The sequence below is a fragment of the Bos indicus genome, chromosome 28, assembly GCF_029378745.1.
Source record: "Bos indicus isolate NIAB-ARS_2022 breed Sahiwal x Tharparkar chromosome 28, NIAB-ARS_B.indTharparkar_mat_pri_1.0, whole genome shotgun sequence".
NCBI lineage: Eukaryota > Metazoa > Chordata > Mammalia > Artiodactyla > Bovidae > Bos > Bos indicus.
In genome coordinates this window covers 27,425,418-28,481,049 of record NC_091787.1, presented here as the reverse complement: position 1 = coordinate 28,481,049, position 1,055,632 = coordinate 27,425,418, and the positions used below count along the sequence as shown (strand labels likewise).

The 1,055,632-nt window shown below is 49.5% G+C and overlaps 13 protein-coding genes, 3 long non-coding RNA genes, 1 other non-coding gene and 1 pseudogene across 46 annotated transcripts; 9 read left to right on the top strand and 9 right to left on the bottom strand.

Moving 5' to 3' along the window:
* Nucleotides 1-10,626: 10,626 nt before the first annotated feature.
* Nucleotides 10,627-28,786, top strand: DNAJB12 (DnaJ heat shock protein family (Hsp40) member B12). Of its 4 annotated transcripts, XR_011564649.1 has the most exons (10): nt 10,627-10,845; nt 18,237-18,414; nt 19,786-19,931; nt 21,769-21,954; nt 22,076-22,155; nt 23,229-23,338; nt 25,023-25,195; nt 25,742-25,839; nt 26,968-27,408; nt 28,535-28,786. XR_011564649.1 is itself a non-coding variant. In XM_070782064.1 (9 exons), the coding sequence occupies exons 1-9, from the start codon at nt 10,713-10,715 to the stop codon at nt 26,995-26,997; spliced, it is 1,134 nt and encodes a 377-aa protein (XP_070638165.1). In that variant the 5' UTR covers nt 10,627-10,712; the 3' UTR covers nt 26,998-28,786. The 4 variants fall into 4 exon arrangements, 3 of the variants coding, with proteins under 3 accessions (XP_070638165.1, XP_070638166.1, XP_019809533.2); XM_070782064.1 differs by having other exon boundaries at nt 26,968-28,786; XM_070782065.1 differs by having other exon boundaries at nt 25,742-25,887; nt 26,968-28,786.
* Nucleotides 21,560-25,024, bottom strand: LOC139180390 (uncharacterized). Its single transcript, XR_011564650.1, has 2 exons — nt 23,347-25,024; nt 21,560-22,565 (listed from the first exon to the last, which is right to left on the bottom strand). It is a non-coding gene; the product is annotated as an uncharacterized lncRNA (long non-coding RNA).
* Nucleotides 28,787-69,589: 40,803 nt separating the features above from the next.
* On the bottom strand, nt 69,590-71,740 carry DDIT4 (DNA damage inducible transcript 4). Its single transcript, XM_019954052.2, has 3 exons — nt 71,581-71,740; nt 71,203-71,458; nt 69,590-70,929 (listed from the first exon to the last, which is right to left on the bottom strand). The coding sequence occupies exons 2-3, from the start codon at nt 71,396-71,398 to the stop codon at nt 70,436-70,438; spliced, it is 690 nt and encodes a 229-aa protein (XP_019809611.1). The 5' UTR covers nt 71,399-71,458; nt 71,581-71,740; the 3' UTR covers nt 69,590-70,435.
* Nucleotides 71,741-83,401: 11,661 nt separating this feature from the next.
* Nucleotides 83,402-105,156, top strand: LOC139180427 (uncharacterized). Its single transcript, XR_011564683.1, has 3 exons — nt 83,402-87,799; nt 88,824-88,901; nt 105,073-105,156. It is a non-coding gene; the product is annotated as an uncharacterized lncRNA (long non-coding RNA).
* On the bottom strand, nt 97,892-105,276 carry ANAPC16 (anaphase promoting complex subunit 16). Its single transcript, XM_019953701.2, has 3 exons — nt 105,114-105,276; nt 99,751-99,825; nt 97,892-98,716 (listed from the first exon to the last, which is right to left on the bottom strand). The coding sequence occupies exons 1-3, from the start codon at nt 105,253-105,255 to the stop codon at nt 98,601-98,603; spliced, it is 333 nt and encodes a 110-aa protein (XP_019809260.1). The 5' UTR covers nt 105,256-105,276; the 3' UTR covers nt 97,892-98,600.
* A 2,667-nt stretch (nt 105,277-107,943) lies between these two features.
* ASCC1 (activating signal cointegrator 1 complex subunit 1) lies at nt 107,944-223,106 on the top strand. Of its 7 annotated transcripts, XR_002180081.2 has the most exons (12): nt 108,340-109,571; nt 109,875-110,010; nt 110,910-111,009; nt 115,082-115,179; nt 120,362-120,540; nt 156,514-156,650; nt 168,489-168,608; nt 186,538-186,662; nt 191,237-191,322; nt 221,139-221,295; nt 222,344-222,554; nt 222,714-223,106. XR_002180081.2 is itself a non-coding variant. In XM_019953697.2 (11 exons), the coding sequence occupies exons 2-10, from the start codon at nt 109,899-109,901 to the stop codon at nt 221,253-221,255; spliced, it is 1,074 nt and encodes a 357-aa protein (XP_019809256.2). In that variant the 5' UTR covers nt 107,944-108,056; nt 109,875-109,898; the 3' UTR covers nt 221,256-221,295; nt 222,344-223,106. The 7 variants fall into 7 exon arrangements, 6 of the variants coding, with proteins under 6 accessions (XP_019809256.2, XP_070638364.1, XP_070638365.1 ...); XM_019953697.2 differs by lacking the exon at nt 108,340-109,571 and adding an exon at nt 107,944-108,056 and having other exon boundaries at nt 222,344-223,106; XM_070782263.1 differs by having other exon boundaries at nt 108,299-108,386; nt 222,344-223,106.
* Nucleotides 121,567-122,588, bottom strand: LOC109553679 (voltage-dependent anion-selective channel protein 3 pseudogene; annotated as a pseudogene).
* On the top strand, nt 179,796-179,902 carry LOC139180450 (U6 spliceosomal RNA). Its single transcript, XR_011564721.1, has one exon. It is a non-coding gene; the product is annotated as a U6 spliceosomal RNA (small nuclear RNA).
* A 7,402-nt stretch (nt 223,107-230,508) lies between the features above and the next one.
* SPOCK2 (SPARC (osteonectin), cwcv and kazal like domains proteoglycan 2) lies at nt 230,509-255,741 on the top strand. Its single transcript, XM_070782265.1, has 11 exons — nt 230,509-230,928; nt 231,863-231,873; nt 244,177-244,222; nt 244,482-244,596; nt 245,667-245,781; nt 247,408-247,522; nt 247,934-248,053; nt 248,557-248,775; nt 250,211-250,273; nt 251,735-251,872; nt 251,969-255,741. The coding sequence occupies exons 1-11, from the start codon at nt 230,736-230,738 to the stop codon at nt 252,112-252,114; spliced, it is 1,281 nt and encodes a 426-aa protein (XP_070638366.1). The 5' UTR covers nt 230,509-230,735; the 3' UTR covers nt 252,115-255,741.
* A 42,835-nt stretch (nt 255,742-298,576) lies between these two features.
* Nucleotides 298,577-337,136, bottom strand: CHST3 (carbohydrate sulfotransferase 3). Of its 15 annotated transcripts, none has more exons than XM_070782109.1 (7): nt 336,460-337,136; nt 318,035-318,188; nt 316,967-317,179; nt 316,570-316,641; nt 307,786-316,442; nt 306,233-306,454; nt 298,577-304,759 (listed from the first exon to the last, which is right to left on the bottom strand). In XM_070782109.1, exons 6-7 carry the CDS (start codon nt 306,370-306,372, stop codon nt 303,460-303,462), a joined length of 1,440 nt encoding a protein of 479 aa, XP_070638210.1. In that variant the 5' UTR covers nt 306,373-306,454; nt 307,786-316,442; nt 316,570-316,641; nt 316,967-317,179; nt 318,035-318,188; nt 336,460-337,136; the 3' UTR covers nt 298,577-303,459. The 15 variants fall into 15 exon arrangements, with proteins under 15 accessions (XP_070638210.1, XP_070638211.1, XP_070638214.1 ...); XM_070782110.1 differs by having other exon boundaries at nt 316,276-316,442; XM_070782113.1 differs by having other exon boundaries at nt 316,988-317,179.
* Nucleotides 304,739-345,765, top strand: LOC139180398 (uncharacterized). The gene is made up of 3 exons (XR_011564655.1): nt 304,739-304,876; nt 309,158-309,232; nt 344,728-345,765. It is a non-coding gene; the product is annotated as an uncharacterized lncRNA (long non-coding RNA).
* A 57,544-nt stretch (nt 345,766-403,309) lies between these two features.
* On the top strand, nt 403,310-436,699 carry PSAP (prosaposin). Its single transcript, XM_019953710.2, has 14 exons — nt 403,310-403,453; nt 421,455-421,588; nt 423,651-423,725; nt 424,269-424,394; nt 425,333-425,536; nt 425,921-426,064; nt 427,164-427,220; nt 431,342-431,473; nt 432,980-433,075; nt 433,402-433,588; nt 433,675-433,832; nt 434,152-434,232; nt 434,522-434,629; nt 435,599-436,699. Exons 1-14 carry the CDS (start codon nt 403,414-403,416, stop codon nt 435,632-435,634), a joined length of 1,578 nt encoding a protein of 525 aa, XP_019809269.2. The 5' UTR covers nt 403,310-403,413; the 3' UTR covers nt 435,635-436,699.
* A 253-nt stretch (nt 436,700-436,952) lies between these two features.
* LOC109553683 (cadherin-23) lies at nt 436,953-514,608 on the bottom strand. Of its 2 annotated transcripts, XM_019953706.2 has the most exons (33): nt 513,578-514,608; nt 475,512-475,733; nt 475,133-475,252; nt 474,323-474,503; nt 464,207-464,340; nt 463,438-463,647; nt 462,814-462,921; nt 461,060-461,162; nt 459,681-459,806; nt 458,787-458,990; nt 456,844-457,302; nt 453,443-453,559; nt 452,121-452,345; nt 451,059-451,228; nt 450,699-450,836; nt 449,593-449,712; nt 447,699-447,876; nt 447,351-447,562; nt 445,037-445,228; nt 444,730-444,843; nt 443,943-444,072; nt 443,593-443,844; nt 443,352-443,513; nt 441,666-441,922; nt 441,227-441,324; nt 440,697-440,817; nt 440,534-440,613; nt 440,362-440,402; nt 440,151-440,211; nt 439,542-439,671; nt 439,292-439,414; nt 438,813-438,917; nt 436,953-438,007 (listed from the first exon to the last, which is right to left on the bottom strand). In XM_019953706.2, the coding sequence occupies exons 1-33, from the start codon at nt 514,007-514,009 to the stop codon at nt 437,681-437,683; spliced, it is 5,652 nt and encodes a 1,883-aa protein (XP_019809265.2). In that variant the 5' UTR covers nt 514,010-514,608; the 3' UTR covers nt 436,953-437,680. The 2 variants fall into 2 exon arrangements, with proteins under 2 accessions (XP_019809265.2, XP_019809266.2); XM_019953707.2 differs by lacking the exon at nt 438,813-438,917.
* Nucleotides 480,097-506,786, top strand: VSIR (V-set immunoregulatory receptor). Its single transcript, XM_019953711.2, has 7 exons — nt 480,097-480,317; nt 491,296-491,721; nt 492,548-492,604; nt 498,628-498,735; nt 502,626-502,653; nt 503,963-504,159; nt 504,322-506,786. The coding sequence occupies exons 1-7, from the start codon at nt 480,236-480,238 to the stop codon at nt 504,357-504,359; spliced, it is 936 nt and encodes a 311-aa protein (XP_019809270.2). The 5' UTR covers nt 480,097-480,235; the 3' UTR covers nt 504,360-506,786.
* LOC109553682 (cadherin-23-like) lies at nt 506,362-899,181 on the bottom strand. Of its 3 annotated transcripts, none has more exons than XM_070781989.1 (36): nt 897,588-899,181; nt 876,923-897,234; nt 832,673-832,744; nt 825,303-825,380; nt 760,154-760,296; nt 759,151-759,198; nt 758,946-759,038; nt 702,508-702,702; nt 698,806-698,934; nt 690,167-690,245; nt 650,011-650,123; nt 647,028-647,216; nt 622,348-622,497; nt 621,705-621,863; nt 591,464-591,528; nt 572,661-572,898; nt 571,139-571,244; nt 569,464-569,591; nt 564,586-564,658; nt 562,550-562,666; nt 558,742-558,854; nt 557,401-557,508; nt 550,882-551,071; nt 550,427-550,572; nt 547,540-547,759; nt 545,723-545,875; nt 543,588-543,701; nt 540,707-540,855; nt 530,460-530,520; nt 529,413-529,561; nt 524,601-524,736; nt 522,709-523,097; nt 517,391-521,881; nt 516,219-516,347; nt 514,905-515,033; nt 506,362-513,805 (listed from the first exon to the last, which is right to left on the bottom strand). In XM_070781989.1, the coding sequence occupies exons 3-33, from the start codon at nt 832,737-832,739 to the stop codon at nt 521,558-521,560; spliced, it is 4,422 nt and encodes a 1,473-aa protein (XP_070638090.1). In that variant the 5' UTR covers nt 832,740-832,744; nt 876,923-897,234; nt 897,588-899,181; the 3' UTR covers nt 506,362-513,805; nt 514,905-515,033; nt 516,219-516,347; nt 517,391-521,557. The 3 variants fall into 3 exon arrangements, with proteins under 3 accessions (XP_070638090.1, XP_070638092.1, XP_070638091.1); XM_070781991.1 differs by lacking the exon at nt 897,588-899,181 and having other exon boundaries at nt 506,362-513,328; nt 513,578-513,805; nt 876,923-880,959; XM_070781990.1 differs by lacking the exons at nt 876,923-897,234; nt 897,588-899,181 and adding an exon at nt 874,490-874,881.
* On the top strand, nt 526,780-540,450 carry C28H10orf105 (chromosome 28 C10orf105 homolog). Of its 3 annotated transcripts, none has more exons than XM_019953712.2 (2): nt 526,780-527,166; nt 537,168-540,450. In XM_019953712.2, exon 2 carries the CDS (start codon nt 537,173-537,175, stop codon nt 537,542-537,544), a length of 372 nt encoding a protein of 123 aa, XP_019809271.2. In that variant the 5' UTR covers nt 526,780-527,166; nt 537,168-537,172; the 3' UTR covers nt 537,545-540,450. The 3 variants fall into 3 exon arrangements, with proteins under 3 accessions (XP_019809271.2, XP_070638095.1, XP_070638094.1); XM_070781994.1 differs by having other exon boundaries at nt 526,780-527,972; XM_070781993.1 differs by lacking the exon at nt 526,780-527,166 and adding an exon at nt 533,583-534,360.
* Nucleotides 899,182-904,698: 5,517 nt separating the features above from the next.
* Nucleotides 904,699-950,208, bottom strand: SLC29A3 (solute carrier family 29 member 3). The gene is made up of 6 exons (XM_070781992.1): nt 949,923-950,208; nt 946,528-946,826; nt 923,593-923,675; nt 915,757-915,983; nt 910,805-910,967; nt 904,699-906,473 (listed from the first exon to the last, which is right to left on the bottom strand). Exons 1-6 carry the CDS (start codon nt 950,107-950,109, stop codon nt 905,822-905,824), a joined length of 1,611 nt encoding a protein of 536 aa, XP_070638093.1. The 5' UTR covers nt 950,110-950,208; the 3' UTR covers nt 904,699-905,821.
* Nucleotides 950,209-963,757: 13,549 nt separating this feature from the next.
* Nucleotides 963,758-1,052,068, bottom strand: UNC5B (unc-5 netrin receptor B). 2 transcript variants are annotated; one of them, XM_019954086.2, is made up of 17 exons: nt 1,051,511-1,052,068; nt 984,725-984,949; nt 977,812-977,955; nt 977,271-977,374; nt 975,819-975,999; nt 974,939-975,106; nt 974,062-974,226; nt 973,814-973,846; nt 971,771-971,965; nt 971,042-971,431; nt 970,330-970,417; nt 969,325-969,493; nt 968,963-969,196; nt 966,960-967,109; nt 966,225-966,389; nt 964,963-965,144; nt 963,758-964,466 (listed from the first exon to the last, which is right to left on the bottom strand). In XM_019954086.2, the coding sequence occupies exons 1-17, from the start codon at nt 1,051,587-1,051,589 to the stop codon at nt 964,301-964,303; spliced, it is 2,838 nt and encodes a 945-aa protein (XP_019809645.2). In that variant the 5' UTR covers nt 1,051,590-1,052,068; the 3' UTR covers nt 963,758-964,300. The 2 variants fall into 2 exon arrangements, with proteins under 2 accessions (XP_019809645.2, XP_019809646.2); XM_019954087.2 differs by lacking the exon at nt 973,814-973,846.
* Nucleotides 1,052,069-1,055,632: the final 3,564 nt, after the last annotated feature.

The window sequence follows — 1,055,632 nt, the reverse complement described above, 5'->3', positions numbered from 1 at the left end:
GGGGAATGGCTGCAGAGTTGGAGAGTTGCTAACAGATTTGGAGATTTGAAAGATGTTTCAATCACGCCTGAGGTGAGGCGTGAGGATGAGGTGTTCAAATCAGAGGATGGTGAGGGAGAGGAAATAACTCAGCCTGAAACCCAGATTTGCTTGGGTAACTGCGTATGTGATAGTGCTCTTCAGGAGGGTTGGGAGGCTGAGAGAGCCAGGTTTGGGTGAAGAATGATGAGGCAATTTTTTGATATGATGAGATGCCTGAGAGAGATCCCAGTAGAAATATCTAGTAGGTAGATGGGTATGTGTGGACCCAGGAAGGGAGTCTCCGAACCACCTGGGTTCTCCCAGTTTCAAGACCAACTAACCACAAACACATGAAGTCTGAATCAGTGTCTTAACCAGCTCCATCTCTTGCCCAATAGAAGCTGGGAATAGAGGCCATCGAAAGGAGTTTGAATCAAAAGAACCCATGCTTGGTGGGATGTCCTTGAAGCAGACATGTTTGGTAGAAAGGGCTTCAAGTGCCCTTATCCTCCAGCCTCTGGCTTTCCATAGTTGTGAAGTCTCCTCCTTCTCTAGGGAGAAAGAGCAAATGACTGAAGTGGAGATCCAGAGGTGCTATAGGGAAATCTTCTGGTGTTCACCCAACAAATAGTTTGTTAAAGCTCAGATTGAAAATTCATCAGTCATTCACACTCGGGTGAATTTTACATCCTCTTCAATGCGAGGTTTAGGTTTCCCTCTCTATTTTTTTAACAGGTGAACATTCACATGTTTCCAAAATCAAACTCATATTTTAAAAGCATACATTGGAAAGCCTTATGCTCAACCATTCACACAGCTGCATTTCATCATTTATCAATAAAGGGTGGATTCTTCAGAGACATTTTGGAGCCTAGAACTCTGAAAGGGAGGCCTTGGTGGGTCACATTTGGAGGCAGCAGGGGACACTGGGGAGTCAGAGAGCAAAAGAGCAAAGGACGGGAAACGGGACATTCCACTGACTTGGCACTTCTTCCTGAAGCCTTAGGAAGGAATTTACCCTGGCTAGCTCAGGGAAACTCTGGATCAAGTGTTTGGGAACAGAAAAACCTCTCATTCTATTCATTTAACAAATACGTATTGAACCCCTATTCGGTATCAGGCTAGTGATCTGACCATGGAGAGTATGAGGGCAAGATCTCCATCCTGGTTTAGTATGAGACAGGATGTAATCAGACTCACAAGTGAAGAGCAACAACTGTGCAAGGCAGTCAAGCCAGGTTTCCAGGGAGGGGTCAGGTTTAAGTGCTATGGGAATTCAAAGCAAGGAGAGCTCTTAGAGAGTCAGCCCTTTCTCAGCCTCGGCCTCCGATGTCATCTCCCCGAGGAAGGCCATCCCCTTCTACACACACAAGTAACAACTCCCTCTTCTGTGCCTCTTCAAGTTTACACCCAACCCCACTGTCGTACTTAGCACACTGTCCTCTAATTCTTTTAACACCTCCCTTGCATATGTGCGTGATCAGCCATGTCTGACTCTTTGCAACTCCGTGGACTGTAGCCCTCCAGGCTTCTCTGTCCATGGAATTTTCCAGGCAAGAATACTGGAGTGGGTTGCCATTTGCTACTCCAGGGGATCTTTCCAATCCAGGATCAAACCCACATCTCTTGCATTGGCAGGCAGATTCTTTACTACTGTGCCACCTGGGAAATCAATACCTCCCTTACTAGACTGCAGACTCCCTGATGCCGGGTTCTGTCCTTTATTCACAGTGCATCTCTGAATCCCGGAAACTCTAGAGTGCCTGGCTTTCAGAATAAACATCTGACTTTCTGTTTGTTGATGTTGTTTTGGGAACTGCCTCGGGTCTTAGTTGCAGCGTGTGAACTCTCAGCTGTGGGATGTGGGATCTAGTTCCCCAACCAGGGATCCAACCTGGGTCCCCTACACTGAGGGCTCGGAGTCTTTTTTTTTTTTTTTTTTTTGCACATTTTTAATTTTTAATGTCAAGCTTAAAGAAAAGTTCCAAAAATAATACAAATAATATCCATATAACCTCTGCCCAGATTTTTCACTTGTTCTTATCATTTCACCCCATTTCTTTATTATTTGTCTGCTCCCCACCCAAAAAGTTTTTTTCTAAACTCTTGGAAGGCCTGCTGCAGATATCATGGTTTTTATTCCCATGAAGTATCCCACATACTTCAGTACATATTTCTGAATTTCCTAAGAATAGGGATATTCGGTTAATAACTGTAATAGTACAGTTGTCAACTTCAGTAATTTAACATGGATAAAATACTTTTATTAAATCTACTGTCTGTATTCTAATACTGTTAACTGATCCTCAGTGTCCTTTTTAGCACTTTTTCCTTCTAGTACAAGATCTAGTCCAGGATCAGATATTGCATTTCATTGTCATGTTGATAAAGTCTCTTTTAATCTGGAACACTTTTACAGCCTTTCTTTGTTTTTTATGATATTGTCATTGTTAAAAAATACTGCCTCTACTTTGTTTTTTGTTTTTTGTTTTTGACAGCTTTAATTTTTCAGCACTTTATTTTTTTTTTTATTTGATAAATTTAACGCCTTTTATTGCCATACCTCATTTTACTGTGCTTTGCTTTAGTGAGCTTTATAGATACATGGTTTTTTTTTTTTTTTTTTTTTTTACTGGACCACCAGGGAAGTCCCAAACATCTGACTTAAATTAATTCCATCTCTCCACAGAGGAGATAGAGTTTAAGCTTAGTCCTGAAGAACTAGTTAGACTTGGACAGGTGGCGTTAGTTGTAAAGAACTCTCCTGCCAGCGCAGGAGACGTAAGAGATGTGGGTTAGACCCCTGGGTCGGGAAGATCTACTGGAGAAGGAAATGGCAACCCACTCCAGTATTCATACCTGGGAGATCCCATGGATAGAGGAGCCTGGCAGGCTACGTCCATAGAGTCACAGAGAGACAGGAAGCAACTTAGGACGCACACACAAGAGATTTAAGGAGGACCGGCAGATGGATAGGGGTGGGGTGGAATGTATCTGAAGAGAGATGAGGAGGGAACCGTGGGAGACCAGAGCATGTTAAGGTCAGACTGAATTCTTGGTATCCTCCAAGAAATCTGGAGGCTGGTGGTCACCTAACACAAGGGCTGTTTCAGATCTGGGAGCAAAATGAGAAGCTGAGATTCAATGGGAGATTCATTTCCCCAGTGACTTCACCTGGTGGAGCACCTGGATATCTGTGGCAGCAATTAAGGATATTATGTCTCTTTTCAGACCTCATCCTCCCATCCATACCATGATTCAGCTAATTAGGATAAAATTTCTAATTTTTTCCTTAGATCAACATCATGACATCTTGATTTCAAGAACTATCAAGGAGAAACTAATTTCAAGTCACCCTGCATATCAGTTCCATTTTTAAAAAACATCTATAGACCAAGGGCCATAATATTTAACATAAACTGAGCAAAAATGTGGCTCTCTTCCTGGCCTTTTAACTGGGAAAGGACCGTAGAAAGTCAAATTGCTTCTGCACAAAAATCATGACACCTGGTTTGGGATTTTTAGGAAATGGAGGGAGTGATTACATAGAGGTTGGGTAGACCAGCATTCAGGCTCAATTTATAATCCCTTCTGAAACAAGCCTTTCTGAATTGAAACAGTTCTGTGAAATAAGGCAGGAAAATGTCCTACCATGCACAGACTCCCACCCAGCCTACCTCTCCAGATCCATACTACTCCAGATCCTGCCAACCAAGCCAAATTATTGACTATGAACTCAAAAATGATTTGCCTTGGAAAGAAGAGGCGGGTTTACCAGCCAATAGCTGAGCAATCTGGAGAAGGCAATGGCAACCCACTCCAGTACTCTTGCCTGGAAAACCCCATGGACGGAGGAGCCTGGTAGGCTGCTCTTAGTGACCCCTTAGTGCCTCTCTAAGAGTCAGGCACGACTGAGTGACTTCACTTTCACTTTTCACTTTCATGCATTGGGAGAAGGAAATGGCAACCCACTCCAATGTTCTTGCCTGGAGAATCCCAGGGACGGTGGAGCCTGGTGGGCTGCCGTCTATGGGGTTGCACAGAGTCGGACACGACTGAAGCGACTTAGCAGCAGCAGCAGCAGCTGAGCAATCAAAGTCCAGTTCCTTAACACAATAAATTATAGGCTGCCTTTTACACACAGCACCCTCTTCACAAAATGAAGTGCCTGTTGTCAGCCCAAGGAGGGGGAACCTCATGACACTCAGGAAATAGAAGACATACTTGGCAGGAGAGGGGACAACCTAGCAGTCCTGGGTCAACAAACCTCAGAGAGGCTATTTGATAGGTGTCGTAGTGTTTACCCTTTAACACATATGAAGGACCTAACAATTTGTGGAGACCTTCACTTTCTCTACGTGTGCATGTGTGCGTGCTAAGTCATTTAAGTTGTGTCTGACTCTTTTCAACCCTGTAAACTGTAGCCTGCCAGGCTCCTCTATCCATGGGATTCTCCAGGCAAGAATACTGGAGTGGGTTGCCATGCCCTCCTCCAGGAGATCTTCCTGACCCAGGGACTGAATCTGCTGTCTTGTGTGGTGTTGTTGTTCAGTTGTTGTTCAGTGTGGTGGTGTTGTTCAGTTGTTCAGTCGTGTTTGACTTTTTGTGACCCCATGAACTCAGTATGCCCGGCTTCCCTGTCCTTCACAATCTCCCTAAGTTTGCTCAAATTCATGTCCATTGCATCCGTGATACCATCCAATCATCTCGTCCTGTGTCGTCTCCTTCTCCTCCTGCCCTCAATCTTCCCTAGCATCAGGATCTTTTCCAATGAGTCAGCTTTTCACATCAGGTGGCCAAAGTATTGGAGCTCAAGCTTCAGCATCAGTCCTTCCAATAAATATTCAGGGTTGATTTCCCTTAGGATTGACTGGTTCGATCTCCCTGCTGTCCAAAGGACTCTAAGTGTAGGGCTGTCTTATTGAAACCCTTCACCTCAGATTGGGACTTGAACCCATGTGCCAGGATTTGAACCTAGCCAAAACCCAGCTTGGGACTAACCCATGTGGCCAGGCCAAAACCTACGGTGTTGCAATTGAGATCACACATCTGGTTTCTGGACCTAATGAAGCTCAGGTTCTCGATGTCTCATCACAGAAAGAATTCAGTGAGAGACAAAGTGATAGGTCATAAGTGGATTTACTTAGAAACACACTCTGTCTTTAGAGTGTGGACCATCTCAGAAGGCAAGCGTGGCCTTCAAATGTGGTGTGGTTAGCCTTATGGGCTGGGTAATTTCATAGGCTAGTGAGTGGGAGGATTATTCCAACTATTACGGGGAAGGGGCGGAGATTTCCAGGAATTGGGCCACCGCCCACTTTTTGGTCTTGGAACCGGCAGGGCACCTGTGGGTGTGTCATTCGTCTTGCTGGTGAGCTACAGTGAGCATACACTGAGGCTCAAGGTCTAATGGAGGTCCATTTGTCCATCATGGGCCTATCTGGTTCTAATCAGTTTATGTCACATACTCGAACTATGTTATTCTTTTAAATTTTGTGCCCTGCCCCCTTCCCTCCTGTTTCATTATTAAGGAGAGGCTGATTTCTTCACTACCAGGACACTCCCTGTTGGCCAGCTTAGAGTCTTCATGGGGAAGTAAACAATGTGAATGGAAAGGAAGGTTGGATGTGAAGAAATTTCCAAGGGTGAACATGTAGCCAAGGAGGCCACAACCTTGCTGCTTATTACATGGAGAAAATAAAAGCTATCTGAAAAGATCTGCCAGCTGGCCTGCAGCGTACCTAACCGTACTGCCTCCCTCCTGAAAATCAGTGTCGTCCATGTCACTGTAAAGCCACGCAGTCGCCATGCCCGTAGTCCACTGCCTCTGTCTATTCTTGTCATCTCCTCTCTCTCCTTTTACCAAAATGTCTTGACAGTTAAATAATTCCTATCACAAAATGCTATAATATCTGCCATCTTAAAAACCAAAACCAGGATTTCCCTAGTGGGCCAACGGTTAAGACGGCTGGGGGCCTGGGTTCAATCACTGCTCAGGGAACTGAGAGCCTTCGTGCCAAAGGTATGGCCAAGACTTCTCCATGTTCCTCCTCACAGTCCCACTCTCCATCCATTTCTTCCTCACGCTCACTCCCCAAATTCATTCCTGTCGGACTTTTACCACTACCACGCGCTGACAGCAAGCCGGTCAAGTCGCCCTCAACCTCCACCTTGTAACAGCCACTGCTCATCTCACGGTGCTTGGTCTCCCACATGGTTTCCTGAAATTTGGCCACTCCCTCCCTCTTGAAACTTTTGTTAAAGTAATTTTACCTTATGAGTTACTTTTCTTCTCTTCCAGACGTCTAAATATGGGCATGGTAAAGGGCTCTACCCTATCTACAGTCACTTTCTAGGTACATTTAGTTCCAGGCTTTAAATACTATTTATATGTCTTTGTCTACCTAGTCTTCAAACTTTAAATGTCATTTTGAAACCATTTACCTCAGATTGGGACTCGAACCCTCATGACTGGGACCTGAACCCAGCCAAAACTCACAGTACCTGGTTTCAGGTCCTAACAAAGCTCAGGTTCTTGATGTCTCATTGCAGAAATAATTCAGTGAGAGACAAAGTGATAGGTAAGAAGTGGATTTATTCAGACACAGAGAGAAGCACACTCCACAGACAGAGTGTGAGCCATCACAGAGGGTGAATCCAGTGGCTGTGAAATGTGGCATAGTCAGTTTTAATAGGCTGGGGAATTTCATATGCCAATGAGCGGGAGGACTACTCCAACTATTTAGGGGATGGGGCAGAGATTTCCTGGATTTGGTCTTAGTGACTTGGAACTGTCATGGCACCTCTGGGAGTGTCATCTCACTTGCTGATTCAGGATCAAGGTCTAGTCTTGTCCCCCATCTTTGGTCCCATTTGATTCTAATCAGTTTATTTTGTGTCCTTGGGCTGTGTCATTCTTTCAAAAGTTGTGTCCTGCTGCTTTCCCCCGTTACAATTTATGTATACTGATAATTTCCAAAATTATATTTCCAGTCCCATCTTCATCCCTAAACCCTACATATATACAAATTTCTACTCCACTTGACTCCAAAAGACATCACAAACTTAAACCACCCTAAATCAGACATCTAATATTCCTCCTACCAAATTGCTCCTCTCATGAACTTCTCCCAGTTTCAGTAAACGGAAACAGTTCTTCCACATACTCAGGGCAAAATCTTGGAATCATCCTTGACTTCTTTCTTTCTCTCACATTCTACATCCAGTCCATTAGAAAAATAATTTTGATTATCTTCAAAATATATCCAGAATTTGACTACTTCTCACCACCTCCACCATCACCTTTATCCCAGGTTACTATTAATTCTCACCTGGATTATAGTTCAGTCACTCAGCCGTGTCCGACTCTTTGCCACCCCATGGACTGCAGCATGCCAGGCCTCCCTGTCCATCACCAACTCCCAGAGCTTACTCAAACTCATGTCCATCAAGTCAGTGATTCCATCCAACCATCTCATCCTCTGTCATCCCCTTCTCCTCTCACCTTCAGTCTTTCCCAGCATCAGGGTCTTTTCAAATGAGTCAGCTCTTTGCATCAGGTGGCCAAAGTACTGGAGTTGCAGCTTCAACATCAGTCCTTCCAATGAACATTCAGAACTAATTTCCTTTAGGAAGGACTGGTTGGATCTCCTTGCAGTCCAAGGGACTCTCAAGAGTCTTCTCCAACACTGCAGTTCAAAAGCATCAATTCTTCAGTGCTCAGCTTTCTTTATAGTCCAACTCTCACATCTATACATGACTACTGGAAAAACCATAGTCTTGACTAGACAGACCTTTGTTGGCAAAGTAATGTCTCTGCTTTTTAATATGCTGTCTAGGTTGGTCATAACTTTTCTTCCAAGGAGTAAGTGTCTTTTTATTTCATGGCTGCAATCACCATCTGCAGTGATTTTGGAGCCCCGAAAAATAAAGTCAGCCACTGTTTCCACTGTTTCTCCACCTATTTGCCATGAAGTGATGGGACTGGATGCCATGATCTTCGTTTTCTGAATGTTGAGCTTTAGGCCAACTTTTTCACTCTCCTCTTTCACTTTCATAAAGAAGCGCTTTAGTTCTTCTTCACTTTCTGCCACAAGGGTGGTGTCATCTGCATATCTGAGGTTATTGATATTTCTCCCAGCAACTTGATTCCAGCTTGTGCTTCATCCAGCCCAGAATTTATGGATTATAGTTCAATTCAGTTGCTCAGTCTTGTCTGACTCTTCGCGACCCCATGAATCGCAGCACACCAGGCCTCCCTGTCCATCACCAACTCCCGGAGTTCACTCAGACTCACGTCCATCGAGTCAGTAATGCCATCCAGCCATCTCATCCTCTGTCGTCCCCTTCTCCTCCTGCCCCCAATCCCTCCCAGCATCAGAGTCTTTTCCAATGAGTCAACTCTTCGCATGAGGTGGCCAAAGTACTGGAGTTTCAGCTTCAGCATCATTCCTTCCAAAGAAATCCCAGGGCTGATCTCCTTCAGAATGGACTGGTTGGATCTCCTTGCAGTCCAAGGGACTCTCAAGAGTCTTCTCCAACACCACAGTTCAAAAGCATCAATTCTTCGGCGCTCAGCTTTCTTCACAGTCCAACTCTCACATCCATACATGACCACTGGAAAAACCATAGCCTTGATTAGACGGACCTTTGTTGGCAAAGTAATGTCTCTGCTTTTCAATATGCTATCTAGGTTGGACATAACTTTCCTTCCAAGGAGTAAGCGTCTTTTAATTTCATGGCTGCAATCACCATCCGCAGTGATTTTGGAGCCCAAAAAAATAAAATCTGACACTGTTTCCACTATTTCCCCATCTATTTCCCATGAAGTGATGGGACCAGATGCCATGATCTTCGTTTTTAGAATGTTGAGCGTTAAACCAACTTTTTCACTCTTCTCTTTCACTTTCATCAAGAGACTTTTTAGTTCCTCTTCACTTTCTGCCATAAGGGTGGTGTCATCGGCATATCTGAGGTTTTTTATATTTCTCCCGGCAATCTTGATTCTCCCAGACCAGCATTTCTCATGATGTACTCTGCATATAAGTTAAATAAGCAAGGTGACAATAAACAGCCTTGACGTATTCCTTTTCCTATTTGGAACCAGTCTGTTGTTCCATGTCCAGTTCTAACTGTTGCTTCCTGACCTGCATATAGGTTTCTCAAGAGGCAGGTCAGGTGGTCTGGTATTCCCATCTCTTTCAGAATTTTCCGCAGTTTATTGTGATCCACACAGTCAAAGGCTTTGGCAGAGTCAATAAAGCAGAAATAGACTTTTTTCTGGAACTCTCTTGCTTTTTTGATGATCCAGCGGATGTTGGTAATTTGATCTCTGGTTCCTCTGCCTTTTCTAAAACCAGCTTGAACATCAGGAAGTTCACGGTTCACATATTGCTGAAGCCTGGCTTGGAGAATTTTGAGCATTACTTTACTAGTGTGTGAGATGAGTGCAATTGTGCAGTAGTTTGAGATTATAGTAGTAGCCTCCTAACCCTTATCCGTGGTAAGACTCTTACCAAATCTCGCTGGGGAGGCCACATAATATAAGGACTGAGAAATGACTGATGGATTTGCCAGTGCAGGTCATTAGTAACTTTAGTAAGACTGCTTTACTGGATTGATAGGTAATGTGAAAATCTGACAGAACTGGATTCCACAGTACAGTGGGATTCTATATGCTCCTTGTTGATCTGTAATAACTCATCAAGAAAATTCTCCTTTCAGAGTCTTTGTATTTGCTCTTCCTTCTGCCTGGACCACCTTTCTTTCTGGACCAGGTAGTCACATCTGGATTATCTGCTCTCTCTCTCTCCTGAATTCAGTTTTCTGTTAAAATTACAGCTTCTGAGAGCTTTCTCCTATCAGGTTATTTAAAATAGCACCATCCACTCTCAATCCCTTTACTTCTTTATCTTTTTTTTTTTTTTTTCCTTCTTAGCATTTATCACTATTTGAATATATCTTTTTATCCGACATCTCCCCACCCCCACTACACACACTAGAATATAGGCTCCATGAGGGCAGGGACTTTTTTGTTTTCTATTATATATTTAACCTGGCAAATAGCGGGTACCCAAATATCTGTCGAATGACTAAATAAGAAACCTTCGTCTCAAATGCATAGAGTTACTACCAAGAACTTGCGAACATACAAAACTTTAAGATCTCGGCAAATGACCGCTTGGAATGTGGGCTTGCACCATTAGGGCCTCTCTTAGACGTCCCCCTGGGATTTCTTTGGAGAGAATGATGCTAAAGCTGAAACTCCAGTACTTTGGCCACCTCATGTGAAGAGTTGACTCATTGGAAAAGACCCTGATGCTGGGAGGGATTAGGGGCAGGAGGAGAAGGGGACGACAGAGGATGAGATGGCTGGATGCCATCACTGACTCGATGGACGTGAGTCTGAGTGAACTCCGGGAGTTGGTGATGGACAGGGAGGCCTGGCGTGCTGCGATTCATGGGGTCGCAAAGAGTCGGACACGACTGAGCGACTGATCTGATCTGATCTAGACGTCCCCCTCTTAGAAGACATACGGTAGCGCTTCCGCCCTCGCTCAAACCTCAGGGAAGGAGGGGCGGAGGGTTTATGTCATCACCCTGCGACCGCCTGCCCCTAGACGCGCCGGCTGCTGGCGCAGCCCTTCGCTCCCCCGGCCTCCCCCTCCCTGGTTCCGCGCTCTGGTTCCGCCATGGAATCCAACAAGGATGAAGCCGATCGCTGTACTAGCATCGCCCTTAAGGCCATCCAGAGCAACCAGCTGGACCGAGCGCTCCGCTTTCTGGAGAAGGCGCAGCGGCTGTACCCGACGCCGCGAGTTCACGGTGAGTGTAAGATGCCGGAGACACTGAGGGGACATAAGAACCGATGGGGGGAATACGGGAACGGACCGACGGGAGCAGTTGGAGGAGGGGGAGGGGTGGCGAGGCGCGGCTACGCATGCGCACTGAGACGCGCGGTGGCCTTCGGGAGGTGTAGTCTTTGGCGCCCACCTCTCTCCGGGATACTGGACACTTGGTGACAGGGGCAACGGTGACTTTAGCTTTCCGGGTGCTTGCTGAACCCTTTGAGATTTGGAGTTCCCAAGAATGAGAGCCTCTGACAGATGGGGCGAAAGGAACTTATATGGAAGCGAAATCGAACTACTTTTCCCAAGGGGCCATTCGGTGGCCCAGGGCCAGTTGCCGGCCTGGGAAATATTATAGTTTAGGAAAATAAACATAACTCCTCTGAAGGAAGAAATAAGTTCCAGAGAAAAAAAAAGGACTTATGACCTTCGGACGGCCTGAAAAGTCATCTCCGTATGTTCACTCCCTGGCGTGTCTCCGGGCTAGGGTCAAGGACCACCCTCACCAAACTAGAGCCTGCCTTTTTCCCTTTCCACACACCCCCTCACTCCCTCTTGGAGCCTCTTCTCCTGCTTGCGAGATTGAGAGCGATGGCCTCAACCACTCCCACCTACCCTCGCCCCCAAGAGTCCGTCAGTGGCCGGCCATATGAGCGGCAGGACAGCACCAGGCTGCTAAGCAGCCCTGGACTGTTTCCAAACCAGAGAGGGAACAGTGAGGTTGTCTGTACTACTCTATCCAGGAAGCCTTTTTTTTTTTTTCTTTAACCTAAGTCTTCTTCGGAGTTTTTCTTCACACACGCTGGAGGAGAGAAAGAGGTAGTTCATTAAAAATACAGAGTTTGTACCTGCAATTACCACTAAGTAAACTGGCCGATAGCAGGTACTTAGAAGACGGGAGTTTTCATCCTAACTGCTACGCTGTGATCTTTCTGAGCTTGGGTTTCCTCAACTGGAAAATTGGAGGGCTGGCACAGATAATGTGACAAACAATCATACCCAAAAGGGCTTTTCAGTTTAGACAGCTCTTTCAGTGCATTTTTTCTCTTGAGCCTGCCCTATCGGGGAGGCAGAGCAGATCATTATCTTTGTTCTGTAGATAAGGAAATACCTCGGAGGCTAGGGACTTGTCCAAGATTACACAGCTAGAAATTAGAAAGTTCTGTGACTCTTTACATGTTTGCTAAAGGAATAAAATGAAACTGAACGGCAGCAGTTAGCTTTCTAACCCTTCATGCCCACATTATGAAATTGAGAAAGGGGAGTAGTGGTGGAGGAGGTAGTCTAGAATGCCCGAGTTTTTCTCCCTCCTGACTGCAGGTTTGGCCTGTTTGCTTTAGAGAGAGTTTCAGTCTCTCTTTTCCACAGCTCCTGAAGTAACCTGCTCAAGGAACTTTTCTACGAAATCACAGTCTGTAAGAGGGCCCTCTGTATACGGGGGCGCGAGGGCAGCTCCCAGACTGACTCTGGTACTTCTGGAGGTTCAGAAATAGGCAGCCAAGAATGGATGGTAACAGCATGGCCTGTGGAACTCTTCTGTTACCAGGCCCCCCGGGTACACGTCAAGTGCCTGGATGGTGTCCTTCCTGGGGCACAAGTACTGGAATTTGCTCAGGCAGAGGCGTGACCTGCTGCAGATTTGTCATATTCATATTATTCTGGAAGGGGTACATGCCTCTCAGCTCTCTGTAAACTTTACCTTGTGCCATTTGCAGCCCTGCACTGAGCTGATGAGGAAGTAGGGGTGATTTAGGCTTGAGATAGGTAAACCTTGGTTAAAAAATACTAGGTAGTTGTCTACACTTGATGTTTAAAGTTTGAACTCATTCCACACACTCATTTAATGCAAAGACTTCTTTGTTTTTGTTTGCCAAGTCTCTGCTTGGTGCTAAGTGGTTGTAGAAGGATTGGTAAGATGTGATCATTCACCTTAAGTAGCTTATATCTAGTGAAGGAGACAGTTACAGAAAAGATGATATTGCAAACTGTAAAATGAGAGCTGTGATTAAACAGAAATGAAGCCCAGTGTTAGATGCTGAGAACCTCTGGGTGGATGTGAAAAATGCAGTCCCTGCCCTTTACGAGGCGGAGGGGAGTCTTGGGGGTAGGAAGCATGGAGAGTAAATGATAAGTAGTCTCGTGACAGGGATGTGAAAATAATGGTAGATCATAGTGAGGGAAGGCTTCAGGGAATAGGATAAGAGGGCGCGTTTTAACTGCACTTCAGAGGAGAGTTAGGGGGCTTGAGAAGAGCATGTGGGGGGAAAGATATGGAGGCTGCAAGTTGTAAGAGATGTGGGGGAAGAGACTGAGAGTAAGAAGATGTGGAGGCCGTGGCGGTGGTAATTGAGTATGGAGGGGCCTATGGTGAAAACAGGATGGGACCAGACTGGGGGAATCCTTTCCTGTCATACCCGGATATTTTCACTTTTTTCTGTAGTTAGTGGAAAAATGACTGAAGTTTTTGATAGCAGGTGGAAGATAGGCTACTGATCTTAAAACAACATATAGGGCTGTTGAGTGGGAAGAGAGACTCAAGGCAGAAATCAGTTGGGAAGCAGTTGTGTGGCGTGGGTTAGGTGTTACGAGGGCCTAAGGTCAGGCAGCATGGATCAGAATAAATTCACTGGAGGAGAGGTGCTGAGGCCTCTGAAAGAAGGATGCTGAGGAGAAATGGGGACTCAGAATCCAACCCTATGTGATCAGGAAGAAACCAAGCTAAAGAACAGAGTGGTGGGCAGAGATGGGCAGAGTGCAAGGTGCTGGTGGGATGTTCCAAATAAGCTGTCAGGTTGGAGCTCAGGAGAGAGCTCCCAGTTCCGGCTGAGAGTGCCGTCATCAGTTGGATGGAGCTCGCTGGCTGAGGTCACCATGGGAAGGTGTGAATGTGTAGCAGAGGTTACTGCAGGCAGTCATTGCCACATCTGCCCGTAGCCAAAGGGCAGAGACAGAGGAAGCAAGAGGTGAGATGGAGCAACAGCAGAAGAGGCGGTCCCAGGAGGGCACAGTGGCCAGGTAGCCATGGAGCCCTGTGTCGAGGAGGTGGAGAGCAGCACTGCCAGCTGCCGCAGAGGCATCGTGGGAAAAGGGCAAGTCAAGAAGTGAAAGGCGGAAAATCAAGAGCATCAGAGGAGGACTGGTCTTGGAGACGTAGAAGGACAGACAGGAAAAGTTTAGGAGTGAGAGGAGGCTCAGAGAAATCTTGAAGACTCCAAGGACCTCACAGTGAAAGAGTCCAAGAAGACTTGGAACTCTGCTGCAGGAGGTGGGATGGGGAGGCACCAGGGGCTGTACTGATGTGCTCTGGAGCAGGGGTGGGGCCCTGAGGTGAGAGTCACAGGGCCGGGGGAATGGAGCCAGTCGGTCCCTTTCTGAGAGTTTATATCCAGTCCTGCAGCCTGGTAAGCAGTGGCTTCGCCTCGGGCTTAGCGACAGTGGTGGAAGGCACTGCACTTTCCTGGGAGCTGTTAAGAACATCTGCAGGCCTGTGTGTTTCCAGCATCCGGAGTGAAGGTTAGCCATGGAGGACAGCTCGGCTGCCTCAGGTTCTGTGAGGCACCTGCCACAGAGACTGACAAGGTTCAAGATGAATAGCTGGTAATGTCATGATTTGGGCTCATGAACCGGCTAGCCCCAGGAACAGGCCAGCCAGGGAGGTGAGGGGACCCAAGGTGGGGGGCTGGGAGGCTCCAGGGCTTCAGAAGGTAAAGTCTCAACACTCAGCAGGCTGTGGACTGAGTTGTAACCAAGAGATGTCAGGAAGTCCCAGACTCCAGGTCCATGCTGACGCTGCCCAAGGTTTTGGCTGGTGCTGGCTCTGGGGTTCAGGCTCAGTCAGGGAGGCCAGCACACGGGAGAAGAGAGGACGGGCCACTGAGAGGGTTTGGCATTCAGGGTCTAGGAGTGGGGGATGTTTTAGGACTGGCAAGGTCCAGAGTGTGGAGCCTTCTGTTCAAGTTGGTCAGCCTTTGTGTACCCCATTGTGCACTCAGTCCTCCATTTATCTTGTTTTATTGAATCTTCTTTACCCCCCTGAACAACCCTGTGAGGGCAGGGACTGTGTCTTCACTGAGGAATTAGGTAACTTGACAAGGCCATGTGGCTAATTAGCAAAGGATCCAGACTGTGCAGCCCCACTCCCGGGCTCTTGCTCTAATCTGGCCTCCATCTCCCGGCCACTTTGAGCACTGCAGGTACCTAGAGAGCCTGGAGAGGAAGTGTTCCCGGTGACACAGTGTTTGCTGGAGGTGGTGCTCGGTGCTTTGCCCGCATTCACTCATTTGCTGTTTGAGCTGTCTTGAGGGAGACCCAGGTTTACATGGAGAAGCTACGTTGACTTGCCCAAGGAAACAGCGCTGTCGAGTGGCAGGGCCAAGTTTGAAGCGGGCAGTCCGACTGTCCAGTCTGGGTTTGAGGAGGGGTCTCCTCTAGTAGCTTTGTCTGTGCAGATGGTCTCACCTCCACCTCAGTGGCTCCTGCTCCCACCCCAGCTTTGGTCTCTTCCTCCAGTTTCCCTTCTTTCTAACCGTCTGCCAGCTTTTCTGAGAAGGGGCAGAGTTGGGATTTGAACCCATCCCTGTCTGTCTAACTCTATCGCCACATTAAGCTATTCTGTTGCCTACTCTTCTGTGACTTTGCTTCCCAGGCACTGTGCTGTGAGGCGTGTAGCAGTGAGACAGCATGAGGCACTCATATCCACGGGCTGGCAGAGGGGTTGTCCTGGCCACAAGAGAGTCTTAATTGTTAGCACCCATAAATCTTGAATTGCCACCTCAAACAGCAGTCTTCTGTGTGACCCAGAGCACATTCGTTCCCCTTTGCGTTGTCTTTGTGCAGTGTAGGGAAACTAGAAGGGCTGATTCCACATAACTGCCTAAAAAATCTTCCAGAATCTTCCCTGAAAGGTACCAGAGAGAGTCCATCCCACTTCCTGGCTGATGCTCCTGTGTATCTACAGTAACTGAATGGCCAGTCATATTTTCCTGAGGGCATCAGCCTGGACCCCTGGGGCTTCCAGAGAAACCAAAATAAACAACCTCTTTAAAAGCCTTAGGAAACCAGCAGACCGGCTCCTCGCTCAGTCCTGTCTTGATCAGCATCACTTTGTTGGTTTCTACTTTTGCCGTTTCCTTGGTACCCGGCGTAAAACTGGAGCCTGGGATGGCTTGACATCTCATGCTTACAGCTGAGTCCAGAGCCTACTGGGTGCTGAGATTTTGCCTCCCCAAGATGTGGCGTGCCCTGCCCACCCCGCACCTTGGTCACCTCACCTCCCTGGCCAGCCAGCTCATCAGCGCAGGTCGCAGTATTAGCAGCTCCTCATTTTGAACTTTTACTGTATGTCAGCGTCTGTGCCAGGTAGATCCACCTCTCATTTTATCCTCATCTGCTGTGTGGGGACATCCCCTGCAGGAGGACGTGCCAACCCACTCCACTCTTCTTGCCTGGAAAATTCCATGGGCAGAGGAGCCTGGCGGTGGGGTCATGTGGTCAAAAGAGTTGGACACAGCTGAGCGCGCGCGCACACACACACACACACACACACACACACACACACAGTGAGGAAACCGAAATTCAGAGAAATTTCACCAATCCGCCAGAGGTCGGAGTGTTAGGCTGGACAGCGGTTCGAAGCCTGGGTCTTTGGGAATGAACTTCTTTCTCAGAACAACATGGCTGGAAGGAGCTTCTCCTGCCAGGCTCATGTGGTCTGGGATGGCAGAGTAATCAAGAGCATGGTTTCCGGAACTGGACATCCTGGAACTCGAGTGCTGCCAGTCACCTTGTGTAGCCATGGGCAAGGTGATCAAACACAGCTCCTCCCTTGTAACAGGGATGACAGTGATGAGACCCAGCTCTGAGGCCACTGTCAAGTTTAAATGGTCAAGGACTTCCCTGGTGGCGCAGTAGATAGGAATCTGCCTGCCAGTGCAGGGAACAGAGGTTCCATCCCTGGTTGAGGCAGATTCCACATGCTGCAGAGCAGCTAAGCCCATGCACCACGACTGCTGAGCCCGCGCTCTAGAGCCGGCGCGCCACAGCTAATGAGCCCCTGTGCAGCAACTGCTGAAGCCTGTGTGTCTAGAGCCTGTGCTCCGCAACAAGAGAAGCCACCGCGATGAGAAGCCCACGCCCGCAACTGGAGTAGCCCCCGCTCTCTGCAGCTGGAGAAAGCCTGAGTGCAGCAACGAAGACCCAGCGCAGCCAGAAAATAAGTAATTAATTTTTTTAAAAAGATTAAATGAGCGAAAACATGCAGAGCACCGTGTCCAGGCCTGCTGACTCACGGTGAGCGCTCACCACTGTGGCTTCTCTCTGAGCACCCTCTTGGGCTTTGCTGCAGGAGCCCCTCCACCCCCTCGTGCAGGGCCAGCTCACCTGTCAGCCTCTGTGTATCTCCCAGCTGCTGACTCGGTGAGAACGTGCAAGTGTTCCACAAGTAGCGCAGCAGCGGCTGTGGCTCAGGATACAGTGGTCCACTCGAGCCCGAGTGCTCTGCTCCCTGGAGCCCGGCTCTGGGCCTCCTCCAGGCCCACATGCATCATAGTGCCTGGAGCCCAGCAAACACCTGGCATATTTGAAGGAAGCTGGGGACCAGCCAGGCTGCACCGCTGCCCCTCCTCTGCACGGAGGGGTCCCGGCTCCCTGCAGTGGCCCAGACGCCTGGATTCCCAGGGTGCTGTACCCCAGGCATGACTCAGGGGCTCAGAGCTGGCTTTGGGCCTGTAATGAGTGGGCACAGGGGACTCCTTCCAGAGATACGGGCCTTTCTTCATTGAATCAAAAGGCACCAAGGACTTGGGTTTAGATATCTGTGAGCCTCTCTGAGCATGACCGCTAATGCCCTGTACAGACTGTGAACCCTGACGCAGGACATTGGGCGTGGCCAGCTGTTTGAAGAAGGTAAACGGTAGCAAGCCATGAAGCAGATGTGTGTCCTGAGCCCCACACACTCCTGGCCCCTGGGGCACTGTCACTGCTCCCTGTCCTCTCCACAGCTAGCGGGAGGAGGCCTTCCTCCCAGTCCCTGCTGACTCTTATGGTCCTGCCAAGTGGAGCCCCCTGACAGAGCACTTTGCCTATCTTGGCACTCAACAGAGGGTGGCTGTTACACACATTACTTTGGGATTTTAAAAACCTAAAAGATTAATAGTTTATTTTTGTGCTGGGTTTACCCTCAGAACTGTAGCTCCTCAGAGAGCAAGCAATTATCCCCTTAGGCCCTCAGGCCCAAATCAGGAAAGAAGCAAGCTATGTTGGGAAGAAGAATGGGTGGGGTGCAGGGGTCCTGGGATCTCCCAGGGCCAGGTAGGCCCTCAGCTGCTGCTGGAGCAGGAGCCCTGAACAGTTGTCTTGCTTTCTGCACAGCCCTGATCGAGTCCCTCAACCAGAAACCACAGCCTGCCGGCGACCAACCCCAACCCACAGAGGCAACTCACACGACCCATAGGAAAGCAGCTGGGGCCAACACGCCCTCAGCCAACGGTGAGGCAGGAGGAGAGAGCACCAAAGGCTACACCGCCGAGCAAGTAGCAGCCGTGAAAAGGTAAGAGGACTGGGCGGGCGGAGGGCCAGAGCCCGGGGCTTGGGACATTTTCACATCTAGAGAAGGCTTCCTGCCGCCCGGCATCCACCTCGCCTGGGAGGACCTTGAGGCTGGAGGATGCTCAGAAGTTGGGCTCACAAGGCCCTCTCCTATTTCCCATGAGGCCCTGGAGTCTAGTGCGGGCCTTGGGGCCCCGCTGTCCCCTGATGCCCCGGCAGCCCACAGCAAAGGCTGGAAACCGCTGATGCTCCTGGCCTCCTCAGCCACAGGCCAGCAGATCCTGGGCCTCTTTACACAGCCCTGTTTGTCAGAGATGAGGTCTGGTCTCCCCTACAGATACTCCCCCAACCCACACTCCTGCCCCCAACAAAGACCCTTTCAGATCAGAGCCTGTGTGGGGTAGGGTGGAGACAGGAGGAGTTATCCCTCCAAGGCTTGGGCAGGCCCAGCACGGAGCAGCTCACACCAGGCCGAGACAACCCAGCCATGGCTGCTCAGGATTAGATACTCCTGCTCTCATTTCTCCAGAGGCCTCCTCACCAGCTAGCCTTGAGAGTCCCTCTGCGGTCACTCCCCCATGGTCCTGGCTGCTAGTGAAGATGTTGTCAAGCTTCAGGCCTGTGTGTGACCCAGTGTGACGATAGTTTCCCATGAAAGTATTTGCTGAATTTACATCTTTCTGACCAGACAGCACTTCGACCAGGCAAGCCCATGGGTTGTAGGCAGTAGGAACCAGTGACGGGACTTTTCCTGGTGGTCCTGTGGCTAAGACTCCACGCTCCCAACACTGGGGCCCAGGTTCGACCCCTGATCAGAGAACTAGATCCGACATACTGCAACTAAGACCCAGCACAGCCGAATAAAAATGAGTATTAGAAAGAAAGAAAGGAAAAAAAGAAGAAGAAAGAAAGAAACCAACTGTGGGCCAAGAGTCAGGGAGTCTCCAGGGACCCCAGGAGTAAAAATTAGAGGGAGAGAAACAGCGTCTCTTCAGGGCCCTCTGATGGGTGAACAGACACCTTCCACGTCTGGCCTGTTTGCCCCCTCAGCCTCTGATTGCCAGGAGGGCAGAGCTGCCCAACACGGGGCACACCTGCCCCTGGGCAGAGGGCCCTGGCCGACAGTCCTTCCTAGGTGCCTGCAGCGAGGGTGCTGTTGTTAGCTCAGGGAAATGGTTCCTGGCCCGGCAGAAACAGTAGCTGCCCCCTCTTAAATCCTAAATATATTTTTGCTGTCTCCGCTGGGCCTGTCCTGCTGGTCCCCCAGCCTGCTCAGAGCTGGGCGCCCACACTGCTCTTTCATCAGCCACCTCCCTTCCCAGCCTGGGCCCACGAGAGCTCCCTCGACAGGTTCTACTCCCTCCTCCTCCAGGGTCAAGCAGTGTAAAGATTACTACGAGATCCTGGGAGTGAGCAGAGGGGCCTCAGATGAGGACCTAAAGAAGGCCTACCGCAAACTAGCCCTCAAATTCCACCCCGACAAGAACCATGCGCCTGGCGCCACTGAAGCTTTCAAAGGTAAGCTGACCTAGGTTTCCTGTGTTTGGGTGTTCTGATCTCCTATCCTTGGGAGGGAAGGAGGGGCTTTTCCTGGAAGTTGCCTTGGACCCAAGTCCTCCCAGCTCAGGAGCTGCTTTTGGGAAGAAGGCCCTGCAGTCGCCTCCACCCAGCAGTCGCAGAATGCAGATGGCACCGCTCCCCTCTCTCCTTCCCCCTCCCTCCCCGGAGTTACAGCGTGGAAGCTGAGAACCAGTGCCTTTGCCAAGGTCACATGCTGATTGAGGGGCTGAAGGAGGCCTCCTGACCCACCCGTGTCACTTCCATATCCTGGGAGCTTGAAAATAGTTTCCCTGTTCTGAGAAGCTGGATGGCCTGGCTTAGAGCTTGCTGGCCGCCTCAGACCAGCAGCCACAGCCAACCCACCCATCTCTACACTCACACACCCCACACATACACACCACGCACAAGCACTCACCTCCAGTAGGGGACATGGCAGTCTCTCTGGACTCAGGGCCTGTTATTTCTGGGGAGGGGGCTTCAGTTCTGGCTGAAAACATAAGCTGCCCTTTAATCGTTTATATTTTCATTGAACACGTCAGGCACGCGTGCCGGCTCTGTGCCAGTGCTGAGTTGCTAGGCCTGAAGTTCCACAGACATCCCTTCTCTTTTCTCACACATGTCTGTCCTCCACGGGACCTTCATGGTCTTAGGCTCACCTCCCTCTGGGGTGTGGTGACTGGCCCCCTTCCCCGGCCCAGGCAGGGTGCTATGCTGTACCGGGGCTATGACCATCGCCAGGTGGGGAGCCTGCACAGAACAGACCCCCAAGATCCCATGTGCCTCTCTCGGGGCCACCCCAGGTGCTCAGGGCGCAGTCTGCAGGCATCTTCCCCTACTGCCTGTCCACCAACCCCGGGGCAGAAGGATAAAGGAATGAGGAGGCAAGGCAGTTGGAGTTAACGTTTCTGCAGCCCTGGCCTCGGGGCCCTGTCACAGTGGGAGGAGGAGAGGCATTCTCATTCTCGTCGTTGCTCGCTCTGAAGCAGATGCAGCTTTGACCTGCTGCCTTGAGGGTGTGGGCCGCTGGAGGAGGAGAGACTAAGGAGGGCTCAGAGCTGGGGCCTTCCAGGCACAGGCTTCCCCACCCCCGGGAGCTCTAATGGGGGCCAGCAGAGGAACCGCAGCTGGGACCTGGGCCCCAGGGAAGAGAGGGCTTGCCCAGGCCACACCACCAGCAGTGGAGTCCCGACTAGAGCCCGGGGACCTGGTCCCTCTTGGCAGTTCCTGCTGCTCTCCGGTTTACAATAGCACGTCACGTGTTTGTTCAGCCCCTGTGTTATGTTGTGGTGACTTGAAGATTACATACCCTCCAGAAAGGATGCCCCATCCCACCAGACACCCCAGGAGAAAGGAATGAGGAGGAGGTATTTTGGTGGTTTTCATAAAGTCAGAGAGCAGACCTGAAGCATGACTCACCTGGGTTTGATTCCTGGCTCTACAGCATCAGACCTGTGTGAGCTTGTACTTAACCTCCCTGAGCCTCAGTTTTCTCATTGGTAAAATGGAGATGAGTTCTTAGGAGTAAGTAGGGTAATACCCATAAAGGACCTGATCGATAGAAAAAATTGGACCATCATCAGGTGGTGGAGAGTGAGGACTGAGTGTTAATCCTCCACCCAGTCCAGCCAGGCTGCCCCGATTCATTCAGAGGTGTTCCAGCATCCATCCTCCCGCCCCACCCTCCGCACCTTAGGGCACCACTTGAACACCTGAAGGAAGTGAGCACTTGGCCACCATGGGCCTACACCCCCAGCATCCTCGGACCTCACCTTTCTGCCTCCTTTCTTGCTTCTAGCCATCGGCACAGCATATGCGGTACTTAGCAACCCAGAGAAAAGGAAGCAGTATGACCAGTTCGGTGATGACAAGGGCCAGGCAGCCCGGCACGGCCATGGGCATGGGGACTTCCACCGCGGCTTTGAGGCTGACATCTCCCCTGAAGACCTCTTCAACATGTTTTTTGGTGGTGGCTTCCCATCTAGTAAGTTTCCCTGCTCTCCCCCACGTCCAGGCCTCCCTGGTGGTGATGGTGGGAGATGGGATGCCAGCCTCTCTCCCCTTCCCAGCAGCCCCACTCCTGACTCAGTCCCTCTGACCCCCAGGTAACGTCCACGTCTACAGCAATGGCCGCATGCGCTACACGTACCATCAAAGGCAGGACCGCAGGGAGAACCAGGGTGATGTGAGTGAGGAAGGGGTGGGTACGGGGAGAGTGCCTAGTCCCACCCAAGGGGGGAGGCCTGGAGCGGGGAATACCTTGCTCTCCTGCGACAGCAGTACCCCCACAACTCAGCCAGGGAGCTAACTTGGTCCCCCATTGCCATTCCACGAAAGGACACCAGAGGGAGCCACACTCCACAGCACCCACAGCTGGAGTTGGGTGTGCTGGCCTCTGCTGGGAATGCAGAAAGCTCCCTACTTCCAGGCAGGTTCCAGTGTTAACGGCCTTCGTGAGGTCTATATGTTCTTAAGGTCAGAAGATGTTTTCCAAGCAATGGAAGGTTAAACTTCACAAGAGAATTGTGAAGGATGACAACATAGGGTTGGGTCTTCTTGCTTCTCTTCAGTATCCTTTAAAAATGTGTACAAGAGCTGTAACAAGACAATGCATCAAACATCCTTTGAGTGCCACAAATTATAAGAACAGGTGGCTGACTGAAATTAAAGCAGTTAGCTAAGATTAAAATACTGTGGACAGTTGCAGAATATTTAAAATTATACCAGGCAGAGGGTTCTCTTTTGCTCTGATAACGTGGCCTTCTGTTTTTGTTTATTCATTTTTTAAACTTTGATTTTGTGTGTATTTAACATACAGAAGTTTTTTAAAATCACAAATTATCACACACTGGACAAATTTATTTTATAATTTCTCAACTGGCAACTTTTAAATTGGTAATACAGTCGTAGGGTTCAGAATTCAGAAAGGTAGATATAGTGAAAGCCCCCTTCAAGCCCTGCCTCCCATTCTTCTGAAGGCAGACACTTTTGCTCGTCTTTTTTTTTTTGTATTCTCTCATAAATATGTATACCCACCTCCCACCCCAGTATTTAACCCCAGTTGCTGCTTTGTTTTTATTTGGGGAAACTGGCAGGTAGAGGGGTTTCTGTGTTTGGGAGCCCATGGGAGGGAATGGGAGAGAGAGGCATCCTGGCCTGTCTGCACAGGCTCCCACCACCTGGGCTCCATTGTGGTGTTTGCCGCCAGCGTTTCCCTCACTAGGCTCAGCCTGGGTGACCATTGGCTCTTCCCTCCAGGGTGGGCTGGGGGTGTTTGTCCAGCTGATGCCCATCCTCATCCTGATCCTCGTGTCAGCTCTAAGCCAGCTCATGGTGTCCAGTCCACCCTACAGTCTGAGCCTAAGACCGTGAGTACCTGCTGCTGGGGTGAGTCCAGGTTCATGGGTACACGGCGGGTGGGGCGGGAGCTTGGGAGTCTCAGCCCCCACCAGGGGCCTTCCTTCCCATCCTCTTCAGCAGGTTCCTGATCAAATTGCAGATGCTGCTTAGAATCAAGAAAATAGACCTTGTTAAGCTGAGGTTCTCGATCTTTTTATGGTCATAGTCCCCTAAGAAAACGCAGTGAAACCTGCAGCTCTTTTCCCTAGAACTCTGTGCATGCACACTGTTCTGCATATGGTTTCACAGGTTTCATGACACTCTCCCCATCTCATCTGCTGGCCTTGAAATAGGAACCTCTGTTCTTCCATTCCGCTTGAGGGCCCTGAGACCATGAGAAGAACAGAGGCTCTAGAGTCAGGGCAAGGGTCTCTTTGAATCCCAGCTCCTCTACTAACTAAGCAGCTCTGTGACCCTGGACTAGTTATGTAACTTCTCTTGAGCCTTTGTTTCTTCACCTACAAAATGGGAATATCTGCTTGTGATAATTAAATGAATAATACACATAAAATACCAGGCTCATTAGAAATGCTTGCTAACATTTGTCAAATGAATATACGGTCTCAACCACTGATGGTGAACTTGGGCAAGTTATTTGCCCTTTTAAGGCATCAGCTCCCCTCATTTATTTCCAGCACCTGACCAAGTATCTGATATAGAGGGACTGCTTGGCTTCTATGGCTGGAAGCCCAGTGCTCCCACCTAGCGGTCAGGCTTAGCCTGGGAGCCTGGCAGGATCCCTCTGAGCCAGCAAGGGGCAGAGTCGGTCCACTGGACCCGCACCAGCCAGCACAGGCACTCTGTGGCCTGATGCCAGCCTTTTTCTCTGTAGCTAGAGAGCTGAGAGGCAGGAATGGGCAGACAGAAGCTGTCCTCACCAAAGCACTAACTTCTATCAACATGTAGAGGCTCTTCCCTGAGCCTGCATGCATGTATGCTAAGTCACTTCAGTCATGTCTGACTCTGCAATCCCATGGACTATAGCCTGCCAGGCCCCTCTCTCCATGGGATTCTCCAAGCAAGAATACTGGAGTGGGTTGCCATTTCCTCCTCCAGGGGATCTTTCCGACCAAAGGATTGAACCTGCCTCTCTTATGTCTCCTGCGTTGGCAGGCAGATTCTTTACAACTAGGGCCGCCTGGGAAGCCCTGAGCCTGCAGTTGGAGCTCGAAGATTCCAAGAGGTGGAAGGATACAGCGCCTTAGAATCCTTCCTGTCATTTTGTTCCTAAGGCTCTTCACTCTGGACTGGGAGCCCCTGGATAGGAGGGCAGGCCTTCAGCAAGGGTTGGCTTAGGGGATGAACAAGGGAATGGAAGCACGGGGAGCTCAGGTCACACAACTCATCACAGAGGGAGCCTGCGCTCACCCTGGGTTCGCTGCTGCCCTGACCAGGCCCTCCCAGAGAGGGCTGCTCCCCAGAGGCCCCAGGCAGCAGTGTGGTAAGCAGAGCGCTGGAGGCACACCTTGCCGTGGTCCAGGCCACTCTACAGGAGGGCGCCTCATTCTTTTCTCCAGAGCAGCAGGGAGTTCCTGCTCCAGCCCTACCCCTGTGACCTGTGTGGCACCTTATGCTGGGGGCCCCAGTCATCCCTAGTGCTACCTTGGGCCTGTGGACCCCCGCCCACTTTGCGCTTGGTCTGTTTCTGGCCAGGTCGGTGGGCCACGTCCACAAGCGAGTCACTGACCACCTGAACGTCGTCTACTATGTGGCAGACACGTTCTCCCAGGAGTACACAGGCTCCAGCCTCAAAATGGTTGAACGGAATGTGGAAGATGATTATATTGCCAATCTTCGAAACAACTGTTGGAAGGAGAAACAGCAAAGTAAGTTTGTGTGTGTTTGTGTGTAGGGGTGGGGCGGTGTGTGTGCACAAAGCCTGAGAGCTTGGAAGAAGAAGGCGCTGCTCCCCCCGTGGTCTGTGGGCCAAGCACCTGGCCCTGCCCTGCGCCAGCCTTGGCCCAGCCAAAAGCCACCTACCACCCCTGTGTTTCCTGGGGCTAGGAGCCAGGGGCCACCTGGAGATTTCTTCCAGCTTCCCATAAATCACTGCAATCAGCCTGTTGTTTGGCTGCCATAGGTAACTATGTAGAGAGAAATTGGGGCAAATCTCTTGGCCACTCGCTGATTGGATATCTGGATCTATCTTGGGGCCCTGGGGCAGTCTGACCAGGATGACAGGTTCTCACCTTGGCTGGCCTCACCTGTGCTCTATCAAAAGGGGCCTCTATCCTGCTCCCCAGCAGGGGTCTACCCTAAAGGGGTTCTGCCTCTGTCCCTGGGCCCGTAATCGCCCTTCCCCTCCTGCACAGACCGTGCTGACATCATAGCAGCCTTAGAAGCACGCCCTAACCTGCCCCATTGCTTTGCAGAGGAAGGCTTGCTGTACCGGGCCCGCTACTTTGGTGACGCGGACATGTACAACAAAGCACAGAAGATGGGGACCCCAAGCTGTAACCGACTGTCAGAGGTGCAGGCCTCCCTGCATGGATAGTCCTGGGCCAGCCGTGCCACCGAGGTCCAAGTATGAGCCAGGGCCTCCTCTGCCTGGCGACTCCTGGCAGCTCTGGTCTTGGTCATGAGGCAAAGGAGGGTATGAGGAGGGAGGGTGGGAGCCCAGTGATCGTGCAGCACAGTTTCCCTGTCCTCAGCCTGACCCCAGCCTGCAGAGTTGGGAGTGCTCTGGGGTGCGTGGGGAAACTGAAGTCTGTGTCAGCCCTCCAGGATGCCTCCATGCCACCCTACCCTGCCCCCTGGCTCCAGAACTGAGGGGTGCCCAGGGCTGCTACTCATGCTCACTTGGTCTACTCCAGCCGTATGGCCCCCCAGGGCCCTTTCCCAAGTGTTACAGGCTGTTATCTGTGCCCTGGGATCTAGGCCGCCTGGTATTACTGGGCAGTCAGTAGCCCCCCACCCCCCGCCACATTCCCTAGCAGACACCAGGATAAACTATGTGGGGATGGGTGAGCGGACAGCCCTTCCTCTGCCCCTGTCCTTCCAGGCAGGAAGAAATGTGGTGCGCGTGGGAGGGAACCCATGTGCAGGGCAGGGAGCTGACAGGCTGGGAGCAGGAGAGCCCTGCCCCCAGACTGGTCCTAGTCTGGGTGGAGCAGAAGCACTCTGAGCAGCTCTACACCTGGCAGCCACAGGCATCTGACTGCCCATGCGTCTCACCTGTGGTCTGAGGAAAGGAACAAAAGGTCACAAGTTCAGGGCCCAGTGAACAGAGAGCCCTCAGCACAGAGAAATGGGAGGAAAAATTAAAGGTGGTGGTAGCAGGCTCTACCACCCTACCCTCCCACCTTTACCCCCTTACTGCAGGCTCTGTCCCCAGCATGTGCCAGAGGGGACAGCTTGGACCAGGCCCAGAGGAGTGTGGGCAGAGCTGGTCAAGGTTCCTTTTTAGTTGGTGCTCTGCCCAACACCTCTTCTGCCTGTGTCCCCTCAGCTGCAGGCTCTGCTCTGAGGCCATTTTCTGGTGCCTCTGGGAGAGAGGAACAGACTGCAGGGCCCAGGACTTGGCTTGTCGGTGGGGGCTAAGCTCCAGGCTGCGGGACACATAACTGCCAGGCTAACTGTTAACCACTCTCCTCCTCAGACTATGAAATCCCTGGAGAATTTTTGGTGACATGCACTGAGCCAAGGTGATGGACTATACACTTAAGGAAAGACAAAAAAAGAAAAAAAAAATTAAAATGGAATTGGAGGCCGAACGCTGCACAACTGCCCTCTCTCTCACCCAGTAAATGCAGAAAGCTCTTAGGACAGACAGGAAAACCTGCCACGGGGCTGCTTCCCTTCCTCCCAGGGCTGGCAAACGCTCGGGCTCCACATCAGCTCTCTCCTAGGATACAGAAACCATGGCAACGAAAGTAGAATGTAAAACTTGCAGCAAATGTCTGTGGGAAGGGCTGGGGGAGGGGGTGCCCAACTGCCTTTCTTCCCCCCTCCCAGGAGCACCACCATTCACCTCAGTGGAAGCAGTCAGATGTGTTGGCCAAGGATAAAGAGGAAGAGGAAAGAGAACTCTCCATAGAATGTAATTTATAGATACGTGTATATGTATATATCTATTTATATGTAAATAGCACATATAAAGATATATAGAGAGAGAGTCTACTTTTTGAAACTATGCAGGGATTTGGTTAGGTTGTTGAGTTGATTTCTTCCCTGATTTAGAAAATGAGACCTGTTTGGGGAAGGGAGCCTGGTCTGTAGCTGACAGCAGAAGGAAAGTTGGGTCACAGCTTCTAATGTTGCCCTCAAGCCCAGCCTGTTTTTGATGGCAGCAGTAATCATGATAGCATAAATCTGTAGAGAACTTGGAAGGCTGCCAACTTTATGATTAAACTGGAGGGGAACAGGCCATGGGGAAAAGAAGGTGCCCCTAGGGCCAGGTGCCAGGTCAGTATTGTGTCATGATAGAGGCCCCAGATGGCCTAGGGGGATGAGCCCACCCACTGTAAGTTAGGTCAGCTCAGGTGGCACTTAGTCCTGGCGTCCAGGAGCCCCCTGACCCCCCACCACCGAGAACAGCAGGATTGGAGAGGGGAATCAGGTTCTGCCTGACCACCTCCCCGTTTAGTCCCTGTGTGAGTTTTGCCTTATAGGTGCCTCCAGGCACAGCCCCGTTGTTGCTACTGGTTTTTCCTAAGTCATGGACCAAGGCTCCAGAAGGCTTTTCTTCCAAGAGTCATCCAGGTGGCACCCAGGACCCTGGGGCAGCAGCCAAATCCTGAAGAAAGTCCATGACCATGGGCACCTCTGTCTCTACCCTCCAAGGATGTGATGCCACCCGGCCTTCTCTTGCACTTTGGACAAAGGATGAACCAGAAGGTTTTCTTATCGTCACCTTCAAATGAGGATTTTTCTCAAAACAGCAGTTGCTGCCAGGGGAAGGGAGGGAGGTTTTATCTATTCCCACAGTTTATACTGGGCCTTTTGGAATTACCGTTTTCCCCAAATTTTCCTCTCGTGGTGGGTGTGTCAGCTGAGCCTGCCATCCTCCGAAGCCTTACTACCCCAAACCAAGCTGCCAGCCAGGAGGGGGTCACCACCCTCCCAGAGCTTCTCTTGGCTCTTTTTTTAAAAGTCTCCCAACAAGTAGGATTCTTGCTGGGAAAGGAAGCTTGGTTAAGAAATGTCAAATATGGTTTTTAAACAAGGTCCTGCCCTGTGATGAAGTGGCCGCCCAGCCCAGAGAGATGCTCAGACCTGGATGCGGAGGAGAGCGCCCTGCCCGCGGTGGCCCCGGTGCTCCGCCCCAGCACCCCAACCCTCTGGTCTCAGTAGATGTCCCTAGACGGGCTGAGCCATGTGCAATAAGAACACAGATCCTGACGGATCCCCTGAGAAGCTGTATTTCTTGAATTAGAATTCTGAAATTGTATATCTATAAATATATGTTTATTATGTGATTGGTGGGTCTGTGTTGAGCAAGGGGGCCAGGTTCGGAGGGTAGAAGGGGGTACGAACACCTGCTGCTGCTGACACCGTCCTGCCAAGACCACGAGGAGTTTGGTGGCTAGTCGGCACGTCCCCTCGCCCCAGCTGACAGCCACTTCAGTCACAAGTGGTGTTTCAGGGCTGACTCCCATCGCAGTGAAGAGTAAGCAGCTCACTTAGGCCAGGACCCAGGGGAATCCCTGGCACTAATCCAAGGTGGGCAACCTGGGCCTCCCCTAGGTCCTACCCCTCTGACTCCATCAGGCCTGTGGTGAACACAGCAGATTTAGAACCTCCCTTCTCCCCAGCCTGGAGCTCCAGCCCACCCTGGATCCAGAACAAGGGAAAAGTTCTCAGAGTTTCTTTCCATCTCTGGCTGCACACTCTTCCCAGCCATCCCTGCCACACCGCCCCCACAGCCTACCCTCCTCCCCCATGGAAAAGTTAAAAATGTGGCAGCCTCCGTGAATGGAGCAGCAGATCTGCCCGGGCCTCCCAGAGACAGGGCCCGGCAGCCCTGACTGGTGGCCTGAGGCCCCTCCTGCTGCAGCTCCAGCCAAAGACAGGCCGGCTGCCCGGTGGTGCCACGGCAGCCCGGGAGCTCATTGGCTGCCCCCACCCGGGTCACTGCGGCCCGCGCCCAGTCTGCGAGCCACCACTTGTTGGCTGCGGTTGGCAGGGGCGGTGCCAGCCGCCCCCATTCAACCCCCCTCAAGTCCCCCTGCCCTCAGTGTGCAGTTCTATGAGCCAAAAGGGGCGGACAGACTCCGTCTGACTGTTTGCTACAAAAAGAGCCTTTGACAAGTGTCCCACCCACTGTCGGGTGGCACAACAGGGCCCGAGTCGGTGCAAGCTCCCGGAATCAGCCGGCTTATCTCCTCATTCTAGACTTGCACCAAGGGGCAAGGAGCACACACCCCAGCCTGACTGTAGCCTCATCCCCACCTCGAGTTCCTGGGCAGAGTCGCCTGGCTGTTGAGAGGTGCACAGACTTGGATGAATAGACTGTTGACACAACGTGGGCTCAGAATCTTTACCAAATGTCACACCATGTGGTCTGAGCCAGTCAGCCCATTTCCCAGAGCAGGAGACTCAGACCCTGAGGCAGGGAAGTTCATGCCCCGAGAGCCTCTATGAAGCCGTGCGTGTATTTGGGGTTTATGTAGCAGAACAATCAGTCCTTGAAGGGTCAGACCCACTCACACCAAGTAGAGTGGCAGGAGCCCTGAGTCAGAAGGGTGGGAGTGGGGAAAGGCCATGCTAAGGGAAATGAGACTTAATCTGGGGGGGCTGGGACTGGGGGCAGGCTGCCCTCAGGAGCTATGCACACTTACTCTCTCCCGGCGATGAAAGAGGTGTCCACCTGCTGTGCGGGCAGCTTCCCTGAGCTGGCCACACACTCCAGAGGCAGGACAGCAGATCCGTCAGTGTCGGCATGGACCCCACAGCCCAGCTGTGTGGACTGATCCCTGTACTGGTTGGGTGGCCTTGGGCATGTCACTTAACCTCCCTCTGTCTCGGTGGCCTCATTTTAAAAATGCAGATAATAAAACCACCTACCTCAGTGGGTTACTGCAAGGAGTAAAAGTTTTCCCATACGTATTAAAAAAAACAAAACAGGTACACAGGAAGGTCTATGTGTTGTCTGTCCTCAGGGAAGATTCACCAAGCACCAACTGGAGTCAAATCCCACTCCAGACACGAAACCACAAAGGTGACTGAGACTTGGGCTGCCCTGGAGGCACTTGCGGCCGGGTGGGTGAGCCTGGTGTTCAGCAGACCCCAGTGAGCAGAGGACTGTGACAACAAAGCTGGGAGCTTTGGTGGTGGTGAGAGCAGCTCTCGGTAGAGAGACCCATCTATGAAGGAGTGACAGTGGGCAGGGCTTCGGGTGGGCAGGCACTCTGGCTGGAGGGGACGGTGCGGGCACCCTGGGAAGGTACGGGAGGGAACAATGCATGCACCAGGTCCCCGGCCTATAGTTGTCAGCTCACCCAGTCACACCCAGGGGCCTTGGGCAGAGAAAGAGACCTTCACCGGGAATGAAGGAACAAGAGCCCCTGCGCCTCCAGAATCCTGGCTGTTGGGTTCACTCTGTTAGGGATCCACCAAGTGTGTCTGAACCTTTGTCGGTGCTGGGCCCTGCCCTCAGGGAGGCAGCCTTGTGAGGCCAGTCGCACAGGACGGGGGACAGAGGAGTTGGGGGAGAGGTTGGCAAACTCGGAAGCCTGTGCTGTGGCATTCACACCATCGCCCTGTCCCCGCCCCCTACCCCCTACCCCACTCCTGACCCTCATGGAGGGATGTTTCACCGGGCACAGAGCCCAGGCTTCCTGTTCCTTTCAACAGCCCCACAGCTGTTTGGGCAGGAAATAAAGTTCCAGGGCCCAGACAGGACCAGGGGTGTGATGGGCATCTTCAAGACGCCCACGTCCAGGTAGCCCTCCGAGAGTCCAGGAGTCCGGACTTTGCTCTGGAGAAGAGCGGGCAGTCTGACCTTGTTTATTGCGTCCCCCCTTCCCCTTCATTAGTCTAAATAAAGCCCCAGGGGGGACCTGGCTGCCTTTCTTAGCTCCGACTTTGGCTGGGCTTTTCCCTGGGGATGATGGGGTGCACTTCCACAGTGGAGCTGGTACTGGTGAGGCCGAGAGGTCAGCTTAGGGCATTCAGGATTCTGGTCCGCAGCCCCACTACCTGACCACATGGGTGGTTGCCGTTTTTCTGATGGACACCGTGAAGGGGTCCGAGAGACAGGCACCCGAACAGCGCAGGAGGATACTGACAGACTCGATACAGAGAAGTGGAGGCCGGAAAAGTGGAGTGAGGTCCCCCTCCTGTCTCCAGGTGACCTCCTCTCTGACCTTGCAGACCTTGCAGGGGCCTGGTGCAGCCCCTTCCACCCACCCTTCCCTGACCCACCACCCAGCTCCTTCTGCCTGCAGCCTCCCTGAGCCTCTGCCATCCTCCTCCCCCAGAAGGCCTGACTATGTTCACACAGCCTGGGTCTGCCCTGCTGTCTCACTGGAGGAGCTCATGTAGTTCTTGGAAGGAGGTTTCACAGCCTGGAGAGGCGTGGGCCTGTCTGGGGCCTGTCCACTTGTTCAGTGCTGCGGCCCCAGGGCCTGGGCACAGCGGGGCATCCGTGAACACTGCCGAGGCACAGTGGGGCACCCCCAACACCACGGCACCTCTCTGATGGCCACTCATAGCTGTCCCTCTGTGATTTTCCTCCCAGGCCTGCCCAGGGTCACCCTCCAAGTAGCTTTGCAGCCATAACCCCTCTTGCAGGACCAGGGGCACTTCTGCCACACCTGACAGGGCTCCCGGGAGGGCCAACATCCAGCTGGACAGATAAGATGTGTGAACCAGTCTGTTGTGAGATGAGCACTAAGTGAGGCCTTTCGCTTTTCCCCACCTCCTGAGGGAAGCAGAGTCCTGCTCAGATGCCCACCACGTCTCCTCTCCTTGTGGGAGGGTGGCTGGACCAGGGGTTAAAGTGAGACTCATAAGCAGTGCTCTTGCTCAAGGACACCTCTGACGGCTGTCCGAAGCGTCCCCACCCCAATGGGTGGAAGAGGACATGTTCTCTGGCTCTCAGGCCTCTGCCAGGTGGCGCTACCCACTCGTGGACTCAGACCCAGTTCTGTCCCTTGCTGCCTCAACGTGGCCCTGGCCACAGGCCTCAGGGTCACCGCTGACAGGCTTTGCTACCTGCTGGCCACCAGCCCAGGGCCCTGGGTGCTGAGGATGGCACCCTGGACCCCGTGCGTCAGACCACCTCCCACGGTGCCACATGGGCAGCAACTGTTTCCATGGTATTCCGGGGAAGGGGCTTGGGGCCACTCCTCTTGGGACTGTGTGGGCCTCAGTCTCCCCCTGGTCCCTCCTCAGCAATGAACCACTGTGCACAAAGTCCAGAGATCAGGTTTCATGCCTCAGCTGTGAAGGACATTTGTATCATATTTCATTTGTATCTTTTAAAATTTTTTTGTTATAATTGTAAAATTATACATAAAGAAGCACTTTTCATTTGTATCATTTAAACATTTTTGTGACAGTTATCATCATTCCACAGACCACACCAAGTCCTTGATGTCGACCTCTGTCAACCATGGAGCCTACCGGCTGCTAGCCTGACTGGGGTGGGCTTGTACAAACAGGCCAACCCAGGGGTTCAGGTCCCTCCCAGATGCAGCCTCACCCCAGGACCTGAGCCTGGGGTTCATGCAGCAGCGCGGGATCCAGGCCACGGGACGGAGTTGTATGACCTACATGTGTTTGTGTTATTAGCTCCAGAGCTGGCAGGCGGAGGCAGTGACACAATCCGAGGAACTGTTGACTCCGCTCAGGGCCCTCCCCACGCCTGCTGCCAGAGGAGCCGGCATGAGGACTGCACGTCCCCGCAGGGCCCTGCTGATGTCAGTGCCGGCGGGGGCCTCCCATGGGCCCTTGGGTGACCCTGGTCAGCTGCCTGGTCTCTGGCATCCTCTGTACCCATTTGTGCAGTCCCAGCTTCTGAGGTCCTGGCCTCCCCCCTCCTCCCATGCTCCCTCGCCCTCCCCACCCCTCACTGGGGAAGGTGATGGGTGGGGCCGGAGTATCCCTGCCTGTTGGTAAGCTGGGAACAATGACCCCCAAGATGAGGAAGCAAGTTCCCCCTCTTTCCAGCCTTCCTCATAGATTCCTACCTCCTCTCTCTGTTGGTCCCTGTTGCTGGATGTTGCCAGCATCCGGGGATAAGCTAGGGAGAGCTGGGGCCTTGGCCAGGTGCCCCAGACTGCGGCTCCAGGGAAGGACCAGGGCTCCAGGCGAGGTGCCCAGCTCTGACCCACAGGTGGGGGGATCTTGAAGCCAGATCCCTGTCACACGGGAATCTCAGGCCTGTCCTGAGGACTGGGCACATGAGATGAGGTACGTGGAAGTTCTCTACGAGCCTGGAAGTGCCCCACAAGGTTAGCTGTGGTGTTGGTTTTGGTACTGTAACTTTCCTGAGACAGGACAAGGGGCCTGTGGCCACACAGAACTCTGCAACAAGGGCTGAGATTGACATCAGTGTCAACAGGAACCAGGAGCTAGAGAATCGAGTAGAAGGTGCCAGGTGCTGGGCTTGGGGTCTAACTCCAGGCTGCTTGGGAAGGGCAGCAAGGACACCCTTGCCCTCAAGCCACAAATAATAGTGTTGGAGAGGGCAGGCACGCCGAAGAAGGGCCTCATACTGTGTCTGCCTGAGCCCTTGGGCCCCTGTGGGGGCAGGGGACGGGGTGGAGGGGGCCACCGGGCATTTCAATTGCCCACTAAACAAAGCAGGTCCCTCTTGTTCAGTGAGTGCAGTTGGAACTTTGGAAAAGAGATTCCACTACAAAAATGAATATTGAAAAACCAGAGACCTCATCTAACCCCACAGCTTCACCAGTGAGGAAACTGAGGCCCAGAAAAGAGAAGTGGTTTGTCTAAGGCTGCCCAGCTCAGTTGCATCAGAGCTGCTGCCTAGGCTACTCACCGCTGGTCTGCGAAAAAAGAGCCAACACCCCGAGGACGAGGAGGACAAAGGCAAAGCGGGGTGCTGCCATGAAGGTCTGGGCCTCCGCCACAGCAACTGTGACATGACCCCCGAGGTGAGGCCTCAGGGCCAGGGGCCATGATGAGCAGATGCTGATCTGGGATGGAGAGGAGGGCAAGGCCTCCTCTGCCCACTTCTCTGACCAGCTGAGAGCTCTGTGGGTGGTCAGCCCCCTGCAAGCCCTTTCCAACTAATCAACCACTTCACCCCCTGCTTTCCAGCCTGCTACCCGCTTCTCCAGGCACTGTCTCACAGAACTCACTGCAAGTAACCGCGGCAGGCAGACAGGCGCCCCTCTGCCCATTTTACAGTTAAGCGCACTGAGGCACCGGCAGTAAGTGGACCTGGAACTGAGCCTCCCTGATGTCAGAGCTGTCCTCTCGACACTATTTCCTGATCTTTTCAATGTCTTTCCTCTGCTCTTCCTCCTCCCCACAACACAGGCTCTGCTCTCCCTGCACCCAACCCTGTGCTGACTGGCCCTACTTTGCCCTCACTGGCTTTAGCAAGGAGTTGCCCCAACCAGGGGCTTCCCAGGTCTCTCAGTCCACAGAGAGCTACCCGCCTTTCGCAGAGCCTGGGCCCAGTCCCTCCCCAGGAGGTGAACTTGACTGCAGAGCAGGCTCGGGCCAAGAACTTGGTCCTTCAGCCAAGACTGGGTGGGACTAGGCCGGGACATCCAAACAAGCTCCTGACACCTGCCCTTTCCCTAAGATACAGCCCACATTTCAGTGCCAGGGCAACCAACCATCTCAGCTTATCCAGAACTCTCCTGGTTGGCACTTAAAGTCCCCAGGAAGTTCCTCATACCTGGGCAAGCTGGGACACCTGGTCACCCTACTCAGCATACACATGCCTAGGGTCTCCACGCCTTCCCCGCCCTCCACTGAACAGGGTCTTTCTTCTTTCTATTCCCCTGATCCCCACTGAGGTCAGTGAGTCCACTCAATCTGTCTGGCCCCCTCAGACTCGGCTGAGGCCTAGCCCAGGCCCAGAGTAGAGTTAAAGGCCCAGAGTCTGCTAAGGTGAGCAGAGGGTCTACAACCTATTGGGGGCAGCCTACTCTAGACCCTGTGAGAGAAATAGCAGAGGGAGCCCACAAAAAGCCTAGTGGGATCCTGGGTCTTGATCTCAACCCAGCTTTATCTTCAGGCTGGGAGGTAGGTCACTCTGGGTGACCCCAGATGGGGGAGCCCTAGAGCTGGAGTCAGGCAGGGCTGCCTGGGGCTCACTGAGACAGCTTCTACCTGTCTGGGCTTGAGGTGAGTCATTTCCTCCCCCAGCTGGTATGAGGCTGGGAGGGGAAAGGAGGGGATAGTATCTAAAAATAGTAGGGCCCAGCCTTGGAGATACCCAAAGAGCTTCTCCTTGGGCAAAGGAGGAGCCAGCTTCTCACCAGAGCTGACACCAGCTGTGACCTCAGCCAGCTGCCTGCATCCGGCCGAGGAAAAGGGCGCTGCCCACCCCTTCCCAGGCTCAGTGTAGGGTGCTGAGGTGTGGAGGAGGCATCTGGAGGGCTGAGGCACAAGTAGCATTGGGGTGGAGTGGGAGATTGTACCAAGGCCTCGAGCAGACAGGGCCGGCAAAGAGGAGGGTGAGTCTGTGATTCGGAAGGCTCGGCCCTGGCAGGAACGGCAGGGACTGGATCACCAGCCTGGATTTCCCTCCACATCATCTCCGCAGAACCCGGTTCACTCCCCACCCCTACCCACACACAGAGACACACACGCAGACTCCCAGACACAGCCGCACACTCAGCTGGCCTGTGAGTCACTTCCCTCTAAGAGGACTTATCCCCCTGCTAAGTGGGACTCAATTTCCCTGGTCAGCAACACAGACTGAGGACCCACTGTGTGCTTGACCCACACCCTGGGAAACAAGGACGCGAACAGTAATCATGACTGTCCTTGGCCTTGGGGACACTTTAAGAGGCCCCCTCAGGAAAGGGCAGCAGAACAGCCAGAGCAGAAACATAAGAGGCAGGGAGGGCCCTGAGCAGTGGGACAATTGGGAGGCCTCGGCTCAAATTCTGGCCAGCCGTCTTCTACCCACAGGACCTGACACGTTACTTGACCTCTCCCTGTCTCAATTTTCTCATCTGTATAATGGATGATATATAAGGTCTTCCTCACATGTCAAATGCCATATTGCCTATAGAGTCTCCAAGCAAACAGACCTGTTTCCATTAAAGCTCATGGTGTGAGGCTATCAACTTAAAAAACCAAAAAGGCACCACAGGCTTCAGTATACATTTGTAACTTAAAGACCCAAGATGATAATATTCTGCCTGGCCCCACTCGTGACAGGTTAAGATGAGCAGTGATGTAAAACTGCATTTTACAACAACAGCAATGGCCACTAGTATGAACACATCATAGTTACCTCATTTTCTTTAAAAAAAAAAAAATGTATTTGTTTGGCTGTGCCGAGTCTTAGTTGCAGTGTATGGGCTCTTCGTTGCAGGCGCTCAGGCTTCTCTGTGTCTCCAGGCCTCCAGAGCGCGCAGGCTCAGTGGCTGTGGACGGGGGTGCTTAGTCGCCCTGCAGCATGTGGGATCTTAGTTCCCCAACCAGAGATGGAACCCACGTCCCCTGCATTGGAAGGCAGATTCTTAACCACTGGACCATGAGGGAAGTCCCCCTCATTTTCTCTTGTCCTCACAACAGCCTCATACGGCAGGCATTATTATCCCCATGTTACATGTGGAAAAATGGAGGCCCAAGGACAGTAACTTGCCTCACATCATACAGGTAGTATGGGGCAGAGACCTTGTTTGGACCCACTCTTGAGTCCAAACTTCTTGTACTTCGTGGGGTGTAAGTGGAGGTCTGTTATGTCTGGAGTTGGGTCTGTGACTCTCTGACTTTTGGAGGAAGGGGCCCTTGGAGACTAGCCTGGGGTGACTAGACTATGCCAAGCCTTTAGGGGCTGCCTTCTGTCTCAACTCCCTCACCCTGAGGCCCCACCTAGAAACACAGAATGTACTCTGCCCTCTCTCGGGGTTACCTCTTGTACTCACAACAGCCCCGTGAGGGAAATACCACAACTCCCACTTGACAGAAAAGGCAGACAGATCAAAGGGATCATGAGCCTTTGGTGGCCACAGACCTGGGGGAGGCAGAGTCTGCGTCCAGTGCTGGCCCCTCAGACTCCTAACTGAGGCTCTGTCCCCGCACCCCGGCTGTCCGATTTCAAAGGGGAAGGGGCAGGAATGCCTCTGCTCTCTCAGGCTCTTCACACTTTCCCAGAACCGTCCCTGTTCCCTCCTGCTAGGTTGCACGTAAAGCCCAAAGCTTGCATCACTCAGTGGGCCCCCGGCTCCAGTAAGAGCCTCTTTTCTGTTTCTGTGGGCTTTCCCCACCGTTATCTGAGTCATCCTCTGCCGGTCCCAGGAGAAGGGACAGAGGAGGCCTCTTATCCCTACAGTACAGATGGACAGACTGAGGCAGGAAGTGACTTAACTCCAATGCGTCAGGGGCCAGGGCTGGCAGCAGTCCAGGCCAGGAGGCCACTGGTGGAGTTGGCAGCACCCGGGGTGCCACGCCTTCAGTTTTTAATGCTGTAGAGTAGGCACAAATATCAAGAAATGTGTGTTGTGTTGCAGGCCCTGGGTGGAAGGACAAGTGATACCGCAGAAAAGATGAATCTGATAAAGGAAATAAAACAGACAAAACCCAGCACCCAGTCTTGCTCCTGTTACAGACTCCCTGAGCCCAGCCAGGTAGGGCTTGTAGCTCAGTTTTCTCCTCTATAAAAATCATCAGGGTTATCCTTTATTGGGTGACTTCTAATGACCACTGGGTCTTAACACTTTATAGGCACTGTCTTATTTAATTCTTACTACAAGCCAGTGAGGTTGGTATGTATTAATACTATCATCATCTCCATTGGACAGATGGCTTACCTGAGACTCAGAGAGGTTAAGGAACTTCCCCAAAGACACAGCGCTTGTTCCAGCAAGTATAGGACAACAAATCTAGGGGCTGGCTTAGAACAGCTCTCCAAATACAGAGGCAGAGGGGCCTCCGCGCGTGTGACGCCCACGTGGAGCTGCCCAGGTGTGTCTGCAGGTTGGTAACAGGAACTCATGTGTCTGTCAGCACAGTACGGGGGGCGTGGAAGGACCAGAGAAGAACAGAAAGCCAATCGCCCGGGGTATAAAGAGCCAGGGCACCCTGGAGGCAAGGGGGATCGGGACAAGCCTTTCCGCACCGCCCACCCGTGCTGGGCCGAGCCAGAAGCCGACGGCGCCCGCCCCGGAGCCCAGCACAGGTGGCTGGGAGAGCAGGGCGCGGGGAGAGGGCGTAACTGCTTCGGGCGGGTCCCGCCAGCACCGTCCCCTCCCCCTTCCCAGCCGCAGCCCCTGACGGGCCCAGCCGCACGTTCCCCGCGATTGCCTCATCCGACCGCGGCGGCTCGCGCCCTCCCGCACGTGTAGCACAGAGCACACCCCTGGCACCGGGAGGGCGGGGCCGCCGGGGCTGCCCCCGGCCTGTCCCTCCCCCTCCCCGGCCCAGACCACGGCCAGACTGAGTCCCCAGCGGCCCATTCACCCGGCTGCCGGAGCCTCACCCAGACACCTTTGATGGCTGCCCTTTGCTCCGTCTGGTCCGGGTGGACAAATGAGGGAAATTGAGTAAGCCAGCTTACCAAAGCAGGAAACTCCTGGCCACTTTGTTACGCATGATTTTTCAGCAACTTTTCGGGGGGAGGCGGGGCAGGGAGGACTTCTGGAGTGAGGATGACTGGGGACTCATGCCGTCTTCCGGGGCTGTGAGCACCCTCCAGGCTGGCCTCACAGCCCTGTACCTCCCAGGCCAGGCACAGTGCTTGACACTCGTGGGTGTTCCACAAATTCTGAAAATGCATTTCCTCACCCTCTTCCTGTTTTGAGTGGCTGCCAGAAAGAATGCCCAGGTGAAAGGGGGCGGGCTTTAGTGCAGGAGCTGAAAGCTGGCTGTTGGGGCTTTAGGTTTTGCCTTTGGCAGTGAGTTTGCTGTTTCTCTTGGGCAAATCCTTGATCTCTCTGGGTCACAGTTCTGGGGAACTCAGTAATAAGGTAACGTGCTTGGCCCTAAAGCTCAGGACAGACTTTGAACTTCTAGCAGGAAAACGAACCTTCCATTTAAAGCAGAGATTTCCTGTCGAACATTAATATTCTCCTGGATCTTTTAGGCAGGAGCCCACAGTATTCTGTCTAGACTCAGTGACATGTTGAGAGGCTCTGTTGAGAGAATCAAGTCCAAGTTCCTTGGCTTGGTATCAAGGCTTTCTCACGTGAGTTCCACTCAGCCTATCTAGCCTCACCCTCAACCTCACCCCTACTCTGTAGCCTTAGGGGGAATCTCAGACTTCCCCAAATATACTACACACACAAGGTGTTCATACAGTTCTGTCCTTATTCATGCTGTTCCCTCTGCCCAGAATGCTCTTCCCTACAATCCTCAAATGATTGGCTCCTGACATAGATCTCCACTGAAATGACACCACCCCAGAGAGGTCTTTCTCCAGTGTCCAGGAAAGCAGGGGCTCTGGCTCTGATATTCCCTTTAGTGCTTCCTTCCCTCCTCGGCTCTTATTGCACCTTGGGATTAGAAGTTTGTCTTTCCACTGGACTGAAAGGTCTATGATTGAGAGACCATGTTCATTTTCTTCATCTCTATATATCCAGCATTTACCAAGATGCCTGGCACATAGTTAAGAGGTTAATAAATATTTGTGTGAAGGAAGAAAGGGTGGATGATTGATTAGCAAAAACATTGAGAACAACCTACATGTCCATCAGTAGGGGATTGCTGTTGTAAATGATGGCATGGTGGGATACGAGGCAGCCATTAGATATAAACCCACATGGAAAAATGTTCCTGGTGTCTCAAGAAGTAAAGAAACAAAGTTGGTTCCTTTCTAATTAAAAATGTCAGAGCATGACATTTTTTAAATGTCAGGAGCATGTATATAGATAAAGACACAGATATGTCTGTAAACATAAGAAAAAGTTGACAGCGTACGTCAACTGAAATACCCCTGAGGAGCGGGATACAGACATTGTCACGGTTTATTTTCTATCTAGTACCTTGCTTAGACATCACCTCCTCTGAGAACCCTTCTGATGCTGCCTTTGTGTTGGAGGAGCTGCCTTGGAGCGTGCAGGCAGGTGCTCCAAAGCAAGGCCTTGGTGTTCCTTCCTCAGAGCCCATCCAGAGGCCGTAGAGTGCGTGCAGACAGCTGGGACGGGGGACAGCAGCTCCCCGGGTGCGTGAGTTTGTCCACGTGCAGGTGAAAGCAGAGCTGCTGAGGACGAAGAGCGGACTGTCTCTACCCGCCCGGTGACATTGCTGCAGGTGGTCTTGGGCTATCAGAAGAGCTCCAAAATGCGACAGGAAGCCTGGCCTCCATGCTGGTCTGCACCCAGCCGGCTCAACTGCAGATTTGAGACAGTCAGCTTCGGCTGTGGGAGGTGCACAGGGCAGCTCCTCACTGTCCACTGGGCGCCTCAGAGTTGAGAGGGGTGAGATGCAGTTCGGTGAAAACAGGCCTCCTGCAGCCAGCTCGCTTGGCTCTGTCCCACGGTGTCTGTCCCATGAGGCCTGGGACCACACAGTTCAGACCAGCGGGGCCAGGGGAGAGGAAGGAAGAGCGGCCAAGGGCTCAGGGTCAGATGTCTGCGTTTCTATTCCCACGGGTGCCTCTCATTATGCTTGTCAGGAAACGGAAAAGAGCGCAGACCTTCGCCTTCACTTTGTTTCGGATCTCAACCCAGTCTCTCTTCCCCTTGCCTGTCTCAGAAAAGGTTTCCCAGCTGGAAGTTCACGGGGTGGTGCAGGCGTGGGCCCTCCATCTGGACTCACCTAGTGTCCAGTGGTTTCCTGTTCACACCTACCAACCCTGTGACCCTGGACAAATGGCTTTGCCCCCTGTACCTTGGTTTCCCCACTAAATTAGGTAACGCCCGGGAAGCGTTTACAAACGGGCCTCATACCTGCAGGTGTATCTGTTACTATTTGTGTAAGCTGTCTTACACGAAAACAAATTGTCTATCTGTCTGTCTGGGGTAATAACCATGCCTATTTCACTGAGCTGTTGTTAGGATTAAGTTAGATAGTGCGTGTTAGATGCTTGGTGTGTTCAGTGTTTACTTGTTTTACTAAAGATAATAAGATGGAAATACAGATCCCTGTCCCGGGGATGCCGGGAGTGGGGTGGGGGGTTAGCATGGTGGCTGCTAGTGACATCCCGAGAATGGCGTGCAGGGCCTCTGGTGGCCCAGGCAGTCATGTTGGTTCAATGGTGGTGTTACTGTGCTGGGTGTTGCTGAGTTGTCTGGTTAGTCAACTGCCTGTTCCCTCAGACCCATGTAAACCAGCTCCATCTGGCCTAACTTTCCCAATGCACCATCCTGGCAGCTGTCACAGGCCCAGAGCACTGGGCAAAGTGTCAGGCCTGCTGCAAAATATGTTGGAACTTTATCTGACCCCTGGCTCCTGTCCCATCCAGAAATACATTGGCTGAAACTTGCAGCCAAGCTCAAACAAGCCTGGGGGTTGGAGGGGGAAGGCGGTTCTGAATCACAAACCAGCCATTCCCCACACCCTGCATCTTTGTTGGCCCCCTTTTTATTTGCACGGTTCTACCGATTAATGCTGTTCCTAGTTATGAAACAGTTTTGAAAACCAAAGGTTTAATCCTGAGCCCTGGATTTGCAGATAAGGGGAAGAGGACTGTGCCCCCAAACTCAGAGAAGTTCATTGCAGAATTTTCTTCTTTTTCTTCTTTCGCTGTTGATTTGCGGTCACCTTTCTGGAGGCCAGGATGATCCTCTAGGCCGCTGTCTGGAAATCCCCAGAAAGAGGCTGTGACAATGGCAGTGCTGGCAACCACGCTGGACTGGCACCTGGCCAGCTTTGGAGAGGGTGGTGCTAAGTCTGGGAGTCTCCACCCCAGTCAAGGGCTGGTGGAGTCTGCATCCCTGCACCGCCAGCCCAGTCTTTGTGACTCCCGGAAGGGGGCTCCCAGGCAAGTGTAGCAGGCCCCCAGGCCAGCAGGTCTTCCTTCAGATGCTCCTAAGGCTAAATCTTAGAATTAGTCTTAGTCTTAGAATTCTAAGTCTTAGAATAAAAGGAATTCCAGGAGCACCCCACCCCAAGCATGCATTTGGGCTTTCAGAGAGCTGGCTCACTAGAGAAAGGAAATGAGGAAAGGGAACGTCAGTGTGGTGTGGGGCAAAGAGTTCTAGATACTAGGTTAATTTTCAAGAGCTCCCAAATTTCCCATTACACGGGTCATACTGTCAAGACCCTAAACTTCACAGATTTGAAATTCATCAGATTCAGAATTTTTGAAAAATCAGCCTTGTCAAATTTGAGTATGGACTGGATATGAAATGACATTATGGAACAATTGGTTTTCTCAATGTGCTTATATAGGAAAACAGCCTGTTCCTAGGAAAAGTTAAAATCACTGTCATGTCCTGCTTGCGACCCCATGGACTGTAGCCCGCCAGGCTCCTCTGTCCATGGAATCTTCCAGGCAAGAATACTGGAGCAGGTACCTGTTCCCTTCTCCAGGGGATCCTCCCAACCCAGGGACTGAACCCAGGTCTACCCACATTGCAGATGGATTCTTTACCCTCTGAGCCACCAGGGAAGCCCAGGAATACTTGAGTGAGTAGCCTATCCCTTCTCCCCTACATCTTCCCAACCCAGGATTCGAACTGGTGTCTCCTGCATTGCAGGTGGATTCTTTACCAGCTGAGCTACCAGGGAAGCCCTCATTCCTAGGAAATTCATGCTTAAATGTTTGGGGCTAAAATATCATGATGCCAGCAACTTCTTTTCAAGTGGTTCATCAAAAAAACTTGCTACAGATAAAGCAAATCCTGCCAAAGGTTAATAATCGTTGCATTTAAGTGGAAGGTACATAGGTGTCTATTGTGCCATTCTTGCAGGATTTCTATTTGTGTGAAGACTTTCTCCCTAAAATCTTAAAGGGAAAAAATTTAAATAAAATAAGCTATCCACGTGCAAAACAAGACAATGTGTAATTCAGCCTGCTCCAGCTGAATTTTACCTCTTTTCTGAGGACAGAAATAGTAGAAACAAGATGGTGTCCAGGATTGCAGAGTTGAGCCAACCAAAGAGAACAAATTATTTTTAAAGAGTTTATTAAGTACTTGTCTGGAAACAGTACTGGTAGTTAAAAATCCTTTTAGTTCATGGCCAGTGGAGGACTCATTGTGGAATATGGGAAATTTCAGCCCTTTTAGCTTATTGGCACCAGATTTAACACAAATCAGGAAACACATTTTGAAGACTTGCTATGAGCATGGCCCTGAAACATCACCAGAGGTGTTTTTCCCCTGCCTACAGTCTGATACTGCGTGCAGGGTAGCCATAATTTTTCACTGTGGTTTTTATGGGCTGAATTGTGTCCCCCACAAAACTCCTATGTTGAAGTCTTCATCCTTAGTGCCTCAGAATGTGAACTTATTCAAGAATAGGATCATTGCAGATGTCTTTAGTTAAGATGAGGTCAACAGCGTGGACTCTATCCAATCTGACTGGTGTCCTTATAAAAAGGGGGAAATCTGGGCACACGGAGAGAGCCACATATACACAGAGAGAACAACTTGTGAAGATAAAGGCAGAGACGGGAGTGCTGCTTCTACAAGCCAAGGAACGCCAGAGCTTGCCCGCAAACCATCAGAAGTTAGGAGTGAAGCATGGACTAGATTGTTCTTCGGAGCCTTCGGGTGTCAGCGTCACTGGGACCTTTATTTCAGATTTCTAGCCTCCAAAACTGTGAGACAGTACATCTCTGTTGTTTAGGCCATCTAGTTTGCGATTATTTGTTATGGCAGCCCTAATCAACTCACACAGTAGTAAAATGAACATACCATAAAATTTGCTATACTAACCATTTGTAAAGTATCCAGTGAATTAAAGACATTCACATTATTGGGCCACCATTTTTTTAATTTTTTTATTTTTAGCTAGGGAAAAACCCAAGACTGTGGGAAAGTTGGAAACCCTAGTTGCATATCTGCTTCTGCTTAGCTGAGTGACCTATTTCATCATGTGCGCAGTAAAGAGACCGGCAGATGACTTCCTGCTCTGATACTATCATTGCACGTATGTGGAGAAATTATAATAGCAGTAATAGCTCACAGCTTAGTGAGCAATTATTACGTTCCAGGACCATGCTAAGGGCTTTAAAAGGATTATCTTCTTTTAGTAATTACAATAACTTTATCAGGGAGGTATCATTAGTCCCATTTTACAAATGGGGAAATTGAACCTCAAAAAGATTAAAGAAATTAATTGAGCCTCGATTTTGGCAGCCCTGGGATTTGAATGAAGGTAATAACCACCACTGTGCCTACTGCCTTCTAGCTCTTTTGGCCACACTGGCCTGGGAGCAAGTTAAAAACAGAAGGTACTGATTGGATTGAAACATAGTTTATGTTTTTGCCAAATCAGCCAACTGCTCTAGAGCCCCACTTGCACAGTGGTTACCAACCCACCCAGCTCTCTCGTGTCCCTCCTTGTGTTCTGGAGGGACTCTGAAGAATCCAAGAATTCTAAATTCAAACTTGACTTTCCAGGTCATTCTGAAGTTATATTTTAACAGCTTCTTAGGTTGACTTACACATTTTGGATATCGATACATGTGGTATATGGGTTTCCATTTGTGTTCTTTCCAGTGCCCCAAATGACAGAGGCAGCCTGGTTACTATGGTTCCCCTGAGCCAATGGATCTCCAGTGGCCTCCCAGTGGTGGCCAGAGCTTGAGAGTCTCTTAGAGTCAAATGGAGAAGCCACAACCTTTGAGCAGGGACCAGGCCAAGATCTGCCCTCCAGCAAGTTCACCTGTTTGCATCAGGAGGCAGGAAGGTACGTTGCTGCAGCATGGGGAGAAGCCCAGCTCACCCACCTGGCCTGAATTGCTGCTCCACCCACTGCAGAGCCTCCTTCTCCATAACGCATACCCTCCTGCTCAGCCCAGATTTATCTCAGTTCTTAAATCACATTTGTTTTCTATCCCTCTGCATACCCCTGTTCCCCAGAATAGAAAAATCTAGAGCAGGTTCTCTGGCCAAGGAGAAGGAAAGACGGAGTCCTGGAGAAGATGACAGGGTGGAGGGGAACTCGGGGAGAAGACCGGGGACCCTTAGCCTTAAGAACGGGGACCCTTAGCCTTAGGGTGAGTGAGAAAGCAGGAGGAGATGGGTAAGCTGGACGGCTCAGCGCTGCACAGTGATCCTGCTGGGAAGAGCCACTGTGCCTTATGGAAGGAGTAGGCGGGGAGGGGGGTAGCTGGGCAACTCAGCAAGGCCCGGGTGCTGCAGAGATGGGCTACCGTGGCCTCTTTGGGTGGACTGCAGCCCCACGGCAGAGCCAAAATAGAAACACTGCCTCAGCTTGAGGCTTGATGAGGAGATGAGGGGGAGATGGCAGGAGGCTGAAAATGCCCATGTGTGGCTGTTGCCCCATTCCAATCCCATTCTCCCAAACACCCTGCAACTGTGGCCAGGACTGATGGGCTTCTGAAGCACAACAGTGACCAGTTCCCTGTGCCCCTCACAGCATGTCTCTGGGCCCAGCCAGGCAGTTGTTAAACCCATTTCACCAGCGAGGGACATGAGAAGCGGAGAGGTGATATGCCTCACTTGAGGTCACACGGCCAGGAAGGTGTGACCACGAGGTGAGGCCAGCAGTCAGGCGTGGGAAAGGAAAACCAGTGGCCAGATTCCAAAAAGGACACACGACGCTCCAGCATCGGAGCTCCCACTGATGGAGCACTTCCCGGATGCCTGCTCTCTCGCCCAACCCCCCTGAGCCTTGGGAAAACACCTAGAAGGTACTTATTATCCCCATTCTGCAGATGAGGCATCAGATGCCCAGAGATGTTAAGTCCATTGCCCAAGGTCACACAGTTGCAAGTGATAAGATGGACACCCCAGGTCAGGGGGCAGAGTGTATGCTGGCCTTGTTTACAAGTGTGAGCCTTGAGTACACGGGAGAAAAACCCACAGCGAATGCGTGTGTGAGACAGAGGGCCCGATTCCAAGCAGCGGGCAACAGCTGTGCTGGCAGGAGCGGGTGGGAATGCATGTGAGAGCGCCGCTTTGACGGTGGCCAGCAGCGCGTGGGAGTGTGTTGACGGCAGGGTGTGGGGTGGCAGTGCCATTGCCGTGTGTATTTCTGCTGGCAGCGGAATGTTCTGGTCTGTGTTGATAAACAACAGTTTGGGCAGGCGCAAGGCTGGAGCAGGACAGAGGAGAAGCACCAGGGGCGGGCGAAAGCAGGAGGAGGGGGTGTGTGCCCAGGGGTGACGGTGGCCCAAGCCTGCAGCTCCTAGAATGAGGGGCAGCAGGATGGTGACTCTTGTTTTCTCAGCTGACCTCACTGGGTGCAGGTCCCTTTACAAACCACCTGCCCATAAACATGAGAAACAGGAGCGGGGAACACGCTGTGAGGAAGAGAGGGTTCTTCCTGGGTTGGTAGTTACACGGATGGAGGTTTAATCAACAGCTGAGGCCAGTGGAAACACGTCATGATTTCCATGGCCAAGCAAATTCCTCAAAAGTCAGCTTCTTGGAAAAGGGGTCACCCCTAAGACCAACCCGGGTCATGACTGTAATTGGAGCACCTGAATCTCACCCTCACCTCCTGGCAGATGCTGGTGTAAGCCTGCCAGCATCATCCTGGGAGTCACCACATGCAAGACTGCCCGGAGCTTAGCCCACACCCCATCACTCCCTGGGCAGGTCCTCCCATCAGAATGCCCTGTTCACCTGCTCCCTCTCCATTAGCTGAACTGTATGCTATCTCCGCAACCCTAGGTATTCCTCACCTCCTCCTGGATGCCTTCCAAACTTCCTGGATGGCCTTAGAACTGCCTCCTTCAGAACTCCGACCTCTCCTGTTGTCAGGGCCTCACACAAAGGCCTTGCCATGTGGATGGACCCTAACCATCTGCTCTGTGTGGGGCACTGAACTGGGCAAAACCCAGGGGCTTTGAAGACCCCTGAAGCTCCAATAGCTGCCCTCAGGGATCTTATGGCTGGCTACAGTTGGGGTGCCTGCTGGTTCATAAAGGGATTGAAGTACCCAACTGCAGGGCATGAAGTCTTGTCCAGGGCATTCATGCCACAGCCTGGGTCCTGCCACAGTCTCCCTCCTGACTTGTAGTTTCCCTGATGTGCCAGGCTCGCCCAGACCTCTTAGTCTATACAGATCCTGTTCCCTCTGCCTGGGACTCCCTTTCCTTTCTCTTCTGCCTGGCAAAGGCCACTGTTTTCTAGATGATAGAAATGTGAGTAATTTTATATTCCTTTTTATATTGTTTTCAAATCACTGGGTATATATTATTTGTCTAATTAGAGAGGAAGATAATACCCATTTTGTTTTGAGAAATAAATACTTTGACTTAAAAAAAAATGACAATTCATTACTTGGAGAGGCAACACCTTAAGTCATTACGTGTCTAATTTTTCAGATCAGGGAGTTTTGAAAAGGATCCCCGGAGAGGATGGAAGAAATGCAGGTTCCCTGGCTCAGGTGGCCCACGGGTGGCCCAGCAGCCCCAGTGGTTCCGAGGGCAGCCAGGCCTTCGACTCCAGACCTCGGAGAGGAGCCCAGGAGCTGCCAGAGCGGTGGGAAGGGAAGAGGGCAAGCTAATAATGCCTTGCCACCCTGGCCTGCTGTTCCTGACACGCCCTCATGGGGCAGGGCCAAGATGAGAGGTTCCCAGTTCCTTTAAGTGGGAGCCGCCACAGCCTCGCCGTGTCTAATAGACACTGGGGAAACGGCAAGGAAGGCTGCCTTGATGGCAGGGTGCGCCCAATCTTTGGGCTTGGATGAGGCTTGGAGAGGTCATTCAGTCCATTCTTCTGCCTCTAGGCAGCACTGACATGATCCCAATTGGGCCTTTATCTTGTTCTGAGGACTCCCAGTTTCCCTCCTCGGCCAATCATTCTCGTGCCTAAACATTTCTAGCCAGGAAGTACTTCCTCATGTCTAATCCAAACTCTCTCCGCCATGGGATGCCATCCTATGGCTCTTGTGAGTCTGGCTAGAGACAGGAAAATGCCTCTTGCTTCCCTGCCTCCTCCTAGGTCGGGAGCCCTAGAGCCTTGAATCAGGACCAAAGTCCTGTCTGTGTGACCCTAAGCAAATCGCTACTACTCTTTGAGCTTTGGTTTCCTCACCTGTAAAATGGGGCCAATGATATCCATAGTGTAGGAACCAAGAGGACTGAATGAGACTGAATGCAAATGTGTGGAAGAGGCATATAGCTTGCTGCTAACGTGAGGCTATAATTATTAATAATAATAACCACCATCCTGGCTGAACCATTGTACAAAATCGTTTCCATTGTGAAGGTACACAGGGTAGTTTTAGGTGATACAAGAACAGGTATTTTAAATGAAAATTTAATGTGTGTTAGAAAAAACTCTGGCACATCAAATCCAGGATTTCACAAATATTTAACAAGGGCAAGTTAAGACAAAAATTGAACATGGTTTTAAAGAAAACTATTAAGTAAACGATGCTCCGGGTAGCACAGGGTTAGGGCAGAAATTGTAAAGGTGGTTTGGAAAATGCCGGCTGAGTGGAGACAGACGGGATGTGGGAGGAGGAGGTTAGTTCTTCAGAGTGGGCAAGAGAGGCTGAGCCGGGGAGGGAAGTCCCCGGGGACGGGAGGAGACACCTGTTGAGCGGCTGTTGAGCATCCTGCCCACAGATGCAGCCCTCTCTGGTTCTGGAACAGTTTGTCTTCCCCAGAGCTGGGTTGTTACAAATTCCAGCAAGGCTGGTGGGCAGGCAGGGTTGGGATTTCCTGCCCACAATCATGGTCCCCAAGAGCTCAGAGCCCTCTCTGCATGCAGCTCTCCCCTCTGGGGAGAACTGAACAATACCAACTCCACCCTGGAATCCCTGCTGCAGCATCGCCCACCCATGGTTGCGAGCCTGTGGTGTGGAACTCAGCCAGTGACTGGGAAACCACAGCTTCCCAAACAGATCCCCTCTTCCACGCTCAACGTGGGGCTGGCCCAAGAGGCCCTGGCAGAGAAGGTCCTCTGAGACCCACTGTGTGCCGGGTCCCTCTCTGAGCACCAGGGACATAGAGTGAGCAAGAGAGGCCCCTGCCTTTCAGGAGCTCACAGCCAAGCCAGGGAGACCCACCTCTCCAGAGGTTTTGGGAGAAGCTCCAGGCCCCTCGTTTATCTTCCATCCCCCAAACCTAGAACTGAGCATTATTATGCTTCCTCTTGAGCTGGGGTTCCTCAAAGCCTGGGATCTGTAGACGAGTTCTCTGGAGTTTGAGAGCTCTCTGTGAAACTATACAATGTTTGTGTTTTCATTTGGAAATAATATTAAAAATGAATATAAACATATTCTATATCATCTGGATGCCTGGCTCACAGCCGATTATGGAATCACAAAGTTTTAATGTCTACATTTGCACTGATGTTTATAGAAAGCAGTTAACTTTTTTTTTTAAGCGGAAGCTACATACAGTAGAATATACAAAGCTTAAGTATAGAGCTGGATGAATTTTCACAAAGAACACATCTGTGAAATCAACACTCAGATCAAGAAACACAATATTATTACTGCCCTCTGGACACCCTCCTTAAAATCTTCCACATCCCCCCAGAGGTAACCACTATCCTGACTTCTCCGAACTTGATATAAGTGGGTCATATAGGATGACTCTTTCTTGACCCTGACCTCTTTCTCTCACCCTGTGAATTTCATCCCTGTTGTTGGCCTGTAGCCATAGTTGACAATGGTTTTAGCTTCTAATCCAACATTTCTCAAAGTGCGATTTTCAGCAGTGGTTCTAAGGGGTCTATGAATCCACCATTTGGAGCAAAGCAAATGTGGGTGCCTGCTGACTCATAGATTAAAACACCCAACTGCAGGGCATGCAGCCTTGTCCTGTGCGTTCACTCCACAGCCTAGGTCCTGCTGCAGTCTCCCTCTTGACTTGTAGTTTCCCTGATGTGCCAGGCTCGCCAGGCCTCTTGGTCTTTGCAGATGCTCTTCCCTCTGCCTGGCACTCCCTTCCTTTGCTCATCTGCCTGGCAAAGGCCAGGCATGTCTTGTGCCTCTGAAAGGCTACTTCCTCTGGGAGGTCACCCCGGCTTTGCTGGGCGGGTTCAGGCACCCCTTCTCTTGTGAGCCCTTTGTGTTCTGCCCATGTTCTCCCTGCAGCATTTATCACACTGTGCGGTCATTGCAGGTCTGTTTCCTAGTTAGGCTGTGGATTCTTCTTCTTTTTTATTGAAGTATAATTGATTTACAACGTTGCCTTAGTTTCTGACGTACAGCAAAGTGACTCAGTTACACATACCTACATGCATACACTTATTCTTTTTCATTTTCTTTCCCATTGTGGTTTATTACAGGATTTTGAATACATTCCCTGTGCTGTACAGTAGGACCTTGTTGTTTATGTATTTTAAATATAGTAGTTTTTATCTGCTAGTCCTGAATTCCTAATTTATCCCTCCCCACCCTTTCCCCTTTGGTAACCATAAATTTGTTTTCTGTTTGTTTGTGCGTGCGTGTTAAGTCACTTCAGTTGTGTCTGACTCTCTGTGACCCCATGGACTGTAGCCCACCAGGCTGCTCTGTCCTTGGATTCTCTAGGCAAGAATATTGGAGTGGGTTACCATGCCCTCCTTCAGGGGATCTTCCCAGCCCAGGGATTGAACCAGTGTCTCTCACATCTCCTGCATTGGCAGGTAGGTTCCTTACCACTAGGCACCACCTGTGAGTCTATTTCTATTTTGTAGATAAGTTCATCTGTATCATGTTTTAGATTCTACCTGTAAGTGATATCATATGATATCTGTCTTTCTCCTTCTGATTTACTTCACTTAGTATGATCGTCTCTAGGTCCGTCTATGTTGCTGCCAGTGGCATTATTTCATTCTTTTTAATGGTTGAGCAGTATTCCATTGTGTTGACGTAACATGTCTTCTTTAACCTTTCTTCTGTTGGTGGACATTGAGTTGCTTCTTTGTCTTGGCTATTGTAAATAGTGCTGCTAGGAACCCTGGGGTGCATGCATCTTTTCAAATTAGAGTTTCCTGCAGATATATGCCCAGGAGCAGAACTGCTGGATCACATAGAACTCTATTTTTAGGACTCTCCATACTATTTTCCATAGCGGCCACACCAATTTACATTCTATATTGTGGGCTTCTTGAGATGGGGAGTATGGAGTGATCTACTGGACTCACTCGTAGAAGGACTAACGAGGCTGTCTTGCTGCACCCCCACCCAGAGCCATCAAGGGCAGGGGCAGGGCTTTCTGTCCTGGTTCACCTCCCTCGTTAAATATGGGTTCAGGTGGCCCCAGCATCCCTGTATCATCAGCAAGGGTGGACAGCGTCAACCCTGTGGCATGGGGCTTCCTTAGACAAGCCACCACGCCAGGGAATTAAAGGCCTAGACAGCCCTGCTTGGGCCCAGTGCCAGGCCCTAGGGCCCAAGGGTGAGATACTTTACCAGGTAGGCATCGGTTTTCTCATCTGTAAAATGGGGACAATGAACCTGGTCACCTTCCTCTTTCCTGGGGAGAGTTCAAGGTTAATGAATGCCCAAGACCGGACATGACTATACTGACGATGGAGTACAAGCTGCCTGGAGGGAAGGGAATGGCCTTGGTGACCTTGGTTCTCTCTTCCTGCCTAGAACTGAGGGACTGTGAGACCCATAGTTCAGCTGTGGCTGCTAATCTTGGTCCCCCACCCTGCCCTGGGTGAGCCTTGGCTCAGAGGCCCTAACTGCTTGCTAGGCACCTACTACCCTTATTTCTACCTAAACTGCCCAGCCTCATGCCCTGCCCCTCCAGTGCTATGGCCACTTCCAATACAGTAAATTGGATTTCCTTGTCCCTTCTAACAGAAGCCTACTCATAGTGTTCTGCCTCCTGGCAGCCTTCTTTTTCATCTACGCTAGTAGCATTTAAGAAGGGCTTGGGCCCTACCTGCCCCTCAACTTTGACCCCATCCTTATCCTAAGGTAGAACTGGCCCCCCCCCCCCCCCCCCGAGTGTGACCTGGCCGCTCCTGGGAAGAGTAGTCTCCGCGGAATGGGGGTAGTAAGATGTAGCTCCTTGTTGCCGTGACAACTAGAAGCACTTCTGTAAGCCTCTTCATTGGCTACTGAGGTTGAGATCCCGCCTCTGCCATCAGAAAGCACCAACCAGAAGCAAGCAGAGTGAGTAGGGGCGATTAGAGCTGGTGAGCGTCTAGCTTCCTAAGAGGCAGGGAGACTCAGGGACAACTGATCGCACCTATCCTGGCTACAGTGGAGGTGTGTCCAAGAGTCTGTCGTGGGTGAGGGTGGGGGTAGGGGAGCATCTCGCTGGACGTTTCTCAGGCGGACCTGGGTGAATGGACAGGGGAGGAAACAGTTTTTCTTTTCAGCAGTTCAGGCCTGGGAGGTCTAGCTCCGTGAGGCTGAGGCTGAGGCTGAGAGTTCCCCGAGGGCTGCCAGGCGGAGGCGGGGCCGGGGAGGAGGCTGAGGAGGAAAAGTATTAGGGAAGGGGGTGGGGAGGATCTCACTAGTAAAAGAGGTAAACGTTCCTGGAGGTAGGGGTCTGGGCTTGGAGTCACCAAAGAACCGAGTTTGAATCCTCTCTCTGTCCTTGCCAGCACACACGTGTGCCTTCCTCTCTCCGTTTGGGGGAAGGATTCCAACACTCATGACTTTGTGCAGATCCTTGTGCTGAACATTACAGGACTTTTCCCTCCGTGATGCCCTCAAAACGACCCTGAAATGGGTGGGTGCCATTTACAGGTGAAACTGAGGCTCAACGAGGCTACGTGGAGAAAGCCGAAGGTGAGCTCAGTCCCCAGACGTGAGAATGACCTGGCAGTTATCTGGAGGGAAGTGGGAGGTGCCGTTCCCACCCCCACCCCCAGGCATCCTGGCCTGTCCGGAAGGAAGGGTCGTGCCAAGCCTTGAGGCTTGCGTGGTTTCCTTTAGCAAAACTGCGTCAGGCTCTCTCTGGGGGGTAAACCGCCTCTGACTGGTGACAGCCTCTCTACTACTTAAGATCAGAAAGGGGAAACCTGTAGATTTCATTGAAGTTCCTGTGCAGGAGACGTGGGTTAAAGATAAAGCCGCCCTTGGGGAAGGAGGGAGAGAGTGCTTATAACTTTTTGCCCTTTTCAAAACCGCCTAGAATTACTAATGGAAGGCTTCATTTAACAATAACAGAGCCATTTATTAATTTAGCCTAGTTGGGATTGAGACTTGGCAAGAGGTGGCCCTACTATGGGACCGCTCTGATGTGCTCCAAGGGAGGGGCTGAGCCAGCAGAGTGGGTGGTGGAATTAATCTTAGATTGGACCTAATCTGAGCCTCACATTCTTCATCTGTAAAATGGGCTTCATTGTGAGGAGTAGGAAAAATAATCATGACACCCACTAGAGCTTTTCTTGGTGCCACCTGTGATCCGGATGGAAAAGCAGTCCTCCCTGAAGAGCGTCCTCCACTCCACCCCCACTCCCCAGAATTTCCTGGGACCCCTCAGTTATAGGAAGAGGTTTTTTCCCAGATGCCCTTGCAGTTCACATCCCAGGGCCAGATTTGTTAACACTTATGCTTACTCCTTGGAAGGAAAGTTATGTCCAACCTAGATAGCATATTAAAAAGCAGAGACATTACTTTGCCAACAAAGGTCCGTCTAGTCAAGGCTATGGTTTTTCCTGTGGTCATGTATGGATGTGAGAGTTGGACAGTGAAGAAAGCTGAGCACCGAAGAATTGAACTTTTGAACTGTGGTGTTGAAGAAGACTCTTGAGAGTCCCTTGGACCGCAAGGAGATCCAACCAGTCCATCCTAAAGGAGATCAGTCCTGGGTGTTCATTGGAAGGACTGATGCTGAAGCTGAAACTCCAATAATTTGGCCACCTCATGCGAAGAGTTGACTCATTGAAAAAGACCCTGATGCTGGGAGGGATTGGAGGCAGGAGGAGAAGGGGACGACGGAGGATGAGATGGCTGGATGGCATCACCGACTCGATGGACATGAGTTTGGGTGAACTCCGGGAGTTGGTGATGGACAGGGAGGCCTGGCGTGCTGCGATTCATGGGGTCGCAAAGAGTCGGACACGACTGAGCGACTGAACTAAACGGAACACCTAGGACTTCCCAGGTGGCACTATTGGTAAAGAACCCCCACCCCTGCGAGTGCAGGAGATGTAAGAGACATGGGTTTGATCCCTTGGTTGGGAAGATACCCTGGAGGCCTGGCAACCCACTCCAGTATTCTTGCCTGAAGAATTTTATGGTCAGAGAAGTCTGGCAGGCTATAGTCCATGGGGTCGCAAAGAGCTGAACACAACTAAAGTGGCATAGTACAGCACACATGGAACACTAAAGAGTTGCTGCTGCTGCTGCTGTCACTTCAGTCATGTCCGACTCTGTGCAGCCCCATAGACGGCAGCCCACTAGGCGTTAGGTGGCTAACACTTAACAGTCTGTGTTAAGTGTTGGACTCTGATCAACCCTTTGAATCACCCTGGAACAACCCTTCCTTTCTTCTGAAAAATGCTTTTTATCATCATCCCCTTTTTGTAGATGAGGAAACTGAAATTTAAAGAGAGGTTAAGAAAGTTCACCATGTAAATTTCAGACTCTTTCTGATGCAAGTGACAGAAAAACCTGACTCAAACTTTTTTATACCAAGAAGAGAATTTACTGACTTGGGAAACAAAGTTGAGGTATGGTTTGATCTGGAAGCTCGAACGTATCATAAAGGCTGAATCTTTCCACTCTGCCATCAGTGGTCTTCTGCAGCTCCAGGTTCATATCATCCCAAATTCTAGGTCGGTAGAAAAGCATCTCTTCTTAGTAATCGTGACACAGGTCCCAGGATTTACTTCAATTAGACTACTGGTGGTCATATAACCACACAAATAAAAACCCTGCCCGGGAAGGTTCAGTGCTGTCTGATGGGTCTGGTCACAGGTCCCATGCCAGCAGCCTCACCTGTTCAATGAGCTGAAAAGGAGGAGGAAGAAGTGTTTGTCCAAAGAAGCACTGGAAGAGATGAGGGATGGATGCCCGCAGCTAATCTACCTCTGTCCCCCACACCGATGTCACAAGGTCACACAGCTGAAAAGAGGTAGACCCTGGCAGTCTGGCTCCAGAAACCATGGCCCTTAGGTGCTAGCCTGGTACTAAGGTTCTAGTAGAGATAACTTAGATATGGGAGATGAGGCTCCCCCTCACCCTGGGAGGGAGCCCACCACTTCCTCACTGGTCCCAGGTCAGTCCTCATCACACCTGGTGCGCATGCCCACCTCCGGCCCTGGCTCTGTTGCTCCCTCGCAGGTTCCAGAGCCCTTCTTATAGCTGGGCCTGGGCTGTTGCCAGCCACGCTGCCAGAGGCACTCCACGTGTTGGAGTTATGCACTGTCCTGGGGGCAAGTTGCTTTCTGTTCCTACAAGCAGAGAGGAGGTTCCTCAGCGGCTGAGACTGTTCTCCCTTGGCCCCTATGTGGTCCTCCTCTGGGACCCGGCAGAATTTGTGCAACAGGCAGCAACTGTGATTTTGAGGGACCCTAGGAAGGTCCTTCTCTAACCCCTATATTCCTCCTTTACTTTTGAAAATTCCACCACTAAATAGGATTTCACTCCTTTGATTCCTGTGAAGATTCAGATTCCTCTGAGAGGGGGGCATAGTAGGTCTTATTACTCATTCACACTTTAGTGAGATGTAGTTCACAGAATCTTTCCCGAGAGCAGGTTTTGTTATCATGGCCACCATTTATTGAGTGCCTGCCATGCATTCTCCCCTGATTCAAGAGTTTCTCGTACATTATCTCATTTAAATCTCACAACTCTGTGACATGAGTGCTGAAGTCTTCCTTGTTTTACAGATAAGAAAACTGAGGCCCACAGAGGTTAAGGATCCTGCCCAAGGTTTTCAGGCAGTGGAGCAGGAATCTGTAGGAAGTCTGGTTCCAGAGCCTTCCCTGCCTACCACGGCACCAAGACAGTCCCTAACACTCTTCAGTTTACAAATGGGTTCAGTGTATTCACTGACATCTTTTGGACCTCCCTACAATTCAATGATTTAGTTGGTAGGATCATCCTCATTTGTCAGAGGAGAATGTTGAGGAGGCTAAGTTCAGTCAACTGGCGAGAGGCAGATGCAGAATTCAGACCCAGCACACTCCCATCTCTGCTCAGCTCTCTGTGACCACATGTGGCAACACTCAATGAGAGGAGCTTTGAGGCAGCTCCGAGATGGGAGAAGGAAGATGCAGTGGGCACGAAAGCAGCTCCTTCCTCTCTTCTCCCCCTCCTCCCTCCATCTCTTCCTTCTTTTCTTCCTTCCACTCATTCATTCATCCACCTGGGCACCAAGAATGGTCAAAACAAATGGCCCTCATGCCCTCATAGGACTGACAGTCAAACAAACAGAAACACTTGCCATTTCTTAAGTGTTAAGGATGAGCTGGGCCCTGTGCTGAGAGCTGAACATGCATCATGTTTCAGAGCCCTCTTTATCAGGCAGGAGACTGGGACTTAGGAAGGGAAAAGTGCATTATGTCACTCATATTTTAAGTCCATTCAGACCTCAGGGTTCCAGCATCTCACCACTGGGCTGAACTGCCTCGCTCTTGGGGTACAGTGAGGAGCCAGTGAATATGTTCAAAGTGATAGACACACACACACAGACACAGCCCTGGCTCTGTGACCCTAGCACCTGAGTCAGCCATCTCTGCTGTCTCCAGCACCAGGAGCCGGGCCCTATCCCATACAGAAAGGTGACGGGAGAGGCTGGTACACTTCAGAACCTCTGGGTTGAAACTCCCAGGGACGCTGAATGAGAGTGATCTAACCAGAGGTGCTGGAAGGAGAAACCAGGGCCTGGGGTCCGGGGGCGGTGGGGCAGGGGTGGGACAGGGAGGCCCTCCCTGGGCAGCCTTTCAGCATGTCTTCCTCGTGCCTCAGTTCCCCCTTCTGTAGGTTGCTGTGCTCACAGCTGTGTTTGAAGTAAGAGCTATCAGACACTTCCTAGAGCTGGCAGGATGCTCCATCCTCCCCACTTTCTGACCTGGGTTTTCTAAGCTCTTCACAGGGATTTAGTTTCCTACTTTACAGATGAGGAAACATGGCTGAGAGAGGCTGACACATAGCCACATAACGAGTGTTAGAAATGTGATGAGAACCCACCAAGGTCTGAGTCTACTGCTCTGGCAAGAATGTATTAAGCACTCAGTGGGGCGTCAGAGTCTGAGCTGTGCCCAGGACACACAGCAGTGAGCAGGACGGGCTTGTCCTTCCTCCAGGAGCACCAGTTCCAGTGGAGGGTGACAGACAAGGGAGGAAATGTTGAGAATCTTAACAGGACAAAGTGGCAAGAGCCAGGAGACCTTTGGCGGGCAGAGGTAGACTCAGGGTTGTCTCAGTTCCTGTACTTGGGAGGACCCGGGCAAAGGTTTGATGACTGGGGAGTTGAAGTGGGGAAAGCTGGGATCTGGGACCAATATTCCTGGCTCAAGTGGCGTGCTGACTGGGAGAGGGAGTTGGAGCTGCCCCACCCTCAAAAATACCCAACCAAGGCCACTTTCAGCCTCTGTCGGCTGCTTCTCAAGTGTGCTCTGCCTGCAGGGAGTTTCCACCTGTTGATTTCCTTGTCTCGGGTGATTTCCAGTCCCACCTGCTCTCCTGGAACCCAGTCCACTCACCGTTCTTGCCCGGCATATACCAGGGTCACTCTGAGTAACTCTAGGGACCCGGGGTGACCTTAACTGCTTCTGATTCAGTTTGACTCATCCTCCCCATTTCTGGAAGGTGGCTCTTGGCCATTCTTATGTCATGCTTGGGCACCCGGGGCCTGTGGGAGTGGCATATCTCCCTCCCCACTCTCAACGGGTTAACCAGGTGGTTAACCAAGTCTGTGTCACACAGGGGAGGTGCGGGAGCCCTGAGGAGGGAACCCTCATCTGTCCAGATTAATTCACTCCCTCTCCAGCTCACTTTGGACATCTCCTTTCCAGTGAGCATGGACATTGTCCAGTCTACTTTCCTGTTTTTAACCGGAAAAGGACAATGTCTAGGAAGACTGTTGTTAATTGACCACTTACTATGAGCTGGGCACACTGTGCTGCTAAGTCGCTTCAGTCGTCCCCGACTCTGTGTGACCCCATAGACTGCAGCCCATCGGGCTCCCCCATCCCTGGGATTCTCCAGGCAAGAACACTGGAGTGGGTTGCCATTTCCTTCTCCAATGCATGAAAGTGAGAAGTGAAAGTGAAGACGCTCAGTCATGTCCTACTGTTAGCGACCCCATGGGATTTTCCAGGCAAGAGTACTGGAGTGGGGTGCCACTGCCTTCCATCATTAAACTCTCAAGCACTTCATTATTGGTCTTCATTTTCTAGATGTGGAAGGCAAAGTTCAGAGAGGGAGCTTGACTTGTCTGAGGTCACACTGCATGGGATTGGCTGAGCTGGAATTGGAACCCAGGTATTCTTGACTCCAGAGTTGTTTAGCCAGGGCCCCTCACCTGACCATGCCTTCTGCCGCCCACAGGAGGAGGAGGACAGAGGGAGATCACCCAACCCCCAGCCTGAGCCGGTGCAGATCCAGCCTCACACATCCTCAGGATCCCTTCATTGTGGTATTGGAGGGGATAGAAGCCCCATGAAAAGCCACCATTTGCTTAACCCAGGGGTCTGAGGGCCATCACTGTCTTGGTGGGCAGAAACCCAGACTACAGACCCATAGGAAGTGATCGCCTCGTGAGTGGGCCAGATCTATGCTGCTTGGTAGGAGTCATGGCTGGTCAAACCACCTCATTTTTATGACCAACCTAGATAGCATATTCAAAAGCAGAGACATTGCCAACAAAGGTTCGTCTAATCAAGGCTATGGTTTTTCCTGTGGTCATGTATGGACTGTGAAGAAGGCTGAGCGCCAAAGAATTGATGCTTTTGAACTGTGGTGTTGGAGAAGACTCTTGAGAGTCCCTTGGACTGCAAGGAGAGTCAACCAGTCCATTCTGAAGGAGATCAGCCCTGGGATTTCTTTGGAAGGAATGATGCTAAAGCTGAAACTCCAGTACTTTGGCCACCTCATGCGAAGAGTTGACTCATTGGAAAAGACTCTGATGCTGGGAGGGATTGGGGGCAGGAGGAGAAGGGGACGACAGAGGATGAGATGGCTGGATGGCATCACTGACTCGATGGATGTGAGTCTGGGTGAACTCTGGGAGTTGGTGATGGACGGGGAGGCCTGGCGTGCTGCAATTCATGGGGTCGCAGGGAGTCGGACACGACTGAGCGACTGAACTGAGCTGAACTAAGGCCTGCCACCTCAGCTCCCCTGCCCTTTTCTCTCCTGTCTGCTCCGAATCCCTCCCCCAGGTCCCTCCCACCCAACCTGCCTTCTCATCAGATGAGGCTGCGTACCCCACAGTGGACGCTAGTCACAGGTGGCTTTTGAGCACTTCAAATGTGCCTAGTGCAGCCAAGGAACTGAGTTATCATGTTCTTTAATCAATTTACATGTAAGCTTAAAAACTGATACTTGATGCAGTGGTTAGAAAACATTACAGTACGTTTGAAACAACCTGAATATGTGGGTCTACTTTTTCAACTGCAAATTTCCTGAAATCAAAATACAGATCATTTTCTGACAAAAATTTAACAAGTGTTTTGTATGTAAACGAGGTGCCACATCGTGAAGACAGAAGCAACAGTTAGAACTGGACATGGAACAATAGACTGGTTCCAAATAGGAAAAGGAGTTCGTCAAGGCTGTGTATTGTCACCCTGTTTGTTTAACTTATACACAGAGTACATCATGAGAAACTCTGGGCTGGAAGAAGCACAAGCTGGAATCAAGATTGCTGGGAGAAATATCAAAAACCTCAGATATGCAGATGACACCACCCTTATGGCAGAAAGTGAAGAGGAACTAAAAACCCTCTTGATGAAGGTGAAAGTGGACAGTGAAAAAGTTGGCTTAAAGCTCAACATTCAGAAAACGAAGATCATGGCATCCGGTCGCATCACTTCATAGGAAATAGATGGGGAAAACAGTGGAAAGAGTGTCAGACTTTATTTTTGGGGGCTCCAAAATCACTGCAGATGGTGACTGCAGCCATGAAATTAAAAGATGCTTACTCCTTGGAAGGAAAGTTATGACCAACCTAGATAGCATATTCAAAAGCAGAGACATTGCTTTGCCAACAAAGGTTCATCTAGTCAAGGCTATGGTTTTTCCTGTGGTCATGTATAGATGTGAGAGTTGGACTGTGAAGAAGGCTGAGCGCCGAAGAATTGATGCTTTTGAACTGTGGTGTTGGAGAAGACTCCTGAGAGTCCCTTGGACTGCAAGGAGATCCAACCAGTCCATTCTAAAGATCAGCCCTGGGATTTCTTTGGAAGGAATGATGCTAAAGCTGAAACTCCAGTACTTTGGCCATCTCATGCGAAGAGTTGACTCATTGGAAAAGATTCTGATGCTGGGAGGGATTGGGGGCAGGAGGAGAAGGGGACGATAGAGGATGAGATGGCTGGATGGCATCACTGACTCGATGGACGTGAGTCTGGGTGAACTCTGGGAGTTGGTGATGGACAGGGAGGCCTGGCGTGCTGCAATTCATGGGGTCGCAAAGAGTGGGACACGACTGAGCAACTGATCTGATTTGATCTGAAAAAGAACTCATTAATATTTTATGTTGATTGCATTGAAATGATAGTATTTTTAATATATCAAATTAAAATGTTAAATATTATTGAACATTTAAGTATTTAAACTATTATTAAGATTACTTTCACCTGATTCTATTTTTAATGTAGCTATTAGAAAAATTTTCAATTACTTATGTGGCTCATATTATATTTCTATCAAACAGTGCTAATCTAGAGGATAAATGTATGGGTTCAAATTCTGGCTCAGTGTGTCCTTGCAACTTACCCAACCTCTCTGGCCCTCAGTTTCCTTACCATTAAGATAAAGATAATAGCAGCACCTCCCTCATAGAGTTGTTCAGAGGAGTAAGTGAGATCATGTTTATAAAGCATTTAGCACACTGCCTGGCATACAGTAGTCCTCAGGAAAAAACAACAACAACATTATTATAGGCTTCCTTTTATCATCGAACCCAATTGCAGTTCAATTAAACTCAGCAATATATATGGAGGGCCAGCTATGTGCCTGACTCTGAGGAGTCAATGAGGAACAAGCTGGCCTCTGTTCTCATGCAATGTGCATCCTCCAGGAGGGAGGTGGCCACTGAAAGAAACAAAGAAGAACAGGTAGTGATGAGTGCTGGGGAGAAAATGAAGCAGGGAGGTGTTGCTAGAGACTGCTACAGCAGGAGGGGCCAGGGAAGGTTTCCCTGTTTAGCATGGCCGACTTGGAACCAACCAGGTGATGCTGTGAGGGAAAGGTGTTTCCAGCAGAGGGAACAGCCAGTGCAAAGGCCACAGCCAATCCCCTGTGACGGCTATCTGTCTCCTGGATTGCACCATCTGCTTCATCAAACTTTCCACTTCTTTCATCTACCTCTCTCCTGGCTACTGCCCAGCTCCTGTGTTCATGGCAACCTTTGTAAAGCTAGTCCACATTATTCCTCATCTGTTCTGTCTCCTGTCTGCCCCGGAAAACCTCCTCCCTCCGCTGGCCCTCCAGCTCAGGTCCGCTCTTGCAGGGTTTCCTCTGATCGTACCTGTCCCTGCTGGTCTCTCTCTGGGATTCTTCTAGATCGAACACTTTGTTCTACACCATCCCCATTCTCAGTCGGCCTATTCTTCTTTCTGTGGCAGTCGTGCCCTTTTTCCCAGGGCAGGAACCAGAATCAGGTCTTCCATTCTTCCTAGCACTCAGATGAGCTGTCCATTAACACCTATGGATTGCCAGATCCCCCGGGGAGGCATGTCTGCCCAGGCAGAGTGGAAAATCCCTGGCTGCGGGGAAAGGCCGTGGAAATTTCTTCTTAACATTCTCCTTACAGACTTGGACTTGTCCCAGGAAGCAGTGAAGCCTTTGCCCAGTGACCTGCAAGGCGGCTCTGTTCTTCCTCCCGCCCCCGCTCCCGCCCCCGCCCCCGCCCCCACCCCCACCCCCACCCCGCCCTAGGCTTGAACCCAGGGAGCAGCGATAGGGCGGGGCTCCGGGAAAGCAGCAGAGCAGCAGCTGGCCGCTGAGCTCTGCCGCAAAGATCTCTTGGTGTCATCCAGTCCAACCCCCTCAGTTCAAAGATAAAGAGACAAGGTCAGGGGCAAAAGCATGCTAGACTGCAGATTTCCTCTCTCCAGTTTAAGCTCCTTCCATTGGCCCACGTTCCTGGGTTTCCTCATCTGTAAAATGGGAATAATAATAACAGGACCTACTTCACAGGACTGGTGGTATGTTAAGTGAGCTAAAGATGTAAGGGTGAAGTGAAGTGAAGTGGTTCAATCGTGTAAGACCCTTTGCGACCCCATGGACTGTACCCTACCAGGCTCACTCCGTCTACGGCATTTTCCAGGCAAGAGTACTAGAGTAGGTTGCCATTTCCTTCTCTAGGAGATCTTCCCAACCCAGGGATTGAACCCTGGTCTCCCGTATAGGCAGATGCTTTACTGTCTGAGCCACCAGGGAAGTGAGCTAAAGATGTAAGGATAAATGTAACCCTAAGCCTGCCCTTTCTCTAGCCCTGTGGGGGAGTGTGCAGTTCCCACTCTGCCTGCTTCTGACTTCTGGGGGTGGGATGGGGAGAGCAGGAGGGCCTCAAAAGGGTTTGACGTTTATCACCGGGTGCTGGCAGATTCCAGCAAGGCTTGCCCAGTGTTGTCTGTAGGTCTACAGCACGTCTGGCCCATGTTCGTCCTGCTGCTTTTTTAAATGTCAGTAGATGCAAATTTGGTGAGTAAAGTACATATTCCCTTAACATTGTTACTGAAGTCACAGGCTTGTTAGGTATTCACCCAATGAATGCTGCTGCTGCTGCTGCTAAGTTGCTTCAGTTGTGTCTGACTCTGTGACCAGGCTCCTCCGTCCATGGGATTTTCCAGGCAAGAGTACTGGAGTGGGGTGCCATCGCCTTCTCCGAATTAATGATGGTAAAAGTCACAATTTTTGGAGGCTGAGAATTGGTTGGGGGTAGGTTCTCCAGGCCTCAAGCCTTTCTCTCCTGGGGCCCAGGTCCCTCTCCTGTCCTCCGAGATGTGCCAGCCCGAATCAACTCTACTACTCTGTCCTCATGCCTAGATTACCCTCTTCCCTCTGAGGGAATGGGAATGTGGTGATAGGAGGCCCAGGAGAGAGAATGAGGAAAGCTGCCTTCACATTTTCAGGGCTGAAATCGCGTCCTTCCTACTCCGGGACCCTGTTCTCACTCTGTCTCCAAATTCCTGCAGATTCATCACCCTCATTCAGCCCTTTACCACTTACCACCTATGGGCATGGGTGCAGTGGGCTTGACTCTCCACATTGTCCTGATGTGGAGAGGCATAAAAGTGTTTGGAAGTGTTGTGCACTGTTGGTAGGAATTTAAAATGGGGAAAATGATATAGAAAACAGTATTGTGATTCCTCAAAAAATTAGATCTAGAATTATCATATGCTCCAGCAGTTCCACTTCTGAGTATATATCCGCCCCAAAATCAAAGCAGAGTCTCAAAGAGATATTTGTATGCCAATGCTCATAGCAGCATCATTCACAATAGCCAATGGAAGCAACACAAATGTCCTTTGACAGATGAAAGGATAAGAAAAATGTGGTATATCAATATAGTGCAATATTATTCAGCCTTAAAAAGGAAGGAAATTATGACATTTGCTATAATATAATTGAACCTTGTAGCTTTGTGCTGAGTGAAGCAAGCCAGGCAGAGTAAGACAAATAGTGTATGATTCCACTTATGTGATGTATCTAGAGACTTTAAATTCATAGAGACACAGAGTAGAATGGGGTGGGAGATGAGGCATTGTTATTTAATGGGTGTAAAGTGTCTGTTCTGCAAGATGAAAAAGTTCTGGAGATGGGTCGCACAGCAGTGTGAATATATTGAACACTACTGAACTGGACACTTAAAAATGGTTAACATGGTAAATGTTATGTTATGTGTATTTTACCGTAATAAAAAAGAAAGTATTTGAAAGTGGTTCCAGTGGGCCTCTCGAGGAGCTGGTGGGTTTGTCTTTTCTTCGACATATATGCATTGAACATTTTCTAGAAGCCAGGCACTTTTTTAGGGCTGACGTTCTGTTGGCAGAGACAGACACTAAATACAATTTGCTCGTGGCTTCTCTTTACCTTCCTTAGTGAAAAATTTACTATATTTACACTGCTACTTCTAAGTCGCTTCAGTCGTGTCCAACTCTGTGCGACCCCATAGACGGCAGCCCACCAGGCTCCCCCGTCTCTGGGATTCTCTAGGCAAGAACACTGGAGTGGGTTGCCATTTCTTTCTCCAATGCATGAAAGTGAAAAGTCAAAGTGAAGTCGCTCAGTCGTGTCCAACTCTTAGCAACCCCATGGACTGCAGCCTACCAGGCTCCTCCATCCATGGGATTTTCTAGGCAAGAGTACTGGAATGGGGTGCCATTGCCTTCTAAATGGAACCCTAATTATAGCACTATAATAATTTATGCTTTAAAACTTCTAGGGGTCATTTTATGTACTTTTTCATGTGTGTTAAAATTTTTTAATCGATGTATAATTTACATACAGAAAAATGCACCCTTTTATTAGGTGTTCAATTCTATGGATTTGAAAAATGTATACTTAAAAAAAAGTTTTATTGATATAATTTACAGGTGTGCTGCCGTCCATGGGGTCGCAGTCAGACACAACTTAGCAACTGAATTGCAGATTTCCCCTGTTAAAAGTGTACAGTTAAATGGGTTTTAGTATATTCACTGAGTTGCAGAATTAAGAATGTTATCATCACCCCCAAAAGAAACTCTATATCCACTAGCATTCACCCCCATCTTCCCCTGTCGCCCAGGCCTAAGCAACTCATTTACTTTCTATTTCGATGATTAGTTTTTTCTGGACATTTCGTATAAATGTACTCATACAATATGTGGTCATGACTTGCTTCTTTCACTTACCATGACATTTTTGAGAACCATCAAATGTGGTAGCATGGATTAGTACTTCATTTTTTTAATTGACAAATAATATTTCCACTGTATGAATATACCATGTTTTATTTATCCATTCATGTGGATGGACATTTGGTTTGTTTCTACTTTGATATTATGAATAATGCTGCTATGAAGATTCATACATTCATACATTCATTCATTCATTCATTCATACATTCATACATACATTTCATTTCTTGGGTATATCTTAGAAGTGGAATTGCTGTGTCATATGGTAACTATATGTTTAACATTATAAGGCACTACCAAACTCTTTTCCAAAATGACTGTACCATTTTACAAACCATCCAGCAATGTATGACGGTTCCAGTTTCCCCACATCCTTGCCAGTACTTGGTATTGCCTGCATCTTTGATTATAGCCATTCTGGTAGTATGAAACAGTATCCTGTTTTACACTTCCCTAATGACCAATAGTTAAAACAATTTTTTTCATAAATGCTTATAGGGCATTCATATATCTTCTTCGAAGAAAGCTCTATTCAGATCTTATGTTCATTTTTTAATTAGGTTTCATGAGTTCTTTATATATTCTAGATGAAAATTGCTTATCATGTATAGGGTTTGTAAAATATTTTCTCCCAGTTTGTGGGTTGTCTTTCTACTTTCTTGATAGTGTCCTTTGAAGCACAAATATTTAAAAATTTTATAAAGTCTAACTTGTTGATCTTCTCTTTTAAAACTTGTAATTTTGGTGTCATATCTAAGAAGTCATTGCCTAATCCAAGATCATGTAGATTTACTTCTATATTTTCTTCTAAGAATTTTATAGTTAGTTCTTCCATTTAGGTCTGTGATCTACTTTGAGTTAATTTTTGTGTATACATATTTCTTAAAAAATTCAGATATTACGGTATAATTTACATTCAATAAAATTCACCATTTTAAGCATACAATTTAATTAGTTTTATGTAGGTATACTTTTAATCTTTCTTGATTGTTAGATTTTTTTTCCTGGGAAGTTAGGGATAGGGAAAATTGAATATATAGCCATTTTCTCTCTCTCATTTTTCTTTGCCTCACAGTTTTGCTTGTAAATGTATGTGTGTGATTATGTGGGAGTCTGTGTGTGTGAGAGAGAGAACTTTGACTTTACCATCAGCTTTTTAAGGGTTCCCACTTACTTTGGCTTCGTCTTGCAGGTCCACGGCCCCATTTCATTGTATGTAGGTTGAATAAATGAATGCAGTGATCAAGTGACCATCTATCTGCCAGTGTCTGCCCTCTGGAGCCATCAGTACTGCCTGGCCACAGATATTTTCATGCAGCTGCCCATTGTTGGGACTGAGATGGAGACTCCCCAGCTGGGACCCTGCATGGATGTGTCTGGGTTTAATGGACTGTTTTCTAATTTGTGATTCCTTCATAAAGAGCCCCCCTTGCAGGATAATTATAGAGTCCTGTATTCATCTATTAATTGGGCCTGATTTCTATGCCTCATGTTTCCTCAGCTTGCTGCCCCAGCAGCAAAAGCAGGATGAGGCTGACCGGGACACCTGAGCTGGGGAAGCAGCAGGGTTCAGTGAATTGAGCCAAAGGCCTAGGAGGTAGGAGACACTTTTCCCTTCTTACCCCTGCTCACTGAGCCGCTCTGAGCCTTCGAATTTCCTTCTGAAACATGAGGCAGAATTAAAGGAACCTTATATAGGGTGCTTAATATGCACTGGGTTTAGAAAACTACAGCTTAGAAGTGATGCTATCTGAGCACAGTAGCCCAATATGATGTTTTTTACAAGAACTTATTAAGATTATATGTTGACATGACTGTTGTTAAGGTGATGACTTTAGAGCATTAGAGGAAAGTCAGATCAGAAGGGAAGGCAGTCAAAGGTGGTTTCTATCACAGGGTGTCTGCTCTGCCACAGCTCAGGCCTCCCATCTCTTGCCCAACCACTGACTTCCTCTGCCAGTGCTGGACTCCAGTTATACATTTTTCCAGATGGAAACTGCAGTCTTTCAGTAATTCAGAAAGGTCTGAGTGTCAGGCTAACTACTGAAAATTCATAAACCCTGAAAATTGAGGTCCAGCGGGAAGTGGGACCTCAGGGTCCCTCCCACTCAGGGTCCGCATGCCTAGACTAGTACCTGCCCGGCTTTAAGGCCACACTCATGGCCTTCCTGCCTCAAGATCAAGGAAATCAATACAAATTTTATAGGCCAAACAGAATGATTTCAGAAAGCATTTTTCAAAGTTGGATTTTATACGGAAGTCTCATAAGCTTTATTAGCTTTCAGTCTTGGCAACAAAGAAACCTGCTTCATCTTCTCTTCAACAGCCCAATATCTAGGACAAAGCTCCCTTAGGCCTCATAAGGGGGTCTAAGAGTCCCAGCCTCGGGGGCTCTTTCTATCCTATTTGGGGGGATTTTCAAGCACCATGAGGATGAGGAAAGGGAATCTGGCCACAGGAAAGAACATCTTAGCTGAGCCTTCTTGGGAATGCAAGTTTTCCTCTGGTCTTCCAGCTAAGAGAAGGAATGACCTGAGGGTGCTTGCTGCTTCCTGGTCTAGGAGAGGGTTAATGCTTACCACTCTATCCCTCTCTTGCTTCCAAATACCAATAAGACTCTCTAGACATGATTGTTTTCCTCTTTGGGGGCCAGGGAAGCACAGCCATGAGAATTGCCCCTGATCTCAGTTCCTGGGAGAGTGCCCCCAGACACCACCGAAGTGCTAAGTCTGCCTTACTTTCCACCCTGAGGGGCTAAGAGTGGGCAAGGACAGCCAAGGTCAGAAGAAGATATGGTCATTTAGGGGTTAGGCCTCTGTTAGTAAACGTTTCTGCTCCAGCCTGGACCTCCCCCCAGCTCCAGATGCACAAATCCAATCACCTACTCCAATTGGATGTCAAATAGACATCTATAAAACTGTTTACTAATCTGTAAAACTTTACTAACCCTCACCCCACCCACCCCTCCCAGGGTGGCTATCAGGAAGATGTGCCAAGAAGTAAGGGCTCTCTTAAAACTGCTCTGGGCACCTTCTTACTTTTACCACCATTTTCAAATCTAGTTCTAACCACTTCATTCATCTTGGGGAACAAGTCATTTCATTCCACTAGAGACGTGAGTCTTCTAGACCATCCCGAAGTTCAAGACCGTGTCAGGATCCTGAATGAAAATGCAGATTCCTGCGGCCCTGCCCCAGACACATGCAGTCAGAATCTCCACCAGGGCAGGGGGCTCTGTGTTTAACTCAGGCCCCAACAGATTTGACTCTACAATCCAGTGGAAGAACTACTGTTTCACAGTTGGCCAAACAAGGTCTGTCTCAGACAAGGAAGAGAAACAAAGGAGATAACAACCCTCCAGAGGCTGGTGTGGGAGGACTGGCCGAGTCGCCGGGAGGGAGGAGTGGGAAGGGCCCTGGCCTTCATCTGGCCCAACCCCAACTTCACTGATAAGGAAATTGGGGCCCAACGAGTGTAATGAGTCCAGGTCACCAAGAACATTCACGAAATGTTCTGGAGTCCCCTGGTTCCCAAAGCCCTCGCCACGCCTCCTGTGTGTGTTGTGTGTTTTGTTCCTGCCTGGCAGGTCTTGCCCCTCTCTGAGCCCTAAGTTTCTTGTCCAGTCAGAGGCTTGAACAAAGTAAGTCTTTTTCAAACTCCATGCCTTTTGCTCCTGCTCCCTAGCCTGTTCTTGTCCGGAGATAAAATGTGTAACTTTCATGACTGTAGAACCAATAGAATGTGCCTTTTTTCACACACCCAAAATGTCTTTTGCAGTCCTTTAAGTGCCTGGAAGAACCGTGGGCTCAGCAGTCCTTTGCGCCAGGCCCTTCTAACCCCAGGCACTCAGGTGAGACTCTGACTCTGTGAGGTCTGACTCCCTCCTCAGCTTCCAGGGCTTCTCCTTGGTAGCCTCAACCAGCAGAGCAAAGGGAGCCAGGGTTCTTGACACAGAGGGCGCTCAGCCTGCATACCTCCATTACCGTGCTGGCAGGGGGCCTCAGACCTTCCTGAGGAACAGAGAAACACCGAGCTGCACCAGAGTCTGACAAAACCCACCCTCTACAGCACCCATCTCCCTCCCTTTTATTTCGTGGCACTAATGAGAGACATGTGTTTTAACAAACTTTTTTTTATTAGAAAAGTAAAAAACATTGCATAGGTCTTAATACTTGAACATCAAGTGTATTCATGAACAGCGAGTATCTTCATGTAAACAGTTCTAGATGGAAGATCCAGATGGTACTCCTCTGGGGGAGGGGTGCCAGCCCCTACCCCAATCAGCCCCATCCCCTCACAGCTCAACCCTTTAGTACACATCCAAGGATGGGCCACACACAGCTCCCAGGTGTATTTATTCTTCAAGTGTCAAAGATCCCCAAGTGATCCTAACACCCACCCCTTTCCTACTCTTACATTCATGCGTCTGTAAGATAGCTGCCTCGAACAGGTCAGTAGTGAAGCTATGATCAAAAAACAAAAACAAAGAACCAAACATTTGGGCCCTTCAGACCATGAGATACACGAATCACCTCGATGACCTCCCCCCCTCCCACCAGGGCCAGCTATGGTGAAACACACATCCCTCGAAGAGGCCAGAGCAGCCCAGCTGCTCTCCCGGCTCTGTCACACCACTGTTGCCTTAACTGTCAGTAACAGTAAAAATAACTGGGTACATGCTACATACACATCCAGTCAGAAGCCTGGTTGGCCCCTAAGCCTTTGTTCATGCTACAGTACTGAGGGGCAGTGCGTGCCTCCAACTGGGAGCCACCAGCTCACACCTCAGTGAGCTTCCTAGGGAAACACTGTGTTCCCCCCACCTTGACTTTTCTACCCTCAGGTGGCTGTTGTCAGTTTTCTAAGGGCAGGCACCAGTCCCTCAGCCTCTGCTTGCCCCCCACCCCAAAAGTTCAAAATTGTCTCTGACATGGGGGCGTTATCGGCCCCCCAGGCCCAAGTTCAACACTCCTCGATGAGAAGTTGCTCCGAGCTGTACAGTTTCTTCTTGATTACTCTGAAGCCAGTGCTCAGCGTCAGGGACTGGCTGAAGCCAGGGACGAAGGGAGAGTTGGCAGAGCTAAACAACCCCTGGATCTTGGGCCAGAGGCGTGAGTCCAGGCGCAGCACGAGGGTCAGCTGGAAGGTGGGCACCAGGCTGGGGTCGAGGGCCAGTTGCCCCACGCTGTGGCAGCTCTTGCCCTGCTCTACGCAGACGTCCAGCAGCGCCCCTCGCAGGCCGCACGGCTCGCTGTAGGCCAGGCGCAGTAGTTCTTTGCCCACCTGGCTCACCAGCTGACCCGGCATCAGCAGGCGCGCGGGGCGCCGCGAGCCCAGTCGGGCCTGGGCCAGGCTCTCCTGCAGCAGCTGCATCAGGCTGGCACACAGGTGCTCATCCTCGGGATCGCTGAGCAGCTCGAAGTCGGGCAGGGACACCCCATCCAGGTATGCAGAGTCTGCAAGGGAAAGCAATAGGGGAGGATTAGGTAAGAGAAGCTCCAAACGGGGGAAGTGCTGTTTCGCTAAGAAACCAGCACTTGTTCCCACTCCGTGCCTCAGTTTATGCCCCATGATAGTACCCTATACCTCAATTCCGCTCCTCTGCTTGCCCCCTTCCGCAATCCGGATTCTGATGGGATAGGAAGTCTAGGTGGGCTTTGACTCCTAGCGCGGTGTTTCCTCACCTCCCCGGCCCTTCTACTCGCGTCCGGCTCCTGCCTACCGCTTACCTTCCTCCGGCCCAAAGCCACTGTTGCTGCTGTCCAGGGATTCGCAGTCCGAGCTCTCCAGGCTCCCGCAGCGGCCGAGTCCTTCTTCTCGGGCCGCCGACCCCCACGCTGAGCGCGGCGGCTGATTTGGGGTGGGAGTTCGGGACAAGGACGAGGACGAAGAGGACGACGAGAAGCGATCCCAAAGGCTAGGCATAGTGAGGATGGACGCCAGGGCGTCTGCCGATGAGCTCAGGGTGCTGGAGCTCAGAAGACGCTGTAAGAGAAAAGCGGTTCAGATTGGGCGTCAGTCTGGGGGCTGGATCAGACAGAGCGCTAAGACCCCCACGGCCGAGGCCTCTCGGCTCAACGATCAGCATAAACAGAAGGGACACTCACCAGTTACTGCGGTCAGCGAGGACTGCTGGGACAAGTGCGTACTGCCGCTTGAATGAGTGCGCGAACTGGTGCCAAGCCCCGAGCTCTGCCCAGACCTGTCCCTTCTACCCACCCGCACCTCCCCCTAGGCCTGCCGCGGTCCCTAGCACCAGCGCCGAGAGACCTATAAGGGCTAGTGCAGAGAGGCCACACCCCTTCCGCGAGGCGGCCCAATCCAGACCCGGGAGTGTGGCCCACCTCGGCCAATGGGCTTCAGGCGCACGTTCGCAACGTTCTCTCCTGCCCAGTGACAGCCGCCTGGCCCCGCCCCCGTTGAGCCCCAGAACGCTCGGGGACGAACCCCCGAGCCGCGGCCACGCCCCCTTTCTGGAAGGGATCTGTGGCGGCTGCAGCTGCCAAGGTCCCCGAGGGCGCTCGCGGCAGGGGAGGATCAAGGAAAGACTTGTTTATTATACGGTCGTATTTCTGATGGAGGGGGTAGGCCGCAGCCGCGGGGGGAAGAGGCAGGGGAACTTGAGGGGGCAAGAGGCAAGGAAAACGGTTGCACCCAGCGTCTGAGAACCTGCGAGCTACAGGCACAATTGGGTGCCCGGCTGGATACTCGTGGGACGGCGGTGTGGGAGCAGACGTTAATCCAGCCGGCTCTCGCACACGTACCCCACGCTAACCTTGCCTTACGAAAGGACTGGGGGTGGGGTGCAAAGACTGGGCTGCTCCGGGCACCGTTCTCCCTCTTCCCGGCCGCCCCACCTGCCCGCCCGCCTATTACTCTCCAGCCCCAGGGGATGGACTAATGCGGGGGCCAGGGTCCGTGCCCGGAATGTGAGCCTGGTCCCCAAACAGTGTCCGCTCCTTCCAGCTGCCTACAAGAAGAGGGTTTGGGAAATGTGGTTAAAGCAGTATTGATGGGCCCGGGTTCCTAGCGCTTGGTTCTTGAGCTGGGAACTGACTCTCATCATAGAGACACACAGACCCACCCGCGTGCCCGATGGACCGACTGCGGTGCGGCTGTCTCTCCAGTCCGCAGCGGCGAGAGAACCCAAGGCGTCTGCTGGGTCCTAGCGCCCGTCCTCACCAAAACGCTTTGTGTAAAAGACCCGGAGAGTTGCATCAGGATCAAGGACCTAGATCTCCAGAAAAAGCCCCGGAGAGCAATCGCCATTCCCTGTTTCGTCATTCAGGCGGTGCCACAGAAAATGTGACCCGACGGCGGTAATATAGAAAACTAACAGAGATTGCTGACGGTGAGAAGAGGTTCTGACAGATTCGACCTTTATTTACTTAAGAGATTTATCAATCTGGGACACAGAATCCTGATGGAAGAGAAAACCAAACTTACATCAGACGCTCCCGTGCCGGGGCGGGCCAGAGCCTAACCAGATCAGACTGGCGGGCCTCGCTTCCGGGCAGACTTGTGCGACCAAAGACACTCGCCACTGGAGTAGTCAGGCCGCTGCCATCCACACACCCCGCTCCCATTAAAAAAAAAAAAAAAAAGACTGACCCGTGGGTCTTCCGGGTAAACCAAGACTTAAAACTGTAAACGATCAGAATTCAAACCCTGCACCCCATCAGCTTCCAGCAGATGAGAGAACCATCTCTGGAGACAAATTCATGGATAAAAAAGAAATCAGATGACTCAGATTAGGAGATACCTTAAAGACTGCTGCAAAATAGAATAGTCTTTTGGCTGCCAGAGCTTTCGAGGCCTCCACACTGGCCCTTTCTTCCTATTCTTCAAGCTCCAGTAACTTGCTGGGAGCCTTAAAGACACCAGGTCCTAACAGTTGGGTGAAGTGCTTGGAAGACTGAGGGGAGATGACATCCTCTTGAAATTACCCTTTACTGAGGTGAAAAGAAAAGAGTTGGGGTGACCTATATGGGTGTGTCTTTCTGTCACTCAGAGTAAAGATCAGGGAATTAGTTTATCAAGACCGTTCTCTCCTCCCAGGCTGACTGGACTGGGGAGACAGCAAGAGACAGAGTGGTTTTCTTCTCTCTCCCCCATTCCCTGCATGAAAAAATATTCTGAAAAATGTGGAACACTAATCTATGAAAAATAGAGGTTTTGTAAGCAAAAGAATCCAGAGTTATTCTAGAAAGGTCAGTTTACTAGGAATCATTCATTCATTCAATAAATAGCCATCATGGAAGTAGTGTGTTGTGGAGCCATATACTGTGTGCCAAGCACCTTTTTTCATTCACTGTCTCATTGTGTTAATAAAACAGCTTAAAACACACACACACACACACACACACACACACACACAGCTTTTTATAATTGGAAAGGGTTATGTTAAATGAGCACTGGATAATTTTGTTTCTTAAAAAAAAAAAAACTCCATTAATGTTGTCTCACTGTTTTCAAAAAGTGATGAAAAAAGGACAGGCAGTCTTAACCTTAAAGGTTTTTCCCTTGTAGGAGAGAGTAGGCTATAGGGTAAAAGACCACCCAGGAGGAGGCCTAGCTGCAGGGGGATGAGGGTGGAGGGCAAAATGGCTTCTCCACTGACATTCTTCACCCATACTGTTGTCTGTTAGGAGAACCTTTGGATCTAAAGGGGAGTTTCTTAACAACCCCTCTGAGGGGCCTGGTTGAAGGGTCTTGGTTCAGGCTGTGAGGTGAAGGGCAGGATCCCTTCCCCAAGGCAGTGGCTGGAAAGACATTGTTACCATCTCACATACTGAAACAGATGGGATGAAGGGGGACCCCAAAAGGTGGTACTTGCAGGAAGGAGACAGCTACATCTCCTAGCTTCTGAGCCAGGCCTCTTCAGAGCCTTTAAAGATCCTATGAACCCCGCATTTGGTGTGCTTCTCTCCCTCTCAGGCCTAGGCTGGCTGCTGGTCAGGCTTGCCTGGACATGTTTCCACCAGCAGATTTTGAGACCAGCTCTGGCATCCCATCCTCCAGGAAGACCTCCCCAGCTGGTGAATCCAATTCACCATCCCTTAGATGCCCCTCCTTGGGTCATCCTTGCACCTCATGCGCATCTCTGTTAATAACTGTTTCCACTTTAGTTTTCTCACTGGACTATGAGCTTCTTAAAGGTGGTGTTCTTCCCTCTCTCTCTCGTTTTTTTTTGGCCACACAGAATCTTAGTTGCCTGAACAGGGATCTAACCTGTACCCCCCTCTATGGGAGAGCAGAGCCTTAGCCACTTGGACCATCAGGGAAATCCCTGTTCTACTCAACTTTCAGTGTAAAGCACATAGTAGAGGCTCAGTGAATACTCCTTGGATGAACAAATGAATTAATGGATAAAGCAAGAAGGTGGATTCTCTGAGAACCGCAGGCCTACATTTGGATTTTCATGATCTGGTGGACTTTGGGGTAGGCCTTCAGAAGAACTGCTTGCTACCTTTCTATCCCATTTCTGACAAGTGCTGCCAAAAGTGTTGGATGTATCCGAATATTTCCCTTCTTCCTTTGCTCAGGTCTAGCAGCGGGGCTTCCAAGATAACCTAATTCTTTCAGTTGGAGTACAATCGGCAACCCCAGGAAGCTGGGGAGAGAGGTGCATTGTGGGAAACGCACACATTGTCAGAGAGGGCTGACTTGTGGGAAATCTTTTAAAGCAATTTGTACTTTCCTTTCGAGTGCCTTAAAAAAACTTAAAAAAATTTTTTTTTTATTGAGATGAAATTCAAATATAAAATGAAACTTTTTAAAGTGCACAAGTCACTGGCATTTAATGTGTGCACATGCTGTGCCCTCACCACCTCCGTCCATTCTACAATATCTTGATCATCCCAAAGGAGACCCTGAGCTCACCAAGCAGTCACTCTCTTCTACTTTTGAAGTTTATATTCCTGTGTTGGTGGTAGTACGGATGTCCCTTTGCACAACTCCAGAGGGCATTGTTAACCATTCAAGTCTGTGCATTTACATGTGTCTTCTGGGGAAAGCACGCCTAACATAGACACAGTGTGCAACATGGAATCTGCGCCAAGCGACCCTGAAAGGGAGATGGCTGAACTCCCAGCAGCAGTGGGCTAAGTGTCACGTCCCCTGTGACTCAGGCCTCTGGAGTTGGTAACCAGGTCCCAAGTCCCAGTCTCTGTGGCCAGGGCCCTGCCCATGCAGACACTCCGCATCTTCCCAGGCTCTGCTGTCTTCCCGTAGGACCCACAGCAGCCTGCAATTTAAAGTCAATGAGCACTCACCCCTTGGCCACCTGCCCCTCCCTGTTCTGGTGGTTTCTGTCCTGCGCACAGGTTCCCAGGGCCTCAGTCTGGCAAGTTGCTCCAGTCGGGTTTGGGGAGTTTAACCAGATCTTGGGGTGGGAGTGTGGTTCTTGGAACCCCAGAATTCAGGATGGGAACCCCTGAAGGCCAGCTGGCATGCCTGTGTGGCTGTGCTTGGGGCGCCTCCACAGCCCTTTGGAAGCATGTCATTGAGGGGAGTGGAGGAGGCTGGAGGAGCGTGGGGGGTAGGGAGAGGGTGGAGCGGTGGTGGGAGGTGGGGACAATGAAGCCAGCAGAAGTGTTCCCAGGACTTCTGTGGCTTTTTTACTTGAAAAACAAACAACTTGGTCAAAATAGCAAGATTATAAGTGCACCTGGTTTACTAGGAGGGCTGTGAAAAGCTGTTGACAGCTGAGGACTACCGTAGGATTTTAACTGTGCTGTTGGAGGGATAATTAAAAATTCAGTGAGGAATCTTTTTGCAAATAAAGCTACTTTTTGAAATGGAAATACTGACAATACATTGTATTATGCAGCCTTTCAAAGAAGCTTTTGAATTGTATTATCTACTTATACCCAGAGGAATGAACATAATACCATTCTACAGAGGAGCAAATTGAGGCCCAGAGTGAGTGTCCTATAATCTTTCCATCAACTAGTGGCTTTTAAGCCTGATTGATAATTAGAATCTTCTGTGGAACTTGTAAATCATAGAGTCCCACCTCCCCAGCCCCCATTCTGATTTGGTAGGTCTGAATGGGACCCTTTTGTACAAAAGCTCCTCGGGAGGTCTTGATGCTCTTGTTTAGTTGGGATGTCTGCGAACTGAGGACTGACTTCTCAGGAAGAAGGGTAGGCCCTGGAAGGAACACTGGGTTGGCTCCCCAGCCTCTCTGTGGGTGGGGGGTGGGTTCGGGGTTGGTGAAATGGCAGACAGCTATGGAGAGTAGGCCTACTTGTGGCAATGGTGAGCTCACAGGCAGCCAGTTCTGCTGGGCTCCCAGGTTTCACAGGAAGCCATTTCCTCTGGGGACAGGACAAAGGGCCGAGGGAACCCCAGGAAAGGCTGGCTTGTTAAACCACCATGACAAAGGCGGAGGATAGCCTGAGGCTCCTGCAAGAATTCAGGTTACCCGTTGCACTGATGAAAGTCCTGACGGCCTACCAGACCTCACTGCTCCCCTCCTCGTCTCCCATGCAGCCAGAATTGCCCATGGGACCCAGACTCCAGGCACTGTCTCTTTTCTCACTGACACACTGCACTGCTTCTCAGGAAGGAATCCCATCTGCGGGGTCAGCTTTTGGCCAGCTTCCCAGAATCCCTCTCCCATCCTAGCATCTGAACTCTTATGAGAAAAGAAAATAGTGAAGTGGAGGGAGGGTGAGGCAACACCCCTCTCCAGTTAGTACCCAAAACTGCTTTCTGAGGCAAGCCCAGGTCCTATGAAGGGACAAGAGTCAGCTGACCCCAATTCAGGCCATTTGGCTGCTAAGGATGAATAGGGTACTGGGCTGTGGCCTGAAGCAGCCCCTAGGAAGCATAATGTCTTTGAAACTCAGTATTTTCATTACAAAGTATCATTTTATTTTATTACTTTTATTACAAATAATATAATCTTGCATTCTATTTTATATTTTATCTGTGTAGGGGAATTTGTGTTAATTTTAGTAGCAAACTTTAAAATGACTTAATATTAAATTTCTTAATCTTCCCTGCCCCCACAAAAACCCTTTTTAACAAAAGATTCACTGCGTTTATCCTGTGGCTTCATATACTGCTGGGGATTTTCATACCCCAGTTTTGAAAACCCAGAACTAGAGAGTCTCAAAGGCCTATTCAAGCGCCACAAAGATCATAACAAAGGAAAAAAAAAGATTTAAATTCTATGGAGCTCCTTTTCTAAAACTCCCAGGCCTGACCTGTAGGGTGGTGGACCATCTGGAGGAGGCCTGCCAGAGAAGGTAGAAACAGACGTCCCAGTTCAGTCCTTTCAGTGTGCTTGCTTTTTGAGGGTTTCCAATTGCCATATATCAAAGGCGGGAGGCGGGGTCAGGTTGGGCTTTGTTCCCTCAAGCTGGGGGGTGGAGTAGGGGTGGGGGATGACCAGGGTGATCAGAAGCTGCTACCCTGGGGACAGCCTGAATCTGGGCTTGCTGCCTGCCTGGGAAGTAAAATGAGCTCACCCCCTCTACCCCCGCTGCTACACACACACACACAAGAAAAGAGAGACCAGGGGGGCTGGCCACCTTCTGGGTACCCCCTAAGGGGCTGAGGTGAGGTGAGCACGGCTAGATTAATACTCAGCAGAGAGAGAAGTCAGTCCTCCACTCTCAGGATTCTTCTTCATGGAGTGAGTGAATCTTAAAATCTTTGAATGTTAGGGCCTGCAGCCCCAGGGAAAGTGCCTCTTTTAGGAACCCCCTCCCCACTTTACGGATAAGGAACCAAGCTGGAGAGCAGGGAGCCTCATGAGTTCTCCTAGCAATTAGGCCTTATTCAATCTTCAAGAACTTTCTTTTCCCAGGCTTGTAACCCCTTCCTGGCTCCTGTCAAGTTTCTTAACTTCCCTCAGAATTGCGGCTTTTCTCTCTAGTGGCCTTAGTAGCCAAAGGCTTGAAAAACTCAGGTCTGTGCAAAAAGGCAACCACCCAGGGTCTGCATCCTGGGTCTTTGTCTGGAACTCCTTGGGTTGCTGGTGATGACAGCTGCCAGTTCCACCTGGCAACACTGCCACCTCCTCACAAAGATCTTTGACCTTTCTGGAACTCCTTATGGTTTTAAAAACATATCTTTAGCATCTTCGTAACTCTGTCAATAAAAACAACTTTTATTTGCGTAGTGTAGACAGGACAGGCCTCATCAGTGTCATTTTACAGGTGAGAAAACAGGCTTGGATAGAGGCAGGGACTTGCCTAAGGTCACATAGCCAGTCGGCAGACTGGAGCCATGACTCTAGATCTAGGCTCATTTCCTTGATTCCAAGCCCCTGACTGAATACTCTTAGTTGTGAGCCAAAGGAGACTGCATTGCTGGGAAAGGGGTCAGTACACGCTGGGGACACATGGTGTAGAACAGGTGGAGTGAACACCTGGAGTCGACATGGTGTTGTTGACAAAAAACTTTCTCTGCTGGTTTGGCTCTTATTTTATCTGATGAGGCTCTTCCTCCCCCTGCAGAATTCAGCAGGGCCCAGCAGTGCTGACTCAATGGCAAAACAGTGTCGCCCAAGGGATCACCTTCAGCTAAACAACCTCAAGCCCAGAAGTGACAGTGATTCTGTCACGTTCCCCCATCCCAGCATCCTCCCTGAGAGCTCTGGTCTCCTCTAGGAAGGCCCATCTGTGAAGTGGTGCGCTGAGGGGTCTCTCCCTGCCCCATCTGTTCCTCTTGTAACCCACAAAGGACAGAGTTTGACAGAGGAAGCTAGAAGCCATGGCTCAATCTTTTTGTACTTAAAAATCAAAGGCAGAGAAACACACACACACAAATCTAGACCTCTAGATTCTGCTCTGGGAAGAGGTGAACTTAAGAGCTGAATTGACTTCCCTAGAGCTGAACCGACTTCCCTGCTGTGATTGGTCTGCAGTGGGGGCCAGCGGGATGGGGGAAGGGAAGACCCTTCCTCCCTCTCCTTTCCCCTCCCACCCCCTACCCTCAACCGAGGTGCGCCCTCTGGGGAGTCTGGCAGTGGAGGTGACAGATGCTGAGCAGCTGACTGGCGAGGGGGTGTCCATCTCCACGGACCCCTTGGTGTGTGCTGAGGGGAACGGGGACGTGACTTGGAGAACGTGTGCGTGGGGGACGAGGAGAGGGGAGGAGGGAAAGTGAGACAGGGGAGGAGGGCCGGGCCAGTGATAGCTCCGCCCACTGCGGGGGGAAAGGAAGGGGATGACTCCTACCGTCTTACAGGAAGGCGGCCGGGCTGCGGAGATGCTGAGCTCAGCGCTACGGCCGTTGGGCTGCTGGGTGGGGGCAGGGCGAGGGGCCGGCCCCTCTCTCGGTGAGGGCAGAAGAGCGGGGAGAGAGGGAGGGCGGTGAGGCTGAGGAGGCCCTCACAACCCTGAGGCTGTAACTCTCCTCCGACCGGGTCTGCTAACAAAGCGGTCTCTGTTGGGGTAGGGGAGGCCTTCTGGGTTGCGCACAGAACCCTTATGAGGGTGGGCGGGGGAGTGTTTGTGAGTTACCACCCTACACCCCGACTTAGGTGCAAGAATTCATGGCAGAGGCCGAGCGCTTGTGCCCTCTGACCCCAGGATTTGTTCGGTGGAAGGAGCGCACGGAGAAGTGCCTGCTCCTGTAGGGCTGCAGGTCAGAACTGCCCGGGCCAACTCCAGCCCATGCAGGAAGGGACTTTTATTTAAGGTAACCTTATAAAAAAGCAGGGAAGGTCAGCTTGGGAGAGGAGCGAAGAAAACTTTGGACCCACTTGGCACAAATGGTTACCTAGGTCAAATGGGTGGGTGGCTGGCTATTTTTGAGCTGACCTACATACCTATTTGCCTTTTTATCTTTTTATTATCACACGTGGTTATTATGGGAGCTTTTCCCTAGTACTCGGTGCTGCATTTACTGAGGGCTGCACAATGAGGCTTGTTTGTCATTCTCCCAGAAAGTTTTAAGAGTCTCTGGCCCCAGGAAAGGACATCAATAGGCCAGCAGAAGCTTCACTAAGTTGCTTCTCAAAGGAGCAGGATCTGAACCCAGATGCACCAGTCCAGAGACAATGAGCCTTGGAGGCCAGGAATAACATTCAGATTTGACAGCAATGTCCCTGAGTTTTGCCCAGGCTGGTTTAAAAGCTCCCTCAGCCTGGGCCTCATTGCTTGCCAAAGTTGACGCGTGGTGCTACAGCCCCACACTGGCAGGTGAGGCTTCTTCCCTTTACAGGTGGAGAAAATGAGGCAGAGACGAGTTGTGGACAGAACTTGATTTGGGAGTTCCTGCTTTGGTTGTGGAGGTAACTTTGTTATCTTAAGGAGAAACAAGGAGAGCCTAGAACTATTTTACTATTGCTCTGCTTCCCACTACCTTTAGAGCAAGTCTGGCTCCATACCTCGGCCTCACAAACCTCCAGCTTGACTATCTCTAGCTGCATCTCCTTCCTGAAGCTAGGAGGGGAAAATCACAGATGGTTCTAATTACCTCTGAAATGCTCTTACATTTTCCATAAAGTACAGTATGCCTGGCTTTGTGTATACAGCTTTGCACAGTAATACGTATGTAGATGTGCAAAATATATACAGCCACATACAGTGGCTCACAAAGAGAACATCAGCAAAGTAAAAGCATATGATTTACAATATTTTTAATCACGCTAAAGAGAAACAGACATGTAGACTTGGAAGTGAGACTGGCAGAGGTAACATTTCTGTCTTCTCCCATCTGGTGCCCTCTCTGGGGCATGAAATCTTTGGCTCCCAGGAGGAGAATGGGGGATGCTTGCACTCCTTAAACTGCTCTTTTGTGCTTGGATTTTCTTCCAAGGCTGGTATAGTTGACTTTGCTCAGGTTCCCTGTGGGTTACTTTTCCTCTGTGAAGTCAAGTATCTTCCCTTCAGCTTGTTCCCATCTTCACACAGATTAACCTTCCCAGATCCCCTTCTAGCTCTTGTGATTCATACTCCAAGCTTGTCTCAGCTCCGGGCCCTCCAGGAGCCCTTTTTGAACACACTTGGAAAGTTCCACATTCCCTGGCTGGTGAGTGCAGGACAGCGAGTCCAGCCCAGAGCTGCCTGCCTGTGAAGCTAGTGCTCAGTTCTCAGAGCTGTGGATGAGCTGTGCTCTCTTCTCACCTGATGTATATTGAAATGATCCTCTCCTGGGCGTGATGCTCCATCAAGTTGTAAACTCCTTCAGAGGTCACCTATTTTAAATCTTTAAACACCTAACACCACAACTTGCCCCAACACACACACACATATGTCCCTACCTCTGTATGTTAGCTACATATGGTATGTGCTCAGTAAGTATTTGGCCTGGGGAACTCTGCTACCACTGAGCTCTGATAGCGTGTCTTACTGTCACAGAAAGTTAAAACTGAAAGGGGGATTTCCCTTCTCATCAGCTGAGAAGAGTAAAGGGGAAGTGGCCTAGAATGGAAACCAGATCCCACGGTCTGCCAGCTTCACAGGCCCTCGCTCCTGGTGGCCCCCTCCCATCTCCTTGGTTGTTTCCTTTCAAAGCCCTCATCCCATATGTAATTATCCATGTATTTATCTGTGTGGATGTACAATGCCTTTCTTTCCCACTGAACTGCAAGCTCTGAGAGGCGAAGGTCTGCATCTGTTTCATCTCAGAGCTCCAGTGCCCGGCACAAGCCAGGGCCCCAGAGTTCTCAGCATACAAATATGAAAAAAGAAAATGAATATCCACGTGGCCTGAGAACCTCCTTGCACTTTCCCAGGGCAGCACTGAGATTGGCTCGAAAACTGCACAGTTGATAGGCTGTCCTTGTCACGGCCTCTAAGGCTAACACCCTGTCCTGAGCTTAAGACCAAGGAGGAAAGATAAGACACCTTGTGTGTAACACTAATGCAGGGAAGACAGCTGATCCAGGTATGATAGACTGGGTGTTGCAATCCGGCGGCGGTGTGGAAGGCAGATTGGAAGTTTGAGACCAGAGGCTGAGAGTCAGTTAGATAGTGACAGAAAAAACTGAAAACCCCCTTGAGTGTCTGTGGCAAATAGTTAAATAAGCTCCAAATCATGGAGCATTATGTGGATGTTAAAAAGAGTGAGGTCAGTTTTGGAAAAATGCCCAAGATATGTCGTTAGGTAAAAAGGACAAGTTGCAGAACAGTTTGTATCCTCTCATCTCATTCTGAAAGTAAAACAGAGGACACTCCCCAGCAGACACACACTTAGATGTGCAGAGAAAACATCTAGAAGGATACTGTCCACAGAGGTTATCTCTGAGGGACGGAGGGGAGGAAGAGGCTTTTACTTTTTCACTTCATATCTTTTTTTGTTTGTTTTTCAGGTTAAAAACTAAGGTTACCTTTATTTTGCTTTGTAGAGACATTGGAAATTGGATTTTTATCATGAGCTTGTATTACTCTGAAAGATTTTGGGGTTTTTTTTTTTGCTATTGAAGGACTGTTGATGGGGTTTGGGGTTAGACAGAGGTGGGGCAGAGCTGCGGCAGTGGAGACCCAGTGGGAAGGGGCCACTGACAAGATCTGGACAGAGGGAGGGAGGGTCTGGGACAGCTCTGTGGTTCCAGATGGGGAGAAGTGAGGATGGCTGTGGAGACGATTGTGGAAGCACGGGGCAGTGTAGGAAAGGCTCGTTCAAGGTGACTGACCTCCACAGTGCCTGTGACCCTGGGTAGGTGACAAGGAGCCCAAGGCCAGGAAACTAACATTTGGGAACAAGGGCAAGGAAAGGAAGAAGGTCGACCTTTAGGACCCTACGGATTCCTTGGCTGTTTCACCATCTTTGAGTACAGACCGTTCTTGCTGCAGCTTGGAAACAAATAGAGCAAGGAGGGGCCAAACCCAAAGGCAGCAGGAGGAGTGGTCTTCCAGGGGCCGGTTGCGGGTGTGGCCTGGGTCTCTGCCCCACCCCCACCCCCACCCCCACCCCCGCCTGCTCTTGTGGGCACACGTCCAGGCTCTGGTGAAAGGTCAGGGCTTCTGGCCCCTTCTGGAGGCAAAGCAAAGGAAATCAGACTCGAATCAGGAGCAAAGGAAACCAGAACCCAGCTGTTCATGGGGAGATTGGGAAAGAGGGAGCTGAGTTGGGGCAGGAGAAGTTTCTTGGCTCAGATAAGCCCGTCAGAGCCTGGAGAAGGTCAAAGATGAGGAATGTTCTGTGATTTCTAAGACAGCAGCTCATTTATCCCGTGAACACTTGCTTGGAGCCTGAGTCCGGTGCTAGGGCTGCCACCGTGCACGCTGGGTACAGCCTCATCAGAGGGACTGTGTTTGGAGTCCCATCTCCACGTCTCCCTACAAACGTGCCTGTGAAAGGAAAGGGGCACTTTCACGGGCCTGTTCAGTCAGCACTCCAGCCCCTAAAGGAAGTGTTCTTTTACAAATCAAGAAACTGAGGCTGGGGAAGACAGTGCCTTGCCCCTGACCGCATGGTTAGGACGTGTTAAAACTGGGATTCGAACCTGGGTGTGCCTGTGTCCCACTTATAATTTGGTTGCTTGGAGCTCAGAACACATTTTCCCATCAAAATAATGCTGTAAGTGGTGGTTTGGTTGCCATAATGGCCTAGCTCACCCAGGGTATAGCTGGAATTAATTCTATGTTTCAGTGCGGTTGTGGATGAATCAGGCTTCTGTGGGCTAGCCTGGAAACCCACAGGAGAGGGAAAATGCATTTCAGGGTGTGCCCAGCTGGGAACTCTTGCCCTTACCATAGCGCCTGATTCAGGGCAGTCAGGGGATTGGTGGCTCAGGGAGCACTTGCTCATTTCCAGAGCTCTTCCAAGCCAGCCCTGGTGAGTTCTAGCTGTTCACTGGACGGGGCAGAGCACTGGGCAGGTTTGGGGTTTCTAAGACAGGGAGTGTTACGTGAGAATATGCACTGATTTTCAGACTCTGACCATCTTAGTCCTCTCCCTTCTTTCCTTACACTGCCTCTCAGCTTCCTGCAGTCATCTTTTATCTTCTTCCTCTAGGATGGATCCTGAAGACAAGATCTAGGATTTATTTTCACCACTAAATCTGATGTCTGTCTGTGAAGTATGTGGGCAATAATGACTGCACAGGGTTAGAAGTGATAGAGATCAGAGCAGCTGCTAAGAGAAGCAAGGATCCATCAAAGCTTCTAGAGTGACTTCAGGGAGAGCAATCACATATTCATTCAACAAACATTGGCTGTGGGTTTGCTGGTCAGTGTACTCTTTCCTTTCTTGGCACTTCTGTTGCCAAAAGAATCCTGGGAAGGACTGAACATGGGTCTCAAACCCAGAATCTTAGCATTGGAAGAAATCTTTTTCCAGATGGAAACTGCAGTCATTCATTAATTCAGGAAGGTCTGAGTGTCAGGCTAACTACTGAGAATACATAAATCCTGAAAATTGGGAAGTGACTTGCCCAGCATCTCAGCTCAGGGTCCCCATGCCTGGACCAATACCTGCCCTTTCAGGCCACTCTTATGGCCTTTCTGCTTCAGGATATATCCCAGTCAGCTTTTACGATTCCTCTGATTTGGAGCCTAGAGCCTAGGGGAAGGCCAAAGGGAAGTAGCAGGATTCCTTTCTCATGGACAGTAACAACAGCTGGACTCTACCCTGAAGTGAGAACTAGATTTCCCACTGGTGGGGTTCTGAAGACAGAAGACATTTCTCAGTTCTTTCAGTGAGTCACCTGCTCTCTAAATTCAGGTCTTCACAAGTACTATTACCTCTGCTGGAAGCTCCCTTTCCCAGCCTCCTTCCTCTGGCTAATTCCTAACTCCCCTTTGGGTCTCAGTTTGAAGAGCTCTTCCTCAAGGACTTTTCTGGGCCCTCAGCGTCCTTAGGTCTCCCTGCTCTGCATGCAGTCACAGCACTCCTGACTTGCTCTAGGATAACCCTGGACCCTTGGAATTGTTCTTGCTTATTGAATGCGTTTCTTTCCAGAAGACTCTGATCTCTAGGAGGGGCCAACACCATGGCTGCCTTCCCTTTGTTTGTATGTTTGTTTTTAGCAATTGTGTGCCCTTTATCAATCAGTGCCTACTTAGTACACAGTAGGTGCTCAATGTGCAGTTGGGAATGACTTTGCTCCATAGCTACAGGCTTGGCCTTCTTTCTGGTGAGAGATTTCCATTCAGGTCGTGAAGGTCGTCCAGCAACTGTTTACCAAGGACCGGCATACCCACAGGATACAAGGATGATTTGGAAAAAGAGGTTCACCGTCTGGAATTGACAATCCAGAACTCATTTTGAAAACTGTAAAAATCTCTTCTAACCAGAGTGCTTCCAGCCCCTCCTTAGGCCCCTTTCCTGCTCTACTGGCCCATTGATTCTTGGCTCCTTGGGCTGGGGCCCAGCATATTCCTCTGAGTTTCAAGACCTACCCAGGCCCAGAACAAGCCAGGCCTGCTGTGGGGCTTCACACAGGCTCCTGGTGGCAGGTCCAGGGAGCTGAGGCACAGGGCAGACAGCACTGGGCTCTCCAAGCTCCTCTGGACAGTGCTACACCACATGCCTAAGCCTTTAGTTGTTTTGGAGAATTTGTTAGGAAATCACCTTTTCATCAAATTCATCTGGAGAGAAACTTTGAGGGTAAAGGCTTACATTCATTTTAATGATTTGAAGTGCTGGTCTTAAAATAGTTATCCCTGAAGTGTCGGGTTTGCACAGCAAGTAAAAGACATTACTCTGCCAACAGAAGTCCATATAGTCAAGGCTATGGATTTCCCAGTGGTCACATATGTTTGTGAGATCTGGGCAGTAAAGAAGGCAGAGCATCAAAGAATTGATGCCTCTGAACTGTGGTGCTGGAGGAGACTCCTGAGAGTCCCTTGGACAGCAAGGGGATCAAACCTGTCAATCTTAAAGGAAATTCACCCTGCATACTCATTGGAAGGACTAATGCTGAAGCTGAAGCTCCAGTATTTTGGTCATCTGATGTGAACAGCCAACTCATTGGAAAACTCCCTGATGCTGGGAAAGATTGAGGACAGGAGAAGAGGGTGTCAGAGGATAAGATGGCTGGATGTCATCACTGATGCAGTGGACATGCACTTGGGCAAACTTTGGGAGATGGTGAGGGACAGGGAGGCCTGGCATGCTGCAGTCCATGTGGTCGCAAACAGTCTGACACGACTGGGCAACTGAAGAACAAAGTGTCAGGACATCTGGGTCCAAAAACCTTGAATTTCTGATTTTGGTTGTTCCTCCCAGTTTCCCAGAGCCTCAGCTTTGTCATCTGCAGGATGTTTTGTCGTGAGGAACATGAGATGTTACTACGTGGCAGTGCCAAGCAAGTTGAGGACGCTTCATGATGATCGGGAACATCAGTGCCCACAGTCTGGTCGTGGGGCCTCACACAGTAGGGAGGGCACAATGGAAGTGGCCTCCTGGGGTCCCACAGTGGGCTTCGTGTGGTGCAGGTGAGCGAAGGCTGAGGCTAGCGAGAGGCAGCACTAGGACCCAGGGGCCGAATCTGGAGCGGCTCAGCTGGGTAAGTTCACAGCCAGAACACAATGTTCTCAGTGTACCCACAGGAAACCCTGAAGAGGAGAGCTGCACATGGCCTTCTGCTGGGTGTGTTCTGGTCCTAGCCTTTTATTCTTTTTCCTAACCTCAGTCCCCACTTTCACATCCTGTGACCTGCAGAGCTGCAGGGCCCCACCCTGCTGGGCTGGTCCCAGGCCCTGGGAGAGCAATCAATGCAGGAAGCCCAAAACCTGGCTGGCCTTCACCATTTTCAAATAAGACCGTTTGCTTCTAACCTTGGTTTCCTGAATCAGCCCTTTGTGATGGAAACTTTTCACGGTGCGGAAGGCAGACACAGGGGACAAAGTTGGGTTTCTAGCTGAGGCGAGGGTCTTGGCTCAGAAGCAAGGGAAACAGCTGATACCTCTGAACCACCTCCTCCCTTCCTCCCTGAAGGCCAGACTCCACCTGGGATGGGGCGAGGGCCTCCACGGCTGCTGCATAAATCAGGAGGAACTGGGAGCTGCCTGGGAAACCAGGGCCAGGTTTGGAGCAGAACGTTGTATGATGTGGTTCCTAGTTTTTATTTCCACGAATGCTATAATATGTTGTCCTACCGAGCTATTTTTATTGAATGAAAAGATTTTAAAAAAGCAAACCTCTACAAAACCAATAGCCCTCTGTTACAGGGAAGGACAAGGTGAACTTTTCACTTCCTTCCCCACAGCCTATCAGCTCATCTGCGGTTTGGTGTCACCCACACTTCCGTGTTATATTCAATCTCAATTTTTGCCTCCTTGTTTTTGAAACTGCAAGAGCAAGGCTTTTAAACTCATGTTGCTCCTGCATGTTGCATGAGACTTGCAAAAGAGTCTTTTTAGTGAGTTGTCACAACTGATTGCAGAGAGGCTAGATGCCAGCCTGGAGGCAGAGGTAAGCCCAGAGAGTAAACAGTAGGGGAGTCTGTGAGCAGCCAGCACCACCCAGCTGTACTCAGCAACCTGAGCTGTTGGGGGCAGCAGATAAGCAGCAAAGCTCTTCCTTTATGACACCCACAGGTCTGCCTCCTTAATGAGGGGCCTGGTCATTGAAAATAAACCCTGGTGCTTATATTATGCTCCATTAATAAGGCTTTTTCCACTCTAGCATTTCAGAGTCTTTTCCCAAATCTTGATTTGTAAGAGAGTTTTAGTATGTCCTCCCCAGAGGCTGATAGAGATTCGACTGGGTGCTTCCCAGACTTGTCCAAGCTCAGGGATTCCCTTCTTAGAGAAGGAACTTCCCCAAAGCCAGCACTACTCCTACTCCGGGGAAGTAAGCACAAAGCTTGCAGCTCCCAAAGACCTGGGGTCTAGTCTTAATTTTGCCAATTTGCTGTGCAACCCCGTGCAAGTCACTTTCTCACTTGAGACTTCAATATCCTCATTTATAGAAGGAGAGGGTTTGGTCAGACACCATGGCTGTTACAGGTGTAATTGTGTCCCTCCTCAAAGTTTATATATTGAAGTCCTAACCCCAGTGACTTAGCGTGTGACCTTATTTGGAGATGTTATTGTCTAGTCACTAAGTCATGTCCGACTCTTCGCATGCCCATGGACTGTAGCTTACCGGGCTCCTCTGTCCATGGGAATCTCCTGGCAAGAGTACTGGAGTGGGTTGCCATTTCCTTCTCCAGAGGATCTTCCCGACCCAAGGATCGAACCCACATCTTCTGCCTTAGCAGAAGGGTTCTTTATCACTGAGCCACTTGGAGATAGAACCTGAAAAAAGGTAATCAAATTAAAATGAGGTCAGTAGGGTGAGCCCTAATCTAAGATGATGACTGGCATCCTTAAAGAAAAGGGAGATTTGGACACAGAGATGTGCATAGAGCAATGATGATGTAAAGAGACACTGAGAGGAGGTGATCATGTATAAGCCAAGGAGAGAGGCCTCAAATAGATCCTTTCCCTCACAGCCTCCGGCAGGAACCAACCACAGTGAACCAGCCATGGTGGCATCTTGATCTTGGGCTTCTGGACTTCAAAACTATGAGGTAATTAAGTTTCTGTTGTTTAAGCCACTCAGTCTGTGTACTTTGTTATGGCAGCCCTAGCCCAAAGGAATACAGTTGCCAAGGCCCTTCAGCTCTTAGACTATGGGATTCTTTCCTGCCATCCCTTGGTGGCTTCCTCTGCCCCACATAGCCTTTCTGCTACCCTCTCCCAGTAAGTAAATGGCATTATGTGTCTGAAGTGCTTAGCACAGTGCCCCACATATAGTAATTCCTCACTACATATTAACCATGATGAACGTTCTTCGAGTGCCTGGATATGACCTGTACCTACCCCGGGAGCCTATGTGCCAAATGAGAGGTGTGGGTACTGAGCCTGGGCCCTCATGGTCACTCATACCTTCATTCCCGAAGCCTTTCCTATCCCCCTTGGCAGCTTTTTTTTATTTTTGAAAACATTAATTTATTTATTTGGCTGCATTGGATCTTGTGACATGCAGGATCTTTCAGTTACAGCATGTGGAATCTCATTCTTTGACCAGAGATTGAACCAGGCCCCCTGCATTGGGAGCGCAGAGTCTTGGCCACTGGACCACCAGGGGAGTCCTCCTCCCCTCGGCAGCTTTTCAACTGAAGAGTATTAGAGTGACACCTTCTAGAAGCCGAACTCTTTTTTCATGGAAAGTTCATTCTGGCCACAGAGCCAGTAGGACTCAAAAGAGACTGCAAAAGCTCAGGCTGGATGATGGTTCCTCTGTTCTTAGATTCCCCAGGGTCATGAAGAGGTGTAGAACTCTGAGGTTGAGCCTCTGCTTTCATATTTGCTCAATGAGGATGCCCGCTGGTTGGCAGCAGAGTAAGGCTTAACTACGGGTGCAGCTGGGGCTTGCCATCCCAGGCAGCGCAATGCTGCCTTCCTGTTTGGGCATCCCTCCCCGCTTCTGCTGCTTCTCTAGCTCTGCTCTCAGAATGAATTCTCCTCTGTACTGAGAGATGGCATGGGGATGAGGTCTTGCTTTCTTCCTGGCTCCTGAGTCTATAGGTCTCTGGAGGCGATAGCACCTGGATCCTCCAGCTGCCATCTCAGGCAGGCTGGGAGACTGTGATTTTCCTTTCCATGATCGGGAGTGCTTTCAAAAAGCACTCTAGCCTTGAGCATTGAAGCAGTATCACAGAATGAGCCTCGAGTCTTCTCTGGGCAATGACACTGGTCCAGGATAGAAGGTCCTGGGTTGTCCTCTAGGCAGTATGTTGGAGAGCTAAGTTGCCCTGACTTCATAGAATATTCCAGACTTACTGTATTTTGGAGACGCTGCAGAAAGTTAAGTGGGTAGAATCTGACTTCAACAACCCCCAAGCATGAACTTTAGGTTTGCTAAACAGATGAAATGCCCGTACTTGTGTGGTTTATATGCCTGGAGATTTCTGAGAATAAGGAGAGGGAGAGAGGGTGTGGGAGTTTACTTCAGGCCTTCAGGGCCAGGCAAGGAAGGAGGAGAAACCAGTCCAGGGGGAACAACATCTCTCCGCATTGTCCATATACTTTAAATTTGATCCCTTCAGACTGCCTCTTATCCTGGTTTGGCTCAGAGCCCAGAAGGGAGGTTCCTTCGGTAATTCTGAGCTTGGAACATCTGCCTTCCCCTAAAAGTAACTAAATAAGTACAAATCTGTAAATGCTTCATTTCTCAGCCAGAGCAACAGCACCGTGAACAGTACTGCCTGGTGGCCGGTAAAGATCACTCTGGTGCCTTATGCCAGGCTAAGGGGCTTAACCTTCTGGGCCCTGAGGAGCCTGCTTCCCCAGTTATTTATTGTGAAGGGCAGGATTCTTGGCCTCTTTCTTAGGTGTACCCTGGCCCTGTCAGAGAAATGCTGTCTTGATGGAAAGTAGAGCATGGCTCAAAACAGTCTGGTTCTTGCTTCCTTCTCCTGAGAGGGCACACCCCTCCCCAGTTTACAGGCTCAGCTCCAGCCACACCAGATGACTTTCGGAGTTCCACGAATGCAGCCCTGCCTATGCGCGTGCTAGTCCCTGTACTTGGAATGCTTCTCTGGCATCTTCCCCTCTGACCCCGACTGACCAGTCCGCTCAGGCCCAGGCTCACCTTCCCTAGGAAAATGTCATCTCCCCTTCCTTCCCACCACCAAGCCCTCTTGGCTTCCACAGCACCCCGTATACACCAGAGTCATGGAGTTATGGTGCTGTACAGATTCCGTGTTTCTGTTGACTTCTCTGCTTTTTTCACTGGTCCAAGTGTTTTCTCAACTGGCTGCAGGAGAGTTACACGAGACCCCTAATTATAGACCTGTTGGATCCCAGGAATCATGCTAGCGAGTCTGTATTTTTATTAAGCTTAATTCTGAGGCACAGCTAGGTTTGGGAACTATTGCCCCTTCTTTGTATTTCTGTTGCCTTACATATTACCAGAGACATAGTTGCTGCTGCTGCTAAATCGCTTCAGTCATGTCCGACTCTGTGCGACCCCACTGACGGCAGCCCACCAGGCTCCCCCGACCCTGGGATTCTCCAGGCAAGAACACTGGAGTGGGTTGCCATGTCCTTCTCCAATGCATGAAAGTGAAAAGTGAAAGTGAAGACGCTCAGTCGTGTCCGATTCTTCGCAACCCCATGGACTACAGCCCACCAGGCTCCTCCATCCATGGGATTTTCCAGGCAAGAGTACTGGAGTGGGGTGCCATTGCCTTCCACTCAAGAAATGTCTGACCCTTCTAATCTTTCTCTGGTAACCTCTTCTTGTTTTTACTTCCTTCTCTCACTAGCCCCAGACCAACCATCTGCTTACCCTCTTGTGCTTACCGTATAACCACCAACTATGCATTTTTTTTCTATTCCTACTGCCAGGCTGCTAGGAGCTCCTGGTATACTTCTCCAGTGACTGCTGCCATGGCAAATTTAGGGACTTGAACTGCAAATGGCCCCTGAATGTGCTTGGCAGTCTGACCCTGGTCAGCTCCTTCCCATTCTTCACAGGGACCATTCCCAATCCCACTGTTCCCGCCTCCTGCCACAGGCCACAGACCAACTTGCCTCCTGCATCACAGAGAAAAAAGGAGCCTACTGATGGGAACTCCCTCAGCTTCCTGCCACCTCACCTGCATTTACCCACATCAGCACTACCCTTTCGCCCTCCTTCCCCTCTAATAATCGCCCCACCTGGGCTCTGGGTCCCATCCCTCCCACTTGTCAGGGACCTCACACCCTCAATTATGCCCTCTTTCTGGCCTCTCCCCAAAACAAATGTCTTGACTGTGTTTCTTCCTTTAACTGTCATGCTCCCTGCCCCTCATTTTTGCTTCCCCTTACCACTGAACTTCTTAAAAGTGTTGCCTAGATTTGGCCCCACATTTTCACCTTCCACTCACTCTCCCAGCCACAGCAGACTGGCTCCGCCTCCACTGTGCCACTTAGGTGGCTGCTCTCGAGACAAGGTCACCAACAAGCTCCTTGGTAAAGTCCCAAGGCCTTCTCCACCCCTGTCACTTAACGGCTTGGCTACACCAGATACTGGTGTTTGCAGCAGCCCCCTTCTTAAAATGTCCTTTCTCCTGGTTTCCCTGATGCCATATTCCTCATTTTCCAGCCATTTCTGGTGACTTCCTGCCACTTGCTTTCCTGGGCTCCTCCTCCTCCTCTGAGAAGGTTCTAATTCTCTTCTCACTCTGGGTTCTCTCCCTGGGCAGTGCCATTCGTGCCTACGTTTGGCTGCATATCTCTAGTCTGGAGAGTCCCAAATCTAACTCTAGCCCAGATCACTCTCCTGAGCTATAGACCAGAGAGTCAACTGCCAGATATCTCCTTGAATCCACATCTCTCCCTGTATCCCTGTCTCAGTGAATAGAATCCTGTCCATCAGCTATTTAGACATGAAACCCAGGTGTCTTACTTGAATTCTCCAAGTCTGACGAGTTACCAGGTCCCACATAAGGCTATTCCTTGAGTAACTCTCAGTTAAAATCTATCCTCTTGTCTCCACATTTTTAAGGTTGCAGTTAGGTCTCCCCTGGATTTCCATGACAGCTTCCAAAAGGATCTGGGTCTTATCACCACTAATTTGCACTGTGCCTTGCAGCAGCTGCTGCTGCTGCTGCTAAGTCGCTTCAGTCCTGCCCGACTCTGTGCAACCCCATAGACGGCAGCCCACCAGGCTCCCCCGTCCCTGGGATTCTCCAGGCAAGAACATGGAGTGGGTTGCCATTTCCTTCTCCAATGCATGAAAGTGAAAAGTGAAAGTGAAGCTGCTCAGTTGCGTCCGACTCTTCTCGACCCCATGGACTGCAGCCTACCAGGCTCCTCCGTCCATGGGAGTTTCCAGGCAAGAGTACTGGAGTGGGTTGCCATTGCCTTCTCCTTCCTGGCAGCTAAGATTTCTAAAGTGAAACCAGATCTTGTCATTCCCCTACTTCAACCCCTTTAATGGTTCCCCACTGTCCTCTAGTTGAAGTTCAAATTCCTTAGCAAAACCCATCAGGTCCAGTTTTGTCTCATCTCTTGTCTTTATGAATCATCCATAACAAAGCAACCACAGCCCCACAGAAGCACGATGCCCTGCCGCACTCTTGGGCCTTTGCATATTTCGTACCTTCCATCTAGAGTCCTTCCTTCTCACCCCACCTACTTGTTCTCCAGGTCTTAGCTCGAGTGGGTTGCCATTTCCTTCTTCTTCTCTAACCCTTATTCAGCTGGGTTAGCTGTCTCTGATTTTACATGGTTTCTGTTATCATACAGTTTTTAGACTGAAAATTACTTTTATCTCTTTTAATATATCTATATAAACTCAAAGCCGATGACTGTGTCTTGATTGACAGCATATCCTCAGCAGCTAGCAGATGCTAGACACAGAGTAAGTGCTCAGTAAATGTCTGTAGAGTGAATAAAAGACATTTGGAAATAAACATCCACTCTGTTGTTCCTTTGGAGTAGGAAATGGCAACCCACTCCAGTATTCTTGCCTGGAGAATCCCAGGGACAAAGGAGCCTGGTGGGCTGCTGTCTATGGGGTTGCAGAGAGTCGGACACGCCTGAAACGACTTAGCAGCAGCAGCAGCTGTTGTTCCTGGTAATAAACTGTATGTTGTTTCATTACCTTCCCTAAAGAGCTTATATTATAAAAATGAAGTAAGTGGATTCTGGAGAAGCAGCTTCTCTACAGAGACTGGTGGAGGAGGAAATGGCAACCCACTCCAGTATTCTTGCCTGGAGAATCCCATGGACAGAGGAGCCTGGAGGGCTGCCGTCTATGGGGTCGCACAGAGTTGGACAGGACTGAATCGACTTAGCATGCATGCATGCGTTGGAGAAGGAAATGGCAACCCACTCCAGTGTTCTTGCCTGGAGAATCCCAGGGACAGGAGCCTGGTGGGCTGCCGTCTACGGGGTCGCACAGAGTTGGACACGACTGAAGCGACTTAGCAGCAGCAGCAGCAGCAGGAAGACTGGACAGGCTGGAGAAATCAGAGTATCTGGAGAGGTGGAGAGCAGCTTGTGGATGCTGACGTGCGGAACCACCATCGGGCCTGTGTGCCGGAGCCTATGAGGAAGGCAGGGAGCCACCAGCATCATCTTCCCAGGCTCCTCCCATGGCTGTTTTGGACACAGCTTCCGCTTGTCAGTACAGCATTATAGAGAGCTCTAGGCTGGGCTCTGGCTTATTGTCTTGTCAATTAATTGCCTTAGGCGTTTCTCCAGTATGGATGCTGCACCATAGCTAGCCCAGCTTCCACATGAGGGTAAACATAAACATACAACAAATTCATGCTTCCATTCACTCAGTAAATACCTGCAGCATACCTACCATGTGCCGGCTAGTGTCCTAGCTACTGAATATACATACAGCAATGAATGAGACAGGTAAGGGCCTGTTAACCAGGCGGATGAACTAGATGGTCTCTAAGATCTCTTCCATTCAGCTCTAAGTTCTGAGACTCCCTCTTTGACCAGATGCGAAGTAAGAAGGCAGGCTAGTAGCACAGGGTCCCGTTCCAGCCTCCTCCTCCCATTCTTCACTCTTGGTGCCATTTCCATCGCAACTCAGCTCTGGGAAACCAGAGATCCAGCATCATTTGCCTTCTGCCTGCAACCCCAAACTTCCCCAAGTATCTGTTAGTTAAACCTTGTACCTCTTTTGTGGAGAGGATTTGTCTTGCTTGGAACTTTGGGCAATTACAAGGAGGCCAGGCGAGATACTTTAGGCAAGGTTAGGTGCTCTGACAAAACGAGAGGGAGAAGCATAACTGCCTTTTCCTCCAAGTGTACTATCTCTTGGGTTTGCCTGAAAGGGAACCATGTCCTTGGGCTGTTCCTCCTCTTCCTTGTAGATGATAGGCATCTCCTGGTCCTATCTCTTTTCTTCTACCTTTGGCTTGGCCTTAAGGTCCAAAGTTTCTACACTTCAGTATCTGGCGTTCTGATCGGAAACAAGGGATTCAAGGCCTCTCAACCATGTGGGGGAAGGGAACCTGAGGGCTTCAAGTAAGTGGACTGAGCAGAGAGATCGTAGTGTCAGGAACTTGATTTAGAGTTCCAGACCACTGTCATTCCAGGTAAGTATCACGCATAGGATGGCACTAATAAATAAAGCACTTAAGCTTATCAGTGAACACTGAGAACTTCGATGCTGATCTTAGATAATTAAAGTAAAAAAGTAAGATTTTTAACTTCATAAAAGTAAAACCAGCTTTATGTAAGTTTTGTGTATCAAACTGATGTGAACAATTCTTTATTAGCAAATTCTGCCTTCACATTTTCTAGTGTATGACAAACTAGAAGGCATAAAGGTTTGAAAGGCCTATATTGTTAACTGTACTTTGGTTAATAATCTTGGTACTTTACCTTCTCTGTACTGGTTTCCTCAACTGTCAACTACCTGCCTCATTTATCTCACAGGGTTGATGTGGGATTCAAGATGAGACATTTATGAAACTGCAAAGTGTTTTATGCACTGAAACACTCGTTACCATCAGCTTTCTTAAGATGGAGGCTGTCTGTGAAATCCTGGCTGTTGCTGCTAAGTTGCTAAGTCGCTTCAGTTGTGTCCGACTCTGTGCGACCCCATAGACGGCAGCCCGCCAGGCTCCGCCATCCCTGGGATTCTCCAGGCAAGAACACTGGAGTGGGTTGCCATTTCCTTCTCCAATGCAGGAAAGTCGCTCAGTCGTGTCCGACTCTAGCGACCCCATGGACTGCAGCCTACCAGGCTCCTCCGTCCATGGGATTTTCCAGGCAAAAGTACTGGAGTGGGGTGCCATTAGCTGCCATCTTCCCTGTCTTCCTCCTTGCACACACAAGGAGGAAGACAGGTATACACACACAAGGTATGTATCCCTTAAGCATCTAACTTCATCATGCCGAATCTTAAAAGGTTATGTAGATACTGACATAGCTACTTCCAATCAGTTCTTAAAGGAAGAGGAAGAGGCTGTTCCTTCATTGAACCTTATCACCAAGCAGTGAGAGGAAGCAGGGAGGGTGGTATTAAGGTTTATTTCCTCCAGGTAGTTAATTCATTTTATCACTAGAAAAAAAAAGATTTTAGTGTTTTTCTTTGTATGAGGCACTGGGTTGGGGTCAGTGGGATGAAGCATGATACATATATGTGTGTGTATGTATATATATATAAACCTTTCAATTTTATATATATATGTATATAAAATAATCTCAGCTTTGGAGCCTGGCACACTCAGTTCAAATCCAGACTTGGCCACTTACTTAGCTAGGCAGCCTGGGCATGTAGTAATGCCTTTTCTGAGCTTTAAGTTCATCTGTATTAGGGCTTTTTTTAAATATCTTGCAGTGTTACTGAAAGGACTATAATTAGTTCCTTTGAGTGACTGGCACATAATGAGTGCAGAAGTGATGAAAGATGAACAACAGGTCCATCTTCAAGCCCAAAGCATGGTAATAGGAGTTATAGATGAGACATAATGACCAACAGAAACGTGCAGAGAGGGAGGGGCCATCTTCAAACAGTGAGGGTCTTGTTTCTGGCAGCACTCAAGGAGAAGCTGAACGGTCTCTGGAAAAGGTGCTTCAGAAAGTATTTCCACTGAACTCTATAGATCTCTTCAATTTCTAAGGCCATGAAAAGAAATGTACAACTTAAAGAGACAAAAATTCTTTAAGTTCAATACCAGAGGGTAAAGACGAGGTAATATAGTGGGTGGGTCCTCTAGTTACATAAATCAATGAAAGTCAGTGATTGTTTCTAAACTGTCACTGAAAATATGATTGCAAGGTTTATTGCAGACTAGGTATTTAAAATTTTTCCTTTGGTAATCATGAAGATGGTTGATACCCAAAAGGACAATGTTAGGAAATTCAATGGCTTTCAATAATAGAACTGGTTTAGGTTAAGAAGTATTACATGGAAATTAGTGAGTTTGAGGGCTGGTAATTTTTGTGCTCTGATGTGCTTCAGAGACAAGGTTAGTGGGCTGAATTGTCAGTAAACTGCCATCTGTTTTAAGTTCCAAGATTTTCTTCGGAGTCTGGGCTTACGTGGCCATGTGTGGGTCTTCATCTTCCCTGTGCTCAGATTCCGTATCAACTCAATGAGGCCACCACCTCCTTGTCACGGAGTATGTATTAAAACGTTCTGAACTCCTGAGATTAAGGCCAACTGCTACTGGGATTTTATTTATTCATAATTAACTGACTCTAAGCAGGTCAGGAACAAGTTATTAATGAGGAGAAAGGCAAATTCTGTCTGGGGCAAAATTTGCATACAATCTAAATGATTCTCCTAACTATGTAGTGTGGACGTGGGGGTCCCATGAGGAAAAACAAAAGATTATCTCTTAGCTTATCAGGTTTTTCCTTATCATGGTTAAAAACCTACTTAGATGTTGATGATAAATTCATATACTTCTAAAAAAACAAATATCCCTGAGATGAAGCAAATCTACCATTTGTTTAGGAGAAATGGTTTTTAGATTCCCTTCTTATAAAAAAGTAATTTGACCTCTTCCCCCTATCCCAAATCCCTGAGGCTTTGAAAGGATAAAGAAACCAATTTGGAGTTCTTTCAAAGGATTTATTTGCTACAGAATTGCCAGAGCCCACCAACAAGATGAACTCAGGATTTCTGTGTTTAAAAGGATTTTGCTCACTGCTTTATTTTTACAAGAACTTCAACATTCAAAAAGCAATTCTTTTTGCCAGCATTGGCATGCCTAGAAGAGGTTAGAAAAAGTTAGAATCTATAGAATTAGATGTCTAAAAATAGAAAAAATCCCAAACATTAAAAAATTCCTAATTTGGACAAGTCCTGAGTCGAAATCACATTCATCTGCAAAAAGAAGGGTTTTAGGTCAGAAATGTATTTTATAACTTCAGATCCTGACCTTGGACTTGACTGGTGAGGATTCTAGGAACTGCGTGAATGACAGGAGGGATGTCTTTCATCTGGCCAATTCTGCCATGTGTCCTGGATTGTGAAGTTTTATAAATCTCTTTTAAACCCAAACTTCCTGGTTCTCTGATGTCGACCGTCTAAATCCAATTCTCAATACTTTTTTAAACAAATAAGCAAAACATTTCCCTGCAAGATCACACACTTAAGAATTTGTTGCTTGTGTATAGACACAGAGAAACCAAGTATGAATATGAATTAACAGTTCAGTGATGGAGCCGTGAATCTCTGGATGGCTATATACATTGTAAGAAAAGTTCCTTGCTAGACCTGCACTTGCCGTGCACCCGAGATGACCATCCAGGCCAGGTTAACCTGAAGAGGGTGTGAACCCCAGCAGCTGCTCGATGGGTTTAAATCGCCATTCATCTGCCTCCAGCTCTTCTACCAAACCAGCTAGTTTTTCCATCCGAGCAACCTGCTGATCTGTAAAGAACCAATGAGATAGTATTTATTAATTATACACCAAGCAGCAAGATGATGACTGATTTAAAAATAATTTCTAGAAAGATTTTTTCCCCCCTCAATATTCTAGTAATGGGGTCTTACCCTATGTTGTCAGAAGACCTAATCTTTTAATTTACATTTTATTTTTAATTGTAGGATAATTACTTAAGACAATCTTAAAAAAATAGTAGTACTTATATTCCATGCCATTTGTGTACGAAATTTGTGACTGCTACTAAGAATCTAGGGTTACAAGTAGTTAAGAATCTGTGCTTCCACTGCAGGGGGAACTGGTTCTATTCCTGGTTGGGGAACTAAGATCCTGTATGCTACAAAAAACAAACAAACCCAAAAAGCCAAAAACCTAGGGTTACAAGCAATTGCAGCTCCCCCTACCCCCACCCACCCCAACATTATGTTCTCAGGGGAGAAACAGTCTGGTTTGGTGGTGGAACAGAGTTCCCTGATGCATAATGAAGACCTGGTGAGGCATGATAGAGTAGAAAAGGTGTTACCAGGATCTTCGAATCCAGGTAGACCAAGAAGTATTACATACACACCCGAAGATGCAGACAGTGCTACCAGTGGAGGACAACAGGAAAAGAAGCTTTCAGGAAGGAGTGGAAAAAGCAATACAAGAGGAGAAGGAAATGGCAACCCACTCCAGTGTTCTTGCCTGGAGAATCCCAGGGACGGGGGAGCCTGGTGGGCTGCCGTCTATGGGGTCACACAGAGTCGGACATGACTGAAGCGACTTAGCAGCAGCAGCAGGAAGCATTAACTCCCCTAGAAAACTAACCCCTCTGACTTCAAATTTAAGCCTTAATGTAACATTATGTGTGGATTAAGAGCTGTAGAATGTTCTTGTCTGCAGGCAATTTGGGAAGTCCACTTGAGTAGCCTTGCTGAGTTTTTGTTACAGAGCACTCTGACCTTTCTAAGTGCCCCTCTCCCACCCTTCCGCTCCCTAGTAAGTTCATTTTCAGTTAAGTACACAGTACTCACGTGCTTACCATGTTTCACCTGTTTAAGCGTAGACGCCACTTGATAGCTGAAAACAGATTCACAGAGGAATCTCTCAGAGCCGTCTAGAAACAGAAGAGGACAAGTTTTAATCTGCTCCAGTCCATTTTAATCTAATGGCTTCTGATAAACGTAGTAAACACATCCATTCTCCCTGCTTTTACATTCAGGTCTGGTTTTCAGTGTTTACAAAGGGCTTCTGTTTCACTTAGAATTAACAATACTGTGTTATAAAAGCTACTTCTATACCTAGAATGTTAAAATAGTCCCTCTACTTGTTCAAGAGTTTAAAAATAGTGTTAAAATAACAAAAACAAGAAACCCCAGTCTGATGTCCTGGTCAACATTTCTCCCATCCTAACTAGACAATTTCTTAATGTTCTCCTATTTTGTATGTCAAGCAATCACTGACAACTAACGCATTTGGCCATGTGGCCCTGAACTTTGAAAATACAAAGGTACACCAAAACTCTTAATCGTTTTCATTCTACAAAGTAAAGTTGAAGAAAAACAGCTATTGTCAATATTTTGTATATCAAATTATATCACAGTGACCATCACAAACACTGCTGGGAAATTTCATTCTGTAAACGCAAATTGTAACCTTGATTTTCCAACTAAACCAGAACACTGCAATTTGGATGGTGATAAAAGTATGGTGCAATTTCAGAACCTAGCATTGTACTGATGCCAAGAACTGGATACATGAAGGTAGCTAATTCAGTCACCCCAGTACTTGGAAGATGATTGTGAAACATAAGCTAGTTCATGTTATTCCTTATCAGGCAAGGGCTGATCCAACAAAACATACCCCTAAAGACGTAGAACTCATGTAGGAAAATGTGACTTCATGGGGTAGCAGAAACCATTCAGGGAAGGGATCTTATTGCAGAAATTCTAAAACAAATGAAGGTAGAGGACATGGCTGTCTTTTTTTAGATGGCAGTTCATGCCAACACTGCTGGGTGTCAAGCACTCACCCATCAATCACGGGTTGCTGCCGTCAACCAGCTATTAAGTGACAAGGAGACAGGACTAACATATTCTGGCTTCATGCCGAGTTTCACACAAGGAAGACCTCATTTCAGAAGCTCATGATAAATAAGAAAAACCATAGATACTATATTCAAATAGCTTAAATATATGACCAAGAGGGCTTCTAATATCTTCAAAATTGGTGCAAAAATATAATTATTCCATACATAATATGTATGAAAATTATTATGTATTAATATATATGCATCGGAGAAGGCAATGGCACCCCACTCCAGTACTCTTGCCTGGAAAATCCCATGGATGGAGGAGCCTGGTGGGCTGCAGTCCATGGGGTCGCTAGGAGTCGGACATGACTGAGCAACTTCCCTTTCACTTTTCACTTTCATTCATTGGAGAAGGAAATGGCAACGCACTCCAGTGTTCTTGCCTGGAGAATCCCAGGGATGGGGGAGCCTGGTGGGCTGCCGTCTATGGGGTTGCACAGAGTCGGACATGACTGAAGCAACTTAGCAATATATATGCATATTATATATTATTTCAAAATATAATTTCATATAGTGATGTAGACTTTGAGGAGAGTGTTATTCTTTAAACTCAACTTCTTTTCTAAATATTGGAAGATGATTCTAAATATTGTGTCATATGGGGATATGATCCCATTCCCTCCTCCCACCCCATTCCTCTGGCAGAATGTAACTCATTTATAAGTATATTATCTAAACTGAGCAAAAATTTAATTTTCAATTATTGAATATTATACTGGCTGTCCAGTTTAAAGATCTATGATGTTAAGATGATATTACTGAGTTTTTCAAATAAGGGAAATGTAAGCCAATGATATTACTGAGTTTTTCAAATAAGGGAAATTGCCTGAAAATAACTATGAATCCCACAATGGGAAGAGGGACTGTGTGAACATTTGACACTAATGATGCACTTTATTATGCCTAATAAATTGTGTAAGTATGCCAGCATTCATACCCTTGCTTAAAGAATCAAATTATAACTTAAGTTTTATTTTAGGAAGAGCAAAGCATACGGAATTAGAGCTCTTCTCAGGTGGTTTGATTCTGAACTTGAGGATATCATACAAGGCAGTGGGGATTCTGGCTGTAAGGACCAGGCCAAGATTTGTTTGCAAGCTCTTCAAAGTGCTACCTCCCGCTTACATTTAATCACAGGTGTTATTAGGATAAATGCTTAAATTATAACATTTGCATATTTCCCTTGATAATGAACTTCAAAGCAAAAGGATGTAAGCTAATCTTTCAAAAAGGCACTTGCACATCACTTTGCTGCTTTGTATGTCTACGGAACACATTTTTGCTGATTTGCAGCTTTGTATTAACCACAAAGTCCACTGCTTCTTAGCTACATCCTATTAGATGTGATATCTGTAACAATCTAAAGTCTGGAATTTCTCCAGAGAGGAGTCAGCCTGGGGCAATCTGTCTTCCATTTAGAAATTGTAATCAAACTCTTTGTAACACACCAAGTAGCAATACATCAGCTTTCCTCTTAAGGGACAAGTAAAGGTTATAAATGGTGAAAAGTTCAGTAAATTGTCCAAATCTAACACTACTGTTAACTCCAATAAATAGGATGCTAACAAATTCATTTAAAAGCCTATTATCCCACAGCGGGAAAACAGGCAATGGCAGATAATTTATGCTCCAGTGGCGTACGATGCCACCAAAATCCAGCCATTTCAGACTGGAAGGCAGTCTCTAATTTGCTTACTAATATCTGGGTGAGAGAATCCTAGCCAAAGGCAGGGGAATGTTGAAAAGTCCTGTACAGTATACTGCTTATGTGAGGTGTCTGATATCAGACAGCAGATACACAAAGAAGTTAATACACAAGGTTAAGTACAGGTTATTTGGGTTTATTATCCTAGACTAGGAGGATGCAAGACCAAGTTGAACCTGTTAAGATAATAAACAGCACCTAATTGCTTTTGTTCTTGCTCTGAAGAGGCAACCCTTCCTACTCTATTTTCATGCAGGCATATCTCAGAGATGTCGTAGGCCTGGTTCCTGACCACTGCAATAAAGCAAATCACACAAATTTTTTAGTTTCCCATTGCATATAAAAGTTATGTTTATACCATGCTGTAGTTTGTTAAGTGTGCAATAGCGTTATGTCTAAAAAATACTGCTAAAAAAATACTAACCACCATCAAGCCTTCAGGGAAATGTAAACGTTTTGCTGGTGGAGGGTTTGAAATACTGTCAGCATTACCAAAATGTGACACAGAGATAGGCAATGAGTAAATGCTGTTGAAAAAATGGCGCAACATACTTGTTCAAGGCAAGGTTGCCCAGACCTTCAATCTGTAAGATACACGGTATCAGCATAGCCCAACCAAACAAGGTATGCCTGTATTCCATTAAACTACCGTAAGAAAAATGGTCAGGTACACGTGCATTAGATTACTTGCATAGTAGTATCACCCATAAACATAGCAGGATGAGGTATCCAAATCTACCATCCCTTTTAATTCAAATTTAAGGGTAGCCTTTTCAGTTTAACATTTTTCACTTGACTCAAGATAGTTCAAGGGCTGCCACCTCTAAATTTTCAGTTTGTCCTTAAATGTATAGGTGAAACTTTAAACCTAAGGAAGAAATCCAAAACTGGGCACTGCATATTTAAACTTAAATTCATTCTACAGTAGAAAGGCAACACAGTCCCCCATGAAGCATACTGGGATGGAATAAAAGTGGACAGAACTATCACTTGTTAGAACATCAACATTTAGACTAATCTCAGAAGCCTTTCTTCTTTAATGTTTCCAAGAAGTCTGGTGTACACCAACAAAGAATGCTGACAGCTCTGAGACCACATGCATTAAATTCCTCTTATAGCTAGACTTTAAATGACTTTAATCTTAAGGGTTCGTTGTTAAATAAGGATTCCTTTTCTGCTGCCATAAAACTCATTAAGCAATTTAAGTACCTCCAACTTTTGATTTGTTTTGGGAGAAACTTCCTAATACCAGGTCTCTGCAGCATATAACTTAAGTCATAATTTATTTTTAGTGCCAAATATGGCAAACAAGGCCCTAGACGTTCACTACCTCCAGACTCCGTGATGTTAGCTTGAGTATTCAGCTAATTGAAGAAAACAAAAGGGCATAGACAGAAGTATCAGTACATATACCTCATATGTATCACTAACTACAATATCTGATTGTTTACTTCACCAATCATGATTTGAACCAATTCTAAAAAGTCTTCCTATGTTTAGTCCCAGTCCTCCCTATGGTCCCAGTCTTCCTATGTTTTCCTATCACAAGTGATACTTCTGTCTTCGTTGGCTTAATCCAAACCTCTGCTTTTTATTATACCTGATATAAATGAAGACCACCCCCCAAAAGCTGACTCTTAACTACAGTCTGTGCCTTTCTCAGATATTTCCAGATTAATTTTTAAGTATATTTACTGAAATTTGCAATATTTAAAGCAAAAAGGATCAATATACAATTAAGCACAGATGTGCTAGAATCAAGATTTTTGAATCTTTAATAGGTTCTTGGCTGATTTTTTCTGAGGTAGGAAGAATAGTTTAATAGTTAAGGGCCATTTTTATGAGAATCCCCTGGATGTTAGTCAAAATGGAGATTCCTGTGCTATAGACTAATTTGGAATCTATAGGTGAGCCAGAAATGTGCATTTTAAATAAGCTCTTTAGGAGGTTTTAATGCTCTCTATTAAGAATTTATTGGTCCATCTCCTAAAGTGAAGTGTACCTGATGAATTCTAGGTGCTAAAGTTGTTTCATGCTTATAGCCTGTGCCCTGATCTTGGCCAGCCAGTTTGCAAATGTGTGCGGAATAAGATGGGGGATGATTCGATGCAGATCCAGCTCCAGTGCTTGAGAAACCACACCACACTGTCCTGCAGTGGGCCACGTAAGAACAGTAGATTGGTTTTTATTTTCTCTCAGAATCTCTTCATCTATCTATAAGTGAATTATATTAGAAAAAAAAATATATGAAACCTACTAACCATAGGGAAGCCGACTGGTGCCAGGATAAAGCAAACTGGAGCAGGAGTGTAATGGAATTCCTGGTTCAAGTGCTGACTGTCTTTTCACATGGTCAAATCACTTTATCTTTTCTGGATCTAAATAACTCTAAATGACCTCCATGATTTCCAAAGTCTTTTTCAGCTCCAAAATTCTAATTCTGGAGAAACATTTGTGTTTTAAAGATATTCTGAAATGAGGACAAGAGATGAAATGTGGAGCTGAAATCAGGACAAACTCGTAACTAATCCACTTAATAGCTTCTTTACAATTAATATTCATTGCAGGTCTGAATCCAATTATTCAGCAAAAAGCAGCATGAGATCACCTTCCAACATCTCTCCAGCTCCTTTGGGGTAGGTGAAAAGGGCTTTCCGTGGTGGGGCAAGGTCTGAGACACTGAAACCAGATCCAGCGACAGAACTTCCACTGACCCCACCAGCTGAGGAGGAGGACGAAGAGGCAGCCATTTCCTCTCCAGTAGAATTCTCACTTCACTACAGACAAAGAAAAATAGCAATTGGCAAGTTTATGGAAGTGAGACTGACAGCATTTCATTCCAGCTACCATGAAAGCCAGCATACAGTTTAGTCAAGAATTAGTTCCAAATTTTTCTACCCTCTGTACTCCCACGATCTTTTATGGCTCCTTGGGCCAAAACGTCACTCAGGATTTTAAGTGAAAATATGTTTATTCTTAGTTTTTCTACACAAAACACTGCTTCCTACCATTAGCAAACTGTTTATGTCATTTGGGATTGACTGTGGGTGATTTATGGGTTATGAAAGGGTGATATGGCAGTGCCAAGGTAGCAATTTGACTGAGGAAATAAATTATATGAGGATAAAACAACCATGCCTCATGGGACAGTTTGTCTTGGATACATCCTGACCAAGCCACACCAAGAAATTCACTTATAAAATTTTCCAAATAAAATTTCAGAATAACACTATGTTCTGTTCCCAAGGAAGGGGAATGGTTAGGAAATACATACTGGCCCTTTCATTAAATTAAAAAAATTTTTTTCATCCAAATGTAATACCCAAATTGATCACTTGGTGGTGTCCCAAAACTGGAACAAAATAGTTCAAGAATGATCTTAGAATCATGGCTTATTAGGAATTAGAGGGGCTGTGAGTGTTTAATCCTGTATCAAATTAAAAAATCAAAAGGTCCAAATGTAAATGAGAAAATCTGTATACCAAATACATGTCTCCTTTAACAAGTTCAAAACAAAATAGAAGCTTACACTACACATTTACAGAAGATTCTAAAAGGTTTATGTTTTCCATATAAAAAGAACAGTCTTCTTTCAAACTCAGAACTATCATTCAAGACATAAAACAGCCAGGGTTGAAAAGTGGAGTGCAGAATTAGCACTAATTTTAACACATATAAGCAGTTTTCTGCTGAGATGGAAAGATTACCTAAGTAATTTTTAGCTTTAAAGATTTAGGTTAAATTTTGAATGCTACCAGCAGGTGGTAACCAAAGTTAAAGTGAAACTCACAATAAACCCTAGTTTGGAACCACTCTATAAAGGCAGGCATTCTGATTACCAAGACCAAACATTATGCTTGGCTTATACCAACTAGCTGTTGATTTAAATAAATGTTTGCTAAATGAGTTAACATTTCACAGGAACCACAAGATTCCTTAAAGATCATCTAATCCAATCCCCCCATTTTGCACATAGGCATACAGACTTCAGCTTATTTGTTGTGCCATTTTTAAAGCAATGGCTTTATTGCATTGTCATGTGCTATATGGGGTTCCCAGGTGGCTCAGTGGTAAAGAATCCACTTGTCAATGCAGGAGACATGGGCTCGATCCCTGGGTTGGGAAGATCCCCTGGAGAAGGAAATGGAAGCCCACTCCTGTATTCCTGCCTGGGATCCCATGGGGACACAGGACCCCAGTGGGCTATAGTCCTGGGGCTGCAAAGAGTCAGACACGACAGAGTGACTAAACAACATGTACCCTGTGAGAGGTGAAACAGCACAGTGATTAAGAGCTCACTCTGAAGCCTCTTGGCCCAGGTTCACGTCCTGGCTTTGTTACTTGCCGTCTGATTCTGGACAAATCACTCGACCTCTCTGCTCCTCAGCTGCCTCATCTATAGAATGCAGATAATGACAGTACCTACATCAGAGGTGTCAGGAAGGTTAATATAACTAAAGCATTTGAACACTCATAGGCACAGTAAACAACAGCTATCCAAAACTACCAATGAATATTTAGTCCTGAATCTTTTTTTTTTCTTCTGCAGATTCCAGTTTTTGATACTTACTATGTTTCAACACACTCATGGGAAAAGTCTTAATTCTCTCCATTTGACACAGTGTCAATGTCACATGTCTCTTAGAATGGAAAGCATGCTCAGGAAGAGGGAAAATGCACCCCATACTTTCATTTTAAGGTTAATGATCTTAGGAAGAACCCTTTTCTTAGGAAAAGGGGAAGGAGTTGTCTTTCTACTCTCAAGGCCTAGCACAGAACCTGGATTGCAGTGTTTCCTGAATGAATAAGGAACAAATGACAGAACACAGGGCTAGCAGGGGATAGGTAAGTTTGATGTCAGGAGGGTGGGTCCATTACTGGTTTTTCTCCCTCATTCTGTAGATCTATTTGGACAACTATTTTTCCAATTAGGCTGCCAGGCCCAAGGTAGGTGCTCAGTAACATCTGTTGAATATTTAAATCCTAATGATGACATAAGCTGGGACTTGACCCAATAAGCTAGATGGGAAGTAGAGATTCTTACAGGAGAGCAGAGATATTGCATGGTTGTGTTCACAGTGACAGGATGATCAACACATTTACTTCATGCATGATAGGGATGACCTCATATTCATAAACCACTTTCCTTCCTGGCAGATACATGCTTATATTCTTGAAAAGAATCCTTTTTAAAAAGTCTCCTTATCAAAAAGACAAGCAATTATTAAACTCTATCATCAGAAATCATTCCAAATAGCTGGATTACCAATCAAAAAGGTGCTGCAGCTAAAAACAGCGTAGGTGGAAAGGGGATGAAGAGAAGATGGGTCAGAACGTCAGCTGTTCCCAAGCTAACTCCAAGCCATGACCCCACACCCACCCAGACCTCTCCAGGGGGCGACACCACTGGCGCCATCCCACTGCGCAGGCGCCACCGCTTGGCCCGCATGCGCAATTGTCTCGTGCGGCCTGAGGAAATTTCCTCTTACACGCCCTCTGCGGCAGGCTCCAGTTCCTCCTCCTCCTTTCTCCACTTCACTAGTCCCTTCAGGTAGGATCTCAGGGATCAGCTCCCTTTCCAGCAAGCTCCTGAGGGTCCCTGAGCCCTCGACCACTTACCTCGGCTGCTTTGGCACTTTACAGCCCCGCCCCCAACTGAACCGGCTGCGTTTTCCACGACGAGGGCGGCGGCGTGCTCGCGCCCGTGCGGAGGGAGCCCGCGGCGGCCGCGGCGTGCGCGTGCTGGTGCAATGGTGGGCGTGGCCGGGGGCGGAGAGCCGCGGAGACCCGGTTCTGGGAGAGACACCTTCTGGATCCTTGGTCTGCTCTCACTACAGCGGTTTTCCTACCACCGCGAAGTCCTCTCTTCACTTTCTTTGACGTACTGGGGTTGATTTTTGCTCGCTTTTATGATTCAGGGTTTCATCTTCCTTCCCGACTTTGTAGGCCTTCTGCTTTCCTTTCTGTCTCTCCAAACCACCACGGAGCAGGATTAAATTGGCTATTCCCCCATCCTTCCTCCTGAGCAGTCTTGCAGCCCAGGGCCTTATAGGAAAGGCAAATAGAGGGTTTGCTATCTCTGAGACAACCCTCTATTCCAGAGCTCAGTTTGAGGACCTACCTTGACATTGACTTCTACTTTTGTGGCGAGCGTTTTTTTTTCTTTGAAAGGTCCTGGGAAATTGAGTATTAGGGTGTAATGTCATTAAAGTATTGCTAGTTATGCCTCCTCTTTCGATGTTCAAGTCTGTTTACTTTATATATTATTGTTTCTCACAACACGAAACTAACTCATTGATTCTGTAAGCAAATTACCAATGAAAGCGATTTACTTCCTGAGGTTGGATTGAGCATTAGTGTGTTTAGTAAGGATTGATCTTTTCGGAGGGGGACTGCTTAGGTTATTTTGGGTTTCAAGACCATGTACTATATGTGGTAGGAACCTTGGTTAAACATAACCAGAGTTAACCTAAGAAGCTTTGTTTCCTAAATTGTTAATTCATTAAGTGGTGACTAGAAACTTGGTTTCTCCTGAGTGATGTACAGTTTTTGGCAGTGACCTACAGAAATTGAATTCCTTCCCTCAGCAATGTGTTAGTTTGCAGAACCATGTTGGTTAAGTTATATTTTAACTTTGTTTTAATAGGCAACTGGATCTAATTGTTGAGTATGTATTTCTAGCACTTGTAAAAGTAGTTAAGGATTTTTTTGTCCTCCCCTTGAGGATAAATGTATTAAACATCCCTAATTGTCTTAACTGTCATACTGGGTAAGAGCGTGAGACGCTTCACAAATGTTCAGATAAGCACAGAGGTTGAATTTTACTCCTTTTGCTGCTGCTGCTGCTCCTGCTAAGTCGCTTCAGTCTGTTGGACCCTGTAGATGGGAGCCCACCAGGCGCCCCCGTCCTTGGGATTCTCCAGGCAAGAACACTGGAGTGGGTTGCCATTTCCTTCTCCAGTGCATGAAAGTGAAAAGTGAAGGGGAAGTCGCTCAGTCGCGTCCGGCTCTTAGCAACCCCATGGACTGCAGCCTACCAGGCTCCTCCATCCATGGGATTTTCCAGGCAAGAGTACTGGAGTGGGGTGCCATTGTCTTCTCCTTTACTCCCTTTAGGTTAAAGTAATGAAGAACCTCTAGTCTCTCTTCCGAAGTCATGGACAGGCTCAGTATTTTGTAATCACTTTTTTTGAGGAATGCTGAATAGATTGCAAATTACTGTCTTGAGTGTGCCAGGAGTGGAATAGTGTAGTGGAAAATGCAGCAATTGACTTAATAAAACAGCTTCTAGATAGGGGAAATCTAGTGGAAACAGTAATGCTTTTGCTTAGGGTGTACTATGAACTGATGCCCAATTCTGTCCTTGTAGGCCTGTATAAAGATCCACATAATCATGGAAGTTCTGCGTCCACAGCTTATAAAAATTGGTGGACGGGTTTATAGGAAGAATCCCATCCAAGAACAGACTTATCAACATGAAGAAGAAGATGATGACTATTACCAAGGTAATCTTAGTTGCTCTTTGGTCAGATTAGAAGTACAATGTTATCCGTATTGTAGAAGCAATTCTTTGTTTCAGTGTTTCTGTGTGAGCACTGAAATTTGACTTGTTGGCCCCTCATAGCTCCCTTGTTGATTCTGAGTGGGCTGGTAATTTAGTTTGATGAGGTATTCTCAGTTCATAAGTTAAGTTGTGTCATCTTTGTGCAGAGGCTTAAATGTAATAAGGGGTAATTTTAGTTAGCTATTAATATTAACAATTAATTATCTGTGGTAAAATTAAGTTCTTTTATCTGTAAAGCTATGAACTAGTTTTTATGAATTGTTGAAATAAATGAACATATGCCCAATATTAACTGTTATTGTTGTGTCATAATTTTTCTTTTCTTCTCTGCAGTCATATACAGGCAGTTTCAAATATACAACTGACGTGGCTGTTTCCCTTTAGCCCTGGGGCCTTGAGCTCTTTTATTTCAGCCTCCTGTTTTCTCTTTGTCTCACTCCTGCCTACCTCATTCACTGAGGTGATTTTGTGTCCTAATACTAAAAACCACTGAGTTGTACATTTTAAGAGGATGAATTTTATGTGAATTATGTCTTCGTAAAATAGTACAAAAGATTTATTTCTGGGAGAAAACAATTAAATAGTGGTATGTAGATACTCCTTTTCCAAGGTTCCAGGATTGGAAGATTTAAAATAGTCATGTGTTTTTATTCTTTATTTGTTTGTCTAAGAGCAGGTGAGGAGGAATGTTGGAGCAGTGTTCTGCAGTGTAACGTGTATGGCTGTTCTTTTTGTGTGTGTGTTGCTTTTCTTTAAACCTTAAGAATAGTTGGACAGCTGAGGAGAAGAAAGACTGTTGTCCACAGAGCAACTGAGTGAGGTGTTATGGTTTCTGTGCAGGCCTCGTGGAGTGTGCAGAAGAGCCCTGTGAAACCTACGAGGTGGTGCAGACCCCACAAGGTTTCCGATGTACCGTGAAGGCCCCCAGCCTACTCTACAAGTGAGTGATGCCCCTTGGCAGCTTCATGGGGAGGCACTTCCAGGAAACTTAGAAGGAAGCTGCTGCTTCTCTTTTCCACACTTATTATAGTACTTACTAGTGACAAAATGGTTTAGTGTTTAACATCCTAGAATTTCTAAAGACTAATTGCAGATCAGTTTCATCGTTCCATATACATCACCAAAGCCTGTTGATTTTTGCCTCTTAAGTATCTTTTGAATCCACCACTTACTTTTTCTTTATAGCCATTCTGCTACCTCTTCTGTGGATTATTTCAAATAGCCTACTTACTGGTCTCTCCACACTGATTGTTGCTCTCTTCCAATCAGTTCTTCACATTGAGGGTGGAATAATCTTTTTAAAAGGAAAACCTGATTATTTTATTAACTTTGCTTGAAATCCATTAACATTCTTCCATGGAAGATGGAATTTTATTCCATTAGAGCAGTGGCCAAAATCTTGACTTAGCCAGCCCTGCATTTTTCAGTTTCAGCTCACACCACTCTTTCTCTGGCTTTGCACTTAAGTTTAACTGGTTTTCTTCAGTTCCTCAAATGTTCTGGGTTCCTTCCTACCTTCTAGCTTTGGCATATGCTGTTCCCTTTCCTTACATTACCTAGTTATTAATATATTCTCCTTCCTTAGGGAAGCTTGTTTTGACACCGGCATCCCCACCCGCCACATTGATTACCGTAGTATATGTTTTCATTAGACCACTACTTTTCCTTTATAGCATTTCTCAAGCCTCATGTTTATATTTATTTGTCAGCTAGTTGATGTTTCTTCCCCTAGACTGGAAACTACTTGAAGGCAGGAATGTGTCTGTTCTGTTGTCCTCCAGTTCTTGTCAAAGACTAAAATGCTTTTTCCGGAATCATCTTTAGTTTTAAATTGCTTGGAAGCTTTGTGATCATTTCAGTCTGTGCCTGCTTGCCTTCGTGTTGATCATATTCTGTCTCTTATTAACCACTAATATCGTTAGCTCTTGTAGCTGGCTGGCTTCTTTTGGGCTTGCACCTCTGAAGATAGGATGGTCTAGGAAGTCATAGATTGTATTTCTGTGTTGTACCAGATGAATAAAGTCTGTCTATACTTCTCTATGAGAGAAGGTCTACAAATACAGAATCATACACCTTTAAGTTCCAAGAGGCAAATAGTTGCATGTTTTTCAACTTGAGAATTTTCTGAAACACCTAATGAGGATGACATTTCTCTCCTGGAATGGGACCAAATGAGAAACCAAATGCGAATCCTGACAGCTCACTTTCCTCTCAGGTTTCAGGCACATTTTCTAATAAGAAATGTGATTTTAGAAAGCTGTGACTCAGATTCCTTGTAAAAATCAATGCAACATGTCTTCCTTAATGTATATATTTGTTACTGCTAAGGTATGTAAAGATTCCTTAAATGTCTGATTCTAACCATATGACCTTTTGAATTTTATATATTCTAAATACTCATTTTGTTCCAGATGACTTGCATGTTACATTAAGTATTGGTTCTGCTAAATCCTAATTAATAGACAATATTTACTAGGAAGACTTCTTTCTTTTTTCCTTTCTTCTTCCTTCCTTCTCTTCCTCTCTTCCTTCCTCTCAGTCTTATTGACAAATGATTGACCTACATGGAAGATTTCTTTCTTAAGAATCATTTATGTAAGCTTATTTGGTCCAAGGAAGAAATTAGTTGACCAAACTAACTTATAATCTAAGTCTAATAGTGGTGCACATGTCCACAGACGAGGTCTAATACTGTGGCTCTCAACTTCAGGTACAATTAGAATCACCTGGGGAGTTTTAAAAACTCCCAATACCTAGGTGTACCCCAGACCAGTTGAGTCTGAATCTCTGGGAGCTGAACCCAGGCATCATTAGTTTTTATAGCTACCCAGGAGAAGGCAATGGCAACCCACTCCAGTACTCTTGCCTGGAACATCCCGTGGGCGGAGGAGCCTGGTAAGCTACAGTCCATGGGGTCGTGAAGAATTGGACACAACTGAGCGACTTCACTTTCACTTTCATGCACTGGAGAAGGAAATGGCAACCCACTCCAGTGTTCTTGCCTGGAGAATCCCATGGAGAGAGGAGCCTTGTGGGCTGCCGTCTATGGGGTCGCACAGAGTCGGACATGACTGAAGCGACTTAGCAGCAGCAGCCAGGTGATTCCAGTGTGTAGCCAAGATTGAGAACTACTTGATCTGGCAAGAATTTCTACTTATACAATAAACGAGTCATCCTTTCACTGTTTATCTGTATTATTTTAGTGAATGCTTTAGACTTTCCGTGTAAACCTCTTTTGGGTCTGTCTGTACTCTTAACTGGAAGGATGCCATCATGGGTTTAATGAGGATGACATGGTCTGTACTGAGCTATGTGCCAGTCACTGGGAAGTCCTTTTATATATGATCACATTTAATCCTTACGACCAACCTTATGATACTTAGGTATTATTCACTCCATTTTTTTAAGTGAAGTAGTGGGGTACCATTGCCTTCTCTGAAGTAGTAGGCTAAGAGTGGTTAAATGACTTGGCCAAGGTTTGTTTGCTTCTAAAGCCTCTTTAACCTCAACCACTTCCCTTTCTAAGGTGCCTAGACTATTAATAACACTTTGAACCAACAACTTTATGAGAGGTTTGTCCACTAGCCATGTGCTAACAAATAGGAACCTGACTGAAAATACCCCTTTATTGATAAGACCTGGAAAGACAAAGGCTGAGGGGGTTGGTGCTACATAGTCCCTAGCTCAGCACAGAGAAAAACTACATGGAAACTGTGGAGTTCCAGTCCTCCTCTGAACATCTTGTTTTATAAAAAGCGGCTTACTACAATAAATCTTAAAGGAAATAATCAGACTTGGTTATCCCATGTAAAAACAAATACGGAATTTTAGACATAGTCACCAATGCTGTGAATGAATGTGAAGTCGCTCAGTCGTGTCCGACTCTTTGCGACCCCGTGGACTGTAGCCTACCAGGCTTCTCTGTCCATGGGATTCTCCAGGCAAGAATACTGGAATGGGTTACCATTTCCTTCTCCAGGGGATCTCCCCGACCCAGGGATTGAACCCAGGTCTCCCGCATTGGAGGCAGACGCTTTAACCTCCGAGCCACCAGGGAAGCTCACCACCAATGCTGTAGTGTACTGTAATTGAAATCATCGAAGTCAAAATACTGTTGACGAGGAAGTTTTTTCTCTTAACTTTATGGTCCTGTGATGGTCTCTTAGTGCTTTATTTAGACTCTGAAACTTTTCTCCTGGGATCCAGTAGTCTCATTTGCCTTGATACATCTAATTACTATGGGTTCCAGAAGATAGCTTTGGATGGTCAGAATTATTTATACTAGGAGGCCTAAGTAAGTAATGTGAGCCAATAGATGATTGGAGTCAATAAAAGACAGTAGGAAGTGGCAGGGATTGTGATGAATTCATATTCCATTTTCAGAAATGAGCTCATGTTCCAGCCTGTTTTTGCCATTGAGTAGACAGATCTCCTAATTTTTTGAAAGAACTTAGAAGTCTATATTTTTTAGGTGAAATTTCCCAAACAACACATGTCTATGTGTTTGAATTCAGTCTGAGGGTTACCTCTTTCTGTGCTTGAATCTTGGTTGGTGGACCCTGCTCTTTGCTAAGCTCTTTACCATTATTTAATGAATGAAGGATAATTCCCTTAGGATGAATTCAAAATGTAGTTAATTTGCTCTCTAAGAGGGCAAGATTTTCCCCCTTCAAACTGTAGACCCATTCAAGTGTCCAATGAGACTATGCTAGCTTTTCTTTCACTTAACTGCAGACCCAGATTTTGAATCTAGTTTTGAGAAGCAAACAGGCATTGGGTATAATTATTCTTTCTATGCATTGAATTGGCTGTAGGACATCGTTTTGTCAGTGAATATAATGCAACACGTTCTATAAAGCTATATGACTTGTAATTTCCTCTACGAATACTGAGTTTTTACTGAAGCACTCTTCTATGAGGGAGTATCTCTGGCCACATATGATTTAAATATGATGGAGTTCTTTATTCGGGTATATTTTGACTTACATTAATTAACTTTCTCTATATTATAGGCATATTGTTGGAAAGAGAGGGGACACTAGAAAGAAACTAGAAGTGGAGACCAAAACTTCTATTAGCATTCCTAAGCCTGGACAAGAAGGAGAAATTGGTGAGACTCTATATATGTTTGCAGTCACTTTTGTATGTGTATGGAATAATGTGACCCAACTGAGTTTGATGATTATATTTTTTGTGTGGTTCTGTAGCTATTGTCCTTTTTATATCAGTATCAGTCTCTCAGATGAGGAAAGATGTACTTACACAGCCTTATCTTGATTTGAGTACCTGGGCCTTAATTTGATACTTTACTACACACTGATGGAATAAAGCTTCCAGATTTTGTTGTGGACTAGGCGATTTCTTGTATGCTTCAGTAGCTTGAAATGGAGTTTGTGAATTATTTCAGGTTAGAATTAGAGGGAAAAAGTGAGATCAGCAAATTTGAAATGAGGTTCAGCCCTTTCCCTATTAGTTATCTTGTTTGTATCTTGCTTTGTAGACTAGGAAGGAAATTGTAAGAATAATAATTAAAACAACAACCTGATTCAAGTAAGTGTTCAGGTGAGGAAAAGTAGTTTAGCAATAGAAACCATGTCAGAAAGTTCTGTACTAAAGCATCAATGTGAACTAGGTGCACAGACTTGTGTTGTAAAGTGACTTTGAGTGAGGGGTACTGAAGGGACAATTTTTAAAACAGTAGGAATTTTTCAGCCTCAAGTAAGTGCAGCAGCCTCCAATAATCCATTTTCCATAAACATTCATGGATTGTATTAAGTCTTAGGAGAAAAGAATTATAAGTACTCTTCTTATTTTGTTCTATGTAAAAATAATCACTGTGGCAGATAAGTAGCAGTTGACTTTAGAGTGGCTGTCCAGAAGAACTTTCCATGATGGTGAGTATGTTGTATATTTGCAGTATCCAAAGAGCCACTAGCCACTCGTGTGAGTACTTGAAATGTGGCTAATGTGACTGAGGAACTGAGTTTTAAATTCTATTTAATTTTAATTCATTTATCTTTTAATTTAACTAGCTGCACGTGGGCTCCTATTTTGGACAGTGAAGTGCTGGAGTTTTCCCTAGCCCCTTGGTAACGAGTAAACTCTTTTTTGTTTTTTGGCCACGTGGCATGTGGGATCTTCATTCCCTGACCAGGGATTGAACTGGCAGCCCCTGCATTGGGAGGGTGGCGTCTTAACCACTGAACCAGGGAAGTCCCCATGAGTAAACTCTTAACTTCAGAACTTTAATGACATTTTTGAAGGACTCCCATTAAAATAGATATTTAGTTCATTAGAATTACTGTTTTAAAAAAAAAAGCTTGTGTCTTTCCCTAAGTGTTAAAGTTCAGGCTACAAATACTGAAGTAATTTTATTAATTGCATTAAAGCTTATTTCTCTTTTTCTGATTTAAAAATTAATACATGCTTTCAAAAAGAAAAGCTTGTAGAAATTATATGTAAAGTATAAAGGAAAGTCTTTTATGTTATGAACTTCAGCCATAATTGTTGCTAACAGTTGAATCTGTTCCCCATTTTTTTCTATGAGTATAGTAACAGATGGCTAATAATTTTTATTTTGGTAAAAATTATAACAGGCAATAAATGTGAAGACCTTAGCCATTTTAAGATACTGGAGTCATTCCAAAACTTATCCAGAAAAGGTTAGACAGGTTATTGACTTGAAAGCCAAAATATTTCAGTGTGAATAATAAGGGTGTTTAATTGTTAAAAGTAAGAATTTAGTGGAACTAATTTAATTGAAAAGCAAGAGGATAAACTGGCTTATTAGTCTTGTAGGGAAGTAAAGTATATAAAAAAATTGAATTTACTGGTTACAGTAAATTGGGTTCTGATGTGAAATCAAAACTGCAGTTGCATTGATATGGTATATGCTGTAATTAGTTGTTTTGCCTCTCCTAAATTAGAGAAACTAGAGAAGAAAATGATCTGGTAGGTTTCAATTTGCTTCCCTGGTGGCTCAGATGGTAAAGCGTCTGTCTGCAGTGTAGGAGACCCAGGTTCGATCCCTGGGTTGGGAAGATCCCCTGGAGAAGGAAATGGCAGCCCACTCCAGTATTCTTGCCTGGAAAATCCCATGGATGGCAGAGCCTGGTAGGCTACTGTCCATGGGGTTGCTAAGAGTCAGACACTGAACGACTTCACTAATTTGTCCTCTAGATAAGAATTTGGTCTAGTCTGTTTTGAAGCCTCAGGCAGTGGGATATAAGAATGATTTTTTTGTGCGTGTTTTAGCTGTATCCGATTCTTTGCGACCCCATGGACTGTATTTGGCCAGGCTCCTCTGTCCATGGGATTCTCCAGGCTTTTAAAATTATTTTGTCATTTTAGTTATGCAGTTGGTTTTTATAAAGTTCCACATTAGTGCCCTTGTTTTCTTCCTCTGTATCTCTTGTTGTAGTCCTTAGACCCATGTCAAGTAAATTCTGACCCGCTCAGATATTTGTAGTTTTAGAATATTTCTAAGCTCATCATATTTGCTCTGTAGTCATTGTTTGCTCAACTTTGAATCTTTTTCTGGAAATAAGTCTGAGCACCTTTGACATGCCCTTAGCAGTTTTCTGTGTTAAAAAAATGAAAACATCTTACTAGTCTTATTCTCTGCCAAACTACCTTCTTAGTGCAAAAGGATAGATGTAGTAGGAGTTTTAAGCTTCCCTCCCCTGCATACCTTTTTCTTTTAGTCTCTTACCATATTTTTTTCCTTGTACAGCGATAGTTATAGTTTCTACTTTAACATTGTTCCAGTTTACCATTGAGTCCTCCTTTGTCAGTCTTTCTATGGCACATTATTTGAATGCCTGCTTGGACACTTCCCTTCACCGGGCATTTGAATCTTTTGGATTCTCAAAGTGTTCTACTGAAAATACAATTATATCATCAAAAAAATACCGTATCTCTACTTCTTAATTTTTTTGTGCGTGCTTGCCAAGTCGCTTCAGTTACGTCTAACTCCTTGCGACCCCATGGACTGTAGCCGGCCAGGCTCCTTTCCTTTGTCCATGGGATCCTCTAGGCAAAAATAACTGGGGTGGGTTGCCATGCCCTCCTCCAGGGGTCTTCCTGACCCAGGGGTTGAACCTGAGTCTCTTACATCTCCCGCATTGACAGGTGGGTTCTTTAGCACTAGTGGCATTTGGGAAGCTCTCTTACATTTTTTGGTTATGACTTATGTCAATTTTCTATTTAGGCAAACAGGTTTTAGGCTTTCTGTTCATTCATTCACATGTGCGTGCGTGAGTGCTCAGTTGCTTAGTTGTGTTCGACTCTTTGTGACCCTATGAAACGTAGCTTGCCAGGCTCCTCTGTCCATGGGTTTCTCCGGGCAAGAATACTGGAGTGGGTAGCCATTTCCTCCTCCAGGGAATCTTCCCGACTCAGGGATGAAACCAGTGTCTCCTTAGTCTCCAGCTGTGGCAGGCAGATTGTTTTATCATTGGAATCCCAGTTCATTCATCATTTAGTTCTTTTCCCAGAAATTTCCATCTTGTTTCTTTACAACAAAATGGATATGATAATTTCATTTTCATTTAAAAAAATAGGCTGTTCTTGTAGAAAATTTCAAATGCTTTAATGGGAAGTATTAGGACAAATAAATGGAATTATTTGTTCCATTCCAAGCAACTTCTGCAGTTGCTTGGAAGGAGCAAGCTTTGTGGTTTTGAAAGCACATAGCAGATGTTGCTACTATCTAAGTTAATACTTCAGTATCTCACATCATATTCGGAAGTCTGTCCTTGCCTGTTTAATAAGTCCTCCATTGAGGTGGCAGTTTTGGTCACTGTTCCTATCTTCTGCGTCTGTCCTTAGCTTTTGTTTTGAACCAAGCACTGCCAGTTCTGGAACCTAGAGGTTTAATCTCTATTAAACAGAGGTTATGTAATCCTTAAATGATTTTTTTTTTCTTTACAGATTGTAGTGTAAGGTTTTGTGGTTTTTCCTCTTATTTTCATTTATATATAAAGACAGCCCAGATCAGAGAAGACCAAGTTACACTAAGGTGTGGAAATTTTATATCCATACATACAATGCAGATATAGATAAACATTTTTACTTAACCTTGTATTTTTCATACAGTTAGGGTAGGATCGTATATATTGTAGTAGACTCCGTTTTGCTCTTTTACTATAGCAAATTGCTAAAAATTTTGCCACAGTATTTTTTAAAATTGAGGTAAATTCACATAACAGAAAACTCCACTTTTTTTGTTCTTAATTTTTATTGTTTGAATTTCTGTGTAATACATTGTTCTTTTTTTTAAAATGGTAGAATATACACAACATAAATTTACCATTTAGACCACCTTAAAGTGTTGAATCGAGTGGCATTATTAGTACATTTACAGGCTTCCCTGGTAGCTCAGACTGTAAAGAATCTGCCTGCAATGCAGGAGACTCAAGTTCGATTCCTGGGTGGGAAAGATGCCCTGGAGTAGGAAACATTTACAGTTGCTTGACAGCCACTGTCTAGTTCCAAAACATTTGTCAGCCAAAAAGGAAACTTCATACCCATTAACCAGTCACTCGCCATTCCTCACTACTCCCCAGATCTTTGTCACCACTAATCTGCTTTCTGTCTCTGAATTTGCCTGTTTAGATAGTTCCTATACACAGAAACATGCAACATGTGGTCTTTTGTGTCTGGCATCTTTAACTTAGCATACTGTTTTCAAGATTCATCCATGTTTTTGCATGTATGATTACTTCACTCCTTTTTTGTTTTTGCCAAATAGTATTTCAGTGTATGATAATACCTAATACCACGGTTTATTTGTTCATTTATTGGTTAAAGAACATTTGTGTTTTTCCACCTGTTGGCTGTTGTGAATAAAGCTGTTATGAACATTTGTACAAGTTTTTGTTTTTTTTTTTTGAATACTTGCCTGTACTTCCTTTGAGTTTCTACCTAGGAGTGGAATTCCTGGGTCATGTGATATTTCTCTGTTTAATTTTTCATGGAACTGCCAGACTTCTACATATCAGCTGCACCATTTTACATTCATACTAGCAAGGTATGAGGGATAGCTTTGTAGCTTTTGAATTCATTTTCTTACTTCATCAGACGGTCTTAAGGTTACTCTGTTTAAACCTCATTCTGCTTAGACTGGATTCATTAACAGCTTTCTTACCCTTGATACTGTCTGCTGTTCAGAATTATGTACACATTCATGACAGTTTTGTTCCCCAGAGATGACAGTTTTAAGAGGTCACCTATTTTACAACCAACTGATGGTCCTTGAGCGTGTTAAATCTTTTTTTTTTTTTTGCTTACAGTAATCACTGGTCAGCATCGAAGTGGCGTAGTTTCAGCCCGAACTCGGATTGATGTTCTTCTGCTCACTTTTAGAAGAAAGCAGCCCTTCACTCACTTCCTTGCCTTTTTCCTCAATGAAGCTGAAGTTCAGGAGCGATTTCTGAAATTCCAGGAGGAAGTACTGGAGAAGTGCTCCATGGTAAGCAACAAATAGAACAAAATTAAAAGTTGAAAAAGTATAAGGAAGAGTACAAAAATGGCTCATAATTCAAACAGTAGAAAGATACACATCTCTTCTCCCACTGAAAAAGGGAACCATTTCTGATGGTTTCTTTTAATTCTGAACTGAAAAAAAATACCTACAGTTGTATCAGCACATAAGTTTGCATGTATTACAGAAATATCCTCTAAAGGATGACACAAAAGGATCATCCTAATGTACCTACCATTCTGCACCTTGTGGGTGTATTTTTATTCATTTTAGCACATGTATAGATTCCTGTAGCCACTTAACCACAATCAGGATACAAAACAGCTGCACTCCCCCCAAAAACTCCCTCACGTGGTCTCTTGGAGTCACCTCTTCCTCACCCCAAACCTTGGGAATCACTGATCCCTTCTTGGTTACTATTAGCATTGTCTTTCCTGAATATATACTATATGTTTTCCTGAGAATGTACTATATGTGAGATTGTGTTTTTTTTTCACTCAGTGTAATGGCTGAGTGGTCTGTTTCAGTAGATTATCCTCTTTCATTGATTTGTTTCCAGTTTTTGGTAATTATAAGTAGAACTACTATAAACATTTGTGTAAAGGTTTTTATGTGAACATAGTTTTCATTTCCTTAAGTACCCAGGAGTGGGATTGCTGGGATCTATGGTAGGTATTTTTTTTTTTTTTTTATGTTCCAAATGTGATGGGTTTATTTTATTTTACTCTGATGCAAAACCAAAGATTCTACTACCATACAGAGACCAATATATTGCAAGGTCATGAAAAAGTGGTGTGGGACATGCAGGACGTGATGGACAACTGGAGGGTCAGGTCATCTCCTTTGAACATGACACTACACTGTCGCTGAGGAACACTTTGAAAATAACACTGTGGAACTGAACTGAAACAGGGCAAGAACGTGACCACTTCTGGGCATGCCTTCAAGCACCTCCCTTAGGATGGACTCAGTATCTAAGTTTCAGTGTGGGGAGGAGTACACTTCTTTGGAAGAATAAAACGTTCACACTTTTGAATTTCACAGAAGAATTTTAAGGCCAAAATATAGTGGGTTCATTTCTCTTCACCTCCAGGGACAAAGCTGATGCTTTATTCAAAACCACATTAAGCTTCTAGTTCAAATCCCAGACCAACCTTGTGCCCTCCTGCATTGAAGTTCTTTCCATCGATTAGAGCTGACAGAGTCAGTTTCACTCCTGGTCGAAGGGTCTGAGTGTAACCTAGTCCAGTCAGGCTGGCATTGTTTACTTTAGCAGAGAGAGAAGTTCTGCAGTCCAGCTTGTACTTAGCAGCGATGCCTAGGCGGGTGTTGTTACTGCCGGCTGTCCACTCGAGGTTTATCGACATTTCAGTCTTCTCATTCACTTTCTGGTAGATCAACCCTCCAAACTCAGTGCTATCATTCACCTGAGTGTGCAGATGGAAGTCTGCGGCCTTGTAACCCATGGCGAAATTATTCTGTGACAGTTTGGATTTGGCTGTGTCAAAACTCAGGCCAGCCTTCAAAGGCCAAAACAGCCCAGCCATAGATGGTTGGTCCTGAAAAATCTATATCAACATTACTGCCAAGACTGAAACAATCCCGTTAATATGAAGCCTTCAATTCCCCATTCTTTTCCTGTGTTCAGTACAAATACGATATTGAGTCAGTTTCAACTCTTCGGCCAACTTATTCTCCCAAGAGATTTCTGTCCCAAGAGTATTGTCTGTGTTCCACTTCTGGGTGAAGGTCAGTCCATAGTTACAGATCTTGTATTTGGTCTCTAGGTTGCCTGATGCTTTCCCTGTATCAGTGTAAGCATGACCAGAAGTAGAAAATTCCATTCCACTACATGACTTGGTTCTCATATCTATTTTGACCATGCCAAATCCATATCCTTTGTTGAAGACATCTTTGGCAGCCTTTCCTAGGTCACAGTAAGTCGGCGTGTTACACATATTTCCAACCGGAGGGCCCGTCCGCTCCACCAGGAGGGGCCTGTCCACTCCGACAGGGCACCGCTGAAGGTCTTCTCCGGACCATGCTCGCAGCACCTGCACTAGGTGTATTTTTAACTTCATAAGAAACTACCAAACTGTTTTTCAGAGTGCCTTTATTACCTTACACTCCCATCAGCAGCATAAGAGAATTCCAGCTGTTCTGCATACTTACCAGTATTTGGTGGTGTTGGCAGTTTCATTTTAGCCATTCTAATGAGTGTGGTGTGTAGTGAGATGTTATGGTGGTTTTAATTTGCATTTCTTTAATGGCTAATGGTGTTGAACATCTTTTTATTGTGTGTTTTTTAACCATTCTTATATCTGCTTTGGAGAGGTGTTGACTTTTTTTTTTAAGATTTGTATTTTTATTTGTTTTTGATTGTGGTGGGTCTTCGTTGCTCATGTAGGCTTTCTCTGGTTGTGGTGAGCCGGGGCCCCCCTTCGTTGCAGTGTGTGGGCTTCTCATTGTCGTGGCTTCTCTTGTGGAGCACAAGCTCGAGGTGTGTGGGCTTCAGAAGTTGCAGCACATGGACTCAGTAGCTGTGGGATCTTCCTGGACCAGGCAAGGTGGATTCTTAATCACAAGGGAAGCCCATGTTCACTTCTTATGCACAACTTAAAACTGTTTTCTTACTGCTGAGTTTTGAGAGTTCTTTTGTAAATGTTACACATACAAGTCCTTTCAAGGATATGTGATTTCCAAATATTTTTTCCCAGGCTGTAGCTTATCTCTTCATCCTCTTATCAGTGACTTTTATAGAGCAAAAGTTTTAAATTTTGATGAAGTCCAATTTATTAATTCTTCTTTTATGGATTGAACTTTTAATGTCATGTCTAAGAACTTTTTGCATAGCCCCAAGTCACAAAGGTTTTCTCTTAGAATTTTTATGGCTTTGCTTTTTTACACTTAGATCTGTGATCTAGTTAATTTTTGTATTTGTTTAAGTTGTAAGGTTTAGGTCGAGGTTCATTTTTTTGCATATGGGTGTCCATACTGTGTTTTCTCAATCTTGTAGTAAAGAGAGGAATAAAAGCATGTGGATAAAATAGAATAGTGGTTAGGATTTTTTTTCGTTCTTGAAACAGATGGACCTACATCTGATTCTGGGTTCTTCAATCTGTATAGACTTGAACAAGTGAACCTCTCCAGATTTTTACATCCTGCTTTGGAGAGTTGTAGGAAGGATTAGATGAGATGACATATAGTACTCAGCATGGTGCTGGATACAAAAGAAACATTTGATAAAAGGTAACTGCTATTCCTGATATTTTTATGACTGGTTAGGTTAAAAGTATTACTTGGAGTATTCAGAGTAGATAAGCCCTCTATTTGATAGTTGTGGGCAAGGTCAGAGAAAATGATTTGGTGAGCATTTTTGTAAGATCCTTTCTTCTTTTTCCTTTCCTTTTTTCATCTTGTCCATATTGCTCGAGCTGGGTCTTAGGTATTAGGATAGAGTGAGATATAGGTATCCAGATATAGAAGTATTAGAATCCAAGTACTTTTGTGGGATGGGGGTGACAGTTCATCAACTTGATTATTTAATATGATAAGAAGATAGAGACTGGGCAGATGTGAGCAGACAGTACAGAACCGTATAATCTCAAAGTTTCTTAGCATTTGTGTGCTTGAACAAAGGTACATCTATAAGTTCAGTACTCAAATACTATACATATGTGTGTATCCATGCATACATATATATGATTAGAAAGCCATCAGAATATTACTAATTGTCATTAGTCAACCACCAGAGTATCTTTTTTCCTCTTAAAATTTCATAGCAAGAGGATTTATTCTCAGTGGGAGTGGAGGGTAGGGTAGGAGCAGATCAGGAATATTGAAGTTTCAGTACAGTTTGGATAAATTTTGTGGGGGTCGTGCTGGTAAGTTTTGGAATTGTTTTACCTTGTAAATACCACTTATTGAAGCTCAATGATTATTTATTTTTTGAAATATTACAAATACCTGGTATGTGACAAGCAGATTGTAATAAATTGGCCTTTTTCTTTCTCTCTCTCTCTCTATATGTGTGAATGTTTTTCACTTCTCTTTCGTTTCCTGGCATGGGCTGAAAAGGAATAAATATTGGAATGATTACTTTAACTCAGCTGGAATGAGATTGGCCACTATGTGTATCATGCTGGCCTTAATCAGTCCCAAGTACTTCCTTCCTGCTCTCAGGGAGACTCCACACTGACATGTCGTCTTTCTGCTTTTAAATCAGATCTTGATAACAGCAGGGAAGTAAGCACAGCATAAAACAGTAAATAAGAAACCATTATCTACCTATTACTGAAGAAAGTTTTACTGAATTTAGACTGATAAGCAGATGACCATAAAACCATGCAGGCATTTTCCACTGGTACTCTTTTATTTTTCCGACTGAGGAGAGTTCCTTTCTGGTGACTTTGAAGAATGTATACCTGTTCATTGAGATATCAGTGGTTTCCTGAAAGACCGTGTGGCTCTCAGTCTTATTTTGACTCCTCTGACACTTATCTGACATCTCTGATGAGAATTTCTTCATCTCTAAAATAGGAGTGGTCTTAGCATTTTCTTCCTTATAAGAAAGAGATGACCTCTCTTGGTATACAGTTGGCTCATACATTTTTAAAAATTTACATATGTATGTATTATGTATATTTATTTAAATTGTTAAACACACTGTTTTCTAATTACCTTTTTGGGTTTGTTTTTTTTTTTTGGCTGTACATGGCTTTTGGTATCTCACTTTCCTTGACCAGGGATGGAACCAGGGCCATAGCAGTGAGAGTCCGGAATCCTAGCCACTAGGCAACCATGGACCTCCCTATCTTTTTGATTTAACAACATGTTTTGGGTCAATATATATAAATCTAACTGGTGCCTTTAGGTGCTGTAAAGATCCTAGTCTGTGTATGTACCCTAACTTATTTCATCAATCCCCTGCGATGGACCACTAAAGGAAACTATTTATATTAAATAATGCTATAATGAACATTTTTGTAAATACATCTTTCTGTTTTTGGCTGACAGTTTCTTTGGGGTACATTTTCGGATAAATTCTTAGAATTGGAATACATGGGTTCAGTTCAGTTCAGTTGCTCAGTCGTGACCGACTCTTTGCGACCCCATGAATCACAGCACGCCAGGCCTCCCTGTCCATCACTAACTCCCAGGGTTCACTCAAACTCATGTCCATCGATTCGGTGATGCCATCCAGCCATCTAATCCTCTGTTGTCCCCTTCTCCTGCCCCCAATCTTTCCCAGCATCAAGGTCTTTTCCAGTGAGTCAGCTCTTCGCATGAGGTGGCCAAAGTGTTGGAGTTTCAGCTTTAGCATCATTCCTTCCAAAGAACACCCAGGACTGATCTCCTTTAGAATGGACTGGTTGGATCTCCTTGCAGTCCAAGGGAGTCTCAAGAGTCTTCTCCAACACCACCGTTCAAAAGCATCAATTCTTTGGCGCTCAGCTTTCTTCACAGTCCAACTCTCACATCCATACATGACCACTGGGAAAACCATAGCCTTGACTAGACGGACCTTTGTTGGCAAAGTAATGTCTCTGCTTTTGAATATGCTATCTAGGTTGGTCATAACTTTCCTTCCAAGGAGTAAGCGTCTTTTAATTTCATGGCTGCAGTCACCATCTGCAGTGATTTTGGAGCCCCCAAAAATAAAGTCTGACACTGTTTCCACTGTTTCTCCATCTATTTCCCATGAAGTGATGGTACCAGATGCCATGATCTTCGTTTTCTGAATGTTGAGCTTTAAGCCAACTTTTTCACTCTCCACTTTCACTTTCATCAAGAGGCTTTTTAGTTCCTCTTCACTTTCTGCCATAAGGGTGGTGTCATCTGCATATCTGAGGTTATGATATTTCTCCTGGCAATCTTGATTCCAGCTTGTGCTTCTTCCAGCCCAGCGTTTCTCATGATGTACTCTGTATATAAGTTTAATAAGCAGGGTGACAATATACAGCCTTGACATACTCCTTTTCCTATTTGGAACCAGTCTGTTGTTCCATGTCCAGTTCTGACTATTGCTTCCTGACCTGCATATAGGTTTCTCAAGAGGCAGGTCAGGTGGTCCTGTATTCCCATCTCTTTCAGAATTTTCCACAGTTTATTGTGATCCACACAGTCAAAGGCTTTGGCAGAGTCAATGAAGCAGAAATAGATGTTTTTCTGGAACTCTCTTGCTTTTTCCATGATCCAGCAGATGTTGGCAGTTTGATCTCTGGTTCCTCTGCCTTTTCTAAAACCAGTTTGAACATCTGGAAGTTCATGGTTCACATATTGCTGAAGCCTGGTTTGGAGAATTTTGAGCATTACTTTACTAGCGTGTGAGATGAGTGCAACTGTGTGGTAGTTTGAGCATTCTTTGGCATTGCCTTTCTTTGGGATTGGCATGAAAACTGCCCTTTTCCAGTCCTGTGGCCACTGCTGAGTTTTCCAAATTTGCTGGCATATTGAGTGCAGCACTTACACAGCCTCATCTTTCAGGGTTTGAAATAGCTCAACTGAAATTCCATCACCTCCACTAGCTTTGTTTGTAGTGATGCTTTCTAAGGCCCACTTGACTTCACATTCCAGGATGTCTGGCTCTAGGTGAATGATCACACCATCATGATTATGTGGGTCGTGAAGGTCTTTTTTGTACAGTTCTTCTGTGTATTCTTGCAACCTCTTCTTAATGTCTTCTGCTTCTGTTAGGTCCATACCATTTCTGTCCTTTATTGAGCCCATCTTTGCATGAAATGTTCCCTTGGTATTTCTAATTTTCTTGAAGAGATCTCTAGTCTTTCCCATTCTGTTGTTTTCCTCTATTTCTTTGCACTGATTGCTGAGGAAGGCTTTCTTATCTGTCCTTGCTATTCTTTGGAACTCTGCATTCAGATGCTTATATCTTTCCTTTTCTCATTTGCTTTTCGCTTCCCTTCTTTTCACAGCTATTCGTAAGGCTTCCTAAGACAGCCATTTTGCTTTTTCGCATTTCTTTCCCATGGAGATGGTCTTGATCCCTGTCTCCTCCATCCGTAGTTCATCAGGCACTCTATCTATCAGATCTAGTCCCTTAAATCTATTTCTCACTCCCACTGTATAATCATAAGGGATTTGATTTAGGTCATACCTGAATGGTCTAGTGGTTTTCCCTACTTTCTTCAATTTAGGTCTGAATTTGGCAATAAGGAGTTCATGATCTGAGCCACAGTCAGCTCCCGGTCTTGTTTTTGCTGACTGTATAGAGCTTCTCCATCTTTGGCTGCAAAGAATATAATCAGTCTGATTTTGGTGTTGACCATCTGGTGATGTCCATGTGTAGAGTCTTCTCTTGTGTTGTTGGAAGAGGGTGTTTGCTATGACCAGTGCTTTCTCTTGGCAATACTCTAGGTAGGTGTTGCAAGAGGGCATCAGAGGGCAGACACACTGAAACCATAATCACAGAAAACTAGCCAATCTGATCACACGGACCACAGCCTTGTCTAACTCAATGAAACTAAGCCATGCCGTGTGGGGCCACCCAAGACGGGCGGGTCATGGTGGAGAGGTCTGACAGAATGTGGTCCACTGGAGAAGGGAATGGCAAACCACTTCAGTATTCTTGCCTTGAGAACCCCATGAACAGTATGATACATGGGTTAGGCGAATGTAAACTTAAAATTTTTTGATAGATTTTTTCCATTTTATTTTAAAAATCAACTTTATTGAGTTACAACTTACAAAGTATATAATGCACATATAATATAAAGCATAATGCTTAAAATATAAAGCATATTTTAAGAATATGCTTTGAGTTTTGACAGACATAAGACATATACAGCTGTGCAACAACCATCAAAAACAAGATGTAGAACATTTCCATTAGCCGAAAAAATTCCTTTGTGCATCTTTGCAGCCACTTCCACTTCCTGCCATCTCATCTCCTACCAGTGATTCCAGCCAACCACTTATCTGCTGTTACTGTTGGATTTCCCTTTGCTAGAGTTTCATATAAATGGAGTTATGCAGCATGTAGTCTTTTTGTTGTTGTTGTTGTTTGGTTGTGCCGTGCAGCATGTGCCATCTTAGTTCCCTGACCAGTGATTGAACCCATGCCCCTGCAGTGAAAGCACGGAATCTTTACCTCTGAGAAGACCCCAGGATATAGTCTTTGTGGCTTTTATTTTTTTTTTTGTTCAGTGAAACGTTTTTGAGCTTCATTCATGTTGATGTGTGTTACAGTAGTTCATTTCTTTTTATTGTTAAGCATAGTTCTTTGCATGACTGTACCAAAATGTGTTTAGTTCAACTCTTTAAGTGGTTTCTAGTGTATTGTAAATGAACCTATTTTAATCATTTGTATAGAAATCTTTGGGTTAAGTATGTTTTTATTCCTCTTGAGCAGGTACTTAGTATAATTGTTGAATCAAGTGCAGATGTAGGTTTAATTTTATAGAAAACTGTTAAAACTATTTCAGGTGTGGTTGTGCCTCTTCCTACCACTAATGATGTGTGAAGAGTTTAGGTTTAACATTTGGTGGTCTCTCATTTTTTAAATTGTTTATTGAAGTATAGTTGATTTACAATGTTTTGTTAGTTTCTGGTATATAACAAAGTGATTCACTTACACATCCATCATACACATACTCTTTCATATTCTTTTCCCTTACGGTTTATTGTAGGATATTGAATATAGGTGTGATATAGTAGGACCTTGTTGTTTAGCTATTTTATATATAGTTTGTATCTGTTAATCCCAAGCTCCTGATTTCTCTCTCACTAATCCTTTTTACCCTTCGGTAATCATAAGTTTGTGTTCTATGTCTGTGAGTTTCTTTGTTTTGTAAATAAATGCATTTGTATCATATGTTTCCACATGTAAGTGATGTCATACGGTATTTGTCTTTCTATTGGACATATGGCCAGCACCTCGAATATAGTGTTGAGTAGAAGATGTGAGAGAGGACAATCTTTCCTTGTTGTCCATCATAGGGGAACAATATTCAGTCTTCTACTATTATTATTATTGTGTTTTTGACTACACCACAGAGCATGTGGGATCTTAGTTCTGTTGCAGTGAAAGGGCTGAATCTTCATTGCTGGATTTCCAGGGACGTCCTCAGTCTTTTATTATTAAGTTTTACAGATGCTCTTTATCTGGTTAAGGAAATTCCATTTTCTTCCTAGTTTGCTGAGAGTTAAAAAAAATCAAAACTGAGTATTAAACTTTGTTAACCTTTTTTAATATGAGATTTACATATTTTCCTTCATAGTATAAATACACTTGATTACATTTATTAATTTTTTTAATGTTAAGCCAGTCTGGCTCTTCAGATAACCTCACTTATTTTTTGATGTATTATAATTTTTATATTTTCCTGGATTTGTGCTCGCTTTAGCAACACTTATACTAAAACTTGATTTTGATGGATTTGATTTATTAGAGCCGTGTTCTTTGGAAGGAACGATGCTAAAGCTGAAACTCCAGTACTTTGGCCACCTCATGCGAAGAGTTGACTCATTGGAAAAGACTCTGATGCTGGGAGGGATTGGGGGCAGGAGGAAAAGGGGACAACAGAGGATGAGATGGCTGGATGGCATCACTGACTCGATGGATGTGAGTCTGAGTGAACTCCGGGAGTTGGTGATGGACAGGGAGGCCTGGTGTGCTGCAATTCATGGGGTCGCAAAGAGTCGGACATGACTGAGCGACTGAACTGAATTGAACTGAATTATTAAGGATTTTTATATCTGTTCATAAGAGATACTGGTTTTAGTTTTTTTTGTGATGTCTTCACCTGTATGTGTTTGTATAACTAGCTTCAGGTGTGTAGCAAAGTGATTCAGTTGTGTGTGTGTATATATGTGTCTTCTTTTTCAGATTCTTTTCCATTATAGGTTGTTACAAGACATTGAATATAGTTAGTTCCCTATGCTATATAATAGGTCCTTGTGGTTTATTTATTTTATACATAGCAGTGTGTATATGTTAATCCCAAACTCCTAAATTATCCCTAACTCTTACCCCCCACCCCTGCTGTACTTTCTGGTAAACAAATTTGTTTCCTGTGTCTGAGTCCATTTCTGTTTTGTAAATAAGTTCATTTGTATCACTTTTTTAGTCTTCATCTGGTTTTGGTGTTAGGGGTAGTACTGACCATCTGATTAAAAACCAGATTAGTCAAGTGAGTTAAGAAGTGTTCTCTTCTAACTTTCTGAGTTCATGTAAGTTTGTGTAGGTATTGTTTTTCCTTAAGTGTTTAAGAAAATTCATCATTGAAGCCATCTAGATCTGTAGGTTTCTATTGTCTGACTCTGACCACAAGGATTGTAGCACACCAGGCTTTCCTGTCCTTCACCATCTGCTGGAGTTTGCTCAAACTCATGATCTTAGTTTTTTGAATGTTGCATTTTAAGCCAGCTTTTTCACTTTCCTCTTTCACCTTCATCAAGAGGTTCTTTAGTTCCTCTTTGCTTTCTGCCATTAGAATGGTGTCATCTGCTTATCTGAGCTTGTTGATCTTGATTCCAGCTTGTGATTCATCTAGCCCAGCATTTCACATGATGTACTCTGTGTATAAGTTAAGTAAGCAGGGTGACAGTATACAGCCTTGAAATACTTCTTTCCCAATTTTGAACCAGTCCATTGTTCCTTGTCCGGTTCTAACTCTTGCTTATTGACCGGCATACAGGTTTCTCAGGAAGCAAGTAAGGTGATCTGGTACTCCTTCTTTTTAAGAATTTTCCACAGTTTGTTGTGGTCCACACTCAAAGGCTTTAGTGTAGTCAATGAAGCAGAAGTAGATGTTTTTCTGGAATTCCCTTGATTTTCCTGCGATCCAATGGATGTTGGCAATTTGATCTCTAGTTCCTCTGCCTTTTCTAAATCCAGTTTGTATGTTTAGAGGTTCTCGGTTCACATACTGCTGAAGCTGAGCTTGAAGGATTTTGAGCATTACTTTGCTAGCATGTGAGATGAGTGCAATTGTGCGGTAGTTTGAACATTCTTTGACATTGCCTTTCTTTGGGATTGGAATGAAAACAGACCTTTTCTGCCGGGGTCCAGCCCCGGCTGATCCAGGGTATTCGAAGGAGAGACGGCATAGGCAACCTGTTTATTTAAATATTTTATCAAAGATGTAAAGAGTAATAGGATGAGGATAGCTCAGTAGGAAAATTTAGTGGAGAAAAGAGGCTGAGTAGCTTGGTTTACCCGGGAGACCAATAAAACTTCAAGACAAGAAGTTTGCACCTCTTACGTAGGCCGCAGGCGTCCTTCTGTTCTCCCGAAGGAGAGGAGACACTGAGGCCTCCCCGGTCGGATCTTAGAAGCCCAGGCATAATTAGCAAGCATGGCGGGTTCCGCACTCCAGATGGAGACTTAGCCAGAATTTGAGAGAGAGAGCGACATGGGGAGACCAAGTTTCAGTGAACAAGGCCCGCACTTTATTTTCCAAAGTAGTTTTTATACCTTAAGTTGTGCATAGAGGATAATGGGGGAAGGGGTGGAGTCATGCAAGGACAGCAGTCCTAATCGAAGCCAGGCTTTCAAACTTATCATATGCAAAAGTTCAGGTGAATTACATCATCTTCTGGCCAGGAGGCCTGTTAACATTTTAAGAAACTTATCTTTCTCTAAAGGTGATTTTTCCAAAGTCAGGCACCAGCCTCCAAAAAAGCATTGGACAAAGCTGCATTCCTATAGGGCAAAGGTGAGGTGGGCTCAGTCAAGAAAAGTATTAACTCAAGGGTCCCAGGTTACAAACATTGAGGCTACTACTTAAATTTCTATACACCCATTATATCAATCAATACACTGCCAAGGACACAGTAGGTAAGGAGTATGGAGACTTAGCAGCAAACATTGGCCCAATAAGTGAAAAACCCTTCACCAATACAATTTCTAATCAATCTTTTAACTACTCAAAGGAATCTGTGTTTAGACAGTTTAGAACATCTCCTGCCTCTCACAGTTGGGAGGCTCTGAACAATCACATGTGGCCGGAAAAACCTATTCAGGCAGGCTAGAGGATTTCCAAAGGAGTTTGTAGGTTGAAAACACTGTCACACCCAGGAATTATTAACTGGAGCTGTAAGCTAACTCTCTTTTTTCAGAGAGAGGTAGTGGGGGACAGCCCCCCGTAAAGTCAGAGGTGTAGGTGAAAGCACAAAGCAGAAAGTAGGCAGACTCTGGTTTTGGGGGTAGATGCTCGAGAATTTCCAGGGGGACTCCTGAGGCTCGATCCCGCCTTTGTGTATGCCGAGCCTCCTTCCTCATGACCTTTGTCATGGGTGGAGCTCCTCACGCTGGCTCCCGGCAGTGATAGAATTCCAGTTGAGCTATTCCAGATCCTGAAAGATGATGCTGTGGAAAGTGCTGCACTCAATATGCAATATGCACTCAATATACAATATGCCGGCTCCCAGCATCTCCCCCTTTTTTATTTCTTAAAACAGCCAAATGCAGCTCAGTCGCAAGCTTCTGAATGTTCTGCCGAAGAATCCTGACAATACAAAGAAGAATGATTATGAGAAGCAAAATTAGATCTAAAGATATTAGACAGAATGTTTTTTCCAGAAATAAAGTTAGAGAAGGTGTGAAATAAGTCATTAGCTGCTCCAGCAGCGGTAAATCCAGTCTAGAGTGTTCCAGGGTCTGTATTTGATTATGAAATTTTTCTAAGTCCGGGCCAATGTCAGAGCTGTTCCAAACACCTGAGATATGATTTTTGATTTTTTCCCATTCATAATCTGTCTCGTTTACCTTTAAAGATGTCACGCATGTCCACTGGTAATCAGCGTGGCATGACAGAGCCATTTTCACTTTTAAAGCCTGTAACTCAGTCCCAATAAGCATTATTGTCTCTTCCAGGGCATCTACTCTCATCTCTAATTTCCTATCTATAAGCTTCTGTGTTGCTAGAATTAGTGAAACATTTTTAGACATGGTATCAACATATTGGGCAGTATGCACTTGTTGAGTCAATGATATTGCTGCCACAGTAGCAGAAGCAATTGCTGCTATTAAAGCTGATATTCCTAAAATAAGTAAGCCCACAAATTGTCGCGATTGCATTAAATCCTGAAGCTGTTGTAATACAGCAAGACCAATAATTATCATATAAATAAGTGGTTACATCATAACATAAGGTGGACATTGTAACACTACAAAGGAGCAAACATTATATTGAGGGTTTAAACAAGATGAGAGCATGCATTGTTCACAAGTCACTACATTGGGTCCACCAGTGAAAGTCATATGTACATTAAGTTTTCCAGAATCGTTGGTAAAGAGAAAAACATAAGGAGAGGGTAGACAAGCCAAAACAGAATAAGTAGAATTATTTTCTGGTTGGAGTTCGCGCTGCAGCAGCCCCGTCGGTCCCGCCGGGATCTCGATGTTTATCTTGCCTCCCCTTCTGGCGGGCTCCTCTTTTGTGATCGAAGCAATGGGGGAACTGGATGTCTGGGGGACTGCAACATGGCGAATCAGCCTGTTCCGGATGTAAATTGGAGAATCTGCATCCTGTGGAAAAATACAAGCACATCCTTAACCGCTAGTTAATAATGGGTCAGGACCCTTCCATTGTCCTGAGAGGAGGTCCTTCCATTTGACTAATGGTTTTGCGTTTAATTGCTCCAGGCACCAATGATGAAGCATTGCAGTAGTTCCAGCCAGATCAGTATTTAGAATATTTATTACAAAAAGAGCATGTTGCAAGATTTGATGGGGAGAGCTATACTTAAACTCCCCTTCTTTTAGTTTTTGAATGTGGATTTTTAATGTTTGAATGCGCTCTTTCAACAATGGCCTGTCCCTGGGGAGATTATAAGGGATGACCGTATTATGTTTAATTTGAAACTTTATACAAAATTCCTGAAAAGACTTAGAAGTGTAAGCAGGAGCACTGTCAGTTTTCAGAGCCTTTGGCAGGCCCAAATATGAAAAACAAGTAAAGAGATGTTGTATCACATCTTTAACTGCCTCTCCGGTACGAGCAGTTGCAATAATAATGTGAGAAAAGGTATCTACAGTTACATGAACAAAGGACAGTTTTCCAAATGAAGAGACATGAGTTACATCCATTTGCCAGAGTACGTTAGGTTTGAGACCGTGAGGATTAACTCCCATAGGTAGACTATTATAAACAGTGGGGCAGTGTAGGCAAGAACGCACAATCTCTCGAGCAGTCTCTCTGGGAATTTGGAATTGATATCTTAAAGCAGTAGCATATTGATGATGAAGTGAGTGAGAGGCTCTGGCCTCCTCAATCACAGTAGCCACTGTATTTCTGGTTAACAAGTCAGCCAAATCCAGTCCCCACTGCTGAGTTTTCCAAATTTGATGACATATTGAGTGCATTGAGTACAAAAAAGATCTTCACTACCCAGATAATCACGATGGTGTGATCACTCACCTAGAGCCAGACATACTGGAATGTGAAGTCAAGTGGGCCTTAGAAAGCATCACTACAAACAAAGCTAGTGGAGGTGATGGAATTCCAGTTGAGCTATTTCAAATCCTGAAAGATGATGCTGTGAAAGTGCTGCAGTCAATATGCCAGCAAATTTGGAAAACTCAGCAGTGGCCACAGGACTGGAAAAGGGCAGTTTTCATTCCAATCCCAAAGAAAGGCAATGTCAAAAAATGGTCAAACTACTGCACAATTGCACTCATCTCACACGCTAGTATAGTAATGCTCAAAATTCTCCAAGCCAGGCTTCAGCAATACATGAACTGTGAAATTCCAGATGTTCAAGCTGGTTTTAGAAAAGGCAGAGGAACCAGAGATCAAACTGCCAACATCTGCTGGATCATGGAAAAAGTAAGAGAGTTTCAGAAAAACATCTATTTCTGCTTTATTGACTATGCCAAAGCCTTTGACTGTGTGGATCACAATAAACTGTGGAAAATCTGAAAGAGATGGGAATACCAGACCACCTGACCTGCCTCTTGAGAAACCTATATGTAGGTCAGGAAGCAACAGTCAGAACTGGACATGGAACAACAGACTGGTTCTAAATAGGAAAAGGAGTATGTCAAGGCTGTATATTGTCACCCTGCTTATTTAACTTATATGCAGAGTACATCATGAGAAACGCTGGGCTGGAAGAAGCACAAGCTGGAATCAAGATTGCCAGGAAAAATATCAATAACCTCAGATATGCAGATGATACCACCCTTATGGTAGAAAGTGAAGAACTGAAGAGCCTCTTGATGAAAGTGAAAGAGGAGAGTGAAAAAGTTGGCTTAAAGCTCAACATTCAAAAAACTAAGACCATGGCATCCGGTCCCATCACTTCATGGCAAATAGACAAGGAAACAGTGCAAACAGTGTCAGACTTTATTTTTGGGGCCTCCAAAATCACTGCAGATGGTGACTGCAGCCATGAAATTAGAAGATGCTTACTCCTTGGAAGGAAAGTTATGACCAACCTAGATAGCATATTGAAAAGCAGAGACATTACTTTGTCCACAAAAGTCCATCTAGTCAAGGCTATGGTTTTTCCAGTGGTCATGTGTGGATGTGAGAGTTGGACAGTGAAGAAAGCTGAGCGCTGAAGCTTTTGAACTGTGGTGTTGGAGAAGACTCTTGAGAGTCCCTTGGACTGCAAGGAGATCCAGCCAGTCCATCCTAAAGGAGATCAGTCCTGGGTGTTGATTGGAAGGACTGATTTTGAAGCTGCAACTCCAAGACTTTGGCCACCGGATGTGAAGAGCTGACTCATTTGAAAAGACGCCGATACTGGGAAAGAGTGAGGGCAGGAGGAGAAGGGGACGACAGAGGATGAGATGGTTGGATGGCATCACTGACTCAGTGGACATGGGTTTGGGTGGACTCTGGGAGTTGGTGATGGACAGGGAGGCCTGGCTTGGTGCGGTTCATGGGGTCACAAAGAGTCGGACGTGACTGAATTGAACTGAGTGCATTACTTTAACAGCATCAGCTTTTAGGATTTGAAATAGCTTGGATGGAATTTCGTCACCTCCACTAACTTTGTTTATAGTAGTGCTTCCTAAGGCCCACGTGACTGCATATTCCAGGATGTCTGGCTCTAGGTATGTGACCACACCATTGTGGTTACCTCAGTCATTAAGAACTTTTTGGTATCGTTCTTCTGTGTATTCTTGCCAACTCTTCTTAATCCCTTCTGCTCCTATTAGGTCCTTGCCATTTTTGTCCTTTATTGTGCCCATCGTTGCATAAAATGTTTGTTATCTCTGATTTTCTTGAAGAGATCTCTAGTCTTTCCCATTCTATTGTTTTCCTCTATTTCTTTGCATTGTTCACTTAAGAAGACGTTGTTGTCTCTCCTGGCTGTTTGCTGGAACTCTGTGTTCAGTTAGGTATATCTTTTGTTTCTCCTTTTCCTTTCACTTCTCTTCTTTTCTCAGCTGTGTCTGGTGCTGAAAGTCAAGTCTGTTGCTGTAAAGAGCAATATTGGATAGGAACCTGGAATGTTAAGTCCATGAATCAAAGTAAATTGGAGGTGGTCAAGCAGTAGATAGCAAGAGTGAACATTGACATTTTAGGAATCATTGGACTAAAATGGACAGGAATGGGTGAATTTAATTCAGATAGCCGTTGTATCTACTACTGTGGGTAAGAAATCCCTTAGAAGAAATAGAGTAACCCTCATAGTCAGTGAAAGAGTATGAAATGCAGTACGTGGCTTCAATCCCCAAAACAACAAAATGATCTTGGTTTGTTTCCAAGGCACACTATTCAACATCACAGTAATCCAAGTCTAGGCCCCAGCCACTAATGCCCAAGAAGATGAAGTGGAACGGTTCTGTGAAAACCTACAAGACCTTGTGGAACTAACACCAAAAAGACATGTCGTTTTCACTGTAGGGTATTGGAATGCAAAAATTGGAAGTCAAGAGATAACTGGAATAACAGGCAAGTTTGGCCTTGGACTACAAAATGAAGCAGGGCAAAGGTTAAGAGTTTTGCCGAGAGAACATACTGCTTCTGCTACTGCTAAGTCACTTCAGTCATGTCCGACTCTGTGCGACTCCATAGACGGAAGCCCACCAGGCTCCCCCGTCCCTGGGATTCTCCAGGCAAGGACACTGGAGTGGGTTGCTATTTCCTTCTCCAATGCATGAAAAGTGAAAGTGAAGTCACTCAGTCATGTCCGACTCCCAGCGACCCCATGGACCACAAGCCCACCAGGCTCCTCCGTCCATGGGATTTTCCAGGCAAGAGTACTGGAGTGGGGTGCCATCCACTGTCATAGAAAATACCCTCTTCCACAACATAAGAGATAACTCTGCACGTGGACATCACCAGGTTGATTATATTCTTTGCAGCCGAAGATGGAGAACCTTTATATACTCAGCAAAAACAAGACCTGGAGCTGACTGTGTCTCAGATTATCAGCTCCTTATTGCATAATTCAGGCTTAAATTGAAGAAAGTAGGGAAAGCCACTAGGCCATTCAGATATGACCTAAATCAAATCCCTTATGATTTTACAGTGGAGATGATGAATAGATTCAAGGGATTAGATCTGGTAGACAGAGTGCCTGGAGAACTGTGAATGGAGATTCATAACATTGTAGGTTTCTGAAAAGGTTTTAAATTAGGAATTTATTTCGTTGAGTTAGAACTATCCAGATTATCTTCTTCTTGAGTATGTTTTTGTAATTTGTGTCTTTGAGAGAATTTGTTTGTTTCAGCTAAAGTTTTTGAATTTCATTAGATGGAAATGTTCATAATATTTTATTATTCTTTCATGTCTCTCGCCCTGAAGTGATGTTCCCTCTTTTCTTGCTGACATCCGTAATTTGTGTCTAGTCTTTTATTCCTGATCTCTCTGGCAAGAGGTTTATCAGTTGTATTGGTCTTATAAGAAGAACAACAAAAAGCTTTTGGTTCCACTAATTTTTCTCTATTGTTTGTTCATTTTTCTGTTTCATTGACTTCTGCTTTTATCTGTATTGTTACATTTCTTATGCCTAGCTTTGGGTTTAATTTGCTCTTTTTCTGGTTGCTTAATGTAGTAACTTAAATTACTGATTTGAGACTTTTTTTAGTATTTTAGTGTTTTAAAAGTATTTTAAGTAAACATTTTTGAGATAATTGTCAATTCATTTGCAATTATAAGTCTTGTGATTTATTTCATCTATTTAGAAGTATGTTTAGTTTTCTACATTTGGGTTTTTTTTTTTGTTACTGTTACAGATATCTCTGTTACTGATTTACAGTTTGATTCTGTTTGTCAAATAACGTTCTGTACAATATCAGTTCTTTTAAATACATTTGTACCTGTTTTCTGTTATAGAATATTATCTATCTTGGTAAATTTTCTATGTACATTTAAAAGGATGTACATTCTGATGTTTTTTTGTTTTTTAATTGATCTATAAATCTATAAATATAGCATCTAGTTGTTGGTGATCATTGTCTTGTATATCCATATTGATTTTCTGTCTACTTGTTCTGTTAATTACCGAGAGGACTGTTGAAATCTCCAACAGTACTTGGAGATTCGTCTATTCCTCCTTTCAGTTGTGTCAGTTCTTCCATATCTTCTTGGCAGGTCAGTTCCTTTATAATTACAAAGCATCCCTTTTTATCCCTGACAGTATTTCTTGTTCTGAGGTCTACTTTTTTAGATATTAATATAGCCATTCCAGCCTTCTTTGCTTTGTATTTTTCATTGTATATATTTTTTTATTCTTTTACTTTTATATATTATTTTTAAGTTAATTATTTTTGACTGTGCTGGGTCTTCGTTGATGGTTTCAGACTTTCTCTAGTTGCAGCAAGCGGAGGCTAGTCTTTGTTGCCATGCTCAGGCTTCTCATTGTGGTAGCTTATTTTCTTGCAGAGCATGGTCTCTGGAGTGCTTGGGCTTCAGTAGTTGTATTATGTGGGCTCAGTAGTTGTGGTACACAGGCTTAGTTGCTGCATGGCATGTGGGATCTTAGTTCCTAGGCCAGGAATTGCACCCATGTCCCTTGCATTGGCAGGCAGATTCTTAACCACTGAACCATGAGAAAGTCCCTAAGAAGATTTCTTAAAGATAGCATATAATTGATTTTTTAAAAATCTGGTCTGTCATCTCTTCCTTTTAAGTGGAATGACTAGATTGTTTACTTTTAATGTAGTTATAGACATAGGTGGGTTTAAGTCTACCATTTTGTGATTTTTTTTTTTTTTTTGGTCTTATCTTTCCTTTGTTCATGTTTTCCTACCGTTTTTTAGATTGAGGGTTTTTAAAACTTGCATTTTCTTGACACTGTTGGCTTATTAGCTACAACCGTTTTATTTTTCAGTAAATCTTCATAGGTTTACAATATATATTTAATTCATCACTTTCAAATAATATTACATAACTTAACATATAATTTAAGAACCTCACAATATGTCATTTTTTTTCCTTCCTTCTATCCTTTGTCTGATTGTCATTAATCTTGCTTCTGTTTATAAACAACTTTCTGTAAGATTTCTTATAGTTTGTTGGTACTGGATACACTTTCAGTTTTTTTTGTATGAAATAAGTCTTTAATTTGTCTTCTTTTTCAAAAGATAATTTTTACTGGTTACAGGATTTTTTTTCTTTTGGAATGTTTTTTAAAATTATTTATTTATTTACTCTTGATTGGAATGGATCTTGGATGCTGTATCCTGTTTCTCATTGGCATTTTCCTCAGGCTTAGCATCCACTGGTGATTCTTACCTGATGATTCTAGCACTTGCTCTACATTTAGTATTCAATTTTCTGCATTCATTTGTAAGTAGGGGACCTTCCTTCTCACCTTACTTTTAAATTTATTTGTTATGGGTGTGATTTCATAAATTTTCTTTTCCAAGGGCTTATAATTTACTGTTGTGCTTAATTATTTTGATACTTAAATTATCTCAGATTTATCTCGGAGTCCTCTGAAGCCTTTTCTGGGGATGCATTTTCTTTGGCCTGTATTTGTACTTTTGTTTCAGTTCTCCCATATATATGTATACATGTCTGCTTTAAAATGTCTTAATTTCTCTAAGGTCTCACCCGGTGCCTCCCCTTAGAGCTTTAGTTATTCTGTCGTATTCTTCTGCCAGTAATCTCTTGTCCCCGGTAAAAGATCTGTCATCCCCTGTAGTTCCTTTTCTCCCTCTGCAGGCAATTAACACTTCTTATAGTGGCCTCCAACCTGGTATCCAGACTGTGCTTCTGTCCCCAACAGCACTGCAAGTTAGGCAAGACAGAAACCAGTTCCTCAGGCAGCCTCTTAATAAGCCGGAACATTGCAAACCACTTTTACTCTTCCTTCTCCCCTGTTGGAGGAGTAGAAACTGGGTGGCTTCTTTCTGATCTCTTGTGATGTCCTAGGGCAGAGTGTAGGGCAAGGGGTAGATAGAGAACATGAGGGTTCCTACCATTTTGGGTACAGTTTTCCTTTGGTTAGGCATTTGTTTGGTTATTGCAGGTTCTTAACTCATTTCTAGCATTCTCCCAAAGCTACTTTCGTCCATATGTTGTTCATTTAGTGTTTCTGTCTGGGAATGAGAGATGAGAGCTTGATTCTTCTTGTGTGATTGCTCCCTCTTCCCAGTCCCTAACAATCACTAATCTACTTTCTGTCTTTATGAATTTGCCTATTCTGAATATCTGATAGAAGTGGACTCATACAGTATGTGGCCTTTGTCTCTGGGCATCTTTCATTTATAATGTATTTAAGATTTATCAATGTTTTATCATGTAGTGCTACTTCATTTCTTTTAATGGCCAAGTAATATTCCATTGTATGGCTATACCGCAGTTTGTTTATGCCTTCATCACTTGGTGAATATTTTGAGTTGTTTCTGCTTTGGGCTTTTATAAATAACACTGCTATTCATACATGTTTTCTTGTAATAATTTGTAATATTGTAAACAAGGCTGAGTTTACCGTTTTTATTCATTTAATTGACCTTGATCTGATAAGAGAAAATAACTCTTCCATTATGCTAGACAGTGTTCTAAGTGCCTCCTTTGCTTATTTTGTGTCATCATCAGTGTATCCCTTTGAGTTAGATACTGCTTTTCCATTTTACTTATAAAGAAACTGAAGTTTAGAGATGATAATTTTCTCAAGGTACCACAGCTAGTAGGTCCATCATGCTAAGCAGGATAGATTATGCAAAGTTGTGTAGGTCCTAATAACAGCTGCAGTTTATACAGTCCGATAGAACAGATAGATGAAATTGGTTCTTGGAGTCACTGTGGAAAATTATTTGAATGGGAAAAAAAAAAAAAAACTGTTTAGGGGCTTTCCTGGTGATCCAGTGGTTAAGACTGTGCTCCCAGTGCAAGAGGCACAGGTTCAATCCCTGGCTGGGAAACTAGGATCTCACATGCTGCACGTCATGGCTAAAAACAAAACCGTAATACCAAAAAGCCTCCAAAAGCTGTGTAAATTGAAGGTCTTTTGCTTATCTGTAACCACTGGCATCAGTCTTTCAGCAAGATTTCTTGGGCCCAACCTTGACTAGAGTTAGGTAGTAATTTGCACAGTATGGGCTTCCCTGGTGGCTCCTACGGTAAAGAATCTGCCCACAGTGCAGGAGAACTGGGTTTGATCCCTGGGTCGGGAAGATCCCCTGGAGAAGGGAATGGCTACTCACTCCAGTATTCTTGCCTGGTGAATTCATTCCATGGACAGAGGATCTTGGTGGACTACAGTCCATGAGTTCACAAAGTGTCGGACATGACTGAGCAACTGACACGTTCCCTGAGCATTCAGAAAAGCTCCCCAGGGTCTTCCCAGTTGTGCTTGGGTTTTTCAACTCCAAATCATATTCTGTTCCCTAATAGTTAAAGTTATCATGTGAATCAGATGTTAAAAAGAAGGACTTCTGTTCATTAGGGTTATTCATCTTCACTCCTGAATCGGGACTGCGGGAGGTAAGATTCTTTATCTTTTTAAAAATTCATTCATATTATTAATTTTTTTCTTCCTTTGAGAAGGCGAATTTATCCTTCTTTGTAGCTGTGCCAAGTGTGTGAAGTTCTTTTGGGATCTCTGAGGTGCAATAGGAATATAGGTAATGTTGAAAAAGGAATTTATTAGTTTACATTTAAATCTTCCTCTACTATATTAGGTTTCTACTGCTATGTAATAAATTACCACAGTCTTAGCTTAAAACCACACTCATTTATCATTTCACAATATTGTAGTAGTTTTGTAGATCAGAAGACCTGGTGGACTCTATGGCATTCTCTGCATAGAGTCTCGCAAGGCCAAAATCAAGATATTGGCCAGACTGATCTCTTATCTGGAGGCCCTGGAGGAGAATCTGCTTCCAAGGTCATTCACATTGTTGTCAGAATTCAGTTCCTTGTGCCTATAGGTCTGAAGTCCCTGTTTCCTTGACATGTGACTGTTCTTGTTTCTGTCATATCCTTTTTGTGCTTCACATCTCTGCTTGTGCCACCAGCCAGAGAATACTCTGCTTTATAAAGAGCTCATGTGTATAGATCAGGCTTACTGGGATAATCTGCCTATATTAAGGTCAGCTGTGCCATATAATATAGTATAATCATAGCAGTGATATCACATTCACAGGTTCTATCCACAGTCAAAGGGGATTCTACGAGGTTAAGGGTCTCTGAGGGTCATTCTTAAAATTCTGCCTGTCATAGCTATTAATGTTCATTTTAAAACATTGTGGTGAAGGTCACATTTTTGATTCAGCAGATAACTTTTCTACTCCCGGGTTTCATCCTTCCCTTCCCTCACCCTTCCTAGAATTCTTTTCTTCCTTAAAGTAGCGGGCCCCTTTTGTTTCTTTATTTGATAGTATGCTTGTCCTTGATCTCACCCTTGACTCTCTTAAGGAAACCCTGTATTTACCTTTTAGAATAACGTTTCCTGAAATCATTTTCTTTTCTGCTGGTCAATTATATAAGAAATGTTGTTTGACTCTAGACGTTATCACCATCATCCTTGTGCTTCAGCTCCCTAAGCCTGAGTATTTAATGTAGGATTTAGCTACTCACAGACATAAGCAAGGTATTTTTCATCTATGTGATCTGCAGATGAACTGCACTTTTACTCTTTCCTATCTTGCGTTAAGATTCAAAGATGTCTCATTGTCTGCAAGTTCAAGAAGCATAATATATTAAAACCCTGTATGTCTCTCAATCTATCTATAGCTAGTAATGCTGCTATAATTTCATTTTATCTCACAGCAGGGCCTAGTAGAAAGCACATCAGTAATGAAAAATAGTAATTCAAAACTGTGTTCGGTGGAGCATTCTGAAAGCTTATAGATATGTCTGAAGCAACAGGGGACTTTTTTGGCTGCCTGGAAAACCTAAACAGGTTATGGACCAGAAACTACATCATCCTGCTCATACTGTAGTCTGAAGGCTGACACTAGGCACAAATGGCTCTTGGATCTGGGGTTCATATTCTGTCCCCAAGTTAGGATAATTTTTTTCCATTTAGTATTATTCCCTGAAGAAGAAAATTTATATATAAAAGCTTTAGTGTATAATTTGGGATTTTTCATGTGTAAAGGGAGCTGCAGGATTTATAATTATCTTGTGAACTAATTTAGAATGAAGACAGATAACAGAGATACCTTGGAGATATTGTAAGTTTGGTTCCAGACCACTGCAATAAAGTGAATATTATAATAAAGTGAGTTACATGAATTTTTTGGTTTCCCAGTTTGGTGTCTAAAAGCGTATATATCTTGATTAAAAATGTTGTTTGAAAAATGGTGCCAGTAGTCTTGCTCCACTCAGAGTTGCTACAAAACCTCAATTTGTAAAAAAACTTATCTGTGAAGCACAGTAAAGCGAAGCACAATTAAACAAGGTGTGTCTGTAGTTGTCTTTGATTGTAATAAAAGTTGTGAATGCCTGAGGTCTTTTGTTAGGTGGGAAAGTCAGAAAGGAGGTGGTATAATAACAAGATTCATATAGTGCACCATTTGGATGGAGATGGTGGTTGTGTTTATCTTTTATTCATTCGTTAACTATTTTTTAAACATCTATTATTGGCCAGACTATATATTTTATACTAACAATGGACTTTACCTTGGATCTTTACCTTTACTTTAATATGGACCCCATATTCTAGTGGGGGAAAATAGTGTTCTTATAGAAGGAGTTACAGTACTGAGAGTTAAGTGCTATTAGAGGGAAGTACTCTGCAACCCACTCCAGTACTCTTGCCTGGAAAATCCCATGGATAGAGGAGCCTGGTAGGCTGCAGTCCATGGGGTCGCAAAGAGTCGGATACGACTGAGCGACTTCACTTTCACTTTTCACTTTCATGCATTAGAGAAGGAAATGGCAACCCACTGCAGGGTTCTTGCCTGGAGAGTCCCAGGGACAGGGGAGCCTGGTGGGCTGCCGTCTATGGGGTCGCACAGAGTTGGACACGACTGAAGTGACTTAGCAGCAGCAGCACAGTGGGTACCCAGGGAAGAGATTCTCCAGTGTTTGGAAAAGGCTTAATAAGGGAGGCGACACTTGAACAGTCTTGAAAGAAGACTTTTGCTGTTGTAATAATAGTACAGGTTACCATGTAGGAGATGAGTGTCTAACCTGAATAGGAGGTTTACCATTAACTCACCACTACTGTTTAAGTGATCGTTGTCTTTGGGAATAAATGTAGGTTGGTAGGTGAATTGCCAGCTGGTACTTACAAGTAACTTATGGAGGAACTAGTTAAACTTTTAGAAAAGTAGGTTTGAGTACTCATTGTGTTTATCTACTTAAGAGAGATGTATCCTTTAGTGAAGGGGAGATACTCTTTGCCCCTTTTTAATGGGTAAAGATATTTAAACAATAAGTGAGAACATTCATTTTTTTCTGGTCACTGTAAAAGCTGATCCTTGAATATTTGCTCTTTGTTTTTAAGAGCCTCTCTTCTTTCCTGTAATTATGTCTGAATAGAATTTATAAAATAGAATAGTCAAAACCCTGTTTTCTAAGCTTATTCAACATAACAACATAACATATAGAGACTCTCAAAGTCCACTTTTGTGAGCATTCTTAAAGAATAGATATGACTCAGCAGAGCCTGATTAACTCTTGGCTGTGCTTTAGAAGGAAGAGTAAAGATGGCATTTATTTAGAATGTTGCATAGTCACATGAAAAGCGAGAAGGGGTAAAACCTGCACTTACTATATACTACTGTGTTCCAGAGGCCTCAGCACAACCCTGTTGTCTGTTTTAAAGATGATGAAATTGAGTTTCAGAGCAGTGACTAGCTCACCTCAGGTAATATTGATAAGTGACAGAAATAGAATTTGACCCTAGGCCTACCTGGTTGCAAAACCAAATGCTCTTTTTTACCAGTCTGCCTATATGAATAACTTTCCTGTGTGAATGAGGTTTATATCATTCACCCAGGAGTGATTTTCTGGGATTTGGCCATAAAGAAAATTTAATGAGCGTAGGAGGAGAAGGCTTCCATACTAATTCCCTCTTTTTCTTTGCATAGAATATCAGGAAGTGAATAGGTGGACACCTCACAAATAACCTGTTTTGTACTTATTTATAGGTTTTGTGAGAGCATGTAAAAAATCTATATAGGACCATTGAGTTAGAAGTAAACTAGGCCATCTCCCTTATCTTACAGAGAAGGAGACCAAGGTCTAGAGAAGTGAGATGGTATGCCTGATCATAGCTGGTTTATGACTGCATTGAAATTAGAACCTGAGACCCTATATTCCAGGTTACAAGACTTGTAGCTAAATCCCAAGCCTGTGTTATACCTGGAGTTCCTGGAAGATGATACATATGTGAATATAATTGGAGGATTACTTTTTTGTCTGTGCCTCTCAGCATGTTCTGTCAAGGCAGTGTGCTGTAAATTATGTTTTGTGTTACATGTTTGGATCATATTCATAGTCATTCTTAACTCATGTAATTGAGCATGACCTTTGGGATCTGAATCTGAGAGGCTTCATTTCTGCTAGCTGAGAGCTCTGGCAGATATATCTTAAGTTATATCCCAACCTCAACAGATCAGTTTGAATTCTTATTGGGGCTTTTTGTTTTGTTTTTATTAATTTATTTTTAATTGGAGGATAATTGCTTTACAATGTTGTGTTGGTTTCTGCCTTACATCAGCATAAACCAGACAAAGGTATATATATGTCCTCTCCCTCTTGAACCTCTTTGCCACCTGCCACCCCATCCCACTCCTCTAGGTTGTCACAGAGCATCATACAGCAAATTTACTCTGGCTGTCTATTTTACATGTGATTAAGTAATGTATATATTTCAGTGCTACTCTCTCAAGTCATCCTACCCTCTCCATTCATCCCATCCCATCTCCATTGCTATCCTGCAGACTTATTAGGGCTTTAAGGGAAGAAAAAAACTGAGCTAATCCATACTTCTCTCTATTGGCCTTTTCCCCAAACGTGGCAATTGTTAGATATCACTATGCCTCCTTAATTGTTCATTCTGATAGGACTGCCAGCAGTTCTGCCCAGGAGTGGAGCCTGAGGGCTGGATTAAAAGTGAGATCAGTGAAGAGCCTGTGACCATGTGGTTGGTGATTGCTAGTAAATCATGGAGCTATGGGCTTCCCAGGTGGCACAATTGGTAAAGAATCCATCTGCCAATGCAGGAGGCATAAGAGATGTGGGTTCAATACTTGGATTGGGAAGATTCCCCTGGAGGAGGGCATTGCAACCCACTCCAGTGTTCTTGCATGGAAAATGCCATGGACAGAGGAATTTGGTGGGCTACAGTCTATAGGGTTGCAAAGAGTCGGACATGACTGAAGCCACTTAGCACGCACACACGCACGCTGAGTTACAGCTTGACGTTGAACTCTGAGCTTGGGCTTAGGCCTGCACACAAGCTTTCTGTGGAGGTAGCTTTTGCATGTATTTTTTTCCTTAGATGAGGTCTTATTTAACAAATAAAGAAACTGAGGCTCTTAGATGTGGCTTAGCCGTAAAGAATACACCCCCCACCCCCAGTCGAGATAGAACTGCCCTAGGGAATTCCTGTTACTTCACCCTTTGCTTCTGCTTGCTGGGTGGAAGGTCACCACCATTAGAATTTTCAGGCACCAGCCTGGGTGGCCAACCTAATGAAGTAAAATAGTTCCAGCTCCGAGTAATGGTGAACTTGGAGCAGGGCCCAGTGTAATTAAGCCCCTGGAGTAAAGAATTTGTTGTTGGCCTTTATTCATTTCAGTGAAGAGGGTTGCGGGTAGGAATATGATATATTCCAAGCAAAGAAAAACAGTGACTGTAGAGATTTATGCCATTGCCTTGAAGATTGTTTTGTTCCACATTAAATTTAGATAATTCAATAGGAGAAGAGCTTTTCTTGGTAGATGGCATTCCTAGGCAGGGTAAAATTTAGGGCGTTTCTTCATTTACTAAAAGATTGTACAGTAGGGTTGCATATGCATTATATAATCTCCAGTATAGTTGAAGACTGTTGGAACTCCTATGACTCAGAATTCCCCCAGACTTCAGATTATGTGGCCTTTAGGTATCCTATCTGCTCCTTTTCTTCCTCTTTTGCATTATCTATGTTTGGCTTCCCAGTATTTGGGATTTTTTGTGGCCAGTGAATTCAAATCGACTAGAGTGGTAGACTCCCAGAGAATAAGGTAAGTGAGTAACATAATACATTTGTGTTGTTTTTAAATGTCTAAGTGGGCTTCCCTGATAGCTCAGTTGGTAAAGAATCCGCCTGTGATGCAGGAGACCCTGGTTCTATTCCTGGGTTGGGAAGGTCCACTGGAGAAGGGATAGGCTATCCACTCCAGTATTCTGGCCTAGAGAATTCCATGGACTGTATAGTCCATGGGGTCGAAAAGAGTTGGACACAACTGAGTGATTTTCACTTTCAAACCTCTGAGTTTGTGGTAATTTGTTACAGTAACAATGGGATACCAGAGAAGGCAATGGCAACCCACTCCAGTACTCTTGCCTGGAAAATCCCATGGGCAGAGGAGCCTGGTAGGCTGCCGTCTATGGGGTCGCTAAGAGTCGGATCCGACTGAGTGACTTCACTTTCACTTTTCACTTTCATGCATTGGAGAAGGCAATGGCAACCCACTGCAGTGTTCTTGCCTGGAGAATCCCAGGGACGGGGGAGCCTGGTGGGTTGCCGTCTGTGGGGTCGCACAGAGTCAGACACGACTGAAGCGACTTAGTAGCAACAGCAGCATCAACGGGATACTGATAATTTTAAACTCACAGAAAAGTTGTAAGACTGAGAATAGTACCCTTTACTCAGATTTGCTTGTTGTTAATATTTTACTTTATCATTCTCTTTTTCTCTTTTTTCATTCTTTCTGAACTTCTATAAAGTGCATTGCATATGTCACGGCCCTTTACACCAATACCTCAGTATATATTTCCTGAGAATTGGAATTTTTTTGAATAACCATGTATATCTTCCCATGTTTGAGTCATTTTTATTTTTGTCAAGTGTCTTGTTTATGTCTGTTTTCCATTGCTTAATAGCAATAGTATTTTAGTCATTTTCCTTTGGAAGTTCTTTACATATTAGAGATATTACCCCTTTATCTGTGACACTATTGTAAATATTTTCTTCTAGTGTATTGTTTGTCTTTGGACTTGCTTATATATTCTGCCATATAAAAGTTTTCTCTTTTTAAATAATCAAATTTATTTGTCTTATCTCTTATTACATCTGGATTTCTAGTCTTAGTTTGAAAATCTTTTTCTGCCTTCAGGTTAAAGAAGAATTTACCCATTTTTTTTTTCTTGTATAGTTTGTTTATTTACATTTCAGTCTTTAATTTGAAGTTTATTCTTGTGTCTGGTGCAGTGAATACATATAATTTTATTCTTTTTCTAATTGACTATCCAGTTGCCCTAATACAATTTATTAACAGAAACGATACTTGCTTCAGTGATTTGAGATAACACCTTACCTTCCACAAAGATTTTTGTATGTACATGGTATTCTTAACATATGTTAAAAGACCTTTGGGAAGTCATCAAATCCAGAGGGTCAACTAAGAGTTGATCAGACGGTCAAATGAAATATTCCATGATAATTGAGTTATAGGAGAAAACTTATTTCAGGATTGCTAAGATGCTGTTAAACAGAAAAGACATATACATTTTTATATTTAACAGCTTTATTGAAGTACAGTTTACTTAAACCCCACCCCTTTCAAGTGTATGGTTCAGTCATTTTTAGTAAATTTACGGAGTTGTACAATCATTACCATAATCTAAATGTACTTTTAGAACATTTCTGTCACTCTAAAAAGATCCCTTATGCCTAATCCCAGACAACCATCTGTCTTTCAGTCTCTATAGATCTGCCTTTTCCGGATATTTCATATAAATGGAATCATATAATATGTAGTTTTCGCATCTGGCTTTTTTACTTGGCTATTGTTTTTGTGGTTTATTCATATTATTGCTGTTGCCCAATAGTATTTCATTGTATTTCTATACTAAATTTTGTTTAGCCACTCGTCAGTTAATAAACATTTGGATTATTTCCATTTTTTGGCCTTTATAGATAATATTGCTATGATGTTCACCTACAAGTCTGTATGTGGACTCAGGCTTTCGTTTCTCTCGAGTAAAGTCCTAGGAGTGAAATGTCTGGGTTGTATTGAAATTTCATGTTTAACTTTTTGCAGCTGCTAAGTCACTTCAGTCGTGTCCGACTCTGTGCGACCCCAGAGTCCGACTCTGGCAGCCCACCAGGCTCCGCTGTCTCTGGGATTCTCCAGGCAAGAACACTGGAGTGGGTTGCCATTGCCTTCTCCAATGCATGAAAGTGAAAAGTGAAAGTGAAGTCGCTCAGTTGTGTCCGACTCTTCGAGACCGCATGGACTGCAGCCCACCAGGCTCCTCCGTCCGTGGGATTTTCCAGGCAAGAGTACTGGAGTGAGGAACTGCCAAACTTTTCCAAAATGGCTGCATCATTTTACACCCTCCCAGCAACGTGCAGTTTAGTTTCTCCACATCCTCACCAACACTTGTTATTGCCTGTCGTTTTGATTATAGTCATTCTAGTGAATGTGAAGTGGTATCTCATTTTGGTTTTGATAGACTAATGATATTTAGTGTCTTCTCATATGTTTACTAGCCATTAGTATATCTTCTTTGGTGAATTATACGGATACTTTGCTCATTTTTAAGTTGGATGGTGTATCCATTTTATTACTGAATTTTTAAAAACTTAAAAAAATTGTATTTATCAGATATATGATTTGCAAATATTTTTCTCCCAAATAATTTTTTTTCTCTGTGGCTACTCTTCTTACTTTCCTAATGTGTCTTTTGAAGCACAATTTTTAACTTTGATCAAGTTCAGTTAATCCTTTTTTTTCTTCTTTTATGAATTATGCGTTTGGTGCTCATATCTCAGAAAAGGATGTATGGCAAAACCAATACAATATTGTAAAGTAAGAAAAAATAATAATAATAAAAATAAATAAATAGAAAAGGCAAGTATTAAAACTACCTTTCTTTTCATGGAATTATGAAATTTGCCTTATTTTCAGGACTAGTCTGGTGATCAGACCCATTTATTGTGTGAGTTTTATTGAAATGTGCAAGGCCTTGCTTCTGCGTGATAGCCACATTGTTCCAGCTTTTCAGGGCAACTATTACTGGAGAGGCAGTGTAATATTGATCAAAAGTGTAGGCTTTCGGACCTGCCTACCTGGGTTTGAATTGTAGCTTCATTGCTTCCTACCAGTGTTGCTTTGGGTTAGTGGCTTTATTTCTCTTTGCCTCAGTTTTCCTCATCTGTGAGCAGTGAATACTACTACTTTGCTCACAAGATATTTGTCTATATAAAGTTTGTAAGAAATGCTTAGGGCAGAGTAAAGGGCTTAGAAAATATTAGATCTTATTACTAGGGGATCAATTCTCAATTGTAGTTCGTGATAGGGTTGTGCATATTGGCATCATTTGGGGGACTTTGCTTGCCTTTCTAAAATGACAGCTTCTGCCATGAGTTACAGCAGCTAGGGTTTGATAAGCATTGTGCTTAGTCTTCCTCGACACTTTTAAAGTTGATTGTTCCTTAAAATCACTTTCATTAAATGAGGCAATTTGAGTTGATCTGTAGAATCATAAAACTCTTCATTAGATGTAAAAATAGGTCAAGCTCTGTTAACACTTAGAAAATGAATACTCTATTAACTCCTTTTGCCAAGGCAAAATTAGTCTTAGGCAAACCAAGAATTGGGATATAAGACTATCTGCATTTGATAAATACATTCTTCTGCCTTTAGGCTGATTTACTAGCATAGAGATCAGATTATGGGATAAGAACTTGAAATTCAGAGGTAGAATTCCTGTTTGTTCCTGTTGGAGGAGAAGATGCTCAACTTTTTTTTCTTGACTTCATTTGCAAAATGAGTTCAATGAAAGTTGAGACCTAATTACTTTCAAAAGGGATTCATGATTTAATAGGGGACTAGTATCAGAATATATAAAGAATCCTTATAATTCAACAATAAAAAGACAGAAAATGGGCAACGGAGATGTACAAATGTCCAACCGGGACATAAGAAGATGTTCAGCATCATTGGTCAATAGTGAAAAGCAGATCAAAACCACCTCATAGTAGATGCAATACCATTTTATACCTACTAAGATGACTATAATTTAAATTATAAATTTAAAAAGGAAAATATTAAGTATTGGTGAAGGTGTAGAGAAATAGGAACCCTCATACATTGCTACTTGGAATGTAAAATTGTTGAGTTCCTGTGGTAAACAGTTTGGTAATTCGGAGAAGGCAATGGCACCCCACTCCAGTACTTTGCCTGGAAAATCCCATGGATGGAGGAACCTTGTAGGCTGCAGTCCACGGGGTCACTAAGAGTCGGGCACGACTGAGCGATTTCCCTTTCACTTTTCACTTTCATGCATTGGAGAAGGCAATGGCAACCCACACCAGTGTTCTTGCCTGGAGAATCCCAGGGACGGGGGAGCCTGGTGGTTGCCGTCTGTGGGATCACACAGAGTCGGACACGACTGAAGTGACTTAGCAGTAGCAGCAGTAAGTTAAACATAGAGTTACCATGCTGCTGCTACTGCTGCTAAGTCGCTTCAGTCATGTCCGACTCTGTGCGACCCCATAGACGGCAGCCCACTAGGCTCCTAGTTTGCATTCCCACCAACAGTGTAAGAGGGTTCCCTTTTCTCCACACCCTCTCCAGCATTTATTGCTTGTAGACTTTTGGATAGCAGCCATTCTGACTGGCGTGAAATGGTATCTCATTGTGGTTTTGATTTGCATTTCTCTGATAATGAGTGATGTTGAACATCTTTTCATGTGTTTGTTAGCCATCTGTATGTCTTCTTTGGAGAAATGTCTGTTTAGTTCTTTGGCCCATTTTTTGATTGGGTTTTTTATTTTTCTGGAATTGAGCTGCAGGAGTTGCTTGTATATTTTTGAGATTAATTCTTTATCGGTTGCTTCATTTGCTGTTATTTTCTCCCATTCTGAAGCCTGTTTTTTCACCTTGTTTATAGTTTCCTTTGTTGTGCAGAAACTTTTAATTTTAATTATATCCCATTTGTTTATTTTTGCTTTTATTTCCAGTATTCTGGGAGGTGGGTCATAGAGGATCCTGCTGTGATTTATGTCAGAGAGTGTTTTGCCTATGTTCTCCTCTAGGAGTTTTATAGTTTCTGGTCTTATGTTTAGATCTTTAATCCATTTTGAGTTTATTTTTGTGTATGGTGTTAGAAAGTGTTCTAGTTTCATTCTTTTACAAGTGGTTAACCAGTTTTCCCAGCACCACTTGTTAAAGAGATTGTCTTTTCTCCATTGTATATTCTTGCTTCCTTTGTCAAAGATAAGGTGTCCATAGGTGCATGGATTTATCTCTGGGCTTTCTATTTTGTTCCATTGATCTATATTTCTTTGTGCCAGTACCATACTGTCTTGATGAATGTGGCTTTGTAGTAGAGCCTGAAGTCAGGCAGGTTGATTCCTCCAGTTCCATTCTTCTTTCTCAAGATTGCTTTGGCTATTTGAGGTTTTTTGTATTTCCATACAAATTGTGAAATTATTTGTTTTAGCTCTGTGAAAAATACCATTGGTAGCTTGATATAGGGATTCCATTGAATCTATAGATTGCTTTGGATAGTATACTCATTTTCACTATATTGATTCTTTTGATCCATGAACATGGTATATTTCTCCATCTATTAGTGTCCTCTTTGATTTCTTTCAGCAGTGTTTTATAGTTTTCTTTATATAGGTCTTTTGTTTCTTTAGGTAGATATATTCCTAAGTATTTTATTCTTTTCATTGCAATGGTGAATGGAATTGTTTCCTTAATTTCTTTATCTTCTCATTATTAGTGTATAGGAATGCAAGGGATTTCTGTGTGTTGATTTTATATCCTGTAACTTTACTATATTCATTGATTAACTCTAGTAATTTTCTGGTGGAGTCTTTAGGGTTTTCTATGTAGAGGATAATGTTATCTGCAAACAGTGAGAGTTTTACTTCTTTTCCAATTTGGATTCCTTTTATTTCTTTTTCTGCTCTGATTGCTGTGGCCAAAACTTCCAAAACTATGTTGAATAGTAGTGGTGAGAGTGGGCACCCTTGTCTTGTTCCTGACTTTAGGGGAAATGCTTTCAATTTTTCACCATTGAGGATAATGTTTGCTGTGGGTTTGTCATATATAGCTTTTATTATGTTGAGGTATGTTCCTTCTAGTCCTGCTTTCTGGAGGGTTTTTATCATAAATGGATGTTGGATTTTGTCAAAGGCTTTCTCTGCATCTACTGAGATAATCATATAGTATTTATTTTCAATTTATTCATATGATGTATTACATTGATTGATTTGCGGATATTGAAGAATCCTTGAATCCCTGTGATAAAGCCCACTTGGTCATGATGTATGATCTTTTTAATGTGTTGTTGGATTCTGTTTGCTAGAATTTTGTTAAGGATTTTTGCATCTATGTTCATCAGTGATCACAAATGTTTTTTAAAGCAGTGTTATTCATAATACTAGACAAAAGATGGAATCAGGCCTAATGGCCTTCAAGAGTTAAATGGATAATCAAATTGTGTTATATGCATACACTGGAATATTATTCAGCCATTAAAACAAATGAAGTACTGATATATGCTTCAGCTTGAATGAAGTTTGAAAGCATGCTAAGTGAAAGAAGCCAGACGCAAAGGTTGTATGTAGTATGATTTACTTTATTTGCCATGTCCAGAGTACCAAACTCCAAAGAGATAAAAAGCAAACTGGAGGTTACCAGAGGATAAGCAATGAGAAATAATAGAGTGATTATTTAATAAGTATGAGGTGTTTTTATGGGGTGCTGAAAAAGTTTTGAAACTAAAGAGAGCTGGCAGTTGTACAACATTGTGAATACACGAAATACAACTCAATTGTCATCCTAAAATGGTTAATTGTATGCTAAGTGAATTTTCTGTCTTTTTAAAAGTGGCAGTGGGGTTCATAAATATATTTACTTTTTCTGCTTTCAGAGACAAAAGCTTTAAGTGCAAGGAATGATGATGCCAGAAAAGGATGACCATATTTGATGTGGCAACTCCAGTGTCTAGATATTTCTCTGAATTCATTTTTCATCTGTCTTTGCTTGGGGACAGTTTGTTCTTAACACAATATTTTACCTATAAATACTGCAGTGTCTGCCAAGATAAAAACTGTCTTTTATAAATAGTATATTATCTTTGGGTAAGGCCATAAGAGGCCCAGTTGCTCTGAACTAATTAAAAGCCGACGAGGAACAAAAGGTTATTAGAATCTATAATTAGGTAGCATTCTGTTTTTCCTGGGCATACCATTTTGTCAGGCTACCAGTTCATTTTTTAAAAAATACTACTTTATTGAAGTGAAATTCATTTAACATAAAATTAACCATTTTAAAATGAATGATTCAGTGGCATTTTGTGCATTAGCAGTATTGTACAACTATGAATTCTGTAATATTTCACATGTTTTTATCACCCCTGAAAGGAATCCCATACCCTGATGCACATCCTTGCCGGCACTTGTTGCTTTCCACTCTTTCGGTTATAACCAGCATTATGGGCGTGAAATGGCACCTCATCGTGGTTTTGACTTGCATTTCCCTTAATGGCTGACGACACTGAACATCTTCTTGTAGTCGTTAGCCATTTGTATTTCTTCTTTGGAGAAATGTCTACTCAAGTCCTTTTTCTATTTTTTAAATTGAGTTTTATTTGTTGAGCTATGTAAGTGTTCTTTATATATTATGCATACTGTATGACCCTTATCAAGTATATAGTTTACAAATATTTCTTCCATTCTTTAGGTTGTCTTTTTTACTTTCTTGATAGTCCTTTGATACATAAAAGTTTTAAAATGTGAAGTTTGATGTACCTAATTTTTCTTTTGTTGCCATACTACTGGTGTCATATCTAAGAATCCGTTGCCAAATCCAAGGGGTCATGAAGATTTTCCTGTCTTCTAGGAGTTTTGTGCAAGAGAAGGCAATGGCAACCCACTCCAGTACTCTTGCCTGGCAAATCCCATGGACAGAGGAGTCTGGTAGGCTGCAGTCCATGGGGTCGCTAGGAGTCGGACACGACTGAGCGACTTCACTTCCACTTTTCAGTTTCATGCATTGGGGAAGGAAATGGCAACCCACTCCAGTGTTCTTGCCTGGAGAATCCCATGGACGGGGAAGCCTGGTGAGCTGCCGTCTCTGGGGTCGCACAGAGTCGGACACGACTGAAGCATCTTAGCAGCATCAGCAGGAATTTTGTGATTATGTAGTTTTTGGCTCCTATATCATTGATCCATTTTGATATAGGTTTTGTATATAGTATGAGGTATGGGTTCAACTTCATTCTTTTGCGTGTAGGTATTCAGATGTCCCAATATCATTTGTTGAAGAGACTCTTCTTTCCCCACTAAATTGTCCTGGCACCCTGGTTGAAAAGTCAGTTGGTCATGGATGTGTGACTTTCTTTCTGCTCAGTTCTGTGCTGCCATTTAGTTTTGTATGGGCTGAGTTTCTTGTTTTTCTCCCTTTGATAACAGGATCATGGGGTTGATAGCAGCATTTTCCAGAATCCTAAAAAGCTTCACCTAACTATTGGGATGTTGGTGCTTTTGAGTGAGCAAGAGATCCAGCAGACATGTGAGATGCTACAGCAGTGTAAAGAGGAATTCATTGAGTGAGTAATCCAGAGGAGTGGGGAGGGTGGTTGCCCTGTACTGGCCTTTTTTTCTGGTATCACAGACTTGTTTTTGGCCTAGGGAGCTGGGTGACTTGGGAACAAGATTTGTTGACTGACCCATTTGTAACACTTAACATTGGGTTTCTTGTGTGAAAGGTTTAAAGTGGATTTAAAGCATATATTTACAAATTTGTATGGAAAGGCTCTACCTTAAATTTTGCTAATTCACTAAGTAGTTTTTATTCTTTAACAGGACATCCCATTCCTTTGTCAAAAAAGAAATTCTCTTCGTTATCTGTATGAGTGTATTAGTTTTCTGTGCTGCTGTAATACATTACTGCAAGATTGGTATCTTAAAAAAACCCAAATTTATAATCCTATAGTTCTGTGGGGCAGAAGTCTGATACGGGATTCACTGAGCTATTATCAAGGTACTGTCAGGGTTGTGTTCCTTTCTGGAGGCTCCAGGGGAGAATCTGTTTGCTTGCCTTTGAAGTCCTGTTTTTAGAGGCCACCACATTCCTTGGCTAGTAGCCTTCTTCCTCCTTCTTCAACACTAACAACATTGCATCTGTTTGGCCCTCCGTCTGTTGTTACATCTCTCTCTCTGGCCATAGCAGGGACAGGTTATCTTCTTTTAAGGATGCGTGTGATTTAATTGAACCCACACAGGTAATGCAGAAAAATCTCCCCACCTCAAACTCCTTAGCCTTAATCACATCTGCAAAACCGTCTTTGCTCTCTTTGAACTAGTGTATTTACAAATCCAAAGAGTAGAACACGGGCATCTTGGGAGGGCTCTTACTATGTTTACCATGGTTACTCAGATATTATAAGATGATTCCCTAGGAGAGTCTTCATTGTATTTCAGAAAAGCAGCAGACTTTTTCTTTTTTTTTCAAATTCAGGTTATTTTGTTTGAGTCAATAAGGATACCAAAAAGTATCCAAGCAGTCTGGCCAGGGAGAACATTGCTGTGCTGATGGCTGACTTCTTATTCTTTTTTATTGTAATATTTTAACTTGTATGTACATCTGACCTAACAGCTCTGTTTCAAAGGATCATCTCTCCCCACTGACCCCTTCCTTTACTCTTTTCGCATAAGATTGATACAGAACAAGAGCAATTTGAAAATTGACTCGCTTGAATAATTTTATTTTTATGCAGTTATAAAATACAGTTCAGTTCAGTTGCTCAGTCGTGTCCAACTCTTTGTGACCCCATGAATTGCAGCACGCCAGGCCTCCCTGTCTATCACCAACTCCCCGGAGTCTACTCAAACTCATGTCCATCGAGTTGGTGATGCCATCCAGCCATCTCATCCTCTGTCGTCCCCTTCTCCTCCTGCCCCCAATCCCTCCCAGCATCAGAGTCTTTTCCAATGAGTCAACTCTTTGCGTGAGGTGGCCAAAGTACTGGAGTTTCAGCTTTAGCATCAGTCCTTCCAAAGAAATACCAGAGCTGATCTTCTTCAGAATGGACTGATTGGACCTCCTTGCAGGCCAGGGGACTCCGAAGAGTCTTCTCTAACACCACAGTTCAAAAGCATCAATTCTTCGGCGCTCAGCTTTCTTCACTGTCCAACTCTTGCATCCATGCGTGACCACAGAAAGAACCATAGTCTTGACTAGATGGACCTTTGTTGGCAAAGTAATGTCTCTGCTTTTGAATATGCTATCTAGGTTGGTCATAACTTTCCTTCCAAGGAGTAAGCGTCTTTTAATTTCATGGCTGCAGTCACCATCTGCAGTGATTCTGGAGCCCCCAAAAATAAAGTCTGACACTGTTTCCACTGTTTCCTCATCTATTTCCCATGAAGTGATGGGACCAGATGCCATGATCTTAGTTTTATGAACGTTGAGCTTTAAGCCAACTTTTTCACTCTCCTCTTTTACTTTCATCAAGAAGCTCTTCAGTTCCTCATCACTTTCTACCATAAGGGTGGTGTCATCTGCATATCTGAGGTTATTGATATTTCTCCTGACAATCTTGATTCCAGCTTGTGCTTCTTCCAGCTCAGCGTTTCTCATGATCTACCTTGCATATAAGTTAAATAAGCAAGGTGACAATATACGGCCTTGACGTACTCCTTTTCCTATTTGGAACCAGTCTGTTGTTCCATGGCCAGTTCTAACTATTGCTTCCTGACCTGCATACAGGTTTCTCAAGAGGCAGGTCAGGTGGTCTGGTACTCCCATCTCTTTCAGAATTTTCCACAGTTTATTGTGATCCACACAGTCAAAGGCTTTGGAATAGTCAATAAAGCAGAAATAGATGTTTTTCTGGAACTCTCTTGCTTTTTCAAAGATCGAGCGAATGTTGGCAGTTTGATCTCTGGTTCCTCTGCCTTTTCGAAAACCAGCTTGAACATCTGGAAGTTCACGGTTCACATATTGCCGAAGCCTGGCTTGGAGAATTCTGAGCATTACTTTACTAGCGTGTGAGATGAGTGCAATGGTGTGGTAGTTTGAGCATTCTTTGACATTGCCTTTCTTTGGGATTGGCATGAAAACTGACCTTTTCCAGTCCTGTGGCCACTGCTGAGTTTTCCAAATTTGCTGGCATATTGAGTGCAGCACTTTCACAGCATCATCTTTCAGGATTTGAAATAGCTCAACTGGAATTCCATCACCTCCACTAGCTTTGTTCGTAGTGATGCTTTCTAAGGCCCACTTGACTTCACATTCCAGGATGTCTGGCTCTAGGTGAGTGATCACACCATCATGATTATCTGGGTCGTGAAGGTCTTTTTTGTACAGTTCTGTGTATTCTTGCCACCTCTTCTCAATGTCTTCTGCTTCTGTTAGGTCCATCCCATTTCTGTCCTTTATCGAGCCCATCTTTGCATGAAATGTTCCCTTGGTATCTTTAATTTTCTTGAAGAGATCTCTAGTCTTTCCCATTCTGTTGTTTTCCTCTATTTCTTTGCATTGATTGCTGAGGAAGGCTTTCTTATCTCTCCTTGCTATTCTTTGGAACTCTGCATTCAGATGCTTATATCTTTCCTTTTTTCCTTTGCTTTTCACTTCCCTTCTTTTCATTATAGGGGAGTGGAATGCAAAAGTAGGAAGTCAAGAAACACCTGGAGTAACAGGCAAATTTGGCCTTGGAATACGAAGGCTTCCTCAGACAGCCATTTTGCTTTTTTGCATTTCTTTTCCATGGGGATGGTCTTGATTCCTGTTTCCTCCATCCATAGTTCATCAGGCACTCTATCAGATCTAGTCCCTTAAATCTATTTCTCACTTCCTCTGTATAATCATGAGGGATTTGATTTAGGTCATACCTGAGTGGTCTAGTGGTTTTACCTACTTTCTTCAATTTACGTCTGAATTTGGCAATAAGGAGTTGGTGATCTGAGCCACAGTCAGCTCCCGGTCTTGTTTTTGTTGACTGTATAGATCGTCTCCATCTTTGGCTGCAAAGAATATAATCAGTCTGATTTCCTTGTTGACCATCTTGTGATGTCCATGTGTAGAGTCTTCTCTTGTGTTGTTGGAAGAGGGTGTTTGCTCTGAGCAGTGTGTTCTCTTGGCAAAACTCTATTAGCCTTTGCCCTGCTTCATTCCGTATTCCAAAGCCAAATTTGCCTGTTACTCCAGGTGTTTCTTGACTTCCTACTTTTGCATTCCAGTCCCCTATAATGAAAAGGACATCTTTTTTGGGTGTTAGTTCTAAAAGGTCTTGCAGGTCTTTATAGAACCGTTCAACTTCAGCTTCTTCAGCTTTACTGGTTGGAGCATAGGCTTGGATTACCGTGATATTGAATAGTTTGCCTTGGAAATGAACAGAGATCATAAAACACAGGTCCCATCCTATTCTGACATGGTCTTGTAGAAATGGGCTACCTATTCACTGGGTAAAACAAGGTAAAATGTTTTAAGTTTTTTCTATAGTTATGTTGTATATATAAGGAGATCCAACCAGTCCATCCTAAAGGAAATCAGTCCTGAATATTCATTGGAAGGACTGATGCTGAAGTTGAAACTCCAATACTTTGGCCACCTGATGCAAAGAGCTGACTCATTTGAAAAGACCCTGATGCTGGGAAAGATTGAAGGCGGTAGGAGAAGGACATGACAGAGGACGAGAGAACTGGATGGCATCACTGACTCAATGGACATGAGTTTGAGTGAACTCAGGGAGTTGGCAATGGACAGGGAGGTCTTGTGTGCTGTGCAGTCCATGGGGTTGCAGAGAGTCAGACACGACTGAGCCACTGAACTGAACTGATGTTGTATATGAAACTGTAATACAGAGACTTATCTGTCAGCCAGTTCTCATTTTTTCCATTAATTATTTTGAAGACAAAATATTTTTCTTGAACAAAATCATAAGCTGATCAGGTTTGCAGCTACCTGTTCTTTCTGAATTTCAAACAGCAAGGAATACTTTGTCTTGTTGTTTGCTTAGTGATGGAAATATTTTCTGTCTTATCTTACCTAAAATTCAAAATAACTTGATGTTTGTATTTAGATATTTATAGTTTTCCTTGCATAAGATAAAACTTTATGCTTTACTTTATGAAGCAGAGCCATTTTACCTTGTTTAAGATAAAATACTTCTGATACTTTAACTTCCCAGATTACTTTTTGTTAAACAGAAATGGAAGCAGCTGCATTTTTTGGCTGCCATTAGGATAATCCCGCAAAGAAAAAAACTAAAGGCAGATAAAATATTTGTTTAAAGAAGTATTTGTTTTTTTACTTTATGAAAATCAGGTCACAGGATTTTAATCATGGAAGCTTTATCCTGAGCTATGTGAGGATTTAGCTGAGTTCTTCCCTTTTATGTCTGTTGGTGCCTTTTGTGACTAAATGCCAAATCTGAACCCTTTAAGCATGTCAGGGTTGGTGTGCATAGGGAATGAAGAGCGTCCTTAATAGTTACTAAGAATTTTTGACATGACAGGATGAAAACAGTAATTGTAGTTTTTCAAATTCAGCAAAGCTTTTGAAATAGGACACATTACCCTGCCAAAAATCTGCAGTGCAGGCAAAAATTTTTTGAAGATGCTCTTTTCAAAAAGCTGGAAAGATTTGAAACCAACAAGTAAAGCAAGCCTTTCCAGCTGCCTTCTCTCACCTTCTCTGTCACATACACTTGTTTAAAAAGTATATAGCGCAAAATTAATTTACCTGATTGGCTAGGGGGATGATAATCAGTATTGGTTGTTTGCCTCGATATGCCTGATTTTCCTAAAAGAAAGAAAAGTGAAAGTGAAGTCACTCAGTTGTGTCCAACTCTTTGCGACCCCATGGACGACTGTAGCCTACAAGGCTTTTCTGTCCATGGGATTTTCCAGGCAAGAGTACCAGAATGGGCTACCATTTTCTTCTCCAGGGGATCTTCCTGACTGAAGGATGGAACCCTGGTCTCCTGCATTGCAGACAGATGCTTTACTGTCTGAGCCTCCAGGAAAGCCCAAGTACTTCTAATAAAGCCCTGGTGGGAATTGCATCATCTACCTTCTTTTTCTTCACTATTGTTGATCTTTGATCTCAATCTTTGTACTTGGTATGCTTTGAAAAAATGTCAGTAAATAATGGCATTTCTAACCCCAGCCTTTTATGATGTAAAGATTTCAAACTAAAATATAAAAATGGAAAACATTGGGAATGAATTTGTGGTTGTTCAGTCACTCAGTCATGTCCTACTCTTTGCGACCCCATGGACTGAAGCACACCAGGCTTCCCTGTCCTTCACCATCTCCCGGAGCTTGCTCAAACTCATGTCCATTGAGTCAGTGATGCCATCTAACCATCTGATCCTCTGTTGTCCCCTTCTGCCTTCAATTTTTTGTATAACATGCTGTAGCTTAATTTGATGGCTTTTTAAATTGAGATATTAAATAAATGTGGCTGTATTGGAATCTAATTAAAACTGTGGTGATATATAAATATTCTAAAGAAATGGGTGGTTGAACATTTGTTTCAAATTTGGGGGTGATAATTAAGTTTAAGGGATGTGACTTGACCAGAAATAGAATTTTGATTCCAGTTCTTAAGCTTAAGGCTCATGCAGCTGTGTAGATTTCAGATGAATTACTCACAGTGTTCAGTAAGTCCTGACACTCAAGTGTGTCCCTTGTGACTTTTCTTTGTGAGATATGAAACACAGACAGTGCAGTGGTTCTGAGTATATAGTCTGACCAATATGCAGCTCTTCCTTAGCTCCCGTATCACTCAACTCATACCTGAGTGTTCCCAGTAGGCCTGAAGTAAAACCAAATAAGTTAAAAAGGGAGAAGAATGAGGAGAGAAGAGAAGGGAAAATACCCAAGGGCAAATGTTCCTAATTATTGCCTTGGATATGTTTCCATTGTGAAGTGTGCTCACTGGTGTCCCAGGTGGAATAGTTTGGTCACCAGGACAAAGAGCATTTATCAGCGTTTTTCTTTACTGCTCTTTAATTCTCTCTCTTGATAAATCCTAGAGATACGTTGAAAGAGTTTCTGTTCCCGCTGGTAAGGCAGACTTTGGATCCTGTTTCAGTGTTTTGTTTTTGGTGCTCCATCTAATTCCAAGGGCTTGAGGTCGTTTAGAGTGAGGGCGTATATACAAAAGAAATGTTAAGACAGATTAGAAACCATAAAGATGGAATGGGAAGAAAATTCTATCTAGAAACTGAGGTTTGATAATAATTGTGCTAGAACATTAAAATTTAGTGCTGTTTTCAAGCGTCAGTGTATTTGAACTAAATTCTAAAAAGGAACACACCAATTATTAAAGTTCTTATCTGACAAAAAGAAGCATAATAATTTTAAGGGAGAGAATCCTTTTCTGGCTCTCAGTCCAAGAAAAATTTGTGTAAATCTTAGCATAAAGAACCCAAGAATGATGATGAGCAGTGTCTTTAACGGGAGTTTTGCAGAAGATAAAAAAAACATTGTTCACGTGGGTGTGACGTGAAATTGAGGGTGTAACATTAAGTACAACCTGGTACAAGTTTTTTAGTGGGAAACTAAACCAATGGTATGGTGCCTTCTGGTGGTCTAACAATGCAGAGTTGGAGCTGAAAAAAATGTAGAGGAATGTATACTTAGTATTAAACTTTTTTTTTTTTTCCTGAAAGCAGTTTTGTTGACTGCACTTGAATGGATTGAATGGCAGTCTTTCATATTGAATTCTTTGGCTATTACTAGGACTGAAGATACCCTGTATTGCTGATTGAAGCTAAAGTCTTCAGTCAGGTGATATTTCAGAGTTCGGCTTGTGTTTTCGAATATCCCACTTACTGGAGGTGGTTATAGAGATGATTGAGGCTGTTATTTTTTCATTCAAGTGACTGTATGAAATAGCTGGGTTATTTAGTTTCTTAGAAAAATTCTGGTCTTGTGAAATAATAATGGCCTTAATGTTTTAAGAGGAAAACAACAGAATGGGAAAGATTAGAGATCTCTTCAAGAAAATTAGAGATACCAAGGGAACATTCCTGCAAAGATAGGCTCAATAAAGGACAGAAATGGTATGGACCTAACAGAAGTAGAATATATCAAGAAGAGGTGGCAAGAATACACAGAAGAACAGTACAAAAAAGATCTTCACGACCCAGATAAGCACGATGGTGTGATCACTGACCTAGAGCCAGTGACTTAAAGCTTAAAGCTTAGAGCCAGACATCCTGGACTGTGAAGTCAAGTGGGCCTTAGAAATCATCACTATGAACACAGCTAGTGGAGGTGATGGAATTCCAGTTGAGCTATTTCAAATCCTGAAAAATGATGCTGTGACTATGCCAGCAAATTTGGAAAACTCAGCAGTGGCCACAGAACTGGAAAAGGTCAGTTTTCATTCCGATCCCAAAGAAAGGCAATGCCAAAGAATGCTCAAACTACCGCACAATTGCACTCATCTCACACACTAATAAAGTAATGCTCAAAATTCTCCAAGCCAGGCTTCAGCAATATGTGAACCGTGAACTTCCAGATGTTCAAGCTGGTTTTCGAAAAGGCAGAGGAACCAGAGATCAAATTGCCAACATCCGCTGGATCATGGAAAAAGCAAGAGAGTTCCAGAAAAACATCTATTTCTGCTGTATTGACTATGCCAAAGCCTTTGACTGTGTGGATCACAATAAACTGGAAAATTCTGAAAGAGATAGGAATACCCAACCACCTGACCTGCCTCTTGAGAAACCTATATGCAGGTCAGGAAGCAACAGTTAGAACTGGACATGGAACAACAGACTGGTTCCAAATAGGAAAAGGAGTACATCAAGGCTATATATTGTCACCCTGCTTATTTAATTTTATGCAGAGTACATCATGAGAAACACTGGACTGGAAGAAACACAAGCTGAAATCAAGATTGCCGGGAGAAATATCAATAACCTCAGATATGCAGATGACACCACCCTTATGGCAGAAAGTGAAGAGGAACTAAAAAGCCTCCTGATGAAAGTGAAAGTGGAGAGTGAAAAAGTTGGCTTAAAGCTCAACATTCAGAAAACGAAGATCATGGCATCTGGTCCCATCACTTCATGGGAAATAGATGGGGAAACCGTGGAAACAGTGTCAGACTTTATTTTTGGGGGCTCCAGAATCACTGCAGATGGTGACTGCAGCCATGAAATTAAAAGACGCTTACTCCTTGGAAGGAAGGTTATGTCCAACCTAGATAGCATATTCAAAAGCAGAGACATTACTTTGCCAACAAAGGTCCGTCTAGTCAAGGCTATGGTTTTTCCTGTGGTCATGTATGGATGTGAGAGTTGGACTGTGAAGAAGGCTGAGCGCCGAAGAATTGATGCTTTTGAACTGTGTTGTTGGAGAAGACTCTTGAGAGTCCCTTGGACTGCAAGGAGATGCAGTCAGTCCATTTTGAAGGAGATCAGCCCTGGGATTTCTTTGGAAGGAATGATGCTAAAGCTGAAACTCCAGTACTTTGGCCACCTCATGCAAAGAGTTGACTCATTGGAAAAGACTCTGATGCTGGGAGGGGTTGGGGGCAGGAGGAGAAGGGGACGACAGAGGATGAGATGGCTGGATGGCATCACTGACTCGATGGACGTGAGTCTGGGTGGACTCCGGGAGTTGGTGATGGACAGGGAGGCCTGGCGTGCTGTGATTCATGGGGTTGCAAAGAGTCGGACACGACTGAGCGACTGAACTGAACTAAACTGAATGTTTTAAGGGAGTCTATCATTAGGATTCCTAAAGAATTTCCCTGAGCCTTAATTAAATATCAGTAAGACTTTTTCGTTTTTCTTTATTTGGAATTATCTTTTGATTAATCCTAACATCCTGTTGTCTCTGAGCCAGTACCACATTTTATTCAATGATAATATAGGCATATGTCCATAATCACAAAATTGTCCAGAACATCTTCTTCATTTATAGTGGAACATCATCAGAGATTTACGAAGTACTCACTGTATATAAGGCACTGTTCCAGGTGCTGGGGATATGGGAGTAGAAAATATGAATAGAGTCCTTGGCCTCATGGGACCTAGAGAAGGCTGTGTGGTGAGCTGAGTTTTAGCTGGGTTTTGGGTTGGCACAGCTATTTACTTGTTGAAGTATAAATCTGTTTAAGGGGTCTGTGAAGAAAGCAAGATGGTGGGTTTTATTTAACAGAAGAGCAATACATACTAGCTTTATAAAAGCCCAAAATTGTGGATAAACAAGATGTCCCTTGTAGTAGTATTACCTAAAGATAATTACCGTCAGCACTTTGGAGCATGTGTGCCCATACTTTTTTGTATTCATATATGTATTTTTGCTTTACGGTGTTTTACTTACAGTAAAATTTATGGATCTTAAGTGTAGTTGATGAATTTTAATAAATGTGTACACCCGTGTAACCTCACCCAAATCTCCATGTAGAATATTGCCATCACCCTAGGATGTTCCTTCATGCTCTTTACCAGTAAATTCACTTCTTCCAGAAGTAACTGCTGTTCTGATTTCTGTTATCATAGATTAAAATGTGCTTGTTCTTTAATATCGTATAAATAGGATCATTAAGCACATATACTTTTATGTTTGGCTTATTTTTCATGTATGTGCAGTATATATACATCTTGTATTTGGCTTCTTTTGCATGTATTTTTTTATTTTAACTTTTTAAAGAATAATACATTTATATGGTTCAAAAAATTTTTAAGTACAAAGGATATGTGGTGAAGAGTTTCCTTCCCACTGCTATCCCACCAAGCACTCTGATCTCTAAAGGCAACAGATTTTAGCAGTTTCTTTGTATTGTATCAGTTCAGAGATTTTACCTATGTACAAGCATATATATGTGTATGTGTGTGTGTATATGTATATAATGTATATGTTTAATTTTTCTTATCTCCATCCTTGTTGGCTTCTCTGGTAGCTTAGGTGATAAAGAATCTGCTTGCAGTGCAGGAGATTTGAGTTCGATTCCTGACTTGGGAAGATATCCTGGAGAAGGAAATGGCAACCCATTCCAGTATTCCTGACTGGAAAATCCCATGGACAGAGGGGTCTGGAGGGCTACAGTCCATGGGGTCGCAAAGAGTCGGACATGATGGAGTGACTAACACTTCCACTTTCCATCCTTTGTACAAATAATGAAACTGATTAAATATTTCATCAGGGGTTGCAAAATGGTGATATTCTGATTCTGTTTTTACTTCTGCATTTATCTGTTGGAATTCTTCTGAAAGAACTTCAATGGCTGTGGTTGGATATGTGCCTGAATTTATGATTATTTGGGCAAGGAATTGAATTGCTTGGGCAAAGGGTTTCTATTCTTGAAGACTTTTTATAAATATTGCCAACTTGCTCTTAAAGATGTGTTACCAATTTGCACCTTCACTGTTGTTACATGAATAAAGTACTGTTTGCAATTTGAATTATTAGAAATAATGAGGTAAAAACTGGTATTTTGCCGAATGTTTTGCCTTGTTTTAGGTTTGAAGGATTCATTAACAAACCACTCATTACACACAAATAAACAATTTTAACTTCTAATAGAAGATTATTTAACTTAATTCCAATATACAGTCATTGGGGGAAAAAAGAAATAGAAACAATAGAAGATGCAGAGTATACATCACCAAATTGAGCTGACACCTACACCCAGACTTGAACCCTTCTTGGAAATACCTCATTAACAGCAATCTGGAGTCTCAATTGGAAAAGGGCCCTGGGCCATTCATCTACTCCGTGGGCGAGATTTTGAATTGCAGTTTGGGGGGCTCCCGTTTATAATCCCAGGCCACAAACTGGTATCATCATCAGTTTGTGTGCAGAAATGCAGCTGTGGTTTTCTTTTACGATGCAGATTGTTTCATCTTGTGAGTCACCAAATTTCCTTAGACTCCAATAGGGTTAGCCAGGCCTCCAGGGGCTTGAAAAATTCCAAGATCCACTCCCTTTCTTAATCTAAAGTGCCACTTGACTTACTGGTAACGATTGGTGTGTTCACAAGCAGGCACGTAGTCCAGGCAGGGCCCAGACAAGGTCAGAAGTTGGTTGGAATCCTCTCCCCTACATCTAAAGCCTGAACAAGACCACCTCCATTTTAATTTCCCTAACAGCTGGAGAGGTGGGCAGTGTAGTAAATGTCTTTGTCAGTCAGAACTGTCATTACTTGGCCTTTGATTAGACATTCTTAGATATGCTATTAATAATAAACTGGTTTTGGGATAGATGTGGTGTGACTTTAGGAATACTTGTGGTTCTAGTTTGTGTTCATTAAACATGTATCAGTTTGAAATTAGAAGGACATTTAAATCATATTAGTTAAATAAAACCTCAACAACTTCATTTTTGTAATATTTGACTATATTTATCATATTTCAAAATATAATAGCCCTCTTAGCTTAAAAAATTTTGAAAATCTAATGTTTTTTCCTTTGCAGTGACATTTCAGGGGGCAAACCCCTGGAAGTAGAGATGTCAGGGATAGAATACATGAATGATGATCCTGGCATGGTGGATGTTCTTTATGCCAAAGTCCATATGAAAGATGGCTCCAACAGGTATGTTTCTGAAGTATTCCTTTGTTTTAATCAAGAGGTGCCTCAAAGCATTCCTGAAAGTTCAGGTAGTTTTGATTCCTTTTCTTTGAGATCTTATTATTGTAAGGAGTGTATTGTATTTCTTATTCTGAAATAGTAAGTTAATATTTTGCAAGAGGAATTTGTTGTTGGAAGAAGTTATCAAACTTTTAGTTTGGTAATTATTTAATTACTTGGTTGGTGGATATTGATAGTAGCAATCTAGTTTTTATGGAACTCAGTGCTTCCTTGATGTTTTCTAGGATAATAGGAGGCAGAAGAATGGCATACTAGGATGGTAGTTTCAAAAGTGACATAATGCAGATCAAATGAATAAAAGGGCAAAACAGAACTGTAACACAAATTACATAGGAATATTAAGATTGGATTAATATAAAATTCCTAGATCAGTGCTTGGCACTTGCTGACATCATACATTAAAAATGGTTGCTGCTTTTAATTTTTGTTACTACCACACCTTAATCCCTGTTAGAGATTCTCAGTCTGCAACCCATGCTATTTCTGAGGCCATTTTCAGTGTTAGTGCTATTTTTTAGCCTATGCAAGGCCTTTGGTGAGCAGAGGAGCCCATCTTGAATCGGAAGTTTGTTTTTGTGTAGCCTTTTCACTGGGACAGGATAAAACAGAGCTCACACAGAATAAAAAATCCTCTAGAGAAAATCTGTGTCTCTAGGCAGGCCTCCAAATTGCTTTCCTGGAGGGTCTCTTGTAAAGTTTCGCTTATCTCAATTTGAATTAATAATCTCAGTTGTCTCCTCTTTCAGTTCCAATGAAAGTGAATTTTGAGTTAATGGAAGAAAAAAAGGGTACAGAATCAGTTTTTTGTGTGTGATGAATATCAATTATATCTCAGGAAAACTGGAGAAAAAAGTACATTAATATCACTACTAATTTCATCAAAATCTCTTAAGTATGGGAAGCTGTCAAGCTCATGGTAGCAGATACATGTTTTCCAAAATTCTTGTTTTCACTTGAAAGCTTGAATTTTGTTATTGGAAAAAAAAAATACTGGTGATTGTTTTCCATGAAATTCTTTTTTGAGAAAATGTCTGCCAAAAAGCCAAGTCTGAATAACCATAATTTGTCTGTCAGTTGTTCTTTGAAGCAAAAATGGTATTCTATGGACAAAGAGGCTAGTTGAGCTCTAAATCTAAGAAGCTTGCAAATGCCTCCTACAGACAGCCATAGAGTCTCATACAGTCCAAGTGATTCATACATCCTGCTAATTTCTTCACACAGAGTACTGAAGACACCTACTCAAGGGCTGAGATTCAGTAAAATTGATCAATTTAATTTTAATGGGCCTGACTTTGTGCTTAGATTGTTTTATCTCTATTTTATCTTCATAACATTTATATAAAATAAATACTTTTATTATATCCATTTTATAGATGAAGGAGGTTCAGAGAGCTTAAATAACTTGGCTAAGGAACACATAGATAGCAAAACCTTGCTCTGAATTCCTGCGGGTTTTAGTGTATGTATTATGCTCGGCTGAGTAGAATAAACTGTGTTGCAATTCTTATTCCTAAAATAGAAAATTGTGACCTACGTTTCTTTGGAAAGTGGTAAAGTTCATATAATAACATTCATCATTTTAACTGTTTTAAAGGCTATAATTGAGTGGCATCAAGTATATTAATAGCATTGTGCAACCATCACCACTGTCTAGTTCTAGAACATTTTTATCACCCCAAAAGGAAATCCTAGACCCAGTAAGCAGTCACTCTCAGTTTCTCCCTTCCCCATATTTCCCTCTTCCCAGCCCCAGCCTCTGGCAGCCACTAGTCTAGTGACTCCGTGGACTTGCCTATTCTGTATATTTCCTATAAATGAACCATACCGTATGTGGCCTTTTGTGTCTGGCTTCTTTCAGTGTATGTTTTCAATATTCATCCATATTATTGCATGTATCAGTACTTATTCCTTTTTATGGCTAAATAATATTCCATTGTATGAAAGGATACCACATTTTGTTTATTCATCAGTTGGTGGGCATTTGGGTCTGTTTCCACCTTTTGGCTATTGTGAATAGAGCTATTTTCAGTTCTTTGGGGCTGACTCACTTTTAAAAATGTTTTAAAGTCATGTTTTTTATTTCCTTGATAAACCTCGTAATTTTATAGAACATCACAGCGACTCAGCCCAACCTCTGTCATTTCCTTATTCTCTGTTTCGAGTCTTAATTTTTGTCACTACCTTACTGTTGTGAGACTAAAGTCTGTGATAGCGTATAGTTAGGCAGTTAACATGAAGCTATATGGAAAATTTACATGGATTACAGTGTTTCATTAAATAAAATAGTGAATTTTTCCTAATCTAGGGCTTCAGGTCTGTTTTACCATACATATGTCATAGACTGCACAGTTTTGGTTTACCCTATTGGAGGTGGCTCCCAGGAAGAGAGGGTGGTCATTAAGTAAGGGTAATGAAATCATTACTTTGAGTGTTTCCGTTGATTATGTTTAATGGTTAGATCCTTAGTTCTATAGAAGGTCTTTCAAGTATTATGTTGTTGTTCAGTTGCTAAGTCGTGTTTGACTCTTTGTGACCCCATGGACTGCAGCACACCAGGCTTCCCTGTCCTTCAGTCTCTCCCGGAGTTTGTTCAAACTCATGTACATTGAGTCAGGGATGCCATCCAACCATCTCATTCTTTGTCATCCTCTTCTCTTCCTGCCCTCAATCTTTCCTAGGATCAGGGTCTTTTCCAGTGAGTCAGCTCTTGGCATCAGGTAGCCAAAGTATTGGAGCTTCAGCTTCAGCATCAGTCCTTCCAGTGAATATTCAGAGTTGACTGCCATGCTCTCCTTGCTGTCCATGGGACTCTCAGGAGTCTTCTCCAACACCACAGTTCAAAAGCATCAGTTCTTTGGCACTCAGCCTTCTTTATAGTCCAACTCTCACATCCCTTCATGACTACTGGAAAAACCATAGCTTTGACTATACGGACCTTTGTTGGCAAAGTGATGTCAACTTTCAAGTATAGAAAAGAATTGCTTTTTGAAATGTGAAGGAAAATAAGAGCTATAGAAGCTAGATGTCTTTTGAAGATAGTGCTCAGACATAATTTGTCCTTACATTAATGGAAAGGAAAGGTCTTAGGAGGTGAATGTACCCTTTATGTTCCCACAAATCCAACCAAAGTGGGAGGGAAGGGGGTAGGGCACAGCCTTTAAAAGAATGACATAGGCTTTGTTGCCCAGTCATGTCCAACTCTTTGCAACCCCATGGACTGCAGCATCCCAGGCCCCTCGTCCCTCACCATCTCCCAGGGTTTGCCCAAGCTCATGTCCATTGCATTGGTGATGCCATTCAATCATCTCATCCTCTGATACCCTCTTCTCCTTCTGCCCTCAATCTTTTCCATCATCAGGGACTTTTCCAATGAGTCAGCTGTTTGCACCAGATGACCAAATACTGGAGTTTCAGCTTCAGCATCAGTCCTTCCAATGAGTATTCAGACTTGATTTCCCTTAAGATTGACTGGTTTGATCTTTTTGCTGTCCAGGAGACTCTCAGGAGTCTTCTTGAGCACCATAGTTAGAAAGCATCAGTTCTTCTGTGTTCTGCCTTTTTTATGGTCCAACTCTCACAATTGTACGTGACCATTGGGAATACACAACCATGACTATGCAGATCTTTGCCCGCAGAATAATGTCTCTGCTTTTCAACACACTGTCTAGCTTTGTCATAACTTTCCTGCCAAGCCATAAACGTCTTTAGATTTCAAGGCTTCAGTCACCATCTGCAGTGATTTTAGAGCCCAAGAAGAGGAAATCTGTCACTACTTCCACCTTTTCCTTCTCTAATTGCCATGAAGTAATGGGGCTAGATGACATGATCTTAGTTTTTTGTTTTTGTTTTTTTTTAAATATTTAGTTTAAGCCAACTCTTTCACTCTCCTCCTTCACCCTCATCAAGAGCCTCTTTAGTTCCTCTTTACTCTGCCATTAGAGTGGTATCATCCACATATCTGAGGTTGTTGATATTTCTCCTGACTATCTTGATTCCAGCTTGTAACTCATCCAGCTTACATCACTGCCTTGTTCTAGTGAAGGGGCTGTGTAACTCGATAAAGCTATGAGCCATGTCGTGTAGGGCCACCCGAGATGGACGGATCATAGCAGAGAGTTCTGACAAAATGTGATCCACTGGAGGAGGGAATGGCAAACCACCCCAGGATACTTGCCGTGAGAACCTCATGAACCCTATAAAAGGATGTAGCCATAGGGCATGACAAAAGCTGGTTATAACCAACTAGGTAGAAGATGGCAGAAGATTTGACTTCCGGTGGACCTTGAGCCTTACTGTAACCTCATTGTAATACATTAGCACTAGCTAAGTGACACACCCACCAGCTCCATGACAGTTCCAGAGTGTGTGTTGGTTATTCAGTTGTGTCTGACTCTTTGCGACCCCATGGACTATAGCCAGCCAGGCTTCTCTGTCCATGGAATTCTCTAGGCAAGAATAGTGTAGTGGGTAGCCATTCCCTTCTTCGGGTATCTTCCCAACCCAGGGATCCAACCTGGGTCTCCTCCATTGCAGGCGGATTCTTTACCTTCTGAGCCACCAGTTTGAAGGCCAGCCATAATAGGTCAACATGTGGATGGTGACCCAATTCCTGGAAATACCTGCGCCTTCCCAAAATAATTGGAATAATCCTACCATTCATTAGCTAATGAAATTACCCAGCCCTGTAAAAACTGACAGCCCCATACTCTGGGGCCCCTCTTGCTTTTTGAGATGGCCCATGCTCTGTTCAGTATGTTTCTTTCTACATGAATTCACTTCTTGCCTATCACTTTGTGTCTCACTGAATTCTTTCTGTGATGAGACATCAAGAAGGTGAGCTGCGTTAAAGCCCTGAGGCCATGTGTGTGATGTGTTTCAAAACCGTGGGTTCAAGTCCCCATCTGAGCTGCATTGTTTCACAGCCCTTACAGATTTTGCACACTTGCTATTATGAGGGCTTGTAAGTTGAAAAGTCATGTGAAATGTTGACTAAATCCACTAATAGGATCAAGCAAGAACATTTTTTTAATAACTCTCATCTCTCTTGGAGAAGGCAATGGCAACCCACTCCAGTATTCTTGCTTGGAAAATCCTGTGGACGGAGGAGCCTGGTAGGCTACAGTCCATGGGGTCACAGAGAGTCAGACACGACGGAGCGACTTCACTTTCATCTCTCTTACTGCTCTGTTTTCTCTTTTTCCTTGCCCATTCCACTTCCACAAGAAGAGACACATTTGTGTTATTTCAAAAAGATTTGTAGATTTCCCCTCCCCAAATTGCAGTGTCTAAGGGACTTTATATACCTCTTATTTAACTCGACATTAAAACTGTTTGAAGGCCTCCTCTGTGCAAGGTATTTTGCAAGACTGTAAATTGATAGAGAAATGAGTAAGACATAGCTCTGTTTTTAAGGTACGTCCAATCATTTGTGTTTTTTTATGTGAAGAGACACTGTTCAATGCAGTCATGGAGGAGAGGCCTTGTTGTAATTAAAAAAACACTCAGCTTTCTCTGTATGGTTTCATATATTTTTAAATCAGAGATTCCCTTAAAATGCTTGACTGTGAAGTACCTGACCTTCAAAAGAATGGAACCACTTAGATCAGATTTTTCCTCTGAAAACAGAGCTGGGACAGTATCAGTTCAGTTCAGTTCAGTCGCTCAGTCGTGTCCGACTCTTTGCGACCCCATGAATTGCAGCACGCCAGGCCTCCCTGTCCATCATCAACTCCCGGAGTTCACCCAAACCCATGTCTGTCAAGTTGGTGATGCCATCCAGCCATCTCATCCTCTGTCGTCCCCTTCTCCTCCTGCCCCAAGTCCCTCCCAGCATCAGTCTTTTCCAATGAGTTAACTCTTCGCATGAGGTGGCTAAAGTACTGGAGTTTCAGCTTTAGCATCATTCCTTCCAAAGAAATCCCAGGGCTGATCTCCTTCAGAATGGACTGGTTGGATCTCCTTGCAGTCCAAGGGATTCGCAAGAGTCTTCTCCAACACCACAGTTCAAAAGCATCAATTCTTCGGCACTCAGCTTTCTTCACAGTCCAACTCTCACATCCATACATGACCACAGGAAAAACCATAGCCTTGACTAGACAAGCCTTTGTTGGCAAAGTAATGTCTCTGCTTTTGAATATGCTATCTAGGTTGGTCATAAGCTTATTGTTAGATCCTTACATTTTGTAAAGCCTTGACTATGTAGGGCATTCAACCATTTTACTCATTGCTTAGTAGTCAAGTATTGCTAAGACTTAAGCATTGAACACAGTGGCTATTCTGTTCTGTCTCTTACTCTCACAGGCCTTCACCCTTGCCCCTCTAGAGGAATATCTTCCTCACATTAAACTGAGCATGTGAAGCCAAGTCAACTTCCTTTTTCCCTCACAGTCTTCCTGTTTTCATCATACCCACCACATTCAGTTTCACACTCATTCTGAAGAACGGCGTGCATTCTCTCTCATGAGGCTAACCCTTTATTTACTCTGGGACCCCATTCTTTCTTATCTCCGCAAAGACCTGACCCCATCAGTTATTCCATCTTGCAGGGCGTTTCCAGTCCCCTTTTCCCTCAGGCATTTTTCAAGTGCCCAGAATGTGAGGCGCAGTAGACCCTAGGGATTCTTTGTTATGGATGAGGCAGATATCAGTAACTAGAATACGCTAGGGTGAAGAGTGTTACTGAGATTCTGGAGGTGCATGGATTGAGGCAGTAGCAAAGATAAGAGAAAAAAAGAATAAATGCACACAATAAATAAAAAGAAATCCATATCAAGATAAATCACAATGGAAGTGAAGAACACTGAAGACAGAAGAGTTTAAAAGATGCCATCTATAGAGGATTAACTATTATCAGGACTGCGGACTTCTCAGTATTAACAATGGAAGCCAGAAGACAGCGGGCTGTTTTCTAGAGAAAATGGCTGTCAACCTGGAATTATTTTTTCATTTAAAAAAGCATCTTAAAAAACAAAAGTGAAATAAAAACTTCTTGTGTCTAAGTGCTGTCTTTCCTTATTTCTATCCTTCTTTTTCCTCAAGTAGACTTTAAAATTCTTGGAGGGCAGAGGGTTTGTCATACAATTTGTAAATATACATTTACCTTTCCCCCCTCAAAAGTGGAAAGAGCGAGCAAGAGAGAAATAAACTAGTTAGTCTGAATATATAAACATCTTATCAGTGGCTATTTTTTTGATAGTAATTTTTTTTTCTTTTAGCTTATCAGTAAGTTTTTTTGTTTTTTTTTTTAAATAAAATGTTGGTAAAGCAGGCAAGTGTTACACTTGCTCAGATATACCTGGTACACTTCATCATACCGAGGTCAGTAGTAATCGGTATGTGCATGTAAGTGACAGAATTATGGTTTGACCCAAATGTGTTTGGCTGTAAAGCCTATGCTCATGGGGCAGAAAAGGGAGTTTAAAAATAATTGGAGACAGACCACTCTTTTGAAAAGTTTGGTGAAAAGATGAGAAAAGTGTAGTTAAATTCTACAACTGTGCAGCCCAGCATCCCTGTACTGTCTTCCAGTTTGCCATCTTCCTTTCATATTATTTTCTCTCAAAAAACTAAAGCCTCCCAGATTGGTAAAATGAAAATTAAATGGCTCCCTTTCCCCCTGCCCTGACTTTCCCTGTATTCTTCTGCGATAGATTGTAAGCAGAGCAGATACTGCTGAGAGTCACTGTCTGTGCATTTGTTTTATACAAACTGGACCACATTGTTCATATTATTCTATACTTCTTTTCAAGAAACATTACTTAAGACATTACTTTATGCCACTGTGCATAGGTCCTACTACTACATCAGCCTTCCCAAGCTTTAACCTATATACAGTAGGACTTACTATGACTTAAAAATCTCCCATCCTTTTACATCGTTCTTTGAGTTAGTTCATATTCTTCAGTCTAAGTAGTTAAGACTTCGGACGACTTCAGTCTAGTAGTTAAGATCTTGCAGGATGAAACCAACTTAATATTTCAACTTGATTTTCCACTGTCTTGCACTTGCCCCAGGCCCTAGCCGGCTTCACTGCTTATTGATGATCCTTTGTATCTTTCTCAGTGTCGTTTCTTATGACTAAAATTTCTGTTGCTCCTCATCTCTTTCTGTCCTTCTTGCTATCCTTCCTTCTTTTTGCTCAAGTAGACTTTAAGATTCTTGGGGGCAGGGAGTGTCTTATTTCAGCATTATGTATCCACTGGCTTTTATAATTCATGGCTTATAGTCGATGTTCAGTAAATGTTTGTTTATTTAAGTGATTTACTTATTCAGCTGATTTTCAAAGGTGAAGTGAGTCTGGTTAACTTCTTCTCACCCCATCCTCCTGGTAGCCTCTTCTGGTCTCAACCTAACAGTACTGTCTTCCACCTTTAAATTACCAAAGCACCTTGCATTGTTTGTGTCATTACCAACGTCCTCTTTATAGTTATTTTAATAGATTGTGAGTTCCTTGATGACAAGAACTGTGTGTGCTTAGTTTTTAATTCTTTCAGTGACTGGCATAATGCCTGTATACAGTGAGCACTCAGGAAATGTTAATTGGATAGAACTGAGTTAAATTGGGGGGGTGGTGGCAAACAAAAGTCTGGAATTTGTACTTTCTAGGGAGTCAGTGATCATTCTGCTGTACATTTCCAAGCCTCTGGAATGTTTGAATGCTGATAAGCCTTTAAAGTAAGCTCAGATTCAAGACATTAATAACTGGCTTCTGTTTTCAAACACAGAGTTCTGTCAAAATGATAGGCTGCTTAAAAATAATTTGTTATTTTTCTCACAGCAATTCTATGTTGTTTTTATTTCGCTTATGAGGATGCAAAGGCATAGAGAAGCTTTGTGACTCTTTCATAATCAACCAGGAAAGGATCAATGAAGTAGGAATTGAAAGACTATATTACTGTTAGAAATATACTGACATACTGTCAAATGTAGTATCTGTGACAGCAGCCTGAAATTTAGTGTGTGTTTCTAAGCACCCTCAAGTTCTTTTAATAGATCTCCAAAGATTTGTCATCTGACTTCATGCATACATACCTGCAACAGCTATTCATGGAGCACTGGTGATTTGTCAGTTAGGCGTTAACTTAGGTGCCAGTTAATCCTTGGGTGCCAGGATAAGGGAGTGAATAAGATAAAGAGCCGGCTTCATGGAGTGCACAGTTAATTGATAGCAGAGCAGCACTGGCTGCCAGGAGCCTTGGAGTCCCTTTCTCTCTGTCATGACTGAGCACCTCAACCTGTCTGCTTCATTTCCTCTTGTCTAAAATGAGCAGGTTACAGTAGAACATTTTTAAGGACTTTAGTCTCTTCAAAGTTCTGAGTGTGTAAGTTTGGCAGGAGTCTTAATTTTCCAAAAAGACAAAGCTGGAAACTGGACTCTTTCATTTGATCAATTTAATTTCCTTCCTCTAGTATTAACATGCTCGCTGTTTCTCTCTATCTGAGCTCCCTGTCCACTTCTTTAATAGACAAGAAGGAACAGGGAGGCATCATTCTGTTGTGATTTGAAATTGAGGGGAATTTTGCAGTGCTTGATTATGTTTAGACTTGTTGCAATATTTTAAAATATTTTAAAGTTTATGAGGTGTTGTTAGTTAATCAGAAACTTTAGACATGATAATGTAGGTCCTGGCTTGGAGAGCCACATGCACAGTTAAGTAAATCAAGTAACTGCAAAATCAGATTATGTGCATTGTGAATATATTTTATTTTCCCTTTAGGAATGTAGGAACAAAGTCATTTTCTTGAATCAGTCCTCTTTCTCCATCCTTATCAATGTATTATTGGTTAACCCTTTTGGTTAAAATACTGGTTTAAATACTTGAGAAAAATATTTTATATCATGGGGAAATATTCAGGGTATATTAAATAAGCAGGTTACAGAAAACTGTTTTGTCTTTTTAAAATTGATGTCTGTCTGTAGCAAAAGACTTAAAAATTATCTAACCCCCAAATAAGTGTTTCATCTGTGGATGGTAAGGTTTTTTTTTCTTTTTCTCCTTTTTTGCACTTTCCATTGTTTTTTATAACTAGCGTATTATTTTTGTAATCAGAAAAAGATTAAGACAACTGTGCAAGGAAGCACAGCATCTGTTTTAACTGGCTTCCATGCCTTTGGTTTTCCCCTCGTGTATCTTGCTTCTCACCTGGCTGTCTTAGGCCTGCCAAGACTGCAGCATCCCTGCCTGACACACAGGAGCCTTCACAGCCTGCTTCTGCCTGTCTCTGCTTCATCGCTGCCCTTCTCTCTCCACAGAATTTCTCATGATCCGGGAGTATGGTTTTTTCTTTGATATACACTCTTTCAGTTGTTCAGGACAAAAATTCTTTTAGAATCATTATCTTCAACTCCTGACTGCAGTGTATTAGAAAAGCCACCATGCTCCTCACCACCTGCATTGGTGCCATGCCCGCCACCTGGCTTGTGACAGCCTCTGGACTGCCTTCCTGCTTCCTTCCTTGCCCACCACTGTCTCCTCCATAGGGCCGTGAGAGGCTTCCTTTTAAATGTCAGTCAGATTATGTCCTTCTTTTGCTGAGAACTCTCCAAAAGCTCATTACCTCACATGGACTAAAAGACAAGTCCTTACAGAGGCCCAAGAGCCTTACAGAAGCCCCCGTGACCTGGTCCTCCCGCCTCATCACCTCTCCTCACAGCTGCATTCCACACACTGATTTCTTCCTGTTCCTCTGTCATGCCATGCTGCCTCAGATGACTGTGTCTGCTGTTCCCTTTCTCTGAAATGCTGTTCCCCTAGGTCTGTGCTCAAGTGTCACTTTATCAGGGAAGTCATCCCCGAGCACTGTGTCTAAAATAGTACACTCACCATCAGACCCTTTCTCCTCTCTCTGTCACATTTTGTTTTCTTAATGGTGCTTAGCACCACCTGATGTCAGGTACGTGTTTGTTTATTGTTTGTCTCCTTCCACCAGAATGTAAGCCACTCTAGGGCAGGGACTTGTTTGCTCATCTCTGTGTTCCTATCACCTGTGACACACCAGCCCTTCTTGTCTCATTTGAGATCTTGTTCTGTCAATCCCCTCTCTTGCTAAGGTTTCATCTTCCATCTCTGTTGGATAGTTTTCTTGTTGTCAGTGAGCATTTTCAACTCTTTCTCATTGAAAACAAATGCAGTGCTCGCTTCGGCAGCACATATACTAAAATTGGAACGATACAGAGAAGATTAGCATAGCCCCTGCGCAAGGATGACACGCAAATTCGTGAAGCGTTCCATATTTAAAAAAAAAAAAGAAAAAGAAAACAAATGCAAATAACTTGCCCTTGATTCTTTATCTAGTTACCAAGGCAATTAGTTTTTTCCCTTCCTTGTGAGTTTCTTGAGTTTATGTGCCCGTATCCCTTCCCTGTCTCACTGGCCTCTCCCTTGGTCCTCTGCAGTAAGGCTTTTATTGCCAGTATGCCAGTGAAACTGCTCTAGCAAATAATGTTATGATTTTAAGAAATAAGTAGGCATCTTTTGCTCCTTTTCTTACTTTACTTTTCTTTTTTTGTTTATTTTTTTATTATTTGTTTATTTTTTTACTTTACTTTTCTATAGCATTGTACTATACTGAGTATTCCTCCCTCCCCTCACCCCACCCACCTTTTGTAATTCTCCTTTCAGCCTTTCTGAAGTTTTCCTTTTCTTGTTCCTCATCCTTATTGTTTTAATTTAAATTTATTTTTTTAATTGACGGATAATTGCTTTATAGAATTTTGTTGTTTTCTGTCAAACCTCAACATGAATCAGCCATAGGTATACATATATCCCCTCCCTTTTGAACCTCATTCCCATCTCCCACCCCATTCCACCCTTCTAGGGAGATACAGAGCCCCTGTTTGAGTTTCCCGAGCCATACAGCAAATTCCCTTTGGCTATCTGTTTTACATATGGTAATGTAAGTTTCTGTGTTACTCTCTCCATACATCTCACCCTCTCCTCCCCTCTCCCCATGTCCATCAGTCTGTTCTGCATGTCTGTTTCTCCATTGCTGCCCTGTAAATATATTCTTAAGTACCATTTTTCTAGATTTCGTATATATACATTAGAATACGATATTTATTGTTCTCTTTCAGACTCACTTCACTCTGTATAATAGGCTCTAGGTTCATCTACCTCATTAGAACTGACTCAAAGGTTCCTTTTTGTGGCTGAGTAATATTCCACTGTGTATATGTACCACAACTTCTTTATCCAGTCGTCCGTCGATGGACATCTAGGTTGCTTCATGTTCTAGCTATTGGAAATAGTGCTGCACTCAACAGTGGGATACATGTGTCTTTTTCAGTTTTGGTTTCCTCAAGGTACATGCCTAGGAGTGGGATTGCTGGGTCATGTGGTGGCTTTATTCCTAGTTTTTTAAGGAATCTCCATACTGCCTTCCATAGTGGCTGTATCAGTTTACATTGCCACCAACAGTGCAAGAGCATTCCCTTTTCTCCACACCCTCTCCAGCGTTTATTGTTTATAGACTTTTTGATGATGGCCATTCAGACTGGTGTGAGGTGATATTTCATTGTAGTTTTGATTTACCTTTCTCTAATAATGAGCAATGTTGAGCATCTTTTCATGTGGTTGTTAGCCATCTGTATGTCTTCTTTGAATAAATGTCTGTTTAGGTCTTTTTCCCACTTTTTGATTGGATTGTTTTTCTTGCATTGAGTTTCTTGATTGTTTTTCTTGTATGAGCTGCTTGTATATTTTGGAAGTTAATCCTTTGTCAGTTGTTTCATTTGCTATTATTTTCTCCCATTCTGAGGGTTGTCTTTTCACCTTGCTTATAGTTTCCTTTGCTGTGCAAAAGCTTTTAAGTTTAATCAGGTCCCGCTTGTTTACTTTTGTTTTTATTTCCATTCCTTTAGGAGGTGGGCCATAGAGGATCTTGCTTTGATTTATGTCATCGAGTGTTCTGCCTATGTTTTCCTCTAAGAGTTTTATAGTTTCTGGTCTTACATTTAGGTTTTTAATCCATTTTGAGTTTATCTTTGTGTATGGTGTTAGAAAGTGTTCTAATTTCATTCTTTTACATGTAGCTGTCCCGTTTTCCCAGCACCATTTATTGAAGAGGCTGTCTTTGCCCCATTGTATATTCTTGCCTCCTTTGTCAAAAATAAGGTACCCATAGGTGCATTGGTTTATTTCTGGGCTTTCTATCTTGTTCCATTGGTCTATATTTCTGTTTTTTTTGCCAGTACCATACTGTCTTGATGACTGTAGCTTTGTAGTATAATCTGAAGTCAGGAAGGTTGATTGCTCCAGCTCCATTCTTCTTTCTCAAGACCACTTTGGCTATTCGGGGTCTTTTGTGTTTCCATATGAATTGTGAAATTTTTTGTTCTAGTTTTGTGAAAAATGCAATTGGTAATTTGATAGGAATCACATTGAATCTGTAGATTGCATTTGGTAGTATAGTCATTTTCACTGTATTGATTCTTCCTACCCAGGAACATGGAATATCTCTCTATCTGTTTATGTCATCTTTGATTTCTTTCATCAGTCGCTTATAATTTTCTGTGTACAGTTCTTTTTGTCTCCTTAGGTAAGTTTATTCCTAGATTTTTAATTCTTTTTGTTGCAAAGGTGAATGGGATTGATTCCTTAACTTCTCTTTCTGGTTTTTCACTGTTAGTATATAGAAATGCAGTGATTTCTGTGTATTGGTTTTGTATCTTGCAACTTTGCTAAATTCACTGATTAGCTCTAGTAATTTTCTGATCATCCTTATTGATTGTCCTTGCGGGTTCCTTTTGGCCCCTTACATAGGAGTGTCCCATAAGGTCTCTGTTCTTGGCTGTCTTCTTGCTCTGACTCCTCCTCACCCTGTGGTTGCATCTTTCCCACACTTTTAACTACTGTTTTTGCACTGATGACTCCCAAGTCTGTCTTTGGCCCAGATTTTTCTCTTGAGCCTCAGGCTTGTTATTTCGATCTGTCTCCTGGACATGTCCCACAAGATACCCAGTGCCACACATGCAGAAGTATACACACTGTTAACCCTCTCTCCACCACTTCCCACCTGGTCAGTGACACTCCTGGTCATTCAGTTAAGGTGTGCTCTTGGGAGCAGCTCTCGGCTGCCTCCTCTTCTGTGACACTGTGGTGCTTGCGGGTCCCAGCTTCTCTCTCACAAGCTCTTTTGAGTATTAATATATGACCTTGTCTCTGTTCTCCCTGTCCCTGCCATAGTTTAGATATTCCTCCCTTTCTCCTTTATAGTGTGGTCCTCTGAAGCCAGACTGCATGGGCTCTCATTTTGGATATATCACTTATTAGTTACGTCCCTTGGTCAAATTTTATAACTTCTCTGTGCCTCAGGTTCCTCACTGGTAAGATAGAGATAATTTATCATGAAGATTAAATGATTTAAGAGATACAAAGTGCTTAGAATAGTGCCTGACACATCATGTTTGTTATTATTTCTATTATTAATACCACCTAGCTGACCTCGGTACCGCTGGTCCCTTCCCTTCTGAAGCATTTTCCAGTCTTCCACAGTGTGAGATTAATGAATGGACATCTGACAACATCATTCCCTTTTAAAAAATTTCCGTGGCTTCCCATTCTCTGACCACTTGCTTACATCCAGTTCATCTCCACTTTTTTCTCTAACTTGTTACAGTTATATTAAGTAATTGGTAGTTTTCAAGGTAAGCTGTGGTCTTACATGCCTTGGCATCTTTGCACACTATTTCTCCTGCTTGATGTGTCCTTCCTTCCCTAGTTTCATCTGAAAATCTTTAATAATCCTTTAAAACCATACTTATTTTATTTTTTAACATTCACTTCTCAGTTTTTAATCAGTCAAATGCATGAGTTAACCAATCATAGCAAGTAGTTACAGAAAGTATAGTACAGTGGTGCTCTGGTAGATACAAGACAGATATGCTGTTGAGGAGCAGACAATCCAGTGGGGAAACAAGACAGACAAACGTGAAACATTAAGGGACTGTCCTTGGGAAGGTTAAGTAGAGCCTACTTAGTGGGGTAGCATTTCAGAGAAGAGCAAACTCATTGGTCATGGATACTGAGGGGTGGTTGTGTTAGGTACTTAGAAAGACTTCGTGGAAAAGTGGGATTTTAATTGGGCTTGGAAGGGTAATGAAATCTGTATAGATGGAGGGAAGGGGAAGTGGGCGTGTGGGGCCCAGGTAACAGAAGGCAAAGAGGCGGCAGTTGGAAGCTGCTCAGTGGAGGAGGCCTGCTAGGAAAGTGTGCATGTTGAGGAGTTTGAGGATGTGAGGCCGCCTCAGCAAATGCTGTGGCAGGCGGCAGGGAGTTATGGGGTCTGCAGAGCAGGAAGTACCCTTGGGTTCTGGTATGTCCTATGCCAAACTGTACTGAGGCAAAAGGAAAACTCAATAATACTGATCCTGCCTTCATTCAGAAATGTGATATTTTGTTCATCCTGAGTTTTTTTGCATTAATTTTGAGTTTTAAAATATTGCATTAAAGCCTTATTTATCTCCTTTATAAAAAAAAAAATTAGTTCTTGTGATTACTGCATTTTTTGGCACATCCTTAAATTGTGTGCCTCAGGCAAGTGTCTCACTTACCTCACCCTCGTCCCAGCCCTGTGTTCTGTTTCTGGAGGTCAGTGGTGAGGGTCTGGAGGTCAGTGGTGAGGGTATGGATATTTATTTTATTATTATTAATTATAGCTTCTTGTTGTTGTTCAGTCGCTCAGTCATATCTGACTCTTTGCGACCCCATGGACTGCAGCATGCCAGGCTCCCCTGTCCTTCACCATCTCCTGGAGCTTGCTCAAACTCATGTCCATTGAGTTGGTAATGCCATTCAACCATCTCATCCTCTGTCATCCCCTTCTCCTGCCTTCAATCTTTCCCAGCATCAGGGTGTTTTCTAATGAGTCAGCTCTTTGTGTCAGGTGGCTTACTCATGTTTAAATATTTTTGGTTAGTAGACAGCATTTAATAGAAACAATTAAGATAAAGAAGTTAGAATTACAAAAATATTAATTTGGAACTTTGAAGCCTGAAAAACATGAAAGGGAAAAGAATCCTTTGTGCTTCTGAGATAATCTCTACAGGAGGATAACCCCCTCTTGCTTCAGCGTATGAGTGCAAGCAGAAGATGGTTGTTTTGCCCACGTTCTATAACTGAGAGATAGGGGTACCAGAGGCTGCTGAACTTGTGGATATAGGCATTGGGCAACTCAGCTGTTGCAACCAGAGATTCTGCCCCATGGCCTCAGGAAAACTCCCACAAATGGGCCATCCAAGGTGAGCTTGACCCACATCTCATATAAAACAGACCCATCCAGCCTGCTCAAAGAGAAGCCGCTCACTGGGCCACAGTGTTTTACCACAGGCCATGGGCATCCCAGGTGGCACAGTGGTAAAGAACCCACCTGCCGACGTAGGAGATGCAAGAGACTCAGGTTCAATCTTTGGGTCTGGAAGATCCCCTAGAAGGAAATGGCACCCCACTCCAGTATTCTTGCCTGAGAAATCCCATGGACAGAGGAGCCTGGTGGCCTACAGTCCATGGGGTCGCAAAGAACTGGACATGAGTGAGCACACGCAAGTGGCCCAAGAAGCAGTGGAAGATTCACAAACCCTCCAAATGTCTCAGGGCCACTTGCATCTGGGAAAAGAGGTGGTGTGTGATACAAAGAGCATTCCTAGTATGTATACCTAACATGTAAAAGCTAAAAAAAGTGAAATCTGTTGTTCATTAGTACACTGGTGACGAATGAAAGATTTTGAGCCAGGAAAGTTAGAGTGCAGTACAAATCTCAAAAACAAACAAACAAGGGAAAAGTTAAAAGGAACACACTGCTCTCTGTGCTCGTCGCCAGGTGAGCTGTTCTGTCATTTGATGCAGACCTCCCTGTCAACACCTGTGTTCAGAGAGCACTTCACCAGGCCCAGGGTGGACGTTCGGGCACAATAGGTAAAAACCCCAGGCTGAACTTCACCGTCAGGTACGTGGGTGGTCACATAAGATGGCTGTTTTCTGAATACTCCAACCAAGATCTGCTCCACCACACCCTTGCTGGAATAATGACCCCTTCTCAGTGGCACAACTGGCAAAATTCTTCAGAACTGAAGGGGAGATAGAGAGTTTTTCAGACAAACAAAAAATGAAGGAGTTCATCACCACTAGATCAGCCTTATAAGAAGTGTTAAAGGGAGTCCTTTAGGCTGCTGATCAGGACACCTGAACAAAGGGAAAAATTCTTGTGCAAGAATCGTTTCTGGTGGAGGTATTGGAATGAACAGCCATCACCAAGACAGAACTCATCCACTACAGAGCCCCAGTGCTTAGAGCCAGCTGGAGTCCCTTTGGAGCATCAGTCACGGTGCCTGTGGATTTTCCTGTAGTCGTCTTCACTGGTACCGCACTTCTGCCCCTTTGATGTAGTGGCCAGGGCTGCCGGGAACTTCACAGTGCATGCTCTTTCCCAGGGAGTAAATGTCTTGAATCGAGTTGTGGCAGACCTCATTTGATCCTGGCAGAAACACATCAGTCATGGTAGCTTTTGGTTCTGTGACTGGATTGACCACTAAAGCACTTTCTTTCAGGCAGCTCTCTGTTGAACCTGGCTGCTTGCACCAGATTTCCAAGATGATAAACTTCCATGTTCCTTCAAGACCATGCTTAAGCCTCCTGTGAAAACCTGGCCCCTCCAAATACAGTTGGTCACTCCCTTAACACTCACCATGATGTTCTGCAGTTGTTTCCAGGTCTGTTATCCACATGAAGCTGTGTGTTTCATGATGGTGGGGACTGCAGCCTCTCTTCTGAGGGCCTTGTGCAGTAATCGGCTCAGAGCAGATGCTCTGTAAATGTTGAATTTGTAATCGGGGTTCAGTTTACTAAGGTTTCTGTGCTGCTTTCTTCAATTTCCGCAGGCTGCAGGAATTGGTTGATCGAGTGCTGGAACGTTTTCAGGCATCTGGACTAATAGTGAAGGAGTGGAATAGTGTGAAACTCCATGCTACAGTCATGAATACTCTGTTCAGGAAAGACCCCAATGGTAAGTGTTCCATAGAACCACAGTACAGTTTGTGACCACCAAGGTCTAATGATATCCCTGGGGTTTGAAGAGAATTGGCTATCAAAGGATCTCTGACGTATCTTTTTTATATCCATTATCTTGTTTTGATGAGTACAGTGGAAGAGGGCAGGATCATATCGTGCATGGGACTGTATAGCTTCTCAAATCTTATACTCTTCTTGCACATAAGGTTGCTAGATGTAGCAAATAAAAATGCAGGATTCCTAAGTAAATTTTAGGTGGACAGTGAATAATTGTTTTAGTGTAACTGTGTCCTAAGGAATGCATGGCAGCTTTTTTTTTTTTTTTCAGAAACAAGAGAAGATTAACTAATAAAAGTAAGTGTTAGAGCAGTGATTCTCAACTAGAGGCAGTTTTGTCCTTCCAGAGGACATTCTCTGGAGACACTTGGGTTGTCACAGTTAGGGAAGTGGGAGTGGGTTGATAGTGGCATCTAATGCATAGAGGTTAGGGGTGCTGCTTATCTCTCTCCAATGCACAGGACAAGCCCCTCATAATGAAGAATTTTTCAGCCCTGCATGTCAGTAGCACCAAGGTTGAGAAACTTTGTGTTAATGTTTTTTTTTTCCCCTCCTGAATCTAAAAGCCTTCATATAAAAATGCCTTGTTTTAACCCTTTATTTGGGATAATAATCTGCATTTTAAAAAGGATTATTTTTCTTCCCATCCCCACCTGCCAAGTGAAAGCTGTCTGGCACATTCAGCATCTATTTGAACAGGAGCTACAAATTCAAGTTATGTGCAGCTTCTTCTTTAAAGCCTGTTGTTCAAAATATACCACCACCAAAACCCCATATATAGGTTTTATTACCTTTGTTAGGACTGACCTTGGTTTTAGAAAGTCTTCATTGGAAGAGGACTTCATTAGGACTCCACTGGAACCCATGAACTATTTAAGATTTATAGTTTAGGACAGTTTTTGTATCCCTTTTTGCCAAAGTACATCTTTTAATTTCTCTCAGATACATACCAGAGATCTCAACTGTAAGGTGGTTTGGTTTGATTAGAGCCATTGTAGGACTGAGAGAGACGTAGCTATCCAATTCTTAGTTCTAGTGTTATGTTTTTTTGATGCTAGATTGTATTTTAAGACTTAAAAATAAATTGTTGTCTTTAAATCTTAGTTCAGAGCTCTTACAACTTATTTCATGCCCCATTATTACCTAACCTCTTAACATAAAAGAGTTGAATTATATAGGAATCTGTTTCTTTTAAATTGTGTGGATCCAGATGTATATTCAGTTGGCACCAGAGCATCATATAGGAAAATATTCTGTGTTGACAGTCTAGTTATCCTTTCCTATTGACAGATATTTTAAATGTAACAGCTTTATTGAGATATAATTCATATAGTATATAATTTATCCATTTAAAGTATATAATTCAGTAATTTTTAGTATAGTGAGTTATGCAGCCTTTACCACAGTACATTTTGAAACATTTTCATCACCCCAGAAAGAAACTCTCTAGTTACTGGCAGTGACTCCCCGTTTCCCCCTTGCCGTTCAGTCCTCGGCACTACCAGTCTACTTTCTGTACAATGAATTTGCCTTTTCTGCGTATTTCACATAAATACTGATAGAATCATGCAATATGGGATCTTCTGTGACTGGCTTCTTTCACTTAGCATAATGTTTATAAGGTTCAGCCATGATACAGTGTCATTCCTTTTTATTACCAAATAATAACCCATTGTATGGACATAGCACATTTTATTTATCCATTCAGCAGTTGATGGACATTTGTATTGTTTCCACTTTTGGGCTATTATGAAAAATGCTGCTGTAAACATTTATGTATGTATTTTTATGTTTTCATTTCTATTAAGTAAATACTGAAGAGTGAAATTGCAGAGTCATGATTAATGCAAAGTTGTAACTTTTTGCGTAACTGCCAGACTGTTTTCCACAGTGGTTGCACCATTTTACATTCCCACAAGCAGTACAATAGCCACCCTGCCTTATCTGCAGGAGATACATTCCAGTGTCCCCAGTGGATACCTGAAACCATATACCAGACATCCTATATTTTTCCTATGCATGAATACCTATGATAAAGTTTAATTCATAAATTAAGTACAGTAAGAGATTAACAACCAATAGTAAAGTAGAAGAATTAAACAATATACTATGATAAAAATTATGTGAATGTTATCTATCTCTCTCAAAATTTCTTCTTGTACAAATTTAATGCCTTTTTCATTTTCACCAAGTACTTACCATGCACGGTGACCATAACTCTTGCGGTTTGAGGTGTAACAGCAAAACTAGTTATGAATTTATTTTTCCTTCATCCCAATTTCATTGATAGATTTGTTCTTACTGTAGATCTTAGCAAACTTTAGCTAAGATTTTTTTTCTTTCCTTATTAAGTCACGAACTTTCACCTTTTCACTTAAAGAAAGCACTTTATGGCTTTTCTTGGGCATCTCCAAATTGCTAGCATCACTATTCTTGTATTTTGAGCCCATGATTAAATAAAATAAGGGTGATTTGAACACAAGCCAGTGCAATACCTTGGCAGTCATTATGATAACCGAGAGAAAGGGGTATGTTGGACAAAGTGATGATACTTCCTGGGTGGGATGGATCACACTGCTCAGAATGGTGCATGATTAAAAACTTAGAAATTGTTTATTTCTGGAATTTTCCATTTAATGTTTTCTGATCTTAGTTGACCATGGGTAACTGAAAAGGTGGAAAGAAGAACCATGAACAAGGAGGGATGCAGTACATCAGGGCTTCAATTTCTCTACATCTTTACCTGCACTTATTATCTGTCTTTTTTGTTATTGCCATCATCTTGAGTGTGAAGTGGTATCTCGTGGTTTTGATCTACATTCCCCTCATGGCTAATGCTATTTACTTATAGATTTTGAACCTGTTAGTAAACATTTCAATCTCCAGATTTCATTACTGCTTTTTTAAATTGACATTTACCTAGTATGAATTCTGCTTTATAAAGTTTCACGTTTTCTTTTAACAGGGGACCTATTTTTACGTTGTGAAAAACTTTGGGCTCTTTATAAGAGAATAGTTCTCATTAGAGAAGTAGTCCTATAGTTACCCAGGTGTAATTCTAATGGACTTTCTAAAATATATTATCTTCCTGGGATTAGCTGTTTGAATATATTTTATCAGTTCTGATGTGCAATCTCCATAGTTACATACAATAAAAGAGTATACTCAAAAGTAGAAATACACATACTTTTAAGTGTCTGTTGGTGGGCAGGAAAAAGTTGGTATTTCAGAAAAGATCCTGAGAGTTAAATAATTCTTGAAGATGTTTTGAATTTTATATACCTTGGATACTTCTCTATCTTGTATTTTCTTTTGAAAAGGCTGTTGAATACATTGTTTTGCTTTTTCATAATGGTTATCCTTTTCTTTGATATCCATTTTTTTCCTGCTGTATTTGAAGGACAGCTTTTGGTATAAGCAAGCTAAATTAATACAAGGATTTAGAGCACAGCTTTGATGAGGCTAAGGTCATAGATTTGCAGATTTCTGTGTAGAACGTAAGGATACCTTTGATTGGAACTGGAGAGGTTTTTCTCATTTCAGGGGAGTCCTTAAATCAACCCAAACCATGATTATCAGCATTTTTTACTAGTTAATGGGTGAACTTTTATGTATTTAAAAATCTGTACAGCTTATAAGGAATCTTGGGTTTTAGACTGCAGGGAATCTTTGGAAATCACCCACTCTTAACTTCTAACTTTGTAAATGAGGAACTGAAGAGATATAATTTGCCTAAGAATATGGTTTGTTATGTAGTTTATGTACAGTGAGTACGTGGACAATGTTGAATGAATAAATATATACCAAATGAGTTGATGACAGAGCTGAGACTAGTCTCTCGACTATAATAATACGATGTTTTCCCCTCCATGTTAAGTTACTTTCCAGGCTTCCCTCATAGCTCAGTTGGTAAAGAATCCACCTGCAATGGAGGAGAACCCTGTTTGATGCCTGGGTTGGGAAGATCCCCTGGAGAAGGGATAGGCTACCCACTCCAGTATTTTGGGGTATCCCTTGTGGCTCAACTAATAAAGAATCCGCCTGCAATGCAGGAGACTGGGGCTCGATCCCTGGGTTGGGAAGATCCCTTGGAGAAGGGAAAGGCTAGCCACTCAAGTATTCTGGCCTGGAGAATTCCATGGACAGTCCATGGGGTCGCAAAGAGTCGGACACAACTGAGTGACTTTCACTTCACTTCACTTCACTTGTGGCTCAGCTGGTAAAGAATCTTCTTGCAATGCGGGAGATCTGGGTTCGATCCCTGGGTTGGGAAGATCCCCTGGAGAAGGGAAAGGCTACCCACTCCATTAATTTGGCCTGGAGAATTCCGCAGACTGTATAGACCATGGACTTGCAGAGAGTCGGACACCCAGAGACTTTCACTTTTTCACTGTGTTACTTTCTAGGTAGTACATGAAGGTCTTGCTAGTTGTCCCTGTAGAAATCCAAGAGGAAACAGACAGCTCAATAACCCAAGCTTCTGTTCTAACACTGTCTTTGGAATATTTACAGCTGAAGGCAGGTACAATCTCTACACAGCAGATGGCAAATATATCTTCAAGGAAAGAGAATCATTTGATGGCCGAAACATTTTAAAGGTCAGTACAAATCTGAGTGAATTGGAAATCCTTTAGCATGTGTCCTAAAATAAGGGAGGACAATAAGTTTTCCTTTTAACAGTAAAGTATATTTTTCTTATACTTCCCATGAGGATTATTGACTGAAAGGACTGTTAAATTTCTTTTCATTGTCCTAAAAGAGAAATCTTTTTGACCTGTTAAGGCTGTTGGTGTCTCTTAGAGTACTTAAAGTTGATGATTTAAGAAACAACTATACTATTTGAATCCATAGGAATAAGTTGATTTTAACCTTGTGAGTCTTACTCTGTATTTTACCCTTGAAGGACTGAGTATGCATTTTTTAAGTGAAGAATTGTCTTGTTCTAGTAGATTTTTCTCTTCACCCACAGAGTCACTCTCCAAAGTTCCTGTGTAATCTATTTTTACTCAGGAACAGCCCATGTGCTAAAAAGTAGGTGGTCCATTTCTGACTGTTGAGGATTTGCTTCTGAGTGTTAAATTAACCTATGAAATTTAAATGAAAAGGGTTCTTCAGGATTGCATTATCTTTCTCCCACAGACCACATTCTATAACATCCACAGTTTAGGCCCTCTCTGTCAGGTTAACATGCCATTGTGCCTCTGGGAAAAGGGAAACATAAGTTGATATCAAAGGAAAGGTTTTTGATTCTTCATTTTACTTGTTCTATAATGGTTTGGGTCATGTATTTTCAAGGCCATGGGTATTTTTTGGAGCTGGGAGGGAGAGGATGTAAATAATAAAACTTCAGAGCAAGCTCTAGCTTTAGAAATGTTTTTTTCTTTTTCCTCCATTCCTTTATCTTGTCACTTGACAGATTTCTTGCCAAATGCCTAATGTGACCCCATTGCCTCTAATTAATGACATCACTCTTCAGCAGCTGCAAGCTTCTCATTGCAGAGCCTAGCAGAGCAATGGCAGCATTCTCTTTAGGCAGGCATTCCAGCTCCCACATTACAGAGCTTTGTTGATTCCTTCTTTTCCTTGATACCTTTCCTCTCTTTGAATAGTTTTATTTTCAGAGTAGTTCTGGTAGCTTCAGTTTGAGTGGCAGGTTGCTAATGAATTCAGTTGCAGTTAACTTTTTTCCCAGGCCACAGCTTTATTGTGATATGAATCTCTTTCCTCCTCTAGCTCATTTCCTGAGGCTTTTAAAATAATAGCATTAATTATTTTGCTTTCTTTGTTACTGCTAATTTGATAAAGAAAGAAGCTAGATGAATGGGGAAAGAAATCTGTTGGAATGACTCAAGCCAACTTGGTTTCTTTGAAATTAGAATTAAGCCCAAAAGGTATAAGGTATATTGATGCAAGTTGCGGGTGAGGTGCTTTGACATCTGTAAGAAGGAGGTAACCACAGGTAGCCTGAGAAGTGGCTGTATGAACAGTATGGGTCTCTTGTTTGGTATTTAACTTCTCTCATTCTGGAAAGTCAGTTTTCCATTTAAAGATGCTTGACTTGGAAATCTTTCTAACCCACCCCAATGATAACATGGCCATAGCTCCCTCTAGTGTTGACAAAGCTTGCTGTAATAGTTGTACCCTTACTGTTTAATGCCTGATTGGAGTTTTAGAACTGGGCCCAGCGAGGTTCTTGCAAACTATTTAGTCCAGTTCCTCATTTTACTCTCTAAGGGTGCAAGATCCAATATGGTTAAAGTGACTTGTCAAAGGTTATTGCTAGGTAGTAGCAGAGTTTGAATCAGAAAAAAAGATTTAAAACTCACAAATTAGCTTTTCTACCTTCTTCATAAAGATGCTCAGTGTTTAGGCAGAGATCAGTAGATACTTGAAATTGGGCCTCTCTGTTTGAAATGTGATAATATCTGACTGGACATAAATGTTGGGGCAGTGGATATGCCAGTTAGTCTAAAACTGGCAAATTAACAATTAGACTTTTGAGGTGAATGTAATACTAACACCAACAGAAATACTGACTGTGTGCTATCTGTCAGACCATGTGCTCTGCAGATAAAACAGTCATTATGATACAGTCCCTACCTTCCAGGAGCTTCCTATCTCTGAGAGATACAGCAGATTAATAGGCAGTATTTTAATATATAGTATAAAATGATGGGAGCAGATTATGAGATGGAGGAAGAGAAGTACCTTTGAACACAGTTCCTTTGAACACAGGTAGTTGTAACAAAATATCTTTTGATAGAATCTATAACATATTATTTTTAATCATTAGTTCCAGAAAATATAATCTTTCACTTATATTTAATCAAAGGAATTAACTTTTCTTTGAGAATAAAGATAAAATGTAGCATCCAACACTGATTCCCCAGACATATAAGAGGTAATAGCTATATTTATAAAGTAGCTATAGCAGTGCACTTTTTTGGAATTACAAGTCTTTCTCAATTAGAATATGAAAACACATGGCCCCTGAATCCCTGGCAAAAAAAAAAAGCAAGAGATTAAAAAAGCCTATGGATTATATATGTAGTTTTTGTACCACATATAATTATTATGTTCAGAAAGGAAAAAAAATCACTTTCACTAACAAGATAGGAACTGACTTGGAGTAAACAGAAAGGTTAACAGCATTGGTTGTTAAGGAGCCCAAGTATATGTGTGCAGCATATTAACAGCTACACAGGTCAAGGATCAGGAATGCTGGTGATGGGAAGCAGCCTTGGAAAAAAATCAACTTCATCTGCTATTCAAAGAGAAACAAAACGATAATGAGAGTCATTGCTCATTGCTGTAAGAATTTAATGAGTAACAGCCAATTGCTATTCTACTCCATGAAGAGAATTGGTCCTTTTGATTCAGTGCAATATTATGTGTTCTGGATGCCTTAATAAGAAAAAAAAAGATCTCCAATGACTTTTGGAGGTAGAAGCTATGTTTTTGTTTTGTATAGCTCTTTTGAGAGTTCTTGCAGCTATTATAGACTAGTATCTGATTATTCCTTGTTAAAATAAGAATTTTATTATTCTAAGAAGGACTTTGAAAGAAGAACTGACAACTAGAGAATCATTCCCTTGTGTTTTTCAAACCAGAAAAGCAATGTATTTAGTAGTGGTAGTTTTTTATGAAAGACTGACAGATGGCTCTGAAAGGAGGATGTACATGCGAGTGAAGACGACCTCGGCCTCATTAATAGGATAGTGTGCTGTCAGAGTTTCCATTTCTCATCTAAGAGATAGGAGCGAAGATGTGGTTTGGTTATCTGTAACGCAGTGATAAGCTTGTAAATGGAGAAATCATGCTGACCTAAAAACATTCTGCCAGGAAATAACTGCTCCCTCACTAGCTAGAAGTAGGATAGTCATTGACTGCCAGCTTCTGGAGGGAGAAGTGGTCTTAGTTGTTGGGGGCCAGCGTGAGGCGCTCCGCCCATGGCAAAGGTCATGAGGAAGGAGGCTCGACATACGCAAAGGCGGGATCGAGTCTCAGGAGTCCCCCTGGAAATTCTCGAGCATCTACCCCCATAACCAGAGCCTGCCTACTTTACTACTTTGTGCTCTCCCCTACACCTCTGACTTTACGGGGGGCTGTCCCCCACCACCTCTTTCGGAGAAGGAGTTAACTTAGAGCTCCAGTTAATAATAATTCCTGGGCGTGATAGGAGTGTTTCAACCTACAAACTCCTCTGAAGGTTCTCTAGCCTGCCTGACAGGCTTGTCCGGCCACATGTGATTGCTCACAGCCTCCCAATCGTGAGAGGCACGAGATGCTTTAAACCTTCTAAAAACAGGTTCTTTAGAGAAGTTAGAAAATTATTAGTATAAGTATAGTGGGCTGATTATAAATTGTGTTGGTAACGGGTTTTTCATTTGTTGAGCCAATGTTTACTGCTAAGTCTCCACTTCCCCTGCCCTTATACACATTAATGAATATATAGAAGAAATAAGTATTAACCTTTGCTATAAATCACGTTAGACCTTAGGCCAAGTAAATTCTTTCCTTAACTAAAACCCACTACACCCTCACCCTATAGGAATGTAACTTTATTTGAGTGACATCTGTTTTAAGAATAATCACCCCTGGAGAATTAAGTGTTGACTGACCGCTGTCACAAGGAGAGGGTCGTAAATTGTCAGCAGGCCCCCCTGGCCAGAAGATGATGTAACACCCCTAAGACCTCTGTATACATTTATGTGAAGCACCTGACTTTAATAAAAGTCAGGACTGCTGTCCCCACGTGACTTTTGTATAACGTCTCAGTGTATAAAAACAGACTCTGGAAAATAAAGAATTGGGATCAGTTCCTCGAAAGACTGGTCTCCCCATGTCGCTCTCTCTCTCACTCTGGCTGAGTCTCCATCTGGAGCGCGGAACCCACCAAGCTTACTAATTTTGCCTGGGCTTCTAAGATCCGACCGGGGAGGCCTCAGTGTCTCCTCTCCTTCAGGAGAACGGAAGGACGCCTGCGGCCTACGTAAGTGGTGCAAGCTTCTTGTCTTGAAGTTTTATTGGTCTCCTGCGTAAACCAAGCTACTCAGCCTCTTTTCTCCACTGAATTTTCCTACTGAGCTATCCTCATTCTATTACTCTTTACATCTCTAATTAATGTCTAATTGAAGCTATTGTATCCTGATCCTTGCCGACGCTGTCTCCCCTTCCAATACCCTGGATCAGCTGGGGCTGGACCCCGGCACTTAGTGGCAGTCTTGTTTGGGGGACCTATGAAATGCCCTTATGCAGTTGAATCAGTATTCTAAGACTATGCTCTCAGCAGATTGAATAGGGGTGCAGTTTTCACTTTCATGCATTGGAGAAGGAAATGGCAACCCACTCCAGTGTTCTTGCCTGGAGAATCCCAGGAATGGAGAGCCTGGTGGGCTGCCGTCTATAGGGTCGCACAGAGTTGGACACGACTAAAGCAACTTAGCAGCAGCAGCAGAATGTACTGTAGGTCCAAAAGCAAAGGACAAAAGTGCCATTTCTTTAGATACTTAAAAATCCTGGAGCATATAAACCAAGTAAAAAGCACATGTGTTTCCATTTTATATATAAGAATATTTAAATTTAGAGAAAGAGGGAATTGTCAGTATTTTACTATATTAATATTTAATAGTACTTTACCTGAGAATATGATTTAAATCTAGCTAGCTACATTGAGAGTTTTCTTGAAATATGTAAATAAGAGTGACTCAAGTATTTCATTCAGTTTTGCTCTTTTTCCATCTCTGGCTCTTAAAGTATTTAAGAGGACAGTAGAATGAATACATTTAAATGAGTGCTTTATTTAGTTTTTGTTACTTAGGGAAGTTTCTATAAGGAAGATGTTTAAAAATGCATGCTATTTATTCTCTTGGTAGAAGTGCACAAACATATATGTACTTTAAAACAAATAATCATAAAGTGAACAATGTAACTAACTACCAAGGTCAAAAAGCAGAATGTGCCTCACATGCCCCTCCCTGGCCAACTCTGTGGTCTGTTTGTCTTAAGGTAACAAAGGCACAATTAAGTTCCTAAACACTGTTAGTGAAGAGCTTTGTTTTCAATGATTACTTTGTTTTGGAGTATTAGAAGAATACTGAAAAAAGGAATACATTTTTATTCTTTCAAGGGAAGAGAGATTAGATTGAGAACTCAGTCATGATTTTTTTTAAGAATATATTAATGACTACAAAGGAAGACAAGCATTTAGAAAGTATATTATTTCTGAGGAAGAAAAGATTGTGTTTTTTTCTTATCCAATTCAGTACTAAGCTGTATTACATACTGTTCCTGAAAATTACTCCTTAGTCTTGTGGTTCATCTTTAGAACTTTTTCCTCAAACTTACCTTTTTCAGAAAGCCTGTCCTTGAAAATCTATCACTAAATGTTTCATTGCACTATTACATCAGTATTAATAACAGCAAATTGAATGTAGAAAGAAGTTGTTCTCTCATTACCACCACAGCTGTGGTAGTATTTTTGCTACCTGATATTTCTGTGACTTGAAATTTTAATTTTATTTAAGTAGAATCACTAAGCAGATGCCACTTTCTCTTTAAGCTGTTCATGCTTATACACCATGGACACTTACTAACTTCACTGTGCTTGGACATCCTATTATTTTGTAATAGCTTTTATCCATACATTGAAAGCAATCACATTGTTCTTGACAATCATGTAAAATAGGCATCTTGTTAGAGGAACAAGTGTACAACTTTCTGAAGAATTTCACTTGGAAAATGAAAATGAGATGCTGTGGAAAAGGTTTCTGTCAGAAGAGAGTTCATAGAAATAACATATATACCCACATATGTATATATTCAATTAAGGTTTAGAAAATAATGTCAAGGAGATTTCTGACAGTGTGGAGAGAGACAGAAAATATGAGGGAAAAAATCTGATGAAGAGGATCCTCAAGCAGTGCAAAAATTAACTGTTAGGATTCTTAAGGGGAGAACATAGACCTTGGAGTCTGGAAGTTGGATGAGAGCCCCAGGACTGGTAGTGTTTCCAGGGACTTGGCAATAGTAAAGGGAAAAAAAAAAAAAAAAACCTCTCTGGAAGAAAGTCTCATCACTCTCTGCCTAAAAATATTCTTCCAAAGAATTTTTGCCCCCCAAATGTCCAACACACAAATAACTAGGCATATGAGGAAATTACCCACCATGAGCAAACAGACATCCAGAACTCATAGACATGAAATAACTAAAATTATCATCAGACTTTGGCTAAAAATAACTTTTTTCTAATCAGGTAATTGGAAACTATTGCAAACAAAAAGTGATGTAGCAGTTTTGAAAAAGAACCAAGTAGAAATACTAGAACTGTGAAATACTAGAACTATGAAACTGTGTAAGTGAACGTAAGAGCTCAGTGGATGGATTTGGCAGCAAATTAGATACGGCTGCAGAGGGAAATAGTGACCTAGAAATTATATCAGAAAATATCCAGCATGTTACATTTGCAGAGAGGAAAAGTAAAAATTACAGATAAGAGAAAAAGAGGCATATAGGAGAGAATGAGACATCCTAACACACATTTAATTTGAATCTCAGAAGGAGAGGAGAGAGAGAATGGGCCAAAGCTGATGAAAGACATCAACCTACAGATTAAAGAAGCCAAGTGAATTCCAGTTTTGTTGAGTGAGCTTATATTGCACTTTTCTTTCCTACAACTTGTGACTGAATCATGGACAGCATTAACTAAACTACTTAGACCCCAGCACTTTTTAAGTTGAATGTCCAGAATTCATTGGCAGTATCCACATTACAAAGGACAAAAACCAGGAAATCAACAGAAGAATGCTTTGATTAAAGTTGTTATTTTAATTTTTTTTAAAAGGATAAAAGGTATCCAGGAATTCTTTTTACAGTTTTTATAACTTTCTGCAAGACTGAAACTTCATCGACATACAAAATTTTTAAACTAAAAAAACAGCAAGGAAAGAGAAGGGAAATAGGACACTGCCGTTTGTTATAGTTGTTTTTGTTTTTTTTTTTAAGAAAATTTGCTGAAGTCTTTCCTGTGTTTTGTTCAGCATTTAGGATAGATGCAACTTTTATTAATTCTTGATCTTACCACAAAATTTGGCCCATTTAATTTCAAAGGGTATTAGAATTTAATGTAAGAAACAGGTTCCTGAATAGGGTGTCTCATATTGAGCAAGCTACTAATAAGGTAGTGAAAGTGAAAGATACGACTTTCACTAAAATGTTTTTTGTTTTATTTAAGAAAATAGTGTATATCTCTATAAAGCCATTCTTCCCACCAGCATCCCTTTCAGGCTTTTCCCTACTTAATTCCATGAAACCTATCTGTCAGCTCTATCATTACACTGAAACAGCAGGATAAAAAAGTCAGCAACAGCCCCCATTTGTCCTGTGCCTTGACCTACTTTTATTTTTCCCAGTAACCACATTGAGAATTTTAAGCCCTTTTCTCTTTCAAATGTTCTCTTCTCTTGGCTTCACTGGCATTTGGTTCTTGCTGGTTTTTTCCCTTTTTCTAGATATGCCTTTTTTTTTTTTAAATTCATTGGCTTATATGGCTAGGTCCTGAAGTTTTGTCCTTATCTCTCACTTTTACTGCAGTCTTGTTCTATCCAAATCCCACTCATTCTTCAGAGTCCTATACAGATGTTACGTCCTCTCTAATGGTGAGGGCCATCCCAGTCAGTGGCAAGCTTCTAGCTCTCAGTGCCTTGCCTCCACCCCTTACTTTGTGCAGAAACTGTCAGTGCTTAGCCATGTCTCTTGTGCTGGCAGGCATTCAGGGAGCTAAAACTGTTTTCTACAAAGATCAGAAACCTGTAAATTTCTGTTGATTTTTCTTTTCAAAAAAGAAAAGAAAAAGGTTTTGTTTGACGAAGGGGGTGTTTTTTGCCCCATACTTGAAATTGTAAACTCTCAGGAGTCAGCAAGCTATGGTCTAAGGACCAAATTTGCCCTGTTACCTGTTTCGTTGTGTGGCCCTCAAACTATGAATAGTGTTTCTAGTTTTTTAATGGTTGAAAAAAATTAAAAGAAGAATAATAGTTCATGACATGTAAAAATTATATGAAATTCTAATATCAGGGTCTCTAAGTAAAATTTTATTGGAGCACAGCAATCTTCCTTTATTTATCCACTGACTGCGTTTGTGCCACAGCGCCATAGTTAAGTAGTTGTGACGACAGAGTATGGCTATTTCATTCTTTGTATGTATGTTTATACACGTATGGGACTTCCCAGGTGGATCAGTGGTAAAGAATCTGCCTACAATGCAGAGACTCAGATTTGATCCCTGAATCTGGAAGATCCCCTGGAGAAGGAAGTAGCAACCCACTGTAGTATTCTCGTCTGGGAAATCCCCATGGACAGAGGAGTCTGGGGGTGCTACATACAGTCCATGGGTTTGTAATAAGAGTCGGACATGACTTAGCAAGTAAACAACAGCAACTTGAACCTTTATGGAAAAAGTTTGTTGACCCCTGTCTTAAAGGTTAGTATTTAGTTTAATTTTTTTTTAAATTTCACCCAATGTCCTTCCTGCTTTATGATTAGATATGTGCTCATATTTAATAGGCACTCAAGATATATTTTGGAGAAGGCAATGGCACCCCACTCCAGTACTCTTGCCTGGAAAATCCCATGGATGGAGGAGCCCGGTAGGCTGCAGTCCATGGGGTTGCTAAGAGTCGGACACGACTGAGCAACTTCACTTTCACTTTTCACTTTCATGCATTGGAGAAGGAAATGGCAACCCACTCCAGTGTTCTTGCCTGGAGAATCCCAGGGACGGGGGAGCCTGATGGGCTGCCGCCTATGGGGTCGCACAGAGTCGGACACGACTAAAGTGACTTAGCAGCAGCAGCAAGATATATTGGTAGGCTGCAGTCCATGGGGTCGCTAAGGGTCGGACACGACTGAGCAACTTCACTTTCACTTTTCACTTTCATGCATTGGAGAAGGAAATGGCAACCCACTCCAGTGTTCTTGCCTAGAGAATCCCAGGGATGGGGGAACTTGGTGGGCTGCTGTCTATGGGGTCGCACAGAGTCGGACACGACTGAAGTGACTTAGCAGCAGCAGCAGCAACAGCAAGATATATTATTGCCAAATTCAGACGGAAATTGAAGAAAGTGGTGAAAACCACTAGACCATTCAGGTATGACCTACATCAAATCCCTTATGACTATACAGTGGGAGTGAGAAATAGATTTAAGGGACTAGATCTGATAGCGTACCTGATGAACTATGGATGAAGGTTCATGACATTGTACAGGAGACAGGAATCAAGACCATCCCCACGAAAAAGAAATGCAAGAAAAGTAACATGGCTGTCTGAGGAGGCCTTACAAATAGCTGTGAAAGGAAGGGAAGCGAAAAGCAAAGGAGAAAAGGAAAGATATAAGCATCTGAATGCAGAGTTCCAAAGAATAGCAAGGAGAGATAAGAAAGCCTTCCTTAGCAATCAGTGCAAAGAAATAGAGGAAAACAACATAATGGGAAAGACTAGAGATCTGTTCAAGAAAATTAGAAAAACCAAGGGAACATTTCATGCAAAGATGGACTCAATAAAGGACAGAAATGGTATGGACCTAACTGAAGCAGAAGACATTAAGAAGAAGGGCAAGAATACACAGAAGAACTGTACAAAAAAGATCTTCATGACCCAGATAATCACGATGGTGTGGTCACTCACCTAGAGCCAGACATCCTGGAATATGAAGTCAAGTGGGCCTTAGAAAGCATCACTACGAACAAAGCTAGTGGAGGTGACGGAATCACAGTTGAGCTATTTCAAATCCTGAAAGATGATGCTGTGAAAGTGCTGCACTCAGTATGCCAGCAAATTTGGGAAACTCAGCAGTGGCCAGTTTTCATTCCAATCCCAAAGAAAGGCAATGCCAAAGAATGCTCAAACTATCGCACAATTGCACTCATCTCACATGCTAGTAAAGTAATGCTCAAAATTCTCCAAGCCAGGCTTCAGCAATACGTGAACCATGAACTTCCAGAGGTTCAAGCTGGTTTTAGAAAAGGCATAGGAACAAGACATCAAACTGCCAACATCCGCTGGATCATCGAAAAAGCAAGAGAGTTCCAGAAAAACATCTATTTCTGCTTTATTGACTCTGCCAAAGCCTTTGACTGTGTGGATCACAATAAACTGTAGAAAATTCTGAAAGAGATGGGAATACCAGACCACCTGACCTGCCTCTTGAGAAACCTATATGCAGATCAGGAAGCAACAGTTAGAACTGGACATGGAACAACAGACTGGTTCCAAATAGGAAAAAGAGTACATCAAGGCTGTATATTGTCACCGTGCTTATTTAATTTCTATGCAGAGGACATCATGAGAAACGCTGGGCTGGAAGAAGCACAAGCTGGAATCAAGATTTCTGGGAGAAATATCAATAACCTCAGATATGCAGATGACACCACCCTTATGGAAGAATGTGAAGAGGAACTGAAGAGCCTCTTGATGAAAGTGAAAGAGGAGAGTGAAAAAGTTGGCTTAAAGCTCAACATTCAGAAAACGAAGATCATGGCATCCGGTCCCATCACTTCATGGGAAATAGATGGGGAAACAGTGGAAACAGTGTCAGACTTTATTTTTTGGGGCTCCAAAATCACTGCAGATAGTGACTGCAGCCATAAAATTAAAAGACGCTTACTCCTTGGAAGGAAAGTTATGACCAACCTAGACAGCATATTAAAAAGCAGAGACATTACTTTGCCAACAAAGGTCCGTCTAGTCAAGGCTTTGGTTTTTCCAGTGGTCATGTGTGGATGTGAGAGTTGGACTATAAAGAAAGCTGAGCACCGAAGAATTGATGCTTTTGAACTGTGGTGTTGGAGAAGACTCTTGAGAGTCCCTTGGACTACAAGGAGATCCAACCAGTCCATCCTAAAGGAGATCAGTCCTCGGTGTTCATTGGAAGGACTGATGTTGAAGCTGAAACTCCAGTACTTTGGCCACCTGATGCGAAGAGCTGACTCATTTGAAAAGACCCTGATGCTGGGGAAGATTGAGGGTAGGAGGAGAAGGTTGGATGAGATGGTTGGATGGCATCATTGACTCGATGGACATGGGTTTGGGTGGAATCCGGGAGTTGGTGATGGACAGGGAGGCCTGACCTGCTGTGGTTCGTGGGGTCGCAAAGAGTCGGACACGACTGAGCGACTGAACTGACTGACAAGATGTATTATTTATGTCATAAGTATTGAGTTAACAGCCGTCAATCCTATTGCATTTTTGTTAACTCTTTTCAAGCAAATATTTTTTTAAAATTAGTTTACTAAATTGCAGAAAAGAGAGCCCAGAGTCACAATCCTCTGTTGATAAGTTTATTTTCCAGTTAAATTTGACTGTAACTTTATTACTTCACATCAGCAAAGTTCAGCTGATAGGAATAATTTTGAGCTTGAATTTACACTTAAATTTCTTTTATTTCAAAATACATCCAAAATTAGTCTTGTGTTTGTCTGTGAAAGTGAAAAAGTGAATGTATTAGTCACTTTTCGTGTCCAACTCTTTGCAACCCCATGTACTATAGTCTACCAGGCTCCTCTCTCCATGGAATTTTCCAGGCAAGAATACTGGAGTGGGTAGCCATTCCCTTCTGCAGGGGATTTTTCTGACCCAGCAATTGAACCCAGGTCTCCTGCATTTCAGGCAGGTTGTTTAGTGTCTGAGCCACCAAGGAAGCCCATTGTGTACACTGATTAACTTGAAACATGAACAGTGATTTCTTTCACATTTTCATTTATGCCTTATTGCAGAATGTATTAATAAAAAATATTGAATGAAGAGTAAATGCCAGTGAACTTTTACATAAATCAGTCCCAAATATATTACTAGCATGACTATCAGAAAAATGTGACATATAGGAAGGAACCTGTGATAAGACACCTTGCCAAAATATGGCCTCTCTTGCTTTGCTGTGTTAGTGATAAAGTGTGGCTCAGCCTTCATTCTTGATGATTACAGAATGAAACTTAAGCAAATGGGAGATGTAAGAAATCATTAGGGGCTTTTCATATTTTGCTAGTAATAGAAATAATATGTTTTATGTTAAAAATCTGAAAGGCTTCTGCCAAGTGATTGGAGCATCAGATATATAAGGAAAAGTACAGTTTGAAGCGCTTCAATTTGGTTTGGTACATTTCTTGTTTTAGATTATTAGGTTGGGGGCAGGGGGACAATTTAAATCCAAGTAGGATTTCACCAAAACTTATCCTCTGAATTTGCTTCATGTGTCACTTTGCCTGGAAAGTGAAGTCTTAAAACACTAATGAGGGCACCCAAAAATATGACTGTCAGTGAGGCAAAACCGTTCTTAAAATGAAACTGGAAAACAAGCTCTTAGCTGATTTTGACAGAGCCAGCATCCATTCTAGAAAGATGCACCCTCCCTGGTCTGTTGCTGTCTGTTTATACAAGATGTTTTTTCCTCCCTTCACTCTCTTTTGAATTTCTGTTTATTGGCTGTTCGTCTTTGCCGTGGTTCTGGGATACTTCATGCCTTGTCTTGGCTCAGGCAGGGAATGACAGGTTTGGAAAGCCTAACCTATGTGATGACAAGAAATAGGAGAAGACAGTGAGAGTAGAAAGTAATTATTTGGTTAAAATTACTTTTCTTAAAATCGCTTCTGTGTTTTATCAGAATGAAAAATATTTTATTGAATCCCTCCTCAATGTAAAACACTAAGCTACTGTTTGCCGTATTTCTGGGAGATGGGGACAGATATTCAGTTGGTCTCTCTGATCCCATTGCTGTGAACTCTTTGAACAGTGTACTTGTTATTATTGTGGGAAATATTCATCTCTTTTATATATTCATTTCTAGGGGTCTAGTATATTAATTTGGGTGTACTTTACAAATGAAGGGAGTTGGGTTATGATTCACTTGGATCCATTGAGTTTTATGGGGTTTTTCAGTTGCAGTAAAATATACATAAGATTCACCATATTAACCATTTTAAGTATATAATTCAGTGGCATTAATAACCCCATCACACTGTCCTATAACCATCACTACCATCCAGCTCCAGAACTGGATCATCCCAAGTTGAAACTCTGTACCCATTAAACAGTAAGTTTATTCTCCCCTCTCCTCCGCCCTTAGCACTCATTATTCTGCTTTCTGTCTGTGAATTTGGCTCCTATATGTACCGCATATGAGTGGAATTATACAATATTTTCCTTGTTTCTGGTTTATTTTAATCCTATAACATTTCCAAGTTTCATCCACATTGTAGCATGTATCAGGATCTAGTTTTTTTTAAGACTGACTAATATTCCACTATATGTTTACATGCCCATATAATATTCCATTGTATGCGTTATATGGGCGTGAATTATATATTCCATTGTGGTTTTTTAGCTACAGTGTAAACACACTGCAAAGAATCTGATGCTGGGAAAGACTGAAGGCAAAAGGAGAAGAGGGCAGCAGAGGATGAGATGGTTAGTTATTAATAGTATCACCAACTCAATGGATATAAATTTGAGCAAATTCTGGGAGATAGTGGAGGACAGAGGAGCCTGGCAGGCTACAGTTCATGGGGTCTTAAAGAGTCGGACATGACTTGGCAACTGACCAACAACAAGCCAGCATAAATCTGTACCTAGAGATGGTGGCAGGGCACTGTCTTTTTTGAGTCAGCCTATTGTTTAGAGACCAGGCCAAATGAAACCATGTTAGATTAGGTGGCTTGGTGCCAACAAATGTCTAAGTGTTATTCCAAATGTTGGAGGACATCATGGGAAGAGATAAAGAAATGAGAGTGAAGTTCATGATGCCATGAAACTGTGATGATTTCTTAAGAAATAATGTCCTCTTTCCCATAACTCAGTGATGAAGCAATTTTAGAATTAATGCTCATAGGTGGACATTACTATTACAAAATAAAAGTAGAAAAACAAAATATAAATCATTCATAACTCTAGTTCAAAGTTTGTTCTCTCAGTTGTAAGTTAAAACATTGATACCAGTTCCTTAAATTGTAGAGGTCTTGCAACCCCTGAAGTGTGTTGGCGGGGTGGAAGTGATAACCCTACCCCTTTCCCAAGGCCTTTTGCTTATTTGGCATTTAGCCCACACCTTAGCAGAAGGGAAGGAGGCCATCTGGACTGGATTACAGATAAGAGTGTGTCATAATAGATAATGTTACATTGGTGCTACTGAAAGCAGGTCTCCTATGGTCCTGACAGAGGACAGAATATTTCATGTTTTGTTGTCTAATAAGATAAGATAATTTAGTTGAAAATCTAAGATAACATGTGGCAGCCTCTCTCCCATCTTCCAAGGAAGCATTTCAAACCCAGCTATTTTTTAGACAGCTCCTATTTATATGTCTATATACTCTTGCCAGTGCCTGATGTTGCCAAGGGGCCTCTGATTTGCTCCTTCAACTTTTCTGATTGCTGTTCTCCCATTGGAAAAGTTGGAGAGGAGGTGGCTGCACCTGATGGCCTTTTCTCCCATCTCATTGTTCTTTTTCCCAATTTGTCACTTGACACAATAGTCAGCATATTTGTGCCCTGCCAGCCTCAAGCTGCTTGCCCAGAGAACCCCCAGGCTGAGCAGAAATCATCTCTGCCCCTTTCTGCTGACTCGCACTTCCTTTCTCCTGTATGATATGTATGATACAAACATCAAACACTTACCTCCTGTTGCTATTGTTTGAGGGACAGTTATGAGTAATCCCTGAGGGAAGATGACCAAGCTGAAAGTAAGAGTTGAAACACATTTGAATGAGCATTAGGTCGCCGCCTTCAGAAGGAAAGAATTTATCTGTGGAAACAACCTAGATTCTGAAAGGGCATGTGCCCTTAGGGTTGGTGGGCACAGGCTTAGGGCATTGAAGAGTTCCTGCTCGCCAGCAGCCACCTGGGGCAGTTTTGCCCTGAAGAAGCAATAATCTCCATGCCTGAAGGCAAAGCTTTCTCCGGAAGTAATTTTGCACCAAACTGAATCCCAGCGGCCTCTCTCTGATGCTAATTCTGCATGGTGCTGTGGAAACTGGCAGAGCGTGCTGGTGTGTGCTGAGACGAGGTCGGGTTCTTCAGCCGTGTCAGCACAGCCTCTTCTCTCTTCCTGCCTCCTACCTCCACCCCACATTTTTTTTCTTGCTACTTTTAAAAACCGAAAAGGGAAGGGAGAGGAGGGGAAGTCCCTTGGCATTTTGAGTATTGAGATGCTCAGCAGAACTGCCTGGCATTCTGTTTGTATAGAACGGTTTTAATTCACTCTCTTAATAGGTCATTTGACCTTACCAGCTGAGTCTTAAACTTGATAATCCTCACGTCAGCAGGGAGGCTCAGGCCACATATCCAGAAGTGCAACCCTGCGAAATTATTTGAAGGAGGTTTTAAAGCTTTCATTCCTTGGCTGTTTTGTCTGGCTTCTGCCTGATGGCTCCTCAGGTCAGGCTCCTCATAACATTCCTCATGCTCACTGCAGCCAAGACAGGCACATGGCTTGGGAGCAGAATCAATGAGGGAAGTTCACATTCCTCTTCTGTGTGCGCAGCCTGATGACGTTCCCATGTCATTGAAGTCAGTGGAGAGGAGACTTCAGCTCTGGTGACATGCAAGCTTTTTGGTACTGATGTAATGGAGGTGCCAAAGCAGGAGTGATGTGTTAATAGGGTTGGAAAATTGCGGTTGAGTCCTCTGATTACAGAGGTAATTGACGATAAGGATTACTTCTCACACAGACTGGCCTTGACTTGTTCCTTGGCTCTGAGGTGCCCCTGGCCTCCTGGAAACACATTATGTCCCATTTTTATTGGCTATTATTAGCTGTTATTATTGGCTGTCTCACCACTGATTACTGTAGTCTCAGATTTCAGATTAGATGTGGTATCTGAGGTGGAGTTAGGGCTGTATTTGGAAAAGACTGGGAGAGTAACCACCTAACAGCCACATTGTCTTTTATTCTGAAGTAGATGTTTCTGCTCCATTCTTTAAAAATATTACAGCCCCATGAGACCAGTTGATGACTGCAGAGACTGTAAGCTATCAGAGTTCCTACTTGACTTTTCTTACTTTCTTTTAAGGAAGCTGCTTTTTGTCCTGTGATGATGCATTGGAGGTTTTAGTTGGTGAGTGACAATAATAGAGCTCAAAATACATTGATAATTTATCTTCCTGTAACTACAGAATATCCTTGTAAGGTGTTGTCCATGTGTAAAGATGGAAAAATTGAGGGATAGAGTAGCTGTGTGATTATTGACAGGAAAGCACTGAAGTCTCGTTTGCCCTAAGAACTGTTTTGATTTCTCTCTTCAGTAAAAAAGAAGTTTCTGTCTTTGGTTTCCAGGTGAAGTTGTATGTGTTTGTGTGTGTTTGGAGGGACATGGCTTACCTCAGTGTGAATAGACTCCATTGTATTCTTCCATGAAGATTTAGAAAGAATCCATGTGAGTGCAGCCTATATGAATATTTTTTTCGTGGATGGAAGGTGTTTTGGACCTGAGATGTCAGATCATCATTTTCCTTCTTGTGTCTTTGCATCTCTCATATTTGCTCTCTTTGAAGTAATGTCACACATAGCCAGAAGGAAAATGCAAGGTCCAGGAAGGCTTGAAGGTTGGAATTGCTGGGTTCCTTGACAGAACTCAGAATCATTTTTTAAGGTTTGGGGGATTTTAACAAATAAGACTTTGAAACAAAACTTACTTGTGGGAAAAGAAACTTATTTGTGATCCCAACTCTTAAGTGAGATTAGCAATATAGCATATGAAAAGCTGTGTGGTATTTTTCAAATTTTTATCTTCTTAGTCAGTCTGATGTCCACATCTTTCTGTTTACTGTCTGAGTCTTTTTATTATTGTACCTAGAGGCCAATTGGGTGAAGAATACTTCTGAAGTATACCAGTATTTATTTTGTTGTTTTCAATTAGGATCCTCCAAGGGCTATGATTAAAGTTTTTTCACATTACTTATTTCTCTTTCATGGCCACAAATCCAAGTGACCACTTCCTTTGCTGTCAGATTGCATACCCATAGCCCACAAATGGAACTTCTTCCCCACTTATTGTTCTTCCGTACAGATTTGTTACTCAGATTGTGAGAGAAATGCACACTGCCATGTAGACATGGCCTGCTGCTGGCCTATGTTCTAGGCCTGCTCCCAGAAACTGTTAAATTTATATCACAGTGTTTGTGGTCCTAGCCTGTCTCTGTTTCTTATCTTATTTAAATGAGGATAGTATCGCTGAGCTCTGGTTTATGTCACAGTGATTTTTGGAAGGGTTAATGATCTGGGCTTTGTGAGATTCTTTTTTTTTTTTTTTTTAATTTTATTTTATTTTTAAACTTTACATAATTGTATTAGTTTTGCCAAATATCAAAATGAATCCGCCACAGGCATACATGTGTTCCCCATCCTGAACCCTCCTCCCTCCTCCCTCCCCACACCATCCCTCTGGGTCGTCCCAGTGCTCCAGCCCCAAGCATCCAGTATCCCGCATCGAACCTGGACTGGCAACTCGTTTCTTGCATGATATTCTACATGTTTCAATGTCACTCTCCCAAATCTTCCCACCCTCTCCCTCTCCCACAGAGTCCATAAGACTGTTCTATACATCAGTGTCTCTTTTGCTGTCTCGTACACCAGGTTATTGTTACCATCTTTCTAAATTCCATATATATGCGTTAGTATACTGTATTTCTGTTTTTCCTTCTGGCTTACTTCACTCTGTATAATAGGCTCCAGTTTCATCCACCTCATTAGAACTGATTCAAATGTATTCTTTTTAATGGCTGAGTAATACTCCATTGTGTATATGTACCACAGCTTTCTTATCCATTCATCTGCTGATGGACATCTAGGTTGCTTCCATGTCCTGGCTATTATAAACAGTGCTGCGATGAACATTGGGGTACACGTGTCTCTTTCCCTTCTGGTTTCCTCAGTGTGTATGCCCAGCAGTGGGATTGCTGGATCATAAGGCAGTTCTATTTCCAGTTGTATGGAAAAACAAAAAACCTCGAATAGCCAAAGCGATCTTGAGAAAGAAGAATGGAACTGGAGGAATCAACCTACCTGACTTCAGGCTCTACTACAAAGCCACAGTTATCAAGACAGTATGGTACTGGCATAAAGACAGATATATAGATCAATGGAATAAAATAGAAAGCCCAGAGATAAATCCACGCACATATGGACACCTTATCTTTGACAAAGGAGGCAAGAATATACAATGGATTAAAGACAATCTCTTTAACAAGTGGTGCTGGGAAATCTGGTCAACCACGTGTAAAAGAATGAAACTAGACCACTTTCTAACACCATACACAAAAATAAACTCAAAATGGATTAAAGATCTAAATGTAAGACCAGAAACTATAAAACTCCTAGAGGAGAACATAGGCAAAACACTCTCTGACATACATCACAGCAGGATCCTCTATGACCCACCTCCCAGAATATTGGAAATAAAAGCAAAAATAAACAAATGGGACCTAATTAACCTTAAAAGCTTCTGCACATCAAAGGAAACTATTAGCAAGGTGAAAAGACAGCCTTCAGAATGGGAGAAAATAATAGCAAATGAAGCAACTGACAAACAACTAATCTCAAAAATATACAAGCAACTCCTACAGCTCAACTCCAGAAAAATAAATGACCCAATTAAAAAATGGGCCAAAGAACTAAATAGACATTTCTCCAAAGAAGACATACAGATGGCTAACAAACACATGAAAAGATGCTCAACAGCACTCATTATCAGAGAAATGCAAATCAAAACCACTATGAGATACCATTTCACACCAGTCAGAATGGCTGCGATCCAAAAGTCTACAAATAATAAGTGCTGGAGAGGGTGTGGAGAAAAGGGAACCCTCTTACACTGTTGGTGGGAATGCAAACTAGTACAGCCACTATGGAGAACAGTGTGGAGATTCCTTAAAAAACTGGAAATAGAACTTTGTGAGATTCTTATAGATCCTTAGATGAAAGGTGTTATTTAGCCTCAGCAAGGCTTCCTGCAGGAGTGCCTTCCAAAGAGCTCAAAGTGTTTGTCAGACTGTCTTCCATTCATCCTCATACCATCCCTGGTAAGGAGGGAAGTGGGTGAGCATTACAATTAAGTACAAAATGGTGTTATTACTGTTACTTTTATCTGTAAACAGGAGGTAATTGTGAGAAATAGAAGTTGGTAAAACAGATTATAGAAGAAAAACACTGGGAAAACTTCAAAGTAGTGTGCATTTGCTATCCCTGTGTACTTTAGGCTTCAAAAGTCTAATTGCCATACATGGAAACAATAAAGATCATCCTTTGTTGGGGGAGAAACAGGACCCACTCTGTCCTTCTAAATACTTGCATTAATTGAATACTAGTATTATTTTCAATTGCACCAGATTATGTTCTAAGAGTTAGTTTAACTCGCATATATCAAGAATGACTATAAATTTCATAGGACTTACATTTTAAAACTATATATATAGTTGGTTTACAATATTATGTTAGTTTCAGGTGTACAGCAGAGTGATTCAGTATTTTTATAGATTATACTCCCTTTAAAGTTATTTCAAAGTAATGGCTATGATTCCCTATAGTATATGATATATCTTTGTTGTTTATCTACTTTATACATAGTATTTTGTGTCTTTTAATCTTATATCCCTATCTTGCCCCTTCCCTCTTCCTCGCCACACTGGTATCCACTAATCTGTTTTCTATATCTGTGAGTCTGTTTCTATTTTGCTGTGTATATTTGTTTTATTTTTTAGATTTTATATATAAGTGATAGCATACAAATTTGTCTTTTTCTGCCTGACATATATAAGTTAAGTATAGTACTCTCTAGGTTTATGCATGTTGTTGCAAATGACATAATTTCATTCTTTTTATGGCAGAGTAATATTCCTGTATATACACACACACACACATTTATGTGTATATGTATGATGTGTGTGTGTATGTGTGTGTGTATATATATATATGTATATTAGATACACCACATCTTCTTTATTTATTCATCTACTGGTGGATACTCACTTTGCTTTCATTTCTTGGCTATTATGTAACAGTGCTGCCATGAATATTAATGTGCATGTATTTTTTTGAATTGGTGTTTAAAAATTTTTTTAAATATATACCCAGAAGTTGAATGCCTGGGTCATACTCTGTTTCAGTTTTATAAGGAACCCGCATGCCTGATGTGCCAGTTTACATAGTGGCTGGACCAGTTTACATTCCCACCAACAGTATAGGAGGTTCCCTTTTCTCCACATCCTCATCAGCATTTGTTACTGACTTTTTGATGGCAGCCATTCTAACAAGTGTGAGGTGTTATCTTATTGTTGTTTCCATCTGCATTTCATTTGTCTAATAACGAATGAAGTTGAACATCTTTTCATGTGCCTTTTAATCATCTGTATGTCTTTTTTGGGAAGATGTCTATTCAGGTCTTCTGCCCATTGTTTAATTTTTTTTTTTTTTTTTTTTGGTTGTTACTGAGTTGTATGAGCTGTTTACTTATTTTGGATATTAACCCCTTATCAGCCATATCATTTGCAAATACTTTGTCCCATTCATTAGGTTGTCTTTTCATTTTGTCATTGATTTCCTTTGTTACGCAAAGCTTTTAAGTTTAATTAGATGTCATTTGTTTATTTTGGCTTTTATTTCTTTTGCCAGGAATTACGTATTTTGAATCTTCATTTTAGACTTCAAAACTAAATTTCCTCTTTTTGAAGTCATATTAGACAGCAAATAGCTCGCTGAGTCTACCTAGCACAAGAAATAGATTTTCTTAAAGGAGAAATCTTTGAAGAGAGTGGCCACTACTTTGTCTAAGATTGAAGAAAGAGAGTGGGCCTTATTTGGGAAGTCCAATAGACAGGGATCTCCAACATGTCTGTCATTATGCTGTTGAAGATTGGCCATTCATTCAGTTCTGTAGCTTGAGATTGTAGACATGAGAAGGTTCCTCTCCACCCTCCTCCCCACTTCTCACTGAGATTTTCAGACTCATCTTTTCAGCCTTGTCACATGTGGAATTATTTCTGGTATTTTATGGTTGTGTCACGGAGCCTGAGAGGAAGGAGTAGAAGGTCTGAAATGAGAGCAAGGAAAAATGACCACAATTAGCCCTGAAGTCTTGCTCTTTGCTTTCTTTCAGTGTATACCACTATACTACCAGAAATAATAATTCCTTCTGTGTTCTCCCTAGGAAACAACCATGTACAAACTAAAACATGGTAGGCTTCACAGATCATGTGAGCAGGGCACACCAAGATGGTTAGATCTTGGTCTTGAGATTCTGTCAAGGAAGCTTTGGTTTTGACCAAAAACCTTTTCATCTTGGTGGTCCACATTTCTCTCTTTACTCGGTAATAGGAAAACTTTGTTTAATTTTCTGAAGATAACTGTGAGTAGTAGTGTAGTCAATAAAGGGTAGCAACCGTGTGGTTGACATTTTTCAAATGTCATACTTAAGTTTTAAATTTTCTTCTTAAATTGTCCAAATTAGTACATATTACTTACAAGTGATGTTGCAAATATTGGCGGTCTTAAACTCTGTTTTTATTTTCTCATCAAATATTTATAGTTTTGTGCAGCTGTTCATTGTTTTATTCCTTTATGGCAGACTTCAAAAAATACTGGCTTCCAGCACAGCAGGGCTCTATGTGTGTGCGCATCAGAAAGAAATGTTTTCAGAAAGAAAAAGGTTTAGGTTTCAAAATCCCCAAGGAATTGTTATAAAACAACAGTCAGGAGAAAAAACTCAACATGATTTAAATACCTTGCTGTAATTCTTTTTGAATTTAAAATTTTCCTGTTCTATCTTTTATTTTCTAAACAATAGACCACTTTGCTCTTCTTGGGCTATGTTAGCCTAAAAGGAGCAACCAAGTTTCTCTTTTCTAAACTTGTAGTTTAAGCTTTTTCTTCTTCTCCATTCAGGTACCTAATTAAATGGAGCCATTTAGTTGATTTGTGCTTATTTTCAACCAGAATTCAATTAAAATTCTTATAGCTGAACTAGAGCCACTGATTCTTAAACCAGGTCCAAAATAAGAGATTACAGTGAAAGTAGAAATGACAAGGAGAGAATATGTTCATCTCAGCTTTTGGGAGTTTTGTGAGTCAAGCTTCCTCTCTTGTTTAACAGGGCCAGGTTTTAAGGGATCTCATCTACTAGGAAAGAGTGCAGAGGTTAAAGAGCTTAGACTCTAGAGTTAGGCTGCCTGAGTTTGAGTCTTTTTTTTTTTTTAATTTATTTATTTTGGTTGGAGGCTAATAATTACTTTACAGCATTGTAGTGGTTTTTGCCATACATTGACATGAATCAGCCACGGGAGTTTATGTGTCCCCCATCCTGAACTCCCCTCCCACCTCCCTCCCCATCCCATCCCTCAGGGTTGTCTCAGTGCACTGGCTTTGAGTGCTGTGTTTCATGCATCGAACTTGGACTGGTGATCTATTTCACATATGGTAATATGCATGTTTCAATGCTATTCTCTTAAATCATCCCACTCTTGCCTTCTCCCACAGAGTCCAAAAGTCTGTTCTTTATATCTGTGTCTCTTTTGCTGTCTCGCATATAGGGTCATTGTTACCATCTTTCTAAATTCTATATATATGCATTAATATACTGTATTGGTGTTTTTCTTTCTGACTTACTTCACTCTGTATAACAGGCTCCAGTTTCATCCACCTCATTAGAACTGATTCAAATGCATTCTTTTTAATAGCTGAGTAATATTCCATTGTGTATATGTACCACAGCTTTCTTATCCATTTGTCTGCCGATGGACATCTAGGTTGGTTCCATGTCCTAGCTATTGTAAGCAGTGCTGCAGTGAACATTGGGGTACACGTGTCTCTTTCAATTCCGGTTTCTTGGGTGTGTATGCCCAGCAGTGGGATTGCTGGGTCATGGATCATATGGCAGTTCTATTTCCAGTTTTTTAAGGAATCTCCACACTGTTCTCCATAGTGACTATACTAGTTTGCATTCCCACCAACAGTGTAAGAGAGTTCCCTTTTCTCCACACCCTCTCCAGCATTTATTGCTTGTAGGCTTTTTGATAGCAGCCATTCTGACCGTTGTGAGATGTTACCTCATTGTGGTTTTGATTTGCATTTCTCTGATGATGAGTGATATTGAGCATCTTTTCATGTGTTTGTTAGTCATCTGTGTGTCTTCTTTGGAGAAATGTCTGTTTCGTTCTTTGGCCTATATTTTGATTGGGTCATTTATTTTTCTGGTATTAAGCTGCATGAGCTGCTTATATATTTTTGAGATTAATTCTTTGTCAGTTGCTTCATTTGCTATTATTTTCTCCCATTCTGAAGGCTGTCTTTTCACCTTGCTTATAGTTCCCTTCCTTGTGCAAAAGCTTTTAAGTTTAATTAGGTCCGATTTGTTTACTTTTGCTTTTATTTCTCTTACTTTGAGAGGTGGGTCATAGAGGATCCTGCTGTGATTTATGTCCGGGAGTGTTTTGCCTTTGTTTTCCTCTAGGAGTTTTATAGTTTCTGGTCTTACATTTAGATCGTTAATCCATTTTGAGTTTATTTTTGTGTATGGTGTTAGAAAGTGCTCTAGTTTCATTCTTTTACAGGTAGTTGACCAGTTTCCCCAGCACCACTTGTTAAAGAGATTGTCTTTTCTCCATTGTATATTCTTGCCTCCTTTGTCAAAGATAAGGTGTCCACAGGTGTGTGGATTTATCTCTGGGTTTTCTATTTTGTTCCATTGATCTATATTTCTGTCTTTGTGCAAGTACCATACTGTCTTGATGACTGTAGCTTTGTAGTATAGTCTGAAGTCAGGCAGATTGATTCCTCCGGTTCCATTCTTCTTTCTCAAGATTGCTTTGGCTATTTGAGGTTTTTTGTATTTCTATACAAATTGTGAAATTATTTGTTCTAGTTCTGTGAAAAATACCATTGGTAGCTTGATAGGGATTGCATTGAATCTATAGATTGCTTTGGGTAATATACTCATTTTCACTATATTGATTCTTCCAATCCATGAACATGGAGTCTTTTTTTTTTTTTTTTTAATCGAAGTGTTGTTGTTCAGTCACTCGGTCGTGCCCAACTCTTTGCACCCCGATGAATTGCAGCACTCTAGGCTTCCCTTTCCGTCACTATCTCCTGGAGTTTGCTCAAACTCATGTCCATTGAATTGGTGATGCCATCCAACCACCTCCTCCTCTATCACCCCCTTCTCCTCCAGCCTTCAATCTTTCCCAGCATCAGGGTCTTTTCCAGTGAGTTGGTTCTTTGCATCAGGTGGCCAAAGTATTGGAGCTTCAACTTCAGCATCAGTCCTTCCAGTGAATATTCAGAGTTGATTTCCTTTAGGACTGATTGGTTTGATCTCCTTGCTGTCCAAGGGACTCTCAAGAGTCTTCTCCAGCACCACAGTTTGAAAGCATCAGTTCTTCTATGCTCAGCCTTCTATATGGTCCAACTCTCACATTTGTACATGACTACTGGAATTGAAGTATAGTTGATTTACAATGTTGTGTTTGTTTCAGGTATACAGTAAAGTGATTCACTTGTGCATACATGTGTATCTTTTTTTTTTTCCAGATTATTTCCTCATGTAGATTGTCACCCAATATTGAGTATAGTTCCTGGTGTTATACAGTAGGTCCTTGTTGGTTATCTATTTTATATATAATAGTGTGTATAGGTTCGGAGAAGGCAATGGCAACCCACTCCAGTACTCTTGCCTGGAAAATCCCATGGACAGAGGAGCCTGGTAGGCTGCAGTCCATGGGGTTGCTAAGAGTAGGACATGACTAAGCAACTTCACTTTCATGCATTGGAGAAGGAAATGGCAACCCACCGCAGTGTTCTAGCCTGGAGAATCCTAGGGACGAGGGAGCCTGGTGGGCTGCTGTCTATGGGGTTGCACAGAGTCAGACACAACTGATGTGACTTAGCAGCACCACCAGCAGCAGTGTGTATAGATTAATCCCAAATTCCTAACTTATCTCTCCCCCACTTTCCTCTTTGGTAACCAGACATTTGTTTTCTATGTCTATGGGTCTGTTTCTGGTTTGTATATAAGTTCTGAGTTTTAATCTTAGTTTCCTTTTTTTCCCCTTTTTCAAACTTTATGAATGTCAGTTTTCTACTGTTTACTTGCTGTGTATTCTTAGGCAAGTTACTTTAGCCTTTTAAACTTCACATTCAACTCCAAAATGAGGAGGCCATTAGATAATCACATACAGCCCAAAGTGTAATGCCTGACATGCATGGTTACTCAGTAAACTCTGGCTGTTATGATCTTCATTTCATTAGTGTTATTGTCAACACTTATATGTTTGTTGTTCACCTTGATGTTTTAATATATAACAGTATTTGCATTAGGTAACTTTGTTTTAAAAATCTCCTGTTATGATATATTTGAGTTTATAAAAGTTTAAATTGACATGGCAAAAATCACCATAAGTAAAGTCAAAAGACAAATGACAAACTGGGGGGAAAATATATTTGTGATTCATCACACAAGTAGTTCATTTCCCTAATATATAGAGAACTACTACTCAATTTAAAAAAATGGACAGTTGTAAAGTTTTTTATGGGATGTGCTTCCACTTAACTGTGCTATAGATTTCATGCCTTTCATTTATATTCTCAGAGGATACCAGGCAAACCCTTGGTTGGAGAAGGGCTTGAGATACACAGCTAAAGATACGGACCTGAATTGTCTGTTTTTCCTATAAAATCGCTCCACTCAGAATTATTCTGCTACTATCTCTGATGCCCTCACATACCCTGTCATCCATGACTTTTCTCATCTCCTGTATCCTCCTTCATATCCAGAAAATCACAGAGTCTGTTCTGTGTTTCATTCATAGTATTTCACATCTGCTCCAATCTTTCTAGGCCCACTACTAACTATTTTTAGTCAAGAGACACTCAGTATGTCACAACTTAACTACTACCCTGGTCTCCTTTTCTTTATTTGCTTGTTCCTTTCTCTAGTTAGCGTGATATATATCACACCCAGATTAAGTTCCTTTGGTTTTCATCTTGGGCCCCAAGCTTACTCAGAAGCCTTCAGTGGTTCCCACCATCTAGAATGAAGTCTCACTTCTGAATCCCACCCTCAGGCCCCCTGCCTCCCTTAATCTGATTCACCTTCCTTATGTCTCTAGCCTTAGTGCTTCTCACTGCCTCTCTTTAGGAACCCTGCATACATCTAAACCGATCTCCTTGGCCCTCCAGACCCATTTCTGCTTTCACGCTGCCCTCCCTCCTCCTCTTCTCTAAGTCTTGGACTTGCTACGAGGCCCAACTCAGTGTCTATCTCTTCTAAAGGGCTTGTCTAGAAAGCAAGCCCTCTCCATCGTTTTCTTACCTCCCATTGCATTTACTGATTGCCTGTGCCTCTCCTCCCACACTTAACCTTTACTGTCTATATTGTGTTAGGTAAACTTTTTACTTGAATACATAACACAATAACTTGTCACAGGGTGAACACAGCCGTGTCATCAACATGCCTCTCTTCTGACACATACCCCGTCTTCCTAACCAGATGGCCTGGGATACAGCACCACGTTATATGCCTCTTTACAGGAAAATGCACATCATCAGGTGCCCAGTGACATTCCAGATCAAAAGTTTGAGTCAAGACTAGGCTTTGACAAATAAGAAACATAGAAATTTAAAGGAATATATGAAATTTCTGTTACTAATAAAATTTTTCTTCACTAATAAAAATTTTCTTCATATTCAACTGAAATATACCTTCAGTTGAGGTATAATTAGAAGTAATACCATTGAGTAAGTCCTCAAGGATTCCTAGGCAGTGATCTGTAAATAAAATCTTTATGCCCATCTAAACAGGGCCATGTTTTCTCTTTTCCAACACAAAGTACACAGATATTTTCAACATTTGTTTTTGTTGTCATTTTATCCAGCAAATATTTATTGATCATATACAGTCTCCTGGCTACAGTTACAGCATATAGTGGAATTCAGCTTTGATGAACATAAAATACCCTTCTTCCAGAGTGCTTATATTTTAATGAATCACTAGAAATAATTGGTAGAACTAAAATAAAAGCTTAAAACTGAAGATATAACAAGACTAAACATAAAATAACTATGAAAGATTGTTACTAAATCATCATAAATAACACAGAATAAGGACATGGGGACAGAAAAGGCCAAGATGAAGCTTGACAGTGCAGTAGGACTTTGGATAAGAAATTCATTCGATTATGATCTTACCACAGGTGTGGAAGAAGATGGCAACCTATGAAGGTAGAATAAGGACAGGTTAAAAAAGCGCCTGCAATGGGGGACACCTGGGTTCAGTCCCTGGATTGGGAAGATCCCCTGGAGGAGGGAAAGGCTAGCCACTCCAGTATTCTGGCCTGGAGAATTCCATGAACTGTACAGTCCATAGGGTTGCAGAGTCGGACATGACTGAGCGACTTTCACTTCACTTCATCACTTCAGAAAGAGCAGAGAGATGTTGTAAACATCATAGGCAATATTTACTTTTCAATAGTGCTTTGCAGTTTATAAGGAAGGTACTTTGACTTATTCATCTTTTTGAGTCCTTGCCCTTTATGGTCTTGTATTGTGGGTGGTGGTGTCTGTCCACAGCTCCCACATGGCCTGTTGAAAGTTTAGACTGACTTCACTCTTCCCACCCACTGCTCTTGCTTTAGAGAAGCAAGAGAATTTGTGTTCAGTCTTCAGTTTTGTAATTACTGCATTGAAATCACATCCCAGCTAACTTCATTATAGTTGTATGTACTCTTTGCTTCAAACCTAAAGCATGAGAAATCTCCCTGTCAAATCATGCCAAAGTGAAGTCAGAGATAAGTACCTCCCAGCTCCTAGCTGTGGTGTCTCCATCTCATGGAAACATAGGCACAAAGAGGAGAACCATGGGCTGCTAATCCCTAAAAAGTAACTCTTTAAAAGTATTATGAGTTCCCTTTTAGTTTTGTTTTTGGCTTGTTTTTTATTGCCCATTTGGTTATGTCTTTTTTGTACCTAGAAGGCTTCAGTTTGTAAAGCTACAAATCTGTCGGTCTTGTTGACGTGGTTTTCACTTCAAATTAATGTTCAGCAAAGGGGATTAGCCAATAAACCTTTCAGGCAGTATTTTCTTACACAAAAGTGTGGATATGGTTTGAACATGCTGCCAAAGGCAGGAAGAGAAGTTAATTGTGTAAATCAATGTAGGCAGGAGCTGATCACCTTTCTGAAAGACAAGACAATGCAGCACATAAGCTCTAAATAGATCTTTGGGGTCAAGTTGATGTCATGTTGAAGAATCAATATTTACTGGGCTTTATAAAGTTAGCCTTTAATGAACCCCAGGCACTTTGCTAGGCGATTAACTGCAGGAAGAGAAAAGGTGACAACGGCTAAAGTCCATGGCTGTAGAGAGTATAAAAATGAAGAGACAAGACAGTCACTTGCTAGTGTGCAAAGGTCTCAGCCTTAGGTTCTACTCAAGCATTGTTGGTTCACGTACTGAAAGGCTTTCTTGGGATCATGCTGACATTTAAGAAAGAGCAACTCTTGCATCCTAACAGGAAAAGGGCAGCCCTTTGCTCTTTGATGCTCCTTCTCTAAGCATTGTAGCTTAATTTTCTTGGGATGAATTCTGATGTCATTTTGCATTCTGCCTTGTAAATGTGCTCATCATGGGAGTAGGTCTTTCTCATAACGTGGCTCATCCCTTCCTCTGACAAAGCTGAAAGCTTTTAAAATAAAGAATTGTAGTAAAGAGCATTTACTTTAAGATGCTGGCTTGAATCCAAAGTCTAATGAAAGGTTTTTGATAAACATTATCATTTGTACTTGTTATTATCATTGAATAGAAGTGTTTCCCTGGCTGTTTTTTGTGTGAGAGTGTTCTGAACTCCTCGCTAGGTTATCAAAATCATTTGTAGGGCAGGAACCTTATCTTCTGTTTATTTTAGTCACTGTTTCTAATAAATGTTGTTGACGAGGTAGAGGAATGTATTATATCAAATTTTATCCTGGCTGTAACAAAACTAACATTCCCCATGGTCAGTAACTGAAAGTCCATAGAAGCAGCTTTGTTAGGCCATGTGAATCAGGGTATGGCCCCAGGATGTTTGTTACAAGTTCTTGGTGGTATCTCCTCAATAGATACATTTTGGAGTTGATTTCTCAGACCTCTTTCTCTAGTGCATTTTGTCAGAGGAGTCTTTTCAATCAGTCCACGAAGAGTTGCTGTTTTTTCCTCAATCCCACTCCTATCCCTGCTCTCTAGGATCATTTTTCAGATGAGAATACTGAGAAACAAAGCATAAGAGGTTTATTAGGATTGTTGGGGACACACACAGCAAGAGATTTTTACAAGAGAATCTGGTGTTTACTATTTTTGTCTGTGACATTCTTTGGATATTCATTCTGGGTTTTTTATTTTTCCTTTTCAGCTATTTGAGAACTTCTCCTTTGGTACCCTAAAGCTCAATTCAATTCACATCTCTCAGAGGTTCACAGTGGACAGCTTTGGAAACTATGCCTCCTGTGGACAGATTGACTTCTCCTGAGGTGGATCTTGGGAAGCACTGAAGTTAAAATCCTCACAAGGTGCTGAGGGAGAAGTCTCATCACTTTAAGCGCCAAGGAGGGATGTGGGAAACTGGGGATAACTTCCCTGGGCGGCTCCCCGAGGATGCCACAGTGCCTTGTGGTTGTCCACAGTCACCGCAGTCAGCCGGGATGGTTTTGGGCATGGGGAGAACATGTGCCTGTAACATATGCCTCGTCATCTTTCTCATAATCTACCTCTCTTTCCAAAGCTCTTCTCTGGAAATGTACCTCTGAAGCCCATTGGAGCTCAGACTCATAGTATTTCTTACATACCTACTGATTTTGCCCCAGCCTTTAAACTTTTTTGTATTAATATTAATATTTTAAGAGAATTACAGATGTGTGATCTTATTAATCTCTCCACCTAGATCAAATATCAACAAATTCTAGAAGGTTTGTATTTTTCCCTTCCTCTTACACTCTAATTTTTAATCAGTACCCAGAATTTCTTTTTCATTGTGGTAAAAAAACACAGAACATAAACTTTAGTCTTAAACCACTTAAAAGTGTACAGTTCAGTAATGTTAATTATATTCATCTTGTGAAATATCTCCAGAACCTTTTCGTCTTGCAAATCTGAAACTTTGGACTCATTAAAAAACTCTTCTTTTCCCCCTGCCCCCCAGCAACCACCATTTTACTTTCTACTCCTATGCATTTGACTACCTCGTATAAGTGGAATCATACACTGTTCATCTTTTTGTGACTGGCTTATTCTCCTTAACATAATGCCCTCAGGGTTTATCAACGTGTAGCATGTTACAGGACTTCCTTCCTTGGTAAGAATGAGTAATATTCCACTGGATGATACAGTCATCCCTCAGTTTCTTTGGTTCCAGGACCTCCCTCTGTATCTGTGGATTCTCAAGTCCCTTATATAAAATGGTATAGTATTTGCATATAACTTATACATACCATCCTGGATACTTTAAATCATTTCTAGATTACTTATAATGACCAAATACAATGCCATGTAAATAGTTGCCAGCACACAGTAAGTTCAAGTTTTCCTTTCTGTAACTTTCTGAATATTTTTGGTCCACAGTTGACTGACTCCACAGATGTGGGATCCATGGATGTGTTGAGGGCCGATTGTACTGCATTTTGTTTATCCAGTCTTTCATCGATGGACACTTGGGTTCCTTCCACCTTTTGGCTGTTGTGAATAATGCCCTATGAACGTCGGTGTACCAATATCTGAGACCCTGCTTTCAGTTCCTTTACTACTTAGAACTTTAACTTAAGCAAAATAACTGGTAAAGGTTTCAATCTCTTACTTTGATCTGTCCTTTTTCTTCTGCAGTTGGTCCCTTTTGTGCTCTCTCAGTACCTGTCTCTTCACCCTACCCCAGCCCTTGCCTTCCCATACCACTGACGGAGCTGCAGTATTTGACTCTTTTCTGTTTACTTCCCAGGGCAGCAGCAATTGAAATGGTGATATCAGCAGGACTGTGCAGTTTCCCAGGAGAATGTCAGCCACAGAAGGCACTCCTTTGCTGCAGACCGGCAGAGGGTGGGGGCTCCTCTGCTCGGCCCCACCCGTCAGCCCTGCCACTTTCTCTGCTAGGGAGCCCCAGCCTCACTGTCACCTCTCATCCCTGCCCCCCTACAGCTTTCCTCCCTCCGTGGCCTCTGTCTTTCCTTCACCGCTTAGTCTCATCCTGATTATTATTTTCTGTTTGAGAAGTCTGATTCTGAACCCCATGTGTTAATAAGGCCACTAACTGGTTAAGACTGTATGTAACACTCAGATTTGTTATCCTTGTAACAGCACAAATCATTTGTGAATAAATGGATTTCTAAAGTGACTGTGTTTTTCTTCTGGTATTCCTGTTTAGTTTGTTTGACCCCCTTGGTGTACATTGGGATACGATGCTGCCATCACTTACTCGCTGGCATAGCTATTTTATTCTTCCAGGACTTAATATTGGTGCCTGCCGGGTTGGTTGTTTTCCCAAAAAAGCTTTCTACAGGTAATATTCAGTTTTTATTTAAGTGGAGCTTTTACTTCGCTCACCTCTGATTGTTCAGTGGCATATGGGAATAAGCGCTCCCAGGGGTAGTACTGAATAGCAGAATCGAGTGTGGAGTTGAGTGCCCTCATGTCATCTTGGTTTTGCTTCTAACTGGCTTCTTTCTGACAGCTACCATTGAGCGACCTTGGCCAGAAAATAAAGATGTCTTCTTTTGAGTATCAGAGGTATGATTTCAGTTTTTAGAAATAAAATTTTTGTCTTTGGAAAATGTAACTTTATATGTTCTTGTTGTTTAGTTGCTAAGTTATGTCTGACTCTTACGACCCCATGGACTGTAGCCTACCAGGCTTCTCTGTCCATGGGATTTCCCAGGCAAGAATCCTGGAGTGGGTTGCCAGTTCCTTCTCCAGGGGGTCTTCCCAATTGAGGGATTGCACCCATGTCTCCTGCATTGGCAGGCAGATTCTTTACCCAAAGTCATAAATTCTTAACAGAAATTCTGTTATTTAGTATTTAGAGGTAACCGAGCATGTAAGGACTTAGCATTACTGTTAAGTGGAGTTTTCCAGCAGCTACATGAATAGGTGACATCATCAATCTGATGGTTAATAGTGTATGCACCTGTGTATTTTTGTGTTTTGTAGAATTTTGTAGCTTAGTAGTTATCAGTAGAACTGGCGGGGGGGAATGTGTTTATGTTTTAAGTTGGTTTTTTTTTCCCTGGATGCCAGTAGACAAATTTTTGAGACACCATAGCTCTAAAGAAAGTACACTTTTAACTGCTTATTATGGAGAGGGAGTAGCAGGTAGTTTTGATGTATAACAGAAATTTTATGAAGAGCAACAGTGTAAGCAAATAATTTTTGATGGCACTAACAGAATTGTTTAAGATTCCAGGTCCCCTTTCACCAAACTATAATGAGGTCAAGGTTGGAGGATTTGATCTCTACTTATCATCCAGTCTCCCTTAGTGTTACCAATTTGCAGTTCATTCTGCACTGAAATAGAGTTAAGTTGTAGCTAACATCACTCCGGTTGACTTTTTTTTTTTTTTTTTGACTTTTAAGGCACCACTGGCTTCACCCTTAACTCTTTTTAAGAAGAGGAGGGGGAAAAGAATCTCTCACCACGATTGTTACACGAGATCTGTATTGTTATAAAAAGAACTTTGTTGTGAGAATAGTTTTGTGGGGTTTTTTTTGGATGGGGCATAAGAAGTTACCCCCAAATAAACTCCATATCCTTGGTAGAGACATGATAAATATTACTTATAATGGTTATTTTTTAAGTGAACTTCAGAGTTTACTAAATTGGACACTGATGAGACTCCAGCTTCATAATGATGAAAAGCTTAGTTCGGGTTTGCTCTTGCACTCTGCCATTTTCCTGGCGCTAAAGGGAGCCAGAGGGGTATGAGTTAAGGAACACCTCTCAGATTCTGTCTTTATACCTGCAGGGAGATGGATAGCCAAGCCCAAGGATGTTATAGGTAAGAAAAGGGGCAGCTGTTGTGGTTGTTTATCAATAACTTTGTTGTTAATAAAATGATCTCTTAAAGGTAAAATAAGCTTACTGTGTGAAAAAGCATCAAGCTATATATACTTTTATGTCTTAAACTTTTTCCAGTCTGTGTGTTATGCTTCAATTTAAATATTCGTTTAAAAAATAAATTTCTTCATCCACAAGCTACTACTTCTTATGCATTTAAGCACATATATCATATTGCTAAGTAATTTTTCACAAATGATAACAGCCAATATTAACAGAGTATTCACATTTGTCATTTATTTGTAAATGTGTATTTATTCATTAAATCTTCACAAGCCCACTTAAGTTGGTGTTGAAGTAAAGTGAAGTGAAAGTTGATCAATCATGTCGAACTCTTTGCAGCCCCATGGACTATACAGTTCATGGGATTCTCTAGGCCAGAATACTGGAGTGGGTCACCTTTCCCTTCTCCAGGGGATCTTCCCAACTCAGGGATCGAACCCAGGTCTCCCACATTGCAGATGGATTCTTTACCAACTGAGCTATCAGGGAAGCCTTGATAAGTTGATAAGTTGGTGTTATCGTACCTCATTTTAGAAACTGAGATTTAATAAGGTTAAGAAATTTGCCTGAGGTCATAAAGCTTGTATCTGTGGTTCTCAAAATGTAATTTTTGGACCCCTCGGAGTCCCTGATTCCTTTAGAGGGGTGAGAAGGTCCTATTATTCTCATGAAAATACTAAGATATAATTGGCCTTTTCCACTCTAATTCTCTCCTGAGTGTACATTGGAGTCTCCAGAAGCTATGTGATATGGTAACATCACCACACTGATGGTTAATAGAATTGTATGTGTGTATATTCTTATGTCCTCTAGAATTTTATAAGGTGGTAGTTTTAGGTTTTAGATACGTGTTTTTTAGAGATAACTTAGTTTGCTCTCAGTACTTCTGCTGGGCTATTACTGGCTACTTCCCGTTTTACCTGCTGTTAGGGGCTGAATCGTGTCCCCTGAGAATTCATGTTAACACTCTCACCCCCTAGCACCTCAGAATGTGTCTATTTTGAGATAGGGCCTTTAAAGAGGTCGTTAAGTTAAAATGAGGCTGAGGCTATTACTGTGGGCCCTAAGCCAGTCTGACTGATGTCCTTATAAGGAGAGGAAATTTGGACACATGAAGAAACATTGGACCCCAGACTACCAAGATCATCAGTCCCTGGGTCTGTCTGCAAAAATGTTTGGTTGATGATATTGCCTAGTAACTGGTGATTAGAAGAGTCTGAGAATGACATTGAAACTGACCAATACAGAACAGACAGGGCCAGACTGAGGACGTTCCTTTTGCCTCTTCCCTGATCATCCACACCCTCAAGGAATGGCCAAGAGACAGAAAGAGGCAGAACATTAAGCACAATGAGATTGTCAGCATTGCCCAGCAGATGTGGCACTTACTTTTAGTTCAAGAACTGTCTGGAATCATTAAAGAGATCCCAGGGACTGCCCAGGCTGTGGACTGCAGTGTTGGTGGCTGCCGCCCTCAGTGACATCATGGATGACATCAACAGTGGTCCAGTGGAATGCCCAGCTAGTTAAGGACAACAAAGGACAATACCTCAATAAAGTATCATTTGACAACCAAAAAAGAAAGAAGCATCAGCTATGTGCATGTATAGAGCAAAGACCATGTGTGACAATAAGAAGGCAGACATCTGCAAGCCAAGAGGAGACAAGAGAAGCCAAGTCTCCCAGCAGCTTTTTCCTTTTTTTTGGCTGTGCCCAGGGATCAAACCCGGGCCCAGCAGTGAAAGCAGAGTCTTAACCACTGAAGTACCAGGGAATTCCCAAGTCTGCCAACACCTTAATTGTGAACTTCTAGCCTCCAGAATTTATTGAAAACATAAATGCTGTTTAAGCCACCCAGTCTGTGATATTTTGTTATGGCAGCTCTAACAAACTAACAACACTCGCTATAATGCAGAAGCTAATCTACCTTTCTTTCTTTGGGCCAGACATTAAAGAGATTTGCCAGAGTATAAAACAGTACTACATTTTGTGGGGAGTAGGGTGGGGAATATAATTTTTTTCCTTAAAATACATTATTTTGTTAATAGGAGTCAGTGTTGTTATTTTTAAATAAACTTTTTGGATGTGAGAGTTGGACTATAAAGAAAGCTGAGCGCTGAAGAATTGATGCTTTTGAACTGTGGTGTTGGAGAAGACTCTTGAGAGTCCCTTGGACTGCAAGGAGGTCCAACCAGTCCATCCTAAAGGAGATCAGTCCTGGGTGTTCATTGGAAGGACTGATTTTGAAGCTGCAACTCCAATACTTTGGCCACCTCATGCAAAGAGCTGACTCATTGGAAAAGACCCTGATGCTGGGAGGGTTTGGGGGCAGGAGGAGAAGGGGATGACAGAGGATTAGATGGCTGGATGGCATCACTGACTCAATGGACATGGGTTTGGGTAGACTCCAGGAGTTGGTGATGGACAGGGAGGCCTGGCGTGCTGCGGTTCATGGGGTCGCAAAGAGTTGGACACGACTGAGCGACTGAACTGAACTGAATATTAATTTTTCCTTGAAAGATCTTTTAGAGCAGTTTTAGGTTCACAGAAAAATTGAGAGGCCGGGTTTTTTTTCAAGTACAGTATATCAGTGTCTATACTGTATATCTCATTTAAACAAAAATAGAAGTTCTTTGGACTCCTCTATAATCTTTCAGTGGACAGGAATCCTGAGACCAGAAATCTGAGAACTGCTGCACTATACTATGTGCATGCATGCTCAGTCGTTCAGTGGTGTCCAGCTCTGTGACCCTTTGGACTGTAGCCCACCAGGCTCCTCTGTCCATGGGATTTTTCAAACAAGAATACTGGAGTGGACTGCATTTACTCCTTCAGGTGATTGTCCCAACCCAGGGATCAAACCTGCAGGCAGATTCTTAGTGCTGAGCCATCGGGGAAGTCCAACCTGTTATATATGGTCTTCTATAATGAGCTTGCGTTACCCAGTAATACACAGTGGATCCAAGTAGTATGCAGTGGATCACATTAGTTGTCAATAGATACAGAGTTACATTATTTTTAGTGTCTGCAGAATAGCCTTTTGTATGTTGTTATAATTTAACTCATTGATCCCTAGCTAATGGACATTGATTGGGTTTCCAGGTTTGGCTATTTTAAATAATTCTGGATTGAACACCTTTGTTTGTATTTTTATGTCTGTGAGGTCCTCTAGAAATGAGGTTAAATGGTTTTAAAGAGGTGGTTAAATTTAAGTTTCTTATTTGAAAACTAAGGCCTTCTTCCATTTTGTATTGCTAAATATTAAAAAAAAAAAAAAAAAAAGTACCATTTATCAAATATACCCAGCAACTTTGAGACCCCTTTGGTTTGAAAAGGCTGACCTGCCAGTAAGTCTCTCAAAATTTAGGAGAACATTTTCTTCTTTATAGTTAATGTCCGTTTTCTACAACTTTTTTCTTATCTGGAAATTTGAATTTTCTCTAAGTAGCTTTACAGTAGAATTAACAGTTCTGGATTGTTGTTGATTTGCCCATGGCTAATATTGACCCGCCCATGGCTAATATTGACCCATCTTGAAGGTGCTACAGAAGGCAAGTCCTATTGGAGGCATTACCCAGAAATATGGGAAACATTTTGACCTTCAAGGGTCTGGAAACAGCTATTGTCTTATTGATGGGCATCTTGTTAAAGCCTTTCCAAACTCTTTATTGGGCAACCATAGTCATTCCTGAAGATCAGGGACTTCATAAGATAGCATTGACATGGGAGGTGTATGGTATCTAGGTTCTGCCTCCTTAATGACTGGGAGGCACATAACTAGCTTTGCTAAAAGACTAGGATTGAAATGGAAAAAGATGGCAAATGTTAGTATGTATTCAGAACTATGGGACATCAAAGCTACCTCTTCCCAGCCTGCTGCTAAGTCACTTCAGTTGTGTCCGACTCTATGCGACCTCATAGACGGCAGCCCACCAGGCTCCCCCGTCCCTGGGATTCTCCAGGCAAGAACATTGGAGTGGGTTGCCATTTCCTTCTCCAATGCATGAAAGTGAAAAGCGAAAGTGAAGTTGTTCAGTCGAGTCCAACCCTCAGCGACCCCATGGACTGCAGCCTACAGGCTCCTCCATCCATGGGATTTTCCAGGCAAGAGTACTGGAGTGGGGTGCCATTTCCTTCTCCGTTCCCAACCTGAGGGAAGAAGAAATAGCATTTTAGAAATGTTCACTATGCCCAGGCACTTAGTATTTAATTTTGCATGGGTTCCACAGCAGTCTTCTGAGGTGAGTGGCATCATTATTAATTTATAGATAGAAAATAGATATTTTGCCCAAGAACCCAGCTAGTAAGAGGGGGTCCGCCCTCAGTCTATATGACAACAAATTGCTCTTCCATTATACATTGCGGCTGCGTACAAGTGGGCAGGGCAAGGCTGCTTTATTTACTGTGAGATGAAAACATTAATGGCCCGGGCCTCATTGCATCAGCACCTCTAAGTCCAGCTGCAAAGAAAAAAGAAAACACGGAATGGGAGCTGTTGTTTTCTCTTTTCCCAAGGGACCCCAGCCCAAGCCACTGATGCATTCAGAATTCCCAGGCAAGCCAGACTCAGGGCAACTATGAACCTTGTAACCTGTATTTTTTCTCCCTATCGATTAAGATCATGTTTTTCATTGCCTTTGATTTCTTTCTTTTTTTAAAATTTGTTTGTTTTTTCAATAAAAACAATCCAGGGCTTGGGTCCCAAAAGTTTAATATGTTTTGTCCTGTCAGATTATCTGTTTCCTCTTCAATTTATTTGTGATATAAACCTTGCCCCATTTCTGCTCCGATCCTGGGACTGTGCCCAGAAATGTTTAAGTCAACACATTTCTAAAGGCAGTGATAAAGATCACAATTTTAACAAAAACACCTCAAAAAAAACCAGCCTCCCCACACCCTCTTCCCCAGTGACTTATTAAAATCAACTTGAAGTCAGAACCGTAGCAAATGTGCCTATTTCAGATGTGAAGCCTCAAGGCAGATGAAATGGCCAGACATTTGCCTTTTAGGGTTGCCCTCAGAAGAGCTAACAAAAAGGGTGACAGCCTTTAAACAGCTGCCTGGGGAGGAGGACATCTGCCTCTGTTTTACCAGCTATTCAGTGCTCAGGCCTTGCCTTGAAAAGCGCATGTGGGGCTTGGCAGCAATAGTTCTGAGGCAGCCAGTTGTTATATGGCTTTTGTCTTAACGAAGCCACCCATTATTGTAGAGCCATAACTCGCAGGAAGCCAGCTGTCAGGGCTATGGCGCAGGCCCATCTGGGTGGGAGGCAAGGGGAGAGAAAAGAGTGTCTCTGGCCAAATTCCCTTTTAGACACCTGAGCCTGGTTGGCTTTGTAACTGGAGAGTTTTGTCTTTTCCTAACTCCCATCTTCCCTGAGGAGGCCCAGCACCGATTTTGATCTCTACCCTTGGAGAGACAGCAGGGACATCTTGGGATTTGGATTCCTTGGTTTGCAACTCCCTAAGTGCTGGGCTGGGCTGGGCTGGGCTGGGCTGGGCTGGGCTCTGCAGCGGCTGACTGGCATTTGGCGCTCCGATTAAGCGCTTCCCTTTGAAATCTACCCCCTCCTTTTTTTTTTTTTTTTAAACCAGGTATGATGATGTCAAACGTGATGCTGATGCTACAGTTACAGACACGGCCCCTACTGGCGCAGCCTCTCTGATTCTCTGTTCCTCTCCACGTCCAGCGCTGGGTTTTTTTTTTTTTTTTTTTTTCAGACAAGTGCATCTCCTAACCAGGTCACATTTCAGCAGCGACCCACTATCCGTCTGTCATCGGAGTCAGACCGCAGGAGGAAGGCTGAGGAAGACGAGGACGTTTGCCTCGCCAGCTGCGGGGTGGGAAAAGGACATTAAAATACTGCAGAAGTCAAGACTCCCCCACCCTCCAGGTCGAATTCAGACCACGATGCGCGCTCGGGGCTGCGGGCGGCTGGCGCTGCCGCTGCTGCTGCTCTCGGCAGCTGCCCTGGCCGAAGGCGACGCCAAAGGGCTCAAGGAGGGCGAGACCCCCGGCAATTTCATGGAGGACGAGCAATGGCTGTCGTCCATCTCGCAGTACAGCGGCAAGATCAAGCACTGGAACCGCTTCCGAGATGTGAGTCTGCAGGGCCGAGGGTCCGCGCGGGGGGTTAGGGAGGGAGCTTCGGAGCAGAGACCCTGGGGCCAGGAGTGGCGGTGCCCATGGCAGCCACGGGCTCCCGCAGCCCAACCGGATAATTGCACTGAGAGTAAACAGCGCGCACCCACCGGGCTCCTGAACCCCTTCCTCATATTCCCCTCAGCCCCGGAGCTGGCGACCCCCAGTCCCATACATACATGCCCCGAGTGAGGAGCTGCTCTGGGGGCGTGCGTTAGCGATCAGCTCTCCTCTGCAGGCTGGATGCGGAGAGGGGTGCGAGATGTGGAGGGCAGGGGGAGGAGGCAGGGAGGGAGGGACGGGAGCCCCGGCTTTGGCTGGGTCCCTGACCTACTCTTTTTTTTTTGGCGAGCCACCCCCAGGTGTCCCCAAGGTGGGTGGATGCTGCAGGTTCCACATACGGGCCACTGCGGAAGGAGCAGGTCTGGGTGGGGCCGACGGGGAAGGCAGCATCTTCCTGTGCTTGCCCTCTATTTCCATCTTGGGCTTTGGGCTGGGGGCAACAGAAAGGACCGGCCCACGGTTGGCGCTTTGAGTTAGGGTCAGGGGGGCGCTCTGAGCAATCCTCCTAAAGGTGAGATGGTGAAAGGCGTGTCCGTCCGTCCGTAATGGGGGGCGGGTGACGGCAGTGAAAATACCATAGGCCACCTCTGGGTGGCCGCCAGAGCCAGGTCTGGGGTTCCCATTGAGGGACGCGAGCACTAATGGAGGATAATTTTCCAGGACCAATCTTTCATGGGGTAGAACGACCCAGAAGTTGAACCTCCAACCTGGAGGGAAGACTCCCTAGCCCAGTACACTTGAAAAGAGTAGACAGCTCAGTAGCTGGGTCGGGGGACCCTTTGCATACGCCCGCTGGAACCCAGCTTAACCTTGTGCGGAACTTTGCCGTGTAGTGGATGTGGAGGTGGCTGCGGAGGAGCAGGCAACACTGCAGCACTTTGTTTACAGGCACCTGTAGATCAGAGGGGAAACTGAAGGCTGCCTCGTTCCCAGAAGGGGAAGTAGGAGTGAGGAGGGGCGCGCAGAGGGCGTGGCTGGGACCCAGAGCAGGGTGGGGGCGGGGTGTGAGGTGGAGGATGGGCCCGGATGCTCCAGAGAAGAGGAACGCAAAGTCCACCACCCGGTGCTCTCCAGCGCCCTAACCCCAGGAAGCCTCTTCTACGGCCCCATTCTTGCTTCTCCAGTTCAGTTCCCCAGATTCCCACAGCAGACCCACGTAGTATAACACCGTGACCTTTCTCATCGTATATTGTATGCATCCAAAAGTTCCTTGGCAATGCGTTTAGAACACACATGCTTCATGTGATAACCAGCCGAAGGATGGGAGCAGGCAGATACGCATCTTTCTGTTCCTGTGAAACAAACGACTGTTTATCTCCAAAGTCAAACTGGTGGGTTGTAATTCATCAGAAGGACTCGCTGGCTGCCTGGTCCTCAGGGCTGAGTGGCCTGGGCCCCAGCCTGCGGTTTTCCCCACCCATGGCTGGTCCAGCGACGAGCCTGGCACTCCAGCAAGGCCTCTTCCGAGTCCCCTGCAGGCCCAGCTCAGATTAGCTGCAGTCTCCTGCCGCTGCCTGGGAAGCAGCCCCGCCACAGCAGTAAGAGGGTGGCAGCAGGCTGGCCCGTCCTGAATCCATGTGTCACTGGTCCAGGCCTCCCTCTGACTCTCTGGCAGTTTGCTTTTCCAAAATGGAACTGGTGAAGGTCAGAGAGAAAAGAAATGCTTAATCAGAGCAGTACAAGTTTAAAAATAAAAGATTCCTCCCCACCTTCCTTCTTCCTCTGACTTCCAATAGCCAACTCTGTGGGTGAGGATAAATGACTGACTCCATGACCCCCTGGCACAGGGCTGCCCACCTGTCTCCCTGTACTGGTGCCAGTCACTTCCCACTTCCTCCCATGCTTATCAGAAGAAAGGCACCAGAGTGAAATTCTGCAAGATCTGCCTCCATAGGATTCATGGAAAGCTTCAAGGCATGTAATGGTTTGGAGGGTCTCAGGCACTTTATAGGGTAGATTTCCTCTAAAACCCCATTTAAGGTAGCCCTGGCTATAGGAGAATGGGGTCAGGGAGAGAAGGAGGACAAGGAAGGCTTGGCAGGAGGGCCTGGCTGAAGGGATTCTTTGGCAGCCTCTGCAGAAATGCAGGAGGCTGCTAGCTCAGAGCCGCTGTGCTGCATAACTCTAGGGGTGCCATCATGTGAATGATGCCCCTGGAGTGAGTTGTGCAGTGCACAGACCATACACAGGGGCCATGCCAGGACTGCAGACCATTGTCATCCCTCCTCTGTTAGTAGAGGCCCCACTTCCCACCCTAAGGACTGAAGGCCTTCTAGTTGGGCACAGTAGCATTGGGCTTTATGTACCTTTCATCAGGCAGGCTTTCTTGAAACTATACTCCTTGGCTCCTCAAAAGAGAGGTAGGAGTTTCTCTTGAACCTCTAAGGCATTGCCAGGTTGAGCAATCTTGTTGACTATCAGTCACAAAATGGTGCAGGGCCCCCACTCTGCCTTGGTGCAAGGGAAGCACACAAGCAGGGGGAGTGGAATATCCTTGGGGAAGAGGATCAAGGAGTCGAGTGTGGGTGGGGGCAGTGTCTCATTAAATGGTTGGACCGAATTGAGGGCAGGGAGATTGAGGGAATCACGTCGAAGCGGTCAGGAAAACCAAGAAGAGAAGGAAAGCGTGGCCATGGTTCCAGTGTGGAATTGGTCTGAGCTGGTCAGCCGGGAATTCAGCTTAGCATTCTTCCTCTGAGCAGTAGGATTATTGATGGGGGGTGGGGGGTGGTAGGGGGTGTTGTGAAGGGTTTACTGACAGAGTAATCCTCCTCTCCAGTGGGCTTGGGGCTCTCACATGTGTCTGGATAGATCACTTTTAATGCCTCGTGTCCTGTTTCCAGGGAGGAGGGAATTTCAAGTCAGAGGAGCTGGGATCTGGCTGCGCCCCAATCTGTGCAGGCCTGGGCTTTTCGGAGCCCTGCTCCCCGGTGCTCCCATCTCTCGATTTAACTCCCTGCAGAAGTGGGTGGATTTTACTGCAGTCTTTGGAACAAAGCATCCAGGGCCTCATAGATAGAGATGGACACTTGAGAGGAGACAGGCCATTACGCAGCATTCTTCCAGGCAGGCTCCAAGAGCTGGCTGGACAGTGCTGACTCCTCTTTATCTTCTTGGCTCCTCTGCTTTGTACTCCACTTCGGTTACATTTTAATGATATTTATGAGTGTCCAGCACAGCGCTGGGCACCCGGGAGGCACACATCGCTGGCTGTAGGGGGTGTTTACCTCTGCCAGTCCCTGCAGTCAGCACTTTGTCCCTGTTCTCTCTGCCCCCGCCAGCACCCTGTGAGATACTTACCATTACTCTGTCGTCCAGCCATTTTCCGGCTCAAGAAAAGGAGGCACTGAGAAGCTGAGTAACGTATCCACTATCAAATCGCTAGCAAGCGGCAGAGCTGGGGTTTGAACCCAGCTCCTCTAACTCAACTTTGCTTTTTAAGAACTTTGCGCCTAACACTTAGTGGAGATGGAAGAGAAGAGCCTACCCTGGCTCGTGTCCTATGGGCTCAAGGATGCCTGGCCAGGAGCACCGCCTCCTTGGAAGGAGGGCTAGGGTGCTCAGTGTCTTCAGCAGCCTGCCACCAGCCTGGCCTAGTGACCCTCCAGAGGCAGCTCTCCACCCAGGAGAGGCGTGAGGCCTGGGGTCAGGTTCTGACTCTTCCGCTGCCTGGCCACACAATACCAGGTACATCACATAACCTCTCTGAACTTCAGTTTCAGTCTGGGAGACTGAGCATGAAGACATCTTGTCTGAGGGCTGGAGGGCATCCATTTCAGGCAATAGAGAAAGAAACTTCAGCCCCATAGAAAAACCACCAGATGGATCAGTGTTTCTGGGGCTGGTTCACACCAACCTCCATCTCCATGAGAACAACACCGGTGTATGTGCACTAATTCACTCACTCACTGCAGATCTTAGCACCTCCCTGGAGCCCAGGACTTCACCATGAACCTAGGGTCTGGCCCAGAGAAATACCACCTGCTAGCTACTTAGTGATTCTCATATATGAGAATTCTCATATATTCTCATATGTTTATATGAGCACCAAGTAGGCCAGTAGCAAGTTTCAGCCACAAAGAGGCTCCCCTCTCTCCACCTCACACAGCTGAACCAGGGCAAGTGTGGGATTGAGCTGCACAGGTGTTTGTGGATAAGTGTGGGTGTGTGAGAAGAACCCCAAATTGGGTCAGGATGGATTCCATCTTTGGGGTTTCAGGCTGGGCCCCACTCTGGCCTCCACCTCCTCCAGCCTAGTTTCAAATCCTCTCCCACCCTGGAGGAGCTGGCATCACCCAGAGCAATGTAGCATGGTGAGGGGCTCTTGAACACCCAGCAGGGCTCCAGGCCTTCAGCAGAGAGGGACAGGAGAGGGCGAGAAGAGCACTCTGCCTGGAGAGGCTGTCTTAGTCTCCTCTTGACTTCCAGGCAATCTGAAGAGGATGGCCAGCCCACACCACCCCTCCATTCTCCAGAAGGTCAGCGGGCTCTCTGGAGGAGTGGGAGAACTCTAGCCTACCCTGAGCCCCAGGGGCCCCAGGAGGGCTCTCGGCTTGTCTTCCTCCCTGGCAGAGCCACTTCCCTTTGCCAGCCCTTGATTTTCCTCTGGGTTTAATGGGCAGCCCTTGTCATCCTGTGACTCCGGAAGATGGCACTAGAGCCCACCTACCGCCCCTTCACCTGCATGAATCTCTCACCCCCCCACCCCCACCCTTGCCACAAGCTGAGCAGCAAGACTTTGGGTTTAGGAAAAGGATTTTCTTATTTGCTCTTTAGGTAGCATTTATGACCAGATCAGCATTGAGTGCGTACTAACCAGAGACAAAGGAACCTGAGAAATGAAGCCTAATGGCATCCCAGGGCAAACACCAGTCTGGGGATGGCCATGTCGCCACTGTGTAAGGTTCCCGTGCAGGTATCACGTGAGTCTTTTTAGTGCTGTAGATGGGGAAAATGTGTCTGTGCTTCGTGGGCAGACCCAGGCCCAGCTTCAAGCCAGGGTGATATCTTGAAATGTCCCAGCCTCTGATCCCCTGAGGGCTCAGCCAGTGTTCAGTTGTCGATATAGCCCCTTCCTCGGGATTCCTGCCACGTTTATTGGCCATAAACTCACTTGGCACGTGTTGGTACTGCCTCCCTGCATCCTTTACACTGTGGGCTTATAAAGAGTCCTCCTGCTGGTATGTATCACGTTCCTCCCAAGGCAAGTCCCTGAGGGCAGGGTTTAGAGATAGACTGCTTTGTGACCTTACACCCCATCCTCAGAGCATTGCATGTGGCTGTGCACATAGTCGGTGCTCCATATAAATGTATGCACCATGGAATGTGAGAGCCAGGAAGGATCTCAACTAATCTGTCCTCTGAGCCCCTCCCTCTTCCCTCCAGGTAGCAGCGTCATGGGTTCAGGTGGGGCTTTGGGCTGAGCCATGCTGACTCTTTGGGGTGCTCTCTTCCCCTTTCTGGGCCCTGAATGGTTGGGATAGTCAAAGCTAGAACCCCAGCACTGACTCCAGTGATTCATTTGTACGATAAGGGAATGAAAGATGCCAGGAAGGAAGATTGCCCTCAGGCCTCCCTGTTTTCCCCATGTTTACCAGCCTGGACCTGGGTGCAGGCAGCCTCCTTTCTCCTCGGTGAGAGGGTGCATAGGCGACTCAGAATTTCCCCCCACCTCAGTGGGCCCAGAGAGCAGGTCACCCTCCATCAGACCTGTGTGTGGGTGAGCACAGGGCTACCTCAGGTGGCAACCAGGTTCCCTGAGACAGGGCATCCTGCCCTTCCAAGTCTCTTCCCCGACATCTGAGAACAGGTCAAAGCTGCACACAGCAGGAAGGACAAGCCAGGCCCAGCCGGTGTCTTACCCCTGCTTGGATGCAAGCTGCTGACTCCTTCCCTGATCCCTGGCTCCTTTGCACAGGTTAGAGGACATGGAAGAGTCTAAACTTGTTCAGGCTCCTTTTCCGCTCTTCAGTTTAGGAGGTTTGGGCAGCAGAATCATGGAGCTTGGCAGCATTAAGCACTGGGCACTTGCAGGTAAAGAAAAGGACCAGACACAATGCCACATGCTCTTTCACGACCCCATTCCTGTGCTTCCTCAGCTCCAGTGTCTGGGCCTCCTCAGAGAATCCTGGATTGCAATCCTGCCCCCCACTCATGTTCTAGAAAGGAAACAGAGGTCCTGAGGCAGCTCAGAACAGAGCTCCAGGTCTGCTCTCCCCTGTTTCTCTCTCCTATTCTCTGTCTTCTGTGGACCCCTGGGACCACTGCCTGAACTGGAAACCCAAGGACTGGGGTCTGAGATGCCCCTGGAGCAGTGGAGAGCTCAGGCCCCATGGAGTCTGGGGGTGGGTGGGGGCTGGTACAGGCATACCTGAGGCCAGGTAGAGATCCTGGCATGCAGGGAGCAATAAGCACATTTTTGTCCTCCAAGGAAATTCCTCCGAGGGGAGAGGTGGGAGGCAGGGAGTCTGCCAGATGCCTGTCTCCGTCTGTTTGTCCAGGCCTCACACAGCCTCCACCACTCCCTCTGAGAGAGGGGCAAATATTTAATGACTGCCCCCCTCCCTTCTCAGTCTCCTCCGTGTGGAGGGCGCTGCCTCCTCAAGATGCCTTCTGCCTGGGCATGCGATGGGGGTGTCAGCCTCAGCTGAGGAGGAGCCAGACGGCCCCCACTTCACCCCTGCTCGTTCCTTTCTGGGCCCCTCCCTCTGTGCTCCCTGCTGGTTTGCAGGGAGTCACAGCAGGAGCCCCCAGCCACAAGTTCCCCACTCCTGGGCGTTCTCAGGGGACTGGGTTCTGTCAGAGGTTCCCTCACCTGAGGAATGAGGCAGAAATAATGCCAGCTACAAGGCTTTTCAGAGGTTGAGAGAGGCCTGGCGCACTTCCATTTTTAGAGGTTCTTGATCTATTAAAAAATTAAAAAATGCCATAATAGGGTTACAGAAGTTGTGGTTTCTTTAAAGTCTCATGATGCACCTCTTTCCGTCCTGTCAGCGCATCTTAGAGCCTCAGCTGGAGACAACATCAGAAGTCTGCATTTGAGGCTCCTTGTGACTATGAGACCGGGAAGTACCTCTCATCTACCTTGTCCCCCAGACTCCCCGTATGTGCCGAAGAACCCAGCTTAAGTGCTCCTATTTTGTGGGTTTTGAAAGTGTATGGCTTTACAGTTTGCAAAGTGCTCTCACAGCCACACTGAGTCCCTCCACACCTCAGGGAGGAAAACAAGAAAGTCATCCTCACTTTGTAGACCAAAGGCCTCTCCAGCCCACATCTTGTTGGCAGTCAGAGGCCAGGCCAAGTGGATACCCACATTCTATGCCAGGGCGGGGGTAGGCGGTGTCTGTCTCCCCATCACGCTGTGCTGCAAAGAGGCAGGTGGAGATTCGCCCAGGTGGTTTTCAGCCCTGGGGCGCTGCTCTTCTGCTTGATTCACTGCCGCGTCTCGTCCTCCCCACCAGATGGAGAGGTTGGGAGAGATTGGGTTAATTCAAGCTGTGAAGTGAGCGGGTGATTCGGGTGCTAATTAAAATGACAGGAAGTAAACAGCACTTGGAAACACCCAGCATGTGCCCCCCTAAGCCCAGCTAGGCCTGCGCACTCACCACTGTTTCTCCCCCAGCTTGGCACAGTGGGCCCCGTCTCCATGGCAACCGGGCTGAGCTGCCGAGATCAAAGCAGGAGATGGGTTAGCTCCAAACCAGCCCAACCAGGGGTGTGTGAAGGGATTCTGGAAAATGCCTGAAGAAGGGGGGCCCCCAGGTGTCTTCCTCCACCACTCTCAATCCCTCCATTCTGCTACAAGACTTCCAGCCTAGGGGTTGGAACAGAGCTGGTGTGGAGGGAGAAGTCACTCATGGGCTGGGGTTAGGCCTCCTGGGTTCGATTCTGAGACTTTTTTTTTTTCTTCTAACATTTAAGGAACAGTGAGAGTCCTGATTAGGGGCACAAAGTCTGGAATCCCAGTTCTTGGAGTTCTAATACTTTTCTGCTGTTCAATTTGATGTGTGATCCTGCATAAGTCACTTAACCTCTCCAAGCCTCAATTTTACCACCTGAGAAATAGGATAATAGTAGTAATTTTCCCTTAAATTTTTATGAAGAGCAAAATGAGCCAATGAGTGTGAAATGTTTAGTACAATGCCTCCCACATGGTAATTTGTGAGAAACTATTAGCTGTTCTTGGGTATTTTTAGGTGAACTTCATATGGTCTCTGCCCTCAAGAAACTGGCCATCTAAAGAGGTCAGAAGCTATGGCATTGCTTCATGTAGCCAGAGTAATAATAAACTTCTGCTAGGTACAGTCGGCCTGAAGGAAAACTAGATATGGGGCAAAGTTAGGGAGGATAAAGTTTGAAAGCTGAGTTTTGAAATATGAATTGAAGTTCTGGGGGCTGGATGCAAACACATTCCAGAGCGGGAAGAAGGCTCTGCTGAGGCCTGGCCAGACTGAAACATCTGTTGGAAGGACATGGGGACAGGAACAGACTGAGAGAAGATGGACTTTCTTCTGTTGGTGACTGGGAACCTGTGAGGGTATTTAAATATGATATTTATTGTGGTTATTTTTTTCACCTTCATTACAAAACTAATACATGTTCATTGTAGAAATTTTGGAAACTTATGAAAAAAGGCAGAAAGATGCTGAAATTCTCTATTCCTCTCCCCAGGGGAAGTCACTGTTAATATTTTGATTTTCATCCTTTTTAACCTAATCATCTTTTAAACAGTTTTTTCCAAAATGAGAGAAAGTTGCATATTCAGTGAAGGGTTTAAAGATAGGAGAAATATGATCAGAATTATGTCCTAGAAAGATCCCTGTGCCTGCAGGGGTGTGGGAGTTGGGTGGGGCCAAGGACAGCCCAGAGGAGACCCTGAAGTACTTGAGGCCAGGGCTGCTAGGGTGGCACCAGTGGGTGTGGGGAGGGGAGGGCAGGCTGGAGAGAGAGCAGCGGGTGGAGTGGGCTTGGTGTCATGAGATTTGAGAGAATAAATTAATCTGCACTTCAGCCACAGCATCCCTTTGGACTTCCCTGGTTGCTCAGACAGTAAAGAGTCTGCCTGCAATGCGGGAGACTGGGTTCAATCCCCGGGTCAGGAAGGTTCCCTGGAGAAGGAAATGGCAACCCACTCCAGTATTCTTGCCTGGAAAATCCCATGGACAGAAGAGCCTGACAGGCTACAGTCCATGGGGTTGCAAAGAGTCAGACAGGACTGAGCAACTAACACTTTCTTCACTTTCCAAAGGAAAAGGCTTCAAGCTGGAGGTTGAGAGTCAGGAGACCCGGGGTTAGTGAGTTGGCCTGAGTGTCTGCTTTGTGTGAGGTGTCCTCAGAAGGAAGTGAATGACTGCTCTTTTTCCTCCCTGAGGCCCGCTGTGAGAGCAAATGAGAGCATTAGACCAAGAGACAGAGCTGGAAGGACCTGACACCTGAGGGCTGTTGCCATGGGCTCACTCAGCTGCCTGCTGAGCACCAGGGGAGCCCAGGGCTGCCTGCCCTGTGGGCTTGGGTGGCGCCAGCAATGGAGGGCTGAAAAAGTTCCTCAGGTTGTTCCGATGTTCAGCTGTTGCTGAGAGACACCCCAAGAGGGCAAGTGACTTGCTGAGGACGCACAGCGAACCAAGTTTAGAGCAAACTGAGGGTCCAAAGTCCTTGCTACCCATTCCCCTTGTCCCCCTAAGAGCAAAACTTTCCTGTATAGGGTTAGGGTCATAGGGTCAGGCCCAGATGGGAAGTCCTGGCCCAGCTCTTCATCTGTCTTGGGACCCTTGGCCTATTGCCCTGCCTCTCTGAGCCTCCATTTTCTCTTTTTTTTTTTTTGTTGTGTAGCTGATCCTATCCATTCTGCCCTATTCACAGGAATCTGAGAATAAAAGGAAGACAGACATAAAAATACATGGAGAGGATTTAATTTAAAAACACCATGACATATAAGCCACTTATATATCCCAGCCTTTCCCCATGTGCCTGCCCTGTGCTGAGCACCCCTGGGTGCAGCGGTGGTCATGGCTGGTTCTACTACCAGATAAAATAGATGGGCTTTCCCTTTGCCTAGAGCTTTGGGTCTCAGCCTATGACCTATCTGCCCTCTACCCTGGCCCTGGCCCCAGAGTACTGAAGGTGGGCGCTTCCAAATCCCCATTTCTCAGGAGAGGACAGGGTTGATTGGCAGCAGAGCCGGGATGGAAACAGGCCTGTTTGCTGAGAAGTCTCCGGTGCCCTTATCAGACCGTTTCTCATAATTGCTAGTGAGCCCATTTGGGTGCCGTAAACAGACACCACTGCTTTGAAAGGCATTGTTCACACTTGCCAACAGATGCCTCCTTTGCACCTTACAGATGGACCAGCCCACACCTGACCTTAGGAGCTCCTAAGTGTGCCCCTGGTCTCTGCCTCAGAGCAGCCATTCCCATGTCACCCACTGGACTTCCTCATCGCCCCTCTCACTGAGGCCCCTTGGGGTGACCCTGCTCACACTCCTGTGTCTTTGCTGTCCCAGTGGTGGCCGCTTTCTTCTCCACTTGCAGGGGCCCCTCGTGTAGCCTCTCCCTGCTCATTTCCTGCCCCTGCACTATTCTTCCATCTGAATTCTCTGGTCTCTTCCGCTATAACAGCTTTTATTTGTTGAGTATTCTGTGAACACCAGGCACTTTTCAGACCCTATCTCCTTTTATCTCCAAGTGGTCCCAGGAGATAGATGCTAAGCTCCAACAGGCCAAGGTGCTTGCCCAGGGTGTGCTGGTGGGGAAACGTGGGCTTCTGTGTGACTCCAGGGCCCTCTCCTCATCACTCTTTTCTGACTAGCTTCTCCCATTTTCCTGGGAGTAAGGGCCCTGGGATCTAGAACCACTTAGGCCTCCCCCTACCTCATCCACAGCAGTGGAGACAAGGAGCTCAGCTAGAACCCAGAACAACACTTGTATATGAAAGGGGCTCAAACCTTGTATCCTGAATGAGAGGAGGGAGTCCTACCTTTGCTCAGGTTGGGGTGGGTGGGGATGGCTCCCCACCAGGGCTCTTACACAGCAACTGGACAGGGAAAGTCCCTTTCTTAGAACTCTGTCTTCCACCAGCCCACTTCCCCATGGATTTCTAATCAGAAATTCTTGGTATTGACCTTTGAGGACCTACTCGGTTCTGAGTCTCAAAGGCTTCTGCTCACAGCCTGGTTAGAGGTTAAAGCAGCAGGGTAGGGCCAGAGTGAAGGGGGAGTGAGCAGGCATCGAGGCCCTCGGCTGACACCCCTCCCTGGTCCAGTTCAGGTGTGGGTAGGTTCTGTGGTACACACACCTCGTTGGTTGAGAGCGGGTGACTCACACCAGCTACTTCCCCTGTCCTCTTCATAACCTCATGCCCACTCCCCTCCCAAAGAATACCGGGTTGGTGAGAAGACCCCAGTTCAGTGGAGGCCAGCCTCTGCCTTTGCCCCAACTTGTAACTCTAGCCTCAACCACTTGGCCACGCTCAGCCTCATTTCCCATCCATGGTGGAGTAGACACCGCGGGAGGGACCCCTCACCCTGATGAGTTCCTGGAGAAGAAGGGCTGGGTCTGGGCTGGCTTCCTTTGGTTCTGACAAACAGGGAATTATGCTGTAGTTCCCTGAGGGCTGCCCTGCAGTCTCTGTAGAAGCTTGCCCAGGGCAGGGCACAAGAGGACTCCAGCCGCCCTGTGGAGTCAGTTGGCTTCCTGAGCCAGGAGTGTGGGCTGGCCTGTCCAGTGCCCAGGGGGCCGCCCAGGCCAGGTTCCCTGGAAGCCCCTCCTGTGGCCTTCCTCCTGCTGCTCCTGGATCCAAGGGCTGGGGACACTTGGCTGCTTGGACACATATGTGGGTTATTACTTCATTTTCAGATAAAAGATATCTAGCATTGGGTGAACTTTATTGAAGCATCCTTTTTACCTGTGAACACCCAGCACACACTGTTGCCTTGGGTCCCTAATGGTGTGTTGTATCCAGCAGAGAGTTCTATGCTGGGCACCAGGAGACCTGGGCTTTGAGATGGTGGGACCTGGATGAGGTCCTCTCTTGTCTCTGGGCTTCCTGGCTTCTCCTGCACACAGCGGGGGCTGGGACAGATGACCTCAGAGGGGCTTTTCAGGATTTTCTGAGTCAGGATTTGCAGCTGGATGGTGGAACTGAGAAAGCCATCAGGGGGGGCCACGACCCCTCTTTCTCTCAGTGCACCACTTGAGTTCCTCAGGAAAGGTAGATGTTGACTGAAAAACAGTCCCTAGGCAGCCCAGAGGAGAGGCCCGTTCTGCCTCACTTGCATGGTGGGCAGGTGTCAGTTGAGGCGACTGCCCAGGAAAGGACCCTGGCAGAAGGAGAGAAGGCGTTTCTGAAACAGCCAGGGCCGAGGCATGAGAATCCCTTCCCAGGCAGTACGGGCCCCTCAGACATCCGTCCTGGTGGTGGGACCAGGGCTGGGCCTTTGGGACCATCTTCAGGGCCTGGAGTGGAAGGATGGGACCTCGTTCTCAAAGCCCTGATCCTCACCTCTACCGCTCCTAAGGCCAGCCTTGAGTGTGCCCAGGCCTTAAGCTCTCTATTGTAAAGACATAGGAATACCATCCTCCAATTGGAGGTCATAGAGATCAGAGGACCGTAGCAGTCAAAGATTGTTGCCCAGCACCCACAGTCACATGATGAAGGCCTGGGGAGCCCTGAGACCTTGTGGTCTGAGGATAGGCCGCACACTAAAATCACCGTCTCTCCCTCTCTCCTCCTGCTCCATTTCCCGTGGCCTGCTGATGCTGCCTGATCCCTAGGAGGTAGAGGTGAGTTCTGCCTGGGGCCCCCTGCATAGGTATCTGTAGCTCTACACCCCACTCTTCTCCCTTGCACCCTCACCCCAATTTCTCCTTCCCTGCAGCATTCAGTGTGGGATGGGGGGGTCGGAAATAAGGAACTTAGGGATAAGGCCAGAAGGGATTCTGGACATGGGTTTAGGGGCTAAAGGTCTGGGGCAGGCAGCTGGCAGGGCCTGGGTAGACAGGGTCACCTGGGAAGCCACCAGAATGGTGGCAGTTGGCATGAGGAAGCAGTGGCCCGGGCCCTTGCTCTGTTGGCCCTGGAGTTGAACTTTGGCTCTAGGTTGTAAATCTTAGCCCTTTTCTACCCCCTCACCCACTCTGTCCTTCCCTAGGATGACTACATCAAGAGCTGGGAGGACAATCAGCAAGGAGATGAAGGTAACATGCCCCTCTTACAGGGGAAGGTGACTGATACCCATGAGGACTTGTGACCAGAGGGCAAGTCCTGATTGTGGCCTTGGAGGCTCCTTGGGGAGCCAGGCCCAGATCGAGATGAGACTTCCAAGTTGAGGAGCTGTGGTTATCAAGGGCTGCTAGTGAGGGGGGGCTTCCCAGCTTAGAAGTGGGGCTGTGGGCTCCTGGGCTCTCTGACACTGAATCCCAGATGACCTGTGTTCTAACTCTACATCCTCTGCAGCCCTGGATACCACCAAGGACCCCTGCCAGAAGGTGAAGTGCAGCCGTCATAAAGTGTGCATCGCCCAGGGCTACCAGCGGGCCATGTGCATCAGCCGCAAGAAGCTGGAGCATAGGTGAGGGCCTTGGGGAGGTGGAAGGGCTGGAGGGGGTTTGCTTAAAGAGCAAGGGCTGAACTGATCCTCTCTTAGGTAACAATTATCTTTTGCTGCAGATCAAACTATCCCCAAACTTAGTGGCTTGAAGGGACAAATGTGCGTTATCATACAGTTTCTGAGGGTCAGGAGCGAGACGTGGTTTTATTGGGTGGTTCTGGCTCAGGGACTGTCAGGGGGTTCCAGTCAAGATGTGCGCTGAGGCTCCCTCATCTGAAGGCTGGACTCAGGCTTGAGGATCCACTTCCAAGCTCACTCACTTGGCTGTTGGCCCTAGTCAAGTGGACCTCGCAGAGGAGGGAAGCAGTGAGGAGCATTTGAGGCTTTAGCTCCAGTCCAAGGGCAAGACCCTACCTGACTCGAAGACCCTTGGAGAAGGTCTCATCTTCCTCCCCTCTCTGCTTAATCATATAATCAGTGACCAGGGACTTGGGATTGCAATCTTAGATGCCTTTAGGGGCCTGGCAGGTGTGAAGAGAGAGCTTGCATTGGTGATGAGCCAGTCTGGTAGGCCCAGGCCTTATGGAAATGCGGGACCAGGACTCCCATATCTTCCATTTTACCTAGGCCAGAAATCCAGGATTCTTTATGTGAACTCTTCCATTTTGCAAATGTTGGTACATAACCCAATTGAAAACAAAAATCCTTGGTGGTGCAATAAAATTCGGGTCTACAGACCACAAGTGGCCCTCGGGCCATCAGTTTGCAACCTCTGATTTGACCTGACCCCTTATGCCAGTACAACTCCCATTTACATCTTACAGTTGAACCTGGAGTTGAACCTGAGGGCCCTGCTGGAAAGGGGAAGCAGGGAGTGTCTATACTCTGCCTGATTGGTTCCACTTTTGTGAGCGAGAGGAGGGTCTGACTGGGGGTGACTGGAGGGGGGGGGGTGGGGCAGGGAGGCAGCTGCAAATGCTGTAGATCACCAAGAGCAGCTTCTTGTTGGAACCAGTCTCCTGCACCCTCCCTTCCTCTGTCTCTCATGTTTGCTTCCATCCCTGTGCCCTCCTATCCCACTCCTCCTGTAGGATCAAGCAGCCCGCTGTGAAACTCCATGGAAACAAAGACACCGTTTGTAAGCCCTGTCACATGGCTCACCTTGCCTCTGTCTGCGGCTCTGATGGCCACACTTACAGCTCAGTGGTGAGCAGCCATGGTCCCAGGTGGGGTGGAGGGAAGGTGCACTTGGGGCCACAGGGAGCAGACAGAACAACTCAGCCAGGCCTTCTGCGTGGCTCCCAGTAATGATGCGGGGCCAGGCACACTTGTCAGCACATCAGTGTGGCCAGCCACAGTGCGGACACCAAGCCCAGGAGCCTGAGACAGATCCTGCACCTGACCTTGGGCAGGTGAGGGGTGGGGCCTGGAGGAGGCCGGTAACTACAAGTCCGAGCAGGTGAGGGAAGGGCTTCAGGAAAACATAGAAGGCAACAGAAGAAAGGAGTTCTGTCATCCAGGTGTTGGGGGTTGACATCTTTCCATGGTTGGGTATCCATATGGACAGGATGGTTCACCTGCAAGCAGCAGGCATTCTGGGACAAGAGGAAGTAATCCTTCATGAGATGACAGTGTGGGAGGGAATGGTGGTCGGGGGAATGAAGACCAACTTTGTAGGGTTTTTGTAAGGGTTAAATGAGACAATATTTGTGAAAGCATAAACTTTAAGTACCATAGAAATGCAGGTGCTAATTGTGAATGCTCCTACTAGCAGTGAGGACTTGTTTGGTATTTGGGGGGCATGGACTGTTAGCTGGAGTTGGGTTCTAGGCTTAGGAACCCATTTGGGGTGTGAGGCACATTTAAGAGTCATCTGCTGTGGGTGATGATTGAAGTTGGGGAGAGGATGAGGTCACCAGGGAGAAGAGGAAGGAGAGAAAGAATAAGCCAGAGGGCAGAAGCTGCCTGGAGGAGGCAGAGGGTTACAGAGGAGGCAGGCAGAGCCAGTCGGGGTGGGGAGGAGAGCACCAAGTCACACCACCTGAGGGCAAAGCGAGGTGTGGGCAGGAGGCTGTGGTGTGAGGGTCCCTGCTCTGCCCAGGGAGGAGGTGGAGGTCATTAGAAGGTCTGGATTCCAGCTCAGCCCTATGGCCTTAGCTGAGTCACTGGGCCTCTCTGAATGTCTGTGTTCTCTGCTGAGCACAAGAAACACAATTTCTCCCTCATGGAGCTGAGGGGGACCAGGTGGGATCATGTTATAAGATGCTACCAGGACCTGAGTTTCATGAGCGGTCATCCCATGGGGAGAAACCAGACACCACCACAGAAAAATGCTTTAAAAGCAAGGAATAAATTAACCTCTCAGAAGCTCTAAAGGCCAGGGAATTAGCAGCAGCAGCAGTAGGTAGTAGCTGTTTGTTATCAAGAGAGCCCATGGAAGTGACTGTGGGAAGGCCGTGAGGGAGGGGCCCATAGCTGGTTGCCCAGGGGCCAAGGGACTGTGGGGAGGGGGAGGAGAGGCCAAGAGGGCAAGGAGGGGGTGGGTGCATGAGGTGAGGGTATGCAGGTACCCTGGGAAGGACAAATGTGCCGAGAGGGCAGGCTGGTGCAGAGTGGGGATCCCGGGAGCATTTCATTTCCCGCTTTCCTGGGTCTGCTTCCTCTGACCAGTGTGCACCTGTGGCCTGCAGAGGGAGTGGGAGGGCCTTTCTGCGCTATTTGCAGGTCTGGCCCTCCCATCTCCAAGGGGGAAGGCAAATGTGGCTGCCATGGTAGGCTGGAGGGTGCCCCCAGCAGTGCCCCCGACACCCAGCAGACTTTCTTGTCCTGCAGTGTAAACTGGAGCAGCAGGCGTGCCTGAGCAGCAAGCAGCTGACAGTGAGATGCGAGGGCCCCTGCCCCTGCCCCACAGAGCAGGCCGCCACCTCTACCTCCGACAGCAAACCAGGTAACGAGCGCTGGGCCACGGCAGGTTTGGGGTGGGGGGCGGCTCACTGCCAGGGCTCCTGGGGTCCTCCTTCAGAGCTCTGAAAGGGCAAGGGAGGTTTGCAATGGGAAGGGAGAAGTGACCAAAACCAGGAACAGGCCTGAGGGACCTGTGGAGCTGGAGGGTCTGGTTTGCATGGAGCAGGAGGGCTTGGCCTCATCACAGGGAGCTTTTGGTCCTAGGGAGTGAGGAGGAGGGGAAGATGGGAGAGGAGGAGAGAGAGCCTCTGGTTTCTAGCTCCCTTTTCCCCTGGCGCTCCTCGCCACTGCCCAGCCTCCAGGCCTGTAGGGCACCACCCCCAGTCGAGACCATGCTTGCTGCTTCACCCCAACTTCACCCTCTACTCCTTTCTCCCTGTTCTGCCAACTGCAGAGACGTGCACCGGTCAGGACCTGGCCGACCTGGGGGATCGGCTGCGGGACTGGTTCCAGCTCCTTCATGAGAACTCCAAGCAGAACGGCTCAGCCAGCAGCGGAGCCAGCCTGGCCAGCGGTATGGGAGCTGCTTGCTGTGCCGGGGAGGAGGGCGGGAAAGTGGAGAGATGGGTGTGCACTGGGGCCAGTTGGCTCCACTGGGGGGCACCCACATTTTTCCCCCTCCTGCCAGACACTGAGCGCCTCAAAGAGCCTAAACTTCAGAACAAGGGGAGGTAGGCTTCAACTGGACTGGAGGGGTTTGAGTTAGCTAAAAGGAAGAACTCCTTAAAATGGGTGGAAAGAAACTAAACCCTGAAATGAGCAGCCAAGGGAAGGTAAGGAATTACTTTCCCTGAAGGTCTTTCTAAACAGGATTTTGACTGGTTTGGGTGGTCCTGTGAAGAGGCTGAGGGGTGGGCTTTCAGCTGTTCTTGAGTTTCTCACCCCAGTGGTCGGATTGATTCTGAGCTGTCCTGACCCTGAACAGAGAGCTGGGGCTGACAGAGAGTTGGAGGGATGGACAGACAGACGGATGGAGTGATTACCTCAAGCAGGTCTGAACTGTGGCTTTCTCCTCAGGGCTGGACAAGAGCCTGGGGGCCAGCTGCAAGGACTCCATCGGCTGGATGTTCTCCAAGCTGGACACCAGTGCCGACCTCTTCCTGGACCAGACAGAGCTGGCTGCCATCAACCTGGACAAGTACGAAGTCTGCATCCGCCCCTTCTTCAACTCCTGTGACACCTACAAGGACGGCCGGGTCTCCACCGCTGAGTGGTGCTTCTGCTTCTGGAGGGAGAGTGAGTGGGCCCCTCCCCAGGCCCCTGCCTGCCATGCGGGCTCTGCCCCCCACTCCAGGCTCCCTCTGGGAGTCAGGTGGCTACCTCTTGGCCACCTCCCACCACCCAGAACCTTGCCAGCTCCCCAGCTTCCTGCACTCTTTAGCAGCTCATCTCTTGGAGCCCAGGGGAACCAGCATGTGGACCCCCTTCCTCAGCAGGCCCTGAGTGGATATTATGGGTCCTGAAGCTTGTGCACTTTTGGAGGCCTACTTTGAGGAAGAGTATTAAAAACTACAAATGTAAAATTTCTAGGGCCCTTCAGAGGGCTTGGAAGAGACTAAGGGGTCCTGAAGCTGAAGCTTCATTGGCTTCTCAGTGATTCCACTTTTCAACCCATCTCATAGTATACGCCCCAAATATGGGTGTGCATGTGATCATTAGAGATGTGGTGTCATTTGCCAGCTTTTTATATCCTGAACCAAAGCGGGACACACACCTAGAGACCACCTAGGTCAAGGGGTAACCATCATCGATGGGGAAATTGAGGTTCCCAGGGGTCAGCTGACCAGCCAGAGGTGGGGCAGCCCCTGCTCTGCCTCTGGTGTTTGGCCTGGTCCCCACTGTGGTCGTGTGGTGGGAGGGTTACAGCATCTGTGGCCTGAGGCTGAGGCTTCCGCTAGGGCTCCACCGTTAGCTGGTTTGGGACCCTGGGCGACTGAATGGGGAGATAACAATACCTCAGAGACTGTTGTGAAGATGAAGTGAGAAAAATCTGGGTGCAGAGCACCATGTAAATCACAGCTCCCCCTGCCAGTGTCTCATGTTTTGATCAGTCTCATTGTCCCTAACTGTCCAGGCTTCCACTCTCTCCGCATGGCTCCAGCAGCACTTATTACTTCCCAGGCCTTTGGAGCTCATGCTCTCTGTTCTGTACAGCAGCCGTCTAGCTGGGAGCTGATCTCATTTTACAGCCAGTCGGGCCTCATGCTGGGAAGGGCTAGGGGACTTCTCAAGGTCACAGACAAGTTAGATTTGGCTGCCAGTTATTTTCAGGCCTCCATTGAATGTTCCCTCCAGCCTTATGTTGCCCTGGAGGCCTCTCACCCTGGGGAATCTGTGCATTCACCCCCACCTCCTCTTCTGAATCCTGTTTATTTATCCCATGAGTCCCCAATACCCTCCCCAAGGCCCTGGGGAGCCTCAACCCATCCCACAGCCTTGGAATAGCCTCTCTCAACTGGAACCTGGGTGTTTTCACCTGGCAGAGCCCCTCTGTCGTTTCAGGGGACCTTAGAGGGATCAGTGCATCCCGCAGTCGGCAGTGTGTCAGAGCCCGGGTATTTTAATTTTGCAAAGCCCCCTGCCTGGTTTCTAAGCCTTGGGTAGGGGGGCTCAGTGAGTCCCGTCAGCACCACGGGCTGGCCCCCATCAGAGGCTGCTTCTCTCCCCACAGAGCCTCCCTGCCTGGCAGAGCTGGAGCGCATCCAGATCCAGGAGGCTGCCAAGAAGAAGCCAGGTGAGGAGGAGGGTGCCCCAGGGTACCTCTGAGGCCCAGAGGCTCTAGCCTGTGGGTGTCATGGAAAATGCTGAGTTCAGAGGAGGCCCTGGCTTAGGAAGACAGGAGAGGGAAATTCCTCTCCTGTTTATCCTCGTGGTGAGGCAAGGTCTCCCAACCAGCCCCTCAGTGTGTTTTAAGCACTAATTTTGTGCCCATTCCTGCTGGGACTGTAGGTAGAAATACGGAAAGTTCCTTGAACCCTCCTTTCAATTCAGTTCAGTCAGTCAGTTCAGTTCAGTCGCTCAGTCGTGTCCAACTCTTTGCAACCCTGTGGACTGCAGGGTGTGCAAAGCTGAAGGGAGGACCCCCCCCCACAGCAGATGCTCATGTTCTCAGCAAATACTTGAGTGCCAACTCTGGAGAGACAGCAGTGAACCCTCGCAGATCAGAACTGATGGGCAAGACAGACATGGTCCCTGGACTCAGAAAGCACACAGGCTACTTGGGGAAACACAACCCACAAATTGACACAACAGAAAGAGCTCCTGTGTGTGTGGTGCCGAGGGAGAGCACAGCGGACAGAAGTCAGCAAAGGCCTCCCTGGGGTGCTGGTGTCCAAGAGGAGAGCTGAGGGGATGAGAGTGAGCCAGCCAGGAGCAAAGCCGAGGGCAGGGAAACGTTCTTGGGAAACAGAAAGCTCATGCTCTTGGCTGAGCCTGGTGGGTGAGCGGACAGATGTCCACGAGGCAGGTCCCATGGGGCCTCCCAGTTCCTGAGTGCAGCCTGGCATTTAACTGAGCAGTGACACCAGCGTACATGGAGCCCCCTAGAACCTCCCACAAGGCCGTATCGACTGAGAGCCCAGTGGCCCTCGGGCTGGGTGTAGCACCACTTCTGTCAGGAAGCCAGTCTCTGCCTCCTGGGAGCAGTCCTCTCTGGTCTGTGCTCCTGGAGCGTGTGCACTGAGCAGCTGTCCTTTTACGCAGGTCACCCCACAGAGTGGGCAGTCTGTCTATCCCCAGGGCCCCGGGGTGGGGGTCTCACTGAGTGAACTAAGGAGCAATCTGAAGGAAAGTGGGGGGCCCCGAGGGCAGGTCAGAATCAGAGGGCTGGGAGGAAAAAGCTGGGCATTAGCAGGCCTAGGCGCAGCCCAGGATCCAGGGCGTCTGGCACAATGAGGTCAGATTGGCCATCCTACAGGACTGGGGGGCCGTGGAGGCAGATGGGACCCATAGCAGGGGCTGAGCAGGTGGCTTAGAAAGGAAGGCTTTTTTGTTTGTTTGTTTCTGGTCAGTTGAACTGGAAGAAACGTTGGCGTCCAGCCCTGGGTGTCCGAGCTTGTTAAGTGGTTGGTAGCTGGTCTGGCTGGGCTCTGGTGGGGCCCACGTGCTTGTGAGTCCGAGGTTCCAGGAGCCACCTCTCAAAGGAGCCCACACCCTGAGGCCCCTGCTCTGACCCTATGGGGCCTGCCCCACGCAGGGATCTTCATCCCGAGCTGTGACGAGGATGGTTACTACCGGAAGATGCAGTGTGACCAGAGCAGCGGAGACTGCTGGTGTGTAGACCAGCTGGGCCTGGAGCTGACCGGCACCCGCACACACGGGAGCCCTGACTGTGGTAAGCCAGGGGCCGGCAGCCGGGGGCCCCGCTTGCTGGGCTGGGCTTCCCTGCCGGCAGGGTCCTAACCTGCCCCTTGGCTGGTTCCCCTCACAGACGACATCGTGGGCTTCTCAGGGGACTTCGGGAGCGGTGTCGGCTGGGAGGACGAGGAGGAGAAGGAGACGGAGGAAGCAGGCGAGGAGACAGAGGAGGAGGAGGGCGAGGCAGGCGAGGCGGACGATGGAGGCTACATCTGGTAGACGGCCCACGGGGAACCGGGGCAGGCCAGGGTGCTGACGGCCGGGGAGACACGGCAGCAGAGACCTGGACAGAAGCAGGCAGATTACAAATGGATCCAGAAAATACAGCCTAAAGGACCCTGGCTCCAATGGGGAGGACCAGACGTGTGAGTGCGCATGGCACGTGTGTGGATGCACGGCCAGGATGTATGACTGCGTATGCAAGAGTGTGTGTGTGTGTGTGTGTGTGTGTGTGGCATGCACTGACAAATGTGTCCTTGGTCCACACTGCTAGTGGCAGAGGGTCACCCAAAGGCCCCTAAGGCCTCTTGTGGTTGTTTTCTTCCGTTTGTTACTTTTGAAATACGCACATTCACACATATTAACACCCTGCAAAGTGAAAATTGATTCAGAATGGCTTCTGTGCCCCCTTGCCAGCCCCCCAGCCCCATCCAAGCCGCCCTGTCACCCTGGGGTTCCTGGTCCTGGCTTTCTGTCCTTGCCTCAACCAGCCCCCTCCTCCTGCCTGTGCCCTTCCCTGCTCCCCGCGCCCACCCCCACCCCGCCCCCCGGCCCTGTCCCTTCTGGAGTCAGGCCCTGGCCTGGTGGGATGGGTCCCAAAGGGGAGGGAGGGCAGGGAGCTGTCTGCTGGCCGGTTTGGCTCTGACATTCCCCCTCCTCAGACTCAGATGAGGTGAGTCGGGCACCCACCTTAGGGAGCCCTTTCCCTCTGCTGGACTCTCCTCCTAACCCAGGCCAGGGCGAGCCGTGGTGGCTGAGAAGCTGGGGGCAGAGGCTGAGAGGTGGGGGAGGAGAAGGACTCGCCAGGCTGCTGGGATGGTGAGGGGGCCACGTGAGCGGGGGCGGGGGGTGGGGGGGGCGCCAGCGGGAGCTGCTTTTGCAGGTCTCTTAGAGCTCTTAGGAGGAGAGGCGGGGTCGCCCTGATGTCAAAACAGCTCGGGCCTTCCCTGCAGCTCTCGGTGGGGCCTGGTCTGTGCTGCTCTGTGGAGGCAGTGGGTGGCAGTTGTGCAGCTGAGCTCCCTCTGCTCCTGTTGGGGTGGGGGTGCACACCTTCCCTGTCTCCCTGGTTGGGGCCCCCACTCCAGGAGCCTAAAGATCAGGCAGCAGATAAAGAGCCTGGGTCTCGCCAGTGTGTGTGCCACCTCCTCCCTGACCCCTTAATAAATGCTCCCCTCCCATCCAGACCCATAAAGGCATTGTCCCTGAGGTCCTGTGACGGAGGGGACAGCTGCAGCCTTCTGCCCTCAGAGACCACGACATTTCCCGTCCCTCCTCCGAGAGAGGCACCCCTGGGCTGTTTCCAGCCCCAGTCCTCTCAGCTCCTGGGCTTTTCCCTCCTCCCCTATGAGGGATCCTAGGGCCGCTGTAGTGGAGGGCCTCTCAAGCGCTGGGGTGTTTAGGGCTGCGAAAAGTCAGAGGGGACGGGTCTGGGGTAGCCAGAATCTGAGGCGCTGTCTCAGTGCTTCCCCAAATCTGCTTACCAGGTGGCAGCTGGGGTGGATGAGCAGGTACCCCCTGGTTTGTTTTGTTTTTTTTCCTACTCTGTCCAGTTCTCCCTGTTGAAGCAAATTTCCTAACACTTTGGTAAAGAATTTCTTTCCTGGGTTTGGGCCTCTGATGCCCTATGGTGTATGGCAAGTGCTGTGTGTATGTGTGAGTGTGTGTGTGTGTGTGTGTGTGAGCCAAGGGGGCCTGGCGTGTGAGGAGGAGCACCCTGTGTGCTGGGTGGTGGCAGGTGTGGGGTCCATGTGGTGAAGTTCCCTGGGCAAGCCTCCCAGCCTGGCTCCCTGGCTTCTTTACTTCCACCCTGGGATTCATATCTTCTAGGTCCTCCCTTGAGGGGAAATAACGAAACTCCAGTTAGCCCCATGAACCGCTTCTCATTCTCCAGCACAGTTCCGGCTGTTAAGGTGTCCCGCGCTGCCCCAGATCCCCCTTGCCCGTCTCCCGCCCCGCTTCCCAGCCTCCCAGCCCGCCCTCTGCTCCCCTGCTCGGTTCAGGGAAACACCGGTCCAGTCAGCCCTCTGCTCTCTGAGCGCAGCCCCTCTCAGAGCTACTTGAAACTTTGTGCTCTCACAGGATTGGAGTCTGTCTGTTTCCTCCCTCTGCCCTGGCTCAGACTTCTGGAACCATCTCCTGGGCGCAGCTGTTGAGGATGTTGGGGCGTCCTGGGGTGGAGGAGGGGCGCCCCTCTCCTCTCACAATGGCCCTCCCCTCCTGGGGGCACGCATCCTCTCCGTGTCTCTGGGTCTTCTGGCTGTGCACATTTTTATGACCTTGTATATATGTTGTAGAAAGAAAGCAAAAGACACTGAACTAGACGCTGGTGGGACTCAGGGGTCCAGCCTTGCCCTGTCTGAAGCCCCTATGCTGCTTCACCCCACTTTCTGGGACCGAGGCCCCCCAAAGTTAGACCAAGCAGCTTGAGCCCAGTGGGCTGAAGGCCTTCAGGTTACTTCCTGTCAGACAAGGTGCAGGTTTCCTTGTGAGCAAGACTGCAGGGCTGTCCCTCCTCACTCCTTGGATGTGTGCCCTCGACCAAGCTGTCTGCCACCCGGCCTCTTCTGCATCCCTCTTCTCTGTGTCCTCTCTCTGTCCTGTCCCCACTCCCCTGGTTTAGGCAGGCAGTGGAATTTGAGTTGTGTTGAAAAGAGCGTGACCAGATTTTCAAAGAAATTTCTGGCCTGGCTCTAGAGCTGCCCTTGGCCACCCCAGTCTCCTTTCCCCTGGGCGCTGGGAGAGACAGTCACGTCTAAATGGGACAGGTTGGAGTCAGAACAAACAAATGTGCCTTGAGAGACCACTCAGAGAGGATTCAGGGCAATGGGGAAGGAGGTGTGAGAGCTCAGGAAGGAGGAGGAGGGAAGCACAGCCGATGAGAGCGTGAGGGGGCGTGACTGCGCCCCAGTACCCCCTGGGGCTGTGACCACACGTGGCCATGGCCACACTTCCGTCCTCATGCCACCCCATCTGGGCAGGCCACCCACTCACCCCTCATGAGCTCCATGTGCTTTCAGCTTCACCAGAGTGGGTGGGGGGTCCATGGGCATCAACCTGGGGACCCTCCATTTCACCAAAGCCTCCCCCTCAGCCCTTGGGGAGAATGAATGGCTAATCCACTGACCCCCAGCATCATCATGAGGCTGTGGACTGGCAGGGGTCAAAGGGAAGAGACACTGGGGGTGCAAAAGGAGACTCGAGACATCCAAGGAAGTCCCAAGCAGAGCTTATAGCCTGAAGCCTACTTAAACTGTGTTATGTGCAATAACTGAGCTTAGAGTTAAGAATTGTGTTCAAGTGCTTGGATTTCCGTCTGTATATTTAAGTGCTGAAACTGTATCTCTCAGTAATTTTAGATGTCTTTAAAAAAAATCGAAAAACAAAGTGTTAGACCGTGTCTGTGCATTGATGGGCACTCAAGCGTCCCGTGGGTCACCCACCCTCTCCCCTGTGCCCCGCCTCCCTTTCACATGCCCCGTCCCCCCACTTCTACTTGGGGACCCTGCCTCGTGTTGTCTTTATCTGCCTATTAACTCAGCCTAAGAAAGCAAGTACACTTCACACATGCATAAAGGAAATCAAATGTTATTTTTAAGAAAACTGAAAATAAAAACTTTATAAACACCACCTACTGGCACTACTCTGATTATTCTCTCCCTCGGTGTCATTTTTCACAAAACAAGTTCCCAGAGTCCAGGCTTCTGGTCAGCAGGCTTCTCTTATTCAGTTTCATATGTTAGACCTCCATGAGGGTGGGGCTGCGAGGAGGGGCCTGATTTACTGGGGGAGGACCAGAAACAACTTAGAAACATTTTTGGTATTATTGTAAATATACGCGCTATATATACTTGTAGCTGCTAAGCTGCTAAGTCACTTCAGTCGTGTCTGACTCTGTGCCACCCCATAGACGGAAGCCCACCAGGGTCTCCCATCCCTGGGATTCTCCAGGCAAGAACACTGGAGTGGGTTGCCATTTCCTTCTCCAACGCATGAAAGTGAAAAGTGAAAGTGAAGCCACTCAGTCGTGTCCGACTCTTAGCGACCGCATGGACTGCAGCCCACCAGGCTCCTCTGTCCTTGGGACTTTCCAGGCAAGAGTACTAGAGTGGGGTGCCATTGCCTTCTCTGATATATATTTGTAGATAGGCCAATAAATATATCTATATCACAAAGCAGAGATCAAACTCTATATTCTGCTTTTTAAAATTCAGCCTGTTATGAATCTTTTCCTATGTCATTAAAATTATCTGAAGACATGCCTTTAAAAATTTTTTTTTTAATTTTATTGAAATATAGTTGATTTACAATGTCGGTTATTTTCAGATATACAGCAAAGTGATTCAGTAAAGAATATATATATTCTTTTTGGATTCTTTTCCATTTTAGGTTATTACAAGATATTGAGTGTAGTTCCCTGTGCTATACATAGGTCCTTGTTAGTTATCTATTTTATTTATAGTAGTATGTATATTTTAATCTGAAACTGCTAATTTATCCCTCTCCCCCACCCCAATATGACTGTAGTAGTTGATGTAGTATTCCACAATATGGATGTACTCTAATGAATTTAATCATTTCTCTGTTTTTTAATATTTCTATTGTTCCTAGTTTCTTGATACTCTCAGCTCTAGCCCTAGAACTTGATAACCATGACCTTGGTCAAGTCATCTGCAGAGGTGGAGAAGTCATCTCACAAGGATCACATAGAAGTGGTTTCTCAACAGTGAAGACCCTGCATAAATGTCTAGCTCTGCCCCTCGTGCCAGCCCATAGAGCAGACTTTGCCCGTCTGGCTGGAATAGATCCTAAGGAAAAGGAGCTACCTTCTGGGTGGGGGGAGTCTGTGTGCACTGGTTTTCTGCTCTTTGACACTTCTCACTGTCACCTGCAAGGTCAGAGGTCACCTGACCTTATCACCTGGAGGCCCAGAAGTCTTCCTGGAAGGAAGTGTAAAGATGGATATGACTTGCCCAGAAGCTGCTCCCAGCATGCAGGTTGCAGGAGAAAGTAGGTTGGAGATGGAGATGGAGATCCCTGGAAACTGGTTCATTCTCTAGGTTTGTGGGGACCTATAGTTTTGGAAGTAGGGGTGCCATGGGGAGGTGTGGGGTCCTTGAGGTTGGATTGGTCAGTGGAAGCATCTTATACCAGTTTGTGAAGTAGGTACTATTATTAATGCCCATTTTGCCAGTGAGGAAACAGTCTCAGAGAAGTTTGGTAACCTGACCAAGGATATGCAGCTAGTGTGAAGCCTTGATTCTGCTTCCTAATTACTACCTCACACAAAGCAGGCTGTTATCAGTGTCCAGTGACTGCTCCTTGTATGGCCCCCAGGCTCCCAGAGGAGGATGGTCACCCTCACAGGGGTAAGCCAGGAAAGCTTCCTGGAGGAATGGGACTTCAGCTAGGCCCGCTACACGGGGAGGAGCTACCTAGTGGCTCAACCCTGGTCGCATATTGGGATCACCTGAGGGAGTCCAGGCCCCAAGCCCTACCCACAGATTCTGATTTCATTGTTCTGCGTTGGAGCCATCACTAGATAATGCTGATGTGCAGCCAGATGTGGCATCCAGACTAAGCAGATGGGAGCAGGGCATGTCCCTTAGGTGAGGGCAGGATGTGCAAGAGGCCAGGGCAGGAAGAAGCCCGTGAGGAGCCAGGACTGGGCCCCTGTCTCTGGGTGGGGGCAGTGTGAGGTCTGCAGGCCAGGTCACGGGCAGGAGCCAGGAGGTCCTGCGGTCCCCTGGCAGTAGGTCTTCCTTTTATTGTTTCATCTAATGTCAGTCACCAAGCCAGGCCTGGGTACTGGATCATCGAGGAGCCTGTAGTCTGCCGTATGTGCCTGCGTCCACCCGTTAGGAAGCGTGAATATCTTCAGCTTGCAGGGAAATGTTGGTGTTTGCACTTCATGATCAGCATTTGTTCAGGCAATGGGGAGGCAGAGGCTAGGCAGGGCCCAGGCTTCTGGAAAAGTTCATCCCTTGTCATCATAGCCCGGCATCCTGGGTTCCCAGGGCGGTGGACAGAGGGCATCTCCCAGGGCAGGCCCAGGAGCTGACGCAGAAAGCGAGTGACTGGGATGCCCGCTGCCACTGCTCCTCCTGGACATGGTCCCTCAGCCCTGGTCGTCCCACCCGCTCCCTGCACTGTGGGTGCCACCCTGGTCTGGTACCTCGATTTTCCACCGGATTGAGCCTCCTGGAGACAAGGACTGTGTATTTACTGCTCTCAGGTGAGTAGCCAGGACCTGAGAACAAATCTAAAAGAAAAAAGAAAGTCACACATAAACCCATAGAGAACCAGCCTCCCCACCACCTACCCTGTGGGCCCCATGCCTGTGGCTGGTCTCATCCTCTTTGGGTGGAGTGAGCTTAAAGAGGGGGTAGTTTTGACCAAGAACAAATAAGACACCAAACACAAAACAACAGCAACAAAACACCCCCTAGCTTAAAAAATAATTAAAAAAAATTTATTTTTGAGCAACACAGGTGAGGGAAAGGAGGAAAACACAAAAGTTTCTCTCTTTCCATCAGCACCCCACGTGCTTATTGCATTATGTTGCTTAATATTCCCAACAACCCCAAGAGACAGGTATTATTACCCATCCACTCCCGTTCATGCAGGCAACAACTTCGCCTCCAGGGGGTGACCTTGATTCATTCCTGTATCCATGACCTGAACCTGGCCGGGCCGACTCCAGTGTGAGCCTCCGCGTTCTGCTGCCACTGCTGGGTGATCCCGCAGTGAGACAGTAAGAACCGCAGAAAACAAGCCATGGCAAACGTGGACAGAAGTGTGAGTGTCGGGGAAGAGCTCGGAAGCGAGGCCACCTGGGATTTGCCTGGTCCGGTCTCCGAACGTGGGTCAGCACCTCCCCACGAGCCCCAGTTTCTCCAGCTGTGAGAGGACGGGGTGGGACTAGACTACCCGGTTTTGTGATTCTGTGCCAGAGTGCAAAGGCAGGAGTCCTGACAGGCTCAGAGTTTTCTTGCTTTCCCTCTCACATTCCACATTTCCTCTAATTAACCCCAAGGGCTCACACATTTGCAGAGCAAAATTAACTGTGCTTTAAAAAGAATGCTGGAGAAGGGCTGTGAGCTGTGGGAGCCATCTTTTGGAAGGCTCAAAAGACCAAAGGATGGAGTGACGACTGGAGGTCGAGAGGCTGGGGCCAGACGGACCGGGGTGCTTCCTACAGTTGAGGGGACAGGAGGAGAGAGCCATGCACTCTCCCTTCAGCCTGAGCACACTGCCACATGGCAGGGAGGGGCCGAGGAGGTCACCTCGCTGACACAGTTCCCCAGCGGGCGGCTGGGGCAGACAGTGGCCTCAGGCCCAGCCAGGTCAGAGCCTTCACGTGCATGATTTCATCCAAGCGTTACACGGACGAGGACATTGTTACACAACTGTCTGTGACGAGTCCTCTCACTGCTGCTGCTGCTGCTGCTGCTGCTAAGTCGCTTCAGTCGTGTCCGACTCTGTGCGGCCCCAGAGATGGCAGCCTACCAGGCTCCCCCGTAGTCCCGCTTTATAGAGGCGAGGCAGAGGCACTGGTAACAAAGCGCACGAGGCTGAGTGCCAGATGAAGAGGGCACGTGGGCGGCTGGGTGCTGGGCCCCTGGGGACTGTGACAGTCAATCCAGCTAAGTGAGGAGAAGGGTGGGTGGAGGGCAACGCTTGCAGATGGCTTGGTTCCCAGAGGACTTGCTCCGCACCAGGCCCTGTGCTGTGGATGCGCTGACCCGGGCCATCTCCTTCACTCCTTGAGTCCAAAGAGCGTGGGGAGCTCTGAGGGCCGTGGAGTCCCGAGACAAGAGGTGTGGGGTGGGAGGAGGCCTCCCCTGCCCCCCAGGGGAGGAGGGCCTGTGCCCAGGCAACAACAGGTCCCAAAGCCCACGGGATCCCTAGCAGTTCCTCAAACACAGGCCAGGGCAGAGGCTGCAGGACGAGCCCACATCCATGCTCCTCTCCTAGAGTTACAGAACCCCCCGTTAATGGCGGGGCCCCTGGCCACCTAGACAAAGGCCACACCTCCCAGCCTCCCTTGCAGCTCCCCATGAGCAGAAGTGACAGGCACCACTTCCTGGTGGTGGTCTTCAGGAGAAGCTGCCATACGCCCACCCCCCAGCCCAACTCCTTACTTGGGAACACAGACACAGCTGCTCCATCTAAGGTGATACAACCGGAGAAGCAGCCAGGGCCCCACTCACCCCAGAGTCACCATTCCAGCCAGTAGAGAGACACGTAAGTGTTTATTTTGTTTAAATCATTGTTATTTTTAGCCTCTGATACAAGCGCCAAGTTGCTTCAGTCATACCTGGCTCTTGGCGACCCCATGGACTGTAGCCAGTCAGGCTCTTGTGTCCATGGGATTCCCCAGGCAAGAATTCTGGAGTGGGTTGCCATGTCATCCTCCAGAGGATCTTCCTGACCCAGGGATTGAACCCACATCTTTTATGCCTCCTGCATTGGTAGGTGGGTTCTTCCCCACTAGCACCACCTGGAAAGCCCTCTGATATAAGAGCCAAATCTATATCTGAATTACGAGGGTCTCGAACTCTTTTTCCCTGACCACAGGAAGAAGTAGATTTTACACTGGGCTGTGAGCATGTAATCAGAATAGGCCTTCATGAAGCAATACCACCCCTTCCCACACTCTGCATTCAATATTTTAACTTTAGTTTTTTAAATAAAATGCTTATCGTGTGCTCACTAAATTTTGTCACGACCTGAAGTCTGAAAAACACTGTTGAGGCTATTACCCAGGTTGACGTTCCTCCCCTCAGGCCACCAGCTTTCCCACTTTTCTGTGACCACCCACTGCCCCTCACTATCTCTCTCACACCACTCTTTTTTCCCCCTATTTCTAATAGTCATTTGTTCAAAAGACTATGAATTACTTACTCTGGGGCAGAAACTGCTCCAGTGATCATCCTGTTAACAGTAGCTGGGAGCTACTCTACCCTAATCAGTGTTCAGGGGAGGCTTCCTGGTGGAGGTAGCATATACATTGGTCCTTGAAGGGCAGAGATAAATGCAGATGAGCAACACATCGCAAGACTGGCCTCAGTATTAGCCTCTCCCAGCCTCCCAGTCTTGAGGCTCTAGCCACATGGTTCTTGCTTCCCTGCCTGAAAAGAATCCAAATCTTTCCCACCATAGGGCCCCCACACTCTGTTCTCTGTGGCTGGAATGCTTTCCTCCCCTTTGATCACCCGGCTTCTACGCACTGCTGAATCCCCAGCACTGATCACCTGATCTGTGCCTGTCTCTAAGCAGGTGGTGATCGATAAGTGTATGTTGAATGAATAAATTCTAACTTAGCCCGATTCATCTGTTGCTTGGACAACTACAGCAGCCTTCAAACTGGCCTTCTAGCCCCTTCCTTTCTAGGAGTCTTGGTCCATCTTGGTCACAGCTGCCATGGAGGCAGGATTTGTTTCCTCTACATAATACCCTCAGTGACTCCCTATTACCCACAGAGTGAAAGTCAAATTCATTTTGACTGACCTCTTAGGGGCCTGATGATCTGACCCCCGCAGTCCTTTTGCTCCTCCTCTTCCTCTTCTTCCTCTCCACCTCCTGTACCTCAGAGTCTTAGTTTAGTCTGTACTTCCTGCCTTGCCGGGAGCCGGCATATTGTATATTGAGTGCATATTGCATATTGAGTGCAGCACTTTCCACAGCATCATCTTTCAGGATCTGGAATAGCTCAACTGGAATTCTATCACTGCCGGGAGCCAGCGTGAGGAGCTCCGCCCATGACAAAGGTCATGAGGAAGGAGGCTCGGCATACGAAAAGGCGGATCGAGCCTCAGGAGTCCCCCTGGAAATTCTCAGGCATCTCTGCCTACTTTCTGCTTTGTGCTTTCACCTACACCTCTGACTTTACGGGGGGCTGTCCCCCACTACCTCTCTCTGAAAAAAGAGAGTTAGCTTACAGCTCCAGTTAATAGTTCCTGGGTGTGACAGTGTTTTCAACCTACAAACTCCTTTGGAAATCCTCTAGCCTGCCTGAATAGGTTTTTCCGGCCACATGTGATTGTTCAGAGCCTCGCAACTGTGAGAGGCAGGAGATGTTCTAAACTGTCTAAACACAGATTCCTTTGAGTAGTTAAAAGATTGATTAGAAATTGTATTGGTGAAGGGTTTTTCACTTATTGGGCCAATGTTTGCTGCTAAGTCTCCATACTCCTTACCTACTGTGTCCTTGGCAGTGTATTGATTGATATAATGGGTGTATAGAAATGTAAGTAGTAGCCTCAATGTTTGTAACCTTGGACCCTTGAGTTAATTCTTTTCTTGATTGAGCCCACCTCACCTTTGCCCTATAGGAATGCAGCTTTGTCCAATGCTTTTTTGGAGGCTGGTGCCTGACTTTGGAATAGTCACTTTTAGAGAAAAATAAGTTTCTTAAAATGTTAACAGGCCTCCTGGCCAGAAGATGATGTAATTCACCTGAATTTTTGCATATGATAAGTTTGAAAGCCTGGCTTCGATTAGGACCAGGAACTGCTGTCCTTGCATGACTCCACCCCTTCCCCCATTATCCTCTATGCACAACTTAAGGTATAAAAACTACTTTGGAAAATAAAGTGCGGGCCTTGTTCACCGAAACTTGGTCTCCCCATGTCGCTCTCTCTCTCAAATTCTGGCTAAGTCTCCATCTGGACTGCGGAACCCGCCATGCTTGCTAATTATGCCTGGGCTTCTAAGAACCGACCGGGGAGGCCTCAGTGTCTCCTCTCCTTCTGGAGAACAGAAGGACACCTGCGGCCTACGTAAGAGGTGCAAACTTCTTGTCTTGAAGTTTTATTGGTCTCCCGGGTAAACCAAGCTACTCAGCCTCTTTTCTTCACTGAATTTTCCTACTGAGCTATCCTCATTCTATTACTCTTTGTATCTTTGATAAATATTTAAATAAATAGGTCGCCTATGCCGTCTCTCCTTCGAATACCCTGGATCAGCTGGGGCTGGACCCCGGCACTGCCTGAAAAACTTTCTCCATTCTCTTCCTTTACATGGTAAACTCCTACACATTCTTCAAAACCCAGCTCAAACATCATGTCTCCTTCCCACCTCCACTCTGCTTCTGTCCCTGCCTGGCCTATATTCTGTCCTAAGATCCCTGGGCTGCATTTCCTTGATTCCCTGGGTTTTCCCTGCTGGAGGTCCTTGAGGGCATGGATCATGTCTTGTCACGTGTGTTTCCTTGAGTCCTGGGCCTGGCACAGGGCAGATAACCAGGATGTATATGTTAAATAAACGAGTGGCTAGATGAATTATCTTGTCTCAGTTCAGCCTGACATCTTCCTTTAAAAATCATCACTCCTGGTGCAGTTTATCACCACTAACTTCTCTTCAGGTACGTGAACAATTTTACCCTTTCCTGTAGAAACTTTCTTCAAATTGCTGCCAAGCTAAAGTATCACAATCATTTCATGTTGAAAACCAAAGTGTCAACATTTTATAGAAAGTGCTGAAAAATTTATATTTAGTTAAAAGAAACAAGCTTCTATAATTTTTTTTTAAATCTAGTGAATTTGGTGCATTCAGGTATATGAAATTTTTGCCAAATTGGCTGCCTTACTGCCTCCTGAGCTACCCTCCCAGCTTATATTTCAAAAGAAACACTAGCCCAAAGGAATGACTCTCTAAGAATGGAAATGGGTGTCCTTTTGGGTAGAAAACAGAGAGGCTTTCATGCATTGTCTTATTTACATTGTGCTTGGGTTTTTCTTGCAGTCACACTCCTGTGCTTTTTTAGCGTCACCCCAATAGCACCAAGTACTCACGTGCTCATCAGAAAGTGTTCGGGTGACCTCTCTCAACTGGAGAGAGGGCCACCAGCCTGGATGGGAACCATGCTCCTTTCTCTCATTGGCTGCTTGGCCACTGGGGATGGGAGAGTGTGGAAACAGGACGGTATCAGCCAGGACCCTTTGGTGCAAGCAACAGAAACTCAACTCAAGACTAGCCTAGGCAGAGAAATAATTTACTGGCCCTCATAAAATAGGAAGATATTGGGGCCGTTCTTGGAAGTGAAGGATAAAGTCTAGGAACCAGGGCCTCTGTGATGGCAACTGTGAGGTCAGTGCCCCGAAGGCTGTCCCCGGTGCTGCCTGATTCACATCAACACTTTATTGTTTCTTTTCACCTGTTGGCCTCATTCACTCTGACTCCTGTTGTGTTCTCCATGTGGCAGAGAACTTGGCGGCTCAAGCAGAGAGAGAGCTGCTTGCTCCCAGAGTCTACACATCAGTCACAGGAAAGAACGACTGGACCCATCACTGCTGCCAGGTGGCTGGGGTGCTGTGAATGGCCAGCCTGGATCATATATCCACCCCTGTGGCCAGGACATGGGCTGTGACCAGGGGAAGGGACACAGGCAAGCATCTTGGAAAGATACAAACTAACAGTCCTCTATACAAATGGTGATTAGAATAGTTTCAGATCAGATCAGATCAGTCACTCAGTCGTGTCCGACTCTTTGCGACCCCATGAATCGAAGCACGCCAGGCCTCCCTGTCCATCACCAACTCCCGGAGTTCACTGAGACTCACATCCATTGAGTCAGTGATGCCATCCAGCCATCTCATCCTCTGTCGTCCCCTTCTCCTCTTGCCCCCAATCCCTCCCAGCATCAGAGTCTTCTCCAATGAGTCAACTCTTCGCATGAGGTGGCCAAAGTACTGGAGTTTCAGCTTCAGCATCATTCCGTCCAAAGAAATCCCAGGGCTGATCTCCTTCAGAATGGACTGGTTGGATCTCCTTGCAGTCCAAGGGACTCTCAAGAGTCTTCTCCAACACCACAGTTCAAAAGCACCAATTCTTTGGCACTCAGCCTTCTTCACAGTCCAACTCTCACATCCATACATGACCACAGGAAAAACCATAGCCTTGACTAGATGAACCTTTGTTGGCAAAGTAATGTCTCTGCTTTTGAATATGCTATCTAGGTTGGTCATAACTTTCCTTCCAAGGAGTAAGTGTCTTTTAATTTCATGGCTGCAGTCACCATCTGCAGTGATTTTGGAGCCCAGAAAAATAAAGCCTGACACTGTTTCCATTGTTTCCCCATCTATTTCCCATGAAGTGATGGGACCAGATGCCATGATCTTCGTTTTCTGAATGTTGAGCTTTAAGCCAACTTTTTCACTCTCCATTTTCACTTTCATCAAGAGGCTTTTTCGTTCCTCTTCACTTTCTGCCATAAAGGTGGTGTCATCTGCATATCTGAGTTTATTGGTATTTCTCCCGGCAATCTTGATTCCAGCTTGTGTTTCTTCCAGTCCAGCGTTTCTCATGATGTACTCTGCATATAAGTTAAATAAGCAGGGTGACAATATACAGCCTTGACGAACTCCTTTTCCTATTTGGAACCAGTCTGTTGTTCCATGTCCAGTTCTAAGTGTTGCTTCCTGACCTGCATACAAATTTCTCAAGAGGCAGATCAGATGGTCTGGTATTCCCATCTCTTTCAAAATTTTCCACAGTTTATTGTGATCCACACAGTCAAAGGCTTTGGAATAGTCAATAAAGCAGAAATAGATGCTTTTCTGGAATTCTCTTGCTTTTTCCATGATCCAGCGGATGTTGGCAATTTGATCTCTAGTTCCTCTGCCTTTTTAGCCTGAAGAAAAACCCAGGGATGTGGGTAAATATCACATATTTTACTTAGCTTGCTCGGGAGACCAGGACTTTTAGAAATTTAGACGCTTCACACTTAATTCCAACCGACTGACCCCACCCACCCCACACACATCCCTTCCAACTAAGCTCACTGCCCACTGCTCAGAGAATAAATATTCCTAGAATGAATGGATGAATGAATCAGTCAATCAGTCTATATATGCATAGCCCACACTTTCCTGCTTCTGGGCCATCCACTGCTCGGTTTCATCTGGAACATAGGTCACCACTCCTGTTTCCGCTTGTTTTGATCATGCCCATCATTTAAGGCCCACTTCAAGTGCTGCCTCCTCCATGAAACCCCTGAGCCATAACCAGTAGGGATTTGTTTCTTTTTAAGAGTGGTTTCCCTCACTCTTTATAGACTCCATAAAGATTTTGTGTTGTTTTATAGACTTTTATAGACTCCATATGATTTTATGTAGTTTGTATTATGTATTGGTTTAGCAGGAAGAGTTTCCAACAATTAGTCCATTGCAATTACTTCATCACACAAGTGGGAGGTAGTAAGTTCCTTGTCCCTGTAGGCTTTATTTATCTATTGATCGATCGATCAATATGTATTTATGTGGCTGCACCAGATCTTAGTTGCGGCATAAAGGTTCTTTTTTTTTTAACCTGTGGCATGTGAACTCTTAGTTGCGGCATGTGAGATCTAGTTCCCCGACCAGGGATTGAACCTAGACCTCTTGTATTGGGAGTGCAGCATCTTAGCCACTGGGCCACCGGGGAAGTCCATCCTACAGACTTTAGAGCAGAGGCCTGTTTGGGGGTTGTTGTAAAAAGGTGAGGACCTCTTAGGTACTGTAGATTAGTTTACTAGGACCACTGTAACAAATTACCACAAACTGAGTAGCTTTAAGCAACAGAGATTTATTCCCCCACAGTTCTGGAGGCCAAAACCCCGAAATTACATCAGTGGGGTTGTTGCTTCTGGAGGCTGTGAGGGAGATGCATTTCCACGCCTCTCTCCTGGCTTCTGGTGGTTGCCAGCCATCCTTGCTGCTGCTGCTAAGTCGCTTTAGCCGTGTCCAACTGTGCAACCCCATAGACGGCAGTCCACCAGGCTCCACCGTCCCTGGGATTCTCCAGGCAAGAACACTGGAATGGATTGCCATTTCCTTCTCCAATGCATGAAAGTGAAAAGTGAAAGTGAAGTCGCTCAGTTGTGTCCGACTCTTCGCAGCCCCATGGACTGCAGCCCTTCAGGCTCCTCCGTCCATGGGAGTCTCCAGGCAAGAGTATTGGAGTGGGCTGCCATTGCCTTCTCCGCCAGCCATCCTTGGCACTCCCCAACTTGTAGACACATCACTCCAGTATCTATTTCACATGAAAGATGTCTCTGTGTCCTCTCTACTTGTTATAAAGACACCAGTGGTTGGAATTTAGAGTAATCTCAAGATCCTTAACTCATTCCATCCACAAAGACCCTGTTTTTCAAATAAGATCACATTCTGAAGTTCCTGGTGGACATGTATCTTTGGGAGACACTATTCAACACACTCTGGGGAATCCTGTGTAGGACAAACTAACACAAATCAAAGTGGCCACAGTAGAGGCCAGACAGGTACCTGGAGAGCACAGACCTCAGCCCCAGGCATCCTCAGGTCTGGTTTTCAAAAGAAGCCAGAGGTCAGACTTTGTAGGGAAAATATCTGGATGTTTAAATGTGAACAAAATATTCAAAACCTGAGAAAGTATTATGATCTATACAACTGTACATTTATAGACAGTACATCTGTATATCAGATTTGGCCTGCGGAGCGTCAGTTTATGACCCACCAGTGGAAGCTACAACTTGGCTTATAATGAGTTCAGAAAAGAACACGGCCCATGCACTTCTGCGAGAAGCCACCAGATGGCGCGCTGGCCATTGCATTAGCCAGGATTGGGAGACGTCCAGGGGCTGAAATCCAACAAGTGATTTTTTTTCAAGTCAGAGGTGGTGGGTGGAGGCGGGGTGGGGGTGGGGGTAAAGTAGAGAAGTGGGATTAAGTTGATGATCAGAGTTCATTCCATTTAAAACTTTGCATCCTTTTCTCTTTATCTTTGATGCCTGCTGTTTCTTGTCTGCTAGTGATACCCACTCCCTTGGCAGACAACACAAGTTAAAAAAGTAGTAAAGATATTACTATAGGAAAAAGAAAGGAAGAGCCAATTCAACAGCTTTTTCTTATTATAAATACATCAATTAAGTTTAAAAAATTGACACATACACACAGCAAACCATACAGGATGTTCCTGCCTCCCACTGCTAACACCAGCTATGTATGTCTCCCTCATTGCTTTGAGAGTTCTGAATTCAGGGACTGGGACTATTTTTGTTGTTATTGCACATATATAATACACTTCTCTTGAAAGGAAAATTCTGCATTGTTTGTACAATTGAATTAAGTACATCAGAATAGATAATTGCTAACTTCTATATTTATGAAAGTGAAAGTGTTAGTCACTCAGTCGTCTCCTACTCTTTGCAACCCCATGGACTGTAGCCAGCCAGGTTCCTCTGTCCATGGGATTTTCCAGGCAAGAATACCTCAGTGGGTTGCCATTTCCTTCTTTCTGTATACATGACCCTGGTAACTGTAAACTTGGAAAATTCTGAAGATGGGAATACCAGACCACCTGACCTACCTCCTGAGAAATTTGTATGCAGGTCAGGAAGCAACACTTAGAACTGGACATGGAACAACAGACTGGTTCCAAATAGGAAAAGGAGTACATCAAGGCTGTATATTGTCACCCTGCTTATTTAACTTCTATGCAGATTACATCATGAGAAACGCTGGACTGGAAGAAACACAAGCTGGAATCAAGATTGCCAGGAGAAATATCAATAACCTCAGATATGCAGATGATACCACCCTTATGGCAGAAAGTGAAGAACTAAAGAGCCTCTTGATGAAAGTGAAAAAAGAGAATGAAAAAGTTGGCTTAAAGCTCAAAACTCAGAAAGCAAAGATCATGGCATCCGGTCCCATCACTTCATGGCAAATAGATGGAGAACCAGTGGAAACAGTGCAAACTTTATTTTGGGGGGGCTCCAAAATCACTGCAGATGGTGACTGTAGCCATGAAATTAAAAGACCCTTACTCCTTGGCAGGAAGGTTATGACCAACCTAGACAGCATATTAAAAAGCAGAGACATTACTTTGTCAACAAAGGTCGGTCTAGTCAAGGCTATGGTTTTTCCAGTAGTCATGTATGGTTGTGAGAGTTCGACTATAAAGAAAGCTGAGCACTGAAGAATTGATGGTTTTGAACTGTGGTGTTGGAGAAGACTCTTGAGAGTCCCTTGGACTGTAAGGAGATCCAACCAGTCCATCCTAAAGGAGATCAGTCCTGAATATTCATTGGAAGGACTGATGTTAAAGCTGAAACTCCAGTACTCTGGCCACCTGATGCAAAGAGCTGACTCATTTGAAAAGACCCTGATGCTGGGAAAGATTGAAGGCGGGAGAAGGGGACGACAGATGATGAGATGGTTGGATGGCATCACTGACTCCATGGACATGAGTTTGAGTAAACTCTGGGAGTTGGTGACGGATAGGGAGGCCTGGCGTGCTGCAGCCCATAGGGTCGCAAAGAGTCAGACTCAGACTGAACGACTGAACTGAACTGAATTATGGGGAGGGGACATTTCCAGGAACTTAATTACACCTAATCAGTTTCAATTTTAGATGCAATGCTTAATGATGTGTTCTTAATTTGTAATATAAATGTATATTTTTTATAATGGAAGTGTTAAACATTCACGAAAAAAGGACGGCATAGTATAACGAACCTGGGATATTGGTGTTGGCTCTGTGTGATACTCATCATGCTGTTAGGAAGCCCAAACTATCACACATGAAGCAATCACATGGAGAAGCCCTGAGACTACATGAAAAGAGAGAGAGATGCTTGGTCATCCCCCCAGCCACCACAGTCCTATGCAGTTCCAATGCCAGCTTCCCACTGACTACAACCTCATGGGATCGTGAGCTGGAACCACCCAACTGAGCCCAGCCTTGACTTCCCGGCCCACAAATACCATGAAAGATAATAAGATGGTTGTTGTTGCTTCAGGCCACTAAGTTTTGGGGTGATCTGTTAGTAGGTAAACAGAGTGTTTGGGAATTTCCCCCTGGGGATAGGTAGATAAGCCTTGGGTGGAGTGAATAACTTTCTGTGTGATCTGATTTCAGTCACCCCCAAACATTCTGTTGTTTGTGCCAGAAAGACCACCATTAGAGGCTGGCTCTTTGAGATGTGTCTTTGACTCTCCTGTGAGAAGTGAACAGAGTTTCAGACCCCATCTCACCCTACACCTCTTTGATGGAACGAGTCAACTCTTTTCCTCAATGGGGTCAGCAGAGGGGAGCTGCAAGGCGTACCCCTGGACAGACTACCTGTATTAGCAGACCCCTCAGCCACACATCAGATTTGTCCTGCACCCTAAGGCTAGACAGCAGGAGGCTTTGTAACACATACGTTTTATATACAACTTAAATACCTAGTCATGGCATTATATGACAGTGACTTCTACAAGACAGTGACTCTTAATTTCTTGGGAGCTGCAGTCATTTCAAGAAACTCATGAGACTTTTCATCTTTTTCCCATAAAAATACCCTTAGGCATATAGACATACAAATGTAGTTTTAGATTCTATAAATAAATACACTCTTTATCAATATAAATAAATTTGATTATCTAGCTATAATTTTAATTGTTATGACTGCATAACATTCAATTGTGTGGCGTTATTGTAATTTATTTAACCAGTCTCCTATGGTTGGACATTGGGCGGCTTCCAAGTTTTCTGTGTTTTCAACTGTACTAAAAACCTCTGCCCCAAGATTTTTGTAAGCATCTTCTCCTGGTTCTTAGTTTTTGCTGGTTGCATCTTATGTGTCCTTGTGGCTGTTTTGTGTTTTTGGAACAAGACAGGGCATGTTTAATAAATGCATACAATGTTTTAGAAGTGAGAAATACACGAGTTGGAGCCTCCTCTTGCTGTAGCCTTGGGGTGCAGCCAGGGGCTCCTGGCTTGGCCTCACCCAGGCCTGGGAGAAGGGAGGGTACTGCATGGAGGGGAGGCGCTGGGAATGTTTTCCAGCCAGCAGGGTGTCAAGGATGCCTGTGATGCAGGCTGGGGGGGAACCTGGTCTTGCTACCTAGCTGGAGGAGCAGTAATTTATGTCGTGGGATGAGGAAAAACAGGAGCTGTGTGTTCCGTCCTGGAGCCAGGGGTCCCGGGGAGTGGGGTGGGAATGTGGCAGGAAGGTGGAAACAGCTGCCTTCCAAGAGCCTGGGTGCACCGGCCGACAAATCTTTATGTCCATAAAGTGAGCCTTCAGCAGTGGGCAAGGGCTTTTCCTGGTGCCACCAGCAGCAGCCAGAGCCTGCCCTTGGAAGTGGGCAAGGCCCAATGAAAACAGGCGGCAGAGAAAGGGGCCTTTGTGGAGAGCGGAGGGTGGTCGGGGGGCTGCAGGGAGGTTGCCAGTGCTGTGTGGCCAGGGAGGTGGCCGGCAGGTGCTGCCACCGGGTCACCCCTGTTTACTGGAGGAAAAAGCCCAACCCAAACTGAAAGTTAAAAATTCGGTTTTATTTGGAGATCTTACTGAGGACTATAGCATGCACAGACAGCCTCTCAGATGGCTCTGAGGAGCTGCTCTGAAGAGATAAGGGAGGAGTCAGGAAGAAACCACAATTGAACATCAAAAGATTACAGCTAATCACAAAAAAACTGTTATCTTCCGTTAATTATTGTGGGAAGATGCAAGAATCTGGGTTCATTGAAATTGTTCTCCAGACTATCCCCTACATAGTCTTAACTATCTAGGGCCAGTATCCAAAGCACAGAATTTTTCCTGCTTTTCTCCATCCTGAACTCCCCTCAGCGTGCACGGTCAGTGGGAAACTGCTGTGGCTAATGGCTCGATCCTTGTAGAACTGGGGCAGTGGCAGCGGTCCCTGTCCACACTCCGATGCTGCTGCCCTGGTGGGGGTGAGGGTCGCTAGCTGTGAAAGGGACCGTATGGAGTGTATATTGTGCTAGGGGGTGGGGACTTTGGTCTCCAAAGCGGCCTGCCTTCCTGCCTCCCTTCCTTCTTCCCTCCTTCCCTCCCTTTCTCCCTTCCTGCTTTCCTTCCATTTTATTTTTGTTCTTGTTATTCTTTCATTATTTTTCTTTTAAAAGGTCTTTCTCCTACTTAATTTTGGTAATTACAAGAGTGACATGGACTCATTTGCTTGGTGAATCCATACAAAGATGGAACCAGGCATAGAGATCCTCTCCCTCCCCATTCCCGTATTAGCCCTGGGGACCCTTTCACCCTCCACATGTCTGTACAAGCACGTGGAAAGTTCTGTACAACTAGGATCTTACTAATATTTGCTAAAAAAAAAACCAAAACCCAAAACCCACCTCAGGCCTCGCTGTCCCAGTGGTTTTTAGCATGGAATATTTAGAAACATGCTAAGGTTTTTTTGTTGTTCCTTTTTTTTTTTTTTTTGACAATGAGGAGGCAGAGTTGGTGTGACCTGAAGGGAAAAGGGATGCTGAATGTCCTGTAACGTGTGTGGCAGTTCTGCACCTGAGGTTCCCGGAGTGGCCCAACTTGGCAACACACTTTCTAAATTTCACAGGATGTGCACAGTCCTCCAGACAGTGGAGCTGTGTCTAATCTACCTTAAAAAAAAAAAAAAAAAAAAAATGCAGACTATGCAACAGGAGGAATCTACCGTGTCCATTCAATCATTTCTCTTATAGAGAAATGGCTCTTCAGATACTTACGTTGTTTCGAGTTTTTTTTTTCCCCCCTATTTCAAATTGTATCACAAAACCACTTCTTTTTATATATCCTTTTGGTGGGTGCTTCTATTCCTCTAGGAAACCTGTCAGTGTTGGGCTGTGAGGCTATAGTATATGTATTTTGTGTTTTAGAAGAAAGCGTCAGGTTATTTTTCCAAAGAGTGATGCAGTGTGCTCACAGCAGAGCACAGCTGGCTTCCCAGGCACTCTCAGTGCCCCTGGCTGTTGCTGTTTGATGTTTGAAATTCTTGCCTATTTGCACAGTGAAAACCAGTATTTCATTGTGGCTTTCATTTATATTTTTCTGATCTCTGAGCATCTTTTAACACTTTTTTTGGCCACTGCTCCATAGATGCCTCTGGGGAGGCAGTCCCTCTGGGAGTCAGGGGATCCCTCGGCAGTAAAGTGCCTTTCTCATCACATCATATCAAAGTGTATGGTCAACATGACTTACCACTGTTGATGATAACCTTGCTTAGTAATCTTTGCACAAAGGCCCTGCATTTTCCTGTAGGACCAGGCCCTGACTCTAATATATATATCCTTCAGCACCCGCTGGGGCAGCTGCCCAGGCTCCTGCCTTCCCAAACCTGCTTGTCTGCTCTCCAGGATCCCTAACTCTTGGAGACACAGGGCAAGCTCTCCTGAAAACTCTGCCTATGCTTCTGGGTCACTAGATGGCAGCCCCTCCTCCTTGCAGGAACCCCAAGTATCCATGCAGAATTCTGAGGGTCCCCCCTACTGGCGACAGGGTGAGCCACCTTCCCACCGTGGGGCCAGGTGAAGAGTTATTTGTCATCTGAATTTTTTCCCCTCAAGGAATATCATCCTCCACACCGACTGAGTGAGGGTGGAGGCTACTGGGGTAGGGTCAGTTTGGCTGGCATTGAGGGCTCTGGGGAAAGGGGTTAAGCCCCAGATGGGCGGCTCTCTAAAGCCTGGGCCCCATTCTGCCTTAGAGATCTGCTTTGCTTTTCTGCGACTTTTTGAAACCATGGGACAAGTCTCTCACCTCCTGTTATGCAGCTGAATGAACAAGTGCATCCCAGTGCTGATTCTGGGCCCTCTTCATAGAGACCAAGCATCTGCTGTACCTCAGCCAGAGTCGGGCACAGGGCCACAGCGGTGAAACAGAACCAGGCAAGGCATGGACTCTGAGGGGCTCTCACATGACAATGAATCTGAAATAAAGTGGATAGCCAGCAGTCCTGGGCATGAACACCCAGCAAGCTGGAGAGGAGACTGCTCCTCTCAAGCAGATTTGCAGTGGGGGTGGGGTGGGGGTGGGCAGCGGGCAGCGTTCCTAAGAAAGAGTTTAAACCGAGACCTGAAGGGTGAAGGGGCAGAAAGTGTTCCAGGCAGAGCTAAGTATGCACAATGTGAGAGCTGCGAGTTTCAGTTTTATTGAATAACTTACTGAGGACTACTCAGTAGAGGGAGGAACTGCTCCGAACAGGGAGGCGAGGTCAGCATAAACCTGATTTTGATGAAGGGGGTACATGCAACCAAGCACATATCTCAGTAGAAGTTGCTGCTGGTCACGCGGAGCAGAGGTGTCAGTGCTTTTAGCGCTTTTCTAAGTGTGGGAAGATACAAGAATCCGCATTTGAAAAAAAATTTCTCATGGAAATACTTACCTGTCTGAAGGCCTGTTTTGTCGGTTTTCCCAGAGCACAGAGTGCCTTGTCCTGATCTCTGTTCTGAACTCCTGGGCGTGTTGAAGGTCAGCAACTGCAGTGACTAATGACTTAATTTTGTGGAACTGGGTGGCGAGCGACATTTTTTAGTTAGCAGGTCAGCAGGACAATAGATCTCACCCTGCCGTGAAGAGGGGAGGGATAGCTCCTGCGTCATCCCCACTGCTTGCCTGCCAGCCTCAGTTCTGGTGGCATTTTCCTGGGGTGGGCGTCCCCAGACACAGCTGGTTGCAGGTGTCCGTCTCCACGGCTGCCAGCCACCTCTGGGCAGGAAAGTGTGGGCATCAGGCCTGCTCTTCCCTGTTCTTCTGTCCTCCAGCCCCACCCTGGCCTTGCCACCACCACCTCACCCTGTAATTTCCCTGTCTGCCATGGGAGCTTCTTTAGGATTTAACTGGAACTGCTCCCTCAACCCCCTCCCTGAGACAGGCCTCGGCCCACCCGCCACCATCGCCTCCCTGCAGAGGCCTAGGTCATGTGGTGTGGAAGACAGGGGGCTCAGGCCTTGTCTGGCCCTACTGTGGCTCCCTTCTGGCGTGTCATGGATCTCTCTGCCTCTTTCCAAACTCTTAGCACAGAGTTCATCTGCAGGGAATGTAGAAAACTCCTTAGGATCTCAGATGGTAAGGAACCAGAGGTAGAAACTGTCCCCATGCTGCAGAGGGAAAAACTGAGGCCGTATCATAACCTGCTGGCTCAGGGGCTTCACAGTGTGGGGACAAGAAGTCAGGCCTACAGAGTGGGGCTCTGTCCTGGTCTCCACCAACCACGAGGTCTGGCCGTGGAAGACTCTCAGAACCTCGGTTTCCCCGCCTGCAAGTGGAGATAAAGCTCTTTCTGTCAGGGCTGCCATGAGGTGTAAACAAAGTTAAAAGGCTGCAAAGAGACTAGCTCCTGGGGAAAACTTGTTGTTTGTAAGACAAGCCCCTCGCCTCAGCCCTGCCCAAGCCTCTGAGTACGTAAACCTTGAGCAGCTTCAGACAGAGCTCAAAGGAACAGATGTTGGAGCTGCATCTTCCTGAGTAGCCAGGAGGAATGTGGGAGGGGCAAGGGGGCAGGAGGCAGACATTCTTTAAGGGTGTCTATGTGACAGTGGCCAATTTTGCCCTGTCCCTGACCCCAGTTCCCTATCTGTAGAGAAGAATCCTAAAACCTCACCGATGCATGTGTTTATTAGCAACTCATCAAATTAGAAGCTGTTATTATTACTGTTACTATTACTATTAGTTGCTTTGCATCGATGAGGGAGATGTGGGGCAGACGTGTGTCCCTATTTTACAGATGAGGACAGTACGCAATAGGGGAACCCCAATGACAGACTTGCCTCCTCTCTGTGCATCCTCGCAGAGAGAGAGGAGTGGCTCTGGAGATGAGGTGGGTCAGGGCGGGCCTGAGAAGCAGGGCTAGGATCCAGATTAGGTCACTGGGGGACAGGGTGCTGGAGGAGACGAAAACAAGCCCAGACCATTTCCTGGTTGGGCGCTGAAAGCCAACACCACCTCTTTCTGCTCCATAAATAAATTTCACATTTAAATAAATATGGAACGGCATGACATTATTTTCCTTCTGCAAAAGAAAAGAGCATTTATCCGGTCTCCAGAAGCTGGTTCCTTATTTCCAGCTCCTCTCTGACCTCACCCAGGGGCAGCTGGAGAAAAATTTTCTCATCCCCTGGGGGGAGTCCGGTCAGGAACAATGTGTGGGCAGCTCTAGGTCCCAAGCCGCAGACAGACTCTGTTCCTGAAATTCTTCTATAGGTAGTTGTTGGGAACTCCAAGTGGATTTTCCCTCTGAAGTAATGTTGTCAGGGCTTCTTTCGTTCCCAGGCTGGCCCAGAAGCCTGTTTTGGAGGAAGGGAGGAAAAAGCAGGGGTGCAGGAGTCAGATTACCTGGGGTAACCCCAGCTCTGCTGTGTGACCCTGGGGAAGGGACTCAGCCTCTCGGGGCCTCATCTCAGGCTGTCAGGGTCAGGAGATAGTTCTCCAGAGGCCTCTGGAATTTCTGGAGTCTTGTGACACCTTTTGTTCTGGACTATCTTTCCAAGGGTGTTTGTTTAGCAAACAGCCTTGGCAGATAAAGACAGTGTCTCCCTTGGGCAGAGGGCAGATTTGTTTGCTTTCCAGGACAATAAAAACAATGTCTCCTCCAAGGCAAAGATCCAGCAGGTTTGCTAGAAGCCGCTTTTATAAGGCTGCTGCTGCTGCTGCTAAGTCGCTTCAGTCATGTCCGACTCTGTGCGACCCCATAGATGGCAGCCCACCAGGTTGCTCTGTCCCTGGGATTCTCCAGGCAAGAACACTGGAGCGGGTTGCTGTTTCCTTCTCCAGTGGAAATATAAGGCTTTATAAGGCTAGGGGTTTTCTAGTCTCAGGATTCCTTGGCTGTGACACCAGCCCTTTGTGGGCACAGAGTTCCCCTGGGCCTGCCTCCCCCTTGGCCCATGAGACAAGGGGGCAAAGGGAACCGACATGAACATGGAGCTCGTGTCCCCTCTTCTACCTGCGGGTCTGTTGTCTCTGTCCCAGAAGTCTTCTGCCTTTATTCATGGCACTGGCAGGCTGGCTGCTGGCTTATGAGCAAGAGGGAAATCTCAGGCCTGCCGCCGTTCTTGGCAGTCCATGCCTGACTCTAATACCCACCCTGCTGTGGGAGGGTAGGAGGCCTGGCCCTTGGTGGGGAGTTAATAAATGATGTTTGGAACAATTTTACTATCAGCGTATGGGAGGCCAGTTATTCACAAAGAGCCAGTGAGAATTCCCACCCAAGACGCCAGCAGTACAGCACGGCCTTGGCCCTGGGGTTAGGAATTCCATCCCGGCAGGATCTGACACAGGCTTTCTGGGGCAAGGGCTTTCTAGGTAGACTTCAAGTCCCTTTTGACAACCCCCTCAGCCTCCTCCCCTCTCAGAGGCAGCCTCTATGATCAACTTGAAATACATCTTTCCAGGCCTTTCCCTGTGCGTAGATATGCTTAGAGAATGTATACTTGACTTTTACAGAAATTATTTATACTATATTATCTTGCACTTTTCATTTTTCTCTTAAAAATACATCCTAGACACCTTTCTGTGTCAGCCCACTTGGCTCTTAAGAACCGCTGGACAGCGCTTCTAGAACGATAGTTTTGACCGATAACAAAATTCACAAGCTAGAAGTCAGGCGGTCTATTTTACTTGGCGGGCTTTTTGAGGACTTCAAGTCCAGGAGACAGCATCTCAGATAACTCTGAGGAAGCTGTTCTGAACAGGCAAGTGGAGGGGGTGGTGGTGAGGGGGTGGAGGGAGGCAGGATATTTAGGAGTTTTTACCAAAGAAGACCAGGTAGGTGGAATATCAAAAGATTACAGTTAATAAAGGAAAACCAGTTATCTCAAGGAATTTGGTGCTTTTCTATGTTTCTGTATATGGGAAGGTGTAAAAGTCTGGGCTCACTGAAGTCATTCCCTGGCCATGAACCTCAGCTCTCTGGGCCTGGTGTCCTGGGTTTTCTCATCCTGAGTTTCCTCAGGTGTACCCCTGGGGGTGACTGCTACACGGGCTTGGCAGTGGGCACCCCCTTTGTCTCCATCCTGAGTTCTCTCAGGGCTCACCATCCAGGCGGCCATAATGTAATGGCTTGGTGGCTGCAGTATCCATTGTTTACTGAGAGTTTACTGATAGTTTTAGTTCTCAGCTGCCATTTATTTACTACTCCCTTCTGGATGGACATTTAGTTGCCTCCACTTTTCATCAGCACAAAGATGCACACCGCACATATTGAAACACCTCCTTTGGATATGGGTGAGGGCTTCTCCAGGGCAGAAAAGAAGGTGACACTGCGTCCCCCGCCCCCCGTCCCACCACCCCGCAGATTAGAAATATGGCAGTGGGGACCCTGAAGGGCTGCAGACTTCCACAGATCCCCTGGTGGGTCGGAGGATGCAGTGATCTTAGCCCCGGGGCTCCCTCTTCCTTTCCACTAGGAGTCTCCACCCTGAGGGAGTGAGAGGGCCAGGGCACCAGGCTGAGGGGGAAGGAGGTAACGGGGGCTGGGCCGCAGCAGCTCTCCCCGAGATGCTGGCAGGCCCAGAGGAGACAATTGCTGAGGCACCAGAGAGGCCCCTGAGGAGCCATCATGGGGGTACCCAGAGGGGAAATACATGCTTGCCAAGGGCTGCTGGGCCCCACGTTTCCTAAGAACCCTCTCCTGGGTGCCCCAGTTTGGAGAGAGGCTCTGTCAAGGATGATACTGGACTTAAAAGCTAGGAGGTCCTCTTGAGGGGCCCAGTCCTCTCAAGCTCAACCCAGAGACCGTCCACCAGTCCTAAGTCCTCTAGGTTGTAGCTACCTGTCACATATCCCTGTGGCCCAGGCACTCAGACCAAACCAGTCAGGCAGCCCACAGGGCAAGATCTGAGGGAGAGGCCAGCAAAGACCCCAAGCCAGGCCTCAGAAACGCCAGCGCGTGTCCACAAGAGCCCCTGCCAGGCGCTGTGCTGGGCTTGCCGAGGGCAGCTACGGAAGGCACTGCTTGCTGAGGTCAAGCTAGCACAAGAATATGACATCCAGCGTAACAAGTAAAAGAGAATGAACTCACTGTTCAGTAACTAACAACTCTCAGTACTTCCTGGGAACTGACATGCCAGGCTCTGTGCTAAGTTCTTTATCCTATTGCCCCTATCATCACATTAACCCTGTGCGGTGGGCTTTATTATAACCCTGTTTTGTTTTTTTCACAGATGAGAAAATAGCTCAGAGAGGTTAAGGAACTTGGTCCAGGTCCTGCAGCTAGTAAACCAGATGCCTGGGACTCAGACCCATGCTTCTGACTCTGGCCTTCTGCTACCAAAGGGTTCTTAACCTTGAGACTCATGGACCCCCTTGAGACTCTAATGACAGCTCTGAACCTTCTAATCAGAAAAAGTGCCTGCAAGATAAACATCCAACCCACTCACAGGCGTGAGGCCCCCTTCCTGAGCAGGCGGCTATGCTCAGAAGGGCCCCAGGCCTGTTGTTGGCATCATGAAATTTTTAATACTTTCTGAACAATGGGTTCCACATTTCGTTTTGCCCTGGGCCCTGCAGATTATGCCCTGCATAAGCCTGCATTTCTTATGCACAAGCCACACACACCACAATTTGCAAACGACTTCAGATGTGCAGGAATCCCATGAGACCATTCAGAGACTCAAGAAAGACACGTCTTGCTTTCCCCTGCTTCCTGGAAGGCCGTGTATGTGTACACACTGCATGTGTGTGTTTGCAGGTGTGTGTGTGTGTGTGTGAGTGTGCTGTGCGTGTGTGTAGCACACTGCCAGGTAGAACTGTGTTCCCTGGGGAAGGGAGCAGAGGAAGAGGTGGTGGGCTTGGCATCGCCCTCCACACAGTTCGTGGAGCAACTTCTTCACCTCTGAGAGAGTAAACCCAGTCCTGATGATAAACAGCCCGGTACTAAACCCATGTCCTTAAACACCTGCCACCTCCTGAGACAGGACAGGAGGCTTTGTCCAGATGGCGGCCTCAGGGTAAACACAGAAAGGTGGCCAGAGGCAGATGCTCAGGACTCTCTGTGCGCACCCCTGAAAGCAGAGACTCTGGTGAGGGTTGGGCACTGGGGTGTCACATGTGTCCCTAAGGACATAGAGGGCAGAGAGAGCCTTTACAGTCAGGAGCGGGCTGCAGGGGGCCTTTATGCAGTTTTCGCTCTGATCTGTGTCACCTTGGGCAAGTGGTTTAAGTCACCGTGACTCAGTTTTCCCACCTGTTTAATGGTTGTTGCTGTTGTTCAGTCGCTCAGTTGTATCTGACTTTTTGCAACCCCATGGACTGCAGCATGCCAGGCTTCCCTGTCCTTCACTATCTCCCGGAGTTTGCTCAAACTCATGTCCATTGAATCAGTAGTGCAATCCAAGCATCTCATCCTTTTTCACCCCTTTCTCCTCCTGCCCTCAGTCTTTCCCAGCATCAGGGTCCTTGCCAATGAGTCGGTTCTTCACATCAGATGGCTAAAGTATTGGCGCTTCAGCTTCAGCATTAGTCCTTCCAATGAATTTTCAGGGTTGATTTCCTTTAGGATTGACTGGTTTGATCTTCTTGCTGTCCAAGGGACTCTCAAGAGTCTTCTCTAGCACCACAGTTCAAAAGGCATCAGTGCTTCAGCACTCAGCCTTCTTAATGTCCAACTCTCACATCCTTACTGTTTAACAGGGATAACAGTAATAGCACCCATGAGGTTATTGTGACTGTTGAATTTAGTCAAATGTCCTTCCAACATAGCATAATAAATGATAGCTATTGTTGCATTCCTGGAGAAGGAAATGGCAACCCACTCCAGTATTCTTGCCTGAAAAATTCCATGGAGAGAGGAGCCTGGTGGGCTACAGTCCATGGGGTCGCAAAGAGTCAGGCACAACTGAGTAACAGAGCACATTGTTGTATTATTATTAAAAAACTGGATAGGAGGACAGGGCTTCAAGCATAACAGCTGTGGTTTTAGTTCAGGGCTTTATTCTTCTTGTTTTTAACCATCCCCATGTGAGATACCACTGTGGGGGCAGGATTCTGTGGCTAACAACTAGGGAACCAATGCTGGGATGGGAAGTGCCCTGAGGGGAGGTGAGAATCTGGGGGGAGGCTCATCCCTCAGGACAGGGGTCCCAAGATCCCAGGAGGGACCTGGATTGACCGAGTCTGAGCCTGGGGCTCTCTGCAGCAGTTGGGTTTGAACAGGAAAATTTCTTTTCAATAACAATAGCAAAGGGCTGTTTCTTTGTCTTCAAGGGTGACAGATTCCTGGCTTCCCATCCTTACTCCCCACCCCCGCCAGCCTCCCTGTGAGCCAGGTCACAGGGAGGAGCTGTTCCTGGTGCGCCAGTGAACCACCTCCTGCCTCAGAGCACAGCAGGGTATCCAGGGGCTGAAGGAGGCCAGCAGCAGGGCTGGAATGATGTCCTACACCGGGGCTCCCAGCAGGTCAGAGCTCCACCTGCGCTGGGGGTCTGCCCCGGGGCTCTACGGGACCGACTGAGGGGGTGGCCTTTAGTTACCACTGTCCACCCTCCACATCTCCCAGAGTAGATGTGATTTTGAAGTTCATCCCTGCCATGCATGTGTGCTAAGACATTTCGCTCGTGTACAACTCTTTATGACCCTATGAATTGTAGCCCGCCAGGCTCCTCTGTCCATGGCAGAATACTGGAGTGGGTTGCCATGCTCTCCTGCAAGGGATCTTCCCTACCCAGGGATCGACTCCATGTCTCTTATGTCTCCTGCATTGGCAGGTGGGTTCTTTACCACTAGTGTCAGCTGGGAAGCCATAAGTGCAGTTAACATTTTTTTTATTTAAGATTTTTTTTTTTAATTTGGCTGCGCCAGGTCTTAGATCCCGTGGCATGTGGGATCTTTGATCTTCATCATAACATGCATGCAGGATCTGCAATTGTGGCATGTGAATTCTTAGTTGCAGCATGTGGGGTCTAGTTTCCTGATCACAAAGCAAACCCAGGCCCCCTACATTGGGAACAGAGTCTTAGCCACTGGACCACCAGGGAAGTCCCTAGGCTAACATTTTGAGGCTCTCTACCTGCTGAGTTCTCTCCTAAGCTCTTTGTCTGCTTTATGTCATTAAACTCCACAGCATTCATTAACTCCAAGAGTTATCACAGATGAGGAAGATGAGACTAGAAAGGGACAATAAGCAGGTAACAAACTGCAGTTCCGTTCAGGGGATGTCAGACCTACATCCTCAACCATGGGCCACTCAGACCCTGGGCCCCAAAACCACAGTGTCACGCTGACTTCTCTCCACGGGACAGAGGCCCAAGGAGGCCGGCAGGGTCTGAAGGCTGAGAGGGAGTGGTCCTGTGTGCCCTCTTCCTCCTCTGGCCAAGACGACTGATGACTCACTCTAAATAACCCTCACACCTTGGTGGCAGAGGAAACTCTGAGCCTTACTTTCAGGTAAAAAAAAAATCAGGTTGGGTAAAGTACTTGATACATCATAAGTGTTGCATAACCATCTGCTGTTATCGTTAGCTTTTGAATGGAGTCACTGGCCTCCCCAGCCTGCTTCGAGGATGTTCTATAATCCTCCACTGGAAGGGTGAGGACTCAGCCTGAGGGTGAGTAACTTGCTCGGGCCACTCACACGCCTCATTCCTGGCACCTTGACCCTCATAGACACATCATCCCCCTGCTGGAGCGCTGAGTAATAGGGGCGGGGGCAGGTTGTGAGTGGACGCACCCAGGGAGAGAGAGGTAAGCCAGAAACCAGAGGCACGTAGCGAGGAACTCAGGAGGCCAGGTATGGCTTGACCATTCCCCAGGTGTGTGGCCTTGGGTGGGACGCTGACCCGCTTTCATGGGATTCGTGGCAGAGAATGGTAGGCGTGACACCTTGACCACACCCCAGCCAGGCTACTTTGAGTCCTCTTGTGGAATAGGCCTTAACCTTGAACTAGAAAGAGCTGAACAGGACTTCCCTGGTGGCACAGTGAATAAGAACCTGCCTGTCAATGCAGGGGACACAGGCTCCATCCCTGGCCCAGGGAAGATGCCACATGCTGCGGGGCAGCTAAGGCCAAGTGCCTCAACTACTGAGCCCATGCTCTGCAACAAGAGAAGCCACCGCAGTGAGAAGCCCATGCACCACAGTGAACAGTAGCTCCTCACTGCAACTGGAGAAGGCCCGTGCAACGCAATGAAGACCCAGCATAGTCAGAAATAAATTAAAAAAAAAATTTTTTTTAAAGAGACCTGAACAGACAGTAACAGTTTCTAACAGCTCAGGGCCATATTCCTAGGATGGATGCTGGTCCCTTTTAAAGTGCCCACTTGGGAGAACTCATGGCTGCTGATAGAACTGACTGTCCCAGCTGTTACCTGACCTCCCAGCCTCCATGGGAGGGGAGGGGCACAACCTCTACAAGGCCAGTTAGCCAACATTCAGGGGTTTCATTTGGACCAACGCCTTGGTCTTCACTACCCTGACTCTCCTGAGCCCCTGCTTACCCACCCCCCTCTTCCCTCATTCTCCCTTTAAAACGCCCAGGCACCTCTGCACAAGTCCAAGTTGAGTTTAGCTCACATCTGACTCTTCTCCCTACTACAGTGGTTATTACTGATTAAAATCTGTCCAGACCACTCTAAGTAGTGCCAGGCTCTTTCGTCTTCCTCAGAAGCATCTCAGGCCCGCTGTGAGAGTTTAGATGAGATGCTCAGCCCGTTGCTGGGCATGGCCTTGCTCATCGGGCATCTCCACTGGGTGTGTTATACTTCTGTGGGTGGAAGGTGTTAGAAAATGACATGCAAGAACATTAACACCAAGACTTTAAAACTTTTGGATTGTTTTCTTCCTCTCTGGGCTAAGCAGAGAGGAATCCTGCACCAATCCAACAGAGACTTACTGGGCGTGGTGTTGGGCAAAGATGAAAACTTAGGAAGATAAAGATGGGATCTGTGTCCTGTGGGGCTGGGAGAAGTAAAGGGTAGGAACCTGGGGTAGAGGGCAAAAAGGTATGTGAATCAACACACGAGCACACACACCCTTTCCCGTGTCCAGTTTGTTTACTGTCAGACCCTAGGAGGCGCAGTAGGTCAGCTGTCACACCTCCAGATCTATGCTGGGGCCAGACCGCCATCCTAGTTCGTAAAGATGGGAAAGACAGAGGCATCTTCCTTCTAGATCAGGCCTATGGTTGGGACCTGAGAGAAGAGAGCCCCACAGCTGTCTGTTCTAAGGAGAACACTGCATCCTATTTGGGTGGAGCTGGTAGAGATGAAGAGGGGTTTTAATTTATAGGAAGTTTTCAACATCCTAGATGAAGATTTTATTTATAAGAATCCTAGTTTAAATGGATATCATATTTTTTAACGACAAGTGTAAGAGTGGTTTTGTGAAGTATGATCCTTGCTTTTGGAGACTGACAAGAATAACATGATTAATTCTCATCATCAACATGGCTCCAAATGCTTTATAAACCTCCCATTTCAGAGGAAGTAATTATCACCTTGGATGGAGAGTTAAAATTAGTCAGACAGACTAAGGTACAAGTTATTCATCTTATTGGCTCTGTGTGACCTTGAACAAGAATTACAGGCTGAATTATGTCCTCCAAAATTCATGTTGAACTCCTAACTCTCAGAACCTCGGAATGTGACCTTATTTAGAAATAGGATTGTTAAAGATGGAATGACTTAAAATGAGGTCATATTGGAGAAAGGAGGGCCCCTAATCCAATATGACTGATGTCCTTATAAAACGGGAGAACTTGGAGGCAGACACGCATAAGGAGAACACCATGTGGAGATAAAGGCAGAGACTGGGGTGAAGGTTCTACCAGCCAAGAACCACCAAGGATGCCAGCAGACTACCAGGAGCTAGGAGATGGGCCTGGGACAGACTTTCCTTCACTCCTCATGGAAGAGACCGGCCCTGTCAGACTTCTAGCCTCCGGAGCTCTGAGACAATCAATTTCTGTTGTCTAAGCCACCCAGTCTGTGGTACCCTGCTATGGCAGCCCTAGCATGGCACCTCACCACTCAGTCTCAGTTTTCTTGTCTGTAAAATGGGGATAATAATAGTACCTACTGGGAGGAGCAGTATAGAGGTAGGGGGGAAATAAAAGCGTCATTACGGGATTATATGAAATCGTGTGCGTGAAATTTTGTAAAGCATTATGGGATTTTCCAGGCAGGAGTACTGGAGTGGGGTGCCATTGCCTTCTCTGTATAGAATTTAAAGAATCTTTTTATTTCATTCAATTTTTAAAAAATGGTAAAAAAAAAAAAAATACAGTACTTACTGTAGCAGAGATAGTGACAGTCACCAAATGTTCTGTTTGTTCCCTCATATTTCCCACCCCCCTGAAATTGGGTAGGTGTCACGTGATTAGCACTGGCCAATGGCCTGTGGGCTGAATGACATGAGTCAATTCTGGGAGAAAGGATAAAAGAGATGGTGTACAACCCTCCAGTTTTTTTCTCTGCCTCAGCACCAAGGCCTCCTGTTCAGTTGGTTGAGCGATAAGATCAAAGCTACCCGGCTTGCTGAGTCCCTGTATGAAGGAAAGACGCCCCAGAGAGGTTCATGGACCCACAGCAGACTTCGTGTAGATAAGAAGTAAATCCTTGTTATGTTAGGCCCTGAGACTTTGGGAACTGTTTGTTACCACGGTACACTATCCTACTCAGACTAAAACACTACCTCTAGGACCGTTGTGAGGATTAAATGGGTCAATACATATAAAGCAAATGGCATATAGTAAGATGTTAGTTACAACAGTAAAGGTTAGCTACAGCTGTGTGACTGTAGGTAGGCTATGTGACCTCTCTGAGCCTATTTCCCCTTGAAAATATTAGAAGCAATGACAGCATCTAATATGGAGTTGTTGTAGGGATTAAATAAGGTTCTACTTATAAGTGCCTGGCCTAGGGGTGGTAAAGTGTGTTCATTCTTCTCTCTCTGCTTCTCATTATGGCGGCCTGGTCAATGTGCTTGCCTGCCTGTCTCTCTGAGGCTCCTCTGAGCAGGACTTGGCCGGCAGCCACTGACCTTTCCCTCCCTGATGAAAATGCACTGGGCCCCATTCTGCGGTGAAGTCATTACCGAAGCATCTGCTCTTTGTTTTGTAAATCTTCCCACAGTGGGGCTGGAGGCCCACCCTGACACTGCTGCCAGGTCTTGGAGGCGGCTTTGTGCCCATGCAGACTGAGGATCGGCTGTGTGCTAGGCAGACTGCACTTCCCAGGGCTGGCCAAAGTCTTGTGCTCAGTGGACCTCGGCTTTTCCATGGATCAAGATGAGTCAGCTTTCCTTGGGCTGCGTCATAAGGAAGGCGTGCCATAGGGGCTTTCTGTGCCATGTGCAAGGAAAGGGAACATTTCTCTTGAACAAAGGGAAGAGGGAGGACGTTAAGACACCAACGGACCTGCAAACTGAGAGCTGAGAGCTGTGACCAAGTGCTGAGGCCCCAAAGATCAGCCAGAACTAGGGGCAGAGCAGGGATGTGCAGAAATGACCTCTGTGAAGTTACAGACCTGCTAAATCAGAGAGAGATGTCAAGATTTTCCTTTAATGTAAAAAAGGAATAGATATTAGGTAAGGCCATGGTTGAGAACAGCTGGATTCTACTAAGTACTTCACTGTTAACAGCTGTTTGTGCTGAATGTGCTCTTGTAGTTGATCTCACTTCAATTGGCCATTGCGGTGTTAGCGGTGGTTCTGACCAGGATCTCCTGGGCCCTGGTGCCGAATCCAGCCTCTGTACCTTGACAACAAATTAAATCTCAGAGACAGAGTTTTGGGTGAAGTAGAGAATAGCTTCGGAGAAGGCAATGGCACCCCACTCCAGTACTCTTGCCTGGAAAATCCCGTGGACGGAGGAGCCTGGTAGGCTGCAGTCCATGGGGTCGCTAGGAGTTGGACACGACTGAGCGACTTCACTTTATTTTTTTCACTTTCATGCATTGGAGAAGGAAATGGCAACCCACTCCAGTGTTCTTGCCTGGAGAATCCCAGGGACGGGGGAGCCTGGTGGGCTGCTGTCTCTGGGGTCACACAGAGTCGGACATGACTGAAGTGACTCAGCAGCAGCAGCAGCAGCAGCAGAGAATAGCTTTATCGCTTTGCCAGGCAAAGGAGGCCACAGAGGTCTAATGTTCTCAGAACTGCGTGTCCCAACCTGGAGGTGGGTAATGAGTTTTATAGTAATGGTTCAAGGAGGAGGGTGTGATCAACTCATGGACATTCTTCTGACTGGTTGGTGGTGAGGTCAGCGGGCGTCAGCATCATCAGCTTTCTTCTGGTTTCAGCGTTCTGGGGTCTCAGAGCTTGTGAGCAGCATACAGTAAACTTTCCCCCCTGGTGGGGATTTCAGCATCTGTAATACAGCTGATATTACTCAGCAGTATTGTCATGTATATTCCCTGAGGGGAACCAGGACCCTGCCCCATGCTGCCCTATTGTTTCTTGACTGTTCCACCCTGTCTCTAAATCCATTTCCTTCCCTAATTAGTGACCGGTTGAATCTGTGGCTAGGAACTCAGGGAAGGTCATGGAGGCTAAATGAAGCCCATTTCCCGTAATCAAGAAATGGGGGACACAGAAAGGCTTTTGTGCCCAGGAGCCCCATGGGGTCTTGTTTGGCTTCAGCCTCTTTAAATAGCAGTTGTCCAGATCCCACTTCAGATCACTTGGGTCAGTCTCTGAGGACAGCAGGAGGCAGTGGCTCTCAGTGTGCGCCAGGGACCTGCAACACCAGGGCACTAATCTGGTTAAAATGCAAGTCCCCTAGCCCCATCCCAGACCAATTGAATCAGGAACTCTGGGGTGGGGTCCCCAGATCTGCAATTTAACAAGTCCTCCAGGAGAGTCCTATGCACAGGAAAAGTTTAAGAAACAGTAGATTTTTGTATATAATTGTATTTATTTTCTTGTCTCTTTTTGGCTGTGTTGGGTCTCTGCTGCTGCATGTGGGTTTTCTCTAGTTGCAGCGAGCAGGGGCTGCTCTCTAGTTGCGGTGCACGGGCTCCTCATTGCAGTGGCTTCTTTTATTGCAGAGCGTGGTCTCTAGAGCACAGGCTCAAGAGTCATGGTACACTGGCTCAGTTGTTCCATGGTGTGTGGGATCTTCCCGGATCAGGGATCAAACCCATGTCTCCTGCATCTGCAGGTAGATTCTTTACCACTGAGCCATCAGGGAAGCCCAGTTGGTAGTTTTACTGTGTGTCCAGAGTTGAAAACTCCTGGGTTAGTTTAGGACCTTTGTGTTTTTAAAATGAGTGAGTGGGTGAGGATTGAGTTTAGCGGCCTCTTCAGTGGTGACTTATTTCCTCCCTGCTGAGGTTCAGAGTTCAGGATGAGAGGAGCTGGCCTCTACTCCCTGTAAGGTGAAAGGGGACAGTGACCTCCCCATTCTTTGAAAATCTGCATACGTGAGTGAGAACGAGGCCGCACGGTGAGCACTGCTGCCCCTCTGCTCTCTCACCAACACCCGTAACAGAGGGGGCTGACAGGCTGAGGGCATCCTTGACGAACTGTATTTTGAGACAGTATTGAAAAATGCAAAGAGGTGGAGCCCAGGCTCCCTTAGCTGCAGCTTAGTGCGTCCCAGCTAAGCCAAGTTCACACCCTGAAAACATAAAGCCTTTTTCTTGGGTTTTGGCACATTCTTCACAATCCTAATCCTGGAGGAATTAATTTCTCATTTTGGAGTAATAGAATAGTTGTGGGAAGTGGGTGGAGTGGGAATTTCTAGGAATCACAGCTTTTTTTTTTTTTTTTTCATTCACTTTTTTATTTTCAATTTAATGTCCCTGACTGCTTGTTCCTGATGCTCCACCCAGCAACAGTTACTCTGCTTTGTCTTGGGATCATGTATTGGTATTTCCAAGCAGAAGGGACTAAAGTATGCGTCTGGGTTAAAGCAACTGGAGGATGAGATTTGGCTAGAACTCCATACCCTCTGCTTTCCCAGCCTGGAAGGTGTGTGCGTGTGTGTTCACCTGGGTATGTCTATGCAGGGGACAGAACATGTCCCCTGATCTGGTTCTTCCACACCTGAAGAAATCTGTGACCCATATGAGCCAGCTCTTGTCTAGTGAGGGGCCACAGGAGAGGAAAGAAATCGAGGGTGGGTGGACACCTGCTGGAGGCTTCTGTGGGTTCCAGGGGCATCTCTTTCTCTCCCTGGCTCATCCCTCTGGATTCTGAACACATCAGCTTCCCGTACATGCCTTGCGCCCTGGGCACACCTTGGTCCTCACTTGGTTATTAACCACCCTCCTCTTTCCTGTCTGTCTCTGCCTTTCAGGGCTTCTGCTGGCAACACTGTAGGGTTTCTCCTTGGCTTCTTCCAAGTCTGCTGGGCTAAGGGAGATGTCTTGGATTTATGAAAATCAGCCCCATATTGGGACCAGATGCTTCAGAGAAAATGAGGTGGTCAGGACGAAGTCAAGAACAAACAGGGGAAAGAAGGAGGCCCAGCTGTGAAGGGCAGTCTCCTCCAGGGGCTTCTGAAAAGTCTCCTTTCTCCGCGCAGCCTCTGCTCCTTCTCCCAAACCAAACATTTGCTTATGGTTTTTGTAAACTTCCATGTCTCACTCTGGGGCCAGCACACCAGTGTTTGCTGGGCTGTTTCTTCCTCTCTGTGGACAGGGGCGAGGAGGACGGAACACGGGAGTCCTGGCAAGTGTGAATTGAATGCCTTGCAGGAAGTTGAGGGCAAATGCCAGCCCTGAGTGGGGACAGCTAGCAGACATGGCTTTCCGAGGTGGGTGAGGAAGCAGGCAAATGTTCAGGCTCTTCTCCTTCCTAACTGCATGACTTGTATTATCAGAAACATACTTAGTTATAGAAATCATAGCAATGGTGATGATAAATCACCCTGGGGCACTGTACTGAGAATGTCACACATACCTTCTCATTTAGAGCCTCCAACACCCCCTGAGCAGGCGCTTTGGTGTTGTTATTACCTCCATTTGTACTTTGAAACTCAGAGAGGTTTCCATGAATCAGGGATGGAAGTGAGATTTGAACTCAGGCAGCCTGATTCCAAAGGCTACACTCATTTTTCTCTTTTTTTATAGAAATCATGTATTTGACCGGGCCCGGTCTTAGTTGCAGCCCACGGGATCTTTGATCGTCATTGTGGCATGCAGGTTCTTATAGCTGCTGCATTCCATCTCTTAGTTGCAGCACGGGGAATCTAATTTCCTGACCAGGGCTCGGACCCAGGTCGCCTGCATTGGGAGCATGGAATCTTAGCTACTAGACCACCAGGGAAGCCCCCAGACTCTATGTTCTTAAACACTATGTGATGAATGTAAGGAATCCATGTTTGTTAAAGAAATTGCTTAAAATTCAGATAAGTAATTTACTGTCAACAGTTTGGTTTATGTCTTTCCAATCATTTCTCTGTGCAAAATATTTCACATTATAAAAAATATTTTATGTAAATGGAATTTTATAGACTACTTTTGTTTAATATATCCTGCTGCTGCTGCTACTAAGTCACTTCAGTCGTGTCTGACTCTATGCGACCCCATAGACGGCAGCCCACCAGGCTTGCCCGTCCCTGGGGTTCTCCAGGCAAGAACACTGGAGTGGGTTGCCATTTCCTTCTCCAATGCATCAAAGTGAAAAGTGAAAGTGAAGTTGCTCAGTCGTGTCTGATCCTCAGTGACCCCATGGACTGCAGCCTTCCAGGCTCCTCCGTCCATGGGATTTTCCAGGCAGGAGTACTGAAGTGGGGTGCCACTGCCTTCTCCTATATATTCCTATAATATATTCTAGATATCTTTAATGTCATAAAAGGCCTTCTGCATGATTATTTGAATAGTTGCAAAGTATTCCATCATATGTGTAACCATAATTTATTTGACCAATTCCTTATTATTCAATAGTTGAGGTTTTTTCTGTTTGTTTTTCACTGTTAGAAATGTTTAATGATTTAAACATTAAATCTTAGCATTCAGCCACAGTTATTTCCTTAGAATAAACTCCTGTACTGGATTTGCTGGATGAAAGGGTATGAAAAATGTTAAGGTATTTGATGCATATTACCAAACTTTCCTCCCAGCAGATGAATGGGTGTTTCTCTATGCCTCCACCAGCACTAGGTTTTAGTATTTTAAAACTGTTGCCAACTTAAGAGGTCCTTGTTTTAGTTTGCATTTCTTGGCTGTCTGCTGAGTTCGAGCTTTATGCCTGTGTTACTGTGGGCCTGTATCTGGAGGGCAACAGGAGAATTTCCTCTAGCAGCTCTGCGTGTGATATTTCTGTCTCAGCTCCACTCTTCTGGCACTGAAAGCCAAGTCCTAAAGAGAATCTCTGGTCCCACTGCTTCTTTCTTGGCCAGGATCCTATGAGCGCTGTTCGCAGAGGCAGATGACATCTGCAGGGATTGCCTAAGACCCCAGACAACTGGACTAACAAGCGCCTTTTATATGCCCCTGTCGCCAAGAACAGGATTGAGGGTGCCAAAGGCCTGAGCACAGTTCCCCACGGTGATGTGGCACAGCTGTCCTGAAGTCCAGTCCAGAGCAGAAAGACCTGGGTTTGCAACCTGGTCCACCCAGGGTCTGCCTCTCCAAGGCTTAGTTTCCTTACCAGTAAAATGGAGGGATAATGAGTAAAATGATCAAATCAAGAGCCAGTTTCACAGGGATGGAAGGATCATCCAAGGAGATAATGCTTGGAAGGTACTGGGCGTGTGCCAAACTCAATAAATCATCATCATTATGATTTTTTAAATTGTTCTTTATGACCTTATATATGAGATTACTCATCTTTACCTTCCTCCCCCCACCCCCACCTCCTCACCCCCCCACCGCCACCCCCTTTCCCCCCACCCCCCGCACACACAGCAACTGCAAATCAGTTTTCTTCCTTTTTTTTTGGCTACCGTGGATGGCATGAGATCTTAGTTCCCCAACCAGGGTTCAAACCCATGCCCCCTGCAGTGGACACATGGAGTCTTAACCACTGGGCCACTGGGGAAGTTCCTCATTATGATTACTGATCAGTTGTGAGTATCTGGAGGGTTTTGAGAGAGGTATTTTGAGTGAATAGAGGTCTTAGTCCTCTGAGGAGACTGATAAAGCTCAGGGAGCTGTTGCTACAGGTAGAGACTGAGTGACGTTGCATTGCCAAGGTCAGAAAGGAGCTGGTGACTTACACTTGAACCAGTGAGGTCTAAACCACTTGAAATTGGACAGTGCCATCTGTCATATGCAGGGAGGGACGGACGCAATCGTTGGGTCTGATGGTAGGTTTTATTTTTCCCTTATTGGGAATGTATTGGGACAGATGATTACAAATTAAGCCATATCAGAATTGTTGTTGAGTTTCCAATGAAATGGAAAGTATAGAAGTAAGTGATACTGAGTCTGCCTGGCAAGTCTGACACAGGCTGTCTGTTGTCACACAGACAGGGACAGTGCTCTTCGCTTCCATGCCCTGCAGCCTGATGTGGGGGCTGCATGTTGTGAGCACAGAGCCAGTGTTTGTTGGGCTGAACTACTTCTGCTACTTTTCATCACAGCAAATTCCTTAAATCTTGCAGACGTTCCGTTCCTTTATCTATAAAATGGGGAAGTCATTTCCACCTCAGTTGAGAGTGGTACTGAGGATTCAATAATAGACAATGAGTGAGTCCCCAGTACAGTGCTAGGGTCATTGTAGGAGCTCAGGAAATATTCATTAAATGAAAGTGGTGCCAAAAAACGGAAACAACCCAAGTACCCATCAGCTTACAGATTCATAAACAAAATGTGGTTTATCCACACAATGGATTATTATTTAGCCTTAAAAAGGAATGAAGTTCTAATACATTCTACAACATGGATGAACTTTGAAAATTTTATGCTAAGTGAAAGAAGCCAGAAACAGGTGGTCATGTGTCGTATGATTCCATTTAGAATTTGTCCAGAATAGACAAATCCATCGAGACAGAAAGCAGACTTGCAGTTGCAGGGCATACGGGGTTTCCTTTTAGGGTGATGGCTACATATTGCTTGCCTGTGTGCCTGCTCAGTCACTTCAGTCATGTCTGACTCTCTGTGACCCTATGGACTCTAGTCCACCAGGCTCCTCAGTCCATGGGATTCACCAGGCAAGAATACTGGAGTGGGTTGCCATTTCCCTCTGCAGGTTACACATTATGAATGTCCTAATTTCACTAACAGTAAATTTTAGGTCATGTGTGTATTACTACAATTGGAAAAAAATGTTTATTCCAATTGCCTCTTAAACTTCCTCTCCATTCATTCATTCATCCACCCAGCATTTGTGCTGTGCCAGGAGACACGATGTGAAGGCTTTCACCGAGACTTAACCACCCGTGAAAGAGAATATGAAGGGCATGTATCAAGAAGTAAGTTGTCAGGAGCATTTCCCTGTTGTGAGCTCCTTGGATTCCTACTTCCAAGGGCAAGTCTCAACATGTCTTCTCAGCTGTTCCTCTGCTCCCAGCCAAGCGAGACTTGCTTCAAAGTGGTAGGCTTCAGACCAAGTCTGAACACACTTCCATTTGGGCCAGCCAGACCCCTCAGGGGCCAGGTCATCAGGGAGAAGTGCTGCCCATTGGGCAATGTTTTGAATGAATTGACTTAAACCCAAATCTTCTTGGTTCTCAAGGGTCAGCCTTTCCACTCATACAGACAGAAGGTAGAGGGCAGTTTTTTCCTGGAAAGGGAACTGCTTAAAGAAATCAACATCAAGTCAGAGGAAAGAGACTGCTGAAACACAGAAGTGGATTAATGAAAGCTTCCAAAAGGAAAGGGAAGACTAGCTCCTACTCACTCAACCAAACTCTGGAAGTTGCTCTGTGGGCCGTCTGAGGGTCGTTCCTGGAAGCTCAGCACTGCTTTCTATGATTTGTCCTGCTGGGGCAGATACTGAGGGACCTATTCTATTTGGTCCCAGCTTCCACTGTGAGCTCTATTTAGGATTCCCTATAACCTTAAAAGGGCTTCCCTGATGACTCAGTGGTAAAGAATCCACCTGCCAATGCAGGAAATGTGGGTTCAACCCCTGGGTTGGAAAGATCCCCTGGAGAAGGAAACAGCAACCCACACCAGTATTCTCACCATGGGGAATTCCCTGGACAGAGGAGCCTGGAGGGTGATAGTCCATGCGGTCCCAAAAGACTTAGCAACTAAACAACACTAGCCTTCAAAATATTTGTTGATGCATTGATTAACTGAGGCATCCAAAAGCGTGTGAACATTGGGCGAAGGACCTCTGTCTTCAAGTAATAGCAGCCACTGTCTACTCAGGGCTTACCATGAACCAGACATGCTACACTCACCCTTCACATCCTTCACAAATATTATCCCTGTTTTAATACATGAGCAACCCAAGGCTCAGAGAGGGCAGTGTACTGTCCAAGGTCACACAGCTGGGACACCTTGCTGGAGAAGAGCAGACTCAGGATGACTTTAGAAAGTTGGCACATAGGGAAGAGGTTAGGCTTGTTCTGTATGATCCCAAAGGGAACCCTTTGGTTCTGGATCTCCACAGCATTTTCATGGCCTGTGGGGTCCTAAAAGATGGAAGTGGGAGACTTGAGGCAAAAGATGGGACAGAAGGGTCTTCGAGGATTAGGGATGTAGATTCACGTGCTGACACTGCTGGTCATGCCAGCTCTCTGTGCCTCTCTCTTCTCATCTGTAAAATGGGACGTAACTGGTCAGGCCAGCCCACACTGCTTCACTCTATCTATCATTCAGCAGCTCCCTACAGTTCTTGGGATCAAGTCCAATCTCTTCTTAGCATGGCTTGGAGGCTCCTTCATACTCAGGTCCTAGCTTTCCTCTCCAGCCTCCTGCTTCGTCACCACCTCAACCAGAGCAAACCGTTTCTCGGTCCCCAAACCCTTCAAGTCCTCTTCATCCTCCAGGTCTTTTTGCACGCTGTCTTTTTGGTCACCCTGTTGAACTTTCCTGGGTGGGCAAGAATGGGGTGGCATTTGAACCCAGGCACTGAGGATTGCCCTTGTGAGCATCACAAGAGCACACCCAGGGGCCTGTTAGGCCCCGCAAGTGAGCATCACCTACTATGTGCATCAGAGCAGAACGACATGGAGGACTTTCCAGGGAGGGCAGCACTGGTATGGATCAGATGCTGCTTGGCGCGTCCCCTCTGCGCGGGAAAAGCACCTGTGCTCCGCCTCACTGTGTATTCTGGCCTCCTGCTCTGGTGGGCAGCAGCTGTTTTGGGGTAGGGGTGAGCAGGTGAAATTCAGGTGTGTGTGTGGAGAGATGGTGAAGGGAAGGGGGAAGGTTAAATTCCACGGTGTTCTGACCAGACAGACCTAGGCAGAGTCCTTGGTATCCAGAACTAACCACGTTATGCCCAAGGTCTAAGCATTAAGGGTCCCTCAGTGGGCCCTGTTGGGGAAAGCCAACTCAGACCTCAGCATTCCACCAGGACTTCAAGCGGGGTTTGAAAACTCAAATGCTCCAGGGTCTGGGGTGCTGTCCTAATGAATGGGGTCGTACTGTGGCCTTCCTGGCCCGTTGCTTTCTCCCTTTGGATGGCCATGGATTTACAGAGAGAAATCCATGTGGCCAATGTGTCCGTTGGAAGTAAAGCATCAATACTGATGCCGTGATCAGTGCTGCCTTGTATTGGAGAGACCAGAGGGAGCCCAGGCCCTGCCCTTCTCCGCAGCTGCAGCCAGCTGTTCTGCCAGGGTGAGAGCCTTGGGTGACTTACCACCCCAGGGAGCAGGTGCTGTCAGGCCCCTCCCCTCTCACATACCTTACTTTGGAAACTTGCCCGGTGCTCTGGAAACTTCCAACCACTTGTATCTTCCTTCCTTTCTGGGCCTGACAGCTTTTTTCAGAATTCCAGAATGTTGTTCTGCCAGCAGGGCAAGTGCTAAGGGAATTAATACATCCCAAGAATGGCCTTCAGCCCAAGACTGACGGGTCTTTGATGTAGATATACTCTCAGTGTCTTTGCCTTGCCCCTCAGCTCGGGTCATCCTGAGGTTCAAGCTTTATGCACCCCCTGGACGCATTCAGCTCCAGCTGTCCATGGTGGCCGCTGGCTCAGCACTGCCCCCTTTGCTGCCTGTCTCCTCCCCTCTTCCCCTGCTGGGCCGTCTGCAGCTCCATCATAAACCATTTGTTCTCAAACCTTTGTCTCAGCATCAGCTTCTTGCGTGAGTCAAAGCAAGAGGCCTGATTGTCAACATGAAGCAGAAATCTGCTTTTTATATAAAATCCCTTAATTTTTAAGTGTTGGTCAGTTGTTATAAACAAAAGCAGCCCACTCATGGACCACGCATCCACAGGGTAGATTTGGTCCATGGCCAGTGGTGTGTGGGGCTAGGTGTGCACTGGGCCTGGCCTGACCCTGGCATCCCTTAAATGCTTGGCATCATGGCTGTGGCTATGCTCATGGGTGTTCTTTCCAGCAACGTGGCTGTCTTCCTTCCCTGCATCTCTGAGAATGTCTCTTCCTTGTTGTCACTCTCCTTTCCCCCCTCCCTCCCTTCCTTGTCTCCCTCATTCTGATTTTCTTGGGCAAGCTTCTCCAGCTGAGTCTTTACTGCTTGCTTGCTCTTCTAATAAACTGCACAGCAGCATTTAGCAAGGGCTTTACAAGCTAAGGGGTTGCATCTCCAGGGAACCTGTTTACTGTTGGTAACCTTTGTCCAGATATTTTAGAAATGGTTCCTTTAAGAACTACCCAAGCTCGAGTTTCTCAAATCAGTAGTGTCCTGTGATGTTTATGCCTGGCCTGGCTCTCCAGGGTCCCCACTCTCCATAGGGGTCACTACATCTTTTGGGTAATGCCACAGAGGCCCCACAGGTGTGGGTCGATTTGAAGATGCCAAGGGTTTCAAGTCACCCCGGCAGGTTTTATGACAGCAGCATGGATGCCTTGGAGCTGTGAACTCTGACCTCCAGTGACCCCAAGGCTGACTCTTGCTCCTGGCCTGCAGCTCAGTTAAGGGGATGGGAAAGCGGGAAGGGGCCCTGAAACCCTGGGCTATTTCTCCCTTGAAGTAGACAGCTACATCACCTACCCCCTTACTGTCTGCTTACCATGGCTTTTAGTCCTAAACACTTACCCTTGCAGGTTTCTGGTAAGTACAAATTGTTCTGTAGAATGCCAAAGTCTTGAATATCTTATTCAGGAAAAAAAAAAAAGTTTACGTGATAAAAATTCCACCCATAAAGTTGGTTTTGAGGGAATCCTGGTAGACTGGATCAGTCAGAGGAAAGCAGGGCTTCTCGGAGCCTTTGATACACTAATGTGAACTGTACCTCCTTACAAGAGGTTAGGTGACCACAGGTCCTCCAAAGAGATTTGGGGACATTGCTGTGGACTCCAGGACCTGGCAGGGCTCTGTGTACAAGTGCACAGGCCCAAGGCCTCTCTCTGCGCGTGATCAAGCTGCCCGCTAGGATCGAGCCAGCTGACTGGCTGTCTCAGCGACCCCAGGAGGGTGTTCGGCTCCTTCCCAGGGTGGATAACTTGCAGTGCAGTACAGGAACATACAGGAGCCCTCAGAGGTCTGGGAGTGGAAAGAGGCCTGGCCTAGGCTGGTGGCTGAGAGTGGGAGGGTGGGGAGGTCTCCAGGCTTCTCAGCTCTATGATTAGGGCAATTTGTTTCTCCAGGGGGCCATTTGTGGTAGGAAACACAGCCTAGAAATTAAACTAAATATATCCAGTGCCCAGAAGATTGGAAACAGCAGTGGCACCTGGCTGGGGGCCGCATGGCCAAGATTTCACCCAGGCTGGGGTGTCATTGTGCTGCTTCTGTATTTTAAGGGTTGGGAGGGGAATGGTCTGAGTTTCCAAGGCTTGGCCTGGGTGAAATGACAGATACAGGTTTGAATTTGGGGGGAAGAGGCCTCCTGCCCTCATATCATGCTTTCCTCTGTCACCCCCTCACTCCCGGGACTACTGTCCCGTTTTCAGCTGTTCTCTGCCTCTTCGTGGCTGCTGCTGTTTCCGCTTTTCCTGTGTCCCCAAACCCACAAAGCTCCACAGGCTCTGTCTTCTTGGGTTCTAAAATGAACCGTTCTTCCTGGGGGAAAAACTGTTCCCTCCAGGTGGCTGTTAGGAAACAAAAGCGTGGAAATTTAATTTGGACTAAGTTGATATGACTGATACAGCATGTAACGGCACTGCATTTCTTAGCTGCAAGGGTTCTTGGAAATCTCAGGTGATTCTTGAAATTTATTTGAAGGCCAAATGAATGCACAGCTGCTGAGTGGGAAAGCGTTGCCTGCCCTTACAGCTGACTTCAGTCCATCCCTAAAGGGGTATTTTTGGAACAATGGTTGTCAACTATTAATTACACCTTTCATTGTAAAGGCACCTGGGGTACAAATTAAGGGAACTGACTTACCCAAAATCACAGGACCAGAAAGTGGCAAAGCTGGGACTTGTCACCAGGTCCCCTGGCCTCTAACTAATGTCCCTGTCTGACAGTGCCTGGGTATTTCTCTCTCAGACGCTGTCCTTGCAGCCAACTCCAAACTGTTATTGCCAGCTCTGCCATTCTGGTAACATAAAGAACATTCACCTTCACCACAGGCCCTGCACGTATCCCTACTTTCCGTGCCTTTCACCTCTCAGGAACAGGGAGCAGTTTCTGTGACTTGCTTCATGCTGGAAGCTACCCCTTTCCTACGGCTGCTAATTTTTTTTTGTTAATTTTTTTTTTAATTTGCCCCAACACCGCTTTATTGAGATATAATTGATGTATAAGTTTTCCTGTTAATTTTCACAACCTAATTGCTGCTGAGAATAAATACAAAGAGGACAGAGACACATTTCAGATTCTGCTTGTTGCATGTTTTCATTTTTAATTAAATAATTCACATTCTGTTCTGCAAAGCAGATCCTGACTGGCAGTAGCCACCAGCTTTCTGAAGGCAACTCCTGTATTTTCAGGAGACTGTAGCCACGGCAAGAACATTGATGGCAAGGGGGCTGGGAGCAACAGGGCCAAGCAGGCTGAGCTACATGCTACATATACAGATGTGTGGACACATATGTACATACCAGGCCACCTATGGCCAGGAAAGGGGTATCCTGTACTACGTGGCCGTGAAATATGACATAAGGCCAAGGTCTTGGCAAAAAGAGTTTGCAGGATCCAGGAGGGAGCAGGTGAATCAGGCAGATTTGGCCTAGAAAGTATAGATGAAATGGAGACTTTAGGGGGTGCCCTGTTCAAGCCCAACATTAGAAGAAGCAAGATACATAGGTCATTTTATTTGACAAATAAATACAAATAAAATACCTGGTCCACAATATGGGCTAGGCCCTGAAGACGGCACCACGTAATCTTGGAAACGCATAACTAATTAGTCCCCCATGCACAGTATGGAATGACAAAGGTCACAAGATCCTAGGATCTTGAAGTTCTTAAGGCATCTGTAGTTGCTAATTCTGCTTCATCCTTTTGAGGTAAAGAGCAGCTTCCACTCTTCCTGAAACCATGGTAGTTGAAAGACCACGTGGCTGCATTCAGGAAACCCTGGGCCTCCTCCCTCCCTTTCTAACTGGACCGTGTCCTAGGACTCTTTCAGGCAAACCCATCAACTTTGGATTTCAGAGGATGCCTCTTCTTTAAATGTGAGCAGACTGACAAGACCCGCTTCTTCTTGGATCTCATCAGTCTGCACAAATTTAAAGGAGTATCCTCTGCAGGCATCTGTTCCCCCCATCCCCTCCCTGCCTCGGGGACACAGCCATCCAGTCTTCTGCTTCCATCCTTCATAATCCAGGGCCTCTTAAGGGACAGGCCCCACAGTCAATTAACACAGGCCCAGGGCTGGAAGAGACCTTCAGGGTTAGGACTAGAGTGTTGGATGCTTACACCTCGTGTCTGCTGCTTGGCCAAGCATACCTCTTCTGGGACACGGATTGCCTGGAGCTCATCTGGAGAGCACAGGTGGAAAGATGTCATTGCAACGGGTTCGGTGGGACTTTTGCTCTTAAGGGTTTGGTCAGCAGCTGTCCCATCAGACCAGATTCTGGCACAGCTCCCAGGCTGAGGGTGCTGGCAGACAAACATTTTGTTTTTCCGTTTTTATTTTCAAGTGAGTACATCACATAAACAGACAAAGGGCTAGAATTTGCCTGTTTCTCTCCACCTTAGTGATAACTTGGTGATAACCCACAGGAGCTGTGCTACAGAGCCCTGCACATCTGCACTTCTTACCTCTCTATGGGACTCAGGAATCCTGCCCCCTCCCAAATCCTGCTCCCATAGCCCTTTCCTCATGTCCTCATCCACTCCAAGATTTATAAACAAGGTCCAGAGGAAACGCCAGGAATGGGTAGCAGGGGTGACGCCCTGAGGGTGCTGGACACTGCCCTGTCTCACCAAGGCCTGGAATGTTCTGGGCTATTTTTATAGGCTGGGCTAAAGAGGTCTTCATGAAGAAGAAGAAAATGAGTAAACGCTCATTGCTGAATGAGCCTCTTGTTCTGAGGGAGCTGGTGGCTGGCAGAGGTGAGGCCTCAACGCTCCCTGTCTCCAGGCAGGTGGGTGTTGCAGAGGGGAAGGCTCCGGTGTGAGGGGGGAGCACAGCGGGAACAGAAAAACAAACCAGGGCTGGCCTTGCTGGAAAACGAGGCACTGCCTCTCAGCCGGACCACTCTCCCTAACACAGCTCCCTGCTGGTAACACCTCAGGTGGGTCTCCAATCAGGTCCCAAGGAGTATAAAGTCAGTAATCACCCCACCCTGTCCTCCCTAAAACCCCAAGGGTTCCCAGAGCATTGCTGAGCCCAAGGCAACACTCAGGTTAGTTGTGTCTTATTTCAGACACGTGGGCAAAGGTAGTAATGCAGAAAGGGTCTTACTGTCATATCTTCAAATCAACAAGAGGGAAAAACCCAAGCTAAAAAAATACCCGGCAGCTGTCATGACTCCCATGCTCTCAGCTTTGTCCTCTGGTGTACTTTGAATTGTCTTGGAGTGTCCTTGTATACATGAAGTGAATGGCTTCTATTACTGTTGTCTTTCTTGATTTGGGTACAGCTTTGAGTCCCTGCAAACAATAAAATATTTTTCCATCTCTTCTTTGTCACAAAATAAATAAATTAAGTCAACCTGCAGTGTACAAATTGTCAATGTCCTGAGAAGTCCCAAAGGTCCATTCTCCACACAGTCCTCAGGACTCAGGGGTAGAGGCCTTAGCCCCAAAGGCATAGGAAGGAAAGAAGGAAGGAAGGAAGGAAGTCTGCTATCCACACTAGGAGAGCCCCAGGACCCAGGAAGGGTGCTGGATAGAGGTGTCTGACCTCCACCACCCCAAGTAAGGGACAGTGGAGGGAGCAGGGCAGGGGCTGGGGAAGAACGGCCAGCACTCTGGGCCTGCCAGAACCATCCTGGCACCACTCTGCCCTAGGATCAAGTTTTCAGAGCTAGAGTACCTTTGGACCCCAAATTAGAGCCAGTTCCCTGCACAGTTTATGCTTGGACTATAAAACCTAGAGATTTCCTTGATCAGTTGAATCCATGGTGATGGAGACCCAGGGCACTGATTGTAATGGATCCCACAAGATGGCCACTGTCCTCACCTTTTCAAAGCCTGGCTTTCCACCAGGACACACCCCTCTCTTCCCTAGAGCAACCCCAGCTGGACTCAGATCTTGTATTTCCCTGCTGTCCATAATACTCAAAACAAAACTCAGCCCTCCAGGCTTGATAATGGGATGGATCTGATACAGAGGTTGTCCAGGAAATCAGAAACAGCCCTTAGTGAACTTCTGTTTCTTCCTGCAAGTTCTCAGGGGGTACTGAGTTCTGCTCCCTGGTTTTGGGTGAGAGTGGGGAAAGGCTTCCGCTTTGGGGACATTTGGTGCTTGATCATAGGCTCCTGATCCCCCAGGAAATATGTTAGGGCTTGGGAGAGATTTTCAAATCTGGCCTCTTCTTGAGGAGGGGTGAGAACTGCTAATTTATGCTGCCTCGGACACTCAGCAAAGAACACTGGTGATTTCTGAGATCTGTTCCACATGGGTTCAAACAGAAAAGCCCGTGGGGCACTGTGGGCTGCCATGTGGCCAGCTAGGCTCTGATCCTTCTGGAGGAAGTTTCCTTCTCCTAATCCTCTGGCTCCAGCAGGATCTAAAATGCTCCCCACTGATCCTCCCAGCCCCACTCAAGGCCACAATGCTTCCAAGCAGCACTCCTGCAGAAACAAACCTGAAAATATAGCCACAAGAGACCAAACCATAAATAACTTAAAACACTCAGATCATCCCATGTTGAGCAACACTCTTCCCAGAGCCCTAAAGGAGGAATTCCAGACACCAACCACACAACCATGACAACCAACCATGTGGCTGACCTCGGTCCACTGTCTTCTCAGGGGAGGGGCTATCCTGATGTGACTTTTCCCCCAAGAGCGCTCTATACTTCCATTTGGGCCCTGCTCCACAGAGGCCTGGCTGAAAATGACAGGACTCCTGAGCTGCCTTTTGTCTCCAGGGACCACAAATGCTCCTGTCACTCAGGCCTGAAGCAGCTTTCAAACATGGACATGCTCTTGGGGAGTCAACCAAGCTGGGACGGGGCCTTCAGGCTGCCATCACACGGGGGTCAGACACGCCAATTTAAAACATGCTGCCTACTAGCAGCAAGGACAGGAGGGAAGTAGCCATGAGAATCTAAGGGGGGCAGAGGCCATGTACTTAGCAGTTCTGTACCCATCATCCAGCCTCAGACTTACATGGGGAATAGGGTCATGGTTCACTCCCCCATCCTCCTGCATGCTACAAGCTAATTCATTTGTCCTGTCCGACTCTTTGCAACCCATGGACTTTGGCCCGCCAGGGCCCTTTGTCCATGGGATTTTCCAGGCAAGAACACTGGAGTGGGTTGTCATGCCCTCTTCCAGGGGATCTTCCAGACCCAGGGATCCAACCGAAATCTCTTATGTCTCCTGCATTGACAGGCGGGTTCTTTACCACTAGCGCCACGTGGGAAGTCCCTCCCTCATGCTCTAAGAACTCTGAAAAGCTTTTTTTCTGTATGTATGTGTGCATGTATTTCTGTTTTTCTGTGTGGGGTGTGAATGTAGGTATGTGTCTTTATACGTATATTTTGTCGCTCTATATAGAGCTGATTTCACCTCTCCCAGTGACCCACTCAAATGCTACACTGGATCATGAAGAAATTCAGAAACCGAAAGGTTCACACTGAGTAAAGCAGGGGGTCTGACTGTGGCTAGTTCATGCCGGAACCCCTTCCGGTTGTTAAATAGTTGTAGACCCTTGCCCACTAGGTCTACAGGCCATCTATGTGTTTCATGTATGTTTGTGTGTGTGTGTGTGTGTGTGTGAGAGAGAGAGAGAGAGAGACAGAGAGAAAGAGGGAGAGAGAGGGAGAGGAGAGAAAGAATTGTGAACAGGCCCGGGCCTGCCTGGGTCTGCTCAGGAGACGACAGTCCCTTAAGTCTGGGTTTGACAGCCCTCAAAAGGGCCGGCCACCGTCCTGTTCTCAGCGGGAAGCCCCGGGCCCACAGCTGCAGGGGAAGCGAGCTGGCTGGGGGCCTACTTCTACAGCGCAGGCGCGGCTTACGCCCGATGCGTCTTCCAGCCCACGCCCTGCGGCGGCGCCGCAGACTCCCCGCGGGCCTGGGTGAGGCAGGCAGAGCGGGACTTTCAACAGCAGGGGTGCTGGCACCCCGGGCCCCCTACGTGACCCAGAAGGTGCCGCGCTCCTCCAGCAGGCTGACGGAGCGGTTGGAGAGCGAGGCGGCATCCTGCACCGGCTTGTAGCCGAAGAGGCGCATGGCCGGGCCGCAGGCGGCCTGCACCACCTGCGCCAGCTTGAAGGGCATGCTGAAGCGCCACTTCTCAAACTGTTCCGAGGAGTTCTTCTGCGTGGAGTAGATGCCATCGTGGGCCGCTTGGGTGTTCTTCTGGATCCAGTCCTCCACCTGCGGGGTTAGGGGGATGCCTGCAAAGCGATACATCTCCTGGGCCTTCTGCAGCGGCCGGAGGGCCACGTCCTCGTAGCGCACCAGCATGTAGCGGCCCCGCAGCCAAGCCGGCTGCCTCAGGCCCAACTCGGCGGATAGGCGGATGCTCTCACAGTTGCCCTTCAGCCGCAGCACCTCCTCCTCCCTCAGCTGGTCCTGTCCCTTGGCCAGCCACTTCTTCCAGGTCTCGTACTTGTCCGCGAAGGCCACCATGCGGGAGGCCAGCACAGCGCGGGGGTCGCGCACCAGCTGGATGACGCGCAGGTCGAGACGGGGGTCCTCGGCCAGCGGCTGGAGGAACTCCAGTTGCCTGATGCGGACGGCCTTGATGGCCATATGCTCCTTGCGGCGGCAGGCTTCAGCGGCCAGTGTCATGTTGAGAGGGCCACAGCGGCGGTTCTTGCAGGGATACTTCTCGAAGACCTTCTTGACGAGGGGCGTGCAGACGGGGTCCTCGCACAGGGAGCGGCTGGAGCCCCGGCGGAACACGAACTGGGTCAGGTGGTCCTCGGGCGCCGGGATGATGAAATGCTCCAGGATGTACAGGTCGCACAGGAAAAGCTGCTTGAGCACGTCGCGGTAGACCAGGGCTGAGCCCGCGGCGTTGGCGCCACCCTGCTCGAAGGACACCGTACGCTCGATGTGCCACAGCGGCTCGAAGAGGTAGAAGATATTGCCCTGCTGATTGAAGAACTCACCCACAAACGAGGAACCGGTGCGAGTCGTGGCCATGAGGAGCACGTGGCGCCGGGGCGGGGCCTCGGCGGGTGGGCGGGGTTCCAGCTGCTCCCACTCCTCTTCCGCCTCCAGCATCTGCTCCTCCTCGGCCTCCTCTGCTGGCTCCATGCCCAGTTGCAGACTGAGGTTTCGCAGGCGGCTCTGCAGCTGCAGGAAGGCCGAATCCAGCTCACTCAGGGACAAGAGGGATGCGTTCTCGGCCAAGACCAGGGCTGGGTCGGTGCTATTGGCATCTACCAGGGATTGGGGGATCTGCTTCAGCTTGTCTGAGACCCTGTGAGAGCAAAGGGATACCGGGATCAGTGATTGACTGGGGACTCTATCCCCTGTGCCACCCTAAGGAGCGTCCCAGGATGACCACCCAGAAGCTGACGTTGAGGCAAGGATTTGAGTAAGTAGTTTATCTGGGACATGATCACAGGGGGAACGGGTAGCGACTTGAGAAGGAAAATAGCTGTGGCCAAATTGCTCTGCCAGGGGAACCCCAGGTGACAGTGTAGACAGAGCACACCTCAGGATTCCCTTACCCAGGGGATGTGAAACTGCCAGGTGGCCTTGGCTGAAGGCTTCTCCCAGAGGTATTTACTCCCCAGGACTTCTGGCTTGCCAGTGTGCAGGTGGAGAGTTGCAGGGGCTTGCAGCAGGACCCAGTAGGCACAGACTGGAATAGTCCATGCTGAGGAACCCAGGGAGGGCACCAGCATAATGCCTACTAGCCAGCTGAATTCCTAATCTGCCGATTTTGGTTGATGCTTCTGTGCAAGGGTTGTGCCTGAGGGAGAAGGTCTATAAATCTTTCCATGTATAGCAGGCTCACTAACAGGGCCACTGCACACAGTGGTACACTCCCAATCTATGCATCCTACGTGTAGCCTATGAGAGTGCACACCCCTGGAGTTGAGCAGTACACAACCTGGGCGGCTGAACATGGTAGCCCTGCTGACAAGAGTATCTGTACCAGAACCCTGCCTCATAGTCATCCATGACTTTATTTGGTTACACCAGATCTTAGTTAAGGCATGTGGATCTTTAGTTGCAGCACGACGGATCTAGTTTCCTGACCAGGAGTGGAACCCCAGAGCCCCTGCACTGGGAGAACAGAGTCTTAATCACTGGACCAGCAGGGAAATCTCTCATCCATGACTTTGGATTAGTATAGGAAATATGCTGTTAGTGTGAGGTATCATCCTAGGCCAGGAAGTTAACTAATCATAATAGCAACAGCCAGTAAGCACAGGATACCAACTGTGTGTTAGACATTGGGCTAAATGCTTTTACATTTTATTTAATCTTTACAACAAAGCAGGCCCCATTGTTAGCCACATTTTAGAAGAGGAACTTAAGGCAGAAAAGTGAAATGATTTATCTAAGCTGTCACAGCTAGAAAGGGCCAGAATCATGGGAATTCCCTGGCAATCCAGCAGTTAGGACTCTGTGCTTCCACTGCAAGGGGCATGGGTTCCATCCCTGGTCAGGAAACTGAGATCCTGAAAGCTGCATGCTGTGGCCAAAAAAAAAAAGGGCGGTCAGAATCAGGATTCCAACTCAGGATGCTTGAGTCCAGAGTCCAAGTCTTACTGCTGTGCGGTCATGAGGACGTGGATATGACCTGCCTGGGCACAGGAGGGGCTTGGTGATGGCTGGCTGAAGGATTGCCTTTCTTGGTCCACAGAGAGAGCCCTGCAGCCACCTCTCTGCCCCCACCCATCCCACCTGGATAAGGAAGACTTGTGTTTGCATCCCTCACCTTGATATGATTTTATTTTCCTTTTCAATGAAGACAAAAACCACCACCACAAAAGCCAGGAAAAGGGCATATTTGCTCCTCATTCTCAGGCTGTGCAGAAAATGTCGGCAGTCCTGGGGCAAAGACAATCCTTTCTCCATGGGGCAGGGTGGGGCCGTGGGCACTCAGCTCAGGGGCACCACTCAGGACGTGGCTCGTCCTTCCCGTGGGGGACACCTGGTCCTGTGGAGAGATGGGCAGTCAGGACACCCTTGTCTATAGTTGAGAACAAATAGCTTTTCCACCAGATGTTTGGGGACCCCAGCCCTGTTTAGCAGCCAGAACTCCAGACCCACTCTCCCAATGGACTGTGCCCCCAGAAACTTGAAATCAGGTCATTTAAAATGTTAACGAACCTTCTGATTCATCCATGTAACTTCCATCAAATTTATGCTTTGACCTGATGAGTCAAAGGCAAAAGTACAAACAGAATACTCCTTGCAGTATGTATTTGCAATAGCAAAAAAGTACAAACATCTAAATAAAAAAATGATGGATTATTATGCAGCCACAAAGAATGAGATGGATCTACTAATGCTGATATGAATAATCTACTATATATAGTTATATATAATGTGTAGATGTTATAGATAAGCGAGCTGCAGACATAGTCTGCATATAGGATAGAGTTTCTTAGCACTATTGACATTTTTCGAAATTCGCTTTTACTGGGGTACAGTTGACTTAGAATGTTAATTTCTGCTGTACAGCAAAGTGAATCAGTCATACGTATATCCGCTTTTTTAAAGATTTTGTTCCCATATGCTCTCCTTGTTAGTTATCTGTTTTATAGATGGTAGTGTGTGTATGTCAATCCCAATCTCTGAATTTATCCCTCCCCCTCTTTCACCCTTGGTCATAAGTTTGTTTTCCACATCTGTGACCCTGTGCTTTGTAAGTTCCTTTGTACCATTTTTTAGATTGCACGTAGAAGCTGTATTAGCTGACATTTGTCATTCTCTGTCTGACTTCCTCAGTATGATAACCTCCAGGTTCATCTATGTTGCTGCAAATGGCATTATTTTGTTCTTTTTTATGTCAGCACTGTTGACATTTTGGATCAGATAATTCTTCGTTGTGGGGGCTGTCCTGTACATTGTAGGATGTTTAGTGGCATCCTTGGCCTCTACTCATTAGATACCAGTAGAGTGTCCTCTGCTCAGCTGTGACAATCAGAAATGTCTCCAGACATTGACAGATGTCCTCTGGGTGAGGGGGAGTGGGTAGGGAGGGGTGGGGCGGTGCAAAATCATCCCAGGTTGAGAACTTCTGATGCAGGATGAAAAAAAATTAAGGGAGAGAAAAATATAAATGCTAGATACAAGTGGACTGTGACGGCAGGGAGACACGAGGCCAGTAACAGGAACGGGTAGGTCAGGAGAGAAGGGTGAGGTGAGTCTCAGCATTTACTGTGTAGCATTGCGCACTATTAGAAATTTTACCATGTGGATGTATAAATTTTACCATGTGGATGCATAAATGTTTTAAAATTAACTAAAGGTTTTCCACCATACCATGTGAATTTTAGCAAAATCCTTCATACGGCTTGGCCTTCAGGTCTCAGCTTCGTGGGGCAGCTTCCTCCTGGATAGGTTAGGGCCCCCTTGGCCCCACCGCATTATGACCTGAGACTCTGTCATAAAGCACACCCACTTGAAATGACTTGTTCAGTGCTGACCATCTCTTTGTGGAGGGCAGGCAGTTGTCTGGGCCCCTCACTATCCCTTAGTACTGGGCCAGGCACACAGGAGGCACTCATGCATGGCTGCTAAATGACAGAATGGTTAAAGGAATAAATGACTCCTAACTGAAACTGTATATATTTTTAAAAGCCAGAGCAAATACACCGTTGCCCAGTGCAGCCTGAATCACCATTGCTTTCATTTATCCTCACCATCAAACACATACCTGTACCCCAAGCCCCCAGATTCCAGCACAACCCCCTCTTCCAAAAGTCTCTCTGTTTCTCCACAAGGACTCTCATCCATGGGAGACAGTCTGCTATAAGTTTAGAAAAGTGTTATTGTGACCTTGTGCATCCGGGAGCATCCTTCTTTCTGGGAAAGATGAATTTTTTCCAAGCTGATATTGACGCTGAGGAGTGGGAGGGCTGAAAGGAGGGTCCCCAGGCTGCAGCTTCATCATACAATGGAAGTGGTTTTAGGGACAACCAGAAAATCTACCCTCTGGGGAAAGCAGTGAGACTCGGGTTCTGCTTATGAGAAGACAGATGTGTACCCTGGCAGCCAAAGCGGAGGGCCTCAGCTGTGCAGGGCAGAGCGGTGGGGGGGCCGGGGGGGCGCAGCAGGCAGCTCACCCTGGCCAAAGGACAGGGTGCTTTGGGAGTAAAGGTGGGTGGACATGAGCCAGGAGGGAAGAGGGCTGCAAGGCCAGTTCAAGGGTAACTGAATATTCTTGCCTCTTCCTAATTCTTCTGGGCCATTTCCATGCACTTATTAAATATCTCCTGAGCACCTACTATGTGCCAGTCTAGGCACTGCATCCCACAGCAGGGAACAGGCAGACCCCACCCATGCCCTCATGGGACTTATACTCTGGTTGAAAGAGCCAACTAGAAGGATGTGAGTTGATGAAATTTGTTGACATTTATAAAGTTACTACTCTGTGCCTAGTAGCATGCCAAAGACTTGATTTGTATTTCCTCATCCCACAAAAGCCCTGTTAGATAGTGACCCATTTTACAGATGAGGAAACTGAGGTTGAGAGAGATTAAATAATTTGCCCAAGTTTCCTCCAGCAACAGCCTGATTGCCGCTCCCAAATCTAAGTCATTCCAGCCTCTCGAGGTTCCACAGTGACACCCCCGCTCCACAGCACATATGATTGGACTTTGCAGTTGATGGCGTGTCTGTCTCTCATTCCTAGGCTACAAGTTCTCTGAAGTCCAGACCAGCATCTAGAACAGCACCTGCCATGTACCCACTGCCCAGCAAGTTCCTGGTAAGTCAGCTCACTGAAGCTGCTGACTGGCAGGCGGTCAGCATGTGTTTGCAGAACTCTGGGCAGGGCTGTGTTCCTCACTCACCCAGTTTAGCCTGTGGTGTGTGAGGCCGCCTGTCCTGCTAGGAGGGTGAGAGCCAGTACTGAGTGCAGAGCACAGAGGATTGAAATATTGGCTTTCTTCCCTCTAGGCTCTCAGCAGAAAGGGCCCGGATCTGATGATGTGAGGGAAGCAAAGGAGCTAGGACCAGAAGTCCTGGGTTCTTGTTCTTCCTGCTTGTCTAACATGCTGTGTGACATTGTATAAGTGACTTAACCTCTCTGGGCCTCAGTTTCTTTACTGGTAGCATGAAAAGGGTGGTTCCTGCTGTATAATGTTGCTCTAAGGAGCAGTATCTGGTGCATGGAGAGGGAGAAAAAGCAGGCATAGGGCACAGGGAGTTGTGTTGGCTGTCCTCTCTCTTCTGGGTCTAACATTTTTGGTACAGTTTACAAAGTTGACTGTGTTGATGACAAAGATCCTGAACCTTCTCCTCCCTTCCCTTCCAGGAAGTGTTTCTATTTTTGACTTGCTGTCCCAGCCCCCTTAGCCCCTGAATAATACAGGGTTCCTGAGAACCTTGCTGACATTGCCCTAAAAGGAAGACACGAGGGTGAAAACTCCCTCCAGATGAAATCCCAGGCAGGCTGTTGGCTCCTCGGCCCTGGTCCAGGCAGGCTGCCCCTAGGGTTAGCTTTGGAAGGCCAGCAGGCAAATGGGCAGTCAGGAGAGGGTGGTTTAGAGATCCCCAGACCCAGGAGGTAGCAGAGGGTCACAGATGCCAGGTCACAGGGTCATGGGGGATGGCCGAGATGGGGGTCACGCACGTGGCCTGCAGGAGGCCCTTTGCAAGAAGTGTGTCTGTGATATCTGCGACACTGGACAAACCCTCCCTAGAGCTGTGGTATCCGCCTTGCTTAGCTCATGGGAAGAATGAAAAATTCTTCCTTTTCTTGGCAGATGCCATCTCTGGGGGAGTACTCGATACCTTTCTTCCCCTCAACACCCAGCAGTAACGCAATAGCCAAAGGAAAAGGTGGTATCCCCCTGCTGGGATGCCAGCAGAGGTCACACTGCCAGGGCAGCAGGGCCAGTGGTGGAGAAGGCCAGGGGCACATGCCGGCTCAGCCTTGCCTGAATGCAGGGGAGCAGGGCAGCTGTCCTGGGCCCAGTTAAACTCAGGGCTCAGCTCAGAGTCCCTCCCTGCCCGCTGACCTAATGTGGACCGTCTCCCTTCTCCCTGTCCATTTTAGCACCTTGCTTGCTCCCTTCTTGGATGGAAATGTGCTTGTTCACTGCCTGTCAGCCACTGGCGTGTGAGCTCCCTCTGTATCCCTGCTCCGTGTGCTCCAGGCACAGTAAGTGCCTCTGTAGAATGAATAGTTGAATGCTTTTTCCGAAGAATTTAGCCCACTGTGAGATGCTCAGTCATTCTAAGTTGATGGAAAATACAAAGAGAAAGAAGAAAAAGCCACTGTTCCCTATCTGAGCGAAGCAGGTCTATGCTGTGGCCTGTGCTGCATGTGTGCACTGAGTATTGCTGATGTTTAGTCGCTCAGGCGCGTGCTACTCTTTGTAACCCTATGGACTATAGACTGCCAAGCTCCACTGTCCATGGGGTTTCCCAGGCAAGGATACTAGTGGGCTGTGCGCTGAGTGCCCCCCAAACAGGGACCGAGTGGATACTACATGCGTACACTACGGGAGTGTGCTACAAGCGTGTACTGCGGGCCAGCCTTTGTGCTTGGGGCTTCACATATGTTAGTCTTGAATTGTCATGACAATCTGGGATACCCTTTTGAGGATAAAGAACCTCGGCCTGTGGCTTTCAGTTCTGTCTCCCCAGCTACGTGGTAGTAGCAGGGAGGGCAGAAAACAGCAGAGGCAGCCCAGGCAACCCCAGTGAGGGAGCCCTGGAAAGAAAGCAGGCGGTGATCTGAGGCCCTACACTCCAGGCACTGGCTTCCCTACCCTGCTCTCCCCTCGGGGCCCTTTCTGCTCAGGCCTCCCTCGTGACCTGGCAAAGGGCCCTCAGCAGAGAACAGTTTTGTACTTGGATGGCTTCCTCCCGTGGAGGAGGTGGGATCCCAGACTCTGCTGTGAATGCTGCTCTGATAAGGGACGGGCCCTGCCAGACATTGCATCAGGCAGCAAAGCTCCACTCCCCTCGCTTGGCTCGCTCCGGGCCAAGAGCACAGTGGGGATCAGGGCCTCTGCTGTGGCAGGCTCTGCTTACAGCCTTTCCGCCGGCAGGAGGAGGAGCTGCCTGGGCTGAGGAAGGCCAGGGGCTGAGACGGAGGAGGGTCCTGGGCAGAGACAGGAGCAGTGAAGCCCATTGTGGGGAAACTCTGAACCTACTCATGAGCTGCAGCCCTGGGGGCCAGGAGGTACCCTGACCATGCCAGGTGCCCAGACACCTAGGAGGGGAGACCTTGGAAGGGCTTCCATGAGTGGCTCTAGATCCCCTTGAGTGGAGGCAGGGGGCAGGGCCAGGAGAAGGAGCACGCATGCTCAGAGGCGATCTCTGCTGGGAGGATGCAGGAGTCCATCCAGTGGCCTGTCCAGATGAGGTTCTGTTTCATGTAAGGATATCCAGAGATGGATATCCAACTTAGTGGGCTGTCCAACTTAGTGTCTGACAGGAGAGTAAATGCCCAAGTGCCATTACATGAACCAGGGATGGAAGGAAGAAGAGAAGGCATGAGAGAACGAGGAAGTAGATGGGGACCTGGCTGAGGGATGCTCCCCTGCACAGCCTGGGGGTGTCATTCCTTCCCAAATCCCTCCTGTTCCGGGACTCCAGCTTCCTCTCCTAAAAACAAACCATCTAAAACTTTGTTATGGGCACATGTCCAGCCTCAGCCAAGACAGAGCCAGAGCAGACACTCCCAAGTTGGAGGTGTGTATCATATGAGCAACAGTGGACATCTAAGAGCTTATGAGAAGCCGTGGGCCAGAGCCATGGGATGGACCAGAGGGCTGAGGGCTAGCCTGGTGTGGTGGTGGGCGTGGGGGTTGCCACAGACTCTCAGGGAGCCATCTCTGGAAGGACAGACCCCCGCGGCCCCTCAGCCCTGTTTTCCTGCGTGAGGATGTGGGGGAGAGTGCTCTCTACCCTCCTTTGACACAGTCACTTCATCAGGGCCTGCTCAGCTGTGTGAGAAACACATTTTGTGCAAAACGCTGACAGCTGCATGGATACAGGGCCCCAGAGAATAGTCCCCACCCCCCTATCAGCAAAGGTACTTCCCGTGTCTCTCACGCTGGCCCTGGGCCAGGTCAGTGCCGAACCACTGCTCTAGGCTTTCTAGCCCTTGCCTAGTCAAGGGTTGCAGCAGAGGCTGGTGTCCAGGATGCCCACAGCTGTGCAGCCGGGCAGCCAGGTGAAGAGTCAGTTGGCTTGTTTGGAACTGACCTCTATGTGAGCTGAGACTCATGGCCCAGGATGTGCACCCAGCCTTGGGAGTCCAACGTGTGAGAAGCGCCTTGAGTGTCTCAACAGACGGGGCTGGTTGAGGCAGTGCACTGGCCCAATGAAAGCAAGCCATGCGGGGGTTAAAAACGCTGATGCACAGCTGCAAAGATGGAATATTGAGTGATGATTCTTTACACTTTCTACCTTTTTGTATTTGACTTTTTGACAACCATACCTAAACCACTTTAATTAAAAAATTTAAAAATCTAATCTAAGCTTAAAAAGAGAAATGTAAAGTTACTTTGGAAATGGTGTGGGAAATACACTGAGGAAGGAAGGACTGGAGGCTGGGAGACCAGGCTGTCCCTTTTGCGCAGGTCCAGGAGAGGGGAGGTGGTCTGAGCAAGTGGGGAGAGCGTGAAGGAGAGGAGGGAGGGACACACGGGACCTTAAGGAAGTCAGTGTGGGGCCTGTGACGTGCACAGCGTACATGAGCCTGAAGGACGGCATGCTTAGGAGGAGAAATACGCCAGCCATGAAAGGACACATCCCATATGCTTCTGGTGGTAAAGAACCCGCCTGCCAATGAAGGAGATGCAGGTTCAATCCCTGGGTAGGGAAGATCCCCTGGAGGAGAGCATGGCAACCCACTCCAGGATTTATGCCTAATCTCATGGACAGAGGGGCCTGGCAGGCTATGGTCCCAGGGTCACAAAGAGTCAGACACGACTGAAGCAACTTAGCCCGCACGCATGCACTTGAGGTGCCTAGAGGAGCCAAATCAGAGAGACAGAAAGGAGAAAGGTGGTTGCCTGACCCTGGGAGTTAGTATTCAATGAGGACACGGTGTCAATTTGGGCAAATGAAAAAGTTCTGGAGATAGACTGTGGTGAAGGCTGCACAACAGTGTGAATGCACTTAATGCCTTGGAACTGTGCACTTAAAAACGGTTAAATAATACATTTTATGGTATGTCTGTTTTCCATAGGGGAAAAAAGTGAATTTATAAACAATAGGCAGGGGAAGGAGGGCAGCGGAGGACTCTGGGAGGGTCTGTTGTTCATTCCTTGGACAGCAGCCCCGTATTGTGCTGTGCCCACAGCACCTGGCATGAGGCAGGGCTCGTAATGTTTGTGAGGCGAATGAATTGATTCATAACTGTCTCTAAGAGTTGGCTGTGGTTTCTCGTAGTTTTTCTTCGCCCATGCTACATGCCAATGCAGGAGACGTGAGACTCAGGTTCAATTGATGGGTTGGGAAGATCCCCTGGAGGAGGGCATGGCAACCCACTCCAATATTCATGCCTGGAGAATGCCATGGACAGAGTAGCCTGGTGGGCTACAGTCCATAGGGTCGTACAGAGTTGGACAGACAGAAGCAACTTAGTGTGTGCGTGCACACACACACTCATACACACACACACACACACACACACACACACACACATATATAGAAAGGGAGAGAGAGAGACAGACAGACAAGACAGCCTGGAAAAGCCTGAACAAATCATACAGGGACTCTCTCCACAACTGTGGCTTCTCTTGACTTCTTTGCTTTTACACGTTGACCTTGATGCCCTGTGACCTTAGGAAAGGAACTTAAACTCGATGGTCTCACTATTTGTCAGTGGGACACTTACAGCATCTATTGTACACTCAGTGGTCATGAGGAACCCAATGAGAAGATGCTAGTGCAGTGCCTAACCCAAGCCCAAGTCATGATAAATGGTCCTACTTAGGAACCGCTCACCCTGTCTTTAAAGGTACAGCAGATTCTGTGGCTTGTGATTGGTGGTGAGTACTGGATTGGTTGCAGTCGGGTGGGGTCTCAGTCTCCTACAAATACCAGGGTGAAGGAAGGTGATGACCTGACCACAGCTAGAAGTGTCCCTCAGGCAGAGCCAATATCCTCTCATTTATGGACAGCATTTGGCCCTGGGCATCTTATCCTCACTATCAGCCTCATCTGGGGATAAACGTGCTGACTTTCCCTGTCCCAGGTACTATAGTCAGCCCCGAAGCAGCAGAGAAGCTGGAGAGAGACCCAGAAAGACAACAGGCAGAACCCTTAAGGATGCTCCCTCCCCAGCTTCCCTGTAGATCAGCGCTGCTCACAAATTCCACACGCCCCGCCTGGCCAGGAAGCTCTGAGTGTGCTGATCAGAGTGTGGTTGCAGAATGACAGGAGCCTGGGGTACAGGGGATCCCTGTGGAGGAGCCGGCTCCACTCTGGCTGCAGTGAACAGAGGCAGGAGGCCTCAGAGCTGTCAGGCTGGGGTCAAGTTGAATGCCAGTGGATTTTGCCCCCAGGACATAAATCATGCTGTCGGCAGCAGCTCAGGCCAGAGCCTTATACAAAGCAGCTTGACTTTCCAGCTCTCGTTGTACTTGCCTTCAGCAGTGCAAGTCTGAGAGGGTGTTTCTTTTGGAAAGGTCCAAGGGAAATCTGTCCTGTACCCTACCCCACCAATCAAGAAAAACATGGCTCTTGCCCTAAAAGTGCAGAATGTCAGAACTGGAAAGGGCTTGGAGATTTTCTTACCTACCCTTCCTCATTTTTCATCTGTAGCCATTCAGGCTCAGAGAGGGGAAGTGCTTCACGAAGGCATGACTGGATAGTGACGATACTTGAACCACTACAAGGTCTCCTGCCTCCCAGGTTAGTGATGGCCCTGCCCAACTTTATCACCCTGACTCTCATAGCTTCGCCCATCAAGAACCTCCAGCACAGGGTTGTCAGATAAACAGTACACATTCCACTCCGCAGTCCTATGCCCGGGGCAGACATCACTGATCAGTCATTGTCTTCTTTTCAGCTGAGACTAGATGTGGCCTCACACGCCTTCTCAGTGCAGTGCCAATCCATTAGAGCTGGCGTGTGAGATCAAATCAGCTTGCCTTTCCAACTTTATGGGATCCTTCCTGGCTACCAAACGCAGTTCCTTACCACCCTTTGGTTTGCCATTCTGCCATCTGACATCACCCCCCAGTGCCAGCCAAGTTGCAAGCCTCCTCTTACACAAACCCTCCATCTGAACATGCCTTGTAGATCTATCCTCCAAACCTTTGATCTAGCACATAAAACCCTTTCGGGTTTCCCTGGTGGCTCAGTGGTAAAGAATCCACCCACCAATGCAGGAGATGCAGGTTAGATCCCTGGGTTGGGAAGATCCCCTGGAGAAGGAATACTAACTCCAGTATTCTTGCCTGAGAAATCCAATGGACAGAGGAGCCTGGTGGGCAACAGTCAACGGGGTCGCAAAGAGTGAGACATGACACAGCAGCTAAACAACAGTAACAATAAAACCCTTTACTGAACAAAAGCACATATTATAATTAATGGTGAGGTCACTAAGAATAGTTAAAGCATCAAATGGGGGAGCAAAAAGTACTTTTGAAAAGAACTGCAATGGATACAAGGTTCTTATGATTCCACCTTCCTCCCTCGCTTGGCTTTTGCTTTCATGAACGAGAGTTGAGGTGGAGTTACAGAGAGCCTAGGACACTGCACAGAACTGCTGCCAATCCATCCCACACCATGGCTGGCAAAGCTCTTCACACGGCTAATTTTATATTCTTACTCACATACCTTTATATGTTTTCATGAATAAGAGCCAAAACTTTAAAAGTCTTAGGGCTTTCCTACAAAATGTTTCTTGGGTTTTGGGAAAACTTGGGCAAGTCCATAGGAGTGTGCCTTGAGTGTGAACATAATCTGCCATGGGTATTACAGCAGGGAAGGTTGAGGTCAGCTGCCTAAAGAAAGCATATAAAGGGCAAATCAAAATGGGGCGTGGTCCATTAGATTGAAGAACAAAATGTTCTTTAATATTCTGTGTGGGTGAAATTCTGGGCAAACAACTGGCAGAGACTTGGTACTCACCAGGTACCCACATGCTCTTTGCCTTCCCCAGCCCCTCTTGCAATTAGGTTGGGCCAGTGACCAGGTTTTGACCTGTGGGGATGGAGATAGGTTAAAGTGATGTCAGTCATTTGAAGTCCTGGTCCTTAAATTGATCCCAGACACCCCCCGGGTCCTGTCTTCTCTTGCTATGGCAAGACTGGAGGCCACATGTTCCAACTGGCTTACTGCAAGGTGGAAGCGGCCCAGATCCTGAGCTGCTGCTCAGGAGCCACCCTGCCTGCATCAGATGGGATGCAAAATGAGCCTTTTTGTACGGCTGAGCCACCATGACAGGATTTCTGAGATGACTGGAAGAGAAAAAAACTCTCAGTACCTAGGCCCAGGATCCCCTTCCTGCTTTCTCCCACTGACTGACCTTCCTAAGGAGACTTCGAACCTTTCTGCACCTGGAGACTGTCCATGCAAGGGACAGATGGAGAGAGGGGAATTTCTTTTGCTGCCTGGTTTTTTCCCCCAGTCCTGCTGTCTTCAATGCAGAGGACACAGAATTTGGATCCTCCAGGGTAGTCCTCAGTCCCACAGTTTCCTCCAAGCTCCTTGCTGTTAACAGCAGGAAGGGACTTTATTCCTAGCAAAAACAACAACAGAAAAATCAGAAACCCAGCCTCTTCTCTTTTTCACCAGGGAGTTCTGCCTGCCCTCCCAGCACCAGCTCTGTGGGGGAGGAAGGGGCAGGAGAGAGGGCAGCCCCGGGGTCTTAGCCCACACTGACTACTGCTATTGTCTGGGCTGCTCCATGGCTGCCAAGGAGCCCATCTGTATCCAGCCCCTCCTGGAAAGGAGAGGCGGAGGCTGAGGGTGGGGAGAGAGGTCCAGGCTATCGATAGCTAACTGCTCCGAGGACTAAACACAGGCCCCATACTTGCAATCAGTCTTGGCTTGAGTGCCAGCTCTCCCATTTGACGATGATTTAGTCGCTAAGTCATATCCAACTCTTGCGACCCCATGGACTGTAGCCCGCCAGGCTCCTCTGTCCATGGGATTCTCCAGGCAAGAATACTAGAGTGGGTTGCCATTTCCGTCTCCATTTATTTAAGCTCTCCCATTTATTCTCTAGTAATTTTAGGGAAGGTATTTAATCACTCTGAGCCTGGGTCATCCCCACAGGGTTGTCATGAACATCAGCTAAGCTGGTGTGAGGCTCTGAAAATAGAGAGGATGGCACACAGGCTGGTTGTTATTACAGGCTTGCACCAGTGTGTGCCTGAGCCTGTCTGTGCTGACTGCACCGCTGGTTCACCCTCTGCGTGTACATCTCCCCCACAGCTGGGCTGTAGGCTGCTGCAGGGGATGGACACTGGCTGATTCCCTTCGCCTTTCCCTACAGAACCAGCCCAGAAAACCCTGGCCTGCTCTAGCTTTGCGGCTGCTGTTACTACTGGCCAAGCCTCTCCTTTGTAGCATGATTTGGAGGGACGCTTACCTAATGCATCAGGCCCCAGGCCTAGACACACCTGGACAGGACGGTTGCCAGTTTCAGGCTTCTCAGCTGGGAGGGCAAGTCAGTTGCAGTTCCTGGGCCAAGTCGATCAGTTGGAAGTGACTGCGTGGAGCGCCGCGTTTGCAGAGGTCGATCTCTGCAGGAAGAGAGTATGGTGACTGCTTGGTGATATCTGCCGTGTCTAGAGGGGTAGCGTGCTGCTATGCATTTGCTGACTCTGCCTGAGCACTGCATTTCGGCCCTGACAGCACGTGAGAGTTATCTGGAGTTTCAGAAATTACTGAGGCCGGGGTCCCACCTCTAGAGATTACAATTGAGTTGGTCTGGGTATGGCTTGGGCATCAGTTGTTTAAAGCTCCCTAGGTGATGGAAGATTGAGAGCCACACCTTAGAGCACCCAGCTTCCTCTTAGAGAGCACCATCTCAGGGCATCTCAGCGGAGCCACTGCCCGGCGTGCACACTAGCTCAGCTTCAAGGCCAGACTGGCAGGGGAGTTGCTGACCGGGGCTCGATACTGGGTGAACATGCCAGTATTCTTGTTTTACTCAGGATACAGTGCTTGGGAAGCTTCTAGGTTAGTGTTTGAGTGTTCTGTATAAAACCAGCCACCCGATACCACGGCATACTGCTCAGCTGTAAAATGGCACAACTTAAATGAATTTGGGAGTATTGAGTGAACAAAGCCAGTTTTAAAAGGTGACATACTGCATGATTTCTTTTCTATAACATTCTTGAAATGACATTATAAGAGAGAAAAACAGATTGTTATTTTTAGGAGTTTAAGAGGGGGTGGGGGTGGAAAGGAAGTGGGCACAACTGTAATACAGCAACATGAGGGGTCCTTGTGGTGACGGAAATGTTCTGAACTTTGGCTGTATCAGCATCAGTATCCTGGTTGTGATATTGCAGGAGTTTTTCACCATTGGGGGAAACCAGGTAAAGGGTTCAAGGGATCTCTGTGTTATTTCTTAAAACTGCATGTGTGTCTGTAATTATCTTGAAACAAAAGTGCAATTAAATAGAAAAAAAGAAAACTAGGTTTTGAGGAGATCTTTGTAAAATGCAGCGAGAGGTGAGAGATAAGAATGAGCAGAAATGCATTTCCGGGGGCAGGAGCAGCATAGGAGTTGAGTCCAGTCGGGAACTCCAAGTTTGGCTTTTTGGAATAGCAGGAACTGGCTACTCTCCTGGGGTCTATTCATGTGCAGGGACAAGCTTGGGGGAGGAAGCCCATCCTTAAAATAAGGGAAAAAGAAAGAGGGGGACAGGTCTCTGGAGGGATGACAGGACATCTGAGCCCCCGTCAGCTGGAAGAGCTGGTGTGGATGAGGTGCTCAAACTGGGCTGCCGCATGGCTCAGGGGTCCCAGGGAGGCCTGAGTAGGAGGGTCAGGCGTGGTCCTGAAGCGAGGAGGTCTGGGCAGCATGTGAACTGTGCAGCACTGTCCTCAAGGGTTGGTGATACCTGGCGATCCTGGGTTATCTCTGAACTGCTCATGGGCCTACCATGGGGCAGGGCAAGCGTCAGGATGTTTTGTGGCAATTCTGTAGCTTGCAAGCAAGGAGGAGGAGGAGAAGGGTTTGAGTAACTAAGGTGGAGTGTTTGAAAAGTGAATACATTTGGGAAAGTCCTTAGGGAGCCTCTGGCTGATAAATGCTGATAGTCAACCAGTAAATTCATTTCCTGAGTTCTTGCTTTGGGCCAAGCAAGGGAAGAGACACTGGGAATAGAGGGGAGGAAGACAGTCTCTGCCCTAGGGGAGCTGAATCGTAACAGAAGTTAATACTTCTAATGAAGCAGCTACTGTTCCAAGTACTTTACACACATGTATAAATGGAGTCCTCAGAACCATCCTGTGAGGAAGGTGCCCCAGTGCCTTCGCAGAGAACAGTCACAGCTCCCCCCTCCCCCCCATCAAAGCACTCAGCTTGCACTCTGTTGTAAGGTAAAGCTGGGATTTGAACCCAGGAAGTCTGTCTCCGTAGTCCATGGACTCATCCACTGTCTTTAGCACTGAGTGGGCAGATTTGGCCAAAAGGCAGCAGCTGTGTGGCAGGGGGCAGATCAGAGTCCTGGCCAGGGACCGGTCTTCCAAGACCAATACCAACTTGTGCAACTCTGAACAACTCTGGGACCTCTTTATGTCTCACACGCCTTCTCTAAGACACGCATGGCCCTAAACACAAGGCTGCTGGAGGGCCTTCGAGGAAATGTGCTTTGGAGGCACCAGGCCATTGCTGGCCTCCCATGAAATGGGAGCTTAGCGGCCACCCCAGACTGGCTGCAGGTGACAGTGAGTAGAATGCTGCTCCTGGCCCCAGCCCTGTAGTTCCGCACTGCAGCTGGGCTGCTACAGGAGGGCCGGATTCCAGAGACTGAGTGGGCTTGAAAGTCTGAGGCAGCATCATGAAATGCAGAAGGAAGAAGAGGATGGCACCTTGTGGGCACCATTCCTTCAGAATCAAGTTCAAGCTCTTCCACGTGGTGTTCCACCTGGAGATAACCTGGCCCACACTAGCTTTCCAGTTGGTCTCCACACCTACCTCGCTGCAGCCTCCACCCTGGCCAAATGTACCCACGACTAGCAAAGGACGCAAAGACAGAACGTGGCAGAACTGAGATTTGAATCCATGTCTGGTTGGCTGCAAAGCAGGGGCTGTGTGGTGAGGTGGAGGGAGCATGGATTAAGGGGTCAGATGCACCTGAGTTCTTCCTATTCCAGCTCTGCCTTTGTGACCCCAAGTGAGTGCCTCACATTTCTGTGCCTTGTCTATAAAATACGGTTAGTAATATCCCTGTATTAACACCTTATCACAAACTTTGTAGCTTAAAAGCACATATTTATTATCTTGCAGTTCTGAATGTCAAGTCTAAGATCAGTTTTACTGGCCTAAAATCAACAGGCCTGTGCTCCTTCTGGAGTCTTGGGGAGACCTTCTTCCTTGCCTTTTCCCGCTCTCGTGGCTGCCTGTTTTCCATGGCTTGTGGGCCCCTTCATCTGCCTTCAAAGCCAGCAGTGACTGGTTGAGCTTTTCTTAATGCATTACTCAGGCCTCTTCTATAGTTAAATCTCCCTCTTATAAAGACCCTGCTGATTTTACTGGGCCCACTTGGATAATCCAGGATAATCTTCTTATCTCAAAATCCTTAATCACACTGTAAAGTTCCTTTTACTATGTGGAATAACATGTCCGCAGATGTGGGGATTCATATGTGGAGATCTTGGGTGGGAGGCACATTATTCAGCCTCCCACAAGCAGGTGCTACATGAAACGGGTCGCATCAAGTTAAATTCTCAGCGTGGTGTTTAACCAGTAGAAGACTGGTGATGTTTAATGTCAGCTGGGCACGAGAAGCACTTAGCTTTTACAAAATAGTGCCGGGGTTCACTCCGAAAATTTGGGGTTGGGGAAAGTGTCTATGCATTGGAATTTTTATAAGCTCCCTAGTGACTCTGTTGGGCAGCCAGGGTAGGGCTGATTATAGTAAGCGCTGAATTCATGTCAGCAGTTATTCTTATTCCCACAGCTACTTAGCTCCGAGCCTCAGTGCCCAGGAGCTGTTCAATAGACGTTTGTTGAATTAGACTGAAGTGAATCACTCCTGGGGCCCCAAGCTATCCCTGGGATAGCATGGGAGGGGTGAGAGGGCTTCTCACTGCTGCATCACAGGGCCTGAAGAATGAGGTTCTGTGGGCAGACAGATGCCTCGGCCTCTGAATCAACCTCACACCCAGAAGTAGCTGCCTGGGGGGCTGGAGTCTCTCCTCCTCTCCGAAGTCCAGTCAAGGGGCCCAACCAGGCAGAATCCAGTCATCAACGGGCCATTGTTAATGGAACAGAGGGGGCTCTGTGCCCATTTAACACTTCTCTCCCTCACGAAGCTGCTCCCAGCTGAGGGCTGGCTTCTGGAGGACTGCGGAGCTGGGGAGGGGCCCCAAGGCTACGAAGGGAACGAGGGAGGATTCCGGGTGGGGGCTGAGCCCTCTGGTTGGAGGAGCAGAGGCAGCTTGGGACACAGGCCAGTCTCGTAAGTCAGCAGGGTGGAAAGTCTGGGCACTGAAGCGGCCACTCAGGCCAGGAAGAGTTTCCCATTAAAGCTGGGGATCCAGGGACAATGAAACCCACCAGACCCCAATGGGAGCCAGGGGACAGCTTTCTCTGTGGGGTGGTCACACTTGACCTACCTCCTTCCCTTTGCAAAAACAGAAAAGTGAAATCCACACGGTAAATGGTGCCTTTCATTGCCTATAGAACAGTGTTTTCAGAAGGGCTGGGAGGGTTTTATGTTCTGTGGGCTTGGGATTAATAGGCAGGCAATTCAACCAGGGCTGGGTATAAACGTCCTTTTGCTTAGCAGACCTTTTCTGTATTCAGGAGGGTGGATTTCAGGAGGATGGTGTTTAAGATCCCAAAGATAGTGCCTGATCAGTCTCCTCAAAAATGCCAGAGACCTACAGTTCTTGGGCTAAGGCACCAGCAATTCTCATCTGCTGAATACAGCAAATTCTCTGATCGTTTCTGCCAAGAGAGTACATTGCTTTAAAACATATTCTAGGAGGGTGGGATCTCAAAGATGGGGGCCTGGATCAGCAGCAGCACCTGGGAACTTGATAGAAATGCACATTCTTGCCGCGCCAACCCCCATTCCCAGCCCAAACCATCTCAGTCAGAATCTCTCGGGGGTGGGCAGAGGACTGTGTTTATCAAGCTCTGCAGGTGATTCTGATGCACGCTCAAATTTGAAAATCACAGTTACAGAGCCATACGAAACTTCAGGTTGTGGAGTCAGTTTGGTAGGTTGGACAAGCTTTTTTTTTTAAAGAACAGAACCATGAAGGCAGAAAATACCAGAGTGTATTACGGATCTCTAATAAGGATAAGCATGGGTCTCATAAGACTTTTGTTTCAGTGACGTGGATGTGTCTCTGTCTGAGGTTTTGGTCCCAAAAGATCGAAAGCTATTGTTCTAGAGCCAGAATGTACTACAGATAGTCCCAGACTTAAGACGGTTGACTTTTAAGATGGTGTGAAAGTGATACACATTTGGTAGAAACCATAATTGAATTGGGGCTAGGCTGTACAATCAGCTGGGGCTTCCAGTCAGCCACATGGTCAGGAGGGTAAACAACCGATACACTTAACAACCATTTACACCCACACAACCATTCTGTTTTAAACTTTCGGTAGAGCTCAATAAACTACAAGAGAAGTTCAACACTTTCTTATAAAACAAGCTTTGTGCTAGATGACACTGCCCAATTGTAGCATTCGAGCCACACTAATGTCAGGGTTCTGGACACGTTTAAGGCAGGCTAAGGTAAGCTATGATGTGTGGGAGATTAGGTGTATTAAATACATTTTCAATTTATGATGGATTTATTGGGATGCAACCTCATCATAAATCAAGGAGGATCTGTAATTCAGCCAACTCATTTTTTTGTCTAATTTGTCTGAATTGGGAGGTTTTAAAGATTCCAGCATGAGAGTTCCCTTGCCCCGCACCAGACCCTCAAGTAGATTACTGAACAGATGAGGGGGCCTGCTTTGGGGGCAGACAGCCTCTTTACAACACCGGCCTAAAGCTGAGTTAAACTGTGTGTTTCCCCCATGTTTATAAAACCTTCTGTCCCTCCACTGCTCCCCTTTCTTTATATATATATATATGCCTGAGACATATGTGGACCATAGGTAGTCAGTTACATCTGGGTAGTAGATTGAGGGGTGATTTGTTGCTTTCTTCTCAGTGTTTGTCCATTTTACTTGAATTCTGCATGCTGAACATCTTTCATTATTACAAAAATAAAACATATAAAGCCGAGGGTCCATCTCTGTGTGGAAATACAGAAAAGGAAAGCCACTGCCCAAGGCAGAGATAGTGCTGCCCGAAGGGTGCCCAGAGCCCATTCCCGTAGAAGAACCGCACTGCCCTCTCCCACGCCACCCCTCCCCCATCCATGCTCTAGGGCTGAGCTCAGACCTCACAGGTGCCCAGAGCCCATTCCCGTAGAAGAAGCGCACTGCCCCCTCCCACGCTTCAAACTTGTCACCCTCTTAGAAAGCCCTTTGGCGGCTCCAGGTTCTCCAGGCAGCCCTTTGGACCCTGGTTGCCGCCCTTTCTTTCCTTAGCAGCTGAGAAAGGGAGGTTCCAAGAAGCTAAGTGGTCACCCACTTAGCTAAGCCCAAGGTCACCCAGCAGGAGGTACAAGGCTGTGAAGGGATGTGAAGGGCAGGTCTGCTGAAGGCCCTTCTCAGGGACTGGGCTCTCCTAGCGGCACTCATCTCTGCCTTGTGCCATTCTTGGCACTTTCAGATTCATTTTACTGTTTGCTGAACAGCACGGACTGAAGAAGAAAGGAGGGGAGGAGCAGGGAGGAAGGGAAGGGAGTAGAGGCGGGGAGAGGAAAGCGGGTGGGGAGAGGAGCACGCAGGTCTCTGGTTATACTCAGAATAGGAGTGAAGGATGCGCCCTATCTGTGTGCCCCTAGCGGACTCGGAACACTCAGTCTGGCCAAGAGGCGGCATGGTCTGGTCAGATCCCCATCGCCAGGCCCTGACCCCACAGGCCCCGGCTGCGGGCCCCCGCCCAGCCAGACCAGAGGGGAGAATGGACAAGGGGCAGCCTGGAGCCTGGAGGAGCCACTCACTGTAGATGGGGACAACCTCGGGCTGGCTCCCTGGGGCTGCCGGGATGAGGGATGTGAGGGCCTCCGGCTATGCTGCGTGGGTGAATCCCAGGTGACCACTGAGGAGTGGGGGCTAGGACGTGGGCAGCCAGCGCAGCTCGTAAGGGACAGCTTATTTTACATTGGTGTGTAGCTGATTAAGTGTTGTGATAGTTTAAGGTGGACAGCAAAGGGACTCAGCCATACATATACACACATGTATCCACTCTCTCCCAAACTCCTCTCCCATCCAGGCGGCCACATAACACTGAGCAGAGATCCCTGTGCTATACGGTAGCTCCTTGCTGGTTAGCCATCTTATTTGCTTTACAGTGTTGTGTTGGTTTCTGCCATACAATGACATGAATCAGCCATAAATATACGTATATCCCCTCCCGCCCTGCCACCCCTATAGGTTATCGCAGAGCACCAGGCTGAGCTCCCTGTGGGTTGCCATTTTAAATATAGCAGTGTGTACATGTCGATCCCAAACTCCCTAACTATCTCTTCCCCCCAAGGCAAACCATAAGTTCTAAAACTGGACAATTTAAAAGCAGCTTATACACAAGAAACTGATAATGCTGGTTGCTTTCGAGGAAAGACCTGGGTGTCTGAGTCAGTCCTGGGAAAGAGGTTTCACCACCATGCATCCTTTTGTACCTTTCCAATTTTATACCGTGGGCCTAGATTAGTTAGTTTGATAAAATTAATAAAACTAAAAATAAAATAAAAGCAGGTGCCAGTTTTCTACCTGTAGAAGGAAAGGCAAAGTTCCTTTGAGGTGAGACTCTCATTTTGGAAGAGTCATCTGAACAGGTTTTCGAATTTAAGCAGAGGCAAAGCCAGAATCCCATCCCAGAAGGAAAACTTGGGGGCGGTGAGAAGCAAAACTACCCCTACAGCCGAACTTAACAGTCTGCTTTCTCTGTGAGAAAAGTGACAGCTGTCCAGAAATTATTTCTTTAGTGGCTGGGCCTGAGACTGACAAGATGGGAGGAGCTGGCTTGGGTCCCCTCCCTCCTGTGCGGAAAGGAAGTGCCAGGAGGAGCCGCCCTGCAGACAGTGGAGTCCTGGGGGATTCCCAGACATGCCTTGGGGAGGGGGGACAAGTGGACTTGTGCTCACCACGTGGGCCTCGGGTATTAAAGGGGACAAGGGACCCCTCAAGGCTGCAGACCCCATAGACCTCTGGGAATGTGGCACCTGTCTGCTGAGAGTAAGGAGGGGGTAACATGTTGGGTAATCACTGAGGCAGGGCCTCTGGTGGAGGCCTCTTGTTTCCTGGCCCTTCCCCAAGCAGGCAGTGTCAGGGCCAGGGTGGGGCTGGCACTCAAGCAGAGAAGGAACCTGCTCCCCTCCAAAGCCTGGGGAGAAGCTCAATGGCTTCAAAAGTGCTCCCAGAGAAATAGTGACTCATGGCCCAAGGGAATCAAAGCTTTTCTCACCCCAGAGGTTATTCATCCTGCAACACAGGGATCTAGTGATGACAGATGAATCAGAAATACTAGTCTGAGAGCAGCCAGCCTGTGTGGCTCAGTGTCAGAGGGCAGGCTAACCCCTCCCTCTTCCCGTTGGTCTCTTAGCAAAAGGGAGACTTAGGAGTCTCAGTCCCTCCGTTTTCCTGCCAAAGGAGTTCCAGTGCACCAGAAAACTTCTCTAAGCTTCAGCGTCCTAACCTGTGAATTGGGAAGAACTGTGCCCCTCTAGCTAGGTTGTGGTGTGGGTGAGAGGGTGCCACTCAGCACAGGGCCGGCCACCAGCCCCTCCTGCTGGCTGGGAGGGCGTGGGGAGTGGCAGCAGCAGCTGCAGCAGCCTGGCATCCTGTGCCGTGGACTGGGTTGAGGAAGCTGGCACTCGCCCCTCGCTTGACTCATACTCCTTTTCCAGGTCAGGCCCACCAAAACCAGGACAGACACACCGCCCACCCCACCCCCCACCCCGCTCCGAGCCCCGGTGCTCCTTCCAGTGGGAAGAGTCTCACCCCAAATGGCCACGTCAGCAGGGTTTGCTCAGCCAAGGAACCTGGGAGCTCTCTGTTACTTCTTATATATATTCACAACCTCCAACAAGCTCTGGGGAGTGACCCACACTCTTGAGATGAAAATTCTCCTGGAATTTCCTGTCTGCACTGCATCATTCGGCAGACATAGGTTCGGTACACCCCACCTTCTATGATTGTCCAGTGGCTTTACTTGAGCCCGGAGTGGCTAAGTACACCTGGAATAGGAGAGCCAAGGGTTTGAATTGTGGCTGTGTGACCTTGGACAAGTCACCTAGCCTTCTGGGCCTCAGGGATGGCATCTATAAAATGGGGCTACTTCATGCAATCAGATTGACACCAATAAATCACTTAACCTGAGGACGCCTAGTACATAAAGAGCTCGCAGATTCTCAGCTGTACCTTCCAAGAAGGCGGAGGCTGCTGGCACCTGGCATAGTGCTGGGCACACTTTTACTTTTAAGAAGTGATTCCAGTGGAATAGCAGCACCATTCTTAAGGGAAAAGCAGCTCTAAAACTTCAACCCAGCAGTCTCTTCTCACCCAAGATTCCAGTCGCAGGCTTGGCATGGAGGTCCTTTTGGAAGCTCTTTATGCCCATCATCACTTCCAGAAGCTCCTGCCGCATCCAGGTGGGGCTGGAGTGGGAGGGGGGCAGTGGGAAGATGGGAGACAGAGGTTGGGGAGAGCTCAGGGCAGGAAGCCGGGGAGCTGACCTGGTCCTGCTACCTGGGTGTGCAGGTGCCCTTGCAAGGCTCTGGGCACGAGAACTGGCAGGTGGGCAGCACACAGCAAAACTCAGTGATGCCATGTTTTCCCAGAGTGACTCAACAGCTTGTCCCTGGGCTCTGAACAGTGAGCGGTGTGCTGTGGCCCCGGGGCATCCTCATCTCCTTGCCTGAACCTTTCCTTCCCTGTTACCACCCTCTCCAGCCTAGGGACCCATGGCTCTTCCACCCATGCTCTGCTTCTGGCCGTGAGCCCCGGCCCAGGGGAGGTCCCCAGGCTGCCTCCATCATGTCTCTCTAATCTCCGTGTTGAAGAAAGACCTAAGCGCCAGACAGACCTGCGTTTCACTACTGCCTCTGCTTCTACCTGGCCGAGTGACCTTGGGCAGGCTACCCTACCTCTCTGAGCCTCAGTTGCCTCATCTATAAAATGGAGGCAGTGCTAATAATTTTGTTTTATTAGTTGTAGGTTGCTTAGTGAGAAGGTTTGTAAAGTGATTGGCATACAGCGGGTGTTTAGCAAACAGAAAGCTTGACCTCCAAAGGCCTCTATGATCTGACCTCAATTTACTTTGCTAGTTGCCTTAAAAAAAAAAAGGATGATAGGTCACTCTTCATTTTATTCTCCTATCACCGCCATGTTCAGTTCAGTTCAGTTGCTCCGTCGTGTCCGACTCTTTGTGACCCCATGAATCGCAGCACGCCAGGCCTCCCTGTCCATCACCAACTCCTGGAGCTCACCGCCATGTAGTGGATACTATTAGTATCTCCATTTTACAGGTGATAAAAGTGAGGCATAGAGAGGCTAAGCAGCTTGGCCATGGTCACACAGCAGTGACTGCGGACGGAGGCTCCTCATGCAGACAGCCTGGCTCCAGAGCTTGCACGTGTAACCACCTCCTCCCTGTCTCTTCTCTCTCTCTCTCTTCTTCGTCCATCCCACACACTGCAGTTCAGTGCAGCTAGACTCCTCACCCACCTCTGCACTCGATCTGAACCTGCCCATACCTGTGCTTGCTGCCCGGGCTCGCCTCTTTGCGCTGGAAGCCCACCTGCTCCGTGAAACCATCCCCAGATCCTCCCTCATGTGCACCTGTGTGGGCTCATTACCGTTGGACTCCAAGGTGGTTATTCGTGCCCAGGTGTCCTGCCCTCTTCTAGCCTGGAGGCACCTTCTGCCCGGCGTGGTGTCAGGCATGAGCAGGCACCCAAGGCCAGAGCACCCTGGTCAGAGCATCACACGTGTGCTCCCTGGGTGGCGTGGAGGGGAGCCAAGCACTAAGGGCCCTCCTACTTCTGCGAGGACAGCTCAGAGGCTGCAGCTGGAACCACTCCCAGGAGGCATCTTGCCAGCTGGGCTTCTGTGACTCTGCTCGGGGAAAAGGGCTCACTCATGGGGGCTTCTGCAGCCGAGAGGGTTGGGTTTGAGACCCAGAAGAAGATGAATGGACGTCTGTCCAGTGAGGGGAAAGGACTGAGAACTGCGTGCTGTTAGGGCCCATACTGCACAGTCTGCTTAACTCCAAAGGATCTCTTGGAGGGTTTCAGGCCCATCCTCGGGATCCCAGCCCAGAGCCCACAGGGTAGTGACCACAAGAGGCCATCCACCCAGGGTCCCACTCTCCCATTCCTTCCTGGTCCCATACAGGGCCTCTGGTCCACATCAGCTGCCCTCTCCCACTCACTATGACTCCACCACCTCTGCCTAGACTCAGATCCCTCCCTAACAGCAGCATCCTCTCCTGGGAGACTGGGCACTGTCCCATGCCTCCTTCCTCCTGGGGCCCAGTGTCACACCCATCATTTGTGCTCCCCAGTCAGGCATGGGTGCTCAGTGCTTGCCGGGGGCTGCACGGGACACTGGAGACACGTGAGAACAAGGCAGACTCTGTCCTGCTCACAGAGCTCACTGCCCGGTGGAGACCACAGAGCACGAAAGCAGCTGGCGCAACAGAGCAAGGCAGAGTGTGAGGATGGGGACGTGCAGGCAGCCACAGAGAGGGCCACTGACGGAGGCTTCTAGAAGGAGACATCTAAGCTGAGGCCTGAGGGTGAAGGCAGCTGGCCATGAGAAAAGAAGGAAGGAGAGAGTGTTTTGAGTAGGGTGTACCCTGGTCACAGTAACGAGAGGACTGTCCTGCTGAGCCGTTCCGCCCCTCCAGTCGAGGCTCCAGCAAGGTGGATACACCCAGGGTCAGGAGCACTGACTCTGGAGTGAGGCAGCAGGGCTCAGACCCAGCTCTGCGCTCACCAGCAGCAGGGTCCCAGCAACTTCCCCGTCTGTCTGGTTCTGTCTGCCGGTCTGTACAACGGTGATCACACGGTACCTGCTGCCAGAGCTTCCAGTGAAGACTCTGAGTGTGGGCCCAGACAGCACTAATTAAGCACAGGGTGTGCAGCCAACTGTTAGCACCAGCTATCTCCTGTGTCCCCAGCCCCAAGGCCCCTGCGCCAGATGCAGAAGGAGGTGGAAAAGTGAAAGGGCAGTGGCATCTGTCAAAGGCAGAAGAGGACGGGTCCTGACCTCTGTGGTCACAGAGGCTTTTATTTCTTTATCCTGTGAGGATAACCTCCCCTTCCTGGTTCTAGGTTTGCAATAATCTTGGGCCTCTTCAGGCCTGTCTGTCCTAACCCTGCAGATTCAGGGCCCCAGCCTCTTTCAGACGGCCCCGCCCACCCACCTCAGAAGTTGTGAAATGCTTTGCTGAAAATCATGCAGTCTCAGCCAGGGGGGTGGCCCAGTTTGTTTTCAAAATATTTCCTCTGATAGTGCTATTTTGGCTCAGACATGTTAGCACTTTGCAGAATCCTGCAGATGGCGAGGCAGCTGGAGCGGAGAGGAGGAGGGAAGCAGGGAAGGGAGTGGGAGAGGCCCCGGGCCAGGGCTCAGGTAGCTGTAGGGGCCCGCCTGGGCACGGGTGTCACGTGGCATGCTGGGACAGGCGCACACAGGATGGGATCGGGCCAGCCTGTAGTGGGGAGCTTTCAACTGTCTAAGCTGTGGAGCCTTCTTATGAACCAGAACTTTCCTAGGAAACCCAATATGTAGAACAGATAAATGGGGGAGAGGCCTGGAACCCCCCTCCATCAGGCTTCTGAGGGGTCCTTGTTGAACTCCGGGGCGCCATGAAACCCAGTGTGAAAACTGATGCTGCTAAAGGAATCATAACCTTCTCTGGGGGAGTCAGTGCCCACATTGTTCTAAAATAAAGATCTTCCTAAGGGAAAGTGGAATGATCTTCCTAATAAGTTCTAATTCAAGCCTAGTACAGAGAATGCCATGCATCCTGAGAACCAGGACTCAGAAAGTGCAAAGTGACTGATCCTCTTTGCTGACAAGTTTGTGAGCACCTCTCTGGGAAGCCTTGCGTACTTGGGCCTGAGTGTGTGGGGCAAAGAGTATGTGGTGAGCAATAGTTAGGGCACATTTCTAAACTCCTCACAAATACAAATTCATTTATAGCCTTATTACTTATAACCTATTACCATCCCCCCTTTTCTAGGAAACTAAGGCCCAGAGAGGTTAAGTAACTTGTCCACGGTCACACAGCTACTAAGTCGTACAGAGGGCACTATCTCATAATTTGTCTTTTGGGATGAGTGTATTGCTGTGCTTATCTTTCTCTCTCTCTGTGTATGTGTGAGTGTACTCTGGCCCATAGTGATTTGTGTTAATCTGTGAGTATGTGGGCGTGCAGTCTCTTTTCCAAGACTGCAAGCCACAGGGCTTACCCCTTAACTTGCCTCTCAGAAGCCTGGCAACCACAGGACAAAGGGCTCCGGCATGGGGGCAGGACCAGTCTAGGGCTGGTGCCCATTCCCGGGATCCCAGGGGGTTCAGTTTGCTGACCTGGTAGGCACAGCCACAACAGTGGGAAGCCCCCCCTCCCCCGGCCACTCCCTGTGACTGAAGCGGAGTCCTGAACTGGCAGTCCCACCGGGGAGCTACCCCCATCCTGGCAACCTGGTTCGTCCCTTCTTACCGGACGCTGGGTTTGGAGTGGGTCAGCTGAATCAAAGGAAGGTATTAACGTATCACGAGTTTACTTCCTACCCCCCCAGACAGAGAACTTATAAGAGTGCTTGAGCCTCTTGAAAACACTGTTGTGAACTCACACCACCAGCACCCTAAACAGGGCCTAAGCTGATAGAACTCTGCTCAAAAGCAAAGACCCCTGACCCCTGACCTGCTGGTTAGTCCAGGAAGCCCCACAATGTAAACGGGGTTTTGAGGGTTTCTTCACATGTGAGCCCACCTTGGAGAAAATCAGCTTTGCTCCGTCCACTCTAAACTGATGATTAAGATGCAAATCTTTCTTAGATGCCACAAAATTGGAAAAAGCCCCACCATCCTTCATCATCAAAGTCAAACTCACCACGAGAGACCACCCTGCCTTGCTGAGCAGGGCGGAAGCGGGGAGACTTGCTCAGATGGAGCAGGGCTGTGCCGGAGCCTCAGGCGGTCTCCTCTCCCACAAGCTCCTGTTTCCCCAGCCACCAGTGTGCCAGCATCCCGCAGCACAAGGCCAGGCCGGAGGTGGGGGTGTTCCCTGACTTTTGAGGCTCCCAAAGGCAAGGAGGAGGGGCTGGACGGGCAGAGGCAGGAAGGAGGGACCTGGTGAGGCCCCCAGTGAGCCAGGTCAAAGCACGGAGGCCAAGACAGAGCTTCCCAGGCCAGCTGTTTACTTGCGGCATTCAGGAGAGGCTGAGCTGGGGACTAACTGGCTTATTTATTTTCCACACTTTTCCCTTCAAGTCCTTTTCAGAGAGCCTTCTGGAATTCCACTGATAAATTTCCCAGAGTGCAAACAACCATGGTCCCTCAGCACACAGCCATCTTTGTGGGGCAGGAGGGTAAGGGGAGGCATGGAGGTAGGGAGAGGCATAGAGAAGGAGAGATGGGCTGTAAAGACCTGAAGTTACTGATGCTCAGGGGCTCCCATGGCCTGCATGCCCCTCCTTCCAAGCTTGCAGAAGCAGGGATGTGCTGGGGTATGCAGGAGCAACTGCCAGATTTAGGTCGATGAAGACAAAGGCGGAGACCTTCAAGCACAGAACAGGCTGTCCAGCCTGCCAGGGGCACAAGCCGTGGAATCTGCAAGCTCAGAGCAGGACAGGCAGCGTAGCTACCACCTGTTTAAGCATCAGACAAGAAAAGGGGACAAATATTTCTGTTTAAAGAATGAAAAGGAGAGCTGTTTTCCTTTCTTCCTGCGTGACTTCGTGAAGGGCAGAGGCCCGTCTGAGCATTTCCACACGACTGATACTTGGCTCCCTGCTTTATCACTTTCCAGCAGAGGCACTCACAGCTGCTCCCTGGTCTTCACCCATCCTCTGAAAAAGTCCCTAAGTACCGCCGTGTGTCACACACTGGAATGGAGCCAGGGGACAAAGATGAATAACCCCACCCTTTGGATGGGGCAGCTTCTCCCCATGCCCAGTCTCCCAGCTTCCATCCTGGACAGTGAGTCCACGCCACAGTGAAGCAGGGAGAGGGCTCCAGTATCTATGCAGCTCAGCACTGTAAAGGCTCTGGCACTCACCCAGGTGGTCTTACTGTGGAAGGTGGGCAAGGCCGGCTGGGCTGTGCTTATCCTCTGCCCCTTGTTTAAGGTTGCCAGCTTTCCCCATACCATGAACATCTGTATCAGAGGCACTGGGGGTAGAGATGGGGGTAGGCAGTGCTGTGGCGACTCTGCTCCAGCAGGGGTACCCCCCTCTCAGCCCTGGGGCTAGGGAGATAGAGTACCAACCTGGCAGAGAACACAGCTGTCGCTAAGTGCCTGGAAGGGAGTCCTGAAGGTAGCATAATTCACATTTGCTGTTGTTCAGTTGCTAAGTCATGTCCGACTCTTTGTGACCCCATGAACTGCAGCATGCCAGGCTTCCCTGTCCTTCACTGTCTCCTGGAGTTTGTTCAGATTCATGTTCATTGAGTTAGTGATGCTATCTAACCACCTCATCCCCTGCAGCCCTCTTCTCCTTTTGCCTTCAATCTGTCCCAGCATCAGGGTCTTTTCAGTGAGTTTTTTCTTCGTATCAGTTGGCCAAAGTATTGGAGCTTCAGCATCAGTCCTTCCAATGAATATTTAGGACCGATTTCCTTTAAGATGGATTGGTTTGATCTCCTTGCTGTCCAAGGGACTCTCAACTTGCACTTCCTTCTTAGCTTTGTGACCTTGGGCAGCCACTGCACCCCTCTGAGCCTCATTTCCTCATCTGCAAAGTGGAACGGTAACTGCTGTCCCTCTGTGGGGGTTGTGTGAGAAAGCATAAGCTGGGGACCAGACAGCCATGTGGTTATCACAGCCCCGGCTGTCTCAGCTCTGCCTGTCCATCTCTCCTGAGGACCAGACAGTGCCACGGAGTGTAGCTCTCGTGGGGGTGTGTGGGGTTGAGGGGAAGGACCTGCCCATGGATATTCAGGGAGGGCTGATTTTCCTGTGTAATAGGAAAAGACCAGAAGGGGAAAAGAACATAGTAATCCATTTGATGATGTTTACCTGGCAGTTTCTGCCAAACTTGTGACTTGTATGGTCACAGTGGTAGCTTTGTCCCCATTTCTCAGATAAGCAATGAATCATCTCTCACTGGAATTACCCTCATATCTGCCCCACAATCACTCCCAGACCCCCTCTGTTTCCCGACTCCAGATACATATGGAAGGCTGTAGCAGCCTGATGGCACCTATCCTTTGATTTCCATGATCCATGGTATAAGCCAGGTTGGGCAGAGTGAATATAAAAAGAGGACTGCAGTCAGGGGCCCCAGGACCCAGTAAGTGCTTCAGTGTTGCTTCCTTGTTGCTATGGAGAACCAGTTAGGGACCTTAGAGGCAGCTGGGCGTGGTGGAAGCAGCATGGGTTCCTGAGTCAGACTGTCCAGTTTCAAATCCTGGCTTTGTTCCCTCACCAGCTGTGTGACCCCCAAAACGTTACTTAACTTTTCTGAACCTCAGTTTCCTAATCTGTAAAATGGTGATAAGATGCTATTTATCGGGAGGTAATGTAGAGCTCGTGATTCACAGAAGACATAATTAAGGTGGAAAGGTGATATGGGAAGGGACTGGCTGCAGCGCTCCCCCTGAGACTGGGGGTGGCCAAGCCCAGATCGCACTCTCGTCTGGGACCACATTCCTGGGTGCTGCCTACAAACTTTGCTAATTTCAGCATTAAGACCATTTAGATACTTGAAATGCACACCAAACCTAGTGACAAAGGGGTGAGGGTGGGGGTGGGGAACGACACATTTCTTTCTGATTACACGGCCAAGTCGCCACCGCATCGTTGCATGTTCCCAATTCCATGCCAGTAGGGAATCAGTCCCAAGATTGCTTGCAATCCCAGTTCCGGGAACATGAGATGTTTCCACTCCTCTGGGAAGCTCATGCCAGCTGGTGCAGAGGAACCCACCCAGTATTCGGTACAGGGACTGTGACCACTCTTCCACCTGCTGCCACCAAAGAACCAGGCCACTGATGCAGGACACAGCTCCTGGATCCTTCATGAGAATTCATCTCCTTCCAGGGCAGTAGGAGCCAGGAAGAAGATCCCACGACACTCCCAGCTTAGCCAGATGCAGACATGGAGCCTTTCTTACTGCCCCTCTTAGGGAAGCAGAGGCCAGTGTTGAAACTCAGGCCCCCAGTGCCAGCCCACAGGGCACAATGGAATGTGCTACTTGGGCTAAACGGATCAAGCAGGGCTCCCTGGAACCACTCAGGGCCCCGTCCTCTGCCGAAAAACCACTTCCAACCCATCTGAGGCCACCTGGCTTGGCTCATAGAATGTCCCTAACACATATAAATTATGGGTGTCATTGTTCGACAACTATTTATTGAGTACCAGCGACATGCTTGGCACTGTACTAGATCCAGGACAACCTTTGAAACGTCCTGGAGTCCCAGGACACCAGGGTATCCAAAATCAGATACAACTTCAGTTGCAGTGAAAATAAGACTTCAGGACCGCCATGCTTTCTCCACGAACTCAGTCTTAAACATCCCCTACCACGTTTTACGGGCTTCCCTGGTGGCTCAGACGGTAAATCGTCTACCTACAATGCGGTAGACCCGGGTTCAGTCCCTGGGTCGGGAAGATCTCCTGGAGAAGGCAATGGCACCCCACTCCAGTATTCTTGCCTGGAAAATCCCATGGACTAAGGCTACAGTCCATGGGGTTGCAAAGAGTCGGACTTCCCTTTCCCTTTCACCACGTTTTACACACACACGGCCGGAATCTCCTCAGCCCATCCCCTGGAAGTCCCTGTGAGGAAGCACATCCGCTCGGGGGAAGGGTCTGTGCTTCCCTCTCAGGCCCTGTCACTGCCACCACCCAGCTGTCCAGGGCATCACTGCCTGCCAGTCTTCTCTGCTCACAGACCCTAACACTGGCGGATCTGAGTTTATGAATCACTCCCTCCTTTCTCCTGGCCTCGCCTCCGGAAGGACGGCGCACACCCAGACACATCAACCAGACACTGAGTTTCCACACCAAACTCAATCCTGACGAACCCGGAGAGCCGACTGCAATGTCTGATTTCTCCTCCCCACTCCTCAGTCAGCCTCGAGGTGCTGGCCACGACTTTTCAAAGCCAAGGCAGCCCCTCTCCTGGCCAGTCTCGCTTTGGGGACGCCTCACTGTGGGGCAGCAGACAAAGACAGTGGATTTACTTGAGGGCTGGAGGACATGCTTGGTGTAAAAGATCCAAACACTCCCAGAATTGTACAGTCGGGCTGAAGCGGTCGGTGTGGCGTGCATGCGTTGCCTGTGGCTCGATGGGTGATGAGCTGTGCGTATCAGGCAGTTGTGAATCTGGCTGCAGTGGATCTGGAGGTGTGGGTGCCTGCGTGGAACTTGCCCCGAGCCGAGAACTCCCTCTCCCACCTTCGGTTTCTTCCCCTCTTCTTCCAAAGTTTGGCGCGCGCGCCCGATCAGGGATGGTCGGGGTGTGCACCATTGGGCCACCTCCCCCTACCCCCGGTGGCAGCTCCGGGGATGCGGTCGCCCTACTTACCCCGCCACGGAGCCTCCTCCAGCGGGGGTGGATCCGACTCTCCGAGGCTAGGGTCCGGCGCCGGCAGCATCCGCCCGCAACTTTGCCCTCCTCCCGGCAGGACCAGGCAGAAGCAGCTCTGGGACTCCAGTGCCCTCGTGGCCCCGGCTCTGCGCGCCGCCCCCGGGGGGACAGCGGCGGGGCGGAAAGGAGGCGCGGCCCCTCCGGTTCGCACGCCGGGCGGAAAGCGGCGCCAGGCGGGCGCCGTCCTGCGCAGCGAGCAAGCGGTCCTGCCTGGCTCCCTCCCTGCTCGGCCGGAGTCCGCGAGCGGCCGGCAGCGGCGGCAGATTCCTGAACCGCGTCCAAGGCGCCCGGGGAGCCTCCTCCTCCTCCTCTTCTTCTTCCTCACCCCACCCAGCTCCCACCCCTGCGCCCCAGCAACTTGGGAAACGTTGGCGAAGTTGGCGCAGCTCTGGCTGCGCGATGGGCCTCTGGGTGGAAGCAAGGGAGGAGAGGGAGGAGCTGAGGGGGTGTGGGCGGCCCTCGCCCCAGCCCCCGGGGAGCTGCGCTCAGCAGGACCCTTCCGTGGGTCTTTGTTCCCAGTGCTGCCTCAGCCCGCCTCTCCCCTGGGACTCTCTTAAAGACGCTGGGATCCCTACTCGCTCTCAGAGAAGCTGGGAAGAGCTCGCCTCCCGGGTTGGGAGGGGAGGGGGAGGGGGCCTGGAGTTCCTCGTGGCTTCACCCTGCCAGAGCCCCTCAAGCCCTTCCGGCCGCCCATCCTATTGAATCAGAGTCTTTCTAAACCCACGTTCCCTTTTGAATTAATGATTAAAGTGTCTATCCCAAACTTTATTCCCTTTCTTTCCCCCTCGGAATTCAGCCCTGTGCTAACCGAACACTCATCAACCAGGGTCAGATGACTAAAATTGCTTCTGTTGAGAACATTGTTAATGTACTGCGGTTGCTGTTGTGAATAACATTGTTAACGTACTGGAATTGCTGTTATTGATGTCGTTAATGTATAAACTCAGGTGGTTTCTCCAGGGCAAGGTAAGTTAACAAACCCCTGAGGCCTGGACCACCTGGCCAGAGGTGGTCGTGACCCTCAGAGACATCCTGACTCTCAGAACCTGAATGTCACAGAAAGTACAGGGAACTATATTCAATATCTTGTAATAACCTATAATGGAAAAGAATCTGAAAAAGAATATATATATATATATATATACATACATACATATATATATGTATAAACACACACATACATATACACATACATGTATAACTGAATCACCTTTATACGGAAACTGATACAACATTGTAAATTGACTACACTTCAACTTAAAGAAGGTATTGTGGCTCGGCCTGTAAAGCATCTACACGCAACGTGGGAGACCTGGGTTCAATCCCTGGGTCAGGAAGATCCCCTGGAGACAGAAATGGCAACCCACTCCAGTACTCTTGCCTGGAAAATCCCATGGACAGAGGAGCCTGGTAGGCTACAGTCCATGGGGTCGCAAAGAGTCGGACACGACTGAGCGACTTCACTTCTTCACTTCAACTTAAAGAAAGGTTAAAAAATGCCACAGAAAAGTCCCAAGATGATGATTAATCCCAGCCTCTTTGTTGTTCTGCTTTATAACCACCCCCGCCCCTGCCTCCGGGAAAGACCAAGTGGAATTGATCTGAGGCCTGTCCCCCACCCCCTTGCTGAGTGCCCTGCAGATAAACCCTGTACTTTCTTTCTCCACAACCTGGCCTAGGTATATTGGCCTTGCTACTTGTTGAGTGAGCATACCTGAGTTTGATTCAGGAACAGTTTTGACCACCAGGAAGGGACCACCAACTGGAACTGTTTTGTAAAAGGGAAGGCAAATGGCTTGAGTTTCTTTGTGTATAGGCTTTTATGCTGTTGTGTCAAAGTGAGCCTTTTGGAGCTGATTGGGCTTTGGGCCTTTTGGAATTGGTTTGTTGTTATCTTTGTGTGTGTGTGTGCGTGTTTGTGTTAGAGAAGGTGCACTATTTTAATTGTGGACATGGCAAACACAAATTCAGTACCTAAAAACAGCCCTTTAGGATGCATCCTGCAAAACTGGACCGGCTTTTAGTTCTGATTCCATGACTAACGCCAAAATTATTATTATTATTATTGGTAACAATGTGTGACCATGATATTCTTTAGACTCTGGAGAAAAATGCCCGAGGTTGGGCTCATTTGACAATCCAAAACTAATTCTGCCAGCTTGATAAGACATCTTTTCAGAATTCTGACCCTAAGGGAACAAGTTCTAGGAGAAACTTGCTTTTCTCTCCCTGTGCCTTGAGATGTGAATATTCTACCAAGGCTCTCAGGAACTCCTGTCTTATCTAGACATCTCCAATTCCTGAAACTGACAGGAAAAATGGGGGGTAGGGGAATGCCTTTTTAAACTTAACTTACTCCAACTGTTAGTTATAAACTAAACTGTTAGTTATAAACTAGTGAGTTTTATATTGTAACCCCGATTCACAATTAAGTTAAAATGAAGCTCTGAGATCTCTAGTTGTGTCTGTCTGTATGTCTGTGTGTACCTTATACATACGATGTATCTCTATTTACAGACCTTATTAACAAGATTAATGAGCTCTATTTAATTGGCTTAAAAGGAATTAAGCATTACATAAATTCTCAGAAATATAAAAGAAACCAAAGAAATTTCAGGTTTATGTGAGCTGGGAAATATTCAATATTAAATTAACTTTGGCATTTAGGTCAATTTTTGCTGGTTTAATCAGACATGTCCTTGGAGCCATCGACATAAATTTTTTATAGTATCTAGGCTTACTGGAAGTCAAATAAGATCTGCTGCAAAATTTGTCAGCAAGAAAAATAACTTGGTATGATGAAATTTTTTTAAAGTAAATTAAATGTAAATGAGATGAGTTTTTTTAAGGAGAACTCTTTAGGAATAGTTATGTTTTATGGCTGTCTACTTAAAAACAGTTTCTTCAGATATTTGGTACCTTGAAACTTTAGAATTTTGTTAAGTTAAACAATATATTTATTGACTAATGTACAAGTTTGCCAGTCAACAGAGTGTTAATGTAAAAGACAATTCATAATTGCTTATTTCTTAGTTTTCACTAGAAATTAAGTTTTTTAAGAGTTGAGAATTCTAATATATGAAATTAAAACTAAAATTTAATAAGGAAAACATCTTTGTATGCAAGGAAAAGAAGGTATAAGAAATGAAAAGGCATTTTTTTAAGAGAAAGAAGGAAATTTAGTCCTAAAGCTGGTTATTTCTAAATGGGAAAGAAAATAAGGGACAGATTAATATGGGTATAGAAAATTGTGGAAGCTTTGCAAGAGGGAAAAGTTCTTAAAAAGAAATTCTATGTGTAGTCAAGACTAAGATTAGAATTAGTTTAATTGAGTCAATGAATTTTAACATTAAAGGTAAGATGGTGCAAAACCTCAGTTAGGTTTTTCTATTAAGAGAACACTTTTTTTTTTTTGACTGTTGAGCTGCTGTTGATAACAGATTGTTAAGTTTCTTTCCAAGCTTTTAAGTTATTAATTTTTTTTATCTGCTTTTGAAATCTTTTATTGTCATTTGGTTAAATGATTATTATTTCAGTGACCTGTAATCGTATTTAACCAAGTGTGGTACCTCCTGAGCGTGGTGCAGCGCCCCCTGGAGTCCAAGGCTAGCGTAGTAATGGGCTTGGAGTTGGAACACAAACAAAAAACCAAAAACCTCAATCTGCACTTGGCATCTGTCATTCTCAATGTGTGTAGATGAGAAACCCAAAGAGGACTGAGAATGACCCAGGCCTTCCCGGGAACAGGTCCTCACCGGTGCAAGAAGTCAGAGGTCCCTGTTCATTACCTGGGTCCAGACCATCCAAAGTCTCAACCAACTGGCAGCTGGAGGGGTCCTGGGCAGTGTTCCAGGCTATGAGATGAGACCTTGGTATCTCTAATAGCAGAAAAATCCGACTGGGCGCTTCCCTTATGTTATTAACCCGCGTGCGTGCTCAGTCGTATCTGACTCTTTGTGACTCTATGGACTGTAGGCTGCCAGGCTCCTCTGCTCTTTCCTCCTCCAGGGGGCTCTTCCCCACCCAGGGATCGAAACTGCGTCTCCTGCATTGGCAGGTGGATTCTTTACCACTGAGTCACCTGGGAAGCCCTGTGTTACTAACAGTGACCTTCGAGAGGGGATCAGACCCCAGCTCACTTCCTGGTTTAGCTCCTGGAACCCCTCCCTCTGCAGCTCCCTCTGTTGCTCTCACCTCACATCACAGAGGCTGGGCCTCTGCCCCTGAGTCAGTCTGCAGACTCTCCAGCTTGTTTCGGAGTAGGTATCATGGCATATAGGTTTCTCCAGACCCTATCTCTTTTCTCAGAGGTGAGAGTCTCCATTTCAACCCCACAAATCTGTCAAAAAGCTATGTTTAACTGCACCTGCTGTTCTTATAAAGGAAGGCCTTCCTGTGGGACCTGCAGAGTCTGGAATTTTATTGCCAGAACGTTGTGATGGCCCCAGTGGATACAGAGGTGGAAACGTAGGCTGTGTTACTACCAGATTATAGATAATGAAATTCTTTGCTACCGATGTTCGATGTTCGTCAGGGGTGAAGAGGGTGCGCCCGAGTGGTCACTGAGCAATTGCTGTTGAGCACATACTGGATATGGGGCCCAGAGAGGTGAACAAGCCTAGGCTCGCCTTCTGATTAGAGGAGACAGACCTACATGTAAACAAGCACTGATCAGTCCACATGCTGTGTGAGCTGAGGCTGGGGGTGGGGACAGAGGTCTCCAGAACAAGAGCACAGGCTCGCACAGCTCCGGGGGGATCAGGCTCGTCGTGGAACATGGTGTGACTTGGCCCCTGGGACTCTGCAGGGTGACGGCCTAATTCCTGGAGCTGAAGACTGCAGGCCTGGGCTTAAGAGATGAGTGGAAGTTCTGCAGGTGGGAAAGAAGGTAGCGATGAGCTAGGGCTTCCTAGGTAAAGGGACCAGCAATTGAAAGAAACATAGGTGTGAACGAGTATTCACTCCTCAAGCACGCCAGCCACCACTTGGGCCTTCAGTGAGGGTGTCTTGGGTGCAAAAGGCAGAGGTAAAGAATGAGGATCTGATCCAGGACACTGAGAATTTTCATCCTAAAATCATTTCCAGGCTTAATGTCTCCCCACAGTTGCTCTGCTAAGAGAGTTAGTCTCTCTCTCTCTCTTTTTAATGATGTTTGAAAAATTGAAAGAACTTTCCAGGCCAGAGGCAGAATTGCAGGGTAGTTAAGATTGTGGGAGCCTGAGCACCATTTTAACCAAGTGATCTGATGGATGAAATAAAAATTCACACTTAAAAAACAAGTGAAATAAAAAATTCTAAAAATTCACACTTTAAAAGACAAGAAAAATTTAAACAAAGTTTTCTCTGCTCTTTCACTTCCTCTCTTCCCTCTAGCACACTTTGTACATCTGCATTGCATGTTAACTAGACCTTGACAGTGGCAGAAATACCTGCTTAACCAGAAAGATCCATTTTTCTCCTTGTGACACTAGTCACGTAACTCCTTAACAGGCATCTTTCTTTTCTCAATCCTGTAAAGGGTCACGGTGATCCACCACTCGCTTTGTATGTGCAGATATCTTTGGTGAACTTGTTATTAAAATGTCAATATATCATTTCCTTTAAAGATGTTGAGTTGTGCAGAACAGACTGGTCAGATGACCTGGGGAGATACCAGCCACATCTAAGGGAAGTTCTTAGCTAAAATACTTATTTCTGACCTTATTAATATTACTAGCTGTATTACTTGTATTCTGCCTATTTTACAAGATTCTTTTACAAGATTATTGTTTCTTGCATTTCCAAATGTGTGACTGAGCCTCTGATAAAGATAATGGTGACTAGGCAATTTGAAACAGTTGACCAAATATATAGGAGAAGGCAATGGCACCCCACTCCAGTACTCTTGCCTGGAAAATCCCATGGACAGAGGAGCCTGATGGGCTGCAGCCTGTGGGGTTGCTGAGAGTTGGACACGACTGAGCGACTTCACTTTGACTTTTCACTTTCATGCATTGGAGAAGGAAATGGCAACCCACTCCAGTGTTCTTGCCTGGAGAATCCCAGGGATGGGGGAGCCTGGTGGGCTGCTGTCTATGGGGTCGCACAGAGTCGGACACGACTAAAGCGACTTAGCAGCAGCAGCAGCAGCAGCAGCAGCCTAGTCCTATAAGATCATGATGGTAATAGTGTTAACTCTAGATATGGGAGGAAGCAATAAAAGGGAACTGTTTCCTGAACCATAGCAGATTAGTAAGAAAGGCAGTCCAGAGGCTTTTGGTTGCTCTTAACAGGGTGATAGCACAGAGAGTGGCTTATCAATGAAATCTTCATCTGACTTGAGAAAGAGCATCCTTAAGGCTATGGGACACATTGGTCATGAAATGCCTCCCAAACTTTGGTCGAAATTAAGACTGAAAGAGAGGGGATTAAGAATGTTATAAAAAATGTTATCCACCACCCAGTTCTACAGGAATCAAGCTGTTATTGACTGCAGTTGTTGACCTACAGTACGTGTTGAAATGGGTTCAGGGATCCGGATGAGGCACTTTGTGCCTCTAGGGAAACTGATAGAACTGGTCCTCAGATAACTGGATATGTTCAGGAAAAATTTTATAAACTCAGATTCTTGCATCTTCCCATACTTGGAAAAGCACTAAAGCCATGAACTAAGATCTCTGTTCCTCCGAATAATAGTAACCTTCTACCACAACGTGGGCTTGGTTGCTGTGGACCCCCTTGCCAAACTCACATATATACTGGCCTCCCCAGAGAGTCCCAAAGAGTTCCAAACAGTTCTCAGAGCTCTTAGAAAGACTGTCTCCCAGATTATAATTCTCAGGTTAGCTCACATAAAATGTTCCACTTCTTTCTTAGATTGACTGCTGATTAATTTTTTCATCAACATTGACACAAGCTGAGGTCACTAATAATGGGACCCAGCGACATCATGTGTCTCCTGATATGATGGACGGGAGGGAAGGACAACGTGTACAGTATTCCTGCCCCCAGAACCACACACCTCACTCGAGTCTCATCGTGAGGAACCAGCAAACAAATCCAGACTGAGAGACATTTGCAAAAAACAATTAGCCTGCAATATTTAAAATGTCAGTGACATGAAAGATAAAGGAAAAGGCTGCGAAACCATTCCAGGTTGGCTTCTAAGCCAGCAGGCAGGCTTCTAAGGTGGTCTCCAGTTATAACCCCCTCTTTTGTGTCTTATGTATCATCACCTCGCCTTGAATGTGCCTGGGTCTGGTGACTTGCTTCTTTTTTCTTTTTTTATTGAAATATAGTTGATTTACAATATTGTGTTCATTTCAGGTATACAGCAAAGTGATTCAGTTTTTTTTTTCCCAGATTCTTTTCCATTATAGGTTGTTATAAGACACTGAATATAGTTCCCTGAACTATACAGTAAATCCTTGCTGTTTATCTATTTTATGTATAGTGGGGTGAATCTGTTAATCCCTAAGTTATCTATCCCTGCCACCCCACCATCTTTCCCCTTTGGTAACCATAAATTTGTTTTCTGTGCCTGTGAGTTTGTTTCTGCTTGTCAATCATTTCATTTTTTAGATATATATATTTTTAGATTCCACATGTAAATGATATAATATTTGTCTTTCTGACTTCACTTAGTGTGGTACTCTCTAGGTTCATCCATGTTACTGCAAATGGCAATATTTCATTCTTTTTAAGGCTAATATTACATTGTATAAATACATCATGTCTTTTTATCCGTTCATCTGTTTTATTTTTTTAATTTTATTTATTTATTTTTGGCTGTGCTGGGTCTTTGTTGCTGAATGCAGGCTTTCTCTAGTTGGGACAGGCTGGAGCTACCCTCGAGTATGCAGGCTTCTCATTGCAGTGGCTTTTCTTGTTGTAGAGCATGGGCTCTAGGGTGCACGGGTTTCAGTAGTTTGGGCTCAGTAGTTGTGGCACACAGGCTTGGTTGCCCCATGGCCTGGGGAGTCTTCCCAGACCAGGGATGGAACCCATGTCCCCTGCTTTGGCAGGTGGATTCTTAACCGCTGGACCACCTGGGAAGTCCTATCCATTCACCTGTTGATGGACACTTAGGTTGCTTACATGTTATGACTTGCTTCTAATGAACAGAGTACAGCAAAGGTGATGGAATATCATGTCTGAGAATCTGGAAGAATGTGTTTAGATTACAAAAGGCTATGACTTCTGCATTCTTTCTCTCGTTCTTCTCAGCTTCCTTGGTGTGATGAAGCAAATCGCCAAATTGTGAGATTACCCAGTGGAGAGGCCAGTGTTTTAAGAGACTGAGGCCCTCAGGCCAGTAGACTGAATCCTGCCAGCAATCCCTGAGTGAGCCTGGAAGCAGATCCTGTCCCAGTTGTATCTTAGGATCACTGCAGCCTTGGATAACACCTCAGCTGAAGCCTTGAGCCAAATAGCCCAGTAAGGCCACATCCAGATTCTTGACCGACAGAAACGGTGAGATGTTAAGTTTTGGGGTGACTTGTTATGCACCTACTTACAGGTAATACAGCTACTAAATGTAATGTCTAATCTTGAACTGGATTCTGGAACTGAAAAAAAAATCAACATGAAAGACATTATTTTGACCATTGACCCAATATGAATAGGGACTGAGTGAATAATAATAATGTGTCAATATTTGATAACTGTACTGTTTTGTAAAATGATACTTGATTCATTAGAGATACACACAGAAATATTCAAGGTCATTCTACCACTTCCTCTCAAAGGTTCAGGAATAATAATAAAAATGTGCATTGTATGTAATTATATATAGCATATATATTATATAGAGAGAGTTTCATTTATTTATTAATTTATCTGTTGTGTAACAAACCACCTCAAAACTTAATGACTTAAAACAACAGAAACGTTCTCCCCGTCTTGTGGGAAACTGGGCTCTCGCTCCACCTGGCATCGGCCGAGGCGGCTCACTCTGCTGTGTTCAGCTGACAGGTGAGCTGCGCTGGGCTGGAAAGTCCAAGAGGCTTCACTCCTACGTGTGGCGCTTTAGTGCTCCTCGGTGTGGCCTTTCTCTCCCCACATGGCTGGCCTGGCTTCCTCCCAGCATGGTGCTTTCAGAGTAGTCAGGCCTCTTATGTAGCAGCTGCCGTCCAAGAGAGAGGAAGTGTAAGCTTCTCAACCTCTTAAGGGAGCCCAGCCACATGCTGCCAAGGAATTGCCGAGCCACTCTTGGGATCTGAGACATCTCCTCTTCTCTGGGCCAGGAAGAGGTGATTGGCAGTGACTCAGGGGAGAACCCTGTGGGCAAAGGAAGAGAGGAAGGGGAAGGATAAGAAGAGGCTTCCCCCACTGGAGTTAAAGGGCCCGAGGCCCATGCGCCTAGAGTAAGTTTTTCCCTCTCCCCGCTCAGCTCCCTGGGCCCCCATCGTTTTACCTTAAGAGCTCATTTAAAGATGTCAAGGAGTGAAGAAGGAGGAAGAAAAATGGCACTTATTGGGCAAAAAGTGCCAGGAGCTGTACCTAGGTTATTTTATTGAATCCTCACAGCAGTCCTACAAAGAAACCGTCATTATCCCCTTTGCAAAGAAGAGATACAAGAGGTCTCAGCAGGGGAGGTGACTAGAACCAACTCACTGCAAAGGTATTGGATCAAAGGATGTATTTGCGTCTTTACTCAGCAAACATCTTTTGGTCCATGATTGTGCCGGGCTTGGAACACTAGGATGAATGTTGTTTTTGTCAGCTGTTGCTGCAGTAATGCTGCAAAACAAACATCCTCCAAATCCCAACAAGAGGTATTATCTTTCTCTTTCCTAGGTGCACTGGGGTAGGGGGAGTCAGCAGGGGTTTCTGTTTCAGACCACAGGTTGGCTGGGCTTGGTCTGCTCTTCATATCCCCATATTCCACATGGACCAGTGGCCAGCCTGGGGCACGTTTTTCTCAAGGAGATCACAGGAACACAGGCGACAAAACAAACCGCCTGAGCACATTTAAAGCTTCTGCCAACATCACTCGCCAGAACAAATCCCATGCCCAACCCCAGAGTATAAAGGTAGAGAAGTCTGTGTATCCACCATGAAGCCATGGTGATGGCATAGAGAGTGAATTCTGTGATGAGGGGAATGCATTGAGACCAGGGATCCAGTCTGCTGTAGGTGACAAGACACAGGCCTTGCCCTCAGGAGGCTTAACAGTCTAGTGGTGGAGGTGCTCATAAAGACACAATTACACTGCAGTGAGGGAAGTGCATCGAGGAGCGGTATGTGTGTGCACGTGTGTGTGCATGCAGGCGCAGTCTGGGACCATGGAGACGGTGGGTCCCTGCAGCCAGCTAGACATCTGGGCAGACTTTCTGGAGAAGGAGGTGCTCAAGATAAATTCTAAAGGATAAGATAAAATAGGAGCTCTTGGTTGAACTGGAGAGAAGTGACAGGGAAGCGAGGAAAGGCATTGCAGGCAGTCACGACTGTGAGCACAAAGGCACGGAGACTCAGGAGCAGAACGGTGTGTGTAAGAAAACCAAGGAGCTGCTCAATGGAGGCAGGAGCCCAGCCGTGGGGGGCCTTTGTCAAGTGCTTGATGGCATCTTCCCTTCACCCCCAGAGCACTCCCCACCCTTCTCCGCTGCACTCCCTGCCCTGGGTCACTGGCCTGTACGGATTGCATCCAGAACCTCTCTCGTTCTGGGAAGACAGCAGAATGCGGTGCTAGCCTCTCTCCAAGTGCTCCCTGTTACCGACTGAACCCTGTCCCCCTGAAATCCACATGTTGAAGCTCTCACCCCCAAAGCGGCTGTACTTGGAGATAGGGCCTTAAAGTATATAATTAAGGTTCAATGAGTTCATAAGGGGCCTAATCCAGCAGGAGTGGTGTCTTTGGAAGAGGAGGAGACACGCGAGATCACTCTCCGTCTCTCCATGTGCTCACAGAGGACAGGCCATGTGAAGACAGAGAGAAGGTGGCTGTGTATAAGCCAGGAGGAAAGGTGTCACTGAAACCAACCCTGACAGCACCCGGATCTCGTACTTCTAGCCTCCAAAACTGTGGGAAATACATTTCTGTTGATTGAACCACCCAGCCTGTGGTATTTTGTTATGACGGACCTAACAGACTCATATGCCACCCTTCCTGTCCCCCACCTGTAGAAAAGCAACTAGAATAAAGAAAGCAGAAGAGTCACAGACAACTTCTACAGCAAAGCTAGGTGACATAACCCATAAGCTCAAAATACTGATTGTGTGGGGACAAACCACTGTTAACTAGACTTACATGATACTGGTTTCTGTGAAGGCGAAAGCAGAAGGAAGACACCTGGGCTTCTGATGGTCCTGAGAACAGTTGAATTCTCACATCACCAACTTGTATTCAATCGCAGGCCAATTCAAAAGCAGCTGAAACTAGAAAATACTTCTCATATGCAATACTTCCAGTTTGCATATGAGTGCCAGGGGACTGCTGTGCAGCGATATCTGATGATGCTGAGAACCATCTGGGTCCCATAAACTCATTTTTGCCTCCCCTTTACACTCTTAAAACTAATAGGCTGAAGCCCTCTTTAATGACAAAGTCCCACACTGGGACTTGGAGAGTAGAATCCAAACTAATCAGGACAGGAACACTAGGGACAAAGAAAGAAAAACTCCAGACAAAAGGGTTGGAGGATGGAGGATCAGGGGGTCTCAAGAAGTACAAACGTGTGTGTATGTGTGTGTGCATGCATATGTGTTATACACACATTTATGTATGTAATTACTGAGGCAGATTTTATTTTCCAAAGATGACTGCAAAAATCATCTCATCCCACATGCCCTTCTTACAATGTGGCCTTGACTTTTGTCCCTTTAAATGGTGGGACCTATGTACCTGACTGGAACTTTGTGACTGACTTGACCAACAGAGGTAGAGGCCGTGTGGCTTCCAAGACTGCTCAAACGCCATGCATGTCCACTTCTTTCTTAAAATGTTCACTCTTGGAAATCAGCCACCAGGTTGTGAGGAAGCCCAACGAGCCACATGAGGAGATCACAGGTAGGTATTCTAGCAGACAGCTGGCAGACAGCACCAGGTAGGTGAATGAAGAGATGTCTTCCAGCCGGGGCCCCAGGCATCATGATGTCAGACGTGCCTTCTTCACTGCTCTCTTTGTGAATGTCTGACCCACAGAATCCATGAACACAGGAAAGGGGTTATGTTCTACACTAAGTTTGGGGCGATTTGTTTTGCAGTACTCGTCGGAACAGTCACTTTGTAAACTCAACAGAATGAGGAGCTAAAGATCCATGAAGCTAGAAAAATAACCTTACTCACTGCATGTCTCCTAAAAGTACTAGAAAATTCCTTTTACTTTAAAAAGGAGCATCAGGAAGCCATTAAGGTTGGATCCTGGGTAAAATTATGAGAAAAAGAACAATGAATTGTAAAATAACATATTCTACAATTAGTAAAGGCACATGTCAGAAAAACATGTCCACGAAGGAGGGGAAAACTTCATATTTCCAAAAAATTAGAGAAAAAATTTAAATGATAGAAATTATGAAATTAAAACATAAAGTAACAATAGATGAGCTCAGAAGTCAGGTGATTAGGGAAAGATGTTTTGAAAAGGATGATGATAAAGTCAGAAAATAAATATAAAAGAACAAGAATCCATTTCATAAATGAAGATGAAAAGAATAGGAATAGAAGAGAAAATAACCATAATAGAGAATATTTTTCAAAGAAAACTAAGATAGAAGGAAGGCGTTTCAAAAGAGAGATAAAGAGATAAAAAAAGATTTGAGAGTGATAGAGCAGAGAAAATACAGAAAAGGAAGAGTCAGCATTCATGCAATAGGAATTAATGAAGATCCCTGAAGGAAAGCAAAGCAATGGGACAGAACAAATACAGAAATCTATAACTCAAGGAAATGTTCCTTGCAGAGAGCCTGGCCTGAAATTTCATACAGAAGAAGCATACCATATGCCTGGGCAAATCAACCCTGAGACTTATATCTAGGGCTTTAAAGGGGAAAAAAAAAAAAAATTAGAATACAGGCAAAAAGACCAAATCACTTAAAAAGGAAAGAAAAACAAATTGTCATCTGACTTTTCAACAGCAATACTTTATGTTACAGGACAATATAATGACATATTTCAGGAAATATGAACAAAAGATTTTTATACTGAGTGAAATTGACCTTCAATATAAAAGCTGAACTGTTATGAACATGGAAGAACCCAAGAAATTTTGTTCCCTTGAGCTCTTTCTGGATAATCCAGGCTTCAAAAAACCAAAAACACTAGAGAATCATTGATATTGTCTTGCCAGTTAATAATCAAATAAGGAATCATGGAGTTAAATATCACCATTTTGCATCCCTAATGAGTTAATGGGCTTCCCTGGTAGCTCAGCTGGTAAAAAACGGTTGCTCATCTGGCTGCCGGCAATGCAGGAGGCCCCATTTTGATCCCTGGATTGGGAAGATCCCCTTGAGAAGGGATAAGCTACCCATTCCAGTATTCTTGGGCTTCCCTGGTGGCTCAGACAGAAAAGAATCTGCCTGCAATGCGGGAGACCTGGGTTCAGTCCCTGGGTTTGGAAGATCCCCTGTAGAATGGCAACCCACTCTAGTATTCTTGCCTGAAGAATCCCCATGGACAGAGGAGCCCGGCAGGTTATAGTCCATGGGGTCGCAAAGAGTCAGATACGTCTGAGTGACTTTCATTTTCACTTTCAATGAGTTAATGGATCCAGGCATTGATCATCTGTGACTGGTAATAACGCAAAAAGAAATATCATCAGACATTGTGCATGCCCTGATGGAAGAATGAAATATCAAATATTAAATAGAATTGTCCAGAAAAAGAAGCAGAAGAGGGAGCAAGAGGAGAGGGAGGGGAAGGAGAAATGAACATGGATCTGATAAAGCCTATAATCTAACTACCAATTTAAGGAAATACAGTGACAAAGAAACAGGATTAGAATGATGCCCTCAAGACCGACACAATCCAGACTGTGGGAAATTCTGCAGATAAAAGACACAAGTCTTCCAACAACAACTAAGTGAAAATTGTAAAGAGAAAAATAAGAGATGGATAGGAAACTTATAAATTAAAATAAATTGAAGGAAAAAAGCAACCTAAATCCATATGAATCAAACAGTGTATGGGATTCATTTGGATCCTGATTCAGTCTTCCTAAGAAATGCATAAAATAATTGGTAAAATGTAAACTCTGACGGCATCTTTGGTGATTTCAGGAACTATTGTTAAATTGTGAAGATGGGATAGTAGTATTGTGGTACTATTTTTGTAAAAAAGAGTTCTTATAGAGTTACATAGTGAAATAGTAACAGATGAAATTTCCTCCCAAATATCTAGGGTTTCCCTGGTGGCTCAGAGGTTAAAGCATCTGCCTGCAATGTGGGAGACCTGGGTTTGATCCCTGGGTTGGGAAGATCCCCTGGAGAAGGAAATGGCAGCCCACTCCAGTATTCTTGGCTGGAGAATCCCATGGATGGAGGAGCTTGGTGGGCTACAGTCCATGGGTCGCAAAGAGTCGAATATCTGAAGAGGAGGAAGGAGTGGATGGGAGCAGAGATGAAACATGATTGGCCATGTGTTGACAACTGTTGAAGCTGCTTCCTTACAATAGTCGCTTTATTTTATATGTGTTTGAAAACTTCTTCAATAAAAAGTTCAACAGAAGTCTCCCTGTGTCTCCTGGTACTTGATATCAGGCAGATGAGGAGGGGAATGGGATACACAGTCTTCCAGGCAGAGACCAAGCAAGGGAAGAGCTGAGAGGGGAAGGGAAAGTGTCCAGGAGCCCAGATGGGGTGGGCATGGTCAGTGGGGAGAGTCTCGAGTCTCCCCACACAATGGAGTTTGCACCTTCTTTTTTTTTTTTTAATTGAAGTATAGTTGATTAACAATGTTGTGTTAGAGTCTGGTGTACAGCCAAGTGATTCAGTGATATATATATATATATACACACACACACACACATGTTCTTTTTCATATCCTTTTCCATTATAGTTCACTGCAAGATATTGAATATAGTTCCCTCTGCCAGTAAATCCTTACAACTTACCTGTTGTATTTAGAGTAGTATCTGTTAATTTCAGACGACTACCTCATCCCTCCCGCCAGCCCTTGCTCTCCCCTTTGGGAACTGTAAGTTTGTTTTGTAAGTCTCTGAGTCTGTTTCTGCTTTGTAAATGAGTTCACTTGGATCATATTTTGGATTCTACAGAGAAGTGATACATGGTATTTGTCTCTGATTTACGTCTTAGTATGAGCCTCTCTGGGTCCATCCCTGTTGTTGTGAATGGCATTATTTCATTGTTTGGTGTGGCCGATAGTACCCCTTGTATGTGCCGCATCTTCCTTACCATTCCCCGTCGATGGAGTTGTTTCCACGTCTTGGCTACCGTGACTAGTGCTGCTGTGAGCGTAGGAGTGCGTGTTCCCTTTTTGAATTAGAGTTTGGAGCTTGCATCTTCTTTAAGGAGTTATGGGGAGAAATGGCAAGCTTTCAAGTAGAACAGCGGCAGATTTGTCCCTTGGGAAGGTCACCATGGCTGCAGTGACAAGCGTTTGGCGGGGGAAAGCCGCTCGGCATCCAGGCAAGGAGCAGGCGGTGGCCTGGACAGCTAGTGGCCGCGGGGATGGGGCTGGTGGGCCTAGTCAGGATTTGATGAGCAGATGGACTGAGAGGGCCTCCTGCCTGATTGGCTGTGGAGGAAGAGGGAGAAGGAGGGTGGTGGTAAGACAGAAGCCCACTGGTGCCGGACTCTGGTCTAAGCACCTGACTCAATGAGCTTATTTCACCTTCACACAGACCGTCTGTAAGGCTGTTAGCGTAACTGACGCCGTCTTGGGCCTGTTGAGTTCCTCCTGTCCTTCCACTGACCCTACCCCAGCCTGTACTGCGCAGTAAATCACTTCTCTGTCTGCAAGGACTTGGTAGTTAATAAATGCTGTTTAATAATCATCTGGACCAGGTGACCGCTATGCCCTATTAGTCCCCAAACAATGATAAAGACCTGCCCCCACGAGACAAGTTACCCATTCCTGAATCTTGAGAGTAAGTTATCCTGTGATAACAGATCCGTTGATGAGATGGAGCTGCCTGCCTCGTTTTTCTGTCTCAAGACACCTTTCTTCTCAGTTCAGTGGCCATTTCTGTTCCCTCCATCCTCTAACACCCTTTGAAGAAGATGACTGTTGTCGTGTCTGGGTTCCTAGAAAGCAAAGCCTGAGGCCAAGAGCTGATGCCCATTGCTGTGTTAGGAAGAGTGACCCCAGGGAGCAGGAGGGAGGAAGGGATGGAAGTTAAGCAGGGAAGGAGGCAGAGTTGAAGCCAAGGTGTGTGATCCACCTGGCTGCCTCTGGGTGCACTTGAACGATTGCCCTATCCCCAGGGGGTATCCTTTAAGATGGCATATAAAATGCAACTCAGGACAGCTGGACCACGAGGCATAGGAGGGAGAATTTATCCACAAGCTCCTGTTTCTTACTGGCCAGTGTCCACCCCAAAGGGCTGTACACACACACACACACACACACACAAAAGCAGAGCCATAGGCATCCTGCGCTTTGATGGCCTCAGAGAAGCCCCAGGACAAGAGGCCAGATGCGTGCAGCATGGTCACGAGGCCAGGCGCCGTCAGGCTCCACCCTGGCGAAGCTGATCACAGCGCGTGCAGAGCTCATTGCCACTTCAGTGGTTAGAGTAGCAGTAGAGGCCAGGAGCTGCTCAGGTGTGGCTGAGAGCACACCCCATCATCGTTCACAGCACACACCAACATTATGCCCATTTTAAAGGTGAGAAAACTGATGCTCACCGAGGTCACTCAACTAGTCAGCAGCACAGCCAGGATTCAACCCCCCATGGTTCGGCTCTACAGATTGCATGCCTTTTTTTTTTGAGGGGGGGTGGCTCTGTGTCAGGCCTCAGCTGTGGCACGAGGGAGCTTCCTTGCATTGTATAAGACCTCTTCTTTATGGCTCACAGACTCTCTAGTTGTGCTGTGTGCAAGCTCAGCAGTTGCGTCACACGGGCTCCAGAGTGTGTGGGCTTCAGCAGTTGTGGCGTGGCGGCTTAGTTGCTCTGAGGCACGTGAGATATTAGTTCCCTGACCAAGGATCCATCAAACCCGAGTCCTCTGCATTGCAAGGCGGATTCTTAACCATTGGACCACTGGGGAAGTCCCTAAAGATTGCATTCTTATCCATTATATTAAGCTGAATCTCAGAGGCAGTGGCCCCACACCTCCAGTTTTAGTGGGCCTAGGGATTCCAAAGCCTTCTGGCGGTGTGAAGGGAAATAGAGCCACCAAAATAGACTTAATTATTGGGGAAGAAGGGCTGTAATGTGATAAATATAATTAACACTGCTGGATATGATATATGAACGTTGTTAAAAGAGTAAATCCTGAGTTCCAGTTTAAGAAAACATTTTTTTTTCTTTAATTGTGTATCTATATAAGATGATGGATGTTCACCAAACTTGTGGTAATCACTTCAGGATGCTGGTAAATCAAATCATTATGCTGTACACACTATATTTATATAGTGCTGTGTGTCAACTACATCTCAATAAAACCAGAAGAAAAAAAAATGTTAACATGATTGGGGGGAGTTTTCTAGTGATCCAGTGGTTAGGACTCCATGCTCTTACTGCCGAGGGCCTGGGTTCAAACCCTGCTTGGGGAACGAAAATCGTACAAGCTGCACTGCATGGTCAAAAAAATTTTTTTTAATTAAAAAAAAAAAAAAGAGAAGTCAAGAGTAAGGGGAAAAGGTGAGCAAAGAAATATATATTGGAAAATAGCTTTGCAATTTATAATTAACCACTAGTTTATTTAACAAATATTTACCATCACATGTCCAGCCCTGTGCTTGATGCTGGCGAGGCGGAGGTAAAACCAATGCACTCTCTCTGCTGGTGAGCTTGCACACTGGTGATGAGACAGACATGCTTTAAACATTCCACAGCAAGGAAATCAGTTCTGCCACCTGCTGGCCATGAGAGCTTTCTAAGCCTCAGTTTCCTCATCTTTAAAATGGGCCAGTAGCAAACTCTGCAGCATAGGTGCTCAGCATGGTGGCTGACACGGAGTGTGGTAGTGCTTGTTACTGCTGTCATTGTGTGGGAGATACAGAGGGAACATCCCTTTATCATCAGGCCCCTTGTGTTCCAGATCAGCAGCTCCCATGTCCTCCGTTTCCCAGCCTTGAGCACAGTGTTCCTTCCAGCTACCCCACCTCCCTGCCAAACAATCTGATTCCTGGCATTCTCTCTTTTTTGTGATCTTGATCAGAAACTAGGTCAGTAGATCAACCCTGAAGCCCTGGAGGCCTCAACCCACTTGGAGTCTCTCTCCAGGGCTGGCTTAGGCAATGAGGGCTTGTGGGCCGGTGGGATGCTATGCTATTCAGAGATGCCTACAGAAGGGAAGGCAAGAGGCCAGTTTTCTGGGTGATGAGAATGCTCATGGGGGTGGGGAGTCAGTTGAAGAGCACAAAAGACTGTGTGACTCTTATTACAGGCCTGGCAATGGGACACCCACCTTGGGTCCAGGCTGGCCAAGTGTATGCCTCCTTAGCTGTGGTGGGAGGTGTTTTATGCAGGGATTGGCCAGCTTAGTAACTCCCACCCTGTGGGAGTACTTGGAATCGGCTCTGCTGCCAGACTCAGAAATACTGAAGTTTCCTGCCATCCACTCAGATCCCTTTGCTTGAAACCTCCCAGGTCGGAGGTGAGGGAGCAGCAGAGGCGGATGGCAGATCCTTTTGTAGCCCCTCCTTCTAGGGCCTCTACCAGGAAAGCCTGGGACTGGAGGCATGCTCAGTCTCTCAATCACGTCTGACTCTGCAACCTCATTGTCTGTAGCCCACCAGTCTCCTCTGTCCATGGGGTTTTTCAGGCAAGAATACTGGAGCAGTTTGCCATTTCCTCCTCCAGGGGATATTCCTGATCCAGGAATCCAACCTGCGTCTTTGCTGTCCTGCATTGGCAGGCAGATTCTTTACCGCTGTGCCACCTGGGAATCCCGGGAGTGGAGGACCTGGGTGCAAATCCTGAGCCCAGCCTCTAGCTGGCTTCATCTGTCACATAGCCTGTCTGAGCCTGTGTCTTGGGCAGGATAGCAGGATGGAAAAAGTACCTGTTTTGGAATCAGGCAGATCTGGGTCTGAATGTAGACTTCACCCAAGAATTTATTCAACAAAGCTTGCTGATTTTCCCGAGTGGGCCCTTCCTGTTCTAGGTTCGGGGATTCAGCTGTGATCAAAGCCACCCAGATCCCTGTTTTCAAGGGGCTTCCAGTATGCAGGCCACGGACAGTCAAACAGTGTGGTGGAACAAAGTGGAGTGTGGTGTGATGTACCATTTAGGGGTAGCACGTAGAGGTGTGTGCTGTGAAGAACTGTAACTCAGGGCAAGGGACAGAGAAGGGTTCTCCCGAGGCAGGTTACTTTAGGTAACGTGCTCAGAGAAGGAGCTCTGGCCCTGGTAAAGCTCCTGGCCCAAATCTGAGCCTCAGTTTCCTCATCTGTGACCTGGAATGAAGCATGCCCACCTCCCGAGGGTCAAATATCATCACAAAAACCTTTGCCACCCAGAGTAAGTGATGCCAGAAAAAAATGGCGTGTTTTTAAGCCAAAGACTCACCTCCAGTGACGTGTGTCAGGGAAAGACAGTGTAGCAAACGAACTCATCCATTTTCTGATTTTATTTCCTTTCTTTTTCATTAAGGTTTCTGTGTATGTTGATGTATTAATACTCATTAAATAAATGAAAATCTGCCCCTGAGAAACCCCAGATGAAACAATCTCAACCATTTTGGGTTCTCTGTAAGTCCTCAATAGCACCTGAGCTTCTTATGAGCAGTTGGAGGAGGCGCACGATGGAAGCTGCGTTGTAGTGAAATAACGCGACAAGCACACGAAGGGTTCCTAGAGTCATCTTTGAGGCAGAAGAGCAGCCACGTCACGACTGCCAGGCCAGGTCAGTGGGGAGCCAGAGGTTACTCTACGTCTGAGCTGGGTATGGGGCTGCTCCTGCCAGTCTCACACTCAGCACCAGTCCTTCCCCTGTGAGAAGAGATGTCACACTCAAGATGGCCAAGCCCAGTTTAAGGGTGAAGAAGAGGTGGATGCAGAAACTCCAGAGGCCCAACCTCCTCCTACCCCAGTTTTGACACCACAGCACCAAGTCCCGACCCTCATTTGCAGAAGAGGCTCTGGCCACAGAGCATCACCAGAGTGTGCGTCGAGGGGCCATTTTAGGGTCTAAGTTGTCTGCTGGGAAATTATAGTACAGAGGTGGCTAGGCTCCCAAATGACAGGGCTGCCAGGCTAACTGGTAATTGGGACGGATAAAAATAATCTATGGCTGAGGGCAGGAGGTGAGGAGTGGGATCTCCCCCTTGGAGAACTGGGGCAACAATAGACGTGGCCTCTCAGACACTGGTGGAAGGGCCACGACCCCTTCTGCATGGAGCTTTGCTGCCACATTGGCTGCCAGGAAGCCATTCCTTTGCCCCAAGTCTGTGCCAGAGGCCCTGCCCCCAGGGTAGTCTCTGTCACCCAGCCTTACAGCAGCTGATGGTCACCTCAGTGCCACCAGCTGACTGTCACTTACACATAATCTTGGTAAGAAACAGAATTGAAAATTATAATTCTGGGTTATTTTGCTTTTGTCCAATCTTAGGTATCTGATATTAAAAAAAAAAAATACTTGAGTTATTTTAAGTCCAGTTTATATGACTTGTAGTGTCTTTTGTTTTATTTAGGAATGACTGGGAAGGAAAGGGGGCTCCCAAGTGGTGCTAGTGATAAATAACCCACCTGCCAATGCAGCAGACATGAGCTGTGGGTTCGATCTCTAGGTTGGAAAGATCCCTTGGAGAAGGAAATGGCAACCCACTCCAGTATTCTTGCCTAGAGAATCCCATGGACAGAGAAGCCTTCTGGGGTCGCAGAGTCGGACACTACTGAAGTGACTTAGCACGCACACAGGAAGGAAAAGTTTCTATGCATTAAATTCTCTGGGAGTCAGGTGCAGTGGTGACCAGTAACTTGTTTTACTGGTGCCCAATTCTGCCTCCTCCTCAGCTGTATGTGAGTTTTGGGGCTCTGGGGTGCCCCTTCTTAGGGCTTCAATGGAAGCCAGAGGAGATGGTTAGGCTGTTCATGAAGGCAGTTTGGACATCATTACTGTGGACGGTTGTATAAAGCTCTTCATCATCACCTGTTCCAGCCCCTTGTGAATCTGTCAGGGTGTGCGTGGGGCTGCAGAACGCTGGGGCCAGCTTCCCAGGCTTGAGTGCGGTAAATGTTGCCTGGTGCTGCCGCCTGGTGGCCGTTTCTAGGAGAGAATTTCCTTTCCTTGACTCTTGGGTGCTATGCTAGAATTGGCCACCAGAGGGCAGGATTCTCCACACTAGGCATCTGGCTGAGGTTCCCTTGTGGAATTCCAGCTTCATAAAAGTCGATTAAAAAAAAAAAGCATTGAACTGTAATTCTTTTAATTGAAGTACAATCTACTTTATGTGAGTTTTCAGGTGTATAATTCAGTGATTTCATACATTGCAATACCATCACCAGGATAAGACTATTTGCCCTCTGTCACCATTCAAAGTCATTACAATATTTTGAATGTATTTTTTGTGTTGTACATGATATTCTGTGACATAATTATAAGTGGAAGTTTATATTTTTAGTCCCACTTAAGGTATTCCCCTCATTGCCCCTGTCAGACCACCACCAGTTTTTCTCTGTATTTCTGAGCCTTTTTCCATTTTGTTACCTTCACTTTTTTAAACAATTCCACATATGAGTAAAATCAGAGTGTTTTTATCTTTCTCTGTCAGGTTACTTCACAAAGCATAATACCATCTAGATGAATCCATGTAGTTGCAAATAACAAGATTTCTTGCTTTCTACATTAAGTAAGATTTGAATGTCTGTGTGTGTCTCTATGGACTTCCCAGGTGGTACTTCAGTAAAGATCTGCCTGCCAATGTCACAGATGCAGAAGACCGAAGAGAGGCATGTTCAATCCCTGGGTCAGAAAGATCCCCTGGAGGAGGAAATGGCAATGCACTCCAGTATTCTTGGCTGGAAAATTCCATGATCAGAGGAGCCAGGCTGGCTGCACTCATGGAGTCGAAAAGAAGAGGACACGACTGAGCAACTGAGCACACACACGTGTGTCAGTGTGTTGCTGTGTTCAGTCGCTCAGTCGTGTCTGACTCTTTGAAACCCCACGGACTGCAGCACACCAGGCTTCCCTGTCCTTCACCATCTCCTGGAGCCTGCTCAAACTCATGTCCATTGAGTCAATAATGCCATCCAACCACCCCATCCTCTGTCGTCCCCTTCTCCTCCTCCCCTCAATCTTCCCCAGCATCAGGGTCTTTTCCAATGAGCCGGCTCTTTGCATCAGGTGGTCAAAGTATTGGAGCTTCAGCTTCAACATCAGTCCTTCCAATGAATATTCAAGATTGGTTTCCTTTAGGACTGACTGCTTTGATTTCCTTACTGTCAAGGGACTCTCAAGAGTCTTTTCCAACACCACAGTTCAAAGGCATCAGTTCTTTGGCACTCGGCTTTCTTTATGGTCCAACTCTCACATTCATACACGACTACTGGAAAAACCATAGGTTTGACTGTACAGACCTTTGTTGGTAAAGTGATGTCTCTGCTTTTTAATACACTGTCTAGGTCTGTCATGGATTTTCTTCCAAGGAGCAAGTGCCTTTTAATTTTGTGGCTGCAGTCACCGTCCTCAGTGATTTAGTAGCCCACATCTCCATTTTCTGTACCTGTATGGATGACACACAGGTTGCTCACACAGTGCATTTATCTTTTCAAATTAGTGGGAGTGTGTGTGTGTGTGTGTGTGTGTGTGTGTGTGTGGAGAAAGACACAGGATTGGGTCACACGGTAATTCTACTTTTAATTTTTGTTGGAATTCCCACACTGTTCCCTCAGTGACTGCAGGAATTTGCATTCCTACCAACAGTCCAGGACGGCTTCCTTTGCTCCATGTAATCACATGCTTGTTACTCCTCGTGTCTCCTAGTCTTTCCTGTCCTGCTGCAGCCCTGGGCCACCAACTCTACCTAGACTCTGCTTCCTCTTATTTCCTCTCGCCCACTTGTCAGTGCGGTCACTGTGAGCATGTCCCAATTCAGTGTCCCGTGCTTCAGGATTCCTACCAGCTTCTCCCTGGTTTCCCGGGCAGGTAAAGCCTGCCAGTGCCCCCCGAACCCTGCGCTCCGTGCCTGCCTCCCCCTCCCTCAGTGAGCCACACACACTGGGCTGTGGCTCTTCTGGAGCTGACTTTCCAGGGAGAGCAGATCATTCTTGTTCAGAGCATTTGCTTCGTCAGCGTTTGGGGCCCTGTCACGTCTACATTGTCCCAGAACGTTGTCATCACGCCGAAAGGAAAGCCTGCACCCTGACGCAGCCACTCCCCGTCCCGCTCCTCCAGCCCCTGACAGGTCTCCTCCCTGTGGGTTTGCTATTCCTGGATGGTTTATAGAATCGGAAACGTGTCGGCGGTGACTCTGGGACCCAGCTTCCTTGCACTTCTCAGAGCGTTTTGGAGGTTCATCCACACTGGGGCCCGTCTGAGAGCTTCGTTCTGCTCCGTGGCTGTTATCATCGCAGCCTAACTAGCCTCCTTCTGCTCCTGGAGGGCCCCGAGCCTTTCTTGCCTCCAGGACCCCCACTTCTGGCTCCTCCCTCAGCCTGAAACTCCCCTTCCCTGAGCAGCACCTGAGAAACTCCGATGCCTTCTCCAGTTTCTGTCTTGCCTGTGAGGATGAACAAGACCTTCCCTCACGTGCTCTTAGGGCACCTGTCCTCCTTCAGAGCCTCTGAGTTTTTTCTTTTTTTTTATTCTTTTGGCCACTCCACGGGCCAATGGAATCTTAATTCCCTGACCAGAAATCAAGCCCCCGCCCCCAGCAGTGGAAGTGGAGATTCTGAACCGTTGGCCCGTCGGGAACTTTGCGTGAGTGAGCTTTGATTTGGGTGCCTGTGAAGTCTTTCTCAGGCCTGCCTCCTCCAGTAGGTGCCGCGGCCCGTCTCGGCAGGCCCCGGGGCCCCTGGGTCCTCAGTGGCTGCTGGGCAGTCCCTGACTGGCACTCTGGAGGTGCTCCAGCGTCTTTTCTGGATGGAATGAACAGTGGATGGTGTTTTAAATCCCCTACAGGGATGAACTGTTTTATATGTGTCCAGTTCTTTGCACTTCAGATGCAGTGGTGATCAGAACTGGCATCCAAGAACTTGTGGGTCTCTGGTGCCCAGTTCTATATCCTCCTCAGCCCTGTGTGAGTTTTGGGGTCTGGGGTGCCCCTCACTAGGGCTGTAGTGGGAGCCAGAGGAGATAGGCTGCTAATGGGAGCACTTTGGGCATCATTACTGTAGACAGTTGTATCAGGTCACTCCTGCCCTGGGTCTTTCTTGTCACCTGTTTCAATCTCTTGGGCATCTGGCTGGGTGTGAGGCTTCCAAAGACTGGGAACATTTTCCCAGGGGTGAATGCAGCTAATGTTGCCTTTTGCTGCCCTCTTGTGGTCATTTCTAGGATAGCAAGTGCCAGTTTCTTTGTCTCTCGGATGCTATTCTAGAATTGGCCACAAGAGGGAAGGATTCCTCACATTCAGTTCAGTTCAGTCTGTGTCCGACTCTTTGCGACCCCATGAATCGCAGCACACCAGGCCTCCCTGTCCATCACCAACTCCCGGAGTTCACTCAGACTCACGTCCATCGAGTCGGTGACGCCATCCAGCCATCTCATCCTCTGTCGTCCCCTTCTCCTCCTGCCCCCAATCCCTCCCAGCATCAGAGTCTTTTCCAATGAGTCAACTCTTCGCATGAGGTGGCCAAAGTACTGGAGTTTCAGCTTTAGCATCAGTCCTTCCAAAGAAATCCCAGGGCTGGTCTCCTTCAGAATGGACTGGTTGGATCTCCTTGCAGTCCAGGGGACTCTCAAGAGTCTTCTCCAACACCACAGTTCAAAAGAATCAATTCTTCAGCGCTCAGCTTTCTTCACAGTCCAACTCTCACATCCATACATGACCACTGGAAAAACCATAGCCTTGACTAGATGGACATTAGTCCTCTGGCTAAGATTCTCTGTGGAACCCCAGCTTTGTGAAAGTTTTGAAAACAACAGCAACAACATTGAACTGTAATTATTTATTTTTGTAACTGAAGTACAAGAGACTTGCTGTAAGAGTTTCAAGTGTATATTACAGTGATTTGATACACTGCATAATGATCACCAGGAGAAACCTTATTGCTTTCTGTCACCATGCAAAGTTGTTGCAAGATTTTGAGTATGTTCCCTACTCTGTACATTATATCCCATGACATAATTGTTTTGTAATTGGAAACATATTTTTTAGTCTCTATCAGTAATTCTATGCATCTCCCCAGCCACTGCCCCTAAGGAAACCAAGTTTTTTCTCTGTATCTCAGAACCTGTTTCCATTTTCTTATGTTCATTTGTTTTTGTTTTTTTGATTCCACATATGAGAGAAATCAGAGGTTATTTTATCTTCTCTATCAGACTTAACTTCATTTAGCATAATACCTCCTAAGTATATCCAGGTGGTTGCAAATGGCAAGATATCTTGCTTTTTACAGCTGAGTAATATTAAATAGGTGGTAATAATACATGTGTATGTTTATTTATAAGTATGTATGTACATTGGAGAAGGAAATGGCAACCCACTCCAGTATTCTTGACTGGAAAATCCCATGGATGGAGGAGCCTGGGGGGCTACAGTCCACAGGGTTGCAAAGACTCGGACATGACTGAGTGACTTCACTCACTCATGTATATACATACATTTATTAGTATGTGTATATATTTAGAAATATGTGCATCACATCTCCATTCTCCATACCTGTGTGGATGAGCACATAGAGGACTTCTGTGTTTTGGCTATTAATGAATAATGCTGAATTGAACATAGGAGTGCATTTATAGGCCTGCATTTCAATTACTGGCTTACTGGTTTTTTCTCCTGTGGATAAATGCATAGGCTGGGAATCGCTGGGTCACATAGTAGCTCTAGTCTTAGTTTTCTCATGACTCCGACACTGCTTCCCACAGTGGCTGCACGAATTTGCACTCCCACCAACAGTCCATGATGGCTCTGTAACACTGGTTATTCCTTGTATTTCCTTGTCTTGCCTGTCCTGCCACAACCGTGGGTTATTAGGTCTGGCTTATCCTCTCTCTCTTGTCTGCTTTTGCCCACCGGTCAGCGTGGTCACTGGGAGCCTCTCCCCACTCAGTGCTCCATGCTTCAGGACCCCTAAACACGGAGGCCAGACCCCTCCCTGCCTTCCCGCCAGTGCCCCGCCCTGGGCTTCCCTGCCTGCCTCCTCCTCCGTCACTGAACTCCACGCACTGGGCTGTGGCTTCTTTGGAGGTGAAGTCACAGGACATCAGCTCAGTCTTGTGCACAGCACTTAGTCCATTCAGCATGTTGCGCCCCCATCACCTCTGCCTCATTCCAGAACGTTGTCGTCACCCCAAAAGGAAGCCTGCACCCCTGACGCAGTCACTCCCCAGCCCCGACAACCTCTCGATGCTTTCCCTCCCTGTGGATTTCCGGAGTGTGAATCCTTCACAGACACACAGTCATGCCGGAGGTGACTCTGGGACCCGGGCTCCTTTCACTTCTCAGAGTGTTTTGGAGGTTCATGCACACCGTGCCCTGTCTGAGAGCTTCATTCTGCTCTGTGGTTGATACCATTGCAGCCTAACTGGCCTCCTTCTGCTCCTGGAAGGTTTTCTTGCCCCAGGTTTTGCACTTCGGGCTCTTCCCTCAGCCTGAAACTCCCTTCCCCAGCATCACCTCAGAAACTCCTACACCTTCTCCAGTATCTTTTTCTTGCCTTTAAGGATCAACGAGCCCCTCCCTCAGATGCCCCTAAAGCACCTGACCCCCTCAGAGTCCCCAAGGGAGCTTATTTTTGTTTTTGCCACTCCAGAAGTCCTGTGGGATCTTAGTTCCCCACCTGGGATCAGACTCGTGCCCCTGCAGTGGAAGCTTGAATTCTGAATCCCTGGACTGCTGGTAAAGTCCCCTTAAGTGAGTTTTTGTGTGCTGGTGAAGTTTATCTTCAAATCTGTCTCCCCCACTAGATGCCAAGACCCAGCTAGGCAGGATCTAGGCTTTCTTGCTCATCCTGGGTCCTCGGTGACTTCTGTCCAGTCCCTGGCACTCTGGAGGTGCTCCAGCATCTTTTCTAGATGGAATGGACTAGTGAATGGTGTTTTACATCCCTTATAGGAAGGAGCTGTTTTATGTGTCAAGTTCTCTGCGAATCAGGTGCAGTGGTGTGAAGATGGGTCAGGCTGCTGTTGGGGGCAGCTGGGCATCGTTACTGTGGACAGTTGTATAAGGTCACTCCTGCCCTGGCCTGGCTCTTGCTCTTCACCTGTTTCAGTCCCTGAAACATCTGACTGGATGTGGGGCTTCCAAAGATTGGGAGCAGTCTCCCAGCGGTGAGGCAGCTACTGTTGCCTTGCGGTGCCCTCCTGTGGCCATTTCTAGGATAGCAGCTGCCAGTTTCCTTTCCTCTGGGAGGCTGTCCTAGGGTCGTCACCAGAGGGCAGGATTCTCCACGCTAGCCTTCTGGCTAAGGTTCCCGGATGCAATCCCGGTTCCAGAAAAGTCAATTTTGAGAAAGAAAAACAACATCATTGAACTGTAGTTTTTTTTCTTTTCTTTTAATGTAAGTACAGTGGACATACTATAAGAGGGTGTAATACACTGAGGTTTCAATACATTGCAGATTGGTCACCTCTATAGGTTAGTTGCCTTATTGTTCTTCAGGCACTCAGTCGTGTCCTACTCTTTGTGACCCCATGGACTGCAGCACTCCAGGCTTCCCTGTCCTTCACCATCTCCCAGAGCTTGCTCAAACTCATGTCCATTGGGTCGGTGATGCCATCCAACCATCGCATCCTCTGTCATCCCCTTCTCCTGTTTTCAATCTTTCCCAGAATCAGGGTCTTTACTAATGAGTCGAATCTTTGCATCAGGTGGCCCAAGTATTGGAGCTTCAGCATCAGTCCTTCCGATGAATATTTAGGATTGATTTCCTTTCGAATTGACTGGTTTGATTTCTTGCAGTCCAAGGGACTCTCAAGGGTCTTCTCTAACACCGCAGTTGGAAAGCATCAATTCTTTGGTGCTCAGCCTTCTTTATGGTCCAACTCTCACATCCATACATGACTGCTGGAAAAACCATAGCTTTGACTATTCGGGCCTTTGTTGGCAAAGTAATGTCTCTGCTTTTTAATACAGTGTCTAGGTATGTCATAGCTTTTCTTCCAAGAAGCAAGCATCTTTTAATATTATGGCTACAGTCACCATCTACAGTGATTTTTGGAGCTCAAGAGAATAAAGTCTGTCAATGTTTCCATTGCTTCCCCATCTATTTTTCATGAAGTGATGGGACTGGATGCCATGATCTTCGTTTTCTGAATGTTGAGCTTTAAGCCAACTTTTTCACTCTCCTCTTTCACTTTCATCAAGAGGCTTTTTAGTTCCTCTTTACTTTCTGTAATCAGGGTGGTATCATCTGCATATCTGAGGTTGTTGATATTTCTCCTGGCAATCTTGATTCCAGCTTGTGCTTAATCCAGCCCAGCATTTTGCATGATGTACTCTGCATATAAGTTAAATAAGCAGGGTGACAATATACAGCCTTGACGTACTCCTTTTCCTATTTGGAACCAGTCCATTGTTCCATGTCCGGTTCTAACTGTTGCTCCTTGACCTGCATACAGGTTTCACAGGAGGCAGGTAAGGTGGTCTGGTATTCCCATCTCTTTAAGAATTTTCCACAGTTTGTTGCAATCCAGGTAGTCAATGGCTTTAGCGAAGTCAATGCAGCAGAAGTAGATGTTTTTCTAAAATTTTCTTGCTTTTCATATGATGTTGGCAATTTGATCTCTGGTTCTTCTGCCTTTTCTAAATCCAGCTTGTACATATGGAAGTTCTTGGTTCACGTACTATTGAAGCCTGGCTTGGAGAATTTTGAGTATTATTTTTCAAGGGCATGAAATGTGTGCAATTGTGCAGTAGTTTGAATTTTTTTTTTGCCATTGCCCTTCTTTGGGATTGGAATGAAAACTGAACTTTTCCAGTCCTGTGGCCACTGCTGAGTGTTCCAAATTTGCTGACATACTGAGTGCAGCACATTAGCAGCAGCATCGTTTAAGATTTGAAATAACTCAGCTGGAATTCTATCACCTCCACTAGCTTTGTCATAGTGACGCTTCCTAAGGCCCACTTGACTTCACACTCCAGCATGTCTGGATGCTCTAGGTGAGTGATCACACCATTGTGGTTATCTGGGTCATTAAGATCTCTTTTGTATAGTTTTTCTGTGTATTCTTGCCACCTCTTCTTTATATCTTCTGCTTCTGTTAGGTCCATACTGCTTCTGTCCTTTATTGTGCCCATCTTTGCATGAAATGTTCCCTTGGTATCTCTAATTTTCTTGGAGAGATAGCTAGTCTTTCCCATTCTATTGTTTTCCTCTTTTTCTTTGCATTGGTTACTGAGGAAGGCTTTCTTCTCTCTCCTTGCTATTCTTTGGAACTCTGCATTCAGATGCTTATATTTTTCCTTTTCTCCTTTGCCTTTAGCTTTTCTTCTTTTCACAGCTATTTGTAAGGCCTCCCCAGACAGCCATGTTGCTTTTTTTCATTTCTTCTTTTGGGGGATGATTTTGATCACCACCTCCTGTACAGTGTTACAAACCTCTGTCCATAGCTCTTCAGGCGCTCTGTCTATTAGATCTAATCCCTTGAATCCATTTGTCCCTTCCAGTGTATAATTGTGAGGCATTTGATTTAGATCATACCTGAATGGCTTAGTGGTTTTCCTTACTTTCTTCAATTTAAGTCTAAAGTTGGCAATAAGGAGTTCATGATCTGAGCCACAGTCAGCTCCTGGTCTTGTTTTGCTGACTGTATAGAGCTTCTCCATCTTTGGCTGCAAAGAATGTAATCAATCTGATTTTGGTGTTGACCATCTGGTGACGTCCATGTGTAGAGTTGCCTTATGTCACCATACAAAACTGTTACAATATTTTGAATGTATTCTCTATGCTGTACACTGTATCCTGTGATGTAATTGTTCCATTGGTGTAAGTGTTTATTTTTTAGTTTCTCTCATTTATCCTCCTTACCCCTTCACTCACCTCGTTTCTGGCAACCACCAGAGTTTTCTCTGCATCTCTGAGCCTGTTTCTGTTTTCTTCTGTTTATTTATTTTTGTTTTTTAGATTCCACATATTAGTCATTGCAGAGGGTGTTTATGTTTTCTTTCTTTTTTTTTTTTTATTTATTTATTTTTTTTTTTTTTTATGTTTTCTTTCTTACTTACTTCACTTTTCTCAGTATAGATGAGTTGGTTTTATTTCCGTATGTTCAGTTGTGTTTTTTTGTTAGTTTTTTTTTTCCAGATTTCATACCTGGGTTCAATTGGATTTTTTGTTTCTTTGTCTTATTTTAGTTAGATTATACCTTCTATTGGAGAAGGCAGTGGCAACCCACTGCAGTACTCTTGCCTGGCAAATCCCATGGACATAGGAGCCTGGTAGGCTGCAGTCCATGGGGTCGCTAGGAGTCGGACACGACTGAACGTTTTTACTTTTCATTTTCATGCATTGGAGAAGGAAATGGCAACCCACTCTAGTGTTCTTGCCTGGAGAATCCCAGGGACGGGGGAGTCTGGTGGGATGCCGTCTCAGGGGTCGCACAGAGTCGGACACAACTGAAGCGACTTAGCAGCAGCAACAGCAGCAACATACCTTATATATTTATCCATGTTGTTGCAAATGACAATATAGCCTTTACATGAGATGAGCTATATTCTATAGTGTATATACATCCCATCTTCTTTATCTATACACCTATTGCTTGCCACTTAGGTTTCTTGCATACTTGGACTATTTTGAATGATGCAGCAGTGAATATAAGGATGCACATATGTTTGAAATTACGGTTTCATCAATTTGGTAGGTGGCGCTTTCCACTAGCCCAGTGCCTGCCAGGCCCTTGTATTGAGGCCCTTCTTTTAGGTGGGGATTCTGCATTTTTTGGCTCCTCATATGGCCTGGGGTTCAGGATCTGTTGCTCACCTCCTTGTCTGTGGGTATGTTCCTGGAACTACCGGGGTGGGGGAGTATTTCTAAATGGCACTTGCCAGTACAGTGTCCTTGGGATAGAAGGAGTGACCAAAACGTCTTTTTCAGTTTCACTGTCCCCAGTGTGGGTCTCCGTTGCCTCCTTCCTCTCTGGAGGTTTGCCAAGGTTAGCAGTGACCTGATCCAGCCTCCTTTAAAATGACTGTCTCTGGGCTGAAACCAGAGCCCATGAGATTTTGTTTCTGCCCCTTTTTCCTCTTGCCGGATGAGGAATCTTAGTTCCCTGGCCTGGGACCAGGGCTTGAACCCATGCCCCTGCAGCGTGCAGTGTGAGCTCGGTCTTAACCACTGGATCACCAGGGAGTCCCTTGCACATGCCTTTTAAGAGGAGAGGCTATGTCCTACCACCCTCTGGCTCTTCAGTACCCATACCCCTGAGGGCCTTCAAAGCCAGACATCCTGGGGGCTTGTCTTCCAAGTGCAGGGTCCCAGGTCTTGAGGAGCCTGATGTGGGGCTCAGACTCCTTGCTCGTTGGGCAGAACGTTCGCAATTGTGATGGTCCTCCTGTTTGTGACCACCTACCCAGGGATGTGCGTCTCGCCTAGACTGTGTCTCTGCCCTTCCTGCCTGTCTCGATATGTTTCCGTGTGTCTATCTTTAGCTGTGGAAAATCTTTTCTTCTCCTCTTCGGGTCTTTTTCTTAGGAAGTTGCTCTGTAATGAGTTGTAATTTTGGTGTACCCGTTGAAGGAATTGAGCTCCGGGTCTTCCTACTCCACCATCTTGGTTGGCCAATCCTTGAACTATAATTCTTATATTGTACACTCACCCACTCAAAGTGTACCATTCTGTATTTTTTAGTGTATTCATAAGAGTTGTGCAACCATCACCACAATCTAATTTTAGAACATTTCGTGACTGCAAAAAGAAAGTACCCTCCATTAACTATTACCCCCCAGCCCTGGGAAACCACTAATCTGCTTTCCATCTCTATAGATTTGTTTGTTCTGGACATTTTGCAGCAATGGGGTCAGACAGTATACACTCCTTTGTGACTGGCTTCTGTTTTTTATCACAATGTTTTCAAGGTTCATCCAGGCTGTAATATGAACTGGTACTTTATTTCTTTTTATTACAAAATCATATTATATGGATTTATCTCATTTTGTTTATGCATTCAGGAGCTGATGGATAGTTGGGCAGGTTCTACTTTTGTCTGTTGTGAATAATATGGCTATGAACATTTGTGTACATATTTTGTGTTAGATATATATCTTCATTGCTCTTGGGTGTGTACACGTCAGAATGAAATTGCTTAACTCTTAGGTTTAACAGTTCAAGAATTGCCAGATTTTTCCCCCATTGCTGCTGCACCATTTTATACTCACTCATTTATTTTCTAGATTCCACATATAAATGATGACATATTATTTGTTTTTCCCTACCTGACTTATTTTACTAAACATAACGCTCTCCAAATCCATCCGTGTTGTCGAAATGGCAGATTTTCATTCTTTTCAATGACAGGGTAGTATTGCATTGTCTGTCTCACGTCTTCTCCATTCACTTATCTCCTGGTGGACACGGAGCTTGCTTTCATGACTTGGCTGTTGTAAATACTGCTGCTGTGAACGTGAAAGGCATGTATACTTGTAAGTTAGTGCTTTAATTTTCTGTGAATCTATAGCCAGGAATGGAATTTCTGGACTGTGTGGTAGTTCTGTTTTTGGCTTTTTGCAAACCTCCATCCTGTTTTCCACAGTGGCTGTACCAATTTACATTCTCACTAACAGAGAGTAGGCATCGCTGTTCTTCACGCCTTTACCAGAGTTTGTTATTTGTGGTCTTTTTGATGATAGCCATTCTGACGGGTGTGAGATGTGAAACATTTTGGCTGAAGAAAATCTAGCCTCACACAGTATGTATTTCGAAAAGAGGAGGGTTTTAATAGCCTTTGCAGATAATTGTGGATTTTCTTCCTTGTTGCTACACAGAAATCAACAAGTGGTAGTTTCTTTTTTTTTTTTAATTTAATTTTTTAACTTTACAATATTGTATTGGTTTTGCCATATATCAAAATGAATCTGCCACAGGTACACATGTGTTCCCCATCCTGACCCCTCCTCCCTCCTCCCTCCCCGTACCCTCCCTCTGGGTCGTCCCAGTGCACCAGCCCCAAGCATCCAGTATCGTGCATCAAACCTGGACTGGCGACTCGTTTCGTATATGATATTATACATATTTCAATGCCATTCTCCCAAATCATCCCACCCTCTCCCTCTCTCTTTAAGGTTAGTACAGTGTGGAGTCTGAAACCGTATCAATGAACATTTCATACTCTCTTACTTTAAAATGTTTGGGTCTTTCTTGTGCTCTGTTGTTGAGTCACTCAGTCGTGTCCGACTCTTTTGCAACCCCATGGACTGTGGCCTGCCAGGCTCCTCTGTCCATGGGATTTCCCAGGCAAGAGTGCTGGAGTGGGGTGCCATTGCCTTCTCCGACCTTGTACCCTAGGTGGACCTTTCCCTCGGGTGTGGTTTTTATTGTGCACCCACATTGGTCATTTGGAAAGTTTTGTTAACCCAGTGGTTCAGATCTTCCAAAAGACGACACACATCATTCAGATCAGATCAGTCGCTCAGTCGTGTCCGACTCTCTGCGACCCCATGAATCGCAGCACGCCAGGCCTCCCTGTCCATCACCAACTCCCGGAGTTCACTCAGACTCATGTCCATTGAGTCAGTGATGCCATCCAGCCATCTCATCCTCTGTCGTCCCCTTCTCCTCTTGCCCCCAATCCCTCCCAGCATCAGAGTCTTTTCCAATGAGTCAACTCTTCGCATGAGGTGGCCAAAGTACTGGAGTTTCAGCTTTAGCATCATTCCTTCCAAAGAAATCCCAGGGCTGATCTCCTTCAGAATGGACTGGTTGGATCTCCTTACGGTCCAAGGGACTCTCAAGAGTCTTCTCCAACACCACGTTTCAAAAGCATCAATTCTTCGGCACTCAGCCTTCTTCACAGTCCAACTCTCACATCCATACATGACCACAGGAAAAATCATAGCCTTGACCAGACAGACCTTTGTTGGCAAAGTAATGTCTCTGCTTTTGAATATGCTATCTAGGCTGGTCATAACTTTCCTTCCAAGGAGTAAGTGTCTTTTAATTTCATGGCTACAGTCACCATCTGTAGTGATTTTGGAGCCCAGAAAAATAAAGTCTGACACTGTTTCCACTGTTTCCCCATCTATTTCCCATGAAGTGATGGGACCAGATGCCATGATCTTCGTTTTCTGAATGTTGAGCTTTAAGCCAACTTTTTCACTCTCCACTTTCACTTTCATCAAGAGGCTTTTGAGTTCGTCTTCACTTTCTGCCATAAGGGTGGTGTCATCTGCATATCTGAGGTTACTGATATTTCTCCCGGCAATCTTGATTCCAGCTTGTGTTTCTTCCAGTCCAGCGTTTCTCATGATGTACTCTGCATAGAAGTTAAATAAACAGGGTGACAATATACAGCCTTGACGAACTCCTTTTCCTATTTGGAACCAGGCTGTTGTTCCATGTCCAGTTCTAACTGTTGTTTCCTGACCTGCATATAGGTTTCTCAAGAGGCAGGCCGGGTGGTCTGGTATTCCCATCTCTTTCAGAATTTTCCACAGTTTATTGTGATACAAACAGTCAAAGGCTTTGGCATAGTCAATAAAGCAGAAATAGATGCTTTTCTGGAACTCTCTTGCTTTTTCCATGATCCAGCGGATGTTGGCAATTTGATCTCTGGTTCCTCTGCCTTTTCTAAAACCAGCTTGAACATCAGGAAGTTCACGGTTCGCATATTGCTGAAGCCTAGCTTGGAGAATTTTGAGCATTACTTTACTAGCGTGTGAGATGAGTGCAATTGTGCGGTAGTTTGAGCATTCTTTGGCATTGCCTTTCTTTGGGATTGGAATGAAAAACTTACCTTTTCCAGTCCCGTGGCCACTGCTGAGTTTTCCAAATTTGCTGGCATATTGAGTGCAGCACTTTCACAGCATCATCTTTCAGGATTTGGAATAGCTCAACTGGAATTCCATCACCTCCACTAGCTTTGTTCGTAGTGATGCTTTCTAAGGCCCACTTGACTTCACATTCCAGGATGTCTGGCTCTAGGTCAGTGATCACACCATCGTGATTATCTGGGTCGTGAAGATCTTTTTTGTATAGTTCTTCTATGTATTCTTGCCATCTCTTCTTAATATCTTCTGCTTCTGTTAGGTCCATACAATTTCTGTCCTTTATCGAGTCCATCTTTGCATGAAATGTTCCTTTGGTATCTCTGATTTTCTTGAAGAGATCTCTAGTCTGTCCCATTCTGTTGTTTTCCTCTATTGCTTTGCATTGATCGCTGAGGAAGGCTTTCTTATCTCTTCTTGCTATTCTTTGGAACTCTGCATTCAGTTGTTTATATCTTTCCTTTTCTCCTTTGCTTTTCACGTCTCTTCTTTTCACAGCTATTTGTAAGGCCTCCCCAGACAGCCATTTTGCTTTTTTGCATTTCTTTTCCATGGGAACGGTCTTGATCCCTGTCTCCCATACAGTGTCACGAACCTCATTCCATAGTTCATCAGGCACTCTATCTATCACATTTAGGCCCTTAAATCTATTTCTCATTTCCACTGTATAATCATAAGGGATTTTATTTAGGTCATACCTGAATGGTCTAGTGGTTTTCCCTACTTTCTTCAATTTAAGTCTGAATTTGGCAATAAGGAGCTCATGGTCTGAGCCACAGTCAGCTCCTGGTCTTGTTTTTGCTGACTGTATAGAGCTTCTCCATCTTTGGCTGCAAAGAATATAATCAATCTGATTTCGGTGTTGACCATCTGGTGATGTCCATGTATAGAGTCTTCTCTTGTGTTGTTGGAAGAGGGTGTTTGTTATGACCAGTGCATTTTCTTGGCAAAACTCTATTAGTCTTTGCTCTGCTTCATTCCATATTCCAAGGCCAAATTTGCCTGTTACTCCAGGTGTTTCTTGACTTCCTACGTTTGCATTCCAGTCCCCTATAATGAAAAGGACATCTTTTTTGGGTGTTAGTTCTAAAAGGTCTTGTAGGTCTTCATAGAACTGTTCAACTTCAGCTTCTTCAGCGTTAACAGTATGAAAAGGCAAAATGGTAGGATACTGAAAAAGAAACTCCCCAGGTCAGTAGGTCCCCAATATGCTACTGGAGATCAGTGGAGAAATAACTCCAGAAAGAATGAAGGGATGGCGCCAAAGCAAAAAGAATACCCAGCTGTGGATGTGACTGTGATAGAAGCAAGGTCCAATTCTGTAAAGAGCAATATCGCATAGGAACCTGGAATGTCAGGTCCATGAATCAAGGCAAATTGGAAGTGGTCAAACAAGAGATGGCAAGAGTGAATGTCGACATTCTAGGAATCAGCGAACTGAAATGGACTGGAATGGGTGAATTTAACTCAGATGACCATTATATCTACTACTGCGGGCAGGAATCCCTCAGAAGAAATGGAGTGGCCATCGTGGTCAACAAAAGAGTCCGAAATGCAGTACTTGGATGCAATCTCAAAAACGACAGAATGATCTCTGTTCGTTTCCAAGGCAAACCATTCAATATCATGCATCGTTAAACAGTGGCAAAAATAGCAGGCATGGATTTCCCTGGTGGCACAGTAGATAAGAATTCACCTGCCAGTGTGGGGCACGTGGGCTGTATTCCTGATCTGGGAAGACTTCACATACTATGGAGCAACTAAGTCTGTGCCACAGCCACTAAGCCTGCACGCCGGGAGCCTGTGCTCTACAACGAGGGAGGCCACTGCAACGAGAAGCCCAAGCGCCTTGATAAAGAGTGGCCCCGCCCAGCTCGCTGCAACTAGAGAAAGCCTGCGTGCAGCAGGGAAGACCCAGCACAGCCAAAAATATATAAATTAATTTTTAAAAATAGCATTCGTTAACACTGCCACTCATCTCAGTAAAGTCTTTAAATATTGGGAAGCTGTCAAGCTCATAGTGGTGGATACAAGTTTTCCAAAATTTTGACTTCTGCTCGAAAGCTTAAACTTCATCATTGATGACAAACATGATCAACTATTTTGCCTTGAAAGGACAGGCTCATTCTGCTCATTTTATAAAGACTGCCAAATAGCCAAGTCTGAATACCCAAGGTGTCTGTTGGCTGTTCTTTCCAGTAAAAACAGTGTTCCGTGGACAAAGAGGAGAATCAGCGCCAACGCTAACGAGCTCTCTCATGCTTTTCCTCCACAGTTGTCTACCCAGGCTTCCAGCCAAAGTGCTTTATACAGCCTGCCAATCTCATGACACGGAGTATTAAAGGTCATATACTCAAGGGCTAAGAGTCAATGGAATTTATTATTTTTACTGCTTCATCAAGGGTCCTCTTCAGTAATACTGACTATTTTTTCACTGTGACTGTGCGTCTATATAGGACACAGCCCAGTTTCGGGCTACTTCCTCGCTTCCTGCTGGAGTGCCAGCAGTTTCACCCACTGTGGCTTTTTAATCATCAAATGTTATCATAGTGATATCAGCACTGCCCTGGAAGAGTCTCAGGGACTCCGGGGGGGTCCATGGACCTCACTAAAAATCAACAGATAATAAAACTTACTATACATATAATTTTTAAGAAGCTATAATGAGGCTTCCCTGGTAAAGAAGCCGCCTGCCAATGCAGGAGACACAGGTTCAATTCCTGGTCTGGGAAGATCCCCCCATGCCGCAGAGTGATTAAACCCCTGAGCCACAGCTGTTGAGCCTGTGCTCCAGAGCCTGGGAGCCGCAACGACATGCTACAACCTCAGAAGCCTGTGTGCCCTAGAACCCCTCCCGCTCAACAAGAGAAGCTACCGCCGTGAGAAGCCCGCACGACACAGCTAGGGAAAAGCCCAAGCAGCAGCTAAGACCCAGAACAGCCAAAAATAAATAAATACATAAACACATAAATTAAAAACAGTATGATGTCCCAACTGGTATATAAAGGAAAAAGAAGGTCATAATAGCCTATGTGCATCTCAGCTGGTACATGCCCACCGATTCCACCAGCAGGCCCAAGGTGGCACAAGGGGAAAGAGGCTGATGGCACATTAGAGCATCACACGCACCTGGCTGCAAACGCAGGGGCCGCAAGGCTGCTGTTTTGGGGACTTGAATTCCGGGAGAGATGTGGCTGTTCCACTGTGATTTTCTGAAATGGGTAAAACTCTTGGTAGAATTTCATACAAAACAAACTATATTTTCCATTAATTTGCCTCCTCAGAGTGTGTTTTAAAATCTGTAAACCCTCTTGTGCTAAAGTGTGACATGCAGTCTGGTGTTCTTCACTGATGCGAATATCTGAAGGCACATACGAGAATCAGGAGCGGGCACGGACGATGTTTCTGTCCTGAGAGGCAGCCTCGAGCACTGTGGAATCGGCGTCCTCAGCCTCTGCCACAGATGCCAGGGGCTCCCCTCCCTCATCACTGCAGTGAGCCAGGGTGCCTCCACGGGCACTGTCAACAGGGAAAGTAATCAGTAGTCAGTCTAAGAAAGGAATGGAAAATTGTCTTCAAGATAACCTGAGGATTATAACCCAGGAGATGGTCTCTCAGAGAGCGCTTAATTTGCTCTCTGAGGGGAGAGGCCAGTATATGTTATTTTTAAAAAAGTTTTGCATGTCTTTTTTTTATATAATTAATGAGTTTATGGCTGCACCGTGCTTCTCTTGGACTTTCTCTGGGGGAGGGAGCAGGGGCTACTCTTCGTCGTGGTGCACAGGCCTTCTCATTGTGGTGGTTTCTCTCGTTGCAGAGCACAGGCTCTAGGAACACGGGCTTCAGTAGCTGTGGCATGCCGGCTCAGAAGCTGTGGCTCCCGGGCTCTGGACTGTGGGCTCCAGTAACTGGCACACGGCTTGGTTGCTCCGCAGCATGTGGAATCTTCCCAGACCAGGGATTGAACCAGCGTCCCCTGCATTGCTTATCCACTGTACCACCAGCGGAATCCAGTGCATATGTGATTTTGAGGAAGGGGTGTGTGCAATCCAGCATACCCCTTGGTAGAAGGTTCCTGCTGTTCATAAGCAGCAGCTATCATAGTTAATGTTTTTAGTGCTTTTCTAAGCATGAGAAGATGTAATTAACTGAGTTAAAACTTTTCTCTTGAAAATGTTTGATTATCTGAGGATCAATTCTGTCGGGATGAGCACAGTGTCTGAAGAAGCACACTCCCATCGGGGGTACTGCAGGTCAGCAGCTGCTGCGGACAGTGGCTGGCGGGGCAGCTGTGGGAACTCAGGCCCCTCCCAGGGAGGGACGCGGCCCAGCGTCCCCACGCCCCACTCCCGGCTAGTGTCCAGAAAGAGGAGCAGCAACCTCCAAGCAAGGATGGAACAAGAAATGGTCACACAGGAAGTGCACAGGCCCTGAAATGTCTAACGTGCTGGGTCCACGGGGATGTTTAAACTCGCCTGCTCCGCCATAGTGAGGATGGAAAACGGAGGCCTGGGGCCCAGTGTGCCATTTCCTGGGGCACAGTCAGCCTTTGGAATTTCTCATCTGTAGAAGATGAGAGTGCCTAACTCCAGAAACCCTTCCTCTGTTGTGTTCTGCTGTGGAACCACTGCCATGCACTTCCTTAGCTTCAAGTGGAAATCTTGGTTTCAAAGGCCCAGAGGAACTCGGTGGGGCTGGGTGTGGGTGCATCACAGGGCTCAGCTGAGTGACTGTGAGCCTGCAGGAAAGCGGCCTGAATTCTACGTAGAATCTCTGTATCTTAATTGTTGGCAACAAAATGAAATTTTTATAAACCAAACATGATTCCTTGAAGACTGCAGTTCAAACACATCCTTCAGGGGATGGACTCAGTGGTCACCGGTTTGCTTTCTCCTTGATTGGAAATCCCCCCTCTCCCTTCCCAGTGATGTGGATGACTGGACCCCAGGGACTGTGCTCAGAGGCTGGCTCTGGGGAGCAAACCTGCTTCCTTCAGATGTGGTCAGAGCAGCTGCACAAGCTTCCTCATTGTCGTTACCTCATGATATGCAGTCCCGGAGCTTCTCCAGCTCCATTTTAGAACTCAGGAGGCGAGAGCCTCTGAAGGGATAGACCAACAGCAAGCTGGTGGCAGGGCCTGGGCCAGGGGAACGTGGGTGGAGGTGGAGCTCAGGCCTCCAGGCTCTTTCCTCTCCCAAGTGGAGGGTGATGCCCATGTGTTCTCAGCACTTCAGCACTGCCCACTCACGACCACCCAGTCCCCTCTGGACAGGCCAGGAGGCTCCGGGTGCAGGGACAGGGAGCACTTTCCCAAAATTCTGACTCTTCCTAGTTGGACTCCCACCTCTGCCCTCAAGGGCCCACTTACAGTGCTTCCCGCCCGTTTCCTCTAGGACCAGTTTGCCCTGCTGTGTGAAAGGATGAATGGATGGATGCCCGCAGGCAGGCACTGAGATACTCCCAGGCCGCCCGCGCACTGCCGCGCCTCGTCTTGGCCAGCACCGACCTGCTGCGCCTGGCGCCCGCCGGGTCTGCACCGACTGCCCCGCCGGCCCGGCGCTGCCCCTTCGTCGCCGTGTGCGTCCTTGCCTCCTTCCTGATGGACCACCTTGAACTTGAAATCACTGGGCGCGGTTTCTGATCCTCTTTCGCTTCCCTTTCTCCGTAGACCAGAAGCTCAATCCATTAGGGTTGCTTAAAATTGTGTTTTGAAAGCGGATGAGGATTGCAGAGCCCACACCATCCGTCCGCAGGGTCAGGCGAGTCTTGTGCAAGTTTGGGGAGGAGAAGGGTATCTGCAGAGGGAACAGAACCTCGGTGGCCCCAGGAGCTTTAAAACCCCCACCCCACCCTGCTCCCCGATAGCTGGTTTGCAGTCACTGTACTGGAAAAAAGTCAGGATAAAGGTTACTGCTCCTGGAGGAGGTGGAGCAGTGCTTGGGAACTGGCTCGTGGAGGGCATTGCGGGAGGCTGGCCAGGTTCTTTTTCTTGGTCTCGGTGGCATTCACCTTGTAGTTATTATTAGTTAAGCCATACATTGGGACCGTAGGAGTTTCTGTTTCTGTGTTTTATTTTCCAGTGAAAACACTTAAAAGATATTCAGCCAATTAAAAGCAGACACATCACTTGCCAACAAAGGTCCATATAGTCAAAGCTATGGTTTTTCCAGTAGCCATGCATGGATGTGAGAGTTGGACAATAAAGAATGCTGGGTGCCAAAGAAATCAACCCTGAATATTCATTGGAAGGACTGATGCTGAAGCCAAAGCTCCAAAACTTGGGCCAGCTGATGGGAACAGCCGGCTCATTGGAAAAGCCCCTGATGCTGGGAAATAAGGCTTCAATAAGGCAGGAGAAGGAGGAGGTGGCAGAGGACGAGATGGTTAGACAGCATCACGGACTCAGTGGACGTGAAATTGAGCAAACTCTGGGAGATAGCGGAGGAACAGAGGAGCCTGGTGTGCTGCAGTCCATGGGGTTGCAGAGTCGGATGTGGCTTAGGGATTGCACAATAACAACCAATTAAAGTTGTAAAAGTAAAATTCCAGTTCTGATTTTCTCCTCCCTCCTTCCCTCTCTCTCTCCATCTCTTTCTCCCCCTCTCTTTCTCTTTGCCTCCCTGCCTTTTCTTTTCTTTCTTTTTCTTCCCTTCCTTTCTTTGAACAAGTTTTCTTTTTTCTTTCACTCCTTTTCCCCTTTCTTTATCTTTCTCGGTCCACCTTTAACAAATACTTCCTGAGGACCCACCATGTTCCAGGGAATGATCTGGACTCTAGAGCTCCACTGGTGAGCAGATACGGTTCCTGTCTCCTAAGAGCTTACCGTCTAGTGAAGGGAGGTTGACAGATGAATGGGAAAACAAATACTGCATCACTGCACATTGTGATACAGATTCTGCAGGAATGGCATATATCAGATTTTTTATATGCATGCTCAAGATGCAGAAAATTTTGTATAATATGTATATGTAGACTTGTAACAATATAAGGATCATATACAATACCTACTGTTCAGTAAATTGTCTTTCTCACTATAAAGCAAGGAGTGTTGCCCACCATCCAGTTTTACAAGGATTAAGTCATTAACCACTGCAGTCACTGACGGACAGTACCCTGTAAAGAATTCTGGGTGAGAAACAGGATTAGGAGCTCTGTGCTTTGGAAAAGCAGGCCCCTTAGATAGTTGGTGATATCTCAGAAAAAAATCTAATGGATCTAGATTTTTTGCATCTTCCCATACACAGAAGAGCACTAAAATCAACGGAGACATCTGAGCTATGACTAGTAATAATCTTCATGCTTGGCTGCATTTATTATTCTCTCCCTGAGATCATATATATACTGACTTCTCCTCCTCCCTCTTCAGAGCAGTCCCCTCAGAGCTTCTGAGAGGCTGTTTCCTGAGCTGTAGTCCCCAGCAGGGTCCCCGAGTAAAACTGAAACCCACAGGGACTTCCTTGGCTGTCCAGTAGTTAAGACTCTGAGCTTCCAATTCAAGGAGCATGGGTTCGATCCCTGGTTGGGGAACTAAGAGCCCACGTGCCATCTGATGTGGCCAAAAAAACAAAGAGAAAACTGAAACTCACAGTGTTACACTGTGGATTTTTCTTTCAGTCCACATCACTTAAAAATGCATCATGGGAAATTTTCCCCTGGGACACGCAGGCTGCCTTGTTACTTTTGATGGCAGCCTAGCGTTCCTACAGTTGTGGGGTTGCTGCATCAGTGCCTCTCCGCAGATCACTGGAGCCGACGTGGTCCTGGAAGCAGCCTCCAGGACCTCACAAGAAGGGGATTTTGTGAGGTTTGTGACTCTGCCTCTTTTTAGCCAGAGCAGTCCTGCTTTCTTGTGGGTCTTCCACTCTGGCTGCACACGGAGCCACTTGAAGCTTTTTAAAACGCTGAATTCGGATCTCTAGGAATATACATTCTTTTCCACTATGGTTTATCTGAGAATACTGAATATAGTTCCCCGTGCTATACAGTGGGTCCTTGTTTATCCATTCTGCATGTAACAGTCTGTGTGTGTGTTTCTGCTCCGTAGATTGGTTCATTTCTGTCACATATTAGATTCCACATGTAGGTGATGTCATACGATATTGGTCTTTGTCTCGATGACTTCCCTCGGTATGATAGTCTCTAGTTGCATCCTGCTGCAAATGGCACTATTTCCTTCATTTTTCATGACCGAGTAGTGCTCCATTGTATGTATGCATCACATCTTCTCTATCCATCCCTCTCTCAGTGGACATTTAGGTGGTTTCCGTGTCTTGGATATCATAAAGAGTGCTTCTGTGAACGTCAGGGTGCAGGTATCTTTTTGAATTACGGTTTTCTCTGGGAATGTGCTCAGGAGTGGGATTGCTGTATCATATGGTAGTTCTATTTTTAGTTTTCTGAGGCACCTCCATCCTGTTTTCCATGGTGGAGAGCCTGACGTTTTGCTGCATCCACAGTGGCGCATTAAGCAATCATGGGGGTAAAAACACAGAGGCTAATCGTGTGCATGCACGTACATGCACATGGAGAAACGAATGCATTATATTGCATGAAAAAAGCAAGTTCCAAAACAGGGCTTATATATTGTGTTAAAGGAAATAATATGTATGTGTATTTGTGTATATATCAGATGTTCAAGCTGGTTTTAGAAAAGGCAGAGGAACCAGAGATCAAATTGCCAACATCCGATGGATCATCAAAAAAGCAAGAGAGTTCCAGAAAAGCATCTATTTCTGCTTTATTGACTATGCCAAAGCATATGACTGTGTGGATCACAAGAAACTGTGGAAAATTCTGAAAGAGATGGGAATACCAGGCCACCTGACCTGCCTCTTGAGAAACCTATATGCAGGTCAGGAAGCAACAGTTAGAACTGGACATGGAACAACAGACTGGTTCCAAATAGGAAAAGGAGTAAGTCAAGGCTGTATATTGTCACCCTGCTTATTTAACTTATATGCAGTGTACATCATGAGAAACGCTGGGCTGGAGAAAGCACAAGCTGGAATCAAGACTGCCAGGAGAAATATCAATAACCTCAGATATGCAGATGAAACCACCCTTATGGCAGAAAACGAAGAAGAACTAAAGAGCCTGTTGATGAAAGTGAAAGAGGAGAGTGAAAATGTTGGCTTAAAACTCAACATTCAGAAAACGAAGATCATGGCAATCCAGTCCCATCACTTCATGGGAAATAGATGGGGAAACAGTGGAAACAGTGTCAGACTTTATTTTTCTGGGCTCCAAAATCACTGCAAATGGTGACTGCAGCCATGAAATTAAAAGACGCTTACTCCTTGGAAGGAAAGTTATGACCAACCTAGACAGCATATTCAAAAGCAGAGACATTACTTTGCCAACAAAGGTCCATCTAGTCAAGGCTATGGTTTTTCCAGTGGTCATGTATGGATGTGAAAGTTGGACTGTGAAGAAAGCTGAGCACTGAAGAATTGATTCTTTTGAACTGTGATGTTGGAGAAGACTCTTGAGAGTCCCTTGGACTGCAAGGAGATCCAACCGGTTCATCCTAAAGGAGATCAGTCCTGGGTGTTCATTGGAAGGACTGATGCTAAAGCTGAAACTCCAATACTTTGGCCACCTCATGCGAAGAGCTGACTCATTTGAAAAGACCCTGATGCTGGGAAAGATTGGGGGCAGGAGGAGAAGGGGACGACAGAGGATGAGATGGCTGGATGGCATCACTGACTCGATGGACGTGAGTCTGAGTGAATTCAGGGAGTTGGTGATGGACAGGGAGGCCTGGCGTGCTGTGGTTCATGGGGTCGCAGAGAGTCGGACACGACTGTGCGACTGAACTGAACTGAACACGTACATCTGTGTATGCTTGTAGATAAGTGTGTATGTGACTAAGAGGACAGTGACTCAGGCTTTAGATATTTAATTAGTTGGCAGTGCCAGCTCTTAGTTGTGGCACGCAGGATCTTTAGCTGTGGCGTGTGAACCCTGTTGTGGCGTATGGGATCTAGTTGCCTGACCAGGGATTGAACCCGGGGGCCCCTTGCACTGGGAGCTTGGAGTCTTAGCCAGACATCCTGTGGAATTACAAAGGTTCTTTCACTTTTTACTTTCTATTTTTTCTGACCATGCCGTGTGGCTTGCTCTATCTTAGTTGCCTCACCAGGGAGTGAACCTGGCCCTTGGCAGTGAGAGCATGGAATCCTAACCACTGGAATGCCAGGAAATTGCCCACTTTTACTTTCACACACATCTATATTAATTTTTTTTTTTACCAACAGAAGGTATTAATTTATAATCAGGAAAGTGTTTAAAATATTTTCCATTTTTTTAAAGAAGAGAGCTCCAACAAGCAGAATAAACAACCCAAGTTCCCTTGCTCTTATCCCACAAAGGCCACTGCAGTACCACTTTGGCCTGTGTGCTTCCGATTTTTCTCCTGTGCCTGGTTTAGATATCAGTTGTCATTCGGCATGCGTAATTTCACATCCTGTTTTTTCTCCGCCTGCACGTTAGTGTCAGCGTTCCCCCCCACCATGAGAAAGCCCTCTCAAAGAACACTGTAACTGGCTGTGTAATAGTGTATGACTGTCTCAATTGTATTCATAATTTTCTTATTGTCAGCTATTTGGATCATGTCCAGCCTCTTACTCTTATGACTAATGCTGTGTAAACATCTTTGTCCGTAATGCTTCCCTGCATTTGGGCTTTAGAATCCATTCCCAGTAGTTACATTCCTGGGCTAAGTGGAAAGAATGCCTTTAAGTCCCTGGCACTTCTTGCTGAATTGCCCACGAAGGAGAGGAGACTGTAGCCACTGCCCTGTACCTCTCGGAGCCTGCCCTCAGGAGGTAGCTTTCTACTTCATTTTCTAAGAAGGCCAGTTTCTTTTCTGAATCTTCCCCCTGCAAACAGACTCCGTTTTCCCTACTTCTGTCCCCCTCTCCCCATAGTTTCGTTGACTGAGCAGGGAACTGAAATCATGTCTGGCCCCGTGACCGACTATGACTTAACGAAAATCACTTGACCTCCCTGGACTTTTATTTTCCTCTTTTAGTTCCTCCTTCCTTCCCACTTGGCTTGAAAGATGATGCACCTGCCCTTGCTTTCCGGTGATCAGGTGGGGCTGGAGAGTATTCTCTGGAACTGCTCACACCTTCTCCCCAGGTGTCCTCCGGGCATCTGGCCGGGAAGGCTGTCTTGCTTGCGAGGGGCACGTCCTTGTGTCTTTCTGGCACGCTGGCAATGACCTCGTACTGAGAGGAAGTTGCTCTGTTTCCCTTTTCCAGGCCCTTCTGCCCAAGGCCATTCTCTCCCAGGTAGGAGAGCAGGGGCTTGTTGGCTCACAGTTCTGTTTTTCACTTTCTTGCAAACCAATATAGAGACGCTGTAAGTGGCGTGAAATATGATGGGCCCAGCTAAAGACCCGGGACCAAATCAGCCTGGAGATCTGGGTTCAAATCCTGTCGCTGCCACTTCCTGATCGGGCAAAAGGTGTTGAGTGAGCACCTCGTCACGCCAGACACTTCTGAGCCCTGGGAATTCAGTGACCATCACAGTGGACCCAGGCCCTGTTCTCACGGATTCTTCCAAGTTTTCACAACAGTATTGTCTGCAATGAAGACTATGCCATGAATATGGATTATGACTCAAAATTCTCTTACCTGATGTTTGTTTTTTTCTTAAAAAAAAGGTGACTTAAAAAACATGAATCAAAGAAAAAGTGATTAAAAAATTTAGGCTGTATGGTCTTTGTCAAGACCATCAGAAGGGATGGCCTATGTAAAATTGTTTGTGGTGGCGGTGGAGGGGACGATGAAGATGACAGTGATGTCTGAGATTTAGGAGGTCCCGGAGATGGGCACTTGGGGAGGTAGGACATCTCTTGGTCTGCATGGAGCCTTGGTGGCCCCCTTCAGAATCTCTTGAGGCCAGGGCTCCACTGTAGCCTCCTCTTTGTCTGTACCCAGCATCCAGCCAGCCTGCCATGTGTATCAGGGTGAGCCAGGTGGACGAAAGGACTATGTGTAATCCCTTCAACTCACAGCTGATTCCTTTTCCAGGGAGAAGGCCTGTCTTTAAAAGATAATAATTAAAAAAGTTATTTATTTACTTACTTGGCTCTGCTGGGTCTTAGCTAAAGCATGTGGGATCTAGTTTCCTGACCAGGGAGTGAGCCTAACCCTGACCCTGCACTGGGAGAAAGCAGTCTCAGCCACTGCACCACCAGGGAAGTCCCAAGAAGACCTGTCTAGTCTCCCAGGGAGTCCTGTGTCTCTAAGCTCAGATGAAGCGGCCTCGAGATCGTGAGAGAACAGTGAGGGCTGTTGCAGGCTGAAGCACAGCCCTGGGCCGGGCTTGGCCTCTTTCTGGCCTCCGGTCCCACGCCTGAGGCCCCTTCCAGAACGTCACTGGACGGAGGCTTCCGGTTTTCTCTGGGAGGCAGCCAGCCCAAGGCCTCTCAGGAACTGATAACACTTATCTGCTGCTGCCCAGGCTGCCAGTGCTGTGTCATCAGGGACCCCTTTGAGGTCAGTCCACATATCTTGGGATGTGCTCCCCCGTGGAACCGAAGAAGACTGCAACAAATTGGATAACCCTGGAGCTGGATCAGAAGGACGCATTAGGCATTTGTCCGACTGGGCAGAGTGTGGGATTCCAGGCGCTCACATCCGAATTCCTCTGCTCCTTCATTTATTCACTCAGTCATTCCCCAGTGCAGTCGTCCCTCGGCAGCCACAGGGTTTGGTTCCGGGACCTCCACGGACACCAGGATCCGAGGATGGACACCTCCCTTATGTAGGATGGCGTAGTGCACTTGACCCCAGAGCAGCACAGGTTACAGCTGCGTGAGTCCACTTATACGCAGATTTTTTTTTTCAATAATAAATACTGTAGGACTGCATGATCCAGGGTTGCTTGAATCTTCGGATGCAGAAACACAAATACGGAGGAACTGCACACGTGGAGAGCTGACTAAAAGTTGTATGCAGATTTTCAGCTGTGCAGAGGGTTGGTGCCTCCAACCCCTTCCTTCACCAAGGGTCAACTGTATTTGTATATAACCGTATGCACATCCTGCCCTATACTTCATATCATCTCTGCTTATAAAACCTAATGTTAATGCAATATAATGCTATATGTATAGTTGCCGGTGTGCAGAACATTCAAGTTTTTGCTTTTTGGAACTTTCTAGAATTTTTTTTTTTTTCCTCCTCTTTCAGAAAACATTTGATCCTCAGTTCAATTGGTTGAATCTGTGGATTTGAAAACTGCGGACATGAAGGGCCAACTACAGTGATTATCTGTGGCCCAGACTGGATCTGAACTGTGCCCACTTCATCTAGAGAATGTCTGGAGCATGTTTCCAGAGCACTTAGTGTGTGCCAGGCCCTGACCCAGAGGCTGGAGATGCAGCAGGATTGAAAGGGGCCTCCCCGCTCTCCATGCTTGTCTCCTGTTGTCGTTTTCTCCCGCCACCATCCTTGGCTCTTACTTACTGTGCAGCGTACTTGAATGTAAGTGCCTTCCTTACACTTATGACAGCAGGGTGGCAGGTATGGCGAGTGTGGAGGCTCTGTTGGTTGCGGTGACCGGAGAGCGGACATGAGAGCGAAGGTCTGGGGAGAGACGTTCTAGGGAAGGGAAGGACGAAGGGTCATAACCCCCACCTTGTGGGAAGGAGCTGGGTGCATTTGAGGAGGAACAGGGGACATCTCTGAGCAGGTAAAAATGATGGGCATTGGAAAAGACAGCTTGAACAAGGCAGTGGTCTTCACAGTTTTTCTTCACAAGCACCCTTTAAAACACATTTGAAGTCTTTTTAATCATACATTTAAACTTGCAAAATGATGCTTTTTGTGGCTTGCTGTATGCTGTCAACGTTTTAAAACTATTTTTTTTCACCCAAACTTGGGGCTGCAGCTTCAGTTCCTTTGATTTGAGAAGCTTATCTGTCACATCAAGCTGTGTCACCGCAGTCAGCCAAGCAGACTTGCCTTGGTGTCAGAAAACATCTGCCTTCAGTTTTTAAATTCAAGTAAGTATGCATCCCCATGGCAACCTTTTTGCTTCAGAGTTCTAACTGCTGGGAGGCGGCAGGAAGTAGAGCCTTGTTGGGACCTGCCCTCATCGCTGTGCTCTGGGGCCTGGGTCTGCCTCATGGTTCTCTGTCTCAAACTGCCCCTTCCCTGGGTGCCAGGAGGTTGTCATGGGGCTGCTCCCCAGAGAACTGGGGTTAGAGACAGAGAAGGACACCCAGGAATGGGTACATGGGAAAGCTAGATGGGTGGCCTTGGCCATGCTGATGTCTTGGTGTATCCCAGGAGCCTCCGTGGGCATGGATGGCTTTTAGGGAGGGTTCTGTCAAGGGCTTCCCTGGTGGCTCGGATGGTAAAGAATCCTCCTGCAATGCAGGTGACCCGGCTTTGATTCCTGGGTCAGGAAGATCCCCTGGAGAAGGAAATGGCTGCCCACCCCAGAATTCTTGCCTGAAGAATCCCATGGACAGAGGAGCCTGGCGGGCTGCAGTCCACGGGGTCACCAGAGTTGGACTCGACTTAGCGACTAACACTTTCACGCTTTCACTTTCGTCATCTCTGCACTGATTCGCCACACCCACATTCCTGGCATGCATGCTGGAAAACAGGCGGTCAAGGGGGAAACAGGAGACCCCCAGAGGCCTCTGAGACCACCCTGGGAGGGTGGGATGTGGTCCGGACTAGGGCAAAGGTGGTGAGAGGTGTTTTCATTCAGTAGATATCTGGCTGCCCCCGTGCCGTGTTCTGGAGCCTGACACACTTCTCTGGAGGGGTGACTGATCCTGGGCTTTGTATAAACAAAGGGACTCAAAGCCTAACCCTGCCACTAAGCAGCTGTGTGACCTTGACAAGGCCGTTTCTCTGGGGCTCTTTTGTCACACGGGAAAGGTTAATCTGACGTTGCCTAACTCTCAGGGAGTGGTAATGGTGAGCTGGTGAGGGGGTGGGCTTTGGGAGGGCTCACCCCACTTTGTGCGTCCAGGGGTTAGGGTCCCAGAGGCCCAAGGTTTCCAGGACCAGCACCAAGGAACCCAGCTTGGCTCTTCCTCCTGGCACCGTCTTGAACTTTCTCGGCCCAAGCTCACCCCTCAGAGGCGTTTCCCTAATGAGTAACCTCCCTGGTTGTGATCTGAATGGCCCAATTCATAGGTCAGAGGAGAGGCAGAAAGGAAGGATTTACCAGCAGGCCCCAGGATCCCTGGCCCAGCCTGGCTCCACCTGTTCCCCCTTCACGGTAGCACCTCTGGCATCAGTTTCCCTTCTCGAGGCCCTGCTGTGTGCCAGGCTGACCTCTGAAGGCACAGCACGGAGGTTCTAATGGAGAGAGTTTAGACCTGTGCTGGGTGCTATGTCGCTTCAGTCGTGTCTAACTCTTTGTGACCCTATGGACCGAGCCTGCCAGGCTCCTCTTGTCCATGGAATTCTCCAGGCAATAATACTGGAGTGGGTTGCCAAGACCTACTGGGTACCTAAACATCTATTTCTGCTTTATTGACTATGCCAAAGCCCTCCTGTGTGCAGAACCTGCCTGCCTATGAAGACCGCAGGTCTGGGAGGCCACACACACCAAGGCACATAGCAACCCAGAGTAAGAAACACTTGGCGAAACCCAGTGCTGGTCAGCGTCCAGGCTGTGCTGGGGGTGGGGTGCAGGTATCAGAGCTCCGACTGGCTGGAGCTGGACATTTGAATTTGAATTCTCCTGATCTCCTGGGGAGAAATCTGGAGCCAGGCCCTTGGCCTCGTCGAGCCGCTGGTGTCCCGGGCCTACATTACAGGGATATACCAGACGGGTCTAGAGCTCTCAAGGGGCACTTTCAGCTCTGAATGATTTCAGTCCACTGTCCTGGGCCGTGTGCTACTGTCCCCTGGGACTGAGGCTTGGCAGGACAGGAGCTTCAGTTTCATTTCCCATTGGGTGCACTTCCTGTGCCCAGGGAAACCTTATCCCCTGTGTCGATTGACGCTCTAACCCACTGCGAAGCTCAGGACACTAGGTGGGTGGCGTGACCGATGACTGATCACTCACGAAAGTGTCCTAGTCAGGATGAGAACCTCAGTGGTGCTTTGACTGTGGGCTGTGGGATCCACCCACACCTCACCTTTGAAGCCTCCCAGAAGTCCTAAATGGGGAAGGGAAATTGAGGGAGCAGCATCAGATCCCCTGACTCATGGGGCACCCCAGCGCCTAACAAGCCTGTGGGCCCTGCCCTCCTGCAGAGAAAGCCTTTTCCATAAATACCAGCTGCTCCTGGCCAAGGGGCAAGGGCAGCTCATGTCCTTCTCAACCCTGTCACTTCCAGAATCGTGTTTGATAATTCGTCCTCTTCTTTCCTTACGCAGGCTTCCTTATGCCTTAGAGATTAAGTGAACTTGCAGGTTGGTGTTCTTAGCAGTGTTTCCAGGACAAAAAGGCCAAAACTGCAGAGGAAGTGCCGTCCAGGGTGTCTGGAGACTTGGGCTTAGCCTCAGCTCTTGCTTTTCTTTGCGTGGTCTTGGAAGAATTCCCTGTTTCTGGGTCTCAGTTTCTCTTTCTGTAGAAAGAAGATCTTGACCTTGGGGGCTCTTGGGGGGACTGAAAATTCTGTCTTAACTGGTCTTGGTGCCTTAGGATCAGGGTCTCCGCCGAGCAGAGGAGAGCCCACGGGCCCCAGCCAGGGCTCCACTGCAGGCTTCGCTCAGAGCCCAAGGGAGGAACCAAGGAGGAAGGGAGTACAGGTTGTCTGAAAGTGCTGACATTTGGTTTGGAGACTTTGGTCCCATATTTGCAGCTCTGCACGTGACCCCAGGCCTTCTCAGCCACCCAGTAGGTCCAGGAAGGGTGAGCCTGTGGCCGGGCTTCCTACCAGAGCATGTGACCGGGTGGCCGCAGGGTGTGACTAGCATTGAACTTCCTCAAGGCTGTGATTCCAGGCGGGGGTGGAGAGGGCCTCTGAGAGTGGGTGCTGGTCACAGCTCCTTCTGGGCCCCTCTAAGTAAGGCCTTGCTCCAGGTGAACGAAGCTCCTCTCCCTTTTTACAGTCCTCAGGAGGTATGATTGGGAAATGACATTTACCTCCTTCTTTGTGCTTTCCAGAACTTTCTTAATTATAGGCAGTGAACATACCTGCTTTGATAATCAGGGGAGAAGCCGGTTATTATTTTAAATGCCAGTCCTCAAACTGTCAGCAGACATTCCCCTAATTCCTCCCAAGGTCAGAGAGGGCAGGTGTAAATGCCCAGTGACGTCAGAACACACACACCCCCGAGACCCCTGGGCTTCTGGGTCACCGGGGGCCTGAGAACAGGATGGGGCCTGGCAGCCTGCCCCAGTCTCTCCCGGCCCATTGGTGATGGCGACAGCACACCCGGGGAGGCATATGTGTCACCCAAGGTCCTGCAGCTCTTACAACGAGTGGGAAACAGGAACCACGTCTCCCGGCTCCTCAGGGCCCCTTCTGCGGGCGACAAGCCCCTGGACCAGGAGAAGCTCTTTTGGGAGGCAGAAGGCAGGCTCCTACATTCCTGAACCCAAATGTTGTCAGACATTCTCCGAGCACCTGCTGGGTGTGCTGGGGTTGGGGTGTGGGGGGATCTGCGGGAGCACCTGAGGGTGTGGGCAGACCAGAGGAAGCAAGGGCCCCTGCCCACAGCCAGCAAGCAAGCTCACAGGCAGCTGGGCTTGGGGGGGGCTGGTGGCGGGGGGGCCAGGGGATCTCTCTCCTTCCCCAGCATTGACGTCACCACCCCTCCAGTTCCTGCAGGCCCCCAGGGTGAGATGCCCACGGTGATGTGGCTGTAGGGTGCTCGGGCTTAGGGGGACTTAAGTCTTGGGATGATACAGAATTGTGGAGCAGAAACAGAGCCATAGCAGGGGTGTGGAATGGAGAACAACTGCCCCCTGGGATGCACAGGCTTTGGGGCAGTTCCCTACTTTCTTTGTCCACCTGAGGAGACCTTCTTCTCTTGCTCTTAATAAATAAGAGAGAAGCAACGCCCATCCCCCAACGCCTATACCATCTTCTTGCTTAGGGTTCCCTTATGCAGTGCTAAGAAATTGTCATCACAGAGTCGGACATGACTGAAGCGACTTAGCAGCAGCAGCAGCAGCAGCAGCAGGCCTGTGCTGGGCTCTTTGAATACCTTGATCTCATCCAGTCCTTACAGCAGTCCTATGACCGTGGTGCCGCGTTCTCCCCATTTTCTGGATGGGGACACTGAGGCTTGGTAACTTGCCCAGGATTTCACAGTTGGTACAGCAGGTGATAGAGTTAATCAGTTAATAGTTTTAACCTTCTTTATCTTTTTTGAAAATGGGTAGTGCCTTTACATGATTTCTAAATTAATTCTAAAGGAAGTTTCGTAAAAAGGTTCCCTTCCACCTCCCCTAAATTCTTCTGGAGATATTCTATGCAAATATGATAAAATATGTGCTGTCCCTTTTTAAACACAGATGGAGCATAATAGACAACTTCTCTCTGCTTTGACTTTCCACTTGCTATCATTACATAGTTCAGCATTGCTTTCGTGCTATAGGAGCCACTGGAGGTCCCAGTGTGACTTCAGGGTCATGACCCTTTAATATGTCTCAGGAGAGGCAGAATCGGTCAGAATCTGGGAAGGCCTTAGGTCTGGTTTCTGTGACAGGGTGTTTTTGTTTGTCTGCTGTGTGTGTGTGTCTTTTAGTTAATAGACTTTATTTTTTTTAAGTAGTTGTAGGTTTGTGGAAAATTGAGCAACTAATAGAGTTTTCCGGAGAAGGCAATGGCACCCCACTGCAGTACTCTTGCCTGGAAAATCCCATGGATGGAGGAGCCTGGTAGGCTGCAGTCCATGGGGTCACTAAGAGTCAAACACAACTGAGCGACTTCACTTTCACTTTTCACTTTCATGCATTGGAGAAGGAAATGGCAACCCACTCCAGTGTTCTTGCCTGGAGAACCCCAGGGACGGGGGAGCCTGGTGGGCTGCCGTCTATGGGGTCGCACAGAGTTGGACACGACTGAAGAGACTTAGCAGCAGCAATAGAGGTTGCATACGCCCCTTCTCTCCCTCCCGTTTCCCCTATTACAGCCGTATTGCATTTGTGTTGTATGTTTGTTACAATTAGTGAACCAGTTGATGCACTGTTTTTATGTTTTTTAAATTTCATTTCTTCGGCTGCACTGGGTCTTAGCCTTGGCACGCAGGATGTTCTAGCTGCGGCATGTGGGATCTAGTTCCCTGACCAGTGATGGAACCTGGGCCTACGGCACTGGGTGTGCAGAGTCTCAGCCACTGGTCCACCAGGGAAGTCCCTTGATGCACTGTCATTATCTAAAGTCCATACTTTATATCGGCTCCCTCTTTGTGTTATAGTTTTGACAATCGCATAACGTCCTGTACCCACCATTTCAGGATCACACAGAACAGTTTCAAATCCACCTACTCACATCCCTCCCGCTTTCCCCACCCCAGGCCACCACTTATCTTTTTACTGATTCTCTAGTTCTGTGTGCCAGGGTTTTGAAGGGCACGCCTGCCCTCTTCATGGCTGATGCTCCCAGCTCCAGGGAAGGACTGGAGGCCACTCAAGGGCTCAGATCAGGGGGTCTGTTGAAAGCTGTCAATTGATAAACCTAAAACAATTTAGTCATGTTTGAGGTCCTTTATTCAAGGGAGAAACAGCCCACAGCTTAGGGGGACACAATACCCGACAAGCAGGGGCGCACTCTTGCTGAGGAATTTGAGGCAGGAGCACATTTTCACAGCATTAGAAGAGGCAGTTTGGAAACAGGACAAGATTGGCTAAAGCTGATGGGTTCTGTTTTCTAGGGTCCAGTGAGCTGGCTAAGCTGCCGCTTGGAGGACTGTGATGGTGTACGGCAAGTTTCCTAGCCAGGGGTTTCCCATCAGTAAATTAAGTAAGGCTGACCTCAGCATGTTGATTTGTGACTTGACGAGGGCAGTCCCCATTTTGTGAGTCCTGATACACGCGTGAACTTTCTCAGAACTGACCTCGCTGTACCCCAGAGGAGCCCACGAAGGAGTCAGGCGCTGCATGGGTCTCCTGGGCAAAGGATCTGGATCATGAAGGGCATACCTTCCTAATCCTCCATGGAGAGAGGGGAGAAGAGTTGCTTAGAAATTGTCTCCTCTCAGACAGGGTGGGTGTTCATTTATCCATCTGCATTCCCACCGGGACTGCCACCTCCTGAGGACAGGAAGACATCTCCGCCATGAGGTGCCCAGCGCTGGCCAGGACTGCACATCAGTTGAACTCGTGGCTGAGTGGGCAGATCTGAACTTGAAACAGACATATGCCTCCCAGGGTTACAGTGATCCCTTTCCGTGGGCTCTGCTGTCTTCAGCTGATTTCATAGGGTGTAACAACTGTGATGAAATGACTGTGGTCCAAGGATCTTAGTCTACCTGGCCCAGTGAGAACTTTAATGTCTTCAGAGCCCAGAGTTAATGAGGCTCACACACCAATTGGCAGCAGTCTCCCCACTGTGATCAGGCTGGCCAGACAAGTTACAGAGTCTGCTCTGGGCACGTGGAACCTGAAACGGGAAAGGTGTTGTCTGATGGCATCAGGCGCTGCTGGCCCCTGTGCCTTGAGTATTAAGATGAGTATCCCAGCTCTGTCACTCCAGGGCAATTCTGGGCATTCTCTTTCTTTTTTAAAAAATATTTCTTTGGCTCTGCCAGTCGTCTGCGGGATCTAGTTCCCTGACCAGAGATTCAACCTGGGGACCCTGCATTGGGAGCATGGAGTCTTAGCCACTGGACCACCAGGGAAGTCCCTGGGCATTCTCAGTGGAGTCTGTGTGGCATTGGCCTTGGCCCCAGACTCTCTTGGGGTTGAATCTTGGTTTTGCCACGATCAGGGATATCCTAGGTAAGTCAGCCTCCTGAGACTCAGTTTCTCTGTCTGTAAAATGGGCATGATCCTTGATTTAAAGATTTGAGCCCATGTATGTAGAGCGATCAGGAGGGAGCCTGGCGGGTAACAGCCTGTCGGTTAATGCCAGTTGTGGTTGTGGTTGCTGTTGGATAATGCCAGATTGCCTTTTTGGTTCTTCTCTCCTGCCTCCTCTAAAATCCAAGTTCATTAGGAAGCTTCGCTTGTTAAAGATATGCTAATGTACTCAATGTGATTATTGAACAGTTCTTGCTTTCCTTTCAGGCTCAGGAACTAACTCTTCAGTCTAATCTTATCTTTGTTATTGTTCACCCTCCAAAACTGACCTGGAGCAAGGGCTTGTGTGTATTCTAGAAGTCAGAGAAAGAGAATGATGCCTGAGGCTGGAGGGAACTGGAACACTTTCCAGGAGGTGAAAGGCAGGTGCTTGGGACTGAGATTAAAGTGTTAAACCAGGAGGACTGGAATGGTCTGGTCCCAGCTCTGTTCCCTACTGGCCTTGTGACTTGTTCTGTCACATTCCTCTTTGGGTTTACTATAGTTCTCATTCTGACATTCACAGATGGACAGTGGAGGTCTGAGAATCTCCTGAAACTAGTGTAAAATGTTGTGTCTGAGCATTTTTTTGGCAGAGTGCTCCCAGCTTTCAGCAGATTCTCAAAAGGGTTCCAGCCTCTTGGGCTGGCAGACATTATTGCAGTGACTCAGCTGTCTCTCATGGGCTCCAATGCCCACAGCTGACTCACCAATGCGAGCTCTTAGCAGCCCCCAGACCAGCTCCCCACAGAGCACCCAACTGGCTTAGCCAGGCGTGGTCCACTAGACTATACCTGGGAGCAGAGCTCTGGGGCCAGGCCGCATCCTGGCGGTGGTCAGCCTCCAGAGCAGACTGGCTGCATGGGACTAGGCTCATCTCCAGCCCAGAAGGTGGCAGAGCCCCAAGGTGCCAAATGGAAATTGGGCACCAGGAACCTTGACAGAGCCGTGCACCCAGTGGGCACTCTGGCTTCCCTGGAGAGCGTAAGATAACACCAGGCCCTAAGTGTGGCTTTTCCATTCAGCCTGTGTCTTTCAGTTCAGCATCCACAGCCTCTGGTATATACTAGATGCTCAGTAAAAGTACTGCTGAAAATAACAAGACAGCTACTTGAGAAGTGAGTCAAGTGCAGAAGGGGCAGGAGGGAGCCTTGACCACCTCCTACAGCATACAAAAGGCTTTCCTCTAGGAGTATCATTTTAACTGAGTTTTGAAGGTTAAATAAAAGTTCCCCAGGGAAAGAAGTAGAAAAGGGAATTTAAGGTGAGGAAGTAGGTATTACTGGGCACAAAGATGTGAAACCACACAGGTTATTCAGGCAACCCTCAGTGGGGGTGGGGGGCAGAGTGGCTGGGACCATGCGAGGGAGGGGCAAGGCTGGGACTTCGAGGGAGCAGATTGCAGAACTGGGTTAGGGCCAAGGTTTGTGTCCTTTATCGAGCCCATCTTTGCATGAAATGTTCCCTTGGTATCTCTAATTTTCTTGAAGAGATCTCTAGTCTTTCCCGTTCTGTTGTTTTCCTCTATTTCTTTGCATTGATCGCTGAGGAAGGCTTTCTTATCTCTTCTTGCTATTCTTTGGAACTCTGCATTCAGATGCTTATATCTTTCCTTTTCTCCTTTGCTTTTCGCTTCTCTTCTTTTCACAGCTATTTGTAAGGCCTCCCCAGACAGCCATTTTGCTTTTTTGCATTTCTTTTCCATGGGAATGGTCTTGATGCCATGATCTTCATTTTCTGAATGTTGAGCTTTAAGCCAACTTTTTCACTCTCCACTTTCACTTTCATCAAGAGCTTTTGAGTTCCTCTTCACTTTCTGCCATAAGGGTTGTGTCATCTGCATATCTGAGGTTATTGATATTTTTCCTGGCAATCTTGATTCCAGCTTGTGTTTCTTCCAGTCCAGCGTTTCTCATGATGTACTTAGCATATAGGTTAAATAAGCAGGAGCCTTGACGAACTCCTTTTCCTATTTGGAACCAGTCTGTTGTTCCATGTGCAGTTCTAACTGTTGCTTCCTGACCTGCATACAGATTTCTCAAGAGGCAGGTCAGGTGGTCTGGTATTCCCATCTCTTGAAGAATTTTCCACAGTTTATTGTGATCCAAACAGTCAAAGGCTTTGGCAGAGTCAATAAAGCAGAAATAGATGTTTTTCTGGAACTCTCTTGCTTTTTCCATGATCCAGCGGATGTTGGCAATTTGATCTCTGGTTCCTCTGCCTTTTCTAAAACCAGCTTGAACATCAGGAAGTTCACGGTTCACATATTGCTGAAGCCTGGCTTGGAGAATTTTGAGCATTACTTTACTAGCGTGTGAGATGAGTGCAATTGTGCGGTAGTTTGAGCATTCTTTGGCATTGCCTTCTTTGGGATTGGAATGAAAATTGACCTTTTCCAGTCCTGTGGCCACTGCTGAGTTTTCCAAATTTGCTGGCATATTGAGTGCAGCACTTTCATAGCATCATCTTTCAGGATTTGGAATAGCTCAACTGGAATTCCATCACCTCCACTAGCTTTGATTGTGGTGATGCTTTCTAAGGACCACTTGACTTCACATTCCAGGATGTCTGGCTGTAGGTGAATGATCACACCATCGTGATTATCTGGGTCGTGAAGATCTTTTTTGTACAGTTCTTCTGTGTATTCTTGGGAAATGGATGGGGAAACAGTGGAAACAGTGTCAGACTTTATTTTTGGGGGCTCCAAAATCACTGCAGATGGTGACTGCAGCCATGAAATTAAAAGACGCTTACTCCTTGGAAGGAAAGTTATGACCAGCCTAGATAGCATATTCAAAAGCAGAGACATTACTTTGCCAACAAAGGTTCGTCTAGTCAAGGCTATGATTTTTCCTGTGGTCATGTATGGATGTGAGAGTTGGACTGTGAAGAAGGCTGAGCGCCGAAGAATTGATGGTTTTGAACTGTGGTGTTGGAGAAGACTCTTGAGAGTCCCTTGGACTGCAAGGAGATCCAACCAGTCCATTCTGAAGGAGATCAGCCCTGGGATTTCTTTGGAGGGAATGATGCTGAAGCTGAAACTCTAGTACTTTGGCCACCTCATGCGAAGAGCTGACTCATTGGAAAAGACTCTGATGCTGGGAGGGATTGGGGGCAGGAGGAGAAGGGGACGACAGAGGATGAGATGGCTGGACGGCATCACTGACTCGATGGATGTGAGTCTGAGTGAACTCCGGGGGTTGGTGATGGACAGGGAGGCCTGGTGTGCTGTGATTCATGGGGTCGCAAAGAGTCGGACACGACTGTGCGACTGAACTGAACTGAACAAGGCTTGTGTTCTGAGAAGAGATGTCAGAGAAGAAGGAGGACAGCTCAGAGCAGGGGTGTGAGAGTGGTGCTGTGCACCCCTAGATCTCCCGTCAGGACCAAGGGACTGTTAAACAAGACAGCAGGCCCCAAATGGAGTCACTTATGTTAATCCTGGTGGCTCCAAACTGAGACTTCATTACAGTATTGGATTTTCCAGAAATGGAATCTTTAACCAGTCATTCGGGAATCACCTAGTGAGCAGTCAGCATTAAATGGTCAGGTCATCTGGCTGATAGACTCCTGACATCCCCTAAAGGAAAGTGACCAAGCCAAGCTGCTTGTCTTGACCTAGTCAAACTTGACCTAGTATAACGTCTTTGTTCCTACTCCCTTCTGTCCATTACAAGTGTTTCATTTTGTACAGCTCCTCCAAGCTCCTTCTTATCTCCCAGATTGCATGCTGCAACAATTCATGAATTGTTGAATAAAACCAATTAAATCTTAAAAATCTACTCAATTGAATTTTGGTTTTTAACAGAACTCATTTCCCTTTTGCCTAGAGTGCAGCCTGCTAAGGACTTACATTTGCACACTGGTCCTCATCAGCTTGGGCTGCCACAGTGAAATACCACAGAGCAGGGGGCTTAAACAACAGACATTTATTTTCTCACAGTCGTGGAGGCCAGAAGTCTAAGATCAAGGTTTCTGCTGATTTGGTTTCTGGTGAAGACTCTCTTTCTGGCTTGCAGATGACTGCCTTCTTGGCATGTGCTCACATGGCCTTTCCTAAGTGTGTGCAGTTGGGGTTGGGGGTTGGGGTGCAGGGGGAGAGCAAGATCTCTGGTGTATCTTCTGATAAGGATGCTAATCCTGTGAGATCAGAGGCCCACCCTTATGACTTCATTGAACCTTCATTACTTCCTTAGGGGCCCCATCTCCAAATATAGTCACTGCATGGGGATTGAGCTTCAATGTTTGAATTTTGGAGCAGGATACAAGTATTCAGTCCATACTGATGGATGAAGTGAAAGTCGCTCAGTCGTGTCTAACTCTTTGCAACCCCTGGGCCAGAACACTGGAGTGGGTAACCTTTCTGTTTTCCAAGGGATCGTCCCAACCCAGGCCTCCTTCATTGCAGGCGGATTCTTTACCAGTTGAGTCACAAGGGAGGCCCATACTGATGGATAGCCCCTGTTCAGGAATTGCCCTCAGCCAAAGGGAGCCCCTGGCCCAAAGTTCTGCCCCTCCCCTGGGACACTGTTATACTGAGGTGCAAGGGCCATTCCTCTTGCCTCAATTGAGGACAATTCTGCAGGGCCATCCCTACAACACGGGGGTGGGCTGAGGCCTCAGTGGCAACTTCACTGGAGTGCAGTTTCCCCCTCTGCCCTGTCTTGCTGCCCTCATTGCCTCACAGGTGATTCTGGGAGCATGTGCTGAAAACTCCTGCCCACACATCTCAGTCTCAGAGCGTGTTTCCCAGACATGTGAAAGATGGCAAGTACATGTCAATCCAAGATCCAACTTTGATCAGCTGGTCCTAGCAGCTGGAGTACTGAGTTGAAGAGGCTTCAAAGTCAAGTTCTTCTAGTGATGTCTATCATGGGTGAGGGAGCAGGCACGGGGACGTGTGTGCTGGATGTCCAGCATTCCGCAGAGAGCTGTGGTGTTATAGATGCCAAGTTAGGAGAGCTGTAGGAAGGAGGAACAGGCCAACAGGGTCAGAGGCTAAAGGGAATGAGAAGCTGCTGTTGGACTTTCCAAGTAGATTTACTATTTTACTTTCAAAAAGCCATTCCATGGAGCAGTGGGCAGGGTTATGGTTAGTCTGGAGGGTAAACAATTTAGGTGACTGTTTCAAGGAGCAAGGAAGTGAAGGGATGGTATGAGAAAGTAGCTGAAGTGAAAGTCAGGGGTGATATTTCTTTTAGGCTAGGAGAGCCTTGTGTATATTTATAAGCTGAGGGAGAAGAGTCAGTGGTGAGGGGGAAGACTGAAGATATTAAAAAGAAAAGGACAGTTGATGGAGCAAAGCACTCGAGGGATGAATAATAAAAATATTTGACAACTGGGAAAGTATGAGGAGCAAAGAGAATGAACACACCTAAAACTTGTAATATTGTAAATCAACTATACTCTAATTTTTAAAAAGGAAAACATATATTAAATATAAAAAAGAATGGACAGGGTATCAATTCTGTCCTCATAGGGATCAGTCATAGGAGCTGATCAGCAAACGCACAGGAGGGTTTAGCAGCTACAGTCTGGCCTCACAAAAAGAAGAAAAGGCATTTCCTTTTCAGAGATGGAAGGAAAGAGGTAAAAATAGGAATTGAGGATGAAGAAGACAAAGATGCGGTTGGGACTTGAGCATTGTTGAAAAGATCTGGAAGATAATAAAAACTTGAGATAATGAAACCTTAAATGAGGTATGGATGTGTTTCCATAAGTAGTAAAGGTGTATAGTACTTTAGTGGAGGTGGTAAATAGTGGGGGATAGTAAATAGTGGAGGTGGATAATATAAAGCAAATGTAATTATCAGGGATCCAGGTTCTTGTTGCTTTGTCATCCATAGCAAGGCTTCTACTTCATGGCCCAGAATGGATGCTTGAGCTCCTGCCATTGTGTCTGCAATCCAACATAAGAAAGGAATTTGCAGCCACAGCTGATGTTTAGCTGGTGCAAATCAACAGCATTGTTTAGGAGTAAAATTACTGAAATACTTCTGTTGTTGTTTAGTCACTAAGTCATGTCAGACTCTTTTGTGACCACATGGACTGTAGCCCACCAGGCTCCTCTGTCCATAGGATTTCTCAGGCAAAAATACCAGAGTGGGTTGCCATTTCCTTCTCCAGGGGATCCTCCCAACCTAGGGATCAAATCTGTCTCCTGCATTGGTGGGTGGATTCTTTACCACTGAGTACTAGGGAAGCCCCAAATACTTCTGTTTTGTTGTTCAGTTGCTAAGTCTTGTCTGACTCTGTGACACCACGGACAGCAGCATGCCAGGCTTCCTTGTCCTTCACTATCTCCCAGAGTTTGCTCAAATTCATGTCCACTAAGTTGGTGATGCCATCTAACCATCTCAACTATCTCATCGCTGCCCCCTTCTCCTTTTACCATCAATCTTTCCCAGCATCAGGGTCTTTTCCAATGATTTGGCTCTTCATATCAGGTGGCCAAAATATTGTAGCTTCAGCTTCAGCATCAGTCCTTCCAATGAATATTCAGGGTTGATTCCTTTAGGCTTGACTGGTTTGATCTCCTTGCTGTGCAAGGGACTCTCAAGAGTTCCCCAGCACCACAATTCGAAAGCATCAATTCTTCGGCACGCAGCCTTTTTTTATGGCCCAACTCTCACCGACTTCTGTACCAGCTGGTAAATAACTGCTGACTCCCTGATGCCCATTCCTCTGCTTACTCATCCTCTGGGACCACCCGATCCTCCAGGACAACACCTTGGCTCAGCTGGGATCTTCCAAGACATTCCCCCAACATAATGGTCAGTGTCCTGGCAGTGAAAGTGAAAGTTTTAGTCGCTCAGATTTGTCAAATATTTGCACTGGCTGTTTCTCTTCCTTTTAAGAACCGGACCTTAAAGTCACAAAATTGGCACGTGTTCTTTTATTTCATTGGCCAGAATGAAGTCCTTTGGCTGCAAGGGAGGTTATGAAATCTCTTTTTTCTGCATGGCCATATGTGCAGACAGAAGTAGGGAGTTTGATTACTAATTATCAAGATCAAGGGAAAAAGCGGTGAAGGATATTAGGAGACAGTAGCAGACTCGGCCACATGGGAGAGCCAGAAAGGTGCCAAGTATTAATAGCACAGAGGGATTTGTGAGCCTAGTTGACACAGTTGATTTCCCCAGAAGTCCGGGGTTGGTGGGAAGAGAGGAAAAGACATCAGAGGCTAGGAATTGGCCGGGGAGAGTTAGGGGTGCTTCCAGGATGAGGGGGAGCCAGGGTGCAGCTTTAGCGCCAGACAGCTGAGCTGGGCCTTCCCAGTGGATGCCTCTGTTCTTTCAGCTGTCTTGGCCAAGGGCTGTTTCCATTGTAGAAACAGTGACAGATGGATGCTGTCCAGGGCCAGAAGGGGAATTATTCATCTTATAGCTGGCAGTCTCACAGATCTCAGGTCCCAGAAGTGGGGCCTTATGAGGAACTGGGACCCAGAACTGGAAAGCCGTCAAGAACCCCACCAGGATCTCCAGCATGGCTCACATTTCTGAGGAAAAATATCTTTACAGTTCCTGAAAACTTGAGCTCATAGTAGGGAGGAAAAGAAGGGGGTTTTCTTTTACCTTTTAAAATTTTTTCCCATAATTTTTTTTAAAGTATAAAATAAAACATGGACATGGCAATGAGTGAAATAATGTAAGGAGGGTACAACCCGAAGTCAAGACTCTTCCCACCTCTGATTCTCTGTTCCTCTCCTGAAAATCCTGCCACTTCTGAGAGAGAAGGGCATGCTGCTGCTACTGCCCCACGCTTCAAAGCTGCTTCAAGTAACATTGTTTCGTCCAGGCCTATTTCCTTAGCTAGCCCATCATCTTTCAGCATTTGAAATCTTTCCAGTTTCCACTGTTACAAAGGGCCCTTCTGTGAACACTTTGGATAAAATACTTCTTAGCTCTGGATTACTTCTTTGAGGGGGGTACAAAGCTAGGAATGGTATTATAGGGTCAAGGGGTCCAAATAGCTTCATAGCTCTTGTTGCCTACGCACAGATGGTTAGGAAGGTATTTTAAGAGGATTTAAGCATCTACTGATTTGGTAAAAAATGATCATAACCCACTTACTGCTTTTATATTCTTTATTAAAATCCTATCCTTACATGGAAGAGGGTGGATTAAGGAACATATTACTCTTGTGTTCCAGGTGTGCAAAGAAAAGGCATGAAAAGTTAATCACAAAAACGCTGACATATCCCTGTGGTTATGAGGGAGGTGGGGTATTAAAAAAGAGTCATGGTTGGTTCAGGCTCTGTCAATAAGTAACTCTGTGAGCGCAGTAACTCCAGCAAAGTGAGAGCCTGTGACCTGAAGGTCTCCAGGTTTCCTCTTGGCTTGGGGTCTTGTAACCTCTGCATGGGATGCTTTGCCTCCTTCACTGATGAGAAGCTGGGGATCAGGCTGTGTCCTGGGACCCCACGTCCCTTGCCCTTATCTGGCTGTTTGGGTGATGTGCCCCATGCTGTGCCTGGACTTAGGAAGCCTGTGGATGGGGGCAGCCGTGCAGCCTCCATCTTGCCACTGAGGCCAGTCAATGAGGCATCCAGTTTAGACCGAATCTCGTCCCAACTTTACTCAGCTCTTTCACATCACCCACTGCAGGGCACACTTCCCCATCCTGCTCCACAGTGGGAAGTAAGAGCCGTGGTGTGGAGGAGGTGAGGTGGAGGAGGTGAGGCCAAAGGTGCCGAGACCTCTGTCTGTGGCCTGTTCCTAAGATTGTCACAGATGGATGGGACCCTGGGTCTGCCCCTCCCTGGTCAAATGTAACCTTGGATAAATGCCCTTCCCATTCCAGGTCTGAATGTCTCATTCGGTACAATGATGGAATGAGACTAAATGACCTTTTAGGGTCTGCCCTAAAATTAGGCTGAGATTTCCTTCCCTTCCTGCCTTTGAACTTTTAGGTACTTGTCCTTTGGGAGATGGTGAGGTGAGGATCATCATCTCTGTGCTCAGAACCAGAGGGTCAATCATGGATAGAAGGCGAGTGGCTTTGTGGGCCGCCCGGGCCTTTCTCATTCTGGAGTAAGGAGACAGTTGAGCACCAGACAGGGGGGCGGGGGCTGCTTCCTTCTCCAACAAGGCCACTGGCTGATTTTTAGCCTGATTCTCAATTCCCGCTTCACTTCTTGTTCCCTTCTCCAATGACTCATGCACTTCCTATCCTCCCCCATCTTGCTCCTCAGTCCCTTTCCTCCTCCAGGACAGACCTTAGTAGGGCCTTGGGATGGAGTGTGTTTGTTGGGAAGGGGAAATTTTCCCTTCCCTTCTTTGGTTCTTTTTGATTGGTCAGATAATTAAAATGATGTGAGGCAGATTAACAGAAAGTAAAATTTAATTTCATATGTTCAGGAATCCCACAAACAGGAGCAAGTCAGAGACAGAGAGGTAAAATGAGATATATACCCCATTTTGAGATAAGGAATAGAGTAGGGACCTGGGGCTTCCAAAGACAGGAGGGTCTCCCATAGGCGGATAAGAGCAGATTTTTAGGTAATTAGGGATCTGCCCTGCCATATAGATGGAGGTCATGTAGATAAAATGTGTCCCTGGTAATAACTCTCTGGGAAAAAATTCCCAATTTATTTTTTTTAATTTCCAATTTAAATTCTTCTAGGTAGTTAAGGGAGAAGCAGTAATTTCTCTTAAGTCCACAGGGTCTCCACTGCCTTTGATGCGAAAGACAAGTGTGTGCGTGCTCAGTCGTGTCTGACTCTTTGCAACCCCATGGACTGTAGCCCACCAGGCTCCTCTGTCCATGGAATTCTCCTGGCAAGAATACTGGAGTCGGTTGCCATTTCCTACTCCAGGGGATCTTCCCAACCCAGGGATAGAACCTGCATCTCTTGCATCTCCTGCATTGGCAGGCAGATTCTTTACCACTGTGCCACCTGGGAAGCCCCTTATTACCCATTGTATGTGCGTGTGCTAAATCGTTTCAGTCCAGTCCGACTCTTTGCTACCCCATGGACTGTAGCCCACCAGGCTCCTCTGTCCATGGAATTCTCCAGGCCAGAATACTGGAGTCAGTTGTCATGTCCTCCTCCAGGGGATCTTCCACCCAATATCAATTCTCAATCAGCCAACCATGTTTTACTTTGTTGACATGATGACAGTCGCTAGTCAAAGATAGTTTAAGACCTAAGAGGGGAAAAATGAAATAGAAAACCACTGTATGGCATTTCTTAAACTAACACGTTGGATGGGCGAAAGACTCACATGCCAAAGTGGCACATCTGAGACCTGCCGTGAAACCCTACATATCTAATATTGGAAAAACCGGTCTGTGAGTCATAGGGAGAAGGGATGGTGGATGTGAAATGTGAAGAGGGAAAATCAGGGACCAGAATGAAGCTACGCGCTAGCCCAGCCACTTAAATACCATGAATGTCAATTTAGCTTTGGGTCAGGTGGTGAGTTTGAGTTCTGACTGTGAAAGCTTAGAAAAAATAGATAACCTTTTCAATTCTCGGCTGAAAAATGGCCCTAATAACAGAAAATGGCACGTCAGAGAAAACAGGTGAGGCTTGAAAGATATTTTATATAAATAATCCGTCACGTCTTCAATTATGTATTCTTTTCTGATGACCCCTCCCTCTTTCCGCCCCGCCCCGCCTCGCCTCCCCTCCGCGCAGGCGCCCTGTGTGGCGCTGAGTCAGGCTGCGGCGGGGGGCGGGGCGGGGAATTCGGACCCGCCCGGCGGGGATTGATTTTGCGCTTGCGCAGTGGGCGGCTCTGGGGCGGAGCAGGTTTATATTCGCCGAGAATCAGCTGACGCTCTGCATTGCAGACTGCGGACTCCGGTGGCGCCATGTACTCGTTCTTCGTCCTGGCCAGCCTCCTAGGCGGGGGTAAGCCCTGAGAACACCTCCCCCCGCCCAGCCTGGGGTAGGGGTCCCCCGCAGAACGCGGCCCGCTCGTCCTGGAGCCCGCTGTACTGGGCCTCACTCCTCCGCTCTCCGTAGGGATTGGCGGGGGGCGCGCACTGCGCAGGCGCGTGCGCAGCGCCTGGTAGCTGCTGGGCGGCGGAAGGGCTGCGGGAGGCCGTTGGAAACCTGGTTGCTAAGGGTCTGGGGTCCGGCGGGTGGGGCAGAGGAAGTAGCGTCTCCCTCAGGGCTTAAGTGGGCGTGGCCGGGGCTCACCGGGGCCTTCCCTTAAACTCTGTCCTTCTCTCGGGGTGGGCTAGTAGGATGACCCCTTCCAGCAGCTGTGTTCTGCTTCTGCTGGACGCACGTGATCGAGATGGACTGGAGCCTCAACTTCTGGACAGACTTCGGCCCTTGGCCTCTCTTGCCCCAGTTTTTAAAAATATTAAAGTTGCAGGAAGCACAGAAGTATTCTGTATCTTCTGAGTTGATGCTTATCTTTGTATCCATGTTTACTCTTCACCTTATATCTCGAAGATGATATGAGGGTTTTGTTGTTTGCAATGGAGCTCTCCTTTCATCTTGCATGGCTATTGGCCGGCTTTCGCAGTGGCCTTTATGTTGGTGAAAATGTAGGTACCTGAGAAGTTGGCGCTACACAGCAGTATTCTTACACCCACTAATTGTCCTGAAGTAGTACTAATGGTTGTTAAAATCTCTACAGGGCCGGGCTTGAGGACTAGCTGCACTGCCTTCCTGGAATTAGAAAGGGTCCTATGCCCTCCCCACACCCTCAGCCTTTATCTTCACATCTTAACCTCATTTAAATCATCATGGCAAAGGGCACGGAGTGAGATAAATAGAGCCAGAGTTTAAATACAGAGAGGTGCTTTCAGATAATAGCCCAATGAGGGAAATAAATCGGGTCTTTACAGCCATTCTCAGTCTGTTTCTGGTGAACTGTAATTTAAGGGCTGGCTTCCATTTTAACTCATGCAGCAATCCAAATTTAAATTAAACCATAACAGAACGGATGACAGTTGATGGAAAAATCAAAGAAATAAGTTATTTGTAGGTGAGATAGATTTAAGGTGTTTTTCCTCATGTTAGCTTTCAGCAACTGCCAGGAATGTGTCTTAACCTTAAACCAAGCTCCTAACCTTGTATTACTTGTGGATTATGAAAGGCGATCAGTTTATATAAAGATTTTTGGTTTATAATCACTGAAGAAACTTTTTCTTGCTGGGGTTGATACTTCTTGTTATTCCATGGTCTGTAGTCCCTAATTTATCTATCCTGATTGAGTACAATTATTTTGTTTTTCAGTATCCAGTTTTTCTTACTGGCAGTGAGTCACTCCTCACAAGACCCTGAGGGGTTCTGAATCACACCACACAAAGAGGAAATGTCCTCCTCTGGTACAATAGACATGGGAGTGTGGCTAACCAGACAGTTAACCTAGACACCTTCTTCCCAGAGCACTTGGGAGATAGGAGTGTGTAATAATGTGCTCTAACCTTGCTGCCCAGCCTTCAGGATTTCGGCAAGGTCATGCTCTGAACTGGAGAAGGAAATGGCAACCCACTCCAGTAGTCTTGCCTGGAAAATTCCATGGATGGAGGAGCCTGGTAGGCTATAGTCCATGCGGTCACAAAGAGTCGGACACGACTGAGCAACTTCACTGATTCATACTCTGAACACAATGTGTGAATGCCTGCTTGCTTTGACAGTTCTGGCCTCAGTGTTGGTTTTTGAAAAGATAAAAAATGTTTAGGGTTGATGTTGAGCTTGTTAATGGAGGTGCCTGGTGATGGCAGCCATCATTTGCTTCCTGAGAGCGTGTCATTCTGGATCTGCAGAGGCTTTCTGCCTTGTGTTTCAGTGATGTCCTGGTGGTAGAGACGTTTGCTTTTGAGTTACTTTTCCAATCATCCTGTTGCTTGTCCTTTTTCCCCACCTGGAAAAGAAATGGCTCTGACTGCTCAGGAATGAAGATACCGAGACCCTCAGAAATGACTCCCCCAAACCGTAGGCCATTTACTGGGGAAGTCAGAATCAGAACCCAGGACTCCTGACAGTGCTTGCTCTTTGTCTGTCCTTCCATCGACATGAACTGCTTAATTCTTTACAAATTTATTGGGCTGTAATTTACACACAGAAAACACGCACATTTTAAGTGTACAAATTGAGTTATTACTGCTGTGAACAAGCCCTCTCCAGAAGCCCCTGTGCCTCCCCGTCTCTCTCTAACTTGTCCCAAAGGAGACCACTTGGTTAGCTTCTAGCACTGTCGATGTAAAAACCCAACTGCTGTTTTTGAGCTTTTTATACATGGGATCATATAGTGAGGATATACTATTGGGTGATTCTTCTAGTGGAGAAAGGCAGGCCCAGTGTTAATGAGGTGAAAAGTATAAGACCTGTGGCTTGGTGTCTGGGAGGTGGTACATATTCCCTAAAGCTTAGCTGCCTATTACTGGCACTTGTGTAGAGGCTAGCCAGCTGAACAGTTTGCCCAGCTGAGGCAGGTAGCTCTCTAGGGATGCTGCTGCTGCTAAGTCACTTCAGTCATGTCCGACTCTGTGCGACCCCATAGACGGCAGCCCACCAGGCTCCCCCGTCCCTGGGATTCTCCAGGCAAGAACACTGGAGTGGGTTGCCATTTCCTTCTCCAATGCATGAAAATGAAAAGTGAAAGTGAAGTCGCTCAGTCATGTCCAACTCTTAGCGACCCCATGGACTGCAGCCTTCCAGGCTCCTCCGTCCATGGGAGTTTCCAGGCAAGAGTACTGGAGTGGGCTGCCATTTCCTCCTCCAGGGGATCTTCCCGACGCAGGGATTGAACTCGAATCTCCTGCATTTTAGTAGGCAGATTACCACTGAACCACCTGGGAACCCATTTATAAGATGCAAGACATGATTATGGCATGCCTGCTGAATATCACCAGTTTCAGTTCTCACCTGTCAGAAAGTGAAAGTGTTAGTCGCTCAGTTGTGTCCAACTCTTTGGGACCTCGCTGCGGGTTTCTTCTGCCTATGGGATTCTCCAGGCAAGAATACTGGATTGGGTAGCTATTCTCTTCTCCAAGGGATCTTCCTGGCCCAGGGATTGAACCTGGGTCTCCTGCTTTGTAGGCAGATTCTTTACCAGTCTGAGCCACCAGGGAAGCCAATTCCAGTTTTCACCTGTCAGGAATTTGGACAGTTTCCCTGTTTATCAGTTTTTAGTCAAAATCAACATTCATAGTAATATGAATATAATCGTGAAGGGGTTATTTGTATTAGCCAATCAAGGATTTATTAAGTGCTGTTTAATTGCATTTGACAAGGTGTATCCAGTGCCACCTACAATAGCTGAAGTGTATTGGATCAGGTGGTCTGAGTTTTTCTAGATGAGGAAGGGGAACTTGCTCCTGCATTTTCTTGAGATGTGAAACCGTGGAATGGCAGGCTGTGGCTTGACTGGATTGGGAAGAGGAAGGGTGAACAGGGAACTGCTGGCTGGGGAAAGCACCTAATAAGGCATGGGACGTTCTCAAGACCAAGACCTTGCCTCGTTGGGCTGGTGAGCGCTGCGGCTTCTGGACGCGGTCTTCCAGCATGGGCATTCTGAGCCGTGGTCCTGACACCCATGATTTGGTCTTCCTCCTGGATGGAGGGTCTGGATTTTTCTTGCCTTGTTGTTATTATTATTTTTTAATCATTTAAAAACTGATAGTAAATACTGTAGTGATTGGCATGAAGAATTTGACTGTTGGCAAAAGCACTCATTCCTTTACTTCTGTTTCTTGAAGTTCCAGAAAATAACCCCTGAATTGTGACCTTGGGTAATGGCCTGTACGTTGAAGAATAATCTGTCCAAATTTCATGTTTTCTTGTGGAATTTGTAATTCTTTAATATAGGAGTGAGATGATACTGTGGAATTGAAGTTTTAACTAATCACGCCACTGACTGTATGACCCTGGGCAGTTTTCTTAAACTGCTTCCTCATCTGTAAAGTAGGATTGATAGTCATTCCTATGTAACTGGGCTGTAGTGGTGCTTTCATAGCTTACTGAATGACAGGGCACAGGTAAGCTTTGTTGTCACACCATATATAGAAGCAGTGTGTGTTTGGTAATGTCCTTGTTCTGCCGGCACAGCAAACCCTCTCAACCCTTGATTTTGTGATGTCTCGTGCTTTCTTTCATTTCAAAAGATGTAAATTTAACAACAAACAAAATTACATTGACTTGTAAATGTGTGTGTTGGTCATAATTACTGGGTCAGAAAACAAACCAGCGTAGGTAGTCAGCCATTAGGAGGGAGGTGGGTAGGAGTTTGGCTGGGCAGCCAGACTCTCAGTTTATACATCAGTCTTTAACAGAGCAGCCCAGCAGATCACGTTGGCTCCCGGTAACCTGACTGCTCAGATTCTAGGCCCATCGTCACTAACCATGGTCCCAGAGCCTGTTCCACACCCCTTCTGCGACCTCTCACCCCCAAGTCTGGTTCCCTATCCATCAGTGGAGGTGAACTAACTGGGTAAAAACTGCACATCACAAACAAGTTACATTATGGTAATAGGGCAGAGAGGAAAAAGTCTGTCTCCCTCCTTCCACCTTCCCCCACCCCTACCCCGACCCTCGTGCCCTTCCCAGAGGCAGCCTGGTACCAGCTTCTTTAGGAACCTCCCTGGTCACCTACAGGTGACTGGGTGTATAATTCCCCTTCTGTTTTTCTTTTTAACACAAACACATATTACACTGTTTGCTCCTTGCTCTTTTTTTTTTCCCCCCAATCATGGAGCATCCTGGACATCCAGAAAAGTAGAAGAGTGATTATAATGAAGACCCATGTGTATTTGTTGTTGTTGAGTCACTAAGTTGTGTCCGACTGTTTGTGACCCACGGACTTCTGCACTCCTGTCCTTCACTGCACTCCTGTCCTTCACCATCTCTCAGTTTGCTCAAACTCATGTCCATTGAGTCAGTGACGTCGTCCAACCATCTCATCCTCTGTCATCCCTTTCTCCTCCTGCCTTCAGTCTTCCCTGGCGTCAGGATCTTTTCCAGTGAGTCAGCTTTTTGCATCAGGTGGCCCAAGTACTGGAGCTTCAGCATTCAGTCCTTGCAATGAACATTCAAGGTTAATTTCCTTTAGGATTGACTGGTTTCCTTTAGGATCTCCTTGCAGTCCAAGGGACTCTCAAGAGTCTTCTCCAGCACCACAGTTCTAATCCCCTAGTTAGGATACGGAGAAGGCGATGGCACCCCACTCCAGTACTCTTGCCTGGAAAATCCCATGGATGGAGGAGCCTGGTAGGCTGCAGTCCATGGGGTTGCTAGATCGGACACGACTGAGCGACTTCACTTTCACTTTTCACTTTCATGCACTGGAGAAGGAAATGGCAACCCACTCCAGTGTTCTTGCTTGGAGAATCCCAGGGACGGGGGAGCCTGGTGGGCTGCCGTCTATGGGGTCGCACAGAGTCGGACACGACTGAAGTGACTTAGCAGCAGCAGTTAAGATACAGAAAAACCCACCTCCTTCCATAGATAACTGCCTTCCTGGGCTTGGTGTTTATCATCCCCCTGCAGGTCTATCTTTATACTTTCATGCATATAAGTGTGATCTTCAGCAGGTATGAGTAGTATTGTTCAGGATATTTTAAACATTTTATAAATAATATGTATTCTTGGGTTTCTTTTTTTTTTTTTTTTTGCTAATGAGGTTCATTTTGAAAATTTAGGTCTGTTTAATTCATTTTCACTACAGTACAGTATTTCATTTATATGATACTTATTATCCATTCTGTTGCTAGACATTCAGATTATTCCAGTTTTATTTTTCTGCTGTAAATAACTGCTGTGCACATGAATAGACACTTCCCTACAGGATATACCTAGAAACAGAATTGCTGAGTTGTAGAGTATATCTGGGCTTCCCTGGTGGCTCCAGATGGTAAAGAATCTGCCTGCAGTGCAGGAGAACGGGACTCCATGCCTGGGTCAGGAAGATCCCCTGGAGAAGGGAATGGCAATCCACTCCAGTATTCTTGCCCGGAGAATTTCATGGACAGAGGCGCCTGGCAGGCTAGAGTCTATGGGGTCATAAAGAGTTGGACAGTATCTATTTTCATCTTAATTAGAAATTGCTGAATTACTTTCTAAAATGATTTTAGGAATTTCTGTTCCCACAGAATATGTAGTTTTTAATTATTAACATTTGATGTCAAACTTGAAATTCTGCCATGGTAAGAGAAAAAAAATGAGGTGGGTTTTTCATTTGCATTTCTCTATTTATATCTTTAGAGGTTATTCATGCTAATTACAAATCTATACTACTTAACCTTTCTAAAATTTTTTTTCAAATTTTTGAATAATCTTAGATTTACAGAAAAGTTGCAAAGCCAGACAGTAAGTTTCTGTGCACCCTTCACCCTGTGTGCCCTGCTGTCACCATCTTGTGTGATCACTGTGCACTTGTTAGAAGTGAGAAATTCAACTGTTAACTGGACTGCATGGGTGTCCCAGGTGGCTCAGTGGTACAGAATCTGCCTGCCAATGCCGGAGTCTCGGTTTCAATCCCTGGGTCAGGAAGAGCTCCCAGGGGAGGAAATGGCAGCCCCCTCCAGTCTTCTTGTCTGGAAAATCTCATGGACAGAGGAGCCTGGTGGGCTATGGTCCATGCGGCCGCAGAGTCGGAGACAGTTGAGCACGCATGCAGACTGCACACTTTATTTGGATTTTACGAGTTTTCCCACTAAGCTCGTGTTTTTGTTCCAAGAGTGGATCCAGAGTACCACATTGCACTTCAGTTATCCTGTCTTCTTAATCACTTTCTGTCTCCCAGCTGTTTAAAAAAGTAGCTGCAGCGTATTTTATTGTATAGGTGTTTCTATTTAGTTAAACCTGTTGATGGACATCTGTGTCCCAGAAAAAGTGAGATGGATTCTAATGACACTTCTAAATTTTAAAATTGAATTATCCATAATTCATATTTTGGATAGATACTGCTTTTGAAAGGTAATTCTTTACATGACAGGAGATGTTATAGAAAGTTCTTTTGGCCAGTCATAGTGATGTCACTTATTACAGTAAAAAAAAAAGTAAAAGATAAAAGCCAAAACAAAACTCCCTTGACAGCCATGCTGGGCTGCTGTCCTACCTGTGCAGGCGCTGACACCGGAGGGCCATGTAGGAGGAAAACCTGCAGTTTATTCTGCATGGTCACGTCTTCTGGTCCTCGCATACTTTGAAGGCTTCTTCTCCCTCTCCTGTCCGGTCAGGGCTGCTGAGCTACTGTTGCTCAGAATTTTGCGTTTGTGTTCTACCAGTCTGGGACATCTCCCTTTTTAGATAATCGTGTGGTTCCTCTCTGCTTAGCTGTCGTCCACTGCTCTGTCTGAAATGGCTGTGCCATCCCGCCCCCGTCTTCCTTTTCCTTGGCTTCATGTTTCTTCATAACACTCAGCTCTGCCTGGCGTCACGTGAGGTGTTTTTATTTGTTGTCACGGTCACTTACTGGGTCTGCAGCATGCATAACAGTGTTGAGCACCTAATAGGTGCTCAGCACTGCTGGACTGCGGTGTGAGGCATAGAAAGTAGACGTCAGCTCAGTAAACCTGAGTGCTGGTAGCACCAAGTCTTTGCCACGATTAAAGAAGGCATTTTCTTTTATTAACTGAAACTAATTTTGAGACGTCGTGTTTAGGAGCTGCCAAACCAAGAGTGGCTTTGGATTGAGGTGAACTGTTGGCTTTTAATACCAGCTTGTGTCCAGACTAGAAACTGCCCGTCCCTTGTCCCCCAAGCCTGCTGGAGAGGGTTTTGTGTAGGGAGTAGGGACACCAGAGCCTAACATGACTTAGATACCCCTGGTGGCCCTGATAATTTCTGGAAGTTATTTCCCCTCCTTTTGGTTCCAGAACTTGATTGTTCATACATGTTTTAATGCAGTGGTTCTCCAACTTTTTGGTCTCAGGATTCTTGTGTATTCAGGAGACATTGAGAGACCCCCAAAGAACTTTTCTTCATGTGGATTATATCTGTTGATATTTACCATCTTATAAATCGACAAAATTTTAAAAATAATGCTTAAGAAAATAAGTCCATTGCATGTTAAAATACTGTGATTTTAATGAAAAATAGCTCTTTTCCTAAACATAAACATACTTAGGGAAAGGAACAGTTTCTTTTCCAGTTTTGCAGTCTTTTTAACATCTGGCTGGACTTTCAGTTGCTTCTGCATTCATTCTTTGCACTGTCACATGTCACATATTTCCGGAAAAATTCCTCTGCTCCTGTGTGGGTGAATGAGTGAAAAAAGCAACTAGCATCTTCATATTACTCTTATTATGAGAATTTTGACCTCACGGACCCTCTGAAAGAATCTTTAAGAAGACCCTCAGGGTCCATAGACCATACTTGGAGTGTGAACCACTGGTGTAGCTGATTTGCAGGAACTGCAGGTGTCAGAGTAGGTGACCCTTCCCGAGAGTTCACCGTGTGTCCTGCTCTCTTCTAGGAGCTTTTTGCTTAAAATCGATTTTATCCTCACAAGAGCCCTCACGGGTGAGAACAACTAAATCAGAATGCTGGGGGCATTGTAGTATCCTGCCCTCATCCATGCTGTGGTCTGAATTTTAGATTTCGGCATTTTCAGTGAAGGTGGTATTCTTTTTAAGTGTTAAGTGAAACTTGTTGTAGACACACACGTGCCTGAAACTTCTGTTTTATTTTACATTTAATTTAATTTATTTGGCTGCGCCAGGTCCTAGTTGCAGCCCGCAGGGTCTTTAGTGGAGGCAAGCGAACTCTCAGTTGCAGCGGGTGGAATCTAGTTTCCTGACCAGGGATCAGACCCAGGCCCCCTGCATTTGGTAGCATGGAGTCTTAGCCACTGGACCACCAGGGAAGTCCCTGGAACTTTTTAGTTAATAAATAATCAGTGTGGGGTAAGCCCAGAACACTCCTTATTAGTGGAGTTTGCATGAAAATCTTTTTTTTTTTTTTAAAGAATATTTTCTTCTTCAGGGGTGCTGAGACCACCTGGCTGATTAGCAGGGATGGGGTAGAGCCTGGACTGGCTGCTGGCTGAATTGACTCCTGGGCTGTACCTTGGGCCACGCAGACGTGCATTTTTGACTTCTGCCTATACCCATCCACGTGGATGTTAGGCAGTCCTGTCTGGCCCTGTGGCATAATCTTACCTAAGGTGATTTAAGTCCATCTCTGATCATTAACCTAATAGGTTGGCATGTTGGCAGAGCTTTTGCTGATAGTTTATATTGGACTAGAGTGTGCTCGTTTTTTTTTCTTTTTTCTTTTTTTCAGTGTCTTTATTGGAGTATCGTTGATTGACAGTGTTGTGTTAGGACTGGATGCTCTTGAATGAAGGAGATAGGAATTTCTTTCCCCCAAATTAATTATGCCAAGTTGAATCGTTCTCTTACAGTCTTAAGATCACTTTGCCCCTCAGTGTGTGTGACCACACAGGGCCGTGTGCCTGAGCTTTCTTCACGTGGATTAATTTCTTCCTAGAATGATCGGGCTTATGAGGAAAATTTAGAAACATGGTGGCAGCGGGAGAGGAGAAACGGAAGAAAGAACCTTTGTCTTAAGAAACAGTTGATGTACGGCAAAACCAATACAATATTGTAAAGTAAAAAAAAAATAAGTAATAATAAAAAATAAACTATGTAGAGGAAAAAAAAAAAAAAGAAATAATAGCTTATCTGGGCCAGAGGTAATGGGATGTCAGCCTAGGGAGCTTGAAGGCTTTATTGCCACAGATTTCTTTTGTGATAAGAGGAATATTTGGACCTTACTTCCTCCAGATCAAGGCAGGCTGCCTCTTAGCTAATGCCATTCTGAATGATTAAATGGGCAGTGTTTTTATTCAGCTCTGTGGAATGTTCTCCAAAAGCAAGATCCTGTAAAGAAGAGACAAATGTTCTTTGCCGTCGAAGGTATTTGTGACACCAGCTGTTTCACCGAGTAGTCAGTGTTGACTGCATTGTATTATCTCCTTGCTCTTAGGGAATCTAAGTGCACAAATTCTCCTGAGAAATGTCTGAATGCGGGAGACCCGAGGTAGATGCTGCCCCTCCTGGGGTTCATCTCTCTTGGTTTCCTAGCAACCTGCTTGTTGCCATGGCAGTGCATTACCCAGGCATCAGATCCACTGCCCTGTGGAATGTGTGCTGAGTGTTCTGATTATTGATAACAGGGATGCTGCTTGCATTTTCTGTAACACCCTCCCCCCCCTCTTTTTTTTATAATCTCATTTGAACAGTATTTAGCTTATGTTACCGGAAATATTTAAAAAGAAAAGGTTTTATATGGCTAAAATAATAAGACTGATTGTTGTAACCAATAGGGCATAAAATACACATTCTAGGAATAATTACCCCCTTCATTCTCAGGTTGTTTTCAAAAATCTTTGTCAATTATGTTGTGTACATAGATATTTAAATATCCTTAATGAAGTTAAGCCTTAGTAAAAGACTTGTCATTTGGAGACTATTTTGTTGAGTGAGGTAGATGATTAAGCTGCTATTAAAGTTAGCCGCCAGTTGACTGCAGGCAACAGAGACCTAGAATAATGATGGCTTAAATGTTATTGAACTGTTCTTATCTATCATAGTAAGTTCAGGAGCCAGGCAGTCTAGGGCTGGTATAGTGTTTCTATTTCCAAAAGAATTCAGAGACCCACATTCTTCTGGGTTAATGTTCAGCATCGGAGAAGGCAATGGCACCCCACTCCAGTGTTCTTGCCTGGAGAATCCCAGGGATAGGGGAGCCTGGTGGGCTGCCGTCTATGGGGTCACGCAGTGTCGGACATGACTGAAGCGACTTAGCAGCAGCAGCAGCAGCAGCAGCAGCAGTAGTGTTCAGCATCCTTGAAGTTTAGCCCCTTTCTCTGTGGCCCATCCTGGCTGCCAGAGTTCCTGCTATCACATTTGTCTTTAAAAGTTCAGTAATCTCTGCTAACATCCACCCCATCAGCCAGAATGTGGTTTCATGGCCAGATCTTGCTAAAAGGGGAACTGGGAAATGTGGCTTTTAATTTTGGCAGCCTTATATGTAGCTAAGAATTTGTAGTTCTGTCCCTTTGAAACGGGTGGAGAATAGATACAGGGAGCAACTTGTGGTCTTTGCCACACTGGGCGATAATTGTTCCCTATGACAGGTTGTAAGATTTAACAGATTTTCCCCTGATTTTAAAGGTAACATGAAAAAAAGGTTAATTTATGCCAAAACATAAAATTAGGATGTGCCCACCTCCCTTTGTCATCCCCCCAGGTTCACCGTTAATAACAAGCTGGTTTGTCATCAGCTGAGCTTCTTAGGTACTAGGCACTGTCAGTGCTGTCTCTGCTTTCTCATTAGTCTTCCCAGAATTCCTGAGAAGAGGGCACTCTTACTTTCCATATTTTGCAGGTATTGTGGCATTAGTGAGTTGTCCGAGGCTTGGCTGTCATAGGCAGCAGAGCAGGGGTTTCCTCAGGTCTGTCTACCCCTGATCACCAGGGCAGTGATCATGGTGCCACACTGCTTCCTGCCCTTCCAGAAAAGGAGAGGTTTTGAAAGGGTTTTTAAAAAGGTGGGTTCCAGAAATATTTTGAACAGTGGCAGCTTTCTTGGGATTGGAGGGCAATCGGCCTGTAGCTGCAGTTACATGAATTGCGGAAAGCATTTCGCTGGTGCTCTTACTGGTATCTTGCTGGGCACCTCTTGTTTTCGTTCATGCAGGGCTTGTTGTTTAATTCCTAGATACGCAGTGTCTGCTCCTGGACTCATTAACGGTACAGCCTGTGCTTCACTCTCCTGATTTCTGGGTCTTAATTTAGCAACCAGCAACTTCTGAGGTTGTTGGGGTGCAGCTCTCCAGGTCATTGAGGTGCCATTTAATGACCTGATTAAATGTAGAGAAAGCAAATTGAACAGCCTTGATTCAGCTATTTGTGGAATGCTTGTTCTGGGCAGGGTAGTGGACCTGAGAAAGATCTGGTTACTGCTGTGGATAGTAATAGTAATGGTGCTCATTGGACTTTCATAGCTTGCCAGCACTGCACTAACTTTGTTTTACAAATAGATTAATTTTTACAAATCCCTTGAAGTAGGCACTCGTAAAAGGCCCATTTTGCAGATTGGAAGACTAAAGTTCTGACAAGTCATGTGACTGGAAGTAATAGAGCCATGATCTGAACCTTCACTGATTTCAGAGCCAGTCTGGTAGGGGATAATGTAGATAAATTAAGATTCCGGAGATGGTAAGGAATGATGGTTGAGAGAGTAGTACTCTGGCAGTTGAAAGTGCATAGTTTTGTCATCATGTTTCTCAAAACAACCCAGTAAAATCCTCACTTAACAGATGAAAAACAAACTCAGAAGGATAATGGTTTGCTTGAGGTCATTTGGACAGGTCTTGCAGGCAGATCTTATTTTCTTTTCAGTAAACCACGTTTTAACTTAGACAGTGGATACGTCGCTTTAGAAGCTTCACTCTAAACTCGGGATTTAGTTCCTTCTCACTTAAGAAGTCGTCATGAGAGCACCTGAAGCGTACATGGTTATGGTCAGCTCTCCCCCCTCCCCTCTCCCAGGCTTACTGAGGATTTTTGGTCAGAGTCTGGAGCTGCTGCAAGCAAAGCCCATGGCTGATCGGCTCATGGCAACTGTTCTCAAGACAGTAGAATTCCATTGCAGCCCATCTTTGATGACTTACATGTGGAGTGGTTTAGAACACATCTGCTTATTTTCTTCTAAGCCTGGGGAGTAAAAAGGGAATAGAGCACCCACCCCTTTCCTAAGGGAATAACAATTGAAGTCTTTAAAAACAAAACCAAAACCCTGTTCTAATAAAATGGAACTTGCCTGTGGTGTGTAGTGACTCTGAGGCCATTGTTTGTCTGACTTCAGCCCACCAGTGCTTGTCACCGAGGGCTCGAATGCCAGGCCCTTGAACTAAGAAGCATGGTGCTTGCCTCACCCTGAGCAGTGATCCTACTTACTATGACTGACTTAAATCAGAAATCTCCAGGGGGTCAGGCAGACGTTCTAAGAACTTTCTTCGAGTTCAGCCTGTTGCCTCAGAGAAGGAAGTTGGTATTTGGGGGCAGTGTGGGAAGATCAAAATAGAGATGAAAGCTTTGCTGGGAACATGTTTTGAGAAATAACACCTAAGAAAGTAGTTTAGGGTAATTTCAACATTGGTTATGTGTAAATACTGAATGTCATTTGCCTCGTTATTATGAGAGTGAAGACTTGAAGCCCCTAGAGGTCCCCCCCGCTCACCACTCAGGATCCCTCTTACACAGAATCCCTCACAGGTTGGGCATTTCCTTTGCTTGGTTGCTCCTGCTCTTGGCAAGGTCATCATGTAATGAGCCAACCCACTGCCTTTTTACGTCCTGTGGATGTTAGTGTTTCTTACCTTGAGCTGCGGTCTGCTTCCCTTCACCTCTCCCCACTGCGCTGAGGTCTGAGGTCTGGGGTCTGCCCCCGTGTCCGAGGTGGAAGGTGTCCTTGGCCTGTGATGGTAACTGTGCATGTCCTGGAAACCTTTCGTTTCCCAGCAGAACGTCTCTAGTCTCCCGGGGGCCTCACCTTCCCACCTGTGTGCCCCTCACTGTCCCAGGAAGTAGGCACACACCCGTCTGTGCTCTGCCTGCCTGTGCCCCTGGGTCCTCCCCCACCTCCGTCCTCGTGCTGTTGGCTCTTGCTGCCCTGTTCTCTCTTCCGGCTGCACAGACTTCAGATTGAAACCTAACCCAGAGGGTTTTATTTGTCCAGCTGTCCCCTTCTCTCCTTGCTGCCCCGCTCCCTGCTTGGTCTTTCTGGGTGGAGCCTTGCGCTCCATTAGGTGCCCGTCATCCGGATCTCCCGCCTCCCTCTTGCTTCTCCCACATCCCACCTGGAGACACTAGCGTGTGCTGTCACCCAAAGGACCCATCACAAGGGCGGAGTGCCAGCTGGGGCCCTCCCCAGTGGGCCTGAGGTCTGCTGCAGCCCGGCTCCTGAGAAGAGAAAGCCTGGTGCTGTGCCTTTATAAAGAGCACTGCTCCCCACTCCGCGCCCCCTGCACCACCACCACCTCCCGCCACCCCCGACCCGCCATCTCTCCTTAGATAGTCTTTCAGGTGCCACTTCATTTTCAGTTTGGAAGAAGCCGCCCCTGGCAGTTTGGCATCCTCCTTGCTGCTCCCAGGCCGGCACTGCAGTGTCTGTCCCTTCTGCTCTGGGGTCCAGGAGTCTGTCTGTCTTCACCTTGATCTCGCACCCAAGGGCCCTGTGCTTGTCTCAGTGGGGCTGATGATTACATCTTCATCTTAGTTGTTCTCCCACTTCTGTGGAGAAAAACCACGCTTACCGCTAGAGCTTGCTCTGTGCACAGCTGTTGAGAGCCCCTTGAAAGGGGTGTGAGGGTTTTGTGTACAAGAGCATTTTCTGGGGAAAGGATCTGTGTCTGAAACTTGTTCTGACCCACTGTTTGGTTCCAGGAGACCAGCTCCTGGAATAAGCTCTGAACCTCAGCAGGTAGCTCGCTGGCATCACCAGGCTTGTTTGAGCCTCGTTACCAACCTGAGAAAACGCAGTTGTTTCCGGTCATCTTAGGAAATCCCGCCACAGGCCATCTTAATAATATGCACCTTTGTAAATTTGGCTTTAGGTTGGAGGTAAATGGGGATGTCTAGCTGAGAACTGAATTTCTAGGAGCTGGGACTTCATTTTCATTTCTCAGTGCCCATGAAGTCTCTTAGGTGTGGATCAGGTGACCTCCTAGGTCTACCAGATGGGCTACCTTGCATCTTTTATCTCTAATTCTGAGGTGCAGGCTTGTTACTACTCAGTAACTGTTGGAATTGGGAAATGACCTTGGGTTCTTGCTAGCTTGACCGATATCAGATAAAAGGGGCTACTTTTTAAATTTAGAATGGCTTGGCCAAAACAAGTAGCAAAGTCTTTAGAGCAGGGGGTTACTGCTTCAGGTTCCTAAGGGAGTAAACAAGTACAAAGCATTCTTGCTGCCTGGGCCTCTGATGGTGCATCCTCTTCCTGAAACCTGATAGATTTCGGTCAGTTCCTAGCTGGGAGAGTCGGGTGAAGGTTGTCCGGGACTGTGTATTTGTAAGGATGGAGAATGGTGGTCGGGCCCTGTGCAGGCAGTGCTGTTCACTGGCCCTGCTTTTGTCTGCTGAGGTCCGTCCTGCTTCTCTGTCCCACTCTGTGTTCCTGTGTGCAGAGACTCGTTTTGCAGGCTCCTGTTGGTAGTTTGCGTTCCCTGTGTGGAGATGGAAGCAGGCAGTGTGTTTTCATGGGTACCGTTCAGGAGAACCCCGAGACCAGTGCCTGGGAGGAGCGTGGGAGGTGCTAGTGGTAGCCCCGGGTCTGGGGCTGTCTCTGTGGCCCCCTCACGGCTCAGAGCCCTTACCCTCGTGACTCCGCCCGCTCCGCCGTCCCTGCCTGCAGCTGAGGGCCCAGCCCCGCGCGGCTCTGTTAGGGTTCACTATCTGGGGAGTGTGGTGCTGTTGTGAACCTGGCACGTGTCTTCCCACAGAGACCAAACCAGACCAACAGCTTTTGGCATGCGGCCAGTTCTGTTGAGCTCATGAACCGGTTGTGGGTTGTGATGTTTTTGCTCCGAAAGGTCAGAGAGGGCTGTAATCTGGGCAGCAGGTTGGGAATTTGTTTGTTGGTGTCTGAAGGGGCGCACGTCATCTGACTTGAGCTTTCTGGTAATGTGCGACTCCCATCTTTGCATGAATAGTTTGTGGAACTATAACTAGACTTGAATGCTAGTAAAGTGTTACAGCAATGGCATTTCCTTCCTTACGGAGGGAGAGCGCCTGCCACCCTCATTGTGTGTAGCCCATGGTGGGAGGGTGGGTGTGAGAGAGAGAGGTGTCTGTAGCATTTGCCGTGTCCTCTCGGTTTACTGGGTGAAGCAGCATGATGCCTGAGGTGCTAAATCTGTTTCACGGCTCTGGGGTTTTCTTCCCAGACCCCCACCAAATGTTTTCTGTTTGCAATAGAAGTTCAGCCCTGTCATGATATATTCTGGAATTTGACCCCTGGGCGGTCGTCCATCTACGTGCAGCCTGATATAATCTGTAGTTTCCTAGTGAGGTGTGAATGTGAGAGTTTTCTTGCTGTTTTTCAGTTACAGAATTAAGGAATACCATAGCAATGGCAGCCCACTCCAGTACTCTTGCCTGGAAAATCCCATGGACGGAGGAGCCTGGTGGGCTGCAGTCCATGGGGTCGCTAGGAGTCGGACACGACTGAGCGACTTCACTTTCACTTTTCACTTTCATGCATTGGAGAAGGAAATGGCAACCCACTCCAGTGTTCTTGCCTGGAGAATTCCAGGGACGGGGGAGCCTGGTGGGCTGCCGTCTATGGGGTCGCACAGAGTCGGACACGACTGAAGTGACTTAGCAGCAGCAGCATAGACCTGTTCTAAGAAACACACAAGCGCTCTCAGGCAGTTTATAAAGTATTGTTTAAAAATTACACAGACACAACATGCCGTTGGGAATTAAATAATTTAGCCAACCACATTGTTTTATTTTCTGATTTTTGTAAAACCCCAATTTCGTATTCTTTTTGAAATTTTTTGGTTTGACATACGTCATCTTTATAAGTATACTTAGCAGCTGCATATTTTGGTGAGAATATCACTAGTTTCCCCTGATTTTTTGAGTTTCCCCTGATTTTTTGACCATTTGGCTTACATCTGCCTTTTTTTAATATCGTAAATTTTACTTAATATATATACTTATGTGTGTCGATTTTACCTGTTAAATTACTGTATTTCCTGACAGTGTTTTATTAGAAGTGGACTTTTGAAGAGGAATTTCTCTCTCCAGTTCTTAAAATATATTAATACATTTTGAGAAATGCTTACCAGTCACACTGCTGTCAGCCTTATAATAATGCATTTTTACCACAAATTTGTCACTGTTTTGTGACAAGGTTTTTGTCTCCCCTTGGCTATTCAGACATATGGCGCCTTCTCACTTTAACCTGCGTTTCTTTGGTCCCAGGTGACTCTCTTTATTTTTTGCTAATCCCGTTTCTGTGGCTGTGACGTCTATGCGAGTACTTGCCTTGTTACACCATAGATGAAACTCCATGCGTGCAACTGGTTTCAAGTGGGCACACATATACTTTGTGATATCTCAGTAGCTATGTAGTCTTGTTTTTTGCTAGTTGATTTGTTTATATGCAGAAACTCACCCAATTGATTTATAAAGGGTCTTGTCTACTACAACAATATTCAGTTCATTCGCTTAATCGTGTCTGACTCTCTGCGACCCCATGGGCTGCAGCACGCCAGGCTTCCCTGTCCATCACCAACTCCTGGAGCTTGCTCAAACTCCTGTCCATTGAGTCGGTGACGCCATCCAGCCATCGCATCCTCGGTCGTCCCCTTCTCCTGCCTTCAGTCTTTCCCAGCATCAGAGTCTCTTCCAATGAGTCAGTTCTTCATATCAGGTGGCCAAAAATATCAGCATCAGTCCTTCCAATGAATATTCAGGGCTAATTTCCTTTAGGATTTACTGAGAATGCAAGAGCCATTGTTTTTTAGGCTATGAATCTTGGTGGTCTCATTACAGTTTTTTAAGCTTTGGCTAGTTTTCATTCTGTAGAAGTTTGAATCTTGTTTTTAAACCTGCCAGTCTTTTATTTTTTGATTTCTTTCTTTACTTCGTGGAAGTTTCTAATGATTAAAATGACTGGTCTGTTGCCTGATACTGTTCTAAAAATAGTGGTCGAGGAAAACCGTTACTGAAACCAGTGAACCAGATGGGTAGTCCCTCCCCACGCGGGACACAGGAGGCAGTGCAGCTCCTCGGCTGTGTGACTCGCGTCTCCTGTAGCTGGGCAGGGGCGGCCGAGTGTTCCCACAGAATGCCAGGGCCCCATCCCGGGGCAGCGAGGGAGGCGGGCCTCGTGGGAGTGGGCCACGTGCTCATGCTGGTTCTGCTTGCAGCTCTCGCCAGCCCCGTCCTGGGCCTGAGGGAATGTACCAGAGGCTCGGCCGTGTGGTGCCAGAATGTGAAGACGGCGGCCGACTGCGGGGCCGTGCAGCACTGCCTGCAGACCGTCTGGAGCAAACCGACTGTGGTGAGTGTCGTCTGGAACGGCTGCCCGCAGTGCAGCGCTCTCTCCTGCCTCCTCTTGTTTGCTCCTCCGCATGACCCTGGGGAGGCAGGACCTGTTTGTCAGGGGCGCTGGGCGGGGTACCCACAGGGAGTGATGGAGGGCTGGCGTGGGGAGGCCCCCCTCCCCCAGTCACTCATGTCTTCATGCGCAGACGGGCAGGAGGCCTCCGCATGTGCCCCGCTCTGTGCTCTCTGTCCCAGATAAGGTGTGGCTGCCATTCCCGGGGCTGCACCCATGGGTACAGCTCTGCCCTTGTCACTCATCAAAGTAGATGCTAAGCTTTTGAAAATCTTTTCCCCCTCTTTTGCTATTTTCTCTCTCTGCCTCTCAAACAGGCACATCATTGATTCAGACCCTAGAGCTTGGTAGCTATCGAAATTTTATTTCCAGTTACAGCCAACCTGGAAAAGATGCCACTGATTTTTCATCTGAGCAGTGATAAATATATAGCACATTAATGTGGGAAAACTCTTGAGATGACAGACCTCAAGTGCGCACTGCACGCAGTCTGAACCTTCTCAGGAGACACCCAAGCTCTGCTGCTGAGTCAGCCGACTCTGGGAAGTGCTTCCACCCATGGTACAAGCCAGCTTTGACTGGAGCCTGAAGTCTTAACACTTGTCTGTGGCTCCTAGTACTTCACTAAGAGAAGAAGAGTTAATTAAATAACACTGCTCTTTAAGTTTCTGAATTCACTCTTGACCTGCTATCTGTGGCCAGAATTTCAGATTTTGTTTCTCATTTGCTTCTGGTCTTGTTTTTAATACTGCTTCCTCTTTTGAAGTTTAGTGTGTCATGAGGGGAGCTTTTTAGATCTCTCTCTCTCGACAGGGCAGTCTTAATGGACATCTGAACCTCACCGGCACTCATTCAGGATGGCCGAGTGGCCCCATGCATGGGATTAGCCTGATTAGGTCCGAAGGTTCAAGGCAGTTTCTCTAAATGCAGCTGAATTCACAGGTGTTCCTTTATCTCACCTGTGTCAGTTGAGACGTGTCAGTTCCTTCTTCATGGGTCGAGAATCAGTTGACGTACGGAAGGGAACACCCCACAAGCTTTGAGGACTGGCTAGACTTTGCATGGTCCTGGGTCACGGAGGGGTGCCAGGTTTTCTGTCTCTGAGCTCTGCAGTGGTGACGTGTGGCCCCCACTGGCGTGCAGCACGGCCCAGGAGGTGGAAAGCAGATGAAGGGCTGGCAGTGGCGTCAGTGTGAGTGTGCAGAGGGTCTGGCTGGGCCTGTTTCCCTGCCTTCCCCTCCTTTCTCTGCACCACAGTACCAATTTTCTCTGATTTTTGCTACTCTGATTTCCAGCTGGTTTTTAAAAATAGTTATTTACTTAGGCTTCCCTTGTGGTTCAGCTGGTAAAAGAATCTGCCTGCAGTGCAGGAGACTGGGTTCGATCCCTGGGTTGGGAAGATCCGCTGGAGAAGGGAAAGGCTACCCACTGCAGTATTCTGGCCTGAAGAATTCCAGGGGCTGTATAGTCCATGCAGTCACAAAGCGTCGGATATGACAGAGTGACTTTCACGTCACTTAGCCAGGTCTTGGTTGCAGCAAGCAGGATCTTCAGTGGACGTGAGCAAATTCTTGGTTGTGGCATGTGGGATGTGGTGCCCTGACCAGGGGTCAAGCCCAGGCCCCCCTGCATTGGGAGCATGGAGTCTTAGCCACTGGACCACCGTGGAAGTCCCTCCAGCTGATAGATTTCGAGCCTCAGTTTCCTCACAGGTGTGCTGTGAGCAGGTATATGAAGTGTGGCTGGCGCCAGGCGCACTGAGCGCGGCGCCGAGGGGTGGGGGGCACTCTGTGCCTCCCATAGGAGCGCGGAGTAGTGATCGGCACACCCGATCCTCCCCTGTGGTGTCCGTGCTTCTCACCTGGGTTGGGGACTGGCCTGTGCCGTGTGTCGGAGGTGGCCCTGGCTGGATGGAGTGAGAAAGAAGGCCGCGGTGATCTTCAGCCACGTGCAGTGTGAGTTTTGTCTTACAAATACAGACCTCTCTTGTGTTCTTTCCTCTTAGAAATCTCTTCCCTGCGACATATGCAAAGATGTCATCACTGCAGCTGGTAACCTGTTGAAGGACAACGCCACCGAGGTGGGCCGCCACAGTGTGTGTGGCCGTGTGTGAGTGGCGGCTGTGTGGCTGTGCATCGGTTCCTCACAGAGCTGTGATTCTGGGGTCCAACTGGGAATGGTCCAGGCCCAGGTGGGAAATAACTGTCCCATGGGCCACAGACTGTTTCTGTCACATGATCCCCCCACCCCCGTCCTTTATAAACGTAAGAACCTTTCTCAGCCGCCGGCTGTACAAAAACAAGCTGTGGGCACTAGTTTGCTGACTCCTGAGCTCAGCATTAAATGCCCTTGGTTGACAGGGAGTTTGTATCACATGCTGTTAACCTTTAGGTTCATTTTTTGGCGATTTCTGCTCAGAGTTCCCTCTGTCTGAGCATCTCTGTTTTGAATAGTGCTCGCGTCTGCTTTCTGCCTCATTGGTCTAACAGAGCCATGGCTCCTCACTAGCCCTCTCCCATGTCCTTTTCCCTGAGGGCCGCTGGAGCTGGAGGGCCTCTTGCATTCTGTCCGTTGGCGGAGAAGAGGTCCATTCTGGTCTGACTCTTGCCTCTGTCCTCTCTAGCAAGAGATCCTCATGTACTTGGAGAGGACCTGTGACTGGCTCCCTAAGCCGAACATGTCTGCCTCCTGCAAGGAGATCGTCGACTCATACCTCCCAGTCATCCTGGACATGATTAAAGGACAGATGGTATGTGATGGAGAAGAGCCTCTTTTTTTAGGGCACCTCTGAAGCCAGGGGAGGTTCCAGATCAGGTTACAGTGACCACGATGGAGAGTTCATTGGTAGATTAGGATTTTGTCAACAGATCTTTTCTACAGTTTTAATATCCAGAATGGCTTTGGCACAGCAGGCCACTCAGCTTGTAATGGTCAAGGGTTGGGGAGGGCATAGGAAATACGGGAAGTCATAGAATTATTGAGGGAATGTAAACTGGTGTAACAGTTATAGGTGTTGGTTTGATAACTCATGTCAGCCATAAGGATGCTTGACTTTCATTTAGTAAGTATCTGTTATGCATAAACCGCATGTCATAGGTTGGGTTTTCAGCAAGGAACAAGGAGCCAAGTTCGTGAATTTGGAAGAACTCTAAAAACCTCTAGTGGGGCGGGGGTGTCCTGGGCGGGGACCACAGTTTTGGTGCGGAAAGCAGGGCTCACCACAAGACCTCAGGCCATGTTCCAGCATTGCCGGTGCAGTGGGGAGTCCTGGGAGGGGTTCACGGGAGAAGCGACAGGATCCTTGTTCAGAGGGGTTGATCTGGGTCCCACCAATGGGGAGCCCCGAGAGGGGAAGCTGGCGGGACGGTCAGGTATGAGATGTGAGGCGGGTGGGGGAGGCGGAGAGCCGCACGTTGTCTTAGAGGATAAATGGACTAGACCTGCTGGTGGACGGGGCTGCAGGCAAGGGGAGAGTTAGTCGTGCCTTCCAGGTTTGTGGCCCGTGCCTCTGGGAGGACGGTGGTAGCACCATTTGTTAAAATGGAGCTGCGGAGGGTTGAGTGGTTCAGTTTGAGGTGCCTGTGAGCTGGGCATGGGCACGTGAGTCAAGCAGGGAGAATTCTGAGGCACCAGGTGGCCTGTTTGCTTCTGGGGCAAGGGTTTCCATTTGGGCCTCTTTCCCCCCAGAGCCATCCCGGGGAGGTGTGCTCCGCTCTCAACCTGTGTGAGTCTCTTCAGAAGCACCTGGCGGAGCTGAATCACCAGAAACAACTCGAGTCCAATCAGATCCCGGAGCTGGATATGGCTGAGGTGGTGGCTCCCTTCATGGCCAACATCCCCTTCCTCCTGTACCCTCAGGACGGCTCCCACAGCAAGCCCCAGCCCAAGAAGGTGAGGCGCTGGGCCAGGCTGCTCAGGGCCCCATTTGGGGTTGGGGGTGGAACCAGAGCTGAGACACAGAAGGGGCAATGTGTACAGTTCTGAACCCGGGGCCTCATTCCTTCACCTGACTCCACAGTTACCCCAGCCACCCTTCAAATGGTTGAGCCACGGAGATTCTGAAGAACTGGGATGTTTAACATGCCCCCTTTCCTGTTAAGTTTCACTGTGATAAATGCCTGCATGATTTTAAACTTCAGTCACTTTAGAGCCTATAAAAGCACGTTAGGAACTGTTTAGGGACTCACTTCTAGTGCTATAGTATGAGCATGTAGGAGTCTGAATACCCTGAGCTGTTTAAGGAGGGTGTAGAGCCTAACCACCCCGTCTGTCTAGGCTAATGGGAACGTCTGCCAGGACTGCATTCAGCTGGTAACCGACGTCCAGGAAGCTCTGAGGACCAACTCCACCTTCGTCGAGGCCTTGGTGGACCACGCTAAGGAGGAGTGCGACCGCCTGGGGCCTGGCATGTCCGACATGGTGAGCCTTGCCTCCTGCATCGCAGGGTGCTCTGGGCCAGGGAGCTGGGCTCTGGAGATAGGAGTGGGACAGCCAAGAAAGCTCACTTCTGGGGTACCACTTCAGGTTCCACCTAAGGGCCCTGAGGAAGAGATCGTTCTTCTTTTCTCTCAGTTGCCACGTGTGTGAGGAACAAGAATAGAACCACGTAGAACCCTGGTTTGAAAGGTTGGGCTGTCGTATGTTCATAACTGTGCTGTCCCTGCCACCCGCAGGGCGGTTCCCTGGGGGAAGCTCAGGCCCCTGGATGGCAGGAGGCTCGCCCAGCACCCCTTCTTTAACTCTGGAGGATGTTGGTCCTGTGGACTCAGAAATTCTGTTAGCTCCACGAAGGTTTTATTTCTTGGACCCTCATGAGATTGACATCTAAAACCAAATGCTGTTTAATGCCCGACAACTTGGAAGCTAAACCTCTGTTAGACCTGGACTCCTGGGTCTGGGTTCTAGAGCCACCTTTCCAGGTGGAGCTCTGGAAGCTAAGGGTCCCTTTCTGTCCACGTAAACCTGGGACACTCTTAGCCTCATTGAAGAGTCTTTGTATGTTTGCTATGTCAGTTGGCTTCCCCAGACTAACCTCTCTGAGGGCTGTTATATCACCCTCCGTTTTCTTGCTTATAGACACTTCACAGTCATGACCAGAGGATCTGCAAGAAATACCTAGATATTTATGAAAATCATTATAACTTAACTGGATTATACTAGATTTAAACTTTATAATCCTGTCTAAGAACATGTTAAATGAATTTGGGAAGTAATCTCAAATTGATCAGTGTATCTCACAGTTACCCTAAATTGCCCCTGAGTAGTTGCTGTGTGACCTTGGGGAAAGCAAGGGCCATAAAAGGAGATTGGAGGACCTCATCTCTAAGGGCCTTTGGAAAACATTTTCAAAACACTTTGCCATTTTTTGTCTTATTGAGGCTGCCCAGAATAGACATTGATAGGATTCTGCTCTTGGAAACCTGCCTTGATATTTGCATATTGACACTGTTGGAAAGGCTGGCGTGTTGGTATATTGTTGTAGCAGTGTTTTACTAAAAGTGTGTTTCTGTCTCTCCAGTGCAAGAACTACATCAACCAGTATTCAGAAGTTGCTATCCAAATGGTGATGCATATGGTAGGTAGCATTTCTCTTTGTCTCAGGCTGTGATTTCTAGGATTTTGAAAGTTGTACAGTTTATTTTTCCTTTTTTACCTTTGAGTACTGAATTAAACCAAAAGGAGCCCTCTTTGACCACCTACAGTTTAGTACCGCCCCCTCGCGTTCCCCGGGCCGGGGAAGGGCGGGAGCAGCCTGACCTCGGGACTGCCGTGGTGGCTTCCTGGCGGCCTGTTTGCCTCTGTGTCTGTGAGCCGGCCATCAGATTTCCGGTATCTGGCCTCATTCTGGGACCCGTGGGAAAAGCTGCTCTGTAGCTTGGCCAGACCTGAGGATTGCTCTGTTGTAGCCTGAGTTCTGAACGAGGAGAATCCGCCTCCCACGGTTGGTCCTCGCTCTGCAGCAGTGTCGGCTGCGGCTGCTGCTTGAGCCCGTAACCGCTGCCCTTGCTTCTGATACATCCAGGTGGTTGGGGGTGGTCCTCCACTATTAGAGGCAGAAAACATCCATCGCGTGGAGGGAAGCCAGCTAGCTCCATGCAGGGAACGGTACAGAGCAGGGTGGTCTGAAGGCATCCTCACACAGGGAAGATGCCCTGGCCTCGTAGGATCTATCTGATCCGCAGCGGGTGAGGGGTGGGTTGTATTTAATACTGCTTTATCTCTGTCGTGCTGACTTCCTAACTGCGTTGAGATTGGCCTACAGTTCTTAAGTTTGTTCTCTAACCAGGGATCAGAAAGCCATGGCCTGGTAGTTTTATTGGAGTATAGTGATACCCATATTTGCACTGTAATAGTAGGATTGAGCAGTTAAGACCTTAGGGCTGTAACGCCTAAGTGAGTTAGTCTCTGGCCCTGATCTGACCACTCAGGGGTTCCATCAGGCATAATAAAATTTTTGTGGAAATATTACTCACACCCTGCCTTGTTCTAAAAATAGTTTAAAGGCAAAGGGCTTTTGCATACAAAGACATGCTGCTAAAGCAGGAAAAAATAAGCCTTTGATGTGGGATGGTCTAGTTAAGCGCTTCGTCACAGCTAACAAAATATTTTTATTATTTTTAAAAATCATGCTGTATAGACATATTTGGAAATAGGGATAATTACCCGTATTTTTGCATTTTTGTCTAAACTCGTCTTGGTCATTAAATATACTGCATGTACAATTGCTAAATGGCTGCATAATATTTCCACTGTACAGATAAAATTCCTTATGGCTGGTGTTGAGGTTGTTTTCAGGTTTGCTCTTAGGATAAACCGTATGATGAACATCCGTAGAGCCAAAGAGATAGACATGCACATCCCTGTTTTTTCCCCTCAAGATAGGTGAATGGTAAGTAAGACTGGATTGCTGAGTAAAGGGCAAGGCTTTGGCGCGCGGGCTTGCCTCGAAGACGCCACAGGTTTAGTTTCGGACCACTGCAGTACAGCGAATCAGATCAGGATAAAGTGAGTCAAACAGATATTTTGGCTTTCAAAAAAATTTCATATGAAAGTTACGTTTGTACCACACTCTGTGAAATATGCAGTAGCATTAGGTTTAAAGAAACAATGTATATACCTTAAATAAAAATACTTTATTGCTAAAAAATACTACCACGGAAGCCTTTAATAGTAGTAACATTAGAGATTATTGATCACACAGATCACCTTAACTAGTAAGATAAAAAATTTGAAGTACTGCAAGAATTACCAAAATATGACACAGAGACATGCAGTGAGCAAATGTAACAGAGGGGGTCAGTAGACTTGCTTGAAGCAAGGTTGCCCCAAACCTTCAATTTGTGTAACCTGTGACGCTCACCAAACTGAGGCATGCCTGCATTGTCAGACCAGCCTTCCAGGCTGGCATTTGGCCACCTGGGGGCAGTCTGCCCTGAGACCTGGGCCAGGGCTCCATGGCCTCTCTGGGTGTATTTGATGTTCTAAGACGGTGCTCTGATTTGAGCAGCCCCGTGTCTTGTTCCCGGCTGCTCATCACCAGCCTGAGGCGAGAGCCTTGCAGGCGAGGTGGGCTTGGCTTCTGAGCTAGGAGAGCCCTTCATAACGTGCTTTCCGGGGACTTGCTGCTCAGGGTTCCGATTCGTTGTCAGGGACAAGGGGACGGTGCACAGACAGGCTGGACAGTGTGGTCTGACCCTTGAAGGGAGAGCAGCTTTCAGGCCCCCATGTGCAGGCAGTAGTAGGCTCAAGGAAGGTTGCTGATAGATGCCTGAAAGGGCATTTCCCCTAAACTTCCGGTGACAGACGTTTTTACACCTAGTTAACTGCTTGATTATTGTTGTTTTAATTTTTTCTTAACTGTTGTGTCCTTTCCTTTCTCTTATTTTCATCTCCAATTTCCTGTTTTTTTTTTTTTTTTGTTCAACAGCAGGATCAGGTATGTGATGGGGATTTGCTTGTAGTAGTGGTTTGCTGCTGCTTGTAGTTATTTTGTTCATCTTTTTTTGTATCAGCTCTGACAGATACAAGGAATGATTGTGACAGGTGGGCTCCCTCTCTCTGTTAACGAATCGGCTGGCAGGGGGAGAGTCTACATCTCTCCTGTGTGATTCAGCACTGGAGGGGTCAGGGGTTTCGTTTCCCCTGCAGGGGGACCCGAAAATGAAGCCTGCAGAGCCTTATGCTCTGGTCAGATGGGGGAGTGGCCGGCCACGTGCAGGCCACCAGTGGGTGGGGAACCGTGGGTGGCCTCTGGCCACTGCTTTCTGCAGTGCAGGCCTGAGTCCAGGGGGACGCCTTGTTTCTGTCAGGCCTCGGGAGAGCATTGCATGTCACAGTCATGTTTCTCATCAGCCCGGAAATGCTTCTGCTGCATGAGTGAGTCATTTGCAAATAGCGAGCAGACTGTTCCCCTGTCTGTTGGATCCAGAGAATTGGAAACAATCTCTTGATTATAGCTTCTCCTCCTCTGGGTTATGGGGTCCTTTGGGTTCTGGAGCCACATGAGACAGCTTGAGAGCAAGGCCATTGGTGGCAAAACCTGGGGACTGAGCCCCCCGACTGGACTTACTGAACCAGTGCCCTTTCAGGGTTGTACTGAGCACTGCCCTCCTCTAGTTCTAGAATTCAAGATTTTCAGAGGTATTATGAAGTCTAATAGGAGAACACCTTGGTTGAAATACCTGAATTTTCACATAGGCGTCCTCGAGGAGTTAGTATAGCAAAACTGGTCAGAAACAAAGCATCCATACCTCCTGATCTTGGTCTTTTTTCTAAAAAGCTTGCTCTGTCTCCAACCCTTCTCTGATTTTTTTTCCCCATTCTTAAAGCCTGTCAGAGATAGGATACCATGAGCCATGGCAGTGGGCTCGCTCTCTCCCATTAATAGGGCTTGTTTCTACAATCCTCTCCTCGCTGCTTTATGGTTTGGTGGTGGGAGGCAGATGCCATCAGGCCAGAGCAAGTTGCTGAGCGCGTTTGTTTACAAAGTATACCCAGCATGTATACTTCACTTGCTCTTGGCCACCTTCATAGTGAAATGGTTAAGGTGTTGTCCAGACTCTAGTTCTCTGTGGTTTGGTGTCTGGAGGGGAAGGGGATCAATCTGTGGATCTTCTGACTTGAACAGCTTCATCACTTGGGGAGACTGGGCTTTGGTGTGTGCTGTGTGTGTGCCATTATGAACACAGGCTGTGATTTTATAAAAAGTCAGCGTTTCCCCGTAATGCATCATTTTTAATGGTCCTGCCACCGAAAGATCCGGTATGGTTTTATTTATAACACCTGGGGCTTAGTTAGGTCATGGGCATGCTTGGTTCTTCCTCCAGAAAGAACATATAGCTTACTTCCTCCTGAGAGCAAGCCAGCTTAACAGGAAAACAGGTTCTAGAACAGGCCAGGTGGCCTTGGAGAGGATTCGCTTGCCGGTGAAAGGTGTCAGGGGTCGTGCTTCTCTGGGTGCTCCCTGGCTGGAGCGACCTTGGTTGCTGATCTCCCTTCAAAGCTTTGCATGGCCTCCTCGGTACATGTGTATTTGCACAAGCCCCTTAGATTTAACATGAGTCTTCGCCTGACCAAGCTTTGACACTGGGTCTAGGATGTTCCTCCGGCACCGTGACCTTTGTGTGTAGCGCGTGGGACGGTGTGTGGGGGGAATGCGTGCCTGCTTCTTAACAGCTGCTTCTGTGCTCTTTTCAGCAACCCAAGGAGATCTGTGTGCTGGCCGGCTTCTGTGACGAGGTGAAGGAGATGCCCATGAAGACCCTGGTGCCTGCTGAGGTGGTCTCAGAGAACGTCATCCCCGCCCTGGAGCTGGTGGAGCCCATCAAGGTAGCCGGTGCCACTGGTTTATGATGGCCCGCCCTGCACAGCACACACGCCTGTGGCTCCCTGCTTGGTTTCTAAGGTTACTTGAGTTGGGGACCATTAGTTTACAGCATTCCCCTAAACTAAGCAGCACCCTCATTGTCCTATGTTTCTTTCCCGAGTTACGTTCCCTAGTGCTCATGGGATCAAGTCTGCGTTTTTAACACACCTTTCAAGGCCACTTTCCAGTGCCTGGCTCCAGCCAGATCTTCCTGATGCGCTTTCTGTGGCCGCTCCCGCATCCTTCGTCACACTGTAGCCAGGGTCCCAGCTCGATGTTCCCAGAACACTCCCAGGGTTTGTGCAGGAGCGTCTCTGGGTGCTGCTGCTTGTGTTGTGTTGTTTCCTGAGCACCCTCCACTTGGTAAAGATCTCCTTCCTTCGATAATTGACTTCTGTTCAGTGTTCTTGCCTGGAGAATCCCAGGGACGGGGGAGCCTGGTGGGCTGCCGTCTCTGGGGTCGCAGAGTCGGACACGACTGAAGCGACTTAGCAGCAGCAGCAGCACTTCTTATGGGTGAGGTAGTGTTCTAGAGATTGAGGCCTACAGTAGTTCGTCAGCAGTGAACAGAATCACCCTTGTGTTCAAGGAGCACCCAGGCGTGCGGTGTCTCACCACCTGGCACGCATGTGCACTTCTTGTTCTGGAACTTTCCATGTTAGTGTTGCTTGACCTTTAGTGGTCTTGTTTCTTCCTGCAGGCTTCTCAGCATATGCCCTGTGTGGACCACGCATGGGTTAGGTGTCTGACTGCCCTTCCCGCTCCTGCCCAGTCCATATGCTCAGAGGCTGTGGCCCATCTCGCTGACTGCATTAGTGGCCAAAGTGGAGAAGTATAGCTTGTACCCTTAGACGTGTGTGGTACTTAAAATTAAAAACAAAATTCAGTTCCTTGGTTACGCTGGCCACATTTCAGGTGCTCTGTAGACACACATGGCCAGTGGCTGCTGTACTGGATGGTACAACTAGAGAAGGTTGTCATGGAAAGTTCTGTTCAGCATTGTTTTATCAAAGATAGGCTCTAGAAAAGCAATCTCAGGTGCTGAGACTTGAAAGTCAGGAGACGATCTCAGATGGGTTTAAAACTGTCTTCTAAATAGTAAAATACTGGGTCCTCTGTTCTACTGCCTCCTTCATCTCCCCAGAATGAATGCTGAATGATGAGGTGACTGGAACCAAACAGATGTTGAATGGACAGCTCTCTAGGGTTGGGGGACAGTTACTGCTTCTCGTCCTAGTTTTGGGTGGGAGGTGGAGCATTAGGGAAAGGGCCAGGTTTCCCACTGTACAGGAATCGCAGGGCCCAGGGCTCAGACACGAGGAAGAAGCCCCGCCCTGTTTGGAAAGCAGCAGAAAGTGGCTTCTGGGTGACACTAGCCCATCCTGGCCTCGGCCCCCTTTTAGAGGAGCAGGACCAGGGGGCGAGGCGAGGCTCTTGGTGGCAGTGTTCTTCTCCTGCCCTTTTAACAGAAGGACCCAGCCCCTGCAAAGGCTGACATTTACTGCGAGGTGTGCGAGTTTGTGGTGAAGGAGGTGGCCAAGCTGATTGACAACAACAGGACGGAGGTACGTGGATCTGGGGGCGTCTGCCGTGGCAGAGGGACAGCTCTCCTGGCCCTGGAGCCAGAACGGCCTCGTGGGAGGACCAGCAGAAGACCTGGGCGTGGCCCTGGCGGGTGAGGGACAGCAGCCTGGAGGTTGGAACACCCACTCCCCACCAGCAGGTCTCTCTGGGCTGGGGCTGGAGGAGGCACCTGCCCTGCTCTGAGCTCTAACCTTTGGGGGACAGCACCTTGCTTGTTGGCTGGTTTCCTGGTCCCATCAGCATTTTCAGAGTCTCTTCACCCCCATGCGGCCTCCCACCTTCTCACTGAGCCTCTCTCGTGTCTCAGGAAGAAATACTTCACGCGCTGGACAAAGTGTGCTCGAAGCTGCCCACATCCTTAGCTGAGCAGTGCCAGGAGGTGGTGGACACCTACGGCAGCTCCATCCTGTCTATCCTTCTGGACGAGGCGAGCCCCGAGCTGGTGTGCAGCATGCTCCACCTCTGCTCCAGCCGGGGGCTGCCGGCAGCGACGGGTGAGCTCCGGGGTGGTTGGGGCTGGCTGGCCCCTCCTGGGTGAGGCGGGGCCTCGCCGCCTCTGAGCCTGGGCTCTCTCGTGTAGTCCGTGTGATGCCAAGGAAGGACGGTGGCTTCTGCGAGGTGTGCAAGAAGCTGGTGGGCTATTTGGACCGGAACCTGGAGAAGAACAGCACCAAGGAGCAGATCCTGGCTGCCCTCGAGAAAGGCTGCAGCTTCCTGCCGGACCAGTACCGGAAGCAGGTATGCCGTGGGCTGCTTTCGGCCCAAATGTCAGCACCTGCTCGGGGAGTGTAGGCGCTGGGCACTCATCGACTGTGCCTCTGGGTGAAGTTTGCCATTTCTGCCTCTGGCGTGGAGTCCACTGGAATTTTCTTAGAGGTGCGCTGTTGGCCCCAGTGGAGCCACCGGGAGGAAAATGAGCAGGTGTGGGTCGGTAGTTCACCTGGGCAGGGAGGCTGGCAGGGCCAGGAGTTCTGGCAGAAGAGCCTGTCGAGCACCCGCCTTGTCTGCCCGCGCTCTGCTTGCACTCACCCAGACCGCGCTGCTGTTTCTCTGACAGTGTGACCAGTTTGTGACGGAGTATGAGCCAGTGCTGATAGAAATCCTGGTGGAGGTGATGGACCCTTCCTTCGTGTGCTTGGTAAGCCGTGTGCTAGGCTGGTAGTTTCCTGGGTCGTGCCGCCTGGCAGGGGAGTGCTGTGTGGACCCTGGAAGGGTTCCTCTCAGATCTGGGGCTGGAGGCAGAGTCTGGGGACAGTGTGTGAGAGAACCAGGCTTCCAGGCCCCACCACTTTACCGAGCAACCTTGCCTTTTTGGGAAAGTGCTTATTAGAGCTCTGATTCTAGCTGCTTCTAGCAGCTGATAATCTCAGTTTTGAAAAGGGTTAGGTGAGCAGACCTAATACTTTCTGCTCCTCTTGACCATATAGAAGATTGGAGCCTGCCCAGCAGCCCACAAGCCGCTTTTGGGAGCTGAGAAGTGTGTCTGGGGCCCGAGCTACTGGTGCCAGAACATGGAGTCGGCAGCCCTGTGCAACGTGAGTGACTGCTCTGTGGGCCCGCCTGCCAGGCCCATGCCTGTGCTCTGGCGGAGTGTGTGACGCCGAGGAGAGGGAGGCTCAGCTCTCTTTGTCTTCGGGTTAGGATGGGGGCGTGTGGTCACCAGCAAAAGCAGGGCTCCCTGCGCTCTCGTCTCAGGGGTGCTGGGTGGCAGGGGATGTTCTCCAGTGTACTTTGCTCCTGCTTTCTTGCTTCTGCCTTTGGTTCCCTTGTGACAGGGTCAGGTTCATAGGAAGTCAGTCACCCGAGGGATTGCACAAGGCCTGTTGGATTCTTGCACAAGGCCTCTTGTCCCTTGGCTCCCTCTTGCCCTGACTGGAGCCTGGCCTGGTTCTTCACCAGGGCCTGGCAGAGCTCTCCTCGAGCCACCCTGGGCGCTGGCTCCCAGCTGGGCGGCCACTCCTGGGTGACCTGTGCTGCTTTCCTGGGTGGAGACGTGTGTCTCAACTTCTGTTACCTGGTGTTTCTTTGCGCAACTTTCTCTTCCTTGTGGGGATTCTTTCAGTGAGCCAGTGTTGAGGGTGTGAGGCCCCCCCACCTCAAGCCCTTTGCCCCAGTACCCTGCCCTGCAGCACAGTCCATGGTGGAGTGGGATCCCCCGCTTTCCTGGGTACTTGGGCCAGTTCTGAGCTGGTATGAGCAGCTGAGTGTTAGCTGAGGAGTTTTGCCTTGGGGCCCTCTCTACAATCAGAGGGAGGGGTCCTGGCCCTACCTGCAGGGGCGCTGTTCACCCACTGCTCTGGACTCTTGCCTTACGAGTCTTAGAACCCCACCACATACTATGCCTGGGTTTAAGGGAGATAATGGCCTGGGTTTGCAGCATGTGTGCCCTCCGGCTGAGCTGGGCCAGGGTGTCGGGTCCTCTTTCTGGGTGCAGGCTCATGTGCTAAGGGGCGAGCGGTGGAGCGTGTCACCTGCAGACTAAACTGTCCCCTCTCTCCTGTCAGGCCGTCGAGCACTGCAGGCGTCACGTGTGGAACTAGGGGCACGCTCCACCCTGGAGAAGCTGCAGCATCTTTTCCTGCTCGTGTGTCTGGGGGAACGAACACAGATCTGTTGACTTTGTTATAGAAATAGGACCCCCTCTCCCTCAGTCCCTTTCTTCTCCCCCTCTTTGTGGCGTTGCTGTCAGTGGCATGCTGACGTCGTTGCTTTGGTGTCCCTTTCTCTGCTAGACATGCCGACACGCGTACACTGGAGGTCTTCTGAGTCTGTCCCGAGTCTGTCCCTGCGTGTGGTTATGTGGAGGAGAGGGGGCTCTGGCTGGGACGTGAGCCGGAGCCTCCGGACGGAGGTGGCCCGTCCTCCTGGCTGGGCTTTGGGTGCTGGGGCCTCTGCCTGCTCTAACGAAGGAGTCGAGTCACCACCCCCTTTTGCGGGCCTGCTGACTGCAAAACAAAGGCAGTTTTATATGACAGATGGGAGACTTAGAATAATGAGGCTTTTTAAACAATGCGGTTCTCACTGTAACAGAGCTGGGGGGGTGGGGGGACAGGGCTCGCTACCCCTGGGTCAACCTTCAGTTCGGCTTTCTTGTCTTTCCTGATGGATGTGGTTTTGGAGTTCTGTGGTTCTGGGTGGGAGGGGAAAAAACCAGTTCAGCTGAACACGCCCTGCTAGCTCTCTGTGGAGGGCCTGTGGCTGCCTGTGTGTGTGTGTGTGTGTGTGTGTGTGTGTGTGTGTGTGGGCCCTCGTGGCGCCTCCTGCCTGCTCGTGCCCACCCTGGTGCCCAGCGCCAGCACCGCTCTGGGCAGGACGGCCCCTCCCCTCCGACCTCCCTCTTGTAGATGTTCTTTTTGACCTGCCAGTAAATGTGGATGGCAAGCTCCTAAGCCTCTGGCTTCCAGGTAGAAAAGGTCTGCTGGGTGTGCCATCCCAGGGCCTCGGCTGCCGCCCTGCCTTCTTCTCTCCCGTTTGGCTGCTTCTGTTCCACTTCCGGTTGCCAGGAGAGAGCAAGACATGCGGTTGCTATTAAATGAACTTAATGATTTTTTGGTTTGTTTTGCACTAGAATTTCTGTGATTTAACAATAAAGTCTGTCAACCACAGCCTGAGTGTGTGTGATACCTCAGCCAGAAGAGTTTGGCTTCTGAAGGGCTCTTGAGGCTGTGAGCTGTAAGTGCCCAGCAGTCCTCAGGCCCCGTTTGGCCACAGGAATGAAGTCCCATCTCTCGTTCTCCGTGGCAGCCAGTGGTCAGGGAGTGCCCCCGAAGATGGGTCCAGCTCTGGCCCATGCTCACCCCCACCGCCCCCCTGCCCCAGCCCAGCCCCACAGGTATGTTTACCAGAGTGACATGCTGGTTCCTTATGAGTTGCTTTTCTTTTTAAAATTCAGACCATTCCAGAGACGTTCAGTGCGTACCAAGTGAACAAAACCAAGGGTAAAATATTGAGGGAATAACTTAGTTTAAAAGGGGGATACACACGAACATTCTACATTCAGAACCCAAGGGAACATCAGTCGTTTTCTCTCTCTGAGCCGGGAACGTCTGGGAAGCCAGTGAAATGGAGCGGGTGCTCTTTGCTGACATTGACTGTGTCCGTGTGGCGAGACAGGAAGGACTCACTGCCCCACCTGCATGTCCAGTCAGGGCTGTGGCAGAAATGTGCTGGGGCTTGAGCTGGAGTCCAAGAGTCAAGGCCAGGCCGGGCATGCCTGCCCTGGGCTCCCGTGCAGTGGGCTAGGGTTGGGGGGACAGGGCCGGCTTGGCCTCTTTCAGCTCAGCCTGGGCTGAGTTGGACCTCAGACTCCTGGAGTCTCAGTGACCCTCCTTACCTCGTCCCTAGATGCTTACCATTTGTTTGGTTTTCTTAGAAAAATAACATTTTATGAAGGTAGAGATCAGATGCTGAATGAGCGTCTGGCAGAAGTGGAATCTGGGCAGCTGAGGCAGGCCCTGTTGCTGGGCCAGCCCCAGGTTGTGTGCCCAGAGCTGCCCCCGGAGGGGCCCGCACCCCGGAGGTCCTGCCCCTGCTCTGGCGCCTGGAGGGGCTGGGCTGCTCATACCAGGTGGGCTCCCCCCATCGAGTCACAGCTCCGTGATCTCCAGGGGGCTCTCCATGATCACGTCGCGAAGCTTATGCAGGGGTGTGGATTTGGCAGACTCTGTGCGGGCGTTGCGCTCAAAGGCGCTGGCCTCGGCCGTTGTCAGCGTCTCCAGCGAGTGGCCCAGGCCCTTCTGGTCATCCTCGGGCAGGCTGTTGAGGTCAGTGGCCAGCAGCGTGCCCGTGCTCCCGTGCATCACATGGATCCCGTCTGGCCCTCTGAGCTCGGTAGGCGGCTTGTGGCAGAAACGCAGGCTGCCCTGGCCGGGGCTGCGCTCCCCTGGCTCCTCTTCCAGCTCGGTCTGGATCAGCTGCAAGAGGCCAGGACCCCCACATGCTCAGGGCCTGCCCCTGCGCAGGTCAATGGCCCCAGAGTCCCACCTGCTACGGGCTTGTTTTCTCCTTACTGCACACAAGGAACCCCGGGCTTGGGTCTCAGAAGCCTGCGCAGCCTATGACCGTGTTGCTCAAACTGGGTACAAAGGAGAACCATAGATACGTCTGGTGCTACAGGTGTGTTTCTGCAGAGCATGGGGTTCCTATGAGAATCTGTGTAAGTTCCTGTATTCACTCAGATCTACGAAGATCCCGTGACTGCAACTGTGGAACCTGGACTTGCTACTGGGCTGGCCTCAAGCAGGATCAGCTCTCACTGTGGCAGGTGGGAAGTGTCCACAGTGGAAGCTGGAGGGGACTGATACGGTCGAGCAGAGTCTCAAGAATGGTGCTTCTGTCCTGTGTGGAGCTTTTCAGTTTTCATCTATGGCAGTGGGGAATATTGGCCCAGCTGGAGATCTGAATTTTTTAGATAAAGTCTGACTGTTTAAAGTGATTGACGCGGCACTGCAGTCAGTTTCTAAAAATGACATGATCTGTCAAAGATACCTTCTTGGGGGTTTCTCAGTTCTGAGAAACACTGCCTCAGCACCCACCCATCCCTGAGAAAGCCCACTGCAGAGTCCAGAGAGCAGAGCCCAACTGACTCTCTGGACCTCCACCCACTGCAGTCCTGGGTCCCGGCTGCATCTCAGAGACTCGGAGGAGGATGAGAGAGGGAGAGGGAGAGAGCACCCCCAGGGCTGGGGCACAGCACACAGCTCCCGGCCCACCCGCTACCTCGGAGATGGAGGAGTGGCTGGAGGAGGCTTTTTGCACCATCCGCTGTGCAAAGAGCTTTTTGAGCCGCAGGTAATCCTCCAGGACCACCTTCAGCAGCGAGCCCTGGGGGAGGGAGAGGGTTAACCCCCACCAAGGCCCTCCCCTTCCTGCCCCACCCCCCACTCTCCCCTAACAGGTGAGGGTAATGGAAGGTGACTCTGGGCATCTGATCCTAGGGTAGAGGGTGGGAGCAGAGCCTGCTGACAGCGGCCAGCCAGACCCATGTCGCTGGAGTCCTGGCCTTGAGGCCACTCAGGCTGAAGCAGCTCATCAGCCCAGGGCCACTCTCTGTTCTGGCCCCCCAGAGGGCAGGTCTAGCTGAGGCCCTAGAGGTGGAGGAAGCTGTTTCCCAGGACCCTCCCCTGTCCCTGCATCCTCTGGAGTAAGTCCAAGCCCAGCCAGGGGTCTGGGTGCAGGAGCCTGCCAGGACAACTCACCTTGATGGGCCCCTCCCGGATGATCTGGCCCAGCTTGGCAATGTTATCATACTCCTGGATAGCAGCCCGCAGGTACCGGTCATCGTCAGGCTTGACCGCTGCTGGTTCATGCCCGAAAGTTCCCTGGGGAGAGGAGGTGTTGGCTGGAGCAGAGGTAGACGGCGCGCACACACGTGTACACACAGGCACACACGTGTACACACGTGCATGTCCCGCATGGCTGTCCCCGCCCGCTCTGGCCCAGGCTCACATGGGTGCGGGTGGGGCTGTTCCACAGGTCAGCGACCTCACTCAGGTTCTCCGGCAGGTCATCCTCGTGCTCAGCCTGGGCGGCCAGCTCCAGGTTTCGGCAGAAAGGATCCAGCCACACAGGGTTGGCCCTGCAGATGGAGTGGGGTTGGGGGAAGGCTGAGAAAGGAAGGCTGGAGTGGACAGACACTTCTGATGCCTTTGAGGGAAACGGGCCCCCACTGTTTCTTTGGCCGTACCTGGCACAGGACTGGGGGTTGAGGGTGGTAAAAAACGCCCCTTGCCTGTGGCACCTGTGGGTGATCCTCCCCTCAAAGATCCCACAAGAACCAGGACAAGTCCCCATCTGGATCAGCTTTGGTGCGGAGGCCGCCCCTTGCACCTGGTGCCCAAAACCGATGTCTCCCTGGAACTTGCAGCCCAATCAGGTTGGGGAGCCCAAGTCAGGGTGGAGAGAGGGTGTTTGGGCCAGCAGGGGGCACCCACACCCCAGGTTTCAGCCAGTCCATGATGCCCTCAGGGCCTGAGAGGCAGTAGGGACTTTACCCCAGCTTGGTCCAGGGTGTGTCTCCCTACAGTGCACCCAGCAGGGTTCAGGGACCCCACTCACCCATCGAAGGAATACTTGTTGGTGTTGGGCATGTCCATGATGTCAATGAAGCCACGATTCCCTGTAGGAGAAGGGTTGGGGTGTGGGGTAGAGGGGTACACCCTGCTGGGGCTGGGGAGCTGGGCCTGAGCCAGCCCTGTGAGGCCCTGGCGGTCACTCTAGGGCCTCAGGGGCCCCTCCCATCTCCCCACCCATCACAGCCCTGTCTTACCTGCGGAGCCAGCCACGATGGCTTTGAGCTTCCTCTTGTGTCTAGAAAGAAGCAGAGGGGCTGGTGAAGGAGGCTGGGGCTGGACTGGCACCTTAGGGCCTAATGGCCCTGCCTGCCTCCGTGACTGTCCGCAGTCAGCCTGTCTCAGGGCAGGGCAGTAGGGGTCACTCACACGGTCCTGTAGTACCAGTTCATGAGGATGAAGAGCATGGCAGCCAGGAAGAGGAGAATGGCCAGGACAATGATCGCCATCTAGGGGAGCAGGGCCGGGCCTGAGTGGGTGGGAGCACCCAGGGCAGCACGGGGCCTGGGGGGGTGGGTGTCACCAGGGGTACCTGCAGGGCAGACATGTCATCGGGCGGGCGGACAGAGATGGCGGGCTGCACGTCCAGGACATTGTAGTTCCGGAACAGATTCCTCAGTTGCTCCTTGTTTTCGTCGATCATCTGGATCACCCTGGGCGAGGAGGCAGAGGCCTCAGCCATTCCTCAAGAGCTCGTCCCACTCAGGCCAGTCTGCCCCCAAATTCACCCCCCCACCAAGCCTTGGGAGGTTCAGGCCCCCTCAGCTCAGATAACCTTGTATCTTACAGCTTCACCATCCCTTCACATAAGATCCTATTTGATCCTCACAATTGCTGTAATAGTCCCATTTCACGCATGGGAAGAGTAAGGCTCAGGGTAGATCTCTCTGTTCACACACCTTCTCTCTACCTGCCCTGCCCACCCCTGGGTGAGAGCCCCCCATTACAGCAGCCATGATGGTGTTACCCTGCTCCCCAACTCCAGGGTCAGGGAAGGCTGACAGACCCAACTCCAGGGCAGGGGGCAGACAGACAGACAGCTGAGCACAGATGCACACCCACCGGTCCACATCCAGGATGCGGTTGGTGTCGCGGTTCACCACGTGGATGAGCAGCTCCGTCTGTGCGAAGTTCACCCGGCCCTTCTTGTCCACGTGGAACTGGGTGAGAAGGGCATCATGGGAGGCGTGGCAGGACAAGGCGTGGGAGGGGCAGGCCTCTTCCAGCAGCCCCTCCTGCCCTGCCAAAACCCCAGCACTACTGAATGCCCCCCAAGGGTCAACTTCAAGGCTGACCACTGAACTGCACTGGGCCAGACAGTTATCAGCCCCATTTTATAGAGGAGGAAACTGACGCCCAGAGACATGGAAGGACCATGCTCAGGCAGCTAAGAAGTGACTGATCCCTTTCATGCACCCCGATCTCTGCACTGCTCTGTCCCTGTCCTGGCCCCTCTTCTTGCTCCAGTGCCCCTAGACCCAGGGCAGGTTCCTCAGGGTACCTGAACGTCATCGGTGTTGACGATAGCACCGGTGATGTTGGACAGCAGGCGGATGAACTCCTCCTCAAAGCCACGCACGCGGTCGGGGATCTCGTTAATGACAATCTTGACCCGCTGGTCGTCCCTCAGGATGTAGATGCCGATGACAGCTGTGTCATTGTGGCCAGCCAGGTCCCGGGCCATGATGTCCACCACAAAGTAACCAGGGCTGTAGGCCATGAAGAGGTCGAAGGTGCGCAGGATGCCATCCACACTCCCTGCAGGGAGAGCCCATGGCTGGTGCACTTTCTCTAGAGAATTCTGCTGCTGCTGCTGCTGCTAAGTCGCTTCAGTCGTGTCCGACTCTGTGCGACCCCAAAGATGGCAGCCCACCAGGCTCCCCCATCCCTGGCATTCTCCAGGCAAGAACACTGGAGCGGGTTGCCATTTCCTTCTCCAATGCATGAAAGTGAAAAAATAAAGTGAAGTCGCTCAGTCGTGTCCGACTCCTAGTGACCCCATGGACTGCAGCCCACCAAGCCCCTCTGTCCATGGGATTTTCCAGGCAAGAGTACTGGAGTGGGGTGCCTTCGCCTTCTCCACTAGAGAATTCTAAGTTTTATTTAAACACGTGGCATACTAAAAATACAACTTGGGCTGCACTGGCCCAAGGATGACAAGCTGGACCCTGCCATCCCATGCTGGGAGGCTGCGGAGCACTTCTGAGCACCCCCCGTGTCTGTTTCTCACATGTAACACATGCGCCTTGGAATTTCACAACCACAGCAGAGAGATGACCGGCGGTGGTATGGCACAGTCTTCTCTTAAAAGACTGGATTCAGAGACTTAGATCTGGGTTCAACATCCGCCACTTTGTAGCTTTGTGACCTGTAGCAAGCTGCTTATTAGTTTAAGAGCAGTGGGAATTTGGAGGACAAAGCGATGGTTGTCTGGTGGTGTGGCTGGAGGTGGCGGCACGTGAACCAGACTTTAGAGGGTGGTGAGGGGAGCATTCTGAAGGCGGAGATGAAGGTTACAGGAAGTGAACACAAAGGGATCCAAGGCCTGGGGAGGATGGTGTGAAGCAGGCTGAAGGAATAGTGAGTAGTTCAGCCTGAGTGGGACCCGTGCCTGTAAGGGTAAAATAAGGGCTGTGGAACCAGCAAGCGGGATTAGAAGGAAGAGCTGATGGGTCTAGAAAGCCAGGCCAAAGAACCTGAATTGATTGCTGTGGGCAGTGAAGGACAGGGAAGTGGCTGGAGGTTAGATTGGGACACCCACTGGGACACCTTCTAGAACCTAACCCAGAGATGCTCAGCTCTCCACACAGGCAGATGCACAAGCAACCATGCATACTTTTAGGGTGAAGTGTGCTTTTTGAATTCTGGCTCCCCAGTGCCTACCTAGTACAATGCCTGACGCAGGGGAGGGTGAGGTGCACAAGTGGAAAGAGGAGGATATATGGAAAGGAGAATGGGGAGATGGATGGGCAGACGAATGAATGGACGCATGGGTGGACGGATGGATGGATGAGGAGATGGGAAGAAGAGAAGAAAGTGGGTGGGTAGATACAGAGATGGATAGATGGATGGCCGGATGGGTCAACAGAAGGACTGATGTGGCTGACTGGCCACCTATACCTTGTGGGACCCCCATAGACCCTATTTCGTCCAGACCTATACTCCATGAAGTGGCTGGAGCCCCTACCCATTGTGAAGACCTGGCCCACGTCCTCAGAGTCATTGGCCAGGGCCTGGAAGTAGTGGATGGCCAGGATGCTATAGAAGACAAGGCTGTTGTTGCCAATGTCTGCGTCCAGGGCCAGCACCTGGATCAACTCTGAGCCCACTTTGGCGTCGGTGGCCACTCCTGCAGGAATAGGCAGACGAGTGTAAGCGGCAGAGGAGAGGCCACCCCACACCCCAGGCCCAGGCTCTGGTCCCTGCACCTGCAGTGTACTCAGCCTTGGTGAAGCGTGGCGGCTGATCGTTGATGTCCTCCAGCATGACACGCACTTCCTGCAGAGTGAGGTCAGTGACCAGGTCAAGGGCTGGGGAGGGCCTGCGGGGAGGTGTCCAGCTTCGATTGCTAGAGGCCTTGACGATGAAGGAGAAGACGGCCTCGCGCTCCCTGTCCAGGTCCCTCAGCACCAGCAGACGCCCGTCGGGCTGCAGCTGGAAGTTCTTCTCTTCATTGCCGACTGAAGGGGACCGTGGCACAGCATGAGGGGCCGGGAGGGGGCACATGTGGGTCATTTCCAGCCCCAGCGTAGGGAGGCACCACCCTGCCAGGCCCCACCTGCGATGAAGTAGTACACAATGGCGTTGGAGCCCTCGTCTGCATCCACAGCGCCTGTCACATTGCCCACAAGGGTGCCACGTGGTGAGTGCTCGGGCACCGTCAGCAACTGGTACTGGGGGCTGCCTTTCTGTAGAGGGAGAGGGAGGTCATGGGATGCCAAGGGAAGGCCTGAGCCTCTGCTCCTGCCAGAGGGCACTGGGCAGTGCCTTCGTGGGTGCTGAGGGAATTTCCTGCCCAGGCCTAGAGAAACTGCTGTAACCTTAAGGGAGCAAGCAGTTGGGCTGGAGAGACCCCTGCTCTGCCCTGAGGGAGTGTCACCCACGACTTCCTCCAGGAGGGCAGGGCTGGCTGGGCACATTCTCCAAGGTCTCCTAGGACCTGATGGGTGTTTGAACAAGGGGGGCTGCATGTGCACACATACACACTCTCACACACACACATACATGGAGTCTCCAGGAAACATCACGCCCTGTGTGCACACAAGATGAGAAAACTGCCAAGTTAGAGAGTCTGAGTCCACACGAAGAGGCTCAGCCCCAGCTCACTAGAGCAGAACTGACTTTCAGGCTCCTTTTGTGAGCGTGTATGCAGACACGGGAACGTCAGCTCCAGGAGTCAGGCATTTCTGTCTGCATTTTGACTGCTGGGTAGTGCCTTGACATAGTAGCTGTTCAGACAATATTTGTTCTGTGAAGTGCCGGGCAGTTTCCAAGTGTCCACGTGTGTCTACAGCACAGTGTGGACAGTGTGTGGTGTGACCGGCACAGGGGAGGGGTAGGCTCACTGGCGGCCTCACGAAGAGGGGTTCGTTGTCGTCGATGTCCTCCAGAGCCACCTGCAGCGGCTGCATGGTCTCATAAGGCACCGGCTGGCCCAAGTCACTGGCCACCAGGATGAGCTGGGGGAGGAGAAGTGCCGTCAGAGCGGACGAAGGGCCCCAGGCAGGCATCCCCGGAGGACAAGTCACTACCCTCGCAGACATTCTAGGTGGGGACTAGCGGTCCTGCGCCCATAAGAAAGTCTCTTTCTCGGCCGGCCCCGGCCCCGCCCCCGCCCCGGGCCCCGCCCCCGCCCGGGCCCCGCCCCCTTACGCTGTACACTGCCTGCTTCTCCCGGTCCAGGCGCTGCGCGGTCTGGATGAGGCCGCTGATTGGGTCGATGGTGAAGTACTCCCAGTCCCGGTTGCCTGTCGTCTTCAGGAAGCTGTAGCGCACGGCCCCATTGAGGCCCTCATCCTTGTCCGTGGCGTAGACCTCGTACACGTTGGAACGCAGTGGGATCTCCTGCAGGGGGTACAGAAAGAGGCATCCTGAGAGAATCCCAGCTCCCAGAGCAGAACATCCTTGCCACCTTTCAGCATTCCTAGGAAATGCCTGTCTGCTTAGCTGGACTCTCCTGGAGTCTGAGCACTTGCTAGAATGTTCCTTCACCCCCAACCCCAGCCAAGGCCACTGCCTACGGACAGTCCAGCCTTGGATCCACCATGTTCCAGACTTGGGGTGACTGCCCTTCCAGGGCTATCCCATCCCTCCATCCCACTGCATGCTGAGGTTTAGAAGACCCTGAGAACCACCCTCTGTTTCTAGGCCTACTACCCCAATCACAGGAGCTCTAGGTATCCCCAAAGAACACATCCATCCAATGGGGTCCCTGAAAATGGGGAGGGCATGCAGGGAGGGTGATTTGGTGGCTAGAGATTAGACATTTGGGTTCAAGTCTGTTACTAATTCACTCTGTGACCTGGCCACTTCTCTTCTCCGACCCTCAGGCTCCCAAGTCCCTTAAGTCTGAGCTATCAAAAAACCTAACAGACATCAACATTGGCCCATGAAAAGGTTGCCAAGGGCACAAGAAAAAGAACAAGATTTTGGCTTTCAGTTAAAAAAGCATCAGCTCAGCATGATTTCACTGTTTTATCTCATTGATCACGACAATCAGAAACTCCAACTGGCAGTTACCTCTAATAGATTGAAAGTGGGATGACAGAGGTAATTACTTAACAAATGCTGGTTGTTCGAGAAACATGAATCTTTCAAATACGGACCCCTTGAAGGGAAAAAAAACCAAACTTAGTAAAAGGGGCCCTTTGGTGTGGAAAAGAACCATGCTTAGTCGCTCAGTTGTGTCTGACTCTTCGTGAGTCCATGAACTGTAGTCCACCAGGCTCCTCTGTCCATGGGATTTTCTAGGCAAGAATACTGGAGTGGGTTGCCATTTCCTTCTCCAGGGGATCTTCTGCACTCAGGGATCGAACCTGGGTCTTCTGCATTGCAGGCGGATTCTTTACCGTCCGAGCCACCAGGGAAGTTACAAAGAACTAGATTATTATTATTAATTTATACGCTGCCTCGTTCTGTAAAGAAGATTTGAGGCAGTGGACAAGAATGTATAAACTATAATAAGGGTGAATGGGTTAAAAAAATCAGAATAGAGAAAAAAATGATTGGCAGGAAGATGGAAACAGAGGGATAGGAGGGAAGGTGTGTACACGAACATGTACATCAATCAAGGTGGGCTGACCACTCTGAGCTCTCTAGTGAACAAAGAAAAGAGGGTCACTGTATCACTGCAGTAGACACAGGTTAAAAAAAAAATCACAAGGTAAAGGTGTAGTGTTTCCTAGAGCTCAGCCCTGGGAGAAATTCATCGTGTGGGGCCTCAAATGAAACAGAGTGACAGCGAGGACTTAACACTAACATTCTGAGATGTGGAGAGATGCTGAGCCCACTGGCTCATTTTCATTTCGGGAGAAAAGAACAAGTGGGAGACACCCCAAGTATTCTTTCAAGCAGCATTTTGGGCTTTGGTCCTGAGAGGAAGGAGGGGAAGGGCAGGAGTCCTTCCCTATCTTTATAAGACATTTGAGAATAAGGCATGAAAGAAGAATTGGAAACAGACACTCAGCCACTTCCCCTTGTTTCTTATTTTGATGATCATCCTCAGGTCCCAGGCTGTCTCAAACACTGGTATCAGCAGGAACAAGAGACAGACAGGAGGGGCTGCGTGTTTATTTTGAGACAAGTATGGGGGAAGTGGCCTGTGGGGAAACTGTCCTTGGCAGACATTTAGGAGCGAGAGATGGGACACCTACTATTATTAGTCCCACTTTGCAGACGGAAAAAAAAAAGACTCAGAGAAGTCACTTGCTCAAGGTCATCTGGCTGGTAAGTGAGAGAGTCAGATGTGGGTCCAAGAGCTTTGGCTGGCACAGCCCTTCTTACTAACCGCTGTTCAGCTCTGCCCTGTGTGGCACTGAGCTGGCTGGCTCCCTACTCTGGCCTCAGTTTCCCTGCTTTTGCAGTGGGGGCCCCTTCGGCCTCAGGCTGCAGAATGACTGCAGAATACAGAAGTAGACTGGATCCAGGAAGGGGTGCAGGTGGCAGGAGGCCCCGGGGACAGCAGTACCTCTCTGATGTGGAGGACAGTGCCATTGGGTGGGCGCACAAAGACAGGGCGGTTGTCATTGACGTCGATGACCTCCACCAGGAGCATGGTGGTGCCCCAGAGCGGGGGCTGCCCGCCGTCTGTGGCCACTACGGTCAGGCTGAACCTCTCGTAGGACTGCAGTGGCCGCTTTGTGGTCACCAGGCCCGAGTCTATGTCCACGTGGAAGGCCTCTGGCAGGTAGGGTAGGAGAGCAGGGCATGGGTCTGGCTGAGATACCCTTCCCATCCCTCCTCCACCCCCGACCTTCTACCTGGCCTGGGGCTGCAGCCCCTAAAGCATCCTGGGAGCGGGGAGCAGGCTACATACCCACGCCAGGGCCCTCAAGTGAGTAGGCCAACTCCGCATTGGAGCCCTCGTCCTGGTCGGTGGCCATCATGGTGATGACAGAGGTGCCTGCTGGCTCATTCTCGTACACGCTCGTGCTGAACTGGAGCTTGGAGAACTGTGGCCGGCAGTCGTTGACGTCTAGCACCTGGATCACCACCTGGAGGGGGGTTGTGGTCAAAGGTCAGGAGCGTAGTGGGGTCTGCTTCAGGTAACCCGGTGAGACAAGAATAAGCTGGGGTGGACAGTGCCCACTGTTCAGTCTGACCTCAAAGTATTTCCTTAAGCCCTTGAGCCTTGGTTTTCTTACGTGTATATTGGGGACAAGAAGATCTTACCTCTCAGGGCTTGTGAGGCGCACCTGTGACGGTGCATGCGCAGTGCCTGGCCTGAATAAATGCTCAGCAGCTGGCACTGTGGTTACCAGGTGGTCTGGTGTCTGGGTCCTGCAGCGGGGACCCCTGCCCACCCACCTTCTACTCTGTCCTTCGTCCCTTCCTACAGTGGCCCCACACATCTGCCTCTGATCTCTGGACCTTAATGCGGGACTGTGCCGCCTACACTCCTGAGGGCCCCTCTTGCCTGGTGTTTGTGTCTGGCCTGGGACTTGGCTCTGTCTGCTGACCCCACAGCCCAGGGAAGGTCCTCTAGCTACACCAGGAGGCCTTTTTTTTCCCCCTGGCTGCTGTGGCCCTGCCTGACTGCACTTGTATCAGAGCTCTTCACAGCCTTGACACCAAGAACCTCTTTCAGTGCACAGAGTACTTTTCTACCTCCCGTCTCCTTGACTCAGCGCCCCTCTGGGAGGGAGGCCTCCCCAGGGCTGTCCCTGCCTCCCTTTCCCTGCACTGCTGACAGCAGAGGCTCAGAGAGGTTACACGCAGTGCGCTCAGCTACTGTAGACTCCTGACTGCACATACTGTGTTCTCCCCACCACAGCGCCTGCCTAAGTGACAGGCGAGAACGACGGGATGTGTGAGTGCTCCCAGCCCTGCCCCCTATCTGCTAAGGAGAATTTTTCTTTGCCAACCCAGCTTCTTATCTCCCCACCTTTCAGGAGACTTTTCTTTGGATGGTTAGGTTACTACTGAGAAGTGGAAGAACTGAATACAGAAAGACAGGACTGGAAAGGCCAGAAAGAACAGAGAGAAAGAAAAGAAAGCAGAGTCTTGAGGAGGACTCTGGATCGAAATGGGGACAGAGCGAAGGTGGGATGCTGGCCTCCCCAGAGCAACTGTGTGGACGATAGACCTGGCCTGGGAATGGGGTTATGAATTCGATTCCTCATTCATGTTCTCTGAGACATTAAATAAATATAAATGCTTTATAATTATGTTTGGTTGCTGGACTGTGTTTCTTTCAATGGGACACCATGGAGACACTGGGCCATGTAGAGCCCAGGCTTTATCTGGTTTACACCCAGGTATGTGTGGGCTTTCCTAATGGCTCAGATGGTAACGAATTTGTCTGCAATGCAGGAGACCTGGGTTTGATTTCTGGGTCAGAAGATCCCCTGGAGGAGGAAATGGCAACCCACTCCAGTATTGTTGCCTGGAGAATCCCATGGATAGAGGAGCTTGGCAGGCTACAGTCCATGGGATCACAGAATTGGAAATGACTGAGAAACTGACTCTTACTTGCATGTATGTTTAGCTGCCTTAGTAGGGCTCTGACACAGCAGTTTCTCCTGCAGAGCCCCTGTCTCCCTAAGCCACAGCCACTGTGAACCCCGGCGATGCTCCTGCTTCTCCCTCCCGCCACCACAGCTCTCAGGGGCCAAGGCGGCCCTGCTTCTGCCCTGCAGCACCCATCCTGTAAAGGCTTTGCCTGCTGCCTCCACAACCACATCCTTAGTGTCCACACCAAGGTCCCTCACCTGCACCGAATTTTCTCGACGGTTGCTGGCCACATCCCCAGGGTTGTCTTTGGCCAAGGCAGTCAGGATATAGTGGTCCTTCTTCTCCCGGTCCAGAGAGGACAGCACGTAGATGTCACCCTAGGAGGGGGAGGGTGGAGTCAGGTCCTTCATCAGTTCGGCAGATATTTATTGAGCATCTGCTAAGTGCCGACACTGTTCAGGGCTCTGGAGATACAGCACTGAAGAGACACCAGCCCCGGCCCCGTGGAGCTCTTGTCCTAGTGGCTCTTCTTGCCTTCACCACTCCAGAGTCTACCTGGAGGTGGGATAAACAGCCCAGGCTGGAGCTCACTACCTGGCCAGGTACCAGGTAATGCCCCACAAGTATTCACAGTCATAGCGCCAGGCTGGGAGTATGTCTTATTGTTCACACCGAGAGGAGGGAGAGAAACCCGGCTGAAAGGGCAGAGCGCAGGGGGATGTGGGCGGGCAGCGGGAGGGAAAGTCCAGCTTCAGCCTCACAAGTGGGGAAGGCTCTGCCTGGCCAGCCAGCCCCAGGCCACAGGGCTCTCTCCCTCCCTCCTTGTACTGAAACGGCACATTTGAACCAATTTGCCGACATTCAAAATCTTGAGCTTCTGCATTCCCACAAGTCTGAGACTCATGGGAACACGAGGGCTGAGTGGTGGGCACTTCTTCCCTCTCCCAGCACTGAGAGTAGGGCCATGTATACAGTAGGTGCTCAGCTACTGTGCTCACTGTCTACAGAGCTTCCTATGCCTCTCTTGGGCAGTTTCGAAAAGCAGACTCATGGACTTGAATCAAGTCTTCTAGTCTGGTGAAGACAAATCTCAGATTCTGTCCCACAAGAGGCAACTTCCAAAAGACTGCCCTACTTCCTTCCAGGTCTACTGGGACAGAAAGGCTGCAGTCTAAGGATATCTGGGACTCTGAGAACAGTGCTTGCCAACTTGACTGGAAGACCTCTGAGGCTACAGATGCCCAGGTGGCAGGACCCAGAAACAGAGGGGTGACTGCAATACTTTTGGTGGCTTCTCAGCCTATGACCCTGGGCCCTTCCCACTTCCCATTCCCCAAACCCAGGCCCTCCATTGCCCACTTACTGTGGTGGGGCTGATGGCAAACTTGCCCTCACCATCCACAAGGCTATACTCAATGAGGGCGAAGTTGCCTGAGTCAGCATCAGTAGCAGTGACCGTCAGGATGACTGTGCCCACAGGAACATCCTCAAAGACAGCTTCCTGGAGCCCAGTGGGCAGAGAGAAAGCATGGGCCATGGTCAGTCTAGAGTCTCTGCCCTTGCCCAAGAAACTCACTGATGCAGACAGCCCAGAGCATCAAGCTACTCATGGATGGTCATTCCCACGGGACTTGAAGGCCGCCAGGGTGGGAATAGAAGATGCCCAAAGGTCCCAAGGAATGGGCATGGGTCCCAGACCCAGTGTGCAGGCCTGGTCACCCACCTGGTAGGACAGCTGGTCAAAGATGGGGTTGTTGTCATTGATGTCCACAATCTCCAGGTAGACAGGGATCTCAGCTGCCCGGGGTGGGGACCCATTGTCTGAGGCCCTCACGGTGAAGTTGAGCCAGTGCACTTCCTCATAGTCCACTGTCCGGTTGGCAATGACCTTCCCTAAGACACAGAGACTCTCACCGCCATCCTGGCCACCCCTCACTCGTGGAAGCTCTCTGAAGTGGGAAGAGAAGGATCTGGGGCTCTGAGGATGAGCACAAGGGGTCCACTGAGGGAGAAGGGTGGCTAGGCGTCACTGCCCAGCGGCTGGCCAGAGGGCCGAGAAGAACTGGTGTCTAGCTCTTCTCCTCACTGGAAGGGCAAGAAAGCTTTTCACAAGGTAGAAAGGGACTTCCCTGATGGTCCAGTGGTTAAGAAATCGCCTGCCTATGCAGGGGATATGGGTTGAATCCCTGCCGAAGGCAGGGGATATGGGTCTGTTAAGATTCCATATGCTGTGGAGCAACTGAGCCTATGCACCACAGCTACTGAGGCATACTTAGGGCCTGTGCCCTAAAGAAAGCCACTGCAATGAGAAGCCTTAGCACTGCAACTACTGAGCCCATGCCCTGCAACTGGAGAAAGCCCATGTACACCAACCAAGACCCAGTGCAGTCAAAAAAAGAAAAAGGGAATCGTTAAAAAAAGTTGGGGGGGGATGTACAAAAACAAGTCGAGGACCTCCTCTGGGACACTTCTCTCGGCCTACTTGTCCCCTGAGTGATACGAATTGTGGAGCTTGAGTGGTAGAGAGGGTGAGGGATTATTCCAGGTTCCAGCAGATGCTGAAGGGGCTTCCGTTCTAAGCGGGAGCGAGGCACCCCATCCACGCTTCCAGACCAGGCGTGTAGGAGTGACTAGAATGTTAACCATGTCGGCCCTGGTCCCGCCCGCTGAGGGGTCATGGTGGGACCTCAACTGGAGGGTGAGAAGTGATCCTGGCCCCTCTGGGAGGCTAAGCAGACACAGACAGATATTCCCCAGACTTCCTCTGGCAGACCTTCCCACCTACCTGCCGAGGAGTCTTCCAGCTGGACATAGCCCGGGGGCATCAGGTTCAGCAGGGAATAGGTGATCAGCCCATTGAGACCCTTGTCGGGATCCACAGCTGCCACAGCGATGAGCGTGGTGCCTGGGGTGGCCCCCTCCAGGATCCGCTCTGTGTAGTAGGTGATCCCGAAGGGCTTGAACTGGGGTGTGTTGTCATTGACGTCCAGGATGTTGACCGTCAGTTTGGCTGGGGTGGAGGTAGCAGGTGAGAGTGGCATGAGAGGCCTGGTGTGGCTGGGTCAGGCCTTCCTAAGTCTCAGCCGAGCCCGGAGAGGACGGCAGCATCTTACAGACCTCCCGGGGCTCCCTGAAGCTCGGCCCTAGACTTGGGTAGTGGTCTGTGCCCGCTGACTCTGGTCAGGTCGCTCACTCTTCCATAGGGAGAGGGGCTTGGGTTCTGCCAACTGACTGGTAACCTTGGTGGAAGCCCTGGCCATCACTGTTGTGCAGTTTCCTAACTTGTCCCAGGAGACAGAACTCGGATGATCTGTAAGACCCTTTTCCATGATTCGACCTTTTGTTTCCCTCTGACTTGTTCCCTCTGTATAACCAGCCTGGGCCCTTTGTTCTCTGAGCCTGGGACAAGTAGCAGATGACTAGGTCCACCCTTCCTGAAAACTAGGGCCTCTGGGCTATAAAGATAAGCAGCCAGTATCTGCCAAGCCCCAGCCAGTATCTCCCCGACTCCAGCTGTCTCTGCCTCATGGCAGAGGCCACGCCATCCATAAATCCCCCTCCACGCTCCCTGCTTGGCAAGATTCAGTGCCTCTAGCAGCCCCTCCTGGCTCATGCCGCAGGCAGGACAGCCTGTGCCCAGCCACAGAAGGCAGCCTGCATGCCCTTCTCTTCTCCGCTGTGGTATCTGTGGCTTCACAGACTTGCCTTGCTCTTTGCTGCCTCTGGCCTGACCATGTGGCTTCTTAGCAGATCTGAAGGTCCCGTCTCACATCCCAGCTATACCCTGGTTACCAGTTCTGACAATGGGATTCCGACCTAAGTCTCTATCAACCCATCCTTTCCTCAGTCCCCTTCCAGCGTCTACCATGCCTCCTTCCTACTCTGAGGCTTAGAGTTCAAGACACACATCTCTGGGCTTCTGGATCCGCCACTGCTGAGCTCTGCCTAACAGCAGGGACACAGGGCCACTCCCAGCCTCGCTGTAGCTGCCACCTTCCCCAGCCGCCACCCCTCCTCATGAAGCCTGACTGCTGGCAACAAGCTGGTCCGCTGCTTGCCCCAGGACCAGGCCTGCCTCTCTATGGGACCATGTGGGAGAGGCCTTACCATTTGGCACACTGACGGAGCGCTCTGGTAGGTCGCTGGCATTGTCAATCACAGAGAGAGTGACCTCATAGGTGGCAACCAGCTCCCGGTTCAGAGGGGATTTCACCATTACAGACCCTGTAGACCAGACCAAGTCAGGTTCAGCCCCAGGGGAACCCCCTAAAATCTGGGCCTCCCAGGGGTGCTCCTGGCCAACCCTCCCAATCCCCACCATGGGCAGTGGGCCCCAGTGGACCTGGGACTTGCCATCTCCTCTGGCTGGATGAGACCACAGCTCCTGCAAGCTGGGGCATGTCGCTCTGCCCCTCACTCAGCGCTCGCCAGCCCGGCAGTTATCTAACCTCTCTGTACCCCTTTGTCCTCATTTGTGAGATGAGGACGATTACTGTACCTACCGCAGAGGGCTATTTGGCAGATTATAACAATTAAATGAATTTAATGTACTTGTAAAGGGCTTAGAACAGGGCTTGGCACATAGAAAGCGCTATGTAATTGCTTGTTTAAAAAAATGCTTGTTGGAATTTCCTGGTGGTCCAGTGGTTAGGACTCCATGTGTTCACTGCCGAAGGCCTGGGTTCGATCCCTGCTTTGGGAACTAAGAGCCCACAAGCCACACTGCATGGCCGAAAAAAAAAAGCACCTTGTATTCCACAACACATGAATATACTGAACCATTAAACTTATGGTTAAAAATGGTTACGATGGTAAATTTTATATGTATTTTATAACTTAAAAAACACTTGTATTCTAGGGAGATCAAGCATAAAGGAAGGTCAATGCATTGAAAATCCCTGATGGGGGTCCCTGGAAGGGACAGCAAGCAGTGGCACAGCTGGACAGTAAGGCCCACCCCCTTGTCATGATAATGGGGTTGCGGGGCGTGGCATGGCCGCCTGACAAAGGAGCTGTACAACAAAGAGCTGTTTCCTTCCCTCCTACCCACTGCCCCCGAGCCCTAGCCTGCTCCTGATTCACAGAGGAGCCCTCCAGAAGTTTGGGCTTGAACTGGACAGACAGTTTTGCCGATCTCAGGCCTGGCTCTGTTCTTCCTGCCAGTGTGAGGGCCTGGTGGCTCTTCCTCCCATTGGCCTCATCCTAGGGTGAAACCTCCTCTCTTTCCCAGCTCCCTCTCAGGTACTGGGGTGTCTGGGACTCCCTTCCCCCTTGGCAGACTCCCCCTGCTGAACTCCTGTCCTCCTCGGGTCCCCCATGGTGGGGCAGTCACTTACCCTGGGCCGCTGCCTCCTCCTCCTCCTCCTCTTCCTACTCTCGCTCCCCGTCCCCGAGGCTGGGGAGCGAGGATGGGGAGAGGGTGGCTGCATTCAGTCTGCAAAGGCTGGGCCACGGCCTTGGCCCAGGTCCCACAGGATGGGAAGGGTGGTGGGGGTGCGGTGGGTATGGAGGAAGGCGATGGGGTGAAGCAGAGAAGAGATGAGGTGGGAAGTGACAGAGAAACAGAGCTCAAACCTGTGGGCCTGCCAGCCATGAGGAAGAGAGAAGAGGGTTAACACCAGTTAGTTCAGGGTGCAGAGGGGATGGAGCAGAGCAGGGCATAGGGGACTGAAGGGCTCAGAGCTGATCAGGGCAGGAGATTTGGGAGGGATGGGGTGGATGGGAAGAGGCAGAGGGGTGGGAAGCTAGGGGAGAAAGGGGGAGCCTAGTAGAGAGGAGCACCCAGCGGGCTGAGGCTCTAGAAAGAGAGAGGCGAGCAAGGGAGGAGGAAAGCATGAGAAAGAGGGGCAGAGAAGACACTGGAAAGGAAAACAGAGAGAAGAGAGTCAGTTGGAGAGAGAACAGGAAAAAATGGTAGAGGCAACAGTATGCATAAAGCTGGCAGGGGCATGGGGCAGCTCTCCATGGTCCTGAGAAACCACTGCAGTGGGAACGTTGCTAACCTGACTCAGGACTAAGTCATCTAATTCCTCCTAGTGGCTCCTGGTTTTCCTGTCTTCTTTTTCCCTTTGGGCCTCAGAGGCATATTGATTTAATCTACTCTTTAGTTGTTTGCACATGATGGTCATTGGCATTACTCTTGTTTTATGTATGTATCTCTTCCCTTCTGTTCTCACACTCCTCTCCCCTTCTCTCCTCCCCTTGGGCAATGTATTCAAGTGTATTTATTGAAAGTGTTCCTGAAAATCATGTATTGTTTTTGTGTATGTATTTTATATTTATGCAATGGGATTTGAGTATACACACACACACACGTATATATATACGTATATAACCCATTCTGTTTCTTATCATTTTCAGTAAGTACTTGATTTTAAGGCTCCCTGCCCCCACCTCACGTTTCTCTGTGTGAGCCTAGTCTATTGCTTCTAAGCTGCCTGGTGTCCCATGACGTGCACCCACCACATTTTACTCTCCAGTATCCCAGGGATGGATGCCTTGGTTGCCCTCAAGCTCCTGTCACCAATAACACTGCAGTGAACATCCTCAAACAGTCTCATTATCAACCTGAGAACCTCCTTGGGACATATATCTAGGAGCAGAATTGCTGGGTCATTGGGTATTGCTGGATTGCTGTCTAGATAGGAAATTAGTCAAAATTCCTACAGTAGTATATGATGTTCCCACATTGTTACCAATACTCAGTGCTGTCCAGCGTCCTAATGTCTGCTGGTCACATATGGAAAACCAATATCTCATTGCTGTTTTACTATGCATTTCTCTGAGTAACAATGATTTTTAGCATTTTGCCATAGCCATGTTAGTTTTTCTGTCACTTCTCTGGGCCATCCAAGAAGTATATCTATAAGTTAGTCCCATGTCTCCCCCTTAACTCCCCTCGGAGGCAAAAATGCTGAACTTTTAGAAAAATAATAAAATTAAAGTCAAAGTTATAAGCTGCAAAAATTGTGAAAGATAAGCCACAGTTTCCCTTTGGTTTGTGATAGTGTAAGAAAATCATTAAGGGTATACATATACACACATATAACATAGAAATATATATGTGTGTGTACATATATATGTGTGTGTGTGTGTGTGTGAAACTTAGAAAGAAGTTAAATGGCCTGGATACATATGAAGAAAGTGTTCAGCCACTCAGTTATTAAAGAAATACATATTAAAAAATGCAATTTTCCTATAATATTTAACGCTATCACAAGTGTGGTGAGATGGGCACACTCATACAATACTGGTAGAGTAAGATAATTAGGGAGCTGGTCAAGGGGGAAGGAAGAAGAGAAGGGAGAGAGGGAAAGAGTCAGGGGAGAGATGGCAAAGAGAGGGAAGGATGTGGTGTCAGTAGGAGGGAGAGGAGAGGAGGAAGGAGCAGCTGATGGGTAGGGAGGGTCAGAGAGAGGGAGCAGCAAGTGGGGTAAGGGAGAAAGCAGAGAACCAGGAGACTGGGCAGGGAGTCCGGAGGAGGGCCGGAGGGGAGCAGGCCTTTGTACCTGTGTTGATATTCACGGCAAAGGCATCCTCCTGGTCAGGCACCAGGCGGTCAGTGTCGTCCTTGGCCACAATGTCGATGATGTGGTACTCCAGCTCAGGATTGAGGTCACGGTCAATAGCGGTGACGTTGGCAATGACAGTGCCTGGCTCAGCTGACTCCAGCACGCTCACCGTCTGGATGGGGTTGAGGAACTCGGGGCGGGAGTCATTGATGTCATCGATAAGGACAGTGATGATGGCTGTGCCCGAGAGAGGGACGGCGCCCCGGTCGGTGGCCACTACTGTCAGCCTATACGACTCCTGCTCCTCCCTGTCGATGGTGGCATTGCCGACGCGGACGATGCCGCTGACTGGGTGGATGAGGAAGCGGTCCTGAGCCCCAGCTTCTATTCGGTAGATCAGCTCCCCATTGAGGCCACTGTCCTCATCCGTGGCTGTGATCTGAAGGACTGAGAATCCTGTGGGGGTGGGAATGGGGAGCAGCTGACAGTTACCTTTTATATAAAAACATCCCACCAAGATACTTTCCTTGGGGGTCACAAGGGCCTCTTCCCACAATAGTCTTGCTAGCACCTACCTTTGTTATTTTGTTATATATTTTTAAATGTATTTATTTTTAATTGAAGTATAGTTGATTTACAATGTTGTACTAGTTTCAGATGTACAGCGAAGTGATCCAGTTATATGTATATAATATATATTCTTTTATATTATAGGTTATTGCAGGAACATTAAATATAGTTCCCAGTGCTATATAGTAGGTCCTTATTGTTTATGTGTTTTATACATAGTCGTGTGTATCTGTTAATCCAAAGCTCCTAATTTATCCCTCCACCCCCAGCTTCTTTTGGTAACCATAAATTTGTTTTCAAAGTCTGTGAGTCTAATTCTATTTTGCAAATAAGCATCCATCTTTTATGCATTTTTTTCATCTGCAATTTTCTACAAAAATGGTGTCCTATTTTATTTTCCTTATTTATTTTGATTTTGTCCTATTTATTTTGATTATTTGAGACTGAACAATTTTTTAATAATTCAATGATTAGTTGTATCTTCTCTTCTGCAAAGTGTCAGTTTTTGTCCTTTGCCTATTTTTGGTCAATTTATACAAACTATATAATTATAATAACTTGTGATAAATATCTTTTCTTCTCAGTTTTTAGTTCACCTTTTGATACTGGTTATATGATGTAAAGAAGTTGAAATGGTTCATATGTACCAGAACTTAATATTTTTCCCTTTTTTATGTTTTCCTGTTTCTTAAATGCTTAGAACCTTATCTTTAAAGCAGACAAATATTCACCTGAAGTGTCTTCTCTTATTTTTTAATGTTTTATACTCTTTTATATTTTCTTTAGGGTGTCTTTGGGTTTCTTTCTGGTGTCTGACATGGGATGAGAATCTACACTAAATATGAACAAATATTTTGCACACTGAACAGTTTTCACTACTGGTTTTATCATTTCCTTTATGACATAATGTTACATTTCTTAATTTACCCATCACTGTTGCTGGGCTACTTTGTCTCAGAGTCTTGTGTTCATATCATGTGGTTTTAAATACTGGTAATATGTTGTAAAACCTGGTAAGACAAATCTAGCTTTATTACACTTATTTTTCAAAATGTTCTTTAGAATCAAACTTATCTCCCAAATCATATTTGATTTTGATGGAAATCATGTTAATCCTATTTTGACTTTGAAACAGTCTTTCCATACAGGAACACGGAGGGAACATATCTTAACAATTTTGTTTTGTTCACAAGACACTGTAGGTCTGAGAAAGGAAGGGAGGGGGACGTGGGTCTCCTGACCCCCTCTCCGCCCACCCTGCTGCCCATCCTTCTCCCCACTGGAGGCGACTTCTGCCTCCAAACTGTGAGGCTGCAATCCCCACACACGACCAGCTCCCGTCTGGAGGCTGGGGCCTGACCCCCGCCTACCTGGTGGGCAGTTCTCCAGCAGGTGGACGGTGACAGCGGCAGGGCTAAAGGTGGGCCAGTTGTCATTGTCATCCAGGATGGTGACGAGCAGGTCAGCGGTGCCATTGAGCAGCCCGATGTCCTCAGCCAGCAGCAGCAGCTTCAGGACGGGGGGTGAGAAGGCCTCCCGGTCAATGACGATACCTGACCTCACTGTCACCACACCTGGTACCCAGCACCACCGGCCAGGGAGATACAAAGGATAAGAGATGTGGTGGAGAAACCGGGCAAGAGCCAACCCAGGGGGGACAGAAAAAGGTAAGGCGTGATGGGGACAGAGATGAAAGAGGAGCAGAGAAAGCAACACAATGACTTTCCTCCTCCAAGGTTCAACGACCAATGTTTAGGGAGGTCCCCTCCCCAGGTGTCCTTGGCAATTCTCCAGAGTTCTGCCTGAGATGAGTGCCTCAGGCTGGAGGGTTGAGCAGCTCTGCTGAGAGAGGTGCCAGCACATCCCTCCTTGTCTCCTGTCACCAAATTGGCTCGGCCTAGACTGACGCAACAGAGCAGTTTTGAGTCTGGTTCGAGGGTGGTTGCTTCCTCTGGGAGACTAGGGGCCCCATCCTCCAGCGGGGGAGGAGACAAGGAGGAGTGGGTTTTGGGGGCTCTCTACTGAGGCTGAGTTTATGCGTCAGCAGGTCACTTCTGTTGACCCCAAGCCTCTTCCTGGTTCTTCCTCGCTGGCCCCTGGGTGGCCTAATCCAGCTGTAAGATGGGGGCTGTGAGGAACAGGGTCCCTCTGGAGAGCCTGGACCCAGCACTGAGAAAGGAGACCCCAGATCTAGTGGTGGAGGCCGTTACAAGGAAGACTTGGAGCTGGGCTGGGAGAGCTGGGGGCGTGTGCAGAGGCCTCACCGGTGCTGTTGTCAATATCAAAAAGCCCGCTCTGGGCGCCCAGCAGCTGGTAGGTCACCACAGCGTAGACGTCCAGGTCTGCATCCAGGGCCAGGACGGGCCCGTTGAGCACCGTCAGGGAGGTCCCTGGGCCGGGGGAGAGGGGTCACTGCAGGGTCAACTTGAGCCCCCGCCCGCCCTCCCCCGCCCCGCCCCGCCCCGCCCCGGTGAGCCATGGCTGACAATGGATGAGAGGAGGGGAGGTGAGGCGGACAGGTTGGGGGGCCCTGGGCCGGGCTGCGGCAGCCTTGGCAGACTGACGCAGATGCTTGGGGAGCAGCCTCAAAGCCCTGCTGGGGAGAAAACACAACAGCGGTGAGCAAGCCCCTCCGGCCCGCCCGGAGCACGCCGGCCTTCCCAGCAGCCTTTGAGGCTGGCCACCACAGGAGGGTCTGGGGGCTCCCTGACGTCCCCTCCCCGTGTGGGGCCCTGTCTAGGTATGCACCTCCGGCCCAGTCTGCCCACGTGTGTGTGTACACGATGCTCCAACGGCTGTCTGACCACTCAAGGCTAGGACCCACATGTGTGCACCGGACTCCGTGTTTACACAGCCACAGCACTCACTCTGTAATGCTCGCAGGCCTGGGAGGCCCACGCTGTGCATTCTTTCTCCGCAGGCGGTTATATCTGCACATGGAGTGCATCGTGCAGGCACCTCTGTGTATCTCTGCACACGTGTAAGCTGCACATATGCCTCACATGGATGTGCACTGGCACATGTGTGAGCATATACACAGGCAGGTTTAAGATTCATATTCCTACAGGGGAGACAGCCAGCCAGAGACAGGGAGTATCCCAGCTCACCTCTTCCTAACGTAAGACTCCAAGCTCTAGGGGCTGGGGAGGAGTGAGAGGACGTCCTCGGGGAGGCAGTGAAGAGGAGACGCAGTGCACGTGTGCGGGGGAGAGCCACACTGATCTGTGAGGGGCCTGCCCCGCTTCTGATCTCACATTCTCCCTGAGCTCTCAGAAGCCTCCAGGATGCCCTATGCTCCTGGAGCTGGGGGAGCATGAAGAGTGGGCTTACTTCCCTCCTGGGTAGCCTTGTGGCTAAGTGGCCCTTGAGGAGGGGAAGTGGGGCTCTTCTCAGTCTTGGGGACCAATGACTGCCTCCAACCAGACCTGTGGCCTCCTTGGTGGCCTCTAGGAGCCTGGCAGCCCTGGTCCTCCAGCCCTTCAGAGCTGCACTCCCTTCTCCCCACCACACCCTTCTGCACTTGCCAGCTCTGTGTTCAGCCAGGCCTCAGCTGGGGCCAGAGCAGGCACAAGGAGGTCCTCGGCATCTGAGCTCAGGGGGTGCCTGGTAGCAGCAGGGGTTCCCAGGTGGGCCCAGCACCTACCAGCAGGAGAGTTCTCCATCACCTCCGCCAGGTAGGTGCTCTCAGTAAAGACGGGGTGGTTGTCATTCTCATCCGCAAGAAAGATGAGCAGCAAGTCAAAATCCTGTGGGAGGCACAATGCGGGACAGGCTGAAGGCCATGTTCTGGTCTGGCAAAGTGCTCCAGGGGAGGAAGACTGGGAAGTGGGGTGGGAGGAAGGTCCAGGAAGAGAGGTAGATGATTAAAGAGCCCACACCATGGGTCCAGAGACCTGGGTTCAAGCCCCAGCTATGCCAGCAGCTCACAGGGTGGCCTTGGGCAAATCTTTTCCCTTCCCTGGGACTCAGTTTTCCAATCTGATGAATGGGGATCTTAACTCCTTTTCACAGAGATGTGTGAAGTTCACAGGAGAATGGATGTAAATGGTATTGAGTCATGTTCCATCTCATGATAAGGAAGGACTTCAGCCAGGAAGATGAACCTTAGTTTCCAGATCCTCTTAGCTGGCCTCATGCCCTGGTCAGAGTTCAGTCCGGTACTGCACTTCACACCTTTCAAAAACCACAGGTACAATCCTTATCTCTTGGAACCTCCCCAGTACCCTGGAAGCTTCTTCACTGCAGACATGGGGGAACCAGAGAAGGCGGTGATTACTCAAAGATGCCTGGCAACTTAGCAGCAGGATGGGGCCCAGCAGCCTCCAAGCTTCCTTCCCATCACTCCATGCTGTTCCTTTCGGGATGCCCCAGGCCCTCCTAAGAGGGCAGGTGTCCGTGGGGGAGGGCGTGACAGCAGGAGGAAAAGGTAGGAGTGAGAGAAGGAAGGAAGGAAGGGAAGGCACAGGGGATGAGAATACTGGCGGTCAGCAAGGACCTCTGGCCTTAAGGCTCCTCAGCCTGTACAGACACGAAAACCAAGGCCCAGAAAGGGCTGAGACATCAACTGGTCAGAAGGAGAGCTGAGATGAGCCAGACCCTAGGACTCCTGCCCAGGACCCAGACCTCGTGGACAGGGAAGAGGGCTGACCCGACCCCTGAATGCACTGTTTGCTTTGCAATACCCATCTCCTCTTAGTAAAGAGAGACAACTTTTTGGCTTTTGAGGGAAAGTGAAGTGAAAGTTGCTTAGTCATGTCCGACTCTTTGCGACCCCATGGACTGTAGCCTGCCAGGCTCCTCTGTCCATGGAGTTTTCCAGGCCAGAATACTGGAGTAGGTAGCTATTCCCTTCTTCAGGCTCAGGGAATCAAACCCAGGTCTCTCAACTCAGGAATTGAACCCAGGTCTCCCACATTGCAGGCAGATTCTTTACCGTCTGAGCCACCAGGGAAGCCCTTTGAGGGAAAAGCCACCTGGAAAATGTAACCCTTTTGGAATCCCAGAGTACATGCTGTGAGTACAGGTACCCCTGCCCTGCTCGCACCCTCCCCCTCCCCCCAGTCCTGTATGCCCAGATATCAGTGGTTTGAGGAGAAAAGATGCTAGCTGGTGTTTACTGAGTGTTTGCCATGTGCCAGGCTCTGGGCCAAGGACTTTACAGGTATTGGCTCCTTCGAGGCCTCGCCATGACTTTGGTGTGTGTCCACTTAGCAGAAGAGAAAGTAGACGCTAAGGAAAACTGACTTGCCAAAGCCACACACCCACTGACAGGCGGAAATGGGATTTGAACTGAGCCGTTGCTTACTGTAAATGCAATGCATCTAAGCCCAGGCCATGCCACCTGGATAAATCCAGTGGAGCCGTGCCCCTCCCCCACCCCACCCCCTGCAGTCTCACCCTCCTGGCTATGCGTGGGTTCTCTGGGTTGTCCTTCACGGAGATGGTCAGCCTGTATTCTGGGATCCGCTCGCGGTCCAGGGGCCGGTTCACTGTGATGATCCCTGTCTGGGATGTAGAGACTGGTGAGTTGAGGGGTGACTTGTCCCCCACTTTGGGCTCTGGCTCACCAAGGCCCAACTGCCCTGCCTGCAGGAGTGTCTGTGGATGACCTCCCTAAATCGCTAAAGATACAACAACCACAGTGGGTTAGCAGGCCAAGAGTGCCCCCCTTCCTGAGAGGGATGGTCCTTCGGAGGACTCCAGGGGGTCAGCAGCTAGTAACACTCCAAGAGGCCATGTGAGGACTTCTTGGTGCACCTTGATGCAAACAAGGGGCACCAAAGCTCTGGTCTCATCCCTGCACATGACAAGCCATGGGGTGACAGGGGTCCCAGAAGTGGCTCACTTAGGAATCCAAGACTCCAAGCTTTCCAGACCCCCAAATGCCAATCGAGGGCAGAGACTTGAGGAGGAAGTGGAACCAGCAGAAACCCAGACAGTAGAGTAGCAAAGCCCCTAGGGCAGGGTCCTCTCTTTTAGCAAAAATCCTGGGGGCTTCCCTGGGGTCAGACTTGGCCCTACCGTGGCATTGATGGAGAAGGCCCGCTCTCGATTGCCTGCAGTGATGTTGAAGGTGAGGAGGGCGTTGCACCCGCTGTCAGCATCGCTGGCCAGGATACGAGCGACGAAGCTGGAGATGGGGCTGTTCTCACTGATGGTGACGTTCATGGGCAGGTTGAGCAGCACAGGGTCGTTGTCGTTAATGTCCAGCACCCGGATCCCCACCAGCATCTGAGGCAGGTCAAGGGGGAGGAGGAGGTGAAGGAGGAGGACCAGGAGAGAAGGGGGTCTGGGGGAGATGGAGGGAGGGAGAGGAGGAAGAGAAAGGGATGGTGGACATGGTGGCCAAGGAGACAGTGGAGGTGGGGGCAGATGGAGCAAGATGGCAAAGAGGTGGCACCTGAAGAGGGAGAGGCGCCTCTGGTCATGGGGAAGAAAGAGGAAGAAAGGAAAATGATAAAGGCGGCAAGAGGATGAAAGTGAGGATAAGAGGGAGGCAGAAAAGGTAAAGAGGCAGAGGCAGGGTGCAAACAGCAGTGACAGGTGCAGAGGCCTGGCTGACAGCGAAGTCTCCCCTGGGAGCGCCGAGCGGCCATGGCCGCCAGGCCCAGCCTCCACGGGTGAGCCCCACAAGGACTCGCAGGTCTGTTAGGGGCCCCGAGGGCCTGGACTGGCTCTAGAGCAGCCTGAGGCCGCTCTGGGCGTGAGGGTGGCAGTGTTTAGAGGCGTCTCTGTGGAGAATTCCGGGGGTGGGGAGGTGAAGCCAATGGTACAGGGCCCCCAGACTCACCGTGGAGCTGAGCGGGGGCACCCCTCTGTCTCGGGCACAGATGGTCAGGTTGTAGAAAGCAATGGCCTCCCGGTCCAGCTCCACATCCTTCCGGACCCGCAGCACCCCCTCCACGGGAGAGATCAGAAACTCCCCTGGGTGTTGCCCAGGAGAGGCTAGAGTCAGCGGAGAATGGCCAGGAGTGGTGGGGAGCCCAGGCCTCTTTCCGCTTCCTCCAGTGAGCCTTACAGTCGAGGCAGGGGGTCTCCAGCACCCCCAGCTTCAGGACCTGCCAAAGGCTGGGACACGCAGGCGGAGGGGAACAGGTAACTGCTAGGGTACAGCTAGGGTACTGACAGGGGCCACTCAGGCCCTGGCAGCCCTGACCACCTGGGTATGATGGTTATGTTGAAAAGTGGGGGCTCCCTTTCTACACAGGCATTCGTTTTCTCTCCACCCTTGATCAGAAATCAATGAATGAAGGTATCGGAAACTTCGTAATATGCTATTCTTTCCAGATAGCTCATCTTGCAAAACAGGATACTGGGGAAGGGCAAAGCTTACCACAGAGGAGCACCCTGACAGTGGTGAGGCACTAGGGAGGATGGAGTGGGAGGGACTGAGGACGGGGAGCCCCCACCTGCCCTCCATTCAGCCCTGGTACTGAGCCAGGTGGCGGGCAGCCAGGGATCTCCCGGGCCTGTGGCCACCCCTCAGCCCCTGGTCGGCCCTGACTTCCTTTCTCTGAGGTTTCTGAGGCCCCTCAGCTGGCCCTGTGGCCTCAGTCCTTGTCTTGGCCTGGCTGAGGGGCCAGATGTCTGGGAATGCCTAGAGTAAGAGCCTCAGATTCTCAGGCTCTGAACGGGAAGAGACCTCAGACACCATCCCGTGTCCTTTGGAAAATGAAATGGGAAAGAAGGCTGATGGTTCAAGCTCCCACTGCAAGTTAACAGCAGCAACTGGACTCAAACCCAGTGCTCTGCGTCTCAGCTCAGTGCACAAGGGCCTGAGCACTCAGAGCTGGCCAGGGTGGGAGGGGTAAGGTCAGGGAGGGAATGGAGGAGAAGAGCAGGGGCGGGGGAATGCCAGGGGAGTGAGTGGGGTCCCAGCTGGATGGGAGCGCTCAGGGGGCTGACAGTGAAAGATGAACAAGGGAGGAGCAGCAGAGACCCTGAGGAAGAGGGGCTCCTCTCCAGGCACTCCCCCAGGAAATGCGGACAGGGAGAAAGTTACTTCCTTCGCTTTCCCTTTTGACATTTAGGGGCAGAGGCTCAGGGTGGCGCACTGACTTGCTGAGACACATAGCCTCAGGGTGCGGTAAGGACAGAGGCCCAAGCTCCCCAACACTTTGCTCTGCCTGCTCCTCCACATCCTACCTCATAACTCTCTGCCCCCAGCTCCCACTGCTCTGATTCACCAAAACAGCCTGTCTGAGGCCCACCTGCAGCTGGGAGTTCCCACCAGCCCTTCCTGCTCCCAGTGGCCCTATGGGCTACACCCTGCTTAGTGGGGGGCGGAAGCTGCTTGAAACAGGATTTCCTGAGCCCGATAGTCCAAGGTCTCCAGAGGACTGGGGATTCCCTTTGTAGGGGTTTCCCAGCCCTGTCTCAGAACCTGGCCATGTGTGAGCAGATGGCCAGCTGCCTTCTTTCCAAAGACAGCCACCTCCTGGAAGAAAGGGAAGAGGTTCTGAAGCTCAGGGGAGCAGGCTTGAGGTGATGGGGGCTGGGCCCAAGCTAGAGCCGCATGAGGTCAGATCAGTGAGGCAGTGGGCAGGTCAAAGGCCCCCCACACTGCAAGTTATCCTCCTCAGAGCTTGCCCTGGGGCCTGAACTCCCCATCACTCCACTGCTTCTGGAGACAGAGGTTTAAAATCAGAGGCTTTCCAACAGTCATATCCAGGTATGCATGCTGACTCACTCCTATGTGCCCTTGGGCATGCGATTAAATCTCGCCTTCATGTTCTCATCTGAAAAATGGGCTAATAAGGACAGGCCATTGCAGGGTGGTGCTGGTACTGGACAAGGCCCCGTTCATCCTGTGTGTGCTGGACCCACCGCAGCTCTTTATATCATTAGGGGAACCCTGAAAGGGAGCCCAGGCAGCCCTGTGAAGAAGCTGGGGGCTTACACAGAAGATGAAGATGTACGAAAGGGGTCCCAGGAGTGGACCTACCACAAGGGGTAGGATGTAGGTTCTGAGAAGGCTGGGGCTGGTGGCAGAGGCACAAGCGATATGGCCTGTTTCCCAAGTGCTCTTTGACCACGTGTCTCCTTGCAGCTTAGTGGGGCTCCAGTCTCCCCCCAGCAGGAGCCCCCTCCATGCTCAGACTGCAGTGGTGGGAAGGTGACCTTGAGGCTTGGTGGCCTGGAGAGCATCCCTTTACCCACAGTGTCGCTAAACCAGCTTTCTGCGGAAAATAGCACCCCACCCCCTGATTTACCAACATGGTGTCAGTGAACCCAGAGCTGAGGAGAGAGATGGGGAGGGGATGTTGTGACCTGTGCCAGCTGCTCCAGCAGGGCACTGTCAGCCTCCCCACCCCTCCCAGCCTCTGCTCATCTCCTCTGGAGTGGGGGCTCTGTTCAGTGACCAGCCCCCCCCACCCCCGCCAGGTTATCCTTGGGCTCTGAATGTCTACTCTTGGCCTGCCTCCATGAGGCCCCAAGTTCCTGGGCTGGCCCCAGTCACGTGTACATCTAACCCAGCAGGCTCTGCACAGGACTGCAAAGGCCGGTGCCAGGGAACAGTTTGCTGGCCATGTGTGTGAGTCCTGCACCCTAGAGGCAGGTGCAGAGAGGGCCCCTGTCTGGGAGGGGGCACAGCTGCCCACCCAACACCCACCTGTCAAGCAGGCTCTGGCAGCCTCCTGAACAGGAGCAGGACTCCTGTTAAGTGACAGCACCTCTGTGTGTGACAATAGCAGAGAAAGGCCCAGGCTCTGCTGGCTGCAAAGCAGGAAGGCACAGAGTGCTTGGCCAGAGAAAGGACTTTTTGGGACATGACAGAGTGACATATCAGAACAGAGTGACCCATCCCAAGCTCTGGACAGCAGGGGCTCCAAGTCTGGCCTTACAGAAGTAGATTTGCTTTTATAGTCTCTTAATTGAAAATTCATCCCAGGCTCTATTCTCCTCTGTCAGCCAGCTCAATGCACTCCTCTCATCTCATGCCTTCATATATCTCTGGGGTGACTACTCCCAAATACCTCTCTCAACAGCAGACTTCTCTCCTGAACTCCTGGTTTGTATACCCAAGCCCTATCTGACATTATATCTGCTACTGTGGGCAAGAATCCTTTAGAAGAAATGGAGTAGCCCTCAGAGTCAACAAGAGTCTGAAATTTAGTACTTGTAGGCAATCTCAAAAACAACAGAATGATCTCAGTTTGTTTCCAAAGCAAACCATTCAGTATCACAGAAATCCAAGTCTATGCCCTAACCACTAACACCAAAGAAGATGAAGTTGAACTGTTCTGTGAAGACCTACAAGACCTTCTAGAACTAACACCAAAAAAGGATGCCCTTTTCATCATAGGGGACTGGAATGCAAAAGTAGGAAGTCAAGACATACCTGGAGTAACAGGCAAGTTTGGCCTTAGAGTACAAAACGAAGCAGGGCAAAGGTTAACAGAGTTTTGCCAAAAGAACACACTGGTTATAGCAAAAAAACCCTCTTCCAACAACATAAGAGAAGACTCTACACATGGACATCACCAGATGGTCAATACCGAAATCAGATTGATTGTATTCTTTGCAGCCAAAGATGGAGAAGCTCTACAGAGTTAGCAAAAAAAAGACCTGGAGCTGACTGTGGCTCAGATCATCAGCTCCTTATTGCGAAATTCAGGTTCAATTTGAAAAAAATAGGGAAAACCTCGAGGCCATTCAGGTATGATCTAAATCAAATCCCTCATGATTTTACAGTGGAGGTGACAAATAGATTCAAGGGATTAGATCTGGTAGACAGAGTGCCTGAAGAACTATGGATGGAGGTTCATGACACTGTACGGGGGTGGTAGCCAAATCCATCCCCAAGAACAAGAAATGCAAGAAGGCAAAGAGGTTGTGTGAGGAGGCCTTACAAATAGCTGAGAAAAGAAGAGAAGTGAAAGGCAAAGGAGAAAGGGAAAGATACACCCAACTGAAGGCAGATTCCCAGAGAATATCAAGGAGAGATAGAAAGCCTTCTTAAGTGAATAATGAAGAGAAATGGAGGAAAACAACAGAACAGGAAAGACTAGAGATTTCTTCAAGAAAACTGGAGATACTAAGGGAACACTTCATGCAAAGATGCGCACAATAAAGGACAGAAATGGCAAGGACCTAACAGAAGCAGAAGAGATTAAGAAGAGATGGCAAGAATACACAAAAAACTGAACCAGTTCAGTTCAGTTGCTCAGTCATGCCTGACTCTTTGCAACTGCATGAACCGCAGCACACCAGGCCTCCCTGTCCATCACAGACTCCCGGAATTTACCCAAATACATGTCCACTGAGTTGGTGATGCCATCCAGCCATCTCATCCTCTGTCATTCCCTTTTCCTCCTGCCCTCAATCTTTCCCAGATTCAGGGTCTTTTCAAATGAGTTCATGGAATATGACTTTTGGCATAGTCAATAAAGGAGAAATAGATGTTTTTCTGGAACTCTCTTGCTTTTTCCATGATCCAGCAAATGTTGGCAGTTTGATCTCTGGTTCCTCTGCCTTTTCTAAAACCAGCTTGAACATCTGGAAGTTCACGGTTCACGTATTGTGGAAGCCTGGCTTGGAGAATTTTGAGCATTACTTTACTAGCGTGTGAGATGAGTGCAATTGTGTGGTAGTTTGAGCATTCTTTGGCATTGCCTTTCTTTGGGATTAGAATGAAAACTGACCTCTTCCAGTCCTGGGGCCACTGCTGAGTTTTCCAAATTTGCTGACATATTGTGGGCAGCATTTTCACAGCATCATCTTTTAGGATTGGAAATAGCTCAGCTGGAATTCCATTTGCACGTAAAGGTAAGAGAAACCCAAGTAAGACGGTGGGCGCTGAGAGGGCGTCAGAGGCAGACACACTGAAACCACAATCACAACTAGCCAATCTGATCACACGGACCGCAGCCTTGTCTAACTCAATGAAACCAAGCCATGCTGTGTGGGGCCACCCACGATGGACGGGTCATGGTGGAGAGGTCTGACAGAATGTGGTCCACTGGAGAAGGGAATGGCAAACCACTTCAGCATTCTTGCCTGGAGAACCCCATGAACAGTATGAAAAGGCAAAAAGATAGGACACTGAGAGATGAACTCCCCAGGTTGGTAGGTGCCAATTATGCTACTGGAGCTCAGTGGAGAAATAACTCGAGAAAGAATGAAGGGATGGAGCCAAAGCAAAAACAACACCCAGTTGTGGATGTGACTGGTGATAGAAGCAAGGTCCGATGCTGTAAAGAACAATATTGCATAGGAACCTGGAATGTTAGGTCCATGAATCAAGGCAAATTGGAAGAGGTCAAACAGGAGATGGCAAGAGTGAAAGTTGACATTCTAGGAATCAGTGAACTAAGATGGACTGGAATGGGTGAATTTAACTCAGATGACCATTATATCTACTATTGTGGGCAGGAATCCCTTAGAAGAAATGGAGTAGCCATCATGGTCAACAAAAGAGTCTGAAATGCAGTACTTGGATGCAGTCTCAAAAACGACAGAATGATCTCTGTTCGTTTCCAAGGCAAATCATACAATATTATGGTAACTGAAGTCTATGCCCTGACCAGTAATGCTGAAGAAGCTGAAGTGGAACAGTTCTATGAAGACTTATAAGACCTTTTAGAACTAACACCCAAAAAAGATATCCTTTTCATTATAGGGGACTAGAATGCAAAAGTAGGAAGTCAAGAAACACCTGGAGTAAAACCAAGGCAAATTTGGCCTTGGAGTACAGAATGAAGCAGGGCAAAGGCTAATAGAGTTCTGCCAAGAGAACGCACCGGTCATAGCAAACACCCTCTTCCAACAACACAAGAGAAGACTCTACACATGGACATCACCAGATGGTCAACACTGAAATCAGACTGATTATATTCTATGCAGCCAAAGATGGAGAAGCTCTATACAGTCAGCAAAAACAAGACCGGGAGCTGACTATGGCTCAGATCATGAACTCCTTATTGCCAAATTCAGACTTAAATTGAAGAAAGTGGGGAAACCACTAGACCATTCAGGTATGACCTAAATCAAATCCCTTATGATTATACAGTGGAAGTGAGAAATAGATTTAAGGGACTAGATCTGATAGACAGAGTGCCTGATGAACTATGGACGGAGGTTCATGACATTGTACAGGAGACAGGGATCAAGACCATCCCCAAGAAAGAGAAATGCAAAAAAGCAAAATGGCTGTCTGAAGAGGCCTTACAAATAGCTGTGAAAAGAAGAGAAGCGAAAAGCAAAGGAGACAAGGAAAGATATAAGCATCTGAATGCAGAGTTCCAAAGAACAGCAAGGAGAGATAAGAAAGCCTTCCTCAGCCATTAATACAAAAAAAGAGAGGAAAACAATAGAATGGGAAAGACAAGACATCTCTTCAAGAAAATTAGAGATACCAAGGGAACATTTCATCCAAAGATGGGCTCATCAGAAATGGTATGGACCTAACAGAAGCAGAAGATATTAAGAAGAGGTTGCAAGAATACACAGAAGAACTGTACAAAAAAGATCTTCACGACCCAGATAATCACGATGGTGTGATCACTCACCTAGAGCCAGACATCCTGGAATGTGAAGTCAAGTGGGCCTTAGGAAGCATCACTATGAGCAAAGCTAGTGGAGGTGATGGAATTCCAGTGGAGCTATTTCAAATCCTGAAAGATGATGCTGTGAAAGTGCTGTACTCAATGTGCCAGCAAATTTGGAAAGCTCATTAGTGGCCACAGGACTGGAAAAGATCAGTTTTCATTGTAATCCCAAAGAAATGCAATGCCAAAGAATGTTCCAATTATTGTACAATTGTACTTATTTCACATGCTAGGAAGATTATGCTCAAAATCTTTCAAGCTAGGCTTCAGCAGTATGTGATCTGAGAACTTCCAGATATACAGGCTGGATTTAGAAAGGCAGAGGAACCAGGTATCAAATTGACAACATCCACTGGATCATAGAAAAAGCAAGAAAATTCCAGAAAAAGGCTAAAGCCTTTGATTGTCTGGACCACAACAAACTATGAAAAATTCTTAAAGAGATGGGAATACCAGACCACCTTACCTGTCTCCTGAGAAACCTGTATGCAGGACAAGAAGCAACAGTTAGAACTGGACATGGAACAGTGGACTGATTCAAAATTGGGAAAGGAGTATGTCAAGGCTGTATACTGTCACCCTGCTTATATGCAGACTTATATGCAGACTACATCATGCGAAATGCCAGCCTGGATGGATCACAAGCTGTAATTAAGATTGCTGGAGGAAATATCGACAACCTCAGATATGCAGATGATACTACTTTAATGGAAGAAGGTGAAGAGGAACTAAAGAACTTCTTGATGAAGGTGAAAGAAGAGAGTGAAAAAGCTGACTTAAAACTCAGCATTCAGAAAACTAAGATCATGGTATCCAGGCCCATCACTTCATGGCAAACAGGTGGGGAAACAATAGAAACAGTGAGAAACTTTATTTTCTTGGGCTCCAAGATCACTGTGGACAGTGACTGCAGACATGAAATTAAAAGACGCTTGCTCCTTGGAAGAAAGGGCAAGGAAATGAGAAACCTAGACAGCGTATTCAGAAGCATAGATACCACTTTGCTGACAAAGGTCCGAATACTCAAAGCTGTGGTTTTTCCAGTAGTTACGTGCAGGTGTGAGAGTTGGACCATAAAGAAGGCTGAGCAACAAAGAAATGACGCTTTCAAACTGTGGTGCTGGAGAAGACTCTTGAGAGTCCCTTGGACAGCAAGGAGATCAAACCAGTCAATCCTAAAGGAAATTAACCCTGAATATTCATTGGAAGGACTAATGCTGAAGCTCCAATACTTTGGCCACTTGATGCAAAGAGCCAACTCAGTGGAAAACGCCCTCATACTGGGAAAGACTGAGGGTAGGAGGAGAAGGGGGCGACAGAGGATGAGATGGTTGGATGGCATCACTGACTCGATAGACATGAGTTTTAGCAAACTCCAGGAGATGGTGAAGGACAGGGAAGCCTGTTGTGGTGCAGTCCATGGGGTCACAAAGTCAGACATGACTTAGCAACCGAATGACAATCTGACATCTCAAACCTAACCTCACCTTTCCCATTCCCCCAACCCACTTTTCCTACTCCTCCTGCAGTCTTCCCATCTGCTAATAGCACAGTTGCTCAGGCCCCAATCTTAGTGTCAACTGTGAGTTACATCTCACATCCTGTTGGCTGTCTGAAATACACTAGAGTTCTCACCATCTCCAAAGCCGCCTCCCTGGTTTTAGCTTCGCATCTCTAGCCCGAGTGACTGCAAGGGGCTCGTATCAGTCATTCCTTAACCTCTATTCTCTGTTCTGAGCTCAGGAACTGGAGTGCTCCTGTTGAAATTCAGGTCAAATCATATCCCTCTGGTGCTCAAAGCTCTCTTATGCTTCCCACGTCACTTGGAGAAGGCGACATGTCTTCACAATGGCCTGCAGGACCCAACAACATCTGGCTCTGTTACCTCTCTGATCTCATCTCTTCCTACTCTTTCCCTTGTTGGCTTCATGCCCGTCACTGGGCCTTTTTGCTCCTCTGTGAATAAGCCAGGCACACTCCAACCTGAGAGCCTTTACACTTGCTGCTCTCTCTGTCTACCATGCTCTTCCCTGGATATCCACATGACCCATTCATCACCTCCTTCAGGTCTTTGCTCACATGTCACCTCCTTGCACAGGTCTTCCTTGAGCGTTCTAAAACTGCAGCCGTTACCCTGGCACTCCCCATTCTCCTGGCTTTATGTTTCTCCATAGCACTTCCCTCTGCTGCTGCTAAGTCGCTTCAGTCGTATCTGACTCTGTGTGACCCCACAGACGGCAGCCCACCAGGCTTCCCTGTCCCTGGGATTCTCCAGGCAAGAACACTGGAGTGGGTTGCCATTTCCTTCTCCAATGCATGAAAGTGAAAAGTGAAAGTGAAGTCGCACAGTCGTGCCCGACTCTCAGCGACTCCATGGACTGCAGCCCACCAGGCTCCTCCATCCATGGACCTTCCAGGCAAGAGTACTGGAGTGGGGTGCCATTGCCTTCTTAGCACCTCCCAATAGACAAAGTCATCTACTTAATCAGTTATGTTCATGGCCTGTATCTTCCAACCAGAACACATGTTCTATAAAGGTAGGGATTTGTGTCTGATTTTTTTTTTTTTAACCATTCTGTATACTCAGCGTCTGGAATGTGATCAGCAAATATGGTCAATAATATTTACTGAGCAATCAATTAAAAATTAGGATGTTTCACAATGATTTGGATTTCCATCATTTCTTTATAAAAACGGGAAGTCCTCACCCCTGGGTCTGCATCAGTCTGACCCCATTGGCTGCCACAGCCCCCTGGCGCCCTATTCTCTAGCCCAGACCTTTCCCCCCATGTATGCTCCCTGCACTGCCCCAGTAGGCCTTGAGTTTGGGATTCCTACTCCACAAGCGTGAGTAAAAACTATCTTGAGAAACTGCTCTGGCCAGGCAAACACTGCTCTTCAACTGAGGGGATCAGCCAAGGCAGCTGTGCAGGCCATTAAGGGAGGACGATGAGGTGTGCAGAGAAGTCTGGGTGCTCCCTCAGGTGTGCATTTGGGGGGTCCTGAAGGTCTGGGGCAAGCATGCTTGTCTTTCCTTCTTTCCTCTTCCCTGGAGCCTTTACTCTGGGGATGACCCAGGGTGTTTTCTATCAGATTCTCAAAGGAGACTGTGACCTTCCAAGGCTACCAGCCTCTACTCCCAGATTTCAGGGTGTTCTCACCATATTCCTGGGATGAGTTTATTTTCATTATCTTATGGATGGGGAAACTGAGGCCCAGAGAGTGCAAGATCACACAATTCCGGGGTAAACTACCATTAGCACTTAGAAAGACCTTTCTCATCCAATTCCTGAGTGGGGTCAGGGAGAGGCCCACTGGGTCATGCCACCCTCATCACCAAGCTCAGGCCCACTCACCCAGGGGGTCTCCATCCACGATGCTGTACTCCACCTGCCCATTGGGGCCTGAGTCCTGGTCATGGGCTAGGAAGGTCCACACTCTGGGTCCTGGCTGGCCCTCAGTGACATCAAACGGCCCCTCGTAGTCTCTGGGGAAGGTGGGCGCGTTGTCGTTGATGTCATTCACATTCACAAGCACCTGAGACGATGGGCGAGCTTAGTCAGGACGGATCCCAGCCAGCCCTGTTATCTGTAAACTGGACCTGACAATTCCGCTTCCCAGGCTTATGTGAGGATCATACTGCTTGATGGGTGTGGGAGGGTCTTTGAAGCTATACATGTAGATAAATTATTGTTATTCTCAAAGTCTTTCTATGGGCAGAATAATATTATGAATAATAATGCTATGAACTTCTACTTATTGCTGTACTATGGTCATTTTATCTGGTCTTATTTTCTGCTCCCATACTCTGAAACAATGTGTATTATCCCCCATTTACAGAGGAGGAAAGTGAAGCTCAGAGAGGTTAAGTGACTTGCCCAGAGTCACAGAGGAGATAGAAGACCAGGAACATGAACCCCTGCTGGCTTGACCAGAGTCTGTGCTCTCCCCATGAAGGGGAGAAAGGCAGGCATACTCATCTGTCTCACAGCTGCAGCCACATGGAGGTGCAGTAATCTCAAAGTCATAGTGCAAATTTGGGTGAGTTGCAGAGACCAGGACAGGGCTTGTGGATTGAGGTGTTTCTCCTGAATAGTCTTTCCCTACCCTGTTTCCCCATGGAGCTGTCCGAGCTGGGGCCGTGTGCCACCCACCCATCCACCCACCGTGGTGGTAGAAGTGAGGCGATGTGACAGGAGTGGGCACTGGTCCGTTGCGGTGACAATCAGGGTGTAGCGGCCGTGGCTGATCTCATAGTCCAGCTCCTTGGCAGCACGGATGATGCCCTGTGGGATGTGCAGAAGGACAATGGTGGTCAATGGGTCATGGGTCTGGGGTACCCTCTGACCACTCTGGGAGGTAGGCCCTGACACCCTGGCCGTGATAAGGAGCCCGTTATCCCAGCCTTTTCATCTTCCCGCACATGCTGCCATCCTGTTCTCCTCCTGGACTCCATCTTTGCTCTGCCCCCACAATGTCGCTAACTTCCCTCCAGTCCCTTTAGCCAGCTGACCCTCTTCTCGGGCCCCTCCACCAGCTGCTGACCGTGTGTCTGTTGATACGAAAGGTGCTGATGATGTTGCCTGCCACGATGGCATAGGTCACTGTGCCGTTGGGTCCTTCATCTAGATCCAGGGCCCGGATGGTGATGAGGCTGGTGTTGATTGTGTCCGGGCCCTCATCCAGTAAGATCTCGTAGTGGGGCTGCTGGAACACGGGCGCATTATCGTTCTCATCCACGATGGTCACATACACGTGGGTGGTGGCCTGTGGAGAAGAGCGTGATTAGCTTCCTCGGTCAGCTGGCTGGGGGGTTTGAGGTGGAGCTAGCTGGACGTGTTCCTAGGGTGAACTTACTCAATGTGATCCAACATGGTGAGGTAGAGAGAGAAGGATGAGAGTGAGTGAAGTCACGGGCTGATAGAGGAAATCACAGAGGCTCCACTGAGAGCCAAGCTAGGTAACTCCTTTGGTCCAAGATGGCGCTTGCACCATCACCTTTATGTCCATGTCAGTGGCAGACATCACTAATCAACCATTGCACTGCTGAGGCCAGATGCAGCCTCAGGATCCTTGTCAGAACACTGATCTAGTGATTAACACTGGCACATGAGATGAACCCCAATAAGTGCCTCCAGCCCATAGCTTTGACTGGGCCAGGGCCTTACTTACCCTGGACCTCCTTCTAGATCACAAAAGGCAAGAAAGTAATGTGCACAGCCCATGCATTTTAAACTTCACCCACTGTTCAGGTCAGTGGAAGAAATACCTATTTTCAGCACTTTTGAGAGGCCGGACCTTGGGTTTGGGGCAGTTCCATGGACAGAATTTGTAGAGTTGTGAAAAATAAAGCTAACAGCATATGACTTCAGTGCAAGAACAATTTCACACTGTACTCTCCAGTGACTGGCCATTTTTGATGGATGTTTGGTCCAATCAGACCACAGGTAATACTTAGCCAATCAAAACTCAGCAAGCAGCACCCAAGAACCATTGAGAAGTGGTTGATGTGGCACTTCACAAGCAGAAGCGATTAGTGGAAGAAAGAAATTAGCCACGTGCTGGTATTCTCTGTCCCTCGGCTTCCCTCCTCCCTTTTCTGCTTCTCCACCTGGGAGCAGGTCCTCTGCGGACCGCCTTCCCTGGGCTCCCTTGCCATTTGGCTTCCACATGGTTTGGCCCATGGCAGGTCCAGGCAGAAGATGGAGAGGGGGTGGGGTGTTTCTACTCCCTTTTCTTTGCTGCCCTCTTCTGCCAGAGGCAGTGGTTCTGCTGGGTGGCCCCTCTTTCATGGCTCTGGCCCTCACTGGGCTCTAATTACCTCATCCCCCTCTTGCCTTCTGCACCCATGGGTGGAAATGGCTTCCTGCAGTTTTTAGTCTACGGGTGCTTTACCAGCCCTCTGTAAACAATCACAATCCCTCCATTAAGTTCTCTTCAGTTGAGCCCTTTCTGAGTGTGCCATCTGTTTCCTTCCAGTACCCTGACTCATACAAACTACAAGTAGTGACTAATAAAATACAATAATAAGGTTATAACCACTTTCAAAACATCTGGGTAGAGAGAATGTGACCAGGCAATTGTCAAGGGAAAGGAACCAAAAGCAGGTAGTGCAAAAAGCTGGATATAGACAACTCATGTGCACCTTTATTGGGGGTTGAGTTGGTTCTGGAATCACCTGTGGAAGGACAGACAGATGGACAGGAGACCGGCACCCAGGAAGACTTCACTGCCCCTGGGGCAGCAGGGACAGCTACAGCTCTGGATCTTGGCAGGGGTTGGGTGGGGTATGTTAGGTGGTTGCTAGAACTGTTTTCAAAGCAGGTAGTGTTGGAAACCTGGAGATGGGGCTCAGTGACCTTGGACATGTCACAGAGATCCTTTCTGGACTTTTTTGTCAGTGAAGGACCCGACTTGTTCTTTAACATCCCTTCTGGTTCAGACATTCTGAGGAGCTGATCTGCCACCATCAGTCTGAACCCCTGCTCCATCAGGGAGATACTCTTTTGGGTCTTAGAGTCTCAATGACTCTTCATAAAAATTACAATCACACAGTGAAGGAAAATGCATTGTTTTTACATTTCTCAGACTTTCCCACCAGAGTGGAGAGGGGACTTGCACTGAATTGGGGAACACCCCTGAAACATTTATCCCAAGAATGAAATATCTTTGAAATCTCTCCTATTGAAAGCTCATGTAAGTTTCACACTTTTTTCCCCATAAGGTGTTTGTTAGTTTCCATTAAAAATGGTGGTGGAGGGCCCAAATCTTTGAGTAAAGATGTCAAGGAAGGACACTGTGTTCATCTGTGGCTCTGCACACAGATGCAGCTGTGAGCGCTTACCACCAGCGAGGAGCCCAGCACTGTATCCTTCTGAGCCCCTTCTGCCAGCAAGACATGCCAGCGCCACTCTCAGCCTCACCAAAAGGGTGGTGGTACTGACATTTCCCATTTTCCCAGACTCCTGGAAGTGGGTCTAACCAGTGCAGGACTGAGTGAGAGGGGGCTCTAATAGAGCTCCTCTATGGTACCCCTTCTCTCTAAGACCAGGTCGGAGCTTGGGATGGGGAGGTGGGTCTGACTTCCCCTGGCCTCTAGTGTGAGGAGGAAGTTGGTGCCCCGATGGCCCTCTCAGCCCTGATACTGCAGAAACAGTGCTTGAGGTTTCTGGACCATGCCCACACCTTGGGCAATGCCTCTGTGTCTCACCCTGATGCAAACCTAGGAGGCTCACGGGGGTGGGGGGAGTATGGTGGGGAGGAAGTAAGTGGAGGGCAGAGGGACTGGGCCCAGCTCAGGTGTTCTCGCCTTCTGGGTAAGGGGTTGGCAGAGCAGTTGCTCCTCTCCCCCAATCCCAGCCTCCTCACACCCACCTTCTAGGCCCTGGGGCAGAGGGAGTCTGGTTTCAAGGGTGGTCAGGGCCAGGCCAAGCCAGGAAGGGATGAGGGGAGGGAGAGCAGGTGCTCTAGGGTCTCACCCTACAGTGACCCCACCTCACTTCCACCGGACGATGGCCAGGGTGGGAAGAGTACCTGGTACACACCTGGTTTCAGTTGGCTTTGTAACTTCTCTGGGTGGAAGAACTCACACTCTGCCAGGAAGAAGGGCCCAGGCTGTCCCCTAAAGCAGGGTCACAAGATCAGGACTGTGACCAAGAACTTGGATTATGTCCTGGAAATCACTGGGACTCCCATCCCAGGGGGAGTCCCTGGCTTCAGGAAGACTAGGCCTATGCCAGTTCACATAGTAATAGCATGATGCCCACCCTTCCTCTGTTGCAGCTTTCCCTACCCTGTGAGTGAGGGCTGGAAGCATTCAGAGAATCTCTGACTTGGATCAGTCCACCCATGGGACACCCAGAGTTCTTGGCTTTCCTTGAGTCTCACCACCCTGACTCCTGACCCACACGGACTCCGGCTGTACTTTGTCTTTCAGCCTGGGTGTTGCTTGTGAGCTCAAGACCCTTAACGGGTCAGCAAAGCCTTTGGAAGCTTCACTTAGGCTGGGGTAAACAGAGTACAGTGCTGGGCTCTCCCTCTCCCCTGATCCCTGGCCCTTACCATTGTCATCTCCACTTCTATTTGGGAAATCACTACTCACTTACACATCAACTTACCCATTCAGAGAAGTGTGTATCAAACATCTCCCCTATGCCCAGTTTTGTGCCAGGGACTCGGAAACATCAGAGACAGACCCTGGTTCCCAAAAGCTCATAGTCTAGCCCAGGAGGGCAAATGAGCCTGGGGGGAAGACCAGCTGTTTGGTAACCCCAGGCTTGGTGTGGTAGACAAAGGGGGTGTAGACTGGACAGAAACCTTCAGGGGAGATTCAGGGGGCTTTGTAAAGGGAAAGAGCCTGAGTCGAGCCCTGAGCGATAAGAAGAACTTGGAAGAAAGGAGAGAGACATTGCCAGGAGTGCCAGTACTGGGTGTGGTGCAAGAGGAGAGGGCTAGAGGTGGGCATGTGTGAGAGCGTCCTGCAGACATCTGGGTACAGGGAGTAAGAGAGGCTGCAAGGTGATGCTGGGGCCTGGGCCAGAGGAGTGGTGGTGATTTTCTATGGGACACACTACCCAATGTTGTGTGCGTGTGCACACACACACCTCACACACGTGTCCCAGTGTACGGGTGTGCCAAGCCTGCACCTGTGTGCATGTGTACATGTTCACAAGAGTGTTGCAGGCTCTGGAATCTACAGTTGAGCCTGCTCCAACTCACCCAGCTCTTTACAAAAGTTAGATTCCATCCATCCATTCCACTACTGGGAGTGCCTACTACATATCAGGACCTGGGCTGGGTTGGAGGGTGATCGGTACAAGCCCCTGCTGGTGGGTGAGGGCTGATACAATCTGTGATGATGATGCTAAGTTAGACGTAGATGTACTTCTCAGGCTTTGCACCAATACTTATCCTCTGCAAACAGGAATAGAGGAGAGAAGAAAAGGCGTGAAACCAGCGATCAAGCTGCGCTGCTGACTCTCTGGGATACTGCCTGGCTCCCCCACCTTACAGGGCCAGGCCGTGCGGGACAGTGGGAAGTCCCTCCCATGGAGCCTTGGAGAGGCAGTGCCCTCCATGGCCGCCCGGGGGTGCTGTGGGGCCCCTGGAGCGGGCGGCCGTCTGCGCTCACTTGCTCGACACTCACTCGCCAGGAGGTTTCCCCGCCGGCCGCGTCCCGTCCGCTCGCTGCGAACCAGGAGTACCCTCTGCGTGCCCCTGGGCTCCGCTCTGGCCCGGCTGCGCCAGACGCAGCTCTGCCCGACGGCGACATGGGTTTTCCCCCAGTCCCGGAGGCTGGCAGCCGGCGCTGGAGGCCTGTGCTCCTCGCCTTCTTCCTGGCTGCCTCCCGAGGTAAGGTCGGCGAGCCTGGGTGCGGGGGAGGAGCACCGGGAGAACACAGCGGGCAGGGTAGGGATCACAGGTCAGACGGGGGTGCCCTGGGAGTCCCCTTCAGCCCCCTGTGACCTACCCCCCACCCCACGGCAGAGAGACTGCTAGGACTACTTGGCAGCGGGCAGCAGCTCTCTGCCAAGTGTCCTGGCTGGGTGATAGGCACATCTGTTTGCTGACAGCTGCCTAAGCGGCTGCCTGTCCAAGCCTTCCCAGCCCAGAGAGCCCAGGGCAGGAGCACCTTCTGCCGAACAGGAGGTGGACGCAGTGGAGACAACCCAGTGTGTTCTAGTGAATGCCCCTGGCATTTGACACCTGCAGCATCTCCCTGCCCCGCCTTAGGGCTCCAGGATCTCACACGGTAGGGGAGTTGTATACTCACACCACTGTCCTACACCCTGGGGACACTCACAGTTGAGCCTTGGTGGGCACTGGCCAGTGTGGACACTGGTCTACTGCTGGACATGCACACCCCTCTGAGGGTACGAGTGCTGAGTGGCGGGCTGATTCCCGGCATCCTAGCAAAGCTGCCCCCAGGGGGGACTGATGTAGGGCATGCGCTGGGGAGAACATGGGGGCATTTCCCAGCTCAGTTATGAGCCCCTTCTAGGTCCTTAGATAACTTATAGCATCTTTCGGGTCTCAGTTTCCTTAGCTCAAACACAGAAGCCATACACGGGGAGGTGTCACTTTCCTCTTCCGAAGTGCAGACTTTCACAGTTCTAAGTGGTATCCTGGTCAGGACACAGGGGCTCCTTGAGTTGGGGGGGCAAAGGAGGTCCTGGCACCCACAGTCTGGGCGACACTTCTTGTCTGTCTAGGATTGGGGCAGTTGGATCGTGAGGGAGGAGGGGACCGGCAGGCAGCCTATGGAACTCAACTTTTAAACTTTTTCCCTGGGAAGGAGGAGGGAAAGTGTGAGTCATGCAGGGAGTCAGAGGGATGCAGGAGGGAGGTGGGGAGCTTGGCACCGGACCCAGTGGGCGAGTCGGAAGAAGGGGAGGGAGCGGACGAGAGGGTAAGAGCAAGAGGAGGAGCCTGAGAGAACCTGGAAAACACCTCAGAAACTGGGGAGCCTGCAGGCAGCTCATGTCATCTCAGCACTGGGAGGCTGGCCTGGCCTCCTATGAGGAGGAGGGAGCCCACCCCGCAGACACGGCTGCCTAAGCCCTGGGTGCTCCCCAGGAAGAGTCAAAGCGGGCGGGGGAGCAGTCTCGGCACCAAGGCCATGGCTTGTGGCAGACATGGTTTCCCAGAGGAGCAGGGGATGGTGGCAGGCAGGAAGGCCGGCAGCCCGCTGGCTACAGAGCCCTGCCCTGTCCTAGCCTCTCCAAGTGTCCCTGAGAGGCACTTCAGTTCTCTTACCCCTACCCTGGGTCCTCCTCTGGCTGGGCTGCTCTCTTTCAGCAGCCCCAGTTTGGGAAACTGAGTTCCAGAGGAATAGGGCACAGGGCACTGGCTCGCAGAGCAGCCAGCAGCACGGAGGCTTGGAGCCCCTCGCTTCGTGTTGTCTACACAGCCCGGAGACTTCCCAGAGAGAGCTTGGTACTCCATCTCTTCCTGGGCCCAGCTCAGGGGGATAATTAGGGTTTGAAGCAGTTTTCCACTGAAAGGAGTCACGAGAATTCTCTTAGTTTTGAACTAGTCTGGGACTCAGTATTCCTAACTGTAATATGGGTGTGCTAATGAGTATTCATGCTGCTGCCTAGTAGAGTGCGCAACAAGGGGGCTAAGAGATGGGCAGGCCTAATTGCAGGCATGGTCCAGAGGGTCTGTGAACTGAAAAGACCTGCTTACCAGCCCGCTGAGGGGCTGGGTTGCACTGGGTAGGATTGATGCTTCGGGAAGGTGAGATGGGGTGGCTGGTGCAGACCTGTTCTCTAGCTCTTGGGGCTGGGCCAGCACCGTGGGGAATGGTGGTGGTGAGCCTGATGCTCAGGAGCCTACTCCTGGGGCTGGGCCAGCACCGTGGGGAATGGTGGAGGTGAGCCTGATGCATAGGAGCCCACTCCCCAGCACCATGGGGAATGGTGGTGGTGAGCCTGATGCTCAGGAGCCCACTCCTGGGGCTGGGCCAGCACCGTGGGGAATGGTGGTGGTGAGCCTGATGCTCAGGAGCACAGGGAGAGTTGCAGATACCCCTTTCCTGGACCTGACTCAGGGTGCGATGGGTGGAGGGAGGTACCTAGGAGGCCAGAACCCAGAAGACTCCAAGGATGGCAGAGCCGCTTCTTCCCCTTTGGCATGCCTATGGAAGTTATTGACCTTGCCATGACCTCACAGGCTGACCCAGGAGTCTCCAACTCTGGGACTAGTCCATGGAGGTGCACTGGGGAGGGAGGAGCCCATCCTCCCCTGTAAGCAGTGTTGCAGGCCCTTGTTGAGTAACCCAATGGTGCAAGCCTCTGACACAGCAAGGACTAGTCTTAGGAAATCCACGATCCTCTGCCCAGAAGCCCTGGGGTGGAGAGAAGCAGCCTTGAGGTCAGCCCATGGGTACAAGGGAGCCTCTACCTAATGGCAGGGGTCCCCAGCTATACTGGGGAGTCCCTGGCTGGGCTGGTTGCTCTCTTTTTCTCCCAAAGGTTCCCTGCTTGGGTCTGACCTCCAGGGTCAGGGTGACCCCAGTGGGAGGTACACTGCTGAGGGGTCACCTCCCTATATGCAACACACACAGAGGGGCTTAGGGCCAAGCAGACTGAGAGAAAGAAGAGAGGAAGGAAGGGGTCCTCAGTGCCCATCGAGTATACTGGCAGTGACCCCTCAACCAGCACTGACCAAGTCCCAAAGACTGAGTTTGAGGCTCCAGGTTTTAAGCCAGCTGTTCATCCAGGAGCAGTCTGGCCTTACCAGGGGAGGGGGACCAGGGAGCACCGGGACAGCTTCTGATAGACCCTGGGGACCCTCAGTAGCAGTGCTGGGGGCCTTCCTGATGCCACCGTGTGTGAGAATGGCGAAGCTAGGGACTTGGGAGTCGTGTGCCCTGCCTGCCAGGGTTTCCTGTACAACCCGTTAATTAACAGTCCAGCTCGGGGAGGCAATGAGCCCTCCATTCGCCTCTCAAGATGACCCTGTACTGCTCTGTGATTTTACGCGCTGCTCAGCATGGCTGAGCAGGTTCTATCATCTCTCCAAGAGGCACGATGGCAGTGCCTGCCCCAGAGGCTGTGGCGAAGGGTACACACACAATATAGCACCTGGCACTTGCTTCTGGTTATGTGGTATGATTCTGTCTCCTGGCTTTTGACGACCACATGCCACTGGCTTACTGTCTTAGCTCCTTGCTGCCTTGGCTCTTAGCTAAGCTCCTTAGCTCTCTTGCTGTCCAACGGAGTGCCCAGAGCATGGGAAGGCACTGACTGGCTTCCCTGGGGCAGGGCTCTCTAGAATCCTGGAGGTGTGGGGTGCTGAGCCCAGCCCTTTGTGCCACCTCTATGCACTTTGAGTCTGAAATGCCCATGCAGGTGCCTGTAGAGGCTCCTCTTAAGGTTCCCTGGAAATGGGGACTCTGCAATTTCAAGGCAAGCCAGGGTTTGCTTGTCTTCTTAGGGTCTTTTCTTATAACTGAGCTTAATATTCAGCCTATTTTACTTTGGCTGACCACCCCCAGAGAGAAAAACAATGGCCACCTTTGTGCACACCAATAATTCAGTAATGAAGCTGCTCTGCTCCTTGGCAAGCCAGCCTAGTCTCTTAGCCCTTCTATGTAGGATCTTACTTCTCATGGGGACCAGGGGGTCAAGTCCTGCCTCTGCTGTTCACTTACTATGGGACCACAAACACACACTCCCTCTTTATCTGAGCCCTGAGCAGGCTGGGTAACAGGGTCTCAGCAAGGCTGAAGACATGCTTCTGAAGGGTAATTCCATGATGGTGTTTCCTGACCTTCAGTCCATTTCTTCACCACCTTGGGGATTTCTACAGTGTCTGCCTATTACCATATGTACTTTAAAAAATCTACTCATTTCTTTTACTTAGGTAAATAGATTTTAAAAGGAAACTGTATATCACTTGCCATAAATGGAAAGCCAGTGTCACTTGCCATAAATAGAACAAAATCATAAAAGTGCATAATAGGAAAACCAAATATGGTAAATTCTGATTGGAAACTATAGCCTGGAGAAGGCTCCAAGCCTGCTGTACCTTGCAAGAAAAAAAAAAGATGACGAGTTTAGCATATAATAGAGATGTTTTGAAGATACACTGGCATCAAACTAGGACTTTCTCTTTGATGTAATCAGGACTGAAAGAGAATTGAAAAGGGAATAGCCTTCTCTCTATGTGATTCAATGTTATTTAATGACATCAAACTGAAAGTAAAACTACTTATGCTACAGATGCCATCAGCTCCTCTCCACTGTGCAGAGTGGCAGCTGGTGACAGGGGGCACTTTAGCTCTCCTGGAAGAAGGGAAGGAGGGCAGTTTCCCATCCTAAGAGGACAGAACAGGGTCAGCAGGGCTATCTGGGCTTCTTCCAGACCCCAATTCTCCCACCCCCCCATTGCCTTCTCCAGATAAATACAGTGGCTCTAGCTGGGTCCTCTCCTCATGCTGGGACTGGCTGGCTGTCCCAACAACCAGTGGGGGAGAATGGGAGAGGGAGCTGGCAGCCCCATTGGCCAGGTCACACTGTACATCTGTAGGAAGGAGGCGGGGACCCTGGTTAATCCTTGGCTACTTCTACACTGCAGACCTCAGGAGCCAGATGACCTGGCCTCAAATCCTGGCACCACCAAGTACTATTTGTGAAACTCTGTACAAGTTACTTAGCCTCTCTGTGCTTCAGTTTCCTCGTCGGTAAAGTGGAGATGGTCACAGTCCTGCCTCACAGGGAGTGGGGACTCAATAAGGGAATCAATGTAGAAGTGATTAGAATGATGCCTGGTACAGAGTAAGCACCTGCGGCTGCCATTACCACCAAGCCTCCTGCACTGAGGGGCGGGCACAAAGAGATATCAATCTGAACCTTAGGACGTCCTCAAGCCACAGGATCTTGAGGGGAGCTGGCTGGAGCTGGCAATCTGGGCTACACAGAGCCGTCCTCAGGGAAGGCCTGGGAGAGCTGAGGAAGGAGCCATCCAGAGGAGTGGTCACTGGCGCAGCTCTGGCCAGCCCCAGCCTCTCCCCGGGGAGGTGTGCTGGCCAGCAGCCTCCAGCCCCAGAGGCACGATGCTTTCCCAAGGTGCTGGAAGTGCCACTTCCTCCCATAGAGCCTGGCTTCCCCTTCCTAGACTCCTTGGTCTGATGTGAATGGACATTTCCTGCAGGAGGAGGTATCAATAAACACATCTGAGATGCCCTTTGTCCTCACCAGCTACAGAGGCCCACGGGCGGACCTGCCAGCTTTGGGGCCTCAGCCCCTTGCCCTGGAGCTACTTCCTGGAGCTTAGCGCTGGAATCAGGACCAGTCCTGATTGGTCCTTACCTCTGTTGCCCTCTGTGCTCTGCATCTTGATAAAGACAGAGCCTGGCCTTTCCTTACACCCTCATGGACTGCCCTGGCAGGGTCCATGTGGGGTCCGCTGTGAGGGTGAGGACCTGGCCTTTTGCATCTAGCACAGGGCCAGCAATAGCAGGCCACGAGTAACTGTTTACTTACAACCCCTAGCAGCGAGACAGAGTCTAGCTGTTTGGGTGGGGCCTTCTAGGCCTGACTAATTGAACCAGGGACCCACCTCCAAAGGCCGGGGTGTTGCCTTGGTGACTGTGGGCTAAGTTCATGCCTGGTCAGAGAAAATACACAGGCCTGTTTACATGCCCTCCCCCCACCCCCACGCCCATCCCATGCACACCCCCAGGATTTCACGAGGTGCCTGCTTGCGGGGGAAAGGGGTCACACAAACTAGCATCTTGAGATGAAGCCAAACAAGAACTTTCCCTTAGACTAAAAGAGAAGCTTTTACAAGAGGCTCAGCCCCTCTGTGGCTGAGGGTCCCATTGCTAGAAAGTGGCAGAAGCAGGACTGAATTCTGAGTGGAAGTCCCTTAAGGAACTCTGCACCCCCACGGCCTCTCTGCATTGGGCCTGGCTCAAGTTTGGACCTTAGTAAATATTTGTGGAATGAAAGAATGATGTTTTTGCTTTGGGTCTGAGGCAGAGCAAGGATGATTACGTGGAGAGCGCAGAAGTCAACTGGAGGTCAGTCAGTTCACTCTGAGTAGCTAGAGGATGAAGTGTTAGCCCCACCCGCTGGAGGGGTGGAGGGCTCTTCCTGTCTGCAGCATTGTCTTGTCCAAGGTGTGGGCCTCTGCTCAGCCACGTAGGGCTGTGTGGCCTTGGGCAAATCGCTTCACCTCTCTGGTTCTATTTCTTCTTCTTTAAAATGGGCATAATAAGACCTACATCAGAGGTTATGAGAATTAAATGAGTGTGAAGTGCTCAGCAAGTCCTAACATGTAAGAAGTGCTCATAAATGCCTGTGATCATCTTCATATTGTTGCCCATTCTTGTCACCCTTCTCTGCCCTGAAGAAAGACAGCCTTGCTCACCTGTCACAGGGTTTCAGAATTGGAAGGTGGCTAGGAATGTGGAGAGTCTCTCAAGATAGGATAAAGAAAGGGAGGCCCAGAGAAGGATGGGACCTGCCCAAGGCACACAGTAAGGGCATGGCTAAGTGGGGACTGGGGCCCAGGGATCTGCCCACCCAGGCTAGTGTTTTAATCCTAGACCTAAAATTACCCCAGAGTCACAGCATTCTTCCTGCAGGTGCTTCTGAAAACTCACCCAGCAGCAGGGTGGGGGTGGGGCTGGGCCCTAAAAACAGCACAATGATGGATGGTTCCCACCCAGGCACAGGTTCAGCCTTGGGCCTGGGGCCTTTTCCTGTTCCACATGCTCTCGGCCACCCTGGAGCCAGGGGCCTTCCTCCCTAGTCTCCGACAATGCCCCAGGTGTCCAAAAGGATCTGCTCCTTACAATAAGCAACATCCTCTGGCCAAATAATTATAATTCCAGCTGGGCTATTTATAGCCCCTGATAACACACATGTGTATGTGCAGTCGTGGAAGGCAGGGGGCACGTGTGTAGTTTTCCCTAACACCGTGCCCTTGAGAGTCCACCTAAGGACAGGCTGCCCCTGGCCTTATCCTGGTTGGAGTCTCAAACACAACAAACAAGATGTTTTCTCTCCCCCAGGACAAGTCCTGTGAACATCTGGCCCACCGATCCAGTGCGTTTGCTGGAACTGAATACTCTCTCCCACACCCAAACCTAAAGCCCAGTGTAGCTTCTCCTTTTTCTAAAAGGGGAAGAGGGCCTTCTGGGGTGCTTGGGGTGTTAGGAATTGAGCAATGACCCTCCCCAGCTCTGTCTCTGAACCCCAGTTCTGTGTTCCCCTGTGAGTCTGCAAAGAAACTGCCTCTTGGGCTGAAAAGCCCTTCCCCACTGCTTTTCTGGGGAATTCTGTGGTCCCTAACACCATTGCTTGGACCAGGGAAGCTGTGGGCTGGTGCCCCATTGGAGGCCCTGCTGCTTGCTCCCACCCTGCCCCATCACCCTGTGCTCACGGACACCTATCCTGTTCACAAGCTAGCCTCATCTTGCCTACATACTCGCCCCACCCCATCCACACCTCTGTCCACTTGATAGTCCCCACCCTGCTCGGCTCTGTGCTCACTTCTTGCTTCTGCTTCCACTCACCCAGACCTGTGGCCCTGGCCTCCACTCACCCCATCCACTGAGCCAGCCTCCCCCTAGCCCCCAAGGTGTGCATGCTTCTGCCAGTACTGCTGGATCTGGATTCGGCTCACACCCTTGGGGGTAGTTTTAGGGCTAAAGATAATGTTGGGGAAAGGGAAAATGGGGTATCAGTTGGGAGAAGTGCTGGTGGGAGCTGTCACATGGCCAGCTGGGGAAAAGGGGGAGCACAGGGCAGAGCTAATCCAGGCCCACTCTCTGGGCGGGTCTATATTCTTCCTCAGAGGGCCCTTTCTGTGACTACTTCCCACTTTCATTTATTGGCACAGCCATAATTCAGTAGCTTGGTTTCCGCTGGGGGCCTTGGGTGGATCACTTTCTCTCTGAGCCTGACTGTTATATCTGTAGGACAGTGGCTTGGGGAGTGGAATGCCTCCCTGGTTAGACACCAAGGAGCCCACTCACGGACCAGAAACTCAAATGTCCATGGGACACTGATGGCAAGAGAGTGAAGCAGACTGGGGGGAAACATTGGGGAGAGGTGGAGACTGCGGCCAGCTAGAACACCAATGCCCCGTGGGAAGAGGAGGCTGCTACTCTCAGTTCCAGTTGACAAGTGCCTCATAGGAAAGCTGTGTGTGCTTGCGCTCAGCTGTGTCCAGCTCTTTGCGACCCCCATGGACTGTAGCCCACTATGCTCCTCTGTTTGTGGAATTTTCCGGGCAAGAGTACTAAAGCGGGTTGCCATTTCCTACTCCAGGGGATCTTCCTGACCCAGGGATCAAGCCCAGGTCTCTTGTGTCTCCTGCATTAGCGGACAGATTCTTTACCACCATCTGGAAAGCTGGGTTTAGTGTTAATGTTCTGATTTTCAAAGAGAAGCTGGAAGTCAGAATTTTCGTATCAAATTCTTGGTCTGTAAAATTTGGCAATCTCAAAAAAAAAAAAAAGTAAAATACTTTGAGGTTCAAGTAAAATATATTTGAAGGCTGAATATGGCCTGTGGGCTGCCAAATTCTGAAGTTTTTTCTTTTAGTACAGGGTCTAAGTGCTTGGGTTTAATTCTGACTCTGGTATTTTCTCTGTGAACTTCAGTGAGTTATTTCACATCTCTGTGCCTCAGTTTCCTCATTGGTGAGACAGGAATAAAAATAACACCTGCCTTACTGGGTTGTTGGCCATGCCCATCCTATTTATTATTCTTCTAGTCCTAACTAGATCCTTCTTTACCTGAAGAACCCATGCTTCAGGTTTTGAGTTTATACCCTCCAGAACTTCAGGCAAACCACTTTCCCTTTCTTGACATCTATATTTCTCCCTGAAAAGGAGATGAGCATCTTGACTAAAGTTCTGAACTAAAGCTCTGAAGTCTTTGCTCACCTCGGCAATGACTTTCCAAAAATCTGGGATTCCTAGAAATGGCTCCCTCTCACACGCAGGTGCCGGGACTGGGAGGCTCTGGTGCGTATCTGTCCTTTTTACCCTCTGGGGCTTAAAACTCCACCCTTGCAGCCATATTCTTTGGGGGAAATGTCTTTGCTGCCTCCTCACACTCTGCTTGAAATATGCAAGCATGCCAAGATTGGGCCACAGCTGTTACCAGTCATTCACACTTTGGTGAGAAAGAATTCAAAGCAGGCTTCTCTGTTCTATTTTCACTCCTAAGAAATGTCTTTTGAATTGCAGAAATGACTTAGAGACCTATCTAGCTCCCAGGAATCAAGCTCCAACTTTCAGAGCATTTCACGTAAATTATCTGTAGTTTTGCCTCAACTCTGGCAGGGAGCTGTTCCACTTCTGTGTTTTACAGCGAGGCATCTGAGGCTCAGAGTCCATGTAACTCTTAGCTATTGGACTCCTTTGCAGGCTGAGCCAATTCCAAAGCTCCAGCGGCTGCCTCTCTCCTGACTGGGCCAGGCTTTCAGCTCCTCTGGGTAGGGGTAGGGAGACAGGCTGTAAAACAGGGAAGGGGCGTCTGGAAAGAAGCGGCATTATTATCTCGGGTTCAGGCAATGGCAATGGAAGGGGCATATCCATTTGGATCCTGTACATATTTCCAAACCCTCCTTCCCTGTCGGCCCACAACCACCCCGAGATGCAAAATGAAATGAAAACATCGCTAATGTCTAGTAACTACAGCTATCGCTCCAATGTCTGCAGAGGGCACGAGAGCTCACGTAGTGTGTTCTCCTCTTTCTGTCCTCTCACAACCCCACTGTAGCTAATATTTTCCTCACTGCACACACGAGGAAACTGTGGCTCACAGCTAGACAGAATTTTCTGTTAAAGGGCCAGTGCTTTGGGAGGTCAACATGGTTACATGCTGGGAGATGGGGGCAGGGTCTAAAGAGGACCAGGGGATGGCTTCATTTGCTTATTGAAGCAAAATGAATGAGAAAAACGTGTCTAAGAAGACCGGGTGGCAGGCAGGCGCCTGGATGAGATGACCTTCTCTTCACACCTGTCCTTGCCCCTGAGACACCTTGGGTATTCCTGCTTTACCGCCTTCCATGTGCTGGGCTCCTGTCTGTCCATCAACCCCAAAGACTCTCCTTCCTTTAAGAAGTCTCCTGACTATCCCCAGGAAGGTCACATCCTCTTTCCTTCAAGTGCCCCGAGGCTGGCGCGGCTTTGCCCTTTGTCCTGTGGGGTTACTTTGTCAGGATGTAGGACTTGTCTACCCAGCTAGGCCATAAGCTCCCAAGGGAGGCTCTGTCTTCAGCATCCAGGTGAGATAGAGCCCCTGGCACAGGCCTCACACGGGCAGATGCTGCGTCAGTGCTCGCTGATGAGGGGGGTGCGGGGCAGGCTGGCCCCAGGAGTGGCAATAGATGCCGATGGCCCCCAGAGGGGTGGTCCAGGGTAAGGGGCTGCTGTTCCCAAACTGCCTTCTGCTTCTCCCACCTGATGTGCTGAGCACAGGAACTGCAAGTGCCAGGGGCCAGGTCTGGGCAGAGCCATGGTGCCTGCAGTGAAGGGACAGGAGCTGGGGTGAGCGCACATGTCCCTGGGATAGGGACACCGCAGGCCCGGCCCGCCCTGCTGCCTGCCTGGTGTCTCGCCTATGCCTCATCCAGCTTTACCTGGGGAGGCTCCTGTGGCTCCTCCCACACAGCCTGGAGGGAGCCGGGTTCATGAGCAAAAGAAGAAGCTGAGGCTTGGGGAGGTCAGCTGACTGGCCCTGAGCTTGTGGCTGGGGAACCCATATCTTTGAAGCCCCAGGCCAAGGTTCTTCCCTACTCGGGTGGGTACTGGGAGTGTTGCCGGCTCAGGTGGGTGACAGGCTCTCGTCTCTCTGAGCAGACCTGGTGACAGCGTTCAAGATTGCCACGCCCTACTCCCTGTACGTGTGTCCCGAGGGGCAGAACGTCACCCTCACCTGCAGGCTCTTGGGCCCCCTGGCCAAAGGGCACGACGTGACCTTCTACAAGACCTGGTACCGCAGCTCACGGGGCGAGGTGCAGGTCTGCTCAGAGCGCCGGCCCATCCGCAACCTCACGTTCCAGGACCTCCACCTGCACCACAGTAGCCACCAGGCCAACACCAGCCAGGATCTGGCCCAGCGCTACGGGCTGGAGTCGGCCTCCGACCACCACGGCAACTTCACCATCACCATGCGCAACCTGACGCTGCTGGACGGCGGCCTCTACTGCTGCCTGGTGGTGGAGATCAGGCACCACCACTCGGAGCAGCGGCTCTTCGGAGCCATGGAGCTGCAGGTGCAGAGAGGTGAGCCCCTCCTCTGTGGGGCGGCCAGGGGCGGCTGTCACTGTGGGGATGGTGTCTGAGCTTGTCTGGGAGGATGAGCAGAGGACTGAGTGACTGGTGGGGGGTGGCGCTGTGTGCCTGGTGGTGTGACACTGTGCTGGGGGCTGTTTGATTCTGTATGGCTGGCACTCCAGGGGTGGTGGATGGGATGTGAGGATGTGGAGCTGTGAACACCTCTTTCTGGGTCGCTGGGTGTGATGGAGAGGAAGGGCATACAGGGCTCTGTTTATGACAGTGGGGTTTTTTAATGGGAGAGAGTATAGGGACTAGTGGAGAAGGAAATGGGAACCCACTGCAGTATTCTTGCCTGGGAGATCCTATGGATAGAGGAGCCTGGCGGGCTACAGTCCATGGGGTTGCAAAGTGTAGGACACGACTGAGTGACTAAGCATATGAACCTGGGCTGGGAGTGTGTCTGCTCACGACAATTCCAGGGCTATGATATATGACCTGCACTGTGAGTTAGGAGTGTGTGTGTGTGTGTGTGTGTGTGTAGATGAGATGACAAGGGGCAGTAGACTAGATAGAGGTGTGGGCAGGTAGCCACACACCCATGGGGGTGTCATGGCGATGGGCAGGGCTTGCCTGGCTGTGCAGTGAAAATATGCCTCCGTGTGAGTGTGTGTGTATGTGTGTGTGTGTGTGTGTGTGTGTAGCTGGGCCAGCATTGCCAAGGGGACATGAGCAAAGGTATCTGTGATAGGAGCAGGGCATACCAGCCTGAACAAGTCTTCCTGGCCGCCAGGGTCTGAAACCCACTTAATGACCCTTCTCTCTGCTCCCACAGGCAAAGAAACACTATCTAAGTGCATCGCGTACCCACCCTCTTCCAACGAGAGTGAAAGTAAGGAACCACCTCTTGGCTCCTCTGGATTCTCTGTTCTTCTCTGTCCTCACCCTGGACCCAGACCTCATTCTGAACTCTGACCTCATCACCCCAAGCCCACAGAACCCCATTCCTCCTCTTTTGCTGCTGCTCCTCTCTTTTGCTTCCTCCTTCACCTGAGCCATTGGGCTGCAGGCCCCAGAAGCCCATGCCCCTTCTAAGGCCTGAAGCTTGAGGAAGCTGGCTTCTGAGTCCTACCCCTGACTCTTGGGTGAGGCTGTGCCCTGGCAGTGACCTTGGGCCAAGTGCCCCCATGACAGATACTGGGTGCCACAGGCTGCCGAGCTTGTTTTCAGTGGGGACCACTCCCCTGCCACATGGGAAGGAGGGCGGTGTGTGTGTGGGTCCTCCTGGCTTGGACTCAACCTTGTTCTATGTGTGTGGAGAGCGCTGAGGGAGAGGCTGAGGCAGGGGAACAGAATGACCTTTCCTAAAGCTCCTGCTATATCTCAGGCACTGTGCTAAGTCCTTCTAAGCATTGGTATCTCAATGGCTTCTTACAAGAACCCTGCAAAGTAGGTGTCACCAACTTCGTGGCACACTCGTGGAAACAGAGGCCCAGAGAGGTGACATTACTGGCCTCAATTCACACATCCGACAAGGGAAGTCAGCTGGCACTGTACTCACCCCACCTTCTGGAGGTGAAGTGCGCACAGCTGGGGAAGGAGATTGGATGCACAGGGTGGTGGGTGGCAGTCAGCCCCCAGGTGTTTGCCCAGAGGTGCCCATGGAGGGCAGGGGCATTGCTCCGAGGGATGCCTGGGCACTAGCAGTCCAGGTGAGAATACCCAGCAGCTTGGAGACAGCAAAGGGGAGATGTCTTAGGGGTGCCCCCTCTTCTGACAGGAGGCGTTCTTGGCTTCCTCAGCCTTCTATTAGTATTTGTTGGGCATCCAGTCCGGACCAGTTCCTGCCTAGGTCCTGGAGACACGAAAGTGCAGGCCTTCTCCCTGCCCTCCAGGACATCCATCACAGCTGAAGCCAGGAAGCTCAGCCACAGCCAAGCCCCCACTCAAAGGCCATGGTGACTTTCTATTCAAACTACTCTTTTTTTTTTTGAAACAACAAACAGACTAGCCAGGAATAAAATTAGAACACACTTTTGGTCTGAGCCAGACCCACATGGAACTAAGAAACGAAGAACAAGCCTCTTCGCCTGCACACCACAGAGCTCATGTGTGGCCTCGCACCAAGCTGCTGCCTTCCTCACTTCCTCCACTGGTGGCTCCCTGGGGAGGGTGGAGAGCCCCCTCCCCCCACACCCCGGCAGCCCCTTCCTGCCCATGCAGCAGCCTCACGACTGTGTGCGCACACACGTGCTGTGCACAGGACAGGGAAAGCCTCACCGGGTGGGTCCATGAGTGTTCACTTCCCCATCACCCCTTCCACTATGAGCAACCTCCCAGTCCCACTTCTGCCTCCAGGGGCTCCTGCAGAACAACTCTGCCACTGCCCCCATTTCACAGATGGAGAAACTGAGGTTCAGATGGATGGAGTGAGTGGTTCTTAGTCTCCCAGAGCCAAGAGGAGAAGCCAGAGCAACCTGGTTCTCAGTGTGCAAACCCGGCCTGAGTACTGGAGCCCTCCCCTCTGAAAGTCATTCATTTTCAGAAAAGCACTCACGTTCTGAAAGTCAGCTATCTTGGAGACAGTGACAAGAGATGCCAGAGGGGACAGTGTCAGAGAAACCAGGTGTGAAATGGAGAGGGAGTGGCGACCTGGGTCATTTTTCTTGCTCTAGACTCGAGAGCCGCAGCTGCTGGAGTTAAGGGAACAGAAGTCGCCTGGGAAGTTCCAGGAGTCTGACTGATAAGAGCCCAAGGGTGAGGCAGAACTTGACTGCTAAGAGTAGGTCAGGCTTCCTTTGCTGGGCACCTCGACTCTCAGGTTTTGACATAGTCCTTCCTCTCCAGTTCACGGGATGTGCAGCCTCACTCTGCTCCCTGCTTCCCTGAACTACTGTCTGCAGGGAATTGGCTTCTTAATGGCCACAGGCACATGTTCGCTTCTGTCCCAGTTGTCAAGGGCAGGGGTAAAGCATCAATCTGAAAGCCTCTTAAAGGCTGGAGTCCCCTTTCAGAATCTGGGTTCTGGAGGTCTGGAGACGACAGCCGTGAGGAGTCTTGGCACTAAGGTGGAAGGGGTCTCAGATGAAAAGAAACCCAGCTGTACTTTGGGGTGGGATGTGAGTGCTTTGACAGTGCTTCTGTTCTCTGGGTACCATGTCCACTGAGCAATGGGAGCACGCGTGTCCCTTTCCAACTCACAGGGAGGCACCCCGTGTTATCAAAGGTGCTGAGTCAGGGATCAAAGACTGAATGCCCACAGGGCCAGGGAGCTGGTGGGGGAGACGGTACGGAGAAGCAGAGACTGGTGAAAACCCAGCTGCCAGTTTGTACATGCAGTTCCAACTGGCATACACCAGGAGAGGGGCCCAGGGTTGCCAGAATCACTAAATTTTCAATCAAAGTCAGAAGTCCAGATTTTACTTGAGCTCTCAATTTTAAACTGTTGGCAACTAATAAAAAAAAAAAAGCTAAATACTAAGCTGGCCATATATGCAACTTGAGTCTATTCTAATGAAAGGCAGTGTGGTGAAGTGGTTAAGAGCACAGATCCTGAAATCAGTCAAGTTGCTGAACCTCCCTGTGCCTTGGTCATTTCATCTGTAAAATGGAGATATGGTTTATGTATACTTTTAAGGTTGTTCTGAGGCTAAAATTGGAGAAGGCAATGGCACCCCACTCCAGTACTCTTGCCTGGAAAATCCCATGGAAGGAGGAGCCTAGTAGGCTGCAGTCCATGGGGTCGCTAGAGTCGCACACGACTGAGCGACTTCACTTTCACTTTTCACTTTCATGCATTGGAGAAGGAAATGGCAACCCACTCCAGTGTTCTTGCCTGGAGAATCCCAGGGACGGGGGAGCCTGGTGGGCTGCCGTCTCTGGGGTCGCACAGATTTGGACACGACTGAAGCGACTTAGCAGCAGCAGCAGCAGAGGCTACAATGAGGTACTCTGTGTAAAGAAAGCACTAAGAACCATGACTGGCACAGAGTAAGTGCTGTGTATGTGTTGGCTATTATTACTTCTAATGTGCAGTTCTAGGCCTGGCTTCCCAAATCATCTCACCCATTCCCCTGTACCAAGGCAGGATGGCAAGTAGGTGGCAGTGGACGGTGGGCGCACATCCTGTTTTCTAACAGTCTGAAACATTCGCCTGGTGATCCATGTGCGTAGGGGGTCCCAGGGCTGACTGCTGGGTCCTGCCCTCTGCTGCCACTTACCTTTGGAAAGACCCCAGTCCCTGCTATAAGACTGGGGCTCCACAGCCAGCCTTGGTACCAGATCAGTTAATGATGCTTCCAGCCAAGAAGCTCTGTGAGTTTTCCTTCTCTAACTGCAGTCCATGGGGTTGCAAAGAGTTGGACATGACTTAGCGACTGAACAGTAACAATAGCAGCAAACTGCAGCCCCAGTCTCCTAATGTCTTGGGGGAGTAGGAAGGTAGGTGTATGAAATCCTCTGAAGGCCCACATCAGCTTGAGGCGGCTGGGGAGGTGATGAGAGAGGAGTGTGATGAGGAAGCTGGTACCGAAGGAGCCCGGGAGCCCCGAGCTGCTGAGGGGCTGTGGTTTTTCACCGAACCTGCACCAGGAGGCTGGACAGCTCATCTCCCTGAGAAGCAACCTCTCCACCCCGCAGCACAGCAGGATGTATGGTTTCATCCAGCCCCCTCCCTGGAACCAGACAGTCCTAGCGAACTCCCTCCTCCATAAACACCCTCGGGGTACTGACAGGCCCTGGACAAAGCCTTGCTGAGCAGGCTGAGCCCCTTCTATCCCACCCCCCTCTGTAAGGGCCTGGCACACTGCTTGGTGCTGGCTGGGCAGCTGCCTCTGCCAATGCCTGATCACCTTCTCAGCATGAGCCTGCCTCTGGATGGCTACAGGACCAGACCCCTCCCCAACTCTGCCCCAGGTACTGGCCACACATGGGGGGTGGGGTGGGGAGCTGTGGCGAGGCTGCGCTCTGCAGAGGAGCCCATGGTCTCCGAGGGCAGCTGGTCCACAAAGCTCTGCCCAAACCCTGCTCCCTGGGCCTAGCCTCAACTCCCAGCCTAGGCTGTAAAGAAACCAAGACCTGATCCCCTAGAGGGGCCAAAGAGAGGGAGTCTTTGCTTGGGGACCGGAGTCAGGAGAGAGGTTGGGCCAAGATGCTCAGTGGTCAGTGACTGACTACACCATACGCTGCTTAGTGCCAGTCTGGAGGAAACCTGCTTTGATGACCAGAAAAGGGTGCTTTGTAGCCGGCTTCTCAGTGCCCACAATAAGGTCCTGTGATGGGGTTCAGAGATACTCAGATGTCTGAATTAGAAAATGTTTTACTTTCAGTACTCTGCATCAAAGCGCAGCCTCGCTAAGGTACGTGGGGAGCCTGCTTTAATGTGGAGCCGCACTCGCTTTGTAACAGCACAGCAACTGTCCCTGTACCAGCGGGTACTTCTAACGCACCCGAAAACAGCTTTTTCTCTTCCGAGGTCTGAACAAACCCTCTGAAGGCTTGTTTACACTGTCGGGTTGTTCAGTAATACAAAGAGATAAAAAACAAGCTTTTATACCCAAGTAAGTAGTGCAAAGGCAACAAGGAGCCCGTTCACCTTCCCAAAGCTGGGGCCAAGCTGACACTGTGACAAGGTATACTACCCCATTGATTTTTTGTCAGAGGGAAGGGCTAAAATTGGGAAGGAAAACCATTTATGCTGGTTGTGGTTCTGAGGGCACGACTGTTCCCAGCTAAACTCCTGGAGTCAGCAGATGGACTCAAATAAAACCTCCCATGCCATGGATGGGACCATGAAGTGGTACAACTGTTTTGTTTTTTTTTTTTTTTTTTCAGGACAATTTAGCAATAGCCTAAAAAAAAATACACATACTCTTTGGCTCAGCACTTTCACTACTAGGTTTTATGTACTGATGTATTTGCCTGAGTGAGCAAAGATGCCTACACAAGTTCATTGCTACATTATTAGTTCTGCTGAAAAATGGAAGCAACCTACATACCCACCAGTAGGGGAATGTTTCAATAAACTTAGGTGAGACCCGTGATAAGCCCTAGGCAGAATGAGCTAGATCTCTGTGCCAATACAGAGAGGTGTCCAAGCTGTGCTCAGTGGGAAAAGCAGTTGTCACATGATCCCATATATGCTGTACATGTGGAGAATGTATCTAGATTATGTCTCGGGAGGGGGCCCAGGTACAGGTGGAGGAAGAAAATGTTGAATTAAAAAAAAAAAAACTTGTAAATTTGTGTGCGTGTAATTTCGAAAGCTTAAAAAATTTAAATTGGACAAGGACTCACATTTCCCTAGGTCTTGCCCCAAGATGTCTCCCTGTGAACTGTACATGTGAGATGACTTTCAGAGGCCCTGTCCTGGAGCCAAGGGGTCTCTCAGGGGATAAAGAGGGCTTTTCATTCATTTATTTTTCACTGTGATAGAACATACATAACATAAAATTGCCAGTGTAACCTTTTTTAAGAGTACAACTCAGTGGCATTCATTATATTCTCAGTGTTGTGTAGTTATTACCACTCATCTGTTTTCACACGTTTTTTTATCTCTCGGGCTTCTTTCAACCTTGAACTCTGTGACATGGGGTCTGTGAAGGGCCTGCTCTCCTCTTCAGGGAGCAACCAGTGGCCCAGGTGGTTGAGATGTTTCCTGCAGGCTGTGATAAGGCCCCTTCTCTTTCTCCCCTGTAGCTGCCTCAGCTGTAAGCGCCTGGCCTGATTTCTGGGTGCTCTGGCCCTCTTGGGGTTCCCAGACCTTCCACGCCTCTGCAGGGCACTTCGGGTCTAGCTGTGGGGCCTGGGTAAAGATGGGTCCCCGTGTTGCTGGGCCTTCCCTCTCTGGGCTTCAGTTTCCCTCAGGAGGAGTAATGGGAGTGGGGCCTCACCTTGGCTGCCTCTCTGTCCATTCAGGCATCACGGCTGCTGCTCTGGCTACGAGCGCCTGCATCGTGGGTATTCTCTGCCTCCCCCTCATCCTGCTCCTGGTCTACAAGCAAAGGCAGGTGGCCTCCAACCGCCGTGAGTATCCCCCTCTGCCTGGGCTAGGTGGGGTGTGAGTGACCTGCCCCAGCGTCCCACTCAGCCACAGGGAAGAGCCAAGGCAAAAGGCTGATCCAGTTCTGCACTTTAAGAGATAAGAGCTGGGCTCTGTGGTGGAGAGGAGGGGACCCATTGGCCCCTGGCAGTGCTGGCTTGATACTCAACAGGGATCTGTTGAATGAATGAGTAGTCATATGGAGTAGCTGAAACTGGTTTATGAAAGTGCTGCCACCCAGAGATTGTTGGGGGACCTGCTTTAACATATAGGTGGGTTCGTCTTTGTAGCAACAGTTGGGACAAAATGACCTTTGGATTATCAGAACTGGGAGGGATCTTCGAGATAACTCGATTCAACTCTTTCCTTCTACAGGTCACAAACCTAAGATCAGCAGGGTTAAATAACTAACTAAATGTTATAAAACTTAGTGAGTAAGACTCAGACTCAACGCTTTTCAACTCAGTGGTTTTCAGGGAGCATAGTTCCACCGCACAATAAAAACACTCCGCATGAGCATCGTAGCTGAGGACCCCTAACTAGCAGGATTGCTGGGCCAGGTACCATGCCCAGACTGCTATGTACATTCTCTCATGTGCTCCTCCTAACAGAGTCTAGTCCTACTATTGGCTCCGTTTTAAAGCTGGGCAAACTGAGGCACAGAGCAGCTAAGGAGCTCCCTCAAGGAACCACTTATGAGCACGGAGTGGAGCCAGGTTTCCAGTTGTGAGGCCTTTTCACTTGTCTCTTCGGGTGACAGTGCCCCTTTCCCTTCCTTCGACTCCACCCACGAGCCTCGGCCAGCCTCAGTCCTCCTGGAGCAGGAGGGCGGGGGCCCTTGCCTGGCCTCCCCCACCTCTTCCCGCACCGCCCCCCAACCCTGCTGTCTGCAGCAGGAGGTAACTGAGGGGGGCTTTGGCTGGACTGGAACAACTGGACACCCCTCTGCCCCTCTTCAGTGGGTCACTCTCCCCCGCTGCTCAGGAGGCCCTTATACCTCTCACAAAGGCTACCACAGTTTACACAAACACCCCAGGGTTGGGGCTGGGGCTGGGGCTGGGGTGGGGGAAGGTGAAGGGATCTGGAGCAGAAAGAGGAACCCAGGAGATGAACCAGGGAGAGGCATGGCTGCAGAGCCACCCTCAGCTCCTGCTCATCTGTGGAGTGCTTCCACGGAGGTGGGGAAGGGACGAGGAGGGGCCGTGCTCAGGCAGGCTTGGCTCCCAGCAAAAGAGGGGCTTTCTGTCCCCTCTTACTCCAGACCATAGGTCTGCCTCCATCAGGGAACAGGAAACTGAAAGTGAAGTCGCTCAGTCATGTCTGACTCTTTGTGACCCCACAGACTGTAGCCTATCAGGCTTCTCTGTCCATGGGGTTTTCCAGGCAAGAATACTGGAGTGGGTTGCCATTTCTTTCCCCAGAGGATCTTCTTGACCCAGGAACTGAACCCAGGTCTCCTGCATTGCTTTACCCTCTGAGCCACCAGGGAAGCCCCCAGGAACTGGGAAAACAAATTCCCGGCAGAGGCGGGCACGGGGCGGGGGAGGGGCCCTGCTGATCCTCACGGGGCCCCCAGGGTTGGGCCAGGGCTCCACCTGTGTCCCAGGCTGGAGGAAGGAAAACCAGGGAGGGGACACCCCCAGGCCGGAACGCTGTGGCCATGTCCTGAGGACACGGGCAGCCTGGGGTCAGCCCCCAGTACCTCCTGCTGCAGGTGCTGGGAGACCTGCAGACTGAGGGCTTCACAGTGAAAGGGACAGATGAGCTGGGTGCTGAAAAACTGCAGTGAAAGAAAGCTCGAGGGGTGCGGTGGGGCAGCCAGGGCTATGCCATGACCAAAGACGAGCACGCCTTCTGAGACTCTAAACAAATTCCGTTTTCACGATGGACAACCACTTCATAGCATCTTATCCCCAGATTTAACACATGCAGTAACATGAAGGTATCAGTCATTTATCTCCTAATAAAAGTATTTTTGAGGCTAGTCCTCTGTCCTCTCCAAAAAAAGACTTATACAGTTGAAGGTTTAGAGACAGACACACAAGATGCCAGAGGGACAATTCTAGAGAAACCAGGTATGAGATGGAGAGTGAGTCATTTTTCTTGATCCAAATTCCAGAGAAGCAGCTGATGGGATTATAGCAACAGAAGTCACTTGGGACATGGCAGGAGTGTGGCCCCAGGGTAGAGGCTGAGTGGCCTGGAGCAGGGGTGGCAGGTCAGAGATGGAATGGATAGGACTGTGTGTGGTGTGCTCCGGGCAGGGTGCTGCCACGAGAGCTGGGCACGGAGGGAGTGCTCGGGAGTAAGCCACACTCAGGAAGAAGAGAAAGAGCAAGGCTTGGGAAATTAAATTAAATTAAATTAAAAGATGCTTGCTCCTTGGAAGAAAAGCTATGACAAACCTAGACAGCGTATTAAAAAGCAGAGATTAAAAAGGTATTAAAAAGGTATTAAAAAGGTCTGTCTAGTCAAAGCTATGGTTTTTCCAGTAGTCATGTATGGATGTGAGAGTTGGACCATAAAGAGGGCTGAACGTCGAAAAACTGATGCTTTTGAACTGTGGTGCTGGAGAAGACTCTTGAGAGTCCCTTGGACAGCAAGGAGATCAAACCAGTCAATCCTAAAGGAAATCAGTCCTGAATATTCATTGCAAGGACTGATGCTGAAGCTGAAGCTCCAATACTTTGGCCACCTGATGTAAAGAACTGACTCACTGGAAAAGGCCCTGATGCTGGGAAAGAATGAAGGCAGGAGAAGGATGACAGACGATGAGACAGTTGGATGGCATCACTGACTCAATGGACATGAGTTTGAGCAAGCTCTGGGAGATAGTGAAGGACAGGGAAGCCTGGCGTGCTGCAGTCCATGGGGTCGCAGAGTCGGATACGACTGAGGACTGAGCAACAGCAACAGGTGTTTCGAGCACTGAGGAAGGCAGTGTGCTACAGAGGCCAACGGGCATGGTGGCCTCCCTAGTATCAGGCAGACTCGGTTTCTTCAAGGGCAGAGGAGAGGATGAGCTGAGGGAAGGCCGAGGCCTGCAGGAAGCCCCACACAGAGTCGCCCTGGTAAACAAGAAGCCATGATTCCGATACCGCGGAGATTTCAGGAACTTGTATGCAACTTCCCGTGGGTATTCTGTTGCAGTGCCCCTCCCCCACCACTTGTTTCCCCATCGTAATGTGCAGCAAAACTCTTAAAAAAACAAGATGGATCTGTGGGAGTACGTGGGGAGCTGCAAGAAAGAGGGAAGTTGGGGTAGCTGCATCTGGTTGGTGGCTGGTTTGTGGGATGGGGAACCTCCACAGTGGGGCAGGGTGGCAGCAGCTTGACTGCAGGGTAGAGAGTGGTAGTGTGGCTGAGAACTGATGAAGTCTCAGGCCCTCTAGGGTTCCTCTGAGAGATGTTGACCCTATTAGGCAATGCAGAAGACAGAACAGAGGGGATCAGGAACTCTAATTAGGAACTGACCTTGCAACACTCCTGCCCAGTAAATCATGGCTGACGACCAGAACGTGACAAATGGCCACACAGGAAGCAACAGTTCAGGAGCCAGGCCTCTGGTTGATCCTGAATGCCTAACATCACCACCGCTGCCTTTGGTTTCGTAGCTGCCCCACACGCTTGTCAAATGCATCCCGAGTTTAATTTATCATGGGTCAACACGGGCCGCTGAGCAAGGCCCCACCTGCTGGGTAGACACACAGCACTGCCCTCCGGCTTCTTGAGGGAGCAGAAGCGGGATCCGGGGCCGAGCACAGCCCTGCCCAGGTTCACTCCCATTCCCGAGGGGTGTCTGCCAGCGAGGGCCAGGATGCTGTCTGGGAAAGCCTTCCCTCTGTGACCAGCTGCTCTGTCTGTCTGTCCCTAGGTGCCCAGGAACTGGTGCGGATGGACAGGTAAGGCCCACGGAGACCTTCCTGAGGACACTTGCCACAACTGTGCCGTCCCACTCAAAGTCTGGCAGGCTCTCTCCGTGCCTTCCCTGGGCTGTGGTCTCTGCTGGGCAGTATCTATCTACACCCAGCTTCTTATACAGCAGTTAATGTGGAAAGGGTTGGGGGAACTTTATAGCCAGGCCAGACTGATTCTCCTGACTCCACTCCACTAGGTTCTTTCCCCCTCTCCTCTCTGGTCACTGCTTATATCACAGTGGGGCTGAGAACACAGACATGGGCTTCCTGGTCCTCCCTGTGCTCTGGGCCAGCTGTCAGGAAGGAGGTATGTCTGTGCAGTAGGGCCCCGGTTTAGCTGCCTGACACAGCTGGTTAGAAGAGCATTTGCCATCTGCCATCTGTGCCGACTGGCTGTTTGCCTTGCCACCCCGCACCCAGCTGACTGGCTCCAATGCTGCTTGGATGAACAATGCACCCACCCTTGGGCCTCAGTGGTCAGCTGGGGTGGGGAAGGGGAGGAAGCAGCTGAACCCGTGCAGACCCTGAAACATGCAAAAGAGGTCAGCACACGTGGGGCTGAGGCCCCAAGGAGTGCAGGGCACCCCAAGGAGAAAGCAGTCAGGCCACAAGGGCAGAGGCTGACCTAGCTCAGACGTGGTGGTGGTGGGGAGGGCAGCTTGGGGATGGAGTGGATGGGGAGTGTGTGTGGTGTGCCCTGGGCAGGAAGCTGGCATGGGGCCTGGCACGGAGGGCGTGCTTGGGAACACGCCATGCTCAAGAACTTGCCCCCAGTACATGTAACACCAAATTCAGAGCTTCTCCCTGGTGTCTGAAAGGGATAATATTTAAGACAGGTCACAGGAAGTCCTAGCTAGATCCTGCTAGAATCTCAAAATTAGAGCGGTCCTCAGAGGTTGTCCCACTCTGAGGGAGGAAGAAGGTCTCCCTTTAGCTCAAGACAAGCTGTGGGGACAGTCAGTCCTAAGGCCATTAATTCTACTGACCAAAGAGAGACTTGTGCCCTGATTCCTGAGGCCAGTGTCCTGGAGCCACTCTTACCTGGGGCTTCCTTCCTGGGCCTGGGGGCAGATGGTCAGATGCCCTCAGCTCAGAGCAGGTGGAGAGTGCAGCCCAGCTTTTCCTCCCTGGCCCTGGAGCCTCCCCTCCTGCTAGGAGGTGCTGCTGAGGCCTGGGTGGGAAGGCAGGTGAGGGGAAGGATGGGGAGATGAGGGGAAAGAAGTGAGGCAGGCCAGGCGGGAGGTCAGAGGCCTAGCCCAGGCAGCACGCATGACCTTCTATCCTGCTTCTCCAGCAACAACATTCAAGGAATTGAAAACCCTGGCTTTGAGACCTCTCCACCTTCCCATGGGATGCTGGAGGCCAAGCCCAGGCAGGCCCTGTCCTACATGGCCCAGCGGCAGCCTTCTGAGTCTGGGCGGCACCTGCTCTCTGAGCCCAACACTCCTCTGTCTCCACCGGGCCCCGGGGAGGTCTTCTTTCCCTCCCTAGGTGAGTGCTTCTCTTCCCTCACAGCGCTGTGACCGGCAGTATACCAGCCTCACTCCCCACCTCCCTGGGAATCCTCACAGCCTCAGGGTGTGGGGTTGTGTGTTGGGGGGGATGACGGATAGAGGAGCCCCGCCTTCACTCTGCTTCTCCTTTATTTTGCAGACCCTGTCCCTGACTCCCCAAATTCTGAGGCCGTCTAAACCAGCTGGGGGCCCATGGGAAGTTGTGGCTGGGCCTGGGGCAGGGGCATTTGAGCCAGGGCTGGCCTTCTGACTGGTCCCTTTGGCCCTGGTTTCTTCCCTCCAAGCTGTCAAGTCAGACTCTTTGAAATACCCCTGATGACCAGACCTTCCACCTCTCTGGATGGCAGAAGGGAGAAGGTGTTGGACAGTCCAGCCCCTCTCTCAAGGACGGTGAGAGGCTGGGATTCCACCCTAGGGACCTGAAATTCACCAGCTATCGATACCAGATGACCTCCGTTCTCGAAGTCCCAGGACTGCCAGCTCCCGTGGCAGCCTCTCTCTCTGGGACATAAGCCCTGGGACCTGAGACCCATGCGCCCTGGGCAGACCTCCCAGTGCCACCCTCCAGGCCTGAGACACAGGATAAGATGTGGAGAGACTTCCCACTGCGGTGGGCCTGGCTCCCCACTCCCGCCTGAGACTGCTCATCCATCAGACTCACTCTTTGTAATCATGAATCTCTGGGGCTAGGCCTGCCTGACCTGGCTGCCTTCTAACCAGCAGACTCTCTGAGGGGCTATCAATTGGTTAAATAAATCTGGGGTTCCCACGGCCTGTACTCTGGGTCCCCAGAATGCACTGGCCGGAAGCCCCAAAACGGGAAGTACGCCCTGGGGCACGGTGACCACTGTGAGCCAACTGGCATCTTGGGCAATGGGAGCCAGGTCAGAGGTTGTATTGCAGCCTGCCATAGGTGGGAGTGGAGGGAGAGTGGGCTGGCGGGGGGTGGGGGCCTGCTGGGAAGGTTCAGAGGAGAGGGCTCCTCCCCCCTCTCCCTGTGGTCAAGAGAGCTGGTGACCACATAATGTACTGCCCGAACTATGACTACTTTTCAGTGTGAAGAGGGGGTGCTATTAAAAACTACGTGGGTGACAGTGTAAAAACCCCATGGATAGATTCTAAGAGCTGGGTTGAAATCCCTACTCTGCTTCCGAGGTGCCTGAGGCCCAGGGAGCCCTCCACCCCTACCCCCAGTCTTCGAGGACCTCTGTTCCAGTCACTCTGCACTGAGCCATCAGGGCAGCAGGACCCTGTTGGGTGGGAGGAGCGGCGTGTCCACAGCAAGTCTGGGCCTGCTCTGCCCTAGACCCTCTGCTCCCATCTCCTGCTTTAGGCATGAACGGGTTTGTCTTTATATACAAATAGGAGGGAATTCTTTGTGGAATTTCAATTAAAGAGCTTTAAAGCGCGGAGAGGAGTGGGGAGGGATCTCTGTGCCCTGCGGGGTGAATATGGGTGGTGGGGCCATTTGAGCTAGACAGGCACCGCGGGCACTGCACTGTGGAGGGTGTCATTTCAAGTGGGCATTCATCTGCCAGCAGCCTATGCTGGCTCTGCTGAGCCAGGCCTGGGTGCTGAGAGCCCGGGCTTCTGGCCAGGATAAGGGCCCAGCAGGCAGGGAGACGCCCCTCTCCTGCACCTGGAGCCAGGGAGCTCCCTTCTCAGGTCCAAGGCTGTAGGCCAGCGTGGGCCCTGAGCTGTACAGGGGGCTTGCAGGAGAGCGTGAGTGTGTGGGCCTTGGGCCTCAAGACTGCACTGACACCTCCAGTGGCCAGAACACTGAACCCTGGCTCCTGCTTTGTCCCTGGGGGTCTACTCCTGTTTTCTTTGCTGCTGTGGACACTTAGTGCCAGCTGCCACAAAAAGAGGGTCTGTCTTCACAGCTTGTGGGGTCCAAGGGGCAAGGATGGGCAAGGTGATACCTGCTGAAGGCAGGGCCAGGCTGCCCCTGGGGCTGAAGGACAAGCCCACAGACTAGATTCCTCATCCCCCAGCTCAGAAAGAATGTTCCCGCCTGTTGGGAAGGCTGGCCTGGCCCAAACCTCAGCTCTGACCTCAAGGCAGAGACAACTTCTAAGAATTTGGCTGCCAGACCCCAGGCCCACCTGCCGCTGTGTGAAGGGAGGAGGCCCCGGAGTAGAAAGACACCACACTTCCTCCCCAGCTTCCTCCTGCGTGGCCTCAAGCTCGTCTCTGGACACTTACTACTGAAGGTATAGCTTCGTGGTTTCCTGTTTTCAGCGAAATTTACTCTGAGCTCCAGTCTCCATCTTCATCCACGACAACACACCCTGTCCCTAGCAACCCTAAAGGCACTCCCCTGCCATCCCGATGCTGTGGGAGAAGGCAGGGTACCCAGGTTGTGTCTCTGTGCTCGCCTCGGGTGGCAGTACCTCTGGATGTGCCTGTGGGCTGGGGGTGTGGAACAGAGTCGGGGAGCGAGAGCATGGTGCCTGCCTTTAGGGAGCTGGGAGGAGCCCTGGGAGGGAAATTTGTGTTTTTAGGCACTAAGTCATTGTTAAGAGAGGTATCAGGAATTATGGGGCCTGTAATATCTCTTGATGTTCACATTTAATAAAGATCTCCTGCCTTTGTTTCCTGCAAGTGAGAGGCTAAGGGAATGAGATTGACACTGTCTGAAAACACACTGCAGAGACCACTGGAGATGCTGCTGTTGGGTCAGGTGGGCCCTGCCTGGGAGTCTGTGGTGTTAGACTAGGGTGGGTATGCAGGAACCCCCAGGGGCCCTTCTCAGAAGACCATCCCTGGGGACACTCTGGCTCCTGCCTGGCCAGCGCTCCCTCCTACACGTAGCAACCTGGGACAGAGGAGCTAACGCATCGCCTTCTTCAGGGAGTGCTCTGTGGTGCAGGAATCGGGGGCTGCAGAGGCCTTGTCACCCTCCACCCTGGCTGGGGCACTTCCCTGCCTCCTGGAAGAGGCCTTCCGGGTGTCAGCTAGAGCTGACAGGCCTGGCCTAATTGTGCTGGGGGCTGGGCTAAGATTTGCTCAGGGAACTCGAAGGGAATAACAGTGGCGGAAAGAGGAACTGGAGACGGCAGCCAGAATGCTAGGTGCAAAGTGTGCTTGAGAAGCTGACACTCACAGCTCAGATGAACTGTCCCAGCCCATCAAAAGCTCTGCCCATCCAGTCCTCCACTGGGACTGTACCCGCTGCACGGCTGCCTCTCCTGCATGGCCCCTGTGTCTCCCTAACTGTTTTGGAGGTTAGGGAACTGTTCTGGAGTTCTAGGGCAGGGGTCCCATAACAGCCTGCCCTTTGGACCCTGTTGCAGAGCTGATGACCAAAACGTAGCCACTGGGTGATGGGCTGAAGCACCATGCCAGGGTTCCGTTCTCCGGACCATCAGAGTCGGCAGGGCAACCTCTGACTTTCGACTGGGCCTCGTGGAATCTCCTCAACAGCAATGGTGCCCTGAGCTTTTGCAGGCCAAGGGACATGGGTTTACTTTGTTTTGCAGTTCTGATCTCTTGGTATGGCTTCCTGGGATTCCCAAGTATCAATATAGTTCAATGGGAAAGTGCTGACATCTGCTACCAATGCCTGCCTTGGGCACAGGATAGGGAAGGGCAGTACGTGTTCTGTATCTTTGCGCTTCTGTGATAATGCTCTGGGCTTTCCAAAACACTTTCTCAGCTGTTATGACTTCTTTGGTTCCTACTCACTCTCTCCCCCCACAGAAAACCCTGGAAGGTTTTATTGTTCCATTTAATGCACAGGAAAACTGAGGTTCCAAAAGGTTTGTGTCTTGTCACAATTGAATGTGGAACTGGGACTGAAGCCTGTGTCTCCTGCTTCCCAGCCCTGTGCTCCTTTCTCTGCACTGAGCAAGTCGCCTTACAGGCCAGGACTTGGACTTGCTTACTGTGCATACCGGGCCCGGGGGATGAGCCTGTGCCCACAAGCCCATGGCTCTACTCCTTCCACATCAGTCTTTTCTCTCCCCTTCCGGCCTGGCAGCCCTGAAGCCACAGGACTCCCGGGGGGCATGGCAGCCTGTGCACCCACTTGCTCGTGGGCGGGGAATGGGGAAGGTAGGAACTTGTCTATCCACAGAGCCTCAGGGTCTCCGGGAGGAACTGAGCCAGTTGGATGTGTAGCATTTGAGCAATTGCAGAACATTCTCCAGAAGCAGGGCTACAGGAAGGGCCTGACTTGAATCAGGCTGGGCCAGAGAAGGCCGGCTTACTTGGCGTGCAGCACGGGGAAGGGGCTGGGTTAGCGTTTTCCTGAGCTTGAGCAAGGGGAAGCAGGCTTCATAAACAGCAGCAGGGTCCAAGTTTAATAAACAGAGGCGCCCTTGGCCTTAAAAATACGAGGTGAGCTACAAGAGCTGCATTCCCCACTCACAGACTTTTATGGGGCCATTACTGGCAGCTCTCGTACTAGAAGTGGTGGGAGATGTCCTGTCTTTCTGCAGGTGTCTTCTGCAGGTCCTCACCAGCCCAAGAAGCCAGGGCTGGTTATCTGGGACTGTCTGACCTCTGGCTGTGATTCGTACAGCAGGAAGGTTCCTTCGGGAACCTCCCTCTCCCTATCCCCCTGCCAAGGTGCCTTTGTGGCTGGGGCTCAGCTTCTGACCTCCCAGTTGCCTCCCGTCCTTCCTCCCCGGCCCAGCCCTTCCTCTCGCAGGGGCCTCCTGACGGCCGCTCAGACCCCTCCCCCAAGCCTGGCCGCCCTGCCTGTGGCCTGGAGCGAGGCTGGGGACTGAGGCTGTACGACTTCCCTTGCTGGGTGGTACACCATTGTGTGACCGGCCTGGGCTGGCCCGGATGCCCCGTGCAGCCCAGCTGTTCTGAGCTCTGGGTGATACAGGGCTGAGAGCGGGGTGGGGATGGCCTTGGCTGTTTGTAGGAATGCTCTGCTCTCAGGAAACTAGGGTGGAGGAGAGCCCAGGGAGAAAAGAAGAGACAGAAGGGCTTGCATATAGGATTTCTCTTGGTTTTAGGGAGACTTTGTAGCCAAATCCCACTTTCCTGCTTAGGAAGCCTTATCCTTTAAGACATGGAGGCAAATGCCTTGTCCAGCGCCTTCCCATGGCTCCTGTCTCTGAACTTCTAGCACTCTGTCACATCTGAGGGTTGTCAGGTCTCTGTTACGTGTCTATTTCCCCCCACTAACTGTAGGCTCTGTGAGGGCAGAGCTGTGTCCAACCCATCTCTGACTTACAGGCCTGGCACACATTTAGTGTTGAATGAACGAATGAAATAATGAATTAATAACTCTTACTTGCTCTTGTCCAACAGGAAGGTTGGTCCTGTGCTACCTCAGAGGGCTGGCTTGAACCAGGCAGATAATTGTAGGTGGGAACAAGGGGACTGCATGTGGGTCTGATGGGTGTGTTTAGACAGATGTATCGGAGAAGGCAATGGCACCCCACTCCAGTACTCTTGCCTGGAAAATCCCATGGACGGAGGAGACTGGTGGGCCGCACGCAGTCCATGGGGTCGCTAAGAGTCGGACAAGACTCAGCGACTTCACTTTCACTATTCACTTTCTTGCATTGGAGAAGGAAATGGCAACCCACTCCAGTGTTCTTGCCTGGAGAATCCCGGGGATGGGGGAGCCTCGTGGGCTGCCGTCTATGGGGTCGCACAGAGTCGGACACGACTGAAGCAACTTAGCAGCAGTAGCGGCAGCAGCATGTACCCTGTTAAACCATGGTGGCCTTTCCTGGAACTTTGAGATGGCTGGTCTGAGGCTTCTTGGGGCTCTGGTTGGCCTAGGAGAGGCTGGAATGATGCTACTTCTTCAAACACTCCTCCAGAGGAATCTGCCCAATAGTAGAGAAGGTCCCTTCTCTGGTCACCTTTGGCTTGGGGGCACTCATGACCCTGGAAGGTTCATAGTCCAGATGTGACAGTCTGGTCACTGGCAGCAAATCTTCAAGGGTCCAGCACTCCTTGGAGACAAATGCCAATTCTGGGGAGCTGGGGGCAGTGGCTGTAAGGTTCTAACTTAGCTGGGGCAGGAGGGAGTGAAGGGGATGCCCGAGAAAGCATTGGCACCAGCCTTTGGGGCCTGCTGCAGACAGACATCATGGGGAGGATATGTAGACAGAGAGCCCTGCTCTGGGCTCTGAATGCTGCCCTGGGTCTAGACCACCTGCGGCTCCCTGGACCCGCCCTGGATTATCACTTGCTCTGAGGTCTTTGTTCAGGTTGATGCCCAGATCCAGAATATGCTTCCCCCCTTTGTCGTGCTAACTGTGACCAACCGACTGACAAGACAGCCCAGGGGTCCCCTACCCCCAGGAAGCCTTTCCCAAGGCCCCATCTACACCTGGGCCTCACTGCCTCCCTTACGCGGCTGCGCTTCACTGTGGCACACTGGCTTCACCTCTGTGTCTCTGGGGCCTGGCACAGAGTGGGTATTCAGGGACTGCCGGCTGACTGAATAACTGCGCAAACGCGGTCCAGTGCTAAGTTCTCAGCAGTGCTCCTGCGGTCCCTGCAGTTCCTTACTGTGGTGTTGCCAACAAAATATCAAATCAAAGTGATCTTTTCCCAACATGAAGAAGCAGGAAAAAACTTGAAGGGATGGATTCATTTTGACTTAAAAGTTTTCTCCTAGAAATGCTTCCCCAGCTGGTACTTGATGCTGTTTGTCTATTATGATATTACAGCCCAGGAGCCATAGGCACACATGTACCTACACCCCATCCCTGATCTTGGTTGTCCCGAAGTTATTTTCTGGGAGCAGAGTTAGTGATGACCAGGATGAGGAAGGCAGACAAAAGGAGACTGCGTTTCTCACCACCCAAATCCCCACACTCCTACCAGGGAGCCGGAACAGGCTGAGACCTGCTTCAAGGAGGGCTAGGATGCTCTCCCTGTGTGTATGAAGAGGCAGTGCTTGTGGGTCTCCACTGGGCTCGGGTGGATCTCTACAGAGGGTATGGTCAACAGATGAAACTTCTGACCATGGGGACCAGCCCCAAGTTCTGTGGAGACTGCTTGGGGAGTAGCCCACTCATTTTGGGTGGTTAAATGTGGCTAGGGTGATTTCACATTTCTCTAATTCTCATTTCTTCCTGGGACCACAAGGAAACCAGACGTTGCCTCCCCAACTCAGGGTCTTAGAATATTATGGGTCTCACCTACTGCCTCCTTGGGGAACTCTAGGACTGCGGGGTGTGGGGAAGCATGGGGAGTGGGCATGAGAATGGTGTGTGCACTGGCCTAGGTCAGGATGCAGAAGAGCAGCATGGCAAATGCTGAGCTGCCCATCTCTTTCTCACTAACAGAGCCCTACTTTTATTTGAGGCAGTGCTATATGTGGCCTCTGAGTAATAAGCCAATCCCAACAATCCTGTCCCTCATTTTTTCCAACCTCCTTACAGCTAGGGTGCCCCTGGGAACCTCTTCTGGCCAATGAGTCACAAGAGAACTCTGGAGAATAATTCCAGAGAATTTTGTGCTTTCCTGATAAAAAGGCAGAAATTGTTGCATGGCTTTTTTTTTTTTTTTTTTTTTTGTCATTTTATGCCTTGAATGCTGACATGATGGCTGGAGCTATAGCAACCATGTTGCAACCATAAGGGAAAGGACAAGAAACATCAGCTCTGACATCAGTGAGCACAAAATCAAAGTTTGTAATTCTCTGCGGAATTGCTGTTATGTGATAAAAATGTATTCTCATTTATTTATGAATCCCTATTTGCATTTCTGTGACTTGTAATCAACACATCTTTAAATGCTATTGGAGAGATGACCAAGATGATGATTCACTCTGAAGCTAGGTGCAGGTACAAAGGGGTTGCCACATAAAAAAACTGAGTCCCTCCATGTCTCCACAATAAATGATACCCTACCTGTCCTCCCCTCAGTTAGTTATGTGTGTTCTGTAAATATGTTTCTGTTTGGCTTACTGGGTGTGATTGGTTGAAGTGATTACTATCACCCTGGGGTCTTCAGGATGTGGTTTCCTTGGATTGGCCCAATTCCACCATCCTCCCCAGAGAAACCCCACATAAAAAGCCCAGCCCAGACCTGCTCTGACCCCACAGTCCATAGTGCTACTGCCAAGGAGAGGGGTCTAACAGAGTCACCTTTGGGGGGCAGAAGGATGGAGCTGAGGTCTCATTTACAATCAGGGTGCCTAGGATAAACAGATTACACAAATGTCTCGATGCCTACCCCTCCCTGTATCTACGCTCTGTGCAGTGTGCCTTTGCAGCTCACTCCTTCAAGAGATCAAGTTTATTTCCCCACATCTTGACTCTGGGCTGGTCTTCTGGCTTGCTTTGGCAAACAGAAATGTGGCAGAAGCAGTCATGTTCAGTTCCAAGCCTGGGCCTTATGAGGCCTCGCATGCTTCTGCTCTTTTCCCTGGACTTTTTCTGGCTCCACATGAACCAGCATGGACTAGCCTTCTGGAAGGAGAGAGAGAGGTGGCCCAGTTGCCCTGTTATCCCGGCTGATTGGCAACCAACCCCCAAAAGAACAGCTATCCAACTGACACACACAGCTGCCCACACACACATGTGGGAGCCCAGCTGACAGCAGAAGCACCCTCCAGCTAAGCCAGGTCTCAAATGCCAGCCTGAAGAACTGGGGCTAAGTTGATGGTTGTTAATGCCTCTTTGGTTTGGATTTGAATGCAGGAATATTGTGGTGATAAGATAGCTGATACACTCCTCTTCCTCATGGCTTACCAAGCACTTCCACAGACAAGAACTAACTCAATTCCCCACAACCATCTATGAAGCATATATTATCTCTCTTTTATAGATGACAAAACCAAAATTCAGAGAGGTCCTGACTTGCTCACGATCATGCAGCCAGCTCACAGTAGAAATCACACCCAGGCCCATCACCCCACATGGCATCACCATCCAGCCCTGCCGGTCCCACCTCGTTCTCCAACTCTGCAGACTTTGCACACTGCCTTGGGCAGTGGCCCCACCCATTCACGCACCAGGCTGGATCACAGACATGAGCCCCGTGACCCAGAAACGTTGCCACAGCATGTTACACCAACACGACGCACGGGAAGAGGCCAGAGGGCACCTTTCCGCATTTGGCACAGAGGCCCACAGATATGCAGCACACTTGGCCGGCGGAGTGCAGGCTGGCCAGACTCCGAGGTACAGGTTCCCTCCGTATGGTCTCCTGGCACTGCCCTGGGTGAGCAAACACGGCTAAATCAAGGCTGAGAGTGGTGCAGAGGCAAGTGAACCGGCCCCCTAGCTTGGCACACACAGGCCCTCCATAAAATACTCACAGGCTGAGGGATTCAAGGCATGATAAAGCAGTTGTTGCGTACTCAGCGGCACGTGGCATTCCATTCCTACCCATCTCGTCCCGTGGCACAGACAGCGGAGCCACCCTCCCCCAGCCTCCTCTCCCAGCGGCCGCCCCCAATCACTCACCGACAGGGTAGGGGTGCCCTCGTCCTCCACGGTGACCACCAGGTGGTAGAAGCTCTGACGCTCGCGGTCGGGTGGGGCGGGGCGAGTGGCGATCTCGCCACTGACGCGGTCCATGCGGAAGGTCATGTCCTCATTGCCCCCGGTGATATAGTAGGACAGGACGCTGTTGATCCCAATGTCACGGTCGGTGGCTCTCACCTGGACCACAGCAGTGCCCCCGCCCACGTTCTGGGGGGGAAGCAATAAAGCGGTCATTCCAGGTTCAAGGCCTTTGGGGCACAGTCTAGCTCCTGCTCCTGCTCCGGAGCCCAAGACTTGGACCTCTAGCAAGCTCTGCTCTGATGACCCTGCGACAACGATGAGGCAGATAAAGATGATGGTGGCGAACATCCTGCAGGTACCTACGACATGCCTCGGCCTTCGTGAACACATCCAATCCTCTTACAATGCTATAGATTAGGTTACCCTATTTACAGATGCAAAGACTGAGGTTCAGGGAAGGGATGTGTGCAAATCACACAGCCAGTCAGTGGCAGAGCCAGGATCTGAATCGAGGGAGGTCTTCATGAACGTCCAACCTGACATACCCACTAGTGCCTGGGCAAAAATTTTCCTGGAGTGGCTTAATCTTACGACTGAATAATAAATGAATTGTTTATACAGATATCAAAAACAAACTTAAGGTTACCAAAGGAGAAACTGGGAGCAGGGGGTGGGCATACATCAGGAGTTTAGGATGAACATACACACCCTACTATATATAAAATAGATAATCAGCAGGGACCTACGTATAGCACCATGAGTTTACGTAAACTCCGGGAGTTGGTGATGGACAGGGAGGCCTGGCGTGCTGCAGTCCATGGGGAGCAAAGAGTCGGACACGACTGAGCGACTGAACTGAACTGTATAGCCCAGGGAACTCTACTCAATATTCTGTGAAAACCTATATGAGAAAAGAATCTGAAAAAGAATGAATATATGTATAACTGAATCACTTTATTGTATACCTGAAACTATCACAATATTGTAAATCAACTATACTCCAATAAATATATTTTTAAATGACTAGTTTTATTTAAAGGCAGCTCTCCCAGGTAAACCTCAGTCTCCTGTTGGTGGTGAAATGCCACTTTCTTCTTTCCCTTTTTTTTTCCCCCCAGGACCTGGCCCAGGTGTTAGGGATTGAACCGTGAAACAGTAAGCCAGGTCCCCATCCCCGTGATCTGAGAGACTAGTGGGCCAGGCAGATATTTAAACAGGTGCTTCACAGTTGGCTATACCCACTCTTCATTCTGGACAGCTGTATGGGCCCCAGGGCCACCCTCACCTCATTGACACTGACGTTGTATCCAAAGGGGCTCTCGATCACTGGAGGGTTGTCATTGATGTCCAGGATGGTCACCTGCAGGATGTGGTCCTTCTTCCGTGGAGGGGTGCCACGGTCGGATGCCACAACCTGCAAGGAGGGGGAAGACTGGAGTCAGGGTTAAAAGGTGGGGGCTGGATGAGGAACATGGAGTCCAGATGGGCTGTCTGCTCAGTGGGGAGGACTGCGAGGTCAGAGAGACTTGCTGGCCCATCCCGGCCCCCTGGCCCTTCGACTCTCCCCAAGGTTTTCACCTTCTGCCCCATGCTGCAAACAATTGTTGCCCAATTCTTGTCTGTTTAGAGACCTGTCTTTGCAATCTGACACTGATGTGTCTAGTCTTTACCTCCCTATTCTGCCCCCAACTGTAACCTTGGGCCTGCAACCAGACCCAGGGCTCCTGTGTTTAGCTTCTATTCCTCTGTTCCATGCCCTCAGATCTGTTGTGAGGGCATGGAACTCATGCAAATAGAGAAAGAGCTTCAAATAATCTTTTCAGGAATGAGCGGGAATCCTCAGGCTCATAGACTGAGCCTCTCCCTAGCAGCCTTGATATTTTCTGGAGGCCTACAGTGTGCTAGAGCTCAGACTGCTGCAGAAACATGGCTCTGGGGTCCCCAGAGACCCCTCAGGAAACACAGTGCATAGTGTGTGCTACGTCACTTCAGTCTCGTCTGACTCTTTGTGACTCTATGGACTGTAGCCTGCCAGGCTCCTCTGTCCATGGGGATTTTCCAGGCAAGAATACTGGAGTGGGTTTCCATGCCCTCCTCCAGGGGATCCTCCCGACCCAGGGACTGAACCCACATCTCCTGTGACTCCTGCATTGGTAGGCGAGGTGTTTACCACTAGAGCCACCTGGTAGCCAGAGCAGTTCAGCAATAATGGAGGCCTTTGTGATTCCTCACCTGCATTTATGTCTCACCTCAGCAGAGGAAGTCAGGTTTTTCTGCCTATTGCATAAGAAGGGAAACTGAGGCCCCGACAGAGCAGACCACTTGCCCCGCTCACAGTGTGCTTGTGGGGGAGCCAGTGCTCTGTCAGCTGCCAGGCTTTCTCTCTTGGCTCTTACAGCAGGGACGACCACCCCTGCTGCTTCCTACTCTGGGTCCAGGGACCCCTTCCAGCACACCTTTTTTCCCCAGGTCAGTCTTGCTCATGCTCTTGGCCCTAAGGGGTGCTGCCTGCCCCACGGTACTTGGTGATGTGGGAAGCTGACCACCAGGGCGTGCTGATGGGCTGAGTGCTCTTGGGATGGAAGGGGTTGCTGCCCACCTTGAGGATGTAGTGGTCCAGCTCTTCTCTGTCCAGGGGTCTGGCCACAAATATTTCACCAATGGAGTCGTTGGTGGTGACGATCTCAAAGGCCCCGGCGATGTTACCAGCAGCCAGAGAAAAGACCACCTGTCAGGGAAGAGAGAGGGTGAGGGGTGAGGGTGAAGAAGTGGAGAGGACGAGAGGCTGGCAGGCAAGCCAAGGCACGCTCCCCTGTCCACTGGGGCCCTCTGCTCAGCCTGGGCAATTGAGAAGAATGTATTTTATGATGCAGAAGTGATTATATCCCTCAAAATGGGGTCCACTGAGAGGGCTTCAGGGGATGGGGAATGATGTGAGCATACTGGCCTGGGGCCAGAAAGGCAGGTGTGAGTCCCACTACAGGCGATTTCCTCAGGTGGGGGGCAGGGAAGCACTGAGTCCCCTGCAAGGAGAGGCCCAGCCCTGGTGTCACATGGGCTCTGTTCGGTTCTCACAACAGCCCTAATAAAGGAGCCGTGCTCTTCAGCTCAGAGAGGAGGCTCAGGAACAAGAAGCTGCTGGCAAGGTCACACAGCTCGCAAGTGTCCAAGAGAACAAGGATTTGAACCCAGAGGCTTCTGACTCTAGAGCCCCCTAGAGGTGTCCAAGCACTTAAAAAATGGTGGAAACCTCCTCCAACACGGCTCAATTTGTAGGATAGATCAAAGTGGTGTAAAGACTGGCATGCTCTGCTACCCCTCTTCCTTGTGCTCTGGGGGTGCCCCAAACTGTAGCGGTGGGGAGGAGGGGCCCAAGAAGCAGGGGGAGGAGGAGTGTGTCCTCTTGGGGCCCTGGGGCTGTGTGCGGAGGGCTGGCCCCTGGGGTGAGATGCTGGGTGGTTTGTGGATGAGGTGACCAAGGGGTCATGGAAAGGTTAAAACCCTCTGTGTTCAGCTCGCTGCGGGGGCTGAGCCATGGCCAGCCGTGGCTGCCATGTCCCTAGGACCCAGGCAGGGCTGACAGCTTGCATAGCTATGTCTCCAGCCCTGGCATGGACTGTGGTGAGGGCAGGGTCGTCTGCTCAGGGCCTTGCAGAGCCTGGACGACCTGCTCCCGCTCAGGATGGGGACGGCTCCAGTGACCCCTCTGGCTGAAGGGCTGTGGGAGCCCTCGCTCACAGCGCGGCTCTGGACTGTTTCACTGGTACCCACCTGCCCGTTGCTGCCAGCGTCTGGATCCTGGGCCTTGACAGTGGCCACGCGCTGGCCCACGGTGCAGTCCTCAGGCACACTGATCGCTGAGTCGGAGGTGAAGTCGAACCGGGGGCTGTTGTCATTCTCGTCCAGCACAGTGATGTAGACCTGGGAGGGAACATGGCCAGAGACCTCCACCTCCTTCCCTTCTTGGGCCCCAAAGATGGGGTCCCACTATGGGCCCAGTGGGGACCACACCTCCAGTCAGTTCCAGCAGTCAGCAAGCGTTCAGAGCTTGCCTAGGCCAACCTGACTTTATACAGAGGCCCTGAGTGCGTTTCTTCTGAGAGTCTGGTGCCTGGGAGCAGGGGTTGCTGCAGACAAATGCTGGGAGCCTGGAGGGCACTCAGAAGTGGTGAGGCCTGGGAGAACTGGAAGGCATAGCCCTGGCTAAAGGAAATGGAAGCTACTTAGCTCCAAATTTGTGAGGGTGTGTCAGCTTGGCATTGGCATAGCTTCCTGTTTTTCAAAAGGAACTAAGGAATCCAGATTTTTATGTGGAATTAGGTGGTGATTAATAAAAATTAAAAAAAAAAAATTTTTGTGCAGCCCAGCTAAAACACATCTGGTAACCAGGTATTGCCCAAAGGCCTCTTCATTTGCACCTTTGGAGGGAAGGAAACAGGGCTCAGGAGCAGGAGAGGGGACACAGGGGGCTTGGTGGTCCCAATGTGGAGAGGAGAGGGAGGGAATTTTCCAACTACCAGATAAAAACAGGAGACATGTAAGTTGCATGCGAAGAGCACACTGTTTTGTGCCTGCAGCTCAGGCTTCTCCTGCAGGGTCTGAAGAGCAAGTCTGGAGAGGAGGCCCAGCTGGGGATGCAGCTTCCAGCCCATGGATGGCCACGGGCCATGCAGCCAGAGTCATAGGTGCCCCTCAGGTTCACTGATGAGGGGACTGAAGTTGGGGTGGGAGGGAAGCAGGCTCAGGGTTTAGCAATCCCAAGCCAGGCCTCCCCACCACCTCACTCTCCTTCCTCAGGCCTGGGGCTCCAGGGCTCCCAGGTCTACTTCTTCCCTGGTGTGCACAGGACTCCATGGGGAACCTATGGAAGCTCACCGCCATGCAGAGAAGGTTCCATTTCATGCCCCCTCCTTCCTAATCAGGATTTCCCCCTTCTCAGTTTTAACCACACTTCCAAATTTTAGGCAGTTGTCAGCAATGTAGGGAACAAACTCAGGCTTCACAGCAGGGCCAATTCTACCTCTTACTAGCTGTGTGATATGGCAAAAATTATTCAACTTCTCTGATTTTCCATTTCCTCAGATGAGAGGAGGAACAAGAACACCTACAGCATCAGGATGCTAGAAGGAATAAATGAGCCAACAAAAAGTGATGGTGTAGCAAAAAGTGGTCCCTGTTCTGCTTCTGGTCTGACAAGATGCTGCCTGTCCATCATGAATGTTCGTCAGGGAGTTCTGTGAAATCCTAGAGCCCCAGTCTGCTCACCTGCGAAATGGGCATAATAATGTCTATCACGCTGTTCTCAGAGGGAAAACAAACAAGGCCCCACAATCTGCATATCTTAGTTGCTCAGTTGTGTCCAACTCTGCGACCTCGTGGGCTGTAGTCTGCCAGGCTCCGCTGTCCATGGGATTTTTCCAGGCAAGAATACTGGAGTGGGTTGCCATTTCCTCCTCCAGGGGATCTTCCTGACCCAGGGATTGGACTCACGTCTCCTGTGTCTCCTGCACCGCAGACAGATTCTTTACCCTCTGGGCCATCCGGGAAGCACTCTCCCAAACTCTTCTCTCTCTGGTCAAGGTCTTGTGGGGAATCCCCGTGTTTTCTCTCATGTCAGGGGCTCTGCACATGCCATTTCCTCCACCTGAAATGGTCTTCCTTCTCTATGCTTTCTGAGGAATCTCAGCTTGAATCACTTCCTCCAGGAAGCCTTCCTCGATTTCCCTGATATCTTATTATCCATTCTGTTGTGGCATATATTTCTCGGTGTGATAATTTGATCAGTGTCTTTCCCCTCCTCTATTTTCTGTCTGTGAAGGCAGAGGCTGCGTCTGATTTTGGTTTCCTGTTGCATATACCCTAAGCCAGCCCAGAGGCTGGCACACAGTAGGTATTCCTTCTGTGATGGAATCAGAGCACTACTCTGATGATGTGCTCCGGCAATGGGGAATCTGCATCAGTGAGTGAGGAGGGAGGGCAGGTACCAAGATCTACCGGAAGGAGCCATGGGTCTGTGCCCTCACCCAGGGTCTCATGGTCCAAATATCCCCGCCCCCATCCCTCAAAAGCCTGAGAATATTACTCAGAGCTCCTACGGCAGGGCTGTCCCCGCCCAGCGTGCCCCTTCCGGCTGCCTCCCCACCCGTCTCAGGGCCACGGGCTGCTGGGACTGGGGAGGAGTCAGGTGTAGGTGAGCTGTGGTTTGGGGGTTCCGGCCTCACAGAGGAAATGGTGGTGCCTTTAAAAGGCCCCTCAGCCTGCCTCCACCCCGACACCTCCAAGTCTGGGGCTGACAGGGCTGCTGTATCTGGGCCAGTGGCTCTGGGAGCCTCTGAGAGGAAGCCAGGGCAGAACAAAGCAGGGTGGGTCCTGCTTCCTGGAAGACGGCGAAGGGACTAGAAATACAGGGGCCCACGCAGGAGTGTGTGCTCTGAAACACCCTTGCTGGCCCGAGCACAGGAAGTGGCCGCCTGGCCCCCCGAGGGCCTTTGGCACCCTGCGGGGAATGTCCCTTGACAACAGGGAGGAGGAACGACTGGGCCCGCTTTATGGGTGAAGCTGCTGGGGCTCGGTGAGGGGCCCTAAGGAACCCTCCTGGAAGACCAGGGGCCTCGCTGGGAGCTGCAGGACACAGAGCACCTGCCCCCTGTCTGCTGCCTGTGGGCTCTGCTCACTGGCTGCCTTCAGGGACCAGGGGTCAGGGGAGCTGTGTGAGCTCCCAGTTGCTTGTAGCCTCACTCACCCCAGGCTGGCCCCGTGGATGATGGGGTCTTTTGGGTGCGGCCTAGCCGCAACCAGGGCCCCTGGAGTCAGCACCTCGAGGGAGCTGTGCACGGGTCACAGCAGCTGCATTTGGCTCTTAGCCTTGACATCAGGTTGGTTTCCTCCTTGAGGTTAAGGTGAAAGGGACTCAGCAGGGGTGAAAACATGGCTGTAATCAAGGCTAATGACCAGCTGGACACCCCACACAGTCTACAGATGGCCTCAGACCTGTCTGGCTGGAGCCCAGGCCGAATCCATAATGTTCTCCTTAACATGGCAGGAGGCCACCTCATAACCCGCCCTTGGGTCTCACCTCCTTATCCATGCCTAGCCTGAGGTCATCACCTCTCCCATCCTTCTAGGAATCTTGCCTAACATCTTCAACCTCAGCTGTCATCCTCCTCCCAGTCTAAAAGGTCTCTGTATCTTTTCTGCGAGTCCTCAGGGGCAGTGACTCACACCATATGCCAACCACTGCCCCTCTCAGCGCTCCCCAGGCCCTGGGACTAGTGCCCTACCTCACAGGACTACTCTAAAACACTCCTTCCACCAGCCCCGAGAGAGGGAAGGGCCCCCTTTACAGGCGCTGCTCCCGTCAACCCTAGTTTACAGAGGCCTCCTCTCCGCTATCTCCATCACATGCTCTGAGGAAGGCAGGGCAGCTAGCACGGTCCCCACTTTAGATCCGACGAGAGGAAGCAGAGAGAGGATGCGCAGCTAGTGCACGTCACACAGCCACCGAGGAGCAGAGCCAGGGTGAGGCTGCAGCATTCCTTCCACGGTGTGTTTCACCCACCCGACGTTAGTGCAACACCCACCCGGCCGCCACGGGAGGTGCAACAGGACACAGAGGGCAGAGAGGATGGAGCCGGATGTGGAGTTCGTGCTTGACAGGGGCCTGGGCTCAGGTGTGAGTGGATGGGCTGGGGAGGTTGGGAGGGGTCTGAGCAGGGACCAGCGGCAGGCCTGTCCACATGCCCTCTCCCCAGGAGAGGCAGGAAGGCCCAGCACCTCACAGGGCCCAAGCCAGTCCTGGCCACAGACAGCCCACAAGGGAGAGCCCAGTCCACAGGTTACTCACCTTCTGGAGATGGCAGAGGTGGCAGGAGGCGGCCGAGGGAGAGAAAGAAGAAAGATGCAGATGGTTATCAGTCCCAGCTCTTCCAGCCCCCGCTCCTAGAGCAGTGGTCTGTCGAGGACACCACCCCTCTCCCACTGGTCTGAGGTTTCAGCCAGGAAGGTGTGGCACGGCCGGCTGCAGCGCCGTCCCCAGGCGACTGAAACCCTCATCCACTGCCTTCCTGCAGGTTGGGTGGCTGGCAAAGATGTGGGTTTGGGGGGCCTTGGAGCGGTGATGGGCTGTACCCGTCGGGGACTCGCACCCGGGGATCCACTCACCACGGTGGAGTCCACCTTGGGGCCGCCGTCATCCGCCACGACCGTCAAAGTGTAGAAGTCACCTTTCTCCCGATCCACCAGGCCCTTGACCGTGATCACACCCTGCAGGGAGGGGGCCAGATGGACAGTGACATCGTATTCCAAGCTGTCCTGTGCCATCCCTGGACGGTCGGCCCACCTTCCCACCTCCACAACACTCCCTCTGCTGGTGTACTTCTCCGTGAAGCTCTGTCCACTGATATCCTACTTCTCTCTCAATCCCACTCGGATACCACCTCTTCCACGCAGGCTTCCCGCTTCCCCAGCCAGGCACGGGCGTTCTCTTATTTGGGCCCCAGAGGTGCTCCATTACCCCTTTACCAAAGTTCTTTTCATACCTTTCCTTGTGGTGCTCTGATCTGCATATTAGATTATTCCTGCTTCTGCTGCTCCTAGCCTGAGAGCTCTGTGAGGGCTGGGAAAGGTCTTGTTCATCTCTGAGCCCCCAGCATGCCCTGTGACAAGGCCCGGCACACTGCAGCAATTACTATCTTGCCTAATTTCAGAGAAGGGATTCTGACAGAAGACCCACTAAAGCAAAGCTGGAAGAGTAAGGTCTAGGCAGTAGGTAAGACATAGCTGCACTAGACACCTAGCTAAGACAAGCTATTGCAGTGATGCCCTAAATTTATATCTGAGCTTCCTAACAGCCAAGGTAAAAAGGGAAATGTGATGACTTGCACAACTTTCATTGTCTAGTTAATAGGAAGACACCAGATTGCCTATGTATAAACTTCATCTTATCACTACATGTTAAAGGGATGTTTATGACAAAGAAGAGAGTGCTGGTCATATAGAAGGAGCTCAATTAATGCTGGTTAGCTTTAAAGGAATTGCGCTCCCTGCCCTCAGAGGGAGCCCTGGCTGTGCTTGTCCCCAGCCTCCCTCACCGTGATGGCATCTATCTTGAAGAGGGCTTTGGCCTGGGCGCTGGTGTAGGCATCAAAGCGGTAGGTGATCTGGTTGAGGTTGTCGATGGAGTAGGCCTGGACACGCACAATCTCGGTGCCCAGTGCCAGATTCTCCAAGATGGCAGCCTCGTAAGAGGCATTGGAGAACTGCACAGCCTCGTCCAGCTCGTTGAGCAGAGTGATATAGACGCTGCAGAAGCCCTGATTGAAGGGGAGTGCCTGGTCAGTGGCGGACACGTTCATCAGGTAGCTGGTCTTGGTCTCGTAGTCCAGGTAATCCACAGTGATAATAAGCCCCGTGCTCTCATCAATCTCAAACTTCCCCTCAGCGCCCGACAGGATGCGGTAGTTCACCAGGCCTCCGTCCCCTGCAGGAGGACGCAAGAGGCTGTGCAGTCCAGGCGGGGGTGGGTTGCCTTGTGGCTTTACAAGCTGCCCCAGCACACCCACTGCTGTCCCAGAGGGACAGGGCGATGGGCTTGGCCTGCCTCCCCAGCGTGCACCACCCTCGACCTCTGTGTGTCAGATTTTCCCAAGAGAAACACAGAGGATGCGGTCAAGGTCAAGGATGGCAAGGCCCAGCATGCACTGTTGACTCCCCTGGGGTCTGGCCTTGAGATGAGAGGTATGCCAGTGGAGGACTCAGCTCTTGGAGTCCTAAAATTCAGATTCCAAGTACCTCCACTGGGTATTTGGACAAGGAGACGGTGGGGTAATTAGGGGTCTCTTCTATAGTGGAGGCTTTGATTTAGAAAGTGTTAGATGGGGCAACATCCTCAGAGGTGGCTAAGCCTTCATTTGGTCCCTCCAAAGGGCTCCAGTGCCAGAGTCACCTTTCTCTGTTCTGCCCACTCCCCCCACCCCCAGTCCCTGTGGCCTTGGAGTACATGCTTCATCCAGGAGCCAAAGTCGGGATTCCTTAGCTGAAGTCCACATACTTCAGAGAAGATGGCTATAAAATCACTCAGGAAGTCCCAGACTTCCTTGAGATTATTTGTAAAATTCTAGGTGCATTCTTTCTGGGAAGGGATCCATAGCTTTCATTAGTCTCTCAAGCAGATTCCTGACCCAGAAAAGGACTTGGACCATTATCCCCCAGCAATGTCCGTGTGACCTGCATGGTATAAACCTGCCATTTAAGGGATAGCAACCACCCAGGAGTCTTCAGGCCCAGTTCTCCACCTACTCCACCCCATGCTCCAGGAATGAGCTGGGGATGCTGACAGGGGCTGGGTGGGAAGCCACCAGAGCAGCTGACATGAAAGAAGGGCAGGATCTGGGAAACTAGAAGGATAGGAAGGGGTCTCCTCTGGCTGTATCCCTGGCCTGGGGCAGAGGCCTAGATAACCAGGCCCTGTAAAGAGGGCCAGAGTGACCTGACTGCCTTTCTGCTTCACTTTGCACTGCTAACGATGGCCACCTCTGGGGCTCCAGGGATGTCCACTGCCCTATAGAACAGGACACTGGCTTCTGTTAAATGTGTGTGCCAGGCCCTGGGCTGTGTTGGCTGGAGGAGCAGGCCTCAGCCAGCTTTTGGACAAGAACTTCACACCTCCTGGCCCTGCCCAGCTCCTAGCCAAAGGTTAGCTCGGAGCTGCCAGGTCCTGGGATGACTAACCTGGACTTCCCCAGCTGCTGACCTCTCCTCTCTCTGAAACCAGGACCACTTCCCAGACTCCTTTCCTCTTGGGACTGGGAATCTGGTGGGGACCCCACCAAGACTGTCCCAGGAGTCCCTGCCCACTTGGGAGCCACTGAATGGGGGAGCGCAAGGCCAACCAGAGGATGCCAGGCCCTTTGGGAGAGGGGGCCTGAGCCGGGGCGGGTCACTCTGGGGAAAGGACTCCCTGCCTTCCTCCCGCCGGCCTCACCCGTGTCTCGGTCCGTGGCTCGGACCACGATGACTGACGTGCCAATGCCCGCTGTCTCGCGAAGCCCCAGGCGGCTGTACTGCTGCTGCGTGAACACCGGGGCCTCGTCATTGACATCCTCCACGTACACAATCACCTGCGGGAGCCGGCCGGGGACGAAAGGTCAGGGTAGGGGTCGGGGGAGCCCAGGGCTGGGCCCAGCAGAGCCTGCATATGTGGTTACTGTGCTCCTAGGCCAGCTATGAGCTCTGCAGAGGGCCTGGGCTTGTCTGGCTGGTCACTGTGTCCCCACACCTCACACAGTACCTGGCACGTGGCACCTGTTTAAATATCATTTTGTAGAGAACAAATCTTGTCTGGCTCTTGACTCTGCTATGAAGCCTGTGGGAACCTGTGGCTAATCAGTGAAACTTGGGCTGTTCAGCTTCTCAGCTATGAGACAGTAACATCAGTTCAACAATTCACACCCTGTGCCTCTCCTAGGATGGTTATGAAGACAAAATGAGCCAGGGCTTTGCAAAAGTGCTTGAAAAGTTTAAAGAGACCCCATTCAAATACCAAGATACCTCTGGGAGAAAAGACATGAAGACATTTTTAAGTACAGTCATAGCAGAGGCTGTTGGTGCTCAGACTCCTCCAGATTCTCACGCGCTCTCTCTGGTGCTCTCACCACCAGTGGGCAACACTGCAGCTCTTTGCGGGGGACTAACACCACCCCACCAGCCCCACTCCTGCTGCCGGAGCCAGAAGACGCCCAGGGAGCTGGAGCCGCCTGGGAATTACGCCCACTCAGGCTGAGGCAGTCCTCAGCTGCCGACAGGCGGGCAGCAGAGATGACCACCTCCAGAGCTCCCTGGGGGACTGAGTCAGTTTCCTGTGTTCCACTTTGCTGGCTGCCTTTCCTTCCTGGTCCATGCCCCTTCCGGCTTTTCCCGGGCACACTTCCGATACTTCCTACTAATCACGTTCATACTAGCCCTTGTCTCAGGATTGGCTTCTGCGACCCAGCCCAAGACAGCGGTTATCTCCGAGTTGTGGAATTATGCAGTTATCATCACTGCTTATTTACATTTTCTAATTTCTCCCTATTGAACATGTATGTCTTACATAACAACAATGGCAAAAAAAAACCAAAAAAAACAATGTGAAAGATGGAGAGAGATGTGACAGCCAGAGATCAGCACCTCACTCTTCTTTCTGTGCACCCCTCTCCTCTCAACACACACAGGAGCATGTGAACATGCACAGAAGGTCTGGCCCAGGCAGGGGCAAGGCCAGGGCTGTGTCCAGAAGGACCAGCGTGGCGGGGAGGGGAGTTATAGTCAGAGGGTGGTGGTGCTCGAGGAACCACAGGGAGGCCCAGGGCTCCTGCCTCTTTTCCCAGATGAGGGAACAGAGGCCCAGAGATGGGGAGGGGCTTGCCCGAGGCCTCAAGGTCACTGACAGTTGAGAAGAGAGTGATGGTTCTCCTGGTTCCCAGTCCAGCAGCCCTAACACTCTTTGCTCCATGCTGGGGATGAGCTGGCCTCAGAACAGGAGAGAGACCCTCCTTCCAGACTAACAGAGCCTGGGCCAGCAGGAGCTTGCAAACAGAGGAGGCAGGGAGCCAATGGGGCTGGGGCAATGACGCGCAGCATGGGGTTCGCATGTGGTCCCCAGTGCTGATGGCGGAGCGAGGTCCCATCTGAGAACATGCATATTTGGCTTCTGATCGATCACTGCCACTCAGATCAGCCTCAGCTTCTCCCTGGGTTAGTGGGGAATTAGCTAGATGGAAACAAAGGGGCTTCTGTTGATATAAGCAGAAATGGTGGCCTGAGTGGCAGAGAACTATGAGGTGAGTGGGGTGGCAGAGTAGTGGGGAGGATATGTCTCTGGGGGTGAAGTTTTCTCTACTTCCCTGCTCTTGGGGCCCCTGTAGTTCTGCTAGGTTATCAAATTTTCATGTCCAGACACCCAGAACCCAATATGCAAACTAGCATGCCTACTCCAGGGCACAGCTGCTCACAAGCCAGAACCTTCTAAGTCTGGCTTCACCAAGAACTTGGCTGGGGAGATCCTGGGTGGGGTGGGGTGGGGTGGGTAGGTGTGAGGGGGAATTTGCATGGATGAATTTCAGGAACTCTCTTGCTATAAACAGAAACTACCCATCCATCTTTTGAAACTGTGAGCCTTCCCCTTCCCGAGTAGGCTTGGCCAAATGACCTTGACTCCAAGAGTCATGGGGAGAAAAAAACAGGGCTAGTTTGACAGTGTAATAAACAGAGGAGTGAGGTAGCATGGAGCCTGGGTGTGGCCCTCCCTAAGACTGGCTGCATGCCACTCTCCTCTTGCTGGTTTCAGCCTTGTTTATAGCAGCAGAGACAGGAGGCAAAATGGTGTGTGGTTTGCGAACCTGAGAGACACAGATGTACAGGAAACAGGTCTGCCAAGTTCCTGCTGAGCAGGAGGGCTCAGTGACTTAGCTGCTGGGCTCCCTGGAGAACTAGCCCCATTTTCTGTCTAGTGCTGTGCCCTCCACAGGGGACGAGTCAGGAGACTGCCTGTGCACATGCGCAGTATGCAGGTAAGGCCCCCAGTCTCTATCGTTTCACTCCAAACTCGCTGGCCCCTCGTAGGTGCTGTCCTGGTCTCTGACCTGAAGACTGTGGATGGCCCCTCAAGTTGCCCCTCGCTCAGAGCGGCAACTCTGCTGCTGCTGGGGAAATGAGTCCAGGGCAAAGCTGGAGTCCCCATACTGTCTTCAGGAAGGTCCTGGATTTTCTTGGGCTCAGGGGTATGGGAGCTATGTACGATAAGGGCCATCAAGTTCTGACCCTGTGGGCAAGCAACCAAATCCCCACCTTAAAAATGACTCCTGGGCATTAGGCAGTGGTGGTTTCTGTGCTCTGGAACCTTATGTGAGGCAGTGGAGTACAGCGGTTAAGAGAAGAGATCTGAGCTGTCTGCCTGGGTGTGAAGCCTGGCTCTGTCTACCCTTACTGCTGTGTGACCCTAAACACATTGCCTAGCCCTCCTTGCCTCAATCTCCTCATCTATAAAATGGGTATAATAACAGTGCCTACATCAGAGGGCTGTTATGAGGCTTAAATGAGCTCAAGCACAGGAGGCACTTAGAAAAGTACCTGGCCCAGAGTGAGGGTGCTTAATGTTCCTCAGGGCTCATGGGCAGAGGCACAAACAGAGTGTGGCTGAGCAGCTGTGGCCCTGGTGTCTCACCCTGCACCGATGGGCGTAGCTTGGCTTTGTTCTGTTTTACACTGTACCTGGGGTGCTGCATACTATTTTGTTAGAAAGGTTTGCAGCTGCAATGCTGAGGCAGTGACAGGAGCAGACGCTGGAGAGAGGTGCCCACCTGCTCCTGGGAGGGAGGTGAGTAGGGGTGGGGCAGAAGGGCTGTGGTTACGCAGCTCAAGGTCCAGGGTGCCAAGCCAAGCCACGCCGACATCGGTCACCCTGTGGCCTGAAGCTCGCCCCACCGAGGGCATGCTCTGAAATGGGTGGGTCACTTATTCACGTGCTGATTCAGTATCTCCTAGTCATGAAGGTGAGTGTGGCTGTGTGGGGCTGATTCGGTGCACATTTAGGTCGATGTCTGACCCTCAGTCACCAGAGCCCTGGAATCGTTCTAAACAGCCCCAGGGTATGAAACACCGAGGGATCTAACCCCCTCGGCCACCTCCATCAGGGCAGACCTCGCTCAGGGCAGCAGCCGTAAGCACCCAGGTTTCCCTCACCATCTCTTCCTGGGGCAGAGCTGCGGGGCAACAGCAGAGGATGGGCCAGGGCTGAGTCACCCGCTCCCCAGCACCCTCCTTTGTGATGGGGACCCGAGGCAGGCTTCTGTTCATTGTTTCCAGCCTGAGGGAAACAGCGGGGTGGAGAGATGGGGCCGATAAGAGGAGCTGATTCTGCCCCACTCAGTTCTGGGTAAAAGTCCCTGCTTGCTCCCCACCCCAACTTTTCCCATCTTCCTCCCACTCTTCACCTTTAAGGTCTGACTCACTTTCCACCTGGTTAAGGGGAAGGGGCTATGAGTTGCTGAGTGTGCAGTGGGGTAGGGTGGGGGTGACCTTGTAAGTCATCTCATTATCTCTGTCATCCCCTTGTTACTGGGCAGGAGAGTACACCTAGCCCAGCCAATGGAATATCTGGGTGCATGTTCTGACCATTCAGGAAGATTAGAGTTGATCTGATTTTAGCTGCAGAGGGGAGAGGCCTGAGGGGAGTGAGGTGGGCAGAGAAGATGACATCTGATAGAGCAGCTGGGAGTGCTGACTGGAATGTTTGGCAGACACTTTCAATGGAAAGAACACTGAACTTGGACTCAGAAGACGTGGGCTCAAGTCCTAGATTGATCACAAGTGGCTCCTCTGTGCCTCAGTTTCCTCATTTGTAAAATGAAGTTGGTAACATCTATAGCTCCAAGATCCCATATGTGAGATTCCCTTGGCCTACACTAGAGAGCTATTTGGATACAGGGATTGGTGTAGTAAGGATACCTCATCCTTTAGGACAGACATCAGCATCACTGACCCCTTTCCACATTTGGAAAAACTCGGGCTAGGAGCAAAATGACACATCCAAGATCCCAGGCGGGTCTGAGCCCAAGGCACCCCTACTGAGCCCAGGTGTCATTGAGCACCCAGATGAGTGGTGCCCCCCACCCCGCCCCGGGCCCCAGCTGCTGGCCATCTCTGGTCCACCTGAGGCTCTGGCTCAGCCTGATAGCAGTGCTGAACACAACACAGGGCTTCACGACATGCTGCCCCACGTGCAAGCCCCCTGGCCCCAGAGCGCCCTTGGCCTCACCCTGACGGAGCTCCGCATGGGGCCCAGGTCATGGTTGTAGGCCTCCACTATCAGAACGTGTGACGAGTTCCGCTCCCGGTCCAGGGGCCGGGGCCCTCGCATGAGGAGCCCATTGCTGACGTGGATCCGGAAGTTGTTGCCATGATTACCTGTGTGGAGGGACAGAGGATATGCATGGGCTCTGCCCTGGAGTAGGATGCTTGTGGGATCATGGTTATGGAGGGGAAGATGGGGAGACCAGACCCCCAGAGGGCAGACCCTTCCCAGAGGTCTCAGGCACTTGGCCGAAGCCTGAAGTGGTATAGAAGCCTCGCCTCAGACTCCCCTAGCCTAGCAGGATTTGAGGGAGGGGGTAGACGCTCATTCTGTGCCCCCCTTATGGAAAGCCTAGAGGTCCCGAGACCTCCACACCTGGAGGTGTCAGCAGATTCACTATTCCAGAGGACACTGGGGCATTACAAAGAATGGAACACAAAAATTCTCTGTGAGAGGTTTAGTGAGGAAGCACCCACTCCCTCCCCTTGCGGACTCCCATTTTCCTTTGGGATCCAGCCACTTCTACTCATAGGGGTGAGCTCACCCCTGATTCCAGAAGCGAGATCAGCATATTGCAGTCTCGGGTCATAGTGACTGGTTCAGGCATGGTCCCGGGATTCTAGCTGGCCCAGTGAGACTCAGCCTTGGGAGGGTGCTGGGGTGGGGTGGGGGGCTGTCCCAGTGTCCAAGGCCACAGTGACTGGTTCAGGCAGGGGCACATGATACACACTGGGCCAGTGACCTCAGTGTCTTGGGAGCTCACTGCTAGGGGCTGCTCTGGTCTTCGAGGTCCCCTCTGTCAGGGGGATATCCCGCTATGGGGCTTGAAGAACTTAGTACAGCAGTCAAATGCATCCTCACCGAAAACACGACCAACTTGGTGCGAATGATTTGAGAACATCCCTGGTTCCTCCCTCTGACCTGTCTCCCAGACCCTTGGCAGCCTAGAGGAGCTCTGCTACCCCGGGGCAGGAACCACCTCCCCCTGCCATCCTAGGGCAGCCTACTCACCGTGAACGATGCGGTACCACACACGCCCAAACTCGCCCTCATCTGCATCTGTGGCTTTTAGCTGAGGGAGAATGAGACACGTGGTTACTCCTCGAATTCCACCCATAGGCAGAGAAGGTGTTTGTGGAGCCCCTCCCCTTTCCTTACGCCACCCCACGCCTGTCCTGCCCAAACCCAGCTTCCCATGAAGCTGGGGGTGTAGGAGAGGAGAGGGACATGTCTTTCTCGTCCCCTATGAGGACACCTGTCTGTTGATGGCCCCAGGCTGCCCTGTCCATGGCGGGAGACCTGCCAGCTCTTTCTCCTGACACTCCTCCAGGCTCCTGGTGAGCACGGGCAAGACGGTCGGTGGCAACACCATGGCTCTCTGGATCCAGGCTTGGCTAGTGCAGCTTGGCCCTCCACAGTTCCCCGATTCAGCCCTCTGAGAGTCCAGGAGACTCACCTGGGGTAGGTGGGGTGCACAACTGCTCCTTGCCCACACTTCCTTGGTCTGAAGCTATTCTGGCTCCCAGCCTGGCACTGTATACACTACAACTCCCGGAAAGTATACTGTACACTATAACAGCCACATTGTGGAAACCTAGAAACCCCATTTGCCAAAGGAATGGCTCCATGTCCATTCACATACACGATCATTCCAGTGTAGTTCCAGCCCACCCTGGCTTGCTAGGTTGCACCTCAGGCTTATACCGTTTCCAGTGGGACTTGGGGGTGCTCTTCTCACTCTGAGAATGCCCAGTGTTTAGCCCTTCTGACAACGCATGTGACCTTGAGGCTGCTGGCAGAGCCACAGACGGCCCTGAGGTCTGTCCCATCAAACCAAGAGCTGAATACCTCCTCAACCCACTACACACTGGAAAGAAGCAGAGAACACCCCTGCAAAGTGATGCAGAGAGAGGCCTGGGCTTGCATGGCTGGGCAGGCTCCCACGGGGCCACCTTATGTGTGACTTGCTGGGTAATGCCCGGGACTTTCGCCCTTTCCCTGGATCTGCCCTCTTGTCCTCAGCAATCACGTCAACCCTGTGCTGTGTGTCTAAGGGTTTCGAAGAGCATGCTGATGGTGCAGAGAAGGCAGTCTGTTGGTATGAAAGGAACAGCGGGTTTGGGTCAGGCAGACCCAAGCACAAGCCCTGGCTTTGCCACTTCCTGGCTATGTGGCCATGGATACAATAACCCCACTGAGCCTCAGTAGGTACGGTGATAATTAACTTTGTGAGGTTGATGGGCAAATTAGATATAATTGCTGCAAAGCGTCTGGTCTGGTGCCAAGATAGATGCTGAAGGCTGATGTTATGAGACATGCCACCTTTTCCTGAAAGGTCCTCTTGATTTACACTGGGGTGGGGATGGCTGCGTTGCCCCTTGCTGTGGAGTTCTTCCCTCCCCTGAGAGGACTTAAGAGCTAGAAGGTGGAGGTGAGAGAGTCATTTCCTAGGCAGGTTGATAAGGAGTCTGCTGCTGCTGCTAAGTCGTTTCAGTCGTGTCCGACTCTGTGTGACCCCAGAGACGGCAGCCCACCAGGCTTCCAGTCCCTGGGATTCTCCAGGCGAGAACACTGGAGTGGGTTGCCATTTCCTTCTCCAATGCATGAAAGTGAAAAGTGAAAGTGAACTTGCTCAGTCGTGTCCGACACCAGCGACCCCGTGGACTGCAGCCTACCAGGCTCCTCCGTCCATGGGATTTTCCAGGCAAAAATACTGGAGTGGGGTGCCTTCAGATAAGGAGTCTAGGGGTCCCCAAAGAGACAGGGGTCTGGAATTCTCAAGAAGGAAGAAAGGACAAACTTTTTTTTTCCTTCTCTACATTCCTTAGGATTATATAACAATAATGCATCCTGCCTGAGGGCAGTCTCTGGATTAAGGACAGTCTCTGGATTAAACCTTCTGTTATCATAAAATGTAAATTATGGGAGTAGGTCTGGTAAGGTCTTTACAACCTCCAGACATTCTTTGGATTCACTGGAGAGTATATAACTTCATTGCTAACACTAGCAAGTGGGTACTCTTTCTGCCCCCTTCTGATGCCTATGTCAGAAGCTTTCTCTATCTCCTTTATACTTTAATAAAACTTTATTATACAAAAGCTCTGAGCGATCAAACCTCGTCTCTGGGCCTGGATTGAATTCTTCTCCTCCAGGGGCCAAGAATCCCGGTGTCTTCAACAACAACCTTTCAGAGGGATGTAGCGGGGCACTTTGACAGCCTGGCTCTGAAAGGGATCAGGACAGGAAGAGGGCTGAGCTGTCCAGTGGACACCCTTGGGTGTTGCTGTCCGTGGTGCGACTTCCCAGATGCCTCCCTTTCCTGGCAGCCTGTGCCACCTGGGGAGTTTTGCCTCCGGCCATGTAAGAAAAACGGAGGTCACAGGTGAGGTGTGCTGTCAGCGTGGGAAGAGAAAGTGAATGAGGTTCACCAAAGGGCGAGGTGTAAGATACAGGCATCCAGCAGGTCCATGGAGAACTGGGGACATCTTTAGGCTGATGTGGCTCAGGGTGCCAGATGCCGGTGCCACGCCTGCCCAGCCTTTTCAGGAAAAGCACCAAGTCCCCACCACTAGCTAGGCGGGGGACCCTGGCCAGGCTGCACCTCTTCAGATCTCAGTTTCATTATCTGGAAGACAGGGCTGGATAAGACGACCCCTCAGTCACCTAACGGACTCTCCTAATCCTACCCACTTGGGACTATGCAGAGGATGCTTCTCTTGTTGTCAAGGGCTAAGGGCAGGAAGTGAAAATGTTAGTCGCTGAGTCATGTTCGACTTTTTGTGACCCCATGGACTGCAGCCCACCAGGCTCCTCTGACCATGGGATTCCCAGGCAAGAATACTGGAGTGGGTAGCCATTCCCTTCTCCAGGGGATCTTCCCGACCCAGGGACCAAACTCAGGTCTCCTTCATTGGCAGGCACATTCTTTACCATCTGAGCTACTTGTCGAAAAAACAGGCTCCCCAAAAAGCAGGTGGACTCCAGGCTCAGGTCTTGGTCAGAGCCACAACTCCCCCTATCTGGGAGCTTGGGGGTCCTTGATGGGAAAGCTGCTGAAGACTTAGGCTTCTAAGCAGACTGGTTGCCAGGGAAGTGCTGGCTTCCAGGAGGAAAGGAGGCGGGGGTGGGGGGGGGTGGGACTGTGTGTGCGCGCGTGTGTGCATGCGTGCGTGCGTGTAGCCGCCGCCTGGGGGTCTCCAAGGGCTCACTCAAACTACAAGGAGTGCAGCCCTAGCAGGCTTTCAATCCTCTATGTTCTGCCCTGTGATTTCTCTGACTTTTGAAAATGCCTCTCCCCCTCACTTCTACAGCCAGATACCCTCAAAGGGAAGGTGCTCTTCTGGGAAGCTAAGGGGAGGGGGGCCTGGGGGCTGCCAGGGCCCATCACTCTGCCCGGTCCCCTCCCGCCGCGTGGCTTGTAGCCCCTCTCCCCGGTAACCTGGAGGCTGGCAGGCACTGAATAGCAACCCGCTGGCTGCCCCCGACCATACCATTCAAACGTCCAGCAGGGGAAGGTGAGAGCCTCGGGTACAGAGTCAGAGAGACCCTCCCCCCTGCGTTCCCCCCAAGGCCCCCCGCCCCTCCAGAGGGCTCCAAGGAGACCGGCCAGTGAAGGCCGTGGGAAGGCTCAGGAGCGCCCAACTCCTCCACGAGGCTCCCTCTTCCCAGCCCAGTTGCCATCCCGACCTTCCTGGCTTTCCCCTCCCCCCAGGGAGGGCCCAGACTCTTCCAGACAAAGCCAGGTCTAACTGGAGAGTGAGGGGCGAGGGCCACTCTGCCTGGCTGGCTGAGGGACACAGGCGGAGCCCAGGGCAGGTGGGGGTCACAGAGACAACCAGTGCTTCCGGGACCTCCCTCGAACAGCTGAGAAGACCTCTCACCCAGCTGGAGACCGCTGAGGGCTGGCTCTGAGGTCAGTGCTGGGGCCTGCAGGGAAGTAGGGGAGCACGCTGCCTGGGGTTCTGCGGGGAAGATGTGCGCATGTGCTCAGACGTGGGGAATCCCTCTGCTTTTGTAGTGAGTGGAACCTAGGCCCAGGTTAGTCTCAGGCCACCCAGAAAGATGTGCTGAGGTCAGTCCCCTCTGATCACAGCAGGCCCTGCTCTTGGAGCTCTGAATGAAGAAAAAAGGTTCTAGACTGAGCTTGCAGAGATATGTCCAAAGTGAGGCCTGCAGGCATGCCTGGGGCTCCAGTGGGCAGGGAGAGGCTTCAGCTGCTCTTTGGATCATTCCTAGCCTTGGTCTGACAGAGGCCTCCTTTCCCCAGAACCGCTGGCCCTGGCTGGCTGCTCAGACAGGGCAGCCGGGGGCCTGCAGTCAGTCTTGCCGCACCTCCCTGGAAGGATGGCCTGATATTTTCAACCACTTGGGAATCTCCTGCTCCCAGAGAAAATACTCCAATGCCAATTTAGCCTCACATGTTTTTTCAAAGCACTGCCCCAAGGACTGAAGCCTGGACCTGCTTTGCTAGTCTGATAGGGTCTCCAGGTCCATGTGGAGGTCTCGAAATAGCATTAGGACTAGCAGGGTTGTGACTTCTCTCACTTCAGACTGCCCTTTTCTTACTCCCAGCCAAGCGCTTCCCTGGGGAGGATGGCGGGATGGGTAGTTCTCTCCCCAGGGGACATGGCAGTGGGCACACCCCATCCCTCTTCCCTTCCAGATTCAAGGAAGGGCCAACCCACATATGGCCTGGCCAGTGCACTCTCTAGGCCTGATGCTAAGAGGCGGAGGCCCCAGGCAGCTAGATGGGCATCAACATTTCCATCTGGGAGCTGGGAGGGGTCATTCTCTGGAAATGCTGGGAAGGAGTGGTGGTGGGGACTGGGTGGGGGTGGGGGGTGGGGTGCACTGGATGCCCTTAGTCCCTGGGCACAGGGCAGGCTGCAGGCAGACGAGGCTGGGCACAGAGAGCCAGGAGTTAGGTCCTGCGGCTGTTGGTGAGTGCCTGGGGTGGCAATGGCGGCTCGGGAGGGTGTGGGCTGGGGGGGCCCCCTCTCCATTTCCCACTTCCTGCGAACCTGGTGGGCTCTGCAGCCCACAGGCAGAGTCTCGGTTTAACCTAAAGCCCTTCCTCCTCCCTAGTGTTGGTGCTAGAACTTGACTAAGTTAGACTAGGCTGTGACTTAGGAAAAGGAGAGAACTTTGTTATCCTCTAGGTCATGAAGGTCTCAAAGGTCAAAGAGAAACAAACGATTATTTCTTATTAAACCCCCTTCTGGATTTCCTGTCCTGTGTTTGTAGAAATCAAAGATCACAAATGTTGGCCTGCAAGCTGTATGTAGCCTCCTTATGTATTTTGTTTGGCCCATTTGTAGTATTTTTAAATATTTGAAAATTCATTTGGATTAAAAAAAAAATCAAGTTTGTTTGGCCTTTGCAGTGTCTTTTTTGCCACACCACTCCCCCCGCCCCCCCCGCCATCTCTTCAGAGGGGATTCAACCAGATTTGAATTAGTTGGCAACACTTCAACATCAGGAAAGTTTGCCTAAAAAAAAGTGCAGATTTCTGGCTTCTCTTGGGAATCTGGAAGAGGGACCACAGTGGCCTGCCTTCTGGGGTTCTGTCAGCTTGGCCGAGGCCCCTCTGTCCCCACTCTTCAGGTAGACCTGCCCACCTGTCCTGCTGGGAATATGCTATCTACTAGCTGGTCTCTAACCATGTTAATTTGCAACCAAGAGCTCAGTTTGATTTGCCAGCTATAAGGAATCTGCCGCCCCACCCCCCACCAGTGGGATGATCCTAAGTGGTAATGGATGACTATGTCTGGGGGGTTTCAAGCCCCACCTTGTCAAGTAGGCTGCTCTCTGGGGGTTCTTTCCCACGTGTTCTCAGGAAGTCCTGGGAGAGGGCTGGGAGCCAGCAGGGTGGCAATGCCACCAGTCCAGGGGTCGGGAACTTGTTCCTGGTTCTGGCTTTAGCTTGGCCATTGGCTCACAGTGTGGCCTTGGGCCTGGCTACCCCTTATTTGGGCTTCAGTTTCCTCACTTGTCTCTGGAGCAGGCTGGACTTCTTTGGGAAGCACCAACAGGAACTCTCCTGGGGGTCAGGTGGGTGACATAGCTGTGTGGGGGGCCAGAAGGCAGGGAGTGCAGTGAACTGGGGGCCAGCACCCCGTCTAAATCGGGCAGCTGCTGCTCAGCCCCAGCCCCTGGGGGCCGGCAGCAATGGACCCCATGTTGCTATTGCTAAAATTCTGGAATTTCAAGAGAAGCCAGGTGTTCAGATATTTATGTGAAACCTCGTTTTTTGTTTTTTAAAAAAATTCACAATTAAGTTTATAAAAGCACTGTAAGAACTCGACCAGTTTGTAGCCTTGGTGGCAGTTAACTGCTAGGGTCCTTGCCCTCTGCAGCTATAACTCATGGTTTGTTCCTGGTCACAGAGCAAGTTAGGGACGGGATTGGTCTTAGATCCCAAGACTCTGTTGTGATTCATGAGAATTGACTTTAAAATGCCAGAAGGCATTACCCTTCCTGCCTCCTCTGCGACAGGTAGGCAGGGACTGTAGCAGATGGAGGAACTGAGTTCAGGCCCAGTTCTGTCACTCTCCCACTGCATGACTTTAGACTTGTTACCTCTCCCAGGCTCACTGTTCTAACCTGGAAAATGACTGCAATCTTATCTGCAGCTAGTTTGGCAGTGCTCAGCACCCAAAGTCCCCCTCCCCCTCCAGTCCTGAGTCCAGCTCATTTGCTCCTGTCCCATTCCTGTTGCAGGAGCCATGAACACAGAGGGCCCCAGCCCCCTCGCCTTCCTCACAGCTCCAGCCACTCCAGGGAGGCTCTCAGAGGCTGTTGACCCCATCCCCGTGCTCATTGCCCTGGCCTGCATCTTCCTTCTGCTGGCCACCTGTCTGCTGTTCATGACCCTCTGCAAGCCCCGGGCACTGGACCCGAGCCGCCGCCGGGCCCACGAGTGCATGCCCCACCACCCGGGGAGCCCCAGCGAGCCCCAGCTCCGCCTCTGGAAGCGCCTGGGCTCGCTGCGCCGCTCCCTGCACAGCTTCCGCCGCGGCCGGCCTGCCCCCCGGCGCCCCCTGCCGGCCAGAGAGGACAACCACGACTACGACTGCACGGAATCTACCAAGATGTGACAGGGGTGTCCTCCTATCTCATCCACAGACCCTCTTGCCTTGGGCAGAACCAGGCACCTCCGGCTGCAAGAGGACAGTGGCCCAAACAACCTGGGCCACATGCCCACTGCCATTGGTACCCTGTGCACTCAGGCCCGTGGCCTTTCCCAGGGATCGTCCCCGAAGAATGCCTTCCTTCCTGCCGCCACTTTACCGCTGCGGGTTGGAAGGCTCCTGAACCAGTGACTGGGCACCTGCAACCATCTGGACCCTTGGCCCAAAGCTTTCAACGGTACAAACGTGGGGCCCCCAAGGCCCCTCTCTGACCACCAGGCACCAGCATCTCCAGGAAGCAGTCCCCCTTCTTCCCAAGAGAAGCCCTGCCCACCCTCCAGGTGCCAAAGCCCAGCTCAGATTCCAGTGCGAGTTGCTGAATGGCCAAAGGTTCCCTCCAGCCAAGTGAAATACTCAGCCACGCTGGGGGCAAGGGAGTGTCCTGCCCTCTGTGCCAACTCAGTGCCCGAGGCAAAGGGGAACCCAGGGAATCCTCTCCCCCGACTTCCTGGACGCTGCCTGCATTTGCCTGTAATGCATGGGAGCAGCCAGCACCCCTGTGGTGAATCAGATGCTGGGTGCCTGCTAGGAGGAGGGGCATTCTGGGGGCTCTCAACACACCTAGCCAATCACAATCTTGGCTGTCACCTTGGAACCGCCCCCCCGCCCCAATGCACCTGAGCCAGGATGGATGAGGAAGGGGCTGGGAATGACTTAAGCAGCTCCTTGCAGAGGCCAGGACTGCCGCTGTGTCAGAGCGGGAGGAGGCACTGTCAGCAACTGGAGGTGATATTATCCGGGCTCTGAGAGCATCGTAGAGGCTCCATGCCTCACCCAGGGAGGGAGGCAGGCTTCCTCCAGCTGACAGGGTCCAGGCCTCTCCAGGACAGCTGTGGAACCTCAGGCCTTGACCACATGAGGTGTGCTATCATATTTTTGGTGATTGCTTCAATGACTGGCTACTGTCAAAGCAATCCCACCCCAGGCTGGGCTTCTCAGAATCCCAAACCTTCAACCTCTCCTCGTAAGGCTGGGGCTAACCACTTTGGTTGGTCCCCAATTTGGGGGGCTGGGCAGAGGGGTCTGAACTGCCCAGCTCCTGCCCCAGAGTCACCCGGCTAGGGTCACCTGTACCCCATTAGGGACTGCTCTACATAACCCTGCTACAATCCACAGAGCAGCCAGGCACGTCTTCTCACAGAGTGAGCTCTGGTTCTGCCACTCCCCAGCTCCAGAACCGTTGCTGGTTCCCTACTGCTGGATCAAGCCAGAGCTTCTTTGTCTGGTGCTCGGTGCCCACTGGGAGCTGACTGCGAATGATGTTTCTAGCCTCATCCTGACCCAAGACTCCAGGCAAACTGAAATATCTGTCCACCCTGGGCTACAGCTCACTCAGCATGCACGCCCTCCATGAAGTCCTCTGTCTCCACCTGAAGCCTCCTCCTGCTGAAATCAAGGGAGGAAAGGGACCAGTTCCTTTGGGCAGTGCGGGTCATCCCCATCATGGCTGCTCCTTTCTGCAAGCCTGGGATGCCCCCAGAGAGCAAGACCAAGTCTAGCCCCTCATCTGCCTCACCAGCAACAGGCTCAGAGGCATGGGGCCTCTGTTTACTTAGTGAAGGGTGGCCCTGTCTAGCCCTGGGGGCACCCCCTTCTTCCCTTGGATGCCCCTGCAGGGAAGCTGTCTCTCCCAGCAGGCCCACTGTGCCTTCCTCTCAGGTCAGTCTGACATCTGAGAGCAAGTCCACTTTGGCCAGAAACTTACTTCCAGGGCCTTGAGAAATCACCAGAGCCTGATTTTCTCCCTGAGAAATGGGGAGAATCGGTGACTGCCTTATATTACTCACAGGCTCTAGGATCTCACTCTGAGTAGTCTATATAAATAGAAACCAAGTCTTGGGGTTTAGAAAGCGGGGCAGGCCTCCTCCCACAGCGCAGTAACCTCTTCCTGCACAGGTTTCCCCCCGTCACGTCTACCTGAGACACCCCAGGCTGAATTCTGCCTGGAGTTGGTCACCGTATCACCCCCCAGGCCAGCATGCTCTGCCTGGCATGTGGTGTCACAGGGGTGGGCAGTAAGGTTACCCTTGACCTGAAGGACAAAAAGCTAGGGGTGGGGAGGAGAGGGCTCTCAAAGGTCTGCTGTACCCCCATCTGTGTTCCCAGGTTGATCCTTGGAGACCTGTGTGAGTTAGGGGTGGCAGGTGCTAAGTTTTAGGCTAGGGGAGAGTGGGGCCCCATGGCTTGGTGTGGTGGGTGTCTTTAAGGCCCTAGGAGCCGAGGCTCAGAGGGAGAAAACTTTTTCTGGAACCAGCCCCCAGACCCTGCCAACCCATGGCTTCCTGGACTCTTGGTGCCTCTGGGAGTCAGCACCCTGCTCCCGGCTCCCCTCCTGCCCCACGCCTGGCCCTGATGCAGGGAGGTGGGCACACTGCCAACCTCCCACTCTTCGGCCCCTCCCAAGCCTGGGAGCCTGTCCCAGCGGGCAGGCCCAGATTTGCTCTGTTTGGCTCAGCCTCCAACTTGGAAACCCCACAGCTGGTTAGGAGGGTACTTTATGCCCGGCCTCCCTCCCCACCCAGCAACTGAGGCCTCCAGGGAGGGTTCAGGAGGGCACCCAGCCTCCTTTTTCAGGTCCCTGCCTTCCTCCCCCGAGGCTCAAAGCTGTAGCTCCTGCTCCTTGGGCAAAGGAGCCCTTTCTTTTTGTGCCTGTTTATTTCCCGAGAGGGGAGTTTCAGCCAAGAGCCCTGTGAAAGCAGCTCTGTTCTGGGCTGTGCTGGGCCGTGGCTCTCTCCTTTCTGGGAAATGTGACGTTTCCAGCTCCCTCCTGCTCTGAAAGGGCCTTCTGGGTGCAGTAGGGGGTGGGGAGAGGCCTGTGGGGGATGGAGGGAGGGGGGAAGAGGAGGGCCAAGGCCTTCTGTTTTGGGCCCATCCATCCTGGGTTACATAACCTGGGGGCTTACTCTTCCCAGGAGGGAGGGAGCCTGGGTCCCTCTTTGGTTCCAGCACTGGCTACTTGGGAGCAGCAGCTGGACTGACCCCGGTTTCCATCCTGCCGCAAGGCCACTGAGCGCATGCTCTGAACTGAATGTGGCCCTGCCTCCCCCGCCCCCACCTGCCGTCACCTGCCTGCATGATGCTGTGGCCCTCAGGGATGTCCTCGGAGACGCTGGCCTCGTAGCTACTCTGCAGAAAGATGGGCCGGTTGTCATTCACATCCAGGACGGTGACAAACACGGTAGCTGTGCCCGTGCGCCGCTTGCCCACGGGGCCGTTGTCTGTGGGGGGCCAAGGACGGTGGTGTTAGCAGCTGCCTGAGGGGCGCGCTCCCGGGTGCCAGCCAGACTCTGTTCCCCCACCTCTGCAAGGGAGTGGCTCTTTTTCTCTAGGTTAGGAACAACACTAACAGTATCTAACATGTCCCAAGAACTCATTCAGTCCTCACAGCAAGCCTGCCAAGCGGGTGCATTATCAGAGGAGGTGACTGAGGCTTGAAGTAGATTGAATGGTGACCCCCGAAAGACACACCTATTGCAACTTCCGGGGAGCCTGTACATGTAACCTGACAGGGAGAAAGTGACTTTGAAGATGTAATTAAGGATCCTGAGAGGAGGTATCCTGGGTTATCTGGGTGGGCTGTAAATCCCATGACAAGGGTCCTTACAAGAGAAAGGCATGGGGGTGGGAGGGCGCGGATTTGACACAGAGAGGAGAAGGCCATGTGAAGTTGGAGGTGGAGACCAGAGTCCTGCAGCCACAAGCCAAGGGACACTTGGAGCCACCAGAAACCGGAAGAGGTGGGGAAGGACCCTCCCCTAGAACCTTCAGAGGGAATGCAGTCCTGCTGACACCTTAATTTTGAACTTCTGGCCCCTAGAACCGTGAGAAAATAAATTTGTTCCTTAAGCTACCAACAGTGTGATCATGTGTTTCAACAGCCCTAGGAAGCAGCTACAGGGACTGAGATGACAAACCCCACTGCTGTTGGGGCCAGGAGGGTGAGGTCCATGGCACACACCCGCGCGTGTCTGCCTCCGGGGCAGCCGTCCTCTGCTCCCGTCCACACTGGACAGGCGGAATGGGGCCCAGGGACACTAGATGTTCTGATTCTTCAAGAGAAAGCAAACATCTGAGCTTTTGACTAAAATCGCCTGACTTTTAAATGTTCAAAACTAACTATCATTTCTTATGAAACATGAGATGGGTCAAACATGCCTGCCAGACGGACTGGGCCTCTGCATTCAGTGATGTGGGCTCTGCCTGATTTCTTTTTTTTTTTCCTGCCTGATTTCTAAGCCTTAAGTATTCAGGGATTCTGCCCCCTCAGTTCCTGGAAGGACCCTCCCAGGGCTGGGTCATCCTTCTTGTGCCCAATGCTGCGTGTCCAGGCAAGGGCGGTCACCCCAGGGAGGAGTACGGGCAGCTGGTATTGGCTGAGGACCAGGGATGACTCTGTCCTTCTTCCCAAGCCAGCTGCCGAACTGCTGGGGTCAGTGAGTTATCCTGAGGTAGGTCACTTTGTCCTCCTGAGCTCCTCTCCAGGACCAACCTCTCACTGTCCGGGGCTACTGCTTACTTGCCCCGTCTGGGGACAATGTAAGTTGCCAGGCTCCATAGACGGCCCCAGCCTCTCCTCCTCGCCAGTGCTTCGTGCAAAGGCTGAACCCAGGGCGGGTGATGGGCCTCCAGAGGGTGGTGTGGCCACTCCAGGATGGGGGAAGGACAGGGCAGGGGGAAGATGCACGGGGGAGATGCTGGGGAGCGACTGCAGGCTGGCTAGAGTGAGGCACAGAGAGCTCACTGCCTCTCACCCTGAGATCACTGCAAACACTGAAGAGGGCGTTCCTGTGAGCACCAGGGGCGTCTGGGGGACACAGGCCTCATCACACCCTTCTTGCCATCTGGTGTCCTCAAGGGCTCCCTGCTGCCTGGAAACCAAAGACCAAACTTCCAGCTCAACATTTAGCCTCCACAAGGGGCCCTACCTGATCACAGCCCCCACACCAAGGGACACCCAGACACAGAGCTCTCTCCCATCTTCCAATCCAGGCCTGAAATGCCCTCCCTGCTTCTCCACATATGGAAACCCAATGTGGTCCCCAAGGTGGTGGGCAGCATGTCTTGTTTCTATCAGCACTATCCTGCTCTCTTAGGCAAGTCTGTGCCCCGAAGGTCCCTCTGAGAAACTTCCCATTCCGACTCTGAAGCCTGGGGTTCCAGGTGGGTCTGACAGCTCCCCCAGCGACAGGGACAGACCCAACTAATTAGCACATTACACCCCCTTTTGGTCGTAATGACGGGTTCAGAGACAGGTGCTGGGACAGATGGAACTAATCAGAGCTCATCTGAGGGTTTCTGCTGGGAAAGCTGGGAAAGATACAAGTGCAGTTCCCTGCCGCTCAGGGAACTCAGACTAAGGCTGGGACTGCAGCGAGAATCTGTCACCATGTGAGCCAGAGGATGGGGCTCACACACAGGGGGCAGAGGCAGCCAACGCAGAGAGACTGAGGCCTGTGGCATCGTCTGAGCCCCAACACCAGTCAACAGTTAAAGCTCCATCTCGCTGTGGACCAGTGCGGTTTTGTGAGCCTATCCTGCTGAAACTAGTTTATTTTAAGAATTGCCACTAACAGTCCTAATTAATCCAAAGGCACTCCCAGAGGCAACTTCCTTCAAGCAGCCTGTCTTGATCACCGTCCTCTGCATGTTTCTACCACCCTTGCTGCTTGTACTCTTGGGCCATCCCTTCACCCTTTCCTGCTCTGTTCTAGTTTTGCAGTGATTTGTCTACATGCTGGTCTCCTGTCTGGCCCCCATGTAACCCCCACCACACCACCTTAGCATCTTGCATGTAGCAGCACGCGCCGAGCCTCATGGCTGGCAAGGCGATGCTGCTATGCTGAGGGTCTGGATGCCCTTTTCCCACTGTCACCAGGGCACACAGCCTTTGCCTCAAGGCCAGCTCCTGGAAGGGCACCCACGCAAGCTCGGTGGGTGGGCTGGTGCTCACCGATGGCCTCCAGGACGAGCGTGTATGTGGCTGTGGTCTCCCGGTCCAGGTTCACCACTGTTCTCACTGTGGCATCGCGGTAGCCAACACTGAACTTCCCGTCCACATTTCCACCTGCGGGGGAGAGAGAATGAAGCACTGGTCAGGAGCCAGGGAAAGGGTGGTGGCACCCAGCTCGGCTTCTGAGCCAGGACACCACAGGGCTGGCCCAGGGGTGAAAGGCTGTGTTGTCCACTCAGCACTACCAGGTCCTAGGGGGCTCTGATGAGGGCGTGGGCCTGCCTACGTGGGCTTGGGTGAAGGGTCGAATGCCTGAAATCCTGAGTCTAACACTGGTAGAACACCTACTGTGTACCAGGCGCTGCATCTCATTTGCGCTGTCGCTACGTCACAGAGCAGGAAAGTGGTCCTTTAGTGAGGCTCTGGTGTACTGTCACCTACTCGGGGTGTAGGACTCCAACTGGAAAGTCTGGTTCCTGAACCCAGGTCCTTCTCCACTCTGCCCCCTGCCTGTCTGTTAGAAAGGTCAGGGCTTTTATATGTGGTTGAGGACTTTGGGGTCAGCCGAGTGGTCTTGGGCTCTCTGACTGGGGACTCCCGGAGACTACACGGAGTAAAGAGTGGAGGCAAGTGGACAGGAGACAAGCGTTACTGAGTCTTCCTGAGTTCTGGGCCAGGTGGGAAGGGGGATGGTCTCCCCTCTGAGGAGAGGAGAGGAAAGGACAAACGTGGAAATGACTCCATCAGAACAGTGTGGAGACCCTTCCCGGCCAGCTGGGAGGCAGCGTGGCCCTCTGGGCAGCAGAGGGCGTCACTGAACTGGGATTGTGCTAGCTTGGATTGAGATGCTGTGCAGCGCCTGGCAGAATGTGCAAAATTAAGATCTGAGAAGCCTAGGGCTGGGGGGCTCTCAGGTCAGCAGGGACTGGCCACTCTGAGGCGCCGGGAAGTCACCCTGGAGGCTGCCACCAGCTGCTCCCTTGCCCTCACATGGTTGGCCCCTGGAGAAAGCACTCTGTCCCCCGAGTCTCTAATACCTGCTTCCCAGTGTCTGAAGCACCATCTACAAGGGGCACAATCCGGCTTCAAGGGGCAGGGGAGGAACTAAGACACGAGCAATGCCGGAGGCTGAACCATGGCTGGTGCCACGTCGGGTCTTGATAACAGCCTTTTCCAGAGCAGTCTTGAGAACAACCTGCAAGGAGCTGGTCTGAAGGTGTGGGGCCTCTTTCAGGGAGGGGAAGGAGGGAAAGGATCTGGAAAGGAGAGGTGGAGGCCTGGGAGGTCACCTGGGCAGCAGCAAGCTGGGGGTGGGTTGTAGCCTGGGATTCTTTACTCAGGGGAGAGGCGTCAGGGAGGCTGGTGTGTGTGTAATGTGGTTGCAGGCATGCCAGGGGTGGGGCGAAGACTGAGCCAGTAAAATGGCTGAAGGGAGGGCTGAGGAATGTGAAAGAACTGCCCTGCTCTCTTCCATGCACCCTGGCACCTCTCAGGTGGGCCATGGACTGAAGAATGCTGGTAGACTGTTCTAATCCAGGAATGGCTAATACATAGCATGTCTGCCACCACCTACCAAGACTACTGCCGTTGCAGACATCACTAATCGGTCACAGCTCACTTTCTCCTGTGGAGCCAGGACGTGGCCTCATAACATTTCTCCACAGCTCTCTAGGTGGTAGCCACTCGACACTTTTAAGCTAAAATCATTTCACTCAGAGATATCTAAACTATTTGTCTCTAAACAGATGAAAAGTCTCATCATGAGTGAAAGGCGCCCTGGGAAGGGCTAGGCCACATTCCTTTAGCCACTGCTTTGTTACCCTGATGTGGGGTGGAGTTGGGGGCAGGCTTCTCCCCAGGAGTCACTGGCTCCACCACCCTCTAGAATACACCTCAGGAAGACCCCCCCATCATCCAATAGGTACAGAAGGCATGTCCCTGCCCTCCCCCCACCAAGAGAGCCAGACCAGAGGGACCCAGGTGCAAAGCCTTTGGGAAAAGTCAAGAGCAAATCTTTGAGGCCCCAGCAGGGGCAAAAGGCTGATGGCCAGTGGAGGTCCTATCCCTTCCTCCCCGCTTCCCGAGCCCACTCCGGGCTGGCTGCTCATCTGAGGGGCGGGGAGGCAGGGCCGCACCTGTTATGAAGTAGCTGAGCTCGGCATTGAGGCCCACGTCGCTGTCGGTGCAGTTCAGCCAGACCACCCGGAACTCCCGCGGCACGTCCTCCGACACGGAGACATTGTACACGGCAGGGAAGAAGGTGGGCGTCTCGTCATTCACATCCAGCACTGGGGGCAGAGTCGGCACTCAGGGCTAGGCCTGGCTTCCACCCTAAACTGCCAGCTCCAAAGGCAGCAGTTCATGCCACAGACCAACAGGAAACACATTTCCTAGGAGTCAACACCTGCTGGTCATGGGCCAAGGGCCCCCATGGCTGCTGGGACCAGGACAGAGCTGAACAGAGATTCTGCCCCCTCCTGTAGCTCATGCCACCGAAACCCCAGAGTCTCCAGTATGTGCCTAACAACGACAATGACGACTGTGATGACAGTCATCACATTCCTCCGCTCTCCCCAGGTGCCAGGCCCAGGCTAAGTGCTTCCTGTAAAGGACCACAGGGGCCCCTCATGTCATCCTCACTAGGCACCCATCATTCGGCACACTATATAGATGAGGAAGCTCAGAGGAACTGAATGACCTGTCCAAAGTCACACAGCGAGAGAATGGTGGGTGGGGGTCTTGGGGAGGCCTGTCCCCAGTTTATCCCAGGGAAAGTAGCTGGCTTTGAGAACTAGCCCCCAAAGTCTAATTTCCCTTACAGATTTGTTTTGCAGCTCTGCACGTCAGGCCCCCATTCCTTTGGCAGATGACCTAGGATGACCTTCATAGTGAAATGAGCTCCACCCTGCTTCGGCTCCTCTTTGCGGTAACACCGGGAGAAATGATCAGCTCATGGGATGACATGGTTTCTGCTGTGTCTTGGAAAACGAAAATCTGGGGTCCTCTTTGAGAGGGCTGGACATCTGCCTTGTCAATCACGGGCACAGACATGGGTCATCAAACTGGCACGAGGAACCCCCAAGCCTTGGATCAATAAGAGAGTGGATGTTCAGCTCTCTCTAGCCTCCATCATCTTGGGTCATGATTAAGGAAGGTGAACGTTTGTGCCAGGCCAACTACTACCCACTCCCCATCCCACGGAGGCCAGCAGGAGCCAGGACAGGACCAGGCCTATCCGAGATAACAGCCCATCTCCTGCCTGTTGCATTCTGAACTAATTTCCCTGGGATTACTCCTGGCCCCCTGGCAAGAGTTCATGTCCACGTCCAAGTTTTGTCCCAGAAATTAAACATACAGTCCGAGTAGGTGAGCAATAGTAACCCTCCTCAGCCTGGCCCTGCCTTGCTGGAGGGTGGAGACAGTGGGAGTTATCGAGAGGGCCCCAGGGGGTGAGAAATCTTAGGGAGTCTGGGAATCCCAGCTGCCCTCTTCCCAGGTGCTGCCCTTCCACAGCAATTTCAGGCGTTCCCTGAATACAGGAAGGGAAGCTTCCCTTTACATTGCAAACAGGAATTCTTCCAAAGACAAAGAGCTCTGAACCTCCCTGCCTGCTCGTAACCCCGAGGGTGCCACCACCTGTTCAAACCCTCTCTGATGCTGCTGGGATCAAATTGGGGGACCTGAGCAGTGTGGCCAGGTCACTGCTCCTGGGCTCTGGGACCCTGCAGTCAGTGACCAGGTAAAGAGAAGGCCCTGCTGGCATTTTTGAACTGGTGGAGACATGAAGGGCTATGTCGAATGGCTCCAACTGAAGAGGATGCCCATCTGCAAGGCAGTCTTTGCTGCTCGGACAGTGGACAGCAGTGACGGGCATGGGCTCCCAGCCAGCTTGGCATTGACCTCGGGCCCACGCCCTGCACTCAGCACAGCAGGAGGCACGCCGCCCCCTCACCTCGAATGGTGAGCGTGCTGGTGGAGCTCTTGGTGGGCGTGCCTGCATCACTGGCCACCACGCGTAGCTGGTACTCGGCGATGCGCTCGCGGTCCAGCTCAGCGGTGGTGACCACCACGCCGCTGCTGCTGTTGATGACGAAGTCCATGCGGGGCATGCCCACCTGCATGCGATAGGACACCAGCCCGTTCAGGCCCTCGTCCAGGTCGATGGCCACCACCTGGGGGAGAGGCGGCGCTGGAGTGAGGTGTGGGGACACCGGTACTGATGCGCACCCCCCGAGAAGTGCCCCCTCCTTCCCAATGACACAGCTGCTACCCCAGAGCCTCAGGCCAGGCCACTATCCACAATGCGGCCTCCCAGATGCTCTTACGGGGGTCAGCCTGTCCGAGCTGAAAGGTATACAGATGCGACAAGTGGGGCTGGGGGTGGGAGAGGTGGGAAAGGGGCTTTCCCGAACCAGTGGCCAGGTCTACAGCCTTCTCCCTTCAAAACCCTGCTCTCCTCAGAAGGAAGCTCTTCCAGACTCGCTCCAGCTGGCCCAGGACCCTCTCCAAACTCAGGGGTCTCCTTCACCCCTGACTCTCACACTGCTGGCTAGGAGCAGTTGTTAACAGCTCAGACCCCTTCAACTATGTGGAACTCAACGACACAAAATGCTTGATAAAAAGGATTCCCTCCCATGGTCTCTTCTATTTGTAAGACAACAAAAATAAGATGATACAGCTGGTTGTTAAAAGTCATTTGAGGACACACGTAGGCCAGCTTTCTCTCAGTCCTGAGGCTGCTCCCAGCTCTTACCGTTTGCACCTCCAGTGCCGATGAGAGAGGTCCTGACTCAGGACTCTGATATGTTGAAAGTTTTACAGAAGAAGATTCAAGACATTTGAGGAAAAATGTGCAAAAACAGTTAAAATGAGAGCTTTGGATCTAACCAAGACTCTCAGGATTGAGGGGATTTCCCAGGTGGTGCTAGTGGTAAAGAACTCATCTGCCAATGCAGGAGACTTAAGAAACGTGGGTTCAATCCCTGGGTCAGGAAGATCCCCTGGAGAAGGAAATGGCAACCCACTCCAGTATTCCTGCCTGAGAAATCCCGTGGACAGAGTAGCCTGTGGGCTACAGCCTATAGCGTTGCAGAGCTGGACACGACTGAAGGGACTCAGCACAGCACGGCATGGCTCAAGATGGAAAGTCAATGTTAGTGTCACCTGGTCTAATTTACATCCAATAAGCCGGACAAGAAGAGAGTATCCAGACTCAGATTGAACGGTTTCCTCACTGGGGGACTTGCTACTTCTAATTTATCTGCACAGCTCTAATCCCTGGGGAAAGTTCTTCTGCACATTCAGCAGAAATCATTATTATCTGAGGTTGTAGAGGGGATCTGGGGAACTGCACAGCTTAAGTTAGAGCCCTCTTTCTGGAGAAGGAAATGGCAACCCACTCCAGTACTCTTGCCGGGAAAATCCCATGGACAGAGGACCCTGGTAGGCTGCAGTCCATGGGGTCGCAGGGAGTCGGACAGGACTGAGTGACTTCCATTTCCCTTTCTGTATCTAAAGACAGTTTCCCAGTTAAACACTCCCAGTTCCTCCAACCATCTTCACATGACTCTGAGCCAGTTCCTCCATAAACTCAGAAGCTGTGCTGTTGGGTGTTTCCTCCCTCTCTTGTCTGTGAGTCTAGAGGAGAACCTGTCTGGAGGCTCCACCCTCCTATTTGGGAGGGACTCCTCCTCAGGGAGTGGCTGCAGTTTCCTGGATTGCAGCTCCCCCTGCTGGGGGTTTGGGGAGAAGGTTCTGTTAGAGAGAGAGAATGCTCCCTGGAACCTTAATCTCCTTTTATAGATGAAGAAACTGAAGCACAGCGGGGCTTCAGGGCATGGCCAAGGTGAACCGTTCTGGAGTCTTGACAAATAGCCCTGTCTTCTTTGATGGGATCAGGCTAACCCCTTGCTATGGGATCCCACTGTCTCTCATGTAGAAACCCTTGTGACAGACACACACGTCATGAGTACATCACTTGCTGTGTATTTCCTGCAGTCCGAGTGCCAGCTTGCTTATACATATGTCTGATTGGATCCCCACAACATGGCCAGCCAGGTACTGTTCTGATCCCCATTTCACGGGCCCAGAGTGGTTAAACAGGGTGCTTCAAGTCACCCAGCACATCGGTGGTAGATTTGGGAAGCCTACTCCAAAGCCCAGCTCTTAACTTCAAGGGCCTTTCAGTGTTTCTAAACAGCCCTATTAGGGCATCATCTCCCCTGAACCTGAACCTTCGCCCCCTCCGCCGAACAGAAGGGTGGTGAAGCGGGAGGCAGAAGGCCCAGGCCCATCTCTTCTCGGCCACAGGGACTTGGGCAAGTCTCTTTATGTCTCCTGAAAAGTGGAGGGATCCCACCCACCATGTGGGGCTGCCTTGGGGCTTACAGGAGAGGGGGCTGCCCACAGAGACAGAATGTCTGGGCTACACTCGTCTGACCTTCTTTGTGTCCTAAAACCACCTACAGAACCACCTACAGGTGTGAAGTGTTGAGAGTCTCGGGCCAGACCATCACAGTCAGGCTCTGAGAAAGCCATTTGGCTTCCCAGGATTCTGTCTCTGCCTCCCTCCCTCTGCCTTTATCCATCTCCTTGGGCGCTTTCCTGCGAGACCCAACTCAAGCCTCTCCTCCTCCAGGGAGCCTTCCATTTCCATCTCTCAGAGCACTGGCTCTCCAAGCCTGGAGTGGATTGTGTCCTGTCTCAGCTGCCCCTCACCCATGCAAAGTGCCCATCGCAACCTGGGCACACACAGCACCCACTGCTCCCTGGCTGGCAGGTTGGTATGAAGTGAGGAGATGACAGAGAGCAGGATCTCAGGCCACGAAAGGGAAACTCACCTGGTAGACAGAGACTCCTGCAGGGGTACCTTCAAGCACCTCAGCCACAAAAGGCAGGTTCTGAAAGGTGGGGTCATTGTCATTGAGGTCCAAGAGGTTCACAAACACGGTGGCACTGCTGGTGGCTTTCAGAGGGGGTGTGCCACCTAGGGTGCCACAGAGAGGAGGGGGGAAGAGGGGTGCAGGAGAAAAAGGGAGAGGGAGAAAGACGATTCAGAGGCCTTCCATCCCAGCGGCCCCTCCAGGAGGCAGCCTGGGTCCTACACCCCCAGCCCCGCTCTGCTTCCTAAGGGTGCTCTGGCGGTCACAACTGGGAGGTGGGTGTCACTCCGCTCTTGATGATGAAGTTACCGCCCTCCTGGGCAGGCCCCGGGATGGCCAGAGGACATGCACTGGGGGAGGTCCCCAGGTCACTGAGGGTCAGGGGCCACAGCCCAGGAGTGAGGGGAACGTACAGTCCGTGACAGAGACGATGATTTTGCGCATCAGCTCCGCCTCGTGGGGGTCGGGATTCTCCCGGTCCAGCATGACGTGGGTGGTGCGGATCTTGCCTGTGCTGCTGTTGAGGCTGTAGAACTTGTTGGGTGGCTGGATGCTATACACCAGGGTGCCGTTCTCCCCCACGTCTGGGTCCACAGCCACCACCTGCCGGGGAGAACTGGCCCTTCAACTGAGCCCAGCCCAAGAAGGTTTCTCTGTGGCCTGCGCTGCCTGCCCTGGTTGTCTGAGCTCCCATGCTGGGCACCCCACTGCCTGGGCACTGGAGGCATTCTGGCTCAGACTCAGGCATTGGGTCTTCCTCCTGGCTTCAGCAGGGGGTGTCTCTAGGGGTTGGGAGGCAGGAGGTTCAGAAGATGAACCACAGTGGGAATTCAGGGCTCCTTGGCTTCTCTACCCACTCAGCTTCGGTCTTAGGTAGTAAGTTCCTTTCCCCACCTAAGCCGCGGTTTCTGAACTGTAACAGCGATACCTAGCACCCACCAGCCTGAAGGGGCTCCCTGAACCTCACAGGCCTTCTCCACCTACTGTGTCAGCAGTCTGAGGAGGAGGGCACCTAGAAGAAAGCCCTCTTTATAGACGAGGCACGACGAGTCTCCCTAAATCTCCCAGCCAGGAAGTGGCTCTAGATCCCTCTAGCAGGCAACACTGGCGGTGCCCCTCCTTCCAGACAAGTGGGGTTAATGTGTTCATGGGCTCCTGGGGCAGCAGGGAGGCCCTGTAGCCTACGACCATGGAATTCTTCAGGGTGGGGGCTAGGGAGTGCTGTGGAGTCCAAATCCTTGGCTGATCTTTTGAAAGTATCTGAAACTCCAGATTTGGGGATCTGGCTCCTTCATCATTGAACCCTTTCTTCCTTCCTTTGGGGCTTTAGATTGTGAGGACTCTGTGACACCAAGAATGACAGGGCATGGGAAAGGAGCCATGGACAAGCCCCCCGGTTTGAAGAGTGGGTCCCAGTAAATTGGGGCCAGTCATGGGGCTGGGGTGGGGCTGGGGGACAGAGAGGGGTGACTTTCCCTGGAGTGAGGGATGCCATATCCGAGAAGGGGGAGGTCTTAGGACAGGGGCCCCAGACACCACGGCCCGTTAAACCTTTCAGCCCCACTGTGGTATCCCACTTGTAAGCCCCACTCCATGAAGGGATCAACCTCAATGCTGACCTAGTCCAGGGCAACAAACCCTGTAGCCCATTCTCTCCCAGGTCCCTACGCCCACCGATCTCTGCTCATAGGGAACTCCTCTACCATCATACCTCCCACAGGGGAAAGCAGAGCTCAGAGAGGCCTGGACCAGACTCAGTATCACACAGCACCACCCGTGGAGCTGACCCAGCTGCCACCCTGGAGGCCTCGTAGGGTCCCAGGACAGCAGTGGCACCCATCCGTCAGCTCACCCCAACCCTGTACTGTGGGGTCTACAGCAGCCCCCAGGATGGACAAGATCAACGGGGTGTGACTGCAGCCCCAGGGGCTGCATCAGGACGGTGTCATTCTTAACTCCAGGACACTCGGGGATGACAGCCTGGCCTTGTCAGCTCCTTCATCTTACTTGATGTGGGGCCTTTTGTGCTTTGGCAGCAGAATCTGTCCCTCCTCTGGCTTAAACCCCAGACAGAGGCATCTCAGGGGCCATTAGACCAGAACAGACAGATGGATTGTCCTGCCGAGGGCGTCTGTCTGCCCCTAGGCCCCGGGGAGGCAGGGAGAGGGACCAGTGTTGGCTCTGACTCCAAACCATCCAGGTCTTTTTTCACTTCAGAGAGTGGGACATGGTGCTACTCCCACCCCACCTGCTCAGCCCATCTCCTCCCTTCCCAGCCTTGGTGTATCCAGGGGGCAGGGAGGTGGCCTCAGCCTTCCAGGCCTGAGGAGCCCTCACTGTGCTGTGGGCATGGGGCTAAGTTTCCCCAGGCTCTATAATGGGGGCCCAATCACCTCTGTATTGACAACAAGAGCTCTGTCCCCTAGGCTTTCCTGTTATCATTTTGGCCAGGTAGTCAGCCCACTGATAGAGGCGACCAGAAAGCCTTGTGCTTCTACAATGCTTCTCTCAAGGTAGAGGATGGAGATAGCTTTTATTCCCATTTTCTGGATTGGTAAACTGAGGCACAGAGTAGCTGAACCACCCTTTCTAGGACAGGCACACTAGCCTGTTGCTGAGTGTGCTGATACACCTTCTCCTATCCCCGAGTGCTAGAGAAGGGGAATCTTGGGCAGCTGCTTCCAAAGGACCATGGTTGGGGGTGGGTCCCGACTTCTAGCCCTGTGGCCCACTCCTGGGTGGTAGGATGGTGGAGGGGCACAGCAGAAGGGGGTGGGCTGGGACCCCTCCTGTGAGCTCCCTGCTGGGCGATTGTGTAGAATCTCACCACTTTCCCCTCATTTATTTCCCATTTCACGCCCGTCATTTTTCTCCTGGCCTGACGGGGAATAATTCTCTCGCTCTCCCCTCTCCTTTATTTTGCTGGAGGGCTTTGAAAGGCTCTAAATCAATGCCCATCAGCCAGGTCCTTGAAGGAGGCTGCAGGAGCGGGAGGGAGAGTTGGGCCAAAATCTTACTTGCAAACAGAGAACAGCCACTCTGCAAGCTCATGCCCACGCAGGTGCGGCGCACATGGGCACACAGACACGCACCTGGCCAGCTCCCAGTGCAAGGGAACACAGCACACACTCGTCTGCACACCACTCTGAAGAAAGAAAACACTGGAATCACCCTGCACTTCAGGCTTTAGAAGCTGTGCCCAGGGCCCCCTCTAGAGGAGCCCTTGGGAAAGTCCCAGGACACACACCCTCATCTCCCTCTGACAAGGAAGACTTGACCCCACCTGTTGGAGGGGGTGCTAGGTAGGATGCGGAAGAAAGTTGAACAAGTCCATCAACAGCTCTCATTCACAAATACTGAACCCTTATAATGTGCCAGGCCCTGTGCCAGGTGCTGGGACTCAACTGTGAACGAGACAGTTTGATTCCAGCAGGGGAGGCAGCTGATGGAGACAGAAGCTCTCATTTGCTGACCAGTCACTGTGGGCCAGGGTACTTTGTGTATTTGGACTCATTAAATATGACCACAGTCTTATGAAGTGGAGACTTTATCCCCATTTTCTACTTAGGAAGGTTGGAGCACAGAGAGGTTAAGTAACTTGCCCAAGGTCACACAGCTGGTGAGTGGTATGGCTGGGGTTAGAGCCCAGACATTTTGGTAGCAGAAAAGGCTTCTCACTTAATCACTGAGCTACACTGCCTCTTAATAAGCAAGCAACCTAAACACAGATCGTGGAGTCAGCTCTGAAAGAAATGGAGCGTAGAGAGGTGGCATTTTAAGCTGGGACAGAGGGAGGAGAATGAGCCAGCCATGGGAAGAGTCGGGATGTGGGGGACGGGTGGAATAGAGGAAGGAGAGGGCATCCTGTGGGGCTGGAAGAGCTGTGCAGAGGCTCCAAGGCGGGAAGGAATTCAGCAGGCTCAGGAAACTGAAAGTCCTGCGTGTGTTGGAGGTGTGTGGTGGGTGTGCGAAGGCGGGTGGGAGATGAGTCAGAAGATGGGCTAGTTTCTTTTCCATTGAAATATCACCTCCTCCTGATGTCACCTCTGGGTGAGCTGTTCCCTCCTTAAAGACCACTTTTCTCGAACCCCAGCCACAGATCCTACCTCACTCAGGGCCATTATGAGACCTTAGAAGTTCCCAGGGGGCCCCCTAAAGGTCTTACAATATACCCACTTATACACACATACACATATTTCACGGCTATAAAATCTGAAAGAATTTTTATGACTATTCCTTTTGAAATTATTTTACTATAACAAGCTCAATTAATGTATGGGCTTCTTGATTTCTGGCGTCCTGACAAATTATCACATTAAAAAATTCTCCAGAATTCTAGAAAATCAAGCCCACAACTTGTCCTTAAATGCAATGAAATTTTTATACACCTTAAATATTGTAATTTCTAAAGTTGTCACAACATATGTGGCAGATGTTTAATATAACAAGCTTTAATTCTGTCTCTGTTCTTTTTGAAATTCTGAGTAACTTTTTTTTTTTTTTTCCAGCTCTCAAACACTACCACGAGTCACGGAAAAGCTGAGGTGCCCCAAACCCGTGGCTGTGGACAGCCGTGTCTACTCAGTACTGAGGGGTGGACTCACATGTCCTTCTCCCCAGAGTTAAAGTGGGGCAGATCTTGTGGGCCAGGTAGGCCCAGTAAGGAAGGACCCTGGCTTTTATACAGGGTGAGATGGGAACCAGGGGTGAGTTTCAGCCTCAGAGTGACACGCAGCTCCCTGAAGGCAGAGAGGAAACTTGCTGCATCCCGAACTCCTGAGCCTGCCAAGTCTGGCATACAGTAGGTGCTCACTGAAGGCTTGTGGGGGTTTCCTGGAGAGTGAGACAGCGCTGGGCAGCAGGCCCCTGGCCCACTGTCCGTACCTGCCCACAGCACGGAGGATGTGAGGAAAGGCTGGAGACCCTTTCCTGGATGTGTGGAGAAGGCTACGGGGGCTGATCTGGGAACGCCTAGAGCCGACAAAGTACACTCCCGGCCCAGCAGACCTACTCTTTGGCCAGCAGGCAGACTCTTTACTAACGGCGCCCCCAAATGCTGCCCCACGCAGCCACTCTCTCCCCTCAGTTTCCTCTGGGAGGGATTTCCCAGACACGTAAAGCCAAGGTAAGAGTTGACCAGACAGGTGTTCAGAGGTGGGCATTCTGCCCCAGCTTTTTGGAGTCTCTGGCTGGGGTTATCCTGGTCTAGAGCCCTAGTGTCCATGAGGTGGCAGCAGAGAGTGCCCATTGGAACTGGGAGTGGTTGCCAAGTCTGGCTTTGAGCTGGAAGGATTCCCCAACCTGGGACTTTGAGAAAACAGATTCCAGATCCTGCACCCTACTGGAATCCCTTAGAGGGGATCCCGCCCGGAGTTGAGAGCCATTCGTATCATTAACATGTAGAAAGGAAGACAGGACAGGTGTGATGGCCAACCCCTCTCCCTCTTTCTCTCTCTGTCCTTCCTTCCAGGTTGACATCTTCCTCCATCGAGACCTGGCAGATCTTGTCACTACTGCCTGTGGTTGATGAGGGTAGGGGTGGGGAGGTTAGGCATCACCAGTCTGAGGCTGCCTGCCCTCAGGGTGGGGCAGCCTTCCTGAAGAACTGGATGTGAAAGTTTACCATCCCTTCTCCCATCCCACCCGAGTTCTCCAGTTTTTCAGGACCTGGGCCACCTGTCAGAGCACCCCTGAGCCAGCGGAGGGGCAGAGGTCAGGTAGTTTCAAAGTCAGCCAGACCCTGGTTTGAGTCCTGACATGATCTCTTACTATCTCATTAGCTCTGTGATCTTCGGCAAGTCCCGCAAACACTAAGTCTCCATTTCCTCCATTGTACAGTGGAAGCAAGGAATCCCCATCCATAAAGATCCCCATAAAGGTGAGAGAATCTGTGAGATGTACCCAGCACAGCAGCTGGCATGTCCCCGGCACTCAATAAATGGGGACTTTCACAGTGGTTCAGTTGGTAAAGAACCTGCCTGCAATGCAGGAGACCCAGGTTCGATCCCTGGGTGAGGAAGATCTCCTGGAGAAGGAAATGGCAACCCACTCCACTATTCTTGCCTGGAGAATCTCATGGACAGAGGAGCTTGGTGGGCTACAGTCCACAGGGTTGCAAAGAGACAGACACGACTGAGTGTCTGAGCATATGATCTGTCAGGATCGTGTCCATCACAGGGCTGGCTGGTGTCTGTGGGGCTGGACACTGGGGCAGGAGGCTCTCTGAATGAGGCCAAATGGGGTACAAGCGTGAGGGGGAAAGAAAGCCTCATAAATGTGAATCCCAGCACATAGACAGTGCGATGCTTTAGTCCAGCTTTCCTCAGCTTCCCCAGGACACTGCTCTCCTTTCTGGACGCCCTGAGGTTTTTTGGTTGTGTCTCTCACGCCCTATCCTGAGCCATATCCCCACACGCAGCACACCTAAGAGCCTGTGCAAACCAGAAAGTCCCTGGGTGAGCTTTGAGCCCCCTGCTGGGGCAGCCCTGGGCTTGCTGATCCAGATTGAAGGCTGCAGTGACAGAAGTGAGGAAGGAGGAAGGTGATGGGGGAAGGGCTGAAGCGTGCGTGATTTGAAGGGGGGTTCCTGTGCCTTGCCAAGTGAGGCTGGGGGCTCTCCCGAGGGGGTGGCCAGAGTCCTGGCGTCCCAGGGTAAGGGTGACCCGGATCTGAACCAGCCCTAGCCCCTCTGGCACTGTCCTTGGGCTGTCACTGCTCCTTTTGACAAAGTCTGGAGCCTGCTGTCTCCAAGCACTGTGTGAGGGCTTTCCCCCAACTCTGGCTATCTTTCACCACGCAAGAGAGCATCCGGAACTCTGCTCCGAGAGCTGCCTCGGAAACAGCTCCACACTGGCTGGCCCACAGGGCTCACGTGGGAGAGGCAGACACTCCTTGAACAGCCACCTGGACGCTCGGCTCCCCCCACCACTTACCGTGGTCACGTCAGAGTCTGGAGGGGTCATCTCCACCAGGTTGATGTAGTAGGGAGCGTCCTTCCAGGTGGGGTGGTTGTCGTTGATGTCCAGGAGGGTGATGTTCACCTATGAAGCCACAAGGGGCACTGTAGGCTGTGTCAGGACAGTGCCCACACTGGGGACTCACTCAGACGCCTATGGGCACCTTGGCACTAATTCCACCAGCTCTACCCACTCTGGGGGCCTCAGGAGAGATCCTGGGCTTTCAAGAACAGGAGGGGGCCTAGACCTTTCGGGGAGCTTAGGTGCTGTCCCATTAGGAGACAGAGGAATGGATGAAATGACCCCTGAAATGGTCCCTGCGACCCGGGATGCATTCTGTCCACCCCGGGTCTTGGCTGAAGGTGACTGACAGGGTGTGGGAGGTTGTGGTGGGACATCTGATAGGATCCACAGAGCTTCATCCCCTTTTGGTCTCAGCTACAAGCCAAGCAATTTCTCTGCTCACCTGCCACCCAGGTAAATTATTTATAGAATTCTGAGTCCTATTAGCAGGGGCCTCTCAGGACTGAATAGAGCACTGGGGATTTTTCTGCCAAGTGGCTGGCCAAGTGACAGCACCCCCAGCCCCTCTGGCTGGGTAAGAATGGGGGCAGCTGCTGTGGATCGGGTGAGGGCTGAGGAGAGAGGGCTCCAGATGGATTGCGAGAGCGCAAAGGAGGATAAGGAGGGGAGTGGCCGGAGGGGCCTGTCAGCTGCTCTTCCTGCCCCACAGCATGAATGTCACACCCCACCCTCCTCTGCAGCGATTGCAGCAAAGACCTCAGTTGGGACCCTCTAAGGGCTCTCCTCTAGCTTCTACTCTCAGAGGCAGGAAGGCCTTGGGTGGGGCTGTGGGCTTCACGGGTCCTACCTGCTCATGGGAGGGAAACCGGGGCATCATTTCTCAGCACGGCAAGGTAGGGGTGGGTGGTGACAGCCCCCAGGAACCCTCAGGGCCCTGCCTCCTGTTCTGAGCTGCTCTTCCTGGCAGTCCTTTCTCCTGTATCTTGGCAGGTGCCACGGCAGGGAGGGAGTTATGGGGCTCATGCCTTCTGCCCAGCTGGTCTTTGGGGGCAGGAGAGAGTATTTGTTCTTCCCAAGCACCCCCATGTCTTTCTTCCCCTAGCTGCGAAGGCCCCAGGGCTGACCTTGGCTGACAACGAAATGGTACCTGCCACCCTCCACGCCCACAAGGCCTCACACTGCTTCGGGACACAAGTGTCCAGGGGCCTAAGTGGTACAAGCTGAAGATGAGCTGGAGCTGGCAGCCTGGCTGGCAAGTGGGGAGCTAGGGGCAGGGGCTGGCTGGATGCTCACAGTGGCGATGCCGGTTTTTTGGTTGTGGCCCACGCCCCCGTCCACGGCCCGGACGATGAGGATGTACTCAGACTTGGTCTCACGGTCAAGCAGGGAGGTGGTGGTAATTTCACCTGCAATAAGAGAAGGGTGCGTGAGAGACGGTTTGGGTGGGCCAGGGAGGGAATGGGGAAGGAGGGAGAGTGCAGTGAGAGAGATGCTTGCAGGATCAAGTGACCTGTGTGAATAGGGGGTGGTGAGACGGTGCTCACTGGGCACAGCAGCCATGACTGGGAACCTGAATCCCAGAGCTGGGCAGTATAACCCCAGGAGGAGGCGGCATTTTCAGATGTGGGAGATCGAGACAGATTATGGGATTAGGGGCTAGAAAACAGGGCAGGAGCGTCACTTGGCTTCAAGCTCAGTCACAAAGTACCTCTCAGTTAGGCTGCAGACATTACCTAACTGGCTTTATCACCTGGAACTAGTTACCTAAATCCCCCGTGCCTCAGTTTCTCCATCTGGTTAAAAAGGAACAATAATAGGGCCCATCTCATAGGGTTGATATGGGATTAATTTGGTTCTAAACTTAGAGAGGCATCTGGCACTGTTTATTCATTTGGTTATAGAAATACAACAACAGGACTGAAACACGCTGAGTGCTTCAGGCATGTTCCAACGCGTGGCTCTTTTGAGACAGCTCAACCTATAGTGGGTTGAGATTTAATATTAATAGCTATAAAATAGTTTCCTTAATTACCTTGTAACAATGCTTTGGATTTTTTAGTGTATAAACATGTTATTTTAGTAAATATAAACATTTAAAATAGACCATAATCTTTGTTGGGTCAGAAGGATCCCCCAGAGAAGGAAACAGCAACCCACTCCAGTATTCTTGCCTGGGAAATCCCATGGACAGAGGAGCCTGGCGGGCTACAGTCCATGGGGTCGCAAAAGAGTCGGACACGACTGAGTGATTAAAGCACCACCACATAATCTTTGTCGGTCTGTTTTTGGCTTTTCTCTGTGTTTTGGTGTAACTAAGATATGGAAGTCGTTTGGTAGTGGTGTTACAGTAAATGCTTGACAGCTGGATCCCCAAAGGGAAAAAAAGGGCATTTGCTGATTTCCCTGGTTATAAATATTCCCACCAGGGCCCATTTGAAGCTACCCACTCGGTAGCACTGAACTTGGAGTTGGGAAGAGATGTACATAACTCACGAGCAGGTTCTCACCAGCAGGCAGGAGGCAGCTCAAGCCAGCTTCAGTGCGGTCTGGCAACCGGCCACCTATCGTCTCACAAGGGCCACTGGACAGAGCCGGCGCTCTGAGGACAGTGAAGTCCAGGTGTGACTTCTGATGACTGTTCTTTCCAGGAGCTTAGCCTGGGAAAGTTAGTTAATTTCTTCGAGCCTCAGTTTTTCATCTAAAACAGATTAGTATGCTTTCAAATCAGAGCTTTGTGAGGATTAAATAACTATAGGTGAAGTTTCCAACCTTCAGAAAATGCTCGTTTCTTTCCAAGGGACTGTGAGGGCCCTCCAAGCGCAAGGACTGGGTGCCATCCCCGTCGGTCGAGCTGTGTGACCTGGGGCAGGTTACTTAGTTTCTCTGTGCTTGGTTTATTCTACCATAATGTAAGGGAGCTGGGCCAGTGGCCCCTAGGACTCTTCCACTCCCGTATTTCCCCTTCCTGCCATGATAAGGAAGCTGGGGTTGGGGGCCGGGGCTCTGAAGGTGCTAAGGTCAGGAACAAAAGCCTGGCAATCGTCTGCCTGCCAAGCCACACTCCGTGCTGGGGTGGTGTCAAGTAATTGGCAGGGCGAGGAAGAAATTAATCTCTAAAAAGTTTTAAACATGAACTTGTCGGCATGATAGATGGCTCCTCCTGTCTGGGAAATTAGGTCCAATTAAGGCCACCTTTGAGGAGTGGGCCTGGCTAATTTGACCAAGGCGCTCAGAGGAAAACGCTTACACCTTTGGAGCTGAAGGAGCCGTGTTAAGGCAGCAAGAAAATGTCCAAGTCATTATTAAAGGCCCCAGGGTAGAGATGGAGTCCCTGACTGGGGAGGCAGGGTAAGTGCTGAAAGGTCAGTGTGCCCGCCACTGTATCTGGGGGCGGCACACAGCTCTACATGGCTTAGAGAACAGAGCGCTGAGAGTTTGGGCTCTGGAGTCAGAAGTTCAGGCTCTGTGAATCCTGAGTCCAGTGATTTAACCTCTCTGCCTCAATTTCCTTGCAAGGAAAACAGGGATGACGTGAAGGTAAGACCTACCTCAGAGTGGTGGTGATGTTGGTCAGAGCACTTAGAACAGTGCTGAGTGCCTGCTTAATGACATTACTCTGAGCTCCCCAGAAACATGGACTTCCTGAGGGTGGAGGCTCCTGAGAGGTCAGAGGGATGCGCCGGCTTTGTCAGAGGCGGAACAGGAGGCGCAAGCTGGCCCTGGACGTGTTAAGTCTTTGTACACCAGCCATCTGCTCCCCGAGCTTCCAGGAAAGTGGGGTGAAAGAGACTGAAGGCAGACTTGGAGCACGGAGGCACAGATAACAGGAAGACTAGATGCCCTGCTGGGCCACTGACCACCCATGGCAAGGATGGCCAGTGTCCATCAGAGATTCCTGTTCCCTTCCCAGGCCAGAATGATTGCTGGAGAGGAGCTGCCAGGCCAGGGACTATGATGTTCCCCAAGCCTTCCTTGCATTTGGCAGGGCCATTGCCTGGCTCTGGCCAATGGGATGTGGGCACAAGTGATGTCTGTTACCTCCAGGTCTGACCCATAAACATCTCCTTGCACAATGTCCCACATTCCCTCTTCCCTTCTGCAGTGACCCTGGAGCGACAACATGGAAGGAGTCTGGGTCCCTGAATCACCATGTGGAAGACTCTCCACCAAACACAGCACTGGATTGCTGTGTGAGTTAGAAGTTCTATTGTGTTAAGCCACCGAGGTTTCACGCTTGGCCTGTTCAGCATCTACAAGTTCCCTTACCTAATACAAAGGAGAACTTGGAAGTGGGGAGCCTTGCACATTCACTGAGCTGACTTAGAGCCCCGTGAGGGTGAGGCCATGTCTATTCCATTCCCTTTCCCCAGCACCCAGCGCCGCACCTGGTGGAGAGCAGGCCCCCACTGACAGCTGAGCAAAGGTATGAATGAATGTCCAAAGGCCTCTCATTCCTTTCCAGCTTCTGACTTAGAAGTCTGGGGTATCTTGCTGCTTTTTTATGCCCTGCTTTCCTCCCGGCCTCAAGGAGGACAGAAAGCTGGAGGGAGGCATATGGAGAAATGAAGAAGAAAGGAGAGTTATACGGACTGAGCAGGGAGCTGAGGATGGGGGCCCCAGGGTGAAAAGACCAAGAAAATAATGCTAACAACCTAACATAGTCAGTACTTACTGCGTGCCAGGGACAACTCCAAGTTCTCTATAATGACTCCTGTTTTCACACAACAGCCCTAGTATGTATATCCTCTGTCGGTGGGGAAACTGAGGCACATTTCATGTTAGGAAGAGACATTGAGAATGAGGTCAGCCACTGAGACACTTAGGCTTGAAGAAAGGTGTCCTTGAAGAGCAGTGGTTTAGCCAGATAATTGTGAAATGGAACATATTTAAACCATGACTCTTCACCACCAGAAAGACATTCTTTGGTGAATGAATTCACATTGTGATCTTTTTTTTTTTTTAATATCAGTAATCTCACTCGGATATTTTAGGAATAAGGCCAAGTGCTCCAAGCTGGTGTGCTCAGGAGATTCTGGCCCAGAGGACGGTCCCCAGGCTGGGTATGGAGCATCAGCTGAAGATGCAGAGGATCAGGGCTCACCTGAGCGGGCATTGATCCGGAACTGGGAAGAGCCCTCCAAGGAGTAGATGATGGACTCCTGGCCGTATTCCCGGGAGCGGTCCAGGTCTGTGGCATTCAGGAACAGCACTGTGGCTCCTTCCGGGAGACAAAAGGAGTGGGGTCTGCTCACCCTGGGCTCATAGCCCCAGGCTCTGGGAGCAGGACAGGGCACAGGAAGTGGAGGAGACCTCAGAGGGTAAGAGGCCTGCCCCAGGGGCCATCTAGGGATGAGAGTGGGCTCCACCACCTGCTCCTGTGGCCCAGATTCCTGGACTGTGTGGGAACAAGGCTCCATGGGAGGGAGTGGAGCCTGGGAGGGGTCAGGCCCACCCCCTTCCTCCCGCAACTCAGTCCTGGTCCAGCCCCAGAGCACACCATGCCCCACCCCATCCTTCCCTGACTGGCCCCCGCAATAAATGAGCTCAGAATGGCCAGCTCTGACTTTGACTCAAAAAGAAATGAAGCTCCATATTAAATTATTCTACATTTATTGTATTCAATTTTGGTCTTATTTTATCTTGCTCACAAGGAGAATTTGTAAAGGGTTTTTATTTTCTCTTTACTGCTCAGTTAAGGCCCTCACTTTCATCTCTGTGAAACCCTGGGTCAGGGGTTCAGCCTTTCCAGCAGCCTGTCCAGACTCTGAGGGCAGTCTTTCCTACAGCCATGCCCCCCAGGGCTTCCGGATCCCTCCTTCCAGTTCTGGCAGGGTGGTGAGAAGGGTCGGTGTGTGGCCTTCTAGAGTCACCATGCCTTGGCTGGAATCTGGTGGGACCTCTGGCAAATGCCTTACTTTGTCTTAGCCTTAGCTTCTTCCTCTGTAAAATGGGTATAACTATAAAGCCTGAATTGTGGGGTGGCTGGTGAGGATCCTGCGGGATAAAACAGGTAAGGCACAGGTCTGACCCATGTCAGACCACGGGATCTATCATGCCGGTGAATCAACCGTTCCTGGGGGGTGTGAGGGCCAGGCAGCGGCTGTGGACAGTCAGGTCTTTCTGGGTCCCTCTGGGGAGCCATGGGGCCTCTGATCTGACTCCTAGTCCTGTCCTGACAGGAGGACAGGCACCTTTGCCCTGATACACTCCTTTATCCCGGCACACTCAACGTGGAAGAGGATTAAGTGCAGGATGAAGGCCTCTCCTTGTCAGTCTCTAGGGACAGAGGGGAGTGCAAGGGGCTGCTTCAATAGTGGTGTTCTCCAGGGGGTGCCTGAGACTGGCATGCGGCAGGGTGGGCTGGGTCCAGCTTGGGCCCTGTCCAGCAAATCATCCGACGCCAGGTGGGTACTTTTAGAAGGTCTCTTCAGAAGGCCCGGCAGTGCTAGGGAAGGTTACCTCTGGTTCCAGCTGCTCCCTGACCCCTCTGCTATCTCTGACTCAACGTGTCCCTGACTCCTACAACTGTCCCTACTCTAGCTGTCAGATTCCAGCTGTCCCCTGGCTCCTCTGGGTGACCCTAACCCCTCCAGCTGCTGTAGCAATTCCTGACCTGAGTCTCCCCCACGGAACATCCACTCGGGGTGTAAGGGTAAAGCTTCTGGCCTGCTCTGAGGACAACTCAGGTGTGGAGCTGGTGGCTCTGGGTCTGCAAGGTGGGCCCTGGCACTTGAGATGCAGCCCAGGGAGGAGCCTCCCATTCTCTCCTCACCTAGGAACACACGCTATCCTCCAGGGCGACCCCCTCAGCCATCATGGGCCCTGGGACTGGCCTCATGCCCCATAAACCCGGAACTTTCAGGGCACTCTTGTTTACCTGAGGTTGCTGAATTAATCCTCAGCCATTGTTCTCTTCCCTGAAGGAAAACTAGCTACAGGGGGTGTAGGGACCAAGCGTCCAGCAGTGTCTGCACACAGTCGGTGCTCTGGAGGAAACTGCCGGCTGGTGGACAACCGCACACCTCCAGAGGTCCCACTTGTGGAAACACAGGGAGGGCAGGGGCCTCTGGCATGCATGCAAGGTCAGGCCTGCACCCTGAATGCTGTGCCTGCCGGCCTCCCCGACCCGGGCCGTACCTGCCATGATGTTCTCCACCACAGATACAAAGTAGGCAGGCTTGCTGAAGGTGGGGGGGTTGTCGTTCTCATCCTGGAAAGAAAACGGACAGGCTTCAGGAACCAGGAGGCAGTCTGGATCGGTCACTGCAGGGAGGCTGGACACGGTTGGCACCAAGGAGCTCTGCTGACCTCAGCGTGTCATGGAGCCAGGTGGGGTGTCACAAGGCAATCAGGTGACCCTCCAGCTGGGCTCCAGTTCACAGTGGCAGGACAGGCCCTGGAGAAACGTGTGGGAGTCGAGAACGGATGGTGATGGCCAGAGTGATGGAGAATGAGGCGCCAGTTGGGACTGCCCGTAACTCCCAGTTCACCTGGCTCCAGCCCCACACTTGGGCCTTCCCATCCAGCTCCACCAAGATGCTAGTAGAAGGTTCCAGGAACCCTCCTATCAATGTTCGCCCTCTTAGAAATAAAGGGAGAGAGGAGTATCTCAACCCATAAGATACTGAAGTATGCAATGGCAGGCAGGGGGCTCCCAGAGCTGGAATTCCAGACCCTTCTGCACACACGTAAGAACAGCAGCACCTCCACCTGCTTGAGCAAACCCGGTCCAGAACCCCCAGCTCCGGTTCTAGAGCAATCCCTCCCCAGGCCCAGCCTGCATGAGTGGCCAGAAGATGGTGCTAAGTCAATGGGTTGCCTCAGCAGTGCGGGGCCCGGGCTCCAGCCTCTGCCTCCTCCTGTTCCCACAGCTCCTCCACAATCGGGCAGACTTCCCTACCCTCAAAGACTCTGGTCCTCAGTGCTCATCAACCACCTTTGCAATCACCCAGTGAGAGTTCCTCCCCGTTTCTTCTTGGAGGAAGCCTCGCTGGCCCACATGGCTCGGTGCCTTCTCCCCCTCCCCAAGAGCCCAGTGTGGGGCTCAGGGGGCAGATGGGTGGTAGCCCCCTGGGGAGGCTGTAGGCTTCGGCCCTCAGTGATGCAGACTCCCAGGGGCCCACTTCTCCCCTGGACTGGGAGTCCTCTGGGGGAGAGGCTCCTGTATGAGTCACTCTGCTGGAGTCACTCACTTCTGGCTGAGCAAACAGGAAGGAGGAGGTGGCCTGGACACAACATTAGCAATCAACTATTTGATAAGACAAATTTTAAAAATAAATTAGAAAGGAAGGAGACAGCCTGATATGTGGCTGTCCACCCCTTGGGACTTCAGAGGCTCCCATCGTGCTGGGACTGTGGTGCCCAGAGTGTAGTGCTCTTGTTCCCCAATCTGGCCCCTGGCTCTGGACCACACACCAGTTCCCGCTGACCTGTCCCTCTCCCCGGCCTCAGAGAACTGGCAGTGAGAGGCCCCACCTGATGTTTGATGCCCAGCAGCACGCCTGGTCATCCCTGGTGTGGGCACGTGTGCCCCATATACGTACATATTTAAGCCTTTTGCTTGGCTGCACAGAACGGCGCAGAGAATGTCAGTGACAGAGCATGAGGCAGAAACTTATTAGCGCTGATATTTCCCCGGATCCTGGCGCTATATTCACTATTAGTTCTAATTCAGCGGCTCCCTCTACAAAAGCTTATTGTCCCCTAATGGGAAATCTACAAACCAAGTTTGACTTCTTTATTAAAAACCAACAAGCAGTGGATGAAAAGGAATCACCTGGCCCCCACGCATGCCCCCTCCTTGCACAGCCCTGTCGCCTTGATCTGCCTCTCCCCACCCCCAACCTGAGCAGTAAATGCTGCCATCAACTCCTTCATCTCTGCTGGGGCTTTTTTTTTTTTTCTCCCTTTTCTGTTGAGAGAAAATCCCTTTGGAAGAGGGAGGAGGCAGCTCAGCCAAGTGACAGCTACTTAAAAATCACCCACATGAAAAACCAACCCGGAGGCGGTGACCTTTTCAAGTGTGGTCCTTAGACATAAGTGACTGCACTGTCCCAAAGCTCTGCTCAAGAGACGATGCTCACTCACAGTCAAGGTGGTACCTGCCTTTGTTACCAGATCTGCCCTGCTGCCACAGGCCAGGGCAGACCCAGAAGGGAAGTACAGGGTCCCTGCTGACCTGCATGATGGTTGTGAGGAAATCTGAAAATAGCACCCCTTCTGCTGGACTGAGGTGGCTCCAGGCCAGGGCACGTGTTGGCTTGCTGAGAGGACAGCAGCCAGGTAGACTCCTGCCCTCACTTGCCTCTGGACATGGAGACCCCCGCTCCCTGGTATCAGGGAGGGAGATGGAGGCTGCTGGTCACTCTTCTATTCACAGTAGATAAAAGGTCAGTTCTGACTCTGGGCCATTCACTTCCTGTTCCAGCTCCATGTGAAGGGTTGAGGCAAAAAGAGAGAGAGGCCCTCCCCAGGTCCTTTCTTAGTGAACCACAGGTTGGGAAGCGGGCTGGGATTTGGGGCAGTCCCTGGGATTCAAGATCCCATGAGGGCAGATTTTTGAAGGCCTCACTACTCGTGGTTCCCTGGCCAGAAGGATCAGCGTCTCATGGGAGCATGTAGAAACGCAGAGCCTCAGCCCTTCCCCAGATGTGCTAAGTGAGAATTTGCATTTTACGAAGACGCCTGGGGAATCCACATGAACTCTGAGGCACACTAGTCTCAGTCACATGAAGACTGGGATGTCTAAGCCTCCAAACCTAGGAGTGTGGTGGGTAGAACGTGAGCTCAGGAGTCAGACTGGTCAGAGTTCAAATCTTGGCTAACTAGGACTGGAGGTAAATTCAAATGCCACTTACCGGCCAGAAAGCGAGGAAGGCACTGGTGACCCTGCACCAGCTATGCTCCCTCCCTGAGCCTCAGCTGCCTCGTCTGCAGAATGGGATCGAGAGAGCCTATGTAACGTGAAAGCCGCTGGCACAGCACGAGGCTCCAGAAGTTTGAATTTCCACTTGGTCAATGCTACGTGCCCATACCTGGGTAGCATGGAACACCTCAACTTATTTCCCTAAACCTCCCCTACTCTCACCCTATTTCACATCCGTTTGCAAAAAGTCTAGAGCAGGTCCTTCTCTGCCCAGCTGAATTCCCTGGAACTCCCTGTGCATTAGAGAGCCTGGAGTATGGATGCTGCCATTGGAACATATCTGTCTTACCAGCAGTAAGATGGCCCATGTTACTGGAGCCAAGTACCACCCACAGGATCAAGCTTAATCTTCATGACAGTACCATGAGGATCCCCACTCTTTAGATGAGGAAACTGAGGTTCAGAGAGGAAAAGAATCCCAGGTCACATGGCTAGACGGTGGCAGAGCTGAGTGTCAAAGCCATACGCCTCCCAAGCCATGCTCTTCTCTCTCTTCAGTGTCCCTTTGTGGGGGAGCAGGATTCATAGTCACCTTCATATCCCTCCCCAGTCTCTACTGCACAGCACACACGGGAAGAATTCACTGCTTGCCTGAGCAGAGCAGGATTCTGGTTGAAAGTGGTGGTGGTGGTGAGGGGACTGGTCAGGGTTATGAGTGTGGCCAAGATTAAGGGGGCACTGGAGGCTGTGGTCAGGGTCAGGGCCACGCAGGCAAGAATACCAGGATGTGGTCAGGGCTGGTAGCAAGCGTACTGTGCTTCTCCGCTCTTAGCCTTGGGTTTCAGGTGGGTGATCTCAGGTTAAAGGCAGGCATGCTTTTGGGTTTTTGAGGATCTCCTTCTGGCCTCCCCGTGGAGCCTGAAGTGTCAGATGAGGGTCCTAGACTCTGCCCTTCCATTTCCTGGACCTGGTTCTATAGAGCCTCTCTGTCCCCTGTTCCCCCTAAATGTTGCTCCCACATGCCCAGATGCAAGGTTCCTCCAGGCATCACCCTAGACTTTTCCATCACTGCCCACCCCAACATATTCTGTAAGCAAGTGGGGTCCCCTGCCCAGGGCTGGCCCTGGAGGCTCAGTCTTGGGTTGAGAGGATGAGGCTCGATAAAGGCAGGTGTGAGGCAACACCAGGGGATGTTGGCAAAGCCGGCTGGGATAGGAAAGTCATCCGGCAACCTGCTCTGGGCAAGTTTCTGCTGCTGCTACTGCTGCTGCTGCTAAGGCGCTTCAGTCATGCCCGACTCTGTGCGACCCCAAAGACGGCAGCCCACCAGGCTCCCCCGTCCCTGGGATTCTCCAGGCAAGAACACTGGAGTGGGTGCCTTTATCAAATCACAGCGAATCTCCTAACCTGACAATCTGATCAAATCCTCCAGGAGCCGGTAATGCACTAACTCTTCCATCAGCACGTGTTCACCGTCTCCACAGGCAGTAGCCTTTAATGGGATGGAGGTGGGTGTCTGGGCCGGGGGGCGGGAAGGCCCACTGGCCTGGTGTCAGACCATGATCTGCATCCCTGGGATTGCTGTGGGAGCTGTGTGGGGCCAATGAACCAGTGTGGAGATGGATTCAGTGACTGATAATTTCAGACACGGAAAGCACTAAGGTGTGCTTGATATTCGTGTCAGACAAGCTGTGGTTTGGTTTCAGGCCCCTTTAGATCTTCAGAGGAATGGAAAAAGGAAGTGAAGAAGAAAGAGGGGCCCAGAGAGAGATAGAAGAGAGAAGATGACCTTCCAGGAATTCCCTTGAACTTCACGGAATGTGGCTATAAATGAAGGAACACAGGACATTACCTCCCTGCATGAGCCCCAGCTCCTGCTCCACCCCAGAGGGAGTCCCGAGGCTCTGAAATGAAATTAGAGCAGGACTATCAGGCTATCCTTGGGTCCCAGTGCCCCGTGCCTTCCCTGGCCAAGCGAGGAGGCAGTTTGCTAGGGGACAGCCTTTGGGACAGTCTGAGTAATGCTCTGAGCTGTGGGGACAGCCAAGGATGTGGGGACACAGGGTTTTAGCAGGGCTCCAACACTCTGGGAGCACAGTCACCACCTCAGTTCCCAGAATAGCAAGGCCAGTGCACCCCTGGGTACTTACAAACACCTCAATGGTGACAGAGACAGTGCTGTTCAGAGGAGGGTTGCCAGCGTCCTTCGCCATGACGGTCAGATAAATCAGCCCATTGGGTATCTGTTCATAATCCAGGGGGCGGCTCACGCTGATCACTGAAATGACAGGACAGGCCCCAGGCCCTCTGTAAGCAGACTTTACATGCCCATCTGGCCAGGGCTCCCCTTTGGACAGACAGGGTGTGGCTGGCTTGGCCTGGTTTTTCCCTTCTGCCTGTGAACTCCCAGAGCCTCATGGACTTGACTGAGGTTTACTGACTACTTGATCTGTGCCAGGCCCACTCTTGAGTCCAGCAGCTGGCAACTATTTTGGTGGTAAGGTAAGCCCCACTTTACAGATGAGGAAAGCAGGCTCAGAGAGGTTCAGTGTCTTCCCCAGAGACACACTGCACATGCCTGGACTTTCACCTTTTCCTTTCATGCTAAGCCATTCATTTTCAGTTTTGGGAAGGAAGACATACTGGCTTGGGAGTGGGGGCATAGGCAGTCTGCAAAGGCATTACCCACAATATTAAACTGCCACTTTCTATTTGGGAAACAAACACAATTACCACTTTAGTAATATAAAGCCCAAGGGTGGTTCTTCTTGCTGAGAAGGTGGTGAGGTGTGAGGGTGGCAGAGGTGTGGGACTGCTCAGCTTTTAAAAGCGGGCACAGATCTTACAGAGGCCCTTAGGCTGTAGCATCCTGAGCCAGGATGCAGCGTCTGCAGGTCCATGTCTCTGACACAACTGTGGGGTAGGAGGAGGAGTGAGTCCCACACTCAGAGTCACCCAGTGCCCATCTGCTCTGTCTTGGGGACACTGAGCTCATCTTCCAGCATTAGGGAAGCTTTGCGGAGGAGAGGACATCCAAATGATCTTAAAGCTAGCCAGAGGTAAAAGGGAAGCAGGGCAAAGGGGTGGGGAGGAAGGGCTTTCCCAGTGGAAGGAGCAGACTCTGCAAATCACAGAAATGGCCCCGTCAGGTGCGAGTGCAAGTGGTTCTCAGCAGCTGGACTCTGGTGGGGAGGCAGGTGCTGAAGGCAGCCAAGAGCCCGATCACAAGGGCCTGCCCGGACAGTTCTGCTGTGTGACTTTGGCAAATCGCCCTCTGTCTCTGGGGCTCGGAAGAAAAACAAGTGGTCTCTTGGGATCTTGGAGCTTGAGGTTGTTGCTGCTATTTCCTTCCTGGGCTCCTGGGATCAGGACCCACAGTGGGGCAGGTAGGGCAAGTTCCAGAGTATGGCAGGGAAAGGGAAAGGCCACTTCCAGGAAGGGCTGGGCAGTAGCCACAGCATACCCAAATGATGGGGAAGCTTGGCTAATAAGCCTCCCCCAACCCGCGCCCCCCACACACCACAGATCTGCCCAGACACCTTTTCTTAACAAAGACCTCACACACGGTGGTAACTTAAGAAGCCCAGCTGGCCACAAAACTAAGATCCAAAGATCTGGCTGATCAGAGACACAGATCTTGAGCCTATGAAAAGGTGACCCCATACCACATGCTGCTCCAGCCGACAGGAGCTGTGGGGCAGCTCCCCAAGTGGCCCAGGGTGTCTGGGAGGCAGAAGGGCCCCCTCCTGAGACAGGTGTGAAGTGCAGCCCTGTTCCCACCTGTCGACCCTCCTCCCCAGGCCGAGCCCTCACTCCCGCACGTACCACCATAGCCTTCATACACACTGATGTCGAAGTAGCTGCCGAAGGCAGAGGCATTGACGATGCTGTAGGTGATCTGGTTGTTGGGAGGCGAGTCTTCATCTGTTGCCTGGAAGGAAGACGGTGAACAGAGCCCATGAGCTTTCAGTGATGCTGGGGCCAGAAGAGGGTGGAAGGAAAGAAGGGCTGGACTCTCTCTGAGCACCCTTCTCTGGGTAATCCAGGCTCTCCTTGTCCCCAAGTTGAAGGCTACCCTCTGGCTCCCAGCAGACACACATGATGTAGGGGTGTGGAGGTATCCTGGAGAACCTAGAGGGCAGGCTGAAGGCCTAGAGGGAACAGAGGAAGTCTAGGCCTTATCCAGAGGATGAAAAGGGTCTCTACCACACCTGGCATGACCATCACCTAGACCCCTAGTCCCAACTGGACCTTCCTATGTACGGAGGCCTTCCCTGACCACTGGACTGGGTTAGGTCCTGTGCTGGACACCCCATTCGTCTCCTTCCTGATTATAGCCTGTCTACTTTCTGCCTTCCTTGTTCAGACTGTCAGCTCCATGTGAGAAGGAACTTCATTTCTTGACTGCAACTGATACTTAGAGTTCAGCCCAGTGTTTGGCACCCAGCAGATGTCTAATAAATGCAGGTTGAGATGGATGGATGCAAGGAGAGAAGATACTTGGAATGGGGTCAGGTATCCTCCTCCTCCTTGACTGTCTCTGGTGTGGCTGCATTAATTAGCTCTTCCCAAATGTCTCTGACCCTAGGAGCCTCCAGGGGCCTCCCTCCGGTCTGTGTGTAAGAGGAGCTGGGCAGGGAGGTGGGCAGGGTCCACTGCGGAGCCATGGCCATACTGGGTGGGCACGTGGTTGTGCCTTCTGTGTGTCCCCCATGCCCACCTCTTCCACCTTGCCCTTATCCCTGCCTCCTTCAGAAGTAAGTTCTTATTGGAGGCTCTGGGTCCTGTCACTCTGGGTTGGCAGAGTGAGGAAGGGGCATGAGATGTTAAGAAGTTTCTGATTACAGGTCACTGGCGTATGGTGGAGGGACTCACTGCAGGAGGAGGCCTGAAGCATGGAGCCCCAAGTTCTGGTCCTGGCTCTCTACTAATTCACTGGGCCTGCCTCTCCCTTCCTATTTCCCCTTCCGTGAACTGGGTTGTGTCCATGGTCTCTGGCTCCTTCCAGCCACAGCGGTACCTGACTGTAGGCTATCACTAAAGGGTTTGGATGGGGGGCTTTACACAAAGAACTGCTTGGCACTCACCAAGGGAGGTGCAGGGTGGTGACTGGAGACCTAAAGTCTAAGCCAAAGCAGACACTAGTCTTACCCAGTAACCAGGGATGCAAAGTGATGCTCAGAGGTGGGCCTGACACAGATGGAGAATGTGACCCCTGATCTGAGCAGAATCCCTCGTGGGTGGGTGTCAGCACTTCTTGCAGTGGCTCTACAAAGGGGTAGTCAAGGAGACGGCAGAGAGAGAGAAGGACAAGGGAAACAGATCAAATGGCACCCCGGTATCTTACCCGGAGTCGCACCAGCTGTGTGACGGAAGGCTCGTTCTCTCTCAGGGCGCCCACATAGGCATCCTTCTGGAAGGTGGGCACGTTGTCATTGACATCCAACACGTTGATCCTGACCCGGCCTGTGGTCTCCTCACCGCCCCCGTCCCGGGCAATGACCGTCAAGGTGAAGCGCTGGATGAGCTCGTAGTCCAGTCTGGCAATCAGCACAATGAGTCCTGTGTCCTTGTCCAGAGAGAACCTGTGTCAGGCCGGGAGGAGGAAGGGAAAGGACACCCTGGTTTAAAGCGGTTTGTGGATAAGGGCCTGCGTTTACCAGCCTGTCCTTGCCCAAGGTGATTAACAGAGAGACATTAACAAAGTCTGAAATTTGCCTTGTCATTTTCCCTAAATAAGAAGAGCAGCTATGTTTAACAGGAGGTGGTGGGCAGGGATCAGGACCACATGAGAGATGAATGATGGTCAGGTACTGAAAGGGCAGGAGTATGTTGATTTAATCAATAAGGAAACTTGGGCAGAATTATGCTCCTCTTGCTGTGGACAAGAGTTTCTGCCTACTGGAGATATTTAGATGTTAAGGAACTGCAGTGGTCAGAAATTCTTAAAACTGATACCACAGAAGTACAAAAGATTATTAGTGACTACTAAGAAAAATCACGGAGAAGGCAATGGCACCCCACTTCAGTACTCTCGCCTGGAAAATCCCATGGGCAGAGGAGCCTGGTAGGCTGCAGTCCATGGGGTTGCAAAGAGTCGGACACGACTGAGCGACTTCCCTTTCACTTTTCACTTTCATGCACTGGAGAAGGAAATGGCAACCCACTCCAGTGTTCTTGCCTGGAGAATCCCAGGGACGGAGGAGCCTGGTGGGCTGCCATCTATGGGGTCGCAGAGTCAGACACGACTGAAGTGACTTAGCAGCAGCAGCAAAAAAAATCATATGCCAACAAACCAAACAATCTAGAAGAAATGGATAAATTCCTAGAAACACACAGACTATCAAGATTAAATCATGAAGAAATAGAAAGTCTGAACACACTGGTTACTGATAAGGAGATAAACCCAATAGTCAAGAATATCTCCCAAACAAAAGTCCAAGACCAGGTGGATTCACTAGTGAACTCCATCAAAAATTTGAAGAACAATCAATTCCAATCCTTCTCAAACTCTCTCCCAAGAGAGAAGAGTAAGGAATACTTCCAAACTCATTTTATGAGTCCAGCTTTACCCTGACACCAAAACCAGATAAGGACAAGACAAGAAAATGACAGGCCACTATCCCGATGAACAAAGACGCAAAAACCTCAGAAAACATTACAGATCAAACCCAACAGAACGTTAAGAGGACCATACACCACGATCAAGTGGGATTTATTCCAGGGATGCAAAGATGGGTCAGCATCTGCAAATCAACGTGACGTGTGACACTAACACAGCAAAAGATTGTATCATATGATCATCTCACTAAACACAGAGTAAGGGCTTCCCTGGTGGCCTAGTGGTTAACAATCCACCTGTCAATGTAGGAGACGTAGGTCCAATCCCTGCTCTGGGAATATCCCACATGCTGTGTAGCAACTGAGCCCATGTGCCACAACTACCAAGCCAGTGCTTTAGAGGCGGTGAAGCACAACTACTGAGCCCACACTCTGTAACTACTGCAGCCTGTGCCCCTAGAGCCCACGCTCTGCAACAAGAGAAGCCACTGCAACAAGAAGCCCACACACCACAATGAAGAGCAGCTCCTGCTCACAACGAGAGAAAGCCTGTGTGCAGCAATGAAGACCCAGACTAGCTGAAAATAATGAATAAACCATCTTAAAAAACACAGAATAAGCATGTGGCAAAATCTGGTATACATTTATGATAACAACTGTCAACAAAATGGATATAGAGGAAAAGTACCTCAAGATAATAAAAGCCATATGTGACAAGCTCACAGCGAACATTATACTCAATGCTGAAAATCTGAAAGTTTTTTCTCTAAGATCAGGGACAAGATAATGATGCCCATTCTTGTCACTTTCATTCAACATAGAACTAGAAGTCCTAGCTACAACAATTAAGCAAGAAAAAAGAGGGCATTCAAATCAGAAGAGAAGTAAAACTTTCACTATTGACAGATGACATCATGTTATATGTAGAAAACCCAAATCACTCCACCAAAAAAAAAAAAAAGGTTAAAATCAAAGGAATGTGGTAAAGCTGCAGGATACAAAATCAATATACAAAAGTCTGTTCTGTTTCTTCATACTAATAATGAACTATCAGGAAGAAAAATTAGGAAAAAAGTCCCGCTTACAATTGCACACACATACACACACAAAAAAACCACAGTAAAATACTACCTAGGAATACATTTAACCAAAGAGGTGAAAACCTATACACTGAAAAATATGACATTGATGAGAGAGACTAAAAAAGACAAATAAAAAGATATTCCATGCTCATGGATTGAAAGAATTAATATGGCTAAAATGTCCATAGTACTTAAAGCAATCTGCAGATTCAACGCAATCTCTATCAAAATTCCAATGGCACTTTCCACAGAAATGGAACAATAATCCTAAAATTTGTGTGGAACCATAACAGAGCCAACCTAATCTTGAGAAAATAAAACAAAGCTAGAGCCATCACACTCCCTGATTTCAAACTATATTACAAAGTTACAGGAACCAAAACAGTATGGTATTGGCATAAAAGCAGACACACAGATCAGACGAACTCTGGTCTGAAGTGCTGGGTGGAGGCCTCTGTCTGAGGTACCCTATACATAGCAAGTGAAGCTAGATGAAGCACAAGGAAAAAAAAAGTTCTTTTTGGAAGATATGATGATGGAGTAGAAGGATGTGACCTTACCTCTTCTTACAAAAACACTAAAATCACAATTAACTGATGAACAACCATCAACAACAAGAATCTGGAACCTATCAAAAAGGATATCCTAGATCCAAACACAAAGAAGAAGTCACGACAAGATAGTAGGAGGGATGCACTGTGATAAAATCACATCCTATGCCTGCTGGGTGGAAAACAATTATATCATAGCAGTTCTCCCCTAGGAGTGAACGTTCTGAGCCCCGTGTCAGGCTCTCCAGCCTAGGAGCTTGGTGATGGGAAGAGAGGCCCCAGAGAATTTGGTTTTGAAGGCCATCAGGGTTTGACTGCAGAAATCCAAAGGACTGGGGGAAACAGAAACTCCACTCATGAAGTATGTCCACCAGGACCCAGGAAAAGAGTAGTACTCACATAAGAGCCTGGGCCACAACTGCCCGCTGGTACTGGAGGGCCTACTGTGAAGGTGGAGCGACTATGGCTTAACGCACAAAGACACTGGAGGCAGCAGTTCCGGGGAGCACTCACTGGGAGCCCTCTTGGAGGCAGCCATTTTCTCATTAAGGCCTGGCCCCAACAAAAGCCTGCAGGCTCCAGGGCTGGGACACCCCAAACCAAACAGGCAACAGTGTGGGGACACAGCCCCGCCTGTTAGCATACAGGCTGCCGGAAGTCTTCTTGACTCTCAGCAGTGTTAAAGAAGCGTGCAGCTATTATCTGTTTAAATATTTTCTCAGGTCCCGCACAGCTGCTCACTGAACACACCCCCTGACACGTCTCTGTCCACCAGAAGGACAAGATCCAGCCCCACCTGCCAGTAGGCAGGAACCACTTGCTCCCGTCAGCGAGTCTGCACAAGCCTCTCAGCCAGCCTCGTCCAACGGGAGGGCAGAAAGCAGAAGAAGAACTACAACCCTGCAGTCTGTAGAATAGAAACCACAATTACAGAAAGTTAGACAAAACGAGCCAGCAGAAGAATGTGTCCCAGATGAAGGTAACAGATAAAATCCTAGAAAAACAACTAAGTAAACAGGAGATAGGCAATCTACCCAAAAAAGAACTCAGAGTAATGATAGCAAAGATGTTCCTAGCTCTCAGGAAAATAATGGAGCCACAAATCAAGAAGACATAGGAAATATTTAACAAAGACCTAGGAGGACTAAAGAACGAACAAAGAGATGAACAATAAAGTATCTGAAATGAAAAACACACTAGAAGGGATCAATGGCAGAACAAATGAGGCAGAATGCAGATAATATGGAAGACAGAATGGCAGGAATCACTGCCACAGAACAGAAGAAAGGAAAAAGATGAAAAAGAAATTAAGACAGTCTAAGAGACCTCTGGGACAACATTAAATGCATCAACATTTGCATGATAGGGGTCCCAGAGGAGAAGAGAGAGAGAGAAAGGACCTGAGAAATATTTGAAGAGACAGTAGCTGCAAGTTTCTTTAACATGGGGAAAGAAACAGGCACCCAAGTCTAGGAAGCACAAAGAGTTCCGAAGAGGGGCTCTTTGGGAGTCTTTAAACCCAAAGAGAAAGATGCTGTGACATTAGTAATTAAATTGACAAAAAAATATTTAAAGTAACAAGAGAAAAGCAACAAATAACATAAAAGGGACTCTCATGAGTTTATCAGCTGATTGCTCAGGAGCAATTCTACGGGCCAGGGGGGAGTGGCACAATACACTTAAAGTTGAAAGAGAAGCACCCACAACCAAGAATACTTTACCCAGCAAGGCTCTCCTTCAGATTTAAGGCAGAAACCAGAAGCTTCACAGACAAGTAAAAGCTCAGAGAATTCAGCACCAACATTTTACAACAAATTCTAAAGGAATTCTCTAGGCAGAAAAGGTCTAAACTAGAAACAAAAAATTCATGAATGTGAAAACTCACCGGTAAAGACAAATATACAGAAACAGGTAAGAAATCATCCACACACAAATATGGTATCAAAACTAAGCAAGTGTGAGAATGCAGGATATGGGAAAAATATTTGCAAACAATGTAACTGACAAGGGATTAATCTCCAACATCTATCAGGTTGGCCAAAAAAGTTTGTTTGGGTTTTTCCATAAGACCCATTCAATATCACAGTAATCCAAGTCTATGCCCCAACCAGTAATGCTTAAGAAGCTGAACGGTTCTATGAAGACCTACAAGACCTTTTAGAACTAACACCCAAAAAAGATGTCCTTTTCATTAGAGGGGACTGGAATGCAAAAGTAGGAGGTCAAGAAACACCTGGAGTAACAGGCAAATTTGGCCTTGGTATACGGAATGAAGCAGGACCAAGACTAATAGAGTTTTGCCAAGAAAACGCATTGGTCATAGCAAACACCCTCTTCCAACAACACAAGAGAAGACTCTACACATGGACATCACCAGATGGTCAACACTGAAATCAGACTGATTATGTTCTTTGCAGCCAAAGATGGAGAAGCTCTATACAGTCAACAAAAACAAGACCGGGGGCTGACTGTGGCTCAGATCATGAACTCCTTATTACCAAATTCAGACTTAAATTGAAGAAAGTAGGGAAAATCACTATACCATTCAGATATGACCTAAATCAAATCCCTTATGATTATACAGTGGAAGTAAGAAATAGATTTAAGGGCCTAGATCTGACAGATAAGAGTGCCTGATGAACTATGGAATGGAAGGTTCATGACATTGTACAGGAGACAGGGATCAAGACCATCCCCATGGAAAAGAAATGCAGAAAAGCAAAATGGCTGTCTGGGGAGGCCTTACAAATAGCTGTGAAAAGAAGAGAAGCGAAAAGCAAAGGAGAAAAGGAAAAATATAAGCATCTGAATGCAGAGTTCCAAAGAAGAGCAAGAAGAGATAAGAAAGCCTTCCTTAGCGATCAATGCAAAGAAATAGAAGAAAACAACAGAATGGGAAAGACTAGGGATCTCTTCAAGAAAATTAGAGATACCAAGGGAACATTTCATGCAAAGACGGGCTCGATAAAGGACAGAAATGATATGGACCTAACAGAAACAGAAGATATTAAGAAGAGGTGGCAAGAATACACAGAAGAACCTTACAAAAAAGATCGTCACGACCCAGATAATCACGATGGTGTGATCACTCACCTAGAGCCAGACATCCTGGAATGTGAAGTCAAGTGGGCCTTAGAAAGCATCACTATGAGCAAAGCTAGTGGAGGTGATGGAATTCCAGGTTGAGCTATTCCAAATCTTGAAAGATGATGCTGTGAAAGTGCTGCACTCAATATGCCAGCAAATTTGGAAAACTCAGCAGTGGCCACAGGACTGGAAAAGGTCAGTTTTCATTCCAATCTCAAAGAAAGGCAATGCCAAAGAATGCTCAAACTACCACACAATTGCACTCATCTCACATGCTAGTAAAGTAATGCTCAAAATTCTCCAAGCCAGGCTTCAGCAATATGTGAACCGTGAGCTTCCTGATGTTCAAGCTGGTTTTAGAAAAGGCAGAGGAACCAGAGATCAAATTGCCAACATCTGCTGGATCATGAAAAAAGCAAGAGTTCCAGAAAAACATCTATTTCTGCTTTATTGACTATGCCAGAGCCTTTGACTGTGTGGATCACAATAAACTGTGAAAAATTCTGAAAGAGATGGGACTATCAGACCACCTGACCTGCCTCTTAAGAAATCTGTATGCAGGTCAGGAAGCAACAGTTAGAACTGGACATGGAATAACAGACTGGTTCCAAATAGGAAAAGGAGTACGTCAAGGTTGTATATTGTCACCCTGCTTATTTAATTTATATGCAGAGTACATCATGAGAAACGCTGGACTGGAGGAAACACAAGCTGGAATCAAGATTGCCGGGAGAAATATCAATAACCTCAGATATGCAGATGACACCAGCCTTATGGCAGAAAATGAAGAGGAACTAAAAAGCCTCTTGATGAAAGTGAAAGTGGAGAGTGAAAAAGTTGGCTTAAAGCTCAACATTCAGAAAACGAAGATCATGGCATCCGGTTCCATCATTTCATGGGAAATAGATGGGGAAACAGTGGAAACAGTGTCAGAATTTATTTTTTTGGGCTCCAAAATCACTGCAGATGGTGACTGCAGCCACGAAATCAAAAGATGTCTACTCCTTGGAAGGCAAGTTATGACCAACCTAGATAGCATATTCAAAAGCATTACTTTGCCAACAAAGGTCCGTCTAGTCAAGGCTATGGTTTTTCCTGTGGTCATGTATGGATGTGAGAGTTGGACTGTGAAGAAGGCTGAGCGCCAAAGAATTGATGCTTTTGAACTGTGGTGTTGGAGAAGACTCTTGAGAGTTCCTTGGACTGCAAGGAGATCCAACCAGTCCATTCTGAAGGAGATCAGCCCTGGGATTTCTTTGGAGGGAATGATGCTGAAGCTGAAACTCCAGTACTTTGGCCACCTCATGCGAAGAGCTGACTCATTGGAAAAGACTCTGATGCTGGGAGGGATTGGGGGCAGGAGGAGAAGGGGACGACAGAGGATGAGATGGCTGGATGGCATCGCTGACTCGATGGACATGAGTGTGAGTGAACTCCGAGAGTTGGTGATGGACAGGGAGGCCTGGCGTGCTGCATGCAGTTCATGGGGTCGCAAAGAGTCGGACACGACTGAGAGACTGAACTGAACTGAACTGATAAGATCCAAATAAACATTTCTCCAAGGAAGACATACAGATGGCCAAGAGGCACATGAATAAACGCTTAACACTGATAATTATCAGAGAAATGCAAACCAAAACTACAATGAGATATCACCTCACACCAGTCAGAATGGCTATCCTCAAAAAGTCTACAAACAATAAATGCTGGAGAAGGTGTGGAGAAAAGGGAACATTTTTACACTGTTGGTGGGAATCTAAATTGGTACAATTACTATGGAGAACTCTATGGAGTTTCCTTAAAAAACTAAAAATAGAGCTGCCATATGATCCAGCAATTCCACTCTTGGATATATACATGGAGAAAACCATAATTTGAGAACATACATGCACCGCAGTGTTCACTGCAGCACTATTTATAGTAGCCAAGGAATGGAAGCAACTTAAATGTCCTTTGATAGAGGAATGGATAAAGAAGATGTGGTACATATGTATGATGGGATATTATTCAGCTGTTAAAAAGAAAGCAATCATGCCATTTGCAGCAACATGGATGGGCCTAGAGATTATCACACAAATGAACAAATCAAACAGAGAAAGACAAATATCATATGATATCACGTACTTGGAATCTAAAAAAATTACAAATGAATTTATTTACAAAACAGAAGCAGACTCACAGACTTAGAAAAGAAACTTATAGTTACTAAAGGGGAAAGGCAGGGGGTGAGGGAAGGGATAAATTGGAGTTGGGGGTTAACATATATACACTACTATATATGAAACACAAAATCAACAAGAACCTACTGTTTAGCCCAGGGAAGTCTACTCAATATTCTGTAATAAACTATATGAGAAAAGAATCTGAAAAGGAATGGATATATATATATATATATATTTTTTTTTTCTTTTTGTATAATGGAATCACTTTGCTGTACATCTGAAACTAACAGAATATTATAAGCAACTATACTACAGTATAAAATAAAAATTAAATTAAAAAAGAAACACAGGAAGAATTAAACCAGGCTACTATTTTACACCATGTACAAAATCAATTCAAAATAGGTTAAAACCTTCTATGAGAGACTCAAAACCACAAAACTAGAAGGAAAGGTAAGGATGACTTTTTGGACTTGACACAGACAGCAAAGGCAACAAAATAATAAACAAACAAGTGGGACTACATTAAACTAAAATGCTTGTGAGAGCAAAAGAGGCCACCAACAAAATCAAAAGACAACATACAAACTAGAAGATTTTTGCAAATCATGTATTTGGCAAAGCATTCATATCCAAAATATGCATGTAAAGATCTCATATAACTCAACAGCAAAAAAAGAAAAAAAACCACAACAGAAAACCAAACTAATTTAAAAATGGGCAGAGGCTTTGTGTAGTTATTTTTCCAAAGGAGGTATACAAATGGCCAACAGGCACACAAAAAGACGCTCAAATCACTAATCATCAGGGAACTGCAAATCAAAACACAGTCAGATATTACCTCACACCTCTCAGAATGGCAATCACCAAAAAAAAACCCCAAGATGTAACAAGTGTTGGCAAAAATGTGAAAAAAAGGGAACCCTTGTGAACTGTTGGTGGGAATATAAATTAGGGAAGCCACTATAGAAAACAGTATGGAGGTTCCTAAAAAACTAAAAACAGAGCTACCATATGATTCAGCAATCCCACCACTGGGCATTTATCTAAAAAAAACAAAAACACTAACTTGAAAAGATATCTGCAACCCACGTTCACTGCAGCATTATTCACAACTGTCAAGGTATGGGAACAATGTAAGTGTCCATCAAAGAATGACGGATAAAGAAAATGTGGTGTGTGTATAACACACACAATATTATTCAGCCATAAAAGAAGGAAATCCTGCCATCTGTGACATGAAGAGGGCTCCTAAGGGCAGTATGCTAAGTAAGGGCAGTATGAAATAAAAAAGTGAAAGACAAATATCATATTATCTCACTTATACATGCAATCTAAAACAAAGAGTCGCTCAGTCGTGTCCGACTCTTGTGACTCGATGGACTGTAGCCCGCCAGGCTCCTCTGTCCATGGGATTTCTCAGGCAAGAATACTGGAGTGGGTTGCCATTTCCTTCTCCAGGGAATCTTCCTGACTCAGGGATCAAACTCACCTATGAGTATGTTGCCTGCATTGGCAGGGGGATTCTTTACTGTCTTAGCTACCAGGGAAGCCAACAATAAACACAGAGTTCCTAAACACAGAAAACATTGGTGGTTGCTAGAGGTAGGGTATATTGCAGGGGTGGATGGGAATAACAAGTAGGGGGTCACCAAGTACAAACCTCTAAATGTCACGAGGATGTAATACACAGCATGGTCACAATCCTTAATAATACTGTATTACACATGTGAAAGTTGCTGAGAGTAGACGCCTTATCACAGGAAAAAATTGTAACTATGTACAGTGATGGATGTTAACTAGACTTACTGCAGTGATCATTTTGCAACATATATTGAATGACTAGGTTGAACACCTGAATGTAATATTACATGTAATTGTACCTCAAAAAAAAAATAACATATATTGGGGAAATTAAAAAAGAAATCCTTCCATCCAGGCAGTTTTGCACCAAAATGTTTTGAAAAGGCAGCAGAGCCTCCAGCAAGGGGAGGGGTGGCTGGTCCTCTCTTGGGAGCATGTCTTCCACTCGAGGGACCGAGCCTTGAGTAAGTGGCTGGCTAATGTCTCCCAGGGAGCAGTAAGGTCCAGTGACACCATCCTTCCATCTTCCTCCTCTAAACATTTCCTCAGGAACCTCCTCTGAGCTTGTCCACAGTTGCCAGCCACCAAGCCTGTGAGGTCCTGGCTCTGAGACCAGGAAAGTCCTAAGCCCAGAAGATGGGAAAAGATGAGACAAATCCAAGATGATTAGAACAAGGCCACATGAACCTGGGTGTCCCAAGGGACAGGGGCATCCTGTGCACTGGCCCTACTCTTGGTTCCTTCCTTTCATCTGGAGAGTAGCTGAGGATTGTTAGGTACACCTAACAGTCTCTGTCTCCTGGTCATTTATATGGAACTGGGACCAGTAATCCAAGCTGACAGCAACTGTCTTACTCATTATGTTGGGCTTCCAGATGTATCAGACACTTCGTTTTCAGAAACAGACATGCTTTCTGAATTCAACCTGGCTTTCGATCATGTAGAAAATAAGAGGGCTTCACCTTGGCTCAGTTTAACTGAAGACAAGGGGAAAAGATGGCTCAGAACCTTGGTGGGTGACAGAGCAAAGCTGGCACAGGTCAGGGGTGAGCTCACCCACCCACCTAATGGTCGAGGCACTTTGAGAGCAACTTCCTGCTGTAGGCTGTGTACCCTGGTGATGAAGACCAAATGCTGAGTCCTGGCTCTGGCACTTATCAGCCAAGTGCCTCTGGGCAAGTAACACAGCCTCTCTGGGCTATAGTTTCCCATCTGTAAAGTGGGGATAATAAGAGAGCTTAGCACCAAGTTCCTGCAGCATTTAGTTGTGAGGATTACATCACATCACACTGGCAAAGCACTTGAAAAAGAGCCTGACGAATAGTGAGGGCTTCCTAGATACAGCCACTGCTGTTGCTGCTGGTGTAATGTCAGCAGTGTTTCCGAAGTGACAGTGAAAGTCGCTCAGTTGTGTCCGACTCTTTGCAATCCCATGGACTGTAGTTCCTCCAGGCTCTTCTATCCAAGGAATTCTCCAGACCAGAACACTTGAGAGGGTAATCATTCCCTTCACCAGAGGATCTTCCCAAACCAGGGACTGAACGCAGGACTCCCAAATTGCAGGCAGATTCTTTACCATCTGAGCCACCAGGGAAGCTCAAGAATACTGGAGTGGGTAGCCTATCACTTCCCCAAAGGATTCTTGACCCAGGAATCGAACCGTGGTCTCCTGCATTGCAGGTAGATTCTTTACCATCTGAGGTCCCAAGGAATTTATTCCCAAAGATGGTGGAGTAGAAGAAATGAGTTCACATCCTTTCAGGAAAACACCAAAAATCATAACTAACTGCTGAACAATCACCATCAAAAAAAAAGACTCAACCTACTAAAAAAAAAAAAAAAAAAAGAGGGCTTCCATGGTGGCTCAGTGATAAAGAATCTGCCTGCAATGCAGGAGACCTGGGTTTAATCCCTGGGTTGGGAAGATCCCCTGGAGAATGGCATGGCAACCCACTCCAGTATTCTTGCCTGGAGAATTCCCATGGATGGAGGAGCCTGGCTGGCTATAGTCCATAGGGTTGCAAAGAGTCAGACATGATTGAAGCGACTTTAGCAGCATTAAAAAAGATACTTTACATCCAAAGTAATGTAGAAGCCACAACACACTGGTAGTAGGGGTGCTTTCATGATGTAACTAAATCCCATACCTACTGGGCAGGTGACTCACAAACTGGAAAACAATTATATTGCATAAAATAATTATACTCCCACAAGAGTGAGAGTCCTGAGCACCACACCAGGCTTCCCAACCTGGAGGTATGGCATCAGGAGGAGCTCTCAGAGCAGTTGGCTTTGAAGGCCATTGGGCTTGAGTACAGGAGTTCCATGGGACAAGGGGAAACAGAGACTCCACTCTCGGAGGATGCACACAAAGTTTCCTGTGCACTGGGACCCTGGACAAAGAAGCCGGGGCCGGACCTACTTGGAGGTCTTGGAGGATCTCCTGGAGAGGTGGAGGTCGGCTCTGGCTCACAGTGGAGGCAAGGACACCAGAGGTAGAAGCCTCAGGGAATATTCATTGGCATGAACTCTCCTGAAAGTCACCATTTTGGCACGAAGACCTAGCCCTACCTATCTAACAGCCTACAGGCTCCAGTGCTGGGACACCTCAGGTCAAACAACCAACACGATGGGAACACAGCCCAATTCATCAGCAGACAGGCTGCCTAAAGCTATCCTGATCCCACAGCCACCTCTAAACACAGTCTTTCACATGGTCCTGCCCATCAGAGGGATGAGACTCAGCTGTACCAACCAGTGGGCAAGCACCAGTCTTTCCCACCAGGAAGTCTCCACAAGCCTCTGGATCAACCTCACCCACAAGGGGCAGACACCAGCAGCAAAAGAAGCTTACAATCCTGCAGCCTGAAGAAAAAGGTCACAAACAGAGAAAGTTAGACAAAATGAGATGGCAGAGGAACATGTTACATATGAAAGAACAAGACAAAACTCCGGAAGACCAACTAAGTAAAGTAGAGATAGGCAATCTTTCTGAAACAGAATTCAGAATAATGATACCAAAGATGATCCCCAAGACCTTGGAAAAAGAATGGAAGCAAAGAGCCAGAAGACACAAGATATGCTTAAGAAAGACCTAGAAGTACTAAAGAACAGAGTTGAACAATACAGTAACTGGAATGAAAAATACACTAGAAAGAATCAATAGGAAAATAAATGAGGCAGAAGAACAGTAAGAGAGGTGTAAGATAGAGTGATGGAAATCACTGCAGTAGAAGAGAATAAAGAAAAAAGAATGAAAAGAAATGAGGACAGTTTCAGAGACCTCAGGGACAACATTAAACACACCAACATTTGGATTTTAGGGGTCCCAGACGAAGAGAGAGAAAGGGCTGAGAAAATATTTGAAGAGATTAGAGCCAAAAACTTCCCTAACGTGGGAAAGGAAACACTCACATTCAGGACATGCAGAGTTCCATATAGGATAAGACCAAGGAGGAACACGTCAAGACACATAGTAATTAAACTGACAAAAAGTAAAGACAGAGAAAAAATACTAAAAGTAGCAAGAGAAAAAAAAATTATAAGGGAATACCCATTAGATTATCAGCTGATTTTTCAGCAGAAACTCTGCAGGCCAGAAGGGAGTGGCATGATATAGTTAAAATGATGAGAGGGATAAATCTACAACTAAGAATACTCTACCCAGTAAGGCTTTCATTCATATTCAATGGATAAATCAAAAGCTTTACAGATAAGCAAAAGCTAAAAGAATTCAGCACCACCAAACCAGCTATATGACAAATTCTAACGGAACCTCTCTGGGTGGAGAAGAAAAGGCCATAATTAGAGACAAGAAAATTATAAATGTGAAAGCTCAGCAGTAGAGACAAACACAGAGCAAAAGTAGGAAATCACCCACAGACAAACACGGTATCGAAACCAGCGAGCTCGAGAAGACAAGAGGACAAATGCAGGACACTGGGAACGCATTTGACATTAAGAGACCAGAAACTTTAAACACTCTTGTTTATACATAGATTGCTGCATCAAAACCTCACAGTAACCACAAACCAAAAATCCACAATAGAAAGATCTACAACACACAAAAGAAAGTAATCCAAACACGAAACTAAGGATAGTCATCAAATCACAAAAGAGAACAAATGAGGAAGGGAACAAAAAAACCTACAGAAACAAATCCCAATCAACCAACAAAATGGCAATGAGAACGTAATTATCAAAGATTACCTTAAATGTAAATTGACTAAATGTTCCAACCCAAAGACATAGACTGGTTGAATGGATACTAAAAAGAGACCCATATATATGCTATCTTGGAGGAGGAAATGGCAACCCACTCCAGAATTCTGGCCTGGAGAATCCCATGGACACATTAGCCTGGTGGGCTACGGTCCATGGGGTCACAACAGCTGGAAATGACTGAAGCAACTCGGCATGCACACATGCTCTCTAAAAGAGGCCCACTTCAGATCTAGGAACAGAGACAGACTGAAACTGGAAGGATGGAGAAAGGTATTCCATGCAAATGAAAATCAAAAGACAGCTGGAGTAGCAATACTGACATCAGACAAAAGAGACTTTAAAACGAAGACTGCTATAACAGACAAAGAAGGACACTACATAACGATCAAGGGATTAATTCAAGAAGAAGATATAACAATGATAAATATATAGGCACCCAGCATAGGAGAACCTCAGTATATAAGCCAAATGCTAACGGCCATAAGAGAGGAAATCGACAGAAACACAATAATAGTGGGGGACTTTAACACTCCACTTACATCAGTGGACAGGTCAACCAGACAGAAAATCAATAAGGGGACAAACACAGACCTTAAATGACACAGTTGACTACATGGATTTATTTGATATTTATAGAAAATTCCATCAAAGTGAGCAGAATACATTTTCTTCTCAAGTGCACATTGGAACATTCTCTAGGATAGATCTCATGCTGGGCCACAAAGAAAGCCTCACTAAATTTAAGAAAGGTAAAAACATATCAAGCATCTTTTTAGACCACAATGCTATGAGATTAGTAATCAACTACAGAAAAAAAAAAAAAACCCTGTAAAAACACAAACACGTGGAGGCTAAACAATATGTTAGTAAACAACTGATGGATCACTGAATAAATTAAAGTGAAAATTTTCAAAAATCCCTAGAGACTGACAACAAAAACACAATTCAAAACCAATGGGATGCAGCAAAAACAGTTCTAAGAGACAAGTTTGTGGCAATACACTCTCACCTCAAGAACCAAGACAAATCTCAAATAAACAACCCAACCTTACACCTAAAGCAACTAGAGAGAGAACAAACAAAACCCAAAGTGAGAAGGAAAGAAATCATAAAGATCAGAGCAGAAATATAAAAAATATAGAGACAAAGAAAATAATAGAAAAGAACAATGAAACTAAAATCTGGTTTTCTGGAAAGATAAACAAAACAAAACTGGTAAACCTTTAGCCAGACTCGTCAAAAAAAAAGGGAGAGAGCTCAAATCAATAAAATCAGAAATGAAAAGAAGTTACAACTGACACCACAGAAATGCAAAGGATCATAACAGAGCACATCAAGCAACTACATGCCAATAAAATGGACAACCCAGAAGACATGGACAAATTCTTAGAAAGGTACTATCTCCCAAAACTGAACCAGGAAGAAACAGAAAATACGAACAGATGAATCACAAGTATTGAAATTGAAACTGATTTAAAAACGTCCAGCAAACAAAAGTCCAGGACCAGATGTCTTCACAGGCAAATTCTATCAAGCATTTAGAGAAGAGTTAACCACTTATCCTTCTGAAACTCTCCTGAAAAATTGCAGAGGAAGGACAACTCCCAAGCTCATTCCATGAAGCCACCATCACCCTGATCCCAAAGCCACAAAAAGATATCAAAAAAGGGAAAATTACAGCCAGATATAACTGAAGAACAACACGGATTCAAAAATCTTCAAGAAAATACTAGCAAACTGAATCCAACACTACATTAAAAGGATTATACACCATGATCAAATGGGAGTTATGTCTACAGATGCTAGGACTTTTCAGTATCTGCAAATCAATCAGTGTGATACGCCACATTAACAAACTGAAGAATAAAAATCTTACAATCATCTCAATATACACAGAAAAAGCTTTTAATAAAATTCAACAATCATCTATGATAAAACTCTCCAGAAAGTGGGCTGAGAGGGCACCGACCGCAACATAATAAAGGCCATATATGACAAACCCACAGCTAACATCGTACTCACTGGTGAAAAGCTGAAAGCATTTCCTCTAAGATTAGGAAAAGACAAGGACGTCCACTCTCCTAACTCTTATTCAACAGTTTTTGAAGTCCTAGCCACAGCAATCAGAGAACAAGAAATAAAAGGAATCCAAACTGGAAAAGAAGCAAAACTGTCACTCTTTGCAGATGATGTGATAATAAAAGATTCCACCAGAAAACTTTTAGAGCTCATCAATGAATTTGGCAAAGTTGCAGGACATAAAATTAATACAGAGAAATCTATATACTAGATTAATACAGAGAAATCTATACACTAGTACATTTCTATACACTAACAACAAAAGATCAGAAAGAAAAACTAAGGAAACAATCTCATTTACTATCAGATCAAAATGGATAAAATAGGAATAAACCTACTAAAGAAGCAAAAGATCTGTACTCTAAAAACTATAAGATGTTGATGAAAAAAATCAAAGATGACACAAACAGAGGGAAAGATATATCACATTCTTGGATTTGGAGAATTAATTTTGACTATCCTATACAAGGCAATCTACAAATTCAATGCAATCCCTATCAAATTACCAATGCTTCCCTCCCCCCACAAAACTAGAACAAAAATGTTTTAAAGTTGTATGGTGACACAAAAGACCCCGAATAACCAAAGTAATCCTGAGAAAGTAAAATGGAGCTGCAGGAATCAGCTTCCTTGACTTCAGACTCTTCTACAAAACTACAGTAATCAAAAGAGTATGGTATTGGCACAAAATCAGAAATATAGATCAATGGAACAGGCTAGAAAGTCTGGAAATAAATCCATGCACCAATGGTCAATTAATCTGTGACAAAGTATGCAAAAATATACAACAGAGAAAAGACAGTCTCTTCAACAATGGTTCTTGGAAAACTGGATATTAATTGTAAAAGAATGAATTTAGAACATTCTCTAATATTGCATGCAAAAATAAATTCAAAATGGATTAAAGACCTAAATGTAAGGTTGGACACTATAAAACTCTAAGAAGAGAATGTAGGCAGAATACTCTTTGATACATAGCATAGCAACGTTTTTGGATCCACATTACAGTAATGAAAATAAAAACAGAAATAAACAAATGGAATCTAATTAAACTTAAGAGCTTTTGCACAGTAAAGGAAACCGTAAACAAAACGAAAAGACAACCCACAGAACGGGGGAAAATATTTGCAAAGGAAGTGACTGACAAGGGATCAATTGCCAAAATCTACAAACAGCTCATGTAGCTCAATTAAAAAAAAACAACAAAACCTCAAACCACCCAATTAAAAAATGGGCAGATCTAAATAGACCTTTCTCCAAAGAGGACATACAGACGGCCAAACAGCACATGAAAAGATGCTCAACACCACTAATTATTAGAGAAATGCAAATCAAAACCACAGTGAGGTATCACCTCACAGCAGTCAGCATGGCTATCATCGAAAAGTCTATAAACAGTGCTGGAGAGGGTGTGGAGAAAATAAAACCTTTGTTGGTGGGAAGGTAAGTTGGTACAACTATTATGGAGAATAGAATGCATGTTCCTTAAAAAACTAAAAATTGAGCTAACATATGATCCGGCAATCCTACTTCTGGCTACATATCCAGAGAAACCATAATTCAAAAGATACACGCACCTCAGTGTTCACTGCAGAACTATTTACAATAGCCAAGACATAGAAGCAACCTCAAAGTCCTCTGATAGAGGAATGGATAAAGAAGATGCGGTACACATATACAATGGAATGCTATTCAGCCATTACAGAGACTGCAATAATGCCATTTGCGGCAGGACTTAAAGATTATCTACGTAAAGTAAGTCAGAGAAAGACAAATATCATGTGATATCACTTATATATGGAATGTAAAGATGATACAAATAAACTTCTTTACAAAATAGAAACAGACTCACTGGCTTCAAAAACATACTCGTGGTAACCAAAGGGGAAAGGTAGAGGAAAGGATAAATTAGGTGTTTGGGATTAACACATACAAACCACTGTAGGTAAAATCAACAAGGACCTATTGCGTAGCACAAGGAACTCTACTCAATATTCTATGATAACCTATACGGGAAAGGAATCTGACAAAGAATGGGTATATGTATTTGTATAACTGAATCACTCCACTGTACATCTGAATCTAACACATTGTAAATCAGCTATGTATGTGTTAGTTGCTCAGTCATGTCCGACTCTTTGTGACCCCACGGACTGTAACCTGCCAGGTTCTTCTGTCCGTGGGATTCTCCAGGCAAGAATACTGGAGTGGGTTGCCATTTCCTTCTCCAGGAGATCTTCCCAACCAAGGGACTGGGTCTCCAGCATTGCAGGCACTCTTTACCATCTGAACCAACAGGGAAGCTCATCAACTATACCCCAATATAAGATGAAAATTAAATTAAAACAAAGTATTGAAGACTTAAAAAAAAAATGTGTGTACAATTGCACTCTAAGATTTTTAGAAACTAAAGCAAAAGGGAAAATCTGTTATTTGATTTTCATTTTTCAACAACAGAAGGAAAGGAGAGGAAAAAGTTTGTTAAAATGGTTATTTTTCTCCATTGGCTTAAATGTCCTCCTTGCAAAATAAAGATATTAGGCAAATTATTAAAAAAAAGAAAGTAAAAGAAAAAAAAAAGCTTCTTCATTCCCCAAACTAAAATCTATTTTTGGGGGTCAGAGAAACTATGCCCCAGAGAGTTTTAGGGACGTGAGGAACACTGTATCACAACCAGGGTCAAACCAGCATCAGTGCCCATGAGTTCTGACTCCCAGCCCAGTTCCCTGGCCACAGGGGCACAGCTCTTCTTCTGGGTACAAGTGTCCTGGGCCAGGTGAGTGGCAGCGGGCCACTGTGGGGGGTTGGGGGGGTGCTCACCGGTCAGGGTCATCGCTGAAGAAGTAGTTGACCTCCCCAAAGGTGCCCACATCATTGTCTGTTGCCTGAAACGGTAAGAACAAGAAGTCATTACTGCCTGAGCCAGCTGAGGCTCCAGTGTCACCAGGAAATGTCCACAGTGAATCCACGCTTCCCCTATATGGTTCCCCAGGCTCAGGCAGAATTTTCTAGAGCCATGTGGTTTAATAAGGTTTTCAGCATCACAAATGGAGATTTAATACTGGAGTGCACAGTTCCAAAGGACTGGTCTTCTCCCTAGATTCGTAACTTTGGGAAACCACCCTTCTGGACTCATGTCAGACATTCTCTGCAGATGCTCACAGGGCTTGGACCTGTGGAGAGAGACCCTGGACCAGAGGCATGGGGTCACAACTTGTAGGTTAGCAAAATATCTCAGAAGTGATGGTGGGTTCAACCATCTGGTGGCTTCCTTCAGTGACTCTCCTCCAGCCACCCAAACCTCCAAGGCAGATGTGCTACCCAGAGAGGGAGGCCCTGTGGGGAGATTTCTGGTGTTCCCCCTTCTTTAACCCTGGGAATTAATCCACTACACGCATGGGGCAGACTGTTATCTGGTTGGCAACCTCTTCTGCTGGAAGCAGTCTGCTGCCCAACCCCCCAGCCATCTTCTTTGGCATCTGTCTCTGCTCGAACAAGTGGTCTGAGTAGGGGCTGCTCTGCCCATGACCTCAGGGAGTGGTCCTTGACCACAGCTGGGGCCTGTGGTCAAAATCCTTCCCTGGGATTCTTATTGCTGCTGGGGATAAGAACTGTCCTCTGGGGTAGTGAAGCTGGAACGATGGTGAACTGGGAGCTGCTGGATGTGAGAGAGGATGAAAAGAAGGGCTGGTCCTGGTAATTCTAGAGTCCTGAACCTGACACCCCTTCCCACCTCAGTTTGGTTTGTGAGCCCAAGAAGATCTGTCTTATCCAGGCTGGTCCAAGTTGATTTCTGTCGCTGACAGTCAAAAGAGATTCGAGGGAGAGTGACATGCCTTATGCCTAATGATGATGGCAATAATGGTGACCACTGCCAGCCTACACTGCTATCAAACACTTTATATTGTCAAGGGCCACCCATGTTTATTATTACTCATTTTATCCTCACAACTGTCACAGCATGAGGAAAAAGATACACATTTCTACCCATCACACAGATTATAAAACAGGCCCAGACCACAGTGAGGTCCAGTGTAACCTTGCCACCACTCTAGGTCATCAGGAGGTTCAAGCATAGCTGGGCAGTAGCTGGGATTCCCTACTCTGAGTCCAGGGTTCCTCTCTTTAGGCCACCCGACCCTCACCATCCCCTCCCTTCTCAGGACGATGGTAGTTACAATGGAGGTCTGGCTTTTGTGGTTGGGATTTCTGGGCTTCTGCATCGCCCCTGGTGTGGTTACATCCACAGTACAGACGAAGTGACACCATTCAAGTGTTTATTCAGCAGTTCCTTAGTAAACATGTGCTCCATACCAGGCACTGTGGCCTCTGCTCCCTCCCAGGCCACGGCCCTAGAGCCGGGCAAACTGCTTCCCGACACCAACACCAGGAGAGAAAGGCCTTGGGCTGACCTTGGGGTCATCTGTTTTTCACTCGTAGCGTCTTGATAAGATCACAGTTGGATAAAGGTTCTGTTGCTAAAAATTTGTTTCAATATATTTTATTGAATATATCAACTGAATATATTCAGTACATTTATTTTTTAGTTCTGAGGTGTAATTAATGAAAATTATTTTATAACTTCATTACACATAAGTTATGATAATATGTGATAGTGTGAAAGTGTTAGTCACTCAATCATGTCTGACTCTTTGCGATCCCATGGATTATAGCCTTCCAGGCTCCTCTGCCCATGGAATTCTTCAGGCAAGAATACTGGAGTGGGTAGCCATTCCCTTCTCCAGGGGATCTTCCTGACCCAGGGATCAAACCCAAGTTTCCTGCATTGCAGGCAGATCCTTTACCATCTGAGCCATCAGGGAAGCCCTGATATTACATTGAGGTATAACCAACAATGGAAAGGATTCCCATTATTGAGTTAATTAACTACCTATAACCTTACAGATTTCCCTTTTTTCCCCCCGTTTGGTGAGAACACTTAAATTCTACTCTCTCAGCAAATTTCAATTGTACAACACACTGTTATCTACTACAGCCACCACGTTATGCATTAGATCCCCAGACCTTACTCATCTTAAAACTGAACGTTTGTATCCATTTATCAGTATCTCCCTATTTCTCTCTCACTCAATACCTTGGTACTAAATACTTTTTTGAGATTCCTTTTACAATTCTTAGGTTCTGTGAAATCTGTTACTTCTGTGTGCTTTATGATAAACCTGAATTTTCAAAAAAAATGCTCATTTGTGTTCAGTATGTTCAGTTCAGGAAGGCAGAGAAATAAATGATATATTTCTATTCCAAATGATTTAAATGGAAAAAAATGTGTTTATACTCAAAGGGTTAAAATCTTAGTTTTCCAGAAGGCTTGGTTACCCAGAAGGAAGCCATCTCCAGGGGCTGTGGGCAGCCTGCTTTGTAGGACGGCCTTCTGTATCCAATTTCCACGTAATATCGCCACTGTGCTCAGCAGACTCTGGGCCTCTGTCCTCCCGCTGCCCTGGCCAGGCTCTGAGCACATCCCAGGTTCCCAGGGCACGCAGGGCAAATAAGTGGAAACATCAATGCCAAGCCACGCAACCCATCCTCCAACCCAAGACTGACTCCCCGGCAGACCCTCCCCTGTGCCTGAGACACTCGACAATTCCTTTACCAGCTCCTCGAGCTTGTCATGCGTTTCATCTTCATAACGACTCTGTGTTGCTGCTGTTCAGTCGCTCGGTCCTGTCTGACTCTTTGCAGCCCCACTGGCTGCAGCATGCTTGGTAGGTGCTGTTATTAGTACTACCCCCAGTTTACAGATGGGGAAACTGAGGCACAGAAAGGGTAAACAGCTTATTCGAGGCTTCTCAGCTCAAAAAGTGGCAGAGTTAGGATCTGAACCCAGAATCAGCTTGCCACACCCTTCACCTCAATGTGTTCTTGCTTCTAAACCAAGAAGAGAACCTGTTCTCAGACGGAGAGGTGCCTGGTTATTCCAGGAGAGAGAAGAACACAACCCCTCATCATAAGCCCACCTATCATCTCACCTTTCAGGGGCCAGAGAAGTGGGGGAGGTGCCCATAAGCCCCTCCGGTTCCACCAGCAATCAACCACATGTATGGTATTACAGGCTACAATAACTGTAGCCTGGTCTGGGGAGGAGACGATCAGATGCCATCAAGCCCTTTGGCGAGCGGTCAGTGCAATGTAGAGACCCCACTTCCAGGTCAGCGTTAATAGCTGAGGTCATTATGTGACCAAAGAGCAATCCCCTGGGGCCTCAGCATTCTCATTTATCAAAGAAAAGGGTCTTGGGAAGCAAGAGGGGCAGAGCCGCGTCTGCCGGGCTCACCTCCTAGCCTAGATGGTGCCAGCACCCAGCAAGTGCTTCACAAATGCTTGGAAAATGAGTGAATCAATTCTAGCAAGAAGGGAGAAGTGAAGAGATGGGGGCAAAGGCGAGAAGAGAGGATTCTAAGGAAAATGGAGGGGCAAAGAGGACAGGGAAAAGGAGGGGCGAGGCCCAGAGGCGCAGAGGGGGTCAGCAGAGTGGGCGTTTCCTGCCCCTGAAGGTCACATCAGGACCCTGGGGGAAGCCCTTCACATGGGTGTGTCCTATGGAACTGCACTTGGCCTGCTAGAGTGGGGAGGGCCCCTGAGGTCCCCCATCCAGTCCCCTTCACGGTGAGGCTCAGGGAAATTAGGTGATGAGCCCCTGGGGATAAGACGGGACTGTCTTCTGTCTCTAGGCTGACACTGGCCTCTACCACCCCTCCGAGTCCCCACTCCCTCCCCGAGTGGGCTGAGCACAGCCTGGTTCCCACGGTGACCTCCTTCCCGGGGGGCCTCTTGCTGCCTGCCCAGGCCGCCGATGCTGACCAGGGAAGATTTGTGAGTCCTTTACTGCCACCGTCTAATGACCGTATGAAATATGTATGCCTGGTGAAGAGGAGAGGGAGAACTTTCATTTTTCAAGTGCATGAAGCAGAATAATATGAAGACGAAAAACTGCTTCTGTGCGCCTGCCAGGGTGGGGGCAGCCGGGACTGACACAGAGGGAGGGCCTGGCTGGGGTGCTCGGGCCAGGGCCAGGCTGTAGTGCGGCCAGTCAGGGGCCCTGTGCCCAGGACAAGGCAGCCAACTGGACCCACTAGGCAGCCCTGCGGGAGACCCTCCTTTACAGTCATCCTTAGCCGTGCAGTCCGGCCTCATCTCAGCTGGACCACGTGCAGCTCTGGGACCTGACATGTCCTCCGGCTCCCCAAGGTTGGGTCAGGCCTCCATCCTGCCAGAGACAGCCTGACTGCACAGAGGGATGAAGCTGTGCCAGGGTGGGGTTGTGGCTCAGGAAAGCTCGGATCTCCGTCATCTGTAGCTACACCTGCATTCACATACACACCACACAGGTTAAGGTGTACTATACACTTAACTCAAAAAAGATTTTGAGCCCTGTGCCAGGCAGGCACACCAGGGGATACAGAAATAAGGTACAGACTTGTCTGTCAAGGGGAGGGAACAGGGCACACACAGGCAGATTTCAGGAATGGCAGACTGTTCCCAACGGCACATGTTTCAATGTGCCAAAGTCCAAAGTCCCAACGGCAGATTGTTTCATTCTGACCACATCTATAAATGGTAGGTGCTTAAATAGCCCTCGGATCTTGTCTTTAACAGACAAGGAAAGAGACAGGATGATAAGGAACTTGCCCGAGATGTCACACCTGCTAAGCAACAGAGCTCGCTTCCGAATCCCTGTGCTGAAAACCATTTAGCACCTTGTGGGACAGGCCCTGGGAGCTCCATCCTGTGGAGGCCAGGGAGCAGCTCGGTTCTACCTGCTCTGCTACCGGCCTGCAACCTGGCCCATGCAGGCAGGGCTCTGTCCCACCCACTTACTGCTGGTTACCGTACTTTTCACAACAATCTCCTTCCCAGACCTTGCTTTGTGCTTGAGCAACGGAAAGATCAACAGATGAATTAGGTGCCAGACAGTGACCACTGGCTCCCCTTTAAGAAGGTGGGTTTGAGGAGTGACCAGGGGACAGTGCAGAGAGAACAAATGTCCTCCTCAGGCCATGAACACCCCCCTCCCTCCTGCCATGTTCTGAGAACGCTCTGTCTCCCTAAAGGGTCACCCCCAGGATCTTTCAGGCCAGTCAGAGGGCTGCAAGGATGGGGGAAGGGGATGGCCAGGATGGGTGGCTCTCACACTGTACCTGGTGACTCTAAGAAATGCAGAACCAGGGTTCCAGGTGGGCCCCTGAGCTGTGCTCCTGGCCCTCCCTCTGACGCCTGTGTGACCCCGCTGCTATCCCACCTGGGCTAGAGTCTCACCCACAGGTACATACTAGCACATTCTGCCACTTGCCAAGATGCTCACAAGAGGCCCAGGGATAAGGTGGCAAAACCTGGGGACCACGGCATCAAGGCTCTGCACAGTCCAGCTGGCCTTGGTGATTCTGCATCCAGGTCTCCCTGATGAACCCAAAGCGTCCTCCTGCCTGGTCAACCACAGCTGCTGTCCACACTCTGGCCCCGCCCTCAGAGCCCACCCCTAGAGCCCCCTCCCTTAGGGAGCTCCCTGGCTGCTCACTGTTCTTGGCCTGAGAGCCCCTAGCTGGACCGGTTTGGGAACAGTCTGCCATTCCTGAAATCTGCCTGTGTGAGTCCCGTTCCCTCCTCTTGACAGACAAGTCTGTACCTTATTTCTATATCCCCTGGTGTGCCTGGCACAGGGCTCAAAATCTGCCAAATTTAGTAAAGTCTGGGATTTTCATTGCCAGACACTGAGGGCTAGCTTGGCCTTCCTTCTGCTGGGGGGCTAATGCTCCCTATCAGCAGGGCAGGGGCTTCTTGGGTGGCTCAGGAGGCAGGGCTGGGGTTCATAAAGCATCCCCAGTGAGTCTCCCAAGCTCAGATCTCTTGTCCAAGCTCTGTACTGACCAAACCCCAGAGGCAAGTGGGGTGGGGGCGAGCACTCAGTGAAGGGCCCTCACAGTCAGCCTGTGGCACGTGCAGGGCAGGTGAGGAGGGCACAGTGGGTCTGGAGGGGCCGATGGGGGGGCACCTGGCATACCTCAGAAACAACCTCTACCAAGATGATGACCAGACTTGCGCTCAGTCATGTACTCAGTAAACACTTTCTGACATTTCCAATGTGCCAGCTACCATCCCAGGCCTTATGCTACAGTCATAAGCATGACAACACCCTTGCTGGAATGTGACTTACAATCAGAAAGCAGAGACAGACAATAACGGAGAAGAGAAATAGCTAAATAACAGACAGTCACAAGAATGTTGGGGAAATACAGAAGATGGGCTAGCAGGTGACTGGGGTTGCCGGTTTAGATCGATTTGTCTGTGAGAGGCTCCTTGGCAAAGTGTACTTGGGTCCACAGGACAGTCATGGCTAGACACCGAGAAGCCCGGTAGGTCCTGGTGAGAACTGCTCTCACTGAGGCCTGGAGGTGGCTCAGACTGTCTCTGCCTCCCCAGCAGAAGCGTCTGCAGCCCAGGAAGACCACCGGCAGGTCAGCATCTGTCCCTGTGGTCAGTTCGAGGGAGACGGTTCGGCTGGGACTGGCTGCTGCCCAGGGCCTGATTTATAAGGCATCTCCTCTGATTCTCCCCAACACTGGCATTACTAGCAAAACTAATTCCCTCATTTGGGCCTTTATAATTGCATCCAAGAGTGCTTATTTCCGTGATGGACAATGCTGGCAGAAGTGTAATTTTCTTCTGCTGACAAAAAGGAGAAAAAATAAATACACGGGGGGGGAAAATTCCAAAGGTTAAGACAAGGTGAACCTGCAGTGGGGGAACAGCCATCCCTAGACGGGCCAGGCTGTGTCAGAAACATCCAACTCTCCCCTGGCTCTAGGGTGGGGCGGGGGGCAGAGGACCCCCTGCCATTTCCCTTTGAGCACTTACTGTGTGTCAGGAGCTGTGCCGGGCATTTCCCATGCTCTATTTCATCCTGTCTCCCCCAGAGTCCTATGGGACCAGCACCAATATTATTTCTGTCTCAGAGATGGAAGGAACTGAGGCTCAGAAAGGTTGGTCAACTTGCCCAAGGTCAAACAGTACCAGAACATGAACCCAATACAGTCAACTGCAAGACAGATGCTCTCAGCCACTCCCCTCCCCTCCAGCCGGTCCCCCGTCGGCAGGGCCAGGGAGAGGCGTCCTCCTGCAGTTTGAGAGCTCAGCCACAGGGTCCAGCTGCTCCCACCAGGCCACTGTCCCCACCCTGGAGATGAGGCCCCCACAGGCAGTCTTTTCCTTCAGAGGCTCTGCCTCCAGCCTCTGCCTGGAGTGGGTGGGCTCCAGCAATTCTGGTTGTACCCATCACAGAGGACACAGGGGCTTCTGGCGTGGTGTCCTCAGCCAAGACACCTGGCCCTCAAAGCAAGTCCCCCGCTCCATCTCGTCCCACCCAAGCTTAGTCTTGGTGTGTGCAGGTGGCTCAGGGCCTAGACTGGGGGAGGCTGCCATCTGCTAAAGACGGGGGCAGCCTGGTGGCTGTGGGCACCCTACTGACTTGCGCAGGGCTTTTCCCTAGCACCTTGGGGATATAACTCTCCCTTCAACTTCAATGGCAGGGCTCTATACTCAGACCAGCTCCCTGCCCTCTGATGCTCATCACAGCGTTTCACCCCGACTCCCAAGGACCTGTCATGTCAACAGCGGTCAGGTCCTCCTGTCTCTTCCCCAAAGCTCCCTCCTGACCCAGCCTTTTTGACAGTGAGCAGACGCCATCTCTCACCCTCTTCCATTCACTTGCCCTGGGCCAGGGGCCTCCCTTGCAGGCTCTCTGCCTTGCCGATACCATTTCCATGGGTTCCCAAACCGTCCTGTCATCCCTCGTCATGGCGCTGCAGACGCCCATCCATTGATGCTGGGCCTTAAGCCCCAACCTGACTCCCACCTGCTCGGGCCCCCTGGGTCTACCTCTGGCTCAGCAGAAGCTGCTGCACTCTGATACCCTGATCCCCCACCTCGGGCAGACGCCCTTCTCACTCCTGTTTCTAAACACCACCCCTCTGCCCTTCTTTATGGCTAGAAAGTCCTGCTCTTGTGTCTTCTCTCATCCATCCTATGCCGTCTCAGTTTCCTCGACCTCACTCTCTCTTCTCTACACACACATGTACACACTCCTTGCCACTCACCCTCTCTCTCTCCCTCCCTGTGTCTCGGGCAGCTCCCCATACCTCCCTGTCCTCACATACTCTCACCCTCACATACTCTCACATAAACCTGTCTGGCTCAGATGGACCACATCCTGCCACATACTCACATATACCAGCACATGAGCATCTGCACCCGCCCTCAGTCTTGAGCCACCCCTACCCTGATCCCAGCCTCAGCCCCTGTGGCCCCTCCACACCCCTTCCCCAGCCACCTATGCGCCTCTTCCTGGGGCCGGCAGCTGGCAGGCACACACTCAATCACTCCCCACCAGCGTCCGCACTCCCGTCACGCACGCTTGCCCGGATGCCCCGCATGGGCTTCTGCTCTGAAGCAAGGCGGGCCCAGCTGCCTTCCCCAGCAGCCCCAGGTCCCGGCAGCCGTGGCAGGCAGTGGGCACCGGCGAGCAGTTCTGCTCCTGTGCACAAATCTGCAGAGAAGGGCACACAGTACAATTTGTTCAGGAAACAATAGCAATGTTTGACATGTCATAAGGATTGATGGAGCAGAAATTTACATGGGAGAATGCATTTTTAAACAGCTCCACAGAGCCCCGGTGCTTCACTGGTAATGCTTTCCACATTTATCTTTCACTGAGCCCCTCTGAATAACTCTTTAAACTATGTAAGATTAACTGCACTCTTGCAAGCTTGCGGTGGGGTGGTAGTGGTTGGGGGTTGTTGCTGTGTGAGGCAGGGAAGGACTCCTCTGGAGGAACCCAGTATCCCAGAGGCTGGGGTGGCCTCCACTTGGCCTGAGTAGGCCCTCTCCCCTATTGCCACACTCCCTCCCATGTGGCTGTGGACGAGGATTTCAGCTTCTCTCTAGGACACAAAGCCTATGACCAGGAAATAGCATCTGGTCTGCGCCCACTTCCAGGGAAATGCTTGTTGTGTCATTTCTGTCGTCATCTCAGAAGGAAGCTATCTGACCCAAGAAGGAAGCCAGGGCTCACGGGTGAGGGCATGGTGAGGGGTGGGCAAATGAGGTTTGGCTGGAAGTTGTTGCTGTGAGTACCTTCCTGGGGGTTCTTGGCCTGGGGGTGGGGTGCCACACTCCTGGGAGGAAAAGAAATGGCAGCAGTAAAGAAATGACAGTAAGGAAAGGCCTCCCACTGGACGTCATGTAGGGTAAGAAGGTGAGTGCTCTGGGTGGGCAGTGGGACCAGGGAGTGAGCAAGAGGGTGCAGGAGAGATCCCGGGGAGGCTGTGGGCCATGGGAAGAAAGATACATTCAGGAAAGTCCCCGGGGCCTGCTCTCGGCCTTCTGAGTGTGAGGAGGCTTCAGGACAAAGGCTGGGGACAGAGGCTCAGAGCCCACGATCAGCTGAGTCGCCGAGTGGGAGGGCAGTTAGGAAAGCGTGGGGACCCGGTGGGTGGTGGACCTGGGGTGGATGGCCACCACTCCATGGCGCATGCCCACGCCGCGCTACCTGCGGTCCTAGCACTGAGCGCAGAGGAGGCCTCAGGATGTCTCAGTCCACCTTCCCTACGGGAGTCAACAGCCAGTGGGACGTGGGGAGAGCCCCTCTGCTCTGCCTGCTGGAGGGTGAGAAATGTCCTTCTCCCTGGGAGGCCAGCACCAAGGCCCTCAAAAGGACCTGTGGCTCTGTGCAGGGTCGTGAAAATCCCTCCAAAAGGGGAGGGCGAGATCTGGGGTCTGGTCCAGCTTCTGCCCAAACATCAGCTGTGGGACTCTGAGGAAGACCCTGGCTTCTCGGCCCACATGCTGCAGAGCCTCCTGACCATCTGCCTGCTTCTCCTCTGATGCTAGCAGCCCGTCCTCCACCAGAGCCAGACGGAGCATCTGGCCACATGGGACACCATTCTCCAGCTTAGAAGACTCCCAGGGCGCTGAAGACAGTCCCAACTGCTTGTGGCATCCCTGAGGCCTGATGTGGGCCAGCCTCTGTGGCCTCTGACTTCCTTTCCTGGCCTATTTGCCAACAACCACGGTCACATGCTCTCTAATCCTGTTTCTCATCTGTAAAATGGGGATAATGACAGCAGCTGCCTCATGGGATTGGTGTGGGGAGACCCGTGCCTGGCACATAGGAACCTGCTGTCCAAGTGGAGCCAGTATTCATCGTTCCACGCACAGTTCTAACTATTCACTCTTTCTGGCCCTCAGCAGACCTGCTCCTGCTGAGCCCTCTCTCAGCCTGGCCCTCCTGCCTGCAGCGGGCTGGTGGAGGAGGAGGGGAGTGGCCCTGAGCCCTGTGGGAGGGGGAGCTCCAGCAGGGGCCAGACCCAAGCCCCGCCTATTGCTGTGTCCATCTGCAGCAGGGGGAGGAGGAATGAAAGCTAAGAATGGGCTGACAAGCACACTTAAGGCGTGGGGTCCTCAGCTTGCTTGTTACTGAAGACATGGTGTTGTTCTTGGGCTCCTCCACCCCTTCCTTATTTCTCTCTATTTTAAAACCTGGAAATAAAAACTGATGGGGAGCAAATTGCTCTGGCCAGAGGCTCTGTGCTTAAAGAAGTTGTCACAGGAAAGCAATTACGGGATGTCAAGGGCTGTCAGGGTGACCATGGCTGCCTGCACCTCATGCCTGACGCTGCCTGGTGGTCCCCGGGCCTCCTGCTGGGGAGATGCCACATTGGTCTAGGGGGCCCCACGGAGGCAGGGGGATAACTGCCATCACTGTCCTCTGAGTGTCAGCTCTGGGCCTGGCAGAGCTGTGAGAAACGTGGCATGATTTGGCCCTAGTCCTTAAAGCGACCAGCAAGATGGGACCACAATCCCATTTTACAGGTGAAGCAATTCCAGCTGATATGACTGCAAAAACAGAAACAGCAGCTCACTCTTGCTTAGTCCTTACTGGGCTCTAGGATTTACTCCAAGAAATCTACAAATATTAGCACATTTCATCTCCACTCCTACTCTGTGAGATAAGTACTAATTCTACCCTCATTGTAGGGAAAGTGCTCGGCTGCAGCAGAAGCTTCCGGCACCACACACGACCCCCTGTGCCCACTTCCAGGCGCCAGGCTGCTTTAGGGGAAGCGCCTGTGCCTCTCCTGTCCTGTGGACTTGCTTCTTAAGGGAGCAGTTGGAATGATGGGGTGGCCACATTCCCCAGAAGCTGCCCCCACTCAAATGGGGCTAGGACTCATTGGACCCATATCCTAGCCTCCTTGTCCTGAGCTCGGATAGCTCAGGCACAACCTTCCCACTGATTTCCCAGCGGATGGCACTCCAGGAGCCCCCCGTGGAAACAAGCTTCACGGTGCCATCTTGAGTGACCTCGTCTCACTTCCTACTCCCATCTGAGTTTCCTGGGGTCACCTCCCAAGTAAACTGCCTGTCTTCATGTCCCTGTCTCAGAGTCGGCTTCTGGGGAGCCAGGCCTCAGACACGAGCCTCAGGCTGGATGCTGGGCACCCATGGTGTGTCTGACAGTATGCGCCCAGTCCTCTTGGTACTCACAGTGGCCACGGCTCAGGGACAGCTGCTACTTAGCTCAGGGTCCTGCAGTTGGTCACTGAGAGGTGGGACTCAAACCTTCAATCTGTCTGACACTTGCACACGGAAATCAAAGAGCAAAGAAATGCCACTCCTAACTCTTCTATAATGCTGTCCACTTCTTTATGCCCTTGGGCTTGAGCAAGACTCAACCGAGTGCCTTTAAAAAAAAAAAAAAAATCACATCAGACCCCTTCAAACAAAGAAGACTGGAATGCAGAAAGTCATTTTCCCAGGGATATGGGAGGGTGACTGGGGGTGAACGTGATCCTCACAATCAGAAGGGACTCGAGGCCAGTTATCAAGATGGGATTATGTGGTAGAGGATGAGAAGGGGAGAGTGCCAGAGAAATATGGAGACAGACGTCGTGGCTGAGGCTCAGTCAAGTGGGGCCTGATGTGCAGAGGAGATGGAAGGAGGAGGAAAAGACAGTCCAATCAACCCCCTGGGATGCAGCCAAGCTGTGGTTGGGAACGCCTCCCCTCACTGCTGGATCTCACCACTCAATCCTTGCCTGGAGTCCGAGCCCCTCCCTCCTCTCCTTGCTTGCTCCCATGGGATGCAACAGGCGGTTCCAGGCCTAGTGGGAAGGTGGGCAGAGGGACCTGGATGGGACTCATGTGCCAGGACACATTCCCACTCAAGGTGACCTGGAGCTGGGTGGCACAGCTCCCATGCCTGCTGCCATCGGTGGGCTCTGACTGGGCCAGCACGTGTGTCTCACTAATGAACCGCATTGATTCCACATCCTCCTGTTGTCTCCCTAAATGGCAAGTCACACATCTGATAGATTAAATACTCACACGATTGCCCACCTGACATCTCCATCACTCCACCTACAGGTCCCTAATGAATTTTACAGCCCCACAACGACAGAAGAAATTAAGGTCAAAGTCTGATGCAGGAACTATAAATCACCCGTGATCATGAGCCCAGCAGAGGGCTGCAGTCCCAGCCCCTCTCACACCTGAGCCAGTCCAGCCCAGGGACTGGTGGTGAGACAGCCAGACTGTGTGTATCAGTGTGGGCTTGGAGCAGGGGGTGTGCTGGGCGCCTTCGTGCCTGAGAAGCAGCCCCCATCCATAGACATTTGGGTTTCCTCACTCCTCTGCCCATTCCACAAGTAGTTAGAATGCTCTACCTAAGACTGAGAAATGAGCCAACAGGAGAGCAGCGCATCTCATTTATACAGACTTGCTTCCCGAGGAGTTCAGAACAGTTTAGCCACACTGCTCTAAAAATGCCTCAGAACAGGCAGAGGATTCAACAGCCTTCTGTCCATTTTGTAGACAGAGAAACTGAGGCTCATGGAGAAAACGGGTTTTCCCAGGGTCCTTCAGCAAACTGAATCATTGACCTTCTGACTTCAAGGCTGCAGGTCTTATGACAATGGGAGCCTAAAGGGATTTTTGATCCTGGTCCTGTTTCTCCTTCATTGGGTATCCTGGGTAGAGAGAGGGAGCTCTGGGCCTTGGGTTCAGCCTGGACATCAGCCAGCCCAGTTTCCATTCTGTCACACCTCTCTGCCCCATAGTTTCACCAGGTGAGCCTTGGAGGGGTTCAGTCTCTAAGGGAAGGCTGTGGTGCCTCATGGTGAAGGCAAGGGCTCACCCTCAGCTCTGCCTGTTCCACAGGTGTGTCCTCTAGCAAGTGGTTAACTACTCTGAACCTCAGTGCTCTCATCGATAAAGTAAGGACACTAATTTCTGCCTCACCAGGTTGTCGTGGTGATTCAATGAGATAACACACAGAAGCTGCTTTGTTTGGCACCAGGCACTTAGCGTTAGTGCCTGTCATCTGTTTAGCATGCACTCTGTGGCAGGCGCTGCACAAAGTTTACATTATCTCACCGACCCCCCACAACAAATCCATAAGGAACTATCGTCATGGTCATTTTCCAGGAGAGAAAACTGAGGCCACACAGAGGTTATCTGGCAGAGACTTAAACACCCACGCCACCTTTCTCAAGTGAACCAGGCTTTTTAGGCGGCACAACACTACCTGGCTGAAATAGTACATTTCCCATCTTCTTTTGCGGATAAGCACATTCACACAACTAAATTAGAGTTAACACCTATCCTTCTGAAACTCTTCCAAAAACTTTCAGAGGAAGGACCACTCCCATACTCAATTATATGTGGCAACCATCACCCTGATCCCAAGATGAGAAAAAGATACCAAAAAAAAAAGAAAATAACAGGCCAATAACATTGATGAACAGAGACGCAAAAATCTTCAACAAAACACTAGCAAAAAGAATTCAACAGTAAGTTTAAAGGATCATGCATCATGATCAAGTGGGAATTCTCCCATGGTTATTAGGACTTTTCAATATCTGCAAATCAAACAGTGTAATACACCACTTTAAAAAACTGAAGAATAAAAACCTTATGACCATCTCAATAGATGCAGAAAAAGCTTGTGATAAAATTCAACACTCATTTATGATATAAATTTTCTAGAAAGTGGGCAGAGAGGGAACCTATCTCAACATAATAAAGGCCATATATAGCAAACTCACAGCTAACATCGTACTCACAGGTGAAAAGCTGAAAGCACTTCCTCTAAGATCAGGAAAAAGAGAAGGATGTCCACTTTGTCACATTTATTCAACATAGGTTTGGAAGTCCTAGCCACAGCAATCAGAGAACAAGAAGAAATAAAAAGGAATCCAAACTGGAAAAGAAGTAAAACTGTCGTATTCTGCAGATGACAAGATACTATATAGAGAAAATCCTAAAGATGCTACCAGAAAACTACTAGAGCTCATCAATGGATTTGGTAAAACTGCAGGATACAAAATTAATACAAAGGAATCAGTTACATTCCTATACACTAACAATGAAAGATCAGTAAGAAAAATTAAGGAAACAGTCTTATTTACTATCACATCAAAATGAATAAAATACTTAGGAACAAACCTATCTAAAGAAGCAAAAGACCTGTACTCTAAAAATTGTAAGATACTGATGAAAAAAACTGAAGATGACGCACACAGATGGAAAGATATACCACAGTCTTGGATTTGGAGAATCAGTTTTGACTATCTAAGGCTATCTACAAATTACCAATGGCATTTTTTTTAAACAGAACTACAACAAAAATTTTAAAAGCTGTATGGGGACACAAAAGGCTCCAAATAGCCAAAGCAATCCTGAAAAAGAAAAACAAAGCTGGAGGAATCAGGCTCTCTGACCTCAGACTATACTACAAAGCTACAGTAATCAAGAGAGTATGGTACTGGCACAAGGCCAGAAAGACAGATCAACAGAACAGGACAGAAAGCCCAGAACTAAACCCAGGCACCTATGGTCAATTAATCTGTGATAAAGGAGGGAAGACAACAAAATGGATAAAAGACAATCTATTCAGTAAATGTTGCTGGGAAACCTGGACAGCTACATGTAAAAGAACATTCCCCAACACCATACACAGAACTAAACTCAAAATGGATCAAAGACCTAAATATAAGATTAGACACTATAAAACCCTTAGAGCAAAACAGAAGCAGAACACTCTGACATAAATCACAGAAGTATCTTCTTTGATCCATCTCTTAGAATAATGAAAATAAAAACAAAAATAAACAAATGGGTCCTAGTTAAACTTGAAAGCTTCTGCACAGCAAATGAAACCATAAGCCAAACAAAAATATAATCCACATGATGGGAGAAAATATTTGCACATGAAACAACTGACAAAGGATAAATCTCCAACAATATAAACAAAATATATGCAGCTCTATTAAAAAAAAAAAAACCCAATCAGACAATGGGCACATCTAAATGGACATTTCTCCAAAAATGACATACAGATGGCCAAAAAGAGCATGAAAAGATGATCAACATCACTAATGATCAGAGAAATGCAAATCAAAACCACAATGAGGTATCACCTCATACCAGGCAGAAAGGCCATCATCAGAAAGTCTACAAATAAATACTGGAGAGGGTGTGGAGAAAAGAGAAACCTCCTAGGCTGTTAGTGGGAATGTAAACCGATACATTTGGAGAAGGAAATGGCAACCCACTCCAGCGTTCTTGCCTGGAGAATCCCAGGGACAGAGGAGCCTGGTGGGCTGCCGTCTCTGGGGTCGCACAGAGTCGGACATGACTGAAGCGACTTAGCAGCAGCAGCAAACTGATACAACCACTATGAAGAATAGTATGGATACTTCTTTAAAAGTAGAACTAGAACTATCATATGATCCAGCAATCCCACTCCATATATCCAGAGAAAATCATAGTGTGAAAGGATATACAGGCCCCCCAGTGTTCACTGCAGCCCTATTCACAATAGTCAAGACATGGAAGCAATCTAAATATCCCTCAACAGAGAACTGGGTAAAGAAGATGTGGTACATATATACAATGGACTATTAGTCATAAAAAAGAAGAAAATGCCATTTGAAGCAATATGGACAGACCTAGAGATTTTCATACTAAGTGAAGTAAGTCTGACAGAGAAAGCCACATATCATAGGCTATCACTCATATGGAGAGTCTAAAAAATGATACAAATGAACTTGTTTACAAAACAGAAGCAGACTTACAGACATTGAAAACAAATTTATGGTTACCAAAGGGGAAATGTGGTGGGAAGGGATTAATCAGGAGTTTGGGATTAATGTACACACACTACTATATATAAAGTAGATAACCAACAAGTACCTACTGTACAGCACAGGGAATTCTATTCAATATTCTGGTAATCTGTACAAGAAGAAAAATCTTGGACTTCCCTGGTGCTACAGTGGATAAAAATCTGCCTGCTAATGCAGGGGCACAGGTTCAATCCCTGGTCCAGGAAGACTGAACGTGCTGTGCAGCAACTAAGCCCGTGTCCGACAACTATCGAGGCCTTGCTCTAGAGCCTGTGAGTTGCAACTGCTGAAGCCCACGTGCCCTAGAGCCTCTGCTCCACGACAAGAGGAGCCACCACAATGAAGAGCCCACGTGCTGCAACAAAGAGCAGCCCCTGCGCACTGCAACCAGAGAAAGCCCGCACGCAGCACATGGTCCAGTGCAGCCAAAAAGAATCTGAGAAAGAATTAATACATGTATATGTGTAACTGAATCACTCAGCTATATACCTGAAACTAATATTGTAGACTAACTGTACTCCAATAAAATTTTTAAAAAATTAACTCAAAATGGAAGAAAGATGTAAATATAAGACCTCAAACCATAAAACCTGAAAAGAAAACACAGGTGGGGAGCTCCTTGACATTAGTCTTAGTGATGATTTTTTTCTGGCTTTGATGCTTAAAGCAAAAGTAATGAACTAAAAAAATAAACAAGTGGGACTACATCAAATTAAAAAGCTTCCAAACTTCAAAAGAAACCAACAAAATAAAAAGATAACCTACTGAATGGGAGAATATATTTGCAAATCACATATCTGGTAAGGGGTTCATACCCACACCTATGGAATGCATACAGCTCACTAGCAAAAACCCAAACAATCTGATTAAAAAATGGGCAGAGGATCCGAATAGGAGTTTTTCCAATGATGATGTGCAGATGGCCAACAGGTACTTGAAGAGGTACTCAACATCGCTCGTCATCAGGGAAATGAAATTCCAACCACGGAGAGCTATCACCTCATACCCATTAGAATAACTACCATCATGAAGATAACAAACAACAAGTGTTGATGAGAAGGTGGATAGAGAACCCTTGTGCACTGCCGCTGGGAATATAAACTGGTGCAGCCACTGTGGAAAACAGTATGGAGATTCCTCAAAAAAATTAAAAACAGAGCTACCAAACGATTCAGCAATTCTAGTTCTGGATATTTACCTGAAGAAAAGGAAACACTAATTTGAAAAGATATCTGAACTCCTATGCTGACATCAACTCTTTTTTAAACAATAGCCACGATACAGAAACAAACTAAGTGTTCACTGAGAGAATGAATGCTAAGTCGCTTCAGTCGTGTCCGACTCTGTGCAACCCCAGAGATGGCAGCCCACCAGGCTCCCCCGTCCCTGGGATTCTCCAGGCAAGAACACTGGAGTGGGTTGCCATTTCCTTCTCCAAGGCATGAAAGTGGAAAGTCAAAGTGAAGTCGCTCAGTCGTGTCCGACTCTTCAAGACCCCATGGACTGCAGCCCACCAGGCTCCTCCATCCATAGGACTTTCCAGGCAAGAGTACTGGAGTGGGTTGCCATTGCCTTCTCCGAGAGAATGAATAAAGAAGATGTATACATGCAGTGGAATATTATTCAGCCATAAAAAGATGGAAATTTCGCCATTGTTGACAATATGGATGAACCTCCTTGAGGGCAGAAAGCTAACTGGAATAAATCAGACATAGAAAGACAAATACTATATACTGTTACTTATAAGTAGAATTTAAACAACCACCACCACCACACCCAGCTCACAGCTACAGAGAACACATTGCTGGTTGCCAAAGGCTGGGATGGAGATGGGTGAAATGAATAAAGGAGGTCAAAAGGTACAAACATTATAAAATAAGTTCTGAGGATGTATGTAGAGTATGGTGACTATCGTCAATGATACTTTACTGTATATTTGAAAGTTGCTAAGACAGTAGATCTTAAAAGTTCTCATTAAAAAAATGAAATCTAGTAGAATAAAACAGAAAGAACTAGGGTGTATTATCACACTCAGTAGGGAAGTATTGCTATGTCCTACACATGGATGTGTGTGAGTGTGTCTTCTGGGTTATGAAGTTAAATGTAATTTTTATTACGGATCATGATTAAAAAAGAAAGAAAAGTTTAAAAAACATTAAGCAAGCCAATGGGCATATGGTACGTTGAGCCACTCCAGGAACAAGGTGAAAGGAACTGTAGCTGTCTTCCCCCCAACAAGGATGATGCAGTAAGATTAGGCTACTCCAGACGCACGAGCTCAGCTCAACAGAACCCTAAACCTCTGCGGGCCCCCTCCATGCTCCCGCAGCCTTTCTGCCTCCCGCTTCCAGGGTCAGCTTTCAGGCCTGTGCCCCTCTCCTGCTGACCGGTTCCAGGGCTCCTGACCCACCCAATATAGGTGGACTTTGTCGGACATTTGCTTTACTGCGCTGATGAACTCATTCCAGCCCCGGCTGCAGTTACTGCTGCCCACTATCCCCTCACTCGCGGGGTCCATTCCATCTTCTTTGCTCTGGTGTCTTCTGAGAAACTGCCTGAGAGGAGCAATCGGCAGCAACCCTACTGCAGGGGGTCTGACAGGAGCAGAGGGAAGGGAGTCACAGCTCCTGATGTAGGAGGGGAGTGTCAGGGGCAGGCGGTCGCATGCTGTCGGGACAGACAGACAGCCTGCGGGCATCCAGCAGAATCCCTTAATTTTACAGAAGAGGACACCAAGACCCTGGGAGCAGGGACCTGCACAAGGTCACCCAGCGACGACGTAGCTCCAGCTTCTGGAGGGCAGGCTGGGCTCATCTCTCTGGACTCTGGAAACAGCTGATTTCAACAATAGGCTGGAGCTCAGCATGGGAATGGACACCTCATAGTGACAAGCAGCAAGTGGGAGGTAGACCCCAGGGCTTTGGAATCAGGCAGATCCAGGTATGAATCCTGGCTTGGTCACTTGCTCTGCTGGCTGACCCTAGACAGGTTACTAAACCTCTCTGGGCTTCCGTTTCTTTCTTCTGGACAATGGGTCCAGGAAGAGGCACATAGCATGCTGTAAAGTGCTTGCCATTTATACACTAAGCTTACAGCATGGGCTCACCAGGTCTGTGATGATGAACAATAGTGTCCTTTTTTTTTTGGACAAAGGGGCAAAGGTCAGCAGCAGACATAGCTGTTCCTGTCAAGGATGGGAATTCTGGAGGCACCAGTGAGAGAGGCGTGAGAGGCCTGATGGAAAACGAGGCTTTAGATCAATTTGCCAAAAATCAAGCAGTCGAGCGACTAAATGGCAGGAAACTGCTGGACCTTGAACAAGGTCTGGGACAATCCACTTAAGGGCCGAGCTGGGGGAGCCCTGGCTCTCCATCCAGACCCAGGCTCTAGGCAGTCAGAGGCAGCAGCCCCTGGCCTCCAACCACAAGTCCTGTCAAGGCTCCTTCCAGAAGCCCAGGGTGGCAGTGGGCAGCCAGCTGTGTTCTCTCTCTCTCTCCTTAGCGCCTGTCCTACCTCTCATTCCATCCCATTCCGGGTTTCACGGATTGATATTTAGATTAAAGAGATAAACACATCCAGAGGAGCACTGAGGCCTGACAGACAGAGGAACTTGGAGCCGTCAATCACCATCAACCAGCTCAGCTTCCTCCCAGCGCCTGGCCCTGCTGACTGGAGATGAACGAAGAGCAGATTAAAGGGGCCCAGAAGTACAGTTTAGACACCCCCGCCCCGAATGGGGGATGGTGTGCCTATGAAGACCTTCCACGACAGCTTGGGAGCCGGACTAGGGTGACTACTGTTTATGTGTGCCTGTGCTTGTGTGTGTGTGTGCCTGTGTGTGTCTAACCTCTCTTCCCCTCCCCAGGCTGCAGATAAAGAATTCAATTTTCTTTTAAACGGTGGGGAAATTGGAAGAGATTTTGTTCTCTTTAAGCACAGCTGGAGTCTCAGGTCTCTAGGGACTGGAGAACAATGAGATCAATTAAGATGCCTGCCGTGAGGGGGTGTCAGGAGGAGATGGGGAGAGAGCGCAGGGGGGGGGTGCACAGGAAGAAGAGGAAGGGCAGCTGAGGGGACCCACCTGCCAGGAAGTCCTGCCTCCGCTCTTCCCTGTGTTGACCTGCTCACCTCTGTTGGGTTTTGCTAAGGAACTTGGATGAGGTCTAACCTTTGGGTGGTGTTATCGCCCAGACTTGCTGATAATTCATGTTGCCAATTTCTGTCACCAACTCTATGCAATGATAGAATCGACCTGAAACACTGCTATCAGAAACAGGGAGAGGCCAACTATCCTAGAGGGGCACGGATAACCCGGGACGCCTGGCCTGCAGCAGAGGCTGGTACCAACAACTTGTTATGCATAGGCACCTTTACACGCATCATCCTACAACATTCCTGAGACGGGAATTATTCTCCCTGTTTCAAAGAGGAGGAAACCCAAACTCAACGACAGTAAGTAATCTGCCCGAAGCCAACCTGCTGGTGAGAAACTGAGGCAGGACTCCAGCCCAGGGCTGTCTGTCCATTTCAGTGTTCATGAAGGTGGCACCTGGCAGTCAGGTGGGATGAAGATGGGCGTGCCTTGCTGGGTCTGGGGAAGAGCATGGTGGGGCCTCTGTCCAGACCCGAGCAGGGACTGTGAGAGAAGGGAGCACGGAGGAAGGGCTCCCGAATCTTCCACCTCTCTCCGTTTCCACTGCCACCTGAGTTGTTGGAGCTGCCGTCTCTCACCTGGTCACCCCACTTGCGCCCTGGGAGACTCCCTCTCCTGCTGGCCTGCGCTCCACACAGCAGCCTCCGTGATTCATCTGGCTCCCCTTCAGCGCAGTCACCCATCCTAGGGTGACTTCCTGACCTCCTCTGGTCTTCCCTCCTCACGGAGTATTCACCTACACCAGGCTCTTGTCTCAAGACTCACCTGTGGCTCCCTCAGCCTAGGGCAGCTCTTTGCAGAATTCTCAACTCAGACTCCCCCTGCCATCCTTCAGAGCTCCATCCATTGTCACCTTCTGTGAGAGACCCGTCTTCCTTGACCACCTGGTGCAACAGGTAACAATGCCACTGCTGGGACTCCCCACTTTCTGCCCCTGGCTATACCCTCCCCATGGCACGTGTCCCTCTCTGACACACTCTGGATTTCCTTATTCTCTCGCCCCTGCACATACAGGGAGGTTGGTCTGTCTCATTCACTGCTATCATTTCAGGCCACTGATCAACAGTCATTGAATGAAAGAGTATGGTGGATGCATCTGGGGGTGTGAAGGAGTATAGTAGAGGTCCCTTTTCCCCCAGAGAGAGCAGAGTTCTGCTCTAGAGGGGGTGGTGGGGAGGCTTCTGCAGGGGGGAAACAGGCTCACGGCGCACCCAGCGCCATCAGCTGCAGCCCAGGCAGCAAGATCAGCTGGAGCAGACCTGTCTGCAGGGGGAGGCTGAAGGGCGGGGCACATTTCAGCCTTGACCTTGTAATCACATGCCCTGATTAGGACAAGGAGGCCTAAGCGACCCTCAAATCTGGTGGCCATTGCACCCCCTGCACCCCAGACCCTGCCTGATGTAGGAGGGATAATCAGAGGGCATCCAGCTTACCCCCTCCTTGGAGTGAGCAGGAAGCCAAGGCCCAGAGAAGGAATGAGACTGGCACAGGGTCACAGGGCAAGTCGGGGTCTAAGAGCCCAGGCCTCGGGGCTCCCTGTCCAGCAGTGTTCCCCCAGTGCCTATCGCCAGAGCGGGTGTTTGGGAGCCTGGCACAAGTAGGGAAACAGAAGTTACAAGGCTTCGGATTCAGACAGACACCTCTGCCCCTGACTTGCTGGGTGAACGCGGGTGTATAATCTACCCTTTCCCTGCCTCAGTTTCCCTCGTGAGACTGCTGCCTCCATTCCTCCTTTGAGGAAGCTGCCCTAGACACTCCAGACCACAGGAGTCCAACCTACTCTGTGCCACACACCCCAGGCAGGGGGGCACCCGGGCAGAGAGAACCTGTCTTCAGGAAGTTCTCTGTGGAGTGGGCAGGAGAGGACATTAACCATGTTGCCCCACAGAAACGGTGAGAACAGCCAGGGAGAGCGAGGTGCAGGCGCAAGGCATGCAGGGAGCTGGCGAGGAGAGGGATGGCCTCGGGGGAGGTGGGCCTGTGCCCATCACAGAGGGAGACGGCCTCTTATGGGGAGGCCGCCGTTAGAAGAGCTGCCTCTTAGGGTGGGCAGGCTTCTGATGGTCTCAGACAGGAGGGAGGGAAAGCCAGGTCAGGAGCCATGTGAGGACCTGCAGGGATATGCAGGGAGGCTAGAGACTCCGGGCAGGAGGAGAGAAGGGGTGTGAGGGATGTAGTGGGGCCGAGGGTTGGAAAGCGGCTCAGGGCTGGGGTGTGGGGGCCTTGAATGCTGACCCGGGCCTAGAGCGCTGGAACTTTATGAGCCGGGGAGTACCAGGGGTTACTCTCTTTCCTCTCCCTTTCCCTGTTGGTGGAGAGCTCTTCCAGGCTGAAGACGATATTGGAAGGGTTCCTATTTGCGCTCTTCTGCTTGTGTTTGCGCAGGGCTTCCCTTCCCTGGAGGCTCAGGTGGTAAAGAACTGTCCTGCAATGTGGTAGACCTGGGTTCAATCCCTGGGCCAGGAAGATACCCTGGAAGAGGGCATGGCAACCCACTCCAGTATTCTTGCCTGGAGAATCCCCATGGACAGAGGAGCCTGGTGGCTACAGGCCACGGGGTCCCAAAGAATCAGGTATGACTGAGCAACCTACCTACCTTCCTTCGTCCTTTCTGGAGGAGGAGGGGGAACTGGCTCTCTCCTGGCACCAGGCTCACCTGCAGTATTTCAGGAAAGGGGTGCTGACTTGGAGTGAGCTCTGAGGGGGTCTAAGGCACCTTCACTTGTGCAAATTCTATGACATTCTTCCCACTGACGGCTGGGGAGGGACTATAGCTCCTCTGCTTAGGTGTGAACCTGCCTTGGTGACTCACTATAACCAACATTCAGCAGAAATGATGTGGGGTCACCTCTAGGCCAGGTCACAAAAAGCCACGCGGCTTCCGCCCGATTCTCTTGAGACACTCATTCCCTGGAGGCCTCTTCTGGGAGGCTCCCACTACAGACCGTGTCTGAGATGCCTGGGCCATGTGGAGAGACCACAGCCAGGAGCTCGGGACACACTGTCCAGTTGAGCCAGTACTTCAGCCAGAGCAGCCCAGGCACTGGACAGAGAGGGGAGTCACCCCCAGACCTGGAGGGGCAGAGAAGGGTTCCCCTGCTGCCCTGTCCACATTCCTGACCCACCCGATCCACGAAAGTAAGAAAACGGTCATTGCTTTTTGCAGCCAAGTGTGGGACGGTTTCTTACTCAGCCCTTGGAACCGAAACAAGCTTGGTGGGCCCCTGCTTGGAGCACGGCGCATGGCAAGTGATTACTGAGGCAGTGCTGCTGGAACGTGGGGGCAGACAGAAACAGCGGACCACCATGGAGCTCCTTTGGGCACAGAGCTGTGGACTTCCCGTAGCCAGGACAGGCTACATAATCTGCATAACTTCCCAATGCAAAATGAAAATACAAGGCCCCCTGTTCAGAATGGAACAATTTCCAGATGGTGACAGCAGAGCATCAAACCTAGGGTGGGGCTCTCCTAATTCCAGCTTCCCAAGCGAATGCCCAGTCTGCACTCACAAGGAGCCCATCCTCCTGTCTCACCTGCTGTGGGCTCCTCTGAGTCTCAGCCCTCCTGCATCCTCATTTAACATCTGTCTTCTGTTACCTGACACTGCGGTCTGAGTGCCAGAGTGGACACAGGCAAGAACTAGCCAGAGTGTCCACTGAGAGGACCCACTGTCCAGTGGAGTCGGAGCCAAGGACAGAGGACCCAGGACCCAGGTTTAAGCACGGCAAGGGATTCACGGCAGGGATTCCTCAGTGTTCCCTGAAGCTCCACTGAGCCCCCAATTCTGTGGTGGATAAGAACACAAATAACAGTCCTAGCTGTTACAGCTGCCAGCCACTCAAGCTTTCTGGGGGTAAGCGATCCAAATGGACCTCTTTTCATCCTGGGACAGATACTACTCCTATCATCCCCACAGCAAATTCTGGGGACTGGAGATTGGACACAGCCAGGCATCTGACTAGGGTCACAGAGATGGCAAGGTGGGGGCACGATTTCAACCTGGGTCTCTCTGGTTTCCAGGTTTTGCTCCTAAGGTTCCCTCCTGAAGGTACTGATGCAGCTGGGAGGCATCTCCCCCACTTGCAGAGTAGCAAGTCCTTCTGCGAGGGGCCAGGGGCACTAGGGAGCATCACTTAAGCCGAGGCAGGGGACTGGCCTTTCCAGACCACCTTGCAGGGCCATTGAGTTCCCAGCACCCGGGGTGAGGCCCATGTTAAATTCCTTGGATTTAGCAACATGGGAGGGGGTGTGCCCTGAGCCTGCAGGCATCACAGAGCTAGGGAAGAGGCTGATGAAGAGGCACGCTGCATTTCAATTCTTCCAGGACCGAGGCTGGCCTTTACCAGGGTCCGCCTGGGGCAGTGACATCACGTCACCTTTCCCTTTTGGTGCCAGTGGCGCTCACTATGGGCAGGGGAGGAGGAGCAGGGGCCCACAGCAGCAGGGCTGCCTCTGTTGGTGCTGCTGGGGAAGGAGGCCAGGCTGGATGACAAGGGAAAACTGGTGAGCTCCAGGAGTGGGGAAGTGACCACCCTGGAATCATCACCAAACTTCCAGATGGGGGCTGAGAGGGAGGCAAGGGAGGGGCAGGCAAGGGGGCTCTAGAGAACAGTGGGTGGGTGAGGGACCCCCGAAGGCCAGGAGCAGGTCTGTGTTGCCAGGAGTGAAACTGGACAGCAAAAATCAACCCTTCCTCTCAGGCACAGTGAGCTGGAGTGAAGCCTCATGGAACCAGAAGGCCCTGAAGCAGCACTGGCCCCACCATCTTGCTTTATAACGAGGACACTGGGGCCCCAGGGGCTCAGGGACATGCCAAGGTCACATGGCTTCTCTGGGGGCAGAGCCTTGACTCTGAGTCCTGGTGCCATCAGCTCAGCCAGGAGGCCAGCATGACTTGCTGACATTTTCTGAGTGTTCCTGGCCAGGCTCAGCGCCGAGCATCTTCACCCACCATTCTACCGAACTGTCACAACACTCCCAGGTAGGATCCTGTCAGGGTACCTCTCCAGGTGGCAGGGGAGGAAACAGGCCCATCTTGGCAGAGTTGGGCTTAGACACAGGCTGAAGGGCGCCCAGATGGGGCTCTTTAAAGGCCAGTGACAGTAAGAACCGCAATTTAGGTCTGTAAACCCTTAACTATTTCATCCATCCCACTCCGCTGAAGCCTCCCAGCAACCCAGGCCATAGAGGCAGGCCGACTTTCTTGACCACATCCCAGAGAAGCAGTGACTGGCCCACAACAACAGGACTCAAGGGCCTGCCTGAGACGGTGCCAGCCTCCCAGGGGCGCTGGAAGAGGAGCCAGGAGCACTTGGCACCCCACCCCTGGGTAGCAGACTGAGCTGGTTCTGGGCCCCGCACCTGCCCCATCAGGGCCCTTATGCACCTCTCCTTCTTGCATTGTTTCCTGCCCAGGGAAGAATCCTGTCTTGTCCAACAGTCCATCCTCTGCCCATCTCTGCTGAGCACTGCCTATCCCCGGAGCAGGGAAGAAAGTGAGATGAGACCTGCCCTTCCGGCTGCTGCTCCTCCTCAGTGTCTTCCTCTCATTGCCCTGGGGACACGGAGCTAGTAAATCTGGGGGCACGAGCTCCATGCTACAGGAGGCCAGACTGGTTCCTTTCTGCCAGCTGTTTCCCAAATGCCAGCCACAGGCCTCCAGGATGGAAGGAGTAAGAGAATGTGAATGGGTGAACACAAGACTTCTCCACTATCAGGAAAGCAGCCCAGTGGCTGCGTCCGGAGTAGGCACAACTCAGGAGGAAGACAGACTGCTGAACGGCCCCCCCACCCCTCACGCCCACCTCAGAGGGGCAGCACTCCACCTCCTTATACACCACACGCCCCTCACTGCATTCTAGCCTCAGGGCCTTTGCACATGCTACTCCCTTTTTCTCCAATGTGCTTCCTTCCGTTTGCTGACCTGTTAACGCCTACTCAATTGCTACATCCTCAGGGAAGCCTTCCCCAGGCCCAGCCAAGGCCAAGTGCCCTGTTACAGGTTTTCACAGCCCCCTGATCTCTCCACACAGCCAGTAATGCTTAATGTAAAGATTCACTTCTCAGTACTAACATCAGGCCTTCCCAAGAGACTGTAAACTTCATGACAGCAAGACTCACATCACCATTGCATCCTCAGGGCCATGTGCCTGACACAGTAGTAGGGATTCAGAAAACATTTGTTCCATGCATGTTTAGATTTCTCTCTTACTGTCCAGCAGCACCCACATACCCCACCAGCACCCAAGTACCCATCAGCAAGGCTACAGGGCTGCCTGAAGCCCAGAAGAATCCTAGGTAGAAACCCCACAGTCTTTCTACTCAAGTCCTATTATTATTAGGTCAGGAGGCGGGATTGGAAGGTGAGAATCAGAGCAGGCTGGGGATATGAGAGAAGAAACCACACCACCCAGAGGATGGGGAGCCATCAGCACCGTACACACACGTGCTATATACAGGTATCTGAGTGCATGTAGTTGCAAACACAAATAAAGATACAGACACAAGGACATGTCTGTGCACATGCACACACATGCCCACAAGCAAACACAGGTGGTGAGTGTGCCCCTACACAGCCTTCCCCTCTATGGTCACCCTTCAGAGTGGGGCTCAAGGTCAAGCCTGTGACCGCTACATTCCTGCCCTCTCCCCTCCACCAGTAGAAGCTCATTTTTCTAGAGCTGGGGGCTGTAAGGGTCTCAAAACCTGGGGTGAGGGAGGTTCAGGGAGCAGGGAGGTAAGAAGAGATGCCATCCCAGCTGGGATGCCTGCTGCAGTGAGGGTCAGAGAGGCCCCTTGCAGCAGGCTCTGCCCTGGCCTTCAGTGCAAATTAAAACATTTTCCCTTTCTTCATAGTTTTTTTTTTTTTTTTTTCCCTGACATATCTGCCCAAGAAACATTTTAATAACATCCCAGAAAAGGTCAAGGAGAAGGAATTTCACAGTCTCTGAGCAGGTGGCTGTAACTTCAGCCCCTCCTGGAGCAAAGCAGGTGGAGAGACTGGGCTGACACTGGATCCGAGGGCAGAAGGGCAGGGTGGGAGAAGCCAGGGCAGTGGGTGTGGCGGGTGTGACCGCGGAACTTGCCACCTGCTAGCAGCTCTGGAAGGACCTTGGGGGGAGATGGGGTGACAGTGAGTGGGGGTCACCAGGGGGTGCTTTCACGCCTGTCATTCACACCCACTGATGGCAGCCTTGGTGGGGGGAATCATGCCCATTTTGCAGATGGGAAATGAAGGCTCTTAGACGTGATAAGGGTAGAGGAGTACGCAGTGAAGGCAGGGCCCATGGTTTCACTCTGGGACCTGAGCTCCTTCAGACACAGAGTCCTGCTGCTAGAGCTTATTGTGGGGTGAAACGACCCCCTCACAGCTGCACAATTCCACAGACCCTGGGGCTGGGGCTGGGGCTGTGACAGGAAGGTGCAAAGGGCTTGACAGACACACTCAGGAACTAGAGGCAGCCCAGATGAGCCAGTCCTGAGTGGAGACCCTCAGGCAGCCGCAGAGGCTGAACACATCTGCTAAACATCCAGAGGGGCTGGAAAAGGGGTCATAGGCAGTGGGCAGGGGGTCCGTGCAGGCCCAGGAACTGCTCCAGTGCCTGAGGACACCCAGTGTGAGAACCTACTCTCCAGTGCCAACCCTGGATGGAACTGGGCTTCACACATAGTTCTCGGCACCCGCAGCTGTGCATCAGCCAAGAGGTGTGCCACCCTACACCTCACACCCCACCCCTGCCCCCTAGGCTCCCTCAGCCCTCGCCAGGGCCACGGGAGATGGGGACTGCAAAGCAAGACCCTTCTTCTCCAGCAAGAGTGACAGGAAGGAATCCCTCGTCACCTGCTAAGCCTGGGCCTTATATATGAATTTTTGTATAAGCTTTTTATTGAAGTATAATATGCAGAAAAGTACACAAGTCACAGGTGTAGTCTTATGAATTTTCAAAGAGCACACCCCATGTGACCAGCGCCCAGATGAAGAATCAAAACATTCTATGACATCAGAACTTTCCCCTGAACATCCTATGACATCAGAACTGCCCCATATGACCACTATGCTGATCCCTTTTTCTACAGATCCATTTTGCATCTATTTTACACTTAGGGAATCATACAAAAAGTATTCTTTCATGTAGAGCCCCCCCCTGAAGTATTATATTTTTGTGAGATATATCCATGTTCAGTGTGGCTACAGTTTGTTCATTCTCCTTGCGGTACAGTACATCCATATGGCTGCAGGCCCTGTGAGAGACAGGCTGCCTGGGTGTCCTTCACCCTGACATTGGAAGGTGGCTGGGGGGATGAAGAGGATTTCTTCGGGTCCAGAAGGCCAGAGCCCCTGGCCTTGCTCTCTGTGGGGCCCTTAGAGGCTGCAGGAGGGCCCATGGGGCCTCAAGCACCAGGTGACTGATTGCAAGGAGCAACTCTGTGAAAGCCGGCGGAGCCACGGGCTGGGGAAGCATCCGGGAAGAAAACAGCCGCAGCAGACTTACTGTTTATGTCTGACAGCCTGCCTAGCTAAACATCTGTTTGAAAAATTAATAACTGTCAGATGGGAAGGACCTGGGGGCTGAAAACAGTTTCATACCATCTGTCTGTAGAGTAAACACACTTTGGAGTAGGGGGTCTGGGATCGACAGGCAATGTCTGTGCCTGGAGTCAGAATTCAGCGAGAAGGGCAAGAATTTTGGGGGCCTCAGTGGGCAGGGAGGGGCAGCAGCAGGTTAAACTAAGTTTTATTGAGCACCTACTATGGGCAAGCCCCTGAGCCTGTGTAGCACACATCTGCCACTGACCTGCTCAGCAACCCTCTTTGTTCTGATAACAGAGGCTGCTGTAGAATGGCCCCTGTCCCATTCTCAGCCCATGTAATTTGAATGGGGCTGATCCACGCCCTGACTCTACTAGGGGGAGCATGACCCATCTCTGGTGTATCAGAATTATGGTGGCCCAGTAAGCTGAGTCAATGAGAATCAGCTCTGGGAGTTTTGCTGGAACTATTGAAAAAGAACATTTCTTTTCCCCCACTGGGGTTGATAAATTGGTAAGAAGTGAGCCTAGGGGTGCTGGTGTGCCTCTCTGCCAATACAAAGAAGCAGAGGCCAGTGCTGAAGTCAGATTCCTGCTCATGGAATACAGGATACAGCCATGCCTGAAATCACGTACACTCTTGAGTTACAAGAGCCAATCCTTTTTTTTGTTTGTTTGTTTGAGCCAGTTAAAGGTTTCTATCCCTTGTGATTACAAGTCCTGACTGATACAAATGGACACCAGGAGGGTCCCCTGTCAAGGTCCCAGCAAGACAGCTGGGGAGGTCCAGGAGCCCATTCTTCTGTGGTGCCCACGCTCAGAGGGACAGGACTGCCCTCCTGAGAGATGGCTGGCACCTGTCCCCATTAGAAGGTAGGTCTAGGGCTCCCGGCCCACTCAAGCTCACCATCTCTCAGGGACAAGGCAGAAAACTAACCCTGGGCCCAACTTCATTTTTTCCCAGGTGGGTGCCTTTTCCACATTGCTTCCCTGGCCAAGGAAGCCTCATCATGAAGAAACCGGATGCTCTAATACACCATCACCACAACCTCTGAGGGCTTGGGGGTACCCCCTCCCCCTCTCCCCTAACTGCCCACACTCCTTGGGCAAAATCCCTCTGGACGCCTCCTGATGGTTGACCCCAGAGCTCAGTTGCCCTGTAAGGGAGAGAGGACTCACCAGGACTGTTAGCACTGAGGTCCCCACGGTGACATTCTCATACAAGCTGACATTGTACAGTGGCTGGCTGAAGATGGGCCGGTTGTCATTCTCATTGATGAGGGTGATCTTCACCTTGGCATAGCCCACGTGGTCAGGCACACTCTCATTGGCAAAGAGCTGGGTATGCAGAGCAAGGAACCAGTGAGCACTTGTATGCTCCTGGAGCCCTCGTTCCCATAAGTTCCCCTGGGGCCTCCACCCATCCCAACCCAGAGCACCTGTCTGAGTCACTGCCCATCCCAGATGTGTGCTCCTGGGAATCCCTTTATCAGTGCTCACAGGGCCAGGGTGGCTACAGAATTTGCTGGGGAGGCAGGGGCTAACGGGGGCTGGACTGGCTGAGGCTGGGCAGCAGAGGCTCTCGATGGGCTTCTGAGACTGTGATGGGACCTAATAAAATTCCACTCAATGCTTGGACATTTCCTCATCCTCCTTGAGAAGGGGAGGCCCAGGCCAGCCCCTGCCACAGCTCGGTGGGCTTCTCTAGGTCAGACCCACAGGGAAGAATGGGGAGAGGAGTAGGGGACATTTAAGGGGACGGTGTTGCCCCGTGCCTCACCTGAAATCCCCCTCCCAGCCAAGGAGAGGTGAGGGGACTTACGTCAAAGTCGTAGCGGTCCACAGTCTCATAGTCCAGGGGGATTGCCACTCGGATGCGAATGTCTGCTTTCCCTTGGACGGACGTCGGGGAGATGATGAAGTGGTGGGAGTTATTCCCCACCAGGTACACCTCGAACATGCTGTTCAGGCCCTGGGTCAGAAGAGAGAAGAAACCAGTCAGAGCGTGGGAAGCCAAGGCTCGGAGCGCGGCTGGAGGAGCAGGGCGGCAGGGGAGGCAGATGAGGTGCTGGGACCAGAGTAGGACTTGTCAACTCCCCACCCCAAAGTGGTCTGGCTTCCCCTGTGTGATTCCGGCTTGGCTCCCTGGCCCTCCGGCCCATGTCCAGGCCTTCTGGAAATTTCCCCCAATTCTTTTTGCCTTTATCAGCCCATCAGATGCCCACCATATCTCTTTTGGGTGGTTTGATTCATTTTCCATCTCCCACTCCCTCTTCTGTTCCAGTGACACTAACTGGGGGAAGTATCTGCAAGACCCAGCAGGGAGATGGTAGAAAGAAAAGGAAGAGGGCCAGAAGGGAGTGGACGGGGATGAAGCAAGTAAGCATTCAGGGTCAGCTTGGACCAGAGAGGGCATGAGGGCTGCAGCTGGCAACTGCTTTTCCTACATCCCCTCTCTGGATTGTGTCAATCAGGGGGAATACTGCCTTCCTTACATGTGCAGTAGGAACCACCCAGATGGCTGAGTGGCAAAGTGAACCCCTGTATTCCCCTCTCTGTGGCCAGCCATGGTGGCCGGGAGGACACAGGATCCCAAATAGTGTAGAGTTGCCGTGCCCTTCACTGGTTCTGCCAGAACCCAGCAGCCAGAGGCCATGGTTTCAGGCAAGGAGGCCTCACTCTAGGTCAGGTGTTTCTGATCACTCCAATCAGGGCCAGAGCCCAGGGAGCCCTCAGACGCCACCTGGCTTGTCCTCACACAGGAGGTGTGATATCTCCATGCTACCCACGCCCAGATCAGTGGGAGGAGCCACTACTGAAGGCGGGAGACAGGGCTTACTGACCCCAGAGACTGGCTTCCTCTGAAAGTGATCCAGGCTACTGCATGGGGGGAACTAACCCCCAGACTAGCACCCCCCACCTCAAACCTCAGCACGGGGCCTGTGGTTTGGAAGTAGTCAAGAGCCCCTCTCCACTTGTGAGGAGAAGCCCAATGGGTTCCTGAGCTAGGCTCTCAGCACCAGAAGGATGCCTCCTCCTCCTCAGCCTGCGTGACCCTCCCCCGGCCCAGTGTCCAGCACAGCCCCTCTGTGCAACTGGGGGCTGGCAGGGAGGCACACCCCTTTCCTGGGCTGCCCAGGGATATGTCTGTCGAGGGGCTTCCTTCCAGAACTTGTTTCTGTTGAGAGGGGCATCCAGGCAACCTGGAAGCCTTTACACAGCCAGAGAGGGAAGGATGGTCCCAGCAAGGATAGAAAGGACCCCCTCAGGGAAGCCTGATGCCCCCAGAGCTGTCCATTAGGTGCTCAGATACACTTGTGCAATGAGTACATTTTAACATTTACCCCTAGGTCTCTTGAGTTTTTTCTATTTACAACTACAAATTGGTGAAATAAAGGCACTGCCAATTTTGGGGTCCAGGCAAGCAGTGGGCCCTCCAGGGCCCCCAGGACAGAAGGGATCCCGCAAATTGTGCAGGCAATGCTCTTCTGGCCATGTTGGGCTGTGGAGTTTCCTAGACTCCTTGGCGTAGAATCTATCCGTCAGATGGAGGGGACCAATTAAATGCCCGAAGGGGCACTAATAGCCAAAGCCAGCAGACTGTGACAGCTCCGAGCAGCTGACATCAATACCTCTTCCTCCCATGGACCTTGGCCCTGAGAGGGTGGGGTTTTCTGAACTGTTCCTGCAGCAGGTGGAGCAACACCCCGCCCCCCTGCCCACCATGCCTCCCAGCCTCTGCCCTTCCCAGGCTCACTTACCAGGTTCTATCAGAGGGAGTCGGTCAGTCAAAGGGTATGGAGACAGAGAAGAAGCCGGAAAGGTACCGAGAGGAGGAAGGAATCAGAGAGAACGTGGTGAGGTCCGAGGTCAGGGTAAGGGAGAGGGGCCGAGATGGACCTCGGGAGCACACTTGCTCCAGAGGAATGGCCCCCTCTGCAACTGATGGGCCATGGCCTCTGGGGGCGCCAAGGAGGGATGGGTGTGTGGGGGGCGTGCACTCAGGTGCTGGGGTGTGGGGAGGTCTGTGCAGCCCCACACCTGGGGAGGGGGGACACAGAGGAAGCTGGCACAAAGTTGGGAGGGGGCTGGGCTGTCTACCTGAGCTCCCTCCCTCCTGACCGAGAGCGAGGCTGGGAGAGGAGGGGCCATGCCCCTCTGTCCTACTCCCAGGAGCCTGGACAGAACCCCTGGAGGAAACAATCCCAAGCATTGTCACGTTTTAATCTTTCTAACACAGAAAATGTCCACAGCATAACAGACGTGGGGAGCCTTCACATAGTTCAAAAGTGTAAAGGGCACACGACAGACACACTTTCCCCACTGTCCCCACCACTGGAGAGTCTTCCCCAGAGACGACCACACCCTGATCTTTAGTATCTTTCCCCAGGAAATCCATGCATATATAAGCACTGTGATCTCTGGCTTGCCTCTTCCACACACACAGTAGCGTGCTTCCACTTAAAACCATGTTGTGAAGCCTGATTCACAATTGTACAAAGAGCTGACAATACGAACAGCAGCCACACAGCACACGCTCACCGCACACCAGTGAACTCTGCCAGAATGACCAAAGAACAACACTCTGTAGTCCTGGTGGGACGCCGGAGCCGAGGCGCCGCCCATCCCTGGGGCAGTGCAAAGCCACAGCAGAGCAGGCAGGCCGCACCGCAGGTGCTCAGATGCCAGGGGGCTTCCGAAGCTTTTCCTCACCCATTACCCTGTGCGAGCTTCTTCCCGAGGGCCACATGATGGATGTGAAGGAACACTGGAGCTTCGGAACGCCTCCAGAAAAAATGGAACTCACAGAGGTGGGCAGCAGAGTGAGGATAAGAAGAGCCCGGTGCGCAGGCCCGGGTGCCTTCCAGACCAAGGGAAGCAGAGTTGGGGCCTGACGTGGGCGTCCCCCAAATGCAGCTCCTGGGTGTAGAGGGGCATGTACTGGCATTTCAGCCAGCAGTATGAGTCGACTGAGCAAACCGAGATGGCATTGCTGAGCACTCCAGGGCCGAATCTAAGAGAACACCAGCGGAAGTGGGCTGCCCCGAGAGAGGTTGTCTTAGGAATGAAGGGAAAATGGATTCCAGGTGGAGAAAGTGGCTTTAAACTCGAAGTCCTTGGGCCTCAGTGTGTATTAGAATCACCTGGAGGCTTGGTAAAGTACAGACTGCTGCCCTCCCTCCTCCAGGAACATCTGATTCAGTAGGTCTGGGGCGGGGGGTGGGGGCAGGGGGAGGGTCGTGAATTTGCATTTCTTACGAGTTCCAGGTGATGCTCCTACTGCTGCTGCTGGTCTGAGCTCACCATTTGAGAACGACTGGTCTAAACAAAGGCGTGGAGAGGGGAATGAATACTTAATAATGAGGCAGACAAGCGAGTTGACTGCAAAAGGTTCGCGTACAGAAACTGGAGAGCCTGCTGGGGTATCAGGGGGTTGTGTCTCTCCTGGAGGCCCACCGCAGGCACCATCTGGAGGGCTCTGGCCTTGTGTCCATGTGCAGTGGGGACATCAGGGTTTAAAAAGGAAGATGAACTTGGCGGCCAAGTGCAAATCACATCCGCACAGCCCTCCTTACCTGGCTGCACATCAGAACTGCCAGTGGAGCTAGAGAAGAAACACAGATGTCCGGGGCCACTGAGTCAGACTCTCTCAGGGGTGGGGCCCAGGAAGCTGCATTTTCTGACGGTCTTTCGCGAACCATGCTGCACAGTCAGGAAGACCTCAGGCAGGACAGGGAGGGCAGCCTGGAGCACCCGCAGGGATCCAGAAGGGCGAGCAGGGCAGCGTGGAGTGGCGGTTACCCACCAGCCACACATCAAAACCGCTGGGGGAGCTTTAAAGTACCCCCATGGCTAGGCTGCGCTCCAGACCAAAGAAATCAGGGTGAAGGAGATGAGACATCAGGATCTTGTACTGCTCTCGGGTTACTCGCTCTAACGTGCACCCAGGGATGAGGACTACTCAGAGAGAGCAGCGGTTCTCCTGGCGCGCTGTGGGAACCAGCGGCATTATCCAGAAGCTTGTCAGAAATGCACAATCTGCGGTCACACTCAGAAACTCTGGGGGTGGGGCCCAGCACTGTTTTAGCAGACTCTCCAGGGGTTCTGATACACGCTGACGTTTGAGAATCAGCTGGACACAGCAAGGCTGCTGGCGGGGTGCAGAGCAAGTCAGAACAGTGAGAAAACTGACCAGCGACATGTGGTGGATGAGAGGCTGGAGAGAGGATGGAGTGGGGCTGAGACCATGGCGCACAGAGGGACTGAGGGGACACCTGGGAAGGTGGTGCTGAGCTCAGTGCAGATGCAGAGCGAGCACCTGGCCAGGTATGAGCACTGGGTTTCCTGCCCCTATCCCCCATAGCTTCCTGGCCCCTTTAGGTGAGATCTCTGGGTCTCAAGGCATGAGATCTCTCCCCTGCCCTTGATCTGCCACCAGGGGCTGGGAGTGCACTAGGCTTGATCCTGCAGCTGGCAGGACCCCTCATGTGGCTGTCCTGAGACCCCAGGACCCCTCTGGCTAAATTCTCTCAAATGCTCAGCCTGCTCCTTTCAGAATCTGCCAAGAGGTACTTGGCTTGTGACTCTCAGTCCCTTGGGATGTGTGTATGGGATTCTTAGCTGGTTCACTAAGTGGGTGCAAACCCCCTGTGAATTACAGCCTTTGGCCCAGAGCCTTCAAGAACAGCCACTTCCATACACCAAGCCCCACCCCCCCCCCATGTGCTTCCCATCCTTAACCAGAATCTTCAAGACATCCCACTGACATCGGCATCGGTCCACCCCTTTTTACAGAGAGGGAAACTGAAGCCAGAAAGGGTAACTTGTTCAAGATGCACAGCTTGGGTCAGTACTGACTCATAGAGCCTAAGCCCCTCACCACCCTGCTCTCCTGGTCTCCTGCATATCACTCCCTCTCCAGAACACTGTCCTCATGGGTGCAAAGAACTGGCATTAGATGGCACTGGAGAACCCTTCCTATATTCACTAAATGTCAGAAGTGTGGCCCAAGGGGCAAAGCGTGCCTCTCCCAAGATCAGGGAGAAGGTGGAGGGGAGGGCAGTCAGATGGCAGAGGGTACGCCCGCTCCTCCCAGTCCTGGCTGGGTCTCCTCCACGCCCTTGCTCCTTGCTTGCTGCCAGGCTACTTGGTGAGGCAGGGAAGGAGGGAGGTGGGGAGAGGCAAGAGGCCCTCTTGGAGCTGTCGAGGGGCAATTTTGTTGGGAGGGAAGATAAAGAGAAACATCAAAAGGAGTCCCAGTGTGTGTGGAGAGGAGCCCGGTGGATTAAATTCTTTTCCAGCTGGGAGAGGCGATGAGAAGGCTGATAGCCAGCAGCCGCGGGTCCCAGAGCCGAGCAGCAGCGCCTGCCCTCCCCGCACCAGGCTGGGGAGCCGCCTGGCTGCCCGTGGGGCTGCGACAGTTCGGCTTTATTTATTTATTGGAGGGAGAAGGACGCATGAAATCACTCCTCGCTCCCCCAGCCCCGTGCAGCCAGCTATGATTTGCTTTGCTCCTGGTGACTGAAGTCTTGCCACCCCCCGTGGAGGGCAGCACGCCAGCCCCTGGCCCAAGTTATCAGCTGCTGCCAGAAGGGGCTGCCTCCCCCTGCCTCCTGGAAGTGGAGGGCTGGCCTTGAAAGCGGTCAGAGCAGACACTGCCCGGCAGGGACGCTCTCGCCTCACCTCTTTGCAGGTCCCACAGCTACCACTGGCTCCATGATGGACCCAATGTCATTTTCAACTACGTATTAAGAGTTTATTGCAACTATTAGCTCACTGAGTGTTCACAACAACCCTGGCAGAGGCTGGGGTGGGATTCACACTGGCTGACAGCTGCCATATGCAGGGCCCTTCCCTCCTCCTGGGGAGCGGGTTCTGCCCTGTCAGGCCACTATGCCTGCTTGGGGCTGTCCTGTGTCCTGAAGCTGCACCTGACTTCTCTCTGGATGTGGCTTCCCGCAGTCATCCCCGGTACCTCCCTCTGCAGATGACCCTGTGCCCCAAAGGAGGAAGGCCTGACCCAGCCCCCAGGCTCCTTCCTCCCTCCGACTCCTACTGGGTTCTCCCCATCCTGAGGCACTTCCCTGCTGATGGTGGCACCAGTTTGCCCCTTGGGGATGCTCATCTCCCTCTGCTGTTGGTCAGGGTTATGGCCGGGTTGGTGATCCATGGTGTAATGTAGTGGGGACAAGGTTTCAGAGTTGGGAAAACAGGCTCTGTTGCTTCCTAGCGGTGTGACCTTCTACTACTGGAGCCTCAGTTTCTTCATCTGTGAAGTGGGGAGAATAAAGCATAACCCATAGGATTAAGCAGCAGTGTCGTCTCTCTGCCTTACCAGGTTTTGGTGGGTGACTTGTGGATTATGTTTTCTTGCTTAAGAAAGGAGTCTCCCTAATGGCAGGAGCCTGTGTGTATTTTTCCTTTGTACCCAAATGCCAGGGGGCCCTCATCCATCCTATGAACCACAAGGTGTCCTGGGAGGGGACCTTAGTTCCTTCCAGAAGCAGAGGAAGGACTAGGGTCACATGTATGCAGGGGGGACTGGTGACTTCGAAGTGTTGTGAGTCACAATGAAGAAGGGCCAGGGACCACTCCAAAGGCACAGAGAGAGCTCTGTGAGCTGGCGGGACACCCTGAGGTGGGAAGGGGGCCGGAGATCTGGAGTGTGGAGATGGGCCCACGGAGTCAGTGCCACCCTCTCAGAAGCCCTGTCCAAAACTTGTGCCAGCCAGGGAAGAGCCCTCTGACCAGTGATTCCAGGGTATGAGACCCTAAACTTCAATGGTGGCTTTGGAGTTAGACCTAAGCCCAGATACAGGTAATACCCTTTCCAGTTGTGTGACTTCTTTTTTTTTTTTTTTTTTTGCACAATTTTATCTCCTTGAGCCTCAACTTTCTCATCTGCAAAGTGGGAAGAATGAAGCCTACCTGATAGGGCTATTGTGGGTGAGCTGCAAAATCTTAGTCAAGTGCTTGGGATGGAGTAAATGCTCAACAAAGGAGACTGGTTATTACTGTTCTAGAAGGGAAGTGGGGGTACTCCTGGGTGGGGCTGATTTCTAGACCTTGGTTTGGCCAGGAGTGAAGGTAGCAGGCAGAGGACAAAGGCTTGGCTGTAAGCAAGGGGCCCTAGGTCTCCTTCCCTCCCCCACTGTTCCCTGTTGTCTAATCCATGCTATTGAGCGACAGAAAATCAAAGTCCACAGAAGATGTATTCTTTATCACTCCTTTGTCCATCCTTTCACTTAATTAACTCCAATCAGACATGCCAGAGTAAACTTGGCAGGGAGCTGGCCTCTCCTCGCCCCTTCACCTCAGAATTTGCTGCTTCTCCCTCTAGCCCCCACATTTAGGGGGTCACCCAGTTGCTCTGGCCCCACCTGCCCGCGGGGGGCAGCTACCCCAGGTCCACCGCAGTGGGAGCCCGCTGTGAAGTCAGAGTCCAGGGGACAGTGGGGAGAAGCCGTGTGCTGCCACTGCCTCCACCCCCGGGGACCTTCCGGGTCTCCGTCCAGGAGAGCTGACGCTGGCGCCTCCTTGGTAATTTCTGGGCGAACAGCCACCTTGTTTCCTTGTGTCCCTCCCACTCAGGGGCCCAGCAAAGCCCACACACGCCACACGGGGGGAGCTCAGCTCTGCTGTGTTTTTCTCTTCCGCATTCCAGGCTTGCCTGGCTCAGAACCTCAGCTTTTCCTGCCTGGGAGTGGGCCACCACTTAGGCCTGAATCGAGGTGCTGAGTCCTGTCCCTAGTTGACCAGCTGTCCCAGTCGGCCTTGGCCTGAGAGTCCCCAGGGTGCAGCAGAGTGGAGGCCAGGCCTCGTTTCAGGCTCTCCGTCCACCTGTACCCCTGTCCCAAATTTCTGTGTGCTTTGGACCCTTGAGCATCGTGAGCCTGAGGTCAGGAAAACCAGGGATCTGAGGTTTTCTCTGGATCTGCTGTTCCTCTCTGGGGCAGGCCCTTTTGTCTCTCTGGACCTAAGTTTTCTGACCTGCGAAATGGGGAGCATGGACCGGGTGATTCTCCAAGGCCCTATTATTATCGCCTTCTGTGCTCTTTCCAATTGCTCTTGCTCCTCTCGTGCTCACTCTGTCCACTCCTTCCCTCTCTCCCCTCCCCTCCCTCTCCATCGTTTCTTTCTTCTTTTTCTATCCCTCTTCTTCCTGCTTTCCTCCCCTCCCCTCTCGCCTTCTCCTTTTCATTTTCTCCCTCTCTGCTTTACCATCTACCTCCAGCTCTTCTTCCTTCCCTCCTCCTCCTCCTCCTCCTTGGTTCCTCTCTCCAGCAGATCCCACCCTCTTCTCCCCAGGTTATCTGTTGAATTCCACACACGCCTGCACAGACGGGATCAATCTGAGACTGCCTTGCCTTCAGCTTATCTCTGCTCCAAATGATTGATTTTCCCTCTTTAAGAGTAATTTGCTGGTGAATTCCATGTATTGCAAAAACCCCTGTGAAATCTAATTCAATTCGATTGGCAGCTGGCACTTTGGAGAAAGAATACTGGAGAGCTGTCAGTTCCATTGCTAGCAGAGGTGTGTATTATTCGTCTACAGGAGAGGGTGCGAGGCGGGCAGGTGCTCCTCACCTGCTCGTGCACACCTCTCTCCCTCTCTCCAGAGGGATCTGCTCTGTCAGTCCCACAGCCAGTCCCAGCACTTCTGGGAGATGAATTATATACAGTGTGCACCGGGTCCTTGCGTTAAAGTAAATGAGGGACAGACACTTTCAAATTCTGTTTTCCTAATTTGCAGCCCATTACCCTAGTACACTATGGGGATCTCACACTTCCGAAGCCCAGCTACACCTGATGGCCTCTTTCTTTGCGCCTGTCCCCACCCCTCCTGTCCCTGGGCACTGAGTCCCAACTCCAGTGGCTCAGCAAAACCCATGTCACGTAGTGGGAGCTCAGCTCTGTTGTTTCTTTCTCTTCTGTGTTCCAGGCTTGTCTGGCTCAGAGCCTTGGGGTGGGTCCCCTCTCAAGCCTCTATCAGAGATGATGGGCAGTGCTCCTCATTGACCAGCTGTTCCAGTCTGTCTGGGACTAAGAGGGTTCCCAGGATGCTGGTTTAAAGTGCCAAAACCTTGGCAATCTTAGAAAAATTAGGACAATAAAGGTTCCCCTCTCTATAAGGAGAGTCTGAGAGCCCGCAGGGGCCAGCTGGCACCACTGCTCAGGTGGCGGCATCCACTGGGTGTGGAAATCAAGGAGTCTAAGCATCTAGTTCTAACCACACTAGCCCTTGAGTCCCACAGGTGGTCCACAAAGTCTGGGCTCACTTCAGAGGCTCAAGCCCCCAAGCAGCTCACACCAGCTGGGCCTTATCAATGAGGATGCGTGCACGGCTGACCAGCAGCTCAGCCCTGGTGTCTGTGCATCACAGGTGCCACTGGTGTCCATTGGATACAGCAAAGCTAACTGTGCCATCATCCCCAGAGACGGAACCAGACACTCTGACCTCATTCCTATGTCCCAGGCAAATAGTCATTTCTGGTGGGATCCAAATCTTTATTTAGGCTGCCCTGGACCTCTAGGGGCCTGAGCAATCAGCCCAGTGGGCACTTACTGAAACAAAGTGGCTTCAGGGGGTACTGGTCGGGAAGACTGCTAAGTCACTTCAGTCGTGTCCGACTCTGTGTGACCCCAGAGAGGGCAGCCCACCAGGCTCCCCCGTCCCTGGGATTCTCCAGGCAGGAACACTGGAGACTAGGCTCCCCCTGACAGTGCCTGTGGGTGTGGCCGAACAGCAAGCTTTATATGGAAGGGACCTTTCCAGGCCCATACATGCAGGGGACTGCTGCCCAGGCCAGAGGTACTGGATTGGTATCTTGAATGTAAAGGGCAGAGGGACCAAGTGAGATTCATGAGACCTGAGCTCTTAATTCTGGAACAATATGCTCCACCCCACAAGATCCCAAGGAATCCAGGCCATGCCCCCTCCCCCATCCTTTCCTCCCTCCCTCCCTCCTGCATGGGACCTTGTTTGAAGGAACCTGCCCTCAGTGGAAAGCTTGAAGAGTCCTCGTGGCCCTGCCTGCCAGCATGCGGCCACTTTTCTAATAATAAGGTCTGCTGTTCTGATCAGAATCTGCCAACTTGGATCTCACTTGCATGCCTGGCTTTAATTCCCTTTCTCGCTCCACCAGCGAACTCTGCACCAGAGTTTTGGCTGGGGTTGGGGCAGTGCGCTAAAGGGTAAGTGTACTCAGAGGTGCAGGGCGAACAGGCCAAAATGCAGGATAAAAGGGTGTGTATCCCAGTCTGCCCCAAGGCCAGAATCATCCTGCCCCTCCTCGGGGCACCTTCTGCAGAAGGCCATGTGGCCTCCTGGGCAGAGGGCAGCAGGAGGAGGATGAGCCTCGCTGGCGCTGGCGGAGGGGGGCTGTCCTCAGCTTCAGAGCAGGGAGGGGCAGGGTGTAGAGCTGGCCACGGACCTTGCACTGAGCAGCTGCCTGGCTCTGTCGATTTACCATGCTAAAACTATTTCCCTGTTCCCACAGAGAGAGAAATGTGGCAAGGCAAAGAAATCTAAACGCCTTATGGAAATCAGGAGGGGGACTCTGCCTGCTGCTAATCACACCACTTTATATTCCTCTGCCTCTCCAATAGTCAGTCCACCTTCAGCGTGCCTCTGGGTGGCAGGGGGGATGCTGAGAGGGATCCCATTGCATCAAGAGGCTTGGGGTGGTGTAGGGTGGGTAGAACTCAAGACTGTTTAGAGGCCATGACCCTGGGTGTCTTGGGAGCCGGAAGGGAGTGGGTGAATTCATTTTCCTGCTCCCAGCCCTCTGCCCAAGTGGACTGCCCAGCCTTGGCGCCCCTTCCCTCAGAACACAGGCACCATAAGTGCCCTATGGAAAGCATCCTGGGCTGGAACAGGGCACTGGGCTCCTGGCAGATGGGTGACCATGCCTGATAACAGTGTCACTCAACTGCCCCGGGGCATCCTGAAGTCAAACCCAGGCACAGCTCAGGTTTGCAAAGAGCACTGTCTATATGACCCATGCCACGCCTTTCCAGGCACACAGGTATTGGACACATAGTAATTGTGGTTAAACAGACAAAGCAATACAGGCCTGAGTGAATGAGCTGCGCGGTGTATCTGTGAATATACGGGTGTGAGGAAAAATGTCTGAAAATCGAGTCTCTAACACAGAGACTCAGAGAGAGAGCAGGTGAGAATGGTGGAGGAAATGCAGATAAAGAACTAAGTTCAGGAGCCTGGCCATGGTGGCAGATGGTGGCAGCTGCCACCCTGTCTTCCATCTAGGCTCTGCCCTGGCCTGCCCTCTGAGCTTCTGCCACTTCCTTCCCTGGGACTCTAAACGCGAGCCTCGCTCCAGCCCTCAGCTTTTGCACAAACCCCACATCTAGCCCTCATCCATTAGTGCCATCTGCCATCACCCTCGTCTCTGTCCCGTTTCTCCTTCTGTCCAGATTAACCAACCTAAAGATGAATCAGCTCTGAGGGTACCACTTGCACTCAAGAACTGTCGAAGGCTCCCAAGTGCCGACTGAACTGGGTTCAGACTCACTGTGTACTCATGGCCCTCCAGCCTACGTTTCTCGCTTTATAGGAGGGTGTATCACATACGTGTTGAATTAAATGCCAGGGAGGGAAGGGCAGTGCTGAGTGTAAAATCCACCAGTAGTGTTATTTATGTTATTTATGTTGGTGCTTTTCACATCATCTTTTTGGGGAGGATGACGGTGGAGAAGTCTTCAGTAATATACATTTTTATAAATTTTATAACGAACATGCAGTGGAATTGACATCTGGGGGCATACAGTTCTATAAACCTTAGAACGTATAGCTTGGCTTCCCCCATCACAACCAGGCTACAGATGTCCACCCCAACCCCAAACTCCCTTTTGCTCTTTCTTTCCAGTCATCCTCTCCTACCCTGAAACCCCTAGGAACCATCGATGGGTTCTCTGTCACTAGAGTTTTGTCTTGCGAGAATGTCACAGAATCACTCGGAAGCAGCCTTTGAGGCGGCTGCTTTTGCTCAGCAGAATGCCTTGGGAGATCCATCCGACTCTCACTTCACCTCGGAGGCCTGTGTATTTCAGCACACTCCCGTTCCTGTAGGATGAGTTCGCATATCTGCCAGGACTGCGGAGCTGGGGGAGGAAGCCCTGCATCCCTCTAAGAGGCGGGCCATGCTGGTGCACTGGGGAGAGCTTTGAAGGTGGACTCAAGAAGACGGTTAACTGGATTAAAAAGAAAAAAACAAAGCCTGGTGGGCTTGCTCGGTAAATGTTAGTGGATCTGGGCATTCCCTAACGAGGGTAATTAAGAGTCCTTGTGCTGAAAAGAGAAAAGTAAACACAGACACGTATGCTAATTGGGGACTACTGGTGGATGCTCAGGCAGCGCCTGCTCCCTCTGTGCTCCACTGCCTCAATCGTTCTCCTGTCCTTCAGTGCTCCCTCCTGGTCCTCCTCCTCCCTCAGGGGCGCTTCCTTCTCAGTGTCTCTGCCGTTTCATCCTCATCTCCCCTAACTGTGAGGTGCCCTCCGGCTGCTTGGCCCCCAGCCCTGCTCTCTAGTCTACCTGTACCCCTTTCCTAGGTAAGCCCAGTTAGACCCGTGACTTTACGATTCAGACGCTAGCAACGATCCTGTTTCCTACTTGGCTTCCTGGCACTTCTATCTGAATGTCTAACAAGCAGGTCAAACCTAACGTGTTGAAGGCTAACGTACAGCTTCTGCCTTCTCCTTACCAAAGCTACTGCTTCACTGTCTCAGGAAGTAAGACTCCAGGTTCCTAACTGCTCAAAGAGCTCCTGCAGCCATTCTCAGTTCAGCTCAGTCATGTCTGATTCTTTGCAATCCCATGGAGTGCAGCACGCCAGGCCTCTCTGTCCATTACCAACTCCCAGAGCTTATTCAAACTCATGTCCATTGAGTCAGTGATGCCATCCCACCATCTCATCCTCTGTCGTCCCCTTCTCCTCCCGCCTTCAATCTTCCCCAGCATCAGGGTCTTTTCAAATGAGTCAGTTCTTTGCATCAGGTGGCCAAAGTATTGGAGTTTCAGCTTCAGCATCAGTCCTTCCAATGAATATTCAGGATTGATTTGCTTTAGGATGGACTGGTTGGATCTCCTTGCAGTCCAAGGGACTCTCAAGAGTCTTCTTCAACACCACAGTTCAAAAGCATCAATTCTTCAGTGCTCAGCTTTCTTTATAGTCCAGTGACCCTCATCCCCCTCTCCACCCCAGCAAATCCTCTCCCTTCAAAACAGGCCCTGGAGCTGTACACTCCCTACCCCTGCACACATCTTACTGCCCTTCCCTCCTAGGAATGGCCCTGTTCTGCTTTGTCTATGAACCCAGGCAGCCAGCACATTCTTTCAGTTTTTGAATTGAGATACAGTTGATCACTTTAGCTGTTTTAATGTGTGCAGTTCAGTGGTTTTGAGTATATTCGCGATACTGTACAACGACCACCTATATCTAGTTCTAAAATATTTTTATCACCCTGAAAGGAAATCCTGTTCTATAAGCAATCCCTCTTCATTTCCTTTCCCTCGGCCCCTGTGACCACTGGTGTGCCTTCTGCCCCTACGGATTTGCCTGTTCTAGACACTTCACAGAAATGGAATCACCCACAAGGGGACTGTTTGCACCTGGCTTCTCTCACCTAAGCATCCTGTTTTCTAGGCTCTGTGTTACATCGTGGCTCAGAACTTGAGTACTGTAACAGCTCTACGATATTTCACTGTATGCCACACTTGTTCGTTTGTCCACTCATCAGGTGCTGAGTATTTGCATTGTTTTCAGAGTCTGTCCTCTTGAAAAACTTTAGTCAGATCAAGTCTCTCATTCGCTGCTCACTGCCTTCCTGCTGAGCCCTGACAGCAGCCAGGCCTGTCCGCCTCCTCCGCTACCCACGCGCTCCGCAACCTGCAGCCACACTCCTGCTCCACAGCCACCACCCCAGCTGCTCCCTCTGCTGGGAACGCTCTTCCTCCAAATATCCACAAAGCTCACCCCCACTTCACTGAGGTCTCTCCACAGACATCATCTTATTGGGAGACTTCCTCTGACCCCTTCTCCTCCCCAGCACTCCCTCAGGCCCCTCACTGTGCTGTCTTTTTTTCCATGGCTCCTCTCACCACTTGACATATAATAATATATATCGATTTGTTTCTTTAGTCTTTTACTGCCCAAGGGCTGTGCTCACTTATGAACAGGGCCTAAAAAGCACGTGGGACGCAGTAGTTGTTCAACAAATACTCGCTGAATAAGTGAACAAATGATCCATTCCTGCCTTCCACTCAACGTGGGAGCTGCTCTAGGGCAGCCCTCTCCTGCCCTTGGCCTGGGCGCTCACTGCACAGCAAGCTTCACTAGCCGCTGTGTGCGTTGGCCCTGCTCTGTGACCTCAGGTGGAAGGTTCCTCTCCGAGCCCGTGTAAGAAGAGCAGAGGTGACATGTGCCTGCTGACGCCAGGCTCTGGGCCCTCATCAGGATGAAAGAGAGGAAACGTGCTCTGCTCTGTGCTAGAGTATCTTTCCAACCTGGGATGTGTGCATTCGGCAATACTCATCTCAAAAACTTCTCTCACTTCCAATTCTTTTTTCAAATTCACTGGGGAAATTAAGGCCTAGAGAGGAAGGAGGAAAGCTTCCCCCAGGCCTTCACGGACAGTGACGATACAGCCACGAAACCCTGCCTGGCATGGAAGGCCTCCCACCCTCTCGCACCCCGCTCCTGCACCATTCTCCCCTCTCCGGGGACAGAGGAAAGCAGGGGAGGAGGCTCCCTGCCCTCCGTGGCGGCCGGCCTCACCGCAGCAGCCCTGTGGGGCCCTGCGCTCCCTGTGCCTGCTGACAAGGAGGTTTCCCAGCCCATGATCACGGTGATGGGGAGGGACACCAGCCATAGCGCCCAGCCACACTGTGCTTACCCTTACACTTCAAGTCGGGGATGAACAAGGCAACCACCAATTGCTACTGGGGCCATGATGGGGGGTGGCGAATGGGGCAGGCGGGGGAGGGTGGGAGTCAGAAACCACCATTTGGAGTGAGGCTGGGCTCAGCAGGGCCCATGGTGAAGGGGCACCAGAGTGGGCATGACCCAGCCAAGTAGCGATGCAGACAGGGTGAAAGTTGTTAGTTCTGCTTCTGATCTGGGTGGGGGTCTTCAGGGAGGCCAGCTGCTGCTTTTAGGCAGCACGACTCTGAGGATAAAACGATACATTCCAAGGGGAGGTGTGGGTGTGGGGAAGGGAGCTGAGTGAGAGGGGAGCAGTCCCCCAGATACAACATGGACGATGACCTCCAGCGGCTGGTGGGGACTTCAGAGCCACAGGTACTGGGGTGGGGAGGAGTGAAGTATGGGTGCTGACCCTGCTTCACACCGCCCGCCAAGGCTAAGGGGCCTGGTGTAAATAGCACGCTAATTAGATTTACGGTGAGACTAAATTAGGAGGTGTCTGAATCACGCTGAGGATACCCTCTGGTCCTGGGAGAGGCTAGGGCTTAGCATGCTGGGAGGAATCACACCACAGGATGCAGCCACGCACAGAAAAATCCTAATAATCATCGTCGTCATAATAAGAACCTCAGCCAAGGCAACTGGGGAGAAATTAATGGGAAAAAGCACTAATGGGGCCACCCTGCTCCCCCTGGCTTCCCTTTCAGAGTGGCTTTGCTTTGAAGCCAACAGATGTTTTCCTGGAGAGCCTAAATCTTGAGACAGGAACCTTAGGAATGTGCACTGAAGCCAGGACAGGGCCAAGGTCGCGCAGACAGACCCCTGCCCGCTGCAGAGGCAGTGTTCACCCAGGTCCCAGCCGTGTTGACTGTGCTTTGTGGGGGTGCTTAACCCCTGCTCTGCAACAGAACCCGAAGGAGCAGTGGGATGGCCACCTGGCCGGGGGAAGATGGGTTAGGCTGGCCTCCTCTTCTCTGTGTGCCTGGTCTTGGTCGTTTCCTGGGCCAGATCACCCAACCCCTCCCTCCTGGCTGCTTTGCTTCAGTGATGAAGTCATGAGCTGGATGAGGCACCCAGAATGTTGGAGGCACTCCATCTACTGCCTTTATATCCCCTGGGGGATTCGGTGGGAGGTGGGAGATTTCCCAGATCCCAGTTATCTCCCTAATGGAGCGGAAAGAAGGGCCTGGATGACTGGATAATTGCACATCCACAGGGAGCAAAGACCTACATGTGCCTCCATGGATGCTGGCAGTCTGCCCCTCCCTTCCCTTCCCTCCACCCCCTCTCCCCCACCGCCAACCCCACCCCCCCACCCCTTCAGTGCTTCTATAGTTTGGTTTTCAGCTCAAATTGCTTTGGAAAATAGGGAAGCAGAGGTCTGTGCCTTGGGTCATACTGGCAGGCAGGGAGAGCTCAGGACAGCGGGCATCACTCCCTGGGGTGCCAGGGACATATATTTCCTGTGCCTCTACTGCAAAGTAGATGCTGGTGGGTGGATTTATGGGGCCTGGGTGAATAGTGGCCTGGAAGCTCCACAGCCAGAAAACGGACCCTCAGCTGCATGTGTGACATGGAGAAAATGGCCTCCCTGTTCTCACCCACCTCACCCTAAACGGATATTCAGTTCAGGATGGCAACTCTGAGAACCAGTGGAAGGTTGGCCTTACAGCCAATGCCTGAGGAGGAAGCTGGGCTGAAGGGTGGCAGCTACTGAGGACGGGAATTAAGGAGGGGTCTTCCATCTTTTTTGTGCCATGGACCCTCTGGAGGTCTGGTAAAGCCCACGGACCCCTTTCAAGAGAATAACATTTTATTTGCATAAAATAAAATACAAAGGACCGCAATGTCGATTAATTATCTTGAAACACAGTTATCAAAGTACTTTAAAAGGGTATTATAGTACCGTTACGTGCTTCTTAATGCATGAAACAATAAGATTTGGCAGCGGGTCTAATATATGCTGTAATTTCAAAGTAGTGATGAGTGTAAATGGTGTTTTGAGATCCCTGTGACACATGTAATGTGATATGAAAATATCTGAGATTTCTCTTGGGCTCAGAGTCACAGGTACTCCTAAGGCTGCTGTGATTTGTTTCTATTTCATGATCAAAGAGATCTCAGAAGTTCAGGTAGAGGTGAGCAAAAATAAAGATGCAGATTTTTCTTCACCCAGGGTCAAGGATGCCTTGGAGAGTCAGTGGGCTCCCACTCCTGGATTCAGAACCCCTGGACTGAAAGGAAGTCTGGGAGGGACTTGAGGGGCCAGCACTGCAACCCTGCAGGGCTGTGTGGGGAGAAGGGCCAGAGGAATCGCAGGCCGGACAGGCCAACTAACGGGAGCGAATGAGAAAATGAATTTAAGTAAATACGAGGTTATGGACTGGGCTCCCTGACAGGCCTGGAACACATGTGGAATGGAAAATGAGGGTGATAGATAAAAATGAAGCCAAGACGGACAGGAGAGCGAGAGCAATCTCTCCTTCTCACTGCCGCCTCAGCCCCGCCTCATCCCTACAAATAAACCCAGCATTCTGGAATACGGTCTTTTCTCCTCATCATTTGCCTTCTTTTACTTGTTTGTTCTGTGATGTTTTCTCCTTGGGGAGGTGGGTAATGCTGGTTTTTTTCTCCTGTGCCCCTCAAACAAATGAACTGTGTCATCTTCTGCCTGAAACAGGAATTAGCTCCTGCCAGATGTGTCCCTGTTCACCCCTGCAGGGCAGCCACCCCCGCCTTCTCACCTCCCCCTCACCTTCCTACCAGCCAGGCTGGAGGTGTGGGACCCACCTGCTCTGGTGGGACCAGATCTCTGAGCATGGGGAGCCCTGGCTGTAAACGGGGAGACCGGCAGCACAAGCAAGAAGCCCAGGGATGTTTAGGGCCAAGCTCTGAGGCCCATTGGCTGTGCCACCTTAGGGAAGCCCCTTAACTTCTCCGAACCTCAGCTTCCTTTTCCCTAGAAATGACACAATAATACACATATCTTCCAGGGCTGGGAGTAAGGATTTTTAGGATTTTAAGAGTATTTTTTATGGGCCAGGCACATCTAAATACACATATGCTGCTGCTGCTGCTGCTAAGTCGCTTCAGTTGTGTCTGACTCTGTGCGACCCCATAGACGGCAGCCCACCAGGCTCTCCCGTCCCTGGGATTCTCCAGGCAAGAGTACTGGAGTGGGGTGCCATTGCTTTCTCTGAAATACACATATAGGCCCACTTAATCCTCATAATGGTTCTATGAGGTAGATATTATTACCACCTCCATTTTTTCCCAACAGTTTCAATTTTTATAGATTATTTGATTTAATTTCCATCTACAGTCATTAAGAGAAAAGAAGTAAAAATAATAGGGAAATGTAAAAGCGTATATATCCCCAAATTGGGGTGACAACTACATCTAGACTTGAACAGCGCTGGGAAGTCTCACGCTGACAGCAATCTGGAGTCCCAATTGGGAAAGGGTCCTGGGCGGTGCATCTACCCCACTGGTGAGACTTCAAATTGTGCTGCCTCCATTTTTCAGGTAATAAAACTGAATCCATGAGGGTAAACAAGTCTCCTAAGGTTACACAGAAGAAAAATGGCAGCGTTAGGGTTTGAACCCAGGTAGTCTGGCTTTGAAGCCCTTATTTTTTAACAACTCTAATTGGCTCTTTCTTCCTAACCCGTAAAGTGATACTCCAGATAGTATCAAATAAAGAAGCACGTTGGTGGGGGGAAGAGGCTGGGGGCGGGGGATGAGGCCCACAGAGGTACCGGGCCTATGCACCCAAAGTGGGGAGCAGAGGCGACTGGGGCAAGAACAGGGGAGAGACGATGGGCCGACATTGGGAAGCAGTGTGGGGTGGTTAGGGAAGCTTCGGGAGGCGCCCTCCCTCTTCCCACCCAGGTCCTCTTGGACAAAAAGAATGTTAGGGTTTATAGTCTTAAGGCTCACTGGTCCAACCCATGGTTTCCCAGAGGTGGTCACAGAGAGAGGACAAAGCTTGCCTGGAATCCCTCTGTGAGGAGGCTGGGACCTGGCTTCCCTGCTCTCTCTACCACCATCTTTCCTGGGCAGTCCAGGCAGGTCTGGTAGCAGAGGGCTATGGCCAGAGTTCAAAACCCTGGGTCAACTTGAACATGGGAGAGCCTCTGTCACAAAGACTGAAGACGGCCACTCAGTGTCCTGAGAAGTGTTCTGGAGGCATTTCTTCTAGATTTTTTAGGTTTCATTATAAAGGGTCTGGGGTTCTCTGGCTTCTTGCAAACACTTAAGAGGAAACTGGCTAAAGGGCAGGAGAGCCTCAAGTCAAACACCAGGATGCACCTGCCAGCTGGAACAGTGGGCAATGGAGATGGGGGTGTTTCTCTGTTTCCGCCCATGGCCCCTGTCAGCCCCTCATTTTCAACACAGCCATCAGGGAGCTCCTTAACAAAGATGACTCAGAGCATGTCAGCTGGTTCCCCTCCATGCTCACAGTCATGGAAGAACACCTTCCTGAGGCTGGCAGGCCTGGCCTGGCCCCTGATGATAGCACCAGCCTTACCTCCTGCTGCTCACTCAAGCTCCCTGGACCACCCCACCAGCTTCTCCTCTGCTCCTTGGAAATACCTACAAGGTTGGATCCCTTGTAGGGGACCTCTGCCCTTGCAGGGGAGCACACTCCACAACTCTGTATGGCTGACCCCTCCACATCACTGAACTGCAGCCCCAAGAGCACCTTTTGGGAAAGGCTTCTAGGACTCCTGAATCAAAAGTAGTCCCTCTACCCACTACCTATCACTCAGCTTGTTTCCTGACTTCCTGATGTTGGCACCTACTCCTCTAGCTTCCCCCCTAGAATGAAATAGAAGCTCTTGGAGGGCAGGGACCACATCTTCAGCACCATTTCCCCAGTGGTGAGAACACAGTAGGTACAAAATAACGTTTGTTGACTGAATGAATGCATCATCCCCCACCTGTGTATATTTCAATATATTTCCTTAGAAATGCCAGGGGCAGAGGGTGGCCAACAAATTAATGAGGTCTGAAGGCCATTCTTTAATGACTATAATTCCCAGGGCCGGGCAGTAGAGACCTCTCTGGGCAGGAATACTGGCACCCCACCCTACACCCCAACCCTCTCTCCTGCAAACATATTCTTAAGCACAGTAGCAATTCTGTTCCAAGAAGCTGTGGGTCAGAAGTAAAGTGCATCAAATGCCCCCAGCTCCTGAGAAGAAAGGCAGGAAGTAACACGGACGGTATTTCTACTGACGACCATGCAAGAAGAATTCTCCGTTTGTTTTTTTTTTTTTTTTTTGAATTCTCCGTTTTTATCCCTGTCAACTGGGTAGGGTCGTGCATAGGGCAGAAACAATATTTTTTAAGAACCCCTTTGCTGGAATTTGTAAAGCAGCAAGCCGCATGGATGGGCTTCCACACTCCCTGCCTTCAGTCCCCAACCCTTCAGGGTCAGAATGCAGATTAGAAGAGTGGCTTTTTAGGACAAGTGAACGGAAACTTCCAACCCTCCCAATCAATGCAGATGGGAACACGCGACAGCCTGTGTCTAGCTCAGCTGTAGGCAGGACCTGGGGAGGGCTGCAGGCACGATTAGGAGAGGAAAAGTTGACCAAAGTGGAGAAACAGCAGAGATCATGTCGAGGGCAAGGGAGCGGGTAACAATGTGGTAGGAATCCAAGTAGGTAAGTGTGTAGTTATTTCCTGTGGCTTCCAAGAGAAGAGCAAGGAGGAGACAAGAGAACGCCCAGCTAGCAGAATGAGGCTGTCGCAGCCTTTAATTTGGAGCTCAGAAATGAGCTCCTGTACCAAGGCTGACTCCTGGGGCCTTTACCTAGAGACTTTTTGTGTGATTTGCATTACAACCATCTATTTGCATCTCAACTGTCACAAGGTGTAAATGGGTGGTTGTTGGTCTCAGCCCACCCCAGCCCTTTCTCCTCTGGCTTTTATGTGTTTTCTATAGCTGGACAAAGGGGAGGAAATTACTCAGACTTGACAATGGAGATGGAGTCCTTGGGGCAGAGAAAGGGTCTCTTTCAAGCACCTTTAGGTGCATTTAAGGGTCTGGCAGAGCCCAAGATTCAGCAAGAGGCTGAGCAGAGTCTGGAGGTGATGGCAGGTATTATCTAGTCTTTGTGAATTAGGTCAGCATCCTTATTAGGAACGGCTGCCACAAAGGCCTGACTGAGACATTAAACTGCTTCCTCCTTCCCTTTCAGTCTTGCGTCAGCAGCCTCTACTGCCCCACAGTGGACCTCTCAGCTCACCTTCCTACACAAACTCAGTCGAATTTGGGCTTCAGCATATGGGTACTGACGATGACTCAGTTTGGATAAAGCTCTGGGCTACTTCATTGCTTCTTTTATCATTCAATCGTGCTTTCTACTCAACCAAAATATATTTTTGCAGTGCCTCCCAAGTGCCAGGCAGAGTGTGAGGCACTGGGTGGTTACACGGGTGAGCAAACAGACGTGCTCCTACCCCTGGGTCATTCAGTCTAACGGGGAGACAGACACTCTTGAGATCACCACACCAGTAACTGCAAAATCACAAGCATGGTGAGTGCAAGGGAGAATCGTGTCTTGGAGAATCTATGACAAAGGGACGTGAGCTCTCCTCATGTCCCTTCTCCAGGTCTGCTCGATAAACATTCTCCTGCCATACCTAGCAAATCCAGAGTCACTTTCAACCCAGAAACAAATCCCAACAGATGGAGTCTCCCCTCAGCAAGAGAAGTCAGAGGAATGACAAATCTTTGGCAACAGGTCTTGTCTCCTCCTTGAGGTTCTTTGATTTTCTCCAGACTTGGGACACTTGGGCCATGCTGTGCGTGCCAATGCCCTCTGTCTTGTGTTCCCGCTGGCCCTGTGGCTGAATACTCCACACTGGGAACCTGAGGTCTGACCATCAGCACCCAAGACCAGGCTTTGGGAGCATTCACCTGGGCAGATCTGACCCTCATCCCCCCGAGGTTTGGAGAGTGGAGAAGAAATGGGAGCTACAAAAGAGCAGGGCAACTGAGACAGCAATTTCTCTCTCCTTCTTATTTAGGAACCAGCCCAGGACCACATCTGGGGGGTCTGGGTACAGCCCTACTGGGAAACTGGAGGAGGGCCCAGTGTCCTCTACTTAAGGTCAACTGGAGGTGACCTTAGGGTGGGATGGTCTGGGCTGCTTCTCCTCCTCTCTCCCTGCACCTTGCTGTGCCCTGGACAAGTGTGACCCTGTGGGAAGGAGGCCAGTCCTGTACTGTTAGAGACACTGGCCAAACCCCAGCGGATCAGGGTCCCTGCCATCAGCATTCCTACAAGTGCTTTAGACAGGATTCCCGGGAAGGGAGCCTGAGGTAAAACCCAAGGGCACAGGCTAACCTTGAAATCCCACAAGTCGAGGTGAGCGGGCCCTGCCGGGGGTGGTGCCCCTGCACCCATATGGTGAACACCTGTGTGTGGCCGGCACATGCCAAGTCCTGCACACTCTCAGCTGATCTCCTCCTCTCCCCACACCTTGCTGCTGTCCTTTGTGGCAGACACAAATATTTAGCCGCTTACCTCCATCCCCCGGCCTTCGGGTAGCGAGGTAGGGGCACATACCTAGTGCTGGGTGATGGGCCTTCAGCAGAAGTCACACTTCTGAGATGAAGCAAAGAAGAGCCGGAGCTTAACCTTGTGGCTGCCTCCTGCCGCAGCCACAATCCTGCAGAGTGTGCACCTAAGTGGCCACACCGAGGGGCTCTCCCTGCCTACCCTGGCTGGACAAGCAGTCCGAGGGAGAATAAACTGCTCTTGCAGGGTTAATTTGTTCCTGTGATAGAAATTGACTATTTTTTACTACACAGGTGAGCAAAGTGAGGCTTAGAAAGGGTCAATGAGTCATCCAAGGTTACGGAGCTGATAAATGGCAGGTTTGGCCTTGAACACAGGCCCCGGCTGATTCCTTGGCTTGGCACTCAAGGCTCCCCAAGGTCTGTGTCCCAGCCCACCTTCCCAGCAGGCTACTCCACAATCCCTGATCAGTTGCACAGGTTACTGCCTGTTCCCTTGATCCACGTACAGCTTTCTCCCTCCGGTCCTCTCTGGGGGCCACAGCCTGGTCCCCCGTCGTCCTGAGCACTCTTTTACCACCTGACTTTTACCCCAAGGCTTAGCCCTAGTCCCCCTCCTAGGGCAGAGTCTTTCCTGACCCTCCCGGTCCCTGCTTGCCTCCTCCTCAGCTGAGCTCTGGAGCCTCACTGCCTACAGTCACTGGACCCTGGACCACACTGTTTCTGGTGTCTCTCTTCCCTTGGGCATTATCATCAGCCTGAAACCAAAGATGGGACTTTCTCCTGAGGTTCTCATTCACACAGCAGTCTCTAAAGGGGGTCTGGTCTTCTGGGGAATACAACGTGATCCATGGGGAGTGAGAACATGTCAGAACCTGTTTTTACACCTGTTTATCTCCACCGTTTAAACTTTCTACATTATTGCATATGTTTTAAAATTACATATTATATTTGCATAAACACATTTGGCCCCATGGGGCAGGGACCAAAGATCCCACTTCCTGGATTTCCTTAAGTCATCAAATATAGCTCCTTGTAAACAATAGGTGCTCAGTACATACTTCAGTTATCTCAAAGAGGTAGGTTTCAAAAGACTCAGCGGGACAAGAAGGCATATCATATGTGTACACATGTAAGAAATGTGACTGGGCATATACGCGTGCGCGTGTGCACACACACACACACACACACACACAGAGGCACTGACTTGCCCTTGTGAACCTGAGTCCTTGGGGGGATTGGGTACAGTTGAGAGAAGCTGACAGGAGAGGGGCCCCAGGCCTGGAGTAAGGCCAGTGAGAGCGCCTCACGTGAGGAGTAATTGCAGAGAAGCACCTCTGGCGGGAAAACCTAATGGAATTCCTGAGCAGAGTAGGCCGGGAGAGCAGCGGTAATAAATAGAAGTCCTATTAAGGTTGTGACTGCTGACGGGCAAGGGAGGTAGGGCAAGGGGAGGCATCCAGGCCAGCAGCATGACACGGGGTGGAGCTGGAGCCCCCGCCTCCTGGAGCTCCCTCTAGAGCTGTCTCTCTCACTCAGGACCCACGCCTTCCCTCACTGGCCTCAACCCCCAAGTTCCAGGGCAAGGGGGTGCAGGCATCCTTGTGGCCTGGGATCACCTGGAAGGTACTTGCACTACTTGCAAGGAAAAGGTGGGGTTGTTATCACCCCCAAAGCAGGAATATTCCAAATTTCCAAAGTCACCATTTATATAAGAGCCTCTCCCTTTTAAAATGTCTATTTTCTGCATGTATGTTTCATAATACACATACTAGGTTAGTACGATGATCACACATATAAATTTCTAAAATAGAACTATACGTTGGAGGTGTGTGCTCAAACACTTTGTGCGGGATTTGTGCAGCCTTATTTATCCTCAGCACGTAGCAGGGGAGGGCGAGGCAAAGTTTTTTTCTATTTTATAGATGGCGACCTGAGAGCCCAGAGATCCCTGGTGTCCCCCCCAGGGTTGCACAGCCCAGACTGGGTGCAGGACTGGACACCACATTTTAAGGGACTCACCTCGTCCTTGTCTACCACCTGGATGAAGAGGGGGAGAGCAAAGCCGACCTGTGCCAGCTCAGTGATGGCCACGCTGTACTCAGAGCTGTTAAACTCTGGGGCGTTGTCATTGATGTCAATCACCAGGATGTTGAAGGTTGTGGTCACTGTCGCGTCAGATGGGGTGCGGTCATCATTCAGCTCTGTGCCCTGCAGACAGAATAAACATGCCAGGGATAAAGGTAGCCATGATCACAATAAGAGATGTCATTCATTCGGGCTTTTTCAATGCTGGGCACTGCACTTTATGTGAATTATCCCATCTCATCTTCACCATAACCCCAGGAAAAAGATTCTACCACTCAGTTCAGTTCAGTTCAGTTCAGTCGCTCAGTCGTGTCCGACTCTTTGCGACCCCATGAATTGCAGCACGCCAGGCCTCCCTGTCCATCACAAACTTCCGGAGTTCATTCAGACTCACGTCCATCGAGTCGGTGATGCCGTCCAGCCATCTCATCTTCTGTCGTCCCCTTCTCCTCCTGCCTCCAATCCCTCCTAGCATCAGAGTCTTTTCCAATGACTCAACTCTTTGCATGAGGTGGCCAAAGTACTGGAGTTTCAGCTTCAGCATCATTCCCTCCAAAGAAATCCCAGGGCTGATCTCCTTCAGAATGGACTGGTTGGATCTCCTTACGGTCCAAGGGACTCTCAAGAGTCTTCTCCAACACCACAGTTCAAAAGCATCAATTCTTCGGTGCTCAGCCTTCTTCACAGTCCAACTCTCACATCCATACATGACCACAGGAAAAACCATAGCCTTGACTAGATGAACCTTTGTTGGCAAAGTAATGTCTCTGCTTTTGAATATGCTATCTAGGTTGGTCATAACTTTCCTTCCAAGGAGTAAGCGTCTTTTAATTTCATGGCTGCAGTCACCATCTGCAGTGATTTTGGAGCCCCCCAAAAATAACTGACACTGTTTCCACGGTTTCCCCATCTATTTCCCATGAAGTGATGGGACCGGATGCCATGATCTTCATTTTCTGAATGTTGAGCTTTAAGCCAACTTTTTCACTCTCCACTTTCACTTTCAAGAGGCTTTTGAGTTCCTCTTCACTTTCTGCCATAAGGGTGGTGTCATCTGCATATCTGAGGTTATTGATATTTCTCCCGGCAATCTTGATTCCAGCTTGTGTTTCTTCCAGTCCAGCATTTCTCATGATGTACTCTGCATATAAGTTAAATAAGCAGGGTGACAATATACAGCCTTGACGTACTCCTTTTCCTATTTGGAACCAGTCTGTTGTTCCGTGTCCAGTTCTAACTGTTGCTTCCTGACCTGCATACAGATTTCTTAAGAGGCAGGTCAGGTGGTCTGGTATTCCCATCTCTTTCAGAATTTTCCACAGTTTATTGTGATCCACACAGTCAAAGGCTCTGGCATAGTCAATAAAGCAGAAATAGATGTTTTTCTGGAACTCTCTTGCTTTTTCCATGATTCTGCCATTAGCATCTCTATTTTACTGATTCCTGTTACTGATGGGGAAACTGAAACTCAGAGAGGTTAAGTGACTTATACAAGGACACACAGCCAGAGTAGGTGTTAAACTCAGGCAGTGGGTTGAAGTGGGGTGAAGAGGACAAGACAGATTTCAGGGTTCATCTGGAGGTAAAGGGATGAAAATGATGCCAAATTATTCATTTGGCAAATGATGAAATTGAGGCTGAGAACATTTGTGCTAGCAGATAATCAAGACTTAATTCAGCACCTGCTATAGACTGAACACTGTGCGGGCCCTGTGGGGGTCCTAGCTGGACTCAGACACCTGGGCACCCAGTCTCTGGACCAGATTCGCTGGGCCACCAAGTAGCCATTCCCAGACCTTCTGAACCAGAATCTCTGGGTGAGAAGCTCAGGACTAGGTATCTTTTACTAGCTTCCCAGAGGACTGGGATTCACAGCCAAGTGGGGACACTCTACATTATATTTTACAGAAAGATGGAAAAGCTGAGCTCAGGGTCCCACAGTGAGTTGGTGGTGTTGCTGGGACTGTGGAGTGGCTCTCTCACACTGGAGCTGCCTGCCTCTGGAGGAAGGGAACAGACAGGAGAGGAGGCTGAGAGGCACCCTGGGGCTTGGAATTGGATGGGGAAAGGCTGTGTTAGCTCGCCCTCCCCCACTGGCCCACGTGTGGACAGCAGGTAGATAGGACAGAGCCAGTGGGAGAGTCAGAGCTAATCAATCCATCGCTGCCACAGGCCTTCTCAAAGTCAAGGAGAACAGTGCAAGGCCAGGCTGGGGGCACTATCTTTCCCATGCCAGAGAAGGGCCTTCTTCCCAGAGCCCCCCTCCCTGGTCCTTGTATTAGCCCCTCTCTAAATCGAAGTCTGGGGCTGGGGAGGACGCCTGTGGCCCAGGCAGCATCCACACCCTAAATGGGTTTCCCAGGGAATGCCTCAGCAAGTCATTGATTTTAATTAAAACCAGCCATGAGTAGCAGGGGGCTGCAGGAGGTGGGGGGCTGTGGCTCTGTCATACCTTCTGGGGTGGGGACCACTGCCGCTTTGGCCTCTCCCTTCTGCATTGCTCTTTCCTAACCAGCTAATATCCCCCAGGAAAGCCATGAAAATTAGATACAGGGGAAAACCCCAGAAATGGGGTAACTCTAAGAATCCAAGTTGGCTATAAGAGAACTTGAAATCATGGGGTAACAGAAAGGACAAGAGGATGCCCACCCACTCCGGGCCTCCTCATCCCCTGAGATGCGGAAGAAAGCCACAGTTCTCTGTGGTCATCAGTAAGGGCTCTGAGATGGCCAGCAGGGTCCCTGACAAGGCCCACGTGTGACAAGCGCTGGTCCTTCCTGGCAGGGGCCTGGGCACAAGCCCCGGTATGGGAACAGCAGTGATGTGCCTCCTGGAGCCTCCACCTTGGGCACCACTGGAGGCTGGCACCAAGGCATGGGCATCCCCTATACCCAGGATGGAGGTGTCCGGCTCTCACCTTCACGGTCAGGATGAAGCCATGGCTATACAGGGGGTTCTCCCGGTCCAGCAGGCCATTCAAGGTCAGTGCCCCACTGATGTAGTCCAGGGCAAAGATGCTGTTGGTATTCCCTGTGAGAGAGAAGAATTCAGGGTGTGACTGGGGCCCAGGGCAGGTGGACAGGGGGCTGGCGCTGGGATTCCTTTCTGGGGCTCAAGGACTAATCAGTAACTTAAAGTCGATGCTGGTTCCAGGAGCAATGAAAAGAACCCTGGGATACAACAGAGCACACAGCCCAGGCAGCAGACGACACTGAATCACAAGCTGAGAACATTCTGCCTGTTCCGTCTTCCTCGAGGCTCTCTGACTGAGTTAAGGAGAAAGTCTTGACTTGGTGTATATATGTCTTTAACACCCTCTCTAACATTTGCTTCTTTTCCTCTTTAACACAGAGAGAACAGGCTTCAGGATCTGTAATGAGTCATTACTGCTACGTCTAAATACCTGTGTACCCCAAGACTCTGTATGGTGAAATCCCAGTCTCCAAAGATGGTAGTAGGTGCAGTGAGCAGGTGGGGCTTCTGGGCTTAGGTCATGAGGGTAAAACCATCCTGCACGGGATTCATGCTTTATAAGAGACCCCGGAGAGCTCCCCTGTCCCTTCCTAGATGAGGATTTAGCAGAGAGGCGCCATGTGAACCAGGAGGCGGGTGCTCACCCTGCTGTGCTGGCACCCTGAACTCAGGCTTCTAGCCTCCAGAACGGTGAGAAATAAATTCCTACAGTTGCCAAGCTACCTGGGCGATGGCATTTGTTACAGCAGCCCCTGTGAACTAAGGCAGTAGCCTTGTTTTGTTTCCTTGTGTTCATTTTTATGGTCATTCCCTGTTCTATTCTGTCCTTTCTAATCTATTCTATTTTACTCTAATTTTCTATAAGGCAGTGATATAAAGTTTCCCTTTATGATAAATATAAGTTAAAAACAAAATTCAATTTTAAGTTTTAAGTATTTATTAAAATTTAAAATACACCTTGAACGTACTGGCAAAAATCACACATAAATGGCACCGGCTCAAGCATACCCTTACCCTACTCCTTCCCACCAACTTTCTTTTGTGCTCCCCTACAGGCACCCCAGCCCTCACAGTGGTTTCTGCAGGGTCCTCAAATCCAGTCCTGCCTCTTGTCTTTCATTATCTACCTTATCTCTCGGCCTTACCTCCTGTGCTCCCACCCAGTGCCAGCCCCTCCTCCCCCTCCTCCAGGAAGACGGTCCTAATCTCTCTTACTGACCCTCCAGCCCCACAGGCTGCAGCCACTGCTCTGTTTGTTCCCCAGTTGCTTCCTGGGTGTAACTGGGCACTTTCCACCCAGCCTAAAAGCCCCCTGAAGGTGGGAGGCTTTCAAGACTGTTCTTCAAGGTACCCAGCCAGTGCTGGGTGCACAGATGTAAGCAAGTTTCTGAAGGACGGCTGCCCCCAGTTCACCTGAGCCCCCACCTGCCCTTGTGCCCTTCCCATCAGCCTGTGAGTTCACTGGAAACTCCCAATTCCACTACTTTCTCTTCTTCATTAACCAGTGTGTTGGTTCATTCAAATATTCACTGCCATTCATTCACATTTTCAGCAGTCCCCTGGACAGGCCATCCCATGGCCAGGCCCAGTGCTTGGCACTGTGGGGGACACAGAGGTCACTCTGCCAGGAATTCTGATGCTGAAGCGATTATAGCCTCGTCAGAGAGTGTTGACATCCATAAGAATCAGTATCTCCTTTCTATAAATCATGCACAAACCAGTAGCCTTTGTTGAATGATGTTCCTGCTGCAGGAAGAGGCTGTTCACACAGGGAAAGGCTTAAAGAAGGAAAGCTGCATGGAGGAGGTCCCATTAATTCCCTGCACCACACCATTGGCTAGCTGTGTGACCTTGGGCCACTTATCTAACCACTCTGTATCTTGGTCTCATTTGTAAAATTAGGATAATAATGGATCTATCTCATAGGGTTGTGAGAACTAAATGAATGTGAAAAAAAAAAAAATACACGTGTACAGACTTGGAACTGTTCCTGGCACAAAATAAGTACTTAATAAATGTTGTTTGAGCTGGAACTGGAAAGACAGGCAGGACTGGGGAAGGGGTGGATGGACTCTGATTCCATAGGTAGGAACTAACATCCAAGCCCCCGATACACAAGGTAGACGCCAGGATGGCCCATGGAGGCTGCTGTATCTCCCCACTGGGTCCCTTCCCCAGCTCCAAGGGATCTATACACAGTAGGACCTCAGATCCTCTCTTGGATTAACTAGGGGGAAAGAAGAGGGGAGACGACATCCCTCTCTAACTTTAGACTGAGGCAGGGGCTGTTCTCGGCTGGCCCATGCTGGTCAGCAAGGTGGCCCACTCCCAGCCCATCCTCCTGGGCTCCTGCAGCGGCTGCCCAAGGCAGGGGAGAGGCTGCTGGTGGAGGACCCCATTTGGGTCTCATCATTCTCAGACTGTGGGCTCTGAAGACTCTGACCTGGGCCAGGCCAGGGAGGGGACATCCCCCTAGCCTTCACCTTGCCTAAGGCTTTGTCCTGCAGCCTGGGTACCCTCCTGAGAGCTTTTGTATGACTGCCTTCATGGAGCAGGAAGGACAGGGTTGCAAGGAGGCATATAAATGCATGGATACAAAGGAGTTTTTTAAGCTAGGAATTCTGCTGTTGGGGAAACAAGAGGACGTGTGCTTTCATCTGCTCATCATTAGCTAATCCACTCGGCAAACAATTACTGAGCTCCTACAATGTACCAGGGACAGCTTCCAATGGGGAATGCATAGCCCTCAACCAGACATTCCCATGACAGGGTGATCAGTGCTGAGGTGGCTGGAATGTGGACAGCGCAAGGTGCTTCAGGGGCTGGGTTTTCAGAGCCCGTATATGCCGAGCTGGAGGGCTGCCCTGAAGCAAGACCTCCAGGCTCCTGCCTCCCACACCCACTTCCCCACCACACACATATTCATGGACCCCGCCTCCCCAGGCTCTCTGTTCTAGCATCCCATCATTCCAGATTTTCATATACATTTATTCTCCTCAATAAAGGAAGCTATCAACATTTAAATGTGATTCAACTTTTATCTTTGCAAGATTTTTTCTATAAATCATTTACAAACCAGAAGCCCCTTGTTGAATGACGCGCTCTGCCTTTCCGTTTGGTTCTCTCTTCTGGCTCACTTAGTTGGGCCCACCACTCAGAACCTTTGTCCTACTCATGGCCACGCTGCCCATCCCCAGCTCAGAGTCTGTCCTCAGCACATAAAATAACCCCTTCTCCAGCCTAGGCACTTTGTCCAACCAACCTGCAGGCAAATATCCCTCAACTGGTACAAATTCAAACTCAAGGACCCTTCCCCAACACACACACACACACACACACACACACCCATTATTTTTCACACATCTATCTGTGTAGGACTCACCTATCAAAGTATGAGTGACTAACTGCCAGGACCAACAATCAGAAAGGGTTATACCCTGGGAGCTGACAAGACCACCTAAGTGAGTCACCGGCTCTGATGATCCTCCTGTCACCATGGTAACATCAGCACTCACTGGGAAGCTGGGCTTGGGCTGGAACAGGAGGTGAGTCCCATATCCCAAGCAGGGCAGGTCTCATTCGAAGACTGATGGACCAATCAGCTCACTCATTCATCCAAGTTCATATCGAGCACCTACTGTGTGTGAAATGCTAGAGAATCAGCAGAGAAAAGCAGGCAAGGTTCATACCTTCAGTCTCACACAAAAGATTCACAATCAGGACACAACCACACTGCTACTGCTACTGCTGCTAAGTCACTTCAGTGGTGTCCGACTCTGTGTGACCCCATAGACAGCAGCCCACCAGGCTCCCCCGTCCCTGGGATTCTCCAGGCAAGAACACTGGAGTGGGTTGCCATTTCCTTTTCCAATGCATGAAAGTGAAAAGTGAAAGTGAAATCGCTCAAGTCGTGTCCGACCCTCAGTGACCCCATGGACTGCAGCCTACCAGGCTTCTCCATCCATGGGATTTTCCAGGCAGGAGTACTGGAGTGGGGTGCCATTGCCTTCTCCGACAACCACACTACTGAGTGTATAAGCACTTTCGAAGCTAAGGTACCTGAATGAAAGCCAGGTGGAGCAGAGAGACAGCTGTGCCCTGTGGAGGCAAAGTGTCTGGGTTCCCATCATGTTCTGCTGCGTGCTAAATGGGTGACCCTGATCAAGTTATTTAACATATCTGGCCCTCAGTTTCCTAGTCTGTAAAATGGAGGTAATGGGGTAATAGTCCCAACTCCAGAGTGTTGCTGTGAGGATTAAATGAGTTAATACAGTGTCTGGCACATAGGAAGCTCTCAATAAATGCTGGTCACCTGTCCTGTACCAAGATACCACCATGAACCATCTCCTTCACCCACCCCACCCAGGAGCCTTTGCCTAGAGTTTGTGCCCAGCGGTAGCACTGAAGCCAACACATTCTCTTACCAGCAGAGTCTCACAACCCAGGGCTCAGATGTATTAATATGAGGTGGCAGCCTTGAGGCTAAGTCTGAGAACAAAACCCTCAGGTCCAGAGCGTATTGCCTTCAGGGTTCCAGCCTTGAGGTGGGTCCTCACTTCCTTGCTTCCCTCCCTTACTGCTCTTCTCCCATAATCTTTCCTCCCTGGGCGGGAGGGAGGGTGGCATGGGCTTGGCAACTATATACATGAGTTTCTTTGTTATTCTGGAAACTGACACTACCCTGTCAGTGCTCTGGTCTCCCAGACATTTTTCACCCAAGTCCCATGGGGACCAGGGGCCTGGGGGGGCAGCTCATGGGGGATGCCTTTCACCTGTTCAGCCCCCACTGCTGAGCAGAAGGGCAGCTGGTTCCCCTGGGTTGACAGGTGCTGTCCTAGGCATGTGGGGATGTACCTGGTAGGGGAGGGGAACCTGTGGGGGGTGGGGCTGCACCTTGAGAACCCTAAGACTTCAGGAACAGGTTGCTTAAAGCATTCACACAAGAGAAGAAGCAGGTCATTGCTGGCCCTGCTGGCTCTCCTGGAACCCTCCAGGAGCTTCAGGCATTAAGACCTCTTCTGATTTGCAAGAGAGGGGTTGAGAAGATGTGAATCAAGTTCACAAAAGCACATAAGGCTGCTGAAGGCGAGTCACAGCCCTCTTTCCCCTATTTATTAAAAAAAAAAATAGTGGCCACAATTTATTGAGCCCTTCCCTGTGCCAGGCACTGAGCTAAGCTGTCGGCACAATTATATGACTCAATCTTCACAATAACTTTAGAAGAAGATATCCCACGTGCGTATGAGGAAGCAGGCTCAGAGACGTTAAATAACTTGTCCAAGGTCACATGGCTGGTGCGTGGCTGGCCTGGACTGAGATTTATGTCTCTCTTTTTCTCTTTGCAGCCATTCATCCCACATCCACGCTGCACCTGGCCCTGGGCTGAGGCACAAGAAACAGGGTGAGACAAGTCAGATACCATCCTCCTTCACAGAATGAGGGGTCAAAGAAGTTGCTTTTTTTCTCAAGAGGGAGTTCCAGTTAAAAAAAAAAAAAACCAACTCCATACATTCTGGAAAGTTCTAGATAAATTCCTCATAAAATGACAGAGTTTTACGCAGCAGCAGAATGTCCATGTGGTGATGGCCTCCAGGACAGGGGTTCCCAACCTCCAGGATCTAATGCCTGATGACCTGAGGTGGAATTGATGTAATAATAATAGAAGTAAAGTGCATAATAAATGTGATGCACTCGAACCATCATGAAACCACCACTCTGGTCCCTGGAAAAGCTGTCTTCCATGAAACCAGTCCCTGGTGCCCCAAAAAAAGGTTGGGGTCTGCTGCTCCAGGAAGTGGAAGGGAGGGCTATCTGGGGACTGGAGTGGGAAAGCTGGGGTTGCCAGCACACCGGTGATAACGTACATAGGGCACTGGCAAGCCTGCCTTTAGGGAGACCTATGGCTCCAGTGAGAATGCGCGGGAAAATGGAAATAAGCAATGCAATGGTCAGGGAAGCAAATGAGAAAGCAGTATAGAGCCAGATGCCCAGAGGGAGAAGAAAGGAAGTTCTGAGAAAGAGATGGTTATCAGGGTCAAACAGTCTGAGAGACAGGCTCAGGAGAAGAAAGATCCAGTGAAGGTCTCCTGTTTGGATCCTCAGATGCACCCGGAGGTCAGACTGTGAGATACTGTGGCTGAGTGGGGCACAGACTTGGGGACCGTGAGTACAGATGCTGCTGCCTGGAGCTCGGTGTGAAAAACAAGGAGGTGGACTGACGGCTAGAGGGCGCAGCAGAGTTAAGCAAAGGCTTCTGTTTCTAGATGGTCAAAGGCAGAGGGAGAGGGAAACTGGATTGGAGGGAGTACAAGTTGGGGTACAGGGTCAGGCTTGGAGAGCAGGAGGGCAGCTCTCTTTGGGTTGTCGGAAGCTCACCCTGTACCTCCTTGCTCCTTCAAGGCTGGCAAGCTCTCCCCTTCCCCGGCACCCCTACTTCTGGCCCTTGCCAAATCTCATCACTCCCACATCTTGTCCCCTTGTTATCTCGCTGGCAGCGTCTTGACCCATGGCGGAGCTAGGTCTGGGCGAGAAGCAGTTTAGTGAGTGGCTGATGGTGCGTGTGGGAACACAGGCTGATGACTTTCAATTGCTTTGTCTGCTCTGCTGGGCTGATAGCAAGCACTCTTGCTGCCCTCTGAGTTATAAGGAAAACCAACAGCTCCCACCTTGGTCCTGTCTGTTCTTAAGATCCACTACCAATGTCACCGACTTCAGGGAGCCAGTCCTGAAGGCTGTGTCCTCTCTCACCCCACTGAGTCCCAGGGCTGGGCTGGCACCCTCAGAACAGCCCTGTGCCGTGGGGCCTCCCTGGTCCTCACATCCAGAGACTCAGTGTGGCCTTGAGGGTGAAGGGTGGGGTTTCATGCTCCTGTCCATGGTACCCAGAACGGTGCTCATTACCTATCTGTTGGATGGCCTAAAGTTTCTTGTCCCCTCTGCAGGGCTTAGGAAGGGTCAGTGAGCACACACCAGGTGGGGTATGCTCTGGGTCTGGCCCGTGCTGGGCCATGAAGTTGGAAAAAAAAAAAGAAAAAAGCCATGCATATGAGGCACTCATGATCTAGCTGGTCTTCTGGGTCCAGTGGTCTTCTATCAGTCCACTCAAACACTAGTCCCTAAATGGATGAGGGGACCAGTGGGAGCCTGATCCCTCACCTGGCCTCTGACTCTGTCACCCGGCCCTCCCAGGGAAGTGAGCAGAACGGGGATGTGCGCCCCCTACCCCCGGTGGCCCCTCCTTCAGCTGTGGTCTCTGCCTGGAGTCTGTTAGGTCAACACCTGAGTGAAGACTGCCTACTGTGTGTGAGCTCGCAGGATGCAAAAGAGACCTAGGTGCCAACAACAGATCTGCCAGTTACTAGCTGTGAGACCCCCTGCAAATTGTGAATTCCCTTGAGCCAAATCCCTTATCTATAAAGTGTGCTTAACAGCTCCCACCTCACAGGGTTGTGTAAGGATCAGGTGTGATCATGTATGTACAGGACCTATTGTGGTGCCTGTCTTGGTTCCTGTTCCTTCTTCCCCTACTATGACTGTTTTCTGAATAGACCAAGTTAGCCCCAACCATGCCCGTCTTACGCAGAATGTGCCAGGAGAGGCTCTCTCCATAAAAGCCAACATATACTGTGCCTGGCACTGTGCAAAGTATATTGTATGTGTATGTATATATATATATATATATATATATATATATATATTTTAATATTCACAAAACTCCCACGACATAGGTCCCCCTTTTCCCAACAAAAAATTAAGGCATAGGGAATAACTGGTCCTAGATCACAGTGAGGGGTGGAACAAACAATTAACCTCAGCTCTCACTAAGCTAGAGTTCATGTCCCACCCAGAGGCCCCTGGATTTCTCTTCCCCCCTTGTCCCCAGCCAAGGATACCCTACTAAACAGCTGCCTGTGTGCTGCCTATGTCGCCTGGGCCAGCGGGACAAGCTGGCCGGCAGGCCCATCACTGTCAAGTGGAGCTGTACATTTCTGACTGGTACAGAATGGTATCACTGCATAATGAAAACTGGGAGTCAGTCTGAGATATGGGCTTTGGGCAAGATATCTTATGAATTAAAAGTTGTTACTTAGCTGCCTGCTGACAAAAGGGGCCGAGTCGAGTCCCAGGTGGCACCTGGGCTGGGCTGCATTCAACAGCTCTGTGTCCAACATATGGCAACCAGAGGTGTGGGTTACCTTAGCTTTCAATCACAGGAGATGCAAGTGAGAGCTTGCGGCATGCCCCTGCCCCAAGGACCGTGACGGTAGATGAGGCCTACCCCCTTCTCCAGAGCTTCCCCTGAAGCTGCCTGGAATGCTCTCCCTGCATCTTCGCAGGTGCCTTGTCTGCAGTCCAGCCTCAGTCCACAGGTTCACCTTTGAGGGGCCTCGAGAAACGCTCTCTAGTCACCCCGCCATCCTGCTCTCGCCTTCATCACCCTCTTCTCCATTATCCTGTTTGGTCTCTTTCAAAGTGCTTCTACCTTCTGAACTTCTCTTTTCATCTGTTTATGTGTTTGGTTACTGTCTGTCTCCCACACTGGAATATAAGCCCCAGGAGGGCAGGGACCCACTTCTGCAAGTGCCCGGGTGACACACATAGGTGCTCAACAAAGGCTTCTGAATGATGTGTGGGCTACAGCGGGGGTGTTGGGGTGCCATTCTGAGGCTGGTGTAAAGGGCTGCAGGACAGAATGATACAGGGGTGACTTACAGTGTCACACTCACAGAGATCATAACTGCAGTAGGGTCATGGGGAGGGGGCAGCCAATTAGCATTTCCAACTGGGGCGATCACACTCTCCCGATGCACCCACAGTGACATGTCTGAGCTGAGTGCGTCTTGTTAATTACAGTTATTAGCGGCCAGTTGGGGAAAGACGACCTCCGAGCTCCACAAGCAGGTGGGAATTACAGTCTGCTCGTCTTGTCGGCGTTTCACAGAACGACGGTTCTCATCAAGCTCAACTACACCAACAAACGGTCACCTCTCCTAATAAGACCACAGACTGGACTCACTAATCTGCTCATAACTGGCTCCAAAGTATGAAGCATTCACCTGATCAGCCAAGGACAGCAAAGCCTATTATGTCAGGGTTGCAAAGGGTCACACCAGACCCTTCTCACGGATGGCAGTACCCGGCTCCCTGTCTACAGGGACAGGCGACCCTGGTCCTCTGAGGACACTTTAATGGGGATTGACAAGATGTCGCCAGGAGCCAGGGCTGCCATCAGAACCTTCTGATTTCCTGAAAAACCTCTACTCTGCGACCAGGTAAACTTCTCCAGAGGGAATAACAAGGGACGTGCCCACTGGTGCAGCTCCCAGGACTTTCACCATGGTTGTTCACTAAAGGAAACACGCAACAACCCAGATGTCTAACAACAGGGATTAATTACGCTACGATATTAAATTTGGTCAGCCACTAAATAATGTTGTAGAAAAGAAGTTTGTTACTTAAAAAGATAGATGTTTAAGACATTTCACCCCTGCAAAGGAGGTACAAAATAGCACAGTTCACAGTACACACTTTTGTTGTTGTTTAAATATATATATATAGGTACATATAAAGAGAGAGAGAGAGAGAGAGAGAAAGGAATGAAATGAAATGTTGACAAAATGTTAACAAAAATGATCTCGGAGTAGTAATATGAGAACAGTGTTTTTCAACCTTAGCGCCCATGATGTCGGGCTGGATGATTCTCTACTGTGGGAGACTGCTCTGTGCGTTGTGGGGTGGTTAGAAGCACCCTTACCCTTGAGCCACTAGAAACCGGTAGCACTCCTTCTCCCAGTAGTGACAACCAATAAATCTTCAGACCATTGCCAAACATTCCCCGGGATGGGGGCCGAAGGGGCTAAAATTGGTCCTGCTTGAGAACCATTGCTCTAGAGCCGTTTCAGCTTTTCCTTGTTGATTTATGTGAATTATATTTGTAAAAAAGAATTAATACAAGTACCTTTAAAGAAAACTCCCCGAAGTTCTGGAACTAGACAGTGGTGATGGTTGCACAACATTGTGAATGTATGCAATGCCACTTAAAAGTGATAAATTTTATGTTATGCATATTTGCATTACCCAAATCCCCCCATGTCTGATGATGTGTGTCTAAGTTGGTGCTCAACATGGGATGATCTGGAAATTGATTCACTTTAATGAGTAACCCTTCCTCTGCCTAGGTTACCACCATGACTGATGATAACTTGCTGAATTTAACCTCCCAGGGACTTTTCCCACCATGGTTACTGCTACCTCGGCCAAATGAAATAAGGGCTTTACTTAAAGAGGAGTTTGCAAGACACTGGAGGGGCTGAGCAGCAAAAGATAAGGTCTCTGTGCCCAAGTGGCACCCGATCTAGACAAGAAAGCTCATGGGGCCTGGTGCAGGGGGGCTCCTCTGCCAGGCCTTGAAGGGCTGGGTTAGGGTCAGTGTGGAGAGGAAGAGGGCATTCTGAGCAAAGGGCTGGAGGGGACAACCACTTCCCAAGGCGGGAGCCAGTGGGAGGAGCTGAGCTCACACAAAACAGTGTCAGGAGTGGCTGATGTCAGGAGGCAGGAGCCTCAAATGCCGGGTAAGTAGCTTGGATTTTTGTCCACAGCAGTGGGGAGGCTCTGGAGGCAGAAAGGCCTGTTGGTGATGCATGGACTGGGTGATAGTGAGAGAAGGAGCAATAGCCAGGGCCATTCATTCTGAGCACTTCCCATGTATTGGTCAATTACTTGTCATAGAAATTCCATCTGCCAGGTTGTGGTGGCATCATCATCATCATTATTCCCATTTTACAGGTGAGAAAATCCAGGCACAGAGAAATTAGGTGATTTCCTGAAGTCACACCTCTGGTAAGTGGCAGAACCGGGATTCAAGTCTGTCTGACTCTGGAGCCTGGAGGCTTAGTTCACATACCAGGCTACCCCCTACAGGGAAGATGCCTGCTTCTGCCCCCTGGCAGAGCACTTCTGAGTTTACTGGATTCTCCCACAAGGCCAGCACTGCTTTCAGATGAGTTAACTGAGGCTCAGTTAGGGAAGTGATATGTTTAAGGACACCTGATTATTTAAAGACAATGTTGGCATTAGAACTTGGGTCTTTTGGATCTCAAATGGCTTTCCTAACTGTCATAGTTTCTCCAAGGTGGGGCTCACACTCCCTAGGCTCTGGGGGCCAGAGACTGGCCAGGAGATGAACAAGGTGAAGAGAAGGGGAAAAGCGGCTGAGAGTCCCTCAAGGACTCACCTGCTCACTTGCCTGGAGGTTTTACCTCCAGGATCTGGGGCAAGTGGCCCCAGAATACCCAAGCCCACCCTCAGTTGGAGCCCCTCCTTGGGCCAAGGGTGGGCACTGAGCTGTGCTGGGTCCTTCAGCTGTGTGCTGCCTGCCGCTGGACCAGCCCACATAATTCACCTGAGGCCTGGCACTCCAGAGAGCGTCAGGGCTCTGGGAGATTTACGGGCTCCGATAAAGCCATCTCAGCCCTCGCATAAGAAGCGTTTGATATTTGATGATCTGAAAGGCCTTGTCCCAGAGGGGGAGTGTGAGGGGGGAAGGAGGAGGGGAGACACTTAAGAAAACAAAGAGGACAGTGATCAGATGCCCAAGGAGAAGGAGGCAGGGAGCGGGGTGTGTGCTGTCTGTCATCCTGATGAAGCCGGCACCCCCTCCTCCAGCACCTCTGCACGGATCCAGCACTGAGACAAGGGAAAGGTGGGCCGAGGGGACTGGGCCAGTGTGCCGCACTACAAGGCCTCCCTGCCCGAGGCACAGGGCGAGGGGGTGATGCGCAATGTCCCTGGGGAGCCCACCAGCTAAGGGGGAGGACTGGTCACCCCCAGGGGAAGGACAAAGTTTATGTATAACAAAGCTGATGGAAGAACTCATAAAGGACCTGACTGGATGCACACTTATGGGCTTGTGGCCTCTCTGAGCCTCAGTTTCCCCATTGGGGGTAAGAATACCTATCCTACTCACTTGGCTATTTGGAGGTTCAGTGGAATTAGGGACCAGAAAATGCTTTACAAACTGTAAAGTGCTAAGCCTATATCGGGTATGTGTGAAGGATAGTGAACCCAGTGCCTGGGGCAGATGGAAGTCAGCAGTGCCTGGAACTGGAAGAAGACATTAGATGGGAAAGACCGTGGCGAAGAAGGGCAGGGTGGGGGGCAACGCCAGCTGTCGGTACATACTGAACTTGATCGGAAGAGGAGGCTTGACACTCCTGAAGTCCCCTTTTGATCCTGTTTCCCAGGCTCTAACCTCTTCCTCTAAACGCCGCTGGTTCAGTTCCTTGTCTTGTCATCATCCTGACAGTAAAAAACTTCAGCATCAGAAAGCCCTGAGTTCGAATCTAAACTCTGCTACTTCCAGCCACGGGACTTTGGGCAGGCAAGTGACCTCACCTCCATGAGCTTGTTTCCTCATCTGCCAAACAGGGATGATGATAATGGAAGGTGCCTCTTGGGGTTGGGGGGAGGACTCAACGAGATGGAGAACAAGGAGTAAGGCTCCCTGATTCCCACCCACCTCCCCGCCCCCGGCTCTCCTGCCGCTTTCCCTCCTTGAGTGCTGTTCCCACCGCTGCCCGCCCCCTCCACCCCAAGTACTGCACGTTCCGGAGTGAATGACTTTCAAATCTGGGAAGGAGAGCCCATCACACACACACACCTTGAGCTGGGTAATTTATGAATCAAATTGTGCTCCGTCAGGGCTCCGCGGCCCAGAAATAGATGTGGTCAGACGAGGTTCAGGGAGCCAGCCTCAGACACAGTTATCTTCATAGAAACTGGCCACCAGCTGGCAGAACTGGCCCAGACTACTGACCTTGAGGAGCTCCCTGAGGGCTGAGAAGTCCCCCTCAATCTGATCCCCGCTGAGTCCTGAAGAGAGGACAGAGGTCTCTCTGGGGCTCAGGAGGAAGGCTGGAGAGCCTGGGCAAGTTACTACACCTCTCTGGGCTTCAGAGTCCTCCCCTGTTTAAAAAAGAGGGGGCTTTTCTATGGTGTGTTAGTCACTCAGTTGTGTCCGACTCTTTGAGACCCCATGGACTGTAGCCCACTGGGCTCCTCCATCCATGGGATTCTCCAGGCAATAATTCTGGAGTGGGTCGCCATTTCCTTCTCCTTTCTATGGTAGTGGTTTTCAAATTTCCTTGTTTTAGTAGAATATCCTTTTTATCAGAGACAATCTTGCACAGAATCCCAGTGTATAAAGCAACCAAACCCAGGGCTAGCTGCTCTGGCTAGAGCAGATGAGGGGGGCTGTGCTGGAGTTCAGCACAATCAGTACCCCCTACCCCCAGAGGGGGCCCTGAGGATGGGTTTGGGGGCCTGGAAACTCAGGGAGCCTGGAAGTCACCGTGGCCTCTTTCAGTATTAGGATTCCATGGCTGTCTATGAGCATTCAGCCAAGTTTGCACAGGGCCTGTCATCATACCACCTGGGTTACTTGAGAACCAATAAATGCCAGCCAGGTAGGTAAGGTAAGAGGTTCATAAGATCAGCATTGCTTCATCTGGATCAGATGTGAAAAGGGCAGATGTTATAGTGTCTAGGACCAGGGCTAAAATCTTAGCATAACTCCTCTTAAGCTGTGTGTCTGTGGGCATGTTACCTACCCTCTCTGGGCTTTGGTCTCCTTGGCTGTAAAAGAGGAGAGGTAATACTTGTCTCTGGCTTCCCTGGTGGCTCAGTGGTAAAGAATCTGCCTGCCAATGCACTGGGTTGGGAAGATCCCCTGGAGAAGGAAATGGCAACCCACTCCAATATTCTTGCCTGGGGAATCCCATGGACAGAGGAGCCTGGTAGGCTACAGTCCATGGGTTGTACAAGAGTTGGACACAGCTGAGCGACAAACAACAATACTTGTCTCATGGAGCTGATGGGAAGATGAAAGCATGAAATGCATCTGTTTAGTTCAGCACATAGTAAGTGCTAGTAAATATTAGTTGTTACAAATTTTTTTGAAGAAGGAAGGAAACTTGGCACTCAACACATTCTTTGCAGCTTAGTCCTCACCCATTACTAAATAGAGGTGAGAGGTAAAAAAAAATTGGTCCCAAGTCATATGGCTGGTAGGTGGTTGAGCTAAAATTTGCACCTACAGTTTTTGATAGCAAAGCCTGAGTTCTCTGTATTACACCACCCTAGAAACATTGCTTCTAGAAAGCCCCATCAGGAAAGCTCTAGATGGTGCCAGGCCCAGTTTCCTGATGTCAGAGGGTTTTCCAACATCTTGTCAGTGACTCAGTGTGTGACATCAAAGCAGATGTTTCTGATCAGGGAATGACTGGGGGGAAAAAACCAGAGATTTAGTTAAGGACAAAATCCACTCGACAATGTGGAAAACAAATCTTGTGTTCTACTGAAAATAAGTCAGAATCATCATGAAAAAAAATGGCAAATTTATCTTTCACGGAAGAAGCCCCCATGAAAACTGAAAGGCTGGGGTTTCCCAGAGGTTGTCCGTAGTAACTCTGATGCCTGGGGTACAGGAAAGGCCAACTTTTTAAAGTTCTACAGTCAAATAAATTTTGGAAATGCTGAACAGGCATCTCTGCTACAGGACTTGTCAGAGCCTTTAATGTGCTAATGTGGCTTGTGATTTGCCAGGACAAGGATGATGTTGTGATGAGGTGTCTTTCCAACTTATTTGGCCACAGAACCCTTTCTGCAAAGGCTGTTTTGAGGAATGGTGTGGAAACCCACTGCCCTCCAGTGGGGACCCTGAGCACGCAAGGTAGATGTGCCCAGTGTCAGAGATGGAAAATGGAAGATGGTTAGAGCCCATCACATTCAAACTTCTCCTTCTCTCCTGGAGAACTGAGGCCCAGAGATGGTGAGTAACTTGACCAACATCACATAGCAAGTTAAGAGTTAGAGCTGGCACCAGACGGGTCAACCTCAAGTCTGGCTCAAGTCTGGGTGCATGTCCAAGACACATTTGGACATGGATTCCAGACCAGGGGTGGGTGCGCTGCCAACTTTGGGATCATACTGGGGAAAAAAGAAACTTTCTACTATGAAAAATTTCAAAGATAAACAATGCAGAGAGAAGAACACAATGAAGCCCTGTGTACCCATCACCCAGACTCAATAATCATCAGCATTTTGCCAATTTTCCTTCTTTTGAACTCACTCCCTCACCCCTGACACCACTGGAGTTATCAGAGCAAAGTCCAGTTCATCCTTAAATACTATTTACTTAAGTAAATACTTAAATCACTGATACGGATTTCATAAATGTGGCCAGACACGCATTATCACACAGAACAAAGCTGATGAGTCCTTAATATCACCTAAGACAGACCACAGGCAAGCTGGGGGCCATTTTTGAGGCTGACATTAGGGTTAGATGCCTTAACCTTTCCTACTCAGTCCTCAGAGACCAAGCTTCTGGGATCACCAAAAATGAAAGAAGGGGTTTCTATAACAATATCTGTCAAGTTCCACTTCTGAAACAAGAACAAAATGAAGAGCAAAATGATCAGGAGTAAACATGGTCAAATGTCAACAAATGTTATCTAGGTGGTGGATACACTGGGGGTATCTTATGTCAGTTTCTGTACTTTCCTAAATATTTAATATTTCACATTTGCCGGTGATCCTGGCCCTGCCCCTCTCCCCAGGGGTCGTGGCCTAGTGTGTGTGTGTGTGTGTGTGTGTGTGTGTGTGTGTGTGTGTGTGTGAGTGTGTGAGTGTGTGTGTGTGTGTGTGTGTGAGTGTGTGAGTGTGTGTGTGTGTGTGTGTGTGAGTGTGTGAGTGTGTGTGTGTGTGTGTGCGTGTGCACACGTGCGCATGCATGGTGGGTGGGGGTGGGTGCACACACACACACACACACACACACACACACACACACACACTAGGCCAGGACATCTGGGGCTGATACTCAAGCTGGAAAGATGAGGGCATTCTGGAAGCCAGGCTACCCTCATCTTTCCAGCTTGAGTATCAGCCCCAGATGTCTCATCATGTCCCTGGGCCCTGGCCCGGTGCCCCACACCAAGTGGGTGTTCAGAATGCTTGCTGAGTGAGCCCAGCCAGACAGGGAGGGGTGTCCCGAGACATTTCCGTCCCCTTGGCTCAGACAGGCAGGAACTTCTGCTGAGCAAGCAAGAAATAGGAAAAAGAGAGATGTCCTTGCCTTTTTGTTCAGGCAGGACGGTCAGTCACCAAAATCTCTGCAAGACCTCTGACCACTTTGTTGAAAGAGAAAGGTCAGAGTTCAAGGTGTTTCCCACTGGACCACCCTCAGGACATGTGGCCTGGGATCCTTCTCAATTACAGGAGCTGGCCTGGGCTACAGACCCCTACTCCCTCGGCAGGAGGGCTGTTTCTCTGGGATACTCCCAACACAGCTGAAGGGACAGGCGGACACCCTATGGTCCCCCTACTCCAAGCTCTGTGAATGTATGCTTCTGCAGGGGAGGGGAAGCAAAGGATCCAGCTGGAAACAGATGGCATCTGCGGGGATGTTTCACAAGCCTGAGACTCTCAGCGCCCATGGAAAAGAGGAAGGAAACCCTTTGTTTGTGGAGGAAGCTCCTGGCACCACCGATGGCACTGATCGATTCCTCAGACCCCAAACACCCTTTCACCCAGGCCAGACTGAGGGCAGTCTTTGATTTTTTGCCCCCTCCAACTTCTGCCCAGATGTGCCCACTCTCCCTCCAGCACTAAGCCCCAAGCATTGCCAGCTGCAGCAGCCCCAGCCTGCAGCTCCCCTGTCCGAAGATGACTTATGGCTTTAATTACCGAGAGCCGGGTGTGAGCCTCAGGAAGGAGCCAGCCCCACCAGGCTCAGTTCCTGTTGACAAGGGACTGCCAAGTTGGCGAGGGCGGTCCTGCACGCTTGCCACACTGTCCCCCGTCGTCTGGGTGGTGACCAGACTCTTCCTTCCCTTCCAGGGTGCCTCCATATGTGCTCTGACAGTGGGGTGAAGGAATGTGGATGCAGTGGGGAATGTGCGCAGAGTGGCTCTGAGGCTGGCCCATGAGACAGCTTTGTCTTGAGAGGTGTGGGGAGATGCAGGAGGGAGGAGCTGGGGCAGGGAACCGTAGGCGAGGCCCAGCGGTGCCCAGGACAATGACCAGGCTCTCCTGAAAGAGAAAGGCTGCCAAAGAAGCTAGGGTAGCATGAGGAAAGCTGTGAGCAGCTGGACAGACAGATGGATACAACTGAGACGGTTCGCATGATGACCCTTACAGGTTATCTCTCACCTGGATACCCCAGAGGCCTTCCAGCTGGTGGCCCTGCTTCTCCTCTAGCCCTCTTGCCAGCTCACTCTCCGCCCAGATCTTTCAAAAGCCTGATGCAGATCCAGTTACTCCACTGCAGTGTCTTCCCAGTGCAAATGGAACAACCCTGAATCCTCACCCTAGTGTGAAAGCCCCTAAATGATCAGTCTCTGTTCGGCTCTCTCGCCTCACTTCCTACTCCCAATTCTCTACTCCCCACCACACCTGAGTCTCAGGAAACCTCTTTTCCCAATTTTCTCTTTCTTAAATATACCCAGCTATTTGCTGTCTCGGGGCATTTATACACACTGTTTCCTCTGCCAAGAACTCTTTTATCCCCAAACCTCCGCACAGCTGTCTCCTCTACCTTTGTTCAGTGTCCTCGCAAATGTCACCATATCAAAGCGGTCACTACCCCAGCTAAGTGGCTGAAGCTCACTCTCCATCATACCTCACACCCTGTTTTATTTTCTTGTAAGTCCCTGTCACTCTCTAAAATTACCTTATTCATTCATCTGTTCAATAGTTATATTCCGAATTTCTCACCAGACTATAAGATCCATGAGGACAGCAGCATTCTCTCTCTTGTTCATGGCTGTGTCCCCAGAGCTGATATAAGAGAGGTATTCGATATTCACATAATAATAAACATTCATGAATAATCATCAAACTAGCCCCAATTCTTTGTGTTACAAAAAGGGACGAGGACCTCTGCACTGCCCAGCAACTAGAAGCAGAGCCAACAGACCAGAGGTGGCCCCTGCCCTCCACGACCAGGCCACCTTTCCCTGCTCAGCTGACCAGCTCTGTGTAGGGGATGAGCTGCCTGGTCTGCCAAGCTCTGCTCCCTGCCTTACCATGAGAGCCTCCTAGGGGGGCAGGCTCCAAGGACTGTTGTGAGGTTTTGAGGAGTCCTCCCAGTGATGGACCTTGACAGCTTCCTGTACCTGAGGCAGCTTCAGGGCAGAGCAGGAGGGGACTTGGGAGGGGGCAGAAGTAACAAGGATGAAGAGTAGGTCAGAGTAGCTGAAAGAGTGAGCCTGGGAATCAGGTCCCTCCCTCACTGCTGTGGCCTTGGTTTTCTCATCTGTGACTTGGGACGGTTGGACTGGTTGACATATGGGTCCCTGGGGTGTGTGACAGGTGAGCCCCCTGAAGCCAGGCCCCTGGCATTGGGAGAAAGTTGGAGATTGGCAAGGGAACAGGTGAAGGCACGAAGGTGCCTATCCTGCGCCCTCCCTCCCTGACCCCAGCACCGCTACAGGCTCTTGCCCAGGCCTGCGTTATCAATCTCCCTCCACCTGGAGAACACCCCTAAATGAAATTCCTATTGGCGTGAGGCCTGTGATATAACAAGTCACTCGCTTTGCCTGGGAAATGAAAGATGATAAGGCAGAGTTCCTGGGACAGAGGCGATCTCCATAAATCTGCCAGGGAGTGCTGGGATTACTTTGTGGGATTAATTATCCGTCCTTCAAACAAAGACCTGACCTCAGCAGCCGAATGTCCCCAACCTGTGAGGGAGGGAGCCTTGGGCAGTGGCAGGGGTGGGGGGTGGGAGGGGGTGGCCTGGGCTGAGGGGCAGGCCATGGCGCGGGCTGAACAAGCACTGTAAGATACCAAGTCGGCATTTCACTTCTAGAAGACCCTACATAGTTCCCCCCTGCCCAACACACCATGTTTACCTGCTTCTAACACTTTCTGTGGCCTGACTCTTCTTAGTTTCCAACAACCCAGCCACCGCTCCCAGCTGTTTCTCATGCCAGTTCAGGCAGTACTGTCTCCTGTCCTCTCCTAGCTACACTCCTACTTCCCAGAATTGGAGGTGTCCTGATATGGATAAGAAACTTCTATGTGCAATAGAGTAAGCACTGGACCAGGAGCCAGCTCGATGTCTACCTTGAGTTTCCTGAGCTCTCAGCCTCAGTTTACCCATCCATAAAATGGGAACAGCAAAGACAAAGTCTGTACATGAAGAGGTTGTCAGGAAGATCCACTGGGACAGAGTGGCCTGTGGAAAGCACACGGACTTCAGACTCATGTAGACATGCCATTTCTTGGTCTAGAATGACCCTATCTGTTCCATAACCTTTTGGGGTTTGTTTCCTCCCCTGTGAAATGGGGACACTGATAGAGTTTGTTTTCAGCACAACATGCAACGTCTGTAGATGGCCTGGCATGACCTCCTTGGGAGGGAGTCTACTGACATCCTAATTGCACTGCAAGAGGAGTGCGGTCATGGTGGCTTTCCGTCTGCCCTCCCCTCGGGCCAGTCCCTTCTCACTGCTGAGCGCAGACTGTGTGCAAACTCTCTAGACTCCCAAGTGGAGCCGAGCGGAAGGCACCGCTCTCGGAGCCAAGGAGCATCAGCGCTAATCACAGAGAGGCTTCCCAGGGCCAGCCTGCATGCCAGCCAAGCCCTGGGTATCTGCTTTGAGTCACAAGGCCACAGAGGAAAGGCAGTTGGTATAGCCTTCAGCTCCATGAAAAATGCGGAGGTGGATGGATTCATGGTAGAAACGTAGATGTTAGAGGGTCACCTCTGGGTGGAGGTGGTTGGGGTGTCACAAAAAGGTCCTGGATGTGAGATGAGGGTGGCTCGGTAGCAACTGCTGGCCAGGCCACACAGGACCTGGGCAATCCCAGGCAGACCTCACCCAGTTGACTTCCAAGTTCTCATGGGGTGAAATAGGAAGGCCAGCCCTCCCTTGCAGTGTCACACAGAGGATGGATAACTTAGGTGACGGCCCCTGGCAGCTGCTCAGGCACACATGAGCCCCTTAGGAAAGAACGGCTGCTTTATAGGCTCCCAGGGAAGTGTGGATGTGGCCCAAGTAGCCCTCCAGGGTTCAGAGGCTCAAGTCCCAGGGGCCTGGTGGACATGTGGATTCCAGAGGATTCCACAGTCACCACGATGGGGAGGAAGAGAACAGGATAAGAAGGCAGATGCTTGTGGACCCTGAGCCAACAAGGCAGCCATCGGCCAGAGGGGACATGGTTCTGGCATAGGGTAGGGAACAGCAGGTGAGAGCGAACACGGAAGCTGAGCTGGCTGGTGAGCATGACTTCCCATCAGAAAATGAAAGCGAAAACCAACCTTCCCCCATCAACTCAGCATAAAGGGAAGTTGGGTGGTCAGGGAAGGCTTCTGGAGGTGGTGAGTGGGAAAATAAGGCTTAAAGGAAGGGAGGAGTATAGAAAGATGGATAAATAATGGCAGCAGGCTCCTCTCTACTCTTCCCAAGTTCCCTTCTTTCAAGAAGGTGCAGTGAAAAGCAGTCACTTCCCCTAGGTGATGTCAATGAACTTAGGAATGATAGCAATTTATTGAACACTTACCATGTATATCAGTCACTGTGCTAAATAGGCCCTGCCTTCTCTTTGGGGGTGGGGGTTTGAATGTCAATTTACAAAAGAGACTGTTGAGGTCCCACTTGGGACCAGATGAACTTGGAGTCAGGATCTGAACTCAGATCTAACAGACCCAAAGCCCTAAGTTGCTACCTCAGCATACAAAGCACTTCCCAGGGGGCAGCCAGTTGGTTATTTTGTCCTGTGGGTGGCACAACCCAGCACTCCAGCTGGAGTCAAGTTAGGGACACGGTCCATACGTCCTAACTCTGTGCCTGTTGGATGGCCAGTGGCTGAGGCAGGTTCCAGAGAAGCAAGATGAGAAAGAAACAGAGATGGGTGTCATCTTGGAAAAGGAATGGGTGTTGGGTTTAGGTAAATGGGGGTGTTTGCCTCTTCAGATCTGTGGGGTCCATCTACATCCCTTCGAACAATACCCATCTTACTGGACTCCAGATTTGATCTCCAAAACTGCAGTCCAAACTGCTTGGGTCCAAATCCTGGCTCTGATGTTTACAAGCTGAGTGGCTTTGAGAAAGTTACTTAACCTCTCTGAGCTTAGTTTCAGTTCAGTTCAGTTCAGTCGCTCAGTTGTGTCCGACTCTTTGCGACCCCATGAATTGCAGCACACCAGGCCTCCCTGTCTATCACCAACTCCTGGAGTTCACCCAAACTCATGTCCATCAAGTCAGTGATACCATCCAGCCATCTCATCCTCTGTCGTCCCCTTCTCCTCCTGCCCCCAATCCCTCCCAGCATCAGAGTCTTTTCCAATGAGTCAACTCTTCACGTCAGGTGGCCAAAGTATTGGAGTTTCAGCTTTAGCATCAGTCCCTCCAATGAACACCCAGGCAAAATGATAGGATACTGAGGAACTCCCCAGGTCGGTAGGTGCCCAATATGCTACTGGAGCTCAGTGGAGAAATAACTCCAGAAAGAATGAAGGGATGAAGCCAAAGCAAACACAATACCCAGTTGTGGATGTGACTGGTGATAGAAGCAAGGTCTGATGCTGTAAAAAGCAATATTGTATAGGAACCTGGAATGTCAGGTCCATGAATCAAGGCAAATTGGAAGTTGTCAAACAGGAGAGGCAAGAGTGAACGTTGACATTCTAAGAATCAGCTAACTAAAATGGACTGGAATGGGTGAATTTAACTCAGATGACCATTATATCTACTACTGTGGGCAGGAATCCCTTAGAAGAAATGGAGTAGCCATCATGGTCAACAAGAGTCCGAAATGCAGTACTTGGATGCAATCTCAAAAATGACAGAATGATCTCTGTTCGTTTCCAAGGCAAACCATTCAATATCACGGTGATCCAAGCCTATGCCCCAACCAGTAATGCTGAAGAAGCTGAACGGTTCTATGAAGACCTACAAGACCTTTTAGAGCTAACACCAAAAAAAGATATCCTTTTCCATATAAGGGACTGGAATGCAAAAGTAGGAAGTCGAGAAACACCTGGAGCAATAGGCAAAGTTGGCCTTGGAGTATGGAATGAAGCAGGGCAAAGGCTAATAGAGTTTTGCCAAAAGAATGCACTGGTCATAGCAAACACCCTCTTCCAACAACACAAGAGAAGACTCTATACATGGACATCACCAGATGGTCAACACTGAAATCAGATTGATTATATTCTTTGTAGCCAAAGATGGAGAAGCTCTATACAGTCAGAAAAAACAAGACCGGGAGCTGACTGTGGCTCAGATCATGAACTCCTTATTGCCAAATTCAGACTGAAATTGAAGAAAGTAGGGAAAACCACTAGACCATTCAGGTATGACTTAAATCAAATCCCTTATGATTATACAGTGGAAGTGAGAAATAGATTTAAGGGCCTAGATCTGATAGATAGAGTGCCTGATGAACTATGGAATGAGGTTCGTGACATTGTACAGGAGACAGGGATCAAGACCATCCCTATGGAAAAGAAATGCAAAATAGCAAAATGGCTGTCTGGGGAGGCCTTACAAATAGCTGTGAAAAGAAGAGAAGCAAAAAGCAAACAAGAAAAGGAAAGATATAAACATCTGAATGCAGAGTTCCAAAGAATAGCAAGGAGAGATAAGAAAGCCTTCCTCAGCGATCAATGCAAAAAAATAGAGGAAAACAACAGAATGGGAAAGACGAGATCTCTTCAAGAAAATTAGAGATACCAAGGGAACATTTCATGCAAAGATGGGCTCAATAAAGGGTAGAAATGGTAGGGACCTAACAGAAGCAGAAGATATTAAGAGGTGGCAAGAATACACAGGAGAACTGTACAAAAAAGAGCTTCACGACCCAGATAATCACGATGGTGTGGTCACTGACCTAGAGCTTAGTTTCCTCACTGGCAAAGTGACAACAATGACAGCACCTTCCTCATCAGGGCGCTGTGAGGGGCAAATGAGCTAATGCATGGGCTGCTTAAAGCAGTGCTAGGCACATGCTGCTGCTGCTGCTAAGTCGCTTCAGTCGTGTCCGACTCTGTGTGACCCCATAGACGGCAGCCCACCAGGCTCCCCCGTCCCTGGGATTCTCCAGGCAAGAACACTGGAGTGGGTTGCCATTTCCTTCTCCAGTGCATGAAAGTGAAAAGTGAAAGTGAAGGCGCTCAGTCGTGTCTGACTCTTCGCGACCCCATGGACTGCAGCCCACCAGGCTCCTCCATCCATGAGACTCTCCAGGCAAGAGTACTGGAGTGGGGTGCCATGGTGATTACCAAGTAAATGCTGGCCAATGTTGTTATTAGTTAGGTGGGGTTTCCCCTTTTACCTCCCATTCTACTACTCTTTTCCCAAAGAAGTACCAGTCCCACGCTCTGCTAAATGTCTCTGCACATGTATGTATTATTGCTAAATATCTACTGTTGCTAATGTGTTTTTCAACTACAGACACGGTATTATGCTATTCCATTCTGTTTCTTTTATCACTCAACACTAAGTTTCAAAGATTTATCTATTTTGCTGCCTGTACATCTATTAAGTTGAATCCTATGAAACTGTTCACATTCGACCATTTTTGACCTACAAAAATGGTGATTTCATGTGATTAAACCTAATAGTATCTGGCTTCTTATTGATACAGAGCTTTAGTGTAGAGGTTGTAAAAGGCCATAGTAAGTATTTTAGACTTTGCTGGTTAAGAGGGAAAATCGAGGACATGATGTTAGTAGTTACTGAAGAGAAGAGAAAAAAAATCTCCACAAAACTTTTGATGAAATTTGATATATAACAATAATTGAGCACATTTTTATAATATTGGTCTACTAGTAAGAAGAATGAAATTTGGGGAGCAAAACATTTCACTTAAGTGGAATTCAAAGACAGTGCTTACTATCATCAAATCAACTGCAAAAATACTCATCTTTAAAATCCATTCATAACTTGTAGATATGACAAAACAGGCAGGAGATATGAAGCAGTTGGCCATTGTAATTGCCATTTGCATTTCTCTGATTTCCAGTCAGTGTTGGTACCTCTACATACATTCAGTAATCTCTGGGGCATCCCATTCTGTGAATATATCTTGTCTTTTTTCTATTGAATTTCCCAACTTTTCCTATTGATTTGTAGAAATTTCTTATATATTCTAAATATTATTCCTGTGCTGGTTTTCTAATTGTCGCAAAAATCTTTTCCACACATGTCATCTATTGTTAACTTTGTCTATATATTTCAACGGAACTGGAAATCGTTTGATGATCAATTTTTCACTTATGGCATATGCTCTTTGGGTGGTAAGAAGTCCTTTTCAACTACAAGGTCACAAAGATATACCCTCACATTTCCTTTTATGAGCTTTGTATTTCACCTTTCACCTTGAAGTCTTTAATCCATCTGGAGTCTACCTTGGTGTACGGGAGGGATCTTGTTTTATATTTCTCCATAGAGCGAGCTAGTTTTCCCAACACCAGCTACTATACAAGTCATCTTTTCCCCCACTGATTTGTGGTGCCACCTTTATCATATATCAAGTTCCCATATTTATATGCGGGTCTGGTTCTATTCTGTCCCACTGGGCTATCCACCTATCTTTTTAAATGTACTAGATAAATTTGGGGCTGGTCCCCCTCCTGGCCCTGCTGCCCTCTTCTGTGCCAGGTGCTTGGGGTGACACCATCTCGGGCTGCCAGCTCCCTATGGCTTTGGACATCGGTTGTGATGATGAGCCGGCCAATCTGACCCCTTCTAGGAAGTCTGGAACTGGAAAACTAGAATATGGAGATGACTGACAGCTGAGACAGAAGCCAAAAGGACATTTCAAGGGTAGCCATGATGAGAGAGGTCAATATGGCCATCATGGACTAGGTAGATGCACGGATCCATCCTGGGAGACCATGAGGGAGCCAGTGCGGAAGAGAGATATGAGTCGGGTAAATTATCAACAGGGGCAAAGATGCTGTGGTAGGCTAAATAAAGGCCATGATATATCCAAGTCCTAACTCCTGGAACCCCTGAATGTTACCTTGCATAGCTAAAAGGAAGTTACAAGTGTGACTCAGTTAAGCATCCTGATATTGGGAGATTATTGGCTGGACCCTACAAATAATCACAAGAGTCCTGAAAGACTGAAGCACAGGGAGATCTGACTGTAGAAGAGAAGGCAACGTGACCACGGTAAAAAGACTGGAGTGATCTGGGCACAATGCAGTGAATGCTGGCAGCCACCAGCCCCTGGAGGAGGCAAGGGGTCGATTCCTCCCCGGAACCTCCAGATGGAACCAGCCTGGCTGACACCGTGACTTTAGCCCCATGGAGCTAAATCACTGCAGACTCTGGCCTGCCAGAATCAGAAGAGAGAACATTTCCATTGTTTTAAGCCCCTGAGTCTCTGGTAATTTGTTGTTGAAGCCATAGGAGGCAAACTCAGATGCTGTAAGAAAGGAGAGAGGGTGCAAGCTCTGCCCCAATTCCTCATCCCTGGAGGTCCGACTCTGAGGAAGGTTTGCCCCGGATTCCTATAGGAACCCCACAGCTTCACCGAGGCCCCTTTCCCTGAGCTTCCGAGTGTTCTCAAATTCTTGGGGCCATAGGTGCCCTGAAAGGAACAACCAAACACTCCTTAGTTTGACCCTTGAAATCACCTTCCTCTTCTGCAGCCTAGTGGCCTTGTATGTTGCCCCTCAGACATCTCATGAAGAGTCCTTCCTCAAAGATTTTGCTCCAGTTGGTCTCTCCTGCTTGGGATGCCCTCCTCCCTACCTAACTCACCCATCCTTCAGTCCCAGTAATAGCTTCTCCCCCATCTCTAAGGTGATATCATTTACAGGATCCTATCCAATAGAGGGCTGGTATCTCCGAAGTTCTTACCCGGTGTTGGACACTGTTTGGAACACTTGACATGCGTAGATACAACTGTCAGATCCTGCAGCAGCTCCACCATCCCTCCCACAGTACAGACAAGGAAAGGCTCAGGACAAGTTACTCCAGTGTTAGGACTGCCCAATCCAGTCATCTGGACGTCCAACTATTTCCATATCTGCATGTCACACCTATTATTATTATTTGCCTCTTTTCTTTCATTTGATTCAGTTTCTCCTTTAAAAAATCATTCTAATAGAGTCTATTTAAGAATATTATCAATGGAGAACCAGTTCATTGGCCATAAATAGTGATTATAAAATAGATAAAATTAGCCTATGTGGTGAGATTTTAGTTACATGAGCTTGGCACCTGAAGGCTCTAGCCTGCTTTCTGTTTGTTAAATAGAGAGATGAGCTAAATGGTGAAGAGGTGTTCAAGATGTGAGTACCCAACTGGACTTTCTCCTGGACAGGGCTGACAGAAATAGAAAATAGAAAAGAGAATTGAGAAGGGAATAGCCGTCTCACTGTGTGATTCAGTGTTATTTCACGCCCCACCCGTGCGGCACTTAAAATCATCTCTCTGGGGAATCAGCTGGGGTGAAGCTGCTGCCCTCACCCCATCCCCCTGACCCCTGACACACTCAGCCTCCTCTGATCTCCCAGAGGACTTACTGATGGCATGAGTCCCTCAGCAAATGCTGTATGGGTAGACAACCAACTTTTCATATGCCTACTCCCCAGCAAGTCCTTAAGCTTCTCACAGAATGGTTTTCCACTTCCAATTTCCATTCTAGTTCCTGTCTCCCCAAGACCACCAAGAAGGGAGGCTGGCTCATCAGGACCTCCTCACTAAGCATCTGCTGAGTTGTGAAGAGCTGACTCTCCTGTCCCCACAAACTTCTAAAGGACCCACAGCATCCCAGGACCGCAACTCCTCCTTTCCAAAGTGTTCCTTAAGTCCAAACTAAATCATTCTCAGACATTTAAGACTCCCCCTGTCATTAAGGAGCTTCCCAGGTGGTGGAGGATAAAGAATCCACCTGCTAATGCATAAGACATAAGAGACGCAAGTTGGATCGCTGGAGGAGGAAATGGCAACCCACTCCAGTATTCTTGCCTGGAGAATCCCATGGACAGAGGAGCCTGGTGGGCTATAGTCTATGGGGTCACAAAGAGTACACACGCACACACTGTCATTAAGAAGAAAAATCAGTCACTGGCTCCTTTAAAATAACCCTTGCTATGCTGGACATTGTGGTAAAGTGCCCTTCAGCCTCTGCTTTCACTGATTCAAAAGCGTTTCACTGATATGGTCCTTCAGGATGGTGCTTCTACCTGCACTGGCAGCAGGAGGGTGTGGGAGGGGCAGTGAGCTGGAAAACAGAGGCAGCCTGATTCCACCCCACGGGCCCCCACAAAAGAAAGGCCTTCTGAAGGTGCTGGAATGGAGTACAGCCCAGCAGAAGGAAAATGTGAGCAATAAATCCCTTCTGTGTCAGAATGTTTGTTCAGTTCAATCAATGTCTGAAAATATCTGCCCTGAAATCTCTGTTTCCAGGATATTGGTCAAATATTTGAATGGGGCAGCCAGTTAATTGACTCAGGAGGAGCACTTGACACAGGGGCAGAGGGAGGGCTGTGGGGGCACAGGAAGACAGCCGAGCCCACAGGCAGATCCAGTGGCCCCCAGCCTCTGGCAGCACCGCCAGGTGTTCAGGGCAGGGGGAGGGGAGGCCAGCGGCCCTGGAGAAGTGCCAGTTCTAGAGCTAATGTGCTCTTCCCTCCTGCCAGCCATGTGACTCTGGGCAGCTGGGCCTCAGTTTCTTGATCTGCAAAATGGGCTGACAATGACAGTACCTACCTCATGGGGTTAGTTGGGAGAATTTAAAGAGTTGATGCAGGAGAAGCATTTAGATCTAGTTCTAAGCATCCACAAAAGTGTTCGTTACTATTCCTAGGCTATCGTGACCCCTTACTCCAGCACTGAAAGCTCTCCCATGTGAATCCCTTGCTGTAAGAGGGTGTTAGGGCTGATGGGGAGGTCCCCTGAATGTGTGGTCACACCCTGCCTTGTGACTGGTGACTTCACCTTCCTTGTGGTCTCTCCAAATCATCCCTCAAGTACTGCCCTTCTCAAGATCCAGCACCTTCCTGACCTCCTGGAGCATCCGTCATACATGCCACGCTTCAGGCTCCTGTGACGCATTACCTGTGCAGTCAGGTCCTCTCTGAGGCTGACACTGGACCTGTCTGGTGAACCTGTGGGTGGGCCTGCATCTGCTGACATGTGGGCTTAAAAGAGAGATCCCTTCCTTTCCTTCCTCCCATATTTTAAATTTGCATTAAAACATGGGTTCTGTAGGAGAGATAGGGGTGGGGAGGGTGGCACGGTGTCCTCGTGGTCTGTCTGGGCCCCATCCAGAGAATAGCTGAAGGCCGAGTGGGAGAAGCTGTTTAAATGGTGGGGGAGGAGATGGAGCATAAAGGGGCCCAGCAGGGATGCTGAGGGGCCCAAGCCCAAGTACAGCTGCAGGGGGGCGACGAGCAGCCTGTGTCCACCCACGAGCCACTTTGGCTGCAAGGTCATGGGGTGTCTGGGGGATGCTGGGCCATTTCAGCGGCTAGGGAGGGTGCTGACAGCAGCGGCCCAGGTGACTTACTGACTTGGCTTTGTGCAAGGGACACCCACAAGGGATCAGGGGCAAAAGAACAGGTCAGTTGGATAGCATATGCCTTCCTTCCTGCCCATAGGGGCCCTGCAATGCTTGGGGATTTGCTAAGAACTATAGTCTTTGATTTTTGCAGGCAGAGAGGAGGAGCAAGAGCCAGTGACATTTACTTTTCTAGAATCTCCATTACCACCTATGTGCTGAGGAATCCTAGTATCTTTTTGTGTATGCATTCGTCATCAATCAGATGATAATGTTTTGATAAACTCTATTAATATTCCCATTGTACAGATGAGGAGACTGAGGCACGGACAGAAGTAACCTGCTCAAGGTCAGCTGAGACCTGAACCAGGCTGGCTGTGAGACTGTGACTAAGATTTCTCCCTCTCTTTCTCCAGAGTGCCTGGCCCATAGCAGGCACACAATAAATACTGATGACATGGAGATGCTGACAGGAACATAGGTGCAGATGTTAACATTTTTGTTCCCCCAGGAAATCATGAATCAGAGCCCTACAGGGACGGGAGGTGGCTGATGGGCTGAGCCAGTAGAACTCCATCTGCTTTGTTCACCCTCTCTGCAGGGCACCCCAGGCTGTCTCCCTCTTTTGGAACCCACCCCATCACTGAGCCTAGAAAGGGGAGGGTACAGCCGTGTGAGGCTGTGGGTGACTTCGGGCTTAATATCTTTGTAACCATATTGCAAAGGGGCATGCCTAAGATGGCGCCTTACACTTAATCTTTCTCTTATTGCTTTTTCTCTTGTATGATTTAACCTTGCACCAGGTATCAAGCTAGATAAATAAAAACTTTTATTTCAGATTAGCCCCGGCTGGGGGCTGCCTTGAAAGCGGAGCAGTCATCCAGGGAGTGAGATGAAAAAGGGAGCGGGGAATGTGAGCTGCTGAGAGGGGCTCATTGTATCTTCCCAAAGATATTTGAGACCTTTTTTGAGGAGGGAGGGATGAGATCTCCTGCCAAGCCCACAGCCTGGGGAGGCTGAGACGGGCGGCTGACATCCCCCTAGTCCAGCCTTCCTGACCCCCTCTTCCTGAGTGGCTCTTCACCCCAGTTACCTTCTCACACTAGTATTTCCTGCTCAGTGCTTAATATGGCCAGGAGACACTGCCTTTGCTGATATTTAGTTACGTCTTCCCCACTAGAATGTGAGCTCTGTGGACTCAGTGACAGCAACTTCCCTTCACAATTGGTCCCCAGGGTCTGGCATGGAGCCTGGCACACAGTAGGAACTCAATTAATATTGGCTGGTTAACCGAATGAATGAATCCTGGGGTTCTAGTTCGGTACATAGACCGGGGGTTGACATGAATCATTTGGTTTCCCAGGCAGAATAGTAAAAGATGGTAAAAAGGATGTGGGTTTTGGAAGCAAGAAAAGCTGGGTTTGAATCCTGTGCCCCCAACTTATGTGCTGTGTGGGCCTAAGTGTTTCATGAGCTCTGTGGGTCTAGTTTCCTTACCTGTAAAATGCTCTGGCCGGCTGCGTTCTGGGGTGAGAGTGAGGGTGAGGATGACAGAGAGTATCTGTAGCCCAGAGCAAACCCTCTCTCACATGTGTAGAGAGAGAGAGATGCACAAGATGTTAGAGCAGCATGGTTTGCAACAGCAAAAATCAGTGCACACACCATTCAACAAGAAAATGGATTACCTGTAATATTTTCACATGATGTAATACAGAGTAATAAAAATGAACAAATAATGACACCCCACCCAGAAAAATGTAGATGGATCTTGTATGTAACATAGAAGAGAAAACACAAGTCCAGGAGACTACGTGTAACATACTATTAAAATAAGGTTCAAAGACAACTGAAATATGCACGTGTGACAAAACATTTTTTGAAACCAAAGAAACAAAAAAGAAAAAAAAAAAACCAACGCAAGGTGCAAAGAGATGGCTGTGGGATGGGGAGTCAGGATGGACTGGATGGGAACACAGGGAGATGTGTGGGATGAGTAACGGTCTGGCTCTTGGGTTGGTTGGTGGGTTCACAGGTGTCCACAAAATTATTAAAAACTAATAATGAAACTAAAGAGGGCCATACAAGGACCAGTGCTGACTCTGAGCCAAAGATGATGTCTAAATCAGTTCTGTGCACTTGAAGTGTGCCAAGATAAGAAAGAAAGAGAAAGCGAAACAAATGCTGGCTAATTTCACAATCCTCCAAGGACCTCAGTGCAATAAAAAGCAGTTACTTAGAGATGAGGAAAAACTAGAAACGAGTCAATTTTTTTAATAAGACAAATGCCTGTTGACATCAGACTAGAACTTCTCTCCAAAGCAATCTCTAGGCATGAACTAGAAGGAGCCCTAGCCCCTGAAAGTAGCCTTCAGCCATGACTGGTCTGCCAGATCCCAGGCCTGGAGAGAACTGCTTCTTGAGCTGAGCAAGGGCCACCCCTGCCCAGCTGTGGAGGTGGAAGCCAGGTGCTGCTTGGACCCGAGTGGGAGGTCCTGGGTAAGCTCCCACAGTACACGGGTCCCATAGGAGGCTCTAGAGTGTCTTGAGCAAGAGTCAGAGACTTCTGCCCATGAGGAGGGTAAGGGAAAGAGGAGAGGCAGAAAGGGAGCGTCTCAGACCATGGCGGTGAAACCTCTTCAAAACCCACTGGCCAATTCGATTCATGAGAAGGATGCCAGAGGCAAGGTACAGCTACTGACAAAGAGCGCGCAGGGCCTCAGGAAAGGCTCAAAGACAGGGCACAGAAGACTGTGGGGAGTGGAAGTGAAGAAGCAGTGTAATCCCGAAGAGAGCAGGGAAAACGAACAGGGAGAATGAAGTGACGGCTCCCCCGAGGTTTACCAGGAGGAATTCAGTGTTAGTGTGACCTCTTGTTGTTGGTTTGGTATGGTGGTGGGAGAGCACTGTGAATAATATTTTTTAATTAAAATTTTTAAAAGTCAGAGGAACTGCCCCTTAAATACTGTTGAAAGAAGAGAGCCACAGGATGCAAACTGGATAAACCTTGGGTGGCATATTCATTCCGGCTCTCTGCTACTGCTGCTAAGTCACTTCAGTCGTGTCTGACTCTGTGCGACCCCATAGACGGCAGCCCACCAGGCTCCCCCGTCCCTGGGATTCTCCAGGCAAGAACACTGGAGTGGGTTGCCATTTCCTTCTCCAATGCATGAAAGTGAAAAGTGAAAGTGAAGTCACTCAGTCGTGTCTGACACTCAGCGACTCCATGGACTGCTGCCCTCCAGGCTCCTCCGTCCATGGGATTTTCCAGGCAAGAGTACTGGAGTGGGGTGCCATTGCCTTCTCCATTCCAGCTCTCTAGAGAATGCCTATCAACTACCAGCGGCTGATGGAGGCTCGGAGGCCCACTCAGGCTCAGTGGGAAAGTGTGCTAGGATCAATTAGTGATCTCTGCCTTGACACGGGATACGGGTGCTCTGGTATATGTGCTGACATGTGTCTAACATGGCAGTCACAGGTGTAAGCAGATCAGCTTTCCTTATGAATATGCCCCCTTCTGCCTAGGTCACTACAGAGACCCTAGATACCGAGACTTAGAGCTTAGATGCTTCTTTGTCTCCCTCTTTGCCTTCACTGTCCATTCTCACTATATTGCCTTGATGAATCTCCTCCTTTACATCTCCACAACAAACCCTAGTCCTCCCCTAGTTTGGTGCAGCAGCCTGTTAGAAGACCATCCTCATTCCAGTGCTTCCCATTCTGACTGTCCAGACCTTCCATGAGATAAATCTTCTGATGACCCTCTCACCCCCAGACATGCTCAAGAACCCACATCTTTTGCCTTGTATGCCCTCCTCCACCTGGCCCCAGCACTTGTCTCCCATCAGCCCCGACTCCTCCCTGGCTCCCTCTTGGCTCCAGCTGTTCCCCACTGTGCCTGGCCAGATGCCCTGAGGTTTCTGGGGCTTTCAGGTGCCCGATATGTACTCCAAGCCAGGGGCTTTGATGTGCAATTCTGATTTCCAAAGCAGATCTGCTTTTCATAAGTTTTTACTTCTTGGGGGGAGAAAAATGCCAAGCAGCTTAATCACAAGGGCTTTGAAGTGATTCAAATGATGGTCTTCTGTGATAGCTGTCCCCTACCAGGCCATGGCCAGGGGCCCGATTTAGTTATTGGCATATGTGGAGGTGTATGTACTGGCATATGTGGATTTGTGCAAATTTGACTGCTTATTCTCTGTCTCTACACACACACACACACACACACACACACACACACACAGCTTTCCTTTCAGTGTTCAATGTGTTTTCAAGGAACTGCCTCACTTGGTAACATTAAAAGTAAAATTCAGCAAGTGATGAGTGAAGACTTTGTCTTTCACTAACATACCTGGGCAGGTCCCCCAGCATGACCCAGTGGTAAGGCCACTGCCTTTTAAGCTGGGACTGAGGGGTTTCAACCTTGATACTGCACACCTATTCTTCATTCGAGGCCATTGTTTCTCAACCCTTTATTTTCATTATCACACGCCCCTCCAACCTCCCTAGCCATTTAAGACATTTTTTTCTAACTGCTCCCCTAACCTGCATGAAATTTTAATATCACAAATATAGCATATGTATATCTGTGCTTTATACATATAAGGGGTAAGGTATTTTTTTACCTCTCAGAACAAATCTTTGCCCCCTTGGGGACGATACTGACCTGTTGATGACACGTTTTCTTCAAGACCAGAGCTTCTCAAAGGGTGGTCCCCAGGCCATCAGAACAGTATCATGCAGGCCCCACCCTCTAGAGTTTCTGATTCAGGTTTAGGGTAGGGTACACAATTTTTCATTTCTAATAATACCCAGGTGGAGACATCTGGAGACATTACTTTGAGAACAGCTGCTGTCACGCAAATTCTGGCTATATTCTAGAGCCCAAGAGACCTGGGTTCAAATCCCTATTCTTCCGCCTGGTGGCTGTGACCCTTGGTCAATATATAAAAGTCCCCGAGCCTTGCCGTACATGCCAACAAAGTGCAGTAATACTGTCTCCTTCATACACTATTGTGAGGGATTAAATGGCCAGTGGCTCACACACAGCAGGCACCTAACAAATGGGGTATATGGCAGAATTGTAGGAGACCCAGAGAAGCAGGACTCAGACAAGAAAGCGGATGATGGGAGATGGTAGGCTTCTTCAGCCTGAAAGTGGAGTCTGGGCCGAGGCGGGGGCTGTAATGCAGGTTGGAGTGGGAAGCACTAGCTTGGGCTCCTTCACCAAATCATCATACCCCAGGGTGGCGGGGGGCCCTTCGGGTGCTGGGGAAGGGTCTGTTTAGCGGCAGTTATGGGAAGGAGAGAGTCAAACGACAGAACTCAGCAGTCCAGTACTTCTGGAAAATCAAAATGCTTCTAAAGTGGAGGAAAGGATTCAGACAGTGTTGGAATCACCTGGAGGACCTCATAAATAGTCTCCTGGGCCCCATCCCCGAGTCTGACTCTAGTTCTGGGGTGGCCTGAGAATTCACATGTCTAACAGGTCCCCAGGTGACGCTGCGGCTGCTGGTCCGAGGCCCCACCTTGAGGACCACTGCTTCACAGCCTCTCCTGGATGGGCTTCCTGTGACGAGCGCTTAAGGAGAGAAGAGTCTGGGAACTTGTGGGAAGGTGATAGCAGGACAAAATGCCAGGCCTTAGAGCCCTTGGGACTGAGAGGAGCCTCCAATCTAAGTCCCCTGACCACCCAGGCGGCCTGCTCGTTGACACATATGAGTGGTCGCAGCTGGTAAGATGGGCTCCTGACAGCATGGTGTGCGCTCGTCCCCACTGCATCCTGACCAGTGGTAGGCAGGAGGCACATGTGAGGCCTGCTGTGTGCTGACCTATGGTGGACAGGCACCAAATGCCACTTGCTTTATATAATGGTCTCATTTCCGTGTCACAACTCTGTGAGAAAGACACCATCACCTTCAGATTAAAGATGGGGGAACTGATGCTTCAAGAGTTTTAGTGACTCCCTCCAGGTCACTTAACTGGGAAGAGAGGATGCCTCTCTGGAACAAATAGTGGTTGAAAATTAAATAATTTCTCTGCCTGAGGGGACTCTAAAGGCATCTCAGGCCATGGTCCAGTCCTGGGCTCCTCCTGGTGCCTACAACAACTGCCCTGCCAGCCACCTCCTGACAGCATGACCTCCTCATCGTCCTTGGCTATGTCTCTGTGCCCCCTCTGTGATGTCCACCACTTGGGGACACTAGGGCAGCCTCCCTGCTGATCTGCTTGCTCCCACCTGCCCTGCCCCCAACCCACTGTGAGCTTTGTACAACACACCCCTGACCGTGTCCCTCCCCTGCCGAACTGGTGGCCCACTGCCCCGAGGACCAGGGCCTCGTGTTCTCCTGGGCAGAGCATTCCACACCCTGCGTGTCAGCCTCGTCTCCCCTCTGTGGCCTCCCTCACGCGCTATGCTCAGCCACGCGCATGACTGCAGCTCCGTGATCGGGTACATTCTCTCTGCTCTGGGATCTTGGTATGTGCTGCTCCTCTGCCTACGACAGACCCTCCCTCTACCCTTCCCAGCTGCTCATCTGTCAGGGCTGGCTTAGAAGATCTCTCCTTGGTGAGCCTCCCCTCCTGGTGATGGCTGGGAGGTACCCCCTCCCACGGATTCTTGCTCACTTCCTATGATGGATATTTTTGAATATATACAAGAGTAGAAAGAACAGTCTAGTGACCCCCCTGGGAGCCACTGCTCTACATCAACAATGATCAGCACAGCCCATGCCTGTCTCCACAGCATTCCACCAGGGCGCTGCAGCCCATCCCCCAGACTGCCTGCAGGTTCCTGCGGCTGAGATGGCGACTCGGGCCTTACCAGCTCTCAGGACTTTAGAACAGAGAAGACCCTCAGTCCACTGTAGGTGGATATTAAAGTCCCTGTGTGTTGAGCACTGACTACACATTTAGGTGCTCCGCTAAGTGCAAACATGCCATAGCATCCCTGTGAGACCTGGGTTATAACTACCTCCACTTCAGAGTGGAAAACTGATGCCCGGAAGGTTACACACGCAGTGGAAGGCAAGCTAAGGCGGTCTACCCCTGGAATAGAGCTGCCCATAGAAACAGAATGCAAGCCACACCTGCTATTTGAAATTCTCTAGTAGCCACATTAAAAGAAAAAATAGGTAAAATTACTTTTAATAATGTTATCTTTAACCCAGTATATTGAATATACCATTTCAACATGTCATCTGTATAAGGCATTATTGAGATATTCTACAATCTATTTTTCGTACTACATCTTCAAAACCCTGTGTGTTTACAGCACATCTCAAATCAGACCAGCTACATTTCAAGAGCTCTGTACATTTCAAGGCAACCGTACTGACTAGCTCAGCTAGCGGTCACCACCCTGAACATGGCCCTAAAGCCTGCACGCTCAACCACTTAAGTCTCTATACTTAAATGAATGAAGGAAGAAATGAGTAAGAGTCCCAAGAACCCCTGGTCCTGAACTTTCTTCAACAATTCATAATGTTTAATATTTTATGGTCCTTTAGGGTCTCTCTGGCATCGTCTTATCTGCCATGGGAGTTGTCATCTCTGTTCCACAGATGAGGAGATGGGGCTAAGACGGCCAAATGCCTTGCTTGAACACCCTGCTGCAGGGGCACTGCTGGGCCTCAAACTGACAGTTCTGGACTCCTAGTCCTGTGCTCTGCTGGGCACGGGGGCAGCCACCCCTTGAAGCAGGACTATGTCCATCTGGCAGGGGAGGGTGTCTGCTCAGACCACAGGTGAGGCTGACCACTGGGGACAGGAGCCCGCAGAGCTCTGGAGGTCAGACGCTGGAGGAAGTGATGCCCTTGGTGAGTGGCAGGGCAGGCGCAGGCTGAGGGAGCATGGGGCCCGTGCCAGAGCCTCTGTGGGAAACGGCCTTGTCGTTCTTCGGTCGTAGTTTGGCCACAAGAGGCTGAGAACAAATTGACGGCAATGGAGCCATAACTTACCTCTGAAGGCCTCTTTGTTCTTGGCAAAACAGAGGGGTCATTAGTAATGGGGAAAGCACTGGTGTGTGGACATAAATCCCCCCAGCTGCAGGGCTGATAAACAGTCTGGAGGGGACAGGGCCTCAGGGAGCTGGGCAGGTTAACCGTGTGCCATGCGTCACTGTGGGCTCGGGCCTGCGTCTGAGACAGACCACCTGCCCAGGCTCCTAAGGTGCCCAGAGACTGGGTAGCCCACGGTGCCCTCAGGACTTGCACCTGGCTCTGGGAGCCCCTGAGGCCCTCAGTCCTTTCTTTCAAATGCAAATGATTCCAGAGCACCTGAGCTAGAGCAGGCTCCCAACAGGCACTCAGGGTCAGTGTGGGGCAGTCAGTGTGAAGGGACACTGGCAGGGCATCCCTTCTTCCATTTCGAGCCAAACAGGCACTGGCCAAGCCACCCAGACCTTAACACCACTGGAGAGGAGGGCACGAGAGGCCAAACCCTCAGCAGACAACGTTCTTTGCAGTACTGTCTACACTGACTAGCTGAGGGAAGTAGAAGAGTCAAGTCTTAGCCTCTGCCCACTGCTCCCCTGGGCAGTGTGCCCTGTTGCCTGCCTGACTGCCTGCCTAGACTTGGGCTGAGGCTGGCTCGCAGGGGTCCATGCCAGCCCAGGCCTGGGGAGAAGGGCAGGGAGGGAAACCAGGTGCTCAAGATAGGAAGGAAGAAAGAGGACTGCCCTTTCCTCAAACTGTCTGAAAAGGATCTGGGGTTGCTGGTGACAAATACCCATTACAGTGAGGACCGTCATGGCCACCCTGTGAACATGGTCCAAGTGCTATCCCACCAAGGATGGCAGACAGCTGACCCAGTGCGGTCCCCTCCATTTCCACACCCACTGCAGTCTCTGCCAATTGAAGACCGCGCTGAACCTGTTTGACTTCCTGGTCCCCTTTAGGCAGCCATTACCAGTCAATCAAAGCTGGCAGGTAAGAGAAAACCCGTTTGTCATCCTTTCTAAAAGCCGTCAAGGCACATCTGTTCTGGGAATCCTATAAAGCTATGCTAAGTGCTTGAGGTTTTCCAGAAACTTCTGCCTCTGCACCCACCTTCGCAGGCATCCCCTACCTCTACTTCCACATCCTGGGTTTCCCTTCTTATCCTGTTTTTTGCACTTAGAAATTTCACAGGATGCTGCCATTTCATGCAATGCTGCTGCAGGCAATTGTCCCAGACTCTAAGCTCCAGAGCACCATCCTCCTGCTCCAGGGGAAAGGGGTGGCTGGGGCCATCTCTGTTATAGAGGGCCTGAGGTTCTGGGGCTGGTGGCTTGGCACCCAGCGCAGACTGGAAATAGACCAATGCCTTGGAGGATGGCCATCTGGTATCAGAGAGGAATTTCTAGCTGTCCATGATCTCAGGTCAGGTCCTGACTCTCTACTCCCCACTCCTGTCTGGGAGTATGTCTAGAACTAACCCAGAGATAATGAGAAAAGGAGACAATCCCCTACCCAGCCAGGTGCCCCCTTCTTGCTGGAGCTTATACTAGGTCCCCAACTCCATCCGCCTTGGGGCTCACTGGTGTTCACTCAGATCTCCAGCACAAGCCCCGTGTTACTGGGGGGCACTTGTTTCGCTTCCCAATTTGACAAACTCATGAAGGAGACCAGCACCAGCATGGGCCTCCCTTCTCTGCCCACCAGGAGCGAGTCCACTAATTCCCAAGAGGACGCTGCCTTCCTATAGAATGGCTTCCTCCCTAGGACCTCCTTTCCCATATCCTGGCCTGAGGACAAGCTGCTTCTGGGGCTCAAGGAGAAAGGACCTTTCCTGGGCTGCACCCTAGTCCTATAGAATGAGAACCTTCATGGATGCCAAGGACTCTGCGTTTTTGGTAGGAGCTCCCAGGTGATTCTTGGGCAAAATGGAATTTGAAAACCCATTCCCTTAGAGTAACATACATTAATTCATGTATCCATCCATCCATTCATTCACTCTACAAGTACAGATTGGACTTTACTCTTGTGGAGCCCTGTGCTGGGCATGAGAATGGGGAGGAAGAGGGGTGGGGGAAGCAGAGACCCAAACCCACTCTGCTGTTGCTGCCGCTCACCACATGAGCTGGTCTGACATTCACCCTGGGTCTCAGGGTCCTGTGGGCTTAGAAGCACAGTTAACAGTTGTGCTAGAAGCTGCAGGTCACAGAGAGCCCACAGTTCCCCTGATTTCCTGCATTCCCAAGGATGTGGCTGGTCTCCCTCCCACCACCTAACCCTCAGCACCCTGAAGGTATTATTAGACGGCCCTGGTGGCTCAGGTGGTAAAGAATCTGCCTGCAAGGCAGGAGACCTGGGTTTGATCCCTGGGTCAGGAAGATCCCCTGGAGAAGGGAATGGCTACCCACTCCAGCATTCGTGCCTAGAGAATCCCATGGACAGAGGAGCCTGGGGGGTGACAGTCCATGGGGTCACAAAGAGTCAGACACAACTGAGCAACTAAGCATGCACACATGCACATTATCAGTTAACACTTACAAAGTGTCAACACCTTACATACATTTATTATGGTCTTTACATATAATAAGCCTTCTGATTTTTGAACCACCTGAGGCAGGTATTCTTACTGCTCCCATATTATGGATGAGAAACTGAGGTATGGAGATCCACCCCTAGACAGTATGCTCAAGAGACTCCATCCATGTTCTTGATCACCGCGCATTGGTGTCTTGAGCTTTAGGGAGAAAACGCCCCTACACGCCAAGTCTACTCTCTTGGCAGTGTGGTAGGGGGAGCAATGGGGGGGACACTGGCCTAGCAGCCTGCCACCCTTTTGGCCTTCAGACAGCGCCCCCACCCCCGCAGATGCACCAGGCTCGCATTTCACTCACCAGCAGGCTGGGCAGGGAGGCCAGGGTGGGGTGGGAGAACAGGGACAGATTTGATCCAGCCTGTGAACGAGTGAGCAGTTTCTCCTGCACCTCTCATCAGCCCCCTTGCTCCAAAGCCACCCAGACCCAAGACGGCCAAGGAGCTGCTGCTTTGTTAGTCTCTAGGCGGGGATGTGGAGTCAGGAGTCCCACCAAGCAAAACTTTCTCTGCACTCAGTCACTGCTCTGCTCAACCAAGAGCCTAGGCGGGAAAGGAGGGCTTACGTGACTCCCTGCAACATTCCAGATAAACGTGACTGTCTGATGGTCAGAAATGTGAAGAGAGCATGAAATCAGCCACAGTTGCAGCTGAATTAGTTCTAAAATGATGTAAAAACTGCCATCTTTTCACCAAGTAAGTAATGACAAACAAAGAAAAATGCAGTGTACTGAAGCAGGTTAGACAAGAATCACCAGTAACCTGGGCTCAGAGCCCTAACGTGCGCAGACAGCGGAGACCTCGGAGAACAATGCACACTCCTGTCCCCACCATCACCCGAGCGCCCCACACACCCGAGCTTCTGTCTCGAACTCCTCTTCTCCTCCCTGGCTCCTCCCTCCTTCATCTAGGCAGCTCCTTCCTGAGTCCTTTGGCCTGGGTTGTCCCTGGGGACGGGTGCCCTCATGCCACTGTCCCACACACCCACAGAGCCTGACACTCCTAGAGTGGCTCTTCTTGAGTAGGGGTGGGGCACTAGGGCACCCCAGGCCTTACCTGAGACGATAGTGTAGCCGATTCCCCGGGGACGTCCTTTATCCTGGTCAATGGCAGTGATAATTCGCACTGTCGTGCCCTGGGTGGGAAAGAGAAAGGACTTGAGTTTGGTAGGCCAGGCCCCAGGGTGCTGTTCTTCTTGTAGCTGTCCTGACACCCACAGCTTCCCTCCCCCTGGGGACCTCAGATCAGTCTAGGAAGTAGGGGCCAAATACAGAGACCTTAGCTGCCCCTATCATTCCTGGGATACACACTGAGGCCCCAGGCAAACACCTCAGTGTCCGCTGGAGAGGCCCAACCTTGCTGAGGCGCTCACTCCCTCTTCCGTTCCCCATCTCCCTTCATTCGGATGAACTACCCATGGAAGAACTGACAGAGGAGCAACCAGCAGCAGGACAAGAGATCTGGTCTCTATCTTGAACTCATCAGGTTGCTGTGTGACCTCAGAAGTTTGCTGCACTCCTCTGGTCTCAGATTACCCCAATCTTAAAATGAATAACACAAAATCCCGGGACATTGTTTTCACTAGGACCTGAGTAAAGAAGAACATCAAGGATGAATTATTCTGTGAATGAAAGCATCATAAATCCTGAAAGTGGGTATCTCTAGGGATGACCGTGACAACTGTGGTGGCCACCACGGTCCTCTGAACCATGCCCCATCCAGCATTGCAACCAGCAGCTCCTACCTCCCATGGCTCCATCCTCCACCCCATTCATTCTCCCTACAGCACCTGGGGAGAAGCTCCCAGGGTTGGCATACCCACGATGGGATTCAGGGGCCCCTGATTTTGAGGAGCACACAATCTGTAGTAAGGGGTCAAGGACATATGGACAGACACTGCTATACAGATACGGGGTTTCTTGGAGGCATAAATGTACCCCAAAGTATAGAAGTCCACCAGGAGGAAAGAGTTGTACAAACGGCGACATTTAGGATGGGTCACGAGGAGTGGGGTTTCCCTGGTAGCTCAGCTGGTAAAGAATCCGCCTGTGATGCAGGAGACCCCCAGTTCGATTCCTGGGTCAGGAGGAACCCCTGGAGAAGAGATAGGCTACCTACTCCAGTATTCCTGGGCTTCCCTGATGGCTCAGACAGTAAAGTATCCACCTGCAATGCAGGAGACCTGGGTTCAATCCCTGGGTTGGGAAAATCCCCTGAAGGAGGGCATGGCAACCCACTCCAGTATTCTTCCGGGAGAAGCCCCATGGACAGAGGAGCCTGGCGGTCTGTAGTCCATGGGGTCACAAAGAGTTGGACACAACTGAGCGATTAAGCACACACGCAAGCATGAAGTGAGTAGCTTGCCAGAGAGAGAAAACAAAAAGGAACGTGCTTCAGGCAAAAGACACAGCCCTGCAGGGATGTGGAGGTATAAGACTCTCTAGGAAGAGATGCTGGCATATAATGGACACATTCAAATACCAATGGGCTTCCCACATGGTGCTAGTGGTATAGAAGCCACCTGCCAACGCAGGAGACATAAGAGACACGGGTTTGATCCCTGGGTAGAGAAGATCCTCTGGAGGAGGGCATGGCAACCCACTCCAGCATGCTTGCCTGGAGAATCCCTTGGACAGAAGAGCCTGGCAGACTACAGTTTATAGGGTTGCAAAGAGTTGGACATGAGTAAAGCGACTTAGCCCGCACAAATATCAACTGGCTGGCTGATTCACTGAATAAATGAACATGTGAACAACTGGATCCTAACTTCACCACCACCACTTGCTGAGTCGCCCCTCACCTGGGGAAACCTTCAGTCTGCTCTGCAGGCCCTATCACACCAGCCCTGTCTGCCCAGCTTCTGGCTCAGGCTGTAGGTCCCACGGCTGATGGAGGGAAAGTAGGACAGCTCTGTACCCAGTGCCTAGGGAGATACCAACCCTGGCATTGGCATGTCTGATGAAGGTCTCTAATAGCCATGGCGCCTCTTAAGCATTAGCCATTCATCACCTAGAGACTGAAGCCTGCAGGCTGCACCCTCTACCCCGATCTGAGCACCTTGTCCTACGGAGAGAGGCTGGCTCCTGACATGCAAGACTCTGCCCCGGAGGGAGTGCCCTGGGGGGCACGATGCCTCTCCGACTCCTCCTGGTCTCGCTGTCAGGACACAGGAGGGGCATCTGCCACCTCACCCTCCTGGGGCAGCGCTACCCACACACAGCTGTTGCCCCGGCCTCTCCTGAGCCCAGGTACACTGCAATCCGGAACACCCCCAGGTTCGGTTGAAGGAAGGTGAGAATGTTGCAGAGGAAACGTCTGCAGCAGAGAAACAGTCACAACACAGAGGCTGCAGCTGCGTAGAGAGCAGGCCTGACTCCTTCCGTTCATAGCTTTCCCCTCAACCCACCCCTCACAGGAGCTCTGTCTAGATTCCCCTGGGTGGGGGGGGAGGGCGGGGAACAGACTGTTACAAAGTCAGAGAAAGACGCCATTAAAGGTGTATCTCCTCAAGTGGGTTCTGAGAACCTGAGCTGTACCAGAGAGTGTGAGGCACCCACGGCAGCAGGGGTCCCTCCCCAGCGCTGCGCCTGGTACCGCTGCAGGCACTTTTTATGCCTGAACTCATTTCACCCTCACAACTACTCCAGGACACAGCTCCATTCTATCGATGAGGAAACTGAGGGCCACGAGGTAAGTGGCCTTTACAAGGTCCCACCGCAAGGAGTGAATGGTGAAGCCAGCATTCGATTTCAGGTACTTTAGCTCCAAAATGCTCTTGCTCGCCAGACAATGCTGCCTCTGTAACAGGTTATATGATAAATATAATAATGATAACTGTAATTTATGAAGGTTTTGGCTATGTGCCACAAGTATTAATATAAGTATTAGTTCAAGTCAAATGTGGGGAAACATATACCCCTCATCCCTCCCTTGGAGATGCACAACCTGCTTTAATGTGGTAAAGGCTACCGAAAGTAGCAAAGTGATAAAGAGATGCATCGACCTTTGCTCTCCCAGGCTTTCTAAGCTGAAGACAGGCTCTTTTCATGTAACATCTTGATAGCCCTGGACCTAGCAGTCCACGGAAGGTCATTTGGGAAGCATTGCATCACATCTGAAGGGTTTACACAAAGGGCTCCCCTGTCACTCCAGGGGAATCCTTTTGGGGGGATGCTTTTCCTGGTGTCACCTCTTAAACCTCCTGGATATGTCCCCAGGAGGAGGTCCTGAGAGCATGGGACTTTGATCTGAGGCTCTAGCTGCCAGAAAGGGCTTCATAGCCCATCTGACCACAGCCCATGGCTTCACACCCGCGCTGGGTGCTCCAGCATGGAGGGTCTCTGGCTGCCCTGGGCCTGCTGAGGGCAGGGTTGGACTGCCAGGTCATCTGGGCCCAGTGCCTACCAAAGCACTATTCCAGACAGTCATTAAACAATAAACCTTGGTCTTCCCTGGTGGTCCAGCTGTTAAGACTCCATGCTTTCACTGCAGGGGGTTTGGGTTCAACCCCTGGTCAGGGAACTAAGACCCTGCATGCCACTCTACGCAGCCCCAAATCACATAATAACAAACAAGCAAATAGTAAACCTTGAGGGAACAGCTGCACGCCCATAGGCGAACGATCAGAGCCTGGTGTGGCTGGTTGAGTCCAGCACCGTGAGCCTCAGCACCACTTAGTAAAGGGGGCCAGTGCTGGCCTGTGCAGATAGCGGAGCTGGCGGCCAGGGAGCCCTCAGTTTTCAGAGCCTTGTGAGCATCTCCCCATGGGCAGCCCCGAGCTGGGTGGCCTGGAGTCCCCCTGGGTGGACTGGGGCTCAGTGTGTCCAGCGGCCAGCCCAGGACCAGAGATCAGGGAGGTCGGCTCACCCCTGGAAGAGCCATGCCTGAGTGTCTACAACATGAGCTCTGAAAGGCTCCTGATAAGTTTGGGTTTCATCTCTTTTTGGATAAATAAATCCATTTTTAATAAAACCCTGAGCTTTTAATACAAGTGCAGCCACAAAGACGGGAAATGTTATGAGAAGGAATTAAAAGGGAGGAATGGGGGCTCCTGGGAGCCCACAGCTCTTGTTTCAGAGTTTCAGTGATTATATTTTCAATATACTGAAACTTACTTCCTAAGATGAGGAGATGGAGACATGTCCGCCCTGGGCCCCTGTACAGGGGGGCACTCTGGCTGGCTGGCTCTCCAGAGAGGGACCCCAGTCCAAGGAGCACCAGAGTATGACCAGGAGAACAGATGGCCCCAAAGACTAGAGATGGGCCCACCTGGCTATGGAGCTTCTTCCCTTCATAAGAACTCCTACTGCAAAGACGAAGCCCCGACATTCCCACAGAGAGGCTAAAGGTACACAGGCCTGTGGGGTCCCAACTCCGTATTGTGGGAAGATCAGTACAGCAAGGGGGTTAAGGGTCTGACTCTGTGGTTACACTGCCAGGGTGTGAACCCTTTGATTGAGTTACTTAACCTTTCACCGCCTGGTTTTCCCAATGTATGAAATGGGTATAAAACAGTCCCCACACCTCAGCAAGTTGATGCATGAGCACTTGGAACAGCACTGGGTGCATAGAAAAAGCTGTAAAAGTGCTGTCACTATTCTCTGGGGCCTGGAACCTCCACGTGCTTCTGGTGAAAGCTAAGACACCTCTTCCCAGACAATGCACACAATGCGATGTTCCAAACGATTTCAACAAATGCAGACTTCCCAGGACCCAGGTTCATCAATCCTATGCTGGAGGTAAGGAGCTTTCTGGCCATTCGATAGAGAGAACAGCTAGGATCTCACAGGGAGACCTAGCATTAGTTGAGGACCTACTGTGCGCCAAGCACTGTGTTGGGCCCCTGCATGGGTCCTCCGTTTTGTCCTCATAGTGAGGGTACATGTGGAGAGATTGTGGCTTAAGGGTTCAGGGATTTGCTTAAAGTCCCAAGCTCTGGTGAGTGGGGGTGGGTTGCCAGGCAGCCCCCACCTCTGAGGCTTGGGTACCAGTAGTGAAGTTGGGACAGACTCAAGAGGAGCTGGGATTCCTCTAGAAGGAACACAAGCCTCTCTTCTGTGGCTGCCTCTTTCCAAAGTAGCTGGCCAGGAGAGTGGCTGAAGCTGGAGCCTTGGCGGTGGGGGCTGTCCACCTCTTTCTCTGCTGGCCCAGCCCCTCCTTTCCATGACAGGATTAAGGACTTGAAAGGCCAACCTGCAGTTTGCTTTGGGAGTGGGAGGCGCCCTTGGTGGGGAGGAGGCCGGAGGGGGCTGAAGGGGACTTCCGACAAGAGCTGCCACAGCAGATTCTGAGGCAGAAAATCCTATTTCTCAGTCCTTAATTCCAGTCAATTCCAGTCAAAGGGCTGATAGGCATCGGCTGGCAGTAATTTGTGCAGTTTATCCGCTCTTTTCACCTTCTATCGGTCCTTCACTGACGGGCAGGCCGACATGCTGCTGCTCGAGTGAGGAAATTAAAATTTGATGCAATAATCCCAAATAAGAAGGATTTTATTAGGTAATATATACACTTTAGATGAGGCATGCTGGCCTGATACACTGATAGAGAGAGGCATACATGCTGGGAGCCGCAGATAAAGAGGGGGAGTGGGGGGAGTGGGCGAGGGTCTGGACGCAGGCCCCCGGGCCAGCAGAGGCAGCGCTGGGGATGGGGGACGCCTGGGGCCTCTGGCCCCAGGGGACTAATCAGGCCTTGGTGCTCCTCAACCCTGGCCCAGCCTGCGAAGTGCTGCGTTAAATCAGGCTTCCACACTGTAAAGGGACATGGAAGGCCTGGATCAAGGCACGGAAACCGATTAGAAGCAGGGAAAAATCAGGCTCAGCGTGTATGGGAAACTGCGCAAGAGGCGAGGTAAACTTTCAAATCTGGAGGCAGGGAGGAAGAGCAGAGGTGTGCGGACATGGAGGTGATTCTGTGGGTGCTGGGAGAGACCGAACCCCCCAACTCACTTCCTTGTCTGGCTTGCCCAAGCCTGGTCACCACACAAAAGGCAGGATTCAGACCTGCTCTTTGGGAGGTCCCCAGACATGGACTTTAGTGGCCTCGTGGAGCCAAAGGGACAACCGTCAAGGCAAAGAGATATCAAGGTCCCTCACTCTGAGAAAGAACCACATCAGATGCCAAGAAACTGGGCATAAGGAGGGTGGAGGCCACGGGGAGCAATGGCCTATTTGCCTGTCCTGAGGAGTCATCCTAGCAGGGGCCTGTAGAATCATCTGGGAAGGAGAGGGGCTGGCTTAGCACAGGACCCTGCACAGCACAGGGACTTCATAAATGTCTAGAGGATGAGTAAACGAATGAAAAATAGAATGGCCAGGCAGACTCAGAAACCTGCAGATCTGATAGTTTGATTTAGTATTACTCTGCTACAATACAGGGATGCTGGGAAAGGCGAGACAAACTGAAGGGTCTAAGAGGACACTCACCCCAACACCCTTCTTGTTGACCACTGAGACTCTGAGATGAGGCTGAAGCTAGGACCTCCCAACCCAATCCAAACACAAAACCCCCGCATTCTAACATCTGCTGACGCTAGACTACTAGGTGCTCAAGTCTCTAAAACCACCAGGCCAAGGAGGCACTACTGAGACAAGGAGGAAGAGGTCTGGATGTTGCGTGATCTGGCCAGGCAAGCGCACGGTAGTACAGGGACCTGTTCTGAGATCCTCCAGCTGCTGGGCCACCATCACATCTTCACTTCAATCTACAAGTTGGCACTGCCTGTCTTTCCTGCATTCAACCCTGGGCACAAAGCCCTGGGAGGCCCTGGTTTGAGACCCAAAGACTCAAGCACCCTGATGACCAGGAGCCCCAAAGTAACCCACTTACATATCAGTGAATGTTACAGATGTGGCTACAATTCAGAGGGGAATCGTGCAGCCTAAGGACCAGGGAACTCCAGCAGAGATGAGGAGAGAGAGATGGCTCTGCCTGGTGGGCCGGTGAGGATGAAGCCAGGAAAAGAATTCTAAGAAAGGTCGTCAGTGATGGGAACCAACAGATGGGTGGATTTCGGATTGGTGAGTAGAGCAGTCACACGGTGTGATGAGGATGACAGGATAGTAAGAGAGCTGGCCTGAGTAGTGAGCACTTGTTCGTTCGTTTATTCATGCATTCATTCATTCCACAATTACCTCCTGAAGCACCCATGGTGAGCTATGCCCACAGCAGAGCCCATTCCCGCTGCACTATTCTCGCAGGCCAGGAGAGAAGCCAAGGGTGAGCGTACCGTGCAGGAGCACTGAGCACTAGGAAGGGATGGCCAGAGGCTGAGGACAGGTGGAAGGACCCACCTCACCTAAAAGGTCAGAGTTGAGCATGCGTGGGCTTATTGGCAAAGAGGTTTGGGGACAGGCGGAGTTCAGTCTCAGAAGTCTAAACTCCTGCTTCCATGGACCACTCAGAAAGAAAGGGTTGGAGTGGGGACATTTAGATGTCCCCCTCTACTCTCAAAGCAGCTTCTGACACCGGCAACAGGAGGCCACCTTGCTCGTCAGACCCTCCAGTCCGCAAGTAGCCCCAGGAAGGAAGTGGCTACCCTCTCACACCTGGAGCCTGCAGCATGGTGCTTGGAAGAGGCCAACAGTCAGGAGAGACCACAGTGCCAAACTTGGGACCACGCTACCTAGTCTGTGGTGGTCCAGGAGCCCAGCCTGCAATCTGGTCAGGGAAGCCTGCCTCTCACTTGCACCCAAACCTGTGAGCTGTGCAGACATGCAGGTGGGGTCCTGAATAGCCACATGATCAGGTGGGCACCCCGCTTTGCTCTCAAAGCTGTTTCCTTCTCCTAAGCACATTGAGTGCCTATAGAAGGAGAGGCACAGTTTTCTTTCCATAGAGCTGCTCCCCTGCACGTTCAGGGGTTGTGTCTGCCCAGAGGAGCTGCCTTTTCTAATTCATCAGCCCAGCGCGGGTATTCTGTTCTAGTCCACACATAAGCACGGATGGCTACCGGAAGTGGGGTGCAGGGCACTGCCTGCTTGGCCCACAACTGAGCAAAGCCGCCCACCCAGAGCCCCTGCCTAGGGGCAGCAGTATGCTTTGTCTCATAGTCGACTGGACCACAGTGGACACAGGGCCCATGGCCAGTCAATCTACAGGCTGGCTGGCAACTTGTGACCTTGTGACATGGCACAAAATCAGACCACAGCCAATCAGGTACCTCTCTTGAACACATGGCTTTGAGAAACCCAAAGTCTGGGCAGTTAGAAGGGGCAGCAGGAGCTGTGAGTTCTCAGGGAGGAGCCAACCCTGAGAGGGTCTGTGGGGCAGATAGTAAGTGGCCACCATCTTGGCTGGCCAAGAGAGGTGGATTGACCAGCTGACCCGTGGCGGGTGTGGCTGAGCCCCACTGATGTTTTGGTGAGCCTGGCTGAGTCCAAATTCACTCTCCAGTTCAGGCTGGATTTTCCACGGGCATCCCCATTTCCCATCACCCCACATGAAGCTTTCTGAACTGCTGCCCTTCACTTGCACTAGCCAGTCTCTTCTCTCTGTCCCTTGGAGAGCTCTGGGGATGAAGTGAGACAGCGAGGAGGTAGGGTGGAAGAGGAGGTTGGGTTTTCAATGCGCTGGGACACTCATCACTGCCAGGCACGTGGGAGCCAGAAACACCAAGGAGCCCATCCCACCAAACAGGGCCTCCATGCCCACCGGAAGTGCAGAGGGACGTCTCACAAGGGCGGGGAGAGTCTTACCGGGGGAGAATGCTCGTAGATGTTGGTGCTGTAAGGCAGGTTGATGAAGATGGGGTCCATGTCCTGGACGTCTGTGATGATGATGGCCAAGTTGGCCAGGGTAGACAGAGGCCTGGTCTTATCTTGATCCTTATAAGGACAAAGAACACATCAGCTTAGGCCAAGTGATATGGACAAGGACACACACGGACACACACGCACAACACCCATGTGCACAAACGTGTGCACAGACGTACACACGTACTCCTACACTCCCACAGGGAAGGACATTAGCACACAGAGCTCAGGAACTCTAAGAACCCTCAGTGATCTCTGACCTGTGCAGGAAAACACACAGAGGGCCCCCCAAGGCCCAGTGGAAGGCGGTGTATCCACAGTCACAAAGCAGGGCTGGGGCGGAGCCACCCCCGCCCCCCGCCCCCAGGCTTGACCAGTGTGACCTCTGGTGGGCGGGGTGACTGCCTTGGGATAAAGGAATGGTGCGGCCCTTAGCTCCTTCTCTGGATTCAGCCTGGGGGCCACTGCTCCCTCCATGCCTACTTCCTGCACCCTCTCTTTCAGGGACAGCAAAGGAATTGACTAGGATGGGAGAGTTCCTCAGAAGAAAAGCCCTTTGACCGCAGAGGGAGCTAGTCTGGGCCCTGCACCCCTGCCCTGCACTCTGGGTTGACTGGTCAAGCAATTTTGCTGGTAGAACCAGTAGGGGGAGCTCCGGGGCCTGTGACATTTGGGGGACTCTGGGAAGGAAGCTTGAGAAGCCATGTGGCCAAGCAGGCAATGTTTAAACCCTCACAGTTGGAAATGCAGGCCTATAAAAGCTCACCAAGAAAGAAAAGCCAAACCCATTTTCTATTACCCTAAATGTGAAATAGTTGCTGCTACTGAATAACAATAGCCAAGAAGAATAGAAACTACATGCTGAATAGATTATACATCAGGCACTGTACTAGACACCTCACTCGCTTTGGTGGGGTGCCCGTTATTTCAGTTCAACAGACTCAGACAGGTTAAGTAACTTGCTGTGAGTCACACAGCTGGTAAGAGTGTAGCCAGGATTCAACTCAAGTCGTTTTGACTTGATCTGTCTTGATTTGAGGCCCTAACCTCAGCCCAGTTGCTGACTTGCTAAGTCACCTCAAATAAGTTATCTCCTATTTTGGAGTCTTGAATTCTTCTTCTGTGAGATGAAGGGACTCGTGGGAATGACCTCTATGGACTCTAGGCCTTGTAAATTCTCTGCTCTGGGACTGGAGAAGTGACTGTCCTTAAGTTAGATCTCCCTTGGTCTGTTTGGGATAATGTGAACAATGCAAGGCAGTCCCCACATTACAAGCCCAGTGCCTGCTCCTGCCCTCCAGAGACAGATGCTGAGCCTTCAAGGAGAAGGAAGGGCTGGCTGTCCTAAAGAGTCCTTGGGGGCAGCCAGGGAGACAGAGGAGAGGCTTTGAGGATGGGTCATGGCTGCAGCAAGGTAGGGGAGAGTCTGGAGGCAGGAGGAGCTGTATCCCTCCAAACCACAGTAGAGACAGTCTCCCAGCCTCCAAGATGATGGGGCCCACAGCCCAGGCTCGGGGACCACCCTAGAGAGTGGTGAGAGCTCTCACCTAGGGACTGGAATGGGCATCAGGCAGACAGAGCCAGAGTGGGAGGCCCATCAGGAAGGCCCTTGACCTCTGGGGCTGGAGATGCCAATGGTTATGATCTGCTCTTACAGGCTTCTGTGGGCAGCTGGCTTTGTCCAGTCTGGCACCTGCCCTTCCTGTCCCACACCTGTGGCTGCAGCCCTGCCTCTGCCATAGATGCCCCCATACAGCCCACCCTGGACTCCATGGCTGGGGAAAGGGGACGGCAGTGGGCACATCTGGCAGGCAGGCACCTGGCCAGGCTTCCAGCTGTCACTCTGGCGCCTACAGGTCTCAGCAACTTGTTCCCAGAGGAGTTGCATGTTTTCCCAACCACCACCCACCCAGCGGAGGCTGGAGACCCAGATGTTCCCTGCGATGCCACATGGGGGAATCTCCTTGGGGAGATGCCCAGCGGCCAAGGGCACAGTGTCAGCCCTCAGAGGGACTTGTGCATCAGATGGGGGAACCACCAAGACCTAAGGGAGTTAGTTCCAGGGCCCCTCCTGTTCCACTGCTTCAAGGCCTGGTCGCTGGAAGATTGATGGCAATTTAACCACATTCACCATCCCAGCTTGAGCCCAGGCCTCTCAACAGGCCCAGCCACCCAGATTCGTGCCGATGCCCAGCTCTGCTCTCTTTGCCACTGGCCCAGCCCGAAGCCATTTTCACTGCAGATGGAAAATATCCCACAAGGACAAGTTCACAGTGAAAAAGAGAACAAGCATCTGTGCATTTCTGGGCCCCAGTGTAAGGAAATGGAGAGTGGTGGGAGGGGCACCACCTTAAGTGAGTGTGCAAGGGTGTGCGGAAGGATATAGATGTGCCCCAAAAGTGGATTCCGGTCTTATAAGTCCCTTTGATCCCAGAAGTCAGTTTCACAAATAGCAGCACACATGTCCTCCCAGGCAACCAACACTTAACCAGGGGAGAAGGCAAGAACATGAGTATCATCTGCAGTGGCCTCCCCAGGGTCCCTGGACCAAGTTTGCATTTCCTGGTCTGGGAGGCCTCTCTGGATCTTGTCCAATCCTGGGGAACCTCATGTTTCCAACTGGTCCCTAGCCCCAATGCAGTGTGTTTTCCCCTGGGATCTGAGCTCTGTGATCTGCCAAGTAGAGCCCACAGAGCTACGGGCAGCCCCCCTGCAGTGACACAGGGCCAGGTGGTAGATGCTGTGGGTCAGGCTAATGAGTCCCAGAGGCTCAAGAGGGACTCCTGTGATTTGTTTAACTGTTGGCCTAAGCTTTGTAAACAGAAGTCTAAGAACCAACAGGCCAGCTCTCGCCCTGCTGCCAGCTAAAGGCTCCAGCTGCGCTTGGAGGCCATGGCCAGGAGCAGGAAGCAGGGCGAGCAAGGAGAGAACCCTACTGAGGCCGTGGCCTGCCTGTCCTCCAGCCCCTCCGCAACCGCTGGTGATAGAGGCCACGCAGCTATGACGTTCTGGAGATCTGGAGACTCCTGGCCGTGGGGCCCTGGACAACCCAGGCTTGGGTTCTTGCTGCCCACCCTCATCGGTTTGTGTCTCAATAGTGTCAGCTATAAAATAGGATAATTATTCCTCTTCAACTTCCCTCTCCTGACTAATTCATCTTGGAATTCCCAGGACCCAAGCACAGTGCTTGGCACTGATGGATGTTCCCTTCTGTGTAAGTATCACTGCTCCAGCGCAGTGGCCAGGATGCTGGACTCTGACTCCTGCATGCTGGGTGGTGTCAGGACACAGCTGGGCTGACACCTGTCTTGGGTCTCAGAGTGAGAGGACATCCTGCACTAAGAATGACCCATAGTGCAGGTGCTGGAGGTCACTGAATTGCTCCTGTGCCTCTGTTTCCTCATCTGTAAAATGGGCCATAGCACTGTTGTGAGGTTTAAAGGAGACAATCCACTCGAGTGCTCCCCACAGCACCAGGGACATAGCACGAACCCTCAGGAACATCAGCTGTTGTTATCATTATTATGATCATCAGCAACACCATTATAAGCCTTGCCCAGCAGGGAAGGAGGCTGACATCCTGTGCCTTCTCTGAGGGCAGGAGGCTGGCATCTGGCCGCCTGGGCCCCTGGCACAGGGACTCACCGTGGCGTTGACGGTGAGCTGGTAGGCCTGCGTGGTCTCGTAGTCCAGCTCCCGGATCACCGTGACGATGCCGCGTGCGCTGTCGACGGCAAAGAACTGGGAGGGGGGCTGGAAGGAGTAGAGGACGCTGCCGCCTGCGCCCAGGTCAGGGTCCGTGGCGTTCACAATGAAAATGGGCGTCCCCACCGGTGTGTTCTGGGGGTGAAACAGAGCAAATAAAAGGGTGAGCTGGAGCTCAGAGCAGCTGCCTCCATCAGTGACTATTCCCCCAAAGCCCATTAACCACGTCCCTCCAGCCAACCAGACCTGCGGCTTCATCATTTTTATTCTAAAAGGGTTCACAGGAATTTAAAATGCTATATCTATTTTTTTTTGCTCCATTTTTTGATGGCCTCCTGGTGGCTATAACAGCAGCAGTTCCAAAGATGATCTACTTATCCTGAAGTTCCGGATGAGGGCCTTTTGGTCCCCAAACCCCTGTTTCTTGGCAGTTCTGCTTTCTCTGTTAGGTGCCCCTTGGCTGCCCAAGCCTCAGGCATGGGCTGCTCTGGAGGGCAGCCAGGAGTCTATGTGTTGGGAGGTTCCAAGGACAGGGAGCTGGAAGATGTGTAATATGGGGAGGTGGCATAGAGTCTGTGGTGGGGCTGGCCCACAGAGATTTCTTGACTTGCCTAGGGGTGGGGCATCCACATAACATCCCTGGGCCATGGCAGCCTGTAACCAGAGAGGCCCACAAAGCCTGCTCAAATGTCACCACCTCCTGGGAGCCTTCCATGATTCCCTTTGCTACACACTGTGTTTGTAGATAGACCCCCTGCCCCTTTCTGACTTGGGGTTTCTGGTTAAATGTAACTTCCTCATGGAAGCCTTCCAGACCCTTCAGGCGGGTCAGCCCCTACCATGCTCCCAACCCCTGCCACTATTATATTCAGGGTCCCATAGCACCCTGGAATGTTTGATCACCCACAGTTCCTCTGTAATTCCCCAGCCAGTGCCTGTCTCTCATTGCACATGTGCTCCATAGAAACCATAGAGCTCTATCTGCCTGGCCCAGCAGGTGCCTGCCACATGGCAGGTGTCCAGTAAGCATCCTTTATGAAGACATGAACGAATCTCTATGGCAGCATCTTAGCACATTGTATTCTAAGTATCTGTTTGCATCCTCTGCCCAACTGTCAGCTCTCATCACGATCGTGCCCACCACAATGCTTGGCAGGTAAGCCACATCGGCAAAATTCTGCGTGAGTAAATTTACTCTTGACTCAGTGAGCTCTGGACACATCAGAAGACAGGCTACCTAAGGAGGCTCTGCCCAGAGGCAGGAAGAAACAATTCCTGCTCCCGCTCACTGACGGTGCTGTGCCACATCTAGGCTGTGAGCTGCACCCATCAGCTCCGTGACAAGTAGCTTTCTAGGTGCTTGCTATGATCCCTCTTTCAAAAAGGAAGCCAAGGCTCAGACAGGTTAAGGAACTCATCCAAGTCACCCAGCTAGGCAATGGCAAAGACCCTAAATTCAGGTATAGTTCATTCTAAGCCTATCTCTTAGCTCTAAACACTTCTGTAAACCTTGAGGGCAGTTTTTTCCCCTAAGTCTTCCACACAGTGCTGAGGTCACCTGCCAGCATGGGTGGTACCCTCTAGCCCAGAGTGTGGGACTGGCCTGAAAGTTCCCTGAGGGCAGAGACAACATTCCTGTGTGATCTTTTTACACTGGGACAATGACTGAGTACCTTTGGACACCTGCAGGGCTCCTATCAAGGAAGACATCACACAGCTGCCCATCTCTGTGCTGCTGCCCAAGACCTGGGTCACTACCTCGAGAAGCTTCTCTCTTTGAAGACCAGTCTCAGGCATACTGGAAGCCCTTCCCCAGGGCTGTCTGCTGGAGGTTCTCTGTAAGACCTCTAATTGGGCTGGAAAGGGCCTCCAGAGGACAAAGCCATCGAATTGCCACTGTTTCTCTCTGAGTGTGCTGCCCCTCCCCCATCACCAGGCAAGTGTCCACCTGAATGGACAGGCTTACATCCTATCCTTTTCCAAACCACGCTGAAGATAGGGGCAGACAGGTAAGACCCCTCTCCTCCATCCCATCCTTGATGCTCCATGCCCCTCTGCATAGGATACAAGCCTCATAGTCTGGTCTTGTCTCCCCCTTCTCGCTTTATTTCCTGGCAGGTATCATATCCTAGCCTTTTGGCTAAGATCATGTGCAATATCTTTTCTTACCAGTTTACTATTTCCTGGCACATAGAGCTATTTGTACTTCTCCAAACCAGCACACTCCCTTACACTTCTGAGTTCCTGCACCTGCTTTGCCTTTGCGAGGTCTGCCCTACCCAGCTCAGTGGCTTGGAAAACAGATGCTCTCTTTCTCTCCAAAAGAGGGAAAATGTTCAAGTGTACAAGGGGGCAGAGGGGACAGGTGCTAGATTTCAGGGATGGACAGACTTCTGTTGGAACCTAAGTCTTATTGTGTGTCTTTGGGCTAGTTACTTCATCTCTCTGATCCTTAATCCCCTTTCTGTGCATCAAAGTTAATATTTCATACAGTTAATGTGAAGAGTACACGAGCTCCTGAGTATAAACTTCCCAGAATATATTAAGTGCTCAGAAGATGGCAGTTGTGATTTTATTGTCTGAATGCCTTCTAGAGGGTGGCAGACAAGAACATCTCCAAGGGAAGGGCAGGGAGGCATAAAGAAGCACCATGACTACTAATGATGCTGTGCTGGGCATTCCCTGTCTGCAGTCCCCAGATCCACCGAGCACCCTTCTCTGCCATGACCCACCCCCTGCCCGCCTCCCAAGCCAGGGTGGCCTCAGTGCACTGCATTCCCAGGCTGCCAATGGGAGGGGCTGGTAGGAGCCCAGAGTTTGGGGAGGAGGCAGGAGGAGAAAGGGTTTGAAGTGTTACTTTCCCAGTCCCTCCAGCTCCAACCCAGCAGCCCCTCCTCTCCAGCCCCAGGTTTCAGTGGCTCCAGCCCTTCCCCTTGCCCCTCCAGTCCTAAGAGTAGAAAGAACTTGCCCGTGTTGCTAGTCCTTGGAGCCTCAATATCCCTCAGTGTCGCTCTAGCCCTGCACCCCCTCTGGAAGTTGTCTCTTCACGGAAATGCCTTTATTGGAACTATCCGAGATGAACTGTTTCCTGGGGAACCCTGACAGATGCAGGCACTCTGCAAAGGACCTACCCCAAGCCACACGTTCAAAGCCCCAGAAACTGAACTCCCCAGGTGCTGGGGTGAGCAATGCCAGCCTCCATCCCAACATGCCAACCACAGGAGACTGGTCTGGAGGAGATCTTCATGAGGTTCTCAGCTAACCTACAGCTCTCTCTCTTCCCTCCTCCCCGTCTCTACATCCAACACACACATCTCAGGAGTGCCAGTGTCAGGCCCAAGCTCCAGAGCACAGCATGCCATTGCAGCCTGTAGCTCTTGCCACAAGAGGGATAGACATGTTCTGATTTCAGGGTGGCCAATCCCCAGTGAGGCAGCTGGACAGCACTTCAGAGCACACCCCACATGGAGTCAGTGCCCAGAGGAGAGAGACGGCTCCCACGAGAATGTCAGCTCTCCAGCTGCCTGCCTCAGGGAGGAAAGGACATTTCATTCATCCATACTGCATAGTCTGGGGCGAAGGCTCTCTGAGCATCTAGTCAGAGGATTTAAGAGCAAGCTCCAAGAAGACAGGAAAAGGGGGAAAGGAAGGGATGGTCCTGTGTCTGACCTTCTTGGATTATGTTTCATGCCCTGCAGTGAAAACCCATTTAACTTCTGCGTAACTTAGAAAAGGTTTTAAATAGGCCTGACAAGGAGCCATTCCCTTAGAAGGGACAGGCCATTGGAGAGGAAAGAATGCTGACCTCCTGCATTTCCAATCCTGGGCACCATGCTTTTCTGGGAAATGGGGGGAGGGGACTCTCACCAGCACATACACTGGGGGATTCTTGGAGCACCCAGCTACTGGTTCACAGAAACATCAGATACGTTCACAGGTTGACACTCAACGCAAGCAGATTTCCTCCATGGGGCCAGGCACATCTGGATTTTCAAGTACATCGTAGGCAGTTAACACCTGGTGCTCGGAGTGTGGGCTCTGAGTCAGACCTCCTAAGTTTGAGCTCCAGCCTTTTCCCTTGTTGGGTGGAGACCCTGGACATGTGCTGTTAAATTTATTATTTTGGTCTCAGTTTCCCTATGTAAAGGAAAATGTAAAGGTGGAGCTGTTAACACTACCTATATATCCTGGGGTAGTGGGAAACTTTTACATGAGCTAAGGTGTGGGGAGAAAACCTCTCACTGAGCCGGGCACACGGCAATACTGAGTGACACTCATAAATGGTCACTACCATTATTATGGTGGTAATAAAATACCATCACAGGCGGCATGAGATGAGCCTATTTAAAGTGCTGTGGGGGGATTAGAAGCAGGGTAAATGGCTGATCTCTTCATCACGAATTTAGACAAATGGGTAGATCAGAATTCAGGAAGAGAACACCTCTGTTGAATGGTTCATGGCTGTTGCAGACAGGATGGGAGAACCTCTGAAGACCCTCCAGAGTGGGTTTGGAGAATGTGAAACGAGGGGTGGGATCTGATGGAAGGGTGAGAGGAGTTCCTGGAGGAGCACAGAGGCCAGGCCTGACCATGCACCACTCAGCGAGAAGATGGCTTGAATGTGGAAGCTGGAAGGCACCTTGGAGATTATCCAGCCTAGTCTCCCCAGTTTTTAGATGGGAAAAGTAAGAGGGTGCACTTCCAGGCTTTCTGTCTCACATGTGCTTAATGGCAGAGCTGTGCCTGGAAATCAGGTGTCTTAACTCAAGTGCTTTACTTACGCTACCCAGAGACACTACCCACTGTGTCCTGGCCCACCCTCCTTCCAAGCAGAGATGCTCTTTTTACCAAAGGGATGGATCTAGGCAGCCGTGTTTGTACCAAGTGACTTCAGACCCAGGCCACATGCAATTGGTCCAGGGGTAAACACATGACTCAAGCAGGCCAATCAGATGGGGTCTTGTAAATTAAAGCAACTTTCCATGGGAACTTGAAAGAAAGATTCCTGCTACCTGGTTGGGGTAGAGTGGGTCCCACGACAGGCTGAAAGTCACACAGAAGCTACAGAAACAGAGGTGTAGAGGAAGCCCATCTGCAGTGAGCATAGGGCATGGTAAAGCAGAAAGCAGAGACGAGGGCTCTGAGGGCCTCCCCTGCCCCAGCCTTCACAGAACCTGTCTGGCCCTCCCCTCCTGTCCTTGGCTGTGGTCCTGAGACACAGTCCATGCTGTTCTTTCTGTGGGTACCACCTGCTCATTCCAGCCTGCATGGGTCTCAGCTCCTTGCCAACCTGGTCTGCTCAGGACGCATCCAGCCACGGCAAGGCCTCCTCACTGCATACCTCGCCCCAGGTTCATCCTGCCCCTCGCCTGCTGGGATCTGGCCTTTCACGCTCACAGCTGGGCCATAAAATGCAAAGCTCATAACTGCTGAAGGCACAAGAGGTAACATGGGGAGAGGAGAGAGGCCTGGACGAATGAATGTCGGCTCTGTCTTCTTTTCAAGTGTCCCCAGACACTCCTCCTAACATGAAGGTCAGCGAGCATGTGGGGTGGGAGGGTAGGTCTGGGAGAGCTTGACCATGGGGCTGACACAATCATCCAGGACAGACCTGGAGAAGAGATGCCCCAGAGAGTCAGCTTCTGCCCGCCTGGAGTCAGGGGACCAGTGGGACAGTGCCTCTATAGTGTCTGGTCTTAGAGTTCGGGGTCTACAGAACCATCTGCAGGTGGGCCAGGGCCAGGAAAAAGTAGCCCAAATGGCCCGTTTTGGCTGGGGGTGGGGAAGCCCCATTCTAGGGCAACTTCTCCCCACATATTCACTGTGGAAAGTGGCTCCGGGTCCACCTCTGTGCTGGAAAGGAGCAGCTGGTCTCCGGAGGAAAGGCTGCACAGGACGTGATTACCCCCGTTCCTGAGACAGGCCTCTTAGCCCATGTCTCTGTCTCAGCTCGGCTTCCAGAGCTCCTTCCTCCACGGCACCCCCTGTCCAGCCCCGTCCTCTCCTTCACAGCTTCTGGGACATCTCCTCAAGTGCACTGCCCGTGCCTCCTGGGGGCCGGGCAGTGTGGTGAGGCATAGTCCCCAGCAAATCTCCTGCCCTACCAGACCATCCCTCTCGGTGAGAGGCCCGCTCCATGCAGGTCACAGACCGGGCAGGCCCCGCACTCTTTCCACTCCCCATTTAAGCTCCGCATCACTCCTGACGGACCTGCTGTAAACGGGCCACCCTGTGCAATTCAGAGACAAATAAATCTTTCTGCTACTCCTGGGGTGACAAGGGAATAGACTCTGGCAAAGTTCTACCATTTCAGGGATCTTGTTCGTTAATAATAATGATAAATAGCTCACTTCTCACATGCAGTGTGAGCCGCGTTACTCTGGGTTTCTACAGAGGTGGCCGGGGGTGCTCACTGGAACGGGTGAGGGGTGCAGGGGCAGCGAGGGAGGAAGAGGGCCAGACAGGCAGCACAGAGGGTGGAAGAAACAGGTGGAGAGAGTGCAAACAAAGAGGAAGGGAGAGAAGGGGGAAGGCGGAAGGAAGACCAAGGGGGATGTGAAAGGGGCAGAACTGGGGGCCAAAGCAGACTGGGGATGTGGGGGAGAGAGTTTGTGAGAGCAGACAGAGGGAAGACAGTTGGGAAGAAAGGAAAGGAAAACTTTAAGGAGCAAAAGAGAGATTCTAGAGGGAAAGTTGTGAACAAAAGACAAGAAGTAAAAAAAAATTCAGAGCAGCATGAGAAAGATCAGAAAGAGACATAAGCCTGCCATACCCTTTCATCTTCATAGTGCACCCACCTCCCCGCCTGTGAGATTTATTCTCAGTCCTGGACCAAACCTCGAAACAAGCCCAACCGTTTCCATTGTAGGTGCCATCTCTAAAGGCGTTATTAATATTTATGGAATGCTTGCTAGATGCTGCCACAGTCTTTAATATCTTATTATAAAGCCTGTTATAAAATGCATTAGTAATAAATTCTTGACAGATGGACTTCTGACAAGGTGCCACTGCCTTGGTGAACAGACCCTCCTGGACTGAGCTTGTGGCTCAGAGGCTGGCTGCTGGTCCCTGCGGAGGGGACTCAACCCTTCACCTGTCAGCATTGTTACAAATTTTATCTCATTACCTCCTTTTCCCAGATGGGGAAATGGAACCTCAGAGAAATGAAGCTACTGGTCCAAAGTCACACAGCTTTAAGTGATGAGTAGGATTTAAAACCAGGTCACCTCTGTGTTCCCAGACCTTGGGAACCCTGGAGATGAGGGTAGAGAGTGAGCTCAGGGCTCCTGCTCAAGCAGAACTGGTTCATTTCCTCTATAGAAGGGCTGGGGATGACACGCCCAAAGATGGTAGATTCAAGTTGTCTGGGTTAGGGAAGAGAGCGTTGGTAGAGAGTTTTAGCCCAAAAAGAATTTCAGAAGGGAGAAGGGTCTCAAAATTTGCACACTTTCACTGGGGAGAAGGAAATGGGCTCCCACTGTGACTAGAATAATTAAAGTTATAAGTAAAGACGTTTCTGATGGGGGTGGAGGGGTAGGTGGTGCCAGGCAAAGTGGAGGTGCCCATGTCTTGGTCTCCACTGATGCCAAAGAGGTTCTTTTTTTCACTTATGACTCTGGAGCCGGGGCCTACTGGGGAGCTTGGGGATGGTATGAAGTTTGGGAGGCTTTTGGCATTCTAGCTTATAGAGGAGAAGAAATGAGGTCTATGGCAGATATGGGCTGTATTTCTTCTCAAACAAGAAGAAGGCCTGTGTGGGCACCAGATGAGAGCAAGGTCTAAGAAGAGAACTGGTGCAAGGAGGAGAACCAGGAGAGGCGGGTGCCCACTGGGCCTCCGTGGATGTTTCAGGTGCCCTCATTCTGGTCAGGGAGAGGGCACATGGTATGTACAAACACCCACACATGTACCATACCCACACACGTGCACACACGCTCCAGCACCTCCCTCTGCAGAGGAGGCTGGAAGAGATCAGTTGCAACATCTCTTCTGTCGACCAGTGTCTGTTCTCTCTCAGACACTGTGCACTGGACTCTAAAAGGTGTTAGATCTTCCCTGAGGGCCAGGATTACTGTCAGGTGGACGTGCCAGCTCTGTGGGCAGAATGAGCCTCAAAGGGCTGGGCCCCAAGCCCCGCATACCCTAATGTGGCTCAAGCACTTTCTCTGGACTGAGCTGGACTCCTCAGCTGTTCCATTCTCCATGGAGCAAGCTCAGTGCTCTCCTATCTCCAAGAGCCTGCTCCTTTCTCAGCCTCTGGCTCCATACTGTCTATTCTGAATCCTGGAAAGACCTGCATCAAAGTGCTTACCTAACTTCCATCCCCAGTGGATGAATCTAACATGAATCCCCGAGTTCTGCCAGTGTCTTCACCTGCCGGATGTGCCCCTCTCTCTGGCCTCCCACTCCTCACCAATCACCAGGCTCTATCAAGCCTTCCTTCCACATTCCTCAAATCCTCCCCCTCTCTCTGTGATTTACCTTAGCACCTCTGAAGTCCTAGCACTGTCACTGGCACATAGAAGGCATTCAATAAATGTTTTAACAAAATCAGGCCTTGCTGTTAAACACAGCAGATTGAACATACCCACTGATTTCTGTTTCTGTCCCAACCCCTCACCAAAATGACAGTATGGAAGTCTAAAATGCATACATCCATAAGCGCAAAAAGAACAGGAAAGGAGGTGACAACGGATGATTGGTGTCAACAAAATCCTGGAAACAGACGCAACTGGAAACTGCCTTAGGAGAGAAGGGAAAGCTGAAACTCTGGCTAGCATCTTAGAATCTCAGGAAAGCTCAGGAAGTGGAGACACAAAGTGATACTCAAAACAGGAAGACTGGCTGCAAATCTTTAAGAAGAGTGGTAAGACTCCCAGATGCCTTCCCCAGCTCTTGCAGAAGATATGAGGTTTGCGTTCTGGAGGGGCTGAGGTAGTCAGGTTCTGGACTCAGACTGGGAGCTGGAAGAGGCACTGAAAACTGGGAGGTTAAGTGAAAAGCGGCATCTCCCCTCACTACCATCTCCAGTCAGGCCTCTTATAATCATTCAGCCTTGTGAAGGCTGACAGCCAGGCAGGAGATAGGGAAAACTGGCCCAAGAGAAAAAATATTTACATGTTGAATACCCCCAACACATACAAATCCAAGTCCTCACCTAATTATCAAGTCCACTGGTTAATACGCAGCACCCTCCTTCTTCTGCTGTGCTTAGTCACTCAGTCATGTCTGATTCTTTGCAATCCCATGGACTGTAACCTGCCAGGTTCCTCTGTCCATGGGATTTCTCAGGAAAGAATACTGGAGTGGGTAGCCATTCCCTTCTCCAGGGGATCTTCCCAACCCAGTGATGGAACCCAGGTCTCCCGCATTGCAGGCAGATTCTTGACCATCTGAGCCACCAGGGAAGCCCAAGAATACTGGAGTGGGTAGCCTATCCTTTCTCCAGAGAATCTTCCTGACCCAGGAAACAAACTGGGGTCTCTGCATTACAGGCGGATTCTTTACCTGCTGAGCTTCCAGGGAAGCCCACCCTCCTTCCTACCCTGTCCTAATAAGCCTAGTGAGCTTCCAGGCAGGTAAATGTGAACTCACTCTTAAATATGAACAGACAACTAAAGGTCACTAAACATTTGAGAAGAGCTTCTAATGTGAAAGACAGGAAAATAGTAAAAAAGGAGTAACAACAATACATATCTTTAACATGTTTAAGGAGACAAGTCAATCCTAAAGGAAATCAGTCCTGAATATTCATTGGAAGGACTGATGCTGAAACTCCAATACTTTGGCCACCTGATGTGAAGAACTGACTCACTGGAAAAAGACTACGATGCTGGGAAAGACTGAAGGCAGGAGAAGGGGACGACAGAGGACAAGATGGTTAGATGGCATCACCAACTCGAAGGACATGAGTCTGAGCAAGCTCTGGTAGTCAGTGATGGATAGAGAAGCCTGGAGTGCTGCAGTCCACAGGGTCACAATAAGTTGGACACGACTGAGTGACTGAACAGAACTGAGAGAGATAACATAAGACAGCATCTTTGAAATAACCTTTCAAGAAGAAGAAAGAGCTAGTAGATAGTAAAAGCTCAACAGAAGAGTTGGAAGATAAAGAAATTTCTCCAAAACTAGGACAAAACTTAAAGAGACTTAAACAGGGGAGGAAAGTAAGAAAATTAGAGTAGTTTAGAAAATTCAACTCCCAACTAACAGGGATTCCAGAGAGAAAACAGAGCAAATCAAGGGGAGGAAATTATCCAAGAAGTAAAATAAGAAAACTCCCCAAACTGAAGAACATGCTTCCAAATGGAAAGAGACACTATCTGTTCAGAAGAAAGTTCCACACTGAAGCATAAAACGATGACATTTCAAACACTGAGGATTTAGACAAAAAAATCCTAGAGACTTTCAAAGAGAAAACAGAACAATCAAAGGGTCAAGAATCAAAATGGCACCAAAGTTCTTAACAGCCAGAACACAAAGGAAAAATGACTTCACAATATGAGGAAAACTAGTTTTATTCTAGAGTTCTATACCCAGCCAAACTATCAACACACATGCATGCAAAATAAACACATTTTTCAAAACAGAATTTTAAGAGATTCCCCATGAATTCTTGTTCATGAAATTAATGGAGGGTGTGTTCTACGAAAATGAAGGCAGAAACTGAGATAGAAGATATTAGGGAACCCATGTAACAGGAGATGTAATGCAGGAGAAAGAAAAATGGACTTTGAGTGACTTCCTTACCTCCCTTATGCATACCCTACATCAGGCCCCTTTAGCCATTCAGCCTCCAGAATAGCAAGCAAGCCAGAGCATACCCAGTCCAGATTGGAGCAGGAGGATCAATGCTCCAGGGAGACTGTTGCCAAGAAAAACATAAACTGCATTTAAAAATCAATATACTTTTAATACATGGAGAGGTGGTATTCAATTATGTCAGAATATTTAGGGGTGAACAAATGATAGGTTTATAGATCACTAAGCAAGCAAACAAAATGAGGTAATTATTAATTCTACAGAAAGCAAAAGAAGGGATATAATTACACTGGAAATATAATGACAGTACGGTACACTATGTGGCTCAGCCGTGAATAATATTTACATAATTACAATGCTGCATACACTAAATGTTGTGTGAGCTAAAAGGAGGAATATAATTATGTTGGGAGGATGGGCAGAGCACATTAAGAGTGGTGTGTGTATGTGTGTGTAGCAAAGATGAGGTAAAGGGTGGTGTAGAAGTTCAATTCTCATCCTTCACAGCTGAAAGTCGATAGATAATGTCTAAAACTAAAAAAATGTATAAGCATGCAATTTGGAAATAAGGTAACTATCAGTAGCCATCAGAAATTGAATGAGGTTATCTCAGAGTGGGAATCGGGAATGGGAAAGAATGAGGCAGGGCACTGCTATTTTAATTATAAGCCTAGCTTTACTATTTGACTTTTAAACTCATGCATATATGACTGATAACATTAATATAAAAATTGAGAAAACCTCCCTATGGCTGAACCACTGCAGTGGCCTCCCCTCTTTCAGCTCTGCTCCTGTAACTAATCTTGGAGAGTTACTGCCCTAAAGCACTGACCCTTCATCTTATTTTTCTCCTCAAACACCATCACTGGCTCCTCTTTCCTGTCCAAGGCAAGTTCCTGCTGCACTTGAATGTCACCATAGTCTGGTCAAACTTCCCTTTCCAAACTCATCTTTCGTTTTTGTCCTACTGAGACCCTCTGCTTCAGTCAGACTGGTGTACACAGCAGCCCCCAGAATGCTGGCCCACTCTGCTCCAGGTACTTGTGCCCTCTCCACATCTCCACACACATTCCTGCTGATAGTCCTCCTACGGAACAGACATCACCAACCAGCACGGGGGACCAAGGCTCTCTCCCTTCCCTGAAGTGGCCTGGCTGCCTGGGCTTCCTAGGTACACAAGCCCAGGCTGGGATTGAGACACTGTCTTCTGCCCACACTCCTAGGCCCTGCTTTACAGAGATGCTGGACGTGCCTGACTGGAAGAAGCTCATCAGAGGAACATCTGAGGTCTCCCTTCTTTCTTCTCAGAAATTTGGTTTTCAAAGCCAGGGAGGATACCCAAATATGAAATGGCCCCAGCTATCTCTTTATTCAGAGATTAAGGAGATCCAGGTAGTTTTTCTCACTCCCCGTGCTACTGAGCACCCCGGCCCAGGGACCTTCCAGCAGAATGAATAACAGAAGAGTTTCAAGATCCACTCCATCCCTGTGTGCCACTTCCATGCAGCACCCACACTCCAGGGCTGTCCCTGTACCTGCCTTCCTACAGCCACTCTCTCCCTGCTCTCACCTGCAGACCTGCAGGAGCTGAGGGAGGGGGCATGCTGCAGTACAGGGCGTGATGCCTCATGGACAGTGCATGGCTGGCAGAGTGACCCAGCAGCTGGCTGCAGGACCCATGCAGGGAGAAGGGGACAGGAAGGGCTGTGGCAGCAAGACAGCCCCTGTGCCCATGCTGGCTCCAGTCTCCATGACATGCTGCTTTCAACACCAGCAGTTCAACACCCCCTCCCTCAGGACTGTGATCCCACCTCCCTCTCTATGGCATGGCAGGAGTAACATGAATCAGAGTGGAGGCAGGAATCCAGACCTTGGCTGTTCACTTTTACCATCTCATCCTTCCCCAACCTGAGAGTGTCACCCAATGGACTCCTGGGAGCTTTCCCTGCTCCCTCCCACAACAGGAACTTGGAAACTGGCTTCTGGAGGCAGGAAAGGATCCATTCAATGACGATTACCCGCCCCCACCCCCACTCCTCATGCACATTGGCCTGACTGGGAAAAAAGAAATCAGAAACAACTGTCCTGAAACTCTGGGTCAAATTCCAGCTTTCCAAAAACAATCTATATGACTTCCTTCTCTGTTGCTACAGGGCATCAACGCAAACATCAAATGCCTCAGTTTTCCCATACAGGAAATGGGTACAACAGTCCCTGCCCTGCCCTTCCACACAGAGCTGTGAAGGCAATACAATGATTCACTTTGAAAAGTCAAAGGTCAAAATAAAATCTTTATAACTTTCTGCAGAAGGAGAAAATTCTAAGGCAAAAAATTAGGGAAAGCTACAATGAGACATATAGAAGAGTCCTCTCTAGAAAGCTACCTTGGAGTCCCAGAACCAGGGTCATCTGGGTTCCAGGACACTGTCCCCGAGCCTACGACTGCAGCAGGCTGAGTTCAGGACAGAAAGAGGCTATGCCTAAGGCATGAGGTGGCTGGTCATGAGACTTGGTAGATTCTGGAAAGTGGCAACTGATAAAGAATGGAGTCTCCTGGGATTTTTTAAAAACAAGAAAGGCCTTCCAGGGGTCTAGGGTAATAACTCACACCTACTGAGGACTTCCTATGGTGAGGCCCTGTTGTAAGTACTTCCCATGCACTATCTTGTATAATCCTCTTGGCAGCTTGTGAGACAGACATCATTACTATCCCCATTTTCCAGATGTCCAAGGCCATGTATACTAAGCAGGTACTCTGGGACTTGCACTCAGGCAGGCTGCGCCAGAGCCCAGGCTCTTCAGCACCATGCTATACTATTCTCAGTGCTGAGTAAGCAAATGTATTAGGTCCAGGAGGCAGGGGGATGGCCAAGATGACCTTGAGAAACTTGGATCCTCTCATTCATGTTAAATGCCAGGGCCTACTAAGGATGTTTAAAGGGGTTGCCACAGAATGACTTAGGCCATGCAGAGGTTCCAGGCTCAGGACTTTACAGGTGCCAGGTGCCACCAGGAAGATGGTGGAAGGGGAGGAGTCAGTTACCAGGAGCTGTCAGGTTCTTTCATCCATCAATCCCAAAAACTGAACAGAGCAACACAGTACAAGACTGCACTGCCTGTATGCACATTCCTTATCTTTCCACAGGAAAATGGTTACAAGCAATTACAAGTGGTTATTTGTGGGCAAGAACGATATGATAAAGGAGGCTTTGAGGAGCAAGAGCAAAAGGTAATGTGCTCTATGACTCACAGCTCTAGCCTTTATTTGCTGTGTGACTTTACAGAAGTTAGGCAACCTCTCTGAGCCTCAGTTTCCTTATAGATGGGCATAATAAGAAAACCCGCCCCATGGGATTATTGTGAGGCTTATGGGAGATAACACACAATACATGCTTAGTGCATAACGGATGCTCCACCAATCTTAGGCTGTATCATAATGTTATTATCTCATGGGGCAGATGTAAGGGTCTATAAGCTGTAAAGCACTTAGTGAATGTTACTTCTCGGGGAAAGTTCTGAAAGGGCAGGGGATGCCTCTAAAGGCTGAGGTCCTTGCTCTGCTTTCAGCAGAGGTAATAGTCCAGGATGAGAGTCGGGGTGGGGGTCCTCCCTATGGCACACACCCACATCTCTGTACTAATGGAGCCCACTCTGGGTTGTGCGAGGCTTCCAATGCTGCCCTGAGCTCTCTGTGCACAGCTCCATGGCTCACAAATGGGGTTCCATCTTCCAGCCCCAAATTCCTTCCCTGCATGATGATGAATCATGTTAAACAAAATGAATATGCAAATCTCCTTGGGGCGGGCCCTACATCTATGGAAGCCGAGGCTAATAAATGGATTCTGAATAAGAAGACAGCTCAAGCAATGCAACTTCTGCTCATCTCTCCACCCCCGCCCCTTGGGCTCCACCCTCCAGTTGGGGGTGCACTCTGAAGGGCTGGGTGAAGGAGGCAGCAGAGGCCCCGGCAGGCAGCAGGTGTGGTCTAGGTCTGGTGAGGGTTTTGCCTCTCTGATCTCCTCCCTGTGGCCACTGCTGCTGGCCCTTCAGGCGGTGTGATGTGATAAGTGGAACCTGTCACTTGGTGCCTGGGGGCTTAAAGGCTGACAGGCTGAGGGAGGCTGCATACCTGGCTGCAGGGGCGCTAGGATGGTGAGGGCTGGAGAGAGGAGGCTTGAGGGCCCGGGGCGCAGGACCCAGGTGGGGAGAGTGCAGCTACAGGAACTCACCGGGTCATGGGACCTTGGGAAAAGGTTTAAGCTTTGTTAAGTGGAGAGAGACTGGGGATATCATGGCTGCAGAGGACTTTAGAAAGCACCTCATCCAGCAGTTTACTCCCCCGGCTGTGTATTAGAAAACGTGGGGAGCTTTTAAACTATATCAATGCTGCAGCCCACCCTAGCCTCTGTGTCTTTTAAGTTCCCAGAGGAACGCCCACATACAGCCTAGGGTGAAAAGCACTGCCGTAACCAGTCACCCTGCTCTGTAGATGAGAAAGCCGAGATGCAGAGTGAAGGGACTGACCAAGGTCACACAGATAGCGGTGGTGGCAGACCCCTACCACTTTGCTTCCTCCCCAGTCTTCCGCTCCCATGTCCGGGCAAGGGTGAGGGTGACTCCCTCAACATCCATCACTCTTTTTTTAAATTAATTTATTTTAATTGGAAGCTAATTACTTTACAAGATTGTGGTGGTTTCTGCCATACATCGACATGAATCAGTCACGGGTGTACATGTGTCCCCCCATCCTGAATCCCCTCTCACCTTCTTCCCCACCCCATCCCTCTGGGTTGTCCCAGAGCACCAACTGTGAGTACCCTGCTTCATGCATCGAACTTGTACTGGTCACCTATTTTACATATGGTAATATACATGTTTCAATGCTATTCTCTCAAATCATCCTACATTCGCCTTCTCTCACATAGTCCAAAAGTCTGTACTTTACATCTGTGTCTCTTTTGCTGTCTTGCATATAGGGTCATTGTTACTGTCTTTCTAAATTCCATATATATGCATTAATATACTGTATTGATGCTTCTCTTTCTGACTTACTTCACTCTGTATAATAGGCTCCAGTTTCATCCACCTCATTAGAACTGACTCAAATGCGTTCCTTTTTATAGCTGACTAATACTCCATTGTGTATATGTACCACAGCTTCCTTATCCATTCATCTGCTAATGGACATCTAGGTTGCTTCCATGTCCTGGCTATTATAAACAGTGCTGTGATGAACATTGGGGTACACGTGTCCCTTTCAATTCTGGTTTCCTCGGTGTGTATGCCCAGCAGTGGGACTGCTGGGTTGTATGGCAGTTCTATTTCCAGTTTTTTAAGGAATCTCCACACTGTGCTCCCTAGAGGCTGTACTAGTTTGCATTCCCACCAACAGTGTAAGAGGGTTCCCTTTTCTCCGCACGCTCTCCAGCATTTATTGTTTGTAGACTTTTTGATGGCAGCCATTCTGACTGGTGTGAGAAGGTACCTCATTGTGGTTTTGATTTGCATTTCTCTGATAATGAGTGTGAACATCCATCATTCTTACCCTTCAAGTACAAGGAGCACTGGGCCAGGGGGCAGAAGACCTAAAATCAATGTGGTTCCGTGGGACCCTGGGCAAGTTACAAGCCTCTTTGGCCTTCAAGTCCTCATTCGTCAAGTGAGGGAGTTGAAGCCCATTCTCTCCACATTCCCTTCCTGCTCTACAAGGGTATGACTGTAAGTCCTTCCTGAAATCTAATCCAAGGCTCTCCTGCTACAAAGCCAGTCTCTTCATTTGAGGCTATCTTCAGAAGATATAAAGGCAGCATGCACTGAGCCAAAAGTAATAAAGGCATGTGCCTCTCCCTGTCCTTCTTTTTCAGTGTGTTGCTCTCTACTGAGACATATTACACTCTCACGTGCACAGAACACAGGTTGAAAAGCCACGCCGCTGGTGGTAGGTGTTTGCTCGGCACTAGTATTGCAGAGCACAGACCCTGAGTGTGGGCAACAAGCTGAGGAAGAACATTCATTCCGGGAAGAGCAAAGGGCACCTTGGGGGCTCTCTCTCTCACTAGCTCTCAAACGGTCCCAAAAGGACAGGAAGATACTAAGACACTGCAACCAACCCAGATGTCTGTCCTGCCCCCTCTTCCACTTCTGCGTGATGTTGGGAAAGTACTAAGACTCTTGGAGCCTCAGTTTCCTCATCTAGAAAATGGAGATAAAAATACCTGCCTCTGGGATTTGTGAGTCCTAGATGAAGGACTTCATAAATGATGAAGATGATTATGAAACACTCAGCCCAGTGCCTGGCCCATCGTAACAGTGGCAGCAACAGCTCCCATCAATGTGACGAATCTCTTTACAACCAGGTAATGGCAGTCTCCCATTCTCCTGCTTTGGTGGGGGTGACTCAGTGAGACCCACTCATCCAAGCAACACACCTGGGCAGGAGGAGGGCGCCCTGCTCTGTTGTCCTTGAGAACTTTCCCATGATAGGGGTCCTGAGGCTTTAAAGGCCGGGGTGGCGTGAAGCGTCTGTTCCTAAGGCTCTGGGGAGAGGGTCCCTTCAAGGGGATTGTGGGAAAAACAAGGCAAGGAGCCCAACTCTGTGGTCTACTGTGCCTGGTAGACTGAGGACCACCACACTGGCCTCAGGGACAGGCGAGAGTCTTGGCTCACACAGACCACCAGACTGACCCCAAGACAAGATAGAGACCCAGAGTCCCAGATGCACCCTGCTCGAAGGTGTTTCTAGGACAGCATGGTCTCATCTGTTAAGACCAGACTCGACAAGAAACAAACCAGCCTCCCCTTTCTTAACAGAACCCAGAGAAGGTGCTTCCACGTGTCCTGGACGATTCAACTCAATGACCAATTGGGTCAGCAAGTTCCCAGGGTCTCCCCATGCCACTCCTGGAGTTAAGAACTGCGGAGGCCAGTTTCTACCAAGAAACCGACTCTCCCCCAGCCCTCCTCCTCCTGGCCCCAGGGTGCCCAGTGAAGCCAGCTCTGAGGGCCACTGGCCTTCCCCTAGGACGTGGGAGAGACCATGGGTAGGAATTGCAAATGACTTTCATTAAGCAGGGTGCTAATACCATGAATTACAAATGAAACCCAGATGAAGAGGACCCTGGCAGCCTTACCTCCGTTTGATATTAATTGGGCGACACTTTGTTTTAATGGTACATTAATTAATGCAGAATTTCGACGGAAGTCCGCGTGACACTCACATTAATACAAATGAATTCATTACCATCGGTGTTATTACAAGAAATGACAAATAAATCTGTAACAGTGGGACCCTTCAAATAATAATCACGAATCATTAGGTTTGCCGCTCGTTTGTACTGTAGCTTGCAAATATGCGAGTATGTTTGCTGCTGCGAATGTGCCTCTGCCTTTTGGTGGGGGAGGCAGCCCGTGGCCAAGGAAGGGGAAGCCTCTTCTAGACTTTGCTACATCTGCTTTTGCTCCCTTTTCCCCTCACCTCGACCCCTAGAGAATTCCACATTCTCTCCCCAGAGCCCTTCCCCAGGCTCAGGACCCACATGTCAGGAGAGTGGGGTTGGCCCCCAAATCCAGCACACCCAGTGTGTGCTCTCTGGCCCTGAGGATGGGATGATGGGGAAGAAACAACAGCAAGAGAACCCTGGAGGGGGAGCCGGGCTTAATGAGGGTTGAAGGGGTGCAGCTATGGCCACCATTTGTTCTGCAGAGGTTCCCCCAGTCCGACTGGTCTTAATGTTTCAGGGAGAGAGTTCAGGTGTTCATTGACCAGCACTGTACTAGGAGTTGTATCCACTTTCTCCTTTTCAGTGCTCACCATGGTCCTGGAGGCTGCATCCCATTGTAAAGGGCAGGAAACAGGTTTAGACAGTTTGAGCAAGGAGGGGCCAAGCTTGGGACTCAGCTCTGCCCTACTGCAAAGCGCCCAGTGCACCAGCTCTTTCCGGCAAGAAGATGCCATCTGCCTAGTCAGGGTTGGCATCCAGACAAAGGCAAAGTACAGCCTGGATGAACCTGACAGGCTGGACCAGACTCTGCAGCCCGCTGCTCAGGGCTTCATGTTGTAATCTCCCCGGTCTTCCAGGAGTAAGAGAGAGGCCTTCAACAAGTCGGGTCTATAGCCATCACTCGCTTTGTCTCCCACAACCTCTCAGTCCCCTAAAGGCGAGACAAAGACCATTTTTGCTCCTAAACGGCAGTAATTGAGGCCCCAGGAAACCACACTGGAGCAAAGTGTCAGATCAGCCTGGGTGACTCAGGCAGGTTCTAAAGATCTGCCAGAGGCTGGCACTCAGGCTGCCTCTTCTCCTCTCTGGACTCAGGGCAGACAATGCCAAACGATCACAGAGCTCTTCCTCAGTTTTGGCTGCAGGATTCCCAACCCAGTGCTCTAAGCAGCTTCTATCATTGGATTGAAGTTGATGCATGACTTGAAAGCTGTGTGCTATCCCTGTTTTAGAACATCTTTCCTTGGAGAATTTAAAAATATAATCCAGTCTCCTCTGACAGGGATGCCCAAGAGCAGTTCAGCTCAGTGGCCAAGAGACTGGTTATGTGGGCTCCTGCGGTCCCTCTAACCCAGGGAGCCTAGAGCTCGATGAATCAGTTGCTTCCTCCCCTCCTACATGAATCAATCGATCTGTTTTATTTCCACAAACAACAGCTTTCTGACCTTTGGCTATCATGAAACAGCATGGAAGTCAAATCCAATTCCTTCTTCCCTCGAGTCTTCACTGATGTGGCCACACTCAGTGAGCTCTTGCTCTATGACCTGCCCTCTGCCCTGGCCCCTGGAGTCCCAGTTCTCAGAGGTTAATGCCACCTGACTATCAGATGCTGTTTCAGAGGCTAGATCCTGGCTGACGAGCAATGGACCATGGCTGGGAGTTTGGGGAGCCTCCAAGCCCCCCTCTCCCACTCATGTTCTCCCCCATTCACACTGGTACTGAATGAACCAATTAATCACCTAAGATTGTTAACGGTACTAATTACGCTTGCTCTTGAAACTTGTGGAACAATTATTTACTGTCTCTGCCTCACAAGCTATCAATTATGGTGATTGCAGGCAGGCTGTCACTTCTTTCAAGCTAACTTAGAGCTGGTTTCTCAAGGAGAACTCTCACAGGACTTTGTCTGAGCTTAGGCTACATCCAATAGATATGGCAAAGCCTGTGGCCTCGTCAGGCCTTGCAATCTAACAAGAGGCAGCTCAATATGGATCTTAAATGAAGTATTTATTTTATGAAAGTAGTTCCCTTGTTCCCCTAAAGGACAAAATGACAACCACTAAGTACTACCTTGGGAATTGTACTACTTCCTTCTTCCTTGTGCCTCTGTGAGTGAATACAGATTGTGCTCCTGGGTCAGAGCTGGCATCATCACACCCCTAGAAATCGACAAAGAAGTTGCACATACATATTAATTAAATTTCCCTCTGGTTCCCCAAGTCAAGGGCTTTATGTTGAGTCTCCCCAGCCGACCTCAATACCTGTCCCAGATTCTGACTCCCCTGTTTCCCAGCATCATCGCTTGGAGAAGAGTTGGTGTTTCTGGCAAAGATCTTAGCTAAATGAAGGAAGAAAAACAAGGGAGGCATTTTCAGACTCTGTCCTTCCTACCTGGACTTTGAAATATTCCTGTCCTCTGAGGCCACTGGACTTCAGAGCACAAACCCACAGGCCATCACCTCCCTTACACACAGACATACTCTCCCCTTCCTGCCCTCGAACACCCCAATCCCCACCCCACCAGGGTGACAGGGTGTGACGTGAGGTATATGTGTGGCTGTCGGGTAAACATGTATTTATTCAGACAAGCAGCAGGCCCCAGCAGGCTGTGGCTCCCGTCCCCTGGGCTCCCTCCCCCATCCCAGCCCTCCTGCAGCCCACGGTGCTTGTCTCCAAACGTCAGGGCCAGAAGCACTTAGAGCCAACTGCTGAGCCCAAATCTACTATGGTACCGAGAAATGCACTCCATCACCGTGCAGATAACAGGCTCCAGGCAGGCTGGAGCACGTGGCCAGCCTCCAACTGACCCCACCCCACTGGGCCTCTCTTCTGGCTTCTGTTACCAGCAGGAGTCAGACAAGCAGAGCTGCTCCTTAACTCTGGCTGCTGCAGTCAAGGGACCCCCAACCTCCGTGGAGGCCCCTCTGGGATCTGAACAGGCCACTGCCCACTTGACACCTCCGCATGATGTCATCAAGATACTTTTAGAAGCCACTCGTTCAAGAGCAGGCTCTCAGTCTCCCCTGGAAACTGCATCCCTTACTCTGATGGCTTTACACCCCCTCTGCGTCCAGGTGCTAAGCCAGAAACCAGAGTCCTCTTTGCAATTTCTTCCCCAAACATCAGTGGACAGCTCTCCCTCACTCTCACTGCCAGCTCACCACTGGCACATGGCCGTGGCCGCCCAACTGGGTGCCTGCAATGTGCACTCCCCTAGAAACACACATCTGAGTGTGTTCCCACAACCCTGTCTCCTGTGCTTCAATAACTCCCCAGTGGCCTCTTGCTGACCTTAAGATAAATATCAGAGAATCCCTTCCATGGCCCTGGACAGCCTGGCCCTGTCTAGCTCTGCTTCCCTCTGCTCACCTCCTCCTCCTCCACGCTCTAGCCACTTTGACCCTCTTCCACCTCCTCAAATGAACTAGGTGCTGTTCTGCCTCTGAGCCTTAGCCCATGCTGTCCATCTGCCATTTCTCATTCTCATCCCCAACAAATGCCCACTTAGCCTTTCTATCTCAACCAAGTCCTATTTCCTCCAGAACATTCTCTGACCCCCTCAGCTTGGGTCAGATCTTTGTCTCTACTTGCTTAGAGCCTCTTGGGCTTTTTCTCAGGGGCCCTGATCTCACTGGGTAGTTCTGTGATCCACCAATTACCATCTGTCCCCCCACTAGAGGGTAAGCCCTTGGAGGGAAGGGGCCATGTCTGGTTCTACTCATCACTGTGCCCCTAGGGCCCAGCGTGCAGCTGGTACTGGATAAATATTTGTGGAATGAATGCCATCTTGGGCACACCTCTCTGGGCACTCTTCCCATTCTCCTATTGAGAGAGATGGTTGGGAAACACCAGCTCCAAAATTTCTCCCTTTCACGCATTCAACAAATATAAACTGAACGCCTCTGATAATGCAGACTCTGCGGGGTGGTGAAGCAACACTGACGAGTACCCTTGTGGGGCACGCTGTCTAGGAAATCTGAAGGCATCAGAGACAGAAGGGCAGATGCTGAGCCTGAGTTCTGGCTCCCAGCTCCACCGCCACCACCTGGATCTGTACCTGCTGGCCTTTGCTCAAGCTGTTCTCCTGCCGGGAACATTCTTACTCATTCATCTGACAAATAATTACTGAGCACCTAATACATATCAAGCAGTGCTGGAGATGCAGGAGACACACTGGCAAACTCCTATGGACTTTCAGTCTCAGTTTGGTTATCACCTCCTCCAGGAAGCCTTCCCTAACTCCTGAACCTAGGTTCAGTGCCCAATCCTCTGGGCTCCCACAGCTCCCTGCATGCACTGCCACCATCAGAGCATTTATTGCACTGCATTCAAACTGCCTGCACAGCATTAAAATCCCGTGACTGTCCTGCTCTCCACAGTACCCTCAGTACCACTGCCTGTGCAGTGGTACCTGACCTCTGCCGGGTGCACAGCAGTCATTTGAGATATTTTCAGTATGAGCAAACCCCTCCCTTTCTTTCTCATGTGTCTCCCCAAGCTCTAAAGGTAGGGATACTTTGGACTGAGGTACAGCTGGCTGAAATAAACATGGAGAAGAGATTTGTGAGAACACCGTGGGCAATGATGAAGAGGAAGAGAGGATGGCTTTGAGATAAGACACTGAGTGGGGATATAAGTTGAAGAACTGGGATTTCCCTGCCCTGAGTCTGAGGCCAGCAGGTCACAGGGGAAAGCTCAGACAGGCCAGCTCAGACACCTTTGTTCCACAGGACTCACACCCCTCTGCTCTGACCTCACCCAGGGTTGGGCCCCACTGCTTCCCTCTGTGTCTGTAGCCCCCAGATGCCCTCCTGGCACTGCCCTTACTGTGGGCTGGGAGGCAGCCTCTGCAATCACTTTGCCCTCTGCCTGGAGAGGTGCCATCCCCAAGGAAGAGCATGCTTCCCTCCCTCAAGGTATCTCCCCCAGCATCCGTGGAGAGGCCTTCCCTGGCCATGAATCCTGTTCGAGCCCCTGGCCTGCTTTATTTTCTTCAGGGCCCTTATCACCAACAGACATAGATTTATGTGCTATTCGTCTGTCCCCCCAACTAGATGAAGATGCCAACAGCAGCGACTTCGTCACTTTTGTTCAGCTGAGCGCCCAGCTCTGAGAACAGGGCCTGACACAGAATAGGCCCTCAAGAACTATTTCTTGAACAAATGAATGAACAAAAAGGAAGATGGTCCGTGGGCTAAAGTGTAAAGAGACTAAGAGCCAGGTTCCTCTGTGGCACAAACAGAAACTGTCCACTTGCAGCCCCACCTGGAAGATGCAAAGAGCGCTCGCTGAGAGTGGAAGATGTCAACCACCTCGAGATGCTCCTATTGAAACACCAGGAGGATGAGAACAGCCTAGTGGGTACCTCTCCAGGCCTGACCTCTGAGTCCAGGACAGGCGCCTCGTCGTCCCCTCCCAGTCACGTCCCCCAACCCCGGTGGCTGTTTCCCCTTGGGATATGAGAATACAGCATGGGAGCACCTATGCCTCTCTGGGCCACCACGTTCTGCTGCCCTCAGCCCTCCTTCTGGCCAGAACTAGAGAGGTTAAACCATCAACTGCTGGGAAAGTCTGGGTGAGAAATGCTGTCTCAGACTATCACATCCGGGGCTTTTGGGCTGAAGGCTCTGTTGAGTAGCCATGAGTACCTCCTGTGACAGTGACTTACAGGGCGGTTGTGGCTCCTTCTCTTCCACTGCCATAGTGAGAGGGAGCAGCCTTGACCCAGACCCCAGGCTGACCTCAGGCTCCACACCGCAGCGGTCATGAGTGGATACCAGACCGCAGCTGTGGACTACCACTTAATGCTTCAATCTAGCCACAAAATGACTCCCAAACTATGAAGAAATTGGAACATCACTTGATAGGCTGGCTGAGAAGTCAACTGAAAATGATATGACTCCCCACGTAGGTGTGATAAAAAAAAGCACCGTCTTCTTCCCCCAGGCAGCTGTGCCCAACATTCTCTGCCTGTGGGCTTGTCTACGGCACTGGTGACCCCGACTTCACACCGGAGGGTGGGAGAGGGGTTCGGGGTCAGGGCAGCACTCCCCAGGACAGTGAGCCCGTGCCCCTGGGTCTGGGGTGGGTGTGTGGCTCCTCTCCCTCATCTGGTCACTAACCAGTTGACCCCCGCCGCCAGGTCATGGGGCAGGCTCTGCTGCAGCGCCCTGATGGCCCACTGGCCAGCCCCCAGCCTGCCCATCTCCCAGCCTGTCTGCTCCGCCCTCCCCTTGGTGGAGTGGGGGTGATTGGAACCCCTTCTGCTAGGGCTGATTAGGCCTGATTTCACCAGCCTGCCACCACCCCTGTTATTAAAGTTGTTTTCCTCCTGTTCGCTTGGTCTGCTGGATAAGGTGAGTTTATTTGACTTGATTTCTGCCCCCACCTTCCTTTTTTCCTCTACACTCATCCACTCTGCCTGGGTCTACCGCAGCCATGCAGACTGGAGTTCAGTAAAAACCAGGAAAATTACCTTCTAACCTTAGAGTAAAAATAGCTATAATGAAGCCAGGTGAATAATAAAGGCTTCATCTAATGTAACTTTGATTAAAAGCAGAGACCAGTCTCCTCACCTCCCGCCACAAGGATGCAGCTGGCCCTTTACAGGAGGATAGGATTGCAGGGACAAAAGAGGCAGCCTGCTCTCACCTCCAGTTTGCTTTTTTTCCACTCTTTTCCCACCTTCTCAGCCCTCTAAGAAGCCCGAGGATAACACACACCAGTCTTCTCTCTACCCTCTGTACTCGGCAAGTTTAGCAGGACTGAGTCCCTTGGAAGCAGCGGCTCCCAGCAGTTCTGGCCTCTCCCTGCCCCCCCACCACGGGGAGGGGGTGGGCGGGGTGGTGGCTGAGAACATGATGTTGGGAGATTCAGTTTTACCTTGGTCCCTAAACTCCTACAGGGCATGAGATTAATCAGAGTACCCCTCTGTGCTCCTATTTTCCCATCTGTCAAATGAGATGAGAGAACCATTTTCCTTACTAGAGCGGTCCAGAGAAGTACAAGGATTTGGCATAATTGAGGTTACTGATTAGAAAAACGATGGTGGTCTTCCCATTCTTTGCTCACAACTGTTATAACCAGAATCATCTATGAGGAACCGGGTGCTTCCACAGGAAATCATCTGACACGTAATCGCCTGGCATGGACAGCATGCAGTAAGCCAGTCCCCTAGGGCTGGACCCTGGAGAGGTCATCGCCAATGTGTATGCTCCCTTGATGGTGCTCTGACAGTGAGGAGGGGTGGTGAGGAGCTTGTCCACTGCCCATCCTCAAGCCTGCCTTAGCTACGTTTCTTCCAGGTCTCTCTGGATGACAGAGTTCCATGGAGAAGGAGGCCTGGAGCAAAGTTCTAAACTGAAGAGGTGAGAGCCCCCACCAGGAACCAGGGCCTGGGCCCCCACCTGACTCCCTGTGTACCTGGTGCTTAGCCCTCTGGGCCTTGGTGCCCCAGCCTGTTGAATGGGACTGTGGAGGGGCATTCCTACAGTCCGCATCAGGTGGTTCTGAGAGGGTCTGGATGGGCGTAATTCCACAAGGCAGAGTCCACACACTCCCCCAAACCCCTTTGCCAAGACTTCCCCTTCCCCTCCAAAACCAAGGGTTCACAAAGCCCACTAAAAATCCCACACAGGCCCCTCCCAGCCTCCCTGGATAAGGGCTATCTGCTCAGAGCCACTGGCATCCTTAAAGAAGCTGGATGTATGAGAACCTGCTCTTCTTGCACTTCTGCAGGAGGAGGGGCGAGGAGCTGATGTGTGGCAGCTTGGAGCCCAGCCCAGCCAGCAGGCTGGGAGGTTCGGTTTCGTACACCATCCCAGTCCTCTCTCACTCAGGCACCGAGCTGTGGAGGCAAGAGTCTGCTGCTTTTCAATTTCACGCCAGGTGTCCGTGGCCAGGCCTTGGCTGGCCTTATCTCCTCGGCCTCCTGCCCAGGTGGGTACCTGCTGAACTCAGCCTCCCTGCAAAGCCCAGAGCAAGGCTGCTCCAGGGACAAGACCTGGGGACAGAGAGCTGACATCTGCTGTGCAGGTAGGGAGGCCAGGTTGAGTCCTCCTATAGGAGATGGGGCCTTCTGATTCCAAAGACAGAGCAACAGGAGTGGTAAATCAAAGCCATGAATGAATCATCTCAGAGCTGGAAGACCCCTGTGACTGCTGCCTCCTCAGTCTTACCTCTCCCCACTTTCCATAAGGAGAAACTGAGGCTCTGGAGAAATTTTATAACTTTCCCAAAGCCACATGGAGTTGATGGAACTGAGGTCCAACTGCAGACCAAGTTGCCCAGAATCCCCCCGTGAATCACTGAGCCCACCTCTCTGTCCTCAAGAAAACTACATGGAAACTCCCAAGAGGGTCTTCATATACTGAGAGATCCCTCAAGGGAGTTCTCCTCGTTCATGTGGCCAAGATCCGTCCTCTCAGAGCCTGGGTTTCCTCTCTGGCAAACAGGGAGAGGAATGGAGAGTGGAAAATCCTTGCAGCCCTTTGTAGATCCAAATCAAAAGTCAGCAAACCACGGCCTATGGGCCAAAACTGGCTTACTGCCTGTTTTTGTACAGCTCATCAAGAATGGTTTTTTGCATTTTTAAGTGGTACAGATAATGAAATATTACTCTACCATAAAAAGAAGAAAATAATGCCATTTGTAGCAACTTGGATGGACCTAGAGATTATCATACTAAGTGAAGTAAGTCAGATTAAGACTAACACCATATGATAAGGCTTATATGTGGAATCTTTTTAAAAAGAACAAATGAACTTATGTACAAAACAGAAAGAGTCACAGATGCAGAAAACAAACTTATGATTACCAAGGGGGAAAGGAAGAAGGGATAAACTGGGAGATTGGGATTGACATATACACACCACTATATATAAAATAGATAACAAATAAGGACCTACTGTATAGCATACAGCACAATATGCTACTCAATACTCTGCAATGACCTACATGGAAAGTGAGTGGATATGCAGGTACAACTGATTCACTCTGCTGTATAGCACAGAGACACAGTCTTGTAAATAAACTATACTCCAATAAAACTTTTTTAAAATGAAAAAATTAAGTATTTGGGAAGAAACTAAAAAAAGACGGTAATAGTTCATAGCATATATAAATTACATGACGTTCACATTTCCACATCCACGGCCATGTTCATTCATTTGTATGTTATCTGTGGCTGCTTTTGTGCTACAACAAAGGTGAGACCATGTGGTCTGCAAAGCCTGAAATATTTTCCAAGATCCTTTACAAGAACACATTTCCCAAGCCCTGATTTGGCTGAGCTGGATTTGGACTCCAAAGCCCCCAAGTAAACAGGGCTGGGAAAGCTCAGAGAGAAAGCTGGGTGTAACAACTCTTGCTGGAATCACTCTGCTCACAGGCATACAGGAGTCTCCTGAAAGGCTGGGCCACACCCCCTGCACACTCCCAGGGGCACACCCTCCTCCATGTCTAGGATGCAGAGGTTTCCTCCCAGGAGCTGTAGCTCGGGGGCCCTGCCTCCTACCTGCCCTCCAGCCCAGAGCGGGCCCCAGACCTGCCTTCCCAAAGTTTCTTCTCCTGCCAACTTCCCGTGGCTCACAGGTCCACAGACTCCCTGACGGGCTGGTCTGGCCTTGAGTGTGTTGTCAATAAGCAGGTGGTCCCGCTGGCTGGTGTGGGCGTCCGGGAGGCGAGGAATCAAAGCGGGTAATTGCTGCGTGAGAACGGCAGCACAGCGACATATCCACCCCAAGATGGGCCTCGGCATGCCAAGAAGCTGCCGGCAGCGAGGAATCAGTACTGCCCCGAGGAGGGATTATTAGGGAGAAAAGGGGGTTTGAAAGATCCATAAGAGCCTGATGACTGTCTATTTCCAAGGGGACCATCAGCTGCATGAGAACTGTGTGCAGAAGGAGCAGAGCTCTGGCTGGACTTGGCTGAGGAGGGGGGCCCTAACCTTATTCTGCTCACCACCAGGAGGACCAGGTTGGGCTGCGCATCCTTGGGAGGAAACTGAGGCTCCAAGAGCCAGTCTGATGTGGAAACAGTTGGGTACACGAGGGAGGCCAGCCACCCCACGTGTGTACCTGGCCAAAGGATATCCTGTTGCAGGCCCAGAAGCAGCCCCGTCTGCTGTGTCATCCTGAGCAGGCCCTTCTGGTTGGACCCTGCAAACCCCAGCCCCAGTGAGGCCCAAGCCATTAGAAGATACCTGCAAACTTGAGATGAGCACTGAGCTGGGCTGGAGGGGATTCCTGAGCTGGGGCCCCAGTCAGCACAACTTGGAGAAGGTAGGAGGAGGCATGCCTCTCTGAAAGGGTCTTCTCCAGCCCATCTCAGGTCCTGTCTCTGTTCAAGTGGGCAGGGAAGGGTGAACTGAACTCATCCCTGCTCCCTGATTTCTTGGGGGAATACACAAGGGATCCTCTTAGGGTAGGGGAGACCATACCAAGTCATCTCAGAGCATGTGTGTGGTTGTGCAGGGGATCAGAGCAGTCCCCACTCCTCTGTCAATCCCTGGGGGTCTGTAGCTATAAGCCTGGGAGGCTGGGGTAGGCAGGACGTTCTAAGACCACGTCGAGTACATGGTCCACACAGGCGCCACCTGCAGGGTCCTGGTTGCTCGGTGCCAGCACTGAATAACCCGTCATGCTGAACTTGCCAAGCGAGGTGCAGGGAGGGAGCTGCTTTCTCCTCCAGGGTCTGGGCTGATAAAGGGCCGGTTAAGAGGACCCCCGTGCAGACCCAGGAGGGCTGTGAACTGCTGGTTGGTGAAGGAGGCTCAGCCCCCTGGACCCATGACTTTGGAGGTAGGGAGACAGGAAGGTCAACCCCATCTGATCATTTAATATCCCAGAGGGTGGGGTGGGTACTGAGGATAGCAGCCCTAAGGAACAGAAAGTCCTAGTCAGCTTTGGGGGAGGGGTGGGCCCCCTAGAACCATAGGGGTTCCAGTTAAAAGAGATGTCCTGAAACTCCCCAGCCAGGACCAGGCAGCAAAGAAAGGACTGAAGCCAACCTGCTTCCCGCCAGCTGCGCCCCTAGCAAGCATACGGCTTCTTCTGCCATTTAACAGAAAGAAGGCAAACACAGGCAGCCTGTCTCCAGTGAGAGAGAACAGGAAAGATGGGTGGCGGGGGGTGGGGCGAGCAGCAGAGGAAGAAAGAAGCAAAGAAAGAGAGAGAGAGGGAGACAGAGGGACAGACAGAGATCAAAGAGTCAGAGCAAGGGATAAATGGGGGAAAGAGACAGAAAGGGGGAGAGGCCAGGAGAGACACAGACTTGGAGAGGTAGGCAAGAGAAGAGGGGAAAGAAGGGAAGGAGACCGCCAGCCTGGAGGAAGGGCCTTGAATATGCAAGTTCTTGAAGGAGGGAGGCTGGGTTTGCCGAGCAGCCCTCAGGAGACAGCAGGAACAAATTGGGTTTTGAAATGAGAGATAAAAGGAGCTGTTATATCTCCAGCTCTGCATCATTTAGTTCATCAGGCTTGACATGTGTCTAACAAGCAAAGCCACAAGCAGGGAACGACAGACACCATAGAAAGAAAAAGGCAAAGGAAGGGAGACAGCCAAGGAGAGCAGTCTTCCCGGGCTCTGAGCACTGAGCAGTGCTTCTAATTTTTATTCTGAGGAGCAGATGCCCTGCTCAAAGAAGCTGGGAGCCGGGAAGCACTCGGCTGCAGGTGGGAAAGCATAAGGGGAGTCGGTCCCGGCTTGGCGAGCACCGTCCACCAAGGTGCTCCCTCTTGGCTCCCAGCTGCAGTACTCAGGGGAGGGGACAGAGGGTGTGGGGTGGACAGGTCCAGGCTGCTCCCCTAGGGAGGGCATGCTCACCAGCTGAAGAGGCAATCAGGGGGACACAGTGAGGAGAGCCCCTCACCACTTTTCTGGGGCTCATGCCTGGACTTGGTGGGGTTGCACTGGAAACTCTTCAGAGGCCCAGGAGACAGGCAGAATCAACCTCATGGGATGGAAATCAGAGAGCCCAGGGCTCTTGTCCTCTCCTCCTACTTTGTCTCCCAATTTCTGATCCTCTCCCTTTACTGTGTGAACTCAGCAAATCACTGCCTCGAGCCTCAAACCTCGTCTGTACTGTGGGGATAAGAACTCCTGCCCAGCAACCTTGCAAGGTTCTGGTGACGCCTTACTAGAATGGGGCAGGCAAACGCCCCCGGTACACTTTCACAACCCAAGTGTGCTCATTTGAAGAAAAGAAAATACACACAGTTATGATGGATTGCTAACCCCTGGGAGTTCATCGCTCACTGTATCCACTGAGAAGACAGCACTTGTAGCTGCCTGTCATTTGCCAGAATGTATTCACCTCAGCATCAGTCCTGATACACTTTCCTCTTTTCTGTTTTGCTAAATCAGATTAATCTGAGGAACAGGAGAAAAATGGGTTGGACATGACAAGGGAGTGGGAAGAGAAATGGTTTGGGGTGGGGCCAATGGCTCTGCCCATCATGTGCCAGAGAACAAGTCTCTTCTCTTTCCTAGACTTCAGTTTCCCCAAATGTCAAGTGAGGGTAGGCCACACAGGCTCCAGAATTCTGTAGGGCGCCAGGACGACTAGGCATCAGACCATCAGGTTCCCTCATGGTGGAAGGACTGGGGCAGGTTATTAGCACGTGCTGAAGATGTGGGAAGCTGATGGCTTCAGGGTAACCCTTGGTGTATTTTAACTACTTTCTCAGTTGCTCTTCCATGAGCAATAGGATCACTGGAGACCTCACGGGGCAGTGCAGGCCAGAGGAAGACAGGCCTGTTTCTCCCTTCTCCTGCCTGCCAGCCTCAGTTACTCCTATCTGTAAGAAGGATGCAGTGATATGGACAATGCTGACTGCCAGATCACATCCCGGAGAGCTGTGGCAGAAATTAACAAACCCGCTTATTGGGCACCTACAGTTGACCCTGGAACAACCCAAGTTTGACCTGCTTGGGTCCACTTACATGAGGACTTTTTTCAACAGTGAGTGCTAAGTTGTGTCTGACTCTGCGACCCCATGGACCTGTAGCCCCCCAGGTTCCTCTGTCCATGGAATTCTCCAGGCAAGAATACTGGAGTGGGTTGCCATTTCCTTCTCCATTTTCCAACAGTAAAGACTACAAAACTACATGGTTCGAGGTTGGATGAATCCACGAGCATGCATGGATATGGAAGGCCGACTCAAAATTATACTCAGATTTCTGACTGCAGGGAGGGCTGGCATTCCTAATCCCCACACTGTTCTAGGGTCAACTGTACTTTTCCAAGAGGGAGGAGGGGAAACCACATGTTGGAATTTCAGCTCTGCTCTCCACCAACCGAGTGAACCTGAGTAGTTGATTTGTTCTCCTCGGTCTTGGTCTCTTCATTTGTGAAATAAGATAATGACACCGTGATCTCAAAAGAGGCAGGAGGAGGAAATGAAGTGAGGTTTGAAATCAACTGACACAGTGCTGCCCAAAATAAGGACACAGTCGCTGTCACGATGTGAGCCCTGGGATGAAACTGGATCAATGGCTGAGAGCCTGGATCTTTTGGCAGGTGGGCTGGTGGAAGACTGAAAGCCAGACTGAGAGGATGGGCAGGAAGCAGAGACAAGCCAGGAGATGCACACCCACTGAGTTCATTCCGTATCATTTTCCTGGGGCATGCAAAGGAAGAAGGGATGAGATGTGGAAATTACCTTTATAACACTCAGTTTTTAAGGAAACATAAAGAGCCACTTGGAAGAGACAAAGCTATTACTGGCTGCACTGTCCTTGGCATCACAACACCAGAGAAAAATCCTTCAGATTAATTTACTTTTGTGAATCTTGACTTCTTCTGGCGGGAGGAGCAGGGGGATATTGGTGACATTCTGTTAGCCAACAAAAATGCAAATGGGATGACTCCCCCCGGCTCCCCCGTGTCCTCCCTCTGTCAGGTCCCTGACAGATCCTTTCGGCTGTGTTTATTACTACTAATGACTTTCTCGGTATGATTTGGCTCTGAAACATAACCGATGATTCTGGAGAAATCCTATTATTTCCCCACATTTTTCAATTAGAGATCCGAGCCACTCTTCTGCCTGGGGAGTCAGTGTTGCCGGCCACAAAGCGTGGCCACATGCCTCTTGCTTCCACGCCTAGGCCCTCAGCTGTGGACCCGTGGAAGCTGGGATGATGGGGCTGGAGGGCAGGCACTGTTGCGTGGCCCATGCTCTCCTGTGATGGTTCTGTCACATTGCAGGTGTCAGGGGAACATGGAACCTTCAAGAGCAGCCTTGCAAATAAACATCCAAATCGTCCCAACCCTTGTCCTAATTATAGGCCAGACTGTCCTCCTTCCAGGACACCAGGGGCCTCCTGTGTGATGAGGGGCGTGGCTGAGACCCTCACCCTTTAAGTCTGACGGTCTCCCCACCCTCCAGTCACACCACTGAGCGCTGCTGTGACAGGTCCTTTGCATCGCCCCAGCCTCTTTGCCTTGTGGGGACATTCTTACCTTATCTCCTGTCACACTTCATGCTCCAGCTGACCCCACTGACCTCTTCTGGGTCTGGATGGAACAGGAGGGGTCTAGATTGACCATGGGTGGTGGGTTTCCATCCCTCACTGTCTGTAGTTCTACCTGCCCACAGGGTGAGTCTCTAGACCCACTGCAACCACTCATTTCCTGTTTCAGGACAGTCTTCCTCCCACTCTCATCCAGTCATGCCATCACTCCAAAATCTTTAGAGACTATTTCCACTGTATGGAAAGCAAACGCTCCCCACACGTTTCAGAGCCCTGGGAGTTTCTTCCTTCCCACTGGCTCCAGCCCACTCCTTCCTCTTCCCTGAATGCCTTGTGTGATTCAGCCAGGCCAGCCCCCTCCTCATCGGCCCCAATCACACCACACTCTCCCCACCTCTGCTCCCCTGTCCTCTTCCTAGAACATGCCCCCTTCATCACCCTGGGTCCAGGGGCCTCAAGTCCTCTTTCCACAGAAGCCCTTCTGTCCCCGCAGGCCCTCAAAGGTCTCTCCACTGTCTCTCCATCAGCAGCCCCCCAGCTTGTACCCCACAGAGTGATACTTCCCCCCAGTCTCCCTGTCCCCATGAATTCCTTTTGTTTTAGGTTCTCCATCCTTTGATGAGAATGTGGGCTGTCTGAGGGCAGGGAACACACCAAGGCTGAAGGAACTTGACCCTCCAGCTTACCCTCTGACACCCAGCCAGGGTGGGGCTCAGGGCAGCTAATCCCTCAACATGCAGACTGGGTGCTTCGGCTGAGAGAATGTGGCCTTTCCTTGGCAATTTCCCTGTCCTGGGCTGGCGATGTCTGTGTCAGGTACAGGCACTCTCCTCGGTGTCCAAACTCATGCCACAAGCAGAGAGCTACCAGCTCAGCACTTCTGGATGACAACGGAATGGAGATGTGATGCCAGTTGACTGGCATAAATCTTCATGTTTCCAGTGCACAAGGGCGAAGGTGGGCCCCAGCCATGCCCTGGTCTGACTAACCAAGTCCCTGCCCTGGGTGGGGATCGGGGAGGGTCACGTCAGGGGCCCTTGCCAGCCTCAGGGCAGATGCCACTGGGCGTGAGCAACACACAAAATTCTGCTACTGGGCAGACACAGGTCAAATACCCTGCACAGCCCCACGCAGTCACAGTCCATTATGATGGATGTCTTCCCATCAATGAAGCTTTCTTCCTGTTCCTTAAGACACACTGAATGGTCTCAACGCATGGCAGTTTTCCAGGGCTACCAGGATGTGAAGCAACACCAGGATGTGGCACAAAGCCTCCTATGATGCCCCAAACCCCAAGACGTTTGAGAGTCAGGATCAACTTGAAAAATGAGCAGACGCCTGGTGTCTGTGGCTGTGAAGACCCCTTTCCCCCTGGAACAAGATCCAGGAATCAGGAAGGGCCTGGGCCCTGTATACAGAGGATCTCTCTCCCAGCAGAAAGTGACGATCTGATCAGGAATGCAAAGTAGGGATGAAGGAAGACACGGGCCATAATTTACACAGTGTCTTTGGGCTTAACCAGAGGTTATAAGTACCATCCACCCCGCCCCCAGCCAGTCTGCCCTTCCTTCAGTTCTACTGCTGTCTTTCTCCTGCTCCATAAACCACCATCTCCAAGCCATAAAAAGTGCAATGAGCAGTCTGGATGGAAGAGATTGGGCATGGAGAGGGCAGTCAGCCGTGCTTCCCTGAAGAGCCTCAGAGGACGCAAGCCGGCAGCAGAGTGAGCCTGGCCCCCAGGGACCCTGCCCTGGTCACCCGTGCAGGGAGGGGACGATGGGGGCTCTTGGCAACAGGCTAGGAACTATTGGTTTTCTCAGCTAAAAGGACCTCTTCCCTCTGCCTGCCCAAGCTGATGGGCAGCCTCCAGGCTCCTGGAGCTTAAAGTGAAAGTGAACCCTATAGATCTCCAAGCCTCAGTCTTTGGTTCCAAGCAAAGTTGTCTGTGCCAGCGTCTATACCTGTCTTACCCGTGGCGTCCAGCATGCATGGCAGTCTTTGCCCTCAGAACAGAGCCAATGGACCTGGAAGTCAGGGCAGAGGAATGACCCTTAAAAGACCCCTGGAGCCTACCACTTCCGGTAACCTGGTCTGACCATCCAATGAGTTTAACTGGTGGTTTTGATGTGGATGGTGGTGGTGGCAACACTTTGGGAGAAATGGAGATGGGCATGCTTGTCAGGTTGGCAAGACTTCTGAACACCAGGAATAGGAGACGATTCAAGAAAGTACCCAGCTCAAAGAGGTTTAAATAAACTTACTTCTATATCAGCGACCAAAGACTGAAAGCGGGTGGAGCTGCTGGCAAGTGGGGCTGGGAGACCCCAGGACAATAGGGAGTTGTGCCGGGCAGACTGAAGGTACTAGAGTGGTTGGTCGCAGCAGCCAGTTCTTCCAGGTGTGGAAGTGGCAGGAAAAGTGTGAGAAATCAGGACAGATGTCCCTTGGTTGAGTTGAGGGGGACCGTTCCACAGGCTAGTTTATGAGCCAGTGTGACCCAGATTCAGCCTGAGATGATGGACACTTGCCCCCAAATTTTATGGATCTGGGGTGGCCGGAGGTGTGCTGGCCACTTAGAAGGAACCAGTGGTAAGTGGGGATAATCACACAGCCGGGTGGGGATGAGACTGGGCATCTCAGTGAAGGGACGCAGCAGCGCCTCGAGGGACAGCCTGACACACTTAGGAAAGGCATCAGAAAACACGGGCTGTTTATCATAAAATCGGTAGAGAAAATAGAATGGTTAAAATTCAGAGCCTGGCTGGGCATGGGGCGCGGGGGCCGGGGGGAGCCTCAAAGGAGACGCTTTCTGAAACCTCAGGAAAAAACAATGCAGGGAAACGAGAAGTGGGACAAGATGCCTTTTCTGGAACAGGGAGTTATAGGTTTAGACAGTCTGTGGTGGTAATGGGTGGGCGGGGGGGCTCAGAGAAAGAATACTTGCACAGTGCGCTCTGCCTCACCCATCCATCCTTTCTGCAGCCATGACAGACCCTTCCCAAAAGCTCAGCTATGACTGCATCCTTCCCTGGCCTCCACCCCTCTTCACTGTCTAAGAGAAGAAAATCTACTTACTGGGATACCTGGGGTCCTTTATATTGAGGCTGTAATCAACATACGTTTTTATCTTATGTCCATGGGGCCTATTCCAGCATTTCTTCTCACAGCTCCCCAAGCAACCCTGGCCTTTTTCTGACTCCACACCTTTCTTCATGTGGACCCTGCCCCACACCCGCAGGCTGCCCTGCCCTCCATCTCAGCCCATTCAGCGCTGAGCAAGGCTGCCTCCCCCATCAAGTGCCTTCCAGCCTCCACCTCCAGCGAGTGTTTGCAGGTGTCCAGTTTAGCCAATCTCCGCTCACAATTATGTGCATCTCCCTCATTAGACTAGAAGTTCCCAGAGGCCAGTGCTGAGGGGCACATGTGGTTTCTCATCTCCCCAGAGCCAGTAAGTATTTGTGGAACTTATTACCCATAAAGTTGAAGGCTAAATACAGCCTGGCAGGGCTAACTCTGTGAGGTGGGCAGGGTGGCTGTCACATCCTTACTGTGTCAGTGAGGAAGCCAAAGTCCAGTAGGAAATGACACCCCAAGTCCCCTGCCAGTGGCAGAAACAGGACTAGAATGAGGGGGGCTTGCGGTTCTGAAGCCCGTCACACTGGGTCTCTCCTCAAGTGCCGGCTAAGCCAGGCAGTACCAGAGACCCGTGCTGTACACGGAGGTGGACCCCAGCCAGGAGACGCCGGAACCACAGGGCACTGTTATGCCCGGCAGTGCTAACTCTAGTGCTGCGTACATACCGACAATTAGAAACACTTGCCAGTGGTCAAACTTAATGCTGTTAATCTGAGACCTCCAGAGCTTAGCATCAGGAAAACTCAAGGGTAGGGATTCAAAAGACCCAGCTAGCCTCAGTCTAGTCCAGAGTGGCCCAGGTGGGCTTCAGGGAGGGTTCCATGGAGAGTGGAAGAAGGTGCTGGCAGTGGTCTCAGCCTCCAGAATCAGAAGGCTAAGGGTTAACCTGCCTCCTTGAGTTTCACCCCCTCTACCACCCTGTCCAGACACTCAGTTCCCCTGAAGAAGGACCTACCATTACCCTGATTGGACGCTCCAAGATAATCGCGGGGCCTCTGAGCCCAGCTGCTCTTGTGTGCACTCTCTTCCCCAGCCACAGCCGGGAGGCGGGCCGAGCAGCCTCAGTGAGAGGCAGATGGGGCTGTAATGAACTGAAGACATGTGACAGCTACGGGGAACAAGTTCATCAATTAGAGCCTTCCTGCCTGAGGACTTCTGGGAAGAGCTGCAGTGGGGGAGGGGGGGGGCCGACTGGTTTCCCTGCCGACTGGTTTCCCTGCAGAAGGTCCTGATGCCTCAAGCCACCCAAGCCTCTGAAGGGGCCTCAAACCCAGCTCCCAAGCAGCTGCTTCTGCCTTTTGCTGTGGATATCAGGGGACTCGGAGGGACTCCCTCTTTCCGGGAGGGGCTAACCATCAGTTTCCCTGAGGTAGGACTAACTGTTTTCTGAACAGGAGGAAAAAATCTTCATTCCAGTTCCAAACTCTTCAGCTTCTGAGAAAAACTGAACTTGGGAGCTCGGTGTAAAAATGAACACTGCTATTCCCCTCTTTGCTTCTGACCTGCACACTCAGAGGCCAAGAGATGAGGAGTATCTTGGTCCCAAAGGGGCCAGGGCTGAGGTACCACACTAATGTTGAAGTGGACCAGGTAGGATCTTAAAAATGTCAGCACTTCCTGTCTGCACAGTAAGTGCCAAATGTGGGTGTTGGCTATGGCTGGAAGGATCAGGCAGTGATGGCCTTTGGAGGCTCCCTATTCCTCAGGACTCCAACCCAACTCAACCTGGCTTTGCCCGTAGGGCTGGGAAGGGTGAGTCATGCCCACATTCCTAAGGATGGGGCCCTGAGCTATTTCCTAGGAAGCAAGGCTGAGGAGCAGAGAGCAGTCACACACTGGTGAGGTGAGTGTGGTCACCATTTATGCAGGTGAAGACTGGAGATGAATCCCAATTTTATGTATTTTAAAATCAGGGGCAAATGGGCATCTTAGAATGGAAGAAATAGAATATTTCAGGAGGTATGTTAGTGCCAGTGGAGTCTGAGAACCCCCAACCAAGAGGGTTCAGAATCCTGAATGGAGACACTGGGCTTATTACCTCCAGGTCTTGGGAGAACTAACTATTTGCCCTGACCAAAAGCTAGAGGAGATGAAGCCCTGGGGTTCAGAGCTGGAGGAAATCCTGGAAGAAAGGATTACTCTGAGGCCCTCCCTGGTCCTTGCAAGTCCTTACATGCTGGAGCTAATGGGGTCAAGGTGGTGAGTTCAACCACATGGCAGCCTCCTGTGGCTACACTATCACACACTGACCATAATAACGGCCAGCAAACCTGGATCGATGCAGCAGAAGTGGCATGCCAGCATATTCCGGCTCGACATACGAAGCATTTTCTTACAATTCAGAGATGCCTGAACTTGTCCTGGATGATCCCAGGGGAGCTGGGAGCTCCACACCATAGGAAAATGTCCAAATAGAGGCATTTCTTTGCCATGCATATTGTGGTGCCTGCTTACTGGAAGACTGTCTGCAAGCTGCGTGACTTTGAACAGTCACTTAACACCTCTGGGCCTCTGCTTCTTCATCTGCATAATGGAAAGGGTGAACACACCTTTCTCCAAGGTGGTCTAAGAATGAAATAATGCCGAGAAAATGCTGAGCACTGTTTCTGGCACACAGGATGTGTTTGATAAGCATTAGCTGTCCATTAAGTATTAACCCTATGTATTACTCTATTCACTGGTGGGACATAGAGGTGGAAAAAATAAGCACCCAGACTCCTCCCTCTTGTGATGGTTACAGGGGCCGTGAATGCAAAGCTAGGAGGGTTGATAGATGAGAGGCTGTCAGAAAGGTAGGTGTTAAGAAAAGAAGGCAAGAGGAGGTAACCCACCTGCAAGAGAGACCCTGCCTTGCACACCTGCCCACCTAGCACACCAACCAGGCAAGAAGAATGCCACGGCGATCCATCACAGTCCTTGGCATAGCAGCACTGAAGGATGAGGGAAGTCAGGTCTGAAGCAGAAAGGGTGGATGGGGGGGCGGGTGGGTGGGGAGGCTTCAGGCGCAGTGTGGGGTGGGAAGTGGGCGTGACAGCCGTGGAGACTGTCCTCGGCTCCACCCAGGCTGCAGGCATCAGCAGGGTAAGAGGAAGCGCTGTACTTGGTTGGGACCTAGCAGAGCAGAGCCAAGGAGGGCTGGGCCACTCTGCCCTTGCTGGGCCTGGCACACAGGCCCAGAAGTCCCAGAGGAGGGCTCGCTAGATGCCAGTGGAGTCCTGTGCAGGGAAAGCCTGGCTGAGAGAGATAAGCTGCAGCATGCCAGCACAAGCCCCGGCTCCTCGGAGCTGCCAGAGCACATATTAATGGGACCCATTCAGCTCAGCCTTCGTGGCAATTAATAATGGGCCAGGCAGAAAGACTGAGTTCGGTGTGTGTGTGTGTGTACATGCTGGGGTGGGGAGTGTAGGCTGTGTGTGTGTACACACGCTGGGGTAGGGACTGTAGGGTGGTTTGCTGGGGTGGCTCAGTTTCTTTCCTCAGGGATAACCCCTCCCTGCAGCAGACTCTGTCCCCATTCCCAGCTAGGGGAGAGGGGCTGGTTCAGCCTAACCCCTCCAGCTGAACTCTCTGGGCAGGGAAGAGGCAGGAGGCAGGAGAGGGCCTGTTCCTTGGGCTTCTGGGGCTCAGGAAGCCCCATGCCCACTCTTTACACCCAGGTGGGGCTGGAGTGACTGAAGAGAGAGACTCTGGGTCTGAAGGTACAGGTGTGACACACTCGAGTTCTCTTCTCCCTGGACTTCCATACTCTGCAGGAGAAACTGCGAGACTGGGCTGAGGGAGGAGGAACACGGGGATGCAGAAGTAGCACAGAGCGACCGCCTGGAGTTTGGGGGCAAGCCGGTGCAGTGCCTGTGTGCAAAATCAGGAAAAGATGGCCCTTCAGAGTGGACCCTTCCCGCAAGTACATAGCTTGGTGAGCACACTGACCTATGGAGCCAAGAAAAATGTGCTCCTTTCTCCAGGCAATGCCTCCAGCTCTGACGTACGCGGCTTCATGAGCAGTGCTGGGCTGGACTTTATCAGGGCACTCCTGCTTGCTCGGTGCGCCACGTGCACAGCCACAGGGGGCAGCCTTGCTCGGGAGCAGCCTACGGTCCCTCTGGGTGTCTCTTACATCTGGGCCCTACACTGAGAATCTGGGTCCCTCCTGCTTGGCCCTGGCTGCTTCCTGTACCTTTCCTCCTCAAAGTGAGGCTGTGGACCACTGGCATAGTCATCCTATGGGAGCTTGGTAGAAACAGGGTCTCAGGCCCCACCCCAGACCTACTGAATCAGAATCTGCATTTTAACAGGATCCTCAGGTGATTCCGCTGTGCAGTAAAATGGCTTAGAAAACACTGGGGCTGTCCAAACACTGGCAGAGAAAGGGCAGAATATAGACGGAGGGGCAGAGACTGAGGAGTGGGCGGAGAGAAAGGAGAGCTAGGTAAGGAGAGATGCAGAAAGCAGAGAAAGAGACCCTCTACAGGTAGGGGCGGGAGAAGACAAAGCAGGGAGAAGGGCGCAGAGGACGCAGTGCGAGCCTGTTCCGCTTGTTTCAGTCCAGCGTCCAGGCCCCTCCTCCTAGCCCCAACATAGCGGGGACCTGGCTATCTGCTCCAGGTGGGTGGAGGCCCGGCCTGGCAGCTCAGAGTCCCAGGGGAGCACAGTTCAGGGCAGGAGGCCTGTGCCCCTCGGGTGGGGAACAAGGGTTTGGGGGGCCTGGATCCACTTCATCTATCACCCCCCATCTCTGCACAGGCCTGATTTCATCAGGGTTCCCAGGCTGGTACACAGGCCTGTGAGCCTCAATCACTCCTTTCGCACTGTTCGCAGGAAGAGAATAGCTTTCAGCTCAATTACCCTTCACATTCCAATATCATAACGCTCCGATGAGGCTTTTTAACCAAAAACAAAAAAGCCGTGTCTGCCACAGGCCGGCTGCAAGGCCAGCCGTGCAGAAGGGACGGCCCTGCCTGCCTAACGGCCCCCAGGTGAGACTATGGGAAGGGAATGGTCCCAAGGTACCAGCTACCCAGAGAGGACCTTGAAGTCCAGGGCCCCAATTTACCGACAACACATGCCCGGCTTCTGCTCGTCAACCACTGGGCCTAAACAACAACGAGGCCTGGGACAGAATGCTGAGGCCCACGTCCAGAGGGGCAGCAGGCAGTGCCGTGCCCCAGCGTGGTCTGCACGTCACAACACTCGTCCTACTTCCTCCTTTTGGGGCAGGGATGCTACCCAGACCCCTCTGAGTGCCACGACACAATGGCCTAATTCAGCCGGGCCACAACCTGGGGACCTGGGGTCTAGTCTTCAAGTCATGCCATACCCATTGGCTCATGTGCTTTACAACAATGATGACTAGTTAGGAAGCTAGCTAGAGCTAAGGTTAAATATTAACGCCACTGCATTGGTGTGTAAACTGAGGCCCGAGGAGATGAAAGAGGTCCAAAGGCATGAAGTAGAATCTGTCTGGTGTTTCTTTAAGATACACTGCTGCCACGGGAGGTGAGGGGTGGGGGGTGGAGGTGGGGCGCAGGGGGGAAGTCTCCTCCAGTCCAAAGAATCTAGGCAGGAATGAGCTTCTCTCTACTCCCCTATGTACGCAGTGAGTGTCCCCACCTGAAACTGTTCTCACGGGGGAGGCATAACCCAGGGTCTACACCACGAGTCCTGCATGCTCAGTGAATTCCCGGTGAGCACACACGTTCCACACCTTGGAGGGCTCCAGAACAGTGCCCAGAGAAGAAGGCTGGTCCCCGCTCCCAAACAGCTGTGCTTTATCTCCCTGGCCAGCTCAGTGCTAATGGCCTTGATGGCCACGTCCCTCCCAATGTCCTCCTGGCCTCCTGTTGGCTGTGGCCAATTTGCTCGTGATTTACCACTCCGGGGCGCTGACCCGTGAGGGAGACACACGGGACAGAAGGAGGCAGAGCGGACGTCATGCCTGATGCGTGTGCACGCGTGCGTGTCCGGGCGCAAGGGTGGGGAGGCGTCTCTCCAGGAACGCGCTACCCAGCCAGGCTCTCTAGGACTGGGAGCAGGGTCTGGCACCCCCACCCTTTAGCTATCCCATGCTGATTATGGCACTAGGCACTGTGCTAGAGAGAGGAAGGCCAAGGGAGACCTTGAGGGCTGCCAGGAGCCACAGGCTGGAAGTCAGGCCCAGGAGCAGCCCTCTCACAATGGTCTGGAGCCTTCTGGGTCCTCTGAGAATCCAGGCATGCGCACAGGACACACCTCCCAGCCGTGAACACGTCCACGGCCCTGCCCCTGACCACAGTCAACAGAGGCAGCACAAGCGTGGTGGGGCCCTGGAGGTGCACCCGCTGGGTTCACATCCCAGCTCAGCAACTGACAACCTTTGTGAGCCTTAAAATAATGAGGATAATCCCAACACCTACACCAGAGATGGGCAATGAAAAGTACCAGGTGAATGCATGTACAGTCTCAATTATTGTTATGGATGTGGTTATTCAGTGCTTTCCTCATGCCAGTACCCATGGCCCTTACGGGTCAAGGAATTATAAGACACAGATTCCATCTTTAATCAGCTCACACACCTTGGAACTTGGGACCAGGAGGACCCATGCTTCAGACAAGTGGTATTGTCAGAAGCTGGAACAGGAGGTGGGAGGGAGGGCATGGCCACCAAGCCCATACCAAGTCCCCTACGTGTCTGGCATCATGTCCCTTCCTCAGCAATGCCCCTGAATCCAGAGGGCCTTTTCTATTCCTGTGGGGTCTGCACCCATCTCAGATATAAGGAAGCAGATGGGGAGTCCAGACACAGAGGAGGCCTCTCTTGGTCTCAGACCCAAGCTGGTCCCTGCTCCTCCCTCCTAGGCCAGACTGAGAACACCCTGCAAGTGGCCCAGGCTGCTGAAGGGTAGGGTGGCGAAGGGACAGGACAGACCAGAGAGAACAAATCTGCCAAGCTCATTTAGAGCTTCCGTGTCCAATCCTGCTGCCCAGAGGGAGGGAGTGGTGCTCGATTTCCACTCATGTCACATGTCACAAGGGACTTGGGAGTTAGGATGGGGTGGGAGGGTAGGTGGCAAGGCCGAGGACTCCTGTAGCACTAAAGCTGGGATGGGTGAACTGTCCTATTTCACCCATCAGCAATCCAGAAGGGGCCAAGCTTTGGGTGGTAGCTGCCCAAGTCCTCAAGCACTGGCCTCCCTGCCTGCTTTAAAGGTGCCACCGTGGGTGAGCAGGGCCCAGCTGGGACCTCCAGAGGCCAGGGACCATATCTCACTCCTCTTCTGTCCCCAGAACCCACAGTGGACTTGGCATCCAGGAGGAGTCCAGGAGATACTTGATGAACGAGTGATCAAATGAAAGAGGGTGGGGTCAAGTGCGTGGGATTAATAACACTTCTGCCTCCCATCACTACTCCCGCAGTAGTCAAGCAGAGACCCCTCTCTGTCTCTGAGCCTGTTGGTGTGTGGCTAGAAGTCCAACATGGGTCTTACTGGACTAAAATTAAGCGGTTACGAGGCTTGCATTCCTTCTAGGGGCTCCAAAGGAGACTCTGTGTCCCTGCTTTTTCCAGCTTCTAGAAGTCATGCTCATTCCTTGGTTGGTAGCCTCTTTTTCCATGCTCAGACCATAAGTATAGCACCTTCTAATCTCTCTCTCTGACCGCTGCTTCCATTCATACCCTCTCTGATTCTCCTACCTCCCTCTTAAAAGGACCCTTGTGATTACAATGGGGCCACACAGATCAGCCAGTTATCTCCCCAGGAAGGCCCATAACTTAATCATATCTGCAAAGTCCCTCTTGCCACAGGAGGCAGCACAGTCCCAGTTTCCTGTGATTAGGATATGGACACTTTTGGGGTTATTGTCTGCCTACCATACCCCACCCCACTAGATGACACCCTTTCCTCCAGCATTCCTGAGTAAGGCATCCTCATTTCCCAGTGCTGTCTACAAACTCTGGCGAGGCCAGGCTCAACCCTGCTGCAAAGGCCTTGGAGGGGGGTTCACAAGAACTGAGCTGCCTTCAGCATCTAGCTTTGGGAACAGGGCACACCAGGAATGGCTCATGAATGGCTCATGAACAGAGCGGGAGGGAGCAGCCGTGCAAAGATCCTGTGGCACAAGCCCCCAGGCACCAGGAAGAAGGTAGAGGCATAAGAAAGCACAGGTCAAGGGAGGTGAAGAAGGGACTGGGGCCAGGTCTTGCCAGCCCAGCAGGATTCTGGTCACTGCCCTCAGAACACCATGAAAGGTTTTAGCGACATCCCTTACACATCAGAGGAGCTTGGTACAACCGAATGAACGGATGGATGGACGAATGAATGAATGAGCCTGTCTACCTTGCTTCTGCCCCTCATCGGTGACCTGCCCCAAAACTGCCTTCTGCACAGCAACAGTTAATGGGGTCTCCCGGACTTGCTCACTTATTTATTTCCCCATGGCTGCTGCTACCGACCCATGCAGCCCGAGCGTGGCTCCGTGGAAATGTCTGTAATCGCCAGCACACTTTAGGCATTACTTCCACACCATTTAGGGCTTTCCGCCCCAGTAGCTGCTGCTGCATGTCCCTCTGCCTCTATCGTTTGGGCTGGATTGGGTTGATTTTTTTTTTGTTTGTTTTTTTAAAGGTCTGGTGGCCCCTGAGTTTGGGGAACCTGACGATGTGGAGAGCTGAGGAGAAAGACAATGCTTTGGAAGAATTTATTCTTCTTCTCCCACTGTCCTGGCCCTGCCCCAGCCCTGAACAGAGAAGGGGGAAAAAAAACCAACAACAATCACTTCAAGCTGCTAAGAAGCCTTTAAAGATTTTTGTGTTTTCTCATGCAGGCCTGAGATTGGTTTGCTGATAGGAGCTGCAGCTCTGGAGAAGACTGAAGGAGCCAGACGCAATAAAGGTCACTTCAAGAAGCCGTCTCCTAAGCACACACCTCCCCCCTCTCAGAAGCAGACAGACTTACAGTAAACCCCAAATCCCAAGCAGATACACTGAGGGTAAATGCATCTGGACTCACTCTGTGGGGGCAGAACAGAGGAAGCCATCTAGGACAAGCTGTGTAGCCCTGGGCAAGTTACTTAACCTCTCTGGGCCCATTTCTCCAGCTATAACATGAGGAAAATCACATCTTTCTTACCAAGGGGATGACTTCTATGAGGATTAAAGAAGGGTGCAAGAAGGAAGGGGCCCACCTTCTTTTTTCCTTTCCCCTTCCTCTCAACCCAAGTTTCAGCCATTCCATTTCGTTCCCCGTGTAGCCTCCTGTCTCAGCTCCCAGGCAGTTCCACATCCACCTGCAGGGATGACCCACGGCCAGGGAGGGGCTGCCTAGAGGGGATGCCCACAGGGGATAGTCCATCCGGCCTTGCTGTGTGTGGGCTGAAGGCTGAGCCCTGCACATCCATCGTCTCAAGTCACCTGCATGGTGGCGACCCCATATCAGCACCACAGTCATTTAACCAGAGACAGGAAGTTTCCTAGAGACTCACAGGTGTAAGCTGGGAGCCCAATATTCAAACCACTAACCTAACCACTGTGGTTCTATTCACTGTGGGAAGTGACCTCCGAGAAGAAGCTGGCTGCCTGTACCCTGAATCTTAGGTGATTAAGAAAACCTTCCCCGGTGGCTCAGTGGTAAAGAATCCACCTGCAATGCAGGGGATGCAGGGAGATGGGGGTTGGATCCCTGGGTCAGGAAGATCCCCTGGAGGAGGGCATGGCAACCCACTCCAAGATTCTTGCCTGGAGAATCCCATGGACAGAGGAGCCTGGTGGGCTACAGTTCATGGGGTCTCAAAGTGTCAGACAAGACTGAAGTGACTGATTATGCACACACGCAATAGAATGTACATAATAAAATGAAAATGGGCAGAAGTAACCCATGAGGTTAGAAGCCAGGATACTGTTTACTTTCTGGAGGGAGGAGGAAGGACTAGAAAGGTCACAAGGGGGCTTCTAGACACTGGAGAGGTTCTGTTTCTTGATCCAGATGTAACACAAATGTATTCACTTTGCAACTAATTCATAAACTTATGAACAGTTATGGTTGCTCACTTCTCTATATATACACTTAGGTAATACACAGACTCAAAAAATGGAAGGAAGAGGGAGCAGGGAGGGAGTGGGGGAAGGAAAGAAGGAAGAAAGGAAAAGAAAACTCATGAAGCCTGCAGGGCCATTGGAGAAAACACAGGGGTTAATCCATCAAACCTGAATGAGGCTTCAAGTTCAGGGCCTTCTTATCTGTCCTGTAGTTTTACTCACACTGTGGAGTGGACAAGACTAACAGTCCTATCTGACAGAGGGGCAAACTGAGCCCTGGAAGGGGGAAGACACTCACCCAGCCACAGGTGGTGGGGCCCCTGACCTCGCTGGGCTAGAGCTCATCCTGCTTGAACTTGCTGAGTCGTATGGACAGGTGACAAGCTGGAGGGGCTGTTCACTGGCTGAGCCAGCCTGAGGAAGGCCCAGTACCCAGACCTGGGACTGGCTGACCTCTCTTGCCTGAGGCGAGGCCTGGTGCCATCCCAAGAAGGAAAGGCCAGGCCAAGGTAAGGACACAGAGGGTTCACCAAGGAGGAGGTTTAGAAGCCAGGGTCAGTGGAATAGGTGTAGGAGCAGCTCGAAGGGCAGGGACTAAGAGAGGCCTGTGCCTTCAAGTCCAGTGGAGAAGACCAAGTGAAGAGCCTGGGTCTGATCCCAGTGGGTCACTTCCAAAGGCAATAACCTTGGCAAGTCTTCCAACTCCTCTAATACTTGACTTGGGTATCTGTAAATATGGACACAGAAGACCTCCCCTGCCCTCCCCACTCTGTTCCGAGAAAGGAAGAGTAGGGCTTGGCTAAATGATAGGAAGGAAGATGGCACAGGGGGTTTGGGTGAGAACAGTTCAGGGGAGGGCACGACATGAACACAGGTAGGGCGGCAGCAAAGTGAACAGACTGCAGGGAGGCTCTGAGACAGAAAGGACGGGAAAGCTGGGAGACCAAAGCCTCATGCAAACAGGATGGATTTCTACCATGCAGGGTTTGTGCTGGGAATGGTGGAGGCACAGCTGAGCTCACACTGGAAGATACCAACAGGGGAGGGGTTGGAGGGAGAGGCTTCCAAGCCTTTTCCCTCTCTCGGGGGCAGAGCTAGGAAAGGGGAGCAGGAGTGTGACCCTCCTGGACAAGGACGTGACCAAGCATTCAGCTCCTCACAGCTGGCAAGTCCCCATGCCATGGAGGTGGGCTGGCCGATGGATGGCAAAGACGGTGAACAACTGCACTGAACCTAGTGATCACGCCCAGGTGAAATCTCCCAGCTGCATCATCGCATCTGGAGAGAAGAGCTGGCTTTTTAACAGATGGACAGGAGGCTTCCACTTAAGGTTATTATAAAGAGGGAGAGTTCAGCCCCTCCCAGCTTCCAGCCAGCACCACAAAGTTGCAAAGTAACTAAAGGATGCTAAGGAATCACAGAAATTGTAATAGTTTCATCACCCGAGACCTCTCCTCTTTCTCTCATTTCCTGGTAGAAAACAAGGTGGGTCAAGCCGCCAGTGAACGCATTAAATCAAGCTTATTGAGTGGGGGCCTCAATATTATTATGGGGGGTTGACAGGCCCGCCGCCAAGCCATTCTGACAATATTCAAACTTGTCAGGGGAACTAGAGGGGCTGAGGCAAAATCCCAGAGCCCCTGAGAAGAGGCAAGGCAGAAGTGCAAGCTGGTGTCTGGGCCACACCCTCATGCGGGCTTTGCATCGAGAAGGCAGCCTGCGGCCACTGCCCCTGGGGTATACGGGGTCTGTGGGAGACCAGGAGGCACCCCTCATGCCGCTAGCCCAGCTCTGGACATCCACCTGGGAAATCAGTGCTGCGCAGCCCACCCAGGCACGCCCTCAGTCTCATCACAGGCTCTGGAAACTGCATCTGAGAATCTTGCCCAGTCCCCTGAGGTCTTCAGCGGTTTGCCACTGGTTTAGCAGGTGGCCTTGGGCTCATCCTTGGCCCTCTCTGGCTTCCGATCGCTACAGAAGGTGTGATGGGAGGAAGTCAACTTGCCTGCCCGGGGTGCTGGTTTCCAGGAGCCTATCTGAAATGCTCTCTGCCTGTTGCCAGTAATTTCTAGGTGACTCTGTTTCCATCTGTCCCTTCTCATGTCTTTGCTTCATGCTTCCCAGACGTTTCCTGTCTCCCACTGGACTGCGAGTTCTTGACCACTGACACCCCAGTACCAACCATTCAGTGCATAGCAACAGAGCCTATCTGTCCAGCTGCAACTTGGACTTCAAGCAACTTTCCTGAAGTTCTTGGGGAACTTCTCAGAACAATAGGAACGTCGATCAACTATCCTGCGTGGGTGCTGCTTCATACACATGCTCTCACTGAACTTTCACAACAACCCCAATGTACCCCGATTTTATAGATGAAGAAATGGAGGCTCCAGGAGGCTGAGCCCCTTGCTCCCAGTCTCCCGCTGTGGAGTAAGAGTCCCTGTGTGCCTGGCTCCCCCACAGTGCTGCTGCAGGGACCCCATGCCACAGATCGGGCTCAGGTTCTTATACAGTGAAGCCACGGCTGCCCTTGCCTGCACGAGGGACCTTCTTCAACCCTGTTTCCTAAACCTGTCCTCCCACTCAAGGTCTAAAGAAGCCCCTCTGCCTAGAGGGAAAGGGGTGCAGGCAGGAGTTCTGCGCCCTTCCTCCAACAGGCCCCACCAGCAGAAGAGGAGAACGCTAAGGAGAAAAGGAGATGAAAAATGCCAGATGGACTCTGGCACACGAGGCTGACAGCTCGTGTCATCTATCAGCTATCATCTCCTTCCATTTAGAGGTTCTTTATTTAAAGGGCGGAGGGCACAATAAAAGGTAACCCAGCACGTGCCAGAGAATCCCTAATGCACACAAGCTGGGTTCCACAGACAGCCCCCTGCTTCGTATGCATGGTAGAGGGTCCTGCAGTCATTGCAACAGAATTATATGGGCCCCCAAAGACCTCCAGTGAGAATCAGTGAGGAAACTGATGTAATTAAGAACATTATTACCATTCAAACAAAATAATAATTTAAATTACATCTGGGCTCCTTTCACCTCCTGCTCCTGCACTGTCCTCCCTTCCTCATGCTGAGGATGGTGGCGAGTGTCCACAGCCCTGGCCATGAACCCCAGGCAGGGAAGGAGGTGCCACAGGGGTCTCGGGGGATGGAGGGGGAGTCCTGGGCTTCACTCCACAGTGGGCATGAGGGAGCAAGGAGCTTCGAACTATGTGGCTGGGCTGAGCTCTCTAGGCCTGGATTCTGTGGGACTCTGTTTATTCCCTCCTGGACACCTAAGACTCAAGGAAGAGACGGCAGAAAGTTGTCGAATCATCCCTGCAGGCAGGTGGAGCAGGCTGGCATCTACCCATGTGTGTCGGTCTCTTACTTCTCACAAGTAATGCTGCATGTAGATGCGGAGTCGGAAATCTTGGAGGCTGCTTTGGGGGGCTGACCCAGCAGGTCATGCAGAAGGTGCATCACTATGACCAGGGCTGGGTCCTGACCATTGGGATGGTCCTCACTGCAGACCGCCGGCAGAGGGCTCTGAGTGAAGCTTCTCCACCGGACCCCCACAGCCTGTGCACAGGGCTCATGGGCCAGCCCCAGCCTTGCATGGGGGGAAGCCTGTGCTCAGAGCCCAGAGTCCCCAGCTCGCCTCCCTGCATCCTGTCTAAATCAGGGCAACTGTTGGCAAACCACAGCAGGTAATGGCAGAGTGGCAAAAAGACCCATGCAAAGGTGCTGAAAGATGAGAGACAGCAAGACTATGGCTCTAGTTTCAAGACTATCTGACACCAGGGAACTTAGGGAAGGCAGTGACCTTGTACTGGTCTCAATTTCTCTCATCCTGAAAATGGGAAGAAAAATTGTCCCCTAACTTACAGAGCTGTTATAAGGACAAATGAAAGACAGTGAAAACACCAGGACACAGAGAAGACATCACTTAAGTGCACACACACTCACACACCACCACCACCACACACACACCTCCAGACTGTTGCAACAGCCAGCGCTGTTGCGTTGCTGTGTGCATAACTTCATGCTACAAGCCCAGAGCCTGCTGTCCTTGCTCTGCAGGCTGTGACACCCACTCAAGAGGGGAGGAGTTCTAGGGACCGGTCACTGTGCTGACAGGAGGGGACCAGAAAAGACACAGGCACCTCGGGATGCTCACCGCAGGGCACAGAGGCGTGACCCAGGGCCGCCACCCACTCTGCCTCTGACCAGCAGGATCCAGGGCCCCTGAGATGACCAATTGGTCTCCCTCTCCCAGATCAATAGGCGGGTAGTTATAGATGCAGAGGGGGCCGCTGAGCACCGTGGCCCCAGGGTATAAATTAATATGGCCTGTCAAGGGGCTGCCTCTCCTGGCATGGGAGATGATACTCTTGTGAGCAGAGCTGATACCTTAGGGGGATGGCAGGCACAAGCCAGTGGGAGTCCCTCTCATCCCCACTTCTTTCTGCAGCCTGAGGATGCAGTTTATAAATCATTCATCGTCTGATGGGCATACCTTGAGGAGGGCAGCTGGGGGCACTGCCATAGGGCCCAGTGGGGCTAATAAGTTTGGCAAGTCCACCTCCGAATGCTCTGGGCCACTCTGGGCTCCCCACATGCCCAGGGCACATGGGATGGCACGGCTGAGGTTCAAGGATTGGCAGGCAACAGTGGGCATCAGTGAGCGCCAGCAGTGAGTTCTTGGCATAAATCCTTCTGTCCTTCCAACCACCCAAGAGGCAGAGGAAGCAGCAGGGCTCTGCCCATTTGTGAACTTCACATCCAAGGGCCAGATCTTGGGCTGGGTACTGGGGACGCACAGGTACTTGAGCTCTGTCCCTGCTCTGTCTGGCAGGAGAGATGGACATACAATGACTATAACTATGACCATTTATTGGGCATTTACACTGGGCTCTAGGCTAAGCAATTCTCATACATGGTCCCTTATACTTCAATCTCACAATAATTTTGCAAGGCATGCGTACTTACCTCCATTTTGTAGGTAGAATTGAAGTTACCTGCTGAAGGTCACATAATCAGACCTGTGCCTGAATCTGGCCCCATCCTTGCCTAGCTTTGGACAACTTATATAACCTCTCTACTTTCATATCCGCATCTGTAGAACGGGGACAAGAGTGGCTGCCCCACGAAGTGAGGGCTCAGTCAGTGCCCATACCAGAACAATAGTATTAGGCACACAGGAAGCTCTCAATAACAAGAGCCCAACTTATTATTATCATCATAGAAATGAACTCTTTATTTTGTTTCACTGACAAATGATTATCAAGGATACTTTCCTCCCTGTTTTCCCATCCCTAGGAAGGACATGCAAGGAGTGACTTTGATCTGTCCTTATTAAGTGATATGGAGAGATGGTGTGGCCTGGTTGGACCCAGGGCCAGGAACCCTGGGTTCTGACTCCAATCACGTCCCGAGCCATCTTTGAAGATCTGAGAAGAGCTCCCAGTCTCTCCGGTCCCTTGTGACTCATCTCAGCCCCACTCCTCCCCACCTCCAACCGCATCCCCATCTTGTTACATGAAGCCAGGGGTGACAAAGATCTACACAGGACCTGTCTGTCACAGAAAGCTGGGCCGGGAGCCAGAAGGCCCACTTGCAGCCCAATTTGTTTCTACAAGGCAGCAGGGGGCGCTTGCAAGGGACACACATACCTGTACAGTCACTGTCCGACCTCAATAGGATCTCTGGTCAGGAGTTAAGGGTTTACCTCCTTCCTGGGGAAACTCCAACATATAGAAAAAAACTAGAGGATCTCAGAAAGTATATGATATTCAGAGACAACATAACTACTTCTCTGCATAACAAACTCCCGCTGCTAAGTCACGTCAGTCGTGTCCGACTCTGTGTGACCCCATAGACAGTGGCCCACCAGGCTCCCGTCCCTGGGATTCTCCAGGCAAGAATACTGGAGTGGGTTGCCATTTCCTTCTCCAGTGCAGGAAAGTGAAAAGTGAAAGTGAAGTCGCTCAGTCGTGTCCGACTCTTAGCGACCCCGTGGACTGCAGCGTACCAGGCCCTCCATCCATGGGATTCTCCAGGCAAGAGCACCGGAGTGGGTTGCCATTGCCTCTACTCATCCTCTAAGGTCCCATAAAAATAGCCCCCATATATAGACCAGTTCACTCCTTCCACAGTTCACTCCATAGGTCTACTCCTTCCATCCCACTTTGCACATTCTAAGCTGCCATAGCATTTAATACATTTAGAGGTAGTTAGAGATCTACTTACTTGCTTTTCTCCCTGTAACATTACCTTCCCTGAGCACAAAGACCCTGGTCTCAATCACTAATATTTCACCAAATATATTATGAGCCACAAACTGGACTAAGGGCTTTTCCTACCAGCATTATTATAGTTCTCACAACAACCCCACAAGGGAAATACCGTCGTCCATCTTATAGATAAAAAAACTGAGGTCCAGAAAGATTAAGTTCCTTCCAAAGTTATACAGCCGACAAACAGCAGAATCTGTTTTTTCTACCCTGAACTGCCAAGCCAACTGAAAATCCCTGGGCCCCGCTCCATAGCTTTCAACAAATGTTTGTGTTCATTTCAAACAATTTGAGGGAATCAAAGCACGGTGGATCAGATTTGGGCTTTGAAGGACAGGCAGAATAGAGTTGGGCTGCAAGAATAAAGAAAACACTCCAGAACTAGTTAGAACAATACAACATGTGTTTTACAAAGAAAAGAGACACATGCTCAGAGGCACTGGCTTAGCCCCTTGGCTGACAGGAGGACTCATGTGGAGGAATACCAGAAGATAAGCTGAGAAAGGTAGGTGGAGGCCAGATGGCTAAAAGCCCAGCTAAGGAGGCTGAACTTCTCGGAACGTCAATGACATGGCCAACCCTGACACTCCAGAGGCCCTCCTGAGCCCAGGGAGCCTCCTGGCACCATCTGTCCTCTGACCCAAACATCTAGGCCCTAGAGCCACCTCCCTGGGGCACAGCTGAAGGGCTGAGGGGCGGGGGCAGGAGGAGGAGCACGAGGCAGTGCTGAAGGTCAGCGAGGTGGGCACGCACCCCTGACGGAGGTGCTGGAGCAGCGCTGCTGGGCAGAGACACAGGCAAACACGTTTGAGCAAATTGGAACGCCATAAAAGTCTATTACAGCAAATCAAACAGCAGTCAGCATGACAGCCATTAGCCTGAAATGAATACACGGGGACTTAATGAGGTCTGTCGAGGCTGGCTTGGTGAATTAAGTTGCCAATTCTAGCAGGATTTCCCTTTTCTTTACAGACTTGAAAGCATCCACGCTGCCTCGTTAGGGCTTCGACAAGTGAATTGCAGGGCCTTTCACCCTGATAAAATGGATAATTACATGTAGAACAGCTTAGTGAGGGGAGAGGGGTGGGTAGGAGGGGAACTGATAACAAACAAACCCAAACACACCTGCCCGGCTTAGGCACGGGCTTTCGGAGGGAGACAGGGCAGGTCTGAGAGGGCAGGGGGCCAGTGAACTTCTCTAGGAAAGGGGCAGTGCCTGGTCTTGACCCGCCTCCCACCTGCTCAGGTGCTAGGCCTGAGGACGTGATTCCCCACGGGTTGATGTCTCTAGGCAGCTGTGGACAGGCTGAGAGCTCTGAGAAACCCTCTGGTGGGGACGGCCACAGATGTTATCCCCCAGGGCGTGCTGTCACCATGGAGTTAAAAATGCAGCTTCCTGGGCCAGCTCTCCCCACTGATTCAGAATTGCAGGGGCCCAGGAATATGCAGCCTAACTAGTTCCCCAGGAAATTCTGATGGGGTATGTTTGGGAGCCTCTGATTCATCACCTTTCCAATACTCAGCACTAGATGGCTTCTGAAACACGGGCTTCTGCTTCTGTTTGCATAACTTTAGGGATGCGGAGCTCATTACATCCCTCAGCAGGGCTGGGGAGGAGACTGTGAAAGTTTCAATCAGCAAATTCTTCCTTCTGTAGACCTAGAATTTACCTCCCTGTAACTTTTTCCTCCTGCCTATCCCAGGGTTCTGGGCACAACAGACCCCAATATTATCAAGACCCCTAGGGCTCAGGGGAGTGGAGGTCAGGAAGGTTAGGGATGACATGCAGGTGGCTGGGACTGCCAAGAGAGGAGCTAAGTGGATGGAGGGAGCCACTGGAGGTCTTTGCCAGCCCTTCAGGGAATAATGAAGTACCGGAGGATAAGAAGGAGCCGCTCATTTTGGATTCCTACTCAGACCATGGAACGTCAGTCTTGGAAGGGACTTGGCCAAGTGCCTCAGCTTAACAGCTGTTGGAGTTGAAGCCATCAGAGGGGCAGCAACAGGCCTAAAGTCTTAGTTGTTAGCACTAGAACCCAGGTGTCTTGACCTCCAGGCTACCTCTTCCCACCATATAACACAGGAACTCTGCTGCTCACCTTGGCGAGCTTCTCCTGGAAACCCACCTCTTCCAGGAAGCCTATCGAGATTGCTCTGGTAACCCCTGAGGACTGATGCCTTGTGGTGTCTGTAGTGCCCCCTCCCCATTCCTCTGGTTTGTGTTCTCACCCTGTTCACACCCACAGGGGCTCTGCCACTGAATCATGCTTCTCAAGGGTGAGGGCCTGGGGTTTCCAGGGTGGCCTCCACGTAAGCAGGAGATCCCTGGCTGAAGCCTGGGCCAGGACCAGCAGAATTTTAACTGGTACTCCTGCTGGGACCTGAGTCCAGCAGTTAAGCTCTAGCTCAGATGACCACCCCAGGGCAGGGCTGGTCAGTGCCAAACCACCTTGGGTCAGGAGTGGCCAGGCCTCTATCCAGCTGACACCGCATCCCCACTGGCTGCATGGAGCTGCGCTGAGCAGGGCATCGAATATCAGGCCACTGAAGTGGCCCAGGGAGGTTTACACGCAGCTGAGTAAAGCACATGGGCCTGCCTCCAAGGACTGTGTGTCCTTCGAGCTAGCCCCTCTTGGCCCACCCTCTCCTCATCAGATGGGCAGGAGGCAGGCCACTTTATCTCACCTGTCCTCTGCTTTTATTAAAGAAGGAGGACTATGGCCCAGAGAGGTTGAATGACGCACCCTAATGGACCCAGAAATCTGGGGGCAGAGCAGGGGCTAAGCCTGGGGTCTCTGGCTCTGGCTCTGGCTCCTGTCATTACATACTCCTCTGGCCTCCCAGGCCTTTATGCAGTGAGAGCCTGGCACGGCGCCACGCTCACAGAACAGACACTCAATAAATATTTGTTAAATAAATGAACGACTGAAGAGGCTCTCTCCTTGGAGGCAGAGGCCTTTGGAGAATCCCGGGGGATTCCAACGGGGCAGTGTTGGAGGTCACATTTTCTCCTGGCAAGGGAGATAGGAAAGGCTGGCCCCAGCCCAAAGGCTGAGAGCAGGGATGCGACCCCTCATCCCCTTGCCACTGCTGCTGTCTGCTGCTCCTATGAGGGAAGGCAGAGGGCAGACATGCCTGTCAGGATGGCAGCTGAGCAATGGGTCCAAGGCTCATTAACTCCGAGCCATGCCCTTGGTTTCTAAGCCTGGGCCCGGAGTGCAGGCACGTAGAGACCCTTAATTAAATTATGGAGACTTCCAAATGAGCAGGGGCCCAGAGCCAAGCTGCAATCCTGGGCATGCCGGCCACAGCTCAGGGCACTGTGCCCCTGTGCTTGGGACTGCAGGGTCTCTCTCCCTGTGTCCCACTCCATCAGGGAGGGCATGAGTGCCTCCGGTGTACCCCACCCGCACATTGGTCCTCTTTCTGGCACAAGCATAGGACCCTTGACTCACAGCTGAGTAAGGAGGGCCAGCAACAGGAACATGGGAGCATGATACCAGGTTTCTTCATCCTTCAGGCATCTGAGGCTGCCCTGGGAGTCAGGAAGCTGGAAGTCAAGGCTGTGTGACCTTAGACAAGTCACTCTCCCACGCTGAGCCTCACTTTTCTCATCTATAAACTAAATAGGTATTTTCTAGAGCTCTTTCAGTTTCCTTATCCAATAACATAAAGGGGGAGAACTCCAATGCCACAGTGGCAGCCTGCCTCTCCCTAGTGGATACCATCTCCCATCCTCACCCTTTACTGCTGCTGTCCAACCCAGAGCCCCTAGGGCAGGCCTGAGGGACACCCAGTTAGCAGCTCTTTATCCGCCACCTTCAAGGTCTTTGAATCACTAACTGCCAGCCCAAAAGCCTGCCATCAGCCACCAGGGAGAGGGACAGCAAGCAATGAGAACCCAGGGGCCAGCAGCCAGCTTATAATCGAACCGTTCGTAATGCAATAATTTGTACTTCTCAATTACCAGCAATGGCTCGGTTTTACACTCATGCACTCATGCAAATACACTCAGAGTACACAAACAACCCAGAGGAGCCAACGGCCAGCAAGCCAGCGGGGCGAGCGTGGGGTTCGAGAAAGAAAGCCCCTTCCAGTCACTGCACGTGCCCTGCATCCTGGGGGGACTGTTCTGGCCAAAGCTGGGAGGCCTGGGGTTTTAAGTCTGCCACCCCACCTGTCCAAGGCCCACACGCTGTGAATGGAAAAAATGAGGTACAACCTGCCTCTCCCAACCTCTGTCCTGTCCCTGACTCTGGCCAGAGTTTGGGGATTTATCCAGGACCCTCTCTCAGGCATGAGGCTGCCACCAACCTGCTCTCTGCAACCAGCAGACAAGCCCCCTCAGAGGTACTGGCTTGGTCTCCAGTGTGCCCAGAGCAGATGCCCGGGCTGACGAGAGGGCAGGAGAGAAGGAGCTGGAGCTGTGCTTCCCCCAGCATCAGTCTACACCCAGGTGGCCCCAGAGCAGCAGACCCCAAATGTCCCTCGAGTGTGATCCCAGGGGCACCTACCTCAGGGATGCGGACACTGTAGGGCTGATTATGAAACGTGGGCGCGTTGTCATTCACGTCCCCGACCTGGATGTTCACCTTCCTTGTAATCACCTGGCAAGACAAGCGTGGGGAGTTAATGTCGGCCTCAGCCTCTGGCCTCTTTCCACCCGAAGGCCCAGGGACCCTGCCTCCCTGGGCAGCAGGGGTCTCGGGGGACACTCACCCCCTGGTGGTCGCTGACAGAGAACTCCACTGTGAACTCTGACTTGGTCTGAAAGAAAATGTAGGGAGGGAGAGAACAGAATTAGAGAGGCGAGCTGAGGCCCTGAGTCCAGAGCCCTACATGGGGGTGGAGACCCTCCAGCATTGCCCTAAGAGCAGGTCTGGCACTGGATAGCTAAAGGCTTCCTACAAATAAGCATTGTCTTTTGGATTGGAGAAGTAGGTTCAGAATATGGATCTTTCCCATAAATTAAAAGTCAAGAAAGATTAAAAGTCAAGAATCTTGGGTTCTAATCTGGGCTCTGTCTCTAATCTGCTGTGTGATCTCAAGCAAAGTGTGGCCACTTCAATGTGAGGAGAAAGGAGGGGGTGGGTTTGCTCAAACTCTTACTTTAATTTGCTAAAGGCTACTGTCATCAGTTCCCGTGTCTCTGGAAAATATCCTTTGGGGGAGCATTTGTTGTGGGGAGGGGGCGGTGCAGAATGTGGGAGACCTGGGTTTGATCCCTGGATTGAGAAGAGCCCCTGGAGAAGGGAGGGGCTACCCACTCCAATATTCTTTTTTAATTAATTAGTTTTTTAGTTGCTTTACAGCATTGTGTTGGTTTATGCCAACCCCCTCCAGTATTCTTGCCTGGAAAATACCACGGACGAGGAGCCTGGCAGGCTACAGTCTAATGGGTTCCAAAAAGTCAGATACAACTGAGCCACTGTCTTTCACATACATGGAAACAAGTGTGGCTCCCATGGAGCCTCTATCCTACAGGGGATGTCCCCAAGGTCACTGTCCCTCTTGCCTAGCCAATGTTGCCCCCTACTTGGAGACACTCCCAACCGCCCCATTCTAAAGCCAAATGCAGACATCAGCACTGGCCCTGGAAGAGGGACACCATTCAGGCAGGAAGATTCTGCTTAAGGGTGAGAAGACGATATACCATTTTCCTCTAGCCTGTGCCCCTGCCTCCCCAGGGAAGGACTGGGGCGGAGGTCGAGGCGGGTCATACCTCTCTGTCCAGCGGCTGCCGGAGCCACACCACGCCTGTGTCAGGCTCCACAGCAAAGAAGCGGGAGGCCTCCTCCCCAGACACGCCAAACACCAGGGGGTCATTGTCCATGTCTCGAGCCAGCAACTGGGTCACAGAGGAACCTGAAGTACCCACAGGGGACAGCAGAGGACAAAAACAGGAGGTTAGTCCATTCTTGAGCACTTACTCAGGTAGCTGAGTTCCTGGGGGGAGCAGTCGCCCAATAGACCACCAGCAGGTCACTGACTGCTGCAGGACCCCTTTGCATCTTTGGCTCCACCCCAGGCTCCCTGCCTCTGCCCTGGTCACTTGTCACAGTGTTTAACAGGGAACTATCATTCACCTTGTTCTGTGACTTCCACCTATCCTCTTTTAACTTAGAGAAAGTGTTCTCCATGTGGCTCAGATGAACACAAGTCCACAGCCCTTCAATTCTTATGTTCCAAGATGGACACACTATTTCAGTTCAGTTCAGTTCAGTCGCTCAGTCATGTCCGACTCTTTGCGACCCCATGAATCGCAGCACGCCAGGCCTCCCTGTCCATCAGCAACTCCCGGAGTTCACCTAGACTCACGTCCATTGAGTCAGTGATGCCATCCAGCCATCTCATCCTCTGTCATCCCCTTCTCCTCTCGCCCCCAATCCCTACCAGCATTAGAGTCTTCTCTAATGAGTCAACTCTTCGCATGAAGTGGCCAAAGTACTGGAGTTTCAGCTTTAACATCATTCCTTCCAAAGAAATCCCAGGGCTGATCTCCTTCAGAATGGACTGGTTGGATCTCCTTGCAGTCTAAGGGACTCTCAAGAGTCTTCTCCAACACCACAGATCAGAAGCATCAATTCTTCAGTGCTCAGCCTTCTTCACAGTCCAACTCTCACATCCATACATGACCACAGGAAAAACCACAGCCTTAACTAGACGGACCTTTGTTGGCAAAGTAATGTTTCTGCTTTTGAATATGCTATCTAGGTTGATCATAACTTTCCTTCCAAGGAGTAAGCGTCTTTTAATTTCATGGCTGCAGTCACCATCTGCAGTGATTTTGGAGCCCCAAAAAATAAAGTCTGACACTGTTTCCACTGTCTCCCCGTCTATTTCCCATGAAGTGATGGGACCGGACACACTACTTAGCCCTAGCCAATCAGAGCACAGCATCTCCCTGATCACAGTGATTGGTTCAGGGATGAGCATGTGACCCAAGCTGGCCAATCAAAGCCAAACCTGGCACTTCTACTGAAACAAATAGGAGAGAGGTGCTTTTCTTCCCCTGGGGTTGGTTCTGCTGGCAGCCATCTTTGACACCACAGGAAGAGCCTGGCTGAAGATGAGGCCAACAAGGGGGAAAACAGAGCCAAATGGTACATGGAGAGAGATTCCTAATGGTTTGAGGGTTTGCAGTCAACTATACGTGATATTAGCTCTATCCCCTGGACTGCTCAGCTGTGTGAGCTAATAAATCAACCCCTCCTTTTTTTTTTTTTTTTTTGCCTAAGTAGAGTTGGATTTCTGTCTTTTACAAATGGAAGCAATATGTTCTAATTCAGAAAATTTTACAAACCTGGCACTCATTCAACAGTGATTAGGTGCTGGCTGTGTGGTGTACACTGGAGTACACAGAGGTTAGGAAGATATGCAGCAGCATCAGGGGGACTCCAGCCTAAAACCAGGTGACAAAGTCTAGCTCCTGTCCACAATTAGAGGACTCAGGTGCTGCCTTCACCAAGAAACAAACCAGGCATCAGAATGCCTGGCCTAACCCTACCTAAGAAGTCTTAGAGTAGGTCACCTTCCCCTGGGGTTCACAGCAGCCCCCTCAGGTAGCCTTCAGGTAGGTGACCAACCACCGAAGTTTGTCTAGGACTGAGGCATTCATTATTTCTAGGATGAAGCACAAGCTGGAATCAAGATTGCCGGGAGAAATAGCAATAACCTCAGATATGCAGATAACACCACCCTTATGGCAGAAAGTGAAGAAGAACTAAAGATCCTTTTGATAAAAGTGAAAGAGGAGAGTGAAAAAGTAGGCTTAAAACTCAGCATTCAGAAAACTAAATCATGGCATCCAGTCCCATCACTTCATGGCAAATAGATGGGGAAACAGTGGAAACAATGATAGACTTTATTTTGGAGGGCTACAAAATCACTACAGATGGTGACTGCAGCCATGAAATTAAAAGACACTTTCTCCTTGGAAGAAAACTATGACAAACCTAGATAGCATATTAAAAAGCAGAGACATTTGCCAACAAAGGTCTGTATAGTCAAAGCTATGGTTTTTCCAGTAGTCATGTATGGAGAGAGGCGGATTATAAAGAAAGCTGAGCACCAAAGAATTGATGCTTTTGAACTGTAGTGCTGGAGAAGACTCTTGAGAGTCCCTTGGACTGTAAGGAGATCCAACCAGTCAATCCTAAAGGAAATCAACTCTGAACATTCATTGGAAGGACTGATGCTGAAGCTGAAACTCCAATACTTTGGCCACCTGATGCAAAGAACAGACTCATTGAAAAAGACCCTGATGCTGGAAAGATTGAAGGCAGGAGGAGAAGGGGATGACAGAGGATGAAATGGTTGGACGGCATCACTGACTTGATGGACATGAGTTTGAGCAAGCTCTGGGATTTGGTGATGGACAGGGAAGCCTAGCATGTTTCAGTCCATGGGGTTGCAAAGAGTCGGACATGACTGAGCGACTGAACTCACCTGAACTGAGGCGTTTCCCAGGAGATGTGCCAAAACCAGGAGGTCCCAGGCATTGGATTAGGTGGTGACTCTAGCTTCAAGAGGTCCTTAAACCCCCAAGAACTGTGCAAAATGTTTTGAGTGTACAGTCTCTCATTCTCTGCAGGGAGGGTCTGCAGTTTCCATCTGATTCTCGAAGTAGTTAGGTTAGAACCATGGCCTTCAGCAAACCACTTCTTTCAAAGCCTCAGTTTACCCTATAAAATGGGATGGGCACTCTTTTTTGCCCCATATACTGACTCTTATATTTACTGAATAGCTCTGATGATCTAGCTAAGGAAGGAAGGATTCAAAACTTGGGATTTTATTTAGAAAAGAATGCTGATGAGCTTTTCTAAGTCAACTTGGGAAAGAATTTCTAACATGACTATGAGAACCAGTATTCTGGAGCACTAACCACATTCCAGATACCTGGCTAAGGATTTCTGTGTAATATCTAATTTAATCTTTCCTGTTATTGTCCTCACTTAACAATAAGGTAACAGAATGATTAAGTAATTTACCATGGCCACACAGTTAGCAAATGGCAGAGTAGGACTTCAAAGCCCAGGCATTCTGCCCCAGTACCCCCATTTGTTTCCACAGTCTTACAAATCTCAACACTTGATATGTGAACTCAAGATTCAGGACTTCCATGGACATGACTCTATCAGGCCCTAAGTGACTCAGAAAAAGAAGATACTGGGCAAGCATTGGGCTCTTATGAAATGCCAGGCATGAAATGTGAGCCCATTCAAATCGGTTCTTTCACTAAATCCTCTCAACAACTCTGTTTGGTAGTCGTTTTTCTTCCCATTATACAGATTAGGAAGTTGAGGCCCAGAAAGGCAAAATAGCCTCTCCAAGATCACACAACAGAGTAGGACATGGCAGCATCCAAGGTGATGAGAAGAGGTAAGAAGCAGAAGGAGGAGTGGAATCATGGAGCAAAAAAGTCAGAGATCTTTTGGGGAGTTCCCTTCCCATTTTAAAAGTGGAGAAACTGAAAGCATTTAGCAACTTGCCCAAAGTACAACAGTGAGCAACAGAGTCAGGGCTTAAGCCCAAGTTTCCAGACTCCCAGTACAGTGCTCCTTCCTAGGAGGGGAAGGAGGAGATATGTGAAGTCATAGAAAAACCAAGCACATCTCCCCAAAGCATCTGTGTCACTTGGTGACAAGCAACTGTTTTATACCAAGACAAATGGGAATATAATGCAAGTATAATATTTAATTCATTTTTAAAGATATAATCTAAAACCATAAAAGAATTTCCAGCCTCCTGCTGACTTCCAGGGATACCTTTCTGATACCCTTAGGGGTCCTTTAGTGGCAAAGTTTGAGGAATACAGCTACTTCCCAAGGCCTTGGGGAGATTCAACACGAGGAAACTGAGGCCCACGGGGGCCCTGCTTGTCTACAATACATCAGCAAGTCCACGGTAGCCCCCTGGACTGGAAATCTCACTTCTCAACCTCCTTCAGGGCCCAGCCTAGGTGGAGAATATGGGCCCAAGCTCTCAGCCGGTCCATGGGGTTCCAGAAAGGCCACACTGGCCCCCCAACCCAAGGTCACACAACTTGGCCCAGTATCCCAAATGGCTCTCCCAGGCCTGATGCTCAGGCTCTCCCAAGAAGCGGGGTGCTGGGCAGGACAGGGATGGGGCCATCAGCTGCTGTCACCCACCCTGTAATTTTCTGGACTTTTATCCATTTTCCCCTCAATTATGTGCTGCTCAAAATGGTCCTTTTCGGCTTCCTCACGGGCTCTTGCCTGCTCACGCCTTCTGTGTATCCCAGGTAATTGCTAGTGACCTTTTCTAAGTGTACTAATTAAAGGTGCCAATTTAATATTATATTTAAGACAAGACGCCCCGCAATTTTCCTGCTAGGCACATACTCCCCCGCCAGCTAGCCTGCCATTCTGTAGAAGCCAGGCCTGGCTTTGGCTCTCCAGGACACAGGACTCATTTCCCAATTAGGGAGGCTTCCAGCAACCTCTGTTTGCACCGTTCAGACAGGAAAGAGGCCAAGCTGTGGGGCCCAACTCCCACTCAGTGCCCCCAGAAGCAGCCCCTCAGGAGAGCCATTCCGGCTGTGGGACCCTGGCACACACCATGCACTGTTTCCCACCTGGGAAATGGTAGACCCTGCAACTCAGGCTATGCAATACCTGGAGCTCTTGTTTTTAATTGTAGTAAAATCAATATAATATAAAGTGTATCCTTTTAATTAATTCTGTGGCATGCAGTACATTCACAATGTGGTGTAAACATCACCACTATCTGTTTCCAGAACATTTTAATCACCCCAAAAGGAAACCCATCCCCATTAGCATTCCTCCCCATTCCCTCCTCCCCCAGCCTCTGACAACTTTTAATCCACACTGTCTGTCTCTACAAATTTTCCTGTTCTGGAGAGTTCATATAAATAGAACCATACAGTAAGTGCTGGTTTTTTTTCACTCAGAATAATGTTTTCAAGGTTCATCCGTTTGTAACATGTATTAGTATTTTTAACTTTTTATTTTTCATTGGAGTACAGGTGATTAACAATGTTGTGAGAGTTTCAGGTGGACAGCAAAAGGACTCAGACGTGCATACATACACATGTATCAATTCTCTCCAAACTCCCTCTCCTAACCAGGCTGCCACATGACATTGAGCAGAGTTCCCTGTGCTAATATATTAGTACTTAATTCCTTATTGTGACGACTCCTCCACTGTATGGTGTGCTATGTTTTGTTTACCCATACCATCAGCGGATGGACATTTGAGTTGTTTCCCCCTTTTGGCTACTCTGAATAATTTCTGCTATGAACACCTGTGGACAAGTTTTTGTTTGAACATCTGTTTTCAATTCTGGGGTGGGGTGGGGGGGTGGTGGGTATATATCTAGAAGTGGAATTGCTGGGTCCTGTAGAAACTCTTAACTCTTTGAGGAACCACCAAACTGTTTTCCATAGTAGCCACACCATTTACATTTCTGCCAACAATGGATGAGCCTTGAAGTTCTCTTCAGTGGTCAGGCAGTTCAGTGGCTCAGTCGTGTCCAGCTCTTTGCAACCCCATAAGACTGCAGCAATGCCAGGCCTCCCTGTCCATCACCAACTCCTGGAACTTGCTCAAGCTCTCCTCAGTGGTAAGGATAATCATTGTTTGACAGGGGCTTACCACTCCTTGTATGTGGAGTGATGGGAACTCGGCAGCCCTCCATAGCCGATGCCGTTGGTACCCTGCCCACTATGCCTTACATACCACTGCCACACATACCAGCCTCACCGCCAATTGCCAGTCCTGAAGGGTTCTGACCACCGGAGACTGCTTCAACCATACACAGGACAGGCCTGCTTATGCCAGGAAACTAATGCCTCTGCTAGAGCACTCAATGAATGACTGGTAAAAGATGGCAGATAAAGAGTTGGTAGACAAATGCCCTAGATCCCTCATCTCTCAGGGGGTAACTCAGAGGCTTTTTTCCAAACCAGCTCTTGAAGTTCCCCCATGGGATTCATGTCCACTTGCCCACTGAGGTGACTTGGTTGATGAAGAATCTTTATGTCTTCCTTCTCTTCCCAGTCTCATATTCTTACTCCCTGACCTGTGTTTCCTGGACTCTCCTCCCTGACAAACTATTTGCACTTGAACTCTCATCACAAGACCTGCTTCTGCTTCATAAGACCCCCTAAGACTATGCCATCAGGATCGCCCAGTGTGCTTGTTACAATACAGATTCCCAAGCCTTGCTCCTTGATAGGCTGCGGAGGGAGCCTAGAGTGTGAACGTTTAAACAGCAGCTTCCATTCTCCCTGCAAGAGATTCTGACACACAGCCAGGTTTAGAAGTTCTGAGATTGGTTTATAGCAGAGTGATATTCAAATATTTAACAACAGGCCCAGTACAGGCATCAACCAATCAGAAAGGATGCTGGCCATAAACAACCAGACCAGTGAGTACTGCCTGTAAGTCAGTCTGGTTTATGGCTCACATTCTGGATGCAGAGAAAAGCTCCTCTGGCCCCAGGATGATTTAAAGGCTCAGTCTTAGGGCTCTCAGCTCAATCGGTGCTTCTGGAGGATACTCTGTTCTTGGCCTCCCCTACCTCACGGGGAAGGGTAACCCAGAGAGGCTGGCCCCCTCCACCCTGAAGCAACCCAACCCAGGTGAGGGCTCAGCCTACCTCATGGGTGGAAAGTGGAACCCTGAGGAACTTAAATCACTATATACCCATGTTCAGAGCAGCATTTTAGTTACAATGGTCAAAAGGTGGAAGCGACCCAAGTGTCCACTGATGGAAGAATGAATAAACAAAATGGAATTAAACCTCTGTCTTTAGATTTACGGTCTAATGCTTACTCAGCCATTCTACCCATGTTCATTAACTGCTGACTACAGAGGATGAGATGGCTGGATGGCATCATTGACTCGATGGACGTGAGTCTCAGTGAACTCCGGGAGTTGGTGATGGACAGGGAGGCCTGGCGTGCTGCGATTCATGGGGTCGCAAAGAGTCGGACACGACTGAGCGACTGATCTGATCTGATCTGATTCTCAACCAACCATAAAGATATTGGTACCCTATACTTACTATTTGGTGCCTAAGCCGGCATAGTAGCAACAGCCCTAAGCCTGCTAATTCACGCTGAATTAGGTCAACCCGGGACCCTACTCGGAGATGACCAGATCTATAATGTAGTTGTAACCACACACACATTTGTAATAATTTTCTTTATAGTGATACCAATCATAATTGGAGGGTTTGGTAACTGACTTGTCCCTCTGATAATTGGTGCCCCCAATATAGAATTTCCCTGAATAAATAATGAGCTCCTGACTCCTCCCTCTCTCTTTCCTACTACTTCTGGCATCATCCACAGTCGAAGCTGGGGCGGGAACAGGTTGAACCACGTACCCTCCTCTAGCAGGCAACCTAGCCCACGCAGGAGCTTCAGTAGACCTAACCATTTTCTCTCTACACTTGGCAGGTGTTTCCTCAATTTTAGGAGCTATTAATTTTATCACAACAATTATTAATATAAAACCCCCTGCAATGTCACAATACCAAACCCCCCTATTCGTGTGATCCGTACTCATCACCGCCATACTACTGCTCCTCTCACTTCCTGTATTAGCAGCTGGCATTACAATACTATTAACAGATTGAAATCTAAATACAACTTTCTTCGACCCAGCAGGAGGAGGGGACCCTATCCTATATCAACACTTATTCTGATTCTTCGGACATCCCGAAGTATATATTCTTATTCTACCCGGATTTGGAATGATTTCTCACCTACATCCAATGAAAATTATTAAGCCTTAAAAAGGAAGGGAATTCTGACACATGCTACAACGTGGATGAAACCCAAGGACCTTATGCTGTCTATGCTGATAAGCCAGTCACAAAAAGGCCAACAGTGGTATTATTCTCCTTACATGATATACTTAAAGGAGTCACACTCACAGAGCCAGAATCTAGAAGGGTGGTTGCCAGGGGCTGGGGACAGTGAGGGATGGGGGTTGTTGTTTACGGGGTTCAGTATTAGTTCTATAAGATGAAACTAATTCTGGAGATTGACTGCAGAACACTGTGAACATACCTAACACTCTGTATACTTTAAAATGGCTAAGATGGTGAATTTTATGTTATGTGTCTTTTACCTCAATTAAAAAAATTTTTTTTAAAAACCCAAACTTAAACCAGATCACATCTAAGGCCCCGGTGACCTGACCCGAGAATCCTGCCACTGCATCTCACAAAGTGACTCACCCTGGACTCACCCCCACCTCTGCCGTGGTCTTGCCTCTGCTCCTGAACACTCTGTAGCTGCCTCAGGACATCTGCCCTGGTTGTATACTCTGCCAGGAATGTTCCAACCTGAGGTCACTATATGCTACTCATTACTCACCTCTCAGGTCATGAGTTCCCTTCTCGGAGAAGGTAAACTCACATACCCCATCATATAGATACAGTCTGTCTAAAGAGATGTCATTCTGTGTCCTCACACCCCATGTCACTGTCTTCACAGCCCCTACCTCATCTCAAATGATCTTGTTTATTCACTTGTCTTGCTGACTACCTGCCCCAGCCCATCTGCCTCCCTCCCCGCACACACATTCATGTTAGCTCTATGGGGGCAGCAGCCTAGCCTGCCATGTTCCCTGTTGTATCCCTAAGTCTAACACGGGGCTGGCATCATGGAGGCACTCAGTAAATAGTCATTGGGTTAATAAATGGATGCTGCCAACTGCTGAGAGGTGTTGGAGAAAGACAGCCCCCCAAAGTCACGTAGATCTCTGAGCCACGACAAGAGGAGAGAATATAGCAAACCAACTCTTAATTATGTACACTAATGGACCTGGAGAAGCACGGCTAATCAAAACTACTAATGCCCAAACCAGAGGCACTTGGCTTTGGATGCAGGTGGAATCATACTGGGGCATCACTGGCTGATGGTCCATCCATTCTCTCAGGGACAGCCTTGTACCCTATCCTGAGGCCACGTACTCTCTCCTGGGGGTCATCTGGGGCAATGTACCTTATTCTTGGGGCCAAAGACTCTATCCTGGCCGCCAGGTACCCCATCCTGGGACCATGTACCCCACCTTGGCTTCAAGTACCCTATCTTGGGGCCATGCATCACATACTGGGCAGTGTATCCCACCTTGGGTGCCATGTACCCCATCACGGGCAATGTAGCCTATCCCAGGGCCCAAGTACCCCATCCTCGGGCAGTGAGCCCTGTCCTGGAGGCCAGGAACCCCAGTCAGGGCAAGGATCTGTCCAGCAGACTGCAAATGCCCCTCCCTGGGAGGCACAGGGCTGGTGACACATCCCCACAGTGGCCTCAGCCCCTTAGCAGCAGGCCACATCCATCTTCCACAGAGGCCTCAGCCCCTTAGCAGCAGGCCATATCCATCTTCCTGGCAAGGGGTGGACAATCACGGCTTCCTCTGCAGCCCTGCTGGGCCCATGCTGCTCGCTGAGATGACTGTTATTGTTATTATTGTTATTTGCACGAGGGGTGAGGCCTGGGATTGGCATGTCATGCACTCCTGGGGAGCTGTGAGTCTTTACCTGCTGGACCAGGGGTGGGCCAGAAACTCAGGCAGGGAAGTGTCAGGCTGCAAGGCCTTTTTATATTATTTTTATGTTTTGGATGGGGGAAGGATGAAGGCTAAGTTCCCCAAACACGGCGAGGGCACTACAGAATGAATTAAGGGTAAGGAGAGTATACCGTGCTTTGTCCTCATAGTAGCATCTGCTGAAGGCAAGCCTCTGACTGTGCCACGCCTGTCTCAGACACCTGCCACGGTTCACACGGAATTCAAATTCCTTCCTGGAAAGCCAATGCTCCTCCTAACCTGTCCTCAACTCCCTGGCCGGTCACGTTCCCACCATAGCCCTGGGCTCAGACCGATGCACTGCTGTCACCTCTCAAGCACACCAGGACCTCGTCTGCCCTACGCACACTGGGGCTGTTCCTTCAGCTTGGAAGGCCCTTCCTCCTCTCATGGACTCTCAACTCTCGGTCACCCTTAAATACCTGCCTCAAATGCCCCCTCTGTCATGAAGCTCTCCCTCCTCTGTGCTGCCTGATTTGGCGTCTGTAACTCTGCACAACAGTGAGCAGGCACCCTTGACGGTGGAGGCTGATGTTCTGGGGTACACTTGGCAACTCTCCCCACCCCTCCGTGACAATCAGTCTGCTTTTGGGGTTGAGGAGCTGGCCCATTCCTTCCCCTACCCAAGCAGACATTACTAATCAATCACAGTTCCCTTTTCTGTTGAGTCTATATTCAACTTTAGGATCCTTCACAACACTGGGTTCCATACAGCCACTGCTAATCAATCCTCCAAGGTATGGGGGAGCAAACCTTCTGCAACCTGTGACTTATGACGACTTCACATCAGCCCTGATCTACAGTCACTTCCCAATCAGAGGCCAAGTATCTATTAACAGCAGTCTGTGCCTATCAGGTTCAGGGCAGTTAGGAGGGAGAGAATCAGACAGGTAAGCTCAGAAACAAAGACTAATAACAGCAGAAATGAGAACCAAAAAAGCCCCTTCTCACTTTACAGAGAGAGGAGCAGGGGTCCTGGCTGGAAGATGGCTGCTTGAGATGGGGCTGTGTATGGGTGAGTAAGGAGCAGCAGATAGCAGGCCTCCAACCCCAGGTCATAAGCCCTGGGTTATACCCAGGTGTTTCTGAGAACAACCACTGCCCCCCTCCCCATGGCCATGAGCCTGCTACACAGGGCCGCCCCATTCAGGAGGGACCCTCACCCCTCCAACCCAGGTCATAAGCCCTGGGTTATACCCAGGTGTTTCTGAGAATAACCACTGCCCCCCTCCCCATGGCCATGAGCCTGCTACATAGGGCTGCCCCATTCAGGAGGGACCCTCACCCCCACCCCAGGTCTGGAGGGACCTAGCTGCTCTGGCCTTGATATCTGCAGAGCCAGGGGCTCCTGCCCTCTCTGTCTCCCATGGAATGAGCACCCCCCTCCCCGAGACTGGGCTGGCCTTGGAGCCTGTAATCTCATTTGTCTCCGCTCTGGGATCAGACAGGCCAGTTAAGTGCCTTGATTCCTGGGGATAATCTCATTTGTCTTAGGTTTTCCCCTCCCCGCTCTCCTGCGTCTATCAGGCTCCTTCCCTCTAACTCGCAGGGGTCCTGAACTCGGTTTGACCTCAGGGGAGCCAACTTCGTTTGGGGGTTATCTTGTGGTCCTGGGCCCCACCTTACACCAGCGTGAGATGTGAGGCGGGCCTGCTCTCAAGCCAGCCCTGCACTGGCCAATGTCCTTACACTCATCAGAACACGTTTGTCTGGTAAAGGAAGTACCTCGGACACCAAAGCCCACAGGCCCTCTTCACGTCCTTTCTTTCCTACAGCTCAGTCTACTTGGCACAGATGATATGAACTGCCTGGGAGAAGGAAATGAGCATTAATTTAGCACCTACTATTTTCCAGGCACTATGCTCAGTGGTTTCCATTCATTCTCTGTCATCCATTTCTCACAAACCCCACAGAGAGGGGTTAGCATCTCCACTACACAGATACGAATACTGAGGCTCCTAGGGGTAAAATAACCTACCCAAGGTGGCAGAGCAAGGATTTGAACCCAAGTCTGTCTGACTCAGAATTCACCTTCCCTCCACCATCCTCATAGCTTTAATCACAAAGCCTTTTGGGGGGATCTGAGGCTTCCCTCTCCTCACTCCACAGAGACTAACCCCCAGGCTCCCTCCGTGTTTCAGGCTGCTCTGGACTCCTGGGTTACTTGGCTGGCCTGAAGGTGAGTACCCTTGAGGTAGGAAATGTGGACCCCCTCCATCACCTAGGCTTTCCATGACTCACTTATCATTGGCCAGGAAGATGGTGAGTCCCTCCTGAGAGTCAGCGAAGGGGTGGCCAGCTCACCTGGGCACACAGGTGTCTGATGCCCAAGGGGATAGGCTAATTCAGCAGAACAGGAGACATTTAACAGAGCAGGATGATGTAAGCTCAGAGGCTTCGGAGGTGGGGAAGAGCCAGAGCTACACGTGGCTGTTATTTTAAAGTAATAAAGCAGAAGAGGAAAGATAAGACATTAAATATTTGAGGGGTCTGACGCTAAGTCTCAGAATCCCAGAGTTATTCTGCTTCTGGCACAACCACGATAGAGTCATCACGGCCAAGGGCTGCCTGGCCTGGTCACAGACACAGCGTACTCGAATCCCCTAGGACCTTATGAGCCACAGAGAGGTTGATACTCGCCCAAAGTCACATAGCTTACACAAGGCGGAGCTGGGGCTGTTTGGTGACTTTCTAATCCCCACAAGGCAATTACAGTTCTTCAGTCATTCACTCAGCAAACCATGCCTGAGCACCCACTCTGTGCAGGGCACTACTCTTGGCAACAGTGAACAAAACAGACCGAAGTCCCTGCCCTCCCAGAGCAGACAGTCCAGCGGACAGGCCTACACACACATCCCTCACGCCACATGCTTCTCCTGGCCTTTCACACGCACATCTGGGAATGAAAGCACGGCTTTGGGATCTAGTCAGAGCCAGGCTGGAGGAGGAACTTTCCCTTCTGAAGGAAAGTGTTCTTTCCCTTCCCCCTGGTGCACAGGCTGTGACCCCCATGATGAGCGCTTGGCAGTGGGGGCACTTGGGACCTAGAACCAAAGGACACAGCCGTTTCGAGGAAGGCAGCCTCAGTGAAATCCCTTCATTGAGGCAGAAGCAGTGGGGCTCAGAACTAGCAAGGCTGGCAGCGGGCAGCATTCAGCCTCCACTCTCCTGTGACTGAGCATGAGCCACTCACCTCTCTGAGCCTCCCTTTCCCCACTGACACTATGATGGGGCTGATGTTAATGGCCAGAGCACAGAGGTCCTTGGGGAGAATCGAATCCAACATGCTGAGTGGCCAAGGTGCTAGGCTGGTCCCCAGGTCATGGGCATTGTGTGGCGAAGAATTTCAAAGCTATACCTAGGTTTAGGAGGATGCTCTGATCCATTAAAGACGTGTGACATGAGTAGGGAAAGGGGTAGCTGTACACGTGCCACATGTTCACCTTATTGATGAGGCCAACAAGCCAAAGGAGATGTGGGGCTGGGCGGCGCAGTGAAGCGTCCACCGTCACCCAGCGAACCCCTACGGGTGGCAGAGCTGACTCACTCAGGTGAGTCCTGGGCTCCCCAGCCTTCTTTCCACTACACCACATGAAGGTCCCATCCAGCTGTGATGCTGCAATTCTGTTTGCCACACACTATGTCCAAGGCAATGTGGAGGACAGAAGGGCATGGACGACCCAGCCCCACTGGCAAGGATTTCCAAGCTGGCTGAAACACTCCCAGAAGAACCTGACTCATCAGGGCGGACAGCCTGGGTCCAGGGTAGACTAGGTATTCTTTTCTGCTCAAGAACAGCAACCTGAGCATGAAATAGCCATGAATAAAGGGCCTTCAGAATACTCTGTTTGACCTTCCGGAGTCCTTGCTGCAGATCCCTGGCTCACAGGGGTTGAAGTCCTGTCACAGAGGCCAGGAAAGCCAAGTTGTAGTTACCAGATTTAATAACAATGATAATAGTGGGGTGGGTATTTTTTTCCTTTCTCCTGAAACTTTTCAATTCATTGAACTGTTCAATTAACTTTACAAAAGGAAATGTGGAAAAATGACAGCAAATTGAACTTGACATTATCACTAAAATAAACAGAGCACTGCCAGCCCTTAAAGGCTCAGAAGAGATTATCCAGCAGCTGCAGGCACATGCTGATTCCTTCCTGCTCAGAGGACCCTGGTGCTCTCCTCCTGCCTCTCATGCATCGTGCCAACACTCACTCTTCCTGGCTCGGAAGGATCCCGGCTACTGTCGTCTATCAGCACGGCCCCCCGGTGAGAGCAGCCACCTCAAGGTGAGGCTCTGCTAACAGGCTGCATCGTCAGGGTGCCCCATCCCTCTCCTGCAGATGACGGGGCAGTTCAGTCCTGTGGGTCTTAGGCCAGGAGACATGTCTGAATCACCTGTGGCGTTTCTGCAACTCCAGAGGCCCAGCCATACCCCCCAGATCAAGTACATCTGAGTTTCTGTGGAAGGGACTCAAGTATCAGAATGCTGGAAAAACAAACAAACAAACAAAAAAAGCCCAGATGATTCCAAAGGGCAGCCAAGGTTGGTAACTAAGCCCTGAGATCTTTCAATTGCCAGGTCTAATCCAATTCCCTACATCATCGGAAAACTCACAGGTAGTGGCCCCTGAACTTGTCAGCACACTGAAATGTCTTGGAGCTTTCAAATAACCCCCATGCCTATGTCCCACACCCTAAGGCTGTTGTTAACTGTGCTGGGGTACAGCCACGCTTTGGAAAGTTCTAAATCCTCAGGTGATTCTAACGTGCTGGTAAGACTGGGAATCACGGCCAAGGTGGTGCTTTCACTTGGTGAATGGGGAAGCTAGTTTCCCAATGACCCCCGCTCCAGGGGACTCCACAGTGTCAACATGTGGGCCCCTAGCTACATCATTCCACTCAAACCAATTCCACAGGTGGGGCAGAAAAGGAAAAACTTATTTGCTCTGTTGCCCCTTCCCGTATTCAAAATTTCCAAGTCCCAATATTTTTTTTAAAAAAAGAAGTAAATTTATGCCTTTAAAGCAGTGAACCCTTACCTGATTTCATATTAGCATCACCTAGGTAGCTTCTAAAAATAAGGATGCCCAGGCTCTACTCCCAAAGGGTTCTGTTTTAATTAATTGGTTTAGTCCAGGGCCCAGATATCAGTATTTTGCTATAATTCCCCTCGTGATTCCAGTGTGCAGCCGAGTAGAGAATCACTGGGTTAGAGTACAGGTTCTCAAACTTGAGTCTTCAGCAGTGGCACCAGGAGGGCTTGTTTAAAACACAGATTCACGGGCCCCTGGCAGAGTTTCTGGTTCAGAATGTGCATTTTTAACAAGGTCTCAGGCGATGCTAAGCCCACTGGTCCGGAACCACAACTCTGAGAACCACAGGTTGGACCTTCCAAGGGCCTGGGCCCCAGTCATTTAGAATTCTTTTCAAAGGGAATTTGGACCTTAGGGCCTGGTTTCAGAATCTCCTGTGCCCCCTTCCTGTGCCCCAAAACCCAAGGGGCTGCTTCTTTTCACCTCTCAATAGCAGGAAAGGAGACTAGGAAACTAAGAAAGGTACAATCAGAAAGCAGGTGAGAAAGACACCTTTCCCCTCACCCCTGCTCCCCCTTCCTGCCTCCCACTGTGAAGGAGGCCAGAAAAGTCCCTCTAGAAATCACTTCCTCTTTGAGGAGACTCATAATTACCCACAATGATCACAGCACCATTCATTTTGCCCTAAAATTAATACATCACGTTGAGAATGATATCGTGCTAATTTATCACAAGATTTATGAAACTTGCACTTTTTCTAATGAGATTTATGCAAATGCTGCTCTTGCCACTGTTTGTGTTTTTAAAAGTTTTGGCAGGGAAGTGGGGTCCAGCCCAGCTGGCAGAGGCCCTGCTGCTACTCAAGGGTTGGTGGGGTGGGGCTCTGTGGGGGTTCCTGACCTGGGAGAGCACACGTGAGCAAGCCTTCCCATTCAGCTCATTCCTCTGTCCCACCTTGTCCCAGGGATGCCTTTTTACTCGTCTGGGGCCAGTCCTCTTATGGTTCGCCTGCCGCCACAGCGGGGGAGGCAGTTACAGGTGGTGGGCTGATTCTCTAGGTGAGCATGGGTCGATTCATCCAGTCAGAGGCCTCCCGGGCCCTTAGTCTCTGAGAACTGTGAGCCACGGCTTCCCACTAGCAAGGGTGTGAGACCAGAGAGGCGCCGGGATGCAGAGCCTAAGGCGGCACTCCCCCAGCGCCGACCCTGTGCTCGCACAGGTCAGGGCGTCTCCCCAGGCGGCACTCCCCCAGCACGACCCTGTGCTCGCACAGGTCAGGGCGTCTCCCCAGGCGGCACTCCCCCAGCACGACCCTGTGCTCGCACAGGTTAGGGCGTCTCCCCAGGCGGCACTCCCCCAGCGCCGGCCCTGTGCTCGCACAGGTCAGGGCGTCTCCCCAGGCGGCACTCCCCCAGCGCCGGCCCTGTGCTCGCACAGGTCAGGGCGTCTCCCCAGGCGGCACTCCCCCAGCGCCGACCCTGTGCTCGCACAGGTCAGGGCGTCTCCCCAGGCGGCACTCCCCCAGCGCCGGCCCTGTGCTCGCACAGGTCAGGGCGTCTCCCCAGGCGGCACTCCCCCAGCACGACCCTGTGCTCGCACAGGTCAGGGCGTCTCCCCAGGCGGCACTCCCCCAGTGCCGACCCTGTGCTCGCACAGGTCAGGGCGTCTCCCCAGTTTCCGCGCCCTGGACATCCCACTTGTCTCCCCCAGCCCTGCCTTGCCACGAGGTCCCATTCACTGAGCACCTGCTGTCTGAGAGGCACTCTGTTACGCACTGCACAGGCATAATCTCTTTTAATATCTACCACAAACCTGTGAGACAGGTATTCCCACACTCAAATGAGGTGACTGGGTCTCAGAGGTTTAGCAACTTGCCCAAGATCACACAGCTAAAACAGGTGGAGTCAGAATTCAAATTCAGGACAAGCTGACCTTGATGACAGTGTTCCTATTCAGTAGTGGCCCCAAATGACAGGCCCCAAAGGCCTGTCCTCTGCTGGGGCTTTAGTAACACTCCACATATTCAAGAGTCACATCCCACGTATTCACTTACCCAGAACATAGATGAAAAGCAGGAAATTCGTCCCAAAGGTCTTTGAACAGCTAAGAGTCGTGGTATAAAACCCATGCACCAAACTTTAAGCCCGTTATAAAAAGAGAGATGTGGTCGGGTTCTCACTCAGAGCCTGTTTACTCTTACTTTACATACAATTATAATCAGACTGGTTCTTTGTATTTTCAATTCATGGGTATTTCAAGCAGGTATATGAACAATGCATGCATGGAAGAAGAAATTATCAACAGCTTCTGCTACTCACAAAAGGGAAAGATCAAAACTTTCTGTAAAGTAAAAACTTAAAATATTCTAAGTGCCTTCACTAGCTCCTATCAATGACAACGCATTGTCCCAGAGTGCCATTCACAGTGATATGCTCAATGATGTGCCAAGAATGTGCTGAATGTTGAGTCATCCCTATGTAAGGAGGCAGATGCATATAAAATAGATCTTATGAATATTCCATGCAAGTCATTATAATTAAAAAAAGATTTTGTGCTTAAAGGAATGCTTCCCAAAGTGTATTTCACGAATCATTAACTCCCTAGGAGGCTAATGGATACTCCACGGAAAAGCACTGCTCGGACGCAAAGGTCTAGGGAACACTGCGTTAAAAAAAAAAAAAGGCAAATCAGTTTCTTTCCTGCAGGACATCTCAGAGCCTTTATTACATTAATGTGCATTGTGAAGAGCTCCACGAGGTGATGGAAAAGATACAGCTTCCCCCAAATTTATTTGGCCAAGAAACTCTTTCTTCCAAGAGCCTATCAAAGGACATCAGTGGTTCAGGAAATAATAACTGGAGAAACAGTGGGCCAGGAAGATTTCTGGCTGGTTTTACTTCAGGCATATATTTTCTTGGAGGGGGTGGGTGGATGAATGGATAAGCAAACGAGTAAAGGAACAAAAAAACAAGTAAGCTGTTCTCATCCAAAGAGCCTATCGGAGTGTCTGTCACAGAGGGGAACAGAGGAGGCAGAGTCTGAGACAGCTCCCCCAGATGGTACTGCCCACCTGCCAGCCAGGTTAGGAATCACTGCTTCATGATTAGGGAACCTAAGTTGCCTGAACTGGGTGGCAGGCGAGCTGCTTTTCGCTCAGGCCAAATTCTGATCACCCGACACCTGAGATAATAACAATAAGTCTAAACATATACAGGATACCCAACACTTAGAAAGTGCTTTCCTGGATTCATTCCAGGTCCACACCACCATACCTCCAGTCAGGCCTATCCAGGGGCTATATGCTCTCTTAATAGTGAAGAAGCTGTGGTTCAGTGCAGTTGAGTGATGAGCCCAGACTTGTACAGTGTGGGGCTCCAGGTCCCATTCCTGGCCCCATCTGTGTCATCTAAGCAACTCTTGCCACCTCACTGGCCTTGTTCCTGCCTTAGAAGGCTGGGGCAAAGGCCGGGCCAGACAACAGAAGAGGAACACGTCATAAATCCCAGACATCCCAGAGAAGCTCTGAGGCCCCCACAGCAGAACCCAACCAAAGCAGTCTGTACCCTGTATCTTAATGAGGGGATGATCTTCTGGTCTGACTCTTCCACCTGATGGTGAGCAGCCTGAGGGGGCAGGGACTGTGGCCCTGTTCCTTCCTGGATCCCCACATCCTGGCCCAGTGCCTGGCATAGGACAGGCCCTCAGTCACTGTCCACTGAGCAAGTGAGTGAATGAATGAATCAATGCATTGCTGCGTAAACATGAGGTGATATGGTTCTAGGGTTTGCGGGAGTGTGGTTACTGTATTAAAAGCCATGCCAAGGACTTCATCCTGTCTCTAATAGGCATCCCAAGGAGTGTCTTGTTGCTTTTCTTTGAGGAGCAGAGAAAAGAGAGTAAGAGCCAGACAGCTTTCCCAGTGCCCACCTGCCTAGTGACTATGTAGCTGGGAAGATATTCTTCAACTGGGTATGTTTATCTTCTAATAAGGCAGAGGGCAAACTCCTGGAGTCCTTGGAGATCCTCTTCCTATTGGAACCAAGATTCTTCCTTCTAGTCCCCTGTGGACAGAGCTGGAAGCTCTCAGCCCCACGTGGTGGAAATGGTGGGCGAGAGGTGGGAACAAGTAAGTGAAGAGTTGCAGGTGGGCTGCAGAGGGGTCCCCTTGCCATTCAGCCAAGGCACTGCCCAGAGACAAGGTATCCACACACCTCTGCATTCATACTTATCCCCCCATGGCTCTCAGTGCCCCCATTCTCTGAATATTGGGGTGTAATTCCCTTCAGGAATCTTGGGGGCAAGACTCTGGCCTCTTTCCTTTTTCTCTCTCTGGCAGGGTCTTGCCTCTTAAATTAGTTGTGAAACTGGCTGGTGCTTCAAGAAACCTAGAAAGGGAGGCAGAGGACATGCATTTCATGCCCCCTAAGTCCCTCTGCCCTTCACTGCAACAGGGCCTGAGGCTGGGTGGCCAGGGCACAGAGGACCACTTCCCCACCAGAGCAGGTCAGAGAGCATGGCGGGATGCCAGTGAGAGTCTCCCACCACCTGCCAGGCAGATGCAGGAGGCACTGGCTGCATTCCCATCCCCACCTCACCAAGGCTGATGAGACACTGTGGGAACCTACGGTGGGGCACAGAGCCCCTGAGCATGGCCCCAGACCTCTGTGCTCCCATGAAGAGGGGCCTTTGGCTCCAGTGGGAATCACAGAATGTCAGAGCTGGACAGAGCCTTAGACACCATGAAATGCCTTCGGGCTACTTACAGGGACTTGAAACAGAGGGGTGGGCGGGGGCTAGTCAAGGTCCCCTATACAGGCGTGGAGTCAGGACTAAACTCCTGCTCCTTCGGTCACAATTATGTGCTCTTTTACCTCAACTTCGCTGTATCCCTTCCTCCCACAAGTTGTACAGAACACATAAGACAACCTCAGAGAACAAAATGTAATGTTTCTAGTTGTATCACAAATGAAGGGCTTAGACTGTGACCCTAGTTTAGGTTATTAAAAAATAAATGACTGATTCCTCCAAGGGCCACTCAGGCAAATTAACCACCAAAACTATAGTTCAAAGCCCTTTTGTGGTAAACAGGTGCTGAGGCTCGGTTCAAGTCTGGAGGATGGTACTTTGTTGGCTTCAACTATGCGCCCACTGGGGACCTCAGTGTGACTGATGTTTCCTGGGGGTGCGTATAGGCAGGGAGTTGATGCATAAGATGTTTTGGGTGAAGGTACCATTGAGGGAGAAGTTGTGCTCAAAGTGAGCCACAGCCAGGCCATGTGGCACACAATGGTGCTCCCTCAGAGCCCCAGCCAGGACCAGAAATACTAAGTGAAGGGAGAAACACAGAGAGGCTGCCTAATGCCTCGCGGGCATTTACTGAACCAGGTAAAACCGAGTTTTCATTCTCAGAGCCCCCAGGGCTCAGAGAAGAGGAGAAAAATGATAGGGTCCACCAGGCCCCATTCAGGGTAGGGAGTCTAGAAGAAAACCATCCACACCAAAGCAGGGACCTCAGGAACCACACCCTTAGTGTAAGAGTGAACTGGAAATAAATCTGTTCAGTTCAGTTCAGTCACTCAGTCGTGTCCGACTCTTTGCGACCCCTGAATTGCAGCACGCCAGGCCTCCCTGTCCATCACCAACTCCCGGAGTTCACTCAGACTCACGCCCATTGAGTCAGTGATGCCATCCAGCCATCTCCTCCTCTGTCATCCCCTTCTCCTCCTGCCCCCAATCCCTCCCAGCATCAGGGTCTTTTCCAATGAGTCAACTCTTCACATGAGGTGGCCAAAGTACTGGAGTTTCAGCTTTACCATCATTCCTTCCAAAGAAATCCCAGGGTTGATCTCCTTCAGAATGGACTGGTTGGATCTCCTTGCAGTCCAAGGGACTCTCAAGAGTCTTCTCCAACACCACAGATCAGAAGCATCAATTCTTCAGTGCTCAGCCTTCTTCACAGTCCAACTCTCACATCCATACATGACCACAGGAAAAACCATAGCCTTGACTAGACGGAACTTTGTTGGCAAAGTAATGTCTCTGCTTTTCAATATGCTATCTAGGTTGGTCATAACTTTCCTTCCAAGGAGTAAGTGTCTTTTAATTTCATGGCTGTAGTCACCATCTGCAGTGATTTTGGAGCCCCAAAAAATAAAGTCTGACACTCTTTCCACTGTTTCCTCATCTATTTCCCATGAAGTGATGGGACCAGATGCCATAATCTTCGTTTTCTCCCGGCAATCTTGATTCCAGCTTGTGCTTCTTCAAGCCCAGTGTTTCTCATGATGTACTCTGCATATAAGTTAAATAAATCTGTACTCCCACACAAACTTGGAGTGTTTGAAAAGAATAAAATGCCTATCTGAAACCATGGTGCTGACTGGAAAGGGGAACACAGTCCACAAGGATTCATGACCACAGACGCTCCCAGATGCATCTGCAGTCCAAGTCCACCTTGTCTGTGTGTCCAAAACTCCTTAAGCAAAAAATTGCATTTAAAGTGGTCCCAGACAAATAGCAAGCCCAGCTGTTTAATAAGACAAATACAAATCCTCTCTGGAGTGACTGACCTAAAGGTCTCAGGTCTCAAAGAATCCCTCCTTCACACTGCCAACTAAATGAGGATTTTGCAGTCAAAATCCACAGACACTCTAAATATCATGACTGAAAACCTGAAGAAAAAAATAGTAATCAGACCTCAACCACTTTAAATATTGGAATGATCAGGCATGAAACATAAAATGTTCACTATGCTTCAAGAAACAGACGAGGGGCTTGCCAATAGAAACAAAGAGCGAGTACCTGTAAGGAAGGGATCAAATAGAGCTCCTAGAAAGCACTGTGATCATTAAAGTTTCAAAAGCATTGATTTTACCAAAAATTAGACACTGCTGAAAAAAACTGGTGAAGTGAAAGATAAAATTGATGAAATTATCCAGAATGTGGCACAGAGCATCAGAGATAGAAGACAGAACAAGAAGGTAAGCACGGGGATGAAATTGAAAGGTCTAAACTATATTTAACTGAGATTCCAGAAGCCAAGAATGGACAGAAGCAATATTTGAAGAGCTAATGTTCTAGAATTGACCAAAGACTCCAATCTATAGATTCAGGAAACCCAATGAAACTCAAGCAGGATAAATACATAGCAATTATTTGGTCACAGCAAAACCACAGAAACAGCAAAGAAAAACAGAGCATCTTAAATGCAACCAGAGAAGAAATACAGACTACCACCAAGGAACCAACATTTTAAACTGGAATTAATTTCCCAAATACAACAATGGATGCCCAAGTCAATAGGTTGATATCTTTAATGTGCTGAGGGGAAGTACATGCCAACCTAGAATTTCTCTGTGAAGCAAACACACCTTTTAAGAACAATAGTGAAACAAAGACATACTCAGGTTATTTAATTAGTCATAGTTAAATGTCACTAGGAGTCAGGCTGGAGACGGAGATGAACAAAGAAGTTAAGGTGGGGATTATGCTGAATTGCAGGGCACTCATCTCAAGGGGGCAGCTATCGGATCGTCGCCAGATCCAATCAATGAAACTGGAAATCCATGTTTTGATATAAAATCTCCCAGTGTTTAGGTGTCGGCAACCAATCAGAGGTTTAAAGAATCCCCGGGTGGGCCAAATAAAGCCAGTGTGGGAACAAAATGCAAGTGGTAAATCACTGCTGTACACTATTAGCTGGCGGAGGCAAATGACCAACCAAGTGACAGAGTAAGGGATGTTAAAGTAGCCAGGGCAGCATGAGAAAAAGGCTCTGTGGCCGACTGCAGTAACACCGGGAAGCCCAGGACTGGTGGGCAGCCTTCATTCCTGGGTGAAAGTTTCCCATCTTTTTGTCTGAGCACTATACCCAAACTCATAGCACCCTATGTGCAGGAAGGTACAAGGCCAAAGCTCCTGTTTGGAGAGCCTTCACTTCCTTTCTCCCGGTATATGCCTTCTCCATATTTCAGTTCAAACACCTCCTGGGGTGGGGTGGGAGGAGTCAGGAGGCATCCCTGACCCACCCGCAAAGATGCTCATGCTGGCTGCTATCGGAGCATGCACTCAGCACATGCAAGAACAAGTCCATGCACGGCACTCGAGAGCCTGACTCTGAGTCTCGTGCAGGGCGTGGGGTAGCTACCCAGTGGACAGTAGTTGAGATTCGCAGGAAGGTACAGACAAGGGCGGGGACCATGGCCCAGGGAATGCAGATGCCTGCACATTATGTATGCAATGACTCTCCACCCTGTGCACAGGATGGATATATTATGCAAAGGGCCTCTAGGCTGGTTGCATAAGTGATCATAAAGAGCATTAATAAGCAAAAATGGAAAGAAAGCAGGCCGTTTTTATGCATAAGGAAGGGAAGGAGAGAGGTGAAGGAGAAGCAGCAGCCAGCCTGAGGACGTGGACTGGATCTCCTCCATTGCTCATTAGGTGTGCAGCACACTGGGTGACTGTGGTGGACAAGACGGCCTTCACCAAGCTTACAGTCTGCGGGTGGAGACGGACTCTAAATAGTTACACCGGGAATTATTTAATTACAGTGGTGAGAGGCCATATAGAGAAGAGTAAGCAGCTAGGCCCTACCCCAGCAAATGATTTAACCATCCTTTTCCTTCTTTGTGTTCTTAATAATTATTTATTTTACTTTTATTAAATTTACTACTTATTTACTAAACTTACTAAATTTATTTACTAAGTTTACTATTTATTAAATAATTGGCCTAATTTAGAGTCGTTAGAGTAATTTACGTCACTCTAACTTCGTAAGGCACAAAAAAGCCCCCACCCACTTGGACCTTACCTTGCAAGCACCCGCTGTTTGCAGTTTCTTATGTATCTTTCCAGAGATATGTTTATATTATGTATACATAAGCAAGTATGTGTGTATACATATATACAGATATATCTGTATATATATTTTTGTTTCTCTCTCTTTTTTTTGGTAAAGAAGTGGGCATCTACTGTCCTGTACTTTGTTCTATTTCAAACAGATTTTAGAGCTAAAGGAAATGGCCTGTGAACCTGGAGGATAAGCTGGAGTTCGTCTCTATGAAGGAAAGGACCATTCAGGCAGAGGGAGCAATGTGTTACAGATATACTTTGAGGCATGAGGGAGAGCAGCAGCATCTGCCAAGAGGGGGAGGCTATGAAGCACACATCTGTGCCCAGTGAGTGACTGATGGAGGGGACAAAGGCCTGGCCCCCTGCCTCATCCAGCCCCAGAACTCCCCAGAGGATTAGCTGAGGTGGCTGTTGCAATGGCAGCACAGCTCAGACTCTCCCTCTGCCCAGTCCTGCTCCCTTCACTCCTGTATACCCCAGTAACCTCAGCACACACATCTTCATCTCAGTCTTTTTCTAGAGAACCTGGCCTGAGGCAGTGAGATATGATCCAAGAGCAGCAGAGTTGGTGTTCGCCATGCCACGTTCAAGTTGAGTCTCCCCCTTACTGACTATGTAACTGCAGCTATGTCCTAAGCCTCCGTTTCTTACCTATAACATGAGGACTACAATACTAAGCCTACTCTGTTGGAAGCCTGGTGTGAGATGATACGTGGGGAAACCTTGGTAGACAGTGTGGCCACCTTAAGCCATATCACCGCAGTCAAGTCCAGCCCATTTATCCCATCTCAGCCCTCCCCTCCTATAGTCTGCTCTAGGCTGGTCCTGTGGCTACAGAAGCATACTCTTCCTCCTCTTTTCCAGCTCAAGGTCCACCTCCTCCAGGAAGCCTTCTCTGATATTCCTGCATTCTCTGCCTCCCTCTCCTCTGTATTCCCAGAGTGCTGGAGTCTCCGACAAATAATAAGTTAATTCAATGCTTCACACCAAAATAACCCTAGAGACAAGAGGAGACGTGAACTTGTATCTTGGGAGATTTTGAAGATGTGCAACCTAAAGAAGCAGATCCCAAAGATGAAATTAACTCACAGTCTGTTTGATATTTCATTTATTTGCATCTTAGTTCACTCATTTATTCACTCAATAAAGCTGCACTTGAGAGCCTACATAACACTGAACAGGACAGATATGGCTCCTGTCTTCAAGGAGCTTAGAGTCCACTGGGCCTATCTTAAAAATCTATAAATTCTGCATTCTACTCCATAATGTAATGAAGCTTATTTTTATATGAAAATTTTCTCTCTCTGTTCCACTGTCAAGTAAAATTAGCACTCCAGGAAGATAAGTCAGATTTATCTGTGGCTTTTTGTGTGGCTCAGCGGGTAAAGAATCCGAATGCAGGAGACCTGGGTTTGATCCCTGCATTATTGGTAAGATCCCCTGGAAAAAGGAAAGGCTACCCACACTAGTATTCTGGCCTGGAGAATTCCATGGACTGTATAGTCCATGGGGTTGCAAAGAGTCGGATACGACTGAGCGACTTTCACTTTTGTGTGCTGCTGCTGCTAAGTCACTTGAGTCGTGTCCGACTCTGTGTGACCCCATAGACGGCAGCCCACTAGGCTCTGCCATCCCTGGGATTCTCCAGGCAAGAACACTGGAGTGGGTTGCCATTTCCTTCTCCTTTTGTGTGCTACTTCTCAGATATGCAGATGACACTACTCTTACGGCAGAAAGTGAAGAGGAACTAAAAAGCCTCTTGATGAAAGTGAAAGTAGAGAGTGAAAAAGTTGGCTTAAAGCTCAACATTCAGAAAACGAAGATCATGGCATCTGGTCCCATCACTTCATGGGAAATAGATGGGGAAACAGTGTCAGACTTTATTTTTTGGGGCTCCAAAATCACTGCAGATGGTGATTGCAGCCATGAAATTAAAAGACGCTTACTCCTTGGAAGGAAAGTTATGACCAACCTAGATAGCATATTGAAAAGCAGAGACATTACTTTGCCAACAAAGGTTCGTCTAGTCAAGGCTATGGTTTTTCCAGTGGTCATGTATGGATGTGAGAGTTAGACTGTGAAGAAAGCTGAGTGCCGAAGAATTGATGCTTTTGAACTGTGGTGTTGGAGAAGATTCTTGTGAGTCCCTTGGACTGCAAGGAGATCCAACCAGTCCATCCGAAAGGAGATCAGTCCTGGGTGTTCATTGGAAGGACTGACGCTGAAGCTGAAACTCCAATACTTTGGCCACCTCCTGTGAAGAGTTGTCTCACTGAAAAGACCCTGTTGCTGGGGGGGATTGGGGGCAGGAGGAGGAGGGGACGACAGAGGATGAGATGGCTGCATGGCATCACCAACTCGATGGATGTGGGTTTGGGTGAACTCCGGGAGTTGGTGATGGACAGGGAGGCCTGGCGTGCTGTGATTCACGGGTTGCAAAGAGTTGGACACGACTGAGCGACTGAACTGAACTGAACTGGGTCCATGTATCCCAGCATTAGAAGTCCAGACCATGCCTCCAGCTTACTCCTGGCTTTGTCACAGAATCTGAGCATCCTGGGCAAGCAAGACACAGGGTCACCTGGAGATCACCTAGAGCAGTGGGTTCCAAACCAGTCCTCGCCACCTAAGTGACAACTGGCAATGTGCCTGCCCAGATACCATGCCCGCTCCACATACACAACCTTCTCTGTCCACACAACTTCATTCTTTTCAGGCGGCCAGTGCAGTACACGTGACTCCAGAGAGGTAGAACCATTCCTGGCCTCAGCATCAGGACCAAGCTAAAGCAGTCAAACAGGCTCACTTTCCTGGACAGACTCTGGCCAGTGAGACTTAAGGGGAGGTCTTCGTGGGAGCAAGTGGGAAGGTTTTCTCAAAGACACGCCAAAGGAAAAGGCTTTGGCTCCTTCCTGGAATAAAGAGGCAGAGGTGATGTCTGAGGATGGGGCAGCTCAGGACAAAAGGTCACTGCAGGAAGGACGATGAAAGAAAGAGCCTGGGTTTCTGATGGTGTTGCTCATCCACTAGCGAACCAGTTCCAGCAGCCACCCACCTTCAGGCCTCCTTCTAAGGAGGACACAAGCCCCATTGGTTTATACCATGGTCAGCCAACTTTCTGTAACTTGTAGCCAGATAAATTCCTAAGTAACAGAGCTCTGGTGAGTGTACAAGAAATTTTGTGTCAATTATTCATTCAATCCCCATGATAGCTACAAGGTGTCCATTTTACAGAAGGAGAGTCTATCAATGCATATGATTGAAAGCAACACCTATTTGTAATAAAACTCCAGCAAACAAGGAATAAAAGGCAATTTCCTCAATGCTGTAGAATCTGGATACCAAAAATCTACAGCAGGCATTATACTTAATGGACTTTTTAAGCTTTTTAAGACCAGAAATGAGACAGGGATGCTCACCATCACTGCTGAGGTTTAGAGATGACAGGCTCGGCAGTTAAATGGTGTCCCCAAGGTCATCATCTGGAAGCGGCAGAGCAGGGCTCTGACCCCCTGACTCTCAGCCCAGGGGCAGTCAGACAGACAGGCATGTGTCTCTAGGACAGAGGACTCCCTGTGAGTGCCACACAAGCTCTGGGGCCCAGAGGAAACAGAATCCTGCCAGCAGCCATGCTCATCCCATACCGGTCAAGTCCTCTGTGTTTAGAAAAATAGGCGAGTCTGTGAGCCTTTCTCCAGGCTGGAACATTCGTTTCACTGAGTTTCCTATCGCCTCCTCTTCCTCCCACTGTTCTGGAGATGGAGGAGGAGAGAGGAAGATACTTGGCAGGTGTCTTGCAAGCACCTCGGCCCCGTCTGCTTATCTGCGTCCCTGCCACCTCGCCACGGCAAATTGCTTGTTGATAAATGAGGCTATTTAAGAGCGAGTGATGCTGGCATTACAGTTATTAATGAGGACGACGTGGAGAGACGTTTAAGAGTGGCCCGACTGTTCTCACATCCTCCCACCTGTGAGTAATGGGACCGCTGTGCCGCAGGCCCTCTCCCCCCACTTCCAGGCACAGGCCCCAGGAGAACCACAGCCACGCCCCATGGTCGTGGGAGGTGTGCGGGAAAAGAGGATCCCAGAACCGTGAGTTTGACAGAAGCATGTGGGTTGCAGGACAGGAGCCAGCGACTCTGGGAGCTCAAACAGCAAAGATGCAAGAGTGTGCACATCAGAGGGTGTGTGCATGCATGTGCACATGTGTATGTGTGCACACATGTGTGCAGCAGTGTGCATGTGGAGACACAGATGATATGTGTAAGTTAGCAAATACACCAACAGTAATTTTTGTTTCACCCAGTACCATGACTACAACGTAAACACTCTAGGCCTGTGTCCTTGCCTGGAGAATGGGAGTGATAACCACAGCACCACACAGCCTGCCAGGAGGACCAAATCAGCTAATCACACAGAAGGCTGAGCCCCTGAGGACAGAGGAGGCCCAGGAAAGGGTGGGGAGTTCTCCTTCCACGGCTGTAATTATTATGGCAAGCCTGCATGTGAGAGCAGGTGCCAGGATGAAGGTGCCATATGAAGGAGGGGGACGATGGGTACTCAAGTCTGTGAAGGATGCTGGGGATGGAGCACAGAAGGGCATGAGAGGAGGGCCAGGGCTGAGCGCCCACTGGGGTGCTCCCAGACAGGCACACCAGTTGTTAAAACACTGAAACCCCAAGAGAGTGAGGCTGCCCCAGACCCTCGCCACCTCCCTGCCCTGGCCCCCTCCCACAACAGCTCAATCCTACCCACCAGAGAATCTGTAGGACCTGCTCTTGCCCCATGGCAGGATAGTGTCTGCTCTTCTTGGTGTGTCCCACTCTGGAAAGGTTAGGAAGCATCTTGAAATTCACCTGTGGCAGGTGTGAGGGTGTGATTTCACAGCCTGAGCAGTGGACGGTTATACCAGATGGGTGGCCAATTCCTAAGGACTAGACCCTATCAAGGGAACTTCACAGAAAGCAAGGCCCCAGCCCAGCCCCACAAGGAGTCTGAATCTCTGCCGTGTTGTGATTTATCATTAGGCCCCTGCCTTCCTCCACGGTCAACGTCAGGACAGGTGAGCAGCATTTCAGATCTGCTGCAAAACCTTCCTGGAAGACACTAGGGACTGTCCCCCTCGATGTCCTTTAGTACTAAGACCCACATGATCAATTCCTGCTAGAGATTTGCTTCCAGGGAGAACTGCCTCTCTAGATTAATGGGCACGCGCTCTGTTGCCTGGAAACACTTCAGCAAGGCTCCCTTTTGGATTTAACTGTCAGGACACTTAGGGCCAAATGCCAGTGCCCCAAATGCTGTAATCTGCTCAACTCGGGCACCTGAAACCACCTAATCCCCTGGCTTCCCCTAGATCGCTGAGATGCTTTATTCCCCTGAGTCTCCAGTCACACTGGGCTTTTCCTGTTGAGTCCCCAGGTCTTTCTGGAAGTCAGAAATCTGAAGTAAACCACCAGGCATCAGCGACAACCTGGCCCTTCAGCTGCCAGCAGTGTAGCCTGGCCTGTGTACTCTGAGCACTGGAGCCCCCGTCCCACCAGCGTTCTCCTGGGGTTGGGGAGGCAGCCTCTTCCTTCCCCACTGGGTGTTTCCACCTCCCCTGGCCTGCGTTGTCTGCCTTGGCCTAGAGGAAAGAAGCTTTCCAAGGGGCCAGAAACTTCCGGCATCAACTATAAAGCAGCTCTGTGACTGAGAGAGGACAGAGATGCTTCTCTCCTGGGATAGGGACTGAGGTGGGTGGGCAGGAGGTAGATCCACAAGGGATTCTGGGTCTGAGGTCCTTAATGCCTGTGAACTGTACTTTGGAGGTTCAATACTAGAGGAGGTAAAGAAATGCAAAGGGAAAGGAGAGGAGGGACAATGGAGAGAGATGGGGAGGGGGCCTCCCACCTGGAAGCTGCTGGGAATGAGGCCTTGCGGGCAGGGAGTGCACAGAATAGGGCAACCAGGCAACCACCCTGGTGGCTCAGTCAGTAAAGAAATCTGACTGCAATGCAGGAGATGCAGGTTCAATCGTTGGGTCGCGAAGATCCCCTGGAGAAGGAAATGGCAACCTGCTCCAGTGTTCATGCCTGGGAAATCCCATAGACAGAGAAGCCTGGTGGACCCCAGTCCATGGGGTCGCAAGAGTCGGACACGACTGAGTGACTAAACTACCACCACTACCACCACCACTGCAAAGAACCTCCATCGAGCTCCCACTTCTCTGGGGAGAGTGGGTGGGTGGGCAGTGACTCAGGCCAGCCGCAACTCCCCTGTCCCTTGTAGGGAAGGGTGGCCCAGGCTCTCCCGGCACCACTGAGCTGCCCTGAAACAGCGAGATGCAGGCCAGGCCCACAGCATCCAACTCCCCCTGTCTTGGGAGAGAATCGTCAGCCTGCTGTGGACTGGTGGGAGCTCGTTCACCCCACACGGGCAAGAGGAACCCTCTGAGAGCCAGATCCTGGGCTGCCCAGATGTTCCCGCCACAGCCACCTCCCAAGACTCAGCTTGAAGAGAGAGAGGAAAGCTTTGTTCTCTGGAGTTCAGCTCAGGATGGCATTCCAGAGGAAGAACTGACCCAAGAAGTCCTTCCCTCCTTCTGGCCCTCTTCAGTGGTTCCCCAGCTTTCAGTTTCATCAAGTTTTCCTCCCGGGCCCTGATTGTCCATTTTCAGACAGAGGCTGCTACCGACCAAACTCTTTGCTAACTGGCACCCAAGCTGGCGGACGTGGCAGGTCAGGGCCTGGCCCAGGGCATCTGGGCACCCAGTGACCCCAGCGACTCTGAGAAGAGGTGCCACTCCTATGCTCTCACAATACTTGCTCCCTTCCCTGGGGCTGTGATTCTCCCCGACACCCCTTCCTTCTCTGTCTCATGACTTCCAAGGGTGTGGCGGTCAGTGGACAGCTGCCCACCTGCCACAGCTGTTTCATGTAAGCCCCGAGTTTTTCACAAAACCATCTTGACATGCCCACTTGGATGACCAAAGGCTAAAACTGAACCCCTCTCTTCCTCTAAGGGGGCAGTCCCCGGAAGTCATTAACTATCTAGTTCCAAAAGCCAGAACCGGAAGGTTAGTCCTGATAGCACAAACTCCCGTACATGTCACCCCACAGCCAGCATGCTGGCAGGAGCTGCTGTCTAAAGCCCAAATGTCCCCCCATCCATGTCCTTCTCCTTGTGTGAGAAGGAACCATGACTTCCTCCCTGGTCTCCCTGCACTTATTCCAGCTCCTGCAACCTCATCTCCACTCAGCACGCCAACTGCAATCTTTCCCTCATCAAACACAACAGTGGCTTCCCGCAGGCACGCCTGGTGCGGGCGAAAGCTCTCTCCTGGCCCTGCACCCTTGCTCCTGTTGCCCTCCCCACCCATGCACCCCCACCCATGACAGCCCCCTGGCACTGGGTGGGCCATGTATCAGGTCTGCCAACAGGACAGAGAGGCGGTGCCGTGGGTCACCTCGCCACATGGAGGAGCAGGGTGAGTCCTCACCCTTCCTTCCTTGCCGTGGAGGACTGTAGAAGCCACATGAGGAGACAGCGGCGGAGCCATGAGATTGAAGCAGGCTGCATCACTGAATCACCATGTGGGGGCCAGGTACCTGGTCACCCAATTTGCATTTTGTGTGAACAAGAAGGAAATGTATTAAGTCCCTGAAATATATAAGTACGTGATCTCAGCCATGTGTGTGTCCAGAGACTCTCCAGCCCTCGTGGATACACACACACGGCCACATGCACATGTGCGTGCATGCACACACACACCTCTGAACCTGTTGCACTGCCCTTACAGTATTTGGTGCCCTCCCCTTCCTGCACCTCTGTCCAGGCCCCTCTTCCCCCTCCCTGATCATCAGCTCTGATCCTCATCTGAGTCCCCATTCTCGAACATCTGGCAGCTGCAGGCTGTCACCTGAATCATGACCAGTTAACTATTGAACATGATATGCTTCTCAGAAGCGCTTTATTTTTAAAGAATCAGAATTTTAAAGACCCAATGGAATGACACCCTAATGGTGGAGCTTCTGGTACTGACAGGAACAGGGAGTTTCCTGGCTCAAGAGAGCCCTCTGCCCCCTTTCAAAGTCCCCTGGCAGAGGACAGACCTACCCTTGACCTTGTCCTCTTCCCACTACTCCTGCTCTCTCCGGGGATTCAACTCACCCCAACCCTCAACTCTTCAGACAAACCTCCTGGAGGTTTCACCCTGCAGACTCCCGAAGGAACCTGGAGGAACCAGTCCTTGGAAAGGAGAGAGAGGATGAAAGAAATGAGCATAGGAGACCCCAACATCAGGGGGTGTCTTCCACTTCCTTTCACATGGGTGGTTTGGAGATCAGTTTTAACCTAAAGAAAGACAAAAGCATAAGGATTTGGGACACAGCTATGCCTGGGTTTGAATCCTGCCCCCGTTACTTGCCTGCTGTATGACCCCAGGCAATGCACTTAACTTCTCTGAGCTTCGTCTATATAATCAGGACAATTATTCCTGCTTCTTAAGAGTTTTTCTGAGAATTAAGAAAAGAAACACATCTAAAAGTTTCTGCCTTAAAGGGGATTCTCAGTAAATGGCCAATCCCTTCCCTTCCCTAAACCAAAACCATTAAATTTCCAAGTACCAATGAACAGACATAAGAACCAAGGGGACAGATAAGCCAGCCTACTGCCTTCCAGCCTCTCCATTCTTACAAAGGGAGGAGGAGGGAAAAAGACTTCTTTTTTGGTCAAGTCTCTTGATGAAAGTGAAAGAGGAGAGTGAAAAAGTTGGCTTAAAGCTCAACATTCAGAAAACTAAGATCATGGCATCCGATCCCATCACTTCATGGCAATTAGATGGGGAAACAGTGGAAACAGTGGCTGACTTTATTTTTGGGGGCTCCAAAATCACCGCAGATGGTGATGCAGCCATGAAATTAAAAGATGCTTACTCTTTGGAGGGAAAGGTATGAGCAACCTAGACAGCATATTAAAAAGCAGAGACATTACTTTGTCAACAAAGGTCCATCTAGTCAAGGCTGTGGTTTTTCCAGTAGTCATGTATAGATGTGAGAGTTCGACTATAAAGAAAGCTGAGCGCAGAAGAATTGATGCTTTTGAATTGTGGTATTGGAGAAGACTCTTGAGAGTCCCTTGGACTGCAAGGAGATCCAACCAGTCCGTCCTAAAGTCCATCCTAAAGTCCTAAAATCCATCCTAAATCAGTCCTGTATGTTCATTGGAAGGACTGATGTTGAAGCTGAAATTCCTATATTTTGGCCACCTGATGTGAAGAGCTGACTCATTTGAAAAGACCCTGATGTTGGGAAAGATTGAGGGTGGGAGGAGAAGGGGATGACAGAGGATGAGACGGTTAGATGGCATCACTGACTCAATGGACATGAGTTTGGGTAAACTCCAGGAGTTGCTGATGGACGGGGAGACCTGGCGTGCTGCAGTTGATGAGGTCGCAAAGAATTGGACACAACTGAGCAACTGAACTGAACTGAACTTAGGAATAGGCTCTTGGATTTCTCCACAGCCACTGGAGTTATTGATGTACTGCTGAATGTGGGGTGCCCCTAACCAGTAGACAGCAGTACCAGAGACCAGTGAGAAATATGGAGAAGAGGGAGGCATGGCACCCCAAACTCTGCCCCAGTAACATCCAATGGACGACCTAAGGATTACATATACTCAGTACAGCATCAGATCCAGCAGATGTCAAGATGAGTCAAGTGCAGTCAAGTGGCAAAGGGAACCTAAGATAAGATCTATCAGGCAGGATACTCCAAGAGGTCAGGGAGGAGCAACTCACTTTGATGGGGTAAGGAGACCATGAAATCCGAGAAGATAAGAGTCTTGAAGGTAAAAAGGAAGTAGCCAGGTAGGGGGCAGGGTAGGGGTTCCTAGCAAAGAGAAATGCAGGTGCAAAGGCCCAGAGGCATGAGGTCACATGATGTGTCTAAAGAACTGCAAATCTCCAGGTGCGGCAGGAGTGAAGGGACAGTGAAGCAGCAGGTAGGAGATGAGATTAAGAAGCTGAGAGAGGTGAGCAGGGCCTGGATCAGGAGGAGCCATATATCTAGGGCTGAGAAGCTCTTATTTTATCCTGTTGGCCATGGAGGGCTATAAAAGGATTTCATATATTTCTGTTCATATACATACATGTATGAAAATAGCAAAAGTGTTAGTTACTCAGTCATGTCCGGACTATAGCTGACCTGGCTCCTCTGTCCATGGGATTCTCTAGGCAAGAATAAATACTGGAGTGGGTTGCCATTCCCTTCTTCAGGGGATCTTCCTGACCCAAGGATCGAACCTGGGTCTCCTGTATATATGTTCAGGCACATGTATGTGCCTATATAATTTTAAAATATAATTTATAAAATCATAAAAATATATATTTAAATTTCAGTAAAATATACATGACATAAAATTTACCATTTTGACCATGTTTAAACGTACAGTCCAGTGGCATGAAGTACATTCACAGTGTTCTGCAATCATCACCACCATTAACAGTAAGGTCCACAATCCCCCTCCTCCCAGGCCCTGTGATCATTCTTCTGCCTTGTCTCTATGAAATGCACTCTCCTAAGTACCTTATATAACTGGAGTCAAACAATATTTTTCCTTTTGTGGCTGGCTTATTTACTTAGTATATGTCTTCAAGGTTCATGTCTACAGTAGCCTGGGTCAGAATTCATTTTTTTTCTCCAATGTTTTTGTAGAAAAATGAACATTATATAAAATTTACCATCTTAATCATATCTGAGTGTACAGTTCAGCACTATTAAGTACATTCACATTGTTCTGCAATCATCATCACCATCCATCTCCAGATTTCTTTTCATCTTGCAACACTGAAGCTGTATATCCAATAACAATAGCTACAGAAGAATTTTAAAGTAGAAGAGTAACCTAGCTTCATTTGTACTTTTAAAAAGACTCTTTTACGGGGGGGAAAAAACTGCAAAAAAACCCACAAATGTGTGAAGGCTAAACAATATAACGGATACTAATGGATACTAATGGATCACTGAAGAAATCAAAGAAGAAATTTTAAAATACCTGAAGACAAATCGAAGCATAAACACAATGATGCAAAGTCTACGAGATTCAACAAAAGCAGTTTAAAGAGGGAATTTTATAGTGATAGAAGTCTATCTCAGGAAATAAGAAAATCTCAAACAACCAAACTTTACACCTAAAGGAATTAGAAAACAGAGAACAAACAGAAGCCAAACTTGGTAGAAGGAAAGCTATCATAACAATCAGAGCAGAAATAAATTAAATAGAGACTTAAAAAAAATAGAAAAGGTCAGTAAAACTAAAAGTTAGTTCTTTATAAAGGTATATAAAATTGATAAACCTTTAGCCACACTAATCAACAAAAAAAAAAGGGCCCAAATTAAGAAATGAAAAAGGAGAAGTTATAATCAACATCACAGAAGTACAAAGAATGAGATTACTAGAAACAATTGTACACCAATAAAATGGACAACCCAAGCAATGAACACATTTCTAGAAAAGTATAATCTCCCAATATTGAATCAGGAAGAAATAGAAAATATAAACAAATCAATTATCAGTGATGAAATTAAATTGGTAATTACAAAAACAAAACAAAACAAAAAAACTCTCGACAAAAAAAGTCCAGGACCAGATGGTGAATTTTACCAAACACTCACAGAATAGTTCAGTACAGTCAAAGCTATGATTTTTTCCAGTAGTCATGTACGGATGTGAGAGTTGGACCATAAAGAAGGCTGAGCACTGAAGAACTGATGCTTTTGAACTATGGTGCTGGAGAAGACTCTTGAGAGTCCCTTGGATAGCAAAGAGATCCACTCAGTCAATCCTAAAGGAAATCAACCCTGAGTATTCATTGGAAGAACTGGTGCTGAAACTGAAGCTCCAATACTTTGGCCACCTGATGCGAAGAGCAGACTCATTGGAAAAGACCCTGATGCTGGAAAAGATTGAGGACAGGAAGAGAAGGGGGCGACAGAGGATAAGATGGTTGGATGGCATCACTGACTCAATGGATATGAATTTGAAAAAAACTCTGTGAGATAGTGAAGGACACAGAAGCCTGGTGTGCTGCAGTCCACGGGCATGCAAAGAGTCAAACATGACTTGGTGACTGAACAACATCTTTTTCAAACTACTCCAAAAAAGTTCAGAGGAAGGAATGCTACCAAACTCATTATATAAAACCAGCATCACCCTGATGCCACCACACACAGACACCACAAAAAAAGAAAATTACAGGCCAATATCACTGATGAATATAGATGTGAAAATCCTCAACAAAATATTAGCAAACTAAATTCAAAAATACATTAAAAGGATCACACATCATGATCAAGTGAGATTTATCCCAGATAAAAGGATTTTTTGATATCCACAAATCAATCAATGTAATATACCACATCAACAAACTGAAGAATAAAAGCCATATATCATTTCAAAAGATGCAAAAAAAAAAAAGCTTTTGACAAAATTCAACATCCATTTATGATAAAAACTCTCCATAAAGTGGACATAGAGGGAATATACCTCAACATAATAAAGGCCATATATGATAACCCCATAGCTAACATCATACTCAATGATGAAAGCTGAAAGCATTCCCTCTGAGATCAGGAACAAAATAAGGATGCCCATTTTCACCATTTTTATTCAATATAGTATTGGAAGTCTGAGCCACAACAATCAGACAAGAAAAAGAAATAAAAAAGAATCCAACTTGGAAAGAAAGAAGTGAAACTGTCACTGTTTGCAGATGGCATGATACAATATGTAGAAAATTCTAAAGATGCTACCAAAAAACTACTAGAGACCATCAATGAATTTGGTAGTTTCAGGATACAAAATTAATATACAGAAATCTATTGCATTTCTATACATTAACAATGAACTATCAGAGAGAGAAATTAAGAAAATAATCTCATTTACCATTGCATCAAAAAGAATAAAATACCTCAGAATAAATCTAACTAAGGAGTTAAAAGACCTGTACTCAGAAAACCATAAGACACCAATAAAAGAAACAGAAGACAACATACACAGATAGAAAGATATGCTGTGTTCAGGACTGGAAGAATTAACATTGTTAAAATGACCATACTACCCAAGACAATCTACAGATTCAGTGCAAACCCTATCAAAATACCAATGGCATTTTCCATAGAACTAGAACAAATAAATCTAAAATTTGTATGGAAACACAAAAGACCTTGAATAACCACAGCAAGCTTGAGAAAGAAGAACAAAGCTGGAGGTATCACTCTCTGATTTCAACTATACTACAAAGCTATAGTAATCAAAACAGCACAGTACTGACACCAAAACAGACACACAGATCAACAGAAGAGAATAGAAAGCCCAGAAATAAACTCACACAATTAGGGTCAGATAATCTACAACAAAGGAGGTAAGAGCATACAGTGGGGAAAAGACAGTCTCTTCAACAATTGTTCCTAAAAGCTACCCGTAAAAGAATGAAATTAGAACATTTTCTCACACCATAAACAAAAATAAACTCAAGATGGATTGAGGACCTAAATGTAAGACACAAAACAATAAAACTCCTGAAAGGAAATATAGGCAGAACACTCTTTGACATAAATCATAGCAATTTTTTGGGGGATCTGTCTCCTAAGACAAAAGAAACTAAACCAAACAAAGACAAATGAGACTGAATTAAAATTAAAAGCTTCTGCACAGCGAGGGAAACTATGGACAAAATGAATGAAAAGACAACTGCTGAATGGGAGAAAATATTTGCAAATGATATATGACTGATAAGGGGTTAATATCCAAAATATATAAATAGCTCATACAATTTATTATCAGGAAAAAAGCAATTATAAAATGGGCAGAAGACCTTAACAGGCACTTTAAGAAGATGTACAGCCAATCAACAGGAACATGAAATGATGCTCAAAGTCACTAATCATCATAGAAATGCACATCCAAACCACAATGAGAGATAATCTTACCCCTGTCATAATGGCTATAATCAAAAATACCACAAATAACAAATGTTGGTGAGGAAGTGGAGAAAAGAGGACTCTTGTACATGGTTGATAGGAATGTAAACTGGCGCAGCCACTACAGAAAACAATACGGTTGTTCCTTAAAAAACTAAAAACAGAACCCCCACAGGATCTAGCGATTCTACTCCTGGGAATCTGTCCAAAGAAGATGAAAATGGGAATTCAAAAAGACACCTGCAACCCAACCTTTATAATAGCTAATAGCTTAATTTACAATAGCCAAGATACGGAAACAGCCTAAGTGTCCTTCAACAGATGAATGGATAAGGAAGAGGTCACACACACACACACACACACAGTAGACTACCAGTCGGTCACAAATAAGAGTGAAATTTTTCCATTTGCAACCATTTGTATGGACCAAATTTTGCCATTTGTAGGGACCCAGAGGGTATATTATGCTTATTGAAATGTCAGAGAAAGAAAAATACTGTATGTTAATCCTTAACAAGTGGATTCTAAAAAACATAATGAATGAATGAATATAACAAAACAGAAACAGACTCAGATATTGAGAACAAACTAGTGGTTTCCAGTGGGGAGAGGGCAGGGGGAAGAGGCAAGATAAGGGTGGGAGATTAAGAGTTACAAACTAGTATGTATAAAATAAATAAACTGCAAGTATATGTTGTATAGCACAGGAAATATAATCAATATCTTAGAATAATTTTAAATTAAAAAATCTGAATTGCTATGCTGTATATTTGAAACAGATAAAATTGTAAATCAACTATACCTCAATAAAAATAAACAAAAGATCTTTTGGCAGTAGTATAGAAGATTTGTGTGGGCAGACCCCGAAAGCAAGGAGACCAGTTGGGAAGTTATTTTGAAAGCCAGGCCATGGATAGCAAATCAGTTTCATCTCATGCACCAATTCTGACAGATTGATACAAGTGGCTGCTAGGGCACTGCACGGAAGGGGGAAAAGTCTAACGATTGACTAATGATGTCTGGCATTGACATGGGACAAGAGAAACGTGGTGAGTGCTAGGGATTTCCTGCGCTAAGTAGAGATGATAAAAGCCCAGCACAGAAGGAAAGGGACACGTGAGAGAGACATCAGAAGTAAAAACAGGAAGACCTAGTGATTTAGTAAATCAGCTTAGGGATAGGAAGGCTGATGTTGTAGACTTCTGGCTTAGGCAACTGGTCCCACTAACTGAATTTGGGAAGATAACAAGAGACAAATTCTGGCTTAGGCTTGTGTTGGAGGTGCCTGTGGAATACATCACGTACAGTCCAGGAGACAGGTGGACATACATGTGTATCACTCTGGAGGTGGTTTGTAACGCTGGACCCTGCTTGTGGCACCTGAAGCCATGGCGGGTGGGGATGAGGGCCAGGGAAAGAGCTGTAGAGGGTGTGGGGAAGCCGCTTGAAGTCAGGGCCTGAGGAACGCCAGCATTCAAAGAGGAGCAGTGATGTGCTGTGCTTCTGCTCAGTCTCGTCCAACTGTCTGTGACCCTGTGGACTGTAACCCGCCAGGCTCTTCTGTTCATGGCATTTTTCAGGCAAGAATACTGGAGTGGGTTGCCTCTTCCTCCTCCAGGGGATCTTCCCACCTAGGGATCAAACCCCCATCACCCTGCATCTCCTGCATTGCAGGCGGATTCTTTACCTGCTGAGCCATTGTTTAGCCTGCTGAAAGAGGAGCAGGGAGGAAGGCAAAAAGGAATGTTTAGAGAGGTAGAAGGTGGGCCTTGGAAGAGCAGATGGAGAAGTGGGAAGGCTGGCTATGCAGGATGCTGCACAGAGGCTGTCATTCAAAGTCAAGCATAAACTAGCCCTGATGCTCCCAGGGCCCCTCTCTTAAAGTTCTTCTCAGACTCTTCTGGAGAATGTTCTCACTTTGAAACAGTCCTGAAGGAGGGGTGGCCCCACTCCTGATGAAGAGGGAACAAGCCAAGCAGGCACAGGAAGGGGTTGCTTTAAAGGTCCTGGCAATGCTCATGGTGAGATCACACAGGTGTCTGCTTTATAACACCTCTTTAATGTGCATTCAGGTTCTATGCACTCCTCTTTCTGTGTGTTATATTTTCACAAAAGTGAAAACAAGTTGTCCCATGTCCCCTCCCAACACCACCTTTGTCCCTTCAGCCAGGTCAGTGGTTTTCCATTTGGCTATGAAGTGTCTGTTTCAGCTCCGAATCTCTGCAGAGAACCCAGAAGAGCAAATTGGAGACACATCATCCCCGCTTCCCGGCCTCTCACACAGCTACCTGCTGTGTGTGCTGCTGTCCATGTACAGCTCTACCCAGCTCCCATCAAACGAATCACCAAAGGTCTGTGTGCCCTTAGGGAGTCAGAGCTGTGTAAACACAACCCGAGGGCAGAGGACCTCAGAAATCATCTCAACCACTGCAGATGCTAAATCAGGCTCGAACCCACAGGCTGCTGTTCCTCCCACCCACCTCCAGGCTTCTGGAGCCCAGACAGGGAATTAGGGCCAGTTCTCACCCGGAGCTTCTGGCCTCCACCCCTCAAGTCCTGTGCTCCAGGCTGCTGGAGCCTCATCCCCCACCACCAGATCCTGGACCAATCATCCCTACCTTTTCCCTCTCCTTCATACCCCTACCCCCAGCCACCACCCTCCCCAGGCTAAGCCAGCAAAAGGCAGGGACCCCTCAGGTGACAGATGGGGCATGCGGTGTTTTTGCTTGTCACGCGGGCATACAGAATGACAGACCTTGGGAACCAGGCATTAATACTAAAGATTTATAGTCAAATCTGTCACGGCTGAAGGCACTTCCCCCAAAGTTGGCTCGGCCTGAAGGTCGCTTTTCTGAGGTGATAAGTGCAAAAAAGATGTCCTCACCCACCCTCCTGGGCCCTCCCCTATCCTAAGCAAGAGCGCAGGCTGCACAGAAGGAATCCAAGGGAAAGAGACAGGAATGGAATTTCTCCAAGAGAGTCTGGGCTCATTGCCCCCATTTTCCCTCCATTCCCGCCCTCCCCTCCCCCTGCCATGATCCTCAAATGTGTTCACACGTGGCTGTGAAGCGCCAGGGAGGCCAGGGGAAGACAGAGAGGCAGAGGACACTCTTGGGCAGCTCCTGAGGATTGTACCGTGCGCCCAAGGGCCAAGCCGGGTAAAGCACCTCTCTGGCTTCCCAGAAGTGATGGCTTGGGGATGGTGAGGGGAAGAGAGAGCTATGTCTGATTCAGGTAAAGTGGCCCCACTCCAAGGGTGCACAGCTCAGACCAGCCTCTGATCTTGAGCCCCATTTGAGAAATGGGAGCTGCCCTGAGAGGGGCCTGGAGGGGAAATAAATCCCTGCTCCAGTCTTCCTAGTGAGAGCCAGAGGTCAACATCTATCCACTCAGCAAGTATTTACCCAGAACCTCTGAGGATTGGAGGTTGTCTGTCAAACAGACATGCTGAGAGGGCACTAAGAGACTGACCAGGCTGATGGACCCATTTTACAGATAGGAAAACTGAGGCTCACACATGTGATATAAGTATCCAAGTCCATTCATTCATTCATTTGACAATTACTGGCACCACGCTGGGAGCTTAGCCTGTCAGTCAGGGTTCTTGCCCCACTGGCTGCCCAGAGGAAAATCCAGCACTGGGCACAGAGTGGGGCTCAAGGATGCATAAAGAAGAGGCAAGATGTAAGCATACGGATCCTTGAACTACACTGGGAGTGTCAACAGCAATGATTCACAGCTGATGCAATGATTCATCTCACCTCTACAATGACCCTAGGAGTAATGGACTAGTGCCCACTGCCCTGAAGAGGAAGCTGAGGCACAGGCCTCAGGGCTGCTATTTGTCAGAACCTGTGGCCCACTCTCTGATGACCAGGCTCTACTATCTCCCAGGAATAGGCAATCTGATAATCACTGTCATAGACAAATTTTTAATTCACTACCAACATTTTTCCAGTGAGGACAAGGCTCTCTAAGAGAGGAAAGGGTTCCGTGGGCTAAGGCAGTCTCTGAAGGCTTCCCAGAGGAGGTGGCAAAGGTATGAGAATGAAGCCAGAGCCTTCCTAATAGGAAGTCTCCCAGACTGGGGGCCAGCAGGCACACACTCTGATCTATCCCTGAAGGACTTGCCTACGAGTCCCACCGGAGGACTCCCTGGAGATGGGGACCACTGGGCCTTCATCAGCAGAACAGGATGGCTGGGTCGGCCAGGCAGTGCAGGCTGTACTGGCAGCTGGTGCCTCTGTGCTGCGGTGAAAGGGTGGGGGAGGCAACGGGTGCCAGCATCCTGAACCTGGCACGTGAGCGGCGCCGTTCCCGGGTTATAGATGAGCTAAATTAGCTGTGACGCTCATTAGCGGCAGCTCCTAATTAGTGAAAATTAATATTGGCTTTGATAAAGACATTGGCGCCAGCTCTCCAAGGCGCAAGCATTATCGACCTTGTCGGCAGGGCTAACGAGTGGGTAAGTGGAGGCGACATGGTGTCTGGGAGTGGGCAACAGGTCACTGGGGAGGAAGTACAGGGCTCTCTGGTGCACTGACCCTCAGCAGCTCTCAGCCCTAGGGGCAGGGGCATGAATCTTCCCTCCCAGGGAAGGGACCTGACCTCCTAGCAGTCCTTCTGCAAGAACCTATCCCCATACCACAGACGCTGTGGGATCCCAAAGCAGACCAGTCCCAGTGATGGCTAGCACCTATAATAACTTCCTTCAATACTGTTTGGCTATTATGTGCTCCAGGCTGTACATTAAATGTCTTCACATGTATTTAATGCTCCCCAAATCCCTGGAAATAAATACTTTCATTAGCTCCATTTTACAGAATAGGAAAACTGAGGCTCAGGGAAGCTGAGTATCCTACCCTGGGATAAATGGGTAGCAGGGCTAGACCCAGGCAGCCTGACTCCAGAGCCACGCTCATGGTCTCTGTATTATGCTACCCCTCCCCTTGACCCCATCACTGAAAAAACCTCCTGAAGGCCGCATAGCTTGCCCAGCATTTAACACTGAATCTGGCGGGTGATCAACACTTAACTTTCAAATGAACAAATGAACAAGCAAAGGGAGCTCTTAGTTCTTCCAGATGGTTTACATTTAATTACACTTTACATCTTCTTTCTCAATCTATTTGGTACTACAGAGAACCTGAATTTCAATTTGAGGCTACTTCTCCTGAAACTGCCCAGGACAGAATCCACACTCTGTATCCCAGAACACTGCCTCTGGCAGGGGTGACCCAGAAGCACCCCTTCTTCTCAGGGAGGGACTGGAAACCTGGAGGCCTGGGCTCATCCAGGTCCTAGCTATGTTATTGCCAAGTGACCAGTCCTGGGCCTTGTCCCTCGGGAGGTGACTAGGCAGATGTGACTTCCCTTCACCCAGACCCTGCTCCCAGCTGTGGTAATGAGGGGAAGTAACAGATACATCTATTTTTAATCCAAATAAAGGGAAAAATGTTTGCCACCATGGAGTTTATAAAAATAACAATACATTACTCGGGCATTAATAACAATAAAGATGTCAAACTGTCAGATAAGAAGTTAATCTCATTTGAGCACAATTAAAGATGCTATTATCCCACCACCTGGGGCTACTTTGGCTTTTACCACTCAGCAGGCTTCATGGATAAAGGGGCCAGGCCAAGAGCGCGGGAGGTGCTGGAGCTGCCTGCCTGCTCAACCCATCACTCAGCTGCTCCCTCAGTGACCCCAGCACAAAGGATACAGGCCCAGCTTAGCTGTGGAGTACCGGGCAGGACTTTTAGGGCCAAAGACTTTAGACAGAGCCTGCTGGGCCTGGCCTCCATGCCTGCCATTTACTGTGCCTTCCCAGGATCAGTGATACCAGGTGGGTCTTCGGTATCAGCAGAAGGGCCCCTGGCCATCTGAAAGGGTCCAGCCAAGAAGAAAGAAGCACTATCAGTGTTGAGCAGACATGGGGTCCAGTGCAGGGAATCAGTCATATGGACGGCAAAAGGAGAGCTGAGAGACCAAGAAGGGGATGGTGCAGTGACCCAGGGATCAGCAGCAGCAAGAAGCCACCACTGCCAGCTCTGCAGAGCAGGGTCAAGGGAGAAAGCGGCATTTCCAAGCCTAGGGGCTATGGCTCCTGATGGGAGGTGGAGCCACCACCCAAGTAGTGGACAGCCTTCCCCTCACTGTCCAGTCTCCTGCCAGGCCCCTCATTGGCTAAATCCAGGTAGAAGCCAGCAGACCCAGGAAAAGACAGCCCATGGGGTCAGCTCCCTGTGATTGAGGGAAGAGCTGAAGAGGCCAAGAATGGATCTGAGGAACAAGCTTAGGACTGACCCAGGGTCCTGTCCTGAAATTTAATCACCCACCATTTTCCCAGCACTGAATCCATTCCAGGCACACCTGCAGATGTGGGGCATACGAACACATATGTGGGGCATATGACATGGGTTAGAAGTCATATGGGCCCTCTAAGCAATTACTGCCTAGTGAGGGAAATAAACACATGTGCTAGCTCACTTCAGTCATGTCTGACTCTGTGTGACCCTACAGACTGCAGCCCACCAGGCTCCTCTGTCCATGGGGATTCTCCAGGCAAGAGTACTGGAGTGGGTTGCCATGCCCTTCTCCAGGGGATCTTCCCAATCCGGAGACCAAACCTGTGTCTCTTAAGTCTCCTGCATGGGCAGGCAGGTTCTTTACCACTAGTGCTACCTGGAAAGCCCAGTAAACATTTAAACAGTTCATTTCCACATAAAGTGACAGGTGCAAGGCTGTATCACCGGCCAGGAGAGGCCAGAGGACAGACCCCCCGAGGCAGGAATTCCAGGAAGGCTTCCTGGAAGAGAGACGTGTGAGGTAAATGAAGACAAAGAAAGAGGAAAGGAAACTCAAGAAGCACATCTTAGGCAGCAGAAGTGTGCAAACCAGGCACCGAAGCAGGAAGCAGCAGAGTGTTCCGTGCATGACAATGGAGGTGCCTCTGGGCTTTTTAGAGCAGCTGCAGGGCACAGCTGGGACTGTGTGTTCTGAGTTGGTGAGGCAGCTGGGCTGCAGACAGCGACCTAGGTGTCACTGGCTCTAAGTGGTCATGGGACAAGTGGAGGGGGAGATCCCATCGTGGGGAGCATGTATAAGGGGTCAGAGGACATTTCCTGGGAAGCACTGCTCAGTGGAAGGAGACCAAGAAGGAGTGGTCACAAAGGCAGGAGAGGGGCAGGAGGGTGCCTGGGGAACAGTGAGGCAGGTCCCAGGAGCCGCAAGGTCAGAGAGGTGAGGTCTGAAAACTGCCCCATCGGCTGGCTCTAGGGTGAGGTGTGTAAGTGCAACGTGGGGAGGAGCCATGCAGGAGGGTCAGGAGCAAACGGCAGACCAACCCAGGTCAAGAGGGAGCGAGTGAGTGCAGACCACCCAGCAAGAAGCCTGGCTGCATATATTTAAAACCTTGTTCTTCAAAAGACACTGCTTAAAAGGATGTACAGAGAGATACAGACTGAGTGAAAGTCTTGGCAAATCATCCATCTGATAAAAGACTCTGATCCAAAATATATAAAGAACTCTCAAAATTCAATAATAAGAAAACAACTTGTTTTCAACAATGGTCAAATGATTTGACTAGCCGCTTCAGAGTAGATATATGGTTGGCAAATCAGCACATGAGAAGCTGCTCAACACTGTTAGGAAAATGCAAATTAAAACCACAATGAGATACCACACATACCTACTAGAATGTCCAAAATTAAAACTACCTCCCATCATGGAGTTACCAGAGTCTGGAGGTGGGTGGAAAGAATGGAGTTATTGTTTAATGGGTAGAGTTTCTGTGAGGGACAATGAAAATGTTCTGGAAAGAGTGAGATGCTTCCACAGCATTGGAAATATACTTAATGCCAGTGAATTGTACACTTAAAAATAGTTGAAATGGTAAATTTTAGGTATTATATACATATATATTTCCATAATTAAAAAAAAAGATCCCGTGCCAAGTGCTGGCAAGTATAGTGAGTGGAACAGCTGAATAGGACTGTGACTGGTACAACCATTCTGAAAAACAGTTTAGCAGCTTCTTAAGAAGTTAAATGTACACTTAAGACTCAGCCATTCCACTCCTAGATATCCCCCCCCCCCAAATAAAAGCATATGTCCATATAACGTACCTGAGTTTTATGGCAGTCTTATTTGGAATAGCCAAACACTGGAAACAACCCCAATGTTCATCAACAGGTGAATGAATAAACAAAGTGTGGTCTCTCTCTGTTTGGAATACAACTTGACAACAAAGATGGATATGCTATGACATAGCAACAATATGAATGGGTCTCAAAATAATGGTGCTGAGTGAAAGCAGATAGACAAAAAAAGTACATACAGTATTAGTCTATTTGCATAAAGTTCTGGAAAAAGCAAACTAATCCACAGAGACAGAAGGTAGGTCAGTGGTTATCTGGGGAGGGAGGGTAGGAGGGGTAGAAGGAAGGATTACAAAGAGGCACAAGAAGACTTTTGGAAGATGATGGATAAGCTTAGTATCCTGACTGTGGTAACGGTTTTCAGGGTGTACATATATCTCAAAAAGAATCAATTACACACTTTGAATGTATATAACAACACAACATTTTTCATATGTTGATTATGTCTCAATAATGCTGTAGGTAAGGCAATGGCAGCCCACTCCAGTACTCTTGCCTGGAAAATCCCATGGGGGAGCCTGGTAGGCTGTAGTCCATGGGGTTGCTAAGAGTCGGACACGACTGAGCGACTTCACTTTTACTTTTCACTTTCATGCATTGGAGGAGGAAATGGCAACCCACTCCAGTGTTCCTGCCTGGAGAATCCCAGGGATGGGGGAGCCTGGGGGGCTGCCGTCTACGGGGTTGCACAGAGCTGGACACGACTGAAGCGACTTAGCAGCAAGTTCTTTTTTTAAAGGAGCTTGAATGGGAAAGGAAGGAAAGTTGGTGGAGGGAGCTTCAGGGTCCAGAAGGGCTGTGTTTTGGGATGGAAGGGATGTGAGCCCTGCTTTGGAGCTCTTGTGGAGCAAGGGAACTGCTGAGCCTTCCTGAGGTCCACAGAGAGGAAGCCTAGGAGAAAGACAAGCCCTGAGAGCCAGCATGAGGAGGACACCGTCTAGAAGGCAGAGGGGGAAGCAGGCGAAGGCTGTCGGGGGAGGAGTTCTGGGAGGGGCGAGGAGCGGAGGAGGAGTGGCTCATGTCTGTCCCATCCCTTTGCACCTGCGGTTTCCTCTGTCTGAGAGCTGACCCAAGTGCCTGTGCTGCACACTGAACCCCTGATATATATTTGCTCCTTGAATCCTTAGGAAAGACCAGGGAGGACCCTGGTTCTAGAGAATCAGGGGCAATCACAGAGATGACCTGGAGACTTGGGGTCTGTCTGACTGCAATCCCAGGACCCCTCCTGAGGGTGAGACTCTCTCCTGTGCCCACCCCATCCTCTCAGCTTGCCCCTCGTTACTACCATGTCCAGCCTGGGTGGCCATGGTCAGCTGAGAAGCATCTGACCCTCCTACCCCAGCAGAATCCCCAGGAAGACGGGGTTGTTGGACCTGCTGAGCTGCTCCAGCACCCGTGGGTGCTCAGGAGACATGGTGGAGCAGGGTAGAGGGGACTCATGAAAGGACTCTTGAAGGCGTGCATCAGCGGTTCTCAGAGTGTGCGCCCCAGAGCAGCAGCAGCAGCAGCATCACCTGGAAGCGGTGAGAAATGCAAATTCCTGGCCCTACCCCCGACCTCTGAATCAGAAACTAAGGGGTCAGGACCCAGCAATTTGTTCTAGCAAGCCTTCTAGAGGATTCTGAGGCTCACCAAAGTCCAAGAACCAGTGGTGTACATTATCCACCCACAGAATGCTCTAATTCAAGTTCACACTTAGGTTTGTCAGCTGCAACTCGCTGAAATTAGATGGCGGATCCCATCCCAGCAACCGTGATCCTGGGGATCCTCTCCTTGGTCTCCAAAGGGGCTCGCTCAGCCATCCTGCCCTATGGCAGCCCCTCCTCACCCTCCTCCCACCATCCCCCACAAAGGAAAAAGAGCCAACGTGCTTCAAATAATCACAACCTCAGAGAGCGTGCAGTCCCACAAGGGCGACCCTTGTTGCTCTTCCCCAGATTCTGACTTCAAAATAAACAGCAGCCACCAAGGTGGACCGTGACCCCGTGGGTGTGTGAGCACAAACACACGCACACACACACCACACTCTGTCTCGTCCGTGGCCAAAGGCCAGGGTGCCGAGCCGGCTCTTCTGAGACATTACCTTCTGAACATCCTATTCCTCCCACACTCAGGAGGAAAATTATGACTTTCTCAGGGAGCAGTTTTTTTTTTTTTTTTTCCCCTGTGTTTTTTCCTCTCCCCTCGTTCGGCGCACGGCACTAATTTATGACTATTTTCCCAAGTCACTGAAGTAAGAGGGTAATGGCTTTCAGCTGCTTGCTTTCTCTCACCTGTCACTCACCGCTGGCTACCTGACAGGACTGCAGACAGTGTTCCAATCACAGGGGCTGTTTTCCTTCCCCAGGAAGCAAAGAATTCATAGTGGCCGTGGGGAGAGTTATTTCATTCCTGGACGGAGCAACGTCAGGTAAACAGCTGTAAAAATTCATAACCAGCAGGGCTGCCTCTGGTCTCCAGGGCCCCAGCTCTGAGCTGGCCTGGCTGGGATTGGGGAGCTGGGTGGCACTCGATGACTCAGACCCCCTGGTTTCTATCACCCCATCAACTCCAGCCTCCTGACCTTGAGTAGGTCACATTGTCTCTCTGTCCCTGAAGCTTTCCAGCTATCACCTGGAGAGAAAGTTCTTTGTCCTCAGGGCCAGGCATGGAGAACGGGGGTGAAGAGACCAGGCATGCCCTCAGAGGGCCATCTGTCCCCAGCTGAGTGGCCAGGGGCAGGATGCTGAGGCTTAGTTGCTCATTTGAAGATCAGAGAGACTTTGTGCCAGCGTCGTCCAACCAAACGTGCAGGGCAAACGGAAACATGATCTGTGTTGCCCCAGACATAGCCACTCCACAGGTGTGGCGGCTGAACACTTGAAACATGGGGAAAGAGAGACTGAGTTCTGCATTTTCATCTCATTGGAATTAATGTGCACTTAAGTAGTCACGTGTGGCCAGCAGCCAGTGCATTTCAGACAATGCAGCATTATGCTTTTCCACGGGCTTCAAGTGTCTCGCACTGACAGGAACGGAGATATGAGTATAGTGCCCTCATCCTCGGTGGCTGTGAGGATTGAATGAGATGATGCACAGAAAGCCTCGTCACCTAGTTGGCTCTCCGTAAATGGCAGCTCTGGTTAACTCTCTGGGACAGGGTCGGACGGACGGGGGAAGTGTCTAGTTATAACAGCTCTTTAAGTGACTTGCTTTTCAGCCATTTGTTTCCAGTTGACCTAGTAGGGAGGTCTAGCTGCCGCCAGTGAGGGGGCACATGGGGCACGAGGCCAGGGTCAGCAGTCAGGGAGACGGAAAGGGTCCACGAGAGGCCCTGCTCTCTGGCACGACCACCCGCTCTGCGCCCTCCATTCCCAACCCCGATTCCTCATTCAGCAGCACCAGAAATGTAAAGGTGCGCCATTCACCCAGGCTCTGGACAGTGAGGCTGCGTGGAATTGCTTCTGGGTGAGACAAGTCCTCGTCACAGATAACTGGCGGGTTTTAGAAGATTCTCTTCCCTGGAGCCAGAGCAACAGGAGATACAGCAGGACTGGCTGGGGAAATGACTATTTGACAGTCTTCTAAAACCAGGCAGTCAGGGATTCACAGTCTGCCCTGGATTTCAGTCTGGACTCCACTGTTTACTAGTTCAGGGAGCAGGGCATCTTGTTTTTTCCCTCTGAGCTTCAGTTTCCTCATCTGTCACACAGAGACTTAAAGACCCTCCTGACAAGTTATCATAAAGATTTGATGCAACAATGTGTACAAAGTGCTTCCTAGGTGCTCAGTAAATAAAAGCTGTTATTACTATTGTCATTACTATTATTGGGAGGTAGCAGAACACACTGGTTAACAAGCCAGTTGTTGGAGCAGGACCACCCAAGTTCAAATCCTGGCTCCACCCCCACTCACCAGCTATATGATCTTGGGCAAGTCACTAAAACCATTTGCCTCAGTTTCTCCATCTATAAAATGGAAAAGATAGTAACCCTTCCTCACTTTAAAGGAGCTTACAGCAGCTACTGACACAGAAAAAGTACTACACGTGTTGCTGAAACTAGATATTCTAATGAGGCCTCCAAAGATAGAGTGGTGGGTGGACAACATCTGTATGTTCCTCATAAGGAAGCAGCCAATGTAAGAAATTCCAGCAGGCCTGGGAATTGACATGTTGATGGCAGGACACTGCCCTGGGTGAAGCAAAAGGGCAGAGAATGAGAAACAGCAGAACTTCAATAAAACAGATCAGTTCCAACAAGAAGATGTTTTGACCTCAAGGGGCCTGGCTCTCAGACACCCTGAGGTCTTTACACCCACTGATACTTTGTCACGAGAGAGTCAACGTCCTGATTTATGGATGAGAAAACTCTGGCCAGAGAGCCAGCCAGTAAGAGAATGCTAATCCCCTCCACCATCCGTCCAGCCTCCCCTGTCACTCACTCACCTCTTCTAAAGCCCAGACGGGAGACCGAGGGATAGAGGAGGGGGAGGGTGACCCTGTCCTCAGCCCTCATTATTCTTTTAATGGCATCGATGGCACAGAAAGTAACTGGGAAGGAAAAGACAACACTTCCTGCCAACCGGGTGTGCGCAGGCTGGGATTAATGAGCCTTGATGGTGTGCCAGGCGTGGTGCTGGGCATTTGTCACAAGTCCTATGTCACAACTCATATGTCATCTCACCAAATGAGGGTTCCAGGCTGGAGCAGGGACAAGCACCCAGGCTCCCAGGCAGCCTGTCTTCTCAATGTGGCCCCTGGTCTAATTTCAGAATGCAGTTTCATAACTGCCACTTCTCAAATAAACTCAGATTTATTTATATATTTGGAGCTAAAAGGCAGTGCAACTTTTCTCATTGACATGTTTCTAGTCAGTAAAGTAGGTAATTTAAGCTGTAAAAATATTCATTCTCCTCCCCTACCTTCAACCATGGCACTCAATGAAGCTATTTTTATTTTGAAAGTGTTAGTCATTCAGTTGCGTCCGACTCTTTGTGACCACATGGATTGTAGCCCACCAGGCTTCTCTGTCCATGGAATTTTCCAGGCAAGAATACTGGAGTGAGTTGCCATTTTCTTCTCCAGGGGAATCTTCCCCACCCAGGGATCAAACTTGGGTCTCCTGTATTGCAAGCAGACTCTTCACCAACTGAGCCAAAGAAATGCAGCTGGGGAACATTTTAATTTTCCTAAGTTGACCTTCAGGCAAAAGAGGAAGCATTCTCCCTTGGATCTGAGGCCTGCTAAGTTTGAAGGTCCCACCCAGAGGAGCAGGCACCATAAGCCCACTCCCCACACATGTCTTCTGGTTTCCTGTCTGGAGAGTGAGGGCAGGCACTGAACCAGGCTCAGGGACACCTCAGAATGTCAGCATCTGATCAGCTTTTTTTTTTTTTTGCTTTTTGAAAGCATCTGTACAGGCAGGGGCAGATCCCCAGGTGGGACAGGAATGACCATCCCTGCCACTGCACACCCAGTGGGGGCCAGACCCTGTGCCCACCGCATTCATTATTTCATTCAAGAGTCAAAATAGCTCTGCGAAGTGCATGGGATCAACCCCATTTTATAGATGAGAAAAACTGAGGCTCCCAGGGCTGGAAGGATCTGCCTGAGGCCTCAGCACGGGCAGGGGCGAAGTCCGGCCTCAGAGCTCCCTCCATACCTCACAGACTATCACACCACCTTGGGAGTGCATAGCTAGGAGTTGGTGATGGACGGCCAGGCTGCTGACGGCGAGGCCGGCAGGTTCATCACTTCAGAAGCCACCCCACCCTCCCTGACAGACCCTCAAACACACCCTGCCCCCAAGCCAGCTCCACATTTTCTTGGGCAGGACTCATTCCCAAGCAGGTGGGAGCACCTGAGAAGGAAGCAGTTTCCTGCTCCTTAATTGACTGTAAATTGCTCCAGAGCTTTTAATGAAGGCCGTCAGGAGTAATTATGCCCACTGCTGCGCGGCTACTCTGTGTAAACACAAAAGGCGGGGGCTGAGGGCATCTCACTATCTCATCTCGGCTCTTCTGTGCCTCCCCTCCCTTGCAGACCCCCTCCTGTTTCACACATCTGTCACCTGATGAGGAGCCACAGCTGAGGTGTAGAAAACACTGGTGATGTCCCAGCCAAGGGACCTGCAAGATGGCCAGGCAGGCAAGAGACGGGTCCAGAGAGCCCAACACGAGGCCCACCAGGCAACCGCCACCAGGGCTGCCTGCCTGAGCAGGCCTGGATGACAGAGGACTCATGCTGGACCCCAGAGCCAATTCCAGAGGCTGGGAAGCAGCGGGGCAAGGGGAGAGGCCTCAAAGTGTGGTCCCCAGACCGGCAGCAGCAGCAGCATCTAAGAACTTGTGGGAAAGGCGAATTATTGGGCCCCAAGCCAGACCCACTGAATCGAAAACATAGAGGGTGTGGCCGGCAATCTGAGTTGTAACAAGTCCCCCAGGGGGTTCAGAACTATGAGAGGGAGGGAAAGATCACAAATAGCATGAGCCTGTTAGCCTCAGTTTACAAGACGGGGAAGCTGAAGTCTAAAGAGCCATGGCTTACTTGTGGGCATGGAGTGGGCACGCAACCGGGCACTGCAGCCACAAGTCCAGGCTGGGGTCAGACCAACCAGTTCAAACCCTGATACAAATATTTAAGGCACCCTTTCACTTTGGACAGGTCACTGACTTTTCCTCATCTCTAAAGTGGGAGCAGTTCAGTTCAGTGGCTCAGTCGTGTCTGACTCTTTGCGACCCCATGGACTGCAGCACACCAGGCTTCCCTGTCCATCATCAACTCCCAGAGCTTGCTCAAACTAATGTCCATCGAGTCAGTGATGCCATCCAACCATCTCATCCTCTGTCAGGCAGAAGTGGAGGCAGAAGTGGCCCTTGTCAGCTGTCCTGAGGGTCTCGTGTATGGGAAACTGGCACAGGGTCTGTAAATTGCTTTCATCCCAAGACACTGCCATCAGACTTTGAATCCCACGATGTGGCCAGGAACTGAGAAGAGGCAGGACTGAGGAAGTCATGAGGACTGTTTTAAAAGAGTCAGAATGCTGGTGCCACCCCCCACCCAGGGCACTGACTGTCATCACTCTGACCCCTGTCCCTGGGAAGCCCCCGTCCCTGCACCCTCCTGTCCCCAAGCTGCTCCTCATGTGTGGGGCGTGTCTCCCTGTTCACTTCCTCTCCTGGACGCCTGCCTCTTCCTCAGAAAAAGCATTCTGACATTTGCAGCCCAGGGAAGAATGAGCTTTCAGGCTGGGACAGACACTTAAGGCAAGAGATGGGTCACTTTGTCATTACATGGGACACTTAAGTCATCCCATGGGACGAGTGCCACTCCCTGTGCCAGGCTCCACAAGGGACATTGAAGAAGGAGGAGGCCACTGCTAGCCTCCAGTACATCCCAGTGACCCCACCAAACAGGCTTTAAGACTGGGTTCCTACTCTCAAAGAGCTCACAACGTGGTCTATTCCCTGGCTCCCCTCTGGCCAGTCCTCTACCATTGAGGGGCAGCCATGGTAGCCGATTAGGACAAACACCTGGGTGACCCGGGTGAGGTGAGCTGCCAGAGCCCCACAGGGAGCTCTGCGCCCTGGACCTTGTGCCCCTGTGTGTCAACACCAAGCAAGATGATCCCCTGAGGACATCTCCCCAACAGTTCACTGAGTCCCCAGCTACGGATCCGCTCTGATCTGCTGGGACGTCTGTCAGCCTGAAGAGGCAGTGTCCCCAGCAATGGGACTGGGGTGCCCCTAGGGGTGATAGGCTGCCAGAAATCAGTGAGATTTACCCACAGGCTCTGGGCCACTCACCTACACCCTACCTGCAATGTCTGAGGCAGTCTGGAGCCAGGGTCCCCAGGGGGACCGGCAGGTGGGCACCACTGCTCGCACCGCATTCTGGGGTGACACAGGATGGATAAGGGGGGAGGGACAGTGACCTGTACCGTAACAAGGCTGGAAGCCACTTCTGGCACCCAGGTGAGCCGAGTAGGGTGCCTGGGCCCCGTCAGCCCTGCTCACCCACAAGCTGCCTCCCTGCCTGAAAGAGCTGAGTTATCCCCGGCATAGGGTTTTCTGAAGAGCTCATAAAGCAGCTGATGCGGTGAAGCAGGTTCAACATTCAATAACCCCTCCATCTCACTCGGGTCGGACGCCAGCATATTCATCTTGAATTATCCTTTTCAAAGACCAAATCAATCCTAGGAGGTGCTAGGCTGCTGTAACACACATTCCTACTGCCAAGATAGCCCAGGAACAGAGGGTCCATGGGGACACCACGGTGTGGGGATAGAAAGAGGCGGCCGAGGAACACCCTCTCCCTCACCCAAGGGCAAGAGGCAGAGGGGGAACCAGAGTTTGATGCTCTCCTCCCCTCCATCCACTGTAGTATGAGGGCAGGGTGAAGAAGCTGAAGAGAGGCCACAGATGGTGGGTGAGGACCCTGTTCTACCCCAGGGCTGGAAGGTTCTCCTCTTTGCTTACTCTGATCTGCTCAACTGCAAAGAGGGTAGAGTGTTGGTTACGGAAGGAAAAAGACCTGGGCTTGAATACAGCACACTCAATAACTTGGGTGGGTGATAATCTCTCTAAGCCTCAGTTTCCTCATCTGTAAAATGGACTGAATAACCACCTCCTTCATAGGGAGCTGTGATGATTAAATGAGCAAGGCATGAAAAGCCACTGGGCATGGCACCTGGCACATAGAAGGGTGACCACGACGGAGTAGGTGGGAAAGCCTGTCCTGAGTCTGGGGGCTGGCTACATGAACGGGGACCTCTAGAGTAAAACAGAGAAGATTCAGGGGCAGGTCTTGGTCTTCAGACCCCAAGCAACATCATGTGCAGAGGAATAGGCTGACTGCGGGGAGCTCTGGGCAAAGCAGGAATGATAAAGCATGGGGAAGAGGCAGAAGGTCCATGAGCAAGAGGGTGTGCCCACTATCCAGTGAGATGGGGCATCGCCCGCTGCTGCAAGGGTCCACCCTGTGCTTGCACTACCTGCTGGCTGACAGCTATATACCAAGAGCATTCCTGGCCAGGCTGGGAGGTGGGACCAGGCACCTCTGGGCCTTTCCCACCTACAAAGTGAAAATATCCTTGGAAGAGCAACACATAAATCACACCAAATCTTTTATGTGTTGAGCACAGTAGGGTTGGGCCACTTAGCGTATCATTCTCATCCTCAAGTTGCTTCTATCCTAGTTGGGAAAAGCGCGAGTCAATGACAACAATATAGTTAGCATATATTAGTGCCAAGTACAGTTCTCAAGGTCTGAAGTTGACTTATTTAACCCTATGAGTACATACTATGTGATCATCGTCCCTGTTTTCCAACCAGGTAAACTGAGGCATAGAAAGTTTTTTGGTTTTTTTTAAGTAGCTAGTTCATACAGTCCATACTTGCTCAAGATTCAGTGGAGGGCTTCTTGGAAGAGGAGGCACTTCACGACAAATATCTCAATAAAAACAAAGCCTGCTATGTTTGTGGCAATTTAGTTTTCAAAGCTCTTTCATAAAGATCCCTGTGAAGTCAGCTGGGCAAGTTGATCGGCCTCATTTTCAGACGAGGAAAAAGAGACTCAGAGAGGCTAAGGGACTTGCATACGGTTACAGAGATAATAGGTGGTACAGTTGAAATTAGAACCCAGGCCTTGTGCCACCTCCCAGTGCTTGGTGCCCTGTGCCCAGATTGGGGAGAGGAGGAGGGAGATGGCACCCAGGCAAGGGGACCTTCAGGGAGATCCTTGCATCAAAGGACAACTTTCCTGAGTGTCCAAACACAGGTCCAGGGCTGACACGGAGACTTGATCTATTCCGGGCCAAGCTGTAGTTGGACAGTCAGGCTCACAGGTCCCCTGAGCCATGTAAAGAATAGTCAGGGTGAGGGGAGTGATGACAAGTTCAAAGTCGGCTCTGCCTGCCACCGTCTCCCCAACCAGCTGGAGGCTTTTCAGCTCCTGTAAATCATACCTTCAGCTGGTTCCCAGAGAGCCCAAGTGTTCCTGGCTGGCTGCAAGCTCAGCACAATCTCACCCAATGACACAGCTGAGCCAGGCTCATCTGCCAGCCCCCCCACCCCCCTAAAGCGGGTGCCTGCTGCCTGGCCACCAGCACAGCTGTTCGAAGCCCCCACCTCCTTCACTGCTGATCATGGGAAAGGCCGTGGGCCCGGGAGCTAGCAACCTGGTTAATCTAACACTCTCATCTGTTTCCCCAGTTGTTTTTCAGCAATATTTCCAACTCTGCACAGTAGGTCCAGCAAGCACTAGCATAGTCCAAGTAGCTGGCAAAGTGAGGCCCAGACAGGGAAATCGACTTGCCCAAGCTCACACAGCTGCACGGGAGCAGAGCCCAGCCGGGAACCCAGGCTTCTGCCCCAGTCCTGGGCCTGCACTTGAAGGCAGAGCTGTGCTGGCCACTTTCCCCTCTCTGGGAGCAACTAACTGCCCCTCCTCCCAGCTCCTTCCCGTGTGCAATCATTGAGCACCGAGACCCTTTCCTGGGTGACAAACTGAGCAAAGACCCTCAAAACTCCTGAGAGGTAGCAGAGGAGGGTAGTAAGAGTGTGGATGTTGAGGACTCAACTCTTGGGATTCAAATCCCGAGGGAGCTTGGGCAGCTTGACTGATTCGAGTCTGTAACAGGGGATCACGATAGAGCAGACTTCCCATCATTGCTGTAAGGATTCGGTGAGATCATACAAGTAATCTAACTATTAAAATGCAGGTACTAGTTGGTCACTACTATTATGTTTATTTTTAACCACAGCAACCTACTTCTGCCACCCAGGACACAAGACAAGTTGCTTGCCCCATGGTGGGCTGACCTGGTCCGTGGCCTTCTGAAATGCCACTCCTGGGGCTTCTGCCTGTACACCCAGTCACTCAATGCTGCCTCCACTATGAATCTCCCCGTCTCCAAGCCCAGAATGAAGTCCTTCCTCCCCTCAAGCATTAGCAGCACCCTGGAGCTCACAGTTCCCACTTGCCTGGGGTGGACTGGACATTTACCACAACATCCTCTTCTCAGCTCCAAACGGGGGCTCCTTAAAAGCAATGACCCACACACAGAGTCCCCAAGTTGTAGTTAAGCACACAGACTTTGGGGTCAGGCAGCACTGGGTTCAAGCTCAATTTCCGCCCTATATAAGCTGTGTGACCCAGTGCAAATTACTAACCCTCTCTGAGCCCTCTGCCTTCTCATCTGTAAAGTAGGGATTATAAGGCCCACTTTCTTGGTCTGCTACAAGGATTCAATGAAGCAATGCGTATGAAGAGCTTACCTAGACATAGAGTAAGTGTGTAATTAAAGATAGTTGCCATTTTCCCGGTTATCCTTCATGTGTGTCCCACACTGCCACCAAGCACAGCTGGCACAGGTGCGCAGTGCAGACCATTAACGCCGGCCTGCACGACAGGTGGCACATCATCGTTACCATTAGTGATATTACGGCTGCACCCAAAACACTCACCCCATCCCCACTCGTGCCAAGAGGGAGTCCACGGCTGGGTGTGCCACGGGCTCCAGATGTGCCCGGGCAGGGGCCTCTAAGGAGTGGCTACAGTCTAGAACCCCCAAAGGACACCATTCTGCCCTATAACCCCTTTGAGGGCCGATGCTGACCTGGGGAGTGGCAGAAAGGAAGCAGGGCCACAGCGGCATCCAGGCCCTTCCGGATCCTGTGAGTCATCCACACCTCCCAGAAGGAAGCATGAAAGTCCTGCTCTGTGAGGGCACCACTGAGCCCCGGACTGGCTTGTTCAGCACCTGCTCACCTGGACAGATACTAGATCACCTCTTTCCTCCAGAACCTCACCTAGTGCCAACAGCCTTAGGGAGCAGCTGGGCTCCCCTCCCTAAGCACTCCAGCTTCGGACTGTGGCAGCTTTGAGGCACCTGGACTCCTTTTCTCTAAAATCAAGTCCCAAGCTCACAGCCCACCAACCCAGGCCTCTTCTTCCCTAGGCCCAGATGTACCCCATGCCTGCATGGGCAGAGGCCCCTTAAATCCTTTGCAGCTGGTATAAGAAGTTAGGGCAGGAATTCAATAGTAACTCTCTGAGGCCCTTGGGCAAGCTCCCTACTTGGGCCTCAGTTTCCCTATCTGTAAAGTGGGAGTGATTGACTAGTGATTATCAAATTGTCCCACAAGAGGCCCTAGTTGTTCATTGCTGATCCTCTGAGGATTCTCAGGTGAGGGATAAAATCGAAGGTTAGGAATACAGGCTGTTAGTGCTGTCTACCTCTGACCTTAACTTCAACCACAGATTGTGATTTCTCCTTAACACATTACTGTCTCAGCCATTCTAATTTTTTTTTTTTTGTATTGTTCTTAGCTACTGAGCTACATTGCCTCTGTGCAAGTGGCCAGCAGAAAAGCACAAACCATGCTCGGAGCACACACCTCGCTGATGCCTTGGACCGCCCCCCACCCACTGGATTCCTCATATCCACGTCCCTCTAACCCTTCAATTCCTGTAGCTTTGCCACCATCCCCTGCCAAGGAACTGCTTTGGGAGACAATGACCTCCTCTTCTCTGTGTCCTAAGGAACACTCTGGTTAAGGAAACAATCATTCTCAACTTGTGGCTCTCCATCCTCTCCCGAGAGATGACTTCTTCCCTTTACTTAGACAGAGGGAGAGGGGCACAGAGAGGGATAAAGCCCCTCCCGGGATACCAGGTACAAAGAGAGTTGCAGAAAAGCCCCTCCCAGAGCCCCCTCTTGCCCGCCCACTTTGCGTCTGCTCCAACCTCATGCCTGATGTCCTGCCATTCCCACCCCACATCTCCCACTCCGAGCCAGTGTGGGCTGCCCCCGCAGGGAGCTGTCTGCGTGCATGCAGGCACACAGCTCCTCCATCTACTGAGACCGCGGACGCGGGTCAGCCCACCTGAAAATTGCTCTCGCTGGGTCCAGACGAAACAGCTGGGCATTGATGGAGTTTGCAGAGAAATTAATCAGCACCGACTGGCAGCAGTGCCAGGCGCTGCCTGGGCCCAATCCATCCTAATGAATCCCGAGCTCCTGCCTTAATGGCTCCTGACAAGACTAATTTAGTCGTGTAGGTGATTAGCGTGGGCATTATCACCTGAATTGTGGCTCAGGACACTCTGGAGGTCTGAGAGGTGGGGGGGAGGTCTGCCTGGGGAAGTTGGCTCCGTGTGCGCCAACCTTGGCAACACATGGAGGGACTGAAGCCAACAGGAGGGGAATCGGCAAGACATTCACATCCACTCACCCTTCCATCCTTCCTTCATCCCTCTACTCATCCGACCAGCATCTGTTAAGGCCCACTTTACACAAAGCACTGTGCTTGGCACCGAGGACATGTGCCAAGACGCTCAGCTTGCTCTCGGCTGTACAGTGGACACAATGCCACCTCTCTGAGACTCACTGTGAGGTCGACAGGAGCCCACGTTTCAAATGCTCAACAGAGGCCGTGGCTGGAGGCTGGCAGTCAATAAACGCTAGCTAATAGTATTGTTCTACAATCTTACATTATACATAAATACCAAAATGATAATGAATTGCAAAGTCGATATTAATTAAGGTCATAAGCAAAAACGAACCACCAATGGGGAGTTACCACAAATAACCCTGACAGGACGTTGCTAAGAGCTTTCATAGAGTCAAATTCAAAGCAAACAGAGGGCGAGGGGTGGGGGAGCTACGGCCCCTCCCAGGCAGGTGACATCTGAGCTATATCTCAAAAGATAGCAGGAATCCATCAGGCAGGGAAGGGGAAAAGGTGCTCCCTGCTGAAGGAACAGCATGGGCGAGGGTGTAGTGATGAGACGGAGGTGAGAGGTCTGGGTGCTGAGCAGGTTCCCATGACTGGGGAGCAGGTATAGAGCGGTATGTGACGGGCTATGATAAAGAGTTCTCACTCCTTTCTCTGGGCACTTGGGAGGCTTTAAGCTGGGACTATTTAGAATTGGGATAGGATGAGTGACCCTGGGACCCAGCCCTGAGGAACACTGCCCCCTCCAGGACCTGAAGAATGAGGATTGGGTGCCAGCCAAAGTAGATGGACTAGATGCCCTCCATCCCCCTCAGAATCCTAAATCAGCTTGGTGCCTCCAAGCCAGGTGTCACGGGCTGCTTCTGTGTCCATCCCTGGAGGCCAGCCAGAGCTCAGTGCCCTGAGGGTCCCTAGAAAATATGTCACATACAGGCCCGGCAGGCAGCTGGGGTAATAAACACACGACCCCTGGCACAGTGTGGGCTTTGCCATTCACATGTGCAGGCACAGACAGCACCTGTGCCATCTGGGGAGCACGCTCTCCTGGGCCCTCTCACTGGCAGCCATCCTTGTCATCACCCACACCTCGTTCCCAACACCTTTGGGGGTGCAGGGTTGCCTGGCCTGAGACTTTAGGTGGATAGCAAGCAGGCATGGAGCCAGCCCTAGTCCCTGCCTTGGAAGGTCCCCCCACCCCTACCACTCACAAACTCCAGACTTCACTCCTGCCCCAAGGCACCTGGAGCCCTGGGCATGAGCCAGGCACAGGGGTGGGCTCAGGGGACACGGAGATGCCAGGCACCTGGAAGGATTCACAGGGCAACACGGGAGACAGAGGAGGAGCTGAGTAACAGCTCTGCAACTAGACTAGCAGAGGAGAAAGCAAAGGAAGCGGCACTTGAACCCTGCCTGGGGAAATCCAGGAAGGCCCCACAGAGGCAGCGGCATCTGAATCAACTCGACTGACCAACAGAGGTCCATCACGTTCCAGGCAAAAAGGAGCAGCAACTGCAAAGGGTAAAAGGTGGGAACTCACCTTTCGTGCTCAAGGAACTGCAAGGAAACTGATGTGGTTGGAGTGGATGAGGCACTCCATTGGGGTGGGGGTGGGGAATAGACTGAGAAGGCACAGCTAGAGGTCATGCCCTGGAAGAGATAAACTTCGCTGCGGAAAGGCCACAAGGCCTGAGGATTAGGTCGGCTTTAGCCACGGGGAGGTGGTTGGTGATTTCAACACAAGCAAAACTGGTGGAGTGGATTGGGGAGGGCAATCAGAGACAGCAAGCAACCTTGCACCCTGTCCCTCATTCTAAAGGTGCCACACAGCCATTGCTGCTGCCAGCCAGGGCCAAGGTGTGGGCAATGCCAAGCAGCCCTACCATTACGTGCTTGCTGTGCCCTTGCTCTGCCCCGCCCAGGCCAGGCTCTGCTGTCAGTGACTGAGGTTCACGTCTGGAGAGGACATGCAAGGATAAGGGAACCCTGGATGTTAACAGGCCGGGGGAAGGCAGAGCTGCTTGATGACTTTATCTGGCTGCTGTCTTTTTCTGCTGGGAGATGGTCTACAAAAGAAGATCACACAGAGGGAATTGGAAGCTAAGATAGGAGGAGACAGAGACGGAACGAGCAGCCGGTGCACGGGATTTCAGACGGCCAGGCTGTGCCCTCCCATTCCACTCCCGAGTACAGGGCCGCTCGCCTGTGGTCGGAAATTGAGGCAAGAGCATAAAGAATAGAAATGCTCAGAAGGTTTGAGGTGAATGAAAGTCCTAATCTCTAGCCCAGGAGATTACAGAAACTACATCCTGACAGAGCCTGTAACCAAACTCTACCTTCCTTCCATTCTTAAAAGGAATTTAAAAACAAAACGCTCAGGACACTGCCTGGAACACTCAATAAACACTGTCATTATAATAATATATATTATACATGTATCTTTTATATCATAGTTATCATTATTATTCTGTAAATTTCCAGTGGTCAGAATTAGGCTCAGTGGGTAGGAGTTCCAGGGACAGGTTTCATAGTAATATTACAAAGACTTTTGCATTCCCAGAACTGTCTCCAAGAACAGAAATGAGCAGCCTGATAAGACCCTGAGTTCCCCATCACTGGGGGTCCAGGCAGAAGCCAGATATTCTGTCCCAGATTACCTTCCCAGCTGGAAGTTTGGTCTGCCCACAGCTCTGACCACCTCCTCTGGTAAGCTGACTAATTTGGGCTCTGGTTCTAGCCACTGGCACTAGCCACCCCACCGGACCCAGCTCATTTGCATGCTTGTCTGTCCCCGCTACAAACTGGTGGCTGGTGGGACAGTAAACCAGTCATCCTTGGGCCATACGTTAAGTCCTCCTTTCTGTAAGAACAAAGCATTCCAGGCACGGAGGCTTTCGAGTTAACAACAGGGTATGTACACATGCCAATGATCCAGAGGGGAAACTATTCCATCCCATTTTACAGTTCGGAGCACCAAGATTCAGAGAGCAAAGGGTAGTGAGAGCCAAGGCCCAAAGTCAAGTCTCTAGGCCGCCTCATTCCACACAGCAGGCAAAGGGCCAGTCCCCTGACAAGCTGTTTCAACCCTTACCCTCACTCTGGCCTCTGCTGGTTGGAGGCCCGCATCCTGGCACGTTCACATGACTTCACACCCACTGAGTGGCCCAGGGCAAGTAGGTGACAGCACTCATTGGAGGTTTCCAGGGCTGTGCTATCGGAGGGCCCAGAGATACAATACCCTGGGCTGGCAGGATTGCCCAGGCCAAAGCTCACTGGGGCCCACCTGCCCAGTGCCTTCTCATTGGTGAGATGGGGAGACAGAGGCTGAGAGAGGGATGGCACTGTGCCCAATGCCACACTGCAAGGAATAGAAACTGGGTGCCTGACTTTCAGGGTAGAACTGGGCTGTGCCATCCTCATGTAAAAAGAAGCAAGGAGGCCAGGACAGTGCAGGCCAGCTCAGCACTGGCCCCTGTCCAGAGAGAGGAGCAGAACTGTCTTCCAGCTCACTGAGTCCTCTCTCACTCCTGCAGGCTCCCAGAGCCGGGGATCAATCCCCACTGCATCAGATGGACACCCCTGCTGTGACTGCCACAATGGGCTGCGTCCTAGGAGTTATTCCTGGAGGCTAACCAATGTCAGCATCTCCAGAAGACAGTCAAGAGCTGGGGCTAAAGGTAACTGGAGCAGGGCCTGCTGGTGTGTTCACTGGGGGCACCCCACCCGCCTCCCTGCAGCACAGGCCTCAGAGAACCCCCCACTCTGGGCTGAGCGGGGCAGTGCAGGCCACAAGCACTCCTCACCCGAGGGGGCTTTCCTCTGCGTCAGCAGCCCCAACTAGTGAGTGGCTGGCCACAGCTCTGCCTCAGGGACCTCACCTGTCCCAGATATATTTCTTCCACCCTGAAGGACTCTCCAGGAGGATAAGGTTGAAACAGACACTTAAAAAACCAGCCACAGGAAACAGCATGTGAAGAAATGGAAAGGACACTTTCGGGACTTGGCTCAAGCGCCATCACCTCCCCCAAACTTCTCCTGCTTCTCCCTGCCCCCAGGGGGCATGACCCTCCCCCATCAATCCCCACTGGGGCTTAACCAGACAACCAGCTCAGCTGCTACCACCCAAGACTCTGGTTTCTTTATCCCTCTGTCAAATTCCTCTCTGAATTCACAGCACTCGGCCCGGCACAGGGGGCACCCCGTCTGTATCTGATGAATTGATGAATGAACTGAAAAAAGTAGAGCCCCTAATGGTGATAAACACTGCCAACATTCATCATTCACAGATCCACGTGCAATGGGTCTCTGCACTGCTGGCTCCACGCCAGCCCCGCACCAGGTCTGGGGAGGAGCCATGAAGAGTCCAGGAGCCCTCAAACAACACCCCTGACCCAACTCAGCACGGTCCCCAAAAGACTGCCAGCCATGCTTTCCACCCCGCAGAAGGTGCTCTAAGCCTCTGGGAGAACATTCCAGAGAAGCAATCTGCCTCACTCTGGGATAACACTTCAAACACCACATCCCCGATCACCAACCCCCAAATCCAGCCTCACAACACTGCTGTGTGGGCCTGCTAACCATCAAAAGAGAGGCTACTTTCTACACAATGGCCCCCATAGCCCTAGAAACAGAGCATCACCGGGCCATGGGGACAAGCCCCACAATAGTCAGAAGCACACCCGCCGTGCCCGGCACCCATCCACAAAAAAAGGAAGACTGGAAGGGAAGGCCTCTGCAGCGGGCTGCTTGTGTATCCCTGCACACAGCAGGGTGAGGCTGGGTCCCACTAAGGCTGAGATTTTCTTTGGAGAATTTTGCATTTAGTTTGGTTTTATATATATGAAAGAGTGCTTTAAATGACCTATTAGTTAAATATCTTCAGAGCCCTTCCCTCTCCAAGCCATCCTGCTTCACTTTCAAGTACAAGTGATGCTCCTGAAAGACGCACCATGCTGGCCCTCTATGTACACTGCTCCTGGTACACAGCTCCACTCTGATACCCACAAAGCAGGCAGATTTGACGGTAAGAAGCCCCAGGGTACAAGCGCTTTCTCTAAAACAGACAAGAATGAAGGGACGCAAGAGGGAGTGTTGGTGAATGTGACGTGGAGTGGTTTTCCTCTGTGCTCGCAGGCTTCCTTGGTGGCTCAGATGGTAAAGAATCTGCCTCAGTACAGGAGACCTGGATTCAATCCCTGGATGGGGAGGATCCCCTGGAGAAGGGAGTGGCGACCCACTCCAGTATTCTTGCCTGAAGAATTCCATGGACAGAGGAACCTGGCTGGCTACAGTCCATGCGGTCACAAAGAGTCAAACATGACTGAGTGACTAACACACACACACACACACACACACACACACACAACCAGTGCTGTCCCATCAGCTCAGCTTCAAGATGGGTTTGATCAATTCAACCCCATTTATTGAGAAGCTTTGGGATCCCTAGAGCTGAGCTAAGGCCATGGGGCTACATCTGCCGACCTCCAGCTGCAGGTAAAGGAGCCTGGCCCTCAGGAAGGGCTCATGAGGACAGACCTGGGTGATGAGGTGAGTCAAGCTGGGGCAGGTGGGAGGTGGTGAGGGGCACGGACCAAGATGCTCATGATCACTTCCTAAACAGTTTTTTTTTTTTTTTAAATGACAAAAAAAACAGGCATATCCAGTACAGAGAAAACTCAGTAATCACAGAAAAGTACAAAAGGCTGCAAATCAAATTATAAGAGCTTCCATCTTCAAATTTTCATGAGGAAGAGGAACAAGCCATTTTGTAGGACAAAATTAACGTAGAAGTGAAAGTCAAGCAACTTGGGCTCAATGTGATAAAATCTTTGATACTGAGACCTCCTCTCTTTTTGGAATGGGCCAACACAAGAAGTAGTGAGTGCCCCGTCCCTGGAGGCAACCAAGAAGAGACCACATGAACACCCATCGTCACCATGGCAGAGGTTCCAATCACAGGGGGATGATCATCTCCATGTCTAATATCTCTTTCACTTGTGGGAAAGGAGCCCACCCCACACCACCCAGCATGCCCACCAGCCCTTGTGCCAACTCACCCACAGGCGTATCTTCACTGATCAGCAGGTATGTGTCAAAGAAGTGGTTGGTGAAGAAGGGCAGTCGGTTCACCTGGCCTGGAAGTTAGAGAAGAGCATCAGTCAAGTACCCTCATGCCAATTCTATACGTTCTGCAAGGGGTACAGAGTGGGGGCTACAGTCGGCACTGAGCCTGCATCCAATGCCATGGCCCCTGGTAGCTCACTGCTCTGCCCCAAGGCAAACCAGGAGCAACTACGAGGCAGGCAGAAGGCTGTGAGGTCATTTGGTCAGCCAGGCCACCAGCCACGTGTAGCTATTGAGCCCGGGTACATATTGGGATGTGGTGAAATGTAAAATACATACAGGTTTTTGAAGACCTTGTATGGAAACTGAAAGTCACTCAGTCGTGTCCGACTCTTTGACACCCCATGGACTATACAGTCCATGGAATTCTCCAGGCCAGAATACTGGAGTGGGTAGCCTTTCCCTTCTCCAGGGGATCTTCCCAACCCAGGGATCAAACCCAGGTCTCCCACATTGCAGGCAGATTCTTTACCAGCTGAGCCAGAAGGGAAGCCCAAGAATACTGGAGTGGGTAGCCTATTCCTTCTCCAGAGGATCATCCTGACCCAGGAATTGAACTGGGGTCTCCTTCATTGCAGGCAGATTCTTTACCAACTGAGCTATCAGGGAAGCCCTGTATGGAAAAGTGAGTATAAAATATCTCATTTGTCTTTTATATTGATTATGTGTGGAAATGATAATACTGTAGTTATACTGGATTATGTAAAATACATTATTAAAATGAGTTGCACCTGTTTCTTTTCTAATGCAATTCCTGGGAAATTTAAGACCACACTTGTGGCTCACATTGTATTTGTACTGGGCAGCCCAGCTATACACAGAATGGGAGCTAGGTAAAGAAAAGAGCTGTCTACTTTGTTAACCACTGCAACTCTGGTGCCCAGAATTTGGCTTGGCACAGAGCTTCAAAACTCCTTGGAATTTTTCAGAGCAACAGGAATGTCTTTCGTTATTCATAAGGAGTTCCTTTGACCACATCTAAGTTTATGCAATACTTTGGCCACCTGATATGAAGAAATGACTCATTAGAAAAGACTCTGATGCTGGGAAAGATTCAAGACAGGAGGAGAAATGGACGACAGAGGATGAGAAGGTTGAATGGCATCACCGACTCGATGGACATGAGTTTATACAAGCTCCGGGAGCTGGTGATGGAGAGGGAAGCCTGGTGTGCTGCAGTCCATGGGGTCGCAGAGTTGGACACAGCTGAGCAACTGAACTGAAAGTTTATGCAAATGAGGTGACTTTTTAAATTAAAAAATGCTGTGTTAATTTCTGGTGAAAGAAAAGTGATTTGGTTCTTTTCATGTTCTTTTCCACTGTATAGTTTATTATAAGATATTGAATATAGTTCCCTGTGATGTATGGTAGAACCTTCTTGTCTATTTATTTTATATATAGTGGTTTGGATCTGCTAATTCCAAATTCCTAATTTATCCCTCCCCCTACCTTTCCCCTCTGGTAACCATGAGCTTGTCTTTTGTGTCTGTGGGTCTGTTTCTGTTTTGTAAATAAGTTCAGCTGTGTCATATTTTAGATTCCATGTATAAGTAGTATCGCTGGTAATTTGTCTTTGTCTGACTTACTTCACTTAGTATGATAAACTCAGATTGTATCCATGTAACTGCAAATGGCATTATTGCATTCACTTTACGGCTGAGTAGTATTCCACTGTATATATGTACCACATCTTCTTTATCCAGTCCTCTGTTGATGGACATTTAGGTTGCTTCCATGTCTTGGCTATTGTAAATAATGCTGCTGTAAACACTGGGATGCATGTATCTTTTTGAATTAGAGTTTTCTCCAGATATATGCCCAGGAGTGGGAATGCCGGATCATATGGTAACTATTTTTAGTTTTTTAAGGAACCTCCATTCTGTTCTCCATAGAGGTTGCACCAATTTACATTTCCACCAATAAGATAGGAGGGTTCCCTTTTCCCAGTGAGGTGATTTAGAATGGAGCCTCTACAGAAAACCTCAGGATGGGGCCAATCACTAAAGACCAAGTGATTTGATGGGAACTTTCAGTCCATCCCCAACCTTAGGGAGGGAAGGATAGGAGGCTGGAGATTTCCAAGATTTGATGAGCTTCCAGGTTGGTGAACACACCCATGTGCTGAAGGATGATGCTCCTAGAGAAACACGGAAGCTCCAGCTGACCCCAGGCCCTGCCGCCCCACACATAGATCTCATCCCATGCACCTCTTCCATCTGGCTGTTCCTGAGCTGGATGCTTTATGCTTTATGTTCAACCAGTAAATGTAATAAGTGAACTATTTTCCTGAGTTCTGTGAGTCATTCTAGCTAACTGAACCTGAGAAGGGCTAGTGGGAAGCCCTGATTTATAGCTGGTTGGTCAGAAGTACCGGTGGCCTGGGACTCACCACTAGCATCTAAAGTGCAGCTGAACCCCTAAATCTGTGGACTCGGACCCTAATTCCAGGTAGTTAGCATCAGGATTGAACTGAATTGTTGGACACACGGTCGGTGTCTGGAGAGTGAGAGAACTGGTTGTTGGTATTGAAAAACACCCCAGTAGGCAAGTGAGGGCACTTCCCCCTCTGACCCCGTCAGCTGGGGTTGGGGGGTTGGCCCGTCTCAATGGGGCCGGCATTGTATAGCGCACACATTAGCGGCTTGTGCTGGGTCTTCCAGGGGCCCTGAATGTGGATGGGCTGCAGCCCTCTTCTCCCTCATTTCCGTGGACCTGGCTGCCTCAGAGTTTAGGCCAGGGCCAAGAACACAGAGGCCAGCATTTCCACCATTGCCTGAGATCTCCTAGTGGGGAACAGGCAGGACTAGCGGCATTTCCACCCCCACCTGCCTTCACTCACTTGACCAGAAGCTGTGTCACTTCTGGTTCTGCAAGCGTTGTAGCCTCTTTCTCCCCTCCTGGCCTGGACTGCTGGCCCTTCTGCCTTCTCTTGCCAAATTCCTAGTCATTCTTCAAGTTTTTGTCTTAGATGTCTCTTCTTCTAAGAAGCCCTCCCTGACCACTGCATTTCATCCACACCCTTATACCCTCTCGTATGAGGAATCTGGGGCTCCTCACATACACAACAGCCTCAGAAACAGGCCAGTGGTCAAGAGCTGCACTTTTGTTTGGAACTTCCCCGCACCTCTTTCTAGTCATGCGACCTTCCCAAACCTCAGTTTACTCAGGTGTAAAACAGCGATAACAACAAGACTTAACTTCTTTGCTGTGCTGGGGATTAAATGAGATTACATACATAAAGCGCTTAGCACCATGCTCTCGAACACAGCAAGCACTCGATAAGTGGTAGCTATAATTAACACCAAGATGGTTAGACATCATCGCTGACTCAATGGACATGAATTTGAGCAAACTCTGGGAGACAGTAGAGGACACAAGAGCCTGGCATGCATGTTCACGGGGTCGCAAAGAGTCAGACACGACTCGGCGACTGAACAGCAACAAAAATTAATGGCAGTGCTTCCCATGCAGCCAGAGGGGGATGGATCCCTGCTGGGGGCCTCGAGCTCCCTGACGGAAAGCGGCTGAGCCAGGGGAGAAGGCTCAGGGTGCCCAGAGAATCGAGGGTGGGCTCAGGCTGGTGGGAGAGGGAAGTCAGCCGGGAAAAACATCACCCGCAGCAGCATCATTCTTTTTCAAGTATTGTTTCACACAACCTGCCAATAATCAGCCACTGAGAGTCCTGCACGGGCAGCTGGGCAGAGCCTGGGGGACGTGTGTCGCCTGCCATACACCGAGCACAACTGAGCTCTGGGAACAGGCTGCTACCCCAGGAAGCCCAGTGGCCTTGGGCTGCCAGTGGGGGCTGGAAGGGTCCTGGGAGAAGTGCGAAAGGGGAGGGCCCACAGGTCACTTGTTCACTTAAAGACACTTTTAAAGCACGGAGGCTGTGTCCTCCCGCCTCAGGAGCCTCAAGGCCTCTGGCCAAGTGGGAATGTGAGTGAGTGCGGCAAGGGGAGGGGACCGTGGTGACTTCTGCGAGGAAGGGGAGTCCAGTTGCCTGCAACCATGATGCACCCCTCTGTCTCTGCCCCACACAGCTCATTCCCTGCTCTGGCATCTACTGTTCACTCAGCCCTGGACGCCTTCTCCTCACATTCCGGGCCCACTCGCACTGATCCTTCCCTACAAAGTCCACCAGCTTTAAATGTTTCAAACACACAAACAAGATTCAAGCTTTAAACCATCACAGGCCTGAGGGGAGAAGGGAGAAGGCGAATTTGGGCTGCAGGTCCTGGACGACAGGCCTTCCCCACAAAGGCGAGGAAGGGAAAGATTTGAGAAGGAAGCAAAGCTGGGAGCGGTCAAGACACTCAGTGTGGGAAGGATCAGGTGTCCAGCAGGCCAGGAAGCACAACCTCACTCAGAGCTGTGGGATGGGACAGGGAATTCTTACAGCTTGAAGAACACTGAGAGTGGCAGAGCCTGGACTGGGACCAGGAAGGCCCGACTTCAGCCCAAGTCCGCCTCCCCAGGCCTCTGAAGGTACCAAGCTTCTCACTGAGGTCCACACGGGGTACAGCCCTATGCCCCACCCCCAAACTCAAGACTAGAAGGTGCGCAGGACAAGGAGCACGGAGCAGCAACCGGGAGTGAGGCCTGGTAAGCCCTGCCACTTGCTGCTGCGTGACCTGGGCAAATCGCTCTACCTCTCTGGCCACCATTGCCCAGCCTCAAGATAAGGACAAAAAGCCCTCACTGCCCTCCCACCCTACAACTCCCTGTCAAGGTATCCCGTGCACCCCATCACTGTTACGGTGACTGCAGGGTGGCCCAGGGGAGCGCAGCAGTAAGGGGCCTGACATGGCGAAGTCTGGGGGCTCCACCATCACATCCCTCACACCCGGTGCCTGTGGGATCCGGCAGGAGGCTCACTGCCCAGGCTAGACAAGGGTCAGGGCAGGTCTCCTCAGGCCTTCACCTCCTGCCTTCCCAATAAGCCCACAGGCCCACAGTGAGAAATGCCAGGGAGCACAAGGATGCAGGAGGGATGCTGGGAGGGGGTGTAGAAATCTTCGGCAGAGAGGACAGGCTGACAAAGAGATATGACATCGAGGGGGAGTCTGTCCCTAGGCCTGACCTATCACTGACTGCCAGGAACGGGAGGAGAGATCAGCTGGGGCTACATGGCCCCATCGTGCCAGAGGAACCACACTGGCTGCCCCCCACAGGGCCCAGGAAAGGGGACTGTGCCAGCAATGACATAGACACATAAATACATACATACACACACATGCAAAGCAGGCTAGCTCACAGCCAGGCTAGAGAATGGCTGGGTGGCCTAGGGAAAGGCCTCAACTCCTCTGTTTTCCACACCCCATTTTTCTCCTCTTAGAGAGAGATGCAGATAATAATAAAAGAGCTAACACTTAAGGATGAGATGGTTGGATGGCATCACCGACTCGATGGACATGAGTTTGAGTAAGCTCTGGGAATTGGTGATGGACAAAGAAGCCTGGTACGCTGTAGTCCATGGGGTCGCAAAGAGTCGGACGTGACTGAGCAACTGAACTGAACACTTATTTTAGCACTTAGTATGTGCTAGGCACTATTCTAAGTGCTTGATATACATATTAACTCATCTAGTCATTCTGACAATGTAAGAAGCAGAGTCCTATTGTGCTTCCTAGTTTAGAGAGAAGGAAGCTGAAACATGGAGAAGCTAAGAAACCTGCCCAGGAGAACCCCTTGGAGAAGCGGGGCTGGAATGCAGCAGTCCAACCGCATGCTGCTGCCTTATGCCCACTCAGGATGCACGAACCATCTCCAACTTAGAGAGCCCAAGGGGAGACTGCCACCTCTTCCAGGAAGGCGGCCGAGCTCTTAGCACCTGCTTTACTTTTACATGTATATTTCTTTTTAATGGGGTGGGGAGGGCATGAATGTCAAGATCACAGAGTCCCTGAGGAGGCTGAGGACATCGTCCAGCAAAGTCAGAGGGTCAGAGCTGGTCTCTTGGGCCCCTCACTGAGGTCTCTGTGAATGGGGCAGAGAGGGGCAGGGGCCTGGATTTTTTGACCAAAGCCCCAGGGGAGGACAGAGATCTGGATGGAGACCCAGTTGGGCCCTGCTCTGTACGACCCTGGGCCAGCTGCTTCTGCGGGCACCAGTTTTCTCCTTTGTGAAGTGGGCCAGGAGTGGAGAGAGGGTCTGAGACCCCTTCCGGATCTGCCCCAAGAGTCTCTGAGGCTGTGCTGTCATCCTGGGCTGCCTGGGTGGGAGTGAGCTCCCCACTGCAGGGGCATTCCAGCAGAGAGCACTCCCAGCCTGGAAGCCAGGACCAGCAACTTTCACGGGACTCTCGGGCAGCAGGACGCCAGCAGCAACCCACCAAGCATGAAGCTCTGGCCTCCTCCAGAGGCTCCCGGCTCCCTGGAGTGGGAGAAGGAGCCGGCCCCCCTCAGGAATGTGCTTGCCTGTGTCGCCTGGCACGCCGTTCCCATAGCTCTTCCCTGAGGGCGCCCTGGCCCCGGGGGACACCCAGCCAGCTGTGCCTGCTGGCCTTCCTTCCTGCAGACCAGAGCTGCTTTTCTCTCACTGTCCAGGAGAAGGCAAATGCCCAGGCCTTCCCTGACCTCCTCCGTGGGCACTAGAGCTGGCACTGACCTGGCTGCTGCAGGGGAAGGAGGGCTGGTCCTCCCTGCAGGGAGGAGAGACTCCTGGCGGCCACACCCTCGCTCAGGTTGTTCCCTCCTCCAGGATGCCCCCCGTCTCTCCCTCTTAAACAACTTCTCAGTCTTCAAGACCCAGATGAAACATCTCCCTTCTGTCGGGCTCTCCTGTGCCCACAGGCTCAATGGAGCGTTTCTTCTGATGGGCTTCTCTGGAGCTCTATGTAGCCTTTATTACCACTTTATTCTGCTCATAGCAGTTCCACCCGTGTCTTTCTCCCCGATGAGACTTGACTCCCGAGAATGTCATTTCTTCCATACCCCCACAGTTGGACAAACAGGAGATCCACAGTAGGTGCTCAGAAGACAACCATGGAACTGAAGAGAACCAGGGCCTGTCCCCGCATCCCAGAAGAAGGACAGTTCATCGTCACAGATGCCTCCCTTAGAGCACAAGTATTTCTCAAGGCTCCTCCCCTTCTCTCCTGGGTCCCAGGCCCTGGAGATGGCTGGTATTTTCAGCCCTGTGAATCCTACAGAAGCAACTGAGGCCCAGAGAGGGACGTGCGTGCCCAGTCTCACACACGGCAAGGCTGGTCTCTGGAGTCCCAGAGCACAAACCCCAACCACATGTCGTCTAGCCCAGCCACCCATGCCTGCTGTGGGGGGAGAAGGCAGAGGGTTGGACTTACCCCAGCATCCAGAGATCAGCACAGAAAGCCAGACCACGAGGCAGCTGGAGGCTACGTGGCACCTCATGGCTCCTGAGGACAAAAGGGGGAGAGGGTTAGGAGCTGCCTGTTGGAGCTGCCCTGCTCTTCCAGAGCCTCCAGCACTGCCCACCCCTGCTGCTCCCAGGAGAATTGGGTCTGAGACAGGAGGAGAGGGAATTGAGGCAAATGGGGGTCGGGGGCGGGGAGAGGACATGGGGAAGAAGAGAGGGTCTGCAGCCTGTGGTTTTGTCATCGTCAATGCTGGGTATAGCACAGCGGCCTGAGAGTGACGGAGATGAGGGCAGGGGCAACAGTCTCCTCTTTGCCCTCATGGGGGCGGGTTGCATGGCTGTGGGCAGAACTCGGGGGCTCAGGGACAGGTCTGTGACATACACTAGGCTCCATGGGTGGAGGAAAGGGCTGCTGCCCGCCACTCTAGGATAGCATCCCTCAAGAGTGATGGAACCTGGTAAGGGAGGGACAGACTTAGGACCCAGGTGCTGAGCGGGAAGGCGGGTATCTCAGTGTGCTTGGCAGACCCACCGCTCCGACCACCCCCCCAGCCAAAGTGGCCAACAAACACGTCCTTTCCTGTTTTTATATCTGTATATCATCTCATAACCTTGGCTATGAAGGAAGCACCAGGCCACAGTGTCCAAAGAGGCACAGAGAAGGGAGGTAACTTGCCCCCAGCAAGTCTGTGGGAAGTTGGATCTGGATTTTTCTGTCTAGCTAAGCTCTAGAGAGATTTGGGATCCATCAGCCAGAAGCTCAGCAAGGCGGGCTCCCATCTCTAAGCCTTCAGATGTGGGGCTTCACCCCACCCTTCAAGCCCAGCCCCATGACAGCAGGGCCATGGTTCTCTGGTTCCTTCTTTCGCCTGCAGGCCTCCTTGGAGCCCAGCAGTGACACCGAGAGGCCTGCACTCCTCAGCCGGGAGTCCCTGCCTCCCACTGAACAGTCTGTTAGTGCGGTCTCACCTCCGTGTCTCAAGTCAAGCCCATTCACTTCCCCATCCCCACGGTCTAGCCAAGGGCCCACACACCCTCCTTCAGGCAGCACTTACTATGCCCCTCGCCTGGGAGGCATTACACTTCCCAGTTCGTAAGGGTCTGGAGGCTGAGAGCTGTTAACAATTTGCTCAGAGACCCTCAACCAGTGAGTGGTGAGGTCAGCATCTGGACCCAAGGTGATATGTCCCCTCCCTCATCAATACATGATCAGGAAAGCCCTGGGGAGGCTGGGGGAGCTGAAGAAAAGGGTTTTGTGGAGAGACTTCTACATCTCTGCAAGATCTGGGCTGGGGGCTTCAGAAAGGGCCCAGAGTACAGTCCCTTGGTTCCGGACGTGGAGTCAGCTCCCTCTCCCAGCCTCTTGCTGAGTGCAGGATGGAGCCTGCCCCACACCACACACAGTGGCCCATGGTACCCCGTGTTTCCCTGGAATACTGTACTTAAGATGTTCTAATTATCAGGTATGAAACAGAAATGTGGGAAAGAAAAGATTCTAAGATGTTTTCACATCATAAAAGACAAATGCCCCCATCATAGCCCTATACTGCCACCCCTTTGTGTTTTCAAGGGTCAAGAACCTATCCCAGGGGCCAGGCAGGGCACAGAAATGAGGTGACCCAGTGGTGGGGAAGACGGCCATTCAGAGGCCACGAGCTCTGTACAAAAGCAACCGCTGCTGATGCGTTTCAGCCAAGAGGGAATGTGGGCCCAGTGTGCCCAAGCTTCTGAGTTTTCTCAACGAAAAGCTGGAAATTTGGCTTTTACTATGAATTCAATTTTTACATGTTGGCAAATAATTCCATTTTATGAGCCAAACATGACCCATCTGATGGCCAGAGCAGGCAGCTTGGGCCTGGTATGCGTCCTGCAAGGCCTTTCTCCCAACCCAGGCAGATCCGTTCGTACTACAGACGTACGCCAGCGATGTGGCTGCTGTTTCTCTTTAGGATGACGGAGACACCCTCTACACAAAAGAAATTCACTTTTCTCGTGTCACGATAATTCACACATAACTCTCCAGGTCGACACTGCCATATCCACCTCCTCCATTTTCAGAGCTGGGTAATAGCTCATGGTCTGGATGTTTTGTCATGGAGACAAACAGCCCTATCGTTGGGCATCTGGGTATTTCCAGGTTCCTGCCACACAGGCAACGTCGCAGTGGACATCTCTCCACACGTAACTGGGTTGGGACTTTGCTCTTAATCTTGGTTCTCCAACAGTAGCATTAATGGGCCAATTAAATACAACACAGGGCACGTATGTAAACTTCTCTTAGACATTGTCATATTATCTTCTGAAAGGCTGTGGCAATTCCCACTCTCTCCAGCAGTGTAGGAGAGGGCCTCTGTGCCCACCTGGAAGTCATCCCTCTTTTAAATGGCTGCCAATCGGATGCATGAAAAATGGTATGGCCTTGTTGCTTTAATTTGTATTTCCCTAACTGCCAACAAGGTTGAACACGATGCCTTTTTCTAAATGTTCAAACCACTTTCCATCTGTTATCTTGTGTTAGCCTATCATATCCTGAGAAGAAGCTAGCCAGCACTGCTAGCATTATCCCTGATTTACAAGTGGAGAAACCGAGGCACAGAGCAATTAAGTGACAATCTGACATCTCACAGTGAGTGAGTGTCTTTTAAAAACAGATCTCCAGCTCTCTGCCTTTGGAAACCAGCTGTTATGAGAATTAAACAACATCTGCTAAGAAGATCATCCACAAATAGCTGGGAGTGCACACGTTCTGCTGGGTGTTGCAGGAAGTTCACAGTGGAAGGAAGGAAGGAAGAAAATGAATGAACACTTACTGGGATTTTCACAGGTATGACTTTATTCAGTCCTCCCAAATGTCTCTAAAATGTAGATATTATAGTCCCCATTTTACAGATGAGGAAATTAAGGCTCAGAGAGGTTACCTAGGATTGGACCTGAGTCTCACACTATTTTCATCACACTTTGCTGGAATTCCCAGGTGGTAATGGTAAAGAACCCACCTGCCAATGCAGGAGAAATAAGAGACACAGGTTCAATCCCTGGGTTGGGAAGTTCCCCTGCAGGAGGGCATGGCAACCCACTCCAGTATTCTTACATAGAGAATCCCCATGGACAAAGGAGCCTGGCGGGCTACAGTCCATAGGGTCACAAAGAGTCAGATATGACTAAAGCGACTTAGCGTGCACACACACACACATGCACACACTCACACAGACATGCTGCCCACCCCCACCCCGTCCACTCTGTTTCCTAATCTATAAAAGAGGAAGCCGTGGCCCCTCCCTCAAGGAGGACAATACAGACAATACAACAGACACAGGATGAATGTGACACAAAGAGGTGAGTGCATGCGCACAGCACACAGGCGTGTGTAACGCAACTCCCTTTCCGCATGCTGACTTAGGCTCTGGCGCTGCTGGGCAGGCACCCTGCCCCATCCTCTCTCCTTAAACATCTGTCTCCCCTTCAGAGGCACTCACACTGCCTCAGTGTCCCCCTTCTGTCGGTCAATGGCAACCAGATAATGTTCTCACTCGGCAGGATTGGCAGAGGCCACCTCGCGAGTATCCAAACACCGGGACAACCTGAGCTGCATCCTGACTCTCCCTCCTCACCTCGGGGCCAGGTGGCATGAACACTATGTCGGGGAGCACAGGCTTCAAAGGGTAAAGCAGAGTAGCCAGGACAACGTGGGTCCGTCCCGCCACTGGGTTTTCCCAGAGATCCCAGGTCTTACTCTTCCTTTGGTTCCTTTGGCCACGAGGAGGAAAGCAGAGAACAGAGGTTGGTGGCTGTGAGAAGCAGCACCTGGGCCCCCACCTCCAGGTCAGGTGTCACAATGGATGCTGCCTTTGCCTGCCAGCATTTCCTCAGTGCTGAGGCTGCAGTGAGTGGCATGGGTCCCCTGGGAGAGCCTGACCTCGTTCCACCCTATGCAACAGCTGTTCCCCAGCCTCCTGGCCCTCTGCCCTACCCTCCAGCAGAGCTACATGGCCTCCTCCACCCTGGGAGGCTGTGCCACCCTGAGCTCCCAGCAACCCTCACGTGTCCCTGCTGGACCAGGAAACCCAGACACACACCCTTCTGTGCTGGGCTTCTTGTCTTGCCTGGGATAGGTGCCAGAGACCTGCCCCAGAGGTAAGAGCAGGGTTAGAGCTGTCTGCCCCAAAATCCACTCTGGCAGGAAGCTTTCCAAAATCTCTGAAACATACCCACTGCCAAGAAGATCCAAAGCCCTCAGGCTGCCGATTTCCAGCATCTTTTTTCATGCCAAGCCCAGTACCAGGCACTGTGGGAGGATTAAGGAGCCATGAGATGGGCTGCAAATGTGGGTGAGGTACCAAATAAGCAATGGCGCCTGTCGCTGTCCGAGGCCATGTGAACAGAGAGCTCTCGAGCCTTCCCGAAGAGCTGAGACGTGAGCTGCACAGAGTTCAGGAGGCAGAATGTCAGCGTCTACTGAGTGCCTATAATGTGCCAGCCACTGTGGCGTACAGTGTGTTCTGCATTCTGGGGCTCAGAGAGGTAAAGCTTGAGGTCACACAGCTAGTATGTGGCCAAGCCCAAGGTCCCCTAGCCTCAGCCCCAACCCTTGCTGAGCTCAGACATGTGTCCTAGGGCAGGCCCAGGGTGAGGGCCTGGTGGGAAGGGCCTGAGCAGGATCCTGCATCTACTCAGAGGCCAGGAAGTCAAGCCATGGTCCACAGCCACAGTTTACAGGAGCCAGCAGCAAGGCCAAGTGCATGTGCCAGGAAGAGGAGGCACAGCTAGGGCTGGCGAGCAGGATCCTGTTTCCTCTGTCCTTCTGTGTTGTTGGTATCTGACAGACATTGCTCTGGAACCCGTACCAAGAAGACAATGCATGAACCACCAGGGTTGACCAAGTCCCCTCCCCTGCACCCTCATCCCTGAGAAGTTAACACCTTTGTCCCTGGAGGGAGTGGACAAAAAACTGTCCCAGATTCAAGGCAGCACCCCTGCCCACCCTGGCCTTCACCTTGTCCTGACTTCAGCCCACAAAGTCCTGCTACTCATAGAGGCCTGGGCTGAGGGCCAGCAAGGGAGGGTCTGGCAGGTGGCACAGTTACAACATCCAGGGAACTGCCCCACAGAGGAATGAACCCCCAAAATCAAATCAAAGCCTCATGTACACCTGAGAGAGCTTGTGAGCTGCAGGGAAAAGCTTCCAAGCCAAGAGTGGCCACAAGGCAATGTCTACCCCAACATTACCTGCTGTGGGCCAGGCGTGAGCATGGTGCAAAACACTGCCATACAAACTGAAGACCTGGCCAAGAGGGAGCTGGCATCCTCCCTGGGAGACCAGCACAAACAGCATCGGTGAGCAAGTTCTACAGCGTGCTGGGGCTGATACACGCCAAGGAAAAAGGAAAGCAGCGGGGCGAGAGGTCTGAGTACCACTGAAGATAATGTATGAACACATGCTTGAAGAAACAGGAGAGCAAGCCACGCTACCTGGGTAAAATGCCTTCTGGGCAGACACAACAACCTGTGCAAAGGCCCCGAGGCAAGATGCACTAGCACCCCTGAGGATCAGTGGGGAGGCCAGTATAGCTAGCGGGGTGTACTGTGGGGAAAATCACAAGAGATGAGGGCAGGGGGCGATGGGCCCACCGTGGGCACCTCGTACACCAGGGACATAAGTCAACTGGGAGTCATGGTCTTCAGACAGCCAAGAGGGATAAGAACGACTCAGGGGTTAAAAAGCACACTGGCTGCGGAGCTGAGGACTCACTATGAGGGGTAAGAGCAGATACAGGCAGACAGGTGTGGAGGCTATCACAGTGACACAGGCTACAGGGGACAGGGGCTCCGACAGGGACTCAGGCAGGGAGTCTGAGATCTGGCAGATGGGGACATTTTCAAAGTAGAACTCAGGGGGTTTCCTGCTGGAGTGGATAGAGCTGTGCCAGAAAGAGCTGAGCCAAGGGTTCTGGCCCAGGACAGGGGAAAGCTGCTGCTGGGACCGATCAGGGAGCAAGATGTGAAGCTCAGGCTGGGACGCAGTGAGTCTGGAATGGCCAGTGACCACAAGGCAGCAATGCGAGACAGGCAGGAGGACACCCTCAACTGGAGCTCAGGCCCCAAGCGGGGCTACAGATGCAGACGTGGGTGTCACCAGCACTTGAAGCCACCAGAGGGACAAGATCTCTGTGCCCCATACCTTTGAGCTGAGGCAGCTCGGCTGAGATCAAAGGAATACTTGGAATCTGTGTGCAGAGCCTAAAGACGCGTCTGCCCTCGTGGCCCAACAGTCCAGAACTTTAGCTGAGGAAACCATCGTGGCTGAGCACAGACACTCAGCCACAGGATGTCCATGGCTGTGTTACTTATGACAGTGGCACAGCCCAGACACCCTCGGGGACTGGTTCAGTGGTGGGATGTCCACAGAAAGCACACAGGATTGTGTATGGCTTCAAACATGTGTGCACGTGTGTCTGTGTGGGATGCATATACAGGACAGTTATGTGGAACAGTGGTTTTAGCTGACTGGTAAGGTTATGACTGATTTTATATTCTTCCATTTACAATTTTCATTTTCCTCATTTTCGATAATACATACTCAATGTTTTGACAATCAGAGCCCTAACTTGTGTCCACCCTACCAAAACACTGATTAGGAAGCTTCTTCCTATGCTCCGCTGAGCCCTGCCCCAACCCCTCCACCCCAGGCCCGCAGTCCTCTGAATGCCAGAGGAGACCCTTAGAGCTGGGTGGGTCCTCTATGGTCTTCAGGTTAACCACACCCCTCAGCAGCTGCTCAGACCCTTCTAGGGACAGGAATTCCCTCCCTCCAGGGCAGAAGGTCCCAGCTCAGATGCCCTGCCTCTCGGCCTTCAGCCCCATGCTGCACTGCGGAGAGGAGGCCTAAGGAGGCCCATCATCAAGAGGACTCTGCCTGCTCCGCCCATGGAGACCCAAGAGCAGAAGAGTGGGCTAAAGCTGAGGCTTTGGAGACCAGGCCCAGGTCTGAAGCTTGGGCCTGTTCTGAGGGCTCTTCTTTCCCAGGGTAGGGAGCTGGGGTGGAGCAGGGGGACACTAATAATTTAAAAGTAAAACGAGTGCTCTAATGTTTTTCATTCGCTCTCACACACATGCAAACTCTGTGAACTGCTGCAGGGGATGTCCCATCACCCAGTGGGGCCCCTGGCCCAACCCTGGAGGGTCCCTCCTTCCCATCCCCCCTTCCGCCGGGTAGGAGGATTCCAGATTACTCCCAACCTGCAGGGGTTTCACCAAAAGCCTCTGAACCAAACCTGAGATGAAGCCCAGGCAGCCTGGCTTCTCGGACAGACTGGAAAGCCTGCCTCTGCTTGGTGTGGAGCAAAGTCCTCTCCCCTCTTCCCAGAAACCCGCCCACTCTCGGCTCAGCTCCTGGGTGGGAGCTTCCTGTCCCCTTCTCCCACCGCTCCCCACAGCAGCCCAGTCAGGAGACACAGGGGCAGAGCATGCGCTCAGTGCACGGAGAGGCACTTTCCGTCCCCGCAAGCAAGGGGACAAGAAGGAGCCGAGCAGAGGGAGGGAAAGGGCAGGAGGGGACATCTGAGCAGCATTTCAGCTTCTCAGGAAGGAGAGATTTTCACTGCAGGGTGCCACGATGTCGTTTGAACTGTTATGAATTCCCATAAAATCAGACGCACTCAACTTTGAATAGAAATACAGAAATACACTGCAGAAATCAAAGACAATTTGGGGATTATTCACCACCACTACACACAGAGATGTTCGTGCATGCGAGGAGGCACCTGCAGACACACCATTAGGGCCACTGATGGAAAAGCCACGGTCGGTCACCGACCGCCATGCTTCAGAGTCCACACCATCCAGGCCAGGCCGCTGGCTGGGGAGGCTGCTGGGATGGGAGGACACTTACGGGGACCCCACCCAGAAAGAGGGAAAAGCCCACCTGGTGGCCATTCTGTTGTGTCCTCCCCAGAGTTCCCACTGAGTGAACCAGGGTCCAGGATAGGGGGAGGCAGGTGAGCGAGGCAGGTCTGGGAGGGGCATAGCCTGAGACCCCCATGGTGGCACGGCAGGCGGCCCAGCATCCTCCATGGGAGGCCTGGTATCCCGAGTACCCTCAACCTATACTTCAGAAAAAAATCATCCAGCAGGAACTATATTTTATTCTGTCCTTTTTGGAAGTTACACACGGGCATGGGACACAAGTGCACAGGAGGGTGCTGGGCAGGAAGGGAGTCTCCCCTCCACCCAAGCCCACACCTTTCCAGAGGCAACCAACAATTCCTGAAGTACCGCAGGTACACGTAAGGACATAGCACATGGGTCTCTCCTCTTAAAAAAAAATCTAGGGGCTATTCATGCTATCCATTCCTAGCTGCTTCACATGAAACGTATCCTGAAGGCTGTTCTAGCGCAGTACACACAGAACTGCCTTGCTATTTTTAGCAGCTGCAGAGGGTTCTATATGAAGGGACCATAATTAACCCCTGCTGACGGACATGCTGGGCATAACAAATACTCTTTTCTAACAACTTTAGAGACGACTCTGCACGACTCTGGTGGGCATCACCAGATGGTCAATAACGAAATCAGATTATGTTCTTTGGAGCCAAAGATGGAGAAACTCTATACAGTCAGCAAAAACAAGACTGTGACCATGAGCTCCTTATTGAAAAATTCAGGCTTAAATTGAACAAAGTAGGGGAAACCACTAGGTCATCCAGGTATGACCTAAATCAAATCACTTATGATTATAGAGTGGAGGTGATGAACAGATTCAAGGGATTAGATCTTGCAGACAGAGTGCCTAAAGAACTATGGATGGAGGTTCATAACACTGTACAGGAGGCAGTAACCAAAACCATCCCAAAGAAAAAGAAATGCAAGAAGGCAAAGAGGTTGTCTGAGGAGGCTTTACAATAGCTGAGGAAAGAAAAGAAGCAGAAGGCAAGAGAGAAGGGGAAAGATATACCCAAATGGAGAAGGCCTTCTTAAATGAACAATGCAAAGAAATAGAGGAAAACAATAGAATGGGAAAGACTACAGAGATCTCTTCAAGAAAATTGGAGATATCAAGGGAACATTTCATGCAAGGATGGTCATGATAAAGGACAGAAGTAAATGGTAAGGATCTAACAGAAGCAGAAGAGATTAAGAAGAGGTGGCAAGAACACACAAACCTATACAAAAAATCTCTTAATGACCCAGATAACCACAATGGTGTGGTCACTCACCTAGAGCCAGACATCCTGGAGTCTGAAGTGGGCCATTACTTAAGGAAGCATTACTATGAACAAAGTTACTAGAGGTGATGGAATTCCAACTGAGCTATTTCCTAAAAGAAGATGCTGTGAAAGTGCTGTACTCAATATGTCAACAAATTCAGAAAACTTGGCAGTAGCCACGGGACTGGAAAAGGTCAGTTTTCATCCCAATCCCACAGGAAGGGCAAGGCCAAAGAATATTCAAACTACCGTACAATTGTGCTCATTTCACATGCTAGCAAGGTTATGCTCAAAATCAAAACGTTATTCCAGCGCGGCTTCAGCATTACGTGAATCAAGAACTTTCAGATATACAAGTTGGGTTTAGAAAAGGCAGAAGAACTAGAGATCAAATCGGCAACATTTGTTGGATCATGGAGAAAACAAGGAAGTTCCAGAAAAACATCTACTTCTGCTTCATTAACTATGCTAAAGCCTTTAACTGTGTGGATCACAACAAACTGGAAAATTCTTAAAGAGACAGGAGTATCAGACCACCTTACCTGTCTCCTAAGAAACCTGTATGTGTTCAAGAAGCAGCAGTTAGGACTAGACATGGGACAGCTGACTGGTTCAGATATAGGAGTACAAACACTGGTTCAAAGGAGTACAAGGCTGTATACTGTCACCCGGCTTATTTAACTTATATTCAGAGTACATCATGTGAAATTCTGGGCTGAATGAATCACAAGCTGGAATCAAGATTGCTGGGAGAAACAGTCACAACCTCAGATATGCAGATGATACCACTCTAATGGCAGAAAGTGAAAAGGAACTAAAAAGCTTCTTGAGGGTCAAAGAGGAGAGTGAAAAAGCTGGCTTGAAACTCAACATTCAAATAACTAAGAAAAAAAAACAAACAAAACACCAAGATCCAGTCCCATCACTTCATGGCAAACAGAAGGGGAAAAAGTGAAAACAGTGGCAGATTTTATTTTCTTAGGCTCCAAAATCACTGCAGAGGATGACTGCAGCCATGAAATTAAAAGACACTTGCTCCTTGGAAGAAAAGCTATGACCAACCTGCTGCTACTACTGCTGCTAAGTCGCTTCAGTCGTGTGCGACCCCATAGACAGCAGCCCACCAGGCTCCCCGGTCCCTGGGATTCTCCAGGCAAGAACACTGGAGTGGGTTGCCATTCCCTTCTCCAATGCATGAAAGTGAAAAGTCAAAGCGAAGTCGCTCAGTCGTGCCCGACTCTTAGCGACCCCATGGACTGCAGCTTACCAGGCTCCTCCGTCCATGGGATTTTCCAGGCAAGAGTACTGGAGTGGGGTGTCACTGCCTTCTCCGATGACCAACCTAGACAGCATATTAAAAAGAAGAGACATCACTTTGCCAACAAAGGTCCATATAGTCAAAGCTATGGTTTTCCCAGGAATCATGTATGGATATGAGAGTTGGACCATAAAGAAGACTGAGTGCTGAAGAACTGATGCTTTCGAATTGCGGTGCTGGAAAAGACTCTTGAGAGTCCCTTGGAGAGCAAGAAAATCAGACCAGTCAATCCTAAAGGAAATCAATCCTGAATATTCACTGAAAGGACTGATGCTGAAGCTGAAGTTCCTATACTTCGGCCACCTGATGCAAAGAGCTGACTCTGGAAAAGACCTCGATGCTGGGAAAGACTGAAGGTAGAAGGAGAAGCGGCAGCAGAGGAAGAGATAGTTAGACCGCATCACTGACTCAATGGACATGCATCTGAGCAAACTCCAGGAGAGAGTGGAGGACAGAGGAGCCTGGAGTGTTGCAATCCATAAAATCACAAAGAGCTGGACACAACTTAGAGACTGAACAACAATGGTGATGTACATTTAGTTTGTTTTAAACCTTTGCATTAATGAATGAAACCACAATGAATATCCTTATTTCCATGTCTACATACATATGTGAAGTAAGAGATTTTCATATTTTTATAGGTGTTGACAAACTGTTCTCCAAAAAGGGTGCACTAAATAGCACTCCCTCCAACAATTAAGAAAGGGCATTTCCCCATACCGTCACCAGCACCAGGGACTCATTCTTTTTTTATTTCAGAAAAGGCAGCTGAAAAGTCATGATCCTCAGATCCCCAGTCCCACTAGGGCTGGGAGGAAGAACAGAGTTGATCAAAGTCAGCTTTCTCCTAGCTCCCAACTGACCATCAGAGAACAGGCAACAGACACTGGCCCAGCTCTGGCATGTTGCTAAAATCTGCACCCTCTACCCCAAGGGGCACTGCCAGTCACCACACCCTGTGCTCTCCCTCTGTGCCTGGGTCAGGCTGTTTTCTCCATCCAGAGCACCACCTAGCCGCACCCAGCATAACCAGCCTCTCTTCAATGTCCAGCTCTAATGCCGTATCTTCCAGGAAGGCTTCCCAGACCTCTGCTGGAAGTGAGATCCTCAGCTCCCCTCATCCTTCATACGTTTTTGGAGACAGCTATCCCAGCCGCCAGGGTTAGTTAGACTTTCACACATCCTCCTTCTGCAAGAAGACCCTCAGTTCCTTGCAAGCAGAGTCTACCACATACAGCCATCTGCCAACTTAACATCTCCTCTTGGTGTGTCTCTAACATTTAACTCATCCGACAGTAAGCCGATTTCTTTTCCAAAGGTTCCCCTCCTTGTCTTTCCTATCTCAGTAAATCCACTTCCATTGATACATTCTTTTAATTTTTTGATTAATTCAGTTAACCGATATCTTTCATGCATCCAGTAAGCGGCACTTTCCTTCCTATACCCTTCGTCACCATATTTCAGGCACACTACCTACTTATCAGTCTCAACTCTGCCAGGTTCATCCCTGTCCCCGGTCATCACTGTGGATGACCAAATTACTGGTCCCAACCCTTCACTCTGCATAGGATTGAGCATCTGCACCCATGCTGGGATCTCACAGTAGGCAGAGGATGCTGTTCCACCCTCGATGCTGGGCTTGACCACGTGACTCGCTTTGACAAACAGATGCTTTGGCTAACCTCCCTATGAGCAGAAGCACAGTTTTTATGCAGAGGGCTTGCCTCCTGAGCACCTGCCTTTCAATTTGAGAAGAACATCCCTCAGGCAAAGTGAGCAGACTGAACCCACAGAGGGCCCAGAATCAGGCTCAGTCCCGTCAGGCCTCGGTTTGCTGACCCTCCCCAGTTGGCCCATAGACACATGAGTAAAAGTACATGATTGTTGTGATGGTTTGTTATGCAGCTTTACTGAGGCGGTAAATGCCTGATACCAGCACTACGAAATGTATATAACCACAGGAGAAAACACAGAGGGAAATCCTCTTGCCATTGGATTTGACCAGCACTACGAAATGTATATAACCACAGGAGAAAACACAGAGGGAAATCCTCTTGCCATTGGATTTGACCAGCACTACGAAATGTATATAACCACAGGAGAAAACACAGAGGGAAATCCTCTTACCATTGGATTTGACCAGCACTACGAAATGCATATAACCACAGGAGAAAACACAGAGGGAAATCCTCTTACCATTGGATTTGACCAGCACTACGAAATGTATACAACCACAGGAGAAAACACAGAGGGAAATCCTCTTACCATTGGATTTGACCAGCACTACGAAATGTATACAACCACAGGAGAAAACACAGAGGGAAATCCTCTTGCCATTGGATTTGACCAGCACTACGAAATGTATATAACCACAGGAGAAAACACAGAGGGAAATCCTCTTGCCATTGGATTTGACCAGCACTACGAAATGTATACAACCACAGGAGAAAACACAGAGGGAAATCCTCTTGCCATTGGATTTGACCAGCACTACGAAATGTATACAACCACAGGAGAAAACACAGAGGGAAATCCTCTTGCCATTGGATTTGACCAGCACTACGAAATGCATACAACCACAGGAGAAAACACAGAGGGAAATCCTCTTACCATTGGATTTGACCAGCACTACGAAATGTATACAACCACAGGAGAAAACACAGAGGGAAATCCTCTTACCATTGGATTTGACCAGCACTACGAAATGTATACAACCACAGGAGAAAACACAGAGGGAATTGACCAGCACTACGAAATGCATACAACCACAGGAGAAAACACAGAGGGAAATCCTCTTACCATTGGATTTGACCAGCACTACGAAATGTATACAACCACAGGAGAAAACACAGAGGGAAATCCTCTTGCCATTGGATTTGACCAGCACTACGAAATGTATACAACCACAGGAGAAAACACAGAGGGAAATCCTCTTGCCATTGGATTTGCTATAACATCAAAAGCACAGGCAATAAAAGGATAGATAAATTGGACTTTATCAAAATGAAAAACTTGTGTGCATCAAAGGACGCTATCTGCAAAGTAAAATGGCCAACCTGCAAAAGATATTTGCAAATCACATATCTGATAAGGGATTAATACCTGAAGTATATAAACAATTCCGAAACAGCTTTTGAGTCAGGCTATATTCCACACTGTGTTTTTTATGAAAGTCCCCTCTAGTATGAATGGTACAGCTTTCTGGGAGGCCATTTGGCACCATAAAACTCTAACCTTAAAAACACTCACACACCTTTTGACTTTGCAGTTCCACAAGCAGGAATTCCGCTAAGGAAACTGTCAGAATCGTGGCACAAAGGTTGGTTTTGAGGATGTTTGTGGCAGCACTGTTTATGCTCATAAAAACAGGCAAGTCAATGATCAATGACAGAGGTTTTACATGAGCAAGTTAGGGCGGTTTCATATAGGCACCGATGAGGCAGCCACGGAAAACCACGTCTTCAGAGAATGTATATCGACAAGGAAAAATGTTCACTGCAAACTGTTAAACAGAAAACACAATCTACAAGACTATGCAAAGCGTGTTACCGTGTTGGAAAAAAATGATAGATATATATATCTGTAGAGAAAACAAACAGCAGCAATACAGTAAACACAATAAAAGCAGTACCTTTATCTTATTTTTGTGTAGTGAGATAACACGTGGTTTTTCTGTCCTTAATGTTTTTCTGTATTTTCTTAGCTATCTGCATTGAGGTACTAATAGTATTTAAACAAAGCAGCAAATACTCCATCTAAAAACAAGCTAGTAATCAAGACCGTAAGGTTCTGGCATTGAGAGAGACTTACAGATCAGAACAGAACTGATGCTCCAGAAAGAAAACTATATGTCTATGGTCAACTGATTTTCAACAAAGGGGCCAAGTCCATCTAACTGTCTTTTCAACAAATGGTACCGGGGCAACTAGATAGCAAGGTGCAAAAGAATAAAGTTGGGCCCTGACTCACTCCATCTACAAAAATCAACTCAAAATGGATCAAAAACCTAAATGAAAGAGCTAAACTCATCAAAGAAAAACAGGTGTAAACCTTCATGACCTTAAATTAGGCAACGGTTTCTTAACCATGACACCAGAAGCATAAGCAACATAAGAACAGTAGATAAGTTGGGCTTCATAAACATTAAAAATATGTATACTTCAAAGGACACTATCAAGAGAGTGGAAAGACAACGCAGAATGGAAGAAAATATGTGTAAATCATACATCTAACAAGGGACTTATCTAGAGTATATAAAGAATTCTTACAACCTAATAGTGAAAAGATGAATCACTCAATTAAAAAATGGCCAAAGGATCTGAACAGACATTTCTCCAAGGAAGATGTATAAATGGCCAATAAGCTCATGAAAAGATGCTCAGTGTCATTGGTCATGAGGGAAATGCAAATCAAAACCATGATGAGCTACCCTTTCACACTCACGAGTACAGCTGTAATCAAAAAGACAGATAACAGCAGTGTTGGAGAGGATGTGGAGAAATTGAACCCTCCTACATTGCTGATAGGAATGTAAAATGGTGCAGCCACTTTAAAATAGTCTGGCTATTCCTCAAACTACTACAGAGTTATCATAAGACCCAGCAATACCCCTTCTAGGTATACAGCTAAGAGACATTAAGACCTATGTCCACATAAGTCCACACAGAAACTTGAACATTCAAGCATTATTCTTCTTAACAGTCAAAAAGTGAAACAACCCAAATGTCCATTAATGGACAAATAGATAAACGAAACATGGTCTATCCAAGCAATGGGATATTATTCAGGCACAAAAATTAACAGAGTACTGATACAACATAGATGAACCTTAAAATCATCATGTTAAGTCAAAGAAGCCAGTCATAAAAGACCATGTGTTATATGAGTCTACCTATATGAAATGTCTGGCCAGAAAAGATAAATCTGTACAGACAGGACATAGATTAGTGGTTGCTTAGGGTTGAAATGATGGAAGGATGCAGGGGTGATAGCTAAAAGGTATGGAGTTTCTTTTGAAACGGATGAAAATGTTCCAAAACACACTGTAGCAAAGGTTGTACTTTTCTGTGAATGTACTAATAACCACTGAATTGTGGACTCCAAGTGGGTAAATAGTATCATATGTGAACACCATCTCAATAAAGCTGTTTAAAATGCAAAAACTAAATTTAGAAAGAAAGCAAACTAGTGTAGAAACTGAAGCGTGTCAGAAGGTAAGCCAGTTAACTTGCCAAGTTCGACCGCCATGCAGACCCTTCTGCTTGCCTCCCTGGGCCCTGCCTCCCGCCTCCAATCCAGGAGGTGGCTTGGCCTCACCTAGCCCCATCTTGCCACCCCTGAGGTCCATGCCCCGTGATGAGCCAAGCTGGGCCAGGCAACCCATGTTGCAGACACAGACACTGAGTGCCATAGGGCTGCCTTGTCTTCAGCCTGAGAGCCAGGGATGGAAACGGAGAGTTCTGAGCATAGCCTTTGGAAAATCCGGACCAGCCTCTGTGAAGGGCGAAGTGGACTTGGTTTTCCCAGCTCGGCCTTTTTCTGCCTCTCAGATGCTGACCAGCGCCCTGCCCCCAGACAAGTCAAGACCATTTGCTCGGGGACCAGGGGGCAGTCAGGGGACTGTGGGTGGGACCGTGTTCAATCTCTGTTGCGTAGTTCACTGCCGTCCCCGATGCAGGGGGGTGATCATTCTCATCAGACAGATGGAGGGGTCCACATCTGTTCCAAGTCTCCACCTCCTTCTGCCCTTTAACCCTTTCCACTCTTGCCTCTTATACCCCAAAACCTACCCCAAAGAGTCTGGAATGCTGGGCAGCCATCACCCAGCAATTTCCATGCTGCATCCTGAGGCACGACCCCCAACTCTAGGCAGCTGCCAGGAGGACATCTCTGCAGATTTTAACTCTGCAAAGGCTTTCTGTGAACGTGACTGCAAATCTAGACAGGCAGAGGTTAGGGCCATTTTACCAAGGAGGAGGCTGAGCGCTGAGAGGATCAACTGTATGCTGAAAACTGGCCAAGGGGTCAGATGGCCAAGTCGAGGCCTCTTCCTTGGCACTGGACCCCAGAGAGCTGCAGAGAGTGAAGGTGAGAGAGAGAGCATGAAGGTGCCCACTTCCTGCTGTGGTCTCACTCACAGGAAGCATGAGAGTCCAGGCCAGGGTGGGCGCAGTCTTAGGAGATGGGTAGGGAAGGCTCCAAGCCAGCCTCACTCCTAGGAAAGGCCCCTGCCAGGCTCTTCATCTCCATGTTCACAGCTTAACAACTGGGAGCCCATTCACATTCTTTCTCTCTCTCCATCTCCCGCTGTGAGTTAGCCACACTGGTTCCCTCACCTGCCCTCCACCCTACCCGCTCCAAGACGCCCTCCATGACAGTCTCCCGTCTCTCACGGACACCAGTTCAGCACTGAGCCTCTCCTCCTCATCCTTAGGCGCAAATAGGAGTTTTCAATCACAGGGCAGACATAAATCACAGGGTGACCCCCGGGCAAGGCTGCGGGTCTCTCCAGGCTTCAGTGTCCTTGCCTGCAGAATGCCACTTAGGACGTCACAGCTCGTGCCCTTGCTGGGGCATCTCCATGCCCAGAGCTCCTCCCTCCCACCTGGCCACACGGGGACTCCACTGCCAGGAAGAGGCTGAGATGCCACCTCCCCCGAGGAGTCTCCCTTGACCCCAAGCCTCCCAGGCAGAAGGGCCCCCATCCTCTATCTGGGATTCCTGTTGTGTGACTCACTTTGTTTTAAAGCACTTGACAAGGGCATGCGAGTTCTTGTTTCTGTGCTAACCATGCTGAGCGCCCCTTCCCAGCCAGCCCGAGCCTGTGCATAGTACGAGCACAGCCAACATTCCAGGAAGAAATGGATGTAGATGCAGTCCCTTCAGCTTGAGCAGCCTGAGGCTGTGATGCAGGGAAGACCCAGGCCCGAGCACCACCAGCCAGCAGGAAAGTGACTCTCAGTCAAGTCCACGTGGTGGAAATGGGGCCCCCAAACAGGGCTGGGATCCCCACCTTAAGGAACGGGAGGAGGGAAGGTAAGACCTGGGCTCTCTAATAGTAAGCTGATAGTTTTCCTTGTAAGTTAAGTGATTAATCTTTTCCAGATTGTTTGTGACAGCTACTTACCACCCCCCCAGATAATTCTGTGAGACGCTGTTCAGTTGCCTTTATGCTTATTAATATCACAACTTCTGAAGAGAGAAAGGGGAGCCCAGTGCAGGCTTCGTGGGGAAGGAGTTTTGGACCCTCGACCAAGAGCTCAATGAGGAACTCAGGTAACGCAAAACTGTCTCACTACGGGGTAGGGAGAAAGGGACCATTCCACACAGGGACCTTCAGGAGACTGGAAGGAGACACCTGTACTCAAATCCCTGCTCAGCCTCAGTTTCCCCTCTGCATAAACCGAGAGAATAGCACCACCACATTGGCAGCCATCGTGAAGATTAAATGCACGCCTTCGAGCGTGCCTCACCCATGGTGAGCACCCACTAGATTCAAATGTGCTCTGCCTTGCTCCACCCTCAGTCCCCGTCTCTTCTGCCTGATTCACAGAACACTGACGACAGGAGCAGTAACGCCCGTCACACGTGTAGGACACGCCACTGTCATGCGCATCGCAGCCCGGTTCCAGCCCGCCAGGATTGCGGGTCCCGAGGGATCAGGCACCGGGTGGTCTCAGAGGACAGAGAGCACCATCCATCCTGGCTGCCCCGCTCAGTGCTGCCTTTTAGGTCACCTGGCTCTCCCAGCACCTTGCAGGTGTCAACGGCACCCACTCTTCCAGATGGTGAGACTGAATCTCAGGAATGATAAGAGGCATGGCCCCAAAACCCCTGAAGCGCTTGAACCTCAGTTCAACCGACTCAACTAGGATTTGTTTAGGTGAGCCCGGAATCTGTCACCTCCTGCCACAGCTTTCCCTACCTCCCCCATCCCACTCCCCAGCAAACAGACCCTGCCAGAGAGGCTGAATCACCCTGCCAGAGCTGCTAGCTGGCTGTCCCTCTGTCATCCATTGCTAACCTCTGCTCAGATGTGCCCATCACCAAGACCCAGCCAAGGACAGCTTTCCTACTTCACCTTCCTCCTCCAGGGATGAAGGACTTGCCCCGAGCCTGGGGCAGGTAGTGATTTCAAACCCAGCCCCAGCTGCAATGCATGGTCAGCCATTGGTTGTCACTGAGTCCCAGCTCTATAGGGGCACAAAATCCACAGCCAGTTCCTTTTTCTCTGTTTACAGGTAGCTTAGCCATCACCTCCTCTGGGCAGTCTTGTCTGATTCCACCAGCTAGGCTGCAGCATGAAGCTGTGCCCCTCACTGTTACAGCACACCACACACTGTGTGTGTGTACACACATCTGTCTCCTCCACTGGTCTCTGGAATCCCCTAGAATCAGGGCCCTGCCTTATTCACTTTGGTTGCTCTGGAGCCTAACATGGGGTTGTCATAGCACAGGAAGAGTTCAATATTAGGTATTGAAAATATGCAAGAATAGAGGGAGGGAGGAAGCAAAGGAGAGAAAGTAGAGGAGCAGAGCACAGCTGCTTGTCCCAAAGAGAGACTACAATTTGGCAGAAAGATGGAAAAAAGAGAGCAGAGACTACAGTGGGTGTGTTCCATGCCAAACACTCCCGGAAATTCTGAAGGCAGTCCCCTCTGCTCCCCACAACCCACAGAGCTGCTCAGGAAAGGAAGTTAAGAACAGGGGGCCCGGGGCTGTGGTAGGGAGGGGCAGATGAGCATACTCTCCTCTCCTCTCTGGGCTTCCACTTTCCCATCTATGAAATGGGGATCCAATTTCCCAAAGGCAGGACGAAAACATGGAGAACTGACAGCAGATCCTTTGAGCAGGAAAACCACCTATGTCAGGGCAGGAGGCCATCAAGGAGGTTCAAGGTGCTGGGAGCTGCTGGGGCCCCCCTCACGCCAAGCACTTTCCTTCCTCACACAAAGAACACTGGACACCTGGGGCGGAAAACTAGAACCAGAAGAAACCCAGAGATTCCCGGCAGACGTTCCACTTTGCAGATAAGGAAACGGGCCCAGGAGGGAGGCAGGAAGGTATTAACACATGCTGAGTGTGCCTGCCGTGTGCTAGACTTTCTGTAAAATGTCATAGATCCTTCCCACTGCCTATGAAGGGGCCTTACTGACCCATCCTACTGAGGAAGAGACTGGGGCTGAGGAAGAATCCACCACTGGACTGACGTCTCGCAGCAGAAAGTGAGGACAGCTGGATTGGAACCCAGGGGGCTCTGGCAGTGGGAACAGAGCTCTTTCCATAGTACTGCACAGTGAGGGCTGGCCGGAACCAGGAGCACCGGAGCCGGTGAATTCAAGGTGGGAGGATTTGTCCCCCAGTCCAATACTCTATTCTATATGATGCAAGGCTGCCCCACACTGTCCTACCCCCAGACCTGGTGTGTGAGATTCACAGAGTCACTGAACATCAGGACTGGAAACAACTACAGGCGGCTCTTCACCCAACTGCGGGCCTCTACAGCGTCCTCCTTTCTAGACTTTGAACCTGAACTTGTATGCCTCCAGTGACAGAAAGCTCACTACCTACACAGGACACATTCCCTCTCTGGACAGCTTGGTTAATTAGGAAGTCCTTCCTCTTAATGAATAAAACACTTCTTTTAAAGACCCAGAGGTTTTATGTGGTTTCTGGTTCACTCTGTCCACACTTGCTTCCATCTAGCTCTTCACACACCCTCTTTCTCACCATCCCCCACCCCAACCTCTTAATTTATCTCCTGACCCTCCCCAATTCCTTGTCCCCAGTACCCACTTTCTAACCTTTACTAAGGACATCTTTTTTAAAACACTCAATTTAAGAAAAAATTTTTCACATCTGTATGAGCAATACACAAATAATAATTCTTAAAAATAACAAATTGCAGGCCAGAGTAATCATAAGTAAATTGATATTGATAAATAAGCTTTTCTCTAGAGCAGTAGGTGGTTTATTTTAATCTAATGAGTTTTGTATTTTCCCAGCTTTCAGATTCCATGATGAAGGGCTGTCTGCAATAGAATTACGACGCTCTCCGAAATATTGTAATTTAATGCCTCATTTTGTCAAGACTTTCTTGAAAATGAGATTTGTTCCTAGTGAAGAATTTTACTCAGCTCTTTCCCATATGCCCCCACTCTCCTCTCTGGGCATACGGGTTCTCCTTAGGCCGGGCCTGGGATGGGGGATGGAAAGAGGGAGAGAAGCCAGGTTAAACACAGGGGTCAGAAAAGGAGTGGGGAGGACCATTCCTGGCAGACACAGTCTTGTTTGCAGCTAAATAGCTCTCATTGCCCGCTCTGTGCCTCCGTACTGCCTCCTGCAAACAGGGCGAGGCCACCCTGCCCAGACCTCATCCTTCCTTATGAGATGCTCAAAGGGCTCTTCTCTGGGGGTTGATAGAATAGGGTACAGACCTGAGACCCCTACAGAGAGGACAGAAAACCGATCCCACGGGCAGGAGAGAAGCAGAATCTAAAGCTACGAGGAAAACTAACAAGGCTATTTGTAGAGAAGCCTTTGGGCTCATTTAGTTGAGTGCCCTCCAGGGACAGGGAGCTCACCACCATATCAACCAGGCTGGTGCACTGTTAAATGCACAGTTGCCAGGTCACTGGAGGGAACTTTTGATAGAGCTGGTTCCAAGAAACACTGAAAGGAACAGAACAAGAGGTCAAAAGAGCAGCCAGACCAGCTGGACTCACATCCCAACTGCCCATGTGGGTATGTGAGCTTGCCTGAGCTGCTTAACTCCTATGGGCTCAGTTTCCTACATCTCTGAAATGGAGATAATAATAGTACATATTCATAGGGTTGCTACAAAGATCAAATGAAGTAATACATGTCACATACTCAGAATACAAGCTCACATACAATAAGCTCTCAATAAGTGGTATTAATAGTGTTACTATCCCTGGTGACTCAAATTGTAAAGAATCCACCTGCAATTCAGAAGACCTGGGTTTGATCCCTTCATTGGGTATATTCCTTGGAGTAGGGAATGGCAACCCACTCGGGTGCCTGAAGAATTCCATGGACAGAGGAGCCTGGCGGGCTACAGTCCATGGGGTTGCAGACAGTCGGACACAACTGAGCAACTAGCTCTTTCACTATCACCGTCAACACGTGTGTACACAGACTACTTGAGAGGACACCCAGAAACTGGAAACTGACCACCTCTGGGAGCAGAACCTGGGTGGCTGGAGGAGAGAGGGAAAAGAGAGAGATCTCACTGCATTCCATTCGGGGCCTTTTGAAGTTTCTGCATGCTGAAACATCCCATGGACAAAGGAGCCTGGCAGGCTACAGTCCACAGCGTCACAATAGAGTCAGACCCAACTTAGCGACTCAACAGCAACAACATGCCTATATTACCTACCTGAAAATAAAGTTGTAGAAACAAAAGTTACTCTGGTACTTCAAAAAAGAAAGACAAATTTTCTCTTTTAATGGACCCCAAGCTGCCTTCCAGGAGCTTTCACTCTCTGAGCTTAGAGCCTCCAGAATCACACAGTCAACTTCTGCCCTGTGAAGCACACCACTCATTTGCACAACAGACCTGTCCTGAACACCAGCCCCAAACTGCTAGAGGCAAAGAACTCAAAGGCCAGACCCCATCCCTGTTGCCTGGAAGGTGAGAGGGACACTCAGCCTCACCATCACCACCCTAGGTCTCCCAGGCGAAACTCTTGTGTGACACGTCTTCTCTCCTACTTGGCTCACGTTCTCTGAAGAGCTGCCCTTTGTACCTGAACTGTTTCAGGTCCCTACTTTTGATTTTAAAATTAGGCAAGATGACTACTTAATGATACACGTGATGGAGGGTTTAGGGGTGAAGTGAGCCAGTTACACAACTAACTTTGAATACAGCCCTAAAGAAATGGTTTGATGGATACATACATGATAAATGAAATGCAACAAAATGTACACTGTAAAATCCCCAGTGGTGGGTACATGGGTGTTCACGGTACAGGTCTTTCAAACTTTCTGCATTTGAAAATCTGTATGATAAAACTGGGTGAAAAGGAAGAGAATTTAAAACCACATGAAACTTTTGACATCTAGGTGACTCTCCAATGGCCTTGTCCTATGGATTGGGGACTTTCAGAGAAAACTAGAAAGAGAGACAAATCTACAATTGTAATAGAAGATGTCAACACATGTTTCTCAAAAACGGATAGAAAAAGTATAAAACAAATCAGAAGGATACCAGCATCTAATCAGCCTGACTTACGTATCTGACCTCACTGAGAAAATGAAAACTGCGTACAACTACAGAATAAACACTCTTCTTATGAAGCAATGGAGAATTTACCAAAATCCTACATTCTGGGCCATAAAGTAACTTTCAAAACATTTCAAGGAACTGAAATCATTCAAAGTATGTTCTCTAATCATAGCATATTAAGCTCAAAAACAAGCATAAAAAAATGAGGAAATCCCCAAATGTTTGGAAATAAAGCAATGTCTTTCTAAGAAATCATAAATCAAAGAAGAAACTGCAACAGAAATTAGAAAATATTTTGAGCCTTAAAATAATTAAAATATAACATTAAAATTTGTGACATATAACTTTTTTGCTTTGAGGAAATTTTATAGCCTTAAATTCAGATTTTCAAAAAGAAGAAAATCCAAAACATAATAATCCATGTATCTATCTTGAAACATGTTTTAAGAAGTAAATTAAACTCAAAGAAAGTTAAAAAAACATTTTAATTTACTAAAGAAAGGAAATGAAATATAAAACAAAAATCAGTAAATTAAAGGTTGATTAAAAAATCAGTAAAAGATCAAATTGCCAACATTTATTGGATCATAAAACAAGAGAATTCCAGAAAAACATCTACTTCTGCTTTGTTGACTATGCTAAAGCCTTTGACTGTGTGGATCACAACAAACTGTGGAAAATTCTTAAAGAGATGGGAATACCAGACCACCTTACCTGCCTCCTGAGAAACCGCGGTCAGGAAGCAACAGTTAGAACCATACAAGAAACAACAGACTGGTTCCAAACTGGGAAAGGAGTATGTCAAGGCTGTATATTGTCACCCTGCTTATTTAACATAAATGCAGAGTACATCGTGTGAAATGCCAGGCTGGATGAAGCACAAGCTGGAATCAAGATTGCCAGGAGAAATATCAATAACCTCAGATATGCAGATGACACCACCCTGATGGCAGAAAGTGAAGAGGAACTAAAGAGCCTCTTGATGAAGGTGAAAGAGGAGAGTGGAAAAGCTGGTTTAAAATTCAACATTCAAAAAACGAAGATCATGGCATCCGGTCCACTCATTTCAGGGCAAATAGATGGGCAAAAAGTGGAAACAGTGAGAGACTTTATTTTCTTGGGCTCCAAAATCACTGCAGATGGTGACTGCAGCCATGAAGTTATAAGATGCTTCTTGGAAGAAAAGCTATGACCAATCTGGACAGCATATTAAAAAGCAGAGACATTACTTTGCCAACAAAGGTCCGTATAGTCAAAGCTATGGTTTTTCCAGTAGTCATGTAAGGATGTGGGAGTTGGACCATAAAGAAGACTGAGTGCCAAAGAACCGATGTTTTTGAACTGTGGTGTTGGAGAATACTCTTGAGAGTCCCTTGGACTACAAGGAGATCCAACCAGTCCATCCTAAAGGAAATCAGTCCTGAATATTCATTGGAAGGACTGATGCTGAAGCTCCAATACTTGAGGTAATAATAATTTCTAATGAGAGTCAGCTCATTAGAAAAGATCCTGATTCTGGAGAAGATTGAAGGCAGGAGAAGAAGGGGATGACAGAGGACGAGATGGTTGGATGGCATCACTGACTGAACATCATCACTGAACATGAGTTTGAGCAAGTTCTGAGAGATGGTGAAGGACAGGGAAGCCTGGTGTGCTGCAGTCCACGGGGTCGCAAAGAGTCAGACATGACTGAGTGACTGCACAACAACAAAAAAAGGTGATTCTCTGAAAAGACTAACAAGACTAACAAATCCAGTGATCAGCATGACAATGAAAAAAATGAGAGAGAAGGCATATATTACCAGTATCATGAATAAGAAAGTCTCACTGCAGATTCTACAAAGTATAGAGACTACAATACAATAACGCAGGAGATACTATGAATACTTTGTCAATTCATATAAAAATTTATACAAAGTAGGTAAAGTCCTAAAAAGTACAACTTACCAAAACGGACACATGAAAACACAGAAATATAAATAGTTCTATTTCTCTAGACATACTGAAATTGTAATCAAAAACCTTCCCACTAGGCCTTCCTTGGTAGCTCAGTGGTAAAGAATCTGCCTGCCAATGCAGGAGACATGGCTTCAATCCCTGATCTGGGAAGATCCTACATGCTGCAGAGTAACTGAGCCTGCGCGTCACAACTGCTGAGCCTGTGCTCTAGAGCCCGGGAGCCACAGGTACTAAGGCCCATGTGCGTCAGAGCCCATGCTCCACAACAGGAGAGGCCATCACAGTGAGAGCCTGAGCACCACAGCCAGAGAAGAGCCCCCACTCGCCAGGACTAGAGGAAAAGCCTGTGCAGCAGTGAAGACCCAACGCAGCCAAACATAAATAAATTCTATTTTTAAAAAATAGCCTTTCCTTTAAGAAACATAAGCTCATGTGGCTTCTCTGCTTAATTTTCCTAAATTTGAGGAAAAACATAATACAAATTTTATCCAAACTCCTACAGAGAAACAGAAAAAGAAGAAACAGCTCCCAATTTATACCACAAAGCCAGCACAACTTGATACTATAATCTGATAAAGATATCAGAAGAAAGGCAAATCATAGGTCAATCTCTTTTATGAACACAGATGAAAAAAATATTTTAAGGAATACTAATAATTCACATGCAAAATATGGTCAAGAGAAACCATTAAATCTAGTCCAATAGCTTCCAAGGGATTATGAAGAGAATATCAAGACAAAGTTGGATTTATTCCAGGAATGCAAAGTTGGTTAACTTTTGAAAATCAATTCATGTAATTCAGCATATTAACAGGAGAAAGAAGAAAAATTAAATGATCACTTCAAATAGATGCAAAAATACATTTGATAAAACTCCATACACACTTATAATTTTTAAAAAACTCTCTGCAAAGCAGAAGAGGCCAGATACGAAAAACCCAGAGCTAACATCACACTAAATAGCTAAAGACATCCTTGAGATCAGGAACAAAACAAGGATACCCACTATACCACTTCCATTCAACATAATATTGAAAGCTCTAGCCAGAGTAACTGAGCAATAAATTCCCAATTCCAAACTGGAAAGAAAGAAGTAAAATTATCTCCATGCACAGATGACATGACCATATATAAAGAAAACTCTAAAGATCCCATTTAAAAACTGTTGGAGCTAATAAATAAATTCAGCAGTTGTAAGATACAAAATCAACTCATGAAAATAAGTTGCTTTTCTACACACCAGCGATGAATAACCTGAAGACAAAATTAAGAAAACAATTCCATTTACAACAGCATCAAAAAGAATAAAATGCTTAAGAATAAACTTAACCGAGGAAGCAAATGACCTGTGCACTGAAAACTGTAAAACATGCTGATAGAAATCAAAGACACAAATTAAGGGGGAGACATCCCATGTTCATGGATGGGAAGACTTAATATTGTTAAAATACTATCCTTAATATTAAGATAAAATATTACCCATAGCAATCTACAGATTTAATGCAATCTCTATCAAAATGCCAATGATGTTTTCTGCACAAATAGAAAAACCCATCCTAAGATTTGTGTGGAATTTCAAATAGCCAAAACAATCTTGAAAAAGAACAATGTTGGAGAATTCATACTTCTTGATTTCAAAACTTGCTACAAAGTTACATTAATCACAACAGTGAGGTAAGGACATTAATACAGACCAGTGGAATAGAACAGAGAATACAGAAATAAATCATCGCATATACTGTAAACACATTTTTGACAAGGGTGCCAAGATCATTCAATGGGGAAAGGGCAGTCTTTTTCAACAAACGATCCTGGGAAAACTGAATGACCACAAGCAAAAGCTGGACTCTTATAACATACACAAAACTTAAAAAAAAAAATAGATCAAAGACCGAAATATAAGAACTAAAACTATAAACTTCTTAGGTGAAAATCTTTATGATATTGGATAGGCAATGATTTCTTGGCTATGACACCAAAAACATAGGCAACAACAATAACAAAAAAGATAGACTGGATTTCATAAAAATTAAAAACTTATGTATATCAAAGGATACTATCAACAGAATGGATACCTATAGAATGGGGGGAAAATTTATATTCTAATAAGGGATTATATCCAGAACATATAAAGAATTCTTACAACTCAACAACAAAAATATAAGCAGCCCAATTCAAAAATAGCTTTGCAAAGTACTTGAATATATATTTCTCCATAGAAGATATTAAAATGGCCAATTAAGAGATACTCATCACTAGCCATTGCTGCTGCTGCTGCTGCTAAGTCACTTCAGTCGTGTCCGACTCTGTGTGACCCCATAGACGGAAGCCCGCCAGGCTCCCCCATCCCTGGGATTCTCCAGGCAAGAACACTGGAGTGGGTTGCCATTTCCTTCTCCAATGCATGAAAGTGAAAAGTGAAAGGGAAGTCGCTTAGTCATGTCCAACTCTTAGCGACCCCATGGACTGCAGCCCACCAGGCTCCTCCGTCCATGGGATTTTCCAGGCCAGAGTGCTGGAGTGGGGTGCCATTGCCTTCTCCGTCACTAGCCATTAGGAAAATGCAAGTCAAAATCTCAGTGGGATACCACTTCATACCCATTAGAATGGCTATTATAAAAAATATTAATAATAAAAATAACAAGCATTTGTGAATATATGGAAAAAATTGTAGCACATTGCTGTGGGCACATACAATCAAGCAACTTCTGTGGAAAACAGTGTGATGATTCCTCAAAAAACTAAATGTAGAATTATTTATGATAATTTCACTCCTAAATATATACTCAAACAGACTGAAGGCATGGACTCAAACAGATATTTGTACACTGATGTTCTTAGTAGCACTATTCACAATAGCTAGAAAGTAGAAACAATCCAAATGACATCAATGGATGAATAGATAAATGAAATATGGTATATGCATACAATTTAGCTACTATTCCACCTTAAAAAAAGGAATTCTGAGACATGCTAAACATGAATGAACCCTGAAAGCATGCTAACCAAGCCAGACACAAATTACAATTATTATATGACTCCACTTACATAAGATACCTAGAAACAGGCACATTTACAGAGACAGAGAACAGGTTGCCAGGGCCTGGAAGGAGAGAAAATGGGGAGGTACTGTCCAATGGTTACAGAGTTTACAGAGCTTTTGTTTGAGATGATTAAAAGTTTAGAAATGGACAGTGATGGTGCGTACAACACTGTGAATTTTATTAATGCCAATGAAACGTATACTTAAAATGGTAAATTTTATATTATATGTATTTCCCCACAGTTTTTAAAAAATAATAGAAAAATTTTCCTAATATGATAAACTAGATCTGCAAAAAACTTACAACAAACATCATACTTAATGGTGAAACATTGAAAGTTTTCACGATACCAGAATCAAAATAAGGATGCCCACTATTACCACGTCTATGCAATATTATTTTGGAAGACTTAGCCATTGCAATAAGGCAAGAAAAAATACATAAATATTGGAAAGGAAGATATAAAATTGTTATTATTAATTGAAAACATGATTGTGCAGGTTAAAAAAAATCAAAGATTCTATAGATAAACTATTGGGTATAATAAGTAAATTTAACAAAGATTGTTGGATACAGGTCAATATTTTAAAAATCAATGGTACTTGTATATGTCAGAAACAAATAATTAGAAATGAAAAAAACCTTTAAATATCACTTATAATAGTAGCAAAAGCATAAAACATATAGAAATCAATCTAATAAAAGAAATATAAGACTTCTACGTGCTCAGTCACTTCACTCATGTCTGACTCTTTGTGACCCCATGGACTGTAACCCACTAGGCTTCTTTGTCCATAGGATTTTCCTGGCCAGAATACTGGAGTGGGTTGCATGCCTTCCTCCAGGGGATCTTCCCGACCCAGAGATCGAAACTGCGTCTCCTGCACTGCTGCTGCTGCTGCTGCTGCTGCTGCTGCTAAGTCGAATCAGTCGTGTCCAACTCTGTGCGACCCCATAGACGGCAGCCCACCAGGCTCCCCCGTCCCTGGGTTTCTCCAGGCAAGAACACTGGAGTGGGTTGCCATTTCCTTCTCCAATGCATGAAAGTGAAAAGTGAAAGTGAAGTCGCTCAGTCGTGTCTGACTCTTAGGGACCCCATGGACTGTAGCCTACCAGGCTCCTCTGTCCATGGGATTTCCCAGGCAAGAGTACTGGAGTGGGGTGCCATTGCCTTCTCCCTCCTGTACTGCAGGCAGGTTCTTTACCACTGAGCCACCAGAGAAGCCATAAGACTTCTACACAGACAACTAAGAAACATTCTTGACAGAAACTTATTAAGACCTGGGAAAAATGGAGGAGTATATTTTACTCATGGATCAGAAATTCAGCATTATAAAGATGTCAATTTTCCTCAAACTGATCTACATATTGTTGATACAGTCTCAATCAAATCTCAGCAGAGTCTTTGTGGAATTTCAAAAGTGGATTCTAAATTCATACGGAAATGCAAAGAGCCAAAATGAAGAATAAAGCTACAAAATGTATACTACTAGATACATCAAGCTAGTAATTATATTATAGTATTTGTATTGCTAAAAGGACAGTCAAATATACCCAAAAGAATTGCATATATATATATATATATACACACCAAAAGACACATACCAAATAATCTGAACAGACTTTTCCATAATAGCCAAAAACTAGAAGTAACCCCATTGTCCATCAACAATAGAATGGGTAAACGGTGGTATATTCACACAATGGAAACTTATATAGTAATGAGAACAAACAAATGTAACTATTCACAGCTTGATGACCCTCTCAAATAAGTTGAGTAGAAGAAAACATCGCCAAGAGAAAATATTGTATGAATAAATTTCTATGAAGTTCAATATAGACAAAAATGAATGCATGCTATTAGAAGCCAGGATTAGAAGTTACCTTTGGCTCATGACAGAAATGCTTCTGTTAATTTCTTTTTTCTAGGTTTGCATGGCAGTCACAGGGGAGGGGCCACTTTGTGATAATTCAAGCTGTATGTGTATTATTTGTACCCTCTTTCGTAAGTGTTATGCTTCAATTAAAAAGCTGACTAAAAATATTCCAGTTGACGTGGGAGCAACATTGATGCTACTAACCCCTGAACTGCCTGCCTCTCGTCTTGCCCTGCTACTGTGGCAGTACAGTGCCAGTGGGCACAGAGAAAAGCCACAGCCTCTCAGCAAGGGCACCTCTTCCTCCATGAAGCCTTCCAAGACTGTCCTCTCATCCCCACCCAGATGCCGCCCCCACCTCCTCTGAACCTACAAAGCTTTTCTCATAGGTATAATAGCCACTCCTGGCACCCTCAGGTAGTCTGCAAGACTGTGAGTTTCCAAAAGGCAGGAGCTAAGAGTAAGAGCGGCATAAAAGTTTAACAGTAACCTACAAGTAACTAACAGCATTTCTTGAGCATTTCCTATATGGCAGGCATATTTTCTAAGCATTTTACAGGCAATAACTCATTTAATTCTCCCAATAACCCTTTTAGGTAGGTTCTATTACTATCCTGATTTTCTAGATGAGAAAACTAAAGAACAGAATGATTTAAGTGCCGAAGGTTACACAACTAATCATTGGAAGAGCTAGGATTTGAACCTGGATGGTCTGGCTCAGAGATAGAAATACTCTCCTGGTTTAAGCAATGGGCCCGAAGATGAAGCCTGGTGCTTGTAGCTCTGGCCACACACACCCAGACCATACACAGAGGAGGAGGTGCTCCCCATACTGTCCAGGCAGGCAAATGTGTCTACAAGTCTGTGCAGAGAGGTGTGTGTGTATACGGAGGTGCACCCACTTTTTTTTTTTTTTTTTTTGGTCCCCTTCCTTGCAGTACCACATCTTAAAGGCCTAGTTTTCAGAGGGCAGCTGGAAGGCCTAAGTCACTGGGCCCGGGCTCCTAAGTCTGAGGAAGCAGGCTAAGGCCAGCGTGTGGCTTTGGAGGAAAGTCCCTTTCCAGTCCTGGGGAGGAGGGCCTGACCCCCTCCTCAGGGGTCAGGTCCTTGCTGACAGCACTCAGGACCCAGGAGGAGGTGCAGGCTGGGGCTCCTGCCCTGGTCCCAGGTATGGCCAGGGGCCCTCTGCTTCCCACCCCTAGGCCAGGGGTCTGGAAACAGCTCCTCGGAAGGTAAAGCCAAGTAAAGTCAGTCTCCTCTGGGAATGGACTACAGCATCTCACGTCCTCCTCTGCCCTTCACCCCACACTCTGTTCAACCAGCTTCTCCTCGGGTCTGCCCTTCTACTCTCCTGCTGAAGTTCAAGCTCATTTCCTTCTGCTTGGTCCTAAAACGGCCCCCATATCTGCCCAGACATCTTCTTTGTTTCACGGGGAGCTATGGGAGCTAGGGAGGCTCTTCTGCGCCACATCTGGGTGGCTGTAAATGGGCTCCGGTGACATACACTTAAAAATGACAGACCCCCCAGCATTAGAAGAGAAAGTCAGGGCTGCCGACCCCCAACTTAGATCAAACGGTGCTTCCCTTGTCAGAGGCTGTTAAACCTTGGGATGCCATACCGTCCTGGCCCAGGAGCCTGTATTGTCCATGGTGGCCAGAAATGGCCCAGAGAGGGGGCCACCTTGGCAAAGGTGACGCAGCACATCAGGCCCAGAGGCCAGGAGCAGGGCCGCCCAGTTCAGCAAGCAGACCTGGAAAGCAGGCCTGAGAGGCAGGGCACCGGAGAAGGCCTAGCCTCACGTTCCGCCTCTTCTCAGGAACACGCTGGTGACCAGCACACCTGCCTGAGTGCTCGCGTGCGTCCACGTGCACGCCCGTGCGCCTACGCTCGCTCCCGAGCACGCATGTGCCCGCGCGCATGGCCAAGGCCAGCTGGGTCAAAAGCAGAAGGAGAAGGAGCTGCTAGTACAAAGAACTTCTGAGCTGGAGAGCTGAAAGGAGAGCGGGAAGGAAAAGAAGGCCCTGCTTCTCCACTCGGCCTTCCCCTCTCCCCTCTGCCCTCGCCCGACACCCTGGCCTCCCGTGGCGGCTCCCCAGGAAGCTGTGAAACACACAGGTGCAACGAGGTCACCTAGTTAACAGCCTCCCTCCTGCTGTATTATTCATGGGCTCCCTTCTTCCGGCCCGAGCTCCAGTTTCCAACAGCCCTCAGGCTCGGCTTGGCAGGTCAGCCAGCCTGGCAGGTCCAGACTGCTACAACCCCCACTCTTTACACCCCATGCCCTTCCTGTCTCCTTCCCAGGACAGCAGCCATCCCGTGCTACCTCGGTCCCCAGCTGTCACACACCGCACTTCGGTGAAGGGGAGAGCTTCGGTGAGGAAGACCAGAGAAAGAAAACTTTAGCTGAGGCAGACATGAGATGCTGAAGTTCCCAAAGGGGGCTATAGAGCGCTCTGTCTCTCTCTCTCTCTCTCTCTCTCTCTCTCTCACACACACACACACACACACACATCAGATTGACCGGCCCAAATATGGTACTCTGAATAGTTGTGAAAGCTCTTGTACTTTCTGTGCCTTGCACAGTGCCCGCAAACAGTAGTCCTTTGATTCGTTGACTTACACACTTTCCCCAAAGAGGGGTGTCAAGTTGCTGTAGTGGACATAAGCCATCAAGCCATTCAAAGACACTGCTGTTGGAATTTAGAAGTGTTTGTGATATTTACATAGCTATCTGCATATCTCTTGTAAATCCTGCATAGTTCAAGTCATTAATGCATAATGACAACTCAAAAATATTTATTTACTGAGCTGTCTATATATCACAATTCATGTATATCTCACAAGAGTCCCTTCCTCCCCGAAGCAAGGGTCAGAAGGGTTTTTCCTTCTGCTGAGAACACTGTGGCTCAGAGGATGAAAGCACTTGAGCCGACCTAAGAACTGTCACACAGTCTTCCCAAGCCTGCCAGGGGCATCTTTCTTCACCGTTCACACATATTCCTCTGCCTTATGGTTACCATAGGTACAGCAACACAAGGAAACTACAAGATGAATCCATGGTCCTCTAGTCACTCAGGTCAGGACCCAGAGTCCAGGCCAGGATTAAAGTTCGGCCAGAAATACTGAGGGCAGTTCACCAGCAAGCCTGGCCAACAGCAGTGGGAAGGTGTGCGGCAGAGATTAAACCACAGGAGTCATTGCATTCGACCCCCCTGGTTTTACAGCTGAAGTTAGGCTGGGGTCTCCAGTCTAGGCAGGAGCAGAGAGCACTGACATGGCTGGCCGTCCCACATGGGGCAACCTGATCCAAGCAGAGGACCTGTAGTCCAAGCTGGTGAACTGTCCCCCTCATTTACTCCCATGGATGTTAAGTCACTGCCCAGCCCTGCTCTTAAATGCCTGGGTGCTGTAGGCACCTGAATGTCCAACCCCAGGGCAGAGTCAATCACAGGTAAAGTCCACAGGGCAGTAAACACACCTGACGGGCCTGGACCGAAAGTCCACCCCGCCACTGCCTCTGTGCAGACCCAGCGGGGCTCACGGGTCTTTTCCGGACAGTTTCCATCTGCCGAAGCAGGGATCTGGCTCTAGCCCTCTCTAAGAACAGTACAATGAGAAGAACATAGTAAGGATTAAGGACTCAGCCTGCCTTGGGCAAATGACACCCCACTGCCTGCTAACTCTGTGACTCTGGGTACATTGCTTCACCTCTCCGTGCCTGACTTCTCACCTGTAAACTACACCCAGCAGAAGTCCCTGTCTCATTTGGTTGTTGTCAGGACTAAGCAAGGGGTTTTGTATGAAGTGCCAAGCCCAGGGGCTGTCACACAGTAAGTGTTTAATAAATGCTTCCTGATGTTATTTTCATCCCCGAAACTCTACGTTTATGACAAAGATCATATATCAACTGGCCATCTGTAGCCTACATGCAGCTTACATGAGGGCCTTTCCCAACAATATATATTACACAGGGTGGAGCATCACCAACTCAATGGACACAAGTTTGAGTAAACTCCGGGACTTGGTGATAGACAGGGAGGCCTGGCTTGCTGCAGTCCATGGGGTCGCAAAGAGTCAGACACGACTGAGCGACTGAAATGAACTGAACTGGGAGCCACTGACAGACCCCAGAGGCCTAAGACAGTGCCTGGCACACAGTAGGGGCTCAATAAAAATTTGACCAATGAATGAATGGCTTCATGGTGTTTTTAAATACTTGAATGGGTTGCTAACATTTGAAATACAATTTTGTAGTTTTTAAATCTAGATTTCCAGAGAATTTTGAGAAGTCGAAGTGTCTAACCACACTTATCCTGCATGCTGCTTTACAACCACAGGCGAAAACCGTAGCAGCGGTGCCCCCTTTTATATGGGGCGAGCGTGTGCGATTTGCCCAGTGTCCGCATAGCCAGCCTGACTCTCTTACACCCGCTGCCCAGACAGACTGGACGTTCTGGGCACCTGAATGTTCACCCTGGCCCAGGTCAATCAGGTAAAGGCCAGACAGCAAGGAAGGTCTGCATTTACCCAGCCCCAGAGCACTCTGTCCATGGCATTTCTTGCAAGCCCCAAGATCCCCTCCCAGTCTTCCTCCCATCCCAGTCCAGCAGGAAAAAAATGGGCCTTCAGGTCTGCTAAGCACCAGAAGCCCCCTGGCATCCAAGCCCCACTACTTTGGACAGGCCAGACCCTCTCCTCCAGAGGACATAACCCCAACTGCTCTGGGTTGCCCCAACTTCCTCAGCTGTCCAAGCCAATGTCCTTCTTGCTTGGAAAACTCCCAAGTGTAAAAAGCAGCAGAAAGATGAACTTAATCCTTATCTTTCTTTTAGAAAGTATGCATAGACAATGAGATACACACACACACACACACACACACACAGACACAGATAAGGTGCTTTTCTAAAACACTGCTAGCAGTTCCAGGCTCCCTCTATTTCAGTCTTCTAAGGAGAGGGGATATTTAATCCCATGCTTGGTAACCAAGATGCTGTGGAATACTGGGGGGCTGCCTGAGAACACATGGGCCCCTCCCCACCTTCCACCCCCCTCCCCAGCCCTGCCAGGGCTCAGGCCCATGGAGCTAGACCACATCTTCCCATTCTCCAAGAAGCCTTCCCCAACTCCTCTGTCTTCTGCCTTTAGCATTTCAATGATCCTCTGTTTTCTCTGTAGCTCTCCTGACCATCTGTAATTGTCTTGAGTGTGTATTTATTATCTATCTCCGCCAGTTCAGTACAGTAGCCACCAGCCACACATGGCCAATGCTGAGTCCAGCTGAGAAGTGCTATAAATGCGAAACACACAAAAAATTCCAAAGTCTTAATTAAAAAAAAAAAAAGAATGTAAAAGATCTCATTAATAGTTTGTTATATCGATTATTGCTAAATGGTAATATTTTGGATACAATGGGTTAAATAAAATAGATTATCAAAAATAATTTCATCTATTTCTTTCAATTCTTTAAAATAGCTACCAGAAAATTTAAAACCATGTATGTGGCTTGCATTGTATTTCTATTGAATAGCACTGCTGTAGATGATGCTCAGCATAAATCCCCAGTCACTAGATAAGCCTGGTACACAGGTGATGCTCAGTATTGGTTAACCGAATGGCTAAATGAAAGGTCTCCCCAACAGTGGATGTAGGACCCTAAAACACAAAGGAAGGACCTCCTGCCCCACTGTCCAACACACGCTGGTTTTCCTGTGACAATCTACCCATGCCTCTCCTAAGACAAAGCCTCGGGCCTCTGTAGAAGGGACAGAGAGAGGCTTGGCTTAGAGTTCTGTCACCACCTGTCCCTGAAGATAGCAGCTCTTCTGGCCCCAGGAGAAAAGGTCAAAATCAGTCTCCTCCCAGGGCACGGGCAGGCGACAGCCAGAGAAGGGATGCAGAGGACTGGAGAATGAAGCCCTGGGTAAGTCCGGGGCAGGATGACAAGTCTTTTATCTCTGTAGCAAAGAACAGAAGAGGGGCAGAGCTAAAGGGAAGCCCTTTGAGGGACCCGGCCCACCCTGACCGAGCCCCAAGGAAGCCAGGAAAAACCAGCACTTCTTGGGGACAGGACCAGCACTGCAAATGAAGACCCAGACACAGTCCCAGCCACCCCTTCTGTTTTCTCTCCCTTCCCTCCCTTTCTCTCTCTCTTTTGCTCTCCTCTATTTCCCTCCCTTGATTTCACTGGCTCCCAAATTACAGCCTTCCTTTCAGAAACAGACACAATCAAGGTGGTACACAGGGCCCTTGTCAGAAATGGCATTGCAGGTCCTCTCCAAATGGAGCATGGCCTTTAAAGAGGGAGGCAGCACTGCTAACAGCCTGTCCTGGGGAAGATACATCTTCAGGAAGGACTCCCTCCCTGCTAGGTTGATCAGCTTGCGGGAGGCTCTGGGTGAGTGTGATTGCAGGGTCAGGCCCTGGCTGCCAGGGACCAAGAGACGACGGTCTGCCTGGCCTCATGCTGGGGTGGAAGTAGCTGGGCTCTGCCCTTGATTAGCCACCGCCCAGGCCCACCGCACCCCAGGAGAGGGTCTAGAAGCAGCCCACTCCCTGACTGTGAGCCTCAGTTTCTGCACCTGTAACGTGGTACATGGTACATCCAGCTAGTTTCTAGGGACTCTTCTAGCCCTTGGCATAGATGTCACAAACTCAAATGGCTAAAGGGGCCAGGATATAGTGTAAATAAATAGGGTCAGATGTGAGGTGACAGGGAATGTGGAGACTGAGGAGAACTGAAGGCTATAAGCGCACCTGTAAAACTCACGTGCTGGCAAAAGCCAGGGCAAAATCATAATAGTGGTTACTTCAATGAATATAATGAAAAACTAAACAGTCTCTAAAAATAATGCTATAGAAAACTCTGTAGTTACATTATTTGATTATAATATGCTATTACGTAAAATAGGAGTATCACACACACACACACACCCACAAAAAGAACAGGAGATGGCCTGAGGGAGCCTCGTCAAGCCACCAAGGATGCATCAGATCCAGCTGGGGTTACACACATGCACACATATGCAAAAACCCATCACTTTCATTTAAGATCTGTTTACTTTATTGTATGTATATAACCCTCAAAGCATGTTCTAAATAAAAATACAAATAAATAAAAAGGGGTGGCTGCAACTCAGCCCCAACCAATTACTGTCAATTGGAAACACAGACCCAATGTTTCCTGTTCTAGCCAGATATGCCAGAAATCTAGCTCTTTATTACAAAAATGCAGTTTTTTAATGTTGCTAATAATTAATGCAAAATGAAAAACCACAACCACACATGCATACATCCTCAGGCAGAACTCGATTTGAGAACTTATAGATTGTCCAACTCTCAAAATAAGGGGAGGTTTCACCTCTTTGCTGGAATACAATGTGCCTAACACATGACTGAATCGAAAAGGGATAGTAAAAAAGCTACCACATTCTGCATGTGTACCATGTGCCAGGCCCTGCACAAAAGGCTTTCTGTAGAGTTTCCTTCTTATTAATGCTGACAGCAAGCTTGCAGTATAATTGGAAATTATTCCCATTCAACCACTGAGAAAACTAAGGCCTGGGCAAGGCCTTAGCCTTAGCTCAGGAATGGAAGCTCTACCTGCCTCCAAGCAGCCTCACAAAAATCAGAAAGGGAATAGGTTTATGATCATAATAATAACCAACTCTTGCATGAGCTGTTAGACTCTGCAAAGGAAAGATCAAAACTACAAACGCTAAGCCTGAGCCTGCTGTGTCACTCTCGGTGTCACTGCCTGAGGCCCCTGGGGCTGGGAACAGACGTCTGATAGCCCCGAGCCCCCAGCAATACACGGAGCCTCTCAGACTGTCACTGTTGAAGGGAGACAGAGCCCCAGGAGCATGATCTCTGAGGCCCAAATACACAGCCAGAAAGAAGCAGCAGCAGCAGCCCGTACCACTCCCCGGGACAGAACCAGATTACATTTCACAATGAAAGACTAGAAAGCTATCTCCATGTGGCTACTTCTTAAATATGCCAAGTTTCTCACTGACACCCTTCTAGTCAATAGTGTTGGTAAGAGTATGCGTTTTCTGCCTTATGGAATTCAATAAAGCTATTTTCATATTGAACCAAAATAAATATGCTTCTATTTATCTCCATAAATGCTCTAATTCTTCTGAATTGACTCTTCCGCACAAATGATCACTCACCACTCTTGTAGATAGTTAGATCAAGATATGGAAATTTCCAGCACTCCAAAAGCAACCCTTAAGCCGTAGTCATCACACCCTGGAGCAACCATGATTCTGACTCTGTCATATAGGTGGGTTTTGCCTACAGGTGTGCCTTTTACTTGGGACCTGTGCTTTTCTATTCTCCACAGTCCCCACCACGCCCTATCGTCTTACACTTGATGCTGCTTTACTCTCTGGTCAGATTCCCAGCCCCTCTAGGCACATGAGTTTCTGCCTCTACTCCAAAGGCATTTGCCCAGAGCCCAGGATACAGCAAGATGGGCGCTAGCTGCCTAGTCTGAATGGAATCAATGTGAATAGTTAAAACCGGTTATAAGCATACTAGATGCCAATGTAATAGACACTGAGTCAATGGACAGTGATTAAGCATCAGTCCCTGCGGATACAAGAAGGAATAAGATACAGCTCATGCTGAAGGAGCTCACGGTCTAGTGAGACACCGGACCGCTGCAGAGTAGGGCAAAGTGCGACGTTAGGGCCTAGAGTGAGGAAGACACAGCTAGGGAGTTAACCGCCCCTCCCACCCACCTGACTCATGGTACTGTCCACACTGGTGCAGGGGGCTGGAGCCCAGAAGAGCCTGTTCCCCTCCCCACTTCTCTTCCACTGGAGGCAGAATAACCCCATTCTGAAATAACCCATCTGGCAGGGTCCAACTCACAAATAACTTTGCACACCAATTAAATGGACAAATAGGACTACCTGGGGCCAAGAAAAACGCAAATCAAGGCTCAAAAATAATTTTCTAAAAAATGAACAAAGGCAGTTAAATTAATTTGCTAAAAAAAAATCACCATCACGTTTTAAAACAATGAATTTTGTTTAAAACCTGAGGGTTCTAGGAAACAGTAAGACTTCTATTGACCACGTTGTTTTTGAACTCACGGATGAAGGTATCTTTCACTTGAATGTCACTGTCTGTTAATTCCATGACCATGCCAACCCACGTTCTCCCACAGCTCCCCCCGGCCACTCTGCCTCCTGGCAAAAAGGCCAGCACAGAGGAAGGACAGTCGTCTTTTAGTAGGTCTAGGGTGCACAAGTCATGCCATAATCTTTCGCCTGTGATACCGCTAGCCCCACCAAGGCTCTGAAGTCCTCAGATCCCCAGTCTCAGGCCAGCCTTGTCGGTGTCAGGGTCACCATTATTCCTCCAGAGGACCATGAGTGGTGACTTGCACCATGTCTTGGCATCATCCTGTTTCTTGGGCCTAGGGGCCTCCAAGGGCACCAGGTGGCAGAAATGGGGTGTCCAGCCTGGGGTGGTGGCAGGGGTAATTAAGAGTGGAGCTTGGCTGGTATCCTCTCCTCTGCTGACTGCCCCAAATTAGCATTTCTGCAGCTCCCTCTGCATAAATCCTGAAGACCGTGGAGAGGTGTGATTGATGGGTCATTCCATTCATTTGGGAGGGACAGATGAAGTGGAGGACAGTTCCTTAATTCTTTCTCCTTAAGGGACAGCATCTACCCAACCCGAGGCCTCCTAGAGGCAGAGCAGTTTATCCAGCTTCCAAAAACCCTGCCCCTTCCGCCCACTTCCGACTGGCCCATATGCAGCACACATGGCAGTGTTTTCATTACACAGAAAACTGAACTGCTACTTGAATCTGTATTAAGATGCCCAAAACACAGTTACCCTCCTGGCACTAGCAGGGAATACCCTCAAGGAGCCAGCCGTCGACAATTAATCCAACCCTACCATAAATGTCCAGGAAAAGAAGTTCCAGTCTCAATCTCATTCTCAAACCTACATTCTTATCCAGTGACCTTTTTGACACTCTTTCACCAAGGGCTGTGAAATGCTCATTCCTGAGAAGGTACTGTGGAGCAGGGCTTCTCAAACTTTACTGATAAAACAAACCTCTCAAGGATCTTGTCAAATACAGATTCTGATTCAAGAGGTCAGGGGTGGGGTGCAAGAGTCTGCTTTCTAACAAGTTCCTAGGTGATGCTGATGCTGCAGGTCCACAGGCCACACTCAGAGTAGCAAGGCTCTACTAGACCTTCACCTCCCAGAAGTATGTCCGTTTTAAATTAGGGCTTCAGAAAGGCGCCCTTCAAAATATTAAGCTCAAAGAAACGAACCTCAAATGGTGAGTTTGCAGGTAAGGTTGCTTGTTGGGCAGAAGAAATATCTGGGAGGCATCCAGGACCATCCACCATCATAACCCTCAAATTAACTTCTTTGGTAAGCAGATGTGAGAAGCCCAGCTTTTTGAGGGGTCAGGAAGGTGGAGACAGACATGTATATTGCGGCTCAGCCCAGAGGAGGCCAGGATGTCAGTCAGCTCTGGGCCTCTCACACACTCTCGAAGCTCTCCACCACCCAGAGCAGAGCCACCTGGTTCACACCTGTCACTTCTGTAGTGTCACCTTTCCAGCCCACAGGGTACTCTCCCTCTCTGCCGTTCAGCCACTCTGCATCCCACTCTCCACTCTTCCCACAGCACCAAGCATCCCAGTTCCCCCAGTTAAGGGGCCTCCTCCAAGCCCCTCCACCGCAGTGACATCTGTTAACCCAGACTCATAGGTGCTGACCACCCTCACAGGTGCTGACCACAGTGCACTTATCCCGCACCATGAACCAAACATTAACTCCAAGCCTGGTCTCCCCCATAAATGGGCTGACTCATCAGCACCTCTCTTCCTGGCCCCCAGCCAGGCTTTTCCAGCCCACCCAACCCTGGGTAGCTTAATTGTCCCCTGGGCAACTCTCTGACTCCACCCAACACACACACACCCACACCCACACACCCCACCCCCACCCCCACTACCCGGCCCCCCCCCCCCCCCCCCCCCCGCCCGTGCCTCTCCAGCTTATTTTAAAATCCAATCCAAATTGGGGCGGGGGTACTTGCTAAGCGGCTGAAAGGTAAGGGTCAATGCTTTCTCTGGTATGAAGGCAAGGTATGAAAAAAGAGGCAGGCGCTGCTCTCTGAATTACTGGGGAGGGTGGGGCGTGCTACTACCCAGGAAAGGCTAATTTGTCCCTAGTGGACTGCTGACTGCACAAGGGCTGCGGGTTGGGGTCGCAGGGGGCGGTGGCCGGCGGCAAGGGCACAGGATCTCGGCCGGAGGCACGGAGGTAGCGGCTCTAGGTGCTGGCTCCGCGGGAAAGCAAGGCACTGAGTGCCCTCCGGCTGGTGCCGCCACCACCTTGGCACGCACAGGTTCTGCAGGCGTCCCGGGCTGACCTGCAGGGGAGACAGGGGCTGCGTTCCTGAGTGCAAGCCCCTGGGGACAACCAGCACTGCCGGTGGCCGGGGAAGGCAAAGCGCGAGCCGCACAGGCTCCCTGCTCCTCGAGGGGTGCGTCTTCCCATAGCCGGCCCAGAGCCCGGAGGATGCAGGGGTCTTTTGGGGTCTCTGATGGGCACAGAGATGTGATGAGGGGAGGGGAGAGCTACGTGACTTTAGGTCCCTCCAGTGCCGACACCAACCACCCGGTGGGGTTGTGCCCCACCCCATCTCCACTGTCCAAAGGGGGATCCAGAGCGCAGAAGGAGACGAGATCGGACCCCAACGCCCTCTTTGCCCTCGAAATTCTCCCCACCCCAGACCCAAACCCTCTCTCAGGCTCAGAAAGCAAAGCGCACGAACGTTCCCGGGTCCAGGAAGCGAGGTGGGAAGTGGAGTGCCTTTCCTCCCAAGGCCAACGCGGAGGGAATTCGAGTTGCCAGGAATCAAAGTTGCCGCGCGTCCAGCCGCGGGCTGGGAGTGGGACCCAGGATGCAGGCTGGGAGCCGGGGATGGAAGGAGGCCCCGGGCGCCAGCCGAGGGCGATGGCCGTGCCGAGAACAAGTGGTTCGGCGGCTACGGTCGCGACCCCACAGCTCCAACTTTCCCACCGCGTGGCGGGTGAACGGCTCGGAGAAGGCGAGGGAAGCGGGGAAGGAAGGGGCGGTGCGTGGCTCTTGGTACCGTGTGCATGTGCGGAGCGGCGCCGCGCCTTGGGCTCTGCTCTCCGCTGGATCGGCCCCGGAAGGCCGCCTGCTCGAGTGCTGACCACCGCCGCGTCTCGCCGCCGGTGCGAAGGCTCATCCGCGGCGCGCTGGCCGCTCCTGGGTCCCCTTCGGCCGTCCGCTCGCTGTTGGCCGCTTGCCGGCCGCAACTTCAGGCGCGCCGCGGGCTCAGACGAGGCGCGCCCCAATCGTCCCGAAGCCCGGCACCTCGACGCCCCATGCCCGGGGCCGGACCGCCCCGCCCCGCCGGGATCAGCGCCCAGCAGCCGTCGGACGCGTCTTCTCACCAAGCATCGCGCTCGCAGCCCGCGCCCCTCTTTCTGGAGCCGCCGCCGCGGCTCAAGTCCGCGATCAACTTTCCCTCGCTTCCTCCGCCCTGCTCGGCCCCCGCCACCCAGACCCCGCCTCCTGACGCTCCCTCCCTCACCTCCCGCCTCGCCCAGCCCCTGCCCGCCTCGCCGCGCCCCACTGCCCACCCTCCCACCACGGTGGGCGCCAGGATCCCTGAGCCCCCTACCCCTGACCCCGCTCGGACCCCCGGGAGCAGCGCGAAGCCGGGGCCAGGCGCTTAGGGCATGAATATTTCAGTGCTGGCGAAACTGCCCTCTGCCGATGTCATGGCACCGGCTGCTGTGGCAACTCGACGAATCCCCCAAAGGGGCAAGGAGGAAGCCAGAGAAAGCGGCCCCAGGTGCATGCGGGAGCCGTGCTCCGCAGGGCCGCCCACTGTCCCGCAGAGGGGTGGGGGCCAGGCTGGCCTCGGGCGGAACGGGGAAACACTCCCGGGAAGCCAGAACGAGCGGGTGCCCAGGTCTAGGTAAGCCTGCGCCATCTGTTGGCTTTAAGCGCCCCCTCTCTGCTCCCAAAGTCGCTCTGAGCCCGAACGGGGCTGTCCCTCCAGTCACTGGGACCACTTAGCTGTGTTGGCTCAACCAGCTGGCTTCGCCTACTCCACTCATACTCTCCCATCTGTGCCCTCTCCATCAATCAAAGCTGACAATATCCCCAGGTGCTTACAAATGAGGGCCCCGAATTAGAAGAAACCTGCGCTGTCACCTGAGGACCCTCACCCATGCAGGGTGCACACCTGAATAAGGGTCTACAAATTTCTTTTTGCACATGTATAAGGTTGGAGACTTCATGACTTTTCCAGACAGCTGGAAACAGGAAGAGTCTATACTGGCATCCTTGAAGATGGTCATTCCCTGACCTTGATCTTTACCTCCCAGGGCTAAACATTCTGAATTCTTTTAACCATTTATCATATGACTGGATGTCTGGACCTGTATCAGCATATTGACAATAGCTGCCTGGAGTCAGGCACTGGGCTGAGACTTTTGGCCTGACTTCATTCTAATCGCAACACAGCTTTTCTGGTAGGTGTGTCATTAGCGTGGCTACATGAATAAAACGGGCTTTAGGGAGGTGCATGTGGAGAAGGCAATGGCACCCCACTCGAGTACTCTTGCCTGGAAAATCCCATAGATGGAGAAACCTGGTAGGCTGCAGTCCATGGGGTCTCCAAGAGTCGGACACGGCTGAGCGACTTCACTTTCACTTTTCACTTTCATGCATTGGAGAAGGAAATGGCAACCCACTCCAGTGTTCTTGCCTGGAGAATCCCAGGGATGGCAGAGCCTGGTGGGCTGCCGTCTATGGGGTCGCACAGAATCGGACACGACTGAAGTGACTTAGCAGTAGCAGGGAGGTGCATGAGTTACCCATGTGGTGGAGTCAGGTACTGAACCTAGAATCTACCTGCTTCCAAAGCTCCTGTTCTTTACCATTTACTCATTATTGCTAATATACGCTAGCTAACTGAAATAGGTTTTGGAGATGTGACAGAGGAAGAAATAGGCTTGGTCCTTGTACCTTGCAGAGCTTCTCTAACGGGAAAAACAGTCAATGAAACACAAAATCAGGTAAAATTACAGTCAGAATTGGTGCTAGGAAGAGGAATATTTTAATGGTACCTGGCCTAGGGGACCAGGGAAGACTTCTTGGAGGAGATAACACTGAGCTGAGATCTGAGGGCTGTACGATGGGGAGAGAGAGAGTGGGTTTTAGGCAGAAGAAACAGTATGTGCAAAGGCCTCATGGTGGGAAGGAACTGGTATACATAAGGAAGGGAAGGAAGTCTAGAAGGGCTGGGGCGCTGCAAAGGGTGAGGAGGTCAGTGAGTGTAAAGCCACAGTGGGAGCAGGGCCTGGACGCACAGAGCATGTTGGCTTAATCAGGGTTTGATCTCTATCCTAGGAGTGCAGGCTTTGAAGCAGATGGTTGGGGTGGAGGTTGAGGGGTGGGAGTGTCATGAAAATAGGAAAAACAGGGAATTGATTGGGAGGTGATAGATGATAAGAGCATCTTTCTTCAGTTAGAAATATTTACTTACCATCTACTGTGTGCCAGGAAGTTCTCAACCAGGAACAAACCGCACATTTCAGACTAAATCCATCTTGCCCCCCATTTTTGTACAGAGAGTTTTAGCAGAACGTAGACATGCCCATCGGGTTATGACTCCTTTCATAGTAAAACTGCAGAGATAAGGAGTTGCAACAGAGATTCTTCAGTCCACAAAGCATAAGATATTTACTATCTGGCCCTTTACAAAAAAGTTGCTAACCCCTGGGAATCTTGACACTGGGATACATCAGTGGATAAAACACACACAGAAATGTATGCACACAAATCCCCCCCACCCCCCACCCCAGAGCTCACATCTCTGTAAGCTATCTCAGCTGTCCAGGTATCAGAGTCCTGGCCTGGGGTGGTGATGTAGAAATGGAGGGAAGGGATACTCAGGAGGTAAAAAATCTACAGACTTGGGAGATGGAGTGATGCTGGGGGTAGAGAGGGAAATGTCATGGAGACCCCAGGTTACTGGCTTGTGGAAATCAATGGACAGGGTGCTATTCTCTGAGATAGGGAGCGAGGGAAGAGGATCAAGAGGGAAGAGAAGCGAGCCGCACCCCCTCCCCCACTCCCTGCCAGGGTGTGTAGAGTGTGAGAGGCCAGTGCAGTGACTGAGTGCAGAGTCAGGGAGGCCACTGGACACACGCGTCTGGGGCCTGAGGACAAAGGGCAGGGCTGGAGATGTGGTCTGACAGGTCTCAGGGAGTCACAGTTTCAGATGGCGATGGAGCCAGGAGTTGGGAGATCTGGTTTCTAAATTTCAGACAGCTCTCTAACTGGTTTTGACCTAGACATGACTTCTCTTAAGACTCCTGTTCCTCATTCATAAAATGAAACTACTGGAAGAGGTGCTCTTCAAAGTTTCTCCAATCTTAAATCCTTCTTTCTTTCTGCTTTGCCACCTCTTCTCAAACTATGACTCCCCAGGCTTTCTGCAGTCATTTTACAAGTGAACAAAACAGCACTGAATTCAGCTGAATTCACCTCCTCCAATGTGGGCATCATACTTCTGTTCATAGAAATTCTTGGGCAGCCACTGTTATTCCACAAGCGTTTGTCAAGTGCCCGCTCTGTGCCAAGAACCGTGCTAGACCTAGGGTGTCTGTCTGAGTGCAGCCCACCCACAGAACTGCTTTGAGTGTGTAATAGGGGATTCAAAGCAACTGTGGTCATGTAGTGATGGAAGAGCTGAGAATTCAAATAGGGGAAGATGAGGTGACTCAGTTCAGCAACAGCAGAAAGCTGCTACCCACCCTAGGCTGGAGGGACGAAGAGAGGAAGCAGTCACCAGGATCAGGGCACACAGCACAAGATGGGAGCACAGTGGAGCTGGCAGGTGGGAGCCAGAGACACAGTTCTACCAGAGACACTGCTTGAGGTCAAGGATGAAGAAGAGACACCCTGGCTTCTCTCCCCCAGCTCTGGCCTCCCCCAGCACCTCTCTTTGGCTGACCCCAGCCAGAAGCTGCAGACCCAAGTGGGATTTGGGGTCAGTCCTGCTGTGATTTGAAGCAAAGCAGAGGAGCCGGGAGTGGATCTGCCAGGAGCAAGCCCACACTGCACACTGGGGACACAGCTATGAATAACAGGCTGTCTTTGAGGCACTCCCAGTCCAAGAGGGGACAGATATATAAATCAGGTACAGGCTGACAAGGTAGGTGTCACAAAGCGGAGAGGTAGTCCAAGGAGAGTGGGGTGATGGATTCTCAGGAAAGTTGAGTCCAGAAAAGCTGTCTGGACCAAGAGACTTAGGGCTGAGTTTTGCTACGATGAACAGGAATTCCACTGGGAGCAAAAGCACAGGGGCATCTCGGGTGGAGGGAAGAGTGTGAGCAAGGTCCGGGGACATGTATGTGGACTCTCCCCGCAGGAGCCGTGGAAGCTTTCTGACCCTGTAGGCGAGTGGCAGCCCTGCCATCCACACACCAAGCAGCCAAATGCAAGATGGCAGCATCTGCAGGAGACTCTGAGCTGGTCAAGGGAACTCAGTCTCTATGCCCTGAGCCAGCGCCTTCTCCTCTCCAGGGGATTATTCCCTGGAATGCTAGCCTTTCTTCCTGACTGGAGTTTCCATCTCTCAAACCATTTCAGGGTTGTCCACCAAGAGCTCAGAGTTCTCCCCATCTGCCTCTCCGTAGGAAACCTTTGCCTCTCCCCCAAACCTGTGACTCCCCCAAAATGTGACTTTGGACAAGTCTCTTGGCCTCTCTGAGCTCTGGTTTCCACTTCTGCAATTACGATCATGATGCCCGCTCAGCCTTCCTCCTGGGGCAGTGAGAGAGCGCTTTGACAATCGTAAAGAACCATGGAGATGCTGCCAGCCCAGGGCCCAGCATCATGCAGACCTCCCTCCTCCTGGGCGGAGCTCCCTGCTGAGGAAGGACCAGGCCCTGCTCTAACAACTGAAAGGGAAGGCCCTCTACCACCGTCTCCTGGCCACAGGGCACAGCACGTGGCCCAGGCCAGCCAATCAGAAGCTCCCCTCTCAACTTTGAACCTTGAAGAGAATCACAAAGTTTAGAACTAGTTTAGAGTAGTTCAGAAGTTATGGAAAGTACCAAACCCTGCCTGACAGCACTTGAGGCCTGACCTGGGCTTCATTCTCAGCTGTGTTCTTGGCGACCCGCTTTCTTTGGTCCCTCTCTGTTTTCTGGGCCTATCCTCCAGCCTCTGTTTGGTTCTATAAGAACTCTCCCTTATCTAACTAGCAAACTCATTTTCTGCATCAGCTAGCCAGAGGCTATTTCTGTTGCTAGCAACTATGAGAACCCTGCCAGGTACGGACCATATGAAGATTCTCCTGTCAGTTGTAAGGGATTACAGAGCAACATGGGGTCAGATTTGCCAAGGTACCTCCATCCCTTCTTTTCCAAAATTTAAGAAAGAAGGAAAGAAAGGGAAAAAAGGAAGGAAGGAAGAAATCGAGAGTAAGAAAGAGGGAGGGAAGTAAGGGAGGGAGGGAAAGGGAGGAAGGAAAGACGGAAAAGAAAGAATTGATATATTGGCTCTTCCTATATCAGAATGACCTTGTCCATGTTTCTCCAGAAGTGGCCACATCTCTGAGTGGGTTCATCTTTAGCTCAGAGATACATTTGACTTTAGGATCCTCAAAGGCAGAGACAATGTCTTTGTTCATTCATCTAGCAAGCATTCCTGGAAGGTCCATAGTGTGCCAGGCTCTGGACTGGGGGCTGAGAACACAGAGAAGCATATGACCTCTTCTGGCCCTCAGAGAAGCTGTAGTCCAGTTGGAATGACAGCTACAGAAATATGTAGCTGGGAGGCGTAAGACAATGCTATTCGAAGCCAGGACCAGGTGCAGCAGTGACAGAGGGGCTCCAAATAGGTTACAGTTTCCTAACCAAGAAAACTGGGCAAGACTTCCAAGAGGCGAGACCCCTGAAGCAGAGCCTTGTAAGATGAGTGTGCTTGGCCAGATAAGGTCAGCAAGCGCGTCTGTGGTAGAGGGGCTGTGTGTGTGCCAAGTCACGGGGGCATCACATGGGTTAGAGACTTCAGGTAGTGGAGCAGTAGGGCTGGGCCCAGTTGTGCTGGGAGGGGTGAGAGAGGAGTCTCAGGAGAGGGGCATGGGCTGGATCATGAAAGGCCTGGTCTGGCACACCTGGGCCTGGCGGTCACTCAGCAAATGATGCTGGAGGCAGAGGGGGCTGGGCTTGGAGGCAAAGATGCCCCGTATGATGCCTGACGATACTAAAGAGTATGATGGGCTAAAGGATGGAGAGGAAGAGACTGCATGGCCCCGCAGTGGCCCTGGGCTGGCATCTTGGAGGAACGGGCACCTCTGCTTCACTGTCTCTATATCCTTAAAATGCCAAATACTCCGGTGGCCCTCTGGCACTCTTCGTGAGAAAGAACGGGAGGAAAGGGGCCAAGGGAATCCAAGTCTGCTCTTTTAAATCTGTCCTGCGTATTAAACCACCTGGGACTGAACTGGCTTCCCCCTGGGTCCCCCAGCCCCGACTGGGGTGCTTTCCTCCCCTCCTTCCTTCCCCAAGAATGGAGGTGAGGCAGGGGGTATAATGGGTCTTAGCCAAATTCTCTGAGCCTCAGCCTCCTCGGTTGTAAGTGAGCCCCCAGCCTCCCCGAGGGCCTCCCAAGGTTGCCATTCAGGACGAAAGAGAAAAACACACGCTCAAGTGCTTTATAAACCGTGAAAACAAAACAACACTCACAAACAAGCCTCATCCCTGTGAGGGCCGATTATTATTTTTAACGGACATAAACGCCTCTCCTCTGGGCGCCCTCCATAACAGCCTCCCTCTCCCACTTCACGTTCCCTGCCCGCCCCCTCGGTTCCCAGCCCTGAGCTGTGGCAGAGCCCCTTTGTCGCTTCCTGTCTGCATCCCGCCCGCTCCCCTCTCCCGGGGCAGCGCCTGCCACCATAAACCAAGCATGTGTGCTCCTGAGTTTAGTTTGTGGGCCCTCGGAGCCTGGCACAGCTGTGGCGGCTGGATGCTGCTTGTGAAAGAGCAAGGCTGGAAGGCGAATGGGGTGGGCTGGGGCCACCCATCTGCATAGCCGGGGCCTGTCCCCGGGGGTGGAGGGGGTGGGGGGGTGTGCCCTGAGGGCATGGCTTCCCTAGCCTCTCCATGGAAGCTTATCCCTCCCCCACGAGGCCTAAGGAGCCAGGCTCCTCCCCTCACATTTCTGCCCCGCTCCCTGCTCCCCTCTCCCATCATTTATTTATAAGGTATTCACAGCAAAATGAATGACAAAAAGTTAGGAGCTAATTAAAGCTGGCACAGATTGGCACATGGGGGCATGAATTATGCATTGGTGCAGAATGGCAGTTGGTGGCAAGACCGGCACCATGTGCCCTGGGCACTAGTAGGAAGTGGGCATGGGGTCCCCTGCTCTGCCAGGGTCCCCTGCCCTGCCTCTTGGAGGGGGCCCCCATCCAGGCCCCTCTGTATTTCTCTGGGGGCAGCTGGAGCTGCATCCACCACCCCCAACCATGGGCAATTTCTCTTCCTACAGCCCAGCATGTCATGGCTGTGAGCGGCATCAACACCACGATCAGAGGCTGGACTCAACCCACAGAAGCAGGTCCCTGGTTCTCCTGGCATGTGCTTGCTGCAGCCTCCAGGCAAAATGGGCAGGGCTGGGCTTCTCAAAGAGTGGGGGAGGCAGCAAAGGCTTGAGACCAGCCAACTAACATTGATATGAGCACATTGGAGCTGGAAGACGCCTTTAAGACCAGGCAGTCCACACCTCGAGGTGCCTTCACAGATGGAAAACCTGAAGGGAGAAGGGTAAGCTTTCTACGAAGCTACACAGAGAATAATAGTAATAATACCATTAATTTAAAACAGATTTTGTGCCAGACACTGTTCCAAGTACTTTGCATGGATTATCTCATTCAATCCTCACATGAAAAAGTGAACCAATCTGACAGATGAAAAAACTGAGGCAGCACAGAAATGAAAAGGCAGGTTGCCCAAGGTCACGGGGAGCAAGGTCTGAATTAGATGAAATCCAAGCAGTCAGATCCCAAGCTCTGCCCATGTGTGGGCCCAGACAGTGGTTCTCAACCCTAACTGCACTTCAGAAGCTCCTGGAAGGAGGGCTAAGAGTGTAAAATCAGGATCAGAGATTTGGATTTGATTGATCTGGCTGAGAACTGCACAGGGCATTTTTGAAAGCTCCCTGGGTGATTGTAATGCGCATATGAAAACCACTAGTCTCAGGGGGAGGGGGATGGATATTGACCCCAAAAGTCACAGATGCAAGTTCTTGCTCTGCTGCTCCTGACTGTGAAGCAGAGCGCATGGCTCGCCCTTCTGGGGCCTCTGTTTCCTCATCTGTAAAATGGAGTTAGTAACTGCTTGGGCTCTGAAGCTGGGCTGTTTGAATTTAGCCTGAATCCTGCCTCTGCCTTGTGAAGTTCTCAGTTTGCTCATCTGTAAAATGGTGACAGTACTGGTATAGCTGCGAGGAGGGAACGAGCTGATGAGTATGAATTGGTGCCTGGAAGCCATGGTCGTTAGCTGTCCTGGGAATGGGAACCTTGCCCCTCCTGGCCCACAGGGCTGGGGCCAGGATCTAAAGAGGACCTAGACAAGGCCGCGAGGCTGTGCGCGTTGGCGGGCACAGCGAGAGGCTGTCGGTCAGCAAAGACCGGGTCTCCCAGCTGCCGGTCCCAGACCCTGACTTTTCCTTGCACACTGGAGACGGGAATATATTATCAAGGCAGGTGCTTCAGACCACAGACAAGCTACCCCTCTCGATGTGGTGTGTTATCCTGCCAAGTAATGTTCTGTGGACACGTGGAAATATATAGTTTGGGGCTGGGGTTAGGCAGGGGTGGGAGAGAGAGACATTGATTATAGAACACTTCTCTTCTTTTGAATTTTGAACCATCTGAATGGTTCAAATACAAAAATAAATATAAGGGGAAGCTTCAGGCAGAAGGAAAGTGGTCCCAGATGGGAGCTTGGATATTCAGGAAGGAAAGGGGGTGACAGAAAGGGAAATACAGAGAAGTACACATGAATCTTGGTTGTATAAAACAATACAACCAATGTTCAAAATACAGAGAGAAAATTAAAATACATGGCCCAACAGCACATGAATCAGGGAGGGGGTAAAGAGAATGAGAATGTTCTACAGGCCTTGCATCGTCCGGGAAATGGGTTAAAATGTGATGTGTGGGAAACATTAATACATCAAGGATGGCTGCTCTGCCTCTCGGCTAACCCTAAAAGAACCATAAATGGATGGATAGAACCAGTCAATAGAGGGGAAAATTGAATAATAAGGTTGCATGTGTGTGTATAATTTTAAGAATTATTTGTTGTTTATAAACAGAGTCATACTTCACATATTGTTCTATAACTTGATTTTTTGCTCTTAAAATATATCCTGGAGCTCTTTCCACATGGGTACACAGAGGGGCTGCCTGCCTCTTGTTAATCTGCCAGTGTGCATTCCATAGAAGGATGGTAACAGAGCTTGAAACGGGCTTGGGCCTTCCAAAATGGGGCCCTGTGTGCCGCCCACAGAGCCCATTCCGGCTGCAGACTGTGGAACCAAGGAATGCAATACCCCTGGGCCCATCCACAGCCTGGACTGGGGGGGCGGGCAGCAATGAGCAAGAGCTGCTCTCTCCAGGCTCTGAGCCCCACTCCAGCCCCATCAGTCACACAGCAGAAAACCCAGTGTCCAGTAAAGAGAGGCACACACCCCCGGCCCCACATCCCACCTCTGGGCCCTATTGCAGTCAAACTACCCCAGAAAAGAGCTTGTTCCCATTTTCAAGACTCCTAAAAAAAAAAAAAAAAAAGACTCCTGATGCGAAGAATTAAGAGGAAGCCTCAGAGTGGTGTTCAAAGCCCCCAAACCTAAGAAATTAGGCCCGATATATCTTTGGGCTTCACCCCAACCTCTCTTCCCCACAAAGCCTCTATCTCAGCTGGCAAAACACACAGATACACAGAGATGGGTACAGAGATGTTTAGTGCAGTGCTGTTAATAACGGGGGGAGGTGGGGAGGGAGGCTACATGACCCCTCACCAGGGACTGGTTCAGCAGACCATGCCTTGACTCATCTATTCTGTGGGCCACTCGGCTCTTCAGACTTCCCCATCCCCGGTCCTCTCTCCTGCCACTGCTCACTGCCCTCCTTGCTCTCTGCTGAAGCCCATTTTCCAAGCCCCACCATCTCCTGGAAGTCTTCCTTTCCCACCCTGCAGACCCCCAGGTCCTCCTCTGACTCTCAGAGTCTTCACTCTCTGGACAACTCCCACATGGAATCTTCAGGGATGGTTTTGTTGTATGTCTGTCTGTCCTGTTTCCAATCAAATCATAAGCTCCCAGAAAGCAGGGACCAAGGTGTGTCCAGAGGAGCTCTAGACAGATGTCAGAAGACTCATGATTCAGCCCTGTGTCTGCCCTTTTCTCCCTGAATGACTTTGAACAAGGTATTTCTCCCCCTGAGCCTGTCTCAGGGCTCTGTCTTATGTAACCACGAGGAGTGAATTCAAGGTCCTTCCAGGGTCCTTCCTGCTCTCAGAGTCTAAAGACATTTTGTGCTTTTCTGTACCTTCCTAAAAGGTAATAAAAACTAAAATTTTACATCTTAAGAGGGTTACACCCACCGTCTTCCTTAATCCTTACAATGATTCTATGAGAATGGCACTTTGTTGTCCCCATTTCACTGATGAGAAAACTGAGGCACAGGAAGGCTGTATCAGTGAAGTTAAACAGGGTTATGGTCAGTACAAACAAACTCTGAAGTCTCTGTGGCAATAAAAGTTTACTTCTTGCTCACACACAGTGTAAGGCTAGGGGTATGGTTCTCCTCCGAGGGTGATTTGGGGACTCAGAGAACTTCCATCTCAGAGCTATACTCTTACATGATAACCCTGTGGCATACTGCAACACAAACCCATAACCCTGTGGTCCCACACAGGCCACAGTGACAGGGCAAGACAGGGATAGAGGATGTCCACATAGGCTCTTAGCCACCTTTCCTAGAGCAGCACACACATCACTCCTGCTCCCATTTCTCTGGCCAAAACTAGTCAGTCACATGGTTCCAACCTAACTGCCAGGAGACTGGAATGTTTAGTGGGTAAGCACCAAGAATCTGCAGCAGGGAAGTGAAGGAACTTGACCAAGGCCACTCAGGGAGTCCTGGAGTGAAGGATTTGAACCTAGACAACAAGACTCCAGGGCTTTCTGCTTTAATCACTATTGTGCATCATCTCCAAAGAGGTATTAGGTCCACAAGAGCTGGGTAAGAGGCTGATGGTGATGGATAAGGTGTGGTATGATGGACCAAGGTGAGAAAGGTGAAGAAGAAATAGCAGCCAGGCAAAAGTAACAACAGGCAGCCACCAACCACGGAACAATCCTAGTAGTTTCCCTCCAGTGAGCATGTGCAAGGGGCTAGGCATTTTATAAAATGTTCATCTGATCCTCTCAACATCCTGGCAAAAGAAACCTCACTTCCATTCTACAGATGAGGAAAGTGAGGCTCAAGGAGACTGAGCAAACTCCCCAAGGTTGAGCAGACGGGCAGCATCTGGGTGACTCTGAAGGTTCTCACCCATGGAGCTGCAGAGGGCTTCTAAGGGAGGACCAAGTTGAGGCATGAGCTCCCAGTGTGGGCTCTGACAACCCTTCGCTGCCAAAGCCAGAGCAGAAGAAGCCTGGAGGAGGGAAAGGGGAGCTGTTGCCCGGGGTGTACTGAAAACTCTGGGGACAGAGCAGCCCCCAGGGTACAGACCAGTTCCCCAGGCCCGGGCTGCCCAAGGGAGTCCAGATCTGCAGTACGGGCGCCACCTAGAGGCCAAGTGCGGCGCAGCACCTCTCACCCTACGGAACCCCACCCGTCATCTGGAAATGGAGGGAACAGGGGCTTTCCTTTTAGAGAGACCAGAGCCAAAAATGCGGAGGCTTGGTGCCTGCCCTTCACCATCTGCTCCACACATGCCCCATCCCCAGATCTCCTGTCCCAGCCATCCTGGGTCTCTCTCTAGACTTATTTTTATTAAAAATACTAATTGATGGGCCAGGCACTCTTACAGGCTCACTTTGGGACTGACAGTCTAGATTCTTGGGTTCAGTATTTACTGAGTGATTAGCTGGCTGTGTGACTCTGGGTAAGTCACTGCCCTTCTCTGGGCCTCAGCTACTTTCCTTGTAAAATGCAGGTTACATCCAGAGGTAACACAGGGGGCCTAGAGTTTGAATTCCAGCTCTGCCACTTCCTTGCTGTGTGGCCCTTTGGACAAGTTAATTAACTTCCATGTGTCCAGTTAAGTCATCTGTAAAATGGGTGGATGATGCTTATTCAAAGAGCTTTATTATCAAGGTTAAATGATTACTTATATATGTAATAAAGTCTATAATATACTGGGTTCTGAGTCTTGCTCCCTTTCCTTAACTACCTCAAGTTTTAAAGCTGAGGTTAAATGTCCAGGACTTTCCTACCTTTATCCCTAAGAAGGGTGAAGATCAGCCCCTGGATGTCCACACTCCAAACGTGGACCCTGCCAGGGAGACCGGAGACTGTCCAGGAGCCTTGGTTCCTGCAGAGTTCTTTACTCCAGCCAGTGCATGAGGAAGCTTTCCATCTCCTCCTTGGGTCACCTCCAGCTTCAGAGTGAGACTTACCTCTTCACTGCTGTCCTGGTGAATGGCATCTGTCCCCTGGAGTTGCACAGTGTGTAACCTTTGTGGCTGTTCATGGCAGCCCTGAAGTTGAAACTGTCAGTAATTAAAAGTGCACTTGGATGTCAATTACAGCTCAATTAAAAGAAAAAAAGAGAGGAAAAAACTTATCTAAAAAAACAAATGCAATGGGATACAGCCCATACCAGGCACAGCAGGAGCAGAGCGGGCAGAGTCTCTGCAGCTTTGGAAAATCTCAGAAAGACTTGTAACTCCACCCATGACACAGGCCGGATTCTTCATGAGCCCAGTACTCCGCTCACTCTTCCTGGCAGAGCCGAATTGGCATGAGATTAGCTACCACTGTTAACACTTACAGACCACTGTTGATCTCCCTGAGCCTCAGTTTCTTCAACTGTAACATGTGGGTCTAACCCTTGACCTGCTTACCTTCTCTGGTTGTGCAATAAAGATCTTGAGTCTTCTATAAACTATCCAGCCCTGTTCAGATGTATTAATCTCCTCCGCACCTCAGCAAATTCATTCACTTATTCGTGACTGAGAACTCAGCAAGGCAAAGGGCTGGGGATATGATGGTGAGTGCAATAGGCATCCTCCTCTGACTACACACCTTAGGGAACAGAAGAGAAAAGATATAATCGGCACCTTCCCAAGGGCACCCCTGCCTCCTTCTCCTTCCCCTGTCTCTGCCTCCTTCTGGGAAAAGCAGGAACCACCAGGACTTCCTTAGCACTTTCTAGGTGCCCAGCACTCTGCTCAGTGCCTCACAGACAGATCACAGCTTTTATTCCATTTAGCAGACTTTGAAAGGGTGGCACTGCTCACCCCATTTTAAGGATGAGAAAGCTGAGACTCAGAAAATGTTTCCTTTAAGCGGAAAAAGCCAGATTGAAATCCAGACCTGTTTGGCTCTTCAGTGAGAGTTATCCCCTGAAATTACAAAGGGAAACAATCACCATTCCTGAGGGCTTCTGATGTGTCAGGGGACGGGCACTTGATGTACTTCATTTTACTTAATCTCCAACCAATAATGCCAGTTAGGCCCACTCACCCAGCTTTACAGATGAGGAAACCGAGGATCCAGGAGGGTAACAGAAGCCCTGTGCTGGCTGACGCCATGGGAGTCGGACAGATTACAGTAATCAGCTAATGCCTGAGCGGCTCTGAAGATGCAAAGCCCTGTATTGAAAGCCTAAGGATGATGATTAAGTCAGAAGGTGGAATTAGCTGCAGTAGAGGGAGCAGGCTGCCGCCACGAGGAGAAGATTAGTGACTTGCTGCCCGATTAAGCTGAAGGCGGGTTGGGAGGGAAAGAAACTGAGAGGTTTACGGTGTCGTTCATGTCAGAGAGAGTTTGTAACTGTTGACCTCCAAGGCAGCGATCACAACGATCACACCGCAGTGCTGAAAGGATGGAGCAGCATCCATAGAAAGCAGGCTGGGTCCCCAGCACCTCTTGCCTTTCTCCCTTTCATCCATCCATCCATCCATCCGTGAAACAAATACCAAGAGTGTGCTAGCTCTCAGGCACTACGGATACAGCCAGGAACAAGGTTCTCGTGAAGCCCCCCGCCGGGTGACAGACATTTAACAATAATCACAGAGCAAGGAATTCTCATTTTTAAGTGTAATCATGGCACTGTGGTTATATTTCATAAAAGAGCCCTAATCATTCAGAGACACACACCAAGATATTTACAGATGAAATGATGTGATGCCTCAGATTAGTACAGGAGGGGGTAGTGAGTCCAGATAGAAGTGAAAAAAGACTGACCCTGAGCTGGCAATTGTTGAAGCTGGGTGATGGGTACATGAGGGCAATGTATTACTCTGTTTTCTTCTGTAATTGTTCTCAAATTTCCATTTAAAAAACATCTAAAAAAAAGGCAAGTAAGTAATTACAATTCTTGATAACTGCCACAAAGGAAAAACAAATATATGGTGGGGAATTATTATAGAGAGGCCTGATTTCTACTGGAGATCGGGAGTCATTTTTTGGCAGGGTGAGGCAATGGAACATCCTTAAGCTAGTGATTGCTCAAGTGAGCTTGTCTCTTCCCACCCTGAAGGAAGGGCTGGCAGAGCTCTCCCTTTTGGGCATCACCAGCAGCTTTCTGGCAGACCAGAGGGCCTGGAGGACCCAAGACCATGCCCCAGGTCCCTCGTCATTGTGATGGAGGGAACAGGAGACCCCAGGTGCAGACTGCACCCCTCATGGTTCATGACTGTGTCGTGTGCATACATTGCTGTCTCCCATGAGCATCATTAGAAAAACCTTGAGGAAGAGGAGGTGCACTCTCCACTTTACAGATGAGAAAAACAAGGCTCTGAAGAGTTTTTTTTTTTCTTAAGTCCTGCTCAAAGTCAACAGCAGAGCTGAAGATTGAGGCCTGTGCTCTTGTCTGTTTCCTCCACTCACCCCAAACTGTTAACACAGCCATCGTTCCTGGATCACAGGTAGGGGACTAGGGAGAAACTGTTAACAAGAAAGACAGCTGGGACCTCAAGCCCCAGGTGCTGTGAGCCCAGAGAAGGCAAGGGTATCCCTCGGGAGCATACAAGCCTAGAGGGCAGGTGACAAGGCAGAGAGAGCTGGAGTTTCCTGGAAACATGCAGAACCAAGTGACTAGGGCCTCTAACATCAGGGGAAACAGAGTTCAGGGGTCAGCACTCACCCCTGCTCACCCCACCCCCAAGTAGCTCTCTCAGCTGCAGAGCTGGCCAGATTTCAACATCTGCAGAAGAGGCTACAGTTCTGGATTAAGGGCACATGCTTGGGCACAGAAGCGGCCTGAAGGGCGGGCATAGGGGCCAGCCTTGGACCCAAGGGAACTCAGCACTGGAGTGAGGGTGCCTCTCCAGCTGCAGCCTCTGTGAGGCCAATGCACTCACCATTTCAGTATCCCTTAGTGAGTGCTCCAGCTGTGTTCAAAGGGAATAGGACAACACTGAATTCCTGCCTGCGCAGAGAGAAGCAGCAACGACAAACGGACATAATGTAGGCTGGCCCTCTGCCCTTGCATGTAAGGAGCCTACCCCTGGGACTCAAGCAGTCTTGGGTTCAAATCTTTGAGTTCAAAGCCACTTAGTAACCCTCCAACCCCAATTTCCTCATGGATGGGTGGGGTTGGGAATGAAACAATGAAAACAAAGCCTTTAGCAGAACATTCAGCCTCCATTCAGTGGGTGCCAGTCATCACCCTCCTCCTCACTGTGCAGTGACATCTCCTCCTGCTCTCACCCGCGCTGGTGTTCCTCTAGAAGCAGCCTGAGACAGGGGCTCAAGCGCAGGTAGTTTATTGGAGATGATCCTAGGAAGCCCCAGTTGAAGACTGAGAAAGTGAGACAAGTAAAGGAGGGAGACAAAAAAAAAAAAAGGTGTGTTATTGAGCATGTTACCAGTGTAGACACGGGAGGTCCAGGCCACGGTGAACTGTGGGAAGCACTGTGGCGTAACAGTGGTTCTCACACTTGAGTGTGCATCAGTCTCTCCAGGGGTCTTGTTAAAATACCAGTTGCTGGACCCCACCACCCAGTGTCAAGTTCAGTAGGTTTAGGGTGAAATCTGAGAGTGTGCATTTCTAACAGGTTCCCAAGTGCTGAAGGACCACACCCTCAGAGTCCCTGATATAAAAGACGTCTTGGTGTGATCCTTCTTGACTGCCAAAGGTTAGCATCTCTGGGTCTCTCAGTGTTTGAAGCCTGCTTCCAACCAAGTGTATTAACTCTCTGACTCTTCAGCTTGCTCACTGGGCAGGCCAAGCTTGCTGTCACAGCCAGAAAAGCCCTACTAAAGGCATTGCTAGGGCCCAGCCAGGAGACGGCCTGTGGCTGGGATGCAGGGCGGTCAAGGGGAGGCGAGAGAAGCCTGCAAAGCAATTTGATGTCTGACTCAAGGACTTCAGTGGGAGCTAAGGGCCAAGGATGCCTTTGGGTAGGGCCCTAGCAATGTGTTCACATGGTCAGATAGTTTTGTAAAATTAGCAAAAGTGTTTTGTAATGTTTTTTCATTCTAAACAAGTTTTCTTTTTTGCACCTAATTTTATATTGCAATTTGTTTTTTCCTAAAAAGGGCCCCCAAATTGTCTACCCTTCAGACCTCATAAAGCCTGGATTGGTGCCTGCAGGTACGAACTCAGACTTCTTTTCCTGAATTGAAATAGGAGCCCACTACTTGACTCAGTAAGAACACAGACCACATGGGTTCAAGACCATCCAGGTTCAAATTCCTGGGTAGCTTTCTACTCTCTAGCTGAGTTACTTCGGTCAAGGTGCCTACTCTGTGGAAACCTCCGGTTATTCATTTACAAACTGAGGCCAGCAACCATGCAAAATCAAATGAAATAATCCCTGTCAAGATCAAATGAAATCAAATCAAATGAAGATCAAATGAAATAATCCCTGTCAAGAGGAGGCCCACGGTACGTGCTCAATAAACATGAATATCTTTATTACTTCTCATGGTTTATTCTTGTCATTTTTCTCAGCAATCTCTTTCCTTAAAGCCCAGGTAGGAGTAAAGGAAATGGGGACTGGAAAAGCAACCTCCTCCGGGATTGGCAGGTCGCCTACCTCTCAGGGCTTGCACACCTGTTCCCCCTGCCTTACTGGCCTCTTTTGGGCGCCCGCCCCGTTGCCAAGCAACTGCTGCCCGCCCCCGCGCGGGGATTGGCTGTATGGCCTGCTCCCGGCATGCCCCGCGGCTCCCGGAAGTCGCATTTGGGAGCCTCCTGTCCAGAAGGCAGGTGTGGGATCAGTTCCCAGATCAGTTGAGCGTGGCCGGCTAGTCATCGGTACCTGTCATTAGGCTGGACGGCCTCGCAGAGCTGAGGATTCGCCGTATCCCGCCTGGGAGGTCACTGCAGTGTGAGTCTCCGGTCAGTTCGATCCCCAGGAGAACGGGGCTGGGGCCTGGAGGCAGCTTGGAGCACCAGCCAGTCGGCCTGGGTCCCTGTCCAGGAGCCCCTGTCGCGCCACCTCAGCCCTGGTCCCCGAAGCCCAGAGGCCCAAGCACTCCTGGACCTATGCCACCAATTTAGGCATCCTGGTTCAGCTCTGTGACCTTGGGTAGAATGACTATCAGAAGCTTAGCCTTCCTGGTGCTGATATCAATATTGACTGATAATGAGTGACGTCATTGTTGATTGCTTACTTTCTACCCTTGATAAGTTTATGATTATAGAAACATTCTGATCCTGAAAAATAAATATATTGGCTACCCACTGCAGTATTCTGGCCAGGAGAATTCCAGGGACTGTATGATCCATGGGGTCGCAAAGAGTCGGACAAAACTGAATGACTTTCACTTTCACAGAGAAGCATTCTGATCCTGAGAAATAAATATATTATTATGTTTATTTTAGAGAGATGAGGAAAATGAGGCTCAGGAAGGGATTTAATTTGCCCGACCAAAGTCAAAGTCAGAACCACTCAAAGAGGCCAGTTTTCCAACCCCATGTAGTGCAACTCCAAAGGCCAAGATTTTAACTTAGAGGTTTCTTGTGAGGATGAATGAGAGGATGTCAAAAGTTAGCCAAGTGCCAGACACCCACCAAGTGCTCAGGCAAGGTTAGTGGGCGAATCATCACAGCTGTGGTAACAAGGAATAGTTCTATCAGCATTAAAGGGTGACTTTGGCCAGAACTTTGTCAGAGGCATATTGCTTTGTCTACTTGGAACAGGTACAGTCTGGGAGACTTAGCTGCCCCCCTCCAGAGTTTCAGGTCCTTAAAAATGTTGAAGCTGCTGTGTCTTCTACTTCCTCCTTAAACTTCTTTCCACTTCTATTTTTACCTCATTCCTCTTCTCCCTACCAGTCACTCCTAGCTTCAGTGATGAAGCCCTTTGTCTCCGAAAATGGCCCAGTTTGTGCCCTGAGTTTAAGTGGGATAATCAGTAACTTCAAAAGTTCTCACTTTTATTGGTTAAACTGGACATAGTGAAAACACCAGCCCTGAAACAAGTTAATGAGAGCCTGAACTTAGAAGGGGGGACATCACTTAGCCTGTGACATTCAAGCAGAAAACCGACTATGGTTTTCAGGGAAGAGAAATATCTGTCCTTCCTAAATGTTAGAGATACTCACCCATTCTGGGTTCTGGGGACTCCTGTCTGGGTCTCAGTTTCCCTGCCTCTAAAATAGTAAGATTGAATGATATTAGCCATATCCAAATACTGTCTGTATCTTTTAAATTTGATATTCATTAACTCAGATGGTTTACTTAAATTTACTATGAAAACATACTGTATATCATTACTGGAAAACCAGTATCACTTGCCATAAGTAGAAGATAAGCTATAAAAAGAAATAAAAACAAAATCAAACCATTGTTCTCAATTTAGTGGGCAAGATCGTGAAGTGAGGTCTGATGGCATTTTGTTAAAAGTGGAGAAGAGCAAGTTTTTAGCAAGGTGTTGAAGACACTCACGAATTAAACCAAAATTTCCTCCAACGGGTAATTAGGATCAAAAGAACTGAAAAGAGAAGAACTTCCACATGCTGAGATTCTGTGTTCAATGCTCTGCTGGATGGCATGTAGATTCACCCAGCACAATACCAAAACAGTTCACTCTCAACACTTGGAAAAAATAGTGGCCAGACAGTCCATGGAGTTGTCTAATAGCCAGATTTTGGTCTGATTCTTTTAAGGTCTGTGGGGCAGGTGGGGAGCAGGAGACACCTCCTAGTGGGCCCACTGGAAGCCTTTTCTCCCCATGTCCTTCCTCCTCTACATATAAACATCCCAGGCACAGGTGAGATGAACAGAATGTGCACAAAAAGCTGTTTGACCACTGTCTGCATCTTCCCAGGATCTCAGAAGGTAAGGGGAAGGAGCAGCTCTTCCTGTCTTACTGTCTGGGCAGGGGAGACTTAACTCAGAGGCAAGCAGCCCTACCTCCGAATCAGAGTCTGCATTGTCAAACGGTGTCTGAATAGGAAAGGAGTCATTGGGAAAGGGTTTTATACGGAGCAAAATGTGGATCACGATACCAGCAACACCAGGCCACGGAAGAGGTAGGGGAACCTGATGGGGCGTGAAGTTGAGGTCTGCTTCCTCTCACCAGCCAGATCCTCCCCTGCTTCTGCCACTGAGGACCTGCATCCTTCCAAAATAGAGATGGGGGAGGACAAGGCAGCACCATTCTTCCTATGGTTGCTCTTTGTACAAAATTCTAGGCTTCTTGGGCCTCCCCCACAGCCCAGGATGGAGCCCATGACTTATTTTTAGCGTCATTTAGTCCCCATCATTTAAACCCCATGGTGGCAGCAGCATGGAGCTCTATCTTCATACTCCAAAGTAGTACAGACACCCACTGTCTGGATACTGCTTAGAAGACCCTGCCCACAGTCTGCCCTGTGTGTCTCTAGGGGGTGAGAGATGGTTTAAAGGAGAGAAGAAAGAGGGCCTCTGGAATCTCAATGAATTTCCACTAGTCCTGGCTACCTTTCCAAGTAAGGCACAGCTTTGAATATTTAGGAAGACAGAAAAAAGGAAATAGGAGGACAGACTCAAAGAGGAAAATAAGAGGTTGACCTGACTCAAAGAAAGTGGAATTCAAACTTCTAGTAATAAAAAGGAACATCTGTGGGCCCCCAGGCAAGACTACAAATGGAGGCTCATATATCTTGTATCTCAATGTTAGTTATAATCAGGTAGCAATGTATTCTCTTGCCTACCTTGACACATACACCTTTATGGAACCTGGGATGCCATAAAGGTTGGCAGGTTTGAACCTGGGATTCTCTGACTCTGAAATGTGGTGGCTCAATCCCACACCTGGAGAGGTCTTCTATGCACAATTGTGGATACCCCAACTCATATGTCCCAACTCAGCACCACTTGCACACAGCCAGCCCTTGAGTCTAGAAGGTCCTCAAGCAGTCTGCCCTTGAGGGATGGACTGAGTAAAGAGCCTGCCCAGGTTGCACTTTGAGCCCAGAGGATGGTCCAGAGGTGTGACCTTTCTGCTGTCAGGTCCCCTTAGATCTGCAGATACCTTGCCCCACGGGATGCGGTACAAATGAACCTCCAGTAGTTTTAGAATAATAATGAGAGCAAATAGCTATGGATACCTTTTGCAGTTTATAGGGTACTCTGACCTGATCAGGATTTTAAGATATGCAAATTAATATCCCCATTTTGCAGGTAAGCACACTAAGGCTCGGAGAGGTTAGCGACTTGCTCAAAGTCCCCTGAATGTGAGGTCAGCACCCTGGCTCTCTGTTTCAAGAATTGAGCTGGCTAGTCCTTACCCATCATGGCAGAGCCTGAGGTTCTGGAGCAGCAAAAAGCAAGGAGAGGGAAATTTCCTGATATCCTCACAACAGGCTTGCTCTAACAGGCTGGCACAATTTGGCAGATGATCCTCCACATCCCTCTTCACAGAACTGTGTGAGCAGAAGGCGAGCCAGGGACAACTTCTGAAAGGCAACTTTAATAAAGGAAGGCCAGATTTCTGCATTTGGAGCTCATAAGATGTTATTAGAAAACGCAGTCAGTTCAGTTTCTGTTTCAAAAAGGACTGCTGTTTGGTAATGGCTCATTTCCCTTTTTGAGTCTCAGCAAAGACTCAGCAAAATGAGAACCAGTATTAACACCACCTCAGCAGCTAATGAGCACCCGAGAACAGGCAGGAGGTGTGACCCCATCCCTGGCAGGAGGTGGTCAGCACCCCCACCCCACCACTCCCCAGGGTGCCCCAGAGGGAGTGAGACCACAGCTCCTTCCAACCTGCCAACTGCAAGCGGTGGGCTGGGCCCTCAGGCCCTACCTATTCTCACTCCCTCCTTCTTCTTGAATATTGATGCAGAAGGGAGCAGGGGGGAAAGATGCAGCCATGAGTAAAGACACAGAGTGCCAACCTTGGGGTTTGGTGAAGATGAAAGTGTTAAGTCACTCAGTCATGTTCAACTCTTTGCGACCCCATGGATAGTAGCTCACCAGGTTCCTCTGACCGTGCAATTCTCCAGGCAAGAATACAGCAGTGGGTTGCCATTCCCTTCTCCAGGGGATCTTCCCAAAACAGGAATCAAACCCCAGTCTCGAGCACTGCAGGTAGATTCTTTACCTTCTGAACCACAGATGAGCTTGGCACTTAAATGGTCTCTGCCCCAGATCTGTGATCGTTTTAAGGAATGATGTAGAGTGTCCACAGTGCTTCTTGAAAGACTTTTCAGTCCTGAGCCTTCACTTGACTGGAACTGGAGCAGATGGAGCCCTTGCCTTCTCTCTGTTCGGGGCACGTGTGAGCTCCTAACAGCCCCTCATCCGTCTCTGGAGGTCTAGCACCTTGCTTCTCCAGGTGGGACTCCCTGACCAGCAGCCTCAGCACCACTGGGAACTTGTTAAAAAATGCGCATGCTCATGTCCCACCCTAGACCTGAAAAATCAGAATCCCTGCGGGTAGGTACAGAGGTCTGCACTTGGTCAAGTGCTCCGGTGACTCTGATGCGAACTGCTGCTGTCATAATCGTTAGGAGCCGGAGTCCTGGAGTCAGACAGACCTGGCTTTGAGTCACAGCTCTGCCACTTAGCAGCTATGTCTGAATCTTAGTTTTGGCCCCAATAAAATGGGGATAATACTACTTCCTTATAGTGTGATTGAATGGATTAAGATTATGTGTTAACATGCTTGGCTCATTAACGCTTGATAAATGGTAGCTCTTCTATTTCTCTGGAAATCAGACTAGACAGGGGGACCTCAAGGAGGCCATTGTGAAGATGTTCACAGGTCGGGATGTCAGGCAAGCCCATTCGGGTATATAGCTTCTGACTCAGACCTAAAGCCACCTCCAGCCTCCTGTGTCCTGTGACTGAAACTGTTGGCAGATCCGGTTTATTCCCCAGCTTCTCTGAAGGGAACCCTCCCACCTCCGAGGGCATTGTCCTAACTTCCTCTCTGCAGGGATCTCAAGGGCTGGCCGGTGGGACCTGCTGCATCTGTAGGCAGAGGCTCTGTCCCTGAGTTACAGTCTCCACCATTCCCTCCTCATCAGAAGAGGTGAGGATCACCCCTGACTTGCCAACTTCACAGGGCGATGGGCAGAATTAACAGTTTTAACACAGATGAAGAGCTTTGTGTGGATTAATCTTCACAACAACCATCTGAGGATAGGTAGTCTGTCAACTCGACCTGTTTTACAGATAAGAAAGCAGAGAGGTTAAGAAACCTGCCCCAAATCACTAATAAGATAGAGAGTCATGATTCAGAATCAGGCACCCTGGCTCCAGAGTCCCACCCTTCAGCACTGCGCCCATCTAGGGACACCATCTGTTAGGACAGGTCATTGTAGCCTGGTCCCAGGGCCTCTGAAGCCTTATGACACAGCCCCTTTGACAATCTGATGGAAGCTATGGCCCCTTGGTCCACAGGAAGCATCCCAACTTCTGACTATGATCTCAGGGTTCCATGAGCCTCTCATTCCATCTGGGGATCCCCAGTCGAGACCTGTGTAAGAGTCTTAGAAGGAAGTAAGAAGGACTTACAAGTTTAGGGGTGTCAGACATTATGCCCTCAGTGAACTCCAGGGAGCAGGACTGGGGCCAGAGCAGCAGAGATGGAGGCTGTCGGGTGAGGCTGCTGGGGAAGAGGTCCCATGTCTTCTGTCCAGAGTGAGCTGTGTGGGAGGCGCCCTGGGACACATGGCTGTTTCCAGAAGAAGAGCAGGGCTGAGGTGCCTCAGTCTCCCTGGGGCTCTGGGACTCAGTCTGGAAGAATCTTCAGGGTGGCACAGGCCTGGTGCCAGCTGGTCTAGAGCACCCCAAGTACTGCCCTGCCAAGAGGCAGAGGGCAGCCTTGGTGACCACAGGTTCCCTCCCAACTCTGGGCGTGTGTTTAGTCAGGGACAGGCAGTGTGGTCATCCCAGAATGTTACACTTTACTCTGTTCCTTGCCTGGGAAGGTGGGCCCTGGAGCAGATACATGCAAGGCGTCGGACATGTAAGGTCCACACAGGGACACTCCTGCCTCTGTCACATCTCTGTAAACCTTGCCTTTGACTTGGTGAGCTTGTGCTTCAAGTTCCTGTAAAGACTGTAGCCTTGGCCACTGAAGATCCGTGACCTCCACACCAAAGGGCAGACTGGGTGGCCGCTGTCACTCACACTGGACAGGTTACTCCAGCCTCCTGGAGCCTCATCCCACTTACCGAGCATGTGGCCTGGGGCTCCTCAGACCTGCAAACCATTTAAATTGACAGCACCTCCTCAATCCTCTAGGGCTTCCCTGGTGGCTCAGATGGTAAAGAATCTGCCTGCAACATAGGAGACCTGGGTTCAAGCACCCCTTCAATTCTCTAGGGCTTCCCTGGTGGCTCAGATGGTAAAGAATCTGCCTGCAACATAGGAGACCTGGGTTCCATCCCTGGGTTGGGAAGATCCCTGGAGAAGGGAATGGCAACCCACTCCAGTATTCTTGCCTGGAGAATCCCATGGACAGAGGAGCCTGGTGGACTAGTCCACGGGGTTCCAAAGAGTTAGGACTGAGTGACTAACACACACACACACAATCCTCTAAAAGAGCTGGATGGACAGGAGATAAGACAGGCTTTGGGGCCTTACAGCCCTGGTCTGTATTCCAATTCAGCCTCTTGCCCACTTAACCCCTCTGAGTGCCAGTTTCCCCCTCTGTGAAATGGGATGCGAGCCCTACCTGGCAGGGTTCTTGTACGGGCACAGCCTGGCCACCACAGGCGCTCATTCATCAGCCCCTCCTTTACTGTGATGCAGACCATACCCTTGCCAGGCTACAGCATCTGGGCCTGCTCCTTAGAATCGTGGTCTCCGACACCCACCACCCAGCAGAGAAACAGCTCACCCAATGAGTGCTCTTCCAAGGTTAGAGGCACCAAAACCCACTTGGGGATAACAAAGCAGAGTGTTGCTCCATGGGCCAGAAATGCCTTCCCAGCTGCCTCCACCGAAAGGTAGACTGGTGAAGCAGGTAGGTGAGGAGAACAGGAAAGGAAAGCATCTGTACTTTCCAGACAGACCCAGTGGACACAGCTGGCATCTTTCTAGAACTCTGCACTTAACAGATTTAAGTGATACCCTCTCACTCCCATTCACAAACCCACCTGCATCCTAGAGCAGACCCCAGACTCCCAGCCCACCCTCATCTCTTTTCTCTTCCTTCCTCCCTTCCCTTCCTTTCTTCTTCTCTTTCCCTTTTTTAAAAAATATCACTGGATGAGCAGCACCATAAAGCCATATTCCTGGGAAGCTCCTGCAAATAGACTCTGTTGGCACCAACTATGGGCAGCCCTTGGCACATGGGAGGGGCCAGGAAATGGGATGCAGGGCCATGCCCAGCATCCAGTGAGGAAAAGAAATGAGGGTAATGGGTTAGTGCTGATGGTTTAGCGTCAGGTAAACAGGAAAGGTCTGAAGACATAACCTTCTGCTGCTGCTGCTGCTGCTAAGTCACGTCAGTTGTGTCCGACTCTGTGTGGCCCCATAGATGGCAGCCCACCAGGCTCCCCCGTCCCTGGGATTCTCCAGGCAAGAACACTGGAGTAGGGTGCCATTTCCTTCTCCAATGCATGAAAATGAAAAGTGAAAGAAGTCGCTCAGTCGTGTCCGACGCTTAGCAACCCCATGGACTGCAGCCCACCAGGCTCCCCCGTCTCTGAGATTTTCCAGGCAAGCGTACTGGAGTCAGGTGCCAAGTGCCTTCTCCAGACACAACCTTCTAGGAGGAGGTAATTAGCACTGATTACACACCAGAGTCAACCCTAAATGTTCTGTATGCATTACCAGTTACCATTCGGCCTACACAACCACCAGACGCGAGGCCGGGACTACAGTCGCCCCCAAGGTCAGTTGAGAGCATGGAGTCAGATGAGACTGCCAGTGGTCACACAGCTAGCAAGTGGTGAGGGCTCAGACCCAGACAGTCCTGGCTCCAGAGCACAGACCTGCAGAACCACTTTGGACAAAACCAAGTTTTTAAGGGCATCTGGGTACCTGGCCACATGTCCATGATGAAGGCAGGATAAGTGCTGGAGTGTCCATTTTTTCCAGCTGAGGTTTAGAAACAAAGTCTTGGCCAGAAGTTCAAGTCGGGGGCAGAGCTTGGCCTGGGGTCGTTTGGTGCACCCGGCCCACCCCAGGTCACGCATGACCCAGGCAGGGGCCTGGGCATCAAAGACTGGGCATCAGAATTAGAGGTGCTGGTGCAGATAAGTGCTGAGCCTGGGGGCCAGACAAGGGGGGAATGAGCACTGGGTACAGGGTGCCCGCCGCAGGGAACGCATTGGGCATTACCACAGACTGTCCAGGAACCACTAAAAAATGCGCAGAAAACACATGCACCGAGGACCTGCCATATGCCAGGCACTTTGACTTACAATACAGGGGCATATTTAACCCTCCAACAGCCCTAAAAGGCTTCTCACTTTAGATATGAAAAGTATCTGCAAGACCGGGCCAAAGCAACCCAGCTAGCAGGTGGCAGAACCAGGATTCCAGCATCTGCTGGGCACCAGAAGCCTACGAGTCACCCCTCCATCCCGAGCTGCAGACCCTGGGTACCCCCTAACTTGAAGTTGAAGGCAGGAGCTGCTCTCAGTGGAGTGTGAAGAGTCAGCTGGCTGGAGTCTCATGGGGCAGAGGGCACAGCCGTCTTCATTGCTCTCCTTTGAGGTCAAGTCCACAGCAGCCTGAAGTTGAGTTCGCCCTCCGAGGCTGATGCTGCCTGTGTTCTTCCTGTGTGGCCAGATCCTGGGTGGGAGCGGAGGGTGTGAGTTGTGCCCTCTGGGTCGCCCTGCTTGTGTGGGCTGGGGAGTGGGCATGCCCGGGTGTGCGTGGAGGTTCACTGGCACAGCAGGTAGTCTCACCTCCTGGACTTGTCAACCCCCTTTACAGATGAGGAAACTGACTCGGTGGCTTCGTGACTCCCACAGCCAGTGCCTGGGGGAGCAGGGTGCAAGCTTCCCGACCCCCAGCTGCCCTGTGTCCTACCACCCTGGGTCCAAAGACGGGTCCAGCAGCAGCCATGCTGGGGTGACCTCAGCAGCTGGGGCTGGTGTGGGGAAGGTGGGGGCATGGGACCAGGAGGGCAGGGGCTGAGGATTGAAATGGACTGGACAGAGCAGACCTGGAAGCAGCCCAAGAGCCCATGCCCGGCACAGCTTGGTCAGAGTGGTGAGCCTGATGTGGCCTCGGGCCTGGATCCACAAGTGATCAGTCCAGCAGGGATTCTGGTCAGCTGTACTAGTCAGATCAACTAGGCCAGGGTTCTGGGCAACAGAGCTACTCGGAACAACACTTCAGTAATCTAAGACAAAGAAACAGGGGCAACAGAACCAAGGAGAAAGTGGAGGTTCAATATGGAAGCATGAGGGCAGGCTGGGTGAGGACCTCTGAGTTTAGGAAGAACTGGGTTTCTTGTCTTGGGCACTTAGTAGCTGAGTGATCTTGGGTAAGTTACTTAACCTCTCTGAGCCTCACTGTCTTCATCTACAGATGGGGGAATAATGTAGGTAAAGCTTTGGCACAGGGAGCAATGAGCCAGAAGTCTGGGCAGCTGATAGAAAGGCTGACCAAGACCCTGGGTCTCCTTTGAGTTTCAAGGAGAGGTCTGTGACCAGATGGCTAGTCCCTGTCTCCACCAGCTAGTGGGCTGAAATTCCTAGTGGATCCTGCTGAGGTCAAAGCTGGATTGGAAACTGGGCTGACCCCGGCTGACAGGTAGAGGGTAGCAGTTGACTTGAGCCCCAGGCATGACCAGCACTGACCAAGTTGCCACCAAGGAAGTGATGCTGGTAAAGTAGAAACTACATACTTTCACTCAGAACGCAACATGGGATTAAGATGAGCATGGGCTTAATGGGCACATGAAAAGATGCTCAACATCACTAATAGAGAAATGAAAATGAAAACTACAGTGCCTCACACCAGTCAGGATGGCCGTCGTTACACAGTCTACAAGAGTAAACGCTGGAGAGGGTGTGGAGAAAGAATGCGCCTACACTGCTGGTAGGAATGTAAGCTGGTGCAGCCACTGTGGAAAACAGTATAGAAGTTCCTCAGAAAACTAAAAATAGAATTACCATATGATCCAGCATCCCACTCCTGGGCATACACCCAGGCAAAACTATAAGCCGAAAAGAAACACACACCCTTATGCTCCCAGCAGCGCTAGTCACAAGAGCCAAGATACGGAAACAACCTAAGCGTCCGCGTAAAGAGCATGTGGCATACATGTATGATGGAACACTACTCGGCCATAAAAAGAATGAAATAATGCCATTTGTAGCAACATGAATGCAACTCGAGATAATCACACAAAGTGAGGTAAGTCAGAAAGAGAAAGAGATAGTTATATGTGGATTAGTTATATGTGGAATCTAAAATGTGACACAAATGAGCCCATCTACGAAACAGAAACACAGACAGAGAACAGATCTGTGGTTGCCAAGGGGGAAGCAGTTGGGGAAGAACGGAGTGGGAAGTTGGGGTTAGCAGACCTAAGCTTTTGTAAGAATGCGTAAACAACAAAGTCCGACTGTGCAGTACAGAGAACTATATTCAATACCCTAGATAGTCGAGGGTATCAGGCTTCAAACCAAGCTCATGGGCCACAACTATCGAGTCTGTGCCCTGGAGCCCGGGAACGACAACAACTGAGCCTACGTGCCCCAATCACTGAAGCCCCCGCCCTAGAGCCCATGTTCCACAACAGAAGCCACTGCAGTGAGAAGCTTGGCACTACAGCTAGAGAGTAGCCCCCTGCTCACCGCAACTAGAGAAACCCTGCACAGCAACAGAGACCCAGCATGGCCAAAAATAAATAAATAATTAATTTAAAAATATTCGATGATAAACCATAATGGAAAAGAATATTCTAAATATGTGTACGTACACCCGAATCACTTTGCTGTACAGCAGCAGTTAACACAACATTGTAAAACAACTGTGATACAGTTTTTTTTTTAAAGATAAACATCTTTTATTTAAATGTAACCTCCAGTGGAATAAAATCTTCTTTCAACTGACTTTTGGCCTTCCCTCTTTTAGTTGGTGTTCTCTGTTAAAGCATTCCACAGTCTCAGAAGCTGAGGTCCTGAAGTGACCCCTCCATCCCAACTCATGTCACGTCCAAGCTAATTAGAAGGCCCCAAATCTCCTTGGCAGTACTGGGCTGAAGACAGCAGAATGAGGGTCTTTGTTAATAAAATCTACCCCTGATTCAAGCCTTCTCATGGCCTCATGGGTGCAGGAACTGGTCACCCACTAGTTAAACAGTCAGTCGTTTGGCTGCCTTTGGCTTTCTGTTTTGAATGAAAGGAGGAAAATGACAATGTCTGGAAATACGCAAGGGCATGCACTAAAAACTGCCACTTGGGATTGAATGAGAGAACTATTAGACAAAGGCAATGTCTCGGGGATCCCTCTCCACCTCTTTCACGGAAAAATCCTTCTCTTTAGCAAGTTTTGTTCACACCCAGAACATGTGAGCTAGTTCCACAAGCCTGCTAGGGTCACACGAGACTTGAGACCCAGAGCAGCCAAGCCCCACGAGCAGCTGTTACAGTAACTCGGGGACAAGAGTGCCTGAACTCCATGGTCTGCCCCTCTACTTGGAGATGTGTTTTTATTCTCCTTCCTCCCTCCCTGAGAAGAAATGATCCTTTGCAAAATCCCCACTAAAGTGAGCAACAAAGAAGAGTGGGAAAAAGCCTGAATACTCTTCCCACCAGCCGAGCAGCCGGCCCTTCCTCTAGCAGCAGAGCTGGCGCTGGCGCTGGCACTGAGAGTCCATCATCTCAGTTCCCACAGCGCTGCACCGACATGGCTGGCCACCCTCCTCCCCCTCTCACTTCACGCTAATTTCAAATCATCTTACTACCAGAGGAAAGCTACCCCTCTTCAACAGAGCATGAGAGACCCCCACTCCTCCTCTGTTAGCTCCAGGTAGTCCCCACCCCCGAGCTCAGAGACTGCAGTTTTACCTTCACACAGACATGCTGCCCATTTATAAGATACCTGAGGTTGAGATGAGCCACCTGCCAGACAGATGCCCCAAATGATCAACAGCACCGAAGGCAGTGAAAAAAACCAAGGGGGAGATTTCAGCTTCCTGCAAGACGAGGGGAGATGGGATAATTTATTTTTTTAATTAAAAAAAATTTTTTTTTCAAGTGTCAGGTTTCAGAAAACCTTTCAAGGGTGTCCTTTTCAATCTCTGGTGAAAGAAAAGGAGTGTGCACTAGCCTGAGTCGGTAGGGAACATAATCTGCTGCCATTGGGTGGATTACTGGCTGCTTCCCGGTTTAATCAGCTGTCTGCAGGACATCTCAGATCTGGCACTCTTCAGAGCAGGGGCTCCTTGCTTTATGTCTCTCAGGGTTGCCACTTCTTGGGGGTAAGCTCTGTGTTTCCAGGATGATTCTTGAGAAAGAACTCCTGCTTGATCTAGTCCCTTTCTCTAATTCCCACGTCAGCCTGCTCCCCCAAGGAACAGCCTTGTGGGAGCCTTCAAGGAACCTGAAAAAATACAAATTATTACTCATGTCAGGGGAGCATGTGGGGGCCTCAGAACACGAGCATTGCCTTTGGAAACAACAGCTTCAAAACACACAAGTACTCAGAACAAGCCAGGACAAAGGAACATCTAATTCTGTTGACAAAGCTTCAGAGCTCTACGGATGCTCATAATAAACCACTTATGCAAGTGAAGGGGCCTGTGGCTCCCCCTGGACACCTGCCCCTCCATCCACACTCTGTTCTCCGCCTGATTCTCGGCTGTAGAGGGATGGCAGGGAGGGGACACACATCCTGTGGGCTACAGCAGGCTGGACGTGCCCCTCTCCTCAGGCCTGGAAAAGACCACCTTACTACTTCTGGGATATAATGCACATAACCCCTTAGGGTTCCTATATTCACTCTTCAAATATTCTTAAATTACTCAATTTGAGTATGCTGTTTCCTGCCAAGACCCTAAAACAGCCATCAATAAGGCTTTCATTAAATACCCAGGTATTTATTAGGCCGTTGAACCAATGGCCTTGACATTCTGTAAACAGGGACGTAACCCTGTCCTGACCCAGGCCACAGACCACTTGAAGGATCCCTGTTTGAAATCCAGGCCTGACATGCTTGGTCCCGTGTACACAGGGAGGCCCTCTGGAGCCCACGTCCAGGGAATGAAGGGCTCCTGGAAGGCCTGCCTTCCCAGGGTTGCGGTCTGGTTAGTGGAAAGTGGGGTTTGCACAGGCTCGGGTCCTGGGCCTGAGGACTGGCCATCCCAGGGGGACTTCCCCTGGGTAGGAGAGCTAAGGAGTCTCACATCTTGCCATCAGCTGGAAGGAGCAAGGCTGGGAGAAGGCAAAGTGACTGGAGACAGCCTTGGCACTCGCCCTCTAACAACTCAGAGCCAAATACTGGCAACACAGTTCCCAGGAGGGAATAATGACAGGCAGAACGCGCCCACTGGCAAGGAGTTTTCTGACTGTGTAACTGGTAACTGTGTCTTATTCAGGTGTCTTTGGTCCTGAAACGTCTCAGGACGTCTGTTGAAGTGTCTGGAATGTCTGCCTGGCCTGGGAATGGCACCGGTCCCAGATCCCTGGGAGCAACCAGGCCCGGGTGTGTGCTGGGCTCTGCAGAGACCAACTCCAGCCTTTCCTGCTCACCACCTGGGCCCTTCTGGCACTTTCTGCCCATCCTGCTGAAGCTCCCAGGCGCCATGCAGCACTGAAGTCCGGTCATCGCCCTTCCTAGATGAGGTGCACAAGCAGGGCAGAGCAGGCGGAGCCAAGCACCAGGCCCAGGCCCATGTAAAAGGTCATCACCACCCCGGTGGCCTCGGCCAGCTCCCGGGGCACGATCTTGGGCCCGTAGATGAGAGCCAGAGTGCTGAGGTAGCCGTTGCTGAGCCCCAGCAGCGAGGTGAAAAGCACCGGGTACACATCAGACTGGAAGAGCACTGTGTGCAGGTGGCCGCGGGGCTGGTAGTTGCAGAACACGAAGAGGGGGACAAAGCAGGTCCGGAGGAGCGCGAGCCCGGGCAGCGCCTTGCTTCTGGGCCCGGGCACCTGGATCCAGGCCGTGACCTGCCGGCCACACAGGTCGGCAAAGTTGTACAGGAGGAAGGTGGTGAGGGGGACGAAGAACTTGGTGCTCCACGGCGAGCCCGAGCCCTTGCTGAGGGATTCAATGTTAGTGCAGATGGCGGGGAAGATGAGGCTGGTGATAAAGAAGAGATAGATGATGCAGAAGCCCAGGCCAGTGGTCTTCTTCAGGATGGGGCCAAGGGGTGGCGTCTGGGGGTCGCTGGATCCTGGGGCCACCGAAGTGGGACTGGGGGAGTCCTGAGGCAGCTGCTCTTCACCAGAAAACACGGTTGGCCAGACAGGTTTCATGTAGTACCTGCAGGGGAGAAGCTGGTGGTCAGAGGGCCTAGAAAGAAGGGTCACTTGGGATTCCCAGGGACAAGGTGGTCCAGCACGTAGAGCCCAAGCCCCAGGATGCCCTCAGATGACACATGTGCTGCGGGATGGCTGGAGGGAGGCCTGCAGAGTCCCCAGGCTTCCTGCCCTGGTGCTGCCTGAAAGGCTGGGCTCCAGTCCGTTGTTCTGTGGTGCTGGTCATGTCATGAGTGGGGACAAAGGAAGCCAGTACTGACCCTTCACGATGAGCCTGGGCTCTAGTCTTCACTCACTCATTTTTGCTTGGTTATAGGGTGGGGAGAGGTGGAGCTGAAGTAGTATTTATTTTTCAAATATAAAATAGCTTAAAATCTTAAATTATAGAAGTCACACATGCTTGATGAAATGAACCCAAATAATACAGAGTGAAGTTTCTTAAGCAAAAGTGGGACTAAAGTTTTATGTATTGTAAAACTTTCTGCAATAGTATAAATGACATAATATAAATATATTATATAATTGCCTAAATAGATGCATAACTATTACACATAAATGCATGCACACTATTGCTAAAGGACAGTATCCTGTGGCCATCCTTTCACAAGGGACAGGCGGTTCTGCCTCCATGCTGTGTTGCCACTGAGTATTCACTGCGTGTATAAACAGTTTAACTGTTCCCCTAATGCTGGACATGTTGGTTAGCTCTAGTTTTCTCTACTATAAACAATAGTACAATGAATATCCCTATACATAAATCTTTGTATAGAATTTCAGTAGAGCAGATTTCTAGAAGAATTGCTGGATCACAAGCAATTTTTAAAATTGCTTTAAAATCTTTAAAAATTTGATAGATATTGATAACCTGCTCTCTGGATAGGTAGAACCAATTTATCTCCACTTTGTGCCACCTACCCATCCAAACTAGCATAACCTACCCTTCAATCTCCATGAGAGCACCCGTTTCTTTAGAAAAAACTGACCACAGTTTATAATCATTGTGTTGGTTTACTGGTTTATCATCTGTCTCCTTGAAGTGAAGACAGTTCCCTGGGGCAAGAACATGTATGGCTGTTCCCAGCTAAATCTCCAGGCAGAGAATAACCCTTCAAAACAAAATTGTTGAAAGAACTGATAAGCCTATAAAAGTATATTTTCCCCCCTATTCTCAACACTGAACATGAACATTTTTTTCAATTTCTTCTACTCTGACCAGAGTAGAAAAGGCTAAGTTCTCTTTGCGTTGCTGTCCCTTTGCCCTGCTGCATTGCCTGAGTCACTCAACCTCTCTGGGCCTCAGGTGCCTAAAAACCAGGAGATACAAGCTGATTGTATTACCACGTGCTGTGCTGTGCTTAGTTGCTCATTTGTGTCCAACTCTTTGTGAGCCCAAGGACTGTAGGCGGCCAGGTTCTTCTGTCCATGGGGATCTTCCAGGCAAGAATACTGGAGTGGGTCGCCATGCCCTCCTCCAGGGGATCTTCCCAACCCAGGGATCGAACCCAGGTCTCCTGAATTGCAGGTGGATACTCTACCATCTGAGTCACCAGGGAAGCCCCAATATGTATTAACATATCTCAAACAGAAGACTTGGGTGAGGCTGGGGAGAACAGAAGGTTGGTGATAGTTGGGTTCTGGTTTCAGCCCTACTTCTGCCTCCCTGTGTGACCTGAGGCCAAGTCTGTGACTGAGGTGTCTTGGGGCCTCAGTTTCCTCCTCTATAAAATGGAGGGTTCTGTGGCTATAAGCTTCTGAGATCCCTGCCAGCCCTCCTATCCTAAGGGCTACATATTGTCAACAAGCAAGTCAGTGGGCGGGTTCCTCTCCAGAATCACTCTTCCATGTGATATTGAGCTGGGCACTTTGGCCTTGAATCCTGTCTTGTTTCCCAATCACTATTTAGGGAAAGGGCTATTCTTACTTCCCCTTCTACTCAGTGTCAAGTCCTTGCCTTGGTTGACTCTGAGGAAGCTCCCCACCAAGTTCCTCTGGTTGAAGCTCTTCCCCATAAGTTCTTCCAGATCTAACTGCCCCCGAGGCGGTCAGCAGACTCCAACACTGTGTGAGGCTCAGTTCCTCCTGAGTGTGATGGGGCAGTGTGGCCCAGCCCCACTGGGTGCAGCAACCTGTAGCAACCTAAGACTCCTTTCAAGTAAAATTTAGTCTGAGCAGCCCTGGGGCACTGCTCTAAAGCTCCATCCTCAGATGAGTTTCTGTAACCCAAAAGTCTTGACCGAAGTGTTAATCAGCAAAGAAATAGAAGCTTCACGGCTGGCAGAGTCCTGAGTATGCTGTCTCATGTGCTCAGCTGGAAGGCATTTTGGCTTGCTTAAGTGACTCTGAAAACAAGGGTGACCACCTGTCTTGTTTTGCCCGAGACTGTCCTGGTTTTAGCACTGAAAGTCCCTGGTCCTTAGGACCCCTTCAGTCCCAGGCAAACAAAGAAGGCTGGCCACCCCAGTGGAAACAGCACATTCGAGGTTCCCTGAAACAGGACACAGGAAATAGCAGAAGGAGAGGGGGAGCCTCCTGCCTTCTGTTCACTGACTCAAATAACTTAATTAGGACCAACAAGGTGCAAGGCAGTATTAATATATGGGGTGCTGGGGGACAGTAAGCCAGCCGGACCCCAGGAATCACAGGGATATCATCATGGAATACAACTGGGTAATTTTTTATGACAACCCTGAAGGGTCAGAGAGGGGAGGGGCAGACTCATGGATTTGAAGTCACCTATGGTACATGGTGTCATGACTCCATCCCCTTTTATCCTGCGGCCACTGGGCCAGCTGAAGTTCTAACAATCCTCTAACTGGAGGGAGAAACCGGCCCCTGGCAGAGTCAGGGTTCTAATGAAGGCAGGTGAGTCTCACAGGGGCAGGAGGAATGAGTGGGGAGGAAGGACCTTGCAGTCACAAGCCAGGGATGCAGCATGAAGCAGTGGAAAGAATGCAGCCCAGAAATAGCTCCAGGTTCCAATCCCTGCCTACAGCTCACAAGGTGAGCCACCTGGGGATGTTGGTTGATTCTCTAAAGCCTCAGTTCCTCATTGGAAACATGGGAAAATATGAAAACAACTGTGCTAGGTGGTCATACAGCCTGAGTGAAAAAATGAACTGCTTAGCTCAGTGCCCCGATACCAAATAGGTTCCTGTGGACCCGGCAGAGCCAGGACCTGTGTGCTCCCCAGCTCCGCTGGCTTGTGTGCCATGGGACCACAGGCCAATCGCCTGGTCTTCTCTGTCTCCATCTCATCACCTCTGAAATGGGGAAAATAACTCCTGCCATTCCTATATCAAATATGACAATGGATGTGAAAATGCACTGAAAAGAATAAAAAGCCATGGGTTGTTTTTTTAAAGAGATGTAAGAAGCAAGAAAGAAAAAGGAGGAAGGAGAGAGAGAAAGCAAGAGAGACTAAGGCAAGAAAAGTGGTCTTGCAGAGCAGAGAGGGGCCTCAAGAGATAGGGACTAAAATCAGTTTTGGAGTTGGGCTCAAATCCTAATTCTGCTGCCAAAGGGCTGCAGGACTCAGGCAAGTAATTTAACCTCTTTGAGCCTGGTTTTCTCATGTGAGAGTGGGAATGACTGGGGTAAGTCACAGCCCTACCTCAAGGAGGAGTAGATGTATGAGCTTCAAATGAGAGGCCCCAGCAGGCTGGGCTGAGTGCAGAGAGGAACAACAGAAGGGCTGAGCCCAAGGAGCCACTGTTGGCCATCAGCCTTCCTCAGGCCCCACTTTCACTGCCTGCCCTCTAACAGAAAATATGCAGACTCCAGCTGCCTGGGGTTGTGATGCAAAGCCAGCTTCTTACATCCAAGGATGTACTTACATCCAAGTACAGCCAATGTACTGAGCAACTACTGTGAGCCTGGCTCAGCCTGAGGCATGGCATACAGCAACGAACAAAACCCACATGACTTCTGCCCTCAGAGGGATCACACGCCAATGGGGAGATGTGCAGTAAACCAGGAACCAAACACGAGCTCTACCTAGAGGAGAGAAGAGTGCAGGTAGACAGGATAAAGGTCGAAGGACGCCACACAGGATCATATGCTACCACTTATTATGTGGAGTCTAAGAAAAGGCTACCAACGGACTTCCTACACAACTGAAATAGAGTTACATATGTAGAAAATAGCAGTTACTGAGGGGCAAGGTGAGGGGAGGGAGAAATTGTGAGACTGACAAGCACACACTACCATATGTGAATAGATAACTAACAAAGACCTACTGTACAGCACAGGGAACTCAACTCAATACTCTGTAATGGCTTACAAGGAGGCGAATCCAGAAGAAGCCGACTCACTGCCAGGAGCGCGTGTGGGCCTCACCTGGCATAGTCCAGCCGCGGCAGCAGCAGGTAGAGCCCAATGCAGAGCGCCAGGAAGATGTCTGCCGTCAGGAAGAAGGCCAGGGTGCTGTCTGTCACGTCACTGGCCACCGCGAGGTCCACCAGCGAGGCCACGGCGCTGAGGGTGCCCCCCATGGCTCCTCCTGCGGAGAGCGCGGGACATCATGGGGAAGGTCAGGGCGGGCGCATCCTCCCTGCCTCTCAGGCCTGCCCGTTCTCTGCTCCGGCTTAACGTTCTCCCTGGTGAGAGAGATGCTTCAGTTCTCACAGGACCCTGAGGCCTTGGCAGACAAGGAGGGCCCTGTGGCCATGAGCTTTCTGACTCTAGGAGGTGTCCCTAGCCCAACTCCTCTCCCATGGGCATGAAGGGGCTGCTGCCTGAGGAGGCAAATGGCCTTCAAGGTCTCACCTGCTTCCTGGTTTCAGCTCTGACCCTCGATCCTCCTTCCCTCTTTACTGTCCTTCTGATGGGGTCAGAAACTTTAGATTCAGGGGTGGGATGTGTCAGAGAGCTCGGCTCCTGCCCTGGACCCAACCACCATGAATCACCCTGGGGGAAAAGCTCTGGCCTGTCCGAGCACAGGTTCCCCACTGCCCCGAGTGAGGCTGGCCAACTGGGACGCCTTAAGGGTTGGAAAACCAGCCAGGAGCCCACAGAGCTCACCCTGTGCCCTACAGTAGCTGTGTACCATACACGTATGAACATGCATGCACACTCACCCACATATCACTGTCACATACACACATACCCTATCACAAGCTATCTCACACACACACACACACACACACTCACACCCTATTACACACACTCATAGTCATACGCTCCCATACAGTCACACACAATGCTTCACACACTCGTGTGTGTGCAACTGCCCCACCACCTGGAACGTGCTGTGCTGCCAAGGGCTCTGACAGTGGCCCAGGTGACCGCGTGGCACCACCCCTTTCTGTGCTACGTCACATCCTAGCCCAGGGGACCCACGGGTCCAGGAGTCAAACAGGTGTACATCTGACACTTGACTCCACCACTTACTCGCTGTGACCTGGGGGCTCACATGGCTTCTTGGGACCAGAGTCTGCTCATCTGTAAAGTGAGAACAATGACACCCGCCTTGCAGAGCTGTTTTAAGGGCTGGATGAGATGATGTTTAGAAAGGGCCCAGCACAAAGCAGGCTTTCTACAAATGCCAGGCCCTTTCTTTGCCACAATCACACAGTCACTTCTGGGAGGCGGGGCAAGCATCTTGTTTCTCTGTTGAGCCATCACAGCTGTGGGTGGCCACGAGTCAGAGCTTATGCATGGTCATGTGTGAGCAGATCATTACTCCTCTGTTTATTTGCCAGAAAGGTGGGGCTCATACTTACCCTATCCCTCCCTTGAGACTATAGTGGGATGGAATCAATGAATGGGAAAAAAACATTGAACAAATGGACATGTCCAATAGGGTTAACACAGTAAGGGCCTATGAATACAGGATTGCCTGGCTGCGAGGATGGATTTGCTGGCCTTAGAGGACCACGACACTGATTCTCAAGGAGGCAAGCAGGCCACTGACTGCAAACAGCCACCTGGTCCAAGTGGGCTCCAGCTGCGTTGTCATTACTTGGTGGGTCTGACCAGATACCACCTTTCTGCCCATTGCTGCGTTAGCGTGGTGGAAGAGTGATGGTCAGGCCCTCATCCACCTTGATGACCGCCCACTGCCTCACCCACACCACAGCCCAGCACTCTGTGGCCCTGCAGGGAAGACCCCATGACCCTTTTCTCCCCAACCTTCTCTATGATCTCTGCTAGCCTGGGTGGGGCCAGAGGTTGGAACTTGAGGGAAGGGCAAAGAAATGAAAGTTAGCATAGTGATTAAGAGCACAGACTAAGAACATCTCAGTCCAGTCTTGGCTCTGCCACTTCTAGCTGTGTGACATTCAGCAAATCACTTAACCTCTCTATGCCTCCATTTTCTCATCTGTAAAATGGGAATGTTAAAGCTCACCTCTTAGGAAAGTTACAAAGATTAAAAGGATCATTACATGTAAAGCAGGACAGTGTCTGGTGCTGAGAAATGCCATATAAATCCTCTCTGATCCCCAAATAGGTGTTTGGCTATTTCTGTCCTTCCTACATCAAAGCAGCAACAACAGGGTAAACCTTTTGCCAAGAGGGTGCCAACTTCTGAGAAGCTGTAATCCCCACCTGGGTGTTTTGTAAGAACCGGAGTTAAACTTGGTAAGACATTCCCCGGCTGCCCCGAGGAAGAGATTTTAACATCACTGCCTATTGATTTTCCTCTCTCTCTTCCCAACTTGTAGAGAATTTACAATATTATCATCAACAACAAACCAGGCCTCTGGGAGCTCATCCTTCTTGACTCCCCACTTTTATCTCATCAGTTATGGAAATACATGCAAATGAGGAGCTTAAAAAAACACCAGTACAAAACAAATGAGTTGTTCCTCAGATGCCAACACACCGAGAATTCACAGATAAACTCCTCTGGATGGAAGACAACGGGGGCTGGACAGGGGTGCTGGGGCCCCTGGGAGATCTGGACACCCCAAATCCTCCCGGGTGAAGGGCGTGCACTGGGGGCTGCGCACAGTGACAAGGCTCAGGGCCCGGGGTAATGAACACCGAAGTGCGAGCGCCAGACCACTCCCCTTTTCCAAAAATGGACTTCCTTCAAAATGCACAGGAGTCTCCTTCTCCGGAAGATCTGCAGGTGGTCAGATGAACCTGAAAGGCCTCTCGCCAACATATTGGTGTGTTTGGTCACTGGTTCCTGCAGAGATAGCCAGCAAGACTGTTATATTGAAAAATATATCCTCTAGCAGGATGGAGGGAGATGAGGGGACAAGAAACCGGGGTGACATAAGGGATTAAATCCAAAGTTCAATGGTCACTTCCCTCAGCCTAGGCAGGCCCTACTTGAAGCACTGCAAGGGGTGTATTGATTGTACTCAGGAAACTTAGCAATGGGCCCACTTTTACTTTATTTTAGGCCCGAGAGCATCTCTGAGGATACAGCCAGAAGCCCGGTCTTTTATCAAAAATGGCAAACACATCTGAGCTCATGTTTGATCTCTAATCTGTTGACGGTAAGTGTCTCCAGTGCTATGCTGAGAAGGATTTAGAAGTTTAGGAGAAAAGATACAGATCAATCAGTGATGTCTGGCCCTGGTGTGGGGATGGGGTGGAGTTATACACTTGTCGAGGTATTTGTCATCACATACTGCTCGGCATTATCAATTAATGGGCACAGAGAAGATTCTTTGCAAAATTCTTCTCAAATGTTCCCTGGTGGCTCAGACGGTAAAGTGTCTGTCTACAATGCGGGAGACCCAGGTTCAATCCCTGGTTTGGGAAGATCCCCTGGAGAAGGAAATGGCAATCCACTCCAGTACTATTGCCTGGAAAATCCCATGGACAGAGGAGCCTGGTAGGCTACAGTCTATGGGGTCGCAAAGAGTCGGACATGACTGAGCAACTTCACTTTCAATTTCACTTTCTCAAATGTTTACAGCACTCCCTTCACAAAAGACAGACATGCAGGGACACTGAACAGAGCAGCTGAGCCCCTAGTCTTGCTTTAAGGGACAGTGGTCTCCTGGAAAAGCACTGATTCTGACCCAGCTCCTTTTTACCTTGTCAAGACATTTGGGTGAGAGAACAGAACTGCTAAGCTCTAGGCAACAGGCTCAGGTTAGCATCAACATTCAGTTAAAGGAGTCGGTCCATCTGTGGGAGAGGGAGAGGGTGGGAAGATTTGGGAGAATGGCATTAAAACATGTAGAATATCATGTATGAAACGAGATGCCAGTCCAGGTTCGATGCACGATACTGGATGCTTGGGGCTAGAGCACTGGGACGACCCAGAGGGATGGTATAGGGAGGGAGGAGGGAGGAGGGTTCAGGATGGTGAACACATGTATACCTGTGGCAGATTCATTTTGATATTTGGCAAAACTAATACAATTATGTAAAGTTTAAAAATAAAATTAAAAAAAAAAAAAAAAGGAGTTGGTCCAAATCACATCAGCACCCCCCAGAAAATGCTAAAGTTCAGGGAAACAGCAGAGTTTATTACTAGGCTATTAGCTCCCGGGAGGCTGAGTCTGGTTCATCCTTGAATCCTTGGTGCACAGTAAGCCTTCTACAAAATTAGAGAGGAAGAAAAGACAAATAGAAGGGAGGAAAGGAGAGAAAAACAGGGAAAGGATAAGGGAAAGGAAAAGAAACAAGAAGGAAAGGGGACACAAGGGAAAGGGGGAGAGGAGGGAAGGAAAGAAAGGAACGCTGTTCAGGAAACCCACCGGGCAGGCAGACTGTATTTTCCTAAAGTAGCAGCAACTATGTCTCCCCTCACAACTGTCCTTCTACAGTATAAGTTTCACACTCATCCACTGAGGTGTGGGTCTGTGCTTTCTCCCCTTGAATCCAGGTAGGCTTATGGTAATACTGGAAGTGCCTCTAAATGTCTTTATGGCTAAGTCATAAAAGGACACAGTGCTTCTGCCTGGGTCTCTTGGGATACTTGCACTTGCAATCCAGATGCCATGCCCTGGGGAAGCTCAAGTGGCCGTGGGTAGGTCCATGTGGAGAGGAACCCTGGCCCCAGCCCCAACCCCACCTGAGCTTCCAGCTAACAGCCAGCATCAACATGCCGGACAGGTGAGTGTGCCACCTTGAGAGTGGATCCTCCAGCCCCAGGCAAGCTATCCTGGCTGCTGCCACATGGCTGCTGCCTGCCAAAGAAATGATTCTTATTGTTCTAAGTCACTGGGCTTGGGGGTGCTTTGTTCTGTAATAACAGATCATGGAAACACACCTAACACTCATTTCTTTTTCTGGAAGGGCTACCACATGCTCACCTCTGGCTCCTTCAAATGATCTCCAGGTAGACCAACCTGGTCAGCTGTCTGGACCCTAGTTCTCACCTGATATCAGAGCCTGGGAATTCCTCATGGGGAAGGAGCCAGTCATGCCAAAGACGCTGCTGTTGAAGATGGTGGAGGTGCCGCTGAGGATCGCCATGCAGGTGATGGTGATGGTGAAGAAGCTGTGGGTCCAGGAGGAGGTGTCCACCTTCACCAGCACAGTCATCACTATGAAGATGGCCAGCATGACCGTCAGCGAGGCTAGCACGCGGACACGAATCGGAACCCTGAGGCAAGGACACCAGAAGTGGTTAGAGACACCCCGCCCCCAGGCCTCCCAAGCCGGGTGGGGGTTAGTGACCATTGAGGAAGCAGGTGTGCTCAGTGGCTGAGACCATGCACTCTGCATCAGGAGGCCTGGGTCTGAATCCTGCCTTCCTGGCTCACAGGCTGTGTGGCCTTAGATAAGTGACTCTACCACAATGGATTCAGCCTCTGCGTCCGCAACACAGAAGGAAGATCAATCTATCTGAAGGCACGGTGAGGGTCTCTGGAGAGGAGTACATAGAGAAAGGAGGCAGGGTCAGCTCGGGGCACGTGCTCTTGGATGCTGCTTCTTTTCATCTTGCTGTGATGCTCAAGGACAGGAGATGAGAGCTCTCGAGGCAAGACCCCTACTCCTCCCACGGGCTTTGTCTAGTATTTAAACAGAACCGCCATTCACTGGCTTCCTTCCCCCCAAAACTTAGCAGCAGCAGAGGGAGGAGGCAGCAGGGAAGAAAATCATCGCTGTCATCATCATCACGGCACAGTGCTGCATTCGTGCCAGGTACTCTTCCAAGAGTTTTCTAAATGCTAATGTGTTGAATTCTTCCACCAGTTCTACAAAATAGGTATTCTTACCTATTCCACAGACACAGATAAGGAAACTGAGGTCAGAGAGGCTAAGCAACTTGCTCAAGGTCACTCAGCTGTGAACCCAGGAGGTCGATGCTTTCAGAATGCCACTTTACTGCCTCCCTCGACATGAACGAACTATGCTGCTCCAGAACAGGTGGTGAGGACAGGAGGCGGCTCCTGTGATGGTCTCCGCTGTCGTGGGGAGCAGCTGAGGCCAAGCAAGAGCCAGCTCCCTCTAACTCTATTTCTGCATCTTAGCTGTATACTCCTCCCAGCCCCCAACCTGCCTAGACACCACCCTGCAGGGAGAAGCAGGGAAGCTGGGATCTCTGAGAAACTGCATTTTTATTCCAGGGAGAGAACATCATCTGAAGAGGCTGTTTAAATCATCAGATTACACTAAGCTTTAAACCAGATTGGATGTTTAGTTAATTTTCCCGCTAACCAATTGGGAGGGGGCTGAGCGAAAAGGCAGATTAGTTAAACACAAATTTCTTTTGGATAAAAATAAGAAAGACACGAAAGGTAGGAAAGATCTGTATATATGTAAATAGGTGTGAAATGATGAGCATAAAAAGCAAGAAAGGATTTTTTTCAAAGTGCTTTTGTGGCCCCAAGGCTAATCTGAGCTTCCTTCCAATCCTCGGCTGAAGGGAGACCAGGTGCCGCCTCCACTGGGTCAGGGGCAGAAGGAAGCCCGCGGAAGTGAAGGGAGAGTTCAAGGTTGTGGTGTGAGGAGCTGGGATGAGACCCAGGTCTGCTGAGCCCCAGCCCCTGGCTCTCTGCTGAGACGCATCCGCTCTGGTGTGTTCATTCCACAAACACACAGGCAAACCACAGTGTGTCCAACCCTGGGCTGGATGCCCGGGACACAGGGCAGATGAGGGACGGGCATTTTGTTCCAGGACAAAGTGTTCCATCAGCAGGGCCATGGGGCTTCCTGGGCACTTCTGAGAGGCACAAGACCCACCCTGGGCTTCTCACAGGCTTTTTGGAGGCGATCCCTAGGCTTGAGTGTAAGGTATATCTTGGATGGGAGTGCACGTATCTTGTGAGACAGAGTGTGGCACATTCAGGGAATTGAAGTGAACTCTGGCTGCAGGTGACACTGGGAGCAGAGCACGCCGAACAGATACAGGGACCCCTCCGTGGAGGGCCTTGTCCCATGGATAAGTGCCAAGACTCGATCCTCCTGGTGGAGCAGAGAGTGGACGTGCAGGCTTTGTCTCCAGCATCCCTCCCACCAGAAGCGCTCCTTCCATGCCAAGTCGTCCTGCAGAGGTGGCCGCTCATGGGGTCTCCACCAACCCAGCTACAAATGAGTGCACACAGGCCAGTCTCGGGTGGTCAGTGTTCCATACTTCCAGCCACTGGACTGGGCTAGGTGTCAGCATGTGACCAAGGCAGGGCCAGTCAGTGAACCCCAGGATCCAAAGGTGGAGAGAAGCTGACTGTCTGCCAAGACTGTGTTGGGGGCTGCTGGTCACTATCTGGCCAGCTGCATGGAGAGAGGCCACATTTGAGATGAAGCCAAGCAGACACACACAGAGCCCAAGGTTGGTGGATGAGGACATTGGTACTCTCCTAGATCCAGCAGTGGAGGCAGGCCTGACTTTAATTTTCCAGGGAAAGAATGAGAAAATCCTCCTTGTGTCTCTTCCGTTTGTCTCCAAGAGTACCAACTGGGCTTCCCTGGTGGCTCAGGGATAAAGAATTGGCCTGCCAACACAGGAGACATGGGTTCAATCCCTGGTTTGGGAAGATACCACATGCCACAGAGTAACTAAGCCCCTACACCACAACTATTGAGCCCCTGCTCTGCAACAAGAGAAGCCACCACAATGGGAAGCCAGTGCACCACAATGACAGAACAGCCCCTACTCACTGTACCTAGAGAAAAGCCTGAGCAGCAATGAAGATCCAGCATAGCCATAAATAAATAGATAAATCTTAAAAAAAAAAAAAAAAAGAGTGTCAAAAAACACAAAGAGGCACATGTAGCTGGGGAGCAACATGGTTGGAACTCCACCTCTGTCCTGTGGGTGCCCTGCCCCTCTGCCCTCTCCTCTCACCAGGAGGCAGGCTGCACGTGACAGGTAATTCAGTTCAGTTCAGTTCAGTTGTGTCTGACTCTTTGCAACCCCATGGACTGCAACACGCCAGGCTTCCTTGTCCATCACCAACTCTCTGAGCTTGCTCAACTCATGTCCATCAAGTTGGTAATGCCATCCAACCATCTCATCCTCTGTCGTCCCCTTCTCCTCCTGCCTTCAATCTTTCCCAGCATCAGGGCCTTTTCCAATGAGTCAGTTCTTTACATCAGGTGGCCAGAGTACTATAGTTTCAGCTTCAGCATCAATCCTTCCAATGAATATTCAGGACTGATTTCCTTTAGAATGGACTGGTTTGATCTCCTTGCTGACCAAGGGACCCTCAAGAGTCTTCTCCAACACCACAGTTCAAAAGCATCAATTCTTTGGCGCTCAGCTTTCTCTATGGTCCAACTCTCACATCCATACATGACTACTGGAAAAACCATAGCTTTGACTAGATGGACCTTTGTTGGCAAAGTAATGTCTCTGCTTTTTAATATGCTGTCTAGGTTTTTAACACCTTCCAAGAGCTGCCTTCACCAATGATGGGAAAGTGGGTGGATAAATCCGCTGCCCCCACTCCCCGCTGCCTCGAGTGTGTGCTCCCCACTGACTGTCAGCATTCTGGGGCAGGTCAAGCTCGGTCACCCATGGTTGGAGCTGGCTCGACAAGGCATCCTTTATTGGCTGCCACGCCTTCCTGGTCTCCCCCTTTCTCCTACCATGGTCTCCCGGATGAACTACCTACACTTGAATCCTTGTTCTAAGGTCTGTTTCTGAGAAACTCCGCATTAAGACATATCTTCCTAGCATCTGCAGGGCCCTCCACCTGGGTGGGAGTTGGTGGGCAATCGGGTGAGCACCTGGACTCCAGGGGACCTAGAACGTCCATTTTAAATGCACACCTGATACCCTGAAGACTGGGAGTCAGGCCTTACTCCCGATGTTCGGGGTGATGCTACACATGCGGCCCCTGTCACACGATGTCCCCCACCTTATCCCAGCAGCGGGAGCTTCCCTGCACACTCAAAGATAAGAGCCACAGGGGCACAGAGCCTGAGTCCAGAGACAGGAGCCCTGAAACTCTGCCACCAGTTCACAGTGTGACCCCAGGGAAACACTCAACCTCGCAGGGCCTTAGTCTCCTCATCCTGAAAAAGAAGAGGTGGGACAAGATAACATTCGTGTCTCTTCCAGTTTATGCTTCTAAATCTGAAAAAATTCAAGTGGAAAGAGAGACTGAGGGCAAAAGCCCCAAAGTTTAGCAGTTCCTTGGGGCAAGAAGCAGGCACAGAAGTGGGAAGCCCCACAGGGACAGGACCCTGCCCTGTTCTCACCCGTGGGGCTGGCACAGGGCCTGGCACCCACAGATTGACCAGCAAGGAGCCTAGCAGAGCACACTGGACCTCAAGCTTTTTCAGTCCCTGCTTTTTGACCCCCTCAGTGTGGCGGGGAGACAGCTAGAAACAGCAGCAGCGATCTCAGCCAGCCTTCGGAATGGCCTCAGCCTCTTGCCACCTCCTCATGGAAGCAACACAGAAAAAGTCCACCCCAGGAATGATGTGGCCATCTCGGAAACTTTCCTGTGTCTTCACAACGAGGTAGATGACTGCTTGAACAGGACAGCGGCTTTGGAGAGAGCTGGGGGACTTCCAAGCCAGGCAGGGGCGGTGCAGAGGGGGAGGTGAGCAGGTAAACACTAAATGCATAGCAAAAGCAACGCAGCTCCCAGCTCTCCCTTACGCATCCTGCCCCTCACCTACACAGGCTCCCCCTTCTCATTATCAGCTGCAGGGCCCATTCTCAGCAGGAGCATCCCTGCAGGGGCTCCAAGCCCTCAGGGATCTTGCCCAGGGCTGTTTTCAATGCTAGTAAGCTTTCTGAAATATGCCCTGTGCAAGCCCACCCCACATCCACTAACAAGGGCATGCTGCCTGACTCTCTGCTCCTTCCACCTGGACGGTGGCCCAGGGGCTGGGGACACTGTGGGGGCTGAGGCAAAGTCTAGACAAGCGCAGCCTGGGGTTGGTGGCTCTGCTCTGGGACAGGGGCTGTCTGAGGTGAGAGCTCCAGTCCCGGGACTGTGTGGCAGGCACACTGATGTGACATTCTTGGAGAGGATCACCAGCTGTACCCAGGCTGCCAGCTCCACCCCCCCTCCCTTGCTTGTGAGGGCTCAGGACCCCAGGGGACTGATTTCTTCATAAGTCTCCAGAATGTAAATCCTCCTCATAAGTATTTATGATGCTACAGATTTTACATAATAAAACACTTGGCGATTATGGATGAGCCAGTTAAAGAAAGCCAGGGTTCTCCAGGAGGGAAGAAAAGGGGACATTTCAATCTCACACATTAAATAAAAAACAGCTTAGCTCCAAACCATCTTCCCACAGTCCAGAAACAGACAAGAGGCTGGAGCGTTCCCCACAGTGCTCTCACCCCCTCCTGCAGCTGGGAAAGGGCCAGGGCAGGCCCTGGGGTGGACCAGACCCTTCTGGAGGATGCCCTGTAATGCTGAGCTCCCAGAGCCAGCTCCCAGCCATACTCAGCAGGGCAGCTACCCGGGCGACCCACAGTCCACATTGCAGACAGATCCAGACCTTCTCCACCACTTCTTTCCCTCCAGCACCTCGAAGCCAGGGCAGAAATGGGCTCTCACTTACAAGGTCTGAGATGTGTCTCTCGGTGCAGGGAGGGGGCAGGCAAAGCTAGACAGCTAGGAGACAGGAGGCCCAGAGGTTCCAAGTCCAGATGTGGAGGGAGAAGGGTCCCAGTTCCAGTCCTGCCTCAACCTCTTAATGGTTGCATGACCTTGGGCAGGTCACCCTGTCAGCCTGTTTTCCCATCAATAAAACAGGGGAATAGGTCTGCTGCTCTAGGCCACTGCCAGGATTAAAGGAGAGAATGCTGCCAAGGACTGAGTGCTCAGACTGCTAACTGTGAGGATTAGAGACGATTCGCCCTGGGCCCTGAGGCTGAACCTGCCCTGCCACTGCTGACCCCAGGTCCTAGCCAGCTGCTGCCTGCTGGGCCTCACGACCTCAGAGCGGGCAGTGCTGGGTAAGATGTCAGCTCAGGCTACCCACTCCTGGCCCTGTGGGCCTGGGCACACATCTCCTGACTTCCACTTTGCACAGAGAATCATGAGAGGGGCCTGGAAAGCGGAGAGGGCAGTGAGAGGCCAAGGGACTACCCACCGCCATGGCTCGGTCACCTCTTCCTCATCATCCTGCTCTTACATGCCATCCTTTTCTCATGCCTTCTCTTCTGAGTTGCTGTCAGGAACCCAGCTCTCCCCTTAGGGTCCCCGCTCAGCCTTACTCCTGACGAGGGTCCCTGGAGGCTGTGTTAACCCCTGCTGGGACACTGATCATAGCCCTGTGTGCTGGGCAGGTGCAAGGAGGCAGGCGGGGTGGGGGTCAGCTGGCATTCAGCCCCTAGGCTGCCTGAGACCATCCTCCCTCTAGCTTGTCCAGCCTGCACTTTGGTTTTAAGAGGCGCGCAAATTCATTGACATTCCTTCTGTTGAAAGATGGAGTCTATGTCCCCTTGAAACTGAGTAAGCTTGGTGACTGCCTTGGCAGAAGGGACAGTATGTCACTGCAGAGAGCAGGGTACCAAAACCGAGCAGCTTCTGCCTGCTTGACTGCTGGAGCGGTCTAGGAGCAGCTGCTCTTCAGTTACAATATGAAAAGTCCTACTACCTGAGGCCAACCTACAAGAGACCAAGGGGAGGGACAGAGAAAGAGCTGTCCCGCATGAGAGACGGCCAGCCAGAGCTGCCAGCTGAGCCTGCGGACTCCCAGGACCGCGAGAGACACCGATTACTGTCAGTGTTTTTAGCCTCTCTGTTTTGGGGTCATTTTTATGCAACAACACATCATTGGAATAACCTCATAACATGTTTGCAGAGACTGATCTGCTCAGGCTTAGCACATCTGAGGCACTTGTGCTGCCCTCTCTCCTCATGGACTCAGAACAGACATCACTAATCAATCACAGCACACTCCCTGAGGCCAAACCTGCTTTAGAATCCTGTTTGAGCAGAGATCCAAGGAGTCACTTACAAACTGAGCAGAGTTGGGTAAAACAAGTTTGCCACCAGGGACCGAAGGTTTCAGTAGGCTGTGCCTGAGAGATCCCCAGGTTTCTGAACCATCACATAGCCACCATTATCAGACAATGATTGCTTAGGAGAAATGGGGGCAAAGTAACTCAGGCTGTTACCCCTGTAAACCTAAATGGAGAAGGGATGGCACCAGTCACACAGTGGGTTTCAAGGGTTGTCTTCTAAACCATTCTTCCTTCCACAGTGCATCCCACCCTTCACGGATGCAGTGTGAAGTCACCCCGTGATCCCCTTGTGAGTGCTCGACTCATGAATTGCTGTTACCAGCTCCACAGTGAGCACAGGTGGCCCTTTTCCATATAGAAGTGCCAGGCTGGTGAGCTGACAGGCTAACTTCCAGCTCGGATTTTTTTTTTTTTGGCCACTCCATGGCATGTAGGATCTCAGTTCCCCAGACCAGGGATGGAACCTGTGCCCCCTGCTGTGGAACTGTGGAGTCCCAACTACTGGACTGCCAGGGAAGTCCCCAGGCTCCTAACTTCCTTCTGCTCTCAGAAAGGCTTAGAAGACCAGCCTCCACAAGCCTCGCTCCCTGGGCCCCGACAACCATCCATGGTGTCCCTGCAGCCCAGGCAGCTGACCCCACTGTCCCAGGACCGGGCATTCTGTGGGCAGGGCCCCAGGTAACCCATCTGCCTCTCAGTCTTTGTGAAGGAGTCTGAACTGCTTGCCTCCTGCTTTGGTGGCCACAGTTCAGGCAGCTGTGGACCACGGGAGAGAGGATAAGCTGCAGGAGAAGGTCGGGGGCCTGGGAGAGAGAGGAGAGCGGCCTACCTGTTAACAAGCAGGAAGTTCAGCGCGAGGCACAGCACGGAAGGCACAGTGGAGGCGACGGCCAGGTAGCTCTCAAAGTAGTTCTGCAAGCAGAGAAGAGAGGGGGTCGCTGAGGGCACTTGGGATGCAGGGGAGGGGCCCCACCTGAGAGCAGCGTCGGGGATCCTCTTGGTGGTGCTCCTCCCTATAATCTTCAGACATCTTCAAGTGATGGCTAAGTCCCCCCTGAGACACCATGGCCTCTTCCATCTCTCACCTAAGACCACTCACTCAGTCACTTGACAGACACCAGCTTGAGCTGTGCTAGGGGACATAAGGAAGGGTAGGACATTGTCCTTGCCCAAATGTTCTGCAGTCCATGCTCCCATCCATCCCACCTATTCCCACCCCTCATGGATGAGGCGATGGAGACAGGACTCAATGTATGTTTACAAAAAAAATAATAAAAAATTTTGTCCTCTCAGTCATCTTTTCTCATTGTCAAATTTTGGAGTTATCCAAGTGGGTTAGTTATGGTTCATTCACGGTCTCACATTCTTGCAACCAAGTGAGTACTCTTAGCAATACACGGGGCCCTGATCCCTGCAGAGAAACTCTGTTTTGACTGTGGATTTGCTCCTTCAATAGAGCTGTACCCCAAGATCACAGTCATTTTGGGAAGTGGCTTCTAAACTGGCCACGATGAGCAAAAGGGGCATTTTCCTGGAAGTGGCTCAAAAGTAGTGCAGACAAAGAGTGCATGAGACCACAGACAGGATGAGGAATTTCTGAGTATGATGTGCTGGAACTTTGCAACTGAAGAAGCTAAGTAGCAACTGTATGCATTTTTCAAAACTCAGGGGACTGTCCACTCATTAGGGTGGCTTTAACTGAGTATACCTTATCCTTCAATATACCCGTTGAACAAAAAACCAAAACATTGGAATGGGATGATATATATTGGCTTTGGTGCTTTTATGTCAAATCATGAACCCCAGATCAGTAATGACGATGGGTTCTGTCAATTACAAATTGGCAGTTGCCATTGGCACTTGCCATCTACCTCTATAAGAATTAAATCATGTGCTGCTGCAGCTGCTGATTTTCAAGACCCCCTGAAAGGTGTTCAGGGTGGAGAGAAAAAAATGAGGAACTCTGTGCTCAGGGGACTGGCAGAACAGGTTTTATGAGCCCAATTCTTGTATCTCCTCATATGTGGAAAAGCACTAAAATCCTTCATGGTGATGACTGCTCCTCGTGACTAGCAGAAATCTGCAAAAAATATGTTGACTGCATGTACTCTCCCTTTACCACAATCACATATGTACTGACCTTCCCTGCCTCTTTGGAGCAGTTTCTCAGAGCTATCTGAGGTGCTGTCTCCTGAACTATAGTCCTCACTTTGTCCCCACATAAAATTTAACTTGCAACTCCCACGCTGTGCATTTTTTAAGCTGACAGTTCTAAGCCATGAAAACCGCTTACATGAATGAAGCATACTGTGTGCAAGCACAAGGGCTTTATACAAATGATATTCTTTACCCGCAAAAATAAAAATGTGAGGACTCTGGAAAGCTTACAACACTGAACTTAACTGGGGAAATATTTTGAGTACAAATGTGCCAAGTGCAAAGAACAATGTGTGCAAAAATCTTGCCAATGCACAAAGAGCCCCAGTAACAGGGATCTCTACAGAATTTAAGACAGCTTCTTCCCTGTTAAGAACAGGGTGTCCCATGGAGAGTGTAAGATAGAGTGTGAGGTTTTTTAATGTCTCAAAACACCATAGGAAGAGCTGTCAGAATTCTATGGGGGTTTTTTTTGTGATTGTTGTCATTGTCAAATCTGTGGTAGGGGCCATGCGTTCTAAGGGAGTTCCAGGTAGGGGAGTGGGATGAGGGGCCTGAGTCCTGGAGAGAACAGGAATGAATAAGGGTTTGGGGAAAAGATCCCAGAGGAGGTGGGATTTATGTCAGATCTTAAAACGGAGGGGGAGCTCTTTCCTTTCTGGGAGATTCTGGTTGCAATGTGGAGGCCAAGAAAGAAAGATGTCATAATGGGTCCCTTTTAGTTTGAAGCACAGACCGTTGCCATGGTCCCTTTTTAAGCCTGCGGAGTGCTTTGTGGTCTTTGAAATCTGCACCCTGAATATAAGGTGGTGGTGGCCTTGCAATTAAAATGATAATCACAGCTAGTGCAGTCCATCAACCATGAACCTCAGAAATAGCCTTCCTTCTTTGAGGAGCTACCTCATTGTTCCTGCCCTGATGGGCTCAGTAGAGCCTGGACTGGTCCGAGGCACTCAGTCAATTACATCTTGACACAGTGGCTGGGTGTACGTGAGGTCAGGCAGGCGCTGGGCGGGCAGAAGCAATGGAAAAAGGCCTCAAGGAAAAGATGGCTGCAGGTGGGGGCCAGGATGGCCCCAGATCTGAGCTCCAGATGACAGCATTCCATCAGTGGCTGTTCATTCTGTGACAAGTCTATGAAGCCATTACGTGGAATGCAGAAGCTCTTTGTTTTTTCAAGCAGGCTCAGGTTCCCTGAACATTTTAGGAATGGGGATTTTCTAGGTTATTGTTCTGGCTTGTTGATATTTAAGCAGAAAAAATTCCTTTTAGTGTTGGAAAGCTTTTAAAATACTGACAAGGGGATAAGGCTAGGACTCCCTTTCTGCTGATTGAGCCCATTTCTCTGCCTTACAAACAGCATGTTGGGGGTGTGGGGTGGGGGGTAGGCGATGAGGCAGGGAAAGAATGGACTTGATCATGTGCCATCTTTCTACTGGATCAGATCAGGAAGCTGTGGTTGGTGATATAAGTGGACTCAGCACATCCCAAAGAGCTTTGTTTTTTTCTTGTTTTCCCACACTTAATTCCTGATATAAACATGTGGTGGTTTTTACTTAATTAATTGTTGCTTTTGCCTCTAAGTGGAGTTCTAACAAAATGAAGTGTGGTGGGCAGGTTCTTAGGATGTCCCCCATGATCTCAGCCTCCTGTGTTCATGCCCTTGAATCCTCCCCTCTTCTGAGTGTGGCTGGGACCTGTCTGGACTTGCTCCTAACCAAGAGGTCATGGCAATGGTGAAGGGTATGCATGAGTGTGTGGACAGGATTATATTGCATGAGACGGTGGCACCCATCTTGCTGGGCTCCTTTATTCCTCCCGTGATGGCCTGGGGTAGGCCAGTGGCCAGGCTGAGGAATCCCAAGTGGCAAAGACTGCAGGTGACCCCTAGTCGCTGACAGTGGTTTCTGACCAACGCCCAGCAAGAAACTGAAGCTCTCAATCCAATGAATGCAAGGAACTGAGTTCTGCTAACAACCCAAGTAAGCCGAAACGGATCCTTCTCCAGTCTAGTCTCCAGTAAGACTGCAGCCCTGGCCAACCCCTTACTGTAGCCGTGTGAGACCTTGAGAGGAGGACTGGGACAGGTTATGCCCAGACCCCTGGTCTACAGATACTGTGAAATAATAAACATGTCTGTCGTAAGCCACGAAGTTTGTAGTATTTTGTTCCATAGCGATAGATTCCTAATTAGTGAGGGTGTGGGATAGCCAAGTTCCGAGTAACTGGGGTTTTTCTGAATGCTGCAGCCTTCCTATAGCTATTTAAATTCAGTTCCTGATGAAAGCAGAGACAGCTGACCATGATTTCATTCCACTTCTTGCCAGACATGAGGACTGATGTGCCCGCGCACGAGGGGAACAAAGGTTATGCTGGCTGACCACATCAGTCCCCCAAGCCTTTCCTCTCCAAATGCTTTGCTGAAATTAGGATCATTTTTGCAAGCAGCATGCACTGATTTCAAGAAACGACTTGGCTTATGTGCCACCCCAGGTCTGCTCGTCTTACCTCCTCCTCAGGCCATTTGCTTCTCTGTTTGGTCCCACACAGTCATGAAGCCACCTGCCAAGGAGAGACCCCTGCACCTGTGCACTGCCCAGTCTGCGCCTGCAGAGGCTCTTGCTCCCTGGGTGGCTGTGGGAGGGGCCAGGTGACCCTCTCAGAAGGGTGGAGGAAGCCCCACCCACAAGGTAGGTTTCAACCGATGAGAGGCGGGAGACGGGAAGGAGACTAGAGACACACTGCTGGCCATTCCTCCTCCGGCCTAACATCTGTTCTGAAATGTGGTGGCTCCACGTGGCTCCTCAGGAGACACCCCATGTGCCTGAGCAAGCAGCTGTGTTTTAGTCGCAAAGCTGTGGCCTGTATCTGCTCCCCTCCATCCCTGCCTCACTTCCCTTTTCCTCACTCTTACTTCCCTAGGACAGCACTCCCCAACAGAGTATGGCACATAAGATGCAGCCTCAGGCTCCTTTCTAAGAAACATCCAACCGCGAAGGCCCTATGTTCAATTCTGGATTCTACACACTGCAGACTCGCAGCTGGTGCTCCCTTCCTGGGTTCGTCTCATTTGTTTCCAAGGCCTGTTGAGGTTACCTTCCCCTATTTTACTCAAGGAAATATGAAGACAGCTGAACACTGGTTCAAACACACTGCAGTCAGAATGGTAACAGCACTGCCCCCTCCAAAGCAATCTGAAATCTCCATTCTATAGGGTGATTTTTGAGTAATGCAATGCTTGGAGATAATTTGTGTCATATAGGTCACCTCCACTTGGGACCGATTCCTTAGAGCTCCCTCAATAGGCTCTGTTGTTATTTGTCCCACCAGGTGCCTGGCAACAAGGTTGCAGCCTCCACCTCCAGAGATGAGCCCAAAGGCCCCATGGACTCCGGTGACAGAGGAGTGGGGCAATGAGAAGACCACCCCTCCAGGGCAATGGCACTGGGCCCCCTCCTATGACAGTGGAGGCTGTGCGCTGCACAACCCCAGGGGGCAACAGTCATGTGGGCGGTGATATGAACGGAGCTCCTCAGAGTTGTGCAACATGGCAGCCCTGTTTACACAGCTCATGGAAAACCAGGGGGTCAGTTTGGGCCTGATGTAATTGCAGGTGGGAGACCCAGAGGCTGGTAACCCATAGCCCCAAGCCCAGCTGAGTGACCACTTCCATCTGGATCAGCATCCCTTCATGTTCTACCCACTCCCTGGTTCATTGAAGATGCAGCAAGCCCCTGTATACCCAACACTAGGCTGGTGGTCTGGCATATAAAATAGAAGAGATAGGGTGGCTGATGCCCTTAGGAAGCATGTAGTTGGGTACAATCCCACAGCTGTAGGACAATGGATCCAAGGGGTGGGGAGGGAAGGAGGGAGTTTAGGGGGACTTCCCATAGGAGGCCATCTTGGACTGCAGCCTGAAAGATGGGGGGAAGTTTGCCAGACAGATATGGGAACGGGGTGGGTGTGGTAGAAAGAGAAATGGCATTCCAAGAGGCAGAAGAACACATGCCAAGACAGGAATGGACACTTCTTCGCCACTTAGGACTCTAACCCCGGCTCATTTGTCGGAACAGACTACCCTGAGGCTTCCCTCAGTATCCACAGGAATCTACCAAGCTGAGGCAGGAAGGCACAAGTGGTCCGTTCAATCCACAGGGCAGAGAGGCAGGAGTGCAGCCAGGGCACCCGCCCCTCCCCCCGGGGGTGCTAAGGAGAGAGGGCTGCCCCACCACTCTGAATTCTCCAACCCAACGTGAGGTAAGTCCAGCTCTTACGAACAGGAAGAAAACTTCTGCTCCTTGAAGGTCTAATTGAATACCCCCCGCCCTCCAGTATCTTCCCTGCACTCTGCAATTACCTCGGGCCTGGCCTCTGGCAAAGGTAACATCAAAAGTCCTCTTTGGCACCTGCCAGGTAACCCAATGGGCTTCCCTCATGGCTCAGTTGGCAAAGAATCCGCCTGTAATGAAGGAGACTGCTGGTTCGATTACTGGGTCAGGAAGACCCCCTGGAGAAGGCAAAGGCTGCCTACTCCAGTATTCTGGCCTGGAGAATTCCATGGACCGTATAGTCCATGGGGTCACAGAGTCGGACACGACTTTCACTTTCAGGTGACCCAGTGGACACGGAGGCCCTGCAGAGCACCAGGTTATTGACATTTGAACAAAACTGCTTTCATGTGACCTGCACAGGTGCCAGTCCATCTGCTCTTAATTCAGCCTGTAAGAGCAAGTCAGAGCTGGGACTGCTCCCATTTTACAGATTAAGAAGCTTGAGGCTAACAGGTGGACGAACTGCACAGAGGTGCACACTTGGGGAGTGAGGCGGCAGGACGCAGGGAGGGGGATGGGAGATCATCACTATCACTCCTCAAAACCAAGAGCCATGTAGCCGGGGCTGCCTGCCTCACAGTTGCACCAACCCAAAGACCATCGCTGGGATTGCAGCATGCCACTGGATGCCCCAGAGGCCGGGACTGGCAGTGCACATGGCTTCCCAGCAGTGAGCAGGGCCCAGCCCACGGGTCAAAGATGTCATCAGGGTGACATCTTCCCTCTGCCCCAGCCAGCAAATGACAGGCTTGATTTTTCCCCTCTGCTTACTAACTATCTCTTTTCCTTAAACCCCACCATCCATTCCCTTGGGCATTTCCTCAGGCCTGTGGATCTGAATAGCATCAAAAAGGAAAAAAAAAAAAAAGATTAAGAGAAAAGCCCTCACTTCTGTCAGCCACCAAAATGGATGGTCACGGTCTGCTGATAAGAACAGACCATGTGAAGGAGGACATTATAGTTGGGAAGCACCGGGCAGGCTTCCAGCTTCTCTCCTGACCATGCAAACCCCAGCAGAACGCCCCAGGACAGGTGGGGGTGGGGATCAAAAGCCAGACTGTGGACAGAGCCACCAGGGGCACACCAGGGGGTCAGAGACTTCCAGGTGCCAGGGTGGTGTGGAGCCGCCCTGTGGTCAGGGTGCGGGGCATCGATCCACTTGTGATGGAGATGAGGAAACCCGTTTTTATCTGTGACACTCTGGCCCAGCTTGTGAACACCAGGAATGGGGAGAGATGCTCTAAAAACACAATCTAAAACTCCACCTGAGCCAGCTGGCCAGATGTGAGGCCCATTTTACGATGGGAACATTTCCTCTCCTCCGCCATGCTGAGAGGCTCCGTGCTAAGCATCTCTTCTGGAAGAATTTAATTCTGAGCTTGGAGTCCAGGTAAAGAGGTTTCTTCGGGCAGGGAGGCCCCAAAATGAGCCTGTTTATCTCTGGCAGGCTCCGGGTAAGCCTCCTCTCCCCCGAAAGCCATTAGGGCACTTTGAAATAAGTGCGGCAAATTAGTCACGAGCCGCGGCCGACTAGTTTGGGCCAGCCGCCCAGTGGCTTCCGAGAGGCAGCTTTGCGTGGCCCCCACCTCAACAGCGTGGCAGAGGCAGCTGGGCTCCTGCGGGGCGAGAAAAAGCGATTCAAGCCTGGGGGTGGCAGCTTGGGGCAGCAAAGCATTACCTGGATCACGGGGGCATGAAATTAGCAGCAGTGAGCAGGCTAGAGCCAAGAATAGCTGCCGTTGCAAACTTGCTGCCTTTGGACAGTGCAGAGCCGAGCTCTGTGTCCGGGATGTTGCTGGAGAGGCAATCCCATCCCGGCATTGGGTGGGGCTCCTTGGCAGGCCAAGAATGGAGCAGAGGGCTGGTATCCCCACGAAGATTCTGGTGGTGTTCTGTCTGTGGGTTCTAAGGCCCCTGTTTGGGGCAGTGTCCTCGGAAAGCTAAGGGGTTTGTGGCCCAAGGCCTGGATGAACAGGGAAGGCTGGCTGGGCAGGGCGGGAGGGGCAGTGACTGTTTCTAAGGTCAGACAGGTGAGGGAAACAGAAGCCCAAATCCATCTAGGTGTGATGGGGTACCAGGGACCCAAAGGCACAGCAAAGCTGGGGTCAAGACAGGTGAGGTCCGGAAAGATGACCCAGCCGCTCAGAGGAAAGAAGTCCCCATGAGACCTTGCACCCTGTTCTCACATCGGCCCTGATGCTTGGCCTGAGGTGGCCTCAAGGCTGACAGTCTCCAGGCCCAGACTCCCTGGGGTTACTATGGCTCTTGCTCTTTCACAGCTTAGAAGGCCTTCCCAGACTGCAATCTTTTTTCACAGCTCCTTTGGAATTCCTGCCAGCGGATAATAAGCAAAGTTCCTGAGGTTTTCTGGAAGGAGCCTCTCCACCCTTCCTCCCCTCTGTGTAAAGCTCTCTGGGGCAAGAAGGTACCCCTCCCCCACCAGAGCCTGCGTCTGGGAGACTCCTCAGCGAAGCCTCAGCATCCTAGTCTGCATTTTCTCTCTCCTGCACTGCTGCTCCCTCCTCCTCTTCTGCCTAACATGCCCACTCAGGTCTCCTTTGGGCTAAGAAAAAAAAAACACCTCTTTGACTTCACTGTCCCCAGCTACCAGGCCCCTCCTTCCTTTCACTCCAAGCTCCCTAAAAGAGCGGCCTCTGCCCTCAGTCTGAACTGCTTATCACTCCTGGATGGTTCTACAGAAAGACTCTTTCGAAGGGTCCCTTTGTAGTCCACCCACATCCAAGGCCTGTTCTCAGCCCTCGGGCTCCTGACACACATGCCACCCCTATAATGGGCTGAAAAGTGTCCCCCCGCCAAATTCACAGCAACCCAGAACCTCAGGGTTTCCTTTGTGGGTCAGCTGGTAAAGAATCCACCTACAATGCAGGAGACCTGGGTTCAATCCCTGGGTTGGGAAGATCCCCTAGAGAAAGGAAAGGCTACCCACTCCAGTATCCTGGTCTGGAGAATTCCATGGACTGTATAGTCCATGGGGCCAGTAAGACAGAGCGATTTTCACTTTCACAGAACCTCAGAGGTGACCTGATTTAGAAACAGGGTCTTATAGAAATATAATTAGTTAGGATGAGGTTATACTGGATAAGAGTGAGCCCTAAATCCAAGGACCAGCGTCCTTCCAAGAAGGAGAGGGCACCTGGAGGGCGCCCAGGGAATGCACAGGCCGAGACCAGAGTAGTGCTGCCATAGGCCAAGGAAGTTCAAGGCTGACTGGGAGTCCTGAAACCTGGAAGAGGCAAGATTCTCCCTAGAGTCTTTGTCGGGGGGAGGAGGCAGGCAGAGGGGCAGCATGGTTCTAGCCTCTAGAACCCTGAGGATGAAACTCCTGCTGTTCCACGCCGCCTGGGTCGTGAGGCAGCCACAGGAACAGGAACCCCCAACCTGGACTCGTGGGCCACCTCCCTGCCCTCCTGACCTGCTCTCTCTGCCACTGGAGGGGCCTTGTTAGTTTCCTCCCTCCTGCGCTACAGCCCTGCCCGGGAGTTCCCCGGCCGCGACAGCCCCACACGTGCATCAGTTTCTGCCTCCAGAACACTTTCCACTGCCAGCCAGCCATGCTACCTGAGCCCAAGCTCCACCCTCCCCAACCAAAGACTCTCAAGGCAAGCCCCCCTCCAAAGGCCCAGGGTTCCTCCTCCTTTTCTGTGTCTTCCTGTCAAAGTTTGCTTGGTTTCCCTTTCACTCTCACCCCAGCTCCATCATTTGCTGGTCCCCATATCCCCAGCAGCTGACTGGGGCTCATGCTCACTCCACCAGATCCCAGCTCCACCCATGTCTCTGCTCAGCTCCTTCTTCTGCCCACACCTCCTCACCCCCAATCCAAGCCCACCTGTCCTATGTTTATCTGCCTTGCAGGGTCCAGCAGCTGTGGACTCTTCCCCATGCAGCCTGGCCTCCTGGCCCCTCCTTGGACCTCCTCACGCACTGTTGCCTCCCTTTTGACCCTTTTTAAGCTGCAGTTTGGTTATATGATGGCACATGGGGGTGAAGAAGGATAATGGGTGGTCTCATGTAGCAGGCTGAAGAGGGGTGTTTATTTCAGATAGTACTAGGGAGCTATGGATGGAGAAGACAATGGCAACCCATTCCAGTACTCTTGCCTGGAAAATCCCATGGACGGAGGAGCCTGGTAGGCTGCAGTCCATGGGGTCACAAAGAGTCGGACACGACTGAGCGACTTCACTTTCACTTTTCACTTTCATGCACTGGAGAAGGAAATGGCAACCCACTCCAGTGTTCTTGCCTGGAGAATCCCAGGGATGCGGGAGCCTGGTGGGCTGCCGTCTATGGGGTCGCACAGAGTCGGACACGACTGAAGTGACTTAGCAGCAGCAGCAGCAGGAAGCTATGGAAGGCCTCTGAACAGCAAAACCACATGGTCAGTGCTAGGTCTAGAGGGTCACCTGGCAGGAGGTGGTGGAATGAATGGAGGGACAGAAGCTGGTGGCAGGGGCTATGCATGTATCCACTCATTCATTCACTCAAGAAATGGTAAAAGGCAGTCAATCTTTCAGAGCCCACTCAGTTATGCAACAGGTAATGGCCGAGCACCTTCTATTTGCCCAGCATGTGCTGGAGGCTGGGGTACTCTAGTGAGGGAGAAAAAAAACATGAGTAAACAACCTTTTTAAAAGACAGGAAACTGTAATAAATGCAATGAAAAGAAAAAGACAGGAAACTGTAACAAATGCAATGAAAAGAAAAACCAAGGAAGGGGATAAAACAGGGCCTAATGCGGGGACTTATATTGGCGAGAGTAGTGAGATGGTAACATGTGAACAGAGACCCAAGGATAAGCTCGTGAAAGGTAAGGGGATGAATGAGGTTGGTGTGTTCAAACAACTGAAAAACCAGGGTGATTCTGGAATCCAGGGAGTGAGGGAGAGAAGAGGGGACCAAGCTGGCTGAGGCCAGAGTTTGGATGTGAGGTTCTAAACCCTTGAGAAATTGGGTACCAGCACCCACTCACCAAGCCCCCACCATGCAGAGCTATTTCAAGTGTTCTTCATGTATTTAATGCCTCAACATTGCAGACAAGGACACTAAGGCTCAGAGAGGTCAGGTACTTGTCCAAAGCCACACAGCTCAGACCCAGTCCTTTGTCCTCTTATCTGGCCTCTCTATTTTGTCTTAAAGAAACCACTTCTGCAGCCTCCATGGAGAATTGATGGCAGGGGACACCCTGGGAGCAGTGAGGCTGAGGCTGTGGAGGGAAGAACTGGAGGGATTAAGACGTTTCAGAGGTAGACTTGACAGGACTTGCTGAAAGGCTGACTGTGGGGGTAGAAGGACAGAGGAAGACAAAGGGTAACCCCTCAGTTTCAGGCTTGAGCAACTCGACTGGGCAGGGAAGGACGTCTGCTCCAGTGTATTCTGTGCAAAACTGACCCCACGGTGAGAGTCCTGAATGCGGGACCCCGGCATCTAATCCTGCGAGGGTCTTCCACCCGTGCCCTCTCCCCATGAGTCCAGCACAGACAGGCCCTCTACAAACACTTATCCATCAACTCCTCACTCTGCTCGTCTTTCTGAGCCCAGTAGTGATTCAGGGGGAATTTAGTTCAAGTTCCTGCTTTCATGGAACTGATGTTCTGGTCAAGGAGAAAGTCGGCAAACGCATAAGAAAATAAACAGACAATATGTCAGGCAGTGGTAAGTATTATAAAGAGAAATCAAGTCAGTTAGGCACCTCTATAACAGATCTCAGAACACTTGTAGGGGGAGAACCACAGGGAGCAGCCAGTCCTGGGGTTGGCAAGAGATTGGCCTCGGGTCAAATCTGTCCAGCTTCCTTTTTTTGGGAAATACTGAAAAAGTCATGCTTGTTTGTTTATGAATTATCCACAGTGGCTTTCACTCTACAAGGGCAGAGCCAAGTAGCTGCCACAGAGATCCCGTGGCCCAAAAAGCCTAAAACATTTACCATCTGACCCTTTGCAAAAAAAAGTTTGCCAGCCTCAATCTAGTTTCTTAAGGAAACAAGAGCCCTAAGTCACCCAGCAAATTCGACAGAGTCAGAAACAACCCAGCCTTCCCGAACCCCAGGTCCTTCCACCAGGCAGGGTGAGCAGGGTAAATGGCATCATCACTCCTGCCAACCTTCCACTCTGCTCCCCGCCCCCCTTCACCTTCACCTGGTCCCTGACCAGGGGCAAGCAGGCCTTGGATCTTCACCCTTTACGTGCTACCTACACACCCTCATTCCTGCCTGGAAGATCCCATGGACGGAGGAGCCTGGCAGGCTACAGTCCATGGGGTGGCAAGAGTCGGCCATGACTTAGTGACTAATCCACCACCACCAAACACCCTCAGGCTAGAACCTTAGTCAGCAGGGAAATGGCTCAGAAACAGACAGGACAAAAAGTCAGAGAAACTGGAAGCCTACAAGTCCATGCACAACGTCCACGGGCTGAGAGCTGATTCGGGGCTCGGCCCCTGATGTTGCTTGGCCAGCCTGTCCTTCCTCTTCTGCTGCTTGACCATGTGGCCAGGGCAAGGAGGAAGAGGCCTTCCCAGGAAACTCCCCACCTACCCTGTTTCTGCAGCTCCCAGAGGGCTGACGTGCATTGGTCCCCAGGGCTGACCACTGAGGGCAGGGACCAGGCCCTGTGGCATGTCTGTAACGTGGGGTGGTGTGGCAGTGCTCTAGACTCTCTGTAGAAGGAAACCCAGGAGAACCACCAGGAGGAGGGAGTCCTGAGCAGCCTAGGCTGCCATTCCTCACCCAACATGACCTCTCCTCTACAGGGAGGCTGTTTGTTTTTGAGGCCCATGTAGGCAGAATCCATAGGCTGCTACACACCTCAGATGTGTGTACACACAAGTGCACACACAGACAGGACTCCCAAGAGGACCACCCCCCAGTCCTTGACACCACCACATGCCCCTCCCGGATCACGGCCCTATAACAAAGGCGCCCACGAAGACTACGGTCTGTTTCCGCTCTCTGGACCCTCGGGATGATCAATCACATTAAGGAGACTCGAAGCCCTTGAATTTGTCAAGGAAATCGCCTCTGGATTCTAAGGACGAGAGAGGGAAGGAATAAAACCGAAGGCAGAGGGGGAGTGATCAATAGCTTGGGAGGGCCAGGGTGCAGGGTGCCGGTATAGAGAGGGGCCCTGAGCACACAGGGAGAAGACAAAAAGAGAAGTCGAGGCCATCGAAGGCATGACTGACGGCGTCTCAGGCTGGGCTTTTTCTTTCCCTCTGCAGGACACAGCAAGAGCTAAAAACAGAAGAAAAAGCCATCACAGTGTATTTATTGGGAATGGCATGCTGGCTGGGTCTGCAGTTAGAATCAGAGGGTGGACAAGGGAATTAAAAAAAAAAAAAAATGACTCACTTTGGTTCTAATTTTAAAAAATGGTTTAGAGCAGCCATCCATGTTTGCCCAGGCTGTTGGACAGTGCAGGGGGAGGGACCTGCCCTCTGCCTGGCAACCACTCGCCCATGCCCTGTGCAGGAAGCCTGGAGCCCCCTCCCATTCTGCCTGACCCCCAGACTGCCCCCACTGTCTCCTTTTCTGGGATGACAGGGCTCAGGCAAAATCCTGCCTTAATATTCTTTCAAAGGGTGAGGAAGGGTGTTTCACTCACTTGGCATCATTCTTCAGCATTCATTCAGCATTAAAAAATAGACTCCCAGATGGAATTGGGGCATCTTTTCCATTCAAAGAGATGTGAGTTGCACTAGGAGTGGACTGCAGGAGGGCCACGATCTATCTACATCCAGAAAGGCGCAAGCTTCTCAAGGAACAGCATGTGGCACAGAGGAGACCTGGATGCCCACTCCCCTGCCAGCTGGCTATGTCAGGAGCACCTGGCCCGCCCGGGAGAGGCAGCCAGCAGGGTGGAGCCTGAGAATCTGAGTGTCTGCTGAAGTGCCCCAGGAAATCTAAGGCAACCTCAGGTACCCCTGGGTTATAGTCCCTACCCTTGTCTTCACAGCCCTATGGCATCAGCTCATCATTTACCGCTTCACTTTCCTTCCCTCTGAGCAAAATGCATCCTTATGGCTGACTGTGAGGTCACAGGCAAACAGGTGAGGGCTTTTCAAATAACGGGTTGCAACCCACTAATGGATATGAAATCCACTTAATAGATCAGGACCAAAATTTTACTTCATTTTCTCTTTGGCTGCCTTCTCTCCTGTTCCTGAGGATGAATCATCTGTGGGCTTGCCTGGGACCCCTCCACTGCTCTGAGCCCAGGCCTTGTCTGCTTGCGGACCTCACCCAGCTCTGCTTCCTCATGTTCCTCAGCACACATGGTCCCCTCTCCACTGGCCCACTCACAGACGCATACAAACTGCCTGCCATTTCCCCTGTATGAAAAACAAAACGAACCCAGAGAGATCCATACCCTCCTGACCACACGTCCCCCTGTAACTCCCGCTCCAAACCTCCAGGAGACAGGTGCAGAGTAGAACACCCAGAGGTGCTTCCCAGGTGTGCAGTCTCCCGGTCCAGCTTCTGCGCCTCCCCCACGACACTGCTCCCCCAGGCCATCATGGGCTCGTACCAAAGGTTAAATCCCAAAGCAAACTCTCCATCTTCAGCCTGGGTGGCTCATAAGCCATTTATAAAATCAGCCCTATGATCACTTGCTCCTCTTTGAAAACTACAATCAGAGATCTTCTTTTAAAAGTGTAGATGCTGCTTCATGAAATGCTGTTTCCATTACAGACACGTAGGTTCTGCCAGGTGAAATGTGCACCGGGGTCAAAAGCAGTCTGAAAACATCTGGAAACGAGGCCGGAGGTGGAGGGGCCCTCCCCTCCCCCCACCCCTGCCACCGGGGTAAAGTGACAGGGGATTCATTCCCTGAGGACTGAAGCCAAGACAGGGCAGGACAATCAAGGGAGGAGGCTGGGCCCGACCCAGACCACATACTTCTTATTCTTGAAGTCAGGGTACCTTCCTGACCACACAGGCACAGAAAGGCTCCTTGGAGGTCTAAAGGGGAGTGATATCTACTGATGCTAAGCTACCCACAACCTTTTCGATAGAGTCCATCTTGGCTAAGAGCTGAGGGCACACACATGTGATGATCCTGAGATATACCAAATATGGACTGAAAGTGAAAGTGAAGTCGCTCAGTTGTGTCTGATTTTTTGCGACTCTTTGCATGGACAGTAGCCTGCACCAGGCTCCTCCATCCATGGGATTTTCTAGGCAAGAGTACTGGAGTGAGTTGCCATTTCCTTCTCCAGGGAATCTTCCGAACCTAGGGATTGAACCCAGGTCTCCCGCATTGTAGACAGACGCTTTGCTGTCTGAGCCACCAGAGAAGCCCAAATATGGACTGTGAACCAGGCAAACCAAAATGACTGGCCAAAGGAAACCCAGAAGAAATGCCCCATAAAATTCAAACTGCCACCAGGGTGCGACTCTGGGACTCTCTCTCTCTCTCTCTGAGTCTGCCCATGTGTCTATCCACATGTACTGTGTACTCTTTCTTCCTCTAATAAACACTTCACTTCCTTCACTACTTTCCAACTTTGTGGAAATTCTTTTCTGCAAAGCGGAAGGGCCCGGGCCCTTGTCACTGACCACTGGTCTAGTGGCTAGGATCTGGTGTTCTCACTGCCATGACCCAGCCTCAATCTCTACCTGGGAACCCAAGCCCTGCTTCAAGCCACTGTAGGCCAAGGCGACCCGAGATCAGAAAGGCAGCTTTGGGGCACAGGAACTAAGGGCATGGACAATAGGTTCAGATGGCCTGGCTTGAGTAACAGTTGTCACTGACTTTGTGCTTGGGAACAAATTACTTGTATTTTTCGAGCCTTGGTTTCCTTCTCTGTAAAATGGGCATAATAATACCCTGAGGGCTATAAGGACCAAGAGAGATAAAGAAAAGAAAACCTCTGGCACACAGTAGGTTGTTTAATAAATCTCATGGAATTAATAAACAAACCAGGGCTCTTAGTGCAGTGGCTGGCACAGGGCCAGAGTTTGGTAAAGGTGGTGAATATTATAAGGATTCGGCCCAGCCCGCACACTGCAGATGCCTCACAGGAGATGCTCAGTAAATACCAGACTTCCCTCCCAGCAATAATATCCTGAGCACTTTGTACATACTGCAGGTGGGTCTGCGTGCAAAAGACCCAGAAGCCATGGAGCCCGCCCCCAGGCCACATGGTAAGGGAGGGCACTACTAAACTGGAGCTGAATAAAGTCCTGTCACCCCCTGGGCTCCTCCCAACTCCCCCGCAGTCCCATGGGACAGACAGACCCAGCTTCCTCCCAGGTACTGAGCACTTACAGAATAAACGACCCGCGGCTCTGAAACTCCAGGAGCAGGTCACAGCCCACTGGTGGGCCCTCACAGAGGCAGCAGCGCAGGAGAGGGGAGACCAGGACCACCTCCACTTCCCTGTCCCCCATTCTCATGGCTCCCCTGCTCTTGCCCATGTCACCCCAGGTGCTAGGACATCCACCTTGGGGCCCAGTCAGCTCTACTGCTCCTCTTCCAGGAGGCTGGCAAGTGAGCAGTAAGAGAAGGGTGGCAATGAGCCCCCCAGCTCACACTAAGCGTGTGATCAGAGGAAAGGCTGAAGTCTCTTTCCCAGGCTGTCAGGCCCTGGGGGAACAGCAGAGGCACACTGAGGAATTAACGAAGCCCAAAGTGTTTAGGTCAAAGGAATACCAGAGCCCGCGTTCAGTGAGACTGAGCAGGACCCTGGAGGGCTTCTGGGCACGGGAGACTTTCTGTCCCTTTTTCTTGTAGGGAACAGACTCCAGCCTCCAAAGGGCAGATTCCTCCAAAGGGCTCATCTGGGAAGGTATAGAGATAAGGGAAAGCAGCTAAGAAAAAATAGCGCAGCCTTGGGGCTGGGTTCTGGTTCCACCTCATGGGATACACAACATCTCTGAGATCTTTACAGAATCAAAACCCCCAACAAACGGAATTAGCATTCTTCACTGCAGAGAAGACAGAAGACCGGAGGCAGATTAAAGGCCTGCAGGCCCCACACACACACTCCTCTTATCAGCAACCCCACCCTTGAACTATTGCTATAACTCCTCACCAAATCCTCCCATGTAGGGATGCATAGTTTTTTGGGGCAGGAGCCTGCTGTGTCTCCCTTTGCCTGGCAAAGCAATAAAGCTATTCTCTACTTCACCCAACACTCTGTCTCCAAGATTTGATTCAGCACTGGTGCATAGAAGCTGAGCTTTCAGCTCCACCATTTCTGTTTGGAAGGGTCCCAGTGAGGACCCCTCTCTCTCTGAAGAAGCCCAGGCCAAGGAAAGCCATTCCTTGAACTTCCAGCAGGGAGCCTACTTTCATCCTCCCCTCCACTGCCAGCTTTGACAACCTGCACTGTAGGAAGTCCTTCCAGAGGGCTCACTTACATCTCTCATGAGGTCCCTAAGCCTGTTTGATGGATGCTCTGGTAGAGGCTGCTCCTTACCCCCACCTGGTAACCCTTCTCTTAGATCATGTGGCTGCACATTTAGCCTCACCCAGAGAGCTTTACCGGAGAAAGCAATGGCATGCCACTCCAGTACTCCTGCCTGGAAAATCCCATGGACGGAGGAGCCTGGAAGGCTGCAGTCCATGGGGTCACTGAGGGTTGGACATGACTGAGCGACTTCACTTTCACTTTTCACTTTCATGCATTGGAGAAGGAAATGGCAACCCACTCCAGTGTTCTTGCCTGGAGAATCCCAGGGACAGGGGAGCCTGGTGGGCTGCTGTCTATGGGGTCACACAGAGTCAGACACGACTGAAGTGACTTAGCAGCAGCAGCAGATAGCTTTTCAATACTTGTGTCCAGGCCCCTCCTTCAATGTTGCCAGAATCGGGTGGGTGGGGCAGGCGGGCAGGCTTCGCAGCTCACTGGGTGATTCTAGTGTGTAGCCAGAACCGAGGACTCTAGGGGAGATGGAGAGTCCAGAGAATGTTGCTTACCAGCACAGGTTCTTGCTAAACTCCAGACTGGTCCACAGCCCACTTCTGTCACTTGGGAGTCAGTGACCTTGGGTCACTAGCTCCAAATCTGTGAGCCTCAGCTTCTCCATCTGAAAACTGGGCACAGCACCTAATTCACCAGGTCATCCTACAGACGAAATATTAGTAAGATGGTGGGTCCATTGGTGGTGGGCACAGGCTGCGTGGTGGGGACTCTGTAAAACCAACAACTCATAACCAAGGCATCTGATGATCTGTCCTTCTCTAAACTAGTTCATCCTGGTTGCTTTGAACCCTCCTCCTTGGACTGGGATGTCTGCTCTTAGTTGTAAGAATAGCTCCCCAGTCATGCTATCCTGCTCCTTTGGGTGGGGCTGAAGGGTGAGATAAGGACAAAGCTACCATAAATGAGAAGATGCTCAAGATCCCCACCTGCTAAATCAGATCAACCTGGGTCCCTTCCCTAGGCAGGAACCCCACTTCATGTCTCTGCCCACCACCTGAAACATCAGAACTCCTTTGGTGGTGACCACTGTGACCCCCAGACCTTCTGCTCCCTTGCAAAGCCCTCTTTTGGATTGGGGTCATGAGGCTTTCCTCCCCTGTCATATAATAAGTAATGCAACAAATATTTATCACGTGCAACTCTTTGCTGGGAACACAGGGACATATAGTAAGAGGCCTGTATTCACAGCGAATGGTCTGTGAAAAGGGTGCTGTCACCATGGATGACAACAGTTCCCACCTCACAGGGGGCAGTGGGGTTAAACGAGTGAATGCAAAGTGCTGAGAGCATGGCTCCCCAGAACAAGCGGTCAAGACCAAGGGCTGTGGGGTGAGGGCCTGATGGGGAAGTGCACTGGGCGCTGGGAATGCGGATGAGGAGCCCATAGCTCAGACGGCTGGCAGCAGGGGAGGTTCCCAAGAGTCAGAGATGCACCTGCCTCCTGCCCCACTCCTTAGGACTGGGCCACTGGGGCCCCCTCTGGTCAGCAGATAGATGGGACAGCTGTAGATTGCCAGGCCTGGGTTCTGGCCCTGCTGACACCAACTCAGACTGTGGGTCCCACCCATGACCTGGCCATGTCCACAGCCCCCTCATAAAGGAGCCCTGGGTGTGTGGGGGGTGGGGGGGGGCCATGGAAGCCTCATGACAGAGAATGACCAGGAGAAAACGTCACCACTGTCCTCTCTGGGTCAGAAAGGGGGTGTGTGGCTGACAGACGGTCCCTGGCCAAGCAGCAGTCCTACAGGCTTGCAGGAAAGGCCGAGGGGAGGGCAAGGAGGCCCCATAGGATCAGGGATGGTTTAAAAACCCCAGAGCCAAGGGAGGACTGGGGCCGGGGTGGAGGAAGTGGGGGGTTGGGGAGGGATCAGCTGACACCTTGGAAGCTGGGTCCAGAATCCAGGAGTAGAGCTAAGGCCCCTGGGCTTCCTGGGTAGAAAGGAGACCAGACCAAGGTCAGGCTCTCCCTAGGAAGAAAGACAGGGTTTGGCCAAATCCAGGTGTGGGTTGGCCCCTGTCTCCACAGCAGTCCCCTTTGCACCACCCTCTGAACACGACAAATGTTGCAGTCATCTATCCTCCTAAGTTCTCCATAAAACTGTTTATAGCCCTTTGAGCTGTCTGATTAGGGGCAGGCTATTGAACCTCTTTGAGCCTTTAGCCTTTTTGTCTGGAAAAAAAGAAAAAAACAGGGTTAACAAGAGACACTGTGTATAACACCCTTGCCAGCATGGTGGGCCTACAGTCGGGCTCAGAATATGGCAGTCGTCGTGGTTCCCCCCGCATCAGATTCTCCTGCCAATTCTTCCTTGTTTATGCTCTAATTTTTTTTGGCTCTGGGCCCACAGTCTTGTGGTGAGTTTATTCAAAGTTCTTATTCCAGAGAATGGAGACAAGGGGGCAGGTGAGCAGAAAGCTTTCTAAACCATCCCAAGGCTGCTCCAGGCAGAAGGAAATGAGCCTGAGAAGGGAGGTGACCTTGAAAGTACATAATTTGGGCGGTAGGGGTGGGGGGTGGGGTGGGGTAGGGAAGCAGTCTGTGCAAAATTCCTATAGCGTCAAACTCCCCACCCAAAGGTATCCATCCCTGGGAAATACAAAGGAAAGTACAGAGAAAACACAACAGCCAGACCCACAGCTAATTGAGTTGCAGGTGGCGGCTGGAGACAGACCCGTCCGACTCTTCCGGCTTCCTCCTCCAGAGTAGCCCTCAGGTGACAGCACAGACCAACCACCTCTCACAGGGAAATCAGGAAGAGAGGGGAAAAGAACTGGGGAGGTGGGTGGCAGAAATGAGGAATTAGGCAAAGAAAAATGGTCCACAAAATGCAGAAACACCCCAGCATGCTTGCTTCCCAAACCCGGCCCATGAATCGAAGGGTGACAGGTCTCTCATCTCTGATGCCAAGAGCCAGGAGCTCCGGGCAACCGCAGGTACTACATCTGCACCTGCCAGCACTTGGAAAGAGGCAATAAAGCATAGTAGCAGGGCCTGGAATGCTAAGTGCCTGCAGCTGGGAAAGGACTGCCTCGCAGCCAGAGCGGCTCACGGCTCACGGCACACAGCCACCGGGCAAGGGCAGGCTCCCAGAGACGGGACTGCACGTCCTCCCCACCCGGGGCAGCAGGCAGAGGGGCAGCAGGCAGAGGGGGAGGCAGGACAGGTGCACACAGAACCAGCCCTGGGGGCTGCCCGAGGCCAGGTGCTGGCCCAGGCAGACGGGGATCTCCTGGATGAAGCCCAAGAGGGCTGGCTGATTTACCGAGGCTGGCAGAAAGCTGGGACGCTTGAGTCACTGGTAAATAAAAGTGGATCATAAAGCACCCTGGCTAAGCCAGCCGTCTGGAAATACACCAGGGCCACATGCAGCTCAGAGTGTGGGCCCCATCGCTCGAATGATAGTAATAATAATGTTTATACGGCACTCACAGCAGTGGTACCAGACTCTGTTCTAAGTGCTGTGTGTGCATGTTAATTTACTTAATCCTCATAACAACCCTAAGAAGCTGGTGGGGGTATAATTCTCCTGTTACATACTGCAAGATGAGCACTGAGAGGCCAGGGAGCTAAGAACAGAGGTAGGGTTTGAACCCACACAGTCTGTTTCTAGAGGCCCTGCCCTAGCTCCACGGTGCCTGCCAGTCACCAGGGTGGCATGTTAGCAACTCCTGACTCAGCCAGCCCGGGGGCTTGAGACTGCATCACTAACACGCTCCCAGTGAAGCCTGGTTCCGAGGCCACACCTAGAGTAGGACGCTCTAAATTACTACATTACATTCCTGTGACAGCCCTTCAGCGGCGAAATGAGTTTATACTGGCTGTTCTGGTCCCTAGAGGCATCTATGAATTCCTCAGTTAACAGAGAGAGGCACTCGCAGGGTGTCAGAATCTAGGGGTTGGGGCTGGAGGAGGAGACGTGAAGTCTTAAAATTCCCATGTCTACTTCATCTAGGCCTGATTCAATCAGAATGTCAGGGGAGGAGCCCAGGTTGGAATTTTTGAAAAAGCTCTCTGGGTGACCATGTAACTGGAAGAGCCCTTCCAGTCAGACATGAGGGAAGCCTCAGTTAACGTTAGATTCATCGAAAGTTCCAAGGGGCCAGGTCAGGGATCTCAAAGGTATTTTCAGAAGAGGGTTGGTGAGCCAACTCCCAGGCCAGTTGAGGGGTATGGCTGGGTCAGCTAGGGTATCCTGTTCCTGTTCCCTGTGGCAGCCCTAGGGGCAACAGGTGGCAGCTGGCAACCCCCAGTCTGGCTTGCCTTCAGAGACACCCTGCTTCCCCATCCACGAGCTTTCAAGAGAGAATAGACACTGCTCTGGATCAGTTGTGGAAACCGAGGCTCTTTCAACTATACTTCAGTAAAATAAAATTTAAAAAGAATTCTCAAATGCTCTGGCTATTTCCCAAGTAAGGTTACTGACAATTTTTGTACTAAACCAAAGTATAATAAAACATTAATTTATGAGGAAAAAAAAAAACCTATCCTTGACAGCTCCTGTTAGTAATTTGCCATCCACTGACCTCTCAGCTCGCTCCCTCGCCATAAATCCCCTTGTCCTTGCAGGAGGTGAGCCCAGTCTCTCTCCCTTACTGCAACAGTCTTGAGTAAAGGCTTCCTTACCGCTTTAACAAGTGGCAGAATTATTTTTTCTTTAACACTCTCCCTGCTTGAGGGAAAAGTCACCCCACAAAGTGAGCAGCCCTGGGTGGCAAGGGGAGACCTGATGCCACTGCCAACCAGACAGAGACTCCTCACCTTGACATTCAAGTCCCGGGCAATGACTTCAAGGCCGAGGCAATAAAATCAAGCCTTATTTGTCTCTTACGTGTGCGGGTGCCCCACATTCAGGAAAACTAGATGGTTCACTGTTCCTCATAGACATCTGAACTTTCCTCCCATCCTACCATAGCTCAGACTTTGCCTTCCACCTGGAATGTCTGTCTCCTCCCCATTCTTCTAAGTTGCAGAGATCTCTCCCTTTATGACAAGACTACTTATCCCCATTCTTCGATTCCCCTGTCTTCCACAACTATACAAACTCATCTGAGCTGGGTACATGGTTCTCTGGGATAAAGACTATGCTTAAAGACTATATTTCCTAGCCTCCTTCGAGGTGCATGTGGTCATATGACTGCATTACAGCCAATACAATATGAGCAGAAACCATGTGCTTAATTTCCAGAGTGCTTATGTTCTTATGCCTCTCCTCCTCTTCCTATGTGATGTAATGGCAAGAACTCCTAGTTCTTGGACTATGAAGTGATCTTGAACATGGAAGCTACAGATGGTGGAGCAGCTAGGTTCCTGACAACATGGAATATCATGCCAGCACTGGGCTGGCCCCTCCAGACTTGCACATGAGAGAAAAATGACCTTCCTTCCATCTTGTAGTAGCCACTGCTCTTTTGGAATTTTCTGCAACTCATAGCTGAACTTGATGCTATTAGAGTCACCCTTTCAAACCCATGGAGGCATAGACTCAGGATTTTGGGGTTAATTACTATACCACACTACACAGACCCATCATTTGCATCTCCTCCCCAAGTTAAATACTAAGCAATGTGAAGGCTGGGACTGTGTCTTATCCAATTCCATATTATCCTGCCATGTGAAACAAAAGGCCTCATACGTAACACAGAGCATGTCTTAGGGCTGAAATGAATTCCATCTACGTACAACACTCCACACAGCCTCCCAACTTGCATCCATACTCGCAACATGCGACAAGCCTTCCTGGAAGGGTGGACCCAAGTGAACTCACCCTTTGTCCCTTCCAGGAAGCTTGTTCCCCACTGACCCCCAACCCCCTGGGAGAAGCTCGCCTTACCAGGATGTCCGAGTCCTTAGGCTCCTCCCCAGCGGCTGGGCTGGAGCAGTTGCTGAGTTTGAATATCCAGTACTCCTGGGCCGTGACAAAGAAGTTCCATGGCAGCAGGCCGCCAATGCCCAAGCTGAAGAAGATGATGTAGGTACCATTGAAGCGGTCCTCAGGCCTCTGCAAGCTGGGTGGCGGGCGGTCCAGCAGCTTCTCAAGCAGTGCTTCTTGGTCAGCTCGGAGGGAGCTGCTTGCAGTTCTGTAGGTGGAATTGGAGGTATGACGAAAGTCGTCTTCTGAGATGATGGCCACTGTTGGAGTGGAGAGACAGGGCAGGTGATCAGAAGCTGAGGCCAGGTACAGCTGGAGACTCACCCATCTTACAGAGCTGATTCTGCCCCTACCTGGGGATCTGTGGAGTCACCAAAGTGTGATTAGAGAGCTTCAGGTTTAATTATTAGGGGCAAAGACGTCAGAATTGTAAGTGACCTCAGGATGCCCCCAAACTATACAGAGGCCACATGGTGGCAGGTTGGTTGAGAGTAAGGCAATGCAGCATAGTGGAGCCTGTAGCAGTCAGTCCAGAGGGGCAAACCTGGTCTCAAGGCATTCAAATTTCTAAGCAGCCATAACAAAAAGAATTAGGCCCCTGGGTGAGCCAAGAATGCTCTCTAAATTCCTTTCAACTTTATGGGAGAAAATTAAGGATGAGGTAAGTGTGTAGAATATGGTACTATCTGTACATAAGCAGCACAGATCGGGTAGGCGGGGAGGGGAAGATGTAAGTATACCCTCTGGAAGGATACACAAGAAATTTCAAACAGTGGTTGCCTCTGAGGAGTGAGGCTGGGGACTTCACTGCATGTTCTTTTGTGCCTCTTGAATTTTGAACTTTGTGAGTGTATTATCTGTTCAAAACTAAAAATTATAAATAAAAATAAAGGCATTCAAATAACATTTAAAAAATAAACCTCATAGTGTCTAGAGCTGCCCCCAGAAGCTGGTTTGAAATAGGCCACTCCCTCATGTCATTGTGGGAAAACTGAGGTCTGAAGAACAGGTCACAGACCAGGCAAAGGGCCAAGCCTGGGTTTGCAGCTCCTGCCTGGGCCCCCCCCTCTGTTCATTACATCCCACCACAAGAGAGCAACTCCCCATCTGCAGCAGCAGCTAAAACAAACTAAAGATTCTGGGTTGCCAGTAACGATTGTGTACACGGCCTCGGGCAAGTCACCAAGTTCTGAGCCTCACTTTCCCCATCTGCAAACCCGGGGAAGCCTTTTTACAATGGTTATTGTAAATTGCAACTGGCTGGCAATGCTGATAAATGTCAGCATCTTCCCTGCCATCCTGGGCTTGTCAGCTGGCTGGCTGGCTGTGGAGTTTGGCTGTAAGGTAGCATGCCTACTTCTATGCTCTATACAGCACCTAGGCTGTGGCAGCAGCTTGATAAATGGGAAATATTTCCATAAAACTGAGGATGGGACGCTCTGTAGTCCCTTCTGCAATAAATAAATCAGTGCATCTAGGCTCGCATAGGAGGCTGAGCCTTAACTCAGCATTAAGCCAGACCAGGAGAAATGCGAACACTGTTACAGAGGTACAGTATAGGGCCTTATCTGCTATTTCAGGAGAGCCTCACAATATTCTCAGAATTAGGCAGGACAGGAATTACCGCTTCCTTTTTATCAGATGCAAAGAACGAGGATGTAAAGTTGCTTGATTTGTCCCGCATTCAAACACTGAGAATTCCCAATAGTTAAATCCAGCACTGGGGCATGTCCAGGTCTGCACCTGGCACTTGAGGCTGACAACAGCCCAATGTGGTAGGTGCTACTCTAAGACCCATTTCACAGGTGAAGAGTGAGGCTCAGAGAGGCTGAGTAATTTGCCCAAAGTCATGCAGCTAACAAACGGGAAAAGTGAGGTTACTCAGCCAGTCAGTCTGAGGGCCATGTGGATTCCTTGGCCTCCCTGGGAGGAAGGTGGTTGGCAATGTGCATCCTTGTCTACTGGCTCCAAGTACAGACCTTCTGGAAGAATTCCTGGTCAGTGAGCTGTGAACAGAGGCGAAGGCAGCACTGCAGGGCACCTTTATCAATATCTGCTGAATGAATGGATTCTGAACAGCCAGGATATGTACCCCTACTGGGGCAGCATGTACCCTGCAGCAGGCAGGCAGGAGGCAGCCAGAAGCCCAGAGCATCTGTGTCAGCAAGTCTATTTTAAACTCCCTTGGTTGAGCAGAGCCTTTTCCCAGCTTGGATTCACAGGGAGCTCAGCACTAACAAACTAACCAGTGTGGCCATGCACGCACATGTGTGCACACACACATAGAGTTTCTATATTAGTGTTTAAAAATGTAAAAATTATGACCCATGTAGGACAACAGACAATGGGCAAGTGGTTCTTTCCAGATGCTCCAACTCCAGGGGTAGCTGCCGGGGCTAAAGTTCAGTCACTCAGGCCACACTCGGCTGGAGTCCATTCTCAGCTCCAGGGGCCTATTTGTTCAGGACCGTTCGGCCTTGACCAAGCTTCTGAAAGAGCCAGGAATTTTCTCTCACTCAGGTCACAGGCTGGGGCACTGGAGTGAGCAAAGTCTTATTACTCTTTATGAAAGCTAGCTGCTGGCTTTGGATTAAAAAAGAAGAAAGGCAAGGAAGAGTCCTGCCATCCCCGGGGAGGGGCTGGCGATGCCCTGGGGTGTGTTCCTCAGTCACCTGTAGGAATCGGCAAGGCTCAGCCCTGCTCCTGTCCTGGTTGACTTGGGGCAAGGGGTAGACCTGCTCAACGCAGCAGAAACTCGTGGGGCCTGGGGCCACTGCAACCATCCTCCAGGTCTGGGCGCTGGTTCCCAGGAAGTTTTTGACTGACCCTTAAGTCAATCTTGCCTCTGTGCCTCGATTTCCTCACCTGTGAAATGGGGGCAAGGGGCTGGGGAGGCTACCCTATGGGAAAGCACTGTGGGAAGCACAGGGCGGGGACACCCCCAGACTCAGGCGCCCCAATTTGGGCTCTCAGCCACCTTCTGGATACTTTGGGCTAACTTGTCCATACCCAGGCCCCCCACATCCATAAGGTGATGTCTGATCTCAGGAAATTCATGAGGGGGCGGGAAGAGAATCTGGAGAACGCAGACCCAGGAGGAGGGAACGTGAGAGGAAAGTGAGAGGAGAGAGCAAGGGAGGAAGAGAATGGACGCCGGGGAGGGGGGGTCACAGCGAGAGGCGTCGCGCCGAGCCGGAGGCCGGGTCCGGGTTTTGAGGCTCCAGTGGAGCGCCCCCAGGAGGGCCGCGGGGTTGGGGAGGGGGTAGGCCGCCCCCAGCGGGAGCCCGGGGAGCGACCAGGAGCCTGAAGAGCTGGGCGGGGGCCAGGCCCGCGCCCGACCGCCGGCCCGCACTTACTGTCGCCGTCGCTCGCCGCCACCGCCGCTGCCTCCCCGGCTGCCGCGGCCACTGCGACTCCGGGCTCGGCCGGCCCTGAGGCCGGGCTCCGCCTCCAGGCCCCGCCCCCTGCCCCACCCCCTCCGGCGCTTCCGGGTTTGCAAACGGGTCTCCTTTCGCGGGCGGCAGGCTGTGGACACGCGCCCATTTCACAGGTGGAGGGAGTGAGGCGCCAGCCGCCAGGTGCACCGCCCAGGCTAGCGCGCGAGTGCGCAGTGAGTCGGCTCTCGTTGCTGCCGCCGCTGCTTCCCCACCGTGGAGCCCGAGCACCCCGTCAGCTCCCAGAGCCCTGCGCCCCAGGACCCGGAAGAGCTCTCCACCCGCTCCCCACAGGCAGCTGCGGAGTCTCACCTGCACCTCCCTGATCCCCTACTGTTCCCCGCACCCGCGGGGACCCTCCCGGGAGGCAGCACCTTCCAGAAGCTCACTAGTCGAGGCAGAGGAGTAGCTAGTCCTCAGGACCACTCCGACCCCATCAGGCCCTCCCACCGGCCGCCAGAACTTCCTGTCTAAATGACCGCCCCAGGCAGTCACCGTCTCTCTGCTTAGACCTGACGTCCGCGCTCATTATTGTCACATGCCCGGAGGGGCCGGAGTTGCCCTGTGCCCCTCTCACGGACCTGAGAAAGCTGGGCTTGTGGGAAGCCCCGACGGAAGTGTGATGTAACGCTGCTGCTGCTGCTGCTAAGTCACTTCAGTCGTGTTCGACTCTTGGCGACCCCATGGACTGCAGCCTACCAGGCTCCTCTGTCCGTGGAATTTTCCAGGCAAGAGTACTGGAGTGGGGTACCATTGCCTAGGTCTGTCTGATTCTAAAACTGTTGAGTCCCCTGACCCCACAGCGGTGGGTCAGCGCTGGGTGCTCTCAGGGCCACGGGGAGGTGGCAGCCTTGTTTCATGGTGAGACCATGTTTCATTAAGCAGACCTACCATGTGCCAGGCTCTGCAGTGGGGCCTGTGATGTGTTAGGATCAGAAATATATTTGATCTGGTCCCTGGTTCCTGATAGGGCTTCCCTGGTGGCTCAGATGGTAAAGCATCTGCCTGCAGTGCGGGAGACCCAGGTTCGATCCCTGGGTTGGGAAGATCCCCTGGAGAAGGAAATGGCAACCCATTCCAGTACTGTTGCCTGGAAAATTCCATGGACTGAGAGGCTCCTCAGAGCCTGGTAGGCTACAGTCCATGGGGTCGCAAAGAGTCAGACACGACTGAGCGACTTCACTTACTGGTTCACTTACTGTTCCTGAGGTGGTGATGGACAGGGAGGCCTGGCGTGCTGCGATTCACGGGGTCGCAGAGTCTGACACGACTGAGCGACTGATCTGATCTGATCTGATAGACTGTTTCTAAAACCCATAGAATTTCCTGAGTGATGGGTGTGATAGGAAGGTTTTTTGTTATTCAAGCCTATTTAAGCCACACCTGAATTTATGCTAATGAGGTGGGTTTGGTGGGCCCCAGATAGCTTCTGGTTGAGGGCTGGTGGAACCCACCCAGGGGATTAGAAGGTTATAACTTTCAGCTCCATGCCCTGCCTCCAGGGAGGGCGGAGGAGCTGGTGATGACCTAACCACCCATGACCAATGAGTTAATTAACCATGCCTACATAATGAACCTCCATAAAACCCCTAAATGATGGGGTTCAGAGAGCATCTGGGTTGACAAACATATCCACCTTCAGGGAGGGCGGCACACCCCAACTCCATGGGGGCAGAAACTTGGGACCTGGTACCTTGGTCATTTTGTACCCTTTATATAAAATAAACCAGTGATAGTAAGTTTTCCCTGAATTCTGTAGGCCGTCCTAGCAAATTATTCAAACTGGAGGGAGTGTGTGGGAACCCCTGATTTTGTCACCAAGTTGGACAAAAGTCTGGGCACCCTGTACTCTATACCTATGACCGGAGTCTGAAGTTGAAGTAGGGGCAGCCTTGTGGGACCCTTCAGTGTGTAGGACCTGTGGCTCCAGAGAGTGTCAGAATTGAATTGTTGGGTCCCCAGCTGGTGTCCAGAGAGTTGGAGAATTTGTTGGAGTATACATGTGAAAAAGAAACCCACTGCATCTGTTGTCAGAAGTGTTGAGAGAGTAAAAACAGTGCGAAGACCCAAAGGTGGAAAGGGCTGGGGTCTTGTTTTAGAGGAGCTTGCACTCTCCCCGGGGGACAGGCCAGAAGGGGCAGAGGACATAAGAAGCCCTGCAATCTACAGCCGACTTGAGAGCAGACCGATTTCAGGACCAAGGAGGGGATGGGAACAAGTGGGCAGGTCATGGTGATTGGTCTGGCTGGATGTTGTGGACTGGCTGTGGAGGCCCCTTTTGATAGGTGGTGCTAGAGGTAAAGAACCCGCCTGCCAATGCAGGAGACTCGGGTTCGATCCCTGGGTCGGGAAGATCCCCTGGAGGAGGGCGTGGCAACTCATTCCAGTATTCTTGCCTAGAGAATTGCATGGACAGAGGAGCCTGGTGGACTACAGTCCATAGGGTCGAAAAGAGTCGGACATGACTGACGTGACTGAGCAGGCATGCACGGGAATGGAAGCAACACTTTCCTGCCTGAGGGCCATCTACTCTGTGTCCGGGGTGGAGATGAATTGAGGCTTTTCAACTGGGCGGAGTTGATGCCTGTTTGCAGGCAGTCAGAGAATGTCAGGGAAATATTTGTAAATGGTACAGTGCTGCACAGCTACCGGGCATCACCATTGTTCTGAAATGCACATGAAGAAGAAAGAGAAGCGAGGAGAGAAAGGAGGAAGAGAGGGAGAATACGAAAGAGAAGGAGGAGAGCAAGGGAAGAGAAGGGAGAGAGAGAGGAAGAAAGAGGAAAGAACAAATGAAAATTCAAAACATCCCAAGCACTCTTCACTGGGTTGATATTTTGTAATTCTCCGAGTAAAGCATCCTGCCACACCTTGGCTTGGAAATACTCTGAAAGTTCTGACAATTGAACAGAAGCTATCTCAGTATTACAAAGGGACTTGCTCCTGGCCCCGGGGAGCTGCAACGGTAGGACAAGGACTGGCTGGGGAGGCCTCCTGGTGTGGTGGACGAACTGGAGCCTTATGAACCTGGGCTTAGGCTTAGACGCTGTCTAGGTATGCCTAGGAAGTCAAGCCTACTTCCCTACTCATATCAGCCCAAGCTAATAGCCTTCTATGAGGCCTGGGGCAGGGGATTGGGGGGTTCAAAAGTAATATTGATAGCTCTCAAGGACGCTCTGGCTGCCTTCCCCCACCCCCAACAACCATCTCCTTTGAGGCTGGTACTCTAGTTAGCTTCTTTTACATATGAGGACCAACTCCAATATTCTTGGGCTTCCTTTGTGGCTCAGCTGGTAAAAGAATCCGCCTGCAATGCAGGAGACCTGGGTTTGATCCCTGGGTTGGGAAGATCCCCTGGAGAAGGGAAAGGCTACCCACTCCAGTATTCTGGCTTGGAGAATTCCATGGACTTATAGTCCATGGGGTTGAAAAGAGTCAGACACGACTGAGTGACTTTCACCTTCAGGTGTGAGGAACCTGGGGTGTTGAGAGAGACCTTTTCAGAGACACATAGCTGATAAACCACAGAGCCAAGATTCAAATTGTCGCCCTTCTGCCTCCTGAGCTCAGTCAGGGGTTCCATCCAAGGTGGTTGGGAGTGGGGGCGGGGGAGGCTCACATAAACTCCTCCCTGCTCCAAAGCCTGCAAACCTGTAGGCAATTAAGCAATAAGAGCCTGCCTGCCGGAAGGCGGGCCACCACTGGAGGCGGAAGCCTCATCGGGCTGATGCTGCCATCTTGTGGCCCTTCCCTGTCACGGCTGTTCTCACGAGCTGGGCTGCCTCAGCGCATTTTCTGCTTTCTAGGATTTCCTGGGCCCCCAAGCAGGGCATGTGGCTCCTGGGAGATAAAGAATTATCCATAATTGCTGACCATAACTCTGTGCGCCCACATCACTAGTTCAAGTTCTAACCGTCTCTCTGACTCGAGCCACCCCTCCTTTGCTTTGCCTAACTGCTCCCACTGAGGAATGTTCTGGACCTGCTGGGGACTCCAGCCCTGACCCATCTATCTTCCCTCCATGCATTGGGCATCTTCCTTCCTCTTGGAGCCAGCTTAGATTACATGGCTCATCATCTCAGTAACATCTTGACAATACTCTCAATTCTCACACCCCTCGACTCCCAGTGGCACTCCCTACGCCCAAGTGGATGAGCCTTCCTGCAGAAAGTCCCCAGCAGGCCAGTGGCTCCACTCTGAATTCAAGTTACAATCTGGGCTGGGCATCCAGGATTCTGGTAGTCCCACGGCAGTCCTAGCTCCTCCTGTCCATAGAAACGGCTGCCATCTTCCTTCTCCATTCATCTCAAACATCTGAACACATCCCACCCTGAGACGGCCTTGCCTCCTGCCACCTACCTGGCAGAGAAAACAGAAACCAACAGGGAGGAACTTCCTCATTTCTCAGTACCAAATATGCCCCCCTTCTGCTCCTATTTTTCTTTTTCCAGTTACAACAGGAAAGTTCTCTCTGTCCTAGGTCTGCCCTCTATGGCCCCAGATCCTAAACCCTCCCCTCCCACCAGCTCAGGAGCCTTTCAGGATCCATCAACCCTTCTTTTTCTTACACCTTTAGTCTAACACTCCTTAATGCATTCTTACCACTGCTTAGTTTCCTTGTTTGATGTTTTCTGATGGAAGTATAACCTACAAATTGTAAGTGTAGGGTTTATGAATGACCACACAATGGATGTATTTATGCCATCAGCACCTGGATCAAGAAATTTCAGAACATTAGTAAGTGACACAGGCTGAAACCTGGGATCCTTTGCTGCAGTGCTTGCACCTGGACAAATGTCTTCTTGTATCCTCGAGCAACAGAATACCAAGAAACTACAAGGGGCTAAAAAGGTAACTGCATGCATGCACAATTGGGGCAAATTAAGAGCAACAAGACACAAAAAGGCCAAAACCCAATTGCCGCTTCTGAGGTGCCCAGAGCAAAAGCAGGGTACTGAGCATGATCCCTGCACACAGCAGCTCCAAGGAGCTGGGCAGAACACCTAAGCCACCCCTCGGGCCCCACATATTGATAAACCCCTGCCCTCATCCCATTGAAGGAACCAGCCTGCCCTCCATGGAGAATGAGCAAGGGTGCCTGTTACTTGTTCTCACTCCTTGATGCTCGCATGAGACCCAGTAAAGCCTCACTGGAATTCCTCACCTGGTCTCATCAATTGCTATTGTTTAAAGAGTCTGGCTTCCCTGGTAACTCAGCTGGTAAAGAATCCACCTGCAATGCAGGAGACCCCAGTTCGATTCCTGCATTGGGAAGATCCCCTAGAGAAGGGATAGGCTACCCACTCCATTATTCTTGGGCTTCCCTTGTGGCTCAGCTGGTAAAGAATCTGCCTGCAATGCAGGAGACCTGGGTTTGACCCCTAGGTTGGGAAGATCCCCTGGAGGAGGGCATGGCAACCCACTCCAGTATTCTTCCTTGGAGAATCCCCATGACAGAGGAGCCTGGTGGGCTGCAGCCCATGGGACCGCAAAGAGTCGGACACAACTGAGTGACTAAGCAGCTGTGCACAGAGTCCAAAGGTCTCAAAGAGTAGACACAGCTTAGCGACTAAACACCACCACCAACGAAGAGTCTAAGAACACAGGTCAGGAACACTGGCACCCCAGAAGCTCCTGTGTTCCAGTTACTATGGCTGCAAAATGAATGACCCCAAAATGTAGTTATAAAACAACTATTTATTATATTACAGATTCTGGGGGTCAGGAATTTGGTTTAAGCAATTGGCTCAAGATCACTTGGAAAGCAGATGATGGAGTCTGGTTTCAGACCTAGGACAGGCAGACCCCTGAACTTGTCCCCTTAAAGCCACAGCTGAGATGGGGCTATGGGTAAAATTAACTTCTATTTCCTGAGCCTCCTCAGTGCCACCCCTGATCCTTGGCACCTCCCAGTTGGTGGCTTTTATGCCTCCCACACCCTAGATGCGGGCAGCACTGTCACTCCCTTATGGGAGTCAAAGTAGCAGAGGCAGGTGAGCAGGAACCTAGGGAGCACAGACCACATGGGGACACGGAGCCACATCACGTGAGGGCCTGGGAGCATTTGGTTGGGGAGAAGTGGTTCCAGGGTGGACCATGAGGGCTGTTTTCAAATGTTTGAGAAGTTTTTAGGGACTAGAAGACTTCAGACTTATTCTTCTTAGTTCCTGAGGATAAGATCAGCACCTTACAGTGAAAGTGAGTCAGCACTCAAATGCCAGCCTTTATTACTGTTAGTAAGTGATGAGTTCCCCAACTCTGAAAGTATTCAAGCAGAAACTGGTCAAGCCCATGTGTAGGCCATTGTGAAGGGAATGCTGGCATCGGGTGAGGGTAGATTATCGAATGGTCAAGAACCCCAGCTCTGCCATCCTAGATGTCTGTGAAATGGATCCCAATGCAATGCACCCCTGCAGTCCACAGGGACTGCCTCTGCCCAGTGTAACCCCCTTGGGTAGTCACGGTATTTACTGGTGTGAGTGCAGGGCATCGGTGCCTGAGTTCCTGGTCATGGGGCATTGCTGGGACCTGAGGGCTGGCAGCTTAGCCCTGCCCTTCCTGGGGAGAGGAGCAGCTGAGGCCGCCATCCAGTGGAGGGATGCAGGAGGGGGGCTGGGACAGGGGCCACTGTCCCTCTGACACAACCTGAGGAAAACAGCGCCCAGGCAGGGCCTCTGGCAGTCTGCAGAGAGGACCAGGGGCTCAGGAGCATGTCCTGGGTGCCCCCTCAGCCTGGCTTCTGCCCGGTCCTGGTGTACCCACTATACGAATTTGCTTTTCATTCTGTTGAGCTGTTTGAGGGCTGAGTCCAGGTCTGATTCACCGCTGTGTACTCCCTGTGCTGTGTCAGTCTACGGATCAGATCAATAAACATTGATTGAATTTCCAAATATCCAGACCTTCTCCTTGAGGAGGCTTCTTGGGCTGAAGAACTGGGATGGGCAGATTCAAATCCCCTGCAGTGTGGCCTGGGCTAGGCTGGCCCTTCACCACTGCAGGAATAGCAGACTCGCTGGTTCCCCCTCCCACAGACTCTCCCCTGCCTCCCTCTCCCAGGTTAGGATCCTTAAGGGGACACCAGCCCACCCACACCCCTCACACTCATACACACACACACACACATACAGGGCCCTGAGGCCACCCCAGCACCTCTGGCAGACAGCAGCCTTCACATCTGGCCCATCACCTGCTAAAAGGACATCAGCACCTTCTCTTTGTAAGAAGTTTCATTAAAAAAAAAAAAAAAGTTGCTGCCGACTTTTGCCTAAAAGCATCTTCCACAAAATGCATAATTGAGAAACTGATTCAGAGACACCAACCCTAGCGTTCTAAAACATAAAGTCTTTGTAGAACCTCCAGGCTGAGTTGGAGCTTCTGTGGTCCCCTTGCCCATCTGTCTCCCCTCGGCATGGCTCTGGGGGCAGTGTGTGCTGCCCGGACCTGGTACCCAGCGGTGATGGCCCCCGTGCCCAGTGAGATGTGCAGCAGCATGGGGCCACTCCCTGCCCCACCACTTGTGTTTTGAAATATCAGGTCCTGGCGGTTCCTAATCTCGAGCGCCTCCTGTCCTTGTAACGATGGTCGAGGGCAGGGATCATGGTTAGAAACGGCAACCTGTCGGGAACGGTCACTAGACCACTCCCGCATCCATTTGGAGAAGGCTGGGGTTTTGGTGTGAGATTCGTGTACCTGGTGCAGGAGGAGGCAACTGGTTTGATGGCAGCTTTTTGGATGAAGTGACAAGCGTGGAGGTTGAGAGGAAAGAAGATATCCGCAAGTCGGAAGCTGGGAGTGGTTGGCAGAGGCAGTAGAGAGGGGAGGGCAAGGGGGAGGTGCAGAGAGCTGGCGGCACAGCCCCCAGTGGCCTGTAGAGGGCGCTCCCAAGGACTTAGTTAAACGTGGTTGGAGTTCCAAGATGGATGGGTTGAGCCTTAGCAACCAAAATGAATATGTCTTAATAACTGCAAGGGAGAGAAAAGTTAGGGACCTCCGTGGAGACATCGTTAAGGGAGTTTGCTATCCAGCGGGAAAGATGGTGTCAACAAAATGAATATCTGAGCAGTTATTGGAAAAATAAAACTAGTTCATGTTTATACCTTGAGGGGTTGAGATTCTTGGATCAAACCCATTATATTTAAATATTTACATGTACAAATATATGTGTGCATATGCATAGATCTTCCTGAGGGGATATATAAGAAAAGTAACAATTGCCTCTATGGGGGGAGGACTGAGAATGGGGAGGGTGGCAGGGGAGGGGTGAGGCAGGAGGAGGTGGGGTATCTACTTTTCACCTATTATTTTGTACCTTAATTTTTAAACCATAGGCATTACAGCGTTTTGAATTAAAATGGGCAAAGTTTCAAAAATTTGCCAAACAGAAATGGATGGAGGCTTCCCGAGTCTGATCTTAAGCTGTCAGCTGGGGTTGGAATGGACTTTCTCTCCTTCTGGCCCCCAGTGAAGGAAGGGGCAACTGGTGAAAGCTGAACCCAGAAACCCTTCCAGGGCAACAGCAGGTGGCCTGAAGATCGTGCCTGTGCCAGGTTGGCTGGCATGTGCCTTGTCACCTTGCCACTCTGCTCTAGAGCATCTCACTGGGGCCACTCGGTTACTAGGGCAGAACTGGCCCATCTTCTGCCTGCTCCTGGTTTTCCATCATCCCCCCGGGACAGTGATAGAGGAGGGCCCAGGGGGTGGGGCTGTCACCTCTCTTCCCCCAATTACAGAACCACACCAGCCAGAGAAAACTTAGAGAGCAGCAGGTCTAAGGCTGCCATTTCACGGATGGGGAGACTGAGGCTTGGGAAGGAAAAGTGACCCCACAACATCAGGACCAGAATCCAGGTCCCCTGCCTCCCAGGCTGGAACTCTTTGCACCCCACCAAAGGGCAGGTGGCCATCAAGGCCTTCCTGCTTAGATGATGGGATACACTTAGGGGTTTTAAATGGGTGACTCCTGGGGGGACTGCAGATAACCTACCTGCCTATGGGGGCTACTTCCCACCCTCTCCCTGGGCTGCTACCCACCTCAGGCTATACCCTCTTTCCCCTTGTACACACTCACAGACACACACACAAATATGATGGCTCTAAGTACTCCTGGACGTCAGGAGAGGATGACAGTCTAGTCGTAGGTCTATGCGTGTGTATGTGTATGTGCCTTGTTTATCCCGCCTTCCCTACTAGGCCATAAGCCCCTGGAGGACCCAGCCCACAGGTGCTCCCAACCCCCAGGGGGACAGCCAGGCCATCCTTGGCACACACCTCAGAGCCACAGGTCCCTGCAAGTCAGAGCTGTCAGGACCCTTCAGGGCATGAAAGGTTTAGAAAAGGGTCCCATAATAGATAATAAATAAAGACCTACTGTATAGCACAGGGAACTCCACTCAATACTCTATAAGGGCCTGTACAGGACAAGATTCTGAAAAAGAATGGATATATGTATAACTTATTCACTTTGCTGTATGCCTGAAACTAACACAACATTGTAAATCAACTATGCTGCAATAAAAACTTTAAATATAAACATAAAAAGTATCCCATGGCCAAATACATGTAGTACACCCTATATTTTGAGACCAGCATCTTCACACAGGCCTTCTCAGAGCCTTTAATGTGCTATGACTCTCTACCACGAAGCCAGAGGGTGCTCTCATCCCAGAATTCAGAGATCACAGAATTCATCTGCAGAATAGGCAATGAGTGCTGGAAAATGCTGGGACCAGACTCAACTCACACAGGGAGACCTGAAGTCTACAGGGCAGAGGGGTTCAGGGCTGCTGTGGTTGTATGGCACCTTTGGGCAAATTAGAAAAAAAAATCCCTTGAGACATTTTCATCTATGAGTGAGTCAGTGAGTGAAGTTGCTCAGTCGTGTCCGACTCTTTGCGACCCCATGGACTGTAGCCCACAAGGCTCCTCCATCCATGGAATCCTCCAGACAAGAATTCTGGAGTGGACTGCCATTTCCTTCTCCAGGGGATCTTCCCAACCCAGGGATCGAACCCAGGTCTCCCGCATTGCAGGCAGGCGCTTTAACCTCTGAGCCACCAGGGAAGCCCATTTTTTTTTTCATCTATAGGAAAACTAATACCAACATATTGATGTTATTAGAACAATGCCCTTTACTGCCCTCTGCTGGAAATATCTCATAGTATAATAAATACATAAATCTTCAATCTGAGTGGGAAAGGCACCACCTTCCCCCTTAGATATGGCTTTCTTGTTCAGTATGTAAGCTGCCCAACCATCATGGCAGCCATGGGTCCAAAGTCACATAAGCCCAGCCTGCCCATCATTCCCTTTCTGCTGGCAGGATTTTGTCTCAGGTGAGTGCTCTCAACTGACCTCGGCCCAGTTGGAAAACACGCGTCTGAATGCCTCACAGGCAGACAAGGACACTGAGGGCTTCACCTCTGTTATTCCTCCCACTCATCACCTAGCCCACGACAGGCTCACAAGACTGACCCTGAGCACATCCCACAAATGCTTACACACTGAGAGCACTGGCTGGGGAGCAGGGGCTGCGATCAGAGTCAGCATGGCCTCCAGCTTGCTGCGTGACCACGGGGAAGCTCTCAGTCCTCTCTGGGCCGCTTTTCCCTTGTATAAAATTAGGCAGTTGCACTTGATCATTTCCAGGAGCTCAGAGAGCTCTGGCAATGACCCCTTGACCCCAAACTCATGGAATTTTGAGAAAAGCAGGAAGATCATTCCCAACTGCTGACAGAAAGGCAGTCAAAAAGACAGCAGACTACAACCTGAATTTTTTATTAGACTAGGAAATATAATTTATTTCATAAAAATTAATTTTGTTACAATAGGAATGCTAAATGTTATTTACAGGTTGTAGTACAGAATAAACAGAGGTGGGACTGGGGCCAGCCCGGCAGCCCTCGGGCATATAACCATGTCCACTGCCCAGGCGGGTGGTACAGCCCTTGGCCCGCAGGAGAGCTGCTCCCTGCATCCAGGCTCCTGGTCACCTCTCCCCAGAGGGCCTGTTACGGGAACTGGCTCAGCTGCCTGGTTGCTGGGGGAAGGAGACCAGAGGGCCCTGGAGCATCCAGGAGAGGGGAGGGCCCCTCTGGAGCCCAGAACCCTGCGAGAGAAGGCAGAGGAGAGGCACGTAGAAGAGACACCGACTGACCCTGTGTACTCAGAGGGCAACCTCCAGGCGGCCCAGTGGACTCGAGTAGGGCACACACGCACACACGGGTGGGGACACGTTCCCGGAGAGGCACGCTGATGTGCCCACAGATAGAAGCACATGCATACACGCACAGATGTGCCAGCACACCCCAGAGACAAGAGACGTCAACACAGCACGTAGGCCCTGCAGCGGCACTTAATCTGTGGCTCTCAAGGTACTCGGGCTGCGTGGGGCTGCCTCTCAGGCCTGAATAAGCCGAGAGACCTCCATGCCACCCCAAGGCGGGCAGTCTGCAGACACAGTCACAGTAGCCCAAGCAGATTGATGGTGCCAGCAAATACTTTCCAGGCTTTTCTTACAAAGCTGGACAGTTTGAGCCCTCCCAGGAGGCTTTAGCCAATTGGTTCTGTGCTCCAGGCCCTGGTACACAATTTCTGGAAATCAGGTCAGAAATGGCACCTGGGTGGCTGGCCTGGCCTCATCCAACAAGAGCTCCGGTCCTGGGGCTAAGGAAGCAGGTTTCTCAGGGTAGGGCAGGGAGGAGGGGCAGGGAGAGAGGAGAGGAAGGGAGGAGAGGAGGGAAGGGAGGGAGGAGGGGCAGGGAGGAGGTACAGGCAAGAGAGGAGGGAAGGGAGGGAAGAGGGGCAGGGAGGAGAGGAGGGAAGGGAGGGAGGAGGGGCAGGGAGGAGGGCCATGGCAGACCACAGTCAACTTCAACCCACCAGGATTCACCTCAGAAGCCTAGAATGATGTATCAGAGACCAGAGGGCCTCAGACAGCAGTTGTGGAGCCTTCTGGGTCTAAAAAGGAAAAGAGGCCTTGAGAAGGCAGTCAGATGCCTTAAGTCACAGAGAGGCCTCATAGCAAAGCTGGAGCTTGAATGCTGGTCCTTGGACTCCAGACTGCCCTCACGTGACCACACAGGCCCACACGGCTCAGACTAGGAGTGGGCAGGGAGACTGAGCCTGAGGCGGACAGCCCCTTCGGCAGGGAAGGCTCGCTGCTTTTGTTGAGGCAACGTCCACACAGGCACTGGGATAAAAGTAAAAGGCTGTGGTCTCAGCCTCAGGGGCTTGAGCCTGATGCAGGCCTGGCCCCTTGAGCAGCCTTGATAAAAAGGAACCTCTCTCAAACCCAGCAGGCCCTCGATGGCCGGCCGGCAGCCTGATCCCCAGGGCGCTGGGGGGTGGTAAAAATCTCACTGTCCCCACATGCCCCCGAGTACATGGCTGGGACGCCAGGCTTAGGACACTGGCTGGGACTACAGCCCCCTAACCTGCTTTTCTCCCAGGAGATCAGACTTTCAAAGGCCAGGATATGCCCAGGCTGGTGCCAGCAGCTGCTCCTGGACCTGCTGGGGCAAGCCCTGGGGTGAGTGCCCAGAGCTGGCACTTGCTTTGGCCTGGGTGCCAAGGAGGAGAGGCCTTTGATGTGGCCTCTGTGCCAGCTCAAGAGTCTGGTTCCACCTATCACCAAGACGGCTGGAAAGGGACCTTGATGGCCCCTCGGAACCTCCTGCAACAGGCAGGCTGGAGAGGGGGTGCCACACCCCGCCCCCCACCCTGCTGGTCAAAGCTTCTTTCAGACTTTCCCAGACAGCAGAAGGTGTGAGAAGAGGGTTGCAGGGAAGTGCCTGGGGAGATCAGAGCTGGGAAAATGGCCCTCCACCCCTCCTCCTCCACTCCGGGCAGGTGTGCAAAGTACAGCCAGACCAGCCGCCTCCCTGCCTCCCACGCCACCCACAGGGCTGGCTGCTCACATGTTCCTCAAAGCCACACCAACCCCAGGAGCTCAGGCTTCTGAAGCAGGAGAGCCTGTCCTATCCTCCCCTTCTGTTTTACAGAAGGGGAAATGGAAGGGAATCTGCTAGGGAAGGGCAGATCCTGGATTCCTGGGCATTAAGAGAAGGCCCACCTGCTCCAGCCCACCTGGTCTAGAGGCTGGGGTGTCCCAGCTGGCCCCGCCCTGGGGTAGGGGAAGAGAGGTGTCCACAGGGGATTCTCATCCCTGACTCCTTTCTCTGTGAGGACCCTCTCTGGGCCATGCCCCCTCTCCAGGAGCCCCCAGATCATAGTACTCCCTGGCTGGGCTGGCCCACCCACATTTTCCATCCCAGGTCCTTTTAATCTGGATTCCTGGGAACCTGGAGGAGCCATGGGGGCACCTGCCTGGGGCTGTGAGAGGGAGGCAGGACCCCACCCCACACCAGACCTCAGGCCTCCTTGGCTTTACTGATTCAGCATCTGTTTAAGATTTCAGAAACACGGGACCACGGCTCAGACCTCATCTGACCCTGTAGAAGTGCGGAAGCTGAGGGCTTGTTAGAATTTAGTCTAAGATGGAATCATTAGCAGCAAAGGGTTTCCTATTCAGTCTCTCTCTCCCTGATTCTCTCTCTCTCTTACACACATACACACGCACAGGCTGCTGGCCAGAATCACGAGCACGCCCACACCCACACTCAAGAAAAGCGTTTTCTATTTTTGTGTGTTATTTTTTCATTTTCTTTTTTTTCTTAAAAAGAACTTATCCAAATATCTGGATAATAAATCATTTGCGTTTCCTAAGAAACTGGGTTTTCTTTTCCCTTGTGGTTTTGGTGTTTTTCTTTTTTTTTTTTTTTGAGCCTTACTAGTGGTTGGAAGCTTTCTTTCTTTCCTTTTCCTTTTCACGTATGGACAGGAGAAAGCAGTTTCTCTGAATTGTACTTGACTCTTCAAAGAGGAAAACGGTGTGAATGGAGATGGAGGAGGGAGAATCAATGACTGAGGAAGAGAATAAAGAACACAACTAAAACAGATGCCCCGAGACTTCCCGGGGCTGAGGCTGGGAGGGCCACCTCCTTGCTCCCCTAGCTGCCTCCAGAGGGCCTGGCCCCTCCCGCTTCCTGCACAGAGGTCTGAGGTCAGGAGAGACAGCATGGGGTGGAGAAGGACCGCTGAGTCCTCCCAACAACGAAGTCCATGGATCTCCTAAGGCTGGTTGTGGTCTGCAGGTGGGGCAAGGAGCGGGGGAGGAGGAGGAGAGGCGACTCTGGCTGTGAGCTCGGGGGCAGAGGAGGCCCAATGGCCCCCCAGGAGGCTTCCCCGGGCCTGCCTGTGCCCGCCTCCTGCTGGTCCCTCCCAGCCCGCAGGTGCAGGTCAGCTCAGCACTCCCCGTCGGTGGCCATGGCCACCAGCATCTCGCTCTTGCCCATCTCCTCCAAGGCACTCGCCAGGCTGTTGAGGTCCCCGTCGTCCTGCTGCAGAGCTTCCCAAAGGTCCAGGATCACACCCGTGGGGCTTGCTTTGGTGGCAAAGTAGTTCAGGTACCTGACGGAGGGAAGGAGAAGAACCCTGGGCTCCCCAGACGCTCAGCCCCTCCCAGGGCCGGTGGGTTGAGGGGCTCCTGGGAGGACCTCCCCAGAGCACCGGGACTGTGGGCTCTGGACCCCGACAATCCTGGGTCTGAGTCCCAGCCCCTCTGCTTGCAGGCTGTATGGCCCCAGGCCATACACTGCTCCTCTTTGAGCCCCAGTGAGGATGATTATTGCCATTATATTTATCCAGCATTTTAAGCTCTCCAGAAGAGTTCTGACACCAGGATGGATTCTGTCACCCAGCAAGCATTTCCAGAACACCTGATGTCCTGGGCACAAGGCTGCTGCTGCTGATCACACCTGGCTGGTATCCTGGCTCCACCTGTTCTCACGGGCTGGCATCTGAGCATGATGCTCTTCAAGGAACTACTATCAGGCTGCCTGCCCCGTGGGGACACCGGGAGGGGGGCGGCTGTGGTCCCAGCCTGATAGACCATCCCCACACTCACCGGTCCATGGAGAGCTTCTGTGCCAACAGCCGCCAGTCATTGCCACGTGAGTTGGGGGCATCCAGGCTGTTGCATATCTTCTGGCGGATGGACAGGGGGATCTTGAAGGCGTAGGGTCCCATTTGGGTGGTGACCACACTGCTGGGGGCGGAGCAGAGGGCGTCTAGGGAGCCAGCAGGCGTCTGGAAGGACAGGGAGCAAGGGTGAGATGGGGAGAGGGCTCCCTGTGTGCGATGCCACTGGGCATCTGTCCCTCCAGCCTCCCTGCCCAGGGACTGTGAGCTCGGGTAGACTCTGGCATCTCTCTGTGCTCTGGGTGGGCTCCAGCTGCTCAAAGGCCCCTGGAAGGTGAGCTCTCCAGGACCGGGGTGGCACACCCTTCCCCAGCCTCAGGGCACATGCTAATGCATGGCCCCAGCCAATGCTCATGCTGTCTCGTGATTACAAAGCCACAAGGGCCTCAGCCACAGTCTCACCCACGTGGACCCATTTTTACACAAGCAAAAATGAAGTCTAGAAAGGGGAAGTGACTATCCATGGTCACGTGGTGAGTCAGTGACAGGGCTGGGTCTAGACTGCATCCAGCATCCTCTCCACTGCATTGCAGGGAGGCCCGGCACTGTCCCCCGGGTGCCTCGGGTTTTATAAACCTCAGTCTGGGTTATAGTGCTGGAGAACTGCAATCTGGGTTATCATGGAGATACAAGAGCCACGATCCCTGCCCGCCATTAAATCTTTTTTCTCATCTCCCAGGTGGGGATCCTCGTATCTGTCTCCCTGGTGGTTGTGAAGATCTGGTGAGATTTGGTACAGGTCAGGCCCAGGCTTGCACTCAGTAAGTCACAGCTGTTGGCCAAGAGTGAGCACATTCCAGCTCAGACATGGGAGGTGAGGGGTTTCCCAGGTGGTGCCAGTGGTAAAGAACCCACCTGCCAATGCAGGAGACGTAAGAGATGCGGGTTCAATCCCTGGGCTGGGAAGATCCCCTGGAGGAGGGCATGACAACCCACTCCAGTATTCTTGCCTGGAGAATCCCATAGACCAAGGAGCCTGGCAGGCTACAGTCCATGGGGTCACAAAGAGTCAGACACGACTGAAGCGACTGAGCACGCACGTTGGCCAAAAGTGAGCACGTCCCAGCTCAGACATGGGAGGTGAGGGCACAGTTCTGTGGGAGGTGGCCCTTCCCCAGATGAGGGGGAGCCTCGGGTCTGCGCCCTGCAGCGCCCAGCCCCACGGGGTGTCCGCGCTCTGGCCCTCACCTCTGCCAGCGTGGTATGAAGCTGGAATATCTGGCCCTCCCCCTCCACCTGCCGCACGCAGATCTTGCAGGTGAGCTCCGTGGAGGCCAGGCTGTGCCTCTCCAGCGTGAAGGTGCAGTGCAGGGCCTTCTGGCTGCCACTCCAAATGTGACAGAAGGGGATCTCCTGGGGGAGGCAGCCAGGGTTAAGGAGGTGAGGCCAGCTGGCCCTGCCCTCAGGGAATGGAGGCGTGGGCAGGGAAGGGGGCCAGCTCAGGGAAGGCTAGGACCTTCCCATCCAGGTAGGCAGAGAAGAGGAGCTGGGCAAGGGCCCTCCAACTGAGAAAGGGAGCATACAGGCAAGAAGGCACGAGTCTGAGTATATGACTCTGTGTGTGTGTGTGTGTGTGTGTGTACTTATGTGTGTATGACTCTGTGGGACTGGGAAGCCTTGTGGACTCAAAAGTTTCACACAGATGGGCATGGGCAGAGGGATGTGACCATCAGAGATTAGTCTGGACAATCTGGCAGGCATGAATGCTCTTAGAGATGGTAAGACCTCTTTAAAGATAATGTATACAGATAGTGTGTGTGGAGTGTATGACCGGGGTACCAGGAGAGAAAGAGAGAGACACAAGGGTGGGTGTGGGGACCAAGGCTGCAGGACAGAGAGGGAAGGTGGGGAGATGGGATAGGTCATCTCTGGGCAGCCCCTGCCCCAGCTCCACCCCTCCCCCTCCTTTGGCCCAGCCCTCACCTGGTACTTGGCCAGCAGCTTGCTCCTCCAGTGGGCATGGGGGATGTCGTGGAGGGAGAGGCGCAGGTTATGGTAACTGTCCTTAAACAGCAAGGGTTTTGGCTCCTCCACTAGGTAGCCACCCAGGGTCCGTTCCAGCTCGAGTACCTCCTGTGGGCCAGGGAGCAATGAGAAAGGGGAGCCCATCACATTGGGCCAACAGGCTCTTTCTCGCTGCAGGTTTGAGACTTGGGGACACATGCGGACAGAGGGAACCAGGCTGTAACATTGAGAGCAGGGTCCATCTGAGGCACAGGACTGGACATTTGGTAAGTGCTCAAAGAAAACTTACTGAGTGGGTGGATGCATGGGTGGATAGACAGAAAAATGGATTAATAAATGGACAGATAGTGGGACAAGTGGATGGATGAATGGATTTATAGGTAACCAAATAGACACATGGATGGCTCAATAGACGGACTGACAAATGGATGGGTGGATAGATACAGACAGACAAAATGATGTTTAGATGAAAATACAAATGGATGGGTGTGTAAACAGAAGGTCAGATGGAAGAAAAGATAAATGGATGGGTGAGTGATGGCTGGATGACTGCATGGATGGACAGAGACTGAATAAACAAAGAATGACATCAAACCAACATGGGCCACTTCCCTCTTGATCTCCATCCTATTCTCTGACCATAACTGGATGTTAGCCAGTGCCCTAGTACCAAGACATCCAGGCCCTCTAACCCATTATGGGCCTCCTGGAATTTCAGGTCAGCCTGGTCTCAGGAGGACACTCTCTCCCACGAGGCCTTTGCACCTGTGTTGCATCAGTCCGCAACTTGGAGTCTGAGACAAGTCACATGAGACCGGGAAGCTAAGGAGCTGGAAGAGCCCACAGACCAGGGGTGGAAGAAAGCCACAGGAAGGGAGGAGGCTTCACAGAGCCGGGAGACGGAAAGATGGAAAAGGAAGAGGGGTTGAAACAGGGCCAAGCGTCTGTGCTCTCCCACTGTTTGTCAGGATGAGACAGAAGTCCTGGGAGCCGGCGGGAGCGTGAGCAGAGAATGGACAGGGTCTTAGAGGCTCAGGAGACAGGGAGGTACCAACACCTGCTGTTATCAGGTTGCAGGTGCTAAAATCCTTCTCTCTCTACCTGCCCTGAACCCCTCCTCATCTGCCATGGCCCCCCCTCACTCAGGGGCACTATCCACAGTTCTGCACACACTAGGAGCTTGGTTGTCAGTCCTGACCCTTCCTTACTTCCCCTTACTCTTTCCATTGGTCACTGCTTCTGTCCATTCTACTAAAAACTAAACAGAGTTTAGCCCCCTTGCCTGCCTGTTGTCCGGGGTCCAGCTCAAGGTCTGGCTGCAGCCTCCCAGTCGTTTGTCTATCCATCCCCACAGCGTAGCTTTCAAGAGAGCCCCTGTGAATAGGTGTCCACCAGGTCTCCGCCCCCACCCACTGGCTGGCTTCCAAATTCCTTGGCATGACCCCAAGGCTGTCGGGAGGCCGAGCCCTGCCATCTCTCGAGCCCCGCCTCTCACACCCCAGCACGCTTTGGCACACAGACCACCACACTTGCCTCTGCATAAACATCTCCGTCTCCCGGAATGCCCTTCTCCCTTCTCTACCTGGAGCTCCCACCTGTCCTTGGGAGCTTAGGGCTAAGGTCAGCTCTGAGAAGGCCCCAACGACCAAGCCCCGCCAGCCCGCATCCCCAGGCTGATGCTCCCGCAGCCCTGCATCAGTGATCCTCAGGTCTGGCTCCACCTCTAGCCCACAGCTTGGTGAGGGCAGAACTGTGCCCGACTCATCTCTGTATCGCCAGTTTTGCCATTTCAATGTTTGAGGAATGAAGGAATGACTGGATGAGGCTGAGGGTGGTGGAGGGTGCCTGGCAGGTGCCATGATCCCGGGGAGGGAGTACTGGAAGGTACCATGCATGGGCTGGCTGTGGGTGAGGCACCCGCAGTGTGTGGGCCTGTGCGGGCGTCCATGGTCTGGCCTTACCTTCAGTGCTACAGGCGTGTCCTCTAGGCAGTAGACTCTGAGGTTGTACTCCAGGGAGGTGCAGAGGGCCGGGGCAAAGATGGCCAGCTGGAGCCGCTTGACTGCCGAGCGGGAGTAAGACTCACCCGTGAACACGTAGGTGCCCAGCTGGTCCAGCAGGATGTGGCAGGACCTGGCCTCCAGCTGGCAGTAGCAAGGGGTATTCAGGGTCTCCTCATCCAGGGTCACCACTTCCTGTAGGGTCACGGAGAGGGGGGGGTGAAGTGGCCAGGTCAGCCAAGGCCCTGGAGGGGGTCCATCCAGGTTGGGCCAGGATGAAAGGGGCTTTCAGATCCCAAGGTCCCCCAGCCTTGCCTCCTCACCTCCCAGTGGCCCTGGTGGGCCTGGGTCTTGAGCTGGAAAATCCAGTTGCCGGCACTGACTTCTGCGCAGTGGGGCACCGTGAGGATGACGGGGCGGCATAGCAGGAGGCCCGTGGGCCCGCAGGTCACTGCGGGGCTCAATACTGTCTGGGTCCCTTCTGAAAGCGGGCTGGGGCAAGGTGGAGGGGAGAGGGAGGCAGTGAGGAAGTGGGGCTGGGCTCCCCCCGCCCTGGCTGCTGGGGTGAGAGAAGGCAGTTCTGTACCCCTGGGGCTCCCAGAGTTAAGGAAAAATGGCACAGGCCTTGAAATCGTTTCTATATTTTTGCTATTACATCACAACATTCTCGTAGCCAAATCTTTGCTCCCATTTTCAAAGGTTCTGCACTCTGCAGATGCTGTGCATAGGTACTGCTAAAAAGCCCTCTGGAAAACTGGTACCCATCCACACTCCCACCAACGCGCCATGGGAAGGCTGTGTTCCCACACTCTTGCCAGCATGAAGGTACTATGGCATTTGAAAATATCTTTGCAAATTCATGAGCAGGGAAACTTCCGGCGCCTCATAGCTCTTTCTTTTACTATTTCTTTGATTTCAAATTAAGTCAAACATTTTCTTATAACCTACTGGCCACTGTGTGACTGCGTGCATGGATCTGTATGTATGACAGTGTGTGTGTGAATCACTCGTTCATATCCTTTGCCCATTTTTGTACTGAGATATTCAGTTTTTCTTACTGGTCTCCCAAACCTCTTCATATAGTTAGGATATTAGCTCTCTGTCATATTGTAGCCAGCTGGTCATCTGGCTTTCAGCTTTATGATTTGTTGAGCTGGTTTTGCATGACTTAAATGGGAACAAATATCGAGCAATGTCTTCCTTGGAGAACTCTCTCTGGTCTTGGCACTGGGCTTAGAAGGGGATATACTTGAGCCCAAGGTGGGCAAGCAGCAGGGAGACAGGCCAAGCAGGGGGCAGCCAGGCTGGGGCTGGGTCTCTCTACTCACAGGGTGTTTTCTGCCTTGTTGATGAGGAGGTACATCTCGTAGAACTTGCCCTGGGGGATGGCTCCATTGGGCACCAGCAGGCTGACCCCTAGCGGGAGAGAGAGGTCAGTAGGGAGGGGCTAGGAGTCCAGGAGCTTAGCACAGGGGATGGGGGGTTGGCCTCCCGCTTGGAATAGGGAAAAAAAGACATCTTCTGAGATCCTGGTGGTCACCAGCAGGGCAGGGGGAGAGCGGTTGGGTGCCAGGAAAGGCCAGGTCACTGGCCGCAGCGGGGCTGTCCAGAGGGACCGCACAGGGGAGGCATTGCAATGGGATATAGAGATAGGCCAAAGTCCTGGAGGCTGAAAGGGTGGTTCCAGCCCCAGCCTAGCTCAGGGTATGACACGGGGAAACTCATCTGCTGGCTGTGCAACCTGAGCTGGGCGGCCCTGTCTTTTCAACAGCACCCTTTGGTTTCTTGACTACATGGCAGTATTCTTTCCCACTTACTCGAGAGTGAAATTGAGGTTTAGAGAGTTCCCCTCCCCTAGCGAGGCAGAGGCAGGCCTGGACCCCAGGTCTTCATTTTATCATCACTTTATCCCTTTGGGCCTCACTTCCCATGTCTGTGAAATGGGACCAGGAAGTCCTATTTTCGGCTGGGTGAGTGTTGGACTACCTAGAGGGGAACATGCCGAGGCCAGGCTGACAGGCAAGCAGAGCAGGGACCCACCTGTGCCGGGGATGCTGAGCCTCCCGCCCAGGCAGCCAAAGGTGCCGCTGACACTGCTCCCCGGGTCACGGGGCAGGCCCAGGAGCTGCTGGGAGCCGAGGCTGGCACTGCGCAGGTGCAGGAAGTGGGTGTCCCGGGCAAAGTCACCAGGGTACGTGCCGGGAGGCAGGACTCCCAGCAGGTCAGCCCCGTCTGCCAGGCCTGGCCCAGAGCCAGTGGTGCCGGAGCTGTAGACCTTGATCTTGAGGTTGGGCAGTGGGTCCAGCAGTGGCGAGTTGGTCATGGGGATCTTGTCGGCTGAGTCCTGCAGGGCGTACTTTGGCCCGCGGTAGATGCTGGCGCTGGCAGTGAGGTCAGGAGGCACGGATGGGTGCAGGAGCTGTGGGTTGTCTGCAGGGCGGGGCTGCAGTCAGACTCAGCCTGCGGTGCCTCCCTGGCCCCATCCCACCCTCTGCTACTGTTGGGGGCCCTTCTTTTACAAAATCCCACCCAAATTCCAGCTCTGAAAGGTTCCACTGCCAACTAAGGCAGGAAGCTTAGGGACTTGCCACCCGAGTTATTTCTTCTCTTTCCTGCATCGCTCTCATCCATACTTGTCCAATGTTCCTTATTAAAAAAAACTCTAGAGAAACCTCAGGAGGGAATCAGGCACCTCTGCTCTGGTCTGGCTGCCAAGCCCCCTGGGGACCCTGCCCGCACCCACCACCCCAGGTGTCCCCAGGTCCTTACTGGGCCTTGCAGTCTTGAAGTTGACTGGGTGGAAGCCGCCGGTGAGGGCGGCGGATGAGTCGGTGATGTCGGTGTCAAAGTCCCGGCAGTTGCGGCGGTACACCACCACCGCCACCACTATGAGGACGGCCACCACCACGAAGATGGACACCACGAGGCCCGCATACAGCGCCATGTCCCCCGAGGTCTCCAGGACTGTGGGGACAGGAGGGCTGAGTGAGGGGCAGGGGGCAGAGACCCAGGCCTTGGGGGTGCCAGAGACTCCCTTGGTCCCCGGGGAGAGGCAGGGCCTGGGATAGACTGGCGCTGTCCTGGGTTTAAATCTTAGCTCTGCCAGACAGGCTGGCGACCTCAGGCAAGCCTTGAACCTCTCTGAGCATCAGTCTCTATAAGTTTACCGATCTAAATGCCCCTGTCCCCATGCTCTGCTTCCTTCCCAGTGTAGTAAGGAGAGGCACAGGCACTCTTGAGGTGGACACTTCCAAGAGTGAAGTCACTGCTCTCTGCTCAGGAGGTGACAGGGCCTGTGGCTCAAAATCAGGAGGCCACAGAGTGTCCTGTCCAAGGTGGGAGTAAACCCAGGGCCTCACTTGCAGCCTGCAGCAATCTCCGTAGGACCCAAGGTCCTGGTTCCCAGAAATCTCTGCAAGTAGCCACTCTGAGCTCATTTCCATTCTGGGCTGAGGGCGGGAGGGGGAGGGAAAGCAGGAGGAGGAGAATGAGATGCATGGTAATGGATGGAGAGGAGGGAAGGGAAGGGAGAGCTAGAAGGGAAGGAAGGGGCTCAGGGAGGCAACCCCAGGTTACACTCCCCACCCCAGACAGGCTGCTAGGCTGGAGGACACCCCGCCCTGGACAGTGGGCAGGGCAGGCTGCTGCACAGCTCGAATCAGCTCCACACGGCCAGGCAGAGAGGTGTTCTGTCCAGCAGAACTTTCTAGGAAGATGGTGAATCCCATGTCTATGCTGTTTTCCATGACAGCTGCCAGCCACGTGCGGTTATTAAACAACTAAAATGTGGCTGGCTGGGCTGAGGAAAAGTTTTTGGACATATTTATTTTCAGCTAAGATAAATAGAATTTTCAAGCCACACACGTCTAGCGGCTACTATGCTGGACAGCGCAGTAGAGCCAAGACGGCTGCCCCCACCCCACCCCATTTCCTCTGGGAGCTCGGGGAAGGCCCTGTCTACTCTCCCCCAACCCCCAGGGGCCCTCAGAGAGGGAGGCCAGCTTTCCTGCCTGAACTGGGGGGAGGCCTGAGCTTCAGCAAGGTCAGGCAGGGCCCTCAGCCCTGAGGTTTGGCTGATTCCATCACCTGCTAGACCTCCATCTCTCCTCATTCTTGGGCTCCCATCTCTCTGGGGACTCTGCCTCATCACGTCATCACTATCATGGGGGGTGGTCACTTGCCTGGTGATTTACAATATCTAATCAGTCACCAGTCTGCCCCCGCTGTGAGCTGCATTCAGGGCCTCACTACTGATTTTATAATTCTGGAATTATTTGGAAATTGTGGCTTAATTACCACAGGCCAATCTGCCCAAGCTGCAGCACAGCCCCGGGGGGCTGACGCAGGGCAGCGGGTGTCCCAGGGACCCAGGAGGTGTCCGTTGGCTGCTGGGGGGAACAGTGAGAGGCACTGGGAGGGGTAGGTGTGGGCTTGCCTGCTGGCCCCACCCCGCAGAGGAAAACCGAGGGGTGGGGCTAGGAGCAGAAGCTCTAGCCAAATATTTAGGTTCCAATCCTAACTGGATCCTTGGGTAAGTCCCTTCTCTCTGAGACTCAGTTTCTTCTCCTAAATGCGAAGGTCAAGACAGTCCCTGGGGGCCCTTCTTTCAGCTTAGGGTCTGCCTGTCTGACGGTGATGGAGACCATGCCACATGCAGGGTTGGGCGCCAGGAACCCCACAGAGCTTGTAGGGGGGCACCTTCAACTCTCCCTGCCCCTTGCCCTGCCCTGCACTCCACCCCTTGAAAAAACCGGTCAAGGAAAACCAGGGGTCCCCCCAGAGGAAAGAGGACAGCCATGAAATGGGACTTACGGTGGCTTTTGGGGTCACTTAGAGTTTTCTTATCTGTCGAGGGAAATAAAGGGAAAGAAAGACAATGACACAGATGACGGAGAGGGTGGTAGAGAGGGTGCTGGGGAGATGCGTGGGTGAGATGAGAGCCTGACGGGCGGGCAGGGCCCCAAGGGACTGCTTCACTGCAGGCCAGGCGGTAGGGGCTGGGCGGGGGGCTTCTCTGGCTCCAGAGCCACCACCCTGGGCCCCACCCTCTGAAGACTCACTTTGCACGCACAGCCCATCAGTGCAGTTCTTGGAGTCGAGCAGGGTCCCGCTGCAGTCCCGGCCTCCATTCTGGGGTGGGGGTGCCATGCACTCGCGGCTGCGCCAGTGCGCACACTCGGTGCTACAGGCTGACCACTTGCTCCACTCCGTCCACCCGCCGTCGACTGTGGGGACACAGCGTGTGGTCCATGGGGACGTGGGCACGCACGGGCGCCTGCACACACGATTACATGTGCACAACACAGCAGAGCACGCACACACAGAGTACAGCAGGGGAAGAGGAGTCCAAGACATACACAGGCCGTCCGGAGAAATCACACCACGGGCCAGATGAGAGTCAGGGAGCTCAGGTGGGCAAAGGTAGCTCCAGACACACACATAAGATCACCGGCGCAGACTCGCACAGGGTTCAGCAGAGGCACAAACCCAGGCGAAAAACACCACACATTCACATAAACATGCCACCAGAGAGAGAGAGAGCACAGACCCACTGATGGGGATACAGAGCGAGACACAAGGAAAAGAGGACTGCAGCAAGACGGCGGTCAGCGGCCAGGTGTGCCGAGCAGTCAAGGGCAGGAGCACAGGCACTCTGACGCCGGGTGCCTCTGGGACCCTGGCCTGGGGGCTGACACGGAGAACCCTCAGCCCAGAGGGCAGGGAGCCTACCCCCAAGAGCCTCTGCCTCCGTCTCTCCCACAGCACAGGGCAGAACAAGAGGTCAGAGGTCACAGCACCTAGTCCAGCAGGGTCAGCCAGCCGTGGGTCCCAGGACAAGCCCAGAAGGGGAGAAGTCAGTGGTCCTGACTCTGTGACCCCACAGCACAGAAGGCAGGGCTGGGCGCGAGTGCGGTGCCACCTGGCTTGTGGCCTTACCTGGGCACACGGTGGTGCAGGCAGTCTTCTGGAAGGCCTGGCCCTCGCAGAAGGCACCTCCGTTGAGCGGGGCAGGGTTGGTGCAGGTCCGCGTGCGCTTCTGCCAGCCGCGGCCACAGCGGTTAGAGCAGGGCGACCACTCTGCCCAGCTGGACCAGCCACCATTCACTGCGAGGGTAGTAGGTGTCACCCAGCTGGCCTGGCTCTTCACCCTGTGGGGCCCCCAGGCCCCATCCCACAGCCCTGAGGAGGCCCCTCTGCTGGGGACTGGCCCTCTGGAGTTGGACCCCCTCTGCCATCAAGGCTGGGGACTCAGACACCGGAGGGCAGACCTGGGTTGCATTCAGCACCAGACGGCAACCAATGACTCCCTGCCTTTCTGTACAATGGCAAGTAGAGGTTCAGAGAGGGCTGGCACCCTGGGTCTCCCCGTGAGGAATAGGGGGAGGTCTATAACTGGAGCTACAACACTCATCTCAGCCATGGCTCCGCCCTCCCACCCACGGGGACAGCAAGGAATTGCTGAGCGGCCCGAGCAGCAGTCCCGAACTCTGCTAGAATAATACGCTTGGGGATGGGGATCCCAAGTGGGCCCTGCCTCAGTCCCGACTCCCAGAGAACTGGGTCTTCTTCAGGGACAAGCAAAGGGCTTGAGAAGGGGCGAGTGCTCCTGGCTGGGGGCCCAGGAGTGCCTGGCCTCACCACTAAATTTGCTGTGTGACCTTGGAGAAGCTACCTCTCCTCTCTTGGGCCTCCTCCTCCCCACCTGTTCACCAGGTGCTGGCTTTTGGGTAGAACAGGGTCAGGTGGGCTATACCGCCCCAGGTCCCCGCCCACCTCCACCAAGTGTCCCCTCCCCACCGCCCACTCTGGGCCACACCGTAGACAATGACGGTGGCCGTGGTGCTGCGGCGCTTTGCCACGATGTTCTTGGCCACGCAGGTGTAGTTGGCCGTGTCCGACAGGCGGGCCTGGCGGATGATGAGGTTGTGGTCGATGGTGAGCAGGAAGTTGGTGTCCTGGGTGGGGTCGATGACGTCCTCATTCTTGAGCCATTCCACCTGCAGGGGAGGGGTTGGGGATGTGAGGGCCCAGTGCGTGATCCCTGCACCCCAGAGTGTGGGCCCTCTGCAGGGGGTTGGTGGGGAAGGCCGAGCTAAACAGGACAGTTCTGTCCCTGTCCAAGCTTGGTGGTGACCCAGGATGCAGGGCCTCTACAGGCCAGGCACTGTGCTGGGCACTGCAGAACACAGTGGTTAAGATGACCACCCACCAGCTGGCAGCCTTGGGAAGGGACTTCCACTCAGCCCCAGTTTCATCAACTATAAGTTGATATTCAGTAGCACTATCCAAAGGGCTACTGTGAGGATGAAATGAATCCGTATGTAGAAAGTGTGGAGCACATGCCTGGCTCACAGTAAGTACTAAATAAATGCATGTCTTCATCATTAACTCTGTAAACCGACTGCCTTAGTCAGGGTAAGAGATCTGGCAGGTGATTAAAAACAGGGTCCCCATTTTAGCAGCTCTGGGTGTGCAAATCCCAGCTCCGCCACTCACTAGCTGGGTGACCCTGGTTGACCGCTTCCCTTGGCCCAGTGCTGTGCTCCCAGCCATAAGATGGGATGACGTGGTTGCCATGAGGACTATTCTGCCAGGTGCTGGGCACATGTGGGAGCCCCACGAGGCTACCTGTCATGAAGGGAGTCTGAGCTCATTTCCAGATGGAGGCCTGGGCTGGGGGCAGTGACTAGAGCCAAGATTCTGATGTCTGATTCTGAGCTGGAAGTCCAGGGGACCATCTTCCCCAACCCTGTGCTACTAAGGTCCCTGGCGGCAAAGCTGAGATGTTTCCCCATGCCCTGCTCTGACTCCAGGACCACCAGTACGGCCAGTGGGAGAGAGGAAGCAGGTCTGGGATACAAGCAGGGCAGTGAGGGGACAGGAGGGCATCACCCAGGGACGCACATGTGGTACCAGAAGGTGTGATGAGCTCAGACACACGCATTGTGAGACTCTTTGGTCTCCATAAAGCTGGGTTCTTGGGTTCTGGGAGACGGTGTGTGCAGCCACTTCCCTTGCAGGAGACCGAGCCTGGGGTCAGCCCAAGGAGTCCTGGGGGTTCCTTCCCCAGTTCTGCCCCATCCATGAGGTTAGATGATGCCTGGGGAGGGCCCAGCTGGGATCTGGGATGTGCCGAGTTCTAAAGAGATGGCAGTTCTTTCCTCTGTAAAATGGGAGGGCTCTGGGAGGCTGAGTTACCGTGGCTGGTGGTAAATACCACACCTGGGTGGCCTCTGCCATGCCCAGTGTTCCCCATGTCCTCACTCACCTCAGCCACAGGCACCCCCTCTGGTGGGCGGCACTGCAGGAGAACTTCATGGTCCAGGGGCACTTCCTTGCCCAGAGGCTCCTGATCAAAGTTCTTGCGCAGGTCTGGGAGAAGGGAAAGGGTTCCAAGGCACCGTCAGGCCAGGGCCGGGAGGAGGCCAGTCAGGCAGAGCTGGATCCTGAAGTGTTCCCTTCTAGCCACGAGGTGGCAGTGCACACCAAGGAAATTTTACCAGGACTCCTGGCCTTTACCAGGGGAATCTCTTCTCCAAGACAGGGGCCTTACCAGGTGGACTGAGGGGAACAAAGTTCCCTCCCTAGCTCTGGGATCCTATGCACATGATGACTAGGGCAGCTGATGGGTTTGTTATATAAATAAGTAGGTAAAAAGGGGCCATTAGAAATTCTGGCACCAAAGGTGGCACAGGCTCTGGGTCTTGGAGCCTTGCCCTCATGTCTGTGTGTAGAACTCTCCCTCCAGGATCCATGGGGAAAGGGGAAAGGGCCCAAGGGAACAGGGTTGGGGCGTCCGGGCAGCGTACATGCGATGCGGACGTAGGCCCGGCGACTCTTGGTGGTGCCTGCAGAGCTCCAGGCTACACACTGGCACCAGTAATCCTCCAGCCCGAACAGCTCCTCTACCTGCTGCCGCGACACCTCGATCTGCACCTCTCGCACCTGCAGGCCTGGGAGGAGGAGAGAGATGCCGTTGGGGGGGGGCAGGAGACACAGGATATGGGACCATGATATCCTGTGTCCTTTTCACCCCTCCCCACCCTCCAGTCCTGGGGGCTCCTCTCCCACTGCCTCCCGTTTCCCTTTTTCTCATCTCTTCTGCTTCGAGCCTGGCCCAAGCCACCACCACAGCTCACCTGGAAACAATAATGGCTAACCCAAGCCCTCTGCCCTCATTCAATCCACTTGCCACCCTGCAGACAATGTGTGCTCTTTGAAAGGTCTAAGTGGCATCCATCCCCCTGCTATGTCCCTGTCATCCTGGTGTAAAGACCCCGACCCTCCACGTGGCCTCCAGGCCCTGTAAGATCTATCCACTGCAGCCTCACTGGGCGTCTCTGAGGGCCTCATGCTCCCCCAGCCTCTCTAGTCACAGGGCCTTTGCACATGCAGTCCTTTCCCTGGGACTCTTCTTCTGTCCTTTCTGCGTCCAGTGAACTCCCAGTGACCATCCGCTTTGCGCTAGGTCTCGCTTCGGAGGGCAGCCCCTCAATGCTGGCCCACCCCCACCAGCTCTCAGAGAGCCACTCAGCACTCCCATAGGTGCACTGGACACTGGTCTGCAGAGTTATCACTCCCCACCCAGCCCGATTCCCTCATGGCACTACCATGGTCTGAAACTGCATTATTTATTGCCATGTTCATGTAGGAACTGTATCTCCTGCAGGAGAATGAGGCGGGGCTTTGCCCTGTTCACTGCTGTGGCCCAGGGTCTGAGACAGTCAGCGAGCTCAACCAATACGAGGTAAGCATGTGATCTCTGGCCATTGCTCAGGAGACCGTAGGGCTGAAGCTAAGAGGAGGCCCCTTTTCCTGGGAACACTCCAACCTCTCAATGGCTCCTTGTTGGGGCCCGAGGGGTTCCCTGGATAACTGGGTGCACTAGCACACACAAAAGGAATCATTTACTCTTTTGCCTTCACTCCCTCAATGACAAAAAGCTCTATGTTCAAGTAAGGGATGAAGCCTCCTGGATGAGGGTGTCCATCTGAAGCTCCTCCTAAAGCCTGTGAAAGAACTGAGACTGCCTCCTCCAGGAAGCCCTCCCTGACTGCCCTGTCTCTCCTCCTTGACATCTGGTATCTCAGTTCATCCTCTCCTGGTTGCACGTGGGTTCTGATAAGCCCCTCAAGGGCAGGAATGTTGAGTGTACACCTCGTGGTACCATGGCATGCTGGTTAGGTGGAGGACTGGACAGGTTCTTGACAGGTTTGAATCCTAGCCCCACCCTCACTCCCCATCTGTGTGACCTTAGCTAAGTTATGGATACTTAGCCTCTCCAAACCTTGGTTCCCTCATCAGAGTAAAACACTCAAGGTAAATTCTAAATGAGTCATGGCAATTACAGCACCCAGACCAGGCTGGACACACATCTACTCTGGCAGCTCATATGGATCTCATTCAATTCTAGGGAGAAATTGAAACGCAGAGATGGTAGGTGGCAGGCCCAAAGTCCCACAGCAAGTTGCCAGCAAAGCTGAGATCAGCTACTAGGCATCTTGCCCCAGTTAGAGCTCTGCCTGGTAATAAATGATACCTCTCTGGACCTCTCCCGGTGAAATCATTGCCTTAACTCTCCTGCATCCTAAGCGAGGGGGGCCCTTACACTGGGAGTTGAGGCAGTAAGGAATCCCCTCCTGATGGCAGGGGATCTAAGTTGGGGGTGGGGGCTGGGAGTTTGCTAGCAGGGAGCACCAGGAGGGAAGAGGATTCTTGCAGAAGGTTTTGTGGGGGGTGTGGGGGGTGCGGTGCCTGGCCCACAAGCAGCAGGGGCTGCCTGGAGTGCTTGCTCCCGAGAGATGCTGCACGGTCTGGGGTAGGAGTGGGCTCTGCCCTTTACTTGCCAGGCTGTGAGCCTGGAGGAAAGGCCTCTCTCAAGGGGGCCATCCATCCAGAAGGTTTCAGGAGCACCACCTTGGCAGTGGTCACCAGCAGGCAGACAGGAGGCTAGGGCCTTCAGTCTTTCCGGACTTGGGCCCAGATGAGGTGTCCCCCAGCACGACAGACAGTGCCTGACCAGGACACCCAGGGTTGGGCTGCCTGCCTCGATCTGGAGTGAGCTAATGGGTGGGCTTGCCCTGCCTCTGTCGGCCCCCTCTGTCATCCTCTGTGTTTCCAGGGCTTCAGAGAGGGCCAGGGAGGGCCAGGGGTGGGAGCAGGAGGAACCAGCTGCAGTGCTGCCAAGGGTGTGGCCTGCTGGACCATTGTCCATTCTTTGTAGCTAACGGGGACAACGGTGCCTTGATTTCTAGGATGGGCAGGGCTTGTGTGTCTGGCAGCCGGGGACTAAGAGCCACCCTGTTACCAGCAGTCACAGGGTCTGAGAGGGGCCCCAGCAGGATACGCTGTCTCCTTGCTCTTCAGGGCCAGAGCGGGTCGGGGGACAGAGAAGTAACAACAAGTTTCCAGAGGAAAGAGGCCAACAAAAACCCAGAAGGAAGATGGAGGGAATGGGCATTTATTAAGCACCCGCCGAGCCCCGGCAGCGTGCTCAATGCTGTGCAGGCACCACCTTGCTCCAGCCTCACTAGGACCTTCTGTTAATATCCCAGTTTATCAGGAGAGGAACTGAGGCACAGAGAGGTTGAATGACTTCCTCACGGTCACACAGCCAGAGCATGGAGGCAGCTGGGACACAGGTTATTTTTGCTTTTTAAAAATTCTTCTTTTAACTTTAAGATTTTGGGTGAGAATGGGATTCCAAATCTAACTTTTTAAATTCTTGAGATTCTTTAAAAAATTTTGGTAAAATATACATAACCTACAACTTACCATTTTAACCAATTTTTAGGATATAGTGTTGAGTGGCATGAAGTACATTCTGGGGTATGATTTTAAGCCTGAATGGTTCTGAAATGTCAGCTTTTCATAGAAAAATAGAAGTTGAAAAAGGAGAGAGAATGAAAGAGAGTATGTCAGGGGAGAGACACAAGAATGAAAAAAGAGAGAGACACAAAAAAAGCGAGAGACATAAAGAAAAAAGACAATGTGTAAAATATAGAACTAACGAGAATCTGTAGTACAGCTCAGGGAGCTCTACTCAGTGCTCTGTGGTGACCTAAATGGGAAGGAAATCCAAAAAAGAGGGGATATATGTATACATATAACTGATTCACTTTGCTATACAGTAGAAACTAACACATTATAAAGCAACTATACTCCAATAAAAGTTAATTAAAGAAGAAAAGGCAGACACAAAAGGAGACAGGGATGAGAAGGGAGAGGCAGAAGAGACAGAAGGAAGGAGGGAAGGGATGAATAAGAAGGAGAAAGAAAAGGTCAGGGAAGAGAGGTTAAAAATGAAATCAAAGACAAGGCAGGATCTGGGGTGAAGGAACCACCTGGAGGCTGGGGTTGGCTGGGATTGCACAAAGCTGGCTGCCCACAGGTGACCAGAGTGGACGGCCCCCATTGCTGGCCTGAGTCTGGGAAAGGCTTTCCACCCCCAAGGGTCCTGTACTGTAAACAGAGGCTGGACTCGTGAGATGAGAGGAGCCCGGGGCGCTGCCTCCTGCCTGGAGTTGGGGGTTGCCCGGGGAACCGCACACACCTCACTCTTCCTCCTTGTTTCCCACGCTTCTGTCACCCTCCCTTCCTGCAGGACTCGGGTGAGTCCTAGCACCACCTCTATGCTTATTTACTTAGTATTATTAACCTGTTTTTTTGTTTGTTTGTTTATTGAAGGATAATTGCTTTACAGAATTTTGTTCTTTTCTGTTGAACCTCAGCATGAATCAGCCATAGGTATACATATACCCCCTCTTTTTTGAAGCTCCCTCCCATCTCCCGCCCCATCCCACCCCTCTAGGTTGATACACAGCCCCCATTTGAGTTTGCTGAGTCATACAGCAAATTCCCGTGGCCATCTACTTTACATATGGTAATGCAAGTTTCCATGTTACTCTTTCCATACATCTCACCCTCTCCTCCCCTCTCCACATGACCATAAGTCTATTCTCTACGTCTGCTTCTCCATTGCTGCCCTGTAAATAAGTTCTTCAGTACCATTTTTCTAGATTCCGTTTATATGCATTAGAATACGATATTTATCTTTCTCTTTCTGACTCACTTCACTCTGTATAACAGATTCTAGGTTCATCCACCTCATCAGAACTGACTCAACTGTGTTCCTTTGTATGACTGAGCAATATTCCACCGTGTGTATGTACCACAACTTCTTTATCCACTTATCTGTTGATGAACATCTAGGTTGCCTCCATGTTCTGGCTATTGTAACTAGTGCTTCAGTGAACAATGGGATACATGTGTCTTTTTCAATTTTGGTTTCCTCAGGTACATGCCTGGGAGTGGGATTGCTGGGTCATATGGTGGTTTTATTCCTAGTTTTTTAAGGAATCTCCATACCGTCTTCCATAGTGGCTGTATCGATCTACATTCCCACCAACAGTGCAGGAGCGTTCCCTTTTCTCCAGCATGTATTGTTTGTAGACTTTTTGATCATGGCCATTCTGACCAGTGTGAGGTGATAGCTCATTGTAGTTTTGATTTGCATTTCTCTAATAATGAGGGATGTTGAGCATCTTTTCATGTGTTTGTTAGCCATCTGTATGTCTTCTTTGGAGAAATGTCTGTTTAGGTCTTTTTCCCACTTTTTGATTGGGTTGTTTTGAATGGGCAATATACAATTGCCCCATTGTATATTCTTGCCTCCTTTGTCAAAAATAAGGTACCCATAGGTGCATGGGTTCATTTCTGGGCTTTCTATCTTGTTCCATTGGTCTCTATTTCTGTTTTTGTGCCAGGACCATACTGTCTTGATGACTGTAGTTTTGCCTATTTCCTCATTGAGTTGTACGAGCTGCTTGTATATTTTGGAAATTAATCCTTTGTCAGTAGCTTCATTTGCTCTTATTTTCTCCCATTCGGAGGGTTGTCTTTTCACCTTGCTTACAGTTTCCTTTGCTGTGCAAAAGCTTTTAATCAGGTCCCACTTGTTTACTTTTGTTTTTATTTCCCTTACCCTAGGAGGTGGGTCATAGAGGATCTTGCTTTATGTCATTGAGTGTTCTGTCTATGTTTTCCTCTAAGAGTTTTATAGTTTCTGGTCTTCCATTTAGGTCTTTAGTCCATTTTGAGTTTATCTTTGTGTGTGGTGTTTGGAAGTGTTCTAACTTCATTCTTTTACATGTAGCTGTCCAGATTTCCCAGCACCATTTATTGAAGAGGCTGTCTTTGTCCCATTGTATATTCTTGCCTCCTTTGTCGAAAATAAGGTACCCATAGGAGCATGGGTTCATTTCTGGGCTTTCTATCTTGTTCCATTGGTCTCTATTCCTGTTTTTTTGCCAGTACCATGCTGTCTTGATGACTGTAGTTTTGCCTATTTCCTCTTCATTTATTTGGATTCTCTGTTTCTAGTTTGTTCCTTCATTTGTGTAGTATTTCTCTGCCTTTTCATTATTTTTTTTAACTTATTGTGTTTGAGGTCTCCTTTTCCCAGGCTTCAAGGTTGAATTCTTTCTTCCTTTTGGTTTCTGCCCTCCTAAGGTTGGTCCGGTGGTTTGTGTGAGCTTAGGGTGAGATTTGTGCTGAGTGTTTGTTTGTTTTTCCTCTGATGGGCAGGGCTGAGTGAGGTGGTGATCCTGTCTGCTGATGACTGGGTTTGTATTTTTGTTTTGTTTGTGGTTTAGCACCCTGGCATCCTGCACAGGGAGCTACTGGTGGTTGGGTGATCCCTGGTCTTGTATTCAAGTGGTTTCCACTGTGTGAGTTCTCATTATCTGATACTCCCTAGGGTTAGTTCTCCGGAGAAGGCAATGGCACCCCACTCCAGTACTCTCGCCTGGAGAATCCCATGGACGGAGGAGCCTGGTGGGCTGCAGTCCATGGGGTCGCTAAGAGTCGGGCACGACTGAGCGACTTCACTTTCACTTTTCACATTTCATGCATTGGAGAAGGAAATGGCAACCCACTCCAATGTTCTTGCCTGGAGAATCCCAGGGACGGGGGAGCCTGGTGGGCTGCCGCCTATGGGGTCGCACAGAGTCGGACACGACTGAAACGATTTAGCAGTAGCAGTAGTAGGGTTAGTTCTCTGGTAGTCTAGGGTCTTGGAGTCAGTGCTCCCACTCTAGAGGCTCAGGGCTTCATCTCCTTAATTTTCCCTTCTCCTCCTCTTTCACTTCCTGCTACCCTTTTACCTAAGGACACCTGCAGCACTGCACTTGCCAGGCCTCTCTGCGCCTAACCTGTTTTTTTTTTTTTTTTAAAAAAACCTAAACCAATTAATTTCTATGAATGAAGTACTGTATCATTATCATGAAAAGAAAACACTATCACTTCTCACAGACCCAGAGGACCTGGTGGAGAATTTTGGTTGGGGCTGGGGGCAGGGCTGTGAGATAGGACCAGCTCCTCTCTCTCGACAGGGAGCAGAGCAGGTGCCGGGGAGAGGGGGGAAGAGCCCTGTGCTGGACTGGACCTGCCCTCTGATGCAAGCAGAGGATGGAAAGAAACTGGGAAAGGGAACAAGCACGCAGAAAGCGATGTGGTGCTGTTTCACCCGGTCACCCAAAGTCAGACGGGGCAAGAGGCCAAGTCTTGGGAAGACACTGATCCAGGGTGAACCCGAGGGGAAACTGAGGCCCTGGGGGGACCATGGCTGTGTGAGGGCTCACACAGAGCCAGTGTGGAGCCAGGCCCAGAACGCTCTGGGCTCGGAGTGACCTGGGGGTGCCGGTGGGGGTGGCGTGGGCTCACCGGTGGCCTCGTCCAGGCCCTCTTGGGTGACGTGGTCACTCTGGCTGACCCACTCGCCGTTGCACTTGAAGTAGATCTGTGTGGCAGGGAAGGCACGGCAGCCCAGCTCCACGGGCTTGTTCTTCACGATGTAGGCGTCCTGTGGCTCCTGCAGGAAGTGGGGCAGCGTCTCTGCTGGAGCCGATGGGAAGGAGTCGGGGAGCTCTTCCCTGCCCGAGTCAGTGCCTGTGGAGAGTGGAGGGCTCTGTGAGGCCACGGGTGGGAGGTCCCAGGTCCCTTCCATCCCCTGGGGGCTGTGACAAAGAGAGGAGGTCGGGGGAGGCAGAGGGGTGGGCAGCTGGAGCAGACCTGCCAGGACACTTGCTGTGACCTAGGCAAGGCCTGGCACTTCTGGGGCCTCAGTTTCCCCACTGTGCCCTGCTTTTAGGATTTTGTATTTTGGAGCCAGTCCCAGCTCTATGATGCTATGCGAGTCTACTTCTTTACAGATGGAGGAGGCAGGGGAGCCCAGGGAGGTGAGGCAATCCAGCAGGGCAAGGACACTCCTCTCCAGTCCTCTCCAGGATCCCCTGCACTGGCCTTCCAGGGCCTCCCTCCAGTTTCCCGTGGTGATGCCACAGCATGTGAAGAGCTGGAAATGGGCCTGAGGCTGGAGCACAAACTCGGCCAGCTCTGCCCTGAAGCCACAGTTGCCCTTTGCAGCCCCAGCCTGGCAGGCTGATGGACATGGGAAGACGAGCCAGGTCCCACAGAGGTGAGGTGAGGTGGCAACGCCAGGCTGGGCTCCCCAAAGCTCGCTCCCAGAGGGCCTCCTCTTCCCGGAAGTCCAAGGCAGGCAGCAACGTGGAAGGGCAGACCACGTTCGCTGCAGCCTCCCCCCCAGCCCCTCCCCTCCCCTGGTCTGTGGCTCTGATCCACCCACTTCAGCCAAATCCACACCCTTGGCCTATGGATGAGGACACGGGGAGGCTGGGAAGTCAGTGAGGCTGTGCTGGCAGCCATCTCCTCCCCCAAAGGGGCCAAATGGAAACCCGGGCCCTGCCCGCGTCCCTGGAAAGAACAGCACCTCAGGAGGCGAGACAAACAGGAAGAGAGAGGGGCCTGGCCACCACCAGCATGGGGAGGGAGGGAAACCAGGCCGGGCCAGGCTACTGGTTTACAATCCACTTAGGAAAATTGACTTTCCAGTGCCAAGCGCCAAACAATCAGTTGGCTGGGGACAAGCGGTGGGGGGGCTTGTCCTCCTCTGCTAACTGCTCCCGAGGAAACAGCAAATTAAGCTGCAAGGGTGTGTGTCTGCCTAGCCCCTTGCCAGCCTTCCGCACGCTTGTCCCTGTCCCAGCGCTCCAGTCCCTCAAGTGCAGCTGGGGTCCCAGGAGGCCAAGGGTGGGACACACTCTAGGGAGTCCCCCTACGGGTAGAGGTGCCAAAGGGACACCTAGTTCTTCAAGAGCAGAATGAACAACATATGTCCGCCATGTCATCTCCTGGGGGACCATGAGCTCCTGCTAAGATGTGGGCTCTGAGAAAACGCACAGGTTGTCACTGGCTCTCAGCTCTGGGCCCTGGGCAGGGTGTGTGTGCATGGCCTGGGGGAGCGAAGGGGAAGCCAGCAAGGAGGAGGAGGACTCCAGCTCCATCTGGCATGTTCTGTGTGACCCAAGGAGAGACTGTATTACTCTGTCTCTGAAGTGAACGGACAAATGGACACACTTCCTCTCTCTGGGCTCTTTTGAGGATCACGGGAGATAAATGAGCATGAGAGCCTCGGAGAGGTCTAGCACCATACAAGTTGCTGCATCAAAATAGCAACGAATGCTTCTCTGGAATTAGCTGCTATGTTTTCAGTTACACAGTTAACTTACCGAATTCTTGCAACAACTTTTTAAGGTATGATATATTGGTCCCCAGTTTACTGATGGGGGAAGCTGAGGTTCAGAGCACTTAAGCAACCTGCCCAAGGTCACACAGTTAGTGAGAGGCAGAGCCAAGGTCTGAACCCAGGAAATCAGACTTCAATGTTTGGGATGCTGCCTATCCCAAACAGGGATAGGCAAAACAGGACTCCACACTGCCTATCCCTGGAGTAGCTTCATAACACTGTAAGTGTCCCCACACCTGAGAATCCTAATAGACCCTGACACTGGCCAGGTCTCTACAATTATGGGACTCTCTCACAAAAAGACTGGGCTTCTCCAGCGGCTCAGCGGTAAAGAATCCACCTGCAATGCAGGAGACACAGGTTTGATGTCTGGGTCAGGAAGATCCCCTGGAGGAAGGCATGGCAACCCACTCCAGTATTCTCGCCTGGAGAAATCCATGGACAGAGGAGCCTCGTGGGCTACTGTCCATAACATTGCACAGAGTCGGATGCAACTGGGCATGCACACATGCACACCAAAGGGCTAGTAAGGCTAGGACTTGTTTTTCTTGTTTCAAAGCTGGGGAAATTGAAGTCCATCCAAACTAATGTATGGTCACTTGGTTAGTGGGCATCTAAGCTGTGGATTCCGAAGGCCAGGCCAGGACTCCCCCACACCTGCTTCCCTCTGCCAGACAGGGAGACACCTTCTTTGTAGGTAAACTGGCAGTCTAGGGTCTAGGAGTGTGAACATCTGATGGTGAGATGACACAGTGCCCAGGGAGCTGGACACTGTGGCCCTTCCGCCAGGCCAGGCAGTTTTAGGGAGAGCAGGGTGGAGCCAAGAGGACTCCACACCCACCTCAGGCCACAGCATTCTGCATCAGTCTTGGGACTGAGGAGTGTAGGACAGGGCTCAGGCTTCAGACCCAGACACCCCTTGGTCTCAACCAGTCCTTACTGGCCTCAGGCACCTCATCTGTGAAATGGGGGGAATGGGCCTCCCTCTGGGGATGGTGGCCACAAGGGCAGCTCATGGGTGCAGTTACAGACTTGCCCTACCTTCTAACCAGGCAGCCCCCAGCCTCCAGGTGACAGAGCCCTGACTCTAGGTGGCACTGTGGGGTGCATTTATGACTTTGTTTTATAACCCTAATGCAGCTCATTTATAAAGCAGGTGCAGACTCGACTGAGGAAGTAAACATAAGCGATCCATTAGGGCAGCAGGCCTGAGTCTGGTGGCCCTGGGCCCCCGCCCTGCCTGCCCCACCCCTCCTGTCAACCCTGGCTCCAAGACTCCGCTCTAGTCTCGGCAGGAGGATGCCTGGGTTTTCTCGTTACTGCCTCCCAGTCATTCAGGGCAGTGCCAGCGACGTAGCCGCTGCCCACTTGTCAAGGTCCCTAGCCCCCAGGCGTCCTGCAGGAGACAAAGAAGAACCAAGGGCAACCTGAGATTCCTACCCCCAGGGCCCCATCAGCAGACTAGGTGCTGGCCGGCACACAGCAGGTGCTCAGTGAACACAAATGAAAGGGGTGTGTGTGGGGGGTGCTGCCAGCCCCGGGTAGTGGCTGAGTTGGGCCCCAGTCCCGACCAGTGGACACATCACCTCCTCCTTGGCCCTGGCTTGGGCCAAGGGCTTGTTGGCCCTTAGTGGCTGAGGAAGGCTCCTTAGGGGTCCTCGGGAGGGCCACCTGAGCCTGCCCTCTCCAGCTTAGAGGGAAAAGAAGAATAAAGTCTTGGAGCTCCTGGGTGCTTCCTCTACCAGAGGCTTTTAGAAGGTATTTTCAATTAACTTACCGAGCCCCTCAACAATCCTAGACAGCACTTCCCAAACTTTTTTGGGAAGTTCTGTGTTTTGATCATTTTTCAGTGTTTTGGTCATTTTTACCCAGTAATTTTATCCCAAAGCCAAAAGAAATTCCTAATGGTTCTGTTTATTAAGTAGTTAAATCCAACCAGCTTACGTGTCTGTGTGAGGGTGTGATCTCCTAATAACTCAGTAGCATTGGCAGGCGGATTCTTTACCACTAATGCCACCTGGGAAGCCTATTAGAAAAAATAATACTCATAAATTAAAAGCAAAAATAATATTAGTATTCCATTTCTAAATGGCCACACTGACTTATAATGAGGATGTATGTGTGCCTGTTGGACGTGGCACAATACCTCAAATCTTAGAATCACAGCGGACACTGCTACCCTCATAATTTGCCTTGGGGTACTCCCAAATGCCAAAATTCCCAGCTTTGCAAAGGCATGGTGCCATGGAAAGGAAAGAAGTGTGATGTGGTGCTAAAATTGTAAGCTATCTTGAGCTAGTAGTCGTTGCAGTACCTGGCAGCTGTCCAGCATCGCTGTGTTTCTTTGAAGATTAAAAATAGCCCACAGTACCCCTGTGAATTTGCTGTACCATCCTAAGGTGCCTAAGCACACGATTTGAGAACCACATCCCTATGGTAATTACATCTCTATCAGATAGGTACTATTATTATCCCCATACTACAGATGAGGAAACTGAGACCAAGAGAGTTTATAAGTAACTGGCACAGGGCTGTAAAACTATATAGCTGAGTTGGGAAGCACATTCAGGCAGCTGGATACCTGAATCTGACTTCTACACTGGGAACTGGCATTTATGTCCACTATTTGGGGGATGTTGCAAATAGTTTTGGAGAAGGCAATGGCATCCCACTCCAATACTCTTGCCTGGAAAATCCCATGGATGGAGGAGCCTGGTAGGCTGCAGTCCATGGGGTCTCGAAGAATTGGACATGACTGAGCGACTTCACTTTCACTTTTCACTTTTATGCATTGGAGAAGGAAATGGCAACCCACTCCAATGTTCTTGCCTGGAGAATCCCAGGGATGGGAAAGCCTGGTGGGCTGCCGCCTGTGGGGTTGCACAGAGTCGGACACGACTGAAGCGACTTAGCAGCAGCAGCAAATAGTTTGCCTAGGTGAGCATTATCTTCCCGTGTTACAGATGAAGACATGGGGCATCAGGGACTTGCCTGAGTCACCTGGTCAGTGGGAGGAAGCCACTGCTGCAGGCTCAGAGCCGTGGCCTTTGGTCACCATCTCCCTGGCTTCACTACCTCTCTCCCCACTGCCCCATCTTCACAGGGGAGAATAAAACACCTTTAAGAGGAGGCCCCTGAGGAGGAGGCTTTGCCACTGCCAGGCCAGATCTGAATTTCCTCCTGGTGGGAAAATGACTCACATAAAGTGTAGTTTTCCGATAGCAGAACGCATTTGAACCTACAGTTGCAGAAGTGCAACCTGCCTGTACAGCTGCATCCACAAATGGCCCAGCCGATCCAAAACGAAGGTATGCAAGAGGAAGCATCCTTACACAGATGTAACCAGAGACAGCCAGACACAGGACAAGAAAAACCACTGAAGTCAGGAGCCCTGGGTTTGCAGCCCAGCTGGGGACTGGCACTGCCACGTGGCCTTCCTCTCAGGCCTCAGGAGCCCCGTCTGTAAAATCAGGAAGTTGGTTGAGTCCACTTCCTGAGTTGCACTCTGGTTCCCACATTTTGATATTTGAAGATGGCCTGATGGGGAATCTGTTAATGGAGGACACGGCCCTGTTGGGTAAAGTTTTTCTCATGAAGCAAATTTGCTTAAAGTGGGGTCAACTTTCTTGCCGTTGTTATTCCGGCTCAAAGACCCAGCACCTACTGGGGCCCTAAGGCACAATGTTGTGGGGAGGCCAGGGAGGGAGGAGGAGGTACTATTTGTTGGTGGTGGGTACCGTTCAAACCCCCACTTCTCATTTACCTGTTCCTGCCTACATGGGATCTCCTGTCAGTTAGTCTCACTTGGATGTACTGATTCACAGGGATAGAGGTTACTCCAAGGGCTGTCTTATACAACACCCACCCCACCCCCATCAATTCTGTATCCAACCTTGACTCACATACCTCCAGGGACGGAGACCTCAGCACTGCCTTTCTCAGCCAGGTTCTCCTTTAGACAGATCTAACAGAAAAGTCTTCCTTACTTTCACCTGAAATTTGCTGGTGGAGGTTCCAGCCATCGCTATAATTTCAACCTCTGAGGTCACGTAAAACAGTGCACTTCCTCTTCCCCATGATGGCATCCCAGCCTCTGCCTACTTGCCCTAGCCTTCTTGTCTTTCTCTCAAATATTCACAAGGCACCATTCTGCATGCCCTCGTTACCAATCTGGCTTCCTCATGGGCAAGTTCCATTTTGCTCACAATCTGCTTAAAACATAGGAAGAGGAGGTGACGAGGATGGGGGTCTGGTGGCACCTTGCTCTGGGCAGCTCGAAAGTTCCTTGGTAGAGGTGGATGGCTGCTTCTAGGAAGCAGGGAGCACGTCACACTGTTCTTGGTGTCCCCCATGATGTTCAGGACAGGGTACCTATGCCCTGGGAGGGGAGTGGAGCTTGCAGGACACAGGAGTCTAAGCTTGGTCTCTGCCTGCCAGCAGGATCCATGCCAGGCTGCATGCTCCTTCCCAGGGCTGGGCTTGGGCAGTGCCCAGTGTGGAGACACACCTGGCAAGTGGGAGGTTTGATGGGGTGGAAGTCAAGGCCCTGGGCTTATTTAAGAGGTATCAGAATCTAAGCCATTAGAATAAACAGAGTCTGGGGGCCTTAAAGATGAAGGAAGGTACTTTAGGACAAAGGTAAATTAAAGACCCTGATGGCAGGAGGAGGAGAAGGTGACAGAGGATGAGATGGTTGGATGGCATCCAACCAATGGACCAACTCAATGGACATGAGTTTGCACAAACTCCAGGAGATAGTGAAGGACAGGGAGGCCTGGCGTGCTGCAGTCCATGGGGTTGCAAAGTGTCAGACATGACTTAGTGACTGAACAATAACAAAGAAACCATATTTACCAGAGCTACACCTGGGAGGAAGGGGGAAGGGACTAAAACTACAGTGTTCAGACATCCCTGGAGGGGAGACTGCCACCAGTTGCTAGGGGAGACCAGAGGGGTTGCGCTTCCCTTATGGTGACCCTGAGCAGGGGGTCCAGCTTGGATGGGCACACGGTGGAATGGCTTGGCCTGACAGCCAGCAAACCAGCTCACTCACCCTGCCACTGAGACCTTGGGAAGGCCTCAGTTTCTCCATCTATGAGAAAGGGACTAACAAGTACTGCCCTGTCAGTTCTGAGGTGTGGTGGTGAAGGTCAGCTGAGCATACAGATGCAAATGTGCTGTAGCAACTGGGAAGAGCTCATGCCAGCCACATGGAGAAGTGCCAGGCAGGAAGGATTCTCCAGCTGAGCCCTGTACGGGGAGTCCTGAAACCTGTTCTACCAGCTCAGAGAAGGGAAGTGACCAATGCCACATCACACAGCAAATTAACAGCCAAGCTGGACCAGAGCCCCATTTCTGATTCAGGGCTGAGGGAGATAGCACAGCATGGCATGGCTATGGGTAGAAGTTTGGGTTCCGTATGGCCCATGCCTGGGATGGAAACTCACTGTGTCCGTCTTAGCCAGGTCCATCCTGCCCAATAGGACTGAGACCTCAGAGGCTGCAATGATTTAGTATAGGGGGCCCTGATGCCTTCGCCCCCTGGTTTCTGTCCCCATTTGGGTGACAAGGTCTGGCCTGGGTCCTTCAGGCTCAACTGCAGGGGACAGGCATCTGTAGCTGAGCAGGGCTGGCTGGTGCGGGATGGTGCCCACAATGGGGGGCAGGACTGGGAATGGAGAATGGGGGGCAGGCGGGAGGTGAAGGAGAAAGAAACACTCCATGCTGGGCACATTTATCATCAGCAATCACAGTCTTTCTCTAGCCCCTGGACACCGGCTAATTCTCACCAGACTTGACCTCCCACTGCATGGAAAATCTCTTCCATTCAGTGCGAGGTGGATGTGCTCAGTGGGGTGTGGGGAGAGTTGTTGGGGGAGAGGAGCCCGCTTATTATTATGTTTTAAAACACACAAACCCCATATGCAAGGACCCCTCCCTGGACACAAAGCCCTTTTTCCATCTGGCTCTGGCCTCTGGCGGCTGTGGGGTTCAGGCCGGGGCTCCCCTCAGAGGTGGCTACAATGGCTGTTACTGATGACGGATGGGGGCTGATGGGCTTGGGGGGCGCCAAGTTCTTCCTAACAAAGGAGGCCGCTTGCACAGTTCTTTTCCCATACCCTCTGCAGACCTGCCTGTGCCCATGACATCATTTCCTCTGCTGGCTACAGGAAATAGCCTCACCAAGATGGCCAGCTGGGGCAGGAGCCTGCATCCTAAAGGGGTGTCTGGCTGATCCTGAGAAATCTTTCCCCTGGAAGGACTTGGGGCAAGTAAAGAATCTCATGGGAGGCTGGGGACAAGCCCCAGGGCAGGCAGAGTCCTGGCATGAAGCCTAGGGTCACACAGCTTCCAAAACAGAGAGAGGACACTTCAACTCCCCGGTCACTGGTCTGCCCTAGGCTCTCAGTGGTACCGAGGAAGCTGTACTCCACACCCATGGGCCCAGAACACCTCCTCTCCCCCAGACCCTTCCTTTGGCTCCTGGGCTTCCTGGCCTGGGCCTTGGCCCCTCTGGGGCTAATTTTCAGTTCCCCTTCCAAGTACTGGACTTCCCTGGTGGCTCAGACAGTAAATTGTCTGTCTACAATGCGAGAGACCTGGGTTCGATCCCTGGGTTGGGAAGATTCCCTGGAGAAGGAAATGGCAACCCACTCCAGTACTCTTGCCTGGAAAATCCCATGGACAGAGGAGCTTGGTGCAGGCTACTGTCCATGGGGTCGAGAAGAGTCAAGCATGACTGAGCGACTTCACTTTCACTTCCAAGTCCTAGTCACTGTGCCTAGAAGTCTGGGCCTGGAGCAGGGGGCATTCTGCTTCCACTTCCTCTCTTAGACAAGGAACGCAAAACCCTCTCATCCTTCACCCTCCAGATAATAACCACTTACCCAGTACACAATGGGATAATAAACATCATCAATATAATAATCCTGTGAAGCAGGCATTCCATTTCACAGAGAAAACTGAGGCTCATCACTTCTCATCACTGAGAAGTGAAAAGGCAAGCTCAGGCTCTCAGCTACCAAGAAACAAAGTTCTTCCCATTAAATCACAGGCCTCCTCTGGCTGACAATACCCGCTGAAGGATCCTTGGGCAGCAGCTGAGTCCACGAGCTTGCTGGAAGGGAAGAGGGCCTCAACTTCCTAACTCCAGCACTTGGCCCCCTTTCCTGTCTGGGCCTGACAAGTTTGGGACTTGTATGGGGTCCCCCAACCAGAGATTTAGCCTAGCCTGGGAAGGGCCCGCTGATAGCCTGCTGCCAGCCCCCAGGATGTCACACTCAGACACATATGCAGCACACCAGCAGAACCGCCCACGCCTCGCCCAGGGTCACAAGCCTCAACCATCTCCCCTGGACACCCAGAGAGCCTCAGCCAGGCTGGGACCGTGGCTCCTTTCTCAGGGCTGCTGACATCTACTTTAAGGCAATGGCAGTGACTTTGGCCTGTGAGGAACCTCCTATTTTATTTGGTCATCTCTCCCCCATCCAGAGTTAGATGGAGTGAGTTTGAGTTGCAATACCAGATTCCATCAAACACCTAATAGCTTGGGTCCCACATAGGGAGTCCCCTCCTTCTCTGGGTTGGATATGTACGCACTGCTATATTTTAAATGGGCAACCAACAAGGACCTACTGTATAGCACAGGGAGTTCTGCTCAGTGTTATCCAGCAGCCTGGATGGGAAGGGGGTTTAGGGGAGAATGGATACATGTAAATGTATGGCTAAGTCCCTTCACCGCTCACTTGAAACCATCACATTGTTAATCGGCTATATCCCAACATAAAATAAAGTTTGTTTGTTTGTTTTTAAAAAGAAAAAGATTTGCTTCAAACTGCATGACAAGCCTCCTACAGTCTCCAAGCCCACATCTTCCAGCCCAGATCCTGCCTCACTGTGTTCCCCTTTTTCCCCTCTTGCTCCCTCAAATCCACTCTCCTCACAACAGCTAGGGCAATCTTACAAAATGCAAATAGATCACTCCCCAGCTCACACCCTCCAATGGCTTCCATTTGCACCTGGAATGAAGTCTGAACCCCTACCAAACCCCCAGACTTCAAAGGTTCCAGGCCACCCAAGGGTGCTTCCTGCCATTGAACGTGCTTGGTTTACTATCATGTAAGGACCTCCACTGCTCTCTCCTTCTGAAAACACCCCTCCTCTCCTGTCTCCCGATATTCCTATGGCTGCCTCCTGTCACGGACATCTCAGTTCAAGTGCTACCTGCCACCTCCCCAGCGAGGCCTTCCCTGATCACCCAATGGAAATTCATTCACTCTCCCTGATGCTATCTCCACACCGTCCTGTTTGTTTTTCTTGACAGTATTCATCTCTCTCTGGAATCACCTTCTCTGTGTATTTGATTGATTGATGTCTGTCTGGACAGGTCTACTCTCTGAAAGGCAAGCTTCTTGAGAGCCTGGAAATCCTGTTTGCTTGTTTAGCTGGGTTCACTGAGGATACAAGATTTTCTCCAGCTACGCTGCCCAGCCTCTCCAGAGATACCTAAGGTGGAAGGTGGGGGTGGGAGGGAGCAGCCAGAGGTGGTGGACACAGGCTGGGCTAACCTGGGCCGTGGGAGCCAGTCCCTCTGGAAACTCCATCCTGTAGGATGCCACCAACTGATAGAACCTCAGAGACCATCTGATTACTGTTCTCTAGGACAGAAACCAGAGGGGGCATGTGCTAGTCTTAGATCACACAGCATCTGAGCAGCTGGTGCTGCTGCTGCTAAGTCGCTTCAGTCGTGTCTGACTCTGTGCGACCCCATGGACGGCAGCCCACCAGGCTTCCCCGTCCCTGGGATTCTCCAGGCAAGAACACTGGAGTGGGTTGCCATTTCCTTCTCCAGTGCATGAAAGTGAAAAGTGAAAGTCAAGTCTCTCAGTCGTGTCCGACTCTTAGCGACCCCATGGACTGCAGCCCACCAGGCTCCTCCGTCCATGGGATTTTCCAGGCAAGAGTACTGGAGTGGGGTGCCATTGCCTGAGCAGCAGAATCAGTCAAAGAAACTGGGCTCTAGATTCCTGAGGGAGTAGGACTCTATTTTAAAAATGCTTTTTTTTTCCCTGATGAAAGTACTTTTCTTGGCCTTTTCTGTCTACAATTTAGGAAAAAATGATGATGAAGATAAAAATCACCCATTCGCAGCTCCAGCTGAGCAGAATTAACACTGGACATTGGTCTTAACATGTTTTCTTAGATGTGCACATGTTTTGTGACCTGCAAGGTCTCACCATACACAGCCTGTATCCTACTTTCTTTCAAGGCTGTTAACTGAAGACTTTTAAACCTTTTAACCAAGCAAAGTGCACCAGGCATCCCTCTCTCCCTCTCCCAGTCACACACATCACACGGGGTGCTTGCCAGCTCGGCTGACTGCCCCTGCGTGGCATTCCAGGTAGTTGGAGGAGCTGCAGGATGCAGAGCTGGTGCAGGCAGCCGCTGGACAGCTGACATCAGGATCTCTCTGCATGCTTGGGCGCTGGGGAAAAAGACGCCAGTATCCTGTACCCATGTTCCAGAAAAGTCAAAACGCCCAGGCGTACAGACTCTGGCCCTGGGGCTGCCTGATGGGTTATGTCCACGCTGCCCTTCCAGGCAAAGTGTCCCCATGCCACCCTGGAAAGCTCAGAGTCGGGACTGTTCTTGGAGTGCCCCAAGGCACAAAGTTCCCCTGCCTTCCCAGCATCTTGTTCTAGGCTGCCAAAACATTGCAAAGTGGAAAAACTGTGAACTGTTGCCCGCTGCCATCAGCACCGTCACCACGCCTGGCCAGACCCCACCCCAGGGCTGGCTGTGGGCACCCAGGCGGTACTAGGAGGTGGCTCAGACCCCTGGGCTGTGGGGCCCTTACAAATTCCAAGGGCTTGGAAGTCCAAGCCCTTCACTTCCAGAGGGGGGCCTGAGGCCAGAGGGGAGCTATGGCTTGTCCAGTGCAAAAGGCCAGTCAGTGGCTGTAGCACCACTGGTACCTCGGCATCACACTGGCACAAAGAGAACTGCAACCAGGAGAGACAAAGAGGGTTGCCTGGATTCTGGCCTTTGTCAATCTGTGCGATGGGGTGTTGGATAAGCTGGGTGAGGTGAAGAGAGAGGTAGAGACGGAGTCACAGTGAGAGGGACAGAGAGAGAGAAGTTTGAGAGCACCCAGCAGTTGGGGATGGGGGTAGGAGAGGCTGTGTGGGGGCTTCTTGTACTTTTCTGAACCTGGAATCCACTTGGGCTCCTACTTGGGCCCCAGGGGCAGGGGAGGAAGGTGGCTACCGATCTCCAACCTTCCACCACACTCTGCTCTGCCTCTTCCACAAGGCTGGCACTGAGCTAAGGCTCCACGGGCCCCAGGGAAGGCACCCCTTACACACTTGGCTCCCGGGAATTCCCTGTGGACCAGAGGTGGGGAGCTTCTGGTCTCAGGTCACACAGAGGGTTGAAAGCAAAGTTAGGACTGGAATGTGGGTATCCGGGCACTCAGCCAAAAGCTACTGCCCTGGCCTCCCTCTGGTTCCAACACTCTAGCCCTGAGCTCGGGTGAGCAGCTGAGCTGTCAGGGGTGGAGACATGGGAAGATGGGTGGCACTGGCCCAGAGGAAGGCCTAGATGGCCGGGCAGGTGCACTTTGAGGCAGGCAAGGGAGGGCCTCACCTCCATTCTTCCATTCATTCATCAAATATTTCCTGAGTGCTTCCCCTCCATCATGCCTATAGCAGGGTGTGGAGAGCAATGATCAAGCTTCACCTCCATCATCAACAGGGAGCTCACAACAAAGGGTCAAAGTTAGGACCCAGACACCCTGACTCTCAGGCTCATGTTCAGTCACTTCCAGCCTAGCCCCACAGTCATGTGACGGTCCTTCTGCCTGCTGACCCACCATCAGTGTAGAAGCAAATCTACAGCTTTGTCTGTAGCTCTCTCCTTCTATAAAGGAGTCAGTCCACCTCCACCAGGAAGTAGGCTTTGACTACTTCTGTCTTGATGACTATAGGGACTTCTCATCCTTCAGGCTCCTAAAATCCTTCGTATTTCTTGGGCTGAAGCACACAGGTGTTTCCACTGGCTCATGAGGTGATATTGGGTAAACCACTTCCCTCTGGACCATAATCTCTCCTTCTGGGAAACGGAGCCACTTTGACTTGCTTTACCTTCAGGGTTGTTGGGAACATCAAGGTCAGAAGTGTGACACTGTTTTGCCAGCTGGGCTGCCTTGTGTGTTTGCTAATTTTTATGATTTCTCTGTGTAGTGAGAAATAACAGGCATACCTTCTCAGGGCTGGCAGGGGCACTGGCTGGCATCTTGAACAACAGCTCCAGGGTCTTCCTTTACCTTCCAGGGCTGGCCAGGTGTCCCACTCCCCACCCCCTACCTGGCTTGCTCTCCCAGCTGCTGCCCAGCCCACTCAGCGATGACACGGAGCTGCAAAAGGCTGATGCAAGCTGGAAGGACGGGATGAAACAGACTTGAGTGGGGCGGATAGAGCTCCACCCCCAGCCCCGTGGGATGCTGGGCCCGGCCCCTGCCTGCTTGTTTGCACCTGCTGATGTAATTGCTGGGCCTCCTTGGCTCAGGGCTCAGCCTGCTCACCTCGGCTTTCGGAGCCAGAGAAAGGGTGTGAGGTTACAGCTGCATGCACCACGAAAGGGCCCTTCTCTAGGGAGGGGCGCCTCTGGGTGCCCTCTGTGCCCCAGAGAGGGAAGGAGGAGGAAAAGCTAGAAGAACAGCATGGAAAAGAGCATGGTTCAGAGGTAAACAGGATCTGGGTCAACCCAACTTTGTTACTGTGTCACTTCAAGGGAGGGAGGGGTCCCGTGTCTCTGAGTCTGGACAGGCACTCAACTTGTCACTGTTTTCCAGGGATGTCTCAAGGGGGATGAAGTAGTCTGAGAGGGGAAAAGAGAAAGGATGGAAGCATGGCTCTGTTGAATGAAAACACTAGGACAGACCAGGGCTGGCCACCAGCTCATTTCCTGGGGCCACACGCTTGTTGATCTGTAAAATGGGCACATCTCTGTGGGCCACCTCACAGAGACAGCTGGGGGCAAAGGTATGAAAGTGTGACATGACACTAAAGTCTGTGGATAGCTCGGGTGGTGGCAGGGGGCTGGGGATAGTCGAGAGAGGTTCTTGCCAGGAGCCTGGGGCTCCCAGAGGCTGGGAGGGAGGTGGGACTGTCAGCTGTGTACTCTGCCTGGCCTGGCCCCAGGAGCCTCCCCTTGGGGAGAAAAGCATGGAGGGCAGCACACGTCACCCCAGAGGCCTCTAAGGAACCATCAAAAGCGCACGGGTGATGAGGACAAGAGCCAGGACCTACGCCTGGAAGATGCAAGGCCACTGGCATGGAGCTGCGGGTGTCCCCGATCTCGGGAGTCCAGGGTCTGAGGATTACCCTGTCTCTAGACTGTAATTCTCCAAGCTGGCTTCCCTGGAGATGACTTTGCTCTTTCCCTGAGAAAGTGGGGGGCAGGGAGGAAGGAAAGAGCCGCACAGAGTTCACGTGTCTTTTTGGTTGACACTGAAGGCAAAAAGACAGGGACCAGCCAGGCGGGGAGGAGACGTCCATCTCAGCCATGCCCACCTCCTCAGTCTGGGAGAGGGCTACCTTTCCTAACTGGGCCCTCAGTTCTGCCTGACTGCGCTGGACAGGGGAGCTGCACTCCAGCTGGAACTCACGCACTTCCCTGGCCACAGAGACCCACCTTCCCTTTGACCAGCGACAGCTACTGTTTTCAGACTAACCCACTCCCAGGCACTGCACAAATCACTCAGTGTGCGTACATCACCTACCTGAATCCTTCCAAGAACCATCAAGGCAGGTACTCTAAATCTGATCCCCAGATTGTGGGTAAGGAAACTGCGAAAGAGAGGTTAAGTAACTTGCCCAAGGTCACAGAACAGGGTTGTCAGCACTTCAACCTGGATCTCCCTGACCCTAAGACCATACTTGTTAACCTCTGTGCCAGCGGTTCTGAAACTGCAGCATGTCCCAGGATTAGCTGGAGGCTTGGTAAAAACCTCTTAGCAGGTCTTGAGAATGTATCCCGTCTAACGAGTTCCTAGGTGCTGCCGCTGGTCCGCTGCTCGTTGCTCCCGTGCCTCCTGACAGAAACATAAAACACTCAGCACACATAATGGTGCTTAATGCAGGTCAGCTCCTTCCCCTGAGCACGTCTACGATTCAGCTGGAGACCTTTCAAGAGGAATAGTGGAATTACATGGCAGCACGGTGCCGGCTGCTTTTGCTTGAATCAGGCCCCAGCGTGTGGTAATCAAGATTACGATAGCCATCACCTGCACCTCTGTTCTTGCAAATTACTTAGCCTCTCTGGGCCTCAGCTTCTTTATCTGCAAAATGGGAGTAATAACACTTCTAGGAAATACACTATCCATGCAAGTTGCTTAGAGCAGTGCCTGGCACATCCAAAGGGTTTATTGAGTATAAGCTGTATTATAGTTTTTCTTTTTAATTACCATTGTTACTATCTACTTCATCTATGTTATATTTCCAACAACCCTATCCACCTCCACTGTTTACATACAGTCGGTCAGGGGATAAGTAACTGGCCCAACTCACACAGTCACTAAGTGGCAGAGGGAAGATTCTAAGCCAGGTTTGGGACTTCGGTGGTAGAAACCGTCTACCACGAGCAAAGACAGAAGCCTACTCTGGCTGCTTTTCTTCCGGAAAGGATGAAAAGTTATTTTCTTATGTTTCCTGTGCTTTCTTCTAGACCCCTGAGCTTAGCTCAGGGTTCCATCAGGTCATCAGCAGGGAAGCAGAGGCTGTGTCAGCCACCCACACTTGGTGACCATGAATGGCCAGACTCCTGCCCCCTATGTCTGCCCAACTACCCCCTGCCTGCTCCTCCTTACTGGGCACCCTCAAGGTATGAGGGCTGGCCGGGCCTTGGCTAGTCCAGATCCTGGGAGAGGAGACACTTACTGCTTATCCGGAGACTCCCTGCCCCCACACCCCCTGGGATCCCCAGTTCAAAACAATGGAGGCTTCAGGGTTCCCTTGATGTAAAGGTTCAGTAGGTGGCTAATTTTAGCTGAAAAATACTCGGCATTTTCCCAGCCGCCGTCACTGCCGCACTCTGTGCTGGACAAATGGCCTAGGTTTTCCTCCCCAATTGTTCTCGGCTGGGGGGCTAGGGGCTGACTCCAGCTCAGGACAATGCCCTTTGTGTCTGCTTCCGGGTGGCTCTTAATAACTCGTGGGGACAGCCTGGAGCTCTCAGGCCCCCACCCCCACCCAGGCTGCAGGGCCCCTGGCTTCACCATCAGGGCATCTCAAAACAGAGCACTGAAATAGGACTGGCTGCTCAGTCTCCTCACCTCCTCAGGGGTGGAGGCAGAGAGGACTTGTGGTCTGATTCAGGGGCCTCGTGTGGACAGATGGGCAAGCCAAGGCGCAAAGAGGGTGTGACTGGCCTGAGGTCACACGACACTGGCAGATAGAGGCCTGGACTGCAAGTCTAGAGACACAAAGTCCAGCACTCTCGGCACCACATGCAGGGGAAATCCCTGCTCTGTCCAGGCTGCCCCCCAGCATGGGCGCACCTCAGAGGAGGAGGTCCCAGACTGCAGGCCTCCATGCTCCTGGCCTCCAGTGGACACACCTACCCTCTCCTCCACCCCCAATGGCTGAATCCCTCCATCCTCAGGTCTTACACTGAAGGTCACCTCCTCAGAGAGCCCGGCCCTGTCTGCACCCTCCCAACCACAATGGGGCCCTGGCTCTTCGTCTGGTATTTCTTTTCCTTATTACCCTCATCACCTTTTTAAGTTATATACTCATTTTTAAGTTATATTTCCTTATTTAACGCCAGGTCCCCACCAGACTCTGGGGTCTCAGGGGCAGACATATGTAATCACCTTTGTGGGCCCTGGGCCAGGGTCCCAGAGCTCCTGCTGTACTAAGGGAGGCTGGGGGTCCCAGGAGAGTGACTAGGGGCATTCAAGGCTCAGGATAGGTAGTGTATTCAGCTGTTCTCAGCAGCAGGACAGCACTTTCTGCCTGGATGCCATCCCTGGCTGGATGGCACCTGTGCACCCACTGATGACCCCCAGTGCCAGCCTGGCATGCAGCAGATGGTCAATAAATGCTTCTTACATCAATGAATGAACCTTCTGGGCTCCTTTGGTTCCTCTTCTCCCTGAAAGAGGACCCCAGATTCAACCTATGCCCTACCCTTCCCATGGACGGCTCTGGAAGCAAGAGAAATGAGGAGACTTAGGGAAGGCACCTAGGGCCCAGGGTGGCTCCATCCACAAGGGCTGTTTGTTGGTCACGCAGCCCCCAGCTCTGCATAGCCCCCCACCGCCCCAGCCGAGACCCAGCATGCTATAATTAGAGTCCTCCTTCCAGGCTCCAGTAATGAGGGGTGTTGGGTGCCAGCTGTAATTACAGCCTGGTTAAAACGAACAGGAGCCGCCCCCAAGCCAAATTACAAAGTCTGCAGCCGGACTCCCTCCTGCCCCGCTCCCTTTTTATGGGGCTGGTTACAGGGAGGGACTGGGAGTTTACAGAGAAGCCAGCTCAGGCTGGAGCTGCGGTTTCAGAAGAGTGGAGAGCCGAGGAGAGCCGAAAGTCTGGCCTGTGCTGCTTTGAAACTGTCCTCAAACTTCCCCTGGCCCCACCCTCATCAGAAATGCCCGTCCAAAGCCGAGGTCAGGAATGGGCAAAGAAACCAGCTGAGGTTGCTCCTGCAGTCCTTTCATCAGCAACCCCATCTCGGCGCTGAGCTCTCTGCCAGGCCCGGCTAATGGCTGTGCACAGTCGTATTTCATGGGCATAGCCAACATCAACCCTGTGTTACTGAGGTTTGGTGCTCAACTAACTGCCCCAGATCACACAGCCAGTTAAGAGGCAGACCCCAGGCTTGAGCCAGGCCCACACAGGGAGAAGGTTCTGGAGTGTGGGTACATTCCATCTTGTGCCCCTCACTGCACTGGGCACAGGGTGGAGGACAAGGAAGGGCTCAGCGAGTCCCGAGAACAATGTGTTTTTCAGATCAAGGCATGAGAGGTCTAGCTGAGTCCTCTTCTCCCTTTTAGAGATGGAGAAATCAGGATCCTGATTTCCACTGGCATCTCAGGATCCAGAGGCAGAGCCAGGATGTGGGTGGCCTTATTAGTCTCAGAATCTCAGATGTTAGCCGGTGAGACCTCTAAAGAAAATCTCGTTCAGGGGCAATCACACAGCAGCCTGGCCCACCTCAAGGCTGTGCAGACATCACTAACTGATCATCGATCATGGCAGGTCTGGGCGAGGCCTCAGAGTCCTTCTCAGCCCAGGACCACACAGCCATTACCAATCAAGCAATGAAGACGATTCCATCGTCCCTGATCTGATTAATTCCCACTCACTCTCACTTACCCAAGGGGAATATGAAGCCCAGAGAGTTGGGGTGACTTGCCCCAGTAATGGAGTGGCTCTTAATCCTTAATGGCCCAGCCTTTGTGGATGCCAACACACCACTCCCACTGTGCCCTCAGCCCAGCCCTGTTAACTCGGGGCTTCCTGTGTGGAAAAGACTTCCTTAAGGCTCCCTGCGGGCCCTGCAGTATTGACCCAGCTGGCTGATCTGCAGCCCTGACCAGAAGGAGGGTTTCATAAGGGGCTGTGGGGAAGCAGGCTTGCTCACCGGAGGAGGGGCCCCAGCAGCAGCAACCTCCTCACACGACCCCCAGCTGCCCACATGCCCCTTCCTGGGCCTCTTGACTGGGCTCACCTCCCAGCCCAAAAAGCTGGCTCCAGCCACCCGCTGCCCACTCACCACAATTGGCCTGCGGTGACTCAGTCTCCTCATTACCCGCCCCCCCACTTCTCCTCCCCACGTCTTCTGCCCTCGGTGGCCCCGCTCTGACAAGCCTCTTCAATAGCGCCTTTGATCCAGGCTCTCCAGCCTCTTACACAAGGATGGCCCGCAGCCTTCAGCAAGGGGTGTTGGAAAGAGGTGGTTCTGGGAGGACAGGACCATGACAGGACAGGCACCACCCGGAGGTCCTCGCTTTCCACGTGACCCCGCCCCCTAACCCCCATCCCGATCCTCACTAGGATGACCAGAGGCCCTGAGCTCAGAGGCCCTCCAGGGAAGGTGTGAAAGCCGCTGAGCTTTCTGGGAGGTGCCTCTGCCTCACCCAGCAGTTCCAGGCCTGGACCGGAGGGCATTTTCAAAAGGACACTTTAATTAGGGAACAGGGCGGCCAGCCAGCGGGATTACAGGCCACACCCAGAGCCATCCGAGGCCTCTAAACTCCCAGGCCCAGCCTTCAGCTCCAGCCTCCACCTATATATTGCCACCTCCTCCCCAGGACTGTGGGGAGGGGAGAGCCCTGAGAACCCCCGTGTGCTGCCGCCATGGTGGGGCCCTGAGAAAGGAACACTGGCTGTGTCAGGGGTGGCTTCTTGAGCTGAGGTTTGGGTCTCAGGCATGAAAACAAGGGCAATGAAGACTAGCATGACGGGAGAAGCCATCCTCAGGCAGGAAAAGGGAGCAGTGGCCGCCCCTATGCTGGGTCACAAAAAGGACTGGGCTCGGGAGAGCCCACCCCTGGCCCTCCGTGCCCTCACCTCTCCCCACAAGTACAGACAGTGACAAAGGTCTGTCTGTCTCCTAGCAGCCCTGGCTTAAACCCAAACCAAGCTGTTCCAGGCGTCCTCCCCAGCAGACAGTGTTCTCCCACATCAAAGGTGGGCAGCCTCAGAGGTGCCCAGGGCTGTCTGCCCCTAAAGGTCAGGAGTGGGACAGAGGGCCCAGGCCCACTGCCCTGGCTGAATCAGGCTGTGGCTGAGGCCCTGTGTCCACAGGTTTTTCTACATGCCCTAAGTTCTTTCTCTATAAAATCGGGAGAGCCACAGGAAACTCCTAGGCCCATCGTTCAGGGTAAACAGTCATGAATGCGAAAGAAATCAGCACAGGACCTGGCTGGGCTGCTCAGAAAACTCATGCCCAACTTGGTTTATGTTGAAGTCCTGTCCATATACTAAATTCACCTCTCTGGGCCTCGGTTTCTTAGTCTTCAGATGGGGTGAACAGTGCATTCTTCTTAGAGATATGAAAAGTGCTTTATAACCTATAAAAGGCTGTCCACGGCTAAGATTACTCATTATGATTTTTCTAACAAACAGCTATACTTACCCTCCCTCCACCCTGCCCACAAGGTGAGGCTAGCCCGTTTCTAACCCAGCTCGCCTGTGCGAATGTGGTGACATCTGGCTCACCTGGCCCCATGCAGCCACCTGCCCTGAGGCTCGGGCTATTTTTCTTATCTGCCAGGAGCCTCTTGGACAGGGAGGTGACTGGGGGGTCCTGGGCAGGGAGGATGGATAGAGGCTTTGGATGCTCGGTTCTCAGGGGAAAAAGTCTTTAACCATCAGGTGAATCCTCTGCCCAGCTGGGCGTCAACTCCGAGAGAAAAGGCAATGTTGGGCCAGGACTGGGGTGGGGACCCTGGGGGCAGACGGGCATGGGTGGGAGCCTGCTGGGCAAAGCCCATGCTTGGTTCCTCCTGCCCTTTCTCTGAGGGAGCTTCAGAAAGATTCCCTGGAATGCCCCTGCTGTGTAACCTTGGACAAGTTCCTCCTCTTTCTGGAAGTACTTCTTCTTCTGAAAGGAGACCTGTCAAGTACACGGCTCGTCCTGCTGCTCTTGGGTTGGCAGGAGTGGGGGGTCCTGGGAAAGGCACGAGGGAAGCCAGCCCTTCCTCACAGCTCAGTGAGGGGCCAGGTGTCCTGGAGGGGCCTGGTCTGGAGGGACATGGGGTGGCCTCTGGACACTCTGGAAGCAAGAGTGGTTGAGACCACGAGGGCTGCACCCCCGCCCTGCTGGTGTTCAGAGACCAGCATGAGGTAGTGCACAGGTTCCTCCAGCCTAGATGGAGAAGTGGGGAGCCCTGGCTGGAGCTGAGGCGTGGGGAAGGTGAGGCCCTTGCTCTGGGTGGGAAGAGCCAGACACACTCAGGAGAGACGCAGCATCAGCAGCCGTGGGATTTTAGGCACGAGACTTTGCCTCTCTGGGCCTTGATTTCTTCCCCTGTGTCAGCCCCAGCCTAGAGTATAACTGGGAGGAATGAGTGGGACCACGTGTGGAATACTTAGTACAACAACAGTTCCCCAGTGAAGCAGTGCTGGCCTTGGACGTGTCACTTCAAGTCCCCGGGCCTCTGATTTTTGGTCTGTAAATTGGGTATCAGGATCTCGCCAACCTTCCATGGATCACACGTATGAGAGGCTCTAGCAAAGGCCTGGTGCACAGTAGGCTTGCTAGGTGTCTGGTGAAAGCTGCCATAGGCAGGTGATCTGGCAGACTCTCCCAGACACCTGGCCACAGCCCATCCTAGTTCCAGGGAGGGGACCGAGCCTCATCCCAGCCCTGCAACAGGCGTGGGTTGTTTTCTCAGCCTTGGTTGTCAAGTCCCAGATGGCTGCTGGGCCCCCAGCCAGGGGCAACACCTTCCAAACCCACGCACCCCTCTGTGAAGCACCTGGCATGAGGAGGCAGGAGCTCACCTCTCAGCCGGGGATGCTTTCCTGCCAGGGACTGGAGGGGAGCCGGGAGCCCAGGTAGATGGCTTGATTCTGCCCATTTCACATATTGGACCCATTTCACAGAGTCACTCGCCACTAGGAGACTGGTCTGGGTGAGCCTGGAAGGGGATGGGGTCCAAGGGGGCACTGAGGGTCCTTAGACCCCTGACATGAGGCCAGCACTTCCTTGTCACTTAGACTTCCTCTTAGCCCAAACTGCCCAATTCACTCTCTCCTTGGGCAAAATGGTCCCATTTAACAGATAAGGAAACAGAGGGTCAAGAGAGGTGAATGGTGGGCCTGGCTCACAGGCTGAGCTGGGGCTCAGGTGGCAAAGCTGGGGCTCAACCTCAGGGCTTTTCTCTGCCAACTAGGAGGGCAAGCACATTGGCTGGCAGATTCCAGCAGAAACAAGGCAAGATCTAGAGGTACCATTGCCTCTTGCCCCTCAGTGCTAGGCAAAGAACCTCTGGGACACTTGCTAATTAACAGAGGGGTCCATCAGGGTGTGGCTTTCCAGGGTCCCTCCTTAGACTTGCCCCTGCCAGGATGGAGGACACTAGCCCCCCTTCCCCTCCTACTCATGCGGCTGTCCCAGTCATCCTTCTTAGTAAACTTGCTCAATCCACATGTCCCTCCTTCTCCCTGGACCCTGACTGCACCCTACCAACTCCACAATCTCTGCTTCGCCTCACCCTGTCTGCCTTCTTCATGGTCTTCCTTTCTACCCTACTAGGCTCCACACTGGCTGGAGTGTTCTTGTGACATCCCAAGGAGGCAGGGAGCCTGGGTTCTTGTCTCAGCTCAGGAATCGACTGCTGTGTGACCTTGGACAAGTCCCTGACCCTCTCTGGGTCCCTGCTTGTCCCTCTGCCATTGAGAGTTTAGGTGAGAAGTTCTGATGCTCTATGAATATCCAAACCCACTGAATGTTCAGACTGATGTGCTGGTGGGCATCTGGGACCTTGGGCTCCTGGATCACCTCTTGGCTCCCCCCTTGGGGCCTTGGAGAAGCTGGTCCAGGAACTGGGCTGCCAGACAGTACCGCCCTCTGCACCTCCGAGTCCCTGTCTGGCTCCATCTGTTTTCTCCGAGCCTTCAATGTGCCTCTGTCTCTGGCCTCTGCCTGAGTTCCCTCTGTTCCCTGTCCAGTCCTCACCCCATGGCAATGGTGGTTGCCCCTGTCACTGGACTCAGCTCCGGGCAGAATTATTTCCTTCTGGGCTGGGCTTCCATTAGTCAGTCAGTACACCGGCCCGAGCAGGGCACTGGGGGAGGAGGTGGCCATAAATTACCATGGCTCCCTCTCTCCCAGCCTGGCTGCTGACAGCCTGGAAGCTCTGCTGGCTCAGCTGAGTCTCCCTTCCTAGAGGAGCTGGGGCCAGGCCTGGAGGGGCTGTGTGAGGGGCAGTGGTATGGGGCGTGGCCATCACCCAGCCGTTCATGCTGTCACCTCTGAGGTATGACACTGTGAGCAGGAACCACAGGTGCCTGCACAGAGTGTCATCCAGTGATCACTCAAGGAAAGGGACATGGTAGGGACCTTGGCAAGTCACTGTGACCCTGAGCCTCAGTTTCTTGGTCTGTAAAATGGGGTGATAATACACCAACCCCACAGAGTTCATGGGAGGATTACCTGAGACCCATCCACACAGAACGCAAAAATGCCACAGAGTATGACTCAGTAATTAATCACCTGCCTTCCCTCTATGGGGGCTCAGAGTTGGGAGTGCTTGCCCACCTTTAGAGCCAACATCTTTTTTGTTTTAATTAACTTATTTTATAAAGCCAACATCTGTAACACTGTACTCTTCCCTCTTGTAGCTGGACAGGGACAGAGCTTTTGCTTGAACTCTAGTCTGCCAGAGGCAAAACAACGTTCTGCAGAGCTGCTGGAATCAGACCCACTGTTTGGAGAGGGTGAGAACTCAGCCCAGGAGCCTCTGGCATCCGGTGAACAAAGTTTGGTTGAGAAAATTAAATGAGATCACAGGGGTGATATTAAAAGAGCAAATTGCTTTAAAGGGCTTCCGCTTACTGCAGATCTGACTGCAGATGGATGGCGCTAATTACCAACAAGGAGTGGCCCGCTCTGTAAGACAGGTCCCTGGAGGCCCTGTTTTTCTAAGTTAGGGACTCTGGACGCGGGAGCCCTGAACTTCTTGTGTCTCCGATTCACATTCCCTGCCCCTATAACTAGGAGCACCTGGTGAAGTCTGGGAGTCTGCACTGTCTGGGAAACACCTGTTACCACCTCCTGTGCCCATACACACCTGCCAGGACTTAGGTCAAACTGAGGATAACATTGCTCCACATCTACTGACCAATACAGACAAATTCCACTTCTGGGATGCATAGAGATGTTCACTGCGGTGTTATTTCCCAGGCTAAAATATTCAACAGAGGGGGAGGGATGTGAATAAATTAAAGATGGGAGGGGGCGAACAAAGTACATCGGCAGTGTGAATGATTCTCAGGTATCACGGTGCTATGTGTGAAGTCTATTGACGGCACAAGATCCATGAAACCACGTGAAGTAAGGAGGCCAGGGTGTGAAGGGAAGCATTAACTTGTATTATACCATGAAACAAACCTGGACAAACCTGGGCCTGAGCCTAAAAGGAGACATACTAATGTGCAAATAGCAATTGAGTCTGGGTGGCAGTATTATGTCAGATTATCTTTCAGACCTTTGTTTCCCATTATCTGGGGCAATAGGCAACACTATTTGGACTTATAAACAAACAAATGCCTCTCAGAACCACAGGTACTGGAGAGAGGGCCAGAGAGCCCCTGGTGTTCTTTCAAAGGGCCCCAGGGATTCTAGCAAGTGACCTTCAGGCTGCATTCTGGAAGCAGAACTAGGATCCTCAAATGCCTAAAAGCCGAGGGGCTGGGAGCTTGTGGAGGCCAGTGGCCATTCTCCCTACCCTCTGCACCTGTCGCCCCAGGAAGGCCGCTTAGGGATGCCCCATTGTTCCCTGGCCAGGAAGAAGGTGGGGGCAGGGAGAATGGCTGGTTCCAAAGCCAGGAAATAAATCTTCTCCCGCAACCCAGCCTCTCCATTCAGGCTGGCTTATTGATGGGGACCCAGGGGGCCTGGGGAGAACGAGCTCCCTTCCCAGGATGCGTGAGAAAACTTCCCTGTGCTGAGCCCACGGCGTCTTGCAGACTCTGGGGGCCCATCCTGGAGGCTTCCTCTGGCTGTTTCCTGGCGTCGTCGGACTCACAGCCGGAGAACGCCAGGTACTCACAGTCCCAGAGCCAGAGCCGACTTGCACTCCTCTCCTATCACCATAGTCCGCTGGGACCCTGGCCTTGGGGTGGGTAGGATGATCCACTTGCCTTATCAGATCTGACAGTCTATGAAGGGAGAAGATCCCCATCACCCCCTAGGAAGTGCACCCCCCACTCCGGCTCCTAGGTGTAGAGAGCCACATCTATTTACATATAATTTACATTGATTTGCATAACCACCTGCTATAGTGGAAAGAGCATTGAACTGAAGAGTCAGAAACCCTGGAGTCTAGTCCCAACACCACTGCTTACTCAATGTGACCTTGAGCAAATCCTGTCCTCTCTTGGCACCAGTCTCCCATCTGCTGAACGGCAGATGGCACTGTACGGTGGGCAGGAAAGACCCACATGGTGCAGGGAGGAGGTCCCAGGGACCGCCCCCTCCCAGCCAGAGACCCCTACCTAGGACAGGTGCTCCCTGAACACCTCCTGAAAGACATCCCTGAGCCATCACTCTGACCACCTGGGCCGCCCCTGGAGAATCCCCAAGCTGAGATGTCCCTGGGGAGGGAGAGTGCTCATGGCCCTGCCCAGCTCTCCTGCCCCTCCTCCCCTTGGCAGCCTTTGGGAACCCAACAGCTCTGACATCCTAGAAATGCTTTGAGCCAGGTGCCAGGGAGATTGGCAGGGCCCCAGCAAGAAGGAGGCAAGCCCCAGGCTGTCCAGGGAAAGACCCAAACAGTGCCACTCCTGACATGTGCCACCTTGGCCTTCCCCACAAGCCTGCCCACCTGTTGCAGGGAAAATGGAAAAGGAGGTGGTGGAAGGAAAACCTCATTCCTGGGAAGCTCAGCCATTGCTTCTCCTTGCATCAGGATCTCTGGGGCATGGTGTTGGAGAAAGGACAGGCAGCATGCCAAAACTCAGGGAACTGTCTATTCTGCACTTGTGCCTTGCTGATGGGGTGCCTAGGATGGCCGCATTGGGGGTGTGGCCCTTCTGATACTCAATGCTGGGAAGGGCTGGGCCTTTGGTGGGGTCCGTTGAGGCTGGAGGAGATGTAAGAGCTGCAGGTTCGGTCCCTGGGTTGGGAAGATCTTCTGGAGGAGGGCATGGCATCCCACTCCAGTATTCTTGCCTGGAGAATCCCATGGACTGAGGAGCCTGAAAGGCTACAGTCCACAGGGTCACACAGAGTCGGACACAACTAAAGTGACATAGCATTTAGCACAAGGCTGGAGTCTACAGTGAGCAAGTGTTGGGGACAGGGGGCACAGGTTCAGAGCCCACAGTTGATGAGAGATTGGGGGCAGCGGGTCAGGAGGAGGAGTTAAAGGTCTGAGCCTCCAAGAGGCAAAGAACTAAGAGGGACAGGGTGGGCTGAGCTTAGACTCTGGGGCCCTGGCGCTTATGCCTTGCTATCCTCCTACTCTTTAACTTCTCCAGGAAAGCCTTCTCTGCTCTCTTGACCTCAACTGCCTTCCCCGCCACTTCCTCCCCCATCTCTGGGTGTTACTTTAATGCCTCAAGCCCCACAGGTGCTGTCTACTGAGGCAAGTCCCATGAAATGGTCTGGCCTTGGGCAAATCACTTCACCACTCTGAACCCATTTCCTCCACTGCAAAATGGGAAAGATGACGCCTACTTCTTGCATTGTTCTGAGGACTAAATGGAGGTAATATAATACAAGCTTAGCACAGTGCCATGCACATAATAAAAGCTGGAAAACTGCTAGTGGCTTTTATTATTAGCAACCTCTTGGAGCCTTGGTTTCCTCTTTACTATAATGTGACACAAGTCCCACCTTCACAGGGTGACCGTGAGATTAGAAAGAGATGAGAGAGGTGAACGGTTATCAGTGCTCTGGGACTGATGCTGGGCCCCTTATAGCAGCAGGTCAAACCCTGTGCTGCCCTGAAACTTGGCCACAGAAGGGAGCTGCCTGCTGTAGCCTGTTCTGTCATTGATGGCCCAAAGTCATCCCATCTGATGGATGAAAAACTGAGGACCAGAGAAGACTCTGGAGAGTCCCTTGGACAACAAGGGGATCAAACCAGTTAATCCTAAAGGAAATCAACCCTAAATACTAATTGGAAGGACTGATGTTGAAGCTGAAGCTCCAATACTCTGGCTACCTGATGTGAACAGCTGACTCACTGGAAAAGACCCTGATGCTGGGAAAGATTGAGGGCAGAAGAGGGTGACAGAGGATGAAATGGCTGGATGGCATCACTGATTCAATGGACATGAACTTGAAACTCTGAACTTGAAACTTTCTCCCATGAAACTCTGGGAGGTGGTGGGGAACAGGGAGGCCTGGTGTGCTGCAGTCCATGGCATCTCAAAGAGTCGGACATGACTCAGCAACAACAGAGAGGGCAACAGAGCAGCCGACAGTCACATAGCACAGCGAGTAAGCAACTCTGAAGGAACTAGACCCAGAGAGATGGAACTCAAGATTCAGACCCGCTGGAGACAGCATTGGACAGAGAGTACAGACACTAGGGAAATATTGTAATATACATGGTAATTATTTTAACCCAGATCTCAAGTCACTTTTTTGTCGTTGAGGGAGAAAAAAAAAAGCACTATATCTCACTTCCTTTACTTATAAAAACTGGCATACCTGATATACCTGAAGATGCAAAGTCCCAGAAAAGTAAGGTCAATACGAGAGCAAATGAAATGACTGGCTTGAAATATCCATTCCCAGCCTATGGATTTTTTTTTTAAAGAAATGAAAAAACTTGAAGAAATATAAATAATCCCCACCTCTTCCCCACCTGTGAACCACTCTGCAACCGTGAGATTCTCCCAGGACAGGAGTTATTCCTTGGTTCGTTCATTCCTTTTTTTGCCCAGGACTGACAGTGGGGCAGGAGGTTCAGAGAGGGATGGAGCTGATGTAAGGACCATGCAACTTCCATCACTTGGTGGGCACAAGCGAAAGGATCTGGAGAGACGGTATTTAAAAGCAAACTTATTGAAGTGCAGGCCACCCTTACTATGCACCAGCACATGCTGGATTCTCCTTTCCCATTGAAGGGCAAATGGAAAATCACTCTTGCACACAAGGAGGGGCTCTGCGGCCTGCGAGTCTGAAGTCCAGGACAGTGGCCAGAAGAAAAATTCAATTCATCTTTAAATGCCATTTACAGAGTGTTTCTATCATACCAACCACCCACAATATCAAAGGGAAAAAGGGAAAAGTGTAAAAACTGCAGGAAGTCTTATGAAGACTGGGGACCAGCCTCAGATAGACACATTGTCGTCAATGTGTCTGTCCTGGCTTCCTTGGGCTGTTGCTGTGTCCTGCTCACCAGCTGAGAAAGGATGAGGTTTGCCAGGTGATAAGGCAGAATGTGTGTGTGTTTGTATGTATTAATGTATATGTGTATGTTATATGTATATGTGTATGTAAGGTATATGTTAATGTATGTGGATACATTTGGGAGTACTGCATACATGAGTATACATGAGTGCATGTGTTTCTGGGACAAGGTGAGTATGTAAGCACAGTGGAAATTTATGAGCATGTGCTGGAAAAGTTCCTTTCCTTACCTTGACTCCCTTAGCAGGAGCCAGGATTCTCTAATCACACAACCAAGCAAAGGGATGACCTCTGACAGGTAACCCGTTCCTGGGTCCTAGTTTCCTCATCAGTCTATTTGGAAGACTGAAATAAAACAGAGACAGCAATGCTGTGGGCTTCCCTGGTAGCTCAGCTGGTAAAGAATCTGCCTGCAATGCAGGAGGCCCCAGTTCGATTCCTGGGTCAGGAGGATCCCCTGGAGAAGGGAGAGGCTGCCCGCTCCAATATTCTTGGGTTCCCTGGTGGCTCAGAAGGTAAAGAATCCACCTGCCATCCAGAAGCCCTGGGTTCAATCCCTGGGCTAGGAAGATCCCCTGGAGGAGGGCATGGCTATCCACTGCAGTATTCTTGCCGGGAGAAGCCTATGGACAGAGGAGCGTGGTGGGCTACAGTCCATGGGGCTGCAAAGAGTCAGACATGACTGAGCGACTAAGCACAGCACAGCAATACTGTAGTACTACTGCCTTCATGGCTGAGCCCGTGGCAGACATCACTAATCAACTGTGACACTTTCTGATGGAGCCTGATCTTAGCCTTGGAACAAGCCCAGCTCCTGAAAATCATTATTGCTTGTTCACAGTTGGTAGGCAAGAGGAAACCTATTTGACATCCCTGAACTCGATCGTCTCTGGAGGTCCTTCCACCTCTAGAATGCTATAGGTATTGCTCTCTTCAATTTCTTCGTATACCTGGACCTATGTTAGAATCTGTGGGAAACAGAGATGTATGCTCTGCACACATGAAAAGTTATCCTCTATATTGGGTCCTGGGAGTCAGGAGGGAGATAGGATGACCCTTCATGAAACCACTAGAGTAATAACGAGACTTTGGGGTTTAGCCCTGATCTGTGATGGCAAACACGTGGCATTAGTACCACCACAGTCCAATCCTGGGCCCACAGCAGACATGACCAACTGATGATGACCTTTACAAATGAGTTTGGATGCGATCCTGGAATTCGCCTCAGCATAACACACCACATAGTCACCCTCAGGTTTTCAAAACAGCCATCTGAGATGCACCATTTTTGGGGGGGCCACTGCTGCCCTAGATTTTGAGAAACGGGCTAAACAGTTTCGGGGAAGCTGGGGTTATCAAGAAAGACTTCTTGGGAGAGGCAGGAATTAAACTGGGACTTGTGGAAGCATCCAGACACCCAAGCAAGACTAGAGGGATGTGTGAGAGGGAGGCTGGGACTGGGGAGGTGCCGTGGCAGGGATTCCCAGGAAGACCTGCTGCTGCTGCTGCTAAGTCACTTCAGTCATGTCCGACTCTGTGCGACCCCTGAGACGGCAGCCCACCAGGCTCCCCCATCCCTGGGATTCTCCAGGTAAGAATACTGGAGTGGGTTGCCATTTCCTTCTCCAATGCATGAAAGTGAAAAGTAAAAGTGAAGTCGCTCAGTCGTGTCCGACTCTGAGCAACCCCATAGGCTGCAGCTACCGGGGTCTTCCGTCCATGGGATTTTCCAGGCAAGAGTACTGGAGTGGGGTGCCATTGCCTGCTCTGCAGGAAGACCTGAGGGCATGCCAACCAAGGAAGGGCATCCTGTTTGGATCCAATAGAACCGCTGGAGGGTCCGGATCATTCCTGGGGACCAGGTAAAATGGGCTCTGAAGTCTGCCCCACTGGCACTGCCCCCTGACTAAAGACATTCTGGGGAGTAGGGCCTGGGGTCCCCACAGGGTGAAAGGCCTTCAGCAGCCAGGAAGCCCAGGTCCAGCAGGCCCACAGATTCCCAGTGGCCCTTCCCTGCTCAGAAGTGCCAGGTGCTTATGCCTTGATAGACCTGGAGGGGGGCAAGGAGACGGGCACCTGTGGCCCACACATTTTTCCACCTGGCTCCCCTGGGCTGCTCTCCTGGGCCTGGACAGGTGCTTGGGAAGGAACTACATCCATACCCCATCCCAAGCAGCAGGGCCACAGCCTGAGTACCAGTATGAGAAGAAAGAAACCTGGGCTCCAAAAGGCCCCACTGACACTGGGACATGTGGCCAGAATCCTTTAAAAGGGACCTTTTGAGGGGCCTCTCTAAGTACTCTGTCCTGTGGCATCACCTCCTATAGCCTTGGTTTTTGCCTCTGTATAATGGGTCATCTCATCAATTGTATGTGTGAAATGCCCACTGGGCTACCTGGCTCCTTGCCATCTTGTGCTTTGGGGACCATGGGGGAGGCATGGGGGATGATGTGAGGGAGGGGCGAGGAGCCACACTGGGGGCTTTCCTGAAGTTAGGGATGAGAGCTGGGAAGCCAACCTCAAGGACAGCTCTGAATCCTAAGAGCCTGGCCTGGAGAGCATGGTCTCAGCAGAGGTACAAGGTGCCCTCCCACAGGGCTCAGGGCCCACCTCAGCTGCCACCGAGCTGGGAAACACACACACACACACACACATACATAAAGGATGTTACTCTCTGTCACTGCTGCATTCACTCCCTGAGGAGCCCCCAGCCCTTGCACGCTGGCACTGGGGCAGCCAGACCGGGACTCAAGGGCAGTCGGGAGCTGGCAATCCTGAAAGCACTCCTCTTGGCAGCTTGGCTGTGTCAGGGCAAGAGCTCAGGCTGCCGGAGCCCAGGCTGCAAGGCTCTGCTGCCAAGGCCAGGTGGGCAGCATGCCTCAGATGCCCAGGAGGAGTTTGGAGCTGGTGCCAGCCCATGACATGTGAGCGGGCTGGAGACATGGCTATGCTCATGTTCTCACCTGTGCATCCTGCCCTGGGGTCACTCAAGGAGGGATGGAAAACCAGCACACAGAATGGCCCACCTGAACACCATCTGGGGACCACTGCCGCCCCCCTCCCCCTGCCCCCAGCCTCTTTGCCAGAAGGAGCTATGTTTGGGACCACCTGGCCAACTCAACTGATGGATATCCAGGCCTATGTGTACATCACTGCCTGGAGGAGAAAGTAAGAATGTACAGGTGGAGTGGAGACGGCAGGGCATTGGGTTCTGTGTTTTATTTCTTTGCGTGTGTGTGTGGGGGTGTGTATAAAACCTGCTTCCTCTGCCTCAGTGTGTGTGTGTGTGCAAGAGGGTGTATGTTCATACTGGCTGTGAGTTCAGGCCTCCTCCTGTGTGCACCTGTGAACACGTGCACAGGCCTGTATAAACATGCATGTATAGGAGCGCTTTTAAAACAAAAACCCTGGGCTGCAAAGGAAAATGATGAGATTCTTAAGAACAGCAAGTACAGCAGATACTAGCCGGTCTACTGGGGGCTGTTAGACTAACCGCGTGTCCATTCTGCCTAATACATAAATTACTAATGTAAAGGATAATTGAAGCCCTTTAGGCCCAAATATTTAACAGGCAGTCAGGAATGGGAGGAAAAAGGGAGGAAGAGCCTGAGTTTAACACCCAGAGGAAAAACTGCCAACTCAGGGGGGGAAGGGGAGGGTGGGCCTCCCCACTGGTTCATTTCTCTGGGATGGGGTGAGGATGTGCCGGCTCCCAGTGGAGCCCAGGGAGGGGAGGGTCCCTCCTGCTCCAGGACTCCTCTCCCTGGGCTCTGTCTGTATTGTCTGCCTCCCTCTGTTCCTTCCTCCCCTTTGGCTGTAGCCTCCCAGGGCATTCCTGCTTGGGTAAGCACTGCTGAGGCCAGAGGCAAGGCTGCCCATTCAGGGCGGTGGTTGAGGAAACCTAACGGTCTTCTGCTTCTCAAAGTCTCTGTCACGAGGAGCTGTGAGCTTGTCCAGGGGCCCAGGACCCACAGAGAAGTCCTCCGGGTGGAGCCGGATCTTTATCCCTGAGACATCACACATGCGGCAAGCCAATCCTGGAAGAGGGGTTCAGGGGCCGCTGAGTCCACCTCTCATCTCACAGAGGAGGAAGACAAAGGCATGCAGGAGGAAGGTGATCCCAGCAAGCTAATGGCATGTGTCGTATTCCCCATCTCTTATCCTATTCTTGGAGGTCTCAAAAGAGGTCTCCCAGAAGCAAGCTGGTCTCCAAATCACTAAGGGCAGCCTTACGTCCTCTGGCATCAGACCCCAGGGCAAACCAAAGGAAGCATGTCTTTCTTCAGGCCCTCTGTCTAACGCCTATGGAACTTGCTGCCTGGCTTCTCATAGACCCCGGTGGCACAAAACTCCCAAGCTTGCACGGGTTCCAGTTTGGGGAATATAGGTACTGCTCACAATTGCCAGGGCAGGGGAGTGGGGGATGCAGAGAGAGGCCTGGACTTGGGTCTCTGAAACACTTATGCTGGACTGGGGAGTGAGTATCACATTAGACATGCAAAGGTCAGGGATAGGAAGCTCACAGAGGGCAAGGTCCCCAGCTGACAGTATCTGCAAGGTATGGGAGCTCATCCAAGAGTAGAGCCCTCAGTGGGCACGACAGAAACAAGACAGGCCTGCTGACTGACCTCTTCTCTCTTCTCCGGCACGATACCCAGCCAGGGCGGTGGGGAACTGTTGGCCAAGCTGGCCAGATGGGACAGCACCTTCTCCAGATCCTCCCCAGGCTCAGCTCCAATGGCATCTGCCCCCAAAGCCTTTCCTACGTGCCAGGGACCTTCACGCCACAGCCCAAGCTGCTGTGTGCACACCTCTGTGTGACGTCTCTGTTCCCAGATACCATATGCACCTTTGCCGCAGGAACAGACCTTTACTGTCCTTCCTGTCTCAAGGAACCAGCACCAAACAGCTGGTGCTCAATAAATGCTCAGTGATGAGCTTCCTGGATAGCCCTGCTGGACCCTGACCTGCCTCAGGTGGACAGTCCGGGCCATGGACTTTCTCACTGGGTTTGCGCTGGCATCTGGGGAAAGGCTGGTGTCGGCACACTCCAAGCAGCAGGAACAGGACCAGACAGACGGGTTGTGGATGGCCTGCAGGCTGGGTCCCTGGTCGTACAGGGAACAGGCAAGGGAGCGTGGACGAGTCAGTGCCAAGCCCGCCTTGCAGCGGGGAGCACAAGGAAACTCTTCACGGGGGGCTGCTGCTGGTCAGGTGGCTGCCGGCTTCCCCTTCCTGGGCCTGGGTCTTAGTCTTATTGATCCTGTCTATGGAGAAATACTGTGGCTTTTTCCCCCTCAGAGGGCAAGTATGGGGTCAAAAGGATGGCGGATGTGAAAGGGTTGTGACAAATGCAGAAGGTTGGGATGGCTAACCTTCTCTTCCCTCCCTTCCTTCCTGCCTTCCCCCCCTCCCTCCCACCCATTCGTCCATCCATTCCTCCCTCTCTCCCTCCTGTCACTCACGTACTCATTTATCTTCCAATTATCAATGAAGAAATATTTACTGTGTACCTACTCTGTCATGTGACTTGGTCACCTTCTGTAGTGAAGGATCTCAGAGTGCACACAAGGGCATTCCCTGTCTGGACTCCACTTCTGTCAAGCAAGGACTCCTCTACCATCCTGACCCCCACCCCAAGAGGACCTCACCTTCCTGGGCTTGGAGAACCACAAAGCCATCCCTCTGGAAGAAGCTCTCTGGGATCCTCTCCCTCTGGGGTCTCCACCTTGCCGGGAGCTCACCACATCCCTCGCTCCCCTCAGAATCTCACCCCTCCCAGCTTGCAGCAACCCCTTCCCACCTTATCCATGAAGGAACTCCTGTCAGCTCTATCCTTGCTTGAGGGCGCAGCCTTTGCTCTCTGGGAGTCTCCTGCACTGGGGTTCTGATTTTTCCTTAACCTTCCAAAGGTCAGAGTCTTGTTTCCCTGGTTAAGCTACCAGCTTAACCAGCTGAGGTCAAGCCCAAGCCTGGGTCTCAGGCCTCTCTGAACATCTCCTGTGTCCATCCTGAGCCAGTCATGCCATGGCTCTGCAAACCCTTACTGAAAGATGGAGAGGAGGGGAGACAGAAACACAGGGCAGGTGTCAGGTCTGACAGTTGATGGGGCAGTCACAGACACAAGTTCCTCAGGTCCCCATGAGGCAAGTGGAGTCCACCGTGCATGCTCAGTCACTCAGTCATGTCCAACTCTTTGTGATCCTATGGACTGTAACCTGCCAGGCTCCTCTGTCCATGGAATTTTCTAGGCAAGAATAGGTTGCCATTTCCTCCTCCAGGGTAACCCAGAGATGGAACCACACAGATGGAACACAGAGATGTGTTCCATCTCTGGGTTGGGAACCTTCCCAACCCAGAGATGGAACCTGTGTATCCTGCATCTCTTACATTGGCAGATGCGTTCTTAAACATGCGCCCCCTGGAAAGCTCAGAGCTGACCTTACTCTCTCTGTTTTCACAGGACCACAAACCAGGCCACACAGGGACAGGAGAATACCTGAGATGGCAGAGTGATCCCACAGGTCACTTGGGGACAGAGCAGGGACAAACAGAGCCCAATAAACAGAGGGCAGGGCTGGCCGGAAACCACTCTTCCATGCTGCGTGGCCAGAGAGCACTTAGCCTGCTGCCCTCCTGGCTGCCAGGGCTGGGATGACATTTGGGAGAAGAATCTGCCTGCCTGGCTCCCCCGACCAGGGGCTCCCTGGGCTGCCTCTGCCCTTGGCCCACCCAGGCTCCAACTGCTGGGAGCTCAGAGCCTATTAGTCTATACCACCAGACCCTAAGTGGGTTGTGCTAAGGAAGGTCTGATGTCAGGGCCCTCCACCCCAGAGTCAGCCCCCATTCCTCATCAACAAGGCCTGGGCCCAGATCACCTCTTCTTGAATTTGAAGTAGGTATGAATCAGCTGAGACTTTGTGGAAATGTAGACTCTGATGCAGGAGATCTGGGGTAGGGCTGAGACTTTACTTTTCTAACAAGCTCCCAGGGGATGCGGGTCCAGGGACCACACTTTGAATAGCAGAGCTCTAACAGGTTCCCTCTCTGCTCCAGCTTCCCCCTACTCTTCACCCAGCCCCAGCTTCCCAGAGAATCAGCATCACAGAGAGGAGATACGTCATGTAGAATAAAAAGAAATCTTTTCAAAAGTGGTCCCAGGGGGTGGGGAGGTGGGGAGTAGAGGTCAAAAAGAAGAGAGCCTGGGGACAATAGTGAATAGAGTTGGGATTATTTCCTGAACTCTGACTCCTCGTGGGAACGGGGTTATGAAAAGCTTTTCTTAAAATGGTTATTATTTAGTGGGCTGTCCAAAATAAACACACACATGCACTGCACGGAGCCAGGCAGGAAGTGAGAAACATCTGGGAGACATCTGTCTCCCGGAGCACAGGGAGGAGGGTTGGGGAGGGCAAGAGGGAGGGAGACAGTCTATGTGCCGTGGTCACCCACAGGCACACGCTGCCACGGCAGCAAGCCCCGGGTCGGCTGGCCAACGTGGAGCGTCACACACACGCGCACACGGGGCAGTCCCAGTGACCCGCAGGATCCTGAGTCACAGTGGGACTGAGAACACAGGCTCTCGGAAGCGGACATCCTTGCTCTCAACATCCAGCTGCCCTCCTCCCCACTCTGGGATGTTATTATATTGATGACTTGCCCCTCTGAGTACGTAAGCTGAGTGTTTTCCTTCCACCTGCTCCCTGGTTATCCTAGAAAAGCAGCCGCAGAAGTCAGACAGAGCCTGGAGAGGGCGTCAGGAGAGTGGGAGGCCACCCTGCTCTGCTTTGAGCAGGGGTATGAACAGGGGTGACTCTTGAGGCTCCTCCAGGTCTCAGTTTCCTCTGGAAAATGAGAGATGTGATTCTCCCGCCTGGCTCACTGGAGGGAGAACATTAGAGAACATCCATCCAGCTATTTACTTTGAGCCAGAAAACTGCCCGGTGCTGGGTATCATTTTAAGAGATTAAGATTCAAAGTTCAGCATCCAGGTTTAGGGTGTAGCCATAATGCCTGAGTGGTCCCAGGGCAGGAAGCCAGGCTACAGGGACAGACCCGCCACACTCTGTGAAGGCTGGGCTCAGACACTCCTGCTGATGGGGCACTGGGCCCCCCTTTACTGTTTCTGTACAGGGAGTGATGTGTGAAGGAGACTTGGAGGGCAGGGACCTTGCCTGTGCAATTCTTGTCCCCAAAGATGCCTGGCCTAGTGCTGGCCACAGCAGAATAGCAGAGGGTAAACAAACATGGAATTGTGAAAAGAACACAGACTCTGGAGACAGACACACCCAAGGGCAGATCCTGATCACACTAGCTGTGTGACCTTGGGCAAGCTGCTTCACCTCTCTGGGCCTCCGTGTCCTCAACTACAAATTGGGAAGAGCAATGCTTAGCTCCAAGGGCTAAGCAGCATGACATGTCCAGCAATTGACACAGTATCTGGTGCTTGATTTGCACCCAACAAATGTTATTATTACAAGGCACAGGAGAAGTTGCCCCACATGATCAGCATTGCCATGGTTATTATTTCCCTCTCTGTTGCAGAAAGCCCTGAGATAAACAGGGAGCCTTCCAGTCCACCCCAGACTCTCTGGTCCTCTTGGCTTGGCCATTCAGGTGAGGTGGTCTGGGAGGAGCCCCTTGGGGGAGGAGGGAAGGGGACCAGCCCTGACTGAGTGCCTACTGGACAAATGGATCTTCCCAGAACCTTCAGAGCTGTGCTATCCAACACGGCTGCCTCATGTGGCTATTGAATCTTGAATTAATTAAAATGAAAAATCCAGTTCCTAAGTTGCACAGCCATAATTCCAGTGCTCAACAGCCACCTGCAGCTGTGCTACCGTCCTGGAGAGTAGAGAACATTCCCACCCTGCAGGAAGGTCCGCTGGACAGCGCTGCTCTAGAGGAGGGTGTGAGGGTGCCCTGCACAGACAGGGAAACCCAGCCTGAAGCCCAGGCCCTTCCTGCTCGGCCGAGGGCTGTCTCCCCAGGCTCCTCAGTGGAAGGGCTGTATCCTCATGAGGTGCTCCACAGTCCCATCTGCTGCTCTGCTGCTGGTAGGGCCAAGCCCAGGGCAGAGCGGGTAGCACACTTGGCCAGCTCTCCCTCCCCCAGGCCTCCCTGAGGTGCTATGTGTGTGTAAAGGGGGGCGGGGGTTCCGGGAGCCCCTAAGAGCTCAGATCCAGGGGTCTGCAGGGAACAGACGTGGCAGGAGGGGGCCGTGGGCACTCGTGACCTGTAGGCTAAAGCCCCAGCCCTCTTCCCGGGGCAGAGGTCTCATGGGAGGCAATGGATATACAAGGGCCCGAGAGGCATTCTCGCCATGCCCCAGCAGCAAAGCTGGTACCCGCACATTTCATCTGTCACTCTCAGGGGGTGGGCAGGGCAGATAGCAGGCCCTCTGCACTCACCCCTTGCACCCCAGGCAGAAGAGGGGGTGTCCCGACCGGATGATACAGGAACCAGATGAAGATACTATCGCCCCTCAGAAGCCCAGGGTGGTCTCCCCTCTCCCTCATCAGGCTTCCTCTTGTGGCGGCAGTAACTCGGGGACCTCGCAGCACCTCTGCATCAATTTCACTTGTCTCTGGCCTTGTCACGTGGGGCACCCTGAGCCTCATCGGCACCAAGGTGATCATCTCGCCTGTAGCAGGATCAGATGAACTCCTGTGTGTGAGCACCAAGCACAGGGCCTGGCACATGGTCAGGGAGGCCACATGGGAAGGGAGACAGGGAGGGACAAGACCAAACTGGCCCCCTGAACTGGGCCCTCCCCACTCTATTCTATGGCACTGGCTGTGGTTAGTCCAGGAAGAAGGTGCTTGAGACCTCAGCGAAGCAGATAAGCGTGATGGGCTTCTCTGCAGCCTCCTGGAGCACCAGACCCCCTGTGAGCATTCCACTAGTGCCAGGGACTCCCGGGCACTCCTCTCTGGGCTGTAACCCAGGCCAGCCCCACATTCTCTCTGGGCTGTAATCTCACTGGAGGTGAGGTACAGGATAACACAGCAGTGGCCTGGGCTCTGATTATGCCCATTGTTAGAAGTTTGCTATTAAGACTAACCTGGCTTTAACCCACTCCAACGGCCCAGGAGCACCATGATGATGTTGTGTCCTTGGTCGGCACTTGAAGACTCTGGGCCTGGATTTGGGCAATGGTAATGGGAGGTTCCTTCCAGCTCTGACAGCCTGTGATTTAAAGATAGAGATCTCCTGGGGAGGTGCCAGGCTAAGAAGAAGATGGGCCTCTGGCTTGGTGCCAGTTACTACTGTTACCTTTCAAGTCCAGCCCATGTTCAAGGGACAAAGCCAGATATACCCAATAAGCACACTTCCCCTCTTTCCCGGCCTTCCCCCACTCAGATAATATGGGGTTCCCTGCAAGGTGCTCAGCAGGAAGCGGTCAGGATGGGGAAGGACAGCAAGGCCACCCTCAAGGGCATCTCTAGGGCTCACATGCTCTCTGTGGCCTCTGGCTCATTTCCTGCACAGATCAGGTCACTGGGGCCAGCACGAACCTTGGTCGTGGTTAGCCACCAGGTTCCATGACAGAGCTGGTTCTCTGACTCCAGAGGGCTGAGCTGCAGTACAGATGTGGAATGTCTGAGGAAGGCTTTGAGCAAGGCTTCAAAAGCCTTTGCAACGAGCCAAGGCAACGTGAAGGATATGTGGCGGGACCTCTCACTGCTGCCATGCGGTTGGTAAGTCTCTCTAGGGAGTCCCTTGGGCATCTGTGACCCCTCAGGCTTCTTGGGGAGGCCTGGGAAACCTCTCCCCAGAGTTCCAAGACATAGGCTTTGAGAGCTGTAGAAGGCAGCCAGGCAGAGTGGAGGCAACGGCGGGAGTGTGGTGATTATGGGGGTGGGGTCTGCAGGTGTGCTGCCGAAGTATGAGATGCTCTGCTTCTCTGAAGATGGAGACAGAGTTCCCACCTAAGGAGGCCTTCAGAAGCAATGGGGTCATTGTACACAGAGAGCACAGAACTGTTACTGCCACACATGGAAGCTACCAAGATGATGGACTCTTAGAAACATCAAGGCTTGAAGCAAAAAAAAAAAAAATCATAGAATCCCAGACTCCCAGGCTGCTAAGTGAAAAGAAGCCAAGCAGGCCATCCTGAACTCCGCTCCCGGCAGGAATTCCCGCCAAAGGCTTCCCTGACCCTTGGGGCCTGGTTCCAAGGAGCTGCTCCTCTTACTTCTAAGGGCTGTCCAAGGACCCTGCTTCCATTTCCTCAGCCACAGGTGTCCTCAGGATGGAAGAGCAGCCAGAAATATCAAATATGCCTTCTGCTTTCTCCTGCCGCTAGAGGGGCACTGGGGGACGTACGGGGCAGGCAGGGGCACAGAGGGTGGGTCTTTGTCTTGGTCAGAGAGGAGACAGCCGTCCACCAGGCAGGGAGGAAATCATTGCTGCTGGTCTCTGCTTGGCCGTGACCCTAACAGGAAGCGATGGTGTGGGCCCCTCGGAAGGCTGGAGTCTGAGGACACAAAATGCAGGACAAGGAATGGAGGCTGGAAGATCCCTGCTCCCATGTTGGAGCCTAGCAGAGGAGGACCACAGGTATTACCATCACCTCCACGGCTGGCTCTTGTGGGCACTGCCCATGCCCTGAGAGCCTTCATTCCTTTCTAGGGTTATTGGGGTCCTGGGGGAAGGTAAGACTCAGGGACTCAGGAGGTTACATTAGCAGAGGAACTATTGCTTCCTTAGTGGCAAGTGGCTGGCCCAGGGCCAGAGAGTGGAAGCCAAAGGAGGCAGATTTAGGCTTGATATCAACAGCTGTTCAAGCCATCCCCAAACCGTAGGAGGGCACCGGCAGAAGAGTGATGGTGTCACTCGGGGAGAGAAACAGAGGTTGGCACAAAGCTCTGGGGCTCTTTGCAGGGGGTGGGGAGTGGGGCGGGGGCAGAGCCTCTGGCAGGGAGGAGAGATGAAGGGGTAGGAACGCAGGCTCAGAAGGGACAGAATCTCATGTGCCACCCTCTAGCCCTGTCTGAAGTCCCTGGAACCCAGCTGCTCCAAGCAGCTCTCATGGGACAGCTGTTCATTTCTCTAGGAGTCCAAGGTCGGTCTCCCCCCTCGAAGCAGGCAACCCCTGGAGGGCAACTCTATGTACAGGGTGCACCTGTGAAAACAGGGCAGAACCCTGTGAAGCTGACCTGAGAAATCTGGGCTTTGGGCTCACCCAGGAACTGTCTGGTACTCACGACCACTCATAGCCCAGAAGCCTGCTGCCCACCACCTACCTGAGGAGCCCTGCTCTTGTGCTGCTGAACAGAGAATGGGGTGGGATGGGGTGGAATCCAGCTTAGCACCAAATACTAGTATTAGCACCGGGAGAGGCATGGCGTACACTTCTGAGCACTAACAATTAATTTACCAGCCCTGAGCTGGACACTTCTCAGGAATCCTCAGTCACCCTCAGGCTCCGATGTGGTAGCAACAAGGACAGTGGGGGTGCAAGTGTAGTGATCAGGCAGCCTGGTGACTCACAGTGGATGGAGGGAGGAGGTCCTCACTGCTCAGCAGGATGGGGACTCTCAGTCTGCTGTCCCTTGTCCCAATGCCCTGCTGACAAGACGGCTACAGTCCGCCTCATTCAAGCTGCTGTTGCTTCAGCACCCCTCCCCCATGACTAGGCTCAACCGGGGGGGCGGGGCGGGAGGGTCTCTGTTGACCCTACATTATGGAACATGGTTTCCCTTCCCAAGCTGCAGCTAAAACCCACCCTGGTGGTAGTGGTTTAGTTGCTCAGTCATGTATGCCTCTTTGCAACCCCAAGGACTCACCAGTTCCTCTGTCCATGGGACTTCCAAGGCAAGAATACTGGAGTGGGTTGCCATTCCCTTCTCCAGGGGATCTTCCCAACCCAGGGATCAAACCCAGGTCTCCTGCATTGCAGGCAGATTCTTTACTGACTGAGCCACCAGGGAAGCCCAAAACCTACTCTACTACCCCTGAAGTCATCACTGCCCTGTGAACCCCGGTCTGCTAGGTGTCTGCAAGGTGAGAGGAAGCTCCTCCTGGATTATAGCCACCCTGGGAACAGAGAGTGGGGTTTGGGGTGCCTGGCGGACAGGCCACTCAAATTTGAACCCACCCTCTCCCCTACTAGTGACCATCCAGGGCAGCTCAAGGGCAGGGAAATAAGTTATCAGGTCTCAGTTTCTAAGTCTGAGCTGGAGGAGTCCCAGTTGGAGACTGAAGATGCATGGGGAGGGGAGAGGTGGAGCTGGCAAGGTCAAGGTGGGTAGAGCAGGGGTAGTGAAAAAGTGGAGATGCAAAGCCTGGGGTCACTGGAAGCCCAGGGAAGACAAAAGCAGCTGTGGAAGTGACCCACCGACAGTTTTGCCCCGCTGCTCCCCGGGCAGGGACGAGGAGGGTGTCCGCACCTTTCCGTAGCAGTCAGAACTCTCCACAACAGTCTATCCCTCAGCTTCCTGAGCAGTCCCTTCCCAGGAATCCAAATGGCCCCAAGACTGGGGTTTCCAGCAGGAAGCAGATTTTCCACCGGGGTGGGGGCCACCAGTGCCGTCTTGTTTTTAATGATCACTCCCCTATTTATTTAGTTTCTGAACAGCCCCTGATTTCTGCCTGAGGGAGTTACAGGGCAGTTGGGCTATTTGTGGTGAAGTTAATGAGGCGACGAAGCAGTGGAAGCCAGGTCTCTCCCAGCCCCCTGTGGGAAAAGACAGGAGGCCCCTCCGTCCTCAATTACCTGCCCGACAGGGGCCTCTCCCCACCTTCCCCAGCCTAACCAGCTCAGGTTACCAACCCTCCTCCCCCAGCCCCCTTGCCACAAACCAGGGAAATGGACTGGCTGGCATTTTACAGTTTTCAACTTGCCTTAGGGTAAGCATTAAATGTTTCTTAAGAAAGAAAAAAGGACTTAAGAAGCCCTGGTAAAGATCATTCCTGCTCCCAATAAAGCTGTCCCTTCCTGAACCTATAGGCTGAGTAAGGCTGGAGGCAGGGGCTCCCAACACACTTGACCCTGTGTCTACTCTGCACCAGCTGCTGCGGACACACCGTGCCTGTTAACAGCTAACATCAAATCTTCACTACTCTCACCCCCCTTTCACAAATAGGAGAACTGGGGCCTCGAGAGGGGAACTAACCACCAAGGTGACATGGCTGGTAAGAGGCAGAACTGAGTTTGTGATCCAGTCTACCAGACTCCAAAGACCCCTGGCCACTGAGACAAGATTCCTCTTCTATAAGCTCTCATTTAAACGTTATGACGATGGTTTGGGTCGTCATTATGGAGTGGATCACTCTTAATTCCATTTCAAGGTTGAAGATGCATCTCAGATAAGCTAACTTGTTCCAGGGCACGTGGCTAAGGAGTGGAGAAGGTGGCAGTGGAGCCTAGTCTGTTGCCGGAACCTGTCCACACAGGCACAAGTTGTCAGGGCATCCTCAGCGGATGCGTTCACAAAGCTCCCCGGAGCCCCAAGTCCAGATGTTGGCTCTTTGGCCTCTGCCTCGACTCTGAGCTGTGCTTCACCGCATTTGCCCCCACACACCTGCTTCCTCAAGGAAGCCTTCCTGCATCCCGGCCTTGGAGACACTCTTCCTCTGAGCTACAGAAAATGTGAGCTCTCTCTTTCCAGGCATCCATCTTCTTTCCCTAACTGCAATTTTGAGAGCTCCTTGGGGCAGGTTCTGGGTCCACTTAGGCTAGGCACAGAGAAGGGAATTAGAAATAATGGGGGTTTCCCTGTTCTCAGGAGGAGAAATGCAGACCTCTTGAAATCTCCACTGACCTGCAAAGAGCCCCAGGGACCCCTGAGCCTGGGCCTCGCCATCCATCTCCCCAGACTTCCTGTGCACAGAGGAAAAACCAAGACACAGCTACTGGTGGGAGTGACTGGTGAGTTTAAATGGGGACTTGGGCAGAGGGAGCCCAGCACACTCAGAAGAGGAGACCACTGCCCATCAGGGCGAGGTGGGAGAGACCTGGGCCAGCTCCGAGTAGCTCTGAGAAATGCTTTACGACTTTCTAAGTGGGCAATCCGCTGACAGCTTAACAGCCAGCTCCTCCCAGCCCTGGGCTTCATATTTATGAGCTGAAGGCTCCAAGAGGGGAGGCTCAGGAATCCAGCCCACACCACCCAATCCTCAGCCCTCTGGCTCTGGGGCCAGGAAGCCATAAAAAATGATCTTGCATCGCTTCCCCTCCCCCAGATGGTTTTAGGGGTGTGGGGGAGGGGATGGCAAGTGGAGGCTGGGGGCAGGGAAGGTGTGGGGCCTTTTCCAAAGCCTGCACAAGCAAATACTCATGAAGAGAGAGAGCTGGCCCCTCAGCCTCCTGACACTCCACAGCCCAGGCTCCTGCAGCAGCTGTGCCAGTCCTGGGTTTCCCAGCCTGTGCTACTAACAGCTGGCCATCCTTGTATTTAGGGAGCACCTACTCCAAGCCAGGGTATTACCTCCTACATCTCATTCAGTCTTCACAAGAACCCTTGGAGGTCTGACAAGGCTTAGAGAGGCGATGTCTGTGAACCCAGGCCTCTGCTGTCCTCTCCCGTTCCCACTGAGAGAAGGCTGTGTGTCCTCATTCCACATAGGCTGCCTCCTCGGTTTATAGTGGAAGAATGTTAAGGCCCAGAAAGGGAAAGGAACTTGCCCAAGTTCACACAGTATGTTAGCAGTAAAGTGTAGGCTCCCAAATCCCAGTAAGTGGGGCCCACAATGCAGACTCCTGATGCCTGGAAGATGGAATCGCATCTGACTTGCTAGAGGGTGAGATGAGCCCAATCCCTTCTCTTTCTGAATGGTCTCCTTGTCTGGACACTGCTTGATATAACCGGATGTTCTCCAGGGAAGCCCTGGCCAGAGAAGGCTGGGCTTCTGTGATGGTGCTCAGTCATGTCCAGCTCTTTGCGACCCCATGGTCTATAGCTGGACAGGCTCCTCTGTCCACAGAATCCTCTACGTAAGAATACTGGAGTGGGTTGCCATTTCCAGGGGATCTTCCTGACCCAGGGATCGAACCTGGATCTCCTGCACTATAGGCAGATTCTTCACCATCTGAGCCACCAGGGAAGCGAGATGCCTCTCCTCTTCAGGCTGAGGCCAGGGGGCCATCTAGCCTGGCTGTTCTCTGACACCAGTCCCCGGAGCTGGAGGCTGGGCTCTGGGAGCCCTCCAGCACCCTCCCTCTCCTGTCCCTAAGTGTCCTCAGACCCTGTCTGGCCTGGGAAGGGCCAGCGTCTCCCACAGGATGTGGCCGTCTGGCTGGCTGCAGCCTCCACCACATCCCCTCTGGGTATTGTCCAGGCCCAATGCTGAGGAACGCTGACCACTGCAGTGACCCCACCCTCGGTCCCCATCCTGGGCCCTAGCTCGCATACCCCTTCTTTCCACTCAAGTGGGTCACTCCACCCAGAAAAAGCAGTCCTCAGCTCTCCGCTGAGCTGGGTGCTCAGGTTGCAGTGGGGGGTTAGTCAATGGCTGCCACGACCCCAGATGGGTGGCTGCGGGCCTCCTGGTTCCCTCGACCCCCATGCCTTTCTCTCTGCTCTGAGCCCCCTCCCAGGTGGCCCCCCTAGTGAGGGGCTGTCTGCAGATAATCAGGGAACAGATTCGGAAAGCAGGAGAAAAAAAGCACTCAGGCGCCAGACAGGATCCTTATCTTCTGGGGCGGAATGTCAGAGGCAGCAGCAGCAGCAGGGCAGGAGTCCTGCAGCAGAGGGGCCCTGAAGCTGCAGCAGGAGGGGAGGGGCGGGCGCCCTGGGCACTGGGGAGGGAAGGGGCCGTGCGGGTCTGGTCTGGGCCAGCAGAGACTGAATCAATGGGAATCTGGCCTTGCCTGGGAGCAGGTCTAGAACCAAGTCTTCCCCCATCTAGCCTGGCTCTTAAGCCCTACTTGTTCAGACTGGCCCTGGGACCTCCCCGAGAGAACAGGGAAGGGGCATTGAGGTGAGTCCCTAGACCCTGCAGCCCAGAACTGGCTGGATCGTAAGACTCCCACCAAGTTCCTGACTGGCTGTGCCTCGGTGCTCTCCCCTGTAGAATGGGGATGAAAAGCCCCACCGCCTCTTGCACGGCACTACTGGCATCCTCCGTAGACATGTCTGTGGAAACCTGCAAGGGCCATGCGAAAGGGGGCTGTGTTCTGTCTGGTCTCTCCACCCAGGAGGCTTCCCTACTGGTTCTCACACAGCTTGGAAGCCCAAAGAAACCCCATGCAAGAGGTTTTGCTTCTTAGCACTGGCTCCCCACATGCAGCAGTCCCTCTGCTAGAGTGGAAAGCAGGTTTTCTGATGGTGCAATGTTTTCCCAGAGTAGGCCATAAACCAAGTATATAGTACCAAGAAGCCCTGATGGCCTGGCCTGGACTTTCTCCCCTGGGGCTGGGCTAAATCCCAAAGATGAGATGTCATCTTTGTGGGGCCCCAACGAAGGCCCCTGGAGAAGGGCAATCAGTGGGGTTAAGGGCAGAGACCCTAGCTGTGGGTTCAAATCCAGGCTCTGTCACGTGTCTGGGTAGGTGTGACCCTGGGTAGGTGTCCTCACCATCCAGTCACTACCTTGAGACCTCAGTTTCCTTCTCTATAAAAAGAGGGAGACGTCTTTTTTGCTTTAATATGCTGTAACTTGACACTTGACCCAAGAGGTGGGAGTCAGGAAACACTCATACACACATCAGAGAAACATCAAACCAAGTGTGAGCCATCTATCTGGAAACACCCTGGGGCCACCTATGTGCGCTCTGGTCCTAATATCCTGGTGGCCTCAGCCAGAAGTAGTGAGTGGACCAGCCTCCTATTGGGTTCTGGCTAGTCCATCTCCCAGGGTGGGGGCCAGACATGCCAGGGAGTATCCACAAAGAAAGGCTTCTGGCTGGCACTGGGGATTAAAGGCACGCTCCCCTGTGTACTCCTGACCCCAGCCCCAGGAGGGCCTGGCTGGCCTGTCCCCCAGCTGTCATCTTCAGGACCTGGTCCTCATTAGCCGCTGCGGCAGCTGGGGGTGGGGTGGGGTAGGGGGCAGGCCAAGAGCTAAAGCCAGTTTGGGACAATGCCCGCCTTTGGGGCTGGAGTGAGTGATGGACAAGGGAGGGGGAAGGGGAGGCACAAAGGCACAGCCAGTGGGAGGGGCGAAGGTGAGAGCTGGCTGGAGCCCCAGCATTTTCCGGGCTGTTATTCTGGGCAACTTTTTATTTATTCAGAGGCTGGGGATGCGGCTTAGCATCTGTCAACTCAATATTTATTGCCAGCACATTGGCCTTGTACCACGGACCCCATGACAGGGCCACCGCAGGACCTTCTCCCCACATCTCCCCCTGCCAGGGCGCATGAACACCTGCAAGGAAAAGCTGAAGGGCAGCACCTTCCCAAGAGACCACCTTTTCCAATTCTTTTGGTTCACTTTTGGGGAAACTGAGGCCCAGAGGGAAAAGCAGCCTTGCTCAAGGGCACAGGGCACTCTGGTACCTGATCCTTGGTCTGTCAGCTTTCACGCCACCAGAACAAGCAAACACCACTGGATTAAAAACACCACGGACCACTGAGATGCGACAGCACCCTGTCCTGCTCTCCAGCCCCCCTCCAGGTGCAGGCAGAGCAGAGAAGTATCTATGGCACAAGGTCACAGCTTTGCTTTTTTGAGGTACTCAAACTCCCCACCCTCGCCTCAGTTTCTTCCCCTGCGTAAGCAAGGTGATCACACCCACCTCACAGAGCAGCTGGGAAGACTGCATGGAAAAAACCCCGGAAATGTTTAAGTGCTGTGCAACTGGAATTTGTTTATTGATTTAGATGCTGCATAGTCTGGGCTGAGAAGAAGGGAGGCAGGATGGCCATGGGGGAGGGGTGGTATCTGACAGTGGCCACCAAACCCCTTCCTTATCCCAGTCTTTGAGGCAAGAAGGGAGGCGGCTGACACGTCAACAGCAAGAGCAACCAATGGAAGACACATAAATGACCCCGAGCAGACCTGTGGGCACCAGTTGGCAGAGCGGGTGTGGACATGACATTCCCTCCCCATCCCCCGGCAGCCATGAGGTCAGCTTGCAGAGTGGTGGCACCTCCCCCACCCATCGTGCGGAGCCCAGAGGAGCATGGCACTGCCAGGGCTGGGGCGGGCGCCAGCTCGGATTCCCTGGGTTCCTCCTTCCTCCTGCACCCCTCTGCAGTAGCTTCTCCTCCTCCAGCCCCGCTTGATTGCGTCCCAGAGCATTTCCCCCACGAACACAAGATTGCTGCTTCTCATATAACACATAAGCTGTGGTGTGAACTTCTGGTAAATGAAGATCTTATTTAAAACTGTGTGCTATCAGGGGAGAGGAAGAGACAGGTTCCAACACAGCTCAGCCGAAATCTTGCCAGGAAAAGGAGGTGGGACAGTGCAGAGAGCCACCAGTCGCTCCCGGGAAGTCACTGGAGAGGGGCTGTGGGACCCGCCGCAGTGCTCCCAACTCATCCACGAGGGTCAAGCAGGGTTATCACTTTCTTTATCTGTGCAGGAGGGTAGGACAAGGAGCTGACCCCACTGGAGGTTTGGAAGAAAGTGCGGCTTAACCTTGCAGGGCTTTCCAAGAATCGCGGACCTTTGGCTCCGGAAGGCCTCGGAGAAAATAGGGTTCTGAGACCTTTACATTACCAATACAACAGAACCAATGGGATCGCTTTTAAAGCACAAAATGGCCAGGCCAGATTCTAAGTCCAGTTAAGTCAGAATCTCTGGGTGAGAACCAGGCAGCAGTGATCCCACTGATCAGCCAAGGCTAAGAACCAGCAGGTTCTTCTCTTTTTAACAAGAGGTGTGCATCTGAATCACCTGGGGTGCTCTGTCTAAATTCATGTGCCCAGACTTCCTGAGCCAGCGCCGCTAGGGGCAAAGGCCACACGTGTAAATTTTGAAAAAAACCTCTAGGCGATTCTTAGGTACAACCCCAGTTATTCGTTCACTGGGCACCTGGACATCAAGGGTGCAGTCTGTGCCAGGCACTGTCCCGGATCTGGAGGGCACAGTACCAAGAGAGTGGCACAGCCCTTCCCTCATGGAGTTGACATGCTGGGGGATGCCAGACGATGAACCAGCAAGCACGTAAGTGCATACACAAAACCTAATTCCCAGTGGTAACAAGCGCTAAGAAAAAGTAAACGAGGCAGAGAGCGGCAGTACGGAGGGACGCTCTGAGCAAGGGACATCCCAGCTGGGACCCAGACGACGGGAAGGAGCACGCCACATGGCTGTCAGTGGCGAGAGCACTCTGTACAAAGGCACGTTTACTGACGTGGGAGCTGCGTCTCCCGTCAGCTGCAGACCCACGCTCTCATCAAAACCCCTGTTTACATGACCTGTTTAGACAGGAAATGCTGAGGGGAGGCTAGTGGTGTCACAACTGCCTTCTTTGGGTCCTCAGGAAATTCAGCAGGTGGCTGGAGTGGACAGATTTTAGAAAACGTATGCCTGAAAGCTGACAGGGTCCTCTGAGTTCCCTGGTCCAGCCCCCTTAGTTGACAGATGGGGAAACTGTGGCTTAGCGAGAGGTAGCAACTGGTGTGGTATCTCAGTTCACAAAGGGTTAAACGGGACCATGACTCCAACATGAGTCACTGTCAGGCTTAGAGTCCACCCTTCCCCCCCAGTTCCCTGCTGCTCTTTTTCTCTGTTATCAACAACCTGTGTGTTCCAGCCACAGTACAAGGTCATGACACACTGTGGGGTCAGGGGGAGAGGGTCAGGTAGGTGGGGTGGGCTTGGGTGGTAGGAAAGTGGACCCCCCCATTGTCTCTCTGAGGGTAGGGAGGTCCTTCCTCCCACACCAGGAAGCCCATCAAAAGGTCAGAAAGAATGGTGCCAGATAAGGTGGTGGAATTTAGAATTTAGTGGGATCTGGAATTTCCCCTATGTGGAAGGCTGATCTCTGCTGTCCACCCTTGGTGAACATACAAGGGAAGATACAGTATGTCCTGGGCAGTGGGTGGGTAGCCCAGGCACTCAGGATCAGAGGCGGGATGTCAAGGGAAGGGCAATGTGGGCAGAGAGAAGGTGGCTGGCTGTTTCTGGAACATCCCTGCCCTGGAGAGGCAAGCTGGGTCACCGAGTCACTCTGTGGACACAGCACTGAAAGCAGCCACTGCCTGTTCTTGCTCAGGCCTCATTCCCACCTTTGAAAGGCCAGGGCCTGTGTCAGCAGCTTCCCTCCCAGCCCATGCAGTGAGGAGTGAGGAGAGTTCCTGTTTCCTGAACAGCTTGTACCCACTACCCTCTTGGGCCAACTAGAGCTAAAGCACTGATATTGTTATTTAGTTGCTAAGTCATGTCCGACTCTTTGCGACTCCATAGACTGCAATGGTTAGATAGCATCACCGACTCAATGGACATGAGCAAACTCCAGGAGATAGTGAAGGACCAGGGAAGCCTGGCATGCTGCTAAAGCCCTGATAGCTCCTCTTGATCTCCTGCTGAATTTCCTGGGCTAAAACCTGGAGGTAAGACAGGTTTTTGCCCTGGAAGGACAATCTAGAAGAATCTAGAATGCCTGTTAATCTTTCTCAGCCACGTTAAGAGTGGAGAAGGGCTGGTAAGGGTGGAAAATCAGGCAGCAACCAAGCCAGTCCAGAGATGACATGGGCATGTTAACCCCCTCCCTCTGCCTCAGATCCCCCAGCTGTAAGCCAGGAGTGCAAGCACTCAGCCTGATGACATCCTGGGGTTGTTGAGGAGCTCAGCTTCGTTTGTGAAGGTGCTTTTTGCATGCAGTGCTCCACACCTGTGGGCAATGGACACCATATTGACATGTGGTGGGCTGGAGAGCCGAAAATAGCACACGACTGATTCATACCACCAGCTCCTGCTCAAGCTAAGGGGACACTGGGCCCTCATGAGACCCTTTCTAAGGTCTACCAGGCTGTGGTTCCTAAGACTGTACCCTCCCTGAAAGCACTACAATTCCTGTAAAGGAGCCTTGGAAAGGAAGTCCAGGGCAGTGAGATGGAGATGCCCAAGTACCTGGAAACTTTCAGCCAGCTTTCTTCAGCAGTGATCAGGGTGCCTGAGGGCTTGGGCAGCCGCTCTGGTCCAGTGGCTGTGATGAGGAGACGGGAGTATGGTTTAATTCTGGCTCCCAGCAGCCCCTTTTCCTGGAGAGGCCAGACTCTCTGCTGGCCTTGCCCTTCCCTCTGCAAGCACCCAGGGTGGGGCAGAGGAACATGCTGTCAAGGGCATAATAAACGACTTATTGATTGGCAAGCAGAGTTCTCAGGGCTCGGACCATGACCTTCCGGCAATTACGCCCTCCACTGCTTGCCCAAAGCCCCTCCTGCTCTGCAGAGACTGATGTCTGGCTTGGCCCCTTCCCCCCAGACCACTGGACCTGCAGGGGCCCAAGGAGCACAGACAACCCCCTGCAGGCTCCTCCCCATGCTACCATATGAACATATGACTACATGCTGCATGGGGAGGAACATGTAAGAAAAGCCCTTTTAGTGAGGCCAGAATCACATGGCTGGAAGGTTCTGCATTTCACAAAGCAGCTCCAAGTTCTGTCCACTCACCAATCACTCCACAAATTATCATCAAGCAGCCAGCACTCACTGGGACATCCAGGGAAGTACACAGAGGATAAAACCTGGACCCAGCCCTGGAAAGTGGATGCAGAGAGGGATCCTGGAAGAAGCACTAGACTTTGAGTCCAGAGGCTAAGGTTAGATCTAGACTAGGCTCTGACTCCAAAGCTGGGAGATTAGCAGGGATCACTTCACTTCTCCAAGCCCCATTTTGCTCCTTTGCTAGGGTCTTCCTCCCAGAGACGTTCAGTTCAGTTACTCAGTCGTGTCCAACTCTTTGCAACCCCATTGACTGCAGCACACCAGGCTTCCCTGTCCATCACCATCTCCTGGAGCTTGCTCAAACTCAGGTCCATCGAGTCGGTGATGCCATCCAACTATCTCAGCCTCTGTCATCCCCTTTTCCTCCTGCCTTCAATCTTTAAGAACTAAATAGCCCATTGGGTTCAAATTGGCCAATATGGGCACAAGAGCAGGCCCAAGAGCAGGAGGGAGGCCGGGGGCCCAGAGGGCCTGAAACACACGTGATGGGCAGTGGAGAGTATGTGGATGGGACCCTCACAGGTAAAGGAAACAACAAATTAAGCAACCACCTCCGCATCTTCCACAGCTCTGAATGGAGGTGTACAGTACAGAATGGAGTGTGTGTGCGTGCACAGGTATGTCACAAGGGACTGGAAAGGAGGATCTAATACCCACCTGAGCCCCAAGGAGCAAAGTACAGAGCCTTATGTAAGTAGATAATAAATAACATATTCCACATTATGCAAAGCCCTTTGCATACATGAATAATTATGATGTTGGTCCCACCTCCTGCCTGTGTAGCCAATGGTGTAGGATTCATTATCCCCCATTCAGTAGAAGAGGAAAGTGAGTCCCAGGAGGCTGCAGGACCACATGGATCCAGGAGTTACAATTCAGGTGACTTCTGGGTCCTGCCCCTCTCCTCTCTATCTTCCTCGAGAACAGCACAGGAAATCTGTCTCCCCACGCAGGGATCACTGCCCAGACCTTTAAGCAGACCAGAACTGGTCATTTGATGAGCAAACAGAACGTTGTCAAGAAGCCATGAAAAAAGGAGGAGAAAAGAGGTCTGGGGAAAAGAGGTCTGGGTCCAGCCTGGTCTTATACCTACTTCTTTCTTACATGAAAGGTAGCGGCCTTTAGATACTATTTTGTGGTTTGCTTCTTTTACTTGTCAGTATGTCCTAGGAATCTCACCATTTCAGTTCTTAGAGAGTTTTAGGGTCACTTTTCACAGCTGCATAGTACTCCAACGTGTGGTTGTATCATAGTTTATTCAGCTCCTCTACCAGCGTGTTCAGGTTACTTCCAATATTTTGGAATTACAAATAATGTTGTAATCATTCACCACGAGCATAAGTATTTTTATATTGATAAAAGTGTACTTTAACGGTAGATTTCTAGAAGTAGGACTGTTCGGCCAAATAATAAAGCATATATGAAGTTTGTCAAGTATTGCTATATTAGCTCTCCAAAGGACTGTACCAATTTGCATTTCCAACAGCAGTGTCTGAAAGTGCCTGTTCCCCACTGCCTCCCCAGTGGAATGTTTGGTCACAATTTTTAATTTTTTCTAGTCTTGTAAGAAGTGGTATCTCAGAGTTGTTTTAATTTGCTTCTAAATATGAATGAGTTGTAACATCTTTTTTCATGTTTGAGTGTCACTGTTAATATCTTATTTTGTGAATTATTTGTTCATGGCTTTTCCCACTTCTAAAAAAAAATTATTTTTATTTATTTTTATTGCCCCTGGTCTTAGTTGTGGGATCTTTAGTTGTAGAATGTGGGATCTAGTTCCCTGACCATGGATCAAACCTGCGCCCCCAATGTTGGGAGTCAGCCACTGCAATACCAGGGAAGTCCCCTTTTCCTACTTTATAATCAAGTTTTTTGGTCCTCAATATTTAAGAGTGTTTTAATGTATTAGGGATATTAGTCTTTTGTCTGTGGCATATATTATGGACATTTCCTCCTCGTTTGTCAAATATTTGTATTTGACTTTCCTTAGTGCTCTTGCCTGGAAAATCCCATGGGCGGAGGAGCCTGGTGGGCTGCAGTCCATGGGGTTGCGAAGAGTCGGACACGACTGAGCGACTTGACTTTCACTTTTCACTTTCATGCATTGGAGAAGGAAATGGCAACCCACTCCAGTGTTCTTGCCTGGAGAATCCCAGGGACGGGAAGCCTGGTGGGCTGCCATCTATGGGGTCACACAGAGTCAGACACGACTGAAGCGACTTAGCAGCAGCAGCAGCAGGGTGCTTTATTGTAAATTTTTTAAAATTTTTATATAATAAAAATTAGCAAGTTTTAATTTTATTGTCTCTGGATTTTGAGTCATAGAAAGCCTTCCCCTACCCCAACACTGGGCTTCCCGGGTGGCTCAGTGGTAAAGAATCTGCCTGCCAACACAGGATATGCAGTTTCAACCCCTGGGTGGGGAAAATCCCTGGAGGAGAGCGTGGCAACCCATTCCAGTATTCTTGCCTGGAGAATCCCCATGGGCAGAGGAGCCTGGCAGGCTACAGTCCATAGGGTCAAAAAGAGTCAGACACAACTGAGCATGCACACATCCATACACCCCAACATTAAAGAGAATTCACCTGAGTTTCCATCTAGTACTACCTGTATGATACCTCTGTTTACATTTAGATTCCTAATCCATTTAAAGTTTGTTTTTCTGTTTGGTGTAAAATATGAATCAAAGATTATCATTTTCTAAATGGCAACTCAGTTGTCCAAGCAGCATTTATTTAAAAGTCTGTCTTTAGCCCAGTGATCTGGGATGTCACCTCTGTATATACTATATTTTCATATGCATACGGGTCTAATTTTGGGCTTTCTCTTATTTTCGACTGGTTTATCTGCCAATTCAGGCAACCAGTTTCACATTATTTTAATTATACAGGGATTATAGTATGTTTTAATATCAGTAGGGATAGTTTTACTTCTTTATCCATTCTTGGGCCTCTAATTGATCTCTCTTGTTTAATTACATTGGCTAATACTTATAGCAGTGTTGGATGTAAGAAAAATGGTGGGTGTCCATGTTTTATACTGATCTTAATCGAAATGGTTTTAGTGTTTTCTCATTAAACAAGATACTGGCTTTAGGATCAGGATATATATATATGGGTCTTCCCTGGTGGCTCAGTGGTAAAGAATCCACCCGCAATGCAGGAGACATGGGTTCGATCCCTGGGTGGGGAAGATCCCCTAGAGAAGGGAATAGCAACCTACTCCAGTATTCTTGCCTGGGAAATCCCATGGACAGAAGCCTGGCAGGCCACAGTACATGAGGCTACAAAAGAGTAGGACACAACTTAGCTAAACAACAGCAACATATCAGTATATATTATACTAAAAACTATTCTTTCTTTCATTCCGATTTTCTTGAATGTTTATATCATGAATAAGTGTTGAATTTTGTCCAAGGCATTTTCAGCATTTATAGATATAATCACATGATTTTGTTTCCTTAGATTCATTAATATGGTATACGATACTAATTTGGCACATGTTATTAATATTAATGGATTAGTCTTGAATCAACTTTGCTCTTCTAGAATAAAAAAGATTTAGTCATTATATATCATTTTCTTCAAAAAGGCTGGAATTGGATACCAATGACGACAGCTACCACTTATTGAACGCTTTCTCTGTCCTCTACATGCATTATTGTCTGATTTGATCCTCAGGATATTGATGTGAACCCATTTATCATTCAGTGATGAGTGAACAAATTGGTTTATCATTCCCATTTCATAGATGAGGAAACTGGGCCAACATTGGTGAAGCTGCCTTACCGACATCACACAGCTAGCAAATAAGAGAGACAGGATTGAATTTTGGGTCTCAGTGATTACAAAGGCCATAGCAATACATGGGTAGCATTATTTAGCTGTTATTTAGATACAATTAAAATGCTTAATATTTGATAAGGTGTTAGAAGAGGAACACCTCTGTAGGAACTGGGGGGAGGGTCTGCCCCTACTTTCCTGAACCCTGAGCTGCCCTCCTCAGTCTATTCTGCCTGAGCTCAGCAGAGGAAAGATGTGAGAGGCTGTGAGGACCGCTCCCGCAGGCTGCCCCCAGGCCAGGCAGCAGCCCTCAAGGACTGCCTCGTCCCCTTCCAATCTCAGCCTGGCTCAGTCCCAGCATTTATGTCTCAGGCTCTGGACAGTGTGGAAACAACTCGGAGAATGAAGACGGGTCCAGGAAGGTGGTGGGCTATGAGGGAACAAAGTGTAGGGAAGAAAACTAACCTCCACTCTCTGCTGGTCCTGCCTGCCCTGTTTTCTAAGAACAGGCAGTCAGCCGAGGGATTATGTAACTTCTGGTGGGCATGGCAGATGGCGTGCTGGCTCGGACACATCAAACCCAGCACTGACACTAACCTTCCCTGACGTGGAACCCCAGCCTCCCCTTCTCTGGGGTGTGGAGCAGAGAGGGATGGGAAGCGACCCAAACTCTTGTCATCCAGCTCAATAGCCAGGGCCAGCCAGGCCACAGGGAGAAGCCAGGGCCCACCCGCAGCGGGAGGTTCCAGCCAGGGAAGTGGAAACACGGGCCCTCTCCTACCTGCCCCACAGTGAGCAGCTCCCGGGACGTACTGCACAGCCCCTGGGGATAGACCTTGCTGTGTGGGCCTCCTTCCTACTCAGATCAGCAACCCCTGGGGTTTGGAGAAGTTTCCAAAGCACCTGTCCAAGCATTTTCTCCCTGAGCCCTGCCTGCATTTTATTCCTTTTGCTGATGGGTAAACTGAGGCTCAGAGTGGGCTAGTGATTTGGTTGTCACACAAAGACAGAGTTGGTCTCAGGGCTGTAGCTTCCAGACTCCTAGTCCAGTGCTCTTTCCAAATGCGTATGACAATGCAGGCTTCCCCTCTTGATGTAACCCCCAGGCAGATCATCAGGTCATCCTGTGGGCCATCCTGAACCTTAAGTCTAATACTTGGTGTGTCAATAGGGTAATATTGGAAAGAAAGGAGGAGTGTAAATCAGTGGTTTGCAGATTGCTTTCCTCTCAGGTAGAAACAAAAAGGAGCTGACCTTTACTGACCATGCCCCATCTCGTTTCATCCTCCCAACAACAACCAATCAGGCCCCGATTCACAGTGAGGTGATGCAGGCTCGGGGAGTTATAGTTAGTTGTCGGAGCCAGGACTTGAACTCAGTTTACTGATTCTAGGGCAGACCATCTTCCACTGGACAGATGAAGACACTGAGGCCCAGAGAGGGAATGGGATTAGCTCAATGACACACAGCAGATTAGCTGCATGGCTAGGATTAGATCCTGATCCTCAACTGTGAGTTCTTTTTGTATGTATGCGTCTGTACAGAGCCGGGTGCACCAGCAGGAAAAAGTGGGGCCAGATCAGATGTGCAGATCAGCTCTGGCTATCTCGTGCTGCCAGGCAGGAGCTCCAGATCAGTGTTGGGGACTCCTGGCAAGAGCCAGCAGGTGCCCAGCTGTGAGGGTGGCAGTGGGGCTCGGACTACTGCTGCCTCGGCTAAGCGCCTGGGGGTATTTAATCTCCTAGGGATGCTCTCTGAATGTTAACATTGGATGTAGTGCTGGGGGAGCCTGCCTTAGCCAGACTCTGCAGCCAAAACTGCTCCCCTGCATCAAACCCAGCTCTTGCCAAGATGCTGGTGGCAGCTGTTCTGGAGGGCTGAGGTCTTTGGGCAGACCCTGCCAACAAACTTTCAGATATACTGTCTCAGCCCTTGCCTACTCCCAGGTCTCAGGACCAGTGTATCTGGAACGGACATTGTCTTGAGCCGCTAGACAGCAGGGTAGAGGGGACTGATCAATGGGTTTGGGGCTGCAAACTGGAAACAAACATCTTCAAAGGCCCTGGACCAGCCAGATGGGCCTCGTGAAGGCCACCTTGCAGCTAAGTACAGCGTTCACCTGCCAGTCTGCTTCCTCTGAGCACAGGCACAAAGGGCACGCGACTGCAGTCCTTGATCAGTTCTTTGTGGCTCCACTGGATTTCATGAATAAATTCTTTCCTACCTCAGGGTTCTGACCGATGAAGACTTGGCTCTGATTTCCATGGTACCCCATGCACAGTACGTGGTCAAAGATGGAAAGCAGGAGAAAATGAAGGGAGAGAAGCAGGCAAAGCGGGGGTGGGGTGGGGGCTATAAGCCAAGCAGTCAGACTCTTCTAAAACAGGAGCAAGTCCGACGTGTGGCGGGGAGTGAGCCACAGCAACCTCCTGAGCGAGGAAGGCCTGCACGAATTCCTCCTTCATCTGCCCTGCAAGTGTTTATCAAGCTCTCTCTTTGTGCCTGGGATGGTGCTGTGTACCAGGGACATGTGACTGAGCAAAATCAGCCAAATCATACCCAGTCTCCCTAGGCATGGAGTGTCACAGCTGCTGTCCCATCACATCGTTGTTTCAACCTCAGCCTGCCTCCACTCACTAACCCTGCCTCCTCACCCCCAGGCCCCTGGCTTGAATGACAAGGAAAATGAAGGGTGGGAAGCTGCTCCATAAGGCATTCCCCACTCTACCCCATGTCACACCTGAGTCCTGTCTCTGAGTCTCACTCTGTCCTGCAGAGTGTCACAGAATGAGCAAAGGTGGGATGGGGAGGAAGCCAGGAACAGCATTCCTAGAACCCCCGCTCAACTTCTTGTAAGCTCTTCATCCTCCATGGGTGCCCAGGCCCAGGCTGGGCAGGCGGGCGCCTCTGATCGCATTACAGAGCTGCCTGCCTTCAGCTCCGTCTCCTGATGCCAGTAATGCCTCTAGACGCTACTCAAGGCCTCTGGGGGTTGCAGGCTTCTGGTTGATCTCAGCAGAAGACGTTCCTCCCAGACCTTAGGGATATCTCTTGATATCCACCAGGCCTACCTAGGTAGGTCTCAGGGACAGAAAAGGTGGCCTCCTTCTTCTTGCCCCTCTCCCTGACTCTCTGGCCTACCAGGAAGCTGCCACCAGGAACCCTCTGACCCCTGCTTTTCTGCCCAGAGATGTACAGGGAGAGAAGCAGGGCCCAGGCCCAGCCAGGGGGAGACCAGACTGGGGACGGGCGGTGGGGGGAGGCAAGCAGGAGGGAGGCCATGAGAAATCAATGGAACCTGCTCTGTGCCAGGGCCACATGTCTATCTCACATCACATCACCATCCCGGGAAGGCAGGGGGGTCGTCCCCACCCCACAGATGGGGATACTAGGGTACATGGAGGTTCAGCCACACAGCCCTACCACTCAGTAAGAGTCAAATCCTTCTAATTCCAAAGCCTTGGCTCTTTCCACCAGGAAGGGACCCCTGGCTCCCGAAGTCTTGTTTTATCAGATGATCAGATGGCTGAATTCAAAATCCATTTCATGGGTGGATATGTCAGACATTCCCACCCCACGCTTTAATATACACACCCTGTACCAAGAATGCCCTTTTTGTTCACCTGAGCTCTGCTTATCCTTCAAGGCCAGTTAAGTACCATCCTTCCCTCCTCCAGGAAGCCTTCCTTAACCAACCACCTGGGTCCACAAGAGCCTTCTCTCAACACCTGAAGGACCTCCTGTTGTATCACTCGATACTTGGCACCAACAGCAATGAGGAGGAGGAGGACTGAGTGTTACTGAGTGCTTTAGAATGTGCAGAGCACTTGCATACATCATTTCATTCATCCCCACAAGGATCTGATGAGATTGGCACTGTTACCACTTCTCCTTTACAAATGAAGAAACTCAAGCTCAGAGAGGGTAGGTAACTTGCTCCAGGATACACAGCCAAATGCCAGAATAGCCAGGATGTGAACCCAAGGAGTCTGACTGCACAGCCCACCCTCTAAACATCATGCCAGACCCCACTCCAGCACCACAAGCCTGGCACATGACTCACGATTCAGGAAGCAACACAAATCAATCCAAGGGTCAGGCCAGTGCTTTGCCCACCTCTGACCCAGTACCTCCTCATATCAAATGAACGTCCATGTGTACCAAGTTTTAGGGCTGAGTGTATTTGTGTTCCAATGCCTGGTGTGGGGACAGGATTCTTAATCCCCCAATCCTGAGTTCAACGACACTCTACCCCTGGAAATGAAACAGTGAGTGGGATGGCCAGGTCTGGACAGTGTCTGCCTACTGCACCCCACACGGGGCCTCCCTGAGCCTTGGTGGGGGTGGCAGGGTCGGGGGAGCAAGTACCTCTTTGTTCATATGCTCAGGGTGCCTTTGCCAGTGGGGGCCTTCTCTGCCTCCCCAGCCCTGCTTAGCATCTGGTGTTCTCCATCTATGAGGCAGGAGATGCTTATGAAACAGGAAAAAGGGACTGAGGTCCCAGAGGGTGATTTATAGCTTGAGAGAGAGAGAGACCCAGGGCGCATAATGCTCACAAGGGCATTCTGGTCAATATATTGACTTTCGAGAGGGGCCTCTGTAAACACAGTGGTTCTGGGCCTTGGTCACCTCTGTCTCTTGCTGGGGCCTCTTCAGATGAAACCAGATCAAAAATCCTAGAGCCCTTAAGGATGGTTCATCCTTCCACCTTTCCCACATCCTGAATTTACAGAGGGGACCCAGAGAAGGAAATCACTTGCCTAAGGTCACACAGCAGAGAAAGAGTACAAGCCAGAACCTCCCAACTCCCAGGGCAGGAGTTGCCCAGGTTCAGGCCCTGAACCTCCTGGCCTTCTGGAGGGGGTCGTCTCTGGCATTGCAGGGCTGTGCCTGAGTGCTCCCTGAGCTCATTGTGTGCCAGGCCCTGGGCTAAGTGGTTTATCATATATGAGGTCATGTGAGCCCCAAAACAACCCTGTGAGGACAAAACTATCATTACCCCCATTTTACAGGTGAGGAAACTGAGGCAAAGAAGAGTTCCGTGAGCTGCCCAAGGCCATAGGGTTAGTAAGTAGCAATGCTGGCAATATTAATCTACTCAGAACCTCAGTTGGCCACACCACGCACCTGCAGCTGAGGTCCTGAGGGTCCTCTGTGAGGAGAGGGGTTGGAGGGGCTGGGGGTTCCTAGAGGTGTTGACAGTTGAGCTTGTCCTCTCTAGCTAGCTCGTGGCAGTAGCTGGGCTGAGGATTCCGTCCTTCGCTTGTACTCCACTCTGTGTTTTCTGGTGGGGGCCTGGCAGAAGGCAACACAGTATACCTTCCCACACCTCCATCCCCAGCAGAATCCCTATCATTGCTTAAAAAGTGTTTTCTGGGCTCACTCCATCTTCAAGAACCACAGAGAGCGAATCAAAGAATAAGAAATCTTTTCCTCTCAAGTGCCAGCCCCAAGCTGCAACTCCTCAGAGGTAGTTGAGAGAGGCACCACCCCTTCAGCTGAACCTGGGAGGGCCAGGATGGAAATATGGCTGAAAGCTGGCCCACCAAGGACTGGTGTCCACACAGGATGGAGCCCTTGCAGATGCTGGCAGGGCCAACTTCTCAAGATTTGGAGAAGTCTCAGGTGGGCACCCCTGTCCCCATCTTGTCTCCTCTTCAGCAATGCTCTTAGAAAGACCCAAAAAAGAGAGTCAAGGTCTGGCTCACATCACCCTCTCCAGGAAGCCCCAAGGCTCTCTTCCCTGAATAGACAGTTGACCGTTGAACAACTCGGCCTTGAACTGTGTGGGTCCACGTAAAAGTAGATATTTTTTCAATGAACTTTGTACCCATATTTTCATTTTATAGATGTTTAAGCTTGGGGACGAGTTTATGTTTGATTAGAGATTACAATATGGCACCCCACTCCAGTACTCTTGCCTGGAAAATCCCATAGGCTGAGGAGCCTGGTAGGCAGCAATCCATGGGGTCCCGAAGAGTCAGACACGACTGAGCGACTTCACTTTCACTTTTCACTTTCATGTATTGGAGAAGAAAATGGCAACCCACTCTGGTGTTCTTGCCTGGAGAATCCCAGGGACGGGGGAGCCTGGTGGGCTGCAGTCTGTGGGGTCGCACAGAGTCGGACACGACTGAAGCGACTCAGCAGTAGCAGAGATTACAATATGTGGAATCAAAAGAACTGTTTTGAGTCCTGATTCTATCCAAACCATTTCAGCTTCCTGCTCTTGGGTGAGTCATTTGTCAATTTCTTTATTTTTAAGGCTGATGTAGCAAAGATATATTTTCAACTGCTGGGGAGTCAGCGCCCCTGACCCCCACATTATTCAAAGGTCAGCTGCAGTGTCATTGGTCTCATTTGCCACAGAGGCTGTTGGAATGTCACTTACCAATCTTTGGAGTGGACATCAGCATCCCTCACACACGGTAACCACCTTGAGGGCTGGGGCCAGGACTGCTCTGGTTCTGAGCCAGGTCTGAAGTGCGCATCCTAAGTGGCACCCACCTCCCCAGTGGGGTTCTTACAAGGACCAACTGAGGTCTTACATATGAGAGGGTTTTATAATCTGTTAAACAGTAAGTTTATCTGTGGGACTATGATTTTCCTAAAGGTCTCTCTAGTCTACAACAGCACACCTTACCCTAGAGTTAAGGACGGCAGGGGAGCCCTGTGTGACCAAGGAAATGAGGAACAGTGGAGTCCAGGGCTCATGTATGTGTCTCTGTGTCTGCATCCTCTTTTACATCCACGGAGAGTCCCAGGCCCAGCCATGCCTGCCCATGTTGCTCTCCATGGGCGATGCCACTCACCCGAGCTCAGCTTGCTTCTTCCCTGGCAAATTCCCGAGGACCCCACTCCTCCTGGAGGGCTGAAGCAGGAACCTGACCCAGAGCAGAGAGCAGATCTTCAAACCACAGGACCTGCCACTGTTTTAGGAAAGCAGACTGCAGGGGACCCCAGGACTCGGACTCTTGTCCTCCTGGGAGGAGTCACCCAAGCTCCTGGTCTAGCTAGCTATAGGGCCTGTCTGTGGCCAATCCGTTCCACCTGCCCTCAAGTGAGGGCGCTTCTTGCCCTTCCAACTCCACAACCTGGCATACAGACCAAATGGATCAAATCTCCCTCACCTGGGTGAGTCCCACCTCCTAAGAACACCGGAGCTTCCCTAGTATGGTGGTGACTCACTGTCCCCATGCTACACACACCTGTTTACACACAAACACAGCACAGCTGCACCGACTTGCATTACCCACCCCAACCCAAACACATGCACCGCCATCCCCTATGCAAAAGGCACAACTCAAGACACGCCCCCTATCCCTCCTGCACACTTCACCCCACACACACCCAGCACCACACCTACCCTCACCTCCCCCTGCACACTCCCACCTCCGCCCACCTCCTTCATACACATTCTCACCCCCACCCCGCCCCGCTCTTCCACGCACACTTTCACACCACAGCCTGCCTTTCTCGAAAAGAGCCGCGCAGCAGCAGGCGGGGAAGCTGTGAGGCGCTGGGGTCAGCCAGTTCTCGGAGGTGAGAAGGCAGCTCCGCGAACTCACTCCTTAACCGTGGCCCGAGAGCTGCCCCGGCTCCTCGGCAGGGGACGGGGTAGAGGGGGCTGGTGAGGGGGCCGAGGAGGACCAGGAGGAAGCAGGAGAGGAAGCGAAGGGGGAGCGGTGGGTGTCGGTGCCGAGATACGTGCGACCCCCAGGTACCCGCGAACTGAATCAGCCCCGCCAGCGCCAGCCTCGGAGATGCTATCCGGGCCGCTTTGTCCGCAAGGGTAAATTCGGGAGCGTCCAGCAACCCAGGGCTTCGGAAGATAAAGAAGAGGGAACAAAGCGGGTAGGGTCGAGGGAGCGGGGAGGTGGCTGATTTATGCCTTCACTTCAGCAAATGTTTTCGCTGCCATTAGCCTCGCCGAAGTGGAGGGTCGGAGAGACAGGGGCGCGGCAAGGACTCGCCTGCCCTGAGGGGGCGCAGTGACTGGAGCTGTTGCTGCTGGCCGCCGGCGTTCGAATCCTGCGCAATCCAGCCGCCCGCCCAACTCCCAGCGGGAAGCCAGGCTTCTCTCAAAAAACACAGAGGAGGGGCTCACCTGGCCCTCGGTCACCTGGTCAGGTTGGGGATAAACTCCCCAAGCTCCAGCGGCACCCGGCTGAGCGCAGGCCCATGGTGGGGCAGGAGGTGGCGCCCCATCCCCAACTTCAGGACCAAATCAAAAGGAGGACACACGTTCCCTCCACCCACCTGAAACTGCCCTTCCTCATATTATTCTAATTACGATATTTTAAGTTTTCCTTAAAAAAAGGAAAGTAACAGAAAAGCACAGAACACACTTGTTTGGTTTCATTTTGCCTTCACAGCTTTAAACAGATTCCATTTGTGGAAGCTGTTTAGGAAACTGGGGAGGAGGAGGAAGAGGCCAAAAGCGCCAGCCCTGGTCTTAGTGTCTGAATCCTTCTCTCCCTGCCTTGAGAGTAGTTTCTCCCTACAACCAACCCCACAGGCAACCCCTAAATCCCAGCCTATGATCCCTGCTCCTTAACCCTTCCCTCCAGGCCTCAGGGGGCTCCAAGATAGTTCCTTGCTACCCTAATCCCAGCCATAAGGTTCAAATGACCATATGTTTGGCCAGCAGGCCCGGGAGGAGGCTCCAGGATGGGCCATTCAGAAATACCAACCAAGCACTTGGAATGTAAGAAATCCACCTCCCCTTCAGCCTCATCGCCAAAGTCCAAACCCTCCTTAGAAGATACTGCAGGTAAGGAAGTGGTAGGCAGACTTGACAGCCTGCTCTGCCAGCCAGCAACAGGTCACAGGACCTCAGTCCAGGGAAAATTCAACAACAAAACGGGTGCAGGAGATGAGCCCCTAAAGCTTCAAAATAAAAATGTAAACACCTATTTCACCTCCAGCTATACAAATGAGTGTCCAACGCCTTGTGACCCCATGGACTGTAGCCTGCCAGGCTCCTCTGTCCATGGGATTTTCCAGGCAAGGATACTGGAGTAGGTTGCCATTTCCTTCTCCAAGGGATCTTTCCCACCCAGGGATCGAACCCTCTGCTCCTGAATTGCAGACAGATTCTTTACCATTGAGCCATCAGGGAAGCCTCCATACACATCAGTACAGAGCTTTAAAATGCTAACATGTAGTCCTGCAGACCAAGGGAGCCTGGATTGTGATTTTTCTCATGGGGCTCTTACTGAGAGGATCAGTGTTGGAAGACCAGTGATGAAGCTACTTTTGGGCACTTGCTGGTCTCAGGGTCTCACCTTAACCTTTGGCCCAGCCCTGTTCCATCTCTCCCAGCTCCATGCTCCCTGCAAGTTTTGCCCCTGCAAGTCCCAGTCCAACTCAGTTACCAAACCAACTCCATCTTTAGCTGCCTGCCTTAGCCAGGCCTTGATTTTAAAATCTCAATCCCAGACCCATGCGGACAGTCTGCAGCCCAAGTGGAATAAAGGAGCCCTGACAAGAAGGAGGTTTATGAGGCCTGAGTGCAAATCTCAGATCTCTCCCTGAGTCCAAGTGTAGTCCTGGGCAGGTCAGGGCCCGTCCCAAAGCTTCAGCAGTTAAATAAGTGGATTGGAAGAGAGGGGAATTAATTTGTCCTATGGAATTCCCAGTTTGTGGGGTGGGGAGAGAAATTACATACAGAATTCCTCCCCTGCAGTGGTACTCTCACTTTAATGAGAAAAAGAATTAAGACACTCTTGATTTTCCATTTGTTTAAGTGAACTTGGCATTTAGTATAGTGTACAGGAAGACAAGGACAGGCCACCACCAACATACACACACACACACAGAGCAAAAACACTAGGAAAACTCCAATTTTAACCGCACCTTAAAAAGAAGCGTTATCATGACACCTTGGTTCCTTCTCAGCCATCCCAGCCACAGGCCAAGGAAAGGCTCATTAATAGCTCTAGGAAAGGCTGAGGGATAGGTAGGAGGAGATTCCCAGGGCTAACCTCAGCTTTTAAAGTGTCCACTCTGGCCAGTCACTTGCTGACATCTCCTTCTAAGAGTCTGGAGCTTATGGTTCTGGGTTTGATTTCTCCACCATCAAATTTTATGGCTTAAAAAAAATTCTCAGTGCTGTAAAGGGAACTCATTTCCAGATCCACTGGGAATAGGAGTAGGGGAAAGGACAGAGAGGTGCCTGCCCATTCAGGAGAGCTTGGAGACGCCCAAGAAAGACCGTGGATGGGACCGTAAGCAGAAATTCAAAGTGGACTGAATCAGCCTGGCCATTGAACAGGAGCCTTGGATACAATCTGCAATCTGTGGTCAAGAGAAGGTAAGATTTGAGGAAACGCAACATCTTGGCCCTTTTTTCCCCATCTGTGCAGTGGAGCTCATGGGGGATCGCTGGGAAGACCTAATGAATATTCTGAAAGTTGCTCTGTACATTAGAGTACAAGGGCTGTGTAGGAGGAAGGGGCATGTTCTCTGTCTTAAAGGCAGGCTTCTAAGGGCAAAAAGCAGGCTGATCCCACCGGCTGGCCCCTCTCCAGGCTGGTGGGCAGGCAACCCCTGCTGCGCTGAGTAATGAGCACAATTCCAACGCCAGTTCTACTCTGCTAGTGAGAAATCAAAGCCCAGTATTAGAGGCCATTTCTGGCTGGGCACCGATCGTGCCCAAATCCATCAAAGCCCTGGGCCTGGGGTTTCTTTTGGGGAAGGTGGAGGCCGGATGCTTTGTTAAGCAGGCAAGGCGGACCACCCCCAGCCTCCCAAGGGAGCCTACTCTGCAGCTCTGGAGAACTCCAGGCCAATCAGTCTTGTCTTTCTCCTGCCTACCCAGCCCCCCACCCTCAGTAATCTCGGTATTTATTCCTTATATCCTTGCCCTGCTGGTCAAAGACAGCTTCCCAAGACCCAATCCTGCCCGTGTGCCATTTACAGAGACTTCACCAAACCCTTCAATCACGTCCCCTCAGACACCCCAAAACCAGAAACCAACACCCCAGCCCAGCACCTCCCACATCCAACTGCCACTCTTTAAAACAAAGTTGGTCATTCAGCAGCCTGCCCCCTCCCCCATCATTACCTTCCAACTTCAAAACACTGCTTTAAATACCAGAGTCTGCCCAAATCATAATTAACGTGGATCAAATGATTGTGTCGTAACTTTACAACATAGGGCTAGGGGAAAAAAGGAGGCGGGGGGGATGTGCTAAAACCAAGTCCTCACTTGGGCCTGGGCCGTGGGAATCATTAATTCCGGAGTGAAGAATCTTTGACTGCAAGTTGCGGGGGCGGGGAGGCGGGGGTGGGAAGGTCGCGGGGCGGGGGCGGGGGGGGGCAGGAGGACGGCGGACGTCAACACCTCAGCGGAAGGTGGCGGGGGGGGGGGGGGGGGGGACGGCTGCGTCATCTGTCCACTTTCTGCACCAATTTTCCTGCCCCATTCTCAGCCTCAACTCAGAGGACTCTGCAGGATGCTGCCCTTCCCCACCCTACCTCGAAAGCCCGGTGCTTCGGTTCCGGAGAGAGAGCGAGAGAGGTGGATGGCTCCGGTGCGTCCACCCTGCTCCCCAGGAAGACTCAGCCCAGTCAGCCGCGCCGGACCCAGCTACAGACCAGCGAGACGTGTACACATCCACGGCGGAAGAGGCGGAATAGGAGCTTTAATTTTTAGTAGCCCACCGACTCCCTTAAGGCACCTTGGTGGGTCCAGAGTAGGAGCCTGGCGAGCGCACCCAGCCGACTCCCCAGACGGGGAGAATGTCAGTGATTGATTTAAAAAGAAACCAGGCAGATCGCTACGTACTCCTCTCCTCAACCACCAACACACAGTAAAAAAAAATTCTTCTAGACCCGCGAATCCCAAGATCTCGGGGAAAACTGTACGTGCAAGACTCAGCCCTATTCTCCTCGGTAACCAAACCGCTGCAAGCTGGCCTCATCCAGCTCGTGGAGCGGACCAGTGCTTCCCGTGCTCCCCAGGTTTCTCGCTCCCTCCTTCTAGTCTGCGGATTCCGGTCGGTGCCGCGCTAGGAGCTTGGGCGAGCCGGGACCTGGACTAGGAAGTTGCCAGCGAACCGGGAGCGAGCGCACACCTGGCCTGTGCAGCGACTGGGGGATTTTTTTTTTTTTTTTTTTTTTTTTACCAGCCGCTGCCAAGCACGCGCGGAACTAGGGGTCCCGTGGAGGCCGGTCCTCCAGGAGGCGCACACCCCGACTCGGATACCATTCCAGGGAAAAGAAGCGACCGACCCCTCCTTTCCAAGTAGGAGCTAGAGGGCCTGCTCACCCCGCGCGAGATGGCTGCACCAATCGCCCACTTTGGTGGGGCAGAGAAATCTACCTTCGAACTTGGGCGCCCTTGCCTCTTTCCCTGCGCGCACTAATAGAGCGATGGACCACCTCAACTTCGGGGCAGAGTGAGGCGCCAGGGTTCCCTTGCCCCACTCCCCCATGCCCGATAGCTCCCTACCTGCTTGGCTCAGCCTCAGATCCCAGCAGAGCAGCAGCGCCAGCAGCAGCGCGCCCCGCGCTCCGCTCCGGGCCCACATGCTCCCTCGGCCCGGCTCGGGCGCCTCTCCCCCGGGGCTCTCTCCCTGGCCCCAGCCTCGCCGCCGCCGTCTCCGCCGCCGCCGCCTCCTCCTCGCCGTCCTCCCCGGCGCCCGGTCGCGCCAGCTCGTGCCCTCCGTTGGGGCAGAGGCAGCCACGCTTCGCAGAGGGCTGCCGGGCGCTCGGAGCGCGGCGGGTGCCTGGCGTCCGCTCTCCAGTCAGGCTCCGGCGCGCCCCTCTCTGCACTCCCCCAGCTCCAAGACTCGAACGCTCTCCGGGTTCTCACGTCCTGGCTACGAAGTTGCACGACTGAAGGTTAGAGCGCTCAGCGGCGCTCGCAGCGGCTGACGCCGCGCGGTCCCAACCCCAGTAAGCGCCTTCCTGCGCCCAGCTGCTATCCGCGGCTCCGGCGTCTTCGCCGGCCCCAGCCTCCAGCCACGACGCCGAGCGCTGCCGCTCGCTCACCCCAGTGAGTCTTTGAGCTGAGGAGGACCAAGCACAGCCGGGGCGGGGCGGGGCCTTGGGTGGGCAGGGGCGGAGCCAGCGAGGGGCCTTTCGAGGGGGTGACCGACGGCTCCTTGGGCGCGGCCTCCGCGAAGCTGGGGGCCCTTCAGGGAGGTTCTCGAGAGACGCTGGACCCGGAGCATTGGAAAACTCGGCCTCTGGATCGAAACTGGAAGCGGAGTCTGCCCAGTTTTCCTTTCCAGAAACTAAGGAAGTGTATTTTTGCACTTCCATTTGACTTGGCTGTGTTAGCCTTCTCCTCTGATTAAACTCAGGACTCTGTCGTTTTTGGTTCCCTGATCTGTACTACTTAAAATCTATGTCCTCTACATGGGAAGGGGGTGGGGGTGGGAGTTCTTTCCCAGAAAATGCTCCTTAAATGAGAAAAATCTCAATCCCTCAAGTCCCGGATTAAGTTGGAATTTACAGCTCTGTGAACTTGACTGTGGATCTGGATCATCCTGGTTAGCCCTACTTGTTGGCATGACCCTGGGCAAAACTGTTTGAACAGACCCGGCTGACCCTCCTGTAGCACCCAGCGCCTAGGATATTACCCCCATCCCAACTGACAATGGGGCACTGGGGAGCCATTTTTGGCTTGGTGTAAATTTGGGTTCTGCCCCTTGCCTGCTGTGTGACCTTGAACAAGTTACTTAACCATTCTGATACTTCATCATCTCCAAAATGGAGAAAAATGATAATACCAATTTTATAAGAGGGTGTAGAACTGTAGGGCTTCCCGGGTAGCCCTAGTGGTAAAGCACCCACTTGCCAATGTAGGAGACAAAAGAAACATGGGTTTGGTCCCTGGGTCAGGAAGATCCCCTGGAGGAGGGCATGACAACCCACTCCAGTATTCTTGCCTGGAGAATCCCATGGACAGAGGAGCCTGGTGGGCTACAGTCCATAAGGGTCACAAAGAGTCAGACACACTGAAACGACATGGCACGGCATGGCAGAATTGAATTTTTAAAATATGTATGGAGGGAATTTCCTGGTAGTTCAGTGGTTAGGATTCTGTGCTTCCACTGCAGGGACATGGGTTCAATCCCTGGTCTGGATAAGACCCTACAAGCAGTGCAGCGTGCCTCCCAGGCCAAAGTACAGAAACTGCAGTACAAATGTCAATAATCTCTCCATCTTTCTTTCCAAGATCTCGCCTCTCAGTCAATTTGATTCCTGGTGGAAAATCCTGACCACCCAAGAGTGAGCCAAAGGGCATGAGGAGCCAGGTGGAGTTTGGGGGTTAGGCAGTATCTTGAGATTGAAACCCAGTGACACTAGAAGGGGTGGATCAGCTAATGCCCACAAGGTCCTTCTATGGCCAGGCACCAGGTTAAGCTCTTCATATGCATCACTTCAGTTAATGCTCACAAGTCTGGGAGGTCAGTACCATTTGTAATCTCATTTTACCTATGAAGAAATGGAGGCACAGAGACATGAAGGCATTTGCCCGAGATCACACAGCTTTGAGTGAATGAGTGGATGAGTCAAAGGGCAAGAGAGATAGGACTGGAAAGAAATGCTGAGCTGGGGATCCTCCACCCTCCTACCTCTTCTGGGGCTGGTGGGTGAGAAAGGACTGGCAGCCAGCAGGAATGCCCCTTCCTCTAGTCCTGGTCTGTTCACTACTTGGGGTTTTTCCAGAGCTGGGATCTGGAATCACTCCTCCAATACAGAGGCAGTGGCTGCTTCAAGAAGGGGTAAAGGAAGGCAGAGGGAGGTCCAGCCAGGCCAGTAGGGGGTAGGCTGGAATATGGTCAGTGCTCCCAGGATCAATTCCTAGATTAGCAGTGAAAGAACTTGGAGGCCAGAACTACAGGTTGGAAAGGGATTTTTTTGGGTGGGGGCAGGTAGAGAAGAAACAAGGGCCTGCCTCAGCTGTTTCCCCAGAGAACAGAGAAGGGCAGGACTGCCCAGGACTCCTGTCCATACAGACTGCCTCCACAGCTTGGGTCTGGAACATGTAAGGAAGGGGGTCGGTGGATCAGTTCACCTCCCCAGCCCTTCTTGGCCAGGCCCCCAGGATCAGAAGGGTGGGTATGGGGAAGTAGGACTCCCTGGGAAGAACTTAGGCCAACTAAGAAAGGCCCCCATGTGCAAAGACAGGTTGGTTATTTTTAGCTTGGCCCAGGCAAGGGCAGTAGGTGAGGGAGTCAATAGCTCTTCACACCCAGCCAGCCCCACCTAACCACAGAAGTACAAGCACACATACACACACCCACCCCTAGACAGTTACAGGCACACCTACAAAGATACACACACAAGCAAACATACAATGAAAATAATCAAGTGCAAAATGACCCAGAAACATCACAAAGGCACCCACCTGCAGAGAGGCCCACATACTTAAAACATAAGATTTTAAAAAGTACACGCATTCACCTTGTCACAGACACACACACAGGCGTGCAAATCCAAAAGTACAAATACATTCTTAGGCAGATGACACTAAAGACAAATAGATAGTTAGATACTTAACTTCCACCAGGCAACACATATAGGTACATGTACTGAGGCTCAGCATCTGACTGTCAACCCCTGGCACAGGCACAAGGTCAAGTGCATTTTGCTAGATAACTCAGCGGGAACCTCAGTAGAGCCTTGGCAGGCAGGGACCACAGGACAGGCATGCTCTCTCTCTTAAGCAGAAGACCAATATGATATTGGACATTTTTCAAAAAAGTTCCAGTGCTGTTTAGACAGTAATTGCACCAGGCAGGCCCTTCTAGTCCTGGTGTCAAATTTCATGACTTTAATTCCTAACTGGAGGGAAGGGGTCTTGGACACGGGGGTTGGGCAAGCAAAAGGAGAGCAGTCCATTCCTCTTATTCTGTTGATCCTCATCCCATTTCCCCTGATCCTAGAAATATGCCCATTGGAGGTCCTGGACCCTTCTTTGCTTCCAGGACTCCTGCATGGGGGTAGGAGACTTACCACATTGGGATTCCTCCATAACTCCTCTGTACCCGCTCCCCTGCCGTTCCAGTGTCTGGGAGAATGTCCCTTCCCCAGACACCTGCAGTTAAATAACCACTGGGGGTGTGGCTTCCTCCCCCCCCACCCCGCCTGGGCATCTTCAAGTGCCAGCCCTCAACTGGGGGGCAGCAAAAAGACTTCAGAGGGGGTCACACTACCCTGAGCTCACACCTTTCCCCAGAATGGGTGAAGAATGGGTAAGGTCCTGGCCCTGGGATGACACATTGGAATATCTGGATTAACACCAGGGTGTTCCCAAACCCAGTGCCGTCAGACTCACAGTGAAGAGGTCTTGTTGTGAGTTAAGAAAGAGGGTGAGGGACTTCCCTGGTGGTCCAGTGGTTAAGACTCTATGCTTTCAATGCATGGGGCCCGAGTTGGACCCCTGGTTGGGGAAATAAAATCCCACATGGCATGGCCAATAAATAAGTAAATAAATAAAAGAGGCTTGGAGGCCAGAGCCCCCTTTTCTTGCTCACCATGATATATCCAGCACCTCAGACTCCTGCATGTATATAAACATGCATAAATATTGGTTGAGTGGATGCATCAGTGAGGCTGG

Excerpts from the sequence above, each read along its gene's own strand:
- LOC109553683 (XM_019953706.2), bottom strand. The coding sequence starts at position 514,009 with ATGTGTTCACGAAGGCCGAGGCATGTCGTAGGTACCTGCAGGATGTTC. Across the intron at positions 447,563-447,698 it reads ACTTGAGGGCCCTGGCGTGG|AGGCCTTCCACGTGGACATA; the intron begins GTATGTAGCCTG and ends CCTACCTGCCAG. Across the intron at positions 440,403-440,533 it reads AACTGGTACTACAGGACCGT|ACACAAGAGGAAGCTCAAAG; the intron begins GTGAGTGACCCC and ends GCTTCTTTCTAG.
- CHST3 (XM_070782109.1), bottom strand. The coding sequence starts at position 306,372 with ATGGAGAAAGGATTGTCTTTGCCCCAGGACTGCCGACATTTTCTGCAC. Across the intron at positions 304,760-306,232 it reads GAAAATAAAATCATATCAAG|GGTCTCAGACAAGCTGAAGC; the intron begins GTGAGGGATGCA and ends TTGCTCTCACAG.
- VSIR (XM_019953711.2), top strand. The coding sequence starts at position 480,236 with ATGGGTTTTCCCCCAGTCCCGGAGGCTGGCAGCCGGCGCTGGAGGCCT. Across the intron at positions 492,605-498,627 it reads CTCTTCCAACGAGAGTGAAA|GCATCACGGCTGCTGCTCTG; the intron begins GTAAGGAACCAC and ends CTGTCCATTCAG. Across the intron at positions 498,736-502,625 it reads GCAGGTGGCCTCCAACCGCC|GTGCCCAGGAACTGGTGCGG; the intron begins GTGAGTATCCCC and ends GTCTGTCCCTAG.
- ANAPC16 (XM_019953701.2), bottom strand. The coding sequence starts at position 105,255 with ATGGCTGCCTCTTCGTCCTCCTCCTCAGCTGGTGGGGTCAGTGGAAGT. Across the intron at positions 99,826-105,113 it reads AGCTGGAGAGATGTTGGAAG|ACGGCTCTGAGAGATTCCTC; the intron begins GTGATCTCATGC and ends TTCTGTTTCTAG. Across the intron at positions 98,717-99,750 it reads GCTTAAACAGGTGAAACATG|ATCAGCAGGTTGCTCGGATG; the intron begins GTAAGCACGTGA and ends GGTTCTTTACAG.
- LOC109553682 (XM_070781989.1), bottom strand. The coding sequence starts at position 832,739 with ATGAGGTGCCACGTAGCCTCCAGCTGCCTCGTGGTCTGGCTTTCTGTG. Across the intron at positions 825,381-832,672 it reads GCTGATCTCTGGATGCTGGG|GCCAGGTGAACCGACTGCCC; the intron begins GTAAGTCCAACC and ends TCTAACTTCCAG. Across the intron at positions 540,856-543,587 it reads GCTCGTCCTGGAGGCCATCG|ACAACGGCCCCGTGGGCAAG; the intron begins GTGAGCACCAGC and ends GGCCCCCCACAG.
- SLC29A3 (XM_070781992.1), bottom strand. The coding sequence starts at position 950,109 with ATGGGCGCGTGTCCACAGCCTGCCGCCCGCGAAAGGAGACCCGTTTGC. Across the intron at positions 946,827-949,922 it reads GGCGGCGAGCGACGGCGACA|TGGCCATCATCTCAGAAGAC; the intron begins GTAAGTGCGGGC and ends CCACTCCAACAG. Across the intron at positions 906,474-910,804 it reads CCGCGGCTGGACTATGCCAG|GTACTACATGAAACCTGTCT; the intron begins GTGAGGCCCACA and ends TCTCCCCTGCAG.
- PSAP (XM_019953710.2), top strand. The coding sequence starts at position 403,414 with ATGTACTCGTTCTTCGTCCTGGCCAGCCTCCTAGGCGGGG. Across the intron at positions 424,395-425,332 it reads ACATGATTAAAGGACAGATG|AGCCATCCCGGGGAGGTGTG; the intron begins GTATGTGATGGA and ends CTTTCCCCCCAG. Across the intron at positions 434,233-434,521 it reads ACCCTTCCTTCGTGTGCTTG|AAGATTGGAGCCTGCCCAGC; the intron begins GTAAGCCGTGTG and ends TTGACCATATAG.
- ASCC1 (XM_019953696.2), top strand. The coding sequence starts at position 109,470 with ATGAAAGTGAAAAGTGAAGGGGAAGTCGCTCAGTCGCGTCCGGCTCTT. Across the intron at positions 110,011-110,909 it reads AGATGATGACTATTACCAAG|GCCTCGTGGAGTGTGCAGAA; the intron begins GTAATCTTAGTT and ends GTTTCTGTGCAG. Across the intron at positions 156,651-168,488 it reads TGTAAAGAGGAATTCATTGA|TGACATTTCAGGGGGCAAAC; the intron begins GTGAGTAATCCA and ends TTTCCTTTGCAG.
- DNAJB12 (XM_070782064.1), top strand. The coding sequence starts at position 10,713 with ATGGAATCCAACAAGGATGAAGCCGATCGCTGTACTAGCATCGCCCTT. Across the intron at positions 21,955-22,075 it reads TGGTGGTGGCTTCCCATCTA|GTAACGTCCACGTCTACAGC; the intron begins GTAAGTTTCCCT and ends TCTGACCCCCAG. Across the intron at positions 25,196-25,741 it reads TTGGAAGGAGAAACAGCAAA|AGGAAGGCTTGCTGTACCGG; the intron begins GTAAGTTTGTGT and ends ATTGCTTTGCAG.
- C28H10orf105 (XM_019953712.2), top strand. The coding sequence starts at position 537,173 with ATGAACACAGAGGGCCCCAGCCCCCTCGCCTTCCTCACAGCTCCAGCC.
- DDIT4 (XM_019954052.2), bottom strand. The coding sequence starts at position 71,398 with ATGCCTAGCCTTTGGGATCGCTTCTCGTCGTCCTCTTCGTCCTCGTCC. Across the intron at positions 70,930-71,202 it reads TGGCTTTGGGCCGGAGGAAG|ACTCTGCATACCTGGATGGG; the intron begins GTAAGCGGTAGG and ends TTTCCCTTGCAG.
- UNC5B (XM_019954086.2), bottom strand. The coding sequence starts at position 1,051,589 with ATGTGGGCCCGGAGCGGAGCGCGGGGCGCGCTGCTGCTGGCGCTGCTG. Across the intron at positions 974,227-974,938 it reads CTGCACCACCGTGTGCCCAG|TCGACGGCGGGTGGACGGAG; the intron begins GTAAGGCCACAA and ends GTGTCCCCACAG. Across the intron at positions 971,432-971,770 it reads CTTCAAGACTGCAAGGCCCA|ACAACCCACAGCTCCTGCAC; the intron begins GTAAGGACCTGG and ends CCCGCCCTGCAG.
- SPOCK2 (XM_070782265.1), top strand. The coding sequence starts at position 230,736 with ATGCGCGCTCGGGGCTGCGGGCGGCTGGCGCTGCCGCTGCTGCTGCTC. Across the intron at positions 244,597-245,666 it reads CGCAAGAAGCTGGAGCATAG|GATCAAGCAGCCCGCTGTGA; the intron begins GTGAGGGCCTTG and ends CTCCTCCTGTAG. Across the intron at positions 251,873-251,968 it reads ACACGGGAGCCCTGACTGTG|ACGACATCGTGGGCTTCTCA; the intron begins GTAAGCCAGGGG and ends TTCCCCTCACAG.